Here is a 1093364-nt window from a genome sequence, read left to right as displayed (position 1 = left end):
AGTTTTGCATTCGAAAAAAGCTAATCATGCACCAGTGAAAAGTAACATATTGTTCTCTACAAAAATAAATTCATTGATATGAGAAACGTCGGCGAGTTACATGAGAATTGTAAACAAACGTCATGAAATTTCAAAATGTCACGATCGATCCATCAAGAAAACAAAGATTCGAAAACGCGGTTCGGAATAAAATTGTCGTGTAATTAATACGGAAAATTTTGTCGACGATACGATTGTGCATGTCACATTTTCAAAGGGCTCGACTGTTTCAAAGCTTTCGACTTACGCAACGTCGACGTAATATATTTTCGAATAAAGCTCGGCTGCGCGTGCATCTGCGAGCGCAGACGTTCTACAAATACACACGGTGCTCCATCGAATCAAACGACGGAGAAAGCTAATTAAAGGTTCATATTTTTAAACGTCGATATTTCAACGAACTCGCTGGGAAGGGAGTGTTGAATTTCGACATGCATTTTATATGTACGTTTTGGAGAAAAAATCTCAAATATTTTCATGGAAGCGATATCCTCAATAAAGCTGAAAAATTAGTTTATTATTATTCAGATCAAATAAATTTGAAGAAAGGTATGTAATTATTTTCATATCTATGTACATTTCTTTAAAAAAACAGTTAAAAGTTAACCGTGAAAATTTACAAAGTAAAAATACATTTAAAAGACAATTATAAAATGTTATTGTCATAACGAAGAAGTAATATTATGATATTATTTGTGCTAAATATAATGAAAAGAATCTGAAGAAATAAAACAAATGTTTTATCGTTCCTTTGAAAATTAAATTTATCACAGTAAATTTATTATACAATATTAGGCAAGTTAATCAAGTTCGTATATGTTTTCCAAGAGTGTATATAAATAAAAGTATAATCCAGTATCATGCCTTTTTGCTACCATTGCATTGTATTGTATTGTATTGGTTATTAATTAATACCGACACAAAAATCATGTTATTTTGTCAAAATCTTATTCTTTCATATAAATAAACAAATAAATAAAAACAAATCGCACACAACATAGGCAACATTTTTATTTTAGAAAACTAATGGTATGTACAAAAATTATGAAATTCCTGAGATTGGATTTATTTATAATTGCTAAAGAAAAAAGAGGAATTCTATCGAACTGGCGCATAAGCACTTTTAGACATTGCGTAAAGTGAACTCAACTTTTAGGGGCAGTTCGTCTTCGGGTTGCGGCAAACCGTTTCCTTATCCGTACTTTTAGCTTATGTTGCTTGAATGGACGAAACGATAGAGTAGACTGAGCAGCTCCCTGCTTTTGATTTGGAGAATTCCGCTTGAAAGCATTGAAATCGCAATCGAGCAGACATGAAAGAAAATACATTCTTTGACGTTTGCATACCGACAGTAAATTTAATATTCTTTCCTTTTAAGTCACTAAACACCGATTATAATTCGGTATTTAATAAAAACAGGCAACTAATGAAAGCATCAAAGTTGCCTGATTAATTCCCAGATTTCAAATTGTAGTTACAAAGCAAGAAACTGCAATCCCTTTTATAATCCCTTTCTCTTACAAACAAACCTCTGCCCATACGGAATCTTTTTCAATTCAAAATTTGTAATCCCGTTGCACTCCTCGAATTTTTGTCTCAACATCACTTTTACTTCGACGATCAAAAGGACATTTAATATTTAAAAAAAAATTTTCGTATCAGACCATTCTCCTCGCATTCAAGAAATTTGTTAACAATGAGAAAAACACGTTTCGATCCAAAAACGCAGCACGGTTAATAACGATAAGCGATAGACGGAATTTTTGCTGAAATACGAAAGAAAAATACAGCATCAGATGGTACGGGTAATGAACCTCCTGTCGTATGGAGTGCACTCGATAAGCTGTTCACTGGCGGAAGCTGCGCCACGCTGGATCGCTTAACCGCTAGTCCGTCCGGCAGCGGATCATGCCGATATGATTACCGAATTATGCGAAGCTCGTTGCGCGCGACCGCGTTTGTCGAGCCACGGGGTACATAACCAATATTTAACGCCTATTAGTGCCAAAGAGAATTTATCTTACGGCGCCACGGGGGTCACACTTGAACGAAGGGGTACGAGGCCAGACTACGCCTGCTACCGGTCGAACAGAGGGTGCACACGAGGGTGAACTGGCGTGAGGGGTGTAACGCGTGCAAGCCGGTAGTCGCAGAAATTACGCGACAGCGTATCTGCTATTGATTTACTGGTAGCAGGTGCATACAGACCGAGTGAATCCTCGTTGGCCATATTATCAGGATAGATAGGTCGCTCATCAACTATATCTTTACAGTTATCGCGCGTCTGCCACTAGTTGTCCAAGGATTTAATCCGTTAAACGGGAAAAAGTCTCGCGAGAAAGTTTCCGTTAATCTGGTTGGGAAGGTTAATGGACGTGGTGAAAGAGAATTTGAAGAAACGACCATCGGGTCTCCGGGTATGGCGGGTCAAAGTGATTTTGGTGTTTGTAACTTTACTACTTTGTACTTAATTAAGAATGAAGTTGCCGGCTTGAATGGCGTGTAAAATTTTACGATTCTGTGTGTGGGGATTTAGGTGAATAATTTTATGTTCTACGGCGTGGAGGTATGTGATATAAATAAAGATAGGATATAAATAAAATGTGAGTGATTGATAACGATCAAGTGATTTTATATAGAAATATAGCAAGTATAAAGAAAATGTATAACTTTCAAATTAAACAGAGGAGGCCGTGAAGTAAATTTTACATTTAAGACTACATTTACAGATTTATTTGATCCGATAAAATTTATGTAACATTTATAGCAAAAGAAACCATTAATAATATATAAATCTATAACAAGTTTATGCTTTAATACAAATTATAGTTATATTATAAATTATATTAATACAAATTTACGTATGCATACTATGTCAATAAAATTATTACATTTCTTATCACAATTTAAAAACTAAAACATTATAATGTTAAACACATAAAATTTAATTGGCAGAAAAATATAATAATATACACATAAGGACCCGTTATGTGCTTGATATTATTGAAATTAGAACTTCACTTATCACAAAAGGGTGCTCGCATTTAATATTGCGAATAATCAAACATTAATTATCATTGGCTTCAGTTGTCATGACTGGCTTTACCAGTTGCATCAGGTTCACTAACATGATACAACAATCATCATAATTGCGATCATTGTTCTCAAGTGACACAATTTGTCTTCCCTGTCTAAACGTTGTCATTGCTTTACAATAACCAATTCACCAACGCCGACACATTGTCGAGTTGTAACCGAAACGGAACACAACTGAAGATCGTCATAAATCATGTTACGCATCGTGGATTGTGACAAATGTTGAATGAATCATAATTGTCTAGTTTGATATGCTGGTTACCAAGGAGGGAGAACTATCGAAAATAGATGATCGAACTTTAATTGATAATTTGATTGTAGACCAATCATTTAAAACAGATAAAACTAACAATATTATATTAATAATTAAATTCGTTATAACTTTCCTTCCAATTGTGAGAAATATTTAACATCACATTAACAATAGGCCACATAATTGTTCAATGCAAGAAATATTCTCTATATTTGTAGATAATATTTATATGTAATGCATATAATATGATATTAATAATATTTAATATTTGTAGATGTACAAATAATATTTATAGGTAATAATTCAACATTAAATACATAATAAGCGAGTATGACAATAAATATACGCAACAATTTATACATGTAAAATAATTCATTTAACTTCAAAAACATTTCAATAGATGTTAAATATTAAATTTCATATTTTGCGTAAATTTCTTCTAATTACGGTAATTATTTTTTTGAATTATTATACATATTTGTGCCAAATATATTCGTTACATATCTGCTGAAATAAATCTCCGATTTATCGTAAAAGATATTAATCTATAACGCCGAATCGTTAAAACTTATAATCGAATAAATTTGTTACACCTGAACCGTGCCTTTTTATATTACAGCGTCGTTAACAAATCGCCGGCTGAAATTGAACTTTTAATTATATTCCGATGATTGGAGCGTGCAAATAGCCGACTGATTTCTTTTATTCGTCCTCACTTACTGTCTGACTGGCCGGCGAATATTAATAACACTGGATTCATGGATCGCTCAAACCGCAGAAATTTCAGACGGCGAGACATCATCCCGTGAAATATAATCTTTAACGGTTCTAATTAATTTCTCTTGCCCGCGAGCTCATACTACCCTCGTTTTCCACCTTATTTTCTTTTGCCACAGCAATTATACAAACTTTGGATTTCCATTGGAACGACGTTTCGCTTCATCCCCTACCCACCCGATTTGGCAACAATCGCAAGGTAAGCGGATTATTTAAGGACTTTCCGTAGTGCATACCATGCTGGAAACCTTCGCAGTCACTATTCACCAACGCGTCCACGCCGATTCTGGTTTTCTACGAGAAAAGGCAGTCGCACACGGAACCCAGTACTTTTAGTGAACTTCCAGATAAATCACATTTCGCCGAATCGGGAGGAAGAGCAAAATAAAACGCCGTTTTTATCGGCATTTTAATTGCGCACTGGCGTCGTTGTTACGTAGCTTAAATTGCTTAAGATCTGTGATTAGTCACCGGTGACTTTTCCTTCTTTCCCTCTCTTACGCGACTTATTTCATGACCTGTAAGCTATGCTTATCATGTTTACATTTGTGTTATAATAAAGAGAAACACTGTATAAATAACAATAAGCAATTATTCATGTTAATTACATAAAGATATTATACATATATTTATAGTTTTACTATTTCTTATTTGCTTTTAGACTTTTTCACGTACTTGTATTATGCAAGTATTATTATTATGAGCGTGCTTTTTTAAATTAATGGCTATTAAAGGTTCATGTGCTTAAATCTGCGAGTATCCATCGATATGCATACAGTTAATAAATTATTGATAACAAAATTTTATGGTATTGTTTTCTTATAAAAGAAAGAGATTATGTAGTAAAAAGAAATATACTAAATTTAATTAAAGTATGTCTATGTCTAAAATATATAAAATTCAAGGAAAATATAAGATGATTTTTTATAACCGAATACAGATAATAAATATGAATATGGTTGCAACAATGAACCTAAAAAGATCCATAAAAAAATAATATGGTAATGGCGTAGTATAGCAATAGCGTAAAGATAATACTCGTATTCCCGTGTGCATTCGCGTACTCGCGTTTAGGAAGCTTGAGAATAACCGTGTCTCACCCTCGTCTGACCGTTTGTTATCGCTTTTCGGTTCGATAGGAACGCACCAGAGGCATTTACTTTATCGAGATCACCCTACGGTTATCCTATTCTTGCGCGGCAAGATCTGCGTATCCATTCATTCGCAGTTCTGTTTATCTTCTGACTTTATCTTCGTTCTATCTCGCATAATGGCAATGGTTTACCCTATATTTAAACACTGGTTTTTCTATAGCGTTGGATGAGACGAACAGTACTCGTAAAAAGAGGATAATTAGTAAATAAAGCAAAGCAACGAAGATGCAACGAATCGATCAACAAAAGTTATGAAGATAGAGTGACACTAAAGACAAGTAATTGGCCTATTGAGTGAAAAGTTCGCCTGGAAAGGCAATAGTGGCACGAGAAATGCTTAAAAACGGTAGCACGAATAATGTAGCAGCTCTTTCTCCATTGCGAATTTCCTAGGCATTTCTTTTTCGTCCCTCCCTTGAGAACCTGGTTGATAACGTAACGAAGAAGGAAGCGTCAGCGCCACGGCATACGTCGTCTGGAGTGGAAAAACTGATTTATTGCTTCGTAGCGTCGCAACGCCTCCCAGCACAGGAAAGAAGTAAAATAACTCGACTTCCGCGACGCACGTGAAAATTCGGCGACAGTGTCTCGCTTGGATTCACAGGGTGACTTTCTTTTTCTAAAATGCCGCTCGTACACGGGAGAAAAATTGCAAGATTTGCCATTCCGAGGCTGTATTAACGTACGACGATTGAATTTCTATAATTCGGCTTCTTACAGAGGACGTCTCAATTTTATTTCGCCAGGAAACCATTCAATTTTCGAGCTTACTCGTTTGAAACGCCATAAGTAATACGATGGTGTTAGATTGTTTCACAGCTTTGACGTAAAGTTTCATGTAAGCAATTTTGCCCGCGTTTCCCTTTTTGCTGCGTTTACCCGTCCTGGTTTAACAGTGCAACGCAGAATGGCTTTGCAATTTTTATATACATAACTGAAGTTCTAAACGTACAATAAGTAATGTTTTGCTCACTCTGAAAAGCGTTTTTGGAAATAAAAAAGCGCATACGGCTTGAAAAAATACGTAGGAATTCGCATCGAATTTAAATAAATATTCGTGTATTATTTTAAACTTATAGTATAAATAAAAAAATTGATAGAACGACATAAAAGCGATATACCTATTTTATTAGTACGTACTGCTATGAAAAGATAAGAATGATATTAAATGTAAGTTGCAATGAAATTCTATAAAGCATTTTTACCTTGTCATCACGGCTTTGTTAAGAAGTTTCATTACAATTCCGTAGTGTATCATTCTCTTGTACAAATTCTGTACAATGCAAACGCTCATTAAAGCCAGTACTTCTTGTAGCAGAAAATTGAAACTTGTCCTCCTATTTTATAGTCTATACGACATTCTATGTAAAGGCACTGTACCTTTTAATTTATGGCTAACTTCACAAAAGCTTTATGAAAAATTTGAGACAGTTAATTGAGGGAATATTAAAACGCCATATAGATGTATAATATAATTTTAATGCTGGAAATGTTTAATCTTTAAACCTGCACGTAAAATGTACATATTATACATCATATACAATATATATATTGTTTATAATGTACAATATATATGCATATAAACATATGTGTAAATATGCATAATATATGAATGTGTAAATATGAATACGTGAAAGCTGTTCACGAGATCCTAAGTTTAATTATGCTCCAAAGAAATTCGCTTTAATTAAAAAGTGCACGGCAAAATGTACACAGGTGTCTGCTTTCCTACGTGTCGTGTTCTGTTAAACACGCTTTAATTATGCTTTAAATGCAAAGAAAGAACACGTCGCACATTAACAACAGCGATGCCTAGACGTATTTTAACTTTATAAGGAATAAATACTTTAGCAGCTTTCGCCTTTAGAATGTTTATTTTATAACGACATAAAAATATCAGTAAGCTGAGATTTCGGATTACGAAGTTGAAAATTAATAAACTTACACTGTATAATTAGTATTCACTCGTTATGATCTTATTAAAGTACCTTATCGTCTAAATGAATGGACAAAAATGAAATTTTTAACAATTGAGAAACTTTCTGGAATAAAGATTCCATAAAATAATGTCGTGAATGGGATAAGTTATATTGGAAGTTCTAGTCCTTGTTCTTTAATACTCACTATGTTTCGACCGATAATTAAAATGGTTCTTCAAGAATTTTGTTCTTTTTATGTCTATAAAATAAATAAGTATCTCATAAGAGATAAGTATAAAAGATAATTCAAATTTTTGACTGAGAAATACAGATTCCTACAGATACCATACCTACAAATTTTCTTTTTGGTAATTTTTTCGATTAATATTCTTTTATTAAAACACATAATCTTTACTTTTAATATCGGAAACTTTTTGCTTTTATCCCACTTCGGTTTGCTTTAGTTCATGAGAAAATAATATCAAGAGGCCATAAATCTACTTGGTTAGCGATGAAACGTGCCCTAAAGCCCTTCAAATTTAAATGTTAAGTATAATGGGCATGTCTCCGTCGCTTTAATCCAAGCCCTATATGAGAATCTTCCATTTACCGAGTTTTATTTCGCCCTCGAATCTCGAATATTAAATATTCTATTTATCATAGCATTTCTGTAAAAAGTAACGTAATTTCACATCACACAAAGAATTTTATTTTACTGCGTTAGGACGTTTATTTAAATAAATAAACGTTTACTCATTTAAAGTCTTTCTTAAGTAACAAGGGAGAAACGATTGTAAATACGATACTAGTTCTAACTGATTTTTAGAATTTCTAGAAACTTTTAAATCAACAACTTCTTTCTTTCAAGAAAATATTATTGTGACAATTTGGCACAAATTTTCACATAAGTATTGTTATGTATTATTATTTACTATTTTTCGAATAACCTAGAATATGTATGAGACGAATATGAGAAAACTGATGCAAAAGTATATTTGTCAATTACTGAGAATTACTCGAATATTTATATCAAAAATCATCGTGTAATCTGTTTTATAACCAATATTTAAATGAATGTAATATAATTTAAAGAAATAAAAAAATATATTAAATAAATGTTTAAATCATTCGCGTTAATTTATACATAAAGGAGAAATTTAAATTTTAAAGCACAGAAGCTAATTCGATTTAATGTTTCCAATCGATTAAAAGATTAAAAAAAGTACTTCTTATCCAATATACAATCATTTAAAACTTTTGATGTGAAGGTTTCGTAAAAAAGGAAGGAAAATTATTTCTTATCAATTTCATTAAATCTTTATGAAATGATACATCTTGCATTTTTAGGAACTCGTTTTTCAATTGTTATCGTAGACGCGTGTACCTGTCATTGGGAACATATTTTACAATACTTATCAAACGTGCTTAACTGTTTTATCAAGAGTGCCGAAGGTATGAACAGGTTGGCACTTCTGGCCGGAATCAACGTTCCCAATTCGTGTTATTGATTTATACCGAACTATCTCGTTTTCCCATGCAGCTCGTCCGCCCCTCAATATCTCGCTGCTTCTGAACGTTTGGGGACAAGATATGTCGGCAAAAGTATACTACCCTAATGCATGAACTCTAACCCCTGCGATCTTGCTCATACCACCGGAACATTCGTCTTGTCAAACGAACGGAAGTACACGATTTTTCTCGTGGCGGAAGTACACTCAGATGGTGGCGTATGGATGAGTTAGGTAATCTTTTGCGCTTAATAAGTCGATCAGCTTGAAGGGTGATGTGAATTTTGCGCTTCGAGATCTTGGTGTACTTACAAAAAGATAAGAAAAACTTTGGAAATATCTTCCATCGAAGTTTGAGCTCGAGAGATAAATGAGAAACAGTTTTAAAGTGGAAACATTTGGAAACTGATATCTTTTACATTCGTCTTAAAAAATAAAATAATGATGCGTTCGTACACCAATTATTTGTAGAGTTGTATTTAATCTAATATTTTATTATTTCATTGTGGCGATCATTTATTGAAATGAAAATGTAGAAATAGTTTGTGTAAAAGTAGATGGTACAAGGGATAAAAAGTTTACTTTTATTATGATTTTTAAATACGAATTCTGCTGGTAGTATAAAGTAAATATATTTTTTCTCGATATTATAGAATTTTTATAATGCGTATTATATATATATCGGTATTTATTATACAACGTATTATTAATTATATATCGGTAATTTTATGAATTTAATGACGATTAGAGAAATATATTTTCTTAGAACAGTAAAGCAATTTTAAACTGTTGTAACATTGCGTATAGTAACTTTAACAGCGAATTCAGACAAATAGAATGTTCAGAAAGTATGTCAGTTGAACTGAGACAGCTGTGAAGAAAAATGAAGCGTTTTCTGTACACGACATTACGTTTTAATCTTACTGATATCTTTTCTCTAAATTCCACTTTCTTTCTGAAAAAGTTGGGATGAAGTAGAATTTTTCAGTCATGTTATCATAAAATAGGACATGACAAAATGTTCCTCATTTCTAAGAGAGAAATTTATCAAATATGCTGCGCCAGACATCCAACATAAAGAAAAAACTAATTGATCAATATTTTATTGTGAAACTATGATTTATTATTCTTATAGCACGTTCTTTCAAATATTCATCCGTAATATATTTTCATCTATTACATTATTATATTTGTTACAACAAGATTGGTTTACGAAAGAGGCACAGAAAGAAAAGGAAACGGAAAAACCAGAAGTGATGAACAAGAAACCTTTAAGAGATAAGTAATACGAAGAAACGATCGTTTTGAAAAATAGAATTATATATAATTAACAGATTATATTGTAGAACAATAAACAGATGTATAATAATTTATATATGCACATAATAATATAATGTCTCGGAAGAAATGCGTATTACCAACGTTGTAAACAATTTCTAATAGATGCCTGAAAACCAATTTTCTACGTTCACGAGATCGCCTAATATAGCACGTAATGCTTCCTAACTCGTATTTACTTAATTAACAGTGTAACATTATTAAACCATATGACAAGAACTTATATATTCAAATGAAATGGCGTAATCCGTGGCATAACGAACTAACAATTTTGTCGTCCAGTAATTCACTGGTGCAAAATAATGCAGTTTAGCTTTAATTATCGTAATCCCAGGGTGAAACGAAGCATCAAATACGTGGATGGCTGACGTCGCCGCAGCGAATATTTCAACATCGGATTCGCGCGAAAATGCCGAACGCTCTTCGCTCCTAACTCGAGGCTTCGAGTGTTATTGGTGAAACGTCAAGCGCAGGGAAGAGGAAAACGTTTGCTCGGGGCCCTGTAATTAGGATGGTTTCGTGAAAAGCCTTTATGAAGAGCAGAAGGGATGGTTACACGTGGCCCCGTAACAAGACGTTCATTCATAACCCGTTTTTAGACGTAATGGGCTATTTAAGGCCACTTAAAGTCATTTACGATAAAAAAAGGACGTCGCATCGTCGTTCGCGAGCTTCAGCTACCTTTCAACGTGTGCACGCTCACGCCAACCGACCGGGGACTTTGATGAGAAGAGACACGAACGAGAAGAAAGCGGAACGAGGCAATGCAAGAGCAAACGAAAAGAAAATGAAAAAAAAAAAAAAAAGAAAGAAGAAGGAGAAAGCGACTGGTGTCAAGAAACGGAGCTCTAGTGTGATTGTACGGGCGAGAGAAAGGGGCGCAACTAGACACATAACAGGGGGAAAACGGCGTTGTTGAGACAAAGAGCATATAGCCGAGAGCATGGTTCTTTATTTGACGCTTTTAGAAAAACGATGGGATTAAAGATCCGTGCCACTTGTTAAGAAAGGACGCTTTTAAGGGCTCGCGCCGTCGAGTTTGATCAAAAGCCAAGGGTCCATGTAAACTGTCCGACGAAACACGTGTCCCTTCCTTCCGTTTGTCCGGAGGGAGAGAGCTGAGCCGGCCTCTCTTGATTTTATCAATAGCGCGCAGTGAAGCATTGTCGAGAAATTCCTTTCGCGAACTGGTTGCGCTCGGATTTTGCATGAAATATCACTCGAGTTGAAGGTAATTACAACAAAAAGAAAAAGGAATAAACGGGGAAAAATGGGAAAAAGGAATAGTTGGTATTCGCGAGGCAATTGAAGGTTAATCGTTCGAATGGACGTCGAATGGATTGTCGACGTCGTCGACGATGTGAAATTAGCTGGACGCGAACGAATACGATTTTTTGAACGGGTAGCTTTCACGAAAATCCAATAACGAGAGCGGAAGCATGATTATCGGCTTAAATTAACACGTAGATAAGTTGCAGCGAAAGAAATTGACATTCTTAAGCGACCTCGATCTTTGGACAGATAGAAGAAGAAACGGAAGAAAATAAGATCCTTCGGTGGTATTAAAACAGTTGGAATATCCAATTAGGAGAAGCTTAAAAGATCTTTGATGCAGTTCGTCCTTGATACGTGAAAGGCGATTAGAGGTTTCCACGAAATAAATGGCAGAATAAGAATCTTTGCCTTGGCAGTTGGCACCACACAATTAAACGAGATGTTAAAAGAAAGAAAAGAAAATAAACGGATTAAAAAGAACTTTTATCTCGGAAAGAATGATATTAGGAAAAATAGATCTTCGTAAAGGGAGAATGTTTACGTTTGTAATTGTAGTTATTCTATCCATTAATGAGATCGTCAGCGAAAGAGCTTAAATTTGTCTTTTATTACTCTTACTTCCACAGACGCCAATTTTTTTTACAGTAGAGGAACGATGGAACTAAGTTGGCGCTAGAACAAATTTACTATGTTTACTTTTAAGAAAATGGTCGAGCCAAAAAAAAGAAAATGTGAAACAATTAAAATGCCGAAAGAAAAAGTTTTACGATGAACAAATAGTTCTATCCTTTATTTTGAATGACTGCAATGAGTCAGACTTTTGCGAAATCATCTTTCGAAGCAGGTTAATTCGCTTGTCAAATTTGGATTACAATATTTCAATATTTCAAACAAAACTGTTAACCATGAAATCATTTTAATTCTAAAGGAAGAGAAAGAAAAAATTATGGGTACAATGCAGAAAAAGTTATGTATTGCATAATTAACTGAGCTGGTACAATTTTCTGAAGAAGCGACAATTCTACGTATCAACAACTTCTAAAATTTATATATTAAATATAACATATTACTAATCATAACTACTAAGTGTAATTATTGCAATAGAAATTAATGCTTAAAACATATCATACCGCTTAGAATATCAAAAACCATACATAGAAATATAGAAACAATGATAAATATTTCAAAAATATCATAACTTATACCGAAGGCCAATAACTATAATAAATATCGAAAACTAAAATAAAATACAAATAAAATCAAAACAAAATAAGAAGTAAAATAACAGTAATATCAACACTGAATATAAAAAAAGAATACCGATAAAGCTTGAGGAGCAGTATCGCATTTCACGTTTAATTAATTCCACTCAAAGGTAACGCACGACTTTTGAAATAGAATCTGAAACAGTTTCCGTGTGAGGAATTAGAAAAAGGGCACCCACGCCTCGATTAGGAGGAGCGTCAGCTGAAGGAGCGGTTTCCCATTCGTAATGGGTCTTTCCTAAACTGCGTGGCGTCAAGGCGCGCAAGTAAATTGTCCATTAAAGTACAGAAGTTGAGGGGAGGGGGTGGTTCAGGGACGCCGGCTGGCAAAGCAAAGCGAGTAAAGGCTTCACAGAATGGAAGGGCACAAGTTTTGGCTAATCAAGGGGAACGGCAGGTGATTACTAAATGGACGCGGAACTAATTTCACGAAGAAGGAGTAGCGCCATCGTCCGTGTTGAAGGAATGCACTTACACACCAGGTCTGATCCGATAACGAGTTTGATTATAGAAGTCTCTCAATTTCTTCGCAAGGTTGCGCCCTTGTTTAACTTTGTCTTTCGGTCGGCAAACAACCGAGAGCCAGCCAATTAATGAAAAACACCACTCCATCAGCTACTTTCACTCCCTTTCTCCTTCCACACGATTCCGCAGAACGTTCAAATCGGCCAATCGTGTGATTGATCGCTGTGAATACTGCACCCCTTTTGCTTTCCCCTCCCCCATAAGGTTCCTAATTAAATGAACATTTTTCTTAGGCACAGGGCGTAGAAAAATCATCAGATAAAGATAGACGGCCGCGTGGTTTCCTGTTATTTTTTGATTCAATTAGATTGAGTGTTTTTGTATATAATACAAAAAGTATATGTTAGTTATACACAGATATAAACTTTTCATGATTTTCTTTTCATACATATTTAATTATAAGTATATTATGAGTTTATTTTGTCGAAAATATAGTGAAAATATGAAAAACGTTGGAAAATCGCAGCGGGATCTACTGATGAAATAAGATTATAAACTAACTATATAATTACATTTTAGATAAAATATTTCTGACTCGATTCTTATTTTCTTTAGTCAAGCATCCGTCAGTGATATAACAGAGAACATATTACATTTTCTCCAATTATATTTCTCCATAAAATAATAAAATAAAATTGCCTTATAAAGTATCAGTTATCAGATATTAAAACAAAGAAGAGCATATATATATATTATTAAAAAATATATATGTATAAAATTCTTTGCTTTAATATCTGATAGTCTACATATATACTTAGCTAATTAAATTGAAAAGTTTTGTAAGATTGCCCTAACTCTGTGAATCATCGATTCAATCGTATTCGCAAATGTCTCGCATAATCTGGCGTAGAAAGATACCGAAAGATTATTAATTAAATGATTCCCTGAAGAACGATGTCGTGCAAAACGAAGAACTGACCATGAGAAAGATATATCCGTAATAAGTATCCTGTGAACGTCGATTCCCAATTGAACCTCAGCCCTTGGGAAGAGAAGATAAGCCCATGGATGACCGGGACGTTTAGCAGAATTCGTTCGTGCCGATCGATGCTTTCCATCGCCGACGTTGCGGTGGGGTATAAACTCCTGCGACCCTCGCTACGTGACTCGAATTAACGATCACAATTAACGCAATAGGTACGTAGCCTGTTCCTATCCTGCGTTCGGCGTCCCATAGCATCACCTGCCGCAAATCACTCGGTCTGTCGTTGTTCGACTGTTATCGGGGCAAAAAGCGGAAGTATGTACTCACTCAACGCGCCGCGCCATTCGATGGTCACGCCGATTTTTCATAGACACGCCACGGTCTGCCGGCTAATCGAGATTGTCTCTGCAGTTCTGTCAATTTCCGCTTTACTCTTTGCTGAAAATAATTGCGTGTTGTATCACGTACAAACCTACCTTTTACACAAGATTTACACGAGTAAATATTTTTCCATTGGAATGATTCTTTAATAATTTCTGGAGAAAGCGAAGTTACGAAAGTGTCGGATTCGTACCAATAATATTCGGACTGTACAAAATTGGAGTACATATGTATATGCACAAATATATTTATTTAAAAAATGGCACGATTCAAACAAATCCTTCGGGAAAAGCGAAAAGCTATTTGCAAGCTTGCTGAAAAAATTATTTACCGAATACGTAACGTTGGTAAAGAGAATGGACTCTAGTGATCAAACGTTGTTTTTTTTCATTTTTCATTCTATCCTTCGAAATCTATCTTTGATGGTTTGGAGGTTCTTCTAACGCGGCACTGAATTCTGTTCAATCGTTTGCTATTTACATATTGGCAAACAATCATAATGTCTCACTGAGTGAGATATTTTCTCAGAGATGTTCCTTTAAGAACGTACGCGAGTTGCACAAATCGTTCTGTTTCACTTTAATAATTACAACAGCTGCACGGTCGCTTCTCGTTTGAAATTATACGCTCTCCCGATATTAGCGGCGACTCGGTATTACGTTGCATTAATGATAGCGTACGTGGAACGCTGCTGACCCTGCGTATCGACGCGTCGTTGGGACTAGAAATTAATTTGCAGCGATTTCGTCAGCGCGACACGTTCTCCATGCAGAGCTTTATCGTTTTCTGTTCATCCTGGTAACATCACACCGAACTCGTTTACACTCGATGCCTGGATCACTCGGCCGGGATAGACTTCCGTATTATCAAAATAACGCAATTATCTTGACATTATACGCGTACACGCGAAATGGATTTGCATTGTTCCCTCGCCGTGCCGGTGTATCGGCCAGCATTGCTATCCCAAAGTATTTATCTCTGTTATTATGCTATGGCGTTTGTATTAATTATCGGAAAAGGGGTGGATTCGCCTCGTCGGCAAAAATTCCCAATCGAAACGTAATAAACGTTGCTTGATAGAGTCGATTGATAAGTTATTTGTTTATCGGAGAGTTATTTTTAGCATAAAATAAGCGAGCAGTTTTATGGTTGGTTCATGTAAACGTGACAATAAAAAGTACGAAGTACGTGCATATACGTGACGTATTTCATACCGAAAGGTAAAAAGGAACGTAAAACAAAAATGTAACATGAAGGATGGAGGATCTAAAAATCCTAAGAGATTCTAAGAGAGAAAGATCTAAAGAAGGAAACAGATCTAAGAGGAAACAAGTACAAATATTAATACAAATATTTTTGGATTATATTTATTTGTACCTCTGATATAAAATAGCACTCGCGTTTATATAAAAAATGGTGCAACTTGCGATATCCTGAAAAGTTCTAGTCAATATAGGTTTACTTTTCGCAATAAAGTAGCGAACCAAATGCAGCGAAGGTTATATCGTCAAACCCAAATATTCTCTTTTAAATTTATGAAATTCTAAAGTATATTTTTGTTGTTTTTACTTACTCCTATTAATGTTTGTAAAATGCTGATATTAAAAATTTCACTGCACATAGATTTATCTTTTCGTAAAAGTCGTTTTTATAAAATCAAAGGTCCAAATTATCTTATCTACTTGTTGAAAATGACATTTGAGTTTGCAAACAATAAGTTTATTACATATTGCTGTGAAATATTTTATTTTATAACTATTTACGTATTTCAATGTCAGAAAAAAAATGTCTATTTTTATTGGTAATACATTGTGATTTTTCTCGAGGGAATTGCGTTTCATATACATTTAATTAGCAACGAAATGAGAATTATGGATTCCGACACATTTACTTGTGTAACATTCGTAACTGGTCCAATACTCAAGAGATCATTTGTTATTTGCGAAGTAACATTCGCTTATGACTTTATAATAAAGAGTTCATAGCAAAATTTTATATGTATGTTATACTTTATAAACATTGTTCACACAACAGTTTTTCTTGTTTTCACTTGTAGTTTACGCTCCTGCAATTTATTGGAGAAATTAAGGACACATTATAGGTACATGTGTATAATAGTATAAATTATATAAAAAGCAGTAATAATTATGGGGCTCAGGACAATAATACTTAAATATGAAAATATTTAAATTTGACTAATGTTTTGCTTTAAACATCCATCATCCTATATTGAACTTCTATGTATCAGCTTTAAACTCACATAAATCGTACGGCAGGATTTAGAAACTTATGTTTCTGATTATACTGCAATATTTTCAATCCTTTCATAAGCTTGTTACTACTCCAGGCTTTTGAATGTAAGCTATTTCCGATAAGTATTATAACTTGACGTTTCGCCAGGCTTCTTCAGAGGTCGAATAGTAACAATTGTATTGGCCCAATCCATGGAAGACTATTATTATTCTAATGTATAGACTCATTTCTATAAACAAAATTAATACAATTAAAAGGAAATTGTAGAGAATTTGACGAAAGAAACACAAAACAGTTGTTCCACTAAAGAATTCAAAATTTTTTGTTTTAAGACCAACAAAATGACGAGCTAAACTGCGTTTAAATATAATATTTTAAATAATAATTAAAAAATTTCCATAGAAATTTTTAAGAATATAATTAAAAAACTAAAACCTCGACAGAAACTTATTTTACCTATCAAGTATTATCGAAAATATTAGACTTTGGATATTTTTTCATATTCCGTACATTCTGTGCAAACTCTCGTTTAAAATTTCTGTTTCAAACTCCCTATAAATGCAAATAAATCTGCAGTCTAGTTATAAGTATTCTTTCACCTACTTATACAGCTACATGCTTTTTTTATTTCCTACTTGAAATCAGGTTATTTGAACCCGAATAGCTCGAATTCAAATAATTTGACTAATCCAGACGAGGCTTAAATCAAGCAGTTTGAATCCAACTTTGAAGTAATTTGACTAATCCGAACTTCAGATGCCGCGCGCAAAATTAAAAGGAGCAACTAACGTTTCTATAACGTATTACTTAAGTAACACTTTCTAGATACTTGGTCGAATTCGGTATGTTCATGCAAATCGGCCGACGGATGCGCGCACGAAGGCGACGCGTCTCGACATCCTTTAATTAAATCCGCAACCGCCGATTCAACTCGATGCCACTAATCCGAGCACCTTGTCATTGGGTGCCGTGATTACAAGACTAGTGCTAATAACCAGTAATGTCGTCCTAATAACTGCATTCGGCAACTCCGTAATTGTAGCAAACTCGCAAAATCGAACTGAGACACATTCTACGAGTTACGCTTGTTTCCTTCGAATACGTATTAGCTTAGAATGCGCGAATTCTCCAGTCGTTTGTTAATCTTGCCGTGGGAATATTGTAGCTTCATTCGATGTTAGAAAATGATTTACATGAAACGCATTGCAATTATTCTCACGTTAGGATTCATTTGAGGAGAGGGGCTAAGCTAAGTATTAATTTTTAACGAACGATATCAACAATTCTTTTCTATGATTATGTAATATGTATAACGAGATTATATTGTTGTTTTGAAGCAGAGTTTTCTTTTCATATACGGGTAATAATAATAGAGTGATACAGACCATACCGAATGCACTCAAATACGAAAGAAGTAAATTAGATATAATTTTTAAATAAGATACGTAGAGTAATTTACAATAGGATTCTGTGATCTAATGAAAAAGTTATAGCAGCGCAGCAGTCGTTTTAAATGTTACCTTGGGATGTATTCTGTCATTAGTTTTGAAATAATAGAAATTATAACACGACAGAAAGAGCATTTTAATCGACGTTCTTAATCTTGTTAATCACACGTTTGTCACGGCAACAAAAAATACGAATGCAATTTTGAAAACTGTATGTACGAAATCGTTTCAACGTGTTTGCAATTCGTATAAACGAAATTTTTACGTAATAACCGTGTTATACAAATTTCAATAAACGACTATTTGTAGCTGAATCGATCCGCGTAAACCGCTACAGTTTTACACGTTTCCGTTTTTTAATTGAATCAATTTTTACGTATAAAAATGAGTTTCGTTTATACCCCTCGTTGTCCTCGATTCATCGTTGTTATCACGTCTCCATGAACCTATAAAACAACTATCAGGACCACACACATTAGTATTCAAATTTGCGTCACACTAATTTATTTTTATTAAAATCTATTAAAATTACTGCCATTAGAAGAAAGAGAGAGATGAACGATATGTGTGCTCTTGATAATAGATAATTCTGACTATAAACTGTATTCAGAATAGATTGCCTACAAGCGTTCGAATACTTTCGCGAGTCTGCGTAGCTTGTTTTGCATAATCTGTTGAAACGAAACGCAATATGACTCATTATTTCGTATTACGTCTATTGCTATTAGACATTCTGTCGAAACGCAATTTATGTTACTCAATTTCAATACATAAATTAGATTATTGAAAGCGATTACACACAGAAGTACAATCTCAGTTGCAGCAATATTTTTGTCACGATAAAATGAATAAATATATAAATATTTTTCCACAGAATAATCGATTCAGTCAGTTTTGGAACGGTATTTAAATTGCGTTGAAATACCGCACTAGTTGACCGCGGAGCGAAGATTGCAATATGACGGTGATTACGCAACTCGAGCGTAATAATTTCTGCTTATCGGCGAGCAATTCTGAAGTACAGCATCTAGTCGACGCTTGCATAAACGCAAACTTTCGCGGGTGTTCCACGACGTGTTGATCTTAACCCCGTGTTCAACTCAGCCGTGTAAAATCTAAATTGCATGCAAGTTCTCGGGCGCTGTGCTGCTGTTACTCGCTGACGAAGCAAGAATCCATGAAACTATTCTGTTGCTCTTTCATTAACGACGAAGTGGAGTTATGACTGTGCGTATGTCAATGAAAACAGGTCATACTCTGTTTGTATAGGTACGAGAAAGAAAAGGGGAGACGAGGTCGGAAATAACGGGTTCGCGATACACGAGGAAACTCTGAAACGGTTATTTTGATTTCATTCTTCCGTTGTTAATTGAAGCGGTGCTTATAAAATCATCGCCTTCGCTTGGAGTGCCTGTTAAGTAGAAAGCGCGTGTATACTACTACTGTCGCGTGCGCTACTATTACTGTGTCCGGTACTATTGCCAACAGTAAATCGCATACAATACCAGTTAGTTAATGTATCGTTAACAAAGCAATTTTTGTATCAAACGTGAAAAGAATAGAATGAATAGTAAAACGATATCGGACAAAGAGCGAAACGAGTGCTGCATGAAAGTCTCATCAAGTACTCTTACTTTCTGCGAATTCCCTTTGGATACCGAATGAACGGTAACTGTTTCCTGCGTTAATTGTTTGCCTGTGTGTCTCGCAGAATATTTCACGGTTATTTAACAATTTTAGACGATATAAGAAGTTTAACAAATTGAAGGGTCTGTTCTTCTGAAGTAGTATTAAAATTCCTCAATAAAATGTATATGCACATACACTGTGGATTAAGTTAGTTCTTTTTGTACGTCAAAGGAAGTAATCGAAAATACGTTATTTTAAAAAATATGTTATTTCGCGTTAAAGAGGTGTACTTAATTCATACATTTTTATATACGAATCATTTTTGTTTCCACATTTCTGGAATTTTTAAAACAATTAAGTCATTATTATATTATATTTTATTATATTATATATTACATAGTTATTCTTGCCATTAAGAAACATTTTAATAGAAAAACATTTTAATAGAATAGTTAGAAAAATAAAAGTACATATATAAAATAATAAAACACGAATTGAGATGGAAGAAAGCCAATTATTATTAGTGGCTGTGAGCTATATGATTCTGTACATATTTAATAATTTTATCTTTATTGCAATTGCAGAATGTAGAAGTCACAGTATGTTAGAACTGCGGTGAAGTGTTACCGTATTGTCAATCTTCAACTCAGTGTAACAAATTATCATGAACTGCAAACAGCATACACATGCGTTTGTCAATTTGCTCAAGGAAAAAGAGTGATATACAATATCTTCGATTATTCGTTCGGTAGTCATCATAACCTTTTGAATAGATGCAAATAACATGTGCGGACCGCGATCTTCCGTTCGCGGATCGCGATCAATCTGCTGCATGGTTTGGTTCTATTGTGTCGCTGTAGAAAGTCGCTTAGTATGGTAATTTCGTAATTTGTTTCCCATTGTGTAGCGGCGTATGATGTCGCATCGGTCGATCGATCTCTCGTCGGATGCAACCGCGTGAAATTACCGGGCTGTCGACGGATACTAGAATCACCTAGCAGAATATTCGTGAATTTGCATCGGTCCCCTTTTTACTTTAAAGTCACATATCGCTCCCCTTCATCCCTTTAGGCAAGATCGACTGATTTTCCTTTGAACCCTTTGTCGGCTGTTTTTACCTTTGCCCTGTCAACTAGTTGTTTGTTTAACAAAATTTTTGCATTTGTGTGTCCATCAAAGACGAGATTTTTGTTATTTTGTTATTTATTTGTTTTATTTAAAATAAATGTTTATATTCTTTAATTTTCGCAGAGTTTAACTTGGATCGTAGACAATCGTAATTTTTGCTTATAATTAAACTACGCAATTAAATTCTTCAATCACAAAGTTAGACATTTTTTCAGTTTAGTAATTTTGAACAAATTGCATGATATCGAAATGTGAATCTTCAAATAATTGATTTAAAAGTTCACTAAGAGGTAAAAAAATTACATTATCAAATTTTTAAAGTTATCTATTTACAAGACAAATTGTTAAATAAGAGGTTATTAATGAGTTAGTTTATATATAAAAGTGTTATATTTTAATAATTCTTTAAACAATAAAACGTTATGATCTTACTATTATTTAAAGGTGACGTATTATATATATGAGTTAAAAGTAGAAATGAAAAAAAAACACGTGGGTTGTTACGGACATAAAATTGGCTATTATTATAGTTATTTTATTCAATTTCTTCGTAAAAATTTTCAGTAATCATAAATCAATAGTCGGATAAAATAAAAACGAAATCCCATATATATCTTTATTACAATTTATATTTGAATTTATTTTAGCGGCTGAATTTTAACGAATATTAATTTTACACGCATGATATTACAGAGACGATGAAAAGTGAAATATATAGATACATCAAGCTAATAGTGCTACTGAAAAATCAATCCGATTAATTCTTTATTGAATAATTTCCGATAATGGCGGTCTTAATTAAAGAAAAATAGACAATGGGTAGTATTCGTGGGAGAAAAGAAGCTTAACTTAAATCCCAAATGAAGTTTTTTTGTACTCAGTAAAAGTTTTGCATTATTCAATTAATTTAAATATAGGTATTAAAAACACCTAAGGATCAATTGTTAATGAAAACCATGTACATGAAATTAATAATTAAAATTAAAATGAAGAATAATTAAATTAACTGTTAAAGCTCAATAAAAATAGATAGTTGTATAAACCAATTTAAAAGTAATTAAATGTATAAACTGCAGAATTAGTAGATTAACAACGAGATGTAAGAAGATAGGAGATTTTTAAATAAAAATATTATTAAGCCCAAAAGATTGACGATCTAAGTGACGATTAGCTCATCTTCCACAGCCAACAAGTTGATAGTAACATTGACCAATAAGTGTACTTTTATCACTACGTACTCAATAAAAGCTGAATTAATTTGGCTGAATAATGGTTAAATATCAATAAGTATTCTACACACCGACACGTTCATTACCAGACAATATTCTACGTCGAGGTCAAAATGAAAATTCCTTAAGGGAAGATCAAAAGTGAATTCTATCGTGATAGCGTTCACGTGACGGAGGATATTTTAAGCGTCGCATTTGCATATAATAGCGGCTGTAAATCGAATCCCGGGGATAGAAAGATTCGAGAAGTAAAGCTATGTCGTAAAACGCAAAAGATCCCGAGAACGGGGATCGAATGAAAGGGGAGGCCAGACGATCTTTGGCGACGAAGCACGCCATTACCGAATCTCGACCAGTCGTCGTCGCGAAACTTTCCCCAAGTCTTCCAAGCGATTTTCGGGATTGTTTTCGGCAGGAACAATCAAAAGCATCGATCGACAAGAAAAAGGGCCACGTGCACTTCTCTGGACAACGTCTAGTAAATCCGGACTAATTGGCTCGGGCAACGATATCATCTCTCTTCTATTCGCAACTCTCGTATCTCCAAAACTTTTGCTATTTCTACGTCAACGGTCCTCAGTCGGACGAAGCAAAAGGTGTTTGGTGTCTACCTCTTTCTCTCTCTTTTTCTCTCCCCTGTAAAGACGCACAACTTTTCTCATGACAATCTTTGGATCATCTGCACGTTTCACTGATTAAACCATACTTCAACGAATAGTATTTGAACGTTTAACGATTCCGTCCTGAGGCTATGGTCCGGAAAATGGTAATTTCGCCCTTGTGAGATTGTTTTAGCTGTCGTGAGAGTCGGAATCGCAAAAGTTTGGGAAATCTCTATGATGAAATTAGGGTTACGATTCATCAGGAAGATGCGGACTTTGACCGCGAGACGAAATAATGGAATAATTATACGAGAATCGTTCCAGCTTTTTGCGAAATTTTCTTCTTAATCCGTTTAACTAAACTGGCGTAATTGCATATGTCTTTTATATTATAGAATTCTGGCGAGGGATTGGTAGCCCATAATAAAAAGAATATTTTAAATTCCATTTGTAAGCGTCCTGGAACTCGTAGAATTTCATCTATTTTATTGAGACTGATAACAGCGTTAATGCGATAGTAGTTCAAATAAAACTGATGAATTATATTAATCTGTATTAATAGCTACAACTGTTTGTATTATTAGTTATAATATGTACTATATCATTTTGCAATAACAACTATAGCACGTAAATTGCTAGCACCTAAACTGTGATTTCAGTAAGTGATCTCGATTGAACGTAATTAAATCGTTCATATAATGAATTACTGGGAATTTTTTATTTATCGGTCATAAACGAAGTGATGAAAGTTGCAACACTTTATAACTAAACAATACATTTTTTGTAACAGTATATTCAATTTTACATGCGTTTTAATCCAAAGGTAATTTTCATTGACGGAATAATATTTATTTGTTTAAACCAATTCATGCTATGTATTATGCTATTAAATGTTAACCATTGATATCAGCTTAGAATTTATTTGCAATTAATTGTAAAAATACGATCCACGTATAAAAATCGAACTCGATATATCGATAGTATAAAACTATCTAAATGGGGAACTTGCATTGCATTCCTGGTTGCCATTTAGAGGAGAGAAATTTCATCGGTCGGATATTCGGAATACTACTGGAAACGTTCAAAATTCAGTGTATATTCAATAGATAATATCGATGTTTCAAGCATGGTGAGGGTACTCGTTTTGTTCTCGTCGAAAAATCATTTTGACGTAGTAAAATGTATTAAATTTTTACACATTTTTGCAAAAATATTCCTAAAAAGTGAATAAAACACAAGTACAAATATTGATTAAACAAACGTTAGGTGCAAATATTTTGTCCGTATCATATGTTATCGTCTCATCAAATATTTACTCGTTCTACTTATCTTGATCGTATATTTTAAAGGAATTAGATAATCAATTTACAAGTGTATTTATATTTATCGCATAAAATAATATTAAATATGTAAAATTAAACCCTGTATACTGCGTATACAGGGTGGTTGGTAACTGGTGGTACAAGCGGAAAGGGGGTGATTCTACGCGAAAAAAGAAGTAGAAAATATAGAATAAAAATTTTTTAAATGCACGCGTACCGGGCGAAAATTCAAAGTCGATTTTCTCGAAAACAAAGCCTCAAACGAAAAATTGTTATTCTATATTTTCGACTTCTTTTTTCACGTAGAATCACCCCCTTTCCGCTTATACCACCAGTTACCAACCACCCTGTATAACCAATAATTTGGAAAATGACAACGTAAATACCACGAGCAAAGGCGTTTTCTTTAGTATTTACTGTGGCTGGCAAATTTGTATAGCATATACTATCTATTAATAAAATCTCCTTCCAACTTCCAACAGGTTCGCATAGCGAGATTTATTATATCGTCTTTAGCCTTTTGATAAAATTTATAAAGTAAAATTTATAAAGTAGATCAAAGAGCTCCTTTTTGTTTAATAAGCGAGATCAACGAAGTAATTACATTCGATACAGCCCGGCGATGGAAACGTCCAATATTCCGTTGAAAAGTTAACTAGGCCGAAAGAGGAATTTTCTATATGGAAACTTAGACGCATCTCTGAGTATTGTAAAAATCGGGCGAAAGTTGGCCCCGCTCGCGAGAGAATGGAAGTGGTGCTCTTACGTAACTGGGACGAGCTTATTAGTAAAAATCGCTGAAGTTTGCGATTTAACTTGAGCCACGAGCAGGTAAAAGCGCGGCGGATATTTCTAAAGGAGTTGTAAAACAAGTTCCAAAGGTTTCCTACGATTCTTCATGCTTGGTAAATTGATTCGCGTAACCGAGGAACTTTATTTATACACTTTGGAGAAATGAAAGCGGAACAGGTTGTATGTAACCGCTGGGGCAACTCCGAAAGCTGATGTTCGAAATATTAGTGGTTAGAACTAATTGAACATTATGAGTTCACGTTGCGGGGATTGGTAATTGAGTTTGTTTAGTTGAATACATTACAAAAGGTATCTTAACATTATGGTATCCTGTGGTGCCAGAATGAGAAATATCTGTTAGCTGATTTTTTAATACAACAAAAGTTAAGATTTATATTGTATTTACTTAAATATATTTGCTATTATTAAATATCTAAAAATATTGATATAACGTATGTTAACGAATAAATAATTAAGACGTTTTTAAACACTGTATTTAAATATTTCAATTTTTTGTCAATATTTGGCATAACTCTTTTATGTTATAATTGTATTATTCTAGTACATTTCGTGCAGTAATATATTACCAGTATTAGTTTAGTATCAACTGTCAGATTTTTAATTTTCTTAGGTAATTAATAATATTCTTCAAGAAAAATTCAGTGTAAAACTTAATACGCTTTCCTGATAGGATTTAATTAATTTTTTATTAGTAGTACCTTGTATCAAGTAATTCGAATAATATTTTTAAAAATCCATATCTTTATATTTTAATTTCTTATCTTTCGTTATACAATTTCCGAATATTTATGAAGTTGCGTTAGACTTATTTTTACCTCATTTAAGAAATAATTCTTCATAAAATGCTAATTAATTATTAACAAAAATATTAGTACGAAAATATTTTCGTTCTCCTTTAAAAAAACGTGGTTATGTCTGTTGTTGTAAATCCAAAACAAATATTTCGAGTTTTTATTTAATCCCAATAATTGTATTTTTTAATTAGCTCTAGTATATTTCCACAATAGAAATTTGTCAAGAACGAGCTCACGGAAAAATGGTTTCAGCAACACGGGCGGAACGTTATACAGGGCAGTTAGAGCAATTACCGATTGACAAATCGATCTAGGCGGAAGTAACGGAAATGAAACGATAGAGGTAACGGAATTAGAGAAAAAAAATGAAACAATCAAAAAATTGAAAACCGGTAATTGGAACTTTTTTTTCCTTTCATTGGTAGCGACGCGCGTTTTTGATCAAAACTTCCGTTCTCGTGCGAAAAACGAGTCGAGGGGAACATAGGTAGGTTGCGTGGCAAAAGAAGGATGAAATATGACGAGGAGAAAAAAGACGGACGGATACGTGTTGCTGGGTAGCTACGTAAACGCGAAATTTTTCCTGAGCGCGTAAACGGGTAGAGTGCGTGCGCGTACGACCCGCCACTGACGCATTAAATCAATTTTGCGTTTCGACGAATGAAGAGCAAAACCAGCGGAGCCAATGGCGATGCAATTGGCATGTTTCTTTCTTTCCCATTGTTCAGGTCGACCATCATGGAGCATATCGGACACGAGAATTGCGACGATTCACCGGTAAAAACTAAATTGTGCCGCAATGCCACGACGAGATAAATCTCCGCTGTGAAACGTCGAACGCCTGATAAAAGCAGTTTTCGGGGCCGCGGGGAGCCCCGCCAGGCTACGTATTGTTTCGAGATTGAACGTTTACCCCCTGGACCCGATTGTTTCGTCGCGATAGGCGCGATCAACGACGAGCCCATCTCCTCCCTTCGTCGCCCTCAATGGCTGACTTTGCAGCTGCTAACCAGACAGCCAAGCAGCGCTAAATTGCCATCGTCCCCTGTTTTTCATGTCTGTCGAAGAACGGCAAACTGTTGACGATTGAGATACGGGTAGATATTGCGGATCGCCGCCGCGCCGCACGTATCAGCAAATGCGTATAAATTGCGCGTGTCTTTTGCCGATGTACGCACAGAAAATTGATATGGTCAGGATCAAGCTTTGGTCGCGTTTCGTATTTTGCGTCCATCGTAAATATTCGATTTTTATACGTAATTCGATAACATCCGTTTGATAAACGCGATGATGCTAATGGTAAACGTACTTTTACGATTGTTGTTCTAAAGTAATATTTGATTTTGTGTTTGTTAATCCGAAAAAAAGGATGAATCGGCTTTCAGTGTGAAGCTGTCAGGTCTGTTTTGTTAATGTAATATGATACAAAAAAACTATGTAAATGGAGAGCAGAAAAATAAAAATTGCAACATGATTAAAGTAATAAAAAATTGTAAAATAATTTTGATATACAAAGAAGTATATATGCAATAATTGGTTAAATAGTAGGATGATTTCTATGTAAATAATTTTTACGTAAATAAATATTATTCGTAAGTGTGAAATACTTTAAATATTTTAAGGCAATGTGGTATCTTAAATCGGTGCCTGACTAATCGCATGTCTATACTACTGAAACATCATCCATGCATTAAAATACTATTTCTTTTACTATAGTTATTGCAATATTTTTGATTGCAACTACATAATTCTATATAAATTTGATGTTTTTTAACGAAAGGTTATATAATGATCACTTATGAACTTATTTTTGCACATGGGTAATATTTTTTGGCTTCTTAAAGTATTTATAAAATATTGCCGTATACTATTTGATCAATCACAACACAACGAAAATGTTATTAAAACGCTTTAACAAACATTTTAACATTCTGGAATATTATTCCATTGAATGCTAAAACAGAAAGTACATTAATATACATACATGTATCCTTACAAGCGAATATTTTTAACGAAAATTGATGACACTTCAAGCTCACGAAAGCTCTCGAGTTTCAGTGAAAATTGAGCGTGAGTTCTGATGGCCCTTGAAAATGAACAAATCGGACATAAAAAAATGAAATTTTTAGCACTATTTTAAAATTCGACAAGCGGCCGTACACACGTACTTTTTTCATAAATTGTTGAATACAGTAACGATTCTGTTAAAATTACAATTTTATTCAAATGATCCTTTCGTAAGTATTTCAGGCTACAACTTTCATGTTAAAAGTAACGACGCCAGCGGTTACCGTAACACACCGACGTCACAAGAGTATACTGTTGATTTTCGTTGAATAAATATCGTTGAGCGCGCGCGCCTAACAAAACGTGGAAATTCTTTCCTTTGAAAAATGAAGCGCCAGCAGTCACGTTAAATTATTTATTTGATAAAGATTACTTAACAAGCGGTATACGCCGTACTTTGTCAGTACGATGGAAAATTAATTGGTGTAATTAAAAGAAAATTAAAAGTGCCCTTCCATCTCGTCCGAAGGCTGACAGCGTCGTAGGAAAGCCGAAGTCGATTTAATCCCGTTGTCACCCAGAAGGAAAAGAGCTCGCCTTAAAACGAACCAGCACCGTGCATCACGCCAATGCGAACTAATTTTAAGAACATTCCCCTAGGGGCAGACCAAGAACAAAGAGGGAAAACTAAGCCTGGCAGAAAAGAAACTTTTCTTCGGTTTCCCTCTTCCTTCTTCCTTCGAGCAATACTAATTGAATTCAATTGCGGGGAGATCATCGTGTATGTGAAACGTGTCCTTGAATCGGCAACGTCGGGAAATTGGGTATCTATATATGTATATCTGTTTACTAAAATGGTTTCTTTAAAATTTCATAGAAACGGTAAATAATGGAAATTCAGGGAAGGCGTATCTTTTCCTTTTTTTGTTACTACTAGTGCTATCTGTTTTGTAAAATTATATTGTAAATGTGGCAAATTCATGAATCTAACTTTCTCTTATATAAAATTGATATATAAAGTAGAAATGTTAAAAATATTGAGGTTGTTCCATACGTAATGCGGTCTTTCTGAAAATTGAATTTAAGATGATAGAACTTGTGACATTTTTAGAAAGAGAAAGGATGAAAAGCTTAAAGGATTGATGACAAATAATTGTAAGTAATATAATAAAATATATTATCGATTTATTACTGACAAATTTTGTCAAATGTTTTACTTCTCACATTATTACGCAAGTTATCGTTTGGTTATCGAATGTACAATAATGACAAGAATGATTTTATACGAAAAAATAAATCGATAATATAGAATAAAATTTGTTTTTCTGCGTCTTTATTTCTGAGAAAATCTAGTTTGAAAATTAGTAAAGTAATTCACATAACGTAATTCGCGATAAAAGTAATTAAAAAATACCAAGTGAAATTTTTTATCGAGAATTATTTTAAAAAATTCGACCTTAGGAATGTACAGATACATTAATTATTAAATAAAATTTAAAAGTCGAGCCAACCTTCTTACAGATCAACTTTATCATGCTTGTGAATATATAAATTATTGGTGAATGGTTTATGAATATAATACGATAGTTTTGAGTGTAGTATTTGTTTTTCATTATGCTACAGATACTGCTATCGTAATACTCCGTGCGTTTCACATTCAGAGCTTTCCTCAACGAGGTAAAGAAATATGAACGGACTTATTGTGTTAGGATTGTACCTTTTAGGATGAAAGCACTGAAGTGGCATTATAGAGTACCAGACATAAATATATCGTTTAATCGGTTAACTGAGGACCGGTTTCTTCTTGAAAGGGATTATAAATATTTTAGGTGTAATAATTCATTTTTCTGGGGCTTTTCAATTTTCAATACACTACATTTATATCGTAAACATATTAGAATTAAAATCGATTTAGATAAAATGAATTACATGTAATATCCTTCTAATTTTATATTTGATGGAATCTTGGACAACGTTTCATGGAATTTTGTAAGTTAATTGCTGATAACTTCAGAAGTATTAATATTTAACACAAATATCTCGCGTCTTTTCAGTTTTCCAAATGACAAATGGATGTTCAAAGAGCTATATGTTCACAACTTTACTTCGTTCCCATTACATGGAAAGGCACTCAGAACAAAATGGCACCACAGTGATTACATTTATTTCACTCCGTTCATCATTTATTCCAAAGTCACACGAAAACAGAGTCGAAACTCGAACAAAATTTCTAACAGTTACATAGCGTTTTCAAAAAGGATTCAATTTTCCCGCGAACGTAAGATGACTGCAAATTTTCTCGCAATCTTTTCTCGTGTTTCAAGGGCCGACTCTTATCCAAAGGCACATGGTAAGTGGAACGCGAGTATACGTAATATCTCGAGCAGATACGACTTCAAACGAATCTCTCGCGAGGTCGTCGTTGAGCTGGTTGGTAGAGACGGTTCCTCAGAAATTCCCAAAGATTATATCGAGATGATTCGGCTTCCGGCTGAACGGGATTTATTACCATGTAGAAGGAGGACGACCGGCAAGGTTTCGAAAACGCGTACAGTCAGCAAGCAACGAGGGCTTGCTCGTAGCATCTTCATCCGACTGGAAGGTTTCTACGCGGTCGTGGTTATCGGCGTTTCTCCAGCGTCGCTCAACCGGATGGGGGCGTCATTAATGCTTGCTTAACAAGAGTTATCTCAAGTGGGCACGCGTGGAATTACGAGTGAGTGGCACAACCGAAAATTCTCTTCGCCGCATCGCGCCGAATCCTCTCTTTTCCATTCGTTGCCGGCTACAACCCCTCCACGCCCCCTCTGCCCACGCGGAATTTACCCTCGTTCCCCGAGTTATCTTGGGGTTCCTTTTATCCCAGCGCTTCCCTCGTTCGTTCCTGAAATCAAAGGGACACCCCGTTGTTGGTCGCTCGTCCGGCCAATTTCATTACTACGTCCCGCCGCCGGCCAGGACACCTACCATCCCCCCGAAATGGAAAACGAACGCGCTCGTGCGCCCTTTTGCCGATCCTGCTAAAGCCCTGTCTGAAAGAACTGTATCGCCGAATTATTTTCTGCCTGTTCGTTCCTTGATTTCTCCCTCTTATTTTGTTGATGGGATGAAAGGAAAGGACGCATTTCAGACAGGAGATAGGTATCTATGTGATGTTTTTTTGGTGCCAGGGAAAAAGTACTTTATTGGTTATTGGTATAGAAAGTGGATTTCTTGTGTACTACTATTGAATCAATTAGGGTTCGTATTATACCATATTTGTTATAGTCTTGTGTAATTTCCGGACCCTCTTGAGCTGATGTTATTAGCGAAATTTTAAATGTCATACGATGTAGGTAGATCGTTGATTTCTATGCACTTTTGGCAATCTTAACTTGACGTTGGAACAATGCAGGTGATACGTATACCTTTCACGAAAGCGAGAATAATACGTAAACTGAATTAATGAAGACGTGTGAAGACATTCTCTTTAGAAAAAAAATAGTTTAATGTTTAAAGCAGACGTTACTGTTGCTTAAAAACGGCGATACTTAAAGTGATTTTAGAAATGAAAAATAAGAGACTTTAAAAAGGTTCGTTTATTAAATGTTTGTTTCAAATATAATTTGTCGCTTTCTACCGACAATAAACGGAATGCGATTGAAAACCAACGAAGTTTTTCATTAATACCTCTTGATTTACCTAGCGTTCCATTGTATCGGTTCGATTTTTAATGGAACTCGTCAACATTGAATTTCTAGAAATTCAATTAGTGGAAGTGATATTGGACATCGTACACGTAATAAATGCTTACGGTGAAAATTGTTTCGCGAACGAAACGAAGATAGACGGATATGAAAGTGAAAGCAGTTGCGGAGTCGCGGATATTTTGCATATAGAAAAAGAATACAATTATCTTATTAAAATTCATTTAAAATAAATTCTGGTACGTTTTCTGTTCATTTTTATTAACTACGCTTAATGGAAAATTGGAAGATTCACAGACATATAAAAAATAACAGGTTTTAAAGCATTAATCCAAACAAATAAATTTTTACATTTTTAATATAATCAATATAACTATTCGCATTTCCAAATTCAAGATTCAAACATATCACAGTTTTAAATTTATAAATTTTAATAGTACTTGCTTTCTGTTACGAATAGCTAATTGTCTGGAACACGAATTTTAGATCGATGATATCGTTTACCTACGTTAGCGATTTTTTATGAAACGAAATTGACTTTAAATGTTCATGAATATTAAACAATTTTAGCAAGTAATTTGCAGTTTCCTTCAAATTGTTATATTAATAATATAACATTTATGTATTATTTTATTATATTATGTAATATTTGATGTTCTTCTTTATTCTCTTATTTATACAAAATCAACAGACTTATGTTGTTGCTGCAACGGCAATAACGATAACGAATTGAAACATAATATTTATGTTTCAAAATTCAGAGCTGGGTAATTAAAGAAACAGTTATTTCCACCCTTTGCCTATCGAGATTCACCCTCGTTTACAACATTACCACGACCCTTCGGCTAGCACTTCCCTTGACTACCTTCCCGAAATCAAAGGAAAGTCCCTGCTCGCACGGTATCATGGTCAATTTCATTAGGTCCGCTCTGTGTGAATGGCCAGACACCTCTAAATTTTCCATCGATTTCTCGCAGATTGACCAGAAAGTAGTACATCTCAAACAGGAAACTGCAATATCAAATGAAATAAACATTGGTCAATAAGTATTTCGTAAGGATTATGGTCTTTTATAGTTTATAGCTAAAAATTAAACAAAGATTGTGCAAAATATAAGTTATGTCCTGAAATAAAATATAAATAAAGAGTTACCTTCTTTTCAAACAAAAAATACAGTATTAAACAACTATGCACAATCGCCTCGGAAAATAAATTAACTATCTTATAATTAAGCCTTCAGCGGAAGCGTTAACTTGCTTTCCGAGGTGGCTAGGTATATAATTTTCATTTGCAGTATGTTTACTTTTGCTGTTTACAAGATTTTCAGTCATAGACAGAATTTGAATGCAAATATTATTATGGAATTATTGGTTTAGTATAAAGAAAATATGGACGAACAAAGTACATATAAACATATATCTTCATCATATTAGCAAAGTCATTTAATATACAGGGTGGCCGGTAACTGGTGGTATAAGCGGAAAGGGAGTGATTGTACGCGAAAAAAGAAGTCGAAAATATAGAATAAAAATTTTTCGTTTGAGGCTTTGTTTTCGAGAAAATCGACTTTGAATTTTCGCTCGGTACGCGTGCACTTTATCACGTCTCGTTATAACGGATCTCACTGTAGATCGTTATCTCGATAGAAAAATTAAAAAAAAAAAGAAAAAAAATTAAAAAAAATTTTTATTTTATATTTTCGACTTCTTTTTTCGCGTAGAATCACCCCCTTTCCGCTTGTATCACCAGTTACCAACCACCCTGTATATTAGTGAAACTATCTATCTGTATTTATTTTTAACTCTGTTCATCGTATCAAGTATACATATTAATGTACAAATATATCAGTTAAATGTCATTAAAGAACTAGTTTGTTATTATTATTTTTGCAACTTTACATTATTATTACTCTTATTATATTCGTATTCCGATTACAACTTTTTAGTAAAGTATTTAGGGACCAATGTTTATTGTCACTCATAAGATGTTGTTGCTATGTTCTATAGAAAAGCTGAGACTTATTTGAAAGTTTCCTATTTGAGCAGTATTTGTTGAAAAAGCTATCTCAAAGATTTTTCACGTTGAACAGGAGTCATTTGTATTCGTTCAACCATGACACATGTTTCACGGAATAGCGATGTACGAATTTTCACCAGCTTCCACATTCTTCGCTATTTCTGCGAAATTTGTAATACTTTTACAGCGGTTAATTGGTTTCAACATTGGGCTAATTCACTTAAAGAATGGTTAAATAACCACCTTAAGAACTTTCGTTTTATTACTTAGTCACCAAGCTTGTTCAATATCTGGCACTTTAGCAAGTTAGGTTTCCAAAGTTCTGTAAACTAGATTTATTTTTAAATGCTATTAGTTAATCTACGAACTGCGGGCGAATTCCATGCCTGAATTATGCAACGAGACGCTTCCATTAACGAGGAATAATGACTTATTTAGCCCTAACAAGTAACGATATAATTACATAAAATTCATTCCCGTTCCTTCAAAAAACGGGCGTACAGTTCGATTGATTCTTCCGCCCTAAGTTCGTCAATATCAGCGTAAAACTTAGTTACAAGCTGGCGTAGTTATAAACCTTGTTCAATCGATGCCATTACTAATCAGAGCGTGTCACACAATTAATCGAATTTTACTTTGAAGTTGACTGACAAAATTTTATTTCAAATGGGTAGTGGTAATTAAAAATTTCGAGCTCGCAGGCTAGGCCGCTCGCAAGTCGACGAGATTTCGGTTTACTTTAACAATTGGAACTTTCGTTTACTCAATTAACCTTCCAGTGTGCGACATTGATTGAATAACCTTAATTAAGTTAATACAGCTTCGATCGTTTAACAGGGAAAATTTCTAAGGCCAACATTAAACTGTATTAAACTAAACTCGACGTATGTTTATAAATGCATGTTTCAAAAGTTTCTTTCGTTTCATAAGGAAACAACAGATGCACAACGTTTTTTGATTATATTATTATATTGAATTACGTATAATCCATTTTGTTTCGGTAGAACAATAAACAATAAATAAAGTAAAAGGAAAACAACTTTTGGGATAACCTAATATATTGTTATATATTCTTATATTAATTTTCATACATTATATTCTTATGTACTCTTTCCATTTAAATGGAATAATTTGTTCTATGTATTTAAATAATTTATTCTATGTAAGCAATCGGGAAATGTAATTATTAGCGCTAAATGATAGAAAGTGATCTTTCATATATCAAAATGATAGTTCTTGCGATACGTATGAGACTGAAATTGTTGAAGAGAAAATAAGTGAATAATATGGTTTTATCTTTTCTGAAAGATATACATTATAATTTTGTTAATATAATAATTACGCTACGAACATTTATGCAAATTAATATTTTGGCGAAACAGATAAAAAGATATTGGACACATAAGGCTAAAAGGCGATAAATTACTTATAAACTTAAAATAGCGAAATATCACGTATGAAATGAGTACATTCCTTTTCGTTTGTCTAATACATGACATCATAACAAACAGCCGACTAATTTCACGTAGCTTCATTTTTCCCTGGAAGCTGCTCATTAAGCGCATCCAGTTGAAGCATTTGCCATGGCAGAAACCCTCAAGTTCCGCCTCACCGCTAAACGTTACACTCACAGGACAGTGGCGAAGGGCACAAATACGTTCCCAAGATTCCAAGCGCCGCGCCAACGTTAATGAAGAACGACATTCTGGCCGGGCAACAGAAATTCTCGTCGTGGTAAGCGACGGACTGGCCACACTGACATGCACACGGACACGGGATCAAGGTGGCGGGATACGCGTGTATTTTTAGACGTCCCTCGGGAAAGAACTCGTTGAGGATAGAAGTAGGGTCGCCTTTTGTTCGACGCTGGTAATGAGCGACGCACGACACTCGAGAGGGATGGAACCGGTCCCGCTTGGAAATGGACAGATCGGACGTTTCCGGGCTTAGACGCCGCGCCATCGTGTTGTTGCCACCGAGAGGAAGAAAAACGAGCGCGCCTTTTCCTCTCAAGCCCTTTTGCAATTCTCCATGACGGCGTGTAACGAGCAACCGACGAAACTCTAACGAGCCCTGCCCATGACTCGCGTTTCATCGCAAATAGTCCTGCATAGCCACCGTCTCCCACTGTCGTCCACCTCCATCCTCCTATCCTACTATTCGAGTTTCCTGGTTAATTTACCACGGAAGGACGACCGTCAGCTCTCCGTGCGGTTAACACGGATCTCGTTGACCCGTGATTTTTCTCGGATAAGGTCACTCGATTGCGCGTTAGCGGTCGAGATTTGTCTGCGGTGATCGTACTTGATCGCTGACCACCGCTCCTATCTGTAAACGTTCCGTTGGAACGAATAGATTCGACCTTTTTTTTGCAACACTCGCGTGAAACATGAATTTATTCGATATTGACATTTACGAATGGACGATAAAAATAATTTATTTAATATTATTATTTTGTCTTTAATATCATTCTATTGAGTACCATTTTGGAGGAAGTAATATAGTTTATTTGTATATCGTGTTTTTAAAGTTCAACTTACTATTGTTTGAATTTTATCGCGGACGTTTACACTCGCCGCGTACCTTTTGATAATTCGTTACAAGGCAATTATACCAGTTAACGATTAGGTGAAACGCTTGAGATAGATGACATTTTGTTCTTTAGCCGCGAGTTCACCCTTCGTTGAAATCAAAAGTCGTGGTGAGTTAAGATTTCGCTGATTACAGACAGTAAAAATGCGCATTTGATTCCTTTTGTATTCTTTAACAGCGAAGTGCCTTTCTTGTTTTTACTCTGCCATGGAAAGCTTGCTCGGTGACTTTGCCTTTTTCGAACTCTTTTTCCTCGCAACAAACGTCTCGTAATTAATAGCCGTAATAATTGGAGGACGTAGCTGAAGTGGAAGACAAAGGATTCCTTAAGATTCAGTCATTTCATCGGAAGTGATATTTTGCCCAATCTATAGAGCAATTTTATTGAGTTCCCCTTTTATTAACACGTTGCGCGATTAGTTCCAGCTTGAATTTAATTTTATTTGACACGTCGAATTGTTTGAGGCACGTTGATATATTAAATATTGAAATCCTTTCCCGTAAAGAAATTTTTCCCTTTATATCTAATCGTAAAAATGTTCAAATAGTATTCTTGCCAAATGAATGCTATTATATGAAATGAATTGTATGAAACATGTAACGACATTTCTGGTGTAGTGAATATAAAATATAATAAATTGAGATATTCAATTTTTAATACTAGTTATACTTCTCCAAAACTTCGTCGATCTGTTAGCTTTGAGTTTAACAGGATCTTTCCATTCTGAAATATGTCATATTAAAAATTAAAAAGTAAAAAATTACGTACTTATTAGATTTTTCTTCTAAGTTTCTTTGTTTAGGTATTATTGTTTTAATTGTGTAAAAATATGAATTTGTATTTTTTCCTTCCGTTCAATCTCTTACTAATAAATCAAATTTACAAACATGTTAAAAATTCACTGCGTTGAGAAGCTAACATTAAAATAAAATTCTAAGGAATAACTGTTAGAATTAGTTTATAATTTCCTTGAAGTAAGTTTGGCGGTGGAAACTTTTTGATGCCACTGGAAAACAAGAAATTTCTGATAAAATTCAATCTTGTAAATAATTTACAGAAATTAAAGTAACGATGTTTCATGAGTATTCGGCAAACAAGAGGGGAAGTTCATTGGAGCATGTCATAAGAGAAGTTTAGTCAAAGAACGTTACTCTTGCAACGTTCTATATAATATCGGAAGAAAGTTGAGTTCGTATAGCTGGAGAAACTATTATAATATCGAATGAAAGCGAACGAATGCAGAGGTTTTTTTGTCAGAAATTTCACCTGGTAGCTAGATAAAAAGGATATACACTGTTACATACCGATATATACTGTTTCTTACCCTTTCGACTTTTTAGAATTTTGTTAAGTAAATCTACCACAGGAAACATTTCCAGTGTCGTCGGAAAGTAATTAATGTTAAGAACAAAAGGATTCGAGAATGGCATTCGCTAAAGTAAAAAAAACGAGAGGGAAGGAAAGGAAAGGTCTTTGAAACTATGACATTTTCATTTAAGTATGCTGTTGTAAAAAGGAATTCGTTTATTCTTAAGCAAAATAAATGTAGTTTCTGATCGTGATGTTGAATATTTTTGTCCTATATTTAAGAAAGAAAATTTGTAATGTAACATTTTGTCGTGCTTCTTATAAAATGTTGTAAATTATTCTTTTCAAATACTTTGATCTTATAACTGTACATTTCTATATGTTTGTTAAAGAACTCTCATAACTGTACACCGTCGTATCTTCTTTAATTTTACTACAACCTTCGAATCATTTTCGTCACAACCAGATTTCTCTGTAATTAAAGAATTTCTCATTATACGATTCTAATTCATTTTTGAAAATAAAGGTAATGGAGCCGTGAGATTAACTCAATAACATCGATTATATACAAGGATGAGTCAATGCGAGAAATACGAACGCGTGAAAAAAATCCATCCCATTACTAGCGTAAATTATCAGCTAGCCACTACTTTACAAAATACAGATAGCACATCCCCAATTTCTGAATTCTTCATTCAAGAAGTTTGCATGAGATTTCGCGTAATAATTCTGAGGTTGCTATACTTCGTCATCTGTACTGTCATCTTTCCAGTTATATCTTTTTCATATGGCCAAACGCATGGATATCACATGGTGAGTTTCGGAGTATGTATAAAGTTGATGTTCTTATTCTTGCCTCTGAAGTTTACGCAATAACTTCTGTGTCACAGCTGCAGAATCTGGCCGAGCAGCGTCATGGAGAAAGATCACTTTTCCATTGGGTTTTCCAAGTCGTTTCTTATTTATGGCTGTTCGTACACGTCTTATCGTTTTACAATAATCAAAAGTGATGATTTGTCCGAATTAACCGTGGCATCTTCGAGAGTCGTTAGAATTATCGGTAATTTTTTCACTTAATAACTTCTTCAAATAATTCGCATTATTTAATCATTGATTGATACTTTGTGGCATTTTACCCATATAACGTACAGGCACTGATTGTTTATGAATTTTACTAACGATTGTAATTTTTGTCCATAAAGATTCATTGGAAGCACGCATTTCAATGTCGCGTGCATTTTTGTACATTTTTTATAACGAATTTCATGTTTATTTTCATAAGCGAATTTTTCATTTTAACTCAAGTGGTATCTCTGATCTGCCGCGATATTCCCTTCATATTTTGTGTAATAACTTCCTTGTGGCATTGCTTATGCAACAGTTATTCCAAAACAACGAATCTTGTGTAATATAATGGAATATATTATTATAAAATTATTATTACATGTTCATATATAACAGTATTTGAAATTTAAATACAGAGGTAGATAACATATTCCCAGATTTGTCTCAAACTATATAACATAATAGTAATCATGATAGTCGAATTGCATAACAAAGCTAATGTTTCAAAATGTTTAGTACAATACATATAATATATCATACAAGTGCCTACAAGTGTTGGATACTTTCATGAGACTGTGTATGTGTATAATGTGTACATGCAAAGCCGTGCAATTTTTCCAACTTGTGAATCACAAAATCGAAAATCTTTCGTTCTTTACAATCCAGTATATGATTGCTACAGAAAACTATCCTTTTCTCGAATTATCGCGCCATAAAAATAATACACCGTACCATTTACCTTTAAATTTCCTGTATGCACCGGTTACGCAAATGTTGCGGTAATGCGAGTTTTCATGCTCGCTTTTTCTAACCGCGGAAGTACGCGAACGAAACAATAATTTTTAGTATATAGGTCTGGCTTCGTATTTAGCGCATCGTTATTATTTCCATTCATACGACTGAATATCAGTGGAAATCTTTCTTTCGTGAATTTCATATTTCAACTTTATATTATAGCTTTCATTATAGCATTTTTAAAATGCTTTCGTCAGAATGACGAGCATACTGTAAACACTTTTTCCTATTTTGGATCATTTCTTAAAAGTATCTTACGATCACGATTTTGATATAGATTTATCTGTTTCGTTACATTTGCCGATACAAAGAAATATATCAACTCAAAGTTATTTAATATCGTGGTTCGTAATTTCAACATTTTCTTCGAGTTACTTTTTTGAAATGATTTTAAGGCTACTTTTGCCAAGTTTTCTAGATCATGGAGTATTTTTTAGTTTTATCATCGTATTCTTGTGATCCTGATAAAGAATAAGAATTAGTCAACGATATTCTTCAAAGACTGTGAGCCTTCAAATGATCTAGAATGGAAAAAATTAAGATAGTTTTGTTGTGATAGATTCATATGCCATGTTGGCAAGATTCTTTCTTTTCTAACATATTTTACAGGATTGTTTCTTTTCTAACATAAAATGTAATATTCATCATGATAATTGTTGTCGTGTTTATTTCTATCGTATCCCATAGTTTTACTGGTGAGAAACAGAGTGAATTCTCTTATCTGAATTTCAATTGCCTGGCTATGGCAAACTGTGTGAAAGATAGCTTTACTTTCTCTTTATCAGGTTTGTACTAACTTATCTTGAGAACTTTTACGAGGCCATTATAATCTAATTGCATTGTACCAAAAACAGATTTCCACTTTATATATTTCACAGTGTTTGACATACTTATGTGTTTTAAACTTGTTTAAAGCGTGTCCTAGCTTAAATAAATGAAGACAAATATTAAATGACAAATGAATGACAAGTGAAGAACGACACATATATGCGATTTTCTGTATATTGTATGATATAGTTAAATATAATCCACCCTAATAATCTATTTATTAATAATCTATTATTTCTCATATTTTATATTCATTTTACAACTTAGGAAAAAGATATGTCCGTATTACGTCTCGTTCATAACAAATATCTTTCTTAACATGCAATATATCTTTCTGAAATATATTGTTACATATAAAAATTTTTTAGATAACAGATATAACGTGGGATTTCTTAAACAGTCAATAAACGTATCATCGTTATAAGTTACGAATAACACACTAATCTTTTTTTTAATTCGTGTAATTTAATAATTTTTGAAACGTTACAAGGGTAATGTAATATGCTCTGTTAAAAGGAAATATTATTTAGCGCAATATTTTTTGACTAAATCTTACCGCATTCTTCATCATCTTGGTCGTTTTTTCCTGAGTTTGCTTTTGACGAAAGCATTATATTCTGTAGCATTCTTCGCAGTACTTTCTGAAATTTTTTCCCCTCGGGCCTGAGACACCTCGGAGATTTGCACGTGGCTGTTTTATGGATATAGATGCACTTTGGTTCCTTCGACTACTATTTTAAAATTGAAAAATGTTACCTCTGTCTACCAGGAATGTATTATTCTAGTGGAAATTGAGGGCGATTTTGTACAACGTGGCAATATTTTCAAAATTTATACGCAAAATCGAGGCAATTTATACACGATGTTTTGACAATTCTGAGAAATAATTTTGATTTTACAAATCATTTGGAAATGTTGATTTCACTTCTCTTTGCCGAATATTCATATTCGTCAATATATTCAATATCGGTGGAAAAGATTAATTGTAATTGAAGTGAAACAAAAGAATGGGGCGATGATCGTATCAGGAAATATATTCTGGCAAAAACGCATTCTTTTAAAAAGATTGTTGGACATCTCTAATTGAGAATATATTGAACATTTCCAGGATAGACACTTAAAATACATCGTTTATTTCTTCGTTTCAGGGTTTTTTTTTGTAAAAATAATGAGTAATCAAAGAATATAAGCATTTTTCAATTTTCTTGCCTAACGTACTCTTGTAAAACATGTTGTGTACATATACATTATATAGGCGTATACACGTTTATAACTATTATCGACGATAATTTGGACCCTAGATACTTGCTTTGTATCATCAAAAATAATTAATTGCACGAATTAGTGCATATAGAACTTTGATACAGTATTCTATTAGCTATAAAGTTTATCATTACATTATCACAGAAGCACTTATAATAAAATTAAGAAGCATTAGTAAGAAAATTTGTAGATAAGACTTGTAAATACAAACTTGTTTTAAACGTTAGTTTATTTCATTAAATCCGCAAAAACAATTAATTGGAGGATTTATTTATCCTATTTGTATTCCTTTTAGTTTATATATAAATTTTAAGCCAGGAAATATTTTCGGGCTGCAACAAATTTTCTTACGATTATATAAAGACAACCAAATTACTACTAATATTACAACTTGAATTAAGTGTAGAAATGAATAAATTTAATTAAATATCACAATACTAAACCATTCGAAATTAAACACACCACGTTCTATTACTTACTTTATCCTCTTGTTTGTGATTTCTTCGTTTTAAGCAGGATTTAAGTTTTCAGATCCTTCGGGTTACCTCATTCAGCGAGGAAAAAAGGAATTTGTAATCATTGTGAGCCACGCAAAACGTGTACGAGCGTAATAAAGCATTAAACGGCCGCGCAATGCAGCTGGTCAAAAATCAATGACAAAAGAGCAATGCATAGCAGTTACTGGCAAAGGCAGCGAAACGAAGGTAAGATGCGGCGACAAGGGAAGATGACGATAAAGCTTTTCTTATCTGAATTTCAAGCGCTAGCCTGTAAGAAGAATGTTATGCCCCTTGTCTTCCCGGGTTCTCGCACCACCCGTTGCAGCAAAGTTTCACGATATCGTCGACGACTAATTAAAGTACGGAATAAGAGGGAGCAATTACCAGGGCGGTTCCATTTAATTTCGTGGGCTGATTTAAGACGCGGCCAACGAACGAAGTGGATCGTGTGACCCTTTATATGCACCATCGTTCGTAAGTATGGATAATAATATGTGCACTGTAGGAAATGCTTAAGATTATATATCTACACAAACACACTCTCTCTCCTTCCCTTTTTCTCGATTTTTTATTTGTGATGGAAATTGTACAATCAATATTGTAAACGTGAATGCAAAATTTCTTCTTTTTCTGATTTGGGTCCATAGTTAAAACCGAGTATATGCACTATAGGATATTGTCCTTGATTGAGAGTATCGACGATAATATTGAAAATCATCAAATTCTTCGGATTCACAATAGGTATAGCTGTCATATATTTATCCACTTTATCATGTGTTGTGTACACAATTTTCATTTTGGTGACTTATACCATATTTCTGATATAACGATGATGTAATGTGTTTCTTGTTTGCGTTTAAATTTAGCAGAGCATTGAATGCCAGTTACGGTAAAACGTAAGGAATTAACAGTTCAAGAACCTTCTTAAATCATAACTTTGAATATTTAATAAAGATATTAATTTTCTGGACGAATTTCAACAGGTATCCAAATAGTACATAGTTATGGGCGATAGTGTAGCTTTTGCGGAATTGCGTATGTATGTATCAGCGGTCGTAGCTTCTGCTAGAACTTTCGTCCCCGTTTTTATGAATATTGCTCTAGTATAATGTAATTTAGTCGTTATTGGATAATCCTTCGTCTCATTTCTCGAATGAATTTTCAGGAGAAACTTTATTGACGTATAGTTAAATATTTTAAGATCTTCGATAATCGGTTACAGTCTGTAAAATTTAAATAAATCTTTCCCTGATTTTGCGGGCGATTTATTTTTATGGACCTTGCATTGAAAAGGTTAATGACTCTTTTATGGCTACACTGAACATCATCTACTAAATTTTATCTTTTTCAGTATTGCATCTCGTCTGGTAACGAGATGTTCTTTTTGCATTTTTTTCTGGTGCTTGATTAATTCTAGTACCACTCAGTTTTGACGCGTATAAAATAATTCATTTTCTTTTCGTTAGTAATATTTCGTTGATAATGAGAACCACCTATTTAATTGTTTCATTCATTTCTACATTTCTCATTTTTAGAAGATACATATTTAGAGTTTTTCATATTGTATTGATAACGAGAAACTTCTTTACAGTTGGTTGTTTTATTTTTGAACGATGTATATTCGACGAAACATCTTATATTTCCATTTCATTGTTAATCATGTTGTCATTTAAATAAATTATTATTTCATTCTATAAAGTTTTACTTACTTTCATACCAAATTGTAGTAGGTCTATAAATATCGTTCATGTTTTTTAAACTGTTTTAGATGATATTAAATATCAAGAAAATAGTAATAACATTTTGTGTTTTTCCTTTTTATCCTGATCTTGATACAACAAGAAAGAAGTTGTTATATAAAATAATTTAGAAAAAGAACTTTATGCAATGAATGTGGGAAGAAACTTTGACGCAGCTCTTTTTTGACTGCTCGTTTTTACAAACTTTGCTGCTAAGACAGTGCACGTTCCGAGGATAGTTGTATTCCAGGTTTTGGAACTGGCGGTTGCTGGAAGACACTGATATTTTTCTTCCTTTAAAGTACAAAGATAACATCGTAGCCAGCCAGAGATGGAAGAATTTTCTTCTGAACTAAGGTTTGCAGTTTTTACGAGCTCTGTGATATTAATAGTTTTATGATAACAGTAAATTTAACGAAATATTTTATAATTAGATTGTGGATATTCATACAAATTTATGGAAAATTTTAAGATACAGTACAATGTAAATTCAAAGGAAAGAATTCATTACAGATTTAATGGACGAAAGAAATCGCTATTTAAATTCCATTCATTTAATTAGGTTTACAAAATACCTGCATACAAATCCACATTCTATTTATAATTATAGTTTTTAATTCTTATGAAAAATTCTTGGCTGGTTTTCTAAGTTTCAATAGTTTCTTATTTCTCGATAAACTCAATTAATTCCTCGTGCTTAAATTATTAAGACCTGTAAGAAATTGAAACAACAGAATATTTTACTATTAGATCTTTTCACAGATTACGTTTCAATCCGAATATCATTCTCAGTAATCAAGAACTTCGTGTATTTTAATTATTTCTTGCTACTGAATTTTCAATTTCTGAATTAGATAGAATTTACAAACAATACAACTGAATTTCCAAGTAGTAGTTCGCATTGAAGTGATTTCGAAGCTTGCAGGAAGACAAAGACAAGGATACTCAGGACTGATTCAACTATGCTGACGTCATTTGAAGTGCAATGTCATTTTGCAGAGAATAGAATTGTTACGTGCCTCTCCTTTAACCACATTCTGGTTGCTTAGAAACATATTCAACATTCTGTTACGATCCAACATTGAAATTATCGACCTGTAATGCGTAATTGAATATGTCATAATTGTATAGATAGTTATATAATTAAAATGGTGTGACGAAAATAAATAAGTATATATGTATAGATATATTTCGTCAGTATACAACATACAGCTATAGCAGAAATTGGCTCGGATGAATATTATTTGGTTCGAAGAAGGTCACTTATTATCGTCAATATGCTATTCAATTTTTGCCCTTGTATTACATTTTTCGAAATTCCAGAGGACATCTTTGATTCTTTAAATGGGAATGCAAATTTTGTGCTTTGGAAATTCAAATATTTGCAGTATAGAATGAAGATATTACGCCAGATACATAGATCTTTGACTGATATGGTATGCAACATATGTGGAAATTTGTATCGATAGATTCAATGTATGCAATTACACGCTTAGATGATCTTCACGCAATATAAGCACGTAAGTAGATGGTTTTATAAAATTTGATAAATGGTCTATTATCACGCAACGTATGAACATTTCCACTAAAAATATGTACCTAAAATAATAATTACTTTTGATTGCGACATAATGAAATTGGAGTTCTATTTACATAACGATAATGATGTAATTATTATTACCTTGTTGATCGAAGCTTCAGTGATACAAATGTAAATTGTTTCTTTTAACAACTTATATCAACACCAATTAAACTATATCAACAAATCCGAAATAATACTAATGAATATACATATATATATAGAGAGATGTTTGTCACATCTTTTGTTTAAATTTCAGTTGTTAAATGTTAATCTCAGGAATTGTGCTGTACCATTCATTTTACATGGTTTAGTATAATTTTTCGTTCTACTTTACACTTCATGTTTTAGAAGACATATATTATATGTATATTGTACTCTTACAAATTGTGTAGAACTTTTTATATGTTTTAAACGTGCGAAAATCATCACGCTTAATCCCAAATAGCAACGCTAATTTAATTAATCTAGTCCATTGACACAACCGCAACGCAAAGTCATTCAGAATCCACCGAAGAAATTCTCCGATCAATATTGCATTCGACGATTTACAATTGGCATATTTTTCAATCGAATTGAGTGCGAGAATGGACGGCACAAAAGGTGGATTCTTTTCTACCCCGCTTTCCTTCCAATTCCCTCCTTTTCAATCCCTAGACCGTACTATTCTTATTCCCCGGCGCATTTCTTAATAATGAACCACTTTAATCCTGCTCACGAGGAAATATCCGATGGTTGTATTTCTAGTTTTTCCCTCGTCGGTGAAACGAAACAATTAATCAGTGATTAAATAGATAATTCACAAAATAATATACACATAATTTCTAAAACTTTTAAACGAGAAAAATCATAAATTTTTCATTTATTTATTTTTCTACGATGTTTCTAAACGAAATTTAGAAATAGGTATTAAAATCTAAGCTCTCGGGGCCAAAACTGAAGAGGAAATAATTTTTGCTGCGAATGAGAAGCGATGCTGAGAATACACTTGAAGACTGAAATGCATGGCGCCATATGTAAATATTGGCTCTATAGCACGTAGCAAGAATGTGTGTTGTGTGTGTGTGAATTCTTTAAAAGTGTGGCATGGTTGGCTTAGAGAAAGTTTCTCGATAGTTATAAGCAAATTGTTGAGAGGAATGTTCGACAGTTGTCAGTGAGTCCTTGTAAAGTAGTTAGGAAGTTGTGAATCGGTGTTATCGGTGAATCGGCAATTGTTAATCATATTTATATGGAAATACTTAGATATCTTTATTTATTCATCTAATGTCGATTCCGTATTAACAAATATGTTCTATTTGTGCTAAATCTTTTGTCAGAAAATTTCACAGGCAAATAAAAATACATATTAAATGTCTAGGATTAATTAAGGTGAAATGAAATTAAACTGAATAACAAATTTTTTAATTATTTCTCTCTAATATGCAGATATATCAATATATCAAGTGTTTCTAATCTTTTTTCCTATACATCCTATTATTATGGAATTATGGAAATTTAATTAAAATATTTTTTACGCAAGATTGTCCAAAGAAAAAATTCGTAACAGTAAACATGTAAACAACTTTCTAGAGCAAAATTCAACAAACATTTGATAGTCCTGTGTCTTCGTAGAAATCTTACGCATATACAAATTTGTATCATGTCAACGATAAAAAGATAATAAATGTGCGTAGATATGGAAACAACCTTGACTAACTACACTGCCACAGTTTATTTCATATCGACACCGCCACTTATCGGTTCGTCATTACTGTTTCTTGACCATTCCATTCGTATCGTTCGAACTTCTATCCTCACAGTGACTGTATTGCAATGTTCAACCTTATCCCCATGTATAGTTTTTGAGAATAATTTCTTTCTTCTTGTACATAAAAGTCAAACTTCTCTCTCTATTCATTCGCCGTTATAATGAATTTCCAGTTTCTACTATCAGTGATTAGTTGTGTAATATTCAGTGTTAATGGTGCAAGAATCTTGGTGTTATTTCCGCATCAAGCAAAAAGTCACTACATCGTGTTCGAGCCATTGTTGAAGAAACTTGCTGAAAATGGTCATCAGGTGGTGTCAGTGAACTTTTTCCCTCAGAAAACGCCTTTGCCTAATTTTACAGATATTGATATAAGTTCGAGTCTACCAAGTTTGGTTGGCACCAAGACAGTGTCAAACTCTTTTAAAACATTTAAATGGGAAGTACTTAGGGGAGTGCTTAGTCATGGTGCACCATCATGCGATCCTGTGCTCAATCATCCGGCGTTGAAGAAGCTTCTGCGATCGAAAGAAAAGTTTGACGTTTGCATCATCGAGCTCTTTGCCACTGATTGTTTTCTTGGTATCGTTCATACTTTGAACATACCGCTTGCAGTTGGAGCTACCAGTAGCGCCATTCTACCATGGACGAACGAGATTATGAGGAATCCTGAAATCCCTAGCTATATCCCGAACTGGATGAACGGTTTAACGGATCAGATGAATTTCTTTGAGAGATCCATTAACTTTGTGGATTTTCTAGTCACCAAATCTGCATACAGGTGAAGCGAATTAATACTACTGTATCGTGTTTACCATTGTAGAATCGTTGTAAAATATTATACAAATTCATTTGCACCTACAAATTTCCCATAAATATATAGAAATCAGCAGTTGAATTATGTTAAACTAGATGATTATGTTCAGAGATGATACGTAGTATTGAATTAAGTGAAATGAGACATTTATAAGCTTCGTTTGTTTTCAAGAATTTAACATAAGTATAATTTTGTATACACACTGATGGCAAAATGATTTTTGTTAAAATAAAGCGTTAAAAAGTTTCACTGCGGAATTGGTGCGTTGATTAATTAATTTTTATGCCATGATTGGTAACAAGTATTTTATTGTTGCTTCACATATTGTGAAGTAAATATATTATGATAAGTTATAACTACTTAAATCAGAATGCCTATTTTATAAGATGTAACACAAACTTGTATACATGGTCGTCTTCCAATGGATGATCTTCTTTCAATGAAACATAGTATTTTGTACATTTGTTTTTACGAATTCTCTGTAATATTGCAATCGTAGTTTTATTTATGCAATAAGTAATTATTCAGACGGAGTAAAGGGTAACAAGCTTCATAAATCTTCTAATCGAAGTAGCCAATGCTGTTCGTGTCAGAACGTTAAACAAAGTACTTCCAGATTTTCTAATTTAATTCCTTATCCGAGTATCTACTTCACGTGGAATCCGCCGTGTCAATACTCGACACTTCCAATTCTGTTACAGATACTTATCAGATAAGCCAGGTCACGAAATTGCCAAAAGACATTTCGGTGACGATCTGCCCGACTTTGACACTCTAAGATCGAAAATATCATTGGTATTAACAAACGGACATGCAGCAGTTAGCACTCCGCGAGCCTTGGCGCCAGGATTCAAGGAACTGGGTGGTATTCACATACTGTCATCAAATCCACCATCGTTGCCGGGAGATCTTCAGAATTTTCTTGACTCGCACAGCAAAAACGGTGTTATTTACTTTAGTCTAGGATCGCAAATAGACTCGTCCACCATGTCGGAGCAGGCGTTAGCAGCTTTTTACAGAGCATTCGAGCAAGTACCGCAGCAAATACTATGGAAGTGCACCGGAGGGAAAATGCCCACGCTGCCCAAGAACGTTAAGTGCATCGAATGGGCGCCCCAGCTCTCCATATTGTGTACGTATATATTCTTCTTTACTAGTACCGGAAAGTTTAAGCATCGAGAGAATATTATCCTATGGTGGCCATAAAAAACCTGCGAATGCTTTTATGCGTGGTTTTTGCTGCTTTCCGTGTCGAAGGTTCCGTAACTTTCTCGTGTTCTCGGCTCGGGTTTTCGATCTGTACATTTATGAGCAAAATGTTGATCGACTGAACAGAGGTATGTTATGTTGGAAGAAAATAGTATGTAGAAAGAAGTACGTTATGGTGGAGTAAAAGTATATAGTAAAATTCTGAACGACGAACATGTTCTAGTAATATTTATGCTATGTACTCATTTTAATATTAGTCTAGTCAGTACCTTTAATGATACTTAAATAAGCGATAGACGGCGTGAAAATACAAACTGTAGCAGTTAATTGTAACGCAAGAAAGATCTGATTACATAATTCTTTTTGTGAAAAGATAAGTTTAGTAAGAGTAAATCTAGTCGCTAGAAAGCTAGGAATAAAGTTTCTACGAAGGGTCGTTAGAACAAAAACGATTTAAAATATTTGTTGGATGCACCGATCAAAGATACATAAATTTCATTTGTGCGTAAATTTGCAGCCTAGAAGTATCGCATCACGTTTTCTGCATATAACTACATATAGTGACGTATGAAATATTTTTCCTAAAATAGAAAGAGAAAAGGGAATATAAATCAAAGAAAGAGGAAAGATTGAATGTAAATTAATGGAAGTAATTATTTCTTTAGTAATTATTAACGTTTATTCTACTGACAAAAAATCTATTATCTTAAAGAAAGGAGACGTATTGGCGTAGAAGCTGACCAAATTATCATTACCTTTTCATTAAATATATAGAAGATAGTATTAGAATAGTAATGTAGAATATATTGCTTAATATAAGATATCGTGTTTATCATTCTCTTATAGTTTACATTTATTATCATTAATTAATAATAATAATAAGTAATAATAGTCATTAATCAATAGGATTAGTAATAATAACTTAGAGTAATTCATAATCGTACAATATTTAATGTTCATTTTTACAGTGACATCAAAAAATATATTATTTTTAATATATAACGTGTTTTGTACGAGGAAGTTGAAAGATATAAATAAACATACGTATACTTTTAAGTTTAATAATTTAGGCGCATTGATTTTATATTTTTTGCGCGTTGAATAAGAATACTTTTAAGATTATATTTTTATCGTGAAATTAAATGAAAAAATTTATTTTTGTTTTGCGTATCCTCAGTTACAACGAGTAGTTGAATTTCAAATAATTCAAAGGTTTCGATTTTTCCCTTGACCTCCTGGTTCGTACCAATAATCTGTTTCGCGTATCTGTATTCGTATCAATAGGACAACAGTACATTCTCTCATACAATCGACAACTCCATTTATGATTCCGGATATTGAACCCTGAAATCGAATAAAACTGATTTAAAGTATGCATTAACGTTAAATAATTTATAGATCAATTTGCCCGAATATCGAGCACCTTTTATACACATTATCTACATATACTATCTACGTCCCATTTGTTGCCAATAATCCAGTTTTGTGTAGTCAGATATAATTGTAGTTTATTTTATAATATGATATTCAACGCTATCTATATAGCGTTTAACCTACCTCAAGTTTCTGTACCTCTGTCGTTTTAAATGTCCTAAGGAAACACTAAATAAGATGAATCCCCAAAAGGAAGTACATAGCTGTTACCTTCTAATGGAAAAGTGATATCTTTCAATTTATGCTCGTGAAAATTTTAAACTTGTTTAAGCTTCAGTAAAACATGAAGTATACATAGAAATAGTACAGAAGAATTGGATTTTTTCAATTTATAGATACTTCTAAAAATTGATATCAGTTCGTTATCAGTCAAAAACACGTGTATCTCTACTTGACTAATCTTTAAATGCTCTTTCCTCGATTACTAATTTTCCATTATTTTTGATTCTTTCTGGCTGTCGAAATATTAAAAATGCTACAATACATAAAACCCTGACCTAAATATTCTAAAATACATATGGGATTTATATCGAACCAAAGGTGAAAAGGAAACGTAAAGTAGAAATCAGTTTTATAAAATACTGAAAACAGAATGGTAGAAAATACGATGTGAGTTCGTTGAATTATTCAACAGAATTTTTGAACCGGCGAAAGAGTAGAAAAAAGTCATAAAGCATATAAATTTTGAAAAATTAACGAATACCTTTGAAAGCGACTGCATACTAATTCATGAATTGAATATTTTAGACATCAATAGAGCTGCACTGCTAACTACGTATATGTATTTATTCCTGGAAATAAAATATTTGCATTTAATAAGACATTCATAGTACTGTGTTTAAGCTATAAGTATTTAACTTGTACATTTTTTCTATACTACAAAATGAATAGTAATTTTTTATTTTTCACACAGAACACTTTTTTTGATATTTTTCCAGATTATATTAAAGAAAAAATGCTTTAGAAAAAAGATATGCAAGCGTGCCTTATGCAGAAGTAAATTAATCCTCGAACTTTGAAAAATAAGGTTAAGTGCATCACTATTGTCGAGCAACAAGCCTCAAAAAGCAACTCGAAACTTTCTTTCCTCTGAGATTGCCTGCCGAAAATTAGTTTGTTCAATACGGAAGAAGTGGACCTTTAAAAGGAGAGCAAATCAATGTTTTGAATTGTAGTTACATAGATATATAATGAGCCGCGATTGTGTAATGTTTGCTATTGTTAACAGAAAGATGAAAATTTATAAGAAGTACTCCAATAATATTCCGATCGTACATCAACGAACTAAATGAATATAACATCTAAAGTGAATAGAACATCTAAAGAATATGAAAAATAAGATACATTTCTAGATATATTTTACACCATATAAAACTCATTTCTGATGTACGATAATATGCGAGCCATATAATTTTTCAAATTAACTTCAATTTTACTTTTATTATCGATCATTTTTATATTTCTCTGTGTATCACGTTCCATATTTATTCAATATTTACAATGCTTTTTCTTTTACTAAAATAAATATATACATGATAAAATAACATGTACAATAAATTGCAAAATCTCATTTGATTTAATGAATATGAAAATAGATAATGAAAAACGACCAGAAATATTCGCCACGATTTTCAATTCCCCAAAAACCAGATCTACCTTGTAACACCTTGCTGTCTTTAATTATTATTCGTGAAAAGAGTGTTAAGCTGTGAAAATTTCTAAATCACGTTACTGACAACCGGTACATAATTTCCTTTGGTCGCAGTTCGCTCAGCTATTTTGTTTCGAATAAAATCTGTTTGTATGAGCCATTATTAAAGTTTATCGAGGTAGCGCTGTATTTTAATACCGCGATATCGTATGATTTGACATACGTGTCACGTTCAGAGCGTTATAGAATTCTGTACAATTCACGGGTTTAGTACGTCGTAAATAAAGAGCAAGTTATAGGTCTAGGAGAATAATGTGTGAATTAGGACAGGCTTAAATTTAGGCTAGGTCTAGGTTAAATCTTGGGATGGATCCAAATTTCCACATACGTTACCTGCATGTTCCATTTCGTATGCTGTTAGCAATCAGATCGCTTTGTATGCAAACGATCGCTGTTCAAGTAATTGATTTAGACGCACAAACGAGATTCGAAGCGTTATTGACAAATTTGTTCATTATTCAATTTCTTGGTACATTATTCCCTCAAATCGTTGTCTTGCGATCTCCCGGAGTATTTCAATGAAGCTTCCTTAAAATATTTTTTCATTTCAATTGAAATTTCTTCGGCGTTATGTCTTTTTGTGAATATATGTAGGCATATACACATGTGAAACTATAACTATTCAACTGGAAGAATAATATTTGTTTAATTATGTAATCAATGCCGTCTTTTTGAATAAGTTTTTTATTCTTTTTGTTTCTTCTATTATTCCTAGTTACAACAATCGCTTGGTGTAAATTATTAGCGATGCGAAAGAATGAAGATGTAACTTAAGAATACAGATTACTAAGTAACGTGTATTTATAAAATCGAACTTTTTTGTGCATTATAGCTCCCTAGAATGTGTAAATCATTCCATACAATATGTTCTTATTATTGAACCTAACATTTATTATTTTCACGGGATCGCTTCACGAGAAAAAAAAAAAGAAAAGAAAAAATATCACAAAAGGTTTAACTTTATTGGTTTGAAAATTACCAGGTCACCCGAATGTGCGGCTATTTATTACACACGGCGGATTGCTAGGGGCTCAAGAGGCAGTTTATTGCGGGGTACCGATTCTCGGTATACCCCTGTTTGGAGATCAGCACTTGAACATGGCCTACTTCGTGAAAAAGGGGTTGGCTCTGAAGCTGGATTACCGTCAACTTTCATACGCGCCAGTATCGAACGCTTTGAACGAACTGCTCGTGAACAAGAGGTAATCAGAATCTTCGTTCTTCGTGCAAATGGAAATTTCATAGTTCGGGTAGCGAATCGAAGAATCAAGTGAGAGAAAGAACGTCAAAGAGATTTTCCCGCTAGCTCTACTTCATCAGCTATCTATAGACATAACATATTTTCCTTTATGACTATATGCGCACAATTGAACAAAATTCTACAAACTGTTTAAAAATATTTCAATTAAGTATATTATGGTACTTACGAGATAATCGAAGATATTTATATTTAGCAATACCTTTTACAAAGAAGAGACTTTTAGTAACTCCTTCTTCAATGAAATTTCAAAAATTTCATTTTCCAAGAAACTATACCAAAATTCCAAGAAACACAGATGGCGTATGGTGTTTGGTGCACAGATACTCTTCATCATCTGGAAATTGTAAACATCGGTTAAACGTTCTCGCCCGTACAGATGAGGATAACATCGGAGGAACGTTTCTGCATTACAATTGTATCGGCGGTATGCATTTGGCAGATAGCAATCGCCTCCCGATAAACGGGCCACGCGTACTGAATTTCATCGTCGATTTTCGAATCGATCGTACATTAATTACTGCAAACTCCCCTCGCTGCCTCCCCCATTAATCGCCCGTCCTGCTACAAATCATTGTTAACGATTACAATTACTCCCAAGTGTAAACGTCTTCGTCGGTGAACATCGCAGATCTAAACGGTTTGAAATTTTATCGGCGCAACCGTGAACATTGTCGGTGAATCTATTAAATTTATTAAAAACGGTCTATTAAAATTGTAGCATGAATCTATAGGATTAATTAGCCAAAGTCGAAAACTTGCTTGTTAACTTGAATCGTTGCCGCAATAGGTAATCAAGTACAATAATGAAGTTAGTGTACTAGATTACATACGATACGTGTTTTAGCCGTGTACGAGATATTTTAAACTGGAAGAACATTGGAAATTGTTCGGTGCAAATCGAGGATAACAATGTTCCAGTTGCCAATTTTAATTATACTGAGAACTTTTTAACTATCATGTTGTTTTTTAATTACGCAAATCATTTTTCTGGTACACGAGTCGACAGAGTAAACATTTGTTGACGTATTGAATCGTTTAAGTAGAGTAAACGTTTAATAAATGAGAGACGTCAGTACTGAAAGCTGAATTTGAAAATTATTTAGTTTTCAATTCTTTATTAACATAGCTGCGATCCTCGACATTTGTAAATTTGATGAAAGTTTCCTTTCGTTTCGATCGAGAAAGGGGCTTTAAATGTTTGAAGAAAGTTTTCAGAGTAAACTTGAAATGAGAAACTGCACATTTGAATAATGATTCTTTCACATTTTCTTTAAACGTAAAAAATTTTTATTGGAGAATGAGGAGCTACAAACTTTAAATCGTTGGTCTTAATATTGAACTTAATGGATTATCATAGAGAAAGTGTTATTAAAATATTACATTAGTTTTGAAAAATATATGAGCAGTTAACAAGTGAAATTTACATACGTATATTACACACGTATATAAACAAGATAAAAAATTTGCGGAGAGAATCGCGATAAGAAAATCTGCATCTCATAGCTAAACATAGGGTTTTACGTAGAGCTGCACAGTAAAATAAAAGGCTACGTTAGCAGCTGATGCAGAGAATTTGTATATTGCAAACAATAATATAAAGTGTATTATCTCAAAACCAAGAGTCATACAAATTTAATACATAACAAATCCTTCAATTAATTGCAAAATAATTATCGAACAATTATTGATAAAATATGTGTACGTTCTTTATCATATTATTGAGATACTTAACATTAATTTACATTTTTAATGAAATATGAATGTACTTTCAAATATTTTAGAGAATATATTAAAATTAATGTTTACTGAAGTAACAAATTTAATAAATCCATAATAAATCTATAATAATTAAAATATAATTAATAAAATTATTATGAAATATAATAAGAATCATCTTGCAATTGAATATTTGAAAATGTTATTAATCAATTTTAATATTATGTGGAATATGGGGTGGAAGATACAAATAATTATAATATAATTCACAGCTACACGGATATGGCACGAAAAGCTTCTTCGCAGTTCAAAGATCGGCCAATACCGCCATTGGATGAAGGAGTTTATTGGATAGAATATTTACTTCGTCATGGACCAAATTCTTTAAAAACAGCAGCTGTAGAGTTAACATGGTATCAATATCTATTGTTGGATGTCATATCTACGATGGTAATCTCAATTATATTTACAATTTGGATCGTTTATAAATTATTTAAATTATTATTTTGTCGAAGAAAAATGGTGTCAGTAGACATTAATAAGAAACGATCATAATTATATTGCTATTCTTGAGCAAGATTCTAAGGAATGATTTATTTTTTAAATAAAAATGTTTATTCGAATCATTCGTACAGTTTGTTACATTTGTTACTCATTTTTAATGATAACATAATTGTTCACGCTTTTATATAAAAAGATAAGAATATTTGTTATACTACTTTATATTATAACAACAACGGTGGTGGCGAGAATATCTGGTCGAGTAGGGATCTAACATTGTTGTTCAGGACGCAAATTACAGTTCTTAACACTTTCACGTCGAGGCCGTTTGGCTGGAAACCTACACCTCGTACGGCAGCTTTGTACTAAAAACTTCCGTCGTTCTGTTGGCAACGTACAACTTATACGAGAAATCAACAGTTCATGAAAAATTCTGGAACTTAAATAATGATATAATTCACACGTTAAGAACATGCGGAATATAATTTTTTCATTTGAAATTTCGTTCTTGTAAAAATCGAGTTTCGACGTGTTTAGCCCGATACAATGTGTGTTCGATAAATTTTCAAATTTCATTTCCTGGAAAACGAGATGTCAAATGAAAAAACTGCATTCCACATTTTTTTTAGATTTATCTTCTCATGTCTGTAGAATAACCACTTGCCAATTTTGCCCGATCGTATTCAATCGGGAATTAGCCAACTTCACGTGAATTGACAAGTTGTTAAACTCGATTTTCTCGGAAACGAAGTTTCAAATGAAAACATTTTATTATAGATTTCCGATTTATATTGTATTATGGGATTTGAAGCAATAGATACTAGTATTATACACATTGTTCATTTGCTGCGACGATGACTTACTGGTATAGAAAAAGCAATTTTTGCTTCAACAGTTCGATTCGTTTTTCCTAAAATTATTATTTCTTGATATGGCAATCAAGTAACGAATGAGGAATAAAACCAAATATTTACATTCGAAATAGTTAAATTCCTATGGCGAACCATCCTTTTTCCAATGTATTTTGCCTAAGAGACACTACAGTTTACAATATCATCAATACTGAGGACTGAGACAATGCATCGAAAATGCTTTTAAAAGCTTTGAAACTCGCGTTTACTTATAAAATATTTGGCCGAACGCTTTACGAAATTGCCTGACTAAAGTAGAAACTTACGGAAGTATGTTTAAGGGAGACATTTCTTCTAGGATAATAGTCAGGTTGTAAAATATTGAAACTTCCTGTGTATTTTTGATATGCTCCTATTCAAATTTCATAAATTTTCTGCGTGAAAGGTTGATCTATATTTATTATCTTATTCCTTCGCTCAAAATTTTGTAGTTTCTCGATAGTGACTACGTATTATTCCCATAATACATATTACATAATAATATAATAATAATATCCTTATTATTGGACACATTATCGTATTTAATCAAAGTGTAAAGAGACTGATTTTTGAAATTAATTCTGAAAAAGGAGAACAAGAACAAGAATATGTAACAAAAATATTTTAGAAGAGTATATCTCTGTCTATCCGAGATACCCTGAAAACAAAAAGAACTGAGTTGTACTTGTAGAAAATACTGCGAGTGTCAAGAAATAAGTTTTTCAAGAGAAAAAGAAAATTTGTGCGCTAATGTAGTTCAAATTCATGAAAAAGGAAAGTGTATCTGTAGAAAAGCCTGTATGTGTCACCTCCTAGTTGTGAAGAAAACTCGAAGTTCCATTCGTTCAGATAAATGGCACAGATAAAATCCACGGATGGAATTTTCTCAAATCATAGATCGAACTTTTTTTCCTAAATTTAAAGTCTAAAAATGAAGATTACAATGCACGGTATGATTTTTCCTTGAAATGGTCTTGTGATAAATTAATATTTTCAATTAAAATCCAATACAACGCGTAATAACGCGTAATTTGAGTAAATATATACAGTAAATGTATAATTACTGTAATATGACGATGTTACACATAATATTATACAAATCAAACATGCACGAGGCAAATATTTACAACAGAAGATCATATTCGTCAAAATTCAGGCCGCTTCCTGCGGTCGAAAATTCGTCGAACAAAATATCTCGCACCTGCATAGGAGAAACAGTAAATATAACAAAAGCCGTGGCTTTAGAATTTCAAATACCATAACAAAGAAAGGAGAACGTCATTATATTAGTTATACGTGCCATCTTACGCGACGAAAAGAAGCTTTTGCATATTCCAGCGTTATATCACTCGTGCTTTATTATGTATGCACGAACGTGAAGTAGCAAAACAGGAAGCCGGAAAAGTCAGCCGCGCATCTACCGCTCAGAGAATAAAAGCGCAGTTATAAATTGGGGGAAATCGCGTCTCTTTCGCGACTCTGAATGCAATCTAATAAAGTGTTTAGACTTCCCGGCCGTCGAATAAATCCCGAGGCGACCAGGAATACGAAATAAATGCGCCATATTAATTTAGCCGAATTTATAACGAGACGGGGTCTCTTGGTTTCCGTAAACGTGGTTCGTTAACAAATTTCTTCCCTTTGATATTATTAAATCAGAGATGCTTAAAAAAATGTGACGTTTAAAGATAATCGAATTAGTTTCTTTATAAATGTCATGATTAAATATACAGAATACGGCTGAGATAGTACAGGTGGCTGAAGGATGATGCCTCGTACAGAAATAAATCAAATGTGCGTAAATGAAATCTTTTAAATTCCTGATATGTCAACGTTCGTGGATATTGTTTGTAGAAACGTATGAAACGTAATTTTTTCCACATTTCGGAGCATTATTTTGTTCATTTTCAGGCAACGAACACGTATACCGTGGAACATATTTTATTTATATTATAATATTATAATTTCAGTCACATAGTTCAGACGAATGTCGAGCATACTATTAATTTGAATGAAACGTACATATTGCTTTGACCTGCTTTCCAGGCTTGATTCCAACCGCGCACGTATTGCTACGTCAAAGTATTCTTTACACTCCTCTGTACGAGAATTACATTAAAAAAGGACATGCAAGTTTTTTGAAGCATTACTATCATAGCAGTACGGAACGAAAAGTTTCTTTGATATATTTTTTCTGTCAAACAGGAATTAAAAACAAAATTTTATATCTCAATATATTTTTATCTAGTTGTATGACGCGTCTTATGAATATTGCCATTGTTGTGTAATATTTTTGTTTCTTCGATAATAAGTTTTATTATAATATGTTTAATTATACTGCATATTATAATACAACAGATACTTTTATATATCCTATATATCTTAATAATATATTTTTACATATCTTTAATGACCTCCTTTTCTTTGACAGACTCCCATTATAAAACGTTAAAAATCCTCAATCTTCCAACTAAACTCACAGAAAAGCAATCAAAGAGCTAAAAGAAGTTCGCATTGAAATAATTTATTGTAGCGAGAAATTGCCTTGAAATATGAAACTAAAGTAGGAGTACAGAGGGATACGTATCAATAATTCTTTAAATGCAAATCTTTATGATTTTTCTTTCTCATTAACCGACTTAGTTCTCCCATTTTGCTCAATATATCGGAATTAAAAAAATTTTACTAAAAGTTTAAGTTTTTTCTAATATTATCAACGATTTCGAAAATACCTCACGCTCGTCCTAGTTGAAAGCTCTACCAAAGATGATTATAAAGTGACTTCTCATTTGTCTGTCAGGTTAACCACAATCCGTAAACTTAACACGCTCCCTACTTCCAGAACTTCGATTTTTAGCAGTTCTATGATTATGATTTTATGATCATAATTAGGTATTGTTAATGGAGGCGCAATTCACGGAACGTTACTTTTGTCAAACTAATCAGTTTACTGAAACTAGACGAGTCTAGTTCGTTCCTCCTGCGCTCATTAGCTCGTTCTATGATCTTTTTCTCATTGTGACATGACAACAAGAAACAACAGGAAGAGGATGAGCTGTTACTGTCTAATGAGCCTCGTGCACTCATTTAACTTTCATGAAAGACCGTTTATATTGTGTTCTGCCCGAGCATCGAGATGAAGTTGCATTTGCGAACAATATCGCGAGTTGAAAGAATAAACTTCGCATCGCACATTTTCATCCTGTAACATTTTGGTTTCGAACTAGGAGCTAGTAAAAGAATAAACTTGGCAATTTCCAAATGACTGTCTTTTACATGACCAGCATTAGTGTCGCTTATTTTGCTAATAGTAAAAGATTAATCAGTCTCCGTTGATTTTTATAATTATTACAATTTAAATAGATAATAATATGAACTGTAAAATCTTGAATTCATGTTGTTACATTACGCTATTATTAATATCCTGAGATCTTAAATCATATTCCTACTTTACGCTGGAACTAAAAGAATTTCAATTCTGTTAATGTAAAATAATTAAAAAAACCGAAACTAAATTTCTAGTTATCACAAAGCTGTTTTTATTATATCATGAAACTGATTTATTAAAGTGAAGATTCTGCGTTGATAAGAATGTATTAATGACTTAACTACGAATTACCAAAAAAAGAAAAAGAAAATTTGTATACTATTTGTCGCATTGTTCTAATAGTATTGTAGTTACTATATCTTAAAATCAAATCCAATTTGTTTAAAAGAGATGTGAGAAGAGACGTGATACTTATTATTTTCGTACCACATACGACGTCACCGATGCAATGTAGTTGTGGTTTGTATTGAAACTTGACAATTCAAATAAACAAACAAATTACGGCCTATGAAAATAGCAAAAAATCAACAAAAAGAGCAGAATGATCACCAAAATCTTGTTCTTGTGGATAAATATATCAATTAAATAAGTCAATGTTCACAATTAAACTATTTTTTTTTTTTTTTTTTTTTACGTGGAGAAATCCTCATGGACATTCCGCTGCTGCAGTAATCGCGTAACAGCAGAATAGTGTCGGACTCCTACCGACTAAAACTCCACGATGACCATCTTATGCGTGTGACAGGGGTGCTCCAGGAACCTCTTATGAATTAACTTCAGTTGCACCCCCTTCTCGCGTCCTCTTGTTCGAGCCAGTCCTAGTACCTCCTGACTATTGAATTGGGGGGGTCATTGCCCCTAGCGCTGTCGCTCCTTCGCTGTTCGCCTCCCTCGTTGATCAGCTGGGATCGCCACCGGTCCCACGTGTCCTCCTCAGCGGTTCCTATGTTGTTTGGAGCCGCCTGCTCGGTCAGATTTTCATCACAAATAAACTAAAACTAAGGCGTAAAACAAATGCGACGCGACTTCAAATTAAAACTTGACAGTAATGTTGACCTGACCTGAAACATAAAAACAAGGCTTAAAACTAAGACATAAAACTAAGGCTTAAAACTAAGACATAAAACTAAGGCATAAAACTAAGACTTAAACCTAAGACTTAAAAAATTAATTCTAAGATTAATGTTTATAACTTGGACTTAAAATTAAGACTTGGACTAAGGTTTAAAATTAAACTCAAAACAAAGATTAAGTCCTCCGCTGTTTCTCGTCCGCCTTTACCGTCCAACAATGAGGCTTAAAATTAACTTAATCGAAGTCTCAGAACTAAAACTTACTTAAACTAAAGTACATTAAATTACAGTCATACTGGCAACCTTTCGTATGAAGGACTTTAACTTGCTGCGAAGTTTAAAAACTGAAACTAGAAACACTGTGAAATCAATTGTTTCATTTAATAATTTCATATTTAAAAGGATCAAATAAAGGAGCCCTTACCTTTTCGCTTCTGTACAAGCAGCGCGTACAATGGACTTAGCCTAGCAGATATATATATCTTAAATTTAATTAAAACTAAAACGCACTCATCCCACGCGTGATGCCCCGCGATGATCCCAAATCCCAGCGATGCGCCACGACGGTACCCGACGTCTCACGGCGGATGCTAATAATTTACTGAGGTACGTAGGATTATTAAGGTACCTTACTAAGGTATAAGACCTATATTATGATCAATTAAAGTTAAGACGTTAGATACTTAACTTGAGAATTACGACTAATGGTTAAATCTAAAACTTAAAATTAAGCAAACATTACGCACCATCTATCTCGCATAGAATGATCACATGGATATTTACAATCTTGAAAGTAAGCATATATGACATAATATATATCTCCTACATGGCGACTACATGGATATAAAACCTTAAAAGTAAACATGCACCACGTAAAATAAGTTTTGTATAGAACGACAACACAGATCATTACAAACATTATCAAACTTAATTAGAAGTGAAAATTTAATAAAAACTAAGACATAGCTACTCCACGATGTCCTTGCCATATTCCATGGCATCTCAAAACGGATTGTCAATGCAGCTTAGATCACCAAAATAATTTGAGAAAATTGATGACCTAGACCAGACTATGTTAGCGTAGTCCTTGGCTCGCCATGGTCTTGCCAAAGATTAATTAACTCACGGAAAAAAGACTCTACGAAAACTCCACGAAAACTCCACGAATACTGTATGAAATCTCCACGAAAACTACACGAAACCTCCACGAAAACTACACGAAAACTCCACGAAAACTACACGAAAACTACACGAAACCTACACGAAACCTACACGAAAACTCCACGAAAACTCCACGAAAACTCCACGAAAACTACACGAAAACTACACGAAAACTCCACGAAAACTACACGAAAACTCTACGAAAACTCTACGAAAACTCCACGAAAACTCCACGAAAACTCCACGAAAACTCCACGAAAACTCCACGGAAACTCCACGGAAACTCCACGAAAACTCCACGAAAACTCCACGAAAACTCCACGAAAACTCCACGAAAACTCCACGAAAACTCCACGAAAACTACACGAAAACTATACAAAAACTATACAAAAACTACACGAAAACTATACAAAAACTATACAAAAACTACACGAAAACTACACGAAAACTACACGAAAACTACACGAAAACTACACGAAAACTCAACGAAACCTACACGAACGCTCCACGAACACTCCACGAAAACTACACGAAAACTACACGAAAGCTACACAAAACCTACATGAGAGCTCCACGAAAAATCCTCGAAAACTCCACAACTCCATAACTCACAATGATTCCACAACCCATAAGCAACGATTGACCCGCAACTACTCGCACCTTACTCGTAACTGCAAGTAGTCGTAACTCAGTCGTGACTCCTACTACGAATTTTCACTACTGATTGTTCTCCCTACCAAGACGTCCCTTTTATACCTGAGTTTTCGGTACTCTTACAACGTACTTCTCTTCACAGCTGTTAATGACCCAAGATGGTCACGTACACCTTTTTCAATTACTCATTGTCCTAAAGGGTCCCTGGTATATGGTCCTTCGTGATTTCTCATTCTTTACAACCTGTGGCTATTGATTCTGCCACAATACTACATTATAAATTTTCTTAACTTAATTCTAAGCTTATTCTGTTGTTCAGCAATTAATTTAACTGAAAATACTTCTACACGCGCCACTCGCATTTTTCGAAGTTGTTGGAAATAAAGTGTATATTTAAATTGTTAACTCAGTGTTTTAATCATTCAACCACCCCCATTTTCTTAACAAAAATAGGGGATCGGCCGATTCGTAACGTCGATTATCGTATCAAACCGAGAAGTTACGCCTCTCGTTGACGCGCCATACTGTGAACGCGTTTCCTTGCGAAACAATCGAACAAGTTGAATTATTAATTTGATTTAAAAACGTCTGTAATTTGTATTAAAAGTACGATACAATTTCGTTTACTCGAATCTGTTCTTAGAATTTCTCCTTCATATAATAGATTTCACGATCAGATAAATGTGTTCAATGATGTTTATCTAATCGAGGATTAACAAAACTTTTGTTTGAATAAACGGAGCACCTTCAAATCTATGATTCAAACGAGTTTATAATTACAATCGTCGCAACGACGCGACGTTCTAAATTCTAGAGAGCGTGAAAAGCACCATGCTTTTTTCGAGATCATTATTTCAGGACGTTAGACACAGAATCCTATTTAAATGTCACGTCTGTGCCGTTCGTGTCAATGATTTGAGTCAATTATTTCTTGTCGAAAAATTCAATAAAATATCACTTCCAATAAACAATTGAAATCTTACTCAATTGTATCTCAATTCAGTATTGTCACAATACTGACAGTATCTATCATTTTAATTTCATAAAAATTAAGTTGAAAGTTATATTAATATTAAAGAAGATATAAGTGGAAACTCCAAATGAATTCGAACGCTTTTTTAAGACATGGATACTTACCGATACGTAAGGTACAGTGACATTTACATAATACATATTTTCCATTTTGTTCTCCAAATTGGCGTTGAAACGGTACCATTTAATGTATCACAGTCATAAGACATTTTTGCACTGTAAAACATTGTAGTTTCTGAGTATCATTTGCTTTATCCACGGTACGTAGAATTGAATTTAAACAACATTACATTACTCATAAAACATTCTCTCATTATTGACATATACAATTAAGTAAGTAAGTTTTCGTTAACTATGATCATAAATATATGAATTTGCATAAGTATCCATAATCTACCGACTGGCATATTTTATTATATCGAATCCAAAGTTTACTAGTTCTATTCTATGCTTCTAATATTCTATTTTATAGTTCTAATCTAACTTTTTCATTTATAGGACGATTGTTCATACGTTTGGAACATTCCCACTGAAGATCGTTGTAGATGGGTGAAAGAAACCAAAGATTGTTTCACGGATTCCGTAATTCAATATACGGAAATCCTTTTTTGCTCCTTTGGTTCGGAGAACACGTTTTTATTCACTATAGGACTGGCGATAATGGTCATATGGCTTTTATATCTGTTTTTAATTTTAGGAACTACAGCGGACAATTTGTGAGTAGCTATTTCTAAGATTAAAGGCTTTATATCTTTCTCGCTAATTATTAAAATACTTTGTATTTAACCTTTGAGTCAGCAACTAGATATCCGAATAGCCATTTATAAATTCTTTAATAATCTTTTAAAAACATTCCGTCCTTTCTTCTATATCTTTCTTCTATAATAGGTTACAAGAAATAATTAGAAGATTCGGAAATGTATGAAAGTAGTATTATCGCTACGTATCTGATCTATAGGAGTAGGATGCGTGATAACGATTTTGATTGCCTATACGAGAGTTGAAAATTTGTTTCTTAAAATTTCATTCATCTCAATTCTTTTATCGAAATTAAAGAGAATCGTCTTTGCTAAATATTTCCAAATGTTTGTACTACCTTAAAAATTTTGTTTCTGGTTTAAAGAACAGGAAAGTACTAGTTTTATAAAATTACGATATTAGATTATTATTCACTGCTCTGTTTACGATTTTTCATCCTTTGCATTATCTCATTTTATTCATAAGATAAGACAAAGAGACTTGGAATAATTTATGATGATATTCATAATTATTTATGAAATTCATTTAGGCAAAGGATATGGTATCTTCATATTGAATTCCATAACGTCTTTTAATTTTGATTTGGTCTGATTCGAGATTTCGAATTATTCTTCATCTGCGTTATGAATCCTTAGCTAATTAACTAAAACTAATTTAATTATTTAATAGATATTAATGTAAGACAATCGCAGATATGTACTTCAATTAAGTATTAAATTATTATCCTCAATAGAAATTATTTGGTAGAATCCGATTAAGATTTACAAAATAGATTTCATTTTACAGATTTTTGTTTCATTTATTAGAATATCATGCTAGAAACATATATCTTATTCTGCTAATTATTATTTTTCTCATATATGTGTGTTTCTCCTCTTTAACGAAATACAAATATACATTTCACATCTCCATTTACAAAATTCTTTTTTTTTAGTTTTTAAATTCTCGTCGTAGGAAGCGTAATTACTTTTTTTTGTCAAGGTACTAAGGCATCTACCAACGTTGCTTATTTCGACATTTTATACGTCATAGACGTTGTACGCAGGTTTGATCAAAAGCGAGGAAAATCGCGGAATGATAGTTAATAAAATAGTTATGGGGGAAATAAAATTTCTATGATTTTCCATAAAAGTGCCGATATCGATGGTTAGGTGACGCATAAAGTCTTTCACGGCACATTGTGTTCAGTAAAGGGTGAATTATAGCTCATCGTGTGCGTGCGAATCGACATATTCTCATGCGGAAAGCGATTCAATTTTAATCCAAATGGTCGACGAAAGCTTTATACCCCGTCATTAAAAAGAAACCATCTGCCCCTACAACACGGTTACTGGCCTCTTGCTTCCCTAATAAAATTCTAACATGTATGTATCACGTATATAACTTAAATGCGACTTAAGCAGTTACAATCTATTGCCTATTGTGGCTGCTCTCAATAGAGATAGCTATGATCATCCGGAATATTCGATGCAATGGGTCAAAAGCAATAGTCCATCCCACATGAAAAGGATCGAATAGTCAAGTGATATGATTTCACAATAGGATTTAACAGAAGTGTACTGTGTTACTAATATACATATACAGTGGTTCACGAAAATATTCGTACATTTGCTACAAAAAATGTTGATGAATACATTATGTGCATTGTACGACTCTGTTTGAAATTTTGTTAGCACCGTAATGATTCACGACTAGCGTGATTATAATAGTAAAATTTGAAATCAATTCGAAAACATTTATAGAAGTTACGAGACATTTATTGCAAACATACACTGAATGAAAGAAAAATTAGTATATAACATGAATACAATAATACAATACGATACAATAATTAGTGCTAAAGATTGTCTCACTAAATAGGTATTTTAACTTATTAATACAGTGCATTGTTTACTGTTCAAATATTCTCGTGATCTTTGCGAAAAGTATACTTCCAATTAACATCTTGTATCTTATACTATTTCAGATCCGATTCAAATTTTACCAACATAATCACGATAGTCGTATCTCAATGCTAACGAGATTTCAAAAATGTTTTATGTATGATACTAAACATATAAAAAGTTTCTAAGGGCGTTTGAGTGCTTTCCATTTATCTTTTATTATTTTCGACTATTTTACATAGAAAATAGCAATTTTCTAAGTAAATTTTCAAAAGTTAGATGCTTCACGTTTATTGTTACATCCCAAGACTCTACCATATGCTATAATCCATCCGTCTGTCAAAATAGCCACCAGCTATATACTCAGCTACTTACTCAGACCCGCAATAATCCTAAGGAACTGGTATAAGATTTAGCATTCTTTACTTTACTGTCGAGGCTCTTAATTACTACAAGGATATTTCAAGTCGAGACGTTTCTTCAGGTTATTACTCATTCCGGCAAAATATAAGAAAGGCAGGTTTTCCCATGTACAATGTTCGAAAGCCACTTCCACTCGCAAATAACCGTTGATGGGGGAGGTCAGTACCCATCACTAGTTCCTTATACATCTAGGGCCATTGTCACAGAAGACAATTGCTATTGACTCTGCTGAAAACACTTTTACTCGTATCACTCGCATTCTTCAAAGTTGTTGGAAATAAACTGCATATTTAAACTCTTAACTGAATGTTATAATCATTCGACCAATTCTTTTTTGTCTTTTATTCTATTATCTTAAACAAAGTAAGGGATCGGCTGATTTATAGTGTCGATTATTGTATCATAACGAGAGTTTACGACCCTCGTTGGCGCGTTATACTGTGAACACGTTTCCCTGCGAAATGGTCGAACATTTATTTCAACGTAAAAATATCAATACTGATTTGAGTCAAAAATTTAAGATTCGAGGCTTAACTATTTACTTTATTTGATTATATCGTATTAACACGTATGAAAGACAGATGATACATAAATAAAGCTGAAGGATATGACTCAATATAGACACTTTTAACATCAAATACATTTGCGTGTCCTATTGGTATTAAATGGTTAGAGTTTTTCCTTTTATCTTTGAAGAACATTTAATAGGATTAATTTTTAATTATGATAAAATGACATTACAAGATCGTTATTGAAGGATAATCTTTCCTGTGAAATTTATTAAAACAATTAAATCCAATATCTCTTTCTACGTGAAGGACCTTTCTGCCGGACGTGACAAAGGAAAGGAATTAATTACGAATTTGCTCGCCAACTTTTTTGTCGTATATCACGTCCTCCATTGCTTTCTTCTCCTCTTTACTCCTCCTTCAACGCTTACAGCTAAACGCGTATCGGATGAAACCTAATTCATTTAACGTGCCGTACGGAGTGTATTTAGAAATGCGGTTACATCGAAATTCGATTCACGATAAAAAAAAAACGCACATATCTATGTACATGGGAATAAAATAGGCAGAAATGAGATAACGTGAGTAATTTGTTGCTCCACGTTTGCAAATTAAATATCGAACCAAAGCGATTGCGATCGTCGTAAATTAATCATTACCGTTCTTCTTCTCTAGACTCACGTTTCATCTTTTAATACGATCACTGTGTATATTTCGACACACGCTTTTACGATATGTACATGATATCGATTTGGCCGCGGGAGGCAAATTAAAAGTTAGGAAATATTGGGAGAAACTTTCATAGGTATTGGGAATTTTTTGGAAGAAGAGCACAGAAAATGATGGTGAATTGAATAAACTGCACTGGCAGTTTTAATTAGGTTTTCCTTCTTGGAATGAAAATTGTAAGGGGATTTGTAATTAAATAGCTGTTAAAAGTTTTGTTACTTTCATAAAAATAACAATAGATCAATTTTTTATTCGATGAAACGAAATGAATGGAAACAAATTATCGATATTTATATTAATTCCGTTTCGAAGCGTAATTTATTCTTACAGTTATTCTTATGGTTACAGAGCTGATATTCAAGAAAAATCGAACTTATTACATTATACATTTTCTGTCGATGTAAATAAGTATTACGAATCTTTTATATTAATTTACGATGTCTATTAATTTTTGGTTGAAAATCTTTCTCTTTGAAAGTTTCTCGCAAGAGGAAGTTTAGTACCGTGGTATTTAACGATCCTAAGGATCAAAGAGTCAATTTTATTTGAACTGTTCGTCATTAAAGTTAATGCTCGTTTAATCGTTATATCGAACGAAAGACCACACGATCCTGTGTTACACGCTTTTTCTTACTTTTACTTGTAGAGTATAAGCCAATTTTGCATAAAAGATCTGGGACATCCTATAGAGATAGATTTCATCTAAACTGATCTGTTACCATACCATATTGGATGTAACACCTATAATGAAAATCCGATTAACACGAGACGGTGTTTGTCCGAACCATGTAGCCCATTCTCAACTCCAAACACCCTACGATTGTCCCACCATTTTTTCATTTCCTCTGTCTGTGTAGCTTCTGCCCGTCACTGGCGGTGATAGCCAGTGTTTTGCAGCTGTCGGACAATATAGCCGGGGTGACGATATTGGCATTCGGAAACGGTGCTCCTGACATCTTCACGTCCCTCGTATCGGGTACCGACGAAGGGATAATAATGTTCACGGAATTAATCGGCGCCGGTGTCTTCGTGACGGCGATTATCGCCGGCTCTGTTGCGGTAGTCAAGCCCTTTCGAGTCCTGTTGAAACCCTTGATGAGAGACGCATGCTTTTACATCGTTACGGTATGCTGGATCAGCTACGTCATAAAAGATGGCACGGTTCACCTTTGGGAAGCTATCAGTACGTACACCTTTCTCAATATCGAACCTTTACGAGACTCAAATCGCGCCTTTTATTCCGTTATCTTTGTTACCCGACTCGAACGCTGGATTCGCAATCCCCTCAACTTTCACATGGAGGAACCTCTCGAGTCGAATGTTCCGAGGAAGCGTGGAACTTTGAGGAAACTGTAGAGAGTTCTTTGGAACGTTGTATGTTACGTTACGAAGCCTGTTTTAGAAAGGGCTTTGGTAACTGAGTTAAAAATCAATGCGATCAGCCGCTCCTGTAATTTTCGATCTTTTCTGGAAATTTAGTTTCATAAAATTTAATCGAAATAAATCGTTAAATTTTAATTGCAGACCAGAAAAGCACGATCTGTTACATTTTTCGCCTTTTTTAGTGGAACATTTTTGAAATTCAACAAAGGGTTCACGGAGTTGAAAATGAACAATCGAAAAGGATTTGAAACTGAACGATATTTCTATTGTCTATAACATCGAAAACATTTTCTTCTTTTTTGATCCATGTTTACTGTGATCTTTTTCCTCTATATGACAATTTCCTTTAATCTTTCCCAATGCTTTTCTTTGACATCCCGTATTTAACAAGTAAAATATTCGTTCAGCTATCCAGAAGAAATATTGTTCTTTTTATTTAGTTTTATTTTAGTTTTTCTAAATTACTTTGAAAATAAAAGTTTTCATCATTCGTTATCATTATTTTATAAGACTTGGAATTATAACAATAGAATTATTTGGAGATTACTGAGTACCTTATATGCATGAATTTCACATATCTCCGTTTATTTATTCGTTTTTCGATATTCCTTAAAAAAGGATTGAGGAGTAAAAAATAATAGCGCGCCCTCTAGATCTGCATAAAATTATCTGGACGAAGTGTAGAAGAGATATAAAGGGGGTAAAAACGGGGTGGCGATCAAATATGCCATGCTTCATGCTCATGCTCAGAAACGGAAAAATTTATCTACGGGTGAGAGCCATACATATGCAGTTTAATTTGGCAATAACGATAACTCTGGAATGAATTTAATTAAGCAAAGCCACGATCTTTCTGCCATCGTTCCGGCTTCCTCACAATTTAACCCCCACGAATTTCTGCTGCGATTCATAAGCCTCTCAAACTTTAAAAGACTAAAAAAGTTGATAAAAAATTTACAAATATTTCATCGAAATTTCATTCCAATGATCCAACAATTGAAGTCGGTACTTATTCTCGATTCGTATCTAATTAGTATATTGAAGTACTTAATGCTGAAATGATTAGTATTGCAGTAGATTGAGGAATATGTAGCCAGTATTCTAATATTTACTAATTACTAGAAATTATTAATAAAGAATGATACTTATTATATTTCCCATCGAAGCACAAAACACTCGAAAAGTTATGGTATTTTTATTTATTTCGCGCATATATGTATGTAGATTTCATTACTGCGTCAGTTGTCATTGAAAATATTCAGTTTTTCTCTGAATTTATGCAAAAAGAATACATACGTCTGTTACAAAAAATGGCAGAACGGTTGTAAAATATTACTTCATTTTCTAGATAACAAGCAAGAAATTAAATTTTCCTTTTCGTACGAACAATAGACTTTTTTTAAAAGTTACTTATTTATTTCAAATTTAGCTTTGAATGAAAAAGAAAGAAAATAAAATTTCCAATGAGATTAATTCAATTCATCACCTTAACCCATAGTCTCCAGAAAGCTCCACGATTGTTAATTTCAATCGACAAATTTATTGATATCGATCATTAGAACAGCGCAATTAATTATTAGCCCAAGTGTTCCATTGTTGTGAGTTTCTCAGAATAATTTCACGCATAATGGGCGCGAATAAAACATCCGGCTCGCTGCGATGCAAAAACGAGCAAAACTAATAAGTCCTTTTTACCATTCCCTAATTTAAGGAGAGATTTACAATGCGCCGCAAGTTTTTCCGTGTCACATTGCGCTTTTGTGGCAATTAATTACTCTGACTTTTGTGCGCACCTGCATGACCAAACGACGGTAATGCTTTTTAATGCTGATACATTTTAATTGCAGGCTTTGTTCTTTGCTACCTATTGTTCATCAGCCTGGTGGTGATAATGCAGATATACGAGAACCGGGAGGAGAGGCTAAAAAGTGCGTTTAATGCTGCATAACTTTTCGAAACGCTTGATAAAGCATCATTCAGTGGTATGACCAAATCCGGGCAGGAAGAAAGGGGTTTCCCAGAATTTCCATGGGAAACAAAGGGTTTTATATTGAATCCTGGGCAAGCCCTATTCAAACGAATAACTTTCCCTAGACATAAACGTAATTCAGACGTGTAATGTTATACTCGAAAACGAGAATATGAAAGAAAACATAAACTGGAAACAACAAAAGCAGCTTGAAAACTCGATTTAATTAAGAAAACGATATTGTTCGATTACAATTACGCGTTGTAACGAATGGAGGAGAAACTCTTCGATAAAGTTTCAGTCGACTATATCGACGTTGCACAGTAACGAATGTGGCTGACGATAGATTTTTCCGATAAAAAATAATGGAACAAATATTTACTCGATTTCACAGCCATCTGTATTTTCCTTGTTAATACACATCTTGTTTTCCGTCTCAAACAATATAAATCTTCTTTACATACTAGCTATACAGGTTGTTCACGTCATTAATTCTCGGCATATTTTTTTTAGAAATAGCATAGATTCGTGAGAAAAGCAGACAAGGAAACAAAAATTTAATATTTTCTATAACTAATGCGATATCTGAATACATATCATAAATCCGTTACCTATAGCTGTCAGATAATGACGAGAACGTGAATATTTTTACATTTATAGCTATAATTTTGTTTACATTATATGCAAATGAGAAAATTGTTTCGAAAGGAGTTTAATAACATACGACGAGAATAGTATTCAAAATAAGAATGAAAAGATATTCCGCAGGTTTTAATAGATTTTAATAGACCTAACCCAAAGCATTAGAATTTCATATTCGTATCTGGTAAATATAATGTTATAAAATGTACAAAATATTTGCATAACTTTTACTATTGTTTCGTAATAAAATAAAATATAACTTTAATATCAGTCACGATAGATTGCCAATGGCTTAAAAAGTATAGTGAATATTTTACAATAATAATAGTTCTATGAGAAGACTCAATCGATTGATTCACATCACTCTATAATTCTCAACTCATTAAATACGAACAGGAGGAAAATAAGTACTTTTGTCTTTTCAAACAATAACTACGACTTAAGAAAAAGAATAATTTCCACCGACCAGAGAAACAAAATACGAAGAAATCGTGTTTGAATGCTGTGGAACCTCTGTTTAACATGTACTATGTGTACTGTTTGTTACGTTCCTTGCTCGGTTTGCAACCGAAGCCAAACATTACGCGGACGTATCTATGAAAAGGCTGAAAGCATTTCGAAACGAATACTTCTACTTGCGAAGACAAAAAAGGATGTCGACGCAAGTGTAGTTATCGATCCTTTCCCTGCAAGGTTCCCTTATGTACTTTCGCAGGCAGGATCCCAAGCGTACCCGATCCAGATATCCTGCGCACTTACTTGGCGAACAAGGACAAGGACATCATTCCCAGGATTCCCGTAAAGGGTCGTGCCGTTAGGTTGCGAACTAAGATGGGTATGCATGTTATTTCCCCAATTGATCATGCACTTTTCTCGCTTTCATTAAATCAAAATCACAGTACGTACGCTTTCATGAATTTTTGTGTAGACTTTTCACAAATGTTTCACAGTCAAGTTAGACTATAGTATAGTATAGTATTCGTCTAGAATCGCATTCTAATTCGTCAACTTTCCTTTCTTACGCTGTTTTGGTATACGTATATCTATGCTATACCTCAAGTTTATCCGATATCACGTAGGTAATTTTTTTTTTCTTTTTTGATCGTTTATTTAATACGCTGTATACTATGTATATGTTATAAAAATAATTTCTATGGAAATATTAATTTCCGTTAAGGAATTATTAAAGAATGCAGAAACTTACGTGTCAAGCCAAATAAATTAAGGAAGGTAGGTTCAATTTCTGGACTTTCACTCCTTGGAGAGTAGACACCAATATACCATTTCTCACGGAAAACGTCCCAAAGGATTATAAAATATCATAGAAAGATTTTCCTATCTTTAGTACGATAGTTCTTGCAGAAACAAGTTCATATAGTTATATCTTACGTAAACCAAGTCGCACGTTAAAAAATACAATTAATATTATATTATAGAAATATTATTTATTAGTAAAACATTTAGTCCTTTCTCCAGATGTTTCATACAATAATAAATCTTCCACGTATCAGATATTGCAATTGCGGTCGAGCTGGGGAAAGAACAGAGGCAAAACAGGACAACACTGCCAGAAGAGATGGTGGTACAAGACGTCGACAGGCCAAAGGGACTTTTCAAGGAATTTCTCTATGACATTAATCCGATAGGAGAAGAAGATTGGACAAGTGCAAATCGACTCGTTAAATTTATTTTAATCATACGTTCGCCCGTCATGCTTCTTCTTCAATTATTTATTCCGCTTGTGAACATGACTACGGTAAAGAGAGGTTGGACCAAGTTGCTAAATTGCTTCCAGCTGTGTGTGACACCGACGTTGTCGTTGTTTCTATTAAACGGTTAGTTGTATTAATTGTCGCGCCTTTTACGGCCGCCGTTATAAATTGCCAGCACTAATAAAAGCTGGAGATTTCGCGGAAAAATTTTAACGTGGTGAAATATAGGTAAGCATGCCCATTTTTGTAACATACAAATTGCCAGAGTTTAGTCGAAATTAAAACAAACTGTCACAGATGTTTATACACCGATTCCACTTCTTTCAACCACTTTTTTAATATTAATATATTACGTAATATTAACGTACCTATTCCAACTGACTTTCTGTTCTTTTCTTCTATATGACTATCCAGGAAGATAAATTATTATTAAAAATTACATAGTCGTGTAACAATCAAATAGCGTGTCTGATGTATACTATCAACCAGATAAACACTTATTTCGAGTTTTAATCGTAAGATTAATTTAGTCGAGAATTTCTCACATACGTTATTGAAAACGATAACTACCGAAGTAATAAGAAGTTTTCTAGCTTTCATTAGTAGTTAAAAATATCTTCGGTCAGCTATCACGACTGCCATCTCATTTTCACCCTCGTTCCGTAGTTTGGAAAACACATTTTGGCCCGGTTTCAGTGGTGCCAATATTCCTGGTGGTCGGTACCGTAATTGGTGTAATTGTATTTCTAATGACCCACGTGGATCGCGTACCAAAGTTTCATAACGTGAGTACTTTTTCTACCTTTTCGCCATTCGCGCCAAGCTTTCGTATCCGCTGCGCTCTCATACAACTGCTTGCTCATAACGGCCGGCGACAAATTAATTGCAGGCTTTTGCATTTTTCGGATTCTTGGCTGCTATGCTGACGGTCTATTTGGTAGCCGGGGAGGTGATGGCAGTCCTCCAATGCGTAGGATACGCTTTCAGTATATCGGACGCCATGCTCGGTATTACGTTCCTCGCGTGGGGAAACAGCGTAGGTGGTGAGTGCAACAATATTATTGTAAAATAATTCGTGCGTTGAATTGCCTCTAGCTTTCCTGTTGTTCGACATGGTCAGCTGAAACCACGTAATTACATTATACATTAACCCTTACATGAAAGTTATTTGAAACTTAATATAGGCAAATCATGTATAATTACACACTTGCACAAAGTTACACTTACAAATTATTGGAACTTATGTTTGAATTTAAAATTAGGATTTCAAGCGTCATAGACTTTTGTGCTTACGTCTACATACTTTTTAATATTGACACGTCTCATGCGACGAAAAATTGTGTATTTTCTTTCTATCATTTTACATTTCAAATTTTTCTAGTCATATGAAAGTACTGCTAAATGATGTGAAATTTAATATACCTGAATCTAATTAATTATTAGTATGTAAATGATATAATAAATACAATGGTGTGCAAATTACTTTTTGTAGCCAGTGTAAATATTATCCTCATGACCCTTAAACTACATTCCACCATCGCATGTTTTTATCGTCTTTACTTTCCATTAAAAACCGTTCAATAAAGTATAAATAAAAGAAGCAAACTCCATAACGCACCCCACTAGCTGTTGAATATTTAAAAAGTAGTTACACGAGCTGTGTAGCTCTTGGTTGTGAATCCAATCATCTAATATTTCACTTGAACGTTAACTATAGACCAGATATTGACTGAAATCTGCTTATAGATCTCATATCGAACGTCGCCATAGCTAGACAAGGATTTCCACGAATGGGATATGCAGCTTGCTTTGGCGGACCGATGTTCAATACACTCTTGGGATTGGGACTAACTTACGGAATGGCAGCCAGCAAACACCCAGAGCATCGTACAAACATGAGAATGAGCGATATGGCGCCTGGTTGTTTGGCTTTCCTTCTGTGCTCATTAATAACGTCTATTATTTACTTAAACATTACCGGGTCTATAGCACGAAAATCATACGGCTATCTCTTATATACTATATATTTCACGTTTATTCTCATTCAGTTCCTCAGCGAATTCAAAGCGATTCATCCACTCGGTACCGATCATCGGCCGTAACTAGAATCGGATAAAATTCTTAATGAATAACTTGAATCGCATTTGCACGGTAATGCTGAGACAAATACGTGAAAAATAAATAATACGTACATATAATATCGACTATCTTTATAAAAGAGCAGATTACAGGAAAAGAACCCGATTATTTCTTCCGAAAGTGTAGTTTCAAAATTTAAATACGTTGTCTCAGTCCATCCTACATTAGCGAAATTTTTTTTGTATTTAATTTTGGAACTAAACGTATATTGTTTCACCTACTTCATAATTTTAATGATATCGCTTGTCATGATGTTAAAATATGGAAGATATTCAAATATATTTATCTTAATAGTCGTACATTTTTTTCAAAATTTTGTTATAAATTAAAAGTTACATTTAAAAGGCTTATATGCATATGATAGGTTGTTTTTGTCTTCGACTATATCATATCAAAATACTATTTTTTAATCAGAAAATGACATTAAAATCAGAAAGTCGACAGAAATGTTCTGGTTTCTTTTTCTTATAATCTTCAAGTAGAAAGTAAGTATGTTGATTTAAATTAAACCATATATTTATTATATGTTGCAGTGTAAATGTTAATACTTTTATACTGTAGGCTGTATTTACGTTAATATTATGAGAACTAAATATTTTATTCTAAACTGAAGTATGTTTATAGTTAAATTCGCTAAAAATTTATGTACATCGCCATGACTTTCATTTATTATTCGGAAATGAAAATTAAATTTCAATTAACCAAATTTTAACTCAATCTACTAGTAACGACAAGAATTTGTATTATATGGAAATGATAGAATGCCTATAAAACATTATAAAGTTACGGATCGCCCGGCCGTTTAGCTTTGCTTTCAAGCAATAAATATGAAATTAATAATAAACAATATTATAAGCATCAAATTAATTGAGTTGATATTAATAACCCTTATGGTGTGCTGAAGTCATTTACCTTCAGTACTTTAATTAATAATACTATCCATTATATTGTATACAGAAGAAATAGTTGATAAAACAAAATTTTCGGTGTAAATTTTCTCTTTATTTATTACCTGCTTTTCGCAAAATGGGTTCCATATTATTTAATAGCAGCAAAATGGTTATATCCTCCTAGGTTTTAACACTCACTTTGTCAATATTCTGTGAGTATAATCGAGCAAAAAATATTATACAAATATGAGACATTTAAAGCTTTATTAAAAACTTATAATAAAAATACGAAATTCGAAAAGAACAGTAGACACATTGGGCTCTAATATCGTCTCCAATTTTATAGTCTCCCATTGGACTTTTATGCGAGGATAGCTTTAAAAATGAAAGATATATGAAACCTGTATCAATACCAGGTGAATTGATAGAGTTTATTGGTTCATTGCGATGAAATAAAATCAAAATATGATTTGTACTGACAGATATTTTGTAGTAATAAGTTCGATTTTTAGAATAAGTTTGTAGGATATTTTGAAAGTTTTTATCAAAATAATATTATAAAAAGTATTCATACAATGAACGTTCAAACATATTTACATTTTCAAATAACGAAATAGACATTCAACCAGAGTAAGAAGCTGACATAATGAAAACTACATGAAAACTTCGACTCCTTTTACGCAAGAAGTAATAAAAAGGTCTTATTTATAGTCCGGAAAAGGCTAAGCATGGCTTTGAAGATGGATATTCACTTAAGGGAGGGTCGAAATAATAGCGAATGAAGAACATTTTGAGCTACGACGTGATATACATTTTTTACGTATAGCAGAACCCCTAATAAGTGATATCACCACCGAATCCACCCCATAAATTATTTAAGGAAGGACAGGCTCAAGGAAAGAAAGAACGCGGATTACATGGAAACGGCAACGGTGCAAAAGGTTTTCTTGTAAACGATGTCTGCAAATGAGTCAACATCGTAACTATGTGGACAGGGATACATTTTTAATGGGCCAAGGGGCTGCTACATAAGCATTCGAGAAGGATATACATTATTCGAACGTGTGAAAGCAACAGTCGAGCAATGTTGGGTCCTTTTTCCGACATTTCCCTTGAGGCTAGCTGAGGTGTTGCGTTTTCCAACTGAACTAACATTATGGCAACTATGTATACTGCCAGACAAGAAAACTACGACTGTGTTGGTATGATTTCGCTCTATACACAACCACTTTTGCATTTTCTATGCTATCATATAATTTAGGGCGATCCAACAACGATGCAAACATTTAATCGAATACATAATCAGGCGTGGGATGTGCCGCGCGTCTATCGGTACAAGATAAATAAGAAACTGGTACTTTCAATATCACAGATGTTAATTTCATGGGCGAATTTTCCATTACATCATTTACGATAAATAATTTTCAATTTTCACACAACGTTGTATTAACAACGTTAATTAATCTATAGTATTCCTCAATATACAATGAAGTTAATTTTGAAATTTCATGTTATTAATTATCATAATAAAACGTTTATTAATTTTCTTAGACAGCTAGAAAGCTTGAAAAGCTAGAAAGAAACAGTGATTAAAAGGTATGCAAGACTATCGTTTAATTCGATGCCTGATACGACAAAGCATCAAATTACTCGATGATTCTGACCAATACTGTCAAATTTAATCAAAAGCAGTATCAACTTTGTCACTAATGATCGAGAAGTATGCGACTGGAAGGAATGGAAAAAAGTAGCTAATGTACTATAAGACGATAATGTATTATAATTTATACTATAAAATGCGTGTAACTTTAAGTTCATAATCTACATTAAAGATCCAAACTTTATTAAAAATAAAAAATGAATTTTTGAGCGGAAGCGTATATGAAGTTTCCAATAATAATTACTAAAGACACCAAGTATTATAGACTTATTTTATTCATTGTGAATTGGCGTCACAGAATTTGGAGATATAATCATTTTTATACGGGGATATTAAAATTATTGCAAATTAAAAAAAAATTGTACGTGCAGATTATTAAATCTTAAATCAGCAGCTAAAAATCTAATTAAGTAGGGAAGCCTTTAATAAATTTCTTTCTCGTAACAACATCAAAAAGATTATAATGCAGAATTATGCTGATAAAGTATATTAAATGCTGTATTAAATTCAATAAATTAGAAAAATTTTTCGTCATTTTGACATACTTTCAAATGCTTCTGTAAAACTCTGTTCTAAAACGCTAACATCAACTAAAATAATAAAAAATATAATATTGTAAAGTATTTTCTTATAATAAATTGCAAGATAATTTGCAGAAAAGAATTTGTTTAAAATTCTCTTCATTTTACTTTAAGAAACGTTTATTTTTTAAATTGCCTATCATATGACTTTGTACTATTTTATACATAGTTCGTACAAGGTTTATAGGTACAAGATAGAAACACATGTCGAGATATTGATTTTTTAACTTTTACATAATGTTCACGTTCAACACGTACTCCTATGTGATCTGTTGTGTGCGTACAGAATCATGATGGATTGGGTCACGAGACGTCATATTGTATCGTATAAAAAAATCAAGGACCGTGTCAGCTTCTTGTTGCACTCACTTGTTAACAATTGCCATACATGCGTTTGAATTCCGGTCGAAAATCACGCTTCTGTCAACTACTGCGATCATTGCAAAACAAATAAAATAGTTTCCAAATATTTGGACACTGACTCTAGTAGTAATCCTGAAAAAATATGTGCAAATACGAGAGGAATGTTTTTAAAAAGTAACAGAAAAAAATTGAGCGAATAATATAGATGAAGATATCTTTATGTTTATGCAATGTATAAAAAAATAATTATGTTTCAAACAACCTACAGTATAAAGTATAATATAATAACAATACACAAACATTAAACAGTAATAATATAGTATTGGATAAAAGTACTGACATAAGCAAGGTTTTCCTGACATATCAACAATACTGTGTAAACTTGCAAAATGTACGATTGTCTATATAATTTTTTAAAAGATATAATTAATATAATTATTTTCAACCTTTGCTTCCGATATATTTAAACGTCGAATTCGAAAATTATATTTTACAAAAAAAGATTACATAAAGAATCACGGGTTTTACAAATTTACACACAGTTTCACAAAAGCGGTTGTTCCACGTCAATACTTTTGCTCATCATTGGATATGCAAATTCGCAGAAAAACCAGTAATCAACATTCCTGATTGTTTATTATCAAAACAAGTTCCATGATTCGAAAATTTTGAACGAAAATCGAAAATTATGATTTGACTGCCTTATTTAGTATTCTATTACGTTACGAACAGATAAAAAACATGTCCCCAATGACCACACTGATGTACCTACATTATAATTTATACATCGTAATAATGTGTTTCCGCGAAGATTGGTAATCACAAAAAGAATTGGAAATAAGCGTCACCTTTTTAACATCCAAAATTATTCCACTTCGTTACGCCGAAATTAAGCAGTTTGGAAATACACGTGAAATACTATCAGAGAAACTTGCAATTCTTCGACTGCATAAATGTTACATAAATTAAACGCTATCTGTCCTTCCTCGAAATATTTTAATGAAGCAAATAGTATAATTTGACAGACATCAAATATTCACAGTTCAGCAGATGAATTAATAAGATTCCATTTATTATCTCTCACGGTGGACGGTTTTTATAGGGCCATTAGATGGCATCTCGTTTTCCTACGCAGATACCAGACATAATACGAGATATCTAATGTAAGGTTCGGCATTGGCATAAGCGTCTAATCTCTGGCCTTCTTATCTAGCTTTAGTGGATTTTCGTTGGCGCGGCGCGGTGAAGGAGCGAAGGAAAGAAAAAGTAAAACTACGGAAAAAGGGGAGAACGGCCGACCAAAATGGTGGCCAATTTGTAAGCGTGCAAGTTAACGAGCCCATTCACCGAAACGGCTATTCGTCTTTCCTGTAATGCAATCAGCAGGTTTCACCGCGCACTTTTGCATTTCATTCCTGCCTGCGCAAGCACTTGAACGCCTCTGTTCCACTAATTATCTATAAAATTAACGACACGTCTCCCCCTGTTCGAGTCGATGTCAGGCAAGCCTGCTAGCACATAATTAACCATATTCCGTGGACGGACGACGTCATTATGGGGTAGCTTGGAGCAGGCTCGTATTGTTCCGTCGTTAACCCTTTCATTTCCGTCTGCACCGAGAATTTCGACGTCTCTAACTATTCGTGTGAGCTAAATGTTAGTTGCCAATTACAGTGCATGATATATGCACAAATATTGTACGATTAATTAATTGTCTTGAACGTCTCTTTTGTCATAATATGCTTCAATGGTATCGTTACTTATTGTTGAAATAACTTTAAAGTCTCCGTGCTCTTGCCCTGCTTTGTACATCCTGACGATTAGAGTCTGGATCGTAGAAACACAAGTTTTTCAGAAATTGAAGTATAACAATTGTTAATATTTTGCTATTGCATATATATATTGTGCGATATTTATTTTCTTTCACGTAAATATTATTTAACTGGTCCATATGAAACGTTTTTAGTGCTTTTTTTTATGAAATAAAATTTCAAGCATCTATTTTCTTTAAAATATCATATCCTTTAGAAAGCGGTAGCCTAATGTATCTAATTGTTATAGATTATTTTCGCCTATGAAAAACCTATGAAAATTAATAATTTTATTTGATATTCGTTCAAATTTATAGTGAATTTATAATATTTCGAGAATTCAAAATTAAGTAATAAAAAATGACTATTAAACCGTTAAATAATACATTTTTTTATAGAATATATGAAACTTCAGTATATCTTCAAGTACTCAGTTTATTGGCAATATACAAAGTTATATAATGCACGCTAGAATTAGCAGTTCGCGAGATTAAATGTTTTCTACAACTTCAATAAATATTTCGTGTTACGATTTTGACAAAATTTTCAGTCTACCGGAACTTACTGTTTTAGTCACACGTACATACGTGTATCTATGTTACTGCAATATTTCTTGATACATATAGAACGTTATGCACAATTCCTCCAGGTAGATGTATATATTTAATCAGCAAAACGTTTTATAACTGTGCACAACAGTACCTCTTCTTGGGATTCAGTATATTAAACTGACAGGCTTATAAACATTCCAGCAAAGGAAAAGCGTATATCTCGACTGCACTTTGTCTTTCCTCCTTACCATACTTTAATCTTACGTTATTCAAAATTCATCTTACCTTCCTTCCTCCGAGGTAAAGTTAAAAGCGAATCTTTGTCCGGTCTTCTTTGCATATCATCGCATATTACTTTCAAAAATTACGGTGTTCATACTCCGCATGAGCACAATGCACAGAGAGCACAATAGAGATGTTACAATAGACGAAGACTCGAAATATATTAAACTAGGGATTAGAACGTGGCAAGAGTTTCTTACGTAAATTTCAATGTATGTGCGATAGAAGACTGTAATTATAATTTGCTCGGGTAGTTGAGCGTAAGAAGAATGAAAACATGCGAACAAATAGCAACGCTAATTAAAACGTAACGTTCATTTTGCAGCGTTGATATGTAAAATATCTCACGTAATTAAATATTCCCCACATTAGTAAATACTAAAGGTTCACGATTCGTGTTCGTTTGATCATGAATATTCCCCGGAATATATTCTGTATCTTGCTTTCATTCGCAAACAATTTCACCGACAGTTCGGGAATGGTACGAAGGTTAGTCTGGTCCTTTGACCCTTATCGGTCAAGACCGGCCTCGTGTTCGTCGTTCGTTCGATCTTAGTCTTTGTGATAACATCGCGCTAGCAGATTCATTAGCCACCGCGCCAAACATCCTGGATTATACGATTTGATAACGCAACACGTATCGTGATGACTAATGCTATTGTTTGATTTTTACCTTCGTCACTAAAGATTTAAATTTATTATGCTTTTCACAGAAACTCGATAATTGAAATTTCATTTCAATTCGATATAAATATGAGCGAAATGGCGAGTCTTTTTTTTCTCTCTTTTGTTATCAAAAAATTCCAATATATTTCTCATGACAGTTCGGAAACTATAATTATACCAATTTAATCGTTTACTTTTTGTATCCTTCGTTCCTTACAGGTAAATATAAACAATAGTCGTTTTTTGTTTACTTCATTTTTGGAAAATTGCATCTGTTTCACTTTTGCATTGAGCATCTCAAAATCTTCAATGAACTGTCTTTGGCATATACATAGCGTGTTCTACTAGATTATAGAACACGTTGTTCAGCAATATTATAATTTATGAGATTAAGAAAATAAGTTATGTTGTTTGCGTTATCGCGTATTCTAAATACATATGTATATGACATTTGCATGTGCAACAGACCGTAAAGAAAGACGCGAGAGAAATATTTTGCGCGGAAAATTATAAAAGGGGACGATAACAGGGCATTATTATTATTATCAGATCGTTTTGATAATGGTACGGTATTGTTGCGTTCTGTCCCCTTTGCCAGTGTCGCTCGCATTTTCGAACCATTTCCCTTGCTTTCTGGAAATGACATAAAGAATAAATACGATACCACCACTGAAAGTGTGTAGGAATTAAAGTTGTTTTAAGAATTAAAAGATCCCTGTAGTAATGTAAATTTTACATATTATCAAATTCATTATTCTTTGCGTATCTTTCATTTGCTAAGTAAGGTAGACATAATTAAATCTGCATTTTTCACTGACGAAATAAAGGTACTGTTACGTGGAAATATATTCTGCATTTTATATCGGTGTATGCTACGTTGAAAAGCTTATATAAATGAAATATGCATTTACATTATGAACAATTCATATGAGTTTTGCTATGCTTAACATTATAATATCTAAACAAGTTCATGATGTGAAATTCTCAATTCTATTTCTGAAACAGTTTTCTATCACTTACAGCAGAAAACTCATTTGTCCTAACTCAATTATTCATAACTTCATTGTACAGTTACTAACTGGATTTTAATTTCTATTTCTTTCGTTTCATGAACGCAGAAGGTGTACTACTACATTTTAAATTTATTAATTGAATAATCCTTAATTTTTAATCGATGACAGAAAATTGTGAAATGTTGTACTCTTTAAGTAAACTATTGCTTTGAAATAATCATATATCGTTGACTATTATTGAAATGACACTAACATAAAAAACAAGATTGTAATGAGAAACTCGATGCATGCAAGCGTAGGATACATTGAAAGATAAATAAATCTTTTATACTCTTTTATAGTGAAGACTTTCTTAATCTTTAAAAGAAAGTGATATTTTCGAATATAAGTACCATAGATATTAATCATTTCGAAACTGTTCTTGCGTGAACACATTCTAAGAAAAGATGCATTTTAAAAAGATGAAAACGATTAACAATTCGCCAGAAATGAAAAATGGCAAACAAAGAAGACAAATTGATTGTCAAGGTGTTCCTTTAACGTCCTCGAATATCTCTGCGTGAAGGATACGTCAAACCGAAGAAAAATGGTTTTACATTTATCGTATGCAAGAAATAAGAATCAATTGCATATTATAAAACTCTGGGTTACAATGATGTCTTTCTTGTTTCCGATGCAATGAGAGTGTGAGAGACCAGGAAAAGATCCGCTTCAGTACACACAAACATTCATCTGCAATTGAACCAAATTCTCTTTTCGTCTGGTTTTCACCTATCAGTGTAGTTGTTGTGAAAGCTAAGTTCAAAACAATAGAAATTGTTCGCCTGTCGAAGTTTTATAAAATTGGAATAAAAAGAAAAATAAAAAGTTATAAAAAGCATGGAAAAATGCATCACCGATCAAGAGCCAACAAATAATTCTTTGTTTTCATCTCGTATATGAAAACCAATGATCGTATTATTTGTAGAAAGATCTGATATAATATTCACACTGAGATAATATCTCAACAGCCTATTGGATCAGTGTCAGCCTTCTAATGAACGCATTGGATGAGGCAAGTGACTGCAAATAGGATCGTTTACATGTGTGAAAAGCGCGTATAAAGCAGCGTCTCGTAGTACAGAAATATGAAAGCAGAGGGTAACATTAACGTCGGCTCGGTGGTTCCATCCCTTCGTTGCGCCGCGTCGACCAAGCCTGGCCATTCTGTCTTTCTCAATACAGATATTGTCCAGCCATTGTTCCCGGTGGGCTGTTCAACGCGTGTGCCAACAGAGCCACTCATTGTCTCTGGCCAAAAGTTTAATTCCGGGCTACCTCTGCTCTCCGTACCATTCTTTCGACGTTGCTAGAACGCCGATGGGACAATGAACAAAGATGACTTGCCAAGAGGAAAGTTTCGTTACCACGTTCCAGTTCTCCACCGACTGTTGGACGCTGTTTTTTACGAGCGGCTACATGGTTCACAGGTTGGAATTCTTTCAGGAGCGAATGATTTGAGTCCGTGAACGGGATGCCTTCTCTACGTCGAACTTCATTCGAATCTTAAAGAACTGCAGTCTTTTCACTAGAAAGAAACTGTGTTGTCGTAATTGCCACGGCTTTTGTAGAAATAAGTCTTTTCGTTGGAAAATACGATCCTACTTTCGAATGAAATAGCCTCTCTTGAACCTGGTGAAAGCTTATTGTTAGTAATTTATTGACCCTGTCTGTAGATTCAATTCTTTTGTTAAATATCGAAAGGATTAAGTGATTGCTTATGGCAGTATGGCTACACGATAACACAATGTTTCAATATTTTATTTTGCTACACGCAGAATTTAATTTTTCTTTAATTTGATTAAGTGCAAAATATACATATAATTTTTTTAGTGTAGTTTTAAATTTTAGTACACTTTTTATTTGCGGGCTTCAATTAGTATGATCATTATTTAAAAGAATTTCATCATTTTGTTTCATTTGTATGTTCATTGTTGTGGCTATTCTCGTATCTTGAAACATTCGTTACTTTGGAATTTTTTATCTTTTTTGCGCTGAATAACCGAACACCTGTTATAAACTCAGCATTACTGAAGCGTAATTCAGAAACGATATGTAACAATACCAGTTGCCGAAGTTTCAACTTGGAGGAAAATTCGTGACCTTTTCGGAAACTCCTACAGAATATTCTTAAGTACGTTGCACGAAGATTCACTCTTCAAACAAGAGTATAATCGAGGCTACAAACGTATATTCAAATTCTAAATTAAATAAAATAACGTTAAACTATTTGAAGTTCTTTCTAAAAATGAGCTATCCTGGCTAAATAATTATCAACAAATGTTTAGTTTACAAGCTTCATGAATTATCGGAGATAAATAACAGTGTAAGAATAGCTTTGATATTAGTTACTTGTTCCTTTACGTGTTATTAAATATGATTGCATTATATTGCGTAAGGAAAGTAATACATAATATCTCAAATCTGTATCGAAATAAAACGTTTCCTCATTTGCAAATATTCCTAGGTACGTATCTTTATTTATTATACAAGGATATTAAAGAATTATTCTATTATAAATTTGCAACTTTTCAAGCTGTATCGAATTTCCAAAAGTACTTCACGCTCTTTTGGAATTATTTAAAAAAATAGAAAATTATTTGAGTACCCTACATACAAGTAAAATTGTAATAACGCACAATAAATGATTTCGGTATTGTTACGTCGCCTGAAATGGTCCGTGCGACGTCCTTTATTGTCTGACCATCAAGGCCCAAACACCATTATGCAGACCCTCAATAAACCTAAGGCCCCACCATAAACTGGATCTTATTAGCTTGCAGAACCTTTAATCCCGCAGGTGTTTTCGGTTTATAGCTCGCGCTTAGAACAGTCCTTAGGTTTATTCCACGTTCTTACAAATTACGAAGAAAGCGGGTAGTTACCTAACGGAAAAAGTGGATATTTGTCTAAGGGAAAAGCCGGTTTTCCCATGAACAAGGTTACCCACGAGCCACGTCGGTAGGAGGCTTCCTGATCCAATCTTCATTTATTAACGTTGGCTATAATCAATAAAAAGTGTGAACAACGAATCCATGTTTTTAATTCAAAAGGCACACCCACACCGAGCTTCCTTCCGTAATCACACAAAACGAACTTCACTGGTTCTCATAACGACAGAGCAGTCACTTCAACTCTCTACTTGTTCTCTGGACTACAGAACAGTCACTTATGCTCTAGACTTGTTCTCTGAACTACAGAGCAGTCACTTCATCTCTATACTTCGTCTACGATATCAGGAGGGTCAACTCAACTTCTACTTCTTCTACACCAGGGGAGTTTTACTTCTTCTATTACATTACTACATTCAATTGCAAAGGTCTTGCTCTACTACGACATAACATTCAGTGTATCTCTATCTTCATTCGTCAAATAATCGTCTATGACATTTATATCAAACGTAACGGCGTAAGTCTTCATTGTAATAAGTTGTTTGAAATATAAAATTTATAACCTGTTAATCGCAGTGTTATACCACATCAATCACCCCTATTATCCCAAAAGAAATAAGGGGATCGATCTGTTCGTGGTGTCTATTATAATCGTAACAGGAATTTACGACCCCCGTTGACGCGCGATACAGGTATTACTAATCAATTTACGAGATTTACAAGTTAATTACAATACCGCCAAATTTCTCTTTAAATTTTGTCAACATAGTAACATGATTTATATTTCGTGTATTGTATGAACGGAAACTAATTCGCTTCGAATATCTTTTAAGTAAATTTCCAATAATCGACCACAAAACTGTTGCATTGGCCGCGTCGGTACCACGCACACAAAAACAAATGATTCCGCTAGTACATAAAGTACATAAAACTCTAATTCACGAGCCGTAATTAATTGTAACCTCGCTGTAACGTATGAAGACGAGCTGTTCAAAAAACCGTTGCGGTAGTCAGAAACGTACAAAACAACAGTCATTCAGTTACGTTCAATTAAATTTAATTATATATAAAATGCAGGTCGCGATACTCGTAGCGCTCGAACTGATGCAGCATGAAAATATATTTTCCTAACCACTTCAAATTGGCAATTTCGAGAGCGACCAAAAACCACGTGAGATTCGCGTTGAATCGATTGTATGTACGTCGTCCCGAACAGTGTGTGCCAGCCACTGGATTGTTGTCCGTACAACGAGAATCCGTGGAAAAATCCATGTTCTCGCCAGCCAAAACTTCTTTTCATCCGTGCCGTTTATTTTGAAGTGAATATGACGTGATGTATGTATCATGAACAGGATGAAAGAAAAGAATGCTATGCGCGTGTGTGAATTTCTTGCTTGTTTCTCTGCTTTTTTTGGAGTAATGCTTGGAACGTTGAAAACGGGAAAGAAGTTTTGTAGAAATAATATTTGCATGCAAATAAAATACTGCGCGTTTTGTTAAAGTCGTTGAATATTGCAATGTTCTGTTTATTATGAATGTTTGCCGTGGAATATTTAATAAAAGCTGCAGAATAAAATTTAGCTTTCTACGTGTATTTATCTAGACGAATATTTCTGTGGACATTTTTAGATTTATTTCAGTTGCAAGTTTATTCCAATTGTCGGTGCCAAATAATCGAACTATAAATGTTTACTGTGAAACTGTAGAAAATGCTACAAGTACATCGTTTAGACATGTGGTTCAACATACTCAACGAGGAGCGTATTCACTCGTACAAACTATTAATAAATAGTTAATTAACATGTACTGGGCCAGAGTTATCGTTCGTCAAGCTATCAACTGAAATATTGTACATGTTACAATGTGCAAACTATGTTACATTGAATTTTCAATTTTTATATTATAATAATTCAGAATTCACTGTTTATTATTAGACAGTGGATACTTACGTATTTATACAACCTTGAAAGACGCAATATAGTATAAAATGCGCGTAATATACAAAAATATATAAAATATGTTTGGTTTATAATATTTAGTATGCAGAAAAAACGTTATTATATTGAAGATAAAAAATAAGAAAAAGGAGATATTCGCGAAAACAATGATTTTTTACTTATTTTTTAGTAGAAGCATTTAATCGCACCAGAACTAGAATTTAGGTTGTCAATACTAATTGAGAAACAGTAGAATGAGAAAAGTAGGTCATTAGATTATTTCAGAAACCAGGTAGTAGATGTCAATATCCAAATTGCATTAATCAAAAAGCAAATACGATCCTCAATCGTAGTACGATAATATCGTAGATTCACGTGTTCAAAATTATATGCCAAAATCTCTATTAAATCTGTCTTTAATTAAGTTTTCTTTACTACATTGGGGCGTTCATTTCTCTGAGACGAATGCTTTAGAAATATATGACAAAGAGGGGTGAATATATTAAGAATAAACCCTGTTAACATATGATATAGAAATTGGATTCGTGCCCAACAACTGCCATAAAATTTCTGACTAGTCTTTCTTGCGCCAACTCGGGTTAACATCTTCTTTCACGGTTTTCTTCAAGGTTTTCTTTCAAGTCGATGCACCTTATCATTACGACTATCTAAAACAATTAGCTAAATACAAAATACATTTGTCGTTCCATCTATAAAAATTAGTTCAATCCATATACAACATAACGATGAATATATATTTCCAGAATCAATTTACTTTAAACTAAAATCTAATTAATAAGTGTTGACTATGTTCGAAGTTAGAACATAATGTCATCCAGAGGCATGAACTGCACTTTACTAGACATATCGTTCTTCCTTTTCTACGATATCCTTAGCGTGCTTTTTCTAGGGCACAAGTACAACAGTATCTGTCTTGTTTCTGGTGGACAGAACTTTGATAACAACGTGGAATTTACTTCAAGTTACGACTCTCTCTCCTTTAGACATATTTGCGACTAGAACTGTCAGAACTACCTCGCGTCAAGAACTTCCGATACGATTCGTTGGAAAGACAAAAAGTGCTAAAAGTTCTGAAATTTTCAAACTAGATTCCCAATTGCAACATACAGTCGATGTTTAAACATGATTTACACGTCTGTACAACCACACAAATAGCTCCTTGCAATATATTTCATTAATTTTTAACGATGAATTAAAGAATTACATTTCAAGTATTACATTTCTTGTTGCGTTCAATGCAAATTTGATTAAACTATCGCTTGAAGGAAAAAGCTATCACTTGAAGAAAAAGCTCAGGAAGAGCGAGTCGATGGGTAAATTTGGAAACACAATGGAAAGATTATTTGGATTTACTGGTGGAGTGAATCTAATATTATTAAAAAAGCGGAAGATAACGATAAGTGATATGTTAGAATCTTAAAAATTTCACGTAAGAAGGCAGGAATATAGGAAAATTGTTAAGAATAAATTAGCGATATCGAATTGGCTTTGGACTAACCCAAGGACCAATGTTGCATTAACGCAACATTTCATTTGCGATCTTCTCTCACGGTCAATTTATAATTATACTCTCCTTTTTAACATTGTTGTTGGATTCCACCCATTCATGCAGTATCTTTTTTTTTATCGTTATATTCTCTTACATGTAGATCCTATAAAGCATAAAGTTATGACAAATCATTTTTAAAAATTAGGTTAATTTTAAATAAGAGTTCTATAAAACTGTAAAATTTCATCAGAATCGACATGTCACATTCCTTACTAGTTCTTAACAGGATAATTAGCAGTAGCCCTAATTCTCCAATCTGCAATTCCTTCAAATTAATACATAGTATCATTATGTTTCGAGGCAGAACATATTAGAAGATTTAAATAAATAGTTACAACGACCACATAATAAAACAAAACTTTGATTTGATATAAGACGAAAAATTCTTGTCAGCAAAATTTCTAATTCCACAATATTCATCGCCATTCATCGCGTCTATCGAAGAAAAGACTTTGTCCCTTGCGTAGTTACGTATTTAACTATAAATGCAACATTCTTTGGATGATTGCCCGATGTCGACGAACAAAATTTCTCAGCTCACTGTTACGTACATTTGCATAGGTTCTTTGAGAGGCAAACGTCGAAGATATTGAACATTACCAAGCCAGAAAAATTCGACGATACAGCTAGGTACTCGAAAATGCTTGACAGTGGCGACAAGCTGGATGAAGCTGTAGGAACTCGAAAAACGACCTTTTCGGTTCGCCACGTCAGCGAGCTTCGATATTACCTTCTCTACTAAAGGTCATTCAATGTATTCACTTGGAAAGACCGGAGATAGTTATGCACATTGTCTCTTCCTCAGACTTTTTCCTGCACGTGTGCATCCGATAACAGAGAAACACGTGCGTACCTTCTCCCCTTCGTTCGTGGTGCAGGGATTTTATGTCAGAAGCACGTATCACTGGAAATCTAACGCGTGCTGGCAATACGCGTATATTATGCGTTATGTCATCTTTTCAGTAAAACGAAAGCGAGTACGCAAATGCCAAAATGGAAAAAAGTCGGTGGGATATCATTTGATATTTGTAATTGGTTTAACGTTAGAATTGTTAAATTCGTCCGAATGATACTTATAATTTTTAAATTTTATTTGTATCGGTAAATAACGTATATACTCGTTCATATGTTAAATAACTTATTAAGATATTATTGTATTATTGCATAATGATCGTAATAATACATGGATTAATTTTAACATACAGTTACAGGTCAAAGTTAATGATATTCCCAATGGAGTGTAAATTGAATACGTGTAGGCGCTAGAGTAAATTTAATTCTTTTGAAATTTGTACGATCTTTTTAAATTGCTTTCTAGCCTGCGCGACTGTCGTATGAAAACGAGATTTCCTGCATTAATCATATTTTAGTAATTCTTCCCATTGGTCCGCGCTATTGTTTTATAAATTGCTTCATTTTAATTAAATCTGGTTGAATTTAATTTCGTAACGATCGACGTTCTGTCGACTCTGTAGCACACGTGCGCTTCCTGCAGGCAACATATGTGTATGCCTGTCCTTGCTGTACGCTTGAATATTATTGAAATATAATCTGAAAACATTAATAGCCATTTGTTAATATCCGTCGACAAACAACTGTATCACCCGAAAATGTTTCATTAATTATAATTTAAATATAATTTCTTCTGTCTCTGATTCGAACAGTTGCTGCAGTAAAATGTTTTTTCAATTACGTTTCCATTACATTTTCTCCAGATGCGTGTTATTCTTTTATTTTAATAATATCTGTCGATTTGTCTATATCGTAAATGATTTATAAATTCAATAAATTCAAATTCTAAAGGGAACAGTCATATTATCTTTGTCACTCGTGTGAAGTTTCTTTTTTAATAATAAGGGAGATCATTATCATCGAAAAGTTCTTAGAAATTATTATTCCGCCGTATTTTCAAGAATCAATAAACAGCTTGCTAGAAACACTAGAAAGCTGTTGTTTTTGTTGTTTCTTGCGATATCGATATTGACCGGCCGATACTTCGGGACGCGTCGTCAAATACCACAGCTAAATAAACTGAATTGCTCTGCGGCTTTGATATTACTTTCGGTGAACTTCCGTCATTAATTCGGCGAACTTTAGAAGAAACGATGAAAGCAATATCTGTCTTAAGAATAGCTGCGTGGAAGTGTGTCCGTGTAACAGATTTCAGTGAACTGTCACACTGAACATCGATGTAGTTGTTGAAATGAATTTCGTGCATCGAACAGATAGGTTATTATTTTTACAGAAATCGAAGTAATCTCAATGAAAGTTTGAAACACTCCAAATCTGATTGCGTGACCGATAAACATTGATCTTTGACCGATAATCATAAATTGTTATATTGTTAGTTATTGTTATATATACATAAATGTTATATTAATAACATTTATATATTATATATTTATATATTCGATACTAATATTTGGAATACCACTTCAATGATTATAGACTATAATCAATATGTAAACTATAAATTATATGAATTATATAAGGTATAACATGAACGTACCAAGTATAATTTAACACGTTATTGGCGGTCTAACTTTTTATCTTCGTATTCATTCTCACACAATTTTTATATTATATACGAAAAAGGTTCAAATATTGACAAGCATCGCAAAATTCTTTCTTTCGAAGCCTAGAACAGTAAACGATTTAGAATTACAATTACGATAGACAATTTTAGCTCATTTTTAATGTAATAATTGTTCTTGAATGAAACTGTACAAACTTACTTTTTCGTTGCAAGAAGATAGAAAATATTAATAAAATAAAGTTAAAATTACACGAACAAATCTGCCATAGCTGAGTAATTTCTAAGACAAAATTTTCATATTACACGAATGTATATAACTGCAAGAATATGTATGCCAGAAAGATAAATTTGCATGATTATTATCATGACTATTCATGCCGTTGATGTTTTAAATGTTTTATCATCATCATCTAGTAAATATATGCAAAATCCATTTATAATGTACGGAATGCTCTGAAAATGAAAATGTATAAAAAAGAGCAGATATTAAGAGCGTATAAAGCGAGTGTTCTAATATCTACATCACTTCTAATATATGTAATCCAATTTTATATATGTATCTATCAATTCGAATTTATTAGCAGTATTGATTAAATCTACAAACTTGAGACAACCCTAACGGATGCTAAGATATTTCAATTAATGAAAGCAACTAAAATCAAATTAAATTGAATTAAAATTAAGGAGATAAAACTTAAAATTAATTAATGAGAATATCGTAGTGAATTAAGAAAACTGGACAATTTCACAGTTAACAGTTAATAGTGTTTCATAAATTTAACTGTACGACAACATTTAATACACAAGGGATTCGATATCTTCACAAATATGATACTACGGAATACAATCTCTTGTGTAATTAATCTTTCTTGAATAATATTTATGTACGATACCACTAAATATAGATAATGGCGACAACGGTTAAAACAAAACAAAATAAAATTGATATTGATTCTCCCGACTGTTAGATTTCTTGCGAAAGGTAAAGTTGTAAACCATTTATTATTAAACTATTCAATATACAGAATACGTATTATGAGCAGACTGTTAATGTTTATTTAAATTCATATTTCTAGAAATATAATTAAAGAAATATTACAAAATATACGTATTAATTTTTTCCGCTCTTTAAATATTATAAGGAATAGCTTATTACATCAAATATATGCATAATATACATTAAATATTTTATACACTTTTGCACATCGTCTGTATTTTGTACATTTAATCTCTGTACATTCTTATACATTTAAGTTTTCCTTAAATGCATAAACATTCGCAATCTAATTATTAGTGGCATAAAATTAAAGCAATATAAAACAAAATTCTAATATGTAGTAGAAAAAATCATTTTGATTTATTTAATTTTTTATTAAAATAGTGTAACCAGCAACTGGAAGACTACTACACCGAAAGACTGATGAAAGGTATCAGAAATAGTTTTTCAAACAGCGATATAAAAGTGGTACGAAACGGAATGGCAACAAATTCATAATTTGTTAATATTTAGTGTAAAAATGTTGACCGTTTTTTCTTGCATAAAAATAGTTTAAATAACAGGTCTGTAAATGATATTAAACTGTTATTTAAAACTAAGCAAAAAGAGTGACTATCTGCAACTTGCTATGCTTCGATGTAACTTTTCGCGAGGCTTTCTTGAAGTAACGTTTCGAAACTGATACATCGATGCTACAGCTACGCGGCGGAACATTCTCGCGCTGTTTTTTACCATCCTCGCTTGAACTTTCCAACCCCGACCAGTTTTCTTCCGCGCTTGCCAACTCTTCCCGCTCTTTTATTCCAAGATTCGTTGAAGTTTGATATTCTACCATGGTATATATCGTAACCAGATAATATACATATATTACGTGACTGAGATATAATGATTATATTGCTTGCAATTGTAAAACGAAAAACGATCCAGCAATGATAAAACACATAATAGTTACGCATGATTTCAATCAGGCAGTTTGATACTAGTACAATGCTTTGATGAAGGAAGAGAGAACAGAAAGGCACTTGGGCACAACTACTTGTAGGTAAATGCATATACGGAATTCTTTTCATGCTTTTGTCTTGTTTCACGATACTTCATTCACGATTGTCTCGAGCGAACAAATAATTTCGAATAACTAAAATAGAATACGAATGAATATGTTAAAAATCGTCATATCATTTTGCTGGAAGTACCGACCACTTCAATTATTCCGGATGGAAGTAAATGGACGAGAGTCTACGGAAAGAGAACATTAAATTCATTCATATTATATGTATAATTATGTGTCGTTTTAGAGGACATAGAAAAGTAATGAAAAAATTTTCGTTGTCAGTTTTCATGTGAAATGTGATAGGATAAATGAAAAATTTTCATTTTAGCTTTTAGAAATCATATAAGAGCATTTTTTGTATGAGTGATACTTTATATATTTTTATTTCAGTTGCATGAAAGAACAAAAAAAAGAAGATAGTGACTTCGTCGGAAGACTGTGGAATGTCATTGATGTTAAAATTGATTTTAAAGAGGAGAAGGCGGAGGAAAAAGGTATCAGGTTTCTTCCTATTTCGTTTTATTATCGTTAATTATGTTCAAGATTTTCGCTTCATTATACATTGATAGTCAGGAAAGAATTTCCTAAATATCACGTTGGTATATTTATTATATATTTGTTATATTTTATAAATATTACGTCATTACATTATGTTTTAAATAGAACACAATTTTTAGGCAGAAATTGAATGTATACTTCTTAAATAAACAGATTGTTATTATATATACATCAATCATTACTTTTAAATTAAACCTGATGTAACAAAAAATGAGATGTTTTTTTGTAAAAATAAAATTATTGTTCTCTTTCGAAACACGAAATGTGCACGATGAATTTGCGAGCACAGAAACATGTAACAGCTGAAACCTCACTTTCCAGATAAATTATTTCTATTGCAAGGAAAAATTTTAGGGCGAATGATTGCGTAAAATATCTGTTGTATGCATGGACGAACGTAAAAATGAATTTCCATCGGTGTATTTGGCGAAGCGGAAAGGCTTCTACAAACGACAACTTTTGAAAGGAGAGCAGTACCGAAAGATATCAAATGAAGGATTTGCCGCATTTAAGGCCTCGATAACAGGTATCTCTTTACGGTAGAGCATTGAGAAACACTTAAGCGGCAAATAGAACAGAAAAGAAAGATGATGAAGGTGAAAGGTAAATGGAGTGAGGAAATGCACACACAAGGAATATTCGTGTTATTTTATTACAGCGAAGTTGTTTAGTAAAATGTATAGCGTGTTAAGAATTTGATAAAGTTACGCGGTCGAACGTAGCAGTATTAGAAATAATGCAGCTTAATCAGCTGTATATAACACGAAGAAATTGTGTTACTAAATTTCTGGGTAATATTAAACGATGATGCCATTAATATTGAAATACACAATCTTCATCGAATCTTTTTTTTTTTTATTAACGTGGAGGAAATCCGCACGGACACCAGGTCGCTTCTGGGGAAAAGCGGCGTGGTAGTGCCGGACTCCAACCGTCCCGGCTGCGATAGAAAGGGGCCCGGGAACCGGTGTGAGTGATACACCGGGCCCCGCCCCCCGCGCGCCTAATACCACCGCTTGATGGAGCGGTGTGTGGCCATTGTCACACCGGCCTCGTCGCCAGAGCCACCCTAGCAGGTAGCCCGGTTCCCCTACCGGGCTGCTTTGCGGCCCCGGGGCGCTGAGCTATTGCCAGCGCCTAAGTTTGCACCCCAGCGGGGGGCGCGGCGGACCTAGCGCGATCTTCATCGAATCTGATAGAGTTTTTACGAAGGTTAGTTTTATCCAATCGTTTATTTTCTCGAAAATCCTGTCCAGTGTGATCCAATGTATTAATTTTATAATCATAATTTATTAAATGTTAAAAATATTACACGCTCCATATTTCTATTTATATCCGGGAAACATTTTCGTAACGAATATCTGTATGATAAGATTAATACAGATTAAAGACGAAATCGTATAATGGAAAACATACAAATTTATCATTGCTTAAAGCAATTATATTGTACATATATTAGTTACATAGAAATGAATACAAATTGTACATGAAGTCGATTATTGTTTTTCATTTTATTTGGGATATTTCTGAAGATAATAAGTAAAAACTAGTAAGATCGAAAATATTAAGTTGAAAATGTCGGAACCCTTGAAATTGTGTACGATATATAAATTTATAGGTTCTTCTATAAGCAATTATTATATCTGTACAATTTTCGATTATATAAATACCCACTTATTAAATATATCTGAAAAATATAATAAGTTGTCTTCTTGGTTCGTTAACTAGTTAAAGAATTTGTCTGGTATTTACAAAGATGTTTCGTAATATTTAAAGGACTAGTACTTGCTATAAAAATGATTAAATATATAAAATATGTAAATATATAAACCTATTTAATCTAATAACAGAACGTATATTATACGATAATATAATTTTCATAAACATATGGAACATGAGTCATTAAACTATTTATTTTAGTCAAACATATACTTTAGACTACTTTAAAGCCGTTAATGATTTCGCGAATTATAGCTAGTGACTTATGTATGTATGTTATCTATACATGTATTTTGTTGCGAGTTGCAGTAAATGAGATGTATATAGTAAGAAATCCTACTTCAAAAGTCATTAGCGTAAAATATTTAACTTGAACTAAAATTTCTATGTAATGGCCCCATACAGCCACGGATGTTACCTAGTCAAACTATTTTACAACTTCAGCTTCGAAACACAAAGTAGTATTTAGCTTTAACTTTTAACTTATTTTGGTCAAATGCAGTACTAACAGCTTGTATTGTCATAATAACACATAATAAATAAATTAAGCGCTTTATCCACTTGCGCTACCATTTAATTTACAATTGAGGATGCTACACGGATCCGAAAGGAGGTGTGACGTACTTACTTTTGAAACAAACACTCTTTACAATGTCTATTAATCTTGTAGAAAAATTTGATGTAGGAAATATACATCGTTATATATGTTTTTGGTATTATATATAATATAATATATATTATATATAATATCAAAAACATATCATAATAAAATGTTCGCCCTTATCGTTTCAGAAACAGAACAGTAAAAGTGACAGCAAAATATCATCTTCTAATTAGATTTCAAAGCTACTTTGTGGTGTTCTCTCTAGAATTCTATTTGAAATTCAAGGAGCTCGTGATTTTACTTACTCAGAATATCTGTAATAATTACTTCTGGGTGGGTTCTGATGATCTTATATACAAAAAGGACAAGTGTGCGTGAAGGATGGAAACTTTCTGTGTTCTCATGATTTTCAACGGATAAAAAGAGAGGAAAACTTTTAATCCTTCAAAATGCGTACAACACAGGGATTTAACAAACAATTTCCGTTTCTACAAAGGATGCTTTATTTGAGTGAGAAGTCGTAGGGACGTTGCAAAGAGGATAAAAGTTGATCTGCGAGGAGGGTCTGTCTTATGACAGCGCAGCCAGCGGGTCTGCTCTGTAATTATTTAAAGATACTTTAAGATTTATGGTATACTTTGCGTTTAAATTCAACCTCAAAACTATTATCGAGCTACCTGGGGACTTCTGAATGTTAAACAATTTTCGAACTGTTACTGAATGACAACTTCAATCGTCTACCCATATTTCTTGTAAATTGATGCATACTTGGATATATGAATAATTAAAATTTTTTTTAATGAAATTAAATTATTATTTGATATCAATTTCTACAGATTATATACGTTAAATTGCGATAATTCATAAATTATTGAGTTTTAAATACCTAGTTTAGGTGCATCTTTTCGTATTAAAAATTAATTCGGTTAAATTAAAGTTCGGAATACATACAACGAAATGTTTATAACGAATCAAATCAATTCAATTGTTAATATCTTAATTATGCCATATTTTAAAATGGGTATTCTTTGTGAAAAAGACCGTCAATCTGATTATGCTAATTATATTCAATAAAAATGATTCATTTCAATCGTTTAGAAGCTGTAAGGTACCAATATTACACATACTTCATTAGAAAAAAACTTCTGTTCTAAAAAATGGAAAGACGAGATATTTTTCACTATGATATGTGCTTTCTTTCAAATATAAAATTTACATGCACGAAGTACACGTAAAAGGCGGCATGAAATTTGATGGCATACTGGATTTTTTAATAATAAAATCCGCAAAAAGTGTTCGGTTAGCGGATAATGTTTATCCGAATAAATTAAAAGAGCCTTTGTCCGAAAACATGACAGGGATAGGTTCATAACCCCTGTTGTGCTGAAATTTTAGCACGGCTATCTACAACGATGCACCAGAAAACAACATGCAAAACAATAGTTGAAATTTTAATGGCCCTGCATGTTGCTTCTAAATACCAACATTGCAACACAAAACGATAATATTACAATATTCCACGAAAGATATGCTCGTTATTAACACATTTACTGCAGATAATTTCAAGCAAACTTTAAGGTAGAACACTGCATTATAATTAAGACGAAGAGACAAGAATTTGAAGAGTTTGCTATTAAAAATATCATCGCTTATGGATCAATATTATTTTTAGTTGAAATAAATACAAGAAATTCTCTTTCCTTAATGTTATGGATCGGTCTATTTGGTCGTGTTTTAGCATGAGAAAAAGCATAATATTACGTCAACGACATGTTGAATAACAGAACTTGTCACGAAAATCGAAACAGCGGTAATGTCAGAGTTTGCAAATCTGATATAGATTTTGGAAATAGATTCGTAAATAAATTTACACGTAGAAATGTGTGAATTGAATAAATGACATTTAATGCCGCGTGTATTGTCAATTAACGGGAAACGGGAAAATTGTCAGAAGCCGCAAACGTTGCAAAATAATTCCTTCTACACGTAATTGCCCTTGCACTATCAAAACGCGAAAGGATTCGATTTAACGCGGTAGCCCTCAGAGCTAGATGCAATTCACCGATGGGTGCGTTACGGCGTTGCAACGTCAGCTAAGGGATAAGGGTGGTTGAGGTCGATCGTGTTTTCTGCTGGGAAATGGAATTTTCACTACTGCTGGACGGGAGTTTTGTAGTTTCATAGGACATAAACGAGAAAAGTCGATACGGCACTGAGGGTCGACAGTTGCGGCGAAACGACCGGGATATATTAATTGCCACTGACATTAAAAGAACGAGTATAGAGGAAGGTGAAAAATCGTTAAAAAGAGTAAGAGAGTGGGGCCGAGTAAAAAAGAAAGCTAGCGTTCAGGTTTAGCGGGAAGAGAACAGCGAAACGGCCGAGAGACAACTAAAACTGCTTTCCACGAAATTAATCGTTCCGTGTTTTACTATGTTGAAATCACGGTTATTAAAAATACAATAAAAAATATACAATAAATTTATCGTAATTCGCAGCATGTAGATATCTTTTACGCTTGATGCACAAGAAGTAAACTTAATTCTATTCAATTTTTATTAGTAACAAATTAGTTACATAATTTGTAGCAGTTGCATTTAAAAATATAGAATTTAATAAAAGCTTTGAAAATACTTAAGTGGAAGCAGTAGAAATAAACGAGAAAGGAGTAATTTTACGATGCAATCGACACCATTCGTAAAGAATCGAAATATTTCGAGTTACCTTGTGATACTATCTTTCGATGACACTAGGAACTAGAACGACAATTGCGATCGTGTCGTAAAAATCACACGGATCGAATTGGGAGGAGCTTTGCAAAGCTGACTGCTATCAGATTCGCTAACTTTTACGTTCGTTCTACGACATTGGACATCGTTACTTCTATTCGCCCCGACTTCGAGACGAACATTGTTATCGTCGCGCACTAGTCAACTTAGGAAGACCGATTCTAATCGAATTTCCTTCATAATGGCAACAAACAGCTGACGCCCACATTTATTAAAGATAGGTAGAAATAGTAATTGTTTCTTATGACTTTCAATAAAACGCATATATTTCGAGTTCCTTGTAATTTTATACCATTGTTATATTTATATACACATGAATTATTAATACATATCAACCTCAGTGCCCTCATAATTTTATACCATTTACTTCTTCCTCGATGAATTTTTAAATAACAATATTAAAATCTGGATTTTAATAGCGATCCTATATTAACGACAAACATATACAAATTAGTTACTGTTTACGATCATTTCTTTAAGCAATGCGTTTTATACGATAAAGTCACAGTCATTTTTCCAAATATTTTATATTCTCATCTTTATCATTATATCTGCTATTATACCTAAAGCATCGGAAACACATACGTATATTTAATTTTACGTGAATATTCCGTTTTACCTGATTTTACTCCTCTTTACCAACAACAAAACACACACGCTTCTAAAGCATTTAAAACAGTAAAACGGAAAGTCCATCATTAAACAGTTGTTTGAAACTACCCATTTCAGAGGTAATAGCGTTTATCTTCTCTTTGAAGACACCGGCCAAAAGCAATAAAAGAAACTCAACATTTATGTTTTATATTTTTTCCCTTTCCCTTTTGAATTTCAAAATACCCCTGTAGGCTATTTTTGGGACTGTAATAAATATTGGCTCCATGTGTGCCCGTATGAACATGGTCTCCTTTACTATGCAAAAATAAATTTCCTAACAGAAGGAAGTAAAGGGAGGAGAAATAGAAACGAGGGAAAAGAAGACCAGATATAAATAGAATAAAAAATGTACGGGAAGCGGAGAAGAAATGACTTTGTAGAATTGATAAGTTGGTGGAGGCGACGAAAAATTGTTCGTCACTTGGGATTATTATGAGAGTTGGTTTCAAGAGGGTGGAGCATGTCTAGCGTCCGCCAAGACGGTAGATTTATTCTTGCAAAATAGTACGGCGACGCTCGTGAATATCGTTTCCGTTGAACGCGACGCTTTTAATTAAATTGCATATCCGTACAGGCGTGAAACGAATAAATTTTCTGGGGCTGACGTGTGACTTGTTAACACCGACGATTGTACTTGGCCCCTGACGTCTTGTTTGCCAGCGGCAATTCGTACATAATGCCAGGCATTGAGAGAGGTCGAAGAATACCTAGCGGAAAGAAAGGGGCGAAAGCTGTGAGAAATTGCTTGGACGAAGGACGTTGGAGGAAACGCGGCTGTAACAAAATGCCAGTTAAGTCGGTTAATGAATTTGTAATTGGCCTTCGTTTACCGATCAATGATGCAAATAAGAATCGCGTTATAGACGAGCGCCGTTTAGGAGATAGACGTTAAATTCGTTAATTATTAATACACGTACTATTTGAACGACGAATATCATCGGGATCGTCAGCTAAAAATGTTTTTGTTCCGCGAACAGCGTGGCGTTTTCGACGCTGCGTTTCGACTTTTTCATTCGTCGGAATTTTCATGGAATTTTTACAGTCGCCAGGCACAATAACGTGAAATTAAATATAAAATTTTAGAGAAATGAAACAGTTTTCGAAGAGAATGAATTCATACAATTTTTACCAACGTAAATTGTGCTTTCTTTTTAATTTGTTGCCAGCTCTTTCGTATCTCCAAATATCTCGGATTTCTTTTTTAACGACGTTATGTATAATCGAAGTATGTATTGTGAGGAGTAATATCATACTAGTGAAAAAATATATACAATACAAAATATATTATGTATACATATATATTATAATGTGCAGAATGTCACCAAATATGTGGAGAATACTCATAGGATCGATTCTGCAAAACGATTAAAACGATGAAAAATATTCATGTGCAAAAATAAAAAAAAACGCTTCCTTATGTAATATTAAAAAAGACTTTATTCAAGAATATGAAGATTTTCTTGCAACGAAAGATCTTCTGATCTTACAAAGAACAAAGTTTACCATGTCAAGAAGTTCAATCGCCTTCAAGCATTCTCAACTTCGGTTATGATTTTTCATTGACAGAAAATGTATTAGAGATGATGATGAAAGAAATATCTTAAGTTAAACAACCCCTGTCGAAAGAAATTTATGATCGGAATCACAAACGTAGAAAGTCTATTTCAAAAAGGGGCTAAGGAGAAGAAATACTTTAACATTCTATGCAGCTTTTCTTTTAATAAGTATTTTAAAATCGTACTTACTTTGTGTTCCTTATGAAAGGAATATTTGTTGTACTAAATTTATTTTAATAATAAATAAAATTTTTATCAATAATGATATTAAAACATATTTGATCTGTAAAAACTATACACGTATTAAGACGCAAAAGAATTAATAAACACAAAAAATTATATGGGCATTATCAAGTCCTTGAAGACTTAAAAAATCTCTAAAACTTATTATCACGCGTGAAACTTTTAGTCTTAATTTATAAAGGACCCATATATTCAGAACATTATAATAATAACCTCACTGGTTTTATATAATAAAATAGTTTCTTTTTCCTGTTTATATCCGTTACATCATTTAGTCAAAATTCCAATGGATTAATTCTTTCCATGAATATTATCACGTTTTAATTAACATTATTAATATATATGTATATATATGTATACCTAAACATAAAGTGTAAGACAAACGAGACGAGAAGAATAAATGACGATGTTTTGTATTCCACACAGAAATCCCCTTACAACTAGTTAATTGAATAATATCGATAAACTAAAGCTCTTGTAATAATGATTAAATAATATCTGTAATAATTGATTACTTTATATATTATCAAATTTCTATCGCAGATGCGCATTTCACTCGTTAGTTTATAATAATATACATAAATGTAACTTTGTATTTATATTATTATAATTAATAATACGATAAAAATATAGTAAACAAGCAAATTTCTATTTCATTTACTTCTGTCAAACATAATAATAGAAAATTTCAATATTACGATAAAATTTCCATTTTTTCAGATACAATTTGCATTTGTTTCTAACAATATTATGGGACTCGTGACCTCGCTTCGATTTTCCTGCTGGGACAAATACGCATAAGAAATCGAATGGAAATTTTTTATAGTGTCTACAATAAAATAGCTTTACAGTTGACATAAAAGTATATCAATTTTGTGAAAATACGAACGCGCAACAAAATAAAACGTAAGTTCCCATTGTTTCCAAACATTTCGACGTCCGACATATTTTATAACCAACATTTACTCGAAAATAAAATCTAGGAAGTAAACATTTATTTTGATCCGTCAGGTCACAATATTTCAAAAAAATAGAGCACGCTTGCAAAACATATAATTTAAGAAACACGTATGTTTTACTGATTTATTTATTTGATTTTACAGCAAAACATCTAATTTTTTTCGAAAGTAGAAAAATGTAGTTTAATTACATTTGACATTTTGTTTCTAAATGTAACGGATGATTTAGCTCACGCTAGATAGAATCAATAGTGACAAAAGACGTTATAAATCCAAAAATGTAATAGTAATGCAAATGTAAATCCTAATAATAAATTAGAATTTCCAACCAAATTTTAATTTTTGCCCTTTTTACTTTAAAAATAATATAATAATTCACATAATCTATAATCTTATTCTGCTTGTGATATATAATGTACAGTATTCGATTAATAGACATTATACTTATATAAATCTCATCGTACTACTTACCGTGTTTTATACTACTTCTACTTATTTCAATTGCAAAAGATCTCAAATGTTTAGTCATAACCAATAGATTACAAATATTAATATATTTCCATATTATATTTTATTGCTGTTATTCCATATTCCACTGTTCATTAAAATATATTCCCATATAAAGATATATATATATTTTTTAAATATTGATTTATGCTTTATATGAGAAGGCAAAGAATTAAAATATCCAGTTTAATTATTTGTTCAAATCTTTCAAAATCAATTCATTCGCGAGAAGAAAAGTAAAGTGAAAGAAATGAAAGAAGAAAAACTGATGCGTCGAGTCAATGGAAACAAAAACGCCAGCAGGGATTCGTACGAGAATCGTAGCAGACGAGACACCTGATGTCGATAATTTCCATTCATTAACATTAATCCGTTCACTTTTCTGTCAGATAATGTGACTATAATCGAACAATGAAGGGATAGCATGCGGTTTGTACCGGGAGTATTTTGCAAGTATTGTAGATACCTGGCATTCCCTGGGGCTACCCTCGACATTCACACGTGCGCAATCTGTAATACGTATATACATACACGCGTGGTTGGTGGTGTGTATGCGGTCGCACGTACATTCGGGCTCACGCTATTGCATGTCTAAAACCAGGTCTACACCTAACGAATGAACCGGAAAATAGTAAGCGTGGACAAACGCGAATCTGTAGGGCATTCGATACAAACGTACAATTCGTAGTAGTGTTACAATATCGGTAATCGAACGAGGCAGAGTTTAACGTAGATAATGATTCACATGTGTATGAATTCTAATAATTTTGTTAATTTTAGTTATCTGTACTTGTAATAAATATTAAATACGTAGTTTTAAATATACGTATACGTATACGTCAACATAAAACGTGTTAAAAAATATACATTAAAAGATAGAAGATTTATAAGTAAAGGAATTATTCAAGAGATTAGGAATTCAGTTAAGCGACGAGTTACCTCGTCTTCCTCGATTAAAGATAAAAGACACAAGATAAGATTTTCAATTTTCAGTTACCATTTTTACACCAGCCGCATTTTTCTCTCGATATTTTAATGGAATATTTATATTTTCTTATTATCTACGCCCATAGAACATGATAGTAAAATTTGTACCAAATCCTATAGGTCACTCTGTATAAACACGAATATTTTCCTTTGATGCACGAACAATCGACGGATCGCGTTCGTTGATGCTCATTCATTAGTCACAGACTCGGCTTAACATTTCGAGTTTCCTACCGTTCACAAACGTCTCGAAACCCTTCGTGCACTCGATCCTATCTCATAGTATGTATGCCCACCTTCTACGTCAGCCAGCTATCTACTAATTAACAGTGGCTATTAGCCAAGCTGGTCAATTATACCTGAATTATTCTCCTACTGATGTCCCATCGATGACGGCTGACCATTGACCATAGGCCTCGGAGTGCGTAACGATTTGTCAATCGCCACGATCCAATGTTTGCCGAAATGACTCGGTCGATCTACATTTCGATCACGAAACAACTGACTCACGTTTACGATTTTCGATGGAAGCTACCATTAATATGAAATCCGGAAATAGGATCATAGCTGTAGCGGTTGGTTGATAATAACCTGTAGCCGAGGTCAAACTCTCGGTAAGGATTCATTGAATTCGGAAGCTTTCTCGTGTTACAATTGTTGACTGAAGGATTATCAAAAGATTTGTTAACTATACTGTGAAATGTTGTTAATGTTATCTGTTTACAACACCTGGTCGATGTTGGATATGTATTCTACAAATATCAATTATTATTAGACTGCGAATGCGAATTTATATTTTTATATAAAGAATTCTTTATTATATAAAATCTTTTTATATAAAATAATTTTTTTTGAAGAAATAGAATCTCAATGGAGATTTTTTCACTTATGTAAATTATAAAGACTAGTCGACTTTGGATATTTCATACGTAGATATATTATATTTTCAGATGATATATGCATGTTAAAAAGCAAGAATAGAGCATCACGAATAGAGTAGTGAATTAACAAAACGTACGGAGGTTTGATTGACGCAAAATGAAAATTCAAAATACAATATGTATAAAATATAATCCATGCGTGTGGAAAATAAATATTAAAACATATTAAAACATGTACAGGGGAATAGCTTCTGATTGAGAAAATAATTGGAAATAATAATGAATCAATTTGCAAAATACTCAATATGAAATCTTTATGTCGAAATTTATTTAGCGGACGGTTTCGACAAAGAGTAATTTTTAAAAAATTAATTTTCCAGCATTCGGTAAAGTAACTTTATGCTGTTAATATAAATCGTTGCATTATAATATTTAGAAATGTAACAAAAAATTTATTTTCCTTCCAGCCATTCGTAAAAATAATAAATTATTTTTATGAACATATCGTTAACATAATAAACGTTAATACAAAGAAAACATTAATATAATGAATGACCACGTTTTGTTGCAATATTTCATTCTATAAATATTATTTTGACAAAGCGACATAAATTATTCGCTCCACGCCACTCAATTTATACCGTGACGAACAAATCATTAAGTTAATAACATACCTTGAGTAATTCGATCCATCATTCCTTAGCCACTAACGGATTATTACTTTGATCAGTCGCTTGACCAGAAAAAGAAATGGATTTTCCTTGAGAAGGGCTACTGCAACGTGACAGATACGTTCTTGACGGGTTCCGTGATTAAAGATCGTCTAGGCTGGTAAGCTGTTCGAAGGGTAACGATGACATCTATTTTGAGGCTACCCCTCTGTCTGATGTCCCTTGTCGGATGTCTATCCCAGACTCCCTTCGTTGATATCTTCGAATCCCGATAACAATTCCTACAGAAGCCAGCAGCTGTATGCATGTATTCCCAATTTACTGGTACCTAAATCAACGAATCAGTGATTAACGTTGCTATGTTCGAATATTCTGGAGTTACAGCGCAGCATTTCACAAACGTTGCGCACAGACTAATTAATTACGTCACTTAAGGTTACTAATCGCGTAAGATGCATCTTATATCGAGCGCATTAACGGGAAATGCGAGTATGTAGTCGGTTTTGCTAAAACCATCATGGATTTTATGGTTGGAAAGCAGTTAAACATTAACGATCGCGATAACAAAGCGATTAAACATGAAAGTACGTGGAAGAAAACGAACTATGAAACTCTGTACCATAAAAAGTTGATATAACAAAAATAATTCTTTTGATTAATCAAATTATAGTAAATAATCATGATCTAGTAATGTATTTCGTAAAGTGTATAATTAATTTAACAGTATTTTATAAAACGTCAATGTCAAATAAATTTTGGTAAAAAAAAAAAAAAGAAAAAGAAATTAAGTTCAATTCGATTTTGTAAACCATAACGTCGTAAGTTAATTATCGTAGTAAATTTTCATAAATCAAGTTATTAATTTTTCTGAACGGATACAATATAAAAAGATGTAGCTACATGAATTTTGAAAAGTTATAGTACACGATCAAAAATACATTCGGTTCGATGAATGTAATTTGTAAGTTATTAACAAAGAAAAAGAATAAATATATATTGAAGCCTAATTTGTTCAACGATTTTGTAATCGAACAATACACGGCAAATAATAATTTCTTTAGAAAACCGTACGGAGATAGAAAAGGATTTTTACCTAGTTATGTTTAGTACAACACAATAGTTTTACAATTATCGTTTTATCTTATTGTTTAATTGAACCGCAAGAGATAATTACGTTCACTTTACTTTGTTACAATCAGATGACTTTTCTATTGACCAAGGAAAACCGATTTTGTTGGAGAGAAACGCCGGTTTAATAAAGCCATCTCTCTGGTCAAATATGATTAAAGGTCAGCCTCGAGAGCGATTTAGTGAAAAGAGTAAAAAGATATCTATCTTAAGGTATAGCATCCTCTTTCTATGGTATCTGTTCCTTTCCGGTATCTTTGACCTTTCAAGATCAGAGCTACGTCTGATCCACGTATACAGTATCAACAGCGCAATACTAGTATACATTACACGGTAGCGATAGGAGTGAAAATAAATTGGAAGCGTTTCCTCTGAACTTCTTTCAGAATTGGTATCCAACAAAATCGATCACTATACAGCTTTCTACGATTCGATTATTGTTGGTAAATCGTTTTCATCACGTATAAAACGAGAAAAGCTTCTAGAAAATATAAAAATCTACCGAAGATATACATGTATCCTGTTTAGATAGTTTTTTTTACTAAGCATTTGAAACATCGCGCGTAGTTTATTTCAACTGTTCAAATACCTACAATACAATATTTGTACAGACAAAGGTACGCGTACATAAATCTCTAGTGGAATCCACAAACTAAATTTACGTTGAATGTCACGATAAAATGTTATCAAATGTACTTGTAATTATATTGTCTACATATATTTTATAATTGAACTAAATAAGTTAACGAAAAGAAGAACAAAAGGTTTATATAGAGATGAGTTTAGAATAATGCAGAACAAATTCTTTTTCCTGAAATACTTCAACGTCCTGTTTCAATACGCAATATACATTATACATTATCGATTGACAAAAGATTGTGAGGGTTCGACGACCTAGCGTTCGATTTGCTGTCAACCAACCAGGCGATTTAAAAAATTATGTACTCCGAAACATGATATGCACGATTGATTGATAAGGAAATGAAAAGAGCTTTAGAATCATGTAATCGATCCGATATAACACAGATTAAAAAAGCACACTGTATAATGTAATATTCATTCCTTTTTAAACCCACATATTATGCCATTTAGAGTAATAGTTTTTCACGGGTTTCAATGTTTTCCTAACACCAGAGCTATCTAGTAATCTTTAATATGTACCTAAGTATAATATATATAAATTATTACAATTGAAATGGTACGATAAAGATGTGAAAAAGTATATTACTATTATAGGTTTGTATAGAAGAAGGTAATATGTAATAGAAGAAAATTAATTAACAACAGGGAAGTGTAATTTTCTTATCTTGTTTATCGGAATTTATAGATGACTTAAAAATAACGTTGCACGATACTGCAGGACGGTACGTGCACGTGAATTGGTTCGAGCAATAAGCTGTGTTATTTCGAAGGAAACCGAGGTAAGCCAACGTGATTCGTGGTTCTATGCTTATGGATATACCGCATACGACATGTAATACGAAGGCCACATACGGATGAAAGGAGGAGAATGTGATGGTGAATGGAAGAGAAGGTGGACGAGAAATTGTAGCTGGAAAGGTCTAGCCGGGATGTTATGTTGTATGCTAGTACCAGCGCTGTAGAAACATTTGCAACCAGCAAGATAGGCTTTTACACGTGGTCACGTCATCGTTGATTCAAAGGACATTTTGTATAAATTCTAAACACTAGATAGTAGGAAATTACGAACCGCACTGTATTGCACGTACTGCAAACAACAAGAAACAATTTTCTGCAGGCTGCTACGCTCGAGGGGAACGTTTGTAGAAATTGAAACAATTAAATTAAATTCAAATTTCATGCTTTCGGAGTTCCTTTGTAAAGCAACAATATAATACTCTGTTTAGATCTTCCAAATAAATTGCGATTGTATTATCGAGATCTTACGCTCTTGCGTTCTGGTATATAGCTATTTAAGTAATATAATCATAGAGAAAATTTTAGATGTAAAGGAAGAAAATATCTAAGATAAATGAAATGAACAACAGAAAACATACCATATTTTTAAAGTAATAGTAATAATCTAAAATATTATAAAATATATTATACTTAAAAATATAGCATACTTTTAAATCAGGAATAAGAATATGAATAAATCTAGGACGTACTTCTTGTTGAATGACTTTAAGTAAATATTAAATAAATATTATCACTTTTCATTCCTTGATATCAAATGACCTAAATACGTTCACGATAGAAATTGCATAACAATAGCCTGTATTTGATAAATATAAAATCAGCGAACATGAAATGTGAAGAGACTAATCCATAAATCCCTTCAAAATATATAGGTATAAAAACAAACTAAACCAATATCATAAACTTGTGCGTATGTAGGTAGATATTTACGCAGACAATATTTTATCGGTGATTTATATGTGTTACTGATTTTCGTAACTATTCGAATTTGTAACAATGGCATAGAATCAGTTATTAGTCTAATTTTAACATAGTAAATAATTTGAAACATGAGTTACGAGGCAAACTGAATCGTCTGTGGAACGTTGAAATTATTGATAACTAAATGTACTTGTACTACATACATATACTGAACACATGCCAATTTGTACGACATTTTACAATTTCCTGCGTGTATGAAATACGTATCAACTCTGAAATTGCTAAATCTTTCAGTTAATCGAATTACTCTTCTTTATTATGCAAGAACTTAAATGTATGAAAAATTAAGGAATTATCTATGATAGTAACGAATTTCTATGTAATTTGTTTATATAATTTATTCTATATCATTCCATATCATAATTATTTGGAATACATTTAACTATACATGAAAGATTTATCGCTGTAGTATTTAAATATTTTTATAAATTAAGCGTTCAAATTAACCTTGATTAGTAATCTTTTAAAAAGAAATGCAAATGCGAGATCTGTTTAAAGATAGCGTTTAAAAACAGTAGGCTGTATTCGTGATCAAAATTATAATAAAGTGCAAGACTGGCCGCAGCTGCAAGAGAAATCTCTGAAATTCTGCCAAAACACATTTCCTTTCACAGTACTCGTGAAACACGAATGTGGCGCAAAGGAGTGGGAAGATTGCCTGCCTAACTGGCATGAAGTCCCACGAGATTCACCGAATTCGTTCAAAGCTTTCCACGTTACGTTTATCACTAATGTCAATAGACACGTTGCGGGATACGAGACTCAACCGTCTGTGGATATTGATTCTTTCGTGTATAATGTATATATATATATATATATATATATATATATATACCTATTGTGTTTCATATGCGGTGAACAAGAAAATTACATACAATATAAGGCTTAACTCGCCCAGCACTCATCTAAGGAGTAATAGCTATTCGTAAAAAGGGTCTTCCTAAACGATACTGACATTTTTCGATAGAGAAAAGAAAGAAGATATTATAAAAAGGACACAAAATTTTGATTAATTGAAATGGTTTGTGTCTATAGAATTATTTTTGACGTTTAAGTCAATTGTAAGAATTTTTATATACTGTCGTCAATTATTCTTTTATTCATACCAATTACATACAGTTATATTTAATAATTATATAGCAGCGAGGATACGATGAATGAAAAGCGTAGATCGAAAGATCTTTTAATAAAAAATTACTACAGTAAAGAAAATATGATGTTATAATAATTTATTTAATAATATTTTAATTCTCGACTGAAACGGAACGTTTTCTTTTCCATGCAGATATTCTTATAAAATTGTACTAGTCTTACTGTATGACTTACAGTCACAATAAAATTTTCATTGTTCAAAGAAAACGTTTGATATAAATTTAAACTTTCTGTTTGATTTCAAACATATTATATCCTATATTATAAACGTACACATGATAACTGCAAATATTTCATCAAACAAGAAATTCCCACCATTTCATTTTATCGTATTACAGATTGTTAAATGCCAGTAAAAATATTTCCATTTATAAATTATAAAATATATGTAAAATATATGTAAAAACGTATTGATCAATTGCTAGTTACTCAATCAAGGCAATAACAATTTTACATGACCTTATCATTCAGCTTAACCATCGGTTAGCAGAGATCCACGTTCGACCGACTACGTACTAGCTTTTAATTCAATTTTCACGCTCATCTCGCGGACAAGCGACATCGGCGTGAAATTTTGGGAAGCAGGTTTACTGTCATTGGATCATTCGATCCACGTCAATCGTGTATTGAATCAGTGTCCATCACTCGCATACATTTAGTGCGTATAGCCGTTAATAGCCGGACAATCTCTTGCTACGTGAACGGAACGACAAGTATGTCATGTCAACACGTACCGCGTTACGATTTCACACACCTTGCCATTGTTCAATCATTCTATACCGTTCTCCCCCCCTTCTAATAATTACGCGAATCGAACATAATGACTCACATAAATCTTACATCAGTAATAATTGGGTTGCATATGCCGTATGAAGTGTCGATCTTAATAATCTGGCTTGAATCCATCATGATACAAAATGGATGACAATTCGCTTCCATGCAAACTACGAAATAGTTCATAAATTTTTATACGGTCGAAATAGAAATAATAACGTAGGCTTATTAGTATAGACATTCGAATCGTAATTTCGATTAGGTATTAGTAGCAATACTAGCTTTAGGTAGTAAATTGTCGAAAATTTGTGAATACAAAAGATTGAACATAGAAAAGTGAATATAGGAAATGTTAGTATAATTTGACAATGAGATAGGATCTTAAACCGATGAGGATAATTTTAACTTTACTTGTGGAGAAGTGCAAGAATAATTTTAGACCGTAACGTCTAATCGATACTTGCATGGTTTAACAGTAGATACGTTCGAGGTAAAGTTTTCTAGAAAAGGAAATTAAGCAATTAAGAGAAGAATATCTATCGAAATGTTGAGATATTTTGCTGGCTATAGTTACCGACTATAGTTTATTATATAGAAGCAACATCGAATATCCATTGCTTCCATATTTATCAATACGAAATATTCTAGCACTGTATCTCGTGTTTCTTCTTGAACGAATTTTCAAGTATCGTCAACCACAACGATCGTTCATTCTTTACAAAAGCACTCCGTACGAGCAAATGAAGCGTGAAACATCTTCCTTCTCGAAGGGTACGTGCACGTACCAGTTTCTTCGTGAAGCGGGAAAACGCAGTCGAGATACAAGCTATGAAATATTTCGAACTCGAACGATTAATCGTGGCTACAGATCGTTCAGGCAGAAGTAACAGTCTTAAACCCGTGAAATAATTTATGACACGTACCCAACATCTGATAGTTTATGACACGTGTCGACGAAGCAAATATTTTACTATAACAAATTTACATCTGACGTTTCCTAGATTATTTATATTGGAATTTGACCTTTTGCTATAAAACAGTCTTTCACATTAATGTTACATTTCTATGCATATATTTTAGATACATCATTTATTGTTAAACACCTCACGGGTTTATGAAATATATAAAAAGATAATTATGTACGTGTATATGTACCGTAAAGGTAATAATATATTGTATATTATTGAATGTAGATCTTGTATCTCTTTTTGTTATTAGATATTATTATATTACTATTAGTATTTGATGTTTACTACAGTGCATAAATCAATATGTATATATGTTTAATTACTAATTAGGACAAGTAGTCTCATTTTAAATAGAAAGATGTTAGTACGAATTTGATTACTTTTCCTTTCCTTCATAAATATCGTTATTTTAACTGAACAAGATTATCCTTGCAATATATCAGTTTTTCGAAATCATTTAAGATACCTGTTTTATGAAATTTTTACAATTACGATAAGGAAAAACAAGTACCCACTAGATGGTTTATCCCAACAAATGGCAAGATACGATGGAATAAAATAAACACGTGACAGACTGTTGATGTTTGCGCACATAGAGATGACTTTAAAAAAAAGAGCTATATAAATTCTGTCCACATTTTTCGTCCCGTGCCCTTAAAAGACGGATTTCAGAGGTTAGAGTTATACAACACAGGAAGGATCAGCGTCAATAACCCGCAGGTTCGAAATCCCCTAGAGACACCCGTGCACATTTTTACTCTGCCTCTGGTTTCCCCGAAGCGAAATCGCGAGGGTTTTGTCACCGCGTAGCTTACGACTCGTCCGGTAACTTCCACGAGGAAAATTGACGAAACCACTGTTCCTGCTCGAGAACGTCGCATAGAATAATAAAAAAGGAAAAAATGGAACGAGCCTACTTACATATATAGCTCGGAATAATGTGGAAATTTACATGCGGGTGCGTGTTTCGCGGAGTGACGAGGGTTTAGCCCCATTTCGGTCCTCGAAACGCGCTGACTCGGCCTACGACAATTGTATCAGCCTGCGAACGAGTAGTTAACGATATTCTACCTTTTTACCATCCGCGAACGATTTAACGTTCTTGGACAAAAACTGTCCTTTACGACGACAATGCCATAACTCCGGTCTATAGAGAATAAACTTCGTTTCGGTTATATCAAACTTTCAACGGGACGCAAATTTTCTAGAAAATTTCTTGGATGTTTGATGAGACTGTTGTCCTGTCGAAAATAAACAATACAACTATTTGCATAATAGATAAATTTCATTGCTCCTGGTTTCTGAAGTTTTATAGCCTCGTGAATACTTTATATGTATGCATACCATTTATACATCATTTTCTTGATTCTCTTTCCGAATTCAGTATTATCTGTTTATCAGGTTGAATTGCTATTAAAATATTGTTTATACATACATATATCAGCGTTCCTTCAATGAACAAAAAGTATGTAAATGTCATGAAATTGTAGAAAATTATGTAACTTATTATGTTTAACATTTATTTATGTTTCGTATATTTTATTTTGTTTGCTAAATAGCAGTTATTTACATCTATTTAATTCCATATCAAAACAGAAAACTATATTTTTTTATAAGCAAATAATATATTTCGGTTATAGCGGTTGGAAAGTGTTGATATTGATAATATTTTATTTAATTTGTATCGAAAATTATGCATGACTGTTGATGTTTATCGAGAATTTTCATATTTTTGTTTATTTTAAAGATGCAACTTGCTTTAATTGTGCACGATATTCCATGTAATCCTCCCAAAATATACTTTTTCAAAAAGTTCAAATATCAAAGTGAGGATCATAAACTTCGTGCAAAGTGTAAAGTGGAGAAGACATAATCGATTACACACAAGTACAAGCAGGGTAAATTTTGTACTTTGAAAATTCCGCGTGTTTTGGTAAAGTTTGAAAAAGTTTGAAGCGTAACGAAATTAACTCCTTCATGACTACATTGGTATAAAATACCTTGGAGTCTCTATGTATCTTCTAGCATATTACAGTCTTGTTCATAGCATGCTCAGAATTTCTTCAAACATGAGACTCGTGATATTTTCAGTTCATACAACAAATGAAAATTTTTCTGCACGACAAAAAGGGACGCATTCTTTTTATGTTCAAACTTTCACATATAATTATTATAAACTCGTTCTGATCTCCAATATTTTTATACGGAATTATAATAGGAAAGTACCTAAAAAAAGAATAAAACACGGAGATTATGTTCTTGTAAAGACATCTCAAGGGAATTTTGAGCCCTTTTAAACTATTTACGTTTTCAACTATCATCCAGAAAACCGCAAACTAACTATGTTTTCTCTGTTCTTTGATTCAACAAGCTGGCTGCGAAACTATTCAATTTCTCTTACACGCTGCCATACTCAGAACAAGAACGTTTAAGTTCAGATTGCACCATCTGCGACCGTACGCGTCATTGTTAGAAACTAACTAACGATTCCATGGTCCATCGAATTTGTGTTCTGTCATTCTCTCATGACTGGTCACTAGTTTCAACGCCATTGTATTACAATACCGCTATGTCAGGTTCAGTATCTACCATTATTGTAATGCGTGCCATCATTTCTGTACTCTGGCTTCATTTCGAATACTAGACATCGATTCACCATCGCGAAACAGCGTATCTAGCAAATGATCTTTCTGTTGCAACAGAGAACGTGACTTTATACCGCTAATCTGACAGCGTGAAAGATGTTCCAATATTTTACGAAACCCCCATTACGAAAAAGTATGATGAAATACTGCTTGATTGTGAAATTGTGACAGTGCTATATGCGCATCTTTTTGAACATACTATGGGAGATCGAGCATATATTCTTGTTATCGTGAAGCTAGAAATGACTTATCATTTATTATAGTAATAGATTTATATAAATTTGAGCATAAGCCAAAGTCAAATTTTATGTAATACGAATGATATCAAATTTGCATTTATCTGACATATAGTGATGAAACTATCATTACCACCTAATGACAAAAGCCGCAATCACTTAGTTGACAACCCAATAATATAATAAGCATCAAAATCTATTTGAAATCTCACTTTTATCATTTCCTGTCTTTAATAAAATCAAGCCAATTAAGAAATAATTATAACGTATCGAAAAATTTTAATATAGTTTTTAAAAATTGAATCAGATCATTCCTTGAGTAGAAAATTTTATAATGATGGAGTTAATAATTAATAAATCTTAATTTACGCCAATTTTAGATTTTATAAACTTAAATGTAGAATAATCTATTTGTAATAAAAATCAAACGGCACGATAAAAGATAGGAAATATGTATATAAATTAAATTGTTATATCCAAACGATTGGGAATCTGAACGACTAATTAACTCATATTCATCGGTTAAGAGATTGAGAGAACATTTGTGTCGCGTATATGTATAACGAAGGACGAGAGTTTCGTATGAAGGTTGTAGGATATAGATTCATAGTTATATTTAAACAATGTCCTTGTTACTGTATAGAGGTTTATTTAATTTTTCTCTTTATTGAATCGACATGACGTCGTGTAACAATGAGCATTCCGATATCTACGAGTTGCAAATGCAAAGGTAATGGAAAGAATAGGTATTATAACTCTCGCTCACGTTGAAGCTTAATAAGGCATGATAGTGAATTATCGTCTTTGTATAATAGAACTGGGGCGTAAGCTTACTCGAGTGCGGTGTATTTCTGTGCATTACACCCACCATGCCAAGGGTAGCGACTTCAAAGAAGCGTGTTTTATCATCGAACCATTATACCGTATAACTACAACGCCTCATTTGCCAAGGCTATAAAAAATGTTCTTATGTTCCGATGTTTGCAAGGGTAATAACTCTGTTAAGATAGAAGCTCTTAGCGTCCAATCGATCTATGACATTCACGCGATAAGGACAGTGCATGTTCCAAAAGCTGATTGTGCAAAATGTTTCAAGAATTGTAATGCAAAGTGGGTGTTTCGTTAATGATGTTTATTCTTAAAATAGATTCTTTGTCTATGTGAATAATAATTCGTATATTAAAAAAACATGCTTTAATATGTTTGATTAAGGCACTAAGGAACTTCAAAATATCGAATTCAAGAAAGATATAATTTGATATAAAGTAAATTGTGATACTGTCAAACAAAAAATTAGATGATATGATTTTTAATATTTCACACAATTTTAGCAGATAATGCTATAGTCTACAACTGTGTTGATATACTAACTTTGGAAATATATAAAAATTGTTGAAAATTGTGGATCTTTGAAGCCGAAATAATGTTATAGGAACACTAAATTTATACTGAGGATTAATATTAAAATAATGATATATTTATTATATATTTGATTTATTATGATTTATGATATATATATTATTATGATTTAATAATGATATATTCCTTATATATTCATCGATACACACTTGCACGCGTCTCAGCACTTTCTTCTATATCCGACACTTAACCGACTGGAGTTTACATTCCTTTGTTTTCGAGACGCTGCGGACACACATACTTCCACACACTGATATTCACATACAAGTATCTCTACTACGCATTTAACCCAGTCCAGCACAGAAAATTATACATATCTCAACAAAAATAACATCAAATATAGGTAAATGACGTGTTAATCTAATTAGGATATTATATGCACAAGTAACGATTTTTTAATTCACAGGCATTTTAATTAATAAATATTTTACTACATACCGAGTATGTTTTAATATAAAACAAAAGCAACAGGACTCACTATCGTTTCTTAGATTAGCATGCATATGCGAACACGCCATGAGGTCGACAGATGGTCTCGAGCTAAATTCTAGAAATAACGCGTAAAGCAAATCTCAGTGGTGGTAATGTTCTGGTTGAGTACATATTCGCATCGGAATAATAGCATTGGCTATGTAAATAATAGAATCATGAAATCTGATTAGCAAGCATCTTGAATCTATTTCTCCTTCCCGGTACATTAAACAAACATAGTTATTATAATTCTAATCGCCATGTGTATTTATATATGCATGTGCGTGATCTGTTCCATAAGTAACGAATTTATGTTCATGACAGTTTTTCTAAGATATATTTTAAGAATCATAACGAACACCATCAACGTAATTGAGATAGTTTTGAAAACTTTTACTTTACAGTGTCCGCATGATGCTTCAAATATAGTAGCTTTAATCATATAAAGATCACGATCTTCCACATGATTTTAAATATTAGGAAATAAACAGAAGTCATAAAAACTAGAAGCTAAATCGAAACAACAAACAAAATCAGAGCAATTAGTTGCGAAATAACATCTCTCAAATAAGCGAGTCAAGTAAAATTTAATAAGTAACATCTTTTCGAGTAAACTAGCTTTAAAAAATAAATGTGGATAGTACGTAACTTGTAAATTCAGTGATACTTGAATTTCACTATTTACTTAAATGCTCCTTTCAGATAAACTCATATTTTCAAATGCATATTGTTTCAATCTCTATACGAATAAGAATTAATTATTTTATAATAGGAACAACAAAAGCCTATAAAGTGCTTCATTAAGAAAAGTAACACAATAAACATATCGAGTAACGTATCAAAAGCTATATCGTATTAAAAGCATTGAATTGTAGGAATTTAATCTGAAACATTGTATAACAAATTCATAATAACTTTCATATGGAAACAAAATACACGTTTGATTTAAATTAGCGTACAAAATAAAAATACAAAAGTATATTCTGTCTTTAGAAAAAGAAATAAGAAGCTCATAACCGAAGTTGCAAATTTTTATCCATTCAGATACGCTTGAAGGAATTATAGCTTATAAATCTTTGGCTTTAAAAAATGTACAACTAAGGGACATAGAATATTTTTCTGTAACGATTGAAAACATGTATGTACATTGTACACAGGAATGTTGTATCGAGAATAGCTCTCGGACAAGCAAGTTTTTACCACATGTACTATTTACGGAAGGTACAACCACTGTACTCTCGACAACGTGTCGTTTTGAACAGAAGCTACACGTAGTCGTCGCGCGGTTTTTCCACCACAGTAAAAATCCGCTTGTTTGAAAGGGGGGCCTAAAATCTACCTCCCAGCAGAAATCTACCATACGTGTTCAAGTGAACAACAGACCTATTTCCGGCATTCAGGTCACGCTCTCCATTGGTTTCAAAGCAAAAATGTTTTTTCAATCTTTACAGTGGCGTACACATCGGTGTCGTATCGCGCGTCACGAGGACATTTAGGTACCAGTAAATAATAGTGTTATACAAGAATACGAGAACGTGCAAACAAGATAATTCCATCTGAATTTACCTGTTTCTTATACTTTTATTATCTTCTTAATATTTGTTTTATTTTATTTTTAACTTATGAAGTTTTATACAGTTAAAAGAAACAATAACTAAAATAAATAGCAAAAATTTTTATTTAATATTTTATACTCTCACAATAAGTTTTATTTATCTTAAGATCAAAGAACAAGTATAGTCCAAATAGATTTAAATGTATTTAAATTAAAATTCATATAAAGATCATCAGACATTTCAAATTATCATATTCATTTAATTATAATTAACTGATATTAGTAAAATGGAGGCAGCCTTCTCATCTAACGATGCTTCAACTAAATATCCTTAAGGGATTTCAAGATCGAAACGTAGCTGAATGATAGATGAAATTTGAATACGGATTTAATATCGAAACTGCTGCGAGAGTGCGGTCATTGGTGTAGTGGCGAACCATTGAAAATCAGTCACGTTATTCAATGTTACTAGCATATTGCGATAAACTCAATAATACGTATGTATATGTGTATTTAATATAGATTTAAGATACATCGCATATTAGGAACTCTGAAAGATCATGATACATGAATAAAGAGCGATATACATTTTAAGACAAAGGAATGTAAATTGAAGTAATATCAATAAACACGGCAATAAAATTAATTTCAATATTAACTTCAATAAATTTGAATTTAACATCATAAGGTAGTTATAGTACACTCATCAACATCTATTTTTTTTATATAACATGTAACATTTTGTATTATAAAATTATAGAAGGTAACAAAACGATCTAAATTATATGATAATTTTATATAGTTGTATTGATGAATGTGTTTATGAACGAATATAAGCGAACCATTGCTCTAAAAATCTTTAGAACAGAATTTGTAGAATAATTTCAGAAAAAGTTGAAAAATGATTCATCCCTTTTACTTGTATAAAAGAGAAATTTTAATACTCTCCATGTTACATTTAATACCAACAGCCAAAATCCTTTGTCGACAAATAATCGATTTCTCGATGCAGACATTCTTAAGCCGATTTTATAGGTACAAATCCCTTTAATTGAAGGTCTCATTAGTAATTGAAAACACTGATTGAAAATTTTGTTGTTATGTTTGCTGTGTGGTATTAATCAGTATACAGATGACTGAATAAAATTTTGAAAATACACATATTACTTGTTTTTTAAATATTGAATTGAAATACTGAATTTAATAAATAAACTAAAATTTACTCAACTCTGTTATGTTCTGGAAAGTGATTTTCTACAATTAATTGCTATTATTCTTGTTTAAAAATTCCTCTTTCTTGAAAGAGATTCTTACAATTTTTATCAAAATTTGGATGTAGTAATATTTTTACAGGTGTAATAAATGAGCCATAAGATAATGCTTATATTAAACTGAATGAAACTGTGGACATTACACTTCATTACTAATTTAATCTTAATTTAATTTTATTCAGTCTTCTCCCAAGATTTGATTGTAAAGATTTCTTTTAAAATTCATAATATGCGATTAGATAGAATCAAGGTGGAAATAACACCATTATACATATATACGATACTATTGAAACTATGCAATGAGATAAAATTAAAAGAAGAAAGGTGTCAAAAGTGAAATGCGTATTTGTGTCTAGTGAAGAAAATTGAGAAAAGTTCAAACGTAACCGTATTTATTCAAGAAACATCACAGGTATACGTAAGATAATTTTATAATCGATAAACGTTGTGAAAACACGTATTAATTCTGAGAATTGAAACATTATGAACAAACTATATTATTGATTACTCGGAATGAAAGAAAAATGAAAATAATTTCAAAATTAAGAGTTTTATTTAAATTAAGAGAAATTGTAAATTACACAATTAATTGAGTCATATCTTTTCTCCTTTTTTTCACGTTTTAATAAAATATAACAGAAAATAGCACTTCACCTCGTGTCGTGCGTTTTACTCTTGTTAGCCGAGATTAATATCAAAGTTTCCACCGCCACGTTATAGTCAATGAAAAGTAGTTGGATTTCCAGAAGTTAAGCGCATATTAATAGCCATTTTGTGTCTAACAAGTTTCACGTAACGAACATTCAGATGCTTCCATACTGTTGGGAATCGTAAAGAGTTCTCGTCGCTTATAGCTCATAGCTCTGAAACACAATCGCTTTATTTCGGCTTGACTAAATTTGCCGCTTCCAACTCACTCGTTTGCTAGACAGTTATGTTTACGCACGGCGAAACTTACGAAACTTAACTAAATTAACTAGTTAACGAGTAGATTATGCACACGACATTTAACTGCCAACTCTCACAGCAGGTAGACTTACAGTTTTCCATAGTAAACTACGAAGTAGACTGCGGAACATCTCTTAAGTTCAAATATAGAGTTCTGCACTATTACCTTGGTTTAATGAAATAAGCTTAAACGAAACGCGATTGCCTTAGAACGTGAACAGTACATACATTGTGAATTGAATATCCTGAAACACTGATTTTCTATAATTATATGTTGTAGAACTTATTAACACTATAGATAGATATTATGTAAATCGAACGATATCACTTAAGGAACTTTCATTTATATACCCATACATGCACTCGATGTATTTTAAAATTAAAAATGAAGTGTAATGTTTATACTAATGATAAATGTCAAATAAAAGTTACGAACGATGTGATGCTGTTCATGGAAGAATCTCATAATTTATCAAATAGATAATATTGCTACAAATTAGAATTTCACTTTATTCAATATGACAATATAATTTGTGTACTCTAACACAAAATAATTAATTCTGATCTTGAAATCTGTGGATAATTTAAAAGGACAAAACATATCGTTTAAGCAATAAAATAAATAAGATTCTATAACAATAATATTGATATAAATAGAAACTTTCTTATCCATTTCTCTCGCGTTTCAATATATATTTCGTGAAAAAGCCATTGCTACGTTATTATTATACTCCACATTAAATTACTTCAAATTTGTTTTATTATTTGAATTGTATACTCCGGTATAGCAGTAATAGGGAAGAAATATGATAGTGGCAGAAAGAGGAAAAAAATGTAACTGTCGCCATACGCGCACTAGTGACAAAACTGTCGCTTCAATACTTATATTTGTAATATATGGCGTTAGTAGAAGGAGGAGAAATTGAAATTTTGATTGATGCCAGCGAGAAAGACAACTTGTCGCTAGTACGTGCATAACCTAATAGTTATACGATAGTTTCATGAAATAGTTCTGCGAAATTTTTAAATTTAAGATGTCACGAACCTAGCAAAATTCGAACACGATTTATTTTTTGTTGCATGAGATATCTAGATGCAATATCGAAGTCCATGCAATCACGTATGATTTATATTGTTATTCTAAATATTTGAACATACATACGCTCGTACAAGAATGAATGCGATATCGAAAGATTGACAACTGTGTATCCGGAAAATTGGTTGTCCATTTTATTCGATCCGAGAGATAAGCACAAAGGGAGGTGATAAAAACCAAACGTAACAAAATAAACAAATAAGAGAGAGCGTTGATGTGTTATAACAAATAAATGGCTGATAGTGGCAACCTATTGACCCAAATAGGGTCGATGATATTGATTAGTCACCGCATGTTTGTCCCACGGCAGTCAAACACGATCCCTTCTGTACTCTATATTTCTCCTAACGTGCAATACCTGCCACCCCTCGTACTTCCATTTCTCTAATAATCTGTCCCTCTTTGTTTCGATTTTGCACAACCTTCTCGTATTGCTTTCGTCTATGTCGTATTCTCATCGCGAAGTTTTCGAACATCTTCCCTATACCCTTTTTCGTATAGTCGGGCAACGAAATTGAATTTATGGCTTTATTTTCCTCGTTCGTGGACAATATCTACCGCAGATTGCTCTACGTGAAGCGCGATTCACGGTATTATAGCGAAATAATGGAACCCTTGCGTCTCCTTTCATGTCATTCACGTGGAAACAAGAAAATGCCATGAAACGAATTCTAACCGAAACTTTAATACGCTTCAAAGTTCGTAAAACATATTTTCCAGAAGGACAACAAGGCAATGATTTCACGACCCATGCTTTTTTATCGATCGTTTTGCGATATCAACGAGAATTTTTTGCTTTCGGATGAGTCTACAGAAAGTTTTAAGTACCTCCGACGTTTACAAGTTCAAAGCGCGTTCATTTCGAAGTAATTAATTAAATGCTCAATGAGGAAAAGGACTCCTCATTAAAATTGCTACTTTGAAGTTGCAAGTAAGAAAAGTACAGGGGTTTCAAGTACGGAATCACCGTTGAAATTGCCTGCAATCTTAAAATATCAAGAAAACTATTCTGATTAATAATGATGTGTCTCTTAAATATTTCGAAATCTTCTCAATAAGCGAATACAAATTAAATATAATTAATGTATCTACCATAGAGTCCCAATTCGTCTTTCTTTCAATCCGAATACATATATAAAAATTTATGTATATTAATTATCAATAGAATAAGGAAGGAACGTCCTATGTTTTTAAAAAATAAGAAAAAAGCTCTACATATATGTACTCTTAAATTTATGATATTGAATCAATCTAAATGACAATAAATTAAAAATATTGTACATATATTGCTGTATAAATCTGAAATTTATCAATTTACTTAGCACTAACGATGTAAAATACATCAATTGTATATTTTTGAATTTGTCTATTAATTAAATATAATGACAACTTTTATTTATCACACTTTAACAATAAGATAATATGAGAGTCAAACATTTCTAAACGTTATAATTAATATATTGCTTAGAATCTTATAACTTTCATATAATGATGCTCTGTTCGTATTTAATACAACGTTCATAATTGATTACTGAATATCTTGTACTAGACACTAAACGTTACATACATATATACATATTTAATGATAAGCTCTGCATAAATTCTTAATTAAGACTTTAAGCTAACATAATAGCTTTAGCTTTATCTAATTACTAAGCAAGTTCATTTAACTTTAATTATTTTTTACCCATTTATCTAAAATTTTCTTAATTAAAATAAAAATCTAACGATTCGAAATCTAGATACATACATACATAGAAAGATGTAATCTTTATTTTTATGAAAATACAAGAAGGAGCGGCAGATTATGGATAACCTCTAAATAAATTAATCGAAGAGCAAATATTTTCGCAAATGACATAATGTTTCTAGAAAACATTATAAAATTATAGAAATTCATTTATTAAACAAATATATATTTCGTATTAAATTTGAATATATGTAACCGTTACACATTTACCTTTTATGTAATTTAATTTCTTAAACTATATTATCATTTTTTACTAAATAATTATCTCTTAAATTGATAAATAATTTGTACTTACCGAAGGTGTTCCTTCTTCTGTTACTGCAAATAATAAAAAAGTATTTGTACATTTCTATCAAATAAGTTATTATATTGTTGTCAAGAAATCGCAATTATTCATTCTTAGTTCAGTAGGAATCGAAAGCACTCTATCGGCCAATTTCGTAAAAGCATAGGAAACATTTTCCCGCGCATTTCTCATTACCTGTTGCGCGTTTGACGTGTCCGTGCTTGTAATTATTTTTGTACTTATTAAGTGTAGTGAGTGTTTTAATTGGTAGCGATAAGTGGCAATGATTACGTTAGTCCAGACTTTCACTACGCACGTGAGTGTTAATAATGACATTGTTAATAACTTATTTTATTCTGTTTTCGTTAACAAACCAAAGTTAACCTCAAATGCCATGCACGCCGGTTATTAGTATCTCGTGCGAATAGACATAAAAAACACAATTATGGTGATTTTAAACTATGGTTAATTATAGTAAATAAGGTTAAACTATGGTATTGTTTCACGTATTAATTAAAAAAACAGCATTGGTTTACTTATAATATTGATTTACTGAATATGTGATAAAAGTAAAATATGTTTAAGATTCATAAATTTAATTAAAGATATCCATAGAAATTAATGTTATTAGTACAAAATTTAAAATACTGATTTATAACATTTACATTTATTACAATTATGGGATTGTAATTATTTGACAATATTTTGGTTATTTCAGTAATAAAGCTATAGTGTCATTTTAATAGTTCTAATATATCGTTTATTGCAGGTGATCTAAAAATTCACTTGAATAATAATGTTTAGAATTCAATAGAAAGGAATATATACATACTTTCTAATCCGTTATAAATAAAATCATGTCAGATTACCTATCTACTGAACTTGCAGCTACGTGCGCTGCACTTGGTTATTATGATGGATCCAAGTATCATTTAGACAATTACTGTTTAGGTAAAAGTAGTTGTTACTTTTTTATGTGTGTCTTGTATACTAAATATTCATGAGTTAGTCAAAACTTAATTCATCGATACAAAGAAATATTATTAAAGTTATTAATTTCATAATAGATGTTATAAAGGATCTTATCAAATATTTAAGAAGAGACGATGAATCTCATACTGTACGTCAGTTTCTTGGTCAAACAAAAGTACTTCAAACTGATCTTATAAAAATTTTTGTTGACCATTACGATAAACTTGAACTTTGGGATGTATTACTAAGGCAAGTAATAAATTATTCAAAATATATTTTGTAACTTGCTATATATTATTTCACTCTAATAACATCTGATTTAATTAGGTTAATTATTAATATAACAAGTCCAGTTGTGCTGCTTTTTAATGAACAAATTCCTACTGACATAATGCAACGTACTATATACCTTAAACTAGTTGCATATACACAGTCATATAAAGTAGCTTTAATTGATGGACGTATATGGACAATACTTAGTAATCGTTTAAGTAAAATTCTTAAACTAGTAAGTTTATTAAGTTTGTAGATTTTATATGTATATTTAGAAATAAAGAAACAATACAATCCCTTTGTTCTTATAGGATAATGTAGAAAGGGGGGAAGAAAACGAAATGGTCATTGAAAGGATACTTATTTTTATTAGAAATGTTTTGCAAATTCTCCCAGATGAAAATGAAAAACGTGTTGATAATGATGCTACAGTTCATGATGAGGTATGATATTGAATGTAGGATTGCATAAGAATATATTTTTATATACTCTCTGCTCATTAGGTTTTATATGCACTTAATACATCAGGAATTGTTGATTTGTTAGTATTTATTGCTAGTAACAGAAGTGAACAACAATATCATTTGCAAGTTTTAGAGGTATGTGCTCGATTATATTAAAATGTGGTTATATTGTTTCAAACGTTTTATTTTTTCTCCGAAATAATTTAACTTTTAATAATTACTCATGTCTTATATACGTTGCATATTATTAGATTATATCGTTAATGCTTCGCGATCAAAGTGCGAGTGAATTAGCGAGGTCCGGCTTGCAACGTAGTCTTAGCGAAAAAGAAAAGGATGAAGAAACACTTTTAGCAGCTCGACTCAAAGAAAAGGAGAAAAAGATAGAAAGAGTGAGAAAATATGCAGAAGCTAGGTAAGTTTAATTAACTCTATTCTCTAATATTATTCTTTATTCTCTCTCTCTCTCTATATATATTTTTTTTACTTTTTTATTTGTTTCAATTTTTATGCAATAAAAACAGTTTATTCTTCATTTACGTATTTAGATAGTTTTAAAAAGTATGTTAAAGGACTAGATAAAAGAAAATAATAATATTCATACTCTTCTAGTTAATCTGTCTATAGTTTATTTAATACATCGAAACAATTTTGAAGATATTGCTTGTGAATATTTCGTTTTAGTAAGTCATTATATTTACAACTAAGTTATTGTAAATCAAGCATTTACGAACATAGTATGTTATTTTTTTTATTATTTTAAATATTGAAAACTGATCGTTTCTATATGTAAGGTGTAAATAGTTGGTTTTATTGCAAATTGTATAAACATATTACAATTATTTACACATAAATTTAATTACACATTTCGCTGAATATCCATGGCTCGGACGACAAGTTATTTTAACATACTTATAAGAAAATTGAGCACGAATAATATTGTGAATATAACAGGATAAACAGACGATTAATACCACTTAAGGGACATTGTTAAGGAAACATAATTTATTCCTAGTACTACATATGTAATAAACCTGACCCACTTTTTAAAGTAAGACCACGCACCATTTGAATAGATGCTTTTACCCACTTGTTGGGGAGTGCACGTGTTTTATTCTTGTGTCGTGCATTATTCACATCTTTTTGCTATGTTCCCCTATTTTCCGTAGAAAGCTTTTTGCAACTTGAAAAGAAATCAAAGGAGGTAGAGAGATTGATCTTTTCTCTCACACCCTATGAATCGATGGACAATGCTATCACAAGCGACAAAATGGCACCGTCCAAAACAGGATTTTATGTTCAATATTTCAAAGATAAAAGCTTTAAAAAATAGCAAAATTGAAAAATGTATCATTGATTTAGAACGTATTTAATCAAAATTAGTAAAAATTAGATATCAGAAATTTTATAAAATTTAAATATTTCAGATGGTTATTTGTAATTTTTTAGAAACTTGAATTTTTCTAATATTTGTCAAGTATTCACATATTCACATCTTTCTTTAAATAAACAATAAATAAATTTATTTTCAATATTTCTAGTTCAGTCTCTGATTTTGTTAATGCTTAAATTATGTATCTATTGTAGTTGATATAATGAACCGATTACACAAGAATAATAAAAACAAGAAATCGAAGACGATTCTCTGCCGCAAATAAATGTGCGAGGAAGAAAATGCATCTTCCTCGTTTAGCAAACTACCTGCTAGTGACAGCCGCCTTCCGTACTATTGATTAGATTTTCAGAAGTCATACATAAAATTGATGGGATTTTTTTTGGGGGTGGGTTTTTTTTGAGTAATAGGTTCTTTTTTATATCAAACAATTTACTTCGTTTTACTTATAATCAGGTATACGTAACAATCTTTTCGTTAATTATCTAATAATATGTTTAGACATTCACATTTTGGTGGAACTTACGTTGTGCAAAATATGAAAGCCATTGGAGAAAATCAGCTATTATGTCACAAACCATACCAGAAGATCGAGGCATTAAACTTCGGCCAAGATAAGGTAATTACTGCAGCCGTTATTGATATGAAATGATTCTGTTATGGTTTTCATTTCCTTTTTTTGTTTCTGTTTCCAAATAAAGGAAATAAACGTCAAACCAGAAAATGGTCAATTCAATTAATCTTTGGTTTCCAACGGTAGCTCTCATTAATGAATAAGTAGGAATGAAGGCTGGGTGGATTTGAATGAAAATACGGTTGTTAATTAAGGCTATCCTCGCGTAATTAGAACTGGCTCCTTGCTTAATGGTGCTGAAACATTTAAAACTAGGTCAGTGCTCTTTTCGCGGACGTTTCTCCTCCTTTTCTCTTGTCTCTTGTGTCCCGCTCGACTATAAAACGATCCTTTTCCTTCTTACATCGTTATTACCGTTTCCTTCGCAGAACATCCGTATTTGAAGACAAACTTTTCCTAGCTTGTTTTTTCGTAGCTCGTTTCATTATGAATTGTTATAAATCTACTGGGTCACATGCCTGACGGCTATCTCGAATTGAGGCGATCAGTGACTTCTGCCATATCTTTTATGGAATTCCACCAGTTTCCTTCTCTTGATCCCTTCCCTTCTCTGATCCCTTCTAAATTGTTATATAGAAACAATGAAAAGCATAAAGTCTATGTCATCTATTAAACGAAGTTGTATTCTATAGATTATTTCGCTAATCTTTTGTAATAAAGGTTACAAAATGTGATTTTATTATAACTTTAGATTAAAAAGAAGTTTTTCCGTTATAAATATACAACAAAATGTTAAGTTTAGTTTAACAGAGTGGTTAGAAGTTTAATATAACGGGCAATTTATTTTTTGTTTCTATAATATAATTTTGATTAGGATATAATGGATTTTTACAATGTAACAATCACCAAGACTTTTTAGACGCTTTTGATAATTTGAAAAAGAATGTTCTGAGCAAAAGTTCAGTACTTAATTGATAACAAACTGCAATACAAAAGAATTGTTCAGTAAAACCTGGGGTACTTCCACTGTTTGAAAATAGTCGTTTCACTTTTTAAGTATCTAGATAACAAATTTTGTTGATTTCTTTTTATATTGTAGCTTGCCGTTGGTTCAGTATCAATTAATTTTTATCTAGAACATTTTTTGTCAACTTATCTAAACGTCTAAAGAATTGTGGTGACAATTTTATTGCGTTGAATACCCTGTTTATCTTTCTTTATTGATGTAATATAAAATATTGGATACAGAACAATACATTGTTAAATGTAGTGTTTAGTGCAGTATTTTCCAGTATTTAGTATTTAGTATTAGCGCAATAAGATATATTCGTTACATTATCATCAATTTAAAAAGGATTATACTGGTACGATAAAACATTTGTGATGAAGTTTGTTTTCAGACAGTCAAATATTTAATACACATGTTTTCAATTCTTTCTTGTCGATCCTGAATAAAACGTATAATATCTATGTAATTAATAATAATGATAAGTATATAGATCTGTGTAACATAATTTTAAATACATAATAATAATAGTGTATATTTTGATTTCAATGCTACATAGAAAAAAGTGTCAAAACCGAAAAACAAACGTCCCATGTGGGATCCAAGGGGTGAACGTACATCTGCATTGAGTGTGAGGCTCATTTTGAAAGAATTTTGTATAGAATTCTTGAATGCTGCTTACAACCCCGTAATGAAATACGCAAAGTCCTGTATAGTCAGCGGAGCTCAAACCAATCAATCTGAAACAACTTGTTACTTATGGGCCTTGCGTTTTTTCATGGAGTTCAACCGCCATTACAAGTTTGAAGTAAAATATGTGAGGTAAGTCGGTGGAATTTCCTTATTTCGTAATAAAAGAAGGTACATTTTCAGAGAATAAACGTTGAAGAAAGGAAACAGAGATAGTTTTCGAACTCGTTTTACGCATCGTCGCTCTCTTTAGATTCTTGTCTTTGAGAAACATTTTCTAGCTATTTTCAGTGCAAGCGCCTTTACGTGCTCTGCTTTAAGCAACATGTATTGTTGGGATTTAAATTTTCCTTCCAACCAGTGCTCGTTGAACACTCATTATCATTCGAATCATGTAGAAATGTTAGCAATTTGTGATCTCACACGTACATACATACATATGACGTTTTTCTTATTATTTAAAGTTTGTTTTTAAGAATTTATCAAAAATTAGAGACTAATGTATCGTTGTATTTTGTTGTATGTTTGTATGTTTGGTTTTTTCTACTAATTTATCAACAGCGAAACAATATCCACGGAAGTATTTCATTTAGTACAAAGACAAATGGATCATTATTACGAGATGATAATTACTGACAAAAAGAGAATTCCCCTTTGGTCTCGTAGATTACATTTAGCATTGAAAGCGTATCAGGTGAGGAACCGAGTATTGATATTTGTTTTCGTTTGATAGATGCATGGAACGAAATATGTTTTTTCTTTTTGTTATTATAGGAACTTCTGTACACTCTAATGGCAATGGATCAAAGTACAGATCGTGGTGTTAGAGAATCCAGCAAGGTTATTAAGAGTAACGTGTTTTATGTTCCGGAATATCGGGAAACGATTCTTTCTCTCCTTCTCTGTTTCGACGAGGTTAAAATGTCTCGGTTCGTATAAAAGATTCTCTGTAACATAACATGAATTTTAATGTTGCTAAATGATAAAAGTATTTCAAACATTGAGATGAAACAGATCTGTATTTAATAAAATTTAAGTGATTAGATAATGAAATTTTTAACAAACATTTTTGGCACAATCAATATTCAATTAATATCATAAATTACACACGAGCGAATTCTGCTGTCATGAAAAATTTATCATCTAATTTGTATATTAATAAACAGTTCCGTTATTGAATGCTCGGAATATGTATTTGTTTTTTCATCACATATTACTGTTATTAAATGATACAATTATGGGAAACATTTATTAAAAGAAGTAATGCTATTATAATAATCTCCAAAATGTAATGTTAAAAGATGATTAAAAGATGAACAAACTTGTTACACAACTAATAATTCAAAATTTTTTCTTTCATATAAAGATTCAGAAATTGTTAGTTTAAGTCGGAAAGATAAATGTTTAATGCTTTCTCAGGGATTTTAAATATCCTATAGCGAAAATTAATGATGTAATTTACTTGTGAAATATTTAGTTAGTTTTACTATTTCATGCTCTGGGTATCTGTTTATCGGGTAGATAGGAGTGGAAAATGAAAAACTGTTTGCTAAAAGTTTTATCTACTGCAGACAGATTGATTCACTTTCAAATCAATCGGCTCGAACAACGAGGGAGCTATTTCTCGTACTTTCTTGCTTCTTTTCGACTGCACCCCCTCCCATTGCGTCCTCCCCTCGCTCTTGTCTGGTCCTCCTCTTTTCTTTTTCGCTTCTTGCTGGAATAAACAACTTCTATCGACCTTCCGGCCGGCGAAATGGGAAAAGACGACGGCCGTTCAACTTTTCGTGAGTTTGACGGGTTTTCCACTACGGAAATGTAAGGTCGGAGCACCATACCGCGATATCATCGTTACTTTGACGTCTTAGTGACGCTGACGAAAACAAGACTTGACGGGTGCAGCAAACTTCGTTGCTGATGTTACGACTTGCAAACTGTACATACAACAGAACTGTATTAATTTCACAGCGGGTATTGTTTCATTTGAAGCGACGCGACGTTTCGAATGAGAATCTTATTGAACTGTAAGTATTTAAGTATAATTGGGAGGTGAATAAATAGGTATAAATTGATACGTAGATATTATTACATTTTAATACTCAATATACCTACGTATATATGTATAATACATGAATAAAACTTCGTAATTTTTTTTAATGAAATAAATTGTAAAAACTCTATTCTTTTTTTTAATTTTTCACACTTCATTTAATTTTTAATTAGCCCTGTATGTATTAAGTGAAACGTTTTTATTTTTTTTTAGACAATATTTGATTGATCTCACTACAACAGCACACATCTTCTTAAAAATGTTGAGCAATTATTGTGGGAGAAATAAACGTAGTGTAATAGTCCAGAAAGTGAAACCAACACGACACAAAAGAACAAATAAAAAAAGTAAGAAACGAAATATTATTTCCTCTCAATTTAAATAAGGACATGCTTTCTAATATCAAACGTGAATAGAAGCTGTACAGAAAGAACAACCTCCGGTTCGAAGCTTAGAAGAACGTTGGGACGAAGTTAGTTCCCAGCTATCCATTGTAATGCAAGAAGGAACGATACCGCAAGTTATACCATTTGATGCAACGTTAGATGTACCTATAGATGATCAGAAGTATGTTTATGTTACTTTATTCGATTATAACGATATTGGCAAATTGAAGTTGAATGCAAAGAATACTCTTATTATGTCATGTTGATTGTTTCCTTGGTTTCAGAGTTGATGCAATGAAGAGGGTCCAAAAGTTACTACGGTCGAAGGATCTGGAGCAAGCTATTGGACTTATTCGTGCAGCAAGGTAAGTGCACTATTTGTTTTGAACAGTAATTCTATGAAAATTGTTGCGTATTTTTAAAGATCATCTCATAGAATAATTAGTATTTATTTTATGAACTGATCCTGATATGAATGTGACATGTTAAAATAAGTGTCACTGTTATCGATTAATATTCTTCCTACTGTCGTTTGTTTAAAATAATACTTACTTGAATATGATTATCAGTTCAAATTATTGAAATTATGAATAGAGAACAACATGAATGAAGCATGAATTTAAAAACTAAATTAATATATTAATGATAAATAATAATAATAATCCATCTTGTACTTTAATTTGCATATTTTTACGTATATATTTTTGTATAGGAAAAAATTAGAAAAAATAAAAAATAGTAATTAAAATCTTAACGTTTTATTAGTGACATAAATATTTGTGATTGTAATTATTTAACACGTTGTCTTTAAAATTTGACACTTAGAAGAAATTTGGTGACTCTTTAATGTAGCATTAACATTTGTGCGATTGTGGTAGTATAGATTTCATTACTTCTGTTATCTTTAGTGAATATATATAGGAAAATTGTAGTACAAAATATGGAGGAATGTTTTTATTAACAAAGAGATTCGATATTATCACGTCCTTCTTGTTGGTATGTGGCATGCCTTGCGAATATACAATCTTTTTGCCACAAAAATCTACGAGCGTGCTAAAAAAGTGATTAAAGTTTGGCCTATTTCACGCCGTCGCGTCAAGGTATTCGATCAATTTCCATGACGCCCTGCCTCTAGGGAGTAACTTCTTGATGTGCGCGCGATATGCATATTAGTGAAAGTAACTTTCTCGTCTTCCATTTGTCAAATAAAATAATCTCAGTATATTTAAACTGTTATTTCATAGCCTGGAGTTAATTGATCTGTCCGAAATTTTATTTATAATGAAATCTTTCTTTCTTATGTGGAAAAGCTTTTGATTGACAATTTACAGTTAACCATCACTCATTTCTTGCAACTTATTACAAATCGATGAATAAACATTAGCTTAAGAGATTTTAGTATATTCATCATTCGTCATTTATTTAGTATATTCAATCAAATATTGCAGCCTGAACAATAATTTAATATGAAATAATGGTAATGTATTTGTAATACATTGTATTTCAATAAAGTATAATGAGTCAGATTTAATATAATATATTGTACTACAGTGTTTGTAGAAATTAGAGTTAATATTATAAATAGTAGAAGTTAAAGAATTAATATTGATTCCTTTTTTATGGTGTGTTTACATTCATAATTTTAATAGCCCAATTGACTTCAGCATATGAAGTACCTCTTCAATCGCATTAAAGGGATTAATTTCATTTCACAAATATAAGGCGGCGTGGTTAGTTCCGCCAACATATCGCGCTAGAAGTTCCTAGTTATTGCACACCATGCAACGATCTTGGATATCGTCGTACCGTGAGATAAACTTTTAATCACCTCTGGAACAACTTAAGCCTTTAAACACCTTTTTAATACATTGACAGTTTGTTGTGTTAAAGACAAAAATCGTGTACGTGTTATCTGGGATACATATTATACATAATACATATTAAGACATAACAAAATTTGATCTTTCTTTGTAAGAGCTGTGATATGCATCATTTAAGGTACATGTTCATGACATATATAGATATAAATTGTCTTTAATTTAGTCGCTTATTTTAGCCATTGTTTTTTATGAATTTAAGAACTATCTTATACATATGTATTATCATATCTTATAAAATTCATTTGTATTGCGTAAGTTGTCTTTTTTAAAGCAATAATGTTATTAATAGTATTACAAATTTTAGTTATATTTGTGAATAAGCAGAGAACAAATTTATGGGTTAAGATATTAAACAAAATCTGTTGAAAACTAGAGAGTTCGTATACCATTCTATTCTCTATCTCAAGAATTTTCTCCTGAATAATTTTATAATAATTAATAATATCTTGTGAAACAGGGTTTGATATCATCCTATATCAATATTATTGAATGTAAACATGTATGTAATTACAATTTACATGGCTGTAATTAATCACATCGATATTTATTCATAATGTACATACTATTGCATAGTAATGAGTTTCCCTATATGTCAATTTTATATTACGTAATTTACTCACAGGAATAGCTTAATTATTATCGATTTTAGACAAATCGCTAGAATGAAAAGCTGATAAAGTTACGGAAAGTATTTAATTGCATTGCTGTCTTTCATGCTTAACCTGCGAATACAAAAAGCGATTTTTTCACTCCATTTGATGTGGATATGAACAATGCTCAGGGCTAAAAATGTCATTTATGCGAAGAGATGAATAAGAGCCACTGAGCTGAAAATAGCATTCAGGTTGATGACAGGTCACACGCGGCGAAATTTCTTCGCATTTGACTCACAGCATCTCTGTGGTCGACCAATCATTGATTTATATGCCGTAAGCCAGAGGCGAGAGTTTCCCAATGTATTCAACAAAATGGTTTTCGGTTTTCTTGCTAATCTCTACCTTTTTCGTGGTTGAGTATAAAATATACGTTACAGCTACGAGCTGAGTGGTTCGGAATATCTGTAATGTTGTATAGACACATAGGTGGTTTGCTAAAGCTTTATTTTGCCAAAGTTGCGACATGCTAAATGTACTGTGTGTGGGAATTAATAATTAACTTAAACGATCCTAGTTCCCTTAGTGATAATTATTTCTTACGCTTTAAACTTGCCACTTGTAAGTATTCAGACATTTCAGTTATGCATTCCTTTATTTTCGTTCAACTGACTAAATGAATTCTTTGTTGAATGGAGGAAGCAGATATGCCATATTAACTTCATGCAACATGTCGGTAGTACTTTTTAAGAACAAGATATCGAATATGCAAGGAATCGAATGTATTCAGTACTGAAAGCTCGTGTTAGTGACTGTCGCTCATTTAATCGAAGTGTTTATATTAAATTATTCAGAGAGGTCTGTTTCATGGAAACATTTGATTTTTTCAGCGTTCGTTTTCTTTAGAAGCCTGGGCCAATTAATTGGCTAGCTGGCAAGTGTTTACTCTTCCACTGATATTTACATTGCATTAAATCTGAAAGGGATGGTCCGTTCTTGAAATATGTCAATGCATGTTGGTTCATCTCAATGAGTCCTAAGCGGTACTGAACCCTGTCCCTTTGAAGTGTTCTGCCTCTAAATATACTCACGAGTCTTTTCCCTTCGTTAAGTTGTTTCTCCATTCCGTTCCATCGATCCTTCTGGCTGGTAGCCTTAATCGCCGCTTCGATGGTTTCGCGGGAGCAGTATACTTTGGAGATGAACTCGTTGACGCGAAAATGAGTTCTTTGCATTCACTTCGCCTTCAAAGAGTTTCATTTTTATAACAGTGCGTCAGTTATATCTATTCTTACAATTAATTGCTAGATTAATACCTCTTTTGTCGATGAACTCGTTGATGCGGAAACGAGTTCTTTGTATTCACGTTGCGTACAAAGGGTTTCTTTTTTATAACAGTACGCCGGTTATAAGTCTATTTTTACAATTAGTTACTAGATTAATAACATTTTTGTCGAATACGATATTCATCTATCCTGTGTGTATTGCATTTCATGGCAAGTTACCCGCTAATTAACTTTGTAATATATATTTAGCTAAAAGGATTTTCAATTACGCAGTTCTTTCTGATCTTAAAATTACTTCAAGACACGTTGAAGAAGTATCTTAATTTCAGTGAATGAGATTTCGTGCAAGTTAAAGAGCTTTCGTTGCAGTTAACACACGTCTCAAAGGCACTAGAGTAAAATTGCCGAAACAAAAAACTGCTTCATCGTGAGCGGTCTTTCTCGTAAAGCTAGGGAGTTATAGCCCTTCCTACAGATTTTTCTTTAGGCGGTATCATCACCGCAGTACTTCTACGTAGTACTTTAGGAGATTGTTCGTAATATTCCATCGTCCATTTTATGGGGTAAGCTTTGCCATAGCCGGTACACAATGGAAGCTTCTGGTTCATGCCGACCTTGTGCATACAACGGGATAAAAGGAAGCAGCAGACTGTTGACTATGTAGCATATAGAGGTAGGCTCGGAATAAGAGATATTAATAACACATTTCTGATAATCTGGTGGTATTACGGTAAACAGTATAATGCTTTGAATTTCCTTTTATTCGTATATCTACGTAGCACAGGTACAGCTTGCCCTTGAGAAGCATGGAGAGTTTCCAGTGATCGTGTTCCGTTTGCCTAGCAAATACTCTCGTCGTTTAGATACTGACTCAAATCCTCTAATTTTCTACTTACACCATCTGCATCGGTGCCACCGGCAAAGTGTGCTGACTTTGGTTCAGGCTTGGATAACTCAAAGTCGCAGGATAATTAAGGAGAAGAAGCGTAGCTTTTAGCCCTTTTCGTGTTAAACGAGGAGGAGTAAGGCGAATAATCAACGGTCTTATTTGCGTCTTAAAAGTTGGAGTTTTCTTTGGTTTGAAGGGTAGATTCTACCGCTGTAATTAGAAGCAAATGAAAATTGCCAAATTAGATACATGGATGAAATTACAATGTTCACCTAATTTGCATTGCATTTTTCAAATTAAAACATTGCCGGATTATTATTTTGAGAATTTTGTTACGATTTTATTTGATTAAAAATGTAATATAATGGTCGTAGAATATGCTTTTTATTGATAATCGTCTAGATTTATAGGTAGATACTATCTGTAGTATTTTTGGATCGATTCTTTGTTATATACATCTTTCTTATTGTTCTAAATTAGGGATTTAGCAATTTGTAATTATGTTACGAGCGATTCGAGCCTTGAATAACTTAATTTCAAGCATTTTTCGATTTCGAATTGAACAAAGCCAATCTACCTCCGATAAGTTGTGCTATTCTGACCTCGAACTAAGAGATGAACCTGGTCTTGAATGTTCGAGTGTCAAGGACGAAAATTGACGCGTTGAAATTATTCGTTCCGTGTCTGGCAAAGGAGGTAGTTCGGACGATGGGATTGGGAGGTTGGTTGAGGCGCGTCTGAGAGATTCCATTGTCGCGGGACTTCAAATCGGGGGATAATGGGGATTGTATGGTACTGGATTTCTATTCAGACAGCCAGCAGCAGCGACCCCATACGAGCCACTTCTTCTGCCCTGGGGACAGCACGTAACCTCCCTTCTCTCCTCGACTCCCTCCTTCTGCATCTTCACCCTTTTCCTACCCGCTTATTGGATTCTCCCTCCAAGTCAGGGATTTTGCACTCTCGAAAGTAGCCAGACTTTCCTGACCTGCGGCTTGACATGCTCCATAAACGGATTAGGTTTTGTTGTAGGGAAAATGAGATGTGTTTTGCAATACGTTTTTGGCAATGCGTACATGACAGTGTTCATAGATGTTAATGCTTGTACATTGTGTTTCTTTATTAGTCCTTGTATTATGTAGAAGAAGTGGAGATATTGACGAAGACAATTTTAAGTAGCCAATGCTATTTTTTAATATAGTTGCCGGAAAAGATAATTCTTTTATGGAAAGGAAAATTCTTTTATGTAGATTTGTGTAACTAAATAGATAATTTAATATTAATAATTATGCGATTGTTTTTCGGTAAAATAAATGGCACGGAATGATTAAGACCACTAATACTAACTGTATAAGAATTATCTTCTTTATATTGTATCGTACAATCTATACTGTAACAAGCAACTCGAATAAGGAGAGTGCAAGCCCCGGAGAATGCTGATTTGGCTAAGCTCGCATAATGACAGTACCATTCATTGGTATTATTATGGTAACATGATAAGCTGGAATTCTGAAACAGGGTAGCTATATTTATCGGGCAAATAGTGTGCCACTATGCACGTCTACTTCTAACGTCGACTTCGTTGTCCAATCACGTTTCGTCGTCTCTAGCGTTCTCTTTGATGATACTCTCCTTTCAGAATATTTCTACGTGCAGCAGTTTTTTAATGAAAATTCAAGGCAGGCGAAGACTTCCTGAAAAGCCAGCCACCATCTAGCACAGGGTTAGGAATCTTCCGCCATTAACTACACCCTTTTTCATGAGTGTTCCGTCAAGGTGAAGGCGTGATTTTAGCTTTGTCCTCTGGTCACGTACAAGGACTTTCCCCTTTCCTTGATGCTTTTGGATTCTCACAGGGAATAGAACTTTCGTAAAACGGACAGGTTCTCTCTCTCGCTCTCTCTGTTCCTGACTCTTATGTTTTATGAAGGACGATCTTCATGCGGAGCAATTAGTATTTCCTCCACCCTGTTTACTGAAGGCAGTATGTAGCTTTGTTTCGTGTAGCTCATCTTCAAATTAAGCTTACCAGTCCGTTTTATTACTCATATTTAACAAGCCTGCTTTTGAAATGTCAATTCCTATCTCTTGCTTCCTTTCCTTCTTAGTGGATCTACAAGTAACGAAAGAAAATTTTGAACATCGTTTTCTATTGAGATTTGCATTGAACGAAAACATCTATGAGATAGTGTTTTTTTTCTAAGATAAGCTTGGAGAATAAATTCAATGAAATTTGAGTGGATCGCGAAGCAGCTGTGCCATCGTCTCCCTGAGAATCTTTCTTCGTACGGTTTTTTATTCATTTTCCACGCTCGGGGCTGACTTCACCACCTTCTACCTCTGGATATTTTAGAACACAGGCACTTCGTGGACGTTATGCATGTATGTACACCGACGACGACGATGGCCGAAGGTAGATGGAAGAATAGAGGGTTGGGCGTGAACACTTGACGTAAGCAGCCGGATGTTGGCGTAGATCGCGGTGAGGTTCTCGTACTCGAGGGAGCCTTCTACGAGACCCATTGAGATTGCCACTCGGACCTCTTCTCCTATCTCTCCCTTACCCTTTTGCTACTTTTCATCGTCTCGTCTTCCGTGTCTTTGCTACGTATGCTACTCAAGATAATGAAACACGTCATTAAGTGTCTCGCTTTGTTCACGCTAATCTCATTCCGCAATATACGTGTTACTTCTTTTGCCACGTTCGCATAAATGTTAGAAGACCGTGTCGGGGAAGTTTTGCAGCCATGGAATATTTTTAATTTTCCATATTTACAATTTCCCCGGATAATTCTTGGAGTGTATTTTAGTTTAAAATTCAGAAGAAAGTTACATCTCGTTAGTAAAGGTCGTTTTCATGATTTGAGTTGAAATTGTATATTCTTCCATGCATTGATTTAACAATATATCTGTTTCTTTTTGTAGTAGAAAATTAACTAAATTTTCTATGAAATATATTTTCTTTGTGTGTTGTACGTATAATATAGTACGGTTCCACTTAAAAGATAGTTGCAATGTTTTATAATGCTTGAAGGTCTCGCGAACCTTTAAAGCATTTGAGTATACGCTTAAGCAATATGATATTTAATAAGGGATAGAATTATCGATTCCAAACTTCTTGTTGTAATAATAAGGTAGGAATCTTGGCTGAATGTAGAAAATCATTTCGCAGGGAAGTCTGGCCCGAGAACGACAGTTTCGGAAGTGCTAATATTACGTCGGGGGAGGAGTTTCTAGCGCTACGGGAAATCTTCTTCGCAGACTTGGGCGGTGAGTAACATTTTTGCATCTGGTGTGAAGTGTTTTTGTTTGGTTTTATGTAACCATATAATATATTTGAATATATTTGAATCTGTCGATTGTTTAATAATTAAAAAATAACGAAAACTCAATAATCGTAAAATTGTCAATTTTATATCACTAACATGAACATTTTAGATTTTTTTTAAATATCACAGTAATTATTCTAAATATACATACTTACATATACATACTTAATATACATACTTAGAAACAAAATTTGTTATCATCGCGGCACGCATTTGAAAATATTTTTTAACCTTGAAACGGAGGTGAAAGCATCGTTAGCCGTAATCTCTCTTTTCCGTTTGTAGATTTTCAACAATTTTTAGCACATAGCATGATACAAATTCTTAATATACATGAGAATTTCGATCGTAGTAAATTGGTCCTCGAAAAGAAAACTTAATTCCTGGCTATCACCGTATCGCCTCGAATATCGTTTAAATTAAATTCTGCAAAATATCGCGCTAATGAGATTCTAGGAAATGAGACGACATACATATATTTGCAATCTCCAGTAGGGAGCTTGAGATAAAGTTAAAACTTCGTACTTTGAAAGCAGTGGCCGTTACTTTTTGCGCGACCCTCTACTCATCTTCCCATGGGGATTGCTTGTATAACTTGAATTTATCGAGAAAATTATATTCTCTGTATACATAGACCCGCGAGAAACTCGTGGGTGCTACTTTTGGTGGCGTATGATTATAAGGTGAAAAGTCTCTTATTACATTCGAATGTGAAAGTAATAAGTTGGCCAATTTAAATTCGTGGAGATTTCGTAACTAACCGTATTTATTGAACTAAAATCTGATTCCTTTTATGAAATTTCTTTGCGGTCTAATGTCACGATGTTATCGTTGGTGTCAACTTTCAAAATGTCGTTTTATTTCATTTGCACGTTACGTGCATTCTTGCGTGCATTCACACGATGCTTTATGATAAGTAGATACGGACGATTAACGCAAATCCTCCGAGTACGAAAATTCTCCGTAATCGAGCATGCACTGCCGTATATTTATTTACTCAAGCGTTTGAAATTTTAACGTAATCGCCCGGAGCTTGTAATAAAATAGTTCTGCAAACGACGGATTCAAATATTCATTCTCACCTTTCCTTTTTCCCTCTTTCGCTTAAATTTCCGTAAGAATAAATTAACGAGCTGCTGGATACTCGTGCTAAGAAGATATTAACAGAGGAAAAACTTATAAACACGTAATTTTACTCAAGGGGAACACCTGCGGGACCGGTTGTAATAACTGGCACGTACATCATGACACAAATTTAATTAAATACACCCTCGGTATTCATTTCACGCTTCTAATTTATGTATGAATAACTATGTTGTGTAACCACCGAGATTTCATGACGTTCCATCTTCCGAAATGTATTTATCTATGTTTATTAACGGAGCAACAATGGCCATACCGCTCTGAACGTTTCAATGGGATGTTATGCCTTTTCATTTCGATTCTCCCCTTTGTGTCTTTTGTGACGTGTTGGCCGCCTTTCTTAATGAAAATAAATTGAAATACATCATCACGAAAGAATATTTTAATTAGATGTACGAGTATAATGATTCGCGAAATACGGAATTGTCAAATTTTCAAACATAAAATCAGATAGCTATTGCTACGAGATACATTAAAAAATTATTCTTTTGAGAACGATGATCGTAAAGTAGATGCTATGTTATATCTTGGGTTAGTTTGACGTAGAAATTTTTATTTACAATACGAATGAACTAAAATTGATTACGGTTTGCGCTTATTCCTTATTTTTGGTATTATGAGCGTAATGCATATTGCTCAGTTAAATTGATTGACATTGATCGTATAGTCTGTTGCATATGCTTTCCTCGTTAGCGTATTCAGTGTTTTCGGTGTCTACATGACGTACAAATGCATGTGGATTTAGTAGAAAGTAGATGTTATACAATTATAGGACTTTATTTTAAGGAATATGTGAACAATTTCTTCGACATAAATGAACAAAATTAAAATATCAACATTTGTCTCATTATTAATCGAACTTTTATGATTTCATGAATATTACGCAATATTTGATGTATATTTTACTGTATGCACGCGTTTGTATGTAGATATTTCGTGCAATTAATTCAAAGTTACAATTCTCATTCTATTTTTTTTTTTAATTCGCGTTTTCATCGCATTAATTGCGATGTTTTTTACATCGTTTAAGTATATATAGCAGGAATATTTTAGAAGGGTCAAGTTATTGCTAGGTGTTATCTCGATCTGCATATATATATCAGAGGAACTGACTGGTCTTGACACAGACTAAAAAATAGAAAAATGAATCGAGTGCACGGAACAGGAAGAGAAATAGCAACAGGGCACGTTCAACTTGCTATTATATATTTGAATCACAAGGTGTGTTTCATGCAATAGAGCGAAACGAAATCAGCTGATTCTGCGCCGAGTTCGCATGATTCGATCGTTGCTGTTCCTCGTTTCGCCTATGCTCTTGTACTTTATGCACACCGGTACTTGTATTTTGCGACTTGGCCGTGTCCTGATGCGTTTGCATCTGCCGCGCATAATGGAGCGTCTGTTCCGCGTTGATAAAATGTACTGCAAAAATCGGAGTATATTTCACGAGATAGACCTGTCTCCTTTTTTGTTTTTACACCAAGATAAACGTTCCGCTTACGGCGAGAAAAATTAGTCGTCAGGGAAATCTGAATTTAGTCGGGAACTAGTATAACTGCGGGCAGTGTACAATTTTTTCTCTTGATCATGCTACATTTTACAATTTTATTATGGATATATAAACAGAAAGGGATTGATATCCTGCGAGTAAAATTCGAGCAATCGGTTCGAACGAAATCTTTTCCCGACACTGATACTTAGCTCTATTTATTAAGAGAAAAGGGAAATTTTAGAAGCAAGTATACCTATATATTCGACGAATTTGCTCGGCAAGTTTCTAAAACGACGGCCATTTGGCGTACAATCTCTCTGATAAATGTATTTTTCTTTTTATAAATAATCGGTGATCGATAGAGCCGGATATCTTGGAGCCAGTCGAAAGGTTTTTATTTATACATGTCCTTTACGTTGCCTTGGAATGGTCTTCGCGTAACATTTACCAAATATACGTTTCGCTGAATACTACTTTCGTGTGAAGTATTGCAGTACAGGCAAGGAAGATGCGACATTCTGCAGTGCAATTTTTCTCTCGCCCTCGCGCGATTCTAACTTGTTGGACTGAATACTTGATGGATGTATCAGAATAAGGAAACTATAAGTTTCCCACTGGAGGTCGAAGGTTTGATGAATGAAAACCGAATTGAAAGTCTCGTCTGTACCTTAGAGTGGAGCTAGCAACGATAGAATTTACATGGTACCCTAGGAACGAACCCTACCATATGTCCGCCGTTCATCTTGTTTTCATTCTTGCCAGGTTTTACGCTCCATAACTTAGTGTCTTCCAGCAAGGTATCTTCTGACCTTTTTATACGTTTTGTTTTATACACCACTGGCTCGAAGCGCGTGTAATGTTTCACTGCTTGGCTCGGGTTCTCTTAGACATGCAAACCGTACAAGAGGGTGGCAATCTCTCGCCGATGTAGTAGAATAAGCTTGTTTACCTGTTTCCTCGTCCGTCAGATTTCTATCCCTCCGAAATCACCTTTGTGACAGCTTTTTCGGGAAGGGCTTCTACGTGCATCGAATGGCGATCTGATCACGTTAGGAATTGTGTTTCGATGATGATAGAGTGCAAACGAGGCCAGGAAAGTTTTGCATTCACCCAAGTGTTCGTATATTCAAATTTTATTTCACATATTCTGAATTGCACACCATCTCCTCAGTTTATGCATTCACTATGCAACGTTATTTAATAGACTTGGGAAAAAAGATTTCCATTATGGCAATGCCAATATTTTTCTTACCCTCGTTATAATAGCTTCGTGTACGTATCTTAGTTGTATATACACCTTGTTATTAATTATTAAACAATTTAGTGACAAATTACTAAAATGTGCAAAGAAGTATTTGGTTGGCAATGTTGTTGTTTCATGAAACTCAAATGTTTACTAGCTATCTCTTAGTCGTAGATTATTTATTATATTTGCCGAGTACTATGCCATTAATCATGTACAATATATGTATATGCATAACTACAGTTGGTCACAGAATTCAAAGCGCCAAGTTAAAAAAAAGAAAAATGCATTTTGTTATAGAATTACGTACATTTATATGCCAATATAAAATAATTGAATTTATTCGGTACATTAAAGTATTTCCGAAAGAAATGACAAAGATCTAATGTGCTTAACTGACAAAGGTCTTGAAAGGAAATTACATCAGAATTTACGAAACTTTTGTCTGTATTAATGTCTAGAATGTATTATGTAATATTACGTTGTATCTGCCTTTTTATAAGATTTTATTTTATATCCTTTTATCTCTCCTTTCATGTGTAACAAGTCGTGTTATTTGTAGAACTAATATCTTTGTTACGATATTTCACTTTTAAGAGATGTATGTAAATTTCTCTGTCTGACAATATACGTTTCGCGACAATAATTTTTCAATCTGTCAAAGTCATCACGGATCTTAAATGAGATAATAGAAGCATAATTGAAATTACGAATTACGAACGTAAATAAACTAGTGGAATATTGATTATTATTTCATTTGATAAATTACATCATATTTAATTTGTCAATTCCAAACGAAGTTTAAATTAAAAGATGAACGTATGTTTGACGTACCATACATCTTGGTCCATTTTATTCTGTAAAAACAAAATTTATGCTAGGAAATCGGAAATTGGGAATACGTACGCATCGTTTCGCTTCGTAAAATTATTTTTTGATTCGACCAATCTGTTAACGGTTTTCAACGTACACTAGTCTGGGAATCATAACTTGGAAGAGTATCTCTGATTGCATCAAAAGTATGGTCCACCTAAGAAACGAGATCAGTATGGTACGTTAGTGAGGTGGAAAAGTGGTTTCGAGAGACTTACCTGGAGAGGTTTATTGAAAAACTTGTTCCCTGCATCGAAGAAATATAAAATCGTGAAAGGTCTCCCCGAATTGCGTGGAAAATAGGGGTGACTAAACTACTGTACTTCCAATATTCCGGTTTCTTCATTCAACGTTCGTAGACGCATGACAGAAATATTATTTACCCAAGGACCAGGTGAAAAATGTCGTACAATTTTTCATGTAATTGTTCGCGTCGCTTTTTATCCTCCTGTCGAATGTTATTTATTATCAAAGTTCTCTCCGATTTATTTATAATCCTGTTATTTATGAGGACGGCTCGGTATCGTTAATTTAATTTCTTTTTTCACTTTGGAAATCAGTATCGACGAACTGTCACATTTTCGATAAAATATGAGCTATCATCCACACCCGTTACAGCCTGTCGTTGAACGATGTTGGGCAGAATAACCAGTCGATCGCTCTTTAGCACCTTCATGCAAATGTATCTCGAAAGAAATTTTATTATCTCTAACCTGGCAAGTGGCGTGTGTCTGTTTGCCCGTTCTGCTGCACATTGCTCAAGAAACAATGACCGGTTCGAACCGGTCGCTTTGAAACGCTCGAGGTGTACTACAGGCGGAAATTTACACTCTCGCTCAGTTGGTTGATCACCACCATATGTCTACATGTCTGTATCACCCTGACGTTGCGTTGCTCCTACATGCTAGAGGACGAACCGTACACCAATTTACCTAGAATCGGTGTGGATTGTTCGCCTTCCACTGGTCAAATTGCGATTCGCTGCATTACTCCATGAGATTATGGGACAAACCAATCTGCAATTCGCTATTAAATTCACCGACTCTGGCTTAAATTTACAATAGCGGCAATCGTATGCCTGCGAGCTGTTTCACGTTCTACTGGCATAGTTTTAGATGATTCTTTGGAATAATGTTTTACAATATTAACGTAGAAATTGAAGTTATATAAAGATTTGACCATGAATCGGGATTGTTGTTGTATAAAATAACTTTAAAGTTAAACTGCTGCAATTGAATTTTAATTGAATTACATTAAGTATCTTATCGAGAGTTATGAAAGTATCGAGTTTTTTTTATGTCAAATGTCTATGTGTTCTTAGGTTTCATAACCTATTTCACTTGTCACTTTAACGTATCGAAGTGTGACCGATGAGTATTAATTTCACGTGCATTGTTTACAAATCATATATTTGAATCGATTGTTCAATGAGTGGCGATTGTCACTGTTCGACGATATGAGATTATATCAGCTTTAATTGGAATAATGACACTAGATGAAGTATAACTTTTGTTTTGTGAAGAAAAGATAACGCGTTTAAAGCTTTCCACTCGACATTTATCGGTGTTCAGGTGTCAGCCAGACAATCGTGATGTTAATGTTTCTTTTTCAGGCAATTTCTCTCCTGTGGATGGCACAATAACTCTTTCAGTAACGATCTATAACCATTAACACGTTGAGAAGCACTTCAGCGGTTCTCTGCTGTCTGTTTTCACTTTCTCCCTTTTTAAAGCTTCTTTTCTCACGTTTTTACACATGTAAATTCTTCTTACGGGAACGGAGGACGTATACCGGAACGGTGTCGCAATATTTGCTCCATAGCAATGACGATTTCTCTCGTTTCCTTTTTCTTTCGCTCTCGTTTTAAGCTCGTTTGGGGGCAAATCGGCCACTTAAAAAACGGGACACAGAGAGTAGGGGGAACATTCAACGCTTCAGTACACACTCGTCGCTATCTGAACCTGTTATAAGCTATACAAATGGTATGCAAGAGGGGCACCGAGAGTGCTTCACCCTTACGTAAGCTGCAATGCGACGATTCTCCCCGCAGCTAGTTAATGAAGTTATGATTGAAGGTTAAATTCCATGAAATTGCCTCGGTTAATGGCTATGCGCCTCGCTATGAATGCAAATCAATGTTAAAAATTCGGCGTGGCCACGCTGAGAGGTTTACTCCGAAATAACGATTTTTTTAACGTACCTTTGGGAACGGTTGCGCCAATTAACCCACGGGAGATGTTCAGTTATATTTACGAAGGTGCCTCCAGGTAATTAACAACGCTGCGCGAAATGATTTAGGGAACTTTCGTACCCCAACGAAAATAAATGGGACAGAATTGTAAATTATCTTTTTCCATAATTTATATGACAATCGTTTACCGCGCTACATGGAAACCGGTTTTTGTTCTTTCGGGTTATTTTCCTCCATATTTGGTTCGTAATGAAACGTTCTATATTTTTACACAGTTTTTCCTTTGTTGTGAAACTAAACGTTTCGTTGCTTCGTATTAATATGCGAAATTGACCGTTATTTTCATAAAAAGTATGCAGTGCATTACTTGATTTTATCATAATATTTTGTAATATTTTAGAATTTTATAAAAACGTTTCTTGTAAAATTGCACAGTTTTGTAAGTACGTAAGTTACGATACTCTCGTTTTGTTGAAATGGCTCGAAGGAGATCTTTTTATTCTTTTTTAATACTTCACTTGTTTATCAGTCTGACTTTGTTTCTGTCAATTGGCACAAGACTCGCAACGATATCTACATAAGGGAATGAAGCGGACTCAAGAGATATTTAACAAAAAATTATTTTGCAGCTCTCTTTAACTTAAAAAGAGAATTTTATTTATATGATTTTTAACGATCATGAGCGACGTTTCTCATTGTACGTCATATTGAATTTACCTTCAAGATGACTTTTCCATTTAGTATCATTTTATATTTATAATAAAAAGATAAAGGAAGTGTCTTTTTTATTGCATCGTATCAAGTCTTTCTAATACAATAAAAGTGTCGTAACCATACGTTGAACTTCTACTCTGCGTTAATATCCCAACCGAAACTGTACAACTTTCGTAGAAAACATTTCCATGAAATCTTAATTATGACAGAAATATTTCAGATGATAAAATACTCTGTAAATTTTACTATGCACATGGCGTGTCAAATGAACGACCATGTTCCAGAAGGGAATGCAGCAAGCATAATTTTAGCATAAATCAACGAATCATGCGCTGGTTAGCGAAATATTAGCAACAAATATCTGAGCGGAAACGTGGCACGGATTAAGTTTATTTCAGCATTAAAATATGTTTCATAAGTACGATGTAATTGCGCAGTCAGAGTTGTAAAGTGAGGTGGGGAGGGAGAATTGGTGGAAAGAGAAACGAGAAAAGAGAGACCGAAGTCGTTCGTGTAAATAACAGAAATCTTCCCCAGGTCCAAGGTCAAGTGCTTTCTATAGTACTTCAACCCTGGCGTTCCTGTTTTTCCTCCGTTTTGCACTTTTCTTATTCCTTTCTGATGTGCGGCGAATGGAAATACGGTGGATACCTTTACGTTTTTCAGACGGTCGCGCGCTGGCTAAAATAATAATGTATTTGCAAGTTGCGTAGAAATTGAATAACATTCGTGTTTGAATAATACAGATATGTAAATGGAAGTTGGACCAGCGTAGGTACGTGGTGGCAAAAACATAAACGGCATCATTTATATTGTATCCGAGCCATCGTATTCTCCCGTTTCCATCGACAGCCCCTTCGAGCTAACTTCTAGTTTTCTTTGTTTCTTGTTTCTTTCTCTAATTTCGCCTTTATATGCCTTCTCTTTCATTCATATCTTTCCTACGCTATGGTTACAGTAGGTGAGTGTTCTGACAAACTGTACTTCCAAGAGATACGTCGTAATAGTCGAATCAAGTATGGATTCTTATCGGTGCAGCATCCCCTGACTTATGTCCTCTGGATTTATACCTGCATCCAGATGACGAGATAAACTTGAAAAATTATTAGGAAATTATTAAAATCTTTATAATCTTATACATGGTTCATAAAATTCATATATTCTATGCTACACTAAAAAATAAATAAAATCATTTTTGGATTTAAAATCGAATCTGTGTAGCAGTGCATGTAGTAAATAGCAAAAAATATATGGAAGTAGTTTATTTTTTAATAGGTAGTTTAAATTTATATAATCTTCTGATTTTATAAAAAAAAAAAAAAAAAAATAGTATGTGATATTTCTAATCACATAATTCGTATATTTTGGTCACATTCAAATATTGTGACTAGAAATCAATTAAAATATCCGAATACTTATAAACACTGGTGGAAGTCCGAGAGATGACTACATTGCACAGTTTGTCAGAACACGCATCCGTTATAATCGAATTTCTAGTTGAACTTCATAGTTTGCTTGTCTCGCCTCTATTTCCAAGCCGTTGGCAATCGTAACCTCTACCAGCACCTTTTTCACATTTGGTTCTTTCATCAAGTAGCTTTGTTTATGTGTTCCTTGATCCGAGCTGATTCTTTCGTTTCCGTTTCTCCCTTTCGAACAAGACGTCCTTTCTTCAGGCTCATTCTGTGTGCTCTTTCGCTTTCAGTTCTTGTTTCCTTAATGAGAACAAAAAGAAACGCGACGGTTCCTTTCTATCCCTTCCTACTATATTCTTGTTTCCGGCTCCGTTTTTACTCCCTTGCGCTGCTCTTGTGGCTTTCTTTTTTCTTATTTCGTATTCTACGTTCTCCTTTATCGGCACTTAGCCGACTCTTTCCGTTCCGACTCTTGCCCCTTTAGCTAATATTTTGGTTCTCTAATATAATCATCCACAGCTCTCGACTCTTTTCAGCTCAGTTTCCCGTTTTACGCGATTGTAACGTTATTAAGATATAGTCTCTCTGTCGTGATAGTAACCGCTTGTTACGCTTGCCCAAAATTTCATCAAGCGTGAAAATCTGAGAAGAGTTACAGGTTGTCTGAGATTTGGAGAATTCCAATAAACTAAGAGTTTGGAATAAAAATTAAATAACAACAATATGTATTTTTGGCTATGAATGTATTATTCTCGTTTGACATTGTTACATCATCATTATAGTCTATGGTTAATACAGAAGATGGAGAGATACTGTACTTCTGTACTATCGAAGGCCATTATTTGTGCGCAGACACTTATTTTAATTAATGGAGTAATAAGACAGCTCAAATAATTGGTTAAATCGAGGAAATAGAGATTTATCGACTTTTATCCGAGATAGAGATTTATCAAGTTTCGTTTCGGTAAAAAATACCCATAAGAAAAGTGAAGGAAGTGAAGAAAGTATAAGAAAGTAAAGTAAAACACATCCATTTATTTAGATTTCTTGTATTAATCGATGAGAAGCGTATAAGTCACGCTTATTCAACGATTAACAGTGAACGTATCTTATTTAACAGTTATCTATAATATAATTTATGTTTATATCATAATGAAATCTTATAAAATGTAATAATAATAATAACGTGTTGCGACTCAAATACTAACTCTTGAATGGATTAATCCTTAAATGGGTTATAGGTAATCCTCAAATTATTAATCCTTAACAACTCCTATTTATATTTAGGTTATACATTGAACGTTTGTTTGCGAATATTCTGAAACTTTTCCATTCACGAAAATTGATATTTCTATTACAGTAAGTTAAAAGTTATTTAAAAGACACATTGTTGGAAAATATTCTATCATTTAGTTCTCCAGATTTCTTAAAATGCGATAATTTTCGATACGTTTGTTGTATCGTTTCGATCTCTTCCTATCAGAGTGGCAATCGTCCGCAAGGCGGATACGTTTCCTCGAATTAGGAACCGCAGGTGTAATGTTCCGCGAAACAGAGTTAGTGCGGCAGAATACCGGCACACGAATGAAATACACCATACGCCATTCTGACTCTACATGCCTCCAAGCCGGAACCGAACGGCAGGTCGTTCCGTACGTTTCAGTCGGACTACCTAAATCGGATTTAGCGCTTCCTCTCAGCAAATATCGAAAATTTTTCCACCGCGTAGACTCATTCCGTATAAACGATTCACTCGTTTTCCGCGCGCTTGATTCCTCGCGAATTCTTCGATTATTTTAACAGTTATTTCGAAGATCACCGATTCCAAAGAATTACTCAACTATCGATGGCCATGAAATTCAAAGTCGAGTTTCGTGGGCAAGAATAAAATTCGACATAGGTGCTTTTATGGTAACGATCGGTTGGTTTGCCAGGCTCGCGGAACGAAGGCAGGCAATCTTCTTGGTATTTCGATCAGCCGTTCTTTTCGTTCGCCGACTCTGCATGAAACTTTCGATAGAAAATTGAATTTGAATCGATGCCGCGTCGAATCGAACGCGCCTCTGGTTATTTATTTCGTAGCGAACTCAGGCGCGGGTGAAGGAATGCCAGGATTGAGGACGCAGCAAGAGAATTCCGCTCTCCAGAGTCGATGACTCAATAACCAATTACCGGATTTTTTACGAGCACGGGAAGAGCAGCGTTTTATCGCGGCTGCCGAGGTGCGTTCCTATATTTATGTAAATTGCTACTGAGCTTTCTGGAAGGCAGTGAACTGTAAAATACGGCTTGGAATTCGGTTACATCTTCTCGTTACGCGCCTCTATGCTGCTTCCCCCGAGCTTACGTATCGAGCTTCTCCTTTGATTCGTTAGTATATATGGTCTTGAATAAACGATTCAGTATGCAAATTCTCTTTAACTTTGTTCCGGCAAAATGAGATTTTCAATGAAATTGTTAGTTATGGAGAATATTATAAGAAATGGTACAAGAAGAAGTCGATATTACATTTAATGCTTCATAAAGTGATAAGAATGTAAAATAGGAAAATAAAGAGAAATTGTATTTTTATAAGCTGTGAAAAAATGTCTCTTAAGAATATTTTGATGAAACGAAGGAATTCGTTTAATTACGTGCTTCTCATCATCTTATTTATGTAGTAATAAAGTAACTTCATTACATTTATTTGTAATTTTTAGCATGCACGATATAATCTAAGATGTGAAAGATTTACTTTATTTCGATTATGATAGTCCACATAAAGAAGAAAGATTGATTGATTTCATTTCTATATAAAAATAGATGTCAAAGTGATAGCTACTAGTATATCTTTAAGGTAAGAGTAAACTGTTTATAATTTGAAAAATATCCTTCAAACGAAATTTCTGTATATCAGTCTTTTCCGTTGCCTTGATGTCTGGTAAACATAAATCTTACAAATATCGTCCACGTTTTTTTAATATCTTGTATAATGTAATAAAATTTGTGTATATGTAGAAGAAAACATATCGCATACGTTAATGAAGAACAAAGCTTATTTATATCTGTTTTTGAAATAAAAATATTGAAGTAATCAATAATATTCAATAATATTGTTATATTTGTTCGTTCTCAAGAAATATATATTTACGTGGAACATTAGACACACTTCAGAAAAATTATATTAGCCAAAACTTTCCTTACGTTCAATTAGGATAGGAGAAAAAAAGAAAAACGACGTACCAATTATCATATAAACAAATATCATATAAATAAATCTCGTTACGTTAGATTTCACAGCTAAATATGTATTGTACATTGATCTTGCATTATTTCATTCAGTCTGACAATTGATACTAGGCTAATTACCTTTCCGTAAAACGAAAGTGGCGAGCTACTTTGATCAAAAAAGAGAGAAGTTTGCTTCAGTTCATCGAAACAAGATAAAGTATTGTTTATCGCTATCGTTGGTATTATACGTAGAGGCAAAACGTACGAACGAACAACAGTGTATTGTTTAAACCAGCATCGTCATTAGCAGTACCGCCTCAAAGGAAGTACAAGTGACAAGCACGCCTTAATGACTTCTCGACGACACAATTAGGTTCTCGCGAAACGACGTGAGATAAATTTAAATGTGTAGTCACGGAGCCTGGCTACAGGGCTATGTAGAACGACGCCGGAAACCGAGGGCGGGGAGCAAGTTCCCTTGATACGAGAACGAAATAGCTCTTCACTTTTTTATCACGATCCACCGTCTCGTAATAAAAGCAAAGGGTGAGCGCAGATAGGTGAGTGAGTGGCGTGGAGGCATGGCCAGTGTCCTCGATGATTTACATTGAGACGAAACTACGTTGCAGAGAGATAATGCACGTCTCCTGAGCACGGAAGGCTTGGAACGACACTTTCGAAAGACATTTGCCTAGTTAATGACATCCCCAGGGAATATTATTCAAGGCGACAAATCTGCTTTTTATTGCCTTCGTCGAATTTGTTTTTACACCGGTCGGGCCGTAAGAAATTCTTATCTGGAAATTAGGTCGATCTTGGCTTAGATATGTTGATGAGTTTTGCTTTCCTACCCCTTAGTACTTTATCATTTGACTGAAATGATTGTGCTGTCTGAATACGATATTATCCTTTGATATTACTCTTAATAATTTTTGTATTATATTGTTCAGTTTTATCACAGTGCTACCGTAAATACTAGATATTTAATGATCAAATAGTATAGAAACAATTTACGAGAAGATAAGGTAAAGAACATTTCTCTGTTTAATTCACTTTACTTGCAACAATAAAACATATACGAAAAAGAACGACATCTTAATGAAGCGATTTATTTTTTGTTAATTTTTCGTTTCTCAGTGGTGTATAATTTATTTTATGATCATGGAAGTTAGGAATAAATTTTGTGCATTTATTTTTGTTCTTGAAACGTTTCGACATATGGCCATTTATATCGAAAACAGACGTATGTTTTAGGTTTTTGTAATTAAACCTATATTTCACGAACAATATCCGTTCCTTTCATTGTAAAAAGCTCGAATTTGGTATTTTTTAAAACCCTTTATATAAATTGAATAATAGCAAAGTTGTATTAAATTTGGAAAATTAATAATTTACTCCCCTTTATATTTTACAATAAAAATTCTATTTTTAGATTCTCATTGATATATATTCTCGCCATTTGTCGAATAAATGTTTCTAAAATAATCGCGCGAGAACGTACTTGAAATCTCTTCTAAAGAGTTTATAATCATGTTCTATGTTGTGATATCCCTTTTTCTCTACCGCGTATTATGTACAAAAAATTTTATAGGTGTTAAATCTGGTAATTTTTTGGTTAAGTTTACTTTGCTTTATATATTTACTACCTAATAAACGCAAAAAGGTAGTAAATGAACTCACGACATTCTTGAGTATTCAAGCCGTATCATGCGAAACGACCTATAAAGTTCCACGTACGACGAGAATAAAAAATACCTTGTTTTCCCCGTTTCATATCCTTTAGAAATCATACTGTTATCAAATTTTCTATTTGAAATATATACTAATGCAGATCATAACATAAAACAGCGAGATAACCGTACTTGATGTATGTATATTCAAGTAACGCGATCGTACGTTATCTTTTTCGTATATCTATTGAAGAATACATTACGCGTGTCTTGTTACGTCTATAAAGTTTGGGCTGTGCGCGATATTTTGTTGAAAAATTTAATTTTCAGACGAACATTGTGCATTGCATGTAAGTGACCATTGATGTTAATTTATGGATCGAGTAACGACTTTCCGATCTTGGATACTTGCCATGTCGTGGCTTACTAACAGAGAGGGAAGTTTTACTGCCTCGAATAAATTTCATCGAAGAACGCGGTCTGATCCATAAAATAAGAAATCTCCGATAGGCTTTCGCTTTCTTTCCTTCCCACATTTCATTCGTCTGGATGATATTTTTATCGTTTTGATTAAATGTATCCGATATCGCAAAAAATTCCGGAGGAAGGTTACTCCACGCTGTTATTGCCGAAGATTTCAAGGACGATTGAGAAATAAAGAATGCACGATTTGAAAAAAGAATCCAGGCATGGAAAAAAGTGAAAAATATAATTTTCTAGACAAAGCTAGTATTTACAAGGAATATGTAAGTTACAGCCAATATTCCAGTCAAAGTTACCAAAGTAGTTCGTTACTTCCGTATTTAACTGATGACGTTGAATTGATGGGAAATCAATTACGATCTGTCAATAAACGGGGTAGTATTTTTCGCTTTCGACACTGTACACTTCGCGTGACGGGTCAAGTCACTCTTTAGATCCTTTTTTCGTAGCATTTTACAATGAGAGTTGGTAGCGATCGTTTAATTTGTTGAAATATAATTTTATTGTTCCTTTTCATCGTTCTTCAATATTAGAAGATTTTGAGATAAAAATAAAGAGGGTGTTATTAATATTTATTTGTATGTCTGCTATGAGTATTAGGAGACTAATGCCCTATTTGGATAAAATGTATCATTTGATAGAAATTGTGTGCTTTTCGCTGATTTTATTTGTTGACACAAGTGAACAAAAATTGGAATCACTACATTTTTAAATTTTTAAAAAAGTTTATTCTAAATTCTGTTATTTTAGAACGTTCTCCCGTACAAAATCTTGTTATTCAAAATATCGTTATGGATATTTGTAGCGTTAGTTTCGAATTGATAATTAAGAGATAAGATTCAATATAAGTGTAGGCAATTGAGAAAATGACTTTAAATTGACGGATACGTCTTACAACGTAAAATATTCAGTAGAGAAAAATTTGTTGAGATATTACTAAATAAGTCACTAAAAAGCCAAACTGGCAAATTTCATTTTCTGAAAATTTCTACGTGTTTATATCATATACATAATTATCATTTAATTTTTCAAATAGCTGTCTTAGTTCTTATGTCCGACAGTGTTCGTAACTTGAATCGAGCAAATGTCGAAGATCATAACAGATCAAGTCGGATAAACAACTAGTCGGCGAGTTTATAGTACCTATCTATACAACAGAAATATAATTGTTTTATCACGTTGATACAACTTTTACACCATCTACCTTTTTCTCGTTATTTCCGACTTTATATTGTTTTATGATGCTCTCCTCCCCCTAACCAAAGTATTTTTCTTCACAAAAGATTTATTGTCTACATTCCCTGACGAAACTTTTCAAGAGACGTACTTTCCGACAAGTACTTTCTCGATATTGATATTCTTTCAACAGCAGACCCGTTTCGCTGAGCTATGCATACACACACACAATCTATACCTTTTCATAACTTCGCACTTTATAAACATGAATCGGAATTCATGACTTTTCGCAGCAAAAATACGCGTTTATCATTAGCATGCTCGGCTCCTTTTGCAGGCGTTTCCTTTTCCAAAGCCTCCTCAATTTTTATAATTAACATTCGAGTCAAAATATGGAATACCTGCTCGTTCTTCCGCGCGTAGAATATGTAGGAAAATCATGAAAGAAAAATCGCGTACACGTACGAGACGACAAAAACATTTGATTCTGTATATATTTAGATAATTTATTGCTTTTATTCAATTACTCTGTATAGTTTTGTATAGCCGGTATTTATTACTTTTTATCAAGGGTTTTTTTGACTATAAGTGGTAATGCATATGTATACATGAAAGTCTTATGTCTTACATTTCTCAACGTCGAAGTAACTTTAATGCTCCTGATCAGACTTATTCAAATGAGATTACATACTTTCAGCTTAGCTTCTTATGCACGACTTCATCATTAAATTCATCTTGAGATTTTTTGTCTATTCACTACTTTCATTTATATTTTTAGATTCTTTTCGCGATAATGTACGTACTTCTTGAAACAATTATTACTAGTAATGAAACTAAATTGCATTTCGATAGAGAATCTAGCGTATATTTTTATAAAACTTGAAGGAAATTCTTTCAAGAAGTTTTATACTTCAATAAAATGTAAATCACAATAAATTAGATATTCGTGTTTTGTCATTATGCATATTTCATAAACAACATAAACAGCAATAAGAGCATATATTATATATACAATAAATATATATGTAACATTCGTTTTACTTACAAATTCGTATCATGTGCATTAAACCTTTTCGCGTAAATTTGAAGAATTGTTTCACGTTCAACTCGTGAACCGCTTAATGCGCCTCGGAGAGTTTTATGGATCTCATATAATAAAATCCATATTAACTGTACCATGTGTTGCCGGAGTTGATCGCATCAATGTGTGCCCGATTCACATCAATGTGCAGTTTATCCTCGCAAATTTGTCCAAGCCGGAGAAGAATATGAAACTGCAAATATTTAACTATAAACATAGGCCGTGTATAAACATTTCCATGTTATTGCGTCACGTTTTCGTGTTTGTGAGCTGTTACTTTCGTACGCTTGTCTCGACAACGGCACAGAACAAAGAATATAAAAAGAAGGAAACGACTATCATTACGAGGCAAGATCGCTTATCGAAATCGCTGATTATGCCACTCTTTTGTCGTTAGATATTAACCGCCGAAATTCTATGCAAATCAAAAGAAAAAAAAAAAAGAGAAGAAGGAAGGAGATTTCAGCGAAGTAACGTTAGCCTGATCTCTAGACTGTAGGCAGGAGGAATTGGTGGCAGCCACTCAAGATTGAACGAGCGACTTAAAGAGTCTGTTAGGAATCGAGAATGGTAGAGGGAAGAGAATGGTGGGAGGACAGAAGAAAAAGGAACTCGTTTTGGCTAGATTTGGTTAAATAATCCCTCTTTGCTGGCTGAGTAGACCAACCCCTGTTGGTGACGACGAAGAATTGTCGAGAATAATAATTTCATACTTGTAGTCGAGCGCTTGATAAATCCGTCCAATCTTGTGGCCTACATGGGGAACTTGCAACACAGTTGGGGAAATAATTGAATTTTTTTGTCGTATAAATGATTCGACATTGATTATATTTGAAGTGGTTATAGAAGAAAAACGCGACATCGTTTTAAAGACTTCATTCGGATCAGATTTGTCTGACTACTGATCTTTCTTAGTTCAAATATCGTATCGGGCATTGTTTTTCATTTCTTAAGATACATTGACATATTTGAAGTTCACTGTGTTTTTTTACTTTTCCAAGTAAAGCTATATCGTACAGGCTTGTACGAAATAATGGCTAAATATTTCATACCGAATGAAGAGAAATAAGAGTTGTTCAAAGACGACGATAAAACATCGATTTTCTTCAATTTCGAAACGATAGATAACGATGGAAAATTGAATTTCCTTCCCTACTTTACCTTATCACTGATATAGTTGCTATGTATCTTAGGTTAATCGGGATAGACCTGATCCATGTGAACGTTGATATCCATATATTATAAGCATGCATATCTGACATAGCAACGTCACACGAAATTCCTGCTGATTACATTTGCCAGTGCTGCCTATATAATCCTTCAATCTTCACCTGTCGCTTAACGTAGCACAGGTATTGCTTGAACCAATTATCTGTGTTACCTTTGATGTCACCCACCTTCTGTAGGTGTTTACTGTAAACAGTACAAGCGTCCTCGACAAAGGATCTTTCTGCAAATACAGGAAGACTGCGTGGCTGTTTCTCTCGTAGACTTGCCCGTTTTCTTCCGTGACCGCCTATAAGGCATGACGCCAGGATAGATCTTGCTTTTCAGAGAACCATAGGCAAAGTCGTCGACAAAGAGCCGCTTTCAAATTGAAATTTTCCCTATCTAGAGAAATCAGCCAACGCTTTCAATTAAACGGGGTAATACCTTTTTGAAGTGTTTGCACAGAAGGATAGATTAATGGAAATGAACGCTCCGTGCTCGGTACGCTAAATAAATATCAAAGAAAAATGGAAACAGTTTTCTTCGTTCAGTTTCTCGTTGCACCCCTTTAGAAGCGCCGGCCATTGCATTAACTTTGGATTGAAATATTACCGTTGTTTCGTATTCCAGTTATTTCAGGCGAATCCATCGTCTGTTACGAAAATTTATCGAACTCTTTTAATGACGCAATCTTCCAATCTATTTAATCCTTTATACTCCACACGACCATGTTCGGAAACTGTTCCACCCAACACTAGGTGAACGCGGTGTTATAATGAAAGGATAGAGGAGGACAGAAAGGGGTTGCGAGGGACGAAGCTCTGCAAAACTGTTGCAGGGCTTTACTTTAATCTGATCCACGGTTCGGGAAATCGTAAAGACCGTCCGCGACGAAGATGGCTTAAAACAGGGACGTGAGGGAGTTACGAAGTCCCGGATGAGATCTCGTGGCTTTCCGTTAGCACCCCTTGCGGAAAATTCTTCCTGACAAGATTCCATCTTGTATTTCTTTATTTCTATGGCTGTTTCTCATGCTTTATCACTCGTAAACTCTGACGAGTATGTGCCCCCCTCGTGAATTCGCCACCACCTAACCGAAATAGACGAAATCTATAATTGTTTCGCGATAGGATACATTGAATAGATTTTTATATTGCGCGTTTCTAATATTCGTGGTATTACAAATTCAGTGTCTTGTTCTGAATTTATTTCAATTTTATTATTTATGTTAATTCTGTATTGCACAACGCAATGAAATATTTTGGGTACTATTAATGTTTTGGTATAGTCGCGTTGAAGGTGTAATAATCGGAGAGCTTTCTAGAGAGTCGCCCCATGAAGGAAAGTAATGAATCGAGTAAATTGTATCGGAACTTTTACTCTTAGTTCCTTAATATTAATTACATTTAAGTTGATTATTGTAATAGCTCTTAAAGAACTTCGTTTCTTGTCATATGTACAAAATAAGTACAATTTTCATAATAATTCAATCATTTGATTAAAAAAATAAACTCTTTTTTAAATTAAACTTTTACTATATAAATTTTGACGTATTAGAAGTCTCTAAAAATGTTCTCAATAACAATAACCAATTGTACTTGTGTACGAATTATAAATAATTAAGAAGGATATCCTATATTTTCGTTTGTTACGCATAACACACTAAAAGTTGCATTCGAAATCGGGAAATCGATGAACAGAGCTCGTTACATCCTGAAATATTTATTACCACGAGAAAAATTTATCGAAAAGCCATACAAAAGACGTCATGTCGGTATCATTGAAATTTTACGAGTTAATTTATTGCAATATGTATTTCGTGTCATATTTTTTAAAATATACGTAAAATATACGTACGGTTTGAAATACGTTGCTACGGCAAAATATCAATCGACCCGCGTGCCGTTCTTGGAATATTTTGTTCATTAAAACAGTACGTCTCGTACGCGTAACTGATACGCGTAATCGTGTTCCCGAGCTAAAGTTCCAACTGATTTCTCACGGCTCGTAAAGCTCGAGTTCATAGCGTAGTTGGAACTGCCCCGTTCCAATAGCGTTTTGTACGACGGTCCACAAAAGTTAAGTAGCCATAATTGAGCACCGAGGCGACAATAACCCTCGAAGCCGTGGCGAACCGGCTGTAAAATAAAATAGAAATAAAATTTCACGAATGACGCCGACAGAGACTCGTCCTTTCATCGTGGAAAAGTGTTCCGGAGATGCATACTTCGCCATGTCCCGTAAATTTAATTGACGTCGCTCGTTCTTTGCTTCTCTCTTCGTTCTGTCGCTTTTTCTTCTTACGCGCTGGATTATTAATAAATCTCTCGCGCCATTTAGAATAAAGCGTAGCAAATAAAAAGCAGCGAGGCAAGCAGTGAGGGATGGGAGGTAATGACCAAGATTTTCAGATTTTCGTGTCATGGAACGGGCGCCGACTATTTTATACTTTGTATGAAAACGTTAGAAAATTAGATGTTGAATTCTCTGATTTCGTATACCTGCATTACAGTTTAAAAGTATCCACGTATTTAATATTTGTTTTCGCTAGAATATAATTTCATTTGTTTGTATTAACGATGAGAGATCTCTCGATGATTCTGTTTTTTTGTTATTACATATTGCGGCTCTTGAATTGATGTTTAGAAATTAATATAGAATAACACGATTGGAGTTTTGTTTGAATACTTTTTAGGTGGCTTGGGTAAAGCATGTTCTATATTATTTATAAATATTATAGATATTTATATAGTAGAAACATTGACATTTACTGAAACGTGGCGGATACACTGATGACTAGTTAATTTTAATATTAAAATCTTTTTAATAAATACATAAGAAAGGGTTAGACATTGTTTCCGGTCATTATCTATATTTTATATAATTGCGTATTTCCGCATAATGCTAATATGTAACTTGTTATTAATAAGTCGATAGATATATAATTTAAATAAAGAGTATAGTAATTTAATTAAATAGTACAATACAAATGTTGAAGAATACAATATTGTGGTCGATTTTGAAACAATAAACGTAATATTGTTACAACCACTATTAATACTTATACGATATATATTTCGTTTTCATTTTTTAATTACATAATCATGCTAGAATTACAGTAGAGAATTCATTCTATATAGAGTTATTACAGTATTTATACTATTATATAAAAGAGTTATTATGTTATGAACTACAGTTAGTTACTTCAAACCTTTTTTATTTCTTTTAATTAGATATATAAAACTATACACAATGTGCTCAAACCCGCGTTAACTTTGGCATTTCGAAAATTAATTATATGAGATATAATATTTCAAGTACAAAGAAACCTTGAATAATGGAAAACCATCGAAATATGGAATATCTTGAATGAAACGTATTATCGAGGTAATATGTGAAATTATTGACGCAAATAGCTCCATAGTCGATAACTACCAAATTAGAAATAATGGGTAGTAATTAATTCATGTTTGAAAGGTCTATTATTCAGGTTTCGAATAGAAGCAGTCGTATACGCGTATTGAAGTGTATTGTAGAAAAGATTGGCCGTAACGACAATGTCACACGCTTAATTAATCATTAAGTATTAATGCCCGGTTAATCATTTCGTCTCGCTTGACGAAGTCCATCAGATTGTGCGCCCAGTTAGCTTTCGTCTGATTCTCAGACACTTTCGCTTTCCCTTGGTCTCCGGCGCAAAGTGGGTAGCAAACAAAGGGCGAACTCTTTGCTTGGAGTAATAAGCTGCATTAATATTTGCTCGCTTCTCAAACGATAAGTTCGTAGATATTTCAAAGGCTGTTCGGGGTCTATGGTCTCTCATTGTGTTGCACGATTAATTATTCGAATCTCGAGCCGTTTCCTCCACTGTTGTCATTCGACGAATGTACGATCAAGGGAATTGTGTTTTTTTCTCCCTTTTCGTAATTTTCCCTTTTGAACATACTGCCTTTATGATTTTCAATGCCATATCGTCTTTCCGCTTGGTAATTATAATAGCATTTGAATCAATGTCTAACGAAGGAGAATGAATTTCGTACGCGGGTTCGAGAGGACGTAATGATGAATGAAATTTGCATACGCAAAGAAATATTAATACTGAGGTATATATATATGGCAATTTGCGGATGTATATTCAGTGAATTTTTAAAATGATGTTGTTTTTTGATGAAAATATTTTTTACTAGTACAGTCGATTCTCGAACAATGTGACATAGGTTAGATACGCGAATTTTTTTCTTGAAAACTTTTGAGCTGATCACGTGTTTATTTCGAAATAGTTTATATAATTTATCACGACAACAAATACAGAATAGATTTTCTCTTTCGTTGCAGTAGTTCTTAATACATTTGTGATTGTAAGAAAATTATACGAGATAAAATTGTAAAATTCACTGACTCAAAAACAATTCCTTCTAGAAGAGATAGAGAATTTCACGATGACGATAATAGACGATTTTTTTTATTAAAGTTCACGTTACGATATGTTTTATAAAATCAAGATCATACAAAGGTTGATATGCATTTGAAAATGTTTTAAAATTTATCTGTATGAATATTTTATGTAGTCTGTCCATTAATGTTAAAAGGTAGATTATTTCTTTCTCTTTCCGTTGACGACAACTACTTCGTAGATATTTAATATTGTAATTGAATATTTCATTATGCTACTATATTCTCCTTTACTTTTTCAAAAATGAAGACATTCCATGAACGCATAAAAGCGAAATGCTATTTTTGAATAAGTAATTCTAACTATCGTATTTCAAAAGATTTCATTCGATGTTTAATTAGTTCGACATTAGTATATGTATCGAGATCTGTATGCAAATGATATTAATTTGGAAAAAATGAAACTCTTTCGCTGTGGCTGTCTGAAACGTTAGTTCTCAGTTGGCAGCTTTCAACGAAAATTTTAATTAACGGAATTTCGTTTCATCAACTTTATTTCTGCCTTGATTCTTATACTTTTTTCCTCTGGCGTAATTTGCATGATCTTTCCCCGTTCTACTGGGCGAATAAATGAGAGATTTCCTAGAATGCAAATCTAGCTTCGGTATGCGGTTACGACCGCAATAAAAGTCGTTCAAGTAATCCCGGACACTTATATTGGGAAAGTAGTTTGGCTCTCTGGAGGAAGTCATTTCAGTGGCTATGCTGTTATGAAAATAATTGAAACTCCATCGCCTCTAATCGTCGAGCAGTAACATAAAAATGTGGAACCTAGTGAGCTTTTCGAAGATCCTAGTATGCATATTACCCCTCGTTTGCATCCAGTTTGCATTTAGAATTATCATTTTAATATCTCTAGAGATTTTTTCTAACCATTGTATTGAAACGATTATAGGGTTTTATTGCATGAATACGTACGTATATATTTGCAACGGCGTTCACATGAAAAAATATTGGAAGGTATTACCTATTAATGTACTTAGAAACTGTGTATTTAAAATTATGAATCAAAGAGTATTATTTTCTGTTGGGTTGATTTATATATTTCGAGAAACATTATGAAACTATAAAGAATTTATTAAAAATATGTAGATTATGGTTTTCGTGAAAGAATTACATAAAAATTTTATCTGATAAATATTAAAAAGTATCCTAATATTTGCATCATTTCTAGACTTAATAAACGTGTAAAGTAATTTCTCGATGGTTTTGATTTATTTTTGAATAATTTCTGAGTTATTTCAGAACAGATTTAATGTACCTACTTTCAAAAGAAATTCAACTGTTAATGTACTTTAATTACGCTTGATGTTTTCCATTCAATTATATCGCATTTTACACTTTTGTGGTTACTTAACTAATTATGCTTCTTTTATCATTTCTTTCGGACGCCGTTCATTATTAATATCTCGTCTATTCGACGCACAATTGTCGAGTAAGATTGCACTGAATGTATTTACCGTTTCTTTAAACGCGCTGCACTTCTTTATCCATTCCCTTGCATGAATTTCTCTCGGGATTACACTTCGTAATTATATACCACTCGTCTTAAATATGTGCTTTCAATGCTACATATTACAAGGGAAACAGAAGTTAAATATTTCTTACAAATTAATATCCACTAATTTGGTCCGCCTAACTTTTTTCTAGCTTCACTTTCCGTGTATCTTTTATTGGTCGTTTGCAAACGAACAGTCTTATTGCTTTTTATTATTACCTGCGATGTTTATGTTCGTAATATATCAGTGTTTTTGTTTCAGTGATATGTGATCCAATATCTGCAGATTATAGATTATTTAAACGATTAATTCATATCTAGGTAATATTTTTCGACTTATTGAAATTATTTATGAAAAGGATATTTGAATCGTGCTTAATAAATCGTAACAATTATCTGTTATTTATTTCACGAAAGGATAGAACTCTGGTAACGCTATGTAATGTAGATCAATAAAAGTATTAACAATTGTGCGTTCTTTATTTTTGGTACTTATATTTTACAGAAGAAGAAATAACAATTGTTTTATATGATAAGAATTACGTGGCAGTTCCTTTTTTCTCAATTCTGTTACATTAATTTCTGTCATTAATTGAAATGCTTTATTTGATTTGTTATCTTGTTACTCAATCGTTTTTTATATATTATTTATTTACAAATCCTATGTGAAACTATTAGCTCAAATTTTGACAACATTCTTATTCTTACATTCATATAGATAGATTTAAAATATTTAATTAGTTTTGCATTTAATTAAAAATGTTCTCTTGAATTTAGGGTTGATCTTCCTTCTTATATTATTTTATTATCATCAAATCATTTAATTTATCGAAAGAGGGATCATACTTCGTTGATTAGCCTTATAGGTAATCAGTTCTCTATGTTGCTTGCAATTTTTGGCTATAGGAGGTTGAATACGAGTATAAGGAATTAACAGTATCATATTAAGTATCAATTTGTCGAAACATCTTAGAGGAATATAAGTCGCTAATTATAACGTAACTTTTTCATTGTAAGTATACGAGTGTAAACTCATTTAAATTGTGTAAGAACTTAAATATCCACACATACTTTTTCCAGAAAAACTTGAATCTTCTTACAAAGTAAGTGAAATGGTTTTTCAACTTTCCAGCGGTAGAATACTCTGGGAGCTATAAAAATTTGTCCGAGATAGCGATGCTCGTCCCATTCTTTCTGTTAAACCTGTAACAGATACGCTGGACGTATCTATAATTTGGAGATTCATCGGACCACAATCTTTATTTTCGAGGATAGTTTTCGATATTAAAAGAGATCGATTTGTCCGGTTTTATCACTTGATGTATCGTACGTCAAGCCGTAAATATTCCCGGAGATTTCGACCTCGGACTTTCGTAATCCTGAAATATACGAGGAAATAAATCGATTGGCCGTGCGTATTTTCGGTGGTTCTCCGCGATTTAACGGACGCCAAGAATTGCGTTTTGTAACAGCAAAAAGGTAACGAATTGAATCTCTAAAATGGAGCATATATCTTCGTCAGACTGGATAGAATGAATTTTACTGTTTTCCATAACTGTAAAAAATTGTTGTTTTTACAATTTTATTTTTCTTTTCTTTAACTTGACTCATATCGAAAGAATAATCCTCTTCTTGAATTTTAACAATACGTCTGGAATTATGATCGAGTTTCCTATTATCTACTGTGCAAATTGACAGCTAAAGAAATTTTTGGGAAACATTGAAAGGAGTAAAGTAAATTTTCATGTCCATTTTAGATTTTTCGACGTATGATGGAAACTTTTGATTTATTTCCTCTTTTATCTGTTTTCCTTTTATGAAATTTGATATTGTACAGAACTTTGTATTTGGTCGTTTTTCTTTTATGTACCAATACTTGGTTTATTATACCTAATTGTGTCTGCTTACAAAATAATTGATTAACTAATAATGTTAGTAAGTTGACAAATCGCAATATAGAATAGAATATAGTACATAAAGAGTTATAGAATTTATTGCACAGTATTGCATACTTCAATTGTATAGGAAGGTTGAGATACGAATTTTGTAGCAATTACAGTGAAATTAAATAATAACGACTAAGTAGAAATATTGGTAGATCAGTGTAATTACAGGCAATTTTGGCTATTTAAACCTGATTAAATTCGTAAATAATTATCATACCTATCGCTAGTTGATCAAATCAACTAAATAATTCCCGTCATCATTTTCAAAGATTTTTTTAAAACAATTTTTAAAAAATCGACAGTGTACACTTTTAATTATAAATTAGTTGAAAATAAAGCATAACAATAAAGACGTTATTTATTTTCGATTAATTCTATGTAATTAAATGAGAAAGCTAATTTGCTAAAAAGAATGTAAACTATTTCATGAAATCAGATAACAAATGATTTCGGACACATGACCAGACGGAAGCATAGTTCGCGTGACAGTAAATCTGTGGTTAGCTGAATCACCGTTGCAAGCCGTGGTTGCTGTTTGAATCGCTGGTATGTGCGGCATCGTAGAAATGGCTGGTAACTTGTTTCATGCTTTGCTTTTTATGCAAATACGCTGACGCTAGCGCATTAACAAGGCATTGAACAGTTTCGTTTACCTGATTTAATTAATGGATACATTCTCAAATTAATTTAGCACGCGTTTGACTGGTGGTTTCGTTTGAACAATTAATCTTTTCTTTAAATCATACCTATTCTAAAGCATTTTTCATTTATATAACTTTTAGCTGCATTGTTTCAAGCATCGCAGATAATTCAATTATTATATCTTTGCAAGTACGTCTCTGTTGAATTTATTTAATTTTTAATGAGAATACTGTTTGTTTGTTCTTTTGTTTAATTGCAAGCAGTTTGATTTCGTTATTAATTCAAATTATTTCCATCAATAGCGGTGCAAATATATCAGAAAAGGAAATATTTCCTTTTAAAGAAATAGAAGTGAAATTGTATATCGCTTAGTAGTTTCTATAAAATTAATCAATTTTGTTAAAATCGTGTAATTCAAGTTCATATAGTGAAACATTAATAAATGAATTAAAACTATATTATTTTTTATAACGCCATGTGTTGAAAACTATACATATCTGTTCATACATTCATGTTCTTTTGGTCTTAGTTACTCGCTTGTCGTTATTACTCGCTTGATACATTATTGGATTCTATCAATGTATTATTATTATGCTTATTATATGTCTTGTGTGCATTTCTGCATCTTCAAATTTCTCATAAATGTATACACATTCGCGCTGTAAGTATCATATTGAAATTACGTGGACAACTATAAAAATGAAAAGTTGTAAGATTACAGATAAAGGCAAATGCCTGTAATCAATTATAACTCTTCTCTCTCATAAATAAACAAAAATGCGATCGAACAGGGTTAAAGATAAAAATATGTACATATAAAAAAGATGGTAGTTTCGAAATTCCAAAATTGATTCAGTAAAGTCACTTGGAAATTTATAAATACCAGAAAATAATTCATCAAAGCATTGTACAATTTCGTTAGGTATTTGCATAGAAAGTGCGCCTGCATGTATCAAATAAAACCTCCGGAGCGCACCGTATTCCATCATAACGTGACGTAATAACGGTAACATCGGTGGCGCTGTTGCAATTTCCCGGTTGATTCGTATGATCGATCGAGTTCTGATTTCTTACCTCCTTCAGAACGATTTGAAAGTTGCTTCTCTATTTTCATCTCTCATTACGCGCCGGCTCATGGATTAAACGGTCGTGTATTATCAGGATGAAGCAGCAGGCATTGCCGATGCATTCGCAAATGGCACGGATCTCTGGTATTCTTTTTAACGCGAGCTTCGCTCTCGCGGAATGATTCTCCAGCTCATATTCGATCAATTTCCCAGGCATTGGTTAATGCCGGGTTCTCGGTGTCGGTGTTCCTGTATAATCTGGATCGATCTTCGGAGTTTCCGCAGGAAGAGAGGAAGAGCCACGCAGCACCAGCGGTGGTAGAATGTCACGAACGATCAGAATTTTACGGAGCCATCGGTTTCAATTATTGCAGCGGTCAGGTAGTCATGGCCGTTTCACATGAACTCATCCAAACCACTGCTGTGCACCAGCTATTGCTTCGTGTTTTCAATAATTCGAAATGTTGATCGGTGGTCGGTTAGCGAGACTCACGGCCCAGAGGTAAAATATACACTCGCGTAAATAATAAAGTCAATTAGCGGGCATGATTATTTTTCAGAGCTTGTCGCTTACGGGCGTCAATCATTTATGAAAAGGGGACGCGGGGGATGTAAACGTTATCGGTCGACAGCAGATTTTCACCGTTCCATATTCACGAAGGAAGAATTTACATTTACCTGTCAGGCAAACGTGTTACACGCGATTTCGCTTTGACGGGCGAACAGCGACACGGATTCTGATAAATGCGGACACTTAATCACCGAAATGTGCAAATAGTGCGGCGAGGAAACGATCGTGTCGGATGGAACGTTACGAGAAGAGGGGATTGTCGTGTTGTTATTTGTATGGTTAAGAAACGAACAGGGAGATTAGCGTTAGAAGGACTACTTTTATTAAGCCGTCAGGAAATTGTCTCGCGTATTATACGCGTATATAAGTAAATAAATTACGAGGAAGGTAAATCATGAAACAGTATAAAGAAATATATTGAGAATATATATATTTCCTTACAAAAATTCTTAGTGATATTTTATGACAAAATGCTTGTGTATACCTGTAGAGGGACAAACGAATATAAATATAATTTTGAAGCAAACTATTTATCGTAATCGATTTATCTTATCTATTTTACTTCAGTTTAACGATTGGATAAATTTGATTAAAAAATATTGAGACTGTAAATGTATAGAGTAGAGGAGCAGAAGTAAATCTGTACTTTGTCGTGACTGATTTTAAAAATGTCAATTTCTCACGAAGTGCGAGTTTTAATTGCGATTTTCTGTCTTGTATAAAACCGATGTACACATCATAGAACATTAAACAAACTCTACGTTGGATATCATATAATTCAACGTAGAATGTAGAATAGCTATGTAAAATTTCATCGTAAGATGTACTAGTATGAGAGCGGCGAACTGCCACATACACAGAAGCATAATTATAAATTTCCATCGAGTTTTCGATTTAGCCTTGGATTAATACTGCAAAAATTTATTGGACATAACGGATAATTATATGGTGTTTCTCACGTTGTAACCATTTCTATGTTTATCTTTCAGTTTCAGTATATCCTCCAATTATATACCATCATAATATCTCTAGAATTTTGCTATCCGGTACAGTTCCATGATTAAAAACTGCGTCGCATATTTCTTGGACACGCGTAGCGATGCAAAAATGGAGGTATTATAACGTGCTCTCCACGTTATACGTTTCACTAATTTTTTTCTCTACTGAGAGCTCTACATATAGGTTTAATGAACATTTAATTGCGACAGCACTTTGTTCCACTCCTTTTCTCTCGCGTGACATATTCGCGATCTGCTAGTTCGTACGTTGCTCTTTTTCCCCCTTTCTATCTTTACTGCTAATTGCTTAAATCTATGTTAGTCTCGTAATGTAATTGTTTAGGCGAGTTATTCGTGTATTACTTAGGAAGACGTTGCGCTATTTGTTTGCTTGCATCTAAAATTGTAAACAGCGCATTGGCTTAATTTGAAAGGATTCTTGGATTACGCGATTATACTTGCTATATGATCTTTAGCGGTAGTAAACGAGGATTACACTTTATTTAAATATTTAACAATTAAAGGCAACAGTCAGTGGAGCAATGGGAAATAAGAATTAAAAATTGTTTGCCAGTGCTGTTCACTATCTGCGAGATAGCGTTATCGGAACTAATGGGATAATATAGTCCAAGTTAACTTTGAGAACAGCTGTTACATTGTCATAATTCTTCTTGACCATTGCAATCATTGATTAAGGAATAAATCGGTCTAAATTCATGTTATAGAAGTAAATGCACTTATATTTTAAAGATCGTGCTTAAATTAGCTTTCTTTGAGTTTTCAATAGATTATAAAATATATTATATTACTGTGGTCATTATCAGTCTCGTTTGAAATATGCAAATAAATGTCGCGATATATGTAAACCTAGATTTTCTTAAACTTGATTCTTTTAATCATGATTTTTCCTAATTCGAGAGTTACGATATCTTGTATAATAAAATATCTATGTATCTTATAAAAGATATATTATACGCCCAATTTCATTGTTAGTTCTTTATTATGAAAAATTTAGCTATTGTCATTCATAAACAGATGAAAAATTTATGTGTTAAAAAGTAAAAAGAAGAGAAACTTGTTTTAAAAGGTTTAAATGATCAGCAGTACGACACTATTAATTTTTCTACTAAGAAGTTTGTCTATGTTTTGGAGCTTAATATGTATAAAAGTAATTTTACCAATAAGTTAAATTTAAATAAATGTTTAAAGTACTTTATTGTTTCTCTTAAAATTCTATTACACTAAAGGCAAATACATGTTATATATATATGATGCTATATGTATATATCGATGATACGAGAGCACTGTTTCCAATATAAAATGAAACCGTTTCAAGTAGACCCGACATTTTAGCTTTTTATATGCAGTGAGACCAAGCGAAAAAGACAAACGGTAGAATATCAGTGAAACGTTACAGAATGTCAAGAAGAATATTTAAGCTTCAGTATAATGGGTACGTAGAAATTTTCATTCGCGTTTCATTAATACAAAGAATAAGGATAAAAGTAAAGTGGTGATTAATTATTAGGTCATTTGTTAAAAAAATGTTCGCCTCAATTATTTAAAGACCTTATCACATTTTATTTCATTTAGTATTTTACATTATAAACGCCCTAATACATATGTCTGGCAGTGTAATGTAATCTGCAAATTATAAACATTTTTAAATAATAAAAATTCCTTCGTTGACTTAGAAAATAATTCTCTAAAGTGGCGTACTAACCATAGATGTCATAATAAGAAGCGGAGTCTTTTCGCCTTTTCAGCGTTTGTGCGATTCCTCCCGTAGACAGCATTCGATAAATCAGTTTCCTCGTGATATATCTGAAACTGAATTTCCGCACGAAGCGGGAAAACGATTCGATAACTTCGCGTGTTAGACGTGTTTGATTATAAGTTTAATCGGATGCGAGCAGGCCAGATTTTTCGCACGTCGGATCGCATCCGGCTCAAAGGGAAATAAAAAGGTTGTGGCGAGCTCCTGGGGCTGGTTGGAGAGCGAGCCCGGGTTACCAGGGACGGTTTGCGGATACTGGAGATAAAATGAAGAGGATCTCTTACCTCCTCGCCGTTGTGTAAACCTAGTTCACCTTGGTTCCGGTGTCCATGGGAGAGGCTCCGACGTCTGCGTTGAGGACCGTATCATGGAGACTATTTCCCGATCAATGTCAGGCCAAACTTACGTTCCTCCTGAGTCCTTGTAACATCAACGGTCAACGATGTTTCCATTTCAGGGGAAAGCGTCAACAGAGCTGATTTCGTAGCGTGTCCCGCAGTAATCGATCGAGATTAAGTATGATAGCCAACGAAACTCAGTTACGGATAGTCCGGTTTTTCGAACTTATCAAGTGAAGAGTGGGTGCACTGAGAATGGTCGGGTTTTGTTTCGTTGATAATTGCTTAGCTGATATTCCTACTTGATAAATTTATTAGAAAGTCGAAAGAATTACGATACTTGTTGAAGGAAGCTATTTAAATTTAAACTTGTAAATAATATAGAAAATTTCAGATCGCATCCAAACTTTATATTATTCAATAATATAAAGTGGAATCGTTTGTAAATTCGCGTGGAAATTGTCTTAGTAGAAAATATCATGGAATATTTAATTGTCTTTGAAAGGAAGCATCAAATTTATATTATACAGGAGAAATATATTTTCAATTAAAAATTCCCTTTTTGATTCAGATGCGCAAAATTGTATACATATTATAATAAAATCCATATGTTATATTCGACATGTAATAATAATATTTCAAATTTCCAAATATTGTTTCAATATTCACACGTCATTTAATTGAGTAGACTCTTTGAATTATATTCATATTACAACAAAATTATCAATATTCACCTCTCTATACGTACTTTCTTTACCCTACTAAATATCGAATGAAATAGCACTTCTTTACAACTTTCAACACTTCTTTACTTGACTAAATATTAAACTACACATTTTCCAACTTTTGTATGAGGGTATACATATCCATTATCTACTAAAAATCACCTGTTCCGCGCAGATATGATTGAATGTACATTGATATCTAACTCATCAACCTCGCTCAGGTCCAGTAATTACACTAATGAACGTCTGCCATGGTCTGTTTACGAATAGGATTTTATTCAGTTGTTTCCGAAAGGGAATCAATAATTCTGACAATGATGGACGTAAAGCGTAATAGTACCAGTAATACAGTATCGTTGATGTTTTTACTTCATACTTTCCAAGTTGCACGTCTGATTACGAACGTTGTTGACCTGTTTGTTACAGACTTTTTCCCTGTACATAAGTGAGAAATCAAATAGCCGCATCCTTACAGCTAGCAAGAAGGATTAATTGAGGTATCGTGGATAATTAGTTTGGGTCGGGTTTCGTATTTAACTTCGCTGATATAGGAAACGTTTGACTCGACGACGAGGAAATAGTTAGCTCATTAAAGAAGAGGGAGGAGTGAGAAAAGCAGCGCAAGGCTGAGAGAAAGCGATGGAACGGGTGCCATTTACTTCATTATACGCTTTCTGTAAAATTATGCCGTTTAAAGAGTCCGTTTTATCATTCAACGTGCACATCTGACAAATTATTGCTTACTGAATAAGATTTATTAATTTCTCCCAGACTGTGAAGCGTTTGCACACGATTTCACGAAAGTTAAAGTTTTCGTAAATTTTCAATATCTTTTCATATAAAATTATAATAGCCACAGTTTGTCTTAATTATTTATTTGTTTTATTTGTATCTTGTCGTCCAATTCGTCGCTGTTTTCTTATTCACTTACCCGTGGATGATATTCTTTCGTTCGTTAGTTTCTATCATGATGCGATCTACTTGATCTAATTATGTCAAGATTAAAATGTAAATTACGATGTTCCGTGAATTATGTTTTCATAAAACTTTAAGCTACGTTTCAAAACGTTAAACGTCTAGTATATCTCTGTATCTCATACTTTGGCATCTATATTCGATCGCTTATTCCGTTCTTTTTACCAATAAAATAAAATTGATCTGTCCCATAACTAATTTAATTCCAGCCTATTCTTTGTATAAAGATTTTTTATAGTATATATCCTCGACTTGCACACTATGTACTTTGTTACCTCGGCTCCCTCAACTTAAATTGCCATTTAACTATCTCACTAACAGGGATTGGTATAACGTGATTTACAAAGGCATTCCGCGTGTTTGCAACGACTAAATTGACTTGCCTGGCGTGATATTAGAACGAACTAAAGGAGCAATTGCGGAGGGGACGGCTGGGAATGCAGATAAGTTGAGAAACTGAATTCTGTTTTTCATCGATGAAGTCAATATTACGAAATAGCAGTGGCGTCTGGGTAAACCGGAATCGAACGCAAGCCAGGGGTAGGGATAACGAACTTCTGCAAGATGTTACTGAATTTGCCAGTTCCGTAGCCCGGGGTGAGCCGCTATACGGTGATTAAATTTCCTAGTTGCACTGCTGCGAAGGGTTATTCCATAGGAAATTTAAACAACGGCTTTAAGGAACGGTTTCTCGTTCGCTTCCTCTCCCCCTCTTCTCTTACGCAACGGATCGCTTGGTTCCGTGCCGGCTGCTTTTCCGGCCCTCCTAAATATCGTTTTTCCCCTGTTGCGGTCTCGTTACCATGTTCCAGGAAATTCAGCCGCAGGCTACGAGACCGGGAAACGTTCGCTGCGAATTATTCATGTAGTAACATTTACGTTGCTTCAAAGTCTCGTGATTTTGTATCCCCGGACACGCTCCATGTTTCTTCCTCCATCTTTTCCTTTAATGTTCGCCCGGTGACGTTATCTGATTCTTTGACGGGGGAGGTAAGCATGTTTTCTGGTTATCGCTTTTGTCTGCGGAGCCGCGAACAACCCGATTAACGTTCGTTGCAGAACGGAACTTCTCAGCCTCCGGGATGAAATTACTGAGATTAAGACAGAGAAAATTAAACTTTTCCGCCACCCCCCCCTCTTTCGCTTTGCCGTGCTTTTCTCTCTAATTTCTTGCAAATCGAAATTTATGGGTGCGAACCTTGCGGTGGAATGGCAGCACGCTGAATTGAAAATATTCAGCATCCTCCCACGTACTTCCATGTCGACGTCGTTGCTACACATTTCTCCTCGTGAATGACTCTTACGAGTTAATGAGGAAAACGAACGACACAAACCCGTGTCTACCAACCTTTATGCTATTTTTCGGTTTTGTTATAGACGCGGAATAAATGAAATTCTGATTATTCGGTCATTTTGTCGTAACGTTAACCTTTTTTTTTTTGTTATTGTAATAGTTGCCGGCATGGTATTAGTTTTACGTGTCATTTAACTTAATGAACGCGGTACATCATATAGGGCGAGCATGAACTCGCGAAGGGTCAATAATTGAATCACCGAAAATTGCTTTAATGTAAAGGTGAAAATAAAATTTGTAAATTAAATTTTGCACCGGGATAACGTCGAAACGGTTTTCATTTTAATTGTATGATAATACAGTTTGTAAAATGGATTTCTGCAGCGAACGCAGTTAAAGCAAAAAGAGGAAACTGTTGTTGCAAAGGGTAGCGCGTATTCATGGAAAATAATGGGGGATTTTTAAGCGGATAAAAGATTTTTAATGAACTGATTTTTAACGAAAATATCAACAAAATATTATAATGTTTCCTAACCAGAAACTTTATCACACAACTGTAAATATTAATATCATATCCAAAAAAAAGAAAAAAAATATAATAAAAACTAACAAAAATAACAATTTAAGCATATCGCGATACAGCAAATACCACTATAGGAATGGTCGCATGGTAAACCATTAGCTTATCATTTTAAATGCACGGATTCCTATGGTTTCCGTCAGATTACTTTTCTAGAAAAGAAGCCAACGCGAAACGCGCGGCGGCAGATGCAGGAAATCTGTTTGCCCGATAACTGGCTGAAAGCGTGAAATCCTTGTATCTCGAATCGAAGCGGATACCGCTGTATCTTGAAAGGCACAGATTTTCCCGACAGCTGTCGATCTTTTTTCTCAAGAGTTCCTAACTTCTTTTCTTTCTCCATCTCCTTAATTTGCTGGAGGATGTAGAATTTTTTGACGACGTTGTCGTGTAATAGGATTAGTCTGTTGCGGCGATTAACATGCTAATGAGCTCGATGGTTTTCGTCTGGTGATGGAACTCATTCTCGTGGACGAATAATAAATTGCACGTTTCGCAGACTCATTTTTAAGGAGCAGCTAATTGTGTTGTTTCCTAGAGCGAAATTAATCGCGCTTTTATACCGATACCGCTTCCGGGCTCTGATATATTTCAACTATTTGTTTACTGGTACGATACGTTCATTTGTAAGGAAATGTCATAATGTAAATCAAGATTAGTATGTATCTCTTCAATTTATATTTTTATCAGAAAGTATGGTATATTTCAACTCTGATTTGTTTACTTTTCTGATATGCCTGTTTATAACGAAGTATATTGTAAATCATGATTTTTTTCGTTAATTTAAAAATGTTATTTTGAAAAATATGTTTAACTAAAGATGTGTAAATATGTACACCGCTTTCATAAGCATTAGAAAACTAATAAAAAATGCGATAAAGTTGAAATTATTCTCATCTCATTTGGAACCTAAGATTAAGATAGGTAGAGATCATAGAATCTTAAATGAATGAAGAATTCATGCATTTAATATCATACTAAAAATATTATTTCCACGTTCTAAATAAATATACAATACATAATTCGAAATAAATCTGAAAATAATCTATTTATTATTTTAATCAATTCTGACGTTTATATTATTCTTTTTTTTTATTGTATTTGTTACTATTTGGTTTTAGATCTTTTTTCAAATTTTTCTATGAAGTTTACTTAAACCAGAATATATCTTACTATTTATGAAGAGGGATGTATTTAAATGTACACAGAAATGTACATAATTATGCAATAATAAATTACAGTACAATTAACAAAAATTTTTGAAGTTTTCGTATTTAACTGAAATTTCGTGATAGTATTAAAATGTACCAACAAAAATCAATAAGTCTGGCTAGCATGCAATTATCTTTCTGCTAGAGATAAATTAGAAAATATTTAAAGTCAGATGCGTAGAACGGTATGGATTTACGTGCTTCGCAAAGCGAAGCAAAAATGTTCCATATTGTCAGGCATTGTAATAAAATTTCTGACATCAGAATAAAAATACATCGAATATTGAGATTTACTTGATGGGAACAAAGCATTGGCTTGACAACGAGAAGGAGTAAAATAGGATATTAGTAAGAGTTAACTTACCTGCATTTTGTAGTCATTACTTTTGAAGAAAATTATCTTTCTTAAAAGAGACGCCAATCTGCATACGTATTCTTTTTCGAAATTAAAGCAATAAATGTAAAATACACTTAATAATATCTATAAATTCTATTGATCCCTAATGATATACCAGAAATAGCTGTATATCAATATAGGTAAATAAAGCTAGGTCTAGTGATTAAATGTTCAACGTTTGGTAGAACAAAAAGATGATCGGTGAAAGGCGATCAAAAGAATCGAAAAAATTGCATCTTTGTACATCGGTTTATTATCATAGCGGTACTTTGACACTGGTTATTTTAAGAAAGATAATGTCTAGCCTCTTCGTTATTTCTTATCTGCTCTCTTCCACTCTTATCCTTTGTTTTTTTCTGTTTGTTAAGGAGTCTTGGCAACTGGCCAAGCCAGAATTAAGTTCGGAAGCTACGTTTCTGTACACTCGGTGTGGCCGCTGTTGAGAGCGGTTTCCACCTTGCGATCATTTCTCTCTCAAGCTCTCTCTCTCTCTCTCTCTCTCTCTCATGCTCTCTCGCTCTTTCGTCCTTCTTCTCTTTTCCATTCTTACTCTCTAACTCTTCGCTCATTTCTCGCATACTTTCTCACACCCTCTCCTTCACTACTTCTTCGCACACCTTTTTTTCTCATTCGATCTCGCAGCGTTCGATAAAAGTTCTTCCGGCCAGCAATCGCTCTCCGCTTCCCGTCTCGCACTGTCATTCAAACGTACAATTCGCCACCGCGAATTTCACGCCAGCACGTTTCCTGTGTCCCATCAATTTCTTTTCTCCGTCTTCTCCTCTTTCGCTGTCACTCTCTCTCTCTCTCTCTCTCTCTCTCTCGCTCGCTCCCTCTATCTTCGTCGCTCTCTCTCTCTCTTTCTCTCTCAAGCCTTCTTCCCATTTCTCGCCCTTTCTCACCACATTTTCCTCGTACGTAGCCTAGCCGCACTTCTACCGAGTCACGGAAGCGTCCTAAACGTACGGTGAAAAGTCCAATCCAGAAACGCGGCACGTTACAATTATTATTGTCACTGTGTGCTATTTAACGTTCCGATCGCCTGAGCTTGATGCAACGCATCGATTTTTAATTATTGCCACCTGCGGTTTCTCTTTGTCTTTGTCTGCATTTCATCGTCTCACACCAGGATGAGGTTTCTCGCGAAATACTAAAAGAAAGGGTACTGCATCGAGTACCAATTTCAAGCCGTTTCTTGGTCACGAACGTGTTCAGTTCGATACGGTCCTCTTAAGCAAGCAGTCTTTGTTTTAATGAATTCCTCGATGAAACACTGATTTTTCGAAATTTGACTGAGCTTCGACTACTTCTCGAGTTTATCGTTCGCTCGAGATTCGCATCGAGAGATGTTCCGCAGAATCCGTGGGATTTCGGCCAACAGTTTCCTTCGCTGAACTTTCTCGTATGTCCGGTATTTCCCGACGGACAAAGCCGAATCTGGTGGTTATGCGGGAACTACTTCAGCTTTCTCCTGCAGAAGGTGATCTGTTTGAGCTTTGTACATCTTAGTCGGAACTGCTCAGCGTTCATCCGCTCACCTTAAACGAGCGTTGTACAGTTGTACGCTGCTGCGTTCTCTAGTGACTCATTGCCAGAAAGGAACATTGGCTGACCGGGAAATTATCTCTTTCATGATAAACCGTTATCTAAATAATGAATTTGAAATTGTTTTGATTCCGTCGTGTAAAAGTTTCTCTACTCAATTCACCTCTTATTCAATTCTTAAAGTTATCGAGTTATTATCACTTGGCCCTTGGTTCTTCACGTGAAGAACGTCTATCGGAGATCGAACGTCGACGTTCGATCTTCTAGACGCTTGACTGGTTGCGTCGCGTCGGCTAATCGTCGGAAATCGCGTTCGAGTTTCAGCAAATAGAAGGAAACTAACAGGAAGATGAAAAATAGATTACTTTAGCATACTCCTGTAGTGCACGTCCGTTAGTCGTGTTCTCGGTAGTCACTGAGATAATATTGACAAAATTTCAACACGTTTCTCGTAATCCTCGGCGTCTAGTTGCTTATCTCTGTTGAACAATCGAGCATATTCAGACTCTGGTCACCAAAGTTCGGTGGTCGGAGTGAGCGTGTGCACTTCGATGTTTTCGTGACGATGATACCTATCCCTTCGGCGTACAGTGGCTCGTCGCGACAACACTACAGTGAGCGCAGCTGCGGCACCGAGGGCTGCACCAGCCAGCACCAACATTCCGGGATGAGCACCAGCGGATAAAGCCTCGAAGACTCTCGCGTCGGAATCAGTCGCTCGATTATTCAATTCCTCTGCTATCGTATTTGAATCAGGAGTATTCCCTAGTACCAACTTCTCTTTTGTCAGGTTGTTCAGTCTCTTCGAGTATTTCTCGGCCGTCTTCTTTTCTTCTACTTCCTCCTTTAGCGACGCAAGTTTAGATAGCTTCAAGGAGGTGATCTTACTCGACGATACGCTAAGTTTACTCGGTCTCTTGCTTTTCTGCCTCTTGCCGTCTATACGATTATCGATAGTTCCTGGATCCGATTCGTTCTCCATCCTAATAATTGACGGTTTGTCTTCGTTCGTTCTCCGATACGGCAGCCCGGCGACGTCCATAATTGAATTTTTAATCTCCGCCGAAGTCTGATCGATTTCGATAACTTTCTTGCTCGAGTTTCGCTCCTTCTGTTCCGTCGTTGATGTTGTTATGTTTCGAAACGACGTAGGTGCTTCGTAATAACGCGTTTCGTTACTCGGCAACGTTGGAACAGGTTTCGTTTTGTAATTTGTCGAGTTCTCGGTGGCGTTATGAGAACCGACCATTCCGTGACTCGAGTTTCTATAGGTTGATTGCTTGGTGTTATTAACGGTAATAGATTCGTCGTGAGAACCGACGTCGGTAACGTTGGAAGACGCGTTTAGGTTATTAAAATGAGATGTACGTCCGATCGGAGACAGAATCGATAATGTGGAAGCGGTGGGTGTTATGGTTGGTACGGTTGTAGGAAGAGGGCTCGGCGGTGATGGCAATTCGTATAGGAGTGATCCTGACATTTCCCGTGGAGTATCGCATTGACCCGGTTGAACACCTTTATTTAGTTGTTCGTGCTGCCGTAACCATTCACCCAGCCAATACAGATCTTCGGTGCAATCCCAATGGTTTGCGCTTAAGTTGAGAATACGCAATTGAGGTAGCATGTAAGGTAGATCGAATCTAAGACTGGTGCTGTTAGTTCGAGACAAGTCCAATTGGACCAAGCTCTTGCAAGCCGACAGCGCGGCGTCATCCGCTAAAAGCTGTCTGGCCAGAACAGGACTTCTCGATACGTCGAGGAATACGAGCCTTTCAGGCGTAGGTACTGGAAACGCCATATCACTTTGTTCCTCTTGCTTTTGTTCGAGGGAAGTTAATCCTGACATACGAAGCTTGGCGAGGTTACTTGGTCCACTTAGTGTATTAGCCGGTAACGTTTTAATGGGATTATCAGATAGATCAAGTTCTTCGAGTACCGGTAATTGACCGAGCGCTCCCACCTCAATCGCGTTAATATCGTTATCATTTAACGTCAAGGATTTTAGATTGTATAGTCCCTGTAGATCGTCGATTTTCAAAGTTGTTATCCTATTTCGTTGAAGCTTCAAATTTGTAAGACTGTTCGGTAAACTGGCCGGGATCTTAACGAGAACGTTACCAGAAATATCCAATTCTTCGAGAACCTCTAAACGTCCGAGAGCGTCGTTTTCGATGTCTATCAATCGATTCTCCGAGATATCTAATATCCGTAAAAGGGGGTAACTGTCGAGGTCACCGCCACGAATCGTGGTTAACTTGTTACCGGCTAGTCTGAGCGCTCTGACGGATCTCGTTAGCGCAGCTGGAACTCTTGCCAAACCTGTACGAGACGCATCCACAGTTTCCAAGCGTCTGCCAGTACCCAACAGCAGAGAGACATCTCTTTCTTTAAGAGGATTCTCCGAGAGTTTTAGTATCGATAATCCCGGAAGCGGTTGCAAAGTTCCAGAAGCCGCCCGCGCTAAACCGTTCCTCGAAACGTCGAGCTCTCTTAGTCTGTCGAGACTCTCGAACCACCTGGCACCCAAAACTTGTAGTTGATTTCCACTGAGATCCAACTTTTGCAACGAATAGAGTGGCGTCAACGCACTATCTGGCAAATCCGCCAGCCTGTTGTCCGATAGATCGAGATACTCCAACCGATCCAATCCTTGAAACGCATCCTCGTGCACGGTGGATATCGCGTTTCTACGCAAACTCAACCTCACCAATCCCGCAAGCGTCCTAAAAGCTCCGACACTCACGTCTGTCAGCGAGTTGTCAGACAAGTCGAAACGCGTCAGCTCGCTCATATTCGTCACACGGCCTACTAGCACATCGTTCAACCGTGCCAGATTGTTGCATGATAGGTTCAATGCTCTGACGCGTTCAAAGCCGTGCCACGACACGTTCAAGAACACCAACGAACAGTTCGTCACGGATACGTCGTCGAGGTAGGGAAGAATCGTCGAATTGCCGGAATCCGACTCGACGAACGTACCGTTTGCATCGAATTCGTTCAACGTACCGATCACTTCGAAATCGTTCAACGAATCGCTCACTTCCAGTTCGTCGAAGAAACCGATCACTTCGTATTCGTCCGCACCGTCTATCGCGAAGCTTCTCGTTTTAATCGGCAATTCCGATAATCCTGGCGCACGTCCACGGCACTTCACATTTACAAAAGCCGGTAGGTCCCTTTCGGCGGCACTCTGATGACACTCGCATAAATCTGGACACGCGGAACTACTCGCCATCAAGGCGAGCAGCATCAACGGAAGCCACATCGCTTCCAATTCGGCGTTTTCACATCTCGATCGGCCGATTAATCCTCGAATTACTCGTGGAGATGACGATGACAAAACGAGGCGATTGAGTTGCGAGCGAGCATAGACACGTCCGGTAGCTCATCGACGGGAAATTTGACGCGCGACACGTCGTGGACCGAAGGTGATAGATGCCGCCAAAACTTACGCGTATACACGAATGCCAGAGCGCGAGTAGACTATCAGCCGCGTCAGACGTGATGTCCATACGAAGGACTGACAAACACTGTGGCGCCCGACTCGTAGCTGCACCCGCCTCTCTCCTCTTCGTCCTCTATCCTCTTCTACCCCTTTCCGTTTCTCTTTCTCTCCCTTCGGCCTCCAAGCCGGCTGTGTGCCGCCACCTACAACCCTCCACCCTTCTATCGTTTCCTCTCTCTGCCTCTCGCACAGCTTTTTCTCCCTTTCTCCGTTTCTCCCACCTATTCCCATGCACGTTCTATAGATATATACATCTACTACCACCGGCACTCGTCGCTTTTGCTCTCGAACTCGATAAGGGGCGCGAGCGCGCTTGCGTCCTCTGACAGGGTACTGACGAGCAGAGCCGGTATCCTGCGATTTCACCAACTACCACCGTTGACGACCGGCTGCTTGTCTGACTGACTGACTGACTGACTCGCCTCGACTTTCTTTAACTCGATTCGCGTGCTGGGATTTCCAAGACGCATAGCCAAACTATTCACCGCTTCCGCTATATTCGCCGTAAAGAAACGAAACGACTCCTCTTCCTTGATGCCCGTATTTCCACCCACCAACCTGTGCTCCATTTACAAGATCAAACAGGTAAATACGAATGACGTGGACATCGATTAAAATTACTGCCGTTAGTCGAACTTGGATATTCTTCGATCAACGATCGCTTAAAATCGTCGACAGGTAAAAATCGTCGAATCGAGTATGAATCTCGATTGAAACATGAATCTTTACGAGCAGATTATTTTGTTCGTCCGTTTTCCCGTAGACGTTGTCGCATGCGTTATCGTTACATGTACGTCGAGGTTTCTTTTATTCATTTATTAACGGCACATAAATTCCCGTCAGCAAATAGCACGTGAGAGAATCGTAACAATTTCTTCAAGCATTCATCCTGTAGCAGCCACACATATAGAAAGTGCAACTAGAACTTTAGCAGCTTTGTGAACTGCTAGCCGCTGGCTTTCTTAAATTCGATTCGCGTGCTGGGATTACAAAGGAGCTGAGGTGCAGTTCGCACGAAATAAGGTGAGAGGTCAGCTACTTTCCCAGCATGCACGCTTTCTATCTTGTTAAAGTATTTCGGCCGATACGATTATTTTAGGCGAAACTGTCTGTAACGCGTTACAAAACATTTTATCGCAAGTTCTATTTCTTTAAGTCGATATCAAGATAACGATTATAACTACGAACTATCGTTTTTAAACAGTGGATTAATATCATCGGAATACAATTTGATTAATTCATATGAAAATTTTGTAGTGCAACGAACGGAATAATTAAAGCCGGTTTATCTAAGGAGGTATACTGAGTGAGAATTTCGAATCGTTTGTATAGTCAAAATTTAAACCACTTAAGCTCGATCCGTACGCCTAAGAAGCCATTGTTTTCGCTTTGCTGATATAATCCTACTTAGACGAGAATGATTGAATAGAGTACTTGGAACGAAAGGACAAGGAGATTTACTGTCAACTAATTTCACATTCTCTGACGTGTTGTCATTTTCAGTACTCCCTATGCATGTCAGTTAATTATTTTCTCGTTGAATTAAAATATATATTGAAATGTTGTTAAAAATAACAAGTTGATGACAAATATTTTGTTCTCTATTACATTTTTCAAAAAGTTTGTTGCCATTTATTCTTACGATATGAATAGGATATGTTTAAAATATATAAATTCTCTTCATGGTAAATTTTATAAATTATTTTAATGGTTCGGTTTGTGCATTTAAACATTAAGAGTTGGTCGAATTGTTTTGGCGAAATTCTATAATTTTGATCTAAAAATACGACACAATATTATATTCAAATTATATTTGCATTTAAGTCGGCATTGAAAATTTTGGTGTGAAACAAATTCCGCACAAGTGTAATCATACTTACAAATTTCTGCTGTTAATTTTGATTGTATAATGTTTTAAGATTTTTGATATTTAAATGTGTGCGAAATGCTACATTGCGGTTTCCAGTCGAAAGCTTCAAAATTCATACAAATTCAAAATTAAAAATAAATGATAGAAACTGTGGACTTTGAACGAATGAATACTCGTCCTGTGACGTCACTACTGGCTTGAGAATGTGATTTTTTTTTAGTCATTGACTCCTAGTTTCTCCTAATGTAACCGAAGCAAATTGATAGGAAACATTCTAACATTGACTTGAAAAAATATATATTATATACAATGGCGAGCATTGTGTATTAAACTTTTCAACATTAAGATAACTGTAGCGTTTGTTATCAAACTTGTTTGAGCACGGTTGCTAACTCTCAGATTTCTCTGAGAAATCACTTTGTACCTGTGAATTCACTGCTTTCACTTATGCCTTCAAACTGGTTTGTGATAATGTTTCTATCTATTCAATTGAAGGACTAGTCGAATTGAGTCATATGGCTACAGGATGCTTTGATGAAACTTGCAGCAGGAAGCCCACTCTTAGTCTTGCTGTTTCCTTTTAGCCATTTTCAATTCTATAACGACAAAATTGTATTTCTGTAACGTAAAACATTCTTATTAGTACACAAGATTCCTCGTCACGGTTTCATGCTAAATAGCATCTTGTAACATCACAAATTCTTTTTGCTTGCTAAAATGAAAATAACATTAAAATATTAAAATACAAGGGAGGTCGAGTATAGGAAATAATTAAAAAAATTATAATACTTAGGAGAAATTCTGCTTGCTGGCATATACATAGCAATAAGTTACATATTTGTACTTTATCATTGAGCATACGCCACAAACAAATATTTTGTTAATAATAAAAACTTTTAAGTAATTCCAAGTAATTTCTTCGCATCTGAGATAACATATCGAAATAAAGGAAAAATGAAATAAGAATTGGCGAGAAGAAACTGCTAATAGTACGGTCTGGTGATCGTATCGTACTTTAATTTTACTCTTTTGCCAAAAGACGTGTCATATTCTCTTTAATGCAACTGTCTGGACGTAAATGGTCGGAAACCACGTTTCTAACAAGTCCAGCACATATGTATATGTATATTTCGTACATAAAGACTGTACAGATATCCTTAGGTATCCATACATGAGCGCAACGCGCCAGCAAGCAGAATTTCGACTACCATAAATTAGTTTCTCCGCGTCTCTAATCTCCTGGGAATTACTGTTCTACTTGCCGGACTTGTGGGGCCGATCGAACGTGATCTTGGAGTGGTTCCAGTACTCCTGATATTTCTGTTCGATTGGAGCAAACGATCACCAACGAAGTTAGCGTCGGTCATGGTTAAATACTTGAGCCAGTGGACTTAAAAGGTGGATTTTCTTGGTTCAAGCCTTGGTTGGCGAACCGTTTTACTCTCGACTTCAACCGTGGATATCGGTGTCAAGAAATCGTTCAAAATTAAACGCTTGTCAATCTATCAAAGCCACAAATATACAGAGGCTGACGAAAGTATTCCAGTACTTGCAAATATCTTTCACGAATCTCTTATTTGTGTGATACGAAACATTCTGAAATTTCATTAGCGTTATTGCGAGATTCTATTATCGCGATTATTGGATATATCGGATATTAATATCTGAAACAAATCTGAGAAAGAGAGATATATATGTAAATTTACAAAATATTTAGTACGAAAATATATTTTGCAAAAATCATACTCAATTAGAAGAATATTTAAATATTATCCATTACAATAATAGACCTCAATATTCAGTGGAAGCATACATATTTAATATTTCTGATATAAGATGACTATTCATGCTGTATATTGATTTTCTATTAAATATATGTTTGCAACAAATATTTTGTCATTTCTATATACATTTTCTGATTGGTTTCAAATTTTATCAATACTACCACGACGATCGTGTTTCATTAGAATTTCAATAAAAATGTTCTACATACGCGTACAAATTCTTCCATGAACCGGTGTATGGTGCTGATTGAAAGAAGACTCTAGCTTGATTAAACATCAGTTTCGTTCGTGAATTTATTGCTTGAAGATTTTCCATCGAGAAACCTATCTCTCGTGAAATATTTCCAAACATTTGCGATGAAACTTCGCTTATAGATGCATCTGTATGACGGATTCCTTCGTTTCCCTCGTGCAGCCAATATCCCAACGTTTACGATGCGTTTGGAAGCTTAGATTTATGGATTTCGCAGACTTAAGACGGTTCAGTTAACGACAATGCTGTGTCTTGATAGCTCATTTCATAGATGTTCCTGAGAGGTTTAGTTACAGGTAATAGGAGAAACTTGCAAACACATACCATTTGCAGTGGTTAAGTATTCGAATATTTGGCACAGAAAACTTTTATGAATATATGTTATCTGCGTTATATGGAACTTTTTGAAATGCGGATCTTAATGAAGTGTCATATTGAAAAAATTTGGGATCGATCCAAAAATGTGTAGAATAGAATTTACAAAACGTTTATTGCAAAGCGACATTTAGTAGAAAAACTAGTATTTATACTACAGTATTGTATACTATATTATTACATAATGTTGGATGACTGTGTGGATTTTTAAATATATTTATTAGCAATGGATTAATAATGACATTGTAAAGTAATTATTCTCACAGAAAGATACGATACAAATCCTATAATATGTCGAGTACATATACTTTTACTGTCGTGAGTAATAGATGTAATACTTTATAGAGTATGAGTTTTTAGATACAACTTTAAATCGTCGTATTATTGGAGAATTGTGAATTGGCCAGCTGTGTGTTTGTTTATTTCTTCGTTAAGTGTAGTTGAGTAAAATATGTATCGATATCTCAGAACACAGGCTAACTCATTGAGAAAATATGTTACTACCTTAATAAGTGTAGCTGTCCAATGGAAACGTGCCAAGAGCAACGAAACGTTGTTTATCTGGAGAATCCGCTTCCGCTATAATGCTTATTTTCTTTCCCCCCAATATTCTTTAAAGAATTTGATTTGATAAGAGTTAATGTATTTAAATGCTGAATAATATTAAAACGACTGAGATTTTGAAATATTACTATATCTAAATATATTTGTGTCGATAGTAACATTAACAACGACATGTCTAAAATCGAAGCTATTCCATTTGTTAGAATTTTGATTATGCATCCATTACAAAGATAATTAATTGAGGAATATACTCGATATATATACATGATAACTGTTGCACGTCCTGCGTGTTTATGTTCCACGTTTAATTTGCATAATTCAATTACTTAATCTGATGTATCTTTGTGTGCCTGTAATTTTGCTAATTCGAATCCGAATTGAAGTTGTCTAAAAATACATTTCTGTATAGAAACAGATTCAATACATATGTATAATAACAAAGTTGGCATGGAATTCGGAAAACAGAGCGTAGTATTATTCCTTTTTCTTCACTTTCCTAGTTTGCATTTATGGGGTGCCATTGCGTTTGAAAAGCTCTTCAGCCTCGCGTCCATGATCGCAGCCGAATATGCTGGAAAACACAAGGTATCAGAGTAGAATAACTGAATCAAGATTTATCCCGGTATTATCGGTCCGTTCGAAACAAACGATTCGATGACGAGCGCAAACGCTGACTTCAAACACATCCGTTCGATTAAGTGCTCTGTAAATTGACCTGAAAATTCACGTCACTTTAAAGCCGGCAGTTGCGAACGATGATTTAATCGCTCGAAATGGTCATACACTGGCATTTTTGATGCGACAATTTCACAATCACTTGAAACCCTTGGCCACCTGGTGTGTTGAGAAATGTTTGAAGTGAATTCTGATACGACGAGTATGCTCCAAAAGGATCATTGTTTTTTCAATGCCTAAAGAAATCATTTGGCTGGTGTATTACTCTGCAGATACTGTCGCAATGGTCGCGTAGTTAAAAGAATATCTGATATTTGAATATGGAAAAACAAAGTTGTACGAATTCAATAGAATTTTTATTACAATATTTTGTAAAGGTCGGTACGAGGAGTATAATAATATTTTTGACAATTGTATTCGATTGAATCGTACCGAATGAATTACGCTTTTCATTTGGGAAAATGAATAATGCTAGTAAATGATATTGTATTGAAACGTATCATAATAATAAAGCGATATTTTCATAATTATCACTGTTCATTGTTGCCATTATTGAAAGATCTAATGAATAAAATAATTATTTACGGATGAATTATTTGTTTTTACAAATTTTTATTTTCGAAACGAAGTTAGTTGCGGTTATTTGCATTTGATATCGCATTTCTTTTAAAAAGTATGTTTCGAGCGTTTCAAATTTCAATGTTTCAGATTGAAATTGGAAAGATTGGAAACTTTATACAGTAAGTATGCATTTTGTGATGAAATAAAATGCTATTTTAAACGTATGTAACATATGATACAATAGTGTACATACACTGTCGTTTGGTTCTAAATGTGGATTTCATAAAATATATTCAAGGAATATAAAAAATGGCGAAGTCCTATCATTTTACTAAATTACACTTTAGTCTTGCCTTTATGATTCATAGAAAACAAAAAGTTCTAATTATTTTCAGCAACGTATTTCTACTTTTATTGTGTGGAATTCATATTAATAATATGCAAGCTTATTTTAGGGTTGTAGATTGCAAAATTATTAATACGAATAATTTCAAAATTAATAGAAACATTCAATATAAAAATTACTTGGAATAAGATATATATAAATATACTATTAATTAGCATTTTCTGTGTAAGAATACAATATTGGAAATCTCTAGATCCTTTAATTTTTTATCACACAATACGATATGAAATTACGATTCGCACCATTTGTTAAGGTAACAAAGTAAAATGCAAATTAAAAATATCATTCGCGGAACAAGCGGTACATACTCTCATCTATCTGAAAAAGTTCAGTTCACAAGTTGATTTCAGTAAGCAAGCAACATTTTAATATATACATGTAGATGTCTTAAGAATACATGTAAATAAATTGTTTTCGCCGATCAATTTGAACATAGTTGATTCAGCAAATCAAGAGTTAATCGCGAAATCGGTCGATATGTAATAAGAGGATTCTGTACCGAATTATACCTGTAGTTGTACTACCGGTCCAAAGTTCGTGGATAATTGGATTTTCACAAGTTTCCCTGACTAAATTCAGGCTTGTTAGATTTCCAGCGCTCATAACGTAATAACGATGATAATTGCTTCAATTCTAAGAACTGCGTAATCGTCATCAGCGGAAGGATATAATTGAACATAAGAGGTCGTAGCAATAATATGTAATAAAATTCTTTGGTTTCGAGGATATTTCGATTGATATGATTCCGTAATTTCGAAGGTTCATCCTTCAAAGATCTTCGGACTTCGAACAATTTGTTAGAACGTTCGATTCTTGACGACGAAGTCGTATCGTTGAAATTGCTCGGTTATTCCACAGTTTTAATTCTCGTTATACGATGTTTCACGAGCGTACGTGAAATTTCGACATAAATTAACAGAAATTAGTAACAATTCACAGACTCGACGCTTTGGTCCGTGCAGCTCGTGGCCAATTAACCGAGGTTCATCAGACGCGGCACGGACGACGCGGTAGGAGCAAGCGAGTCGTCGCGCTGCGACTCTCAGTCGGCGAACAACTCCGTGCACGTTGGTCGGTCAGCAGGAGGCGGTATATAAAATTAACAATTTCGTCCGGGCGAACTCGGAGTTTCGCGGTTCCGTTGTGCCCTCGGACGGAGGAAGGGAATCAGGGAATGCGAGGTTTAGCCGAAGCCGTGTGCCGTTCGAGCGAGCGGACACAGACGAACGGAGAGAAAAAGAGAGCGGATTTCGGTAGTGTCGCTTGATAAGGGAAATCTTTCGAGGCTGCGGCACCGAGCGACGTGTAATTTCGCCGAAATAGAGGACGGAATCCTGGTGGGTACTGGCCGTACCGGTTACAAAGTTACTTTTACGATAGCGCCGACCGAATGTAAATGGGAACAGCGTCAGAAAGACTAAAGGAGAAAACCGGAACGACGGAAAGAGAGAGTGGTTGGTGTCGGGAAAAGGGTGAAACGAGGGAAAGAGTGAATGGAAACGTGCCACGAAAGGGTGAGAGGAAACGGGGAAGTAGGAAGGAGAAGAATAGCTAGATAGGGAGTTTGAGGATATCGGAGAGAGAGAGGAAAGAGAGAGAGAGAGAGAGAGAGAGAGGAAAGGAAGTGGTGGGTGGAAGTAAAGGGGGATGAGACTGTCGGAGTTTGTAATTGCAGCGGCTTTAACGCGCTGCTGATGGCCGATGGCACCCGGGACTGGGGTAATGGTCTGCACCAAATGTCTCTTCTTGCTAGGGAGTGGAGACGTCGAGGAAACCCGAAGAAACGAGGGAAACGGTATTCTAGAAGACACCGAGCAAGAGGGCCACGTAGATTCGCCGTCTTTCTCTCTTGCTACCAGCAACCTTCTCTCGGATCGTTCCCTTCTCTGATGCCGCAGATGTCGACATCAACCGATATATTTCTTTGCTCTTCCTCCCACCTCGTCACCGTACCCACTATTCAACTCTTCGCTCTCATCCACCTCTGATCAGGATACAGGTCGATACGCGTGCAATGATGCTTCTAGTCGGGTAAATATTTAAACGAGGACAATGCTTCTGGTTGAAATCCATTGGCAAAGTTCAAATGATTCCGGATTTAGAACAATTTTACCTGATATTCCTTCGTTAGAAATTTACCGGATTAAACAAAAAATAACGTGTTTCGTATTTTGTACGATACTCCCGGTATTTTCTCCATCCCTGCTTCATTGCATTTTCCTATTTTCAACGAATTTTAATGATTTTCCATTGTTTGATTGTTGACCCCGTTTTGAGGTACGGGAGAAGAGAAATGTTCGTTATGCGATTATCGACATACGGTTGCAGTTTTCGGATGTTCTCTTCAAGTATTGGGAAAACCGTCCTTTAAAAATAATGATTTTACGAATATATGTTCTTAGAATCTTTTGCGCTTTTTATTTTTGTGAAAAATAGAAGTAGGCTTCAATGTAGAATGTTACTTAATTGTTATTATATCTTAATATCTATAATTATTTTAACGTGGGAAATATTTTAAATAATGCTCTATTCTAGATCATACGAAAAAAGACTTCGATATTACTTATTTTATCTTCAACTCAATTTTCAATCCATAATTGTATTTGAAACACAGCACAATCGTAAACGATTAACAATCTAAATGGAATTTACTTTCTGATTGAAATATTTCTACAGTGTTTTGAACATACATTCTGGAGGATATCAAATTTACAACACCTGTCTTAAAGCTTCGAAACGCCAATTTTCTATAATTATTAATTCGTAAAACGATTCAAATATGGGAAACAGAAAAATTTGCGATTTCGATAATAAATTAATTTTATTTAATAATAAAAAAATATTTTATAATCCTTATCATCAGTTGAATAATATTTAGGAGAAACTCCAGTTATTATAAATATAATATTAATTTCAAATAGTAATTATGTAACATGATGTAAACATGGAAAACCAACATTTATGATTTTAATAATAAAACAATTTTATCTAATGATATAAAATCGTTTTATAATCTTTATTATCATTTGAACAATATCTTGGGAGAAATGTCAGTCATTGAGCACACTACGAGTCACTTAATGTCCAAACATTTACACAGATTCTCTCTCAACCTCGAAGAGAAAATGTATCTACTGTGGCAGGCAAGTTGTAGTATATTCACGTACAAGTACTAGTTAACGTAGAAGAAGCTTACTGCTGTTTTTCACTGGCACTTAATCCACGATTAATTCAGTCTACCGTTTATACTGCCTCGACTCCGACAAGGTAAATATTTTTGGCCCGACAATTTTACCATCCGCGCTTGCAAACGCTTCCGAATAAAAAATACGACTCTTCCGCGTCATTTTAAAAATTGTGACTTCATCGTAGAATTTATATACCTTCATGAATGGCGTCAAAATTATCGAAGACGTCGAGACTTCCACACGAGTATACGTATAACTCTAATTTCACCAATTAAATATTCAAGTGGTAATTTTAGTCGACAAATTCCTAATATACGTCGATGGCGTGTTTAAGAGTCTTCCTTGATATTCACGCGACTTGGTGAAGTAAGACTTCTTATCTAGAAAGTAGGACGTGCCAAGGGAGTGAGATGCGCAGTACAATTTTTTAAAATTCGTGTCAAGCACTATCGTGGTAGGAGTGCAGCAGAGCAAGACGCGATCCTGAACGATAATGTTCTAGCACCGAAAGTCCGAAGGCTTACACCGTAAGTTGGGAGGGACAGAAAATACGTATCACACTACGTTGCGCATCAAACTTTTGTCGCTGATATTGCACGATCCTGAAAATTATATATTAGATTTTCTCAATTTCCAGTCGAATTTTTCGTCAAATCAGGATATTATTGTATTAGTAAGAAATCGTAACTGAACACATTTCCATATAAAGTCTACGGAGGAATAATGTAAGATACATACAGGAATTAATCTTACTCAAGGAGTCATTCTTAAAATTCATACAAAATTCCATGTAAATTTCATATACACTGTATATGCAGCAATATATTATTTACTCTAAAGATCTGTTTCATTATATATTTTCAAGTTTCACAAATGCTACTATACAATATCGCGTAAGCACCAGTATAACTAACAAAAAGATGGTAGTACATGAAAAAATAAATAAAAAATATAGAATGTTTTTTTCGCTGCTTCGTTTTCGAGAAATTCGAGATTAAAAATTCGTTCAATATTCCTGTATTTGACGGTTTCTCTATGATGAATTTCTGTTTCAATAATGTGCAAGATTTAGGTATCTTCATTAAATAAATTACGTAAAACTTATATACTTTGGTTTATCGCACAGACGAAGAGCCTCAAGTTTAGCATATTTCTTTTTAAGACATAAAATATAAAACTATTTCGGTAGAAATCATAAATTTGTTTTATTTGCCCTTAAATCAATATATAAAATACAGTGTATTAAATTTGTAAGCAAATTTTTATCGAGAAAATAATCCTTGGAGGATCAGTTTTCGAAGAATAATTGAGCTTCGTTAAACGTTCATTGCGTATAATGGAAGGATTTGCCGAGCATTTATAGGTATCCATAACAACGAAAGGATTAATGACTTGACTTGTATTTCGCTTATCTTTAGCCGTGATGAGATTATAGATTGTTATTTGCAAAATAATCGAATACCAATCAGGATTGATAGCGTGTGACGAGGTAATTTATCAAGCTTCTGTAGCTATTCATAGTAAACGAACGCTTATGGGGGCTTATAACAATGAAACAGTTGATCTCTAAAGATTTAAATGAACGATCATAGAAATATGTACAATTTCAAGAATTATTGTTTACAGCCATTGTCTGGAATCCAAGTGGACTGAAGTAGAAATTGTTATGCAAAAGGCAAATAACATAGTGCAGTTTGATTTTCATTCCAAGTTTTATTTGTGAATAACAGCTTTCATATCGTACAGCTGTAATGGAAAGTGGAAAGAGAAGAAGAAAAACTATTCGCTGTGTCGGGTGATTATAAACAAAAAAAAAAAAAAAAAAAAAAATTGAAAAATTGTCGACTCTTATGTAGAATATTTTTTAGTACCATTTGCGTGCCAAATATACAAAATCCGATAGTTACATGTAGACTTTCGTTTAGGTATTTACCGGATCAGCTGATGGATGCGAAACACCATAACGTAGCTATCTAAATTCTACATTGCGGAAGGCCTTCGTTATTTCTGGTTTCCTATTTATATTCGTCTGTATGTACATTTTCCAACGTGTCTGGTCTGAAACAAGGCACTCGGCCGCTGTTGAGGAGGGAACTGAAGCGGATGCGAATGGTTGTTCTTTTCTATGCTGAAAATGGATATGCTCGCGTATTCTTCTTTGGAACGGTCTCCATTTCGTTTCGGTAGTACAGCAGCAGCAAAGTCTTATGTCACAGTTATCCTCTATCCGGTTTAATGTTCATTTCGCAACCGAGATAACGCTTTATCTTCGTACTGACGTGCAGAAATCCGTGGTTCAGAAGATTTTTGGCGTTCGGCTATGTTACATTTATACATACATTCACAGGTTATAAGTCACAGTGGGACTCTCTGAAGTGATCGAAACAGCATTTTGAGGCTTCGTATACATTTAGCATGTTTTACGCCACGTAGTTTTCTATTTTGCTATATAAAATTAAAGCTTGTCATATTTCTATGTCGAATTACTTTCTACTTGCTAATACTCAGTAGATCTTTCTGAGATGGTTGTAAATTAATTTTTTACGTACATAAATCCAAATAGTTCTCCACGTATTATTTTCTTAATGTAGAAAGTTGATTGCGTGATGCAATAAGCTCGTAAATGCATTTCTTTCTTTGTCTTTTTTTCTTTTTTTTTTGGCATTAAGGAAAAGAAGCATTTGAGAAGTCTTTTCATCATTCATGGAATAGCAAGTGTAACAAGAGTGGTGTAAAAGTATAAGGGTGCTTTATTTAAAGCTTTGACATCAAAAGCTGAGACATGTTAGAAGCAGCTGGTCACTATAATTTATTTCGTGTAAGATAATATTACAAGCATGCAATATTTTTGAAACTTTCCAATGTTCAGAATCGCGTTTAACTATTCAGATAAAGTCATTGAACCTGAAAAAAGAAGAAAGAATGAAATCCATATCTGTAATGATTTTCGGAAAAAATTACTTGGCTCACTTTATTGATTACAAATTTTGTATAAAGGTTGTCAATAGAAACATCTTTTGTTCCAAATCAATTTTATCCCGAAATAATTTTAAGCATATGTGTATTAATTCATTTACTTTACTATTTTGTCGATTATTTTCAATTCATCGAAGATGTATTGGATCTTTATCGCTTGAATTCTGAAATTACCTGATAAACTTATAAATTTCCCTAACGTATATTGTTTCCATAAAAACTCATATTTTAGAAATGAATGATTCTGTGTATTGGTAAATTAATAAATTTTAATAATTACGTTTGTAATACATTTTAATAATTATATATGAAAAATAATATTTATATATTAATTACAATTTTAATATTCATTAAGGCAATTGTATTAATATAATTATACGTAATGTAGTGTAATCCTAAATTTATTCGAATTTGTAATTCAATGCTTAAATCTGTTGCTATTATACACTAGGAAAATTTAATAAGGCAGATTATCGTGTTTGAAGAAGGGACGAATGATTACGAGATAACGAGGTAGGACTTTATCGGATAAAGACCGTTTGATTTGTGAGTTGGAAAGTCATGGCGGAAGTTATCGGCTGTACGTGTTCAAATGGTAGAAAGTTCGGATATCAATGGCGCGATTAATCAAAACCCCGTTATAAATGCCGCATTTTTTCAAGGAGAGCAAAGGACGCGACGTTATTCCTAGATAAATTTTTGTTTTCTTCTTCTTTTTCTTTTTCGTTTTTAAGAAATGCAAATGCGAGCTAGAATATACAGTGCACTAACTCCTAAAGATTTAGGGGTGTCGTTAGCGTCAGGGTAACATTTGCATTTTCTATGTTTTACCGGGGTATCTTATATTCGAAGTGTTTCGGAGCTTGGTCAGATATTACGCAGCGTGACAAAGATCTGATGAATCTAGGTCGGCGCAGCAATAAAGAAATAGCACTTTCCTTGGTATTTTAAATTTCAAATTATTGCCTGTTCCGCAGGTTACAAATAAAATGCTGCCTTTCTTTCATCTCGGACACTCATCTTCTTTAAATATAAAAACTGACCCCGTGGGACTATAATAGAAATCTTTATTAAATGAAAAGTGTCCGATACTTGAAAGAAAAAGTCTTTTCTTTTTTAAATAATACAAGGAACTAATAAAAGAGTAGCATTCCTACAGAATCAAAATTTTTTATCAATAAATACACAATATCTTTTGGTATGCCCAAATGAATGAATTCCTTTATACAAAACGTTTCAATGAAGTAATTTTATACGAAAGCATGGAAATCGAAAATATGAAAGAACATTTTTTCGTATAGGACTTTATTTTGGGGAAATTTGATTTAAAATATTTCTCTAGTATATCTGTATCTAACATACAGTCATTCACGAAAGTCGTTATAGAGGCAAAAAGAAAGGCTGTCATTATAAGCGTGTATGAAGATATTGTTATCCCAACAAAGTGCTACAAATTTTCACTGCAAAACATGAACTAGACTAGGACAATTAATTATTTTATTATCTTACTTACTTTATAATATACGCATTATAAATTCAAGTAAAAATATATCGTTTTTCTGCGATGTCATATACGCTTTATTTAAGTAAACGTCTTGTGGTTGTTATTGCAACAAAATGAATTTTCTTATAGATTAATATCTCTGCTTATGTTCGCATTCATTGCATAGAATAGCGAAAAATACCCAATAGAACGAAATATTTATACAAAACAGAATTTGATATTCTATTACAAAGGAAATTTAACTTCATAGAAACTCCAGAATTATGAATCCGAACAGAATTACGCGTTCAACAGGATGGAAACATTTTCAGTCACTCCTAGAGCAGTGAAATGTATTGTGCGTGAACATTCTGTTTCACCGTGTGTTCTTTATTACCCAATACAAGCACCGCTAATACACATAAGTCAAATCTATAGCGAAACATACAGTAGTTAGCTGCACCGTTATACAGTATATCTTAGCTTATCTGTATATCAGACAAATACTTAAAGTCAATCTTTTCCAAACCAAATATTGTTTTCTCTTTTTTCTTTTGAAAATTTGAGTGAAGAATTTCATTCTATATCTTTGTTTTATTTTTTCGTACACAATCATTTCTTTCTCGCACTTGTATCATGAATTACAGAATAACCTGTATATGCTGCACAACTTCTCAATACCTGGAATTAGATTTTTGTTGAAATAAATGAACTATAGATAAGTGGCAAGAAAGGTAGAGCATTGGCATATTATTCAGAAACTTTTTGAAGTGACATTGGAACGAGAACGGTGGCGAATAATATTCGGCATTGAGTGTCATTGAAGCAGCATAAAAGATAAAGGAAACTGAATTTTTATGCGGCGACATTTTTATCGACGTAATAATGAAATGCATCAATCCCCTGCAATGAAAAGGATATAAATTTCAATATCCTTTTTCGAGATTGACCTCGTTCAACTGGTGAAATGCACTCTGAAACACAGCCGGGGATCTGTGATAGAGCTCTAATGTTCATCCCCCGGAAAAGCAGGTCTCCGGTTGTAATGATCCACGAATTCGATGTTCAAAGGATTGTAGATGCATCGTGCTACGTGATTGTAAGCCAACTCACTATGTGAATTCCATGAGTTCTAGGGTGCAAAGGCCGAAGCATATCGTAGTTCAGACAAATTTGATCTTTACTGGGGTTAGGTATTCCAACTGAATCTAAGAACACTTGCATACCGTGTAAAGACGATGCAATTAACGTCATCAAGCTCGAATGAAATATTTGTTTTTGGGAAATGTTATTAAATATATTTTACATAAAAGAAGAATCTATTATATTTAATGAAATAATTTTTGTAAATTAACTAAAGAAAATAACTCGTCAAAAATAAGTGTAGCTAAAATTTTATTGTTCAACGAATTCTTATAGGTATTACATGATTTTGGTAATTGAGTAATATCGATATTGATATTAAATGAATGAATGATATTAAGTGAATAAATCATCTCTGTAATTGCTAACATTATTTTACTACAAATACCAATTCTTGCAAATAGAGAGTTTTTTCAATAATGTAAAATATATCGAAAATAATGGAAAGCAATGCAGGTTCGTACAAAAGAAATCTAGAAAAGGAATTATTCATCTGTCCGAATCATTAAATGTTTCTTCTACAAAAGATATCATATTCATTCATTTTTCATGTAACAACGACTGATTGAGGTTGATATAATTTATGGCTTCATTATATTTAGTTGAAATGGAGATATATCTTTTGAAAACGTTTGAACCATAAAGAACTGTATAATTTTAACAAACGTATATTTCATATGGGCGCTTCGTTTGTTTGTAACAAATATCAATGTAATGTAAAGTAAAAAGTGAGAAATCAGAATAAGCGGTAACAATTAGACCCTTTCCTTTTATTTTCTACATATTAATTCTATCTATATGTGAAATTTTTCTAAATCGTGGCCATTATTTACGAACGTCGTTTCATCGATAAACGAATGCACTCAGTGGCAAAACGCATTTATAATTCAATTTACATGAAATGTTTTAAAGTCGACGAGTTGGTACACGTCTGGTATGGAGACCACGACAAATTGTTTAATGCAGCAGGAAGCGTACACTGAGGTAGAATAATAAAACTAGTGGAAAAGATCGGTATTTTGTTTTTATGCATCAAAGCTATTGACGCGTTTTTAATTGAAATTCAAAGGACTACACGTTCAAAGGATATATTGTATTTCTGTACTGATATAGGAAATCGTAGGGTATATTGCTTTTAAACAGTATCGAACTCGATCACCGTAAAATTACAACAAATTCGTTATTACAATATTTCGTCAGTACACCGTACAGAATTCCAAATTTTTATTGGGAAAAATATTATGCCTGACATATACATATCGAATATTTTTCTCTCATGTTGTTATTCCCGATTTTCTTACTTGCTATGTTGAACAAATATTTTTTTGCTAACTCTTCGAAGATTATTTTCAATCTTCTTATCTATGTTAAGTACGAGATACGTATCATATAAATGTTTCGACGATTCTCTCTAAGTATTCTTTTTTAGCTATATTTAGGATGTATTTATTTTATTGGAATCATCCCATTTGAAAATTTTCGCTTATCACATCGCGATCACGTTCTGTATGTTTTTCGCCGTAAAAAGCCAGTCACATAGTCGAATTCAATCGCGTATCAAGAATTTAATTCTTGAAACAAGCATTGCCACGTTAATCGTTATGCAAACCTGTAGTTATGGCATTGTAGTTGCTAATGAATGTAGCATATCGTCGAATCGACTGCGGCTTTACCCACGGAGTTGCTTTCACGAACGAAGGGGTAGAAAGCAGTCAGTGTCTCGTGGGTGTTTCTGGACAGCCAAGATAGAGACAAGTACAAATGTTGCGAGAAATGAGTAAGGAATACGATGCTATCTAGGGGGTCATTTGATATCTCTGGATAAAGTAGGGACCATTGAAGTGATCCTGAAATAGAGGCAGAAGCGGAAGGAAGCCAAGGTTGCAAAGGGTGTATATCAAGGGTGCAGCTTTTTACTCGTGGCACTATTACATGCCAGTATTTACACGTATATTGCGTAAACTTAGCTTCCCTTTTCATCTACGAAATCATAATGTACGGTTATATCGCTGGTATAATATCTTGCAAAAATTTCCTCCTTTGGTTTGCTGTGATAATGTAATATGCATAAATGCTTGATAAATCCGATGCCTTACTGGAATATATGTTAAATAGTAGTGGAAATTTTAAATAATCTATTTGCATAAAGCGGCAGCGAAAGTATGCTACTTTATCGTCGTTATTTAGAAATTAAAAAATATATATTCTGGTATGTTTGATGTAATGGTATGTGATCATTTTATCGCGTTAAGTATTCTTAGAAGGAGATGCGAAGAAAGAAATTATATTTCGTATGGAAGGCGTTATATATTTTAATAGTTTTTTCTTAATCAACCACTCTGAAAGTATCTGACTATTTATAATAATGTTTATTCGAATATCTATTATTTTTTAATAATCGTTACGTTTATCGATATTAATATATCCGGCATAATATCATACACGTAAAAGCTTCTTCATCGTAAATCATCGATTCCCAGAAATATTATTTCTTCCACAGTGTGTTATTCTCTAAATGCTTCTTTCTCAAATTGTCCGTAAATCTTTTTCACTCAATTTCTAATACATATTACATAGATACGTAGCGAGTATCAGATTCGATACGTAGAAATGATTGTTAATAATCGGAGAAATATGACACTGCCAGTGGCAGGAACAATCTCTGTGAGTATAACGATACCTACTGAATTTAAAAAGTATGTGATTTCATGTGTACGATATATGACAGGGGACCAGCGCATCGGGTACAATCATTTTCGGTCGCGATGCCACGGTTCGGTCTTTTTCTTGGCTCGTTCCGCGATTTTCCTCTTTTCCGGGTTTCTGCGGATACTCTGGGTTCCGGTATTTTGCAGTTTTGCATCCTGACGCAACCAACGGAGGAATCCGCAGAATTGAGAGCGACGCAAGTCGGCTGAATCGCGCTATTGAATATGGCCATGCGCCTCGTATCGAATTCCCAAGGTTCGGCATTATTTCCTCGTGCCAGCGAGTATGCATATTTGCTACCGGCGGAATATTTTTTTGTTTATACGATAGAAAATCGTAACGAGAGGGATACTTACATATCGGAATTCACCTCCATTTCCGTTCCAAATACGCCACGAATCTATTTTCTCGTTGGAATGGAACACGCATTCGCTATCGAGGAGATATCTTTTCCTCTTCTTTAAGAACCGCTACTTCTGCACGGAACCGAGTCTTGCGAAAATCAGAGATGTATTCGATCTTTCCTACTATATATCGCTTATGTATTTTCTCCTTTTCCGTCTTTATATATGAAAGCGTATATTTACGTATATCCTTACCCTATTTCTCTTTCGTTTCTTCTAAAAATTTCTTCTACGAAACTAACCGAAGTAGCGTGGATAAAAGTAGTGTTTTATCCACATCAATCAATCGCGCGATAAAATATCTTGCAGTGTGACTTTTCATGCATAGATCGGCTTCGTTTCTCTAATATCCATCAGTGGATCCATATCACGATTGATTCTCCAACTTGAGTAGCGTAAAATTTCATCCTTCCAACATTATGTTGTGTGCGTGTAAGTACTTTATACCATTCGCCTCGTTACACGTCGAACGTTCGTTCCAAGAGGAACCGGAGATAGCTGTTGTTTCTTTCTTGCCCGCTCGTCCGCGATTTCCTGATTTTAGCGGTAGATTGGTCGAGAGCCATTTCGCGGTCGTTGGGTACTTGATGGATCTTTCGGGACACGTTCTCGGGGATTCCAGCGTGCACGACACACCACCTCTTCCTCTTCCACCTCCTCCTTCTTCTCCTCTTGCCCCTCCCATCCACCGCCCAGTTTCTCGATTACGTTCGTCGTGATACAAGCCAGCCAAGCAACGTTGTAATTTTTGTCTGCGAGTGCTGCGAGCCATTGTTTTTCCACCGAGTCAACGGTCAACGCGCCACTGCGAAGCTTTTATGCTACGTAAAAGCTTTATTCTTCGTTCGTTTTAAAACGACTACAGCATTCATCACCGTTGTAATCAACGACGCGGCACACTTTGCTATTTGTTTCTAATCAGGCTAATTGACGAATTATAAGATTTAATTGCCCGGATAATTTGCTTTCAGTTTTTCAAAATATTGAGGAGCGATCCATTGATCGATCGTTTTTCAAAATTGACAAGCGTTGAGCTGTTGAAAAGCTGATTGGAAATTGCTATTAGGTTGATTAAAAACAGATCCTACTCCTGATCCAATTTCTTGGCATCTTCCATCGTCAAGTCCAACTTCTCCATAGTTTTTAGATTCTACAAGGAATACAAAATTTGACGACTTTTTCAATTTTCAATATTCACACCCTTTCTAACCTCGCTGATTTTCTTCCGTAAAGTAGGCCAGTCTAGTTTCTGGACAAATTCTGTACAACCATCGAACATGTAGACTCGTATGTAGTAACAAAAGAAGACAAGCTGACGTGACGTTCGAAGTTCTGCTGCCCTGTAACTCTCTTCACGTTCCATAAATCAAACGAATCTTTTCAATCGGAATCCAAATTTATAACATAATGTAAAACGACGTACACGGTCAACGACAGAGATCTTTATCTGTAGAAGGAGAGAACTATATTCAGCTCGATGTAGCGTATCCTTTAGATTAATGGATTGTACGCTATGTCTATTACAGGTTAATGTTGCGAAGGCGAGTTTGAATTTTGAATGAGATGGGAATACGGAATAATCTCTACCATTGTATGGTTGTTGATCTATTGAATCAAGAGCGACGCTAAGGTTGAAGTGCCTTCAGATGGATTTCCGTACTTGGTATACATTTTCTGCTTTGATTTTACATTCTCGTTTAGTTTAAACTTCATGTCAACCTACAGTTTTCAAATTTTTATTTTATCATTTCAAAGATATGTGTCTTTAAAGCTATTGCTGCTTGTGATGTGATTGAAATTAGAATTATGTAGACTTTACTACCATAGATAGATAATAGATGTGTTGCGACGAAGGGTAAGGTTGACTTGACAATCTGGAAGGTGATTTATGACTTTACTGAGACCGCTACACGTTGAAGGGAATTTTACTGGCGTTGAAGACGTAATAGTTGGAAGCTTCATACGATCGAAGTTTAATTACGTACATCTGTATGATAAAATTTTCAATTTTGATATTAAAAAACCATGCGACCCTTTAACAGACTCTTTTTGACATTAACTTGTTTTTTTGAAGTATTTCTCTTCGTACAAACAGCATAGTAAAACTTTGAGGACAAATCGTTCAACCTAATTAAGCAAATACTACAAACACTTTGTAAGGTTTACAAGATGGGCAGAAATAATAGCAAACAATATTAATTACAATCTGAAATCTACACAGATTGTAATTAGATTGAAAAGAACGATATTATAACAGGCAGGAAGTAACAAGTAATAACAAATAGTATTAATTACAATCTGGAATCTACATAAATTTAATCGGATTGTTATCTATTAGTCTCACAATCCGTTAATTATAAAATCCTCATTTCTCGTTGGAATGTGTCTGAAATATTTTTGCGCTATTTTAAGTGTCTTCATCTTGGATATAGCTCTTTTAGAATAGGAAGCGACGCGACGGAACGAAGGAAAGGAAGAGATTGAAAGTTTTGGAACTCCGTTGCTTTTCTGAAATAAGTGAAACACTCGGGTTCTCCTTTATGAACAAGTCTCTGTTCTTTCTCACCGTTGCGTTCGTAGAAAACAGATATTCTTTTCCACCGCCTCCACATTTTTTATTCGGTCTGTTGTGCTTTTTCACCCGGTCTTTCCTTGATATTTTACGAACTCGATTATTTACATTGGCTCGATACCACCAAGAGCATACTTTCTCCACGTACGAACATTTTACTTGTCAATAAGAACAGCTAGTGCGATAAAGGAACGCCATTTCTGTCTCATGATGTCCCAGTAACCAATTTTTGGAGCGAAGCTTTCCCAAGCAAATCTCTTTGTCGAATAAATTTGTTGTTCTACATTTTGTTAGGTAGAAGGTTAAGTTATTTTTCAAGCACAAATGGTAGATAGTCTACAGCCCATTTGATATAAATTATATTAAGACAAATACGTAAAAGAAATTTATTATATCTAAATACTGAATCATACGAATCTTTAATATTCCGTATCGGCAATAATGTGTTGTTGTATTTATTGTTTAATAAATAGAAAAAAAACATCGAAAAATATTACGTATCCAGATTTCAGAGATAATTTTTCATCTTGAATCATTCCTTAAAGGAACATATTTATATTACTATATTAAATATCAGGAAATATTCTTTTCTATCGTTTCTTTAGATATCGATATGAATAATAAATATAAACTATATATTTCGCAAAAATAATATAACAATGATAAGATGGTTAACAAATTTTTATGCATTTAGGTATGTTATATACACTGCGTACCATTTTTATATCTGAAAGGATAAAGATTCGCGTCTTCCTCTTTTATGAAGCAAATATAAAAATAGTTATTTGTAAGAGTCGAAAGAAGAAGGTTCGGCTCGTGAAAGGATAGCACAGAAATGGATAAATGACAAAAACATGCGATTTAAGGAAGACGATAAATCACTGGACAACGAATCCGCGTTTTGGATGTCCATCTATAGTCAAAGATGAGCAAGTGCATGATTCCACAGATTCAAATGCATGCAAAAAATATGCTGATATAGCTGCAATATTCCAGCGTGGTCAATCTACGAATAACTCAACTTGCATGAAATGTTGAATAAATGAATATCACATCGTTTGACAAAGGAGATCATTTTGACGAACAACCGGCTAACCATTCGCAGCTTTTTATTTTCTCGGTTTGACGTTGATCTATTCATTGACCGCACTTTAACTCGAGCTGAAAAATTGATATACCTGCTACGATAATAACTGGCTATCTGGTCAGTAATGTAAACGATTTCACTTTCAGAAATAATATCGGAATCGGATATTCGTCTAAGAGAGATCTTAATAACTATTCCATGAACTACCTGTAATATTCCTCTCGTTTAATCCGTTTATGTTATTAGTTTGCGAAAAGTGATGGAGCTTAGAAGGAGGAAATGGTTTCAGAAAATGGTTTTCAAATAGTATATAGTAGAATAATATATAATAGAATACTAGGAATGTTTTTCTATATTTTTAACTTGATTTTTTAAATAAGATTAGCACTTTATTTATCGTGTCGTCAGTTTTGCGACACCCTGTATATTAATGCAAAGTGTTTCGCGTAATTACAATATAGACGTAATGTCAACAACTGCTTCGTTTGAATAACATGCTTACCACTCGTTTAAATAATATGGTTTGCATAAAAGATTATTAAGAGAATATTAAAAATCATTTCCTCTTTCATAGGATCTTATAGATCGCGGGTAATTTCGCTGACGCAAATGCTTCAAACGGCATCTTCTTTTTCATTGTCGGCTATTCATAGGAAATTCATCGGAATCATTTCAGTAGATCTTGAAGATTCCCTACGATTTTATCCTCTGTCGCCGATTAATCATTCCTGTTCCCGTTCCTGCCAGCATTTTTTATCTACGATATTTCCGACCCACCCTGTAACCGGTATTTTTCTTCTTCATCGTACCTACTTCTCGATTTGGCGTTTGTTTCTAGTTAATATCACGTTTAAATAATATGCTTTTCATGTAACGAAATTTTACATTAACCCTGAAATACGTAATTTTCCTAAACATACTGAGACTCATTGATAAATATAAAAAATAATTCTAAAGTCGACCTTAGACGTAAATTTGTTAATCTTCTCAAATAACGAAGCAGTTTCATACGATTTGCTCGATAGGATAATTATCAATATCATTTTTGTTACCACGGCATATTTAAAAAATAATTTTATCGCATTATACACATTTTTCTAAGTATAGAAACAGTATTATTTTAACATACATATTTATAGATATGTGAAAGGAATAGTAAATGAAGAAATTGAAATGCAGAATATCTCTAATAATAAGAAGTTATTTCATTACGATTGTTTCATTCCGATGAAACCATTATATACCTGGTGTACGAATACAAAACGAATACTCAACAATCTAAAACTATGAAACAATCTGTTATTGTCGGTGTTTGATGGTCACTTGCAACTGTTGCCAACTGTGTATTTTGTTTCGTTACATTGAATGCACTTGAAGGAAACAACGTTTCCTACCGTGAAAATTGAATATGCTATACAAATCAATAAAAGTCGGTGCAATTCACCATTCTCGTTATTTTATTTAGAAATACATCAGATTTTCATGTTTGTAATTTTTGAAAGTTGTTAGGTGGCTGTAGCTGTTTGGTTCAGTGGAAAAATACGTTTGTCGCTACTGTAACCACGGTAAAATTCACTGGGATAAAAACGAGCTATTGCTTGAATACAACTCCTTTCCCAGCTTCTTTTATTTTACGAAGGTAAATTGTACTTGTTTTTATGGTTCGGTTGTACTGCTTACGTGTGTTATCTGAGTTGCTAAGAGAATCGCTGGCTAAAAATAAAAAACGAAATAAGCAGGTTAACCGATTATTCATTTAGAATTTGATGTTATGCTGCATAGAATAAGTAATTCATTTGTTTTCATGCTATGCTTTTAATCGTAGTTTGATAGTCACAATCAATCAGCTCCATCTTGCTATGATCATTAAAGTTAAATAAACTATTAATATTCATTACTGTTTTATCCTACTCCGCAGAAAATGTATATTCTTTTTTACTAAAATGTCATTTTTAATTTTGTAGCATTCTTTATCGTTTACCATTTAAACTCTCTAATTGCCAAAATTAGGATTGTAGATTTTGAGCTCACGCTCCTGCCCATAATACCAACCACGGTTTCGTGTATTCGAAACTGCCGGTTACATTTAGAAAGATATCGTTACCTATTTTTATTTCATTTTATTCGCTCATTCTCTTATGCAAAATAAATATATTTCTATTCTATTTGACTATTTTCCAATAATTGTAACATTTAGTTATTTACTCTTTTGCATTCGTAATTGTGATTATCTTTCAAGAATTTAGTCAATGTAGGGCAACGTTTATCTCCGTTACAATCAACTACTTAAAAATTCCGTTCCTTAAATGAATTTTTAAGAAGCAATTTTCCAAAACTATCTCTCCAAACTTATGTGATATACAATCAGGCGACATTTAATATTTCACATGATTTCTGTAGAATGAAATTGTTTTTGATAACAGAAGTATTTAGGTTTGTACGTCTCTAAGGCAACTTTACACTTAAAATAGATTATTATTCTACTACATTATAAATTAATGCAGTGTATCACTTGCACGCACAGAAATACAAGTTTTTAATAAAACATATTATAATCAATAATTTACAATCCCTTAGCGAAAGATATTCGTCATGCAGATTAAACGTAACTATTATTCTACGTTGTACAAGCATTTCTTCCAGCAACTGAATAATGCATGGACGCAGTAAATTGCGACGCATACGTAAAGTTAATTATTTTTTAAACACTCATCTACGGTAACGAATTTCCACTGACCCGAACATATTCAGTCTGTTAATAATCGAACAAATAATTGAACGGCAATGTCGTCCGCGTAATTAACATGTAAATAATGTGTAAACAATGTATAAAATAATACGTTACTGGACGCGATTCTTGTTATACATGTCGTTCGGAATCGGGAGATTTGCCAAACACGTTGGTAAAGACGAAATGAAAAATTAACAACGTTAATCATTTTTGTGCAGAGAAAGCTTCGAAACACGTGTATTTGGTTAAGAAAATAAAACGGGAAGGGGGATCGAGCGAAATTAAACATCGATGAAAATCAACACACGGAGACAATTCTGCTATTGAACTGTCGCGCAATTTTATAAGCTGAACCAGGTGTATTGTGCGCTCGCAACGACCAACATATACGTTTGCATTCGTAAATCATTTTTCTATCAGGTTTGGTCAAACTTTATTTCGTTGCGTGTCACGGACGAATCGTTTCGACAAATTGGAAGACAACGTATATAGCATTCAACGCAAGCACGTGTGCATATAGACGAGCGAGAAGAGAACCAGAGAAAGAAAAGGAATGAGAGAGAGAAAGAGAGAGAGGAGGTTGAAATTACACATAAACGAAACGTTTGACAGAGTATAAACATTTATTGGTTAAACCGCATACACGTTCGATATAGTTCAACGAAGCGTTATCTCGGTCGTATGGAAACTTGACAATCGACTTTAGAATGCTGCTGTATAACACCGTTTACTTTAGCATTTAATAATCATGACGAATTGGATTCGTTATTTCATTGTATGAGAATAACTCGTATTTTCTGGCCAATAGATTAAAACTTAAAACATACACAGGCATATATTACCAAACTTTGGAACGTGTAATAAATTTGTAATAATAGAAATATATAGCAAATAAATTTGAGATAATAGAAACGATATGTCGACATAGCAACATTTATGAATTTTTAACGAATCGATATATTCTATTAAGTTTCTCCTATTAAATTAAACAACTTTTGTACGAAAATGTTTATTCACATTTCGAATGAATAAGAAAGTATTGACATTGTTAAGTTGGGCACGCTATATGTGTAAGATTTGCAAATATCTTTACTAACTGGATAAAACTATAAATTACATGTATCTTTTACGCGTGAAAAAGTCTTATATTCGGTATGAAATGAGATTTTAGATGCAAGACTGAATGAAGCTGCGAAGGCACGAATAGTTAGAATCAGGTCATTCCATAAGTAATGCAGTTTTTCTAAGAGTTGAATTTAAAGCAATGGAAATCGTCACGAAGGGAATTTCATTTGGTTGGTGCATATGAAATCTCGATTCTTCGAAGTGTTCGAATTTGGACGCATCGGCTTTAAATTATGTATAATACATTGAATGTTAAAAAGATTTATAATAAAAATGTCAAAACCTCGTTGTATTACTCTTCATAAATAATTAGAACATTGGAATATACAGTGATTTTCCTATATGAATTTCTATTTGACAGTGATGGCATGAAAGTTGCCAGAGACACAAGTTTAGCATTTGATAGAGGTGAGATTCACTGAATTTTTTAACGTATAAATTATGTTCAGAGTTTCAAAGAAACGATGAACAAAGAACCTGTACCAAACCATCGAAGCAAGAAATAAATCTGGGATAATGAAACTAGTCTTTGAAGGAGCGCGTTGAATAATATCCCTGGTATTTTAAAGAAACTATGCGCAATTAAAATTTTGTTTAAAAGAAAAATATTTAGAAAAGCAAGATACGAATCAACCTATGAAAAGGAAGAGGCAGTAGGAGACTTGATAGAAAGATGGTAAACAATTACAGAAATAAGGAAAGATATATCACAGATTAATTACAATAAATTGTATAGTATAATACATTCGTAAGATAATCTAATAGAAGAAGGATATTGATTTGGACAAATATCTGACACGGCTAAAAGTGATTTTACCGCTTAAACCGCATGTTTGATATTTAAATGGCGCGCAACGATAGCATCGGTTACAGAATTAGGCTTCTGTAGCCACTGGCATATGGAATTATAACATAAACGTAACGTTTGACCGCGTCGCCGGTCAAACAGCGGATTACGACGAATACATTGCGAGGAAGCGCTAGCGGTGGCTTGTCGGTAATCCACAGATAGTGAACTCGACTCACGTTCGATATGTTGTAACCAGGCGTCGTGATACATACGCGTTTCACTCGTAATTGTAACCGTAGCCTCACCAACACTATTCATCCTTCGAACATTCAGCCTTGGGATGCGCTAAATCTGCATGAATGTTGTTTCTGTTGTGCTCCTACAATTACACTACTACACCAAAGGACGATTCACTTTGGTTCTGAAAATTCCTTAACGTAAAATTATTTGGGTAATTTCTTTATTATATTTTTTTCATTTCTTATTTCTTTTTTTTACATAGAGGATAAGACACCTGATATCATTTTTATTTCAACATTGTGCTATTGTTGTTGGTTTAACAAAAGACAATCACCGTAGAGGCCGAGTTGTCGAACAAAATAAGATTCTTAAAGATTCGTATCGAGTGACTAGCAAACAGCTTAATATTTTCTTACAGAGAATGAGGAAGTAGCGTCGAATAATGTAATGAAAAAGTATATAACTCCATTCAAAAAATTAAATTTGAGAATTAATAATACCAAAATTTTGTTCCTCTTTGAAACTGTACAACATTCGTGAATAACATTTTTTACTGGAGATAATAATATCAACACAATTCAAAATGATAATAACAGGTGTTCCATGCTGGTATCTTGAGAAATTAAACCTTCAGTTAGTGGCGTGATGTTAAAATGATTTGTACGGGAAATGATTGCTCCATCCAATTTCAATCAAAGAGTTTGTGCCACGTACATATCGTAACAGTTGTTTGTAATTGAACATGTCGATAGCTTGTCGTACAACTGGAAAGAAGACGATTCTATTCAAAAGAATAAAATTACATTTTGCGGTGCGAAGCTTTGGTTAAACATTAATTTTCACTAATCCCAGGGAAATATGTGTAAATTGAAACTTACATGTAAATTAAAATACGAGAGGAAATTTATTTGCCCAATTATAGTAAAGCAAATGTGTTTAAATTCGGATAATACAATCATAAGATATTGGAGAGGAAAAGGTAAATTCGTAGCACGATAAATAGGGGATACTAATGCGAAGATGACTATGGTGGACGAAAAGCTCGTTTACTCGGCTTACGATTTTGTTATCCACACTTTCCTGCATGCCAGAGTATGAAGTTCTGACAACCATTAATTTCCTCGTACTCAGTTTTACCCTTCCTGTCAGTTTTGAGCCATCGTTGGCGATATATTACCTTCTTTCCTGTCCAACACGCTGACGTCCGTTGCATACGGTTTTTTCAATCCTGCCGGTAATTAATTGATACCGGTATTTCATTTGCCCCCGTAACTCGCCATCCGTATAAATCTGGTTTTCAATTAAAAATTTCAATCCGCGCCACTCCGAAGTGACAACGAATTTTTAGCAGCCAACAGTATGCTTACCGAATATTAACTAGGAGGTTTCCTCGCGTATCATAAGTAATAATAGCCGCAACTTCTCATTTCCGGTTGAATGTAGCGGTTCCTTCGATCTTTAAATTATCATTTCTTTTTTTTATCATTTCGTAGTATTTTTATCTATTAATAGTATGCACTGTAATGTATTTGAAATGTAGAACGCTATTATGAAGTATATACTAATCTCTTATTCTTCAATTTTCTATTTATTAACTGCGTCTTATCGTGCGATCTTAAAGTTATATTATTATATAAAGTTATATTTTTATAATGTAAAAGTTATTATGAACTGTACACTACTGTTTCATCATTTATTCAAACAATCGTGGTTCGTCATAAGCCATAAATAATTTGCAATTTCTTCATGTTATTTTTGGCTAAGTATTTCTATTTTCACTTATTAATCATACACTAACATTTTATCCACGTGTTTCATATTTTCCATAGTAACAGTCTTATTAAAATGTAAAGTGATTAATAAAGTGACTGATCTAAATTTTAATGACGAAGTTTTAAGCTTTGAAAATAGATAAAAGTAACAAGTATGAAAGTATGAAAACATAAAAATGAGTACAAGTGTATCAGGAAGATGGATGGCTATGTGTTTGCGTGTCTAAAGGTGATATCGTTCTCTGTATCATATCGTTTTATCTGTACCGCATCAGAAATTTCCTGTAAGGCAAATATTCCCAGAACTTTTGGCCATAAAATGATTTACACGGTATAGACAAAATCAGACATCATATACATACACTCATTACTACAAAAATCGAAAGCAAGCAATTCGGCATAGAAATTGTATCAAAAATGGAAATCCCTTGAAGGTAATTAAAAATCAATAGTTATCATTTAGCTTCTGTCACTATATATAACTGTTCCTTATTTATTAAGAAAAATCAGGGGAATGATCAAATAACTATAAATTCATATATAACTTTATATTGTCTTCTCACATTTTTTTCATAAATCTATCTTGTAAATTAATCTGGTTTTACATCAGTATCCATTAATTATTGTTTATAAAAAGAAATAATGATGGACTTTGAGATCAATGACTGAAAATATACATGTACGTATGTATTTTGTATTGCAATGATAAGCATGTCTCCAATTGTTAATGATTACATATGTGATATAATACATAACTTTAAAGTTTACAAGGCACAATATTATCTTCTAACGGAAAATGCAGGATCGACAACATCGACCTACAACTAACTACAAGATCCTTCGGTTTATTGAGTTGTGCTATTAAATCACAGATATGAATTTCTAATTTCAGTCTTTACTTCCAGTTTTGCGTCGTGACATTTGACTTTGACCTAATTTAATGATTTCTGCCTCGAGCGCGTTTAAAGTTTCCTTCTAAGACGTGCATCATCAGTCTTCTCTCTGTTCTCATATTTCCTGCAAACTAACCTGATAAATTAATGAACTTTTGTTAAGTGTAAAGCGTTTCAAGAATGTGTAATAAATCAAGTAAGAGTATCGTATATTAAAATATATCCGAGATATATTTTTTACTTATTTATTTAGCCATTTGCATACTGAAGGCCTAAGATTCTGCCTGTTTATCTCATCATATCTATAGCTTTCTTGTATTTTTTTTCCTATTTTCATGTTAATATTCATGATTTTTTAAAAGAGCTTTAAACAATAGCATGATAAATATATCCGTTTGAATAACAGGAACATCTAGCAAGTTGATAAACGCATGATATTGGAATTTACATTTCTCTTGTTTTTCTTCAAGACCCCTTTAAAATTTGTTTTCTTTTTTCTCATCCTCTTTTAGAATTTCCTTCGTACCAGAACAAGAGGAATATTTATTCTCATAGCAAGCTGTTATGAACTAACGAGATTTTCCTGCAAAATTCGTCGCAAATAAAATACGGGATGTAATTCAAGAAAAGTGCACTTTCATAAGCCATAATAACCATGCGACCCTTTCCTATTTTCAAAACGGATGGAACAGGTTTCCAAATCTGATGACCCACTTTAAAATCCTTACATATTTATGTATTCGCCGAAATCTTATACAAGAAGTTTAAATAGTCATGATAAAATCGGTAGTGCACTTACATTATAAATAGTGGAATATGATCAAATGCTAAAAAGCGGTAACGAATGGATGAACGTATAAAACATTTCAGGTGCAATTGAACTTCTCTCAGCTCTTTTTTATAAGTTGAAATTTCAACACTTTTCTAAATATTTACTCATGTCTATTTGGTTTTAAACAAAAACGTCACAGGTGTGTATCAATTATAGTTAAGGAATAATAATTATTAATCAGGATCAGGCAATTATCGAAATACTGCAGGAAGCTTAACAGCGGTTAGTTCAAATTGCGCTATAAGAACAAGAAAGTAATTGCGTGTACCGACGCGTGTCTTCTGGCAGAGAGTGCCTTCTTCAGACACGTATTACAATAATTTGACAGTGCACCCTTAGTTTACAACATCAGGCGAGAGTTAATTTACCATTTTTCAAACGACGCATAGTGCGACAGCGCTGTTGACTTGGTAACGATTTGTGTTTATTATCTATGCGACTAGCAACCTAGTTTCATCGTGTTCAGTGAATATATTTAAAGTTAACCGATCACTATATGCACCTGGTAAGCAAGGTATTGGAAACTGCAGCTTTTAATGGAATTGGATAGACTTGTCAGTCTGGGAAACGCGGCTAAGACAAGAGCCACGTTGATTCCCGATGTTTATAAGTTTGTCTTAGAAGAGGATGAATCCACGGGAAAGTTTTATTGAATCACTGCTAGCCAAACTTCAAAACAATCTTTCGCTTCAGTTAATTGGTTTCTGTTTAGACCACTAGTGCGATTTTGGTTCTTGGGTTTTGCCAATCTCCGAAATGCACGTAAAGTTTGATGTGAGTTCATAAACTACGAATTGAAGCTCCAGTTTCTTGGGAGGAAACTGCGCTACACCTTTTTCGGCCTGCAGGAATGCACTTTTAGTGTGAACGTCCTATTTATGTCTAATATTTTTACTCATATTTTGTATAGCTTTTTCATAATTCACGCACAAGTATCCTATGTTACATACACATCGTTGCATGTTCAAGTATATTTTTCTTAATTTATTTTCTTGGCGACCTAAGGCGAAGCGTTAATTTTTATTCGTTCGACACATCGAGCATATTTGGCGAATTCGGATATGCGGCAAATAATTTCAAAGACGATGCATTTGCTTGCTAGAACGAGAAGGTTCTTTGAGGAAGCCATAGAATTCACAAACACCGAGGATCAAACGAAAATTCCTGCTTAACGCAATCGTCTTTATGCAAATCTCGGCGAGCTTATATATGGACTTGAATGTAAGCTGCAGCTGCAGACGTATTAATTCGTCTTTCATAATCCTTTCATCGTTTCCCTTCTTTTTTATCAGAAATAAAATCTGTGTCGGAATTAGCCTTTTATTAAAAGAAAAATGTGCCATTTTTATAATTTGTTATAAGTAATTTCTGTTGCATATATTGTTTACAGTATATGTAAATTCTAGAAATTAAAAAGAAGAAAGGCTATATTTGAGATAGAACCTGCTTTTTGTTTTACAATTTATTAAATCATTCATGTACAGGTATTTTTGTTGTTTAATGTGCGTATTTGAAAAAATCCAGTGATATAAGTTGTTACTTACTTTTATCCATAGAAGACCATAATCTTGATCATAGCTGAATAACGATCAAAGCTCTTGCATTTATTTCCAAGATATTATTTTTTGCATTTTCGATGGCTTTTGTATTCATTCTTACTTTATATGTGTGCTGCTTTGTTCATTATTCGTTCACCATCTTCGTCGAGAAATACGAAATCTACTCAACCACGAATACGTTTGACTGTTTTTAAAAAGATCGTTAATATTGATGTATGATCTAAAAAGTAATTCGCAGAGAAAGAATTAAGAGAATAAGTTATAATTCTACATCTTAAATTAAAGGAATTTTATAATGGTACTGACTGCGAAAGATTTTCTTTTCGTTGTGGTTTGAGTCAATGCATTCAGTAGAAACATCTACATACAAAGAGTTTATTTTTAAAAAGGGCTAAAGTATTGAAGACGTTTCTCTACGTTTCTCTAAAAAAATAACACGTTATCGTCATACCCAAGTGCTTGAATCACCACTTATAAATGGGCAAATATCAGAGATATTTTATTGATATGAAATCAAAATCTTTCACACCGTGAAATATCTTACACGTATTTTCCATTACCTTTCACGTTGGCCTTTACATAAGATGTACGAAACTGTAGATTCAGATAGTTGTTCAAGAATAATCTTATGTCGACTACGAGATGAAAGTCCCTCTCTCACTTCCATTACAGTCGTCTTTGTATCTGGAAATTCGCAGAGGTTGAAGTAAAAGATTATTTGTATCCTGTTTCGGTAATCCTAATCTACATTTAATCAACGAAATATTTTAGCTCCTTCCTGAATATATAAACCACTAAATTGGCATCATTAAATAATGCAGGCTCAAATTTAACGCGTTAATTCGCTATTCGTGTGAAATGTAATCTTGCAAATTTAATGTGTGGTATTATTTCAAGGAAATTGCTGAATTTCATCGCACACATAAAGAAATTATAGGGAAAATAGTAGTTACTTCCCTTTTTGCACATACTGTTAACCAGAACGCAACAATATGATTACACGCGAATCCTTAAAAACTGATAAAAGCTATTATCAAAGAAAATAACACTTATTCTAATTTAGTAAAGGCCACTATTTTATTTAAAAAATCAATAAAGAATCAAAGAAATGTAATTAATTTATTGTTATTCTACATCATATGAAGAAGAGGAAAATAACTATCGATTATAATTAGAAATAACTTCACGATGGTATTATTACAGAACGAGTATGTTAAAACAACATTCGAGTGGAATAAAATTTCACTCGTGATTGCTTTATATAATTCAATATTTATTTGAATGAAACGTGTGAAATTAGTCGCATTTATTTTACTTTAAGAAGCAGTGGAAAATACATGGATAATAAAATGAAATTGTTAAATACAGTAGTAACAAACTGGAACTATTGAATTGAAACTACTGGAACTGGAAACTATTTAATTTTACAAATTTCTTTGATTCTTGTAAATTCGAAATCGACTGGTAGAATTGGTTTAACGATTGATGAACAAAGATTGATTGATGTTGATCGAAATTTACAAAAGTGTACAATGATTGATTGGCGTTTTTGTTCAGATCCCTGTTTTATTTACTCTACACAGAGGGAACATGCATTTTTGATCTCTGTTCGATTGCATAACAGTTTTATAGACCGTTGCGGTGGTGGCGCGGACTAGCTACAAAGTTGCGAATAATTAAAATTGAACTTTTTCTAAGCAATGTAGTCTACAACTTCGATTCGAAAAATGTTTGAATTCATGAAAAATAAACGCTTTAGAAAATCAAGGAAGGAAAGAAATATTTATTTCGTTCTTCCTAGCTTAGATTGTTTTGTCATAATGCAAAATACGTAATAATAAATGAAGAAGTATTGAAAAATCTAGTTTTAGGAATTCCACATTGAAAATTATTACGTCGCGTTTCGGAAAATATTTTCGTTCTCTCATTATTGATTTTCAATAAAATATAGCTCGTTGTCTGCAGAAACCACATCAATAGCAATTTTTAACAGATACAAATTTCAAACAGACCGACAATGTGACGATCGAAATCAGTCATCTCAAAAAATACGCTTAGCATCGCTGACACTTGCATGGAAAAGAAGCACACCAAAAGGAAAATAACGTTTACGTAATAAGTGATTGGTTAAATTTTAGCCAGCGTTTAACAAGCATTTCAGACTTATTAACGCATCGTGCAAAATGTCAAAGTGAGTGCTGTCTAAAAGCTGAGCACTCCGGGATTCATGAAAGGGCGTGGGAACTCTTTGAACAGGGTCTATGGTAGAACTTAGTTGCGAAATTCTTGTGCGTATCACGCATCCGTCGCTATGTTCCTTGTGAAACTATCGAAGTTAGTGCACCAAATTCGTAATATCCTGCTAATAAATTGAGTAATTCTGCTACTGAGTTCGACGAAGTGGATTTTAATTAATTCTCCCTATATCGATTTACCAGCTAACAACACGGCTGAATCATTCTTCGTAGATCTGAGCGAGCTGCAAGCAGCATCCAATAATAATTTTAGAACGGGCAAGTCTCAAGACAGAGCCGTAAAATCTGTAAAACGACGCCATGCGAATAAAACGAAAACGTTGGCCAGGCATCGTGTTGAAATCCGTGGAAAATCGCTCACAAGTGAATCGCACAGCGATCGTTCACAAAATGGCCCTCAGAACTATTCGGTACTTAACGCAGTGTTATACATGAATAACGGACCCATCCAAGCGCGTAACTTTCCTCAGCGACTTAGCTCTGGCTGTCTTTAGGACCCGTGCAAAGTTGAAATTAATTCATTTTGCGCCCTAGTTGCGCGCCATCGTACACGAATAACGGCACTCATTTGCGGCTCGTCATACATATTCATTCTCTTCCGCTATCGTCGCTCGCCACGGTACATCCTTGGCTCGGGCATATTGCCCCACTTAAAACGTTCTCATGTAGCTACCAAAACCGTCAATGCATACAGGGTGTGATTATTTGATAAATACCGCATCTCTGTACTTTTGAAAATTAACGTAGAACGTATCGACGTTGTAGACTGCATGGAAGGAAGTAGCGTTTATAATTTGTTACTTTGACGTTTATAATTTGGTGCCCCACTTCAACTTTGTTACTGACTTTTGATTAATTCTTAATTCAGTGAAGTCTTGCTCTCGTTGAGCAAATTTTATAGAAAATTTTCGAGAAAAGTACGAGGAAGTTTTTGTTAAGTGTATATTCTATCGTTCGAATTTCAGATTAATTTTTATGAAATATGTAGAAACGTAATCGGATCGAAATCGAATCTGTAGCTAAGAATATTTCTGTATACGGAAAGATGTATTTTTTCAGATATACATATATATGATATATCTGTGATGTCGAATGGTATAAAATTCAATGAGTTTTGTTGAATTAAATGGTTTTATAATATGTTGTACATAATATATACTGACACGAATATATACATAGATTGATTTTGAGAATATCGATCTGTTATTTGTGGAAATTGTTTTACGTTTATATTTATTACACGTGATTGGCATATTAATGTTTAATGTAATTGTATACGTCAGGTTTTATATTATAATTAGTGATCATGTTTGAAATGTTACATAAATGTAATACGTGCATTGCTTCTTGAAACAATATCGTCATGTTGTTAACATTTAAAATTTAAGCATTCCCTCATCTAATTTTCATAAGAGAAATTGGCTTTCTGTTATCAACCACGTGAATAGACATCGTTTAGCGTTAATTTCTTTTATTATTTTTTAATGCTTTATATGAGATTTATGTTAAACGTTCATTATAATTTTTGTTGAATTAAATTTCTAATTAAAGTTGATCCGCTTAGTTATAGTATATTGATTTCAAACTGTTCTTAATCGATTTTTGTATACGAAATCTCCGTATATATTTCTAAAAATTGGTAGATTATAATTATTGGACACCCTGTATAAACGACCAGAGTTCTCCAATGTAAGACCTTTGATTGTACAACCGAGTTAACTAATTCTACGAAGCCCCAGCAATGTTTCTCGGAGAAAATTATGTTCTATCTCTTTTACGCATAAGTAATACGGAATAATTATTTCTTAAAGCTACATATATATATATAGAAAATTATAACTTTCTTTTTAACAATTATTTTTTAGGTTACCACTTTTCAAATCTCCTTCTTACGATTTCGAAAATGTGCTACAATATTTTGATCCTAATTTTTATCTTTATTATTAATTGAAAACGAATTCAATCATTCTTATATTATCATCATAAATCTAACATTAATATATGGTTGTGTTCGGTTTTAACAAACCTCTATCTTCTTCTTCGCTTTAATTAGTTTCATATAAAAAATTGTTTTCATATATTTAACGATATCTACTATATAAGGAGCGTTATATTGAAAAATAACAGCAACTTCATAAAAATAACTTGCTATCGTGCGCGCGTGCGTGTACGGTTTCGTGCATTCTTTCAATTTTTAAACATCTTTTTAACATTACTCGTCGCGTCGAAGTTCTCGAAACACACCGACAGGTCTAACTGCGAACAATTGCGCGCATTCGTTTCACCCAAATGCGATAAAGGTAACTGTGTTGCAGAAAGATTTACAATTTTATCCCTTTCAAACGGCAGTTGTGTGTGTTTTTGTTCGAGCATTGACTTGTGCGAGGGACTATTAAACCTTAATGTCTACTACAGGGAACACCCTCCTTTGTTTTTACTTCGATGGAGTTTCCATTCCAACGGAGGTAGGATTGGTTTTTGGCTTTCTTTGTAAAATTTAATTTATACCCCTGAGCGAAGCACCCGCTACGATCTACGCCCGTTTCAAGGGGTAAACTCCCTTTGCAACCGCGGATCCAATTCCTTTTCCTGAAATGGACTTAATGGATCATAGCCTTATGTAATATTCCAGTTATCGTTTTTAGCGTTATTTCCAATAACGCTGGGAATTACGAACCGACAACGACCTACAGAATCGAAACTTCGCTCGGCCAATAACCAAGCTTTAATGCATCGATAGTATTACGTATTATACCGCTTCTTTTTTCTTCCTCTTCCTTACTCCGTTCTTTTTGCACAGACGAATGCAGTCGTGATTTATCGGACTATTTCCTCGTCGACGGTATTGTGAATGAACTTCCAGGCATGTTGTTATTCCTGCTTTTGATTCCCTCTTTCCCAACACAGATGCAAGCTATTGTTGTACAGTAACCAACGATATATCAGCGAAATGCATAATATACGCTGCATTTATCTACTACCACCTTCGCACTTTTACTTAGCGTTTGACCAACGAACACTCGACGTGTTACTGCCTTCTGTTGCTTTTGTACTCTTGAGGAGAAATGCCTGTTTGTCAAAATAAACGTATTATTTCGAATGAAATAAAAGATAGATTATAAAGTAGAATGGGCATAGTAGAAATTACGCGTGTAACATATAATTCTTTAAAAAGAATTATGCTGTTACTTGTAGCTTGAGAGATAAGGCTCGAACAACATTTCTCTAGATGAATTCTTTTTTCATTGTTTCGATGCCTAGAATCATATCATATGAGTATCGGACAATTTTCTTTAACATTCTGTATAAAAAAAAGAACCCTACGAATTTTCTAGACGTTCCAGTATTTATATTTAATTTAGAGCTCATAAAGAAAACCGCGCACACTGTCCCAACGATTTATTTTATTCTGTTCCTCATATTCGGAAATCTCAATGCTAAAATCGATCACGGGTATATCCGATTTCGTGGAAGTGGCGCGTAAAACCAGATGAACATCGTTTCCGTTGAAGATCAGACGACATCTCGCGATAACATTCGTCGCGTAAGGACGACAGCAATGATCCGTCGAATGAAGATATAGTAGCAAGTCAGCCGAGGATGCAATATCCTATGCATTCATATCGGTTCAATTGATGCACTCGAGACAGGATGGCTGCGCACAATGGATGCGTCTTGTCGACGCTCGGTACGCGATCCCGCCGGCAGTTCATTAAACGCTTTATTGTCCACAGAGATGTTCGAAAAAAGAACGTATTGATAGATATTGTGCAGGTGGTTCCAGGGCTTCGCTTACGTGAGCGGAGAATCAGTAACCGGAACGTGACGTTAATAGGTAGCGACGTGTCAGAATGTCTCAGTTTTTGCCATTTTCACGTCGATACCTCCTATTAAATCTCAACGAACACGTGTGTTTCATTCGCTGAAAGAGATACTCTTGGGCTGAGTGAATTTCAGAATTTTTATGACAAATCAGTGACTAAATAACATTAACAGGCTTATAATCGCAATGATGTATATTTTATGTTTTTGGTAGTATTGTAATTTAATTATTTGCTCAACTGTGTCGTCATTTTTTATCTATTGCGATGTATAATGTCTGTATTAATATCTAACCTTTAACATTTCCAATTGAAAAGAGAAGAACGTGAATTCTGAACGTGCTTTCATTGCTGCTCCTTGGATTTTCGTTATTTTTAGACACTGTACGTTGACAAATGATTTTTCTGCAAAAGCTACTTGTGTACCGTAAAATACGCACGTGTATTGAATAAATTGCTATAATAGCTTTTTAGAATATTTCGTGTTGTAAATACCATGGGTTTACATATTGTAATAGCATATATTATATATTATTAATATTATATATCATTATATACTACTAATAATATATAGTTGCCTGGACATAAAAAGGCCACCTAACGCGTCAATTTATGATTCTAATTATGATTTCATAATTTGAAACCTTTTTCATGCGTCGTTTCCAGTGTTAACCAGCAATTGATGTATAAATATTCAATGAAATACATACTTAGAAAGCGAAAAAAGATTGATATCAATTTAAAGTAAATGCATTAATATTTAATATTATTAATCGTATAAAACTGGGTTGTCAGGAAATGCGAAAAAATTCATGAAGTTGATTTAAATAAATTTACGCCTTGCCTCGGTGCAAAGTGTTCAGCTATTCTCCGCCCGTACGAAAGTTCTAAGACAATAGAAACTGGGAATCGGCGAGATAATTCGGCGCGCATCGGTAACTTGCCGGCATCGAAATATTCCGCTCATTCGCGGCAAACGTGTTGGATCGATTTGAAATTGTGGAAGGCTTGTATCTCGAACTATCCACAAACGATAATAACAATTTCAGACGATCATATAGCCTAGCAGTTTATGCAACTACTGGCTCTTGCATTATGCACTCAATCAGCAACCCAGTTTCTGGTGCTTCCAGTAAATATATCAAGGCTAACTCGATCAATGTACATATACATTCGCTGAGCTACTGGAAATTTTGGTCATAATGGAAGTGGCTACGTGTGGATTACTTAGCTGAATAGAAGACGATGTGGAACGAACGTTATGATGATACGTAACGAGCTTCGATAGAGTCTCGATTTTAATCTATATCCAAATTTCGTTCGAGAATGAGATCATGTAGTTTCGCGCATGAACAGATTTGGAAGATCACGTTAATACCGGGTGTTACGGAAAAAGGGTTCGGATCTTAAATAAGGCTGTAAGTTTATAGGTACTGCTCATTAAGAGAAGTAAAAGATGTCTAGTTGGAATATGTTCCAAAATCAATCCTTTTAATGTTGTACTAACAATAAGTTTTATATTTATGCGCTATATTTTTCAATCATGAGCTTTGTTACCTTTTTTGTAATACTCTATATGTATCAAATATTGTTTATTCTCATATAGTATGTAGTATAAAGTGAAACAGTTAATGTGATGCACGTGTCTTGGCGGCGGTGTTCGTTGGAGAAAGTATCAATAGAGAAATGATCGTGTGATCGTGACTGGAAATATAGGAGCAGTACGCCACATCTGTGCGTATGCGTGTGATAAACTGCTGCAATTAAAGATAAACCTAGTATCTTGAGGAAGAAAATTATTTTAATAATGAATTATTGTGAATAATTTATTGTATATACACTGATGAAGATATAATAATTTGCATGTATTCTTTAAAAAATATACACAAGTCAAAATTAGAAGAAAAATATAATTCAGAATATACAGTTAAGTTATTCCATAACACAGCTATACATGATAATATTATCATCATTAAAGCCCAAACCATAAACAATCTAGTAATATAAAAAGATCATATATTATAAATATTTAATGATCGTTTATTAAAAAATGTAAATTAATAATTTTTGTGTCAATTTTGAGAATTGTCTCCCGCTAAAGCTTCCTACGTTGTAGCGACAAATTTTCTATAATAAATCCGAATCAACTAAAACTTTACAAATTAAGTTAAAATCGGTTCAAGCAGCAGGTTGAACAACGCTTCTTATGAGCTTAACTCTAGAAACAAAAGTAGCAAAGAAGAGACAGAAAAAAACTGACAAAGAAGTTCGGAGAACATACGCGGTGACAGTCGGCGTAAAGAATACCGATGCAATCTCAGGGGGACTTCATTGAAGGTCTCATTGTTCGTCATAGAAACGGAAAAATGAAAGGAAAAAAAAGAGAGAGGAGAGAGGAGCGCGAGGTTGCGTAGACGTAGTGATAAAAACGCGGTTGTGCTGGAGCCGTGGGAAGATAGTAAAGCGATGCAGCCGATAGTGAGGGGTTGGAGTTCTGTCGCCCGGAGATCGAAAGAGGGAAGAGAAACGAATCGGCGGGTATTGCCGATATCGGGCGTGGCGCACGCATTGTCTAGCCGCACCTGCCTGCGAGCTCATCCTATTACGCATCTGATGTCAGGACAAAGGCACTAACTGGAAAGCGGAAACTGCATGCACACGGAGGACCAGCCATCTCCATTTTCTGTTTGGCCAGACGGCATTCCGCTGAACACCAGTATGCCACTGGATTATGAAAATATCACTAGAATATCTGCGGGGCTGGTTCACGTTTAATCTCTGACGCTTCCAGTAAATTGTTCGAATAACATACGGTTCTGATCGAGCCGTGTAGAATTTCAAAAATGGTTCTACATATATTTTGATAATTTCGTTGCTCGCTAAAAACATACAGTAACTAAAGAAAGTATTCGAACACACACCGTAGAATTTTTTGATAAATATATTATACGTATTATAGGAAACTTTTTGAAATTCTCTGAAAAACACTGTAATGAGACACGACTATCGTGACTTTAATAGTAAAATTTAAAGCCAATCCGGAAATGTATATGAAAGCTACAAGGTATACAATCACAATAGGCGCGTCTAATTATAATGCTAATGAGATGGTATTGGAAAAGAAAGTTTTTAGCAGCTTCGCGATTGTTTTTATATCGAACAAATTCGGCGAATCAAATGTTAATGACATTCTTACTCGTTCATGCTGATTCCCTCTTTCATAACGTAGCGACCGTACGAAATGAGAAATCGGTTTGTTCGGTTAATGTGTTAATGGAAAATGATTATTATATACGGCTGGGTCTATTGGGCCTTTTTAGTCTCTCGGGTTTTGTCGCATGGACGTTTGAGAAGAGATAATTGAGTTCCATTAGCGAATGGAATAATTAAATACAAAAGGCGTATGAAATTTGAATAAGTTAAGCTCATTCATGTATACTTCATATCTATGTAATTTCGAGGAAGAATGAAATTTTATGCCGACTGAACATACGCGCATAAAAGTGTCATTATTCAAGAAGAATTTATTCAATATCACGATATTCTGTGAGTTCACGTTCACCTAATACGGGCTATGCCCGATACGGGCTATGCCCCACGCGAGCTATGCCCCACACGGGCTATGCCCCACGCGGGCTATGCCCCACGCGGGCTATGCCCCACGCGGGCTATGCCCCACACGGGCTATGCCCCACACGGGCTATGCCCCGCGCGGGCTATGCCCGTTCATCTAATACGGGCTATGCCCGTTCACCTAATACGGGTTATGCCCGTTCATCTAATACGGGTTATGCCCATAGTTGTAGGTTAAAGGTCGATATTACATTCGAGGTATATTTGCTTTTATTTACAGTCGCTCACGAAATTATTCAAACTCTTATGTAAATCTCTCTTAAGATCCTTAATATGTTGAAAGCTATGAAAAGGTTGCTGCATGCTTAATCCTAGAATCAAATAAAAGCACAATTTTAGTAACACGAGATTAATTGACAACGTATTGAATTAAAAAGTTGTTCTCTTGTAAAAAGCTGCAAATATGATTTACGCTGTTTGCATAAAGCTATACAAATATCACACAAATTTCGAGAAAAGTATTATTTCTAAATCATTTCTGTCTATGTAGAAATCTTTGCATTAAAAATAGAAAGAATATTAATTGGAAGGGAAATTTTAAATTTAAATAAAGGTGAGCGAAAAAATACCTTGGATATTCTACGAGTAGCAGTTTCATTGCTTCCGTTTCCACTCAAGTTGACATTCGAAGAACTGGTTAGTACGAAAGCCGTGGAGAACGCCGAGGCTACGCCGTTGGCATACCAGCTCGGTGAAATTATTCTTTTCCGACGTACCAATGTAAGCCACGTACGGACCTGACGAATTTCGATCTTTCATTCCGGGGACATCCGTTCGACTTTCTCGTAGTTTGCGCAGCGGAACCGTCCTAGGAATGCGGAAGGAACCGACATGGCCAGAGGATGCACTCTTCGACAACTGCACACAGAAAACCAAGGAATAGTAGCACATACATACGTACATATGTACATGTTCATAAAAATTCGGATGGTTGCGTATAAAATGTAATAATTGCTGTAAATTATCAAGAAGGGATTAATCGTTTGTGATTTGATTAAGTAAAACCTGTTTTTACAAAAATTATAAGTGAATTGCAATAAATTGAGAATCATATCCACATATTACCGTTCATAACATTGATCGATTTCTAGTAATATGGTATTTATATATTATATAGTATATATTTCTAGTAAATAATAATATGGTTTAATATCTACTATAATAACATTATTGATACTGTAGTGAAATATGACTATCAGGATAATATCGGTAAAATTAAAAATCAATTTGAAAATGAGACTGATTAATGTAACGAATAATTCAATTAAATATCTCTGATATAGATGTTTTATATATTTTAAATATCAATTATCTTTGGCGAAATATTTACTCGCATTCAAATACCATCAATCAGCTTCAAATACCATGACAATTGTGTCTTATTATAATACTAATGAAATTACGAAATGTTTCGTACAACACAGATAATATAAAAGCTTTTTACAAATGTCAACCTATATTCGTCAGTCACATTATATTTAATATCAAAATTTACCACCTGCTACAAGTATTCTAATAACTATGAATGGAGGCGTATGTCTGTTATGTGCATTGTAAATCGTAGAACGCGGTTTACCGATCGACTTGATCTGCATGTGAAAACTGCCTTTGCCAGACTACAATTAAATCCGATTGACAAATGGAAGGACGTCGCGCCGCGTCGATGTCCCGTCCGCGTTTTAGTACGCGCATTTCCGGTGTATCGCGTTACTGATTTGCGGTCCACTTTAATTAACGGGCCAGGAATTTCATTATGGCAAACTCTTGCTGGCAGAAATCGCGCGTCTGCGGTCGCGGCTAAATAGGATGCGCTTTGCTTCAACCGGATGTGTTCTTTTTCTTGTCACCTGGTTATGGCGTCAGCGTGGTTTCCAATTGTAGGTGCGTTCTAGTGCTAGCGTCTAGAACGTTTCCGCATAACAGATGTTTCCTCCTATTGTTTCAGCCATATGTTTCAGTGAAATGTTTTCTTTAATAAAGTCTATGTTTAGTATGTATTATATTTGAATATATATTGGGATTAACAATTGAAATTATTAACATATTAGAAATACAGAAATTAAAATAATAGAGATAAAATATTATTGTACAACATGGTCTTATTGTAAATATACATAGATTTATATAAACAAGACAAAAGTATCCGGATATTTGCTTATTTTTAACATAGTAGAATACAATTTAATTGCAGAGTTACAAGAAAAAATTATGTATTCATGAATAATGATTACTAACATTACTACTTTATCGTTACTGCACGATAAAGTTGATTTTAAAACAGATATGAAATGAAATATGGACATTTGCAAGAGTGAGGCATGTTAAGGCATAATATTTTGGCAAAATTCATAACAAAATGTTTCGTTGGATAAATAATAACATCGATAATAACTTGAATACAGAAGCTAGAGATTATTGAAGATCGAGATGATAGAAATATTGATAATTCGATGGCTCGCGACTAATCTTACTAAACAGCATAGTGATGCTGCTTTCATGCAATTTATATAAGATGCACATGTGATATGCGAATCCACTATTTAATTCAAAGTACGAAGTTCCTTTTTGCTGTCACGCAAATACGAAATTCAACGCTCTCTATGCAAGATTTATCATAAAGCGCGCTCTCTAGAAAAAAAGAAGAATCGCGTGACATCAAAGGAAAGAGTAGGTCGGCTTTTTATATCGAAGAACGAAAAATAGAGAGAAGGAATACGATAGAGAGAAAGAGAGAGAGAGAGAGAGAGAGAGAAGTAAGGGAGAAAAGAAGGGAGAGCTGGAATCATTTTTTCAACGAGAAGCATCAAGTCCTGTTTCAGAAGATCGTTCAGCCGTGCGTCGTGAAGGAAGAAAAACCGAAAGTCCATCTCGTCGGCGAAAAGAAAATTGAGTTCTAGTAGGAAGCGGCAGCGTTCAAACGAAATAATCGTCAGTGATATTTCGAGCGTTTCAGCTTCCGCTCTTGCAGCTCAGTCCCCGGGAAAAGTGTTTTGCTGCTGAATTTTTCAGCTCTTCCCGTCGGCCACCTCTTTGAACTATCATGGCTGCAGAAAGACCACGCTGCTTTTTGTCGACATAGTAGATTTCCGTGTAACGCGCCTTCGCTATCCTCCCTCACCTTCTTTCGCCGCCCCTCAACTTCGCTTCGCCTCGCCTCGCCTCGCCCCGCCTCGTTTCGCTTCGCCTCATCTCCGACGCTCCTCGGCACAATGAATCCAGGACTGTAGCCGGAGCTTAACTTAAAAGGTCCACCGTATCTGAAACGAGCCCATTCGTGCAGGTGTATCCACTTAGTCGGGCGAAAAGGAGATCAGAAGCTTAACAGCTACCTCGAGGTTTTCGCCACCAGTTTATCCCTCGTACATGTCCGTATACGTGTACCTCTTCCCGTTTGATTTCCTGTGTTTTCTATACACTCGCCCGGATCACATAGACTTTCGCAGATGTAATTTGGTGTTCGTTTCGTTGTTCCTATACGCTGTTACGAACGATAGAATCAAGAATATTGTCGTGTAAAAATACGTGGCTCATCGGTACGAAGATTCGGTATAAAACGATAAAATGGAACAACAATTTGGATTGCGTATAAATTCGAATGTCTCATTTTTATTCCTTTTTTATATAGAAGATGGAACACTGATAAGAATATGGTACTTAAACATTAAGTAAAATACGATTGGTATTTAGGAAAATCTGTGGGAATAGATGAAACGAACGAAGGCGGATGAATCTTCAAGTGAGAGATATGATACTAATTCAAAGTTGTTAGGGGAAAATTCCTGTTTCAAAATTTTGCCTTCTGTTGCAATTCGCACAAGACCATCTTCAGCGCTGGTGCAAAAATCAATACTTAAGGAGAAATTTCCATTTCTTCCAATATATTAAACTCCCTAAAAGGGACAATGTTATCATAGACCCGCCCCGTAAGGGCCATAAACAGTGACAAGTCGTCTGGAAATAATACTGCCTCTATTCAGGTTCTTGCTGCTAGTAACTTGCCATTGTGTGCAATGTCCTGACCACCCCTTTTAATGTTAAGTTTCCAAGACCTTCTTTCGTCATAGATCTATTTTGAATGAAGATATACAATAATTTTTTATCCATGCACATACAATTTGATTGTTATCGTACATAGATGCAAAGTCTTGTTCAAAAATTAAAAATTAAGCCGGTTTTTCGTTTTACAAGGAAAATTGAACTGTACCTTGGATATTACACGCCGTATAATAAAAAGAAGAATTGCTATATCTTTTATCGTTAACAATTTTGAAGAAAACATGTATGGCGTTAACTTATATTTCGTTTCGCGTGTGTGTATACATGTGTATGTTTCGCAAAGCTTCTTTTTCGTTGCATTTTCTCATATCCAGCTTTTGCTACGGTGTATTGGTTTATCCGTATTTTTCTATGAATGCATTTCTGTTTACTTGGCAGAACTCATAACGTACACGCTTATATTCGCCTATATTCCTTCTATCTTCAAGCGTGCGCGCATACGTGTTATCTCTCGGCATATTTATCAGCGGCCACATCATCGACCGTCATATTCGTGTATTTGAATACACGGTAAGTCACCTTAAATTGGCCACTTTAACGGCTGTTTCGACAACCTTTTCGTTTTCACCCCACCGTAAAATGTTTTTCGACAATCGCGCTATTTTTAAAAATGTTTTACGTTTTTACACTTGTATTTTAACGTATCTTTGCAGAATGTAGTTTGTAAACAGTGAAAATAGTAAAATAGAGAGAATATTTTATTAATATTAAATTTTATTAATTTTAATTTAAATAATAATAATTTAATAGTGATTAGAGAGAAAAATACAGCAGGTTTCGGTCTTTTAAGTATTATACAGAGCGTGGCAGAATGCGTGATACACTTTGGCAGATAGTTGTTCTATATGCAGAAGTTAGTTGAAAGTCTAGAATCAAATTTTTTTCATTTGAAGCTCCTTTTTTTCGAGAGGATCGAGTTTGGAAGCATTTCAAGTACGTGCAAACTTAGTTGATTTCCGATTGGATAGAGATTCTATATGTAAAAATATTATTTCCATTCTACATACGAAAACGAAAGAAAAGTTTAGAATAAAATTTTATTTGGAGTCTCATTTTCCAGAAAGTCAAAATTGGGAATTCATGAAATCCATGCGCATCGAATTAATTCTTTACTAAGCATGTTGAAATTGAATTTTCTGGAAAACAAGCAGAAGAAGAAAAAAATTTTATTCTACGTTTTTTTGTCTTATTGTGGCATCTAAAATAGCTTCTTGTCGATTTTCCACTGGTATCCAATCTGAAATTAGTCAAACTGATATGTATCTGACAAGTTTCCAAACTCAATTTTCTCGGAAACGAAGCTTCAAATGGCAAAATGTTATTCTAAATTTTCGATGTATTTTTGCATATATCTAGAATGACCTCGTGTCCCACAGGAATGATTGTAACGTATATTTGTTATATTCTACATATTTTAATATGTATATAAGGTGCTATATTTTATTATATATTATACACTTTATCTTATGCATTGCAATTTATGACTTTTAATATGCACTTCAGTATTTCTGATATCGCAATATGCAATATCTAACGATAACTATCTGTTGCTTATTTTTCTGTAAGCACAGTTAACATACTTATTTAATTATTTTAAGATAATTATTTTAAGTTAAGATATTTATTTCACTGTTTTTGTCGTACTGGGACTTCATCTATCATTTTTACTTTGCAAACTCCTAATAAATAATAAATAACTTATTGTTCGTACTTCTAAAATAAAAATAGTTTATCACATCACAATAATCTCATACGTGAAATGTTCACATTAAGATACGAAAGTTTCGTATATCGGCGGTTATATTTTCCGCCACATGCGATTTGAAAGTTAATCCGCCTCGAATCTTTCGGATGACTACGTGAAAAATTCCTCGTTTGTCATTCCGAGCTAAACTTCTGTCGCGGAACTATAAAAACGAAGTTAAGTTTCCTCGTCAACCGTATTCAGTTGTTGAACCATGTTTCGTGCTTTCGTGTTAAGACCCGAGATAGTACTTCTCGCCGGCAGTTCGCTCGTATTGAAACGGTTTCCATAAAAACTGCAAGACAGAGCAGACGTATTCTTCGCTAATTCACTGTGAGCCATCCTGTATAGGGACGCATTAGCCGACTCCGTGTTCCGTGCACGTGCATTTTCCACGTATCGCTGTTTGCATTTGCTCGCGTTAAAGCCGGTTTATTGGACGAGCCCACGCGTGTGTCCAAGCAGGCCGCCGTTATTTGTACGTCCGAAGCCCTCTAAAAATACCTCCGCCTTCAGCTTCGATAACGCTATTTCACTCCCCCAACGAGGAGGAAGTCTCTGCTTCCAGCAGGAAAACGGTGTCTCGTGCAAAATCTAATTCTGACGTCCTCTTCCGCTTGCTCGTCCCTAGACCCTGCTTAAGGAAAACTTTTTAAGTGAAAAGCTGGTGCTCTTTTCTTGCAGTCCGTCCTGGCCCCCTCTCAGGTGCGAGCAGGGGGCTGCATTCTCCTTTCAGCAACGGTATTTGTTCGGGATTTTTAAGAATTACCGAAACGTGCTCTGGTATTCTTGCCTCGAGTTATCTTGGTGAACTTACCTTGCTAATTCCCCCCCCCCCCTTTTTTCACCCGAGAATGCAGTGAATTGTAAGTTCTGATTGCTTTTACTTGAACGAAATAATGTGGGAAAAATTGTCGGTCTCTTTTGTTACTGGTGTTAATGTAATAGTAACAGATAAAAGTTGTATTTTAGAAAAATCCTGTTACTTGTATAGTATAATATTCATAAGGTTTAGATGTGGAAGTGTAGTGCGCCCTGTATGTATATACATTACATGTAAATGTTAGGTAATGATTATCCGGATTTTCCTCAGTCACTGGTTATTACACCAGCTATGTCGTCTTCAAACATGAAGAACTATTAACGTAGCTTTTGGATTACCAAATGCTTGACTGTAAGTCTGAAACATGATTGCTTGCGTGACTTTTCTAAGGCTATTAGTGCTGGAACTTGGTTGCTTCAGTGATCTTAAGAGCTCTAAAATTTGTATAGATCTGTTTAAAGTCTAATTCCCTCAAAGATCCTGACTACTTTAAAGTTTTTACGATTTCATGAATATTCCAGAATTTTGTGAATTCTATGAATAGTAAAAACCCTAAGAATAATTTACTAACTCTTCCTTACGTAAAGGGTGTTCTATTTAACGCGATCCTTGTGAATATCTCCGAAGGTATTTATGATACCGGAAATTGTTTCGAATGTAGGGAGAAAAATATTTGGGCCTATCGCGATCGGATTGCTGGACCGGAATTCGACCTCGGATCTTCCGCTTGCCGGATGGGTGGTTTCCCAATCAAGCTTCCCAGGCCGACGACGAATATTTTCTCCCAAACTCCTAAAGTCTCGAATGACTGCCGCTTACACGAACAAGAATTAAATGATTTCGAGTGGATAAAGTGCATAATTTAATATTAGTAATCTTTTTGATAGATAATTACGTGTGTACAGTACATACGATGGTCAATCTTATCTTTTTTTAAATGCAGCCATATATTTCTTGATGCATTAATTGACCTGTCTTGATATTTCATACAAAAAGTTATTAACCTGTTTATGCCGCAAACCATTGATTTTACCAGATATTTTATCTTTTATCTTGTAAAGCCGTATGAAACCGTAAAAAATCGTATGAAAGACGGGGAAAACGGATATAAAAGTAGCGTTTTACCTTTTTCCTTGACTATTCTACGTTGGCTATTTTGTACGTTGCTTGATAAATAGTGGAAATCTAGTTGCTTCAAAGATCTTAAAAGTCATATAATAACATCCACGACATTGACTATTCTATTCTTCTTACGTTATAAAAAAATTCAGAACTAATGCGATTTACCTCGAAGAATCTTATTCCGCTCTTTTCTCTTAGCATCCTTTTCTTGCGAGATGTAGCAATAAAGCTATACTTATCGTTCAAGATTCAATTAGTAGCGTACTGAAATTTCTCAGAGATTTATTTTTTGAGAATCCTCGTGGTCTTGGTAAGAACTCTTGTACCTCATCCGAGGTCAGTTGGTCCGTGTGATTTTTATTGTTCTATCGTGGAAGCGATTATACAGTCGTTTTTTCTTGAATAATATTTGAAGCACAAGGCGCACATACAATGCATATGATATGAAAAAGTATATCTATATTGATAATATCGCATAATACGTAATTCTTCGTTTAACTTGATAAAATTAAATTGTCGTAACACTAAACATTCGCGAGGAAAAGATCGGCAGAACGAAATTGTTGATCCCCACGTCGCGCATTCGCTTTAAATAGTGATTCAAGACATACAAGATGCAAGAGTATTCTCGCTGCAATTTCTTCGGTAACGTCTTCCGTGCAATCTTTCTCTACTGTGTGGCGCAGCGCGCGAAGTCAGAAACATTCTCCAGCGAAACGCGTTCACACAGGCATAACACGGCGTAAATCTTGCGATGAGAAATAATTTAACGTAGCCTGCAGCGATATTATCTGATACAGCATCGTAATGCCACCGACTCATATATTCCTGACGTTTATACGTTTCGCAAATAAAAAGTAGAAATATTATTCAACACGGCGTAACAGACACACTAGCTGCTAGAAAACGCATTACCCTCGCAGCTTTACGACTTTCCTGAAAAGTGTCGGGCAACTGTCCCGTAAAAGTTACGGGAAGCGGTTGTCATACACCGTGAAATTGGTGGAGTTTCAAAAAGGTTGTTACCGTATCGGAGCCGTGCTAGAAAGCTACGCGCAATTTGTCGCAGATCCAACGATCAATTTGGGGATGCAATGGACCGTGGAAAAAATTACGCTACCTCCGCGCGCGCACGCGCGCATTACTCTCCAAAGCGGCACGAGTGTCACGCTCGACACTCCGCCTCCACGCGAATAATTTCTCCGACTCAATTTCCAATACGTGTTTTATTTCTTTAAATTATCCTTTTCTTTTCTTGAATTTTCCGGCCTCTTGAGTGAGAATGGTTATAGAGACGCTGCTAAGTATGTATACTTTATAGCAGAGTCCTTTTTCAATCTTCTTTGAGTCACAGACCCCTGTTATTATAATAATAGTTAATAGTAGATGGAGTGCATTTTTTAAATGAGTAGAAAATATGATGAGAACACTTAAAAAGGAAATAGATTCGATAATTTACTGGAATGTTCGTATTACAAATGTTGTTATAACAAATTACCATTGACAAATATTTTAGTACGACAATAAATTAATTGCTACATGTTTGCCGAATTTTGTCAATTAATTATACAAGTAAACATGGTGTACGATTTTGTTCGAATGTACGATCCTGCACGAGTTTGATATTAATAGGTAAAGTTCCCTTTCATTCTTGGTATTTTTTTACGTTCAATAAGCATACGTATACCGTTTTGTATTTTGCAAAGTTTGAATTAATTTATTGATATGCGTATGCTTCCTATCTGCGAATTTGTTTGTTTATTATTGATAATGATATTAAATGTTTACATCGTTTTTTCGCATAATTGGGCAATTTATTTTAGTACTACTCTGTGATGGACGATTTGATTACTATATTTAGTTCGAATAAACGAAAACACAGTATCATTCAATGTTATTCGAATGTATTACATATTCGTTGTACTGTTTTAATGATATTAATAATTACAATGTGACAATGCACGTATTTTCACAACGCCCAGCGAAATGGTAAACGAACGATTATAGGATTCGAATTCAGAAATTATTACATGCAACTGAAAACAATTACAGAATTACGGAACAATCACCAGTAGTGCGAAAATCGCTACAAATTTTGGATCAAAGAGGAACTGCGATACAACATGATAATTCCCGTCTGTAGCAAACATGTAAAAAAAAAGCTGCACAACATCGGCTGGAATATTTTACAACCTCTATTTTTCCAAACATTGCTTCGTCGGACTACCAGTTATTCAGGTCACTACAACATTCATTGGCTGAAAAATCTTTTAAAACGACGGAGTATTGAAAATTTGTAGTCCATATTCAAAAATTTTTTAATAGAAATGATAGTAAAATGAGTAAAATTGATGCAAAGGAGGTAATAAAGTGAAAGTTGGGAAAAAATTATAAAAGGAAATAGAAAAAATTGTATTATAAAGAGAAACGTAGTAATTATAGAAGGAAACCATGGTGAATGCAATGGAATCGCATCTGACACGCACACACACATATATGTTGTATACATCACAGATCGTTTTTTTAATCTAGTGATGAGGGAAGAATGCGTTAGGTTAATGTGACCTATTCTTTATCTGCTTACTATTACTTGATCTTTTTGGTTCATAACAACTGCTGCACTGGTATCATTTGTATTATTACTGAAATAAGGTAAGAACTTCAACTTACAAAACTCAATTTCATTGTGAGCCTGAAATCATTTTAGTTTTTTATCCTCCTTATGTCTTACCTTGGAAATGTAACTCTGGCTCATCCTTGGATTTCATGCACATTACTGTTAGTATACGAGAAAAGTCGCCAGTAAGTATAATAAAATACTTAGTTTTGCTGATTCAGATTACTCATACATGTATGTAAGTCCAAATGGTCGAATATATCTTCTCGCCTTCCTTCCGCCACATTCTTCTCCTTCGCTCCTACACCATTACTGTATAATCAAGCAAAGTAATGGTGAAACATTTTTAAAAACTGTGAAAGAAAATATAATTTTTTTCATCAAAATAGACTTGCGGTTAGTGAGGAAAAATAATGGAATATTTAAAATATTTTTAAAATTATTAAAAAATGTTGAGCCATCGAATTCCTTTCCTCCCCTTTCCGTTCTAGTTTTCTCAACCAGTCCAAAGCTTTTCCCTTCTTTTCTCGTTAACTAGCTCCTGTATACCGACGCTCTTCTCTAGTTTTCTGCATTTTCTTCGCATATGCTACTATTTTACAGTGTCGTGTCCTTTTCCTTGTCTCCCTTTGCCGCCTGACTCCCCTAGGTAAATCTTTGAGGCAGCTCTATTTCCAATGCCTCCGATTTCTTTTACTCTATTCGCGTTTCTGTTAATCCTACATAGTCAAAATTCTCTATATATCCATGGATATACACACAGTTCCCGTCACATTCAACAATAATTTACTTTTTCCTTTCTCTAATTCTAATTCCTTGTTAGTTCGTAATTTCCTTGTTATGATCTCCTTAACCCCTCCTTATACATATGTTTCTTCTCATCTTATCTCATGCGGGTTGCCCTTTTCCTTCAATCGGGCTACTTTCGAAAAAACTGTCTTTTTATCTCCCCTTCCTCATCATTCCAGTCAAACCATTTCTCTTGTACGTACGTTCATTTTCCTGTACCTTATCACGGACCTTCTTACCCTCGATTCTTTCGTTTCTTGGACTCTCTTAATCTTCATCGTACTTCTCTTTCTTCATCTGCGAGGTCCGTCATTCTCGATAAATATTTCTTTCAGCTTCATCTATCCTTTTTGCTCAATATCTCCTGTTTTATTTCCTAGCTTTTATCAATCTCCCGTTCCCTTTCTTTGGTCTCTACATCTTTTACTCCCTTCTTTAAATTTTTCTTTTATTAAATCTTTAATTTCTTAAATTTTTCTTTTAGAAACTCTTCAATTTTCTCTTCCGCTTCTCATTTCTGTAATTTTAATCCTTTTATTACAACTTGATTTGGCGATATAATTTTAATCCCTAATTTTTTCTTTCCTCTCTCTCTCTCTCTCTCTTGCTTTTCCATCGTCCTCTTAATAGTCCTCACCTCTCTGTTTTGATATATTTCCACTGTCAATCTTCCTTGCTGTATGTTCTTTGGTTTTTCTTCTCTCCTATTTTCTTCCAATATCTTTCCCATCGTCAGTATAACTTTAGAAACCAATGCTTCTTTTCCTCTTAGTTTTTTCCCCTCCTCTGTTTCCTTTTCTTCTATCCTTCTCAACATTTCTTCCTCTACCCTTCTGTATAGTTCTTTCTCTTTTCTTTCCCAACTAGTCTCCATTCTCTCAATCCTTCTTGATACTTCTATGACCTCCACTCCCATCCTCTTTCCCAGCGACTGTTCTTGTCATGCCCTCAAATGATTTTATTTGATCTGCCATTATGTTAGCAATGTCTCCTTCCTCTGCCTCCTGTTTCTGTTCTTTCTTTTTCCCTTCACCTCTCTGTGAGGTGATCTTCTTTTTATCTGCTTTCTCCCTTGCCTCTTTTCCTTTTTTTTTTCGCATTTTGACGTGTGTCCCATTTTTCATCTTCCTCTGATACTTTTTAGTTTTCTAATCCATTCTCCTTTTTTCCCCTTTAGTTTCTCTTCTTTCTTTTACTGTATTCTTAGATATAAATCATATGTCCTAATTACTCTGTCAACTACTTCCTTCTTAATCCCTTTTTTGCTACGTGTAGTCCCCCTCTAATAGGACCCCAGCTTCTTATATCTTCCTACTAACCTCCTGCTTCGTATCCTTTCGACTGATCTTCTACGTCAATTTCTAACTTCTATTCCCTTCCATTAATTTCTAACCGAGTGCTTCTTATTATTTTAATATATTTTAACTCTTGTTCGAGATTATTTAATTCAGCTGCTGTAGACTATAGGATTCGAAACCACGAATGTCGTACCTAGTGTTCGTTGTCAAATTCGATAGCGAATTAGGATTATTGAAAATACATCTTAGCATTGTTGTTGCAATCAATTTGTATTTTCCCGTGAATGTCTTCATAAAGCGTATTCTGTAAAATCCATGAAAAAGTTAATTACTTCCCTTGAAATACCGACCTACTTCAATTTAGTTACTCTTGGTTTTAATGAGAAAAAACTTATGGTTTGCGTTACGAGCAAACATTGAGCGCATTTGTGCACCGAAACATCTTTTAATTCAGCTTCGTCCTATTTTTCCTAGATTTATTGTTTGCCATTATTAAACCACACGGAGAGGATGGAATTTGCATATTACTTCACAATGAGAATAAGAGATGATATATTTAGAATCGAATAACTCAATTCACTAATACTAATGAAATAAATCAAATAACGTTGATTAACAGAATTATATCCATTCGTTTGCATCTTATTGGAAACTTGCGAGCAATATAATATTACGAGAGAAGATAATCTGACAATATGGAACAATTAACCCTTATCACTTCTACCAGTAGCTCTGTTGCCACTATTTTTGTGTTTAGTATGAGATATTATGCTTATTCCTATATATTGGCGATTGTCTTCGTCATTATCATATGAAAGATACATATATATAAAAGGTGAATTACGTGAATTAAAAACTAAAAACAATGTAATAATGTCACAAACATTTCTCACGTTATGTATTTGCAAGCAAATCGTGTTAAAAAAATTTACCGAAGATGATATATCGTGAGCGTATTTCATATAAACAAAGGTATAGCAAATGACTGAAACAGTATAATACGAATTGGTTTGTTCTTTTTTTTTTCGTTTTCGATACTCTGCGTTTACTTGATATTTATAAACATTTTTATTAACATACAACTATCTTATAAAAATTATATAACGTTTTCTTGGCGCATTAAAATTCACATAATGTAATTCGCTGTAAAATATTTTTTGAATTTTAAAGTTAAAATACTCTAAAATAAAGAATACCAAAGACATAAAATATTGCTAGTATTTATAGACATTTGCTACCTGTATAGACGTTTGTTAACAATTTATAACTATCTGTTTATATGTATAAATTAACCATTATTGGTAAGTAATGGTTCCAAACATTAATGCAAACATTGATAATTCCAATCCTCAATGTCACTTGCTTCGTACGATTTTTATAACATATCCTTTAAACATGTATTATTTCTACCTCCGTCAGACGAGTCCATCCGCAAAGGATTGGTAATATTGGAATCAAAGTTACAGGAGCAATAACAGCGAGAGATTTCGTATCGGGTGCATCGCGTGAGCCCACGAGGCTTTACGCGATCACGCTGATAGAGGTTGATAAGCCCGAACTGGCCATTGCACGTTGCACTTATTAAATTCCCGGTGTCGAACCTTTACGAGCCAAGCTTCGGTGGCTGTTTCTATTCGCGATGCTCGGTCGTTTCGCGCGCTCAAATGGACACCATCAAGCAACGCGATGCATTACGCGCGCGAAGCAGCCGCGCGGCGTCGAATTTATGAACGTACGTGTGGCAGAAGGATTACAGGGCCGTACTTACTGTAAGTCTGCCATCTTGCTCCACAGCAGCCGACGTTGCGCTGGAAACTTTGAAATTTACGAGGAAAACATGTCCCCTGCGATAAAGTACAGCAACTCATAAACGGAAGATAACGGGTAGGGTGCGTGGGCCAACTGCGAAGGGCACTGCAAAGTATAGAGAAAGGACAGGGCCTCGACGGGGGTGAAAGAGAATTTCAGGTTTGCGTTGTCGCCGTGAAACTTCATAGACGCGTTTCACTCTATGAACAGAGGACACTGGAGAGGTTTGGAAGGGGTCTACACCGACGTTATTATGGGGATCAAGGGTTCACCTGGGTATTGAAACGCTGCTCCGTAACAATGGACGATCTACGATCCAACTGTAGAGATCCCTTGCCGCAGCCACGTTTCCCTTATGTTCTTTCTCTCTCCACTCCTTCAACCCTTTGTTTCTCTTCGATTCGCCCATTCACTCTCTTTCTGCAGTCACTTTTACTACCAACCAAGAAAACTTTTCCTATCTATGACCATTCGTTCTGATGTCGTCCTTTCGACTATAACTCGCCATATCCCTGCCAGCTTCTTCTTTCGATTCGATGAAAATTTTATGACTTGACTTTCGTCGTGGTCTCATTTTCTTTTCTCGTTACTACCAACTTCGATCCTTTCATCCGACACACTTATCCTTTAACTAGCTCGTTTGCATCTCGAACAAGCCTTCCAGCAGTATTTCTTTATCTGGATTGATAATCGATAGGTTCGACTGCGCGCCGATTGAATTACTAATTGGTAATTACTATCTCCGTTATTGGCTTTTGGTACGATAAATTAACGCGCGAGCATTTCGTGCGGTATAACGAACAACGTATCTTTCGCGGCGAATTTAATGGGCTTTTGTGAGAAATTCAATGGCAGCCATGACCGGCAACGGATGTTCCGAGCGAGGGAAAAGTAGTATTGATAATGGTACGCTGAAACGATTTATTCCTGGTAGTCATTTCTTATTTATGTTTTCATACGTTACTTGTTCGCTCCTTCGATTCTGTGTGTTCATTTTTACGATTTCAAATATTTCTTTTGCTAACGCGATATAAATAGGTGGGTAGGTTATCAATTTTTTCGATTCTTCATTAAAAGAATAAATTGTAGAATAAATTGAAACGTCTCATACGAGGGAAAATTAAATGTCGAAATTTGCCTAAAAAAAAGTGAATAGTTTCTTTCACATAAAACTATATTGTAGTTTCGATGAGGAATTGAGGCTGCACATTTCATTTTGCGGGGATAAAATGCACGCGGATAAACTGTAAATAATAGTATGAAATAAATGTAAAATGAAGATGTCAGAGTAGATAGGAAGACTAAATATGATTTGCTAATATTTGATATAAATCTCATCTTTGCAGAAACAACAGTAGCAAATACTAAAATTTCAAGTTAAAAATCTGTTTTCTTATTTTATCTTTATTCGCAACTATCTTCAGTTTCTTTTACATCTTAGAATAATTATACAAATTCTTCTATTGTATTTAAAATTATTGTTTCAAATTTTGTTGATATATCTCATTTTATTTTACCAATTCAAGCTTATTTTAGAAATATTATACGCTTGTTTATTTGTACTAGATTAATTAGCTGTTCCATTGAACGTAAATTGGCGTAGCAGTTTCCAGGAACAATATTAATTAACAAACTAGTCAATTAGTTGATCAGTGATATATCCCCGTCAGTTTAGTCGTATCGCTTGACTTACCTTCGTTTAATTTATTGCCGTTGGATAATTGAACTTCGGTCAAATAAGAGTAGCCACAAACTTGGTCCGACAGTTAATCGATTAAAAATTAATGGTTTGACTAGCATAGTTGGTGTATCCTCGTCTAATCTCATACGGAATACTGTTTAGTTGAAATGGCCAGGCCAGTAGTTTCAACTCTTGCATGAAAATTTATGCTTAAATCTGAACTAGTTCCAAATTCACACAGCAATAGGTTCTGTTATCTTAGTTCCAAATGGTTCGCTAATGATAATGTGAAGTTTATTGCTTATCCATTATAAACTTATCTAATTGTTTCTGTTTTATTTATTAAAACTTCCAGATACAATAACCGAATTAGACTGAGAGGAGGAAAAGAATTTCTTTCAAAATTTTTACAGCGATCAAACAAAATCTTGGTTTCGCAATAAAAATCTCTCTTGCAAACTACTCGTTATGACCAATCGTTGCAGAGTTGATCACTGAACAACCTAGCTGCGTCTTTCGCACGAGTTCGCGCAATTAACGACCCGGAATGCTTATGTAATTAATCTATTCTTCGATTCATAAAATTATTTATAGTAATTTATTTGGAATTTTTGTATAATTAATTTGAGGTTTCCAAACCTTAATTATCGTTATTATTGGAGATAACATTGCAGAGATAGACGTAATTAGTTAATGTAATATTATATTACTTTATAATTATTGAATATCGGTCATTATTAATAGCTAAGTTCGATTTGCTCGATTGAATTGAATCGATTTGCTTGGCATAAATGTGGTGACAAGGAAATAAAAATGAAAGCGCGATGAATAACGTAACAGGGAAATAGGAAGAAAGAGAGGATTGAAAAATTTATACCGTAGTTATTTATTAATCTTAATAGCATAAAAAAGGATAAAGTTTGCTTTTCGTTATAAATTTCTCCGATATTAATGAGAAATACCTGTCTAATCAAGTGGACAGAAATTTGCTAAGCCTCTTATATAATTCTCTTAAAGAGAAAAATAAAACGTGTAAATAATATAATATGAAATATGGATAACACGATAAGAATAAGGAATTGATTGTTAATTTTCATTGTTGAACGCTGCTTGTTAGTAGCGATTATTGAAATATTTTATTCGCATATTACTAAATTACTTAACTTATTACAAATCGCGATTATTAATCCTGTTAATTCCGTAAATTCAGTAATAAAATGCTAGATTATATACAGAGAAGGATATTGATTCAAATTCGAAAATGTATTGTTACATACACGGGACTCTCACAGCGTAATAATTTTACTTCTTTTAGATCATACAATATCATTTTATCAGAGTAATCCTAATTCGTTATTTTTCTTCATTTCAACTTTGCGCTTTCCATTCGCTTTGTCGATCGTTTGGCCAGCCAAAAACTTCCTTAACTATTACACAGAGAATGGACCGGCCTAAATAAAGCCACGTCGGCGTAGCCATTACTCACAATTAGGTCCAGTTTTTCAATTAAGACCTAAGCCAGACCTTAGCTTCAGCTCATAAATATGTATAAACTAAAGCAAGGTTTTTATTTCAGACATCGTCGGTCGGTAGCTCGGCACTTAATTGCAAAACCCATCCTGTTCGACTAAGAAACGTTACCTTACTTGCCCCGAGTTACTGAATCAATTCGCGGCTTTCCATATATGTAATATATATATGTTCTTTGTATATGTCCATATAGTTTCCATTTGCAATGCATTACTATTACTATTACTATTACTATTATATAGATATGATTAATACATACAATTTGTTGAAAAAATATCCAGAAACAACCGAGCCTTTCAGAAGTCAAATTGATCTATTCGACATTTTATAAACTTCCAATTTCAGTAGAAACAAATTACTTACATTTTAAGAGAATGATTTTAAGAGAATGGTAATAATTAATTGATTTTCAATAGTCACTTAGTAGTAGTCGATTGATTGCAATGAGTGTCGGTAATCGACTAGTTCTGATCAATTATTTTATTTTATAATAATTAAGCTGCGGATATTCATAAAAATTGAAATTGTTATTAACAAATGGGACCCAAATAGAGATTTATTTCATCTTCCAAACATTACAACAAGTACTTTGCCTTGGTTATTTCATATATTTTCACATATTGCGTACATTTTCTACATTTTTGCATATTTAAATCTTCTATAAATCTAATAATAAATATAACAATCTAACATAATAATAAACTGGTAACTATGTAATATTCTGGCTTCTAATTTATATTCTTCCAAAATGTAAGAACAGAATTGGTTATAATGACTTTTGAGAATGGGAGATAAAAATTAATAACTAACCCGATAAAGAGAGGCATAAAAATACTTGAATATTCATTTACAATCTTTACAGTAATGCTTGATTCATCCATTGCGGAATCTCATTTTCATTTAATGGAAGAACAAACCTCGCTCCACAAAAAAACATCCAACAGAGTAAATTAGAAACCTGAGCCTGTAACTTCGTGGTTTCTTCCCAAAATAAATTATGTGCAATTAGTTTGTTCTTGCTATTAATAGTTTCGTGTTCGTTCTGTCGCTTTTCTCTATTTGTATTATTATACTATTTATTCGTTATCAGCGTTAAATATGATTTAAGTAGAAAATTACGAAGAATTAAAATGTTGTAACTAACTTCTCGTAAAGAGAATTTTAACAATCATTTATAATTGCTGTACTACACACGCGCGCGCGTATATTTCACAGATAGTAGAAATAATGTAGTAAAGAACATGATAATCAGATTGTGTATTTTGCAAATAGTGTCAAACTTGTGCGCGTGTAACTATTGAGAAAATGTCGAGAATAATACCTGGAAAAATTGAAAAACAGAAACTTGTTAATTTTAGAATTTAAAAAATTACTAAACATCCTGCAACATATGTTTCATATTACCGTAATAGAATTTCATAGTCATTAAATAATTTTACACACACACACACACACACACGCACGCAATAGATTAAAGTGCTATTTCGTTAATTATATCGCAACGAATCTGTTGCGGTACTGATGTTACATGGTCACAAATCCAACTTTACCACCCATTAGAAATGTTTCACAGCAGCAACAAGGAATTAATTATTTCGGCACTTGACTCATTAATAGTTCATCCGATTCAACCTCCGTTCGCAATTAATCGAATATTCAACAGACATCAACTGTTAAATCGTCCATACATTGTTACACATAGTGAATAAAAATACAAGAAATAATTAAAACAAGAATCAGGACATTAACGTAATACTTTATTAACTACTATACAATAAGTTATCATAAATTAGATCTAATGTTTTTCAATAAAAATCAAATAATTTTATTTCCATCCAGCTTTTTTATTTTTATTTTGGCAATATAAAGTAACTATTGGTCTTTTGTAGTCTATAAGTTGATTTTTCAATATTATCTGCAACCCTATTAATCTGAGAAGTTGGTGTATACAAATTTTAATATCAAGCTTAAAATCATTTCTGATACATTGTATACACGTGTTCGTTACGTTTTCATGAAATATAAAATTCCTCTAACGACGCTAAGTTCCCAATCTACGTCATAGTCGCTACTACAGCATTGTACACACAGTAACGCAACAAACTTCTTTGCGTAGGATATATAGGGGAAGTTTTTTCAGTGGAATTGGAGAAGTACATCGTGTACAATATAATAAACTTCTGCACAAAGAAAAATATTCGTTACCGTAATAAAACACGTTTATTTTTTCATACCCTCGACAGCTTATGTTGTATTTTCAAACGTACCGATGGTAAGTTGTATCGATTGTCAAAAAATAACACGAAGTACGGAACGAGTTAATTAAAAGGTCGGCTATTTCTAAACGATCTTGGACGACAATAGATCGCGATGTATCGCGGAAAGGCTTCAACGAATCTGCGGCGGTGGATTTCATTGGGAAAGCTACGTTGTTCGATCGGGTAAGTACTTCGCTCGCTTTAGCCCCGTTGCATCATTCTGTAGCGTCGTACATCGAGAATCCTCGGCTATCGATACTCGTAAACAGCATGCAAGACGTAGTTTCGTCTGTAAACTTGCCCGTCGACGCGATATAGCTCGATTCTCGTAGATAGTTTGTGTTCCAGCGCCTGCCGTTCGTGCTCCTGGCAGGTTTAGATACGATCTTCAAACATGCCACATTGTCGACTTCGATAAAACTTCGATTACAGATACTGTAATCGATATCGAACACAGACTTGTCCCCTTGTATCTACATGACGACCAACCATTGACCGGCAATTTCATTCCAACGCCAGATCAGATTATTTCACATTGTAAAGGGATTTTCTAAGATACAATAGACGCGCCGAATTAGAATGTCAACGGAGTCGATTGAGTTAGAATATTCTTGCGCGGTATATGGTTACTGCTTCCTTCGATAATTCAATTTTCGAAAGAAGTACCTGGCGGAAAAGATCGGTCAAGCGTGTTTTTAACTGAAAGATTCTTCGCAGTTTTTATAATACGTCCCTTCGTGTAACGTATTCGCCCTCCGATAATAGCGAAATTTACGGGAAATGATAAAAGATAACGAAACGTAGTTTATATTTTGTACTTTTTTTACAGCATTTGGTAAACACGTGTTTGCTAGATAGATAAGCTACAAATATTTGTAAAGTCTGCGAATATGAAATCGCTAGAACAAGATTATCTTCTTATATTCTGTACAATTAAAAACACAAAGGGCAGAAAACATCTTGCCTGACACCGTCAATTGAAATGTGAAGATGTTCACTGCACACATCAATATAAAACAAAAGTGACATACCACTGTTCAGTTAATCTCAATTACGTTCGTGCATTGTACTCTATTCATTATTCCCTGTACGAGAGATTCAGTTTAGTCGATAAGAAACATTCTTATCTGCAAGGCTAGGTGCTATATCCCTGGAAAATGTTACAGCCCAAAAATGCTGCCCAACGGTCCTATGAGAGAGCATAAATCGCCAAGAATGTGGCATGCCAGGAATGGCGACCGTGGCCATTCTCTCTCGATAGATAATCGTACTTCTTCTCTATGATGCATGTGGTGTCAGCGCTTAAGACTATCGATCCGGAAGAAAATAAGATCTATTTCGTAGAAACTCGATCTCGATCGATCCTCCCATCTCTCTTTGACTTTCGCACACATTTTCACTGTTACGCTATCGATGATGCATCCTTTTTGTTCGCAAGCTGAATTGAATTATAACTCTTGCCCGGCATCCATCGCGGTTTCTATCAAGTTTTCGATCGTGGCGTGTCACTAACGGGAAAAATAGGCGTCGTTCAGTGACTACGAAACACGATCTCGTGTTCGCGTGTCATAAATCAAAAAGGCCGGATTCCGTTTTCCCCTTTTCACCTGAGAGCCTGTACTCGAGCGAAGGGTGAGATACACGGCGGAACTTAAACAATTAATACGGCCATGAGTGCGAAAATCTGAGCCTACGCGGGTGAGTTTTCGGTTGGCCTGTTTCTCTGCCGCTACCACGAACGAAATCGCATCCGTTGATTTATGAATCGCCTGATAACACGGTGGTTCTAACGTATTCGAACAGTTTGAGGATAATCCATCTCGGGCTATGCGACCAAATGCATGAAAATCAAGAGTGGAATTCTCGATTGTTTCTCGAACCGTAGCGGCTGAATGTTCGCTCCTGTCAGAATTGTTGACAGGATGCACAATGGCAGCAAAAATGGGAAATGATTAATCGCCGGTTCGATTTAAAAGTACGAAGGATAATTAATTTCAGGTTTCTCCGTTTCCGCGCGTTAGTAGTATCGCGGAACAGCCAGCTCATCCATTATTTCAGTCACGAAGCATTCGAATTTGTTTCAAACCAAAGCACGAATAAAGAAATAAAAAGTTTCAATCTCGTGTAACTTCCATATATGTGTATTCATCGTAATCACACCGACATTTATTCTTGTAATAAGTATATTAAAGTACGCGTAGATTTTATTCACTCTCGTAACTTCGAAATCCTAACGCCTATTCTCATATTTAAGCTAGTGAGAAGAGAAGACAGCTATTTAACGAATTTCTATTATCGGAACTGTTCAATTATCCGAAGCGCCTGATTGGTTCGGATGAACGAGATTTTTCTATATCTGTAAACTTATACTGTTGTCTCGTAAATTACTAATTTGTTATTGTACTAATTATTAACTATTGTATTGTAACTAGTTATTAATTATTGTACTAATCGAGTACATACATATTGAAACGCACAGTCAGCTGCGCATTAAGAACACGAATTTCCAAAGCTTTTTGAGGCATGATAAATCAGTACGGAGAAATACGGTACATACGTGCGTAGTTGTCTCGACGACGTTGTATCAATATCGGCTGTTTGCCATTTGCGCCGCCGCACCGTTGAGAGGCGGATGGTGCCATTCTGCCGATAAATAAAGAGTCGAGGAGCAGGATGTTGGAAGGAGTGGGAGCCGAGTGAGGGCAAAAAGAGAGGCGGCATCGACACGATCGAAAAAGAGAAAATTGATGAGGATGCGGGCGTTGTGTTGGTTGCCATCGATCCCGACTGCGAGGTAAATCCCTCTGTTTAAAGCGAAACCTTTCGACAAGCCTCGACCCTCTAGGAAACTGCGGCCAACAGAAACAAGCGAAAGAACGAAACTGGTTGGAAGAAAAATCGAGAGAAACAATCGTGACTCGCGGAAGGAAAGAAAGAATCGAAGAAACGAACGGAGAACGAAGGATCACGCGCCGCCAGTCAGTGGGGGTTAATCGAGCTTTACAGGGTTGCACGAGTCACGATGTCGCAATATTTGCGATGAAGCAACGTTATTGAAAAGAACGGCGGATTTTATAGCGATTGATCAGAAAGCGGATAGGATCGGCAACCATCGAACCGTTCGTTTAGTGTAGCGAATCCAACAGGCCTGCCAGTGACACGGTTCGTTTATATTCGGAATGGTCTTCCCAAGTTGACAGTATGCCTGGCTTTTACGACATGATCACTTCTTGCGTGATCTATGACGGTAGGTGTCGCTCGTAAAATTTTGATGGGGCGGGAGGAAACGTTGCACCGCGGGATTCGGGTTCATCGACGATATTTAAATGCGGTGAATAATGGAATTCAAAGTTCAGTGTTTAGATATGGTTCCTTTGGGTCAGCGTAAATATCCGAAGAAATTTATTCTCGTCGAGTTGTGAAAGTTATTTTAGACAAGTTTCGTTGTATAATGTAAAAGTGCTTTTGAAATTACTTATATAATGTAGGCAAAACAAAATGTAATCCATTTATCCGTGAAAGGTCAATATTGCTGATATGATGGATGAAAATTATATAAACGCAACTTATATTATTTTATCAGGGTATAAAAAATGTATTAAAGTACTAAATCCTTTAGAAGCACGTAGGATAAAAAGCACAACAAAAATTTCCATAATTAAAAAGGGAAATTTACATCACGATATCATAGATATTTCAATTCCAAGCTTAATCAAATTGTAGAATTCAATGGACGAGGGAACAATAACAGAGAATAAATCTTTCGAATTATCTTTCACAATGACAAAATTTAACAATGCAAATTAACTTGAAAAAGATTGGAAATCGTATGAAGTATTAACACAACATCGACTGTCAATCTATTAAATAATGTATTTACTATGTCATATTGCATAAAATTTCCAGTGGCAAATCCTCATGCCATAATTTACAAAAACTGTCATTCGTTAAGCTTCGTTGCCGAAAATTTGCTATTAAAATTCACTCGTTACTAAAATCGAGATCAAAGACATACCCCAATCATTAAACTATCTTCAAAAAGCAAGATATTCAAAGGAACGTTAGGGAGCGGCAACGTGAATACAAAGATCGGCATCATTAATAACCGTTTGAAGCGGGAAAAAACGAGATCGATTTTTCTATCTCGGTACGATCGAAAATATAATACGGACAGGATAATCATTAACATAACTTTTCATTCCGTCGCTCGCGAGATGCGGGAGACACGAGAGACACGCGAACGAAGATAAATTACTTTCTGACTGCTGGAGCTGCCTATAAGGTGATATCCTCCTAATCTTGAAAAACACTTAAAGCCGAGGGAAACGGATTATTCAAATCCCGGCGATGCCTCGACTCGAACACGCGGGATGGCAAACTCATTTGAGAAGTACGGGGCCACGGAGGAGGGACGGCTGCGTAGAAACGGAATCACCGGATGGCGAACAGCGAGCTTCAAGGGAGGAGCTGAATGAAATCAGGAACCGGGGTGTAACAGCTCGATACCCACGCCTTTTCGTTCCCGTGTTACCGGCTCTAAGAGCATCCGATTGCAAGCTAAACACTTTTCGTGCACGCACAAACGCGCGTCACAGAGATAAACTGTCTGCAAATCGATTTCCCTACGTATGTATGTAGCCGATTCAAGCTGACACTGATTTCTTGGCCTCGCTTACCTTCTCTTGTTGCACACTCTTTCGCAGCGTATCTCTCTGTTGCTAGGGAAGATTTTATACTACCGAAGAAAGACGAGAAGAAAGATATTGAGAATCAGTTTTCAATTTGTATGTAGCGAGCGATATAAAACAGAGAAATAGTACGTACATGGAAGAGTACTGTTACTGGGTGTCCCGATAATAAAGGTTGTTCAGTTATATATTTCAGTATTTCTGCTGTGCTGTGACATTTCATGTGAATCTTCCGAAGTGGGTATGGATTAACACGTTTAATTCGTATATCTCGGGTCCGAATCAGAATACAGGCGCGCTTTTATTGGAGATTGAAACAATTTACTTTGTTAATCTTATAAAGACTATCAAACGTGTTTTTAGGAAATTGTTTTGTGTGCCGTTTTATAGTGTTATTGTTGTTTCATATTATTTATTAATGTTATATATACGTATATATTATTATATATATTTTGTGCATGAAAATACCATTAACAGATGATAGCTTTCAATATTGTTTATATTAAGTCCATTCCTTAATCTAATTTTCTGTTGACTTCGAAAGTTAATGTGAAACGTCTGGAACATCCATCGTTTCATATTTTTGTCGTGCACGTGTGATTTATTTCGAAGAGACATGGTTCCTTAACTGAGAAGATGAAATACGGGTGACTAAATGTGGGCGAAAACTGTCTAGCTCGGTGTCCATTGTGACATCCGATGGTAGCTGTCGACTATGGCAATTTTGCACACACGGCCGAAATTGATGCGCTTTGAATCCTTGCAGGTCGTAAAACACGGACAGAAAGGACTGTTAATTATCAGGGGTTCCTCTTTTTCCCAGCAAAATACATCTCACCGCGATTGCTCGCAACCCTGCCAGACAGATTTGTAAAACAGAAAAATCATTTCCACACACTGCAGTTCAAATAAATTTCTCTCTTTTTTTTCCATATAAACCAATACTCTTTCTCCCCTGTGTATGGTTCCCCTATGATTGGGAGGATTGTAGTGTTTCCTGAATAATCCAAAAATAAAAATTAATTTGACTTTTTCTGTTTGTGTTTCCTAGTTTAAACTATAAAATTATTTCTACTAGTTAATATCAACAATTGGAAAAGTGCTTATACTGTAATTTGTGACGCATTAATATTAGTTTTTTTTATTATATGTGTTGTATTATAGTCTCTACAAATATTAATAAGACTTCAACATAGTTTGAGTGACCCCTATATTCTATTAATTCCATTATTATTTATTGACCGGTAAAGATAGTTAAATGTAATTTATATAATCGATTGCGAGTGAATATAATTTGTATGTATCGATATCATGGTAAATATACGACGATAGGAATCATAGAAACCTACTCCAAATCGTACACAAATTGATTTAAAAACTGAAAGGGTGATGACACCTCTATAAATTTGTGTCGTATAAAAAGAGACGAAGTAATTTATAATACTTTGATCTAATTTAAAGTAAACCTTCCCTCAATTAGCTATTCCTAGGTAGGTATTCCTAAATAAATTAAGATATAACTCATATATCTACGAATCATTATAATTTGTGGTGTTCCTATAATATTCCTATAATAAAAAATATTTTCCGGAGATTTTTATGTTCGAGGAAGAAAGGAAATATAAACGTGATTTTAAATGGAATTTTATAGAACCCATGACGAATATACTATGTGGCAATATTCAAGGGGACGAAATAACATCGCGAGCTTACGTATTATATCGCGGGTGTGAAAGCGAATGAAAGGAAGCGTCGCAGTCGGTCGAAATAAAAATACGAGAAATTTTTACGAAGTTACGTCGGATCGGGGAGAGATTAATTCGCGGCCGGAATTACGAATTTGCAGCTTGTCATCGATGAACCGTGCGTAGTATTATGAACCTGGCGATTTTCAGCGCGGCCTGTAAGGGTCATTTGTCAAGGGAAGTAGTTATTTATGAAATGTGGTAGTGGGTAAACGTATTTCCGCGTGATATTCTCAATGCGATAGTGTTAAGTAAATTTACGGACGAAACTACAGCTCGTTTCCTAAGTTTATTACGGTAACAGAAGAGTCGAGCGGTGCCAATAATACGTTTATAACAGGTCGGTTGATCACATCGTAACCGTGGTATCTGTATCGAAAATAAACCCTTTAGCAATGAAATAAGTATCGAGTAATTTAATGGCGAACGAAATCTTATAACAGAAAGAAATAAACCATTGATAACTACCTTTAACACAATATTACCACTAACATGAAGTTTTAATGAGATACACTTTAATAGAATTTACAATTTGAGGAGAAGAATGTGATTTCTTAATCAACTAGTTTATCAAATAAACTTTCACAATTTAAACAACCGAAGAAAGAATATTCAAAGAATATTGTATTAAAAGCAACGTATTCATAGTTAACGACCGTACTCCATTACAGTTCAGTGCAACAAAATTTTCATACGAGCCATAATTGCAGCTGTCGACCGGAAAAAAGCTATTTAATCGAGAACGACCAGACCAACTTTTCATTGCGCCGTTCGCTGTACCTCGCAGATGCCGAACAAGTATACGCTTGTATGTATGTATATGCTCCAGCCGTGGACAGCACAGAGTGTAGGTCTCCACCCCCATGTGCAAGTGCCCATTTAAATTTACAGGGGTATCCACGACACAGGGGTAACCAGTCTAATTGAATTAGTCCCGTCTGGCCAGTGAGAGAGCACGTTTAATCCGTCTTTCAGAAAATTTCGACTATGGCGCACCTCGGAATTTCCGCCGACTCCCTTTCACCAGACATCCAGTCTCCTATCGGCCGCCAAGACGATTCTCCAGCATCCGGCTATATTTTTTTTCCTTTTTTCTATTTGCCGCGAAGGAATCGGAAAGGGAGGTATGGGGGCAGGAGGGCGGTATCTCGATGGATTTGCATTTGAAAGCACCTCCGCCCTCAGCGTCGGAGCGGCGCGGCGGCGAGCACAGGGATGAAAGAACGGCAGAGGTTTGTGGGGGCAACCCTTAGTATTTACTCGCCGTAAATACCTGGTTACGAAGGGCTTGTCGACTCTTATATTGATTCCAGACTTCTTCCTCTTTAGTCAGCGAACGGGGCCTTCTGTGAGCTACGCGTTCCTCCAATGATCACTGGCCTGATCCTCCAGAATCGCGCTCGTGGAACGTCGATTTCTACGGTTTTTCGAAGACACGCGAACGCGGAACTTTTAGATTTATCGCTCGATTTACGGGCCAGTCTCGAGTCTCTTCATTGCTTTGAGAAAAGTTTGCCTCGCGTCGTGTCGTTTCTTCTATTTCGCTGCTTCTTCCTCTTCTGTCTTTTCGTGCCGATTCCTATTCTCCGGCCCCCTCCTTTTCTTAGTCGTGACTGCCGAACTTCGTTATTTCACGAAGCCAGTATACCTGGGGTCGCAGAACGGTTGCTAGATTTCGTCGGTAGAATTCCCACGCATTTCGTCTCCTTTTTCTTCTTCCTGCTCTCTTCCTTCCTTCGTCTCGGTTGCTTGCGGGATAATGGAAAAGTTGGATACCCGGGCAAGAAAAAGGACCGAAAGCGCCGAAAAATTGATAGCCGGTTAATACCGATCTATCTATCCAATTCTCCAAAAAACTGCTCTTACGAAATTCTTCGATTAAGCTGATGAATTTACTGCTTTCAGTCTAAACAAAATTCTGCAAATACGGTTTTTTAATTTACGCTAATATTTTGATGTTCTTTCCTGTCGTCTAATATTAAGTTTGTACATAAATTGTACGAATTTTATGGCGTAACGATGACGAGTAATCTTAAATTAATTTGGTACAAATACAAATAGTAATTTAGGAACAATAAATTAGTAGTATCTAATTGTCATCAAGCGTTAATAAATCAATCGTAAATTGAAAGATAATTCAATTTGTTAGAAAAAGGATACTTCAATATTCTTGAATAATACGCAGGTATATTTATGATTAATATCCGTCTATTAATAAAATGAATATTAGTCTATCGAATAAAGATTTTCACGACATTGAAAACGATCTCTCACGATGAATATGTCAGGCATGCTAAGTAGCATATTTTCTTAAATATTTCTTTCACTATACATGAAATTTTTAACATAAATATAGTATATTTATAGCGTAAATTTGACATCAGTAAACATATGCCTGATATATGTATAGATGATTTGCCACGAATTAAATACCGTAACTAAACACGCAATATTTAACAAATTCAAATAGAAGATATACTTTGGTTATTTGCAGATACACACGCATAGAAATAATATATCTAGCCTCTAACAGCATCGATGCATTTGTCTGAGAACGGATTTATAACGTGTAGTTATTTTCGTTTATCAAGATCATTAAGAGCGATTGATTTCTGTTTGCATATTTTGTTTGTATTAATCTTATCCGAGTATCGACAGTTGCGTATGAATCATGCTGGTTGCCGCACGAAATTCGAATGTTTCTCACACAAATCAAACTGTTTATTTCAACGCGTTGCACACACAACCCGCATGGCGTTTAATGTGTTAATCGTGAATTACAACCTGCTAGATGAATAACTATTCTAACAACAATAATCCAATATTAATCCTCCCTACTCTATTGTCGGTATTATAACGTGCACAATCTACTGAAGTAATTCCAGTGTTGCGCAAATTGTAAACTCGTGCGACCATAAACACCAATGTGCTGAATTGTGTAAAGCTGGTAATAAACAACGATACTAACGAATATAATGTTTTGTCGCTTTTGGAAAAATTTCTTATTTGCTTAAAATTTTTATGTTTTTTTTAATATCGATGTTTCCTATCTTTTTTTGTTAAGATTCAAAATGAATTGCATTGTTACTTTTACATAAAATTTTCTTTTTTATTCGTATTCAATTGTAGCAAAAATTGTATGTAGTTTTAACTAGGAAAGTTTTCTCTGACGGCTTTATTTGTGTTTAAAACTGAATATTATAGAATAGTTCATAATAAATAATTTTTTCTTGTGCGAAGAAACTCGTATCGTTATTCGTATAATAAACAAGGTTATATATCCTAATGAAATTAGGAAGCTATTTATTGTTCTCGTTTCTGCACGAACTACAACATATTCTAGAATTACGTTCACATTGGCAAGCATTGGAATAGAAAATACGGAACTACAATAAATGAATGTCTTATTTTTAAAAAGTAATAGAAAAAAGTAAACGAATCAAACGAGTAACGTTAACGTCGATATCGCTTTATGTTAAAAAATTCTTTCAAAGCCAATTAAATATGGAAGCTAAGTTGCTGTGAGGTGTGTCACTCTTGAAGAAAAAAGACGTTTTGTGATGTATCGTCCTATAGTTCCCCTACAAAGTGAGCGTCCAACTTTCTAACCAAGAATACTGGATATTGTTTGACATTTACCCCCTCGTTCTTTCCTGATCTATCACATCTATCAAACGGTTTTCACTTTATCCAATATAACGATCCTGTTTAACCGAAGCTTTTACGTCTTTATCTTGTTTACCAAGTAGTTTAGCCTTCTATCTGCTTGATAACGACGAGAAATGTTCAAATAAATTTGTGAAATGACCAAAAATACACGAGAGAGGAATATTATTCGGGCGGATAGTGGCTGGCTCGAGCTTTCATCCCCCAAAATATAGCTATCTCATCGTTGACGTCGTTTTTCGTCATTGTAGAGTGAGTTGTTTTCGCGACTTTCTCGAATAAACACGACGATTGCTCGAAAAATCTTGCTCGAACACGATCGGCCGACAATTTTATCTTGTTTACGAACTCTTCCGGTTTCGTAACTGGCTAATAACGGTGGGAAAACGTCGAAATAAATTCCAAGAATGGCTGTAGCTTCGAACGATCATTAGGTATTTGGTCGTATAAGCTGCAGCAGCTCGCTGAACCTATCGTTAATGCTTCAAGCTCGAAGATATTTTCCAATTGTCAGATACATAAAATTCCTCTGAAGTATATCGTTTAACACAGTTTGCTATTATTTGTCGCGATTAGTACTCATTTTTTCATCATTTTTCAATGGGACCGAGTCTTACTAGAATATAAAGTAATTTTCTCATAAGTTGCGCAATATTAGGAAATATAAATATGAAAGTAATATCTATATTTTATGACATAAAAATTGGACGTTTATCATTCGCTAAACAAAATTTTTTAGAACATTTTACTACAGTTTTAATTCATTTTAAATTTATTTCAAATGGAGGCACTATTTTCTCAAAACCATATAGAAAATTAACTATAACATACGTATAATTGTTAATACCGAAATATTTAACTTTTCGTACGTTTTTAGAAGACTAAGGATGTATTTTATTTTTAAGTTACAAAATTTCACGATGGTAAGATGTCACGTTGTTGATTTTCGGGAATAATGGCGTAGCTATTTCACGATATATTTTGTCTAATATTTTATGTTATAATAACAGGACAACAATGTCAATATTTCTGCCGCATATTGTACTGCGTACTTATTCCCTCATTTATTTTGCAGAATGCAATGTGTAACATAAGCACCTCAATTACTTTCATTATTAGTGGATCAACGTTAAATATTTTATTACTTTTCGCTACCGTGGTACTCTATTAAATAAAAAAAATTCCTTAAAGAGATTATCAAAGTTCTTTTTTCCGCCAGCTAGTAACCGAACAGAAGACGGGAAATATACGTAGCGTTTGTGAAAAAATTTCAGATTAAAAGCGGACATTTACCGAAAGAAAAGGTATAGAAAAGAATGTGATGTCATCACTTTGATGATCTGTCGAAATCATGCTACACACCTACATATATGAGAAGAAAAAGTTTTTTTATAGACCCACTAATGACAAAAATAACAAGGGAGTTACACCATATACGTAATCCACCCTTTATATCCGTGTAAAAAATTTATATTTCGATATTACATATTGAACATTCTCTTGTACGTTATTATACATTCTGCCATATTATAGTATCGAAATGAATGAAACGACATAATCAATTAAAATATCATCAAATTAGAAATTACAATTTTCCATGTATAAGAAACATGATTGCCTCCCTACAGAAAATACTATTTCGTCCGATGTGCAACATCTCGCGTAACAACAATTTCGCGAGTATTTATAGCATCTCATAAAGACGCTCTAAGACTGTTATGCTTGTATTCAGAAGAGAGACAAATGTCCGTCACATATCAAGGGGGTTAACTCTCTGAGCCAAGGGGATGTACAGATTACGTTTTGCGGATCGATAGACGGGGAACGTAAGCGGCACGATTATCACCCTCATGTTACCCCCGAGACTACGTTTCATTGTTACGCATCCCTAAACCATAATTCTTTTAAGCTAATTCGCAAGCTTCCTTTGCTTTTTTTTTTATTACCATCAGAGAAAAGTCAGATTATCGTTATCTAATATAAAATATTCATCTCATTCTAATTTTTTGCCAATCAATCAAAATATACTTGTGTATAGGAAATGTACCATTTGTATTATGTATTTTTAACATCCGGGTTTTAACAAAATTTTTCCAATAAAATAGAAGCAACAGCGCTAAATAAAGGATAAATAAATTAATTGATTAAGATCAATAAATCATTCTCATTGACTCGGTTCAATCACACTTACTTGAGTATTTGGGAATTTATGAATTTAAAACAATCTTCAGGTATTAGATGTTTTAAACTATGTGTTGCATGGAAAATGTCTTACATATCCTACACCTACTCACTTATTGCGATATATTACGAAACTTTTAGGCGGATATTTTCCGAACTTACTATCTGTTTACGACAGCATTTATGCATAGCGTACGAGGTTAAATAAATAAACGAGTTACGAAAGCAATGAATATTTAACGTGCACATCATAAATTTGACGAAAATTCAATTGTTTGCCGAATGAGAAACTACTTTACGTTAATCCAGAGAATGTTAAATTTATGTCCTTACAAAAAAACGCGCGCTAACACGTAGTTTTTTTTTAAATTATTATTATAAATATTTGTTACATAAAAGGATTAGTTTAGTGAAAGTTTGCTTGGTTTTTGGCGAAGGCTATTTATAAATATCCTTCATATATAATCAAAGATATAATTGCGTAAAGAAATCTAAAACTTTTAATTCGTAAAAACACACGATGAAGAATAAGGACGACAGAAAAATTTTATCGTAAGAAATACATTCTACACGAGTGAAATGTCGGTGTTGAACACGTTCTCGTTTATCTGGTTCGATATTTCTGATTGATCACGTTTATACTTTCTTCGTTGTTCTCTTCTGTTGGTACGCGAACGCTTGGCATCTCCGTTCTTGTAATTAAAACGTCATCGCGTCTATTTATCCTGTCGAACGATCCTGATAAATGTTTCTGTGATTTCAACGCGAATCCGTTATACGGAAACGTGACGCGGCGACTCTTTCCATCCCCTTCCTTATCGAACTTCTACTCTCTACACCCCCTTCCGATGTGTTGAACTTCCCTTCCGTTCATGCCGATACGCCGCCTTCCGTTTCCACGGATGAAGACAAGATCTAATAACGTTAACAGACTCGTTGTTTTCCTCCTCGGATGTCTGTAATCCCATTTTATGGAGTCGCGAATGTAGATTGCGCAAATGTGTACAATCGTAATGTATGTGCTCCAGGTATATAAGCGCATTTATAAACGCGCGTCGGGGTGAAACGCGTTACACCAAATCGTGCGTCTTGTAGTAGACGACAAGGGACGCATTGGTTGCTTGGTGAAACACGTCGCAGCGACAGTTGTTCTATGATTTCTCATTAACTCAGCTACGATCTTCGTTGCAAGTTCGAATTTGTCCCCCCGAAACTGTTCGTTTCCTAATCTGACGCGTGCTTCTTTTAATCCCTTATACGTTATTAAATATTCAATTCTCTTTTTGCTTTAATTTTCGTCATATTAATTCGTTGTAAGATAATATTCCAGAACTGAATCAATCTACGGTTATTTTAATGTTCCATTAAGTTAATCGAACGATTCAGGTTAATATATGGTTATTTTGGTAACATTATCCAATATCAAATTGTAATACAATTACAATTACGGTAGTACTTTGGTTTCAAATTAACATAATTATTGTTATAATATTCGTTATACGGTTTCGTGCGCGATTAAAATGTTTAATAATCCTTTGAACGATAATCCTGCTGAACCGAACAAAAGAGACGTGTAATTAAATTAAAGCAGGATTCATTGATGTTACATAACCGATCTCTTAATATGGTTACCGTCTGTGTAATTAGTCGACTGTTCGTACGTTATTTACACAAGAATAAATAATTAACTTTCTTGCTATAAATACAACAATTATTATTAACATAGAGATTCTATATTTGCAATTTTCAGTCGCCAAAAATAGTAAAAATGTTGGATTTAATTACAGATTACACGGTTTAGCCGAGCCCTTAATTATAACCCATAATTATGTCTACTGTCCAGACTATCTTGCTTGAAGCAACTATAATGGCACTATCCATAACACTAATGTATGGAACCTGTAGGGGATTGAGACACACAGGCTTAGCCATAATTATTCCTTACATGTAAACTTAGTTCACTCGAAATGATAGTAGAAAAATTTTTTAGTATTCTCATTATGAAGCCACTGCCTTTATATTTTTGTTTATTTTCGCTCGTTTTATCCATTTTAAAATGTATTATAATAATTCACTTTCGAAATTTACAATTTAGCATTTCAAATATTTCACGATTTATTTTTATTGACATATTGCTTCTGTGCTCTAATTTTCTCGTTGGATCAGAATTGGTAATGCGAATTTAATTAAACCTCATACACAAAATTTAATTTTACCTATTCATGGAACCTGTGTTCCAAGAATTTCCAATAGCTTTTATAATTTTATGAACAATCAATTTGTATTTACCTTTTGATTAATTTTTCATATCTGCTTTGGTGTTATTTTCAAAGACTGAAAAATTCATCGTGGTTACATATATACATATAACACTAGTTCAAAGTGGTTACTTTTAAACTAGTGTTCACGTGTTAATTCTTTAATAATTTTTATTGACAAATTGTGCGAAATATGGGGATTTCGTCCCTTTCGCGTATACTTATTTTCAAAAAAGCTTTCTATGAAAAGTAGAAATTACTTTTGAGAATTAAAAAACTTACGCGGTCTTTATTCGGAATAACAAACTTATGATACCCGACTATGAAAAAAGGCAGTAATTGCAAAAAATGTGTGAAACGAGTTTCTACGTACTTTTGAGTAATTGCGAACATTTTGTACCTTAATTCTTGTGCAAAGTGATAGTAAAATATAATGTTCTGTTAAAGAACTTAATAATATACCTACTGCCTTTAAACAAAATTTAATCGATACAAACAAGAAAAGCAGTGATATGTGGTATTGTACCATTGTGCCTATAAAATGGTATTGTATACGATATTAATGGTTGAAACTGTAAATTGTCTCTTTAAACCTTCTTTAATCCTGATAGAATCTTCGGTGTCATTGTTAACAATAGTCGAACATTTTATTTTATATGAAGAAAACGAGAAGCCAAACAAAATGAACTTTTATCTCCTTGTGATAGTAAAACGTACTATATAAATGTCTTAATAGAATAGTAGCACCTAAATATAGCTTAGCAAGTGATCAACTTGAACTATCTGCATGTGACAGAATTGATCTAGCTTTTCCTACCCGACTTTCCTGCCTTTTATCATAATTTGACAGTATGCATAACTATATCTATATCAAGTATATTCAGACGCATTGTGAGTGACCGTCAAAGTAACCTATACTAAAAAATACATTACAAGAAAAATAGATATACAGTCAGCCATCCTATAACACTGTTAGTTCGTTCCGTGTTTTAGCGAAATCGTATTATACAAGTGAATATTGCGTTTTATAAGGACTGTCCAAGTTTATTAACTTGCGTTACATAGAAATCATATTATACATAAGAGGGTTGTCGCAATCTTTGCAGCGACATGATGTTCTTGAGTGTATTATTATTTCCTCTTAAATGAAAGTACATCGAAGACATAGGAACTGAAGAGAAATTACGGATAGCAGAATACAAAGGAATAAATGTAACGTCTTAGCAGATAAGAACATTCGAAGTGTACGGTCGCCAATCGTTAGTTAACCATGGTTTGTAAATTAGCGATTGAAGTTAGCGATAATTGCTGATCAATCAGGATTAATCAGACGCAGTCAAGGTTCCAGTTAGCTAAAGTTAGATGTGATCAAACTTCCGTAACCCTCAATTAATTGATTAACTTGTTGCTTGTTCGCAGGAAATGAAGGAAAATCAAAGAATTTCACAAGTTTCCATTTAACAATTCATATTCAATAATTCGATTTAAGAAACGAGAACGACATTCTATCCTCGGTGCTGCAACAGCTACGATGACCGAAAATTCCATCATATTACTCTCTTCTGCATAGAAAATTCATCTCTTTCAAGAAAGATAATTTATTTATTATTATTTTTCGATGAAGGCTTATGCGAATATTTCGCTTCTAGCGACAATTTGGCGTTAACAAGCGTACCAAGTCAGACGCGGCGTGACATAACTAGTGCAGAAATGGCAGCGTGCCCAACTAAAAGCTGGTTCAGACTTAGAGACAATTGTTCACAGACAAATGTCGTGGACAGTTCGTAATCTGCGTACGTTATTTGCAGATAATCTACGAGTATAAGAGACGAAATGCGAATTCGCGGACAAATATTAGCCTGTCTTTTGTCTTTCGTTGAAACGGAAAACAAGAGACAATGTTTGCGAACATTTCAAGACGGAGCATGCAAAAGGACAACGGTTTTAACTTTTACTGTAATCGCAGTATACACAGTTTTCATATGATTTGTTGTCGGCCAGACAAAGATAAAATTTCTGAGCAAATGAATTATTGGTAAGTACGAAATGTATGAAGAAATTATATAAATTAGATCGGAAAAATAATATGGTGGAATATTCGTGTGATGATTAGAAAGTAGCGCAAGAAAGAAATGAAAACAATTTAAAATGCTAACTTGGATAGGGACACAGAGAGTTGCCAAATATCTCAGCTATATATCGCAACATTCCATCTAGACTGTAATTTTATAAAATCCGGCATTACTGTGCAAAGTGTGCCTGGTGCCTTCTTCTTTTCATTTTTGGGTCAACATCTTGAAGTATAATTTCAAAGTAATACCGCGACATTTTTGCGAAACTCCTAAACTCAATGCTGTCAGAAGTCGCTTCCGTATTCATAATCTTCAAGTGAAAATATACATTCAACTTCGACTAAAAATTTACTTCTTTCTATGCAAATTCAAAAGCAGAGAAGATCAAACCTAGTACTCACTAATGTTCTTTTTCTTATATTAAGCCTGACCTAAATTGGCAGTAGTAGTTGACATTGAAAAGTTCTTCGAATCCTCATTTATCCTTTAGCCTCACTCATATATATATATATATATATATATATTTTTCATATACGTATATTTGTTAACAAAAAGTCTACTTATACGTGTTGATACGTGGTACATGATGAATGCTACATGTAATTGATGACATTCAAAAATAAGATTAAATTACTTGAAAGCAAAAAATTTGATAATACGCAAACATTCTCATGTGGTGGCATAAATAGCAGATTGACAAATGGCTCCCTGGCTTTTTTCAGTTATTTGTGTACATAAACATGGTATACGATCTAGTTTGGAATATGCTTTACTTAACGACGCACGTATCTTTATTAGCATAAACATATTATCTATGTCAGCCTAAATTTCAATACTAACACAATACTAACTAGTATTGAAATAGTAGTAATAGTAGTAGTAGTAGTAACTGGTCGAAGATGACCACCAGTCACCGCGCCTGCAGTTCTACTAAAAATAAAAATAGATATTGATCATGAAGAGATCAAAGAATTTCTCATTGGTGCTCGAATTTCAAATACCTAACACGTGTTTCAAGTTCCATGTTCAACATTCTATCAGCAGCTGCCTGTTAAAATTCTTCGTCCGGGCGATACACGCATGCATGCACATGCTATTTCGCGTTAACGGCCACAGCGGTTGCTATATACGCCGCTGGTATCGCGGTATTACGTCGCTCCGCTTCCTCCATTTCGGGATCCTGAATGCAAGATGGTCAAAGGGCTCATGAAAGAGACGCGAAGAGCGAATTCGACGCTACCGCGTTACTCGTCTGTCCCTGTAAACAATGAAAACCATCGATCCGTTGACTGAAACGAAGAAGAGAATTTCTCGTCGGATCCGTGAAGCCGCCTTGACGGGTGACGCGCGTGCATCAGTATGTCACGAACGCTCTTAAGTATCTACACGCCTACTCTGAAAAGTTTCAGAATAGGCTGCTTTCGCGAACTTGCCGAGAGGGCTAGAAATTTCCTCCCGTGCCGATAGATTCTCAACCAAAGTTCCCACATGCCGAGAACCTTGACACTTGCTTTGCTCTATTTTTTGCTGTCCGCATCTTTCTCCCTCCCCGGCTCCTTCCCCTTCTTTGCGTGTTCATCCTGCGTTTTTTTGAATTTCGAACAGTCGAGAAGTATATACTTGGTATCGCGTGGCTATGAAACAGTGACACAGTCAGGTGGGAGTTATTGAATAAAACAAATTAATTAAAAATTCAATTAATAATTTCGATAAAGTAATTACCATATTTTTGTATCTATGTCGATCTGATATCAAGTTATTTAATATCTTGTGATTGAACGCTTTAGCAAATATTCACGTTTCTCTAACGATCACTTATAGTATTCGTGAATTTATTGGAGACATAAATACATATATACGAGAATCTATTTCATTGATTCATTAGATACGTATGATATAGGTGAGCATTAATCGACGAGTAATATTATTTAATATTGCATAAATACGGCTAAATTAATATGCTCTTGACAAAATTATCACCTCTTTATTTATATTTATGGAGATCATGAGACTTGTATGTATATGGAAATACGAGGAGATGCCTCATTTTACCTCAAAATTCATTTTAACCATCCAATGTATCATGTCACGTCATTCATCTTTGTTCATGAATAAGCCATACACTGTAGTACATCTGCAATTGGAATTCATAGAATGTTGTAAATAATCGATTACCTAAACACTATAGATTGTATTACGAATTTGCTTAGCTTAAAAAATTGCAATTAATAAGATAAGCATTTTAAAAATATTCTACCTTCAGATGAATAAATTTTCTGTAAATTAAATCTATTAGAAGTTTGTCACCTGGAGCGTATAGAATAAATGCTAAATTTTTTAACACCTCGTGATTTGCATTCGACACGATTATAAGACTGAATAAGTTGATAATTCGTATCTTCGTTATACATAGAAATAATATACAGGTAAAATATCGTTTACTCGATAAAAGATCTGTGAAATTTATTTGTGCAACAGAAACAAATATTTTTCATTTGTCAATGACAGGAAGCGCTTAATCGAAAGAGAGTAAGCCAAATTTTCAAATTTGGCCAATAATTTCTTAAAGAAAGCAATTATTACCACCACTAACGTTCTTCGTATTAAACAATTCTCAAACGACCATTGTTTTGCCTTTTTAACGGCCTACGAGAATCTACGTTTAAAGAAGTTCAAAGAAGCGCAGTTAAAAGAACTATATTATGTACTATGCGTATAAAAGGCTTAACATCAAATACATAGAATTATCACAGACTGTATTAGATCCCCTAGAACTCTTTGTAGGGTCGCGTTAAACGTTTCCGTTCCAAACGACCAACGCTCTACGTGTCACGCTTCAACGTGCAAGATCGTTTCGAAAATATTTCATTGCTCAATCCTTCGGCACGAACGTGCGTTTGAATGGAAGCTTTGTGCGTGGGTACTGTTGGCAGACCTTGTCACCTCTGCGAAGCGTGCGGAAACACGCGAAAGGATCGAGCGTAAGCGGAAGGAGTTACGCAACTGGCAAACAAAGTGATACCGACACGTATACACGCGTGTTTGTAAAACACGTCATCGTTCTCCTTTGCCGCGTCTTTCAGCCAACCAAGTATCTGTCTTTCATACTGCCAATACCCGTGGCAGTTTAAACTTCCAATTGCTGTCAGGAAAATATCGGTGGCGCGATGGAAAGCCGGCTACCGATAAAGTGCCCTCCCGGAAGGCTCGTATAACTGCATATTTCCTGCTACGTTTACCTCGTTTTGTCTCGAGAAGAAAAAAGGCTAACCTTCGTACTCTGCGGTGTACGATCTCGAAATAAGTTCTACTCTTACCCCCTCCCCTCCCATCCCCGCCTACGTTTGTCATCCCCCTGGGAGGCACTTTCAGTATAGCTACTCGTCTTTTGTATTTTTGCCCCAGCTTCGTATTTTCCTCTATACGCTCCGCTCGGAGATCGCTTTTGAATATCGCCCCGATAGCCTGCTATTCTGTTACGAACGTACTTTCGTTCTTTATTGCAGTATTCGAATGGGACCGTGCATACCTATCGCTTCATGTGTTATAAAGGAACGCGTCCTTTTATCGAAATACGTGTCACAGGGAACGGCGAGCAACCGTTTCATTCCGAGAAATTTGTTTCATACGGTGCTAATTCCGCCTGATAGCTCGCGCTTCAGCCCGTGAAACAATCGCAAACATAACTTCTTCTAAAACAGTAATTCCGTAATTTATCACGTGCCTGGCAACGTCGAACGAAACGATGCTGTTATAACGGCAATGTTCTTGGGAATGGTCTTTAAACATTAGACACAGCTATATTACAACTCATTGAACATGGCACTTAAAATTTCAGGAAATCCATTAAGTGTTTTATTCTGAAAGAGAGGCTTTCATTTTTTGCCGTAAATGGTAAAGTGGACGAGGAAACACACAATTTTTCTTTTCTTTTTTTCTTTTAGAATGGCAATTCATTAAAATGGCGAAAGGAGTAGTTTTGATGCTATTTCTCACATTTCAATTTTCGGACAGTTTTGAAATATAACTCGTATGATACAGTCTTTCGATAAAGTTATTACAACAACCACCATTACAATATTCTAGACAAAGTCAATAAAAGAAATCGGTATCTTCTGAAGCTCTCTTTACTTTGTGTAATGAAACGAATATTCAGTATTAATTTGAAAGACGGCGTTCGCGATCGGATTCCTGTACTAATGAGGTTAATTATAACCGGTACGTATAACCCTAAAAAGGAAGCTATCTAAATGATTCGAGCCGTGTCTTTGTAATTGCTACTTACACGATCTTTATATACATATTATCACGTTCATGTAGAAAGAATTCGAGTATAGAAATCATTTTTTATTCATATGACTAGTAATTTTGGATTATTATAATATTTTATAATATTTATATTATAATTTTGGATATGATATTTATTTAACAGTAATCACGTAACAACGGATACAGAACGTTTCATTTTTAGAAACATGTTAATAAACTTAACTGGACGGTGTTCATCCGAAATTTAACAAAACTCATCGTTCGTTTTAAGTTCAGTCCATTCTCCGTGATATAATTTCACCGCGACGCAAGTGCACCGAATCGTAGTCTTAAAATATCAATTAGTGTTCGATGGAACGGAGCAAAGCTTCGAAATATTCGTAGTATTTGCCAACCGCATAAAGGGAAGATACCGATTCATCCAAAGTTTCCTAATTTGCACCGCATGAAAGCATGCCTTCCTGATCAATGAACTCGCGTTTTAAAGCTTTCGTTCAATTAAATGAGCTACCTTTACGACCGGCCGCAGAAATTTAATTTCTGGCCAGTCTTCACGAAAAATTGATATGTTTCGCCGCGTGTTTACGATCGTCTTTACGACTCTTTGGACGTTGCTCGGCCACTTACAACCGGAATAGGGCGGACCGGCACTGATATATGTTGTGGGAGTTCAACTGGCAGCAGAATTCCAAACTGCGCTCCCTCATTCTCTCAACTTTCTTACGAAAGTACACCATACTCGAACTATGTCCAAGTTCGAGCTATCCACTACCAGAAGTCAAGTGGCTTTATGGAAAATAATTCGAGTTGCTCATGTGAATTACCACAACTTTTGCGATCGTTCGTCGGCTATTATAGCGTGTACTCGAGCAGACGGAATGAACTTGGCTCATCAACGATGCGAAGTAAACGGTAGGATAAGATTTACACAACAATGAAATAAATGCTTTTATCAGGCTTGATCGATGTTTATAGCCCGATATTCAATTATCCCACTTTCGACGCATCCCTGCATCCTGCACCGTTTGCATGGCGAGATCTGTCAATTTGATCGAAACTGATATTTTATGTCCCGTAAACTGCTGGAAATTTTATTGCCGTTCTAATTTTCCGTTTTAGGGAATCGATTCTCTTTTACGATCTCTCTGCAGGTAGCAATGAAAACTGTACTTATACAGGTATGTAATATTCGCTCGGAAGCGTATTAACTTTTTCCATTACGGAATGTTTCCAAGCGTATTCTAACGGTATTACATACAACTCCGTGGCGGATTCCAACGACTTTTTGATAAGGGATAAAGAGACGAAATATTGGAATAGTTTTATTTAGCAAAATTGTTATTCGACATATTGTGTATCGCACATTGTAGTTCAGAAATATCTGGATGTTACTTGCTTCAGTCAGAATGTGAGTTAATTCCACAAATTCCGTTTTCTCAAACGTTACAGTTTTAAAGAATTAATAAACCGATAACAAGAATGTATTCAATGTATCCTGTGATAAGAGTATATTTTCATTCTGAGCAAATACTCGGCGAACGAATGAGATGGAAAGACTGAATGATCTCGGCGTTGCATTGCGTTCGGCCATGTTCACTGGATTTGTTTATTGTGCATGAAGTATTCAGTCCTCATTAGCGTTTCACTTTAAAGAGAGAATCATTTCGAACGTTACGAACACGGTAACCTATTTCCAGCGAGAACGAGCAACACTTGTGAAGCAAGAAGCGGTTGAACGTAAAATGAATATGTAGAATAGCCGAGAATTCTTCTCGTACCGTGTAACACGCTTGTCAGGATATCCTTCATCTGGCTGGTTTCGTCGTCTCTTTCCTCCCTTCTTAATTAACGTGACTCTCAAGGGTTAAAAACTATTCCTGCGCGACAAGGGGGAAAAAAGAAGCTGGTAACACGGTTGAAAGAAACACGACCTGTTGGAAAAAGTTGTTCGTGCATAATAGCTGGATATTTACGCGTGGTTACACACATAGCCATTATTCGCCGGTAAGGTCGGTTTTTAGTGAAGCTTATTTTTATGACTGTTCGTGCTGCCAGCATAATTCTGTTCGTTCTTCTGCCATTCTCGGTTAGAATCGCGAAATCTTTCGGTTGTTACGCGTCAGGATTAAAGGAGAATGCGCTGGCAATTTGCCTACATAGGAATCAGAGAACAGCTCGTAGTTGCACCATATATATACTTTATCAACCCTTGTGTGCATTACACAATCTCGTTTTTCGAGATTTCAAAATCAGTGCCGGCGCTTAGGAATAATACGATCTCACGGTATAAGGTACTCTGCAATATATTCTGGTAAATATTTTTTAAGTAGCTTTGCTGGAATATATTTACGATACTGAAAATTTCATTTCTTAACGTCTATCGTTTGGGACTTAAGGATTCTTTAAATGCATAAGACAGGAAATTTTATGTCATTGTAACCTCTCTAGGAATACTACTGGGTACGTATACGTGGCTTTAGTTTTTTCTAAGTTCATGGTTGATTTTAAGGAGCATAATGAACTGTTACGAGTAAATATTTCCTAGGAAATTCCTTAAACTAAAAAAGCAGAAGATATTTTACCAACTGATTGTCAATTGCTATATGTACAACATATTGTGTAGCTTCACGCTACGTCATTGTAATCTTACATTCAGAGTAATAAAATTGCTTTATTCATATTTGAAAATCTTTATTATCTAGCAAAACAAAATTAGAAAGTATGAAAAATGCATTTAGCTATTAGAATCTTACATAATCTAGAGAATATTAAAAGTATTTATACTTCATTTTAGAAGAAATTTCTTTCCCTCTGGTCTTCAATAATTCGTCCTTGAGAACGGTGGTCAAAAGGAATTAACGTTAAACAACTGGATATGCTTCCGTTAAATCGGACAATTTTTACGTAAAATATTCCCTTCTCCAAGTGATAATCCACGTATTGAATCCCATGAAACAATATGGGAAGATATGAATCTTACAACTGAAGTGTGAATAAGGAACAAAGGTATATGAAAAGGAGCAAGCAAGTAGTAGTGGATCGCCTATAGTCAGACGCATATTACTTCTAACTTCAAAGTACCTTTATCTCTAATAAATCCTTTCGAATTTAAACCAGACGCTTTATGTTATTAATACATTTGTCAAAAATGTGAAGAAGCTCTGTCTAATATACAATAGTCGTATATACTTACGTTTATAAGTATCAGGATAGTTACGAAAAGTTTATTAAACCGCGCTAGTGTATATCTTACGAATATCGTACTCGATAAATTTATTGATATTATTAAAATTCAATTTGCAAATAAAATGACAAATAGTTGAACGCTTATTGACACTTCGATTTTATGAACAATGTCATTGCATAAAAATCTTGAACTCGATTCCCATATTGGGTAAATTTTTTTGCCGATGTTACAATAACGAAACGTTTTACTTGATACATCAGAGGAATTTATGCAGTTTTCGATTGACCATTGTAATTTCCACTTTGTACGAAACAGCACCTCTGAACGACTGCTGCTTTTCCGATAGTGCATTAAGTGAAGAGCACCGTTTCACGTAATTTTCAATTTCGTATAATCCGTTCGATTTCTCTCAGTTGTTCACATCTAGTCCATGCAGTACAATTCGATAATAATTGAATGTCGATGAATAAATCGAAGCTTATGCTTACCTGACTTTTACATTTATCGATACGAAACATGTTTAAAAGTGCTGTTCATATAATTGTACATATATATTATAAAAGGCTGTTTTATGCTATTTTCGCTGATATTAAACTGCTTAAAAAACAAAAATTCATATAAAATTTCTGTATTATGTATAATTCATTAAAAAATTGCTAATTATAATTTCAACATAATTGTTGAGTATATTACACGACGTTCTATTGCGATGAGAGGAATATTGATATTACATTAACATTTTATGAACGTATTATGTGTGTAGAATGAAATATTTTACAATTTCATTAACAATGTAGTGAGATACGACTACTATAATTATATTAGCAAAATTTCACATAAATATAAAAATATACGAGTTATAAGATATTTGTTACAAATGTATTATGAAAGTATTTGAACAGTCAATCGTTCATTACATTACTAAGCTACGAATATTTAATGGGATTATTTTCAGCAGTAGTTCTGAATTTAAGACGATTATTCCTGCCGTGTACAATTTTTTTTGCTATGTTGTACACGTATATTTGCGGTAAATGTCTTTTGACTTTAATGCACATTTTCTAGTTGTGGATTCAAGTTCTATATACGTAATCACGATCGTTGTTACGAATGCCAAAGAACGCTGATTCAAAATGTTTCGTTCAAGTGCTTTCACGAATCAATACACGTCGCTCGGAAAGAAGATTGATTTAAGTTCCCATTATTCATACTTATGAACAATGTCAGGAAAATAGAAATTCTCCAATACTGTATAATATTTAAAATAGATAGGTTTTTAAACGAAACTTAACAATCAGAAGGGAATGAGACAAATAAATTTACTGCAACCATTAATATTCTACAGTATCGAATATTTGTTTGCAAGAAAATCGCTTCTACGCCAATAATTGTAAAATTTCTTTACCACGGACCGCGAATTTATCGCTGTTTACTTCGTGGAGGAAGTTTCTCCGTTCAGCGCGGAGAATAAACAAGAAGCTTGGAAGGATCGAAAAAATTTCCGAGTCGATGGGCTGCTTAGTACGCGCGAGACAGTAAAATACGCTGTGGCCATCAAACTCGAGGATTGCCAACACAAGCGAACCAAGTAAATACTTTTTTTCAGCAAGATAAGCTTGTCGTTTTTGCGATTCCGTGAAGCATGGGCCACGGCGTGTAACTGCATCAAGAGAAGGAAGAAGGTATCCACCAGTCGATATGAAACCGAAGAGACCACTGCAGCTTTTCAACGTTAAAATACCGGAGATGCCGTGCATTCCATCCGTATACTCGGGAGGGTAACCGGATCCTTGGCTAGCTTCTTCCGTCGCTGATTCTTCAATGCTGAAGGAGCAAGCAACTGGAAAGCTGGTCGACTATCCTTCCAACCAGTCCTACCGACCGGCCGATTATATTCCAGGGGAGCAATAAAGCGATTAGGATGCTCGGTTGTACGCAGCAGCTTAAGGAGAGAAATGAGGACGCCGGCCAGGACCGTAGCTACCAATAGATTGCCCTACGGAAACTGAAAGAGAGGGAATGCATAGAAGCTCTTTCCTTATAATACGCGAAATGCCTTTAAATACGGAATGCCGACTCATCGATTATTCCAGATATGCCGCTAATACGCATTCTATTCGTGCCTCGACGCACGCTTTCGATTTTATGATTATGGTTACGCTTACGCAAGACCGCGGTCGCGCTCCCATCATCTTTCCTTTTGACAGCAGTTTTGCAGTAATAAACTTTGATCCTGGCCCATCATTTCGCTAGGAGGGTGTTTGCTGGGCTCGATAAGAAAATATGTAATGGAGAGATATTTGATGATAGCATACGAGGCTAAAGTGTGGTGGTAGCTGGTGAAAATGTTTCATATTTTCTCGTTTAAGGTTTTACTTGTTGTCTTGCTATCAGTTGAATACAGTTTAGAAAAAACGAAGTGAGAAATTCTATAATTGAATTTGGAATGCGCGAACCTAGACCGTTAATTATTCTTTGACGTATTGGCAGAAGTTGAATAGTAGCTTAACATTAGTATGTCTATATACGTCATTCGCCTTGCTTCATTTCGTTAGGTAGGCATTGTATCGTCATCGCGTTAAACACGCAACAATGTAGGAATTGATTATAGTATCTGTCTACTTTATAGGCCCAACGAAGGAAGCTTAAAATCCATATTTCGTGAATGTAGATGTCTCGCTGTACTTGTATCGTCAAGTCCTATTTTCCTAGATTTCATTTCAAAACAAGATAATGTTGTGCTTCTCTACGGCATTCTTTGAAAGTCTGCATTGTTACTGCACTGTAAACGCAAATACGTCGATCCTATAAAGTTGCTTTTTAAATAATTTTCAATAAACCTTTTAAATTTCGAATATTATTTAAATATATTTCGATCTACTTCAAACTTTTATTTTCCAAGTTAATGATATATTAATTTGATCCTTAAAATATTCTGTAATTATATATTATAGTAGAAATAGTAGAAGGCACTTTCGCGAATATCGCTCTATGAGAATTTCTGATTTGATATCTACATAGTTTTAAAACATTTTGAAGATGCATTATCATAGCAACACTATGTAAATACTGTGTCAAAAGGTGTCAAGTTTACGTTGTGAGAACGTATATTATTACGTCAAACCTATCCAAGTGTAATTTATGAAAGAGATACTGAGTCCTCTTTAGTTATAATTCATATACTGGCAGATTTAAGTTACCTATAGATAGTATTATATCAGAGACTACTATCTCTGGTCCATAAAGAATAACGCTATTATATTTAAAGCTTTTAGTGTAATAATGCTTAAACTGCCTTATATTGGTTTAAGATGACGTAGAACTAGGTCAAAACCTATCAACCTTATTTCATAGAAAAGCATGCTGTTATGCGAAGACCTTAGATATATTATGAAAAGAGATAATAGAAGCAAGTACTTTTAAATTTTATATGTTCGCGGAAACATAAAATTACATTATTTTTGAAGAAGATGCTATTTGTTCCGTTTCCATGTATTTATTTTATGCACTACCAGCGAGAAGTTTAAAAATATTACTGTTTTCCAGAATGTTTCACTTTTAACGTTTTATTTTCAGGCACAGTGATACCATGTTGCTTTTTTCCTAAATATTTAATTCCTGCATTTCGATGAGTTTCACAAATTATAAGACTTCACAATTCAAACTTATTTTAATACTAGCCATAGAACTGTAATACTTCATCTCCTTGTTACATAATTATATTTTATTACTTCATATTATATTATATCCTATAATAATAAAATTTATATGTCTATAAGGTTCAATGTTAATCAGAATATTAACAATATTATCTCAGAAATTGAGTCACAAAAACATTTTACGTACTAACAATATGTGCTAATTTAAAACACCTGAGAGCTCAAACATTCGTTCATTCTTCTACTTCTGTCTCCAATAGTTTAATTCCACATTTTTTTGTAACAACTTGTATTAAAATGAACTTTTAGACACTGGAATTGCAGAAATGAAAGAAAACGAAAGTTCATTTTGTCCCGTATCTGGCTGGTACGCTACTAAACCGTGGATATTTATGCATATTTTTATGAATACAATTAGAAAAGTAGGATCTAGATAGAGATTTTTTTCATCCAGATGTTACTACAAGTGCAGTACTTTGGATATTTTATATATTTTTGCATATTATGTAGATTCCATGCATTTTTGCATCTTCAAATTGCCTATAATTGCATCCGCAAACTACTAATCGGTAAAGTTTCCTAACAAGCTCGTACCTTGGACATTGGAAATTGCTAAGATTAAAAACGTCCGATGATTCTATTTATTGACGTAAATCTCTTTTGTAGCAAGAGAAAGGGAGCCACGCGTCAATAAAGATGGTATTTCCAATTTCGATAAATTATTGATCTATTATTTCTACAAAGTTCAGATAATGTAATCATTTATTATATAACACAAATCGCTTCTTCATTTTCTTGTTGCTCAACGTTCATTAATATCCTGTTCTCTTTAATATTTCAGTTTAATAGCCGTAGTTTAAGATTCTATAATCCAGAGTTGCGTACCTACTTGTTTATGGTTTCTTACTTTTGTTTCTGCAACGTGAATTCTATTACTTATTCAGTGACTACTTTGGAGGTATGGTCTCCGTTTCATCGTAGCAACTGCAGAGCAACTGCAGAGCAACTACGAGCCGAGACGCTTTCCTCTACATGTAACTTTTCACGTTACAATTGAATATCGAGTGAAACTTTCTAAACTTTAATATTTAATTTAATAAAATGGGTACAATATTCTTGGAATTATACACATGTGGGAAATATCTACGTGTTAATTGTACTTTATATTTTTCTGTATATACTGTAATAAAGATTTGTGTTATAAAATATTTACGAAATTGATTTCAACAAAGAAAGCAATGATTTCCTCAAATTATATTCTTTTTTTTCTATATTTAGTACTATTTCCAAACGAAATAGTTTCACTACATTTTATAAGAGAATCTCTGATTCAGATCTCTGAGACTATTTTGTTTATCGAAATATTCAATTAGGTTCATCCTAATCTTACTATTAACAATTCTACTTTTGTATCTCTGACTTTTTTACTTTGCAAATATGTAAATCCAGGTCTCTTATAGGATTATGTAAGATTTATCCAATCGAACGTCATCTAATATGTAGCATATAAATTTTATCTTATACATGTGTATGTACATGATTCCCATGAATAAAATTTATGAGCATGAACATTTTATGTTTTCATCAATCAATATCTTGACAGTTAACTTCTGTTAACTGACATGTAGTCAGCTATAAATTTTTACAATTTATTGAGTGTAATAAATATCTATCCCAATTCACATTGATTAATACGTTCTTTCTTTTTACATGTGAATCAAATATATGTAGTCATGATTCTATCAACATAGAGATTAAAATTAATAAGAAGCTTATACTTGTTTTCTCCGAATTCGTTGAGTTCATCATTCAACTGTGGTAGCAGTAGCACATAACACATTATTTCTGAATAGATTTAGGTATATAGAGTTTAAAACTGCATAACTGCAAAGCATATATGCTTTTCCTGTAATAATTTTTCATTCTCTAAATATGCAATGCTTTTTAGTTTAAAAAATTGTTGAAGCGCAAGAGAGCATAAATGTTTATATTGTCTGCTATTATACATATTTTTTATGCTAGGATATATAATTATTTATATATCATAAATATATATATGCATTTATTTCTTGAAATTTGATAAAAATGATATTGTTGTATTCGATTCTCTCAATAGAGTATTAAATACCAAAGCTTGTTACTTATTAAAATATACACTATATTAAAACGTTATTATTATTATTAATAACGACAGGTGTCTTTCTACTTACTAGGTATATTATTGATTATCTTTATAAGAAACAATATATAATTTATATTCAAAGGTATACATTTCAACTTTGTGCCATTAATATTATATACAGCATTAATCGCAGGGAATTTTCATTTCATGCAAAGATAAATATATGACAGGATACACATGAAGACCTCATACTTTCATATTGTATGAAATTATTGAAATCGATGAAATTTACAATCGTCAGAAATTGAGACATTGAATATTTCATTTACTCCTCGCGAAAAAGTATCCTGCGTTTATATTGTATAGAAATAATATCGGGAGCGTAAATTACGAGAGTAATATCAGAAATGAAAATATTCGCGGGAGGTGAGGTCAATCAATACGTTCCATTTATCGAAACGATAAATTTTCTTGTAAAGCTTATCGAATGATGAACAGATTACATTTTTTATGCTATCGTTATTCGATTGTTAATAATGTTTATTCATTCATTGGCACGTGCTTGTAACGTCCACGCGATATTTTATAGGTAATTACCGATTAAATCTGCAGAAAATATTTAATATAACATATTATATTGATTCAGCAATCGTCGCGGATGATTTAAACTTCAATAAATCACTTTGTTGATTTTTGTTGCGTACAGTGCATCCTCTAGTTTCTGAACTAAATTATTATGCATTTCTTAATAATATCTTATACTATTACATACTATATTAAGATAATGTTAATGATGGTAAACAAATCTTCGTATCGTTCACGTTTATAAACAAATATTCTTCGCGAAGAATTACAATCTCTTCACTTGTATCACGATTCCAGAGACGCCTCATATTTACTAACACTCGCACATTGCCTCCTTTCTTTATTTTAATATCTCTTTTATTCGATGTGGATGAACTACACAGACATTTCCAGAATACATTTAGTTACATTTATCCATTCCTGTGTTGCAATGTACTCTTCATCTCAAGAACTTACTTAAACATCTTCAACGCTCGGAACGTTGTAATAAACGTTCATGCCAAATATTCATTCCAGCGTAATAAGCCCTAAATCAGAAAAAGCTATTTACTTTTTACTTTGCTATTTACTTTTCCCCTAAAAAGGACAAAGGTTATTGCATGTTGCTGTTTATATTCGACATAGCGTTGGCAAAATCGATTTGAAAAGGGTTATTACTTGATCTGGCTTATTTTTCCTACATAATGCTTTACGTTCTCTAGTTATGGTGATCGATAGAGTATAGCCTTTATGAAGAAAAACTCTGGAACACGGAAGAGATTTGGGTGTAGGTCGACCACTATTGCTTTGAGCGAAGAGTCGTTCTCTAACTGCAGAATCTTTTACTAAACTTTTACTAAAAAAAAAAAATAGCAAAAAGTTGTAAATGTGTAATGAATATACTGCAAATTTTTATACATTTATGGAATATTTGAAGATGCGAAAATACACAGAATGTACTTAGCAAGCAAAGATATAGCTACAAAATATTTAAAATAGAGTACTCTTTTTAATGTGTAATAGATAAAATGGTTTTTTCACTAGATTGGGTTTAGGATTCTACATGTTTAATCCTATTAATAAAAATATAAATTTATACAAAGAATATAATAGAATAATAATTCACGAATAAATCGTTACGACTGTAATACATAAGCTGTCTTTACTAATTCAGGTATATTTGTTGGTCAATACGAAAAGAAATATCAATACTTTCAGGATCCCGGTCCCTGTTCGAGTGCATAATACAATTTGGGACAACTATGGGGAAGAAAGCGTTTTCTGCCTCCCCTCTTCTAATTTTCGATTTTGATGCAAATCCCAAGCTACTTGTCGGTGAATCGAAAGCAAAATCGTACAACGCTATTACTAAACTTTTGGGTCTTTCTTCTCCCTCGACAATCGTCCTCGTAAAAGAAATCGATTTCGATCTTCTCCGGGTCAGGCGCTGGTAAAATCGTTTTTATTAGAATTTTTCAATCCCTTCGCCCTGTGCTGTCTTCGTCATTTCACAAAGCCTCGCGGAAATGCGATAGAAATGAGAATATCGAAGCGTAAAAAGCTTAGGAAAAAAGGGACCGGGATGACGAAGATGAAGATAAAGGAAAATACGAGGAAGAAGCAGGGATTCATCCCAAATGAGTTCACCCTTCGTGAAACCTTGGCTTTGCTACTCTAATTTCCTTTCTTCCTTTTCCTCTGCTTTTTATTAACGATAATCGGTAGCCTGCCTCTAATCTCTTATTCGATTTCCTTTTATACGCTCTTCGCTGTTTTTGTCCGTCATAATTGTGTTTTTCTTCTATAGAGGTATCTATATAGGCTACATTTCTGCTTGAAATAGCTCTGCAGGGAATATTTCATTTTTCCCCATATCTAATATAGATTACCATGAAAGAAAATTGATATTCTATAATTATAATTGGGCCGCGAATATCCATACGTTTATGGGAAATTAAATGGTACTAGAATGTATGGTAAAATAAAATATAATAAAATATAAATAGAAGTAAAAGGTATACACTAATTATAAAATTCTGTACTATCGTTATAAAATTTAAATTTTCCATATTCATTGCGATTACTATTGCAATACATGTAATACTTTAAATAGAAAGATCACTTTTAGGATTTCCACGGAACCATACGTTTTCTTGTAACTAGACATATAGTCCGTTTGACCCTTTTCAGTGACCTACGCACGACCTACGTCGTAGGTCTTACGACTTGTGGATTTTCTAGGGTTATTCGCGGTCACTTAAAGTCATTCAAAGTTCACCTTCGCTGAACGACTGGAAGACTTACCTTACGGTAGAAATTTGTCGACAAGGTCACGAGTATGATGGAAACTTAGACAGGTGATGCGAATTGCCGAATTCTAATTCCATAATTAGTTCCGAAGTAATTATGGCTTACAGACAAAATTAATCGGTGTATTAATTTCCAAAGTTAACTTACATAAAGTTAACGGACTTTTCACTTTCAAAAACGAAGACATAAAAATATCGAGTTCCGTTTGTAATCAATTAGAATCAAACAGAATATTTAGGATTAGTAAAATTGTTTACATAATTTAATTATTGGACGTATTACTTAAGATACCAATATATGTATCTTTGATATTTTGTTTGCATATTATTTAGTAGCAAGCATTTCTAATTTAATCATTGTATTTTTCTTTATTTATAATACTATGTTATCGAATGTTATACAAATAGTCGAATGTACGTATCATTTGTATGAGAAGCATGTATATCCAAGTTGAAAGTTGAATAACCAAGAAATACGTGTTTGCATTTTCTTCAACAGCGGCTTTATCTTGAAAGACCTTAATTGAAACTTATTCTTCTTCTGGAATTTCAATAGCGATGTGATAGCCAATACTAATGCGCAAAGACATGACACCAGATGCATCTTCCATTTTGTATTCTATTTTCATAGAACTCCATCTTACTGAATAATAAACAAGTTCTCCTGCTTCCCCTTTACCAATGCGTAAATTCTTTCTTCCTTATTTCTCTGAGAAAAAGTGTAAGCAGAACTCTTTAACATGGGTGACCTTTGCTAAAAACGAAGCCCTTAATCAGCCTGGCGGAGGGCGTCGAATAACTTCGAACCTTGGGGCGTCTCGCAAATAATTGGAGAGTGAAATTACGGAAGGAAGCTGCATTGAAACGTGCGCTGATAACAAAGTTTTTTTTAAAGATCTTACCTTTTGAGCGAGAATTCCTTTGAAATTCACCCATAAAACAATAATTGAACAATTATTTCGTCCTTCATATTTTTAAAAATAGAAATGTTTTTAAATTGGAACTATACGTTCGTATTAGTATATAATTATAATTACATTGAAGATTTTTAATTTGATGTATTAGTTTGATGAACATAATTAAAGAAATAAAAGCTAAGTAAAAAGTTTTGTTGAATGAATATCAGAACGAGTACTACGATACTTTGGATATATTATATATTTCATATGTCTGTATATTCTTATGTATTCCAAGTATATTCCATATTTCTGCGCTTTTAAGTTTTCCATAAATGCATGATAATATTGGCTACAGAGAAAAGATGTTGTGCTTTTAGTTTTATATTTTATTTCGTTTCTTCAAATACAATCCACTTCGGTTTCCTTACCTGAAGAGCAAGCTACTGACATGTATATCTAAATTATATAGTAATATCGAAGAACTTACTTCTTTTTTTTTTTTTAATTTACGTTAGCTGAAAGTAAATTTCATTTCTATTTATTTTCGTTCATTTTATTTGCAGAAAATGAGGCTTTTAAACCGTTAGAGAATATTTTCATTCGATTTTACTATTAATCGATAATATATTTTTTTTTACGAACTAATTTAAATTCTCTTTGTTCATTTGTTAGGAAGTTTGATTGACTCGTTTACCACAAATGTTTCGGGAAATCTACGCATTCAAATATTTTGCCGTTTCAGTAAATACACGTCTAACAACAAAAATTGCACTATGTTTCTTGACCATAGGCCAATATTTATTTATACTATCGATCACACAGTTTGACAAAATTTTTAACGATCCACTGGACTTATGCGACGTGCATCGATTTGTGTTTTATGTGGCACGATCGAAACTCGAGTTGTACCATTGTTAGATGGTAACCTCTGCGTACAGTGTGAGCAAACTAATAGTGAAGTTTGAAACGTTGCCTCTACTTTTTGGTACGAAAAAAATATTTGAGGGGAGATAGAGAATATTTGAAAAATATTAATTAATACAAAGATGCAAGTGATTTTAACGTTACTCGTCTTTCTGATATAAACGCGTGCCTCTTATGTGATAATAAATTTTCGTATTTAATACAATTTTGTCGTTACTATACACAGTAACACAGAGTAGATGGTATGAGACTTCAGATACCTACTTATAACGATTAAATGCAGAAAAGTAAAAAATACTTAATGAATATGGCTTAAAATCATTGATAGCCTCACAAAGAAAATCTAAACCAATTATTTTAGTTATATTAGATATATTACGGAAAGATTCATTTATGATTTCAAATTCTCCTAGTCAGGCGCACGCATAAAAGTACATTTCATACTAAAAAATGTATTTTATGACCAACACTGATATCATCTTCTACTCTTCGATGAAAACGATAAATGTCTAAACTTTTAGAACCATTTTTTACCGGTTTTATGTTATAGATATATTTACTGTTTTACACGACTACCAGAGAAGAAGTTAGACACTGGGAAAAGAATATCTATTACCCTTTTATTTTTCTAATCTTCTTTTAGATTTCTATGATTGTATATTGCACTTCATTATGTACATATGTCTGATGCTTTCTTTCTTTTCTCGGCATAATCTTTGCTTATACAAACTCAACATTTTTAACGAAATATTTACGGTGTCAAAATAGTCGTAGTATAGTCATAAATAAATATCGTGGTGTATTTCACAAATAAATATTTAAATATTTCATATCTAATTCATAAAACATCGAAAATATAGACGTAAGAATGCAATCAAAATACGAAGTACGATTCTTGAACAATCTATAAAAATCATGTTACGATAGACTTCCTCAAGAGAAATATATATCGTCAATTTTTAGAGACCCAAAGTTCTTTCAAAATCATCTGCTACATCAAACGAACCACCCCTTTCCTTGTCGCTAACGTTTGACGGCTCACCCTGTACATAAACACGTAGCATAAACGTTTCCCTACGTAGCTCGCGATCGCGGAAGCTTTCTATTAATTAAGAACGGCACTGGAAAACTGATAACCATCCCCGGCAATCCTTTCAGTAGCCGGGCTTCATTAATATTTCTCGCGCTTCGCTTCTTCCTGAGAGCAGCGAGCGTATACCTCGACCTCTCTCGATTCTTTCGTCCTTCTCCCTTCGGTTCTCCGAAGCTCTATCGAATTTCCGCGATATTGCTTTTCATTAAACTCCGTTCAGACGCACGCACCAGTAATTACCGCAACTTTTCGCCCCGGCTATAACCGATCACACCCTCATTAAAAGCTCATTACCGCGGTCGAGTGCGTGAACTATTTCGAACGTTCAATAACGATAAAGGAATGTTCCGCGACACTTTTCGAGCCTGGCCTTTATTAAAGCTCGATCACCAACCCCCAACGGTGTCCAATCCCCGGATACGGGAATTCTCAAAATTCTCAGGACTTTCCTGTGTTATCGTTGGTGCGCACCGAGCACGTTTGAGGTTTCTCGTTTCGCTCTGTCCAGCTTCTCTCTGGCTTCGCTCCTTTCCTCCGTCCTTTTCTCGATCTCTGTTTCTCAGGTCCTCTTGGTGATTCCCATTCTCTTAGCACAGCGACGGATAACGTGCAAGAATTTCATCTTCAAGAGCGATCGAATTTATCCGGGAATCACTCTGGGACCGTTGCAACTTTAGTTTAGTTTGAAGAAGGTATTTGGAGCATTTACGATCGTGCTGCTATTTGTAATTCTCCCTTCGATGTGGTTTTCTTTGTTTCAACATGTATACGTGCTGTACATTAAATTTGCTTTTCTTTTTCATTTAATTTCCGCGTGTTTCCGTTTGTATTTCGATAAATTAAATATCAGGAGATGGTTAATAAAGTATTTGCTATTTAATTGTTACAATTTCGTTTATCATTATTTTATGTCAATATTTTAATCGAATTTTAATTTTCATAATTGCAACCATAACATCAGCTAGAACCAGTTACGAAGATTTAGATTTTGACTTATTTTTCTAAGAATACGTAACTTCGTTCCAACTCTTTTAATGACATCATCAAATAAACGATAGATATTTGATTCGGTTAAAAAAATCCACGAAACTCTTTCTTTTCATTTTATCTGCTGCTCTAATTAGTTTCTCTGTTTCTCTGTGCAAATTGGGTCCCTGTTGTATCAGCTTCAAGATGTATCTGCAGGAACCATCGCATTTCATTCACTTTAAGTTAAAGCATCTTTGACGAAAATGAAAAATTATTCTACCCAATCAATTTGCTTGCCCCAATTCGTTTAAAGCTAATTGAAACTGTATTGCCTTCACGTCGCTGTGAAAGAACGCTTTAGAAAAGTTAAAAGGCGTTCGGGATCAAACGAGAAAATTTTTCTTCCTCCAGCGGCGGACATTTGATGAAATTTCATCATCCAAGAGACGACAGTTTCGCGGGTCAAGGGGCAAAAACTGTAGCCCGATAAATTTTACGCTCGTCCTACGCCACGTCAGAACTCGTTTATTAATCATCCATTATGCAACAAGCGTTGGCAGGGATTGTAGCCGAAAAACGATCGGTTGTCGCAGTAGCCTTATAACGCAGTGCAGTTTTAATGCTCTTCCCCGTCTTTCAACGCTTCCATTCTAGACTAATTCAATTAACAGTTAGTCTATTCGTTGTATGAGATCACTAACATTTATTACAATTTTTCAGTATTTATTAAAATTTGTTACCGATGTATTGGAAAATATTTCATGTAGAACAGAATGTCCAATGAAAGTAGTTTCTAGTCAAATTGAACTCACTGATCATTTAATTGGATTATAATATGTACATATTTCCATTCCACAGTTCATAACTCTGAATTGCTAATTCGAATTAATAAGTATTTTAAATTAACTTTTCGTTCTATAATAAGATTTCCCATTTTGCCCATAATTTTCTATCTTTAATCCACATAATTCTTCATTTTAAACTTTTAATTAACGAATATAATCCTCAATCTTTAATTTTTAATGCACAAATTATTTCTCCAACAGATTTGAATCAAATAATATGATTTATTGAAATCTCAAGCAGGGAATAAAATTATTAAAAAATATAAATTTCCAGTGGATCTCTGTCTCGAACATAATACTCTCTTTTAAAACAGTATATAATTGATACTGATTTATAGCATATATGTATTGTAGAAAGATATTAATTAAAACAGATTGTGAGGCAGTAAATGATAAAATTAATATTTTTGAAAATTACATTAACATGAATTACAATAACATATACTACGCTATTTTATAATTGGATAGAATTAAATAAAATTGGATAGAACAGATTAAAAAATTACAAGATTTCCTACCTAACAGGAAAGCTACGATATATTTTGAATAGTTTAGAAAGTATTTGAGTCGAAGAATTACGTTCTCGGTTTACTTCATTCTGTATTACTGGATCATTCAATAGGTTTATTCTCCTTAAATTCTTCTCTCACTTATCACTCTTAGTTTTTTTACATACACTTTGTTCCTTTCACATTCGTGTCTTTAGCACTTTTCTGGTGTAATATCGTAAATTACTAAAGGAAGACACTCTGCTCTTCCATTCATATTGAGGTTGGAACGTTGCAGGAGTACATTAATTACGCTAAATATCGCACCGTTATGAATTATTAATTGCAACCGATGTGATATAGATATCGATAGAAAATTCAACGATCACATATAGCCTATTATACAATAATAAATTTTGATCACCTATTCTTATCAGAATATGATTTTCTTTTGAATGGGTATTAAATACTTAACTTTCCATGTTCCAATTCTTTTGAACGCTACTTCTTCTGAAGTATTAAGGACATTAATGTACTAAAAAAGCGAAGGGAAACGATAATCAATCATAAAGGATAAAGCATAATATAAAAGGAATAAGGAGGAGATGTTATATAAAATATTAAATCATGGTTATTTCGTTGTCATTTTTGTAATATCCGAAGATTAAAATTCAAGAATAATTAAAACTCGGTATTTTAAAACTGTTTGCCACATTAAAATTAAATGTTACTTGCCTGAGAAGTTTATATACAGTAAAATTTTTATTTAAAAATTTAAGTTTGTGTACCATGAAATGACCAAGCTTACGAAGTTGTTTCTTTAATGTTGTAAATTTCTTTAAGCTTAATTTGAAGGAAGAGTTTCCTGCGCATGAAAAGTACGTACATTATTACAAGAATCATAACCGAAATTTACGATCTCCTAGTTATATTGTATATATACAAGCATGGGATTAAAAAATATAATTAAAACAAAATCGTTTTTATTACAGAAAATATTATTTTTAATAATGCATTCATATCAATGATCTTAAAACTAGTATAAATTATTGAATATTTAAATATATTCATATTCATCAAATACATCTCAGCATACTTCCTTTGTCTTTTCTATAAGATTTTCTTTTATTCCTGCGTTGTGATACTACAGATAATACACATTTTTTATTCAGCATATCTTACGAAAAATCGTTCAAATTTTCGAAAACACAGCGTTGTAAATCTATAAAAGTCCTATGAAAAATTACGACTCGTGCGTTTCAACTACTCTGGTAGTTCCAGCGTCAAAGATCGCTCCCTTCACAATTAGTCGCGTCAACGAATGCAAATTTATACGTTTGCCCTACAAGACGTTTGCACACGATTTTCGTAAGCTTTGGCACCCATAAGATTTCGGCGTGAGGGCCGTGGCAGCTGGTTGTAAAATATTCAGGAGCAGAGCATGAAACTCGAAGCCGAACGACATCGGCGGCCGCGCCAAGAACAGCCGACCTCCGAGCGCGCTCTGTATCGCAATTATTTATTTACGTCACGATCGTAGAAACATGGCCGCGTTGCACTCGCAAGTTTCTGTTTCTGCTGTTCAGCGCAAACAATGAGGCGAACACCGGGAAATAAGAAGGAGGAAAAGTAGGCGAAATGAATAGGGAATGAGAGAAGGGACAAGTACAGTTTGGACGGGCGGGCAAACAGATGCAGCAACCTAGCAACCATCTCCTTTATTTTATCCAATTCTGTCAGATCTGATATCAATTATTAACAATTCCTGGCCTGATGCGATACGAAGCGAAAATGACGCTTATCCTCTACATAAAAAGCACTTTTAAACAAAATAATTTTATAATATAGTAGGCCATGTAACAGATTTGTTCATCTCTCGGTGTTATACTTTGAAGAATATTATAGAAACATAATTTGCACTATCGTTCACAAGTTAACAGTTAGAAGTATTTCTATGGAATCAGAGAGCTATAAATATAAATTCTGTACATATCGATTATCATTAACGTTGGAAATTACTTCAAAATTACTTGGAATTAAATTAATTGGAGATTACTGCCAAATTAAGGAAACCTTTCATAATCGAACTTATAAATTAGAAATTAAAGAATCTAGAGATCAGCACTCAATTACATAATTAATTTTGAAAATGATCGGTATCATTAATGCCACTGTATCTTCGCTCCAGAAACAGAAATATAATCGTGAACATGAATAAATATTTGCGAATCGGTAGACTTCACAATAACAGACATAACGATATGAAATAACAAATATAACTGTACAAATACACATAATTTATATTGTATTATAGAAATTAATGCATCGTGTAAACCATGTGGTGTCTATCTATAAAAAGGTTTCTATCGTAATAATTTATATTCCATCTAACAATATGTGATCCTCCGCACAATATTCAGCAAAATGAACGTTCTTCTTCTGCACGATTAAAAATGTACGAGATGCTAGTACGAAATTGGCTCTTTTCTCTCCGTTCGATCTTCATCCCGTATAGCGTATAGAGAAACTTGCACGTGAACATCGTTATTCACGACAAGCCTTTTTACTAATTCCAAGCCGAACGAAATACGCAGGCCATCGGTCGAGCAATTTGCGAAGCAGTATCGTACATCGTAACCGAGCCTGGTAGGCACTGGCATTACCAGCGACCGTTCGAAATTGCTGTGACAACGTTTCGTGGTTGCCTGGCAATTCCAACCCGCTGGAAAGTTCAGTCAGCAATACGAACTCGTTTTGACAATCCGTCCCCACGAAGATAAAACCTGGCTTCGTGTTGCGATCAAGATCGTTTTGATGCTTTAAATGCTTTTCATCGTCTGCACTTTTTGATGATGCTGATTGCTGATTATCAAACTTTGCAAATGTATCGATACTACTGTCGAATTTATATCGGAAGATTAAATTTTTTTTATTCTTTTCATCAGTTCACAGTCGTTCTTAAATGCCTGTTTTTATGCTTCGAAAACTGAATAGAAGTTGAAATAATACTATGTTATAATGAATTTCAATCGTGTTTTTGTGTTTGTTCCAGTATCTTATAACAATATCGAGATTGTTAATACATTGTTATATTCATTATTATAAAGTTTATCGACTAGCAAGTATATTTATCTATAAACGTGCCTTTTCAATTAAGTGATGAATTTATTATCCTGTTTCTGGGAAAAAGTTTTTCAGGAAAGATAATCTTCCTAAAGTTAATTACGCAATTCTATTATTTATATGTGTATATTTATTTAACTAAAACACTTCTTTTATTCTTCGATATATGTTGAAGTATTTATATGAATATTTCATTTTTTTGTCGTGTTATACATTTCGTACGTATAAACAATCTTTTTAAGTGACAAATTTTCATTTTGTTAAATTTAATTGAAATGTGATAGGTATCTGACAATTTTCATAAAATCATTTTAGATAAATCTTTCACGACTAATTTTACTTAAAAGTAACGTCTTTTTAGTTAGAAGTCTTTTAGAAGCTAATTAACATTAATTATTTTATATCGAAAATTTTAACAAAAAGTAGATAAGTTTTATTATTAATAAGATATCACGTGTTATCAAATTATTATTCAGATCTATCAGTACATACATATTTCTCGCAAGTTTATTTGGTTTTTTCTTAATTCAGTAGAATCTAAAATAGCAAATATCTGTAAAATTTGTCCTTATCTATCTTAATTTTATTTACCTTCTTTTATGTATTATTTTACGTTATTTGAATTTTATTGGATTTAAAAATTTGTTACGGTATTGAACAAACATACTATGTCGCTTGCATGACACGAACACATATCCACCATTTCACACTATGCGGTTTTCTATGCAATGCATTTTGGTTTAGAGTCACGGTTCTCGCATTTCGATTTGACTTTCACGTACCATTTGCAAATACATGCTTTCTACTTATTATTACGAAATTTTCCCTCGATTTAGCTATTTATTATTCCGGAACCTACGGTAATTTCAAATAATTCTATGCCAATAAAAGCTAATTCGAAATAGAAATGGAGTCACAGAAAAAGATAATGAATATATATATCAACATCCACTTATTAGTTTACTACTTTATTATTTCAATTTTGTAAATCACATTTTTAATGTAGCTATAAAAAAGTATTTAAAAATGAATTATTTATTAATACATGCAAATAAATTTGTAAACTTGCAATTTTCAGTTCGTGTATATTATACACATTTCATACTTGAAAACGCTGATACATGCAACTATTTGTAATGAATAAAAGCCAGGAATTCTTGAAAAAATAATAGAAATGCAAATCAAATCGCATCTAAAATTAAATTAAATTCTGTTTCACTGCAATCTGAACCATTACACATAAAAACCAATAAAGAAATATTTAATGTAAAATTAATTAATTTGAAAGCCCAAGAATTGACCGTGACTCGATTCCTGTTTCGCCGTTCGAAACTTACACGAGTCGCGGTCGATGGCGCCGACCGATGATGCTAGTCATCCACGGGTAATTCAGCCGTGGATCCAGCACATAGGCCAGCAACTTAACATACTCCAACTGAACATGTGGAACCCGGGGATGGACCGCTGAACAGGATTACGAAGGCAAGAGGCCTCAACTGAACAGTGGGGTCCACTCACGGGGAGGGACCGCTGAACAGGATTACGAAGGCATTGACCTCAACTGAATAGTGGGGTCCACTCCCGCGGGCCCGAACAGAATTACGGAGGACGTGAAATTGCAGGTCCCTGACCGAGTACCAAAGTACCAATCGGACAGGACTGCAGATCCACGACTGAATCCCCAACAGATTCGCCAGCATCACCGGCGCGACGACAACTCCCGCGATACGATGCGAACGTCGAGCAGTCGTCGAGCAGTCACCAGGACAGAGGTGTCCTTGGGGCGACTTACGAATCCAAAGAGTTGTCCAGTGCACGTTGACCCGCACGTACGCGGAATACGCGCGAGCGAGTACGTCACGCTACGGTTTGAAAGAACTGAGTGATCGCGAACCGATAAATCGCGAGTACAATAAGTACTGTGTGGTAAGCGAGTGAAGGGAGACGAGATTTTTCTGTTTTTCGTTCTAAGGTGGATAAATGTCGTTGTACAGAATGAGCTCACAATGCACTTAACATAGGTATCTACCTTACGATTAATTAAGACTAAAACGTACGCATCCCACGATGTCCAACGGTGTCCCACGGTGTCCCACGATGTCCCACGGCGTCCCACGATGTCCAACGTCGTCCAACGTTGTCCAACGGTGTCCAACGGCGTCCAACGGTGTCCAACGGCGTCCAACGGCGTCCAACGGTGTCCAACGGCGTCCAACGGTGTCCAACGCTGTCCAACGTTGTCCAACGTTGTCCAACGGTGTCCAACGTTGTCCAACGTCGTCCAACGGTGTCCAACGTTGTCCAACGACGTCCAACGACGTCCAACGACGTCCAACGACGTCCAACGACGTCCAACGATGTCCAACGGTGTCCAACGATGTCCAACGATGTCCAACGACGTCCAACGATGTCCAACGATGTCCAACGACGTCCAACGGTGTCCAACGCTGTCCAACGATGTCCCACGTTGCAGTCCAGTCTAGATCATCCAAAATTCTGTTGGAGGCTTTTGGAGACCCAAACTGGACCGACGGTATCCCACGGTGTCCCACGGTGCAGTCCAGTCTAGATCATCCAAAATTCTGTTGGAGGCTTTTGGAGACCCAAACTGGACCGACGGTATCCCACGGTGTCCCACGTTGCAGTCCAGTTTAGATCATCCAAAATTCTGTTGGAGGCTTTTGGAGACCCAAACTGGGCCGACGGTTTCCCACGGTGTCCCACGTTGCAGTCCAGTCTAGATCATCCAAAATTCTGTTGGAGGCTTTTGGAGACCCAAACTGGACCGACGGTATCCCACGGTGTCCCACGTTGCAGTCCAGTCTAGATCATCCAAAATTCTGTTGGAGGCTTTTGGAGACCCAAACTGGACCGACGGTATCCCACGGTGTCCCACGTTGCAGTCCAGTCTAGATCATCCAAAATTCTGTTGGAGGCTTTTGGAGACCCAAACTGGACCGACGGTTTCCCACGGTGTCCCACGGTGCAGTCCAGTCTAGATCATCCAAAATTCTGTTGAAGGCTTTTGGAGACCCAAACTGGACCGACGGTATCCCACGGTGTCCCACGTTGCAGTCCAGTCTAGATCATCCAAAATTCTGTTGGAGGCTTTTGGAGACCCAAACTGGACCGACGATATCCCACGGTGTCCCACGTTGCAGTCCAGTCTAGATCATCCAAAATTCTGTTGGAGGCTTTTGGAGACCCAAACTGGACCGACGGTATCCCACGGTGTCCCACGTTGCAGTCCAGTTTAGATCATCCAAAATTCTGTTGGAGGCTTTTGGAGACCCAAACTGGACCGACGGTATCCCACGGTGTCCCACGTTGCAGTCCAGTCTAGATCATCCAAAATTCTGTTGGAGGCTTTTGGAGACCCAAACTGGACCGACGATATCCCACGGTGTCCCACGTTGCAGTCCAGTCTAGATCATCCAAAATTCTGTTGGAGGCTTTTGGAGACCCAAACTGGACCAACGGTATCCCACGGTGTCCCACGTTGCAGTCCAGTCTAGATCATCCAAAATTCTGTTGGAGGCTTTTGGAGACCCAAACTGGACCGACGGTTTCCCACGGTGTCCCACGTTGCAGTCCAGTCTAGATCATCCAAAATTCTGTTGGAGGCTTTTGGAGACCCAAACTGGACCGACGGTATCCCACGGTGTCCCACGTTGCAGTCCAGTCTAGATCATCCAAAATTCTGTTGGAGGCTTTTGGAGACCCAAACTGGACCGACGGTATCCCACGGTGACCCACGTTGCAGTCCAGTCTAGATCATCCAAAATTCTGTTGGAGGCTTTTGGAGACCCAAACTGGACCGACGGTTTCCCACGGTGTCCCACGGTGCAGTCCAGTCTAGATCATCCAAAATTCTGTTGGAGGCTTTTGGAGACCCAAACTGGACCGACGGTATCCCACGGTGTCCCACGGTGCAGTCCAGTCTAGATCATCCAAAATTCTGTTGGAGGCTTTTGGAGACCCAAACTGGACCGACGGTATCCCACGGTGTCCCACGTTGCAGTCCAGTCTAGATCATCCAAAATTCTGTTGGAGGCTTTTGGAGACCCAAACTGGACCGACGGTATCCCACGGTGTCCCACGTTGCAGTCCAGTCTAGATCATCCAAAATTCTGTTGGAGGCTTTTGGAGACCCAAACTGGACCGACGGTATCCCACGGTGCAGTCCAGTCTAGATCATCCAAAATTCTGTTGGAGGCTTTTGGAGATCCAAACTGGACCGACGGTATCCCACGGTGCAGTCCAGTCTAGATCATCCAAAATTCTTTTGGCGGCATTTGGAGATCCAAACTGGACTGGTGCGTAGTTCTTAGCTTGGCATCGTTTTCCAAAGATTAATCAACTGATTAATTTTTGGAAAAGGACGCCAATTACCAGGTCTCACCACGAGGAGGTGACTACGCACGAGACCCGCCCATGGGTTATGTAACACTACACATCGATCTCGACATTCAACCTGTTGGCAGAATGTCGAGTTTTGACTCTACTTAACCATGGGCCTGCGTATGGAAATAGTTGTTTCGTAGCCTAACTGCGAAACACATATCTCCAACGCAGCGCTTACATGAATCTTTACAAACGTAGAACAAAGCCTACGTAACGCAACATCCATCTCCCACACAACGATTACATCGATCAGTACAAATATCGTACAATAATTCGCATCCCTACTGGCATCATTCGGTATCAAACACACATTTATCTAACTTGGAATGAAAGGAAGAAAATGTAGCTAGTGACACTGTATATACCATTTCGTGTCTCGCAGAAGGGACATACGAGTCGCTGTACTAAACTAGTTATCGTTCTATTTTTGCGACACAGTAAGATATTGAAGATACTGAAAAGTTATAAACTCTAACGTGATCTCAATAAGTATCCCTTAAAAATGGGTAAACAAGAAAATGTCCGATGAATCAGATGATAAAGGAAAAAATCGCGGCGCGCCCGAAACGGACGAGATCGCGATCTCTCGAAAGAACTATCAAACCTACACGACGTACCCCCGTACACGAGATAACCCCGAGGTTCAGCGGAAAGCCCAAGAATTGACCGTAACTCGATTCCTGTTTCGCCGTTCGAAACTTACACGTGTCGCGGTCGATGGCGCCGACCGATGATGCTAGTGATCCACGGGTAATTCAGCCGTGGATCCAGCACATAGGCCAGCAACTTAACACGCTCCAACTGAACATGTGGAACCCGGGGATGGACCGCTGAACAGGATTACGAAGGCAAGAGGCCTCAACTGAACAGTGGGGTCCACTCACGGGGAGGGACCGCTGAACAGGATTACGAAGGCATTGACCTCAACTGAACAGTGGGGTCCACTCCCGCGGGCCCGAACAGAATTACGGAGGACGTGAAATTGCAGGTCCCTGACCGAGTACCAAAGTACCAATCGGACAGGACTGCAGATCCACGACTGAATCCCCAACAGATTCGCCAGCATCACCGGCGCGACGACAACTCCCGCGATACGATGCGAACGTCGAGCAGTCGTCGAGCAGTCACCAGGACAGAGGTGTCCTTGGGGCGACTTACGAATCCAAAGAGTTGTCCAGTGCACGTTGACCCGCACGTACGCGGAATACGCGCGAGCGAGTACGTCACGCTACGGTTTGAAAGAACTGAGTGATCGCGAACCGATAAATCGCGAGTACAATAAGTACTGTGTGGTAAGCGAGTGAAGGGAGACGAGATTTTTCTTTTTTTCGTTCTAAGGTGGATAAATGTCGTTGTACAGAATGAGCTCACAATGCACTTAACATAGGTATCTACCTTACGATTAATTAAGACTAAAACGTACGCATCCCACGATGTCCAACGGTGTCCCACGGTGTCCCACGACGTCCAACGACGTCCAACGACGTCCAACGACGTCCAACGACGTCCAACGACGTCCAACGACGTCCAACGACGTCCAACGACGTCCAACGACGTCCAACGATGTCCAACGGTGTCCAACGATGTCCAACGATGTCCAACGACGTCCAACGACGTCCAACGACGTCCAACGGTGTCCAACGTTGTCCAACGTCGTCCAACGTTGTCCAACGACGTCCAACGACGTCCAACGACGTCCAACGACGTCCAACGACGTCCAACGGTGTCCAACGATGTCCAACGACGTCCAACGACGTCCAACGATGTCCAACGATGTCCAACGACGTCCAACGGTGTCCAACGCTGTCCAACGATGTCCCACGTTGCAGTCCAGTCTAGATCATCCAAAATTCTGTTGGAGGCTTTTGGAGACCCAAACTGGACCGACGGTATCCCACGGTGTCCCACGGTGCAGTCCAGTCTAGATCATCCAAAATTCTGTTGGAGGCTTTTGGAGACCCAAACTGGACCGACGGTATCCCACGGTGTCCCACGTTGCAGTCCAGTCTAGATCATCCAAAATTCTGTTGGAGGCTTTTGGAGACCCAAACTGGACCGACGGTATCCCACGGTGCAGTCCAGTCTAGATCATCCAAAATTCTGTTGGAGGCTTTTGGAGACCCAAACTGGACCGACTATATCCCACGGTGTCCCACGTTGCAGTCCAGTCTAGATCATCCAAAATTCTGTTGGAGGCTTTTGGAGACCCAAACTGGACCGACGGTATCCCACGGTGTCCCACGTTGCAGTCCAGTCTAGATCATCCAAAATTCTTTTGGCGGCATTTGGAGATCCAAACTGGACTGGTGCGTAGTTCTTAGCTTGGCATCGTTTTCCAAAGATTAATCAACTGATTAATTTTTGGAAAAGGACGCCAATTACCAGGTCTCACCACGAGGAGGTGACTACGCACGAGACCCGCCCATGGGTTATGTAACACTACACATCGATCTCGACATTCAACCTATTGGCAGAATGTCGAGTTTTGACTCTACTTAACCATGGGCCTGCGTATGGAAATAGTTGTTTCGTAGCCTAACTGCGAAACACATATCTCCAACGCAGCGCTTACATGAATCTTTACAAACGTAGAACAAAGCCTACGTAACGCAACATCCATCTCCCACACAACGATTACATCGATCAGTACAAATATCGTACAATAATTCGCATCCCTACTGGCATCATTCGGTATCAAACACACATTTATCTAACTTGGAATGAAAGGAAGAAAATGTAGCTAGTGACACTGTATATACCATTTCGTGTCTCGCAGAAGGGACATACGAGTCGCTGTACTAAACTAGTTATCGTTCTATTTTTGCGACACAGTAAGATATTGAAGATACTGAAAAGTTATAAACTCTAACGTGATCTCAATAAGTATCCCTTAAAAATGGGTAAACAAGAAAATGTCCGATGAATCAGATGATAAAGGAAAAAATCGCGGCGCGCCCGAAACGGACGAGATCGCGATCTCTCGAAAGAACTATCAAACCTACACGACGTACCCCCGTACACGAGATAACCCCGAGGTTCAGCGGAAAGCCCAAGAATTGACCGTAACTCGATTCCTGTTTCGCCGTTCGAAACTTACACGTGTCGCGGTCGATGGCGCCGACCGATGATGCTAGTGATCCACGGGTAATTCAGCCGTGGATCCAGCACATAGGCCAGCAACTTAACACGCTCCAACTGAACATGTGGAACCCGGGGATGGACCGCTGAACAGGATTACGAAGGCAAGAGGCCTCAACTGAACAGTGGGGTCCACTCACGGGGAGGGACCGCTGAACAGGATTACGAAGGCATTGACCTCAACTGAACAGTGGGGTCCACTCCCGCGGGCCCGAACAGAATTACGGAGGACGTGAAATTGCAGGTCCCTGACCGAGTACCAAAGTACCAATCGGACAGGACTGCAGATCCACGACTGAATCCCCAACAGATTCGCCAGCATCACCGGCGCGACGACAACTCCCGCGATACGATGCGAACGTCGAGCAGTCGTCGAGCAGTCACCAGGACAGAGGTGTCCTTGGGGCGACTTACGAATCCAAAGAGTTGTCCAGTGCACGTTGACCCGCACGTACGCGGAATACGCGCGAGCGAGTACGTCACGCTACGGTTTGAAAGAACTGAGTGATCGCGAACCGATAAATCGCGACTACAATAAGTACTGTGTGGTAAGCGAGTGAAGGGAGACGAGATTTTTCTTTTTTTCGTTCTAAGGTGGATAAATGTCGTTGTACAGAATGAGCTCACAATGCACTTAACATAGGTATCTACCTTACGATTAATTAAGACTAAAACGTACGCATCCCACGATGTCCAACGGTGTCCCACGGTGTCCCACGACGTCCAACGACGTCCAACGACGTCCAACGACGTCCAACGACGTCCAACGACGTCCAACGATGTCCAACGGTGTCCAACGATGTCCAACGATGTCCAACGACGTCCAACGACGTCCAACGACGTCCAACGGTGTCCAACGTTGTCCAACGTCGTCCAACGTTGTCCAACGACGTCCAACGACGTCCAACGACGTCCAACGACGTCCAACGACGTCCAACGGTGTCCAACGATGTCCAACGACGTCCAACGATGTCCAACGATGTCCAACGACGTCCAACGGTGTCCAACGCTGTCCAACGATGTCCCACGTTGCAGTCCAGTCTAGATCATCCAAAATTCTGTTGGAGGCTTTTGGAGACCCAAACTGGACCGACGGTATCCCACGGTGTCCCACGGTGCAGTCCAGTCTAGATCATCCAAAATTCTGTTGGAGGCTTTTGGAGACCCAAACTGGACCGACGGTATCCCACGGTGTCCCACGTTGCAGTCCAGTCTAGATCATCCAAAATTCTGTTGGAGGCTTTTGGAGACCCAAACTGGACCGACGGTATCCCACGGTGCAGTCCAGTCTAGATCATCCAAAATTCTGTTGGAGGCTTTTGGAGACCCAAACTGGACCGACTATATCCCACGGTGTCCCACGTTGCAGTCCAGTCTAGATCATCCAAAATTCTGTTGGAGGCTTTTGGAGACCCAAACTGGACCGACGGTATCCCACGGTGTCCCACGTTGCAGTCCAGTCTAGATCATCCAAAATTCTTTTGGCGGCATTTGGAGATCCAAACTGGACTGGTGCGTAGTTCTTAGCTTGGCATCGTGTTCCAAAGATTAATCAACTGATTAATTTTTGGAAAAGGACGCCAATTACCAGGTCTCACCACGAGGAGGTGACTACGCACGAGACCCGCCCATGGGTTATGTAACACTACACATCGATCTCGACATTCAACCTGTTGGCAGAATGTCGAGTTTTGACTCTACTTAACCATGGGCCTGCGTATGGAAATAGTTGTTTCGTAGCCTAACTGCGAAACACATATCTCCAACGCAGCGCTTACATGAATCTTTACAAACGTAGAACAAAGCCTACGTAACGCAACATCCATCTCCCACACAACGATTACATCGATCAGTACAAATATCGTACAATAATTCGCATCCCTACTGGCATCATTCGGTATCAAACACACATTTATCTAACTTGGAATGAAAGGAAGAAAATGTAGCTAGTGACACTGTATATACCATTTCGTGTCTCGCAGAAGGGACATACGAGTCGCTGTACTAAACTAGTTATCGTTCTATTTTTGCGACACAGTAAGATATTGAAGATACTGAAAAGTTATAAACTCTAACGTGATCTCAATAAGTATCCCTTAAAAATGGGTAAACAAGAAAATGTCCGATTAATCAGATGATAAAGGAAAAAATCGCGGCGCGCCCGAAACGGACGAGATCGCGATCTCTCGAAAGAACTATCAAACCTACACGACGTACCCCCGTACACGAGATAACCCCGAGGTTCAGCGGAAAGCCCAAGAATTGACCGTAACTCGATTCCTGTTTCGCCGTTCGAAACTTACACGTGTCGCGGTCGATGGCGCCGACCGATGATGCTAGTGATCCACGGGTAATTCAGCCGTGGATCCAGCACATAGGCCAGCAACTTAACACACTCCAACTGAACATGTGGAACCCGGGGATGGACCGCTGAACAGGATTACGAAGGCAAGAGGCCTCAACTGAACAGTGGGGTCCACTCACGGGGAGGGACCGCTGAACAGGATTACGAAGGCATTGACCTCAACTGAACAGTGGGGTCCACTCCCGCGGGCCCGAACAGAATTACGGAGGACGTGAAATTGCAGGTCCCTGACCGAGTACCAAAGTACCAATCGGACAGGACTGCAGATCCACGACTGAATCCCCAACAGATTCGCCAGCATCACCGGCGCGACGACAACTCCCGCGATACGATGCGAACGTCGAGCAGTCGTCGAGCAGTCACCAGGACAGAGGTGTCCTTGGGGCGACTTACGAATCCAAAGAGTTGTCCAGTGCACGTTGACCCGCACGTACGCGGAATACGCGCGAGCGAGTACGTCACGCTACGGTTTGAAAGAACTGAGTGATCGCGAACCGATAAATCGCGAGTACAATAAGTACTGTGTGGTAAGCGAGTGAAGGGAGACGAGATTTTTCTTTTTTTCGTTCTAAGGTGGATAAATGTCGTTGTACAGAATGAGCTCACAATGCACTTAACATAGGTATCTACCTTACGATTAATTAAGACTAAAACGTACGCATCCCACGATGTCCAACGGTGTCCCACGGTGTCCCACGACGTCCAACGACGTCCAACGACGTCCAACGACGTCCAACGACGTCCAACGATGTCCAACGGTGTCCAACGATGTCCAACGATGTCCAACGACGTCCAACGACGTCCAACGACGTCCAACGGTGTCCAACGTTGTCCAACGTCGTCCAACGTTGTCCAACGACGTCCAACGACGTCCAACGACGTCCAACGACGTCCAACGACGTCCAACGGTGTCCAACGATGTCCAACGACGTCCAACGATGTCCAACGATGTCCAACGACGTCCAACGGTGTCCAACGCTGTCCAACGATGTCCCACGTTGCAGTCCAGTCTAGATCATCCAAAATTCTGTTGGAGGCTTTTGGAGACCCAAACTGGACCGACGGTATCCCACGGTGTCCCACGGTGCAGTCCAGTCTAGATCATCCAAAATTCTGTTGGAGGCTTTTGGAGACCCAAACTGGACCGACGGTATCCCACGGTGTCCCACGTTGCAGTCCAGTCTAGATCATCCAAAATTCTGTTGGAGGCTTTTGGAGACCCAAACTGGACCGACGGTATCCCACGGTGCAGTCCAGTCTAGATCATCCAAAATTCTGTTGGAGGCTTTTGGAGACCCAAACTGGACCGACGATATCCCACGGTGTCCCACGTTGCAGTCCAGTCTAGATCATCCAAAATTCTGTTGGAGGCTTTTGGAGACCCAAACTGGACCGACGGTATCCCACGGTGTCCCACGTTGCAGTCCAGTCTAGATCATCCAAAATTCTTTTGGCGGCATTTGGAGATCCAAACTGGACTGGTGCGTAGTTCTTAGCTTGGCATCGTTTTCCAAAGATTAATCAACTGATTAATTTTTGGAAAAGGACGCCAATTACCAGGTCTCACCACGAGGAGGTGACTACGCACGAGACCCGCCCATGGGTTATGTAACACTACACATCGATCTCGACATTCAACCTGTTGGCAGAATGTCGAGTTTTGACTCTACTTAACCATGGGCCTGCGTATGGAAATAGTTGTTTCGTAGCCTAACTGCGAAACACATATCTCCAACGCAGCGCTTACATGAATCTTTACAAATGTAGAACAAAGCCTACGTAACGCAACATCCATCTCCCACACAACGATTACATCGATCAGTACAAATATCGTACAATAATTCGCATCCCTACTGGCATCATTCGGTATCAAACACACATTTATCTAACTTGGAATGAAAGGAAGAAAATGTAGCTAGTGACACTGTATATACCATTTCGTGTCTCGCAGAAGGGACATACGAGTCGCTGTACTAAACTAGTTATCGTTCTATTTTTGCGACACAGTAAGATATTGAAGATACTGAAAAGTTATAAACTCTAACGTAATCTCAATAAGTATCCCTTAAAAATGGGTAAACAAGAAAATGTCCGATTAATCAGATGATAAAGGAAAAAATCGCGGCGCGCCCGAAACGGACGAGATCGCGATCTCTCGAAAGAACTATCAAACCTACACGACGTACCCCCGTACACGAGATAACCCCGAGGTTCAGCGGAAAGCCCAAGAATTGACCGTAACTCGATTCCTGTTTCGCCGTTCGAAACTTACACGTGTCGCGGTCGATGGCGCCGACCGATGATGCTAGTGATCCACGGGTAATTCAGCCGTGGATCCAGCACATAGGCCAGCAACTTAACACACTCCAACTGAACATGTGGAACCCGGGGATGGACCGCTGAACAGGATTACGAAGGCAAGAGGCCTCAACTGAACAGTGGGGTCCACTCACGGGGAGGGACCGCTGAACAGGATTACGAAGGCATTGACCTCAACTGAACAGTGGGGTCCACTCCCGCGGGCCCGAACAGAATTACGGAGGACGTGAAATTGCAGGTCCCTGACCGAGTACCAAAGTACCAATCGGACAGGACTGCAGATCCACGACTGAATCCCCAACAGATTCGCCAGCATCACCGGCGCGACGACAACTCCCGCGATACGATGCGAACGTCGAGCAGTCGTCGAGCAGTCACCAGGACAGAGGTGTCCTTGGGGCGACTTACGAATCCAAAGAGTTGTCCAGTGCACGTTGACCCGCACGTACGCGGAATACGCGCGAGCGTGTACGTCACGCTACGGTTTGAAAGAACTGAGTGATCGCGAACCGATAAATCGCGAGTACAATAAGTACTGTGTGGTAAGCGAGTGAAGGGAGACGAGATTTTTCTTTTTTTCGTTCTAAGGTGGATAAATGTCGTTGTACAGAATGAGCTCACAATGCACTTAACATAGGTATCTACCTTACGATTAATTAAGACTAAAACGTACGCATCCCACGATGTCCAACGGTGTCCCACGGTGTCCCACGACGTCCAACGACGTCCAACGACGTCCAACGACGTCCAACGACGTCCAACGATGTCCAACGGTGTCCAACGATGTCCAACGATGTCCAACGACGTCCAACGACGTCCAACGACGTCCAACGGTGTCCAACGTTGTCCAACGTCGTCCAACGTTGTCCAACGACGTCCAACGACGTCCAACGACGTCCAACGACGTCCAACGACGTCCAACGACGTCCAACGACGTCCAACGGTGTCCAACGATGTCCAACGACGTCCAACGATGTCCAACGATGTCCAACGACGTCCAACGACGTCCAACGCTGTCCAACGATGTCCCACGTTGCAGTCCAGTCTAGATCATCCAAAATTCTGTTGGAGGCTTTTGGAGACCCAAACTGGACCGACGGTATCCCACGGTGTCCCACGGTGCAGTCCAGTCTAGATCATCCAAAATTCTGTTGGAGGCTTTTGGAGACCCAAACTGGACCGACGGTATCCCACGGTGTCCCACGTTGCAGTCCAGTCTAGATCATCCAAAATTCTGTTGGAGGCTTTTGGAGACCCAAACTGGACCGACGGTATCCCACGGTGCAGTCCAGTCTAGATCATCCAAAATTCTGTTGGAGGCTTTTGGAGACCCAAACTGGACCGACGATATCCCACGGTGTCCCACGTTGCAGTCCAGTCTAGATCATCCAAAATTCTGTTGGAGGCTTTTGGAGACCCAAACTGGACCGACGGTATCCCACGGTGTCCCACGTTGCAGTCCAGTCTAGATCATCCAAAATTCTTTTGGCGGCATTTGGAGATCCAAACTGGACTGGTGCGTAATTCTTAGCTTGGCATCGTTTTCCAAAGATTAATCAACTGATTAATTTTTGGAAAAGGACGCCAATTACCAGGTCTCACCACGAGGAGGTGACTACGCACGAGACCCGCCCATGGGTTATGTAACACTACACATCGATCTCGACATTCAACCTGTTGGCAGAATGTCGAGTTTTGACTCTACTTAACCATGGGCCTGCGTATGGAAATAGTTGTTTCGTAGCCTAACTGCGAAACACATATCTCCAACGCAGCGCTTACATGAATCTTTACAAACGTAGAACAAAGCCTACGTAACGCAACATCCATCTCCCACACAACGATTACATCGATCAGTACAAATATCGTACAATAATTCGCATCCCTACTGGCATCATTCGGTATCAAACACACATTTATCTAACTTGGAATGAAAGGAAGAAAATGTAGCTAGTGACACTGTATATACCATTTCGTGTCTCGCAGAAGGGACATACGAGTCGCTGTACTAAACTAGTTATCGTTCTATTTTTGCGACACAGTAAGATATTGAAGATACTGAAAAGTTATAAACTCTAACGTAATCTCAATAAGTATCCCTTAAAAATGGGTAAACAAGAAAATGTCCGATTAATCAGATGATAAAGGAAAAAATCGCGGCGCGCCCGAAACGGACGAGATCGCGATCTCTCGAAAGAACTATCAAACCTACACGACGTACCCCCGTACACGAGATAACCCCGAGGTTCAGCGGAAAGCCCAAGAATTGACCGTAACTCGATTCCTGTTTCGCCGTTCGAAACTTACACGTGTCGCGGTCGATGGCGCCGACCGATGATGCTAGTGATCCACGGGTAATTCAGCCGTGGATCCAGCACATAGGCCAGCAACTTAACACACTCCAACTGAACATGTGGAACCCGGGGATGCACCGCTGAACAGGATTACGAAGGCAAGAGGCCTCAACTGAACAGTGGGGTCCACTCACGGGGAGGGACCGCTGAACAGGATTACGAAGGCATTGACCTCAACTGAACAGTGGGGTCCACTCCCGCGGGCCCGAACAGAATTACGGAGGACGTGAAATTGCAGGTCCCTGACCGAGTACCAAAGTACCAATCGGACAGGACTGCAGATCCACGACTGAATCCCCAACAGATTCGCCAGCATCACCGGCGCGACGACAACTCCCGCGATACGATGCGAACGTCGAGCAGTCGTCGAGCAGTCACCAGGACAGAGGTGTCCTTGGGGCGACTTACGAATCCAAAGAGTTGTCCAGTGCACGTTGACCCGCACGTACGCGGAATACGCGCGAGCGAGTACGTCACGCTACGGTTTGAAAGAACTGAGTGATCGCGAACCGATAAATCGCGAGTACAATAAGTACTGTGTGGTAAGCGAGTGAAGGGAGACGAGATTTTTCTTTTTTTCGTTCTAAGGTGGATAAATGTCGTTGTACAGAATGAGCTCACAATGCACTTAACATAGGTATCTACCTTACGATTAATTAAGACTAAAACGTACGCATCCCACGATGTCCAACGGTGTCCCACGGTGTCCCACGACGTCCAACGACGTCCAACGACGTCCAACGACGTCCAACGATGTCCAACGGTGTCCAACGATGTCCAACGATGTCCAACGACGTCCAACGACGTCCAACGACGTCCAACGGTGTCCAACGTTGTCCAACGTCGTCCAACGACGTCCAACGGTGTCCAACGATGTCCAACGACGTCCAACGACGTCCAACGACGTCCAACGACGTCCAACGGTGTCCAACGCTGTCCAACGATGTCCCACGTTGCAGTCCAGTCTAGATCATCCAAAATTCTGTTGGAGGCTTTTGGAGACCCAAACTGGACCGACGGTATCCCACGGTGTCCCACGGTGCAGTCCAGTCTAGATCATCCAAAATTCTGTTGGAGGCTTTTGGAGACCCAAACTGGACCGACGGTATCCCACGGTGTCCCACGTTGCAGTCCAGTCTAGATCATCCAAAATTCTGTTGGAGGCTTTTGGAGACCCAAACTGGACCGACGGTATCCCACGGTGCAGTCCAGTCTAGATCATCCAAAATTCTGTTGGAGGCTTTTGGAGACCCAAACTGGACCGACGATATCCCACGGTGTCCCACGTTGCAGTCCAGTCTAGATCATCCAAAATTCTGTTGGAGGCTTTTGGAGACCCAAACTGGACCGACGGTATCCCACGGTGTCCCACGTTGCAGTCCAGTCTAGATCATCCAAAATTCTTTTGGCGGCATTTGGAGATCCAAACTGGACTGGTGCGTAGTTCTTAGCTTGGCATCGTTTTCCAAAGATTAATCAACTGATTAATTTTTGGAAAAGGACGCCAATTACCAGGTCTCACCACGAGGAGGTGACTACGCACGAGACCCGCCCATGGGTTATGTAACACTACACATCGATCTCGACATTCAACCTGTTGGCAGAATGTCGAGTTTTGACTCTACTTAACCATGGGCCTGCGTATGGAAATAGTTGTTTCGTAGCCTAACTGCGAAACACATATCTCCAACGCAGCGCTTACATGAATCTTTACAAATGTAGAACAAAGCCTACGTAACGCAACATCCATCTCCCACACAACGATTACATCGATCAGTACAAATATCGTACAATAATTCGCATCCCTACTGGCATCATTCGGTATCAAACACACATTTATCTAACTTGGAATGAAAGGAAGAAAATGTAGCTAGTGACACTGTATATACCATTTCGTGTCTCGCAGAAGGGACATACGAGTCGCTGTACTAAACTAGTTATCGTTCTATTTTTGCGACACAGTAAGATATTGAAGATACTGAAAAGTTATAAACTCTAACGTGATCTCAATAAGTATCCCTTAAAAATGGGTAAACAAGAAAATGTCCGATGAATCAGATGATAAAGGAAAAAATCGCGGCGCGCCCGAAACGGACGAGATCGCGATCTCTCGAAAGAACTATCAAACCTACACGACGTACCCCCGTACACGAGATAACCCCGAGGTTCAGCGGAAAGCCCAAGAATTGACCGTAACTCGATTCCTGTTTCGCCGTTCGAAACTTACACGTGTCGCGGTCGATGGCGCCGACCGATGATGCTAGTGATCCACGGGTAATTCAGCCGTGGATCCAGCACATAGGCCAGCAACTTAACACACTCCAACTGAACATGTGGAACCCGGGGATGGACCGCTGAACAGGATTACGAAGGCAAGAGGCCTCAACTGAACAGTGGGGTCCACTCACGGGGAGGGACCGCTGAACAGGATTACGAAGGCATTGACCTCAACTGAACAGTGGGGTCCACTCCCGCGGGCCCGAACAGAATTACGGAGGACGTGAAATTGCAGGTCCCTGACCGAGTACCAAAGTACCAATCGGACAGGACTGCAGATCCACGACTGAATCCCCAACAGATTCGCCAGCATCACCGGCGCGACGACAACTCCCGCGATACGATGCGAACGTCGAGCAGTCGTCGAGCAGTCACCAGGACAGAGGTGTCCTTGGGGCGACTTACGAATCCAAAGAGTTGTCCAGTGCACGTTGACCCGCACGTACGCGGAATACGCGCGAGCGAGTACGTCACGCTACGGTTTGAAAGAACTGAGTGATCGCGAACCGATAAATCGCGAGTACAATAAGTACTGTGTGGTAAGCGAGTGAAGGGAGACGAGATTTTTCTTTTTTTCGTTCTAAGGTGGATAAATGTCGTTGTACAGAATGAGCTCACAATGCACTTAACATAGGTATCTACCTTACGATTAATTAAGACTAAAACGTACGCATCCCACGATGTCCAACGGTGTCCCACGGTGTCCCACGATGTCCCACGGCGTCCCACGATGTCCAACGTTGTCCAACGTTGTCCAACGGCGTCCAACGGCGTCCAACGGTGTCCAACGGCGTCCAACGGCGTCCAACGGTGTCCAACGCTGTCCAACGTTGTCCAACGTTGTCCAACGGTGTCCAACGTTGTCCAACGTCGTCCAACGGTGTCCAACGTTGTCCAACGACGTCCAACGACGTCCAACGACGTCCAACGACGTCCAACGATGTCCAACGGTGTCCAACGGTGTCCAACGATGTCCAACGACGTCCAACGATGTCCAACGATGTCCAACGACGTCCAACGGTGTCCAACGCTGTCCAACGATGTCCCACGTTGCAGTCCAGTCTAGATCATCCAAAATTCTGTTGGAGGCTTTTGGAGACCCAAACTGGACCGACGGTATCCCACGGTGTCCCACGGTGCAGTCCAGTCTAGATCATCCAAAATTCTGTTGGAGGCTTTTGGAGACCCAAACTGGACCGACGGTATCCCACGGTGTCCCACGTTGCAGTCCAGTCTAGATCATCCAAAATTCTGTTGGAGGCTTTTGGAGACCCAAACTGGACCGACGGTATCCCACGGTGTCCCACGTTGCAGTCCAGTCTAGATCATCCAAAATTCTGTTGGAGGCTTTTGGAGACCCAAACTGGACCGACGATATCCCACGGTGTCCCACGTTGCAGTCCAGTCTAGATCATCCAAAATTCTGTTGGAGGCTTTTGGAGACCGAAACTGGACCGACGGTATCCCACGGTGTCCCACGTTGCAGTCCAGTCTAGATCATCCAAAATTCTGTTGGAGGCTTTTGGAGACCCAAACTGGACCGACGGTTTCCCACGGTGTCCCACGTTGCAGTCCAGTCTAGATCATCCAAAATTCTGTTGGAGGCTTTTGGAGACCCAAACTGGACCGACGGTATCCCACGGTGTCCCACGTTGCAGTCCAGTCTAGATCATCCAAAATTCTGTTGGAGGCTTTTGGAGACCCAAACTGAACCGACGGTATCCCACGGTGTCCCACGTTGCAGTCCAGTCTAGATCATCCAAAATTCTGTTGGAGGCTTTTGGAGACCCAAACTGGACCGACGGTTTCCCACGGTGTCCCACGTTGCAGTCCAGTCTAGATCATCCAAAATTCTGTTGGAGGCTTTTGGAGACCCAAACTGGACCGACGGTATCCCACGGTGTCCCACGGTGTCCAACGGCGTCCAACGGCGTCCAACGGCGTCCAACGGCGTCCCACGTTGCAGTCCAGTTTAGATTATCCAAAATTCTCTTCGTGGCTTTTCGTAATCCAAACTGGACTGTATTAGCGTGGTTCTTAGCTTGGTATTGAATTATTGTGCAATGCTTGTATTTATGGATGTTGTGGTTTTCCAAAAGTTAATCAACTGATTAATCTGCGAAAACGATTACATCTATCAGCACAAACATTGTACAATAATTCGGTACCGTACTGGCAACATTCTGTATCAAAGATACATTTGTCTAACTTGGAACGAAAGAATGGAAATGAAACTATTGACACTGCATATACAATTTAGAGTCTTGCAGAAGAGACGTACGACTCATTGTACTAAACTTATGAAAATATCGAAAAGTTATATACTCCAACGTTACCGCAATATGCTTCTTTTAAAAATGTGGAACCGGGAAGAAGCCTGAACAATCAGACAATGGAAGAAAAATCATTTGGGTATCTAGCATACATATTTAATGTGCTATGAAATTTTCATATATGTAACTGAAATGTACTTTCTGCAAATTGATAAATTTGAAACAAACTCATTTATTTGATTTGGTATATGAAAGAAACAGGTATCTTTAAAACGAGAACATTTTATACATGGAAAATAAACTACTAATAATGGTTAATTATAGATCAAATGACTATTGATTAAATTTTAGCAAATATAGAGAATCATTTGTATCTTTTTAATCGAAACTAGGGTTACGTTGAAAGCAAGTATTTTAAGTGATTGAATTTAATCTGAATAAAAAATTCAATATGAAATTCGAATATTTATAAAATTCTACATTACTGTTAAAAGATTGAAAATATCGCGGTCGAAAAAATGTTAAAAGTTATGGTTCTAAGAACGAACAATCACCAGCACTAGTACCAATTGCAATGAATTCAATTTTAAAAAATATTTTAAGCCTTCATAGCAACATTAAGATATTTCATTATAATACTTTGTTGCGCATGAAATCCCTCACAGATTCATATATGTAAATATATATATATATATATACATTTGTAAATATATATACATTTGTAAATGTATATGTAAATATATATATATATTATACATTTGTAATAAAGTTCTGTATTTTAGCAGTCATGGTAACTTAACGCTGACAAAGAATTATGTCTTATAGCAGTATTTTCAGTAATAAACGTGGTAATAAGGGGAGCTGAAAAGGAAACAAAGCAGTAGCCAGAAGGGCTACTAAAATTCAATCGTCTTCCACTCTATATAAACCCGATCAACACGCCGAGAGTGGAACTGAATATTCTTATTTCGCAACACTAATTTACTACTAATATTTATGAAACAGAAAATTCTCAAAATCAAACGCGATGAGTGCTTCGTTATATCTAATCTACCATTAAAAAAAAAAAAAGAAAAGTCTGAAAATTCCCGATATTTGATACGCAACTCTAATAAGTATAAATCTACGCACTCGTATTTAAGCAATACGCAACACTAATAGCGAGAGATAGAAGTGCAACCATTTAAGAGGTTGCTGATGAACGATCACACTTGCACAGCTCTTGCAGCTGTACGTGTGATCCAGGAGCAGTGTCCGACAAATGCAGTCGGAGGGTTTGGGCATTTTGTAAACGCAACTCTAGTGAACAAAACGCGATCATTCATTATCGCAACGCTAAAGGGAAAAATTAATAGAACTCGCGATGGAACAATATCGCAACGCTAACTCTTATAGTGAATTTAATAAAAATTACTATTTACTATATAAAAAAGCTACTTTAAATATTCTGATATTGCTACTTGCAATATTATAAAATTAATTGAAAACTAACACTTTTATAATATAATTTTAAACAATAGAAGACAGGAAAAATTCTAAAAATTGCAAAAGACAATCGCGATATCGTAATTCGCAACTCTAAAGCAAACACGATTATCATTTTATCGCAACTCTAATTCAAACCGTAATCATTTTCTCGCCACACTAATGAAAAGCCGCGATGTTATTTCGCAACTCTAATACAACCCGTAATTAATTTGTCGCAACACTAATAAAAAAAATCGCGAGTGGAGGGCTGACATATCGCAGTACAACCATGTAGGAGGTTGCCGATGAATGATCACACTTGTACAGCTCTTGCAGCTGTACGTGTGATCCAGGAACAGTGTCCGACAATTGCAGTCGGAGGGTTTGGGCAGTTTATGAACGCAACTCTACTCAACAAAACGCGATCATTCATTATCGCAACGCTAACAGGAAAAATTAGCAGAACTCGCGATGGAACATTATCGCAACGCTAACTCTTATAGTGAATTTAATAAAAATTACTATTTACTATATAAAAAAGCTACTTTAAATATTCTGGTATTGCTACTTGCAATACTATAAAATTAATTGAAAACTAACAATTTTATAATCTAATTTTAAACAATAGAAAACAGGAAAAATTCTAAAAATTGCAAAAGACAATCGCGATATCGTAATTCGCAACTCTAAAGCAAACGCGATTATCATTTTATCGCAACTCTAATTCAAACCGTAATCATTTTCTCGCCACATTAATGAAAAGCCGCGATGTTATTTCGCAACTCTAATACAACCCGTAATTAATTTGTCGCAACACTAATAAGAAAAATCGCGATTTGCCCAATGGGACGATGGACCGATATATACATCGGCCAAAAAAGCAAACTACTACTACTACTACTACTACTACAAATACTAAAATCGAGCATAGTGACAAAGTAGTAACAATAATGACTTCCCATGCTCTGGATGACCCAGAGGATGGGCAGCCATTAGTAGTTGCCCTCTTGAGTGGCAGTTTGCCGGGCCTCTTCGGCTTATAGCCTCTTCTTTCTTCGGGCGCAATGCCCGCTGAAACTTAAATCTAAGCTCGAGACTTCTAAATCGCAAACAAAAAAAAAACTTATAAAGGTAAAATAAAAATATAAACCGCGGAAGCTGATTGGAGTGCACATGGACTGACCAACGATCACAGTAGTAATCGTTGCTCATTCGCATGTGCGTGCTCGAGCAATAAACGTTCGTTTCGACCCATTCGCGACCGCGACCGCGAAATTCGAAAAATCGAAAGGCAAAACCAGAGACGAGTGCATGCTCTACTCGTGCCAGTTTCACCGTCGATTTTTCAAATTAGATTTCCAGACACAGGTTGGTCACACGAAAACGCGCCTACCCGACCAGAGACTGTGCCAACCTGCCCGGCCCTACCTACTTATAATTAACACACATACCAGAAAGTATACTACCTATCCTACCTAGCGCTATATTTAAAAATGGCAAAACAGGCACACCAACACACTCGCTCCACGGTTCTCACACAAACGCTCGGGCGCAAAGGTCCTACACTAGAGAGGACGTCCCGGGACGCCTCCGACACCCGAGCTTAACACACACCATGCACACTCTAAGGTACGTACCGTTTTCCTGAAATCGACTGACGAAGGCTAGTGACCATTGCGTAAAACGTGATAAAACACGTCTGAGAAAATGATATCGTTAAAATAAATGTAAGTAAACTTGGAATTATAATTGTAATTTACGTCAATATTTAAAGCGTGGTTACACTTAATCGCGTGGGCGATATTATCACAAATTGTGATTGTATCGAGACGTAAATTGAATCGATATATGTTTCGACATTTTTAATATTTGATGTTTTAACGAATGAAAAAAAGCGACGCAGTTCCACGGCCTAACAACACACGCACATAACGTGGAAAATACGTCGTGCACGGTACACTAACACATCGTCAGTCGCTGACAAATTATTACATTACTTAATTCTAGATCATCGTGCCCAGTGTCTTTCTCCCATTCAAGTAGCACCTGGGCACGTGAATGAGATCCTGACAATGGGCACGGAAAGGGTTAAACCTGAAAATCCTGATCTAAAAGAAATGATTAGTTTGTGTAATTTTTATTTAACGGACTAACGTTCTTTGATTTTATATTTTACTACTTCGTATCTGATGAAATCTACTTTATTAATTTAATAGTAACTAAGTAACTCTACTTTATTAATTTAATAAATCAGAACAAAACTTTAATATTGCAAAAAAGGTAGCGTTAATTGAAAAAGACTGAGACTCGATCAAATGGAATAATTGACTCTAAATATATTACTAAGAAAGAAATATTCTCAGGCGATCTCTTTATCAAAGCACATACTCGAAAGTGCAGAAGCAGTGTTCAAAATTATTGCTTTGATTCAAAAATCTGCCTGTCGCGAAGTGTCTTCTTGCACGTAAAATTTTACACATTTTTGTACGGGAAAAAATGAATTTTGACTCATATTTTAAATTCTAACCGAAATGAAATAAACGAACGTGACTTGATATTGTCACGATTAATTCATTGCTTAAAATCAAGTATGTTTATGTTAAACAGATATATTCGTGTACATATTTGCCATTTGCAAATATTTATACGGAATGTTAACATGCATATTTATAAATAACACGAATATATTCTCAAGTGTATGTATTTAAACTAATTATTATAATCGCGCTGTGCAAGAAGACCTATCCTAAACTAATAAATTTAAAAAAAGAATGTTACTACTCACGGGTATAAAAATACCCGCGGTCACTATGCTCGCAACAAAATTCTACGTAATACAACCGGTCACCCGTGCCGATTCGGACCTTTCATCCTACGACATGATTGAGTGACCGGAGGAACAAAAATGCATGCGACTCACCGTTCGATGCGGAGAAACAGAGGACGTTACCCTGGATGCTGCGGTATCCCAGCGAATATCATCAGGAAGACTAACATCAAGCAGGAACCGTGTAAAGTCCAGTGGTGGAAATGGTGGTTGTTTAAGGGCGGGTGGGGGGGGGGGGGAAGAAGCGAAACTTCGTTTCGACAATTTTCTTCTTTTTCCTATCGAACGTTTATTTAGAAAATACTGCTATTTTTTTACGCTTAAAAATTATTATTAAGAAATTGGATCAAGTTTGAAAAATATTATTTAGTTGAAAATTGTGAGATATTTTTCGATGAGCAAATGCTCATGAATAACGTGAATGCGATGCAATCGTTTGCAAGAATAATATTGTTCGCAATTAGAATATATACTGTGAATTTTCGTTATTAGAATACGAAATATACATTCCAATAATACACTACAGTCGCGTGTTTTAAATAATAGAAAATATTTGTAAGAATTCAGAAGTTCGCCACTAAATATATTTAAAGAATACTGTGCAAACGCGCGCGAAACCTTGTTTCGAGGTATTTGAATCTACCTGTTACTAATTTGCAAGTTTATGACGTTATAACTCAATTTGAAACAATAAGATAATTCGTTAAAAATTGGTTTGAAATAAGAGAATGATTTCATACATCGGGATCTTTCAGAAGAATCAATGGACTCACGCGACGCACTCCTGTGCACAAAATAACCGCAAGATTCAGTGGAAAAAAAGGATAGATTTTTATATTTCGTTCCAAGTCAGATAAGTATCATTGTACAGAATGGGCTCAGAATGGATTCGACATAGCCAAGACATATCCCACGGTGCCCCACGGTCTCCCACGGTGTCCCACGGTGTCCCACGGTGTCCCACGGTGTCCCACGGTGTCCCACGGTGTCCCACGATGTCCCACGGTGTCCCACGATGTCCCACGATGTCCCACGATGTCCCACGTTGCAGTCCAGTGTAAATCATCCAAAATTCTTTTCGCGGCATTTGGTGACCCACACTGGACCGACGATGTCCCACGTTGCAGTCCAGTGTAGATCATCCAAAATTCTTTTCGCGGCATTTGGTGACCCACACTGGACCAACGATGTCCCACGTTGCAGTCCAGTGTAGATCATCCAAAATTCTTTTCGCGGCATTTGGTGACCCACACTGGACCGACGATGTCCCACGTTGCAGTCCAGTGTAGATCATCCAAAATTCTTTTCGCGGCATTTGGTGACCCACACTGGACCGACGACGTCCCACGGTGTCCAACGATGTCCCACGGTGCAGTCCAGTCTAGATCATCCAAAATTCTCTTAGAGGCTTTTGGTGATCCAAACTGGACTGTTGCGTAGTTCTTAGCTTGGCATCGTTTTCCAAAGACTAATCAACTGATTAATTTTTGGAAAAGGATGCCAATTACCAGGTCTCACCACGAGGAGGTGACTACGCACGAGACCCGCCCATGGGTTATGTAACACTACACATCGATCTCGACATTCAACCTGTTGGCAGAATGTTGAGTTTTGACTCTACTTGCCATGGGCCTGCGTAAAGAAATAGTTGTTTCGTAGCCTAACTGCGAAACACATATCTCCAACGCAGCGCTTACATGAATCTTTACAAACGTAAAACAAAGCTTACACAACGCAATATCTATCTCCCACGCAACGCAACATTCATCTCCCATACAACGATTACATCGATCAGTACAATAATTTGCAACCCTACTGGCCGCATTCGGTATCAAAGACACATTTGTCTAACTTGGAACGAAAGAAACAATATGAGGCTACTACGGAAAAGGAGCCCCAACAATCAGACGGTGAAAGAAAAACCGCGGCGCGCCCGGAACGAACGAAATCACGATCTCTCGAAAGAACTAACAAACCTACATGACGTACCCCCGTGCACCGGATAACCCTAAGGTTCAGCGGAAAGCCCAAGCATTGACCTTCGCCCGATTCCTGTCACGTCGTCTGGATCTTATCACGGTCGATGGCACCAACCGATGATACTAGCGATCCAGCAAATAGGCCTGCAATTTAACACACTCCAACTGAACATGTGGAACCCGGGGATGGACCGCTGAACAGGATTACGAAGGCAAGAGGCCTCAACTGAACAGTGGGGTCCACTCACGGGGAGGGACCGCTGAACAGGATTACGAAGGCATTGACCTCAACTGAACAGTGGGGTCCAATCCCGCGGGCCCGAACAGAATTACGGAGGACGTGAAATGCAGGTCTCTGCCCGAGTACCGAAGTACCAATCGGACAGTATTGAGAATCGCAGGTATCACCAGTGCGATGACAACTCCCGTGATTCGAGGCAAACGACGAGCAGTCGTCGAGTAGTCATCAAGACAGAGGTGTGCTTGGGGCGACTTACGAATCCAAAGAGTTGCCCAGTGCACGTTGATCCGCACGTACCCGGAATACGCGCGAGCGAGTACGTCACGCTACGGTTTGAAAGAACTGAGCGACCGTGAACCGATAAATCGTGGGAACAATTTTTCCAATGTGGTAAGCGAGGGTATCACGAGAGACGAGATTTTTATTTTTCGTTCCAAGATAGATAGGTATCTTTGTACAGAATGTGCTTACAATGCACATAACATAGGTATCTATCTTAAGATTAATTAAGGCTAAAACGCTCGCATCCCACGGTGTCCCGCGATGTCCCACGGTGTCCCGCGATGTCCCACGATGTCCCACGGCGCCCCCGCGGGGGGGTCTTAGTCCGATCTAGATCACCAAAACTATTTTGGATGATCAAGACCAGACTATATTGAAGTAGTTTTTAGCTTGATATCGTTTCTCAAATAATAATACTAATATTCAAAATAGTACTTGGTGTATTATTATTTGGGAAACGATACCAATTACCGGGACCCACCACGAGGAGGTAACTACGCTCGGGTCCCATTTACATAAACAGTTTTTAAGCATTGGAAGCAGAGATGTAAAATTATTTTATAATAAAGCGACATTGTAGCGGCGACATTGTTTTGCCCGGAGTTTATTTGTTCTTACATTACTTATAATCTAACGGTCTTGATACACCGAAGCAAAGCAACAACGTGATTTGAAATGTCCTCTGACTCATGTGCAGCTACAGATAAGATGTGGTTGCCTTTAAATTGCACTTGCGGTTAAATTGCACTTGCTTCCTTGATTCCATGAATATGGTGTTGTTTCCTTGGTTTTGAGCAGACATGGAAAATTACATCTTAAAATTACACTCTGTGTTACCATTGGTTTTATACGAAATAGTGAAATGAGAAATTAAATACTGTATTTAAAATTAAAAAATAATGCTATATAGAAATATAATAGCACTTTAGGGACTTGAAAGATTTCGTTAATAAAATAAAACAAAAAAAATCATTAATTCACTCACTACGAATTGATGGTATTGATTTAAATCACTGAAATTAATGGCTTAAATGTTATAAATTAATGGCTCAAATGTTAGAAATTAATGGCTTAAATGTATAAAATAACAGTTCAAATGTTGTAAATTAATGGCTTAGATGCTGTAAATTAATCTCTTAGATGTTGTAAATTAATAGCTTAAATGTTATAAATTAATAGCTTAAATGTTATAAATTAATGGCTCAAATGTTAGAAATTAATGGCTTAAATGTATAAAATAACAGTTCAAATGTTGTAAATTAATGGCTTAGATGCTGTAAATTAATGGCTTAGATGTTGTAAATTAATAGCTTAAATGTTATAAATTAATAGCATAAGTGTTATAAATTAATAGTTTAGACGTTATAAATTAATTGCTTAAATGTTATAAATTAATGGCTTAAATGTTATAAATTAATAGCTTAAGTGTTGTAAATTAATGGTTTAGACGTTATAAATTACTGGTTGCAATGTTGTTATTTGATATTTTTTTTTATTTACCTTATATTTAAATTCTTCTTCGATGTTCACTCTCCGGAATTTCAGGCACAAAAGAGCTCGCGCGCGACTTCCGTGTTCCTTATATAACTTGACAAGGTGTCGGTTTATTAATCTAACGGTAACGATTTTTTGACATAGCAGCAGACGGTTTTTCCATTATAACAAAATCAAATTGAACGATTTCTTAATTTTTATCGTAAATTGGCGACTTCAACGATTTAATACAATAGCCATTTTATCATTTTAATAGTTTCTGCAAACTAAGACTAAATTCACACTTTTTTAATATTAGTTTTCGACTATCAATTAGTTTGATCAAAATTCTCTTAGAGTCTTTTGGTGATCCAAACTGGACTGTTGCGTAGTTGCGTAGTTCTTAATCAACTGATTAATTTTTGGAAAACGATACCAATTACCAGGTCTCACCACGAGGAGGTAACTACGCTCGGGTCCCATTTACATAAACAGTTTTTAAGCATTGGAAGCAGAGATGTAAAATTATTTTATAATAATGCGACATTGTAGCGGCGACATTGTTTTGTCCGGAGTTTATTTGTTCTTACATTACTTGTAATCTAACGGTCTTGATACTCCGAGGCAAACCAACAACATGATTTGAAATGTCCTCTGACTCTAGTGCAGCTGCAGATAAGATGTAGTTGCCTTCGGTTAAATTGCACTCGCTTCCTTGATTCCATGAATATGGTGTTGTTTCCTTGGTTTTGAGCAGACATGGAACATTACATCTTAAAATTACACTCTGTGTTACCACTGGTTTTATACGAAATCGTGAAATGAGAAATTAAATGCTGTATTTAAAATTAAAAAATGATGCTATATAGAAATAAAATAGTACTTCAAAGATTTGATAGATTCCGTTAATAAAATAAAACAAAATAAATCATTAATTCACTCACTACGAATTGATGGTATTGATTTAAATCAATTAATGTAGAGTTACTTCCGATAAACGGTACAACTGTTATAAATTAAGAGCATCATTACTTTGAATTAATGGGAGAATGTGGTTATAAATTATTGGTACAACTGTTAAGAACTAATGGAGTAATTGTTTTAGATTAATGGCTTAAATGTTACAAATTAATGGCTTAAATGTTATAAATTAATAGTTTAAATGTTAGAAATTAATGGCTTAAGTGTTAGAAATTAATAGTTTAAATGTTAGAAATTAATGGCTTAAATGTTAGAAATCAATGGCTTAAATGTATAAAATAACAGTTCAAATGTTGTACATTAATGGCTTAAATGTTATAAATTAATAGTTTAAATGTTAGAAATTAATGGCTTAAGTGTTAGAAATTAATAGTTTAAATGTTAGAAATTAATGGCTTAAATGTTAGAAATCAATGGCTTAAATGTATAAAATAACAGTTTAAATGTTGTACATTAATGGCTTAAATGTTATAAATTAATAGTTTAAATGTTAGAAATTAATGGCTTAAATGTTATAAATTAATAGTTTAAATGTTAGAAATTAATGGCTTAAATGTTAGAAATTAATAGTTGAAATGTTAGAAATTAACAGTTTAAATGTTATAAATTAATAGCATAAATGTATTAAATAACAGTTTAAATGTTGTAAATTAGTGGCTTAGATGTTGTAAATTAATAGCTTAAATTTTATAAATTAATGCCTTAAATGTTATAAATTAATAGTTTAGACGTTATAAATTAATTCCTTAAATGTTATAAATTAATAGCATAAATGTATAAACTAACAGTTCAAATGTTGTAAATTAATGGTTTAGACGTTGTACATTGCTAGTTGCAATGTTGTTATTTGATTTTTTTTTTATTTACCTTATATTTAAATTCTCCTTCGATGTTCACTCTCCGAAATTTCAGGCACAAAAGAGCTCGCGCGCGACTTCCGTGTTCCTTATATACCTTAACAAGGTGTCGGTTTGTTAATCAAACGGTAACGATCTTTTGACATAGCAGGAGACGGTTTTTCCATTATAACAAAATCGAATTGAACGATTTCTTAATTTTTATCGTAAATTGGCAACTTCAACGATTTAATACGATATCCATTTTTATCATTTTAATAATTTCTGCAAACTAAGACTAAATTCACACTTCTTTAATACTGGTTTTCGACTATCACTTAGTGTGAACAGAATTCTCTTAGAGGCTTTTGGTGATCCAAACTGGACCGTTGCATAGTTCTTGGCTTGGTATCGTTTTCCAAAAATTAATCAGTTGATTAATCTTTGGAAAACGATGCCAATTACCAGGTCTCACCACGAGAAGGTGACTACGCACGAGACCCGCCCATGAGTTATTTAACATTATGCATCGGTCTCGACATTCAACCTATTGGCAAAAATGTCGAGTTCTGACTCTACTTGATCATGGGCCTGCGTAAAGAGATAGTTATTTCGTAGCCTAACTGCGAAACACCTACGCAGCAGTTACACGAATCTTTACAAACGTAGAACAACGTACATAACTCAACATCTATCTCCCACACAACGATTATGTCACAGGTGAAATTCGAGCAGCCATATGATAAAACAAAATTCCGACCGCCTTATCACGTGTGACCGTCCGGTCAGCATCCGTTTTCAGCCGCCTGGGTGGCATTCGGTCACTCTAGCCGTTCTCCGAAATATATGATAAGTACGAGCAAAGCCTTCTCCCACTCCAACGAATAAAAGAATATAAATGCTCCCTTCAAAATCATCCAGTCAGTCCGAAAAAAATTTTTAATTAGCCCAAGTATCAAAAGTGTATCATCGCGAACCGAAAATAATACTGTACAAATTGAGTAAAAATAAAAAGAACTCGATCTCCTATTCGGAAATTGACAAGTTTCTTGTTTTTATCTTAATTTTACGCTACATTTTTGGCGATCCGTGCCAGGATCCATTCGCTTCAGTGTAAACGAAATCACGATTTCGGCGTACGCGCATCATTGAAGATCGAAGGATCAGCGGACCACTACGAAGCCCTGCAGCAACTTTCAACGTTCCACTACGGTGAAACTAGACGAGAGGACTACGGTCAGCGCAGAGCAAGCCTACGAATAAGATTCGGAATCGCATAACTTCCAAAAGTTATGACTGCTAACCATCATAATTGTAACGACATATAACGAATATTCATTAACAACGGGTCGATTGAAAAATACGATGTTATTTCCTTATACAAGTAATTTCGAAATACTTTAATGACTAATCAGCATAAATCATAACCAATTTGAACGACGAATGATCCACGATATCTCACACGAATGACCGCCATTCACGTTTGAGTTTCCAGTTGATCCCTGCACACCAACCTTCGCTACAAATCGTCATTGCGCCATCAGGATCTGGTGTATGTACATTGTACACGTAGCAGAGGTTTTGGAACTGGTCGTGAGTAACTGAAGCATGGGATGGGACGGAATGGGCCATCGTGGTCTGCGAAATAAATGACCCGGTTTGCCAGTCGCCATACTGCTCCGAGTATTCGGCTCAATAGAGCATTTAAATGAATTAGAGCAACGTAATATTGGGATTCGCCGTGGTCTCGATTGTTTAGCCAGCGACCCCGTATATTCGATTTTTTCGGCATTCTCCGCCGCCCCCTTTTCTCGCGATTCTTATTTCGTTGAATCCCGCTTTTTGGTCGAGTCGTTGGATTCTGATTGCGCTTCTGTTACGCGGCTTCAATTTTGATGAAATCAATTTCCTGCCCTTTCAAACCTGTCTCTTATTTCTGACCCGTCTTTCGTCTCTCCGAGTTTTCTTTCTATAAATGCGATTTCACTTCTGCCTGCTGAAAAATTTAACCTCTGTTCATCGTAAATACGGAACTCGAGTTGAAAAAGACATTTTCTGGAATAATTCTATATTCCTCCGTTTCTTTCTTATTGAATCTTGTTAGAAGAATGTGCTTATATCGATTTGGCGACTATACGCTCTTGGATATAAATGTTAACAATTTTCTATCATTGTCTTCCTCGACGTGATACGACGTAATCTTAAATAACAATTATTTCGTCAGAACGGAATATGCACTTACAACTTTTATAAAATGACTTAATTTAGTAACTGGCTGGCTACGCACTGATATCCTCAGTAGCAATACCGTATCTCAGTAACCTTTTACAACTTTATCACGTATCTCAACAAAGTTTGAGGCTTCAAGTTCAAAGCTCACAAAATTTATAGTAATCTATCAAAACATGAATTAAAAGCTACATTTTTAGAGAATTTTACATATCTTCTTTTAATTAATATTCATATATGAAGTTAATAAACTATATAAAATTGAACTTATTCTACATATATGTAATTTTTATATCTACCTATCTACAATAGGTTATTCGTAGTATCATCTATTAGATCAATAAACAAAATTCTGCACTTCTAGTTGTCAATTTTTAAAGAAGATGTGTTACGTTCACAAAAGTGCGTACAATATAAAAGTCTAAAATATACTGTACATATAAAGCAAAAATGATCTATACAAAAACACGTAATTTGTTTCCTACGTCCAATACATTACTGCGAACGATATTTATTATTTAAATGATATATTATATGGCTGATGATCAATTAACTCGATACAATGGATCGCTATTTTTCTTGGTTGACGGAGATTTTTCATTGTGCACACGAGGAAGGATCCCTCGTTAGTGTGCGCGTTCCTGCGTGTGGAGCAGTTTCTTCCTGGTCCGTGACTATATATGTATATGTACTGTATAAAACGTAGATTGGTCTTGAGAGGCAGTAAAGCCGAGTCAGCAAAGGGCCATTGTTAGGAAAAAAGGACTAACATGATTTATTGTGCGCGGATGTTTTGCAAAAGTTTTTCGACGATCGAGGCCGGGGATTTTATAGTTCATGGGAAAAAAAGGGGAGAGAAAAGAGGAAAAAGGAACGCAGATAGGCAAAGAAAGTTGGACCATGTCGTTCAGCATCCTCTTTCGATCCCTAAACTGAATTACGGGACCCCTGAAATTTGCTTGCTTTAACGCAATTTAAGCTGTCATAGTAAACTCCTTGTTTGCTCCGATTTTTGGAAATAAATGGGAACTTAGGAAATTTAGAAACGTAACAAAAATTTATTGTAGGTTATTCTAAAATTATTAATTCGAATACTGTAAGGTTTTATTGATGGCAAAGTAAACATTTGTTATCGACGATTTTCATTACTAACAGATTTGAATCTTCATTTTCTATATTCAGATTTATATCTCATTTTACGTAATTAATATATATCTTATAACGAGGCTAATCAATTAATAATTAAGTGTAACTTATGACTATATATCCGATATAATAAGTGTATTAAGGACGTAATTTTGTATATGGCAAATGTTTTCATTGATCGAGCAGTAGATACTACTTACTAAACCAGTACTTACTAGTACTTACTAAAATCAGTTACTGTCTAAAAGTACCATTTTCATAATTATTAAGTATAATCAAGTTCATAGGTAACTAAGTTCTTAAGAAAAATAAATCAACAAAGGTATCCATTTCATACCTTGTCGCATTACAATTTCAACCTCAAAAGTGCCCTCTGTTTGTATAATACCCGAACCTCAAGTATATTACCAACATTATTATGTTCCAAGTATTCGAACAGCATAGACCCGTATAAATAAGGAAGTTTCCTCCCGATCGGACGAAATCAAACATCAAGTTTCCGCTTGGTACCCTTAAACAACGTCAGCGGGATTTTACGGAGTGGCGATTTCAAAATCAAGTTAGAAGATAGAATTGTCGAGGTCGTAGCGGCCGTGTCAAAAAGCAGTTTAAAGGCATTGAATACTGATGAGGGTCGAACTTCCTTCGGGAATTAGACGAATGCGCAGCAAACTCAAGCAAAAGAAAGGGATGAAGAAGGTCGCTTGGATTGAACCACCGGTGGCCCGACAATCGTGCCATCATAGAGGCATTGGTGTCCCGCATACTGAACAGTATTCGTGTATCACTTGCCGCATATTAATCGCTTGTACGTGTAGCTTCGTAAGCTGCTTAAATACGCGTCATGCTGCACCTTTGATTGCGTACAAGTATTTTCTATTTCGTTAGGCATTTGGTAAAATGATATTCAAAATGGAACATTCTATTTGACGAAGAGGGAATACGTTCATGTACTTTAAATTGATAGTACAACAAAAATATTAGATTGCGATTGTGGGGCTCGTGAAAGACATAACTTTTGTCAATTTCGATTTTTGAGGTAATAGTTTATTTTAATAGTCATAGAATTGATATTATCAAAAACGATACATCTAGCGCATTATCAAATAAAAATTGAACGATTTGGGAAAAATGAGTTTAAACTAACATTGTAGGGGTTGCTTTCGACGAGATAGTTTTTGTCAAACCTGTTAACAAGCATAGTTTTATGAGACACGTTATTTTGCGAAAGTGTTTGCAAATATCAACACACGGGCCACATCAGTTATTGGCTAAATTGAGTGTATAAATTTCGTCAATATTTCGTGAATGTTAAATTGGGAAGCAATACGTCTGATACCAATATACACGTTTTAAACGTACAAGTGTTGAAACGCACGACAGGGGACAGTTTTATGTGTTTGGTGATCGAATAAATGTGAATTTTCATTAAATTGCGCGCGATCATTCGCGTGCTGATAGTGTATTTTGGAAACTGCGATTTGTGAAACGCTGTTTATATTGTTCACGAACAGGCGAATTGAAAAAGAAATTGCGCAAATAAAATAATACGCTAAGGTATTTTTAATTATTCATCGGATTCATATTAAACCTAATTGAAAGTACTCGTTGATATTTCTCTTATTTAAAAAAAAGTATGTATACGATATAAATTTGATTCGTGAAAAATTTGGATTTGCATCCAATTACAAATGTATTTGACCACCCTAATATTTCCTACTTTATATTTGCAAAAAATAATTTCCTTCGTGTTTGGATTATTAGACTTACCGTCTACTAAATTAAAAAATATGTATCAGAAATCAATACTGATTTACTTTCTCTGATATGATTTATTGATGTAATGTTGTATTCATATGATATTGGTGATATATTGTATTGATATGATGTATAGTTTTTCATAAAAATTTATTAATTGTAAACACCTAACATGGCTAATTTTTTGTGAAAAACTACAAGCGTTATCTGTTAAAACAAAGTACACCTTTGTCCAAGTATAATTTAACAATAGCACATGTTATTTATAATCAACGTGGATTTGTATTATAGATCACAGGACAATGAGGAGAGGAAAATTTTACGCTGTTTAATAAACTCCTTTATTCTATGACACAAATTTTTCGGAAACGAAATATGATTGGAATTTTTTTTTGTAAAACTATGTGTATGACAATTTTGCATAAATTGATTCGAATTCTTTTTTCAATCAATAATGCTTATTTATAGACATATTTTGTCTACGTCTGTTTGTTTACTACGATCACATGATCACAATTTAACTGTGAAAAATCTTGATCGATTGCTTTAAAATTTACATTGCTGAGATTCTTTCGAATCGCGACGTTCGCGATCCTTTGTTAATACCGCGTTCATTCTCCGATTAGTCTAGTAATTCCTGTATCACGATGACATCTAATGAAATAACGGGAGAAATTTGCAATTACCAACTAGTTGGTTAAATCACCGGCGTACCATGTTCATTGTAATGTTACACACACGTTATCGCTGCGTTTGCCACGTTAATTTCACCTATAATTCTGCGTAATCGAGCTGGAAATTTTGCAGAAATATCAGGAGCTCCAGGGATGCCCGGCATCGATATGTAGAGGTAATCATATGCACAAACTTGTACGTCATTCATGTGTATGCACATCTGATCGTGCATGCGAATGCGCGGTTGTACTACGTTTACAACAACGAGAAACAACCTCGATCTTGACGTCCAGGTGGTAAGATACCTTGTGTCATATTATTCACGTCGAAAGCTATATATAATTTTCATCGGCAATTATATCGTACACGAAGCATTGTCAATTTGATATTTCCACCATGAAATTAACAATCGGGTAAATGGTTGGTGCAATGCACCATTCTCAGCGCAATTGGGCATACATTTACTGTGTTGTATAGTTCTCGTTGCATTATACCCATTTTCACTTCTTTTGTTTATTACTATTCTTTTGTAAATAACACAAATCTGTTTCCAGCACAAATTGTTAACAAATAAAAAATCTTTTCGTTCATACAAAAATGTATTATATTATACCTACATACACCTAAAAGGAGTAGTAATATATTAATATAATATTTGTATGTATGTATATATAATGATACATATAATCGCGTATTATAAATAATATAATACGTATTCAAATTAAAATAAATATACTACTTCTACTTTACATTTTTCAGTAGACGTATATTATGTCCGGTAGAATTGAACGGTTCGTAGGATATTAAATTAAAACTAGTGATGAACCGTCCCCATAAACCTGTGTCAAGCCAGCTTTAGCATCATATTTTGCTGTGTATTGATTTATCTTTAATTAAATGCATCGAAATATTTCACAAAAAATACTTATGGACGATAAAAACAATTAATATGAAAAATTCATTGTACCGTTCCACTAATATGATATAGATACAATTTATAATAAAACAATATTTATTAATATTTATTATATTATTTGATATAAGATATGAATATCTACTTTGGATCATTTTTGTATTGTAATCATAACTTAAAATTCATATGATTGAATTAAAACAATTTGCATAATTTTCTTCTCCGGGGAATATCGATTATTAATTACCTTTATAATAAAATTGATTCAAGATAAAGAGAGTCACATTTATATTCATTTCGTGTCATCGTATCACTTGATTGTACGTATTAACATAATAGACATTACGTATCGATCATTAGTTCATATACATACCGTGAATCCTATCCAATTACACCCATCCGATTAAAAATTTGAACAAAATTTTTTCCGCAAAGTCTGCCGATATCGAAAAGGAGGAAAAAGTAATTTTTTTCACTGGGAACAATAGGGTTTAATGGACGGCCGAAATTAAATTCAGCGCGCGAGAAAGGAAAGACACATTACCTGGCTCCGTTCGCGCGCGTAATCAATGTAAATAGCCACGTATCATTTCACCATTGTTCGAGAATCAGCGGCCACCAGGGCAAAAACTGATTACGCGCAGCTATCTGAATAAACCAGATAGAAGGTCGGCCTGGATAGTCGTGTAATTCCATTCGATGGAATCAAAAAAATCGATCCGTAATATAGCTACACTACCCATAGTCGGATCGACATTTTTCTCGCCGACTGGAACAACAAAACAGAAAAAAAAAAGGAAAGAGAAAAAACTGGTAGGGTAAATCGAGGCCTGGTTGACGAAGCCTCTGCTGGAGGCACCGGAATCGGTGATGTCGTGTTCCGGTGATATCGTAAACAAAGTGTATTAAAAAAGATTGGCCGTGTGCACGCTTTACCGCGTCGCGATTATCAAACGTCGAAACAGCTGGCATGAAATAACGCCGCGACATCGGGCCGAGTTGTGCTGGCATTCGTGCTCACGAAGGGGCGCGAGCAGCTTCGAATTACCACGCATGGAATCGCTCCCGAATAAAATCCATCCGACGCAACGAGGGAGCTTAACTTTATTGGGAGATACGTCGACGTGGCTGACGCGATTGGCCGGATTATTTTGAAATTCGCATTCGCTACAGAATTGAAAAATGCATTGCCCGACAGAGAAATTACGACCTAGCTACGCGAATGCTGCTCTTTCTTAATATTTACCATTAATTCTAGTTTCTCAATTATTCAACAAATAACGAGACTATCGTCGGTCCTATCCACACTCGTATACAATACACCTACCCGAGGATTTACGCTTGTTGTCTGTAAACGGAGATAAAACATTGTACCTCTGGCGAAAATCCGCCACGAGAAATGCTATGGCAACTTGTTAGTGGAACGCCTTGAATCTACAACAAATATACCGGCGGAGAAAACGCGAAGATAATTCGACAAAATATGCAACGTATTTCGTGTGTTTAGTACGAATTGTATTCTTTTGTTGGAAAAGAAGATTGAAATTCAGTAGTAAAGTTATCTCTAACTCGCGCGAGTTACCAGTTACAAGATCGTGCCACTCATTGTGACTTCTATTTTTACAGAATCAGCTAAATCTATCGCATATATCTATGCATTCAACCATCTGCAATATCTAACGATATCAGAGCTGTGAAACGCCTTCGAACAGTACAATGCAAATTGTTGAAAATACGTTTCGGATACATATATCACTGAAACTGAAACCGAACAACGCAGAGGCTAGGTATATGTATAACGTAACGTGTACACGAGATTACAATACGTTTCTAGACCATTGAAATCCGCGATGTAATTCCTATTATAAATAATTATCAAATTTATTAAAATATTCCAAATTGAAGTATTTTTTATTAATACGCATATCAATAATTTTATTTGTTCGTTTCGTATTATTAATTTACTAAAATAAAAGATTTTATCATGCATAAAAAGTGCGCCAGGTGGTCATAATACTAAGTTAATGTTAAGCTAGTTATGTGTATAATATATTTTTTATATTTTATTGACTTCGAACTTTTTTAATTAAAGAATTAAAATAAAAATTTTGCTCCGAATCATTTTAATTTTAATTATGCAAATTCCAGTATATTTCTCAAATTTTTATATCTCCGGAATACTCTGCGCACATTTGGCAAAGAAAAATTATTTGCATCTGTAATTACCGTTCCTTTCCCGGAAATGTACGACTATTTGACTAAGAATGGAAATGTTCACTGGTTCTGAAATTTTTTAATATGAAACAACACAAGCCTTCTCGGAAGTGAAATTTACTTGGATTTAACATAGAACATTCAGTGTTCACTAAATTAAACTTATATTTAAAATATCTAATTATACATTTAACACCTAACATCGTATTCATCGTGTAGTATCATCATGTAAAAAATTTATCAATATTTTATACGTAACATATTTCAATTAGTAGGAATATTTAATTTTTATTTTCTCTGGTTATAATGAATTTAATTAAAAATTTGCATTCATAATTCAAGGAGGAGTAGCTTATACTAATATAAAATGTGTATTAAGAAATTTCAAAAATTTTTGAATCGACAAATGTTTCAAAGTACGTAAGTTTTTAAACATTTTCTTTTTATTTCTACATTTCTTATCATTATGTTTTATGATTAATCTATTTATATGCTTATTTTTCAAATACGTACAATAACAAGCATACGTATCTATTTCACTTTTCCACCCATAAAAAAGTTAGTGCAGAAGAATTCACGAATTACAGAGAGCCGTGTTTCACGCAGTTAGTATCGTTTAAACTTCTGCATTTTAAATAACCGCGTTATTTCTACATTCTTTTTACGTAGTTTTTATGTTTTTCATTCACATCATTCCAACAGAAAAGTGAAACAACCGTTTCTGCGCTTTCGCCGTTCGTTTAACACTAGTTGCTTGATTATGTCCGTGTGCAATTGCACAGTAGTTAAGATTCATTTGGGGCCTTGTTAAGGCGCTAGGCGAAACCATTTCATGTAATAGAAATTGCAGTGGCCGACTGTTTGCCACGATCTTTAACGACTCGTTCGCAATGCTTTCAAGAACGCTTCTTCCTACAATTTCATAGCGGTACACGCTGTGTACTCATTACTCGAATGCCAAATCTTCGAATAGCAACTAGTCCTTGATTCTAGCTTAGCATCTACTTAGGCACCGGTAATTGTGTACATTGTTCTGATAGTCGATACACTTTCGTATATAGAACTGTTCAATTATAAAATTCAGCAATTAAAAAATGTTTTAATTATGTGTTTACTTCCATTTTAAGGTAGCTAACGCGTGACTCTGATTCAGAAGCAATATATGGGATTTGTTTTCTAACCGTATGTTTTCATTTTAACTTGCTATATAATGATATGTATTATATTATAATATTTGTAATTTCAAAGTTATGTAGGTACAATTGTATTTCATAAATTTCATCTTTCTTTTTCATCAGTCTGTTGTAGATATCTATGCATTTATGCGAAATTTAGAGATGCAGAAATACATAGAATTTATATAATGTACAAAAATGTATAAAATACCGAAAGTGTCATAATTTTTAATAGGCAAAGCGTGTCGCTCCTTAAGTTTCATTTCTATGATTGTGAGTTTCGATGAAGATTTATTTAAACGAAATTTTTCGTAAAAGAAACTCTCCTATTAGGAATCGTAATTAAAATAAGCTATCTAAATTTCGTTTTGCCTTTATACATAGTTGCCATAAATATGATAAAGTATGATCCAGAGCATCACTCAAATAAACTTCAGGGAATAAAATCTGCAAACAGACGTCAAAGGTCGTTTGTAAGCAAACAGCAAAGCTTAACCTCTGCCAATCAAGCTCTATCAGTCAACTCCGAAGACAACCTCAAGTTTAGTTAGACCTAATTATACAAGTTCCTAGTTACACGAGTAACTTGTATATCTTACGTATAGTTGCAACTGAACCTTTCCATCTTAATTCTTAATCCTTAATCCATAACCATTCATATTCTCGAAACATATGTTTCGTATAAATTCTTAAGAGTTGATTTTTACAAGATGCTGTTTTTTAAACATAAATATAAACAAAGTATTAAAATGTGATATGGCATAGATTCAATACCAAAGAGATTAAGGCTATTCTTAGATAGAAAAACGCTAACTTTAAGTAAAGATATATAAGCATTGTTACATACGAATTCTCTACGGAGCTGAAACGAGCTTTTTTGGTTAATGCACCCCTTAGGAGAGATTAACCAAAATGAGCGCAATCGTTGCGTAATCGTGATATATCCCAACGTAGTAGAGCAATTTTAATGATTTTTGGACCATACAAAATGTAAAATTAAGGAACTTGATAATAGGATTCGCCATTAATAAAGATAAAGTATGATTATAGAGAATTTTAATTATTTATTTAGAAACTTGCTAATAGTACATTTATATCAATATTATTTCCTCTCGAAGCTTGGAATATTCTTGCTTTAATTTATCATCATAATTTCTCTATCAATTTAAAAAGGAACTTTTTTCATTTGATCAGTTGCTTACAAACTGTACGATCCATGTGTAAAGAACATTTTGAGGAACAAAGCTATTGCACACTTTTTGCCAATTACGAATGCTAACTTCGCTGTTACACGTTAGTTTTGAAAAATGAACTCCATCGTGTCGTAATATTCGACGGTATATTTCACCAAAGATAAAAAGTATAATAAGATCTTTTTATCTGTAGTGGAATTATATTCTCTCAGAAATAAACAGGTACCTAGATACTTTCGAGCGGTGGTGTATGTATACTCTTCTCAAGATTAATTTTGTGTAATCCATTTCAAACACCCTTGCTGAAGTTACTTAGTAGTTGAACTAACGGGTATTCCACGTCGATGTATTATACCTCCACCGTTGGAAATATATCATCTGATAGCAGGTTACGAGATCCACCGCCCTAACCTAAGTAGCTCCCAGTGATCCTGTGCCACTGGTTCGTCCATGTTTTCCTCACGGAATTCCAGTGTTGGTCATACACTGTCTCGTCCACGAAAGCTTACCTTGTGGTTCCTAGGGATCGTAAAGCACAGGTCTGTCCACGTTTGCCTATCCTATGGATCTTAGTGTTGGCCACACACCAAGCCGTTCAAATCTATACTGATATGCTAGCTTATCCATTAACCTGGGTCACGCAATCGTACCTGATCTATGCACCTCCACTCACAAATATATGGACACTTTGATCGATTTATTAACGATACATGTTATTGTTATGAATTGACATTAACCAGACTGAAATAGATAAATTAATGGCAAAATAATGATCAGAGCCGCTATTTACTGTTTTCTTGTGGATTCAACGAATAGGATAAAGATCATTTACTTAGCATTGTTATATTAAAATTAAATATTTCCGCGATTCGTAGACGTATTAATCGGTTTTTAAATATTATTGCTAGATATTAAGATAGAATAAAAAATTGGAAGGATCTCCTTTGACTTATTCGTAGCTTAATAATCGAACAAGCTGAGAATGACGAATTTCCTAAATAATAAAATTGTTCCATAGTATTTGATGTTTACAGACCTTTCTTTATTGCATGTTAATCTTTAAAAATTAATATTATCGTGTCATAATACTCTACGACAGCTCTAGTAAAGACTTAAATTCTCTTCGTCGTTTTTCGAAAAAATAACGATTCATATTCTCGACTGCTGTATTTGTAAACGAAATGTGGTTAGTTACGACATAGCAACGACTTGCCTTTTTTATAGCGTGAAACCTTAAAGCGGAGAATGCAACATTGTATGACTCTTAAGTATTGTGAGCTCAATACCAGTTACTTGTTAATTTACGATCGCTATGTAGCCATTCTACTCTTATACTTCCGGAGCTGTACGAGGGCAAAGGAAAGAACCTTCAAAGTAGAGAAATAAAACAAGGGGAGTGTAAAAGTATCTAAAGAAATCTCAAGAAAAAAAAAATCTTTGAAGGAAGAAGAAACTGAAAATATTTTTTAATGTATAATAGCAGGGACGTGCTAATAATGTAATTGCCATAACAGTTAACAATCGCTACTGTTCCTACATTAATAGTTGTTTGAAATTATTTTTTCAGGAAGAATACATTTTATGACAAGACGATAGTCGTATTTCATTCAATCATAAGATTTTGAGTTTCTGAGGTAGATATCCATTCATTAACCATTCCTTCATACGTCAGTTCATAAGCTTCTGGCAATAGTCTTTCCATTTTCTGAATGAACGAGATATCGAATAACTTACCGTGTTTAGTTTACAAGCCAGATCCATTCCATGAATCGTGCAATACTAGAACAGTGTCCAATTAATTATCTTCGATAGTTCATAAAGATCACCTCAGTTTCTGTTCTGTTACTTCCATTTCCATTATGTCGATGTTTAGAAATTGTTATTGTTGTGTAGATGTTTTTAACGTATAAAGATTACACGCTTATACGTTCCGCTTTAAACTTCTTCTCAAAGATAAAAGAACGACAGAAAGGATAGGAATATTTAAAAATGCGTATGGTCGCCTAAAGGGGGTTTGCGCGTAGAAAGAGTAACCTCTGGTTATTTTGTTAGTATTGGGTTATGTAATTCATAGAGGAACAAGGAAACTGCGCCTTGCAACGTGTAATCAACTCGATGCAACGAAGTTTGATCCTTCCGAGCTTCGACTAATTCCAGCCGTTAATTACAAGTTTTACATTTGAATTTAACGGGTATCCCTTTGCCCTTTCTAGCGTTACCTATGATTTTCCCTCTAAGAGCAGCCATGGATAATACTCCTACGAGAGTTGTGATCCGTAGCTGCTAATTACGCTAGGAACCCGTAGAAAATGAAGGTAGAAACGATAATCGCAGATAGAATAAAACGACCAAGTTTATTAAACACTCTCTTTGATTCTCGAATAATTTCGCTGATTTGTTGCTGGCCAAAATTTATATGAAAATCGTGACCATTATGCTTAATGATTCTAAGTTATCGAAATTATCATGAAATTTGAAAATATTATTGTTTAATCGTGATTAAACTGCTTCTTCTCCTGTCCTCTGAAAGAGTGACATGTTTTGAAGAATTCTAAAAAATGTTTAATGAACTGAAATATTCATTATACCACTTGATAATGTTTAAATATAAATTACATGTAATAAGAACATTAATAATCGTTATTGATAAAAGTATATATAGCGTATCTTAAGTAAAATATGCATATGTACTTATGTATACTTACATATACTATATACATAATAAAATAATATATATACGTAACGTAATAAATAATAAACCACAAGTTGTTTCAGGTTCCGTAAAATAATCATTTTTATTACTTATGTGATTAAGAATCTGGCATAGATAAATATCACAAATAAGCTCCACTACACAAACTCTATTAATTATATTTTCACTTATGTCCGCAAAAATGTAACGTGTTATTGAAAGCAAAGTAGATCGGATATATCGTCATCGGTTCTTAACTGTAACACTCGGGCGAGCAATTACCTTGGGAAACGCGATTTAGACGACGTTAAAATTTTAACACTGTTCCCGCGAACTCGATCAAGTATTGTCAGTTTAACAGATGCTACGTTATGAAGAAAAATCCATCAATGCGAAATTCTCAGTTACATCGAAGCGACCACGATAATATGGCATAGTTATCGCGCGATATGATTTATGGTGCCATTATACGAAAACGGATCGGCTTGCTGGTACCCGCGCGACGTTATCATCGTAAAGTAGCAATAAAAATTTATTGGCACGCTTTTCCGAAGGTTGCTAACGGTGGTCGATGCAAAATAGCAACTTTAGATCCTTCGTTATTCGCCATCCTTTTACGGGATTGGCCCCTCTATTTATCAGTATACTTTATCATACGAATATGTAGAGGCCGCGGTAAACGAAAGAGGGGAAACTTTTTATCCAAGGCCATGCTGAAGTTAAGAATTGAAATTCTTTTTTATGTCCCAATTAACATCGAGGGGAGGAACTTTGTAGCTATACTAAATTCTATTCGTCTTAAATGGTACTCGTTCATTTAAAAGTAAAATATTATTCCATAATTTCATCCATATTCTTAGCCTTATTTGATTTGATTGCAGTATAACTTGGAAAATAATCTTTAGAAGTGAATGACGTATGATCAAAGTATTTATGCTTCTGAGCACTGAAATGTTCTTCAACTTCACTGTTCCTAATCAAACTCATTCAAACTGATTTCATGACTAAACGACTTCATTTCGAAATTCATCTTCAGAGTTTATTTGTTACGCCACGAGGCTTACCACAGGCTGTATTTTCTAACTGTCGCTCGCGGTCCTACAGTGTCGCAGGCAGACCGTCTTATCTGCCCGCCGGATCATATACAATGTATCGACGAGAGCATAGTTATTGTCAAGCAGCGAGCTCTAGAAACGTCGATTTTTGACCGTCACGTTTTTCACACACGAAGAGGCGTACGTGATCATAGGCGCGAGCGGTGGCGTAACCCGAGCATAGTGGGGGTCGTCTTCCAAATGAGACAAAGGAATAATCGAAGGGCGATCATTCTATGTTAACCTGTTAATACAGTGTTACATTCATTAAACCACCTCTGTTGTCTTAACCGAAACAGGGGAACGACTATTTCGCGGCGTCGATTAACATAATCGTAGCGAGAATTTACGCCTCTCGCTGACGCGTTTTCCTAGCGACCGCGTCTCTCCGCGAACGGTTGTAACATTTGGTCCTTCGAGCTGGATACAGTGGCAAGTGAAAAGTGTGGACACGTAATCGGTCGAATCATTCAGTCGTCAAAGCCGTATCACGTGTTAAGTGAAAAGTGCACGCCGGTGATATCCACTACCATACAATGCCACGTGAATTCAACATAACCAGCAGCGGAAGCGTTACCACTCCAGCGAAGTCAGTAACGTCAAGGACCGTCACCTTTGAAGAGGCATAATTCGGTGGTTGAAACGCAACCACGCAGCCTCCTGCCGCAACTGGACAATCGTCAACATAACGATATTCAACAACTTCGATCTCACTACAAAACACGTTATTTTAGGGAAGGATCACCTTCCTCACGAAACGTACGTCACAATACTCCGTTGCACAGTGACGAGCGACAACTATGCTCTCGTCGATACATGGTATATGATCCGGCGGGCAGATAAGACGGTCTGCCTGCGATACTGTAGGACTGCGAGCGACGGTTAGAAAATACAACCTGTGGTAAGCCTCGTGGCGTAACATTATTAATTTCCAAATTTCATTCGTTCCCAATTACTTGCACGGAGATATTAACCTATATATTAAATAATATATTAAGTAATTATTATTAAATTAAATAATTTTAAATAATTTCTTCGGAATATGAAATATTAGAACTGGAAAAATAAAATCAGAATTGATCAAGATAGTGAAAATAAAACATCATTTTACGAATAGCAGTGATTTGTCTTACACCATTGTGATTCTCAACTCATCGATTAATGAACATTACTCCAAGATTGACGTTTCCATTTTTTCGGTATTCACATAGCGACTGTCGCAAGCGATCACGCTACGAGTCTTCGCTCTTCCAAACACGTCGTACATAAAACACTTTGCAACTCTGACTCGTACTTCCTGAACTTCGAACAAACTTTACGTACATTTCAAACGTTTACAAATCCAAGAGTCAACGTCACACGAGCGCTTTAGATACAGAATCTGATTAAAGTTGAATGATACATTTCAAACTAGCAATTACTTCTTGAAGCAAACAAGAATAAAGCTAGTGGTTCTTAAATTTTCTTACAGAAGTTGGTAACAACTTAATTGCTTCAAATAGTTTCTGATAAGTTTCTAGTAAGTATTGAAACAATTAACTATTTGTACACATATACACATTGTTTTATAAATATACTCGTATTATGTGTCTTACAAAATATTCTGAAATTTTATTAGCGTATATTCGTACTTGTAACATTTGAAACGAACCTAAAAATCTATATCAAAGTTACAAAATATTAATCGCCAGCACAAACACTTCGCAAAAACCACTAGAATATTCAAAGAGTTAATTAACGTGTTTGTAACAACAATAAAGGAGCTCCAATATATAAATTGTATCAGTTGACTATGAATTTATTAGCACGTTTGGAAAGAGGAATTTGATTTTAACTTTAATTTTAAGCTATTTTCTGTTGAATTAATGAAAAGTAGAGCTGTCCCTTTAATTATCATTCTAATAATTAGCCACAGTATGTAATATTAACTCTTATTAATATTAATTCTTAATATTAATTATTAAAGTAATTTTTATTTTAATAATAAAGTGGTAAAATAAAAATTTCTTTAAACTCGTTACAAATCTGATTTCACTAGATGGTTTATATATCAATATGAAAACTATCAAATAACTGGAGTTGGTTATTTATTTAGCCAGAATCAACCAATAAAGTACAGTATGAAAAGCAAGTCATTGTGCACAAAACGCTTGTAATTTGTAATATTCATGTTGCATTTAGATTTGCAAATACTAACAGCCAAAGTTATTTTTCCTCTAAATCCGCTACAAACGGCAATCATTTTCAACTATTAGGATTAGCGAGAATGAATCTGATGACCTGAATAATCCAACGGGTAGAGCAGTAGTCCGATGTATAGAAGATCCGGATTTGAATCCCGGTTTACCAATCCGATCAACCAATTTTTATCTTTTTTTTCCTTTTTTTTTCTGTGCAGTTTTTAAAAGCAAAGTACATAGCGTTTCGGATCATGAGTTTACGAGTACTTAGAGTATTACATTATTGACAATAAATATTTATGGATGTGTACAACGTCGAGTGAGAATATTTTATCGTAGTTGAATGATTTTATATTCAGTCGCAAATAGAATGGCAAAGGAAGAAATCTACTAGGAAAGAAAAGGGAAAAGTAAAAGAAGAAATAAAGAGAAAGGGGACGATATTGTTTCGTTGAACTTTTAAATATCAGCTGACAACGCAAAATACGTCAAAGACGAAAATGTCGTAAAAGATAACGAAATTCGAAAGCTAGTTGCTGATTGTAGAATATCGGTAGTTCGTTACGGCTGCTTGATGTGTCCTCTGCTGCGGTTTCTCCGCGATCAATCGCGACAATTAATGGCGATTCGTTTGAATCACGGCAAACGGAGGCGAAATTCAAACTGACGCAGCTGGAAATCATGGTCGGTTGGATTTTCGTCGGACTTAACGTTTCATTAGTCATGCGCGGTGTTCGATGGCAGATAGCTCCGCTAATTAAATGCATATATCCCTAAACATCGTCCGTGAAACGTTCATTGCCGTATCGTGCAAACAATTGGCCAATTCGTTCGTACGTTCGCCAAGTGTTTCATCCCTCGAAATACGTTTCTCTCTTTTTGCCTCTTTCTCTTTCTTTTTTTCCCCTTTTTTTTCATTCTGGAATTGCGATATTGGAGGATATTGACAATCGAGCAACGAAAAAATTTGGAAAAATTCGTTACGGGATTCGATGGTGCTGCATATTCATGTTTCGTTGGTAAATTATTTAAAATCATTTAGTTGTTGAAATAGCCATTTAAAATGGTCGATCGACCGTACGTAAAATAAATGCTTGCCATTTTCCTCTCGGATAATGAAAAAATTTTCCGTCGATGCCTCTAATTTTAGTCTTTTAACGTTCTTTCGGTACGAAACGCAATTTCATGGATGTTACGTTTGCAAACTTTGACAAATAAATTTTCATTTTACAGGATCTCTTTCTTTTTCCATCTGATTCTCGAGATTAGTCAGAGCAGTTTTAAACTATTGACAAATAGATAAATTATTGACGGGCGAGGAACACGGATTACGGGAGAAAGGAACGAATCTGAATCGCAGATCTGACGGAGAGAAGTTGAAGCTTAAAGGAAAGATTTAATGCTGATCTTTTGACCTAAAGTCTGTTCGAGTTTCGCTTCCGTTGTTGAATTTGTTGGAAATTTGTCTAGTTACGCGTCTTCTTCTGCGATCATTTTGCTCGCTTTAAGCTATAATGAAAAGTTGGAAGTTTCTGCGGTGAAGATTATCAGACAGATTTTCTGTTTAGCACTTCTCGAGGTTAACGAGGCTTTAGAGACTGCGAACAAAACTTTTTACACTCTTTCTTTCTTTTTAAAGCTCCGTTGTGATTTATGTTTTTATCAAAAAGAGTAACTTCTATTTAGAATACATATTCACAGCCTACTTTTAATCGCTGTACGAAAGACATAGTATTTCCAGTGAATAATATATCACTTTACACGTTGCATGAGGGAAAGTTTAAGTGAATGTCACTTAAGTATAGCTTTAGAGAAGAAATATTTACATTTCTCGGTTTATTTTATTGAAATTATTTAAATAATTGCATTTTTCACTCGAAGTATGAATACTTTGTAAATATGTTTTAAAAAATGTGATTTAAGCCACGTTGTGAAAATTATTACAACGCACTATTTATAATATTCTAAATAGTTATCGGAGATATTTAGTGTATGTTACGTCGTTTACAATGTTTCATGTTGACATTTTCTCTCTTTTATTATTACGGAATGTTCTAAACATTCTTTTTTAGTTATTTGTAACAACGTAGTAAAAATGGTTATCTAAACGAAATTCAGCTGTATTTGATGGATAAAACTTTCAATGATGCTTGTTTTATAGCGAATTTAAGATCACCTTATTTTAAGGAGAGCTTTTTTTTTTAGTAAACAGCGCTATAAAAAAGCGACATAGTATGAAAGTATACCAGTGAAAGTTTTTAATAGTTTTAATGGGTTAAATAGAACCCTAATCTGGGGAACGTTTAAAAAAAAAAATTGATTAGTATACCTCTCCATCTCTATTATAGAGATTTAAGAAACTCGCTCGTCCAAAGAACGTAACAACTTACAAAGAAAGTATTAGTTTAAAGTTCTAAATTGATAAATGATTTTCTTCTGCTAAACTTTACTTGCTTGATATCGCGCTTAATAATATATATAATTTATAATTATAATTATAATATATATCGTTTTATACATATTACATAGCTTTCCTTATATGCGTTTAATACGCGTTTCTTAATATTTTGTGTAATGTCTAAAATTACTCTAAAAAAACGTATCATTCTTTGTGATTGCGTCTGTAAGACAGCGCAGTTTTCAGAAAAAGGATTTATAGAAACGTCTTCGAAACGAGTTTAAACGCGGAAGGTTCGCTTTTGTCAGTCGTAGGTAGCGATGGTCGATGCCTGAATCTTCGAATTCTAACTTTTTATTCGACTTCCACTTCAAGACGTTTTCCTGATCTATGATGGCGGCCTAAGTATTCTTATCCATCAGCCATTTACGGACACGGTAAACCTCACTTGACTCGAGCTGAAGGCGGCGGAATCGCTGTTATTTGTTCTCGTCAGAGGATCCGACACGGGTCATTCGCGTCCTCAATCCTATTTTCGATGAAATCCAGGTTAATGTTTTCATTAGAAGTTTATAATTGTTTAATCGTCTGGACATTTATTAATCCTACGCGGTTGATGCGACATAAAACTCTAATTTGAAAAGAAAGAAAAGAAAATGGAATTTATGTCTTCATGTTGTTAATCTACTTGTATAGTATTACCTTTCCAATCTCTATAATAATTGTAATAGTTATGATGGCGATTCTTCTTTTTCATATTTATAGCTAAATCTATTACAGATTCGTGGAACATCTAGTAATTCTATAATATAAATACTGCCGAATAATGACATTACGTAATTCCTTCGTGTTCTTCGGTTTTCAATATCGAAAAAACAATCCGCAATTTAATTTTTTAGATTTAAAAATTTGAAAGGCAAATATTAATTTACGTATCGTTGAAAATCATTTTCTTATTACGAATGTTGACAAAATTTAAAAAACTATTTTGTTATGTCGCGATTTCAATGATCCTTAATAATCTTCGATAATTCGTTAACATTTAATCCTTAAAATACTCGATTGTAAGTAAATTTCTTTTCAACTCGCGTTTATACGGTTGTAATTAAAATTTGCAGAATATATAAGGATATTTTATTAATTTTTTACGTCATATCGATTTCCAATTGATTTCGATATACATACTTAAAATTAATATCATCATTCTTGATAATATCCGATTTCGTTAAAATGATTTTCATCCTTTTGCTGTGATCAGTTATCCATGCATATATCGATGACTCGATGAAGCCATTCGATAATCCTACATTATATAACCGGTACCCATATCGTGCTCTGCCAGCGCAAAATCCCGGTATGTAATATCAAGTTACGTTTTAAATTATGCTTTTTGGATTTTATCACTGAATTTAGGATTACATTCTCCGGTTCCCACAGGTATTGCGGCCCATATTAGATATTACGCCAGTAAATTTTGCTAATATTAAGATATTCCAACGGAGTTTCGAAAACGATCGACCAAGCATAACATTAACGTCACATAAAAAGCATCTAAAAACGAATGTAGCAATTATTCTACAATTTCTTCATTTTACCAAATTGATTCCGAATTACATCTTATTTTTTTACTGCTCGTTGTTAGCAGTATATAAAATTTCTCCTTACAATTCTATGCTGAAGTCCTTCTTAGAACATTGAATGACTCTTTATTTGTTGAAATAAAAGCGATATCGGGACGTGAAGTTCCAAAGATTAGAGTAATATGATAAATTAAATTATTAGATAATTTTTAACCTGTACGCTATTCGTCTTTGAGAGGAGTCTGAATTTTTATTTGATTACGATAATCTAATGGAAAATTTTAGAAGTTTCGTCATTTAAGTATCGTTAATTTGAAAAAGGAATATATATATAATTTTTTAACAAAATAGTTATTTGAAATTAAATTTTACACAATATAAATGTTATAAGTAAAATTGCCAAGTAATTCCTGACACTCATATCTCTATCATAACAAAAATACGATCTCTAATTAGGAATTAATATCAATTGTCAAACGCGTTACAAATTTGCCGAATATCCTGATATTTAGTTATACATAATACATATAGCTTTTACGGTATTATTCTTCATTAGAATGCATCTCTATTTGTCGGTGGATGAAGTAAACGTGCGAGGTATTATGGTCACCCATTAATTCATTCAAGCAATTGGCAAATTATTATCAGTCGATAGCGGCTGATTCTACAGGTGTCGAATCGCTCTTGCAATTAATTAATTGGCACACTGGCGACGGTGTCCCATCGCAGAAGATCGATCGCGAAATGAGATTCGCCTTTCTGGCTCGTGCTCGCTTCTTTACCCCGTCACTCGGAAAGATGACTTCATTGCATTTATTATATGGATCACGCGGGACTTGTGAATGACTGTTCGATCGTTGAAACGATTTAACTTTATAAGAACTCGTTACAACTATCGCCCCGAGGGAAACTGACGTTGCAATAGGTCGAAGGTATTAAAGCGTAATGTGAACTCATTTAAGTACCGTCCTATTATGCTTGAACGTTTTATTCTATGATCGTTACCATATCTCGAAATGTATGTGGCTTGAGAACGTGTAACGTAAAGTATATGCGACGACGATCAGGGAATTAGGTCAACGATTTAAGGATGTTTATTTTATTTTGGTGGAAAGATCGGCGACGACGGAACACGATCAAAATGTTAACAAGAAACTACACTGCGAATAATTTCGAACTTTCTACGCGCGTACTCACGAATTACGTCGTAACTGCAAATATAAAGCGTTTCTATCCAGGAAAAGATTAAAATTTTAATGAAAAATTAATTAGTACACGTTTTTCACCTTTTCGCGTGCATATTTGTAAATCGCATTGCTGCTACAACTGTGAAACGTTTTCAATGGAAATATTTTTAAAGCGTGGAAGCATATACCTTATATAGTTTTTTAATCAAAAGCAATAAACAAAATAATGCGAGTCACTGCATCTGAAAGTGATCTGAAGCAAAAATAAAGTATCTTTAATAACGTACTTTTATTTTTCCGCGACTATGGTAGAGATATCAAATCGTAGAAATAAAACGAAGAATACAGTAAACGTTAAAACGATCGAGCACCATTTAAAGAGTCAGAGGTTAGCTAAATCCTGGAAAGATTTTGGCTCCAACTAACAAGGAAGATGAAATAAAAGGCGAGTGAGTTTTCCTAGAGGCACGTCCCAAAGGGAAATGAAAGTGGTTGGAGAATGGAGAATGGTGGACAGATCTTGGCAGAAAAATCGGCAGACGCGTTCCCTTCCGATCTACGTCGTCGAGACACCGACCGAGCATCTTATCGTATTTCACGGGGAAACGAAGTACGAACTACCCTTCCGCCTTTCTGTTTCCCTCCCATTTCCGGCTCCGCCATAAAGGATCCAGTTACCGCGAGGAAACGATTTCATTTTTCCTGCCGGATCAGTTCCAATCGCATGTCCTTTTAGCAGCCAATCCAACGCGATTATACCAGTATATATGTATGTAGCGGTCTCGTCTCTCCTCTCTCTCTCTCTTTCTCCGTACCAAAACGACTCCGTTAAATTTAACAACTGGCGGTTTCGGTACCGAACTTACGAACTTTGAGAGTGAGGCACAGCGGTAGCTAACTATTCCATTGTTACGCTAATTTCATTCGAATTAATTACACGTGCGATTACAATATTAACAGAAAATCGTTTAATCAATGATTGCGTAACTCACAATTTGGGATACGCGGATGTTTTTCCTATTTGAAGCTTCCGACGCACTATATCGTAAAATCGTTGTGAGTCGAAATGCATTTATTACAGATTGACTTCTGATATTCTATATATTCTACATTCTGTTTTACTCGAATTGAAGCGAATCACCTTCTATTAAATAAACGATGCAGATCCTCAGTGTCCTTTTAATCTGCTTTTAAGAACGTGGCTTAAAAGGTACTGCAACGACACACCGAGTAGGGTAAAAATAAGTACAAATCGGTTTAATTTACATAGTAATCATTGCTTGTTCTTGTATTTCAGTTGGTTTTTACCTACAAGTGAAAAGATTTATTTCATGAAACTTGTAATACCGTTAAGACGTTCACTACAAGGGTAATTAGTTCTTCAATTTAAGCTCAGGTAATTTATACTGGCCCATCTCATCTGTCTACTACGCATTTCTCTTCGCGTAAATCACAAGCACACCTTAACATATTTTCGCTGCTTTCGTTAAAAACGCCAGATTTCGACACAGCAACTTACTACGTCCTAATTCTATCAAGGAATATATACATATTTTAATTTTGTTAAATAAATGTCTGATTCCTTAATAATTTTCACATACATATACATACTTACTGTCATTGTTCTATGTTTAATATAATTTATTTCTTACGTCCTATCTCTTCTTATACTCATTTTAACGTTAGATCGTTGAAAATACATACAAATCTATACGCCTTACTTGACTCATACATAGAAAAATTATTCGTATGCATACGAAGTTTTAGAGCTCACTTTGTAAATTTAATAATTCATCGTCAATAATTTCTTGCTACTGCTCGAGTGAACTGATATTGTTGCGTGAGTTTAATCATTTTCTTCATTGATTGCATTTCAAACATATGAAAGCCAGTTATGCGTGGGCCATCTATATGTATAAACGAAGGAAGTCAGAAGTTAAACAGTGTTAAATATTAAAATTTAATTAATGAACTTGATTCTGTTCGTGCATTAATACCGAGTACAAATTTTATCCTTATCTCTTCGCTAGATCATTTCCAACACGATGGAAAGTTTGTCAATTTATATAAGTAGCATCTATATATGTAGGTATACAGTTTTGTGCAGCTATAACACCGAAGTTTTCGCGACAATCGTCATGACATTTCCTATTCCATGTAGGTAAATCCAGATAAGATTATTGCAGATTTTCCTCAATACACAACTTGTTACATGCAAGTAGAAACTGTTCATCTCTGTTCATGGAAAATTATATCGTACAAGTTTCTGTGGTAAAATGAATTCATTACAATACGAATTTCATTTTCCAGCAATTGTTAGATCCATGAAGAATAGTGAATGAAATATTACGGTACATCTAAGCGTTGGATTCCAATTTTTCCGTAAGCGTAAACTTCATTTATCATTTGTGAATAATAAAGGTATCTTCTTGAACATAGAATAGAAAGATCAATCCTTCCATAGCAACATGAAAAATGAAAATATCTATTTTAGTAGCTCCAGAATTTGAAATCTGTAAGTTTCATTAACAGTAATCTCACCGGGTTTGCTGCAAGTAAGCTGCGGGTTTTTATACAAATGAAAATTTTCATCAACAAAGTAGAATCGAAATAGAGATCCATTTTAGACATCGGAAACTATAACGATTACTCTACTTCAGATATTCGTTCTATTTTGGATTTCAAAATAAAAATTAATTGTTAGATAGGTTTTAATATTTTACATGATATTTTGTAACCAAAATCAACTCCAAATCAACTGATAAATTCTTCCTCATCCATGATTTTACACTCTGAAAAAAGAAAATTATTCACGTGCGATACGTATCTATCTTAATCTTGCAGGTATCAATGACAAAGTTTCATGATATCCATCGATCAAATTTCGTTCGCGTATCCTGTTTAAAAATCTGCCCTGTCAATTAGTAACGGCTGGAAATTGGGGATAAACAGCTAATCTTGATACGTACGCTTCTATATGGACGCACATAAATGGGGTTTCACGAAATCGTGATTGACATACGTATCGACATCCCGCAACATGCGTCGAATTCAAATTGTTGACTGATCAATGCGACTCATTGGCAATGGGGGAAGTAACAGCGACAGACGCGTGACAATACGGGAAATTTCGGAAACGTTTGCGGTACACAATTCCCTGTAACCCTCTATAACGCGTTGAAAATTAACGTTCAAGGTGTCGCACGAGTACTTTCTAAATATCCTAAACGAATCGCAAATGTTACTGTAATGACATTCGCATTAACCATATCTCGTTAAAACCAATTGTACGTGATTTTATTCATAGTAACTGAACGTTTCTTCAATTGAAAGCTTAGCGAAAACAAATAATTTTCAAGATGTTTATTCGTATTAAAATTTTACAACGATTATTATTTAGTAAGCAGTTTTTCGTGAATGCAAGTAATATTTCGAGGAAGCAAAAAGTCGAAGACTCGAAAATAATCATGTCGAAGCTGAGTGTGTTTACCGTGGAAGAAAAAACGTTTCCTCGAGCATGTTCTTGTCGCGATTGCATCGCGACGCGCTGGCAAGAGCTCTCGGAGGAAATTCGAATAAACAGTCATAAATCACACGGAGAACCGGTAAATAGGAACATTCGCACGGAATTCTCGGTAAAAATGGGCGACATTTCGATAAAGGGGAAAGAGAAAACAGGAAGATCACGAAGGAGGTGCCTAGTGGGTAAAATTCGTCGTTATTCGCGTTATTCTTAAGCATCAGGCTCAGCGAAACGTGTTCTGGTAATGGCGGCAGGGCATTAACGAATGGAATGTGCGAAAAATGGTGAGAATTTTTGGTTTAAACGTGGATCCAGGTCAAACGCGTAAAAAGATAGTAAGCCTGGACAATGCTGCATTTTGAAATAGACCGGTGGAATTGTCAGTGGAATATTCGTAATTTAAATCAACTGGCTGAAACTCCGTGAAACTGGGTCGAAGACAAAAACACCTTCGAACAAAGGAGAATCGGTGTTAATAGATACTTGCTGGAAGGGAATCTGTAAGCGTTTGTGTTAGAAAAAATAATTCTGCTGAAAACGCGAACGAAATTTCTGCTGAAGGCGAAGTAATACGAATGTAAAAATTTCGTGAAAAGGATATTAATCGTTGAATCAAGTTTCTAGAGGATCGAGAATAGGGAAGAACTCGGCGACAGAATTTGACTTTAAATGGAAACGCGGCTGAAATAGCTGTCAGGAAAGTACACCGCGTATACGAGTTCAAGTATAAGCTCCCCCTATTGGCGAGTATATTGCTTGCCATGTTTTGAAGGTGTTGCGAATTAGAGCATAGCTGTAAGGCACGGCGAAGTAGCGGGGAAATGAAAAATGAATATAGCGTAACAGCTGTAACAAAGTATTCGACTTACGGAAATTTATATCGACAATACAGGACATTTTTATTTGTACAACACGTACGTTTCCATTTTGGCTAGGAAAGATTTTCGTGCGTTTAAGACGATTTTCTACAATTGAAATATCGCTTCTCCGTTTCTCCTGTAAAATACAAAGAACACCGATGTAATAAATATTTGTTTCCATAATTAAACGAACCAATTTCATCGAAGAATTATTCTATCCGACATTAAAGTTTCCTAAACTAAAGCACAGCCGTACAAAAGTGAAACCACAAAATTCGAATAAAAGAATGGGAAAAATAAAGAAAGAAATGCAAAGGGAAAGAACCGCAGAAATGAAAATCTACAGAAAAAAAAAGAACGCTGTGGAATCTGTTTTCACGGTCGAAGATCAACGAGCCGCAAACATTGGTCGACAGTGGAGGTTGGAAATACCGAAAAATCTTTTGTTAACAGAGGCACGGAACTAACGAAGCGCACAACAGAGCGATAATAAGAAAGACAGGGAAGCGCTAGCAGAGTGTCGGCGGATGCATTGTTAGTTAAGCCAGGAGATAGCTGTGATTTAGGACTCGGACGCAGCACGTTTCGAGAGCAAAGGGTTCGTGCTGTAGCAGAAATGGAGGGACGAAACGGGTAAATGCGCGTCCTCGGCAGGAACAATGCTGAGTGGTATGTATATCTACAGATAGACAACCGGCCGACTGTTCGCCCAACCAACGATATCTAAGCTGCCAACCGGCAATGGCAATGGGCCATGGGGATAGCTAGTAATTGCCGGCTGGTCCTCAAGTGGCAACAACGGTGCGGCGGTCAATTTCATCCCTCTTCTGCCTCCCCCCCTTATCCAGAAGCCGCAGAGACCCCTTTTACGCTACGCTATGGTATACAGTAGCAGGATTTTCCGGAGATTATGCCGAAAATCGGGCCTATGTCCTTTAATTTATTAGTCTTCGATTGAGCGATCGTAGAAACGCGAGACGCTGGGTTTTTGTAGTCTCGACAATCGCGGTATTTTGCATTTGGCACAAGAAGTCAAAGCACGTTATTGCGCGTAGATATTTGTGCATTATTGGACTCTCGTGCATGCACAATTGAATATTCGATTAGCAAATTTGAATGTTTTGTTATTTATATCTACATTTGGTTTTGTCATTGGGAAAATTTTATCACAAAGCCACAAATTCTGATCACCGATATTAAAAATTATGTCTGTCTTGAAAAGAATTATGATCGTAAATTACAGAGAATTACCGTCTGTGTATGAACAAAGTACCAAGAACCATCAATCAGTGGTTAAAGAAGTTAAAAAGTTTGAAAATGAGAGGTGTACTATAAAGGAAAATTGACAATTATAATATGATGATTCCTGAGGATATGAAAAAGTTATTGTCTTCATTCAGTCAAACCGACGCTTTTGCTTATGAATCATTGAAACTTTATGAACGATCATAAAACCCAAAGAACCGAAAAACTCGCAGGGAACTGTTCCTCCACAACAATGCTCAACTACCTTCAGCGACTGTGATACTGAAGTTCCTGTGTAAACTTCAACAATAGGAACATCCATCTTAGAGTACGGACATTTTGCCAACCGATGCGCCATGTGTTTCGTCAAAAGAAAAAATGATGTATGGAAAAATACTGTAAAAACCGCTTCGATAATTTGTCGATAAATTTTCACAATTTCACAATTACAGTTCTTAAACCTTCTACTTCAATTATTTTCCAAGTTCATCGCGAGGGAAAACAAATAATTATAATTCTAAAGAGAAACGTGATGCGTTCGTCTTTAGCAAAATATAAATTCCTTGTTGTTCATACATTTACAACAACCAATTAGCATAGTGTTTACGTGTATCTAATAGCTGTAAAACATGCAAACACGTCTATGAATATTTAGTTTCATACGAACTCACTATATGTTCATGAATATACGATCTGTTTGACGTAAACAAATTGAACACTGATTGTATATTTATCATGAGACCAAGTTATGATACATGCAATATAAACACAGTATATGTATAATACAATATAATTGTTACAGCAGAGACTGGAGACATTACATCACGATTTTTCCGGAAATAATTCAATTACACTGGCAATAGAAATACCGAAATTTATAATAAAACGTGGAAGATGTTAATTGTTAATTGTTCTAAATTATTAGAGCGAGCTAATTATCACCTCAGAATACTGTTTTAGGAAAATTGCTATACTGTCTCGCAAAAACTGTTAAATTTATGAAGCTATATTTTATACCGATTCGTCGAAATACTGCTATGAATTAATTAAATGTAAATATTCTCTTAAACCAGGTAGTCAAGTATTAGAGTACCATACTGAATGTATCGTAACTAGATTACGTATTTTATGGATTTATATAAAAATTTGAAGATACGAATGCATTTTATACATTTATTATACTTATATTTAACAATTAAAATAATTTTCTATCTAAGTTTCATTTCCTAAATTATATTTACAAAAATACAAATTTCCATAAATATCCGCAGTCTGTTTATAACGAAAATGGCAGTGGACACTATTAAATTTAGGTAAATAATCCTAAAATAACATTAAGCGTTTGATACTCCTTCGAATATATGTATGAGGATTTAATTCTGTTTCACTCGCACTAATTGTTTCGCACTCTGAACATGAGGGGCTGGAGAGAGATATCGGTGATCAATTGGTCCAACACCTACGCCTTCCACAAATCGTCCAAACACGATCGCGAGGAGACAATTTGCGAGACATTACTGTAATTTATTTGCTAATGGAAAAAATTAATTATTCGTAGAAAGGAAACGCTTCTGAGGGTTACAAAAACGATTAGCATTAAAATATTACTACTTTGTGTTGAAACTAAGTGAAATTTACATTACCGTAGATGAATAGATCAAAGGGGAAGGCCATGATAAATTACCCATTTTTGTTTTTCATGTAAAAACAATTTTGAAATTCATACCTTGTCAACCATTATTACTGAAACAATCTTTTTATTAAATTTGGTTATAGGGTTCTTTTAAACAATATCTGCATCAAAATTATCCATTTCTCAAGAATATTAGTTATTAATACATTTTATGTGTTAGGTATACTCCTACCTTTTTCACAAAATTTTATGGATTTGTCATCTGTCGTTAAAAGATACGTTTATGGACTGAATGGAAAATTCGATGATACTGGTCATATTTTTCTCATATAATCTTCAGGTACTATAATACAAAAAAATGTATAACTGAATCTGTTTGATATAACACGGATTTTGTTTCACATAGCTGTTATTACTCGATTTTCTATAGATTTTAATAAAGATTTGTAATAAAATTCTCTGCTTATACTATCTAATGTAATGTAACAGTAATCAAATTTCGCTTTTCTGAGCCTAATTTAACGACACCCTTTTCACAGTATAAATTGGAATTTCACCACTTGTATTTAATTCTCTTTTTCTGGTATTTTTCTCTTAAATTTGTAATTTGATTTTTATATGTGGATTTTAATTTCCACTGTATTTTGAACTGTACTGATACCCACATTCTCTTCGTTTTTCATTTTCTTTTTATAGAATTTTAATTTTTTGTTGAAAATACAAGCTTTATTTTTCAATGTTTACTGCAAAATTTTCACAAACTAGTGTTTTTTTCTCCTTACTTTTAATCTTCTCTGCAGTTGTAACTCTCACCCCTTTTTTCCTACTTTTCGTTTCAAGTATTCTTGCACTCTCTTTCCCATTTCGTCTTTTTCCCTCATTTTACACTCTCAGACAATCATTTCCTCGTTTCTCGTACGATATTCGTCATTTACCTTTCATTTTATTTTCGCCTCTAATCTTGCACGAAACATCGAACGAATGGTTTAATTAACGATTAATATTATATATGAATTGACACTAACACTCAGCTACTACAACTACATTAAAACTACATTTTTGAATATTTTCATGTAGAAGTAATTTGTAAACTGTAAAGGTTTTACTGTTTCTTAATTTAACTTTTTTTTTAGAATTTAATTTATATAACGAGTAGAAATTTTCAATAGGTCTATCATATATATATTAATACAATTCTATCATCAAAATTACTCTAATTTCATTAAATAATTGTATTTTAGAAATAGAATGGGACTGCCGGCGATAACGAATTATATAATACAGTTTTATCTTTAAGATTAAAGACTGAAAGATTGACTTTAAAGGATTTTTTGAGATCAACTTTAAAAACAAATTGACAAATAAAATCTATGAAATCAAACGAAATGTATAGGCGATCAAGTTCATCATTACGTTAGGTTTATCAAAGTTGTATAACGATCCATCTTGCTTAATCCTTCCTTCGAGCATACTTCAGTTTAACGTATTACTATATTCATTTAAACATTTCAGTTAAGCTATAGCAAAATCAGCGATGATTACTTAATCTCAAAAAGATTCAAGCAGATTCAAGCAAAACGTTATCGCCGATGTTATTGATCATGCGCGCACCCCTTAAATTCAGATTATACTGCGACTATTCTTTTAATATATTCTTCCTTGCCGAGAAACCCATTATTCAAAAAACAGATGTCACTTGTGGACAATCCCTGGGTGCGAATAAAACCCTAGAAGAATAAGACACATTTTAACGTCTTAGCCGTGAAACACGAAAGCGAAAATCTGGATCTGATATATATATATATATATATATATATATATATATATATATATATATTTTCATATCTGTCACTGTTATTGTTCTACGAGGATCCTGTTGAATATTTTAGCCGACAAAACGACGGGCTCGACACAGAACGTATTTACGGATTACTACATCTGTTTCTCGTAAAAATTCTTGTCGTGAATCAGGATGGACGTCTTCTACGTGCGACATACATAACGTCGTCAGGATTTGCGACGGATTACCACCGACACCATAAGTCCTATTCTCTATGGTGTCCGATCGATTGGGCCAACAACGAAAGAGGAAGATCGGCTATTTCCTACGCTTCGAAAAACCAGTCCGACCAGTCAGAATTCAACGACGTGCCCGCTTAGTCTCTTAAATCTTGATTGATGATCGAGTCTTTAATGTGGTACTATCTTGAAAAGAATGTCGACCTCGGTTACCAAGAAGATCAGAGTAATGTCGTCTTATCGTCTTAAACGTCCGAACGTCTGTCTCACTTTTCTTTACAAATGGACCTAATCATTGGCCGTCGCATTCATTACATTGCACACGGTCTTTTCTTCGTGTTACTTGTACAGCATACAATGCGGCTGCTTAGAGTTCATTTTCTCTCTCTCTCTCTCTCTCTCTCTCTCTCTCTCTCATAAAGAAATTTATTTATAAATTGGATATTGGAACACTGCTGTTCGCTATTGTTGCGCTGAGGAACGAAACGTTCATTTAGTTCATTGCAAACTTTTATGACAAAGCAGATACAGCATACTGTTTATACAAAAAGCTATTCTAGAAAGTGAAGGGTATTTCATATCATAAAAGCATTCGTAGAACAAGAAGAGATAGCTACTCTTCAACTTATCGCAGACTAGCGTTCATTATTTTCTCAGACGTAATGAGTCTCGAATGAAAAATTATCTAGATTCTTACAGTAAATATTTAAAAATTACATATTTCATGTAATGTCTTATCTGCAACGTTCAAATTCATGCACGGTCGAATCTCAAAGAGACAGCAATACTACGGTTTAAATACAAAAATTACTTTTTAAATACAAACAGATGAATAGCACAATTATGAAAACACGTGTGTTCAGTATAAACGTTATTTATTACAAACTTGATTAAACTGTTACGTACGAGCACGATACACGATAAATAAAAAAAACATAATAAGAGCTTTATTTTTCACTCACGGTCGGTAAAATAACTCTTTGACCATGTCGCTCCTTACTGAACATAAAATGAAACAGTGAAAAGAAACGTAGAAAATGTTCAGAGTTAGGTGCAGGTGGATGTGAAGTAGAAACATCCATATTTCTGTCTGTAACAGCCATAGCAACCTGTACCTTTTCAAATAATGGAAATAAAACACTGCGATTTTTGTAGTCCACACAGAAATACGGACACTCCGTACAACGTAAGCAGATTTTGCGATATTTGCGCATGTATACGTGTGTAAACGTAAATTATCAACTTTTTTTTTTCACGCTGGCGCTGTGAATGAGTTTACATCGTGAAGCAGCCTGCAAGCTTCAATTACATACAGTATACAGCTCGGTTTGGCGAAAGGCAGAAAACTTTTCCTTTGAAACACGCGACCCTTGCAAGCTGCATCTCGTTGTTTCGCAACGTCGTTTAACTATTAATTGTCTCCTGGTACAATATGCAAAGGGAACGGGATAGTAAGTTTAACACAAGCCAGCTGTTCGCTGTTATCATTTGCCACGCGTGTTCACGTTCGTGCGAGCGCAGCATTCGTTCGAAAGCATCGACCTTAACCTTTGATTCGAGTCGACGATGCAAGACAACGCGAATGACCCCACCGCGATAGAGCATTTCTTGTTTTTCTTCGAGGCGGTCTCGCGATAAATAACTGTTGGCAAACGTTTCGAGGACCAACAGGAAAAAACGAGTACGGAGATGGAAAGCGACAGAGGGGAAAGAGAATGTCGGGAATTTTATACATCGAACTGGAAACTTACCTCTGTTCGGACGTCAGGCTTCTCTGCACTGGATAGAAAAACTTATACTTACTTCCTCTCATTTTTTACTTTCCTTCCAGTTGCTCTCTTTTAAAATAAGAGTAAATTATTTGAATCATAAGAGTAATATGATAGTGACATTTAGAAAGGTACGGTTCATAAACTTGAGGTGTATATAAAATATATTAAATATACTTCATATTAATACTTTTAATTAATGCAAAGAGAAGAACGATAGTTGGGGGTGGATAAAAATTGGAGTGATATGTATTGCAATTTCTATAAATTTATATATATCCTCAGATTAGTTTCTCTGCGTGACTATATTGGTCATAATAGTCCCGCCTCATACTTGATAAAATTTTTTAATGTTTTATATAATAATATATGGTTTATTCGTTAACAGTTTCTATAAACTATAGCTGAGAAACATAATTAGCAATATATATAATACATGTATATATGGACGAAATGTTTGGAATCTAAAAGTCTAGAGTTATGAAAAACTCGAAATAGAAATTTCTCTCTACACAGGGTAGAGAAATGTATCCTTGCCTTTTTTCATTTTTTACCTTCTTCTTAGCTTGTTTCGAAGAAAGGTGCAAAGAAAGCATACAATATAGAAAGATAGAAGAACCATAAAATGAAAAAGGAGGAAATTGTATTGACTCGGTCAATGACGCTGATACGCGCACGCTGTTTTCTGCATCAAAGTCGTCCCGCGTTGCCGCTTATCAGTCACGAAGTAGCGAGGTTTCCCACAATTTTTCGCTTCGCTATGACTGTGAAAATCGTTGGCTCGATGGTTTGGACTCTCGAAAGTCTACTTTCGGTGGTTCCGTACGTCAGGAAGTAACTTCAGGCTGAGGAGATGCTCGTTCTCGAAAGAAGAAGTAAAAAACGAAATTTGCCAAACTTTTGCCTCTTTATTATACTGTTTGGAATCGAGTTGAAGTTCATTTCGCACGATAATGGAGACGTTTTATGTCACTAAAGCGATATTATCGGAGTAACCCCGCCCCTTTCGCTTTGGAAGCGATCCAAAAGCAGGCAGGATGAGTGTCGCCCGACGGAATTACCTTCGTAACATAAAATACCCTCGTAGAAAAATAATCGGGACTTGGTCGACTCAGTTTTCGCACGAGCAAGTGATACGAATGTGGTTTTCGTAGCATTAATTTCTCCTGGGATCGAAATGTCGCTGGAAAAATGTTCTACCGACATGGATAGAAAAAGGCCGCGTTAATTTCAATGTTATTACAGTTTTTGATGGAGAATTTTTCACTGCTTTATCGAACAAAGTTGCATTTATGTGCAAATGTATGGATATTTTCAGAACGATATAGAACGACGTCAGAGGGAAATGTTTTTATAACAAAGTGATTTTTGCTTTTTTTCATGCATCTGTTATTTTTATGCTGCTATGTGAAAAAAGGTATTTCTACTGTTATTTTACTACTTTTGCCAATTTAGTACCCGAAGGAAAATATATTAGTCAGCTCGTATAGATGCTTACAATTTTTACAAAAATCGCAGCCTAAAAATTTAAAACGATATTGAAAACATTCATGTACTCTTTGTCTATGTAAAAGATATCGTAACTGATATTATATAATTAACAAATTAATAAAACAGCTCGGATCATCAATCTGTGATAAAAGTATTTGGGAACATATGTGAGTAGTCAATTACACGATTTCTAAAAATGTTAAAGGAATTATTATTATTTATTTATTTTTTTTATTTATATGTGGACGATACCCTTGATTAATACAATAATATAAAATGAACGAATAATTGCGGTTGGTAATAACAACAGGTCATAAATAGCGCAGAAATACCAGTGAATTACGTTCCTAACATGTTTCTTAAATACAGGACGCCATTCGCGAAAGAAGTCTGAGCGATGAGCGAGCAAACTAGCATGTTTGCAAATGCAATTGATGCGACCACTAGATGCGTAATTGATTCTATATAGGAATTTGTGGAAAATTAGAAAACTCCTAAAAGAGCTGGATGGAGCAGTAATCTTAACAAGCTGAGGAATCTCTGAACAGTCAGTGTTAATGGTTTACAATTTTGAAAACGAATATGGCATCAACTATGAATCTACGTTGCTGCAATGAGTGAATAATCAGAGGAATGCTAGCAACGAGTCGTAATTATGGCAAGAGATGGGAATGGGCTTTCCAGTTTTATGCCAAGGAGAGCGTAGAAAATTATGTTGAAATCTCATCGTTGAAATTAGCATCCTAACACGACCAAATTGACGTTATTGCTTATTGTGAAAGATTCAATATAGTATGAAGTATGAGCAACGATATATTAAGTATAGTTGTGGAGTCAATAAAGGAATTGACAGAAATTGAATACATATGGATCTGAATCGACGAAATATACATTACACAGTAGATATACTTAAATAAAAATTGATATTTGTATTGCAACTTCGTTTTTTTCATTTTCCAGTTTGTCGGAATAATAATTAATATCTTAGTTCTTTTTTAACTAGATGCTGTTATAATCCGCAGTCTTTTCACTGCATGAAACTTTAAATTTGTACGCCTCCATAAGACTCGATAATTTAATCTATATCCTCGCTATATCTTGGTTCGCACCATAAGGTTACGTTTTTTAACCTCGTTTTAGTACGCTAATTAAAGCAAACAGACATTTATCAGAATTTCACGTGTCTTTTGCCGCACTATATAAAGACGTTCGCAAATTAAAGACGTTTTACGCAGTCGTTGCCGGGAAAAGTCCAATTACGCGATTCCAACTGCACGTAGAATCGCGTACTAGCGCGGAAAACCCTCGTAAATCTTTGGCTAATAGAGAAAAATGATGGGAATGCTGGGAGTTAATCTGCGGTGTTGGCGGTGGCCGCTAGCTGGTCGTTAGTATCGCACTATACACGCCGAAAAGTCATAAAGAGGCTTGTAGAAAATACGTAGGACAAACGATAACCGCGACCATTATCTATGAGAAGCAAGTACAAAGAATTCTTTGTCGACCATTTTCACGACTTAATTTTCTGACCGATTTTTTTATAAATACACGAGGTGATTAGTAGGATTATGCCTAACGATACGACGGTTGCATTGAAACGGCACGCAAAGCGAAGTTTTAATCTCAGATGAAAGGGAAACTTGGTGCGTTCTCTTCAAGGGGAGCGAACTATTCAAGAGATAAACGTTTACATACGGCAGAAATGAATTCGTTCGTAGATTGCTAGTGACATATGAATCTTGATAAAGGGTTTCGTGCGTGAGGAGTGCTAATATTTCTCAATGTTACAAAACGTGTTTATTAAGATGTAAAAAATGATACAGTTACTTTGAAATATAGCGACGTTGAGGTCCAACGTTAAGTAGAATTGCACCAGTCTCGAATTAAAGAGAACTTATATTATTTCGTCTGTTGAACAAGGTACTTAATACAGTTAATGATTATCGATTACGATTGAAATATTTAGTAATTGCAATTAACGGCTATATTTTTATTGAATCTAGTTATAACAATTGCATTAGCTTGAAACAGACCAAGTATTTATGTTTGATCTACTACTGACAAGTTTCCCAATAAATCATTTCGATTTATGTACAACAAAAAACAGGTTTCTTCTATTCATTACATAAGAAGGTGATAGCTGTTATTCCGTTAATTGTTACTCTTTAATTTATCCATTTTACTAATGTTTCTATGCTCTTATTACATACAGATCAACTAAAGTAATCGGATGTTTGTAAGTGATAATGTTTTCTATAATGCTCGCAATAATATTTCATAATTACGAACGAATTTTACGTGTACGTCTGCGATGTGCAATTCTCTGTAGGAAATAAAGAACACGAAAATTCGACAGTACAGTGATCATTCTTGTCAAAACACGTAGCATTCCGGGACATTTAAAAATCCAATGAGAAGAATCACGTGTGACAACTGCTCTGTTAAAATTCGCCACACGGACACAGAAAGCTTTATCTGTCCACAGGGGGTTACTTCACTTTTATCTGAAATTAGAACGTCGCTTCGCAATTTTTGGAAGAGCCAACATTACGCGCGATATCTGCGATCTGCGCGTCGGTTTCACCCATTAACGGGCTGCTCACGGAACTTAAGCGCGTGGGAAACTACGGAAAATGACACCGCGAATAGAAATTCAAATTAAACGTACTAACTACGTCGAGAATTCGATTGTACAGCGTAATTTGGTGACAATTAATTCGAACAATTTAATACGTAACAAGCGGTTTGATTCTTTTCATCGTGCCGTGAATAATCACATTCAAACTAATAAACCAAATAATATTTTGCAAATAATTATTCGTAAATATTATTCATAATTGTCTTTTTAATTCTTTTTTAGTGTATTAATTGTGATCATATACTCTCTCAGCTCACTATAGGTATTTTATAATATATAATTATATATGATATAATAATGTAATGTAATATAATGTAATATACACAATGTCCCATCTAACTTGAGCTAATCTTGATATCTGAGATACATGATTTTTATTGACGAATAAATTTTAGAGGAAAACGTTACTTGATTTATAGAGGCAAATAAATTAATAAGTATAAAATATTGCTAAAATTTGAAAGAAAAATTTACGTGTTTATTTCCGTTTTGTTCACTTTCTGCGTACTTTAATAACTTTCAGATATTTCCGTAATAGGTGAAAACTGCCACTGAGATCATAGATATCGAGTTCGGTTGTGTCAGCTTTTGACATATACGGAACGGTGCGGTGGTTTAATTTCAGATAAAAGCAAAAAGCGACCCAATGATAAACTGTAACATATTGTTAGCACGGGTTTAAAGCAATAATGCGCTATTTGCAATCATTCGCTTTAGTCAGACAAGGTTTTTCGGAATTACTATATAACTTTAAAATAATGAAGGAGAATTTCATTATTTTTAATCGTTTCTTTATTTCAAAACACGTAGGCATATGTGCATGCTGTAGAATTTGTTATATTTTTTTAGAAATACATAAACGTTGTTCATTGAGTCGATGAAAAAAGACAATTCAATACAATGCAAAACTTTGTCAAATTATGAACAATTTAAATCTACGTTAGAACGTTTCCTGTCGCTGAGTTATAAATAAAAAGTTATAGTATATAAATTACAATCACATAATTCCTACTACAAAATTATAATTATAACTCGTACATATACGTTGTAAGATCTTAAAACGCTCGGAGCTTGCTTTAGAGCTTGATATTGCTTAATGGATATTTATCATATGAACGAGGGAAGTATTGTAGTATATCATGGGAAAAGATATAAACAAAATTGGATAAAACGCAACAGATTTTCTCTAGAGTGGAGTATAAGTGCATTGTGTTCGTCGTTAAGCAACGTGAAAGATGTAAACGTTCATGCATTAAAACATGAACTGCCTTTAATGTGTACCGATATTACGAAGATATGAATTAATAAAATATGCATGCCATGGATTTCGAAGCTTTTATAGAGATAAGAATCAGAATAAAGCATCTTCGTAAGTGACCTATATCCGACGAGATTCAATTCATTATGCAGTGCATCAGTTATTTTTCTTTCGCACAGTTTATTCGGGTGATCAAATTTTTCCAATAATTAAATAACCTTGTTTCTATATGAGAGAAGTTGAATGATTTGAATTGAACTTGAATTGTTTTATACATATTAGTATTAAACACGAGCGAAATCCTTTGAATCAAAATGAAATAATCTCTTCCACTTTCTAATCTTATTTCCCAATTCTTCTCACAAAGAAGTATATCCTCAAATTATCCATTAATCAATATTCCGATAATCGGCTCTTCCTTTAATCGAGATTGTATTGTAGATGTAATATACATATATCTTCTCGATAGATATAGTGTATAATTATAAAAACAAAATTTCAAATTTCGCGTGTTTTAATATTACTTCTCGCACTGAATAATAACTGTGCAAGCAGTAATGTCATTATGCTAAATCACGGGAATATAGAAGATAATTGATTACCTCATAGTTTAGTTCAGAGTAAACAATGCTGTTTCATATAAAAGGGGTGATGTTATCCACGTCATTAAAAAAAGCTGACCAAGGTTCCTGTCATTTCCAGTATTCTCTCGTTTGAAAATATTTCAGAGGGTGTGTATTTGTGTGTCACGTAATTTGTCAGCAGAATTTTTTTAAAGAAATTAATGAATGAATCGTGTTAACTCTTACGCGTTCAGTGCGTGTACGTGCAGTGTTTTCATGAATCATATATCGTTGGATATTTAAAACGCGCAAGGGATACGTGCTTGTATGAAATTCAGCAAAGGACATTTGCCGCTGGTATAAACAAAATTTGCGCAAGCATAAAAGCATTAAATGCTATGAATTAAATGATAGTAGTTAATTGAGTTTCGACTATGTTTTCTCTCTCATTAGCAAATATGATGTACATATATTTATATTTTATTCATCGGCACCTATTAAATAGCTACGTCTATAATATGTATTTATCAAACATATATCCACCCATGTAGTTTAAATCGTGTAGTAAAATAGATAGAAGAAATATAAGTGATATAAAATTGTTTTTATAATGTTAATATTCAAATCATACAAATAACAAGATATTTAATAAAATGTTTAAAATTATTAAATGAAAACATTACCTTGATTCTTTCCACGAATTTACTACTTAGAAAAATATAAAAATAATAATAAAATAATAAATATAATAGGAAAAAACATTGGAAACTACATGCGTATATAATAGCGTGAACATTCAATAGTATATATAAATTATGTTCTAACTTATATTCTGAAATAGGTATATACCATGGCAAATATGATATTATGAAAAACACAGCAATTTAAACCACTTCGTACTTCAAATAATATTTTTACACGATTTAGATATGTATGCGCATATATGTTTACATGTACAGTATACAATGTATATATTTAAAATTAGTTGCTAATTAACATTTGAACAAAGTTTAGCAGGAAATGTATCTGAAGTTTCAACAGAATCAGAACGAGCTACTAGCCACTGGCCAATGCATTTAATTGATTAAACTGGTTTCGAACGATACGCATCGAGAACTAACTTTGGTGACATTAGACTAATGAATTTAGAAATATTGGTGTATTTTATCGAGAGACTTGAAATGCTCGAATAATTCACTGCTATGTATTCTGTTATTAATTTCAGGTATTATCAACTCCACCACTCTGTGGTTTCACTGCGCGTCATATCAATTATCTTTATTTAATAATTACGAATAATCGCATTTAGCTCACGATGCATTTCATTTCGGTGATACTCCTATTTGTGAAGCGAACGGTTCTGCTATATTACATTTGCATTTGTCATAAGATATAATACGTGAAGAAATCGATATTTTAATCAAATACGTTTTCTTCGTAAATATTTCTTCTTTAACGTTGCTGTTTGTGTCATGGTAATGGTGACAAACTTGAGACTTACATGTAAAATTGAAAAAAATATATATGTATTAAAAAATATAGAAATCGTAGGAGAAAATGTACAGAATCAAAATTTGTAGATCACTTCCAATACGTAGAAATGAAAGAATCTTAATATTTTAAATATTTAAGGTGCACTAGTATTATTATAAATGTTTATATTTCTTGGTATTTTTGATATTTTTATGTCAAATGTTTACTCTACTAGATTTACTTATTGTGTCAGATATTTACTACCAGTCAATTTATCTTGCGAAAGTTATAAAGAATCACTAAGCGACAATCAATCATATGATAAATTAAATAATCCTGCCTTGTATTTAATTTTAGAATATTAACAGTAATAAATTATCAAACTATGTTTGTATAGCTTTTGAAATATCGAAAATCGTTAGAATACTGGCAAGAGGAAAATTCATTTCAAGCTTCATCTAATCATAAATTATTTAAAAATTACGTATATTTTAGAGAACAAAATTGTGATATCAACTAATATCAATTGTTTGATTTAACAATACATAATCCCTATACAACACGACTTCTATTAATAATGGCATATCATATAAACATTTCAAAGCCCATGCGGTACTAGGTATGGGGTTTATGGGTGGTCAATCTAGTGGAAGCTAGCCAGACGGATCAATATCACATTACTATAAATAATTAATAGGTAAATCCGTTTCTATACGTGCTGCGATTTCTAACTGCCCCTTTTTTACGCTATCTACAATTATATTAACCTTTCTATGTCGGAATTATTTAACAGTTAGAAGCATTGATCTATAATGTTTCTTTGTTTATTATATTTTATAGTTTTACTTCTTACATAGAATTATTTAGAAGAATTTTGACATTTAAAAACATATGTGGATTTTACGTTTATATGCACAAATATTATTTCGTTATGTCTATTACGATTGATTTTACACTCCTTAAAATATCCATTTGAAATAAAAGCTGTCTTTAATCATATAGCTAATTTTTGATAACAGCATGTAAAATTATACTGTCATGAAAACAGAAAAGTTAATTAGACAAGTATGACATAGTAGTAAGCAATAAAATGAAAAGCCTGCGATGCTTCTATAGAGAATTGTGTTATATGTCTTTGATATTTGATTTTTGATATATAAGGTATGCAGTGTATGTAGGTAAAGTATATGTCACTTGACCAAACGGTAGAAAATAAAGATAGCTTTGAAACGATAGAAAGTAAAAGAGTTCCATTAAGGAAAATGAAATAGTTTCGAATAGTACATCATATACTATACCGTTGCACCATATACGTTCTGAAATTGGAAATGTTTTAAAGATATTAAGATTACCTCTTATTTTTTTAATACAATCAATATTGTGTAATATGGAGAAATCTTGTTTTGTTAAATATTTTCGAAAATTCAAATATAATACATATGAAATACTACTTTTTATTGTAAATACTTTAGGATGTTAAATTAATTTTAATGGGCATAACAAAATAATATTTATTCGTACATTGAAATAATATTTGTTCAAGCATAGTAAATATATTCGATATTTTTAAAATTCGATTTCAAAAATTAGGAAATAAAAAAATAGAATACCGCTAATAGAATAGTGTAATATTTAGTAAATATCAGCGAATCGTAATTACAAATTAACATTTCATTTATAAATACTCTTTAAAAATATGAGATACGCCGCAGAGTGTTTATTGAAATATACTACTATTAAATAGGTAGCGATTCTTTATTAAAAAAAAATCAGTAATAAATATTCGATTAAATAAAGCTTCATTTCTGAGAAAGCTAGTTTTAGAAATATATCAATATGCAGATAAGCATGTAGCAATTTCGATATCAATAAACGAAAATCAATAGATTGATAGATACTGATAACTCATATCAACAGAAAACTAGCAGAATGATAAATGGTAACCCACGCATTAATCATATCTACAAACATTCATCATGTTTATGAACAAACAAGAAAAAGGTCCAAGCAATTACTCGAGAATAAAATTCACGTGCACATTTCGTACATTTTCAAAATCAATTCCCTCGGAAACGCAAACCTTACCGAAAGAATTCTATTTTTTATCCTCAATGTACTTCTGCATCGAAGATTGTATATTCGATAACACCATATTTTGCGGAACAGCCTGTATATTCCCAAGTTTATAACAAAATGAAAAGAGGATCGTTTATTGAGATTTTACGAGGTAGAAAGCTTTGAAAAACTATTGGTTCGATTTATGGTTACCTAGTTTAAATTTCTGGTATTACCTGGAGCGAACTATAATTCACCCTATATAGGTTGAACTACGAAATCCTCCATAATACTATTTTTTATGACCACATGCATTTTCCAATTTAGCTTTGCATCTTCTTCTTACAAACCATATAAAATACGACCGAAAATAAAATGTCACCAATTTGTACCTTAACCGAGCTCTGTACTGTAAGATAATTTTGTTTCATCAGTAAATATGGTAATTCTAGAGAAAAATTGACTTCTTATCTTTCAGAATATAAGTTTGATTGTATTTCTTATGCATATTTATATCAAATATAATATTTAAATAATTATAGAAAAATTATTTGGCTTTACAAAAATATTTTGAATCAGCACTTTTAATTTAATTACATTTATATGAATAGTTCTGCAAAAAATAGGAAGAATTACATTAAATTAAATATACATATTATTATAAGTGTTATTTATTCTGATATTTCTTCGCAACATATTTTTATTCTTTTTATTCCAAAACGAAAAATGAAAAATATCGTGTACCTATCTCAACAAAAGGAATTTTTTTATTTTATTTCCATTTTTCGCTAACGATCGTCGATCCTGTGTGAGAAACAGGATAGGATGAACTGCTTAACGCGTAATTAGACACAGAAAACATAGGCGCGGCAATGTAACGTAAGTAAGTGTTAACTAGTGCGAGGGATTTTGAAAGGATGAACTGCGGAATCCCTCATCAACGCGTATCAGATGCGATACCAATAATACCTTGCCGATGCACAAGCTAATTACTGCGTTAGACACCGAGAACCACGAACTATGTGGCAATAACGTCGGATCGATTGCGGTACTTGAAATTCACTACCGATAAGAACGATCGTTTGCTTCTAAGATAATGAAATCCGATCAACGTCGTTGCGAATCCCGTTTCCTGCTTACGAACTACAAATTTGTTACATCATAGTTTTCTAAAAGGCAGGCAACTGCAACGCAGTTTATAAAGCTTCCTATCTGCTCTTAGTACCATAGTTATACGAACCATACAGAAACCAAACTAGTATACTCTATCGGAGTTGTCGTCTCGCTGTTTCGAGAAAGCGAACGTTAATTATGTGTTTTAGTATTACAATACAGGACGTTAAAAAAATTCAATTGATTACTTTGGCTTCTGAGTGATCCGAAAGATAATAAATGTCTTCCCCCTTTTCTAAATCGACTGCTTAGTTGTTGCATCAGTTACAATAAGGATACTAGCTCTAGGAAGTAGTAGGATTTTTTGGAAAATTTTTGACAACAAATTTTGGAAAATGTCGATTTGTTTTAGAAATTTCAGCAGTTGTTAATAATTGCTTAGAATTATTTAAATTATTTTCTGCGAAGGAGGTGTTAATAACAAACTTCTTGAAAGATTCAAGATGGAAAAATTGTTTTTTACTCATTTTTTCGTCTTCATAGACTATTATACTTATTGAAATTTAAATGGATAGAAATATGACGTTTGGTTCAGAAGAGATTATGAATTTTCGAGAACGTCTCCTAGTGATACCATCAATACTCTATATGTATAGTCTGACAAAGGTGAGCGTACACCTATGTATGTGCCAATCGGTGGACTAATTAATGAGTTTGTTGAGTTCGAACGATCATCATCATCCATGTGTGTGTAGTCAATGGTTCGGTAAATAAGATTACGATAATCTTCTTGTTGCTGCTAAGAAGATGTAACAAAAGCTTAAGCCGCACGTAGTCATATCCTACAACGAAATATCAACCTGATATCCGAGGCATCGTCTTTGCTACTTAGATCACATAATTATGGTAATTTTAATTTCATTCAATCGAATACTACCATTACGGAAATACAAAATATTTTTAAGAATTCCATCTTTGAGCCTTCTGGGAGATCTATAACAGTCTCGAAAAGTGAACTTTTCGCTTCGCAACGAAATGTTCTTTAACAAAGTCAATGTAGCTGGCGTGTACAGCAGAAGGAAACAGCCAGCAATCCATCGTAAGAGGAATCGTGCGATAGCGTTTCGTAGCATTGCTGGCCGGCAAACGAGGCGAAATAATGGAAAGAGCAAGGGCGGGAGTATGGCAGGCCGATATACACAAGGGACACGTAGTCCGGAACCGTGTTTGCGATCTCGTTGGCCATTCCTCCGGACCAGGAATTGCACGGAGTACGTCGTGGCGCATCCGGGACTGCGGGAACCAAGCGTTGGGAGTAGGAGGACAATAAAACTGCACCTAAACAACGTGGCAGAGACGGGAGAATCCAATGGGAGGGAAAAGGATGACGATGCAGGCCATACCAGGTCGAAGCTGCATCGTTACGGAAAAAGGTTAGGTCAAGTGGTCACGGTGACAATGGTATTTCCACCACCGATAGTTGTCGTTACAAGCAAACCGCTCTATGGATACATATCCTTGCCGATGATAACTGTATGGTCGATTGCCTCAAGAGTACTATTGTCATAGTCGCCACGCTAATAACTACGATCACAAATGTTTTTGATAATAATATGAATGGTACCCGTGTTACCCGCCGTACGATTATAGCAATAGCGATAACGTTAAGATTAAATCCCGGTGGCATCGATACAAGTAGTGCTACGTAAATGTATAATCTGGATTGTGTAAAGCCAGCGTAGTTCGTTCCGCGGAAAGCTGCATCATCGTACGCAGAGTTAATAAAGTTACCGCTAACAATATCTGTAGCGATAGTTCGATAATGATGTCGTTAGTAAGAGCGTTGACCGTAGCGGTGACGTTGGCGACATTAGTCTTATTGTTAGCTCTGATAACGATATCCTAGTCGATACCGTCGGGGTAATCCTGGCTGCATACCGGTACCTGTGGTGGACCAGCGGTAACGATAGCGAGATGCTAGTGGAAGTACCGCATCTGGTGTTGGTGAAATGGGATGGGGATTCTACCCTGGGACGTGCTCGCGTTGACAACTACCCCGGAGAAAGGGGGACGTTTCGAACGATCCGGTTTGAATAAGTAGTTACCGGCCTAATAGTAGTGCCGAACCGTGACGGCTGTTGAATACAGAATTTTCAGCTTGCCACGGAACGAGCAGATTGGCCAGGACTAGGGAGAGTCCTTGCGGACGAGCAAGCACTGCCCTCTCGTGCTGGATTCGCGGCGTCAAACGACTATAAACACCTTCGATCCTTTGCCCTTGTTTCTTCTTTATTTCGTATGCAGCTGTTGCATATAAAACGTTTTCGTTCTTTGATCGATCGTCCTACGTTCCAACTGACAACGTCTTTCTACGTAAGTCACTTGACAAGTGACTTAACTTCTGTTCTAAAAGAGACGCGTATGTGACATCAGACGCTAATAAATAATAAAAAATTGGCCATACAGCGAATAGATAGGACTTTTAGGGCCTGTGTCTTAAAGACCTTTATGAATCGGACCATTTTCTTTAATACCTTGTGTACTTACACATACTATTAGTGATGAAGATCATCCCGTTAGATATTGGAGCTTATCGATTTAATGGATGGTTGATTGTTTGACGAATTTATTGACGTTTATGAATTATATATTACAATATATTCTTGTAACTTCTACGTATATTTTCGAATTTATTTCAAACTTTATGAATGACGTGATCGTGATAATCGTAGAATGCCACGCGTCATATATTTTATATGTATGATGTACACATATAATATGTTCAGAAAGGTTACTATAAATGTTAAAATATTTTTGTGAGTCACTGTAGATATTAATCATGTATCATTAAATAATCTACCGTATACACGATCAAGACTATAAATTTACGAGTCACTCAAAGCTTGCTGATTAGATACAAAGTTCTCAAGGCTACGGGATATTAACGTTAACGCGAACGCTGAATTGGGCTAAAAGTTTTGAATCGAGAAGTTATAGTTCTTTAATTTAATAGGAAAAGGGCCGAGCGCTTACACGTGGCTCGTTGTAAAGTAAAGTAATGAAGCATCATTAGTTTTAACTGGACTCTGAACTAGGTCGAACTGAACGTACCAGCTCAGAATTTAATCAAATTAACGGTTAAACGAATGTGTTTCCCTGATCGATGAATGATAGAGTATAAGTTGATTTTCGATAGTTATTGGAAGCAACGTGTCATTTCTAAAGCAACTGAAACTCAATTACTTATTGCTAGTGTAAAATGATTTTCAAATGGTAGCCTTGAAATGATTTGATAACGTAGAACGAAGCGAAGTAGAACACGTAGTAAGTCAATTGTTTATTAAGTCGGTGTGTTTTAAGCAGTTCCAGTGAACCAGTTGCATTGCAAATATAGTTTATATCATTATATCTATATTACTATATTCACATACAATAGGCTAGGATATTAGTAAAATAAACAGAGATAAAATGAAAAATTTTCCTGATATGAAAAGAAACACGTAGGTATTCGATTTTGTCTCTAATTTAAATATCTCACGCAAGAAATCTTCGTTATTATATATATATATGCAATATATATTAAATACTAATATTAATTGAACGTGTGTTATAGCAGAAAGAATTTTTCAATTTGTGAATGAGTTTGTTCGAACACAATAAAGAATTTCAGTTCGCTTTTCATTTCCTGTGGTTTGAGTGTATGTTTGTTGAGCAAATAAGATAGTAAGAAGTAGAGAATTTGACACGATTAATGGAATTATGTTCATGTAACATGTATGATCAATCATAAAATATACCACTGAATTACATGAATATCGTAGGATACTCGGTTAAGTGCTTTATTTTTATCTATTTATTTTATATGTCATAATTCTTTGTTAATTTATTATTATGAAAATCAAATAATTACTACTCCCTAACGTCATTAACCATTACCAACTTAGAATTTAAGAAAAAAACATGAAGTACATAACTTCTACGTTGTAGAGGGTTGATTTTGTCATTTTTAAGATGATGGATACTTTATAAAATCCATTTGCCTATAAATGCGTTAATGTGTTTTATTAGCGCATCGTTGTACCAGAAGCAAATCATTTAATTTATTTATGACAACGGAATATAACTTTTTCCTTTCATAAACGATATTTCTCCTAAACAAAATTTCATTCATTGAGAATGGAAATATCACACGGTTGGTTCTCTTCAATTCGTAGATTTTTAAGGCTATCGTTTTTCCATACGATCAATTTCTTCGATAACACGCGGGGAATCCTGCTCTTGACACGATTTTTATGGCTGATGATGTAACCATTCGGGCAAGAGATTTTATTCGTTTAACTTATCAATCTTCTCGGCTAGATAACAAAAGCCGGCGCAGAAAACGTGACTTGCGGGTAACCAGTATCAGAACAGTTATCCTTTCTAAAAACCATCTGCCGACCCGCATGTGAAAATCGCATAGTCTGCACTTTCGCCGGCCTTTTTCATCGACGCCCATTCTTGAAAACGACGACCGAAGAATAATCGATTCGGTTCTGTATTAACCAACAATGGGTTTCATTGAAAACTCGATAACGACGATTTCTTCTGCTCTGGCGATCAAGCGGCTACGAGAGGGTTTAACACGCCGCTGGATAAGATCAGCCGGCTTTAATCCAGTTTCTGCAGCCTGCTGAAGATCGCGAGGGGAATGAAAGCGACTCACCCAGCCCTTTGTGATTGGAAAAATGTCAATAAAATTGCTTCGCGTGAAAACCGACTAATTTAAAAGGAAAATTTGTTGTTCCTTCCGGTGTTAAGAATCCCGAATCTTCTTCCAGCTTTACGCTCTTAATTGAAATAAAAGAGTGAAAAGAGCATAAAGGAGGAAGATAACGAACAAACGACCGAACTAAACTGTTACATTGTTCTATAAAGTGTGATTGCCATGGTTATGTCTTGTCAAAGAAAACGACGAAGTATAGTCGAGTAAAAATTTATTATTATAATATGTACATTTAGGCTGTATTATATTAATATAAAAATCTCATCATACTTACTTTTATCCAGAGTAGTATAATTTTTACATATCGTACAAATATAATTAAATATTGTGATTGATCAAATATTGATTTGATAACATTGCACAAATGAATTGCAGCATCTTTATGTTAAATAATGTTTACTGCTTTTTTAATTAAAAATTAAAAATTAATTACTACTATTCTATGATTTTTCACACACCTTAGAAATGATATGCTATCAGAATATATGATTCTATTAAGTATACATAGATCTTTAATTAAAGAATTTCCTAACAAATGTCTTTCAACATATTTAATCTTCAAAATGTATTATTCATGATCATACAGTTTAATTAATTTCTAAATAAAAATAAATTTCTCGATTTCTCTTTATGATAAATGAAATGATAGATGACATTGTTTACTTCGAGTTTCCCAAATCGAAACAGAGAGATCTTCCGGTTGAATAGGCGATTGCGTAACACTACTCACATTGCTGCAGAGATAAGATGTTAATCTTGCTCATCGAGCAGAAACTTTCTTTTCTTCGTACATGTAGGAAGTTTTAACAAACGGTAAAATATAATCTCGTAATAATAACAAAATCGCGAGATTGTTACTTACCGTGTTGACTACGAAACTTACCCGTAACTTGTTTAGTTGTCGGACTGTCGGACGTATCAAATTGCAAGCTCGAACGCGGGTTACACGGGTTAGTATTTGCTGCTTTTAAATTCTGAACTTTCCAACGATGCGATGGTTAAACTTGCCATACCGCGCAAACTTTCAATTCCTTACCTTGCTTTTCTTTTACCTTACTTTCGGAATAAAAATTCTTTCGAAGGATATGTTGAAATGACGTTAGAGTCCTAGGAAAGAGTTGCCTAATGGTATTACGGTCACACGAATTGTATCTATCGATTTCTTCCTTGTTACTGAATTCGGATAGAATTAAATATAATCGTAACGATTAAATGTAGAAAAAGATTCTTTTATAAAAAAAAAAAAAATGCTTTCTAACGCATTTAACAAAAAAATTGAAATAATAATAATAATGAATAATTTCTAACGATTTTATATTATCTATGTTATTTTGCCACCTTTGAATTTTTAAATGTTGCTGCCATGTGGTTGGCCTTTAAAGTAAAAATATCTCTTGCAGAATACTTCGGATAGTATTTTGTAAAAGTAATGAAATAAAGTTCTAAATAAAAGAATGCGATTTCAATAATTTCGGTATAGTTTTTGTTAAACTAAAATACGAAATATGCGCTTTATTGATATTATATTCACGATCGTTCTCCGAGTTATATACCAAACAAAATGAGCTATCAACACTCGATATCTTCATCTGAAATACTGCTGTTGACAGTAAAATGAAAGGCACAGAATTCTCCTTTGAATTTCTAATATGAAATAAGTGGTCTATGAGAAGATTGAACAAACTATTCGCACACAAATTCCTGTTCTATGTACGTAAATATCATATGTATGTCACAAATACTTTCGACAATCAACTACGATCAATACAACCTCTGATCGATTTATATAGCTGATAATACTTCAACAATGCATCTTTATATTCCACATATTTATGTTTTTATAAAACTAGATTTGTCAAGGAATATTTTATATTTATTTCGTGTCTATATTTGACGAGTTTACAACTTGTTTAAGTAACACCTGTTTCTGAACCAACAAATGTTACACGTTATAAAACGACATATGTATAACGAATGAATATGTTTTTAGAAATATTTTAATCTTTGACATCACCTGACGTACGTATAAATTAATAAACAAAAATTAACGAAGTGAAAATTACAACATAGAATACATTATTTAGTGACATAATTTTAGTAATTTAAGCGTAAATAGCTTCCAAAATAGAAATAAAGATATTCGTTATTAATAACGACTTACAAGTAAGCACTAAGTTTAGAATATATGAAAAGCTGTAAGAAAATATATATTTTGATAAATTAGGTATGATTTACTAAAAGTGTATTTCATTTAAAATTGAAAACGAAACACGAGAGTTTTTCAATGAGGCTGATTGAATACTGAGAAATACACTTTCGAGTTAATAATTCACTAATCCTTCTCGAGTCTTTTTTCATTCTTAGTTCATAAATTACAACGAAACGTGAATTGTATAGATTAGTTAGGTATCAGTACAATCCGATCAAACGGTAATAATACATCGGTTTATCGATTATCTCTAAAGAATTCTCGGGCTAAGAAAAAGGTAAATAGCGCATGAATGGTCGTAAATTGTTGAAATATTGAAATATGTTCGAATCTTCACTCACTCAGCAACCAATGACCAAAGCATCGAAAATCTAATAAAATCAGAGCGATCATTTTTTTGCTGTAATCTCGACATTTAGAATTTTTCTCGATGAAAAGGGTATTGCAACGTCAAAAAGAAATTAATAAATTTTCCAATTTGTAGATAAAAGGAAAAATATAAAGAAAAGCCTATTAAGTCCAAAAACATATATTTTTTTAAATACCTAACAAATCTATGATATTCCATGTTAAAAATTGAAATAGAAACGCGTATTTGATCTTACAATAAATAAAATGAAATGGAAACGCAATTTCAATAATATGAAATTAGCCTGCGATATATTTAATTTTAAAATTGCTTTTCGGTAAAAAGAAAGAAGTACGGCCAATATATGTTTTCCTTTATATTTCAAATCAATTTCACGTAAATTTGATTCAATCTTGCCTCTGTAACATGGTATCTACACACACATGTACATTTTTTTCCGTTCACTTACTCTTATACCTACACATCATTTTATATCAGAAACCTTGTTTTCAATTAGCACGATATGATTAAATTTATTCCGCTTTACTGAACAACAATTAATTCTTCGTTAATTTATCGAAGATCTAAACGATCCAAACATCCCTTCCTACACTGTTTGGTAAAATACAATAGCTTCAGTGCGTCATTGAATCGTCGTTTATAAAAGATTGTTGAAAACTTTCAACGAGTGTGCAAAGCGTGTAAATAAAAAATTTTATAAACGGCCAAAATTAAAGCATTTTTTAAAGTATATTGATCCGCAGAATGTAACACGAAAAAACTTCGGCTCGCCGTTTACATTCAAAGGCTGGCAGAGGCCGAACATCAAAGCTTTTTTAACTTTAACCCTCGCGCTACGATACACGGACAAAGAGCAGCCTGTGCTCACATTCTAAAAAGCGCTCTAAGGACGTCCCATAGAAGTACAGAACGTCATCTTGCTGGTCGCTTTGTGGCGCGTATCAAATTGCGAGGGGGCGAAACCTCTTTTCTTCATGCGACGACACCGGAAGTTTCCCCTTTCGAGGATTCTCTGTGCGTTAATTACGTTAATAAGCTGGTTAACTGTAGCTTGCTAAAAACCACGTTACCGTTATAATAATGAGGATAAGTTCTCCTCAACGAAAGATGGGAACGCGTTTCGTGGTTCCTCGAAGGAAACGGGCAACATTACCTTTTAAATAATCCCTTGAAATGTAACAATTGTTAAAGAAATTCATCCGTTTATTCGATTCTATTTTATGTCTGCCTTTTTACGTTACAAATATGTAGGCAGCTTCTACTACGCCTGGTAATATATCGGGTAGCAAATACTTGTAACTACGATCGATGGAAATAAAACAGAATTATTAGTTTAAGACTAGTTAAGATTAGTTTCAGATTAATGAAATGTGAAATATCTGTCCCTACTATAACTGTGGGAAGATACTGAACAATATATAAATATTTATGACATTAAATTTATAAATTATAACATCTGATCACATTATCAATACACAAACTAGTTTTAAAACTCTAATGTTAATATTTTATAGAAGAAACTTAGCCTATATTCTAACTAATAGTTAGCAGTTAATAGAAATAAAATAATCCAACTTCCACGCGTCATTATTACCGAGTAAAAGCAAAAGTCGAAGTCAAAATTTTGTATATCTATCGTCTATCGTCACGTAGGAAGCTAATAGATATCTGTAACATATACCGAATAAAGAGCAATACCAGAGTTAACAACGATTAAATAACAAACAGTTAGTTGTAAACCGATTCGCTCACAGCAACGCGGTTAACTCTTTCTGGTTTCTGTCCGCTTCCGTCACTTACTCTTCCGCATTATTTCCGGGAAGCGTGTTCGTCGTGCGGCCACGCGCGGCGAAAACCGACCATCCGATACCGCGCAAATTATTTCGGAGATTGCCTTTTTTAAATGCAATACATAGTGTGAATAAAAAAGAGAACAGCCTCAATACCTGCGTCCATGGCCGACGGTTATTATCTTCTCACAAATTACACCGGAGCGCTGCGCCAGAGTTTCCGTCTCGGCTACAATAAACCGAGTTACCCTTCATCCCTTCGCCTCTACCCCTCTTCAGCCCCTTTACCAGCGCAACCCCCTATCTATCTATTTCTGCCCCATCCCAGTGTCTCTTATTTTCAAGCGGGGGAACTCCTGATAGGCCGAGCTCCAGCCTATTTACTTAGCCACCATGTACGCTAGGCAACACTTATTACCCGAGTAACGCAATCGTATAATGCGCCACCCTCGTGTTCACGCTCGCGATACCGCCTAATTTAATGTTTCGGGAATCAAGATCGCGAACGTAACAAGAGATCGGTATCAAGTACCGCGCAGAACACTCGAGTACCTTAATTATAATTTGTTGTCGTGGAACGTAGAATATTATCTATGAGTAGACTATGCCACGATTAGTAGGTGCAACTCGGCGTGTTTAAGGGGGAACAATCAAATCCGTGAGATCGAAGGAAAAGATTAAGAAATTGAAAATTTTCTTAGCTGCAAGTAGATGATGATATACAGTTTTATCAGTCTGATGTGTTCAGTGCTTGTATCTCAGATTTGAGTCATCCTGTACTTTTGTGATATGTGTATCAATTTATTTTGATGATGTTTGTAGATGTATATAAATTAGAAATCATAAAATTTATGAGAATACCTTGTAAAGGGGATATGTTATGTACGTCTGTACATATGTATGGTGGTTTAGGATTGTAATATAGTATAAATTTTATACAGGTTTCACAGTATATATGAATATCTACAGATGTAGGTTTCGTACATACAAATTTACATAGAGACGGATTTTGTACATGTAAAGTTTGTTTTTTTATTAACATGCACTACCATTCAAAAGATAGAAGAATTGAAGATTTGTTTATTTTTGATAAGATTTATTCTTACAGATAAATCGAACTGCAATAATTTTATTCTTCGTAATCATCATAGCTACCTACGCATAATAGAATGTTACATCGGTAATTTTTAGAATCTAAAAATTAAAACTTACAGTTGTAATTGTCAAACTATATGGAATTATTGTTATTAGTTGATAAACTCTTCATCTTCATTTTCGAGTATTTAACTTCTAAATTATAATTTAGATTAAACAGATTCTTCCGAATTGATAAACGACGTTAATGTTGCTAATGTTTAATACTGTATTAAATATACATAATAACGTGTACTGTAAGTAATAATATTTATTATTATGCTGTATTTTGTAGTAGCTAACTTAAATTCATAATTTACCGATTCCTTAAAAAGATCGTAGATAATATGTTTAATTAACTACAATCCTAACTCCTAATTCATTTGCACTGTCATAAACGGTAGCATATCAGATCCACTCAATGGTAAACGTGTTAAGCTGCAATTACACGAACGTTGGACAAACGGATCGTATGATGCATACGTCTATACAAGGTTGACGACAGGTGATATAGGATAGATGATAAACGATTGTCGAACTTGCGATGCGGGCGCTCTTCCATTCTATGTGTTCCTATGGGTCTAATAATGCAATCGTCGAATTGGGCAATTGTTCTTAGTGAAATTTCAGTATTGAATGTTGCAATTTAAATGGTACCGGATCTCCCAGTTATCGTAGTACGATCAACAAAAGGATGTTTCTGCGTGAAAAAATTATTCCAAAATATCGAATAAAATTTTTGAACAAAATTCAGTCCAATGTATCGAATTACGAGGAAATTCTGCTCAATTTTGTCTCCAATACATACGTTAGTTTTGATCGTTCATTTCGTGTTTAAAGTCAGAAGCGTTTAATAAAAGGAATCAAAAAAGCTTTCATTATTTGTTTCGTTGTTTGAATTTTCAATATGTAGGTAGATACAATTATCTGTATAAGTTTATGCAACAACATATGTTCAAAACTATAGAAATTAAGTGAAGATTTAATCAAATATTTTGATAGAAATTTTGAAATTTTGATAGACTTTGTTCGATAATAATTTATTGTTTGTACTGGATTTTCATCTGCGGAACTGTCCATTTTTTCATGCATACTCTATATTCTTTATACGATCTGTTTTTCCACAATTTTTTCAGAAACCTATCTACCGTGTAAAAACAAAATTGTATGTACAGTTTCTTATTTTATAATCAAGTGTACAAGCTATGGGACACATATTGTACATCTATGTGTTTTTCAGAAAAATTGTGTAAACCATTATAATTTTTCAGCGATATTCGCACTTAAATTAACTAAATAAAGTAAATTGATTAAAGTAAAACACCTTGCGTAAAGATTAATAAATCGGTTGTTTTACTATCTTATTCTAGAGTTGTCTCAACTGTCGGCAGTAGTACACACTAATATCAATTTGCCTGCAGTAAGATAATAAGGCTAATATCACTCAGCTCAAACGTGAGCGGCAAAACTTCTACTACTAAACTACTATACATTGTTATTGAGGTAATTACGACAAGAATGGTAGCAGAAACATCGCAAATTAATTCAGAGGATTGTGCACCATGGTTCTTAGAAACATAATAAACGACTATACACTGTCATGTTAAAGTTTCGAACTATCTGCATATATTGCTAGTCTTGCAATATAAGGTAACTAAACAATTTATATATTAATATTAACATGATCGTTTTAAAAATTCCTAATATATGCATTGCAAGAATGTACTATAAAAAAAGAACAATGTGAGGATCGAAAGGTACATATTCTATAAAGATAACGTAACATAGTAATTAAAGATTGATCTAAAATTCGAAAAACATGTATTGAACTTTTATTTGTGTTTATAAAATAAAATGTACTTAAAATGTTTAAATGTTCATTTGAAATTAAACTTAAGAATGGGCTATCTAACATTTCCTGTTATTTTGATACTACCGTAGCTATTGAGATAATAGTTAAAATTGAATAATAAATGGTAATAATACAGGTGTTTACTCCATTTAATGATTTAGTAATTTTTATATACGATATTATTTAAATATAATATAAATATTTGTATAAATTTTTTTCTAAATATTTGTATCAATAGAACTCCCAAATTTACAATTAAATTTATATTTAAATCAGTATACATCTGTGTGTATATCATGCAAATCGCATTGTTATTATCATATTGTTCTCCTCTAAAATGTACTATACATGTATTTCGAATAAAACTTCGCAACGTATTCCATTCATTTCCACGTATACATCAATAACAATTACACTCCTGTCCAACATATTAAAATAAATTAAAAATTGAATAATTGCTGTTGTAATCGTTACCATTAATCACCGGCGGGCTCAGTCCATTTAATTTGAACAATAAATCTTCGGAAAATTATAGATTGTACTACATTATGTAACCACTGTCGCACGTTCGATAAATTAGTTTACTTTCTCGACTGCTGTATGCATTATGGAACATTTATTACGAAGTTGTGTGACTGTTACGTTTTAAGCATTTACATTCCCAGTAACATCACTTTTATTATTCATTGAAACGTTCAATTTTAACTGTCGTACCATTACGATGTTTCATACTATCATTTTAAATATACTGCAGCGCAGAGAAAACGTGTAGTATGTGGTTTCAAAATAGTCGTGCATTACAGTATTTCACTACGGAAATTATCAGAATATTTGGAATTGATTATAGAATAGGTTCGCGTTATTTACTACTTACAGATAACCAAATAAATCTGACTAATTGGATCAGTTCTGAACACAATGCACAGGTACAGATTCAAGTTTAATAATTGAATTGGTTCTTATGTTTGTTCCAAAAGATGTATGGTGTGAGTACTTTGGTAAATTACCGTAGGTTCTATAGATATATTCTCCTCTCAGTTATTATATCGAGGTGTATTTTCCGTGTTCCTAAAATTAATAAGAAATCTTTGTTAATATATATATGTATATATGTATTTTATTGATCTTACCGTTTAGTTCAATTTAGAATATTTGTTTTTCCTTCTGTCTTATAATTCATTTTGTTCTCGTCCTCATGACAAAGTTCTTTTTACTGCGTATTACTTACATAGATTGTGAGAATTGTAACGATTAATTTGGTGAAATTAACGCGAATAAAATTTGTGTTTACACATATAATCCAATCGATATTCGTATAACGGTATTTCTCTGTAAAATCGCTTCAATTTGTAGTCTGCTAAAGAAACACTTTGCAACAGTCTGGCTGGAAATTTCTGAGAAATTCATTGCAAAGAGTTCCTTTGTAGCGCGAAAATAAAATATTGTGCAACTTATATCCATTAAACCGTTCTCGTTCTTGTAATAGAGAGAATACGCTAAAAATGTTACTGTTTAATTAAAAAAAAAAAAAGAAAAACATGCGTTTTCACACAATAGTTATAATATAGTTAGAATCGTTATTATTAAATACATATGATTTCGTGAAATGAAAGGAAACTGTGAGTTTGTCCATAAAGCAATGATATGTCGAAATTCTGTTGTCATGGACGTGTTAAGAGCAACATTATAATCGCTTGTAAATTGCCTTTGTATAGTTGAAACACCTGTATACGCATACCCACACATACACACACCTGTGTACACGCAGGTGCACCATTATACGTAGCCATAGAATTGTAGAGTCGATCGATAAGCCTGTAACGAGACATAACCTGAGTTATCAGGAGACTTTGGCCATGCACCGTTGGTAATCGTTGATCCGAGAGAATCTACTACATACATGTACGTACATACATAAGTGGTTGATCTATCAGATGTGCCGGGCTTTGGTAACGTGATGCTACTACGTTCTACTACGCGCTTCCTTACCCTATAATATAAAGTTTATACGAACATATTATATATTATAATATCTATTTATCGTAAATCATATATATCATAGGATGTGATATATTATATATTATAGCGTGATTTCATTATAATTTTTAAAATTTTATTTTATCGTTATCGATTAATTCGATCATAAAATAGAGGAATTTGTAAGGAAATGATAGTACCTGATAAAGCGAACATTTCGAAAATCATAAAATGAAGTTAGACGAATAACTAGAGTGAAAAACATAAATATTGCCAAAGATAGTCGCTTATCAATCATTTTCGTGTACAGACACCTTTTCAAGCAGCCTACTATCTAAGAAGTACATAACAAGTATACTAGCCAATAATAGAAAAAACTACCGCAAAAAATGTAAACAAATAAAAAACAGTGTACCCATTTCTTATAATCTTTCATCCTGGTTTATCGCAAAAAGAGAGAGAGAAAGTGTAAAATATGTATAATATTTAGCTGAAAAACTTTTAGAGTTCATTAGTTACAGCTAAGTATAGTTTTTGTCCTTTATTTTATAAAATGAAAATTATTTTCATGAAACACATTAATGGAGAAAGGAAATAAAAAGAATATCTTTGGGAATCTATGTAAAATATACATGAATTAATATAATGGGTACTCGAATGGATCAAACTACGATATATATGTATCATAGACATACACATATATATCGCTATATGTATATATATATATATTGTTCCTAATATCTCAAAGAGCTTTGATAGAACATTGTCGAACGTGTTCAGTTTCGGAACTCTTGTATAGATATGCAATCCCTAGGTAATGTTCGAAACCCTTACAATTCTAGTATATCTATGAATTACATTACAACTCCCTTGTATCTAACAAGGTTATACTTTAGGATTAGATCAGGATTAGATTTAACGTAACAGAATCCGAGACGAATCCGCTGAATGTATACCAATAAATTTTAATTAACGGTTACGTCACACAGATACAACAACATCTGTATTTTAAGATGCATGTATAATACATTTGCTGAAATTTAATTTAATCAACAAGTTGATTACGAGGGTGACAAAGTGAATTCAATAATTTAAATAAATAATATTTTTTACATAATTCTAAATACCCGTAAGAATCATAAAAATTTGCGCGTAGATAATTTTACATATTTTTTAAAATAAAATAACTTGTTTTTAGAACAATACAAGAGGAATGGAAATCGTATATGAATAGATACGATTAAAATACGAAGCAATTCGCAATCAGAAACGAATAACTGGCATAACGTCTCCGCTACAATAAAACTTTAATCCGATTTCGTGGCTGATGAATACGTTCGGCAGCTAACTATGAATCGAGACGATAAATGTTTCAACGCTTCGACTCTCCGAGTCGACTTCGCTGGATGACATTTACACACAATGGTGGCTCTTATCGAAATTATGCCTAACACGTTAGTTGGCATGTGAATTTGATATTCTTTGTCACACATTATTGAAATACTGTCGCTTATTTCGCTATAGTATATCGTAATACATGATATAATATACAGAATGTGCCAAGTTTTTTTCCACAAAACGATTTCGCTACGTTCAAGAAATAAAAAAAGTAGGAAAAAATATCGAATTAATTCACATATAAGCTCATGAACGTTTTATTGAAAAATTATTGATATTGGATTGGTTTTTTGTTCGATGAAACGAAGAAACAGATTGACGATATTTTGTTCGGTTTTAAACTGCTGCGCGTTCTTATAAAATGTAGGATTAATACCTATGAGAAACTGAATTTATACTGCATATATTACAAATTTTTTTATCGATTTCCTTTAATTTCAACAAACGTATTACCAATTCTTTATATTCGTCTCCGACATGGGTACATTAATTCTTGGCCAACAAACTTTTCCCTATAAATCCGTTAACGTGATATCGAAATACCAAATAATCGATTCAGTTTCTATTAATACGTTGTTACGATTTCTACTATCACCGTCACTTGTACACCTTTCATTTACATTTAGTGAATTTATCGTATTCTGTACACTCACATGTTCTACATCTCTCATTCTCGCTTCTCGCGTTCTTGTACGCTGCTTACACGAAGTACTTACAATATTGCGTATTGTCGACTGTAGCATTTAAATTCGGTTATGCAATTTATCAGAAATTAATCTATCTATGGCAACTGTCCTGTTGCACCCTACGATGCTTTTCCTTCCGCCGATTATTTGCATCAAACATACCCTGATTCCAAAAACGGATCTTGCTCCGATCTCGCTTCTGATGCCATTACGATTATATCATCGTTACTCGTACTCCTTTTGTTTACAATCGTATGCAAAATTACATATAAGTATAATGAACACCAAGACTGTTTTCCCTGTGTAATCAATATTTTGAATGTCGTCAAAAAATGGACATTGTATACGATGATCGCTACATATTTTTAACAATATAAAAAAAAAACCTAAAATATATTGAATCATCTATGCCGTCCTCCATAATTAAAATTTCCTATCTAGAATGTTTCATTGTTCAAGATATCTCTACATATAATTGGTAATAGAAGGTTAATTTAGTAATAAAATAATTTTACTGACGTATCAATTGAATCGTATTTCTTCGATCCGAAGATATTTTTCAACGTGTCGGCTCACATCGTTAATTTGCGAACCGACTATCTCTGCGAAGCAGAATACGAAAGAGACGGGACATTATTAAATTCATCACGCGCAAGTGGCCAAACAAACGAGATTAATGCTTTATTCGATTGTAGGGAATGAATAAAGCATCAGCGCTGAAACGTGATCAATTTTTCAGAAATTCATAATTTTCCTGCTGTAACTTGTTTCCTTCTATGATCGAATTTATGATTTAAATCGATGAACCGATGACGAAATGACATACGAGCCAAGATACAGCTGTGGATTTATCCATAGAAGAGATTCACGTTGATCCTTTCGTTTCGCGAATAAATCCAGATTAATATTAACATCTTCTGACGTGCGTTTATAAGATGTAAAAATTTGAATGACGATGTCATTATCGCGCCATCGGAGTATATGAATTTTTCATCAGATGATACCTCGTTATTGATCCGTCAAATCGGTGTTTAATTCTCATGCAAAATATTATTGTTATTTTAATATAATGCACATTAAGGATACGTAGGTTGCATATTTCATATATATTAATTTGTGCGAATTGTTATATTAAATTATATTATATTATAATTTAAACATGTATCCAAATATATGTTTCCAATTTAATTACTATTTTGAAATATTTTAATATCCATCAAATATACATATTTGCGAGCATTAACATTTTACAAAACCATTACACGTATCTGATTTAAATCGGATTAAATAATAACTGGTATATTGACAAAATTTCAGGTTAAATACATCTAATGTGATTAGAACTCATTGTACGAGTATAAATTTCATTTTTACTTAAAACTCGTATTATATAGTTTTACTATTTATAAATCTGCATAAGAATAAATAAATAAATCACGAAAATATTTGGACATTAACCAACCATTTTTACGATTATATGACACTGCCACCGTAAACGAGACTTTTCTAGTTCTTCAAACCGAGGAAACATTTTTTAATTTAAGACAAAAACGTCGCCGCTTCTTTCACCTTTTTGTTTTATCCGCAACCGGTGTACCGAGTTCAGAAGACCGCGGAAGGGAACAATTAAAACTTCTGGTTAAAATAGCATAGTCGTCGACGTCACTTGGGCAAACTGAATTCTTTGGCCGGCGGGAAAAGTTTTCTTTGGCTAGAGAAACACAACACGTTTAAAACTTTACACGATGATTTAAAATACTTCTCACGGTTACTTTTAAAGACCATTTAGGTCTAATATATTCGTATCGTGTTCAATGTTTGCTTAGTATCTCACTCTTGGCAAATTTTTAGATTTCGTTCAGATAATGTGATAATGTGTTTACAAAATAAATACGAAAAACGTATGCAAAAAAATATATATATATATCTTGCCTATGGTCTCGAAAAAATTGTTGAAACTATTCAATAGTTGAAAACTTCCTCTCGGCGTATTTAAAAATAAACAAAGTTCTAAAAATAAAAAAAATATTTTTATACCACTTTGCTGATAATCTTCTATAAAAACAAATATTCACATGGATATACAAAAGGTTATTTATAACCTTTTTTTTTACATTCATGAGAAATTTAAAGCAACACGCAAAAATATAGATAGATATAGTATAATATTTATAATATTTTAGTACTGTAGTATAGTGAAATGTTCAGTGTAACATTCAGTAGACGAAATAAATCTTACCTGCGCCCTGCTCTTTAGTCATGTCCGTAAAAATACGCATTTGCATAAATATCTGCAGTTTATTTATAGCATCTTGCAAATCTATGTGCCTGTAATATGTACCTATTGATCCTCTTTTATGAAGAAAGATATATACCCATCTTCGAAGCGGCAATACTTCAATCAACTGAAAGAAATGAAGCACAAAAATAGAAAAAGAATTTAAAAATTAGTGGTAGTCAAGCCTTATTCGCAATTCGAGGGGTTAACAGTGACATTGGAAGAGCCGAGCGAAATGTCGGCTGTCCTAACGTGACTTTCAGAAAGCGAGGAAAAAGGATACGGTCGCGAAGCCTTAGAAAATTTGCCCCGTAACGAAGCTTTGTGCCGATCCAATCGTCGGTTTCGCCGAGTGCAATTTTTCCCTGGCCACCGGAGCCTCGACTGGCTCGGTTTGCCTCGCCCTCACCTCGACAGACTCGTCGAAAATGTAATCGTCTTTCCACGGCCGCTTAATTCGCTGGTCGGGTTGTCCGCAACGTAGAGGAAAAAAAAGACAAGGTAACCCAAAACCTACGGGATCCGATTCGATCGGATTCCACGTTCCGACTTACGCGTGTGAATACTCTGGCTGTTTCGTTTTCCTGCGCTCTAGACGCCGTTTTCAGAATTTTTCGCGTAAATTAATCCAACCGTGACCGCTCCTATCTTTTTATTCCTTTCGCGTGGCTCGATTTTTTGAGCGATAGATTTTAGCGAACGATCCAGGGATCCCCACTTCCGGAGACCGAGTCACGACGTACGATTTGTACGGACTTCGGATGGCCTTCCAAAAAGCACTAGCCACCGACATCCATTGATTCTTCTACAGTCGAATTGAATAGAGTGCCAGCGTCCCGGTCGCGTCCTGGTCGGTCTGTATTCCAGGGAAGCATGCAATTGTTTGCGGGAATTTTCGTGTTCGCTCGACGAAGAACTAGTGAAATTTTGCACGTGTCGTTGGCATGTTTTTACGACAAGCTAGGAATGACAGAATGTACTTCTGCAGTTACTTTGGAACGTTCCAGTAACTTCTCGTTCTCTGGTTTCATTTTGAAATTTCCTCGAACTTCTTTTCTAAATGTAATAAAATATTTTGGAAATGCCAATTTCTATGTTATGAAACCATAGTAAAATAATCGGTGTTAACAATCACATTTTTTACATGAAAACGATTTAAATATTACGAAACTACCCTCTTACCTAATTTGTATATATATTTATAGCTGTATATGTATTTTTGTTACCATCTTGAAAATTTCAAAAATATTAATTGCCAACAGGTATTCTTACTATTTTCTAGAAAATCTCCTAGATTTATCATATACGTGCATACATGTATTTAAAAGGTTTATATCCTTGATCTTTTTAATTATGTCACATTAAAATAGTTCTCTGTAATAATCGAAATGGAAAATGTAGAAAAATTGGTTTATTATATTTTCCTACCTTCAATGTTGTCTGTAGAGCGATGTAGAGAATAAATTTATTTCATTTTCTGATTTTCAGTGGTCGAAGAAAATCCTGTTACACAAAGCAAAACACACGAGGAGGGAAATGTTGATAGCCTTGATGACGAGTCAGGTAATATATCTTTTTAGACAGATAACAAAGAAGATATTGCATACCACCTTTCTATAACGAAATTGCTTGTGGTATTTGTAAATACGAACTATTGTATCAAATATATTATTACAGAGGAAGATGAAGAGAACGCATCGCAAACACATTCTTCAGTTGTAGAAACTGATTTCAAATTTTCTGACTTCATCTACAGGTAAGACAATTAATAAATGAGACATTGACTATGAAAAATGGACAAACCCAAATATCCGATAAATTGAGCAATTCATCAGTTCTTTTCTGATATTAGTTTTATATTATTGTATATTATATGTTATTTAATTTTACATATTATTCGCTTTATCGTCCAAAATATATACGAAAATGTACAGTATATTCAATCTAATAACTGATTTCGTTATATTATTATCGTTTGACTTGGAAAATACGAATGCCTCCAAATTTTTATGTGTAATACACTTCATTGGGATAAATTAATGTCATAAATTGATATTCAGAAAAGGATACGACTTACAATTAATCCACTTTCCCTCCCAATGCCTTAAATTTGATTTTGTAGCATATACTAAAGATTTTAGTTTCGATTTTTATATTTTGTTTAAGATTTGCCAATGTAAAAATCGTGAGAGCAATGTTGGTTCTGCTGCAGCAATTTGACAAAAATACAAACGAAGTGAATCATTACATTACCAAGATGCTTCATCGAATAGCCTGGGATTGCAAAATGCCAGGACTCATATTCCAAGCGTCAATGTTCCGTGTTTTCCAGAGAATTCTTGAGTCTAAGTATGGCGGCCACAAGGTAATTATTTATATTCATATTTTTTTTTTCTTAACTCTAAGTTTCATTCTTTGAAAACATAATGTAACTTGTAGAATTAATGGCTTGAGCGTCTGATGTTATAGATGAAATACTCGTACAAATTATATATTTAAATGGTACAAGATTATGTATATATGAAAAATTAAATATTATCACTGCAACAAAAATATTTAAGTTTAAGATTGTGGGCATATTTGGAAAAAAGAAACAGGAAATATTTTATTTCCCAACAAAAATTTTGTTTAACTGTCATTACTCTTCCTACTCCCAAAATATACTATCTTCCATTTTTAATTATTATATCTTTGTAACTGCATCAATATGTCAACTTACATTCCTTCTTTCATTATACCAATAATTACTTGTAACAATGAACAACCAAATAAACTGATGACCATCAAATACGGTTCTATATGAAAAGTAAAAGAATGTTTTATAAAATTCATAAACAATAGCTAGCCGAATGAAACTTATGTGGTCAGATTTTCAACAAAAATTCGCTCAATGAAACGTTCAAGCATTAAATGCATATACGTATAAAAACACATAGAATTTAGTATAAACAAAAACACTTGGTCCCACCCCTACTAAACTTTTTATATTAAGATAACAATACAGTCCAAATCGTGATTGGAATTTCCAAACTATTCAACAAAGTACCTATAATTTTCTATTGAATTCGTAGCACGAATGCAATTTTTCTCTTAACTTAAAGAATTTTATCTTCGAATTTACATGTCTGCCATGGTATCTAATAGCCACCGGAAGTATGCTTGTCTCGAGTCACGAAAGCTGAGTCCTCTTTGCAGGAACTCCAAAAGTTCGCAGTCTTCATAATCCGACGTTTCATCGAAGTCGCGCAAAAGAACCGGAAAGCGTATATGGAACTGCTCTTCTGGAAGACCACTCGTGACGCGACCGAGGTCGTCGAGGGTTACAACGCGGAAACGGATAACAAGAAAGTTCCGCGCAGCCTCTGGACCGAAACCCAGGAGGACGAGTTACGCACTCTCTTTATGGAACATCAGACTAACAAGTATCCCCAAGGTACGTTGCTCGTCCTACCTTTCGCTAAATCCTATGATTTACGAGTCTTCTTTAACGCACAACTTTGCCGGATATTTTTGAATTTGCCAGGGCAGACGATTAGCTATATCCCGTTCTAGTTTGCTAGCGATTGAATAAAATATTCTATCAGGGGAAAGATCTCTCTGCTTTCAGGAAGCATTAATACATAATGTATGTGCTTCAAAGAATGTTTATTGGACATTCTAAATGGAATACTTAATGAAGGGAATTCTAATGAATATATGTATCCGTACATTCTTTCATATCTTGCACTGGCTAAATTCACTGTCTTTAAAGAAGTCAGTCAGCGAATAATTAATAGGGAAAAACCGACCAAGTAGGTAAGAGTGTATGATTTAGAAATACGGGTTACGTTATTAGACCGCAAATGTTCTGGCATTTATAGTGTATTTAAAGTATGGATCACTATCTTGACAAAACTTATTAATTAAATAATATATTACAATACAGATTTGTAGGATATTTTAACTTGTTACCATAGATAAGACGATATAATAACGATATATGTTCTATATATCCCTTCATTTAATATTGAAATTACTTAAAAGATTACCTGTGTTGTTTCAGTCAGGATGACATTATTTTAACACGAGTGATCCTTGATACCGAAATTGGTAGATGCTAGAGAGAATTGTCGGTAATATTGAATTACTGATAACAACGTCTTCATTTATCAGCTAACCTAATCACGTACCCCGCGATGATCCAGTTATCCTTCCCTTCCTACAAATCAATTCAGGATAATATTGATTGGATATAAATAGCACCGATATTCATAGTTCTGGAACGTTTATTGAAATCCCCATGCACTATTAAAACGTGGTCCGGAAAATCAAATTTAATTAATTGCACCCGGAAATTGATTCTTATCAAGTCATGTAACATATATTTTATCGTCGTACATATTCTTTAAGAAGAAAGATGTTAGAAAACCATACAAAGTTTTGGATCGCTTGCTTAGTCAAAAAGGTGGAGGGTGAACTTGGACTTTGTAATGAAAAGTTAGGAAATGGATGTTGGAACCTCTATATATTTAAAATTAGTACACGTAACGATAATCAAATATCATAATTATTAGATTATATTTATTCGAATTGCTTTGACGATGCTTATCCTCATATTTAATCTTATATACTAATTAGGGAATCCTATGAGCTTGAACCTTGAACGAAATCGATGAGATTTTACAGTATATGAAGATAAGTCCGGATTGGAAAGTTTTAAAATTGGAGGTATACGTAGCTGCTAATTAAGCAAAAAAGAATGAAATATGTAAAGATAAGAAATAGCGAATTGTACCACCTTTTACTTTATTTTCTTTTATGAATCCTTAAGGTTGAGAGTGAACCCAAACTTTTGAACGCGCAGTAGCGCATATAGTTCTATTCCTAAATTATGTATATCTTCATGTTTTATTCATTTAGATGTCGTCGATTGGATCTTAGAGCACATTAATCAAGAACGAACTCGTCGTGGTATCATGAAGAAGCTGAAAGAAATGTGCCTGATTGTTAATTCTAAGGTAAGCAATTTTTGTAGTCACTCATTACTATTACACTTTGTTTCACGTCTATTTATTTTGTATCATAAATTAATTTTAATTCTCAGGCGTTTAATAATAGAGAGTATTACTTTTCACACGTATGTGTTGCTACCTGTATGTATATATATTATAACAAATTCAAGATTTTAATAATAATCCTTCGATTAATAAAAAATTAGTGCTTAAACACGTATATGAATAACATCGATATTTAATACGAATAAAAATTTACTGCAAAGTAGTAGGTTAAGCTTATCAAGAAAATATAAAAAAATCTGTTTCTAAAAGATATAATACCATAACACGCATATTGATTTAAATCCCTCTCGCTTTATAGAATGAAAAAAAAAAATGATTCTCCGGAAATTTGTCGTTTTAGCTGATATTTACATAGATATTGAAAAATTTTCAATACGTTTTATAGAGTTTTAAACAAATCGGTTTTTGACCTACTCTATATGGATGTTTTATATATCGTCAACTGCTTCCCTTCCTAATACAATATCTTCTGCACGGCGGAGATCACTCTCAGACATTTCTCCAAACTAAACGGAAAATGGGGGATGGAAAATCGTAAAGTTGGCGAAAACTGCCAACTACATAAAAAATATTAGCTATATTTGGCAAAGATTATTTTCATCATGATGTATGGAATCTGACGCACCCTACGACTATAATTCTCTGGGTCGTCAAAGAATAAATGCTTGCGCGTATCTTTTAGCTTCACTTTTTGCTGAATTTCCATTCGAAACTCCCATTTGTAGCGCAAAGAATCGAATTAAATCCGTAAGATAAAGTATAAAGCTAAATCGTACGTCTTCCCTGCTTTATGGTTTAAAATAATAAAAGGGAGTCAGTGACTTGCGTCTAAAAAAATTATTTCTTGCCACTCCATCGCTACGAAGTCAGTGACACGCGTGTGCGCTCGTTATCCCTTCGATAATCGATCAGATTTACGGGACACTTGCAACCCACGCGTTCTTTCAAAAACGTATTTGAAGAAGCAAAGTCGGCTAGCCGATCTCCCTTGAACGTAACACTGACAAGATCAATGATTTACGAGGAGCGCGAGAAAACGTAGGGTAGCTGAGGCTCGAAAATAAGTTTCTGGACTGGCGTCGGTGACAGGCAGAACATATGCAAAAAATGGAGCCAAAGAATTGCTGCAGCAACTGTAAATTCTCGGGAGACAATTTCTACGAGGAGCTTTCTGGAAACTCCTTTTCTTTCCGGCCTCCTGCTCGAAAAGGAGGTTTCTCCGTTCCTGCGTAGATCACGACTTCCGCTGTGCCAGCAAGACTTTTTTCCTCTTTGCGACTACTTCGTTCGGGGATGGATGTATCTCAAGATTTTCCCCCGTCAAGTATTCCTTTCCGGTATCTCCGCATACTATGGAAAGCTATCGCTTTGTTTGCGCTTTCCTATCCAACAACCGTATGAAGATTTTCGGGAGGAAGCTAGACACATAAATAGACGGCGGCTCCCTTAACTCTGAATGGATCGTCCGTATACGGCCCCTGCTGTCTCAGTCTCCGCCCTATTGGAATCGTTTCAAAAGTTGACAATTAATGTATTGAGGGTATACCTCGCGTTGCATTCAGCTTACAGAAAATTTATAGGAACCACATTTTGTACTATCGAACAGTACGTATTATTATGTGCGTATATACACGCGCGTCGACATAATGCTCATTATTTCTTTGAAAATTCTCATTTGCGATCTTTCGTTCCTAGAAAAATTTATTTTCTTATAATCATTTGAATAATATTATGAAAATTTGCAAAACTCGTGGTAACATTTAATATTTCCAAAAAGGTATATTAATAATTTTTTTAATAAAAAATAAAGTACAAAGAAATTTTTGTAATTTCGACATCAGGGATTACGTGTGTACATATATCTGTTTCATTCTCAGAGACAATAATTAAAAATTTATATATTGTATAAATTAACTCTGATGAAAAGGATGCTGTACAATTATATTTCTTTACAATATATATTATATTGTAAACTTTTTGTATACTATATTATTATTGTATGCTATTATTGTATACTATAATATTTAATGTTTAATAAAATACAATCTTTCAATTAAGCTAAGATATTTATTGAATTCGTTCGAAGCCAAGTTCAATTGTGATATTCTTTTTCCTAGCTTGTTATGTTTAAATTGGTAAAAAATATGCAATGCTTTAACATACGAAAAATCAATCGTATGAATCAGAGAGTGTGATTATTAATATATCGTAATTTCATCGACAATAATTTCCTGCGCTGTCGCTTTATAATTACAGACATAAAACGATTACAACGTTCTAGTAATCCGTCGGACTTAAGAGATATCTAGACTACAAAACACTATTCGAATTCATTCGTCTTAACGCCAATGCAGCGAAAACAATTTTAACAGCATTATTCTTTGACGGAGAGTTGTAATTCACTGGCGTCTTGAAAACGCGGCAATAAATTTTTCCCTTGCTTTCTTCAAATCGTGGCAGTAATATTAAAGTTTCCGTTCACGAGTTTCCATCGTGGCTTATTCGTTCGAGCGCGTTATTTCCCTTGCCACACTGCACCCTTTCGTACTATCGCTTTGTTTGTCCTTTTGCCCTGCGAGACACGTATAAACATTTGTGTCAAACGCTAAAGGAAGGCGAAGTACGCGCCGCGTAAACTTAACGTTCCGCTTTCTAAAATTCATAACGAGAAAACAATTTAAGATTATTGAAACCTTGATAGTAGCACATAATTTTCATCATTTTCTTTTCTTTTCTCTTTTTTTTTGCCATTGAACCTTTAAGGAATTCACGCGTAGTCAATAAATATTGACAATGATATTGTCGATTCAGCTTGACGATACTCTAAATGGAAAATCAAGAAAGAACGTGCTTAATCATAATAATTTTTCCTTTAGAAACCATTATACGTATACGTATAAAACATAGGCATGATTTGGAGTTTGGAAATGATATTCACATCTGAATTGCTTCTAAACGATGGAACTGTTTATTTCAGTTACTTTAGAACGAACTGGGACGCAATTTCACAACTTCTGTAAAATGGTAGAAATTTTCTTGAAAAGATAGGATACAAATACGCAGGTATAACGTATTTCCCCATCCGTTGAGTAAAAGTTAGCGGTCACTGTGTAATACTTCACCACTGCACTGGTAGGAATTTCAAAGTTGAAATGCGATGCTCAACTTCAATCCGTTTTGCTCGTGCTCTGGCTCTCAGAAACGATGAGTATTCATCGTAACACGAAACGTGAATGTTCTTTCAGTTAACGCTATGAATATCGATTAAAAATATCGTACTTTGATCGTACATGGTCAATATAAGTCCATCTCCATGGCATATCTGTATGCTCGGATCGTAAAATTCCTAGATTTTTGTCGATATTCGACCTTAATTTCTCAATATCAATCGTACCGCTCACGAGCTGTTTTATAAATTAAAATAATTTTATTCTTTATGCTAGTACACAGCGAAATAGTACAAAGCATGCATTAAGGAAGAATGAGACGAAACGTTTTTTGGATTTTAATTAAAGTATGATATATTTCAAATCATCGTATTGCACGAATAATGAATACAGGTATTGTGTAGCTTTTGAAAGAACAATAAAGACCAAGAATGTAGTCACGACTTGCGACTAAATCATTTGAATGTACGGCTGTGACGAGAGTAGCGCAACCAGAGGGATAATAGTTCATTTTCAGCCGTCGCAACAATGGCTATAGAAAAGATTATTAGGGGATAAAAAGGCTTGTAAAAAATTAACAGCGAAACGCGTAGACGCGGCGATTTCAATGAGTTTTGTTATACTGATATTCGTTTCCCTCTTTCCGCGTGTCCTACTACCTTTTGAATAATCCTTTATGCGACAACTTTTCAAACTAGTTACAATACGATTTTAAGCAAAACCTTTTGAAACAAGTGACTACCGTTTCATGTATTATGTATTACATAGCCCGAAAACCAGAATTTTCCGAGCTTCAAAAAGTGCGAATGTAACGGTGAAACTTTGAAGAAAATTTACATGAAAATGTACGTTGAAATGAGATCCGCTATTTGCATGGACGTTAAATTCATACATAACACACTTTTAAACACGTTACTTGCTAATCGAATAAAGCACTGAAAAACTGTTCGCATACATTTTTTAATTATTTATTGCACTCATTAGAAACTTACGAATTTATTTATGCATGCTAGGGATAATTTTTTTTCAAAAGATTGACATACCTCATTTTACAAAAAATATTATATTTATTTCCAAAATGAATCACAAGCATGATTGTTACTGTTGTTACTATTATAACGAGTAAAAATTAACATTTTAAGATACTTCTTTATTCAATGAATTAAATTAATTATTATAAATAATGTTCAATTTACCAGAGATTATATTAATATCGATTCCATCGCAATTAGCAGAATATCATATATGTTATTTTCAATACATAAGTGTAGTATCAAATGACACGTTGAAATTATTGATATGAATTTGAACAAATATTTCAATTATTTTTCTCTTTCTATCACGCTAATACATTTTCACTTGTTTGTTAAGGTAAACCGTCTAGTGCACTAATTAATATATAATCTTGCTATTATTAATTTATAATAGCAATCACGAATCTGATTTTTATGTATTCGAATTCAATATCGCTGGCAAACATAAGTTTAGACATTGTTTGACAATATGTTAGGGAAAAGATTTAAGAACTTTTCTTCCTGGCTCTTCCATATCGAATCTTTCATAGTTTATACCGAACTCGTTTGTTAGTAAGAAAATAGGCGATTTAACTCGATCCTCTTCGTTACATCCTTCTGTTTGTCGAAAAGCCATCGGACAACATCGCGGGGGAACACGTTATAGCGATAATCTTGAGACATTACCTGCTTTAAGACGGCAAAGGAACCTGCAAGCACGCGCGCCAAAGAGAAATAGAAGGAAAGTAAGAACGATGGATGGAGGTAAGGCGACGATATATCTGAGTACCGTTAAAACGGTATTACCCCACTTCGAAATTGACGATTAATCATAGGTGTGCACCCGCTGCTCCGCCAGGAGAGGAAGCTGATTGCCCTCATACCACTCATTCAGACGAGGACAAACTTGCCTGCTCAGGATATTATTGATTTCTTGACGGATTTTTACGAACAGATCCTTGTACAGCTGCCCTTTGAGAATTTAATGAGCGAGTGTTCTATCAACGTGATGTATGCATATTATAACGAGGAGGATATTGAGAATTAGTTAGGCTGATGGTTTTGAATATCGTCTATGTTGAGTGATTTAAAGGTTTTGTTTTATAATTTCGATAGGAAATGTCGATATAAATGTACTTGTTTGATATTTACATAGTGGATATATGTATATTATTTTGTAGTATTTCTTTATTATTTTTTATTAAGAGCATTAAAAATTATATCTTCGTTTTAATAATTTCTTGAGATATAATGCCTGTTTCATTCATTTGATAATAAATAATATTATTATTTCGGAATATTTCGTACGTGACTTCAGCACTTTCCGATTATCATTTGCTAAATAATCAATGATAATAAAATTAATATCATATTTATTTAATCTTTCATACGGGAAAAAACGTTCGATCAAGGGTTATTAATAATTGAAGTAAAAACGAAATTAATTAATATTATTATACATTATGATATACTGTATCAAATTTTTCTGAATAATAACATTTTTATTCGACAATTAAATATTTAAGGAAGTAAATGTATGAAATTTATAAAACAATACAAAAACAATACAAACAAATTTAATTTTGCCATAATCAAGCAATTTGTCATTAATTACGCTATTATAGCTTTACTTGAGTTTCGAGGAAAAAGGAGTAGTTTCGTTAATTTTACAAATCTGGTAATTAGTTGTTTCTTAGGAAATACACAGCTGTTAGGAGAAAATGGATTGATTGCTGTTTCACCCTTAGCAAGCGGCGATTGGATTACTTTGGATATTATTGATTCCCTAACAAATTCCTTCCAGAGGAATCTCCCGAAAGTTTATTTCACGTCAAATTAATTACTGCAATTGTTGTACTTTAAACTAAAAGCTACGTACAAATGATCTGGAGTTTAACTCATTTTTTAATTAATCGCAACTTTTGCAGCACTGTCGTATGTTTGATAAAATTATTTAACACATTTACATAATTACTTAATTTACATAAAACAAGTGTGAACAACAAGAGAGAGGACAATTAAACTTTCCATTTTAATCTAATCAATCTGTATGTAATTATTTCTTATATGCAAACATAAAAACAATAAAATAAATTAAAAATTGTTATATACAACGTATACAATATTACATGCAAAAATTTTCACTTTAATCACTTATCGGAATAATTGCAAAATTGTTTAGTAGATTTGGTATTTTCTATCCTTCCATCAACCTGCAATGTGCCCATTAACAAACTAATACAGACTAACAGAAATCAATTGCTGAGATTTCTGCTTGTTTAGGTTTCAATCTTGAAGAACATTTTCATAAGATGCTAAGACCACAGTGAAATGCGTATTTTTCTATAATTATAAACAATTATAAACAAGGTAATTTATTCTATTCTATAATTATTTATTCTATTCTATAAATTCTTTAATTCTATAATTATATTCTATTCTAGGTTTATTCTATAATTATAAACAAGGTAAACCTAATTGGCTTTATAACAATAATATTTACACGGATCTTTTTACACAGACCTTTTTACGTAGACTTTTTGTATAACTTACATAATTACAAAACAGATCCATCGCTTACGATATAATTAAGCAGGCTCACGTCTTTTGTTTATCCCTATAAGTGAATCTAATCTGGCACTGGTATGAACTGCAAAAAATTAATAGTATTTTATAGCAGGATAAACACGAAATCGCACAAATGAACAGCAAGAAGCAGCGGAAAGCGAATGAAAAAAGGATGAAACGTATTATTGATTCGTCGACAAAATCCATGAAAGGGAGGCTCGTGAAAGCGTTTCATTTAAATAATTTCATGCGTGGATACCCTTCTCCCTTCAAAACTGAATGAGGGCAAGCTACAGCTGGCTGTTCATTTGACATTCATTTAGTCCGTGAAGTCGCGCGATGCGACGCGACGGCCATTTAGGACACCAACAAGGATCCCTGTCGAGGGTGAAACGTAATCGTTGGAAAACGAGCGTCGTATTTTTTCCCCTTTATCTCCTTTTAAGGGAACAGGGACTTAGGGTCAGGAATTAGACAGCAAGCATTCTCCGAGACCTCATTTGCACAATAAATAGCTGCTTACGTTGTTTTAGTATACCTACGAGTACATAATGTGGGTCTTATCAAACAAATGCAGAGATTGAAGGATTTGCAAAATCCCTATCCAGAAGTAATGCTTCCTCTGGATGAAATTTACTGTATCTTATCTTTTATTAATAATTAATTATCTGTTGCTACCATCGCTCACATTATTGCAGTTTTATGCAAAACAATCGACGAATGAGTTACTAGGATAGCCTCATTCATCTTTATGATATCCTATCAAATTCAAAAGTTTCTTCGTGTTTAATTCGCATATTTTTCTATTTAAATTACATATTTAGATGCCCTGATTTAACATTTCTAATTGTCGCATCGCATAAAAATATCCTTTCGAAGAAGTTTATTGATTAAAATTTTCTAATTATACGTATCGATAACCAAATTAAAGTAGAAGTTGAAACTTTCATTTTTAATTCTAAATTATTGCAACGATTTAAAATAATATATATATATTACAGTAGTATGAAACGAATCGCAAAATTATACATATATGCAATAATAATAACAGTGGAACGTACAAATACAGACTGAAGTGCTTTCCATTATTGCCTTGTTTTCGAGGAAACCAATTTTGAAGAATCATTAAGTACGCGTGTAATTGACTGATCTGTGCTGCGACCTTTGCCGATGAAATTATGTGAATCAATAACGTAGCTTCAAAAATATCGAAAATCTTGGTAAAACGGAACGAAGAACTAATTATTGCGTGTTGTTCAATGTTAAAAACACAGCTAATGGTAAACATTCATGAATCCATCATGCAAAAAATGTAATTTTATATTTAATAGTAAAAACAATAATTCCTCTGTTGAGCGAATCAATAAATCAGCGATGAAATAAAAAATATTTATAAATGTGTGTAATATTTGTTGCTATCGATATTCTTAGCGGTCACAAACTGAAAAGTTAGATAAAGATATTTATTACACATATAATATAGAAACGTCTGAATCTCAAAGGAGTCATGTATAGGAACAACGGGAAAGTCGTGAATATTACGTCATTTTAATGCACATGTGCGAAAAGCGAACTCTTGTCACAAGCGTAAAAAATTCTTGAGGTGTCCGATCAGCCAGAATTATCAACAAGAATTACGTATAGGCATCAGAATTATTTACATTTTCTTGAGAGATGCCGCGGAATTGTTATGATCGTTAAACTCTTCTTCATACCACGGCTATGTTTTACACCTACAATATTACATTTCCAAGATACTTACATGCTTCCTTCGTCTCATGTTTCTTCTTCGAAACAACGCCACTCTGTCTTATTCCTGCTATTTTTATTTCTTGTAGCAATTTACTTTATATCTCGCTGCTATTTGCTATTTCTCGTAGCAAGCGCGCCTGTTCTCCTGCTTCAACGTAGCCACCGCTATAGTTCACATACTCGCGCAATCGAATTTCTACTACATTCAACATCAACGCGTAGAAATTATATACAAATCATTTGTCGTATATTTGTACACTTATCGTTAAATCAGCTACCCATCAGCACGATATTTGTTTTTATGACAATTTATTGTTTATTATCCTCTGTTTCAACACCATTTAGGAGTTGAATTTCAAAAATTACTCAGACGCGCGTTTATTTATTTTTGATGAGGAGTTTGTTTGCCGGATTTCACTTTTTCAAGTTTAGCGACACGTGGGATATGGATATTCCCTAAATAAAAATTTGTTCACCTGTTTTACCCCTTTAGGGTTTATATTTACAAAGATCTTTTCAATCCTCGTGTCTATGTTATAAAAAAAGCATATTGTTCAAATTTCACCTTTCACGTTTCTAAGCACAGTGATTTGGACTGAGCATTGATGGCGAAACAATCAGCTACTTTTGCATCTTGTATATGTAGCAGTGTGAATGTTAAACGCTCGAGTGCCAACTAGAAACTAGTATCACCACTGTGTGCGATGACAGTAAACCGCGAAACAAACTATGTATTGGTTATTTGCCTGGCGTTGTGCGTCATATGTTTACCAAATTTAAACATTTTGTATCATAACAGTAGGTGGTTGATGGTTGGGTAACAATGACAGAGTGCTCGTCGTTAGTAACTGACTACTGGGGTATCTGGCATGAGCGGCAGTAAACAATTATCGGAGGCACGGCACGGCTATGTAAGCTGCATCCGGTTATAAAAAGAACAGAACGTTATACATAAAATAGCTGGAAAAATTATTGGAACTTTCTCGTCATTTTTCAAGAAAATGCTGACGACTAGAACGCAATATGATAAAATGAATTTGATCTTGAATTTCGAGCAAAAAATATATATATATAAACCATACCTTTTTCATTTATATTTGTACTAAAATCGTCCCATGCATGATTGAAGTATCAGTCCAACAACTATCATTACGAACGACATGACATAGAAGAACTTTGTTTCTCAACACGCGACAGCTGTAAGTGCGAAATCTTGTTACCATTTTCGGTCGTCATCGTTCAGCTCTGATATTTCTGGCATCTGTGAAATCTAACAAATATCATGACCTTCGTACAGTGTCTATTTCAGATAAATACTCACGTTGCAATTTAATTGTTGCCTTCATCGAATGATCATGCAAATCTTCAACGATATCCAGCAAACTTCCTCATTCTCACTGTTATCTAAAAAGTTTCTTACTCATTCGTAATTACCGCAAAATTCATTAGCTAAAACTCTTTACGGAAGGACCGTATATAAACGAGCAACTTTTTACCTTAAAATTAAAATTAAAAAAAAAAAACATTGTTTCAGACTATACGAAACGAGGTACAGAAGAGACTTCCAAAGGTATGGTCCGAGGACGAGATCAGTCAGCTTACGGAACTTTGGGAACAACTGAAGCAGGACGATGGTAATTTTTAATGAACAGTCGGCCTGTTGAATTTCATAAGTGATGAATATCTCAGAGATACAATATAATTTGGCGGGGAATGCGCGAGGTCTGGCTGACCGCGCCTTGAAACAGTTGAAGAATTTTGCGAATGTTCGTTCGGGAATTCATTAGCACCCGTGACGATTCTCGAAATTTAATTAAGCACCGAACATCGGTGACGGCTGGCTGCTGCTTGCAGCAATAATTCGGACTCCGTCGGGACGCCGAAGAATAATATCCTTTCAGACAGAAAGATTTTCACAAGTCTTGTAAAACTTGCTTCATTCTCGTGCGTTTACCCCGCTTCCCATGGTTTTAACGCTCAAAATTATTCTCAGCCCACCGTGCTCCATGAAAATTCCCGAAAATCAACTTCGTTCTTTTCTCTTTGAAACTTTGATAATATCATTTTTACCTCGACTACGTCCCGTGTAGAATTCTGGAATTTCATTTATCAAACTATTACATTTAAACGTATCACTATAGTCTATCGTTTTTCTCAATAATTCACTAGAGAAATGATATTATAACAAAGCGCAAGAAATAATAATAATTTGTGAACTAGTTTTATAGATATTTACGTTAAGTATAGTCACTCATCATTCGATGTTTTTATCACGTAGATTATGTACTCTCGTATGGACGAAAGCATCAATCTATTAAAGCTAAATAAAGCTGCAGTATTCTCAGTTGCTCTCAAATAATAGTTAGATATTATTTCAAAAACTTTCCCCAACAAATGAAACGTTTCATTCTCAAAGATACACACACATTATCTGAAACGAAGTAAATTATTTATTATGTAATATTTAGTATTTTAATAGAAATGGTATCTTACTCGGCTCTGGTTACATTACTTTTTAAATATTATCCAACTACGAACAAACATCCAATAATTTTATCGAAAGGTTCCATGTAATTTTCTAAGTTTGACCTGTTCCCTTGGCTTTCTATCGTATTGAATCAACATTTCATCCCCTCGAATAACGAATTAATACCAATACGATTTATGTTGTGTACATCCAGATCCCGTGGACTTGATCTTCAATGGGCTCACAATAAAGCGGCCGAAGCCAAAGATCAAGGAGAAGCTTTTGGAATTAGGATTGGCCACGGATCGCAAGGAGTTGCGCAAAAAGCGATCCAGAAAAAGCAACCACGGTAAGTGTTCACTTTCTCTTTTTCCGCGTTCACGTTCTATGGCCGGTTACCTCTGCCTCTTTTCCCAGCCTTTTCTCCGGTCTCGAGCGGCTCTGAAGCAGACCTTGTTCCGGCCAATCCTATCCCATTCCATTCGCATCTGTCTTTCTTACCATCCTTAGATGCTGCGACTATTCCCATTCGATCAGTTCTCCCTGCTAACACGATTGCCAGCGACTGCACGCTGTGAACTCGTTTTTGGATGGAGCAAGTGACGCTTGACGGTGAATTAAGGGAAGTGAGCAGCAGCTGAGATAAATATGGCGAGGAAACCAGAGACGAGATCAATTTGTACAAAATCCTCTTGTAGAAGTTTCTTTTCATTGGTTATGATTGGAAACATTTTTTTTTTTTATCGATAACATCAGAAGCAATAAGTTACAGAGATAGAGTATTTCTTTTTGTTTGACCTTTGGAAAGCTGCGATCGTTGAATTGAATTTCAAGTCGTAATATACAATAGGATACGTCACGAAATACCTATAAGTAATGAAATCGTAAAAGATTGAAATGATCGACAGTGGAAATAAATTTGATAACGAGAGAAAGTTTAAGTAGGAAGATTGAGGCATTTCTACAATTTCCAGAATTCTAGTTGCACGATAAATACCACTTCCTTTCTCTTTTTCTCGATAGAATCATATATCTTTTGTATACATTATTTGATGAATTTTTTTAATTCTTCATAAAGGAATATTAAAATACTTACGTTTGTTAAAGATTAGTTTAAAAGAGAAATTTTAAACCTAGCAAACAAATACAAGACAACTACAATTCTGCGTAGACCAATGCTGAGATAAATACAATATTACTTAGCAAGAAACAAGTAAATTGTACTTAGTATTATTATATCTTCCTATTCTTGTCTTATCTTTCATTTATCTTACCTCCGCCAAATGGAAATAACGATATCTTGTTATTACAACACTTATTCTTATCCTATTAAAATAACCCATTCAATGTGTACAATTGTTCAATCTATTTAAGAATTTATTTCCAACAACGGTTTCAAACAAAAATTTCAAACTACTAAAATAAGAATATCTTTCACACTTAGAATATCTTTTACATTTTCATGAACGGATCATGATCAATTACATGCCAAATGAACACACATTTAACTGGTTCCACGAGGCATGCAAGAATATGTACGCAGAAGGTACGGTTGAAATAATATTTGCGTTTCTAGTTCGGAGTTCTGCAGAAGCGGCAAAGCGGTTCATAACAGAATCGTTGCAGAATACAAATTCTGTTATTTAATATCGAAAAACGCGAATTCCAGTCGTGGTTTTCCTGCTCCCATGCCAATATCACTCGTCCCTGTTCCCCATTACGCCGCAAGGAATTTCATATTTATCATTGTTATTGTTTTTCTGTTTCCCTCCACGTCCGCTTATTTGTATTCAATGTACTACGATAGATCGCATTCTAGATATATAAGGTTAGGAGATGAAGTATAAAAGCAAACTTTTGTCTCGGCTTACGTGCTATTGAAACGACGTTTCCTCGCCTCTATCTCATCGCCTCTTCCTCAAATAAGATTTCGCAAGCCGGAACACCCGGTATGTTTCCCGATGCTACGGTGGATCTTAATATCGCATGTGCGCCGATCGAAACACTTTAGGAACGCACGTGAAGACAGGAAATATTCTTGATTTGCTGGAAGATCGACACTTCTGAAAAGATGTTGAAGTATCTGTAGAAATTATCTACCTCTAAAGTTGTTTATATTTTTTTTTAAAGTTTCTAATGGCGAATATTATTGCTTTTAATTTTTTCTTTAATTCATATTAATAAAATTAAATCAATAAAAATCATAATGTTTGTCATTTTACGTGTATCTTCTAGTGAATTTTTTTTTGTACATTTCGAAAAATACGAAAAATGTACGTCCGTGTTCTCGCGCTGTTCACAATCCATGGCTCGTAATAGTAGGCAAAAATTTTAATTTTTTATAACAAATCACATGAACAATGTTTTATTGATCGTGAATACTTGAAAGATCTTCGAAACCTAGGGATCAGCAGTTAAATTGTAAAGGAAAAAGGTACAGTACACGGTGATGTAATTAACATCTTCTCTGTCTGTCTTCTAAGAGTAATATTCTATCGTAAAAAATCTCAAATCGATACATGTCAAGCCTATAGCAAATTGATTACATGTTCATTTTCCACCATGCTCGTGCAAGCTCCTTTTCTTTGCGATTGTACTTCACGAGCGACGCACAACGAGATCGATTCATTTATTACTTCCACGTTCATTTTGTGTTAATTCGGCGAACGTTTAAATTTCTTCGAATTTCATTAAAGTTAATGAACTTCGCCGAGCTTTGGAAATTTGAACTTCCAAAGTTCGAAAATTACAATGTTACAGGAATATCATCTGTTTTTGCCACAATGTAATACAATATTCAAGTTTCAATTTCTTTTTCTAAGATTAAAACTATGGAAATATCAACGAGTATATCTTGTTTTGGATAGTTGCTTGAATATTTTAAGAACTCGTTGCAGCGCAATACGCGGATATGTAACGTAGTTGTCTATGGTCTTAACTCGAGTATCGTAATTTCAAACTTCTTGTACTCCTCCGACTTTATGATGCATTGATTCACTATCGAAAGACAGAAAGAATTTTCAAATTTTCAGAATCTTAATTAAGATTCTATTTCCTCCTTGCCATTTTAATATATTTTCTAATATTCTCTTTCGGTTCCTATTACTATTGTGCATTCTATCGTTTTCCTTAAATTGCTATATTACTTTGAGATAAGATATCGCAAAATAATAAATTTGTATACGGATTAAATAAACGCGATTGCAAAAGCGAATTAACAAACAGCTTGAAGAAATTAAGACGAAATGTTAATTTTTTCAGGAAACGAGTAAACAAAAAGATATTAATCTAGAAATATTGAACAATATATTTCTTGACTAATCACGATTATGGTAACAGATTAACGCACATAGATCTATATTTTTATGCAACTTGACTTTCGTATCATGAATGTATGTATTTGAAACACATTTTTCGCAAATGCCTGGAACCGAGAGAAGCTATATCGAAAAACGTTTATATTCATTTCCCGTTACTTTGTAAAAAGGTAAATCGTCGTGGGAAACGCAGTCTGCCAGTAATTCCGACGAGGATGAAAGTAGCGACGAAGAAGCTGGGAAATCCTCGAGCAATAGGAACGTGGCTCCCAATACACCAACGAACAAGGGAAAGAAGAAAAATGCGAAAAAACAGCCAACGATGGTTTACACGGATGCACAATTATCCGGACTCTTGAAGGATGTCATCGAAAAAAGTGAGTAATACCGTATCACTCCCTCTTTCGTCGATTTTACACAGTATGGTCTCAGTGATTTATGAGAATAAAATTCAGGGTAGATACTTGGAACATTATTTCGAGGGCGCGAAAGGGCAGAATGATCTGCAGTGATCGTTCAAGAGTGAAAAGAAATAAAATGGGAAAAGTAATGATTTGTCAAAGAAACCCCTGTTTGCGGTACAAATGTAGCACGCGAAATACCAGTTTATCCCCATGGATTTTGGCAAAGACATGGTTACAGAACGACCCTGTAGTTCTTTTATGTCGAACCAATGTGCTTGTCATCTATCAGAATATCATTGCTTTCAGGCAGCGACACAGGTTTCAATGACACTTGGGGCAAAATTAATCTCTTCAACTTTCGTCTATTTTATCACATGATTTACATTTAAAGTTTCTTCAAAGATTCAACAGTTTTACTGAAAAGATCTCTTGTAAGAAAAGATTTCCAGACAAGAATTGAAGACAAAGTTACATATTGATTTATAAAATCTTAATCGAAATATTGCAATCGAGAGAACGAGAAATTAATAGATTGAAAAAAATGATTGTTATTCATGCGAAAAAGTAATAAACTAATTTACTGCACGAGTTCATTGTTTATTATTATCTAGGAAAAGTTCTAGTGTTATATCCAACATATTTATTCGAATTATCAATATGAAAATAAATTGTTCTTATAATTTATTTCAAATTCTTTGTATTACTAATATACTCATTCTTATAGAAAAACGTAATAACAGACATTTTGATAAATCAGATATGAGCGACGCTCTAGAATGGATCAAGGAATCCCTACTAGATGTCCTGGACGATCGAGACGAGGAAAGCTGCGAAGGTATCCCCTTAGTCCCGCTGACAGATTATTCGTCTGCTGCGATGGATTCACCGAGCTTCCAGAAGCTTATTCGAGCTATGGGATTCACACCTCCTGCTGATGAACAAGAATCTTATTGGCGCATACCATCTAATATGCCTAGATCGATGATTCAGAAGCGCTGTAATCTTATCGAGTCTTCGTTGGCAGGAAACTTCATTGCCGAAGGTATTATGTCTTTTCTCTTTTGTATACATAACTATTTATAGAAAATAAGAACACTTTTGATTTGTATAATGATGTAGGATTAAACATTTTATTCTTTAAGGAAAGAAAATGGACGTGTTATTGTTAGAAGGAAGAAACTGTTTAATGTGACTAATAGAAATTTTTAGTAACAATTATATAAAAATAGAAGTTATAAAAATATGATATTACAATAAGTATTGTATGAAATAATAAATTCATTCAGTCATTAATACGATTTTCAATATCTGCAAATATTTTGAAATTGAAATTTAAACGATAGATTGTGTGTACATATGTGGCTAATCTCTTCGTTTTCTAAGTTTCCCAAGCAACGAAACAATATTTTCAATTACTTTTAACAATTTTCATTCGGTACGATTAAAATTCTATATATCATTAAATCTAATAATGATTGTATACTTTTAAGATGAATGTGAATACGCGTGTAATAGATTACTATGCACTACATTTGTTTAATATCTCCTTTTGTATTTTATAATCAGAAGCAACATCGGCGAAGGTGGAATCTGATAACGATAGAAACAGTGAAAGCGATGATGAAGACGTTTTAGAAAATATTAAAAAATATTTCACCTCTAAAGGTACGTAATTTTCATAAATTTGCTTACAATGTTTAATACTAATACTTTATCGTACGGTACATAAAAATATATTTATTAAAATAATATTTACATATGGGATTTTTATTTATTATTATGTAATTCTAAAATATTTTACGTTTAACTGATTTATAACATGCTTAACATGATTCTAACTGTTTTTATTATCTCTTACATCTTAATCTAATTTTTATTATAATTTATATAATTTAATAATAGGATATATACTTATAACGTAATAATGGATTACCTACTGTCTCTCAAAAATTTTTCTAAACATATGTGCATTTTTTAAAGATATCTGTAAAATTAAGTAACGTTGACTATCAGCCGTTAAATACTTTGTTGTATATTTTTAGCTGAGCCACAACCATCAACTTCCCGCGATTCTGATATGGAAACTAACGTTCATTCTATGCCGAAGCCATTGAAAAAGACCACAATTCTCTCATCATCGACTGAATGTGATGATGTAGAAATAGAGGAAGCAAAAGCAAATGACTCGCAGCCAGTCGGTACGTATTTCTACATTCCAACGAGACAACTATGTTGAGGGGACCTTCCTCTGCCCTCTGTTGAGGGAATCAGTTAAACATTTTGAACTTTAGAGATTTACCAGCAAACCTATTCAGCAATTGATCAATATCTCAACCAAACCAAATCTAATATTCTCCATTAATTGTAGAAAAATCAAAATCTGGAAAGAGAAAGTTTGATGGACGTATTATTGCATTCGATGATTCGTCTGACTCTGAATTGGAAATAAAGACCAATGCTGATGATGCTGAAGTGGCTGAAGGTAGAAAGAAAACTAACAGCTGTATAAAATGAGAAATATAGGAAATGTTATATTCTATTTTATAATTATTCGTTATTTGTAAATTTATAGTAGGTGACGGGAAAAGACCTCGATCCGATGACGAGAAAAATGATAGCGTGAAAAAACGTCGTCTGCTAGATAGCGACGAGGAAGAGGAGCCACTAACGTCTCAAGCTACCAGGCAGAAAAGCATTAAAACGATAATTAGTGACGACGAGGAAGAACCAGCGCAAAACCAACGTAATCAACACAGGTCAACTCATAGAATAATTAGCGATGATGAAGATTAATCGAAGAGAAGACTCTCGTACCTTTCAATATTTCTATTTCACTCTTTGCTATGTGTTTTTATAATTTGTAAAAATAAAGGCAACCTACCCTCCACCATAACATTGCACATATTTTTATTCCCTGCATTAAAAGGAATGTAAAGATTATTTTATATTTAAGTATATATTATTATATAGTTCAAAGTTTTGAGAAAAGATTACTATGTAATTTAACAAAAAATTCAAATTTTCAGAAAATTGAAATTCAAAGTCGCAGCTCTGTAGCCATTCAAAGCTGAGTAGCGCTGGAGAAATGACACAAACGGTGAAAATGATCTTACCGACGTATGCGAGGGTAAAACAGTTTAAGGTGGCTATTTCCAAGATTCTGGCGTTCATGACCTGACAAAGTATACCGCTGCAGTCTCCTTCGTCACCTAATATGCCCTCACAGGTAATTGGACGCACCCGGGGTACACTTCAGGGTGCCAAGAAAAACAGTTCCCGAAAGGCGTCCACATTTCGCCAAGTAACTACTAGACGCACATGAAGGTATAAGAGTCGCAACGTGTCCTGCGCATCGTTACCGCGCATCTACCACTGCGCCATCTAGGTTACCGCGCATCTACCACTGCGCCATCTAGGTTACCGCATAACCTCCTTTCTCACGTGCAATCCGGTTCCTTGGTTGGCCAATGTGGATGACTTTACGTCTTTTGATGGGCAGGTGAGGAGTCTTGGCGAGTGTCAACGATACCTAAGTAAGCACGCCATGTATCGAAATATAATCACGGCCGAAGACTAGCCCTTTACGTTTTTCCACACGCCTTCAACGACGCGACCGCGGCTACGTTCGTACGACGACGCATAATGTGGCCGCAAGGACTTCGCGAGCCGCGGATTGATTATCAGGCGTTCATGTTGCGATAAGAACTATGAATAACATTGCATGGGTTACGTATATATATATATATATTGCTATCTAACCTCTGTTTCATATATGTAGATATAGATATACATATGTACATATTTAAAACGATGGTAGTAGAATCAAGTGAATACATGTGTTATGTACCGAATCTTGATTACGAGCATTCTGAATTGATTATTCTAGCGTTTTCATATTTTATTATTTTAATACCTTTAGTCTTCTAACATTTGTATTTTAATGAACTTTCTATATTTTTGAGATATTATATCAATTGAGCTATTATATATTTTATTAAAATAGAAAATATCGTATTTATACCTGTTATGCTTAAGAAATTATGGCACACATACGTGTGTGTTATTGTATAATATTTTGTATGTACAGCAGATAGTAGTTAGAAGAAAATGGTTTGATTTATATATATAATTAACATAAGTTCTTTTTACGGGAATTTCTCTCTATATATGAGATGTAAAATAAAACATGTCAATTAAATCAGCTTCCAAAACTTACATCTGCAACGACAAGTCGTTCTTTACCTTTCTATAATACATTTAACGTTAACAAAAAAGTGATTAACCATTAGAAAACTAATAGAAAAAATGATTGAACAAGGTTCAATGGAATAGTTTTTAATTTACAATTTAACCTACATTTAGTGTTACAAGAAGCAACTTTTCTTAGAAGCACGCTTAATTAAAATCATATGTGGTGAAAATGAACGCCCGCCTGATTCAATAATAAATATATTATTATTATGCTATATTATTATATATTGTATATTATTAGTATAATATATTTATTTTATTTTATTTATCAAATTCGCATATGCAAACATACGTGTTATATTATTACTATATTCAAAGCTTTATAATTAGACTAATATTCAATGAAACAAAATGTACGACACAATAAATTATACAAAAGCAAAAATTAATTCAGTGATAGGGAGATTAATTTATTATTCTTTAATTTCAATCTATTGCTTTGTTATTTATCATTATTTAAGTAGAGTAATTTCCAAGTATAAATATCATGTATCACATTCGTAAAACGTAATTTACTTACGTATAAATATTAACAATTGACTACTACAACAAACGTAAGAAAATACTGCGATGTCCTCCGATATGAACTAGTAATGCAATTTTCTAAGAGTAATTAATACATAAGAAAAGGAATTTTGAAAAATCTTTTCACTACTTATACCATATAGCATTGAAATTATACAAATTTAATGAAATACTGACAAAATCGATACCTATGCGTCAGGAGTATCGTACAATATTCAGATTACGCCTTATATAAAGAATACAATTTGAATTTAAATTATTTGCTTGCTTCAAAAGTTCTTACGGGTATAGGGTATCAGAAGTATTATTGACGATTGCGTCAATAGAGATTCCGCAAGGCCACGTGCATTCTAATCACAACTTCCAACTACTAGGCTTGCATGAAGTACGTAGATGTCTGTTTATAGCGTGGTACACTGGCAGATTGACGTGCCAGAAACACGTGGCTATAGTACCAGGAGCTCAGGAAAATAAGGGAGCAAGGCATAACCTATCTGGATCGCGTACTCTCCTAGTAAATGCGCGGGCTCCTTATACGGTTGTAGGCGGATAGCATCCTCTCTTTCTCCCCTCCATACTTTCTGGCCCGTTTCTAACAATCTTGATAATTATTATATCACACTTAGTATGTACGAGTGAGTGAATTAATGATCGAGTGGATAATCTACTGCAGTCGAACATGAGGAATGAAGCGTTTTGATGATTTTTTAACGATTTTGTAATGGAAGCAGCCGAGATAGGTGAAACAATGGAAAATTACGGAACATTCAAACGTAAAGTAACTTCTAGTTATCATAAGTGGTGTATATATGATAAACCGAGAGCAACATTCTTAATATTTATCAGCAACCAGAAATATTGTCTTACATGCTAATTGTTGTTACATGCTAATTTTATTATCGTATTTTTTTAAATCATTATATGAAACGATCAATTTGTAGAATAGTTTCCTTCGACTATTCATTCGTTTCAATTCATTTGTAATACCAGTAGATCGCATCATATCTATGTATAATTGAACGAAACTTAAAAATCTGATATTATGCATGGTATCAAAATTATCGAGAAATGTGTATCAGACAATGATTTAACGGATGACAAAATGCGTAAAGTGTAATAGTGTGCATAATTCAAATATTCATTCAAATGAAATTTTTTCAATATTATATAAAGTACATTTTTTAGAACAAACTTTGCAGAAAAAATTACGAATGTCTATATATATACACATATATAAATATATATAAAAAAAAAATATATATATATATATATAAATGTTACAGTAGAAATTTTGATGAGCCATATGTAAATATTGAGTTTAATTTATTTCAATTTAATATCTTTTAATAATTTATATCATAATTTTTATTCAATTTAAATCGTATTTATTTAACAATAGAAAATAATGCAATTCGTCTTACGAGCATTTGGTCTTATTATTCGTTGCAAGCAGGTGTATTTTTCATTATGATTGTTTTTAACGAATAGTTTATCCAACCTGTTACGTGAAAATGGCGCCTTCGCAGTAATTGGTGGTGCGTCACGTCGTTGCCGCGTGTAATTCGTGCTTCCATGCGCGCCAACTGCGCGTGTCATCTACGAGTAGTCGTCTTTGTACTAGAATAGCATGACTTTGAGTAGGTTGCTACCTCTTCTCTGACTAACGAAAAGCGCGTACATTCAAACTTACTGATATAGGAAATAGATGAGAAGTTGATTAGCGTGATGAAGGAGGCACTTATCTCTGTCGATCACTGTAGTATTTGTTTATATAGTAATTATCATATTGTCTTATTTGTACACATGAGTTGTAAATTGTTTTCTTTTACAGTATATGAATGGCGGAAGCGTAGCGTAAAAACATCTGTTCGTTGTATTACGCTCTTATAGAATGATTTATATGAAGTAGGTTTGACAAATGTAGAAAATAGAAAATTGTATAATGCGTAGATATAAATTATCTTTATCTTCCGTTATTTATGGATATTAAAAGAATCAATGTTTGGAATTTTGTGAATAATATTCGTTGTAACGCTTTGAATCTTACCTTCTGGATTCTAGTTTCTTCTTTTCAAAAACTCCATCGTTTCTTAAACACCCAGAATTTACTTAGCTTCATAGATGAAGATATACTATTTATACGTACAACATTTTTGTGAGTCACGAACAAATTATATACCTAAACAGGGAAGTTTTAAATGGTTTCTACAGAATACGATACGCTGAAAATAGTCCATTTCGTTTAAAAAGTGATGTTAGTCTAACACTTACTTTTATACGTAAGTTATAATAAAAAATAATCCTCTAAATATTCCAAATGAATATCATCCATTTCGTATCGTCAAGCGATTATCTCCTGAATATTTATTTAAAATACTAAATGGAAAATCCAAGGAACACGATGTTTTGCGTTATTTTATCGCGTTCGAACTCCACCGCGAATCCTATTATTATTATTTTATACGTTGCCCCTTTTCTTTGACTGCATATATCTGTATCTGTTTCTTGCATGATTGCTCACGCACCCTCATATCAGCCTGTCTTCGTGTTTATCACAAATTCACGCATACCTACGAGTCCAGATATCACAGCGAAGCATACACGAAGCATCGTAAGCGCGGCAACTGAATTCATGCAGGTGCTTTAGTACTGGCTTGGCCCGCGTTTTTGGAGGTATCGAACGTTCCTCCTGGTCCCTCCCCCTTTGCCACTCACCTCCTCCCATCCTCATTCGATGGTCCCGAACAACTCTACTATGGTGATAGTATCCTACCTCTCGGGTTGTCCAGCGCGTTGCCGAAATTTTCAGATGATTGATGGCTATTGATGTCCGGGCCAACCCTCGATCCACTTTGCTCCGTAGATTTCGCAATGTGAAAATATTTCAGCTCACTAGGTGTTTCGTTGTGTGTCAGCCGATGTCTATGTGTGCGTGCTGTGTACGAGAGCAGAGACGACTCTAGCGTTTCTGGATCTTCGGGCTAACTTTGGATAATTTGTTTCGACTTTTCTTCTTCTTTTTTCAGGCTTTGTTTTCTCAATAATGTTAAATCATTATTTTTTATTTCTTTGTCAATTTTTGTTGTTTATTTATTTAGCTATATGCGTGTGATATTGTGTTGAGTTTGTTTTGCATATTTTTATCTGACAACATGTCGTCAATGTGTAACTAGTCATAAGTTTTACATTACAGTTTTTATCGTTTTACTTCGTATTTTCAATCGATTTTTGTATTGTACGATTATAAGGAACTTCTTTGGTATAATTTATATAAAAGATTGCAAAGTTATGCTATGCTTCTGTAAAGATGTCGCTTCCTCTATGATATAGTGGTAACTCTAAAAATTGTGTGTATATTTAGCAATTGATTTTGATATCGTGATGTTATAAGAAAAGTAACAATTGAAACGACTTAATTGTTTTTAATTATCTTCTTGAAATCTTTTAGATACATTACATAATTAATATAGTTGAAAAATAATCTTCGAATACAGCCAAGACGTATTTATTATACACTATTACGTATAGTATAATATTTATCATAGATGTCCAGGAAATGTTTATGTAGTTGAATCGCGTCTTTTAAGGATATACGATTTTTCACGTGTTCATGTGAACAGTGAACACGTCATTTTATGGATGATTTATTAATATATTAGTAAATTGTATTGTATGCTTAATAAAATGCAAATTTCTTGCGTGATTTTTATAAAAACATAAAATAACATTAGGAATGAGATCGATTTCAATGTACTCGTTTCATGGAATTCGTTTACTATTTATAAAAAGTAACGTTTATTTCATTTTCTGTACTTTTACACAATCCTTGCACTATATCGGTTGATTTCGAACTTCAGGTGTCAGAGAAAAAAGTTGTTCATTCGCTTTAAGACAATTTGAAATATTCAGAAAAACTTACACTTTTATAAAAGCAATAATTCTGTTAAAAGAGCAGCTTTCTTCCAATAGCACGTTGAGTAGGGATCTACGTTTATTTAATAATTAAATATTTTGCTTTCACTAATACCTGATCCTTTATCGAAAGATATAGATATAGCATTGCTTCGGTAGAAAAAAACATTTCATTTGTTTTTTGTTTCTCTTAAAGTGCTTGTACTCTTAACAATCAATACAGGGGATGATCGTCGCGAAACATTTAAACTGACAAATTGCCTTTTTACATTTTCTCAAAGCATTAAATCTGAAGCATTGAAGGGTAATACAATAAATGAAGCAACAACCAACGAAACCGGGATTGCAAAGCTAGTTAACTCGATTTCCTGGTCCTTTCAGGGTGCAAGAGGTAGAACCTGATTTGCACCGCAGACCATTGCGCACAGTGCAACATTTTCATCGAACTGCAGCTAGCGAAGGGAAAGGGTAAGGGAAAGGGGTGGTCGAGAGGAGAGGGTAGGACCGAGCGTCGATGAAAAGGTCAAAGGTTCCAGGTGTGTTTGCGTTTCGTGCACTGGTGTTACAGGTGCAGCCTCTTCCGCGGCTCTGTTCGCCGTTGCATCAGCAACATGTGTGTTCTTTATTAACAACAATTAACATTTATCCATTGTTTAAAAGCCGGTACTTTGCGTATCGTTTGGTATTTCGATTCCGCTTCAGCTCGGGGATATTCAACGAATTGGTTGCGTTAGAACACCGGTGGACCTCTGAAAGTCGTAGGCCTAAATCGTTCATTATTTATTGTTGTAAAATTTACAGCAAAATGTAAGTTGCAAAATGAATTGCAAAACTCACGTTGTAACGCTCTGTAGATTCCGTTACATGTACGCTTCTCGCGTTGCACTCTATAGTATTTAAACATTAAATAAACAATTTTATATTTATTTTATCGACACGTATGCGTTAAATAATTGATCGAAGTTATGAAGAAATTAAATTATTGTGTGTAATTATATTGTATTTATATTTTTATACAAATAATATTACAAATACGTCTAATGTTTAAATTTATTATTCGTTCACGTTGCAGATTGTAAATTTCATTAATAACGCGATAATAAAAAGAATTCTGTTGCTAGATGATCGGGAGTAGTAGATAATACAATATTATTAATAATTCAGGTAATAATATTTTATTTGTTGCATTTAATTTATTACGAACCTATTGTATTATATTTTCACACTTCCGCAATGTTTAATGTGTTAAACGAGTTATAAATATGATATAAATTCATTAACCTTCTATTTGCTGCTGATCGTGTATGGCTTATAGATTCGTTTAATCTACTTTTTATAACAAAATTTCTTGCAATTTATTGTTATCTATGTTTACCTTCGTATTCGCTGAAACGGTTTTAACACAAGTTGCTGGCCGCTAAGGTTACTGGATAATAGGAGAGTATCGAGAAAACCTAGTATGAACATATAAAATTTACATAATTAATAGTATGAAATCGTGTAGTTTGCTTAACATTTAATTTGACTTCTTATAACGTACTTATAAATGCTATAGATTTGTTATATTCGCGTATATAAAATAAATAAATAAATAAACAATAATTCGGGGTAAATAACTGAACTTCCATTGTTTCCTCAATATTATTAATATATAATTATCACTTAATTAAATATATTCTACAACAATTAGTTTTTAATTGCCCAAATTAGTGTTCCGATGAAAATTCATATTTTGATGTACTTAATGAAACGATTGTTTAAATCATGTTCAAAAACGAACTATTTTGTTAATTTGTAAATAAAAGTTAAAATATCTTCAAACGTGTAATTACAGCAATCTCAAATATATTATTATGTATAAATCTTTCATTAGAATATATACACGCGTGTTTTTATTATATAAGTGGTAAAATATTCATTAGAGATATTACAAGCATTAAATAAACAAATAAATGTAAATAATAACATATTTAATCATTTAAAATGAAACTTTTCAACGATTTCATCAATCAGAGTTTAGTTAATTAATAGAATAATTGTTCGATAAAATTTATCGTATGTATTTTGTGCAGCTGCGATTGCAGCTTGATCGACCAACGCGTTGTTTCTACTTTCCCAATCCTAAAATTTACCAGTCTCCGGTTATGTTTGATGCACCATTATATTCTCGATTACGGTAGGTTAGTTGCATCTATGACATCACGTTCTTACTACGAATACGTCACAAAAGTTATAATACGTCAGTCTTCGCTACTACGTCAGTTCGGAGAAGTACTTTGTCTCGTATATTAGCGATGTCGTTACTCACAGGCTACACCATCACGGTCGATCACGTAGATCTTTCTTCAGCAGCTGCTGAAACGCTCGTTGATCTATAAAAATTATATTACCTACCTTATTTTGAAAAATACGTTATTTAAGTTATTTTATTAATAGTATGACAGGTAGTCAGTTATAATATATGTGTACCATTATAATTACAGTACAATTATAATTTTATTATATATATTAAGTATATGAAGTGTATGTTACATATGCACAAATTCGAAGATAAGTTCGGTAATAATTAATTGTATCGAAGATAAAAATATTCTTACGTCGATATGTTTGTATTTAACCGATAATGATAAACTCTTTATCTGGCGAATAATAATAAGCTCCCCGTATCAGCACAGGCGAGAGATACCAAGTGCATCGAACGCAGATAAGGACTGGTCGGCAAAACATATCAGAGCTGGTAAAGTCGGAACCAAGGATATTTTTGTAACAGAATAACAGGAACGGTAGAAGATCGTTTCTGCACGGCTGTTGTCACAAATATAATTATCACTGATATCTTATTTATGGAATGTTACATAAATTGACAACGAGGCGTAAGATCTCTTTTTATAATTGTAATAACGTAAGAAGGCGACGAGAAGTATTACGATAAAGAAATAGCATAAGAACGTTGAATTTAATATTATATATTAGATGGAACACATTATGCATATTAATGATGATAATGAAAATAATCTTCAAGATTAAAAGACAGGAAAATGAAGTTATCTATAAATTCGAACTTACCTTTTTCCCAATCTACAGAATAAGTAATTTTTCATAAATTTGGATATCGTATGTTAAATTGAACATACGAATGAAATAACACATAGGACTATATATATATATATATATGTATTTACAAGATAATTATAAACATCGTAATATTGGAATAATAGTTATAATCTAAAATTGGTCATCGAAACAATATATCTTTTTTCTTCGGACGACGATAACGTTAACAAAATTGTTCTTTAAAGTAGTATTCATTTTTGAAAAAACCAGTTATAAAGAAGTAATTTCTTTGAGAAAACAGGAATCTGATAGAGTAATGCGAGTAATGTAGTGTTGTTTTGTACAGTTTTTAGTACATTTTAAGAATTTGTACAGATTTCTTTAAAATTAATTCAATAAATAAAAGAGAATGAACAATAAATCGTACGAGTACTATAAGTGGTTTTATGACCATAATTAGTCACTATGTAATCCTTTCAGTATAATCAACCAGCTCGTCGCGTAATCAATTAGAATTAATGAGGTTGGTTGTAACAATTGCCGGGTTCATAAATTATCTTTACGAGTTATAAAAACTCAGCTTTCGGATAAAGCAACTTAGCTTGTACCAGATAAAAGCACGTACTATCGATTTTATAGAATACTATTAATATTCATTAAACAATAAAAGAATAAGAATATGTATAATGGTTTCCGACATATTTAACGTAATAATACAGGGTATCTCATAAAACTGAGACTAGCGACATACTTAAAACAGACGCAAAAATCTATTATAAGACAAAATTATGTAAATTAATTAATTAATTTTTAAACATTCTGAAAAGCATGGACATACCTTTTTTAAAATTCCATCTTATGCTTTTATAGATATTAGTGGGACAATTTTACCATTTTACCACCTTCTATAAAACGATATTAAGATATTTATGCTTTAAAATTATTAAATTGAAAAGTGTCACAGTTTGAAATTTAAAAATAAAATAAACTATATTATTATAATTTAGAGGCCTGTTATATTATATAAACTTTGTGAGCACTATACAATATATTTTAGAATTTTTAGTGAATAGTTCCGTTTGCTTCTTTATATTAGATTTTATAGATTTCTTTTAGATAAAATTACTTATATTATTAAATATTTTTATTTCATAATGAATATTGATCAAATTTGTACATATACATACGTAAAATTCATTAAACTCTATCAGACTCCTTTCAATGCTATTTTTATAGTAAATACTATGTATACATACTTATCACTCTCGATCGAAATTGAACGTTTTTTCAAATTTTATGATTAAATGCATTTTCAAATTTCATATTCGTCTCATGTTATTCTCTATCAAAGTGTCAATTCTAAAACGTGACAATTTTTGAAATATACTTTATGTTATAATTAACCCTGCATTTTTTGTGCGTAATTTAGTCATTTTTAGTTTAATTTGTGTCCTTTTCCTTTTTCTTTTAGAATTCATAACATTTAAGAGCTCGATAATAATAGATTTAAATCTGTCCTCACCTTGTCCTGTACACTTGTTAAACCGTAACAACTGATTAATTGTATAAAGTTAATTGTCGCGTAAAATATTCAAAAATGTTTAACAATGTATCCGTCCTGAATAAATATTTTAAAAATCGTTAAACGACAGAGAAGGGTAGTTTTCTATAAAGACGAAAGATTCTCAAATTATTACTAATTTAAGACGGAGGTGTAGTACTGTCAGAACGAAGTTGAGAAGGGGCAGCTTCGCTGTAAGCGATATCAAATACACTTTTCTTTTCTAATAATTGTTGGTGTCGCAACCTGTTGCCACCCTGCAACGATATTGCTATTCCAGAATCGAAATCTTCACCGGTACACCCTTGTTCCATCGTAGGTGGAATATCAAAATGTTCTGGTGACAATTGCGGAGAGGGATGAGGAACAGGTGGAGGATGAAGGTAAAATGGCGCAGATATCTTTTCGTATTTGTATTCAGAATGTTGTAGCAAATGATATTTAGGATCTTGCGATGCCGAGGGTGGCGTTGTTGCGAATATTTGAACCGGTGGATCTTCGTTTTTTCCTCCTTCGGCTCTCCTTAATTTTCTTCCTTGACGAACGATAGCTTTCAATTGTTCAGACTCGACGTTTACCAAAGGTTTCACTTTGCGTCTAGTCCGTGGAGTCGTGTCAGCAGTTTTATGGCTCGATAACTTTTTACCTTCCTTCTCAGTTTTTTGATTTTTCATACTCCTTCGTAACCATCGAGGAAGTTGCTCCTCGTCGTCCGTAGCCATTAATTCGGCTCGTTTCTTTTCCATTTCTTCTCGATTCTTTTTGTACCAGGCCATGTATTTCGGTCGTGTCTTACTCGTATCGATTTCTCCAGTTTTCGGTGGAGTTGGATATTTCTCGCCGCTACTGGATGATTTTTTGTCCTTTTCGGCTTTCAATTTCGACAGAGATTGCTTTCGTCGTGACTCCTCATCTCGTTTCCTTGATTGTTTCGTTTGATCGCTATCTTTTTGCTTCAGTTGTTCTTCCGGGAGCTTTCTACGTGTCCGATACCCACCGTGACTCGTTACATCGTGAAAATGAGTTGCTTTCTCCTCGGAAGATTCCTCGGAAGTACTTTTTTTCTTCCTTCGTTGAATTACTCTTTTCTTTTCCAGCTCTTTCATTCTTCTATCGGTAACTTTAAAGGTCTCGGTTTTTGCAAGTTTAGAAATTAATGACGGTTCATCTGGCTTATCAACCTTTTTATCGCCGTCTTTCATTTCGTGTTCTAGTTCTGTATCTTTTACACGTTGTGTACTAGTCGACGATTCTTTCTCACGAATCTCATCTTGCCTATCAGGCTTTCTATCGTAGCCTCTCGTTTCAGAATCTATTTTCGTATCCTTTACATGTTTCGTACTAGTCGAACATTCTTTGTCACGAGCTTCATCTTGTCTGTCAGCTTTTGTATCGCACTCCTTCGTTCCAGATTCTAGTTTTGTACTGATCGAGGATTCTTTAGCCAGTTCTAAGCTGCATCCAGATTCTGTTTTCTCGTCTTTCTTCATATCTTCTATGTCAGTCGCTGTGATTATTTTCTTCGGACTAAAATGCGTTTGTATATCCATAGTCCTTTCCCTTGATACAGTTTCTTTATCTTCCTCTGTTTCGCTTGTATCTTCAAACTCCACGAACATTTTCTCTTCCTTCGAAGATTCTACGTCCTCATTTTCTATCTCTTCGATCGATATCGTCACTCGTTCCTCATCTTCCATGTCCTGCAGTCCAGTTGCCTCTTCCGTTTGACTAATTTCTTTCTCAGAAAGTTGTGGAGCGCGATGTCGTGGTGTCTGATACGGTCTGGTAGTTAACGTTGTCTTCCTGGAAATATCACTCGATGAATCACTATCTTCAGAATCAACCACCGTATCTATTATGCTTGTAAAAAGTGGAAGGCTTACGTCTATAAATTTTCCCTCAACAGGTATTTCCTGCCTCTCTTCTTGCACTATATCTTCCTCTAGAAGCAAAGTTTTATCCATTTTCGGCTTCGTTAGATCCTGCTTATCTGATTCGCCATTGGGGACAATCGTAGGTACATTAAATCCCATATTTGACTGTTCCTCCGGAAATGCCTCTCTCTGAATGTCGGCTTCCTCCGCGGTAAAAGTTTGTTCCTCAACAAATTGTTCTACTTCCTGTAATTCAGTTTGCTCGCTCTCTGACTTCAACTGCTCTTCGGATTCGGATATTTTCCCGGAATCTGTTGAAGCTTTCCGTATAGTGGAATCAAACGCAAACTTTTCTTTCTCTGTCGTCTCGTACATCTGCGGGGAAGTTTCAACCAATTCGATTTCCTGAAAACTACTGCTCACTTTACCCGACGGTTCGCGCAATTGCTCCACCTTCTCGGTAGTTCGTGCTAGTTTGCTATCTGCTGTTTCATTATTCGAAAGTTTCTCGGGTTCCTTGCTCACTTCGTGCGTTTTTTCGAATAACTCCTTGGCGGTGTCTTGTCTTTCTTTCGCCGGTGATGCTGTCTCGTCCTTTAAAGGTTTACCAATTTCTGATTTTTCGACAGATTCTTCTGCCACTAATTTTGTCGCTTCATCTCTCGAGGAGTCATCGATTTTTATCTTTTCGTCGGATTCCTTTCCCTTTGCTCCTTCAAGAACGTTAATTTGCTCAACCTTTTCTGTCGCATCCTTTGAAGTTGATATTATTTTGTCATCATCCGAGAGATCAATAATTTTATCTTTCCCCGCGTCTTCTTTCGTTTGTTTATCGTCTACTGGTGGTTCCACAAGTGTCCCAGACTCGCCATCTGTTTGAGGGGTCGGAGATTTACTAATATTCGAAATTTGGACTCCATTCTTTTCTTTCTCTTCTTTGTTGTCGAAAGATAACGAAGCAACTTCTTTCTCGATAATTCTATCGTTTGTAGATGATTGTTCGATAGTTGCGATTTCTTTTTCAGTACTTGGAATTATCGATCCTTTGCCATTCGTTAATGTATCGAAGACATCAACTGTCTTATCAGTGTGATCATCAACAGCTGATGACTCCATTGGACTTTCTTCTTTCATATCACTATCGATCAAAGTAGGCATTTCTATCGAGTCCTTTGTTATTTCACCATCTTGTTTCTCAGTGATTGATCTTTTTGACGAATCATCCTTTTCTTCAGTGGTGTCATCAGGTATTTTCATGGGAATAACTTCTTTATCGATCTGATAATCTTGAATCGTTGATGTATCATCCTGTTTTTCAATTGTAATTTGCTGTTTAATTTCTGAAGTTTCTGGGACAATTCCCTCGTCAGGAATTTGACTGTCATCAGTTTCTTCTGTTTCTGTACTCTCTTTCTCAGTGGCTTTGGAATCGACTATTTTTTGCATTCCTTTACTAATTTCTTTTTCTTCGATCGGATGGTCATCAATTTTTACAGTCTCTATAATTATTTTTTCTTCTTTATCGTGATATTTTTCCTTCTCTTCATCGTCGATAATACTTGCTTGTTCTTTGGTTTCTTCGCTTTTTACAATTTCTTTTTCATCTTCAACACGTGTTTCCTCCTTCGTGTCAATAGAAACATCTCTCTCGCTAATTTTGTGATCGTCGCTAGTAACTGGTTCTTTCGTAACTTCTTTTTTTGCAGAAGTTTCCTTTTCTTTGGGAGAACTACTTTTTCTTTTTTCATTTTCATTATCAGGCGTAATATCTACGGTTTTTTCTTTTCCATTTAGAACATCCTCTTTGTCTATTTGCTGATCATCCGATTTAAGATCTGTAGTACCTGCTTGCTCACCAGGCACCTTTTCTTTATCTAAAAAAATAGCTTCTTTTTCACTAACTTTGTCCTTATCGATTTCCATTGAAATTTTCTTCTCCCCATTGGATGCTTTCTCTTTACCAATGAAATCAACGATAGTCTCTGTTAAAATTCCGAGATCGCCAACGCTTGTGTGATCCTCAGTTGTCTTTTCAACCAGTTTATGATATGTAGCTTCTGGTTCAGTAATTTTGAAGTCCTCGGTTGCTTTTTCAACAGTTTCATAATATTTAGTTTCTTCAGCGTCTTGTTTCTCAACTGTTTCTATAATTTTCTGATCTGCAATTGGTTCTCCAGCGATGTCATCATCGTCCTTTGTTTCTTTATCAATTTTCTGATCTGCAGTTGGTTCTCCTGCAATATCATCATCGTCCTTTGTTTCTTTACCAATTTTCTGATCTGCAGTTGGTTCTCCAGCGATGTCATTATCGTCCTTTGTTTCTTTACCAATTTTTTGATCTGCAATTGATTCTCCAGCGATGTCATTATCGTCCTTTGTTTCTTTACCAATTTTTTGATCTGCAGTTGATTCTCTTGCAATGTCATCATCGTCCTTTGTTTCTTTATCAATTTTCTGATCTGCAGTTGGTTCTCCTGCAATATCATCATCGTCCTTTGTTTCTTTATCAATTTTCTGATCTGCAGTTGGTTCTCCAGCAATATCATCATCGTCCTTTGTGTCTTTACCAATTTGATAATCTGTAGTTGTCGATTTAGTCATTTCTTTGTCCATGGCAGCTTCTTTAGAAATTTTATACCCCTCTGCTGCTTTTTCATCAATTTTCCGATCTTCAGTTGTTTCTATAACAATTTTATCATCTGGAATTACTGTTTCAGCAATTACAATGTCAGTTGTTTCTTTAGAAGTCTTTTTGTCTCCAGTAACTGCAATAATTTTATGGTCCGCTGGTGTCTTATCAAGAATTTTATCATCCTCTTTCATTCCTGTATCCATTTTTGTAAACTTAGTGGTTTCTTTATCAACTTTCTGACCCTCAGTTATTTCTTTATCCATTTTTTGATCTTTCGTTGCTTCTTCGATAATTTTGGAATCCCCAAAAGTTTCTTCTCCAGTAATTTGATCAATTTCCCTCGCTTGTTCATCAATTTTCTGATCCTTATTTATTTCTCTACCAACTTCTTGATCCATAGTTGCTTCTGGAAAAATTTTACGATCATCCATTATTTTCTTATCAAATTTTTGATCCTCAGTTACTTTTTCAGTAATTTTATAATCCTCACTTGCCTTTTCAACAGCTTTGTCATCCTCAGTTGTAGCTTTCACCATGACTTCGTTTTTATCACTAATGCCTTCTTTATCTTCATCTACGAAAGTACTTTCTACAATTTGATCAACAGGTTTAATTCTTGTAACGTCTTCGTCGTACTTTTTCTGTTCATCTAAAAAAACATTTTCTTCAACTTTTCGATCGTAAGTTTCATTCATTGACGTAGTTTCTTTTTCACGGGGAACTTCAATTGTGTCTGAGTCGATCTTTTTTTTCTCCTGGTCACTAGATGTTGCTTGCATTGGACCTTCCTTCTCCTCGATAGTAGCGTGATCTAATTTTGAACCATCTACGTGTTTTACTGATTTTTCCTCTTCTCCATTAGCTTTATCTGTTTTATCTTTTTTCCCACGTATTTTTGATTCATCTGCCACATCTTGTCTCACACTGTCCTGTCCATTACTTGGCATTTCAGTTTCTATATATTTCTCAACTGGTTCTTCGATCTTTTGCACTGTACCTACTTTATCACTACGTTCTTCTTCCTTAAGAGCATCAACTTCGACTTCTAGTTCTTTTTCTGCTTCTTCCCTTCCTGTAGAAATTCCTTCAGCTCTATATTCTACTTCTGCCCTCTTAAGCTCTTTTAAAACTACACTCTCTTCCCCAACATCTTTTGACAGCTTTTTCATTTTCTGCTCCAAATACTCGTATTTATCATCTTCTTTATCGTCTTGTTTCCGCTCTTCTAACTCGCGCACTGGTATCATTTCAATTTGCTCTTTGGACTCATCTAATGATTTATCTTCTTCCTTATAATCTTCTAATTTATCCTTTATATGTTCAGCTATGTCTTTTTCAGCTTCGCTCGTTAATTTATCTGTTTGCGTACTTTCTTCTTTTTCAGCTGTGTCGCTATATTTTATACTCTCCATAGGTTCTTTTTCAGGCGAAGTTTTATCAGTTTGCCGATCTCGTACGATAGTTTCACTGAGCTCTTCCTTCTTAGTTGCAGCCATCGTATCAATAGCCGTAAAACCTCTAATCAATTCTTCTTTAGCATGAGCCGCAGAATCATCACATTTCACAGGTTCTTCGAATGTATCTCGAATCCACTTCAACCCATTTTTTGACACCTGTATTGTGTCAGGAATACATAATTCTTTCTCTGTAACTATCTTGTGTTTTTCTACGTTCGTTGTATCCCGCTCTTCTCCCGTAGAAATTGTTGCTTGTTGTTTCACGATTTCTTTCTTCGGTTCTTCAACGAAGTCGTCGCTAAATTTTTCAATTATCTTCTTTGGAAACCTTTCTACCACGCGTTGCTGTACGCCATTTGAATCTCCTTCTGAAAACTCGGTACTGCTTTTCTTTTCGAAATCTCTTGGAGCAAACGCATCTCTTCCTCCTCTTCTTTCTTCTGTACTGGTACTGGTTTCTTCAGCGATGTTCTGTTTACGAGATATAGTAGCCAGTTTCGGTGCTTTTATCATCATTTTCCCAATCCTCTCAGACTTTAATTCAGCCTTTGGTGTTTCCTTCGAGGGTCCTTCCTTTCGCTTCTCAACTTCTTCGTCTCGAAATTCGGACATTTGCTTTTTAGGTTCTCGTCGCTCCATATGCGTTTGACGTTTCACTTTCGCGTGACCTTGAGTGCTAATTGGTTGCTTCTGTTTCACGGTTTCGTGACGAGTTCCGCAAAATTTCTTCGGTTTGTCAAGAGCATCGTCGAACTCGGAACTTCCCGTACTCATCACTTGACTCTGTTGATATTTCAACTTTTGTTTCGTTTTAGCTATGGCTGACTCCTTCTTCTGTTTTCCTTTCTGCTCGGCCTTCAACGAGCTCGCGGTACATTCAGCTGCTTGTTTCTGAGAACTCGAGGAATCCATCTTCTTCGCGCTTTTCTGATCCAAGTCCTTTTTCGGCTCTTTCGCAAACGAGTCTGACTTCTCCTGGCTCGTGCTGTCGCTGCCAGTGCTCTCCTGAAATTTTTTGTCACCCAGTTTGCTCAGTTTCTTCGTTAGCATTGTAAACTCTTTCTCAAGAATCCTGAAACTCGGCTTTATCACGCCATCTGACTTTTTCTGCGTCTTCGATTTTCCCTCCTTTTTCGGACTTCTGCCGTCTGCCTTCTCGCGGACGTACTTTTCACGTTGAACTTTTATTTCTGGCGAGGAAGTGGACTCAGTGACGTTCATCTTTTGATCGTCAGTCACGTCCTCGCAACTTTTCTCGTGCCTCTCCTTACGTATCTCCTCGGAAGATTGCGAGCCAGTCTCCTTCTCGTTCAGAATCTTATAACTGATGCTCGTGCGTTCGGTTTTTTGATAACTCCGCATCGTTTCGTCCTCTTCGCCTTTGTACGAACTTCCGTTTCCATCCAAAGAATCCGAAATTTCCCTCAGCACATCCGGCTCCAGAGAAATCTTCCTGCCTTCTTTCACCTCCCTCACTTTTTTCCTCAGAATGCTCAATCGTTTATCGAAACAAGGACTCACTTCTTCTTCGATCGGCGACTTCATCCATAGAGTTCTAGACCTTTTCCAATCTCCATCGCCGTACTTCTTCCTAGACTTCAATTTTTTCCTGTGTCTTGACTCTTCGTCGGATTCGTCGTTGTCGCTTCTGCTTTTCACCTGACGTTCCGTTTGAGTGGCCGCTGTTCTGTCGGTTTGAGTAGCGATCGCTACTTGTCCGGGAAGGCTTTGCGTTTCTAAGTAACTCGTGGAGTCCACTCCACCGCCTCCTGCACGACGATTTTCTCTTTCGAGTAGTAATCGAGTCAATAGCGCGTTTTGTCTTGCTAGCTCCAAGTCGTGAAACGGATACTGGCTGCTATTTGCTTGAACGTGATCTGTGGTAACGACCGGCGGTCTTTCAGCAATTGGAGCACCACTTGCAACAGCCTCTTGCTTCTCTTGCCTCATAGTTTCTCTCATCTGAGATTCCCTTAGAGATTCTTGCTCTATCTTTTGCGAACCGTAGTCACCGTGATCGATCACTAGCCTCTGCACGTTAGGTCCTATTTCTTCGATGTGCTGCCTATGACCGAGATCCAACCTGTCCGGTATCAGGATTATCTCTGGCTGTTGTTGCTGACATACTTCTTTCGATCGTTGATGCGATTCCATGCTACGAGCTGCTTCGATGTCCTGCATCGACAACTCGTGCCTCGACTTCTGGTCTTCTATGAATCTTTGCAGAATTATATCCTTGCCATCTACGATCAAGGCTGTTGGGCGATGATGATGAGGTTGGTGAAGATGGCTTGTCGTATCTTCCACTTGTCCTCGTGTCACTAGCCGTAAGACTTCAGCGTTTCCTTCGCGGTAGAAATGTTGCTCTCTGACAGTTGGTTCTTCGTTCATGTCGGCTTCCACGAATCTATGGAATTGAGTTTCGATCGGATTTTGATTCAGCTACACATATATAAAAGCAACGACCTATCAATGATGTTACTAATGATTTTATTAAGGCGACTGACGATGTTACGTGAGGTGAACAGAACTGTTTTAAATTCTATTTAAGTTGGTTCTAGTTGAAACAGAGTACGAGTATTATGATTATGATTATTATGAGTATTATGTACGAGTATTATGATTGTAATTAATGATTATAATTATATGTAAGTACAACAGAGAATAGTAACGATAATCGTACTAAAGAAAAGTGGCGAATAACATTCAACTTAATCTGATTTTAATCAATATAAACTTAGTCCTGCATTTTTTTACAAGAAAGATAATTTAGTTCAGCGATGATTTCAAGCCTGAAGAAACTACACAACGACATCGTGACTTTGAGAAAGAGAACGAGCCCCTCCGCTGTATTATTTCATTTCATTTCGTGTAAATTTAGAGTTCCATTTTATTCCATTTCGTTCCATATAAAAATAAAACGTATGAGTGAACGTGAGATGACAGCTTACCTACCTTTGCCTATAAGCTTGATGTTGCAGATCGGAACCTCTTTCCATCTCATGTCGTTGCAAAGAGTCTAATTCCGCAGTACGATAACCTCTTGCCTTTTGATCCTCCACATCCTCCATGTACATTCTTTCTTGTTCATTTATTCTGCTCTTCCTCGAGTGACCGTAAGAATGTCCATCTCTTAATCTTTGAGCTTCGAGGTTCATTTGAACGTCGTTTGGTTGCCCAGAAATGTAAGCAACGTCGCCAGGAAGCGAACAATTCTTTACGTTTCTTCTATTGAATTGCCAATTTCTTCTTGTTGGATCAGCACTCCATGCCTGTTTCCTTCCATTCCACGATACTGAGATACGACGAAAGTTCATATAAATAATAGCATGATATTTGTTTAATATGATAATAATATAAAAGATACAAGAATAACGTAAATATAATAACAAATATAAAACCTTGATAATGATACGATATTTTGGTTAATACGAAAAATATCACATGTTATTTAAAGTAACTTTTCGCGTTGTTATAAAGTCGTTTAGGTTTTTAAGCTTTATATTAAACTTTAAACGTATTTGTATTGTGTAATTAAATAATTCTATGGTTAAAATAAATTATAGGTTTTTTTTACGTTATACGACGTATAATATGAGTGACATAAGATATAGCAGATGTTTTAATACTTATAATCAACAATATATTAGTTATTAATTATATTATTATCATTAGTATTATTTATTATATTATTATATGTATTATATTACATGTATTATATATACGATTATATAAAATTTATACACATAATAATTAAAAAATAGATTACCTTCGGTAGCTACCGCAGGCTGCCGATGAAGATGTCGTTTTGGTCTTCCATTTGATCGTACGACCAATGTTTCTGACGAATGTACTCGTCTTTTTCTGGGTGCCATATAAAAAGGACATCCAGGACATATGCAGCAGATAATTAACGCGGCAATGGCCAAAAGTATAAGTAACACCAGGATTATCAGAAGCCAGAATAATAATTTGTTTTCTGCTTTGTACACCGTCTAAAACATTTATCCAAATTTTCGTCATTTTTTTAAATGTAGCTAAATGTAATAAATTACGAAAGTCGTAATTTATATAAACTAGACATTCAAGTGTTAATTATTTAAATATCTTACAAACAACAAGACAAAGTAATTATTGCAGATAAATGGTTTATTTTACAATTTTCACTATATAATTTGGAAGTTGAGAATCGTATACATACCACTTCTTCGCTTGGAACAGCAGCAATAGTATTGTTAATAAGAGTCGTTTGACCATCATTGACATTTGTATGACGTGGAGTTTCATCAACAGGAGCGTTTGTATTGTCGATATGTATACTCGTGTTCATAATCGCGTTTCCAGCAATGATCCCGACTCCATTCGCAGCTAAAGCTTCTCGAATCTTTTCTACATCTACCAAAGACGTACCTGGTTCCGTTTGCTCGACGCGAGCCACGATAATACTCCTGAAAAAGTATAGTTTAAGTTATTTCACTGCTGATTTCATATGTAAAATAAAAAATCCATAGTGATTGAATATTAAAGAAAATTTGCCTTTCCTTATTCCTTGACAATATTATTTATCATAAGATTTTATAATGAGTACATAAATAAAAAATAAATATAAGATTTTATTAGAAGATCTTACAATGAATAATCCCTCTAATAGTGTACATCAGAATCTAACTATCGACTGATTCATAGTCGAAAAATGTTTTTCATTGAGTGATTAAATCGTAATGATCATGTACCGAATATCGGTAGATCACTAACTTTTTTCCTCCTCCAGGAAGAATCCCTGTACTTCCAGTGTCATTCCGTTGAATATAAGGTCGCGTTTCTAACACAGTCACTCGACCACCTGTAATAGCAGCTAAAGTTTCAGCAGTTTTCGTTGAGTTCGGCTGTTCTCCTGGCACCACGAACATCATTATGCGTGCTTCCATTGCGATTCCACTGAGGATCCGAATTTTTGTTGTACTTGAAAGATGAGGTACACCTGCAAAAATGTATATTATTTGTGTCTAACAATAAATTACATTATTTTGCACTTATACCGTAAGCAGGAAAGTTATTGGACAAATAATCTTCTATCGGTTTACCTAGATCGTATGCTCTGGCAGTGAGAGTGTACAGTGCATCGTCGTCAGCTCGTTTTCGTCGTTTCTTTATAACTTCCGTCGACATTTCCTTCGTTAAATTTCCCAAATTAATCCTCGTAGATTCATTCACATTTCTAGTCACCATGAAGAAATCGTTTCGTATTTCTTCTTGACTATTGACAAATTTCGTTTTAGCTTTCTTCGAAAATTTCTCGTATGCGCTCTGTTTCTTTTGTCTGAATTTCGTAATCGGCAACAGAAGTATTAATTCACCGCTCGTTTCGTTTAAATCGAATTTCTTCCCGTAGTTTCCGTAAACTAATTCGTATCTAACTACGTTGTTGGGTGGCTCTGCGTCAGCGTCAATCGCCTGTCAATAGTTACATTCTCTTTTTCCTTGCAAGATCTTTGTTTATATCATTTAATTACACTGCAGATGTCTATGAAAATTCCTATCTTCATCAACGCAACTATAGACTGATAGTAGATGGATAAATTTTCCAATTATTTGTAAATTACACATAACAATACCATGTTACATTTAGATATATATCTGCTTAGATTTCTCATAAATTCATAAACATCTTCAGTCTACTTATAATATGACTACGTATATTGTAACTTTGAATTATTTTCTAGTACAATGGTTTATGTAAAAAGATCGTAAGATGGAGGGGGCGTAATAATCACAGAAGATAATTGTCAAGATTGTTTAATATACCTTTATCAAGGCTGGTGATGTAAAATTAGTTAGATCAGAGTTCAACATAAACTCGTAAACGTCCTTTTCGAATATTGGTGCATTATCATTCACGTCAAGTAGATTAACTATTAAAGGAACAACGCCACTGTTGCCATTGCCATTTTCATCCCGAGCTTCAACGGTTAATACAAGTCTTGCTGCAACTTCACGATCTAAGGAAGAGCCCATAGCGACAGTTATTAATCCGGTGTCTGAATCCATAGTGAAAGCTTGGCTGCCTTCTCCTGTTATACCGGTATATCGGATACTGCCATAAACACCTGTATCTTTGTCAGTTGCGTGCACCTATCGAAAGGAGATATTATAATGTTTATTTGACAGTCGATATTATTTAATCATTTCTTCCTCAACCTTGTAACTTATGTCAGAACAATGTACATATTTTTGTATAGTTGTATATATGAAAAACGTGAAAAACGTAAAGAAGAAATATAGATACAATGGTTTACAAAGAAAGGATCAAGAAATTTCTTTCAATCTAAATCAGATGAAAATAATAGTTTTTATTATTTAACAGTTTGTATAGGTTTCTCTTAGATATCGTGGTATATTTAAAAGCAATTGATAATTATAAGTGGTATTACGATTATAAGATTATATGAATAATCTACTTATGAAAATCATGAAATTTCTTCGAGAGATAGTTAGGTGTTTACCTGAATCACGCGTGAACCCGCAGTTACGTTTTCAGATAACGTTATCTCGTATGATTGTTCGTCAAATATTGGCGGATTATCGTTTATATCTCTTAAAAATATTGTAGCTGGCACTGACGCTGATAGATTCGTGGCTGGACCAACTTCCTGAGCTACAATCTGAATTCAAACAAAGAAGAATTGATCGAAGAATAATTAAACTTATTATAATTTATTATATTTTTTTTTTTAGATAGCTATAAACTTTGTGATACAGATATAATGTAATGACCAATCTATATATACTATACTCGCCTTGAACGATAAAACTTTGTATAATTCATAATCGATGAATGTGTTATCTCGAACGGTTATAACAAAGTCTGCATTGCGTTCTGCAACCGTCGGATTTATTTCAAACGTATTATTGTTATTTTCCAACTTTAACGCAAACACCCCGGCTTTTCCAATATCTTCGTCTTTCACTCTGGCTGAATATTGCTCACCAAAATTTATCACGGTCCCCGGCTCAGGATTTTCGTCTATCGTAGCAACGTAACTATAGCAAAGGAATAAGATATTTTATAAATATAAATTACATTTTAGGATTAATGGAAATGTACAGGTTGAAAAGTGGTCGGAAAATACTTGAAATTCCCTCGTTTTTCATAAATTTCAAATTTCAGAAGAAGGAATAATCTAATCTATCTTAAACTTCTTTTTTTTTGCTTAACTAAACTAAAATTAAATTTATCATTTTTAATGTCATTGCTCCTGTACGTAATAATTGATACTCTAACGATTATATGCTTTTTTCAATCGTTAGTAAAAAGACATAGAATAAAATTGATGTGTAATTTATTTAGTCCTTAACAATTTGTAAATTTCATAGTTATTAAAGTGGAAATTATTCACGACTCAGGTACCAACTTATCGCTCTCGAAGTATGGTGGACTATTTCCCGGCTCCCCAAGAAGAAAGCCAACGTCAACGACTGTGGCTTGGGCAGGAGGTTCTTCTCTGCTTCTTCTTATTTCTTCAGCAACCACCGTAAGTACAACGGGTGCTCCAACGTGCGTAATTTGGGTAAGTTCCTCCAATGGTTTGGCAAGAGTTATTTCACCTATCAATCAAACATTTATAAATAAGTCTAAATCTCTAAAAAGCTTCGTAACATGTATATAAATACATTATGTTTCACTCTACGAAAATGTTTAGATATGAAAATTTAAACTATGTTTGCATTTTGAATAAAGAAAATTAGAATATCTACTAATTAATAATTATGAATAATAACTGTAACATTGTTCATGTTGTGGGCGATTTGTATGAACAGAAGCTTTAATTAATGAGTTATCAAGTGAATGCCATATAATCCATATGTAGGATAAAATGTAAATAACTGAAATGATACGTTTATGAGACGAATCATTGTACAAATTATACATCCTCTTGTATAAATTAATACATTCTCGAAAAGATCGTTGAAGACTTAATACTTGACTTGTATTATGTTTAGGTCTTTATTTGCATGTATTATACGTAAACGTTCGAGTAATAAGCTATGTCACGATCGAATTACTTTTATTGGGAATTATGAATAAAACATTTCGGTCAATGATCCCTGTTACTTATGTATGACATACAGAGCATGCATGTCCAGTGATGGAAATTTTCCATAACACATCACGAAATGGAGTTTAGCGAATGAACTGCCCTTATTAACATACATTGCATTGTACTACCTTCTTATTCTCTAACTCTTATTCTCATTTACACAGTTATTCACTTAATTTTGTTTCTAAGATATCGACGATTATATAATTATGGTTGAAGTACATTGCGTAATTATTAATTCAATGATACAAGTATTTACGATTCTATTAAAACAATACAAATAAATATAGGAAATACAAAAGCCTTTAAAATAATGTTACCTGCTTGAGAATAAATTTCGATAAAACTATAGCTCCTATAAACTGATATAACTTAAAATAGTTAATAATAATTCAGCACAAAAATATTTGTATAAATACGAATATACACGTGCGATGAGAGACGATAATAATTTGTACATCGTAAGCCATACCTTCTTCAGCATTATCTACATGTACATTCATCGTATTCCAAATTTTTAAGTAGTCCTCTTAACTTTATATATTTGCAAATTTTATGTTCAAGATATCATCTGATATCTATAATAAATTTACGAATTTAACATATACCGAGATCGTAACAAACAGATACGTATTTCGCAACTGTAATTAAATAGCTAAAATTCTCCTTATCGAGTCTATTTATTCCGGTAGCGCGTAAAGATATGGTCGCTCATTTATACTTACAGAGCACAATACGCTTTTATCTTCTATATTCCTTCTGGCCCTGTCTGTGTTTCTTTTTCACTGGTTTTCTCTGGTAGTTACGTCTATACACACACACACGCGCGCGCGCGTGCACACACACGATACATACACGAGTACGAAGAGGTCGCATGCTTCGTGTCACGAAATGATAAGCATCGCAGCCTGAAAAGCAGAGACTGACCCCTAAGTACGATCGATACCGCGTTGTAGACCGTCAAGACTTTCCTCTGACCATTTCTACCGAGTTCTGGCCACTTCCTCGCCTGACTCGTTTTTGGTTCCGCGAAAAGAATCGGTATCACCGATCTCAGACGTTAGATAACACGTTCGTGCGAGCTTGTAATCATGTGGAAACAAGCGTATAAAGTTGCTTCGTTGTTTCACGGCCCTTAGCCTTCCCTTTTCCAAGGATCTATAATGGAACGCATTAATTTTGGAAAACGTGCTGCATAAACCGTAGATTTGATCAATGAACGAGTAAAAACGACGTTTTCTCTCTAACAAACACTACACGAGCTGACTTATAAGCCGAAGTAGCCGAGTCCTTCTTGAAACTTTTTGAAATTTTTTAAATATTGCTGCTAATGCGCTTGTTCGATGCTTATTTTATATATATATTATTTCATCAATTTTCTCTACTTTCGCGTGGAGTTGACCGATCGGGCAATTGAGCGAATCACGTGTCAGTACCGCGAAGAGAAAAGAAATGTCCATAATTTTCTGATTGGAAAATGGCCACGCCAAAATCACACACGATTAGGTCTTCGATAAAACAGATCCATTTCATGGCACTTTCTGAGAAGTGACGACCGACCGTTTACTACACAAATACAGAAAAATTGGAACAACAGAGACGAAGAACTGCTTAAAATCAGACACCGCATTAACATCCAAGAATTGCGTAAAAAAGACAATCAAATTTCTTAGGGACATTTACCTTGGTTACGATATTTGCTTCTAACAGTGCCATTTCCATCGCTAACGATCGAGAAGTTGATGGAAATGAAAAAGGTTCTTTTTATGGGAAAATCGAGAAACTGTTGACTCTTATTGATCAATGGTGTATTCTCCTCGTAATGGAATTTCTTCCAGTGCACTCTGCACGGTTTCATTCATTTTTCACTGTGCTAGAACTGCATACGTAATCTGTTTTTCCGTGCTAGCTGTACCTCTAAGAGTATGAATCATTCCTTCACGCTTTAATGTCGGGAAGTGGAGTTCGAGGTAGTGGTAAATTAATTTGAAACCCTACTCATCGAGTGGATTATTCCTGAGAAATCAGGTCATTCGACGGTGTGTATGTCGGTGAACCTGTGAATAATTCGCTTACTGATGGGAACGCTAGGAAATGTAATTACACCCTCTGTAAATTATTGTGTTTGCCGGTCATATTCGTGGTAATCAAATTTTCACCACGCTCTGTTGAATTTATGGACCAACGTAAGTACCGATTGTAAAACTTTACGCGATTGTGGATTGTCCGTGTGATAGAACTTCTTCGCAAGATAGAATGATAGCCATGGTTATATAATTTATGTAATTTTAATTTTAAAAGTTTAAAATAATGATCTTAACTATTTTAATAACAACTTCTAGAAATATTTTTCCAAACTCGTATAACGACATTTTTTCAAATCTATCTTCTGGAAATAACAGTTGTTTTCTTCGTAACAAGTTTTCTTCCTAACTTCACAACAAGTTGTTTTCAAGTTTAATCGTCAATTGGGTTTTGATAACTCGAAAATTAAGCAATTATATCTATAGAAAAAGATCATTCAGTACATTGACTTTGACGATATATTTCAAGCTCATCGATATCGATGGGATGTGCGCTGTTCTAAATAATCAGCTTATTTTTATATAGGAAATTTGATCTATTCAGTGGTGTATAATATTTTTATGAATAATTCGATACTTTCCATTGACTGTCATAGGTAAGTAAATAATTTGTATTTCAGAAGCGAACTACGTGTTAAAGATTCTTTCTATAAAAATATTATCTGGATGTCCTTATAGCAAAAAAAAAAAGAAGAAGAAAAGGAAAGAATAAAAAGCAAAAAAAAAGAAAGAATATAAAATAGTACATTGTTTAATTCTTCAAATACATTTTTTAAAATCACGATATATTTTCTTACCATTTGTTTCGGAGATGTTAAAAAATGGCGTAAAGGGGTTGCTTTCAGATACGAGACCGTACACGATCTCACGCGGTACACCTTTATCTCCGTCTTCTGCGTGCACTCGTAGTATTATATCACCCTGAAATCAACGTATACATTTGTTTTACTTATATGAGACATCGTATCAGAAATAGCTTTTCTGGCCTACATTTGATTGCTCAAAATTTATTAACAATATTTTTCTCTAATTAATCACTTTAGAATATAGAATTGGAATTAGAACAAAATAAGAACGATCCATTTCTATCATTGTCGGAATAAAAAATATCTAGTCATGTTATTCGATACTGTGACCCCTGTTTGCTAATTTTACGCTGAAGATATATTACTTCTGATGTAATATAAAATTATACTAGTCGGAAATAATAAAAGTAGAAAGAATGGGGATGTTCCTTGATTCGTTCTAATCGAGGCTGGATATTCTCTGTTTCTAATCAGTATATTAAACTTTCATTTAATAATTTCGTGTATAGTTTAATTAAATGTAATATATATAAATAAATAGTTTACTAAATTAATAGTTTGTCTAACATTACATTATGTGAATATTATTGCCTTATAGTCGTCCGACAGTTCTGTACTCCTAATTATTATTAATGAAACGTACATATATCGTGATATCATCAAAAATGGAAATTCTCTTTGCTTTTTCTTGTGAATCTAATTTTCAATTGTTCCAACAGATACAAATAGATAAACTCATTCCTACTTATCAAATTTTATAAAATTTATATATTTCATTAGACACATAAATATCATGTTAAGAAAGGGAACAACTTACAGGTTGTACAGAATTGTTAATCCTTGTGAGGGGAGGGGCTAGCGTAAAAATTGGAGGAACATCTTGAACATCTTGAACTATCACAACGACGCTTAAGCCTGCAATATTTCTAGTATCTTTTCCCTGCTCCGTATAGGGATCCTAATAAATAAACTGTGTTATTTAAATTTTCTACCAGAAAGTAGTTAACAGTATTTATTCAAATATCGCATACCGTAGCATACATGGTAAGAGTGTACATGGATTGCGTTTCGAAATCTAATTCTCCAGTTAGTGTAATTATTCCTCGTGTTTGCGTGGGTGTCTGTCGCTGTCTTATAGTGAAAAGTTCTTTTGGTTGCTATAAAAATAATAAATTATTGTTTGGAAGATATACGAGTAGCGATAGTATACTTTTAAGTATTACTTAACATACTACGTTTTAAAAATTACTGTTCGTTTCTGTAACTTACCCACAGTTCGATATAAACGGGTTTTCCACTCCAAGAATTAGCTCTTACTAAAAGATAATCTAATTCTTTACCTGGTTTAGTATCCTAAGCAAATAATTTCATAAGATTAACATTGTAATCACTGATTTCGTACAATTTATTTTACGATAAAATAGAGACTGTCCTCTGACAAATTAATGTTAATGTAATCCATTGTTGAAAATGATAACGGGAGTTCGTGCTCGCCATCCATATGCAAATACGTTAGTTATAAGAAATAATAATTAGAGGATGATCCCAGTTACAATCGATAGATTTAATCGATAGGCTTAAGATGCCTTTTTGTTTTTACCCCTAGTTTTTGTAAGCGCGTGCAATAAAGGTGTTTTCGGCTCAGAACGGTGTGATAGATTTATCCATTCAATAAAATAATAACTATTCCGATCTTACCTCTGAGTATAGAAATAACAACATCTATAAACATTACTTTGCACGTCATTTCAATTTCTTTTATTATAACTTAGAATACCTTACGATGGACGAATAGGTATAATCTTCGATATGGCGTTAACGCATGAAAATGAAAAACTATATTTAGAGTTACTAAATCATAACATTTATGATTTACTTGGCAGATTAGAAGATTTCTCGCATAATAATAGGCAATTAACATGAAAGCAGGAAACGAGAGTAGGAATATGATTTGATACGAGAGCAACAGCATATCGAACATTACACGCATGCATATTCAGATTACACTTATTAATTTCAAGCTTTTCTAACGTGTAAAAGATTAATCCTTATTATTTTGCTAAAAGTATTAAATAGTAGAACACTGCTGATAAAGAAATATTACTGTTTATGAAAAGTATATGAAACAATAAGAATAACACATATTCCTCGCAATAATTTTAAAATATAGGAGAGGTCTTACAGTTAATATTTTTTCAGTTTCAAACAATGTGATTCATAAAACGTACAATAAAGAACGATGCAATGTATCGTGCGATATCATCGGTATGCGAAAAGAATATATGTATTCGATTGTCATGGGGAAGGTGTTGTAGTTATTAACGTGTTGAATGCTAGTGCTAATCGTTGTTATTAATACAATAAATAATTACCTCGGGTACCATTATCAGAGAGGGTATGTGCGGGAATATTTTATCACGAAGGGTGGTTGCGTTCGTAACAGAAATAGTAGCTTGCATCGAGTTCGAATCTCCTTTCGTGTCCCTAACCCTAACAGCAAAATCGTGGAGGCGGCCGGGCATTAGCCGTTTCGTTAGTATTACATTAGCTTGACACACTTTGTTATACAGCGTGCACGGCAGGTTGTCGATCCTTACAACAGGTGTGATGGTAGCTAAACAAATGAAATATTTTTTTAACGAAGGCGTTTATTTCTGCTTTGTCCATGTGATATTCGTTATAATTACCAGTTATTTCAAAAACAAGTGGGAAATCTGCATCCTGGTCAGTGGCGCGAAGTCGAAAAATGACAGAATCTACTTCAGCATCCGCTGGAACTAGAACTAATCCCATGTCCGTGGAGGTATCAAAGCGTGGACGCGCACCCTTTGCCCACGCGAAAACGAATCCGAAATAAATCCATACTTTGCACCATTGTCCTGCAAAGGGCATTCTGCAAACAGCGGATTACTTCTTCTAGATCTCTGCTCTGAATAAAAATAGTACGTTCAAACGCCTAACGCGATCGATAGCTATTTTACCAATATGTTGTGCGAAACTAACTAAAAACTATTAGTAAAATAGTAAAATGAAATATTTTACGTAACGCAAAATGTTTTACGTAACATGTACACGATATTTTCATAAGTGATTTTTATAAGTGTACGAATACCTTCGTGAACTACTTTGGGGGTAGTTTAATGATCTTTTTCTTTTAAGAAGTTTGTCTTTTTCAATAGAAGTAATTTTTGCTTTTGATATAGCTCTGAAATGATTTTTTAAACCTTTAAAGTATTTGGTTCCTTACCACGAAAGAAAGTTTCTTAAACACTCATAAAGATTGATAAATCGTAATCAAACGACGAATGGTTGCCGAAAGTTAAGGAGTAGAACGTATGATTTTAAGTATGCCAAGTAAAATCTAACATTTATCATTGCTATTATTTACTGATTTTTTAATATTGTCTTTTTAAACGATTTCTTTTTCATTGTTGTATCCCGCTCTTTTCTTATTTAATTGTTTCATTTAATGTGCGATTATGAACGCTCCATTCGAATCCAGTATTTTGTTATTTGCGACAGAAGTCCAAAATAAGTAATCTTCTTGTGATCTCATGAAATACACAGGAAAATATATCGATTGATAAAATTGCTACGAACTTTGTCAGCAACTGAATACATATGTTTCTTTAATAACGATGAAACTGCCATAAATTGTCCCCTTAGTAAGCGCCCTATATAGTCAATCTATATGCGGACATAGTTACTTCGTAGTCAAAACAAATGTTGTGTTCTTATCCAAGCGACTTAAGTACTTCGAAGAAGCACTTTTATAGCGTGCTAATTGCAAGATATTTAAAGTGAATGCGCGTTGGACAAACTAACAATTTCAAGTATAACAGAAATGAATAAAGAAGAACGAAATGAAATAAGAAAATATTTATTCTATCCTTTACGTGAATGAAACGTCTCGAATTAATAGTATTTTGTCTTTTAAAACTGGAATGTCAGACGAACGTATTCATTTTGGAATTTTTTTATTGTACGAAAAATGTTTCTGATAGGGATGTTCGTGAATTTTATTTTGTTCAATTTTGAAACACTGTTAATGGGAATATACATTTTAGCTTAATTTTATTACCTAAATGTTGGGGGATTTTTGAAATATAAATTACAAATTATGGAAAGAGATTAATTACACTGTTAGGAGGAATAATAAATGTATTTCGTAATCAATGTGCATCGAACTTGTGAATTTATTGCGTTAATGAAAAGATCGATATCTCGTTATACGAGTGCCCCTATTTCTTTTCTAAATATTAGAAGGGGCGAGTTCAAGCGCTCTCAAACTGACTGACAGTCAGTCCATTTATCCAGTGAGTAATTATTTAAGGCAGTCGGTGGTCATTCCTTGGTACCGCGTGATAGGGCGCGCACCCTTTTCTTTCCCTGACAGCAGTCTCAACTTACTTACGATAATTTGAATAAATGATCTGTTATAAAATCAATGGTAAATACTGGAATGATTTTTATATTAATTAAATAAATTTTTGAATCGATTTTTTTATCAAATTTGCAATCTTTGTTTTAACATATTTATTGGTTGTCGCGTATTATTCGAAGATATATTTTTTTAAATAAACGACTTTTCTGATATACCTTTCATTTCGTTATGTAACTAACAGAAAGATGAAATAATCGTTCCAAATCAGTTGGAAATATTTAAAAAGGTATATCCCTCAAATTGTCTTCTGTTTTAATATTGTTCTTTTACACGTACTATGTACACCATAAAAACATATGTATGTAGCTGAGTTTTACAGTCAAATGTATTTTATGAATTGCCGTCAGAAGAATTACAAATGGCTTAGGCGAATTAACTATTTAGACAGATATACAATTTTGCAAGAACGAGCCGACACATTATAATTTAATACCACGAATAATATATTATCGTGGTAGTATGATAAACAGCAAATTTCTGTAAAATAAATTCTGAGTGTCTAGACTGCATGCCAATATATTGCCTGTAGAAATCCGATATATTACGTGCTCATATACGTAATAGTTGCATACGTGCGAGTTTCACTTTATTATGATTCCGGAAATTTGATAGACAGTGAAATAAGCATTAGATGGATCAGGTGCTACCGTGTTTAATTTCCGATTATAGACCAGAGATTTATCGATTTATTATCGAGAAATAATTCACTGAACTCGTGGAACGTTTTACGACATGAAAAAGCAATGGAATAATCATCCGATAATAAAATATTCATTTAGAGCGTTTCCAAACACGTTATTTCTTTTTATACATAGCGAGTATAGTATGATCTATGATTTATGCTGTAAGCCTTTAACCAATAGTCTACAAATAATTTATACTTTTTAATTCGTATCCTTACGTTCTGTGCATTTATATTTATTGATTTGAAAGTAGAATTGTAACGTGTTACCGTAAGTCGATGTAGTATAATTTATAGAATTTTTGTCTTCTATAGGTGCAAAATTAAGGATAGTATTACTGTTACGGACGAATAATGTACATTAACGACAAAAATTCTGATAGAATCGGAAATATTGATTTTGTGATCAAGAAACGAGGTCGTGACCACTCGTTATTCAGAACTAACACATAACAGTGTTTGAGTCAGCGGTCAGTTCTTCACACCAATCGTAAATCCTGTTGCTAGTAAAAGGAGGCGTGAACTAATACTAAAACTCATGGTTTTATGACACCTACACAATCAGGATTCCATTAATTTCTAAAAAATAAAAAAAATTTCCCATGTCTAAATCATAACCGTTTATGCCATTTGGTTTTATTTTAGTTTTATATTGCGGTGCTTTCGTGTTTTGCTGTTTTGGAAAAATTATATAACTACATGAGCTGATACTTATACATGTATACGAGCAATAAAATTTAATGAGAAATATTATTTTGTTAATGTCTAATAACAGAGATCATTTCTTTAGTTTATGTCGAGCTTTTCAATTTTCTGAGTAAATTTCTCCAACAATTAAAAGAAACGTAAAAGAAACAACGATAACAAAGTACAGATCATTACAATAAGCTAGGAAAGTTTTTACGTTTAAGATATTTCTAACTCACTTTCGGTATAACTTTTTCTATAATTATAATAATTGCCTAACTTAAATTTTATTTGACATACAAGCATGATAGAAGAACACGCAATTTATAACACTGAAGTTAAAGTACCTTATGAAACATTCGTTAAACTTTTATTTGCTTTATATTAATTTATTAATAATAAAAATTACAATAATGATATGTAATAGTAAGTAAGAGTAAAAATTTAAAAATGAATTTACAATATTAAATAATCATAGAAATGATAAAGCCAAGAAATATTAATAAACAAAGTAATAGGAGCAAATCATTAATTAGTTAACTAGGTTCATGATGAATAAACTATACTACATATGTATACAGAGATACAATATCCAAAGTATATCACATTTTCCATACTAAGAGCAATTATAAATTATTCAGGAATTACTATTATAGGCATGACTAACTATAATGACCTACAGTTTACAGGAATTATTAGTATTTTTAGAGTGTTAAATCTATAAATGTCCTATCGTTATTCTAAAATTAAATTCTACTCGCAATCAATTTTTTACCAGAGCCATTTTTGTAAAGAACTGGTATTCTATTCCACATCAATTTGAAGGTGTTTAATTTCGCAATTAATTTGAAAGCCTTCGACTTGTCTTCTGTCCATTGTTTGGAAGTTTTAAAACGACTCAACCCGTAAGGACGCTTACCCGTACGAATTCTAAGGATGTAATTTACGCTATGGCACAATTTGCCACGTGCCGATGAAATCGCTCTGGTTTAGGGCAGAATGGGGAACGTACGATATTGAACAAAGCGGAAGTGAATATAGGTCATTAACTAATTCTCCATCAAGAAATTTTCCTATCAGCAGAAGATCGCAGAACGAATATTGTACAAATATTACTTTTTGCAAAGGCTAAACCATCGTTCGATCACTATGATAGAGAATTGGTTTAGTTATACTAGAATAGATATAGAATTGTAAAATTTGTTTAGTTGTATCAAAGTAACTTTGCATATAATTGAATTTCAAAAATTGGTTATTAATTCACTAATTAATTATACAGTATTTTAGTCAATATTCTGACCAATTTATAATATTTCATTGAATATTGAAATAGATTATAAAGATTGTTTACTTTGTTTGTTATTCTGTATCATGAAGATCTGTAGAAGATATCAGTCTATTTTTCTACCAATGCTTTTACATATCGTTTGCGAGAAAATCTTATTATTTAAACTTTGATATTGAAGAATTCGAAAAAATATTATACCGTATACAATATCACGTATATAGAATAGAATTACCAGAAGCCAAAGAACTTCGATAAAATATTAAAATTCGAATTGCTGTTATTAACTATTCACGACTTGTTAAATTTTGATTGCTTCGCTTTCGTGTAGCCAAGACAGTTCATAAATATTAAAAAGTGCTCGTCTTATGTTAACAAGCCAGCACGAATTCTCGTCTTTGAAGAAAAATCAAGCTTTTGCTCGCTCATTGTGCATAAGAATTTAATAGTATCGCCCGGTCATTGTCCACCCTGCATGGATCGATTTAATTTTCTTTTTCCCTTAGCCTTTGACCAGCATCATTACATCGTACACCATCGCATACTTGTATAATGCTCGTGAATTATCATATAGAATTTTTCAAGATTAAATAACCTCCATTTTTGCATATCCAAAAAGAGTATTATTACGCGAACAATTTGTATATTTCAAATACACCTATCGATATGAACAATAAAATAAATTCAATTTTTAAATGGAAATTATAAATTCTAGTAAGTCTCTTATAAAAGCTACGTAATCTTTCATAGAAAGTACAATAATAATAAATTGTTGAACGTTTAATAATGTTCATGGATATTATATCAATTAGAATATATTTAAGCTAACACTTTTTAATTACCATCTGCATTTATCACTAAAAAGTATTTTGCTGTGCATCGTTAAATAATCGAGAAAGAAAAGTTTCTAAGATATTATAGACTATATGTTGTGGTATAGTATATATAACTTAGTTAAGAATACCTTTGACACGCAAATGAATTTGTCTAAACGCTTTCATTCGATATTGGCGAGACAGAAAATTTATTATTAACCACATTTATGAAACGGTCAAACACTCTCCGCGTCACAAAATGTAGAACGATCAAATATCTTTGTTAGTGGGATATGTAATGTCGTGCTGGCATGCCACGCTGGCTTAAAGCACACAGAATGCGCCAACTAAAACAATTTTGTGTCATGTATTCGATATACAACAAACTTTCTGCAAAAGTATGAAACAATTAGGATACTGAACATTTAATGAAATAAAATTTGAAAGTACATCCTTGAAAATATACCAGTTGTAAAATTTAAAAAATTCCTTTAATTCTTAATATGTTGATATTTCGATTATTTGGTATTTTAATTATCCATTTTTTTCGCTATTTCGTTCTGTTATATCTACCATATGTAAAATATTAATTATAATGTCGAAATATTAAAAGTACGGAGCGTAAATATGCTCGTAGAAATTAATTTATTACACACATGAAAATAATTTATACAAATTGAAGAGCTGTGCCCTTCAAGTTTAAATGTTTACTATTTAGGGCAACCATTTAAGGTCTTATTATGCGGCATGCACATATATAAGGATTTTAACAGATACAGAGAGTAACGTGATATTGTGTAGAATAATTTGATGCTATAAACGAAATGTCGCAGAGTAATCGCTAATGTTCATTTACCTGATCGCAGAGTCATTCAGTACCGCAAAATCATGAAGCAATACATGCTTTTGCGCTGTTGTCCATCGATCGTTCATTTAATACATTCTTCGAGAATACTTTTTCCCGCGTAAAGTAATTCATACACGCAATAACGTGCACTTTACGTGAATCACGTTCTTCCCCGAAGAACCCTGATTTCAGTTACAGTGAAGAACCACGTCTGAATGATTCGCCAACAAAATCGATAAAACTATTAAAACAACGAGGAATACTTGCAACGTCTTGTCGTACTTGCAAGTAACAATATGGAAAACGTTGTACGAAACAGCTATATAAGAAGCAACTGTATAAGAAGACTGTTAAACGAAGCACTTGCAATTAACGAAACACCTAAACAACACTCGTCACGTAAACTTTTTACAATGATCGTCCCTCCTGTGTCTTTGACTTTTGTTTCGTGACCGAAAGGTCGTGATTTCGATGAAAGAATAGACTTTACACGCGGATTTAACCGTGGTCGAGGGTCGACATTTTCGAGAGTTGTGGAAGAACGCACCACTTCACGTGGCCGCGAACGCCGCGCATGTGAAGGGGTTGTTTCGTTCAACCCCCCAACGCGAACCCTGTACGTCCATGTCACGTGTACGTCGCGAAACACCGGCCATCCCCTCTCCACAGGTTGCCGAAGGTGCATCCACCTTTTTCTCTCACATAACCCATTTTTACTTCAAACTTTTCTACTGGTCTTCGCGTTTTCCCGCTATTTTCTCTGATTTCGTGAAGATTCAGTGGTATGCGAAAGTTTCCGGTCAGATATACACGTTTTTTTTTCATTTTACCTCTTAAAAGCGATATTTTAAAGAATTTTAATCAATGTCGTATAACCGCGAGTCTATAAAATATAAGATAAACGTCCCTCTGTAACGCAACGTTCGTTTAAACTCTTTTGAATACTTCTTTTGGATGTAAATTATTATTATTTAAATGTAATAAATTTACGCGCGTTCTTGCCATTGTAACTCATCGGTGAAATTTCATTTATGGAATTATCGAAGACGAAGGATCGTATCTTTGTTGATAAGAGATTGTTAGATATTTGTAGATATTTTTTTTATGGTAATTTTGCATCAATCTAAGGAATCAAACTGAAAATAAAACAGTATATCGTTAACGATGCAGGTAAAAGTAAAATTTATGTAAATGCTGATTGCGGATTCTGCGGCAAAAGGTAAAAATACGATCTGATACGACGTGTATGGTTAGTTCGTAATAGTTTTAATAGCCTTGGAACGATTGCGATAATACGACTGTGGGAGTTTTCTCACTGCATTTTAAATAGCTATGCTTGCGTATGCTCAGCAAACTACCTAGAAAATGTTAAAATTTGTCCATATACTCTGGAATAATTAATTCTTTTATTCCTAAATTAATCAGTGACCTTGCTCATAATGAGCTTCATTTCCATAAACGACGTCTTGCAATTATCATGAAAACCTTGGTCATATTCACCTTGAACTATTTTCGCCATTGTATTTAATTACAGCTATAGATATTTTTGTAATATACATATATATATCACACTCCTGTTACGAACGTGACACGAGTTGATAACCGAATTTTTTTAATCATTGGTATAAGAAAAATCTTCGAGTATTTTCTTAATCTCTTAATTTTTCTTAATCTCATCTCTGTAGAAAAAATATAACGTGGCGTTACGCCCAAAGACAGTCCTTTGTATTTTTTAACAAATTAACATTTCCAAGATGTATCACTGTGGAAGCAAGGATGCGATATAAATTATGCTACAAATTGTAATTTAACTAATGCGAAATAAAAAAAAAAATCATTTATTTTACATTAATTTCTATAAAATTTGAGTGAAACTTTTTACAAAATTTCTACTTATCTGCGATAATTTCACAATGATAGTAGATGGATAGATCGATAGTAGTTGGATTGCGAGTATTCGGTCTACATTTCAAAGGTTTTTGCGAAAAAATTGCGAGTTATCGATGTAATACCAAAAGGCAGCGTAACGTCGATGAGTCAGGGCTTGAGAAGTCGGGGTATTAGTAGCTACGCAGTCCCTAATAAGAAGGGTTCTTTAACGCGGGGGTCGCGTGATTTGTTTGCCACAGGGAACAAATTTCGACGATAGACATCTTAAGTTCGATTTCTTCGCTCTAATCATCTATTCTAGAGGAGATAAGCTCTCTGTGATTAAAAGCGTCGGAGTTTCATCGTAAATAATGTTGATGCCAGCTACGATATCGTTTAATTATACCATAGACGTAGTGCCTGAACATTACAATACTTTTTTTTATACTTAGTTAAGATCATGAAACGAAAGACTAACAGGTGCATTTCGATTAAAACTCGCCAATATTTTAATAGGAACGAGGTATTAAATGTGTCCTATAGTCTGAAAGACGAATAACCTTCTGATTCTATGTCATATACGTACGTTCAGTTATTTCTATTAATATTTGGACATTCTTTAAAACAGGATAACTTTTTTAAAGTTGAGCCAAATGACTTGAGTTTATTTAGGAAGTTAGAAGATTATTAGTTGACTGGATGACGCGTAAGAGAATTTTGAAAAAATTGCAACTGGTCGTAATTCCGAGGAAGAAAAGAAAAGTGGATGTTACTTTTTACTAGTTTTTTATCTGGATGTGTAATGAAGATTTAAACAACACATTTTGAAGATTTATGGCAGCTATGTGTATATGTACATGTTGAAAATTTCTTCGAAATCGGATAACGTTGCTACAAGCTACAAACGGTTAGAAATGGCGAAAATTGCAGCTTCTCGTTACTTTCAGCCTATGACTGCAAGAAATGTAAAGATTTGTACAATTTTTCGATGCCTGTTTGTTTCTGTACCAATTAATTCCGACGAAATATTCTGGTTCTATACATGACATAAATAGCCAAAATCTGTTGTTTACATTTTCGTTACATGCCCGGATAAAAAAATTGCAAAAAGTAATTTTTATTTTTTTCTTCGCAATTTCGACCGATCGCAATTTTTTCATAAAATCTGTACGCCATCCAGTAAACTAATTCTTCTAACTTCCCACGAAACATCAAGCCGTCTGTCCTATTTTAAAAAAGTTGCTCTATTTTAAATAGTGTTCGAATATCAATAGGAATAAATGCACATACGTACATACATACACAGAAAACATTGAATTTTATATATGTATCGTGTTACATTTATATCTATATCGTCTACACACATCACAATATACGTAGAAAAATGATTAAGTTCAAAGTATTGGACGTAACATGGTACTCTTCAGGTGCAGGTTTTTACCTGCAATATAATGCTCACAGTATTAAAAATATATGAATAAGTATAATAATATATTATATTACATATTATACCATTATATCCTTCTATTATCATAACGACTTTTGCAATTATTTCTTTTATAACTGCAAGTATGAAAACTTGTTATTAAAATTACCACAATATTATTGCACGCAAACCAAGTTTATAACGTAGTAATATACTTCTCTAAGGACATCTATTTAATAAAAAAAAAATTGTTTTAGAAGAGATTTTTATTTATGGACATGTAAAACTGTATATATTCTAAATCATCTGTGACATATTATTCGACTGATAAATTAAAAAGAACTAATCAATGTTTATTAATTTCTGATAGGCTGCATATTTACTGAAGTGAGATACAACATATGTACCTGTATCGTATTGTTCTTTGGAAATAGGCGCAAAAATGCACTTAGACGAGTCAGTGGAATAAGGACATTTGGAGAACTATTGTCGTTATGCCGAGGTTGTGCTACGTACATAGAAAGGGCCAATGCATGCAAATTGCGCGTAGAATAAATGCACCTCCACGTATGTAGTAGTAGCGTAAAACAGGATCGGCACTAGGAACGATATAACCCTAGGAAACGACGATTATTAGTCACTTACTGGAATACGTGGCATGAAAAATTGCGAACACCTTGAATATAAGCTAATATAGGAGAGTGTTTATGGGGAAATTGACATTCTAATGACATTCTAATTTTATAACACGCACGCGAGTTATAAAAGTCAATTTTAATTTGTTTCTTAATTTACGGCGAAGAAAAATTAGTTGTCGTGTTGAGTATCACCGGTGAGTAATTATAAATTGCTTCGTACATTAATCATTATCAAAGATTGCGAATAAAAGGATCCATAAGCGTAAGAGAAGTAGCATTATCCGCTATAAATGTATTTATTTAGAAATTATCATTTGTTTTATTTATGCAATCTCATTTAACTTCGACTTCAATCAATTAACAATTGCTACGCCACTGACTTTAATGGAAACACCGCCAGTGGGTTGTTCCGCAAGAAGTCTAAGCTAGTGAAGGGTTGAAAAGGAGGGGAACAAGGGAACGACGCGAACACTGACCAGTCGCTTATATAGTCAACGAAGATTAGCATAAGGTTGCACGCGAAGCTGACGTTCAGGAATAGGATAAGGGAGTAGGTAGCCGTTTCCTCGGCTACCTTACCTCTCAACCTACAACCGACTGTGCGTACGACTTCTGGCTCGCTCATTTTCCGTCTCGTAAAACGTAGACCTGTGTGGAAATCTTTATTTATAGAAGTTGACATTTATGGTGCGAACGAAACGCGAGCTTATTAGATATATTTTACATACAGTATGTCTGATATAGTTTACATATATTATAGAATTACGTGAAAAATTATAAAATAATTACAAATTATAATTAACGCGATAACGTAAATTAATTGTATACTCCGATATAATTTTATCTCCGTCCGTTTGGAATTTATATTATGAGATTTTATTTAGATTTTTACGCTTTCTTCGTTTAATGTTATGTAATAGAAATTGTATTACAAGGATGATATACATTTGGTATTTTAGGTACAGTTTATTTATTTATGTGCAGTATAGTTCATTTGTACCTAAAAAGTATGCGTAACCGTTTTTAAGAAACGAAGTAAATGTTGTTCATCTCTTAGTTCAATTTTATGAAGTATCATACTATCGCGATACAATAATATAAAGTTACTGTTGAAAATGACAAGGTGAGTTCGTGCTCGCCATCCATATACAGATGCGTTAGTTATAAGAAATAGTAACTAGAAGATGATCCTATTTACAATCGATAGATTTAATCGACAGGCTTAAGATGTTTTTGTTTAAGGCTTAAGGCTTTTTGTTTTTATCCTTAGTTTTTGTAAGCGCGTGCAATAAAGGTTTTTTTGGCTCAGAACGGCGTGATAGATTTATGCATTCCATAAAATAATAACTATTCTGATCTTACCACTGAGTATAGAAATAACAACAGTTACAGTGTTCGATTTAGTTTTAGCATTGAAGATTCTGTTCTTTGGTATCGATCGATGCGGTTATGGGTTGACTTTATTTTAAGAATGTTAATTTTACAAATTACTTTTATTCCAAATTGCATTATTCTTGTAATCAAACTTTCAAGACAAGTCAAATACACATTAAGAAGTATATATCATACAATTCGTCTTCCTATGTTTTATATAGTTATTAAACAAAATCACGAATTTTATTTTCATTTTATTCTCATTGCTGTGAACAAAACTTACTTGTTCAGCATTTCATTACATTTAGCGATACAAGTAATACACACACGATTCTATAACGAAGAACAGCTTCAACTTCTTGAGCCAAACGTTGAAAACCATTGTTTTAGATTTTACAGTTAAATATGTATCGATCAAAGACACGTCTGGTCAGAATTTTTCGGCGAACATTAATCGGATTCTTCTGTGGTTAATCGTACAATGGCGTGTACGGTTAAAGTAAATGTCAAGTAGCAGAGTCCTCGCATTAAACCACGACGATAGAATATCTTAAGGGTGAAAGGGACCAAGGAGTGTGACTGACCCATTGAGGTCAGCAGTAGGTGTAGCTAATTTGCATTTAAACAATGAATTCTTCTTTTACTGATATTTCATGTTGCGATACTATCGGTACAAGTTACCCCTTATAGTCGTAGTCTTGTCGTAAATAACGATCTCACAAAATAATTTTACAGAAAATTTCTTAGTCGACCTCAAACGAAATAGAATTTAACGTATTAATTTGAAAGGATCATCGTCTTGATCGCAGCTCAGACTTCACGCAAGTGCCATCGCACTTTAATATCATGCGACCCAGTTAAGGGTGTACTCGAGCGATATTGTTCCGAGGGTTTGGCTTTGTTTTTCATGCCCGGTTTCTCGTTCTAATTTATAGTGGTTCAACGTGAGATAGCAGTTTTTACGTATTACTAGGCAGACAGCCTAAATACTGCTGATATCGTTACATGGTAGTTCGAAGGAAATGTCGAATATATTTGTATGTATTCTGTGTGTATGAAGTGCTTCTTCCTTTATATACTTGAACGTACGAATTCCGAGACACATAAATTTGCTTCTTGATATTTTGAAAGTTATTCTATCGTAGTTCATGCGTTTCAACTTATTTAATAACATTTACAACGTACGAAACGAAGATCTCACCTTTAACGCGTTTTCGAAGTGGAGTGATGTGTAAAGCATCGTAGTACACAATCTTGTATTTTAATAAATGCATACGTTGATACATATACAACGTGCGAGTGTGAGTATACTTGTGACTTGTCGAAAACGTTTGTGCATGAAAATCTCGGGTATACTCGTGACTGGCCGACAATGTGTTTAATTTGTTTTACACGAATGCAGCGATTGAGAGAATGCAACATAGCGTGTTGAATGCGATACAATAAATGAAAAGCGTAAGAATAAAGATTAAGGAATACAGAGATTGAGTACAGCTGGAAAATATATTTCGTAATAATTTGCAACAATAATTTAATTTCATTGAAACAAAACAGCTTCCCTCTCTTGTAAATATCAGTACTTAGCAATGTATAATATACCTATGTGAATATCAGGGCATTTGAAAGTAGATAATCAGGTACATTTGAGACGTGAAGTATTTAGAAGTAGTATAAATAATATTTATATTGAGCATTTATATAAGGCATGAATTTATTTTAGATCTTCTAATGAATAATGTAATCCTTCCAGGGCTTAAGTATATTCAATGTAAATAAAAAATTATTTATCGATAATTAATTAGTCATACATATCCCTTAGTCGTTTTTTTATAATCCTTTGACATCTTCCTAGCAACTGTTTTATTCGTATTTGTACAATTTGTATCATAACTAATCCAATTGTTTTAAGTTTAACTTTCACAAAAGCTGCATTAGATATTCATAGAATAACCTAATATGTAAAGAGCATGGACCAGTGATTAATGATACTAACATTAGAACAGGCTGAAATAATGTTTCGTGAATGTTTCAGTAATACGATTATTAAAGTGATATATTTTGCACGATTAAAAGGAATAGTCAATTATATAAGAAGTATGTAATTTCTCCACCACTGTTGTTAGTATTGTAGCATACGTAACATAAAGTAACTTTATTTTAAAAAGGAAAGATTTGCATGCTTTCCTGAATAGCATAATAATAAGAAATTGTATAACAGTAGAATTTATGTATTACGAACTTACGTATAATGTACGTATTATGCATGTATGTATATTTCACTTTGATAATGTGGATGTAGCAGAGTCCAATTATATCGATCTAAAAGTTAATTTAAAGTTTTACTAGCTGAAAATCTATGAATACATAAATTTCATTATTGGCATTTTCAACAATAGATATTTTACAGGAATATAGAGAAACATAATAAATGTTAAATAATCCAAATTATTAATAACAGTTGACGTCAGTCGATGAAGTAAGGAATATTAATATATTATTGAATCAATTATTTATTTATCAAACAGAAATATAAAGTGTACAATGGTACAAGTGTATGTAACATACTGACGTGCAGAGATCATGGTTAAATTTCTTTTTCTTATTAACCAAAGTTTCTCACGAACTTGGAAGTGAGATTCTTCCAAACTATAATTGCTTATATCTATAATAGTAATTTACTATTAATATGGATACAAGACAAAATACGAATAATGAAAATATGAATTTGATAATACAAAATATTTGTCACTGTCAATTTGTAAAAATACTATGAAATAAATATTAAATATATACTAACGCTGATACGAAGTGTGACTATTTACAAGAATTATTCTATTGCACTTCTTACGAAGTTATAAATACTACCGCGCAAATAAGAATTTTTTTCCATCGTATTATCGTCGTTGTTCAATTACAGTTCCGTCGTTTCTATCTTTTTACCAAGTGGATTAACGATATTGTTTTGCGTTCGATATATTGGAGAACTTCGATGAAAGTCATTTGGTATATTTGCCACACTTCCCGCGCTGCAAATAAAATTTATTATTTCTAATTTTAATACTTACTATATATATATTCTAATGCTTACTATATGTACTTTATTAATTATTTATTTTATTTATTTCTTGTAAATACTACTGTCTTTATTATGTCTATTGATAATCATTTAATCCTACTATTATCCTAATTAATTAATTAAACGTATTAGTAGATTATATATATAGATATACTTAATATCATGCCAATTAGAAGTAAGTAGCATTTACCTTGAAATGGAAGACGCTCTTGGCTCGATATAGTACGGTTTATCATCGGTTCTTTGGTTTGTATTAGCTTCGTTCATTATTTCTTCGTTGTTCAATGCATTTTCATCGAGAGAATCCCTCTCAGACGTGTGACTAAGTGATTCGTCACTTTTAAACCACTCATTCTCGTAAGCGTGCATCCATATAGGATTAGAACCTTCTACACTATGCTTGTTTGTATTCGGTACACGACCAGGTCCTCTTATAAATTCTGCATCTGATGTTCCTTAAACAAATGTGAACAAATTAAGTTTTGAAAATTATGTTGGCAATAACTTAGGCACATAGGGTTTTGTATAAACGTCAGAAATTGTAAATCGAATAATAATTTAAAATCAGCATGTAATATGTATTTCAGACATTATTTCATGTATAAAACTATAATTTTTCTTATATGCATAATTATATATATATGCTGACTGGATTGCTCAATGGATATTCAAATGTATCTGTTATCGAATAACAAAAGGATATAATATATAGTTCAGTTACAATCTATCAGTAAATACATATGCAAATATTAAATATAACTATATAGCCATACGTATACATAAAAGAGGACTACATAAAAGACAGATATATACTGTAAAATTTGTTCTAGAAACTTCCTAGTCTTAGGAGAATTATTTGTTGAATTGATTATGTAACTGTGTAATTAGTCACAGGTTCTATTATTTCTTACGCTTATATGATAACATTATACGATAAATCCAATTAATTGTTTTGAATTTTCCATTAATATCTTAAACTGATAATGTCTTATTAATGAAAAACAAGGTATTATGCACAGAATTGTGATATTTACCAAACGGTGATGCATTTGCGGCTTTCAATTGCCTGCGGAACGAGGCTCTTTGCGAAATGCACAAGGCTATGCACAGAATTAGCAGAGCTCCTAGGAACAAGGTCAAAGTCAAAAGCCAAAACGTGGTTCCTGCTTGCTCGTACTGAACAATCGGTTGATATTGAGCCGGTTGCGTGTCGAGAACATTGAATTCCTTAAACAGACCATCGAGTTTCTCTATATTTCTGTCGACTAATTCCAGGACTTCCGACACTTCAAGAATGGAATTGTCTCGACGATTTACAAGGTGCATGTACAAATCGGTCTTTGTTCGATCGACAGAACCGTCGTGATTCTCGTGGATTTTGTAATCATCAATATTAACTATCGCTCCAGTCACGTTGCCCAGTGTCCTAAAAATTTACGTTACGGAATTGTAAAATTTTGTTCTACATGGAAATTATATTCTGCGTTGTTCATAACTGAAAATATATAACTACAAAAAGTAATCTATTAGAATTAATATAATAGATACTTTTGTAACTTCTGCAAAGTGTATGTTTGCAGCAACTTTATCGGATTTACCTTAAACTTTACCAATGTAATTACGATAATTGTGTTTCATACTAATGAAATTTCAAAATGTTTTATACTTTCACGTTTTATTATTTCATAAATCGTTGTAAATGCCGATAAAGTTGTAAAATTATTAATACGTAAGTAGTGATATAAATTCAAAGTTCTAGTGTTTATAATTTTAGAAACTTTCCACACTGACTCTCTAAACGTCTCTATTCTGTTGCGGACTTCCGGTGGATGTTGCCGCAACACGAAACGGACTCTCTGATCTTCTCTTAGTAAATAAATAAATACTCTTGCAGTATCTTCTAAACCATGGGTATCATTGGCTAACACCTGTTTAAATACATTAATAAAATTTGACTAATAGTAATATTATTTGATACGCCTTATATAAGATGTAGTATTAGTAATAACAATCATGACCTCGTAACTACGATTATACTTTATTAGCATACTGTGCACGAAACTACACTGAGAGATTACGAGATATGATCTCTTTTAAAATCAATTTGATTTACCATAAAATCAAAATATCCTTTCATCCCTCTCTGAGGGTCGAAATTTAAACTCACTACCCCGGTGAGTTTATTAACCAGAAAAGGTTGCAGCTCAATATCGTCCAAACCTTCTGTCAAAGTCATGTGAATTTTACCAACTTGGTAATAATTAACTATAGCATTATCACCTGCATCCAAGTCAATCGCCTGAAACAAAAACCGTAATTTCTATTGTTTAAAATAGGTAACAATAAATTATCTGTCAGTCTAAAAAACAATTTTTTAATGTTTACTTCAACAATGACGATAGTTCACATGCATTCTTACTACATGATTTCATTCGGTATACTGTTATGTTATTTGTTATTAATTTCGTTAATACACTGGAAATCGAGATACCTTGCATATTATGTATTTTTCTTAAAATTTCTAAAAATTATTTGCACCATTTATATCATTATTGTAATATACTATCTGATGAATAGATTTTACCTTGACTTGCATAAATTGCGTGCCAAAATCAGCTTCTGTAGTAACTCCACCCGTGAATATCTTACTAACAAACTTGGGTGGATTATCGTTTATGTCCATTACATTTATAACAATCTTCAACGTAGTATCGTCCGCTTCATCGGAAAGCGTTCCGTTCGCTGGAACAGTATTACAATCTTCTGTCGCTTTCACAATTAACAAATGTTCCTCTTGCTGTTCTCTGTCTAACGTTTTCGCAGTCTGAAACGATTAATTGTACGATTAAAATTGTACGATTAAAATTGTACGATTGAAACGATTAAATAATGTAGTTAATGTGTGAGCTGAACTGAAAGCAATTGAACTCATGAAAAAAGCTCTATAAAAGAAGAATAGATAACTTTATAAAAGGATGACAAGAATTTATAGAATATGAAAGAAAATACGTCACTGACAAATTAACGATAAGCAGTTGTTACAGTTATATATCACACTTTGTTATTTGTTCGTGACTTACAGTCAATTCGTGTCTAAAGATATCGAGGATAAAGAGTCCATCATCATTGCCGCTGATTATAAAATAACACACTTGAGTAGGAGGATCGTCAAGATCATCAACTTCGTCCCTATCGACAGTTTCTGGTAATTGTACAGTTTCAGAGCCAGGAGGTTGCTCTTCTGTGAAGTCAATCTTGAATATGTCTACCAAAAATTGAGGCTCGTAATCGTTGATGTTTCGCACGTAAATAATCAGATCTAGATCCGTGCTGAGAGGAGTTGGAGTTCCTAGATCGTATGCTTCTACTCTGATCTATGAGTGAGAATTAACAACCATTATTATCTTATACTCGATGCCATTTGTGTCAAATATTCTACGTACTTCAATTAGTTTTCGAGCGATTTGATTATATGGTAAAATCATCGTACACAGACATCGATGTCAATTAATTTTTAAATTAAATGGTTCGGAAGAACAGTTATTAGAGTTATTAGAGCAATGCAAATATTTGTCAATTAGAAATAAAATCATTTAAGTTTATGTTTTATTTGCATTCTATAATTCTCTATCCAGATTAAAATAAAAATAAAAATTGAAATCGATATCTCCAGGATGATTTTGGGAAAAAGACAGTTTATAACACATCCTGATTATACGGTGCAAATTTATCCAAGTGTAAAAGTAGAGAATATACGTATATTTGTACATATACCATGCCTTCTCTCGTGTATTATTCTGTACCTTTTTTTTTATAAAGAATGTAATTTAAATTACCTCGTACAATTTCTGCGTTTCTCTGTCTAACGGGAGTTTTAGTGAGATAATGCCGGTGGTATCGTCGATGTGAAATGTTCTCCAATGACCAGCCAAGTCTTGCTTCAAACGATAATGAACGTCGCCATTTGGACCAGTATCGGCATCTTTGGCTTCAATTTGTATGATCGATGTCCCGACTGTCACATTCTATAAATAATATTCGTCAGAACAGCACGAACAACGTGTAGTACAGCATGTATTGCAAATTCCTTATATGGATAATGCGATATTGCATTAAAAAAATCGTTTTACTTTTCAAAGTAAGTTGGTAAAAATGCCTTAAATAAAGTAATACTTATGTCAAAAGATTGGCAGTCCAAGTGACAAATTAATTCATCTTTCCTAATTGATAGTCGAATAAAGGAAACATTCGAACACGACAATATAAGAAAGAAGCATAAAAATTTACATTAACACAAGTGCAAATTTACCTCTGCTACTCGAATAGTTGTATTATGCTGTGGACTAATAAAGACTGGCGGATTGTCGTTGTAATCCGTCACACAAATATTTAAAACAGAAATGTCTTTATTGGAAGGACTACCAAGATCTCGGGCTTCCAGATGTAACGAATAATTCCCGAATTTTCCTCGAAGTGAATGTGCCGCTTTTATATTTGCCGTCCAATAGTCTGCTTGTTCTAGGATGAATAAACCTAATCGAAAGAGTCAACATTTACGTTATTAGTTGGTCTTCTTACATACATGATATCTATAAGATGTTTCATTAGATATTTTTCATAGTCATCTCGTAGAATAACAAAACGTAAATTCTTTATACAAACCTAATTCATTTCCAGAAAGAATTCTAATTTTCATACGACCATTTGGAGTTGTTGGATCATCTGCATCCTTCACCTTAATGGTAAAAACTAAATCTTTCACGTCATGGAATTCTGATATGGTAACACATGTTGCAGGTATGTCCATTTTTGGTGGATTGTCGTTGACATCTGTTACAGTGACCCTTAAAACGAATTTTTTGCAAATTATTTGAAACTATTAGAATATTCTGCTCATGAATAATGCGTAAACCGTTATAATAAAGTTTTTAAGTTAATGCTACTGTCTCTATATTAGTATTTCATACTAATATAGGTAGCACAGATATTAATTCAAGAGATAATTAATTTTCACAGACAGCAGAATTTACACAAATAATTAATTTGCACAGATGAATCGCAAATATATATATATATAAATCTTATTATCTTATATGGAATAGCTAATAAATTATATAATGAATCTCTTAAATAAAAGGAACAGTTGACATATGTCAAGTGTGCATTCTAAAATGCATTACATAAATACAATACAATAAAACTGTATTAAACACAATAAATCAAGTTGCTGTTAATGTTTTAAAATTATCAAATTGTCAATATGACTTAATTCTTAGAACGGTTAATTTTTATGAAACGGATGTCAATTGCAACATGAAAGTAACTTACTTGATCTGCTTAAACGCATTTCTCGATTCCCCAGCTGTATAACCGAACTGATAGTTATCCCAAGCCTCTATGACTAGAACGTAATTTTGTTTATCCTCCCAGTCAATCGAATCTGCTACTGTCAAGACGCCAGACTCAGGATGAATGGCAAATGTACCCTGTATTATAAAACATTTTTAATAAATTTTTTCTGTTGTCGTAAATCTTCATAATGAATAATCCATATGACAAACTTATGTTAACGACATAACGAAAAGTATGCTTGCCTGGGACGACATTCTATCTAATAAATATGTAATTTTTCCATAATCTCCGCTATCAGGATCTCTAGCTTGAATGGTAGCTACTTCTGTACCGATCTTAGCGTTTTCCATCACAGTCAAATTACTGATATCAGTTACAAAGTACGGGTTATTGTCATTTTCGTCCAGTACTTGAACGTATACCTCAGATAAACTCGATCTACGAATAAAATTCAAATTTAGTAACAGGATCGTTACTGTGTAAATTTTAAGAAAGGTATAAAGATATAGTGACATCAATCATAAATTCTTGATCTTGCGTTTAGATTTTTTACTATGGTAAAGCAAACATGGTAAAGGTAATTTTTCCTGAGGCAATTTAAAATTAATGAAAGGCACTTTACCTAGGTGGAATTCCTGAGTCAGTGGCACGTACAGTTAGATTAAGCCAGGAATATTGTTCTCTATCGATTTTATTCGCCACGACCATTTCACCTGTTTCAGAATCAAGATGAACTAAATCTGCCAGTTCTTTAGGACTTTCTAACGAATACGTAATACTACGATTCTTATCTGCATCATCGGCAACAATGCTCGCAATATTTACGCCGTTTTTACTGTTCTCTGTTACAGATCGTCTATAAAATGGTCTGCGAAATCTTGGGTTATTGTCGTTTTCATCTTCGATTATTATGTTCAACGTAGCTGAAATTACAAGCTTAAAATTAATCTCAAACAATATACTGTACCGTATTTTGAAAGGAGGAGTAAACATCAAAAAAAAGTAAAAATAATAATAATAGGAATAAACCAATTTTTTAAATATTGCACCTGCAGAAACTATTACATATATACATATATAATATTAAAGTATGAATAGGATTTTAGAAGTAATAAATCTAATATTAACTTTACCAATATTAAGAACCGTTTAAGTTTACTAATTCGTATTACAATGTTAGAAAAATATATGATATTATTCGTTATGATATTTAGGTGGTGAAATTTTCAACTTAGGTTTTGTTTCTTTATAAAAATTCGAATTTGTATAAACATTCACAGTCTAATTAATAACTTGTTCGTGAAAGAATTCCAAATATACTCTAAACGTTGTTTTTTCTACTTTTAGTGAAGTATACTAACCGGATGCAGTCTGTATTCCTCTGATTGCAGCCAAATCTTCAACAACTAACCCCAATCTTATCGTTTCCACTCTTTCTCTATCTAACAATTTAACCACACGAAGCAATCCATCGAGTGCATTTAATTCCAAAGCGGACAAATAATCATATTCTTGGATCTTAATTAGCGTTCCTTCCTCGTTTCTTGCCTCCGAAGAATTTGGATCGATACGATAACGTAATATCGGCGCTATGTCTGGATCATTAGCCACAACACGATGCACGTACGCTCCAACCTAATAAAATAGCGCAAATTATCAAACATAACCATTTCATTTTCTTCTATAAAGAATATGTTTCATAGGTGAGAGATCGTGGCAGACAATTATTTCATTAGAGACAAAGACTCGAATTATAAACTGAGTAACTCAACAAACAATTAGTCAAACGAATTTAACGACTTAAACGTTTATTACCGTCCATTTTTATATAAATATGTATAAAACACATTTACATATCCGCTTGTGTCATAGAAAAATGTTTTAAATACGCTACTGTATGTATACAGGGTGTCCTAGATTTTTCCAACCAAACTTTGTAAGAATATTGTATGAGTATAAACCACAAAAATATTACATAAACATAGGTTGTTTAGTCTTGTTAAAAAATTATATAAAATATAGACAAAACAATAATTCAGTATCCAACAGTACAGATTCACGAATTAGACTTCCTTATTACATTTTGAAACCAATGTACGATAAGGTTAACGATGTAACTCATACACTTATATATCTATATATGTATACACATATGCATACTAGGTTTTTACGTGTATTAAAAAGATATGAATACGTATTCCGAACTGATACGGACAATTGGTTAATTAAGACTAAACACGATCAAAATGAATTGCATGGATTGGAGATATGTAATATTCCTCTACATTGGAATTTAAATACGTACTTGTGTATTTTCACGAATGGTCACCGTACCCGGGTCGATAAAGACGGGTGGTTTATTGTTAACGTCTACGATAGTGATATTGACCAGAACTTCGGCCGTTCTTTGGATTTCCGTTCCACTATCGATCGCTATGACGTTCAAGCTGTATCTTGTAGTCTTCGGTGAAGTCAAATCTGGATCTAAATTGGAACCCGGTGCAACTCTAATTACACCTTTTTCCGGACTAATCACAAATTTATCACCTGCGCCGCTTTGAATTCGATAAACTAATTTATTGTTAGGTGAAGATAAATCCTTATCCCAAGCTTTGACCTGCAATAAATATATTTTCCCATTATGCTCTGTCCTAATGATTTCTATCATTAACGGACTGTGAATTTTCATGCACTTATAGAAAATTTAAAAATGCAAAATTCCACAGAATAATGTGAAACAATCTATAAGATACCCTAAGTATAATACTTTGTCTACGATATTTGGTAGGTGAAACGATTTTCTATCGAATTTTTCAGAAGAATCTGCAGTCTAATTGTTATGAATAAAATTTTACACAAATAATTAATTGATACGTAAATACTCTAAGAAATACAATGGTGTGTAAATACCTTTAGCTATTGTACATACTACTAACGTTTATTCAACTTTAAAATAAATTTCATCGCTATAAATTAAGGAACAAAAGATTTTATTATAGAACGTAACACATTGTTGTTACTAAATACAAATCGAATAGCTTAAACAGTATCGATATCCAATAATAGTTAATTAACAAATATTTAATCAAGCTGAGATTAAAATTTGGAAATTAACCAATGGTATCTACCTGTACTACACTGGTACCTCCAGGCAGGTCCTCAGGGATGCTTTTCTTGTACAACGTTCTCTCAAATGCAGGTGGATTGTCATTGATGTCTTTCAGATAAATAATTAATGGCGCATCTGAGCTCAAACTTGGAGTACCCATATCCCTAGCTCGTACCGTCAATCTCAATGGACGTACTGATGTTTCCTTGTGTCCTTGACTAATAGGCAAGGCTTCATAATCCAAGGGCATCGTGGGGATAATTATGCCGCGCTTTGAATCGATACTAAAATTCCGTGAAAATTCTCCCGATACTAAGGCATACGTCACTTCGCTGTTCTTCGTACCTGTTACGAATTTGACGAAAAAACGCTTAGACTTTTTAACAGCAACGTTAATATCGATTTATGTATCGTAGATTGAACATTTTACTTAAAATGCATGTACGTTGTTTTGTATTATTTTACGTGTTCGAATGAGTAATAAATTCTTTCGTGTATCTTTTAAATCCTCTTAATGTGCACGATGATGCACGTGTCATGAAAAAATGAACAGACTTATTCCTTAACCTAATATACCAATATCGATGAAAGTAAGTTTCAAACCATTCAAATCGATGTCAAACGCTTCGACGATTAAGGGCGATTGGAAATGATCTTCGTTCTCCAGAAGCACTGCTTCGTATTTGTTTTGTAGAAATATAGGAGCATTGTCGTTAACATCCTTCACATTGACGACCAACTGGACAGTATTGCGATTACCTTTGCCAAGGTCATCTCTTGCCTCAACGGTTAAATAATGTCGAGATACTAGTTCTCGATCGAAGCTTGGCCCCGGTTCTTTAACCGTGATTAGTCCTGTTAGAGGATCCATCGATAACCTGCAATTAATAAGAGGAAATTATGGTATTGCATGACAAGTGTGGTAAAATTTGATATTCCACATCAAGATCCAAACAAATTGCTCGAAAATACCCATCATTGCGGTAAAAGCGTTGGTAAAATTTCATATACTTTTCCTTTCGATTCCGTAAATTAATAATACACTCTTCTTTAACTTTTACTAAACTAATCATTTTAGAAGTGAGTGTTTTATTACATTAATAACTCTAAAGACAGCCCTGAATGTAATTATAAACTTAAGACTGTCTGCCAATTCTGGATGTTTGGTAATCTCAATTTGAAACATCAATTTGAATAATTTCGTGTTGTAAAACTTACACATGCGCAATACTGCCTCCTAAATTGGTGTATCTAATTCCTCGTGTTCCAAAATTCCCGCTATCTTCGTCCAAGGCTTGAACCCATGCCACCGTAGTGCCGACGGCGCAATTTTCCGGAATCGATACCTCATACATGTCCTCCGTGAACTCTGGATAATTATCGTTCTGGTCTTTTATGAAAACGACTACCGGCACTTTACTCTGCTTTGGTGCCACTGTTACCACCTCCTTTGCGATTAATGTGAAATTTACCTCTGAAATTACGAAATTATTTTCTATGAACAAAAGCAAAATAGAGTTACTTTGAATAAACTTAGAATAGGAAATATAATTGTTGATATTACACGAGACGATGACACGGAGGATTTACAATTTTAGAAGCTTGTTCTCATAGAGAAGGTAAAGATGCAATTAATTAACATAAGACCGAAGATCGATATATCCAACGTAAAGTAAACTTTTCTATTGACGAGCATTTGATATTGCAAGTGAGTCATCCCATCGCATGTAGTCAGAAGAATCGATTTGCATTTCTAACTTCATACCAAAGGAATACTTGGAAACATATCATTTACGTGGAATTTGTATAGATATAGAAAGAAAACACATTAACTATTCCTCGTAAATATGGAAAGAAACTTTTGTATTTTACATTAACGTGAGTGATTTTAAAGATTGTATGGATTAAAAATTGTAAATATTTATTAGCTCTTTCTTTATCACTTTGTATAAATTAATGCAGCAAACAGTAAAAGTCAATTACGAGTTGTTATTAGATTTAAATAAAGGAAAAGTTATATAAAACAATTGCGATATATTGGATGTAAAATAAATGTCAGAAATAATTGTTTTTGTTTAAACGTAAGACGTGTAGCGTAAATTGCCGTTCAAAAATTGTTAAATATACCTATATACGTATATAATCTTGGTTTCATTTCTTAAAATTAAACCGTAGTACAGTGCTGTCACGCATTAATTCTACACAATTTTAATAAAGAAATCGATGAAAGAATGATTGAATAATTATTTGAAGTACCTGATCTACTTTCAAAATCTAGTTTGCTGGAGTTTTTGACGCGTATAAGAAATGGAGCTTCGTTAATTCCTCTCGACGGAGTCACGTCGAATATTCCGTCATCGCCGTCAATAAACATTTTAAACGTACCATTAGTTCCCTGAAAAAGTAAAATAAACCTTCATAGAATAAACGAGCCCGTCTGAATTTTATCCAGGACATTAAAGAAATGCGTATTTTACATAATTTAAAAAATTATGCTATAAGTTTGATGAACTGCTTCATCGCTCAAGTGAAGGTAAAAGTAAAAGTAAAGAATTTGTAGCTATTCCTGCTACCTAAGAGATGAATAACGTTAACAGTGTGAAGTTTCGTACGTAACAGTGTTATATGCATATTATATAATTCAAGAATTTGGATGGCAAGTTTTTTAAAGTTCTTCGTGGATCGAAGTTAATTGTGAAACATCATATAAATTGCGAATTAGTAGATACAGTAAAACTGTTAAAAGAGAGAAAAATCTAGCAAAACGGAATATAAATCTCGCAAAATTTTGAAGTTCAAAATTCGATAATTACAAATAAGGAAGAAAACATAGAGAAGGAAAATATTGCAATTGATCTTGCGAATATTTGACTTAAAATTGGAAAGATCGATAGAAGAATGTCTCTCCTTTCATCGATATCAGATGTCGGTACTAAACCATAAAGTAGAATAAAATCTTATTTTGGAATGGAAAGCAATAATTGTAAAATACGTAGAAACGCAAACACAACGTTATCATAGAATATCGTCACCTTAACTTCAAACAGTATGTTTGAAATTTCATGTGCTCAGAACTGAATCGTCATTTTCTCTCATATATTTTACAGTAATCTTGTGAAGTCATCTAAACTCTTTTTCTCACCAAGTCATGATCGTAAACTTCCGGAATTGCATCCCCGATGAAATTAACCGGCGTATTATGCGGTGCATTTTCGTTTATCTCGGCACGATATCTCGCGCTTCTGAACTTTGGAGTCTCATCGTTCACGTCCGTTAGAATAATAGTGACTTCGGTCGAAACAGACGGTGCAGGCACAATATTCGATACTTCTCTCACGGTAATTTCCAAGATAAAAGTGCCCTCGGCATTTTCCTCTGCCTCACGATCGAGTTGCGCCCTGGTGAACACCAAACCGGAAGTCGTGTCTATGTCGAATAGATACCTCGGACCTTGCGTGATGCTATATGTTACTTTATTATTTATTCCTTTGTCACCGTCCACTGCGCGAACTACAAAATATTTCATATAATTAATAAGATGTGTTCTGTAATGTAATGTTATATTAGATTGTCCTGAAAATCCCTTTAATTTTATAGGGAAATAATAGATGCACAACATTTTTTGTTTTATATTAATTTATTGAATTATGTATGATCCATTTTATTCTATATGGATCATGTAAAAATGTTGTGCATCTACTATTTAACTATAAAACGAAAGGGACTTGCAGGACAACTTAACATATTGATTTCATTATATAATTGGCGTAATATAGTTGACTAGATTTTAGCTTTGAATGTAAAAATTATAGATCAGATAGAAATAATTTATCGATCAGAATGTTTGGTTCTGCCATAAAGCATAGTTTTATATTATTAATATGATTTCGTACCAAATATTTCTTTAAAAAATAAGCTGTTCAACCTCGTTTTTAAGTTAACGATAATTATATGACAAATATCTGAAAAATTTTCCCTTTGATTTTATCTTTGCTGATTTCTACATTGTTCGATATTGGTAACAGGTTTGCTGACCTTGAAGAACGGATGTGCCTATTCTTGCATTTTCACTGATCCTGGCAACAGGTGTTATGGTTATGAATTCTGGAGGTTGATCCTCGACGTCCTGAACCTTGACGAGTATCGCGGTTGTTCCCGTGTTTACCTGAAATAATTGCCAGTGAATATACAGTGAAAGCTATTTGTATGTCGTTGCTACAACTATAAAGTTAGAATATATGTAACATAGTATATAACAAAAACTGTCATTTATATATCATAATACTTGTTTAGAGCATTAAGTTAAATCATTCTAAGTATATAGGCATTTTCGTAATCTTTCAGATATTTAAAAAAATAAAAGTATTTTTAGAGCTAATGTTAGCACTGCTATAAGGGCTTTATCTTGAATGAAATCCTCATACCCTCATATTTACGATAACAGGCAATGTCAATGACAGATAAGTCTCCTTCAACGTATTATGATATAGACAGAATGAACTAAACCTTCTAAAAGTAATTGAATTCGTACAAATTTATGTAATTGTTGTAATTAATCACAATATAATACTAGACAGTACCAAATCTTCTTAATTTCTTTTCGAAATTTCTGTAAGATGTTCTTCAGATATTACGTGTATGGTGTTGGTGGATTAACTTTTATTCGTGTACATTTATTACTGTAAGTGTATGATATACAGTTACATTATGTACTTGATCATATTTAATAATAAAGAAAACATTTCTCTTTCCATTTTTACGATAAATCAACTGTACAAGTACTTCTCTCTCCCTTCCTGTACATCTTAATTCGTAAATGAATTCTGATCAGAAGCAAAAAAAAAAAAAAAAAAAAGAAAACATATTTTAACTGAATAAATGGATATTTCATGTATTACAATCTAATATTGCAAATAAAGTTAGTATTCGCAGGTTTCCTAATACCTTTTTCTCACCATGTATAGCACACTTCGGACACTTTTGGATATATTTTTAAACGTTAAATATTTTTCGCGCTTTAAGAGTGCCAAGAAGAACCGTTTACCTTATTTACATACAATTGGTTAATTAAAATTCAACCTCAAAGTCCTTCCCGGAAAGGTGGCGGAAATGTTTTCTGTTTTTCTGGATCATCATTATGGTACCTTAACAGTTTCCGCAGCAAGCCACAATTTATGACCGTAATTCGGTTTGTTACGTGTTATAAACTGATTTCCATAATTGTACTTTTTTTTACTCGACGCAATCACGAGAGAACTTCGACTAAATTCGTGATCACCGCAAATTATCGGCGACTTTAGCGTAATTCTTATTAGTAGGACGAGAAAGATATGCGCTGTTGAATATGCATTACAATTAAATTTCTGAATTTGACACGATTGTAAAGATATACGGCACGATATTTAAAAAACACGTTCCATCTGTTACATATAAATCGTATTTATATTAACTGTATCCACAAATCGAACGGTATGAGCAAGCCAAAGCGAACAAAGATATTTCAATTTCGAATATTATCACAGATTGTAAAAACTTGCAATTTCATCATATTTAGATCAACGCCAAACACAAACCTTTTCGTTTATTGCTCGATCGATTGCCAGAATTCTCAACTGGTATAGATATTTTTTTTCGTAATCCAGACGGCCGACAAGGCGGATGACACCCTTTCCATTGACAGTGGAAACGCTGAACACGTCATTATCACCGTCAAGTTCTTGGAGGTAGTAAACCACCTGACCATGTGCTCCTAAATCCGCATCGGTGGCTTCGACCGTTGTTAAAATACCCGGACCGGAGTCTTCACGAAGCGTCAAGGAAGTAGGATGTGGACGGAAGATTGGCACGTTGTCATTAACATCTTCCACCAGAAGCAGTAAACTTTGCGTGATGAAATTTCCTTCACCGAGTCTTCCATCTGTCAGTGTCAACACTAACGCGTACTCGTCCCTTACCTGGCAAAAAGACAAGCGCAACGAAGTTTTTAGACATATTGCTATTTTGTAGTTACAAATTTGTTGCTTCTGGTAAACGAAAGTTTTTAATATTTAGAAAAAAGAAGTTCGACATTATTGTAGTTTAAACTTGATGTATTTATTTATTTGGTCAAATATTTTGTATCGCTTTGGTGGGCAATGGTTAAATGATATTAGTGATTAACACTATTCAATTTTCAAAGTTAATCCGATGATTAAACTTTGATACGATCTTTGGGTGATTTTCGATCAAATTGCATTTTTCTAACGTCAGAGAATTTCTTTTTGACACAAGTGCTCTTTGTAGCTTTTTCTGTGCAGAATTCAGATGAAAATTTGAGGATCGCTCAAACAATAAAGTTTGATTTATTGCTGTACATCTGAGTTCTTTTTTAATAAGAAATGAAATTTATTTTTTGACTGACTCTTACACATAATGCGATGGTTGTTACCATTTGACGAAAAAATCCTAGAACAGGTAACTTGTATCTCTGCTTTGCTTTCATCTAATTAAAAAAATCGTTTCATCTAATTAAAAAAATTAAAACCAAATGCTTAAAAAGATAAGCTATGCATCATTGAAAACGATTTAAGTTTGCCTAATAGAATTTCCCCCTGTTCTATCGTTCTAAATCCCATAGCTCCGTCCACTTGAAAGGAACATCCTGTATATAGCTTACAAAAAAAAAGTTGCAAATGCCCATTATGTTAATAACGTATGTGACGGCAAACTCGTCTTTCTGCGTTACTTTCAAGTATAGAAAAATGTAGCGTATCACATAAAGGCGGCTAATAGAATTCCTACGTCAGTATCGTCTTAATGTCAAAAAAGTAAGTTGGGAGTGCCGGATGATCATGAAAGCTTGATAACATGCAAACTACCCTGTCACTTAGAAAGTGGCAGACTTTTTTTATTATTATTATTATAAACCAATCGCGCGAAAATCACCATCGGGATACGTGCATCGTCAAACCAATAATCACGGGACATACGGTATTCCTCGACAAGAAATTAAACCGCACGGAAATAGTAACATTTAAGAGAGACGATGATGACAAAATAACAACTTCCACGAATAGATCATCGAGCGTAGATCACTAGTTGCACGCTTCTTTAGCTCGTTCGCTCGTCCCTGAGTTTCTCTTTAATGTCTTCGATATTGCTGTTACCATGATCGGTCCTACGATGCGTGAAAGATACTCGAACAAGGAGGATCGTTCGTGCAAGATGCACAACGTCGAACGAGCGAACGTAGAAATTATTTTCTGTATCGCAAAATGGGTGAAGGTAAGAACGAAGAACTGTTTTTAGTTGCCTTTTTACGTTTTGGAGAAATGTACGGGAACGTGCCTCTTCGTTCAAGCGAAGATTCATTGCCTGACAACTTGCATGTTAAAAAACACATGCCAAATACACCAATTAACGTCATAAAAATTAGTACTCGCTGTTTGACGAACTTTATTTATCAGAATTTCTTTGAATATATTCCTTTTATTTTTATCTTCATATAGAATTCTGCAATTTAAGAATACAATTTCTAAATCTTAAAATTTATATGTCACTTAAACATCAAGGTGAATCTTAATACATTGCTGCAATTTTCTACTGAATTTACATTACAAAATTGTATATTGTCTGCTTTTGAGAAGGATCAATAACATAATGGAATTGGAGTTTGCTTTAAGCAATTTCCATTCTTACGTACAACTTGTAACAAATGATACAAATTTTGCTGATCATTGATATTACCACATTTGATTACGATATCGTCGATCAGTTGCTGACTTTGTAAAGTAATTATATGTTTATTGCTAATGACTAAAGTAGTACATAATAATACTACTGAATGAATAATCAAGTTCAAAGGTGTTACGAAACATTCAAAGTGGTGCTCAAAGGAACAGTTTCGCTGCTGACAAGCGAATAGAATCATTAGAAGGAAATAGACCGGCTCGAGAACGAATTACCTCTCTGTCCAGTAATTTGTTCAAGTAAATATTGGCTTCGGTTGGACTAAAATTCTCGACCCGAATCACACCACTGCCAGGTTGATCTCTAACGCCGAAAGTCAGGCTGTCACCGTCAGGATCGACGCCGCGAAGCCTGTAAATTAAACTGCCTGCAACAGAAACCAGTTGGCACGAATCGCAACACGATACGGCAACGAACAAAGGGCGTAATTAATTTAAATGTACAGAAATGCTGATTGGACTGTAAACATAGTGTACAGGCGTGTAATCTTTGTAAGATAGTTAATGTAAAAAGGAAGTGTAGATCCGTGATGTTTCAAACAGATAATTATTGCATTTAATAATTATAATCATTATAATTATTATTGTTAAATATTATATATAATTATTAATAATAATTATATATCTTTTAATTTCCTGTATAGAATATAGAAATTGATCGGAATGTTGCCAAATATATGCAAGTGTTAATCAAACGAGATGCTAAATGAGAGAAACAAGTTAATCGCAGAGGAATTTTGTAAAAAATTTTGTTTTTGCGAAACTACATGAAAACAGAAGAAGAATTTTCATTAACAGTATTATTCACTTTGTGCGATTTTTTATGGTATATAACAGAATGGAGTAAAAATATTCAAAGCAGTTAAATAATCATACGTGATTAAAGTGATATACTATAATAATAAATAAGTCTTAAACAAATATCAATTTCTAGTCGTTTTTTTTTATTATTTTTGCTGTTTTAATTAATTAGGATGAAGCGAAATACATGTTTTAATATATTTATGTTTATGTTATTCGCGTCGTTCGTAGTTATAAATTGAGTTTTCGTTCAATTGATATCATTAATAATTCAAACATGGACATCATTTGCTGTACAGTCCAACAATAATTCAAATTAACGAGATCAAAAATTATTATGACTGAAAGTAATTATATGTTTAATTAAAAAACGAATAACTGTTGTAACGCTTGCAAGCATCACATTTGTCTTATCTCATTCCTTCATAAATAATTCTTCGCTTATTGTATGCTATTAAATAATTTATAACGAATAATTCGTCAAGCTATAAGATACTGAAGAATATTCAGCTGCCAATGGTATTAGTGTCATCATTGCTCGGATTTTATACAATATGACAACTAACATTATTTTATATAATATACTGTGGCATACTGAAGCAAAAAGCTTATTAAATCACATTGATCTAGGTTAGATATTCAGAAAATAATACAATGAAACGCCTGTGAATACTCTAGTTTCGTATTGTTTCAGGTTAATAATAATCTTCCACATACTATACACGTTTATTTTAATCTCATATTTCTCACCTGAATAAAACTTATTCAAGTACAGACGAAACCTCTTTAAAGGAAAAAGAATTTCCTTAAGTACTAAATAAGTGCGTTATGAAAACTATGAACTAAATATTAGAAATTTTCATTAGCAAAAGAATGGCTCGGAACGATTGTTTCTGAACTATGAATTAAAACGAACTACATGCAAATTTTTAAAAATATTACATTTCATTAAACAATATATATGATTCAACCAGTATCAAGAAGAATTATTTCAAAAAGTTACTAAGAGATGTATAAAACTTTCTTATTATTTTCCAGATTCGATCGATACCTCGTTAAATTCATAAATTGACTTTACTATATATATGTAAATATTCTTGAAAGATGTTGAATAGTACAACACATGTTTCACATAAAAGATTTTACAAAATACATTTTGAAGAATTATGAAGCCGTATAATTGGCACTAAATAAATTACACGCATTTCGCCTTTTATAATAACGAGAATATCTTATTACACTCAATCTATAACGATTATAATTTTAAATTCAATTACTTAGTAAGTGCAAATCTTGAATCACAAGCTTTTTATATTCTAGTACGTAGAATAATTCGAAAATAGAGATTGTTGAAATGAGAATAAATGGAATAAATACAGATATTAGAAAAAAGTAGAAGATAAGTGTGCAATTGTACAGGAAATGTACGTAAGTAAGAAGAGTATGTGGTTGTGTAAAACGATGTATTATACAACGAATTTCTATATACATGTTCTTACCAACTGGCGTATCGGGACCTTCCTTTAACCTAATGACAATTTCCGTCTGGCCGTCGATCAGGAAACGCGGCGGATTGTTCCTGGCCGAACAACTCGCTAAAAGGCAGGCGAACACGAAAGCGAGCCATTCTGACTTAAACCTGCGTCTCTTGTAGGATCGCAACAACCACGAAAACGCGATGATTGGTTTCGTCGAGGTCATCTTGATGGCAAGCTTCGTGTAATTAACATGGTTATTTTCGCCCGATGAATGGAAATTAACTCGATTTTGAGGTGAATTTGAAGTGTGCGCCGATATTGGAACCTTAAATAAAAGAAGAAAAAAGATTTATTCATTGTGTGGAAGTTATGCATAAAGCCGTAGATAGTATTTTATATATGTTCGTAAATAATATTTTATCATATTTCACACGTTGTTAATGTATGTTCGACGTTGTTAATGTATAATTACTTTAAAATATAAAAACGTTATTCACTTTTAGTTTGAATTGTAAGTACATATATCAACGTATTCGATCTTATGCAGAAGTTCTTATGAATGAGACATATCTATTTTATAAATTAAGAATATTTACATTAAAGTTGGAGAAGAGAAGAAAAATAAGTAAATTGTGTGCGTGTTTGTATGGCTGCATATTCTACAAATATTTTTCTAAAGTAACAAGCTAAAATTATATTAAACTAAACTAGTTTCTTGATAAGAGAAACATGCAGTTTCATCAATACAAGTTATGTCCTTTTTTTAATTAAAATGAAATCATTGCAAAAAGTGTAATGTTTAACATCTTCTTTGAGTTATTGGGTGTCATGAATTCTCATAAAAATATTGTTTTTTTTTTTACTTACTATTCAGAATATACTCGCTACAAAGATATTATGATTAACTCAAAACAAATTATATATCCGAGCAAATTGGGTTGAAATTCCGTCATCTTTTTAAGACATTGAGAACATCCTACATTTCTCATTTCAAATAGTGTTTAAAACAAGCAACTTCATTTGTATTACAATAACAATTAATTTTATTTGACTTTCACAAAGGAAATATAGTCAATTAAGAAATGATCTACAATGCAAAATACAACGCTTGATGTTCGGTGAAGCATCCAAGCAAACGTTATTATCGTGTATATAAGAATATGAAACACATTCGTATTAATAAATGAATAGCGAGGTCATTAGAAAATTAGATTGTTTCGATACGCGGAGAAACTTTGTATAAACGTACATAGTACGTACACGCATAGAACGAAATGAATCGTTTTTTCTTTTTCACCAAAATATATAGTTAATGTATATGAGTTAATATAGTCGATATAAATGAATCGACCTCGTAAAAGAAATCAGGTTGATTACGATCATATTACGATGCGCCACTTTCCAAGTGCTTGTCACTTTCTCGCTCGCATTAATCCGGCAACGTGTAATTTTCCTAGGTGGAACCGACTTCGAGGAATTTTCACGGATCCTACAGTTAATTAGTTTAATGGTGCAACGCTAAAGACAGAGGATGCCGTAATTGGTCGAGCAGAGAAAACGTGCTGAGGGAAGATCGAGAATCGAGGCGAACCGTCGTCTTACACCCTGCTGAAAAGGTAACTCGGCCAGAAGGAAAGCGCGAGTAAACCGGTTGCAAGATTAGAAAAAGGTTATGGATTTTCTTGAGGCACGCGTACTGATTTCTCCTGGTGAGTGAAAAATAGTGAAAATTCACCTGTCGGCTAATAGAATATTTTCTCGACATGATTTTAGAAGATCTTGCTCCTCGCGCCTCGCTATTGCTATTGTTAAATGCTTCCATTACTTTGAGCGAATATATTTGCGTAGAAGACCGCGGATTTTTATGCACTTACAGGAGATTGGAAAGTAATAATATGTACAGAGTGCACATAATATGCAAGAACATAGACGTTATAATCTTTAATAAGTAAAAAATTATGACACGCAAAGGATTTTGCAAAATATATAATAAATTATAGTGGTTTATTTTCTGCAGTATAAAAAGAATAATAATTGTTTCCAACATTATACCTACTAAGATATTGATATTAAAAAATTGTAGCGTTATTTAATCTGAATCATTTTCCAATTACCTAAAAAAATTGTACTTATGTAAATAATAAAAAGGCAATTTTATTTATTTAAACCTGTATAGTAGAAAATGTTCTACTAAGAAGATCAAATTTAACTGTACAAATAGGTCATTATGCTCCAATGTGTATGACAATATCAATTAAAAAATGAATTCTTTTACCTAATCTAGTTAATAGTAGAAAAGTGAAATTATATTTTATGTTGATACTGACATTACAGGAACGTTCTAATCTCTGAACAGGCAAATCAGCTATTGTTAAAAGCGAATGTGCATTTTTCATATATATTCTTCATTAAGTTTAACGCTGTATCAACCATTGATTAATCCTAACTGCTCTATTTTTCATAAGCTTAGTAAGCTTTGAAAACAAGAAGGAGAAAAAGAATGAAATAATAATTTTTCCAGTGTTACTACGTACATTATAGCTGTTACTACATTATATATTCTAATATTTTTAAGTAAACATTATATAGAAAAACCTATTATCTTATTATTTTATATGAAGAGAAAGCAAGAAAAATAAAACTAATCTCGATATAGTAAAGACAGTAATCTTACACATGGATTCTAATCGTTATATATAATGTTTAATCCTATCGTCGATAATGTGTTCTGTTAAGAGATTGAATTCTCTAATACTAAGTCTCGACAATAATTATCTTTGCAATTGTTACGTTCAATTTGGCAAGTGATAAACTGTTTCCCGTGTAATTTCTGTCTGCAACGAAGTGCGTTGTGTTCAATGTCAAGATTGTCAAGAGCCACGAATGACCACAAGGAAAATTAAACGAAGTGAAAGCTCGCCGGAAGTGAGTCTCAGTTGGTTTCTCACGATGTCGGCTATGATACATCATACCGCATAACCGTAATACAAGCGTGAAAAAACAAAGCGAGTTCTTGTCTTCCAAGAAACCGATCCATAGCATCAATTGCACGCTTCATTTTCTTCGAATTTCCGTTACAGATGATTTGTTCTACGAACTCCTCTTTTTAGTAACAGTAAGCAAACCTGCCCATTTGCTTTGCTTTGTTAAATTCTATTAACCAACTTGATCTAATGATCGATTCTATCGATCACTTTGATCTTTCGAAAGGTTCAAATTAAATCTACCTTATGATGGAAATATCGAACATTTATCATTTCATAATTATTATTTATCATATCATACTTCATTCTTATTACTTTAATAATAAAAAATTGTTAAAGCAAAAAAGCGTGTTAATATTTTAGATATTAACACGCGAAAAATAATTTAAGCAATCATTGTCGTCGATGAATATTTAAATACTGAGAGAAGGAAAAGATGGAAAGACCTGATATATCAGGAAGTCCCTACGAAGATTCAGAAAATTGATCTCATCGAAGAAAGAACATGAACGAGTTGAGTGAGCTTCAATTAACAAATATATTTTTCTACAATTACTAAACAAATTGTATTTTTAGAGACATTGTATCTTCACGGCTGAATTCATTTTGAAGCTACTATGTCGTAAAATAAGCAAAATTGGATATGTCGTTATAGATTTTGCCACTTAACCACATCGCTTTTTTTAGAAAAAGGCAATTACATTGTGAAAGTATTTTTCTTTGATAGTAACTTTCAAAAACCACCAATTTTTATTACGATCTTTTGCTTTATTAGATCCGTCGAAGCATACGAACTTTTTTAAACTAGAAAGTTAACGTAGTCTTATAAGAGCAAAGTATTGAAATTGTCATCTCCGGATATCCAACTTCTCCGGCTACTATTTCAAGTAAATAGCTCAGTTAATCAGAACACTGGAACACCTGTGATATTCTAATTAATAACAGCATAATTACAGATTTAAACATAGCAATCATAGTGGAGTCATGTAACTTTGAAGTCATTAAACAAGGAATACATATAATATAATACATCTGTTACGACTTTATGATTGTCGGTGAAGACGACATACTTTTAGTCATTGAAAAATGCTAAACTATAAAATTTCTTTCAATTTTTCTACGATTTCAATAACTTTCTGAAATGTTCAAACATACTTGGCTTTTTTACTCATAAATAAGTCTTAATCAAACAAATTTATTTCGTGCTACATAACGATGACGTGAAAATATCCAAATTCTTTCACGATTTCAAATATGAAGTTTCATTCTTTAAATCGAACGCTTTTATATCGATATGTATAATTTCTAAATTCTTGGAATTATTTCTAAATTAATTTCCTGTTAAGTACATGAGATTCAAAGTATTTTTGAATCACTCATTAACATTTGTATTATTAATTCAGGAAACACTTTAATATATCAAACGTAATACATGTTTCAAATGATGATGGCGAAGAAAAATCGTACATGAAACATTTCCTTCTTCTAGCTGTTCAGTTAATAAGAAGGCTACTGTTTTTTAATTAAATCTTAGAACGTTAAATCAATTAACGAATCAAAAGCACAAGTTTATAAATATTTGCATACATATTATTTCCGCTTTTTGTAGACTTAATAAATCTTTCTTAAAATTTTAAAAATCTCAAATCTAAATCAGCACTTCCGTCTGTCTGCTCATTACATAAAAATGATACATACATTACATGATATATTAATTTGGACAGTACTGAAAAATTATTTAACTATTTTACTTTTTACATTATGTGATTACTTAGATGTTTCTTTATTTTATAGACAAAAGTAAACTTTTAATGTATATTATTTAAAGATATAACTTCTATACCCTTTTTGAGAAAGAGAACATGACTAGAGTATATGAATATCTTTAATAAATTTGACGCAAAGAACGCTATGTTTCATCGTAAATAATCGATAAAATATTTCTGTAAATTTATGTTACTATTGTTCTTAGAATTTATTAGTTCTAATTTTCCATTTGTATATTTCAATTTCCGTGTATATTTTTAGTAATTCATATTATAGTAAAACATTCTATCTTATATGAAAGAATTATGTGGAAAAAAGAATATTTTCACTTGGCTATAATTATAATACTACTGATATAAAATGTAAGAAACTATAACAATCAGAGAGCATATAATATCATGGAGATTGATAAATAGTTAATTGAAATGGATACCAGAACTATTTTCTTAATTAATACGAGGAAGTAAGCATTTTTTCCCATTAAAGCCATTAAAGTACATAGGTTTATATTATTCAATAACTGTAAGAGATGATTGCTACGTTTCCTTCCATTTAAAATTCCATAATTACCTTTTCGAAAAATTAATGTACGTCTGTAACTGAACTTCTGCTCTTTTCTTAAACTTCGCTCAAACTCTTTTATCTGATAATTAATAATGATAGTTATTACGAAACTTATTATTAGTCATCGTCAATGATAATTCTGAAATTTATTACGAGCTATCCCTGACAAAATTATGAAATTCTTTTTCTTTAACAAATTCCATCGAAACAACTGCTATAAGATAAATGTTTCAAGAAATTATTTTCGAAACAGTTAAATAAAACGAACGATATTAGCTACGTTCTTCGTTTCATTTCCGATCCAATTTCTTTGTCGTTAACAAATTCCTGAAGTCTGCGGAAAATATGAAAGTTTGTTAAAGCAAGAGTGATCAGAGCATAAAAATTCGAAGGCAATGGCAGGATGAAGCGCGTACACTTCCCAACATTTACAAAAGCTTCATTCATGGCGAGTCTTGTGTACCAACAATATTAGCAAGCAATTAACACGCGATCGATGAAAAGTAACAAATGCAAATGAGACTAATCCGAGATGAAGAGTTTGACGGTTGTTGAACCGCACCAACTTCATTAAAGAATCGTTCATTGGCTTCTTCTCGGTGGCTACTCGTTCGCCATTCGTGGGCAAGAGCATCCGGCTGTGGTCAGTGGTCTGCAAGGCCGATGCCCGGAAACCAGATAGTTAAGTCAGATTACGAAACATCATTAATTCAGTCTCGAAGAGCATCTAGATTAGAGAAAAAGTCGTGACCGAGATGACCAACTTTTTTTTCAAAATTACAGTTCATAACCACTTTTCTTGCTACGAACACCATCGCGTGATAATTATATCAAAGGGGGCGTTGAAACCACACGCTAAAGCCGAACGTGTTTAAGTCTAAGACTACCCTCTGTTAAGGTGAAGTGAAACGAGATACAGTGGCTTGGATGTGATGTCGTGCGAATAAAAGACACCGGTACAACGATCGTATACGATAACCTTATGGGTAAACTGCGGATTTTCATTCGTTCATGAGAAATTAAAAAATGTAAAACTACACAAAATGCATATAATACGCAAGGACATAAAAATACTCGCTATGGTACTTAATATGTAAAGCAAATCACTGCTTGCATTCCATTTCTTTGGTCGTGTTTATTAAGATACGAATTTGCATAATAGTACGCAGATGATCTTATCAGATGTTGACTGAAACAATGCATACTTTATATGTATAAACTGTATCATATATAAACTGCATAGTAATATACGACAAATTTACAGATACGTACGTTAATTAACAAACATAGTCTATGTATTCCAATATATCATTTCTTCTCTTGCGCAATAAGTTACCAATAATAGTAGATTTACAAGTTACAAATCGCAACTTGGAGAATTCTGTTGCACAAATAGTTTTGCGAATTACAAATATATCTTTACAACTTATAAGATCGCGATCATTGTGGGGTATTTTAAAGAATACAATTAAAAATGTAGAACCTCCGTAGAAAATTGTTTTACCTACCAAGTCTTATAGAAAGCGCTATATTTTGGATACTTGATACGCGTTTTCATATTATGCGCATTGTGTGCAATTTTGCAATTCCAGATTTCCTACCAATGCATAGCAATCCGTGGTCTACGTATCACGTATTCTTGGTACACTTATACTGTAAGTATATTTTCCTAAACGCTTTCAATTATACCTTATCATACTGTACAATACGTACTCTACTTTGTGTTGAAAATCTTTTTCAATCCACCATACCGACAAAAATACGCAACAGCCTGTGACGTCAATGTTTGACCATTTTCCTACAGTGCAATAAACGATTAACGTAATGAGTGGTTTCAATGTACATGCGAACGTATTTTTCACGAATGGTTCGACACTTCGGGAATACATTCACGAACACACGCATATATGCTGTGTGGTGTTCCTCTTGCCAACAGAGTGTGTCGGCCACGCTCTTGACTTTTAAGACTGCTAAATAGGAGACCATTCTAAAGGTTCGTTGTTTTCATACGACTCGAAAAAAGTAACGTAACAACTGGGGCGATAGTACACCGATTATGCTTTACAGTTACCTTTTTTTATTCCTATTCTCAGAAAGAACAATACCTCACAATTACCAATATGTCTATTATGAGAGGTGTCCATATTACTTACAATTCTATTGGACATGAAAATATTAAAATCGTATGAAATTTACAAAAGTATAGAAAATATTAAAAATATTGAAAATCGAACTTTTACGTAAGTCCAAAATATCACGTATAATATTTTTAAATAAATAAATAAATATTATACGATATTAGATTAGAAATAAAATATCAAATTTTATGGAGCGATAATTTTAATCCCGAGTTTCGTAAATTGTCATGGATTAGGGAAATTGATGTTTCTAATAGTTTTTTATATAAATACTATCTTCATGGAAATTCAAATTCCCTGCATAGGAAAAAATAACATCGAGTATTTATCACCTGTAACTCCTATAACTTATAATAACAATTATATAAATTGCACGATGTTTCACGGTTTCTTTTAGCAAGCAACTTTCCTTATGACCCTGAAATCTTCGGTACATTCATACATATATAGAAGCACAACATACCTGTATTAACGATAGCCCTTTTTTTAGCTCCTCGTATCAATCAATCGAAATTTTAAGACTCGACCTAGTTCCAACACGGCACTCTATTATGACAATATAGGATACTGACAACGTAGCGATAGAAACGTTTTAAACACGGTATCTGCTATTTCTTTTCCTTCTACTACTTTCCAACTCCATAGGCACAAGTAATCATTTATCGTTTAAAAAAGAAAAAATCAATTCAGCGATAGATTAACGTCTAAAGTAGAATAAAATATATGTACAGTGCAAGTCCATTTATTTAAATATTTATATCAAAATATTAATTAGTGCCCTATTAAATGAACTGTCTGTCGAATCTATTTATCTGAACGTGAATTCCTAAACGGAAATCATTGATAAATTTCGATAAAAGGTAACGAGAGAATTATTCGACAGTTCGCAGATAAGCTAGACAATTTATAATATTTCACTTCTATTGGAATTCTCGAACATTTTATTAACACAAATTAATCCGAAAGCGTTTTCTTTTCTTGCAAATATATGTATGTATTCCTATATGAATGTACATATAGTTAGTTTACTGGGAAAGCAACACATCTTCAAAACCGTAAATTTTGAGATCTCTAAAAAAGTTAATTCTAGAGATATTTATGTACCAAAATATCAGTATCACAATTGTCAAATAATATTATGTCACTCAAGAATAACATCGACATTTTCACAACAATAAAAGACGAACATAAATAACATTTTTTTCGAAACACTCAGAATCAGAAGACTATCGGCTAAATTGTAAAAGAAGCAACATCTTTTTCATTTCTAAATCAATCAAGCAATTCGTAATTCGTCGCTTCAAATTTATCGACTTCCATTTTAAACTGTTTTTCTGGAAAAGTTGCTTCTCTCGATCGTGTCGCTTTCTCGCCATACCAATAATATCGTTTTAATCATAGAATCATAATTACCAACTATAGACAACCATTGAAAGAGGAAATTCCAACATAATCTCGAAACAAAAGAATCGACGCGACATTAAACACTAATTAAAAGCAGAAAAAGAAAAAAAAAGATGGCTACCGTTGTCCACGGTACACCATGTTGTTAATTCGAAAGGCAAGGACATCCTTTGTGTGTGTTTCACTTGGGGAGAACAGAGGAAGTTTTTATGCATGGTGGTCCGTCGAAAATAGACAGTAAGGTCGTGTTTCAACCAGGGATACTCCGAGGTGCGTGACGTCATTTCCTACACCTGCCATGCATGCTTCCGAATGATAACACCGCACGTGGTATTGACACACCCCATACCACCGTCTGCTATCCAATTCACCCCATACAGGATACATCGTTGCGTGACGGCCGGCTCGCATCGCTGATACGTGCACGATTGTCTCTCCCCCTGCCGTTCTCTCTTTAATGTGTAATGCACATGCTTTACCGACGATAAATTACAGCTTACGATGATAATTGTTTCGATTCGTGCCGTGCCGACTGACTTCAGAAATTTTCATTCTGCTTGCTGGTTTACAGTTAGGAAAATGATCTCATCGCGTTTTCCAACGCGCTGTAACGTTCCTATAACTATGAAATTTATGTATCGTCGAATGATACAATCAAGAGCAAAACATTGGAATGTTCGTCATGTATATGTAGCAAGTTGTTTGCGTTAAATTCCACTTAGCTCTTTTCTTAATGGTAGTAACGATTTTTGATATAACTTCCTTGAAAAAGGTTAATGTACTGGATGGTTTATGCTTGTGATGTATTCCGGAATGTGAAGTAATTTCTTTTTTCTTTTTTCTTTTAGTTATTTGCAATGAACTTTTCTGAGTCGCGTTGGTAACTGACAATAGGAAATGATTTAGAGATTTTATTCAGGTTTCATCGTTTTTGATATGTAAGAGCGACGTAAACGTGTTCTACGGTTGAGACGAGAGTTTAATAAAATTAAAGCGTCTAATAGGATGAGCGTAGAACCAAAGACGAAGTATATCGAACTGTGAGAAATTTCTTTCACAGAGTGTTATGTATTTTGTTTTTCTCTGTGCATACACAGAGTAGGAAGAAAAAGTAACATTTACGAGTACGTGTTTTATTTACTGTAATGATTATGTAAATGTAAAAAAATGTTTCCATCATATTATGTTCTCAAAGATATCACTTACAGGACACTGATCGCTCCTATCGTGTTACAGTCCTGAAGCCAGTTAGTTATTGGCTGTAACAGTGTTCGTATTTCTAACTAACTAAACAGGCTACATTTCATTACAAAGCTAAAAGTGCAATCAATTAACGAATCAAAACTGCAACAAATGTTCAAGTTGTTATAATAGATTAAATCGTTCCACTTTTCAATTATCGTAATTACATTTTTTTAACTACTTTATAAAAAGAATCGACTAAACAGAAAGTTCAATATTTCACGTAACAATGAATGAAAAACTGTATAAAATCACATACCTATAGGTAATACACTAAATTTAAGAATAAAGCTCTATTACGATATAAATAATACACAAATTAATATACACTGAAAGATATTTGATATCTGATAAAGTACGTACGCAGAGATCTAATATTTCAACACGATAAAGAAACAAAACAAGATAAATTTCATCAATCCGCATCGCTCAACAACGATTAGGCAACTCAAGAGAATTAAACTTCACTCGCCTTTGAATATAGAGATCGTAATCGCTTAAACGAATACTTTGATCATTTTGACTTGCTTAGATATTTACAATTTTAAAAACTAGCGGTTTAAAATTTTAAGACATAGTCGAAAGAATAAATAGTTTTAACATTGAAGCAACGAAATATTGCACTGTCTGTACTCTCCGACCACACAGATATTGTAAATATTATTGTGTAGCCGAAATAAATCTTGCACGAGGTTTCAAACGCTTAATAAAAACAAACAGGACTATCAAGTTTTTGTTATGTGTATATGTACATAATATGATTCTTATAAAAGTAAATCCACATTTTCCTTGAAACAAATCTTTCCGGTAAATCTCCCTTTCAAATGAGAATGCAATAGCTGATATAGTAGAGAATGCTTAATTGATTTTAAAATTCGCGAAAGAATCAATTTTGAACGAAAGCGTGTTATTAACATAATATACAGTTTTTTCGAAACCTAATTGTACGATCGTAATAATGAAAAGTATTCCCACGAGTTGCAGCTATTGATAATTAGACACTATCTCATTATATCGTGTTCTGCATAGTTATGCAAAGATAAAATGCGAGTTTCATAAAATGCTTAATGCGCGGTATATACGTTGGTTAGCCATCTACGTTATTTCGTTATTACACATTTTATTGCTTTCATATGTGCGATCTAATTTGTTGCCTTTCATGCTTCAAGATTCGTCTTCAAGAGGAACTGAGGGCTCCACGCGATTATATAAAGCGAGATGTACTCCGTGAGAACGAATTCTCCCATGGAAGAAAACACCTCGTAGAAATCATTACAAAGAACCTAATAATTTCCAGTCGTAAGTGAAAAAGAGAAATGAGATTTCGTAATGTCATTGTATTATGTGGCACAGGCGAAAAATAATTAAACCGCTGTCCTTACATTTCATTCGAGATTGCGTCACGATTATTAGCGGTTAATTATTGATAGCTGTGCTGGGAAAAAAATTGAGGACACCGGCAATCGCGTTCGGGTTTTGCAGCATTGACATCCTAACTGTGTATTTGAATTCTTCTTTGCCAACGAACATAGGAACAAACATATAAAGTATTCGTATAAATATAAAGTAGATACAATACAAAGTAGCACGTACAACTTACACAATTTATATTGTGCTGCGTAAAGCATACGCTATTATGCAAGATCATTTCAGCAATCAAATTCAGTTCATGTCTTACATTTAATATCGAATATATGACAATATTTGGAAAGAACATTAGCTATACTATACATCTATATATTATTAAAAGATATCTATTAATGTATATTTAATACGTATAATAATAATAATATTAATAGCAGCAACAATTTATAGCATTGTATATTAACCCTTAACTCTGTTATTTTTAGGTCATAGATGATTCAGATTCAATTTAAGTTACGTTAAGAATCACTAACTTTTAAAATATTTCTAATTACTTCACTTAAGCTATTCTGGGTATCTGGGAAACGATTCAATAGAAACAGTTGTAGTGTTATGAATATAGGATATACAGACATAAACATAAACATATAAAAATATAAAGACATAATAATCCTATTAAAAAGTACATCAGATTGTACAGATATCAAAGAACAAGAGTACATATTAAATAGCGGTGTATAATCGATGGAAAGTAGAGATTTCATATGTACTTTATAAGCATATTATACAACTGTACCTATTAATATATCGTACGATTCTCTGTTATTCATAAAATGTACTATTTTAATAAACAATTTAGATTTATATCCGAACTATATAATTCCACGCAAGATTCTGCTACGTGTATTAGTATTTTGTCTTTTGGAACGAATCATATACATATGTACAATTACAATTAAAATTATAATAAACAATCGGAGAATATAAGAAACAATCCTCTTAAGAATTTACAAGCCAACTTTCCATTAGAAATTTTCATACAGATAGATATTTATCGAAAATATCCAAATTATTACTTCAATCACATTTATTAAAATTTTCATCAGACGTCTCACACACACGAAGTCTAATTATGTATTATATTTTACAATTTACCTATGGTAATTTGCAAACACTAAAGCCCGATTCAAGGAATTAGTATGTAACTGCACACTGTACTAATTGCATATCAGAAATTCGACGAAATTCTGCACTGACATAATTCGCAGAAGCGCGTCACTCACGATAGACGCGTTGTCTAACCTATACCTGTCACTCTCTGGAAGCGTTGCCGAACTTCCCAAAAATCACGAATAACAGAGTTTTGAAAACTTTCGCAACACGAACAAGCGTATCGAACTTGGAAAACTTTGATCGGATTATACTTACGATTTTCATAGAACTATCGTCCCCTTGGGTTTACTGCGTCATGTCCCTTCTTCCTCGGATATCTATTTACTCTCAAATTGCATCAAATTTTCCATTTCCCTTCTTATACTTGCACTTTTCAATGTCTTGTTCCGACCGATTCTTTTGTAAACGAAACCACGTCTCGGTAAACACTGTGCAATAAATTGTTCTTTCTAAACTTTCACTGGTAACATGTCACTTCACTCGAGAGTCACACAATTTATTTCACTTTCGCGATCATTCAGAAAATCGTTGTTATCCGCTATCGGAGATTCGTCGTGCGCAATGATTCGTTTTATCGAGAACTATTTGTCGACTCGTAGTAAAACGATATTTTGCTTAAGCAGCCTCGTTGTTTCAGATTCGCCGCCGTCTGTCAGCGTGTTACTGATAAACCGTGCAACAGACACAGCGTGTTCGCCTGACCAGGTGAGCTCTCGCCGGTATACTGAACGTTCGCCTACGGCAATAAACTCCATTTACCCACACGGCAGTCGATCACCCTCACGGCTTTGTTTACAGGCGCTGTTGACTTCGAACTCACGACGATCGAATCGCGAGAATAAACAAAGTCTCCTAATTTCATAATATCTTTAAATATACTTGATATCTAAATACATATTATATGACTTGCAAATTACAAATAACATTTACAGTATTTAAATAAATATTTATTGCTACAACTAAATATTTATTCCACGATAAATGAATTACGCTTTATTTCAATTTTTTTGTATCCTCGTTTAATGCGCATTCGTTGTGTTTACATTTCGTTACTTCTTAGACATTGTAAATATATAATCGAAATTTATGTTTGTAAATACTGAAAACGCATACTGCTTAGAATCAATCGGGAGAACGAACTTCCTTCGATACAGATAACAGATCGTATTTGCGCTAAACGACTAGAGTCTGTGTACGGATAAGTTATTGGAAACATTCGGAAGAAAAATCATAGAAAATAAGTGTGGAACGTCTATCGGTGACAGACGATTGTGCGGTTTATCGAACGATCGAATCGGTCACCTGTTCAGGTACACTCACGACGGCAAACTGAAGGTAGAACCGAGACAGGCGCGCACAGATCGGTGTCTGATGTTCGTTCTGCGGCGTGAGCACTGACCGTACACAGAATACCACAAAACGTACGGTTGTTCAGAGTTAAATTCAGCCCATCGTGTTCCCCGAGGCATGCACCGACGGATTTCCCCTCTTTGTATCCTTTGGTCACCTGTGTTTCGACACCCGTCCACAGAATCGTGCTTCTGGGAACAAAGATGGGTAGCTGGAAATCAGGAAACATGATTCGAAAACGGCTAGTGCCAGAGCAAGTCGACTTTTTATTTACGTTTGAGATTGAAATAGAAATAAATAAGAAATTAGAAAGAAAAATTACTATTCGGAACATACATTGATCGGTAGATGAAATATAGATGATTCAAATAAATTTAACTCGACAAATTGAAGAGTGTAGAATTGTTACTTCTTTTTAATTCACTTTGGAATTTCCTTCAATAAATTTATAGCGATAAGTAAGTTTTTTGACAAGTTGAACACTGCTCATGGGAATAAAGAAATTTACTTTCGTGCGATTCACGGGGAGTAATTCGAAGATTTTGTATATTCAAATATACAACAAATATTCACTACGTAGCGTATTCCAGTCTACTCTGGCCATTTGTCAATATATTCTATATAAATAAATAAATAAGAATCAATTGCGTTATAACTATACGTCGAGTTCAAAGCTTTGTTACAAGATTATAACAAATGTATGAAATGGAAAGAGAACGATAGCGGGTTTGTGAATAGTTTAGCAGCTTTTGTTACAATTTTTTAATTAAAACTCGAAACCATCTACTTTTTCATGGTAGTTTTCTCTTATTTATGAGCATAGAATATACTGATAAAGTTTGACCGGGAGAAAACTGAAACGTTCCATCAGCATAATTATGTGGAGCTGCGGTATAATTTGGTATTCGAATAATAGCAGTAGATGAGATATTAAAATGGAAACTTAAGGCTAAAAGCACACGAGCGACATTTTACCGCGCGTTCCCGCTGCGACCGTTTGTTTGTTTTCCTATTGAGAACAACAAAGACAGACGTATGGTCGCAGCGGGATAGCGCGATAAAATGTCACTCGTGTACATTCAGCCGAAAGAATAAGGTATTAATGCAAGAAATTTACCGGCTCAGTGACAATAATGTTATACATAATTGTTGCATGTAAAATAAACATATTTAAAAAGAAAAGAAGGAGAACGATCAAGATAAAAAAAGACGATAAAACGTTACATACTCTTGTCATTGCATTTAATTTGTATTTAATTCGCAGCGCGACATACTGTAAAATCTACATTTCCGAGATATGTAGAAACATGACAATATTAGCATAATAAAATTATGGAATTAAAAAATTATTTCATAAAGCATTTATTAAAATGCAAGATATCAGAAATGAAAAATGTAAGATGAAGATTGGAAGATAAAATAATCCGACGAAATATTATTTACTTATTCAAATAAACTAATCTGTATTTATTTACATAATTGAATACGTAACATGTAATCAAGCGAGATCCATATTTCAAATATTTGAATAATTATCTTCCAAACGTTTTATTTTAATAATGCTCAAGCTTAAATCTTAATTAAATTTAGCACGTAAGAATATAGTAATTTATAATCTTGTATTGCAATAAATGAATTGACGCGTATCGTTTCAAATTCTTGACGAAGCGTGTCGATTGCAAGATTAATAAATACACGTTTTTAAAACTCGATATTGGTATCCTCGTTTATATTTTACCAAACTATAATTAGAATTTTATGTTCGTTTCAACAAGATTTCACGTAGTTATTATACCGTTCAAGTTTATGAAAAGCATTCGGTTTATATCCTTCAATATGTAAAGTACGTAGAAAAATGCAAAAGAAAAAGGAAATAGCAAATGACTACCAATCGTTGGTTTCATAAGATCTTCCCGGTTTAATTAGTATTACTGGTATTGCTTATTTGATAATGTCTACTTTCTTTCTCACTCGTATAATAACTTTAAGTGAAAGCTGTATATCTGTACACTTCCTTCTTTCTTCAGTGAATAACAGAAAGAAGAATTTATTGTGATGTAAGAATATCTCTTACTCTTTGATATGCTTCATACGTTTGATTAACATTCCATTGCTTACACTAAATGTAGACAGATTTCAAGTTATTTTCCGTGAAAAGTAAAATGAACACATTTTTTACGATGTTCCAAAAAAATTGATAATATATTGTTGCATAAAGTATGTTTTTCTTTGATTATGTATTTACTTTCTAATTAACAATTAGTCAATTAATTAATTAAGAAATGGCATTTAAAAAATATTTCGTCAGGTTTTATCACATTACTATGCATAAAGGAATGCATATTATGTTTTCGCCCAAAAATATGTATAAATTACTCTTTTGGAATAAAAGATTGTTACTAATGGCAATTAACATTCCTATAATACTAACCGAATAACATTTATATAAGGGATAATAATCCTTGAAATCCATATACGATGTGTTGTAATTTTACTCTATATTAGCAAGAAATTAATAAGAATTTACAGGAAAAAAGTAGATGAGTTTAAAACAGTAGTATGAATTTCTAAAAAAGAAGACACTCGTACAATCAAACATACAAATCAAATCTTGCGGTTCTAGTTCACTTAAGTTTAAGTCAGTTTAGTTCTCGAACTATGAATTTTCCTGTTTTATCGTGCGCAGATGTTATTGAAGACTAAGATAACCTACCGACGTTTCTCTATCCGTGATGCCGTCGGTAGTGTCACAGACGAGGAACATGGCACGTGGTATGCGTTTAATGAAAGAACAATTTCCCAGGGAAATCTACGTACAAGCGTTTACTATGCAAGCATATGCGTTATTGACGTATTGCTCTGTATCCATGTACCAAAACGAGATACAGGACGTACTTACCGTAAGTTCAGTTCATTGAACCAGTAACTAATCGTATTTCTTCAATTGTGTTTAGATGTCGCTCACTGTATTTGTACGCTTTTGAACTTGATTTAAATTAAAAATTAGATAATACTTCAATTGAAAATTCTCAAGTCTTTTTAAATTAAAAATGAAATATATAAAAAATTATATTTATATATAACGATCGTTACCTAGTATATAATTATATTCTTGTACTCTTTTAGCTGGTAAGTTAACTACTTACAGTAATTCACTTTTTGCTAACTTTGTACAACTTAAATATATGACTATTTACAGTGGTTATAAAATGTATTTGCACAGCATCGTATTTATTTGTAACATATACATGCATTTTTTTTTACATGTACATACATATTTCACTGTTTCACCTTTCAATGTTATTAATACCTTTTATATGGTCAAATGTACATTAAGCAACGTACAAATGCACATCAAACGTAATTATGTACATCCATAGATCTACATATGTGTACGTCCTGGTCCCTGAAAAAGTTCTCTTAATTTTGATAAAATCGAATTTTTATTATACACATACGAACACGAATTCATACATTCATTTACTTCGTTAACTCATTGTTCTTCTGAATTTTAAATTATATTGCAATTATATTGCAACACTGTTCTTTTGATGGCAAACGAAAAAGAAAGATTTTATCGTAGTGAGATTAAAATATTATATATTATTACAACAATTCACACATATAAATCAATATATAATTGATAACTACTTACTGTAAATTTAAACAAAAATAAATTTTAATAACAATAGTACATAAAACTATTCTTATACACTTCTTTTACAAATTATATTGTATTCTTCACAAAGTTGTAACATGATTCAAAAGAAAGAGAATACGATTACAATAGAGTTGAGAACTCCATTCGAAACATTCCGGAACATTATCTACATAGCGTATATTTACGATAGTAAATAACTAATAGAAGATAAAATCCATTAAACAAAAGTCACGCATTAAGATAAAGCACAGAGATAGAAACAGGAGAAAACTCTTCTCTCCCAAACTGTAGCACCACCAAGAAAAAAACATAGAAATAAAGCACTCTCGTGCTGGCTGCTAGTTCAATTGCTCGTTAATGCATCGTATTCTTCGGTGACTCAGAGGATTGGACTTCACGGTCAACATACATACGTAGCTTCAAGATAGCGAGCAGATTTTATTTAAGGAAGACAGGTCTTTCTTCTCGTAGGACTTGTTCCCTGCTCAGGCGTTACGTGATGTTACTGTAAGAGCTTCCTTGGTCGAAAAGTACGTGCATGTGAATTCCAAGAGGACTGACCTTTCGTACTCCTTTATGTACTCGAGGATGAAGTAACTGTACGTGATTTTTATATGTAGCATGTTCACAATGGATCTTCACTGCACATCAAATGTACGCATATTCATCTGGAAAGCTGAATTCTCGTACGTGATCACTACCGAATTTTATGTCACTTAGTCAGTTTTCTTCTTTGGGCGTTGTAACTGTGAAATTCATCCCAATAATAACATGGAAGTTTGCATTTATTCATTTTTCTTTTATTTACCAACAAGAACTAATTTATGGGAATCATATCGTTTTATTCCTTTAACACTTAACCGAAGACTATTCCTTTCGTTATCACAATCAAATAGTGAACTTAAAAAACGATATTCAAGTATCTTTAATTGCAAAAATCCGTAAAGGACGAGCATATATCATTAAACAAATTCGTGAGGATAATTTGTCCAACTTTGTTTGAATTCTTGTTTCATTATCGCGATCTACTGAAGAATTGTAGAGGCTCTAAGATTTGGATATCTTCAATTGTAAAAATGTTTAACCGACGCATGTAGTATATAATTGAACAAAATAGTTATACTCGATTAATTTTTATAAAATAGAAATGTAATAAATAAAATGACCAAGTAATCTTTAATTATCAATTAAATCATATAAGGTTCAATAAATATCATGAGTACATTATTCATTGTCAGTGAACGCTTAACGTGAAATTTCATTATAATGATTTCAATTATAATAATATCAAGTATTAATTATAATGATATTAAAAATTTTATATGTTTTATGTATTTTATCTACTCACAAATAAAAAATATTAAAATAATACGAATGTTTTACTATTTTGTTATTATTATTATTTATGAAGGTATTGTTATACTAATCTACATTTTGAAGAATAATCGTAAATATACAATGCAAAGACTTTTTGTTACATTTGACGTGTGTGTGAAGAACCTGAATAAGATTTGAATTTATGGTGTACTACAAGATAGACTGTTTAAAATAGTAGCATGTATACTATGAATGAATACAAATTGAAATGTCTTGGCACGTACGCTGATACGAATACGTGAATCACAAGTTACAAGTGAATTACGGTCTATAGTTAAATTTCCTGCTCCGTATAGATTATGTGATATACGTATTAAATTGCAAAACTGGCTGTTTAAAACCTGTATTACATATAGGTTTTATGATGTAATCAGCGAAATATAAACTAACAGATTTTATGTATTACTTCATTCAATTTCAACAACCTAAAAATTGTAGCAATTCTTCATAATTCCATAATATGAAGTATTATAATGAAGATTACATTTTGAATATTTTATACATTTTCAATGTTATAAATATTCTGTGGATTTTTGCGCCTTTAAATTTCCCAAATGAATAAACTTTTGTAGTCTGGGCTGAATAAATATATAAATTAGAAATTATCATATAGACGCAGTGGGAAATTCAACATTTTACAATAATACCATATACTTTTTATATGGAATTAGTTTATAAATACAATAACTTCACTGACTTAAGATTAAAATTAATGTATTACATGATGATTCAATAACCTAGTAAAATAAATTTAGTTATATATTCTTTTGAATAAATATTATTAACATTATCTTTGTTAACTTTGTTAACTCTAAATATAACGTTCGCTGCAAATAATAGTGTTATATCGTTCAATGCATCATTTGCTTCTGGTGAAGGTATCTGCAACGTTGGCTAAACGCCAGCAAACATTGTTGGATGTGATCATGCTTGAGAAGTTCAAATTAACTGTAGTACTTCAAATTACTGTTAGTAATGAACACGATAAATTAGTTCCTCAGTTTATTGGAAATAATTTTTTGTCTGTTCCCATCCAAGTTGATGCGCAATTAAAAAGCATCCGAGAAAAGAATAGCTGGTTACGACGGTATTCCGTTAGAATCGTGGAAACATTTCTCCACAGAAGAGTGATAACATTGTACTAAACACGGTCATTTCATAATGAAACCTTCCATGCGGAAAGCAGTTCATTTCGAACAGTTGAACAATTTTACATTATGTATGAAATCATTACGTATCAACGACGTGTAATTACGTTTCAAGTACCATTCGCATATGTATTCGTATCGAGGATCTTCCTTTCTATTATCTGATTTTTTGCGATAATCTGCGGACAGCAACGCGATCCTCGCAATCGTGAAATCCAACTCGTAGACCTTGGTAACTCTTATATGGAATGCCAAGCGTAAGAAAGTATCCGAGAAATTCAATGATATTCACCTAGAGAAGAAACTCGTTTCCGTGGGCGGAATATGAATGAGATGTCAAGGATGACCCAAAGAAAAAGATCTTTAAAGTCTTTCTTTACCCTGTCTAGGATTTCATTGAAATGAAATTGAATGAATTCAAAGCGCACACTAGTTCTCATTATGCAATACATTTTGATAATTTATCACGGTGAAATGTACCTACCTATGTACTACCTGCTGCTTCAAGTGTCATCTCATTCGCATGCGATCCTTCTATCAAGATCACGAAGAATTCTATCGAGAAGGGGATTGTGATACCTCCACTAAGATAGAGTGCAGAAAAAATATCTGTTTTCTGATGCTGCTGTGTTCGTTGTGGAATTTTAAATCAAATTACGTCTTTTCTCGTAACAAATTTCTAACAAATTACAATTTAAGTTTGAGGAAGGTACGAAAAAATCGTTCTTGATATGATATAATATGCTTGATATGATTTCCTTAACAAGTTAAAAAGTTCCTTGTTTGCTAAAATTAAAACTTTGGCGATCGCATTAATGTTAAGTACGGATAATGATTGGCAAGAAAATTCGAACGTGTACCTAGAGCTAGTGCTGACATTTTTGTAGAAAAATGATAAAAAAATGTTCTTCAATAAATATCATGGATATTCCTAAAGAGAATACAAATAAAATAATAAGTTACACATGTAATGAATTGGTTAGTTGGATACATACATTCCCTTAAACCTTATATATTCGCTATATGTGAAGATAGATTTCTGGATAAGAAAATCCACGATTTGCTGAAATAATCATAAGATAAACAGAATTACTCGATTATCTGGTAAATCGTAGTAGAATGTATAATTACTATAGTAGAATATATACAGTACAATAATTCCTACAGGTTGTTCCTGGTAATTTTATAGTTGATGCAATAATAATTATTAATGTAAAAAATGTGCACAATGTTTCAGATGAAAATCCTCATTAAGAACTAAAAATATCAAAAATAATGCTTTTACGAAAGTTGTTTGATGTGATAGGGTACATAATGTTATATAAATAGCTTTTTCGCAGATGAGGTAATAGGAAAAATTTCAAGGTTAATTTAATTTTTTTTTTTTAAGTGGGATGTTATATTTTTTATTAACAATATGATAACGTTTTCTGATGAATTCAACGACAATTCAACAATGTGCTGATGATGTCATTTTATTTCATAGAATATTATGAACTTAAAAGTTAGAACGTAACCAATCAATCAATGTAAAAATCCTGCCGCATGAAGAAATGATATGTATGTGTACGAAATGAAATTAAACATTGCAATAGTAGGCCTTTTTAAAATCGTTATAACATAATGATAGATCTTGATTTATTAAAAACAAATCTTTCATATAAACGAATACTTAACTTGATATGATTTCTGAAAGATAATTAAGTCGCATTACAGAGAGGGAACTGGACGAGTTATCTTTCTTAAATCTTCTTATCTCAATAATATTTAAAATATACGATATCAATAATACCCTTCCTTTAATCTGACAGCTAAAAGATTTCTTCCTGTATGATTGCCGCATATCGAAACAAAAGCGTTAAGAATTCTTCCTTCGAGCGGTTCGAAGACGTAGGTACGAGGCACAAGGTGTATTGCAACCTCCGCTTCTTATCAACAAGCTTTCTTTGTAACCCGACTTGCTCAAATTGCCAATTCGATCGGATATAAACATCCCCCGATATCAACGTCTCGTTTCAACGAAAGCGCCTCCAATTAGTCGATCGTACGACGCGGCGAGGTTCAGCGTGGCCATAATTCGTTCCTCATATTTCCCATTTATCCAGTTTCGCGAGCTTTTGTACCAGGCTTGTGTGTAAGGCGAAACAAAAAGTGAAAGATGAACGTTACCAAAAAGAGCTCGTTGGTACACCAGAAGGAGTAGCTGGCCGGATGAAAAAAACGACGCGACGCTCGACGTCCTTTCTTCCAATGCATAAGCGTGCCTTCGTACAGGTATTAACCTCCCTCTCTTTTCCCTTTCTCTTCTCTGTCCCTCGCGTTTGCGCTCTGGCTATAGTCATCGGATTCTCTTTTAGGGACCGTGCTAAGACTGCCAGATGAAAGTATATAACCGGTTCGCAGCTGCAGCCAGACTGGAGACTGGGCATCGGCCGGCAACCAACAACCACACACCATGGCACATCTCCAGGCACACACCATGGCGCCAGGGGCGGATTCACCATTCCAGTTGCATACGAACCGTGTACATTTCGAAACTTTAATCCCATCGACCTTTCGAATCGATCGATTCAACCTTGCCCGGATGAAGAGATCGTTCCTGACAAAATGCGATTTTCTTCGCTGAACGGTTCCGATATTTGACAAGCATCCCTGGCAGATCCTTATCTGTGGATGTCAATTTATGTCACAGGATTTCATCTTCTGTATTTTCTTTTGTATTTTGTTTTGTATTTATTTCGTTGTACTGGAAATGAGTGTAATATCGACTAACACTTGACCTTATCCAGCGAGGAATACGTGGAAATTGTTTTAAATACTTTAAAGTTAGTCGTCAGTTTTATATAGTTCATTATAGTTCTTATTTCTTATTATACGTATTAAATGCTTTTAAGATAGTTATTCTTTTTAAAAATTAGTATTGCAAGTGCTTTTCTTGGAATCTTTGGAATCCTATGTAGATAGGATAAAGTTTAAAATAAAAATGGTAAAAGGAATATATAAAATTCTAGATCGAAAATATTAAAATGTTAGATTATATTTGCCGTTTTTATTTATTTTTAACGATATTTGATACGTCCAAAATGCATAATCGAAGAATCAGTGAACTGTTTTACGTTATTATACATATTCGTTGGCCATTTGGAGTTAGCAACGCCAACCGACCAATCAACTTTTTGCGATGGCAAAATGGACGGAGAAAATCGACGGAACGTTGGATAAAAGCGTGTGAGCCAAAGTTTTGGAATGTCTTCGCCGTAACGTTCTCCCGAACTCCAAAAGTTACTGAACCAATGAAAATGAAGCGAGGGTTATAAATCCAGTTTGTAGCAGTTTGAAGTTACGATTCTGTTAAATCGAAAACGCTGTAGAATGCAGTGAAATTAATTGAATTATATAGATTTAACAGGAACAGAAACATTAAAATGATATAAAATAAATCTAAATATTAGTGAATTAAAATGGTTTATAATAATCGTTTCATATTTAATTATGTCATTTATTCTCATTACTCTTATCCATTAAAACTGTTTACTCGATTACTTAAGCTCTTATCTCCTAAATAATAAAAAATAATTAGACCAACGTATTATTTTTCTTCCTGCATCGTTAAGAAACTTGTCACGTTATCTATCCTCTTTCTTAAGCGTTTCTTTGAATAAAACTTTACAGAATACTTCATTTGTTGCATTTCATGATTCCTTCACGAAACTTGGAACTTGAAATTTCCTGACTCAAGAATACCCAATAATCGATAATTAATAATCTATTAACCAAGATAATAGGGCAATAAACAATGAATAATAAGCGTATATTTTACACCTAAAATAACTGCTTATTATAGAACACTACAGTCGTACAGTGTAGAAGGTATTCTCAGAAGGTAAACGTTTCCCAGAGCTATTTCTACAAATTACAGGGTACGACTACACACATCCTATAAGTGGTACAGAAACGACAGTAGTCTAATAATTGGTGCTTATCTGCCAAAAATAAATCTAGAAACAATCATTTTCGAAAAAGTAAGCTATAAAAAATACGGAAAACAAAGAAGATGTTCTATTATTTAATAAGCACCGATGTCTTTAGGGTGAATATTAATTGACTGGCTACTCGCAGCAACTGAAGGGTAGCAGAATCGTAATGGCAGTAAAAGAAAAAGAAGAAACGAGAATTGCCGAAGGACTTTGGACAGAGTTTGCCAGCCGAACTTCATGGACGTGGCTCGTTGCGAAGCTGGTCGCGATAAACGTGTACAACGTTGTAAGCGATGAAGGACACGAGAATGCACGGTGGTTATCGTCGGCACATTAGCATGCTCGCTTACGGAGATAATCGTGCGTGGTGCTTCTCGGCTCGTTATGTTTAATGGTCGACGCGAACTGAACGAGCTTGACCCACGATGGTGGGATGAAGAGCAAAGACCAGCGAAACGTTATATCAACATTTCAGAAACGGCCGAATAATCGTCACTTTTCATTTTTCTTTGCCTCTTAAACGATTGCAGAATAGTATTCTGGTGTTTAATACATATGTGACTCGTATGAATATATGGAGAGGATCGATGGAAAATAGGAAATAATGGGATTATTCAACATATAGCAAGTTAAATTTTATTCCGAAAATAATAATTCATCAAATTTAGACGACCTCATACTATACATTGTATTTCACTGGAGAATAAGGCAATAAACGGCTATTATTTTATGTGTTCATGTAGATTGTTTCGTATTTTATCAATAGAAAGATTTGATTTTTTTTTTATTCTTTCTACCCGATTTTTATATCAGGAGATAAGCTATAAAATATAATGGCATATAATTAAAGAATTGTACAATAAATATGATAATACGTGAATGAAAATGGAAATGGAACAAGTGCAAGAGACGAGACATAAAAGCGTAAACTCGATCATCTGCTGCAGATCATCTGTACCTATCTACTTATACAATTGCTTGCCGGATCATGGCGAAAATAATTGATACCTACAGCCAATAGTTGTAAAATGAAAGGCACATTATTTCATTTGCAAACATTTATATGTATCTTACATAGAATAAGCAAGTACGAGAATAGCTCAGAATATTGCTTAATTGTAAGGTCTATTGGTTAAAGCGTTAAGATATACGCATCTCCGCAATTCAGGAAGCACTCGATCCGAGCATGAGGCAACGCACAAACGAAAGGAACTACGTTAGGGCATCGAGCCGCATGTGAGTGAGAGAGCAGTTGGAAGAGGTGAGGAGGTAGTGTCGCCCAGGTGCCCGACCGGCCTTTGCCGAACTCACCTCCACCTCCTCTCCAGGCCGGCTTCTCTCCTCGCCCATTCTCTCTCCAGGACACGCTCCTCTGGTTGTTTCTTGCTCGCTAGCTCCGTCCGTTCCGTCAGTCCGTCTTTTTCCTGCTCGCGAGCTTCTTCCTAACCTCTCGACGAGCTCTACTCTGTGCTTTCCTCTTATCCGTGCCATTGGCCATTAGCGATTGCCGTCCACCGTATCATCAGGCCCCGCAGTAATGGGATCTCTTACGGTCCTACGGTCCCAGTCGTTCGTCGCGCGCCTTCGTCGTGGCTTCCCCACGTTCGGCTCCTTTACGGACCTCCTCTTTCGCTACCACGTGATTTAGCGGGTTATGTCTAACCGCTCTCGACCTTCCGTCTGTCGGATCTACGTTCCTGATAACCCGGACACCGCGGAGTTCACCGATCCGAGCCGCGAGAGTTCGGCTCGTGCCTCCGATCGCGCCGTCTTCAACCGACACCCCAAACCACCATCGGATTCATTGCGTTCGATCTTGTGCTACAAGTTTTTCTGCATCGCTCGTTTGTTGGTGACTTGACAATGTTTTGTGAGTAATCCGCTAGTGGCTATACGACGCGCGCTCTCTCGACTTCTTACGTTCCTCGTTGGTGTTGGCTTGATGGAAATTGTCATTCGAATGACTTTCTTGTTACCCAACAACGATAACGATTTTGTACCTCTCGCAGGATTTCCACGCTCGCAAATCATTCGCGCGCTGCATAAATCACGCGTCGCGATCTTTTACGTCCGCAGTATGTTCGCGCCGATAACAGAGCACTGAAATTCTTTCTTTTTGCCAGTCGTTTCGATTTGCCTGCCATACGATTTTGGGTGTGTACGTGGGCAAAACGACTCTTGGACGTCTCTGCTGCAGGTTTCTTCGCTCGATCAATCACGCGACTTGCCAGCTCGGTCATATTAGCGTGAGAGAATTCCGGATACTTTGATTTGCATAAACGCCGTAGGTACGTCTGAATTTCACTTATTGCAGCTTGTTAACGAGTTTATAAGATTACGTAAAACGCAAACCGGTAAGTGCAGCTCTAACGATTCTTCCTGACATTTCCTAATTATTCGTATGATTGATAGGTATGTCTATAATGTTCAAAGTTTGTCTCGTATCGATCATTTTTCCTTACGATCTTCTTTCCTTCGGAAAGATAAAGCTATTTCTATCGTTAAATGTAGGAATCTGAACAGGATCAAATTTCAATAGTTAGAGATCGATAACACTTCCTGAAAATATAGTTTCGTTTATGAAAATGACATTTCGATGATTTAACGACTGACCTAGAAATGCGATAACTCTGGTAGACTGATTTCTAGTTGTAGATAGAAATGGTGATAATCACACGACTTTGAGAATTGTACAATTTGACCGGTTTTAAACCGTTTGCACTCAATTGATAGTTTCTAACGTTTGAAGAAAGGATTGAAATTTCTTTATCGTCTAACGTCATGCTCTAAATTACAGTGGCTTCATTTTTGTTGAAACCTTATGAAAAATTTGCTTCAATTTTATAAGAATAATCTTTTCAATATCGTACTCGTACAATTTTACATTTATATCTTTATTTATATATATTTTTCTATTAATTGTGCTTTAAATATTGTATATAGATATATTATATTTTGGCGAATAATTCTTAATATTTAAAAATAGATATAACAATAGTAATTTTCAAATAACTTAAACAATACTGCTTATATGAGAAAATAATGGTTTTTCGAAACTTGTACATATTTCTCCTCTCTCCGTTTCTGTGTTTATATTCTAAGTAATCGTAAACAGTCTAAATTCCAGGTAATGACGTAACGGAAACATACGCGATCTTCGCGCCCCAAGCTCGTTGTCGAATTTAGTTTACTGTCGACTGCCTAACGCGTAAATACCTCGCGATACGTTGTGTAGTTTCTACATTGCCGTGAGGTAGGAAAGTGTATACACATTTCAATCATTGTTAGTGCATCATTATATTCACACTTCATTTGCCACGTAATTACACGTTTAATCTCAATTATCGAGGTAATAACTATAATAACGATTAGAAGTAATTGTAGATTTTGTTCGTGTAAATTTAAGTTTCCAAACGTTCATTAGAATTTTGTGACATAATTACTTACGAGTTAACCTACAGACCATTATACAATCAAATCAAAATTAAATAAAATTACCGGATTATAGTTTAACAATTCCATATTTAGTACTATCTTCCATATTTAATATGGTTTCGGACGTTCGTCGGAATACTTTCCTTTCTTGATCGGATCAGTTTATTTATTACACTTCAATAGTTATTTAATAATTTAGGTTCTTAAATTCGTCACTAAACGAAAATACCAATGTATCCGATTAAAGCTTCGTTTTCTTGGTGACAAAAGCGAAATTTCTTTTTTCGTGTATAATAAATTTGAATTTGGCGTTTTCTATTGACAACATAACCTAAAAGGCGGAAATTGACAGAGTAAATGATTAATATTTCAAACAGGAGAAACGATACTATCTTTAAATATTCGTGCGAGATAATACCATGTTTTCTTTTAGTGGAATAGTGTAGATTAGAAAATAGTGGACTAAAGGTGAAAATGAGTGTGAATAGTGTTGTGTGGAATAAAGACGTATAGTGAAGCAGTGTATGTAATTTTAAACATCGCTGGAAAAAGTGTAAGAAGCTCGAACACCGATCAAGTGATGCAGTATTATACAATGCGTAAAGAAAAAGTTGTCAAACGTGCATTCTCTTTGCGATTAACGTGACCAGCGTTTTTGTGAAACATACCGGAAACACTGGTAACCAGATGGGAAGTGATGTCTACCTATTATGGCAGAACCGTTCTCGAAGAGATTCGCCACAGCTAAGGTAAGTTTCATCCTTGTCTATTCATTGTTTATCTTATTGTTTAATTTATATACGCACCTTTACATCTGAATAAGCTATCGTTATATATAAATGATATAGAGATATGTATTTATTTAACATCGATATAGTCATTGCTGGTATCAATATCTATGTGAATACATACCCGTATACATATTATTCAAAGTAGCAGAAACTTTAACAATAAAAACAATAGAGAAAATCAATAATTATGTGGGTGTATATATTAACAAAGTAAAACAGAATTGTTGTTATTATTAAGAAAGAGTAAGTTCTTAATTAAATAGTATAATAACCTAAAAGCGAAATTGTTGACAATTAATTTTGATCACGATGGGCGTATTATGAGGTATATTACATCAGTGACAATATCATTGCCTGTACAATTTTCGCCTGTCAATTACAATTAAAAGAAATTGTCGTCTACTTGACTGTATGGGTTACGAAATACATATCACGAATCTGGCATTGACGTATACGAAGCTTTTAGTTGCCTACGGTTATACGTTCGAGACCTTTTAAGTGCAGGTCCCAGCGAGTATGTAATTTTCATGTACGATTCCCTTCCTCCTCTCTTCTTCCCCCGCCATCCTTTCTTCTTCTTCCGAATGGTCCGAGCGAAACGATCGAGTACATGCACGCCAGCACATGCTCGTGCATTTACGCTTAAGTTTGCGCATTTATACGAAACGAGCGTGCACACACGTGTGTACGTCTATACGTCCTGCAAATTCAATGGATCGGTACATCGGCACTGGAAAGGTCTTCTTTCTTTCAAATCCTTCTCGTTTTCCGCTGCTTCAAAATGGAAAGAGGATAAATTTTGGGATTTGCGTAATTGCCAAGTCTGAATGTCTCGTAGACAGCCATTTTCCTTTCTCATTGGCTTAGTTTTCAAGCAGCACTGTCGGATAATCTGTAATTTGAGACGAGCCTTCAGGATCGAACATTTCTGAAATATTTCAATTTTGTACGTTTTGTTGAGGGATAATTTTGCTTAATATTAATTATTTGATGTTAAGATGTGATGAAATGTGTGTTTGAAAAAATCAGCGTGAAAATAGCAGTCCAATATGGCATATAATTTAAAAAAAACTTTTAATTCTTAAATACTAAAATATACACATTACAATTCGACATAATTTATAATTAATAATTGCAGTCGTAGTAGCACTGAAACAGTTGCATATCTACACATTTGTCAAACCTAAAGATCTCGCATATTTTTAATTTCGAAAGTATTATTCATTTTTCTTTAGCTCTTAAATTTCGATGAAACATAACAAAATAGATAACGCTGAAATTATTTCATTTAGAACTTTTTTACAGATAATATGTGATTCTTCATCTTATTCCGCATATTATTCAATTATCTTTTACATTTTTGATACTTTGTATTTCACTGAAGAGTGTAATTGAGTTCTGTATTCAAAAAGAAAACCGTGAATCGTGATCCTCTTTAGTGGAACCAGATGTATGTGCGTATATTTAATTGCTTGTTGCATGCAACCATTTGCGTGCAAGTTGCAGTTACACTTAGGTAGGATCACCGATGGTTAAAACGGTTTCGAATTAACCGTTAAGTGCAATCGGCGATTGCTACGGTTTTCGATACCTCATTTCCACTGAAAGAATACTTTCGATACAGTTCGTTTTTTTGCTCAACGATCGTTAAGCAAAATAATGTACGGAAATAGAAAAGCTTTTTAAAGTAGTTGCGTTTATACAGCAGTTGAAAGGAAAGCTTTTTACTGTTCGCTAAGAATATATTACTTGTTCTTGGCAATTCGCCAATTTACAAACTTATAGAAAAGAAACGTATAAATTGAATATAAAAATAATGTGAGGGATAGGAAAAATTGTATGTAATTAAATTGGAATCACCAATCATTTTATAGTTTTTTAAATGTAATATTGTTAATATTATAATTATAAATTAACTTTATTAGTTTATTAACAAATTACAAGTTGATTTCGTGCTAAAAATTCATAATTATAAGCTTCAAAGTTTAACGAAATACACAGGAAATAATCAAAGAAGAGAAAATACAAAAATATGTAATCAGCTTTATATATGTATATATATATGTAGATCTATTTGGAAACTGCGTGGAAAATAAAAATATTGTGTAAGACATTGTTGATATGAAATAGGTACAGCCATAAAACATAAATGAATACAAGCAGAAATATCCTGTGTACGCATGATTTTCTCATTTTTTCAATAACTCACCTTTTCGACAACCAATCAGGTGAAAATAAAAGCAGAGAGAGATCTTGCAACATGTAATTTTACCGTGTTTCGAAGTCATTGACTTCAACTTCCTCATACCCTTCACGAAAGCTCTTCTTCGCCCACACAAACGCACCGTGCGTGCAAACAAGTATCGTGTCCTCTACATTTTTTACTTCACGTTGTCAAACTTTTTCGTTGCAACTTCGATGCAGTGGCAAGACTGATAACGAACTCTTCTCTTGCTTCAGGTTTAAGTAGTTTATCTTGAAGTTCGTACGTAACGAATTTTTTGTTTGAGTATACACGTGAAACGAATAAATTCCGCGATAGCTTCGTAATTAATACGTTTATTTATGACGTATTATGCGGCTGTCAGAAATAAATAACAACTAACAATCCGATATATATTTACTTTCTGATTTAAGATGTACTTATGCAAATGCTGAAATCGATAGATTTTAAAAGTTAAGAAACGTGAACAGCGTTGATTAGTGAAACTTCCTTTTAAATATGAACTTTAGAAAAGAATTTGTTTTTACTTTTTGGAATCACAGCTAGTAGTTTACTTACTCTGATCCTCTTTACGCGTTTTCTTGATTTTCTATACCCTCAAAGTGCAACAACGTTTACAAAATTTGCAGATTTTCCAAAAGATCTTAAAAAATCACGAGATACTTTTTAATATGATACAAAAGTAAGAACATCTTAAAATATTTCGTTTTAAGTAAAATACACAATAATTGATATTTGTTATAAATATGGTCAGTTGTATAGCATACATATATTTTTGAAGAATGAATAATTACAATCTGTATTGTATTTTTATTTTTAGCTATAATTAATACAATATAGACGTAGCTAATGTATTTACCTGTATACTTAATTCTTTTTCTTATTCTTTTTCTAATTTCACTGATAAACAGTTCAAGCAATGTTATAGCTAACGACTGTTATAATCTTTGTAACAAATCTTGTAAGTACTCGTCCAATGAAGAAGCGCGAAAACAACCATTACTTTCCAGCAATACTGTCATGATCATTTTCATTCGTAAATAAAGCGATACATATATTTAATTTCGTTTAAGCATAAACCAACAGTCGCATACCTATTTGGTTTTTACATTTGTATTATACTTCACTTTCTTCTGAATAATTTATTTTTCAAGTTTAATTTACACCACGATCGTAAATTTTCTTCGTAATTACTTGAATGCAAATCTGAGTCGGATGGTATCCACTCACGAATTTCTACGAAAATTTTTACAAAATCGAACATATTTCATCGAAAGTGGTGTGCGTGTGGCGGGACATGACAGCGACCCAACCGATTCTGTCTTTTTTCGGGACATAAAAATTCTTACGCTGCAACTTCTTCGCGTCGCTTCTCGACTTCAAAGACTGCATGCACGGTAAATCTTGCTGCACCGCCGCAGCAGGGAATGTAATTGATTTCACTGTACGTAAGTGTTAAACGAGAATAGATGTTCAACGCACATGCTGTAGTTATCGCGCGATTTGATCTTTCGTAAGTTTCAAGGAAACGTACTATCTATTCTTCTAAGCTGCTTCTCGATTTTCCTTTCGCCACAATGTTTCCCATTGGAATTCTTCGGTGTAGAAGGAACGTTAATTTCTATCGATACTGGTTCCCGTTACCATTTATACTTCACTTGTACTATGTACATTATTAAAACTCTTAGTCGATGTAGGCTAAATAATAAATTTAATAGGGACAAATATTTTTGCCATTTATATTATTTGCCATCGTTTCATTAAGCCAAGTATTTCTATCTTATTCACGTAGAAGTTCAAAATTTAATAATATTAAATTTACATAAATTTAATGCGAAGATATAATTTGTCGTTATTATACCAACAAAGTAATACATACATGTGTGTGTATACTATGAACAGAGAATTTCATTTACATGTAAGTACGAGTGATAAAAGAAATTGAATTAAAAGTTGCGTGTTTCTCAAATCGTCGACATGCTATTAAGGATAATGTAAATGTACATGTATATATCGTTTTCGTTTATCCCATCGATATGCATGAATCGCATGGTGTAGCGACATCAAATGGAAACGGTTCACATTAATCATATTACATAGAAGTAAATCAACAATGTATTATTTATTACGCATTTCGTATTTGGTTGTTTAAAAACGTGTTACAGTATCATGATATATTATTACATATTAATAGCATATGCAATTTTGAATGAAGAGATACTCGTATAAATTACGTATGCAATATGTAATACACATGTAAGAAGTTATTACAAAAGTCTTCTTCAACTTTAATAAACCTCAACTTTGCTATAAGCTTCCTTTTGTATATAACTAAAGAATTATACTGCATTAGTAATCAAATTTAAAAGCTGAATTCACTTACAAATGGTTTACCATTATCTGGAAAAATCAATTGCCCTTCGTTTGATAATTTCAGAATATTTGAACATAGATTTTTACTTGAAACGTGTTATTCCTTTATTTTACCTTTTCAATGATTCGCTATCTCAGAATTGGTACATACCCTTTGTGAATTGATAATTTAAGCATATCAGTTAACGGAACTTCTTGTGATAAACCAAGTTAATGATTATAAGTATAAAATACACCTGTGGATAATATAGCTAATACATGCACACGTGCATCTCGTCTTCCAACACTGTCCGTATGAGATTAAATAATGGCAAATTGTGGTAGTGAATCGAAAGATGAAGCCGTTAAAGTGTATGCAATAACGTTCAGGTTCGATTTTCATAGGTGTAGAAGATAAAGGAACTATCGTTGAAAATAAAAGAACGATCCTTCCAATTATAATAAACATCATGCTTGCCGCCTTAAACGTTAAACGTTTTTACAATCGAGCTAAACCGTTTCTTCAACGCCACGACTTCATACTTCGCCGATAAATTCCTGTAACGAAGCCTAAGCCTTGTCTATGTAATAAATATGAATACGAGGATCGGCAGCGATCTGCTCACGAGGCTTTCAGCATCAATTTCGTATCGTTCACGCTCGATCTCTAATCTACCTTGGAATCATGGATAAAGTACAGTTAAAAATAATCCATATTGCCGACGTTCCTTTCTACATTCCTCATCGAAGCTACAAACTGCATTCCTTGGGCATGCTGGAACACCCGGCTCTGAAGACCAATCAATTTCTTTCGACGCTACCGCGGCAACTCGGGATGCGTTTAGTAAAACTATTTTTACATAGCCGTAAGCATTCGTCCTGCTCGCGCGAGTCGCAATTCGCTCCGACACTTAGTTAGTTAGCTATACCGACTCCCGTATTTGCATATATGCAAATCGCATTTTCAAAGTTTTTGCCCGAAGGTGAACGGACCGCCGATTTTTCACCGGCTAATGGATGTCGATCATTGTAGTAAAGCGTCTGTTGATTAATAAACGACGTCAAATAGCGTTTTGTAAAGTTTGTAAGAGGGAAAAAGGAACGTGGATCGCGGTGAGAACATATGCTTGACATATGGTGTCTATAGGATGCTTCTATAGTGTGATAAAACAAATATGAGCAGTAAAAAATATGAAAGCAGTAAAAAATGTTTAATCGATATACGCAGGTGTTAAAATTAATTTTTTCCGTGTAAAGTCTATTCTGTGTTTTATGCCGTCGTTCGAAAAATAAATCGAAGGTTTGATTTAAATTACTATTTATGGTATATAAGGACTTTCGTCTATTCGTCGACGTTAGTAAATCTGAAAAATCCATATGAGTCTTTTATTAAGAGACAAATTGATCATACGAAATAAGCGATTACTTAAGCTCTATATTTGAATATCATGAGTCTATCGTTTATATTAGCAATTACAATCGTAATTTACTATAGCAAATAATACGAAATGTGGTTTTTCTTTATCTTTCATTTATGTGTTTGTATAACGTGAAATATTACTATAATTAAGATTTTAGTCTATCAATTCGCTTACTACCATACATATATCCTACCTTTTATATTATGAAATTTTTTAAATAATAAAGACTACGGGTTCGGCCATCACACATCGTCTTGTTTAAAATTTAAACGCGTGTTATACGACTTTTCGTACAATTCGTGTAAAAATCTACAAATTCTGAACATTTTTGCCACGAATTTTATAATCTCTTGACCATTGTTGCGTTTATGCCTCGTTAAGGAGTATTCGCCATTATTCCAGTAATTCCCGACATACGGAATGCACATTGTTCTTGTACAATGTCCGCGTAATTTAACACTCCTCGATGAGCATCGTTGAGAATAAAGGCTGGTCTCGAACCATTCAACTATTTCAGTTACGCAAATGTTCTTTTTTTCTCTCGCTGCTTTCTCCTATTGTTTGAACGAAGGCAATTTTTACTTTCCATTCTATCTATCTTTTTTCTAGCAGATATTACGATGAAATTCGTAGGTTGTCATAAGCTTTCTGAACGTAACAATTATTTTATAAAATTGCATACATTTGCACGATTAGTTATGATTAATTGATGTAATCCTTGTTTCATTTTGCATTGTAATATTTTGGAATATATGAAATTTTAACGACAAAATGTTGCATTAAATTACGCATTAAATAAAATTAATTGTGTACACGCACATCGTATAAGAACTTTTTATATAAAGTAACAAAAAATTAAACTTGATCTCACCACTTAAAATATAGGTACGTAATCTGATTTACTTGGTAGACTATAAACATTAATTGTTGTACACAATTTTGTTTTAAAATGATTTTGTTGACTATTATCATAAACTTTAATTTTTCTCTTCCAATGATTTAATTGATGTTTCATAAATTGCTCAACAGTACGTAATTTTTGTTATTTTAACAAGTGGAATCATTTCCAGAAACATAAACTTCTATCTTCAACAAACATAATATTAATACTTATAGTAATAATAATTACATGTAAGTAATTATTATACATTGTTTTTATTTATTGATTTCGATTATTACAAGTGGGTATAGTAATTACAGCAAGAATTCTTCTCCATATACAAATATTTATAATACTTTCTAATTTTCATGATCCTTCGAAGCTTTCTAAAAGAAATTTTTTTGTAAAAGTAAAAAGGCGAAACGAAAGGAGTTCGAGTAAGAATATATTAAAGATATACGTACAATACAATCGAATAATATTATTTTTGTCAAATTCATTGTCACTTTGAAGTTGTGGGTATAAAGTAGTAAATACAGAATTGAATAAAACATCTAAATCCAATAATAGTTATTTAAATAACGCAGTAAATCTTATAGAGAATTAAAAGAAGTAATTCAGGCGATTAAGCATCTATGTTATGGTTAATAATATTTTTCAAAGTGACAAAATGAAATTATGATTCTGAAAATGAGAATTATGTACTCGATTTATAAGATCGCAGATGAAATATTACAGTCTCTTTTTACTTATTTATTGTTACACTTTATTGCCACGTAGCTGATATAAGTACATCCATCTTACCGCACTTTGCGGTTTCTTATACCGTTGCCTATAACTTACGAGCACACATATTAGAAATCGATCAAGCTTCTGCGTACCGGGTGTCGTAAAAAGCCGTCATTAAAGACGTGCGAAAACAATTGTGTCTGATGTTAACCAAATTGGTAACAAACTGTTATTACTAAACTACTACTTTGTACAAAGGAGCACAACGATTAAAACGTTTAAAAATAATCTGAAACTTTAATTAAAATTGTATCTTTTTCGTTTTAAACGGTACACTTTTGATTTTACAGTAATTGATAATAATTTGCTAAGTTGTTCTTTAAGTTACGAATATAGTTTAATAGAATATTAGTAAAATATCCGAATAATATCTTTTTATGAAAAATTTTACTTGTTTATCTTCAAGTTCTTATATGCAGTTGATGTATTATTTATAATAAAATAAGGTTATACTAAAATCTAATAAGCAGCAAATCTTCAAAATAATTTTGTTTCATCCTATTTAAATGTTCTATCATAAAATATTTATCAGGTTATTAGGATAGAAATAATTGTATTATATGTGATTTTAAAAATATAAATAGATGTATATACAGGGTGGTTTGTAACTGGTGGTACAAGCGAAAAGGGGGTGATTCTACGCGAAAAAAGAAGTCGAAAATATAGAATAAAAATTTTTTTTTTAATTTTTCCATCGAGACAACGATCTACTGTGAAATCCGTTATGACGTACCGCACGCGTACCGAGCGAAAATTCAAAGTCGATTTTCTCAAAAACAAAGCCTCAAACAAAAAATTTTTATTTTATATTTTTGACTTCTTTTTTCGCGTAGAGTTTCCTGTATATATATATATCTGTTTCAAAAAATAATTTCTATCTTTACTATAAATTCTGGTACTCATTTTACATAATAAAAGTGACTAGAAAACGTAATCATGTCGAGAATTGATGGCTCAGTATGTGCACTAGTTTAGTAATTTTACACTATTACTAAGTCTTTCATATTAACGGAAGTTTTACAGAAAATTATGGTGCAGTGTAATTGATGGCATAGAGTATAAGTTTTCGCTAGAACATAAAGGGCTTCTTTGTGCTCTTATTGTTAATGTAGCATATAGTGTAACATAGTTATTAACTTTAATTTCTGTGTACAAGGTGTCCATAGAGATCTAATTCTTATTAAAACTTCGCATAATCTTCTCTATCTTAAGAACTTCCGATAAAATTCTTGAGCGACAAGTTGTTATAACGTTCCATGTAATGTTAACGACTTTCAATGTTATCAAAATTCATTGCATGTGAGATAAAGTAATTTTTCAACAAAACTGATAATTCTGTTGGCTTTTTAAATTTCACAGAAACTTGAATATGTATATATGTACATTACTTTATAAAAGTTTCAGTGATCGTATAATGATGGTTAAACGTGTTTCCATTTAGATTAAATTTATCTAATCCTATTATACGTGCAGTGTAGGAGAACGAAGGTAGATTCACAATTTTTTTTTTGAAAATGCAATAAGTAATTAATTATTGCAATAAAGTATTCAACGACCGATGGTACTTCAGTTAATTCTGCACTTCGTTTATGCAAAGTTTGATCTACGTAATCGAAGTATCGAATAATGGTGTGGCAATCATATTTTCTTCTCTTTATACGTTCCAATGAATTTAATTAAAATTTTAACTACCTGACCTATTCATTGGCTTTGGTACAACTTCTACTACTACTACAAACTTTGGTACTACAAACTCCTCTCTGTTTCTCAGGTTGAAAATTTCACTTGAAAAATCGTTTTGACCCCATCGACGACAAGTAAAGTACCATTGCTACACGCGGGTTGAACGATATTCCGGAAACTGATTTCTACATAAGAATTTAGAAGTTTTATTATCGTGCTATTTGGTGCATATCTGTGGAATTAGGTTCTAGGATAGACATAGACCGAGGAGCAAAATCTCTTCCTAGAAAGTTTAATTTTTTATTAATTTGATTCCAAAACTTGGCCTTCTTTTATTAACCCAAATTTACATAGTACACGAAATGTAATTTTATAAATAATAACTACGTTACTACGTTACTTCCGTACTTTCTCCACCATAGGAGAGCTTCGATCAGTATCGAATCTCATCATTTCATAATTAATAACTCGATTAAATTCACCGAATTCTATTCCATCCTATCAGCGATTCTTCTTTCCCAAACTTTTTCTTTTGACAAAGTACCAACTTCCAAGAGAAAACTGGTCATCGAATCAGGATCGAAGCGATCAGATTCGCTAGAAAGCAAAGAAGAGTAGAGGAAAAAGTAAAAAGGGAGAAAACCAGATCCGTGGATGTCCATTCAGAAATTTTGCTATTCGAGTGGTATCGGAGTCTGGCCGGAGAACGCGGTGGGAGTAAAAGGGGCCCAGCGGCCAGGAAAGTAGGATGATTGAAGCGGCGCGGCAGTGGTGGGAGTCATGGGAGCCTCGACGGGGACGACCTTGCTGCGTGTGTGTACCGTGTGTGCGAGATGCTGACACACGGGACTCTCGGAGTCTCGAGGCAAGACGGTGTGGACCCGTGGACTGTCCCCATAGTACTCCGCAGAAGCGGCCCTGTGCAAGAGCACCGGCCCGATCTGCCTGGCAGTGTCTTATTACGCACGTTGCGGCACTTACCGCACGCGAGATTGCGTGCACGCGTGCTCTCTCGCCTACAACGCGAACGCGCCGTGCCGTGCCGTGCCGTGCCGCGCCGCGCCGCGATGCCGATGCACCGGTGACTCGTGACTCGTGACGCACGTTTTTCCGCGATGCATGCGCGCCGCATTGGATTTCTCCATGGGTGAACGTTCGAAGGTCGTTCGTCGACGTTCGTCGACGAGCATACGGGACTCCTGCGACTCTAGACTAAGTTTTCACATGGAACGCCAGATTCTTTTGCCTTCCACGAACATCGACGGGGATACGCTTGTTGTGCACACCTCGGTCACCCGATTAGAATAGCTGCTGATCTCGTATGCATGCACGTCCGAGACCAGTCTTTTGGAATTCGTTGAAATTCTCTTGCGCGAACGAGAATCGAATCTTTCACGGCGAATAAAAATATCGTTGGTCTTTCTGATGTTCATCGAATTTTCTACGCTAGAAGGATGATAGGATTTCTAGAGGAAGATAAGAGATAATTACATAGTGGGAATTACGAAAAATAAAGAGTCCTCTTTCGTTATAGTTTCATCGTTGATGTGCAGTGTGTAATTGTAAACAGTGATGAGTTTCTTGTCCGGGTGAAGCACCCATGATCGAATTAAACAAACGTACGACTGTTGATACGTCATTAAGCGGATTTAATGAAAGAGCGCAAGCATATTTTTCCATTGAACGACGTCGATGAAAGGCATCATTATGCAAATGGCATTTCAAGATTGACGGACAGGGTTGCTTTCCTCGACAATGCATGCGCGCCAGTATTTCTGGATGAGTAGACAATTAAATGACGTTCGCGCACACTTAATGAAAGGATTGGTTGATCTTGATTAATGGTGCTAGAATTAAGTGTGTGTAACTTGATCGACGGGGGATTCCTTTATTCGGTTAAGCGATGAAATATATTATTATGTAGTGTTCGCTGTAGAACTGACAGCTGAAATTGTTTTGCCGGAGTCCATGTATGCCTGACAGGATTTCTTAATAAGTGGATAATTAAACCTTATTGGTGAACGTTTAAAGAAGTAATTATTTCGTCTTAATTAGTCAGGACGTGTGTAATTATGTGATTTTGCTCGAAAGAAAGGGTACAACTGTTCGATGCTCCTTACGAAAACCTTACGAAAACCTTACGAAAATTATTATAAACGTATGTCTTTTAGGTGACGAATATCGAAACATTGTTAATATTTTCAAAATTCTATTCCATTAACTTCTGACAAACTTTTACGATATTTATACTTTTGGCTTTTTATCTTCTGTATAATATGTGAGAATATTTTTAGAACAAAAGACGAGACGATATATTAAAGATCGAATTTCGATTAAATCGTAATAATTGAATTGCAAGAAATCTGATTTAAAGTTGAATATGAGATGATACACAAATCAAAGCTAATTATATACACTTGCTTTACAGTCCATATACCTGTAGAATATTGTCAATGTATCCGCGTCATAATTTACTAGTGAAGTGTTCACTCAATTGTATGCATATGCATCGTTGACGCATGACATATGTACCTTTCTTAACTGTTTACTTTCACAGCTTTGAAAGCGAAGTTGACAAAGTAAGATTATGAAAGATCATAAAATATATCGCCAGTTTTATTCAAAGAAGCAGCAAAAATTCAAATATAAATTGATTATACCGTAGAATTGTACACTTTCTGCAATCATGCTATTACTAATAGACGGTATATTATAATTATATCAATGAGAATAATTGATGTTTTCACATAAAGATAAATTATTCGTATGATCGATAAATCTTACATAACGGAAGATTGATACACGTTTATGATGATACGCGTTCAAGGAAAAATTAAGTCAGGAAAGTAATCAATTTTCTCCCAGTTCGAAACGAAGTACACTCTCCTCAAAGCATGTTGAAATGTATCATTAGAATGAATTAATGACGAAACATTTTAGAAACGGACATTTTGGAGTACGGTTGTTTTAACGATTTCTAATTAATATATGTCTCTCGAGAGGTAACGGAGCAACGATCGATTAAAAACCCAACTGGGGAAAGTCTTGGAGCAAGATCATGATAATCGATGATTTATCGAGGAGAGATTTTGGTACGTGTTACGTTAAATCATGTCGGATTTCGATAAAATGCTTAATTGAAATTGCATCTCCGTGAGAAATTTAAAATAGGATTGCATCGTTATTATTAATATTACGAGGAATCGTGTTTGAATTGAATGGTCGACGTAATTAAAGCGCATACCATAATCCAATGAAACTCGTACTATAGCGCATATACTTAATTAGATGAATGATAATTAATGAAACTGGCCAAGAATCTGTGATTAAACGAGTGTTGATTAATTAAAACGGATTTCACGAATATCTATACGCGATACGACTTGCTTTTCGCGTTAAAAATCATCGCTCGCGTGCTCATGGAACCTTCACGCGTATCACGAACGTACTCGATAACACTGGACACTTTGTACGTAGACGTTTTATTTATTAATACCTTTCGCAGAGGATTAATCGTAAAGTATCACGCGAATTTGTTTTAAAATTTCGCTTTGCCGCCACGCAAACTTATTTTAAAAGTGTAGTCTATTTTCTTAAATAGCTCGTTGTCGGATACTCAAAATTAGCGTTTTTCATCTGGCCGAGATAAACGTCGAGCCACGAAACAGTCGGAACGAACGCGAGATAGAAATCTTGTTGCCAATGATCAAAGATCCAGAGGCGCGACCTTATTGATGCACCCGCGAATCTCTCGTTGCAAAATGTATCGGGGTCAGTTCGAATGCTGTTCACGTTTTACACAACGTTCCGGCCATCCTGCGTCAAGATTCTTCGTCACGACTCCCAAGACTAAGAACACGAAAATGTCAACAGTTGCGACGTGACCGAGTTCGGTAAGCGCGACGAAGTATGCCTGCCAGCAAATGTGCCGGGGATGCAATTTCACCGGTGATAACGTAACAAACCCACCTCGAAACGAGGCTCGAAGGAAACGCGCATACTTTTTGCCTGAAACAACACCTACCGGGAGCAATTTGGAGCGTGTCGGGCCATTTTCGAACGTGATTCATTGCTTCGTTGCCCCTTCGACTTCGATACGAGCGGATACCACATTTAGCCTCTCGTTTCTGTCTCGATCTTACTCGTAACAGTATCAACTTCGATGCAGGAAAGCATAATTTTACTCGACTTTTAAAATTCCAATTGGTTTTTAGGCAAAGTAGTGGAATACGACTGTAAATTACGATACTCGGTAGAAGGAACATGAGTGATAAAGTTCGCAATGATACGACTTGAACCAGCCATAAGTTATTTCGTCTCTTTGCTTATTGAACTCGAGCGTTCACTGGAATCAATTAATCGAAAGTAGATTAGGACTGACGTTCGATGTTTTCAAATATCGCGAATAGTTTGTTGCAGCTGTTCACTTGACTTCGTTCAAGTCCACTTGCGAAACGCCTGAACGCGTTTCTCGAAACTAGTTTTCGTGGTCAGCAGGATTAATGACACGAAAGTGATCGCGTAGGTCTCTGCGGCGTAGAAGTGGCGTGGAACAGAGCGTTCGCCGGGCATGTTTAGACGAAAGTGACAGTGATTAGTGACCACGGTGCATACCTCCGCGGAGCGCACGGCAACGCGGGACTCCTTTATGATTTCGCAAAATTGAACGAATCGTTGTGCAAAAGTGGCCGGTGAAAGTGACCAAGTTTCTCTTCAGAAGTTTCTTTCACTGCAGGAAAGAAGCGATAGCAAAAGAAAAAAAAAAAAAAGGGAGAACATCGTCCTCGTAGATTAATCTTCGTTAAACGAATATGTGCGTTACTATAAATTTGAAGATCGCGTCAGTTTCCGAGATATCGCGCGATAGCGATAAGTGTTAACGCGGAACTGTGTCGAAATATTATTCAAAATTTGTAATGTACGTTTCGTGCTATGAAGGGAATTTCTTCTTCTTTTTCGATATTCAGAGAAAATTAAGTTTCTTCGCTATGCAAGTTAATGGTCTAACGATCAAACGTTTAAGTTACACAATTTCTTTCTTACATAAATATCGCGAGTGATCAAAAATCCAATGACGAGGATGTAATTTTAAATATTCCGCGATTAAAGGATTGAGTCATTTGTTAGCCTGTTGAATAACGTGTTAGATAAGTAAAGTCCAGAAATTTTATACGTGTTTAGTGATTTGGCTATTTGTATGTGATTGTAACAATGAGAAACCGGAAAAAGAGTGATTACTTGCGCACGTCGCGCGTTGGACAGGTGGTTGATCGGTGGCGAACGAGACGGCGAGCAATTAACGAAATATGCAATTAAAAGACCGAATAGACAGGGATAATTGAAACATCCATGGGTGGAAAGGAGGAAGAAGAGGCTGGGGACGTAGCCGTCAAGATGCCGGAGGCCACTCTGAAAATATTCAACGGTGTACAGGTAGGCGTCCGAAGTGTTTCCATTTCCCCGAAACATCCGATACAGTCGTACAAATTAGGAAACGCGTGAATTTTGGGGTGCATTCGAAAACGAAAGAACGAACTGTTCGCAGTTCGTTGCAATCTGCTTCAATTAATTCGGCTGGAGAGTTCGTTTGCCGCGTTCGTTTTCACGCTGTTATCCTTTCTTCGGAAGAGTGCGTGGCCAGAAAGGGAGGCGATGGAATTTATTATCTCGTTGAATTATTAGGTAAACGTACAGGTTAGTCTTAAGGGCGTGTTAAACGACGAATATAAATTGTAGCCGAAATTGTGGTTGCCTGATTTATGCTTTTCATATTACGTATAGTTACGACCATTGGGGCTACCGGTCTTTAAACTAATATGTGGGTTTAGGAAATTAAAATTATTTGCGAGATATTTTATGGCGTCCTTCGAGGCAATGTTTCTCCAGTTCTCCTTTACTCCTGTTCGTTTTTTGTTGATTGAAGTTTGAAACAGTTTAAACGAAAGAGTTAAAGAATTTGTCGAAACGCCTTGTAGTTGAAAGAATATTTTAATATTTTGATATTTTATCATGAAACTGATGTTTCCAGTTTATGAATGAAGTAACTAACTCAATTACTGAAAATCTTAATTGTCATTGAATTCATTTATTCATTAAACACGTGTAATTTCTAATTATATCTCGACGGTATTTTCTAATTGCCACTAACGTTTTAATATCGAAGATACAGTAGAAACTTGATTATCCAAACTAATATGACACACGATGTTCGGATGATCGGATAAATTTGCTTTCATACGAGTAAGATTTTGAACTATTTTGTAAATGTTAATATTAAGCAGGAAGCAAAACATTTAGGTAAAAATGTGTAACTTCTCTCAATTTTCATCTGGTTTTTCAATTTTTCTTACAGGGAATCATTCCCGACTTTTCCATTAATTTCCTAGTAAAAGATTGTTCCGTTAATCGAGGTAACAACCGAGATTTCACGTCGCTATGCGTATTACATATTAACAGGTTCAGCAGACGGATTGAAATAGCAAAGTATGATAGAAGTATACGCCTTCAGAAAACTAAAAAAAACATACATGATTCATAATGTGCGATACGCATCCTGAGAGTATGCCATAACTCACGTACAACAGCTTTTTCTGTTCCATAGCAACGTCTATCGTACACTTCCTTTTTCCATTCATCGTTTCTTTCTCTGTCTTGTCTGTCTAACAGCGCGTGCATATGTCTATTTGCCTTCTTCGTTGTTTATCTGCTTCTGTCACTCTTTCTATTTTTATTCTGCACATCTATTTGTCAGATTCATATATAGAAAGGATCAGAGGCTGAAAGAAAATTGCTTATAATTTATAGCAGCCCTTAAGGATGTTGTACTTAGGGCACAGTAGATACACATTGATTGATGATAAATTCTTTGGAATGCTCTATGAAGTTCTATGAAGAATTATATAGTAGTATAATGTAATATAATGGAACCCTGAAATGGATATTACAGTGTGAAAATGTTTAACAAAACTTGTATATCATGTTTCGAAAATTTTTATTTTTATGCGAAGTAAACGTATGGCTTGAACTGTATGTAATTTCGGAAACTGCTGGTAATTTTATAATACTAATAGCGAAGATATTTTACCATGTTAATTGTGTATTAAAAGTTATTTAAAAGTACGAGTATATAACTTATTATATTCGATTGAGTCATCAATTCAATCGTGTTTTTTTAAGTAAAAGACGTTTTTATAATATTTTTCAAGGTGCGAACGAATTTATTGTTCAATCTGATAGCAATATTCTTAGTATAACGATAATTCTAAACCTCTGTGTATTAACAATATAAGAGAACGTTTTTGCAAATATATACGTGCGAGAGGCATAACATTTATTCGAAAAACAACATGTGAAAAGTAAAATCTATTTTCATTTCCGATTGAAGTTTGCGTCCTCATTACACGCATGGAGAGACTAACTTCATATTACTGAATAGGCTCAATACATGTTGCGCGTCTTGTCGACAATCGTCTTTCATAGCCTGTAGTAAAATACTAAAACAAGTAATGAAGCAAGACTGTGTCAAATTAACTAATCATTGCAAATAGCTATGCAAAAATTAATAAAAAGATATACGAGTTTATGAATGATAAAGTACAACTTTTAGGGATGTGTTTAAGTTGCAAATCGCATGATAATAGATATTACTTGTAAAAGAAGCACATCTATATGTAAAAGGTGATTTAATAAAAATTTTCATAAACTCCGCAAAAATATTAGAAATAGACGTCATTGCTGCGTGTCAATATTTTATATACATTATATATTATCGTCGAAAATCTGTATTCTATTTTTAACTTCGTTAGCTTCAACTTCATATATTAATTAACTTATGCGACATTCCATAATATGTTAGTACTTAAATATTACCTACGTATAAATATTTTTCCTATATTTCTTTCAATTTTTTTTTATATTTATTCTTATCTCATATAATAAAACTATGTTCGAATTAAAGTTGTATTAAATCATTATTAGAAGAGAATTTATTATGCCCGTAACTATAGTTATGCCATGCTTGTAAGAAGAGAATAATTATCTTATTCTTGTTTGTTATCCTTCTAGGAAGCGGCTATACTTTTAAGAAGAGATAGCTAAACAAAGAAATGACCTCATCCGTTAATAATTCTAATTAATGTAATCAGCTTAGCTTTGATTGTCACAATGGGACTGCCACCCCTAATTTAACATGAATCTTCTTTATATGCTACCAAGAACACATTCTTTTCTCCTTCGTTTCTATGAAATAATTATATTCGTGGAAAAGTATAATCGAATCTACCAAGACTAACTTAACTGATAAATAACTAGTAATCATATACGTAATAATGTAGTAATGATTGAATATTTGAAGAATTAATTGCGTGGATAAACACATGAGTTAAATAAGTTTATCTTTATGTCAAAATCATGTTCAATTTCAAGATTTAAATTTAGATTGAGATCTTTTAACTTGAAAACAAACATAGATTTTAAAAATAAAAAATAATTGTAAAGAATAAATTAACTAATTATTTGGAACTTTACCCCTAGCACCGATTTCGATGATTTTTTAATATGCCGTAAAAATCAACATTTTGAAGAAATTTTAAAAGTATTTTAAAAGGGTATTATAAAAATAACTGTAGCAAAAGTCTTTTTAGTTTTTATTATGAATTGACTCGGGTGTATTCAGTATAATCATGTATCACAATCGATCCTTCAATACCACTAAATAACCGATTATTTAAAATCGTTTTAATCAGTGTGTTTGTATTCGTTTTGTGTATACTGAAAGTTAGTATAAATTTAGTTTGAATCAATTAATCATATTTTTATCTTTCATCTTGTCATAATTCTACCTGAGTTTTTCTCTCTTTTTTCCGTGAAATTACTGCTATCGTGTGTCAGTGCTATTACGAAAATGATTCCATATCGATATCGTGTAGAACTGCTGTACTTGGTGCGAGTAAAATTTATGAAATATTTGCGGTGGTATAATAATCATAACCGTTGTTGGAAATTTCACAAGACTGATCGTGCGTAAAGATAACACGAGTGAAATCTTGAATTCCACGATTATGGTAATCCATTGATCGGTTTCGGTCTTATCGCGAGACGGTTGGCCATTAATACATTCGACCCAGCGCACAAACAGTAATTCTACGAAAGCATTTACAATTTTAATATGCTAGAACATAATTGTTTTCTTATTATAAAATCTTTTATTGATACTAGTCAATGTATTGTTTGACAGAATTAATATACAATTTGTATAATCATTTGAACCTCTTAATAATCGTGTGTCTGTTCTTTCGCTTAAGATATAGTCATCGATTAAAAAATTTGAATTATGTTTAAGTATATTTCACAATTGAGAAAGCACGTTTCTTTTCCTATATATATCACGCGCATTTATAAATCGCAGGGTAACGAAAAATTGATGACATCATTAGAGTATAAATTACAAAGTTTCTTACGGATAGGACGTGTATATTACGAAAACACATTACGAAAATAACGTTAATATATAACATAACATAAGTGGCATGAGAAAGCACAACCTTTTTTATCGAATGTAAAGTGGCATTTAGAATCAGAATTCAAAACTGTAAGTATTAGGAAATTAGAATCGTCGAAGAAAATTAAGCAATAGAATAGATATAAAAGAAACATAAGTACACGTATATCTTTTAGATAACAAAATCGTTCAAATTCAAACTGCGATAATGCAAAGAGCGTATTAGGCAGGAAAAGAAGATAAAATTCAATTGGAAATTCATGAAGAACTCTTCTAGAGACCAATCAATAATGGGATGATAATTATGAGATTGAAATTCATATAAACTGATAAAGTGGATAAGATATTTGACATTTATTAATCTCTATCCTCGTTAGGTCGCAAAGTGCCGTGTTCATTGTTTGCGGATTTCGCGGCACAGAATTAATTTAAATTCTGTAGCCGTATAATGGCTCAATTGGTCTATTTCGCTGTCCTCAACAGGTTTTCTAAAAATAAAATCGATCGGCACGCGAATAGAAATTTGTCGAAACCATCGTAGAAAAAGCAAAAGACACCTGCAATTTTTCCAAGTCCTTAGCTATTTTCGTTGTTTAATTTAATACGGCGATTAAATTGATAAATTGTTCTTGGTACACGAGTTTACAAGCGTCACGTTTATTACAAAATTTATTGAAATCGACTACGCTTTATGTGACAGCTATTGTTCGCTATTAAGATAATTTCAGAAAATTATCGAATATTATTAACACTTTACAAACGTGCACGAATTTTATACTACGTTTGGATTCGGTTCTCGTTAAAGTGTTATTAATCTAAATTTGTTTGACAAATTTGATATTTATCTTTAGCAAAGTTTTAAGTATCTATTATACCGTAAATACAATTGCTGTTGTACCGTTGTTTTTAAGTTTAGGCTATATATCGGACAAAATAAAACGTTTATTTATAAAGTTAATTTGTCAATATATTTCCGTACCTTGTTTCATGTTTTGAAGTTTGTATGGGATAAGATACAATAAAGGAATTGCAATCAAATGCAGTGAAATGTAAAAAAAGACGAAGAAAACTTTTGTTAGAGAAACGTAACGTTTGTTAAACGTTCCGTTAAACGTAACGTTTATAAAACATCATATTCCATTTTTCAAAAGTATTCCGTATTTATGCCATAGAAACAAGAAAATTCTATTAAATAAATCATATACTTTTCCTTGTTAGTTTTCCAGTATCCTTAAATTCCATATTATCATGAATTACTATGTGACTTCTATACAAAATATCCTTCGATACGTCCTCAATACTGTCTCCTATACTATACCAATATACATCGAGATAAAACATATGCGTAGTAGGACTAACGTAACGAAAGAACAGTTTCATATACTACTCTCATATGCGTATACGACTTCGTATCGTATCTACATAGAAATATCAATCACGATTATTATTATTATTTGTGTTTGGTGCATCCGATATTGCACGGAATTTTCAGAGGTCGCTTCCGCTATATGGAGAGAGGCATAATATTTCTGGAAAATCCCTGTGATTCCGAGAGGAGATCCTCCCGAAGAGAAGTTCGATGAAACAACAATGAGAATCATCCGGGGGGATTAAAGCAGGGATTATTTTGCGGCACGAGTATCTGAATCGAAATGCCGTGCCGCTCGCGCTCGGAGAAAAGATTTTCAGACATGGAAATCATGATAGAAACGCAAATTATATGTACTGCACGTGTTGCAATTAAATCCACCAACCGTGCTCTCGTCTTCTGGGTATAACGTTTCTTCGATATATTTAATATTTTCCCATTTTAATGAGTCTATACCGTGTACACGTTGGAGAGTTATTGATCCGTTGGTGAAACCATTCCATAACAAATTCATTTTTGTAAACGAAATAATACGAGCGATATTAAATTTGTATGAAATTCAATTTCGATCGATTATCTGCGCATTGCACAGCGTGCAGAGCAATATTATAAGGACATTTATTTTATCTCTACAAACGTTATTCCAATCTTCATATCTTCATATTTTTATATTTCGCGCAACAAGCAAAAACAAAAAAAAAAAAAAGGAAATTGGTCCACCTTCGAATGTTTTATTTATTGAAAATTCCGAAACAATAAAACACAATGAGAAGAATTTCAATAATTTCAACGACTGATATCAAACGTTAGATCTGTGCAAATGGATTTTTTCACCGTAACGTTCGGCTACGCTTTTTCCTCCGAATGCATTTTTAAACGATATTAAAAACATAAGATTCGTATATTTTTTGTAAACGTTAATTGATATTTAGTTTGTTGTTAATTTAAGTTGTTATTACGTCCATTACTGAACATATTCTTATTATTGACAATTCTATACGTTAATAAAGGATTTTCATATAAAACGTACCTCTATCGGATAAGTCAGTAACTTTGTTTTCGCGTGAGACAAGCTTCATTTATGTTGACCTATTTTATAAATATCAACGTTAGTAATTATATTTATACGAATAAGAATATAGCAATTTTTTTCAATATTTATCCTTTCCAATATTTCTTACTGGAAATCACCTCGAAATTTCTCATTGATAGATGTTTCGATAATCGATAGTTTCATTAACTAGTGTTCCGGTAATCGAAGTTTTATTGCGTTGTAGACTGAATGAACTAAAATTGTCGAATGTCAGCAGCGATGTCATTAGTAATTTATCAACACGGTATGCTCAATTACGAAGGCGACATATGTATTGTCAAGAACAGACTGTAGATACGAAATTGTATTAATTATCGTTCCTTATTACATTTCTGCAATTTACCCTCTGGTCAGTTTTATTTATTGTCGTTAGAAGAGGGGTCGCTATTTTTATCGACCGTATAATCATCAAACAGCGTGTTTGATCAAGGAAGAGGATACCTTCGAAGGATACACGAAATTGTGCTGAACTTTTCTGGTATTTCAACCCTCATGTTTTCCTCGCTGAGTCGACCTCTTCAACCCCTATTAAATGCGAAGAAATATTTGGCAGAAATTGAGAAAGTATTATACTTGCCGAAAGCATTAAACTTTGAGGGGTGAAGTGGATTATTATTAATAAATCAGTTTTTTTAAACGTTGTAGTATAATATCGATTACTGGTTTGTTATTTTCAATTCATCGAAATGATTCATTGTTATTTTCTAAAGATTTTTAAAAAATGTTAAACGCATAATATTGGAGGTTTGTGTATTAGTAATTGTATATCTACCGATATATTATAACATTTACCTTCGATGTCAGTAGATAAATATAATAAATCTAAGATGAGGTTATAATCGTACAATTATTTTTCCCTTTCGACGTATAATATTTTGAAATAGCTTTGCTTAAAATGTACATTACCAAATATATATGTCTTTCTATTTATTAGAACGTTTCTTTTTCATCCGGATAGTTATTTAGATAATTTTATTCGTTTTAAATAACTAATCTGTGTGCGTTTCATTGACTTTTATAAGAAAAATAATTAATGTAAAACAAAAGGAAGAATAAATTTTTTTATATTTAACGGAGAAGGTAGTAAAATCGAACGTTTCTGGCTTTCGCTTATCTCGAATTAAAGTTACTTATGTCCCTGCATTTGTTTCAGAAGTATGTACTTTCAGTTTGTACGAAAGTGCGTTAGCCTCTGAAATACATCGTTGTCGAAACTCGGTAATTAGATCATCGTTGAGCGCCAACTATTTTGCCGAAACATTGTAGCTCGCAGCAAATTCGTGACTTCGTAGCGAACAGTCGACCCTTGTATATCGTTCTCGAGAAACTGGCCCAACAATTCGGACACCCATTGACTACCTTTGGCCAGAAAATCAAGTACCGTATAATTTCGAAACCTCGCCTTAGTCTTCAAACCTCGTGCCATAGCAATCACACTATACCTCCTATTCCACTTTACCGTGGCGAGCAATCGTTTGCAGCAGTGTAGCCCTGGAGAAATGAACTTTGCCTGCGCTGCTCTAATTTGATGTGGGAAGTAAGATTTAAGTTTTCCACGTGGAGCGAAAGAGAGATGTTCTTCGTTGATTTTAATGTTAAGTAGTTGTAGAGTTTGTAACAAAGTTAGAACGTATCGTTCGCAAATACTTGATCTCTATTGCATAATCGGAAATATGCGAAATGTACTTGAAAAAACATTCATATAAAATAATCAAATTTCTTTTCTTTTTACTTTTCGTACGAATATATTATTTATGAACGAAATGCTAAGAATTAATAGGATGAACATCATGCATGAAAATAAAAAAGATTTTATTTTATGGATTATCGCGTAAAACGAGTGAAAATCGTAACGGAAATATAAAAAGAAGTTTATTCGAACGCACGCATGTGTATCATAACGATAATAGCCGAGAGTGATTCACCAGAAATTAGTATAAAGATACTACTGGTAATCGAGCTAAAACAGCAGATTAAAAGCTCGTAAAAATCATATTTCGGTAATTTAGTTCTCTCGGGGGGCTATCAATTTGTACGGTACCGCAGAAGGCAATTAACGGGATAAAATATAGGCTGTTACATAATTAACGAGTTCTAATAATCTGAAATCAATTTAAATGAAAAAATAGGAATAGATAATTTGTCTAATTCAATAATCATATATCATCCGCTATATTTATTACTAATTTATCGTCCCAATTAATCTGAGAATTATTTTATTTTTTGATAAAAATCGAATTTTAACATTTTCGGAATAACGTGTTACGTAAACGAGAAAACAGTAACATACCGAATTAATATCAATGCTATGACGAATCAATTTGCTTCCTTAATATGCTGTATGTTATTTGCATAATTATGGCTTATTTATAGCATAATTATAGATACTGTAATGCTTTCCTAGTTTTCAAAAATACCTGTAAACACAATACTAAGGCAACATTTTTCTCGTTACAGTACATGGGTTCGTTTCCTGTGGCAATTCCCGACATTGCCAGCCGAGCTGAGTACGTACGCTCCCAGTTGGAGACCCTTAGAGTGAGTACCCTTTCAGACAAAATTTTTTTCTGAAAAATAGTAATTCTGAAAAGGAAATGAGCGTTTAGGCATTGAGAAGAGTCTACCGATAAAACTTGTGACTTATATAAACATTATTCGTAAACACATACAAATAACACAGATTACTGTAGTTGTACTGTAAGCGTCGTAACAAGAATCATTAAGGTTTCGAAATATGTAATGGATCGATATACTGCGAACTGTTTTCTTTCCCATTTGTGTTTCGCTTTTGTATGTATGATAAATCTCAAATTTTATATTCACGTCAAAAGAAGAATCAAGTTTTATGCATTAATCGGTATTAACTAGCGTACTGAAATTCAAGTATACCACACGTGCCAATAACGAGAATGTGACGTTATTCATAAAAATGGTATTTTCACAATTAAACAAATGTCATCACCTTCGAAATAATCCCCATTATACATTATTTTTATGTCGGATCTAACATTTTAGCACTTGTCTTCGATATTATTTTACTACTTCATGATTATATGTAGCTAGACAGAGAAATTGTCGGAACAATCATTCGATCCAGCTTTTATCGAACGCGTTGCCTCGTATAACTGAAACGTCTATTAGTAGCACTTACCCAGAAGCCTTTTCTAAACGAGGGAATTGTCTGTTGCGGAACAGGCCGTGACGCAATTAACGCCGGCTACGTTCCTTCAGCTAATTAGCCTGAACTTACCGGGTTCATAGCCGCGTGGCAAGGGAATCAAACAACAGATTTGCGGCTCGAAATAAACTTCGTTCACCAGGTTTATTATTGTAAGCTACGTTATTACTGTAAACCTAGTAATGACTACCGACCCTGAAGGGATCAGCAGAATTTCGGTCTGGAGTTTCATCAGAGTTGAATATTTGCCTGGGAGCGAGAGCAACTCGTGCCAGAGAGTTGTCGGTCTAATCTTTTGCGTGTGTGTACGCACGTGTCTGCACGGTCGTGTGCGAGCCGTGTACGTGCCAGTGAAACGGGAATTATGAGCCTGAATTTTATGAAGGCATTAAAGAATATCTCGTGGCACTTTTCGTCGTGGTGGTATTCCATTAGACTCTGATGGACAGATTTCCATGAATACACTCCGCGGTTGCTTCCCGTGTTACCGGTCCGCCCTCTTTCATCCAAAAGGAAAGCCGAAGATATCACCGTGCCTCTGCTTTCCAAGCTCAGTCTATTCATTTGCTGCTTATCCGAATGTTAATGTTTTACCAGCATATGTATATTCATTTCCAAGCTTGAACATTGTTTTAGCTTCGCTTGTTCCAAATTGCCGCTTTTCGTTAATCTCGAGGGGAAATTTGCAATAACATTGATTTTACGTATATATTTTTATAGCAGCGGTTGGTTGTCTCTCTTCTGAGTCTCGTTGCTGCCACGCGCTAAATCGAGATTTGTTTTACTCTATAGACATTGTAACAAGTTGACTATAGATATTTTGTGCATTTATATATATTAGGTGCATTCTGTACATTTTTGTTTATTTAGAATACACGTAGGATATATATTTTTCTTCTAACTGTTTTTTTTTTCTAACCTTCGGTGCAGCGCACTATGCGATAGTAATTGAATATAAAGAAAATATTGGAAATATTTTTAGCGAGTTAGAAAAATTCAGATATTTGTTATATTCATTAGACAGAAACAAAGTAACTTAAATATTAGATATGTATGGCGCTATGTTCTAAATATACGCACATGTATAAAATTCGCTTAGAATTAGTTTCTCAGAAACACGACCAACATGTCTTCTTAAATTACTTCCGGCGGATTAAATTCGGTATACATAGCTGAAACCTAATCTTCTGTCTCTCACGTAAATTCTAAAATTTCGCTAAGGTATTTAATAAGTGGCGTTTTATATTTGTAAAGTTAAACTCTTTTTTTACATGCTTGATTTACTATTCGAAATTGAACGAACCTCCACGTAACCTTGTTTGTCTTGAAACTCTTTAAGACTCAAATAATATATATTATATAATATACAATATATATATACTAACTTAAATATAAATAATTTTAATTTCACGAAAGCTCGATTAGCTTTATATTTAATAACGACAGTATCCAAAAATTTCTTTCTTATAAATCTCTTTTATTTATACACCAGTTTTGCTATTTGTAGTTATTCTACATAATTTCTACTTATCTTACCACGATTCACCCGATCCATTCATTCATTTCACTTATTCTTTCCACGTTAATTAAAAGATCAATGAACAGAACTACGAGATAAAATACGTAATTAAGATGTTCATAGGAAGCAAGATGGTCATGTTTAAATAAATGTTTAACGCAGAAAAAAATGCATTTACATTCAAAACTGGCATTCTACCTTCCACGTTAGATGCCCAAGGGACAATCTTTATCATTGGCTGTGATTGCATGTTTATAGGATCACAGAATGCCTTCGCTTTGCATGTACGAGGATGAAAGTTATTCGTTGTTAGCCTGGCTTTTGCGCAGTCTACAGTTGTTCTCTATGTGGATTCGACTTGTAAAGCTGTGCTTAGCGTAAGCGCGCAGCAAATGCATGCGTATCCATCTCATCACCCTTTTAACGTTCATATTTTATATGCCGGGACTAAATGAGGCGAAAATCACACTCGAGTGAATAAAAGACGCGACCAGAATCATTTGGAGTCGCTGATACCAGTGAACCAATGTTCCTTTTTATACATACATGTCCTGTCCCATATTTTACATAAATGGCTCTCACTAAGGAAACTCGATAGGAAAGCAAGTATAGAAGAAGGAACTCGAAGATAGAATTAGAAATTGTATATCGTATTTCTCTTGAATTTTAATATTTTAAACGCAACAACAGTGTATGAGTCATATGAGCGTTTACTAAAAGCATTGCGACACCTGTATTCCTCCTTGGATGATTTTCAATAATCACACCCTATAGAATGTAGTTTAAAATAAAAAGTTCATAGAGTTACATTATAATTTCGATAATAATATCTTGTTATTTTTATTCATACCTTTAGGGCAATAAATAACACGTTGTCTTTGTACATTTCTTTTTGTTTGATTACTCGATAAAGCTAAGTAAATTATAAAATTAATAACCGAACAGTGCTTATTTGTAAGGAGTTTCATTAGAAGATAAAATGAACGTAGACTTGCTTATAATTCATTTAAATAATAGAAATATGCTTTATTGTATTATTTATTAAACTGTCATAATTTTCGTTCGTTTCCTCTAATGGTCAATTTTTATTTGATCGTACGTACCTTTCTATATGTTTCCATGCAAACAGGAAATTGTCCCTGCGCTTTTTACAGTGGAAACTAATATCTTGATTTTCTTCGCTCGTTCCTTCAGTTTAATAGAGCGGAAATATGCGGTACTTGCGATTCTAGGCGGTTTTAAAGCACGAGGTAAAGGTAAATGGTGTAAAAATCAGGCAGATAAAAGAGGTGGAGAAATTCCTTGTTCACCCTGCACAATACAATGTTGCGTCAGTACGTCGTGTCGGAAGGGAAATAGAAGAACAGAGAAAGAGATTATGTACGCGAATAACATTGTGTTGTACAGGATATAATTAAAATTAAATAAATTCCTATTTGAAATACTAATAATATCTTCATTAAGTAAATCTTTTTAAACTACTGTACATCTATCTGTTTTAACAAATATTTTATCGAAACAATGTCAAGCAAAATATTTAGTAAATTACATAATTATCTTGGTGTAATTTTTAATCGTATTTTCATAAATGTGAATTTAAAATTCGACCTGAATCCTATTACAATATAAAAACAATTGTTTTTGTTTGAAACATTCTTCCGACATTGTTCCGCGAGTAAAACTTTAAATTTCCATTTTCTACCAAGTTCATAACAATATGCATACAGGATACAGCGAATTTATAAATTCTCTTATACCGATAAAAAAGATATGCAAGTCAAAAATCTGTTAAATATTAAAGACCATTAAATTGGAATAATTTTACCTTTGTATACCAAAGGAGACGCTTAAGTCACTATGTATCCCGTTTACTTTACCTTTTTGTTAAAAATCTGATCTGTACGGTTTGCTTAAGAAGAAACCATTATTTCGTTAAAAGGCAGGCTCGCAACTAGTGTCAACCGAGCGTTAATATTTCTTCCTCGGTTTACAAGACAATACGATGTGCAAATAAGGGACGAAGGAAACAAAAGAAAAAGAAGGACAGAAGGAGGAGTGAAAAAAGGCGAGCATAAACCAGATTGCTGAGTAGTCTGTGTTCACTACAATATTATACCTCTCTTCATCGTAGCAACCAGAGGGAAGTAAAGCTTTCCCATTTATGTCCGATTTTTCCTCCTGCAAATTTCTCTCTTTCCTTTTACACAGCCAAGTCTGATCCTTCGAAGGAAAATTCAAGTGAGAGATGCAGTTCGCCGTTTTTACATGCTTAAGCTGTGCTCTATTTTATTCTCGTACTCGTTGTATTGGCTACTCGAGAAACTACTTAAATAAATGCAACTTCACTTCATATATGCAACTGGAGCGGAAAGCGAGATAATTTCGTTTGAGAGTACAAGACGTTGCATTAAAATTTTCACTGAAAATCACGGAAATGAAAATTTAATTAGAAATGAATTGCATGTTTTTAATGCTTTAGACGGGTAACTCTATTACTTACAGCTGGAAATATAAATTGTTACGGAATATGAAGTTTTTATTTGTAGGTATACAAATAAGACATCTGTTCAATTAGTAAAATGCATTCCTTCTATAAATATTCTTTTATTATCCGTTATGAATTTTCATGTCACTTCTTTCTTGCGAGGTTTACTTTCAAGTAAAATTCAGTACAAACGATAAGTTCGAGGTAATAAATGTGTTGTAAGATTCGGGAGGAATATCCAGATATTTAAAGAAAAAGTATAGTTTTAATAATTCACAGTACATATGGATATGGTATCCGTGTTGGAGAAATGACACAACTTGCAAAATATATTTTTCGAGTTATGACAGTGAGAAGGTTCTTTTTAAGATCCTTCAGGGTTATAAATTGAAGACAACAAGAAACAACGCTTGAATGTGTTTTGCGAGCATTATTCTTCCTGCTAATTTTAACGAGTAACATCCACTTTTACGTTCAAAGATATTATTCTTTGTATCATTTGAAGCAAGCATACACATTTATAACACCACACACCAGAATACACGTTTCAAATAATTAAATTCCAAGACAGTTTGTGCGGTTCATAAAAATGTTCGTAATATTTAATTAGTATGGAATAAAATATTGAGAACTTGACAAATCTCTTGCAAATATTTCTCAAGGAATCGTTCAGTCATTTAACATCCTCGTTAAGATTCTCTGGATAACTCATACTTACACTTTTTACCTTGTAAAATAGTATCAATTTTTAATTAGACAGCGTGTCAAGCATCGCATATACCCGTTGTTTTAGTTTCTAATATCTCGGAGAAACAACAGAGAAAGTTGATATTAAAATCAGCCCAATAACATTTTGGACAGGATATCTATATATATAAGTCCACGTTTACTGGTTTCTCAAGTTCGCTTTATACCGGAAAGTATTAAAGAAGTTTCTGAACCGGATTTCACTGCTCTACAATTACGGGACACCGTGACAGCTAGAAATTTCATTATACTAGTCCAGAAACTTTATTGTGCTATTTAAAAATACCAGTGTGCCAGTTAAGAGATCCCTCGGGGAAATTTCGGCGTAATATCCAAAAATTCAACGCGAGACTCGATGTTTTCCACGTATTACCTTCCACCACGGATTTATGTGCTCCTCGTCAATGGAATTCCAGGTTAACCGCTAGAATCATTAATATCGATGGAAACCAGCTTCTACGAGTTTAAACTGTTCGCCGAGCTGAAAAGGAACTTAAAGAGCTCCGCTTTAAAGGGTCGAGAAACGCGAACTTGCGGCTTCCGTTGCATATGCTCCTATTAAAGTGAAAGGAAGCACGCTTGTCGGGAACAAGATGTCGGTTAACGAAACTTGAAAGTCGTTACATCTGTTAATACGAAGTGCAAGGTAACATGCTTAAGCTTCGAGCGGTTATATTAGTTCAGGCGTAAAATGATGCGTCAATAAGTGGATGAAATATCGCGTGGGATGAGTTAGTGATTATTACAGGCTAAAGCACCATTACGTCGTATGTTATGTAAAATACATATCGTGAAGCGAGCTTTCTTTCAAGTATGCTGCGTATTTGAAAGTGCCAAAGTTTTTGAAACAAACTAATTCTTCCTCAACCTATGATTTTAGCTGATAACGAGTCACTAATAATCCATTGTTAATTTAACGATTGGTGGGACTGTAAATAATAAATGGTAAAAAGAAAACAACGATAATTTCTATTACAATCGGAGCTTGAAGGTATGGAAATTTTTCAACGAAAAATATTAATAAAACAACGATAATTTATACTTCAAGTTGAATTTGAAACAGGCAGACGATAATGTAAAGGACGCAATTAATATTTCGTCAAAGTATTTACAAGAATTATTGTACACGCTATCGATGTCGAGTGAATTGCGTCACGCAAACGTCATGTAACTCGTTATCGATACGAATTAACGTGTGTAAAATAATTTCATCGTCGCTCGGTATCCTTGGTCGTCATCTCTCTTGCCTGCTCGTCTTGCAACTTGTCAATTTTCGTCGATTCCTCGCTGGTAGAACGCCATTATACTATAAGCGGGATAAAGAAGATATGCAGAGACGAGTCTCGGGCAAGGTCAACAAGTTTTAACGCAAATAAAAAGCGTAATTGACGAGGGTTCTACGAGAAGGTGCACGAGGGCCCATGCGCGCACTAAATTGTATGTCTTCGTGGCCGAGTTCGAAATTAATGAAACACGTTTCGACGCACCCGGTTACACGGCGCTTCTTTAAAATTCTACGCGTTCCAGCCAAATGTATGTAAATTCCTGTGATCATCGAATTTCCGTTTAATAAAACCACCCTGTATTTTCACCGTGCTGTCGACGTAAATAGGCTAGTTTAACGAAAGGAGAACTTCATTCAAGGTCATAATGGAGGAGAAATTCATTTATTATTGATTTATGTAACATTCGCCGTATAATCTTATAGAACTTGGAGAAGAGGTTGAGTAATTGATACGCTGAAAGAGGCAACAGCCGTGACAAAGCAGAATGGAAATGACTTACGAGATTTTTTTCCAGTCGATCTTTGTTTTAGAAGATCTTTGCGGCAATTTCGATGATGTTTGAGCTTCGTGTAACTCGTTTACTCAACTATGTAAAGTTCATGCTGTAACTTTATTAGAGAAACACGTGGTTTAACTAAATACACATATGAGTGTGAAATTGCGTAAATCGTGTCTGAGTAGAATATAAAATTTAAAGGGAATTCGCGCAAAAAAGGAAAGTAAGAACGGAAATCAATCAAGGAAATAGATTGCAAACAATGAGAACTTCTCATAATAATGCGAGAGGATTGAAGTTTAATTAAACTGAATCAAATACACTCGAAGTTTAATTGAAATTTAAATGCGCTATCAGTTCAGAATTGATGAAGAATTTAATTTAAATACAGTTTTCTTTCCGGTATGAGACAACACCAGTGTCAGCACGATCCAGTTCTATTTTATAGTTTTGCATTTGCAGAATCTTACTGGCTACATTAAAATATCGTATCTGTATAGCATGTATTAGATGTATTCGCAAACAAAGTAATTTACCGTAGAATAATTAGGTTGGGATTAGGGAACATCTTCTTCCGGAAAAATAAAAGAACAAGCTAGCGTCTTTAATTCTTCTTCGTACGCGCGTCTCAAGTTTATTAAACGAAATATTCGTCGTATCACGTAATTTCTGTAAGTGTATTTGCAATTATATCGCGGAAGAGCTACATTTAATTAAATCGTAAAGTCATAAAATGGACATCACGAGACAGATTTTTATAAGACCTGCTAATTTTTATTCGACGATAAGTTGACATACAGATCATCTTTTATAATGTCGATTCCATCATGTTCTGAGTCCTGCTTCTGTATACTAGAATGCGTTATTACCAAAGCAATCAACAAATTTAACAATGATCGTTTTCGTTAGAAGTCCCTCGATTTCATTAACATTTTCTGTTTGTACGAAAAACTTATTTAACAAAATTAAAATATGCTATGATATCAAAGGTCGATTTTTATAGCAGCAGTAAGAAAAGTGATATGCAAGTCATTGTATGTTACTATATTATACAGCATAAAATTTATACAGTCGTGCATGAAAAAGCTGTTTCTGGACGATGTGTTTCACCATCAGTGACATAAGGCGGACAACGTCAATACTCGAGTATTGATGTAATGGGATGGATGTACATTGTCATGGCAATGAATTCGAACTAAATATAAACTAAAAACAGAAGAGAGGCGTTACAATTTATGAATACCTTTGGTTGGGCTACAGATTATAAATTATCTAGTTATTGTAAATAGTTTGACACGTCAAATCATTTTAAACAATAAGTAAACTGTGCATATATTGTGAATAATCTTACGATTATTTTGGAAAGCGATTTTTCTAAAAGTAATAATTACACAAATGATTTTCACGCAACGATATCACTTAGAAAATACAGTGTAAGCCAGTACGTAATCCTATAACGTGAAAAAATTGTTACTGCTCTCGACTAATGCAATTTGGACAATAAAAATGAAAATAGAATATGTTTCTAAAAGAAATAATATCAAATGGAACATTTGCAAATAAAAAGTATACAAATTCTAAAGCTGGATAAAACTTAATTGACAAGAAAACTATACCAGCATGCGAAAAGCAATATCGATGGAATTTTAAACGATCATAACTTTCTCTTTCTTTCGTCATCACAATAGCTAGGTTTGAATTTTCCTGTTTTTTCACATTATTTTATTTTATACATATAATGAGGAAAATTCTACGTTTTCATTGTTTGAACATAAAGTGGAATTCATATTGTTCACTGCTATATTTAAAAAGAACTTTTTATTTCACTCTAACCTTTTGTGCTCTGGGTGCTGTATAACGCTCAAAATACGTTCCGCGTTATACGGCACTCAGGTCTATTGCAACTTAATAACTTAATTGCAAAAAGAATGTTGATTCAATAATGCAGGAGGCTATTTTTCAGCACATTGTACAGTACATATCATCAAAAGGTTACAATTCTAATTAAAATATGTACTATCAGGTTACAGTTTCTAAGAAATGAATGGAATTGTAAAAGTTAAGAGTTAAAATGAAGAGCATAATTGAAGGAGTCTTATTGGTGTGAAGTAAAGGAGAAAGTGTTGAAAATATAATATTAACGTTAAATATTAGTTAAATACTGTAACAGTATGTTTCACATAGAAACTTGATTGTACATCGATCTTTCAAGCCAGTCAAAATAGTATGACAATCTTTTAAAAAGTCGTAAATGTACGAGTAAGTCAATATATTTGGTTAGATAATTACTGTACTGTAATTATTATACACAAAGGTAAATAAAATTTACTTCTTAGAAGTTCTAAATCGTTCGAAATTGTAATGATAAAATTACAGAAACAATAAATTTCACGCTCAGAACGTTATTTAACTAACATTCGCGGAAGTAATACTGACTTCAATAGCGGAACTAACGTCGATTACATCCGAACCGTGTTACATCCACTTTTTATCCTTTATCCTACTTTGCTTTTCCTTCTTTTTGTCTTTTCTTTCATAGCCTCACTGATACTCTCTAATTTTTTTTCCCTCTGTCTTCGTAATATTTCGATTGCGTCCTTTGTCCCTTTTGTTTCGTAGAATGTGCAGGGATGGGTTGGTGTTTTGCAGAAGATAATAAAGCGTATTCTGCCCCTTTCCATTCTCCAGTTTCCTCCCTGTTCCCTGCGAAAACGATACGCGGTTCCTGCCATAAAAATCTTTCTGTAGGAAGCTACGCAGGACCGTACGCGTCATTTCTGAGTGCACTCTAATTATTCACGCACGACGAATCATATCTAGCGAAATAAAAGAATGTTGAATGTTTTCATCCACTTTTGGAGAAACCATTTTTCGATATCACTAAACTCCCCCGATTAGCATAAGCCTTCGGACCTATTCCTCCTTCTGCCCAATTTTTTTTTCTTCAGGATTGTTTATATTGTCCACCCTAATCGGAATGTCCAATCTAACATTTTGTTCACTTTTCGAGTTACGTTGAAAAATGTAAAGCTCCCCTTGTTTCTTATATTTTTCAGTGAACGTACGTATATTATACAGATTGTTGGGAGGCGAGGAGTAAATGTTTGAAATTGAGCAAAGGAAAACAGGGACAGCGCGAGAGAACGACGAAACTTCAATTTACTCGGACATTTAGAAATTACAGTTAGGACGGATAGGACTTGCAACTAAGGATGACAGTGTGAAGAACGAAATACGTACTTTCAAATTGTCTAGAATATGCACGTAAGCCCGGTTTCAGTTTTTGCTGAATTTTCTTTGCTTTCAAACGCTGAATCAGATTTCATAATTATCTTGATGCTTTTTTTACGAATTACACAATGAAAAAGCATTGTGACCCGCGGAATAAATTTGTTTGCAGATCGCGTCCGCAAATAGACCGCTGGGATTTTAATTAAAATCAGATGCAACGAAAGCAAACGAAACTTAATTTCATTATCAGTGATTTAATTAATACATATTTCGTGGGACGAAATAATTTTCTGGCACATTCCACACAACTTTGTACTTATCATAACGAATGCCATTACGCTTTGTCTTTTACCGGAACAAAGGCAATCGTAAAGGTTTCCATGCGAAAAAGCAATTACGTTTGTTTCGTAACTAGATTTTTCACAAAAAATTTTATAGCTTTTCCAGTAGAAATTAATTCCAAACATACGTACGTATAGCCTTCTTTTTTTTTTCCATTGGTTTGTCTACTTTTAAGCAATCCCAATGTGATGAGCAAATTTTCTTCCGTTGTCTGGGCAAAGTACTTTATCGTAGCCGGCATTTATGAGCAATAAAACACGCGGCGACAATTCGCGTTCGATTATTTGGTCGTTTCCATATCGTCAGTCCGCGCTCTCGACTCATCTTTCTCTAGTTAGTTGGAACGTGGCGTTTAATCTGTTCGTGTTCCTCTTTCTTCCAGCCGTGCTCTTCTTTCGCGAAACTGATCGAAGCGGCAGAATCGGGATCCGATTCAAATAAACGAAACTCGATTATTATCGGCTGGATTCCGTGGGTATCACGAGTATCAATATTTGCTCGGACGAAATAAAATCGTGTTTGCTAAATTTTAAATGATGCCTGAATGATAAAAATGCAAAGCGAGAAACGATCGAAGCCAACTGCACGCGTATTGGGATACAAATTTGACGAGCTAACCTGAAACGCGAAGGCCACGATTAAAGTATCCGCCATACCTATTGCATCGGTGAGATTGCTGATATTTGTTTACCTTTGCTTGATGTTATTCTGTTTTTGTCTGGACGGTACGTGCTTGCATTAATAACGCAGTACATCGGCTATTTAGCATTGTTCGTTTTGCATTGTACATTGAGCACGATTAAAGAAGTATCGAAAGAAAATTGTCCATAACGAGATATCTGGTTGTGATGACTGGTGCAAAGAATTTACATGCTACGTTGTACCATATAAAATGAATGTTTTGTTAAGGATGGGAATAAAAACAAGATCTTCCACTTTTATTTAAGCAGTTGAAGACCGACGTTGCGTTGACGCAGCGTTTTATTTATTATCTTTTCTCGGTTGATTTATATTATTGAATTTTGGATTCTAGCATTGATTATGAAAAATAATCCCAAGGATTTGCTTGATATTTTTCTCGTTAGTTTCTCTCATTTAGATCCTATAAATTTCATAAAAAGAAGCGCTATTATTATTTTCGTACACGATATAGATAGCAATAACGAAATGGAAATGTGAACATCAACTCGTCTCTGATCTTTTGAGATGAATTTTATCGATAAAATTTCTAACGAGATTAAAAAGATGTTATATGAATGACTTAAAAACCAAAATCGTTCGATTTCGCGTATTAACAGGAATTCTTTCGCACCTTCGTTAAACCGAAGGAATTCTCCATTGATAGAGAATCATAATTGTATATAAATGTAAATAAATCGAAAGCTATAATAATTATTAATGTGCTTTTTTCTTTCCTATTCAAATCAAATCTCAAAAATTGTATTCGAAGAGATTTCATGAAATTCGTTTCGTATCCCATATTGCTTTGAAGCTTTCGTGTTAGGTATTGATTGACAATAAACTGGTTTCCAATATGTTTTCGTTTTATCATTGATTACGTGATACGCTGGCCATAAAGTTGCAATCTGTGCCAAATGAAAATTCCTGCTGGAAATAGAAAGGGGTTTAATTCGTGTCTATATCCTGGAATTCGAATTAAATTGAGAACATTTAGCTGAAGCGCAGCAAAAAAAATGACGGTGTAGATTAACGAGGATTCATTTGTCGAGGTGAAAACGATCCTGGGAACAATTTCATCCGTCCCTTTAACCGGGACAAATTTCGAGTGTCGCGGGAAGGTTGTCAAAGCCACCTGCTGTAATTGCCAATTACATTGGCCGCTTTCACCTCCTGTCAAATGACAGTCTGCATTTTTCGCAATGTATCCAGCTGTTGCACGCTTTGCGAATCCACGATTATCCCAGATTAGAAACCACATTAAAAGAACGTGTATTAAGTTATTATAATTACGTCAACTTGCAATATAAACAATTTATGCACGAAATAAATTCTATAATCCTCGACAGATGAATCGAACGTCCTATTGAGATTTTCCTACCCAAGTTGAAGCATTGTCGTTACAGCATGAATTAATTGGACATGATGGTGTTGTGTCGCGCAAAATTGGCTCGAAGAAGAATCCGGTCTCGTTCTTGGAATCTAAAATCAAATCGATGGTCCAGTACTACGGAGGAATGTAATTCGATCGAGAGAAAAATCCAATAAACACATTCCTCGGTGGCGCGGCATATTAGCATAAAACGACTTTCTTCTTTTCAGCCTTCTGTCTGTGTTCCTGTGAATACGAATATTTCTGTTCGGTTGGATCATAAAAGAAACTGATTTATATTTGATGTTCTCGTCATGCGACATCGGAATATATTTACAATATCAAGCGATAGGGAAAAAATGTATAAATTAACGCAAAACGTACTTTAAATAATTGCATTCACATGTAAATCATAAGTTTACCATTTTTGTTCAATTAAGATGGTATCGTGGATACATAATTCTTACATTTTTGAGTGAAATGGATAATGTGGTAGTTAATTTCGAAGATAAAATCTGTTTATTAGAATACCAGTTTCTTACGTCTAACGTTTCAAGGTTTTGGAAATAAAATATTTCTCGCCATTCTGTAATCTATTAAAAGACTTTTGTACAATATAAATACAAAATATAAAGGTTCACATAAAGCTATAAATTATTATATAACGCAATAAATATATAAAAATTACTTTAGATATCATTGTTTCCCTTTAAATTATGAGAATGTAACGTAATAGCGTTATTTCGATGAAATGTAGATCGCACTTTTAATCGATATAAGATTTTGTCGTAGCATAACGAGTGATATTTCTGTAGCTAACAAAAAATATCATAACGCAATCGATGACGAACGACTGCAAACTATGAAAGTTCATGTTACAAATTGCAGTTCGTTTCTTTGGTGAATGGGTCATTCGAATAAATTAATCGAAATAATTTTCTGAGCTGTCACGCCTGTATCGTACATCGTGGGGCAAAAAATGGCGATATACGAGTGGAAATTTATCATAACGTCCAATAGTATAGAAAGTGCCGACTTCTTTCTATCGATTGAGATAAATGAGGCAGTTTGTCAACACAAAAAGCTTTCCTCGTAAGCATTGTATCCTAGTAAATGCGTGACGATAATTTCATGATTTCACATGTGATTTTCACGTAGTCATAATATACGGTGCAAATATCAGGCTATTTATCAAACAAAACTATTTTATTATTTTACGAATGAATTTGAAGACTCGTATTACTTAATACTGATAAAAATCACAAATGAGCAATACGACGACTGGAATATTTTAGAATTCATTTGCATAAGGCAGTATAAGAAACCGATTTCTAAAAATACGCATGATTTCCGTTAAAATATCGGTAGCTGTGTAGTGTAAAATACCAGAAGTTACGTTCTTACATTTCATATATACCAAAGTTTATATATTCCTATATTTCAAATATTTTAGATCAAGATTTTTAATTTGAAACGAAAAATATTACAAACAAATACCATGAATTGTTTCTGTCGTAAAAAATCGCATCGATACAAGATGAATAAGATTAGAAGCTCAATAAAGATGAAACGTTTTATTAAGCTTAATTTGCTATAATTGTAAGTGCGTTGCATTGATTATTCATTTTTGATTAATAAATAACATTGAATAAAGTATTCATGCAACGTTAAAGTAAGCAGAATAAAGTCAACTGACGATGATAATCGGCTCTCGACATTCTCAGATATTATTTAATTAAATAATTGAGTCGAATGAAGTAACAAATATGAAAATGTTGATTTATGTCTCGAAAAATACGTTATCCTGAATTATAAAATACGACGTTATTAAATGGATAACGCTTCATTCGGATACATTGCAGCTATTCTGAATGGTAATACCTCTACAAAATGATTTGTTCCTGCAGACACTGTCTGAAATAATATTCTATCGATACAGCGAATACATTCGTAACAATGCACAACAGTTCCCCTGAGAAGTTATCAATCTCTATCGATTCACATCCGCGCGAGCGTTCGTATTCTGAACAGAGGTTCTCGTTACCAGTACATGACGCGACGCACAATTGGAAATATTCCTGAATGTCATTTCTCAGGCACTACATTAAGTTTCAAAGGCATCAGGCGATCTCGCGAAGTCTAGGCAGAATCCTGCTCCCTAAACGCTAGCATACAGGCTAATCACCAGAGTGGCAAGTCGACGTGCATCTCTGATGAGATTCTCCTCTTTGGACTAGCACGAAGGACAACCTGTCGCGCAGGAAACTTCCGGGGGAGGCTTATGGCTCCTTTGTGCAAGACGTGGTGCAATTACACGCAATTGCTGGAGCTGTCATTTTCCAGTCCCCACCCCTTGCTCTTCTCGTTCATCTATCCCATTCCTCCGCCCTCTCCTCTTTATTCTCTGCTCTCTGTTTCCCTATACTCATCTGAAAAGATCCTTTGTAGGCGTTTTTATTGCCGTAAACCCACGTATCCTTTCTTCTCTCTCTCTCTCTCTCTCTCTCTCTCTATCCCCCTTTCTCTCCGTCTTTTTACTCGTCGGTGTCGAATTCATCCGGTTTTTTCCCTCCACCCCCGCCTCTTCATCTTAGAGATCTTCCGGAGGAGCGTCCCCGTAGATCAGAAGTTGAATCCTCGTTCGTCCTCATCGCTTCAATGCGATCCTTTTAATGGCATTACGCGTTTACGGCGCAGTAAGCTCTTTACTACGCTGCTCGCGGACCAACGTAGACGAGATTTAATGCAACACGCTCGATTTATGACTTCCTGAACGCGTACACGAGCTTCTGGCAAGACAACTTCCTGATCGTCTGCTCGTTGGATTATCCATGGAAAAGTTGGCCTTTTTGCATTGTCACGTGGATGGTAGACGTGGCTCGCGGTGCGCCGCTGATGGGTTACTCAGAGATGCATCGATGTTACCTGGGGAAAGTTTCTTGTTAAAAAGTTTTCTTGTTAGTGCTTTTCTTACTCTAAGTCTCCCATGTGGCTCCGCTCCGCGTCACGTTATTATTCATTTACACTTTCGTTCTTTTCAATTCCATTCTCTCTCTTATTACGTTTATTTTACATTATCACGATGACTCTTCGAACTGATGACGAATGGCTCGTGGTATATACGAGTTTCGCAGAAGACAGTTATAGATACTATGGATGTCTTGTGATGTCAGTGTCTGTTTTTTAAATAAGATTACCGAAGCGATCGAAGTAACTTTACTATTCTTCTACGAATAAGTTATTTTATCTTCGAAGGAATATTCAGAGAAACATCTGGTTCATAGTACACGCTATTTTCATCGTTGGTCCATAACATTCCGCTCTACACCTGCACAATGTTACTGTACGTACAATGACGTGCATACGTATAAACTATGTTACTTCCAGCGCATCATCCATATTTATCTAACATGTACAGTTTGCTGTAGAACAAAACATATTCCTATTTACGGAGCGCATATATTATTATTTCTATTTTACTTTCTATTTATATTGTACAAACACAATTTAAGATATTTATGCATCATGTTATAGAAGATCAAACATAAATATTGCTTACATTGCAATTGAATAAATAATTAAATTTCGTATGGTTATATCGATATTTTATATCCTAATATGTGCGATTTTCTCAAATTATTAAAAATTCTATGACAATGGATAACAGATAAACTGCAGATAATTCCATTTCTCATAGTCTTACGATACTTGAGAAAATAATCTCTTGCCTAAAGCGAATTTAAAAATAGTATTAAATATTATATCTAACATCATTAAATATTACCCATGTATAATCAATTACTTAAATAATTAGTCGAATATAAATATTTATAAAGATTACGTTATTATAAATAAGGTAATTAAATTAATCCGATATAAGATAATCAAATAGAACTTCTGTATTACACATACTTAAAAATTTCTACGTCAAATATATAATTTCTATATTCTATCCATTAAAAGTCGATTATCTTCCATTCTTTCGTTTATACGATATCGATCCATCGTTCTTAAACTTTAGACATGGTGAAAAGCTAGAAGTTGATAGAACTCTGCGACGGCTTATCGGCGTCACGTGTTCATCTCGGTAACGAATTCGTCGAAGAATCACGAAGTCAATTTTACCTCGAATCGGCGATTTTCCGCCTAACTTCCGGCGCTTCCGTGCTCCGTTTTTCTCCGCTAGCGGCATCGTTTCCCGTGTCGAGGAAACATTAGAACTGATCGTTGTTCACTTTGATTTCGTAAATGCCGAGATCGGAATTCTAATCCGGCCGGCAGCAGCACAGCAGAAACGATGAAAATAAAAATCGACGTGCCGTTTGACCAGCTCGCCGGATTCGAATTTCCATTGTTCGCGAAACCATTGAGGAATCGTTGAAAGTCGGAGAAACGGGGCCAGCCAGTCAGCCAGGCACAGATGCAGCTTCGTAGACAGGTTTCCCAATGGCAGACAGTCGCGATCCTCGTCGTGGTCGTCGTGGTCGTCGTTTGCCGTCGTTGACGACGTCGTCTGTGGCCGGTGATATAGGTCGACCGTACCATGTAGCGAGGTGGCTGTTCTCATTAAACACCTCCAGGCTGCGTTCAATGAGCGCGGAGATTGCCATCTTTTGCACACCCACTGTCGAGTCTACTCCTCCTCTTCCAATTTTCCCTCCCTCCAGGAGTCCTCCATGAACCTCTCTTGCAGTCTTTCAGTATCTTCATTAGCGTGACTACGTAGTTGCACGCTGTTCCGTGGACGTACACGTGTTTCGACGCTACTTCAACCGTATCCACATTACCGTCTTCACATTTTTGCTTATGTACCATTGTTCACCTTGCTCTTCGTATATCTGCCTCCGCAAGTTTTTTGGCGCTTCTCCGTCCGTTCACCTTGGCGACGTTGTTTCAGGGGAGCTCCGGAGGGTAATCTTGTGTTACCAGTTTCGCGTATCGATCATTATAACTTTTATTTTTGGGCAATAAACACGTTAAATCTCGACAAATACGTGCACCATCTGTGCAGTTTATTCTGTGAAATAAACGCAATATGTGCTTTATTTTTCAAAGTAATTGATACTTCGATTTCATTTTATTTAGGTAATTGGCGTAGGAAAAAATGTAATGCACCGTTTTTCACAAATATGTGTGTAAAAATTAGATAAATTTAAATAATTGATATTATTAAAACCTCTGAGAATTATTATCTCATAATACGTTATTTAAATTGTTACAGTACTGGAAAAATATACAAATGAAATCGCAAATTGTAAGCTTACGAATAAAACGTTACGTGATAATACATAAATTGTTGCCTGTTTAAAATTCTCTTTGTAATTTGCATACACGTATTTTGTTCGTTGTAATTGTAATAATGTTCGATTTAATCGCCTTGCTGTGTACTTATTTGTTTAACGATATTGCACGAATCGTAAAGAAAATAACTTAACCGTTATGTTTTCATTTATTTATAACAAATATAAATCGAGAAGCGAGAGAAATTGTGCACATACTTCAAAAATATGATGACAACATTTAAGACGAAATAGTTTGACTTTGTAGGTATAAAAGATCATGCATTTTTCAATTCTTACTTCCAGATGAGTAACTTTTAATCGCTAATGAGTTTAGAATCATAGATTTTTCCGACTCATAGCTTAGAAATGAAACAATACGAAGGCGAAGAAGTTCTCAAATACGTAAGAGTACAGTTTCGATAATTATTAGGAACGTCAATTTTCTTATTACACATCTGATTAGAAAATATCAACTTTAATATAGATATATTCTTAAGCGACAAAATCATTCCAGAATCTATAACTTTGCAGTGACTTACGTCTTATGAAAAATTAACCGGAATCTAAGTATATTTATGAAAAGTAAACCTGTTATTTCGGATGAAATATTTTTATTTCTCTAGTTTCTATTAGTCTTTGTGCAAACGGCTACTTTCCATCTACTTAACGAAACACGATTTTCCTACGTACAATGAGTATGTGTTTACTACCTATACATACATAGTTAACACGTTTAGGGCGGAGTCGATAAATATCGAGAAGGAGGGAACGCTTCAGTGACGACGACGATACACGCATCGTCATTACTTTTTTAATAATATTACTCAACGATCTAGCGCGTGTTCTAGTCATTTCCCTAAGGAAAATCAAGTAAACAAGATTTTTCTACATTTTTTCATCGCGAAAGATAGAGATCGTAGAACGTTTGCTCGTCGATCGTCTTGAACATACGCATACACGAATGATTTGTAAAATAGATTTTCTAAATGAAAAATCAATCCTCAAACATTCTGCGGTTTTGATTTATTCCTACGTAAGAACTCACCTTTTGCTCGTTTACGCACTTGAGTCCATCGTATCCTGTATTTCTCATAAATTTATACACATTCAGAGAGAATCTTTCCCGTTTTCCTCTCGTTTGATACGTTATACACATCCCTATACGTACACCTCATAGATGGTCCACGTATGTTTCGACGGCGTTTCAGAGGCATCGGCGCGCATCGACACATATCCAAGCAATCTCGCACATTTGGAAGGAGTGGTGCGTACAGTGTCGCACACCTGCACAAGCATCCCCGAACGAAGTCGCATCTATGCGATCTCCAAGCACGGTTTAAGACGGCAGTCTGCCGGTGCCCTGGCATTCCCGCGGGTCGTTGAACTTCGTGATCATGTTGGAAGCCTGTGTGCGAATATCTCCTCCCTTCCGTCTTCCTTTCTTCAACGAACACGAATCCCAGCCGCGTGTATCTGTACACAACGCGGCCATAAGAAGATCGAAAATGCATGCCGAGGGAGCGGCGCGGCGCGGCGTGTCGGTATCAAGAGATGCAGATGTCGGTGTTTTAGCGCTTAGGAGCGCCCCACGAAGGGTACCGTAGGATTTCAAGCTATATGACACCTTATGCTCGTTTTACGAGCCGAGCTGATTTAAGAAGTTACTCTCTTGCATAACCACCGATTACCTTCCTGCTCTTTACAACCGTTTGACCTGCCACTTTGATAACAGCGTCGATTAACCGGCCAACTTAGACCGATAATTAACGTTCGAATCGATATCTCGGTAATTCGGACGATTAAATCGATTCAACCGGTACAATTGATGAATTTCCTGGTTTTAGTCGATTTTTCCCGTTCACGTTGGCCCCGCCGTAAGATACTCGACACACCGTTAAAACATCTGTTTGCGCACGCCTTTGTATCGTACGTTTTATCTCCGATCGTGAAAGCAGATACTTCATTGTTTCATGCGTCCGTTCCATGTAACGTTAATATGAGAAGTTTATGAGCTGTATCAGTGTCGCACATACCGCGTTACTGTGTAATGTAAAAGTGAATTCTCTTCCAAACGCAAGGTTGCAAACGCGTGTCAGAACAATGGCCGACAGCGAGTTAATTGCGAAATTGTAATTTGTTTTCTTTCTAAAGAAGGAAGTTTTACGACTCGTGTTGTCAGCTTATTCTTGAATGCTTGAAATAAAAAATTTATTACAAGTTACAGGCGTTTGCTAGGCTTTACCCTTACCGTGATAAAATTAACGTGCATCGTGGAATTAAAATACGGAAAAGAATAGGCGCATGGCGTGTAGTATAATACGTGGTCCTTTGGAATTACGCGCAGAACATTTATTTGCAGCAAAAGGTTTTCGCTACAGGTATTCAATTATTCAAGTGGTTCCAGTTACGTGTTTTACCCTGTGTAACGGAATCTCTCCTTAAAGAATACAGGACACTTTATCGAAAAGCGTTAAATGCCGAGTTAAAAGTACCACCGAAATTATTTCTACGCCAAATTATAAAAATGATACGACGCAACCATACGCCGATGTGCTTATCAAATACAAGTGGCAATTTACACGCTGTACCGCCAGAAATGTTCGATAGAGTTATATCGCTAAGATAATGAGACCGAACGTTTAACAAGATAGTTTAACCGCGTACAAGTAATTAACATGTTCAACCGGGTGTTCCTTAAATGCCACTAATGACACACGAGTTTTACCTTGATTGTTATACTAGGAAACACATTTTCGTGGCTATGTAGGTGTAAATCAATGATCGTGATCCACGGAGGGTAAAAGCTTCGGCGTCGTTTTTTTTCTGTTTCAACTGGAAGGAAACGTTTAGAATGACTGTCTCTGAATGGTTTCTGACTTCACTGTTGAGTTGTCGAGCGTGTAACGATCCCTGTAATGATCAGTCGAGTTGATGATGCATTTAGTTCCCGGAAATCAATCTCGATTCGAGCAAGATTGAAACTGGATTTTGTCTCCACTTCTCTCTCGCCCTCTCTCTCTCTTTTTTATTATTGTCTGATCGAAACGTTTTTATATGCACGAATAAATAAATTGAAAAAAGGAATCGATCGGAGCGAGCTTTTCAATGCTTCTAGCAGTGATACAGTGTATCATAGTCCATTTTGTGTCGCACGCTATCGAAATGCTCATGGTCAAAAGAGCAGAAATGTTCTAAAAGAATATAATTTAAACGTAAACGACCTACAATGAATGTAAAATTGAAATTGTTTAATTCTTGAGTTATAGATCAAACGGAAAAGATTCCTCTAAAACGAGAAAAAGATTGCTATGATTGATTCAAACATGACATCGCCGATCTCTCGCTGGATCACGGATTGTATTGCTGATTTCAATATCTAAACTGTCTGTGATATTTGTGATAAATAATTAAAATTTACTGCCTATTTTAATTGCGTTCCATTTACTACTAACAATTTCATGGATTAATTTTGTTGCTACGAGCTCACCACTTTTGTTTCCATGCTTTTATTCGAGTACTTTTGTTTTTAGAATGCAACAATTCAGCGTGTTACGGAATTACTTTTTCTTCGGTTTTTATATACGGCAGAGTATTTAATGTTTTACTATAAATACAGGAAATACTTTTATACGGTGATAAGCGAACATGTAACGTTGATTGACGAGTGGGGTGTAAACATTACTTTCATTTTCCAGTTTAAACGACTATCCTACGTTCAACATATAAACCTTAACTGGCCAAAATCCAAAAGCAAAAAGCCAAAAATTGGCTTAATAATTGGCAAAAGCCAAAAAGAATAGAATACGCTGTAGACAGGAATAAAAAGAAGAAAGGAACAAAATAACAAACTTGCGTGATAATTTAATCTTTGATATCTAATAGACGTGGTTTTCCAATATATATCAAGATATTTGTTATTACTTTTTTTTTAACGCTTTCACATTGACGTTCCTAGCGTTGACATAGGAAGTCTTTTCGATTTGTCGCGGAGGAAATTGCAGCTTTACACGATTTCCTCAACGGAACAAGTTATTCGAGCGATCGCTCTAACTCCTTGCTGGCGAAATTCAAACGGAATCGCTACTTTTTGGAACATATTCCTCGTGATTTCCCGGCACACACGTCACACGAATATGGCGTCGATCGAATGGCAATACGAAACGGCTTATCTCCTCTGTCGCTCTTTTTATTACTCTCTCGGGTTCACTTTCACGGAGGATCCCGACAGCCAGGCTGAGGATAGACTCTCTCTCTGCGACTAGTCCCCCTCTTTTTTATTCAACCTGCTGTTATTTCACCGTTTACGAGTTGCCTCGGTTTGCAAGATGCAAAAATCTCCCGTCGGGTTTCTTGATCCGGATTAACATGGAAAGCAGCTAACGGTATCAAACGTTTTTACACGAGACGAGACTTCGGTTATTTCGTTGTGACGTCGACGAGAACGAGCAGCATCGCGACGCGCGTCGTCTTCTGCTTAGTGACGCGGAATAGCGTCTATCTCGATGAAACCTTCTCCGAATTTTTGCTCTACCTCTCACATTGTACTCGCCTTGTCGCGAAGCTTAATAACCTTTTTCCGAGTCGTAGATGCTTCCCTTACGAGTAAGGAATTTCTCTGTCTTTCCGACGAAAAAAGTTCGAAAAGAAAGAAAGCGATATCGATTTACCGACGCCTTTATTGAGTTAAACAATTCTTAATTCTGTGTTACGTTCTTCTCGTTGTTTCAGACTCGATCGTATTGTTTGTTGGTAACAGGTTTCTCAAGTTTGAGAATAGAACCTTTTTCGATACATACGATGTTCCATTGCCAATACGTTTGTCGAAAATTATTAAATGTTCTTTTATTTGTCGAAATAAGAGCGAGATTATGACTGCAGCAGGGTTAAGGTGACTGCGTGAAAATTAGAAAGAATGTATATAGTAGTTAATATTGTAAATAATTTTTAGTTTCATAATATCGCAAATGATTAAGATTATTGTCATAAGTAGAATACGTTTAAAATGAACTACTTTTAGTACACATGATTTTGTCCATACGTAACTCTTCATATTCATTAAATAATAAAATCAGCACTCAAAATAAACGTTTATCCTTACGCAATAATTATTACGAAATTGTTAATTTAACTAAAAAAAATATTACAAAATATAAAACTAAAAATGTGAATGTACAATACAAATATCATAATGATGTACAAGCGAATATGGTGCGATTACGATGTATATAGAAATAATTGACATTTCAACACAGCGATGAGAAATTTTCTGTACAATCATGCCAGTTGCTATGCGTATAGTATATAATCAAACATTTTTTCAACATTTACCGTACTACTGCAAACATGTCAGGCCTTTCAATAAACATTTTCTTATAAATCGAGTGAAAGCAACGAACAGTGATTAATAAAGTGATATTCAAGGTTTTTGCATTACGGACATAACTTGCCAATGAAGAGTCACTGCAGTAGGAAAAGAAACTGGAGATGAAGGAAGAAGTAGAAGCTGACGCGGATGAAACGTAGAAGAGCGTATATTAACGAGATGAGAAAGTGGATTACGGCAGTTAGGAAAAACGACGAAAATTCGTTGGTGAGTTGGAGATGCCGAGGTAAAACGGGATTGCCGGAGTGCAGCTAAGAAATAAGATGATTCTTCAAATGTTCGTTTATATTCACCGGTTTGGTTATATTCCCTGTAGAGACGAAATAAACTAACAGCAAGCCAAATACGATATATATCTATATACATACACGCATACTATAGATAGAAAATGTTCGTATCGTTGCAGGCACGCGAGGATAAAATATCAGAGTTTCTGCATTCAATTTTATACTTTATCATTTTTATGTTTAATATTCTGATGATCGTATTACAAAGTTACGCAAGGTATTTTCTAACGTAAATGAGGGTAATACAAACTGTTTTCTAGTTCGTATTTTACTATAAACCGTTACGTATAACGTCCTAAGAGAGGCAAAAGCACAATCTTTGATACAAAAAATAGACAACGAAATATAGATGGGAAATATTAGCAATTAAAAAGAAATAAAAATTATTTCGTTTGTAATCTATGTTTATATATGAATATATATAAGTGCATATTGAAATAACTACACTTGAAGGAAACGAAACATTTAACTTCTACCCTTGAAACACGAGCAATCGAGTGTTTTGCTTATTGAGCTCGATATTCATTCGTTTATTGTCACGTTAACTTTTGGTATCGTTTATTTATCATTCAGGAAAGATGTTAAGAATGAAATCTGTTATGTCTGAGTAGATAATATTTATCTATTCGCTCAATTTCTGATTTTTAATATTTCAATATTTTTTAATATCTACTTAACTACTATGGAGCATACGTGAAACGTTTCCTATGAATCACCATGTTTCACATTAATGGTTGATAAGAAAACATCATTCAACAGGGAATAACTGTTTAGTTATCTTGGCTACTATTCAAGTACAGCATAAATCTACATGCTGGCAGGGAGAAATGTATATGAAAAGTGAAGAAGTGTACAGCGGTATCGAGTTGGGAACGATAAAAAAAGGAAAAGAAGGAAAGAGAACGAAACTGAAAACTGGAACGTGAGAGTTAATACATGTGTTCTACGTAGTATGCGACACTATTCTTCCATGAAACTTCTAGGAACATCGATTCGTACTTCTGAAAGAACTTCTTTACTACTTTATTTAAAAACTCCATTCCTTCCAAACATGATATAACTTTCATACAAATGTATTTTTAAAGTTTATCAAATATCAGTGCACTGTATCGTGTTTAATTTTATATTTACAGATGTACTCTAAATATTGGATGTTGCTTGTAAATTAAAGGGAATACTTGAAGCGCGAAGCTTCTGTACGTTGTGCGATACACGTACACGTATATGGCGTGTATAATCTGTTAAAGATCTTATAGTGTAAAATTACATTGTGCCTTTAAACTTATGAAAAAAGAATAAGGAACAATAATATTAAACAACTCATAAAACATATGTTTAGAGAAAATTGCCAAAAAAGTTCTACTACAAGCATATGCCATGTAGCTACAGTTATATAAAACCGTCTAATGACTAAGTTTTGTTATTGCATGCGATATTTTTGCATCTTGATAGATGCTTATCCATTTATAGTTATGATAGCTTATTTATATAAAACAATATTATCAGGCCGGCTATTTAATAATCGTCATTAATTTTCATAATCATAAAACACATGCTACGCTCTTCAAATTGGATATGCAAATCTAACCCGATTTATATTTTATAGAATATCGAGAATATTTTATAGAATATCTCATGAACTGAGCTTATCCGACACAAAGTTCATATTTGCATTAACGATGCATGCAGTTTACGTTGTTGAAAGGCAATAAGTTAAACATCGTATCAGTGTGAAAGCCGTAAGTATACGTACGGGATATGAACCCATATGTTTCAAAATTATACGTTTACGATATTCGACGATTCTTTCTCCTAAACGTTATACAGTTTTTCATGTACGTGTAGTCTTTTCTCGATGTAATCCAAAGGTACATACGGAGTTCCCATTATCAAGTATACGATCGAATTCGTATTATTAAATATATCCACGGAATTATTAAACAAAAGTAATGCATAAACACAAAGAAACTTTTCTTTAAACGATTATGACTCCTCGCGACGATTAAAATGTAAACGATAGCAGAATTATTCAGCCATATAAAACTGCGATAAAACGACGATTTTGGTAGAAGAAGATACAGATAGAACTTAACGTGAAATCACACAAAACCTTCGCGTCGTAGACCCGCGATAGCCTGAGCGTGACAGTTAAACTGGCGGATAAGACGCGTTAAGAGGAATTAGAGTCGATGTGATACACCGTAAATCGAGCGTACGAGGGTCGAGACAAAGTTACCGGAAAAGGAAAGTGAAAGGGCCGCGTAAAGAGAGCTGACCTCTTAGATTCAGGCTGTTCGCGTTCCCGGGGCTGTCTTTACCAGCTACAATAAAGAATAGCCCTGCAATATTGCTCCTCGTCATTGGAATTCATATATTCTCGTGAAAGACCCTCCTCCATATTAGAGTCCTAAATTCTCGAGAGGATACTTTGCTGCTGAGGCTTCTCTACCAGAGTATATTATACTGGACTCCTGGAAACTCTTTAATTAGTAAAAGAGGATGAAATGGGGGAAAGATAGATAAAGAAGGGAAAAGAAAGAGTGACGAGGGGAAACGAAATTATTAGTGTACACACGGAATGCACCGGTTCGTCGGTAAAAATCTGAATTAGGTCCAATTACGCGCGTTTTGCTTGATGGTTGGATAATGGATCGTTAGGTAGATTGGTTAAATAGCCGCGGATGGCCACCAAATCGATTTCATTTGCCGCGGAAAAGTTTCCGCCGATGCGATGCAACCATTTCTACACCGCACTCAGTGTAATTAACATGGATGTATTGGGATTTGTGCGAGCTGGATAATGTGGCACATTGCAACAGCCGATTTCCGAATATTCTGAATGCTACTAGATGCGTATGTTATACTACGTGTATGTCATACATTGAGGCTACACATTGTTCGCGTGACACAAATATTCAGTATACGTAAATGTGAAGTTTGTAACGATAGTTTGTACTAAATATTCTCTTCCATTTTCGCTAAATATGCAGCAGAATTTCGTCTCGATTGCCGGAACCATTATCAATTTTCTCAATAATTAAGTAACTGGTGTTGATTAAATACAAAACTGTTATATTATTTATTCGATTATTTTATTTATTTTATGTAACGGATATTTATCCTCCGCTTTTAACGATTAATCATCATTACGGTAATTTTCCAAATTGCAAATTCTATTTAATAAATATTTTAAAAGATAGGAATTATAAGTAATTATAAGTAAATCAATTATAATGCCACATGTATAATAACATATACTTATTGCAAATAATAATATAAGAATAATAATAAAATCAGAAATATTTAAAAATCGTTGATATAAAGCACTTAAACATGTTTCGCAACAGTCGCTCGTTATTCTACTACACAGCTACTCGAAGTGCGTTCATTTTGAAACACTCCGTAATTGTTCTCCCCATCAACGTGACATTCACGATAAAATTCCTGTTCGTACGATGATCGATCATTAAACCTTCTATTATTGTGACAAACATATGTTATATATACATAATTGTACAATGGTTACATTACAAAAACATCTTGTATTGTATCATTTGACATTTCTAAACATATATGTATGGATACATAAAAAGAAAAACAAAAAACAGGAAACCATTCTACAATCTATTTATTTATTTCTTTTTACTTTGGTATCGTTAGTTTGAGAGCTCAAGGAATATATTAATAGTTGAAAATATACGAACATAATAAATACATATAATTACATGAAGACAATTATAAACGTTATTAACATACGTATACTATACTTTCAAAGTATTCATCATTTCATGGCCAACGTTAAAAAAGGGAGATATAAATCAGAAATCTAATTGGTGTTTTATAGAAATCACTTAGAAAAACATTTAGATAATATCGAGACGAATCGGACAAAAGTTTCGACTAACGTTTATAACGTTTCGGTATTGCAATTCCCTCGAGGACAAAGGCAAGTGGAAAACACTGGCATTTTTAGAGAAATGTCGGAGCTTCCAGGCTGCCGTGTCCGACCTCGTTGTTCATTGCGAGCGAGCTCGAGCACCACCGGATATTTACAGTCTGCAGTCTACTCGCTGTTCCTACTTTAATATCCTGTCATTGCCTCTGACAAACGTGAAAGGTGGAACAGGAGATGAGCGGAGGACAGCGAAGTAGATAGAAAGCGAAAAAAGGAGTTTGTTTAGATAGCTGGAAAATCGCTCGATTGCGAACTTCTGCTAAAACTATGCTGTATTCTCAACGATTGATCTTGTCTGTCTTGCGACTGTTCTCCGTGTTACGCGTTTCAAGGACGTGAAACGTTGTTATTTTACGTACCTGTTGATATCGAAAGCAGCGTTAGTATTTTCAGTGTTGTGAAAATAATCCAACTACAAGGACGATAAAGTAGTCTGTCAGTTTCATTTGCCATGGTTTGGATGTATTGTACGATTTTTTATAACAACATTTCCGTGTGTCTGCAACTGAGCATGTGTTTGATATTTCAACAAACTTTGTTGGCAACAAAGTTATGGATGCATTTAAGTCATTTTTTCTACCAAGAGACAAAGTTTGAGATTTTTAGAACGAAAAATTTGATACTTGCTTAGTATACTTAATATACTCTTATTGTTTTTTATTTGAAACATTATTTGAAGCTGCAAATAAATATTTCTTGGGCCTAGTCTGATAGAACGTGGATATGAACATACGAATAACGTGCGAATTCAATATATATTTAAATTGATTAAATTCTCACATATTGTACTATATTACCTACATAATATATAGAGGCCACACAGGAAAGATATAGCAAGTACATCTTTCTTTATTTTCTGACTTCACGACACTTGGTGATTAAAAGGATTGTATCTGAATATAAAATAGTCGAAGAAGGCAATAAATTGGCAAATTCAAAGATATAAGATTTTTATAGGCAGACGATAAATCTACAATGTCTTGTAAGGTGCGAATAACATTATTTTAGCTGTTAGTTTAACTTTATGAATCCGCGTACCGTTGTGTGCACGTGCACGTACGCATAACTGCATTGTGCAGAACAAATTGTAAAATGGGAAGATTGAAAATTTAAAAATATTTTAACTTATCGTTTCAAGCTATTAGCAATTTAAAGAGAAAATTTGAATAAGTATACTATAGCGAAAATTACTTACAATTTATATTTTTCTGATAGCGAAACCATATGGAACAAGAATGTAACAAGTTTAATCGCTTTCATGACGTATGAAAGTTACACGAACGTACATATACATAACTGGTATTCGAATAATCGATTGGCCAACAGGTGTTTCAATCATCGATAACCCCATCGATACCATCGATAACTTTCAAACATCGATACATTTTTCTTCGACCGTTTCGAAATGTACTTGACAGTTGAAAGAAATTGCACAATCAACTTCTCGAAATTATTACCAACGTCGCAAACAAATACATATACATATACAAGTACGTACTTGCATAATTTCCAATCATTCGATTCATTTTTTTTCCATCTGGACGTTTTTATAGTTTTCTTAAAACTACGACATAAAGCCGGACACAGGTGTTAAAATTCTCTCTGATGAATACGTAATCGCAGACTATGGCGACAAGGATCGCTTTCGTTGTAAGCTGTTTGATTTACAAGCAAAAGGACAAACAGAGACAGAGAAGCAGACTTTGTACAGAATTTATGACGTAAAATGTTGAACAATTTTTGCAAAATTTTTATGAAATCAGTTTAACTTGCATGTATTTGCTATCCATAAAGATTAATTGCAAATCTGGTGGCGTATTTAAGGTGTATACCAAACTAGATAAAGATCGAACAAGATCCTTGCACGCATTCATTTTGCGAATGCTCCTCATGCACGAGATTATGTGATGATACTCGGGTAAAACAAGTCGCTTTCTATTCATGTTCGTATCATGTTACTAAATCTAGAAAGGCGTGTATACACATGAGCGTGGAAATTGACGAAAATTACAAAAACATCATTGAAGGAAATACGAATATGAAAAACGCGTTGTAATTGTAATTTTCACTGAAGTTCGTTACTCTTCGCGTGGAAAGTAAGTAGCAGATACAATGAAACATCTTATTAAAAAGGGTATAATCAAACTTTTTCTTCAAAATATAGCTGTTTCTAATATCTTTTCTTAATATCTTTTCTTCATATCGATCATTCTACCGCAGCATGGTTTCACACAAATTTTGTAACTTCATGTAGTCGTACCTGCCAAAGTCAACTTTGAAGAAGCTACTTTTTCAATATTTGTCGTGGTATAAACTGACTGTGGATCCGAAGAACGCGTCGATTCTCAATATTATCCTTGTCAATTTAAATCAGTGGCAATATCGTATTACATACAATTTCGTTTCCCTCATAGGACAAAGTCGTAAGAAAAGGGAATTATGATTTGTTAATTATTACACTCGAACTTTTGTATCCTACTTCTATCTTCCTGCATTGATTATGCAAACTCTCGATGAACACAGCTCTGATTACACAGTTCATTCCATGAATGAAGAAATTATTAAATTATAGATGCAGAACCTTAGCCACACGGTTATGTATATGCTACAAGTTTTCTCAACAGTACGATGTTCCTCCTACGTATTCGCATTTAAATCTCTACGATCAAGATATTATCGTTCATCTGCATGCGTCTCATTGCATCCAGACAAATATATAAAAGTGCCATTCTCATTTGCGAATCGGTATACGCAAGCCGGAATACCAATGCAAAGAAGAAAGAATGGAGGAAAGAAATAGGAATGGATACAATACGGAGTGATAGATACGTATGCGTAAATAAGCACACGATACACACCTGTGTGTGTGTGTGTGTGGATTCGCGAGGCGTACACAAACAAACATAGCGTCCGTATGTGGAGATACGAGAGGAGCCATCAGAAGGTCCTAGAGGAAGGCCGAAGGTCTTACTGGCAGAATAGAGATCGGGACGCGATGTCTGTGTCCGCTGTCTCTGTCCGTCTCGATGCTGGTCTTCTCGTTCTTCTACTCCGCTGCTGGACACGAGCCCATCCTTTGAAAGTATCTCCAAGTATCCTGAATATTACGGTGAAACTCGCTCGTCTTCGGTGTAGCTTTCTTCCCCTCGCTCGCGTACTCGCTTTTCTTCCGGGATTCTTACTTTCCTGTCGAGGGATGGACTTCGGTCTGTGACGAGAAACTTGGGCATAATGTTATTCAGAATAGTTGCGATGAAAGTCAAAGAGATCGTGGAATATTTGGCCAAGTGTAGTTTCGATAAAAATGATTAGACGATAAGCGTTTCTCGTGGTTATTGGAAACGTTATTGATACCTCGTTGTAGAGAAGCCGTTATTTATGATAGCAAGGTTTTGTCGCCCCGATTGCTTTCAGATGGGCATTTTGTCATGCAGATTCGTCCGTTAGGAAATCTACACGTGCTATTTATGGGCCACGTTATTCAACGAATTCTTACGTACGATGCTATAAAATTGATATTATGCGATGTTGAAGGTTTACGATTCAAAATGAAGAAGAAGAAATGAAAAATGAAATGAAGAAATGCAAGTTGGTTCCTTCGTTGTTCCGTATATTTGCTTTATCTTATTATTCAACAGATTTAATAGAATTATAAATTTGAATTGATTATTTTGGTTTCATTTATTAATTGACCCATTATTTATATATCAGTAGGATAGTTATTATTATCTTTTTTTGTTATTTGTCTTTTTCCTAGAGATACACATTCTAAGTTAATTAACGGTAATTATTTACATCAAGGCGAATACCTCGCCAATTTTCATGAGGTTGAAATATATTGTCAAGGTCGTCATTCTGAACAACTTTTCTCTGTAAATGTTACCGCAGTTCGGCCTTCGTTTCCGAGATATTCGCAAAACACTTCAATTAACTTTAGTTTCCATTATACTTAATTCCGGCATACAGATGGCCGCTTTTTCTTTATATAACTGAAATTAAACTTAACTGGTTAGTTCCAGTCATCTTTAATATAAATGAAAAAAGATAAATCAATGGATTATAGGTTGGGTTAGATTAATATCCGGCCGCGCGTCGCATCGTGAGGCGGCTGGTCATGCTACCATAACTTTATTTTTATTTCATTCGATTTTACAGGTATATCGCAAATTCGATTACCAACATTTACATACGCATTATTATTTATATGTGCCATCAAACATACGTTCGTGTATAATTCAGAAACTCAATCGTTACGTTGCGCGTAAGGCAAACCTATACATTCTGTGTACGTCGTTTTGATGACTCGAAGAGCAAAAAGAAGCAAATATTCCATATATCAGTAGATTCATCGAAGATTATTTTATGCTAGCATCGCCTAATGGCGACCTGATACTCCTTAGGATAAAGGACGTAACCAATTACTTTCTCTTTTTTACCTCTCACAATGTTAAAAATGGTTGTATCTTTCTTTGAGATTGGACTATACATATAAACACGCGGTTGCCTACGCCAGAATAAAGCGTATGATAGTCGCAATCTAAGTTCTGTTGAAGATTTCGTGAATATCTCAAAAACTGAGTCTCAGTTACGGTAATATTTATGGGGAAAAGTTGTCCAGAATGATAAGTTATTTCGAGGTAATCAAAGTCGACGAGGTGTGCATTGATGTAAATAATAACACCATTTACTATTAGCAATTTAGATACATAAATATGTGTATGAAGTACTCTGTTTGTTTACAAAAATAAGGATCAAAGTAAATAGAGAGAGATATGGAAGAAAATAGGAAGAAGATATGGGGAAGGCTGATGCCTAGCAGTATACATTTGCAGTATTTATGTTTGTACTATGTTAGAATAATACGTATATAATTATCATTACAAAACTACGTGATAAACATAATATAAAGTCGAATACAGCTAGTAAGAAGCATGTAAAATGTTAAATCATTGGAAAGTTAAATAATCCACGGTTAAGAAGTAACCATGGATTAAGGGCGTGTATTTTATTTGAGTTTAAATGGTAAATAATATCTCGTAGAAATGTGAATTTCTTGTTGAAATCACGCGATACACTAGCCACACCTTCCTCTCTTTTCAACTAAGTAAAACAGTTTGAATTATGGTGGTATTATATAACTCCGCGTATAGAGGACCAGCAGACGTTCGTTTTAACGTAATCATAGAAAATGTAGCCGTTTTATCTGGGATTTAGTATTCCGTCTCCATCAAACGGCGGCTCGACGGCAGCTTTGAGAAAAATCGTGGAAACGTTTACACGTCCGGTCTTCCGAAAAATCATTCTGTGAATCGGGATGTGTGTAGCTTAGTGAACGGAAACGTTTGACTCACGGAGTTGCTGTATTCAAAGAGCCAGCGCTCTTTTGCAGCGTTTCGTAAAAGCAGTTAATCTCGTAATCGTCTTTTATTTATATCAATTTATATATATATATATCGGTGTTTCGCATGTCTTGATTAAACTTTTGCATAAATTAACGAAATCGGATATTACAACGAAGAGCAAGATGAAACATAAAGTATCATGTATTGTAGGTACATTTATAGGTACAGAAATATCGTTAAAGTTTATCTAATGTTGAGTTAATAAAGCTAATTCGATATAAATTTAATAGAAATCTTCACACATGTAGATAAGTGCAATTAATTTCGAATTTGTTTACAAGGTTGTTTATCAGATTCCATATAGTCTTATTAATAAACAAAGGATTGACTAAAGTTCACGTATAGTAAATATAGTAACATAGCTGAGTAATATTATAATTTTATCCTTAATTATATTTAGATGAAAAAATATGGAATTTATAGCGTTCCTGTAAAGAACTAGTGCGTAAGAGATGATAAATAAAGAAAATATTGAATATGTCCAATGGAAAAAAAGAGGGAGATGTTATAGTCGATAATCGCAAAATTATGTGTTTCCAAAGCTGTGTTCAGGTATGTAGAATACCTATATAAGTTGGATAAACTGTTCAAAATTATACGTACGAATCCACTTGATCGTTTAATGTCCTGCAATGCTACAAGAATGTTAAAGATTTACGAAATATCGTAGCTCTTTATGTTTCAGCATAAATTGTGAATGTTTGCTCGATTTTTAATCTAATTACCTATGTATGTGTCATATTATCGTACTCGACCGTAAAATGTAAAGACGTATATTAAATAAAATCGTTTAAAGTTCTGAAATTCTTTAAAATTAGATACGTATATTATTATAAAACACGTACAAAATGGCATTTAGATAATTTTTTAATTTCAATAATTACATACTTAATCAAATAATTGTAAATTAAATATTTAAAAAAATGGACATTTAATAGAAAAAAATTATAATTCCATAAATTCGTGCGTATCTTCATCTATAATATAATTATTAAATATATAAAATATAATGTAATATAATAGAAGAAGAAAAAGATACGAATTAAAGCACGTTTCAATCTATAATGTATTTTGCAATATTGACGATAGAATCGGCAATATAGTTTCTTAGTATATCTTTATATTAAGAATATTAAAGATTTACATTAAAGATTTATCTTATGAATTACACGTTTTTAACAACAGTGCAGAGAAACGCGTACGGACTCGTGGATTAACCCGACGTTATTATGGAAAATTTATAAAGCGTAATTATATTTACCTCTATAAGCAAAGCAAATATTAGCAAGAAATATTCATTATTGATTTTTTCGAACATAACAGTTTTATAACGTTCCGGTGGTTCTTGAAAAACTGAAGCGCGCCTTTGGCAGCGCAAACTGTGGCAAACAGTCCACTTTCATTTCCGAGCTAATGTAAATTATAAATTCGTGTGTCTCATCGTGGGTGGCTACGGTAAACGCAAACGAAGTACGAGCGTTCTTTGCATTTTTATTCAGCCGGTGCTCAAGGCCAACTTGTATTTTTCCTACAAGCATGCTCGGGGAGAGCGATTTCATCGAAGAAAAAAGGGAGAGAATCAAGAGAAGAGGAAGAGAAATGAAAGGGGGGTAAGGAAAGAGAAAGCAAGATTTTTGTCTTCTTGCTTCCTCCGGCTTTCCTCTCGGATGACGCAAATTATTCGGTAAAAATGCATTTATGACCTTGGTCAGGCATTAATTTTCTATTTCGTCGGGGTTCTATGTCATCTTACGCGCGTGTGCCTGGCGCGTAATTTCCAGGACAGTCCGCATACAAGCAAACAAGGATACACTTAAGACGATGTTAATACGTGCATAGCTCAACACTCTCCATTAAAATGAGAAAAGCCCAGCCGACCGTTATTACGGAGGGCTATTATATCAGATTTTTAATTCCTCAAGTTTATCTCCGAGAAACTTTATTATAATTACCTCAAATTATTCTCGCGACTGCCTTCGGCTTCTGTAATGTATTGCACGAGTTCTTTTTCCTTTTTCCTCGTGCGCATTCTTTTTAGGGTACTTTCCACAAGCATTTCGATATAATCGTTGGCTCAACTGATGCGCCTCACGAAAAAATAATTTGTCCGATTATTGTTATTTTTTCTCCCGTATGACCTCCGCTTCCCTTTCATGATTTCTTACATTATACGTAATTGAGAAGATATTTCGATACCAAATCTTGTATTGTTAAATGTTTGTATATATATCTTTTGTATATATTCAACGTTAGATAACGAAATTTCATCGTGAGATTTCCAATCGTCGAATCGTGTTCCTTCTATAAATCTATCTTATATATATAGAACTGCACTTTGGAAATTCAGTAGCAAGACACCGGGCGACAAGTCAAAATGACAAGTACAAAATTCGATTCTAAGGAAGTAATTTTAGAATTTCTTTGGCGGACGGTCAAACAATCCGAATATTCGTATCGGAGGAAATAATGGAACACCAAATACCGGTCTCTTATCCTGGATAATGGGGAAGCAGTCGTGAACTCTCGGCAACGTCTGTGGCATAACAGAGGAAGACGGAAGAAGGCACAAGAAGAAGGAAGGTGTATTTACACATGAATACAGGCTGAGCTTATCACTACGTGAATGGAAGCACAGGGATATATATTGGTTCGACAAAGACTCGATGAAGGCATGGTATCGAACTTATATGCCTAGGGACGAGGACGAGAACCAAAACGTCTGCTTGCTTGCGATATTAGAATCCCGGCATATTTTCCCAGGGCCGTTATAACGTACTACTTTATGGCGGAGCGTCGCCAACAAATTATTCGCAGGTAATAAAATCGGGACGGAAAAGCGTTACCTGGAATTTTCCCTGGTATAAGTTATTTTTGAAGAGATCTCGTTAGATGTGCCCCTCCGCTTTAACGTCACGCCGGTGAAAGATCGATTTCTAGCAAAACCCGACCTATAACTTATGACACGAGAGAAATATTTTCCTTCCTGTATGAGATTTCTTTTTTTTTTTTCATAGTCAAATAAGTTTAATGAAAATTGTCCTGCAGTTTTAAAAATCTACCACTTAGTACGACGTATGCATATGTATATATCAGAGCGATTACAAGTAAAGGTAACACTTAAAAATGTGTGAATGCGATTGTGTATTTTATCAAGCTCCACTCTAAAATATATTGCACAGTAGGATATCAAATTATTATTTCTATAAGTGGACAATTAAATATTCGTGTAACGTTTAAATATCGAAACGTATTATATTTTTTCAAAGCAATCACCTTTATTTAATCAAAATATATATTAATAGTATAAATGGTTTTTTTCTAACGGAATAGCGCCTAATTATATTCCACTTTTATAAAAGCATATTTTATTCTTTAAAAACAATTGAGGTGGAAGAAACGATTCGCGGGGAAGTTCTAGCAACTATCGTCGAAGCGAAGGAATTTCGTATTCTGATTTATAATTTTAATTTATCTCTTGATTTTAAAACAAATCGATACTTTTTATTGTATAAAATATGTAACATAAATTTTCCTTTCCATTTTATCCTTTCGATTTCATTCGTTACATAGCAATATAATGTACAAAATAACAATAGTATGATTATCCCCTTTTTTTCTCCTCCTTGCAATTTAACACTAATTTACCGTTACAAAATTGCATTTCCGTTCGTTTGCTGCGACTGCCCTGCCAAACAATCGTAAAACCACATCGTATACAGAGAAATTGCGTAAATAAGAATCATTCTCCTCGAGATGGGTCCATGTAATCTGGGCTGACCTGTAGACCATGGCTGGGCACACAGTACTTAGGGGACGTGGAGCGCTCATTGACCGTCCGGAAAGACGTCCACGAGAGGCTGACTGACTCTATTGTTTGAAAAACTTTTATGCCTATTGTGTACTTATACACTCCTAGCCGAAGGAATTATTTCGTATTCTTCCTCCTTTGAAAGACACTCGATCTTCAATACCATTCTCTTTATCTATCGCGACAACCTCCGAAGAAGTAGTTTCGTCAGGATATTTCACGAGAAGAGAAACGACAGGATAGAGGGAGAAAGATTCTATTGGAAGTTTTAATATCGGCCGCTGCATATTACGAAAGTTGCAGTCTTTTAGTGGCATAATAAAGTGCGCGGCGATCGATCGACGATTTCTTGAATGAAGAACGGAACTTCGATCCTGGTAATGCGGCAGAAATTTACGTACATTCATTATTATCGGCTGTGCTGTCTTAACAGTAATTTCAATTTCTCCTTCGAGACGCAATAATCTTGCATAATAGCCGCGAATGTTCCGCGCAGTGTAAACTTTCCTTGTGGCTTACACGTTATTGCGCAAGAGGAATTTAATCCGTACAGTGTCATACACGTTACGCTCGATTATAGCGATGTTTTCATTAGACATGGCAAGTACAAGAGAAGGGAATGTCATGTGATTTGTAAAATAAGTAATTCTGTTTCGTTCACGTGTTACGCTGAAAATGGGTTAAACAAAGATCAGAACGATTCGTTTTACGAATTGTTTTTCATTCTCATTTCGTGAATTGGGAAAGCAATTAATTCTCTCCGATTGATCGAAGTCCGTCTGACCCACAGAAGATGATATTCTCTTTACCTTCGGCTCAGTCCTACGAATGCAAAACGTTGCAGTATAACCAATTATGGTAAATTCATCGATTATCGTGATGTGGGTCCGCCGATACATAATTTTCTTATTCACTGCGTCACAATTAAACCAGTTCTTATGGTGCTTATTAAAGTATCAACTAAACGAACAATAAGTCGCCCTAATACTATATCTGCCTTCCTGTAATATGATGTAATATCAGAGACTGTACGAGTGATTAGTAATTCGAAAAGTATCGGTTCTCTGTTGCAATATTTTAATAAAAAGCCGTAGTCACCTGTATTTGAACAGTTCAGTGCTGCGTAATGCAGTAGATATAACAGTATAGTATATGTAGTTAACAAAATGTTGCTGTTTTACATTTCTGTTATTAAAAAAGTATGTCATTTTAAGCGCTGCTTATTTCTTTAATTTCAACAATAATAGCTATTATATTATTATATATTGTCATACGAAAGTATTATAAATTTGAAAGAAAAATTCATATTTTGGCTGGCTCTTTTATGTTAATAAAAGCATCGACATAATATTCGTACAATTTCTGAATAATTTCAATGAAAACTTTTTACCATTCAGTTCGCCATATATTCAAACAGTTCATTTGAATTTTTGGCTCTCTTCCTCTTCGAGCTCTGTCCGAATAATTTTTTGACCTACCACATCGTCGCTCAGCTTCAACAGATTCAATTTTATCGAGTTTCTTCATAATATATTGTGCATAATATATTTGTGTAATAATAAAGTATTTCTGCGTCTCTCGTTTTAATATAAAATAAATAATATCGTATTGTAGAATCTCATAAACCTGTCTTAAAATCGGTATACACCACAGCCAGCAGATATACTTGAAATATCCGTAACTCGTTCCCACCACCAAAGAAAGCAATAGCGATTATATTAAAATGGTTTTGTAATAACTAGAAAATAACTTTCTCGGCGATAGCAACAACAACTCTGTAATTTCTCCGGGAATATAAGCTACGCTTAAAGCAATTTCACCTGCTATTCTGGTACATTATTTCAGAAAAGGAAAGAAAAGCACAATCCTTGATTAACACTTAAATATTTTACGATATAATAGACCATGTACATTGCACAAGTGACTTGCTATTCAAAGAGATATACGATGTAGTTATTATCAGAGTTTCATTATTTCGATTCGATGCATTTTATGCATTGCTTCGATTCGATTTACTACATATTCAATTACCAGGAAAATATCCGCATTCTATTCAATATCATTCTACTATTTCCCGATCAAAGATATAAATTTGGCAGCCCCGGCGTAGATTTATTCGTACGGGATTTACAAATATTTTTTTGCAAATATTACACGACATGTAACGATAATAAGTTTCATTGGAGAAACCATTCGTCCTGGAGCCGCCACCATTTGTATTCATTTTCCGTCAACGTGGTTGTTGTCGTTACTGCGCGGTAAAGTAATTCGGCCTTTCGCTGAGCATTTTGATTTATCGTTACGATAAAAGCAACATTAGAGCCAACGGAACAGAGCTATGCCACAAAGTGTACGCGAGTCCCTGGAGTGCAGCGTATCATCTACTCTTAACATCCTTCGGAAGCGAATGGTAACATTAAGCGAGGTGGCACACAGCAGCCATACTTGCTTACCATTCTTATGAAAAGTAATTAACCACAAAGATAGGCGTACTATTAATCTTCCGAATGACTTCTGTTATATTAGTTTCGAAGACGTGGAAAATTTGAGAAATTGTGTTCTTAGTCAAGTAATATCTTTTATTTTAACGTAATAATAACATGGGTTATTGCTACAGAAATTTATCTCTTTGTTTTATTTGAGGAATCTCAGTGAGTGTGGTTTATATATACACGCGTGACTCGTACGTAGAAGCTTTCAGTTACGAATTTACGAGCTGAAGATAGCGATTAATTCGTTCCAGTTGATTAGCATGTATTATGAAATTCTGTGTAAAATCAGAAGTATCTGAAAAAATAAGAAAACGTAATAATTCTAGAATTTGGTAAACTTTCGAAATTATAAATCTCTTATCTCTATAAATAATCGCTATCACATTCTCTTAAAGATTTCCTATTTAAAAATACTCGTGACACTCGAATTTTGAATATATTGTCATTTGAAATAGGATTTTCTTTTTGTATTGTTAAATATCACGATATATTTGAGTACTTATTTTATATCTTGTAAATTATTCGAGTTTTCAGTGTTTTATCGTCCGACCTTTTATTCGTAGAATAAATCGAGAAATCAATTTATACGAAGTAAGACAATAAACAAAGAAATGAACAAATAAATTTCATTTTAAAAAAGCACAATTACATTTTGCAGGTTTGCAAGTTTATGATATTTCTGCAACCTCCCTTAAAAGAATCGCTAAAAAAGTAATCGTGTATGTTTATACGAAATTATACATTAGATATTTCTTCGCATCAATTTTTATCAGGCTTCTCATAGATTGCATAAAGTACCGTTATTACTAATAATATATTATTTATATTGCGTGGTATTATTGAAACGTTAAAAGTTTAATTCCTATTGCAATGCACAAAATTTATACATAATTATTTCAAGATCTCGCGTAATGGAGATCCCATTTCGACAATGCATTTTAAGCATAGAATATTTATAACTTAGCTTAAAAAGGAAAATACATACATATATAACACAACATTGCATTAGTATGCGGGAAAATATCCTTTTTCATGACCACGTATATTATGTCACTACATTGAAATTAATGTGTTCATCAACATTCACTATAATATTAATTATAAATATTAGGTTGTTGCATTTATGAACCAGTTGTTAAATAGCATATCATTAGATGTCAGTTTCAAGTTTCAGACTGACAGAAAATAAGTGTATTTTACATTTTACAGCCACTCCTAGATTCGTTTTAAATTTTACCAATACAATTACAATACTCGTGTCTCATTACAGTCCTAATGAAATTTCAAAAAATTTCACATAACGTACGCGATATATTCATAACAATTTTCTGTGGTAAGCGTTCGAATACTTCCGCGAGCCACTGTTCGCGATATATCATAAACATTATCGCGATACAACAATCCGATGCAACTAATAATTCTCTCCGATAATTCTTACGATTGCATCGGATCGTATCGATGAAAACGGGTATTTTTATCGGCCGTATCAGTTAACCTCGCGTGCATCTCGAACGGAATTTCGCGGTTGACTTTAATGCGTTGTTGGTAGCGTTTAAAAAGAAAATTATTACCGCGGTGGCCGCTTCCTCTTTCCTCGATCTTTTTCCTTCGATGGAACCATGGCGGACGCCCGTCTGAAATTTACACGAACGCCCGTCAGGAATGGCTCCGTGTCCGCGGTCGATTCAATTTATTTTAGACGCATCGTGCACCCTCGCACTTTTATTAGTATTTACGGAGCGCTGCTGGAAGGTACACGATACGATGCGCCAGGTAAAAGTTGAAACGACTGCATCGCGTTTGGCGAGTGTTCAGCGTCCTTGAAACGCGGCATCAACCATGTTCGATACGTTACTCCGGGATTAATATTTCCTAGACCTGCCACTTCTCTCGGATATAAATTTACGTGAAAGCGAGTACGGTAATTTCCGTTTGGCCGGATGCTTCGTGTATAGAGCTACCTATTAAGAATGACGTAAATTGGATGTTGTGAATATATGGAAGATTTTGAAATTTATGGAAAATATTAGGTTGCGAGCTGAGTTGCTGTTCGTTTTTTCGGCATGCTTACTATTAATGCATGTGCCGTAGTAAACTATACTATGTTAGCGAAATTAACGTAAAACGTAATGAAAAACGTTTGTATTAGTATTTGTACTTTCTGACCTTGTTTCGAAATTACGCCACTTATTATGCTGGCCGTTTTAACAGAAACTCTTGTTACGAAGTTTTAACATGAACCATGCTGAGGAATACTGTACACTGAATCAGTATGGTTTCGTGAAATATTACGAACATTTTGAATCTGAGGATGTTATACGAGTAAATGATAGTTGGTAGTATATTACGGATTGTCATTGTACTATTTATTGGCAATTTAGTGGCAAATGAAAATTGAAAGGTAATTTTATAAGAGAATGAAAAAAGGTTAAATTAAAAACGGCTTGTAAAACATTAAATGCAATTTAACACGGAATTCATTCGCACAAATTGCCAAATAATTTATAAAATAAGAACTAGATGGCTGCTGATTTATAAGAAGAAATATTACCTATATACGTAAAGAAAGTTAACTAATACATTTCCGATATTACAAGCGTCTTACTCGTAGTATCTTGTATTCTTACACAAAGATACGAACGATCCTCTCGATTTACGAGCGGCGTGAGTCCAATGCAGTCGCATAAGACTTAAATCACTTGTCGACTGAGGAGCTGGAATATCAATAATCTAGAATATTGAAAAATCTCACGGAACGTGAACTACAATTCTACAATCGAAAAGCTTCCTCTGCTCAGAGTCCAAACTTCCGTGGAAAGAAGAATAGATCGCAGAAACTTCAGTGGAAGCGTATCAAAACGACAACGGCATCCAAGTGTCAAACTTGTTCAGTCAAGCGAAAACGAGATCTATTACGATTTCATTCTTTCGCTGTGCACGCGTACCCACGCCCGAAGAACGCGTAGCCACGATTCAAGAAGAACCAAGTGGCTGGTTGCACCGAGGGGCGTATTTCGCACCCCTACTGTGCGGAAAGGGGATGATGGACGCGCGTGAACGAAACGGTGGAGTCGCATCGACAGCGGACTGCTGCCAGGAAAACAGTTTCGGAGGGAAGACGAACGGGGGTCGAAGGAGAAAAACCGGAAACCGGGACCACCCGTCATGGATTTTCTTTATGCCGAACGACGGGGGATTGCTTGTATGGAAGATCGAGAAGGTGGAGAAAGTCGAATACGGCGAGGGTGCCAAGATCGTTGTTTTACATCCCATGAAGAGGTTGTAACATTTCAAGTAAATATATATTTTTTGGCCGATGCTTTTTTAAGCGTCGCTTAAATCCTAAATTGGCTGTTGCTCGAAGAGTACCAATAACTAAAATTTTATTATCGTAAAATGTGACTTTTTATGATGTAGCTTATTGTAGCGTGGCATTAAACCATGTAAATATTTACATTGTAAATTGTTCACGCGGTTGAAAATATAATATACTGTGCGCGTATGAAAAGCAAATTGACCTTTGCGGGGAAAAACACGTTTCAAATTAGAACTATATCTACGTATATAATAAATATAATAAATAAATACGATAAGAACGATAAACAGGTGTAACTTCTTCTACTACAAAACCGATACCTATATATTCATAATACTCACATACACAGGTGTCGATTTTGAACTTTCTTTCGTTCGCCATTGTATCGTGTATCTGTTACGAATGTAAAAGTAGTAGCGAAAAGAAGTAAGCGTGAGATAGAAATCCGCTTTTTGGCGAAACCTTATCTTTGCAGTCCCATAGGAACATCTGTGTTATCCTTTTGTAAAATATTAGGTCACATTCAGCGAACACCTGACAATCTGTGCTGTCGGTCGTTGAGATTTCAGGGATGCGTGCCAAGTGTTCGCTTTGTTCCGAAAGCTGGAGAAGTAGAAGTTAAAAGGAGCGAAAAGGGGAATCAAAAGGGAAGGAGGAGTAGGAATGAAAGGGTGCGTCAGTGGTAATCGTACCTTTCTTTGTTTCCGTAGTTAAAAGCTATTACACCGCGATCGAATGCACTTAGAGCGTTTAGACTCTAGTATTTTCTGTTCTGCTCAGACTGCCTATCGGATACGCGCGCAAATTACGAACGAGTAAATCGATTGCGATCCTTTTCTCTGGAGTTAAGCGAGGAAAAGAGTGTGAATTTGTGGTACGACGTATCGAAGTATAAATCCATTGCAGTGGAACGATTAATTTTCTTTAACATTTAGCTGTTTCTTTTATCACCGTTGAAACGCGAACCTTGCGATATCACGGATTCCATGCAAAAAATATCGAGGAATTCAAACGACAGGGACGGAAGAGAACACGACGAACGCGGTGCAGTTGAAAAGAAAGATCTCGAAGGAAAGGGTAAAAGGAGGGAAAAACGGAGGGAAAGATAGGTCGTAGATTCCGGTACTTTTTGCCTTTTCCTGTGGTTAAAAGGTACTGTATCGTAGTCGAAAACGCCCACCTAAAGCACTTGCTAAGAGCCTTTCCTAACCCATTGCTGTACTACACGCGCTACTGCAATCGCATGTTGCACCTTGGACTGGTTTAAAAGGTTTAAAGCATTATTGTTCGATACGTATGTCGTGTTGAACAATGATATCGAAATAGCCCCGCCCCTTTCTATTTTTTTTCTAATAATATAAATGTGTCGGCTAGAGAAAGTGCCGATAAGAAATCAGCTCGTCATCGATAAGATTTTATATCTCTTCCAGATAACTAGTCATCTTTTTAATAAATTAATGGCATTTGGTCCGCAATTCCCTTAATTATAAATACTCCAGTCTTAAATCAGTTCATCGAATAAAGAAGCATTTTAACATAAATTTTAACGACTAGGTTTATTAATGATTTATTCGTAATTTAGCAAACTTAAGTATCTTCTTATTACGTATAGCGGAATATCATGGAATATGCTAATATCTTTCTACTACGAAACTAAATATTTTTTGTGAACAGGAAAACGATTTTTATTTGGAACATGTAAAAAGATAAACACGTATATATTGACCGATACGATATTCTCTTATTTTCAAGTAGGTATTTATTAGAAACTTGAAATATTAATGTTCTTCTAAATAGTTCGGTAATAATATTAGATTGTACGTATATTAACACGAACAACTATCTGTAACATTCTAGACAATTTTACTGTCTGCTAGACTGTCCTTTCATTTTTCCATTGGTGGACAAACGAGTCGGATAGAGCTTTATTCTTCCACATTTATAGTCTTATCTGAGCTATAGAGTCTTCGTAAAGTACAGTTATCGTGACTCGAATTGTGAAGCTAGATCTGATATTCGCAAAGTTGTGGAACGAATGGGGGAGCTAGCTGACTGTGCCATCGCATCGGCAGCAGTCAAGTTTGCCCATTCGAATTTCGACGTCAGCGGTCAATGATGCAGCGATCCTGTCCTCGTAAAATCGTCGATCCGTGAGATAGACACGCGAAGACGAAGACGGACAACATTTCCGTGCAACTAATTTCCGTGAGAGAAATGGGGAGAAAACGAGCGACATTGATCGTTCGAGAAAGTTCGAAATGTCAGCCGGTACTTTATATCAGTGGCCAGATTATCGATTGTTCACTACTTTGACGAAAAGTTTAATTAATCTATTTCCGTTATTGTTACTTCGTTTTTATTATGCGATAAGAACCGTGTAAGATAAAGGAAAAATAAAATCAAAGTAATGGAAAAAGAAAGAGGAGAGACGAATTATAGTTGGGAGACTATTATGATTCCTATACTTTTAATTTATTTAGAATTTCTATTTAATTTATATTTTAATTTATTTTATTAATTTATATAAAAATTTCAGTCGAGGAAGAAATGGAAATGTAAAAATGATATAGTATTCTTTGAACAAAGTTTCGTTTCAGGATAGATTTTTCCTGTACTTTTAATGAGTATCACATATGGTGGATTATAATGGATTTTGTTATAATCGTGTAATACAAATAAATACATTTCGTGGTATTCAGCGATATATAAATAGAATTCTGGCAATTTTCTAATCGTTAAGTGTTAATGTACCTACTCTCTAATTTGTAGATGGTATTTTGATTGTATCACATTTGAATTTCGAGAACATACCAGTGACTCAACCTACTGTGAAACTGGTGATCCATAAAACACTGGGGGAAAATAACGCTCAGTCATGGTTCGAGCGATATTATAGGCCATCACTTAATATATTTGAGTGATATATTAATACTGTAAAGAAGATGTACGAGTAAAAAATTTTAAATGTTAATTTTAATATTTATTTCCATACTGAAAGTTTCATATAAATCTAGTTTCGAAGCAGCGTATTATTTAATTTAATAAGCGTTAATTAATATAATTTAATAAGTATTTAATAAAGTTATAGTGGAGGTCTTAATAAAAATGAAGAATTCAAAACTATGAATTATACCTCTGTTTAGAAATATTAATAACGAAAAGAAATCATCTGATTTGAATTGTTACAATAATTTAATCTGCTTCAAATTATTACGCTACAAACTTATCCAATTGTCATAGGTTTTTGAATTTTCAAATATAATATATCCTCGTACTAAATATCTTTTAATATTTATAATTCCAGATCTTCTTTCAAATTTGACCAATATAATTATGATAGTCGAGCCTCATAACAGTGCCAATGAAATTTCAAAATATTTCACATAATACTGTATATATATACCACATTCGTAAAAGATATATACAACAGTACTTTCGCAAGTCTGTAAATATATATATTCTTTTTCCATTACAATATTATATTTACTTCCGCATAACACGCACAACATATGTATAATTTATCGATTCGTCTGCTTCCATTGGTCACAACTGATACAGATAACAGAATTCAGTGGTCAATATCAATATTGACCTCATCTAGTTCCTCGTAAAATTACAAACTATTGGTCTACGATCGATTTCGGGGGCTCATTCCCGCCAGTAAAATGGGAGAATAGCAGCTCTTTAATCTCTGTCTTGATGCATCACAAAGATATTTACAAACCAATTTCGGCTCTCTATCACTTGTTTCTCTGACAATTTCGAGTATGACATTGCGTGGATAACAATCAAGAGAAAATAATGTATAGGATAGGAAATAAATTTCGTATATAGATCTTATGCATCCGATATAATTCACACATTTTATTTACCAGTAAACCGTAAAGCGGATAAAACGACATAATGGAAGCTAGACGATTTTCCATTTTTCATAAAAGTAGGATAAAAGCGTGTCCATATAGTACTTTAAAATGCTCTGTAAAATGTAAGTTCGTAATTGTATAAATTTTTAATATACATTTTATTTGTGAATTATTTGTATTTCTAATAGCATCGTGCCGAATTAAGTACATAAATGAGGTATTTTGCAATTTGAATAAAACGATTAAATGCCTAGCTAAAAATAAAATTTATAACTTTGCGTATTGTCGTACGTAATCATATAATATGGTTTATTTTATCGACTGCTCGCGACTGGCTGAGCATCGATAATTGAACGATGCAGTTTCATAAATATATGCGAGCAATTAATATTCACGTCATGTGTTTTAAATGCTCATCCGAATGTAAATCACGTTATTATAATAGAAATATTATTGATGTTTTACGTTGCATCGAAATGATTGATGTAGCGTAAACGATAGATTTCTTTCATACCGCGCCGTAATATATTCGCTTGATCCATATTTATGATTATTCGCGATATTTTGGACGTTGACAAGCCTGTGAATAAAATGCTACACGTATTTGTAACGCCCTAAGATGAAAGTACATGTTGGATGAAATCGCGAAATGTTCCGTGAAAGAAGCTACGTTTGCACGGTAAATCTTTTTGTTAAGGATAGTACATCGATCATTTGTGGAATATGTACGGTGGAATCGAGTACAACCGAACAAGATTTTATTAAGCTAAGTACAATTCATTCTAAGTAAACGTTTTGTTCGCTTGAAACCAATACCATCGATTTGATTTTAGAATCGAGCATTAGAACAAAGGATGTTCTTTCAATTTGTTTTCGCGTTTCTTGAACTTTCAAAAAAAAGGTATTTAGATGATGCGACGTTTATCATACAATTAAGCTGTATAATTTTTTAAGTGGTAAATAATAAGGCTATTATATATCCTTATCAAAGATTAAAACAAGAAAATATAAATACTTCGTTGAATGTGTGTCTCATTGTCAGTACGAGAATTGCTTCTGTGGAGGGAAGATACGTCAAATTTCTGATTAAATTTTGAATTGAATTTAATTGCCAGATAAAGCTTTTATCTGAAATCGATTTAACGTAGAAGGAATCATTGGATCGAAATATATTGTTGAAAAAAAATCTTAAAAATTGGTAATGCGATCACATTAATAACACATTCACATTATTCACAAGATTTTAATTTCAAGCGCATATTCAACTAACGTTATTTTGTTAATTATACAGTTATTTCTTTGGTGATTTAATAGCGACGTTAGTATTAAATCAAATGTCAATTTGAAAAGTAGCTTGAAATTAATATTGTAATACAAAAAAGGATCGTGAGATGTATGCAGATATGTGAAGCGCTTAACAGATGTTAATTAAAGCGATGGTACAGAATATAAAATAATGATAACGTTAACATATTAGTAAGAAATATAAAAAGTATATTCGAATTGAGTGGTTCGTTCTATTGGTCAAGTTTTTAGGACAGTTACATATAACTGCGAATTAAAAGGTAAATGACGTAACGTTTGAAATTGATTCTACCGATTTCTTCGTCGCGCAACTGTTGCTCGACTTTGCATTTCATAAGAAAAAAAAAGCAGAAGAAATGAGATGGAAAAAGGAGGTTTTTGAAAAGAAACGAAGCAATAGTTATTGTATGAAAAATCGAAGATGAAACGGGTCACGTTCCGCAATGAGAGAGGCTTTCTTTCTTCCGGTTTCCAGTGGATGCTGAAGCTGCGCGTTTTAACGAGCACAGAAATGTTCCACTTTTCCTCCCCTCCACTCGCCGTTTTCTTCCATCCTTCTTTGTTTTTCCCTTTCGCTCGTTTCCGTTTCTTCCATCGATTTGTGGAATTTCCCGGAATATTACACCGGGGTTTCGTTTTCCGAGTTTTTCTTCTCCCTAAAGAGAGATTCTTTTCATTTCTGTCGTCCCTTTCTTATGGTTCCTTGTTCACCTTCATTTGCCTACCACTCTGGAAGATCCTTGAATTGCCCGGCCGATTAATCGATTAAAGATAGACTAACGAATTCAAATTTCGTTGAACGATTCTAAAGAAGGAAATCGGATGAAGCGAATCTCTCCATCTTAATATCATTTCGTCAATTTGTAAAGTTTCATTACAAGAATTTATGGATAAAGGAAAATAATAAATCCCTTTGTTTAAGTTATATCTAATTTTGAAGAGGCAAATTCCTCTCATATTAAATGATAGAATTAGGAAAAAGAATATAATTGCGGAAAAATATAGTGGTAAAAATGAAAGTACGTATAAATGTAAACACGAGCAGTTTACCTTTGGACTTTTTATATTAAACTCTGTCTGCTATAACATTATTTAGAAAACCTAGAAAAACCGTAATTTCTAGAAAAACTTAACAATTTATAACAGAGAAATATGTTCTACATATGTGATATTTCAAAGTAGAATATTAACAACAAATAACGATGATATATATTTCGTGAAAATACGATAGACCATAAATCACGTCTAATAATTTAATACATGCTGTGTGTAAGCATACATAAAGTAGAAATTATACGTCACACTTTAATTCTTAATGTAATCATATATGTATGCATGTATGTAAATTTCATATTATAATATTTAATGTCGCCATACGCATAAGTGTCATATTATTACATTTCACGCAAGCCATTATGTATACATAGCCAGCATACAAGCAGAGGTATTTTCATAATTCCTGTGAAATATTTATATATTATTTATTCCGAAATTAACATTATTATGCTGTAGAATGGAATATTCGCAAAAATCTAATGGATATTTAAAGAATACATAACGTTCCAAGCAAAGCTATGTCTGAAATAACATAAACAAAAAGTAGTTATAACATGGAGTGGTATAAAATTTATATCTCTCTTCCTACAAATATGTGTTTTAACACTTTCTAGATTATATATTTAATTTAATTTTAAAAACTTTTATTTTTGCAATTACTGAAAATCTCCAGTTATTTCAAGTTAATACTAATTCATGTTATTGATGTAATATTCATTCTCGTAATATATAATAATTTATACAATAATATAATATTTCATGTTATTGAGATAAAAAGCATATTCATCTTGCTCACATGTATCATATGTTATTTTAATTCTAATTAAACTTATACGTATAATGTATGCAAAGAAGGATACATTATACGTGTAATACTAATACCATTATAATACGTATAATACCATTTTAATACTATTTCAAGAGCTGATAGTGTTTCTACTTTCAGTATATACAATTTTAATCTCCGAAATTTAGATTGGAAGAACGTACACGCACTCACGTGGTAGCTATACGTACGTATTGCACAGACGCAACTCTAGACAGGTACAAATCCCATCGAATTGTATTCCGATAATTGCCGACGTAGAGATAGCTCTAGACGTAGGAAGGCATGCTTCTTCAGCTACTAAATCATGCAAATACTAATAATGGCACGAACGAGGCGTCGGATAATTGAAATGTAAACATCTAGCTTGCTCTTGAGGAGGAGTTTGATGGTAGGCTCAGTCAGACCTCAGCCTGCACAAACCTTAGACGCAACGCGGGGATAAAGGGAAAGAGTGAGGGAGGAACGAGCCAAGGGAAACGAGAAAGACCGAACACTGAATCGCAGAATTGAGACTTCACCAGCATTGTGACGTAATATCTGAGTACCCTTTCGTGCAGCTGAACGCGGCTTTCTCTAATATTATGCAAAACACGCGGCATGTAGCTACGTATGATTAAGTGCAATATGCCACGTAATAAAATTAGAATATACTATCGTTAAATTGTCAATTGGAGTAGAGAATACATGTTTGTGAACTTGTATGCGAAACACTGTGAGGATGGAAAAAAAGTTCTATCAAATATTAATAATCTTTTATCGCTTACCCTGCCTAGTTCAAAGAACAAGTGGATAAGTGGATGCATATTCATAGTGATAAACATAGTAAATTGTAAAATATATGTATAAGTATATGTATATTTATACAAGTTAATATTTATAAGTTTGTTAATTTGAATGCATGCAAACGGGTATACGTTTATTCGAAGTTTATTCAGATAAGGACGCTTAAGTTTCTAACAGGTTCGCGTCTTCATTTTAATATAATGGGAGCATTGTTCCACTTCTGTTTCTTATTGCAGGAATATTGAATTTGTTACAAATTGTCGAGGATATGCATATGTTAAATAGTATGTACCTATTATATAAATAATTATTGTATGAATAATGCGATTTATATACGTCCTGTTATTTAGTTGCAGGTGTCAAAGCTATTAATTTTTAATGTGATTGCGTGTATTTAATCAGAAATATCCTGTTTTGATTAATTTTATCCGAGCACGAAGCAACAACATAAACCGAAACTCGATTTCGTTCTCCATTTCCGGGAAACTTGGCAAATGGATATTTTCATCCTTTCTTTTTTTTTCTCATCTTTAGCCCGGATATTTTCTGCTCGCAACAGTAAACTAGGAACTATTTTTTGAATGAGAGCAACAACAGCGGTAGTAAATGGGATTCTTGAAACAAAGGCGTTAGATATTAAAGCAGAGGTAAAAAAGAATTTTAATCATCTTATGACATGCTCTTAACGTAATACAACAGAGAATTAAATTTCTACATTTTCCTTAAAACATTTTCATCACGCAGATTTTTATTATTATGTGTGCTACTCTTGAAAGTAATATTAAACGTAGAGAGAAGTATAATTTTATATCCTTTAATCTTATGTTTAGGACAAACATTTAAAATCTAAAGTGAACATAATAAAAATTCAATATACAGTATACTTTTATCCAAATTATAATAATAATAAATGGAATCTTCTTTTATCAATATTAGTATTAAAATTAAAATTAGTATATTCAGTTCTCAATGGCAGGATTTTTTCCTTCGAGCACATGTAAACATTTAAATGTAAAAAGGACACTGCAAATTCGAACTATACGAATTCAAAAGATATTGCACGTAAACGTCGATAATTTAAACGCGATCTCGAGCTTCTCCTAAGATTGTTCCTTACAGTGTCTTCGTGTTCCATTATTGCTTCTCCCGTTTTCACAGAAATCGGACTTCTTCTGTACAAGTAGGGATTATTCATATTTGCTTTCTCCCTTTATAAAGTCAATGCATTTAGATGAGTATATTCTTAGTCGCTCCATTTCATCGTTAAGTTTATTCATGTAATTGTTTCTAACTAAGTCATAAAGCACTTCTACTTAACTCGGCCTTGACCCAAGGAATGCGTGGAAAATTGAAGATACGTCGATTAAACTTCATAATTGCTCTAAATATCAAGATGATTAAATTCTTATTTTTTTCATAATATTCGTTGTCTAACTCGTTCGTGTGCTCGAAAAGTGACATTTAAAACCACGAACTTGGAAACTAATGTCTAGACAAAACTAACAATGTTTCATATTTCACTCGTTCATATGTCATTTCACATTTTCATATTCCCATTTCGGTCTTTGCGGCCCGCTCGTTAATGGTACGCTCGTTACCGTTGAAACTTTATCTTCATTATCTACTTTATCCAAATATGCATATTCCGGCGAAACAAAAATTACTCGTGACCTGGTGCATAATTGACGCGGTGTCGATTAATTGGAAATGTTATCAATTCTTCCTGTTCGAAGCATCGACGAGCACTAATTGTTCGTCACGTCATAGAGTATTTGACGATATCAGTTTATACTCTCGATATATGTTCTCATTATGTTCTCATATTATTGATGTTTATTATCTAAAAAAATTGTTGATTTTTTAAGTCTGTAAATTACTCAACATCCTGAATTAAAACGTTATTTAGTCATAAAAATTATTTGAGCAGAGACATGTAAGTATGTTTCTACAGTAAAGTACCTAGACAATCTTCGTTATTTCAAAGAACAGCATTTAGAGCATCAATGTTTCTTCTTCTCGTACAAGATAATCGTATCTACACGAAAAAGTCTTACGTGTTACGATTTTTCTAGAGGAAGGTGGATACCTACGATGGCATCCAAAATATTTGATCATTTACGATGTGAATATATCGTATGTTATCCAAAACATTTAGAATTTTTACGAACAATGTAACAAGGTAAAACTATTATTCTTATATTGATCAAATCTAAAAACTATTAAAGATTATATTATCAGATAGTATTGTATTTCCTTATTTGACCGAATGGAAGGAGCTATTTTTCCAGATCTTGTTAACACATAATTATAAGCTATTTTTTTTTTTTTTATAATTTTTATGTTTTCTCTCCTATCTATTCTATCGACGACTTACTATTTATTATGAAGTCCTATAACTCTGAATCACTATGAAAAGAAAATTTTGTTGTTGTTGAAATGTCATCGTTAGACGAGCAATGGAATCGAAAACGCTGACTGATTCCCCTTATGAAACTTTCGTACAATCCCGCGGCATAAATAATTCGCGCGGCGGCCGCCGCGATATCAAGCGACAGACAAAATTCAAGGGTCGCTTTATCGTTCATATTTGCCTCGTTCGGGTTCCTTCTGAGGAAACAAAGGCCTGTCTAATTAACACGCTTGAGACAGAAACCGTGGCCTTTCTCGTTTCGCGTGGCTGCTCTGAATGCAGACCCGAACCACGCTGCTGCAAAAGGGTGCGGATAGTCGAAGAGATGGAAGTCTGTTGAAGGTAAAAGAAGCAGTCCGATAACTACTGTAACGACTCGGACAAACCTCGATAATTAGCGACTTCCCATGGAACCCCTAAAACACTGACACATTCGTTGTCTTCCTCCTTTGGCTCCTCGTTTCAGAAGGACTAGCTCAATGACTAGACCAGTATTCGATCATCCGCGCCAATGCCCCCTTTTGTCGGAGTAATTGCAGCGAATTTTTCTTCAAAATAGCGAGACGTGCCGTTGTTTTAGCTGACTGAGAATTGACTGCGTATCTTTGCGATGGTTCGTTTACCTTTACAAAGCGAAATCTTTCATTTGGTACAATCGACTGGAAGCGTAGCAGCGCGCTGTACTTGTAAAATATGGTAACGACGTTTTGTAAAATAAGATGAACAATTACCATGGAATATCCTGATCAACATATTACACGTGTCAAATGTTAAAATTACGTTGAAGTGTTTTAAGTTGTGCGTGCGTGTTATGTTCGAGTTAATATTCGATATGCGAGCGAATGGTAACGTGGAATAAATATGATGTTGATATAATTTCGATACATGCTGCAATTTCAACAGAACGTTATAAATTTTCATAATTGACACATCCTGATGGGTATTACTTTCACATGGCTGGTTGAAGAAAACGGAGAACGAGCATCGAATATACATCGGTCGTCGGTAACACACGAGAACCATTCTAATTAATCGAATTACGTCGAGACACAGTACCTGCGGAACGTAATTAGAATTTTATTATCAGGATCTTCGAGGTGCATAAATCACGTGTTGTTCGCGATCGGTGTTTCTGGAGGCCAGCATCGAATGTCGAGGTTGCGTAATTTGTGGCTAACGAAATGCCAAGCCGTCGAACGTTAGTAACAAGCTCACTCTGAAACGGAGATTAATTTCCTGATTAAGGCCGGCCGACTCCGTTCTGACGTCGTTCCTTCACCGTTTCCCTTTTCACGATCTTTATCAAGCTCGATTGCGAGCTGGAAATTCCTCCGAGTACACCAAACGATAAAAATGATAACGGATGACTTAATTAGCAACATCGTAACCAACTTGCAGCTTATTGAGAAGCGATTCATTACCGTATCTTTGGTGCAACCAACGTGCCCGCCATCGTCCGAGTTTTATAAATCTCTTTATAATGCTAGAAATTTGCATTTGTTATTAACAGAGTGATAGGGCGTTTTTATGAGAATTTCTTTCATGTTTCTGATATACGATGGCTGCATTGCTTATTTTACTATGCGCATAATGAACAGATAGATATATATATAGTCGAGGACAAAAGTTAGGTGGACTGGTAGTGGAATGGGAATAGATATCAATGAAGTTTCACCAAATATATATATACGGCTTGTTGGGAACTTTGTATTCGTGTATAGTTACAATTCGGTATATATATATCGTACATAGTTAAAATTTATTATAATTGTATGTAAGAGTTACGATAATACGTATAGTGAATTGGCGTTTTCACAGTTTCTTGATCTAAATCCTATCAAAGAAGTTCGAGGTGAATAAGACGAGGAACTTCGAAAATCTGTTAGAAATTGTTACTTCGAATAAAATAATAATTCTCGAAGATCCTAACAATTTCCTACTGATTTTCCATTAAACCTAAAGTGACATTCGAACCAAGTTCTCGCGGATGTTTCCAAGTACGAAGGACCAAACAATCATTTCATCCCTCGATCGCGAGTTGGTTAGGACAGTCATTGGAAAACAAGGAACGTTCGTTGTAGAAGCGGAAGCAGGGGCAGACGCGGTAGAAGCATCAACCGGTAGCGATTGCATTCCATAACCGATTATCGGGCAGCGTAGCCGCGAAATGCTGCTAATTACGCGTTTAACAAGAAAAAGAGAAAGAGAGTGGAAGTTCGAATCCAAGGAAGCTGCAGGAGTGCGCATGATCACAGCCCCCTCCCGTTACCAGTTCGTCGGTGTGCGTTACGCTCGTGTATGATCCGTCACGCGACTGTGTAGGTTTCACGGGGTGGTTGGAGCTTGGAGCCCACGTGGAGCAACACGGTACTGTCAGTCGCGTCCAGCGAGTCATTCGTGTATCACCCGGGTACCTGCTCGCGATTGGGGGTGCCTTTTCACCCGACCTGCCAAACTTTCTTTTTTCGCGAGTTTCTAGTGCGTCCCGGCGAGGTTCGTGCGTGATGCTAGTGTGAGTTGGCGTGCTACCTCAGGGTGAACGCAGACGAGGTAAGACATGCTTGCTTCAAATTTTCCTAACGAACGTCAGACGCGTTCATTAAAAATGACGTGCTGTGCTTGTAACGAGGAAGACGGGTTTCAAGAATAGAGGGGTGAAATTATTATCGGCGCGGCGAAGGGAACCATCGAAGGGGTGAAAACGTTCGTAGTACGTGTTTCCTAACTTCCGGTGTTCGCTACTCAGCGCTTAGGTTCTGAAGCGGTATATAGGATAGGAAATGTGCCGTCTGTGATGATTTTCATTATTTAGCAGAGTCGAAGGAAATTATCGTACGTGGGAAACTGTGATATCGAGGAAAGCTTTCTTCGGATAATTTGAATGGATAGGTTTCGTTGACGATTTGAAAGTCATAAATGAAAAATTACAAATGGAAAAGTTTTCTCTTATATCGTACAATTTAAATGAATTGGTATTTTCTTTGACAATTCGTGTTTGGTTTTACGTGAAACGGAGAATCGTAGGTAGATAAGTCAAAATAGAAAATTACAAACAGGCGCGCGGTTGGGGTAAATAGAAATTTTTATTCAGCATATTGAATTATAAATAGCAACAACGTGATTTCAAGAATGCAATACGTAACTGACGTAACAATTTTATGCAGTGTCTTTTAAAATTGTGACATTGAATATTTTCTCTGTCACAGTGTAGCATCAAATATTTCCGGTTGCACTCGTAACTTTTACATTGTGTAAAGTTATATCGAGACACTACATATGCACGTGCATGTACATACCGTTTAATGGTATCTTAAAATCCTTATTATCGGCTTAAGAATTTACGAAGTCGAAATATTAAAACATTTCATCGGATCCTGTACAATTTAAATCCCTGAAATTTCCCAAATCCCTGAATTCCCTGCAAAAAAAAAGTTTTCTCTTAAAGTTTATCGTCGCCAAACATAGTCCAGGTACTTCATATTCGCACGGTACTTCGAATTAAAAAGAAATTACACATAAAAATCAAGGATATCTGTGGCGCGTGACCATGAACAACGAAGCCAATCAATCGGCTTCGATCAACGGAGTTTTTGAAAAATTCATGGTCGCAGACAGGAGGATGGGTTGAAAGAGGAAGCGGAGAGGGGGAGAGGGGTCAGGCGTAAAAAGTATTTTACACACGGCGAGCATTTACGCGGACCATAAATTACCGACTTTTCTACTCGGAACGTCAATGGCTCTTTTTTTCCCGTCGTTAATTTCTCTGTCGCATTAATGAGAGGTTGGGCCGAGAATTAATTAGTTTGAGTAACCCAATTAAAAATAAAAGTATCGCGTTGCCGAGCAGGCCGGGACAACACGGCGAATCGTTTGGTCGGTCGTTTAACCGCCACGATGTTGCCTGTCTTTCGCAAACCGGTGACGTCACGTCTCGTAAAAATGCATCGCCCTTGGTAAACGGGGAATCTCTGCTAATGATTTCACGATGAAAAAGCCTCTTGCGTCGATACGGTCCCTGTAAAACGGGCGGCGCGAGAGGCCCAATAAAAATTCATTACTTTCGCTGGACGACCATTTCGAATTGACGATCTTCTCTCTTTCTCTCTCTCTCTCTCTCTCTCTCATTGAAAAGCGTTCGCGTGCGCGCATTTTGTAAATAACCACGTAATACCGCGTATGGTAAAAATTCATTGCTTTTAGTAAATTGGGTATGGGGGATGAAACGAGCGCTTTGCCAGATCGCAGGGGCCAATTGATACGAGTACGAGTTTCGCCTGGCTATCGATGCACACGCTTCATCGCAAATTTCAAACGAAAAGATAATTGTCGGCACGGCCTATCAATATGATAAAAGGTAAAAGTGATGACTGGACCGATCGACCGTTCAATCGCTTTATTTCGGACCCAAATTCGTGCATCGTATAATGAATTGAATTTAACGAATTGTTTCATGAAACGGATTTTCGCGATAGGATATCGTATAAATTCTTCGATATTCAGATAATTACTTGATATCGCGGAAGATCATATATATAGGATTAAAGGTAGGAATATTAAATTGCAATGATATTTATGCTTTCCTGTTTCTTCATTCGAGAAACGTTGCGTTTCTGCTTTCGCATTTACCTTTTAACGATTAATGGCAATACACTGTTATCAGAATAGCAGGAAAATGTTATAATCTCTTGTGTAATTCCACGTCAATTAAATAAATTCATTCGACTTTATAGAAATTTCTTTCAGAAGAAATAATTCAGAAGAATATAGTAAAAGCGTCTTGAATGACTGTCGTGACCAGTATATATATGTGTTAATGTATTTATGAGAAATCTAATAGACAAAAATCTACAGAATGGACGTAAAATGTAAAATATGTAACATATATAAAGTAAAATATTCGCAAAGATACTTAGTGGACGAAGCGAATCTCTGTTTAGATTCTATTTTTGTAGTCGAGTTCATAGGTATTGAAATTTGCAGAAACATCTACAGTCTCATCGTTAATCCATTTCTGTAATACCTATGATTATATAATACCGTGATTTTAGAACTTTCAATAAATTTCCAACTAATTGAAAACATGGTCGAAAAACATGTTTCGAAACGAAAGCCTGTTACAACATATTGGAAAATGTATTTTTATCAAAGAGAGTGAAACTGTAAAGAAGTATAAATTCCTAGGTTTTAGTAAAAAATGAACACACGTTGTTAAAGATGTGAATAAAATTGATGGATTTCATTTTATTTTCACCAATCAATGAGTGCGATTGAAGAATCGTAAGTGGTATTCGATTGTGTTCAATGCCGATGCGATGCATACAGCACGTTTTGCTAACGTTCCAATTTTATTGGACTACTATTGAATTAAATTTTTCATCGTGGAATATATTGCAGCCACATACATACATGTATAATCGAACAAAAACAAATCCTACAGATAGTAGTTTTAAATTGTAGTAATTTTTATTAAAAAATAACAAAGGGTATAACTTTGGGTGTAGTTATAATACAGATGAAATTAAAAAAATGTTATTTAAAGTGGAAATAAAATACAAAGTAGCAATCTGTGATTTATTTCGTACGTAATCTTACGAAATCTTTATTTCACTTAATGTTTCTGAATCTTCGATGCAATGAAAATTATCCAATGTCACAAATAAATCCCAGAAATTTGGAGAAATTTTATCTTAATTGTGATTAATTCGAGACTAGTTTAATGGAATCAATGTTAATTTCATACATGACAATATGCACGATGAAATAAAGAAATTGATTCTCTACTTGCAAACGAGAGATACATAAATTCAATTGTTACTACAAATTTTGTTTTTGATAAAGCTATTACTTTCCTTTTACTGTGTGTAACCACCCATCTATCTTTGTTAGAGTGTGCTTTTTATAGCCTCGCGTTCCATATTCATTCAGATACAGGAATATTAAAAGTTCCCAGTTTCCAGCCACGCGTATTTGATCGACCATGGAAATTGTGTCAAGCAGTTCCTTTGAAATTTCATGTAACACAAGACGCCAATATACTCGTCATCCGTCACCTATTTTCACGGAGATTATACGATGAAAAAGAAGACTGCGTGTTTGAAGGGGCTGCCGGAATTTCATTGAAAAACGTTCCCAGCTGCCAGAAATTTGATGTCAATTATGCAGGTTTCAAGTTTCACTTACAGAAGAGTTTGCGAAGAGAGTTTTCGTCCTAAAGAAACTTCTAGTTCGTGCCTTGGAATATTGCGTCGTAATAACTTCCCATTTTAAGCCTGTGGCTGCCTCGTTAATTCGGAAATCTGGGTCTATCATTAGCATATACATATTTCTGTGTAGCTCGAGTGATTTCCAAAGGCGTTAACTGAGTTTCAAAAACAGGGTTACGCAGTTAGCGTTTTAATTGAATGTTTCAATTAAGATTTACGGTGAAGGGACAAATTGCATCGTTACTTGCTAAGATTATCAGCACGCAGCTAATTTTCTTGAATAAGTTACGAAGATTTAATGTGTTGGTGACAACTGAAGTTGGTCAAATGACTTTTGACGAAGTTACTTTCTACTTTGAAGTGATATACTGAATGTAGATACGTATTTTTATGTACGTTATAAATATCCAGGCATTTTGATCGATTCTTGTTATCGGTGCGCGTATTCTATTGAAAAGTGTACATTAATAATAACTTGATAATTGAAAGCAATATTTTTCGTTTAATCATGCGAATAACACTTTGTTAACTGCTTTGTTATTTATTCCATAGCTTAGAACTTGGACGACTTATAGACAAAGATTATTTTAATTTGTTATAATTGCCTGATACACAATAACAAAGAACAAAATTAGTACAAGCTATTTTATCTGCGATTTAATAATTATATTACATATCATGCGAAAAACGAGAAAATGTCCAAACATTTAGCCTCCAATTTTACCAGTCTGGCAATAATGCTGTATACTTATCATATTTATTTTATACTCTCATGCTCTACTAGTACATTTACATTTACTTTAAAATTACAAATATTTAATAAATAAATATTTAAATAAAAATCGTTACAAAAAGAACACAGTTTCATCGTAAAATGATGCGTACTATACGCACATGTACCTATAACAGACTTTTCATCATATTGTGATAACAAACAAATCAAATCGTTCTTTCATATGCGATAAGCTGAATAAACCAGAGAAAAGGGTCCTGTCAATAGATTCCTGAAAACTAACCGAGCTATGACATGTCGGTGTACACCATACATCTGACTTTCGAAATTCGCTATACGGCCAATGATGGGAGAAAAGTTCCAAGGCCGCTGTTCAAAACGTACGATTCTGTTCCGGGCGTATTCCTCGAATTCGTACATTTGGTTTCAACATTTCAACTTCAGGCCATCGTTTTCCAATCGAATTCTCGGTGCTCTCTATCGAGCGGCCGTTACGAATTTACGTGACGGAAATATCGTCCGATATTACACCGCGATGTCATAAAGCTCCTCTCTCTCTTCTTCTATATATATATATATATATACGTCAGTGGAAAAGTCGCGTCATTTCCGGCGGCAGACGAACCCGATCTCGCACGATATTCTTCTCATCGATCGTAAAACTCGCACGCTTAGAAAGATCGGACACGCCATTCGATGATCAAGCGATGCAATTAATGCACTTTCTCCTGTACCGTCGTTCTCGGCGTGCGCTTTATACGTTCCTTTTTAACCCGGAAAGAGCGATTGGCAGAGGCCCTTTCAGTTTTATCGAAATTCAAAGTCCCGTTTCTTGAACGATGGCAAACCTTAAGATTTTTCCATCTTTGATGTCCGCATCGGCGAATTACTCGTATAATACGATTCATTCGTCCGAGCGCTCTCGTTAAGAACCGTTTTCCCGAGGCTTTTTACGTTTCGTTAGAAGCATAATTTATATTTGACAAACGGGCGTTATAGGGTTCAAGAAGTGTCGAAAAAACGTAATTGGGTTTTTACTAAGGGATTTTCGATTGTTGAACTGGTAAAAAAGAGAAGATGAATTATGTACAATATTCTTATGAATGTGCATATTTTTCGGTTATGAGAATGCCGTCTTAACGATTATAGAAACATACCTTAAATATGATTCCTTCTTTTTTATTTATAATGCGAGACGATATATATATCATTTACGCGCGTATATTTATTAACGTGTCATTAGAAAATAATTCTCATATTTCTACTGTATCGTTTGAATCATATTATTGAAAGTAATCCTGGATGGAACGAAAGTGACTAGAAAAACCACGCGTCTAACTCAGAAGAGTCAATGACAATTTTGATAAAGTAGGCTTGATTGGAAATATACTGAATTTTAAAACTACTCAAAATAAGAAACATGACTAGTCGTATGCTTGGCCTGCGGTCTTCATACGCACTCTAATGTTATTCTAACAAGCGTAGCAAACGTATGAAATGTACGCAAGTATGCACTACAACGAATTGTGACGAGAAACCGCAATCTCATGTTAGATAATCGCAGAAATAACATTTTCGTAGGTCATGATCTCGTAACGACGAAAAGACGAAAAATTCTATTCCGTGGTTGCAGAACGCAGCGAGATGAATAGCCGGAATGAAATGGTTTCAGGATTCGTCAGATAATAAAGCACGATTGTTCCGGGATAGTCGTCGACTTAATTGATCGATCACCCGAAAGGAAATCGCCCTTCCACGGGTCGACTCGTGGCCCTGAATAATTTAACGAAAACCTTTAGTGGTCGCTGAATTTTCCTGAAGGGAGAAACGAGGCCGCCCAGGAATGTGATTCGGTCGGCAGGACCTTCGAAGGAGATTGAACGAGCACGCTGCATAACGCAAATTGATGTCCTGACAGAGCTCTGCGGGCTCTTGCATATTCGGCAAAATTGGCGCAGCTATTACGTACGATTAAACTGCCGCGTTAATTGCGATTTTTCTCTCGCTAAAATTTGATTAAGAAGCCTTCGCTTTTATGGACTCCGCGAACAGTTTCGCTGGAAATTTACGACTTCCGATTAAATTATTCAGACCTGTCTACGTATTCATTTTGGATTCTAGTACATTGTTTAGAACTGGTACATGGTTGAAGTAAATGAAAAATAAAATTACAAAATTCGTAGAAGCAGTTAAACTTCTTTCTTTTCGCGTAGTTTTATAATCTTTTATTATATTCTAGACATACGCATCTGTAAAATGTTCACTTTGGATATCGTTCAAGGTTTTAATGTCTATTGTTTAAAAATAGATGATGTCTACGAAAGAAAATATATTTCCAGTCTTTTTATTTTCAATGTATCTAAGTAGTGTAAGTCTGCGTTACATTAGGAGTAATAAAGCTTCATGCATAAAAAATAAATAAGCAAAATATATAATATTGTTAAGATTTTGTTGGTTTTGATAATATAATAAAAATAGACATTTCTTATTTTGTTTCAATACTTTGTGATATTCAATGAAGAAACGATTAAAATAATTTTCTAAATTATCTTTCTCTTCTCATATTTTTATGACGTCTAACGAAAAGATAAACCTCATATTATAAACGATGATGGTAAAATTCGTCACTGGTGGAATAAAATATTAAAATTTGATCTTCTCGGTGAAGGTATTTTTGTAATATTCTTTGTTTCTTTTTCCTCCTTATTCCTCAAGTATTCAGCAGATTGCAGATTATTATGCAAATTCCTATTTTTATAAATTTCATTAAGGAAATGGAATGTAAGTAGAAACTTATTTCATCCACTAGATATTATAATACATAGCTACCACGCTTCGTATATTTTGCGCATTTTTACAGGCATTTTAAATTTCCTATAACTGCATAAAAATCCGCAGTTTAATTATCTGCCCCAATTACTATGCTTTCGAGGAGTATCTTTCAAATACTTGAAGTTAAAATAATAATAGAAATTAGAATAACAGTAGAAACACTTTTGAATCGAAAGACTAGCTACTATTTTTTAAAGCTGATGGTAGATTCATATCGAACAAAGCGAAAGGAACTTACAATTGAAATGGATCTTGTATTAGACGACGTTTGTCATGTTTGTGTGAAAAATACGTTTTCACGCAGAATGACGCAAATGTAACGGCGTTTTTTTGTCCGCGTTTTCGGAATTCGCGTAATATTTTGTTCGTTTTTCGTGCAGCAGCTCTTTGTACACCTGCCGAGCCTTCCATTCGAGCGGGTTACACTGATTGGTTTCGTAACCATTGGCCTGTGAAACAAGTAGATTGCTCCGGAGAAGGAATGAAAAAAAAAGAAACAAAATGAGGAAGAAACAAGATCGCTTTTCGGAAATGACAAGATACTGAAGCAGCCGCTGTACTTAAATGAATTAATAACAGACGTCTATTTACGAATAAAACAGATGCGAGTTTCTAGCATGTCTGCGCCGTTTCAAGTGTGTTATCCGCGAAAAAGGATATTTACAAGCAGGAAATAGGAACAGAAAATACAGAACAGAATCATCTCATTTATTATATTTATTTGAAAAATTATCTCTTTTCTATTTTGTAGTAACGTAGAAAGAAAATGTTCCGACATGAGATTAACATTTGTACAGTGTGTGACGCGTAAATGTCACCACGATTTTTCAGACGCTCCCGATAATTTGACAAACAAATGTTTTGAATAAAAATTAATCAGCTTTCGCTTGGCTACAAATTCTACTATAAGAAATTTCCAAGAAATTGTTCTTTCGATAAGAAGTCAACATCACCTGCACTGTTACCACGTATTTTTAACTCCATACTGTTGTGGCTGATATTAAGACGAGTTCAACAACCTATACTATGACCTTGAAATGACCCTGAATCATGAAACGTCCACTTAATAAAGGGAAACATTATCATTAAGAATTATTTTACTTTGCATCAAATTACACATCTTAAAATATCAAGTTTCAATAAAAAAAAAAAAAATGTTAATTACATGCATATTACACAAGGAGCGGAAACAGTTTACAGAAATACTACTACCTTCTCTTTCATCGTTAAAATACGGATGTATTATCATATCATAGAATGATGCACATAGGATGCATATAATCATTGAAGTTTGAAGCGAACGCTTCAAGTTCAGTCTTGCGAGGAAGTTCGGTATCGATGAAATGATAAAAGAAGGTAGACACCGTGCTGCTGCCAGCAGCTTTCGGCACTAACTATAAACAAACGTTTGTAGTGTGTATGGGAAATGAAGCGTGCGTGGAAATGAGGGAACGAGGAGGCTCCCGAGTCCCGAGAGCGATTCTGCTTTTGATAGGCTGCCTGCGCATGACGTTTCGATAAACAGCCACCGTTTATATACTTTCCTTCTCTTGTTCGTTCTCTTCCGTTCGTCACGGCTTACCGGATCATGCAAAACATCGCGTGTAACTTGTCACGGATTATCCTGCATGTTTTTTTCGATTTCCCTTTTGTTTTCTTTGTCCATTGCACGCTATTGTACCGAAATGTCTGCAAAATACAAAATATTGCAATACAGAGTAAAAGAAAATAGAATTTTTGTATATGTCATTATAGTCAAAGTAAAATAATTCTGGCATAATGATTTAGTGATTATTAACGCGATTGTATTTAAACGAGGTGCACGTTTACCGTATAAAAGTAATGAACCAGTTGTTTCAAACTGTGAACATTTCACTACATTATTTCAATAGATGTATATTTTGTATTTTTTTTTTTTTTTGTATTTAAAATTTTATTCATAAATTTTGTTTCGAGTAAAAATTTGCCAATGTTAATTATGACTAAATTTTGAAATCAGAAATTTCTGAATGTTTTATCAGCATCCGCATCAGTATTATATTTCGTTTCACTGTTTTATTTTTCAATTAATTCGGATTAAGAATTACAAAAAATGGAAATCACTCGCAGTCCCATCTTTTCTCCCATAAAAACATTCAGGAGCATAAACCGTGGCGCGAATTTTCATTTTATCGATGAGAAAATTTTTTATCCAGCCAATACGCTTCAATGAATTCATCGAACCCATAAAATCGTTGCCTCGTTGCGATCCCGACGCATTTCGCTTCCCTTTGGCCATTATATTATCCAACAAGTTAATTGTCATGCCAGTTCAAATATTCATTATGAACCAGTTAACGCGTCGCTTCTCCATCGAGTCAATTTCGCGCAAACATTTTCCAATTTGCCGAAACAATCGCCGAGCTTTTCGCATCGGTGCGGAAATACGCATCGAACTTTTTACTGAGAAACAATTACTAGCTCGAATGTTTGTTGTTTGCATAAATGTTTACTATAAAACTGACAAATTTCTGTAACATTAGTTCATCTGTCGATATAAATATTTTATAAAAATCCATCGCGAGTACGATCAATAATAAAGAAAAAAAAAAAACAAAAATATTTCCTATCTGTAACTTTTTCTAATTTCGCTTTATTCGAGATTATTTAATTCCTGCATTAATATATCAGACTTATCGCTATACGTATAACAAATACATAATACAATTATTATTGCAGACTATCTTATTCTACACGGAGACAAATTTTCTCTTGCTAGATCATATTTTAATGTTAATTGCTACTCTGTAAGGAGTAAGTTGATAAAATTTTAATCAAACGATATAACTGCTAACATTTTGAAAATAAATCAATCCTTTCCAGGAGCTATAAAAGTATAAAACTCAGCCTATGACTTCAACCGAGTTACTAGTAATCTATCATATAGTCAATGCGACGATAAACAACCGATTAAGATAGTATTTTCCAGTTAATGGTGCTTTCTTATTTCACTTTATTTGAAATTAATTTCCAAGTTAATATATCAGAACGATCACTATCCGTAATTTATAAGCGCTAAATTACTGTGTTGGATCATTAATTAGAAGTATCGTTCCAAGCTCGAATAATTTGCATCCATTTACATTAATTTTGTGTAATCATCATATTATGTGCTTCCGGGAGAAATTGAAATTTAGCGATAAATGTATGAAATGATGCAAAACAGACTGTATACCATACAGTGTATGAAACGTCACGTATACAAAGAAACGATCAATTATAAATTTCATGCGTCACGAAGATATGTTATATGTTCCATGCGTGAAAGAAGACAACCGTGAAGCCAATATATAATGATCATTTAAATTATCCTATGACCTATGTTTTCATTCCATTTTCTTCCTTTTTTTTTTTTTTTTGATAAACTTTTATCAATTTATTTTCAGAAGGTAAAACTGTTACATGTTAGCATTATAATCAACATCGATTTGTTTGGACGCATCTACGTGTATCTACACGATCAGTCAGAAATGAATGCGTTAACCAAAAAGTATGATAACGAATACGATTATGCAGTGTTTCGTGTGACAATATTGCCTCTTTTTCTTCCATTTTTTTCATTCTCCACGAAACACAAATATTGTGAAATGTTACCATAAACCGTGAGCGCACACCTGGCGCTCCCTGATAAATCCTTTTGGGAACAATCGATAGATGCTACGTAATTATGCATCCAGGGAAATAGAACATATTCTTGATGCCCGTTCGGAATTTTAGAAATTTGAAAAGGCCGTGTTTATAAAGTAGGCGTGCAATCTTATTATCTCCTTCAAGTCGAAAGTCGGTTGCTTGTTCGACGGATTTAATGCGGCGCGCAAAATCGAAGGGTGTCCCTCGTGGCGGAAATCGATATTTCTATAACATGTATCCATTTATCTGCACGTCATCCGTTAGAAAATAGGAAATCCCCATGACACGTGCGTTCTTCACGTCTTCCACGTTGAATGTGTTAATATTACCATCCATTGCGAGAAGCAAAGGGTCCTTATTATTTAGTATCACTCGATCGATAACACGATTTTTTTAAACTTACTGAATTTTGACAAATTTATCTCGATGGAAGTTTTATATAAAAAAAGAATAGAAAAGCTGATGGGAAAGAAAGATAAGAGATAATTTTAGACAACAGATATGGAAAATACAACTTATAACAAATCTATGGAATGATTAATACCGATTTCTACTTAATACTAGTAACTGGCTCATAATTGCTCATTTGTATCTAATTCGTGCATCTAACGATCTTAGATGATCTCGATCTCGCGAAGGTTGTGGGACAATTTTTTTTTTTTTTTTAATTTAATTCGTACTTTGCAATTTGTCCAGCTGGACATTTAGTAAATTAATCGTGGGGTAAGTGCAGAGTTTTTTGACTCACAGTCAATCCTCCCTTTATTCCACTCGATGATGTGGCCAAATCCATTTAGAAAATTCCTATCGCTTTCCACGTACCACGGAACATCGTGAGCTCGAGTGTCTCCGAATCATCTGCCCCAGGTGCGCTAATGTGCACGCGACCCTCGACGACGGGCAACAACAGCAGAGAACGTCGGGCCCCTTGTCGATTGTCGGCAGCCCGAAACTATGACATCCGCGATTCTTTACTTTGCTTAGAGCCGCGCTACTCTCTCTGAGAATATCACGAATCACCACTCAAAGCCGCTATCCAACCTAAACCCTGATGTGATGACACATTTATGGTTCCGGCTATCGGCAATACGATACTCTTGGAAATGGATCGACACTGTACGATACGACGACCTTGACATGTGCATTTCCTAAAAAATTCGCTATCGTCGGTTTGAAGATTAATACAAGCGGGAAAAATAAAATTTCCATGTTAAAATAGAAAGTCAAAATAGAAAATAACTATTAAATTATTAACGAGTAATATTACGTTTACTTATAAAAATTGGCTAGTGGTTAAAATTCCATAAATAGGGAAAATAAAAAATTGTCACGTCTTTCTGCTATTTTTAACGAGAAGTGTACCGCATGTTCATTCATTGATCCTCATTATACAATATTAATGAAAGTCGTTGCAGCGCACCAGCTTGATGATTAAGTAACTGCCACTCGATCGACAATTTCACGCTTCGCATTTTCTACATTTAATGAAGACCATCAAGACTACATATAATGCGTACAACTCGAATAAATTTTGATGCGCAGCGTTAGGAACGAGAAACGTATTACAACGCAGGAAAAGCGTGATATTGCATTGTAGTATTTGACGAGAGTACAATATTTTTCAAATACATTTTGTTCTAAAGAAACAAATTCACCCAGACGTCTATCGTCCAAAATTTCAGGAGCACGTCACTTCCTAAAACCATCGTAACTTTAAGTAACTCTTTACTAATTCAAGCTGTACCTTCGTCACGAACTTTGATCCTAAAGTTTGTACAACATAAAAAGCGTATGATTAATATTGCAAGCTGGTAACAGGACTGTACAATTTACAGAATGAAACTTTGGAATTCGGGGAATGTTAAGCGTTTTGTGCCCATAAAATTATAAATTAGTTAGCTTTCGACTTCATATTTCATAAACTTACGACCAACGTTGCACACAGGTATCTTCTCTGCAGTTACTATGTACGTGCTTGTCCAGTTATTTAATCCTTGAATGTATAGCGTTATCGTTCGCCAATGTATCGATATTTTCGAATATAGCAACAGATATACGACTCTTGTTGCATTCTCGAAAATATTCAAACGCTTGCCATAATACATTTTTACGAATATACGTATGTTTCATGTACTAACTTTTTGAAATTTCATGAGTAACGTAACGAGACACGACTATCATCATATTGATAAATCTTCGAATCAGTCTGGAAATGTATGTAAAAGTACGAAGACATTTAGTACGAGTATGCATTTTTTCGTGAAAAATTAATATGCTCATCTTGAATATACACTTTATGTTAGGATGATCCCACTAAATATGGAGGCTATTAATACAATCGATAGTTTACTATGTAAATTGTGATCGCTGTAAAGTGCATGTGTATGTATGTACTAAATATCCTTAAAGACCCAGAAAATATTTCTTTATTTGCTGTTTATCACTGTTTCGAAGTTTAGTTTGCTGCATCTCAAAAAAGAGATCATTACCACAGTATACGATTAATATTCTGCATTATAATTCTAATCCGTTTGATTATGTACAATGTACCTTTTCTCTTCATGGAGACTCCAATTGCTTAAGGAAAATTCCGAAGTTTTCACGATACAAACCACTGATAAAGAATTGAATTACAATTCACGCGCAAACTTTGCTACCCATCCAAACGTCGTTCTAAACATATCGATGATAGTTCGTATAACGAAACCGATGTACTTGATAGTATAACAGTGGAAAAGTTCGTAGTCTAAATAGCAAGTTTTGTTGAAGGAGACCGAAACTTGACATTGGCCTCATTTTCGTGGTGTAATGAGTACGTGGTGGAACTTTCTGATCCCGTACACGTCGCTGATATCATTCAGTCTGTTTGTACGGCAAGTCAACATTGTCGCTATCGAAAGCCATTGTACGACGCAGTGCGTATTAGCATAAGATGGCTAGGTAGCGACTACCGAGCAAATCGAGCGATCCTGATTCTCTCGTGGGATCCGGCAGCAACAACCCAGATCTAGTTGCTCCTTCGAACGATTATGCAAATTTCCGACAAGCCATGACTTAATGAATCAATGGTAAACCGCAATTCGCATACTGATTGGCTGTTAAGCTGCCATAAAGTAGACGCATTAATCGCCTGCATGTTCCTGCAACGGAGTAAATCAAATAGCGACTAAACCTGCTGCATTCGCGCTGCCTGACGAATTATGTTGTGCCAGGGATGTTCCTTTTTGTCCAAGTTATTTAGCAACCGAAGATTAATGGGTCTGCGCATGCTTGCAGGTTTGTTATACCTATCGTACAGCATGAAATTTGAATTATTACAGAAGAGATCACCCTTTTGGATTAAGGAAATGAAGAACGGAAGATTGTCAAATGTATAATACTTATGTGATCGTGAAGAATGTTCATAGTGAAATAAAAACAAACCAAAGAAACATGTAATCTAAAACGAACGAATGTGGAACTAATATTAATCGTTGATTAAAACTGATATAATTCGTTAATTCTCGCTATACGTAAATGTATTTGTGAATATGATAAAAATCACGTTTGATGTGCAAATTCAATTTAGTTGTCGTCTATTAAGGACAACGATTTTATTACACATAAAATATAGCGAATTCAATGGATAATATTTTGATTAATAAATACTTTTAATAAAAAAATCGTGGATATTACAAGTTTCAATAGGAATACTAATCAACGATCTGATATTTCTAGTCTTTATGCTATGAAATATATAGTTTGAAATAAACAAAGTAAAATTTCATTTGAGATTTATGAAAAAAAAACCTGAATTTTTCATTCTTTTAAATCTGACTTACTCTTATATAGAAATGTTGTTGAGACACTAATTTCGTAAAACTTACTGTTTCATTCGACCTCGAATATCTGGTCTCTGATCAGTCCGAGGGGAAATGGAAACGGCTACTACAGGTAGCTATACGAAATTCTATCAGCAAGATGAAATTAAGGTTAGCAAGTAACCAAGAGGGTTCTCAGTCCACAAATGTAATATTTACCCGCGGTTTTCCTGATGATCAATAAAGACCGTTCTAGATATCTTAATTTCCTTCCGTTCTTGTGATATTTTATTAAATCCCTTTCTGCTTGTTTTAGTTACGTCAATCTTATTGAAAAAATATTTACTTTCATTAGCTTTCTAAAAAATTTAATTTAATACAAATATACGAGTGTCTGAAACATTTCTTCGAAGTCAATTTATGTTCAGTGGAACTGTCTATATGATACTAAAATTTGATTTCAGGAGAAATAAGAAATTTTTCTGATATGCAAGCAAATTTTCTTATGTCTCCGATTTGCATAACAAGACTTTGTAGATTAGTATAGTGTTAGCACAAAATTGAAAAAGAACGGTTATTATATGCGAAGTCCGACACGTCGCGGTTTGACAAAAAGTTGAAAGTAAATTTCTCTGGGGCAAGACGTCGTTGTTAATTTCTTCGATTAAAATCATTCTCCATTACGTAGTCGTGCAAAGTATAGGTATCGTAATGACTCTATAGACGGAGTCTCTATGGGTCACTATCACGTAATAACCCTCGGAAAAGAAAATATACGAAAGCAAATTGCAATCCCGTTAGTCATTATTTTCACAAAAGACAACTCTCTTCAAAGTCTGACAAAGAAACTTATTCAACAAAAAGGCAAATTCAAAGTGCGTACTTTCAAAATTATTATTCGTTATTTCTCCCCTTTTTACTTCTCCGTTTTTAATCATTTTACAAGTCCAAGTTTAAAAACTATAAATTATATATAACTTTAAATACAGATACCAAATATATATAAAATATAAATACCAAATAACTATAAATACCAAAGGCATCTAGCAATGAGCAAAAGGATTTACAGGTAATCGGTTTCCAATAATAGAGAATTTTAGGACCATGTTTAGTAAATTCCAGATTTTCTAATTTCAACTGAATTTTATTAGAAATCCTTATTCTCGTTCTTTGTTTTCCCGTAACACGTTATTTCCTCCCGAACATTTGTTCGAATTGTCGCAGTAAGTCTCTCTAGACCTACTGACAAAAACGATTTCTTGTAACTGGAAGGATATTGTCCCGAGTTGAAGACGATCGAGGGTAGGCAATCTAATCTAGCTGTAGGGCTGTAGGCAACGGAGTATAGCCTAACCTCCATTTTCTATTCGGACCGATCACTCACTCGATCATCCCTTCCCGTTTTATCATCTAGCATCCTTGATGGCATTTCACCTTCATCCGCATTTATCGACGTGTATCTGAATCCAGGCTCTCCCTCCTCTCTTCATTCTTCAACGACATATCCCTTCGTAAAAAGGTCCATTCCTGATTAACACTCCAGTTACTTCCTTCTTCCCCGATATTCCGAAATTAAGGACGACCCCTGGGATAACATTATGTAATATCTATATGGTTGTCACGCAAACTGCGAATAGATTTTTCGATACCCATAGAGCGGATAAACGATTGATAATATCTAAATAGAACCTTGAAAGAAATCCCATATATTTTTCATTTTGTTAATTCATATTAAATTCCTGATAGTTGCAGATACATGGTTACAAATCGTATTATGTATTAAATATAATATCGTGTTGATTAAGTTCAGTGATTTTCTCTGTTTTCACATTTAACATTGTTACGTAGTATATTTGAACTGATACTTCGATGTTTCTTTAAATGTAATTTTGTAATATAGATATATGTAGTGTAATAGTAATAATAATGTTTAATTAATAAATCACGAAGTTAAGAAATGCACCAATCAGGCAGAGATATAGCTAATTAGAAATATATAAAATTGGAATTCTTACTTTTTTAATCGACTTATATGTGTTACATTTCGATTTTAAAGTAAATAAAATAAATTTCAGAGACACGAAATAAATTCTAAAAATACACGATGATCAAAAATATGAAAAGTAACTCGTAAATATACATTAATCTCTAGTATCCTTATACTATGCATGCACCTTACTCCTTACGTACGTCCTTGAATATAAATACTGTTACGTTCTCATTGATGTTCATAACATTGGTGTGAAAAAGATTTGTTCAAAATATCATGGTCGTGAGGAATAGAATTTTGCCTTATCGAAACTACCAACGACTTTTTCTTTAATTTACACGTGGATGAATACATTGCGTTTATCGATGGCGAGCATTAATGAAAATCACCATAGCGTAACGATACAACGCCTGCGATAAATATCGGGATTTATCATGGGCGTGGCAGGTTTCAAATCTTATTAATGACAAATGCCATTGTGCAATGACAGTATGCTTAAATGATGAAATCTACGTAAGTTATCGACCGCTATTGTGTCAGCTGATGCGTTGTCGACACTTTGAAAAATTTGCATGACTAAAAGCATAATTAATGAACACGAACATCGTTCGTACATTTCTTTATTTCTATGAATAAATTGGAATTTTTTATAATACAAACGCATTCGAATTATGTAGAGATTTCTGCCGTTTAAACAACCAAACAGAAAACATTCGGAAAACTAATTTCGAACGATACCAGGTGCTATGTCGCAACTATTTTTGCGCGTGTTGCATTCGAGCATAATTTACGATAAAAATCCACGTAGCTGACTTTTGAAACATACCAATGGATATGATAATACGTGTATAATAATTAATTTTTTACATTAAATGTTTAATTTTATACATTAAATGCAACGAATATATAAATCATATGTAAATGAGATAACTTCGTTGATCGTAAATTTCGGTAAAGAAAAATACTACAATTTTGTTTAGCTTGTTACCAACTGAACTTATTAATTGGGAATGAAGTACGTATAGCTGCACGTGTAAAATCTAGAGTGTCACGAAGATTCCTTTTGTTCGTGACACTGTTACAGCAATTTATTTGAGAGAGTGACGGAGCTGACCTAAAAACGTCAGATCGTAAGTGGATCGATCCCGGCAGTACAGATCCCTCGTTAGTTTTTTCGACCCAAATTCGATAAGATACCATCTCTCGGCAAATGTCTATGAGCCTCGTTTTCACCCCAATCGTTTCAATTATTCTATCACTGTAACAACAATCTCGGGTCTAGTTCTTCGTTCATTCGATTCCTTTGCTTTAGCGTTCGAATTGTAATAAGAATTTCACAATGTTATTTCATTTTCTAGACATTTCCACGTTTCTGGCATTTTAATGTACAAAACATAAAAATCGATTCTAAAACTGAGTTATATCCTTCCGTTTGATAGTAAAATATAAATTGATAATTAAATTAATAAAACTAATCACGTGTCATAGCATCGTAATTACGATATCAGTGAAAATAATAAAAATTTTTTATTTACACATATTTATTATTATCGATATTTTTACACTATTGTATTGCATCGTATTTTATTTTACACTGTTGTATGTTACGAACTGAATAGATTGAAAAATTGGATTAAAAGCTCTTGGAGGATTTATGGAGAATTGAATCTAGTAAGTTCCGGATTTCTTGTTAATTTCAATGAATATGAATTCCGACGCGTATCAGCTTTCGCTCCATAAAATCTCTTTTCCAGTAACGAATTTCTGGTTACGTTATTTGGAGCTCTTTGGAACCAAAAAATTGGTCTTTTCCAACCTTTGCTGTTCAAAGCTTATCCTTGTTTTTAATCGCCGTATACCAACCGAAGAGTGAAGTTGTGAAGCATTTATAAATCTATTTTCGAAAGATCATTTTTTCCTTATTTTTACACATAGGATACGTTTGCATTGTTTTGCACGATAAACCTCTTACACTTTGTATATTATGAAATAAGATTAAATTAAGTATGAAATTAACTTAGATATGGAACTCAGTGGAACTCTTATGCAAAGACAAAGATAAAATCGTACAGATTGAATATTAGATAAATATTGAAATGTAATTATATAATCTTAACAATTACACACGAATACCAACTTTCATGAACATTTTAACGCCAAGTAACTAGATACACATACCTTTACTAGGTCCATGCGATCGTTTAAACTGCGACTTTTGTTTGATTACACGACTGAACAAGTTAGCGGCTCAATTTCATATATCTCCGATAATAATCTCCCGGATGTTCCCGATTTAGTCGGCACGAGTGCTCCCATGGGTCATTCTGTTCCACTTGTCTCTCCGGAGTTCTCTAATAGCGTGAGACCACCTTCTGATTCATCCCTCATTACTCTTACGATCTGATGTTGGTGGGTCTGACATTGGTATCTGAAAAGTTAGTGCACGAAGAAAGATAGGAACACAGACATCGATGGTTATTGAGGTTCAGAGAAAAATTCCGCAAGGTAAATGAGAGCCATGGACGTCTTTAAAATTCCATTTAAAGGAACAATGTAGAATTTAGAGAACTAAAAATTTAAAGATAGACATTTCCTATTAGAAATCCAAAAATTATTTTTGTTATATAACTCTAAACGTTTTGTAATTACACTTGCCCTGTTTAATCGAAGAATTTTCAACAATCATAATAACGACTACCTTGCAATTTTTTTAAAAACATTGTAACTTTTTTAAGTTCAGATAAATCCATGTAAATTTTACGTTAATAGGAATTTACAATTTAGAAAATTGTTTTCCTCGCGAAATCTATTACACGTCATCCGGAAAAGTATTTTTTATTATTCCTTTCTACTTTCTTCGCGAAAAGTTATCAATTATTTGTGCATATTAGCCAGCATTTCGTACGTTCCTTAGTACGTACCTACAAAGAGTTCTCTTCAATGTGCATACGAGTTCGAAACGAACTCGTTTCAAATTTTACACGCACGGTAGTATGCGGTACATCAACTGCAACGAAATATCGAAACTTTTGCATATTTTACGTTTCCTTACGTACATAGGTTCCCACGTGTATTCACATTTTAATGTACCTACCTATTTTATTCGCTTTCGCGGTCTTTTCAAACTCAAACGAAGAAAAATTTCAGTGCCCCAAATTTTAATAAAAATTGGCATATAAAAAGTTTCCTTTCCACTCTTTGAAATTATATGACAAGCTCTGTACGGAATAGAACACTTTGAAGAAGAAGATACAGAAGCATGCAATACATTGGTTCGCGTGTACAGAGTAAATTTTCTTCCAAATTGTACTACATACATTTTTCATCTTTTCCCGAATTACCGTTCAAAAGCCATTCTTTAAAGATAAACGAAAACAGTCGTTCGCTAGTGAAAATCATCGCACTGCAACCGCTGAGAATGTAAAGTATATTTTGTTGTTAATTATTCGAGCGAATAAGAGTTGAGACGTACCGAGCGACGAAGCTAACGAGTTAAACATTTCAAAATATTTATATCACCGACAAAATATCAATAGGATGAAAAATTACAATTAAAATACAAATAAACACATCGAGGGATAAGTGAAATTAGGACAACACTAATTGCAAGACAGATACCATTCTATTTTATAAAATAACTCAGTCATATTGTTTTTCCAACTCACAATCAGTTGTTAATCGTTCTTTTATTTGCAAGAGCTAATTAACTACAGTGTAAGATTATCTCACAATGATTTAATCTGAACACAAAACAAAGTCAGATACTTCCCATACGTAATTTCTGAAATGAAAGTAAAGTAATTGAAACAATTCATTACTTCGGATGATCATTTTTTCTTATCTTTATTTCATTAAAAAGAGATTTTTCCACAAGCTTGCTTCCATTCATCGTCTATTCTATTTACTACAAAATGAACGAATTGAAGTTTCTATTGGTAGGTGGAAATCCGTCTAAAGGGATTAAGTGAGTCTTCTTAAAATCGCAAGGTTCATCGTCACGATTCTTTTCCCACCATTCCCTCTTGGATATCGAGTATTTTATGATCACCAAGAGGGTGACTGTCGAAGGGGTGTGTTTCTCTGATCGTAAATCAAGTTTCCTTCATGGAATTCCACCTGGGAAAGAGCGTGGAGGAGTTTCTGGGATTTTTACATCACCGCGAAATGACAAATAATGCGTGCCCTGCGATTCTTCCGCCTTCAAAAGCTGAAGGGTTTTCCTCGAGGTAAAACAAGGATGGAGTGAAACGCGAGAGATCAGTGCATGTGGTTGAAAGGTAGACAGCGAGGGGAAAGGCAGATTTTTTTGGTCACCGTAATGTTCGAGTTGGCGAGTTACCATTAAGTACTGGTCTTCTATCATCGTACTTTGGCGAGCAGATCATAAATTTAAAGATCCATTCAACACTGTCGGGATCCTGTCTTTTTATATTTCCCTGCACTCTACCTTTTGTATAGAAATATCGCAGCGATCGATTATGATATTTTATTTAACCCTATCTTCCTGGTTTATCACGTAACGCGTCGTCGATTATGTTACGTCGCGTCATTAAGTAATGTAATTTCGTAATAATAAAATAACGTTCGTTTCGAAAAACTTTATATCAGCTTTATATTGAAGCACGCGGTAAGAAGTCCGTTTTCTCTTTGTGGCGAGTAAAATTTCTCCTTAAGGAGAACAAAAACATTCTTTTCCGGGAATATTAAATTTGAAAAACTTGTTCGTTAACATCTTTGATACTTTTTCTTTTAGTTAATGGCTTTAACATGTTCGCGAGGATAGTTTGTGTTGTGAATACACAAGTATGTCGAGGATAAAAGGAGCGTGGAATAAAAGAAACGTCCTTCGCTCTTTTCAGTCTTCCAATCCGAACAGAAAACTAGTACTAAAAGCTTCTTCATTATCGTGACTTGCTAAAGGATTCATAAATCTCTTGATGTTTCTACTCCATTACGATAGAATGTGGAGTCCGATCATTAGCCTGAAGTTTCATTGAAAGTGAACACAGCTATAATCACGCAAATTTCAATCTCAACAAATTAGGACGGGTTAGTCAATTGCATCAATTATCTACGATTGCTTCACCTACATCGTGATTCATGGAAATACGTTTTATTTCTGCTCCTGCGATTATAAACCGTGAGATATAATATTTTTTTAATTACCACCTACCATCCTCTTTTAACCTTTCTAGATATTAACTTTCAATTTTCAGATACCATTGAAAAATGATCATTCGTTTCTATTGTATAAGCAACCTGTTTAATTAAATTTTTATTCTATCGTGATAATATAACTAGGAGACGACTGTTTTAGTATTTATGCGTTTAATTTTGTGCGTCTAACAAAAGAGGAATATTTTCAATCAGCCAATATTATACAGAATATTCCGTTTAAAACGTAATTTATTTCAGTGATATTTTGAAGACAAGACGAATAAAGTTGGTGAAACAGATCTATTGTTAAAAGGATGCTTTTCGCTACAGAGATTTAACCAAGTTTTAGAGGGGTCTAACAGAGAACATTCCAGTATTATTGCGTTAAGTTCCTCAATAAGACCGCTCGGACAACTCAAACAAAAGTATCGCGTAACTCTACCTTAGTTGCAGACATTCTTGAAAATTCTAATTAAAACGAAAAGAAACGAACCGCGTCAGGGCTTATTGTTAACGAACACATTACGTTGACATTATTCTTCGAAAGCGTATTTCCTGTTTCTATGTACTTGTTAATAATTTACCATGAGGTAACTAGGGCAAAAACAAATCTTGGCAAAACAAGCTACAGGCTCTTTATATGAAAGGCCACGATAGTGGGATCGTGTAATTTCAGATTCTTGGATCCAATTAAAACTGAAACGATATATGTACATTTCGTTATGTAATTTCGTACGCACGTTGTGTTGTTTCTAATTACCTCAGCAGGTAATTATCATTTTTCTCTATTCTTGTCATCTTAGTAGTTGTCACAAAGATACGAGATATATCGTGTTATCGTGAATATCATCTAGAGATTCTTCGTAACGTATATTTAATCTTGAATACATCAATGTTCGTTACGTTAGTTAAGAAGAACATTGAAATGTTATGAAATAAATATATTATAAATCAAACTGTGGTGAAATATTGTACGTAGGATCTTTATATTTCACGCAACGAATTTATCCATACTCTGGTACAGAAAACAAAAATGTTTGAATTTCTGTGCTTCTTTTTCATTTACCTCACAGCGTTCTATTCGAATCTAACAAAACTGCGTATGGAACGTCAACCGGGAGCACCGTGTTCGTTACATTGAAAATTCCTCGCTTAAAAATTCAATGAACAATTGCCTCGAAAATTTCCACTACAAGGTGTATGTAAACATTTCTCTAGATGACGTACAACACGAAAATAAAATAAAAAAGCAAAAAAACGGACGCACTATCGAGCATAAATCCGTACAAAAGAATCTGTTCGAAAAGGCGCACACCATTCGTGTTGACAGACACGCCAAACATACGTCGAATCGAAGTAGCAGTTTTTTGGCGCGGTTCACCCTGTCCCGAGTTCCCGTCCTCCCGACCCTTTCAGGGGGATGAATTTTTGTCGTAAAAGCTTCGAAAGGGGGTTGTCCAGGTTGAAAAAGCTCGGTTGACGCGGATCGCCCACGGCTCTGCGAGGCTGGACCGCAATGTTTTCCTCCAATTTCACCCAAACAAACAGTCCCGTTATAGATTTGTGCGGCTGTTCATTCGTCAATTTATAATGAAGACCATTGTGTAACGAGAAATGAGAATACAAGCTGACTGGAAGTAGATACGCAGGCGACCGGAAGGAAATGTTGCCGTATAACGTCAAGAGACCATTACCGATTCTCCTTCCACTTTTATATAATTGGCTTCAGTAACTATAACGCTATTGATATTTCTGTTATTGCAGCACCGCTTCTGTTACTTTAAAATGCAAACAACGTGTCGTGTTCTTTTTAATACGCGTGATGTGAACTACAGCGATACACATTTACCTGTGCATTCTATGAAATAAATAAATTTTTCTTCTATATCTGTAATCTATGTGCAACTACCTTGATATTTGTCTCTCCATTTTAAGAAATAAATAAATATTTTCTATTGCCTTTACGTTTACGATTATACATAATTATATTTATAGGATGAACTAACAAATGTGAATATAAACGCGGATAAAAGTTAATAACGATATAGAATTGTGAGAAATATTTTGTTTGTATCGACGAATCTGATAATTTGTACATTAAGAAGTTTAACACGGTAGTTGTGTATTTGCTAATGTAGTTTTGTCACCAAGTGTATATTCATTTGTGTACCTACTTCACACGGTAGGTATTAAAAAATATTCATCCGTGTTTCTGAAGCAAGATAAATATTGTTAATCGTATAGGAATCTTTATTTCAATATTTGAATGATCGAATATTAATTATTAGGAATAAACACGAGTAAAGTTAAATAAAACGTCGGAGAAGAACGTAGTTTAAAAACCTAGGCAAACATTGACCGTGAAGTGAAGTGTACCATGTCTTTAAAGTCTTTTAGACTTAAAGAATAATAATTTACATTTTTCTGTAAGAGACTCGGACGCTTGATGCGCAAACAATCGCAGTACATGATGTATAAAATGAAAATTTATATAAGTATATGTACAGTTTTTCGCTTGTTTCCGTGCAAAATGCAAATCCTTAAAATAAAGAAATATCTCTGATGAGAGTGTTACATCAGTTTTTAGTTTCATTTAAATGATAGGTAACATACAAACAAAAGAAGTTAAGGGATTAACATATTTAGAAGACCACCGAACATTTATACATCGCGTTTCATTAACGTACCGTTTTAAAGTTCCGGCCAAAAGAAAATGTATAAATATTCTTTCCTCGCAAGACTCATCGCGATCCTCGTGGTAAAGTGAACTCAAGGTTGAATTCCCAAGGACATTCCGTTTTACCAAACCATCTTCACTCAGGTGCCACTTCATTTTTTTTGTTTCTCATCCCCGTTCTCTTTTCCTCTTTCACTTTCGATGAGCAGCAAAGCGCATTACCTACTCGGTTCCTTAATTGACTATAAACGTTTAGTCTTGTTTCCCAGAAATATGCCCGTGAAGAGGACTGAATATACCTTTCGTTATGGCCACTGACGATGAACAGAGAACACGGAAAGGGGATCGGAAAATTCTCTCTCGCTTTCATCCAACCAAGAGGAAACCCTTTCTCCTCATCTCTGCCTCACTGTCTTCTCCTTCATATTCTGCTTTCCTTCTTCCTTTTGTTTTCTTTCTTCCTCATTCCTTCTACGAAGACTTCTCCCTACACGTACATTTGCTCGCCGGTTTTCCACGCAATTCCTTCTTTCTCTCTCTCTCTCGCGCGCGCGAATTTCTTCTCGTTTACCTATCCTCTTTGAATCCTTCGTTCGTAACCCTTCAGTTTTCCTTCTCATAATGCCTGCTGAATCCTCGCCGGTGCCAATAAGTACCTGTTTGCAGGGTCAGCTTGTTTCTTCGACTCGGTATTATGAATATTCGCGATTTTCGTTCCTCATCGTTCGTCTTTCTCACGCTGCTTCCACCCTTTTCCCGCTAGTCGTCGTCATCCTCGTCGTCGTCGTCGTCCTCATCGTCGTCTCTCTTTCGGGCCAGCCCTTTCCGGTTATTCTCGCCGCTCGATGGCGGCGGTTTAAAGCATATTAGACCTGCTCTCGACTCGGGTCCATTGCAAATGGGAAGGCCTAGCTGTACCCCTTCTAGCTAGGGCACTGGCCAGCCCTTGAAAAACCCCTCGGACTTTCGGCTCGGCCGAATATACCAGGCTCTCCAGTCGTCGTCTGGAACAATCACCAAATACTGCCGTTAAACGCTGAACGTAATACGGGTTAAGGTTAATGGATTGCTTTGATGAACTTTGATATTGTTGCATCGGAACTTATCGATCGCCAACTTTGATAATTAAGTTTCTTATAAGGCTGTCGCTTTCGATCCAATGATACGAAGAATTTACTTTACTTTACGTATTATTCCGATCTATTATTCTAATTAATTCGGAATTACGCGTAACTTCGGAGTAAACGGAGCAAGTCCGTACATCGATGGATCGTTATCATTTCTCTTACAATATCCACCGATCGTTTACGTAAAATCTACATTTTGTTCTGCATGCCGAGCAAATCGAGTCGGAATATTCATTCCTTGTACGAATCTTGCTCACATTAAAACAATCCAAACTCTCGACGCACAGTAGACCGAATATCAATCGTTCCTTCCCTTAACTTACCGTTCAGACGTTCTAAGTCTGTGTGGATCGGCAGAGTTGTTGAAAATTAAAATAGCACCGCGATCTATCGAATGCGAGGCAAGAGACCTCGTCGACCAGTTCTTGACCAGCACAATGTGTGGCGCGACGTTCCGTAACCACGCTACCGCGACTATTCGTGCGTTATTACAGAGCATAAAGAAAATCTTTTCGAGCCGAGAGAACGTGTTCCAGACAAACGCAATCTCTGCCGGTTCAATAGAAAAATGTATACGAGAGCCGTGGCAGGCCAACGTCTCGATTCTTTGCACGAGAAATAATGAAGAAGCCGAGGGTTTGCGCGATTATTCTTTACGACGTTAACGCACTACTGCTGCTGCTGCTGCTGCCATTGCGTTTAGCCGCGTTATATTCAATTCGACTGCTAGGTCTTTACGTACCAGAATCAAAATCGAGGATAGACTCGTCGTAATACGATTGTTCGCACGATGGAAAATCGTACGAATTTGACTAATACGTGCTTCGGTTAACGTGAAACGCGATTCGCTAATAACGAGCATACCACTGCGGTTAAAGAAGCATTTACGAATAGCAATAGCGAAATAACGTGGTATGGCGTGAACGCGTTAGTGTTCTTACTAAGCGTACGTACGTACAGTATTAAAGTAGCTATAATAATTACCGTATGATATTATGGGATCAAGTTCAGTATGTACTTACGAATCCGAGTTAATTAGAATAACCAGGTAGCATTTTACGCGTTTCAAATGTGTACCTGTTCGATGTTGAAATACCATCATAAGGGTACGAATTTTCTTCAAGAGTATTGCAGTCTCCACCGTCCATTGAAATGTTACGTACTTTCCTACGTTCGATAAGATTAATTGTACACTTGTTAACATATTGGAATTTTTTCTGCCGTATTTTGTACGTCACATAAAAATTGTGTGACTGGTAAAAATACATATTGTCAGGCCTAAGACCGTTTAGGTACATTCGTTGTAGCTAATTTAGAATTCGTACGTTAAGAAACCTGGATAACAACTGGAAATCTGTTATCATCAAGAGATCGTCGACACGATCTCTAGAATCACAATAAATTCTTATTAAAATACTTGTTTAAATGATATAATAACCTAATTACTTAAATAAGTTGACTTAAATTAATACTAAATTAACTTGAATAAACTTAACAATAATATAAGTAAATTCTTGTTAAAGTACTTGTTTAAATGATATAATAACCTAATTACTTAAATAAGTTGACTTAAATTAATGCTAAATTAACTTGAATAAACTTAACATTAAAATAATAAAAAATTTAGCATGTATCAGTTACAAGTGTGCGTGTGTGTGCACTTGTCAATGAATGAGACTGACGTCAGTGAGACGAATATATATTACAATTTAATATCTGCGTAATATATCCTTGAATTCATTTCACGAACAGAAAAGTGTAAATACGGTGTGGTAATACAAGTAGACGAGGTATAGATCGTTAATATCTGGACTATCCGTATGTTTTTCTCGCAGCATCCAACAGATTTTACTCTCTAGTAAAATCGATGAGAACGGTGGCAGGAAGTTCGAAAGCTCGGCTCGGTTTGAAGAAAGTGAAATCGATGAACGTTCAAGGCTACTATGTCAAAGCATTAGAAGCACGATTTTCGGCAATTCATATTTATGAGCGCAACGTCAGATTGACGGGGATAAAGATAAACGTCGCATCGCGTCGTGTCTGGGAGGCTGGATTAATGCGCACACAAGGTGAATTTTTGCGCCTAAGTTAACGACGTCGTAAATAATAACATCGACAGGCCGATAATGCGAATGGCAATCGTCCTTAGTTCTCCTTTGGCTTCGTCCCACGGATTCTTTCTTCTCTTTTTTCTTCTCTCTCTTTCTCTGTTTCTCTCTCTCTCTCTCTCTCTCTCTCTCTCTCTTCTTTCTCGAACCGCTCCGCGCTACGAAGCCGTTAGTCATTCGCGACTGGTAACAACTCACTTCGACCTCCCGTCCATGGTGCTTCAAATAAAATTGCATTCATTATGTCAATTGCTCCGCAGTGTTATCCGATGAAGAGCTTCCGTTCGTTGAAACCGGCATTCTTCTTTAGTGACAGCGAGCCGATCGATTGTTATCGTTTCGATGCTGTCATTTTTACTATGATAAAAGTTGGCCGTGCCTCGGCTTACAACCGAAGGATAAGGAGAAAAGAACAAGAAACGTCTTAAGAAAGCTTCATTGAGGAAATCAAGGCTTAATGCTTTAGTCGACCGGTAAAGAGGCGACGATCAATAAATGTAACTGTATTGTTCGTAATATGAAGTTTATAGTCTTGAGAATAAGTAAGAAAATTATTGTTTACGATCGCTTAAATTTCATTTCTTGAATTAAACTAAGAAACGTCCACTTCTATTGGTATCAACATATTTCGCCAATATTCATTATATTTATCGTCAGATATTGTTTCTTACGTACGGTAACTATAAAAAGTATTTGCACACCGTTGCATTTATTATAGCATTTACGTGTAATTAATTAGGGTTACGTTTATTGAATTTCGTATTATTTAGACTATAAAAATTGGATGCTGTGGGGATGAAATGTAAAACCTGATAAAAGGGCGCTTTATTTCAAAATAAGGGTATGTTCAAATGCTTTTTGTAAACACTGAATAAGGCTTTATTATCCCTCGTAAATGCAAACACGCTAATCAAGAACGATAAAAGTAGGAAGACCGAGGATATTTTTTGTTTTGTTTCAATGCGGAATATTTACATATTCGCGCTATTTAACAACATAGCTATCGATGACATCCATGTGATGATTTAACAACATCTATTTAACCCAATAGACGTACCAAACCTTTAACAATATCCGATATCACACATTTGCTTTGTAACTCTCTGCGATTTGAAATTCCTGTAATCCAGTTACCATCAACAGAATGTGCTCTACACTGTTAAATCGCTAAAAATAGACGTTCTCTATTTTTTTCTTTACTCTTCAATTTTAAACTGTAACATCTCTTTATAAATTGTCCTACTATTGTGTACTTTCATTCAAAATATACGTATTATTTTCGCATAACGTACGTGTGACTCAGCGATTAAATTTATCCATTAAATGTTATTGAAACCTTTTTATTTATTTGAATGAAACGCTCCTGCAATATAAACTGTTTATACGTACTCGAGTGGTTTCTCCATTGAATCCGACAAATAAAATATCTTCAAAATAGTATCTGAGCATACATATGCCTTTAATAATTATGTGTTGATAAGATACCATATCTTTCATATATCGCATTAATGCATCATATAATACATCATCAACACCTAATTAATTAAATTTAATTACTTTCTTGAGAACATTTCTATATACTGTAAAGGAACAGAATGACTTAACGAGTTCAACCACTCTCAGTATAGCTTTTCTCTTTTAGTATCTTTGTTTTGTTTTCCATATCTCCCTCTCTCTCTCCCGCTTTCTGCCTCTCCTCTTCTAGTTTTTCCGTAATCCACTTCCTCAAAAACCTCAAAAGATTCTCTGTAGGAAAGGAAGTCCATCCTTTTAATTAATTAGGCCCTTGAGCGTTTGAAAACAAAAGAACACGAAGCGACCATCTTACGACAACGACACTCGACCGATCATCAGGGAGACTTTTTGAGCGAAGAGGCAGAGTAGATCTTTATCTTCGACATGCAACCAAAGATAGCCAAAGATAGAGATCGACGTAGCCACATTTACGAAAGTGTAGATTTTCGCAGGATTCGCGTACTTTTTACCAGAAACAAAATGAAAGCAGCGACGCCCATGCCTCAAGGCTCAGACAGATTACGTCGTCGACTGACTGGAGCTGGATGATCCGTCAAAGAAACGGTTCATCGACTCCATAAAGAAGTTCTTCGGTTATAACGTCTTCCACGATCACTTTGGAATTCTACCAAAGTTTCTTAACCGTATATCGGACAAACAACTGTATTGTTTTCCTATTGGTATTGATCGATCATTCGAAACATCGGCTGCATACAACTTTCTGGTTGTTTGATATTCCTACGATTAATCCTTTGCCAAACAGATCGTTTATTATCTCACGTGTAGACAGTTAGGTTGTTAGTATAGTTAGCGTAGTTACAACGAGCGTTGGAATGAACAGATACTCTAATGAAAGAAGTTTTAGAACAAATTACGTTCGTTCTATGTAGCATGTCCTACTATGCTTAGAGATGAAACATACGAACAGCTACTTTGTCGTAATTGAAAATAGGAATGCTGGAAATATGTCTACTATTAATCAACTAGTTATCGAACTACTTATAAAGTTAAAGATTTGCTATTATTTAAGAGACATTTAACATTGTTTATTGTAGTAAAATATAATTATTACGTTACTGTTAAATTATACTATTATAATCTATCGAATGTTATTTGCAAGTGCATTAAATTAACTCTATGAGTATTAGTAGATTCTTAATAAGAAAATAAGCAGTAGATAAGAAATAAAATAGTGACATAAAAGAAATCATCGGGCTGGAATGAAGGATAATAAGGAATTAATTATTCTTTTACCACCTTCTCTGACTTTTTAACAATAACGAGATTAACGATAATGAAGTTTCGCAAGACGTTCAGAAAGCTTATCAGGTCATATTCAATCAGAAGAAAGACAATTTTCAAGTAGTTAATATTTCTTAAGAAATAAAGAGAAAAAATCTAAAGGTGGCTCGATTACGAAGTTTCATCAAGATAAATAACGGTGACAGAGGATATGAAAATGGTAGTTTGTCAATGAATCGATCATTTGGATTTTTCACTGAAAATCAGTAAATCATCCGTAGTAAACAGTCGCGTTAAATTCTCGTTGCTACAATTTCATGCGTATTTGAAAAACGAAACCTATCTAATAATAAAACTAAATGTTTCGTGATCGCATCCTCGGCGTACACATTTAGCATTAAAGCGTTAAACGTTGTATAATTCTCATTTCAAACTGTACAGAACGTTGTTCGTAACTTTAAACTGCCACAGGGATAAAACGGACTCCTTCGTGTAACGTAAGGCTGCCTGAAACAGGGAAAGCTGCAATTGCCTCCCTTTCGCCGTGAAAGCTTTTCATCGGAAGGAAAGTCCTTACTTCATCGCCGGTATCGGAAAGCGGATAACTCGATAGCACGAAATCACTCTTTCAATATTCCTAATCATGTACTTGTAGTTGGATGGTTCGGTCGTGCAAGACTACTGGACCCGTGGAAGATGCGTCCTTCAGGCTGTGTACTTAATTGCACGGTCCAGTCGCATGCACCACGGGGAAGACCAGCGACATTGGAACCGGTGAAAGGAGATGCGCGGCGGCAGGGGGCGTAAGAGAAAAGAAGAAAACAAGAAAACGTCAAGAGGGTGAATCGGTTGAGCGCGCCGTCGGGCACATTATTAAAGGAATCCGTCTGTCTGAGTATTTCCGCGACACAATTAAGCGCCTACTGTACGGTGACCGTGAGCTGTCCGCCCTCTTCGTTTTCTTGCGTTATTCCCTTTTCTGTCTCTCCACCTACTCCACTACTATCCACCACCCTCGTTCGACTACGCTGCCCGGAGCCGAGCGTCCAGGAAACCAGCTGCATTCTCATCCCGTGCCGCCATCTTCGATCCCCTGTAACGTGGCCCGAAGCTACCGGTGCAATCTACCCGTTAGGACCCAATACCATCTCCACCCCCATGCTATCCTCTGCACGAGGATATGGTGTCCGACAGCTTTCTTTGCAGTCAGTTCCATCAGCTCGAGTTGCCCCGGTAGTTGGGGTACCCCCTGTCTGTCCCTTTATAATGCATCTGGACCTTCCGTTTCTCTTCGAATCTTACTCTTTTCTTCTTGTTCCCTTCCCTTTGTCTCCAACTGCTTCTTTCCAACCAGCTAGTCAACTTTTCGCATGCGCCTTAGTTTGCAATCCTTCCGCTTCTTTGAACTGGAAATTCAGAGTTCGAAAAGTATCGTTGCTGTCTGTCGACCGGACGAGATAACGTAATTTTTTTATCGCTACTGAACTTTTTGTATTTCGATTTCTCTGATTATTACGTTTGAAACAGCAGGATATTCTCTCTTTGCTGTTGAGAGAAATTCGATTGTCAAAGAAGCACAAGCGACATCATTCTCTCTCTCTCTCTCTCTCTCTCTCTCTCTCTGAATTCAACTTTATTTTATATATGCAGAAACGCTTCGTACTGCTCGTTTTCTTCGGTATTTCTATCGGTCTAGTCTGAACTGGTCAGACAGTTGTTCGTCCCAATAAGGAAACCTGTCACTCTACTCTCTATGTCCTCCACCATATTTTCCATTTTCCCTTTTTCTCCCTTTACTACGATTTCATTCTCCGTCTCCTCTTCCTCGGCATCTTCGTTACCTCCTTTGCCTCTTTTCTTCTTTTTTTTCTTTTCTGGCATTCGACTGATGACTTTAGGAGAAGAAGCGAGTTAGACCGGACAATCACATCGAAATGTCTTTGTACGTCACAGCAGTTCGTCTGCAAATACGGCGTCTCTCTCGACGGTCATTCAGCGAAGTACGTCATTGTCACGCGACCACATTGTTCGAGAGCTCTCGAGCATCAACCAGGAAAAAGCGAAGAAGAAGGACCTTGCTCGTTTGTCCGTTTGTTTAGTAATTATCATGGGGAGCCACCAAGAGCGGTCGCTGAATCGTGGATACTTGTTCTTTAAGCATTATCCGGCTATCGAGACAATGAAACACGGTAAATATTTTGATGAAACATTTTTATTTCTAACGGAGGGATAACTTTTTGTGTTACTCACCTTTGGGACCTGCACCCGAGAAAAGTATATTTATCATCGCTATTGCTTTTCGAGTCCTGTATACCAAGATATTGGCTATGTTCGATGGTAATATTGGAAGAAACTTAAATATTGATTAATCTTAGAAAATTACAATTCTTTTTTATAAAAGTGTTTGAACAGTTATTGTATAAGAGTTTCGTGAGTATATTATATGTATTATACAAAATTTGTTCGAATTTCATTAATACCGTGTCGAGACTTGATTATCATGATTATAATTATAAGACTTGAAATTGATATTAAAATGCATATAAAAGTCATAAGGTACTTATTGCAAACACATAGTTAATGAAAAGTTAACGTATGATAAATGAACATTGAAGAAATATTCTATCATACAGAGGGTGTAGTAAAATATTTACAGAAAAGAAATGTTTCGTTCGTGTCGAGATAATATACACATATACTTTGAATCTTCCGTCGTTATAGGAAATTATTTGTATTTGTATCGCACGAAAATATATTTACATCGGTTTGAAAATTTCAGCGTCAATTGGGAAATCTGAAGCGAGCCAGTGGTAAGCTCCTTAATTATATTACTCCGAGTTTATACCTCAGGTCCACGCAAACCACTAACCGATGAAGCTGTTTAAACTAGTCTTGTTTCTAAACACTGACAGTTTGAACGCTGGTATCTAGAGAGATGTAAAACGCTCGCTTATAATAAGCAAGGTTAAGAGTATTAAGAGAGATGAATAGAAAACTAGAAGAATTAATTAATCGCTTTTCAAAACTTGTTAAACAGATTAAATTGATAAACGAAGCGTATAAAGGTTAATAATTGTAAGAAGAATATATTTCTAGAATTTATTAAAGCACTAATAAAAGCTACAGACATTTTCAAATTACAAAGAATAGAAACAGGTTACTGTTTTCCCTTGGTACGCTCTAATAACAGAGTGACCATTTTAATATTTCCAAAACAAAACAAAAAGTGAAATATTCAATTGAAACTTAATAAGAAAAACATAAATAAAATGCGACGTTAATAATATACGTCCAAGTTGAATGTAATCTTAGTTGAAGGCTGTATATTAAAATTCCTATGTCTTTGTTACAAGTCTATACATATCACAAACGAGCGATTCAGTGTGATGATAAACTGATAACATTTCGCTGTCTCTTCTCAATTGCACGCGACCGTGAAGTTTAATAGATCGCGAGCGGTAATTTCACACTGCCTTACTTGGTCGCATTTCTTCCCGCACTGCCACTCTTTTCTACTCAGTTCTCAAGTCTGGTATCTGCTTATCCCGAAAGCAATCGAATTACGCGCAACGTAAGGACGTTATTCAATTACCGGTGGACCGGGCCGGAGGTGGAAAGTAATTTGCAGGCCCGATTCGATTAGCCTTATCGCAAGTTGCTATCGGCACGACCGTTGCGTACTAATTACTCTTCGACGACGACGACGCGACGGCGCGCAACCTCGACGCCACCACTTTCTCACCTATACGGCCAATTGAACCTGTCTCGCGAATCTAGCTAGTCGCGCGATGACCGCCGATTCTGTGGCAACGATAAAGCTACAGGTACGATCAGTATCGAGATTAATAATTCTGAAAGGCCTGCTCCGTCGAACCGTGTTATTAACTAAGCGTGCTTCTCGATCGCGGAAGTCGTAAAAGAAGAGAACCCGGCTAATGGGTACAAATATTTAAATAAGTCATTGAAGCGAGAGTAGTCTGCAGCTTTAAAAGGGAATGAGAGTTCGAAAAAGCGGGAAAGCGGGATGCAGTGGAGTCTTTAATGGATGGTCGGATTACGAGAGAAAATTTCTGATAAATCTTTGAACTCGATGTTCGAATCTATCGTTCGATTTGATATACAGTCTGCTACCACCATCTTCTCTAGTAAGACAATTATCGACGATATATTTATCATTCGGTTATTGTTACAGATATTTTTTATTTTTATATTTCTTTACCTTTATATAATAGATAACGACGAACCCGTTTCTTTTTTTCTTTTATCAACGAACGTTTCGTATTCGTATCTTTAATTTGATTTGTTGCTTTCGAGAACTATAGCGATATTTAACGTTATCTGTAAGCTTCTGCTTTTGTTTATAGAAATTGTTTTGTTTCTCCGCAATTTTGATTTTGTATTGAAACGCACATTGAAAACGCGTAATGTATACGATAGCCCACTAAATCCAGAAGTTATTATTTTGATATACTCCACATGTAACGCGATACGGAAAATATCGCATAAACCCAGCGACTAAAAATCTCTTCTGTAATCGAGTATTCCCGAGCAGCTGCAAACACAATCGTTTAGTTATTCGATTATACGCTCCCCTGCTTCATCCCCTTCGTTCGCTTGTTCTCCAGCTTCATGCTAATCTCCCAGGAAGCTGAAGAGCCGAAACTGAAGACGAGGGTGGGGGATCGTGCCTCGACATCAAGGGCATCGGAGAATCCTTCTAGCTTTCATTATTGTTATTGCTATGTCGACGAGCGCTGTACAATATTACCATCTCCGTCGCTGTCTTCGACATTGTCCTCGTCTCTGTTCCGCTTATTGTCCTTTTCTTTACCTTCGTACCAGCGTAGATATTCATCCACATCGTGTTTGTCCTCGACTTTGGTTTTGTTTAGGCCTTCTTTGTTACATCACTTTGATGTTATGATTAAAATTTAGAGTTATTCGTGATTGGTTTATTTGCGACGTTGCTCGTAGCCACTTACACAATCTTCGTTAATTCCAAACTGTGTCTATGGTGGTAGGATAAGATAAATAGTAATTCGAAGTCATAATGTACATTCTTTCGCACGAGATAAGTATTTCATCGTGACGGTTAACAGCATGTACAATTTCAAAAGTCTTGAACGTATATGAACGTCACACATAGGTATATGAAATATAATGTTATTCGTAAAATATTTTCATAAATATTAAGGTCAATACGTTACCCATATCACGTCTGCAGTCGAAAAGAAAATTCGATTTTTCTATATGTACATGTATGTATGCATGTACGCATGTAGGATGGATGTAGCTTTCGTGAGAATCGTAAAATCCAGGATTCGTCCCGTGTAAGAATTCCCACGGCGAACCTCATGTTTCTCAAGAGACTTATTATATTTTGAAAAATATTTGAATCCTGACACCTAAGATGTATCTGTCAAGTTGCCATGCGTAATACATATTACTCATCGAGATAGGTTCAAGAATCGAAAGATCACTGATTTTTTTACTTCCTACTAATTTAGATTTCGTAACGATACTTTCAATGATATTTTACGATGATATTTTAACGTACTCGTTATTCCACAACGATATAAAGATTGATAGATAGGATCGAAGTGTCATCCGAATAAAGTCAGAATAATTCGACCGCAGAAGATTTAAAGTGAAACCGTAGACTCCATTTAATAATTATCTTAACGACTTTTCAAGTGCCAAATAATTTGATGAAATGATAACCACTTCGTAATAGGGGAGAAAAACGAAAGACGAGGGTAAAAGGAAGACCTTCGCCTGATAATCTATTCATTAAAGCGCAATCGATGATTTTGATTGTAGTTGACAAAGATACCTGAAGCAGGAACATCATTGATCCTATCGCTTCTCTAATATTTTAATAAAATGGTATTAAAATTCAGTGATAATATCTGGTTTACTTTTATAACGTAAGGTAATGTGCTTTGAATTTATTTTGGAGAAAGATGTTTGCATTTCTCTGTATTTTCTTATTCCGGAGCGTTATTTGGACTCGATAGTAATAGTTTCAATGATGAGATTCATGCAACAAGTTTTTTCATTTTCTTTCTTCGTGCCAAGTGATATTTTTACTCGAACATATTGAAATTAGCAAGTATTTACTATTTCAATATATAAAATCTTGAACTTATATTACTTTTCTAACGAATATTGCCACTTGTATAAAGACAATTTCTTCCTTTTGCGTCTTATTCGCAAATAAAAATCTCTTAATGTGCTATGTAATCTGAAGTACTATTTACGTATGCACAGATATGTATTTTTTAACATTCCATCTGTTTTTATTAAAAACGAATGGCTCGTTCGTTTATTAAAGTAACAATAACGAAATTACTCCTCCGTATCAGACTATTAATGTGAAATTATATTCTAATTATTACAATACAAAATTTATGCTGTTCGTTACCTTTGTTTATAAAAATATTTCAATTTTTAAACTTGTTCACCAGCGTGTTTGACATAATAAAATTACTGTATGTAATTACGTGATCCAGGTCCCTGACTATCACCAACCTACCATCACAGCAAAAACTGCAAACGAAAAACAAATAGAATGACATCGAACGACTATTTATTGCACGATAGAACTAGACGATAAGTTTCTTGTTTGCTAGCCGTGCCGTAATCAAGAAAATTATATCGTGAATTCCTAACATAAAAATTAATAATCATGACGATATGTTCACGTTATTTCTTCCCTTTGCTAGTGAACAACCGTGTTCGAAGCTTATCTTTGTTTTTTCGCTCGCGATCGTAAAGTGTAAACTACGTTGTGGTGGTCTTGCGATGGCAATTATAGACGAGTTATATACTCGATAAGAATCGGTGTATAGCAGATGAGCAATGATATAACCATGTACATGATGATACCGTGGCGGGAAAACATAGAACATGAAAGGAAGAAGAGACAGTCGGCAAAGGAAAAGGAATGCAAAAAAAGTGGAAACGAAAGTAGTTGTCACCAAGTATAAAAGCTGTAGAACCTGTAGTATGAAAGTACACATAGAGGAAAGTGCTAGTTTTCAACCTGTTTCAATTGGCGAGGAAATAAAAAAGTGAAATGTGCTACGTGAAGTACAAGGCGATCGTTCAAGATCAATATTTCCTTCTACAAGTTGATTTTCATATTACCTATATTTTTTGTACTATTTATCTTTAATTTTCTAAAACAACAGAAAGTAAGTTAAAAATAATATATATTTCTTTAGATGTTATCAAACTGTTAAATTTATTAGTGTTAGTTTAGTGTTATAAAACTGATATATTAATTTATCAATATGATAAAATCTTTTTATTATGAATATAATACCTAAATGAATTTAATATATTGCATTGAATAAAGCCAATAAATTAAAATATGACTGATATATTGATGTCTAATACAAATAATATAAGTGAAATTCTAATATAAATAAACGAATGAAAATAAATATGATAACACGCTTAATCATTGTTTTTCATGAAATTTGGATCTTTAATGCGGATTCCGATGCGGATTGACGCTCGATTATCCTCGAATTATTTCCAAATGTTTTTGCTCAAAAACGTCTTGTTCGAGTCAAAACGAAGGAACCAGGACTCTGGTTTGTAAACAACAACATAAAAATATCAGATCGTAGAACGAAAGTAAACGACGTGATAGGGTTCAAACGACAAATCACAAAGTGAGCAGCATGAAGAGAAAATGAGAAACATAGCGCAAGGAAAAGGAGTGAGGAAGAAAGAAGACAGAACAGGATAAAGGGAAGCCAGAGTGGCTTCATAATAACATGACGGTAATTGGACGAGAGAGGCCCACATCCTAATTAGCCGGGATGCTGACATTAAGAGTGCACTGTTATTATCAATTAACCGCGCCGATTGATACACGTGATCACCATGGACCGGACGTACGCACGACCCGCTTTTTATAATCACGAGAAATATCGCGATCCGATACAACATCAGCATATTATTAATTCGTCGCCATCTTTATAGATGTTTAATTACCATGCATTAATTGTTGTTTTATTAATTGTTAATTGTTGTTTCTTCTAATGACGAATGGAATTTATATCAGAGCAATTGCCGACCCTGTACTAGCCAGAATGATAGTAATTACATACACGTACATTGTATCATTTAATCATAGATGCTTCACGATACTTTACGACAAGTTATTTCAATGTAGAATATTTTATTTCCGTTTATACGTATACCATTGTATATGTTGTATTTTATATGATAAAAACCAATCATAATTTATCGCGAAAGATAAAATACCAATAAATATTAAATACCCTAAAACTAAACAACCTAGTTCAATTCTAAAAGATTCATAATAAATTGTTTACATTTGGAACATTTAATTTTCATTTATATTCTGTATTTTATATAATAAGATCCATGCCATTTATCACATCAAATAAGTATAACAATACAAAGAAGAATGAAATATCCTAATATTTAAAAGCGGACTAATTCAAATTCTACTTAAACTATTATACTAATGTATGGCTATGGCTTAACAATAACAGTATTAGGAGGAATAAATATTCAGTCGTCCACTTAGGATAAAATAGTTAAGCGTCAGTATTTAAATTATATGCACTATCAAAAATTTTAGATAAAGTTGAACACATGAAATATTGATTTCCACTAAAGAGACGGAGAGAGAGAGAGACATTCATGAAATATTGATGGCGGTGTATAATTATGATTCTACTGTTGATCATAATACGTGATATCGATATAGAATAAATGCCTGTATGATAAATTTGAAATAATAAATGCGCGTTCAAGCTGATTATTTAATACATACACGTATATATTTCTGATGTTTTTCAAATGCAAACTTAATCAATTATATTAATCATAAATTAAGTAGAAATAAAAACGCTGTACATATTATATAGAATAAACAAGTAACTGAGTCACGAGCAATTACGTAGTAGCTAAAATTTGAAAGAAGTGGTTAAAGGATTTTTAAATAAAATATCGTCCGTATAAATTTTTTCTAGAAAAAAGAGAAATATTTAAATACAGAAACATAAATACATGTAAGAATCCGTATCTGTAAGAGAGGGAATAAAAGAATAGAAAGAGAAGAACGTAAAAAAAAGCAGATATACGAGTACAGCTTCGCGATGGACATACGAGTATAAAAGAGCCCAGTTTTCCGCTAACAAACGCAAATCCGAGTCCCATTGATGGCGAAACTGGAGGGTTCATAGGGAACAGATAGCAATGGCACGGCCATTAAATAGGATCAAGCCGTGGATCGTTTCGAAAGAATTGGGAATAGATAATCGAACCGTGTTCCAAAGCCAACGCCATGCAATTGCTCCTCTTTCTCTAGTTTTATCTTATATTTTCCCCTCGTCTCATCGATTATCGACCTGGAACAATGAAACTTAATGCAAATCACTGCTGTAAGTTGCGACGATTCGATTGGTCGTAATTCTATCATCTTTCCGTTTAATTTTATGCTTAACTTGCGACGATCAGGTTGTACAGAAACTTTAGAAGTATATACCGTTGTTGCTTTAAACTCGAAAGAAAAACTGTCTTACGTCTGAGATAACATAAGCATCGTAATATATCGTACAATTTCATTGATTCGACAACTTCGACGATAGATATCGAAAATAGTTCGTATGAACTCCGGTTTACACACGTACAGTTTGTGTTTCGTAAAAGCTAAAAGTTGGCGAAAATTCCACTATGCATACCTGTTCCTTAAGTATGAAAAGAAGGCGTAATATGAAAAGAGAGTTGTGCACGAAATTGAAGAAAGTTTAATATTTTAAGCGACCTGTGTAACTTGCTTTCATCGGCCACGATGCGTCCCTAACAGCCGCGGGACGATCTCGGGAAACATTCGATCTAGTAATGTTTTCTCTTTTTCCGGCTTACCCATCCGGAATTAGATTACTTCCGATAGCCACTGAAGGATGAACTGTCGTATTTCCAGGATCGACCCCGGCCGGAAATCAGATTACCAATGATTCCAAGCAATTCGATGTCCACAAAGACGTTTCGATGTACATTTCCTGTTCTTCTTCTTGTCCTTCGCTGTTATCTCAGCTTAAACGTTTTTGAAAATGTTTGTTACCAATAGAAAGGCTAAATCGAAAACTACTGTACAATACATTTTTAATGGTTGTTTAAATCGTTCGACAAGTAACATCGGGATTTTTTAACAGAAAAATCATTCATCACTATCTCTTCGAAACTCGCGATCTCGTAAATTATTGTATCGATAGAGATTATTTTATTTTACAACGCAAGGAATATTTATCTTAAAGATAATTCAATATAAAATCCGCTATAAAAGATTTGGATATAATAATGTTCCAAGAACTATTAAATTACTTAAAATATTAAAATTCGTACGATTATCTGAGAGCTCGTGTAGCTTCTTATAATTACTTTATTACTTTATTACAATAGTACAGGCAACAGGTTCGTGCTACTAAAAATAGTAAAGAGAAAATAAGAGTTTCTTAAATCGTATAATATGACGTATTTAATTACTTGTTGAATAAATGTAATTATATATCAGGTAGATGTTCTTGCAAGTTCGAGTTTAATGAGTGGAGATGTAATTTCATATGCGGCTCTGACGTTGTAATGAAGTAATAATAGTAAACATAGCATTGATAAAATATCATTTCGCAGCGAATATATCCTAAGATAATACTTCTCGTTAGCGTACATCTTCTGTTACTTCGTATAATAAATTTTGTTACCACTTACATATTCTAGTATCGCATAGTTTTAAACGTTCACAATCTCCGTTATCTGTATTTTATGACAGAATTAAGAATTAATTATTAACTGTGTATTAATTATATTTGGTAGAGCGGCGTGAATTATTTAAATGAAACAATCTGAAGTCAACTGATTTGGCTAATAAGGAGAAGCTTTCGTGAATATTTCGAGTAAAATAACAGATCCACATTGGCGATTCGGTGGTTTCAACTTGATCGAATGTAATCAATATTAACGAAACTTAAATTTGTCAACTATCTAGTTCGATAAAAAAGAACTAACAATTGCTATTCTGTCGTAAATAATAAATTCAGGTGAAATTATCTCCGTGCTCCATTTAGTATGCAAGAAAAAAAAAGAAGCAAATTGATATTCGCAATAATGAAAATAGCATTTTAAAAATGATCGCGCAAAGGAATAAAAATTTGTAAAATTACTGGAAGAGATATCAATGAAAGAGCCAGTGAAATGAATATAAACTGACACGTCTCCTCGGAAAACGTTCCTCCGTGAGAAGCGTTAGAACGAGCGAAATCTAAATTTCGCATCGCGTGCTCGCATCGACAAGTATCGCAATTAAACGGTTCACGAGAGCAACGTAATCGCGATTATTCCTTGGTTCTTTTATTAGTCGGCAAAGCGGTCGACGAAATTAATATCGCGGGGTTGTCCGACCGCAAATCGCTGCGTACGTGACGCACAAAATAGAAGAGGCAATTAAATCCCAGCCCTGCAAATGTTTGAGGGGAGAGGAAAGAGGTGTTGTCCAGATAACCGGTGGACCTGCAGCCCACGCTCGCATGTTACAGGATTCGGTATTTACGGGAGTGAAATAGATAACCTTCGTGAACCTCCATGGGCTCGTACGAAATTAGTTCCCTCTTACCCCCTACATCGGTCCGCCATTAAACCAAAGAAATACGTGTTTGTACAAGTGACATACATTATGACCGTTCTACTCGCCATCGAAACGATACTTGCGTCATTTATGATTATTTTATGCAGATGTTACGTGTAGGCGATAATTCAAAAAGAAATTATACATTATTATAGGAACAGGTAGATAAAATGACAGGCGTTGCTATACTAAATTCATCCCCTAACGTAGTATAAAAATATAACAAGAAAGATATACGAGGCTATTTAAAAAATTCAAAACGATTTCTGTACCTTTTATGAAAATATGATACTTTCGGAGAGGTTTCTTTTACGTTAACAAAATTTCCGTTTCATAGTAACGAACATCTGGTTTGAAATACCTTTATATCTCCGTGAACGTGACTCGGTGTGTGAATAAAAATTAATAACTGTACCTGCTGTTCTAATTACGTTGTGATCGAGTTTATGCAAAAGTATTCCTTAATTATATCGAGGTATAATGTACAATGTATGTATAGGTATAACTCGCAATATTACGGATGGAAAGCGGACGAAATAAATTAATACGCTGAAAATACACGTTCCAAAATCGACTCCTAGCGTTTAGCTTATATCGCGTCAAAGACGCGCGTATGCAAGTAGTTTCTGGTACGTCGTTGGCTCCTTTATCCCGTCACAAAGGACTGATTTCATTTCTGAACGACACGTTGTTATAGAAACAATTTCCCAGCTAAACAACAGTGCCGACAAATTACTAACAGTGGAAGTGAAGGTAATGACTAGCCTGGAAAAGGTTTATTCCGCTTAATAGGGGGAAATCGCGAAGACAGTTTGACTGAAGGGGGTCAGAGTTCCTTCCGGACGACGCGGCACTCGTAGGGTGGTAAAAGCAACGAAGGCTGCGAAATTCCGCGGCGTGTACTTTGCACGCTATTAGCGAGTAAATACCCATGAGAGGTTGAAAACGCGATGCAGTTGCTTCCGAGAAAGCTTCTGAAAGTCCTCTGAAAGCACATAAGAGAGCTTCGAGAACCGTAGCTGCTGTGCGAACGTCACTGCAGAAATCGTTTTGAAACGCGTGTGCTCCACTTCGAGCTCCTCTTTCACTCTCGTTCCTTCTTTTTTCACGCCGTAGCTTTTCCTGGAAATTTCGTGCACGTACCTGTGAACATGTACGTTACCGAAAATCTGACGATTATTCCGCCGAAAGAATCGGATTTTATTTTTATTGACTGCTTCAAGCTGTTTCTCTTCCTTCGTTTTTACTTGTACTTCGTATACGAAATATTCAGAATACTTTTAATAATTCTAAACGACGGAATAATATTATTTCTAGCTTTCATAGAAATTAAGTCGGTATTCTGTAAATTAAATGTTTCTATTCATTTTCGGAGAAATACGTATTACAAATCGGTAAGTGAAAATCTAATTTCCATGACGATGTGCTCGTATCAAAATTTTTATATCGTGAAATAAAAGCCACTCTTGTTAAATTTGCAATTTCGTTTCCACATTTGTATTTGTTTGGTAGAAAATAGATGCATACATTTTTTACAAATATATAGATCACTAGAACACACCAAGTGTTATATGTATAGTCCTCGTTTTACCTATCAAGGAATTCAAAAACTCTATGCAACAATAATATTGCTTTTTTGCTCCCTTGTGTCTTCCTCTTTTTAATTTCGAATGAAGATAATGTAATTTGTAAAATAATGCTGCAAGTGCTTAAATAGGTATTATTTCTAAATAAGTTAAAAGAATTAATGATCTCTCGTTCGATATTAACATAATTTCGTTTAACACTCGTTTAAAATAATAAGTTTATCTGATATCTTCAATTGTCTTTTCTTTTTCAAATATACTTTTTCAATACAGCGACGATCTACGATCATCCGCAATACAATTTCATGCATTGCACGTATACAGAGTGTCTCGTAATATTTCAGAAACGAGATGAATACATGCATTCATTTCATTTTTATTTGTAGGGATACTTGAAGTTCATTGTATATTCCACATCCACCAAGAGTGAAATACTTTGCCATAAAATCGAACAAAGGTTTCAACGAATTCAAAGAATATCAGAGGGTATTGAAAGAGTCACCACATTAATAGCAAGACATCTCCCCCCATGAAGGCAATGGGATACGAAATGATGCTGCATAAAACTCCTTATATCTCGTAAACAAGATCAAATAGGGTATATGTTGATATGAAATTTTTTTTTATTGTTTTTAGATGCTGAATCCATCTATTAAGTAGTACCCATTTATCACGGAACGTCCTGTACGATATGTCTAGTACAGAGTACTAAAGGATATAAGGTCTAGATCAGACTTATTCAGTCTCCTTTTTTTTTCTTTTTTCTTTTCACTGTTAATCATCATTTTATGACGATAATCTTTTACCAGAGTACCTACTTCGTTAAAGTATGTTTTCATATACATTCATGGACATTCACGAAAAACCTGAAAGCTGCGGTTAAATAATAAGTCGTCGCGAAGGAGCGAATGGAAAGAGAAATAAACCCTCGAAATAAGTAGGGGCAAGAATGCAAGAAATTTCAAAAATAATTTTAGTCCGTGTAAAAATAAAGAAAATTCACAAAACATTCCCCTTGGCATTTGGGAATACTCGAAAGACTCAAAGAGGTCTCGAACGTGAAAACCCCCAAAGGCATGAAAGGAAAAATAATTCAACGATTCGATGTAATAACGCGTCGTTCTCGTACGTTCTGTGCATATCAACGAACAAAGAGCTCACCGTCGAAAATACTTCACGAAGCTATACAATGTAGTCTTGTTTATCAAATAAGAGGAGCGTGACGTAAGAAAATCGCATACAAGTTACGACGATAATTAGGCGGAAGGTAACAAAGAGGAGAACTTGCCGGGTAGAGATCAGAGGAGCGCAAGAAGCTCGGTAGAATGCCGAAATGGCGTGTACTTTACTCGAGAAAGCTTGTGAAAGGCGACTGAAAATCTAGAAGGCTCCCGTGAGGAGCGAGACTAAGAACACTATTGCGGCAGTCGCTCGTTGACATGTGTGCTCGCGCCTTTAAGTAGTCTGAGTCAAACCCCGCCTTTCCAGGCTTTTCTTAAAAAAATTCTTTTTTTCCGCCCGGTGAAACGAACCGCGAAAGCGCTCCAGAATTTCCGGTAACCTCTCGAGAAGAACTGCCCCTGTGAAAAGTTGCTTCGTTAAACCACCCCGAGCCTTTTAAGACCGCAATCTACGTATAACAGATTTTTTGGTCATCCACTGTGGAATCGCGATCAGATGGTTTATACTTGAGCAAGGGCTAGGGAAGGGAATTTTGAATAGACGATCAAAAATTTCATTATGATAAATATCGATAACTCGAATCACACACACAGTCGCAGATAATTCGAATCGCGCACAGTGTCAGATTACGTACGGTTTCGGTTTGGACGTGGCACGTAAATTAGGAATTCCGGAATGGTCACGATACAAAGACGGGTATTGCGCGAAAATTTTCCGTCAACGTACAGCATCGTGCGAAACGAGAATGAGTCCGCAACGGACGTGTTAATTTCGAGATATCTGCATTTGAAAGCAATTAAAATCTCCTAAACGCACGAATGACACGGCGATTCATACATTCGTATTCAAATCGTGCAGCAACGAATGGAAATTTGCTTTTCTACTCTTAGCGTGTGTTATGCTCGACGTACATAGTAGTTCCATATATAGTGTACATTCGAAAGGGCGAAAATATGAAATCGATAAGCTTTATAAAAGCGATACAGATGTTACCTAGAAAAAAAAAAAAAGAAAGGAAACTAGCAAACGACATTTCCTGTGGATCTGGTTGCGAGACAAAAATGGCTGCAACGCGTCGAACGAAAAATATTTATCGCCTGACGAACCGCGTGCAAACGGAATGGACAGCGTGCGGTACCGGTGAAATCGGAGCACTTTTCAAAGTTTAATCATTTTCAGTGGGAAAGGAGGGGCTTCGACCAGGCAAATTTATCGACGTAACAGGATAGGGGCTGGAACGGAATAGCGAACAGGTCAGCGTAGTTCGGTGAATTCTTCATCGAGCCCTAAACAACTCGCGATGCTGTTTTGTACGAACCGATGAATAAATTTCGCGTGCGAATGGCTCAAACATGTTCGCTAACGTAGACGCGGTCGCGCGGGGTGGACTGCTGGCTGTCGACGAGGGAGCCGCTGGAAAAGGGTCGCCGATAGTTACCACGCCTCTTCCGCGTATTCGCAACCACGTCTGGTGGTTTCCTTAAACAAACTAAAAGTATGCTCGATACTCTTTGCAAAAGTCGTTCGATCGCCTTCGTTTTGTCCTATCCGAAATGCTGGTCGCATTGTCCGATCATAAATTTTAACGCACTTTTACATTATTATCTCTATTGATTAAATTTCATGTCAAATATTCTAGTCTTTCGTTTAATTAGGATATCGGATATTTGATTGTAAACGCAATCGTCGTAAACGAGAACTTCAAAAACGAGAAGGTACAGAGAAAGAGGCGGGAAACGTTTAAATTCGTGTTTACCTTCGATAAATTGGTGGAATATCACGAGGAAATAACGTATAACACGGAAAACTCGCAAGACGGTAACTTAGCAGAGCGACAAGTTTTAATTTGTCGTAGACGCGTCTGTTTGTTCACAGGTGTCTCGAGTAACGAAAGTACGAAGTTTAAACTTATTTCCCTTCCGAGCAAGTCTCGAACTTTCTTCTGGCCGTCTCTGATACGAAAGTTCCCCGGTGGTGCTTAAGTCGCAGTATCTCTTAATAATTCGTCGGCATTCATTTTTAATTGATTCCTTTGGTCTGCACGAATTCTGCTTATCAGTTCGACTTCTTTGCGAGTGACTGGCACCTTAATTTCCATCTCAAAGATTAATACCGAGATCTTCCTAGCGTTTTCATAATTGGCGGGACAAAATTACTGGTTCATTTAATTTAATAACTTGTCGAATTTAACCAGATAACAATTAGAGAATTTGTTGGAATAAATACGTAGCTTCGCTTTATTCATATTTTTAGACACATGCATGCGCTATCTTCTAAAGTTTCGCATTTTTCTAATATTTTCCACCTATAAATATGATCTGTAATAATATTTATCTAAAAATTCTAAGTTTATCGCAGCTCTATTGGCTAACGATAATACCTGTTAAATAATTTTGAATATAATATTTACAATGAATTAAATACACATAAAAATGGATTACTCGTTATGATTTAGTCGGCCACGTACACGCAAGCAGAACAGAAATGCGATAATAATTTTATTCTTCTTATCTTCTAGGTTTTATACTTCTAACTAGATTTTATTATGAGTGTAAGTTATTCATAAATGAAGCGTACATAAATGTTTCCTATACTTTCAATCACTACAAATACCGTATCTAATTCGATAAAGAGAATAATATATCATCGCTCACGTTGCTAACGGATCATTTTCTCTGTCAGTTTCAATAAGGCAAAAGTGTTCAGAAAATTCAGTTATGAAATTGAATTTCACGGCTTTTCAAATTGGGAAAGAATAAAACTCTGAAGAGAATTTCGATCGAAAGAGAGATAACAGAATCCGAGTTATTACACGATATGGACAACCCTTTAGTGGCTGGTCAGATGAAACTTTTCTGTGTCATCGATTACTCTCTCTCTCTCTCTCTATAGCGCATAACGCGAACAAATGAACTCACATATCAGCTTTCAATCTTTTCTACGCACATGACAGATCGTTCCACTTCAATTACGCTCGTTTAAAACGATCGTTAATTAAAAGTTCGTCCCCGAGAGAGTAATAGCTCTGCATTATAGGAGTGTTCCGTTGACAACCGACAAATCGACTGCAAATAAAAAGAATTATTCTTTGCTTTGATGGGAACAACTACCGTATTGTCGTAAAATTAGTCAAGAATATTAATTCACGCGAGCGCCACGTTAGTACCACGTAGATTCTGATTTACAACAGAGCATATAATTGCATAAAATACTTTTCTTTTCATAAAGCTGAACACTGTCACATCCACTTTGTCGAGTTAATAATAAAAACAAATTAGGATCATCGTATATCGTAGTCATAGACGGACGACTTCGTGTCGAAGTAATTCACGTTCCTATCCTTAGGAAGTAAGAGATTGAAATAGAAAATTTCTTACAATATCATAAACGTAGTCGTAAGCACTTTGCGATGCAAACACATGCAGTGAAGGATTCGTCTTATTATTTATCGTCTTAAATATTATCGGTAGATCTATGATTGTATTACATTCGTCAGTCTTCATCGTTCATCGTTCGTTCACATGTATTAATTCATACAAATGTTAGTTATTTTCTGTTAACCCCTTAACTAAGAGAAACGATTTAAATCGTCGCTTGAATTACCATAGCCACGTACTTATAACTTGTAAACCCTAAAACAATATCGTAACGAAAGAAATATACTCTATTAATAAATGCAACATTGAAGAATCAAGTTTACAGATACACAGATGGCATACAAATTACCATGTTTCGCGACATCTCATTACGTCATTCCGCCGCATTATATATCTCTGAAACCGTGCAATTGTTCGCTTTAATTCCTCATCGATAACGTTTACTTCTTCGCGATCGAATTATTCCCCATTAGTCGCGTTCAGAGAAAACGACGAGCGTTCGGAAAATCTACTGCCATTTGCTAGAGCAGAAATCCGCAGGTGTACATAGGGGACAATCATACGTACACACGTTGCTGTCAACAAAGCGGATTAGGGTGAGAAAAGGTGGACAAGGTCGAGTAAGTACGTAGAACGTGCAAAAAGGACTTCGATGCTCTTGGGGACATCCTGGGAACGTGCAGGGGAAGATAGGTGGAACGGGGTTGGAACGGACTAAAGGGGAAGAAATGGAAAGGACGAAGAGGAGAAGATGGACATCGTCCATTTACTCAAACCAATGCATACGTTACACTGCGGAGAGGAGACGACTTGCTCTCGATTGTGGATTCAATTTCAGAGGCGTCCGGCCAGTTAGCCCACCCTCTTCCACTCGAAGATTGCAAGGTCACGGGTCGCTGAATATGAAATATGCTCTGCTGATTGTCCATAGATATTCTCCCTTTTCCGTGTCGTCGTCGTCGTCGTCGTCGTCGCGTAGGTTAGTTTCAAGAAATGGCACGCTAAAGCCGTTTTTCCTGCTAAGATATTTCCACTGAAATAAAACTATTAATACATTTTTCATGAAATGATCGTATATATTTACCTTTGATGGAACGTGAAATTAAATTTTCGTTGAACCAAATTTGTTCATTATCCTCGTTATTCTACTGATTCAGTAGTATAGCCTTTATACATACGCACACAATGTGATTTTATAAATTGTACGGAGATTAACTAAGATTAACGTATCACGAGGAATAAAATCGATAAACTTTAAATGCAAAATATGTAGAGTACAATTTAAGATTTCAAACAATCTACCAACTTTCCGAGTGCGTTTGAAAATTACAGGTAAAGTACACGATACGTCACATTCCTATTTTTTGCAGGGAAACAGTTTTAAGATTCACTACACTGTCAATTAATCCACGTATGCGATGAAAATTGTCTTTTCACTTGGATTTGGAGCCGAAACATGCATCTTTTCACCCTTTTCTAAATTTTCAAAATAATATCCATCGTAATATCGCAATATTGAAAGTGCTACTAAAATATCGCCTTAATAGTCATACGTTTGACTTGCACAAAATTTCGTTCACTTATCATCTTGTAAAAAACTTACATCATCGAATCTGACAGGTTTTTATTTCCGATTGTGCCGTGTTAAAATTCTCCCGTTTAATCGTAAGGCGACGTTAAAATGAAAAATCAACAAAAATATACTTATCACGTTCTTCTTCTCCGACCTCCGCTTTATAGCGTAGTTTCTAATATTCTGTTCGCTGTTACTTGCAAATAGGAAAATAACGACTACGAAAGAAAGAAAACATGGAAACGAATCTTCTTTCTCGTAGTCAGCAATTAAACTCGAGCCGCCAGTGTTAGAACGGTCCTTAAGAAACGTGAAGCTGAATTCGAGACGCGAGCGCAAACAGCAGCCGTATTTTCCCGACGTCCGTAGCATCAACAATTTCCGAAAGGCTTCGACTGTAGGTATGCATGCGTGCGTCCCTTCGTGGAACACCATTTGCTTAGGCTCGCTCTGTAGATTTACCTCTGGTTTTCTCGTTCTCATTCTCCATCGTTCGCTTTTACGATCGGCCAAGCTCGGAAAGAGGAAGCCGATGTTTCCGTCGATGGATATAATGCGAGTTCTGGAACTTTCTGATAATGCCACGTGAACTTTGTAGCAGCCGGAACGAATTTTCATTCCGTAATTTCGAATCCTGCACGCGACGCGGCTATCTACGTTTACGATTACGTCCCAAGATTTTAATATCGCGCGCGCTCCAATCGCTTAAATATCACTCGCGCCGATTCTCGGTACAAGTGGAATAACCTTTTATTTCTACGGCTGAGAATAACAGAGTACATTGCACGTTTCTAGTGTTTAGTCAGTTCGTGTTTCGAAGTTTAATATACTGAACGCGGAGAGTCGATTTACTTCTCCATGAAACGTGTCTATGGTATATCTTTTTGAAACGATAATATTTTGCAAAACGATTCGATTTTTCTTATTAATTACGGTAACAGGCAAAAGAAGGTTTAACAGACAAGAGGATGAAACAGTAATTTTGAAACGGAAAATTCAATTATAATCTTGGCAAGATCTAAATAATATTATCAAGGTAAACAATTTCTAATACAAAAATTAGTAATGTTTATATATGTTTATACACATAGATACAAGTTTTTCATTTTCTTTCTTCCCCCATTGTTCGCAGGTCACAGGTGAGAAACATGGTAACTTATATTTTCCATCTTTTTACAGGAAAATAGTTTCAAGATTCAATATATTGTAAACAAATTCTACATCAAAGTTATCTTTTCATTTGATTTTGGAATTCACTACGCATTTTGTCAATATAAATATTCATAAGACTTTTGTCGAGTACTTTCTATGATTACAAACAAATTTTGTATTAAATTTTACATAACAGTTTCCAGAACTCAATTGATGAATAAGCACTGTGATTGTTTGCAGTAAATAAAATAGTTCCAAATTTTTAGCGTTACTACTTCTTCGACATGTAAATACATTTTATTACAGAACAAAAATTTCGCGCATAAATTCGTACGAAATCTAGAGACAGCTACTGATCTATCAATTTCTATGAACATTCAGTATCCTACGAATAATTGAAATTATAAATAAATAACGTTTGTATACACGATCGTGAGATTCGCGATAAATGTACGCGTATAATATCACGGAAGAAATTTTTGGAGCGATACCAGAGTCAACGCTTTTTAATATAACCGCCCAGTGATATCTTGCAATCTAAACGAAAAAATATGAAAACCCGCTATAAATCTTCGTACAGTAAGAAAAGGGAGAAGATTCCTGTGGCATATGATCGGTTCGATCGAAATGATATTTATGGCCCGTCGTAAAAACATCCTGAAATTCCGATTCCGCGCGATCGATTAAGTACAAACGATATCGCTGTTTCACAATGGGAAATAACGGGACGCGGGAAGAGTCCGAGTTTCATATCGACTTAATATACTTCCGAGAGAAAGTTTAATATCCCTTTCTCGAGCGTCTCCCTTGTAAATCTTCCGGGCCGTCTCAATATTCAGGGTGCCGATATTAACAATTCCGCGTGCGTGATTTACCGTCTCTCGACTTCGATGATAATGAATTCTCCCCATTCTCCTTAGTTCCATCGGCTGTTCCAACCCCCCGACCCTGTTCCACCCACAACCTATTCCTTACCGCGCAGACTTGTTACGGCTTAATTAATCGCAATAATTAAAAGGAAGGTGCGGGTAACGGGCAAAGGCAGGATGGTGCACTCAGCTTCGGGCGTGTTTCACGTTTGAATATGCAAAATCTCACTTACGGCGAAAGGCCACGCTGACAAGAATGGTCATAGCCGAGGAAGGGGAAATATAAGCAAAGCTAGGACGAGGGAGTATAATAGAGCCTGAAGATAAGTCGAAAGGGGTAAGAAAATCGATGGCCTTGACAGAGTGTTGCCATTCGAGAAAACACGTGCGAAGATTGCAGATTTCATTGACGGTGACCTAGCAAAACTATGAAATTGGAAGGAATTAAGATACAGGCTGCAAAAAGGTACCAAAATATTTGGAAAGAAAACAGAATAATCTCGGAGAAAAATGTATGTTGGGCTATAACAATATAATAAATGTATAAATGGAAATGTGAGTACACCGATAACAATGTTTCTGCGATCTTTCAACGGGTACAATTTAACAGGAAGTATTATATATATATCAGCAGGAAAATTTTGTCAGCTTCTAAAAATGAGTGAATTATGATCCTTTGTTTGGTAAAGTAACATTAGTATTTTTATCTTTATTAAATCAAAATATATTAAACGTTCCGCGCATTGTGTTAAATGAATCTTTATTACAAATAAGTATTGTTAGATCACAATTGTGCTATTATAAGCGTTATTAAATCCTGTAAAAATTAAAGCTGCCTACTGTTCGTTTATTCTTATTAACAATACGTATTATGCGTTCGCTGTCGTATTTATGACACTAGCTTAATATTCGAATATAGTGATCAAAAGCAGGAGTTAATTCAGAAGGTGACGCAAAAAGCGGGTAACGGTGCTTTAACAACGTCAGAAACTGCAATCATTTTTGTGTCATCGCGTTGTGAGTAACGCTCCAACTAATTGCTATCGTAATGGTCGGTGGGAAAAATAACTCTGATTGCTGCTGCGATTAAAAATAAATAAAATTGCAGGTAAAAACGAGCAATAAGCGATATCAAGAGGTAATCGAGTTACCCGAGGCAATTCGACGCAAAATTATATTTCTTTGCGTTTCGTCTTTTTCTGGTGAAATCAAAGGAAACGAAAGAAGCCAGTCTCGGGGACATGGAAGCGATCGCGATTCTCTGGTTGTTATGCCGGAATGTCAGAAATTCCTCGATGATGACGAAGAGGAGGCAGAGCAAACGGAAAAAATTTGCTTGCTGAACGCGGTGTCTGCATTTTCCCAATGGAGATCGAGTGAAAGAGGAAGGATGAAACTTCTTTAACCGAACGTCCAAAGGAGATCCACGTCTCTTCGAGTATGCTTCTCGACTTTAACTTACTACTAGTTAACGCGTAAACATCCCGTTTACCTATGCAGATCGGATACAGATCAAATAAAATTTGAATAATTACAGTATCCGCTTGCTAACTTGTTAGAATTAATTTAATGGATACCAAAGTTGTTTTACGGCTCGATGTAAATCAGGCAACACATACACACGCACAAAGGTGGATCGCGTACATATACTTTGAATATTTGAATCAGTAAACGAACGTTTAAGTAAAGAGATAAGATACGAAAATATAATAATATAATAAATATAAACCGCTTTTGGAAACATTGAGTGGCCTTTAATCTCTTTTGTCGGTAAAACCTGTATACGTGGAAAAACGGTTAAAAGGTTTAATAAGGAAGTATACTTTAGGTTTTATAATAACGGTACAACGCGTTCTTGCAGTTTCCCTTATTTATGGTATCGCTGCTTTTTCATTAACATCTACGAATCTTTGCTTCATCTGTAGAATTGGAATTCAGATATTTTAAATATTCCAAAGCGTCTATTTACTGAAGACTTTGAGCTATACGATAATTTTCTATATTATGTTCTGCAAATATTAAATTTGTGCTACAATAATCTTGTGCAGGGGAGATTTAGAAAATTAGAAATTTGATTAAACTAAATTTAGCACGAAGTAAAAATACTTTATCTCGCTGCGAGATCAGTTTCACTGTCTAAGTGAAGTCAAACAATTCAAACGATTAGATGCCAATACTACCACGCGATTTTTAATAATTAGACGCAGAAAATGGAAAGTTTAAAATCCGTTGGAGACCATATTAAAATCTGCAAAACTTGTAACTTATCTCCATTCCCCGTTGATTAGAAAATTACGAAATAGCAGTGGGATAAACGAGTTTTAAAAAACTGTTGCTCTTAAAGCCGGCAAACTGAACTAATTGTAACCATCGGAAGGTACGATACAAAATCACAAGTGCATACTTAATGCGCGCACGCACATATAAAATAAAGGAGCAACTTAATGCAGAGATTTTCTCAAGACCGTTGAAAGCATAATTTAATGTACTCGAAGTGGCTTGAAGGAGGCAAGAGTCCTTCTTTCTCAAGGGACGACAATAATTAGGGGACCTCCTTATAATAAGAACGCTTTATAATAAGGGAAACCGTCCTCCCTTCTGTCTATAGGTCTCTTTCTCTGGCGTGTCTCCGAGCCATCTTGATGGCGCAGTCTTACGACAAGTTGCACGGAATCGCGAACGGCGGCCGTTCGTTAATGATTTCCACAAATTGTTGTAGACCGGGCTTAATTACATTTCGTAACAACACGGCTCGACCATGGATCGTCCCATTATCTCGGCCGAGGATTCTTTCTTAACTCCCCTAATTGGTCGTTAATTCTTGTTTGTCTTTATATATACCGAGTACTGCTCTGTTTGCAACTGCTGCAAGGAGGAATCATTTACGCCAGGTACTTACGACGTATCTGGCTCCCTTTATTCCTCGCGTATGATGCCGCGAAATGAACGATCACGGGGGTGGACTTTGCAGAGCGGACGTTTTCGAAGAAGTGGTTTGCACGAGTTCTTGAAGGGCATTCGCCCGAGACGGCCGCGATGCATTTTGCGTCGCTTTAATAAAATGTTCCGCGAAGTTTCGCGACTTTATTGTCTTCGAGAACACTCGTTCGTTCGAGGAGGCTCGCGTTTTACGGACGCGGAAATGGCATCGCGATAATTGTTCTAGCGTCTTTCAGGTGAAACGGCCGATAGCCGGGACGAAATAAGAAGCGTGGAAGTTTCGCGTTCAATGAACTCCGCGACCATTCGCGCCGGATATAAATTTCAATGGAACACCTCTGACTCAATACCGATTCACAGGTTCCCGCGATATAATCCATTCTATTATTTTCATGCTAATCCTTTGAATACAGAATCCTCAGGCCCTTCCGTTATAACGAGGATATAGGTGCGCTGCGTGATTTATAACGTGAAATGTTCAACCCTCGCGGCGCTATCGCCGTGTTCCCGAGATTTTGCCGGCTGAAACATATTGGCACGTTATTAAATTCTTGCTTAATACGCCGGAATAATGATGTCACGATGTCCGGTAACTATCGAAAATGTTAGAAGGGTGTTTCCTGCTCGTCCAAATCTGTCTAGCGGTGTAAAATTTACGCACGGACGAACACATCATGTGCCTACCCTGTAGTCGCATTTGAGGAAGTATAACGTTACCATAACATTTCTTACGTAGTGCGAGACATCGAAAAGCGAATGAATTTATCGCACAATCTAATAAATTTACACGAACAGTAAACTTGAATACTAACGTTACCAGGTGCGGTCAAAATGTAAAATTGTACATTCTTCGTTATTCCTTTTGACCATCTAACTTTATGTAAATTATTATATTAACAAAAATTGAGAAATTGATGAATCAGGTAATATACAATTTTACAATTTTTAATTAAATTTTGAAACCGGTTAGTGTTAAATTACTCATTTGTTATCTCGCGTTACTCGATGCTGTACAATTCATATCGCTCGTTATTTAATATGCTCGACGATTTGAACTACTGATGCCACATGATCTGCTGGTATTTCAAATGAGATTTACACATTTAGTTCGGTTTCACACAGACCATTATTGTGCCATTGTCCGCGGCATTGGAAACGCATTGCTTTAAACTAGATCTTCTGTGTGAACTCGTAGGTAGCTGCCGACATTTGGAAGTGCATTTCGTGCCATTAAATTCGTGCCACGGGCAATGGTACGATGTCGGCACGTGTAAAACCAGCTTTGTACCACAATCGCATGATACCACATGCGATGGCGTAGTTATTGACCTATTTTGGAACAGATTAAGACTATTGAATGCGAAGCAATAATACTAAAACCACGGCTGAACCGATTAAATATTTCGTTACAAAGGAATTCCGTTGAAATCTTCTCGAAATAAAAGTACCTTCGGTATAAATCATTAATTTTATGAGAAACATCGAGATGTGTATCATCGATTATTATAATGTCAACAAATTGAATATTTCATCTTCCTGTTATATATGTCACATTATGTATATTGTTACCATTCGTAAGTGCCACTGTAGCCAATTTGTAACAGTCGCATGATAATTTTTACATTTTTATATTTTCACATCGGAAACTTTAAAATGAAGAAAAGGAAGGGATCGCCCACGTTCGATGTAGAAGATCGAATTTCGCTAATGGATCACGCAAAAGTTCCTAAAGGCGTGAGTCACAGTGGGTGTAACACAAATGGTTCTGCTGTCAGCAGGGAGTCCAATACAAATATCCGGAAGTTAATAATAGAAGCGATCTCGCCACTCCTCATACTCTATCCACCATACCTGTCATCACGTCAAACGCTTCATATACTTAATGGCTCAATCACAATATTTTTCGTGACAATTCTTTCTAATTCTTTCGTTAATTTAACATATTTGTACGTAACAATACCATTCATTTACTTCTCGATACATCATATCATATAAGAGAAATATAATGAATTGTTTGTTCTGAAAAATGGGATTACAATATAAGTAGAAACTTCGATCATTTTCATAGAATGAAAATAATTACATTAATCAACGATCGAATGTCTATCAAAGACAAGAAGTATGTATTTACGTTTTCCCTGTCTCTAAATATTTCCTCCTTAAATAGTTAACTCTATATGAATTTTACTGCAATTAAATAGCAACTGTATTTTTTTATGAAATACCTTTATGAGCTCTATGAACATCTAAAAAACTTAATACTTTTTAAATATACCTGCCTAATAATAAAATTTAACTATGTAAATAAACTTCGTTGAAAGAGATACTAATTAATGAACGCGAAGGATGCTCACGTTAATCTTTTTAAACTTACAATTAGCCTAAGCTTTCAAGCCATGTAAACTTCCAGCGTATCATAACAATATGAAAATGTTTAAAATAATGGGATGTATTTAACTACACACAGATATACCTAAAGTCACACAATATTTTCCGAATTTAGATAAACGATGTGAAATGTTGAAACGATCTTATAGATTAGATCAACGAATAAAAAGTGAACTACGTTGAAAAGTGCATTTTATTTTATTTTATCTATTTTAATCCACGTACTTTCAATAGATTTGCATACAATATCCATTCGTGTCAGCCGTCAAATTCTCTTTATGATTTTTACTAATACAAAAGAAAGAAGTTTGTCACTGATATACAATAGCATCGTTGTCGTGTCAAAAACACGCGTAATTCAGGACGGCTGGAATGTCGTACTTTATAATTCACGATTGTGTAGCTGGCTTTGTAAAGCAGGCGGTAACAAGCAAATAATATTCCCGTCTGGCAGTCGGCGTTATCCAAATACGTCCCGAGAGTGAAAAGTGAGAGCGAATCGTCGGCTCGCAACCACCTATAAACCCTCCGGAGCCTGTCGACGCATCAATCAGCTGATGACTGCTCCGTTATGCCCTATTACGCCGATAAATAGCCTCGGCGTTTCAGCCAAAGTGCCAGTCGCTCGTTTCGATCGTGTCGAACCAACGTTATGATCGATTTTCACACAAGTTATACTTTACATCGCTTGTTGCATGTCCAGTGTTACGATTCACAAAAACAATGTGCTCGAGATCATTGTTCATTCTTCTTTTTTTTTTCTTCTTTTTCATGAAAAGAAGCTTCGAATATATCTATATAATACACGACAATATCTACTTTTGCCAAACAAAATTCAAATGGTAATTCATCGTCCAATTTCTTGAAGAATAAATTCCAATCATTAATTATAATTCATGAGGCACAACTCATCGCCATTCGTTTACATTTACTCTCGTATATTTGTCACGATAATCTTCGCGTGGAAATGTTGCGGACAGTCTGTCGTCTGAGCAAATGTACTCGACCGTTCATATATTAAAGAAACGAGAAAAGAAAGATGGGAAAAACGAAGGATGGTAGATGGTACGCTCGAAGTCACAGAAGACGGCGACGTAGGATTGAACATAAAATTTTCAAAGCTTAGCTGTCATCCAGCGTGGCCGTTGATGCAGAAATCCATCTCCATTAGAGGTCGCTGGCTTATTCCTATGGTAACCTTCCCCTGCTAGCATAGTTGTAAGTCTATTTTCCCTGGAAATCTGCACGGCACACGGAAACACGTGTAAGCGGTCGGCCACATGGACGCGCTCTGTTCCTGGCCTTGTAACTGTAACGTTTAATACTTGCAGCCACGCAGCCGTGCAATATCGGATATGTCCATTAATCGGCTCTGGATCCTGGGGCGCGGCGAAACTTTCGAAATGCTGACCCTGTCCAACCAGCATGCATACACTTGGTATATCTATTAAACTGGCGGAGTCTACAATATATTCGTTGCAGGGGGAAAAATTTCCAAGGAAAGCAATTCTAGCTGTTCAAGTATAAATATTAATAAGATACCGAACCGATTGTATGATCGGTTCAAGATTTTCGTGTCGCTAAATTATAAATATCTACGAATTTTAGAACACGAATAATTTTAGAATAAAATATCGATCGAGATATCTAAAATGGGCTATACATACGTATAATTCTATTTACGTCTTAGTCGTCGAGGATTTATATATATATATACGGATTCTAACTAAAATATCATTCGCGTTATTATAGCAGAAACTCTCTGTTTAAGTGGTTTTATTCGAGTTACTTCTGGAAAATCGATAAATGTAATATTATTCGTTATTTTAGTCGGAAATTAATTATTAACTTAGTTCTATTTAAATCGGTAAATCGTCAAATACCGAAATATATTATATAAATATCTAGAAATTGCAGGTGATCAATTTTATAAAAGTATTAAATATTTGAAAATTTATTGAGTAACTATACTGTTAAACAGCATTCGTTAGATACATCATTAATTAATAGCATTTATTAAAAATCAATTTAAAATTCCTTTTATTGGAATATAGTGGGTGTATCAAGGATTAAAGCGCATGGTCGGTTAATATTGAATTTGATTACTTTTTTCATATGAACTATCAATAACGATTGTCTACAAATTATAGGTTTTATCAATTTTTTGTTGAAAATACCGTGAAAAAATTCGATGGTATATTTTTTAACAAAAAGTCTAACTCTTAAGATTTTATTAGCTTTTAATCATTGCTTCTTCTGCACAGCCTGTTAATGAATTTGAAATGGCGTCATCTTGACGACCACGAAAAGCAGCAAAAGCGTAACAGCCAGTAAATTGTGTTAGGTCGCCAGTGAGATATTTTCCCTCATAAACTTCTCTTCGAGTTGATCGTTAGAGATTTATAAAATCATTGTCCCGATACAGATTAAACAAACTAGATAATGTTTCAATGCATTCTTCTTCAACAGATAGTTTATACTTGCAGATATGAATATTTAATGCATAACGTGTTTATTTGCATAATTTTAATTTATATTCTGAAAAATCTATATTTAAATCCTATCTTTATTTTTTAAACCAATGTTCAATATTTTCAATTTAATATTTTACACGCAAAAGCGATCTTCTGCATCTATGAATGAATCGTTCAAAGTCAAAAATTAATCAGATATTCCGATAAAGTTATCAGGAAAGGAATATAACGTGTATCCCTAGAAATATTATAAATGCTAAATTGGCTTTGTTCAATCATCCGTAATATAATTCGCATTAATAACATTGATTGCGCGACGATGTATGTCCAATGTCATGCTGTAGAAGCCTTCGCAATAATTATTTAATATCAATCGGGTAGATTATTTAAAAGCATTGTACAATTACGTGAAGAGAAATTGTATTGAATGGATTCTCTGTGAAAAATTATACATCGGGAATAATTAAATCTTCTTTTGGAAATTAACGTTTCATCGATTATATTAATGTGTTTAACATTTCTGTGCTCTACAGTCAGTTTCGATGCAATCATATTTATAATTCCACGTGTCCTGCATTCAAGAAATTTAATAAATTAATTCCTTGTGATACGGAAAGTAGCAAATTGAAATTAAAATGTTAAGACAGTTTATAATATCGTACAAATCAATCAAATAATTACAATTATAATAAATGAAAATTCCGTATAGACGTCTCTCGTTTAACTATACTAAATATCTTTTTTATTCCGCATTTTAAATCTTCAATGAAGATTGATTTCGACTTAAACGAACATTCATATACACATGTTTACTTCCATATATGTAAACGTAGAAATATGTATATGAGCATATACGAACATAAGGACCAATTTAAACAGAATCTATTTTCCTTTAGGAACGTACATGCGTAGATACTTGAGGATTTAAAGAAAAATCTTCTCTTCTCTCCAGGCGTGTCCTGAATTTACAAATTCGATAAATTAATTTCCCGCGACAAGGAACGTTCCAAATTGAAATCGAAACGTTAGGACAACTCAGAATGTTGTACGAATTAATCAAATAATCGAAACTATAACAAACGGAAGTTTAGTAGACGTCCATCATACGTCGCGCTGCAACGCTCTCCTCTGTTTCCTAATTATAATCAGCAGCTCGTGTTTTCCAACATCTCGGCCGTCATAACAAGCGGAATAGTAACAATCAAGCAGTGGCGGGTAGCGTTAAAATAATTTCTTGGTCGGTACGAGCCGTCTCCTTCGTCCAGACCGTCCGCATAATAATTATTCGCGAGTGTACGATAATTGATTTCATTTAAAAGCTTGCGCAGCCGAGCAAAGCGTCGGCGATATACATATGTATGCACACATGCATACCGATGGGCGTGTGTATACCGAGTCCGACGTTCATACATCTCGAAACGAAATTAAATTCCGCTGTACCGCTGTCACTTGTTGTCTATTTCCGTGACGGTGCGGTGCGCTGGTGGCCAACTGAAATTCGATGCGACGCCTCTAGGCCGAGGATGAGTAACAATTATACTGTGACTGGGGTGAAAAATCATTTTCTCGTAGGGAATGCAGTTCACTCGTTTTTCTCCTGCCTATCCCCTCTGTTTCGAATTCTTGTCCTTCTTCTTTTCCGTCTCAGGAGAAATTACCGCGCTGTTATGTGAAACAATTCTATGACGAGAGCGGAAGATGGTTACGTGGGACAATATTTTCCTTGGCTAGAAGAGGTTAATGTACGATATATATTATTCTGATGGATAATTACTTCCGCGGATAGAAACCTAACTTATATTCGTAACTTCAGAGAAATCACTGACTGGGTACATACACAAAACTACCGCAACAAATACGTTTAATCCTGTACACATTAGCACGTATTTTATATACGGTGGTTTTAATACATGAAGAAGAAATTTGCTACAACGTACGTGCATCGAATACCAGAAGGATTGAAAACACAAATTTCAAATTATTTGTCACGAATAATCAGAATATTCGTCTGGTCCCTTTACGTTATTCCTTTATAAAAATAAAAGCACAGGATTTTTGTATTCATTTAATAGTTAATCGTTAGAGAAGTTGTATAAAACGACGTTTTATTCGAGGGCAAAGGTATTTTTTCTTTTTTGAGAAAACAACATTTCATACGTCCGAACCTATTATACAGGTATGTTCGGAGGGAAAATGGGGAGAGAAACGGAGATGATCGAAATCGAAGTAGACGAGGAACAGAATCGGTTTAATTTCCGTCCAGCGCTTCCGATATTTGGCCAGTTTTGTCAGACGTCAGTACATTTCATAATAGTGGATTAAAACCAGTCCCGGACAAACCTGAGGGAGAGCTTTTCGTCATTTACCCCCTCCGTTACAACGTTTTGCTTTTATTTCAAGCCGGATACACCATATGCTGTACCGTTGCATTTTTCGCAGATGCGTTCTCGTATCTACCTACTTGTATCTACTGGTTAGATCTACTCATATACATATGATTCAGTGTCTAGACTGTCTAAGACTTGGCGCATTTCATCAACTTTATTTTCATTCACAATCATAATTTTCAAATTATTTTGTAAACGATAGCACGTGTTTTCTAATGTCATTGTTCATGAACTATTCCTACATTTTTATGTCTGTTTTGTACATATACGAGGTGTCTCAGGGTTTAACAGCCAAATTTTAGACAATATACTTTGTGGGTATAATCAGACAAAATATGTTGCATAAGCATGAGCCACTTAAAATTTTATTGGTAATGACTCAAAATACGAAATACATACATACAAAAATACAAAATACGCTCTATTGAATATTATATATACGTGGACAATGTTAAGAAACAAAAAGAACATAAAAATATGTATATATGTCTATAAAACTGATGTTAAATAAAAAAAGTTCTAGCCTTCATAAACAGTATACAAATATATCTGTCTTGTATTTCAAAGAATAATGTTATTATAAAAAGGAGTTGATGAATGTTGAAGTTTGATTAAAAAAAAGTAAATTCCTGTTCGAATCAAAATCTCATTTAACCGGTATTAAATTATTAAATCTGAAATGTTGAGCTTTTTGTCTAGAAGATTAGGAATTTCGCAGCATATAATAAAAATAGCCAACGAATTCAAAATATATATCATTCAAACAAAGAGATATGAACTTGCATCAATAGTATAATACGAGTCTGTTACGTGATATTGAAATATAGAGAATAAGATGTGTTAAAGGAAATGAAAATAATGATTTTACGGAACAGTAAAGTTTTGTACAATAAATTTATACGTCGCAATATAACGTCAGTGGGGACCCGTGCACGCTTGAATATGTCGCCTGTTCGATGTAGATATAAAATAGTCGACGACGACTGCGAATAAAAGAGTAGATATAAAAATGAACGCAGACGCTTTAAGGAAAAGAATTGGTATAGGTTCAGCTCACGTAATAAGACGAGCGTCGTTCAGTTCACGGCGTATTTTCCGTTATCATCGTACGATGAAACGTTTATACACCTTCCAAGATGGAAAAGCGACAGTTCTTGTTCAGAAAATCTCTTTTCACCTACGATGAATTCACCGTGCTACAAATAAAAAGATTTCTTGTGTCACCTTTACATTGTTCGTATTACAAACGAAGCTCCACTATTTGAATATTAAATTTTTTTAAAAATACTTCAATGCATTAAAATTATATTTTAATAAAATAATATTTTATATTATATATGAATTAATATGGTTGTTATAATAAATACAATTTCTTTGTCGTATTCGTGATATTTCTCAAACTTTAACGAATAAACTTTGTAACTAAGTAACTTTACCTACAAGAGAAAATTTACTGTGATTAAGTAAAAAAAAGGGGTTATTAGATAAGATATTTCAGAGAATGAAAAACTGAGCAAAACTCCTTAAATTGGATTATTATCCTAGTACATAATTGCTTATCATCGAAATATTATATGAACAAAAATTGAAATTGTCAGACTATTACAGGTTATTTGGTTAATTAATAGCTTCACCAGCGCTGTTCGTTAAAAAATGCGCATGAAGAACTCACGGCAAGATATAATGCTGCTAATAATTGCTACTCGCACAGCTCGCTCTCAGAAACCTGTTAATGGTTCTAAAAAAACCTGACGAACGCAAAAGAAGCATAAGAGTTCAAATCGGTACTCTCGTTCTCATCAGGCATATTCACCCTTCGTTTTTCATGCTCGGAAGCCTCGAGTGCTCTCCTTGCTCCAGTCTCGCGATCATGAGGGGATGGTACTTGATATGCACCCCATATGATACGTGGATCGCATTTGCAGAAACGATCCCCCGGCTGATAAATTCATAAATTCGTGAACAGTCGCCGCGGTAAGACAAGAAACGATTCTCCGTGATGCAACCTAAAGGAAACCCTCTTCTATTACCCCAGTGTCTGTCGATACTTTGAGTCACGTCGCGTCATGAGTCACTGATAATCACGCTCGTCATAACCATTCCCTTTATTACTCGTGACAGATTTGATGGGCGACATTATCTCTAGTACAACCGAGCATTGTTCAATGGTTCAGATGCCAATATAGGAACAATGTAGTTTGTCAGAGGCTAAATGGACTTAAGAGATCGTGTCCATGTTAGAGGGTTGCGACTGAATATTTCAAAAATCAAGGTCGCGTTAATTTGTACATTTATATCTATTTCGTCTGAATTTTATTATGATCTGAATTTAATGGGCTGTTAAAAATGATTATGTATGTAGTAGTTATTTAGGTGATCATTATAGCTAGTCACTGTTGTAACAAGGTATTTAATGTTAAATATTTTGGTGTTTTATATAATTTATATTTAAAGATCTTTGGTTTGAAAAATCGAAACTAAACTTCCTTGCAAATATAATTTACGTTTGTTGAGCCTTATGAGAAATTAAATCACAAATTAATTGCCACACGATATTAAGCATTAGTTTCTTTTTAATACATCACAGTATAGTCAGCTATATATTCTATGTTATGTGAAAGCACTTGTTTCGATATTCAACAATTTACATTGCGTTGTCTCCTTTAAAATATGCTGATGAATTAATTTTAAAACCTGAAAATTTATCGGACATTTTTCATAATGTTACTGTTCCTAATCTGGCATTATCATAGAAAGCTAATTTCTCTACGTACTTGAAAGATCTGAGCCTTACTGCAAAACGAGAAAGGGCAGATCTGCAGACGACAAACCAATTAATTCCCAATTCCGTCTCGTTCAAGAGGCTAGTTCAGGTATGCTTCCGTGTCCTCGAATCTGAACACGTGCAATCATTTCCTGTATAGGCGATTCCGAAAATAAATGACGTAAATCAAGTTGACAAATAAAAATTGAGAACAATTGGAAATATGAAAAAATATTGTTTCAATGAAATTAATGAGGTATTTTATCATCTAGCAAAAAAAGAAAAAACAAAGAAAAAGAAATAATAATAGGAGGAAAGATAACAGTTAAACAAATAACAATTGTTAATGCAAGAAACGATGGATGTATTTTCTTTCTAAATATCTATAAATAACAATTGGAATAAATAGAGCGATTATATATTTCTTATTATATATTCTGTGTTACAATTTTTATACTGTACAGTACATATTAATAAACAGATTCTTTGTATTAAAAATAAAATTTTTAAGACCACATCCGCACAGTTTAATAAAATTATACAGTATGCATTTTTCTATAAAACAAATAAAATTACTACAATGCACGCAATAGATTCAAGATTTATCAAATAAAGATAACCATTGCCAGCATTATCGAGGGAAATTTATTTTTATTATACTTGAAATCCTAAGAAACATAAATTATGAGGAGAAGGTAGGATGAAGCAATTTAAATAATAGCCAACGAACTTCTCCAAATTGTTATTATATTTCTAAAAATGTTTTACACAAAGGATCCTTTATACTTCAAACATACGTGTTACAAATTTGCGGCTAACTACACAACAAATTTAAACGTTACATATTTTAATGCAAACTAAACCGATACGATAACTTCCAAGCGTAATACTTCCATCATTAACGTACATTTAAATCGACAGGCTGTTATCGAAACGAAAGAAACGTAGTTTAAAAGATCGGCGCACAATAAGTGAAATAAACGAATAAATGGTCCAGGTAAATCGGACGAGTGTCAATTTATGCAGAGTCGGGTGAGCAATGACAGATGCAGGGGCATTTCCAAGAAAGGAAGAGCAGAAGAAGCGGCAAGTAAAGGAATACAAAAATAAAAGAAAAAAAAAGGGTAACCGTGTTGTGCACGGTGGGTGGCTGGCGTAACAGGGAGACACAGGGAGATTGAAACAGGAAGAAAATGTTAGGTGATCACGCCAAGAGCCCATTCGGAGTTGTACCCGATGCGCTTAATGGTTGTACACACCGAGTAGGAGTTATCCCGCGCTTTTTACCCTTTCGTCCATCCCCGTCCCTATGTCACCCTTTCATCCGTCCCTTTTCCTCAAACGTTCTCGCATCTTTATCCTTTTGATTTGTCTCCTGCGCTGGCTGTCTCAACTTCTGTCTCTTTTCCTATTTTCTGTATCTTTCTCCTTTCGCGTCTCTCCTCGTCCTATTCTCTCTCTCTCCCTCTTTCGCAACTTGGTTTTTCGCACTTTCCCTCCTTTTTCCACAGCTCCGTTGCTACTCATTCTCTCGCACGCCTGCTTCCTTCCATCCTTTCTCTTTTTCCTCTGTCCGTTACTTTCACCGCTTCTCTGTATCTGTCTCGCTCCGCGTCCTCCTGTCAGCGCGACTCACTCAGCAACTTTTTAATCACCCCCGCCGAACAAAGGTGGCCGAACCAACGGGTGTCCTGGAATAAACGTCGCGTGATATCTTCGTTTGCATGGCGTATCAGGGTGCCTGGCATCAGCGGCACGCTTTGATATGCCTCGGTTCGCGCGGTCATTCAGAATTGCGGAGAGAACGTGGACGAAATTCTAGGTCACTGGATCCGAGTTAGGATTAATCCATATAACAACCGGTTTATTTCTTAAGAAGAGGAAATAATCGAGAGCCCTCTTTTTGTAGATATTTTACATTTAATTCTTTATAGAATTATCCGTGTCTAGTTTTTGATTCGCAACGGAAATAATTGAAATGTGAAATTTGTTAAATTAGTTTTCAAGATTTACGAAAGAGTTGAGAAGAATGTAAAAGGTTTGGCCACCGTTTAGTTAAATCATCACGTTTGACAAGTATTTTATTTTTATGTTTTAGTCTAAGTGTTTAAAAATATTGTGGTATGAAATAGAAATGTGAAAGTTATCTAGAAGAAGATGACATACCTAGTGCACGCCAAAAGGGAATATGTGAAATATTACAGACGACGTTTAAATAGTTTATTATTGAAAAATTTGTTGCCAGCTTTTCTATTAATGGTAAAACCGTAGGGGTTTATGACGTGGTTATTACACACTGCATATTAGACATTTTTGAGAAATCTTCGATTTATACTTCGTATACATGATCGACGAAGCCAGATGTTAGAGGCTTGGAAATTATTTTATGACTGTAGAAAATAAACGTTCATGCATACGAACGGCTGGGTTCTGGTGTCTATATTTTCAGAAGCGGCAGATGCGTTATAAACTCTTGACATAGCGTACGAATAGTTCGTAAATACGAGCATTTCCTCTTGAGTCTAATCTTTCGATTGAATTCCTAAATATCAAGATGGTTGCGGTTTCAGAATTATTCAAACAAGAATAAGCCGCTGATTCATTTATGTTATTACTGCCTGTTTCTTCTAATTCTTCATAAAGTGACAATGCGATAAATTCACAATGAAATACGAAAAGATATCAACAGATTCACAGTAGTGAAATGTAAGTAGCTCAAGTAACATTCTGAAGAACATTTTATGAAACTTATACATGTTAGCTATCATACGAATGATAAACATCGGTGATAATCCAATATATCTAAACAATTAATACTACGTATAAAATGTTGCATTCTTATATCGTGGAATGTATATGTATTGGTCGACAAGACATCCTATAACAAACTTACATCTCGCAAGAGAGAAACGTCTTAAAATTAAATATTTCATCCCCTTTTCACCGAGTCTCGCGTTACCATAATAAGGAGTGGAAGTAATATTAAAATTTAAAAGAACCAGTGGGTTACACGTAATAATTGCTGCGTCTGGAATCATCACGAAGCGAGGTTTTTTTAAATTATCCCTATGTGGAATGATCTCTGCTCTCTCATTCGTCAGTAGATAATGTCGTGACAGTAGAAAGGAGAGGAGAAAAAGACTTCGTAGGTCACCCCGTATAAATAGAGTGCACTGGCGTCCTTTATCGAAAACCACCCCTTGCTTTACAGTAATTATACCGACGTTCCCCCTTTCCTACTCAAGCCACGTCTATCCATCTCAGTGGATTTTTAAGACAATGAGCCGTGTCTTCAACGGGAAATAGGGAACATTCTTTCGTTGTCAGTGCCATTTTCAATCGTGCCACTCGCTTTGCCAGCTTTCTAATTTCGAAATTAGCGGAAGCCTCAAGCTACTGGGGCATCCGCTGCTGCCTCCGATCTGGCAACACAGAATGTTCGAACCTTCATCGTTGTTACGAACAGGTTGAATATTTTTCAGTGAAACCGAAGAACCTGTTCTTAATTAGCAATGTAAACTGGAGTAACTTTTTATCACCTTTGTGTAATTGCTTACGGTGTAATTTGTAGTCGTCTCGCTAAACTCACAGGTCACAAACTCTTAAGATAATGTTCCTAACGTGAAAGCGAATTTTTTCCTCCAGTTTAAAAGACTTTCGAATTTTAAAACATTTCTTACGGTATTTACATTGTATGTAGGTATTTATAGAATTTTTATGACGTTTCTTGTATAGTTTCAATCTTGCATCAGTTAAATATTTTGTTGTATGAAATAAATACGGTCGATGTTTCTTTATATAACATGTCTAAAAGAAAAACTACGTGCTATATAAATATGATTTATGTATGAGAAATCCAATATTTTGTTATTATTTATTGAGCCTATTTTGCTTGTTCCTAAGTTCTATAAATTCTTCTTTAACAAGTGTCAGATGCTTTTGAAGTTTAACTGTAACTTTTCGAGAGTCTGTATAAATCTTGCCAACAATACCAAACAAGGTCAAACTTATAATACTTATATATAATATAAATTCCCTTCCAGTAAAGTGTTCTTTAAAGGTAACGAGAAATTGACATTTTCGTAAAGGAAGCAATGTCTCAATTTTATAAGATTAACAATAAGAAAGTTTCTTGCCAGCATCTTGCAAATAATATACTAGCCAATATAAGAGAAAAATCGGAATTGTCTGTAAGTAACGATTAAAAGATCCGAAATTCATTATAGACGCACTATAAACTATAAACTGTCACTTATAATTACAGCGACTATTTTAGATTATAACAAAATATGTCTATTTCTACATATGCTAATACGTGATAAATTCTCAATTTACGTGTTTATGAATTCTTAAAGAATATTTAATACATTGCGTCTCATGATTATAAGACTAAATTATATTACCCTAAAATTCAATTCTTGTAGAGAACACGACAAAGCCGAACAGTTAAACTTATAAAAACTATTGTTACAATTTCGTTTTATGTTCTAAAAGTTCATTTGCAAGTTCCAAAGTTATGAAACAGAAAAGTAATTTTTCTAGCGAATATAATAGAGCAAGAAGATTGTTTCTCAATATAATTTCAAATATGGCATAAGTCGTTCCTTACCAAGTTGATAAATAAACATGTGTAACAGGATATGTAAAAGTTGCAAGTTTTTGAGCGGTCCTATCGTTATGAGATGCAGTGTACTAATAAGCGAGCATGTAGTGTGCAATCCAATTGCAATATTTTTCAATCTCTATATGAAAACGTTTGTTTCTTTTCAGTATAGTGATCGGTCCACGCCCGTTCTCCTGATAGTGTCGCTCGCGGGTATTAAAGTATGCAGTCCAGATGGAAAAGTGAGTATAAACAATGCACATAGACACGATTTCACTATTACACTGGTAAGAAAATAGAAAAAACGAAAACGAGAGCAAATATAGAAGATTGAATATAGAACACCGTCGAATATAGAAAAAGGAAGACAGACAGAGAGGAAGGCTTTCGCGTTTGCACCATCGAAGAAAAAAAGAAATTAACACTGTCTGTCTTTTCGTGCGTTGCCAAAGTGCGACCCACAAAGAAACTCGGCCAGCGTATTCTGAAAACGATGTTCACCGATGAACATGTATCCAGGTAGACTCGAGTGACGCTCTTTTGCGATAGCTTTTAGTTCACAGACTATTTCGGTGCGGATACTTTGTACCTCTGACGAATATCTCGCTGTGAGAATGTCGTGCGGAACATTAAAAGCCGTGTCTTTTACAAAATGAAGTTCATCAAACAACTTTTGCGGATGCAAGATCAGAAGCGATTTCTTGCCTCGTATCTTGTACGAGAACGTTCCCATGACAGTCTCTGAAAGTTTTTGCTTTCTAAATAGTTCCCTATAGTTCTTAGAGTCTTCTTTTTTAAATACGAATTACAGAGTATGAGCTCAGTTAGGTACACGAGAAAAGTAACTGCGATTAAATATTTAAATTTTATTTTAAGATACCCACTGTTTAGTAAATTCTCATGACAATCGATAGATACATCACTGTTCATAAACATCTTGTGACTTCGCAGTGGTAATATTTAAATTCAATTAAAATTAATGATAAATTAACGATTAGAAGCTGAAATCGCCATTTTTTTTATGAAATAAGTAGATTGTAAATTTGAATTACCTATTAGAAGATGTAGCACTAATATATCTTATGATTTACTATGTATTATATATATACATTTTTTATTTAGGTATTATTGCTTGCATTAATCCCTGACATTAATTATCGGTTTAAGAAAATTTGTTTAATCTGGCTTATAATTCAAAAATGAAGAAATTTACAAACTTCACTTTTATTACTGCTTGTTGAATTTTACAAATCGATTTAATCGTGTTATAATATTCTGTTGTTTGTGGCTACGGCGATTATAAAGAATAAAATTATTACAGTCCAATGTAATTGAGCTATGGAATATATATTTTTTAATGGATTTCCAATACAAAATTCTTTAAATTTTTTAAGTGTATAGGTGAAACACCATTGAAAGTGATGAATATAAGTCGAAATAAAAGTGCATTAGATGCTTCAAACTTTCTCAACATTATTACATTTGTTGATGATATGAATATAAATATATTGCAATAGAGTGTATCATGGTCATAGAACATTATGTTTAGACGTGAATATACCTATCGATACTATTTTTAAACAAATGAATAGATAATATGATTTTTCAGACACCCGATATCTGTTTGTACTTATACATGTACTCGCTATAAAAATGAAAAACAAAAGAACATAATCATTTGATATTTTATCGTGAAATAAATTAATAATATTCTATCGTTTCTAGTTATTTGACAAGTAATTGCTCGTTAAAACAATTTCAACATGAATATTGCGTAGAATATACATTCACAAATACACAGCAACGAAGGCAATCAAGCAATCAAATGTAACGGCAATCCAAACGAACCACAATTTTGTAGAATTTGTCCCGACGAGGATGCAATAATCCTTTTTGGATGACATCAAAGATAAATTTCGCTCCAAGTTTACACAATTGAGCGTAATTAATGATTGAACCATTATAAATGCCTCGTTATTAAGAACTTATTAATTATCAAATATTATCGTACATGTAACACGCACAAAAATATGAAATACAAAGAGAACAGTGGCAGACTCACGATTACTGCGATATAATATGAGAACACATCAGCGATATTTACGTTCGCTCCATGCAAAGGTAACAAATTTTCCAACACAAAATGTCTCCATCTCAAAATGATGCATTTACTGAAATGGAATGGAATAGAAATGAAATTCGCTGGGTAATAAATTCTATTTTCGGCCATTGTCGATTCTCTATTGTCAGAACGGTGGACATTTTGAGATGGAGAATTAGTTACCTTTGCATAGACAGACTAAACGTAAGTATCGCTGATGTATCCCTACATTATGTCGCAATAACCGTGAGTCCGCTACTGTTCCCATCGTATTTCATATTTTTCTCGTCACTTTTTTAATAAAGGTTTAAACGACCTATGTTTATATAACATTTTTTTTCTTATTTAAATATACTAACAATGCTTGGGCGTCAGAATCTGGGTCACCTTGTATAAAACGTTGAATTTCTCCAATGGCTGATTAAATTAAAAAACCCATCATATTGACGTTCCTTCGTTTTTATTATTGAATTTACAACAACAAAAATACATTCTTGTGCATGGATAATAACGCTTTTCGTTATTCGTAAAAAAACAAGATTATTAAAACAAGATTATTGAAACGTTAAATTTCGTACAAATAACGTACAAATTTCGCGTTTTAAATAATCTGTGAAATCGTAATACAAATTTAAAGATTTGGAATATAAGTTTAGATCATATGTATAATTATAAAATTAACAGGAATCCTGGATATATAAAACGTGCAAAAAAATTGCTCGAATTTATTGTTTCTTTCGTAGTTCATCATTTTTCTGGTAGTAGATATATTTATGTGAATTTGATTTGATGAAATATACCCGCCGATATCGCTGGCAATTAATTAGCCCACCTTCGTTAGACCTTTTCATCGGCCTTGCACCGATCGATAACGCGAACGTTATATTTCGACGATATATCGGCAGATGGTTTAATTTCATTTGACGTCATTGCTTGTTCAAACACGGTCTGCAAAAACGAATCTACGAGCGTAATGTAAATATTCTTATTTATCATTTGACATCACGTTGAAATAGCCACGATTGTATATCTCATTATGTTCGTAGCGTATGTGTATCGTTGTAACATTAAACCTACAATTTACAATATGCCACCCAGTTATTTGTTATTATGAATTTATGAATATTCACCAACTTAATTAATCGCATGCACATGTGCGATGATATATACAGGGTGGTTGGTAACTGGTGGTACAAGCGGACAGAGGGTGATTCTACGCGAAAAAGGAAGTCGAAAATATAGAATAAAAATTTTTCGTTTGAGGCTTTGTTTTCGACAAAATCGACTTTGAATTTTCGCTCGGTACGCGTGCGGTACGTTATAACGGATCTCACTGTAGATCCTTGTCTCGATGGAAAATTAAAAAAAAAAAGAAATTTAAAAAAAATTTTTATTCTATATTTTCGACTTCTTTTTTCGCGTAGAATCACCCCCTTTCCGCTTGTACCACCAGTTACCAACCACCCTGTATAATGATACATATAATTGTAGATGATACCTAACATGATTCATCAGAACTCGCTGCTGGAAACTAAACGACGGATAACGAAAATTTATGTTTAAGACAAATATTGAAAATTTGAATCTTCTATTAAATAATTAGGAACAATATTTTATTATTATTGTGTTTTAAAAGTGGCGGTTATTTAGGAACAAAGATTTTATCTAAATAATTTGGAAAAATGAAAAAACTAACAATTTCGAAATATATTTCTATACGTGTAATATGAATGAATTTTGTTTAAAAGGAAGTTTTAAGTTCTAACGTAAAGGATTAAAATAACTACGCGTTTACGAAACTATCTGTCCACTAAAGAAAAGTTATCTATTTTTGGTATACGTTCGGTTCAAGGATGGCCCGTGTTACGTACATTGAGACAATATTTTCGATTCCGTCGTCCTCGAATGAAAATTGCGAAAGATACGGTTGCTAGGGTTCCCCAGAGATTTCAAAGTGGCGGCGTGATTGGCAGCGCGAATGAATCCACCGGGCGGAGACTAATGTGGCTTAGCTCTTTTCTATATCACTGTCATTCTGATTGATAATCCTTGTTTCTCTCTCGGCTGTCCGTTGTCCTTTTTCTGTTTCTGTTTTTCCTCGTGGCCCCGAACTTCTGACTTTCCAGACCGCCCAGTCTGTAGCCTCCCATGATGCGGCGGAACACGAAAGTTTTAAGAAGTTTTTTCGTGTCACCCGTCGAAGAGAAAATTCCGAGGAAAGAAAAAGAGACATGCCCGGAAGGCCTATTTTCATAGTTGCAAGGGCGGTCCGATGAAAATTTTATTCCATTCACTTTGCCCGCCCACTTCTTCCGACCATCTCTAATCGACGTTTCGTGCTTCGTAAAATTTAATGCGTTTCTACCCCTATCGATTATTGGGTTAGGTGCATTGAAATAGTCATTGCTGTGCTTCCCGAAGAATTATCGTCGATGGCAGCACAATTTTATTATTACTACAAGTTGATGAATATTCATTTTCATCGTATCGAGAGAAAGATACGACAAAGTAATATTCTTTCTTCCTCGAGCGATTCATGTTCAATCATTTCAAAAACAGACATCCAGGAAATGAGAAAGTTTCTTTCTCAACGCCGTATCGTGCTTGGTAGGTGACATTTCATCATTGAGTGATTCAATTTCCTTCGATGTCCGGGGTGATAACTTTTCTAATATAAGTGAATGGGAGTTGTTTTTTTTCCTTTCTAAGAAGCCAGCCTTTCCTTCTGTCACTCTATGCCACCTGTTACGCAACTTACGTGACACGAAACTCAGCAGGAAATCGTGCGTGTCACTCTCATAAAGGTTCTTCCCAGCCCTAAATAGGGTTTGCGGTTCTCAGTCACGCAGTACCCAATTCGTTTCCCCCATTGATCGTCTTTCTGATTTCCTACATTTACGTTAAATCGACGACTGAAAATTGACAAATCAAAGCTTCCGTTTATTAGACTTCTCGAAGGAGAAGTCTTAGAAACAAAGAATTTATCTAAATAGTTAAAAAAAAAGTTAAAAGCCAATAATTGTGAAATATATTTTTATATGCGTAATGTGAACAAAGATAATCGACTATGCTTGAAAGGATATTTTAGTTCAATTGTAACACATGTATATACGTATATTATCAAAATGTATAGGTACAGCTTATCTCTAAAAATGATAAGAATGTCGATATATTTTACACATATAAAGTTCGTTGATGATTAATATATTTTGATATGAGAATTAATGTAAATATGTATAAATTAATTAATTAATAATTAATGTATAAATTAATATATATATGTCTCTGACATATATATATTGAATTGAAAATGTAAGAAGTGATATTTTTATCTTCATTTAATGTATCTCTTTAACGCTTGTATGATTTTTTAACGATATAACTACCAATGTTATCAAAGAATTATAATTATAATTGGACCAAAGTTTGAGTCATTTCTTATGCTTTCTCTATTCAACAACCAGAATGATCAAAGCTCTTGTTATTGTCAGTATTTGAATTCGCAAAGTATATACGTACATCAGTAAGCAACCATAAAATTACTTCAATATTCGCATCTTATTTTAAACACTCCACAAAAATGTTCACTGCAATGCAAATATAAAAAATAAGACCGATTAATGACAACGCAAAAATTACACAAATATCTTCATATTATGTGAAATAGTTTAGATGAACTCTCTTAAAAGCAACTTGAAATCTTATAGATGATAAGTCTATATTTGTGTCTTTTAAAACGGTGTCGAATTTTTATAAACATTTGAAATTATCAGTTACAAGTCATTAACGTTCGCATATTAAACGATTCAATAGTTCATACAAACCCAGATGAAACGATTTAAAAGTTCGTCAAATTCAACTTGAAATGTGGCTACTCTAAGATTTGATTATTATACGTTGCCTCCCGCAACAAGAAAGCAGTATTAACTTTGTTTAACGTTTTCTTTTTCCCGTGGATGGTAGATGTTCTTTCATAAAGTATAAGCTTAAAAACATCACAAGCCACGAAGAAGTTGGGTCGTCTGTAGCCGCGGATGGGAAGTCCGGATTTCCCTCGGAAGCTTTCCTCTCCCGGGACCAAAGGAAGTTCCAAGGACAGCAGCGTGCTCGTCCAGGGACGTATCAAGGCTGGAGGCAAAGGGGAGACACATAATCTCTCGTTCCATCTTTTACGTGGGATGGCTTCTTGTAATGGTTACAAGTTTTGAGCAATGTACGTTTCTCATCTTCATTCACGAGCTCGGTTAGAGCCTTTTCTTTGTACGTTTCCGTTCCAAGACGAAAAGAATGTTCCACAATTCATCTCGCGAATATAAAAGTTTTTGAAGAGTATGAGGTCTTTACTTAAGAACTGAAAAAAGAAGAATCGACGATAAAATTGAAAAGGGCGAAAAATTTACGAGACACCGGTACCTACCTCTAAAAATTATGAAGTTCTGCTGAAGAGAAGTTCACAGATGCTTAATAGAAAAGTATGAAGTTTGTAAATGCTTATTGCGAGATTGTGGTTATTTATAACTGAAAGTGGAAATGAATATCTGCTACTTTATGTAATAAAAGATATTACGCTATAAGAACAACTGAAAATTGAATCGAGACCATAAGAGATGTGTATTATCTTTCGTACGAAGATTGAAATTAAACAAATGAAAATATGATTAACTAAATTTATACTATAATTTACGTATTAAAGTATAAGGATACTATTAGATAATCTTAATATGTTACTTAAATAAGTTACTTAAATATCGTACGAGTGTATTCTCTCTGCCTATTATACAATTGACAAAGAGCTAATAGTTTTGAAACCACAACAAATTTGATATTTAGCTAACTATATTAATTACGTGTTCGTTGCTGTAGTTTCTTGTATATTTAATTTATCAATTAAATTAGTAATAAATCTGCAAAATATAGGCTTTCGTATTAGGAAATATGTAAACAAAAATAATTTCCGGGATAAAATTGGCGAAATTATATGGATCAAATTTGGTCATAGTTTATTTACTCAAATTTATTAACTATATAAATTTCTGAAAATAAAGTGTATTTAAAAGAAACCTGTAGAATTATCTACAATCAAACTGCTATCAAATAGTCGAGATCATTGATCGATGTCTTGCAATTAAAGTTGTTATACTTTACATTATATATTGTGACTACAAAAATATTTCTCATTTATATTTACCATTGTATATTATCGTATTTACATACTAATTAATTATGAAAGCCCAAATATCAAATTTCCTACTATTTCATGGTACTTTCATATGAATACAAAGAAAATGAAACGTGAAACCAAATAAGGAAATGCTTCTTTGCAAACTAAGGATATGTGCAAATACTTTTTGTAGCCACTGTAAAAACAATTTGATGCCTTACAAGTTATGACAGAAATTTTTATGCCTAATTTCAATAATACAATACTCGCTTCATCTAAGTTCGATATTATCCGACGACAATTGCTGCTATCTTTTCCATATCTTTTGCAGTTATCACTCTACGTACGATGTTCAGTGAATAATTATTCGGTCGTCAATATTATCAATTTTCTTGCAATTCTACTGTAATGTATGCAGAGAAGCAAGCTTCGGAAACTCAGTCATCGTCGTGATATACTCGCGATGTTTCACATATGATATGAAATAATATAAATATTTTCCAGTATCGCATTCGCAGTCTTTTAATGACGTCTGAGATAGTATCCCCACGGTGGAAGTACCAAGAGGAAAAGTTTATCGAAACGCGTACGTATTATTGCATAATCGTTATTTCCATAATGGCGAGAAGTCTTGAGAAGAATGTTCTTTGCCTACAGCAAGAGTTTCGTTCTTACACAACTGGCAGACGAAAGCACTCTCGGATGCCCCTGTTTGCATGTAAAACTTTTTAACAGATTGTCTGTAAACAGTCTGCATTTCATACTCTCCAGAGAAAAGAATACGAAAGGAAAGGACCGTCCGCGTAGGGGTGCTTAAACTCCTCCATTTTATCCCCCATCTGTTTGTTTCGTCGAACGTTTGCGAAAGTTTCGTCCTATTCGCGAGCCGATTTATCGATAGCATTTTGTCCTATAGCCACTTCCAGCCGATAGAAGTAAACGAGAGAATATTTATATCTATTAATCCTGCCGTCCAAACGTTCCTATAAATATTTCGAATATTTTAAGAAGTAAATCCACCCTCTTTACCTGAGTTATTTTCCCTTCGCGTCCCTTTATCGAAAAACTGAAAACCTACTTTTGATTTGATATCGTACACGAAACTTGATATTCCATCGGTATCTTCGTCGATAACTTTTTACCTCTGACAATATTTTCTCCATGACAGTACGATAGAATGGGAAATAAAGTGATTCTCTGCTTTCCCAGTTCTATTGTCCTTCGGCTAGAAAGCGTGACGCAACCGAAGTTGCAGGTGTACGTGCATTATAACATTCCACATTACTGGAACACGAATTCGAAAGCTGTGAATTTTAGACGAAATAATTATACGTGATATTTAGTCGAAATGCAACGTTAAGTGGATTTTCGGCATTATAAGTCCGGGCCTGATAAGTTTAATCTGAACAAACGAAAGAATTGCAGTGAATTTCGTCGCTCGCGGCTTCGTATCGCGATTATGCATACCGCGAAGCGAAAATTTTCCCGCGGTATAATTTTTCCGTGCAATACCGCCGTTTGATTATTCTGAAAGTCCGAAGTTTTGAAGAACGTTAACGGACATCGTTGTGAATGAGAATCTCTAAAAGAAGGATAGCAGAGAAGAGGAGGAAGATGATGATGAACAGACTCTGAGTCACTAAGTAGTTTTAAAAATATTTCTCTGATGTCCTGTTCAAGGGGAAGTTTCTAAGTCAGATTTATACGACTAAACGTGATCGATGAAACGTTCTAGAAAGATGACCTCGTAGTTTCTGTCCATTGATGGGTATAGTTGTATTACTATGAAGAATTGCATATCAATTTATAATGCGATTAATCCTACGCTGTAGACTTTATAATTTAAAATTGTTACAGCAACAACTTCTTTCTTCTTATGCTTCTTCTTCTTCTTCTTCTTCTTCTTCGTGTCATTTTCCTCCTTTTTGTTTCCGATTAGAAGCTAGTTACGAGAAATATCGCCGCAAAAACACAATTATTTTAATTACTTTCGCGAAGGCTTTCTTGCTTGACACGTTACCCTTCCCATTCATTCTACATACAATGTTACGTTGAAAGTACATTGTTCGTTCGTGCCGAGAAAAATGTGACGTAATTAAAGAATTCATTGCGAAGATTCGTGCAACTGTATAGAAATATTATTTCATTATATACAATGGTATGTGCGATATTAAACTTTTGTTATATTATATTAGGCTCTCGTTTTGTAATAAATATTATCTCTTAACGCTCTTTCTAAATTATCTACAATTGATTAAATTGATGTTTTAGGGTATATAAAAGAAAAAAAATCGAAGTACATTTATCCGCCAAATCTACTCAAATACATTAAATTTCATTTGAAATATTTTTTTTTATAAAATCAATGAATAAAGAGTTATTACGGGTGGGCGTATAATGCGATGTATATACATATACAGGGTGTCACAAAATATGTGAGGGATATTTATAGGTCGAGACCAGACATCAAAACGATGAAAAAAGTACGTGTACAAAAATGTCGTTTGAGGCTTATTTCTAAAATTATGAAGCGATAGTGTTTTATGCTAATGTAATTAAATTACATAGAAAACGTAACGTCGATGTAATAAAAATAGATCGTATGGAAATTGGGCAATAAAATTATTCGAAACGTTTAGAGAGAAAATTATTAAAATATTCAGATATTTACGCTGCCTCTATGAACTAATTTTCATAATTTTGCTTTCATATGATATAATTAATCCTTTAGAAGACTAACTGAACATTCACATGCGTATTCGTGAACTTTTCCACACGTTTTAATTAACTTTCAACGATGATATAATATGATAAAGTTACGAAGCTCCATTTCATTTCAGCAAAACCAAGCTACTTTACATAATACACCATAAAACAAAGTTTAGTCTTTGATGTGTTGCCTTTATGGGATTGTCAACAGTATGGGACACGGGAGTGAGTAAATGTAATTTCATCATGAATTCTGTTACATCGTTATTCAACGTGAATTAACAATGTTTTAAAATTCATTTCTAATTTATTCGTTTAAACAATTTCTTGCTATCTTTCGAATTATCTTGAGAAAAAATTCTTCTGAAATAAATTCGATTAATTAAATTAAAAAATTCGTTGATTTCTTATTAAAATGTCTATCGCGTATTTATTAATTTAATAATATTTATTTTATTAGGGAATTTGGAACCTACATCTTCGAATATAAATTAAACTATAATACAATTATTTTTGCGAACAAATAAAGAACCGAAATCTAGACAGATTGTCTAGATTCAAATTTTCTCTTTTCTATTTTCTTCCTATTCATTTCTTCATTTAAATTATTATTATGAATAATTTATTGTGAATACTATGTACATATTTCTGCATTGAAATTTTCCATAATTCCATAATATAAATCCTATAATTTTTCAGAAACATCCAGAGTCTAGTGACATCCGATATGTCTAACACAATTTTGCTCTATTTCATAGAAACTTCATCCAATTTTTTCCTGTAAAAGTGCATAATATTTAATAATATTTGAGTTAAACAAAAATGTGAGGAATGACGCGACTGTAAATTGTAGCATTAACAGTTCAAAAATTTCTGACAAATATATACAATCTGCATTAATTACCACATAGTTTTTAATCACAAATAACATCGGTGTATAAATTATAACGTATGAAAAAATAAAAATGTCTAAAAAAAATTCATAAATATGTACGAAAATAAAATATCACGAACAAAGATACCACACGTATCCAAATGCATTTTACGTAAATGAAAATTAAACGTACCAGATCTGCATTTATTACTTCATTCATATTAAACACTATATAAGACAGAAAATTTCCAATTGCCGCAAACATTAAATAATACATCGAGCATCTCTTAAGGTAATTTCTTAAAACAAAGGAACAGAAATGAAAACATTTTCGTCGCTATATGAACCAAATTGCAACTTAAGGTCAAGAGGTTTCATTGTCAGCGTTGTTTCATTGTAACGAGGATTACTGCAGCATAGGCAACAGAGTGAGGGCCTAACTTCTCTTCTTCATCAGGCAAGAACGGACGACGCGACGTTCTACTCGGAGTCTCCCGCGTGTTCCGTAATTATTTCACGTGGTCCCGACAGCAGCTTCAATTAATTGCGAGCCGAAACGAAAGGAGCGTGGCGCGGCGCTTTAATAATGCGACATTGTCCCTCTCGTTTCCTCTCCTTAGCCATTTGCTTTCTACGCCGTTGCCATCGCTCTTCTTCTCTCGCCGCGTATTATACGTACGCATTTCTCTGACGGACATCAGAGACGAACTTTCGAGCACCCTGCTACAGGGGCAAATGGAGTTAACGACCGCTAAAAAATAGACGCCGCACAGTCGAGCGAAATTTTTCTGTAACGAGACAACGAGCCGCTTTCAATTGAAATCTTCCCGTCTGTCCATTGATGATCAATTGTTGCTTTGATATTGTAATATGGTTTACAGAAATGTTTTGAACGCGCGGTCGTCAAATGTAATTTTTCCGGATTAAAATCCATTCGAATGGTGTTCAAAAGTATCGGATAGGAAGATTTAAAGACGCAAAGCTTTGGAACATTCAGTGATTTACTCTAACCGAGAGGAAAATAGGGGGATTAAAGGATCGATCGAATTGCATTTTTAACTATTTTTCATCCAAGTGAATTTTATTTTATTGTATTTTACACGCTCTAGTTGGAAATCTATGTTTCATCAGTGTACGATTATTTAGTGGAGAACGTTTATAAAAATTTCTAGTTTTTCCAAAGCGATAAATATTTTTTTACATACACCGCCGCTCGAACGTATTCGTGCTTAATTTTGATAAACCTGGAACAATTTTATTCCTTAATAATAACCTCCGTAAATGTGGAACGTCGTGGAGTTTTGTTATTTAAGGAGTTCTGTATCAAAAACGTAGGAAAACTACTTACAAAAGTAGGATAGTATAATAGTAACAGTGCAATTGTAAAATTAATTGCAACCTATTTCGTTTGAAGTTTTCTTTCGTCGCATAGAAATGCGGAAAATTCACATAGACCTATAAAACTGTAAAAATATTTACTGTATACAATTTGCCTTCAGTTTTTAATCGTCATATATTTACAACTTCGGTATAAACCGAATTTAATTACTTTATTATTCAATAATCAAACAATCAGATATACAAATAGGTAAACTAATGACCAAGTTCTCTCTAACATTATTATATAACTAGTCGCTAAAACGTATCCATTTCTACAATAAAAATATAAAAAATATAACATGTTCGTACAATAACCATTGGCATCGAGTAAAGTGTACGAGTACGCAAACGAAATGACAGAAAATTAAACATTCCTGTTCATTTATAACCATTAGAAACTAAGAAACTAGTTTCTAAAGAAAGAAGGAAGTGCTTCTTGAAACATTTATTTTTCCCCAAAAGCAATCAACGAAATGCATCGTTACCTACGTGCGAATTCATTGACACGAAGGAAACACTTGCAATCACGGTTAGATACAGAACGTTGGATTAAAGAATACGACACGACGCGATGCGAGGAAATAGAAAACGAAATCCGTGAAGCTGAGAAGCAGAACAAGATGAACGGACAATCCCTAAACCTTAGGCAGGATTTCGATGGATTTAAAGTGTCGGACGCGTGAGGAGGAGTTAACAATGCTCACCTGGTGCTAGCGATTTCGTCGCTCATCACGAGACATCAAGCGAGCTTACGCGATTAAACTGTTCATACTGTTGCAAAGGAGTTTGCACCTCGAGTTTGTAGATTTCTATGTCCAGTACGTGGATTTTAGAAACAACAGCACCACATTTCCTCAGAGCTTTGTTCATTCCATTATACAGCTAAGTGTTGCATGGAAAATTTAGTTAATTGAGCAGTTGCAAATTATGTTCAAGAATCTCCGTGTTTACTTACGTCGTTTATATCGTGTTTACAACTTTCAGTAACACACCCTCGTTATAACAGGATACTATGTGGAGCAACTTGTAGAAGTTCTTAATAATGAGTAAGCTGTTTAATCCTCGAACGATGGACGTCGTGGTACTCCCACGCACGTCGGCTACAGGATCAAGTGTAACCCAACAGTGAGATAATTTTGAAACGTTTGAGAAGCCGTAATTTTTTTACTGTATATAGGAAACTATTATGTATGTCGTAAATGTTACAATTACTACAAAAAGAAACGATCTTTTTGCATTTCTTGAAATTTGCCTTGCCTGATCGCTGCAATATCGAGCTCTGACTGCTAAGCGTACATTTGGCCTGTTTCCGAGATCTTACGCTAATGAAGAGAAAGAGAGGGTAGCGAGATTTGTATTACAAAACATTTCGAGTACGTTCGAAACAAAAAGAAGTTGCACGTATCACCCGCTGTCCGCTGATGGATCGAAGGATTAAATAAAATTATGTAAATTATGGAACTTTTCACTAACAATAAGTTATTAATCACACAACTAAACTACGAGTGTATTTGTTTTCGATAGAAATGATCTTTTGCATTTTCTAAAATAATACTTTTTTTTATTAATTACAAGCTTGTTAAGTTATCTAAAACACTGATGTACAGTACGTGATACGTACTAGAGATCTACGTGAACACTTATCTATAGTAATAATAATTACAGACAGTAATTATAATTACAGACAATATATCCTTCGAAAAAGTTAGAATTTCTTTGTAAGGGTCTCCTTTTTATAGCATGTTCAGTGAATTTGGTGTTTGATGAAGTTACGTTATGCTCTTTTCGTACTGCACTTGGGACAGGTGATTGAGATACGATTGACAGAGTTCCGTACGTGTCAAATATATTGAATTAAATACAATGAAGTATTAAATACAACGAGTATATTTTCGCGACTAAATTATAAGGAAAAATATTTGCCTGTGCATCGGGGAACGTAAGTTTCGCCAGACTAATACATTTCAGTACTTGGCATTTAGAAAATCGTTAGTGGAAGCGCAAAGTGGTCCGATAACGATGTGATATATTAACAATTTGGCAGAGAATACGTCGCATCGCGGTACTGGCCAGCAATACTTTAATCGCGAATCGAGGGGAACCGTAGTGGCCTTTTTCGGGACTTTAGACGCCATAAACTAGCGTGACGTAGTGTCGGAGACACCACTGACAAAGATACGACACCCAGGGGCTCGGAAAAGCTATAAGTGAGTGCTCAGCCGCAGGCATTCGCCGATTCTCCACGTTATCCCCATCCAGCTTTTCCTCGCAATTTCTACCTACCACTTTCCTTCTTCAACTTCTTCGTCTTCGTTCCCTTCCTCCGTGTGAAACTCTTCCACTCTTAACCCATCCTCGAAGAAGCTAGAAACCGATAGGGATCTTCGGACCATAACCTGCTCACTTCTCTGGTTATCCCTTGCGACTACCACCAGGAAAATCCTTCCTGACACAGAGCATGATTTTATGTGCTCTATCTAGAGACTCTCTCTCTCTCTCTCTCCTTCCCAATAATTCTATCTGTTCTTTTTCCCCTATGTGCTGTTTCGCCCGTATGGGAGTTATCTTTGACGTTATTGATTGGTTTAGGTTTCCTTTTTTCTTTTTTTTTTTTTTGTGCACGTCAGCTCTCAAGAATCGCGAGATTCGTACCTGTACTAAATTAGAAGCTGCCATGACATGAACCAGTCGAAAAGATATGAAACTGTTGGTATCGAATGTACGAAGAGTAATGGTGATCGTTGTAAATAACTTTCAATATTTTTTGCCGGCAATGTTACGTGATTTTGTAGAATGTAGATATGGCTCGGAATTTGTAGTGTTGAGTTTTTTCAGAGCGCATAAGCTTCCGGCGAATATTCCAAAAGTAATCGGTACGATATTTAACGAAAGTTTTAAAGTAGGTAAAAGTAACAAGTCGCCACTGACATTATCAATCGGGATATTATCGAAAGAGGATTTACGCAAAGTTTCTGACCTGAAAATACTCTTACGGAATGTTCATTAATAATTACTAAAAGTTATATCAATCGAAGCAAATTTTTATATGGGATATTCTTGGATATTCTGTTATTTTGAAATTCTCGAATATTGCGATAATAATTTTCTATTATCGCCTATTGTTACAAGTATAGAACAAATTTTCAATAGCGTTAGTTCTAGAACAAAGATTTAAGAATTAGTCGCTTAATTTGCTAAAACATCAGGTTAATTTACAAATTCTTGCGCACTTTTTTGTGTTTGTAGAAAATACGTGATTCGTAAAAATCATTTGAAACGTCGTAGTTTTATTGTTGTTGATAATACCAATAGAAAAAATACAAAGAATATCTTTACAAAAATTTGTTTAATAAAGCACGACTTTATAAGTTTCAAGTAATTAGAAAAATGAAAGAATATACAAAAATTGATCTGTGATTGATCTGAATTGTTCCAAAAATGTAAAAGTTGCTGGCTACGATCTACAATTTACCCAGATTAGTCATTTTCAAAGCGATCGAATATCGATTTACAATATCGAATTTCCGAGTAGAAAATATGAGGTATACCAATAGTTCGTTTATTTTTCTATCACATACAAATTATGTTAAAATATAGGTAATACCTACACAAAATCTTTTTACCTTCAGTTAACGAAGAAAATTATTTGTTAAGATGCAATGTAAATTAGTATGTACGATACACCATCTCAAATCTCGCAGTATATAATCTCGTTTATGTAATATACATGTTCCTGCTCATTGACGACAATATACGCAAACGAGTGAGATAAATAAAGACTGACGAGCACTTTCTGCGAACGTATCACCCAGCGAGAGCGACGCGTAAGCAACGCCAGTGTAACGCCGCGTCGCTTCGTGTCGCGAAAAATCATATCAATGATGCAACGAATTAAGTGACGCGTATACGGTCGATAAATGTCATATGTTATGTGGAAGGGGAAGGAATTTGTTCGTTCGAGTCTCGAAAGGACTGGCGAGCATTAGGGATTGAAGTAAACATGACAGGAGTGTGCATTAAGAGGTGATTGAGAGAGAAACGAAAGGGAAGGGAGTCTTGTACGAGGGGGTAAAAATCGCGTATATACCAAGAGGGTAGGTAAAAGACGCAGGTATACGTATAGATGCCACGTGCTGGTCGTCTTTCCGTTTACAAACGCAAGAACTTCTTAGAAGAGTGTCTGTCAAAGGGGTTGAACGGCTAAGGGGGTAAAGCAGCACGGTTGGATAGAAAGTAAGGGAAGCAGAGGCCATGGCACGAAGAATAGAGAACGAAAGAGAAAGTCCCAGGGGTTGAAAACCAAGATGAAATCGCAGTCGCTTAGCGAGAAGCCAAATTTTCCGCGTTCTTGAACCTCGAGTTCGATAATTCTTACGACACTTTGTGTGGGTTCCACCCTTTTAAGTCGACTTTAAGATTCCGTCCGCTAAAAAGTCACCCTTTTGATCTCGGGGTCAGTGGCTAAACGCTGTCTTCGGGCTCACGAATTCCTTCGTTTCTTCCACGTGTCTCTCTGATGATCGAATTCCTTAAACTGGTCCATTGGTGAAATCAATTGTGAAAGCTGCGTGTAAAATGTAATTTTTATTACTAATTCATATGGTATATCTGTATCGTTATTTTATCATCGTGATTTCAAGAAATGATAAATTTGTTATAACACTATACGAGTGACAATAGAATTTTTTAAACCGAAACTTTCTCCTTTGCTGTTCTTTTCTATGAGAAGTAACATCTTTTAAAGAGACAAGTAGGAAAATTATAATTGATCGAATTCTTGTAACGCGTGTTATTGCACACGCACAATTTCAATAGTAGAACGAAGGAAACAGAACGCGAATAATTCTTCCGTAAGTTATCTTTCTATTATTTTCCGAGTTTTAATTGGGGAAGGGGTGCATAATCCCTGGCGCATCTCTGCCACTAATATTTTGAAGTTAGTCGGACGTGTACCACCCCCGCGTACATCTCTCCCCTTGAATGCTACCCTTCGTGTTCTCTCGGTCTCTCCAGTTCACGAACTCTAGAGAACGCATCGATCCAACGAATTAGTGTTTTATTTCCAGGGCTTCTCCTAAGCTCTCGCTTTAATTTTCTACCTGAAAAAATCCTTACTTTCACCGCCCCTCGCGATCTCTTCTTAATGCAAGAAGCGCCGCTAGAATAACTCGATAGAACGGTTTTTTTACGCTAGACAAAATGCGAGCCGCTATTATAATGAACTTAATTTTCATACCAGCGCTGACTTTTATCGTCCTTTTTTCTTTTTTTTTTTTTTTTTTTCGTTGTCCGCTCGAGCGTTGCTACTTATATCTAGATATAATTGCTCGCGTAAAACAGCAACGTAACTGCAATAACGCGCCTAATTGTGCGAAATAACGTTGCACAGGCGTAGTTATTTATATTTATATCGTTATTTAAATATCTTTAACACATTCGTGGATTACATCATTTATGGTTAACATTTTAACATTTTATTTATGGTTAACAGCTTAATTTTCTAACGGTGCTGTTTTCTAAATTTTTTTACTTTTGTAATTGCGAGAAGCATGCTGCTGCTGTCAGAGAATATTAAATCCTCTGGATATAAGAACGAAATTGTAGTATACTGCTTATATGTAACTTATTTTTATTATATCAATTCGATTGAAATCATCAGTGTACAATCTATTTAGCTATATATTTTGTAGATTAATCTTTTTAATGTTAATGGCCGTTTAATTTTCATATATGTATTTTTTTATTTAATATACTACACAAATTTTTTAAAACTAAACCAAACCTCGGCACGTTTAAAACGATGTTACATATAGAGAAGAATAACTTCAAGAAGCAAGTTATTTTATTTCAAATGGCTGAAATAATTACCGTACAAAGAATAAAGCATGATAGTGTAATTTCAAATGTGCCCAGATCTGATAAAAGTCTACGTTTCACTGAAATACAAATTCAATGAATTTCAACTGACAAGGTGGAAGATAAATCTTACGTATCTCCTATATCATCTCGTAGTCGCAGTGATTTAATTTTTGAAAGCACCACCATCAATTTTCGATGGGGAATCGCGGAGGAAAACGGAGAACAAATTCACATTCCTATCAGTGTGCGTGCGCACGTACTTCCAAAAGGAGAGATTATCGCAACACGCTACCCGATGTGCAATGTACAATGTTCGCCAGATACTCGACGCAACAGAATTGGTATAACTCGTAACACGCCGGTAATATTGATACTGCCTGACCATATATCACAAGCACGCATCTCACGACTACTGCAAAACACACTGCTTCGCATCGCCCGAGATTTACAAACATCCTGTAGGTAAGCTGATCAAGCGGAATCGCGAATCTTCGTTTATCTTTACATAAATTTCCTATTCGTTCTTCCTTTGATAAGTAATAGTGGGTTTAATCATACGGACGATGAATTATTGGACAAATATGACAGACATATGGGATACTAAGTAGTGCAAAATGATAAATAGATTAACACGTTAGAATTTTGGGCATCTCATTCTACCGCTATTGGTCATTTTAATCGCGTTTCATTTCCTTGAATTTATGCATATTTTAAGGAAATATTAAGGAAGAAATAGAATGAAATGGATATATTTGTTTGCGACAAATTAGTAATAGAAGATAAGGTATTATTTCAGTCCTGATTAGCATTGGTTATTATGTTAAAGAGATTCTTCATATTGTATTTTTGTATTATATTTATTTATTTTTAAATCCTTGTAAAAATTCTTTGGATACATCGGAGGCTAATAGTATGAATACATACTCTGTATTTGTAACAGGTACTAACGTGTAAATAGGTACAATTACTTCTGACAAATTAACAAAAATTATTTTTTTGTTTGTACAATATTTCATATAAATTTTTGTCTGAGACGTTACGAGTTTTTTAAATGCTAATTATAGTAGGGCGAATATTTCATTTCACAACATAATATAGTATTAAATGGTATATGTTTGACGCGACCTATGAAAACAAAATTTTTCTACTTATATGACTCTTGTTGTAAATTAAGCATATCTTAGGTACGTAAATTATTATGCACATATTAAGCATAGTGCATAATATTTAAGTGTACATTACTAAACCAATATTTTCCAAACAAAGGCATTTAATTTATATTATCGTAATACAAGATTATGATCAGCTAATGGAAAAGTCAATATGTACTTAATGGTCAATAACGTTGTTTAGGACGAAAACTTGAGAGTATAAATATGGTTGAATGTTAAACGTAACGGAAGCGACAGTTGAGTGCTCGGCTGTGCATGAAACTACGAAACCACTGGCGATTGATAGTAATTACCATAGATTATTGTGACTTTGATTTATACAGAAAGCTGAAATTACCCTTCAATTACCATTTGCTTCGTATGCAATTTCGAGCGGCGTTGATTAATGACACGACGAATAGCTGTGCAACAATCGATGACGATAACGATGAACGCGAACGAAACTGTTGCACCAAAACAGCGAATTGGCTCCAAATTTGACTCCATCATATAAATTTTCACGTTCCCGTTCGCCGTTATTTAAAGATCAATCAGTTCTCGTCAAACTGAAAGTCTCATATAGATACGATATACATATTTAATTAAATAACTGTTTAACTTTATTAAATTGATAGGTAGATGAAAATTATTACGATGACGTAAATATAATATGATGAAAAGTATGGCATGTACCAAGGAACATCAACCTTTAACACGATTGAAAGCTTTTTGGCGCAATAAAAAATAAATATATTTCATATATTGGAGATTTATCTATACAGATATTTCTAAAAGTAGCTTGAAACACAAGCTGATTTAAAAAAGCTTACCATAGTATACTTTATTTCAATAATTGTATAAAAATAAAGATTGGAATATATTGCTTTAAATATTATTTTTCCTTCTTTTTTTTCTAATACGTGAACGAGCGATCATTTAAAAAGAATTGTAGTATGTAAGTTCAATAGTCTGATAATTAGCAACAAGTCTGGAGAAAGTAACTTTGACTCGTGCAACATGTCTGTGAAAACGACTATTTCACATATTTCATTTTCACATTCTCATATATCGTATATGTATAAATATCAACAAAGAGGATAGTAACCCTAGTCGCAGTTATTACACAAACTACGATAAACTGTTACGATTATATTAGAAATGTAAAACCAACTAATATAATAGAGTCTCGTTCGAGCCCGCCAAAGAGTTTTCCCTGTGGAGAAATAATCGTCGACCTTAATATAACCAGCCAAAATATACGGGGGAAAGTTTACGGAGTATTAGCGAGTGAACGTGCCCGCGTAAGGTGATTAAAGCAAATGGAAACTTGTTGCAGTGGGTCTTAGAGTCACCGTGCTAAAGTTCGTGCCACCAACCACGCTTAAGTTAATCATGCGAGGATAGTACAGTTCGGCGAACAGGAACGTCGGGAACGTCAGCCTAGCTTTTTGCTTTAAATCGAGTTCACTCGAAGATCAATTGAATTTCGATCAATTACAATGTTCTCGTGATAATTCAGTGGTTAAAGGTAATGAAGATTAATAAAGTTTTCGGGATGGCACTTTATCAGATACGTACTGAAACTTGCAATAGTTTCAGCGCAGCGAAGGAGAAATACAATTTGATTCATAGGATAAATGGACACTTTATGATAATATAAATTTCGTTTTAACATGCACCGACTACAGGAAAATATTATATTTGTAATATATGTAATTTAATATATGAATTTTTGTCATATGTTTGAAACCATCGTCGTGAAAACGCTCATTTGATTTAGAACTCGCGAGTCACGTGCAACTCATAAGCATTTATATGAAATAGAAATGTTTCTTCCAAATGAGTAAATATACCATGGTGTTATTAAATGCCGGTTAACGCTTCGACAAATCGCGAAACAATTTATATTTCATACGGTATATGCAATATCTTTAGGAAACGTTACTTTTAATCATTAATTTCCCATTAATTCGTATAATTTCTGTTTTGTAGCATTTATATATCGTTGATACAAATCGATCAAAGTGTCCACCTACTTGTGAGCGACAGTGCACGCACTGATAAATTATTAAACCGCGTTTTATATCGTTTATCGTGTGCCTCATAATTTGTATTCGAACACCATCCTTCTTGCACACAAAGGAAGGACACTTACCTTGTATAGACGAATCCATATCAATTTAACAACGCGTATACGCATATACACATAAACGAACCGTGTATGAAACTGTATATCATTTAGAAGGGACGTCCACCGGGGAATATCTATCGATATTCTTACGAAGACTTGGTTCAGTCGACGGAATCTAGAATCAAATGATAAAGGAATACTTGAATATAAGCGAAAATGGATTTCGAATTCTCGTCGCGTAAAAGTATCCCACGCTCGCCGAAATAAAAATATCACGGTTTAGCAATTCAGGACGTCGTATACGTAGCGTACAGCTAACAAGCAACAGGGTGAAGAGAACGTTTTGCAGAGTAAGTCAAGAAGAAACGAAGGCACCGAGAGAAAATGATGAAGATAAAACAGTAACAATCGTAACAAGCGACCAGATTTATATATGCCGGTAGGAACGTCCCTCTTTATACCCGTCGAACGTTTTAAGGCAAATAAAGTTACAAAGAGAAACGAAAAAAGGGATCAAACGGGTACTCCGCAGAAAGAACGGGAATTTTTCCGGTGATAACACTTACCTGGGCTTTTCTTGCGTCAAAGGAATCAACTTAGCTAAACGATGTTCGTAACGATCAAATATCATATTTTCAGAAAGGATCTTATGAAATATATGTAATTTGATATGGGCGAACCGTGTACATTGTATAACTGTGTGTAAGTAGCAAGGCAAAGTAGAATATCAATAGTTAATAACAATTTATTTATAAGAAATAATTTATAAGAAATAGTAATAAAAAAAACATTTAATCGTGTAATATTTCCACTTCAAAATGATCCGATAATCAAAAATGTCAAATCAAAACTTCTGAATAATAATAATTCTTTCGTACGTACGTATCTGTTCTCAAATGAATAATTTGTACTCGTTCCAAGTAAAGTTCGCTGATATTACGTGATACTATACATAACTTCCACTATAAAGATAGTTCGAAACATTTCAGATGAGATATTAAACATCGCAGTATGAATATAAATGATGCTTATTTCAGACTTCTGTTACTCGATGCAATACGACTTTTTAATACAATTTCATCCTTGTAACGCGTACACGTATATATATTTCGTACTCCTGAAACATCCGCAGAAAGCAAAATAATTCTGTTTAACTGTGTAAATGAGAATGCAGAATTATAGAACCGGTGAAATTTTGTCCGCCTCTCCGTTCCACGATTTCGGCTAGAAAACTTTGTGAACGATGCAAGAAGGAATAATTCAACCTCGTTAGTTTATGAATCGGTTGGAATTCCCGTTTCGCTGCGAACGAACACGCGATGGTACTCATTAGTACGTGTTAATGCGAAACTCGTGAAAGTGGAAATTTCTGATGCGGTAATATATTTGTGCAATTTTAAGTACCTTAAATCCAAACATAACCATCTATCGTGCATGCATATTGTATTTATGTAATAAACATAAACGGGTGCATCGATAAAGGAAGATTTTGTTTAATCCACATATATCATATATATATATATGTATAATGTATTTATTAATAAATACTTGGTTTGATTTGAATTTATATATTCGTATATAAACACTAAATATTGATTAATCATCTCAAACCTGACAATGATTCTATTATTCTCAGATACAGGACCTAAATGTTCATAAAAATATTTTGCTGTTGTTATAAATATTAATTTTTTATTGTCATTATATGTAGAAAATTCGAGAGTTAAAAACTCTAGTTTGTTAATAATTCGAACATAAAATACAGCACAAAATACTTGATAAGTGCATGTGTATGTACCTGTGAAAATATACAGCAATATTAAATATGATCAAAGTGCTTATAAAAATTTAATTCTTGAAGAATCTTTCCATACAAATTGACAAAGCTTACGGTGTTTTAATGAATGTAATTACATACATATATACAAACAATTGACCTTAACATTCCACATGATTTTCTACTTATTCGTGCTAATGTAACAAGTTATTAAATATAAGCCAATAAGCCAATGTAGAGTTATCAATCAGAATTTATCTGTGTTAAAAGGACAATATAATCGAATCACGTAATTGGTTTCTTTTATCATATTACGAAGAACATTAAAACGACTGTAACAAGAATACATATATATAAGGCACTGTTCTTCACAATAGTATAATTAACAATCAGTTTACAATAAGTGGAAGTAAGAATACTTGTCTTTCCGACTTATTGTCAATTATCTGTAATTATGAATTTCATATGGAACCTAAGTTATTAAATGCACTCACCAAACAATTTAGATCAAATTAAGATAGAATAATTTAGATTATCAAAAGTGTCAATCTCTGTCTAAAGATTTGTCTAGACACAACACGATAAGGAATGAATAGTTCGATCATTAATATTCACTATAGCGTAATCTATTAGTTTCTTCAACATGTTTCAAACGACACATCTACTACGTTAGGATCTTGTATATCAATTCGTACTGTTTTCGAATAACCTTGTTACATAATCGAAGCGACTGATGGAGCAAGGGAGTAACATAGTAATGACGAAGGGTGCTAGACGTGTTGCAGAAATTAATGGAATGGGCGGAGCACATTGTGCAACCATGGATAGATGGGTTTCGGTTGATAGAACCCATCGAATATCGGTTCTTGACACTCGATAGCCTCCGAACTGATATATACGACATTTGAAAATAGACGGAAGTGAAACTACTAGTCGCAATCAGTCTCCATGGAAACTTGTAGATTTCTCGTTTCTAAAAGAAAATACGCGCAAGCAAGAAAACAGTGCGTTTCAAAAGATATATGTACAATAATGTACGTATGTGTATACATATTTAATGTTACGGTTATTTACATATACCTGATGTTCTGTCTATTCATTTTTGCAATCTGTTATAAAAAAAGATATAGGAAAATGTCAAAACGTAACTAAAGGTACAGGATATAAGCTATAAGATATAATTCATGTACTTACTTGAAGACATCGCATGGAAAGCTGACAATATATCGTCGAATAATGGAGATTACAGCACGTGTATTGTTTTCTCTTCTGGTTCTGACACGTTATTATTGCGCCGTCTTCAAGATTTTACCCCTATGGCGTATTTGAAGTCTTCGACTTCAGTTCTATTTATTCAAGGGATATATGAAAGGTATAGCTTTTACAACCCAATTCGCATTAATTTTGATCGAATCGTTTACCAATTGATTCAAATTGTTTATTCGTCCATAAAATTGATTTGTATCTACAATAGCAGTCTTCTATGTGAAGGATACATGCACAATAAAAATTACTTAACGCAAGCATTTGCTTCTACGTCATCAATATTCTGAATACTAGAGTTTCGTTATACGTGCTTGTCAAACATACTTTCCTATACGCTTTCCTATACTCAAAGACTTACTAACCCGGTCTTAAAATTGTGAGCACAGTTCTTTTGCGATCGTATCCCGAATATTCGATGCAGGAACTTCACGAGCATTTTCATGGTGGAAAACTCATCGTTGAAGATCCTCTTCGTGGCTCTTCGAGCACGCAGGCACGTTTACATCAAAAGCCTATCCAACGATGTAGGCATTAACGTTCATGATGGAAGCCACGATCTTCCTTCCCCGCCCTTTTCATTTCTCTTTTCCAAGGGCGCCACATTGAGAAGAAACAAGAAGGGATACCAACGGGTAAACATACGTCGAAAAATACTCCAACCTTTGAAATAGCAATAGCTCACGAGCTTAAACCGCCCACGGTCACGGTCAACATGATTCTTTATCCTCCATCTACGGATTTGTTTCACTGTATCCAATAAAATAATCTGGAAATATAAACTTCTCTTCCTGGTAAACCTCTTTAAACTACTATGAACACTTTGTATGCATAATACGAAATCAGATTAAGAATGATTTTGTAGGAAGTCGACAAATTAACGTGGAATTAAATAAAATGAAGGTTCCTCGTGAAGAATGGTTTACATGATATCAAGATCATTATGGGAAAAGCTATATAATATTAAATATGAAATTTTTCTCGATCTATTTTACGCTTCTCTCTAATTTTATTATGAAAGACGAGTGACACAATGAAATAATTAGAGCTATTATTCTTCCATAAATTAGTTATTAAAGTAAGATCTATCGTGGTTTGAATATGTTCATGATACACTGCAATGATACCAATATAAATATATTCCACATTCTTAAGAAATGATCAATAGTATATTGCCTAAGTAATAGCTTTAATTCAATTCAATGATGCTAATAAAATAAAAAGAAAAACATAAATCCCTTCGATAAAGAATTCAAACCTCTATCGTATCTTACACAAGCCACAATTATATCAACCAATTTTACACACTTTCTAACCCTTTGTATCCTTTTCGTTTATTCTTCCGATGAAACGATACTCTTACCGCAATTCTCAATCGGTGTAGTCTGCTCAGACTAGGACAAATGTCAAGTACAGGACCGATAGAGAAGTCTTAGCCCCGAACGGGCAGATTATACCACCCTATGAAGCTCGAGAACAGAACGATAATCCCGAGACAACGACGCGCGGCAGGTTCAATGGAAACAGAGCTCGCTCACGATAGGGGGATAGAGTATCAATGAAGCACACGTGAATGCACACACGAGAAAACGAAAGAGGCTGGTAGACGTGCAAACAGACGAGACGACGAAAAAGGGCGCCAACCTTTGAAAACGGCAGCGGAATAAGGGATGGCTGGTCCCGAGCAGACCTTCCCAGCCGCGATCACCGAGGGCGATGTTTACCCTCCACCTGCGGATTTACTCGTGCATACACGGAACAGCACTCCGGGGTAAAACGCATCTCTCGAGCATCCAGGAACGTCGAACAGTGTCCATTCGTGGGTTCTATGCTACCAGGTACCCCGCCGACGATACTCCATTATTTTAGCACCATTAAAAGGCCTTTGCCCTTTCTATGGGCCGAAAACCTTCTACAGCCTCTTTTCTTTGCTTCTTCGGAAGCGGCTTCATTCAATTTTGAAACATTCCACCGATATCCGAACAATACATTTCCAAAATGGAACAGTCGTCTGTAAACCGAGTTGATACTGACACTATCGCGATAATCGTAGCTGGTCTATGAAAGCATTGGAACACGAATAAATGAGAACTCACGAGGGATTCAAAACGCTTGTAAATGTTTAATTACGCGATTCGTATTGTGCGCGCACTTTGTATTTATGGACGATGTTACTGTGATAAATCGAAAGTGTTATATATTAGGTTGTCCGAAAAGTTTCTTTCGTTTTATAAGGAAATAATAGACGCACAATGTTTCTTGTTTTATATTAGTTTATTGAATTATGCACGAACATAGTAATAGAAATATTACGAACTAGATCATACCTAATTCGATAAAATAATATAAAACAGAAATTCTTGTTCATCTATTATTATCTTATGAAACGAATGAAACTTTTCGGACAACCTAATATATTGACGTTTCAATTGTAAATTATATGCTTAAGTCTGTTATAATTAATCGATCTTTTACTCTATGGTTACTGTCTTAAAAGGTTTCTTTATTTGTCTATTATGATGTTATCGACGATAAACGAGTGATTAAATCCGTTTATATATTTTTAATCGGGCAATTAATTTTATCTTACAGAAGAATATTATCTGCTATATATTTTTGTATTATTTAATGTAATATATAACGTTATAGTATAAGAGTCTATGACTTTGAAATACTGACAATTAGTCATGCTTACATTAAACATTTTTATACAACAAAATTAGAATTCAATATCTACTGATCTGAATACACATTGTCATACTTCAGTCCTAAAAATCTCAGATTCTTCCTTTTAACACTCTCTATGATGAAATATATCTCGCTATATTTCGTCTAGTCATTATAATTATCAAAGAACAAATTATTTCCAATATTCCTTTCGAATATCTTTCAAATACCTAAACGATAATAAATAAATAGCATACTTCGTTGATAATAAGGATTTCCGATAATTTAGTATAACTTATAGCTAATTAATTTATTAAACGACTTTGCTTGCTGAAACAAGGATCAGTCAAGCGCATGAGATTCTTGTTTTCCTCAAATTTCTTTAAACGCGCCGGGACTAACGATGTCGATAAATCCGCTTGAGCAAAGTGGGGAGCATGGATGTTTTGCAATAAACGAATAACGAAAAACAGGCAACTATATAACCTTTGTGCCTATAGCTTTGCCACGATCGTAGAATATATTTACTCTCCACCTGCGGATTTACTCGTGCATACACGAAACAGCACTCACGCTGGAAGCACATATCTCTTTTGCATCCTGCCTCTACCTCTACCTCGCCGTATCATCCACTACTATCCATTCACGCTGTCCATATGGTATTTGTCAAATAATCAAGCAGCATGTCAACTTACACTGTATATAGCAGTATCGTTGTTACAATGATATTGTAAACCATTATTTTGATACTTGGATAGCGAAAATAAATATTCATTTTATTTACTAGTAAAGGAAATTTACAAATATCAAGAAGTATATTTTTGGGATTCTTTTTTTGTTCCTCAACCAGTCATCTATCTAAGAGTTTATTAAATTAAGTTTATCAACAGTGGTCTTCGAATGTTGGTCTCATAATCGTATGCATGTGGAACGTTTAAAATGAGCATTAATGGAAATATACTTGTATTAACGAGAAAAACATATTTCCAAGAAAAGAAATAATAACATTGTTTTTAAACTGAAAAAATTGCAAATAAAGTGTTGGCCCTTGATGGATTAATTATGAAATACCGATTGCTACACCTATAAATATGTATAATTATAGCAAGTCATTGAAGTAATTATTGACAATATACCTTCTATCTGGAAGAAAGAAGAATAACATAGTGTAGTTGTATTTATCGACAAATTAGTAGAAGTATCTTTGTAAACATAATTCTCCTTAAAGGTAGAATTAGGCACATTTCTGACACGGCTGTGAATTATAAATCAGATTCTAGATCACGCGTGAACATTTTGTTGATAATCCTCCTTTTCGTAAAGTACCGTGAATACATCAAAACAGAGAACAGCGGATTACCTTTAAAAACAGCGATTGTAAGATAGAAGAACGAAAAGATCAAGCGGTACGCTGCACACGAAATGCACCTCTTGAGACGGATCTATGAGTTCCAAGGTCCAAAGACACTCCGTTTCTGGGAAAACGATCTCGGAGTAAACACCGTTCGCATTCAGGGACAATAAATAATTTCTCGTGGCATGCCGTTCTTTTCTACGGCAGATGTTATCTCTGTCACACGGGCTAGAGGGAAATTAGCTTCGTAGCTGACGAGCGCATGTTCAAAATCCCACGACGCGACAGGCAGGACGATAACAGAACCTTAAAAACAGAGTGGAATTTTTACGCAACTTTTTCACTTGTCTTCTAATTTTGTTGCTTGCAACGTGGCATATTATCTTACGCACATACTTGTATAAATTATACTATAGGAATATTCTTACAGTATGCAATATTTCATTTTTTTTACTATTAAAAGGCGATACGTATATAGTTGTACAAATTACGTTCTCCCACTTGTTTTTCAGTTTGAAAATTTTTTTAATGCTCTGTATATTTCTACAAATTAGCAGCAAAATTAGTGCGTTTTGAAATTTGTTGTGGAAGTATAAAATTCTTGTATCTGTATATACTATGTTTTGTAAACATTTACTAACATCTTCGAAACTCCTTATTTAATGTTATCTAAAAAATTCCTCACTTCTCTAACAGAAGTTACAAACAATAGATATTGAGATAATCATTCTTTATTTTTTAATCTTCTTTTACAATGTAGATTTAAATATTCATTTACATATATATGTGTAAATATAATGAGTATAATTAATAAATTTTATTTACTTTATTTACCTTCTTAAATAATATTTTTTTCAATTTGACATCTGTTTACGGTGCATTATCTTTTTATAAACAAATGTGAAATCAAATGATTCACAGAATGGCGATCATGTATTTCATAATTACTATAAGTAATACTATATTTGGTAAAATAAAGTATCATGATAATTGATACTAGTCCTAAACTTTCATAGTTATATTTATTAGCATTTATGTGAAATATAAAGTATGGAGCAGCCACGAAACGTTATTCTTATTCACAATTAATTCAAAAGTGCGATGAATCTGTGTTATACGAGTGGAACGTTGTTAGTAAAACCCGTTATGTAGTAAAAGATATATTCGATCCAATTTGCGCTGAATACTGCTACTGTTTACGACTCTCGTGAATGAACTCCTTGTATATGCGTCATTTATTTTCAGCGAATATCTTTTACTCACAGCATCCAAAGAAACCACGTTTGTTATAGGTTTTCTAAAATGTTATGAAATATTCACTGGACAAGTGAACTAAAAATACGAGCTGTTAATATAAGCATACATGTATGTATATCGTAAAAGTATTTGTTATAATTTATTTCTATTTATTCATATGCATTGGAACACTTGCATATAAAATAGGAAATATGAAACGTATATTCAATTTGAATAGATCTTCAAGAACATTCCTGTATGTTGCTACTTTATAAACTATACCATACGATTTCACAATTTTCTAGTATATCTTCTTTAAGCAGTAACTCACAGTTTACGCGCAGCAAACTCTTCCTCTACTCTTTCTATTCCAGCCACACATGTACAAAGCAATCATTGAATTACACGTGTGTATCTGTTCTCTTAAGAGCGCTCTAGATCTCATTGAATTTGTACATCAATCTGTACCATGGAGCAGAAACGTTGACCCATTTGAGTATCGATAGCAAGAAGAAGCGGAAACAAGATTCTTTGCGAACTATCGGCTTACCCGCAATCCGGTGAAGCCAGTTGCAAATGAACCGGTAGACGTTCTTCGCGTCGCGTCGCGTTCTACAGATTTCTTTTTTTCCCGTATATCCAATTTGGTTAGTCGGCCACGTTAGGGCCGTGCCAAGAACTCCGCTGGGAAAACTGGCGCCGATGCAAGGGGGTGTGAAACGCGACTACGAGAGCAGGAAGGGCTGGTTTCTAGAAAAAACGAAAAGTCGTGCATTAGCTTGAGTGCGGATCTCGACCTTGTCTGCGACTGTTTATCTCGCTACTTGCCGTTGATGAGATCCAACGTGGCATACATGTATAAACAGCCAGTAATGCGACACACACGTTTGCTAGGCACGCACAAAGCGTGTTTATGGCAAAAGTTGTACATATATACACAGGATGGTTAGGCGACCCTTCGAAGTTCTCAACGACATGGCCGAACAGCCGAACCATACTCTTTGAATTAGGAGCCGTGTCATTAAAAATTTTGTTTGCCCGAGTCTCGTTAGCGAAAGATTTTGTCTGCTGCATAGTCCGCTGCTTTCTTTCTTCTTTTTCACGACGTCAGTCCTCTGATTGACCGTCGCGAATCTCTCCCATAATCTATTAACGACCGTGTCGTAACACAAGAAACTTATAATTACGTAACGCTTAACAAAAACAAAATACCATTCATTATAGGGAGATTAATTTTCAATCATTTTTCTTCTCTCTATACCGTGACTAAGTTTCATTAAAAATGTAATCTGTACTTAATTTTGTTGAAAACACTATCCCGAATTTGTTTTGACATTATAAACCATGGAACATTTGCTATTGTATCGCATGTTATTCTAGTAACGTATTTCCTACACTCCACTTAGTGTCAGCAATTATAACAGTCAGACACGTGAAAAACACTCGAATCGATTGTTTGAATCTTTGTTCCCACCACAATGTCCATTCAAAGTCGTATGTCACGACAGATTAATGGCTCTCAGAATGACAGTAGGGTAAACTCAATTAAGGAAATGGCATGCCGTTCGCGATATGCAAATGCGCGTATCAAGTTTGTGGTAGAAAAATATTGCACAATGGAAGCACGTGCAGCCATACCAAGTACCGTACTACATCAATATCGTATCATAAGCTTTTATATCAGTAATTCATTAGCGCAAGAAACAGGAAGCTATATAAATCTAGCATACCATTCGCGTAATTTTTGCGTTACGTTGCAGTTACCTACGCAGGTGTTATACAGGCTCATCCACCGACTGGAACGAGGCATACATTTTTCCTGCTTTAAATCAGAAAATATTTTAGAGAGAAGAGCTGAGTGATTTAAAGAGGATTATACTTTCACATCCATAGGCAATTCTTTTACTCTTTTTTTTTTTTGCCAACGCAGCAATGCATTTTACAAGTGCAACATATTTTTTTTACATGAAAAAGCATTTACCGTTATAATTTACGTGCATCAAATCTTCTTGTAATTTTATTGGCAGATATTCATGAATTTAAAAAAAAAGAGAATTAACGATGATTCGCTGCATCAATTCACCAACCAATCATTTTTCTACTATTTTATCGTAATACACTTTTACATAGAATACTTGAAAGAGTTGATTTATGCAAAAAGATATATATATATTTTTTTTTATAAATAGAGAAAATGGTCGAGTTGAAAAACGCAGAAGTGAAATGGAATAGAGAAGAAGTGGTATATGTATAAAGTGCACACGTATCGTGCTAATAATGGCTGTCAAATAACAATATATGCTAAAAACGTAATTCTCTTTCAATTATTCGCATTTTTCCTGTAACAGCTGTTTCTAATCGCGATAAAGAAAGAGACAGACTTGTTCCTGTTGCGTCCTGAATCGCCCTGTATGACTATGAAACAGCAATAGAAACTGCTCGCGTATCTCGTAAGAGTTTCTCTCACGTGGCGGAACTTCAAAAGGTTCCATGATGAATACCACGTCCAATGTGGTCGTAATTCAGTTTGTTTTGTGTTCGCGTTTCCTTTATTTTAGATAGAAGACAAACAGCATTCAACGGTCAGAGAAGAAGGCATAGGCAAGCTTCATAGAGCTTTGAATGTGATATTCAGAGTTATGAGATTCAAAGGACCATGAGACAGGAAATAGGGAAAAATGGTCCCTGTATCTCATATCGATGGCATTCCTATAAGTTACAATATTTAGAATAGTGAAATATAAAAGAAATAATAAACAGCTGAGATTTTGCACATTAATACATTACATAATGTGCTATTAAATACTTTGATTCTTATCTCGTGTGTAACATATATAAGAAAAGAATGTTTGAAATTGGTACACTATGAATTTTAGTCAGTTTCGTATTGAAAGCTTTTTATTATTTATATCGGTAACAGTCGCCTGTTCTTTGACATGTATTATATTTATTCACTGCTTTTATTTGATATAGATCCACTTAATAAAATTACAGTGCCTTTTTGTACTTCTTATTTTATGAACTATCCTTCGTCCGCCACTTGTGTGTGCATACGCAACATGTATATTTGTTTAATTAAATTACTACGACACGTAACTGTATTGTACATTTTGTTATTTATTATATTATAATTTTATTCTGAGAAATCTTGTTATCAAATCTCTGGTATCACGTCAGTAAGTCACAAATTCCGTACGAAATTTTTGTACTCGGAAGTGATATTCATTTCAGTTGGAACTTCGTGACGTGTATGCAGCTTTTTTCCAACTCCTGTTATATCTGAAAAAAGTCATAAAAGTTTCTATCAGATAACGTAATAAGAGTTACGCACATTTCCCCTTGGTGCATATGCAAATTATTTTTCAGTAGCGTTATTGTGCGAGACAGCGAGAAATTTATTAACGTTGCTGAACGGACAGGTTATCTTAATCACTGACCGTCCCGATTTCCTTTCATTTTGTTCTCGACGTACCTTTTGTCGGATACGGGATTGCTTTCAGACAATGCATTTTCCAAATACCGTGAGTGCGTTGGTTGAAGCCCGGCTGCACGCTCGAGAAACAATCGGCAAACGTTCCGAGTTCGACGAACGAAACCTGTCAAATACAAAATCGATTTGCGAACTAACTTGCTGGAAAAAGTACAAACACAAGTTCCATGAAGAATATTCAAATATAGAATTTCGATATTTTCCAAGCGACCTCTGAATTGATATTTCATCAAATAATATTGATCTTTTCGCAACGGAAATACTGTGTTATTTTCCTTGAAGCACGAGCATAATATAAATTTTATTACGTCAGAATTAAGTTAATTAAAAATCTCCCATGTGTACTATAATATTACGAATGTTTACGTGAAATAATTTATAATAGTTTCCTTTCAATTATCATTTATTTATTTCAATTTCTTATTGGAATTTAAATAACATTCTGGCACATTAATTTTCTTCAGTCGTTCAAATTGTTACATCTTCAAAACGAAATGGAAATATACGATGATATTATTTAAAATTAATCAAATATTCCACATTAGATAAAATTAATTATTACTTCTAACATCGACGTGAAAGCACAATGGAGATCTAAAAAATGCCTTATTGTCTTATTATAGTCTATTACATATATCTATCGTCTGCTATACTATTATAATCTAAATTGTCAATATTCTTTAAATAAAATTCACGTAAATTATCAATGTGAAAAGTAAACTTCTCTACAATTATCACAGCTATTATTATCATTAAGTCTAATTGATATTGATCGTACAAGAAAAGTAGAATTTAAAACTGACACTATTTTCTGTGAGAAAGTAACTTTTGTTATTATATTTAATAATATTTTAATTCACGAGTCTTCTCCGTAGAATTGCAATGAAATAGCAATTTACAGTATCAGTTTGGAAAAAATACCACCAATTCCACAAGTTCCACGGACGTAAAAGTAGAGGAATCGTGCAAATTGGGAGCAACAGAATGGTAAAAACTTTGGGATATTAGTAAGAATATGACAAAGAACGTGGAAAGGATACTTGAGAAGGTCGTTTGTTGCATGCCGAGAACGATTGGTACCTATCGTGTATAGCGCTACGACATAGTTGGTCCATTCCCCAACTACTGGACACCGTTAAGAACCGTCCTGTCTGCTCGAGGACTAACACTTGCTGAAAGTTTGCACGAGCTCGTAACTATTCGCGGTGTTAAGGAAATTTCAAACGAAGTGGCAAGTACAACTGCTATTGTTCTTCAAAATCGTTGGACAGGGCCAAGAACTTTGTTGAAATTAACGCAATTCTCGTAACAGCGTCGCCCTTTTCAGGATAAAGAACAGCGACACAAACAGAGACTTTCGAGCAAAGTTTTTCGATATTTTCTTAGATGTCGTTTCTTAATTTATTTTAACAACCTGCAATTGTTCGTGTTTCCAATGACACGCTGATCTTTCAAAGTAGAACGAAAGACATTCGTTTGTAACGTTTCATAATTACATTACATGTACTTTTCTTGTTTAACTAAGCTACATTTCTCTTTCTTTCTTTTTTTAGTTATTTTCGATCCAATGTGTTTGTATCGTTAACAATCATTTTTAAATTTGAAGAAAAAGTTAGATAATCGTTACTGATACACGTAAGTCTTCGTTTCAATCCTTTTTTTTAGGAATTTTATTCGTCAAAACGAGAGCATGATTCAGATATAAAGATCTTAGAACCGCAATGGTATTTGTACATATGTGAAATTTAATATTATGTGGCATACAAAAACTAAATATAGAAGACTTTTTCACATAGTATATCCTCCCACGATATAATGTCGCTAATAACCACGCAGTCCAACGTAATTTCCAGCAAAACGTAATTTAGTAACATCCGTAAAAAGAACGATTAACCGTTAATTCGTAACACGTTAATTTGTAATTCGTTTTATCGTATTTATACAATAATTCCTTCCCTCTCATAATAACTTTTTCATGCATATCATTCGCATTCGATAATTTCGCTATTAATTTCCAATGGTATTTATGCTTTCAAAAAATCAATATCTAATTAGTTATCCAAACCACATGATAATTTATTCTACTCTAAAACTACACTATCATAATCTGCTTCGTTCTACGATAATTACAAATTTCATACAGTTATGTCTCATTTCGAGCACGATGCATGAATAACAATATCAATCGTATAATCGATATTACGTGCATGATAATAATCGTAACACGAGCGTTAAACCAATCGATTTTATGGTTTAATTAATACGCCGATCGATTATTCTTGCTATAATGGCCACAATAGTCGCTACGCCGATTTAGTCGGATTATAACGAATTTGCCGATTAATCGAATAACATAAACTAAAACGACTCTGTTACGCATTTCCAGCTCGAAAGGCTATTATTTTCCATGCGAATGATTTTGTTACCGCGTATGAATCGTACATGGAGTATATACGGATAAACGAAGTTGAAAATACGGAAGTATCGGTAAATACGTACACCGACCCACAACAATACTCGGACACTTCTAGAAACTTGTTATACGTATATATCGTATAGAACATTTTGGAAATGTATGTGCTAGTGATGGCACAACTGAACATTGATCGCTAACGTTAGAAATAAGCAGATCTGTTCAGTGGGTGTCGTCACGTGTTCGTTTCAACTATAGAACATTTTGAAATTTCATTAGCTCAATGACAACACACGACTATCGTGATAATTTTTTTTTTTATTTGGATGAATTTTACAATCAATTCTCATTGAGAATTATAAGTAAATTTTTTGGCGTAGTACTATGTCGTGTTTAATAAGTGTTTATCATGTGTTTGATTCTAGTTGAATCTAGTGCTTAAATCTAAAGGGTAATGTCATTTTAGCCTGCGGATCTGATCCGACGTGTCAAGTAATTGAGTAACTAGTGGGTTTTCGTGGTTGTTAACTCTTATTTTATATCTATCACTGAATTTGGATATTTCTTCTTTGACTGTATTTTGAGGGTATCTTGAGGTCGCGATGTATTGTTTCGTTGGTAACATACCAAGGTGTATCTATTAACCCCTTAACCTACGACTACGGGCATAGCCCGTAGTACGATGATCGGGCCAAATAGAATATATAATATAATATATAATAGCTTGTTTATGTTTTCGACCGAAAATTCTCGAACGTAAATCGTAGGTTAAGGGGTTAAAGATCTTAGAATTTGTATCGCGATAATATTGATAAAATTTGATATGTAGAAGTTTCAAGATATTTATTGCTAGCTTACACTTCGCAAGGATCGTCAAAGTACATGTTTAAACTTCAGCTATTCGTTATATTAATAAACCAAGCGACCATAATCATCTTTACCAATTGTATTAGGTTGTCCGAAAAGTTTCTTTCGTTTCATAAGACGATAATAGATGAACAACAATTTCTGTTTTATATTATTTTATTAAATTAGGTCCATTTCGTTCTACTTCTATTATTATGTTCGTGCATAATTCAATAAACCAATACAAAACAAAAAACATTGTGCGTCTATTATTTCCTTATAAAACGAAAGAAACTTTTCGGACAACCTAATATAAGATTGTCGTATACCGAAGCTTATACTGTTCACGCTGTATATCGATTTCTTACTAATTGTAAGGGTACGTTTGCTATAAATATCGCGCAATTTCTATATACATTCTCGGGTTGATTTCAAATTTTCCTATTATAATCACGATAGATGTGTCTCGTTACAGCGGTAACGAAGCTTCAGAAAGTTTCGTACAATGCACATAATACTTTTCGCTCGAGTACTCGAGCCACTGTAAATCCTCGCGATCGATGCTCGCCCAAAGCTACATTTATCGATTTTGCTGTAATGGCAGCATATTGCACGCACATTATGCAAATATCGCTGTACATAGTAATTCACTGTTTATTGAAACACGAACGGGGTAGGAGGCTTTTCCGATTCCATCGCGGTAGAATACGATACTTACGGTACGTAACCTCGCACTATGGTACTGGTAAATTAGGTTCGCCTGTCGGGGAAATTAGACTAGTTAGCAGGATTAACGAAATTGCGTGCCGTCTAATTCTGCGTCTTCCAATTAATAACGGTAATTGGTGTCACGTTCCGACAACGTTTATCAGCCGTTGTTTTCAGCATGTAAACAATTTGTCGAATTGTTAGCTCGTATTTGTAATTATAGAACGTAATTTGCGTTTCGATGATGCGCACGCTACTTTCGGATTCGATTGCAATGAATTTTCTTAACATGCAGAGAGAAGCAAAATTAAAAACAGCTTTTATTTGATTCTCAGCTACGTAATACGTATATCGATTGCAATTAAATGAAATAACATTGTACAAATATTTTACATTTGCCTGGTAGCTATTTCAAGCGGACAAATTGAAACAATCTGTTGCATCGAGTTTTTGTTTGTAACACGCAGTATTTCCTGTACAGAACTGGAATTGTTTTAATTAATGCCATTTATTATGTTTCTTTAATATAAGTACAAATGAGGACGATATTTGCACATAAATCGGAAATTTTAGTTATATCGCCAGTGACAAAAACAAAATGAAATATCCAATCCCTTTTCCATAATACCAATATATTTTACGTTTCATATTCGTTTATTATCACGTAGATACAACAGATGATAAGTAAACGAGGAATATCGTGGCGAAATCATCGAATAATATACGTTTAACCATGTTAAAATAAAATTTGTACTATAGCAGCTAACCGTGCAGCATTCGTGTTTCTCTGTATAACGCGTATAGATCATCGTGGAAATTATTTTAGAAAGAACTCTTCGATTGCGAAAGAATTATGTCTTCCCAAAATAAGTATCTTAAAACTTGATTATGATATTTCATGATTATACGTGTCATACGAATAAAATATTATTTTATACTCGTTTTATAGCTTCGATTATATGTATCCTAACAAAATCAAAAACATACAACGACTATATCATGTAACAATTGATAACAATTCTAATAGAATTAATAAGGATCATTAATGTCAATGAAATTCTCAACTTTTTATAATAATAATAATACAGAGATATGTAAGCAATCGTAATTGAACTAGTACTCGTTGGCAAGGCCGATCAAGAAGAATCACTCAGGACAAAAAACTTTTTTCTTAGAGCTCGTTAAAAAGTTCCACGGCGGAAATAGACCGCGGCGAGCTACTACGGAATTCCGGGGGATCCAGAAATCCCGGAGGAATCCCATTGCTCCCTTTACGCGAGTTTGCTGCATCGACACCTCCTTTAGAAGACGATAATGGGCAGCCCCTATTTTTTTCTCCCTTCGAGCTCTTTGATAAGAAAATATTCTTACGTTTACACACATTCAAACTCTTTACGAACAATTACACGGATCGTTAAATTTCTGAACGTTTCGATTTTTCCAACTTTATGATTCCTATTATATTCATTATGTTAAAAGTTCGTTATTTCTTCTTAAATATTAGGTTGTCCGGAAAGTGTCTTTCTTTCGCAAATGTGTTTTTTAAAACAGTGTATCCTCATATAAACGTGAAACCAAGTCTGTGAAATGTCACGGTGTTTATCTCAACAGAACACAATGGGTCCTACGTAATTCGATAAAATAATATAATTTATGCGTCTATTATTTTCTCATAAAACGAAAGAAACTTTTCGGACAACCTAATACAATTTGTTGTAAGATGTATAAATTATACTGGAATAATTATTTTTCTCTGACAACTTACGAACTGGAAAAGTTAGTAAAGTTGTACGTCTTTTTTGATAGAAATATGTAGATTTTTATATTAACATATAAGTATGTGTATATTCACTTGTACGAATATATGTGTAATTCGAATAATTATATGTCACACTTTTAATACAAAAATGACAATTTGTGTTTCATTTTGATACCGGAAACATAATAATGGTGTCTGTTAGAATTTGCTGTAGTGAAACTGATGTGGTACAGCCGGTGCAATGGATATTTAAATAAATGAATAAAAGCTATGTAGTTTAATTAACAGTGATAGATATGAAGAACAGGATAATGAATCGATTAAATACGATGAACAGGATTTAACAAAATTTGACAAAGAATCGAAATGTACAAGAACGGTGAACAGATTGTTAACAGGATGAATAATCGTCGTCAACTTTGAAAGTTGTCACAAGAGATAGTACGCACGGTTCGCATAATTCGAGTGCGTCGTAACTGTCATCCGTTGGAACAAGCGATTATAAATGCAATTTCGAATATCCATTTCGGCTTAAGTTCTATTCGACAAATATTCTCACTTAATGAATTTCAATGATGGTTCATTAAAATTCTGTGCGCGATCGCGAATGTAGGAGAACGATAAGGACGAAGAAGATAAGTTCAAAAACCGTATGGCAAGAGGCAGTCTAGTAAGATACGAGAACGAAGGACAACGGTTTACCCAGATAGACGGTACTTCCTGTACAAAGGGAAAAGGCCGAGACGAGAACAGATGAAGGAGAAGTTATTGATGGTCTCTGCTCTGTGGCATCGTTTATATCTTCCGCACGTACAGTCACCGCTTGAAGTGAATCCGCAGATCGTAGTTCCCTCGTAAGAGTCCATATTTGTTCCTTCGCATCCATCATTTTCCTTCTATTTTCTTTAGAACTCCGTGCGACAACACGTGAACGAGAATTGGCCACTTGTAGAGAATCAAATTGATTCTTCCAGATTTTCTCCTCTTCACCCGAGGTTCTAATAATTCAAAAAATATATATTTATATATTCTAATAACTTGCAATAATTGTGCATACCTGTGCTTTATCCAGTTTCTCGAGAAACAGAATAAAAGTGTTCGCGATTTTAGAAAGATACGTACGATCACTACAGTGGCAGTATTTGCACGTTACTGCATTCTTTACTGTATTTCTGTACTTAATCAAGTTCAAATATATTAAATTTAATGTAATTTGGTACTTTTATACGACTAGAAAAATTTGATACTGTGAAAATAAAATGCAAAGTCCTTTTCCTAACCACTGTAGCGATATTTTTGTAACACAGCAATGATATAACACAAAATTCGCGTTTTTTAATTATTAGTATAAAAAGAAAAAAATGACTTTTTATCAAAAAGAAACATTGAAACATTAATGTTATTATTTCTCCTCTTCTGTTATTGGTATCATAAATGTACGATATGGATTCACAAAGCAAAAGAATCTATTTTCAGGTCGCATCGAAAGGGTCAACCATATCAGCCCTGCTAAATGTTCCTCTTAAAAAATGCATTCTGTTCGCCGCGACGACGATATCGCTGTTGAGAAGAAAGATATAGAACTCATTCCGGTGCTTTCAAAACCATGAAAATCATTTCTACGTTTCTCACGTAGAACTTCAGCACATGAAATGGCGCCGGCGTGATGTATGAAAAATTCAAGAGGAACGAACGAACGAAAAAGTGTTTCGGGTCCGAAATTTGTTCTATCGTGACGATCGTCTCTTCAATTATTTTCCTTGGGGTTCGTACGGGGCCAGAGGGGATGGGTGGGAAAGGAAGAAAGGGTGGTTGTTGAAAAATCGATGAAAATGCGAATGCTGCCCGGTCGTCAAATAACACGGCTGGAACGAGTTATTTACGGTGCGCCAGCGATAGTCGTGGATATACAAATATTTTCCAGGGGTATCCTTCGATATAAAAATATTTTATGTCGTCGTGAGACCCACCATGTTACGGATGCGCCGGCTTATAAACATTATGCATACTGAAGCGTACACGTATATACTGTAGGCCGGGCTGTATAAAGCATACGTGACCTCACGTCCTCTGTAAGGTTCAGGTGAGAATACGTCTAGCTCGTGGTAGCACGCTAGCGTAATCGTAATTTTTTCACGAAAGAATACGTCGAAAGAGAGCTCATCTTCCGTGCTCGAGTATTTCTGTGAGAATATTTGAAGTGTAGTTTTGAAGCGACATATAAATTTGACTTATTAAAACTTCCTCGCGTGTCTTATAAACGTGTCAACGTCGATGCACATTTCTTTCGAATCGACTGACTGGCCAAATAAAAATTCATAAAAACGATATGATACGGTCAATATACCGTTTGATATTCAAATAATATGAAATCATGGAAAGTGACTTGCCATATTTCTATTAACGTTTTGTTCCTCTGCGGAAAATTACGAACCTGCGCGAAACTGTATCTAATTTCTATTGTTCTGTAGCTCTGATAGAACTTTAGAGTTAGAGTTCTTGTTTAACGTTACTTGTGAATCGTTCGAATAAGTGGAATTCAGTGTGTTTTATCATAAATTCAAAACAAGTAATGGACATTTTTATTTAATATACGTATCTAGTATTATTTACTTTCATTGATATTGTATTATACGCAGTATTATATTACGTAAGTGTTTGTATTTCTTGAAGTTGAATTTGCAACATAAAATGAGATGAAGTAGTCGATGTACTCGATGTGTTATTTTTCTATTTAGAATTTTGTACATCTCTGGCCTATGAAAATCTTCCCTATTCTTAAAATTCCTCGGTAGTTCTCATTAAATCACGAATTTTTCTACCGCGTTATAAATTTTAAGAAGAAACATACCAGAAACAGATTGATGTCATCTATCAACAATTTTTTGTTATACGCTTCCATATGTATATATCAACAATAATAGATTAATTATTTTATTATTTTCTTTTAAATTCAATATAGTTGGTAAACACTGGAAAAATAGGAAAATACTTATATTCGACTTTTTTGGTCGCACTTCATTTCGGTAGATACACATAGAACGTTTCAATAAATATGAAAAATAGCTTTGTTTAGTTGCATGATTACCACAATGGAAACACCATAGATATGTAGGTACGCTACTAATTCGAAGCAAAGCAACGCCACATCCAACAAGATGTGATTTGCACGTTCGTAACGGGATTTCGTTCCTGCAGATACAATTGTTCGTCACGTATTGATGAAACTCTGATAAATCGTGTTATTTGGATCTGATTACCTTAAGCGAGGGATTATCTGGGAAATTGCAATTTGTTATTAAATTTCAAGCAACTCTCATTTGCTTGTTTCGTACAATCTGTGTAAATATTTGTTACTGTAGGAAAGAAAACATTTCGTTTTAACTAGAATGAAATATTACAAATTATTATGATACAATTTTATACAGTTATCGTTATGTATTCTTTAAACTCGCAAATCAATGTATTTTCAATCTATATGTAATTATTGCCTAAAAGTGATTTGAAAATTCACGCCTAGATAATATGTTCTACGTATCCATAATTATCTATGTGTTTTTTTTCAAATTGATCTGCTACATAATATGTTATGTGTATATTGTATACGTGTCAATGTGCAGGAACTCATATTTATGTTCGAACATTACGATGTTCGAAAGATTATTGCTTTAAAAATTTTTTTATGATATTATCATTGAATTAATTGGTCCTAATATATTAAGATACTTACTGTAATTTAGTGGAAACGTGATTATTATTTATTGAATGCACGTAGCTTTTTTCATTAAATAATGGCAAAATTTTAAATGGAAAAAATATCTGCAGAAATATACTTATTACACACTTGATTGGAATACTATTAAAAAAACAAGAATTGAAAAATGTATTCCAATGTATAAAGAAAAAGTTTATAGAATCGTTAATTCCATTTATTCTCAGAGTTTCTCGTTATACAGATATGTACAGGCTACGAGTACTCGTTTATTTCAGGCTCGCCTATTATATCTTCCAAAATGATTTCCAGTATCCTAAATAACTAATGAACGTAAATCTATCTTTACGAATTTATAACACGTACAATACACTCGCGATATTGTACTAGAAATAATTGATACTAGAAAACTACTCAATATGAAAAGCATGTTTCGCTACGATACGGTAGCAGAGAGCAATTAATAATTTAATACAATCGTTGATTTAGTATTATCGATTACGCTTCTAAAATCTTTGTAAGTGGCGCGTTAACATAGTTCGATATAACGATCGAATACGTAGTTAGAAATTCACGACTGACCGTTGCGAATGATTCGCCGGAGAGTCGAACAATATCTCAAAATCGCTTGAAAGTTCGGGCAGCAGACTTCGCGCGCCAGGAACGACGAACTTTTGCAGCGGATTTTTCTGCGAACGGAGGTACGGCTGCAAGCCATTAAAAGTTCCATGTTGCTGAACGAATTCGATGAACGAAACTTCATCTCGGGCCGGTTCGAAAAGGACCGAAGTGGCCAATAATTGCGATTTATTCGTTCTCTTTCCTCGCGACGTGCCGCCGCGCCGTGTTAATCGAGGCAGCGCTACAACAATGCTTCACCTCCGCCGCGCCGTTGGATTGATTACCTAATTATCGGACAGCCTGTGCGAACACGAAACGGCGAAACCATTCAATTCACGATGACAAAATGATACAAAATTCGCGACAAAATTTTAGATGAACTGCTACAGAGCAAACAGTCAGATGGAACGTTCAAATACGCAACGTTATTTGATTTTATAATTGCTACGTTTGGAGTATATACTCTTATCTTTTAATTTCTTTCCTGAGCTTGTAGAAGTAAACATATCTTGTGTTAAAATTTAGATAGAGATAGATGAATCATTTTAGATGCATGTAAATCGCGCGATTATTTTATCTCGGGTGGTTTCACAATTAATCGAGTTTCTCCGCTTTAATGAAAAAATTGTATGACATCGCTAACTTAACAACGTTTTTATTACTTTTGTGTAATTTCAGTTTTCCAGCCGTTGAGTGTTATAACGATATCCCAATTTTTTTTTCTTTCTTTGTTGTACGATTTGTTAATATTGGATTGGCAACTAAGTGATTGCGGATTTTGCCATTAGGTAGTATTGACGAAATCCGCAATCGCTTAGTTGCCAACGCAATATTTATTTTGTCGATCATTAATAGCTATACATGTCTCGAATGAAAGAAAATCGTTTTATTATATTTCACGCTACATTTTTCTGGTTTTATTTCGCACATTTTTTTCGTTTCACATATTTCATTAACACATTACATATTTCTTACTTTTCAACGTTACCAGTAACATAAGCTTAATTTTTTAAGTATAAAAGTTCGATAGTGCTACAAAAAAATTACTCGTAAATACGAAGCATAATTTCAGTGTAGATCATGAAGTTGTAAATAAATGATTTGCGTTATTATTATTATTATATATATTATAAATGAAGTATAATTCTAAATTACTCATAGCTGTAAATAAGTATCCCAGAAACGACTACTATGAAATAGCGTACTCTATCGACAATCATCGAAACTAAGAATTTTAAGACCTGCCTAATGTGTGAACTTGTACGCGTCGGTATTATAGGTAATCATTTCCATTCTCTGTTATTGTAAATGAGATTATCGCACATTCCTATTTCAAAATTATTATCACTGTAACGATGTAAATTTTATATTTTTATTTATGCACAGTATTTTATTTAATTACAAGCTTCGTAAACTATAAATATGCCATAAATAACAGTTAATGAATTAAAATATATTTATACTTTCTATTTTTATATTTATACTTATATTATATTTATTTATAATATATTATATTTATACTTATATTCTACTTTTATATTTATATACTTTCTATTTATATATATATATCTGTATGTATAAACAAGATGCACTAATATATTTTCTTTAAAGAAAAAGATGCAAGAGATAAAATATATTTTAAAAATTTGTAAGAATTTCTAAGAATGTAATAGAATAATAAGAAATATAACAAATATAGCACATATTTTACTTGCTTTAATTGCATACCAACAAATTTGTAAAATATGTACGACATCGCGTGCAATTTTGTTTACTAAAACAGTTCTTCGTAAAAATTTTAATCGTATTTCATTTACCCAAAGGAATTTGTTATTTGGATTTATTCGTCGCAAAGCAACGTGCTTTAACAATAGCCATTGTAATAGCACATTCTTAGAAGAGTATCAATGATTTTCTAAAAAATAGTATGAAATTCAAGACACATCTGAATATACATATAATGGAAATACATGAGAACGTTATATTTGGAGAAAAAGTGTTGTTAGACAATCTGTGATGGATAATGTTTATAACATAACTTCCAATCAACTCTGTCAACCACATTTGCAGAAGCGCAGTACCGTTACCTACAAGTAGTTTGTTTAGTATATCATCAATCAAACGCTAGAAGTAAAGGTCACTCATACATTTTCTCATAAATTCAAATATATTAGCTGTCTTTTATTATTTATTTTGCGATTTATCTATTCATTTCAATTAAAACATTCGAACATTCAACAAGCTAAATTAAGCAACGAGGCAAATCAATTATTTAATTTTAAATAAATATCAATTAGATATTAAGTCGTGTAATACTGATAAATTAACAAGAAAAGCAAAATGTATATTTGTATTTAAAATATATACATATTCGTCTCTTCTTAATATAAAATAACACGAGGATATATAAATATTATAATAGGAAATATTGAAAATAGGTGATAAATCGAACATAATAAACATTTTATAGAATATGAGATATGATAAAAGTGGTGTTTCTTTCTTTCTAGAAAATGACGCTGTAATGAATATATATTCGTGTTTGTAGGTATTGAAAAATATGTATCTTTCTGTTGTATAAAATTGTATTGGGTATTTTCTATCAGTGCTTCGCTTCGGCTCGCCTCACTTTAATTCATCCTACGCTCATCAGTTCGACCTCGCCGAAGATTTACTATCGCTTATAACGAGCTACGATATCTCTTGACATTTCGATGCATTTAAGTGATATTTATGACTTATCTACTTTAATGAGGATGCTATTTTTTCTATACGTGCTGCTTCAAAGACTCAACTCATACAACTGTCATTGCCATTCATTGATTTAATCAGAATGATGCAAAATTAAGATAGAAGTGTACATTAATAAGAAGAAGTTTTACTTAATTGTGCAGTTCTACGTCGAGCTTCTACTCGTTCCATTTCTTTAATGCTTCATGCAAATTAGTGAAAATTTCTAAATATGTAAAAGAATAATTTTTCTTTATATATACATATTTATTACATATTCATAATTAAATTATGAAATTATACAAATTATAATTAAATAATATGCTGATCTTAGTACATAATATTGCTCCTTGTATCATTATTATAGGTAAAAGGAAGTTCAAAATGAGATCAGCAGATCTCATATGACTTCCCACTTCTCTTTTTTTTGCTCTTAATACGAAAGACAATGCACAACGCTAGGGAAGCCTGGTTTACTTGTAAGGTTTGGACAACGTTGCTATAAAGACAAGAAAACATACAATATGTTACAAACAACAGATCTGTTTGCGTTCTAGTAACGAAATTTCGATAATTCAGACATCGAGCGCCTATCGACGAGCAACCCTTCCTACACACCGACCGTTTCACGCGTCTATCATTAAACTTATCGTCGAACCATTATCAAATTACTATTTCTTTTCTACGTGTATGATTCTATATCCATTTCTTTTCTATAATCCCATGTATGATGCTACTATTTTCTAATGCAATTGCACGGACAAATTCTATTACATCGTACGAATGAAACAAGAATTAAAATGAACAGAAAATCAACGTAATCGTGGAATGTAAAATTATTGCACGTAATAAATTATTAAAAAGAAGTTATTGTCATTTGAAAGTTGAAATATATCTAATTTAATATTTCTATATAATATTCATTGCCCTTCTTTTAAACACTTACGACTATATAAACTTATTAGTAAAATCTATCGTGAAGAGTTAAGATCCACCGTATATATATTGAAAGTATCCCAACGATATTGCAAGTATCTCATTTTTGAACGTAAAATAGAAGTTCTCTCCTTTCAGGAAAGGGTATACTTTTCTCATTACCATTACTCGCGACCACCGAACAAACTAGCGTTTGAAGAACGTTACGATACACTTCAAAAGGGCGTCTAAGTTTTTGAACATGCACGAAAAAATATGGGAAGGAAAGGCAGGAGGGAGGGAGCAAGCAAACGGTGAAAACTAGTAAGAGCGCATAAAATCGCAAAGGGAAATTCAACGAGCTCCGCAATATCTATATAACACAAGATAACGGGCGAGAACGATGTCGCGAGAGACGTTGCTACTTTATGCTTGAGAAATGTTGCCGGTGCCTGCAGACTGAAACGTAACAAGCTGCTTTGATCTTCTGACCTGACGTACCTTCGAAGTAGCGTATCATTATTCGGTAGACATTTTTATTTAGTATTCAAAAGGGAATGAAAGCTTGCAATTACCATCCGTTTTGCAAATAGTCAGATCCCACGCGGTAAACACGGAGGAAATTGTTGGTATTACGATCTTTCCAAGCTCGTCGAGACTCGGCGCGAAATCACTGGCGTTTCATTCTTTTAAAAGCTGATAAAATATACCTGCCTCTCTCTAATTTCACAATTGCTGGATAAGTACTCTTATCGCGTGTTAAATTCTTTCATTTAGGATGAAAAACGAACATTTTAAATTCACGTTAAATTTACTTTCATCGATTCTACAAATGTCCGCCTGATATTTGTTCTATTATACATCATTGCTTAGCGCGTTCAATGTGGACATCGCTCAGTCGTTTCTTCGATATATACAGGGTGGTTGGTAACTGGTGGTACAAGCGGAAAGGGGGTGATTCTACGCGAAAAATATAGAATAAAAGATTTTTTTTAATTTTTCCATCGAGACAACGATCTACAGTGAGATCCGTTATAACGAGACGTAATAAAGTGCACGCGTACCGAGCGAAAATTCAAAGTCGATTTTCTCGAAAACAAAGCCTCGAACGAAAAATTTTTATTCTATATTTTCGACTTCTTTTTTCGCGTAGAATCACCCCCTTCCCGCTTGTACCACCAGTTACCAACCACCCTGTATATATATCGATTTCGTGTTGACGAACATTTATTATTTATTAGACTGTAGCGGCATATGCGTCTTAGGGCGTTTCGATACGAAAATGCCTCACATAGTTGTTTTGCCACAGAGGATTAACACTGTACGACGCACATAATGTAATGAACAAACTCTGGACAAAGCAATTTCGCTGCAACCTACAACCGGCGACAAGTTTAAACCTTCCGCTAACCCTTTCGACCAGTATAAATAGACGACCATGTTCTCCAAGATTCAGTCAGTCGAACGAATAAGTATAACGAATCTGAATATTATCAAGCAAGCAACGCTTGCGATTAACTTTGTACTCTACATTTTAAAATATCTGCAAATATAGTTAATTAAATCAACTCGTCTCGTTACTAATTTAACCAACAACAAGTCTCACCGTCCACCACAAGGCGTATCATTAAGCATATGTATAACATAAAACTGCTTAGTAAGCAATGTGTATAATATAATGAAACTGATTATAATCGAAGTGATTAAATTGTTTCGGTAATAAAAGAGAAAGATAAAATGGTACAAATCTAAATGGGATCTACGATTGTTGCATTCAATTTCTGTTTCGCTTCTTATTTTCTATGCGTCTATTTCGTGCTTCAGCATACATATTTTGTCATTTATTTTAATGAAAAGGCGCCTGTGATGTACACTCTTTATAATTAAGCTGTTAATATCAACGTAAAGGTAATGTAAAAGTCACACGTTGCTAGGTCCTTTCAAAATCATGAAAGATACACTCGTTTACGTAGAACACATCGAAATCCAAAATAGCAGTGTGTGATTATCATTACTTTTAAACATCAATGATTGATTAAACTTAGAAATGAAATTAAACCTAAGAATAAAAAGCTATTATTTGTTTTGAAATTAAGAAGTGTTTAGAGAAAAATTGTTCTCTTTTGCTCTTACAAGAACGCGTGTACTTAATCTGCCCTAAAAAAAAAAAAAAAAACTGTAGCACAAACATGTAAGAAAATATAAACTGATTTGAAAGTATAAACAATTATCGGCTTTGTTTTTCATTTTTTTCAGTGCGTGCAAATGGCGCACGCGTTAAGGCGCATCTCGTACGCAACCTGTGAACCTCAGCACGCTCAATTCAGCTTCCTCGCCCGAGAGCCTAGAGCGCACTTCAGCATACAATATTGCCACTCTTTTATCACCGAATCTGCAGAACAGGTTAGTGCACTTCATTTCCCAGTTTTCCACGGTAACTCACATTTACAGTTATATATATACATCGGCGTATGAAACAATTTTAGCGCAGCGTTTGATGAATTATTCACCAAATATACGTATATATTGATCGTAAAGCTAAGAAACAGAATAACATAGCCAATAACTTTTCATATCGCTCGTCTTACGTCGCTCAAACGTACTCAATAACCACTATATTATATTTATATTAGATACCTTAAATAAAATTAATTCTATGGTATAATAAATTTTAATTTATATTAGGTCTATTTATATTACGCTTATAATTATAATTTATATTAAATCTAAGATAGTATTTTTACTCCTTAAATATTCAGAATACAGTACGCAATGTATTTTCCATTTCCTTGTTACGCAATTATTTATCAACGCGAAAATCTTTCACGTAACGAACGCCAAAGATAAATAAAAGAAAATTTTCCACATCTACTTTCTACGTACATACGTGTGTACCTACGTATGACTGACACAAGCTGCAATGACGCACTCCGGATGAGAAAAGAAACAAGGGAGGAAAAAAGAGAGTCGTAAGTTGTCCTTGGTGATATTGCAATAGTGCATCGCCATCATTCAGGACAAATTGCACCGACACACGGAAAGGGCACAAGCGCGTGTAGGATATTACTTGTCGTAAAGATCCGCTATGCGAATAAATCGTGCACACGCGTCATAAGTTTCTGATGTGCCCCGCAAACCTGTACGAAATTTGTTTTAAATCGAACACCGTTACTTCTTTGACGAGTTCTTAGCATTAAGAAAGCCAAATGTGATTGCTCGAACTTTGTACTCGATTCTCGTAGACACGCCCCATACTCGCTGTATACAAAGATATTTATAAAAAAAAAAAAAAAAACAAAAAGAAAACTCTTCTTCTTGCACGTTTTACGTCGCATCGACTGCGAGATCATTAGCGACGCTGTTGGGTCTGGATGGATTATATTTTGAAGTATACGTTTGTTTCTTTTAAGGTAGTTTATCGTATTCCTTACGCGGCGATGTTACAACTGTGTCCGGTTTTATATTGTATTTCTGTCTCTTTGTGGTTTTGTTCTTATGCGTGGCAGGCACGTATAATACATGACAAAAAATGAAAAATAAAAGGTAAACGAAACGGAAAAGGAAAGAGGTGAGGTAGGTAAAGGGGAGTATAGCAACCCCATAAAGACAGGAGTCCTGTTTGCAGCTCGTTGCATTGTCGAGGTACCATTAGTGTTGCCATTCTGAGCAGCAAGTACGTGGTAAGTACTCGGCACATCGCAGAAATACACAAACACGTAGCCAACCGTCCAACAACCCCATCCGGCAACCAAAGACGCCCCTTCTCTCTCTCTCTCTCTCTCTCCCTTCTCTCCCTCTCTTCTCTTGCACCATCGTTGAACGTGCATAAGCGGCAATTATGCAAAGCAAGAGGCTTCCATAAACGTCACTACTGTCGATTAAACAGGAGTGTCGGTCGGAGATTGTTGCCAGCTACCGTGATTTCGACCGATCTTCGAATCGATCTCTCGGCCGCTTAATTAGCGTGGACACTTTAAACCTGGCAACTTACATCGATGCGCGACCAAGCGCGAATCTTTTTGCCTGTTTATTTTTCATAAACGCTAGTCGAGTTCGTTTATATTCAATCCCAATGGCCGCGTAATACTCCGTAATTGAAGCGACGAACAGTTCGTGAAGAAAATTAATTTAATGTACACGCGTGTCGAATTCAAGGAACGTGTATCGTGTACGTCGTTACTGTTGAGATGTAGAGTGTGAGATTTAAAGTAAACCTTTCCCTCTTGGCCATCGATTCCACGATTATTCGATATATAACTGACACGAGTAATTGCAAAATCGAATAGCAATGGAATAATATTTATAGATGTTTCCATTCAATGAAGAAACAAGCTTCTTTCCGACGAAACTTTCCGACTGGATCACAGTAGAAGGAACAATACTTTTTTAAGAACAGAACCAAAACTGATACTTATTTATCCGTAGAAGAAGACTGGCGTTCCTAATTAGACAATTAATATCGAAGTATCGATAATTAATTCTTTGGCTGGCCGTATGTACTTGGTCTGCGAAAATATAGGAATTAATATTTCGCTGTAGACAGTTTCTCAGGAAGATACAGACGGTCTTTCGTTGAATTTTAATTGGTTAATTAATTAGTAACGAGGAACTGCTTCTCGTCAAGGTAAATAAACGAACGCGAGAGATAGCGGCGAGGAGGACGGCTTGGAAATTACCTTACGTTCTTTTGATAAACAAATAGACTTTCGTACGGAATTAACGCGAGAAATTCCAACCGACTGTCGCAAAGACACATAAAAATATCGCGATGTTTCCGGTCGTGAGGAAAGTAATTCGTCTCGGGTGGGAGTGCCCTATTAAAACTTGTTGAAAGTGTGACAAACGTTCCAGCTAATTAGATGTCTTTGCGTGTTTCCTCATTCGTCAGACGACGCGATATTTTCAGCGCGATTTGCACGGACCGGCAATTAGGAGGACGAACAGAATATAACAAAACGTATCTATTTTGCCATCGTGCTGTCTTTTCACACCTTACAGAGCATTCCTGTCTCATCCATTCGTGTAATTTCAGTCAGTTCACGTGCCACGAACAAATTACTTTCCACAGTGTGCTCGCGAGTTTAATGGAAACGTAAGCGCGCGAGTTGCGTGCCGATCACATTGTTTTAATCTCACCAATTCTTCTTCGGACGTTTCAATTTAGATTAAAGGATAGAAAATTAATTGCTCAATCGCCTATTTATCCTTTGTCATACCTTCCTGCTATTTGTATTATGACCGCGGTAATATCTTTACCAAGTCAGAAGAACTTTATTTGTCCGGTCAGTAGCTTAGAAACTAAACGATCTAAGGATAAAGAATTGTTCGAACGATAGAATTGTTTTATAAGAGTTGATACTATAAATGCTAATTTTACTGTTACATATCCGTTAGTAGATTATGGATTTTTTCACGCATTTATGATAAATTTAATTAATTTAATATTGTATAATAGTAATTAATAAATGAATTTAATAATATATAAAATATATAAGACGCAGTACTCGTCGTAATCTTCAGTAGACAAAACAAATTACTGCGTACATTCCATCCCTTTAGCTTTCTACACAAAAACATGAAATTGCGTAAAAATCCGCTGTATTAATTTTTAAAAATGTATTACATTATTCCATAATATTCCACGATGCACAGGTGTAATAATAACGAAAAGAAGAATCACGTTGTGTTGATCTTTTCATAATTTTATAATTGAATTGCACCTTGCAAAAATAAGAAGATGTCCAGATATTTTTCAGTAATAAGGTACGTGTAATTTTCAAGCGATATGGCATTACTAAAGGATTCACGAAAATGAAACGTATAATGAGGGACACGCGCGCGTACACACACAGACATAATAACAGTTGTGTAATAAAAATATATACAGTTAACAACATACTTGCGATAGAACCATAGTCATAAATAATGATTAAAACCGTCGTTAGGATGTCACACCTGATTTTATTGCAATTAAGATACCTCTTAAGTCAGATATCGCGGTTAATGAATCCGCTTCTTAACGAAGTATGATAATTCGTAAGAATTCACAATGCTTATCTCACGGATAATGATCTTGACATTTTCTTCAGACATTACACCCTTGCACATAATATCTTTGCACGTACAACGCTTTCGTCATTATCTGCTATCGGATCGTCAATCTTCATTACATCCCCGATTATCTGGAGCAGCCTTGATTTTCATACTAACACGAGAATACTTTAGTGTGTGGTATCTTACACGCATGAGATAATGCTGCACGATTAAACCATCATAGCGTAAAATCTTGCTCTTATACATTGTAAAAAACGTAAAGCGTAAATGTTAAGTATAATGTAAAAGTGTAAAATGCTAATGTAGAAAAAACAATGACTAATATAAGAAGCGTAAAATCGTCTACAAAAATAATATAACAAGGTGTGAGATAAGAACGCGTGCAGTTCCATTAGGACTTTAACTTTCTTTTTATATTCTCTTAATATCCTTAATTTTGAAAATGAAATGTACTTACGCAGCAGTGACAAAAAACTGCTTTTAAATTCATTCACTGGTATCGTTGAATTGTGGAAACTTGCAATAATGTACGGCAAACAGGTAGTGCTTATAAATGATATTAAGATACTTCCGCAATTCTATTCTAACTGTATCAATTAATAACATTCTAATTCATAATAGCAGTTTAATAAAAATAGTACTCTTATTCAAATTATTTTATAATTGTAAAACATTGCAAGACATTCAATTCGTATATTGAAAACGAAGAAAATATAGCAGAATTACGTGTTTCCTTTTGTTCTTCGAATAAGTAGAAAAATTCAAATGGCAGCCACTCGATATTTTTAGTGTCTCGATATTTTATTACTGTAGAGACATAATGAAACCATATTGGAGAATGCCATTATATAAATATATGTATAGCAAAAGAACGATTGTTAGAATAGAGAGACAAATGCAGCCCGTTATCGATTTTCCAAGACAGAAACTAACACGAAAACCGTAACAGTGGATTGTGCTATAATGAATTGGAATCTCTAATTGGACAGCAAAGGATCAACGTGCGAGACACAAGTTCCTCGGACACGCAACGAAGGAAGCACGAAGAGCAGAGGCAAAAGCTGCGAGTCGGAGACCTGTTATACCGTGAGGGATTGGACTGCAATCGTCCGGTCGTTGACACGTCTCTGTAAGTTGTGCAAAAATCTCACCAATGGTACAGCTGTTCTCTCCGAGAACCAGGAACAGCATTAAGGAAGTCTGATCGTCGTCGATGAGCGACCAGGACACGATTCCCTTGCGTGAAGAACAGCTTCCACGTATCGACGTGATCCTCCTTCGGGAGTCAGCTTATCCTCTACTACGCGCTTATCAGATTACCAAGGACCCGATCTCACGGTGGATGACGCTGTCTTGGATCAATTAACCCAATCTACGTTCCGATGGTAGCACGGAAAATCGATACGATCGATTGGATAATTATTCGGCTAAAACCGATTTATGTTTCACACATAGTTCGATAATACGATACTTTTAATATGAAACGTTATGAAAATTAAGTTCTCGATATTAATTAATCGATGTTCATCGTTCAAATCGACTTCATCGAATCGACAGATATTCAAGTATATCGCTTGACAATATTTCGAGAAGTATCGTCAGTCAGTGTCTTACGTAGCAAGTCATTTATTCATAATTGGATAATTTATCGTTGATTATTTGCATTTTGACAGGTACAATATCATTTTGCATAGAATATCAGATTCATGAATATTTATAGTAGATGATAAATATATTGGATAATATTATATTTTGTATGAGATTGATATTGCAGATCCTAATTTTCTCTTTAAGGGATAAGATACATATTGAATGCACGATAACTGATCATTTGCAATTCGATGATTATCGAAAAAGAGTACATATTCTTTATATGCATATCAAGTTCGTATATTCGAATTATTGTTGGTAATTAAAATGAAATTTTTGTTTGACAAAGAAAGTAAGGAATAAATCTAGACACACGCAAGACTATTCATATACGATTATACACGTGTATGACACAATTACAAAAATCACTCCACTAATTAAAGCAACAGAATGGTGTACTTTATGCAGGCAAATGTCTTGAGGCTCGCATTAGTAATGAATTCATCAGGATGCGATTACAACAGTTATACGCTTGAAAACAAAAATTGCTTGACCGTATTTATCATCTTCATCGTGAAAACCATCGGGATATGCAACGAGATGTCTGACGTTCTGGATGACTTTAAGAAATGGTTGGTGGGCAAGAGATACGAATCAGGAAATGAAGGTCTCTTAACAACAAGCGCAAGCTGAGTTACATCACCCGGTCTTCATCATCGTGACTTTTTCATTCTTGCTATCAAATTTGCTCTACCAGAATGCTATAATCTGTAGGTGAGAAACATTCAAATTACTAAACGCGGAGCAATTCTCTGATGAATATAATTTCTGTTGACAATGTCTAACATACATAATGATAATAATAATATAATATAATGATAATAATGCACTGATAATATCTTAAATATTTCGTGCAAATAAATGTTATTATATACGTATCACAAATTTAAAATGAAAAATATAGATGTGACGTTCGTACAACTTAATTGAAAAGAGTTTACTGAACGGCATTTCAATTAACTGTTAAAACGACATAATAATGACATATTGTATTTAAACAAGCAAATCATTGTTTGAGACTACTAAAACCGATTACTTTTAATAATATGGAGAGAAAATGAATTTATTTAACTTAAACGCCAATTTAAACTGTAATTACAATTTTCAACCAAAGCCAAAGTTACATTGCATTAAAAAAAAAAAAATATGCGATCTATTCGAAGAAATGATTAACATACATATATATATTTTTTTTATTATGACTTTTTAGTGGTGCATATTTTTTCTATTTGGAATGTAAATTTTTCAGCTTTAAAAGGTTCAAATCACCATAATACACTGTCTTATTATTTTCTTCTGCTGTTTTCGTAGACAAGAATATTTTTATTAGAAATTATAACATTTCTGCCTTATCCACTATGATCGATTGCATATAATTATTATCTGCTTCATGTTAGAACAGACTATTATCATTTGCTGTAAAATGTCTGCTAAAGAACTGAAGTATAATTTCGTAGATTCAATTACAGCTGATTATATGTATATTATAGGGTATTTAACATATTCAAATTTTAAAGCTTAAAAAAATGCTGTAAGTACATATTGTCTATGTTATAAAGTGAGTACACATACTATTATCAACGACTATGATACGATAAAGACATGCTGCTCGTTTTGGTCCAATTTTTAAAAAGTTCAATATTTAATAATGACAAATAATACGAGAAACACTAAAATTTTCTGTAAATTAGTTTTTCGAACTCATTTCTTGCAATATAACAATTTCACCTATTATAGGAAATAAAATAGGAACGAATTCATGTTGAATAAGACGAACAAGATTAACGTTCACAAATTCACAATTTATTAATATAAGCGAACACTGTATATATATATATGTAGAGGACTGATTTATAAACGACAAATGTAATTTTATATATAACTTCTCACAATTATAAAACCACCCTAAAATATTTCATTTGTATACAAATACGAAATACAGGATTTGATAAGACGAGGCACAATAATTGTAACATTTGTATGTAACAAACATACTTAGTGATAAAATTGGCTAATTGTTTCATACATACACACAGATAAACACATAAACCTGATAAATTCAATGAGTCAGTGAAGACAACTCTTGATCATTCTGCAGTAAATACAAAATATGTTTAAATGGAAATCTGTCTAGCCGTGAAGAAAGTTTGGAACGTGGTGCTAAAGGATAACAAGCCGGTAGCAGAACTCCTTTAATTATTGACTTTAAAGCTGCAGGCGTATCAGACGCAGCCCAAAGGATTTCGCACTGTACACGTGTTTCGAGGACGTTTAAGGTAATAGGTCGGCTAATACTGTACTATCCAAGCTCTACTCTCGCAGGAAACAGTCTTCCACTAAACTGCATTTGTCATTAAGAGTACTGAGACGATATCGTGCGCTGACTTCCAGCAAACGCGTAATATTTTGATTAAACGTGTAATAATTATGATTAATTGCTTCCTTAAACTATACAATTTTTGTTTCCTCTTTATATATATAAGCCAATCTTTTTAGCTGATATAATGATATAAGTCCCGAGTAATTAGGATCATTTTAGCTTCTTCTAGTGAAAAGACCTCTTTTTCCTTGCCTGGACTCGATTGACCAGGGGCTTTTTAATCTTCGAAAGTCTTGCTGTTGCAGCGGTAGTTGCACGAGAGGGTTGCAGTGCGTTTCTAGTTTGCTGTGACGTTTTATACTCTTTTTTTGGATAGTGTTTGCTATGAAGGGGATGCCGAGGTCATCGTGGAGAGTTTGATTCGATACGTGCCACGGTGCATTGATCATTCAACGGAGTATTTTTGATTGGCCTCTCTGTAGAATGGCAATGCTATATTTATTAGGACATCCACAAAGTTCTATTCCGTATGTCTATATCGATATTAATATTATTTTTTCATGTGAGGATTTTGTTCTCCAATGGTAATTTTCATCTTCGATCTATTAGCCAATATTTTACGTATATCTTTGATTGTTCGATCAATCTGATTTTGTTTTATTAACGTGTATTCCCTTCGGTTAAGATTCCAGATGTAGTCACAAGTATCGGAACGATGTCGCTTCCGGTATTCTCGCGTTGTTAAGAAGAGGGCATTGACTTTTTCTTGAGGAGAAAGTTACGTGCACTGATTTGGTCTCGTTACCTTTGATTTTCCATTTACCAGCTCCGAAGCAGGTTTAGATGGTCTTGCAGACGCGAGGATGCAGTATGTGGGTCCTCGTGACTTGCAATTATCGTTGTGTCATTGGCAAATGTTAGTGATATCGTGTTTAACGTAGGTAGATCCGAAACGTATAAAAGATACAACCTAGAAAACGACGTAATTTTAATTAAGATAATTTGAATTAAGAAAATATTTTCCGTTGATTAAATGTAAGGTGAAGGAATATATTACTGCGAAACGTTTCGCATATTTCACTGTTATGGGATATTCAAGATAAAAGGAGAAAATTGTTTAATTGAATTGAAAAGGAAATGTAATAACAAAAGTCACTGCTCTGTTGCTAATTGTGTTTGTACAAGTTGAATAACTTTTACTCTGCTTTCTTCATTAATGTTCCGGTAAGGAAAAGCTTCCTAAAAACCTTGTGATTGCATAAAGATACTTATTAAAATTGAAATAATCGAGTCTGCTGAAATATACACAATAGTGTTATAAAAGAACAAAGATCATGTCCCTTAAATAATGTTTTAATTACTGAAATGAAATTATTTAACTTGATTTTTCAATTGCAACAATTCAAATTAATTTCTTGGAAATATTATCTCTTCTATCTTGTCAATTCGTAATCTGTACTTCCGTCTCATCTTTTTCTACTAGGAACGAACAGAACGTTTGTAGAAAAAAAATCAATTAACTAAAAGTTCATCGACGACAATAAGACGTATCCAATCGTTCGATCGCAAGCAGTGGGCAGCTCCTGAATCCCTGTTATCGACTACGATGCCGGAAGTGTATCGAATACTGCCAGAGGACTTTGTATCCAACGCGCGTATCTCGGAGTATTTTGGGTAATTGAGCGACTAATAGATCGACGAAAGTGCCCGCTCACTAGGGATCTGGTCCGAGGTATTGTACGTGACCGATCCTCTCCGCTTCTGGCGAACAACCGCCGCAGGTTTCAGGTGGAAACTAGAACTTCTGTCGTCGTTTAAAGCTGAAGCGCCGTTTATCTCATTCTCCGCCCCTTCAAACTTCTCTTTCCCGTGTAAAACATTGAATCTAGCTTTATTTCAACTTGTAAGTAGTAAATAGAGTAAAGAAACGACACTCAAGGAATATATTTTTTCCTCTTCTGCGGATGCATAGTTTCTCCTTGAAAAGCATGATCTTTCTGAATAAGGTGATAGAACATCGATGAAGATCAAATCAAGACAACAGATATTTAATAAACTCGTACGGTTGCAGTGTCACAGAGGTACGTTCGATCAAGCAAATTTGCAACAAATTTTAATCACGATTAGTATTATTGTTGAAGTAGCATTCGAATGACAGCAAAAATGATTTATAATGTACGTTCGATATACATACGTACAATGATTATCAGTTTGAGTAGTTACATTGTACAATCGTTGCACACACACAAATGAAAGTAATATTCACGAAGGAACAAGGTACTACGGTTTAAAATAATAGAACGTAACATTTTAAATCATTTGGATATCTGTTCGAAAGATTTTGAGGAAAGAAAGAAGAACCTTTAAAAATAGCAACACAGTCTCAACTATTTTATAGTTTACAACTTAACCTTTACCTTCGTCTCCGGAAGAGTTTCAACTTCCTTCCTCGTACCTACCTGGCGTCTTGCTCGCCTTCTTAAAATTCAAATTAATGCGGCCGCCCGCATTTTAAAATTCCCCGCGATGCATGTGAAATATTACTTAAAATATCTCAACGCTTCGAGTCATTTTTAACACGGTAATAATAAATGATTAATCTTAATTTTCAATTATACGTGGAAAAAAGCGTTCACTGTATTAGCATAAGATTACGCTCGGCGAATGGCCGATTTTTCGAAAACTTTTGGCCACAAGGAAATATCTTTGGCCACGTGGAAACGTACCGGTACACAAACTCGTTCGCCATTATTTACCAAAGAGGAAGAGGAAACAGCGAATCATTATTCAGAGCATCGCTGTTTAATTACACACGGTGGTTGATTTCATCTTCTGACGATCTCCTGACAAAAAAAAAAGAAAAAAAGTTCGTGTACACAGGATGGAAGGGTCAACGGCAATTCAACAGTGCACAATACGTGTAAAGCCAGCTACGAAATTTCGCATAATATAGGCCCTAGCTAGCAGGTATCAGGAACGCGCGATGAATTATGTATACTAACTTGAATAATATAATTCAAATAACCGGCTATCGGTATATTGAAATTAGTAGCTACAGGTATTCCTCAATCGGTATTAACCAATGATTATTAATACCGATTAAATTTTGTTTTTGCTTGTACTTCAAATTATTACTTTATAATGAGCTGCTTTGAAGGCGTGCATTAAAAGAAATATTTTAATTGAAGTACATTGTAATAGAGATTTAATACATGTTGCATACCGTTCCAATATTTGAATAATATTCATGTGAGTGTAGTATTATATAATTAATTTACTTTATATAATAATGTTAGTTTGCTATTTCAATATACTATATAGTTTGTCTAGAAAATTAGGCGAATTCACGTAGGTATATTTGATAAATTTTCAAACGCGATTTTCTCTGACACGAAACCTTCAATGACTTCGTTTGTACTACGAATTTATATTTATGGTGTCTATTAATGCAAATTATTTCTATAGATTTTCATTTTTATTTCTATTTTTATGGAATAATGTTTCAAATGCTAATATATTCATTAGAAGTGGGAGAAAAAGATTTTACTCTCTTTAATGAGCTAAGAATTCATCGGTTACATTTAATATATCGTACAATATGTATATCTACAAATGTATGAACGTAACTCACTACCGAAGTTCCTTTTCTGATATAAACAATGCGATCTCGTCAAATGCCACGAAATTTGACGATACCGCAGAGATTCATCGCTGCAATTAATGACAGCTCAATATTGAGATTCCACGAAACCACAGAATGCTTATCATCAGCAATGTCCCAGCAGCCTCAGGATCGTGGATCCCCTAATTTCAATTTTGTGGAGTTCAGCTATAGCGAGAGCAGAACTTTGCAGTATTTAGGACGGAATTTTGGGAATTTAAGTATCTTTTACTGTTAATATTTACGATCAATAATCTGTGATAAAAATTCTATACCATCTGTAGAAATAATCGACATTTCTGTACGATATATTTATCTTGTTCGTCCTGTACAAAAAATATATCATTATATATATAATGTTTATAATATTATATATTTTTGTTTAATTAATTGCGCCATTTGATGAATTAAAACATAGGAAGATACAAAAATTTGATGCACAGTAAAAATAAGTGCCAATATCAGGTGTACGTGTGCAATGCCTATGTAATACAAGAATAAAATTATTGAAATAAAAATAAGTGATAATAGTTGCGTTAGTGGCAACTTATTTATCGTAATTAGGCTGTCAAAAATAGAAAAATACAAACATTAAAGAAGAGATATATTTATTACTAAATTATTATATGCTGAAGAAAGAATAAGTAACTCTATTTGTATGGAAAGTAACAAAAAAGTAGAATGAAAATGAAACGGCGAAAGCACCATTAATTTTGTCATTATTTCAAACGGACGAAGTATAAAAATATAAAACGAACATAACAGTTTCAAATCGAAATTGAACTTAACGAAAACATAATTCAAAATCATGTGTCTCGTGCAGTAATTTTCTCCTCATTGCTTCGAGAGACGCGTCAAGCCATAGAATTAATTGGGGATAAAATTGAGCAATTTACATGTTGTGCAGCTGCTAAACGTTCAGAAAGCATACTTTCGTTGGCTTGCAAAGTGAACCGCGAGCATACGTATGCATACTACATAGATACATATGTATATGCGCCCATTGACTTCTCATGTGTATCAATTATTCAGTTGAGTGTCTCCTTGAATAATTCATCGACGTTTTAGTTATAAGTTCAGCTGAAGTGGTGTTTGCAACCCGTTTACCTTCGTATATAGTATACAGTCACATTTCGAACCCTATGTCACGTTCCAGGAAAAAGAAATTCTTGTTCACCTGCTCTTTCATTATTGTCGATACACGTATCTATATGTCGAGCATGTGTGTTTGTGTATTGGCCGATAGGAATTCTGCGTAAACGACATCAGCAGAATAAATTTACTGTGTACATTACATAGAAACCTTGACCATTGATATCCAATTATCGCATTTCTTTAAAAAATGTATATATTTACCAAGATATCAACAAACATACGATATAGTGTTCTTTGTTGTTGATTTACTTTGATTTTCGTAAAATTTTATATTTATAATATATAATATATATATTTATATTTATAATATAATACATCAGATAGTATTATTTATTTGTATGGTTAATTCATTTCATTCTCATTTGAAAAATATTTCCTTATATTTTATTTATATTTATATTTCCTTATATGTAATTTCGTATGAATTTTATAAAACATTATTCAACAAAATTTGTATTTTCTAAATTTTTGTAAAGAACTATCATTTCAGATTGTATTCTATAAACGCTACTACTTACTTTTATCATTTTCATATCTATGTAAAGTGTAACACGTCCAAAAATTATGTTATTCTTGTTTGTTTTATCTTATGAAAGTGATTTTATCATCTCGTCCTACTACTTCCTTATCACGTTTGCAATTAAGTGTGCTTACCTCGTATCATTTCGTGTAGTATTTACCATCATTATTTCGCTATATGTAGTAGAATCTGTGCAAGTTGCAAACATTCTCTGCTAGATCTTGAAAGAAATCTCACTATACTTGTACAAACCTACGTGTTTCTACATATTAAGATGAACCGTATCGTACAATATAATTTTAGAGGAAAACCAAACTCGAAGTTCTATCGCAGGAAATGCATATTCTTTTCTATAATTCTTCCTAATACAATGGCTACAAAAACGATTTGCACAGACTTGCACTTATTATAACATTTACATATCAAATTTTATATCATTTAGCAGTAGTTTCATATTGCTACAAACAATTTGATGTGATTGAAAAGAAAATATAGAACCCGACGAAAAGATAACTTGATTTTCTCAAAAAACGAAGCCTCCACCGCATTTTTGTTACGTTTGATTTTCGTCATACTTCAGTGGAAAACAAGAGTATATGCAAATACTAGACCGCGGATATTTATGCAAATTCATATTTCTATAAACACGACTAAAAAGGTGGAGCCCATGCGGAAAACTATTTCACGCAATAAATACTCTAACAAGTACTGTATTCTAAATATTTCATCCTCTTTTCCATATTACATGCAATCTGTACATTTTCGCACCTTTGGCCATAACGCATAAAAACCCGCATCCTGGGCAATACTTTTCATGACCACCGTATATTTACGAAACAAGTAAAACGATTACTACGTTATTCAATAAATGCGTTGGACGAGTGTCGATACACGTGAAGCACCAAAGACGAAACTGCATCTCCTCGAGACCATTAACGCGCAAGTATCAGATACGAGTACGTCCTTGTACGTATGCATGCGTATATACGTATACATCTACACACGTACGCGATATCTGACGCGACTCTCTACATTTAAAGCGAATGTCGCCGAGCTTCCGTTTCCGCGATCCTTCGATGTACCAAGCGAAAGCGCCTTCTTGTTATCTGGAAGATTCCGCTGTCTGCCTAAGGCCTCGATATTCGTTGGTAACAAAGAAGACCGGGATGGATTCTTTTTCTTCGGGGTTAGTAAGAGTGGCAGCTTGGTTGAACGAAGAACTCGGAAGACTCGGGGATAGGGGATGGTTATAGTAGACTTTGCACTTGGAACTTTACGGTTGGTCTGTGCCAGGCGTTTAGTCAATCCTAATGGCACTCTTCGGATTAAAGTTGAAACACCTTCCGGTGAATTAAGAAGAACGTGGTCGTTCGTGAGACTCGCGAGTGGCAAACGATAGCGCGTATAAGAGCAACGCCTCTTCTCGCGGGTTTCTGGGAAACGACAGACGTCGGCGACGAATTAATCGAAAGATCTTAGCACCGGATTCGAGGGTGTCTCGTCGCTTGGCACGAGCTCGCCAATTTGCGCTCTCGCTTCAACCGCTTTCCAACGATCCTTCCCAAACGATAACGTTCCGCTGCATAGATTACTGGCTAGATACTGTTATTGTTAACGATACCCGATACCATTTTCGCCTCTATTAGCTACTACATCGCTGGTTAATAGAGAATGCTCATGGAATACGTTCGCCGGTGTAATTGGAATGCATCGCGAGTGCTTTCCTATTGTGTGGATTATTGGAATCGCTGAAGGGAGAAAGAAAATCGACAAAGGAGAAGATAGCAGGTTCGATTGTTAAAATGGTTTACTGAAATTACCTGGCTACTTGCTAACATGAACACACGTGAGTTACAGCTAGAGAGATACTTCGCTTCAGAAACGTACATTTTTTAATCGATTCTTTGCTATGGTTTAAGTTCAATGTTAATCTTTTAACGGTGTTGGAAAATTTAATTACGTCTTAAATATCATCGTACATGTCGTACGTATCGTTAGCTTTAATATCATACATCTTTTGCATGTAGGAAATCTTGAGGATAAAGGTGCATTCTAAATTCGTTATTATTTTATCGCGCTATGAAAGAGGGTTGATATTTCGAACGTGTTTTGAATCGCGTATGTAGCGCAATATTTAAAAGTGAATCGTTTCATAATGTATAAGCTACAAGTGCGTTGCTTATCACACGCGAGAAAACAAACTTGAATATTTTTTTTATTCGTTTCGGCACGTAACGCTGCGTGATATTCAGTGATATTTTAATTCCTTTACAAGAACGCCAACAGGGTAAAGCTGCCTTCCAGGAAAATACATAACATGTCACCGTCTTAACAAGTTCAGGGAATAAAGCCCAGTCGTTGCGTGTGGTCAGGATCGAGCATCGTATTTTACTTTTTGCGATTAAAAATTATTATGATTAACATAGAGGTACAAGAGCAACTTGAGATTTCGTTCTTAACATGCTTCCCACAGCGTGATTTGCGAGGCTGTTATGATAAGAAGAAAAAAATATGAGTTCCTGTCAGAAATACCTAACTGTACATTGAAAAAGCTGTACGCGCGTGTCATACGTAGCCGACGTTTTGTGCACCGGTGAATTTGTTTTGACGTGTTTTTGCTTCAATCGAGAAATTTCCTTATTAACTTATCATACGTTCAATATTTCCTTTTGGAAGGAAATGTGAACGAGATCCTTTTGCCGAAAAATATTTTCAAACGCACGCGCGTATATTTCTATCTTAATCAGCCCGTTAGTGCGAGGAATTTACGTTTGCTGGTCGTATTTACTGGAATTCTTTACGAGTGGAATATATAAATAACAAAGATCTATATTAAAATTCCTGCAGAAATTATTTAAACAACAAATTCCATACTGTAAACCTATAGACGGCTGTGATTGGAAGAAAATCTCTGTTCCATATGAATTGTATTTAATTAATTGCATTTGAAAATAATGTACCAATATTCATACAGGTACACGTCGACTAAACGATTATTTAAAATAGTATTAAAAATGTAAAGTGTATAAATTGTACGTAATGAATGATTATTTAAAATAAACCATACATAAATCCTATATAATATTATAGGTACCACCTTAAGAGAAATGTAATGTCTAACATAATTAATTACTGATTTTTTAAAGATCCGTAGATATATTAAGAATCCTTCAAGATTCGAATAAAAAAGTCTGTCATTTATTCTCTGTAGCCTATCGCATGCTTCATGAAACACCATCAAAAACGCAATAAGTAAGTTGGCCTGCTTAATACGAACTAATAATTACTTTTCTCGTTGCCTTCTGTAAAATTTCGATCGTTCCATTCAAGGCTAACTCTCCCAAGTATCGTCGGCGTTCAGCTGAAACGTAGAATTAAATTTTTCCGCGAACTTGAAAACGAGTTTCGGATCTCATTTCCGAAGCGAATTCCACGTTCGATGAACACTTTGCGCGTTCACTTCATCCGTGGCACAATGCGTCCTGGCTGATCTAAGGATGTTATTCGACCTCCGGATACGACCAGAACAATCAGTTTCACCAACCGTCTTCCTCCTTCCTCGTCCGATCCTCCGCTGCCATTGCTGCTGCTGCTTCTGCTCCATGTCGCTGTTCCTCTAACGAAAGAGAAAAAAACGAAATAAGGCAGCGCGTGCAAAGAGAGACGATCAAGATGGCGAAGAAGGAAGAACGTAACGATGGAATTCAAGGTATTTTCTTGTCATTCCGAAACGACCACGCGGCCCATTGAACTCTTTATTTACTCGGCAGCTTTCGAGAGAGGAAGTCTCTCGAGCGAGACGTGAAGTGGACCGTCTTCGGTACTGATCGCTCGGAACCACTCTGACAACTCTTATCGCGGACACACTGACGACCACACTCTCGCTCGTAGCTCCACGATCGTTCCGGAATTCTCTCCAAACATCAGCTGAATGTTGCCACCGGGCTGTCTTAATTAACCTTTTATAGCTGTTAATAAATTACCTTACCTATTCGTTTAATCTTTCCACCTTTTTTTTTTTTTTTCAAATCATCGAGGAATTCGAGTGACGCGCGTAGCGTCATCCACATCTACAAGACATTAAAGAAAATTTAGTAATCGTTATGTCCAGGATACGTCCGGGACGCTGTTCGTATTCGTTGCTACGATTAAATGTTGTGTTATTTATTAGGAAGTATTGGTGAACAGTGCAGGTTCGTAGCGGATGCTTCAAGTTACGCGATGCGCAACGATATGCGTAAATGAATATTGAAACAGGAAACGTCGATAGCGTTCGTTCGCTGTAAATTTCAAGATATTTCCCCTACATAATTTTACGGAAGCTTTTAATATATTTCATTGTATATTTTTCTACCGCGTCTGCGGATACAATAAATTTGTTATAAGTCGCACGTTAATAGGTTTTCAGACAGGAATGTATTTTTCTAAATTTTCGGCATTTGTAAAGTGAGATATTCCCGCTACCCTCAAAACTTCCAAGTACGTGTTTCCAGCGTATATTCTCTATTTATTATTTCCTTTGTTATTATTTATCGTTATAAGTAACTACTTCGTGAAATTGTTTAAATTACTACTTTGGTGATTTTAAATGAATTACAGCAAGGAACAAGAATAATTAATTTTCTTATGTATTTTCAATTTATATATGTATGTCGTTTTCAAACTACAACCCGAACAGAACTACAACAACTTTCTTATAAAAATAGTTGGCCTTTCTGTCGAAAATTTAATTCATCGAATAATCGTACATAAAATATAACGGGACGTATGGAGAATTATAGCCGGAGTGTACTGCGATTTTTAAAAATCTCTCTTCATAATATACTGATACGTTTCGCATCCGATATTACATTATATCCAAGTGGGTATTTCTTTTTATAACGACGAGCATAAGAATAATTTGCATGTATGATACATGACCTATAATCTCTTGCATAGGCATCATTCGTATGATCTCCTTGACGGGGGAAAAAATACCCACTCTCCGGAATGGTTTAACATTATATAATTTTAAATTGTTGAAAATAGATATGAAAAAACTTATTTGCAGCCTACAACCGTATAACCATAAAGCATAACTTTGTTTTATACATGCTCATTTTAAAATTGAACGTTACGTTGCCACGTCGAGACGAAACGCTTGCTAAATCTTCATTAAATGCTGAATCAGTGTCCCTGCCGTCGCTTCATCTTTCTTTAATCTTTTATGAAGAGACTGAAATAGCTGAGGTTTTTATTTCGTTTTCGTGTACGGTAGCTGATACGATTTCTCATGCGTTCACTCGGAGCACGTCCTGTGCTAACAGTCGTCTCGGTGGATTGTTTCTTCATTTTTCACCACGAAGCAAGGAATGTTCGATGTACAGGGCAACTGGTAAAAATAATTCCGGGCCTGTCAGTCAGGCAGTTTTAAACTGCAGGCTATAATTACATTCGTTACGAGGGCAAAGCCTGAGAGGAAAATGGAATTGTATTTTTAAAAGCCGGATAAACACGTAAAAAATAATAAAAATATTTAATCATTAAATGATAAGATGTAAAACGATTTTCGAAGATATAAGATATGCTACAGCTACAAATATTTAATGTACAAAACCATTTCTCCTTGGGAATGGCAATACGAGTATTTTATTTCGAATTATAAAAATTACACGTTCTTTTTATTTTTCATTCGCAACTTTCTGAGACTCTGCCTCGTATATTGCTTCTGTACACATTTGTATGTTTTCTGAGAACTTTTTCTATTGTCTACGAAATATTTCTCTATTGCAGGCGCTAATAATCCGACGACTCGGTTTCTTCCAACGAGAAATAGTTAATAATAAGAATCGACAGAAATATTCATTAGCAAAGCGCAAAGAATTAAAAGGAAGAGGATTGAATGCGGAGAAATTCAGATTAATGAAAAGCGGGATGAATGTAGGATAGCGTTCTATCGCTGTGAAAGAATCTACAACTAGATTGAAAACACAGAGTATTGAGTGATCCTAGAACTACCATTTTATGGAAATATTATTTTAAACTGCGCGAGGATTATGAATAACGAATGCTCTGAATTCGAGGAACTTCATTATCCTTCTGGCTGAAAAAAGCAGATTTGTTAGAAAATTGAAAAAAAGGAACAACAGAATACAAGGGTTCGTCGTCTAGAATTAAACTCTTTTTGATCATGCTCCCGTATTATCCACAATTACGTAAAATGTCTTCCAGGTCTTCCTCGGTCCAGTGTTTTGTCGTTTCTTATTTTCTACGTAATTACTTGAGATCTCGTTTCAAGTACGAGTGCGTTGCCAACTCCGTTACCCCTCTATCGCTCCCTTTTCGAACAACGATGTCATTATTCTTCATCGCGCCCAGTTTCTTCCGGTAAATGATCCTTTATAACGAAGAAGAGTTCTAACCTTGTTGCGTTCCAAGCAGAGAAAGGAACAAAAAAACAAAAGAAAAAAAAATGCAAGGAAACTTTCTTCCACGTATTGAAAGTCTTCCGCATTGCACGATAAAAGGTAATATTGTGGTTTTTGTGGTTTAGCCCGATGTCAAAAGCGCGACTGCTGATAACGGTGTAATCTCAACTAAGCTCTCATAACGATCGCTTGGCAATGGCCGTGATGTCCAATGCCAGCTTCGTGCACCTGCAGTAATGGCAGTTACTTTTCATAGGCAGTTGCATCCGCGGCGAATAGTCGCGTGCGAAAGTTGAATAAAAAACCACCTGTTCCATTCCATCGGTCGCTTACTATCATTTCCTTTCCGAGATATTACCACAACGTCTAAGGTTGCGAACAATATTTACCGGAGATGTAAATCATCGTAGAATACTTGTGAAGTTTAAGTTCACGTTTTCTGGAAACCACAAAAGAAGAAGGAAATCATCATTAACGGAGAATATTACAGCTTTGTCACAAAATTATTTCTTATTACTGTTCGTATTTATTATTATTTCCGTTGTACATGGTGATTTTTATGTAAAATATTGAACAACGTGAAATATTATATCGCATTTATCTTACGTAATATTGCATAATACATAATCTTATATGATCTTACATAAAGATATGTATTCTTGTAAAGAAACAAGGAATAAATTTATTCAGAAAATTTATTGCCTAAAAAAGATGCGAAAGAATATATTTTTCCATTATCTAATATACTCCTGTTTTTATAAAACTAGCATACATAGGATGAAGAAATGTTATTTATAAAAAGAGGTTAAACTATGGCACAACAATGACAATACCCGCACTATCGTTCGACGATCAAAGTTTCCAATCTGTACTTCGGTATTCAACCACGTGAACTGAACTTCCTTTATCGTGAGCGTATTCTACATTCGTGGCAATAGAACCACGGTTCTATCGGTTGAAGGAAAAATTCTGTACCAGCGACGATAAGTTACGCATTCAAAGAAGGTACGACACATCGGTGGCAGTAGTATGTGGTAGTTATAGCAAGAACGCCATAAAATGTAACTGGTACCTGGTCGACAGTGAGCATCGACAGAAAACCAGGTTAATCTCGATATTTTCACGAAAAAATAGATCTCATTACGCGAAACGTGCAAGAATTGTATGTATATCTTCACAAACTAAATTTATCGTGTTATTACAAAACTTCGGATATTCATAGAATTTCATAGTTTTGAGAACATGACTGATGAAATGGAATATAAAAGTAGAGATGTGTTTCATCCAACAAATATTATAACGAATATTTTACTTTGAGCATTCTTTACATTTTTATATATCATATTTACTCGATACTGTGATTAAAAAATTAAATGGAACAACGTGATAAATTTTCTTGGTTTGTCCACGAAAATTCCGAAACTGACATTATTGAAAAATTTATCTATTTCTTATGTTTCATTAATAGTAATAGCAATTTTTGTCTTGAAACTTTTTTAAGATGGCATTAATATGCAATGACACAGTAAAGTATTCATCAACTTATGGAACGTATGGAACTTTATAGTTTCCTTACTAAAAAATGAATTGCTTAATTGGTCTGATTTTCATAGAGTTTTGATAGAAGGCATATATTAAAAACAAATATTGCGGTAAAATATATTTATTCCTGTTGTCTATAATGTACTATTAAGAAACTTATTTTCAAGAAATTTCTCTTATCCATAATGTATAAGCATACATATTTCATCGTAAGAACCTGATACGCTTTTGATTTTAGTAAAAGATAAAAATAAAGGAAGAATCCGGTTCTGTCCAGGCTGATGGTTAGTCATATAAAGGAAAGTTACGCTTAAAATCGAAACTACGCAACATCCTTAATAAAGTATTGAAATTTCACTACATTTTGTAACTGTTTTATGTTTTATGCTCTATTCTATTGAAAATTACAGATTCAAACAATTTATATAAAAAATAAGATATAAAAGAAGCTTGTCTTGCTATGAAAATACGAAACTATCAAAACGCGTGCATATGATATATTTCACATATTGTTTAGCCATAAGTATATGCTACTGTAATCAAACAATTTGTATCATTTACCATTTCATCGAAAAATGTTAATATTATTATTAATCGTTGTAATCAAGTAATCAATACGTTTAACTTACGTGGACAAATTGTAATACTAAAAGTTAGAAAGCATAATGACGTAACTTGCGAGATAAGCTGAGAGTAATTGTATAATAGACTACCGTACTGTACGCCAATAAATTGTTCGTTTCAAAAGGACACGGTATCTTAATTAACTGATGCATATATTCTGCAATGCTACTGGGGAAAAAGTTAAATGTTATTGGAAAGTAAGTATTTAAATATTGTTCGATTCCTAAAGTAAATTATTTCCAAACTGTAATATCTATTGTTATAGAAAAGCACAAAATTGATTAAAAAGTTAAATGGTAGAAAACATACATTTGTAATACTTTTTATTTATTAATATAGTTATTTATTAAGAAAGAATCGTGCAACGTCGTTTTCTTAAATAAATTTCTTAGCAAACGTAAACCCTCTAATTAATTATGGATATTTTTAATTTCATGGGAACTTTCTCTATAAATTTCTCTGTTTGCTGCGGTAACTATATCCATGTATACTTGATGAAAGGAAACTTATGATACAGCATTTGGTTTTAAGATATCGTCTTGTGTGCAAGTGATATTTCAATGGCTGCGTTTAAGCGCGATCAATGCTACAACATTGGTAAGACTTGACTAATGAAGGTACATGTTCGTTTCGTAATCACGAACTACAGATATAAATGTTTGATGTTGATATGATCTGTCGGCTCGAAACTTTCCTTTCAACATATCTATATTTCATTTACCTATAAAAATCGAAATACAAATAAATGTAACGCGGTTTGTGAAATATTTCATAAATATTATTTTTCAAGTAAACTTACACTACACAGGCTGTTACGAAATAACGACTGGATACCTTTAATTGGACAAAGAGAAACAACGATGGCACAAAGAAACGATTAAGCTCTCTTCAATTTCGGAACGATAGATGAAAGGTTTTAATTAAGGAGGGCAGTGTGGCAATTGTAGAGTTAAATCGAAGGTTTCAGTGGAGCATTTACTAGAATTTATGTCTGGAAAAACAAGAAAAAATGGATACAGCAGGTAGCTTCTTGGTGCGACGATATCAGCCAGCGGGTACGTACTCCAATACTGGCCACTGTTGCCTTGGAATGAGGTTGACCTTGGCATTCTCGTACAGATAATAGTGGTACCTAGTTGGTGGCTGCGTACGCTCCCCTCTTTTCGATGTCGTACCCTCATTTCACTTCTTGCTACCTCACCCCGTAGCTACATCAGCGCCTACCGAGAAATGGAATAAATCGAACGACCACGGACTCGCTTTGGCTTTCTATTCGTGACGATCATGACGAGTTTTCCTGGTGAGACCGTGGCTGCACGCGATCCACCTAGTACGCAACGCATTTGTTGAAAGAGACAGAAGATTTGATCGACGATGAACGATTCTCGCGAACGGTAAGAAGCTCCTACGGTCGACTGTCCTGTCACGAACAACGCTCCAACGAATGACTAACAGCCGACTTTAATTTTCTTATTCCGTCTGCGATATCAGCTTCTCGCCAACGCGACGCGGCTCTCGTGGAAAATATGAAGGATTGAGACGCGAAGTCGTTGAACGCGCCACTCTACGCTTGACCACCGAAGGAGCATAAATTTTACAACCAATAGTAATGCATTCGAAACGGTGCTCGTTCTACCAACTTTTAGTAAAGCTATTTGCGTACACCTCCGCCCATACGACGCAGACGAACAAGAGACAGTCTGACAAACCACTAGGAAACTTCGTTAAACTTCATTTGGAATCTTTGGCTAAACTAAAGGACGCATATAGTTATACTTAATAGTCTTTGTACTTAATAGTCTGCTACCTATGGGGAAGACTTTAGATCTCGAGATTCGAGTTGAGAGAGTCGAGGTTCGGCTGTGTGCTATTAGCTTTAAAAATAATTGGACGTCAAACAGGAATATCTCGGCCTAATCGCAAGCTCGGTGGTGGTTAAACATGCTGATACCGTTCAAACAGGCTCGCTAAACAGAGATTGAAGGGAGAGCTTGAAAGCACAGGTTGATAAGGCATCCCGGCTGTTGAGACCGTTAGAAGGAACAGACCAGAGCGCCGCGCCGCGACGCGGCTTGCAGGACGCGAGTCGCGTGGAGGCGTGCGACTATGTAAGGTATGCAGCCTCGGGTCTTTCTGTAGCTTTTTATTAGCTCTGCTTGGCCCTTTCCTCCGTCGATTACGACGAAGAAAACGAACACGCCGCCGATGCCCGTGACAAAAAGTAACATCCTTATCTTTTGTCGCGAATTCAACCTTCGACACCAGCTCGAAGATCTACCGAAATTGCACGTGAGATTGTTTCGTCGATACAACATATATGTGATATATACGTGGGAAGCAAATTCTGCAAGATCTATGACCATGCATTGCCAAGCTCTTACGCAGCAACCGAGTTAAACGCACTGAGCTACACAAGATTTATATACACTGCATGTAACATTTGTATGGTGTTCGTTTAGACGACAGAATAAACAATTTGCGTTACGTATGAAAGGTTTGATCGTATTAAACATCGAGCACAAAATTGAATGGAAATTGAATGCAATTTATATGATATTAGCGAATTGTAAACTATAGACACATTTTACAACTTCACTCGAGACGCTTGATCTTTCGATACGTTATTCAAACAGTATATGTATATTTAAATAATTAAAATACATACAGCATGTTTTATACACATACGTACAACATTCTGAAATTGAACAAATATTTACATTTCGTTATAACGATTTGTCAATATACGTAAGTTGCACGCTTCGACAAGTTTCAGGATTTCACGAATCTCGTAACTTTTCGTACGTCTGTAGTACACATATATCGTTTTTACGAGAGTAAATTTTCCACTCACACCGTATGACGATGCTACAAATTTGTACAACGCATTGCCCATCGGTGTAACATTTCTAGCCTGTTCGCTACGTGTCGAGAAGACCGGCGGTAGACAGTAATTTTCGTTGGTCGTAATAAAATTCAGCGAGAAGACAGGAAATCGTTGACGATTTCTCGTTGGGAACTTCGTTGAATCTTAACGCGTGATCTGCATAAACGATCGCACGGAATATTATCCTCGAACCTCCTTCCAGTCCACGGCCGAAGAAAGGGTATCGAGTGATTTATTCCGGCGTTAGGAGCGCGCCTTAAGGTTTCGTGAAATTCACGCCGAGCACGACGACCAAGTGGAATCTCTTGTACATTAAATTAGCCAGGGTTGACGATTAACTCAGGATCATTTACGAGCTCTGGCTACCGGCGAGCCGTACTACCTTTACTACCTCGTATCCGTCCACCCCGTTTTCCGCGGTAACTGCGGTAATTGAATTTGAGAGCAGCTCCCGTATTCCTAACTCGACTTTCTGTTTATACCGGAAAAAAAAAGAACTTGATAGCTCGTCCAACGAAATTCCGGACCTCGCGAATCTTAAAAATATATGATTACACGACATTTTCCCTTGCGTCTCGATTATTTAATGTTCTGTAATTGAAAACTGTTTGCAATTCATATCGCGAAGGTTTACTTTGTTAACAGAATGTTACATCGTTTACAGGAGAATACCATCTACATTTTTATTATCTACTTTATTACTGACCAGGTGATCGACTTGCTTGCGTAAGTTCGTAGAAATTACACGTTACGACGTAATATTTGAATTTTCAATTATCCACCTTTACTTGTTATTACTTTGAATTTTGTACATTGATTACCACGAAACTGTTGTTAATTTTCATGGGCGGTCGGTGTAACGTAGTTCTTAAACCAGTATCCTATGTAAATCGAGAAAGAATTATCCGACTTGCATATTGTAACTTGTAGAAGCACGTATTTAACGCTTTTTCTTCCCGAAAGCATCGATACTCGTAAATCCGCGATTACACGACATTTTCCCATTTATCTCGATAACCGAAAAGTTCTGTGTAATTTATAGGCTACTTTCTTATGTATACGGCTTATCTCTTGTTACACGCATCTATCTTTTTATCTTCGTCGAAACTCCACACCTTGTGAATAATGGCGTTATTACGAAGACATCGGTAAAAGTGTTCCAATAAAACTTATCTCGGCACAATAAGTTATTTTCTACCTAATGTTAATGGTCCTATAATTTGTGTAAACTCTAAGAACATTTGTATATGTAGCCAGGATTTATAATCCTGTAGAGTTTGAAAATTTTCATGACATTTATTTTAGAAATACCAGCTAATCCAATAGATTGAAACTGTTTTTTTTTTTCATAAATATAAATTTCAGTGTCTATCGATTATTTCTTGGATTTTTATCTCATTTACTTGATATAATATATGTACGTATGTTTACAGAAAGCTGTATACGATACGTTCTTATCATTTTCGTAGCAACCTCTCTTTTCCTTTTTTTACTTAATATTTAACGTCAATGAAACTACAAGATTATTAGGAAACAGCTTGCGACAGGTATTATTCTTTCCATCGTTCATTTATTTGTAATTTCTCTATCGCGGAAGAAACTACAATATTTAACGTTGATGAAATATTTAACTTTACCGGATAATATAGTTTGCGCGGATGAAATTTTACAATTTCCACACTGTAATAAAATTATCAGTTGTAACATCTTCTATATGAGTGTCTATGTCCAAGTAAATTTTTTAACAACTTTTTTCTTTAAAAAAATCACTATCTCAAGAATACACGACTACATTACGTTGTAACAAAAATTTGTTAAAACTAATGTAGTAAATTATAAGAATTATATATTATCCTTCACAATTTTTTAACATAAATACCATTGAAAAAATGAAATAGAGAAGTTCAATAAGTCTGCTCAAGATCTGAATGTATATCGTAAAATCGTTTACATTCTGCATGGAACCGAATGACAACAAATAGAATAATGTAATTTTATTATATTGATACATCGAAAATTAATAAGATTATTATTATACTATTGAATATATGATTTCTTTATAGCTCAGCGTTTTTCCTAAAATGTTTTGAAAATTTCCTAATGATTTCTTAAGTTTGTTTAAGTTTCTATGAGTGTCGGAATACATATAACCACATTCGATTATATCACATTTTGTACGTGTATATGTGTACATACATGGACATTCAATGTTCATACGTATTGCCAAATTCGTGAACTTATACAAACTAATATTTTATCGTATTTAGCATTCTAAACATTTACAGGTTTTCTACTGATTTTCCCGTAGCAGAGACGTCGAACTATCTCAAAAACGCGCCACTGCATTACATTGCGTTTACGTGTGTGTATAAAATATAAATAGCTTTAGAAAGTTCAATCGCGGGAAAATACGTACGTTTACAGTGCACCTCCATAACGGTTGAAGTGCCCATTGAAGAGTGGGCGCATCAATAAAAGAAGCTCCCACATCTACTATACGTTTAATACATTCAATTTCTCGACTCATGACTGTATTCACAAAGTCAATTATAAAATAGCGCTAAACATGATATCGGCTACTTTCTCCGTGTACCTATGGAATCCGTCGATCTAACGGTACTCACGCTGCCTGCGACAATCGCGACAATTGACCCGCGTCGATTCTTCCGAATTGCCGCGGCTCGAGAGAGAGAATGCTCGGTTTAACGATGGTCGATTTCACGATCGGGAAGATCGGCTTGGACGGCACCTCCTTTCGGAACGAGGTTTGCGAACCAAAGAAAAAGACAAAAAATGCACGAAAAGATGGAACGCGCGGGACCTTACCCTTGTTTGCGAACCGCGCGTCGATCGATCCTCGATCGATGACGTCGCGGATGTCGTGCACGAAGTGGAAGGTATCAAGAGTAACGTCCGTGGTCCGACACGAGTCCACGATCGTGTGCCGGCAGGAGGTCAAAGAACGCGAATCGCAAACTCATGCGATCGGCGCGTTGCGGCCTCTCTCGAGAACGGCTCTGGCTGTGCGAAAGCAGGACAAGGAGAGCGGCCAGATGCAAAGGCTGACAAGGAAGAAGATAGCTGGTATTCGCCAGCTGCCGTTGAACGTGTTCAATGCCGCAGTTGGAGCAAGAAAGCGGTCGGAGAGAAGAGGTCGGTCGGTCGGTCGCTCTGCTGCTCGGTTCCGTGGTCTGGTGGGGGTAGAGCCGTGTGGGCCGCCTGGTGCTACTCCTGCTTCGTGTTCTTCTTTCGACTTCAGTCTCTCTCTATACGTACCGGGAGGTATTGCCATTGCTGGGCCGGCTAGCATGCTCTAGGCAGCTCGTCTCGCTCGAGAGGAGCACCACCTGGATTGGCTTCTGTCAGGTAGGACCGAAACTGCGACGTCCACCAGGGGAAGGGGACACGAAAATTCACCGGCATCTCTTCTCCAGCCATTCCAGTTGACAGTAGAGAGAAGGCACGCGAAGCCTTCTGCCGGCTCGTGAATCGCTCTAGAAAACAGACGTTTTCTAGATTAACCGAATCAACGTGCTCCATTCAAGCTGCTCTCTCTTTTTCTATTTCTCTCTCTCTCTCTCTCTCTCTGTCTGTGTTTATCTCTCTCTTTCTCTCTTTCTCTCTCTCTCTCTTCCCGTACCAATCGTTACTTATCATGTACCCGATTTTCCCTTAAAAACTAGTATTGTTCGGTTCTTGGTGTTTAGGAGTTTCAGTGAAATCGTCGTGCCGTAACGAGTATACCTCGCTTCCGAAGGTTGTGCCAGAGAACGGAATGTCGTCACGTTAAAGATCGTCCTTCTACTCGTAAATCTAACTCCGTTCGTATTGCCACGTTCGTATAACGGAGTCGTATCCGGCAGTGCTTGCTCAGTGCAAAGAGAGAAATCGTGTAAAACTGGTAGGGAACTCGAGCTTGCTAGTTGTCTCTACGTTTGGATCAATCGATTCAGGGATGAAGCGAAACGACACGCGGGTATCCCGCGAATATTACTATATGCAACAGTGCAACAGGTAGCATTATCAACGGTAAAGTTCGAGCAACGTAATCGGGCCAATTGGAAAATTTAGGTCAGAGCGATATCTCTAGTCGATTGATTGGCTTTCGTGTCCGTTAGCCGTAAGGATAAAACAGAAGAGAAAAATAGAAGAGTGAAAAGAGCACGAGAAAAAGACGCAAAGTTAACGTGCTAGTGGTAGATGCAAGTATGGTTGACAGTCGACGAGGACGAAGCGAAAGGCAGTTTCGAACTCGTTAACCGGTTTCCACGGATCGGCATGCAGAACGACACTCAGTGAAGACTACATACGCCACGAAGTGGAGCCCTGGATGTTCCGTGCGTGTCCCACGCGTAAAGCGATCGGACCGGTCTACCGGATCAGAGACGGATGATCACCTGCCAACGATAGTATACCTTACAGCGGTACAAGGTGGTACTGGATAATTTTCGAAGACCGTACCAGAGAAGCATGGATACCGCGAAACGCTTTTATTGTACCGATGAATCGGTGCAATATTTATAGTCGTAGTCGTCGATCTACAGAAACGTTTCGCTCCGCTTACGGACACGTAGAGGCGATGTTTATGCGACGACTTTAAAATAGAAGAGCAACATACCACGGACGAGATTATTGTTTCAGCGAGTCGAAAACGAGCAACGAGAAGCTATGAAGACATCGACACCGGAAAGAAACACACGTGTCAATCATTGAAACGTGCCTTCCTCGTAGTTCTGTGAAGTATTTTTATTTGTGCGTGATCCAGATTCCTCAGACGATTTTCCTGCATGCATAAAGTGATCGAGACGCATCAGTTGGTTTTCTCAAGTGCTCGGAAGAACATCGTATTCAGGCAACACCATGGTACCATTATCTTTGCGCGGTTTATCATAGGCTGAGACGGAGTGAATTCCTCGAAAAGTGTGCCTGTTCGCTGATAAGTGAATGAAGGTTTCACTGGGTAGTGCTGAATGCTGTACAGCCGGTATGCCGGTAGTATGCGAATTAGAAAGTGTGCTAGGTGGTGCCGTGGACAAGTGAGTGCCAGTTAAATCGACAGCTTGTTCCGAAGAAAATTCGCGTCTCGAATTGATGTTTGGTCCGATCGACGTTTGTTCAAAGAGTGACCTTCGATCGGTAAGCCACGAATGAAGTATGAAACATCAAGTCATTCGACCGTTTATACTTTCTAATAACGTTCCACCGGTGATATTACTCGTCGAACGAAATGGTAAATTTATTATGAGAACGGTGTGTCATGACGGAGAACCCACGTGTGATTTGCGCGTAATTACTCGGTCGTGTGATGTGTTCGGTTCGTACGGTGAACGGAAAGACGAATATATATTTGTCGAGTGATTAGACAAGTGTGTTGATTTTATTAACCGAAAAAATTGCCAAAATTTGGCAAAGACCGCAAACCGTGCGCTTCGAATCGTGTTGGAGGACGAAGAAGTGCAACGGTCGCCGTGGCATGAGGAGGTTCACACGCAGGCGCAAAATCCTGGCCGCATTCTCTGCGATTATGGGACGCCTTGGTAAAGGCTCGCAGAGCACAACGAGGCCCATCTTCAGGGTACAGTATCGCAAACTAGTAGACGAGTACTCGCAGCAACAGGAACAGCTGAAGTTTATGCCAGCATTACCTGACTACATGTCGTACTGCTGTTGCCGATGTGGTCATACTCAAAAACTAAAAGTAAGTTTTTTACGTGCATATTCACCTATCATATTTACGTATGCACTAGGATCTGAAATTATCTGAAATCGATCTTCATGATCTTCCATTGATATTTCATATCATATAGAAAAAAAATAGTCGCTGAGTAGAAGCAAATTAATCCTTTTTGTACGAATTGGTTTTATGCTACGCATTCACCTCGACGAAGTATTTGAACCGACAAATTATGCGTTCGTGACCTAAATGCGTTTTCGATCTCTTTAGAAAGATCGTAGGTAGGTAATGCAAAAGTTACCAAAGCGTAACACGAATCACGCAAGTATTAATTACGATATAAATTTATTAAATTACCAAAAATATTCAGTTTTTCAGTTACAAAGAAATTTCAATTGTGACACACATTTTTGTTCGAATAAAATGACTGTTGACTTTGTTAAACGTACATAAATCGCAAAATTGTTTCTGATATAATATATGCGTACATACAATGACTCAAGAAAATATTTAACTTAACTTACAACAGAAAAGTTTCTTACAAATACGTATATTGTCCGATTTTTATGAATATATTGTGAAACTTTTTGAAGTTTCATTAACATTGTAATGGAACACGACTGCCGTGATTATTTTGGTAAAATTTGATACCAATCTGAAAATGTGTATAGTATTTACAAGTTATTTGTTGCAAATGTGCAATTAGACGTATAGCGTAGGCTAAAGATAGCCCCGCTACAAACATTATGGTTTATTAACGTAATCAATACTCTGATGATCTCAGCAAAATGTATGCTTGCGATAAATATCTTATGATTTCCACGCACATTTTCAAATTCGCTTCAAATTTGACCAATATCTAAAGAAATTTTAAAAAGCTTAAAAATAAAAAAGAAAATAAAAATTCTCTGAAATATTCAGAATATTTTCCTAAACCACTGTGTTCATAGTCCGAAAGAATGGACCTTTCTTATCATATAGGTCATACAAATTCGATAATTGTATCACAAATATGTACTTTTAAAATTACACGACTCAAACAAGCTCTTCCAGAAGAGCGAAAAACTACTTGGTAACGCACGAAACGCGTTTTACGCTAAACACTTAATGTTGTCTAAAAGAACAGTCTCTAGAGAACGCTAATCAAATATTATTTTTCTGATTTACTATTCTTCCTCTTAAACTCTCTCTTCCACGATTTTGACATTCTCCTGAGACAAAACGAAATTATCTCCAGCCGTGACACTGCGATATATATAGAGTCAGTCTATTATTTGCTGCAATTTAAACGCAATTAACGTGACAGTAAGGTGAACGGAATAAGATCATCTGCGTGACATTCGATCTCAGTGAGACATTCGATAGTATCGTTTCCAACTATTCTTCGTAAGGAGCGGAAAGAGCAGGTAGGACCTGCACGCAAGTCAACTTTCACGCGAGTCAACGAAGATTGCGTCATTAAAATGATCCCAAGGCACTGGCGCGCGACGCGGTGCGGTGCGGTGCGACGCGTCGTCCGGCTTATCTTTTATCTTCCTTTCTTTTCTGAACCGTTGCGCTTGCTCGTTCTGCGCCGGACTGCAAATCATTGAGAACATCTTACCGTATTAACCGATCGCGATTAGGTTGCAGTACCGCAACATGACCCCAAATATGCCGATGCATCTGGCAAGTAGGAATTCAAGAAACCAAGTCCCCCCCATTGTTTCGCCAAATGGAGGCAAGCCGAAACCAACGGCTAGTGAAAAAGTCGTGGCATTTTTGTTGTTGTTTCGTTGCCTGTAAAGACATAACTCGCAAGTTTTATTCAATGTAAAACGAGATGAAATAAATGACGCGAACGAGAGCATATAACGGAGAACATTTTGCGTAGAATGAAGAGGAATACTGTTATAGAATCAAAACACAAAATGAAATCTTTCACGTTTCATGCTTTTAGAATATGCTCGCGTATAATGGCAGATGAAAGTATTATTGTTACACACAGTTGTAATGTACAGTCATTAAAAGAGAAACATTTTCAATGTTATTCAATTATATTCGAATTAGTTCAAATGTATGTAACTGGAAATCTTAATTACATTATTTGATAACTTATAACGAGACAAGATTCAGAACACGGTAACATTTCGTCGGGACAAAAGTATTCGTGAAGTTTCTAAAAAACATGATTCTACATCTTCCAATATTTCCTCTTTCTTTCTTTTGTTTCTTTCAAATTTCTGTGAATTGCTCTTTCAACTTTGAATCATATTTCTGTACTAACTTCTGTCTTTGTCAACTTTTGCTCGTCTATTGCTTTAAAGTTATGATATGTAGTTACATATATTTGAATATCTATGTTTGTTATTTGATAAGCTGGAAAATATTTTTTTCCATTTCTGCAAAAAACTGTTTTTCAAGGCATTAGGATAAGTAATAATACGGTAGATAATATTTTCAACAATACGCATAAGTTAATACGTAATACATAATAAGATCGTAGAAATTTTGAGGGAGAAAGTGGATATTTGTTACGATTTTTCCGATATGCGGAAAATACCGATCGAAGAGGAAATAGCGTGGAATTTTACTGAAACAAAGTAAACTCACATGCAAAGATTTTCACATGCGTGAAAGAAACGTAACGTTGTATATATAGTAACGACTTGCCACTTCTCATGTTGTTTTGTACCTGTTCAACTGGTTGACGTGTTAAATAGATCCACTATCCCAGTAAGTCCGAAACGAACTGGTTAAACCAAACATGGACGTAGGAAAAGGCTAGAAGAAAATCTAAAAACCATGGATCCCTTCGAAGACGTACGATCCAGCGATCTAAGAAAGTCCCATGGAAAAAGTTGGAATGCTAAGATTCCGAGGAAACCGAACGAATAAATATCTAAAGTGAAATGGGAATTTGTTACCGTGGAAAAAGGAACGCTTGGAAACTGCTATCTGGTTGAAGAAATATTTCTAAAAGGATGCATTAAAGCCACTCTGAAAGGACGCACTCGATAGTTTCTAACGGCGATGGAAACATTCTACGCATACCGTTAAAACTATATCAAGTAATTTTAATCTCATTTGACAAACGTGTTACCTAATGACCAACGATAAATTCAGAAAATTCCCCGGCATGGCTGTATCCGAGGAAATCCACCTGGGCTACTGTATCCACCGCACTCACGATGATACATCGCCCGGTTGCTTTAAATTATCGAAAGCTGATTTTGACTTTCTAACTCTCTAATTTCTTGGTCGTGTCGCTTCGCGGCACTACGATGTATTTATGGATTTACTTACTAACTCATGCGAAAAGCTAAAGTGGATAGGCACCGTTGCGAATCGATCGTTGAATTTGCCGATCTAGGAGAGTCACCGATCGTTCGAATGCATGCAGAAGCCTTCGAACGGCCTAACCTTAGCGATATTACCATCGAGAAGAGACGGCAGAGAGAAAGAGAAAGTAGAAGAGGAAAGAGAAAGACAGGAGAGGGTATAAGCCGTGGGATCGGACGGGCGCATTCCTCAGGACCGTACTTATAAGCTGCTCGTGGCATCGGATACCTCGTGTTCGCTGCCTCTTGTCTCTTTACCGACAGAGTGTCTGTATAATACTGATATTTCAGCAGCCCCTTTTCTACCTTTATACAGCATCCCTGTATAAATTACTCGAAATTGGAGAAATTCGACAAATTTCAGAAATACAATGAGAACTAATTGTATTGTGTTAACGATCCCTCCGGGTGTATATTCAACGATCCTTCCAATTTTCTGATTATTACGTTTGGCAAAATGCTAGGAGCGTGCATACGAAGTGTACTTATAAAGGTAGAAAAATATGAAATTGAATTTATAGGATTTATATTTTTTGTACGTTAAACACGTGTGTTACCTTGTACGTATGCTATCAATTTATAACATCTGTTAGAAGAATCATCAAATTGCACATAAAAGAATCGCATTGCGTGGATGAAGAACAATATTTGAAATAACAGTAATAATAACGCTATTAAATATACATCAGAACGTACAAGAACGAATTACACAGAAAAATCATTTCTGGAGAAAGATAAATAAATAATAATAGGCTGCTTCTTCAGATCTCCCGCAGAGAGCATGATTCGTGCGCACGTATGAAAATAGGAAAAATGATATAAATAGCATGAGGTAATGTTGTTGAAGCACTTATCACCACCTTCCACGTAAATCGTCTTCAATCCTTTTTTAGCTCCGCCCTTTAAGTCGTGCTCACAGCCCAGACACATTTATCGTGATGCATTCGCTCTACTTCCTTCCCATGACACGTCGTGTGCATCGTTCCCACACTACCAACTAGCACAATTTAGATAAACCGCTGTGGTGGAGAGATTAAAAGGTTAGCCGAGAAAATACAGTACGTTAATTGCCGCCGCTTGAACCACACGACCTCGCCAGAAGTAACAAACAGGCCGGGATGTAACTTAAAGACCTTTCCAAAAAGGGACGTTCCTGTATATAAAAAAAAAAAAAAACGCACGGTGCATACGTTGCTGCTAACGCTGAAAGAGTAGGAGCAACGTTTCCCGAGTAATTTCGGGACAGATGCTGGTTTGGGTATAAAAACGTTAGATTTCTATGTGTACAGAGAACTTGATTCATAAACTAGTTGCAACGTCGACCGTTTATTCGGAAATTAATGGACAAACGAGGGATTATAAAGCTTTTACAGCTTTTACTGGCAAACGAAATTATTTCAAAGTAAAAGAAAGTCAAGACAGTTTCATCGCTAATAATCGAGCAATAAACGCGATCAAATTCATTCAACCAACCCTGTAATTAGAAAAGAAAAAGATGAGATAATTTTATATGTTTGCACCTTCGTCAATTATTTGCATCGAGTTGCATGAATTGTATTTGCATTCGTTTCATATTAATATAGGAAACTCTCTTAACTAACGAACATCCACGTTTTTGTATCGACCATTTGTTAAATTATGAGATATTGGTTTGTGTTTAAGTAAAGTATGTTTATTGAGTTATTTTTTAAACCATTGTACTTCGGAATAAAATCGAATTAAAAGCATCCTATCGCAATACATGCACGTTTAGCAACAGTTTATTAAAAATATTTATCCAGTTCTTGAAAGGTGTTAGTGCTTTCGAATTAATTTTGAAAGATTTTTGAGTAGCGTAGCTTTTACAGTAGCTTCCTACTTTAGAAAGTTTTATTCCATTATTTAAAAATATAATTATTTACGAGAAATAAATTCAGTGGGCATTTATAGCAGAACTTCATAATATTTTAATTTAATTGGCTCCTGTTTCTGACACGCGAGGACTAACGTTATTATTCGCATTGAAAAAACTTTGTAGATAATATACAAAATTTCCAAATGTTCATTTTTCGAGTATGTAAAACAAAATTTTATACGACGTGTATATAATTATAATTATTTAGATTATTCCTTATTAATGTACCAAAAACTGATTAATCGTTTGGTGCTTTCGTGTTAAATCCTTTAATAAAAGTAACACGTTGTTTTCAACAATTTTTTATGAAAATATACAAACTCTTTCATAAAACGTAGTACTATCGAATAAGGGTTTCCATAATAAATCAAAGGCGGAGAATAAAGCTTTATAGAAGAAGATTTTATTTTCCAGAAAATCCATCTTAGATATGCATCAAGTAAGCGTGCACTTAACACCTTATATCTTAGGCTACATCTCTTTCTGTGAAATGTACTATATATCTTATCGCTGTAAGGCTAAACAAACATAAAATAAGACAAAGTATTTAATGAAAGAAAGATATAGGTGCACCATCGCACAATTACTTGAGAGTTACACGAACGTATATTTGATATAATTTGAAAATCGATTTTCTTGAAAACAATGGTTTATTTCATAGTATTTTCTTGTTCACTTCCGACCTACTATACGTTATGCGACAAACCACAACTCATATAACTCAACATACTCAACATATTCATAGCCGCGCTAGTCTAATCAACTTATAATTAGTAATATAACAAGAAAAGATTCACGCTAAACACTACCCTAACTTAATGACAGATGAACATGTCCGTGATAAAATGAAAATAACACGATGATTACGATATGATTTTGCACAGTTACGATCGAAGAATTCTTTCAATTTCAATCTCATCTCACCGTCCCTGTAATTACGTAACATTGATGATTCGTTAAAATGTTAGTAGGTCTCTATGAGCTGAAACAGCTCTTCACCCTGAGATTAAGCGAGAGCGATAGTAAATGAATCTCTGGCATAGTCTTATTCCTACTCACGTGAGAACGTATAATCGATGTTCAGTGTAAAGAACGATCGGTGCCCTCAATTTTCTTATTGCCCAATACAGAAGAGTGGGGGCGGGCATTGCAGAATATTCCAATAAGACGAGCGGAAATCATACGTTAACAGGCATCGACGTCGTTTAAACGCTTCGCCCTCGCATATTTCGTGATGCACATGTAATCTACGAATAAGAAACTTTACTACCTGTGCACTGTTCGCACCTTATCTTATCTGTCAGCTAGCTCCGAGACAATTGCAAGTGCTGTTATTTCTAGAACTTCTACTCTTCCACTAAACGTTAATGTTACATTTTATTTGCAACCATTTTGATAGATATTTTGAAAGAATTTATCCCAAGAGTTCGTACTGTTGCGTATTAAACATTCTATTAAATCGTTTAATAAATTTCAAACTTTCGAAATAAGACTCGTACCGTTCATAAATTCAATCCACCATCCACGATATTATATTGATAAAACGAGGACAATATTTTTCATGGAATTACGTTTTGTATATCACTGTCGTTTGCAAACCCACGAAGCGTGATATTCTCATCTTGTTTCGAGTTGTTATTAGGCAGGCCAGGGAAAATTAAAGAAACAATCGCAGAAAGTGGACTTTTTTCTTCCATTATCATATAATGCTTTATTTTTAACACCTACGGTAACATAGTTTCTCTAGTGATCCGTCATGCGCTGCAAAATAATCCCTTCGTCGAGATTGAAATCGCTTGAATAAAAAAAAGATTCGTACGTTGTTTCGGAGTTCGTGTTTCAATTTTTCGTTAAATATTGAACAGGTATTATAGAGAGTTTCAACATTTCAGCCAGTAAACACGCAAATATTGACATAAATCTTAGCTTTCGCTTTCCCTTTGCACGCTTGATATGCGAATCGATTTCTCTGCGGCCAATACGTTCTTTCTTGTTTAACAACGTATAAAAAGCTTGGCGTTTGTAATAAGAATATCAAACACGGTGCATGCACCAGCGGATAACAGGAAACGCTGTTAACTTTCACCAACGCGGTGCTTAAGGAGGCCTCGTGGATGCGACGCGATGCCTTCCGATGTTTCGCCACAAAAGATATTTCGAATTACGTCGTCAAGAGTTATTTTTGTGGAAAGGTTCGTCACACTCGTTGAACAACCCTCGGCTGCCTATTGAAACGACAGCGTGGACACCCTCGCTTCCACCGACAATGGAAAACGCGAGATTGATCTCACTTCTGTCCGTCCTCAGACAAAACCCCGAAGTCTTTTAACGAGCCCTTAAAAAGGTAGAATCCAAATTCGATCACGGCACACGAGACCCCTCGAACAAACGCCTCGGCCGAGTCGACAATCGCACAAAATCCAGGTGGATTCAGGTAACACGTCTCGTGTGCCACGGCAATAATACCTAGTCCATACACGATACTCGTTCTCTTCCTACTTGTGAACCGCAGTCGAAATGTAGTTATTTTAGAATAGAAAGAAGGCCAGATACCCTCGATTCCGAGATAGAAAGAGATTGCGTGCTGGATGGAAAAAAGAAGACAATGAAAGGAGAGAAAAAGAAAGAGAGAGAGCGAGAGAGCTTCCAGGTCGCAGACGTTACGGAATTCCTCTCGACATCAATAGAGCATCGTGCACAAAGGGTGGGCCATTATTGTCGGGGCACTTCATAGGAGCTCCAGGTACAATATGAACTCTCGAGCCTTGGTGGAGGCATAAGTTACACCTGGTAGCTCCTCAATAACACATTACTTCCCCGGCAAAGAACGTAGTAATGGCTTCGTCGTGGATTCGTCGTACCACTCGAACTTGCTCGTTCATTCTCCCTCGTCGTTTTGTTGGAGAACTGAAAGCATCTTTTTGTGGTATTTTCCTTCGCTTAGAAGCTCCTCGCCAACTATGAGAAACCCATGAGAATATAATTGGCACCAAGGCTATGGGTGTCCCCTCGGTTGCGCCGCTTCGAACCAAACGTGTTCCTTCCCTGTTTTGCATCATAAATAAACCGATCGTTATTCGAACCCAGCGAAATGTATCGTTTCTGGACATCGATTGTGTAATACTGTTTGATGGATTTTGTTCTTTAATTCAATACCGATGTTGTATAACGCGAGTATAACGTGGTAAATACGAGTGTTTCGCAATAGGAATTATAGGAAATTGCGTCTATTGTTATGCCATGAAATTTATTTAATCAGTTAGATATTTATATGCGTATATCGCATGAAATATTATTTATATTGCAGATCTATTCGATAGATATTTATATATTTATTTATTTTTATATTTGAAAGTAATCAGCGGATAGAAGGGTTTTTATTACCTTTGGGTTTACAAAAATTAGCAGTAATATCAATAAAATCACATAACAAAATACCTGTTATCACTAGTCTTTTAAAAAATATATGGCAGTAAATATTTTGTATGATTCGTTTAATATAAGTATCTCAATAAATAATATAATTAATAAAAAATAGTATAAATGAAGTTACGTCTGCAAAATATGTGGCATTATTATATTTTTCGTACTTATTCCGTTTATATCAAAATCTATAATTGGAACAAGCTTGGTATATTTATTCGCGTAATTGCAATTTCTTGACAATTAAAATACAAAACATTTATCCACTAGGGAAAACAACTGCTGAACAATAATTATTTAAAATTACGCGCTAAGGTTAAATGATCGATTTCGACGGTCTTTTCAATGACAGCGAGTAAATAAAAACGGATAACTCCAGCATATTTTATACATTTTTACCATTTTCATTTCTTACATAAACTACCAGCGGTTTTAATAATACCAGGACTATATTTCATTCTATATTCATCTCATATTCATGTTTAAGGAAGCCCAAGTATACCTTTGAAGCGGTATACTTTTTGCGAAACGTAAGAATCTGGAAAAAGCGCACTGCAAGCCCAGATAGGTGCACATAGGAATCATACTAGGCGCGTTATTAAAGTTCAGGGAAGTAGGTCGACTCGGTAAATCAAGTACAATGGCGGTCTCCGTCCAGCAGTGTACACTTCTGCTGTCCCTATACTGAATTTTTATACATACTAAAGGTTTTAGAAACACGGGACGCTGGAGACGACTGAAGTTTTCAGAGATCTTGAGAATGATCCCGGCAACGACCATAGCTTTCGTCCACTCGGGATTTCCACAGTGTGCAAGCAATATATACGTTTAAATGCAGTGCACATGACCCTCTGTGTGCACATCGCACCAGTACGTTTATCCACTTTACTTCTTTCCAGTGAAGAACACTTTCTGGTATTGTCTTACAGCCTGTTCCGACAAGGGGAAGTAATGTGCGTTGCCAATGCACGTATCGCGCGCTTCTTACACGTATGGTGATGCTTACTAAACGTGTACGTTGCTTGCCATGTCTAGATAATTTTTGCAAAAGAAGGAACTATTCCACGGTGACGTGATAAAATTCTATCGTAATTAAGATGCAGCGCATTTTTGTAAAAATCTGATACGCTGTCAACGACAGAGATGTAAGATTGAAGGTATGAAGAGTACGAGGCAAGAATACGATAAGTCGTATTTTACATTCTTTACAGGGGAACGATTTTTAAATTCAATCCAATATATTAACAACATAGCCTTCTCAAAGATTTATAACGATAGCAAAATCGTTGTCGAACGACGAGACTTTGTGCTTATCATTTTTTAACCTTCATTTTTCGAACTGTGTTAAAGATTTTTTAATATAACGATGCTTTTTTTATTTGCGCAAAAACTTGTGTGTACGTAAATATCTATGGTATATAGTATATAATAATGTGAAAAATCGAATCATCGTTTTATCAAGGGGAGAAATAAGAGGATAAAGGAAACAATTGGCTATTTCCTTTACCTTCGAGTAAGGATGCGGTCTTCCTCTGTTAGGTAAAGTGTAATGTCGAATAGACTCTCGAGCGGAGCATCAAGTGACTTCAGACCCTCGTATATCCTTACACGTCCCTTGCATGAAGACATTCCACGTGCACACTCTAACCTTCCGGCAGTTTAAGTTTGCTATTCCTCGGTAACCGCCGTGCCCGCACTTGACAAAAGATTTCAAGTAGATAACAAACTTACGGTATGTTAACGGAGCGTGATAATTCGTAGCATAAGGAAATTTCTCCATCGTAGCCCAGTTAAACATTTTAGTGTCCTACTTGTGCCGTATAAATAACGTAACTACAATACATTACCAGCATGTACGCGGAACTACGGAACTATAGTATGCGCATGTACGTATAATTCGATATTTAATTCGAAACATTTGTCTATACGAAATATGTGTATGGAATAACCATATTCCTAAGAACCATATTCAATAAAACGTATAAATAAGAAATACACGCCTGTAAATATAATAAATAGAGACTCAGTTTTTCTCCGGATGAAGAACAAAGCTTCCAACTTGTATATTATCTCGATACGAATATAACTTTTTAATCTTAAACGTTTTTTCTTAACGTTGAGCGGATGTAAACGTCCCATAATTGCCATAATTTGTAGATCGTACAAAATCAGCCGTACGTGGAAATTACACGTTGCAACGATGACATCGTCGTGCGGTAAGATGACACGACTGAAACGCAACATTCTTCCACAGCTTTTTAGTCATTTTGTCACGCTTCTTTTTCCCTTTCGTAGAGTTTAGAAGGTACTCCCTTTGACGACGTCAATGCGTGTTCACACTCTGTGTGCATAACGCACCATTACGCTTATCCACTTTACTCGAGCACACTTCCGGTTTTGTCTCGCGGTTTCTCTCCACTCAGGGTAGTAACAATTATTCATACTGACATTCATGGCTACGCACAATTTCTCGTTTTTCTCCCATCGTCGCGTTGCTACGATTAGTATTTTTTGATCGTGACGGTATTAACACGCAGGAAACGTTCCATCAAATACAAAGAAAAAAATGTAAGATTGCTGGAACATGTTAACGACACTGTGAATCTTCTTTATCTTTTCCTGTAATCGTAACAAAACAGGTTTGCTCAATCTTGTTTCACAAATTTACACATCATTGAAGAAAATGAAGATTCTTCTATAATTCTTCCTATTTTTATGCATATTTACCTTTTTGCTGGTTAATGATATTACGATAATCAATAATGTTATTTTTTACTAACTTTATTATATGTACGTACATACATGTACATGTTTCAATAAAGTTAGGCAACGTGGTTTTTATCTATTATATTTAATACAATTTTTAAGTTGAAATTAATATCATTGCTATGAAATTACTATTATAAAACTGTTGGAATTAATATGCTCTCGATGCCAGATTTTATAGTACTTTGGAGGATTATTTTCTTCAATATGACAACTTGTGATTTATAAAAATTTCAATGCTCGAATTTATCTCTCTTCATGTACATTACTTGCGTATTTCTAAATTATAGAAATAGATATTGTTACTATTTAACCAATTCTTTTTCGTGTGACATAACATTTTTTTTTGTTTCGTCATCCGTATTTGCTAATATCGTAATTTTTCGACATAAACGTCAAATATTAAAGTAGAAGAAAAAAAAGGACGTAGATAAGAGTTGTAAAATATATTATCTAATTGTAAGCTCCCTCCACGAAAAACCCGCTCAAACGAAGGAAACATAAATCAGACAAAATAGTATCTGATAACGTACCATTTTTTGTTATTTTTATTGCGCTTCTTACAATAACGATGTGAATTTTTACAAGCAACCAATGTTTCTTTGAACTCTGATAAGATATCTAATTGACCCCTGTATATTTTATATGACATTTAACGAGATCTAGGAGAACAATTTTATTTTACAGAATTATCGCTATTGGTATTCGAATTATCTATGCTAACCAACGTGGTAAATTTAATTGAAGCAACAAAACAGTGGCCGTTAAATGACGTGAAAATAAAATTAATCTACAGCAGCCATAAATGACGAGAATAATTTTCGGTCCAATGTGTTCACATCGTAATTACAAACTTCCACTAAAATTCCATAGAAGTTCAAATACTAACAGCAATATACATTTGCCCGGACCGGATTGAATCGTACATTTTACACCTACATAACTACCTAAGTATTATATATTATATCGATTTTTACAAGAAATAAAATAAAGCGATGAGATAGTAAAACGCGAACATCAACGTTGAATAGCGAACAAAGTATAGTATTGATGGGTCTTCGGACCGCTTTTATCCTTGCGGTTCTCCTACGAATAAATTTAGTATGGGCATTAACTGCTAATAACCCAACTACATATCTCCAGCCTATGTTCGTTATTAATACCCTGATCCACTAATAGCAGACAGCGGTAATCTTGAGAGACAAATGCCAGCTACTGTTGATCACCAGTCCAAATTACGACGAGAATTATCAGAGCGATAGATTACGATAGTAGTTCATTCCTTGAATGGACAGAAACGGGCATAATCCTTTCCTTTGATCATTTTGCCGAAGATATATAAAAATAGCTGAACTCGATAGACGAACGAAGATGTTGGCAGGGAACGATTTTTCTTGCAAACTTTTGCATGAATATAGTCAGCGGACAATTTAAAACACCAACGTAGAAACTACTAAATTATTTAAAATACTCTGGACGTACATAATTATCTGCATTCGTAGTTTTTTATTCTCTTGCGAATCGCTAATAAGAATTACAAGTGGTAGAAGAAAAAAATTTTTTATAAAAGACACAGTAAATTTATGTAACTTCTTCGTAACATGTAATCGTTGAATGTTAAAAGTTAAAGATACGAGGATTTAAAATTTATCTTCACCCCGTCGTTTTTATGTTTGATCGTTCTTTACTTGAAACTTTAAAATTACTTCAAAATAAAAACGTAAACTTCATATACGATATACAATTATATGTATAACAGGCAGATCAATATTTCTCTGATTCAAGACGAAAATTGCTGAAAATGATCCAAATCTCGAAAAATTATCAGATAAATATTAGGTACACGTTATATATAATTTCTAATATTCCACAACAATTATTATATAATTTAAGAAGTATTTAGTTTTCCAAAACTAGCGTAATTCGATGTTTGTTAACGAGCAGTAGGCAGGAAGCCATGAAAACGCGGAATTTCACGAAATGTTTTTGGTCAGATTTAATTAACCAGTGATACGGGGATGGTGAGGGGCAAGGGTCGCGAAAGAGTGACAGGAAAAGGGGGTTTAATTTCGTCAGTTATGAGCACTAATGAAACTGTAGTTTGTGTTTCGACGTCAAGCCATTGTTTCTGAGTCGCCGGCACAGCCTGAGGCCACTAAAAAGGGCCAAGGTAGGCTCATTGTCCTGCGAGTACGTGCTCTAATGTACCCTTAGGCTTTCCGCGTTGCTCGAAAACAATACAATCCTGTGAAATCGAGGTAAAAAACTTGTGATAAGCGTACGAGCTCACTCGTCTGCAGCGAAAATATTTCCACCTGTTACCACAACAATAAGACGATATCTCTTAATCACGAATAAACAAACGTGGCAAAAAAAAAAAGATAGAATTTCTTCCTACTTTCAACTTTTTAGAAATTACGTAACTGAAATAAATTCAATGAAATAGTAATTGTTCAGTAAGTGGTAGTTATGCAATTATCGATGTTGGATGAACAGTGTTTAAACAAAGTAACAGCAACCTGTTATATACATAGAGTGAAATTTAAAAAACTACACTCTATAAACTTCTTGACTGTGATTCGATCACCGCAGTAAAAATAAACGATCGAGCATAAACGTTAAGCTAAAACAAATATTCACGTAGCCCGGACAGAAGCTTTTCAGTTTCGCTGTCCTCTTAAATTGATGGCTACTGTGAATAAACTAGCACTGATAGTTCTTCGCGTCTCTTAACGAACTCGAGAAAGGTTCTAAAATTCGAGAAGTAAAGACGATATTGAATTTTAAGTTTCTATCTTCGAGGAACGAAGAAAAGGAAAGGAACGTCGAAACGTTGGTGTCGACTCACGCGATAATATCGCAAAAAGGTATACAGAGTGTCCTGTAACTTTGACCGAGAAGATTGAGTCAGAAATAGCGAATAAAAGTCTTTCTTATTTTCAAAAGTATTTGTTTAACAGGCAGACGTGCGCTTAATCGTGTCTCGACTTATAAAATCTTGTCGCGAATAATAATACCTTTACATATGTTTGTGCTTGTTGCATCGACTATCGTAGAATACAGAATAAAATAGAATATTCGATATCCATGCATATCGAAGAAATTACTTCGGGTACTTGAATACTTTAGAAACTGTTGAAACTGTCTATCCTCTTGGATACACAGTTATGCTCTTCTTATCGATGAAAATTTCTCAGAACACTCTTTAACGTGTTCCAAGAGTCGCAAAGGAGATGATCCCATAAAAAGATAAGTAAAAAACATATAGCAGGACAAACGGACATTTTGGTAGTTGACTTTATTTCGGAGAAAATTAATTTTCATTATTTACGTATTTCACTGATCTAGCTTTCTGCGATTTTTACTACATAGAATCATATAGAATCAATTATGCGTTTAAGAGATTACAGGTATCAATCCTTTTCTCTTAATATCAGTCGATATCTTTAATTGCTGAACGCGCAATTGCTTCTTATGTGATTCTGGAAATGAAAGTAACAGAGAATCAAATCAGGCAAATATATACATATTTGAAGTATCCATTATTCCAAAAACGAAAAATCTTATCAAAAAGTATCATGTCATATGTTTGACTTACTTTTCGCGTAGCCCCTTCCCAATAGTGTTGCATCAATTACAGAACATCCTATACGTACGTAAGTTGGAATTTGATGAAGGCAGAAACATAGATTGACGGATTGCTTGAACACGTTGTCCGTAATTTAAATGTGTCGTCTGATCTAATCTTCTTGCCATCTCTAATGCCTGTATTATCCCTGCGGCGGTCTCAGAGGAAAACGAACGCAAGGAAAAAGAAATTGAAAAAAGCACGTTCCGTGAGTTACTATATATTTGACCGTATGTTACATAAGGAAACGCCATCTTGCACATTGGATCTCGATTGGATGCGCCAGCAGTTCGGTCCAGACGGGATTTTCTGAAAAGAATCTGCAATCGGAGGGACGATATCGTGTATCGTATACCGACCACATTGAACGTTGGCTTTACAAGAGGATTGCAGCTAAAATAATCTATCACGATAGCTCTAACCTTTCAACAATACATGCTAACCAGTCTATATATTGAATTCTTGCGAACGATTGCGCTGCCCCGTGTTGCGAACGAAATAGTAAGATAAATTGCAGTGACATTTCCACTTGTTCGAAAGAACGATATTACGTCGACCTCTAATTTCTGTGAAAACGCAGGTGTAATTTTATGTATTTTATTTCCACTTATTCGAAAGAACGAAATTACGTTGATTCCTAATTTGGGTAAAAACGAAGGTGTAATTTTATGATACAGATATTGCATAACTAAACGGAACATGATTAAATTAATTAAACATAAACATTATACATATAATTTTCTATGAATTCGTTCGGGCACTTGATTATAATAGATTGTTATCGCAAACGTGTGATACACCGAAATTATAAGAAAACATTTAAGGAGAGGTATTTCAGGATTGTTGAGATTTTTTTTTAGATCTGATTAACAAATTGACCGATTCATCTTAGTGCGTAATGAAACCTTAGAGTTTAATAACATTATTTACATACGCCAGCTATGATAAAGACGTGCAGTAGAAACTTGTTCGTAAATTACTTTATTTTACGTAAAAATTACGGAAATCGTTTAGACTTGATGTAGTACACTTAGGATTTAATGATAGTGTATCAATTATAACGTAGTAATTGTATATATATTTCCATGTTTTACAACTATACTACAGCCAATGATTTATATACGGAGGTTTCCTTAAACGCAAGTTTGACAGATCATTCCACGAGTTTAAAATACGTAAACATAATCATTTAGTATATGAATTTTCCCCATGCAATATCATTGAATCTTTATCGACCATGTCTACGTTAATATCCAAAGCTAAAAAATTCTCAAATTATTATATTTCACTGTAATATTGTGAAAAGATTGAATTTTGTTTAATTCTACTGTTAAACTGACTTTACGAAACTTTAAGCAGATTTTACATATCAATGAATAATTTTCAATGAATTTAGAAATAAAGCAAAATCACGATTCCAGCTTCCATACGGCGGACTCGATAAACAAGATTAGAGAAATAAGCCCGATTCTATCGCAAACCGAACTTCGGGCAAGCAATTTTCCAAAAAGCTTGCTTTCCAAGTGTAGGGAAGCTTGGCCAATACATTCGGAAAGTTGATCAATCAGAAGCACGACTGGACCATGTTGCTGTGTGCGAGCAACTATGCAGTAATATCGCGCAAAGTCGTCGAGTACATTGAAGGATGATAAAACAGGTGAACTGTTCGGTTTGCGAATAGACCAAACCAAGGGAAAATCGGCCTGCTGTCTCGAGGGCTCATCCAATGATCATACGGAAGATCGAGCTTAGAGCCGTTCGTGATGTTAATTGCTGATCAAAGAGCCAGCTTCGGCTAAAACTACGCTCTATATTCTGTATTCCTCTCTGGCCTGTATTTCTCGTCCGATACCTCTCCTAATATTCCTGAGGTTTTACATTACAACGAGCAAAGCGTTGCAAAGACGATCAAACAATTTTGCGGTATTTTGCACCTACCTTGAACCTGAACTGAAACTACTCTATGTAGATTTCTTTCTTTTTCTTTTTTTGCTTACCCTATCTCTGTATTCTTCATTAACCCATCGACGTACTGTGTACGTATATATTAGATTGCCCGAAAAGTATTTTTTTTTCGCAAACATATTTTTTACAACAGTGCACCTTCGTACAAACGTGAAGCCAAGTCTGTGAAATGTCGCGGTGTTTATCTCAACAGAAGAAAATGGATCGTACGTAATTCGACAAAATAATATAAAACAAAAAACATTGTTTATTGTTTCCTCATAAAACGAAAGAAATTTTTCGGACAACCTAATACAAAGTACCCTAAATAAATCCTTCGGAATTTGGGCTAAGGAAATTGTTAGTGGTAGATGACTAAAAACGTTTCAGGCAGAAATTGGATGGTTTGACGAGAGACACATCGTTTAATACGAACTTCTTATGAGCGTGCAAACCTCTTTTGCCGATGTATATAGATACCGAGTATTTTCCATATATGGTAGAAATTATTCAGCTAAAACGAGCGCTCGTGAATGAAAATGAAGACCTTTGACTCTTGTTCATAATTAATCAACGCTGAAATCGAGGTCGCCATTGTTTGTAATTTGCATTCGTTTCCTCTAATTATCGATGTGCTTTAAAAAAGTATTCTTAATTACGAACACCTGGTTATTGATCAAACTTGTTCTATGATACGTAATAAGTAATATGTATAAGTATGTATAGTACAGGGAAATTAATATTTTTTCAAATATAATTTTAAACTTACGTTAAGTTATATACAATATAATAAAAATTGAACGAAATTTGTAATTCAAGATAGAAATTTGTATTACAATCGGCATCTATTTTTGAAAAAAATACGTCGTGTTATCATATTATGTAAATGCATATTATTTTGGAATATGAATTATTCGACTAACGTAATGTAAAATTTACAACATATAGGCAATGATCGCAATCTTGTCTGTTAATTAACTATTAGTAAACGTTTAACGTGGCAGGTTAATCTCCGTTATGCCCGCGCGTGTACCTCAGTGCATAGTTTATGTCTCTATCGACATCTCTCCGAAATCTCCATCAGTTTCATGTCAAATCAAATAAAGTAATCGACAGGTAGTCAAACAATGTCCCAGTACACGAAGGGACAAGTCTTGCCCGAATAAATCGTAATCACGAACATTTACGAATATTTCGATTATAATCGACAAAGCATACTTAGCGCCGAACGTCTAAATTTTGTCACAATACTATATACATATTTTGTATCATGCAGATAAAATCGAAATTATTTATCGAATTAAAATATCGATGTATGCGTATATTCTTAACGGGCTTGCATCTGTATAATAGAAGAGGAAACGCATTTTGTTCATGTTGGAAAAATGTGAAACTTTTTATTTTTATATTTTCTATATTTTATATTTATGTATTATTTTCTCCGTATTAAAAATTTCGAGAATTTTACATTTCAAAAGCAATTAGATTTTTTTCCAATGCAAAACACCTTCTGGCTACAGATATGTCCGCCAATAGATATGAAGTTATTAAATCTACATTTTCAAATAACAATTGAAATAATAAAATATTAAATCCTAATTGATTGACGTTTCCATTAAAATGGAATGTATCACATGCGCAAAAGAATTTTCGGAACGGTATAAAAAATGTAAAACCTGCTTTGTTTTCGTCAATCAACTTTCACCAAAGTTATTTTGACATGCAGTTAAAATAGAGCAACGAGAACAGCGTAATGTGTGAGCGAGATTGCTATAAAATTGAATAAACAAACGTTCGATGAGCGGAGTAGCTACGCGTGTCACAAACAGGAAACAGTAGCACACGTACGTATCTGTACGGTCAGGCGTGTACGTTTTCGATTTAATTTCAACATGTCAAACGAAAATGAGACGCCGTTGGTGAAGTCACTGTAACGAATAGTCGTTTAAAAAAGAGTTCGGAAAAATTTGATCCGTTTGGAAAACTTCATATATTCTTTCATATAAACTTTGGAAAATTTCATATATTCGTATTATATAAATATTGAATCCACAAACAACATAACAAGTATCGAATGAATAAAATACTATAGCTTGTGCAGTTAAATATAAAAATTACATCTCTTTGATCTGATATTTTTCAGACTGAAACTTGAAATTTTTATCAAATTTCCTATCAATATTATGATATCAACATTTCTCTCTAATGATCAATGATTTGTGCATTGTTACTGTAATTTATTATTATAATTTTTTTTATCGTCAAATGTTTATTTATTTGTTAATTCTGTCCTTAGAACGACACAAAATTCTATCGTTTCATGCGTGTTACGATTAAAAATTCTCCGAGAAACATATGGTACAGTTTGAGTTTCCACGCATGATTCTAGCGAATCAAATTTCATAATGTTAATAAATATCTAGTGCAGCGATCAATAACCACTATTCTGCGGAATGAAAGCGGTTGCTCGATCAACCGCGAAATTTGATTATCTAAATTATCTCATGAGGTATACCTGAATTAGTTTGAATAATCGGAATTCTATTCTATTATTTAAACGCGCTTAATGATTAAATTGCGACAGTACCAAAGCATTGAATATTTTAAAAAATCTAAACAATTCATCGGTAAACATACGAAATTGAATATTCACATGCGCCAGAAATTCAATTAATTATAAAATAAAATAAAAATGATAAAATAAATAATTTCCAATATTATTGACAGTTTTATAATTCAATTCTCAATATATTCCAATTGAAACTCTTGTTCTCCAACTTTTGTGATATTATTATGAACAACATCGTTTATGTCTATATCAAAATATTATTTGCCTTTGTTTAAACCATACTGGTGCCTGTATTTCAGATTAATAAACACTCATCGACTGAAAAAATCTAAAAGTAGAAAAAAAGTAGCGATGTTACTTTTTAATTTATTTTGAAGGCGTAGCATGGAATTTACGATTATGCCATCTCCTTGTGATAAATAAATTTGTAGAAGTCATTTGTTTTTTAAGCAGTTGAACACTAATCATACAGGTAATAATAGTTCTCCGTATGAAACTGATTAATGAAGCTGAGAAGCATAGGTACAAAAAGTGGAGTTGATCAGTTTGACTACGGGAAGACTCTTATCGAGGCCATATATCATCATTCTATTTCTCATATTAGGACATTCTCCGATAAAAGCAATTTAGTTGCAAAATCGATCTTCGCGTGAATAATCGTCACACAAAAACGCAATTTAAATTCCTTATATCCCTGGAAATGTCGAATTTTTTTATTAGCACATACAGCTACATGTATATTCATATACATACATTCTACGTTAATCAACTATAATGAGAAATCACAACAAAACATAGAATACACAAAGATATTTCAATTATATATGTACACGTAAAGTTTGTGAACCCTTATTTCACGAGAAAAAAAATTGGATCTTTTAATGGGAAACGAATGATTTTAATGAGAAGATCAGATTTCAATTGCTAAATTACATTTGTTTTGAATGTTTTGACAATCTGATTCTTGTCATAGTACTGTTAATTACCTTCTTCATATGTGATTTAACATAAACAAAAATTAAGTAATTTTGTGATATTCAAGAAAATACTACAGGAAGTTAATTATTTAATAAGACAAGATATAATTCTTACGGTGTATTACGATAATTTTGAGTCAGAAAATTCGATAGCTCATGAGACCGTGTATGATACCTATACATTGACTCGTGAAAATATTTGGACACTTATAGAAACCTTTCCTCCATGTATTATGTATGTCACGTAAAAATTTGTGTACGATATACGGCATGTGACAACTATCATGGACATATCGGTAAAGTTTGAAACAAATCCGAAAGATGTACACAGCATATAATTACAAAACACTTGTCGTAAATTACACGAAGTTCACAGAATTATTTGAACATTCAATTATCTATTATACTAACGAGCCTCGATATTTAGTCCTATTTAGTAACAATATTCTTATATTCTATATTCAATAGTTCTATTGTTCTATTATTCAATAATTCTATATTCTGACAATTATATATATGTCTAATGCGGACTATTCATTACTATACTAATTTTTTATTAAGTTCATAACTGTTACATACATTTCAAGATTGATTTCAAATCAATTGCAAAATAAAATAATTCAAAAATAATTACAGTAATCGTGCCTCGTTTTGGTGCTTACGTAATTTAAAAAAGTTTTACGTAATCTGTTAATACTTTAAAGATACAGTCTTCAAATTTTTCCTAAATTACACTACAAACTTTCTGTACTGTCCGATAGATATAGGAAAAAAGAATAGATTAGAAAAATGGAAGAATATAAAAGGAAATATAATGGTGGTGCTGGCCGAAGAGAATGGTGTCGGTGGTGGCGATGGTACCGATGGTAGGGCTGCAGGCAGGACGGGAAATCTAGAGGAATGGGAGATATGGCCGTGACCGCGTGGAATGCGTGGAATGTGGCCCGTCACGCGCGCCGGGGCCAGGGCAAAGCCACGGCAACCTACCGTCCTTTCGGTCCACTTCGATCCTCGTTTCTTCCTCTTTACACCTAAGACGTCCACCTAAAATTGCGTATCAATTTACCGCAGTTCCTCGATTATACGTGCAACTTCAATTGAATTTTCCTGCACATTCTTTTCCAGTTATTCTTCGATCTCGAACGTCAAATTTCTTTCACTTATATAAGAATGTATATTACATATGCATCGTGCAGGTGTTACGTATATGTATGTAAATAGAATGCCTGTAAATATGTGTTGTTTGAAATACGTAACGAGGATAGCGGGGAGAAGTTTTTTCTTTTTCACGTTCATGATTATATTGCAAAGATAATGCGATTTTCTCAGTTCTTTAAAAATTCTATTTTTACTTTATTACTTACTTTAATTATATTGTTTTCTATCTTTCACGTTCCTGATTACGTTGCAGAGAAATACAATTTTCTCAGTTTTTTTTAGAAAAACTGTGTTAGAGTTACTTCATTATTTATTATTTATATTGTTCTATCTTTTGTTTCAAGTTTTTAAACGAAATATAATATTTTTATTTTATTAGCATAATATCAGTCAATTTTCTAAATTTATACTTTAAGGATTAGGAATAATCGACAACATATAAAATGTTATTTTTTTTATTATTATTGTTCTATGCAGCAGTTTTAGTAGAAATGTTCCTTTTAACTTACGCATCAAACCTAACGCATATAATTAATTTCAAACGAAACTTCATACACGTATGAGATGAATTTTCGTCGATACAAAACAATAGCTGTGTAACCTCAATTTTTGATTCTACAATTTCATTACTCAAAAGTCAGCTGGTCCATAATGACGTTCGGATGAAATGTAAACCGTGATTAAGCAGGTGTACTTTCTACGATAACAACATCTATCATCTCACGAAACATCTTTGGAGAATTGACTAAATTGCAAAGCTCTTTGGTTGCCAGGAAAATCAATCAAGGTATCCCGCACCTGCCTCCGTGGTTTACCAGTTAAAAAACGCTTCAGGCCACTAAAGAATCTTCTTCGTTACTAGATACTTTGTGGTAAATTGTACGTTCAAGATTTTCAGACAGACTTAGGAAAGGAACAGCTACTTCGTGTAGAAAAAGGAATTCATCTTTCGATATAAATAACTGAAATACTACTACTGTATGAAAATATAGAATATGATATAGTACAATTAAAATAATACAAAGATATTATAAGACAATATAAATATAATAAATATTAAGAAAACAAAATTTGCAATATTTTGAAATTTTAAGACAAGAGCAATTTAAATATCTTTTACGCGCGTTTCAAAATGTTTCTATGCAAAATTTATGCTTCTCGTAAGACTTTAGAATAAGTAACATTTTCCTCTCGCGTTATTTATTACTCCTAAAAGGAAGTTGTACGTACATACATAAGTTGTACAAATTAAACGAGACACTTTATGAAGCTTGGAAAGTTCCATACGATTTAACAAAATCAAACTGAAGTGCTACATAGATTAATATTCGTGAGAATACTTGCAATACGAGCTTGATAGCCAGCTTTTCTGTTTCTTTTTTGTAGTGTTCGATTCATTCGTAATGTTCGTTGTGTTACTCTCTTTCCTGCGAGAAGTGTAAATTCTTGCATATTTCGTTACATTATTATTTATAGGCGAAAGTTCTCCGTAACTCTCTTAGCTCCGCTTTAAAATAACATATCAAATAAATTTGAGGAATATCCAATTTATAAAGATTATAAGATGTTTAAGTTTATTTATGAAGTTCGTTCAAGTTTCTTCAAAGTTTGTATCATGTAAATATATGTACTTTCTACGTAATTTCGAAACTTCTGTTTATCATGTCTACAGCAAACCTCTCTAGTTTAACTTAGGAACTTCGATAAACGAAGGGGATATAAAACGAACGAGTCATTGGTACACCACACGAAGTACCTGTTCCTTTCGATCTAAACGTTCGCATTGTTAATTAAAATATACACTCCAACTTCCTCCTCTTTCATAATTATTGAAACATTTATATTAGAAACACGAGATAAACCTGAAGAATTATCAAACTATTATCGAAGTATTTAGAGATTCTTCAATTTGAAATCGGAGTTTCTAAAAATCAACAGTAGAATAGTAATAGTCTCGCCTATGAATAAAATAATAAAATTAACTTTTCTGTCGCATTTACATACAGAATAGGGAAATAAATCTGCTCATCTTGAATATTTCCCTTACTCGTAACAATATGAGAAAAGTGTCATATACTATACTTGCACGCTACAAAGGGAAACATAGTACGATGCGAACGTTTCTTGCGTGGGTGAAGGCATAGAAACGACTTCAAGGTCATCTCTAATTTCTTACACGCAACACCGAGCTTTTTATCACGATGTGTGACAACCGGTATCGAGACGACTCGACCTTGTTAAATTCATCATTGAATTCTAAAAGCCCGCATTATTTCCATCGGATCGGGACTAGATTTCACCGAAGAAAAGAAATACCGTCGAGATGATCGTAGATTCACACGGTCGCTGTCGGTAAAAAAAAAGTCTAACAACGGCTCGGTTGACGTCGAGTGAACGATTAGTGAAAGAAACCCGGATCTAATTGTACGAACGTTTAGTTAGAGAGCCAGTGGGTTCGTCGTAGTCAATGTGTAGAAGAAGAAGGAGCAAAATAAAGAGAACGATGATTTCATCGCGTTTAAATTCGGAGCAGAGTCTGTCCTTCCACGGGGCGGGAATCTCAGGATCGTATTTTCGTTTGTCGGTCGGGATAGCCGGTCTTGCACCGCCTACAACGAGGATAAATTTTTCTCGATGACACGACCTTACGCCCTGCCGCGGAGCATCGATCTTCGATCCCGAAAGCTCCTTCTTCTCCTCCTCCATTATTCCCGGAATAATTCGAGCTTGGATAGCTGACCTTTCAAAACCGTTTACTCGAAGCCAGCTAACTATCACGATCTGGGCTAATCGAAGGAGATTCAACAGGATAAATTGACCTGGATTTATTCCCACGCTGGTAGTTGGCGATATATAGCTTTCCCATGGCGATACTCTCTCCTCGATGGTTACGTACCAGCTCGCTAATTGCACCATGTATTTACTGATTAATGCTTCGCTCAAGGAATTCTCGATAATACGTCGCCGCCACCTGCATTCCGATTACAATGAACGAGAATCAACGATGACTTAATTCTATACACTTTCCACTTTGTACCTTCGTTTACTTCGTTCGTTTTCATTGTTTCATTTTATTTATCCTTCTTCTTATTATGTACGTATTCTTATTTAGATTTGGAAACTTGTTAAATGTATACACAGTGTGTACGGGATGTATCGATCGGATTTTTCTTAGTCAATTAAAACGAGATTATCGTAGTCGCTGTGGCACAGGAAAATTGGATAAGATTAAGACAAAGCAGAAAGAGTACAAGGAATATTTTCTGAGACCTTGTTACATGCGTGTTATCATAGTCAAACCTGGACAGAATATCTGCATAAAACGATAACAAATTTAGAAAATTGGATTTTCCCCTTTGAGGTGGATTTTTTTACAGGCTACGATATACTTCAAGTTTGACAAAATTATAGATCAATCACTATATACGATTTCATCTACGATAAGATCCTACTATATACTATACGCTATAGGAACCTGCGTTGCGATAAGCTTCGATGATATCCGAAAAACCAAACAAATCCAGTCGCATCTCTGAAAGACGTTTGCCATAAACGTGCCGTACATACGACGATTAAGGAAGCGCGAACCAACTTACTACGCAAGCCGATAAAAATTGAAGTGTCGATAGGAAAATTCCGCTAAAGTTACGTAGAACTCGTGTGGCGGCCTATTAACCGCAAGACGTATGCCTAAACGTTGGAAAAGAATTTTAAGCCGCGAATAAGTGCCGTGCGAATGGTCGGCCGTTTGATACTTCAATTTATCACACGGAATATCCGGATTCTTCGCGCAGGAACAGATGCGCCAAGAGCAGGCTGACATGACATGTTTCGGGGACACAGAGAGTCAGAAAATCGCGTAGGACGTACTGACACTAGACTAGAAAAGCAAAGTATGTAGATATATGTATACAGATATAAGAGGAAGGAAAAGGACCGTTGGAGCGTAGCGTAATGTCTTACCACGAGTTTGTCCCCATGGGAGAACAAGCTGCCGGCATTATCGCAAAAAAGCTAAAGCGTCTGTATCTACACGGTGACAATGTAGTTAACCACTCGTGATGAGAATCACGACCGGTACCGGAGAAGCATCTCCTGGGTGAATACAAAATACAGGGGACGTTCTTTACGAGCCACTAGCTCTCCCGTATGGCAATATTTATTTTTGTCCGTAGAACGCGCAACCACGATTAAACTTTCACTGTGACGAAGCTTGCGCCTCTGCTGCGTCGCTGGCTAGACGCGTGACGAGCCCATTGTGTTTGTTCTACACGCAGATATGCTCGAAAGAAGAATGACCGAGATGGATGCGCGAAATTCTTCTCCCCGTTTTGCTCTTTCGCGTCATATACGGTCGTTATATTATCGAGATCTAACTTTCCTACGTATGGACGCGCGTATAATGGTCCACGAAGGTATTTCAAATTTAAACATTTACAAGAACTTAATGAGACGTAAGTATCGTGATTACGGGGTTGAACAGTTTCCATTTGAAACCACGACGATAAATAAAAAGGGTTCAAATGATTATTCCGGACTAAATATTAAATATATCGAAAAAGATGGACATAAAATACAAGGCATATTTTTATTACGAGTCCTTCAACTTTATCGTATCAAAACGCGTTACGATAGAGCCAATAAAGTGTAAAATTATTCTGAATCTTCCCATATTTGTAATTTCGTTAATTTACAAAAAATTTAATTAATCTAAAAGACAAATTACAAAATTACACTTATTACGTTATTATACAATTAATTAAAATTTTAATTATAAAGAAATTACATTACATATTAAACGAAATTTTTTTATAAATACACCCACGTCTGTTTTCCATCTGTTAGTAACAATAATAAAGTCGTTTTACGCCCGCGTCCTCGCATATTAAAAATAACATATCACACATCGAGTTATTATCAGAAACAAAGTACTCACGTGTTTTAACCGGTAGCATACGGTCAGTAGCTTCTACGAGCTCCTGGTCATGGTAATACCAGTAGAAAAGATTCGGCTCGTTATCGGCAACAAATTAATTTTCCCAGTATGCTAATAATCTTCCACTCGAGCGGAAGGAAAGTAGCTAAGAGGAGAAGAACCGTATCTTGCCGTTACGTAATCCCGAGACGCGTGTCGTCGCTGGTCGTGTCATTACGAAATCGTCCACATTGAAAGCAAACATTTATATGTACACACGAGATATTCAAATTGAAAAGGATTCGTCCATTCCACGGTATCTCGCAGGTTTATCGCGTTTTCCTTCGCGTCTGCCTACGCGATGAATGCGTGCGGTCAACAATGTACAACACGTTCTTTGCTATTTCGAGATGCACATTGCGAGCTGTGCGGGTTGTGAGCGCAAACAACTTATGAGATGGCGTAGCCCGACAGCAATTATAGCGCTACTCGCCCCGTAATTGAAATATTTCGAAGCTGGCGCGAGCATCCACCTCGACTACAAGCCTGAAAATCATAAAATTATTCGGACGGATGATTCGCAATTGGGTCGCAGGGTAGAAACCAATCCGCAGGAAATGTAACGGGTCCGATATCTCTTTTTTCTTTTTATTGTTTTCCGATCGGCAATCGAATTGCCACCTCTGTCCGCGTCAATTTTTCTAGGTACGTTCTTTTGGTGTTTTTGGATTTAAATGAAACGAAAATTATATCTATCAACGCGTATAATTCCGATGTAATTTTCGGCCAGAGGCGAAATTGCGATCTTTCTTAATGAGAATTGGCTTTGCGCAATTATATTTCAATTATCGAGGGATATACCGTGAATATCGTTGTTTAATTTTTATTGGCTCCGCTTTCCGAATTTCATGCGCGAAATGATCGATTCGATGTACGAATTTTATACGGGATAAAGAATCGTAGACGCCGAGTTTTCTTTTCTTTTTAATTAAGTGCTATTAAAGGGACTATTTAAGTATTTAAATATCTTGTACTACTCATTTTAAGTATTTAATACTATTCGTTTAATGTACGATAAAATACATTTTTTTTAGACAATCGATAAGGAACAGAATTTTTCACATTTCTTAGATAAATATCTTAACTTTCTTTTTATTTATATTATGACAACGATAGAATCAACGTTAGGTTATTTGCAAAATTCTCTGTCTATAGATCGTTTAATTGTTTAAATATCGATTAGATAAAAAAGCTTCTAAAAAAACAGAGAAACTATCGTCGCTGATGGATATCGATGTTTTAATTAATTGATAGCGATATATAAGCTGCACAAGTGAACAATGAAATACCCGTGAATTTATTATTAATATTAGCAAATCTTTAAATACGTAAACAATTTAAATTTATAATCTCCATTGATTCCACGAAACGATGACTACCTATTTAACAATTTAATTACGTTATTTTCATCGCTCTATCTACCCGTATCGCTAAGCTCCACGTAATTTTACTAAAAAGTTAGCAAAAGGTTACAAGTGGAAACGTGTACCAGGTACCCACGCTTCGACACAAACACAAATACACGTGATTACTCGCGTCGTGCTACGATATCCGAATAGCCAACCGCAATCAGATGCCGGGCAATTTGTCTGAATCGCGTGGAGTTAAAGATTTTCGGTAACGTTAACTTTAACTCGTGGAGCGTCAGAAACGGTGGGCAAAGAGAGGGAAAAAAGGATGGCTGGCTGGAAGCAACAAAACGAAATGAAAATGTCGAGGAAAAGAGGAATCTCGGTGAGCGCGGCGCGGCGGTACATCTTTTTGTCGGATCCTCGGCAATGGCCGTGGTATGTCGTATATAACGAAACGCCCTTACACGAACGAGGAGAAATAGAAGGAAGAAGAGTGACCAGGCGGAGCGACAGAGGGGGTGGAAGGCAATGGTGGAGGGCTAGGAACGAGAAGGGGTGAGAAGGGAAGGGAAATGGCGTGCAGCTTTCCAGCAGGCCACAGTGCAAATGCAAGCCTTGAATGTGTAATAAGCACTCACGTCGCAACCCTTGGCTAGACCAGCGGCTCGTATCTGCGTTTAGAAAGGTCCTGGCCACGCATACGCTGGCAGGTAGCGCGTCGCTACGCGTGCCGCCAACATCGTGTGGGATCGTCGTACAGTCCGCACGTGAATGCTCGCTCGGTTTGTGGTGTACGTCGTCGTTCAGAATGATACGGCACCATGGTCGACGCAACTTTGATTGCGAATGGATGACGACGACGACGTCACGGCCCGCTGCCAGGCATCGAGGCAAACACGCATCGCCGAGGCACCGCCGAGATACCCGGTGTACCCGGCGGTGAAAACAGGGTGAAATGGCAGATAGAGAGGCAGACAGGCTATCGCTCTCTTTTCCAAAGCTCATAAAAGCCACGGTGGTGCGTATTAATGCGCCACGTTGACGGTGCGCGCCACGAAAGCCACCTAAAAGACGACGCATTGTGCGAACAGCAATGAGAATATACCACCCTTCTACTTACTTTTTACATTCGTCTTAACCGTCACGCGGCCGACTCCACACCGGATATATTGTGCGCGATCCACCCTCGGCCGCATTTTTGCGAATCCCTTTTCTTTTCTGCTCTCGTCCGCCCTACGGTTTTGGATAAACCTTTTGTCGGATTTATCGTCTATTTGTTGAACGAAGATCGGTCTCGAACCAGACGTAGAGTTTTCTAGCGTTTGTAACCGACGCACTCGTGCCTTTTTTGATCTCGAACAGAGGGGAACGGCGCTGCTTTGAAGAAGTTGCCACGAGACGACGACGACTGTGTGTTCGTGGAAAGTCTTTCGTCCACAGCTTTTGCTATTTTTTTCCATATAGGAAAATTAGCTAGAAATACGAAGCAAGCGCCGTGTTATTTTTAATAGGAAATTCACTCGATAGCAGGCGAATTGCACGTAACCACGATGGGTTTGATTTCATTGGACATTGTATAGGTATCTACGATATGTCAGTCCGAAGCCACACAATCATTTGACGCGTAGGTACGGATCATGCGACGCCAAAAATAAACTATAGAAACGCACAAGGAATAATATTGTTCCAATGTACGTACAATGTAACGTTTCCTGTTTCACGTGATCCCATGATATAGAGGAAACAGATGTTCTATCACCGGGAAATAGAGTAGCGCTCAAGTATTAAGTAAATATTAAACTAAATCCATTTTGGAAAGCTGTTATAGCTATTGGGAAATGTTTAAAATACTTCTCCATAATCTAACAATTAATTTAAATTTACACGTATGTGTATGATAGAAATATTCGTTATGTTAATTAAAAATACAATTTTACAAGGTAACAGAGGCTACGGAATAAAATATCTAACAGTATAAGGTTCGACGATAATAAAATCCATTGCCATTTGAAGCATAATTTATGCGATTTAATAATTTTTCAAAGAATTTCTAAGTGAATTTACTTGGCATTGTGAAACGAGCTTATTATTATACGTTTGCCAAAACTCGTTACTAAACTTAGGATGTAGCCATGGAATTACTTGCTTGGATCTTATGATTGAACGCAATTGTACAATAGTTCAAATCGCTGAAAGAAACAAAAAGAAGGAATAAATGCGCAAGTTCTTGGGAAACAAAACTCGATTATTGGACACTCCTAACAAGATATCGTTAAACAAGACATCTATACGCTGGTTCTCGAAACGATAGAGAAGAACAACACTTCGCCACACTGAAACTCGCCAGCAATTTCTAACTAGTTCGCAAGAAATCTCGTTAACGAATTTATTCGCTATGACTTTATCAAGTTCAGAGCGGGAAAGGATCTTTGTACTTTTAGTTCATGCAACCCCTGCTACCGCTCCCATCCGCTCAGCTGTAACGTTAAAACTCGCTTAACTGTTTTCGGAAAATAGTAATTACTATGCAGTACCGGTTCGTAAAATTATGCAACTCAATGACAAATATTTTTACAAGTTACAAGTGTTATACATTCTTCGAACGCAGTTGAACGTTTTAATTTGCATTTAATATCATTTAATGCGCTACGTTATGCAAAAATGTTTTATACATATAGAAATATTAAACAACTGAGATTAAACGGTGAATCGATAAAGAGAGAAACAAAGGAAATATTTCGTAAAGTAAAAGCTACTAAATAAGTGGAATTTAAGTAACCATCCAGATATAATTTCAATTTTACTCTCGAAAACTTTACAGCCAATTACAAAATGTGACGGATAACGTTACGGTTACAACAAAATTTTTAATATACGTTTATTAATTTCTACTTTGATATAGTACTATAGCATACAATTATGAACAGTATATTATAAATTAGAAACATATTAATTGCAGTTTCAATTCAATCTCTTGGCATATTTTATACACACTGTTCTCCAAAAACTGTTTCTCCTATTTTCGATGGAAATTACTGTAAATCATTCAAATATTATATTACTCGTAAACCGTTCTGACGCGTTTCGATAAATTATTTGTAAACTGATCTGTTATTTCCTGCGACGCGATAGCTCGAACCATACTCGATTATTTCCTTCTGACAAGTCGCGTTTCTCAAAATGTACAGCTAACTCCTCTCACCTCTTGGAAGCAGTACCGATTGAAACTGATTTCTCTTGCGAATTCCAAGCGTACCAAGCATCGGATAACGTGCATCGAGAGACGGGATCAAATTCGCAGTCACTGGCCACTGACAACCGATCGCTGCCGCTACGGACTACGGACGCAGTTATCAAACCCCGCATGCACGCGTGATTGATCTACGTGATCTTCGTTAAAATTCTGGTTGACCTATGCTAACAGAAGGGTTGAAAAATAAAATAGAAATGAAACAAGTTCAGTGAATCGTTTTATTCATTACCACCACTTCTTTCTTTTTCTTTTTTTTTGAGGCTCGGTTTAAAACGATTACGATTCGAAAACATTGATTAGAAACGTTAATTTGCAAGAGGCTTGATCTTTCTGAAACGAAAAAAAATTGTTATATAACTATACACATACGCGGAGATAAATTATGGGAACACATACGACGTCGCGCTGTATTAAATAGTTTAGAAAATGTTACAAATGTCAAATAAAAATAAAAAATTGGAAGATATCTTTCGTTTAAAACTTGTATACTATGTTGCTACCCTTTCGCATGGCAATAAATGTATATTACGCATAAACTATTTATGATTGTTGTGCGTATATCGTATAATTGTTATCAATGTTGGATTCTCAGGCGGAATTCGCAATTATTTTCGAGAGTTTCGGTTTGAACATTACGCGAGGATTTCAATCATTCGGAGAGCACCATTTCTCATCCTTTCAGAGTAGTCCTAAAAGGATCAGGTGATAAATGTACCCCATAAATATATGTATGTAACTAACTGATGATTTGCACTTATAGGACTGAGCGAGTGCCCTGGCACTGCATTTAAAGCGTTTGCCAAACCCCTTAACCGTTCTACTGGCAAAGTCACGATTATAAGCTTTATTTATTAAACAAGCGATACATATTATTTACAAGGCGTGTTATAAAAATATGTTATATCTTCTTGTATCTTCTAAACGATTTTTACTTACTTAATACGTAATAAATTTCCGCTTCTTACGAGCGAACGTGATTCGAACGAGCGGCTCTTCCGACGAAATCGAATTTAAAACGTAGGGTAGAATGACAATAAAGAAATCCTGTGTAATCACGCTGATCCGTTTCCGAATGATTTCCTACATTGATAACGACAGGTTGACGCGACCACGGTAAATGCCGTGAGTAAAACGTCCAGGATTCTCAACGAGTTAATCCTCGATCATATACGATGGTAGACAATCTTCAAAAAAAAAAAAGAAGACTGCATCATTTGAACTAACTACTTGTTTCTACTAAAAACGTTGATTCATACGACAAGTCATAGAACAGTTGGCTATAAGTGTAGAAAAAAAAATTAAGGGGTTATTCTAGTCTAGAGGCATGAATTTCGGGAGATTTTTGAAGCTCTGTACAAAGGAAACAAAAAATATCTTTGCTATCCTTTTTCTTAGCATTTGTTTATTGATATTTTAAGATTACGTAAAAAATTCACCGAAAAAGAACTCAAAATTCACAAAGTTATGAGCTGGCAAAGTGGGTGGTGCTAAAAAAAAGGTGTCCTGGCGTGCATGATTTCAACCCTTCTGGTCATCTGAAACAAAAAATCCGAATAGATTCTTAATTAGTATAGATGCCGCTATAGTATGAACCTTGGAAAAGTCAAAACAACATTTTTTCACAAAATGGCGGCCGTTTGAAGGAAAGTTTCTTGTTTCGCATGTTTTTTTTAACAATTCCGAATGTTCAAAAAGTAGTAAACTTAAGAATTTTGATCTGAGCGTGGTTCAGGCGATAGAGGAATGTATAAAGAACATTCATACCAAATTTCAAATAAATACTCGAACTAGATACTATTAGGTTGTCGGAAAAGTTTCTTTCGTTTCATAAGGCGAATTCATAATAGATGAACAACAATTTCTGTTTTATATTATTTTATTAAATTAGGTATGCTCCATTTCGTGCATAATTCAATAAACTAATATAAAACAAAAAACATTGTGCGTCTATTATTTCCTTATAAAACGAAAGAAACATTTCGGACAACATTAAATAACATTGCGCGAAATAGCAAAGGAAATACTCCGCCTAGCAAAACCCCGTTCGTTGGTCGATATTTTCGATGCGTTATTATGAACAAAAAGTCGTTTACCATGCGGCCGCATTTCTCTCGCTATAAAATTCCTCGTAAATATTCGCAATTCCATCGTAAAGCGGACGACGAAAGATGAACTAAATGGCCGCGTGAAACAACTCTCAGCTCCGATCACCTGTTTCGCGCGGCCTGTCGCCGGGCATCGCGGCACGAAATAAAATTCGCTTGGACGATCGGCGCCGGTCGATTCCCGATGCGGCGTCGCCGAAAAACCTGGATATGAAACACGCCGTATTCCGGCCGCAGACACGAAGAATACGCGCGTCGCACCAGCACCATGTTCGCATTCGGTTCCCATTTCGAATATCCGGCTTAGGGAAACGTCGACCACAGCCTCCAGGATAGTATCGGATGCAGCGCTATCATCTCCCTCGTTCCTCATTTTACTCTCTTTTTCACCCTTTTCCTGCTGCTCTTCTTCCCTTCCTACCCCCACCTCCCTTTCCACGCTCTTTATCCTTCTTCCTCTTTCTCCTTTTTTCTTCCATCTGTCTTACTTCTTTCTTTTTCACGCTGTGCATCCGCTCTTCTCTCTTCCTATTCTAGTTTCCCACTTGATCTTTCTCTTTTTCACCATCCAGCGTTCTATCATCGCGCTTTGTCCCTCTGTGCGCGTCCTTCGCACATGCCGTGGTATTCGGTCGGCATATGTAAAGTTCCTCCGCGTAGTTTATTTTCTGTATCGACCCCATTTCCGGTTTGCGCCCCCGTCAGGCCTGTCGTATGGATTACACATTACACGTCCGTTTCTTCCTCTTCTAATTTCCCCTAGTTGTATCCGAGCCGCTACGAACGCCACTTAAGCACGTGAAACACCGTGCCTGTGCTCGTGATCGTCATCGGAAATTTCGTCGGGACGCGCGAACGACCACATGCATTGATGCAGACCGCACCACCGGCTCGTTTTACGGGCTTCGAATAGTCGGGACAGAGTCGAGTCTCTTTATGGGGAAACGGTAAACTCGTCTGCCAATGCGCCAATGTCCTTCGCACCGTGCGAATGATATACGTTTCAGTTTGCGTAATATATTTCGAAGAGGACGAGCAACATTCTTTCTGTTGTCTTCGGACTCCTCTTTAACTGTACGCGAAACTTTTACGCGTAGTTCTGTGGGATTTTCGCGATTCCATTTTACGGCGATAACGAACGACTGAACATTCGTTCGTAAAACGCTTTACGACAGAGTTACGTTAATGTTAGTTTGTATGGTAGAGATACACTGCGCGTAGCTACGATCAACAGTTTCGGCAAATTAAAAATAAAGGAGGTAGAGGGAAAAATTGACTTTCCTTATATTAATATATTAACGAAAATTGAGAAATTGATTAATCAGATAATGTAAGAATTTACATAAAGTTAGATGAATGTACAAGTTTTTATTAAATTTGCAAACCGATCGTTTGACCGGGTCTGGTAAGGTTAATGTTAATTAACCCGTTGCCTTACGATTTAAGTTCCAATAGCGTGTGCCATAAGCAACAACCATTTCACGGGTTGACTGAGCGCTCAAAGTGATACAAATCGCACGTGTCTTTTGATATACAGGGTGGTTGGTAATTGGTGGTACAAGCGAAAAGGAGGTGATTCTACGCGAAAAAAGAAGTCGAAAATATAGAATAAAAATTTTTTTTTTCAATTTTTCCATCGAGACAACGATCTACAGTGAGATCCGTTATAACGAGACGTAATAAAGTGCACGCGTACCGAGCGAAAATTCAAAGTCGATTTTCTCGAAAACAAAGCCTCGAACGAAAAATTGTTATTCTATATTTTCGACTTCTTTTTTCGCGTAGAATCACCCTCTTTTCGCTTGTACCACCAGTTACCAACAACCCTGTATAAATGCACGTGTAAGGTACAACTAATTTTACTTTACAAGATGTTCGATAAATAATTACTACCAATTGATCATCGAACAAGAAAGATTTATTATCTTGTTAAACAATCATCGGTTTACGATATTTCGAGATACCTTAACGATCAGTTTCTTTTCTAATCGATGTACGTCGTTCTGGGTATCATAAATCATGCGTCAGATACTTTTCAATAATTCAATAATTTAATTGTTAGCATCGATTGCCCGTACGATGTCGATCTGTTTCCAAGAGTAATGTATTGCCGATAGCCGGAAGCATAAATATGTCATCACGTCAAAATTTAGGCTCAATAGCGGCTTTGAGCGACGATACTCCTAAAGCTAAGATCACACTGACAGACAATTGTCCGACAGACACGTGTCGCAGCTAATCAGCATCTGTCTGTCATGGAAAATTCGCCGACAACGAGAGACAAAATTCCAATCCAAAGATAGTTGGTGAACGAAAGCTACATCCACACCGACGAACAATTATTGGCAGACACGCGTCGTCCGGGCAAAAGCCCCGTAAAATGCACGTCCACGAACAAGTATGTTGTTTTCCATGGGAATGGAAAACAAGAGACAACATCTGCGGGAAAATGGAATATGTTTTTTACCTCGTAAAAGATGCAAGCAACGATACCATTGTGCGATGGAGAGACTCGATGACACAGTATTTTCTTTATTTCTCAGGCAAGGAAGGGCGAAAGTAGAAAATTTGAAAATGCATACGGTTTATCGAAATCACTGCAAGCTCACGTACCATTTCTTCGTGGATGTGCCGTAAAGAATTGTTCAAAAATCGAACACAAGACAACTACATTTTTCTTGATGGAACACTGATGACAATGTGTCACGCCATTTCTTATGAAAAGTCATTTACCTGTATATCTATGTTGGAAAACTATTAGCACCGAAAAAAAGATTTGTTGGCAGTGTTGAAAAACATAAATAAAATCATTACAATCATTACATTACAATAAATATCACCAACCAAACATGCGTGTAGTATTTTATGGTAAACAATTTTTTCATCGCTGTAATATTAATTATTTGTATTTATATCATGCCCGACTCCAGAAGTGGACGTATGTATCGGTTGTTTAAAAATCAAGATTTAAAAAGTATTTAAAGCACATACTTTTTGTACTCAAAATGGTTTCAACAATGTTGTATCTCCAACACATCCTCGACTCGTCGACCGAGCTATACATCGCATTTTACACAGTCTACGTACATTTTTTGGCGACTGTCTGCGCACGATGTACGCAGATAATTTTTGTTAGTGTAGACGAGGCTTTAGGGACTAGCGCGGTTCTAATTGCGAGTAAAGAGCCACAGATGTTGTTGCGTCTAGAGTCTAAAAGAATCTGGTGTCACGCCACCCAGTGAGGCAAGAAGATTGACAACGAGTCAAAAGGTTCACCACTTGTGCCATGACCTTCGTGAGATCGAGATCGCTCAAGATCGATATGCGCACTGTCTAACGTATTAAACATAGTAAAAAAATAGAATCTGCATGCGCAAAAGTATGTGCAATAAAAAGTCTCTGATAAAATAATCTGACAAATAATTTAAAAAAAAATTAAGTCTTTCTTCGAAAGCAGTTTAAATTATTAATTAAATAGTAATTAAAATTAAGCAGTTTAAATATTATCAGTGGAACGTGATCGTTCGTTTGCTGGATCACAAAATAATAAGATGCGAATTATTACGAAAAGAAAAAAGATCGATTAAAAATGCCATCGACCCGCAACTAAAGCCAAAGTAAAATTATAAGGACGCTATTTTCAAACGAATTAAATGAAAAAGAAAAAATCGCTTTGATAAACGCAAAGTTACCATTTCCACTTTTAATTGACCATCGATGATTCGAAGTTCGTCTTTGATGTAAACCGAAACATAGAGGATAAAAAGGTGAATAGCGAATTAATTGAAATTCTCTGATGCAATAACAAATTAGTTCGTTGATTAAATTTAGGTCAATCAATCTGACGTTCAAGCACGATATAATTGGCCTTAAACGTGTTTTAAAATGTTTGAACGTAAATGAATAGCAATTACTACGCTTTTATCAAAGCGTGGCAATCGAATAAAACTTCTTCTTCCGTTTTCTTCCAGGCGGAGGAGTTAAACACCATCGTCGGCAATGCTTTTCGTATGGCATACGTGGCGCAGCTTCAGCGCCAACCGATCCTTCAAGATGTGATCTCACCGCAATCATCACCACCTTACCGAAAGGACAAACAAGAGAATCGATCTTCGTGGGTACGTACATATTTTGTCTCGTATCCGTGTCAGTGACGTCGCTTTCTCTTAATTTTTATTTTATCGACGCGTTAACGAAGAAAATTGTATGACTTGTAAATTCTCAGACGATATACACGCGTACTTGATATTTTCTTTATGATACAGCAAGACTTTGTTGATCTCAATAAAAATCAGTGAATTAAATTGTCAATTTGGAATAAAATAAGGAAGAGGCTTAAATTTAAATTACGAATACGATATTTATATAAAATGTTAACATTATCAATAAATGCCTATAGGTATCAATTTTTTTGTACATATAAATTTGCAAATTTGTAGTGCTTTTAAAACTCTATGATAATAATAATGAAACAATATTTTCTACACGCGATAAATTACTATCAACAGGAAACAAATAAGTTATCGTTTCTCTTACAATGCTAAGCGTGTCCCAGATCTTTTTCATCGAGCGATGCCGGCATATCCTGTGAATGAAAATGAAAATGAACAATGAAAATGAATAATGAAAAAACGGGGCAATTTATCAGGGATCGAATTTACTTAAAAATAACTGACAAGTAGAAGATCTCAACTTTGATGATTTTCACCCGTACCTTTAAGTTTCGAAGAAGAACTTTATTTTATCCATTACCTTTAATAGTAGGAACACGCTTTTCGCGATACATTTAATTTAATTTATTACATTACAATTTGGCACGGTTATACCGTAAACAAATATGTCTATTTATCGTTTAGTTCGATAATCTGTTAAAGTACAATGTTGCGAGAACACGGTACTAAGTTTGGAGGGTTAATGAAACTTTTATGTAATGCAATAACCTTTTTTTCCATTACAAGTCACTACTATACATAAAAGTGGAAATAATTGAGCGTTTTCAGCTACTTGATTTTTGAAATTTGAAGTCTTTTTATGTGACTTGGATATAAATTGTATTGTTCGATATTTGAAATTTTCATATCGTTGTGCGAATTTTCATAATATTATATATAATATCACGATATTAACATAATTCGAATTTTAAACATAATATTTTCTTACGATTAAAAGCATCAAACAGAAAAATGAATATCGAGATACAGAATCATCTAAAACGTATAATGCGTATAATTAAAATGTTCAATTCACTAGTTGGTGCATGAATTTTAAAATCGTTATTAAAAAAGAAACATTGAAAATATAAGAGTTTATATTTCATATTTTGTATAAAAACTGGTTGAGATGTGGGTAGATGTTACTTGTCGAATATTTCTACAGAGAAGAAACTCGATTAACGCTATCTAACTTTCTATCGAATTTTATCAACAACCGCGGCAAATAACGAAAAAGGAAAGGAAAAAGATCATCTTTCCAGCGACATGCGTTTAAAACGTGTGTAAATAATGCGACATAACTTCCAAAAGCAAGTAGCTCGGCAATTTACGAATCTCCGCTTTTACATTAAAGTAAATTTGTAAGAGTAAACAGGAAGGAACCTGCTGCGTAAAGTTTATCGCCGCGGAAGCTACCTAAAAGTTTCATTAAACCACCTCTCTCTCCTTCTAAAAATACTAAAGAGCCTGTACGAAAAATTAAGAAAATTCCTAATCAAATTTACGAACAAGATAATTTTCGTCTCGTGTACTTTCGAATGTAAGAAAAAGTCAGTAAGAATGATATCTGACGTAGTCTCACGGGAGCATCAGTCTCCAGTAGAGGTGTCCCATTTACAGGCCACGTTAATTATAAATTCGACCCAAGTCTCTCGGCTCCATCGTGTTTCCAAGTAAACGGTCAGTCCGTCGCGGTATGTCCGCTGGTTCTCCCTACGCAATCGTCCTGGGAATCGTAAGATTCTATCGATAAACTATTTATTAGTTTTCGAGTTACGTTACCCGGCGAATTCGAGACCCCTGCACGATTCCCGTGTCAAAATTCGCAAGTAAAACTTCATAGCTGCCCGCTATATATCTGACGTTTACTGTCTGACAGGTTAAACATTCGATACGATTCCACTGACTTCGTTCTATTTCTTGTAGTTTCTTGGTTACTGGTTTTCTAGTGACATCTATTTCCACGATATTCGCGTAACGATTTGCCGGGTGAAAACGTTAAATGCGAAATGTTAAGTGGTTTGCATATTTAACGTGTGACTTGTAGCTCGTTCGATATTTCGGTTTAAGTGGTCAGAATATTCGCGCGACAAAATTTCTATCACTTCGATATTCGATATTCAGCTACGTCGATCTAGCAAGAAACTCAGAAATTGTGTGTGACTATAAGTTATCACTGTCGTTTGCATTATGTAACGTTTATCGCGTGACCATTTCCACCGACATATCGAAATTTTTTTTTCATATATTCGAAATAAATCTGTTCTTTGTCCTTTGAGGCGAGAACGATTTTCAGCACTCGCATTTTTCAGGAAGAAAATAAAGCATTTCAGAAGATAAACGTATCGATAGAAATTGATGATGAACTGACCGATAAAATTGATATTTCTAAAACCTGAAACTTTCTCGCTCGCCTTAAATGTGTTTGCAGAGTTTAAGTCACGCTAAGTGTAAAATAGCAGCGTGAAGGATATTTATCGCATACTACGTTCGGTCTCTCGACGAGCATTAACGCCGCTGGCTCGAAGTGCTGCCACAGCAAAAAGATGCCAGGCATACGAGCGATCGCAAGTTCGTTAGGAGTTTAACGATCAGTTTCTTTTTGTCGCAGAACAAATCGCTGGCTGGCGACAGCTCGATCGCCGGCGCGGGAGGTGTTTGCAGGAATTCGTCTTCGAATTCGTGGCTAAAAAGTCGGACGTCGCCCACGTCCAGAACTGGAAGCGGCTCGTCTGCGGCGGACATGAACGTACAGCTCGGCAGCGCCGGCTCGCCCACGCTGCGACTCGCTAGCGTGAAGGTGAGCTCACGCGTTCATTCTCTTTCCCTAGTACTTTCGCTCAATGGGTTTTTCAACGCGCGACGTTATTTCACGCCGCTATTCGCCACGGATTTTGAGCCCGACTCACGCTGCCGCCCATAAGCATGTACAGGGCAACACCTGACATATTTCCTGGAAATAGAACGTTTTTCGCTATATAACAATAAAATTTTATATCGTCTAACAAGAAGTGATCTTTCACGAAAAAAAGTAAATCGAAGACGAGGAACAACATTTTATAAAATGAGGTATAATTCTTGAGAGACTCGATTTTTGTCTCGTAGCGAATATGTGTATAACGATACGTACGCTTAATTTTCAATTACATTGCAACTTGATAGGTTTTAGTGAACGCGTCTCTTTTTATAGAATCTACTATCTTATCGGTAAAGTAAGTTGAATATTGGATAAAACAAAAGGTTCAACCAAGGGGCATGTAGATAATTACCTGTATCGTGGTGTATTAAATTATTGCTTGGAAGTTAAGTACGTGATGGATATATTTTCAAAATCGATTTTCCTGAAAGCAAACCTTCGCTTGAAAAATTGTACCCTGTAACATAAGTAAAGTAACTTTATTTACGTTAAAAACGATTATTTACAGGGAATATAATCCTGTCTCCACTCTCTGTGAACAAAAATCGTTTAACAGCAAGTTATCGTTATCACTCTCGATCCTTTCACAGCGCGATAAAACGAAGAATTCAGAACAAACCATTTAGAAAGTTGTTGTTTCTTGTCCTCGATATATCTTGTATTTTTCACACGAGATACAAAAAGTATCGTACGTACTTGTAGCTTTTCGCGAACAATAATCTCAGATAACATCGCGTTATGCACATGCACAGTAACACGTAAGATACGAAATCTGCGCTACAGTCGACGGTTTATTCGAACCTGTCTCGCTATCAAAGAGTTAACAACGAAGAGATTGCAGAAAATCGAACACATCCTTATACTTGCAGCAGTTTTCTATCGAGATTCTCTTGTTCTCTATAAGCAACGTCGTTAAATCGTACTGCGAACATTAATCGACTTTTTCTTCGCACCAAACCAGACACCGAACTCGATCCCGGGTCTACGGCCGACGCACAACTTTACGAACGTTCTCGGCCCTATTACGAACGAGGATGAGCCAAAGAGTATCTCTCAGCAGAGCACACCGAGCAGCGATGAGAGCAACTCACCGACGGAACTAAACTCGTACAAGAGACTAACGGACAAGCCACCTCTGATAAAGCGGCTGGCGATGGGTTTGACAGGTGGACGTGACGTTCTTGGACTGAACGGTGAGGATGACAGCTGCCCCCTCGTCAGTGGTAGCAGCACACCGACGAGCCCATCAAACAGGCCGCATTCTGGGGGTTATATAAACGAGGCGATCATCGACTCCGAGGGTACGAGGCCGACCTACAACAAGATACCCCCGTCTGAAAGCCTGGATAATACTATCAACGCGTCTATTACCGCGAAAAACTTCAACATTGAGAACAACAGGTAATCTCGTAAGAGGAACTATCTTATAGTTAGATCTGTAGCCCTTAATTTCTAAGTAACAATTCGATCGATCTTACGATTTTGATGAAACTTTGCACAAACGTTCGTCAGACTTAGACTAAGAATTTAACGGCAATTTGTTCGTAGCCAGTTTTTAGTTTGAAGGGAGAAATCGTCTCCTTTTATCGGAGTCAGTCGTTCGATGCAAACGCTTATAAATCGTAAACGAAGAAAAGATACGAAAAAGAATCGAGAACAAGTAATGTCAGACGGAGAAGCATTTTATCGTACACAGATTTGTTTTCAATTGTTTCACCGTTATTGGCGTTTGATCGGAGGATAGGGATCTTTTTCTATGTCTATTCTTGCTTTCAACGATTCGTAATAGTAAGCACGTTCGAATTACTACATCCACAGGATAGGACACAATTCTCCGAGCTCTGGTACAGAAACAGAATTCAAATCGAAGAGAAGATCTCAGATCAGCACTTCGAGCAGTTCGGTACCCGCTGATGGAAGCACACACGGTTCCACACCGACCCCACCACCTCTTCCTGAAAGAACGGATAGTCTCAATAATCGCAGCGAAGAAGCTGAACTGCGTAAAGCTCCCTGGTTCCAGGCTGGAATACCAAGGTACTTGATTCATACGCTAGACAATAGTAGGAATATCATTCTCGAGATCTTTCCAGGGAATTATGGCTTTATTAAGATAATCGATGTACGTATGCGACAGTAAACAGGACGTCTGCTTCAACGTCAAATCTCCCTCTTCTCACTTATGCAAACATTTTTGATACAATGTACTAGAAACATTATACGAAAGCATGAAAAGATAACAATATCGATTAATTTTAATACTTAATTATTATACGATCTATATGTTGGTTACTTGATACGTAGATATTCGAGCATCCAGACGCATTTTTTTTTTAACTCGATTGGATCTACTATCGTTTTGTGTTCTCGTATGATACGCCTAGCATGGATAATACGAAGTCGTAGTTGGTGTCTCGTAGTAATTGTTATTTCTACTACTTATCTATACAAATTTGCATTTTCACGGTGTCGTGGTCATTTATGATTCCAGGGAAATAACGCTGGAAGTGTTGAGCCAAGAGCCGGAAGGAGCCTTCATGGTGAGAGAGAGCACCAGTAAACCCGGATGTTATGCCCTTTCGCTTCGAGTGCCGCGCGAATTCCAACCAAGCGGAATAGCCCATTATCTCATAATGCGCACGAACAAAGGCTACAAAATCAAGGTAAATCTCTCCTCGAGTCATCACGAGGGACGGTCTTTCTCGTGAATGTCTTTAGCCGTCTACGAAACGTCTGCGCTTAAATACAGTAATTAACACTTTCACCGTGACAGTTTAAATTCGTTTTATCTACAATTATAATTCATTTCGCCACACACGAGGCAAGCACGATCTGCCAATTAAACGCCGTATAAAAGAAAGACAACTGAAACGAAGTTTAGCAATTTAATTTGTACAGTAAGCTTCGTTAAGCGAATGATACGACACAATATAAGTACCTCTGACCTACCCAAACTTTTAAGTTTTTGAGCAAATTAAACGAAAGGTTACTTGTAACAGATATATATATTTAAAAAAAAAATACAGGTACATCTAGATAATATCATCACTCTATTCGATGCAAAGAAGAATTTTATTGAATTTAACTTCACTTAATCGACCTTGTTACATGTATTTATTATAGAGATACAAAATATGATCTTTTACAACCATTGAGCTTTGTTTTATACTTTTAGAGAGAATACGGTTCATAAGAGAATGCAAGAATTGTTTGAAACTATTGAAACAAATAAAACTTCCTATAAGAAACGAAATTGTTTGTTTGCCACAAAAGGGAAGAGGGATTTTTGCCAGCATGCAAATTATTCGTATCGTGATCGAATTAATAGTTACGTTAGTTTAATAACAGGAAACTCGTAGGAAGGTTTTGCACGATTTTTACGCTATTTCTATTCTTCGGTTTTAGTACATATAGTGTACGTACATACATGAACTTTATCATGTTCAAGGGAAATTTTCACGCATTATTTACTTTCCTAACTTCGCTTATTACTAGATGATAGAATTCATTGCAAACCTACACGCGTAGTCTTTGAAAATAAAGCGTTTTTTTTTTTTTTTTTTTTTTGAATATACAATGAATAAAACGAAGGGACACCGTTAAAGAAGAGTTCGCAACTGTGCTGCTTTGTACGCAGAAATTAATCATCACAGAGTAATATCGCGTTTGGACCGAAGCTTTCAGTTCTGAAATATTATAATGGAGACATTGTGCAAGTACAAAGCGACTCTGGTTGCGTATTTTGCCATTTGGCTACGCGTATTTAAATGTACGGACTTCCCTTGTAGGATAAATTAAATGGGTCCGTGGACTTTGATAATCTCCGAAACGAGTATAAATGAGTTTTGTTGGATGTACCGTAGGGAAATCAAAACTCATCCCCACTCTTTCATCTGGAATTGCATTGCCGTAGCAACACGCGATGAGATTCGAATATGTACGGCAGATGATAATTTTGACGTACAATGTTTCTCATTGATTTGCTTCGTAGACGAATAATATAATATATTAAACACAGTCGATTTATGCAATTGAATTATACCTACACCATAGATATATTTTCAGTAATTATCTGCACCTATGTATACGATATTAAATCATGCTGTTGTTCATATCACATAATATCAAATTATCGTAACGATCGTAATTTTGTAGACACTTCCGATAGCTTAACAGGAAGAATGATACGAATATAAAATTAAAATCATTACACGGTTAACAAAATGCGATATTGAAACACTTGTGGCGCTTATTAAAATAGCATGTAGTAAGTATAATGACATCGAGAGAAATTCAGTGATATCAGATCAAATTGCTTTTCTTGGGAAATTTATTCAGAGAATTATTGTCAAATGCAATAATTTACAGAGCATTTTATACATTCATTAAGCACTTCATAAAATTTTTTATAATCGTTCTGTTAATATAAAACATGTTCGAAATATCGTCACATGTAGAGTTATGCTGCTTGAATTAACAATCGTAAAATTATATTTATTTGAACTAATTAGTACACACTTTTGCAGATGTCATATCCGTTTTTAATTTTCCATATGCCAAAACAATATGCTATTTTCATTTACAAAATCATTTTAATCACGCCGATAGCAAACAAAATAGTATCAATGGTAGGATACAAATCATGACATTGTTCGTAAGCGTGAATAGATTCAAAAATAATAGATCCACATCAAATCGAGATTTATAAAGCTTATATACCTCTGCTATACATTTTTTTAATTTCGATTTTTAAAATCGAGTTTCTCGAAACGAACGTTCCTCGTATGCAAAAGCTGTATTCTACACTTTCGATTTATTTCTTTTTTTTTTTTTTTAATTATCATTAATCAAAAGATATCTTCATCCTTTTTTGAAAAATCTCTTTTCCCGATCGTAAAACGACAGAGATTGAAAATATGAATAATCTAATATTCAGAATGAATAATAACTGTACGCATTATCCTTCTGTTTGTTGCAGGGCTTCACAAAGGAATTCACAACTCTGACCGCCCTAATTACTCATCACTCGGTGATGCCAGAATTACTGCCGTGCCCGTTGTCATTAAGTCGATACAATCCTAGCTTTGTGAAAAGCGATTCCAACAAAGACTTCGCGGACATCGATTCAGACCCCGATTACAATACCTTAGCCGATTTCCGTAAAATGATGGCTGACCTGAACGTCTAGAAAAAGCTGGCAATCAGGACGATCTGGTAAAATCGATGCTTTCGCCGACGCTCTTCGAACCGAACGATTAAAGCGAATTCGTTCAGAGAGACTACGAGAAATTGAGACGCGTTTCACGATACAATTTCGTACGAGATCACGTAAATGCGGCTACAGGCACGAAGAGTTCGTGAAATCATTGAAACGTGTTTTTATCTTGAATTTCATATCGTCCTCGGTCGATCATGTTCGTCGATTAATAAAGAAATTTCTTGATCGCGTAACGAACTAATTTGTTGCAACGATTCATCGCATACTCGAGAATGAAATGCGTCGCACGTTCGAATGATTCTGTACGTTGCCGCGGTGATATGTATTTCATAAGTCATCGATAACGATAGGAAACATAGCGTAAGTAATTTAACGACCGCCGCTATTCATGGAAATAACAGCGAATCAAAAGTCGGAGGACGCATAGCAGGGAAACTGATTCCTCATTTTATAGATCGAGTCGCAGGGTTCGCGTTAAATCAACGAGAAACTATCGATATCTATTTCATTGAATTAAATCGTTAACAGTTGACGAGGATCGCTCGACGCGTGCCGATACGCCTTGACGCTGACTCTGCGATAGAAAATTTCGAATGACAACTAGTTTACAGCATTTTCGATGAGCTAGTTTATTGTAGAATTTGGATGGAATAAAAGTTATCACAAAAAATGAGATAAGTATATTTTTTAATGTTACTGCGAATGTCTCTTGAATGGTTTTCTCGTTCCGGACGAATGTGTGAAATCTTATGCTGTTGAATTTAGTTTAGAAATCGAAGGTTATTTGACAGCGTTGCATTACCCGACAACAATCGTCAAAGCAGAAGCAAAAAAAAAAAAAAAAGAAAGAAATGATAAAATTTACCAATAAAATATTATCAGAGGAGTTCAACATATTTAGCAGATCGATGTATGTGACTTTGAACAGGACGACAATGCAATGAGATTTTTCGTAATTTTCGATCGATTGAAAGGAGGATTTTTAAAATCCTTCGAGGATACTACCATTAGAATTTCACGCGGCTAAATAGTGTTTTACAAAATTAATGTAAATGTGTTTATATGTATATAAATTATAATTATTGTTATACGATACTACTCATATTTAATTAAATGACATTGACGGCATCGTTAGGAGGAACTACACCCTTGAGACAGTGACAACAGGAAGCGTAGAATACCATGGAATTTTGAAGCCGACGAAAGAAATAATTTTACACTGATAATTTAATTGCTCGACTAACCTAGTCTTGTACAGAATTTATGCGCGCATAGTTGATATTAAAAAAAGAGAAGAAGAAAAGAATAAGCAACTGTATAATCATATGTGCGTATTAATTAACATACAATCGATAAACGAGAAAAATCGGAGACTATGTGCCGCTTTTTATACGCCCAAGGACATGAAATTTTAAGAATACAATTCGATAGAACTCTTGCTTCATCATTTTTTCGATATACGAAATGACAAGGAATGATAAATTAAAATTTACATAACTATCATCGAATTCATCGAATAATATGAACGCGTTAGATCAGATTGTACAAACGGCAGAATGTCGTTGATTTATCCTACAAGGTAACGCGAATGAGACACATGATAACTGACAAATAATAAAATAGTATTTTAATAAGGAGTTTACCCACGTTCAAATATCTGGTATTAAATTAAATACAATACCCCATCCCTACAATGCTAGAGCATTTACGTGTAAAATCGATAAATGTGTCTTGTATTCATTTATTTAAACCGTATCAACCGAAAATGTAACATCTACAATGCGGACTTGAAAATATAAGATAAGCAAAAATACGAAGACTAAAATCACTTACTTAGCCATCTTTGACAAAAACATGAAATAAGACTTCAGCATGATTTTTAGCTAGTTTGTGAACGTTCACCGTACTTCGACATTGAAAAGAGGATATAGAATGATCTGCGTATTGCCAAATTGATAAACATTTATTAAGATAAATGCGCAAAGAAAATAGAAGGAAATTAATAAATCGTTGTAAGCTACGCTAAGCAAGACATTAATCACTGCTTGAAGTTTGTAACGTTTTACGAATTATTATAGCAATGCGTTGTATAATTTCAATAAAATTATTTATTACAATAAATATTAGACATTATAGTCAATATTTTAGTCCATAATGTGTATCCATAAAAATATTATCCATTGTCGAAAACATTACGTGGTATATGAAATACCTGTTTCTTTAAGTGAAGTAATTACATCAAATTTGATATCGAATATGATTTAGCATCACAAGTTAATATTTCTTATGAGAATAACAGAAAATTGAATCATTTTGAATTTATTTTGAAATTTAGGAAATTAGTATTAAACGAATGTAACATATACAGGATGATTTTCTTATTAGTTAACTCAAAGGAAATGTAATAACTCTCTGTTTATATATATATAATATATATCAAGTAATAATGTGTCATCAGAATCTGATATCAGTCCTGTGTTAGGGCAAAAACAACTATGTGTGTATTATTAGTGGCATCGCCTTTGAATCAACTAGAGAATTACCCCGTATAACAAGAAATTCATAAATTTTAACATTCGCTTTAAAATAAAAAATAAGTTTTGTTTTGATAAACAAATATGCATAAGCAGTATAAAATTAATCTTGAACAGATATTTCATGTTCATCAAATGTTATAATTTACTATGATCGGTATATCCAAAAAATAAATAAATTTATACATTTAGATGAAATGCTGACATACCTTGTTTATAACATTACGTAAATTACCGTTTATATTGAATTTTGTAAAATTATACAAATTATAATACAATGTGGTAAACTCCATTTTGTCTTTATTTTTAACCCTTTGCGGACGGGACGGTTCAAAGTCAACCGTACCGTAGGGCCGAGTTGCTGTCGCGATAAACATTTAAAATTGCCACGCATATTTCTGCTTAGGCGTGCTTTTCGTTCATGGATGTTAAATTCTAGACATATGTACATGCACAGATTCCCCACAGGATAAATAAAATGACACACATATGAGTCTTTCGGTTCTATCAATTGTTTTCGTCAAACGCATATATGAGTTCCTCGACCAAATTGATGGCTTACGCAGAACGCATATATGCGGCGGTAGTCCGCAAAGGGCATCAGCATAAAAATGTATAATACTACAATACATAATTGTGTATTATACTTCTTGATGAACAACATTCTTGCTTCTTTCCGAAACAAAAGGTACCGCACCTCTTCTAGAATGAGCTCGTCTATTAGCCTCCCTGAAATAAAGTAAATAAATTATAGCAAAAATATTTTATACTTTACATATTTCAGATCTCTTTTGAAGTAATAGTACATACTTTCGTTTACTTTTCTCGCGAATTATACGTAATTCAGCCTTTGCATTGTAAACATGTTGTGGAACCTGTCTATGTCGAGAAATTCGCTTAACTTGGGGATGTGCAGAAAACTTCTCTTTCAAAGCTTCACTGTAATTTAATGCTGCTTTTTCTCTAGGTCTCAACTGCAATTATACATTTTATTATCTTTAATGCGTAAAATAGTAAAAGGAAGAAATACAAAATATAATTGGAATAATTACATACCACACCCAATTTTTCCGATGCCTTTGCTTTCCATACACGAATATTCATTTCGTCACTACCACTAACAACATATTTATTATCAAGAGACCAGGCCATGCATGTTAATCTTTGCATGCGTTTTGTATGGTAAACTTCTCGAGAACGACCTTTGGATATTTCAAAAATGCGAATAGATTTATCATAACTACCAGACACAAATTCTTTACCAGTCGGCGAGTAATCTACATCAATTACAGCCTGTACATGGTCCATATGCACATTTACTGGTGTTTTCAACTTACGAATGTCATAAGTATATAAGCTAAATAAAAAAACATGTTATACTCAATTTCTCTATATAATCTTTGATATCAAATAACACGATATATCATCTTTCTCAAACTTACTTATAATCTTCATTAGCACATGTAAAAGTAACAGCCTCCATAGGGTTCCAAGACAATTTATTAGTTCTAAACCTCATAAACACTTTTCGCAATGGTCCTGTTTCTCTGGCATCGTACAGAATTATACTACGGTCACTTGCACAAGCAGCTGCAAAATTCATATGTATTTATAATGTTGAAATATGATCCTCATTAGGTACAATAATAGATAATTTTATACCTAATAAATTGGACTGCACAGGATTATATTTAATATCGTGCAAACTGTCAACACCCCATTTAAATGTACGAATTGGTTCATTCCTTGTTTCTTCCCATAAATGACATACTTCGCCACATGTTGCAAATATTGGCTGAGTTCGGTGATGAGAGATTCCACTTATTATAGTCTATAAAATATTCATATATTTTGAATAAATATAGTAAAATAATATTTATATTTTCGTTCTTTAATATTTACTATCCTACTTTACTAATAACTGTATTTATTGGTTCTTCCTGATGATTGAATGATGATTTTTCTGATTTCCATGTTTTAATAGTCTTATCATCACCAACAGAGATAAAGTTTTCACCACTTAGGCTAAATACAATTCCCCGTATTATGCCATCATGTGCCAAAATGTTGCGTGTACATATTTTATGTATAAGATTCCATACTCTTATTTCTCCATCAAAAGACCCACTAAGTAGAATAGACAACTGAGAAGGATGTTTACATAAGCAAGACACACCATCTTTATGTCCTTCTAAGCATCCTACAAAAGGTTTTGCAAATACTCTTTCTAACTTTATTGCATTTAGAGCTCTGGTATACTCTCTTGCTGCTTCAAAAGGATGTAATGCTGGATCATAATTCCTAGGTACTACAAACAAGAAATGTACAAAATTAGTTAATAATCCATTTGAACAAAATATTATAAATGTTGCATTATACGATAAGAAATGTAGAAATATTTATAATGAAAGTTTACTTTACCATTATTTGTTATTTTAAACAATATGTATCTTAAAATAAAACTAACCTTTATAAATATCACGTTTCGTTTCTCTTAAATAGTCATCTGGATTTCTTGTCAGAATTTTCACTTTCATTTTGCAAGTATTTTAATTCAGTAAAATTTCTATCAACGTATATTCTTTTAGTAGAATACGTTACATATACATTAAACATGTGCGATAAACGTTTAGCACTTGTACTCTTGTAAATTGTAATCAGGCAGTTATAAGTTTTAAACTATGGATACATAGAATAAAAATTAAATTCCTAGAAGTTTTAGAAATATTCAATAATTATTCAATAAAATATTCAATCAAATATCTGCTATGTCTAAAATAATAAAAATCTGTATTCATGATTGTTTTTCTGTGATTTTTAATTTTTATATATAGGTTTTAATTTGTAGGATTCAAAAATGCAAGTTATAAGTGTGGAATCTAGTGGATCAAAAAATTATGACTATATAAAACGAAGAATTTTTAGGGTTTTTTACACTTTACTTTGGCAGTTTGCCTTGTATCCATACTTCGTCCAATGAATAGATTGCACAAACGACATCTGATTGGTCCGCACAGGTGAGCTCTCATGTTCATTCTCATACTCTCAACTTTCGTTTACCTTATTTAAAAACGTAATGTCTTCGCATCGTTTGTATCAACGATACTATCAAATCAATATTCTTATAACAGCAAAAATGTCGCCACAAAAATTCACACGATCGGCAACTTCATTGTCATGGAAGCGACCTCTTCCCTCATTCAGTTCATAACTGACTGTCAATTGGTTTCTGTTCTTTAAATACATACTATCAGGAGCTGTAGTTAAATTCGTGCAAAATTAGTTTGTACTAACGTTTGTTAATGAAAAATAAATGTTGACTTAAACCAAAACCAATCTCGGGTTTACTTACAAATCCCACACTGTGATTGATTGTTTTATGTACCTTCACGGAATGAAAAGAAATAAAAAATGAAATGGAAAAGGCCACAAAAAAGCAATAAAGAAGAATATAAAACGAAAAGAAACGTAGCGATAAAAAAAAAGCACAAATGAATACTCCGAACGCATTAGAAAAACTAATATTTGCAGGCCTTGAGGCATTGAGTCAGGGTGAAAGACCAAATATGCAAAATATATATATATATAACATATAAAAATGCATTTGACTTAACCCGCCAAAGTGACAGCCACTTACGTGCAATCAGTGACTTCATGGACTCCATTCATTGAATGGAGGTAATGTAGCATCAAAATAACTTGTAAAATACCCTAAAAATGCCCTGTTTTACATAGTCATAACTTTTGAGCCACTGAGTTTCGCAACTTAAAACTTACATTTCCGAATTCTACGAATCGGAAACTACAAAATTGCAAATAAAATAATCAATAATTTCCGGTCCCTTGAAGTAAAGGACAGCCTATTTTTTCCGAACTATTTAACTAAAAAAGGAATTAAATTATTTATAAGTGTACTTATCTTGGTATGGGGAACAACTATTTTCTATTTTCCTTTATTTACCAAATCATTACACCTTTCCATAAATAATATATAATAAACGTTTCGAATATGTTTTTGTTAATTCTGATTAAAAGTTTAAACATAAAAATTATTTGTATAAAATACATGCATATACGGCATGTATACATATCTTAACAGTTCGTATATATGTGTGTGTGTTCCTATATCCATGATATTCCTACTGTGCTTTAAGTTAGTAGTACCTAGGCGATTAACAGAAAGGATTGGTCAGCTCATGAACATAAATCGTTAAAAGTAAGTTAAGTGATTAATTTTTCTGGACTGTGATAGTCAGTAAATTAAAATATTACATAAACGAATAAATTGAGTTAATTGCTACGTAGAATGACATAAGATAACAAAATACAAATATTCAATTAATTAATTCTGTAATATAATTAAGCAAGGTCAATATGTTATTTTTGAAATATAGTTAGTCTGTTTTAAAATACGATTTATTTATAGATATGTAACCTATAAAAATTACGTGAAAGAAGATGCACAAGTATTTAATACATTTATAAAACATATTTTGAAGTATTCTTGATTTTCTGGATCCCTAATAAATTTCGTAATATACAGTAAACAATTTTTTTTTAAATTAAATTAACAGAATGTGGGAAAACATAATTATGTTATATTAGTACTTGAATAGTATCTTTTAGCATTTACACATTGTAATGTTTATACTTTATTATATTTATATTTAATTAATTATATTTATTAATATATGTTATCATTTCATGAATTAAAGATGTAATATTTAATATAAATAAACTATAAATAGTATTTATTGTTGTAGAATGTTCTGTACAAGATTGATCAGGCAATTTAAATTATTAAGAATAAGGCAATTACATTCGACTTTTGTAAGAAATGAAAATAAATCTGTTAGTGAGAAATCTAAAACTACTGAAACGTTGCAATCTACGGGTCAGAAGGAACAAGTTGATTTTGTAACAGGTATATCATACATATTTTTAACTTTAATATTCTTAATTTTATCCAAAATATATGTCCAAAATATATGAAAAATTGTGGCACTTTAGGACCACCTATGGTTGCTCTATCTAATCTTGATAAAAGAATATTAGTTTGGGTCAAACGGTATCCTAGTCTGGATCAAGTTCCAGATTATGTCTCGTAAGTTAGTTGAAAACACAAACTTCTATTAAAATAAGAATTACAAGTACCAGAGGATAAAAATAAATTCCATTTCTTGATGCAATATAAGAAATAATTTCACTTACTTAAATACTATATATATTAAATATTTTGTGTTTTGATTACTTTACTAGTTATCAATGTATCCAGCATGCACATACTAAGGCAAGAATTCGTATATGCTTTGTTATGATGTTTCTTGCAATAGTTATCTGTCTCTCAGCTGTAATGATTGGAAAAAGAGATGTTGCAGCTGGAAAAAACATAGCAACAGAAAGAATGAAATGGTATACGGAAGTAAAAGAAAAAGGTAGAAGAGAAGCAGCTGAAAATGCTGAAAAAGCAAAATAATGTTTTACCTACCTTTAATAATAAATATACCTTAGTTATATATGTATATATGAAAAAAAGTATCTTTTTTGTAGTATTTAAATTTATGTTTGAAATATTTTTTTTGATTTGCCCTCTTTCTTTGTTACTATTTTGCTGTATTAATTGTTGTATGATTATTAATTTATTGATCTATGAAATACTGCTTTGTAATATCATTTGAGATCTCTAAGTTATTGCACATTACTTTAATAATTCAAGAAATATATTTTTGTAACAGATATAAATGAGATTAGTTTTAAAATGTTGCTAAACTAATACTCAATATAATAAACATTGATAATAAACACTGATATAATAATAAATAAAGAAATAAATGTAAAGTGCCTCAAGGTTTTTCTATTATACCCAACATATGTATATATCCTACATTTAATTTATTAATAAATAATATAAAAAAAAAGATATACTTATAGTTATTACTATTGCATACCTCATCTGTTTATTATTACATAAATGCAGTAACTAAATATATTTACAACATTTCAATATATTTGTAGTTAAATTTACAATCATATAAAAAGGTAGTGGCCAAAGTATTTTCAAAATCAATAACGAGATTAAATTTCTATATCAGTCGGTGGCTTATAAAAACCACGGCATTTCTTATAATAAGCCTCAACTGTATGGTCTTTTACAACTTCTTCTATGTTTAATTCTGATTGCAGTAAGCGTAAAGTATTTTGTTCTTTCCTTAATGCTTTAAGAAGTTGAGGACTATCATTGCCATTATCTCTTTCAGCTCTTAATTGGTTCACTTTTTCCTTGGATGCATTTAAACACCTTGTAATAGCTAATGCCCTTGATTTATGACCTGTTTGAATTTGTTCATATAAATCTTTACATTTTGTAGTAGGATCACTTTGTCCTTTAAATGATTCTGTTGGAAGTATAGCATTTAGCATATAAATGATTTTGTCATCAAGTTGCCGCATCTTTTTCAATGCATCCTGGAACAAGAACATTCAGTATCTTAAAATAAAAAAAAAGATGAATTTGGAAAAGACACATACAAAAGTAATACTGCAAAATAATTAATTTCAATATAGGTCCTTTAATCATTTTTTTTATTATCAAGTTTTACAGATATACTGTATCAATTATTATTTCACATTAGATCAAATGCACAAGGATATCTATTCACTTATTAAAATTTTAAAGTCTGCTTTATAACTTATATATCGAATTGTTTACTTAATTAAATTTAATTGTTTTCATGGAGAATTTTAGGTCTTTCATTTCTTAAATATCGTTTACAAATTATTATGTAAAATACTATATAACCTTAATCATGTTTGCAGTGTATTATCATTTTCCAGAAATCTACATACAATTTAATATATGTAATTAAAACAATTGAAGTACATAATTTGAAATAATACGTTTTACACAATACTTTCATTTACTTAAAAAATACCTGAAACTCTAAAAAGTCGCCGCATCCTACACTCACAGTTGCCATTTTTCCAATATGGAGATCAAACAACGTGGGTACATACGTAAGTATATACTTACTATTGAAACACATTACGATGGGAAGTAACGAACCGATAGTAAGCTAATGTGGTTATTGCATAATATCTTTATGCTTCATCTAATTATTAATATAGCAATTAGTTATTTGATTTTGTATATTTAAGTATTTTAAATAAATTTATATAAAATTTCATATACATGGGGTTTCGTTTAACTGGAAACGGTAAGAGATCTCACTTTTCATAAAAAAAAGTGGTTTCCTTGTTAAAAAATCTAAATAAAGATAATATTCTCTATAAAAAAAGGTATTAACTTATTTATGCAAAATTATATTAATTTAGCAGATATTTTAATTTTAATTAGTGAAATTTAACGTATCGAAGACAAAGAGAATGTAAACACAAGAATACCGCTTCGAATCTTTCTTCGTCTTTCATACGTTAAATTTGAAAAACTAAAGTTAATATATCTGCTAAAACAATAATTTTTCGACATAAGTAGTTTAATACCTTTTTATAAGGAATGCCGAGATGGTACGATTAATGTTAAAGTATTAAAAAATGTTCGAAATAGTAGTTTGCAATTTCATAATATATAAGGATTGCGAATTCGACCATATTGTTTCCCCTAGAGTTCGATCACGTGGTTTTATTTACCTCTCCTGTTCAGACTCTACTTGCTAGACAGGATATATAATCTGTCCAATGAGACAAGGCAATAAACTCGAGGTGAGGTAGTGACACTCGAATATTACTAGTCGTCAGCCAATAGTTGCAGCCGCAGCAATCACATTTTGTTTACGTTTACTGCCCCGTTTCGTTGGACAGACTATAAATGTAAAATAGCAACTCGATAGCTATACGTCAATATGAAGTAGCAGTAGAGAGCTTTCGGAGTAGATTAAGGTCTTTCTCCTTTTTTCTCAGATCGCTTTCTTGTTTGGAAGAAGATCAATTAATATTTACCAGTGTTCTTTATATTTTATAAAATTGTTTGTCTAAATTCAACTAAAATCTGTGAATAAAATTTATAAAATTTGTTCTTAAAACTGTGAAACATTCGATATTTCCTGTAATTCACACATATGCATATTGATTAATGTATAGTTAAGAATATGTTCATGTGATTTTCATTCATATCGTTCGATTTATTTAAATCCAGTGACCATTCGGCTGTCTTACGTACACCGTTTCTCGAGCGGACCGCCTTCCATCACGGCGTGCTCGCAGCACGCTCCAAAATCGATATGTAAATCGGCGTTAGACGGATGAAATGGTGAGTGACGCCTGGCAAGTGTTACATCAGATTAAACCGATTGCGTTTCTACACGATCGTGTGCACATTGACCACAAACTTTAAAGCCGTTCCGTGACACGCTCTCTCCTTTTGCCGCAAAGCAAATTCATTTTCTACAAGAGATAATACAAACCTACAAAGGCATTTGATTATCATACAACCGGTATACAGTGTCGATAGCCGATAACTCACGTACTTACATAAAAAGAATCACAAAAGTCTTCCTACTACATTACAAAAATTAAAGTATACAAGTTGGTATACCTTGAATCGAAAGTAACAAAATACGTTCGGTCTTTTCACTAATTCATTTTCACCTGTTCCTGTCGGCTTGAAAATAAATATTAATGCCGGTACTCGACTTTTTGGATAGCCTGTAGAGCGTGCTCATCGCCCCCTTCTTCTGAGACCCAGGAGGTGAGAAGGATACACAATAAGGCGCGCAGTCGGCGAGTACAGTAGTGTCGCGTTAACTGGCCGCGGTTTGCTTCGTCAATTGTCCGTCGCTATCCCCTCCAGTTCTTCAAATTGTGTTCGTGAAGTGAGCCCCTAATGTTATATACGTCTGTTATAAACAAATGTGTTAAATATGGATATATTGAGTATTGTAATGTCGCGTTAATTGACCAGAGTTTTGCTTCGTTAAGTGGCCGTCGCTATCCCCGCCAGTTTTGACATTGTGGAGTGAGCTTCTGGTGTTACTATCAGTGGAAGAGATATAGCGAGGTCTTAAAATTAGTCAGGTGTTAAAGTTTAATGTTTCAAGGTGTTAATGTTTCAAGAATCGAAACAAGTAGTCCGAGATGTTTTGAGAGAGATAAGGACTCAGAGCCTTGGCCAGGGCCGTACGATAGCAATTCAGAACTATTTCTTCCTTTGCAGTATATTTAACAAAAAATTTCGTCTCGCGAAGGAGAGCGATTACATTATATATTTTTAATTTATGTTCTAAAGTTTCAATTCTATGATAAATCGTAATTTTCGTAAATTTCGAAAAACTTACACGGGTGCCTGCGTACTAGGAAGATGCATACGGCCCTAGGTGCGACTAGATCAATCGGTGTACCCACTCAACGCTTCAATGCGTTGATACTAGAGATTTTCAATTTTTCATAGAAATTTATAGATCTTTAGGGATTGGAACGTTCTTTTCCATTTCTTTCTCTTCCATTAAGTACTTGTTTTATGTCTTTCAATATTTTTCATATAAACCACTGATACTACTAATCTTAATTTATAACCTCGCTACATCTAACAATAGAATATTTGTATGATAAACCAACGTGTCAGATATCAAAATTTCATACAATTAGAAATATCTTTCGATAACTGATCAAATAGCTGCCGACACGTAGCCATTTAGCGAAGCACTACTGCAAAAAGGTTGCGCTTTCTACTCACGAGCGAATGAGTACTCGACGACGCAGCAGTCCTCTGCATTTATACGCTAAGAACGTGTAATTCGCTGATCGTATAAAACGAACGTGGTTTAATGGGAACGTATGATATTCGTTTGATTTGTGGTATCGCGGAGACGGAGCGGTCGAGTGGCGTGCTCTCGTGTTTACATGTTGCACGCACGTCAAATCGATACGTCGTATCCATGTGTGACCGGTCTCAGTGAGTGGATTACGAAATTTGTGTAGGACGGAAGGGTTCGCACGTGGTTTGTAATTGTCCATCACGTTCTGTGAATGTTCTTGTTTGGCGTTTAGGTAGACGGACGGCCTATAACAACGGACTTGGGAAATACTTGGTAAATAGGTGGTAGTAAAGTACTTACAAGTGAACGAAGAGGCGTTGATAAAAAGATTGTCAGTTGGAGATACGGTGTCGGAGGTGGACAATACGAAACGAAAGCTTCTATGGGATATAATATCGCGAATTGGGAAATGATACGCACGAGGGAGGAATTAGTGGAGAAATTGGGCCTGGACGCCGCGGATGACACTCATACTTTATTGAACAATATGGTAGACGTCAGAGCGTGCTACAAGCCAAACGGAAAAGTAAGATTTTTTTGCATCAAATGTTTTTTATCCCCGTTTATGTCAGTTTATGTCAATGCATGCTCCCGAAATTGTGTTAAGTGTAATTGTTACGTCTTTGTTTGAGCTTCAAAGCAACTAAGTAGCGTTTCATCTGTTTTTCATAATCGGTTTTATATTACCATTAACACATTAGCAGCCGCTGACGTAATACACGATACGTTTTTTTCGTGGCTGAAGTAAGACTAAGTGGGTCGATTATCAATGACTCTGAGAAATTTTTTGAATTTATTTGAATTAATATGTAACAAGCGATACAATATTTTGAGAAAAAGTCTTCAAATTTTGTTGCTTAATAGCATAAGCTTGCGGTTTCTTATTTTAGAATTATTGGCCCTAATGCGTCTTTGAATTATAAAACCTATTTAACTTAAATGAAGTTTATTATCGATACCAGCGGCATCGATCCGATTTACAAGTACTAACGAGCATTGTGTACTGGTCACGTAATCCATAAAGTATGTCGTTAACCTTTGTTTGTAAATCAAGAAGCATTTAAAGCGTTCTACTTTACCGTTCGACTTGATTTAAGGAAATTGCTATTGATTAGCGTTCACGATGGGGGATAAGAGCCAGTTCCACTTTTTAAGGATGTTGTTCATTAACTTTATAATAACTGATCATAATAATTCAGCAAGTAAGTTGAAACGTAAATAATTAATCGAATAGAACGTATTAGATTTAAACATTTGTTCGGCAAATAGAAGAGAACAGATTGTGAGTTCTCGAATATCGAATCGAATCGATACTCGAGCGTTCGAACGATTCGATTGCGCGTCTTCGAGTTTCGAGATCGAGATTTTCTGAATTCGAATTTGCGACTAATACTCCTACGAATTTGAACTGAATTTAACCCTTCAATTTTCAATTATTTTATGACACAAGCAAATTAACAAACTTTCCAGTATTGCTACATAATCTAACCTATGAGAGTTCGAAGGTTAACTTTTCCATCGAAATTATCGAACTGAAACTTTCGATATTACTTTCTCGATCGAATATTCTACTCTATACGATATTAGTTATACGCTACATCTAAACACGTGTCTGACGCAATCGAAACTCGCAATCTGCCACCCCAATTCCCACCTGATCCCAATTATCTCCATTAAATCTATACTTTTTTATGCTTTCGCCGACTTTATTGCATCCCATTAGTATCGTGCATCAGGCAGATACCAAGTGTACCTGGCTCTTTCCTTATATCTGATGCAATAGCACACTAATTGCATGTTCTATGCATGGATCCATAGCTATTGTTAGGTTAAGCCCGCGTCTCAGCGTGTGTCCTTAATGACGTCAATTTCGAAACACTATGCAAGTTCGAATCACTTTGAACGTGATTCGGTACTTAAAACTGTTGAAAGTCTTGGTAAGTCTTGAAGTTGTTAGGTTAGTAGACTCAACTGCCTCACCTATATATCAAATATATGTTAATACATATATAGAATAAAATATAACATGTATAAAAGATTTAATCCATCATGATCTTTAATTTTAATCCCTTGCCTCGTAATATAGTCACCTCCGTGATACAAATTATGATTTCGATTTGACAAGAAACAGGTTACATAGCAAAGTTGAGGCTGAATCCTAACTTTTCTCTCAATTCTTCAAACTGAGATCAATAAATACAAATTCCATATAATATTTAAATATTTTACATTTGATACAATTTCGAAGGTTACGATAACTAATACTTATTTAAATAACTACTAAAAAAAAAAAAAAGAAAAATCCTAAGGCAAAGGATAAAAATCTCAAGATTTCAGATTTATCAAATTCCCAATGTTAGAAGCGATTCGACATTTTCGCTATGTGTACATATTCGAAGTTGTTTGAAGTGTTTTAGAGCACATCCTATATTTCCTGTCTATCTGTCTGTGTGTTTCTCTCTCTCTCTCTCTCTCTCTGTCTCTTTCGATTCGCAATCACCCACGCGCTACAGTGACATACAGCGGTTTAGCAAGAACAACGGAGCAGTGACAACGCGTGACAACATATGCGATCGTACGAAACGTCACGCTGCTGCATTAAAACACGCACCGACAAGCGCGTGCCACGTGATATACTCGGCTGGCGGCCGCTATAAAACCGTGGCTAGGAGTCAGTGCTGGCTCGGCGACTTTCGCGATCTAACGCGCGCGCCTGGAACTCCGACACGATCGTAGGTATAACACGCGTCGCTTCTTTCGCGCCGGGCCTCGTCTCAATGAATCTACGTTGCGTGACTGCGCACTCGAATTGCCCGTCGTTCTTCTATCCACGATGCGTGCGAATTGTTCAAATCTAAGCGTATGTCTTTTTCATTTTAATCGCTCAGGGACATAATGCAAGTTAAGTCGATTTTCATGTTGTGTACTATTTATTTTTTATTTCGTGGTAACTCGGATCTCATATTCACGCTTAACCTTACCAGGCCCAGCCAAACGACCGGTTTCAAAATGTAATTTAAAATTGTACATTCATTGTTATTTCTCTCGTTCATCTAACTTTATGTAAATTCTTATATTATTCGATTAATCAACTTCTCAATTTTTCTTAATATAAAAATTGACATAAAGTTAACGATAAATTAAATTATATTTTGAAACAGGTCGTTTGATCAGGTCGGACAAGGTTTGTCCTACTATTTGTACAGTTATACTCTTTTTTTTTTTCTATATCATTGTAACAGAATTCAAGAGCTTCAGAAATATTTGGAAATATTACTAGATCGATAGTGAAAATATTCGAGATCTTTCCGACAGAATTTTTAGAAGAATTCGATCAGTAAATAAAATAACAGTTGATGATCTATTAACGATTATTTCGTTGATTGGCCCTAATCAATTATCGACGCTAATCAGTGAATCAGAGACAATTTTAGACGGTTCTAAGAAGTTTGTATTTAAAAGGGTTGAAGATAGATAGCAATGGAAAGAGAAAGATGTGCGGAAAGGTTTATGCACAATAATATACTATCATATTGATAGATGAATCAACGTTCCAGGAACTTAAATGACGAATCTTAGAGTCTTTTGTGTGCATCTAAAAAATGAAAAGGAGATACGCTAGTCGAGGACAATCAAGCAACTACGTAAACAGATAAAGATATAAGGAACAAAAGATACACGTGCGTGATAAAATAAAAAGCGAAACACAAGTCGCGCGATAGATTTTTGAGACGCTCTTTATTTTTCACCTACCTACGCACCTATTCTCTTCTAACACTGCTACCTTCTTTGGCTCATTCTGAACCCGATCCTATTCTTCTATTCTAATAATCAATAATCAATAATAAAAAAAAAAATCGTTGTTAACCCCTTGTCTTATTATTGATTATTTATTACTTTAATATGGCGTTTCAAACAAAGTATTAAACTATTATATACAATTTCTATTCAACAAATCTGTTATATATATATACACATAGATTTTCCTTTTAGAAAGCTTCTCAACATAAAGTAAAAATAGGAATTAAAATAGAACTTCGATACAAATAGAATCTGCATCTCATTTAATTCACAATATTTAATCTATGTTCGTTTCATAATTCTTTACGATAAAACTAATCGCGCATTATATCGAATTTAACGTGCGATTGCACCGCGAGTGCGATTCCACATTATAAGATAAAGGGGTTTCGTTCAAAAGTCTTTCTGTTTGTTAAAACTAAAAGAAGATCGAGACACAAAGGCTGGAGGATGGTAGCAGAGTTAAATACGATTAAAACACATGCGGGTGGATGGAAATTACGCCACGGGAGTCGCCGGTTCTTTTTTCCTTTTCTTCTCCTTCTCTTGCTCGAGCAAACCGGACAGCGGAAGTCAGAGGCTGCCGTCGAAGCGCGCGTCACTGCCACACGATAACGGCAGTAAAAAAAGGGGTGATTCGTCGGATCTATCGAATATCATCGATCGTCGAGAGTAGTTACCGCTTATCGAGCCTGTTCAAAAGTCACGATCGTGAGAAGTGCGCATTAACCGCGACCGAGTAACGTTACGAACGCGTGCCTTTTTTTTTTCTCCTCTTCTGTTATACCGCTTCTTCTTTCTTCCTCGAGGCTGAGACGTACGGGAAAGAATAGGCTGTTGCCACGACCGCTCAAGTATTAGGTTGGTACAGAAATAACGGCTGTTCCTTTGTTTCTCACTCGTAAAAAAAAAAAAAAAGAAAAAGAATAGAATCCTTTCAATCCTTTCGCTATGATATATAATGTACGCGTTTAAAATATTGAGCCATCATATGTTAGAAGTCCACGTTCTCTGAAGTATAGAATCATTTTTGCGTTCGTTCATATTGATTACAGTGTAATTAGGTCGTAGATTTTTATGCATTAACGAATGTAAATATGGAAAAAAGTATAATAACGAGCAGAGATATAATCAAGAGATAAAACAGCAAATGTGAAATATATTTTACAGAATTGGAAAATAAGATTTGCATAAATATTTGCAATATAATTTCAATTGATTATACAAAGTATCTAAATGTTCGTGCGAATATTTGTTCCATATTAATGACTCGAGACTCGCTACGGTCTTCGAATTTTTATGCCCTGATCTCACTCTTCTTCTAATAGGCGAAACTTTTTTAACATCTCAGAGTGTTTAACGTAGCATTGAAATGAAAGATCGACCGTATTATTAACAATTCTTTCGGATGTTCTTTAAATCGCATCGAAATTGACTCAAATGGTGTATATGATGATGTTATCGGAAACTTGGAGCTTTTATTAGTTGCAAGATTATCGTAGCGAAAGGATCAATCCTTTCTTTTTTTTTTTCATTCATCGCTTCCGGTATATATTTTCTTTTATTTTTCATTATCTCGTAACATCGTGCTTCAACGCGAGACTCGCGTATCTTGCGCAGTACGATTCTTAGAAAATTGGGACAAGTGTCTTTTTTTAGAAGTTTTTTTAATTGCGATAGCGTAATGGAGGTTTGAAGAGGATCGTTATTTTTGCATCAGCCCGGCAGGAGCGTCGTGAAAAAGCATAAGATCGTCTTTGTCGACAATTCCTTGGCTCATCCTTCCCCTACCAAACATCGCACAGACGACATTGATTTCGAAGCGTGACTCAAACGGAGGCGTAATTCGAAAAGTTATTCCCGCGATGAAATTATGTAGTTCCTAATGCGGCCATTGAATATTCATCTTGCGCGTGATCAACATCAAACATCACTGTTTATCCTTGGAGATTCTTAGGATAGCGCATTTCTTCAAGAACCGATTAATTTCTCACGCTTCAACCTTGATTAAATCAGCACAAAGAGATTACTTCAGTGAAAAAATCAAACGGTTACACAGTTAGAATCCGCAACATGGAAAAGGCTGCATTATTTCTGCATCCACATAACTTTTGTTTTCCCTCGTTTGCAGTGACTCATTGGAAGAATTAATTTCTTCCAGTCGACTATAGAGCGAAATACTCAATTACAGTCACCTTAAAGTCTCGTTAAATTCGACTCGTTTGAGCTTAAGTAACTTGAATTCAAATTACTCGAGACGAATGCTTAATGTAAAAATGGATGCATAAAGTGAATTTGATTTGGGCAATCTACGTGAAAGAACGCGAGAACTGGAGACAACATTACCTGATGTTCACGTGTACGTCTTGTGCACTTGTTTTGTGATTTTCAAGTCGAGGAATAGTTGGAAGAATCTTGGTTTCCCTCGAAGCTTACGTGCAAGGATATTAAAAAAAAAAAAACAAAAAATGCAAAAGATCGATTCTCGATTTTCGATCCATACATGATGAAATTATTCGCATAGTTTTATCAAGCAAAAGCACAAATTCTCCTTTTTATCTATCGTTATTTAATCGGTCAGAAATATTCTCCATCGTTCCATCAGGATGTAAATGCGTCGAAATGTAAATGAAAAACGTTCGTTCCATTATTATACATTAAGCGTAAACCAGCCTTGAGTTTGATAGTAATTGAGTATTGTATCTCATCGACTCTTCATGATGATTCTTCGTCACGCTTCGAAATATGTTACGAATATTTAATTTCACCACGAATAGAAGAGAAAGAGAAGAAAGAGAAGAAGAAATTATTACAGAAAAGAAGTACATAGATGAGATACATCGTTACGACTCGGTGGCCTCTTAACGACTCGCGCGTTTGATTCGATGATCTCGTAATTAGACGGGCCTCGTGTGGTTCCCTTTTTGTTTCTTCCAGTAAAGCGAGAAAATCTTGACGCCGTTTGCACAGCGAGCGCGAGTTTCCAACTAGTTGAATATCCTCTCCCACTTCGCATGCATGGGTCCTGGCTTGTTCAATTACTACGTTCCTGTTGTGCACTGTCGGCGACCATCGTCTCACCGCGCACGTGTACCGGCTGCCTGAGGTCTGATTAGTATCAGAAATGACCAACGATAAACAGGTGAGTGCTTTCGGTGTTTCGCGATCGATCTTTCTTTTCTTTATGTTTCCACTTGGTGAACGCGAGCGTTCTGCGGTAGTTCGATGTTAGTTCGACATATTACAGCATCGAACCAAATCTTCTGAGATTCTTTTAATTTAAAGCTTTGGATTCTAAATTATTAATTCAAATTTTTAAATTAATCCTTTGAATCCTTCTGAATCGGATCTTCTATTTGGATCAGCTTCTTGCATCTGTGAATGAGATGTTTCGCGTGTTCATACTTTGTTAGAACGCGAGTTATTTCGTTCAAAATATATCTCTTCATACTTTAAAGACTACTTTCCTGTCAGAATATTTGCTTCAGGCGAAAAACTTATAAATAGCGATATTTATAAACGACAAACTATCAATGAAAGTGAAATACTAATTAACGAAGAAAACGAATTTTCCCTCGCTTTCTAACGAATCTTGAAGTTCTAAATATCTGTTACGATCTCTATTGAATTTTTTTTTTTTTTTAGAGGAATCTTTTTTAAGATACACATCGTTCATTGAAAGTACGATAGCCACACGAACCATTGGTATCTACCGCTATATCGTGTCACGTTAACTTCGCATAATACTGGTCATGTCGAAGCTCTAAGAACGCAAGTCCTATTTATTTGAGACCCTTATTCGCAGGTCGATACCACGACAGGTGAATCTAGAACGCAAAAGAAGAAACATAGTTTTACAAACTTAGCATGTCAAGCTTCTTGCTGTCTTCTCAGTCATAATGATCAATGAAAAACGAGTACAAGTGTCGTATTACTGTACCACCTGATCTGTTGTTTACTAACGTTGTCATTTTTCTTCAATTACTAATGCGTAATGAATAGCACCAAAGCAGAGCAAAGGCACACGGTGATGCATAAAAGTGGCCGTACATTTGAACAGATATGATTTAACAATTTTTTAGAATGAATATATTTTTTCTTTCGCATTGTTCTATCTACTTTAAATAATTGCACTAAATAGGAACTCGTATTTGGACGAAAGTAATTTAAAGTAACTCGAACTGTCTTCTGTTCTAGATTGACTTGTTCGTAAATTCGCCTACGACTTATCAATCAATGGTACTTTAGACTTTAGAGTTATCAGACATCCAACTACCGAGAACACGTTCGATTATTTTTTCAACGTATTTGTACAACGAAATGTACGAAATTTGTACAACGAAGTGTACGAAATTTGTACAACGTCTACGACGAACCAACAGCACAGTTCATCTCTATTTTGTACCGTAGCCTCTCGAAGCTGCTGCGAGTGAAAGGTTGTAGAAGAAATGGCACAACGAATTGAGATATTTTCGTACTCTTTCCGCACGATGCACCACACACATGTACATACTCGTGTTCAATTACTTTTTCCTTTTATTGTCCATCTTGTTTGAAGCTGTTTTACATTTTTCACGCGCATACAAGTTACTTTTATCGATCAGAGAGCTTCATTTATCGGAATTCTATAAAAATCGAACATTTCTAGGATAATTCGACGATTTCTTCTATAGTTTCATATATAGTTTCTTAGATGGTCGAACGTTAACTTTCGAGAGTAATTGAACGCCACGTTCCAAGGCAAACAGATCGTTGAATCGTTGTAACTTTTTTGGAATCATCGAAATAACATACGGACTTACCGACGTTCGGAAATTAAAAAAAATTCACGTTATGAAAATTATGCTTGATTTATGTTTCTATGTAACTTGGTTGCCAGGATTTGCAACACGTCTAAACTCAAAGAAGATAAAATGTCAGAGAAGCATATACGGGGTGGTTGGTAACTGGTAGTAGAAACGGAAAGGGGGTGATTCTACGCGAAAAAGAAGTCGAAAATATAGAATACATTTTTTCGTTTGAGGCTTTGTTTTCGAAAAAATCGACTTTGAATTTTCGCTCGGTACGCGTGCATTTTATCACGTCTCGTTATAACGGATCTCACTGTAGATCGTTGTCTCGATGGAAAAATTAAAAAAAAAATTTTATTCTATATTTTCCACTTCTTTTTTCGCGTAGAATCGCCCCCTTTCCGCTTGTACCGCCAATTACCAACCACCCTGTATAATTATCGCAGCTAATACTCTACAATTCCTGTTCAAAGATATTCTTTCTTCGATCGGTCGTACTATAAACCTTGCCAGTGAAAATTTCACATGTTATTTTATTAAACAACTTGCAATATCTTTTTCGTCTGTGGTAATTTGCACAACAGTATCGTTGCATTCGTTATTTAAGAAAATCTATCTCGAAAGATTTTATCAAACGCTAACCAAAATTTCATTCCGACAAATGGAGCAGCTCTACGATATTTGCATGATCGTGTGAAACATTGCAATTTTGTATCATAATGTATCTCGTTTCGTTTGATGGACGTAGGTGTATGATTTTGCAATTTCATTGTATATTTTGAACATTTCAGCAGAGTCGTAACATTTTGATAGCACCAGGCAACCACGATTAGTATCGCACGCGCGTATAGCGCTCGTGTGACCCTAATTGGCATTAGCGTGCCACAGAATTATTACTCGCGAATAGCAGAACCACGGGTGACAAATGATTTCCAATTACATTGACGATCATATGATATGGTCGATCGTTCGCGTCTTTCCTCCGCAATCGTTCGCGTTATTCATCGAAGTTTACGATACCGATTAATATCTCGAAACTCGTATTTCATCTTTTCTTTTCAACTCTGTCCTCGAATATTTGCCGTTGCAAGTTAAAGCGAGGAAATTCAAATGTTTGGGGTTTAATTAAAATCGATCTCGGGAGCAAACAATTTACGATGAAGCTTCTACACTTGCATTTGCTTTCTCGAAACGTTTCTTCTTTTCACACCAAAGCTAGAAAACGTAGAATTCCGTCGATGATGATATACAAATTCTATACATTGGATTCTATACGATTAATCTGTAAAGCTGATAACTTAAAGCGAAGATTGTGCCAACAAATTTGATTGTATTGGCTTTTAATCCAAAGATCCTGGTGATTTTGAATTCTGCGAATCAGTGAAGATAATCGATGGCATCTAATCGTTCTTTATGAAGTATTCGCGTTCCTATCGGACTCTGATTTACAGATTTCGCTCACCTATTCTATCAATCATATCAAATCCATCACTCAACAAACATGATTCAGTGCGTTTTTCAAAAGCAAAGGTGAAACGCACACCTAACAATAACCAGCTTATACAACATTATACCAGCAAAATAAGAAATCGTTAAATCGTATGATATAAAAGGCCTTGAACGTTTCACGATTTCTTAATTCCTTATTCCTAAAATTTCTTAATCAAAAGCGATGACCACAATCCTAAATTCGTAAAACGATCGCCCTCGATAAAATACGATCGCCTTGATGCGTAACAATAAAATGAGAAAAAGTGGTGCAGAGACGTTTTTATTATTATTGACGCAGCATGATCGTCGTATGACGCGTGCAAAAATGACGTAAACCCACGCAAAAGTGTAGCCTTACACGCCTTCCGAACGTCCAAAAGAATTATCAAAACGATCTTCTGTTGACCTTGGTACTATACGATCGTCTAAACTCTTCATCTCTTCTTCAGCCTGCAGAACATGCTTCTTCGTTCAATACCTTTTTATCCTTCTCGATACGATACAATCGTACGCGTATAAACATTGAAAAACGACGTGAAATTTTAACTTCGGAATTGTAGCGACGTAGACGAACGACGAGAAGCGACAGAGATTCGTCATAGTCATCGGCATCTTCCTACTTACTGATTCCTACTGATACTTCGGTTATCATCTTTCATATCTATGAAGAAGATCCGTACGCGTCACGATCGTGATCGGAAAAAAAAAATAACACAAACACGTACCGTTAATCGAGGCCTACGGTTAGAATTTCGCAGGGGCCGAAACGCGAGTTCGTTCGATGAGTATTTTCTTCGCCATTGCAAGAAAAAGTGGCATAATTTGCTCTGTCTCGCCGCGCTACGTTGCTCGCCACGCGCACCACGCGCGACCAACTCCAAAGATTTCACATCGCGGTGATTTTATGCGGGCACAAGCGGGATTCAGACGTCAGAATATATTTAACATGGAGACTGATATCTCCATTACTGGTAAAACAACGTTGAAATTGGAAATTCATCCTATTTAATAACGTTATCCTATACGGTATGTCGATATACCAATGATTCGCTAATAGAGTTCAGTATCTTTCGTAGGAGATAAGTGAAGAGCTGATAAATTCAAGGTCAAGATTTAACGATCAATGGTATTAGTGTTCATTCATGGATGACAGTGGATTCTTTCGAAACTGTTTTACTTCCGAGAAATGAGGAAAAGAGAATAATTAAAGAATTAATAGGAAATTTCTTCAACTAAAATAAAGAAGAATCTTTGGGACAAATCTCTTTTTCTCCGAGAAAGAAATCTTATTCATTCGAAGAGGAACTGAAAAACAAGATTGATCTAGAGATTAAGAATGTATAATCTAAAGACCGATAGATTTGATTCGCGAGATACGTTATAGCTTCTCAGATCTTTCCTAGAATTCTCAAAAGGAACCGTAATATCTTTCATTAATCCATGAAAAACGACAAATACCTTTCTGACGTGTCAAAGTAACTTAACTCCATGGTGAAATTTGAAGATACTCTACCGAAAGATTTATATCTGAACTTACAAATTACAAAGACTATACAACGCTTAATCCAAGATTACAGAGATAGTTAGAATGGTATTTCATTTCAGAGCAAAATTATAACAATACTGGTGATTCTACAGTACTCTAGGACTTCTAGCACTTCATGGTAATAGTTCAGAGTTAATTCGAAGATACTTTAGAAAGATTTATATCTGAACTTACAAATTACAATGACTATACAACGCTTAATCCAAGATTACAAAGATAGTTAGAGTCGTATTTCATTTCACAGCAAGATTATGACAATACTGGTGATTCTACAGTACTCTAGGACTTCTAGCACTTCACGGTAATAGTTCAGAGATAATTTGAGGATACTTTAGAAAGATTTATATCTGAACTTACAAATTACAATGACTATACAACGCTTAATCGAAGATTACAGAGATAGTTAGAGTCGTATTTCATTTCACAGCAAGATTATGACAATACTGGTGATTCTACAGTACTCTAGGACTCCTAGCACTTCACGGTAATAGTTCAGAGATAATTTAAGGATACTTTAGAAAGATTTATATCTGAACTTACAAATTACAATGACTATACAACGCTTAATCGAAGATTACAAAGATAGTTAGAGTCGTATTTCATTTCACAGCAAGATTATGACAATACTGGTGATTCTACAGTACTCTAGGACTTCTAGCACTTCATGGTAATAGTTCAAAGTTAATTTAAAGATACTTTAGAAAGAAAACTGTTTTCGGAGACTAAGAATCGTTGTTGCATAGACTTGATAGGAACCGAAGAATTCGATAACGATAACAGAAACATCGAACGATGGATTGATAGAACATTCGGACCACGAAACTTTCTTCTTCACGGTTTCTGAGCGGAGAGAGTCTCAGGAACGCATAAACACGTTCCGCTCGTCGTGCTATTGACCTTGCTGCGAGTAATCGTTGGTGCAAACGTTAACGACGTACCGCAACGATCAGAGAGGACCGTGTCGATCTCCATTTAACGCTGTGCACGTTGCTCAAAAGTAATTGGTTCAGCTGCACCGTTAATAACGATCCTCCTTACGCGGTAACCGGTTAACAAGCGATTCCTTTGGCTCAATCTTCGGTAAAAATACTCGCGGATAAATAGTTTCTTTAACGTTTCATCCTCCATCAATTGTCATCAGGATCACCATCCTTCAGCTTCAGTTTTGCAAGAAGAATTAGCTAGAAATTGAACAAAGCGGTTAGAAAATCTTTTATCTTCTTTAATCGAGAATATAAGAGAAACAAACGATGCAAATGATAAAATCTTGAATTATAAATCAAAAATCACACCACAGACCTTTCCAACTGTTTCGTGCCATTTACAACGGACATGTTCAGTCGAGAAGACTGCGAGTAAAATCGAACTCCAATGGAATAATATGCTGCTGAACATAAACGTCTGGAAAGTCATTACGAAGTCTTCTAAATGAACACAGACGTCGTATATCGGTCCCTGTATTTTTCTCGTCTTTGTGTGCGAACAAACGGCTGCTTGTACTATGTCCCTCAATTAGCTTCGGGTTCGAACAAATTTTAAGAAGATCGTTTGGAACGGCTGTTAAAAATTTGAAGAGATTGGTCCTCGGAAGAAGACACTCAGACACCTCAAGGTTAGCTGCAAGATCTGCTTGGAAGGATGGTTATTCTCGTCTTAAGTTCATCGACCTATCAACAACGTAGCAAAGTAACTTTACACGTTGTATCATCGGCTTCTACTTGAGAACTGAGAGAGATTTGCAATTAAAAATGTCCTCTTCAACAACGTTTTTTGTATATTCCACTACAGTGCTCTCGCGATTCTCTGCTCTTTACTTCTTTATTCGTTGTCTCATGAGCTCTCTAATTGCAAGAATAATATTTTTCTGAAAATTAGAAGAGTAATCGGAAAAACAGAGCTTTCGATATTGCAAAACAAAGAAAAAGAAAAAAACGAGAAGGTTGAAGAAAAGAATTCTGAAGCAGAGACAAAATAGAGTTCATTAAAAACCTCAAAATTGGAACTTTTAAGTCTTCAAAGACTCGTATCATCTAAATAATCCTAATCCTTGATACTTAGTTCATAAACTCATCATAATATTTTCACGCTTCCAACCATATCCAAGATCCAGGACAATATTTCAATTCCTGGCGTTATCACCAACTTTCATCTGTTCTGCTAATTTTTTTCTTTTCTTTTTCTTTCCACTGATGCTAATTCCACGTTCATTTTTTCCAGTCGTGGTTCCGTGGCGTTCGAAGCAGCAAATTTCGCCACGTGTACGGCGTACCGGCAAAACGGGAGAAATGCTACGACAATATCAAGATCACGAAGAACGCCCACGACTCGCAATTCTGCGCAGTGAATCCCAAGTTCCTGGCCATCGTAACGGAAGTGGCTGGCGGCGGAGCATTTCTAGTCTTGCCGCTCGATCGCGTGAGTTATCTTTCTTGTTTATCGAGTTATCGATTCGCTGTTCTTTCCAGACGAACTAACTTTGCTTGATAGTACGTACATCGGTGAGGCTGTTTCATAATACCATTCAATGTTCAATTATATACTATCGCTCAAAAGTATCGGGTTCCTTGGAAAATTCCAAGTTACCAAATGAGCAATAATAACCAAGCATACGTGTCGCTTCATAGAGAAATTTACATAAGAAAAGTTGGAACGAATATATATCTACTCACGAAAGTATTTCAACGTCTATAGACGCCTTTTACGAGCACGTTGTGTGTAGACTGCGGATTTTTATGCATTTGTAGGAAAGTGCAAAGTTCTATAATATGCACATAACATGAAGAAATATATGAAATATCGAAAAAAGTATAGCGCCTTCTATAAAACACTTGGTAGATAAAACAATCTTCTACCGAGGTTTTACCTGTTTGATTATATTTTCAAAAATGTAAATTTGCATAAAAATCCGCTGTCTAATTACGGTTACCAGTGGAATTCTCAGTTTTCATTAGTGCTGTTATGATTATACACTAGAAGCATAACTTTCCAAGTAAAATTTAAGACCAAGCTATAAATGTATGTAACATATATGCAGCGTACATCGATACAAATAGCGTGCATATCGAATGCTATTTAAAACGACGTTCTTCTTGATGAATAGTCGAAGAAGTTGAAACGCATAGAGATAAGGATGCATGCAAATGATTTATTGAATAAGATTGTTCGATCGTTTAATTAATGACTTATTATGGTTGAATGTTTCCTCTTTTTATCTTTCAGACTGGTAGGCTGGATTTTAACGCTAGTAGAGTGACTGGACACACTGGACCGGTTCTGGACATCAAGTGGAATCCGTTTAACGATAACATCATCGCTTCCTGTTCCGACGACTGCACTGTACGATCGTGTTCCTAGTTTTATGTACCGTTGCTTAAAATAGTTGGCGATATTTATTGATCAAAGATTACTGGTACAGTGTTAGGTATTGACTATTAGATAAAATTGTATGGACTGATAAAGAAGTAGATCACATATGTACAGTTACGATATTTCTTGTAAAATTCAGCTTTCTACGAAGTAGGAATTTTCTAATGGAAAACGAAATCTTTGCCAACTGGTGGCCTGTCGCCGTGACAAATTACTACCATAAGCGACTGAATCATAGACCGTGTGGCATCGACCTTCCGGTCTGCTATTCAGCATCTAGACGATACGATGCTTTGTTTAAAGCTAGAACTCAACACTTTGTACTACTTGCAAGATATATTGTTTCTGTTATCTATAAAAGACGGCGTAAAAGATAGCAAAATAAGGTTTACTTAGTAATCTGTGTTTACAATCTTAATTCAGAAATTATCCATATCTTGTTTGTTCTGACTCTTTTAAATTGAAATTGTGAAATTTCTTTTGCTTTGAGCCTTTTGCGAATCTCAATAACTCTTTAGGTATTTCAAAAATATAACGTTTTAATGATTTTGTAAACGGCCTATCTATATTTTACGATATTCTTCTTATTGTTAATCGTAATTTCAGATAAAACTGTGGCACATTCCTGACGGTGGTATATCACGAAATCTGACCGAGTGGCTAGTTGAGTTGCAAGGGCACAAACGTCGTGTCGCGTACATAGAATGGCATCCTGTTGCTGAGAACGTGCTTTTCAGCGCCGGCTTCGATCACCTTGTTATCGTGTGGGACATAAATAAAGGAGAGGCTGTCAGTGTCATCGATAGGCATCCTGACGTCATTTATAGTATATCATTGAATCGTGACGGTAGCTTGCTGGCGACAACGTGCAAGGATAAAAAATTGAGGGTTTTCGAGCCAAGATCTGGCATCGTGGTTTCTGTATGTATCCACCGATCACGTTTGCATATCTTGTAATTATCGTTTTCTTGAAATTTACTTGAATAAATATTTCTATTGATCGTCCGTTGAACAGGAGGGAGTCTGCCATGCCGGAACAAAAGCTAGCAAAGTGGTTTTCCTTGGTAGCTCTGGACGTCTTCTTACGACTGGCTTCAGTCGTCACTCCGACAGACAGTATGCTATTTGGAGTCAGCATGATTTGAACGTACCATTGATATGTGAAACTATCGATTCCTCTAGTGGAGTAGTATTTCCATATTATGATAATGACACCAATATGGTGTATCTGGCGGGAAAGGTAACAAATTATGTTCAAAAATTGTTACATTGCCAGTTACAAGTATTAAGATATCTGCTTGTTACATTTATTAGAAAATTCTAACAGATATTTCATTCCATTTGAATGAAACAACAAATTTGTAATAAAATAACTAAAAACAGTGAAATTTATACTGTAATAGCAGGTGTCTTGATCCTCATGGTCGACAGTGTATACGTTGAGAATGAATATTTTATACTTTTCTTATCGTAGGGTGATGGTAATATTCGATACTATGAAGTAGTAAACGAGGCACCCTGGATGCATTACCTCAGTCAATTCATCTCTGGAAATCCCCAAAGAGGATTAGGTATAATGCCAAAGAGGGGCGTAAACACAGCCATCTGCGAAGTATTTAGATTTTATAAATTGCACGCGACTCGAGGAATGTGCGAGCCGATATCCATGATAGTTCCTCGAAAGGTGAATACATAGAAATGTAAAACATTAAGCGAAACAAGTGTAATTAGGCACGGTGTAATTACCAAATACTTTCGCTTTTTAGAGCGACCAATTTCAAGAAGATCTATATCCTGACACTGTAGGTACTTGTCCAGCTTTATCAGCCAGGGATTGGATAAGTGGCATGAATAATCCACCGATTTTAATCTCACTGAAAACCGGTATAACTATTGAACTTTTCAACTTATTTTATTATCTTTTTCTCCTCCGTTACTTGTTACTCTATTCTATAAATTAAATGTTAACAGGTGGTAGCATTACCACGCACAAACCACGAGTGTACAAGCCACCGCAACTTCCACCGACAACCGATTTAAATAATAAGAAGAAATTCGCCTTTTTGTCTACCGAGACTGTACCAGATTACAGGCCCATCGAGTTCCACGATATGTCAGAGAAAAGTCAAAAAACTTCTAGCAATCAAAGCACCAAGTTCCAACAGTTGCAACAAAAATTCGGCAATGTTGTGCTACAGGTAGAACTACCGTTTCTTTCAAGTCTTTATCTCCTTCATAGATTAGGCTAATTAACGTGTTTTGCAGAAAAATATCATTTCCGCGCCACTGAACGATAATAAGGTCTTGGAGAATGTAGACATTCCTAACAACGAGGCGGAATTAAGATTAGCATTTGCACGTCAGACTGACGAGTTACGATTGGTACGAAGGCAGCTCGCGAATAGTCAGTTACGCGTGAAAGAGCTGGAAGAGCAAATTCGCAAACTTCAGCGTCAGTAAATTTTATTGAAGATCCTCAACGTATGCGCCGAGCAAACTTCCTTGTAGCTTTGTTGCTAGTTGTATGAGAAACATGGTACTTAACGAACAAATAACGCATACGTGTATTGTTCATGGCAATCTAAATGTCTAAGCTTTCGACGAAATTTGCACAAAAAGAAAAAGAAACAAGAAATAAAGGCGGTGCAAAAAGGATATTAAAAGGTGTTCGAGAAACTTCCAGAACTGGAAACATACACTGATTATCTATTAGTAACATATTAATGCAGTTATGTAATTCTCTCTAGAGTATCTTGTGAACGATATACGATGCATTTTTTATAGCATTTCTCGTTTCTCTATACGTTATCTTCTCTCTTTGCAATTTCTCGTGTGGCGATCTTGTACCGTTGTTAGAAGAAAACGCAGCAATGAAGCAACAATAATTTAGTCAATTTTTTTAGAACGCAGTTCGGAAACATGTTCTGCTGTAGAGAAACTGAACAAAAAAAAAAATGAACAAATGATTGTGATTTACACTATTGCCTTCACTATACAGACGAGTTTTTGTCTATATAAAATGTTGATATTTCTCCGAGATGCAACGTTTCGTGTATGCAACTTTTGCACGTTTTAGCAAGTGTACTTCCCTTTTTGTCATACGAAGTTTAATACGTTTCTTTCGCTTGCACATCAAGATATAGATATACACACGTTACACCTATTATACGAATTTCTCCATCTATCTGAGCAACTAATTTTTCATTTGAAGTTATACGTGCGATCATAACGAGGGAGAAAGATCAGCTTAATATAAAGATGTAAAACTTGGACAAAGTATTAAATGTTCAGTACATGAAGAATTGTACCTGCCTTGTGCATACGCACGTTTATCGTATGCGACTCGTTCTATATAGAATTGTCGTACATAGAGTGATAGATAAATACAGAGATATTTAGGAATTGCGTAGGGGATATTATGGACGCAATAAAAAAGAAACGGACATCATTCGGAGATTCGAAAAATAGCACAAGATGCAAGGACTAATTATGACTAATAATTAAAATTAAGATTTCCTGGAAACGAGAATCAGAGAAAAAGAGATGGTTCGATGAATTTTCTGTAATACTTATTTTGTTGATTTCCTTCAAATGAACTTATGTATTAATATCTTGATATTTACAATCGTATTTATGTCGTTCGATTTGTTTCCTATACTGAATTAACGTTTATTTCTCGATGTTAATAGTCAGTTATATTTATGAATTCCATTATAATGGCTGTACATTAATCGATCAACTAACTTAAAACTACTATTGTGTTCTATTCCGTATACGTCCCGTTTTTCTTTTTTTCCATGCGTAAGGTAATATAACGACGGTGTATCTAGCTTATTAACGTTTAAGCTATCTTGTATTATCGAGTGTATTGATCACTGCCACATTCACTGCCATGGTACCTGTGGCAATATAATGTTTTCTTTTTCAGCGAACACATGGCAGTGACAATATTTATTGTACACTATAATTAGTTTCGAATCTTAGGCTGACACTTCTTTTATACAGTTAAACACATAGAACTTAATGTATATGCATAGAGGAAATTTTGTCAATCAGAGAGAAAGAAAGCAAATAGACCTAGAGTGATCAAGGATCATTAATTAATTAAAAAGAAAGAAGAAAACAGTAGCAACTTTTTATTCACTTCTATTCATATTATTGTATATGCGAAATAATGCTGATATATGTGTGTCAAATTATATATTTCTAGGACCAACAAACCGGGAAAGAAATTGTTAGCCACAAGAAATTCTATTATTGCTTAGTAGCGATCAGATTTAGTAATGATTTATATACACTGTTTATACATATATATATATGTATTTTTCATACGATATATAGTTGTAATTTCGAGCGAAGAAAATGTAAAAAAAAAAGGAGAAAAAGAAAGGAGAAAAAGAAAGGAGAAAGAGAACTCGAGTGAATATTCTAACAATAACTAATATATATGCTTGTGTTCAGTGCACATCAATTATTGTAACAAAAAAAAAAAAAAAAAAGAAGAGGGAAAGGAACGACACAAAATACGAACACAAAAAGAAAAATCATTACTGATGTGAGTTTTATCATATGAGGAATGTTCAACCCGATTTACGAGAACTGATCATTAATACATGTAGCAAAATGACAAAATATCATTCCGAAATATTTCCCTCTGTGTTACATTTAATATTTTAAACACAGCCATACGTACAGTTAGAGAAATCATTAATCATTGTGTTATCAAGGATAGTAGACTATGTATTGCGTTAGTCGTCAGGTATCTTAATATTATCGATATTATGCTCGATATTAGCCTGTGTGTGCGTTCTTTTTCTTTTTACAACTATAAAAAGACAACTTATTATACGATGGAGCTTGCATAAAATATGTGCATTTTTTGCAAAAAGACAAAGGGAAAGAATGATTTCCATCATAAAAGCCGCTTCGCAATCAGTTTCGCAATCTTATAATCTTTGTATTACTCGAAGAAGATCTTTTGCTTGACAAACACATTAATATGAACACGTGTATCGTCGTATTGAAAAATGCTATCCTATGTACCGTTCGCTATATAAACGTGGATATACCAAAGAACGTGCAAGTACCTTATTACGGATCGTCGTGAGACAATTTTGTTACCACCAATTGAGCGACTACATCATATTATATTTATACTCAGAAAAACGAGTACGTGAATGTAAGACGAGTGGAGGATTCTCGTTCGATGAAAATAAAGAACAAAGCATTCGATCGCATTTATATTATCTTGTAATTCATACAGAATATTCCTTAGTATCTAAGTCTAATTCTAGAATTGTTCGTGTTGTATGTTTAGAAAAAAAAGAAGAATTAAAAAAGAGAAACACAGTAGGTTTTCGTATCTACACTGTTCAAATATGAAAAAGATTCGTATTTTGTACAAAAATATACAAAAATAAGTAATCTAGATCTTTGTTAAATTAATAAAAAAAAAAAAAAATAATATGGTAAAAAAATAACTATATGTAAGTACACAGCTTAATAGTTGTGTACGAATGGAAACTTAACGTCATTAAAATTCGGTATTAGGAATGGGTACCTTAATTGTAATTCATATTACGAACGTGTCGATTAATTAAAACTTATTGGTAAATTCTAAACACTAGAATCCTTTTTTTTTGTGCTACGCAAGCCACAATTATTTTAGACAAGTATAAGCGTATTTGCAATTGTACAGTCGAAAAGAAATATTAAATCTATGACGACGCAGGTTAAATATAAATATAAAATGTGTTATTAACTATAATTATATTGGTAACTACTAATTAGTACCTTCGTTTAATATTTTGTCAAAAAGAGAAGGCACGTCAGTGTCATTTTATAAAATTAATCGAGTGCAAATTGTTCCCCTAAGGTACGTCAGAAATTGACATTCCGTATTACTTCGTGCTAACACATTAAGGACGGAATAGATTAAAAAAACTGATTTTACACTTATCTTGAATGCATAAAATATGCATTCAAAAGAATTTTATCGGATAAAAATATCTACCTTACGAAGAATAATTCGTAAATTACTAATAATCCAATTGGTACCATCGATGCGATATTTGGTATCAAAATGGCCGCTGGATTGCATCCGTCTCCGGTACAAGTGAAGATACAGGTTCGGTAACTTAACTTGTCACCCTGTTGTTTCACGTAATCGCAATAATTCCCCAGATCCAGTGCTGAACAGAATCGTTTCGTGCCTATTCCACCTATTTCAACATATACAGGAAAAATTGTTTGTTTCTTGTTTTATCTAGCAAAAAACAATAACATGCGTTCGTATGAAAGATGTTAGGAATGTAGCGTGTTAATGCAAGCAACATGCAATATATTATTTGATTATTTATTTCTTATGGAATTGTTAAAGCATGACAATTTTCGTGAAATATATTCGTTTTTATTCATTTGTAAACATTTTCACTGAAGATTTGAAGGAAATATAATAGAATCTTTTATGCAATAGAGATAAGGAAAATCTACCGGTGAACACTTGACATAGAAAACACACAAACATCGAGACACAATGTATGAACCTCCGAATCGTCCGACCGATATGATACAGTACTGTGCATTGTATACATGACTGCAGTTCGTTGGTTGTAAGGTACTTATTACCAAATTGCTATCTCCGCAACTCAGTTCTTCTTCCGACGTACACTGGTAGCAATCCAGACTGGTCGCTTAATCGATTGAAAAAGCATCGATTATAGATGTTTACTATTGCGCGCTTCAATTCATGGATTAATTAATCGATTCTTTCATATTAGAATAGTTGTATGTATTGATTTAGCCAACACATCTTTCAATATCTAACGACAAACTTTCATAATACAAGTAGTGTATTAATATTAAATTATTATTAATTTCTCTTATTATATGTATACAGGAACAAACTTCTGCTTCCTTCTAGCTCAATTACCTTACTAGATACAATAACAGAAGAATTAATAGTTTCGTCGTTACACATTGAACCATCCCTATATGCAGATGTGAATTAAAATAATGTTAGTCATCTAAAAACACAATTCTAATGGAGATGATTATCGATCGTGCCTTGGTTGTTCCCGCATGCTTATAAACCGATAACGGCGATGTCGTTATATATGATTTAAGGTTAGTTTTCGTTTAAGAGTGCTAAGTTTCGCAACAAGATTCCCCTTTCCACGATATGTAACCTGAACTGCCGATATTGTTTTACCCTCGAATCGACCAGTGTGCTTCACACAATACTGCGCCTCGTAAACAGCATCGCAAGGCTGTGGTTTGATATCGATGTCGCTCGAGAGAAATTCGTTGCATTGGAAGGGGTCGGTGTTGTTTGTACTGACGCACTGATAACATTGTAAACTGTGCACTAAACGAAAAGAAAGATTGGGGATTCGATTTACTTCACGTTGATTCATAATTTTGTCAGCTAACTATAGACTAAATCAAACAATACTTTCCAGATTATAGAAAAAACGTATTCTAACCTAATAATTAAAACTAAATAATGAAATGGCAGTACAAATATGTATATGTCTTAAATGTTTGTTTTAATCATTAATTAATTACTTATTAGGAAAAAATGATAAATTCATAATATTTAGTGTCCATGAAAAAAAATAATTGACCCAGATAACTTCTTATCATCTTGCGTTAAACTGTGAACTAATATGTATATAGTTCTCTCGGTCGATGATAAATAAATTATGTGATAAGAATTATATTTTCTACCACAGATTATATAAATTCGTGAATAACGATTTGAAGACTAACATCGGTGGCTCGATACAATATCAAATTTTGTTTACCATGAAATAAACTAATAACTTCAAGCTGTCATTTAAGAATAAATACATATTCAACTAAATCGATCCTTCCGCTTGATCCTTATAAATCGATGTTATGTGTAACTTAATATTATGCAATCGCGCCTTTTAATAAAGAACAATGTGGAAAATTATAAATGCCCCACCCAAAGGACGCCACGATATTCACATCATCTATAGTTACGTGCATTAACCTTACCACTTTCGACGAAAAGCAGGAATGCCGCGAAAAATGTGTAGCTCCTAATGCCGCCAATGGCGCCCATTTCGAAAGATCTCTTTACCAAAGATAAAACACAAAACACTTTTGATAACTGTAATGTAATGTTCTTATATGTTTTCTTGGAACCACTTGCTAAAACAATTACATCTGTACACACGTCTAATTTCCGTTCGAATTTATAACCATCTGAATGAACGGAACAACGACGCGAAAGCGACTGACTAAGCTAGAGAGAGGACCATGCATAAAGTAAGAAGTAAGTAGTATGACGTAGCCGATCCGCTCCGACTCGAACCGAAAATGGTCGAAGTGAGTAGATCGCACGATGTGATCTATAATCGATTTGTGAATCTTAATATCTTTTTATATTCAATGTTTAAAACATGTTAAAAATGTTACTGAGGATAATTCGGTATTGTATATTAGTGTTTATTATATTTTTATTGTTTTGTCTTTACATAAATAATATATCATTCTAAAATTTATATACGTACGCATTCACAGTAAGAGGTACTATAGAATAGTATACTGTACTGTAATTTTAAATTAAATTAAATTTCATATAATTCGATTTAATCGTATAAGTATCATTAGACTGAGATGTTTTCACGAAATTATTTTACATTATTTTATGTAATACAAACATAACATCTTTAAATTTTCTGTTTGAAAAAATAAAAAGAAAATAAATATATCTTCACTTTTCTTCAACAACATGATAAATTATTTATTATTTTTCCTTGTGGCTACTAATTAAATAATTTACGTAATTTCCGTAATTACGTAATAAATATAACTTATATATATTTTTTATGTTTAAAGTATTTGTCTAAAAGAATTTATAAAGCTACAACAGATCGCTAAAGCATTAATTTTCTACGGCATCATGCTTTACGGGCTAATTTAGAATTCTGTTTGCATTTTCGTTACTCAATAAGTTTGCAATTACTATACTACCTCTATTGATTCTTTCTGCTTGGAAGACTTCGACTTGTTTTATTCCATTTTATGACAATATTTCTTCATTGCTTTTGTAGTCCCTCTTACGTTTTGCTTGTTGGACAAAAACAACGTTTTCGATGGAGATTTTATCGTTTCCGGAACGTTGTTAGATGACTCGCCAACTTCCGATTTCCCTTTATTTACTTTCATAGAAACAATTTTTAATCTTTTCGCTCCATGTTTTACAATTGCTGTTTCTTCGGAAGACAACGCCATCTTGGAGAATTTGTTTGTCGCTATTAATTTTTTATTCGCATATTGAATATCTCTTATTTCTGAAGAATCGTTGATACATCCAAAACATGAACTTTTCAAACGATTCTCTGAAGTTTTTAAAAATGACTTTACGATACTTTTTGGTCCAATTACAGGAATTTTTGAACTGCTCTCGATATCATTAACGCATTGATTTTTTAGCGGCCTACGAGTTACAGTTTGTCGAACTTTTTTATTGTTTTTTATTCTTTTTACTGCGGTATAAAGAGACGTAGTACGACGAATGATGCATGGTTTTTTTACGAAACTTGTTTCACTCTTCATCGAGTTCTTTAACCCAACGGAAGAGTTACTTATTTGAGATTCAATGTCTTTTAAATTATAAGAATCTGAAGGTATAATATTATTATCGTCCTGTGAATAAAAGCGCAAATAAGAAAATAAATACAATGTGAGAAACATTATATACTAAATAACTTGTGAGAGAGAGATTGATTTGTTCTTACTTTCCTACAATCTTTTGCCCCACCATTCCTGATTATATTAGAGTAAGAAAAGGCAGAATAACATTTCTTGTACAATAATGGATTCAACAACATTTCATTCAACATTTTCATTTGACTTATGGTTGCAAACCTAATTCACATAATAGTTTATGAACAAAATGTTTAATGTATTAGAAACATATAAATTGTATGACAATTAATACAGTACTGGGACTAAGGAGATTACTAGGAGTAAAATAAAAATAAAGTAAATAAATTATTGCTAAAAATACTGTAGATTTATTAAAACAATAGGACATGTATATGTATTCATGTGTGTGTACATATATGTGTAGAATAGGATACATTATAAAACTTGAATACATGAATTTATACATAACACTCCTTTTGATCAGTAACAACACTTACATTCAAGTAATGAGAAGCATGACAATAAGTAGTATATAAGTTCTCTTATGATTTTTAAGCATGGTAGCTTGATTTATATATATGTATAAATATGTACCATGATTCTTATATATATATATATACCATGCTATATATGAGAATATATACAATACATATATTTATCTTTAATAGTAATTTTATGTGACAGTACAACACACATTCATACTTGTTTTCATAACAGACACATGTACTTTGTATCTTTTCCTTTAAAAGCAAGGAAGTACATAAAACAATTAATTTTATAACTTTGTCATTTTAAATTGTATCAGCAATAAACAACAAATTCATTACAAAAGACATTTACAATTATTGTCATTCGTTTTATTAATTACGAGATACTAAATTCTAGTTTAAAAATCTGCACATCTTTTTTTAAAAAGACTCCATCAGCCGGAGATTTATAGTTGAATCATCTAAATCATTACGTTCTGCTTTTTTGCTAAAGAAATAGATATCATTAATCACACATGTGTGTATTTCTTACTACTACTCGCATCCACAAAATAATTCACAAGTGCATGTAGTATTAGTGTAAGTGCACTTATCTATTGTCACCAGAAGCATAGTGCGTCAAAAATTGTCTAAAGAAAATAAAAAGAGAATATATTTTTCTGTTAAAAATATAAGCATTAACATCGAATACTTTATATTCCATCATTTGGTTCTAATATAAAAGAATAAAAAATAGTACAGTCTTAAAAATTTCATATATTAAACATTGCATCATGGAAACACCATTAAGCGGTAAAAACAATGTATGTACAGAATATGTATTTGTTAATATAATGAACGCAACTTTAAAACTATAAAAAATTGCATTTTGTACACACTTTGTAATTAAATTATATAAGTCTAAAAAAAGGATAGAGAAACGGTTTTTCCATAAACCTTTATATAAAAGTATACCAAATATTATTGTCATGCATACATCTGTATTAGATTGGAAGACCCATTAGTTCAACATAATAAAAATTTTACAAGATTTATATAGTCGCATATTTAAAATATAATAAATACCTAATATATTACTTTCCTAAAATTTCTCATTTACAATATTGCAATATAAAATAAGGACAGAATGTTTCTACAATAAAAAGTTCATAATTTCGCAATATTGAATTAAGATAATATACAATTTATATGTATACAAAATCTCTCTCCCACATTTTTAACGAGTAACAGAATGTGCAGTTTATTTAGGCACTAATGTGTCTTGATATTAAAATGTATATGAAAGCATATCAAGTTAATAGTATTATGAATTAAGAGAGTACACACTGTCGTATATTAACAGCTGCAAATTCACTCTCATTATTTACATCAAAATTTACCTTATGTAGAGATTTGCCGTTTGGCGAGGAAACATTGTTCACATATGCTAATTTTAAATAAGACTTTACACCTCTTAAAGAACGATATTGGCTATTTGGCAGTCGACTGTTAGGATTATTATTTGTCAGGTCAAGAATTGAAGGACCTAATGCTGCTCCAACCTGTAAACATAGCCGGACGATTATTTGTTATCTAATTACTTACGAAAAGATTCTAAGTATATAATAGCGAAACATGTCACCGCTTCGAAAACTGCTGGAGTATACTTTGGTGGAACAAACATATGTGTTACGGTTTTGTTCACACCATCACGAATTCTTGAAGGTATTGAATTTACTAAACGTCCAGAATTATAGTTACACTCAAGAGTATAACTACGTATCAATCCAGTGAGTTTATATACAGCTACTCGACCCGATCCTTCTCTTGACATACCGTCTCTCTTATCTCTAAAAATAAATTGTTTACATGGGATGTAAAAGTTAACATGACATTGATCATAACAATAATAATAAGACGTACATAATATACATATTTCTTTCTGTAAAATTGCACGAAGTAAAATGAAAATTTGGATTGTTAATGGACATTAATTTTGGTAAAAGCATACACATTATTGTGTCCTCTGCATTATCAAAGTAGTTGCCATACATGAAAACACCCTTTTTTGAAGCATGACCATGAAGATCAATATATAAATATAATCCAGAGTCTTCTTTGGGTAATTGTCCTATACCAATAGCTGTATAAGTCTTTTTATCAGATTTAAGTTCTACAGAATTATTACTTTCTTCTGCTTTATTACACAGGCCTTCTCCACCACCTTCACATAACGTGAATAAATAAATAAAAGAATTTTTCTGATCACGTTCAATAATTCAATTCTAAATATCGTACCCTGAGGTATGTCATCCAAATCTGTTTTTGGTGATGCACATTCCTGAAAAATTTCCGGTTGATCTTTACGCTTTTCGTCTAAAGACATAAGTGTTACCTATTGTTAAAACAGTTGGTTAATACTTAGTTTCTTTATATACGAATTAGTATGTGTTAATATTTGTATACACGGAAAATTGTATTTTTTTGTTACCTGCTGGAGTAATCTCGTCGTTGTATCGCGTACTATATTTGCAATTGCACAAGAGGAATCAATAACAGTTAACGTATTTTCGCCATTTCCTATACACATATTTGAAATCTCGTCCTCTTTTGGCAGCTGATACGTATGATGATAATACCTTAACAATAGTTTCATTTTCATTAATTTCTCCATCATAATATTAAGACATTAAAGCATCATTGCTATTTTACCTTATCAAATTTCTTGCAGCATATATAGTTGGATGATCTTTTAAAGAAGGATTGAGATAGACTCTATTGAGATTTATTCCTCTAGTATCCATTCGGTAATGACCTCTAACTACACCATCAGGGTTGAGCATTGGTATCAATTTGAACACATAAAGGCGACGAAGATTAATTGCAATGTTATCCTCGCGATTTATCAGAAAATTAAGGAAACCATTAAAAACAAAACTAGATGGTGTTTCTCCTGGATGGACTCTCGCACTAATAAAAATTACCTATATATATATATACATAAGAATTTTAGTATAAAAACACTTCTTTTATATATCTGTAATTACAATTTTGTAACTTTTATGTAGAGTTTCAAATAAACTATATACTTTTTTATCCCAAAATTTAAAAGGTCTTTCCTCAGTTTTTTCAGGAAACATGTTATTCAGTCTATCTTCTCTCTCCGTTGATATGTTATGAAATGAGCTTATTGTTATTAGATCCATCCTCCGTCCCTCTAAAGATTTTATTGCACATTCTCTATGATAATAAACATCATCTGCAGATGTTATACTTCTCTTTAATATTCTTGCTTCAACTCTTCTCAAATAATTTTGTAGATCGGTGTAAGAAAAAGGGTAAGTGAATGCAAAATATGTTATCGCTTTTGGATTTTCAGGAGCAAAGTAAACAAATGACAATGTAAAATCACTTCCTTTTTGATCCAACTGAAATATTGTAAATTTATATAGGAGCTTGGAAAAATAAAGAAGAATTACTATATTTAGACTATTTAAAATTTACAGTGTAGGTAGGTTTATCGCGGATCCTTTCCCAATGCAGATGACCAGGTACAACTTTAAAAACCGGACACATTCCTTGACTGAACATTTTAACTTGTTTATTCAAATTAATTATATTGAATTTTATATAAACTCCTGGAGTACTAGCTTTAACGCCAAAGTAAAACCATGTTCTGTTGTTGTTTTGATATTGTGTTCCATGACAATCATGTTTTGTCCATAAATTAAACTCATAATCTGTAGCATCTTCTGAATTTGAGCTTCTACATGATTTATTCTCTGTTTCACATGCATCTAAAGATTAAACAATTAAACATGGAATTATCAATTATATGTTAATGCACATCATACATGAATGTAGGTCACTGCAGAAGATGGTAGTTTACCCTTTTCAAAAGTCTCTGGCACTTTTACTAGTTCAACTTTCGCTAAATTAGCTGAGTCAAAATTATTATAAAATGAGAAACCGCCACATATAATAGAGTCACCTGGATTTGCCATGATGTGTCAAAAGGTTATGAGGTTGTCTGTAAAATACTCGCATGAAATGTTTTACTCATGCATAAAGAACATAATATTTTGAAAGGTGTACACATTTGTAATTGTATTCTTACTTTCTCTGATATTAAGTGCAATTTTCTTCATTCGTAGCGTTACTTTCATATTAAAAAAGTCATGTTTGACAGTTATCTCGAAATCGTTACGATTTCCAGTCAAAGAAAGTCCGCCCTTTATATTACGAAACAATTAATATATTTTCAGAATCGAGATAAACACCTTTTTACATTTATTTTCGCTCACAAGATATGTGATACGTTATATTCACGTAATATTTCCACCAATACCATTGTTGTACCTAATGCAAACATGTTTACCACTTCATTATAGTTTTCCCATATCTCGAATCTAATAATTATGATAGAATAACGGATGTCATTAATTTTCAATTGTTTTAAACTCTTCTTGACGTATTCAGTGATATGTTAGTAAAGTTTTAATCTTTGTCCATTGAATCACATTCGAGATTAATATGGAAATTCGCTTGACTTTCCAAAGTATTACCTTACCGTGGAAATCTATTTTTTCATTATACGTTATGTAACGTAACATTTTTTTTTAATTATTTTTTTCCTATTATATATACCTGAATTGAAAAAAACCTACCAAGAGCGTTTAAAATAACAAGACACAGATATCACAAAATGTACCGATCAACAATTATTTGATTCAAAAAGAAATAGTTACACTCTAATACAATGAAATACTATTTGTAACGAAACTGTACGAATCAGTGAATATATAGGTGGGCTTTCTATTAACAATTATTATTGTCAGCATAATTTGGCACAATACTCCGATTATTATACACTTGTCTAGTCCTGTTAAATCATATGGCGCGAACAGAAATGCCCAATCAAATACTATCATCGAATAACTCTTAAATAATTGTGTGGACAACGTCTTACATGGTAACAAATATACTTTCTCATATTTAATTATGCATTTTCGATATCTTATCACATATATCAAGATCAATGGTGTACTTAATAATAATTAAAATTAAAAATTTAAAAATTCTAGATACGTGTTATCTAAATTATCGATAGGTACATTTACCGATAGCTAGCGCACTCTATGTTGCGTATTATTGCAGTCTACAGTGTGGATAAGAATTAAGTCAACAAGGATCGATTCCAAACATTTCAGTGCTTCATTCATTCTTACAACGAATCGAACGTGTGTTTAATCTACAAAATTTATGTTGTCACTTTTATAATAAAAGATACGAAGCTAAATGGAAAAGGCGATTCTGACAGTTCGTTCATTCATGATTCTTGAGTGATTCTCCGAGTGTCTGTTTTGAGATATTAGTTTAATTAATAGTTTTCACCGATATTATCTCATTCCTAATATACGTTCCTACGTTATATACATTCGTAAAGAGTTTGCCGCATGTATTGTTTGGGAAAATCACGAGTTTCTGTGTTATTGTCAACGTGTCGAAATCCTTACTTGCGATACGACATTACGTTCGTATGCACAGATCTGGAAACTCCAGTGGTAGGAGTAACGTTTTTAGTATCCGAAGGTGTGCTTTACAAATCAGCCGCTAGCCATAGCGCTGGGATCGATTTATTAAACTTTTACAATTAACGCCATCTTCACCATCTTTACCACTAAAGATAAAGAATGTAAAGTAAACTACTTTTCATAACATAATTTAATTTATTTAAAGTAAATATACAGTATTTCATATAGTGCAGATGAATTTTGTTTAAGTAAACGTAGATTTACATAATAGAGAAGAGTTTTGTTGTACACGCGGCCGTGTTGTAGATTGCAGACACAAGTCGCGCTGCACGACGAAGCCTAACAATTTGATTGAAGCGCCTTACTTGAGAAACATTTTCTAGCTCGTAAGAGTTTCGCCCTCTCTACTGAAGTTTCCAAAGCTGTGTTGTACTTAGTATACCACTGTATACAATCATATACGTCAGCGTGCAGATGATGCGTTCACTGTCAATGGTTTGGCCCAATAGCGTTACATACACGTACGAGCCGGATGTAATTGTGATTGTACCCCATACCTATACGAAATCTCATGTCATAAGAGACAGGAGCACGCTGTAGTGAGGCTCAGACTGTGATTCACAGTAACTCAGAGCAATACGAAGTTAGCAAGTGACATTCTGATCGCTTTCCACTTTACGTTTAATCCGATTAACTTACGTGGCGGGTATTCGACAACAGAAACAACATGTGCGGTGAGTAGAACTATGCTTTCTATTTGACGTTTTTTTTTCTATCATAATTCGATCGACGGATCGTTCGATCGAAATGTTTCCACGGTGAAAGTGTACATCTGCATAAGCCCGGTTGAAAAGTCTAGTTGACAGGTCATTTGAGTGCAGAGTAACGTTTCAGCCTGTGCAAATGCGCCACCGGCATGTTTCTTCTGCAATTCTATTTCACTCAACATCTGGCACATCTAATATTCGCGTTTGCTGATCGAAACGTCGCCGTGTCGGTCAAAGACGAAGGATGAGCATTTAAAAGATCGAATGTTTGCTCGTCGGTAAATCGAGGCTTGTTAGTACGCTAATATCAAGCACACGAAGTATTGGAATAACAACGCGGGATCTTTCGCGCGTTTCGAATTTCCCATTTCCGGAATTAAAGAAAGCGACAAACGGAGCGTAGAATTTTGTTCCTAACCGTTTCGCTGCTTTCAAGCAAATTTTTACAAAATGAGAAATTATAATTTTTCTATACTGACAACTAATTTCACATTATGCTAGGATTATAGTATTAATTGTACGTTTGATGGGTATTAACAAATTATTATGTCAGGTGTACATTTATTAAAATTGACTGATTATTTTAACGAAAGACTTTTTAGAAAGACTAGACGCGATCTATCGGATCTAATATTTGCACGACACATTAGTATATTTTTCATTGATCGTCAAAATCTATTGGATTTGCATGAGGGGCGATCACAAGGCCGCGGGTCGGTTCAAAATTTTTATTTCGATAAGAAGAAGTGGAAGATAACGTTATTAAATACAAATGTTGTACGAATATAGTTATAATACGCTGAAATCTAACAGTGACATACAGTAATCGTTATCACACATGATAAAGTGATAGTCTAAAATAGTCCGAAATAAAAGAATAATATGGATAATTTTAGTATTTTAACATCAGCGAACAAATAGATGGATTTTGGTGGTTCCTGAGATAAACGTTCCGAGAATCTGCATTGCAATTGGCATTCACCTGCGCGAGGGGAAATTAACGGTTCATATTTTTCCTTCGTGACAGCCTTGGGTATATCAATGTTTAATTATCTTCCTTCTATAAATTTACCTCAAGGAAATACGTAGCTGCCACGGTAGCTGAGCAATTTAAAAGTACAAAGATTACAGAAATTGAGAAAAGAAAAAGAACAAATTGCTTAGAATGGTCCAAGGTTAAAAAAAATAAGTTCTTTAAAAGATCTCCCTCGTAGTTTCTTAAAAAAGGGCGCCATTTTTTGAAGCTTTTTATTACTTCATTATCCTATACATGAATATTTGATGCAATTGTTTACGTATGTTGATCGTATCAATTTACCAGTAATGAGTTTTTTTTTTTAATGGAAACATTTGAATTTCTCCGAGTTTTAAGAGACGCCTTATCGTAAAGTCGCAGGTTCTACATTGTAACGCGACGAAAAATCATCGAAAGGCAGGACGCGGTTACGAAAGATTTTTGCGTCATTCTTCTACCGTGTAATATGTTGTTTCTTTTTCTTTAATCGTTCACGTGTCACGGCGAAAGTTAGTCCCTTTCGGTAATCGAATCGAAGAAAAGAATTCAATACGCTCGTAACACTTCTTCTTCGTTAAGGACTAACAGTATCTATTCAATCATAAATTATCCGAAATTAATTAATTCACTGTGAGTCAATGTTGCATTTTACCTATTTCTTTTTCGGCCGATTTACAATTTTACCGAGCATACGACAAAGCCGTTGACTTCGTTGCAAATCAATATTCATGATCGACGAATTAATAAATTTTCTAATTATGATATCACTGCCGCGTCGTCTATTGATAGAGTCGTGTCATTTTTTTTTAATATTCTCAATTTTTCGTGCTATTATTCAAATAGTATTCTTATTTGAAAACGACATAGAGTCGATAAATATTTACACTCTAGCAGCGTGTCTTTAGTATTTGCAGACTCGTCGAACGCTTCGTAGATCGAATTAATTACAAAGCTTCGATTTAATTAAGCAGCCAGCTCGACACACCGACAGAAACACGGCAGACACCTTTTAACTTCGACTATAGCTTTTAGATAAATTTCTAGACCGATGTTGCCTTTGTCTAGCTTTAACAAGTTGTACGTTTCGTGGACAGTGCCAACCAATATTGTTCTCCAGGCACGAACGCGTTTCCCAGGTACGCACCTCCATTTCCACTTTTCCTTCGAACGATCGAGCCACGATCGTGACTGGTCAACGACCTCACTGTTTACGTCTGACGCTTAATATCCTGCAATCATTGAGAAAAATTAACATATTTTTTACCTGGATGCTTTGGTATAATTTACTATAATACATAATGTCGACTATTCAACTTTCAACTTGATTGAAATGAATTTGATTTGGTTTCGAATTAAATAAAATTTCTAATAAACTTTTCCAATTTCTTTTTCGATCTACAGGTACTTGCTGATCATATCTTTTTTAAATTTATAAAAGGAATTTGGTTTTGAATGAAATAAAATTGAATAGAAAACTTAGGAAATCATTGATACAACTTTCCCAATCTTCTTTTCGCTGTATATTTATCGACTGATTATTTTTGTCAAATCTGTAAAAGTATCAGCGTTCTTTGGTAGTAGACAAATTTAGAGGGACAACTTGTGACGTAACTGAAACGAGATTTTATTCCTCTAAAATTATTCAATAGCCATCAGGAGATCTTTGCTAAGAGAATTGCAACATCGAGATTTTTCGAAAGGTTGACTCGTTTGGTAATTACATTTAGGAATTAACTTTCTTCGAATCATCGTGTTAAGATTGCGAGAAATGGGAGGAGTGTCGAGAGAGTTGTGGCAGAAGGAGAAAGACTCTTCTCGATTACGGAATTGCGAAATCCCCGGTCACAGATTACCACCAACCACTTTGTTGGAGACGCGTGTAGGCGCTGGAGGTTGAGTTGAAGTAATGGAGTATGAAATATTAATATTTTTAATATATAGAACTTGGTTTTGAATATCGTTGAAGATTTACCGGCAAATTACGGAACTATACAAGATTCGACGAAGACCTCTAATATTATTCTGCGAAAACCAACAAAACAATATTGCAGAATTTCAAATTAGGTCATCCAGTTTTTCCAAAAATATTCATCCAAACGAAACGAGTAGCAATAATATTCCGAGTTGCTTTCACATTGTTTCGCATAGAGTTTCCACGATATCGATCTTTGAAAATTTGTTAAGACTGAATTTACGGATCGCAAAGTTTGCAAAATTTCATCTGGATCCTAAAATTACAAACCACTCCGTGAAGACTACCAAACTTTATCCTACTTATCGTAATCTTACAAAATTGCACAATCTTATTCAAACTTACAAATTCCCACAAATCCTACAATTTCCGGAATCCCCAAATCTAACAACGTTCCTCTAAAAAAAAATGCTTTCTTTGCCAGAGAAATCCAACTAACTGAAACTAACGATCGCTATTTATTTCCTTCCTTTATAATCCTCGCGGTGATTACCAAATGCCTGTTTCAAAACTGCATTCCACCAAATTACGGAAGCATATAGACGCCGTATTACGTTCTAGCGGGTAATAAGACTGTCCATGGAGTGTTGCAACGAGACAACGTGACTCAGTGCGAGCCCGTAACTCACGCTTCTCAAAGTTCATTGAAAGTTTACCGGAATAAAGTGGTCCACGTTTGCATGGCGTGCCGTGTATCCTTATAACGCTGCGTTTCGTCGACACCCGTGGTCGTACAATAGAGTCTAATCGAATGTGTCTATCGATACTGACACCGGAGTGTCGACGTGCCCGCGACCAACGACGAGTGAAAGTTTCCTCGTCGCGAACCTGACGCTGGCGTGAGAGGGTGCAGCGTTTTACAGGACAGTTACACGTGACATTTAGACGTGGCCTCGTGTGTATGGCACAGGCACGTATATGTACCTATATATATATATGTATGTATGAACCTGGTATCGTGTAGAGGAAAAACAGACTTGAAGAACGCAACGAAACGACCGATACTTCCATCGTGTTCACAGTTTCTTAATTATTTAATATCACGATTAATTCGTAGGTGTAGAATTGATTGTTCATGGTAAGGCAACGCAAAGTAGTTACGTAAGACAATGTCTTAATCGCCTACATTTGCCGATTGAAGATTATCCGCATCGTCTGTTCAATGATCTTTGCCCGAGACCAATTAAGATTTCGTGAATTTTCTTAAGCGCAACTGACGAGTCTGACTATCTGAATAAATCGTTCGTATTCTACTGCTAAGTTTACGCTGGCAGATGGTCGTGGACAGGAAACGTGCCGCAGCAAATCGCATCTATCCTTGCACGGACTTGCAAGAAATTGCACGGATACTGATTGGTTGCGACACGTGTCTGCGGACAATTGTATATCAGCGTAGACTTAGCTGAAACTAAGTCGTAGATTTCCCGACATGCAAATAAACTTAGAATAGGGCTAAATTGAGGCGAGGGCAAGAGAATAAATATTCCGTGTTGCGGATGGAATAATTTGTGTGGGCAGTCGCGAATGTTTTGAAAATATTATTACATCTGATATAAGTACTTGAGAACCTTCTATTTGCTTCAAGACAAACGAGTTAAGATCTTGCATATTATGCTGCTATCTTATTGGATATTTTCAAAGAACCACAATTTCCCTCACAATTAAACGGCGGGTCGAACTAATGTTTAATTCAGAGTGACTACTTGACGTAGATGTAGCAGGATTTTCAAAACATTGTTCGCACAAATTATTCCATTCATAAAACGGAATATTTGTTCTTTTGTCTTTGCCTCGATTTAATTCTATTCTAAGTTAATTTCCATGTCGTAGAAGCTGCGGCACTCGCAATACGAACGATCTATTGGTACGGTCAGACTCGTCAGTCACGTTTAAGAAAATTCGAGAAATCTTCTTAATTGGCCGCTATTTAATGGACGAACCTGATAATCTTCAATTGGCAACATAGTCACTAAGACTTTGCTACATTTTCTACACGACAGAAAGCAATTGGCAAACGTAGGCATTGTGACATATAGAGAATAAGGTGAATTGCTTTAATTAACTACATCGCATTGCTCTACGATGCACAATCAATTCTACGCGTATGAATTAATCTGTAATTCCGATAAAAGTGTCGGTTGTTTCATTGTTGCTATTTCATTTTTGAAATCTCTTTTTCTTTTTCATCATACGAGGCTGTAAAATAACAAACAAGGCAATATCTAAATAAATTCGTTATTTGCGAACATGTGGAACAATTTCTTAGTTACTTGAAAATACGATATCAGAGAAAAAAATTTACTCTGCATCAATTTTTCAAAAATTTCAAGGCCGTGACTTTTTTTCTAAAGCAATCATATATCTTATTTATATATTCGTACACTACGTTAAAAAACATATTCAACGATATATAAACATGTATAGCAACACTACGTACTACTATATGCTATAACGGAGAAAAACGAATTAGAAAGATAAAAAATTATTAATTTCGATGTGGCACGCTTGCCCAATGTCACAAGCATATGTATATTATCGATTAAAGATATAAATACTTTCGTCGATTTGTGCAATTACAATATGCAAATTTGGTCAAATGATCGAATTTGTACAAACGAATGACGAACCATACTGATCAGAAACAATTCTCGTACATAGTAGTTTGACCATTACAAAGGCCAGCTTCGTAACTGCGTATCGATTTTCAAACTGCAATTTATTCATAGAATTTTGTTTTAATCTGAGTTCGTTTTTGGTATATTTCGAACGTGTGTTTAACGTAAAGATGTAATAAACCTGCGTAAATCAAGGCCGACGTTTTATTATAAAACGATCCCCGACGAAGAACCGGTACTTACGTTTTCAAGACACGACTGTCCTGATTATCGATCATTAACATTCCGCTAGAACCATAAACGCTTCTTTTTTATTACTCTTATATCTCACATAATAATGAAATTATTTCATCGATAGATTATCTATAGATGCGTCAGGGATTTTGGAAATCTACTGATAATTTTTAGCCACGTATAGGCATATTATCATAATCGTAATATACGATACGCACGGTTGTTGCTCTCTAGCATGATAAAGTCAAAATTTATCCAGATGTAGCGATAAAATGGAAACGCTTCTTTAAATGGGAAGATTCGTAACTTTAAGCGAGTAACAACGGTCAAGTTTCTTCTTATCCTCGAGTACTTTACGCAGGACTTGGCGAATCCTTTCTCCAGGCGACACCAGTTTACCTTTACCTTCCTCACGAAAATTCAAACGCGTGGCCTCGCCACAAGCCAGAACCTGATTTTTGTTTACGTCCACGGAATTCTAAGAGCAGAAATTTTGTTCGACTCACGACGAAAATAACCCGTTTATCCCCACAGGTAGGAATTCGTTTATGGTTCCTCTTTCTACATAGAATCTCGTTGGTTTCCCTTTCACCCGTTTATCCGCTATTTCATTCGATTCGCCTGGCGAACAAATTGCCTATAAATTGTCTTTTCGTTCGTCGTTTATTTCCCAGGCTTAAGTGCATCGGCACTATTTCGATGCTATGTTTCTTTTTATCTATAAATTTTCATCGCAAGAAGCTGCAAACACTTTTCTACTTATCGACACTCTATAACCGTTGAAAAGGTGCAAAATTCGCACATTGCGAGATTATTCGAGGAACAATAATACAGATCGATTTAACGACATTGATCGAGCTTTAGTTCGAGGTATATGTTTCTTCGTTTGATGAATTTTCATTACAGGAGCTTGAAATCATCTTATCGCTGGTTATTAAACTACAGATATTTATATAAATTAATAGTTTCGTTATTCGTTTCACTCTCTAAGTATTATAATATAGGTATACTTTGAACAGTTTCCATATCTTTGTTACACGCATCCTAAACAATTTTCCATTTTTAAGTCTTCCACAGTTGCACGAACAAAACGTTTCGTTTGTCATTACAGACGATATTTGGGTAAATTCGGAAATAGAATTCGAATAGAAATTTCCTCATATGGACGTACGTGAAAAGATGCAAACCACTCGAGTTATACGATCGCTGATTTGTCGAACAGATCTCTATTCAGATCGTCGAAACAAAATCAAACGACAATAAAATAGCTACGTTCCAATTGCGGTTGCAATTGAAGAAGTATCCTAGGAAAGAATCAGCTATATCGTGTGTCGAGGGATTACAGATGGCTCAAGGTCTATGGAAATCAAGAAGATCGAATTAGAATCGATTCTACATACCGTTAGTACGACTACCAAGCGACCTTTCGTTGATTTCCTGGGCCATTCGAATCGTTTTGTGTCAGTAGGTCGGGGAAGATCGGCTATTCCGATTATTCGTTCATATTCCAGTCGCTCGATTTCCTTCGCGAACACGAAGCGCATTCCGATTAAGGAGTTTTCCAACTCACAGTAACCCAAAATCGTTTCAGGAAGGACGCGTGTACTACGTGTGAATTAGACGATTTGTTGAAGTTATCGTCGTTATAAAATTTTATATCGGATAATGTGCGTTGTAACATGTAACGTCTTTCATTGTACGTCATTGTAAGTTAAAAACGGAGAAAAAAAAAGTGGCGAATACCTGGAAGTAAGTGCTCGAGAATAGAATCGAATGAGGCTAAACCTATAATCCTCATCGTTATCGATCTTTTATCAGAAGATTAAACGCAGCAAATGATTAAAAATCGGAATAACTTCCGTCCGGCGATTATTTTTCTTATCCCGACAGCAACAAGACATGATATACTAGCGATAGCGATATAAAAAAATGGGCTTATAGGATGAAAAATGTAGAAGCAGTAATTACTTTCCGTCGTACATATTATCTTTGGAGTTTAGTGAAATTTTAAGTAAACTGCACGGCATGTTGATTAGCGAAGGGGAAGGCCTTGCGAGATTAACAGGATCGAGCTTATCTCGATAAAAAATATTTTTTCGTTTCCACTATACCTTTCGCAAAGGTACTTCGTAATCTTCTTACTGTTATAATCTTTCCTTTCTATTCTTGGTTTTTTATTGTACAAAGCTTCGCTAGGATGTTTCTATGAGGAAGTTCGCTTATCGACGATTGCAGCCCGCAATCTAATCGTCACCGATCACTCGATCGTCTATTGTCAACTCTACACAAAATCAAGTTACGTCTACTCGCCGATGCACTATACGCTCGCGATTGTTTCGCTTTTCGTAAGTTCCTCCACGGTGACAGTTACTCCGACCGGTGACTTTCTTTCTTACTTTACGTCGATTCTGGTCGTTACTTCTCTCGCTGGTGATGGGCGGTAATTCAAATAATTATCCTTAATAATATTTTTTCATCTTCTACATCCGTAATCTTTTAATCTTTCTTTTATTAAATATTCATTCTCTGCGAGGCTGGCGCTGGTAACTCTGCTGCGAGTGAAATAAGACGTGTCAATGGGTGTTAAACATTCTTCGATATTTTCGCTATTTTACTCTGTGATCCTCCTATCGTGGCGTATATCTTTTATATCCCATTTGATCAAAGTATTATAGCAGAGTGTAGCTGTGGCTTATAAAGTGTATCTCGCGTTTCTCCTTTTATTTTAGATTGCCGTGATTCTCTGTATTACCTCGACGTGACGAAGATACCCAATTATCGATATTTTTTATTGTTATCGTTAGATTTTAAACACTGAACTGTGTTAAATATGGTCGATCACGCTTGACAGAACTGTTTATTTTCAAAGGCGGAACGGGACGATCGTTAAATTAGTTACATGATGGCGAGGTGTAAGGTTCAGGACATTTACTACTTGTCGTAAACTTTATCACAGCCGCGATTTCCACAGGATTTCAACGTAGTTCGTTTCGCGATTATCGTTGTCGGAGGTCGTAAAGTCCGCGGCCATCGGTTTCTATCGATTCCAATAAAGAAAACTTGCTGCAACAATCGATGTGGATCGATAAGAACAAAATACCTGGAACAATTACTTTTCCGAATTTTTTAAATGTAAACATAGGCAATGTCTGCTCTCTTGTTACAATATATTTTATCATATTAACGTGTTCTTTATTCTTTAATAAAACTTAATCGTTTCCACTAACGAACTAAAGAAAGATACAGCGATCGATTGATTCGAGTCTCACGCCAATCCTACATTTTCATCCGTCAAGCACAACATGTCAATGAAATATGTTGTTTTCTGTTATATTATTGGTAGGTAGATACGTATTATTAATGAAAATATTTACGAAATTCCTTTGAAAGTGGTTTAATCATATACGAAATAGTTGATTGGAAATGGTAAAACGTCGAATGCTGCTTAGACCGCAAAGAATTGATTTTTGTGCGTTTAGAAGAAACTACAAATTCCAACTACCATTACGTGAAATTGAACCGTGAAAAACGATTAACGCGTCGATCATGCCACGATGGCTTTCTAAATCGAGGACGACCGCGCCATTTCAAACACGATACATAGTCTTAAATTCCCGCGCTAAGACAGCGCGCAACCGATAAGGTTGCACATGGAACGATCGAATCGCGGATCGTGTATCGCTTAATGTAACGCTATACAATGTTGTCACGATTATCTATTCAAGATAAAAATTTAAATAAAAAGTTTCATCGAACTTTGATAAACTTGCAATACAGTCATCCAAGTTTTCTAAAAAGAATACTTGCTATCGAAGTTGTTGGCAGACCAAAACTTCGAATTCTCCAAATTTTACGTAATACAACATACAGTTTGACATATACAGGGTGGTTGGTAACTGGTGGTACAAGCGGAAAGGGGGTGATTCTACGCGAAAAAAGAAGTCGAAAATATAGAATAAAAATTTTTCGTTTGAGGCTTTGTTTTCGAGAAAATCGACTTTGAACTTTCGTTCGGTACGCGTGCATTTTATCGCGTCTCGTTATAACGGATGTCACTGTAGATCGTTGTCTCGATGGAAAAATAAAAAAAAAAAAATTTTATTCTATATTTTCGACTTCTTTTTTCGCGTAGAATCACTCCCTTTTCGCTTGTACCACCAATTACCAACCACCCTGTATAATAATAAAGAATGCTAAGTAGACGATCCAAGCGGCATTTAGAATGCGTCAGATACGAATATGGCACGCTGGGCTGCGAGTAGATAGTTTCTTGTTGCGAACTACTCGTGCGTATTCTTACATATATAAGATATATATGTTAATATACGACTTTCGCCGACGGAATAAACGACGACGAGAACATCTACGTTTACGTCTTTTTTCTCTTCGAGCTTCCGAGCGATTTGCCAGTATCGTGTTACGGTATCTGATTTCGGTCGTGTGGCTACCTGCACAAAATCCGATATCCTATATTTTTTAAACAACCGTATGTGCAATAGTACCTAAAAAAAAAAAAAAAAATAACCAAAAGCAATGTGTTCCAATGTCACATCAGCGACACTTTGTCGTCGTCTATGATACGTAGAAATGTATATTCGTTGAGTATCTCGAATGAAAATAAATAAGACATCGTGCATTCATCATGAAGAAAATTGAAACACGATATGCGTCATAAATACGCGATACTAGGCTCTGTAGAAAACGCATCGCACGCGTACGACGCGTGGTAGCGAAAGGATTAACCTAATCATCGCTATCTACTTCTTCTTATATAGATCTTCCATAATATCTTTGGAAATTTTCCAGAGCTCAATTTTGATAAATTTCACGTGACCTTGAGATCCTGAACCAGCTCTTAAATATAGTCCATTTATTCTAAATTCATCTGGGATGATCGTACAATTAGCCATATGTCGTAACGTTACTACAACGTTACTACGGTTATCAGTCAGAGAGAATCGACTCGCGTTATTCGATTCACGTGTTTCAGAAAAAGCACAGGACGCACGAACCAGAGAAATGGCGCGTTCTCTGGCATTGGAGAACCGAACGCGACGTTCTAACGACCATTTCATCCGGTCTCATGTATACGCGAGCTTTCCCTTTCACCTATAAGCGTGTATCTCGAATTATACCTGTTCCCGCTTGCACGCCACTTCTCCGTGTGTACGTTCTTGTTCACGGGCGACGACTTTTTGCATTTTTGCATTTTTGCAATGCTTCGCCAGGGACCTCGAACACGGACCTCTCTTGTATCGATAGACGGGTGCTCCTTCGAGGCGGGGCATTCGGAATTTTGAGCCGATTCGAAAGTTTCCGATCGTATTGCTCGGCTAACCGTATTATAAAGCGTTGAAAAAGCAGGAAAGAATGCGGTCTTCGTTATATTTGTTCTTGTCGTGATTAATTGGAAAATCTATTTCGAGTAGCTGAAGTAGAAAATGGTAGAAAGTAGAGTAACCGATTGTTTCGTCTACGTTCTAATAATTTCGAATATAAGATCGATTCCTTATCTTGAATTACACGTCTGTAATTCTGGAAAAGAAAAAGAAACATCGTGACGAACATTTCTTACGATTTAGCTACATTTCTGTTTCGTTCCTACGAGTTGAGACCGATTGCTAGCGTGGGAGTTGGTATTTAACGAGAAACCTTACGAATTCCATCGACGTGATTTTCAGTTTGAACTATATCCAGAGTTCATTGAATATACATACGGTGGAGTACTGGTTTTTGACGAAGAAAACGAACTGGTTAATAAATCGAATCGTTTCCGCGTTTTATCGCTGTGGTGACCTTCGAGCGGTGAACGCGTCGCGGGAAAATGTCGAGAGGTTTAGAAAAATGCTGTATCGTCGAATGTATCGTAGTTCTATCGTTCTCTTTCTCTTAGAGAATGGTGAGAGAACCAATGGAAAGGCTGATTAACCGTCTATTTAAAATGTTACGTAGTTGTTGAGTAATTCATTTCACTTACTAATCCCGAAGTCTAGTAGTCTGGCAATATGATCGGAGGTATCGAAACGTTGATAAAAAGCTCAGCATTATATTATAATTGCAAGCATTGCGATCAAAAGCATTTAATTATAATCAGCAATAACGCGAATTATTTTCTAATACATTGAACTTTTTTATCCCATATATGTAGAAGAATAAATGTTACGTATTTGCTTTTTGTACAGGAATCTTTGCGTATCTCAATTATTTGACGCCGAAGAGCAGGAAGGAGATCCTCGAGCTGCTGGTTGGTGGATTAAAGAGGCTAGAATATCGAGGCTATGATTCGGCAGGTATGGATGAATCATCGATCGTATTGTCGAAAATTTCTTCTTGCAAAAGCGATACTTTATCGAGGAAAAAACGTGAAGAGGCCTAATTTCAAATTCGCCGTAAACTTTCTGTTTCTGGGAATAGAAAGCTACTAAAAATTCCAGTAAAGAAACTCTGTCTCGATACGTGTTTATTTGTTTTTAGGTGTCGCCCTTGATAGCGCCGATGGCAAGGATATCTCGATTATTAAAAAGCAGGGAAAGGTCAAGGCGCTCGAGGAAGAGATCTTTTATCGTAAGTATATACGATACTACTTTACACTTTCCACTTACATTGTAATGACATAGCTTAACATAATGGATGACAAAAATTTGTTGAGGTAAGTATAACGATGAAATTATTTCGAATATGATCAGTTTCTAAAATTCATTATTTTTCTACAGGTACCAATATCGACTTCGAGTCGAAGGTTTACAGCCACGTGGGTATCGCACACACTCGTTGGGCGACTCATGGTGTTCCATCTGAAGTGAACTCGCATCCTCAAAGATCCGATATCGAACATGCTTTCGTTGTGGTGCACAATGGTATAAATATTATCTGATACTTACCGCGTGTTTATGGGAAATTGAAAATTGTATTATTCCGTATAATATTTATGAGTCGAAGCAGATTGCTACTTATTGTAGATTTTATTTGTTTCGCAGTTGTACTTATAACATACTATTACTTGTAGAATTATAATTTGAACGAACGTTCATTGTCTAAGTCAAATTATACGAGGAATTGTTCCTGTTTCATTCCAAAGTCACGTTCTTTCTAAAGGTATCGTGACAAATTACAAGGAAGTGAAGACGTTGCTTCACCAAAGAGGCTACAGCTTCGAGAGTGAAACCGACACGGAAGTAATCGCTAAGCTGATCCACCATCTCTGGGTACAACATCCGGGTTACTCGTTCCGCGAGCTAGTCGAGCAGGTTGTTCAACAATTGGTAGGTATTATCGACGACAGCTGACGCACAGTCTGCGAATTAGGATTGTTTGAACAACTGTAAATTTTACCGCTTCGTATTAGCAGTAATAATGTTATTATCGGTAATAATATTAATGATAATTTTCGCGATAAGATAGGGAAAGAATTTGATTTTTGTTTAAATTTCCAAGTGACACGTGTATTATATATTTACATAATTAAGAGGTGCAAAAATTGAAATTGTAGGAAGGTGCGTTTGCACTGTGCTTCAAGAGCAAATATTTCCCCGGTGAATGTGTGGCGACGAGAAGAGGATCACCGCTGCTCGTGGGTATTAAGACAAAAACGAGATTGGCCACCGATCACGTGCCCATCCTGTACGGAAAAGGTAAGCCGACGAACGTGAACGGACACAAAGATTGACACGCGTTTTAATTGAGGTATTAGCGTGTTACGGAGAAAGGTATACAGAGATTTGGTAAATTTTAGAAGAGATCACAAGGCTATTTTTGGTCGCTCGGGCGCCGAGAACTACTCGATTTAAAGTGCTGTCGATAGCGTTGGTATGAGCGGTGGAAATATATACGTTGTTGATAAATACGCTTGTTGATTTATCATTTCCAAGGAGAAGGCGAAGCAGAATTTTCCTTTAATTATTAGATGATAATCACCCTTTCTTTCTCCTGGCAAGGAGATTGCTATATGGTTATAATAATTGCGCTGGAAATATTTTCAGAGTAATGAAATAAAGCCCCCTATAGTCCTTTTACGTGTCAAATGTACGGACTAAACCTAAGGTATATTAATAGCATGTGTCTTCAATCTATAGCTTGTCTATTTTTTAAAGTAATTAACGCGTATTTCAAAGCAACATACTAAGACCCATCATTACATCGTCATCCTTTTTCTATGTTTCTCTTCAGTGTTTTTAATAACGTAGTGCTCTATTGAAGTAGATTTATGTCGGACAAAGAGTGTTGTTCAATAACAATGATTAACATACAAATGATACTAACGCCAGAGTATCTTGTTTACGCTGAAAATATCTTCTAAGAAGTATTTAACACGGCGTTGGATATTTGATTTAGTTTGGTAGCTGCTTGTAATCGAGCAATCAATGTTTTATTTCTGAATAGTACAGTAAATCGTCGATTATCCGAATTAATAGATAGATTTACTCTGATTATCAAATTTTCGCGCTTTCTGTATGTTCATTGCATAAAAGAGTTCATAGAAATCATAACGTGTGAAAAGTGTGTTTCTCTAAAATAAATATTTTGATGATATACATAGCATATGTATTAAATCATTACGATGTAAATATAGCTGTTGAAGTTAATACCTTTTAATATGATCGTTTTTTCTATAATAATTGTTTACATTATGCTATTACAATACGTTAGAATAAGTTTTGTAGAATTATAAATACGTAAAGTATTTGGTATTTATGTAATCGATCAATTTTCGGATAATTGGCGTTTCATTATATTTAATATTTTGTTATATTTAAGCATGTTTAGATAGCATGTTGTTTTGTTAAATAGTGTTGTTAATATTTGTTTATTAAAGTTATATTTGTTATTTGTTCCCTTGAACATCGATGAGACAGTCATCTGCATGTATACTTTCTCGGTGATGAAGTTTTACATAGATACTATATGATGTTTCTTTTGCATGAACACCAATGGTTATGTTCTTCAACTTTTCGTCTCAACAGATGAATCTCCATGCGTAAACAAAGGTATATACACTACTCTACACTACTCTACACTTATCTTATTTCACTCTCAACTTCGGACCTTTTATTTTATTTCAATCCAACAGTCCTTTAAGTATATCTCATTGTCTCAAATATAATTAACAATTTTAAATGATCTCGCAAAAGGTCCATTGTTTGAGAAATGCATGCGAACTAATTTTGCTTTTTATTTCTCATATTTGTTTTATAAATTTTCTCGTGACATTATTTTACATGCTATGATTCTTATAAATTGAACTTACTTTTTTAATAAAGGATCCTTTACAATCGATATTTCGTTCTTTCTTTCTAACAAAAGTAATATACATTGGCTTTTTCTTATTCGCTCAATTATATTTGTACACAATATTACTCGACTACAGAGAAACACCATGAGACACCTGTACCGTATTAATCATTCTTTGAATTGCTTTGAAGCATAGCGAACCAACAAGATAATATGATCAAATTCATTCAAGTCAAATTTATTTTCATTTCAAATATCTACTCGACAGAAGCTTGTGCATTCGTAGCTTTGTGATTATACACACATGTTCGATTCCGTAGAAAAATTTGGGAAAAGATGTCCAATGTATTCCCTCAAACACTTTTTAGTAGAACTTATTAAAAAAAAAAAAGAAGCAAAAGAAAATATATTTTGAACATCTTCTCCTAAATTTCCTAGAAAAGCTAGATTTCGTAAACGAATCAATCATGGAACCAATATATTCAGCGCGTGCATCATGTTTTCTTATTTTTTTCCACGTTCGTTACTATATTTTGTATTGCTATTGTTACTGCATTACTTGTTTGCTAATTGTTTTGTTTTCTTTTTCGTCACCCCCGCATCCAAATTTGAGCAGAAGGTGAAGCGCCCACTCAAGGTAATACTTTTACAGTCATATATATGTCTCTTTCTCCTTCTGCTTGCCGTTAATTCATCCATATCCACGCTTCAGAAAAAAAAAAGAAAAAAGAAAAAAATTACGCTACGTGTTTGATAAGCACGAAACCGCCTGGGATCGAATCGCAACACGCTTGTATGTTGTGGAATTTTAAAGAAACGGCACATGCCTTACTTCGCTTTTCAGTACGTATAAGCAGAATGCGCATTTCTTTCAGTACATGGAAACACAGCAGTTGCAGACAGGGTAGAATATATAATACAATATATCTAACACAACCCAAACAAATCTTCTTTTTCTTCTTTTTGTAAAACTGTTTATTAAACAGGTGATTTTTCTCCTCTAAGGATATCCTTTAATTAAACAATTCCTTTCTAATTGTTTATCGAATCCATCGTCATGCGGGAGTTGTTTAATGCCAGTCGTCATATTTTAATACGGTTGCGTTGTATACACGTTAACAATTGTACTTTTCCAATCGCTTTATTATTACAATCGTCATGGTCATGTTATAAGTTAAGCCACTCTTGTTATCGTCGTTCCACGAACGTATACATATTTGCTCAATGTCGTCCGTTGATTAGAGGTATACAAGAATAATTAATGGCGTTGTTGTTAACAAGGATTGATTTATACGTATTACTTATCATCTTCCCGGCTAACTTGGTGTGGGGCTTGTAAAGACAGGAAAATGGCACGGGGCAACTATAATCACTGATATTTCTTAACCTTCTTTTAATCGTTCCGATTGCGTCGTGCTATTTTTGGTGTATCAGCCACGCGTCTTACTCAAGTTTTGTATATAAATGTGTAATTCTAATTTTAAGTTGAGGTTCATTCAACTCGAATTCCGTATGATACCATTAGTCAGGCTAATCAAAGATGACATGTATCATATTGGATTCGTGAATATGTAAGATGTATATATAGTAAGAATAACGGATAATTATCTATTAATATGTTTCAATGGCGAAAAAATATTAATTTGTACCTTTTAACAGATCATCGTCCACATGGTCGTACTGAACTTCCGGTTATACCACGCAGTGAAAGTACTTCCAAATTTCAACCCTTGGAGGACAAAGAAGTCGAATATTTCTTCGCATCTGACGCCAGTGCTGTGATCGAACATACAAATCGTGTTATATTTTTGGAGGTGAACATTTTATCCTATTATTTATTTACTAATTAATATATATTTTATAACTCAATGATTTCAACTTTCTGCGATATTAGGATGATGACGTAGCCGCAGTGAAAGAAGGTGCTCTCAGCATCCATCGACTCCGTCGATGTATGGACGATCCCCATGCAAGAGAAATTACTACCTTAAAGATGGAAATCCAGGAGATCATGAAGGGTAACTATGAATATTTCATGCAGAAGGAAATTTTTGAGCAACCCGAGTCGGTGGTGAACACCATGAGAGGACGTCTGAACTTCAGAGACAACTCTGTTACATTGGGAGGCATCAAGGTAAATTCTCAGCAATTTAAGCTTTCTGTAGTTTCTCATTGATAGTCGATATTGATCTAACGAATCCTGTATTAGGATTACATTCCTGAGATTAAGAGGTGTAGACGTCTTATGCTGATTGGTTGTGGAACAAGCTACCATTCTGCTATTGCTACCAGACAGCTTTTGGAAGAATTAACTGAACTACCAGTTATGGTCGAATTGGCTTCTGATTTCTTAGACAGGAATACACCAGTGTTTAGAGATGACGTTTGTTTCTTTATCTCACAGTCTGGTAAGATATAATTAATTTTTTATTGATTTATCTATATGAAATGTCATTCAATAATTCTTGCTTGCTTCGTAGGTGAAACAGCAGACACGTTAATGGCTTTGCGTTATTGCAAAGGACGTGGAGCTCTGATTGTTGGTATTACCAACACGGTAGGCAGTAGTATCTGTCGTGAATCACACTGTGGTGTTCATATAAACGCAGGTCCTGAGATTGGTGTTGCTAGTACCAAGGCTTACACTTCCCAGTTCATTTCTCTTGTAATGTTTGCTTTAGTTATGAGTGAAGACAGAATCTCCCTTGGTAGTAGGCGTCAAGAGGTATTATTAATTTCTTAATTAACTTCGTTATACATTTTAAACAGTATGTTGCAATATGTAAACCTGTTTATCCAATAGATTATCGAAGGATTGAAAAATTTGGATAATCTCATTCGTCAAGTTCTCCAACTTGATGAAAAGGTTAAAGAATTAGCCAAGTCTTTGTTCCAACATAAATCTTTGCTGATCATGGGTAGAGGATACAACTTTGCTACGTGTATGGAGGGAGCTTTGGTATGTTGTTCATGCTTTAAATATTATATCTTTTAAGTTATTTATTAATTCTTTTTGTTATATTTATTCTATTTGAATAAATTTATTTCTCTCTTGTTTATAGAAAGTTAAAGAATTGACATATATGCATAGTGAAGGTATCATGGCAGGTGAATTAAAACATGGTCCACTAGCGCTCGTTGATGATTCAATGCCCGTAATAATGATCGTCATGAGGGATCCAGTTTATGTGGTAAGTAGAACTCGTAAACTTTCTCTTTCCTTACGATTACCTAACGTAAAAAATTCCGAACGTAATATTTCACAATTACTTTTCAGAAATGCATAAACGCCTTACAACAGGTTACGGCCAGAGATGGAAAACCGATCCTTATCTGTGAGGAAGGCGACGAAGAAACGAAAATGTTCGCTGATAGAATTCTTGAAGTACCCAAAACAGTGGATTGTCTCCAAGCAATCCTTGCAGTCATTCCACTACAATTGCTATCTTTCCACATCGCGGTTCTTCGCGGATGTAACGTCGATTGTCCGAGAAATTTGGCGAAATCAGTTACGGTTGAATAAAAGATCAACCTACATTTATTAAAGATTTATTAAAACGCAGCATACCATGCTTGGTTGTCAACTTCAGATTTCAGCAACTTATTGAGAAAATATCGTTATTATAACTGCGTTTATCCATTACGAAAGATAGGAAGAAGACAGACGGAACGATTTTTGAAACACGCCGTGATATTCTCGTGATAACATGAAAATGGTCATCGACTATATTTAATACGTTTCTAAGTACTTAGTAATTATAGCTTCGTATTAGAATACGAGCAAAATAGACTTAGGAAGTATTTAGGTTAGCCATTTGGACCATCGTTAGTCTTTATACATAATCTTACGATAGAAGACGAGTACTTTAAAAAAGAAAGAAACTCAACGAAGACGTTCCTTACGTGGGTAACATTAATTGAGTTCCCAGTGACACCAGTGCATTTAACGGTTGTGTATATTCATATCAATCGGTAAAATACGAAAGGAAGAGAATGTAACGCTTTTCAGATCATAAGTCAATTGTGATTCTATCTCTTTATAATCAAGTTGAATAAGACTGCGGTAGAAAAAAGAGAAATTGTTACTGTATCGCGAACTTGTGCTCTATGACGTTTACATGTGGTTACTCTGAAAAGTGTTTGTATGCGTGTGTATGTGGCTGTGTGTACCTCGTAAATCTCAATGTAGATGAAAAAAAGCAACCATAATGTATTGAGAGAATTAGATAATTGATGAAAACGAATAATTTATGGACACGATGATCGTCACGATATTCACTTTATGGTGTTTATCGTATACTTTGAGAAATTTATATTTTGTACAGTATTTAAGAGAGGAACAAATATGAAATTTGATATCTTACCTTCCACTTTTGTTATGGAAGATAAATTAACAACTTATACGTGAATTTTATTACCAATGTGATACATTCATGTTCAAGTTAAAAAGAAATTGTTGTATAAAGTTGACTTTACTACAGAACAATTTTTCAGTTCCATGCAGTAGAAAATCCTCGTCTTATCTCTTAGCTGTAGAAAGTTCATTCGATTCAAATATAATCATGGAATAAATGCAATTATTATATGAATTACTTGAGGTGTTGGAAAGATAAACACGACCGTTTATAGTTTTGCCTATAAAGATATGTAATAACTTCTGCAATATATCGAGCGATAAATAAACTCTAAGGAAATATAAATAATAAATATATATATATACACACATATATATATATATATATATGTTATTCATATTAAGTTACTATAATATATGTTGGACAAAAGAAAATGCACATTTAACAAATATATAATTTTTTTTTAAACACGTCAATGGCCATAATTGAAATATAAATGTATCAAATAAATTGTTAAAAACAAATATACAAATATTTAGTAGAACATTTTATATTTATATCGACATATAATTGTATTATATATATATATAATATTATGTTACGGTTTTAATATGTTTTAGTTAAAATCGAAAGACAAAACTAATATTCGTAAACCATGCACAAGCTCGGTTGTCTTTTAATTTCTCGAGATCTATGCTTGGTGTATCGTTCTAATTGGACGTGCGCCAAAAAGCCGATCGAAGTGATACCAAAGCTCCGGTTCGGACGGCGTATGCGCCAGTAGTAAATCTCGTGTTTATGTCGGACATGCGGAATCGAGTCAGTGCGCGGTATTCCGTCTAACCAGCGACGGTACGCAACTCCATTCGTTCGTTTGGATCGCGAAAACGTAGAATAAAATCGGTGGAAAATTTTCTTCGGTCGATATTTCGAAAAACGATCACAGTTTCATTAGCCACGAGTCGTTTTCTGACGGATCGTGTTTATATCGCGTGGAAAATACACGAAAATATCAAATCTGACGACTACGATAAAACATCGCAACCGGAAATACGCTGTCGCATATAAGTACGTTCGGGCGACGAAAACGACGTGTTCGTTGCGTTGACGATAGAGAAAAAAAAATATAACGGAACAGAAAGTAAATTGTAGCGTGAAGCGTGATCCTGAAAAAGTTAGCCGCGTGATCGAGCATAATTCCAGGTGCTAAATTTAAATGTGTTGCCTCGATCCCCTTGGGTTATTTCGCCTAGGTTGGCTGCGCTCGAACGGCTCGCTAGCGAACCTCTATCGTCAGCCCTGCCGGCAGTGGTATCGGTGTTGATCGTTGTTGCCAGGTATTATACGTGAATCGTGGTCGCCATTGCCGGCGGTAGCGGCATTGGTGTGAACACGAACACACACCGCCTGCGCGATCGCGAGCTTACCACCACTACGCGAGTCAGTCGACGGTCTGCCGGCGAGCAGTGCGGACGCGTCGTGGAAGGTTTGAAGTTGTCGTTGCCCGCAAATATTTGCTGGCACGACCGCGATTTCGCCCCACCGTCGGTGCCACGGTAACGCACGGCTCCCGCGGACAGAACCACTTCCCCTCTGCCCGGCCCGACGACCCTCCCTCCCTCGACGGTTACCCGGTGTTCTACCAGCGCCGCGGCGGTTCCCCTCTATTGATCGAATTTGACCTGCGAAGTTTCCCCTAGCGTGTGCGGTAGTGGCGGCCGGCAGTGGCTCTCGCGCTTACGTTCCTCGGTTAGTGCGGTAAATAATCGCGATACCTCGGCATGGCTACTCCGACCGCTTGCACGCGGTTTAGTGACAACTATGACCTCAAGGAGGAACTGGGCAAGTAAGTACAAAAAAGAAACCACATCATTTATTATATTCGAGCGACGTAAGTAATGAACGACGTAGGGCGAACCGAAAAGGGAAAGAGAAAGAGAGAGACAGAGAGTGGTTTAACGTTACCGCGTGTCACGTCGTGTTTGCTCCGTTTCTGTACCTTCGCAGTGTATACACACTTTATGTCTCTTTGTCTATCTCGTCTTTCCCACCTCTCTCTTTCCCTCGCTCGTGTATTTCTATTTCTTGCGGTAGTGTTTTTATTACACGCGAACTTGGTGTCACAAGCGTATTCATGCGTCGTTGTGTATCTCGTGTCGCCGATTAGTTGGTTCCTGGTAGCGTTTCGCCGTGTCGTTAGATGGACACGCGAGTGATGATCCGTGAGGAGCGCGATTCTCCTAGCAGACGACGCCGCGCCGTGTCGTCGGCCATGATTATTCTCTACGTATGCAGGGCCTCTTTCTTCTCTACGTTTTTCTTCCCACTCCTACCTTTGGTCGTTTCGCTTTCTCATCGTTCTCTTTCCATCCGCCTTTCTCGGCCGCGGATCTCGTCGCTTCGTTCCGTATACGCGTCCGTGTCCCTTGCTCGCACGCGGGAGACACCCCGTTGCATTTCGTCTATATTTAAGCGGCACGGCCTGTCTGCTCGTGGCTCAGCCTCTATATATAAAGCGTCAGGGCGCTTGGTATCGTGCCTTGTGCCGTCGTGGTGGTCTCACCGTCGAAAACGAGGCATCCGCATCGTACGCGGATCTGTCACCAAATCAATACGATGTCGTCGCGCCGCTTTTTACCTTCATCCCCCTCCTTCGACCTCTTTCTCGCACTCTCGCTCCATTTCTCTCTGCATCTCGTTCGTTATCTCTCCTCCCTTTCTAATTTGTTTTCTATCATCATCTCTGCCGTTGCTCTTCTCTTTCACCGGTATGCCCTTATTCGATCAGATGCTTTCTTTTTATCGTTCCACGGCATTCCCTCTCGTGCTCGTCTCGGTGACGGCAGGTGGTTGCAGCCTTGCATGACGTTGTCCCTAAAAGTCACTAGATCTCGTCAGCACTTTGTTTTCCTTCCCTTTCTATCGTTTCTTTTCACGATGCGTTCTATCGTTTCTTCAATTTTATCTTTTATACGGATAAATGATATTTCAATTTACTTTTTCTCTTAATCGTATTGTTTATGATTGCGTCAACCGCTTATATAGGTTAGTAGTGACAGACTTAAGAGAGAAGAGGAAAAGATTCGCAGTTTGCTAAGTAATTTGGCTGTATCAAATACTGTAGCAATTCTTATATCGATATTTGCCTGTATAATTTTCTAATATCTTATTCTCCTATTCATTTGAAACAAAAAATATACGAAACTTGGAATGAAGAATAGAAATCTTCAATTAATTCTTAATTTCTGCCAGTCGAAGACAACTTCCTTAAGAAAAATATATTATTTAACACGACAGGATCAAGTTGTTGATATTATCTTCACAAAAATTTACGATTTTCTATCATAAACTTTCAAATTTTTAATTGTTAGCCACAATATTATCGTAGCGAAGCAAAGTTGGACAATTTCTGAAGCGGAATTCCGACGATCGGAAAACGAGTGGGAACTGCACGCGGTTTTCTCTAGGTTAGGTGAGTCCCGACGTTTTATAGGTGGTCTTAGAAGGATACAGGTATTGGTCTCGTGTCATTCGTGACCTCGAGTGACCTCGACTCGCAGTCGAGGAATTTTCTTTGGCCGCGAACCGTGCAGACAGGAGAAGAAGGAAAATTTCTGACCACACCCCGTGTCTTTTTGGGAGAGTTTGTGCCACGGTCGATAAACACGGAGCGTAGAGCACGCGTACAGCACGCGTTACATAGTGTCACCTGCTCGACCCGTCTCGGATTCTTCTTTATTCTCTTTTTGCTCTTTAAACTACCGCATTACCGTCAACCGCACAGACGGTCACGTGTATCCAAGCGAAAATATATATTTCTAACATAATTTTTTTTTGATTTGAAAATTTGCTAGTTCGCAGAATATCAATCTTTAAGTTCAGTAGGCTATAGAGGATTAATTTTAAAATTAGTAGCGCATAAGGTATTAACTTTATAATTAACTACGTATAATACAAATGACCAAGTGTGTCTAACCAGAAGTAAACATTTTTAATTCAACCTTGTTGAATGTTAACATTTACTGATCCACGGATTATTAATTTTGCAATTTTCCATCAATCATACAAGTAGTCAAGTGTATTTAAAAGATGATTTAAAAGAAGCTGAATATCTTTAATTTAACTTTCTTGAACTTTACAATTTCCTAATGTAAATTTCTAGTATCAATTATACAATTTACAATTGGTTCTCGTATTAATGATTATATAAAAACAAATTTCGCGTTGATGGTTATACTTTCTCGATCTCGTTTTCTGCTTTTTTAAATGGATTTGTAAATCGCGAGAATTTTTAAGATTTATTATCGTTGTTTGATCGAGCTTCCTCGAAGTTGGTCACGTTACGAATGGTGTCGTTTATCTGTACAAATTGCAAGGACGATTCGTGACTAATGTGACCGCTTTCGATGGCCGTTCCTCACACTGCACACGTGTTTCATCGAGTCACGAAAATCGAGCGAATCTAATTTGAACGGCAGCACCACGGATTCGCAATTAGGGCCGGCTGATTTAGAATATTGTCCGCCCGTGTAAACACGCTTAGCCGATTTCGCGTTTGTTCTCGAGCGTGCGAAAATTTGTCGCCCTATTCAATTTCCAATAATTTTCTCTCTCGAATATTCTAAGCCGAAAATATCTCGCTCAAGTAAGGTGATTTAGATTTTAGGCATTTTTAATCGTCAATTCAATGAATCGAAAATAAGGAATTTTATTTAAATGTTATTTCTGCAAATTTATATTTTTATGAACGCAATTAAACAAATAGATTCTAAGCAGAGATTTGTTTTATCTATTAAATAACGTACATTTTATTTTCGCATATTAAGTGCATTTGCAAATGTGTAAAAATTCGCGGACTAATTATCAAGTAGAGAACAGGAAGCGGTTCTTAATGGAACAGCTTGTTTCCAACGTCTTAAGCCCAATAAACAATGGACTAAAATTTCCTTTTGATTATATATAATATCTATCATAGAGTATGTTAGTTTGATTAAGGAGTACATCTTTAGATCATGTAGAAAGGAAAGATTAGTTTATTAGCAACTTGATGATGAAGTAAGTGTTAATAGATGTACGTTGTTTCTAAGTTAATAGAGGCTATTTCAACATTATGTCAAATGTTTAATGTGAAAACCATTTTTTATTTTGAGCTGACTTTTACGCTTTAAACCATTCAAAACTACACAAGCGGCAATCTATTTCTAGACCTTCCGCGATCCCGGCATCTAGAAACTTTTCAGCTTCGCCGAACGAGAGCCACGTAACTTAAAAAGTTGAACAATCGAATAGCTCGTGCAACTTCGTTACTTAGTTTGAACGCCACATCTTGACTATTAACTTGATCCAACTAATTGAATCGTTTGCCCATCGTCCTCGTTTTTTACTTAGAATTTTGCCTGTAATTTCAAGACAGTCACAAGTACCATATAATTTTTACCTGGATCTTCTAAACCAAATTCCACTTGTTTTAGGCCTCTGTATTCGGCAGAGATACGAATTTCAGCTTTTTTTGATAACACCAATGTAACATTTGTTTCGATCCAATTCCCAATGATCTTCGCTTTTTTTTTTTAAATCACACTTCGTGATAAAAATTCGATTTAAAGTTCTACCAAAATTACGTTCGCTATAAATTGTTCTTAACCGTTTTCAACAATCGTCACTTTTCTCTTCCAAGCCGAGCTTTATTTATCTTACAACTCTACGATGACCAAAGATACGAATTCCAATTTTGAAACGGCCAATACGCTTCTTTTCCACTACCCTTTTCAAAAACTTCATTTTCTCGCTAAAAATCCAACTTGCACACTTGACCTTTCACGCAGCGGTCCAATAAACTCCACGTAAGTACACTTTCATAATAGCGGCGCGCTCCTGCTATTTTCGTTAATTATTCGGATATCCAACTAATTTCGGTCGCTTGAAGCGCGCAGAGAATTCGTGCACGTACACGTGTGCATGCGTCTGTGGCCTGGCATAATCAAAACATTTTCCTCGCTTTCGAGTTGAATAATTCAACGATTATGCCACGGTTGGCGTTGCTTCTTCGAACCGACCGTCTTTTACCGGCTATCGATTTCTCATCGAACCATCAGTAAGACAGAAATGATGAAAAAGAAGAGGAAAAACCATCGAACCACCTCGTTCTGCTCGTCGTTTCGTGATGTTGATCGACGTTCCGGGATAGATTTGATTAACGATCTCTGGACGTTGTTTTCCAGCTAGAAATTTTCAGAGTGGTTCGCTGATCTTCCCATTCTCCTCGTGGATCAAGTCTGAGCTTTTTGTTTCGTCAGTCTTCAGCGTTACACGATGGCAGAGTGTTTGATTAAAATATTCCCTTTTTTTAAGTTAAATCGTTGCCGAAGGGAGGGAAGGTTGCCTCGTGTTTCAGGTTTGGAGAATATTTCTCGAGTATTATGTACTCTTGTTTGGCATGTTCTCAATTCCATTCCATGTTTTCACTGCTAACAAATCTCTGAACTTGGAGATCCAGATGGAAGAATTATTTTTAATACATTCAATGACAGCCATTTCATTACACATTCATTAGAAACATTTCTTGTTTCAATTTTATGGCAAAATGTTTCTTAGAATATTAAACGTCTGCTTGTTGAATCGAGAGCGAGGATAGAACGCAAAAGTTCTGATTTCGTGGCAGGATTAACCCGCAGGTTCGCCTATCGTCATTCATTTGGCTGGCAATATCGCAAAAATTAATAAATCTGACTGCACCGTGGCTGTTATCTTCATTGCAACTAGTTCATTGCAACTATCCTTGCAACTGGTCGAACAGAATCCTCTCCCATTCAGGATTCTAGGATTGCCGAATAATTCGAGGCTAAGTGAGAGCTCAAGGAAGCTTTGCTTTATTTTTTTCTACGTTTAAAAAGCGGGAGAGACTTGAGAATTTACGATGGAGTCTTCTCCTGCTGTCTCTTTCCCTCCGCTGATTTATCGCGTAGGGTGTAGAAGCGTTTCTCTGTGCGTCACGCTACAACTCGGAATATATGTGGTTTCGACGCGTGATAAAGTGTCGCGTGTTAAGAATTTATTGAAAAAAGAGGAGAATAAAGAGTGAAAAAAAAGGAAGAAAAAAGAAAATGGCAGAAAGGGAAGAAGTAGATAACGAAGGAAAGAAACAGAAGACCATTTGATGACACAATCGTTTCTGTAATGGATGTAAGATAATAAAATAGCATGCTAGTACGATATATTCATCGATTTATTTTTTTTCTTCTTTTTATTGCATTTCTTTTACAAGCTTCACGGTTACACGGTCGCTTATCTTTGTTTCCCATCTTTCCGTTTCGTCGTTATTTCCTACATTTTCGACAAAGTTTCGCCGTCTGGTTGGAATTTAATTACATCCCCCTGTTCGATTTCATCCCGAACACTCGACGAGAGGCTTCGTTTTTCGTTTCGCGATCGGCTATAGTCGCCGTTACAAAACGCGTACCGCTCAATGAAAACTCATTAAGCTTTTCAGTTAACTCGCGATTGATTCTAACACGGTTACAACACACTGCCGCAACGTGTTCGGTCGATTATGAATCCGTTGCTTCGATTCAATTGCACCTATCATTAATTTTATCGTTAATTCGTCGATTAACGAGATTCCGTACGAATAACAATATCGAGTTACGAGTTCCATTTCTACGCAAACGTTTTACCATTCTTGCTTAGCAGAAGCGTATGATCTTTTGTAACTGGTTGAAACTTTCAATACGTCGATAAATTTGATCAGCTTGTTTAGAGAACAATACATCGTATCGTATCTTTCGGGAGACTCGCGATAAAATTTCACTTAATTTCGAATACCTTGCATTACCTTGATATTAACAATATTTCAAGAAATTACTGTTTTCACGAATGCATGAGAATGAAAAAGGGAGACAATCGTTCTTGATAACCACGAGTGATTAAATAATAAAATATTCATGGAAATGACTAATCGCGATGAGTTGGCGTTTACAATGGATTATATCGCCAACGTTTGACTTATACTCGCAGACAGAAGAGAACCGACATAGGAAAAAGAAACATCGAATTTTAGCTGATATATTTTATTCCTTAATTTTGCGTCGTCTATATTAAACCTCCGTGTATTCCATTTTTTATTTCTTTTAGTTTGCTAATTCTGCAATAGTATCTGTACTAGACTACATAACGCATTTTCTATTTATACACCTAAGGGATGATAAACCTCTGAGAATAGTGCAATAGCATATTTGAATTCGTTGGAAGTAGAGTTGCTCTATCATTAAAATTATTACGTCGTTGAAACATTATTTCTTTATTCTCGTGCGATCGAAATATTTTTCAATCATCGGTTGGCTCTTTAATCATGCACTAACAGGATAAGTGCTACATAAACATAATATCGTACCATTGACGCAGCATAGTTCATATCTCCCCCATAGTATACTCGTAACAATCTCGTAAACGTTATCATTTCGGCGTACTTCGAACAGTCCATTCTAATTTTTCCATTCTGTTATATTCCAAGTTTCCTCTACAACGTAGAACGCAACGTATTCCAAAAGCTACGAATCGTTCCATAATATACATCGCTCGTTTTAAATGTACGAGTGTGAGAAAATAAACGAAGCATTATGCTCCACCATCCGTAACGTAGGCACATAAATTCTTCCCCAAAAGTATGAATCTGAATTCCGATATTCGTATTCGAATATTAATTAAATACTCGAAATTCCGGGTCTAGCGTAGAAAAAAATTCCGCTTGAACCGGCAAATTCCGTGTACGCTTTGGCTATCGATCAGAAGACGGCGGCGGTACATCTGTTTACACGGCTACGTTTACATCGATCATACACGTCGGCGATTCGTGGCCTCGGATTACGGTTATCCCTACAATCGCCGACAAACAGACGTCCTACATTTCGGATATTCATGCACAGGCATCATCGTCGGCTGATTATAATTACACCGGGAGGGTTGCTCGCGTGAATCGTCCGAGTCTTTCCCGATCCTTTCACATCGAAACACTCTTCTCGAGGGTTCATCAATCACCGGCCTGCTCTCTGTGTACGATCATCTTTTCTTGCTCGCGATTCGTTCGTTTTCATTCAACGAAGCGGAGGAAACGAGACAGAGGAAGAGAAGGAGCAAACGTATTACGGATGAAAACACGTTTGACAGCCATTTCGATGAATCGACCCGGATTAAATGGTGTACATAGTCTGTGTACAGTTATCAGAGTTGTTAGTTAGCAAGAACTTGGTGGATTTCGTGCGTGTCATTGAGGTTGGAATAGGAACGAAACGGATTGAAGGGATTTTGCATTGCGAGATGCAGACAGAGGCTGTTGATTTTATGGAACGTGTATACAATCGGTTAATAGAAGGATAAATTTTGAAATAGCGCAGTTAAAGGCTAACTTTGAATACCCGAACGATAAATATTTGGTTATACAGGTTGTCTTAAGACAGACGGTACAATGGGTCGGAAGGTTATTCAACGCGTATGTTGATTTTCTCGGAAATGAATCTGTAAACGAAAATATATTATTCCCTCTTTGGATTTATTTTTCCGCCTGAAATTATACTTCCTGGTCTCGTTCTATTTTTCACGTACTCTGTGTGAGAGTTACGATATTCCATAGATATAATCGAGTTTCGATTATCGAGAGCGATTAAATCTAGTGAAAGAATTTCTATTTATTGATTAATATCTCCGATCGATGAGAAAATGTGGTTTGTATTCATATAAGATATTGCGTGCGTAACATACTTGAACGAAGTTATCATTATCGTATGACTCGTGTAACGCATTAACGCTCTATAAGCAGAATTTTATGCGCCCGTGATAAAGGAAATTCTACTTGACTATAATCTTTTTCTACATTATAGTAATGCGAAAGTTGGGAATTAATCCTTTTAAATAATCCATATCTCTGTAAGCACGTTTAATCCGACAATGGCGATTGATGGGAATATTCTGACGGCAAGTCGGCATTCTAACACTCGATTGTAGCGGAAGATCGGCGATCTCTACGGGATCTATATCCGTATATTCGTTGGATTCGATGGTCGAGTCTCCTGGACAGTGCTTACGGGCAAACCGATTCGTATGTTAGTTTTGGCAGCGGCCTACGCTGACATTAAGACCGAGAGTAAATATTGGCTCTATCGAAAACCACCGGGGAAATGCCAATTCTCGGTACGAAGTAGCGCATTCCATGAATCCAAGTTTCTCCGTTTTTCACTGCGTTTCCCATCGCGTCTTCGCGAATTGTCCGCTTTCCAACCGATAATTCTGCTAAAAATGAAACAATCGTTTCGAAGAACAATCGTGCGATCCTTTTTGCCTCGAAATTTTCCTATCTTTAATGCCTTTTTGATGGTATTTTTATGTCTTTTCTTACGTTATGGATTAAACAGAAAATTAGTAGAATGTCAACAAGCGTATTTGGCAAAATCGATTACGTTTAACCCTGCGTTTCTTTGATCCTTTTTTAACCGAATCGTATTTTCGTATCGTTAACAAATTTTCCAAGTTCGAGCAAAGTAAGGAAAGAATAATACGTTACTGTACTACAGATTTCGTTGGAACGTGAAAAATTCATTAAATATGATGCAATTCGACGAAGAGGAATTACGATATTCGTATTATTCGAGCATCAAGCATCGATGAACGTTGAAAACCTCGGTGTTCAGTTGCGCAACTGGAAATTCCAACGCATGAAACTGATGACGTCAAGATTCTGCTCATTAATTAGCAGACGAAATTCTACCAGATGTGTTCTCTAAGAAAAATAAATATTTTGTTCAGGCTCGTTAGTTTATCGTCGCATGTACTTGATTGTTAAAGAAAGAATTTTTGAAAATCGTCAGATCTGTAGCTTTTTTCACATACGTTCAAACTCTACGTTCAAACAGCGCGTAATGATATAAAAACACGCGAGAGAAATTACAGAGAGCACAAGACTACAATTTCTGCAAAATACAAGGCACAATAAACAATCAACGTTTTAAATGTTAACAAGTTTTTCACTCTTATCATGTACATATGTTTTTCCCTATATTTAAAATAACAATTCTCTTCATAAAAGTATCAGATGAAACGTTTTTCTATTGTTAACAACGTACAAAGATATTTCCATACGTCACAATATTTCCACACGAAACGAAAATTACGTCCACGCGTAACAAAAAGTTTTCTCGCGAATAAAAAAGCACTCGATATCTAGCGAAAAGTAAAAAATTCTTACAACATTTTTTTAAGATCGTCTCAAAACGCAGATTAAGTTATCGAAAGCGTAGAGAAGTTCGGAAGAAACTGATCGATTGATACGTGTTGGGAAAAACCTGTCGTATACAGCTCGAATCATTCGATTTTCTTGCAATTCCGTACAAATCCTTCGTCATTCGCGAGAAATACGCTTCAATCGCCTGTTTCGCGGCAAGATTATCCTTTCTCGCCTCTGAAGCCCCACAAGGGGGATCGCAATCGTGAGAATTACGAGGCTTTCCACGCTTTTTACGATCCTTAAAGACATTTTTGCCAATCGTTGCTCGGTTCGCGCTTTTCCGGTTTACGAGGCAATTCCGGCGCTCATCGAGCGTTCACGCGCCAACAAACGCGACGAACGGTCGCATAATGCTTGGAATAAAGAAAAACGGAAATTCACAGCGCTTTCAGTCTCGACAAATGACCAGGGAATCTTCGTTCCCTTTGAGAAAACTGAGACAGATGAGAAAAAATGGATTGAAGTAGATTCTTGTAGGTTTCGAACATTTGAAATTACAACGTTTGATGATTGTTGTCGTATTTTGCATATTTTATTTTACTTCACCGAGTTTGATTTTTATATTGGGAAAATGAATCGAGTAGAAGAATTAATTGGCAACTTTTTCACATCAGAGCAACTTGGATGTTTCGCTGCCTGTAAAATAGCAGTAGACTGATCCTTTCAGAGTCAGATAAAAATGTATAAGAATAATAAATATTTTATAGAAGTCTATTAGATAAGTTAGGAATAGGAAAAGAGTTTCTATGGATCGAAGAAGCGATAGTTTATCATAGTAATGTAAATATTTCATAAAAGTTCATTAAAGGAATGTAAGCGAAAGAAAAAGATGTCAATTGAATCTGCAGAATTCTCTTCCATACTCACCATATTGATAAACAAAGTTCGATAAGGTCAATCTATCAGAAAATAATGAAAATTGCGAATAGAATGGTGTGTTGCCAAAACGCAAAGACGTCGATTTAACGCTTCAACCCCGTTGTAAAACAATTTTCATTTATCGGTCAAAGAAAAAAACAAATTTGCTTCTTAGTTTTCGAAGATTCTTTCGAAATCCAGATCTTCGCAAATTCCAACGTGTATTAAGCTACACGTGTATGAACAGCTTCCAAACAACGTTCAAACCGTTTCAAGCTTTACCTTTCGCGTCCAAATTTGCTATCCAACCGTTAAAAACCTTTGCGAACGAGCTCGAAATCGAGGATCACGGTTTCCAGGGTCGTTAACGAACCCGTGGCGACGATAATCCTGCAAAATTCAACTATTTCTCGTTCAACAGGTCCGCCGTTTAACAGCCTACCGTTTTAACATCTGACGATCGTTCACCTATACGATCGCGTTCCAGATTCTCTTGAGTCTGATATCGATGATTCAGGAATAATTCGACAATGTGGAGAAACTAGCCGATGATGGACGCGTGTCGTGACTAGAAAACTCGAGGATATATATTAAAGGGGTGGTTGAGGATGGTCGTAAATCGACGTTACAGGAATTTCGCGGGGGGCTTGTAAACGGAGGATGTACGGATCGTTTCCTGTTTGAAAAGAGGGACGATCGATCGGCCTGCCGGACAAACTCGCGTTTTATCTCGGAAGTTCGGGATACGTCGACGGTAATAAAAACAGCGTAAACCCCCGTGCTGCGATAACTTTCTTCCCTATATCGATTTATCCAACCACGCTCTGCAGTGACGCGTGCAACGATAAAAGGGTGGAGGGAAAACAGTGGAGAGCGTTTGGATTTAAAAACGAATTCAGTTGCGCTTGTTTATTCAGCTGTTCGTCAGCAGGTAGACATTCTCGAATATATAAAGGAATATGTATAGCGAGCAATTTTTTGAAAATTTCTTTGTCTTGGGTTTAGCATTATACACGTAGAACGCGTATAATTCTATGAAATCGCTACTAAACGATACGAAGTCTGATATTGTATCAAGACCTGATTATGTTCGTTATTACCAGAAATAGTAAATGCTATAATATAACGGTATACCGAACGATATAGAAATTTGTAGTCACTATATGTAGGAAATAGAAGAATCGTGCGATTTCGGTGTTACGCGCGATGCGCATGTCGATGCTCGTAACCGTGCCTACGATTAAGAGTTAATGGCACATGAAAACGTCGATATCTCGGTCGACTCGCCCGCTGACCTTTAACCCTTTCGTGCGGACTGAGTTCGCCGTTGCAAGACTTCGATTCGACGCGAGAGCTGTTCCAACAGAGGAAAAATCTTTTTCCATCGTTACTTATAGCCAGAACGAAGGGCAACGAGGATTATGGGATCATGTTGTTCGCAAGTCTACACGTTTTCTTTCATCGCGTCGTTTCAATCAATTTCTACAGCATGAAAGACGACTATAGTTAACGCCGAAGAAATGTTTGATCCAACGGAAGCAAGTGTGTTACGAGTTGTAAATTATCAAGCAAAGCATTTTCTTACTTCTATAGAAGTTTCTATGCGCTCTTTCAACGCAACGCTGTATACCGTCTTGCGAGCTGTGTTTTACGATGTTGCGAAACTTATCCCGGTCATTAAACCGATTATCTTTATTTCTTCGAATGTGCCTTATTCTGCGAATTCGTATAAATTATGAATATAATCTAGAGCCAGTAAAAACGAGGCTTCGAACGTGGCAGGCTTCTGTGAAAGGAATCTTTACTTCTAGAGAGAATCCTATTGCATTTTTGCCGTATGGGTTTCGTGTACGCGACGATCCTCGTCGGTATATTGAATTTCTATCGCACACAGAGATTCTAAAATTGGTTTATCAATTTCGCTAAAAATAGGATACTCTATTTACTGCGGGAGAACGAAAGGAAACAGAATTTTCAAAATTAAAGCTACCACCTTCTATACTTTCTGTTTTAATCATTTTTACGTTCATTTTCAAACATTGGCGCGACATACACGAATTGCATTTCGCCCGCGAAATTCCGTGTTTCGAAATATGAAGCAAAACGAAAATACCGATGAAACTCGATGGGAAAGAAATTCATCGCGAAAGCCGATGAAATCTCATCCGCAGGAGAAATCTTATCGGTGGTGGGCAGGCTCGATAAGCTTCGGATAGGGGAAATCGATTGCTAGTCCCTCGGGCTCCAGTGGTCGAATATTAGGATGTTTCGGAGGCGCACGGCTGGAAAATTGATCCTGCCGGCTGTACGTTGAATTCGTCGGTAATATCCAGGGTAGAAAAAGGGTAGGTGGGATCGCGTGGCAATGTTGGATGGAACGAGTTCTGCGGCAGGGTCTCGATTCGATCGGTCGTGTGCAGTTAATGAGATTTTGCCGGGCCGGTCGTTGACCGTGCACCGCCGGTTCGCACGATTAATTAACGCGCTCGTTAATACCTTCTAATTATTATGCACCGGAGCGCGTACTTACCCTTGCTATTTTAGTCGATCAAATTGATGTCGCGAATCACATCGACTTCTACACACCGTTCTGCGTTTTCTACACGTTGCGATGATAAAGTTGCTGGACTGCGATGAAACACGTAAACACGTCAAATAACGAATTACATTTCCAAAATAATATCCTATGGCACCGATACGTTTAGCTTTTTCCATCGTTCAGAGAAATTTTTTCCTTCGTAACTTTCTAGTTTCTGGTTCTAAAGCATCAAGTTCGAAAAAGGTAAATCTGGGCAATGAGATACGTGGCCTGTACAAGCCTGTTTTTGGTCGAAAAGGGTTTAGTCGAATCGCTTGGGTCGTTTTTAATACTTTTTCGTGCTCAACGAATGCTAAGTACACGATATCTTCTCACTTTTCTCGTTACCCTGTTAAAGACTAACGGTATCTCGTAATATACAACAAGTTTGATTACTTTGTGCAAAGTTCAAGATTGAATTTTAAGATGCTGAAGCTTAGGTGTCTCCGATAATCTTGCCTTAATATAGTTTATGAAAATATGCTGCTGTTCTCGTTAAATGAACAGCTTAGTGGAGATAACTGTAGAGATATGGAATTTATATATGTATAATTTATTGTCAACGTGAACAAGTTACTTTAGAACCACTAAAACGTAAATTGTTGCATCAGTTCGGCAATTTTATTCTCGCATCGTGTATATTCTCGATACACGTTGTTTTCCATCCCCCTTCCTTCTGGGAAACGTGAGCTGATCGAAGCTTCGAAGCTTCATGGGTATAAAAAAAAAAAAAAAGAAATAGAATGATCGAGGAATACCTAGTCGAACTTTCCGCAAATATTTGTCATTCGTGCGCTGGCATTTTCGCGAGTCGCTTCCCTTCCCTGTTCTCCCTTGGGCTTGTTACCATTCCGCGGATCGATTCGCCGATGGAAAATTGCCAACAGGTTTGGCTTGGCTAGGATTTTTGGACGAACAAGACGCAGACTGTATCGGTCTTTCCGTTCAGACGTTTTAAATTTCTCGTTGGTTACGTTCTTTTCTTGTAGGTTTGTAGATTGGCAGATAATTCTATTAAAAAGAGATAAGACTTTTCATTTTGGATTTCACGTTGCGAATTTCATTGCAAAGGAGTTACTAAGACTGGAATTGATTAACCTGGCTACTAAGAGACTCGTATTTTACCTTACCTTCACCCCCTAAAATTGATTCCCATTAATATCATCTGCCATACTACTTCACATTTATCTTGTGTCTGGTTTTCACTCGCCTGTATCTTTGTTCTTATTACAGGAACACTTCCCACCGAAACCATATTGCCATCCGACCTACATTTATCCTTTATTTCGCTATTTCGTTCTCCAAAAGTACTCGCTATGAAACCATTCCCCGTCAGTAGTATCTTCCTTACGATTGCCATTTAACCTCTGTTTCTCGTTTCCAAAAGTCTTCGTTGCAATACCATTTTCTAGCCAGACGTTCATTTGCTTTCAATTTAGCAAAATTCTATATTACACAAAATTTTCACTCGCTTCCATTTACCCTGCCTTACGTTTCGATTCCATTTCCCAAAAAATACTTTGCGCCAGCCCATTTCCCATAAGTACGATGTTCCTTGCCTCTCGTTTCTCGTTTACATTTTCCAAAGGAAAATATTCATTACGAAACCGCGTCCAACCGAACATCCGGCCGTATTCCACGTAACCTACATTCATCCCTTATGTCACAATTCCATTTCCCCAAAAACAGCCCCATGCCGAACCATCTCCTGCTCAGCGTCATATACCGTACAGCCCTCACATTCTGTGTCACGCTTCCATTTCCCTAAAATCATGTTCGTGTAAAATCGTTGCAAAGTCTCGTGGAGAACGTCGCGTCCCCAAACGCTTCGTAGAAACTGTACCGGATACGATTCCTCGGTCCCAGGACAGGCATGACAGTTTCTCCGTCGCTCGTTAGAGAAATTTCTGTTAGCCGATTTACGTAGGAGGGTGAGTTTAAGCTTCGGCATATCCCGTCTCGATTCGGTTCCGCTCGGTCTAAGAGGGTAACTCACGTGTCCTGCGGGTTCCTCCCTGGAGACATTCCCGAGGCAACTGGCCGATCGATAAACCCGAGCCCCCGTTGTTCGTGTTCGTCGATTCGCTTACTTATACATGCGACCAGGTACCGTGGAATTGTCGCGTGTTTTTACACTGGATACATATCACTGAAACGTGGTTGCGTAAGATAAGGACGCATTTATTGGCTTTAAACACGTACGCGTTGCGCACGTTCCACGTGCCTCGCTAAATGTGGACATGTTGCATTTTTTATTACGATAACGCGGCGACCACTTTCCTATCGGTAACAATCTTTTATATTCGCGTTTTATATCTTTTCCGCTAGGACGAGATAGAGCTGTTTCTTCAACAGCTTAAAAATCAATTTTCGTTTCGCCATAGAACAATGTTCTCGGAATAGACTTCCAGTATATTACGTGCAAACTGCGAATTTTTATTTACCTATGCAGAAATATTCAAAATATTCAGCGCACGATACTCGTTAGAATATTTGATAGGTAAAACTAAAAATATTTCAAACTTCCAACCAGTGTGTAATTTTCGACTAAAAAACGAATCTTAATCCTTCCGATTAAAGGATATCTACGGTAACGCTTCTTATCAATTTTTGTATAATTAATGGACTAGGCGGATTAATCGAAATTTTAATTTATGGAAAATGTTGGATGGTCGTTTCAAGAGAGTTTCGAACGAGATTTTCTTTACGTTGAACGGTTAGTGGTGAGAACACGAGGGAACGGTTTACGGGAGACAGGCGTTGGAATCAAATTCGAGTTGAGCCGCGGTGCGGCATGTGTGCGCAGAATTGCAGGATTTGCTCGTAAATTCATTAGTCGCGACGCCTCCGGCGTCGGCTCATTTTTTGCGCGCCACTGATTAACGGGAACAGACGTGTCCCCGTGTAAAATGTCACGCCGCTTTAGTCTAGACGAAATAAAAAAGTGTAGCGGAGCGTGACACAAACATCAACACCGACCTACCCTTTCGTTTATTCCTCCTAATTCTTTTTTTTCCTAGATATGTTTTCGGAGTAGATTACATCGATATATACATTTACATATATTTATTTTATCGTACTATAATGGTATATACCTGTGCTCCTCACCAGCGAGAAAAGGGAGAGAATGAAAGACGGTTATCGTATATAAATAAACATTTATTGGTATTTAGAACTTCGATTTCGAGGTACTTTGCTACAATGGTGGAATTGTCGTGGCTGATCGCGCGAAAAAATTCTTGGAGTTCTGCGACGGCGCGAAAATTATTCTAATTAATTAAGGAAGGTTGACATACAATGCTGCTAGAGTTATATTTGTTCAAAATTCAAATTGTATGTAACCTAGTATTTTTTAATTAATATTTCTGTCGTTATGTTCGACGAAACAATTTTTCACAGTGATGCAACACCACAGTCTCCGAAACAATTAGCGATTCTCGACCGAAGCCAGGCTATAAACCAAACTCATCGTTCGGGCTGACTCCCGAATTGCCCTGGACCAGTAACACCCATAACAATGCATCAGCAATTCTCTACGTCCCATATTCGCGAAAATTAGCGAATCAGACCAAGCTCGAGTGCTTAATGTTCATTACATAATTGACGCATTGCGGCTTATCTCCACCCTTCACTTACCCCCTTCCCCTTAGAATCGATAGCCTAAATCAACGGTTATTTAATTTCATATGGACACTTTCATAAAAAATACTTTCGCCTCATTGCCTACATAGACGCTTTTTAGTTTCCTCGGTGTTTTTGATCATCGGTCTTTATGCATTCGAGCTACGATATCCTTCTAAGCGATTTGATCTCTAGAATCTTATAAATAAATATTTGTCGCATCTTCTTAACACCCTGTATATCTTATAGAGGATATTCTACACGCTCGTCTTCATTGTGAGTCGTTTTTTTATTATTATAAAAGGATTCGATCATTTTCAGTAATAAAGCGGAGAAAAATTCGCGAATCGAGAGATTAAAGCAGCGAAGAAGCAATAATCGCAAGGCAAAGAACTAATTTCCGAGGGCTATCTTCTAATCCTTTGATGAGAAACACTTTCATCGTGTCACAATAGCTTGGTCGTCAGAGGTCCGGAAATATTCACCGCGCCCCCATACTATTTTTAGGGGGATCCATCGCAGTGTATTCGGTACTTCGACCGCGTGCAGACCTCGAAATATACGGTTAGACCGTGATATTCGATCTGGATGGCCGCGTGGATTCGCGAGTGGATCACGTTTTCGCGATCGGTGGACAAATTCGGCGCACGGTACACGTGCGTCTAATCACGCTTTTTGGACGATCGATGGTCACCATCGTTCCCAAGTATCAAGGCGCCTATAGTAATTGAAATTAACCCGAGAAATCATTAGGAACGTGTCATTTTTAATTTATCAAGCCTTTCACAACTTTCTTAACTTTAAAAAGAATAACTTTTATGAATTTCTCGAATCGTTATCTCGAATGAATACGTAATCCCCATTCATTAAACATTTAAATAACCTTTTGAATAATGGATTTACATTGTTGAAATAGTTTCAAGTTGCTTTGATTTAGGTTGCTTCGATTAAGCTAATTTGATTACTCCGAACAAGGCTCTAGGCTGTGAGCGTTGCTATTCTACTTACGTTTAAGTAGAACAAGCTGTTCGTTCATTCGTCAACAATACAATTCGAAATTCTTACGGGAAATTAATTGCTCGTCCGATAAAGTGTACAAATAATTTTTGCGTATCTTCGTAAGTTTCGATTCGATGGCAAGACAATTAAAACGAAAAAGAATCCTCTCTTTGATAATTTGAACCAACGATCGCATGTTACGCACGGAAACAGGAAACACGCTGATACTTACGAACGGGGGTGTACAGATCAAACAGGGCGCGACGCGCTGTAACACGCCTATTCACGGCTCTCTCAATTTCCCTCATTCTCTTTCTATCGTTTCTGCTGGTTACTCTTGTTCTGCTTCTTCCCTCTTCCGCCCTTCTCGAGGCAGCTGCTAATAATAGCAGGCGGTACAGGACGAAAATAGGCGTGCAGAACTATGCAACACGCGGTTCAGGAATTTCATCGTCTGCTGACCTCGCACGGCCGTTTCCCTCGTCCTAATGAGACGTAGGAACGCTTCTGAGGAACTTTACCTATGTCCGTTGGTTTCCCTCGTTCAGACCTGTTCCGCTATAAATAAGACTCATCAAAGCGTTCAAAGCAATGGTTCAGAGTACAATCTCGCCGAGGAGGTCGTCTTTGGAATCCATAAGAACTTTGCCGTGAAATGCCGACGCCTTAAAACTTCCACGGTACTTTCTGCCCGCGAGCAAACGTTCGCTCTCTGGAAGTCTTCTAATCCGAGCGAGCCCCAGCTGCGCGCACTGGTTGAAGTTTAATCGATAGCGTGACAATTTCTCCGCGCGGAATTAAAATTGCACGCGCATCCTACATCCCTGTTTCCCTCGAGACTGTGAAAGGCCTGAATAATTGAAAGGAACCGGTCGATACGATCGAAATCAGGAACCGGATCTCTGTGAAAATAATCGAGAGAAATCGAATCGTTAAATATCGCTGACCAGCGAAAATCAGGACGATAATGGGCGATCGTCCGTTCTTTTTGTTTCTCTTTGTGGAATCACAGCGATGTTTCTTTCCACTCTTCGTCGAAACTATGTGATTTTTCAAGATGCTTCTTATCGTTTCCTTTTAGTTGGTTTCTCTCTTAGATTTCTCAGCGACTAACGGCAGGTTGAGTGTTGCTCTGTTTTTTATGTCGAGGATTAAGGATTCTAAGGTGATGGAGAGTGGATCGCCAGCTTCTGATAGGAAATCGCTTTTTCAGCCTTGAAACGGGGGATTAACCGAGGAGTTTGCGACTCCTGAGAAATACTACGGTTTCGTTTATAGATTGTGTTTCGGAGCTTAGAAGTTTCTGGTTGAAAGAAGTATTGGATTGTCCGCGATCGATACAATACTTGGATAAACGTTACATTACGACGACTCGCGTACCTTATCGTAATATACGATTCATAAGTAATAATATAGTATTTCTATATATAACTTTATTATTGCTATATAATATATGTATATATCAATTTCGAGTCAGAAGGCAAAGAGAAGTTTCTTTAGATTCATTCGAGATCCTTCTTTAAATGCGTACCAACTTCAAGCCAGCGATCACTTTAATCCGCGATGTAACACGAAGACATTTTTACGCTCGCAATAAAACCGGTTTAATCCGCTCCTCCGTTTAATCCAAACAGACGCTTCCTTTAATTATTCCGGACTAACGAGATTTCGCAGCACTTCACGAACAGAAACTTAACTGCAACTCCGGCAGAGGCAACTATTCGTATATACGTAAATTTTCATTTTACCTCGATTCAGAATCGATTTTCACCGTGTTCGCAAAACACCCACTGCACTCCATTAAAATTACCAAGAACAGGAGTATTTCTCCAAAATCCAACCGTATCGAGAATTCCTTCTCTTCTCTTACTTCCTTTTTCATTATTCCTCAAGCTGTTAGTTTGTAACGTAAATTCTATTTTTATATTCATTACACGTTATTATATTATACATTTATCGAATTATATTTATTATTCCTGACAATAACATCCTGCAAATATTTCCTAAATATAGTGGCTAAAACAGTACTGTATATCGTTTATTATTTTTATACAGTATTTATATACTAATTAATTAACAATCCAAGTATATTGAATTTTGTATCGTTTATCAGTACTCTCGTACAAATGCAAACATTTGGTATACGAAATTCATATATTCGTATAAATAGAAGAATTTGGTGAAAACGAAATTTAGAACGTGCGAGGAAAGAAACGCTTCAATGGGAAACAATGGTACATTCGAATAGCTGGAACAAAAATCTCGGACAAAACTTCAAACTGTCACTCGGATTCTCCCGATCTCGATATTTTATCTACGTTTTATCTTCTCCATCATTCGGGTGTCAAAGAATCCGATTTGTTTACTCGCGCGAATCCAAAGCGGTATTCAGCGTGAACGTCTCGTTTGACTAATTCCACCGTCGACAGATCGTGCAGAACGAGGCCTCGAGGGTAGGCAAGATCGCACGAAAATAATCCTCGTGGATCGAAGCGAGAGAGAGCGAATGAAATTTTCTAGTTCCGTATTCCCTCCACGTTCTGCCGCGTGTTAGGGACAGTTTCTAATTCAATAGTGGGCCGACGCGTATGTTTAGAACGACTATAAATAATTGACGGCGCCAGAATTTCGCTACACACCGGAGAAATGTCACAGTCATAACCGCGTGGCTTTCGGTGGTATCGTTATTCGTACATCGGCCGCACATTTAACATCATATATCGCGAGTATGCGGTTATGGTGGTCGAAGCTTGTGAACACAGTTGCACAGGGAATGTGTAGGAGAGGTACGATGTCGTTGACAAAAATTATGGGTTCACTTCGGGGATTTGAACGCGCGTAGAAACGTCTCTACTCGACATCGCGGCGAGCCGAGAATCGATATCCTTTTTCACATCACCGGCAGGGCCGTATATTATTTCACGCTGGGATTTGTTTATGGCGGTACATGGCGCGCCTGTGGGGAAATTGTACCCTTTCGGAGGTTAGAGAGTGGAAATATTTGAAAGGAGAAATGAAAAATGGCATCCACGACGCGTAACGCTCGTCTTTCATTCTCGCCAATAATTCGATCGCCCATTCGTGCAGGAGATCGTCGCCCCTGGCGATATTCTTCTACGAACCAGCGAAATTCCGTTTCTTTCTCGGTCTTTCAATCGATTGTCCGTCGATTGGAAATTTTTATTCGTTGGGACGATACGTTGTTTCATTTTGCTATTAGTAGATAGTATACTTACGGAAGAGAAATGGAACCTAAACGGGTTAACTATTTATGTTATCCATTAAGTACGGTTAAACTTCCTGTAACACGGCTAATTGGTTCCGTGAAAACCATGTTAAATGAAACCGAAACACAGTGATGGAAACGTTCCTGCTATATGAGGATTGTCCAAGTTCATTATGGCGTGCTGTATGGAACCGTGTTGTAATTTTTGCATCTTATTATATATATGGAAGCTGTGTTTTCAAAGTACCGCGTTATAAGAAGATTGAATATATTAAAATACTCTACTTTCTAATGAATATCATGAAATACTTTCAGAAGGTATTGTACTTTCGATATTTTATACATTTTTGTGTATTACCTTTTTATATATTTTTCGTATTACCTTTTATTAGATCGGTGTATACGAAATGACATTTTTCTGAAATTTGTATTTGGCGGGTAAATACCATTCGTCAAATCGTTAATCGTATTCAGAGATGAAGAAATTTCCTGTAAATTATACGTATTCGATATGAAGAGAATTTGTAAGAAAAATATCAAAACTTTGTTATTGAACGTCGTAATATGGGTTATCGATGTCAGCAGATTTGGAGGTTCGAATATTAGAGCGTGTTAAGGTTCGAGGAACCCTTGCAACTCTAATATAAACGTGTGATACGAGAATGAGTTTTAGCAAAGCCGCGAACGAAGACCGATTAAAAAAAACGAATTCGATATAAACGCGTGTCTGCCCTCTGCCTCGAAAATAAGTCTGCCTTCAACCCAAGCATCCAAAAATAATATTCGCAAGGTGGAAGCCACTGGAGACAGGAAAAGACTTTGAGTCTGTGCGATTGATCTTCCTTTTTATCGAAACCTAAACTCATCGAGATCGGTGAAACTGTATAAATATATAGAAAATCCTTGAGGAAAATTTATCATTGATACGATTGAATTAAATCTTGCTACGTTAATAGCTACGTTTTCCCTAGAAAATTCGAATTATATTTTCGATAAAGATATTCGCATCTTGTAATATCTATTCTATCCTGAAATTGATGTCTGAAAATACTTTTGAAATTCATAATTTATATTATCTGTAAGATACGGATTAAAAATGTAGAATTTTATCCGATTCAGAATAGAGAAAGAAGAAAATTATCGTAATTGATGCTCCAGTTTTTAAATTATCTACTAAAAAGGGAGAATTTTATATGCATTGATAAAAACCAATTTAATAATCCGTAATCTAAAGATCGATTCCTTCTAATCAAGGAGGAATTTAATTCATTAAGAATCAAACAGTGACACACCGTTGATAGGAACAATGAAAAATTTCTATTGGCTAAGTGTTTCATAGAATCCGAAAATTAGAAAAGATCAGTTTAAAATTCTGCTACCAGCGTAAGTCGCGAATAATTATCATAGAGATGTTAGAATAGAGTGTGCGAGTTATATGGATCGCTTATTTTGACAGTGATGTAAGTCTGTTCTCCTTTGTTTTCAAATATTGAAAAATCCTGATAAGATCTACTTGGTTCGTCTCGATGTGTTCAAGTATACATGTAAATTCATTATACAAATAGATTTTTTTTTCAAGATTGACTAGACTAATAATATCTTTTTTCAGGGTTATGAACAAACTTACGTCACTTTCAAAATTAGTAAACGTATAGTCCATTAAACTTTAATTATATAAAATTTATATTTTATACTTTGATCAACTTTCGTTTATAAACATCTGTACGATATTTGAAAATAAATAGAACAAAATTAAATGAATGAAAATTATTATAATTTCACTATATTGGACTATCTATATCGCTATCAGATTCTAATGTTAATTCCGACGTTATCCATTACATAGATAAGAGATAAGAAAGCAAGATAGAATACGACAACTATATATAATACTTTCTTCGATCTTAGATTTGCATTTCGATACGACCCGATACAAATTAATTTAATAATACTTTAAATGTAACAATAATTACATTGAATCGCAAACGATATAATTTAACTGTAATAACAGTGTAATAAATTTAATAATAATTTACGAGTATACGAATCGTATTTGAACAACTTGTTCACATTCGTACATGCAATATGTATCACGTGTCCGATAAAGAGGTTAGGATTATTACCATTCGCTATCATCTGTTTCCGTTTATTGGTCCCTCGACTGTTTGGACACGATACAAATTACAGGAAATGGCCTTACGCCGCATTTGAAATAAATGCAATTATACAGTTCCATCTATTAATGAAATTTCAATCGATTAAAACAAACGAATATTTTAATACTTAAATTATAAATTAAAAGTTACAAGTATATTTGTAAAAATTTCGTACTCTTGATCATTTTCAAAAAATGCACATTTACGCCATTTTCAAAATAGATGCTCCATATGTTACCGTGCATTATATTGCACTATATTATATCCGATTATATGGAAATAGAAAAAGAACGCTGCATATAATCTCCTTCTGTCTTTGTTTGGTCAAGCATGCACACGTCGCACACCAAAGTCGTTCGTTGATCGGTGTACGCCTACATGTTTACTGTACCAATGTACATGCATTATTAGACAAGGACACAAGGGACTTACATGCAGCATTCCTCTCTCTCTCTTTCTATTTCAATATCGCTTTTCCAGCTCGCACACGCGTTCTATCTTTACAATCTGTGTGCTAATAATCCGTGCAAACCGAACGACAAATCGTAGGAATAAAATTGGCGGGACAAGAAACATGCTAGCCACGGCCGTTGCCTTCGCGACTTTCTCGTTTCGCTTGGAATTTCCGTTGTTTCGCCGTCGCATTTTGCGTTACGAGTTCGAACAGGAAATACGAAGAACGAGAAGAGACGAGAAATAGGGTGTTGGTGACATTTCATTAAACGTCGGGGCTTTGATTGCCGAGGAAAATGTACGCGGAAGTCGAACAGACGACATGAAAATTTTATTCGAACTCTAGATGAGAACGTACCCCCTCCTTCCCCTTCGCGCTCGAATCATTGTTTGTTCGCGCGTTTCTTCGCTTCGCGAGGCGCTCTGTTAATTTCTGTTTACTCGGAAATGGGAAATGTCAGGGTTTTATTGCGACCGGCGTTGCATTTCTGATGGAAACGAGGTGTTACAATACGACGAACCGTGTCAGTTTCGCTCTTATGGGACAGGATGAAATATCTGAAAACGTCTCCGTGTCTTTCGTCTTATTGATGATACAAAACTGTTTAAGTATAGTTTAGTGCTTGAGATAGCGGCTATTGGTACGAGTTTCGTACGCAGATACGTTATCGTTGAATATTCAAAAGAGTTTTAGAAAATCTGTGTAAGTAAAGAAATACACGCAGAAGTATAAATGTAGAAACATTTTAGAGGTTTTTAAACATCTAGTCCGGTGCATCGGCTATGAAGCTTTTCTACTACTGTTACGTGCATAATATGCAAACAGCCTAAAACGGTTCAACGTGTCAACTGACATTTCGCTTCTATAAAACGACTCTATTATCATTTGTTGTAACAAAATTATTTTTCCCAGATTGGAAGTATCCTTAACTTTGGCAATTCCTGGCAAAAAATTATCCAATTTTCCCAGGCATTTATCCACTATACTCGACGATTCTCGGTTCAACGAGGCTTTTAATATAATAATATTATTCGATTCGTGTTCTTCGAAATGATTCTCGAACTGATCTCCATCGTTCTCCGAGGAAAAAATCCATTCCCTGAAACAACGAACGAGAAAAATGCACCTTTTGTCCGAATGATTAAGAGACTCGAGACAAAGAGGTGAATTTCGGCGGGCTCGCGAGACTAACGTTTCATTCGAGGTTCTCTGTCACTTTCGAAAGGCATTGTCACCGCACATGGGCTGATATTCTGAAAAAGCTGGCCGAATAACCTTTATTCTGGTCTGCCAACTAACCAAAGTCCACGTACCTTATTGGCCAAAAATTTCGCAGTTCTCATCTCTTAATATCGTTATCGGCACTAAAACTTTCAAAATCACCAATTCATCATTTTTCATGGTACTTTATATCTATGTAACAAATTTACAACGGCGTGGTTTAAAATTCCTGGGGATTAGAGCAGATTTTTTGTCAGCCCTATGGATAAATGTTCTCTTCTTTAAATTACGTATTATATTTTTTCGGATATTTTTCATGTTGATCTCTTTGCTGCAAACTTTATACTTTGCTGGTTAATAATTCTAGCGTTAATTTCTAATAATAATTTTCTCTCGTTCGATAGATTTTTCTGCAAAACATTCTTCGAAGATGATAAAATCCTGTCTTAAGTTTCTGTTCGATCGATCGATCTTGTAACGAGAACACGCAATGATTTCAAAGTTTCGATCAGCAGGGTAGCGTGTATATTCGTGTGTTAGACGTGTTTGTGCTTTGTATTACATCGACCGAGGGGAAAAAGCAGAGACATTGAGAACTCGGCCTGATTTTCCAGTTGTTGTGCTCGAGGAGAGGCTATTCCTCCGACGATTCTATTTACCGCTGGAAGAAAGACTACAATTGGTTTCGTTAGTTTGGTAAGCGTGGTCCTACGGAATGGTGAAAGTGCTCTTTGCGAATTTCTTTGACGAAACGTTCCTTTGCCTCGTTTTCTCTGATGGATGTTCTATAATTTCATTGTCGACGGATTTATTTCTGGCTGCTTCGTGTACCTTTTAATTCCAACGCATAGAACATGACGATTATTCATTCACATTCGTCTTCCATTCATTTGCGTATGATTTGGAATAATTTGAAATTATTGTATCCATCGATACGTGTATCTTCAAAAATTTGTTTTTCAAGGTAATCTCATTCATGTTTAGGTACGATAATACGTAGAATCAGAGGCTAGAAATGACAATTAGATTATACAATTTTTTTCAAATAATATCACCGAGGAAAATCATTCATTCATTTCTGTTTAAATGGAAATCAATCATCGTTGAAATAAAACAGAGACAGAAATGTCGCAGATATTTTCCGAAAATGAAATGATTAAGAAACATGAAGATTTATCTGTTTTGGCTATGAATAGCCGTAATAAATGATTGAAATCTGTTTGGTTTGGTACTGGTAACCATTATCGCTGATGAGAATTATTTTTTGGTTACCAGTAATCAATATCGATGGCTGCAGTTTTGTTTGTATAGAATTTATACGTTTTAATAAATAAAAACACTCGGTAATAAATATACATTTTGTTAACTGATTCGTAAAATCGATGTTAAGCTTTACAGATAATAGTTAATGCAAATTATACGGTGACAAATTCCATTATTTATTAAAACATATAAATTCTATAATTTATCGCACCTCGTTCGCAGATATTATTTATTAGTAATATTAATAAAAAAGAATTGATGATGATCGAAAACAACCAAAACAAAAGTCACCCATATTGGTTGCTTCTAGCCAAAATAAAACTCCTGTCATCGATTATGGTTGTCAATGAGGACAACAATTTTTGTCGTTTGTAATGGTTATTCATAACCGAAATCATTTAAAGCTATTGATCTATACATTTATTGGAATTTTAAAACTTTTGGAGAATAATTAAATTGATAAATAATTGAACCTTCTTCGATCGTTATAGTTTTTTAACTTTTCTGGAAATAATGTTAGGAACGTTGTTTAGATACAAAGCATTCTTCGTAAAATAAAAAAGCAGTTTAATCTCGAACTTCGTTGTCGACTCACCGTGTACATTGATCTACTCACTCTTTTTATAAGCTTTTGGGTGAATAATTAAATCGAATATGTTCAGATTGAAAGAACATACGATGTGATTCTGAATTTCCTCATTGAATCGCCGCATCCATCGATTTACACGAGGATCTCCTGAAACATTTTTGGAAACAATCAAATTGGCGATGTTTAGATGCGGAGAATTCATTGTAAAATAAACAAAGAATTTAATTCTACATTTCATCGTTGTCTCGACAAAGTACAGCGGGGAAAGTAGTACATACATTTTTCTCCGGATTGCCAACGTCTTGAGGATTTCTGAACTTAGCTTGCTGATAAGAGGACGAGCCAAACCTGGATCATTGCTAATCCGAACGATCCCCAAAACGTTTGTCCTCGTCTGCAAACGATGTTTGTCTTCGTTTTATTGCTTTACTCGTATTTACCCTTATGCACAGACACCATCTGTAAAGCGTCAAATATTTCTTATCTCAATTATTCGTTCAATGATACCAGGATGTGATTCACTGTGTAGAAAAGCAACGTGCAAGGCAAGTTTCACGCGAAAATTACACAAGCTTGCAAGACTGACGAGAATGATTATCTTATAGCGATTTTGAACGCGACAGAAAGTTCTGCAATGGTTCAGTGTCGAGCTTTAATTATGAAGATCTGTCAACAGTCGAGTTGTCTTATAGAAACTGTCTAACAATGAGTGCGCAACTTGCTCGATCGTTATGGCGGAAAAAGACGCGTTTCCTTTCATCGTTTACCTTGTTTATCTTTGTTAGTTATGGGATCTTGAAGTCGAAGCGAACAATTTAATATTACAAAGTTGGAGTATTATTGCTGGACCGCGGCATTTTCGTGCGATTCTTATTGTTATGGGCACGACTAAATAAATGCAATCGAAATGGAAAAATATTTTATTTATTCTTCTTCTTTTGTACACCCCGTACATTTTTGTATATTTGAAAATCTTTTATAAATTGATAAACATCCTGTTGACGAAAGTGTCAGGAATTCAAGCGTTATTTCTTGCAAATAAATACTCTTGTATAATTTTTCCATAAATATATTTACCAAATATCAAAAAAGCAAACTCTTTCTCTTAAATATTACGTTCGATATACAACATTCCGCGCAATGTTTCGTAAACCGAATTCTTAAGCTTGTGCTTAAAAATATTCTCCCGATCGTTCGACACGTTTTATCGATGCCCCGTCATTTTTATATGCACGTAAGTACACACGTCTGATCGTAAATACGTGACTTAGTGGCGAACGTTCCCCGAGGAGCACAGAATTTTTTTCATGTCCGCCGAACGTCAATATCTATCCATCTTCCGACTCGAGTAGCGGTTATAGAAACGGAGGAGAGGGAAATCGATTGTTTCGGAGGAGCGTCCGTCTTTATCAAGATGTTCTGGACACGAAGCTGCTCGACTCGAAGGCTACCACGATGCCTGTCTTCGTGTATTCGCTCGGAGGATTCCCTTCCAACATCCCTGGAATTGTGTGGCCAATGTTTCGTCGTGAAATATCACGATCAACCAGACGAGTGTTGGACTGTCCAACGTCTACTTATCGCTAGTGTCGTGCGGTGCTTTCGTTATCAGTCCTGTTGAGAGCCAGGATTATTGCGGACGCGAGAAATTTCTATATTTTGATGGAAGAACGAACGAGAGAGAGAGAGAGAGAGAGAGAGAGAATAAGGAAAAATGGGAGAAAGAAGATAAAAGGGGAAGTAAGGAAAATACCGAGGAAAAATGTGATAGTAATTCTATTCGTTTGATAGCTTTTTTCGACTTGAGCATCGCTCGAAGAGGTTTCCACACGAACGATTACAAAATATGTATTTCCATTAATTGGTTCAAAGTTGCTTGATAACGATAATAAGCAATGGTTAACATTTAACATTTAAGAATTGTAAATTATGAAGACATTTTTATCGCTATACCTGAACGAATCGATCGTCGTATCATACGATAATCATTGTTTTATCAGGTTGGTGAAATGAGAAACGTTTTATTATGATATAGCTAATTTTATGTTCAAATCTGCGCACACTGGACACCGTATCGAACTTATCGATTTGATGGATAGTTGCCGGCTTGTGTCAGCGACAACACCGTGTGTAGCTTGGTACGGGATTGCTTTGCCGGTATGAAATTGTATCCCTTTGAATCAACATGGACATTTGGACGGAAGCTTGCGTTTCAAAATGAAATTTTATATGTGGCCTCCTTTTTTCTTTTCTTTTTTTTTCTATTTCGCATATTCAATTGATTTTCGCACGGGCAACGCGCTGTTTCTATTTGGATAGTTTGTGATGGAATTGGATGGCAGCTCGCGGATTAAAGTAACAAAATTTTTGATATAATTTGTACTCCCCGTTGTAGAAGCTTAACTCGAATCCGTTATACACGGCAGGAAAATTGGAATTAATTTTGGTGTTCGCAAAAGCTGACATAAAATGACACGCGCTTGTTTTACTTTTAATAACCGCATAGTGTTTCTACGTATATCTGTTTACGCAAGTAGTTTGAAAAACCGCAAAAAGCGGCGTGTACATTGAAAGATCGCATTCCTTTAAACACATTATCGAGATTATTCCTCGCGTATTAGGATCGTAACGTCTCGATTAATTGCGAAAGTATCGAAATAGGAATTATCCACCAGGTAAAACTGTAGCCGTGCATCGATCAACAAGTTACCAAACTTCCAATTACGTTGAATTCCAATAACGTTTTTTCACGTTGTAATAACATTTTGAACCCGTTTGGAACTTCGTTCGCAATTTACACAATTATTTGCAACGCAATCACGATGGAAAGTGACAAGAAATAAATGACGTTATTTCTATTATTACTAATTTATCAACCGTCAAAATAGCAATACAACTTTCAATAACATGCCACGTTGTTTCATCAAACGGGAGTTAACAAATTTATATGTCGATCCTCAAGATAAAAAATCACTAAATCACAATCTCTCGGCAAATATCTCGCTGAGTGAACGAGATTCTACAACGATACGAAGTCGAGTGTAATTCGTCGTGCATTGTCTTCGACTATAAATCGTCGTTTGTCACGAGAGAAATGCTCCTTGGATGTCACGCGTGCCAAGGAGCCATATTAATTGTGTCACGCGTTAAGTAGCCTGTTCCATCGGTTTCAAGGTTCCCCTTTTCTCTCATGACGACGATGCTCGGCCTCGCCACCGTGTATCGTAACCAGCTCGCCGTTACACGTGACTAATTAGTAGCGGGTATTATGTTACGTTCGTTGGGCGTATCTCACACGAGAGAACAAAATACGTACACAACGAACGGATTCTATAACGAACTGTAATTCCTACGAACTAAATTAGGATGTTTTACCGAGAAAAGATACCATAATGAATGTGAAAAAATAGGAACTATCTATCGATCGTTCATTCTATGCTTCCACTTCTTCCTTCGGTTCTAAAACATTCAATCGTTCTATTGATTTTGGACCTAGAACAGATCAACCTTTTCAGAATGTAATAAAAAGACGAATAATTGGAATCGAGGAACCAATAATCTCTTCGTCCTAGAGATTTTTACATTTTTGCTATCAGACATAAGATATATATATATACACCTTCAATTTCTCATACAAAACGAATGTTAAATATTAATACTGATTTACATATGCACGATGATTTAGGATGCGGTTATTTATAGTTTACCGTATTTGACAGTTTGCCTGAGTCTCGGGCTTGAATCTTCGGGCTGCTAAATTTTCTCAAATTTATTTACCAATTTACTATTATTTATGGCATGGTCGTATGAAAAATGGTCTCGTATAAAATGTATTTGAGAATAACTCGGGTATTTGCAATCTGATTAACGAACAAGTTATAAAATGGAATAAGTTGCAAAAAAGCTATTAAGAAGCTTAATATAGTGGCTAAAATAGATAAGATACTATGTAGAACTAATTAGTAGTTTCTGCTAGTGTATGTCATTAATATGTAAAGAGAAGCGAAACACGGGCGAAAAGTGTGAAACAGAGAAGACACGAAGAGGTAGGAATGAAAGGAAAATAGAATAATTCCCTTGGTTTCCGTTCGCCTTTTATCCTTTCCACGCCGGTTGCTTCGAGGAAGAACATCCAGCTGCCTCTTTGAAAAGCAAATTTCCAAGTAGCCTTTGCCTTTTGCTCTTTGATCGAAAAAAAACCGCTGCTGAAGATCAATTTCTGCGCGACCGATGCGCTAAGTGCCGGAACGTGAAAGAGGGATGCTACGGTGTGTCGACTGAAATTACTTTCTTAACGATTTTTTTGCACCACCATCGCCTTTCATCGTGTGGCCCTCCGCTTGTTGGTATCGTGAAAGCCATTGAGAAAGACAAGAAAATTGGAGGCAAACGGATCCTGACGGAAATGCATTTCGAATTTCCTTTTATACGCTGGTTCTCTCGGCTTTGCCGGTCATCGCGCGTCCTCTCTCCTCTCCCTCTCTCTCTCTCTCTCTCTCTCTCCTTTTGCCAAACGATGCGTCGTGGTATCTATGCTGCTTTGAATTACGAAGAGACATTTCTTTTTTCGAGATTTCAAGCCTTTACACATACGGCTCGGAGCATTACCGGTGCATGTGTAATTTCGTTCTTTCAAATAAAATTTTAATTGCGAATAGCAATTTTGGAAATATCACGTACGCGTATTGACATATTGAAATATTACATAACGTATATCGAATCGAGAGTAATTTATAAATAAGCCAATACGGTCCATCAATGACTAACTCTATCCACTTTCATTATTATTTATGAGAATTATTAATTCTGGAATAGACAAACTTTTGCGTTAAAATTGCCGGTTTCGTTTTACAAATAATTTATCCGTTAAAAAATTGCTTAGGTGAAATTGTCCAGGCTTGGAAATCGTAAATTTATGTTTACAATAATTTTCATGGGAATTTCTTTAAATTTAATATTTTCTTTAATATTTCATAAAATAAACATTTTCTTCGTGGTCCCAAAACAATTTGGTTCTAAAATGGCCAATATCGCATAGATATTTCGATTATTTCCAATTATCGATATCGAGACCTTGATATCTATATTATAAATCTTCTGAATTCTGAACGAATATTTTCCTCTTGTCCAAATTCCGCGCATCAACGTGAACGAATACACGAATTTCACTATCACGAAAAATATCTCTTTGTTGTTGCTCCTGCGAATACTTTGCATCGGTCTGGAGTCTGACAGGACCATTACTCACTTCTCGTCGTTGTAACTCGTCCAACGGTACACCGTGTTTCACTTCGATCGGTTTAACTCGATTATTTGCTAATAACCTAATTACAAGGCATACTGGGCCTGTGATCCGACACAGGAATCCTTTATACGACACTCACGATGCTTTTCGTAAGAGATTGAGTGGAAAGGGGGTGGCCACTCTACGACTGCGATCCAGTTTCAATCAAAATTGATATTTAAGAAGTTTCCGAGCCAACTTTCTAATTTGATCACGTCGTGGCGTGGAAGGTTGAAGTTCCATGAATTTTTCGGGTTAATTATGGGTTTTAGAGAATATTTCAGATATATTTTACGCTGAATATAACATCGCTAAGATAGTTCGAAAGAATTAGGGTAAAAGATAGAATGTTATCGTATGTACTTCTACTTGTAAAGCATTTTACCTTACATTTTGTACTTCTGATTGTTTAATTACTACAATTAGTGATAATATACATTACTACATAATTACAGGAATATATGTATATTCTAATTTGCGGCGTTGCAATGAAGAGGAGGAATAATAGAGGACAATAATTAGATTATTATTAGATAAATATTCATAGCCTCACCGCTACAACAGACCCACGCAATGGATACCAAAAAGCAGTAAATATGAAATAACAGGATTATGAGAAAGGTTGGATGATAATTTGTCAAAATTCTATGTTAAATCCTTCCTTAAACGATGTTTGATAGATCACGAGTCAATTACAGTATTACTAAATCTATTTTTTCTAATTCATTCAAACTCTAATTGTTTTATTAAACTTAACTTTTTCGCTAGAAATTTATCAGAAGAAAATTGTTAGAGGAACTTTATTGCAGAGAACAGACAGACCTAAAAAACGTACGTTGAAGGTGCACAAGATCGTAAAATTTCACAATGTTTTTGCCTGTAGATCGTGTCATTGTCATTGTGTATACTTGAACAAAAATTTCGACGATCGATTTCGTTGATTAAACACGGATAGATACGATTCCAAATTCAATCTGTTGGCGAAGGGACGCATAAATTACGCGGTCGAATATCCTGGCGTTCCTCGAGCAGACAGCCAGATACTACTTCTATCGTTTCGTGCTTAAATAGCCCGGCTAAGGCATAATTTAGTCGATATATATAGTAATACCTCGCTGCTTTGCCCACTATTACCCAGTTACCTCCTATTATTGGGAAATTCAAGTTATATATCTACCAAGGCGGCCTCTGAAGCCGTGCGAATCGATCAGAAGGAAACGAACCGGAGCGGGTTGCTTACATCCACGTTTAACATGCGATCGCTTCGCGAACACTATTTTTATCTCGTTCCCGTTCGTTCACGACGATTATTTGCTTATTTGCGTTCGCGCTCTGCCTCCAACTCGCTCGCAATTACACACTGTTGTACGCAATCGTTGAACTTGTCGACGCGGTGATTTTTTCCGCGGAACTGCGATTCGCAAATGGGTTTTCCGAGGTTTTCCAAAGTCTCAGATTGAACAATTGGAAGCTTCGAAAATTGGATAAATTGAAAGCTTAAAGATTTAATGACTTGGAAATTCTCAAGTTTTGCTATATGAAACTCCCATCGTTTAACGATTCTCAAGTTCGAGAGCTTCGAAATTTGAAGCTTCTAGAATTTAAAGATTCCGAAAATTGCGAGCTGCGAAATTCGAAACTTCTAAAGTTTCGAAGTCCAACATTTGAACGTTCCGGAATTTAGAGATTCGCAGATATGGAAATTCGAAAATTCGAAGATTCTATTGTGATATACTTGGAAATTCAGCAACTGAAAGCATATCGAATCGAAGTACGAATAGTTAAGTTATCTTCGACAACGCGTGATTCGTATAGTCTCGCACGATTTCCCACTGCGATTTCCATGAAACGATACAAATGTCTTGACAATAAGAGATATCCATATATCTGCAACCACTTCTATACGTACTAACAATAGCTAACGATACGCAATATTCGAGAATGTTTCCGGCCGAATAGTTTGATCGAAAGATTCGAACGAAAAACGAGATATCCAGTGGAAATTCGGAGACAAAAGAACAATAGCGTGAAACGAGTTATAACCTCGTGGTCATCGATACGCGCCGATACACTTTATGAGTTAATCTCCTGTCGAGGCGTGTTCGAACGATTTTTCCTTCCGAATGAAGCACGCGTTTTCCGATTACACGTAACTGTGTTGTAATCGACGCGACGTTGCAAATAATGTGTACCGATACCGGACGCACGAATACTGTTTTAATCGACCATATTATTCGAAATTCTCGGGGGAGTAGGAAAAACAGCAAGAACCGCCGGAAGCGATACACCTGTCGATGTGCAACGTTATCTGACGCTGTGATTCCTCTCGATTCGCGGATCCGCGCTGATTTGAATCGACAACGTCCACTTTAACGCAGAGATAAGCGAATTATTGATGGAAACGAGTTACAAGTCAAAGAAATTGGAAACGTGGAAACTGGGAAAAAATGTGAAAAGTCAAAAATTCGAAATTCAAGAAATTTACAGCTTCGAAAGCTTAGAGGTGAAAAAATCTGGAAGCTAAAAATCTGGAACTTTGAAAAATCTAAAATTTTGGAAACTCAACAGGGTTGGAATATCGAAGAATTAAGAAATTTGGGAAATTAGATAACCTAGAAAGCGTTCGATGAACACGAGAACTCGGTAAACCATACATCGGAGTAACAATGACGCTTTGTTCTACGATATTCCGCCTTGTTCGTAATTTACCAATATCTATCGTAAAGGAAACCGATTATTACCACGGCAATAGAAATTCAAAGAAAATCAAGACAAGAATCGGCAAACGGTTTTTAATCATCTGGCTATTTATCTTCTGGCCTAACGCAATTTCCGGAAGAAGCAGGGCCGCCGGAGGCACATCCGAATCGTTGGTCTTCTTTTTATCGATCGCCAGGCTGAACTTTGACTCTTCGAAACGATGAACGCGTCGTGACGTTTAATTAAGCCACGTCGATAGTCGATATCGGTGTTACCGTCCGGCAATTTTTCCACGGTAAACAAGAAGACCTGTGAAGGAACACAGTTGTCAGAAGCAGGCTTTCTAATTTGCTATACCGGATGTACGCGGAGATTGCCCGCGAGTTTTACGTCCAGCATCGCCCTTCCTATTTTTGCACGGACCGGAACGAGGCTACCGGAAAGGGACGTTTGTTCTTCGATGAGATTACGCAAGTCGATATCGAACGTCTGTCTATGGACAGTCGAATCTACTGCGAAGGCTTCGTTATATTCGATCTTATACCAGCTGTGTAGTGTTTAATTTATATTCGGTATAGACAGAATGTGTTAAGCATAGTATTGGAAAAAATGAATAAAAATAGTTTAATTAACAATGGTTACTTGCGAATATATATGTACTGGTAGCATCTATGTTGAACATTTTTTACCATATTACAAAAGATTGTCTGTTCTGGTATACGTATATTACATCTATCCGCTCGTCGTTCTTATCGAATATCGTTCTGTTTTTTGTAAAATTCTGCCGTTTCCTCGTATCGTTCGCCTTTCAAACTTTCTTTTCGACGTTACCGTAATTTTCTCTAGTTTCACAAGTATAACGCGAATTGTTCAAACGCTCTACTAAACAGCTCCGAACAGTCGAATATCAGCGAGAAGCATCGACGCTTCGAATATTGTCCATTTATATTTACTATTACTTAAAAACAAGTTATTTGTTCTTCGAAAAGTTCAACATCGATTTCGTACCTAGGTAAAACCAAAAGCTGCAGTTGATCCTCCGTAGTTTATGTTCTAGGAACTTCAGCTGCGAACCAAGTGAAACTATTAAATACAATCGAGCTCGCAGAAAGTGAATTCGTTATAATTCGTTTAAGTGGTGAACGTTCTGAAAGAATCTTTTTTCTTGGCATCTTAGCCTTCTTCCGGGACTACGTGTCCGGCGGGTGGACATCGATGTCCGATGAGAGCAGGATCAGGGCTGTGCCACGCTTCTCCGCAACCATCTGTCCAAGAGAGAGAGAGAGAGAGAGAGAGAAGATAGAGAGAGAAAGAGAGGGAGAGAGAGCGGTTGGCGTAGAACGAAGTATCGACCGGTTAAAGCCATCCCCGCCCGGCTAAAGCGGCCAACCCTCATCCCTCTCACTCTCCCACCACGGCCTATTCGCCTTCCCGTATTCTCCATCTCCATCATCATCCTCGTCCTCGTCCTCGTCGCGCGACCATGCTGCTTTATAGGCGATAGCGCGTCGCGGCTAAAGGTCCAAGTGGGTGGAGAATAGAAATCCTCCGCGTTTCGATGGAAACCAAACCACGCGGAAAAGTAGAGTGTGCAGTAAGGACACGTGCGGATTATGGGACCGTTTCTCAAGGTGGTACGATCGAGCAGAGTTGAATTTTCGGAATTTAGGGCTTCAGTTTGAGAAAGAATGGTATTCACTTTGTCTGGTATAAATTCCAGGGGGTAAAGTTGCGAGAGGATTCTTGAGCAGGATTTTTATATTTAAAGCACAGAAGATGAATGATTCTTTTGTATAATTATCGACTCTCAAGGTGTTCAATTTCTTTTTTATTTTTGGAATACAAGTGAGAAGACATTGGATGGATTTTATGTTTCATTTAATTATATGTCTTTAAATTTTTAAGTTAACGTGATATGGAAGTTTACGTCAAGGAACGTCTTTCCTATTACCCTTTGTCAATATTTAGGAAATAATCAATTTTCTCCGCTATATTTATTTTCTGTCTTTGGACTTTCAAGCTCTCGCGATTTAATGCGTTATAAAATCCCCTGCAGACAATCATCCCCTAATATACTATTCTGCGTCGCTAATCCTCTATACTTTATACTTCCTTTAATTATGTCTCTAAATTTCCAAACTTCCACTATAATCCTTAATATACCTTCTCATACTTCATCACTCTTCATACACCCGATCCCACACCCTTAACGTTTCATCCCGCAATACATCCCTCGGTCGCTATACTTGATCCACCAAAAGCTCAATCATCCTACAAAAATCGTCGGCCAACGGCAGAAATAATCGTTTCACAATATATTTCGAACTTCGCTGGCACAAAAGAGTGCGTGGAAGATATATAGGTCGACAACATGGGCCAATGGAATCAGCGATGTATCGATGTAACGAGTGTTGTCTCGGCCGTCAAAGCGTGGCAACGATTCATTCTTTCCTTTCCACTCATTTTTTCTCCGCTGTACGTTAGCTTCTCTGTTTCTTTATTTCGCGGTCTCTCTCCTTTTTGCATCGCGGCCGCGGATGAATGCGAAACGTCGGCAGAACTATTGCAGCCAGTCTCGGCTCGCCGCTCCATTGTTCCGCACGCTGCTCGGCAGACAGTTGACACGGAACAGCGGCGACACAACGATACACGCGCGTGCCTCGACAACAAAAAGGCGAAAAAAAGCTTTCAAGCGACGACGAAACGAGAGAGAAGGAAGATGGGAACAGAGCTTTGTTTAGACGACGGGCTGAAAATGCCTTGGGGTCAGCGTGAAAGGAGATTTATGACGATCCGGTGACTGCCAATGTCGCGGTTTCAAGTTACGGGGGTAGTTTGTGTTGACTTCAAACTTTCCTGATAATCCTTAACTTTGGAATATAGGAATTTTTATTGTGTCAGCTTGCGTGTACACGGAATATCGATTTCCCAAATAAGACTTTTAGACGAGACTTATGGACCGGATTCGATTTCTTCAGAACATATATTTCTAAATACAACGAATCACTGACGATGAATCGTAACTAGGATTCTAGCAAGGAAGAAGACTATCGTCAAACTTATTTTTATCGAAGGTAGCCTTGCATCAATTGTAGTTTCGTTATCAATCTTTTAAGTGAAATTGAGTTTTCTTCCGTTTTTTTGCGCTCTGTCGTATCTCTATATTGCAAAATTAAATATTAAATTACGAGTTCGTTCTACTTTGCCCTTTTACATGTTTAGTAAATATGTATAGAAACAGAACACGAACATGTATGTTCGTGTCAGGGATATGCCAGGAAAGAAAGTTGGGTCAAGAATCATATTGCACGAAATGCGCAATATAGAAATCATTTAAATATACAAGTATTTTTTTAGAACAAAAAATACGATTTTCTATCGAAATTACTTAAGTCAGATTAGTTCTACGGCTGAACTAGTGGAAAGCTATTTTCTGCCTTGTATTTGGAGGATGATTAGAGACTATGTACAAGGGCGTACACAGGTCGAGAGGAAACAGTGGGTGGTACGGTTACACGAGAAGCAGCATTAACCGAATTTCTAGCTTTTTCGTCTAAACAGACGCGATCGTAATACCGTAACGGCTTGTTGGGGAACACGGGAACGAGACGTCCCGGGGGAAATCATCTTACGAGCACGGCGAGGACGCCGGTTAGCCGCAAGTCGACTTCTTACCCCCTGTGCAGTGTCGGATAATTCTTTTCCTACGCGATAGAAGATGAAGTGCTTCGTGATCGTTAGCTTCGTGCGCGGTTCTTTAATGTATCAATCATCCTTTTAGCCCAGACCAGGTCTAACCTACCATTAGAGACTATCTGGTTTCTCCTCCATCGAGAAGAGTTTCTTAGCCCGAACCTCTAGGGACATCGTTCTTTTCGTTTCGAGTTATTTGACTTGTAAATTTTATTTCATCTTTTACCGTGCTACTTTAGAGCGTACGTTAGGCTGTTATACGTATGCAATAAAAACTCATTGAATCGAAACTTATTAGAAACAACCTACCGATAAAACAGTAGAATAATCTGCAATTACTAAACGAAGATAATGCTCAATTCTTGCGCTTGTTCCATTTTTTAAAAATCCTCCCTATAACGAACGAAAACTTGTGCCAAAAACACCCTTTCAATAAAACTTTAGTAACTTCCAATTACTGAAAGAAAAAGATACTCGGTTTGCCCTCCCCCCCCATTTTCTAAAAATGCTCCCTATAACAAACGAAAACTTATTCATATTGAGAGCAGTCTGTCAGTAAAACTTTAGTAACTTTCGATTACTAAAAGAAAACGATACTCTGTCTTTCCCCCATTTTCTGTAAATGTTCCCTATAACAGACTGAAACTTATTCACGCTAAAAATACCCCGCCAATAAATCATTAAATTTCAATTATGATGCTAAAAGGAGTCTATAGCCTTCCTCTGTTACCTTCACTCTCCGATCTATACCACGCTTCCCTATAATACTTCAAAACAGCGAAACATCTCTATATCTCATCCATCATTTATTCAAGCCCTGCTTCGAATGCAAACCATTTCTTCGCGTATCCTGTAACCCGACGGCGCGTGTACGTGCATGCAGCGGCTCCTGATCGCCACCTCTCCGCAGGAGAAGTAGGACGACAGACTCGGGCTGGCTATGCAAAAATGTAGCTACACGTTTTACGATGTATCACGTGACACGGTGGATCCTACGCTAGAAGCCCGCGGGTCAGGATTCTGCAGGATCTGCGCGCGCAGCTTTACTGCCTATTGTAAAAGACAGCTAGTTAGCTTTCTGAACGTTGGTACGGGTTGTGCCAAAGTCGCCTGCCAAGTCGGGATCATCGACGAGGTCGCGAGTCTTACGGAGTTATTAAAAGTTCTCCTGAGCCAGCAAGCTCGCCCGTCGATCGCGACACTCGATAAGAATCCTCTTCGAACGATGCTCGCGGATAAGAATACATAGAGAGGAATTCTTAGATAGTTACCAGATAGCTCGGGGATAACGTCGACTCGAATGGAGGAAGCCTTTACTTTGTAAATAAACGCGGTTCCTCTCTCGAGCTTCATCAAGGGTAGTTGACTAGCCTAAAGTCGAAAGTCTTCGCCGTCTTATTAAAACTTTCCTTCGCTACCGGGGATGGAATCGGTAGCTGAGATTTCCTAGTTAGTTACTAAATGCACTAGGCTAGGGTTAGAGAGAGGATCGAACGACGAGGGTTGAAACGTATGTTAGAGACGCGAATTTAGAGTATCCTGGATATATAAATTAGATTTTAGTTTGGAAGTTTCGGACGAGGATGAGACGAGATTAAGCGTCCTGCTTTGGAAAAACCATAGCAGGACACTCTAGTGGTGAGATCAATTATTAACATTGCCGTGGTCTTACAAATTTTATTTGATGGAAAATTTAACAAATGCACATAGTATTGCATTTTTTAAAAGACAGGTACTCTTCTTCATCTTCATACAGAAATTATTAAAGATATTACAGTTCTGGTACACGAAAATGGCCGGAAATCAATTTTCCTGTTCAACCTTTTTTCACGCGTTGGTCGCTTTAAGGGAATAGAAATATTCCGCCCCAACTGACGAAGCAGCGTTAAGTGTACCTTCTGCTAAGACCCCAAAGAACAATATCACCCCTATTCCAGAATTTTAAAATAGACCGCATACTTAAATAATTCTAATGCGCTCTCCCCATCCATTAAAAATCCCCAGCACATAATTGTCGCTCGCACAATTCCCAACACGAAGGTCAAGTTTGCCAACAATGGTTTCCATAAGGATCTCCGATAAGGTCTATAGATAGACGTATTGCAAACTGTTGGAGGTCACCCTTGTAAATAACGAACATATCAATTAACCTTAACTCTCCTCCGAGTCTTTACACAGGCAAATTGCAAAGTCCCTAGAAGCAAATTCGTCGATGATATATCGACGGGTAAGTTCATATACGTATACATCGAAATTACCTATCGTGTTCATATGTGTCGTCCTTTTACCAAGGGAAATACTCCCGACTTCCGTTGACGCGCGGTTCGCTCGATTTCACGAATTCAAGGATCCCCCGTGTTGCATAAAATAGAAATACATCGGCGTACACGCGCGCACACGTAACGATGGCGATCTCCATTCGGTCGTGAGTTGCGAGGAAAATCGATCAACGATAAAACGCTGGCCGGGGACACGTTTATAGCCGAGGCTGGTTCCCTGTGCGAGATCCTATGGTCGTCTACTTTGCCCTCGCGTACACGATCGCTGTAGGATCTCACCCGGGGGGTAAGGCTGGATATTTAAAGGTATCGACGTGTCGTCGCAACGCTCTGCAAAGGCGCACCGTCGCCAGGCGGCAGGAAACTTCGCTTTGAAAGCACATTGCCGACTCTTGCACGCCCTACTTGCACGTCGTGTCGTCGAGCGATTGCCTCGATTCAAGGCCGACACTGTCACTCGACCACCATTTCTGCGTCAGTGGCTTCTTCTCTCCTTCCCCATCCTTCTTACCAAAACCTTTTTCACTTTGCTCCTTTTTCGACGCTTGCCTTGTATGTTTTTTCCTTAGGATTCTGTCACAGATTTTTCAGATAACGAAGTAGCTGCTGGTTGGGCTTCCTTTTGAGGTTGAGCTTGGCGTGTAAGGCGGCGAGGATTGCGCCTCGCTGTTCCTGTTTTCTGTTAGTTATTATTTAATCCTTTCTCAGGGAACCGGGAGTTTATGAGAAATATAGGCAACGTGACTGGTCTGGCAGAATTTATTGCATGTGAATAGGCAGAAGCGAACAGTGTACGCGTCTCGTCTGTTGTATTATAATAAGGAAGTAATTTTGGTGATAGAGGAAGATGTTACTAGTTGGCGCTTCGTATCCATATACGAATCGATGAATTGATCGATTAATTGACTGTCTTCTTCATTTTAACCATTTCTCTCAGTCGTTTAATTTACCTCTTGCGAAAAGAACTTTAAGTAGTGCGAAGTACGCCAAGACACGCAGTCTGATTGAGAAGAACTGAAATTACATTTTTCTCGTTCAATATACTGAAATTAAACAATTTCGTATATAAAAGTTCATTACATTCTCCATCTTCCGCCTCGATTTTCTTCAGTCTAAGAGATTTAAAGCTGTCCGTACGGTACAGATAAGTCGAAATGGAGACTATTCCTGTCTTAATTTATTTCGTGAAACTTAATCATAAAAACTCATAGGCACTTGGAACACCATATTTTACCATTCAGCATCTTACAACCAATTTTATCCTACAGAATTCTTCCCATATATTTTCTGACATGATCTTACACACTCTCAAAGAGCCGACCCAGCGTACAAACGTAAATTTCTCCCCTTTTTGCCCGATTTTTCTGAATCTTCTCCGGGTTTATATTCCATAGGGACCTATAAACGGTCCTTCTGCACGCAAGAAACGAAGAATGGAAACCGTCGATTTTAGGGAAAATAGGTTGAGCAGCGTGTCCTTTGCCAACTGCAGTGCACAGGTTTTATGCAGAGTAACGATGACGTTAGCCGTAAGATTGGCAAAGCGATTAAAAAAAGAGCTAACGTCTCTCTCTCTCTCTCTCTTTCTCTCTACTCATCCTTCTACTACCTTGTTATTCTTTTTTTTCTGTTCATCTTATTCATTACCATTGACAATGCAATTGCGTCAACGAGTGCGTCTCGTGATAAAAACTTTTCCACGCTGGTTTCTGTCCACGTGACAGATATTCATTAAAAAAGAAGCAGGACAGCGTGGGTGGGAATTGTACTGCAACGTGATAAAACGGAACAAATCCCCGGTTAAGATTCTATTTTTAGACGAAGAAATTTCCTTCGCACCTTCGGTCGCGTTTCAATTTTCTCGCAATCTAACGCGTTTTGGCCGTTCCGTTCCTTCGAATCTGATTCCTGGTATAATAGAATATTTCTAGACAGGAGTATATTTCCTCGCAGGGCTTTCTGCATTCGTAATCGTATAATCTCTATCTGTAACCATCTCTCTTATTCGAGTGACTCGCGCGCTATATCTGCTACGACTTCCGTCGTTTTCCAGCATTCCGATGGATCTCGTTTGGCACAGATAATCGAATTATCTCTTCGGTTACCTGCAGGAATTTCCAATTTTTCATGGGATGGATATTCCACGTTCGCAAAGGAACATCTACCGAATGTCGTATATAACGATTTAGTTTCAATAGGCTGTGGATTTTTATGCAAATTCATATTTCCCTGGATACAATTAAGATTAGAATAGGATCCAGAAATTTGCGTCACCCATTAAGTGTCGTAAAAAATACTACACTTTGGACAGTATATATATTTTTGCATATACCACAGGTTACATGTTTATTTATAGGCTATAGGTCCTAGATTTTACGTTCATGGCTCAAGATTAACTTACATCTAAGACAATTGATTGAATCCAAAAATTACTATGTGCGAATGGAGAAGTATATATATACTACATATTATATCTTTAAATTTGTCATAATTGCATAAAAACCGCGATCTAATTATTATTTATACGTAATTATTCTATTGCGATCTGTTATTGTCTATATATTATCCGTGTAACATTATGGAATGCAATCTGAAGATGAGGAAAGTTCCACAGAAATTTTTGTAATAACTCACAGAGTAACAAAGATTATGTTAAACATACGTTTACATCACCGAGGTATTCGTTTCTCTTCAACTCTTTATTCGAACACTATCAGGTGTTGTAAAAATCACTTTGCTAAATGTGAATTGGCCGGTGTTAGATCAAAAAGCAAACAACGAAACGCTGCGAACGATCTGGCGCCCGTGATCGTTATTGTGAACGTGGTTTAGGCGTTTTTGTTAATTGGCACGGAGAACCGGAGTCGTAGTAGCTCGTTTTAGTAAATTGAACCGAGCCGATTCCCCGCCAAGTGCGACTCCTGCTCGATCGTTCGCCAAGCGCGATTAAACGCGAATGCAAACGGTTCTGGCCAAGTGTACTCGAAATCTGGTTCACGGATTTCTATGAGAGAGCGTTAGAATCGCTGTTAGGTTGATCAGATTGATGCCATTCGAACCGATCGCGATGGCACGTAAAGATCTCGTGACGATCGATACGACGTCCTATCCAAGAGTATAGATACACTTTGATTCCTCGAATTTCCTTGTGTTATCAGTTTCAATGGACCACCTAGCGAAGGTTAAAGAAGATAGGATCAAATGTTCTTTCTAAAGATCACTGACTGAATATAAAATAATTCGTATTTGTAAATTTACAAATTGGGATATCGATCGGTATGTTTAAGTAAATCGTTAATAATTTGTCCATCGATTTCCTCAGAATCGTTCCTCATCTGACCCATAGCATAGCATAGCTAAGAAGACAGTGAAGCTTACATCAAACTATCTTAAAAATAAGTAGCTTTAAAGTATCTAAAAGTCCCACAAAGTTTAACATCTATATACATCAAGTTTGTTATTACATACAAATTTGCAAATATTATTTTACCGCATCTAAAATTTCGTAATTATGTTATCCCAATTTAATCTTACACACGCATTAGTCCGATTAACAATTCCAAGGTACAAGACAATCAAATACCCAAACAATACATCTACGCAGTAACGCACGTGTCAATGCTCAGAAAATGTGCAATTTCCGACATCACAATCCATTTTAATTAATTATACAAAAGTGAATGTTCCAACTGTCTAAACATTCGCATTTATAAAATCATCGAGCGATTGTACCCTCGTAAACTAAGCTAAACTAAGCTAAACCTGCATCTTCCTCAAATTTGAAGCAGAAACTATCTAAACAGCGAAACCCTTCTGGACGTCGACCTAACGAACAATATCAGTAATCTTGACAGCGGATTCGCGGAATGTAGCCGGTCGAACGTGATAATCCAGCGAGAAGCACGTGATCCAGGTGGATCGGTGTGCAGGTCGCCTCGGCAATCTCCGGTAATGATCAGTTTCCATGGTGACCAAGGGGTGCAGGGTGCCGCCTCGCCCTTTTTCCTTGCAGACCAACTGGCTTGGCTGGTCGAGCGCAGGAGCGTCGCGACGCTGCCGCTGCAACAACGCCGACGCCTGCAGGATGAAACATTAAGGTTGCGTTTGCGCCGATGCGCCCTGCCTTGAACTACTTCAAGGAAGGATACGCAATGGATGGATTTCCGCAAAACGCCGTGTACGGCGCGACCTTTCGTCCTGATATCGCTTCTATCTTTTAGACTTTTAGCATCGTGATTGGCTATTTTTAATTTCTATTCTTTTTCTCTTTATTTTAGTATTTTCTTTTTATTTTTGGTACTTTGAACGATGGCGGAGAAACTGGCCCAAGGATTGCACGGTCTGACCTTTTGTCCTGACGTTGCTTCTACTTCTCAGGTCTCTAACCTTTCGATCTAACGTGATTTTTATTCTCCTATTCTTCTCTTTTTTTATCTCAGTCTTTTTATTTCTTTTCTCGTTTTAGAAGTTTGGGTGATGGATGGCGCGGAACAAAAGTTGTTCCAAGAATGGAGATTACCTGTCTTTATCTTTGTCACTTTTATATTTTAAGCTCTTCTCTTTAGAATTTTTCCCTTTCCGGCCTTTTCTTTTTGATTTCATTCTTCTCTTCTTTTATCTTAGTACCTCGAATGATGAATAATACGAGATGGAGGTACTCGAAGAACAGAGGTTAACACTGACTTTTCATCGTCGTATTGCTTTCATCTTTCGAACTTTTATCCTCGCAATCACATTTTTTTCTATTATTTTCTTTCTATTTTGATACTTTGGATGATGGATGGTATGGAGAGAAAGCTGTTCCAGGAACAGGTACTGCACAGATTGACCTTTTGTCCTCAGGTCGCTTTTATTTTTTAGCTTTTACCGTTTTCCCCTTCCTCTCTTCCCTCTTTTTCTTTTCGTACTTTGGATGGCGCTTAATGCGAAACGAAGTTACCCTGGGAGCTGTTCAAAGTTGAATCACTATAGGCTTTTACACTTAGCTTCTTTTATTTATTCCTGTTCTTTGTTTCAATATTTTCAAAGATGAATGATATAAGAAAAAATTGTCGAGAAGCTGTTCAGAAATTGAATGTTCCTTTAATTTTCATTCTTTTTTTACCTTGATATTTTGTACGACGAGTGATGTGACATTTGAAATTTGGAAGTTTAGGAATCTTTAGGCATCCCAAGCCAATTGCATACGTTTGGATGCTCTTTCGCCAGTTTCTTAGACGTCCTTCTATTCATCTCGAAAAAATTATCAATTTTTATGACTGACAGTGTCGACATTCGTCAAATCTTCTTCTTCGAATTCTCTTCCCTTCAGGTTCTTTCATCTTTCTTTTCGCCGCTTCTTTCTCAGATTTGATCTAAACCCTTTCAGGTGATTCGTCGTTCGTTAGGCTCGATTGATGGCGGAAAATCGACGCGGATAAATAATACTTCTGGAATAATAACGAGCCCGGAAGTTCAATTCCTTTCGCTCGCTAATTGCATCGACGTAGATCTGGGTCACCTTTCGCCCACGCCACCTTCTTTTCTTCCGTCATCCGATTATACGGAGACAAAGGACACCGTCCAGAGAAAACACAATTGCGTTTCCAGGCAAACACTCCAGTTGTAGCTACCCTCTGCCCTTCGTTTCTTTGATTTCCCGAGAATTTCTCGAATTTATCGAGCATGGAGAATGAAAATTGTAATTTTAGTGGAACAACGTTTTCTTAAACGTTTGGACACGCTTTACGGCTAGAGAAAGATGGATATCGTGAATTTTGGGAGACTACAGTTCCTACGAACGATTGAAATTTTTTACAATTATTATCCGTAATAACAATCCCGATTCAATAATCACCGAAATTCTTACACAGAAATTATCGCCAAACGATTCCAAAATTCCGAGTACCAAATTTTTCTTCCATAAAACGAACGTGCATCTTCGAACATTCGTCCATTAAACTTCTTCCGACTTTAAGTTGCTCACTTTTCGTACAAAGAATTCCAAACTCACTGCCAAATTTCCTGCAATTACAACAACGATCCGAAGATTCTTTTCAACAACCATCTCCTATCTTCGCAAACTCTGTACTACAAAAAACTTTACTGCTGCTAACTAATTTCCATCTGTCTGCGCCATGTACATATACATATATAGATACACATATTCCAAATATAGCAGTGGTGGTACAGTAGGGTAATCGACCAAGTTCAACCTTTCGACTATTCGACAGTCGTTCAAGAGGGCAAATATATAGGTTTCGCGAAGTTTGGAGAGCAGTTACGAGTCTGCTCGTTAACGGATTAACCGTATCGCTTTTCGCGAGTTTTATCATTCTCGCCCGGAGAGTTGCCGTGTCTCGTCGAACGTCGAATTAACGGGAATCTGTGTTTGAAATGTTTCAGGGGTGCCTTCTCGGTGGTTCGACGATGCGTTCAGAAGAGCACCGGTCACGAATTCGCCGCGAAGATTATAAACACGAAAAAGCTGACGGCAAGAGGTAAGCTCGAAGAAAATTCTCCGTTTTAACCGTAACGACGACGACGAAAGACGATAATTAATATCGTAGATGAATATGTTAATGAAGTGGCTGGGAAGTTTCGAGAGTTTCGCAATGAAGTTCAATACAAGAACATTAGCATTTAAAATACATAGGGGTATTAGGCGAAACGACTACGCTTCATGGACTTTGATGAGGCTACGTTACCATGAAAATGGTCCTCGCAAGTTTCACGCGAAAATACGAAACGCTTGGAACGAGTTCTATGGAATAGTTTATCAATTCGCGGCATAAATTCGGCTGCGAATTTGTTCTTTTTAAGGCTATGCTCGTGCAGTTTGCGGCGTATGTCTTCTTCCATTTGAAAGGACATTTGGTTAAAATTTCATCGCAAGTAGCTTCACTTTAAATATTTCAGTTCGTATTTTGGGAATATTCTGATTAAAACATGTCCGGTTCTTAAAAATAGTTTATCAATACGCGATGTAAACGTAATAGTAGAATTATTCTTTTCAAGTAGCTTAAAAACATATGGACGTCGAACGTGATGCGAAAAATTAACGATGTTCCTTGAAATTTCATCGGTAGCCTAAAAATATTATAAACTGCTCCGCACATTGCGGCTAAATTTCTATTCGGATTTCTACTCGCAAAAATAATTCATTTGCTCCCTTACAGTCTACAACGCTTAAATCAACAAAACTAACGTAACATTTACGTTACTCTTTCGCGAATCTATCTGTAAGAAAAGTTTGTATATGGATTTACATATATCAAATTTTCGACAGTCGGTATCCTCATTATCTTCAAATTCTCGAACTCATTCCTCTAATTGTCCGTACAATCTTCTGTTCAATCATCGCCATGCCATTTTCACTCATTTCGTCCGGAGACATTGTTCGCTCGTATCTCGACGATCGGACATGGAATCGCGAAAAGAGCCGAGCTTTCTGTATACCGAAAGAGATTTAGCGTCTAAAAACAACAAGCGACGCCGTTGTCAGTTTGCCAACATTCCATCGCGACCAACAGTTGCCAGTGCCGTACACGATCTTCGATTCGGGAAAACCTGCTTACCTGTTTTTACGCGCAAAGTTTCATATACGTCCGTTTATTCGTCGGAACGAAAATGATAACGGAAAGAAAAGAGGAGAAAGATAAAATAAAACGTTGGATGTGACGCGAAGCCAGATGAGCGTCGTAATTGAATCAATCAAAATATCGAGCAAAAGCGATCCGATAAACGCCACGACAGTCAATTTAATTAACGAGCTAAAATCAAGGCGACTGGCTTACGCGTGTTGCGATATCGAGCTCAGATTTTTGGAGACTACGGTTAAGCGTATTGTCTATGTCCACATCGTCGACCAGACAATCTCGTAGAAATTCTTGCGTGGGAAGGGGGGGGAGGAAGGGAAATTATTTCGTCCAAGGTAAATAGAAATATGGCAACTTCGAGTTTGCTAAGTGAAGTTTTACCATATTTCGGATTCCTTCCTTTCGTGTGCTTTAGCTTACGAATATTTTTAATAATCTTTGAATTATGCGATGGCTTTTTGGGCAAATACTTGAATGCTTAATATCCACCATTTCTATATTATTAGGTCGTCCGAAAAGTTTCTTTCGTCTTATGAGGAAATAATAGACGCACAACGTTTTTAATATTATTTTGTCGAATTACGTACGAACCATTTTGTTCCGTTGAGATAAACACCGCGACATTTCACAGACTTGGTTTTATATTTGTACGAAGGTGCACTGTTGTAAAAAACACGTTTGCGAAAGAGCGACACTTTCCGGACAACCTAATATATTATATAGGGGGGAAAGATATTTAGATCAAAGAAATATAAATATAAATAGAAGTCCTCAGTAGATTTGTAACGAGTTTGGAATTTTTCTAATCGTAAAATATGATACCGAAAGAAAAAGAACGATACTAATAAAATATACCGTCTTCGAATATTTTTATCAAATTTTATTCTTCGGTATAATAGTCCTCCAGATTCTTAAAATACAATATCAAACGAAAAAGAAAAGAAGGAAGAAAGAAACAAATATTTCGGGCACTCTGAACTCTATATTTTAGTATCACTTAATATTTTCAATAATAATTCCATTTCATCGCTTTCCTATTGAATCTGTAAATGAATAATCCGAAATGTTTCTACATATTGGAACTGTGAAGTGACGATCTTTCACGTTCAAATAGACACACGTTCCTCTTCGGTTCCGTCACTTGTGTGCACAAGTTTCGCTTAGCAGACAGCGATTGATAAATTTAGTATCAAACGGATCGCCACCCGACCGGTGATGTATCGTACGCTCTATCATAAGCTTTATTGTCCCTATCAATCGATTCCTTGGCACAGATCCTAATATGTGTTCGCGTGACTCATCCCGCGTCTCGCGTGCGTATCACACCGCGCGAAACGTGTAAAAAGAGAGTCTGATTCACGGGGAATTATTTAACGTTGCTATATCGTAGGAATATTTATAACGAATGAAAATTTATCGTGGTAAATGAATTTTACTTCACCTTTAAAGGAGTCGAGATAAAACAGAAATATCATTATAGATTCGCTTGGTTACACTCGCTTTCTCCTTGTTTCCTTTCTTTCTTTTTACACAGAAGCGAGACATACATATTTCGTGTATTGCTTGGGATTTTCTTTTAAAACAACAGTTTATCGCCAATATTTTATACGATAGAATATACGATCAATCGATCTCTCTCGAGCTATCTGAGCGAATGTGAAGATTTGATTCGAACGTTAAGATTTTCACAATTACTATTACGATCTGTAACATGACTTCAAAGTTTAGCCACATAATTTCACGTCATGATGCATCGAATGCATCCAAATATATACTATATACAGGATATCTAAAAAAAAAAGACAGGATAAAATTTATACTACGTGTCAATAAGTTCAAGCGGGTAAAAAAAGTTCTGACAAACTCATGTCCGAAAATGCTTCGTTGAAAAGTTATAAGGTTCAAAGACTTTCGTCGATTGTTTTGACATAATAAATGTTCGGAATTTCTTTCTTCTGCCAGTATACAGGCTTCCATTCGTCCAACTAATCACTGTGACGAACTCTTTCGAATATTCCTGTTATTGTAGAAACAACAGTAAACGCATTTGTGTCTGTCTGCGATTCCGTATAACGAGTCCTAAGAAACAACTTTCCCTTTCAACGCCTACAACTCTTCGATAAAGCATTTTCGGACATAAGTTTGCATAAACTATTTTCACCTGATTAACTGGTAGTATAAGTTTTGTAGTATAAGTTACCCAAGTATTCCGGACACCCTGTATTTAAAATTAATTAATACGACTGTATCTATTCCTACAATATTAGCGGAAATTATTAAAACGAGATAAAACGAGATTGTGCATTCATTTAGTGTACGTAACCGAACACGTCGATCGCATATTACGTTTTCAACGTCAACAGGTCAACTTTCGACTGAAAGTTCGGTCGTGGTTGTTTGCCTTGATGCTGCTCCACATTGCGTTCGATCGACGCCGGTAATCGAGCTTTAGAATTCGGGCGACGAGAGGAATTTTCGAGGGTCACGCTCAGAATGCAAGGGCGACGATCCACTCGCCAGGGGAAAAACCAAACACGAGCAAAAAGTTGTCTGTTCGCCTCGTCTTTGATCGTTTGACGACGTAATCTTCACATGGTCCTTCCAATTCCTCCAATTTATAGACAATTCAAGTTCCTTGCGATCTTGTTAAATCGTTAGATGTACAATTTTAATCGAGCGAAACGATCGTAGTTGATTATTGATTTTGTACCGTTGATCTGGTAATTAAGAGACAGTAATTGATACGATCGGATATGTTTGGCACAAGAATGTAGAAATGAGATTCGTTAGTATAACGACGAGCAATTAAAGAAAATTTAAGATGTACGAATACGTCGCTTTTAAGCAATTTGAATTAACGATACGCAAATATGATTAAAATGTGTGACTTATTATGAGAGTAATGATTAAAAGGAAGATATTGGATTAAAACTTGTTATCTTCCTATGGAATCAACACACGTGTATAAATAGAGTTTATAGATTTAAATTATTCGTTTAAAAAATCACTTGCAGTATACAGAAAATGATTCATACTCGACGTGTTGGCGGAATATACAAGTGTCACTGTTTGAATTAATTATAATGGCACTTCTCTACTAGTTCAGAAGTACCTTATATATCCGATCCTTAGATTAGGAACTGTATAATCTGCGGATTTACGCGACATCTATAAATTAGCAACCGTACAATCTCAACTTTATTATCAAACATTCATTTTCAGAAATTGGTTCGACGTAATAAGTGGTAAAATCAATTTGTCTCTCCATAAGTCACTATATGCTTTTCGATATAAATAACGTTATAACCAATTGAAAGAAATTTAAATGAAATATTTTAGAAATATAAAATAACGAACAAGCGAACAGGTCAATTTATTAGTAAATTCATTTAAAATCGAACGAATAAATTAACAACTTAATAATGAAACGAATTTTGGAGCGAGGTGTTTGGAGATACATCACAATATGAAGAGGCAGAGCAACGAACATTTTTTCATCGAACTTTGTCTTAAAATCGCGGCGCGTTTTCATCGTCCACGAACGTCACCGAGATAAGCAGATTGACGTCATAAGGTTCTCTTGGAGGCTCCGAGGTGAGCTTCGCGAGTTCTTTTCAATGGAATCTTACTGGCCGGCAGAGCGACAAATTCTTTCGTTGGATTGAAACTGGATGAAATTTCATCTCGTTTCAGATGACAGGATTGACGTCAATGAGTTGTAGAACTTCACGCAAATTCATAGCTTCAACTTCTATATTTCTCTTTACCGCGGAACGTTGATTATTATTCAGAAACCGATTATCCGGATTCCCACTTTGTCGAATGTTCAATCGGTTACCTTCATTTCCACGCCATAGATTATCCTCGGACGTATGAACTGAAATTCTACTTTATTTTATATTATTCACTTAATTTTATAATATTATTATCGAGCAACATTCATTGCCTCTTAACTTCATAGTAACATTATTTAACGTGTTCTTAAATCTTTGAAATTCTAAATTTAATCTTTCATTTTCTCAGGAATCGCTTGTTTTCTGATGGATTACCTTCAGACAGGTGTAAATATTTATAAGGATCAGAGTGAAATTGATTAAAACCATTTCTTAGTCACAGTAAAACTCTGCATTTATTTGAACGAAATTATTATTAGTGTCTGATTGAATCGTTGCTGCCGACTGAATCTACTTATTCCTAAGCGAACTTTCGTTACATAAGTGAAAAATTACATGCAACAGGGAGAATCAGTTAGCTTACCATTACATTAACATAAAATTGATTTTATTCATTAGCTAATTTCCAATTTCCCGGTTGAAGCATTGAAATGTTCGATTTAAAAAGTGGTCGATAAAAGATTTACTCTCATGTAACAATACACGTAACGGAGTACAAGCATTTAGTTTAAAAGTATCTTTGGTCACGATTCCGAATAACGTAGATGCTTCACAAGTTTTGCACAATGCTGTCAGCGTTTATAGAACGAAAAGTTTTGCCCGGCTGTGTTTGAGAGAAAGTAGGAGAAGAGATAAATTTCGTCGGTGTTTCTATTGGCACGATGGATAGTTCCTGCTGGCCAGTCGCTTCACTAGTTTCGATGCAGCCGAAAACGTTACGACTGGCCAAGCTTAACAACATATACAAACGAAGAGGATAATCTAAGAGATACCGGTAATGGAAACGCACGATCCAGTTTGTTTCTCTTGCAGCGGTTGAAATCATTGCCTTCATATCCTGTGCCTATTTCGCATTCGCGAAATCTAAACTGTTAGAAATCATTCATTGAGACTATTCGAGGTTACGTTCGTATTTCTAGCAACGTTTATAACAAGACGGAGAAGCGGAATTAATCAAATATTAGCCTCTATACCATAGATCGTGGTATTCGAGGATGTCTGACCAGTGGCTGTCCTGTTCTACTATGAAGAAATAGCTGTAGGAAATACAGTGGTTTAGGAAAATATTTGAACGCCTATCGTAGAAAATTTCCACGTGTATATTGTCTGTTATATAAGGCATTTTGAAATTTCATTAGCTCTATAATTCGATACGATTGTCACGATCGTATTAGTAAAATTTCGGGCTAATTTGACAATGTACGAGTATACGGAAGTTACAACATATTTACCGCGAACATATATTTAGCAAAAAATTAATATACAGCGCGAATAGTTATTTTGAATTTGCACTAAATATCAAGAATGGTTCCATTGGCACGTATGCTACTTTCAAATAAATTGAATCTGAGTCGCCTGAATTTACACATTTCATTACTTTAACACGTTCCACCGCACGGTCTAAATTTTCTAGAATGATTAAAACAAGATAATCATTATGGACTATAAAATGTTCAACAACGACCCAGATAACATCGTCGGAAAGAATCACACGAAGATAATACAATACTTTGCAAAAATTACATGTTATGATGCAATATATTTCCATTCACCTTTCCTTTCAGAATAGAGAGTATATTATTGGGTTGTCCGAAATGTTTCTTTCGTTTTATAAGAAAATAACAGACGCACAATGTCTTCTCTTTTATATTAGTTTATTGAATTATTCACGAATATAATAATAAAGATAGAACGAAACGGAGCACATCTAATTCAATAAAATAATATAAAACAGAAATTGTTGTTCATCTATTATCACCTTATGAAACGAAAGAAACTTTTCGGGCAACCTAATAAATTCGCACAACAGTCGGCGCGTTAACTCGAATAATCTGCGAACGCCCCTCAAGCATATTTCCTCTAAGCCGAAATCCGCGAAATACCACGGGAGCTATAGGAAACGCGGGAACATTTTCAGATTCAGGAATCGAATGGACGAGAGGAAATCGGTGAAACAGTTTCCCGTCTGTATTTTTCCGCATCCAGCGATCGGCTGGCCGATTCAAGGTGAAACGGCGAATCGGTCGCGCTTTATTCGTTTCAGAAACATGCGGTTGAACGGCGTCCGTGGCGTGTGTAGGTCAAGAGGTTACTGGAGCAAGGTCGTAGAAGAGAGGGTGCAGCCGTGCCATCCCTCTCGGCCCGGCAACCAGAGAAACAGAGGGTAAAGAGGGACGAAGAGAGACAGAGAATACCGCGCTGTGTGTCGAGAGGGGAAGGAGAGACAGCCCGCTCATCTTCCCTCTGCCTACTGCAACCTTTTTTTTTCTTCTCCTCCCCGCCACCCTCCCCCTTTCCACGTGTTACCTTTCGCCTCTGCGGAGAAACTGGAACTGTCGGCCAAAGATAGAAGCAAGCCAGTTACACGCTGCACCGCCCACACCCCGCGATGCCGTGATTTAATTCCCTCGAAATAGTTAGCCTTAGCTCTGTGGAATTGTCTGGTGCGTGCTTGCCTGTCGTCGGAAATGGAGGCGGTGGAGCGGTTGTCTCAGGGAAAAGGGTGGTTTCCGGGGATCGAGTGAACGTTCGGATCGATGTAATCGTTGTTGGAACGCCGCAAGTATTTTGTTAAGTTCTTTTTTCTTCCTGTTGACGGCGAAGAAGCAGGATTCGCGTAATATCGAATTGCCAATACCGATTCGTAAATAAACGAATTAAATTGTATTACGATGTACTGAAATGTACGATAGTTGCTGAAATATTTTGCCAACATTATTAACAACCATTGAAATTATTGGGAATGCCATGGAAGATTCGTTGGTTCGAAGGTTAATCCGCTTTTGCGTTAGTTGTTTGTTAGTCGACATGTCATCGAGTCTTTTTACACGATAATTAAAATAACGTTACTGGCAACGGCTTAATTTAAAAATTTTTAGCAGAAAATTTTTAACGAACTATACATTGTAAAAATTGTATAATTTACGGATGGGGAATTTAGTTTTTCGATAGGAAGGGATGACAGAACGCGGAGGGAAAGACACGTTGATGATTGAATTCATGGTTTTGCGTGATTTGGTAAATCGTATTAGTCTTTATAATACCTCATGAATTACGTAAACTTTGAGAGGAACACTTATAAAACAACCGAATACATTTACAACAGAATTTATTGCGAAAGTAGATAAATGCCAATCGAGATTGGCGATGCTCAGGACAGCGTCCACTTCACGCACCTCTGCGTTGCGTGCAGGGATGTAGTCTGGGGGTAAATGAAGGTTCTAAGGGGAGGAACGCAAGCATTGATTTTATAGGAGTTCGCCGGCAGACAGGCAGAAACGGGGATTTGTTGGAAATTAGGTTTTATAGAGATTGGCGTTGTGTTTCATTTAAGAGCCGAAGGTAGCGAAGGTTGTTTGCAAATTGAAAACTTTTGTTCCACGAGTTAGTTTGCTCATCAAGAGCAGAATTTTCGACTTTTGTGTCTTCTTCGTGTGTAAGTTTAAATTTCTGCGTTAATTTTGAGGAAGTACTTGCGCGATATTTCGTTGGAAATTCAATTTTATGATCTTCATTACTTAAGATAAGGCTTCATTTTAACAAACGAGGTTAACCAATATTTTTGTTCCGTGAATTTGATATCCATTACTTCGCAACGAAAGCGTGGACTTTTGAATCCTGTTATACTGTACATTTGAATTTCCACGTTGATCTTAAGGAAGCTTGCGAAAACAAGGAATTTCTGTGAAAATTTGACATTCTGATCATAATGTTATTTCTGTTTTAAGAACGAACGATGTCGGAGATCGTCTCGGACGACAGAATTTTCCTACGAACTTCCCAATTCTGTTTCGAGATGAATCCAAGTTCCTCCATGTTGATTGTAAGGTAGTTGGCGGAAAAACAGGAATTTGTTGAAAATTGAATTTCATGGATGTCGCTCTTGTTCTTATTTCTACAGTGTAGGATAACGAAGGGAGGAGTTTAGAAATTCGAAATTTTCATTCTCCGAGTTTCGCGTTCGTCATGTTTCACAGTACGATTTTACAGTTTCATATATTCTCGTGCTACAAATTCAAAAGAAGTTTGTTACATTTAAATTTTGTAATTATCATCGAAGAATGAGCTGTTGGTGAGGCAAACGGTTTACATTATCGCGGATCAAGAGCGAAGAACGTAACAAGCGTCAAGCTTCCATCCAACGTAATGCCGGTCATATTTTAAACAGAACTCGGTGTTTTACGCTCAGTTTCATGTTTTACAAACATGTCCTTTACATATTCATATTTACGAGCCCGAGGTATTTTCATATACGAGTGCTACGCCTGCAGTTACAATCTCGCGGAAAGAAAAACAATTTGCTGTTTAAACAACAATGGAAATCATCCCATCTGCAGTTTCTTTTTAACTTACCTAACTCTAATACATGTTCGTATTTATCGAGACCCAAGGGCTAGTATTCCTTATCGATAAGATATTCAAAATATCTACTCGATCTTCGCGGAAATCGAACAAAAATATTTTTCTGTTTCGAAATAAAATTGTAAAATAATAGACAATGTGGTGAAAAAAATCATACATGGCTCTATAACTTTTTAAGAATTTACCAAGTTACTCTGCAAGCAAATTGGCGCTAGTCGCCATCCTGTTTGTAAAATTGATCGCTTGGATTTCGACTTGTCGGTTTAGTTGGCTCGCAAGATCCTTCGGTTGCTTCCAGTTCACCGAATAATTAATCGAGCACTCTCTGTCCGTAGTTTCGTTAGCAGTTTGTGCCGTTTGAAATTCTAATTCGCGCAACGGGCAATTCAAAGGCGAAGCAGGCAACTTCGGCGCGTCTCAACCTCTTTCCAACCCTGTTAATTTCTCTTTTCTCTGCTTAGCAACAAAGAGTAGTTGTCGCAAGTAATTTTCAAAGTAATTTCCTTTCGCGTTTCAGCCGCGTAACATGCTGTAAGTTGTTTCTACGGTGCAACGGCCGACGACGATCGTGAAAGTGCCGTTCTATTCATAAATCGCGCTTGCTTTCGTCTTTTCTCTTTTTTCTTCCCCCTCCAAGTCACTTGTATCTATTTTAATGTCAACAAATGGTAAATAGGAAGGAACTTCTTGTCCACTCGGAGAACTTGACCCAGTTACACGGTATTCTCTTTGAACTGTATCTTCGTTGTCGTAGCTTCAATGTCTCTAAGTTTCTGTGTAGGCACCAGTTCCAATTATCAGTTAAGAGCGCTAACTGTTACATACGCGATACGTTCTGAAGTTTCGCGCCATTATCTCGGCCCGTGTTTCGTTTTGAATTCGAGGATACGCCTCCGTAATTATCTTCCCGGGTATTGTACGCGATCTAAGAATCGTAGAAAGATTTCCCCTCCTTGAAGGACTTCGATGAGCCTATTGTTGCAGTATTATTGTATACCGATCGACGAAAATACACTGTCGTCTGGTCGCTGTTCTCGACTATTTTCGAGGAAAAATCGATATCACGGTCGAAGGATAAAAATAAGACGACACATAGGATCTTGGTTGTTTGCGTGTGCGATCCACGTGTAGAAATCGTGGATTGGCTTTGAGAGGACTTGCGAGATCGTTGCAAGGCCGATCCTCGCTGGTTACTTTGCGTCCGATGAAGCACGAATGTCACGAAAGTCAGCAAAAACTCTTTCACCCTCGATACCTTGCTTCGAGGGATGAAGATGAGTCAGCAGGTGAACAAGGGCGGCAGAGGGGGTTCCGAAGGGACGAAGGGAGTGGACGCAGCAGCCCTTGATCTCTCGGGCGTGATAAGAACGCGTGTCGTTCGTGAATAAACGTGCATTTTACGTTTCGATACTATCTTCGACACAGAGGGGATGAAGCGCGCACACCAGCCTCTGCATTTTTCCGCGTGAACTTGGACGATGCGAGTTCTGAAGATACCGTTCGATACGACAAATTACATATATTATTAAGTACAGTTTTTCTTTGTATAAATTTCATACACGAGGAAACTGTGAATTGTTCATTAGCCTGATAATGATATTCTTACGGTAATGAATGTTACAATCATAAAAGGAAAATATAGTTTCGCGTAATGTTTGCTTTTTGGCTATTATATAGTTATCATTATATAGTAAAATAACAAATATTTATTATACGTACATTTCGACTTGTTTTCTCTTCTTTATTGACATACACTGTGTTTAAGAATTTTTCTAATCTTCTGAAATAAATATTCTTCACTCACGTGCTTACTCTTCTCCTCGATAAATCCATTGATTTCTCAGGTTTCTAGTGAATTTCTGTTACTTCTGAATATAACGAATATTCCGTTACTCCTTCAATGATACGAGGAAGATGCTTTTGTTTGTTTGCTTGAGAAAAGAAGAATTTTTATCTTCCTTATATTTCTATAAAGAAGTCTTTATTTCATTTGCGAGTAATCGACGCGTGATACTTGGACCTTCGTTCATAGGACGAAAGCCCAGCCGGAAAACCTTGTTTTCAGCGGAAGAAAGGCGAATTCTCTTCTTTGAACGGCCGTTCTTTCCGGTGATTCGCGTACATGTGGTCTGATAGCCTCCGGTACGGTGTAGTCGGTAACGAGTTTAGCGCAAACAAGGGTGGCTCGTTAACTGTTCACCCAGCTGTGTCTAATTTTGGCCAACGGCAGCATCGCGAGACCGACGTGACTCCGCCTATTCATTTTTGGAAAAATAATGAAAAAGCTAATTCTCGAGCTTCCTACAATTTGGTAAGAACGCGGAACTAAAAGATTTCAGACAAACGATGTCAAATTAAGACCAAAACTACTTAATCCCTTCATGTACGTATAAATTGTAACGAATTATACCTTTTGTACAAAAGAATTAAGAAAACGTTGTGTTTCTGTTATCAACGATTAACAAAAATATTTATTTCTTGTCTAATAATTATCCAAGCATAGACAAAGTATTTAATTACAAGAGTCAACCCCTAAAAGAATTAAAAAAACATCGTATTTCTATTATCAATAATTAACAAAAGAAAACATTTCTCACAGTCTAATGAAATATTCGATTTTGAAAGAATTAATCCCTAAAATAATCATTTTATTTTCACGGTTCAAAAACCACTAAATTATCTGGAATTTGCGAAAAATTTTCTACCCCTCGCGCGAAGAATGCTGCAACGTTCGAATCTGCTCATAGAGTGGGCAAATGACATCGTCGAATAACCCAGTTTTCTCTTCTTTTCCCCCTTTTTCCTTTTTTGTTTTTTTTTCGTCAAGTGCTCTGTCCTCCAATTTGCTTCTCCTCTTGTAGCTGCAGTGTTCTTCGTGGACTCTTCTTGCTTGTCGGTAGATGCTCGTTAATTCTGGTTGTTTAGGCGCGGATACGAATGAAGACTGCCGAGTCTCGTCACCGTCGCAGATTTAATTATAGGCGAGAGAAACGAAAGAGCGAGAGGAAAAAGATCAAAAGGGATGGAAACCGGTGTCCGATTTCTTTTTCCTCGACGTTCGAAGCCAACGGAATTTCGCGCTGGATAAATGGATCCGGCTACTTTACGGTGCTTCGAAACGCTTTCTTAAGCGTATTAAATTATTAAGCGAGAACGCTAATTCTCTGAAATTCTATTTTTACCTTAGCCGACACTTACCTCGGCGACTTGGTAATTATTCCGAGGGATGGCAGATTCTTGCGGCCGTTTGATTGGTTGGCTACCTTATTTTACGGAAGATTGGAAAAATGAAAGAAGATTTGTCTTCTTTTACAGAAGATATCACGTCATGTTCTTTTATTATCATATCATCTGATACCTTCTACTTGGCCACTCGAGTATTTCGTATTTGTTCGTTTAAATTTTAGTTTTGTTAGTTTCGAGACAGATTCTGTAAAAAGCGACCGACTTACATACATACCGAAATAACAAATAGAATAATATATAGAGGTAGAGTAAAGAAGGGTAATTCATTTTAATATTTTATTCGAGGGAAAAGGTAAATTCAGTGGAAGAAAGAACGTATAGTATTTAATAAGTAAGGCACGAAGGACAAGACCGATAATAGATATGGAATGGAGGGTCGATCCGCGAAGGAGGGCCGTTCAGGTGCGCGTACAACAGAAAGGAAACAGGAAATCGTGCTCGAAATGACTTGGCCACCGACAAATCCAATTTTATTACGGTCCTTGGTGAATTACCCACGAGGAAACTCGTCAAGGGAGCTCGTTGGAAAATTCGATTTCGCGGTAATGACTATACCCGACATGGGTTGTCGTTACGGCGAAACTCTTGCGATAAAGCTCGCTAGTATCCGTTCTGGAATGCTCAGCCATAGGGTAGAATTCGTCAGAACGTTGTTCAATGGTCAGACAGTCGCTAAACTTGTAAATTTTACGAACTTTAGTTTTATAGTATGTCTCAGTGGCGATATCTGTTATTTCTTTTTTATTCTTAAACGAGTCAATGGTTGTTTGTGAATCACGTTATTCTTTCCTCTTCCTTACTCATAACTATGCTATTCTTTTTGTCTTGTTTCAGATTTTCAAAAGCTCGAACGCGAGGCACGAATATGCAGGAAGCTGCAGCATCCAAATATTGGTGAGCGTTGTTCATTCACGAACAAATATTCTCGTTTAATATCTCTTTACTATGAAACTCTAGTGTGATCCATGCATTCCATTAGAATTTATTTTTTTTCTCTACGAGAATCGATATTGAGAGCAACATACAAAATTGGAAAGATATCGACGATTAAAGATCCTCCTCTTTTTTTAAATTGAAACTTTCAAGAATTTCGTATTCGATTGTACGTTCGAATACATGTTTCATACACATTATATGGGTAACATATTATTTAACACATGGGAAGTAACAATGATTCAAAGAAATATTACATACGCGCCCAAAATCGACAGAAACTCAATCCTTGTCCGGCAGGAGATTCTGTCGTTGTAGGTCAGACGTGATCGCTTGGTCGCGCTAACTTGTCCGCCTTTAAGTAAATCCGGACTTTCTTAAACAGACGCGCTGGTTCCCCCTCTACTTTTTGCACGTTCCATGCTCTGTTTATTATTATCAACTTCTAAATCTCACGAGATCTCTTCAAAGCAGAAGATGCAATAAAAACTCTATTCGACGCACCTATACATCAATGATCGAAAAAAATCAAAATCGTCGGACTTCTTCATGTTTCTATCGTTAGAAATACGAGTACGTTGCAATGTGCATTCCATTTGGTGGTGGCCGAAACGCATACCCTGACCTACGGTGCGAACGTTGGCATTGAGACTGTGCAGCAGTTGGCGGTAGCGAAGCCTTTCGACAAACGACAGTCTGGCCCGGAAACAAACGGCGCAGAAGAGACTTTTGGCGCGTTCTCTGGAAAGTTCGTTTGGCGCTTCTACGCGTTACACGATTGCGCAATCTTATTTTATTGTATATTTTTCCCACGCTATCGATTCTACAATCGGAGAAAGACCACGAGAAAAGTTGAACAACGAGAAATGGCGAAAGATAACGATCTCGTGAAATCTCTTCAAGGCGGACGATCCAATAAATAGCCTGCCCGACGCACTTATGCATCGAAGTTAACGTTATAAAATTCCCCGGGTCTATTAAAAGATCGTTCACTTAACCGTGACCGGTAAAGGGAATTCTTACACAGCTCGTGGAAATATATTCATTGGAGTGTCGTTAAAGGGCACGTGGAAGCTCTTCATCGACCCGATGCCATCGCGTCGTCGCTGCTACCTAACGATGGGAGGAAATTATAAATGTGGAATAAGCAGCGGCCAATATTGGAATCCAATAGAACGGGGGGAAAGTGAATAAACGAAAGGAGAGGGAGAGAGTTGCCTTTAGTTCGTTGCCGATCGAAACCAAGGCGAATTCTTGCCTTTTACACTTGTCCAACTTCTCGATAACCTGGCATTCGTTCCCTTCTCCTGTTTCGCACCACTTTTCCTCTTCTCGTTTTCGTTTCCTCGCTCCACTGACTCCCCCCTTCGCCCCTTCCCATTGTATCCTTCGACCGGTCGTTGTTTACCGGGTTGAATTCAATTTTCCACCAGGCCAACCTCTTCGATCTGCATTCGGTAAAATCGATTTCACGGAATATAGAAAATTCCTGTGTACCGGCATAACTCGAAGACAAAGCGTTATTATTATCGTATTTTAATGTTTTCGGGGAACGTTGGCTGTCGTAGCGGTCGAAGGTTAATGGACAGTGGAGCATCTATAAGAAAAGATGCAATTTGTGGCCGCGTGGATAATACGGTTTAGCCGATATTTAGGTGCTCAAAGGTCAGCATTCTCCGAACGCGAGCGACGTAGAGCGGGATTACGTTTGGGATTATGGGATCTCGATGTAACCCTCGCCCATTAAACTGCATCAGCTCGTTAACTGTCCTTTCGGTTCACTACTTTCAATGAACCTCATCGGCGAACCGGTCAACGATGGCCTTAGCCTTTGAAATTTTGCGTAAAATTGCGAGGAATCGATGTGCACTTCGAAGGAAAATTCGAGGGCAACGAGAAAGCTAAATTTTCTGGGCAATTTACCGCGTTCTTGAATAATTCTTTGATATTCATAGATGTTAGTAAGGTGTTAATAATCGTAACGTTCGTGCGGCAAGTATAACGTTGAAAGGTATTCTTGGCGATTAGGATAGTTTTAGTAATTTTAGTTGGAATATTCATCGAGGTCGTTGAAAGCGATCAGATAGCTAGCGTTCGAACGATTCGAAAATATAAAAAGACAAGTGTCGTAATAATCGAAATAAAGTCATTGCAAAGATACGTTGAGATTTAAGTATAAAAGTTAGGAAGAACGAGTGTGATAGTAAAAACTTAGAAAGTAAGAAGATGAAGAGCTTGGTTCGAGGAACAGGGACTACGTCTTTCGAAAAGCAAGAAAAGTAACGAGGTAGAAGAAGTTGGAAAAACTAGGTAAAATCTGAGATCCGAAAAAAGAGGCACAGTTGGGATTTTGAAATAAAAACAAGGTAACGAGAAGAAGACGAGAAAAAATGTAGGTTCCAAAGGCGAGGAAGATAAACGACGAAAACGAAGAAGAAAAGAAAAGGGAGAAGAACTTGAAGAACACCACGATAGTTTTCAAAATGAATAAAACGAAGATCAAAGGAAAGAAAGACGAGAACAACGGGACAAAAAGTTTAGGATGTGTTCTGGCAGTTCTACGGTCTATAAAAGATCTAAAGAAAAAAAATTATCCCACAGTATGAACGAAACAAGATCGTGATTAAAAATTCCAAAGTGTACAAAAAGTAGCCGATAGTTCAAGGGAACTCTGCGTCATCGTGTTCATCCACTTCCGTTTCAAAGGTGTTTGATAAACTAGAAAGTTAATTCCAACGAAAATTAACCGTTTATTTTAATACCGTCGATAGACTGCTGTGAGCGTGTACCCCCATCGCAGATTTCGAGTTTACTTGTTCCACTATACTCCTGTCAAACGCACTACGTACACCCCTATGCCAGGGTATTTACGTACTTTGTCTACCAAAGGAAACGTTTCGAGATTCCCTGTCGACTACACAAAATTACTCTGCAACTTAAACACGTAACAAACTCCAAATATATTGCAGCCAACGTTACATTTAAATTATTTAATTTCACAGTTCTTATCGTGTCCATTCTAAGAGTACCACGTGCGATATACTTGATCAAACTTGTGTGTTACGTATATTTAACCTAATTATTATAACATCCACCTATCATTAAATTGTTTAAACGTAATTAGCATATTTACCATATTTACCTATCAGGCTACCGTAATTTGCACGATAATGTTGCAAGAAAAAAATTATTATACCATCTATTATTATAGCAAATAATTATTATACCATCTTCATTTATCCTTTAAATTATTCAAACGCAATTAACATATTCACGATACTACCATAATTTCCACAATAATGCCCACAATAATGTCCTAAGAAAGCAACAAAAGAGAAAATACACCTTATCTCGAGAATACAAACTTTCCACTATATTACTATCATACTTCACAGAATATTATCATTCCTTGCTATACATATACACCTAGAGGAATCGTCAAGAAAAGTCTTCAAAAGCAGTCGCTGTTTATCGTTCATAAATAATATTAATTTACTTAGACGCGCAATTTCTCTAATCTCTAAGCTACATAATACTTGAAGATATAAAACATTCCTGATGATATAAAAAAAAATACCCACGAAACTATACGTAGATTATCTCACAAAAATATAAACTTCCCACTATGTCGCTATCATATATTTGGCGGAATATTACTAGACTTTACCATACCCTAAACAGAAGTCTTCAAAAGGCGTCGTTGTTTAGTGCCGACCCCGATGCTAGTTTAATTCCCGTGGAAAATTAGCATACGTCGGAACATCGCCGTGCAGACTGCGATCGTATATTCTGGGTTTATGCCTTGACGCCACGGCAAACTATACGGTCCGCCACGTACACGCGTGCGGACGAGAACTTCGTCGTGGAAATACAAGTACGAAAGTTCCGCCGGGCCACGTTCGTTTATGGCTACTATAAATCTGACATATGCACGCCGTCTAGGCAGGTCGCCACCTTTCGTGCCACTTGCCCCGCTGTTTTTGAGTTTCACCTCTTACCTTTTCTTCTCTCTTCTTTTTTTCCCTCCTTCGTGAGTCTTATCCAACCAAGGCGATTATCTTTCCTATCCTTTTGATCTCTGGAAGAAGATTCCGTGCGATAATCCGGCAATTTTATCTTTTTCCTTGTTGCTTTTCTTTTCTTCTTTTTTTTTGTCTTTTTTTCATTGTAAATAATTTCGTCGAGCCAAGCCGATTATATTTTCCTATCTAAGGAGGAGTTCGGGTAACAATTCGGGAGATCATCTTCGAAGACCTGTCGACTGGAAGGATGGTTTGATTGAAGGAGGCAACGTCGTAATGCTTGAAGTGAAGGACACTTGGACAGGTAGATTTAGGGTTCGTATATTTCTGTGCTAGTTCAACCGCGATGACTTAATCCTCGTTGGTTTATTGCCCGCGATAGATCGCCTCTGCTACTTTGACTTATTTCACTGTGGGGAATAGATGCCATTTTCGATATTTGTAGGAATGTTTGCTTGCAGGCAGATACGTACTTGTTAACCATCCCGAAGAATATTATAACCATCGTTTAACCCGAATTCTGTTAATCCAAGCGTAAATTTCTCTGCTTATCAATGGCTATTTATAAAATAGCCTATAACGTTGTAGGTATATTTGATATAAAACGAAAAGTTTGCCCAATTGTCGATCACTCGCGATCTGCAGCAATTCTCATTTCCATAATAATCGTAAGTGGGTGTGTTTAATAAGTTTGGAGTCGTAAAGGGTGGAGAAAATATGGGTTATATCAATCGAAGTTTCAACTGACTGGGAGGCACGTTTGACCTACGAAAGGTTAATCATCGACGTCTACTAAAGAGAATTCAAAAAGTCGGGTAACGAGATTTAAGTTCAGAAGCCCATTGCTCGCCCACGCAGCTTTCTTTCCTTGTAAACTTGAAAATCTGATTTTCGTTCCCTCTTATCGATTTACTTTGCTATTGGGTCAATTGGATTAACGTCCTTTCTCTTCCTTTTCTTCGCTGCTAATCAATTTTCCCACGCATAATTGACTCGACGCAAATATATCTGAAAAAGTCGTAATTATTCATTTGTAAATAAAAACTTGGTTACGATCCGTCTATCAGAGATTATACAATAGAACTTCTCTAACGATAAAACAAAAATCGTCACCGTGGATTCAAAAGCCTCGTTCTTAATCTTTCCGCGTTAATTCCATTTTCATTAGTATTAACGTCCTTCCTCTTCCTTTCCTTTTGTCAGTCTCGATTAATCTTTCTCATATGCAATTAATCCAATAAATATATTTGAAGAAGTCGTAATTATTCATCTGTAAATAGAAACTTGATTGTGAACCAGGTATCAGAGATTATACGATGGGAATTCTCCGAGGGAGTGCGAGAGCCGCACCGTAGATGCAACAGCCTCGTCCTCGATCCTCTTGTCCCGCGTTAATTTAATTCTTCTCCCTTCTTTTCCAATTTTAACTATTTTTCCCCATACATAATTAATTCTATATATATGTATACATATATATACACTATATATACACACACATACGCTATATACATATAGAATGAATAATACTAATAGAACTAATAATAGTATATATATATATATGTCGGAGATGAAATGAAAACCGGAGCCTTCCCTATGCAATTTTGAGGAAGCCTTTTAATGCTTTAGCCTAGATTTTATCATAACTGTAATTAAGTAATTGTCATCTGTAATTGTTTGACATTTGTGAAAAGCGAAAGTGGGTTCGAGGTGACAACTGGTCGCTGAACGTAGCCACGGTCACGGGATAAACGTTTTGCTTGATGAAGACAGAAATTGCCTAGTATCGGCGTTTGGATCTTTCTCGATGTTTCCAAGGAGTATATAACAAACTTTTGACAGATATTGCCTAGCAACAACGATTGGAACCTTCTCGATGTTTCCAGCGAGAATATAACAAACAAATGCAGTCGTATTACGAAAAAGATTTTAGTCAGGGATTCATTCGTGTGATCGCCTTGGAAAGTGATACATCGAGTAATTTTTTCCGAGTGATTCAGCAAACGTATTTTTTTTGTGTTATAAAATTGTTTAAAGTTTTCCCGTTGACCGTGGATTCGTTTGAACCCCGGATCATTGTTTATAGCGTAAATTAAATTCAATATTTGTAAATTTATCAATCGTTAATTTTCATTATTCGTTAAATTAGTAAATCGTAAGATATATTATTCGTTTCTTTTATTGTTCGATAAAACTTATTATTCTTTAATCTAATTAATAATTTAATTTATCATTTGTTAATCAATCATATCATTTACAAAATTCATTATTCATAATATTTGTAAAACCTTGTTTATTCGTGTAAATATATTCTCTGTTTTGTAAAACAATGGCTAATTCAAATGAAGAAACATTACGTGATTCAAATCTTAATATTAACCCGACATATATAATTAATTATGTATGGAGAAAAATAGTTAAAATATACATATATATTTATTATATAGCAAAAAAATATATATACGAAGAAGTTAATAGGAATTTCATAGAAACAAACTTGATTATGATCCGCGTATCAGAGTTTATATTATAAATTTTCTAATGGGGTGCAAGAGTCACCACCGTAGATTCAACAACCTCGTCCTCAATGCTCCTGGTTCGCGTTAATTTGCCAAGGAAGGCATAATGAATACGCGCGGGAATTATACGGTGGCGCACTCGAAATCCTCGCTCCTCGACCGCCACGAATGTAAAAACCTCGGGGACACGGCGCTCGAGAGGTTTAAACGTCGAGTGTTGGAAGATCAGGGATAGGAGAAAAAAAAAGTTGGGTAACGAGGATGACACAAACTGCGCCACTCGTGCCACGTTTCCATTCGCTCGCGTGCCTCGCGAAGAAGATTCGATTCGACAAGTTTCCGAGTCGAGTTTCCAATTATATGAAAGTTCGTCGTTCAAAACGAGAGGAGTAGAAAAATTCAGAATATAAGCGAAATTAAAGGGAGTTTATCGAAAGGACGATACGTAAGGATATCTAGATATCTGGCCACACGGTGTCGTTTGTACAATTCTATGAACGAGTCGCTTCGCGCAATTAATTTTCTATATGTATAATATAGCGGAATATCTTTTAGAGGAAAAGTTTGGAAAATTTGGTGTTAAGGATATAACGAAGTTTAGCCTCTGTTTCGAGTTCGCGGATGAAACTTTTTTATGATTTACACGAATCTATACTTTGTCTATAGCGTCGATAAATCTGTCAGTTATTTCACAACGATGCATCGTAATGTGTTTACGCGTTAGCTGCGTACTTTATTAAAAAATAAAATTATTTAAGCATCTTATGACGTGCTTCATACCTGATATTATTATGGAAACAGTATCGAAAGTGGTATTGAAAATTATTAGTAAAATTTCACGAATGTTTCCTTGGTTAATTCAAATGTTCATATTAATATTGGAATTGCGATCAACCTGTTAATAACCAAGTATCGAACGTACTACTTGTAACGACCGAAACAGAGAGCTTTGCATTATTTGCAACAAATAGAACCAACGTGTGTATTATATTTCGTTTATCGTGCTACAAAATCGATATTAATTTTATACATTTCGTCCATGAATGTAAGAGAATTAGCGATATTTCAAATTAACCGTAATAAAATAATGATCCGTTTCGTTTCTCGAGGAAAGTAAAGAAATCGGCGAACCGGAAATGGAGGAAGAACGGCCGAGGAACACGGAGAAATATTAACGAGCATAGATGAGAATCGTGTGGTGAACCAATCGTCTCGATATAACTGGATGTACCGCGATTCATTGTTTAATTAGCCGTACGATTCGTGCTTCCGCGGATAATTAGGCTAGGCGAACGTTTGCGACCACCTGTACGTGTTCGATGCTCCGCAAACGCTTCCATACGACGGTACAGTAAGCGTACGACGTCGCTTCGTTTGTTTCGTCAGCCTTCTCTTTGCACTGTACCCGATTAATCCGATCGTCTCCCATTTTGACGATCATTCAATGCGGTTGCACCAGTCAAGAAATTATGCACGCAAGACCGAGTCGATTTGCAAAGATTTTCCAGCCAACAACTACGAGCTCTCGATGGTCAAGTTCACAAAATTGCATCGGTGATCGAAGTATCGCGAGGAATTTATTCCCCTTGCATCGACTTTCGTGATTCCGAATTCTTTTCGTTTTTTATTCGAACGAGGAAGAAAAGACGGAGGGAATATAAGGGCGAAATTTAGATTTCTCGAACGTTTTCTTGGTATTTAAAAAATTTGAACAACGCGAAGAATTTATTAGTTCTGTATCATTGTTTGGATTTCGAATTGTTTCTTCTTGCTTGAAATAATAGGAGGATTGGCTCAGATAGAAGAAAGATGGAAATTAGGTTTCGTGGATGTTTCCTCGGTGTCTGAAATGCGGCAATCAAGTAACATTGGCGCAAATAGCGTTTGTTGGGGCATTACGCCATGATTTCGATTAACTTGAGTCGGTCGTCTCGCAAGCGAAATCCATCCCTTGGGAATCGATACGAGTCTTCTGGTTTACGTTATTGACCATTATCGTTCTCGTGTTGCACGTACCGCGATATTACTGGAAATTAGTCGTACGCGAACCAGTGTTCGTTAAACGATTCGATTGTTGTTGTTACAGGGAGAAATGCGAGCCGAACAATCAAAACTTTTCATTTTGTGTCAGTCGATATTTTACAGTTGAAACATTATCGGATATTGTTAGAACTTTCGTAGAATATTAGTCCACATAAAATCTGTCACCTGTGTTTAAAAAATTTACAATCCCCCTCAACTACGTTCTACTACTGTCAAAATCGTCGAAGTTTTCTTTTAATCACTTAGCTGGTATAAAATTTGAAAAGTAATAAAAAAAAAGATGAACTCACCGCACTGAGCTAATCGAACGCCAATTGAAAATCACAAAATCGGTAAAAAAATACGTCCGTGATATTTTTTAAAATTTTCAATTGCAAAAACAGATTTCGTATAAAAAATCGCATAGTCAACGTTCGTGTAAATCATCGCTATTCTACTTGAAACAGATCTAAAAATTTCATCGCGATTGTTACTCTATTTGCGCGACTGTTAATGACATTCGAGAAGCATCGAATATTTCCGCGTTTCCCGCGAACAAGATTTAGTGTAACCGCACGTGCAACGCGATTGGTACAATGTCAACCTTGAACCGGCCCCGGTACTTCTACTAGTAGCGTTACGACGAAATGCGGCTAACATCTGGGTACCAGCCAATCGGTATCGTCGCCGTGGGGAAAATTTTTGGCTCGACGTGCCAAGTAAGGCTCGAAATGCGACTGCATTTCTGCCGGATCGACGTCCAGGGAATTTCCCGACACGTTTCGACGATGCAACCTCTCGCGAAGAGGTGACGAGCCACGTTCGAATTTTATCAACTTCGAGACGTACACGTACAGTTGAGGACAAAAAGAAATTGTCACGATAAGTAATAGGAAAATGCAATCACGATTTTGTATGGAAAAATTGTAATTGACAAGGACGATTATATTATGAGTAGATATGATACAGATATCTGTTATCTATACGATAAAAAATGTTCAATACGAGAAAGTTATTATCAGTGAGTGTAATTATTGTACGAAAATATGAATTTTAATCCTTTTCTTGTGCTGTGATTTTCCTAGGAATTTTCTTTACGAATAGAATAGTACTTTACATTTTTATAAATTACAAAGTAGTAATATTTGTTGATGCTCAAAAGCTTAGAGACTTTTATCGAGTCTACGCTAAACTTCCTCGAGTTAAACATTTTCCATCTATTTCAATTGCATTCGTTTCTCCCCGGAATCTCTCATTGATCAGAATACAGACAATAATATAATATATAAAAAAGCAAAAATACTAAAAGAAACGATATAATAACTAAAAATATATCGGTATCGAAAAAACATAACGTTGCGTACAGGTCTGTGATGCTATATCAAACATCAATACACCATCGACATCTCTTGTTCGAGCTCGTTTCACTCGTTAGCCAAGCGAGAACATTGGAACAAAACGAACGAACGAAGGGAAGAAAAAATCGTACAGAACAGAGGAAACTAGAGGCGAGAAAAAAGTGGATAAAAGTTTCTCGGTTGTCAGTCAAGGAACACGGTAGGGCCAATTTATGTTTTTATTATTCGATTGAATGGAAGAGAAACTAACTGGTTATGGTAGATATTGGGGGGAAATGCGAGCGTTCAGGAGAGGACACAGTCGAACGAGTATCACGCTGGTGTCGTTCTTTTATTCGTTTGTAAACGAATTTCATTGATCATCCCTGTCACGGATTCTTGTGACGATGTACGACGAGCGACGACGAACTTGTAACCAACTGAGCATTGGCTGGAACCGAAATTATTCGTGTCTCGTTCCTAGCACACGATTCCATTCACGGGATAATCATTTTTTCTTTGACGCGGGGATTGCTCGCGAGAAACAGCGTTCGACTTTGCCTGCCGAAAAAATGTAACAATTTTCATCTATTTTTTCTACCTTTGTCTCTCTTCTCTTCTACTAAAAAAAAAAAAAAAAAAGAATAAAATAACATAAGAGAAAAAGAAATCAATGTTAGATTACGATTGTTTTATTGAATGGATTAGAACGAATTAAAAGATGAAATTGCAAGTGATTGACTTGATAAAAAGTAATATGGATTTCATGGATGTGATAGCAAATTAATTTCGTATGAGATCGTTTTATTTAATTGATTATACTTGATGATGTGCACGAGTACATCAGGTGGATTAATGAATTTGGTGTATCCATAAGCAATATTCAAATCTCATTTATGAACCGTATAATGTAAATTTAGTTATCGAAATAGCGTTTGTTATTCGACTAAATTTTCCTGGCAGTGAATTTTCAGCTAACTTCGGGATTACGCGAACAAAGACGATATTTCAATGTGTCGAAAGTAGAAATGTATATTTACCTTGTTCGTGGAAGCTCAATTTTTTGCTTTCACGGATCAATTTTTTTTCTCTAAATCTTTTATTTCTAGGTTTTAGTTTCAACGTTTCCTTTCTAATTTGAGTATTGTATTTTATCGTACGCGCTTTTCTGTATAAAACTTGAAAATTTGTTACATCAGAGATAAATAGTTCTGTCGGATTATCTCGTCTTATTGAATATTCATTCGACATGATACGTATTTTGTAAGCAACAACGTCCTTTAGAAGCTTTTTTATATTACAGTATAATTCGTTTACATATAGATACATGCATAAAACGTAAAGTAACGACGCTCTCACGACACACCATTCCCCTAGGCACATTTGTTGTAATTAGTATTCATTAGATCAGCTTCTGTTGAATATTTATCGCAGAATTGTCGCATTGCAGTTAATCAATACCTACTTAAACAGATTTCTGTAATGTCGTTACCAAACTTATAAATATCATCCATAGGCCCATGCTATAATTGTATAAATATACCTGTTACATCAACACTGTTCAATCATCTTGAACGATCCGTAAAATATTCTACCCTGACTATATCGCTTTTCCTAAAATATATTTTTCACCTATTAATCAAGAACGATGAGTTACTTGCCAATTTCCTTGGGCATAATAATTTCTTTATTTAAGGGTGTCCTTAATATAAAAGTCTCCTTATTTTTTGACGTATCGTTTCGTTGCAGCTTTCACACCTTTTTTCCTAGATATATCAATAGCTTGTATCGGTCTTTATAAAACTTTTCGACAAGAAAAATATTTCATTCCGTCTAAGAGTCAATTTGTGGAGTCATCGTAAGAACATTTTAATAAGAAAAACGAAAGATTCGATAGTCTCTTTCATTTCGAAGAACAACATCAACAAAGTTTCCTGATTTTACCTGATAAAACATTCAAAGGGCATAGAAGAAAGCATTCTATAAAATTTAAAGTACGCTAGTCTTGAATTATTCTAATATTTCTAACGTGTAAACGCGTTAAAAACATTCTGACATCCTAAAAACTCCAGAGTTTGATCGACGTTAGCGATCAAAGGTACGGTGATTTCATTTTGTGGATTGTGTCACGATATCTTCGCGACTGAAATCATATAGTTCGCTGTAATTTCGTACAAATTCAATTAAACGCTCGTCCACCATGTTACTTTTCCATTGTTGACCGCAGTCTTGATCGCTAGCAAACCGATGCCACAATGGTCTGTCTATCAATAATCTAACAGGACAAAAGCCCAAAATCATGACCCATCCGAAATGAATGAATCTTTGATATCGGAATGACATAGCTGTATCTTTATATGTATTTCATGAAAATGACGATCAGTTGTCAGAGATCGATTGTCAGAGTACGTCAACGTCAGCTGTATATCAGAAATGCTCGATAGTATCATGATTTAAATTGTTGGCGTTTTGAATGACAGAATACAGAGGTACAAGCAGGTAGTAAATCAAACTTAGGCCATGAGCATTCTAATTTCCAACAAATAGAAATAAAAATCGTCGGGAAAGCTCTAGCTATTTAGGAACCTCGTGGCACTTCAACTGTTTTACGCTGTTTCGTTCTGTTCTTTATTCTTTACGCTGAATATACCGACACGTTATAATTGCAAATATTTGCAACTCTACGCAATTTTATAGTTTCGTCTTAGGAGCAAAAATCGAAACCAGAATTTGAATTTTAGTTTTAAAACACCTCTTGGAGGTCGAGAGGTAAAAGTTTCAAGAGCGATGAAGCAACGTCGATAGGGGTTTTCAAATGATTAACAAATATTCCCACTTAACTGATGATTTACGTACGACCTGCAACTTTTGATCCGCTAGATTGTTGAAGTGGACTCGACGGTCAACAAATTTTCATTCACTTGGCCGACCCGCCTACTATGAATGCTCTCATTGAATTACATGTAAGCGATTTTAACCGACGTCTGACTTGACGCGATCTCACCGTACCACAAGTCAAGCTTAGTTTGTGAAAAGGTTTGTAAGAAAAAAAAAAAAAAAAAAAAAAGAAAAGAAGAAGAGGAACTGTCGTTGATCGTTTGTCTATTCTCTCATCGCGTTCGTTCTAACGAACGCTGATCGGCGTCGTCTCATCATACATATACCGAGCGTGAATCTTTCGAAGCGGGCCGAGATAGCGTGCCGGAAGTAGCGTAGATCAATACTTGGTGTGCCTCCTTCGTATATCTGCCTCGACGACCTCTTTTGTCGTTGGCAATTTTCCTTCTCGCCTTGAGGGATCGAGTCTCTCCGTCAAATCGAGAACCAGCTAGGAAATCTCGTTCGGGAATCTCGTGATGTATTCCCCGATCGTGGCCGGGAAGAAAATCTTCCGGAAAGTTAGCGCCGGTCGAACTCGCCGTTTCGAAGAAATCACCTCTCTTCTATGAGCTTTTGGAGGACTTCCAAAAAATTTCGAATCGTTGATTCGTAGAATCCCTCGATATCTTAGATGGGAATTTTCTTCTCGCTTGGAACGCGAATTTCCTGCTCGGCTACCTGGAATCTTTATTCTTTCGCTACCGCTCGAGGAGAGATTTTCCTTTTTCTTTCTACGATATCTAATTTTATGTCAATTTTCGGTGGAAATTTAATGGAAAGTTGAAAATTGAAATTGAACATACGTTTAACGAAGGATTAAGGGATATTGTTTATTTATGTTATCGTTAAGAGATGCTACGAGACGATAGATAGCTCGTATTGTTTAACAATAAAGATTGATTTAGTATTCGGAGTACATGATGGATCGAACTCGTAGAGATTGATGATCGTGCAAAGGCTTAGAAGACTCGAATTTGATAGAGACGATAGTTGGTTCTGAAGCGTTTAATGCATGTTTTAGTACAAGAATTTCGACGTTGGAGCAAATTTCAGCTCTTGCAGGAATAACGTCAGCAGCGCTGTTTAAATTTATTTGACATGTTGAAAATGGGAGAATCGATCAAGGACAGTGGTATATACATTCCTGAACAAGATATATTTATTTACAAACGAATCAAAAATTGTAGTCCGAATTTCAAATGCCATTTAATTCAGGAATTCGCTTACATGCAATCCGTACACCCTTTTACAATTACATTTCCAACATCCAACTATCAATAAGTTGCAATATTTAACTTAAAAGCTATTTGTATAGTTCCTTATCTATATAAGGTATAAATATAGTTCCTTTCAGAATTCTCGATAATATCGTACACACGAATTCCTCCTAGAACCGACCTTTTCGATCTGCTCTAATTTAAAAATATCCACCATATATCACCCCTTATAACTACCATAATCTCTTTCAACGAGCAATAAAAAATTCCTTTCCCTTATTTACTTGAATGACATGATTCTCCTTGAACGATAGGCCCAAGTTGAATGGAAACAACTGTTAAGGGTGGCTGGGATGAATTAGAAGGCGATATCGAGACGCGTCGCCGACAAAAGTCACGGGGTTTGTTAAATCGGTCGAGTCGATTCCATAATTCATAAGGAGCCAAGGGTTTCTTTTATTCATCGTACGGCTCTATCCATTGGCTAGACGTGACCGATGAATTACTACGTCCTCTTCCCGTTTCCATCATGGCGTGCACCGGCTTACGTCCGTTCCAGTCAACAAGTGATACCTATCGATCCTCCTCGAACCTTTCTCTGTTCTCCCTTCGCTCAGTTTCAGCCTTCTCTTCTCTGTCGTTTACTGGCCTGGCTGCCACCTCGATTCATGTTTCTTCGCTTTTTCCTCTCTGCACCGTGGCTCGTCTTCTCCACGACCACTGCCATCCCAACACACGACGTCCTTCGATTTTTCTTCCTTGCAATTCGAACAGCAGCCCACTGGATGCCATCGTGTGTTTTTCTTTCCGTTTCATTCGGCCGTTAATCTTCTGTATGTGCGTCATCGAAGAAATGCGAGGAGCGTACACGGCTGCAAATTTGAGGGAACGATGGTAAGATATTGTTACGAATTCAGGTATCTTTCGAAGAATTTCTTCCTAGATGGACGGTGAATAAAATTCCACGGTGCCTTTTTTTAATTTACGATCCTTCTTTTTGTTACGTTATAAAATATTATCTCGTGTGAATGTTAATATACAATGATTACAAGGAATATTATCGTATGTCGTATGTTATTTAGTAACGGATCATAGCCCGATTATATGCACACGCGTACGTGAAAATCAAATAAATATAGCTTAAAGAAATACACGGGCCATATCGAGACTCCATCTACACCGCAAGTCTGCAGAAGGTAGATTTAAACGAAATGGTATTTCCAAGAAAAAAAGTCGAGGCGGTCAGCGTAGCAGTTGATACGATTAAGCATACGAACGAGTCCGAACAACCGTACGTCGAACGTACATTGAAAAGATATTATTTATAAAAGATATAAAAGATTGACAGAAAAGATATTACTTCTCCTCGTGTTCTTAGAGGATTCGTGGGAACTGATAATGCCAAGCAACGGACGACGATCAATTCGTCGTTAAGTCAAATTATTAACCACTTAAGACTTTTTTAAGGAAAGTAACGTCGCGTATTTTCCTCTGATCTGCGAACGGTAGCGCGTTAAGAGCACCAAGAACGGGCTCATAATTACGCTTATGTCCAAACGTCTGGAATTTACGTTGAATTCCTTCAATAAGAGAATCGTATTTCTTGCATGCTTGGTTCCATATTATCGAGGCGTATTCCAGACGAGATCGAACCGGAATAACATACAGAAATTCAATGGTTGAGATAAATTGGAAATTAACTGAAAACCGCTTCACAATTGCCGAAGTTCTCACGACACATCTAACAACGTAATGACGATGTTATGCCAAGTCTTTAATTACATCGTCTTCGACCAAAGCATTACGATCAAGATTATACGGGAACATAATACAACTGTCAGATCGCGAGAACCTCATGATATAATATTTAGCATAGTTTAGAAACATTCTGGTAGCTCTACACCAATCGATAAACTCATCTAAGACTTTACAAGGTAGCTCTATTATAACAAGGAAACGTCTTATAGATCTTCAAGTCGTCCGCGTATGAAAGAAATTCACGGTAATCAAAGATATTCACAAAGATATCCTTATTTTCTGACGAAGCTTTTTATCAGGTTCTACGTTTCACGTTTATAGTAGGAAATTTTGATAGTCGGGAGTATGAAGACACCACTAAATGATACGAAATTTAACATACATGAAACTAATTAATCAGATCCGAATGTTACAATAAATACAATAGCGTGTCAATACTTTTTGTAGATGCTGTATATAATTAAATACTTTTAGCATATATTTGACGAAGAATATAGAATATAGAAGGAACTGCAGCAAAAATGTCCAAATATAGCAGAAAGCGATAAAAAGAATCATTTATTAAGAGGACGTTGATCACTGCAAATTTGTCGTGCTAGAGAGTTTGAAAATAATGGAGGAATTTGACATTTCACGCGTCGCCAGACGTGATAACCGATAATTCCAATGGATGATAAATCTCGGACGAGACAGTCATGACATTTCGGTGGAAGTTTAATGCCAAAGGCGATGAAAGTTCAACAACGGAAACGAAATCGCGAAAACGCGTAGCCTCGCGACTCGCTGCGTCAAGGTGTGGCTTCTAGGATCGATACTAACGCCGGTTACTCTCGTCTCTCCTTCTCTTTGCCAAGATTAACGCTCTCTGCTGTTCTTTCAATTGTTCAAATCGACTGTTCACTCACGTCTCTGTTAACCATTTCCGGTGAACTGGTCGTGAATGGACGAAACTGGCATTGTTATTTAATACACGTGTTTTCGGTAGCGCATTGTGTGACATTAAGGTCTTATCTTGCCATCTAATTCCTGTGTTTGTAACTTAAACTAACATAATCCAAGCTTTACGGATCTTTTTTGTAGATTACGCGGATCTTTTTGTGGATTTGGTGGATCGCGAGATATTGAATTTATTTTGAAATTTGTAACTTATTAAGAGAAAAGTCTTTGTATCGTTCGGTCGATAAATTTGAACCGATTCGAAAAATTGCGATGTTATAGTAGAAATACAAAAAGCTGTTCGTCAAGATGTCATCGAAACGATAAATTCCAAACAGGAAAATATATTTAGATTCAGAAGCACTGAATTAACTTGCACCGTCTTACTGTTCATTCTTCCAATCCATTTACGTAATCATTGAATTCAAGAAGATTTAATGACCGGAACTACTTTAAGCAGATTGCCGCTTTAGAAACAGTCGAATCGAACTTTTCTGTTCCAACTATTCAACAATCTCGTTCAATCCATTTTGCTCGATATGATACGAATAAAATCACAGCTATGATATAACACAATAGCTAAAAACAATTAGAAAATAATACCAATAAACATTCCAACAATTGCCTATATTTAAAAATAAAAATTACAGCATATCTCGGAAAAATCTACGAACAAATTTGTTTCGTCCGAGAAGCAAAGAATGCTAGAAATTTTCGAACGCGTATACAAATAAATTCGAAATATCTTTCCGTCACAATATATCCGAGTAAAATTCCGCCGTACCCATCCGCGTTAAACCTAAAAATCTGTTGAGAATTATGGATCTTAGTCACCGAAATAAATATGTAGGGACACTCACATTACACGTAGAAATGATATTAAAATACTTTCATATTCATTTAATATGTGATTTACAAGATATTCGTGGATACCCATTGCACGTGTCTCGGCACTCTTTTTGTCTCACCATCTTTTCACCACCATACGTACGGAACAGTTGCATTCTTCTGTTCTACGAGACACTGCGCACGCACCTACTCCCACACACACTCATCTTCGTATATGTGTAACACTACTACACGGCTAATTCAATACAACACACAAAATTACATATATCTCAATACTATCATTCGACTTCGGAATTGCATCTACCATCTCTGGAGCCTCGATAGCATTTATCGCTGTGAACGACAAGCGATAGTTCGTGGTGGTAGAAAAATTACCTCGATTCGAATCCTGCACATTCTACCATCTGCCTTCTTTTTCGTCAATAAAAATTCCCATAATAACGGCTCGGCTCTAGCTTCTGATCTCCGGCACCCTCTTGATCCTTATTGGATCGGTCGAGGGTATCAAAAAGCGGGAAGATAGGCTTCTCATCTTTCTCGTTCGTGCTAGCTTTGATCGGTTTGAGGATCATTTGAAAAGGATGAAGGACGAAGGATATCTGGCGTCTGAACCGCTGTCTCGTCCCTTCTGGATATCTCTTCCATTTTCATTAAATTCCGCATCTGGTTCCTCGAACCCGTGTCGAATCGTGACACTCGTCGAGTTCTGGCAAGATCTCTTCTCGACGTACAGATACAAAGATCGAATTTATAGCCGATACAACTGTGGATTTTGTAGTTTCCATATCTGTGCGGATATCGAGGGAAGAAATTTTTTTATTGCTGTTTTCCGAGATTACGAGTTTGGCAGGAAAATTGTCCGAAAGGGTTTGGACGTGTAAAACGTGAAAAAGGATTTATTAAACTTGGTAATTTAGTACGCAAACTTTTTCAGCTTTTTTTGTTATTGACTATTCGGTAAGCAAACCTTGCAGAAGTTTTAATTGATCCTGAAACGCGAAGGTATATCGTGTAAAATAAAATACGTAATATAAAAGTACGATAAATTTGCTGTTGTATTTATTTAAAAGATATTTCGATCGACGCGTTCGATCGTCGATGTAAAAGAAAACAGCGCAAAAAGAAAGTAATATAAATGTGCGATGAATTTATTCGTTATCGTATTTATTTAAAAGATTAACTTAAAAGATTAAATCATTCAAGAATAAATAGAAAAACTTATCTGAACGAATTTACATGTACGTGCAATTTTAATAAAAATCTAAATTCGTATTTTAATCTACCGATTTTTCAGCTATATATTTGTTATATATAGAAGATCATCCTTCATCGAACACGTATAACGCATTCCGAAAATTTCTAAATTCCGTCGATACTCGTAGATTGTTTGCTTGTGTTATGAGCCACCATCATAAATAGTCGTGTTGCCACCCACACGGCGCCAATTTTTTGGCCGTCTACTTGGTATTTATAGGGAACTCGACGCGAAGCGCCGTCTGTGTACGATTGCATGATTCTACTTCGATCGCGTTTAGACGAGAGTCCGCTGTTTATTGAAATATTCTTTGATATTCCTAAAATCTTCCTTGGCCAAACTCTTCAATCAATCGTTAAAATAGTCCAGATATGCTTATTACTGTTACTAAAGGCGGATTGCAAGGTAATTTTATTATATTTTATGATATATACAGCGTACATGATGTTTACATTACTCAACATCTTTTGAAATAGATAGACTGTTTCTGAAAATTGGCTAGTTCAATTCGTACGTTTAATGTAAATACGAGTTTTATATTATTGCAGAAACTTGCATAAATTCTTTTCAAAAAGAAATAAAAAAAGCTTTCAACGTTTTACCCAACATTCGAAAATAGAAGAATTTTTCAATTTCCAAAGAACTGTCATTATGTGCATGAAGAGCTCAAGAAAAGACTACTCTTTGTAAACAAAGTTCCACGTTCTATTCGATAATAAAATGCTTCAATTCATTTTAACAGGAGAAAATGTAAAAAGTAATCTCGTGTATTTCGTTGAAAAGTTTCGTTTCAAAGAAAACTCATTTTACCTGATAACAAAATTTCTCGATGTTTAAAGAAGAGAAGAGAATAAAGAAAATATTCCTCGAGGTTTCATCACGATATCCTGAAGCTGTTTTCTGTATAAGATAACGTTCTACGGTGGTAGACGTAGGATTTTCGCGTGGACTCGCTTTCAGTTGACATTAATTAAGGCCGATTCGACGGGCACCATTGGTTTGTATCGCGAGAAACGTCTCTTCGTTGACCCTAATGAACGTCGTGATCGAGCAAACTGTCGCGGATGCAAATGATACTCGAACCGTGTGCACGCGTATCGATCTTCAGTTCAGTTTGCATGTCACGACCGAATATTCTCGCGCTTAAATAATTCCTCGTTACTCCATCCTGTCTAAAACGTTTCCACGTTTCCCATCCAAGGCCTTTATATTCCCTACGCTCGTCTAAAACTCTTAATTGCAACGTTTCATACGTTTCAGCTTGTCCGTTCATTTTCCAGGAACGCCGAATAGTATTTTCAAAGCGGAAAAATATGGCGAAATTAACGAACAAATATACGAAGGAACATCCTGGTTGATAGTATTTTCAAGGCAGAAAAATATGCTGAAATTAATGAAAAAATACACGAAGGAGCATTCCGGTCGACTAGAAAGCAATGGAAATAGAAAGAGAAGGAAAATGGAAAGAAACAAAAAGAAACGGTCGAATGAAAGGCTAATTGGACTTCTGAAATGTAATTAATATGTTGACTTTGTGAATTTAGGATCTGACACGGCATTTATTGCTACAGGAAAGAGGAAGATGCAAATTGGACAAATTTTTACAGCGATTTATGTAAAACACAATTATCTTTGTAAAATTTTCGTACATCGTAATAGTATGAAACTTCTTTTTATCGGAAGTTTATCGATTTAAATATTGTGTTGTTGGAGTTTCTACATTTTTGCTATCGAGACACAACGTGTCTAATTAGTATTAATATTTTCAATCGAGTTTTGTATTTTATTGCGTTGGTTTAGATTTTACAAAATTTTCCCACTTTCGCCTTATCCTTAATTTCTTGATCTAACGTTGCTAGAATAAGGTTTAGGAAATAGCAATAATATATAACAGTTCCATAGGACTCATTACAAAAGCTACGTTAATATCATGTGAGATTTCCACTACAAAATGACTAATAAATACTGATCATGCTTTTATAATACTATACTCGTACCTTAATGTACCTCTACGATACTAAAGGGTGAAATAAATCCGTGTTTCTTCAATTGCGTTCGTAAATATATGAATTTGCATAGACATCCGCTGTCTAATTGCAACTAATAAAAATCCTGCAAGCGTTAAACGAACAAAATCTAACGAAAATTTGAGCATACGTAATGGCGGTCGTTTCCATGGAACGCGTTGCAAGTGTGAAGGTGCAATTTGTCCAGCGACCATGAAAATCGTTTGTACGATATCGCGACAATTTTCCTTCCGCGTCTTCGATCGTCTCGCGACTGCGATCGTCTCCGGTTTTAGGCGGTGAATTTCGACCCACGAGAAGAGATCGAGCGCCTTCTTCTACTTTTACCATCCTCTCTTTATCTTTGTCAGAATTTGATGCTTGTTTCGCGAACAGTTGAGTAAGAAGAAAATATCGCGGAATAGAGGAAAGCTGAGATTATCGTTTCTCTGTATTAAAGTCTCTTCTTTTGCGCCCCGAAACTGTGTTTCTGGCTTTTAATGGCGAAATGAGGATGGAGTGGATAATGTTTTTCTATCTTTTCTTTTTCCGCCGAGCGTATGATTGTTGCTTCTCGTTTGGAAAGCTTTGCAGGGAAACGTTTCGGGAATATCGTTGGAAATATCGAAATAGCAACTGATGGTAGGTTATTTAAAATCATTAAAATCTAAATATTGTTACAATCACCTGTTGATTGTTCATTTATTAATTTTGGCTAGAATAAATAATGAACAAAGAATTTGTTGCCAGAAGAAATTGTGCCAGAAGATTTCCTTTTTAAATCACTGGAATATCAAACATTATGGTCTCTAATACCGTAGTAAAAAGAAAATACATCGGTGTATATATATAGTTGAAACTAGCTTTCTACGATATTTAAATTTACTGCTACTTTTAACAAGAAAGCACGATACTAACTTGTTATAACCTTATTTCTGTTACAGTGAGATTACACGACAGCATACAGGAGGAAAACCACCATTACCTCGTCTTTGACCTGTAAGTAAACGCCGCTTATACACCTACAACAACGATATAATGCTTCTAAAATTCAATTTTCTTTAATCAATTTAATTTTAAAGCTTTCTATTAGGAATTTTAATTCGTAAAGAAGGGCATTTTTTTTTTTTTTTTTTTTAGAGAATATTTTTTATTCGCGTTGAAGAGAAATATTTTATATTCTGAGAATGATTTGTATCTTAGAACTTTCGAAAGTTTGATCAACGATTTGGTTTGTATGAAAGCTCAACCTAACTTGCAACAGCACTATCGATGATTAAATGTTTCATCAGAGAATCCGTAACATAATTAGAATTCAAAATTCATTCAGAACATTAAACTTACCCTAACGTCTACAGCATTCACCCTTGCTTCCTTTATTCTCGCGACTTTGTTCGGTAATTGTTAATTTGTTCCAGTCACCGACTAATTATTCGAACGATCTGCCCTCGTGAATTTAAATCAACCTCGATTTGCATATTAATGAGCTCGCATGGTCGCGAGGTATCGATGTTCCGCGGTGAAAACTACTACGGCAGGTTATTTAATTGCCAGCTTGATCGATATTCTTTGCGAGTCTTTGGAATTTTTATGCTTCTAGTGAATATCGATATTTTCCAAATTTCCCATTTTTTCATATTTCATCTCGAAATTTATTTCTGTGAATTTTGTACGATACCTGATTAATCATCAAATTGCTTCGCACCTCGGTTCTTCAATTTCCTAATATCTGATCCACCGATCCTCGATTGCCCTTCGAAATCGACCTTCTTAATTTCGCCACTTTCCAAAATTTCCTCCCCGATTCGATCAATATCTTTGAAAACGAAGATTCGAAGAGATATCGGATATGTCATTTTCAGAGTAACCGGCGGCGAACTGTTCGAGGATATCGTGGCGCGAGAATTCTACAGCGAAGCGGACGCGTCTCATTGTATCCAACAAATCCTGGAAAGCGTTCACCACTGCCATCACAATGGAGTTGTGCACAGGGACCTGAAAGTACGTAGAGAAACGAATGTTACGGACGAACTAGCGCCATGCTTGAGAGGGTCCAGTACATTGGCAATGCAAAGGTTTAGTCTGTTTAACCAAACATTTTCAGATAAAGATTTAGGGCTCGATAGTCGATGGGACATGAGCGGTTTGTTGGTTAAAAAAACAAGAAAAAAAAAGAATATAACGTAAACGGGAATAAGCGGTTAGGAAAAGGTAAAATAGGAATACGTAGAAAATGGAACAGCAATTTTAATCAGTTTCATAGACAATTTTTCTAAATATCATAATAAACTTTCGGAATGAGTGATACAGCAAATTTGAGTAAATTCCAGGTTTAAGTTTCTGAATTTTTACGTTCGGTTATTGTCTCAACGACCGACACGAATCAAGTCCGCAGAGCGTAACAGTATAGTTTTTCCTTTTCCTACTTAATTTCGCAACTTTCTTCGGAGCAATTCTTTGGAAGTTACTGGCACAAGAATATTTGAATAGATCCAAAACTTGACGCGTGTACCAATTTTACGTTTAATCGTCGTTGAAAACATCGTTCCACAGAAAGTGATATTTTGGACGTGCAACATTTTTCCACATCTGGAAAACTGCCGAATTTCGCGTTAGATCATCGTTTAAATCGTCGCGTTGCGCGTTAGATTTAGAACGCATTCGTCGTCATGGGCGAATTTCGTGCGGAAAATTTTTGAATCGCAAAGGAGGGGAAAAAAAGGAAATTAATTCGACTAGAGACGAGAAGAAGGACACGAGAAAAACAGGGTGGATAAGGGAAGAAAATACGTAAAAAGAAACGCGAGAACACGACCGTACGAAAAGTGGCGTTTCGTGGAAACCGAAAGAGTGGGAGAGAAATAAAAAAAGAAAGGAAAAGATGAGAGTGAAAAGCAGCGCAGTGTAGAAGGTAGAGCCGCAATGTGTGTCAAGCATGCACGTATATATCTCCTGTTGATGGATCAACCTACAGCATGGCCGCGTAAAAATGCAGGACAACGGCAACGGTTTGTGCGAAGAGTGAGCAGGAATGTCGACGAGTCTGCTTCCTGTTGCAGCCCGAAAATTTACTCCTCGCAAGTAAGGCGAAGGGCGCGGCTGTGAAATTAGCGGACTTCGGATTGGCGATCGAGGTGCAGGGTGAAGCACAGGCATGGTTCGGTAAGTTTATATTGTTTCTTTTTCCTTTCTGTATTTTTATATTATATTTTCTTCGGCAAACATTCGTTTTTCTCGAAACTCTGAAAACGACTCGAAAAGGAAGTTACAAATTTAATACACTATGAATTTCAATAATTTCAGCACTAAACATTTTTTACCATATTGGTAACATTCTATAGTATATACTGTATTTATTCACTGTTCTTATCGAATATAAATCCATTTTGTAAAATTATTTTATGTCTTCTTATATTTCTTATTTTATAAACTTTCGTTTGTCCGCCAAATGTAAGAAAATTATTCAAGAGAAAAGTGAAAGACGTATTGAAAATTGTTGCCGAAAGCATTTTTATAGGCCATAAAATCGTCAGAATTATCAATTAGAACTCGTTAATAGGAAAAATAAACGGCTATCTTTTTATTCATACCGCGAACACGACTAGTATCGTAGAAACATTATTTGTAATTATAGAGCAAAGAAAGAAAGTAAAGAAAAATGATGGAGAAGCTCGTTGATAGTTTGACGAATTAACATTTGCACTTGCGCGATGATAAATAGATGAGTTGGAAAAGTAAATTTTCGTCTTCCCTTCCAATGATCTCTCATCATATCTTTCGCTCGAAATTCTACGTTTCTTTTCTTCTATTCGTTTTTCTCCACCGTTTCTACGCTCTCGCGATTTAAATCCGGCCGTCGACATTTCCATTCATTTCCCCCTATTTTCCGGGGATTCTTCATCCTCCTTTCGGCTCTTTCTCGTGTCGACGCGCGTCGTACATCGTATAGAAGCAGCCCAGTGCATTTATGTACGGGCGTGTCACGTCAGAACTGGCTGGTTCGACCGGCTGTTCCCGTTTGTTTTTACTCGGGGAGAAACTCCGTTGAAGTTCGCCCGGTGCTATTGGAAAAGTTTCCGCGTTTTCGCAGGCAAAATAGATTTCTCCCTCTTCAGAGATTTTCCGTATTGTGTTTGCGGTCAAAGAACCACTCCGCTCCGGATCCAAACCGGAAACCTGGCTCTCGCCCTCTGAAATTCCTTCATATTGTTCCTCGAGATTGAATGTTGTTTTTTCTTCCTCTCTCGCTAACAATCCAGCCAGATTGAGGCCTGTCCGCTCTGCTTGAAATTGTTTTCCATGCGCGCACCCTTTTGCAAATTTTTGAAAGGGGTTGAAGTACACGAATATGTTCGTGCATGTGTTTTTCAGGCGTGAAAAAATATATCCCAGTAGGTTGTTCTATTTTTGCGGTTGTGTTATTGTTAGACGTGTTATTGGAGATTCGAATATACCTATACTATAGGAGAAACGTAATTTAGATATATGAGGATGGTTATTTTTACTAATAATTAGACAAGGGGATTGTTGTCAAAGGGTAGATAAATATTATTGTGGTGAAACGATATTTTTAAAGATAATTTTTCTTCGATAATACAGTTCTTTCTATTCATAATCTTTTGGTATGCTATCAAAGGATATAAAACATAAAATTGACAAACAACGTTTTTTTCAGAGCTTCTTGGAATTATAGTCTGAGAATGTAAAAAATTACATTTCGTGTTTTAATCTTGTTTTTATGAGCATAATTCTTCTTGCGAACTAACAAAGTTCGATTAAACAAGACAGTTCTTTGAACTGGCTTGTCCAAATATTCTTCTCTTCTTCGTTTTTCAATCAGATCCATTTCCCGTCTAAATATTTTCGCTTCTCTTCTTGATTCTTTAATTTCGCGCCGTACTTTCATCTCAAACACGTTCTCCAAATTAAATGGGATTATAACGACTCATCTTAACGCGTATTCCATTCGTCGGAGATCCGTTTCAAATATCAACAACAAAACATCGTGCAACAACCTAAAGCTCTTGGACTTCTCGTCCATATATTCAACAGGTAGAGCGTTAAAATAACGTTCACATTGAAAGAAATGACAACGCAACAAGCACATTCGGCTTCATAAAAATAGTATCAACAGCGAACGATATCATTTTGATGGCTGGAGTCTATGGAACAGCGTTCACCACTTTCCATCGTCGACTGTCTATCGAACGACCGGCTTCAAACACGCTGACGTTCGTTTCCGTCCTCGAAAAGCCGATACCACGGAATTCCTTCGACACTGTGACTTTGGTCGAGGCCGTGGTTTCCGTATCTTCGTCGTCAAACGCGCGAAATTCGAAACTTCAGTCGTCGAGAGTTCCAAGACGTCATAATGGTCGAGCAGTAGATACTCGAGCCAAACGTAGATAGTGGCGAGATTAGCTTCGATCTTCTCCACTCTGTGCAAGAAATTACCACCTATTTACCTCGATTCTGAATCAAGCTTTCTGACGATATCTGACATTTTAAAGAGCTCGTAAAGTAGAGCTTTTTATTTTTTTTTTTTTTATGAAGTTTCACGAAAGTTACCTCAGAGAAAAGTCAATTCCATAGATACAAATTTCGGGAATTTTAAACTTACGAAATTCGTCAATGTTATCTGGTTCGAAAAAGAACACCTTTTACGGTAAAATAATTTTCCAAAGATAAAGTGTTCGTAAGAGATCGGCACCAACTTGCCCTCATGCGAGAGAATTCTTTTAAATTTTTGTATTCGCTTTTACATATATTTCCAGTACTGAAAATAAAGATTTCCTTCTTAGTTCTAGAAAATTTCTAGTAATTCTACGTACTAATTCTACGAAACTCACGGCATAAGTAAAGACTTTAAGAACTTCGAATTCATAAAATCTTCGATCTTGTTCCTTTCCAGATATTACAAAGAAACTTCTTTCAGTATAAAATAATAGTTCGAGAGAAAACATTAAAAGCTTCCTCCAACATCTTCGTAAAACGAAATACGAATGTGTACGATTAATTCTTGTTAAAAATGTGAAAATTCGCCTCATAAAAATAACCTTTTAAACATAGAAAATTTGTGTGCAAAAATGTATGCATATGTTTATTCATTTCAGCTTGATTGCCTAGAAATTGGCTTTACATAAATTACATACATAAATCGTAACTAAAACATAAAAACATGAAACATGAACTTACAAATAACTGCGATGAAATAAAAATATCTCAACTCTTTGGTTATTGCTCTTCTATCTTGAAATATTTTATACAAATATTCTCTCTATTATATTACATTCGTCCATTCCGCTATTCGTTGCTTGTTGAAGATTTGTGAATTAATTGTTTAAATATAGAAATTGAATGAAAACGCAGAAACGTGTTAATTGCCGCATCCGATATTTTATTGCAAAATATAGATAATATTTCTCTCGAGAATGACTAGAAATAATTTTTGCCAAGGTTTCGCCGGGACGCCGGGTTACCTCAGCCCGGAAGTACTCAAGAAAGAACCATACGGCAAGCCAGTCGACATCTGGGCGTGCGGTGTCATTCTTTACATCCTCCTGGTCGGTTATCCACCATTCTGGGACGAGGATCAGCATCGATTGTACGCGCAGATCAAGGCCGGATCATACGACGTAAGAACAATCTATTTATGCTATTTTCATCTCGGTTTCCTGGCCAATCTTCCTGCAGTTCGATCGATCAATTTATTTATTCAAGCTAAGCCTTCATGAAAATCCTTCACCCTGTCGAGGGATTTGGACAAATTTTCGGCTAAAAATCGATCGATCGTGTACAAAAACGCTTGATTGCTTTCTACATTTTTTATTCGATCGTAAATTGTTTTCTGGATTAGAAGGATTGCGCTTCGCGCCCTAAATTGTACTCTTTTCGTTTAAATTTGATTGAATTAGTTCAATTCACTGCAATTATAAATTCAATCGACTGCCATTTATTTTTTGGATTAGTCGTTCAAGTTAAACTAGAAATAATACAAAAAAATAATTGTAGTTTATTTTCGTTCAATGAAAAACTTTTCTGTTTATTCCTCGATCTCGCAGTGATCCTCATTTTTTAATATTTTGATCTCGGTTTCGTTCTTACTGAAAACGAAACTTTTAATACTCAAACAAACGTTCACGATAAATTTGGAACCACACAGCACATATATCACTACGCTTCTTTATTTTATCTGAATTCGAGAAGTTTCCTAACGATAAGAAAATATAAAATGACCCAAAGAACGCAAGAGGTTTAGGTCTAATGAAATGTCAAAGAAAGGGAAAATATGACCTAAATACCGTACAACAGGGATCGCTATAAAACTTGTCATCTTTATCGGTATTTAACGAATTATTCTGCTCATTTGTTTTCGGCAGTATCCAAGCCCAGAATGGGACACCGTCACGCCGGAAGCCAAGAACCTAATCAATCAGATGCTGACGGTGAACCCGAGCAAAAGGATCACCGCCAGCGAGGCACTGAAGCACCCGTGGATCTGCGTAAGTAAAATCAGCCTCGTGAAACGTGCATCCATCACTGCGGAGCATCTCGAACAGCCAACGTCAATTTTCTTCTTTTTCCTTTCGTGTTACAGCAACGTGAACGTGTCGCGTCCGTCGTCCACAGACAAGAGACTGTGGATTGCTTGAAGAAATTCAACGCAAGGCGCAAATTAAAAGTAAGTCTTCTATTATCCTTATTCTTCTTCAATTTTAATTAATACTCGCGCGCTCATCCATGGGATTTCCTCGGGATTTTTTACAAATTGGAAAAAGGCGAGAAGGTAAAGGAATAAAAAAGATAAAGGAGGAAAGGAAAAGAACGAGGGAGAGAAACGAGTCAAACGCTCGTAGTCATTCCGATAATATTTAAACTCTTCTTTATTTCATTTCACTGTTACTGCAAATAAAGATAAATAGGAGTTTTCTGCTATTCTTATCGCTAGAATGCGGAATTTCATGCACATTTGCGATACGTAAAGTTGCTACGATGCAGAGAGCGTAGTGTAAAATATGCGAAGACACTTAAAAAATTTAAAGTAGAGTACCAGACATAATCGCCAGTGCGATAAAACATACCTCTGCTTACGTTCTATTTCTGTAAAGATAAAAGAATATTAACGTACATACGATTCCTTATTGAAACCATGCACCATACTAAATGTATTATTTGTTAGAAATAACATGCGTCTTAAATTTCAATTAGTCGCGAAATATTCGTAGGCTGTTAATCGTTGTGTATCGTTTGGATAATTATGAGCAGTAGATTTATCGTATTAGATTAGACATAAACTTATATCGTACACGCATATGATTTATATGCTAAAATTTTCTATGAATGTAAGACATATCCCTACATGTCAGTCATACTGATATTATTTCCCTGGAAAATCTAAAATATCTGACAAAGAATAAAGGCATAGGAAAACTTTTAACAACGCTCGAATAATATATATGTCTATACAGTGGTATGAGTGTTAAATATAACGAATTAGGATACGAGTAATATTATAGCCTAAAGTCCATGGGAGAACCAATAATTAGAGGCTGACGTACGGGGTCGCGAGTTTCTCGATTAACAACGGAAATTCGCTGGCGACGTGTTGTACCGGAACTCCAGTTAACTAGTTACACGCAAGTTTCGATTCGAGACATCGAGTGTTAAGGTGCGCCAGCCCGTTAAATGATCTATAGTCGCACGGCTTCTGTCAGGATAAACCGGTATTTAGCGTCCAACCATTGGCCCCCCTTTCTACCCATGAAACTCCATGGCGAACTGGTCAGAGGAAACTCGAAATTGAGTTCGCTTTGTCTTGCTGCTGCGTGGCTATTTTGTCGTGTCAATCGGCTCCTCTTTTTGGCCGTGAAACAATTGATCAATCTGTCTTACGTCCTTGTTTCAGGTGTGCATAATGTTATATTAGTGTATTAAGCGGAAAAGTTTTACGTTAAACTTTTTCACATTCGCTGTACAGATAATTTTCCAGCAATTTTGGTCAACTTTTCATCGATCTTTATTCGAGAATGTATTATAAGAATTTTACCACTTTCTATTTTGAATAGACTATTTCACCTCTGAAGAGAAATTCTATTTAGAAATTGTTCTTAATTGAATCAACTACAGGATTGCCGGTATTCAATCACGTCGTGTTACATTTACACAACTTTTTCAATCATCCCTTAAGCAGTAGGTCATCCCACACATAGAACGGGTTTTTTTTCCCGATATATCAGGTGAATGTAACAATATCAGCCGAATGAAAGTTTGTTGCTTAAGTGCAATAATGAAATTCTAAATAACCACAAAAATTCGAAGAAAAGAAATTAATTAAAATCGTTCGAACGATCCCATAGTAGCGAAATAACAAAATTCCAGGCCAACTTGGGAAATTACTTATAACTAAACTGCGGATTTTCCTACGAAATTGTTGCAATCAATAGAATTTGATTAGTAGTAATAGAACTTAAACGCAGATTAAAATACGAGTTTACTCTGCTTTAAATATTTCACGTTCTGTGCACTTTTGTATCTTCAAATTTCGTACGAACACATAGAAATCCACGGTATACTTATCACTTAAACTAATACGACACCTTCTAAATTTTGAATAAGTATAAATGACCATAGAATTTCAAAGAGATAAAGAAACCAAAATCATTTTACAAATGCTGTGTCACATTACCAACCATGGGAAAGAACCATATTCCCCCTGCGATCGTCTCCTAATCCCCTTTTCGTCCCCGAAACACCTTCACAGATACTGAACGCGGGAATTGGAGGTGGCAAAGGCCTTACGTAGGCCTTCTTTGATTGGGAATTCGTGGATTTCCGACTCCCCTACCTAGTCAGTCTCTTCGACGACTTTTACGATTCCAACTGTTGCGAACAGTGTGGCACGAATTGCCGTTGGAATCGCGTGTACTGTCAAGTGGTCCGTTTCTATGGACACGACTGGCGAAACTGTAGTGACAATCGCGTCGAATAGCAATGATATAGTTATTCGAGTGGACAGTATGTGTATCGTTCGATGTGTGCCGAATATTAATCGAGCGTGGTGAAATTTGTTCGCTTTTCTATATATGTATAGCTTTGATTCTTGCGCCCGTGAAAATGCATTTGGAAATGTGAAGAGGAGAATATTGCTTTCTGATCAAAGCGTGACACACAAATACGTATATATAGGTATACAGATATATAGATGGATTACTTTTTGATTTTGCTTGACGAGATTTTTGTGGTTTAACGTGTTCCATTTTTAGAATGAATTTTAGAATGTAGCATAACAAGCATAATGCGTGTACCAAGAACAGGATGATAGTAATAATTGGAGTAGCGAAGTGGTAGGTAATTGTTAAGTAGCGAGGAACGAAGCTCGTAATCTTGTTACCTTTGGCATCGAATGACCTGTTCTGGCATTGGTTTTGTATTTCGTTCTGATCGATAGGAATAAATATATGATGGATGTAGAAACGTAGACAAATTAAATCCAATGGATAGATACGCAGTTTTCATATATGTTTTTTCCAATTTCACATTTTTCACAGTTTTTTTTTTTTTATTGAATTCTATGGATCGTTTTCTCAATATATTTTTACACTACTGCGAGAGGATTTTTAAGTATACAAAATTCGAAGTCTAAATTTTGAAAAGTATTTTTAGAAATTTTAGATTTCTAATTTTCACGGATCCTTAGATACTTTTCCTTCGAGGAAAGTTTCTTCTTAGACTTGATACTCCGTCCAAAGATTCGGAACATTCGACGAACAAAATTTAAAATTTATATTGTAGAAAATGAGAAATTTTACATTTCTAGATACTTCGCGCCCCAAAGAAAAATTCTTTAAACTCTTTAGATTTTTTGCAAACACCTTCCAAAGATCCTCAACTTTTCGCAAACAAGATTCAAATTCTAAAAAGCAAATTTCCGTATTCTTAGATTCTTCGCTTCCTAAATAAAAATTCTTCTTTTTTACATTGCAAACTTCGTCCAAAGATTCTAAACTTTTGTCTAACAATATCCGCAGAGAATCGAACGAACGATGCATAATTACGGGAACGATCGTACATCTCGTACGTGGCAGTGATTAAGCAACCAATTACTAATCCACCGATATACTATTCGCATAAGTAACCCCCACCCCCATGAAATAGCGTTTTTCGTTCAGTTCACGATAGTATCTGAACGCAGCTGGAGGGCGAGCCTTCAATCACGCGATTGTTCCATTAAACCGAATGTAATTAGCGCACGAACTTAATGTCCAGCTGGTTTACGAAGGGCGATTGGTACACTTAGACCGGTAGACGCGCGTTCGTGCATAGCCTCTCGGGTGATTCGTGACCCGAGACTCGATTAAGGGTGTTAGATGGCGTTAATAATGTTTTCGTGATCGGTTTAAGGAAGCGATCTCGTTTGATGAAATAGTCATGAGTCGCACACTAGGTTAATTAGGATATTGGTGATTAGAGCACGTTCGTTTCTTTCTTCGGAGGAGAAGGTTGAGGATTCGCGATATACATCACGCAAAGGAGAAATATAAATAAAATTATTGCAATAAGCAGACGATTAGCAATAGCGATGGCTGGCAGAAGTAATACGAAGAAATAAATCGAGAAATTATGTTCTCGGTGCAATACTTTCTCATGTTTCAAATACTTTTATAACAATTTCTATCCGTAAAATTGCAAAAATATACAGCAATTTCTCGGTAGATAGAAATAATGAAAAGTTTATCGAAATAAATTGTGAAACGTTAATATTAAAAAAGAACATAATACTAATATTAAAAGAACGTATAAAGTAAGATATAAGAAAAGACTTATTAATTTCTCGAGAACAAAATTACACTCAAATCCTTTTGGAGCTGTTTTACCACCAACCTAAATCATCGAATGTACATACAGACAAATCATTCAAGTTTTCGTAGCTCTTGCTATCTCCTTGTTAGTATGATGTAGAGACTACAGCGTAGACTCTTAATATGCAGTATCTTGATTAAGGATAGCTGAAGAATAATGTATGAAAGGATGAGTAAGAAGATCGGATGAGGAAATGTGGGATTAGAAAGATTGGAACCAAGTCGTAGTTCTTGGTCGAAATCAAATAAATTATTCCTATTATTATAGAGTAGAATTATTTAGGTTATATACAGATTAGAATATCAATTGCAGTAGATACAGAATTTCTACAATTGTTGGAAATGAAGAAATCTTTGTGCTTCAAATGACATCCAAACGTTGTTCATTGTTAGTGATGTTTCGCGTGAGAGTGTGAAGCTATTAATAAAAGTCGTGCACCAAGCTGAAATTCATCGTTGAAGTGAATGACAGAGGATAACAAACATGAGAGCATTGAGGAATAAATTCGTGCTGTGCAGGCAACAGGAAGCCACCATTCCTGAGGTATATACTTAATCTTCATTCACAGCCATTAATCAATCAATTCGTCTATTTTTACATACGATATCTATCCTACACGGTCATTTATCGACTAACTCTTTCGTTTCCAATTTCGTTAAATTAAATAATACGTAACTTTTCGCAAGAAAATAAAGAAAGTTCGTTGCAACGAGATTAGACGGCCACCCCTTATATTTAATCTACAGAGTAATCAATCTACCGGTTGTATTTTTTCAAACTAAATACAATGTGATCTTCCACGCAAAGCACCAAGAATAAAAAAAGGAAAGGAGAAACTAAAGAACTGAGAATAAGGAAAACACCAAGTTCGTCATGACGAAGTTTCGAGCTCGGCCAAGAGTTATTAAACGACGACCCCTTTCCCGGAGTTTGTTCAATCGTCACGAGAACCGGCGTGAAACTCGAAACTCGAACATAGTAATTCCATTCCTATCCGGTTGCTTTGTCTGCCCATTCCACTTTCCGGGGCTCAAAAGGAACACTCGAACACACTGGTGGCCAACCCTGTAACCTTCGATCAGACATTCCTTCTGTTTTTCTCTCTGTTTCTTTCGTTTTTATTTCCTCCGTTTCTCTCCTCTCTTCCTTTCTTTGGAATTTTTCACCTGACGAACAAGCTGCTTTGATGTTCTTCAAGGTAATTACGAGTCGTCGAGAGATCGATGAGAAGTGGACGAAGCTGTTACTCGCATTATGATGTCGAGTCGTGCTGTAATTAAAGAGAGAAATGCTGGTCTTTTTACTCGGTGTTTTTTAATGGTTTTCGGCAGGGGAAAGAGATTTCGCGTGATTCTTTACGGAGATCGTTCGGTCAGACGGTGTTTCGAAATACATCGGTTCGCGAATGTGTTCGAACATTGTATTACAAGAAACTTTCATGTCCATATACTCGGTTAAAAATTATTTAACGCACGGACTGTTACGGTAGTTATCTAAATTTTTGTAGAACGATTAAAATACGATAAACGCGAACCAGAGAAATTTGCAGCGATGCGAATGATTTAGATAACATTGTCCGTTAGATAACGCGCCAAAGTAACATGTTTCATAATTATTCCGATTAAAAGTCTGCCAGTTCTGTCAACAAATAAATCAGGCAGCAAGATCGAAATTCAATATTCATGCGATACGAACCGAGCAGTAAACTTCCATTGAGTTAATACGTGGAATTGTTTCAATTAAACGAAGGAATTGATTCTCGTTTACCGGGCCGGCACGCAGCGCGATCGAACGAGAGCCTTACACGACTCGGAAAGAAACGGAGGCGTATCGTATAATACGGTGCATGAATATTTAATCGCGCGAGAGGAGGGCGACTGCTCGATTCTCTATTACTACCTGGCCCGTCCACGTATTTAATATTCGGAATTTAAATACACGACGCGTATTACAGAAGCTCGCGCGACACGAAAATAGAAACCGGCCTCTAATCGAAATCGATTGTTCTGCCGGCAAATATTTATCGTAAATATTTTCTGGATGCTCGAACGATACGTCAAACGTTGCATCGACGCCACTCTTATTAGCTCTGTTTGCTTTAGTTCGCTCGTATTTGTCGCCACTCTCTCCTCTTCTACACTTCCGGTTTTCGAGAAAGTCGGCCTGAAACTAGTACGTGTGCCCTAGTCATTTTCTCGTTTAATTATTTGCTTGTTTAAAGGTAATCAACCTGTTTGTCGGCACTTTGTAGAGACATGCCGAGCATGTAATTTTATTGGTAAATCTGATAAAAATTGATACGTTTATCATATTACGATGGCCATTAGAGGAAGGCGTATTTATTCAGGAAATCATATTATCGTATATAGCAAGTTGACTTGTAAATTGTACAGGTTATTATGGAATTGCGTGAATCGTGAGACGTTAAGTATCGAAGATGTTGTTATAAATACCATTTTGTTGAAGTTAAAGAGAAGTTAAATTTTATAAAATCTTGCAACAGATAAATGAATTGCTCCGGTCAGCAAAGATCGATGTTCATCTTGTTCTCTTTGAATGGTGTTAACTTCTGTGCGTATTTTATTGGATGTTCGCGACAATTTTATAACGGCAGCTTTTCTCTCTCGAATTTCGAAGTCAAGTTCGTTTTCATCGTTTAATTATTATTTATCATCATGTAATGTATTTATGATATTGTCGTATTAATAACTGTAGAAATTATAATCAATTAAGGATCGAGCAAAAAGCCAATAGCATGGTTATTTCGCATACAGAAACGCAGAAATTCAAATCCCCGAACGAAAAATAATTCTACATAATATATTCAAGAATAATACGTAAGCTCGTTATCTACCTCATGAGTACGTAGAAACGAAAAAAGAAAAGGAAAGAAATTGAGAAACGATGTTCATAGAAGTCTAACAAATTCATTCCTATGTAATCACGATCATAAGCAGCCATTAAAAAAGCGATTTCATCAAATACGTCTCCACTTTCGTCGATAATTGCATTTACCTCTGGATCGACGTAATTATCGAAACGTATTTAATACATGATCTAACAAGGCCTCTCTACTCCAAAGGAACACGTACATTAAAAAAGAAGCCACTTGCCATCTAGCAGAGGTCGATGAATAAAACATTTCGCTTCTTTCGTCTCTTTAAAGCGACTTCCATCTTTTAAAGGACACGATTCCGCGCAATATCGTTTAATACGACGAGTAACAGGTCGATAAGCGAGAGTGGGCGTTTAATTTAGATAAAAGACACTCAGGACGCGAATTAATGGCGGGCTATTAATCTATCGATCCGTGTGCCTCGTCCAACGTGGTATACGTTCGTTGGATCGTCGTTCAACGTTTGGAATACCGATAACGATAGAATTTCTCGAGCGTGAGGGAATTATCGTTGGAAAACCGACGTGCAGACGGGATCGAGTGTCTCCAGGTCCAAAGTTCACCGTTGTAATAACGTGCAGTACCAAAGACCGGAAGTACCATCAGCCGCCGTACAAAGAAGCTGCACTGAACGACTGCATTCGTTCGCGTTTGCGCGTGTGTCTGTGCGAGATCGTCGTTTGTTCTCGAGAAATTGGCATGATCGAGCTCCAGTCGAGTCTTTCGGCTATTCAAATACGGATCTCTTGGAGTTTTCTTTCAAATTTTTATCCTTTGTTGAATGAAACTTGCAATGGAGAACTTGAAGGTTCGACTTACATCGTTCGGAAAAGTGAAATTGATTAATGATTGGATGGTCAGAAGTCTTAGAACTGTCTTCCAAACTGTTATCTCGTTGATTGATGTTCGATGATCTTTTTGTTGGGTTACGTTGGAAGCTTGTGTAATTACAGAGGTAGGATTTATTCTCGTGTGATTGATCGAATCTTTTAGAATGCTTATACTCTTTGAAATATCTATGTATAATAGTACCGAATAATGTCGTAATCAAAAGACTCGATGGCTTTGGTCGAGTTGAAAGATCGCGTAATTAGAAGAATGGAATTTTCTTTATCGATTGGAGGGTTAGCTGAAATGAGCGATAAAGGTTGTGTTTCTTGAATTCCTCATCTAAGCTGAGTTCACCGCACAAACTAAATTGAGTAATTCCATCGAAATGAGTCATTTTTGGAGAAAAGATATATTGATCATGTGATCTGATTAAGTACTAAAACAAAGAAGTTTTCAAACACCATAGTTGATCTTCTCAACCGCTCGAGGTATATCGAGGTTCTTGTAAGTTAATCGTATAGTCACGTACAAGAGCACGAAACACAAATCTAAATTGCTTCCAATTAACAAGCCATTGCCGCGCTCCCAATCTTCATCCCTCGATCTCGCTGAAACTCGCCGCGGCGATAAAACATGAAAAACCGCCGAGCAGCTTATCTCGCGCGATTAACTTTCGTTCAGCCGTTCGTACGACTTCCTCTCCCGGTTAAAGTTAAGCGAGTCGTGTTTCTTGCTCTTCTCTCTCTCTCTCTCTCTCTCCTCGGTCCTCTCGATTAACGTAAAAGAGGAATAATCGTGGCCGGTGTTCTTTTTTGTCCGCAGGGCGCTATTCTGACGACCATGTTGGCGACGAGGAACTTTTCCAGTAAGTATGATGCACAGGGTAAGTACCTCCGGCCCTCTTCAGCGCTTCATGGACCACGACAGACAGTACTTTTATATCTCCCATTAAATTTTTACGCCCACAACCCTACCCGACCTTATCGTCTGTCTTTATCTTTCTCTAAACGACACTATCGACTATATGTCTCTCTTTTTTCACCCTCGAACCCCTCGGTTATACATGTTTCTCTCTCTGTCTCTCTCTCTCTCTCTCTCTCTCTGTGTACCTATACTCGTTCTCTGTTTATACATTCTGTATTCTCTGTTTATATTCCAGAATTCATAACCCATAAAAACCCACCTCGTCTCTCTTCTCTCACTGCCCGTTTATTCTTCTTATAAACTCCCCCTCTTCTGTATGTATATATACATATATATTATATATTTATATTTATATATGTGTATATATTTTTATAAAGGTTCTGTTCAGCAGATCTTTCGTTCTTTTCAAGAGGTGCTTCACGACGTGGCCCCGCGCACGCACTTTTATTTCACTTATTAAGAGACACGGCCACCCTACTTGTTTTACCGAGGGTGGAGTTAACAGGCTGGATGCTTCCCCCTTTTGTTTCCACGACAAACGCAAGTGTTTACGACCCACCGCTACAATGGCAGGGCTTAATAGGGGACCCAGCCGAGGTGTTACGCACTGATTTCGGTGAAGCGTCGGACTTGATGAAAGAGGGTCCAGGGATATTTAACAGCGAGGACAGAGCTGGTTTCCCAGGGACTTCTCAATTTTTCAAGGAAATAAAACGACACTATTTTTTATGTCTCTCTCTCTCTTTAAAGAATATTTTAAAAATGGAATTGTCGAGTAGAATGAAGATTTTATGGGAATCAGTGTGTAATACCTTGCGCTGTATATTTTGGGTAGGGGGATGTACACATCTACAGGTAGCCTTATTTCGAACGAACGGTATTCAAAATTCAGCTCAGTTTAGATTTCGATTATCGGAGAGGGATTGTAAAATCAAATTTCGGTGGAGGAATTAGAAAAGATTGGAAGAACGACGTGGAAGTAAAAAGTTATTGGTCTATTTCTTGCTGTAAAACACGCTAGTCTTTCTCCGATCGAATTCTATTAAAAATTCAGTTGAACTGAAGTTTTTCAATTACTCCAAAGGGATCGTTAAGTAAAATTTCTCGAAGGAAATTAGAGAAAATTTTCATTATGATTTGTTTGTCGTCTACTTTTTTCTTTGAATAACAATTACTTCTCTTTCGATCGAAATCCATTGAAAATTCGGCCCAATTTAGCCTTTCGGTTATTCGAAAGAGTCGTCGAATAAAACTTCTACAGAAAGATCGACGGAAATTAAAGAAACGTAGAGTTAAAAAATTGGATAAACAGACGTAAAATGTAGTAACGGTGGCCACGAAATGAAGCACCGCAGATCATTCCTGCTCGTGCACCGAACGAATTAGAGCCCCTTGCGTTGATCCCCGCCTCTAGACTTGAACTACCGGAGCAGCGAGATGAAATTTACCCCCAAAATCTCCCTGGAACTATTCGTTCTCATTGGCAACATCAACAAAAATTTCTCTTTTCCGTGCCCAATGCACAAATCGCTTCTCACAATCGCAATAATTCCACTGGATCGAACTCATTAGTTCTTCTTAAATACTTTCGACAAATTTCATCCTCGCTCGCTCTGCACACTAGTACAATAAATTATCATGATAATTCATTCACACATCGTGTACCTCATAGTCGATGCACTTGGCTCGCACCTCATACCCTGCAAGGACTGTGCTGCGTTATCCAGAAATTGCATCGTGTTAATAATATTTTTTTTTTTATTAGTAATCTTTCTTTTTTTTGTTTATTTCCAATAAAATTCCGACGAGAACGATCGTTTCGAAGTTCTGGGTAACGCGAATCGTCGTCACAGTGGACTCAAGCAGTTTTCTCCTCATCATATCCGAACGACGATCATCAGAGTCATGCTTCGTCGCTTCGAAGCGCATTCCCAATAGCAAAAGTTCGATCAACGGGTGATCAAAGTGTCAGACGATCGTTCTAACTTCCAACACTGTAAGAAAGTTTGAGCGTTTCTAACGATCCGTAAGATCTGGTGGATCACTATCAGCGAGGAATCATCGATCGTCACCAATCATTCGTTCATTTCATCGTTTGTGTTTCTTTGTATCTTTATACGTTTCGTTTACGAATCGACGCGTCGATTACGAAGTGAGAAAATCTTTGAATTTGCTCAATTCACGAAATGAACAAATTTTCCAGTTTTTTTTTTTTATTTTTAACCATCGTTTGGTACCGTTGAGCCATAAGTATATAGACTATAATAATTCAGTTATATTTCAGTTAGATTATTTGAATTCTACATTTTACGCGAGAAATTCTTTTTATCCTGTAAAATGCAAATTGGAACTCTAAAATTAAGTAATTCAACTCGAACTTTAGTAGATCACTTAAAATTCGATGATAATCGAATGAAGGTTAAATTTAGAAAACAATTTAGCGAAAGGAAAATTTGAAAGATATTATTTCTAGAAGATAAAATGAAAAGAAATTATAATTTGACCGATCTTCCTCGCGAATTCGCTGGATATGTAATCAGAGGAGGGAACTCAAGTATCATTTACGAGATATCGCGTGACCGTGTCGAGCACAACTGTTTAGGTCCACTGGCGAATAGTGCCTACGAATGATTATTGTGCGTTTAGTATTGCTGACCATTTTGTAGCGCCTCTACTCTGTCAACGAGACATCAGCGAAATGCGTAACACAGAACCCGTGCCCCACTTTTTTTCTATTTGTCTTTGCATTCATGCCGCACATTTTGGAACGACGCGTGAAACATCCATATTTTTGATCAAAAGAAAGGAATATTCTCATCGTTCATTCATGTTCCTCATGGCAATGCCAATCGAATATTTTCTAATCTAATTCGACACTGAAATACTTGATCAAAATTATACGAATAATACTTAGTAAATTTTAATTAGTTAAAGATGATATTGAATGTTAGAAAGTATAAAGGAATAGAGAAAAAAAAAATAAATTTCTGCTAGAAACAAAGTTCCAAAATACAAAGTATGAATATCTACTATACGCAAATACATGTCTGTATATTATGTACGTTTGTATACAAAACGATTCCCTTTTGGTATAGCCGTCTTGAATCTAGATGCTCGATATACGTATATACAAGTCATACAACGTGCCAAATGTGCATCTGGAGGCAAGTACGCGTATCTGTGACACGCGTGTACTTGCAGCCTCTCTACAAACACATCAATATTATACACCAATGTATACATCTCCAAAAGTTCCCCTAGAATGCTACGATCTTTCACCCAGAACTTAGTCGAATAGTAGATGAGCATCTTGCATCCGTAGAGACGACACCCGGAACGCGATACGAAAGCCACTTTTTGCTCCCCCTCCCCCCCCCCCCAAAGACACGATTTATCACTGTCTGATTATAGAGCCTGTGTGTAATTCTGTTGATTCTCTTTTTTTTCTTTTTGTCTCGTTTACCTATTTTTTCTTATTTTTTTTCTCAATTTTACGATCTCTTTGTCTATATATTTTTTATTGTTGCGTCTATATAATACATATATATATACCGCAAAAAATACGCAAAAGAAAAAAAAGACACATCGTCGGGGACACTTCATGCTCGAAGTAGAATCAGGTAGGACACTACAAGGGGGACAATTTGTCTGTTTTCACGTAGGCAAATACGTGTTGGTAACACGTGACAGTGAAAAATGGGTCATGGGATGATTTGTGGAAAATAAACAAATATTTTTATATAGGAATTTCTTTTTTTTCTTTTTTCTTGCGAATTAAGATGGATATTTGTTGGAATGAGATTCTAGGTGATATTCGGAAGGTAACGTTCGAACGTGGAATATTCGAAAGAGTAAAGATGAAAATGAAAATGCAGATTATCTTATCGCTGAAAGGAATAGCTATGTTTTATTTAACCCGAGGTTAAATTAGTTTAAGAACCGTGGAAACTACGGAAAACTGTGAACGTTAATTTCGTTTAATACAAGGGCAGCTTATGTTAAAAATTGAGATAGAAAGTAGCGAAAAGAATTACTTTACTAGTTTAAAGTTTAGAGGATAACTTTTTAAAAGGATAGTTGGAAATTGAAGAAAAGGATAACTCTTGCTCTAAAGACTAGCTTCATTTATTCAATGTAAAAGTATCTTACTTTACAAAGGATGATGGAAATTGAACGAAAAAATAATCATAAACTTTAACGTAATTGAATCCTTAAAAGGTTGCGGCTAAACTTAATCTAAAGGTAATATTATATTTTTCTTTGAATATTATAAAGCTTGATTATTTCAAACACTTGTTATTTCGAATTCTAAATTTAGGAAATTGAGAATTAATATTAAGATTGATGCTCTAATCCCCGAATTAAATTACAGAAGATCTTTTATTTTCGAACTAAGTTACAATATTCAAATCGATAATATAAAACTCGAATTAAATTATACAAAATTTTATATTACTAACTCAAATCGCTTTTTCGAAATATTCTTCTGTATAACTGGTAATAGCAGCACGTGTTATTATATTTGTATGGCTGTCTACGAATAATTTAAGACTCGAAAGACCGATTCTAATCTAAAAGGGGAGTTCTTGTTAACAATGAAAATTCGTAACGGTTTAGAAACGAAACCGAGCGAGTTTTCTCGAGGTTTGCGTGCGAGTCGCGGCGGTTATCGCGCGAAATATCAAATACTTTCATTACCATGTAACTATTTCCTTCCTGAAGTCGGTGTAGAAACGAGAGTGACGGCCCTCGCTGCCGCGTCGTTGGCAATTTGTTTCAATTACCAACTTGAAGACAGCGAACGATCATTCGTTTCCTTTTTTTCACCTCTCGCGATCTTTTCTCCTCTATTTTACTCTTTCAATCAAGGTGCTTCAGGGCAACCAACGTATAATTAACTTCGAGGTATTGTCTTTCGAGTCTGTCGTTCGTTTTCCCGATTTCATTTCTCCGGAAGCTTAATTAAGTTTATCTAATTGCGCCGTAACTCTGCATTTCGATCTTCGATATCCTCTTTTTCTTTTTTTCTCCTTCCCCTTTTTCCTAATTATTCTTTCGATGCTCCATTTCGAGAACGTTACTTTCCCTTAACGTTATCACCACCGTATTAGCGTATAATTACCATAGCTAAATTTTTGCAATTAAGCAAATGTCCCACAATCTATGGTACGATGATACGTGAAAGCTTTAGATAGATTTTTCACTTTATGTTCCGAAAGCGATGTCTTAAAGAATTTTAATATCGGGTGTAATAGTATGACGGGTAAAAGAAAGGAGGACAGTTAAATAAATAAATACCGTTGAACAATTAATTAAGATTATTTTAAAATATCGCTTTTAAAATATAAAGTAAAGGATCTTGCTGTGGAAACTTCTGCACATCACTGGCACAAGGAAAGACTCGAAATTATCGAACTTTTCTATAAATATAAAGTAAAATTAAATTATATATTGAAATTAATCAATTCTACGTCCAATTCTACGCAACAATAATAAACAAATTTAAGGGAAAAATAACTGAAAAAGAGCAAAATGATGAACATCGTTGTAACGTTACTTCGTCATCGCAGTCCGTCCCCAGGCTTCTTCACCACGATTTCTCTTATCAGCCAAATCAGCCATTAGGTCGTTCCTTCGTTCGTTCGTTCGGCCATTCGTCACAGAATCGAAGTCACAAACTTCATTCACAAATTTGACCGATTCACAAAGCACGATCATTTCAGAGAAAAGAGAATTCTACGTTTTAAGGTTTCGTCATCGCGATAGGTCGCGATCAAGAATGGCCAACGTTCGAGAGAACAATCAGCGTTTCTACGTGAACGAAACGAAACAAAGCTGCTTTCTATCCCCCAGAAAAAATTAGAATAAAAAAAGGAAAAATCGCTGGATGCATTACGTACCTCTCTCGCTTTTTCTCTCTCGAAAAACGTTCATCGTTATTTCTTCCTTCAGGATCAAAGCTAAAAAACCATCTGCTTTCTCCTTCGGCTACGATCCCCGTGAGACGATCATCGATCGATCGACATTATGAATCGCGTCGTTTCATTCATGATTCTTCGATGAAATGATAAACGAAGCATTTACTCGTAGCTCGTGTTCTCTCTTCACCCTTTTCTTCCACCCTAAAATTATTTCTGCATCTTCGTCTGGCTATTGGTAATCGAAAATCGATAAGAATATAAACGAAAACGTATCCGTTGGATTATTCGTGTGCTGAACGATTGAGAATTGGTCGACGATATTTACCGATGTTCGATAACCGTCTTAAACGTCGCTTCAATAAATAACAGTAGCTGTAGAAAACGTGGAAAATATTTCGTTATCTTCAAGAACGAACAGAGTCGTAGAATCTAGCCGATTTCTAGTTTCTAAAAAATGAAAGAAAAAGACGTTAACTCGAATCTCGGGAATCGTTATTAAATGAGAGACAAATTTATAAGTCGGGATTGCTTCTTATGCCCAATTAGAGTCTCCTAATTCCTCTAAACGCTCGTGGACGTGTATACCGTGGTCATCGAGTTTCTTTCTCGAGAGAATCTCTTTTTTCGATGTTCTCTCCGGCTTCACAAGATTTCGGCACGGCCTCTTGAAAATTCATCGAATCGATAAATCTCGAGGTGTCGACGAGACCCCTAAACGCCATCGGAATTTATGTGAAGGTACTTTTATATTTAACACACGTTCTCCTTTACGTGTGTACATACGTACATATATATATGTATGCATATATATATATATATATACGTAGATATATATGTATGGATAAATATAAACCAGGAACGAGTCCATAAATTTCCGAGCGGCAAAAAAGAATTCATGAATTCTGCGTCGGGAACGAATCCATGAATCTCCGAGCGAATTCGGGTTTTCCGGACGAGAGAACGCGAGCAAACGAGACCAATCGTTCTCTCTTACTCTCTTCTATATAATACCTTCCTCCCTTTCTCTGTCTGTCTATATTTCTTAATCTGACTGATTTTTTTGACAAGGTAACGCGAAGTGGGTCGGAGGTGCAAGGACACACCCTTCATCTCTGAACAATATCAAAAAATAATAATAATAATAATAAAGAAAGAAAGCTCTTTCGACGCCTCTTAACCGAAAGAAGATGCATCTAATCGATAAACGATAAGCTGTGCTTGCACATCACTCACTCATACACATATACATATGATACACATACGTAGGAATTGGACTTACAAGGCTCTAATCGAACAACAAACGATACAGTTCGTGGGAAATTCCGATACAATCGAGTCGATCGTTCTGTTACGCTGTTCGAAACAATTAGGCCGATTCTCTGTTCGATTATTACCATCATGGTTGATTTCGATCCCCCACTACTTCTTCCTTGCATTATCCTTACCGCTAGCTGTAGCTTGAGAAGCTTGAGAAGTCGACAGATTTCCGCTGCTAACGATTTTATCGCCGCTTATGGCACGCGTGTAAAATTTCTATGTTAGAATTTCTGTGGCACGTAATGACGAAGACGCAGTGGGGGAATTTAGCCTTGAATTATGATTGATGAATACCGAATCGGAGGATCGATCCGGCTACGAAATTTCTAGAATGGAATATTTCTAAGAACGTCTTCTAGAAATGTCAATATTTCTAACAACAGATTTTTAAAATAAAAATATGTCGAGTGACAAAATCTTCCATTAAAAAAAATTATCGACGCAGCTAGATTTTAATAGAAAGATCTAAATGATTCAAGAGCATTACATAGCATATATACAGTTAATTAATAAATCAAAGATTTAGAAATCCATAGGAAAATTGTCTACATTTTAGAGAGAAAAAAATACCATTTGTTTGTTTGTTCGTGGAAAAATTATCCCGAAATTAAAGGAACGAGATTTTTCTCGGTCTGAGTCGGAATGGAAACAATTTGCAAATTATTTCGCGAGAATAAGGTGATTTCTAAACGAACAATTTCAGAACGAGACTCGAGACAGGAATGTTCCGCACGAACAATCGTTCTCGCGTCGCATTTGGCATGGCTGCGCTTTCTGCTTCGCTTTCTTTTTTATTTCGTTTCACGCCTGCTTCTCCGCTGTCTAGCCCCGTTGCTCGCATTTCTTATCAACGGAAAGGCAGCACGGCGGAAAGGGTCGTTTTCACACCAAACGTCCGTTTACGAGGTTCCTTCGCGTCGAGGCAACGAGTTTCCGCTCGATTTCTGACAGAGACCTCCTCCCTTTAAGTTTTAAAACTTTCCGAAGAACCGATGAAAATTCCATTTCGAAACTTTATCTATATTTCACGAATACCTGGTGGAAGTGTTATTTCCCATTATATCCCTCCGCGTTCACATATAGGAGACATAAGCTTCTACAAAGATATGATAGAAACTATTTTTAGAAAATTTAATGCGTACAATTTCATTTCTATGAATTTTATTTTTGATAAAATAATCGTTCTGAAATCGACCAATATCTCCTTTTGCTATTTAATTTACTTGTATTATCTTTTCTTTTCTACTTCATTTGTTTAAGTACATAATCCTCTTACTTAATAAGAAAAGAACATATAACGATGTTTTAAAATCAATTAAATATTTACGCCTGTTACGTGAATGATAAAATCTCGAACAGTATCATAGGAAGTATACCTTAACTTTGTTTCAATCTCCAAACCAAAACAAGTACGATGTTAATAGGATGTTTAACTATATTGATTAATACTACTACAAGAATTAATCCTTCACAGGCAAATTGGATTTATATGCGAGTCTTTTTGTTTATTGGCTAATCCTTCAAAAAATCGAAGAACATCCCGACGTACTTTTCAAAGCTTTGTCATTAAAATGAAAATTCAGAGGAAAAAAGTTCAAGGTAGTAACAAATTCAATTTTCGTGTCTACGGACAATTATACAAGTGCTTTATATATGCCCCTAACAATCATACGCGATATTATATTTATTATACGTTATATCCTTGACGTTACTTCACTGGTAATACCAATTACACGATACTAACCGTAATAACGTAGTAAAAAACAGCACATTAAAATAAAGGAAAGGATAAAATCATAGGAAACGGTGAAACGGTGTTGCCTCGGCGGAAGCGAAGCCTGGTGGCGGAAGCAGATAAGAACACCGTGCGGACCGCGTGGAAGTCGTGAGGTTTCCGGTAACTCGAGTTCAACCCCGAAAGTACACGGATATTATACGCCAGGGAGGAGTTTCGTTCGTTATATTTATACTAACGTCGGAACCGAGTGCCCTCCATCCTTTTCCGCCATTTTTCCTCCCAACATTTCCCAGCGGTAAATTATCCAAGAGGCGCGTACAAGAACGATTCGCCTTCTTCGAGGCGACTCGCACATTCGCAATAATTGGCGTTCTCTCGCGTGATTCAATTTTTCTTTTCGTCCTTCGTGACGAGAGGGCGGAAAGAATCGCGCGTTTTCGCCACTGTTATTTCCCAGGTTCCTATCTACGTACAAATGTTTTTCCTTAGTTTTCATTGAAAAAAATGGGAGCACCGGTGAAGCCCGTGAAAGCTTCCGGATAACGGCCGTTTCAATTCGGGTTGAGTAATGAATTTTGGATAGGATGGGAGGGAAGGCGCTCGTTGGAAGGTGGAAGCAAGGTTAAGGGGTGTTCTTTTTTTTATGAGTTAGGGGAGTGGTTAGGACACGCCTCGTAGAAGCTTTCGGAAACCACCATGCTCCCACCGACGAGTTACCATAAATTGACACTCACCGATGAATTCTTTAGCATGATATTCCTATCAGCCAGTTGTTTTAGGAGAATTGCGTTTTTGTTATCTGCAGGGCAAATGAACTGTTGTATTATTTATCGTGGAATGGCTCGACCATAAAAACTGTAGTAGATAGCAATTTATTGTAATTCAAATTACGGGGCAGGATTGTTCTTTAATGTCCTTTTAATCGATCACTATTGTAGTTAATATTGCTTGAAGTAATTTATGAATAATTTGATCAACTGGCTGTGGTATTTTTGTAGCGGACTAGGATAGCTACGTTTTTATCGTAATATCAATCGACGAAAAAGAGTATCAGCTTATGGTAACTCGAATCATGAAAAGGTACATTACCTGAAAGTATCATTTAATCGATTAATGTTGCAATTAATATTACTTGAAGTAATTAATAACTCATTTGATCAAATAATTATATTATTTCAGAAGTAGATTAATTGTAACACCTTTGAGTAATTCAAGCAAAACTTTCCGTTAAAGCATCATTTAATCGGTTGTAATTATTTTGAGGTGCTCAACGATTAATTTGGTCAACGATCGATAGCACTTGGTTCCACAATTTACACCGCGAACAAGCTGAGAAATACAGTAATGTAAACCACGAGGAATATATTACACAGATAAAACTATCGAAAGTTAATCTTTGATAAAAGCGCTTTCATCGGACACGTACTATGACACGAATTATACAGCAATTAAAAATCGAATAGAAAACCGCCAAAGAACTGGCCTGTCGATCCTAACTCGCCACGACACCATCGCAAAAATGTTCTACCCCCGAAAAACGAAAATATTTCGACACGCAAACGCACGCCGCTCAGCATGCAAATTATGGTACCATTATTCTTTTCTTTCTTTTCTGTTCCCTGTTTCTTTCGTTTTTGTGAAACGTTGCGACGCTTCGCTGGCACGGAACGAAGCCGAGCTCTCGAGAGGAGCCATCAGAAGGTAAAGACGAGAGGACCATTGTTTTTTTTATTTCCCTTTCTCCTGGCACCGATACGTCGTCTTGAGAGCATCGGCAGAGTTGCTCCAATTTTGTCTGATCACGATATTTGTCTCGCATGCAGAACACGATGCACTGTTTTAACGTTCTACACCATAAAACCCTGTGAAAAACCATTCTCCTTCACTCTCTCATGTTTTCTGTCCTGTTCCTTTCTTCTGCGTCTTCTTTCATCTTTGTCTCTTCTTCTTCTTCTTCGTTTCTCCTGTGCGGTCTGCATCCATCTTCTATCTAGCTTCTGCTGCCTCTGGAAAGTTAGATTACTTGATCTGTTACTTAGTTAAGATCTAATAATCATCTAAGATTATTTCTTGTCTGTCTTTCAAAGTCCCCTGCCTGACGAATCTTTTGGAAACGTGGAACTGTGATTAGATAGCATGGACGATTGGATAGAGGATCTTCTTGTTGTAGATGACCAGATCGATGTAACGATAGAAGTCAATTGAATCGCTTCTTTTTTTGAATTTTAACCCTTTCATGATCGATGAGTAGAATGAGTAGAATATAGATAATAAAAATATTTGTTTTCCATGAAAACAATCTTACTTTTAGTTCACGAAATACTTTGAAAGAAATGTATTCTGTTTAGTAATAATTCATCGAAAGTAATTTTTTCGAAGAAGAGATATAATTGGCTCTGGAAGGGTTAAATTATGAGAAATTTTCATTGTCTTGAAGATGTGATAGTTAACGTTACGTGTCCTTATATGTATTATTAATTATAACATGATAAGGTGAGTTGCTAAAGACACTAGCTTTCACCAGACGATTTTACAAGTATCGTTACGTCGATCTCGATGGAAAGTCGACATCGCTTCGACCATTCTGGGAACCGAACGAAGTCGAAGTTTCTTCGACGTCGAAGGTTTCCCCCCTAGAAGTCTTTTTTCTCTATACTTTCTCGATTCTTTCTCAAACTTCAACTCTGTAATTCATTCTAGCGATCGAGATATACTCGTGTGAAATTTCGTTGCATAACCCATTCGAAACCATGGTGACGCGCCACTTACATCACACGAAAGAAACTCGTGTTATCGTTGTCAGTCGGCAGTCGGAGAAATAAATCATCTAAAAGAAATATTGCAAAGAATATTATGCAAAATTAATTGTTGAAATGATCAAAATAGGTAATTTCAATTTTTCACAGAAACTTTCTAAATTTACAACGGTACATTTTTAGGCTCTTGGGTAACTTTTTCTAAAATTTATATAGAAGCTTATTTCGTATCCTTTTATTGCTTTGATACGAGTTTTCCATTTTAATTATTATCGGTTGTTTTAGTATTTAGAAATATTTCTGACAAAGAAGCGACTAATCCGAATAAATAAGGATTAATAAATAAAAGAATTAAGAAACATTAATATCAAGAAATGAAAAAATCTGAATAAATCACATTTTCCAATACAAAAAAAAAATAAGTAATGCAACATCACGACCCTTGAAACCTCGTAATAATACCTAATAATATGTTTTTTCAATTAGAAATCGGTCTCGAATGGGTTAAAATATAAATTTTCTGTACCCTTCAAAAGAATTTGTACGACGTTTCCTCCTTTCTACAGAAAAATTCTTATTGCATCGTTGTAACATTTAATTTTCTGACGACGTTCCATAATCAACGAGCGTCCTTTGTCAAACAAGAAAGAAAGGAGGAAGCACGTAAATGGAGGATAGGTGGTTCCCATTCGCTCACCCCCATTGTTGCCTCAACTTCGTTCCAATCTCACCGCGACATTTACTGCTCTTTAGAGCGCGTTTCCACGGGAACGGCTTCTGATAGAATAATTCTTGTTCCTCGAAGGAAGCGCCCAAACAAGATCGTATTCAACGACGTTAGCCGTTCGATCAATTCTTCAACGTATTTTCTTCCGGCTTCTTTATATCGCCTCGCTATTTTTACAAGGCAAAGATACGAAAATGTGCACTTGTTGATGGCAGCTACGCTTCAGCACAATTTCAGATTTCTTGAAATTTTAAAGTAGAATGTCATTCTATGCACTTCATTGACGATTGTTTCACAGCTTTCCCGTTATCTAGGTTGATTAGGAAATTCTATTGCCTTTGTTCTATGAATGGAAAGAGATCAATTATTTTAACTGGAATTTGCGTTAATTAATCTTCAATATAAAATTCGTATTAATGTATTATTGATTGATTTTTAATAGAATAATCATTGTTATTTATGAGATCTTCTGTCGTCTTGTGATTGCACGTTGAATCTTTAATTTTTATTTTATTAAAATTCTACGACTTCCGTTGCAAACATTTTCTACGTGAAATTGCCAGCAGCAGTCAATTTCCATAGTTCATGTTTCGACAATTAAAATATATAAATGTGTATTATGTAGCTGCAATTTATGAAAATTCCCAAATAAAGTTAAAACCTAGCGATAGAATTTTCCAATCAGCCTAACAAGTAATCGAACGATCTATTGGATCAACAAGAATTCTCTATCCTCCTCTAAAGACACGTGTCTATCTTGATCGCTAAAAACAATCTTCACCAAAACTGTCTCCGAACCTCTACCAAGAAAAAAAAAAGAAACTCAACCTTCTTCAATCTCAGACGAATCCCAATTACTCCTCCAAAAATCCTCAAAATCGATCCTGCGATCGCCTCGTGCAAAGTGTGTGCTCTCGCTATGGTCCGTCCTTGAGACAAAAATTAACCACAAACATCCACCAGCCTAATCTTACTTCTGCCAATTATTCTAATCTCTTTTCTTTCACTCTGTTATTATCTCTCTCTCTCTCTACTTTTGTCTATCTCTGAAATCACTATTTCCGCTCATTATCCAACGAAGCCAATGCCGATTTACTGAAACGCTCTGCGTGCTCCAGGTCGGAGCATCATCACGAAGAAGGGCGATGGCTCTCAGGTGAAGGAATCTACCGACAGCAGCACAACGATCGAGGACGATGACGTGAAAGGTAGGACCACCCAGAAATCCTCTGTCACTTCTAGAAAAAAAAAAAAAAGAAAATCTTCTCTTCTAGCCTCCCCCTCTTTTTCGTGTGTTTTGTCCCCGGTTCACAACACCCCCTCCCCGAAATTATAGGGAGACGATCCTCGTTCTAGAAGATCGTTCAGATACATGCACCCAGTTTGATATCTGATTTTATGCCACCCACGAGTGTCACGAATCTTTCTAGGAACCTGGCCGCACCGAAAAGGTGCCTCCCGCGGTGTCAACTTCTCTCTTTCTGTGTTCGTGTCTTTGGTACGTTTCGTACCCTCGTGTACGCTTGGAATTTTGCGTGGCTGATCGAAGAGACCAGAGTAAAATTTTCACTGTAATGTCTGTTATCTTTATTAACGAGTTGAGAGTTTGGGATGGCTTTATGAAGGCTGTCATCGATCTTTGGTGCTGACCAAGAGGTATTATAGTTGTTATCTTGAGAGTGATAGTGAAATTTTGGGGCACAACATTTTATATTATATTTACTAGTAAATATTGTTTTGGTAATTAAGGAATATTGGGATCGATATATTGATAATTGCGGTGAATCTTCAAAGGATGGATTTAACATATCGTAAATTCATTCTTTCGTGTTTATGGAAAGAGAAATACTCTGTTAATTGATACTTTGAGATCGATGGAATATTTTTAGAATCATTCCTTCGTGTTTCACATTTTCAATTCTACAAAATATTATGATTAATTTTCTAGGCATTACAGCGAGAATTTTCCTAGAAATATTTAACGCCACCCTTGCAATTAGTGTAAAAACCACAGAACAAAATATGATTAATATCAACTGTTCGAGGCAATCAGTATTGGAAAAGAGAAACACTAAAATTCGAAATAAATAGATTTAACATCCCCAAAAAATTTTCTTGAAATTTCACTAAAATTCGCAACTATAATTACTTTTTTTCAAAATTCTCTCGTGCACGAATTCATGGCAGTTGCAGCGTCCAAAAGAATCGATGCAGCCAGTAGCACGGTTCGATAGATTCGAGATCCGTTTGAACTCGAACTTGCTATCGGAAATTGGCGATGTCGCGAGAGGCCAGGATCGAGTAACGCTATTCGTCGACTCTAATGTAACCTGGAGTTTTCAAGCCTGGCCCCAAAGTTACCTTCGATGATCGAACAACGATCGGTTTCGATCAGCTCGGCACGATTCAGCGCGCGTATTCCGCGCGTACACGCGGCGCGGGCTGCTCACAGCCTTTTGGACTCGTTAATTGTTCGAGCCCTGAACCGGGACAGTTAATTCTCCCAGCGAGATTCCGCTAATGGATCGAATCTGAATTTACCGCTCTACTCGCGCCTGAAGCGCGGCTATAACTGGATTTCTCACTGCCACCGCCAGATCCAAAACGGAGTGGCCTTCCCCAGTGGAGTCGGTCGAAGATAATTGCACCTGAATTTACATTTTGCTTTTCGATCGTCGAAACGCCTATCGTGGCGGTCGAGAATCCAGTTTTTAGACTATTTCCGGCGTTTGTTTTTTTACGTGTCATGGGACAATAGTGGAAAGGATAGCGAGTGGATATACAGGGTTACCGTTAGATTGTGGATGTTTATGGATTTATGGATATTATAATTCTCTATTTTTTTTCATTTTTTTTTTTTTTTTTAGAGAATTCTTCGATAGAATCGATCAACAAGACCAACAGTTTTGGTGTAACGAAGTTTCTTGCAAACGATAGTCGTGTTTCAGAAAGAAAATTATTTATACATATTAGCCTTCTTGCTGTTCTTATTTTTATCAGCGTCATCAAAGTGGAACCAGTAGAGCGTAAAGATAATATAGGTAGTATGCAAGAAAGATACGAAAATAGTATATATGTACAAAATGTCGAAAATAACGCATTTCTATTAATTCTCGTTCATTCTTGCACATTTATACTTGTTTGTAACTCATAACTGCACAAACATCCACAGTCTATACGTTACAAATAAAATAGATAGTTCAAACGTTTTGCTTAAAAAAGAAATTGTTGAAGATATATATCTAAGTTGTATTAATTCGTAAGCTAATTCAAGATATATTTCAATTTCTTCGACAATTTTCTTTCTACCTGCAAAGTGTTGGAACCATCCATTCCTTTCTTAACGACCCTGTATTCTGCGAATTGATTAAATCCTTAATATCCGCCCTTAGATAATTTGGAAACCGACGATAATTTTTCGGTCGGTTATGTCTCCCCGGTTATTTATATGACAGTTCTCTTTTTTATTTAATTGAAGTGGAGTAAATATAGTTCGTGTATCGGTATAATGGTTTTTTTCTGGAAATTCGATAAAAATATCTCTTCGTGGTCCCTTTGCAACATAACGAAATCACGAGCAGGCCTTGCGCGCGCATATCGGCCTATTATTAGAGAGATAGTACTCCTGCTCACGTGCAAATCGATCGTTGGACAATAGCTCGAGTAGTTAAGTATCCCCCTCGTTGCTTTACTCCGTCCCTCCCCCCTTTTCAACCTTTTGCCCTCTCCAGCTACGATCCACCTTATATTTGCGTACACTTGTGCCCCGATTACCGATAGACATACATGTGTATATACATGTGCATATTGGTAAACCTGTCGCGGAGGTTCGTCGATTGCGCGACAGCCTTTACTTTGTAGACTACCATTTATAATGGTTCATTTTCCTACCCATCAAAACTTTCTTTTTCCTTTGCAATAAATTCTTCGTATACTGTTATATACTATATTTCAACCGGATACAATGGATTTGGAATATATTTGAGCGAAATTTATTTCGTTTAATCAATTCTTAAAGGTATTTCGAGAAATTTGTTCAAGGATACAGATCTTCCTGGGTCTCTTTGCGTAATTGAACCAACATTGTTAACGAAATTTTACAAGCTACAAATTTGATAATGAAATTATACGGATAATTTCACTTTGCTATTTGACGCGAAAATTGTTAAATAGTAAAAAGCTTTTTAGGCAATAGAATTGTTATAATTATTTATCGTTAGTATATTCCGTAACGTTGTTAGTTAATTAATCTCATTGTGCAAAAGGATCCGGATTAAATTCATGTTTATATAAAGCTCGTGTTATAAGCGGCAATCGAACGAACCTCCATAGCGCAGCCATGAGGAGCGTGTTTACTGTTGAAAGGTAGAGAGCTTTACTCGTCGTTGCCCACCGAATTTGCAGTGAAGCTGTACTATATCTTTCTCACGAAACTATCTCTCTCTTCGCTTCTTTGTAGACGCATAACACACTTGTGTATCGCTACTTTTGATCCGCTTTACCGCGGATTTCCTCTTTTCTTGTATTATAATCTGTTCGTCTATCGTATCTTTCTACTACCGAAGATCGTTCCCTGCAAATTTTTAAGGGATTTGGTATAGTCGTTTTCGCTGTACGTTGCGATAAAGATCATTTTTACCCACTTGGGAATTTCAATTCTTTCTTGATTTCACTCTATTCATTCATTTCGCCACAATTTTGTTATTAATGGCTCTACTATCTCTTGATTTCACTATTTTGTAATGACAATTATTTATTTAGTTTACAATTAGTCAATACTCTATTGTTTATCAGTTCTACTAACATTCACCAATCTCATTACTATTCTATGGTGACAACCATTCATTTCCATTATTCTACAACTGGAGAATTCAAGTCCACGATTTTACATTAACTTTTAAGATATCCAACTGTACACCTAAATTTACTAAATATAATACAATATTTATCAGCGACATCGCTATATACACTAATATTCTCTTTTTATAATAGCCAACGAAACACTGGAAAATGAAGTACCAAAATTTTTCTAACATTCCAAGATTCGAACCGTAATCATTCTAGTAAAAATCAAACGCTCTATCTATTCTACCATAAGACTTTCAAAGTCTCTTGTACTTCTTTCAACTATTTCTGTCGCTGAAGTTCATTACCATGTAAATTACACTCACTAACACGCCCAGAGATCAAACACACCCTCTTTATCGCAACGCGATCGCGTCCGACTATATCCATTTGCCTCGTTCAACCCACGTGAACGTATACGTATAACCTGATACTTAGTAAATCTTTGACTGTATGTGTAATAACTACTTCTCGTCGCCTGTCAACGGCTCTGTCTACTTACCACTACTCAGCAGAGACGTATACTACTCGCCTACTGAGGTAACACTCGAAACCGTGTACAGTTTGTATTTCTGTCGACCTAAATTCTAGCCATCGAGTTTTCGTTATCGTACACCATCGAAACCCGCTCTAATGAGCTGTCGCTGAACCGTTCCTGATTAACTCTCTATTCTAACCATCTATTCTTTCACGACTTCTCGTTGATCATGATCGATTACACACTCGGAGACGATCATACTGATCATAGCAGTCTCATTTATGCATAAGAAACAGAAGCAAAAGTAATAGAAGTTATTGAGAAATTTTTCGATTTGACGATAGATATTCCTGAATGCTTCCAAAAGATTTTTTGGGAGAATCGAGACATTTCCATTATCGTAAAAGAGTAATTGTAGAATAATCTTTTTAGTTATTTGATATTCGATGGGTATTTTCATATTCGGTGTTATCTTTTTGCTTGAACTGTTAATTTAATTATTATGAAAATTATTATTAATTTAATTAGCATCCTTCGATTCCATAATATTAAAAAATTGTTCCTTTGCTTGGATACTTGTAATAGTAGATTAATAATATTTCATAATGTAAAAGTTTATTTTAATATCACTTTGCAATTTAGAGATATTTAGAAAAAATTTAATCAACGCTCCTTGATTCGATTTCAATTTAGTTGAAATGCCTAATTTGAAAAAATACCATTAAAAAGTAATTTGATTATATCTTTTATAATTTTAGGGGAATTGAAATTTTTTGAAAGCATGTGGAATAATATCAATCGTCTTTATAAGGTTAAATGTTTTATTCCACGTGTTTCTGAAAGTTGTTCCCTTCGGTCAGCTTTAAACTGCTCTTTTCTTTGCGGTATATTTGGAGGAACTGGAAGCCTTCGTTTTTCGCATACATTGCCAGAGCAGAATCATTCAAGACCTTTTTACAGGATTGTACTTTCGCGAGTGCAATTCGTAATTCTCTCTTTAAAAACATCTCTCTGGTTCTTTGCTTTCTCTTCAACAGAATTTTTCATAGATATTTCTTCCATGTAGATTTTCTTACGAAAAGTCTTCTTTACATAGAGCTATATCAAATTGCATTATTCCCGCATTCAAATGAAATTAAACAATTTCCTGCCAAACGATAATTATACGCAGTAGCAAATTCGAATAATTTAAAACCTAAAAACTTTCTTTTCACACCATACTCGCATTCAAATGCGATTAGAAAAATTGACGTAAAGTGACGAACATGCGAAATTATAAGGTTAAAAAATCTGGAATCTAAAAATTTGTGCACCGCACCATTCTCGTTTTGAAATAAGGCAAAAAATTGTCGCATGGCGATCATGCAGAATTCGATGAATGGAAAATTCTTATCGAACAAGCAGAGAACGCGAGAGTACAATCCTGGTGATCCTCGGCGTGCATGCAACCAAGTTTCTTCCCCTATTCCGTATACACCGAAAACACTGGCAGTCAATGGGTTTCATTCGCTTTCAAGATTCAGACACTTTATCACGGAGTGAATTGATTCTCGAGCCAGACACAAGTACACTCGAGCACAAAACGGCAATACTACGGAGCACTAAAACCGTCGACCTCTTGTTTACGATTCCTTCGATGCAAATCAGAATCCGCGGCAAGCTCTAATCTTACTTGGTTGGAATTACATATTTTCTATCGAGAATGATAATAATATTCTTCGAAAAATTCTGAATCGTGAATTTGTTCACTTTTTTATCGATAGTTTAATGGAAATTTGTAAATCGACAAGATTGATAATAGTTAATAAAATAGGTAGATAATTTTTAGGAGAGTAAATTTAGAAACACAAATAGATAATCTTTAGTTAACACCCGATGTAAGTCTGTCCCTTGACACTGTTCAATTTTAATCGCCATATACATACAGCAAGCGACTCGCTTTCGATATGTCACACATAGATATAACACTTTTACTCGTAGTATCTTGTCGAGGTTTCCAGAAGCAGTTTTGCAATTTTTAGAAATAATATTGGGAACAGAAATTGCTTGTGGAAACATCGAGTATCGAATCATTTCATAAGTCTTCGATCATCTACTGATTTAATAAATACTAATTTCGATAGTACTTTGGATAAAAGGAAATAATATTCATAGATCGATTCGTAATTTATAGGAAAGATCTTTGGATTTTTATTTCATAGAAATATCAATTTATATTCAGTACAAATACTATTTATTTTATTTTATTTTTCGATCTAATCCGAAGAAACTATCCATATACATTCATCCTCGATTCATTTAAAACTAAACGATCAATATACATATATTTTCCAGATTTCAATAAAAAGTGACATCTACAAATTGGTTTAGACAAAACTGCGTTCTTAATTAGAATAAAAGCAGCAATTTGCAAGAACACGACTTATGAAACGATCTAGTATCACAATCACAAGATCAAACAACCACACATGTTACGTTCTTCCGTCTCAACACTATACGTAATACATAGAGCAGCTACGCGAGGAACGATCGAGAAAATCGCTCTTTTCTGTCCGATCATACACGATGCTCACAAATCCATAACACGTACGTACAACCATAAGGTGCGTAAAACAATTGTATACGATGTGAGACCAGAACAATATCGCACAAATGTCGTCGACAGGATTCAATTATGCGGGTTGTTTCATGAGACGTGTTTCAGGTGGTGAATAGGGGATACAAAAAAAGATAAAAAAATTTTATGAAAAGAATAATATTATCGTATATTCCATTTGATCCTTCTCTAATTACAATATATATATTTTTTTTTTAATTTCATGTATAAGTAGGACAGTACGAATATACTTTACATTGTGCTAAAATCCTTGAAACAACCATTTTCAATTTTGACAAAAAGATATGCCTTTAATTCTTCTAGATCTTTTCGTAGTGCTTCTAACGATAGACACACACGTATATATATATCCAGAGTAAGAGAATTAAATTTAAAAATGACTGAAATTCTAAAACAAGATTATAATAAAACAGCTCCTTTTATTTAAACCTTCTCAATCCCATTCCCTATTCAGCGCTAAAATATGTCTCGTATATTAAAACACCCTGCATAAGGTTTCGTTTCTTAATTTCGAGTAAACAACAATTTGCAATTTTACGATTCCTCTATCGACGTTTAATCGTCGAGCACTTTTTCACAGAGGGGCGCGAAATGTTTGTCTCCCCGTTTTTAAAACGTCATGGCTACGAATATTTTCGTGTTTCAAAGCCATCTTCGACGATCCACACGCTTACCTGAACACGAATGTTTACGAATGTCAAGTGGAACATCCAGCGTTTATCGTATTTCCAGTAGCGCGAATTTAAATTGGTCAGATCGCGCAGTTCAAGTAGTATCAGACGGTATTGCGTCAGACAGAAGTATCGTTATTGGAAATATACAGAGTTCGGTCAGTATTTGACACGTGTACTGTTCGGTCAGCTATATATGGATCAGAGTACTTCGTATTTGTCCTCTCATCGAAACGTTTTTTTTTTTTTTAATACGGAAATTTAGGTCCTTAAATCGACACTGTTATTTATATGTAAGATATTTATCGTTTATTTGTTTGTTTATTGCTGTTGTTTGTTATGTATTGATTCTATGAGCGAAACTACGAGTTAATAATTTCGGAGACTTTCTTCTCGGACAACAAACGTGTTAATGATTGAAAATTCACGTGATTTGTACAATACATTACAGGTCAAAGGTTTGGATTCATTTTCTTATAGTTGTATTTATATCGAATCTCTTGCTAATTTAATAATCGTTTCTGTGGTAAATGATTGACTAAATAATTTTCTACGAATCTTGACTCATTTTGAGTTTAAACAATTTTTTAAATCTTCGTGTCTTAAATTTTGATTCCAAACTTTCGATCAGCAGTGTATGTTAGCCATTGAAAGTCAATTTCAAGGCAAAGTTCCAATGACAATCATTAGACTGCGGATGTTTATGCATCTATACTTAAAATTGCAAAAATATGAAGAATTCTAAAGTTTACAAAATACCGCCAACTTGAAAATACATGTAAAATATCGAAGGAAAATACTGATACAAACAGACATAAAAGATATTTAAAGTAAAGTGTAATTACGTTGAGAAAAATATGAATTTGCATAAACAATCCGCACTTCGTTACTCGGAAAATCCGTCAAATCGCTTTTCAGGAAAATTTACAAAAATTTATCCTATAATCGTGCAGCCACCACCGTCTGCGATCGCCGTTCTTCTCTTTTTATCGACGCTCGCAATTTTGACGATTCCAGCTAATCTTTCCTCAAAACGACTTCTAAATTAGAATTTTTTCAACGCGATTAGCTTCTCAATTTTCGTGTCCTCTTCCAAATGCTTAACATTTCTTTTTTCTTCGCTCTCGGCTGGAATGGAAATTCGCGAGAGCGGAGTTTATTAAAAGTCTCGATAGCGACCACCGCCGTTTCTCGTTTCTCGTTTCATGGCTTACGCTATCCACTGGTGTGCAATTAGCGTGGCACAATGAGAAAGTCGGACTCGGATAATGGAGTGGTGAAATTACTCGCGAACGTTAGCTGGAAACCGTTAACCCTGGATACGTATTCGAAATTCGGCGGCTCACGTATTCGCCTGTAATTCGATCGAGACGTTAGATTTTCCTATCGATTCTCCAGGTTAACGTAAATTCTCGATAATAGAATTCGGTGATTTTAACGACCGACCAGGGAAAATTGGAAATTGGAAAGGAAAAATTTGGTCAAGGGATCGAAATTTCATTAAACGAATAAATTATCGATTGTTTGACGAGGATATCGGCTCTCGCGCCGCTTTCGCTTCCTCTTCGTTTTCTCTAGCATTCATCAAGCTTTCTCTCTTTTACGTTTTCTTTCAGATTTTCGATATTTTATTTCTTTCATTTGGGTTAAGGGAAATTGTGATATTCATAATTTGTTTAGTAGAGGCTTCTCTTCGTGGCTGACGATTGAATTGGAAATGCTCCATTCTTCGTTCTTCTTTACTTATTTTTTTATATAATTCTCTTTGTTTCTTTTTTAAAGAAATATCCCTTTTGGAAGCCAAAATAATTGTGTAATATTTGCGCGCTATAATTTAGAATTATTCATAGAGGAAACCATTGCTTTTGTCCGATTATACAAAATTGATAATAAAATGAAAAAAATTTTGTAGATTTTGTAAAAACCACTATTTGTATGGAAATTCAAGAGGAGAGCAATTCCAGTTCGTGTCGAGTCAACCATCTACAGTCTCTCGAGAACCATATTCTCGCGCGGCGCATCTTCACTTTCGCTAGACCACCACGACGTTTTCCACTAGCGAGCGAATCAGTAGCGATTAGCCATCTAGAAAGTTAGATTAGTTTGTGCCACGTTAGCGAAGCATCGTCCACTTTAGAGAGCGACAAGCACACGAGAGATCGTCGTCATCGTAGAGAACGCAACGATCTCGCACACAACGATTTCATCACTTTACTTGAACGTAAGTCGAGACGGAAATAGAAAAATCCGATCAACGAAAACAATCGTATCTACTACGGTAACGTTAATCGTTTCATTTTCTTTATTTTTTAATTCTTTTCTTCTTTTCCTATAAAAAAAAAAAATAAGAAATATTTATTTCTATGTCTTTCATCTACACGCACACTTTGAAAATTCACATCTGTTGGTACCTCGCTGTGCACACCACCTGGAATTATATTATTTTCATATCGGATCTCGTAGAAAACGATCCATTTCTTCTTCTAACGCTCGTTCACTGTGTCTTATCCACTTCTTTCTTTTCGTTTCTCACTTCTGTCTGTGCATCGAAATCCTGTCTGGTCACACAAACGTGAATTTTTATTGTTCATAGCAACCTTAGGATTTTCACGTAAAACAGTCTCTCACCGTCACCAAAAAAAAAAAAAAAAAAAAAATAGAAAAGTACACTATTTTACCATCACTATTTTACCGGTGTTATGGATTTATGAACACCATCACTGACTTGCCTGTTCTTCGTTTTCCCCATTTTTCTTTGCCACTCTCTATACCTTCAGCCGTTTCTACACTCACTTCACGTTCTCGCGCAATGTTTCGCATGGCTTGCATTCGCTTTTACGATACCCGTCAACGAGGCGAGAAATCGTTCTCGCCATTGGGTTTGTTTCGTTTTATCGATGTTTACGGCATCAGAATGGACATTCTTCACTCTATTATGGAACTTGAAGAGCTCCATTGAGAATGAGAAAATATCGAGCATGAGGAAAATATTATTTGTCAAAAGGTAGAACATTTCTTTAAACGAATTTGAACAGTACCAAGTTCATTGTTTGTTTCTAGATGTCTGAAGCAACACACCTTTTTTCTACCACAAAAGCTTTCTTTTCCGTATACGAGCTTTTACTCACTTCTTCAAGACGCTATTTTAAATAAAAATACCCGAAACATCGTAACCATTGTTCAGAAAAACGAATAAAATTTATAATAGGAATATTAATGATAATATTTGTATTTTGTAACACAGGTATTATATTTTCATCGCTGCAGAAAATATTAATAAAACAGAACAACCCCAATATCGAAGAACCACTTTACGCCTCCGCTTGTAAGCTTCTACCCCCTCGCAAAAGCATGAAACCAATCTGCTTCTTGGGCGTGCCTGTCTTATTTCGTTTTGTCTGCATGCCTGTGCATCGACACCCACGCTTTCTCGGATGCCGAGTCGAGTGTACAAGTTCAAAATAATAGAATACAAATATAGAATACTTAGAATATTTAAAGAAAATATTTAGATACAGAATATTTCGAAAAGAATGCGAAATAATCATCGAAAATGTCCTCTATACCAGAAACCTTTTACAAATCTATCAAATGACTAAGAATCTTTAAAGAAACCTTCTTAAGAGTTAAGTGTTCTAAGTTAAGTGTCACGCTCTCAGTCCGAGAAACGAAATGAAAAATAACCAATGAAATGAAACCAAATTCCTCACTGCCCCTTTTGCTTCTCTTTGAAATTCGAAGGAGCTCGACGATAATATCTCGGCGAAATAAAATAGTTTCTATGCCGAGTCTCGAGCTCGTTTATGTTCTACAACGAGCAACAACTTGTCTGTTTTCCTCTGTCTGTCTATGTTCCCCTTTTATCCCTTATATTATTATGGCTGCCATTTTTCTGTCTCGTTTTGCTAGATATAATATTATATATAAGAGATAAATCTCGTAAGAATTGTTATGCTCCTTGATCTTTCGAGCAATATAACTTCTCCAGGGATTTATTACATATTAATCCACCAGGTCTTTTCTTGATTGTTAAGATTTTTCATTACCTTTGTCTTTTTCTTTTATATACTTACGAAAGTGTCTTGTTTTATTGGATGCAATTGTTTGTGTCCTCCGAGGAGAACGATGGATTTTCACGTAATCTTCGTCGACGTTTGCACGTTCGCCACCGAACTGCACCCTCTGATATGGCACCTTATCTCAATTATTTTACCCTGGATTATCCGCTTTGATCCTGGTTCTTCCCTATTTTGGTGCAATAGTGGATTTGGAAAGTTAGTTCAAGCTGGAAGGCGATGATACGATCGGTACTTTATAGAATTTTATAGAATCTGAATTCTTATGGATATAGAAATGTTTTACAGTTACAGGAATTGATGTAGGAAAGACCGTACGTTTAAAGATATCTCCACTCGTGTGCGTTTATTTTTTATAATTCACAAATATAAATTAATTCCAGAATTCTGGAATTACGATTACAGATCTAGAGATACAATAATTCTACATTTCCAGAAATGTTTCAAATTGTTTCTCTGTATAATATAAATGTATAATAATTAATTTTACAATTTTTTCTCAATTGGAAAGTATAAATATCTGAAAAATTGACCAATTTTTAGAACCTTAGAAAAATTCCTAAGAGGCTTAATCTTAGTTATATCCTATATCACAAATTTTGATAAAAATTTGAAAAAGAATGTCTTCTTTTCAATTTCTTTTCAATCGTTGGGTGCCAGAAGGCAAAAGTTAACTCTCAAGACCCACTTTACCACCCTTAATTCTTCGACACGAATGACTATCGACTTATATATATATTTTTTTTCTTTTTCTTCAATCGTATGATCGCCACCGCACGTCCCCTTTCTCTTCCCTTTGCCCGAACCCCTGTGTTTCAAGAGAACCCGAGTCGATACGACATTTTGAGATCTCGATATATGATACTCGATCGAGAGACTAAGTTATGGACATACCGAATAAATACGCTCGGTGTTGCTATATAACTTTTTTTTGTCTACTTCTATTTCACTTTATCTCTCTATCTTTATCATTGTTATCTTCCGTTAGCTTACGTTTTAGAGATTAAATAAGCTAGAAAGTACCTTGTTACCACTTTACGTAGCTAGAGCATCGATTTCTGTGAACTAGCTGGAACTCTGTGGCATTTATCAAATAAAAGAGAAATAATCTTTTGGATGGATTAATATCATGAAGAAAATTGCTTTTGTATTAAACGCTTGTTATACTGAATGTTTATCGCTTTGAATGTCAGCTTGTACATTTACTGGCACGACTGCATCGAACTCGAGCAATATTTATCAAATTATTCAACATAATTGTTTCGAAAAATTCTTCTGACCTGACCTTTGGGATAAATTGCACGATATTCTTAGAATATATAGTACGAATCCTTAAATTACAAAATTTATAGATTCGCTGGAGAATATTTTTTAAAACCATAAGTAATTCTTTATTCGGTTTCTTTAGAGCGATTTTAATTATTCTGAATAAAAAGATGTAGGAAAGATAAACAAAGAAATCGCGTTCGATGGTACGTCAAGCTTTCTGAAATTGGATACCCGTGCGTCCAAGCTCCATGTACATCTGTCCGTTAATAATATTTTCTTTCTTCTTCTCTTCATATCAACAGCCACGGAGTCCAGCTATTTTGCAAATAGCGAAAACCCATGATCAAAGTATCTTATGAAATCGTGACACTTGTCTCAAAGCGATCCAGAAAGCAATAACTCCTTGCTCTGTTAAAATTCTTAGGATAAAAGAAATTGAGGTACTGAGCGTGAAATCGGACACAGAGTGTTGCCGTCGCTGAAAGTTTTCCTTCTTTAATGAATCACCTTTGCGCCAAAGCCGTCGACATCGTGCTCTTTAAGCAGAATAATTCCTTCTAAGGAACAAAGGAAGCATGCTCCTCGCCGATGAAGTTTCTACCTCTGATTCTCCGTGACTATTTGTTAACAGAGAATCGTTGGTGGCGAACACAGCGGGACGAAGCTTGTTTTCCTTACGTGAAACTAATTATCGCGACGGGAGTAAGATTTAAAGGAAGCGTCGACGCGTTTTCGATGTTTCAGAGTTTGCGATCTACTTGTAACTAAAAAGGCAATTGCTAGAACTCTTCCTCTCTCTTTCTCATAGAAAACTTTCGTAATTAAGGTAAATAAATTTCATAGAAGTTTGAGCTTAACATTGATGCAACGTCGATACTCGACGTACCACGGAAGCAAAAATATCATCGACATGATCGCGGAAACGAGTACTTAACCTTGCAATAATTTTCGAATTTTTATTTCTCAACTTTAGGTTTCGTTTCAACAAAAGGAAGACTTCTTGATATTTCAAGATAATCATTGACATAAGATATCACATGTATTAATGACGACTCTTTTACGTCTTCCTCAAACTTGGTAAATTTAATAGAAAATAAAGATAGTTAAAGATAATTTTAATAGAATAGAATTTTTGTAATGAGACATGGAAGAATAGAAATCTCTAAAATGAAGAACTTCTTCATAGGAGAATAGAAAGAAATCGAAAATGACCGAAACGGCGCTGCAAGGCTGACAAGAGTAATAAATCTTTCTTAACGATGTAAAAAAGTCTGAGGTAAAAAATTGTAATCGACTTGTAACGAAAAATTAAAGAACATGAAAAATATCGTAAAAAATACCTCGAACCAAACAAAGCTTTCTTCGATAAAAAAAAAGATTTCCCAAGAATAAGGAGCTTTCTGGTTAACTCAAACACAAGTGCCACGAGGATTAAAACAACAAAAAGAATCAGCTTAGCTAAAAATTAACGCGCGTTGGCTGGTCTCTAGTCTTTGTATAAAGCGAAAAGAGAAGCAACGAAAAAAGAATGCATAAAAATAGGCTTTTTTTTACATAAAAGAAGAAGAACAAAAGTCGCATATCCGTGATGTATGTGTGTATTGTTGTACAGAGGATAAGAAGGGCGTCGTCGACCGGAGCAGCACGGTCATTGCCAAAGAACCCGAAGGTAAACCTTGCATATCGAAGGCCGAGAAACGTGTACATAACGCGCGTTTCGACGTCTCGTGTTCATGTGTATACATATATTACGTACCTCCGTCTAGATTTACATATATATATTATATATATACGTATATATTCCACGTGTGTTACGTGTAGACGTCCTCCGGTTCAGACTGGCTTCTCCCGTTCGCGTCGCTGGAGCCGCGTGACCGAAGCTGTTTCTGTGGCTTCCGGTCCCCTAACCTTCAGCCAATTCGTTCTCCATTATTGTTCTTTTGTGCGTTGTATTTTTAATAAAAATGCAGTGACTTGTAACGTAACATAGCATTCTAGAAAATCTTGCTTTCTTTTTTTTTTTCTTCTTTTTTATTAAAGGATAATTTTATGTGAAACACAAAAACGAATTATAGTTTGGTCAATTCCTTTCATCGTTACTGTTCTGTTCGTGCATATTGCATTTTGAGTCTCAAACAGTATTGTCCTGTTGGAAAATACAATAATTTTAGACCGAGTTACTTAATGTTTAATTCTATTAGTTTCAAATTAATGTTGGATTAAGTATCGTTTTAGAGTAACCTCTGCTCCGATAAACTCAAGCTTAAACCAATCGTCGTAATGATCTATGATTCGACGAAGCTGAGGGTTAAAAAAATGCAATATCTTGTAATACAGCGTAATCAATATATACATGACAGAGCTGTTAAATACAACTAAACTATTAAAATATTTAGTAAAATTCTGTAAATCGCAAGTTACAAGCTACGAATATTTTAAAGACACAAGTAACGTTTATTTTTGTAGCGTCAACATGTACAAACAAGTTATATTTCCTTAAAAAAGGTAAAGAAGGTTCCATGAAATTTTCTTCAAAGAAAGATAGATCCGATTTTGTCCAAACTCGATGAGAAGGATGAAACATCCAGCACCTCGAAGGTTCCCTCTCGCTAGAAAATCAATTTCTTAATATAGCACGATTTAAGCACCGAATAATAAATACACTGGAATGTGTACTAAAGAAAAGACACAAAAAGTCTTACTGAGTCCGCTAAAGAAGAAATACGCTAATTGCCTATTCCAAATAACAGCAAGAAGCCCCCGATAACCTCACGTTTCCACGAGCTTTCCCTTGTTCTACAGCGAGAGGGGACCGGAAAAGGGCGACGAACCGGGGAAGCCAATGGCCACGAGGGGCTCAGTGACGAGCTTCGAGCCGAGCTTTTGCACCCTGTCTGTTCCAGCTTCCGCTAACTCGTACTTCGGATTTACCGTCTCTCCAGCCTCCTCTCGTTCCACGAACTAATAAGGACCGTTGCGTGCGTTTGCTTCCCCTCTGATCGGTCTGCAAGTTAATCATAGCCCCCTTTACCACATGGGAGATCAGAAATCGTCCCTTCTTCCCTTTCTTCGTTCTGCACGACGATGTCCGTGTAAACGTGCGCGTGTGTGTATATCTTTTGATGTCTTGATAAAAACAAAAAGGAAAAGGCTTGTCTATGTACATTCGAAGGCGATCTCGCATGATTCCGTTGATTAGTTTGATGAAACTTTTGGGGGATGAAGAGTTAAATTGGAAATGGATTGTTCATGTTTGGCAATGGTTTGTGAAATTTTTCTAATGAAAGTTTTAGTGTTCGGAACTTTGTGATCGATAAATTAGCGATTTGATAAATTAGGACAGAAAATCGAAGAGAGAAAAGTTTTGTGAACGCGATAGGAGAACTTGAGATATTTTTATTCGAGTAGAATTTTGATAGCGTAGTATATCAACCCTTTGTACTATACTAGCTACGGTTTTATTTTAATTATTTGAAGAAGATTTTATTTGTTTCTGTTTTCACCGATAAAGATACCTTGAAAATTATTCCAAGAATGAATATCCATATTTTATCAATTTTTTCATTTTCTAATGTGACGTAGAATAACCTTCAAAATAATCTTGAAGAAACTAAATCTTCACGTTGCCAAACGCTTACTGTATTTATTCTTGTCTCCGATAATAAAATTAAACAAAACAGCCTATATTTCACAAACCATTGAAAATAAACCAACAATCTCTGTAGCCATCTCCACGGTGAAAATTGAATCAAAATTATGTAACAAGTCACGCGATTCCCTTCTTGAATAAAATGAATCGGAGATCCAGATCTTATGAAAACGAAAGCGCCGGGGTTTTCGTTCACGTTTTCCCCTTGTTTGTGTTTCCACCCATGTGTGTAAATTCGCGCTCGATTTAGAAACGAGCGTAATTACGACGCTGGAAGAAGCGAACGCCAACCGATGGTAGCGACGAGAAAATTAGTATTCGAGGACGTCTGATCAGACATCTAGCGGATCTACTGCTCGAGGCGAGTAGAACAATCTATAGAAAACTGTCGCGATATCTCGATTACGACACATTTTATCGCGTCATTGTTATTTATATTATATATATATTGTTTTAGCAAATGTTAGAACATTGTTTCGTAGGAATTGTTGTTCTTGCGCTGTTACGAACGTTATGCTGTCTAGGAAATTGAAATATATATATGTATACTTATACTGTTACCATATCGAGCAGCTGGCTGTCTTTATTTATCTTTTTCTTTCTTTACTATTTTACTTTAAATGATTCGTTTATAAGCAACGTAATTAGAGTTGTGTACCCCGTCACGATGATTTTGTGACGAAAAAATTTGGTCAGGAACGGAGAACCTCTTGGAAGAGACGTCTGTGGCAGCTTGACAACATTGAACGATAAGTAGATCCAGCATCGTAAGCTTTAGCAAATTTTAGTCGGCTTGCGTTTTGATCGAATAGATAGCCTGGGTTCCCAAGTTGCTTAATCGTTTGATCATAAACCTAGACGAGAATCATCTTGTAGAAATTCTCTTCTTCCTTTTTCCCCTCCATTGTAGTCACCAAAAGCATTTTGCGTTGGGTGGCTCGATAATTCGAGCAGCATTAGTTATCATTCTTCTGCGAATGAATACGTATCCGCCATTATCGACTAGTCTCTCAACAATTATTACATGTAATTCAATCAAGGAAACTTGAACCTCACAAAGCAGATTTTTTCCTAGATTAGGCAAATCATCTAGATGTCATTCTGTAATTTGAACATTTGAAGTTCTTCCTGTCACGTGATTGATCTCTTTAGAGTTTACTGGAACAGTTGATCTTAGCTATAGTCAGGCTCAAATATTATGACTGCTCAAAGACACTTCGAATTGTCGTATAGAAACGCTTTAGAATTATGATCTCGTCTCCACAGACACTTTACGCTGCATACAAATATACCTTTAGGCTATTATTTAATATTAACGGTGCCTTATACCTGCGTTCTTACGAAACAGAATTAGTTAACCAAGCGATAGAGACGAATATAGTCCGTTTCAAATCAGCTGAGTTTCAAGGCTACTCTCCCCACCATGGCTCGAACAGACCCCCCACTCCCGCAAATTATTCGAGCACCATAGTGGGAGTGAACGACTAAGTTTCTCTAACGTAGAGGTGACGAACTTTTTAATGACAAACTGCACGAATTCTCTCGATTAGAACGATAAATTTCTAAATTAGAATCGGAAAATGGAATCGCAAATGGAATCAGATATCTTCCAATTAGATTCAGAGGGAAAGGGATAGCAAACGAAACTCTATAGTTACAGTAATATTTGCGTTACATCGTGTAGAATCGTAGCGTGTAGAAAAATAGAGGACAATTTTCCTACGACTCTGTGAGCCAAGAAAGTAGGAGCAAAGATCGCACGTAGGCCGCCTCAGTTCGTCACCCCTATACTAACTTATAGCCACACATCGTGACCTTGAGCAGCCAAAATCTTTAAACCTGGACTACAGCTGGAACGTCAGCGGCACAGTGGATCGTGAAAATGGGGGAAAGTCTACGATGTCGACGATTTTGGCCGAAACAGATATGGAATTTTGCATGGCGGCGATGACCAGCGAGAAAATGTGAAATCTTCGCAGTAAACTCGTCCGAACGCGCGTGTCGCGCTGTCAACGGAAATACCTGACCGCTTGGCACCGCTTGAAAATAGATTGGCAGCAGTTCGCGTCGTTCGTTCGGCCATCCTCGAAGCCGGCCGTGCGGAGCGCAATAAAATCGAGTCGATCTTCAATTTTCCTCCCTTTCGCGCGCAACCGAGGGCCTTTGAAAGCATCGTTTATATCTCTCTTGTGATTTTTTACGATTGCAAGCCTTGCGCTTTTATTCGATACTTCGGTGAAAAAGGGAAGAAGAGCAGTGTGTTTCGAGAGTGATAGTGATAAATGCGTTTCGGAGGGGACAGTAGGTGAAGTCTTCGAAATGTCGGTCACCGCTGGCTTGCCGGGTTCATCGAAGCAGCCTGATAATTATGGTGAGCCTTGGACTTATTTTGTGTGATTATTGCGCTAGGAGGACCGTTGATGGGGCTCTCCTCTTTGAATCTTTTTGTCAAAATAATCGTGAATCGGTGGATGTTTGTTTAAGATGTACGTAATTGGATGTACAGGCGGTTTCGTAATGTATAAACATATTCTCAATAGGTACAAAATTATGGGAATTTTTATAGAATTTTAGATTTTGTAAAGTCTATCAGTCAGTTATTTGACATTTTAGCATTATTTTTTATTTACAGACAGTTAATCGACGGTTCTAGTAAAAGAATTATTATATTTATTAATTTATTTTATTCCTGCTTTACACCCGTTTTACACATTTTTATTTCAACAACTGAAAAAAGCTTTTAGTCTTTACAACACGATTCATCGTGCACCATGATCGTTACGAAACAACATGTACCTCCAATAAACTTCGTCCAACAAACTTCGATCCATCTTGTTCGGCTTTTCATTCCCAGTCACTCTTTCAAAGCAAATCTAAAAGTCCGGCCTTTTAGAACGTCCTCTGAAGCCTCTGAAGACATTTTCGAAATTTCGTAACGCGTCGATGATGCGCCAAAAATTCTCGCTAGGTCTAGAATCCTTCTTCACAAACAGGTGAAACCAATCATATATCTGGCAACGACACAACGATCTGTGGCTATAGCCAGAGAATGGCGATTTTCATTCTTAAAATCGACGATTTGCTTTCTGGTCGTCTCGAGGGGTATATACCGAGGCTGTTGGATGATTAATGGCGACGTCCCACGCGAAAACGAACTTCCGACTCTGTTCGAATCGGACGTACGTTAGGTCACGATCGCCAGCCAGCCTTTCTGGATCTATTTTCAGTCGCGAAACCGTGTCTATGTCGGACGGGAATCTATCGTGACTGTGCGTAACTATTCTCGTTCTACTTAGCCAAAGGTCGCTGCTGCTACCACGCCGGTGGCCACAGTTTTCCGGTTGGAATTCGTTTGTTAACTCGCTCGAACGCGCTCGTGTCACGCTTCTCGAACGCACTGCAGATGAGGCTGAAACGAAAGGCCACGGAATTCACATCGCCTAAACGTATTTCTCTCAATTTTTTTTCTTCTACCATTTTCTTTTGGTTGTAATTGAAGGAGATGAAAATTTATTGGAATATATTTTTGGTTCTTTTTTTGATAGATTTTGTGGAATTAAGAAGAAACGCGTTGAGTCAGTTCTCGCGACACTCGATGAAGATTGTGCATAGGAATATCGTGGGTGATTTATGATTATTGAAGTGTATTTTAGTATTGTTAATTTAAAAAGAATTTGAAGGTACACTAATAGATCTTCGCTAGTAATGTATATAATATACATATATATAGAAGGCTATATATGATATGATGTTCACTAGAAAAAGACTGACTTAACGCAGTTGTCTTGGGATTCTCATTGTTGGCCACCTCTTCTATTAACGAAAGTGTTTGTGATTCTAATCATCGTCTGAAGTGTTCTTCGTTTGATTCGTGTTCGTAATCACATACAATCTTCTTCAATATTACCTTTTGGACATCGTCGTTCATCGTCTTCTAACACAAGAGTGATTAACACTTAACAGACTGACTCGTGACTCTATCTAACTGAACCTTCGTCGAGTGATTTTGATGTCATCGCCATCTTTTAACAAGATTGTCTCACGAATTAATTATATTATCTAATTAATTAATTAATAATATGAACTATCTCCAAAAGCCGTAAAGAAGCTTAACGAATAACAAAATCCAGTACGTAACTCCTGGCGCCGATCTTCTTTAACACTAATCCTCTTATTTAGCACTTTCGCTGATGCTGTCTCGCTGTCGCATATCCATAGCTGTCGTGTTTTCACACCTAAAAAGAAAATATTTCGTGCTGTTACTCTCTGAGCTTTGGAAATTTGATAATACGTTAGGTGCAATAAAAATTCTAATAAAGCAAAGAATTTCCCAAAGAGAGAGAATGAGTTTGGCAGCAAAAGTGTTGATCATCAACACGTTCTTCGCTTCTATTTTTAAAACCTCTGAATAATTCCAAAAAAGCCACGTGCCCCGAATAAGACTAATTTAAAATGATTCTAATCCATCGTCTTCTAACTGGTTTCGTCCGATCTAATCTCGATAGACCCAATTGCGACTCGGTCTAGCTAAATGTCCCCGTTAAAGCTGTTTCTGTGGAATCTCGTGTTGAGTTGGGCCACATGATCCTGGTGTTGGTTGGCCCTTTATAAAATTATTCGACGTATTTTTAATCGGTACGATTCGAACTCTTCGACAAAGGCCCCGCCTCCCAGGGCACACCTCCGAACAGTCCCGCTGCCGTGTCCGCGTTCTCCAGGGTAATGGCAGCGAGCCAGACGAACAAGCAAGCCCAGAACCAGGTTCAGGGAAACCCCCTTGGATTAGCCGCGGTACTCCTACAGGGAGCACAAGGTAAATCGGGTGGTGAGAGCGCACCGAGAGGGAAGTACGGTAGAATCGATTTCGAGACGACTTTCAAACTTTTATATCTTTTTATATTACCGAAGGGGCTGACTTTTTATTTTTTTTTTTTTTTTATTGCGTTATACATTTCGACTTTATATGTTTTCTTTAATATTACGTTATGTATTTCGACTTCATATTTGTTTATATTGAAGATATTTACATTGATGTTAATCTTGAGTTTCTTCTTCGCGTAAAAAATTCTGTTTTCTTATCTTGTTAATTTTCCTCTACGAAGAGGATTTTTTAAATCTTTTCAATTATTACCATTTCAACTTTTATTTAAACCGAACTTGAGACGCGGGAGTCTATCGGGCTTCGATAGAATTGTGAATAACGCAGTTACTTTCAACGATTTATTTCTTATTAATTGTTAATTGTAAAACATCGTAAATTCCAAATAAACTGAGATATACGATCGTATAATAGGATAGATGTCAAAAAATATGTATATTATTTTTATCAATTATATAAAATATCAATTGTGATTAGTCTACTGAAATTTAGAGAATTCAGATACATTTGTCACTCACGAAATTGAATTTCTATTATTAAGAAATGAAATTTTAGTTACAATCGTCAAAGCTATAAACTGTAAAAAACAGTAAAGTCGTAAAATCTTGGCTAGAGAAGAGTAGAAGGTTAATGTCTCCGCAGTTTGTAATATCCGTGCCCTCCTCAACGTTTTACGTGCGCCATAGTGATAAGGATAATTACTCTTGTCTTTTATGGCGTTTCCGGAACAAAAGGTCGCGGGCATTAGCCCTTGCGTTTCTACCGTTCTTTCGGCTCTCGGTGGAGAAAAGTTTTTGTCACTTCCGCCTACGCCAGTGTCGATTGCTTTAAATTTCATCGTTCGAAGAATAAAAACAAGGATAAGGAATTATTCATCTATAATTTACTTATAGATCGAAAGGTCCACCTATTTTGGTACTCACAAACTTTACATTTCCAACCTTTAAAATTCTATTTTTAAGAAAATTGAATTTATCCACTGTATAAAATATTAGTAAACATTAAGGGATATTTGCTGTTTAAACGCTATACTCTTTCGATTGTCGAAGAAAGGAAACAAAGGATCCATAAGTCAGGGATGAATTTCTACGAAGCCTGTCCTGTCCAATCGAAACTCGTTTCAAAAAGAAAATCACGACAATGTTCGAATGAACGAAGGAACCTAATCTCGATTAAAAATGTCAGAGTTGAACGAAGAAAAAGTAAGAAGATGGAAGACAAGAAACTATATAGGCACATAGAAAGCGAAGTAAATAAATGCTGAATGAAGTGCGACGAAACGAAGAAAGAATCGTAGAAAAATAATAGAAAACGTTTGTGCTCCCCCTTTTTCTTTTCTTCTTTCTACTTTTTATGTATTATGCATTCGAAATGACGTACAAAAGGAATGTGAACGGGACGAGAATAATCGAACCCTCGTCGCGATATTACGAAGCATCGTTTTTGCTTCTTTTTTATCGGTGCATAAAAGTTTCTTTACGATCGGTCCCAGCAGAGACCTGCGAAATTGCAGACTCCCTTTGCGGCTATTATCGGAAATGCGCCTTCGTGGCGCAGGATACGAGGCAAGGATACTGAAATTCAGCCAACGAGCCCTACCCGACGAATCGGTAAGATTTTCTGTCGCGGTCGAACCGTTTCTGCCTGAATCGAAAGCTCCTCGATGTTTTTGGCAATGCATGGAGGAGCAAAGTTTTGTAAAAATATTTCAATACCTTGATACAAGGTAATTTTGTTAGTAGTGGTTCTTTCATAATGCTTAAAGGACCAAATTTTGCAACTTCGAATGAAACTATTCTAAATAAAGGTTTTAATAATAATTTCAAAGTAAACGCAATTGTTTTGGAGGATTCGTAAGATTATTCGTTTAACATTAGAATTACGAAACATTTTTCATTCTTATAATTGCTAACAACATGCATTATATCAAAATAACTTTTATTGTAAATTGATCTATTTATTTTCCTTAAACTATCTTAAACACAATCATCTGTAGATAGTATATTTAATACAATATATTACAAATCGTTAGTTCCAATGTTAAGCGAATGAAAGTTTTCCTCATTTTTTCTTTTTATATTGATCTCTGATATCTGGTTAGAACTAACTTCTCTCTAATTATCCTCCTTTAAATAACGACGAAAATAACCAAAAATAACGACGATATCGATTTTTACAATTCTCAAATGTAAATGGCCCCTCAAGCATTAAACCACTATACTGAGAAATTGAACAACGTTAAGCTCGTGTATCGTTCAAACAACAAAAGACAATTTACCAAAGCAGAAACAAGACAGAAGACCGACTCGCTAGGCAGAAATCGGTGAGTCCCTCTTAGAGTCGAAGCATGACTTGGACTTTTCTTTTCTCCCCTACAATTTTTTATCTCTTTTGGCCACGTACTTGGTCGAAGTCAAATTACCGAATATTCTCACGCTTCGCGTGCCTTAGATTTATTCACAAACCATTTTTGATGCTTGCGCTCCCCCCGCCACTTTTTGCCGTCTTAACATTTTCGTCCGCCATTTTTCACTATAGATGCGAACGTTACACAGCACCAATTCTCGATTCTCGATATTACGCACACATACACACGAATCTTCCCTTTTCTATCGAAATGGATCAAATCATTGCTCAACGAGGTCCAACGAAAAATTCGCCTGATCATTCAGCATCGCTTTTTTCATTGGAATCTCGTCGACGCTTCACCTAGTACTGTCTGATCTAGATGAAACGATCGAAACGATCGCAGAGTGTCTGACACTTTGTACTCGTTTGTTCGATCTATGCGAAGCTCGTTCACGCGAGCCACCTCGTAAACGCCTGCATTTTGCCAATTTCGCTTCCGATTACGAATTTTCTTTCATTCTTGTTATCTCCCCTATTCTCTTTTATCTCTTTTCTCCACCCGTTTCTTTTTTCTTTCTCTCTCGTTCTCCTCTTTTTTTGGTATTCTCTCAACGACAGCTCGTTGCACTCTCGTAGAAGTTTAATTTGCAAATGTTGATTTAAATAGAAATATCTGTTCGAAGCTTCTCCTGAATTTTATCCTCACATTCACCATCTCGTATTTATATTTACCTTGCCCAACCATTTAGATATTTAGAATTCATTTATATTTTTATATATTTATTTGCCTATACATTGTAATACATTACAAAAGACTTAAATCTTCCATGATAATTATATTCGACACCTTTCTACGTTTGCGTATACCGATAAACCTAGCCCAATGGTACATTACCATTTTCCTGCGAACCCTAATTTCCTTAATATCGTTGATGATAATTATATTCAATTTCTTTTCACGTTCGCGAATATCTACGTATCTAATCCAATAATTCGTTACTATTTCTGCAAATGAAACCTCGGTGTATCCCACGAAGAATAACTACCTCTGATAATAAAGCTGCCCGACTTTAAAGCAAATCCAATCGAATTCTATTATGAATCTTCTATTATTGATTCGTTCCATTCAAATTCATTATCCTAAAATCTATCGCTACTATCAACCTCGATACATACTGCTATAACGGTTAAATAAAACCATTGGAACGTACCATTTTTTATCCTCATTATTAAAAATTACCCTTAAAACGATTGTCTTAATTTGAATTTAATTTGGATAAAGTTATTTGCATTTGAATACATACGAGAGTGCAACGATCGAATCATAACGATACGAAAAAAAGCGACCAAAAGCGACCGAGAGGAAGCTGTTCGGAGGCTGACAGTAGCTCGTCTTTTGGTTGGTTGGTTGCATGACTAGCTGGCAGCGCAGGAAGTGCTAGCAGCAGTGGTAGCAGCAGCAACAGCCAGAACAGCCAGACTGGCGCTTCACCATCCTCGCCAGCAGCCGTCTACATCGGCAACAACCACGTGGCGACGCCCATGGTATCGTCGCGACGCTACGACTCATCGAACAACGGTCTGTATACATTTCACACCTCTAACTGTGGCTATCTTCTCTGGTTACCTTCAATTTTTCTCCCCTTTACACCAATGCTGCTTTCACTCTTCCATTCCACTGTCGCAATTTATTTATTACAACAGTATTTATTACAACAATTATAAAACAGTGCTATTCGTAGATGAAATTTTTCATGTGACTTATCGCGGGAAGAATCTTCTTTTTAATTTTCCTATGTACAAAAGTTTTAGCAAAAATCTTTTAATTTTCTGTTCTTTTTCTTTCTTAAATTTTCTTATTCGGATGAGAAAGTCTTATTTCTATTATTTTTCCTACCTTCGAGAAACGTATTTGAATCCGTTAAGTGGAAAAGACGAGTTGACTCGTCGCTCGAGTTTGCCAATATTTTGAATATAATAACGTCATTTAGAAATTCTCCATTTTACAATACAGCACTGATTTGTTATACATCTTTCTTCTAAGCTTTCTTTCATTCATCCTCTTTATTTTCAGTTTTATCAACTTTTGGATCTTTTTGATTAGTGGCGATCATTTCTATTTAATGCATCGTTAATCAAATATTTAACTAAATAAGGTCGTTCTAATTTCGTTAGAAATTAGGCGAGAAACGGAACTGTAAGTGACGATTCGGTAATTTCTTTCGCGGAGCTAATGAATTTCCAGGATTTCGAATGAAAATTGGATGTTTTGAGTTCTCCGCGATCGAGTTCCATGGAATTGCAGAGAATGTGTCACGTTGAATGAAATGGTCGCCGATAATGCATTTCATTGTACGGAAACGCGCTTGCTGCCGCATTGTGCGGCTTGATTGATTCCCGTAATAGCCAAAAGTGCATTTATCGCGGCGAAGCCTGTAAATCAGGCTGCCATTTCGCAAATGGAAGACACTTTCACGTTACATTGGCAAATAGCAGGCTAAAAACGTATCTCGCAACGTTCTCACAACATTCTCCAAACTCGATGTCTCGATAATTCTTCGAATAGTTGACGTCAATGTTAATTAAAATTCGACGACAACGTGTTTTACAATTGACTTCCAATAGAATCAGCATAGTCTCGAATATTCAAAGTGATTAAAACTCGCGTCACAGTTCCTTCAAGTCGCATCCAAAATGTCTAAACCCGAGATCGGTCCGAAATTATCTTGATGTTGTTAAAACTGGTTTTAAAATGACTCAAAATTGGTCGGAAGAAATTCAAGCTCGTAAACCCGAAGTAATACGAACTGAAATTGATTAAAAATAAACTAAAGTTGCATAGACTGAGTCTACTAGATGAAGAATCGATCAGAAGTAACTAAAAGTCGCACTATCTCAAAGTAGTTTAATTAAGAGTAATTCAAACTTTCGGTAGCTGCAAGTGACACAACTCAAAATTGTCTGGAATAACTTCAATTGACGTTTAAGTAGCTCAAACTTACCTAAAGATGATTCAAATTATTTCAGATTCTGTTTTTAAAGGCATAGCGTTGATAGATGCTTCGCATCTTTGCGCCAAAAAGATCTTCGATATTGTCAAGTTACAAATTAATTCCCTAAATTGCCCCGACTCTACGATTTTGCTCAAAAACGATGCATTAATCTTTCATCTCTTCGGCTTAGCTCCATACAACATACTCAGCCAACCAACCCGAGCCATATACCGCTTTGGCCAGAGGGGAAACGGCCTTTTAGCCCTTTTTCACCCTTTTTATTTTTGCATGAAACGGTGTTCGTTGACCCGTCTTCTCCCCATGTGTGTGTTTCTCTGCATGTTCCGGTTACTCGCATCGCTGGCATGCCGCCTTGAATTCCAAATGCATACGACTCCAAAACGAATCTGGAATGAAACCATAAAAATCAAAAAAAAAAAAAAAAACAAAAAATGGAACCAAAACATATCAGAACTGGAGATTCGACGCGTGGGCGGTTCTGGATATATGCCACTCGGTCAAGCCGAGTGGTGCGACCCAGAAGATGGTAAGAAGAACACCAACGCCGGTAAGGTCGCTGAGAAGTCGAAAAATAAGATGGACGAGGAAGCCTGCTCGAAGCTTAAGCGGTGTTGCTTGTTGTCGTGAAGTTTTTCGAGTCTCGCGACGCTGCACGATCAAATGATAAAACTTTTATCACCACCGAGAAGATTTTTCTTCGATTCTTTCACTTTGTCCAATTTTTTTTTCGCTTCTTCGAGATTCTTCTACCTTTTCAAAAGTAATTAAGATCCGTTCAAGCTCGAATAATCGTGTAGTCGGTAGGAAAAATTTGTGTATTTTCATTCATCGCGAGAAGACGAATGTTTATGCAAATTTATGTCTTTGTGCATAATAAAGAAATGGAATCGTCATAATGTCGTAACGAATACTACGTTTTCAATATTTTACGTATTTTTGCCTAGCGCATGTGTTCTGTGCGTTTTCGCTTTGGAATCTCTTAAAGTAAATACATAATTTACCGCAATTTAATTATAACAAATAGAAAGACAATTTTTCGGATTGTCTTGTAAAGAAGACAACAGTAAAATCGAAGACTAGTTTTAACATATCAAAGTATTAAGTATGCAACGTTGTGTATACTCGACATCGAGTGTGAAATGGTTAAAGAAGAATCGAAGATGGTTTTTTTAATTTGAATATAGACACCGACTTAGAGAAAAATTTGTTGAATATAACTATTGAAAACTGTTAGTGAAAGATCAATTTTGTAGAAGTTTCTGAGAATCGTACGGTGTCGCGAACAGGCTCTCCGCATGTCTCTTGTTTTGCTTTTTCAAAATCGTTCCTTTTTTGGATATTCCCAGTTTATGGATGCCATAATTTTTTTTCTTAGTAGACCTCGTTGAATTGATCCGTGACACGATAAAATTATCCTTAATTTCCTCCACAGATCTTTAATAGAATTATACGTAATAATCCTTAGACTGTTGTCAATGATTGACAAATTATTAATAATATTAATTATTAACATCAATAATAATATAATTATCAATAATTCTAAAGCTCATTTACGAGAACTGAAGTCAAAATTTCAATTTTCATCGTGTCACGGGGTTTCTGTCGCGAGTAGTCACAGTTTTATTTTGGACGGCATCCCGCAAGTAGTAAGTATCGATTTTGATCGGACAAGGAGCACATCGACAGGCACGCAACGTCGTGGAGGGACGTCTCGCAGCGTTTGACCTTCGTACTACTAGAATCTTCGTGAAAAATGAATAATCCCGATATTCTAAGATATTTCCTCCTCCCTTTTCTTACATCGAACAAACACACGCTCTGACAATCGTCGTTGTACGAGACGGAGCATGCGAACCGAACAGAATTCTCGCGAATCGAAATTGTCTTTGTGCGTCCCTCATTACTCGCCCTGTATTATATATCGTCGTAGAATTTAATGCGCAAGCAGGCGCCCGTAAAATATCATTTCCCCATACAAGAAATGTTAAAACGCTTTACAAATATATTTTGTTAGTACTAAAATTCACACTGAAGGTTAAATAGATATTAGATGATTTAAAAGAAGGTTAAACATTATTTATTGAAATAATTCTTTGAATTGTTCACAGTAATTATTTGCTGTATCCTACTTGTAGACAAATTGTAGGCACGTTAGAGATTTGTAGATTTTTAATTTTGACAACTAAATGATATTAAACACGCGAGGAAATATTTTCATTTCTTTTCGATGCTCAATTTGCCTGAAAAATACCTTCGACAATAATGAAGAGTTTTATAAACTTTGATATTAGGTGTAATTATCATCGATCGATTTAGGAAACATCCTTTGTCAAATCCAAGTCCACTGAAAAATAAGTAAAAATTCGTTTAAATTATTTCGTAAATGAAGCACCTTGTACCCTTTCGCAGTAAATTTAATTCTATTAACTTAAATATCATAATTTCGATTAATGCAGAAAATATTCTTCGTCAAATTCGAATGCATTAAAGGGTCGTCATCGATCAAATGTTATTGACAAGGAAAAAGTACTATTAAGGGTTAGGCAATAAATCATGAAATATACCAAAAGATCGACATAGAAATGATATTTTACCCGCGTAGAAACATTAATTAGGCTGTCGCCCACGCTATAAATCCACGTGTAATCCATGTGTAGGCGCAAACTGTGAACGTACCAATAAACTTGTGAAACCCGATACGTTGTGTTGTATGAGAAACGAAACGAATTATCGGACAGGCTTCGTAGTTAATTACATTACTTTAAGCTAGTCTGCTGGTAGAAGAATGTTTTTTTTTAATGGGCAGCAGTCTCTCGCCTAACAAATTACTTTCCTTTTTTTGTTAAAAAGATACAAATAAAAAACGAATGTCGTGCGTAGGAGGTGCAAGTTATAAATGGTTCGAAGCTTCTACTTTTTTATTGGACGCTTCTCGTAACATACATATAGTATGCATATGGGGACAATATGCTTTTATCGTCGTATTGACGATGCTGTAAAAGCTACGTATCTCGTTCTGCGTATCTATCTTCGTTTCCATTGTGTCGTTGTTTCTGTATCGATTACTTTTTATTTTTCTTTCTTTTTCTTACGCTCCGAAGGTGAAAGAAACCTGATATATTATATCTCGCGTGCACATCTGCATTACGTGCACGCGTATAAGGTGATTCATTGACAATAATTGGAATTTTAAAAAGGGACGAATCGTGTGAAACGTATGTCTGATCATTGACAATCTAATACTACTTCGAAATCGATTTCTTACTTTCTTTTGTTATATTTTCTCAATCGAATTTAAATTCCTTATTATGTGTTCTACATTTAATACGCGTTAATTATTATGAAGTAACTTTTTCATAAATTTTGAAGTACATGAATATTTGCCAAAATTTGTATTTCAATGGAAAAACTTAATATCCTTGTTCTACGGCAATTTTATTTTATAATATCCTACAATAATATTATAAAATAATATTGCATTTTATAATACTATCGTATTACTACTCTAATAGTACAATACGTCACTTTCTATAATGATATTATAGAAAATTATAGAAAAAAAATTCTTATATTAAATATTCTACGACATTCTGTAAAATTTTCTTCCAAAGCTAGTCATTCAAATAATGTCGATTAATAATTAAATCGATGAATCACCTACGGTGCATCGTAAGATACTAACAATGGCTTACAACGACCGTTTGCGATATCATCGTTTCGATCACTAGAATCGAGCGCACCGATTCCTCAGCCAAGCTGATCGCGCTTGCTCGAGCGTAACGAAGATCGCGCGTCTCAAATGCGTTCGAGAATTCCTTCAAAATCAACGCGTTGCGTCACGTCGTCTTAACGTGGCACAGTGTCAGGAAAAGAAGCTTACCAAAAGCAAAACTGAAAATCTGTCGCGAAAACGATAATCTCGAAATACCAGCGAGAACGAAGAATCTCAAAGGCACGTTGCAATGAATGACAAGAGGGAAGAAGTTGCAGCAAGAAGAGCAAATGCTTTCAAGGACGAGATGGGACCTGAGGAGACGGTTAATCCTCTTGCGCGGGGATTAAGCTCCGCGACGTTTTTCTTTTTCTCTCAACATCATTCTCTCAACATCATTTAAAAAATACGAAATCATAAAAAAGTAAGAAACAAAAGCAGGAAAAATATCAGTAGTGTTCGAATCGACAATTCTTTGCAATTATTCTTTTTCTGAAAAAAGGAAAAAGAAAAAACTGAGAAAAAAGAACGAGAGATACCCCAAACGGATAACATGATCGACAAAACCGGAAGTAATCGCCCCGCGGACCTTAATCTTCCGCGAAATCACGCTTGAAACACGCAGGAAGAATTTTGCTGCGATAAACGAGCCGTATAATTGTTAAAAGTAAAGAAAAAAAGAAAGCAAATAAGAAAAGCACACATGTTTAAGAAAAAAGAAGGGTATCTATATATAAATATGTGTATGTATATATTATATATATATTGCTTGTAGAAATAAGAATCGTGTGTCCTATCAAGACCTGCAGCCAGCTCTCGACGAACTCCCAGTGTTCAGGTAACGGAAGAACCTATCTCACTCACATCTCTCAAATCTCTCTCTCTCTCTCTCTCTCTCTCTTTCTATATCTATATTCTACATATATCGATTATGTCTATTGTCTATATCTCTATTTCATTCTCTCCATCATCGAACAGATCAGCGATATCGTCTATACGAGAGGAGAGAAACGCTTTCCTTTTCGGGACGCCATTGAGTACTATACGTTTTTTTTGTTTTTTCTTTTTTCATACATTACGAATTTTTCGTAACGTGTATTATACATATCTGTTGTCTCGCTTGCTCTGATGCGCAGTAGAGTAGTTACGGCACTGTGGTTACGCTCACGGTGGTGGTCGCCGGGCTAAATAAAATTCTTTTGCTTTTTTTCATCGTATTATACGAAATTACGAATTAGAAGAATGATCAAAGTTATCATGATCAATTAATTGTACAACTAACCATATTGATGCTTTTATTTATGAATTTTTTGCAACGCCACTAGGAATTCAAGTTGAATATATCTTTTTCATAAAGTTTGAAACTCGCGCGGAAATTCTTCGCGCTCTCCATTCGATCATTTAAATCTTCCATATCGTGGGTGAAAGGGAAACGAAGATTATTACCACGTGATAATTATATTCGAACGATTGATTGTGGATGATGAAAAGAAAAAAAGGAACAGTTATCGAGGAGTTACTCTTCAAGGAACCAAGAAGCTTCTAGCGGTTATGAACAACGAGAGAACAACGGCAGTATCATTTTTTTCCTCGACGAGCTCGTCGAACAATCGATATTTTTTTCTTTCTCGTCGCCGGTGCGACGAATTTTCGCAGGTCCTCGAAATTCTCGTCGTTGCCGCGTCGAACATATCGAACGACCCTAACGACGCGACCATGGAATCTAGGAGAACGAGTTGACTCAAACGACGTGTGCAACGACGAGACACGCTCGATCGCCTCCATTTGACTAGATTGCACCGGTTTGCATCGTTTTTTCCTTCTTATTGTCCTTCTTGTCTTTTTGTTTTTTTTTTTTTTATTGGATAAGTATTCGTCCTTTGGTCACTATGAAGGTATAACTCTTTTGGAAATCGGTGCTTATCAAATGGAAAAAGGGAGCTCACTTTGGAGAATAAAAATTCGATTCTCAAATGATCGTCTCAAATAATCTTCACTTATCTAAACTTTTTTGCTAACTGGTCTGAATTATACTTTTATTGTGAATAATAATATTAAGCGACATTCTATAGAAGATATTTTGAAGATGTCTGGAAGGAATTTGTCTTTATAAGATCATTTGAGGATCGTTGTCATTGGAGTCTGATAGAATCACGATAGAATATTTTTGATTAGTTGAAAAGAGTCGTTGAGATAGAGATTGTTGGATGTGAATACGTGAAGGTAATGTGACGTTTTGATTTTTGAGACGACTCCAATGGGTGATATATCGTTGTATATTATATATACCTATATATTACGTATTAAGAAAGTACGTGATAAGAAAGTCTTTGGCGTAGGACGTAGAAGTTGATAAAGATTCGTGCATGTGACTGTTGTGCCGTACGATGTGTCGGTATGAGCCCTGATCGTTTTATTTTATTTTGTTTTTCGTTGAGATCGATCGGGCGCGCCGATCGCGCCGTCCCTACAGATCGATAATCTGTTGACGATTCCAGCACGCCGTCAGGAGATCATCAAGATGACCGAGCAGCTGATCGAGAGCATCAATATCGGAGATTTCGAGGCGTACACGTAAGTGACACGATGATGGATAAATTTCGGGGAAATATGAAATTAGCAAGAGAAGTCGTTGGAAAAATTGATTACGGTATCAAATTGTGACGAAAAAAATTTATCAAAGTGTGAAAATGTCAGTAAAGAAATTTCATTATGGCGTCAAAATGACATTGAAGAGATTCTTTATGATACAAAGTTTAAAAATGAAACGAATCATTGTATTAACAAAATTTTAGAGAACAAATTTGTCAGAGTAATGAAAGAATAATGAAAACTGCGTTTTCATATAAAAGGTGACATCATATAAATTTTTCTAATTAATTTAATTATAAAAATTGTATTTTAATATAGTTGATACTGTTTTATCGATAATTATCGATTGATCAATATTCTGCTTTCACTGCATCCCAATGAAGTTAGAATGAAGGATATTCGGATTCTAATATTTCCTACGCTTGCAGGAAAATCTGTGATCCACATCTGACTGCGTTCGAGCCAGAGGCTTTAGGTAATTTAGTCGAGGGAATGGATTTCCACAAATTTTACTTTGATAATGGTAATTATGACTCATTTGCATCACTGTTAATCGTACCGCGCTGACAAAGCACCGCACCGTTGTGTCTACGTTGTACCTCCGTTTCGTTTCTTCCACTTCATTGCTGTATGTCGTGTCATGTCTTTGCTTTCTTACCCCCGTACGAACGTGGCGTAATCGCGGTGTAATCGCGTTTCTTATCCAGGCGTTAAAATCTCCGATCGATCGGTGCATTGGTCGTCGAATTTCACGTCGATGCAGCTTCTTATTGCACTTTCCATTAATTTTATGAATCTTTATGTTTAGCATAAACACTGAACGCACAAAATTTCTTTCAGTCGATAGCGTTTTTACCAAAATATTAGTTACAGAAGTGTTTTAATATCGTTTTTTAGAATATTCATATTGTTCGTTCAATGCTAGAATAATTTCAAAATGTACATCTCTCTCTATGATTTTTGAAAAATCTTATGTGTTGTCAATTATGAACGATAAAATGCTCGTAGATACGAATGGAAATTAATAAGACACTTCTTTTGCTTGGTTTACTTTTTTATCCTTTTTTATCGTTGAAATTATCAATGACAGCTTCAGTGGTATATAAACGAACGTGTATATTCACGAATAACGAGCGTTTTGCTTTTTAAACACATAGCAGTTCTGGCGAAGCACTGCAAAGCCGTGAACACGACGATCCTGAACCCCCACGTGCACCTGCTGGGCGAGGACGCCGCGTGCATCGCGTACGTCAGACTGACACAGTACATGGACAAGTGAGTTATAGTTGTCTTCAAACATACCATCTTCCTGTACGCCGAATTTATTTTTGAAATTTACGTGCGGTCAAAAACTCGTCAAAATGATCAATTCTTAATTTCTCATGGAAATTCTATAGATCTATTCTATATATAGATATTCTTGAAGATGTAAACGGTTTTGTATGAAACGTGTTTTACTCCGTGCATTATATATTTTGTCATACGTCTTCTCCTATATCGAATTTCTTTCTTACTTCATTCCTTCATAATTAACTTAAGGTTATTCAATTTGAGATCCCCTTGAGTAACGTCACCATTAACAAAACACGTTGTAAACGTCATACGCGTAAGAATAGACAAATTTGTGAAATTCTATGAACATGTGATTGCGTATTTTGCAGACAAGGCGTAGCGCATACCCACCAGAGCGAGGAGAGCCGCGTGTGGCACAAGAGGGACAACAAATGGCAGAACGTGCATTTCCATCGAAGCATGCTCACAGGGCCATCGCCATTCTCCTACAGTCATAAGTAAATCAAGGTGGCGGAGGAAAAAGGAATAAAGGGGGGAAGTAGAAGAAGGGCCGATGTGTCGGTGGACGCTCATCGCCTCGACGCGTGGAACGAACCAACCGTGCAAGAACACGCGATTGGAGCACACTCCACACTTCAATCCAAACACACTTCTCTCGATACCGATAAATGGATAAATATGTAACAAGATCGTTTATCTATTTATTTATTTATCGATCTACAATATACACACATATAGAACACGTACATACACGTAGACACGTGAACACGCGTATAGTTAGTATTAAGCGCGACAAAATGGAAGGGAACGGGAAAAGCGAGAAAGTGTCAAGATAGACATATGTTGAGGCTCGCTTCAGTACCTGCTCAGCGTACTTACCACGAAGCACCGTGACCTGTGCATCGGCCTCGATAGGGAACGATTTCCGTGGATTCGTGGTGATTCGGAAAAGAAGAGGATGAAGAAAGAAGAGACAAGTTTTATAGCTGACGAAGAGCACTGTTCTGTCTTTGGTACGATGAAGATGTTTCATCGGTGTAGGGTACTGTTTGAGATACTTGAAGGCTTCTTAAGTGTCGTCGGTAGTATAAGATTATTTGTCAGATGCTTGAAAGAACAAAAAAAAAAAAAAGAACATGGTAGAAATACGTCTCTAGAGGCGTCAATAGGCATGAGAGATTTGAATAAAAGACTAGCAAAGAATTTAAAAACAAGAACCATGACTGAAAACAGATAATTCTATAAGATCTGTAAAACTAAACGACCGTCTCAATTTCCAAAAGGAAATCGTATAGTACCAAGGAACAATTTTATTCCATCTATATTCGTCTAATATTTGAGAGGAACCATCTTAACAACTTCCTAAATTAAAAAGGATCGAATCCAAAGATCTACCTAAACAAGAAAAAGCACATATAAAAATACCCATAAAAAATACCTTAGATAAGAAATTAAGAAGAAGAAAGAAGGGACAGAACAAGCCGTCACGCAATCCTGAAGATCAGAAAGACAAGAGAATCGAGATCTAAGAAGGAAGAAAATCTAGAAAAGATGGAAAATGGGGCGAAACGGTGTTCCATGGGCATCGATGCCGAGCATCGTGAAAGGTCATCGGTGAACGTCGAACGGAAAGGACGCGTTTAACCAGGGAATGGAAGACCGGAAGTATATATCGGTGATTGCACGGAGAACCGAATATAATCGTTGAAATGGCACACACGGCGAGAGAAGATAGCGCGATCGACGAAGGAGATGGCGCCGGCACGTCGGCATCCAACGCGTATTTAGTTCGTACGATAGTCGCTGTACAGAACAATCTTCCATTGTAACTTTTTTCTTCTAATTTTCGTTCTCGTCTCTCGCTACGACGACACACCGGGAAAAAAGAAAAGGCAAACCAAAAGAGAAATCCATGAGTAGATCCGCGCGCGCGCGTGCTCTCTCTTGTAAAACCGCACGATGAATAAGGAAACACAGACACGCGTTCGTTAAAACATTTTCTAAAGTGTACCTGCTGTATCGTTGATAATTTCTAACCGAATGTACGAAAACGCGCATTCGTTCGTTCTATTTAATTCGCGAGGAGTAATATATATATACATATATATGGAAGTTAGAGTTATTTAACGAATTGTTTCCAAGAAAATCTTGTGTGTAATTAGTGGAGGGATGAAAAGCAGAAGAGATTAATAAAAGTTACAAACTGTTAGTATAATTAATAAACGATAACGTGTAATTATAAACGATACCGTATGTACGCTTACCGAGCGTCGAGAGTATGCTCGAAGCGAATGGGCTCGAATTGAACGATATGCTTTCGACGAAAGTGGCGAACAAGGAAAGCTGCTACTCGCTAGAGATGATTATCTGGATCGGTGCATACGCTCGCGTATACACACGTATAACCATACGCAACATAGAGATTACGCGCGATAGTTCGAGAATTATAAAAAGAAAATTGGGGAGGGGGGTTAAAGTGAAATAAATTAACGTAAATGCGAAATAAAATTTATTTTGTAATAAGTTATATTAAACATTTTTCAGTATGCGTTTTCGAAAGATAACTATTTTCTTTTTCTTTTCTTTCTTTCTTTTATTTTTTTTTTTTTTTTTTTTTAATTTTCCTTAAGATAAACGAGCTAGTTTGTCGTTATAGTCGTAAAATAAAACGTATTTTTCCTGAAAGCGAAGTCCGTAAAAAGGTGAGGCTCAGGGCTATAGCCCCCCAGCTCCCCCCTTAATCCGCGCTTGTCCGAGAGGGAGAGAAGAGCGATGTTTAAACGTTGTTACCTCATCGTCGTAAGGCAGTTTCGCGGCTGGTGCGACGCGTAAGTTGGGCGCCGCGACGCGCGCCCCGCCAGTTCCCGCGTTACGTTTCATTTTACCAAATCGATCTCGAAACGCCGAGTGCTCGTTGCCGAGCTGCCGTCGAACACAGAACCACGAGACGAGCAAAAAGTAGAATGAGAAATGAAGAGAAATAAGGGAAACCCTTGCAAACCACGAAATATACAGGGTCAAAGAAGAAAATGGTAAAGAAAGGAATGATCGATAGAAATTTTACCGAGTTCTATTAACGAAAGTGGTTTCGTTCGTGTGTAGCTCGATGCGCATTGGCCGTGCACGAGAGGATCGATCCACTTCCTGGCGTTCGTCGACGAGAAAGAAGATGAACGAACGAAAGGGACAAAGTAAGAGCAGGATAAAGAAACAGAAGTCGCGGCGCAGCGGCGAGAGTAAAGTAAATATAATATCTCAACGGACATTGTTTAGAAACACGGGGAACTTAGGTGATCTGCGATCGGACACTTTTTTCGTCGGATTTATGAACACCTTCGTTCAGAGAAGAAGGAAATGAGGAAAATGAGACAGGAAGAGGAACAAAGGAGCAATTGACGAGAGAGAAGGAAAAATAAAGAGAGTAGAGAAAAAGCAAAAAAAAAAAAATGTAACACACGATAAATCTTTCTTACACCGTTCGTACATCTACTATTAATTAATTGATTAATTAATTAATTATTAAATACGACTTTACGAGAGTATAAATCGATTATATATATTATATATATAAATATAAATGAACAAGATTACCTAGGAAAGAAATATGAATACATGTTTTTCGGTGAAGAGGGGGGAGGGGGGAAGAGGGAGAATGGTGAAGGAAAAGATAGAAGAAGGTTCTCCATCCGCGAGAAACTAAATAATCGGAGGAACATTTTTGCCATCTTGTTATATAATATATATATTATGATACGTGTATGTACGCGCACGCGTGCAGACGCGCGAAAATTCGTGATACGCGCGTTTCTCTCGCGTTCGAAAAATGGCGTCATCGATTATTTTAAATGATCGTTCATTGATTTGCGACTCGTTCTACTTCCTTTAACTTTGTTAATCTTAATTAATTCTTCCGCATCGAATTATTTCTTTTATAAGAATATTTATTTACGTAATATTTATAATACTCGTTCGATTTAGTGATCGACTGTGCCGATTCTAACGAATTTCAAAGACGAATATATGTCGTGTAATTTTATTTCGTCCAAGATACTAATCTGTTTCGTTTTTTATCATATTATTCGAATGAAACGATCGATCGACATTGTTCGCGATTGATTTACTATTAAATTGAACGTCGATCAAGCGTTGGATCGGTTTGCACGATCGAACACGCTCGAAAACGCGCGTGCACGCCTGCGCGCGTGCGCACTCCGCGATTTACCGCGTATGTATATTGATAGCAGATAGCAGAACGCGAAGCGAAGAATGCATGGCGGTGGAGGAAACGGTGGAAAAACGAGTGAAGTTGAAAGAGAAAAACAAACGATTTAATATATTGCAGATACTATATTATAAATATAAATATAAACATAAAGAAAATTAAAACTTAAGGAATAGTTATTTCTACTACTCTAATTCGTCGCTTCTACGTGTGATTGTTGTATAAAAAAAAAGAACAAAAAATACGATTATTGATTTATTATCATTGTTATTACACGATTATCATTACACGTTACGACTACTACTATTACTATAATTATTATTAATTATTGCCGAGCGAAAGCAGTATGTTAGGGATAGAACCGGGAGCACGGGAAAAACTGTTGAAGAAAAGTCAAAATGAATGAACCAAAAGGAAAGTAAATAGAATCGAAGAAAAAGAGAGAGAGGAAGCGCGTGTACGAAGAAAGAAAAATAATTTGTACGGTCCGATTTTGTTTCCTACGGTAAAAGGTATTCTTAATTGACGTACGAATGGATTTCCAGAGAGAATAGATAATCACGGACAAGAGTAAGATTTCCAAAGGAGCAAGACCAAATGGAAAAGAAAGCGTAACAAAGTATGTTCGAAGCGTGTAACACTTGAGAAAAGAAGACAAACGACAAAATGTGAAAGAAAGAAGAAATAAGAATAATAAAACGTGACGATCTTCATTAATATACACATTTATAGTTTACGAATCGTTAAAATGATCGGGAGAGCTAACGGAAGATCAAAGAAAAAGAAAATAAGAGTAAAAATGAAACACGATATACCAATTATGCATCGATAAAGTATCGATTGCGAGGGAAGTTGAAAAATGTTAGATAAAGTCTCGGAAATGGCACACGCTCGCTCGCGCGCGTTATTTACGAAGTTGTTTCTTATTAAATAATAAATAGAAAAGAAGAAGAAAGAGGGAAGAATAAAAAATGGACAACCAAATTGGGGAAAAATATTAACGAATAAAAGATAAAGGAAATAGAAGAAAGAATGATTATTAACGCGGAGGGACGTGTCTCGCTTGCCCGCATCGGATTTTGCTGAAAGTCGTTGTTTCTAATAAAAGAAATAATAATTGAATAGAAATTCGAACCAGTTCAGCAACCATTTTCACCGGTGTCTCGTTAGTATGATACTCTCTTGTAGGTTAAACGTAAAATACAGTTTAGTGTGTAATAGCGTTAATTGTTCTATAAAGTTCTCTCACATTCCGTGCAACGTCTACCGAAAGTTCTAATTGTTATCGTGTTTGTCGGCAACTCTCAATTTTCTTTAGTAGCTCCACATAACATGAAAATTAATCGTCGATTAATAGTTGGAGCGTTTCTTCTTGTTGATTTCTTCTTCTTTCTCTGCTTTCTTTATCCTTTTTCGTTGGTAGGATCCTTTGAAATGTTCAATGTTTGATCCTCAATGGTTTTATCTGTTCGTTAAAGGAAGCAGTTAATTAGCCTTCTTATTTCTCGCAAGAAAATTCTTCTTTGTAAACGTCGTATATCTTCAAAATTCTTTCTTTTCGATGTCCACGAAATTCTAGTTACGTGATTACGCTGCAACACGCGCAAACAACTTCTCCGAGTTCATCTTCGATCATTCACTTCTTATCAAGCAATTCGATTCGTCACGTTGCACTTTAAAGTCGATTTAGTCAGAAACCCGAAACTTCTCGTCGTTTTCTCGCCCTTCGCTTCATTGCAGCCTGAATAATCTATCACGAAGACGAAGAAGAAAAGACGAATTCATCGAAGAGGACAAGTAAAAATACCGATTATTCGTGTGAGAATCGTTCGAGGGACTCGTGTAGCGGTTTTCTCGGATCACAAAACATCACGAGGTAGAAGATCGATTAGAATTCGCGCGATCGACCATTCATTCGTGACATTCGCCTCGAAGAAGCTACTTTCAGCAAGATCTGCTTTACTTTAAGTAGCGGTACGCGCGTGGTCGTTTGGATATCATTTATCGGTATCGTTCGTGGTTTTTATAACGAGAGAAACATCATTTGGGGAATTTGAAGTGAAATGAAATTTGAATTTCGGGTGAAACGATTTGAATTTGAAAAGATGATTTGGAGAATTTGCATCGTTAGTGGTTTTCATAATGTTACAAAGATGATTCGTGTGGGGAAGTTGAAGAAGGAAGAAATGATTTCGTTTTGGAAAGATGATTTGAGGAAATTAAGGTAGAATACAAGATGAAAAATCGTGAAATGTCTGCAAGTAAAGTAAATTGAAAAGGAAGGGAGAAGAAGATCGATTAACGAGGCATTTTCGTCGTTCGCATTTTTCTTCGATATATTCGATCGTTCCAAGAGATTTTAAACGAATTAGGTAGAACAAGACCGTTCGTCTGATGATATACTTTGGATTTAATATCCGTTCGATTTTTCTAATCATGCATGATACGATAAACTTAACGATCATCCAAGTAAGCACACTTTTACTTTCCTCTCTGTACGATCTTCAAGATCTTCTTTGCTTCAATTGACTAAACTCGTTATTGTATTGTACATGCTCGTTTATCGTTCGCGCTGATTCGAACGAGTTAACTCGTATCCTATTGTTACGTTGCGAATAGGAAATCCAAGTGATCAGAAGGAATTAGAGGATGGAATTCGAATCCTGCCTCTCTTGCTTCGCTCTCGTCTTCGTTTAGCGTTGTCGTGGTCGTTATCGTTAAAGAAAGGGGGATAAGCGAGAGGGTGTAATCGTGGTACGCTCGAAAAAGTGTTGCTTTCGACTGGTAATCCTGTATAGAAAAAAGAAAAGAAATATATTCAAAACTTTGAAACAATGCGAATGTAGATCTACGATTCGATAGTTTGAGGATCGGAAGATTCGAAGATTCGGAAACCAAAAAATTATTATATTAAAAGATTAGAAGATGTAGAGATCTACGAAGGATAAAAAAAATTTTAATTTATTGAAAATTCGAAGATTCAAAGGTTTCAATACTTAAAAGTTTGAAAATTCCGAAATTTCAATATTTGAAAGCTCGAAAATTTTGAAAGTTTCAATATTTGAAAGTTCGAAAATTCACGTTAAATTACGTTAAATTACAATGGCCAGTCGCACGCCTTTTCGCGTGAGCCAGAGGAAGAATCGACCGTGGGGCGCGTTATGAAAAGAATGGAAAGATAAAACAAATTTAAAGTACGGCGTAGAGCCGTGACAACCGAATTACCGAATTCAATCGACAGTTTAGCGGTTAATCGCCGTAGAGTGTAATTAAACTATTAAGTCTTGTTTAAGGATGAAAAATCGTCTTCTACGTGAGAAACCGCGACACAGCGACTCGGCTCGCTGTAAGCTCACGCGCGCGCACACACCGGCCGATTGCTGCGTATGCACGATTTTATTACAGTGATTTTTCGGTGCCGCGTTTTAGAAGAGTACACACACCGTACAGGTGAAAACTCAAGAGTCAGCCGAAAGTTTTTAGAAATGCGGACTGAAACAACAGCCATAATCCGTGAGACTCGTAGCAAACAGAAAAAACATATTAAAAATACGAATTAAGTTCCTCCCAATCGTTCTTCCGGGATGCTCGACGCATGGCGTCGCGCGTGATCTGAAGTCGTGTACACAAAATCTTGTGGGATACGATTGAAAATATAGTTCGATAGCACCTCTGTATATTTCCTTTTTTTTTTCTTTTTTCAGTATTAATTATTTTTATTCCTTTATTCTTTACTATTTACTAATCTTTTTTCCCAATGTCTGTGATCAAGAAAGTTAGATTATATTTAGAAACATATTTTTCGCATCTAAGAGAAGTATAATAAAGAGCAATTTTTGTTGTCTTCGTCAGTTAAGCTTCTCTATCATTTTTATTATTTTTACCGATCGCCCTCGTACACTTCTTCTATATTCGTTCTCCTTCCTGTAAATAACCCTATTCTCTGATAATGATAACATTATTCGTTTCATTAGCCCAATTTAATGATAACAACTTAAAATAGTCTTCTAGTGAGATGAATAGTTTCCATCCGTTAAGTTTGTTACGAATAAAAGATACGATATCGGAAAAGGGATAGTGGCATTCGGAAACACTAGCTACAGCAAAAGTGCTGATTCTCCTCAGAAAAAGAACAAAGAACGCCGCAGGAAGCATTGCTGCCAAGTATCAACATTTCCTTGCTAATTTCGTCGAAGTTAGGGAAGACATTAATACTGGAAGTATCAGTGCCTTTTAGCTAATCGGATTCGAACAAACTATTGATACTTCCTTCGTAGCAGTTTCCTTTTCCACTGTACCTTACCTATCGTTCCCACGCGATACCTACTAAGTCCAATTTAATTAAACTGTCTAGCAAATTTTTCGAGCTATATTTTTAATCGTTCATTCCCGATACGTATAAATTTTTAACGTGAGAAAACCAGAAGGTCACTGATTGGTGATCGTGTCTTCGATAGATTATTTTACGAAAAAAAAAAAAAAAAAAGAAAAAGAAAGTAAGAACGGAACCGTGGTTCCTAACAATCGACGAAACAAACTAAAAGACGACGGCTGCGAGAAGAAAGCAACGTAAAGACGCGGTCTTCGGCTATTTTGACCTCTCTTTTCGTCTCTACGCTACTTCGAAGGTCCGCGTTTCGAAGGGTTTTTTATCGTTCCGTAACTTTTTGCGACCCTAACCTACGCAATATAGAATTATTAATTATCGTAACTTTTTAGCGTGTGCGTGCGTCTATTTGTGCATGCGTACGCGTGATTCATAATAATCCAATTGAGGTACAGCTCGGTTGATTTTGCACGACATTTCCGGATCCGACTAATTCGGATCGACGATATATCTCACAGCCAGAATTCGACCGGTTTCGACGCGTATTATCTCGAATAATTAGAAAAGAGGAATCTAATTAATAGTGCTAATAATGAGATAAATAACAAGTTTCGAATTGTCGAGACGATCTCGTTTCAAAACAGCGTCGATACACTTACATATCTCCTACGCTTCAACATCGAGAGGAAAAAGAAAGGAAACATATTACAAAGGAACGCTTAGTCGACGATCGATGCACACTCGCCAAAGAAAAAAATAAAACATAGATTAATCGCACACGTGACAGTGCGATTTTTTAATCTTTACTTTTTATCATCGAGCGTGCGCGTCGAACGGTCGAACGTTTGAACGTTGTTCAAAAAGAAACTAAAATAGTAAAACGAAGAACAAACCATTTCGAGCTTAAAGGAACCAGAAGACAAAAATGTAATAAGACAAAACAAAAAAATATACGCGATACGTGAAAAGCAAGTTTAAAAAAAAAAGTGAAAAAAGGAGCGAACAAAAATGCAAAGAACATACATAGAAGGCAAGATAAAAATTAACAAAAAAAGAATGATGGAAAATGGTAAAAAGAGGAAACACACACACGGATACACACATACACGGGAGAGAAAATACAAAACGAGTTCGATGAAGTCCTCCATTCGATTTCGCGATTGGCGGACGATGCGTCGAAGAAAATCTAGTGAAAAAAACCAAAAAAAAAAAATGCAGAGAGATACGAATTCTATTAGCGGACGTGCGATCCAACTGTGCCTCGAATAAAATCTTGAGCGACGTCCCCTCCGACTAAAACGAAAAAATTATATAAAAAAAAATTCACGAAAAATGTGAACAAAAAAAAAAAGATTATGATATGTAATAGATTGTAAACGTTCACTACTATTCTTATTGATATTATTGTCATTATTATTACTGTCATCATTATTATATTGTCATTGTTATTGTTACTATGATTACCGTCACGCGCATTTTAGAGGAATTATTCAATCTACGATGGCGAATTCCGCGCGACATTCGTGTTTTTACTTCTTGAGCGTTGCGATGAGGAGAGAAAAGAGTAAGAAAGTGAGAGAGAAAACAGAACGAAACGAAAGAAAATTCACGGACACCAGATAGAGAAAATTAATTTCCCGTGAAATACGCTATTTTCTAAATAAAAACTTCAAAGAAATAAATTCCATAGAAACTGGAAAGTAGCGAATTTTTGCGCTGGGAAAGAAGTTTCTAAAATTCTACAATTCTCGATTCTTTCGCGTACAAATCGAAGTACTCATGTTTCGATCATCGATCTTCTCGGTATTCTGCATTTCTCTTCGCCTAAATTGTAATATGTAGCTTTCTATTGTAATCTACCGCCGCGTAAATTCTATAATTCCACTTGAAGGACTTGAGAACGTTCGAAATATCTAGACTAGGATTTCCCCACTTTGATTACGACTGATTTATAATCCGCTTCGATATCGAGTTTAGCTTCCAATAGATTATTATCGATAAAAAAGCATTACACGGTAATCTAATTATATTAAGAGTAATCTAATCTCTTAGTTCTATTAACAAAGCGTGATCTATTAGCGTCACAAAGCTTTTTAAAGTGGAAATCGTTAAGTCACACGACGATCGATGATCGATAGACGATGGATCCGACGCGGCAGGATTGTAGATCAAGTTTTCTGCTTCCGATTTCTCTATTCTATCCGGTGTCGCGTATTTGAAAGCATCGAATCAACGTTTCGAAGGGAAAGAGCGTTTCTACGAAGCCCGGCTTTTGGTAGATCTAACGATTAGCTCGAACCTTGATCCATTTGTGGACGAAACGTCGATCGATCTCGCCCATGTTGGTGGAATCGCCAACTGGAAAGGGAAGAAAGAACGAAAATCAGCGTGAGAATGCGTGAGAATATACGATAGAGCGAGTGTGAGAATGAGAGAATGGAGTGAGAGCGTCGAATAGAGAAAAATGTGTGAATTATTAAAAGAAAAAAAAATCTCTCATCGGTACATTTAATATAACGCTAATTCATTATTACAGACATTATTGGATTTACGGTAAACGGATAAGCGATTGATTACAATTTTGTCCTAATGTTCAGAGAAATAAAACAAGGAAATACACACCCGTTCCCGTTATACACTTCCGGTTCTGCATCGTACCACGTTCTTCCTCGTCTGTCGCTCGTTCTCACATTCTTAGCTTCCATTTAATCATCTTCGGTTTTAGCTATTTATCGTTTAGCTGTTCTTACGGAACCGCACATTTTGTTACTAATTTCGTTTTGTTGTTTTTTTTTTTTATTATTACCGTTACTTGTGATTACTTTGTTCCAAATATTTGTTCCTATGTCATCCAATTGTCTGGATAACAAATATTACTAATCTCCTAGTTAACTACGATTATTCATCAAATACTTATTCCTATATCGTTTAATTATCTAAAAGGTATAATCATTGTTTTCTGATTCATCTTGTTTAACTGAGACTATCCTTCAATTATAATTATTTGTTTTTACCATGTCTATTTTTACAAATGTTCTATAACGTTTTCATTGATTACAATTATACGACTGAATATATCCCATCAAGTTCTCGTGATTAATCACGTGTCGACGTACGGTTCACCAAGTAGAAGATAAACTCTCTCGCAAATACATATGTAAAGATACGTTCGAATTTAGGTGACTGATAGGTAAACGACGGTTCGATAAACGAGCGGCAGATAAGGTAATCGTCAGTGAACATCGCGTTTTATGTTCCTTTCTTTTTCCATCCAATTCGTTGTTCCTCGGTCGAATACCTGCCTATCCCCTCCTCCTCCTCCTTTCTCGTCGATCACGCTCGAACAGACCCCAGCAAACAGTATCTTTAACCGACTGTTAAATATTTTCAAATAACATTTTCGTATCGTTATTTGTTTCAATATATTACTCTTCTTCGTCGTATGTACGAAACAATAATTCGTCTATCGTGTTAAAAAATTATTTTGAATATTCTCGAAGTCATCGAATTGTTTCCTTGAAACGTATAAATATATTTTACGTAAGTGGTTACGTATTCAGTTACCAAATTACTTCTGATATTTGCTGGGATCTCGTTTCACACGTTCGACGTCCTGACACACATTTTACACGTCGTAAAATATTTTTCTTTTTTCGTGAACCAAAACCGTCGATTCGTTAGCGATCGTAATTTGTAACGCGAATCTACATATCTCGTACGCTTCGTCCTCTTCGATATTAGGATTCCGTTACCTATGTTAATTATGGTTATCTCGACCGATTATGTATGCCGCCATAGTTATTATTTTATTATTATTATTATTATTATTATTTTAACGATTATTAATATTACGGTTAATTTTATTACAAATGCAGCGTTCATATTTTGTTATTAAATTAGACTCTGTTGTTGAATGAACCTCGCATTTCGTTTTATTTTCTCCGCTTACGTTTCAAATCCCCTGCTCCCTCCTTCGTTTCTTTGTCGTTAGTCTTCTATGTATACGTATTTTCGATGACATCAACGACTGAAATAATATTGAAACACGTGGAAGAGGAGGTGTATGGAGAAGAACATGAAGATGCGTTTGCGTTCTTCAGAATTTTTATTATAAATAAATTCTCTGAATATATATCGGTACACCACGGTATCCTACAACGACGTTTCTCTCCCTTGATGAAACCTTCGAGTGCCTGAACATCATTCTTTAACGTTCTCCGATCTCTCTGCAAGCGTCTCTACGTCGCAAGCATTCCTACTTTATCGAACTGAGCGAACGAATCTACAAACTTAGCGATTGCCTATGTTCCTCTATGTGTCAATAAGTTACCTCAAAAAATCGGCCAATCTTCGTTAATTTCGTTATTTCATCACACGGAAAAGAAAACAAAGAAAAGAAAATGAAAACATGTGACCGTGAAATAGGCACGGTGGAATTTTTTTATCTTTGAACTGCATGTAAATTGAACATTAACGAAAAGAATACACGGAAACGTTAAATTTAACCGTATAATACGTAACCGTTTCTAAAAAGTACGGAGATATAAAGTTGTTTAATTTGGCGAGGAAGATAAAATGTCAAGGTTCAGGTTCTTAAATGGAACCCTAGTATTTATATTATATTTATTATCTTATTGTGCACCCTAAGGCTCGTTTAACGAGAGGACGAATAAAGTGCATTTCCGATCAATTATCAATTAACTACAACAGCGTAACATTATCGAGAAACATGTGTGATAATTAGTTAATCAACAAGTGCACTTTACTTGCATCCTAAATAACATGTATTATATTATAGTTCCAATTATAGATCCGAACCTGACACCAAAATTCTGTATAAAATATCGAAAATATTTGACCTTATCGTATTTTCCTCTCCAAACATAATAACTCTATAAATTCGAAAGACGAGAAAAACAATTACATTGCACAAGCTTGATACACCAAACACGCGGTATAAACAGAGTCAGAAGAAAAGAAGCGACAGAAAATAAAAGTGGTAAAGAAAAAAAATTCGACTTATCTTTCTCGATGCAATAATGATACGTACGCAAAGCTTATCAGATTAAATATCCTTACAATTAACAGTGAAGTAGTATTGCAACGGAAAATCATAAATATATGAATTCTTCTTTTTCTCTTCCTGATTCTTATTTTACTATTTTTTTTTTTTTTTTTTTGTAATTTTTCCTTTTTTTTCTTTTTGTTTCGAAAGTAAATTCGAAATCTGATCAGCTGGCGTTGCGATAAAAATTGTCTCAGTTGAGATCTTCACAGACGACAGTATCGCCAAAAGCAGCTTAGCCACCTCGTAATTCGCCGGCCTCGTCGCCGCTCCTCCTCCTGTTCCGACCGCGTCCTATAAAAGAACCGGAATTATTCTGTAATATCTCGTTCCAATCAGTGAATGATAATCTAACGACAGACTACATTATTTGCTGTCGCGCACGGATGACCAAAACGAGCTAAACGGCGACGTGCTATACCAAGTGTTCTTCTGATGATCTACCCGTGTGAATGAAAAGGAAGCGAAAAAATTACAAATAAATATTAACGAATTATAATAAATGAAATAATGATATTGATTGATATAATAATGATAAATGAATGATAATGAGACAAAATTATGCAGAAAACTCCTCTCTCGTTTTGTTTGTTACAGCACTTTAAAAATAATTCTGCACAACATGTAAAAGAAGAAACGTTAATAAAAGAATAATCTAATCTTACGTGTTTGAATACATAAATTAGGGAATTTAATGTGTATGAACATATATAACATTCAAGAGAGCATAACACTTGGCAAACATGATACATTTTCGTTTCTTTCTTTTTAAACAAAAACAGTTATCGTTATCGATTGGTTTAATAATAAGATTTATCATCTAGATGGCCAATTAGTAGAGGAATGCAGAAAGGAAAGTCGATGATATTGCATAATTTCGTTTAATATATGTTACGTGCTTACTAGTATTAATCTAATATTAAATAAAGACAAATATACACATAGATATGCATATTACGTGAAATACCTGTCCATACCGTGACTTAGTTCGTTAGCTACAATATAAAGAATTATTACCGCTTTAAACTTTATTCTGAAGTAGAGAAACACGATTATAATCGTTTATCATTCGCGATAAGCTTACAACGATAAAAATAAGAGAGAAAGAAAAAACACCTCGACAGTAAGAATCACACATTTCCTGGTATATTAAAGATATATCGTGTATTGATTAAAAACTTTATTTTCATCACTACAATAATTTGCAATGGTAAAATACCGATGTGACATTACATGCATATGTCATTTAATCGATATTTGTCCTTCTCTCGCTCTCTCTCTTGTATACATATGTAAATTTGTTATATGCATAAAAAATTACAAAACTTTTCGTTATCTGTATTATCATTGTTTATGTCATATTTTTATATTACTTTTTTTCTTTTTATTCTTATAGCCTCTGGGGCTTAGAAATGATAAGTTAATATTTTGTACTTTATTTTGTCCTTCTCTGTTAACTCTTTATCCTTTCTTCTTATTTTAAATTATATATAACATAGAATTTGTAAACAAGCATGTACAAGTATCTTTATAGAGTTCCTTAAAAATATATGTAAAAAAAAGAGAATAAAGTATGATGAAATTTCATGAACGTAATGGTATTGTTACAAAAGTTATGGACAAGTTCACAAACGTGAAGAAAAAGGAGCTGTTAGATTCAAACTTTGTACGCCGTTATTTACTCCGATACCTGCGCGTTAATCGGGGGAAAAAGCAGCCGAATTTCTTCACTATGTTACTCTTAATTACGTTGGTCATACTAATGTAGTGTACTACCGGAAGGCTTGGAAAGTATTATAAGTTTTCACTACCTCTGCGTATCTGATTGAGACATGCCAGCATTCTGATCATAAAAACAGCCGGTACAGTCATTGTGTCTTTCGTCTCTTCCAACATGACTGCATTCCTCTTTTTCAACTGTAAATTCCATTATTTTTATATTTCATCATTTAATTATTAGTATTTAAGTATTTAATAGTAAATAATATATAAGGGCTTACATCTTCTGCAAACTTTTCATCAAAGCTGGACTCTTCGCTTATCGGTGCCCAAAGCTTAACATCGTAATCAATACCAGCTGTGGCCAGCAGTGGTAAATACGGATGTGGTTGCAAACAGTTAACGACATGTTGATCTGCTTCCAGTAACATGCATAACCTGGCCGTGTCTTTCTCCCATATGAACACATGGCCACAATCGCTACCCGACATGACGAAATCGTTGCCCCAAAAGTTTGCTTCTTTAATCATGGTCCTAAAGAAACTAGAGTCAAGCGGAGGAAGACCAACTGATCAGATAATATGGCGGCCTTATACGATATGGCCCACGCCGTTCGAAGGCTTTTTCGGAATTAAAAACGTGTCAACAATCATGGTTTCCGAGAACAACTCAAATATCTTTGTACAGACACAATGAATACAAACGTTAAAACGTTATATACATGAAGGTAAAGGTTTTCAAGAAACCAAACTCGCCAAATAGAATTGGTGTTTCAACAACGTTCCACAAATGTTTCGATTAAAAAGGTTTCGATTGCAATGGATTCCATGTTAATCTTTTAGTCACAAAATTTAATCATATATAGCCTTCTCAAGATATCGTCATTTATTACGCGAGAATTGCGTTAATCGTTCACGACCACCAGATTGAAAGTTACAACAATGCGGAAGATAGAAATATACCTAGCGTTACGGTGTCCCATATATTTCTGCTTGACACGAAGCTCCGTTACGCACGTTTTGTCGAAATTCGCCGATCCTCGACGCGTTGGAGCATCTCCCATAGCTTCCTCCATTTCTGTATCTGCTGAACTTCCTAATCTAAATTATTTGAGAAAAACGCAATTTTATACTCAAGTATTTAACATTACGTTGCAGAAACCTTCTACTTGTAACATTTTAAATATTTATGACATACCTTCCTCCAGCTTGTATATCTTCATCCTCGCTATCACTAAAAGCGCTTTCATCAGTCTCTGTCAAAAAGATAATGTATGATTTCTGATCTTCTGAAAGATATATCTGTTTACGTTACATCAACTTACTTTCTTGTATATCACTATATCGTATATGTTTGTCATGATTTCTGCCCGAGAATGTTCCACTACTTCCAGATGGTCCTACACAATGGAATGTTTTTATTCAAAATAAATACAAATAGAAATATACTTATAAGACAATTAAAAAAATAATGATGTACCCGCATGATAACCATCACGGATCATCTCATCGGCTACACCAAGAGATATCGTTGCACTTGATGAACTTTTATCCGTATAAGTTAAACTTACAGCAGGTTCAGTGCCGTGTCTGTAAATAAAACGTAAACGAATAGAAATATTCGATCGAAATATGAGTTTAATTCATTTAGTATTATTCTTTCATACTTTTCAAGGAATCCGACTCTCATTTTCGTTAATCTATCTTGAAGGTTTTCCATCATATGTCCTTCTTGTTTATTTTCCATACTGCTACAAGGAGAGTCGTCATTGCTACTTTGATCATCTTCCGGTAGATCACTGGACTTATCCATAGTACGCGATGAACACGGTTGAGCAAAACACTGTTGTGTTTCTACTTGACTAGATTCAATTTCCATAGGAACATGTGATTTGGATTCGACCGACGATGAACTCTCATCGATCGTTTGCTTCAAAGGCATTGTTTCATTGGATGGCATTTCTTCTTTCGTTTCTACAGAGTAACTTGTCCCAGGATTACTTTGCGTACCGCTAGTACTTGGACTTTCTAATCTATCTGGTTGTTGCTCTGAAACAGCTACGAGTTATCCATTTATCATTCTGATAATCTGATAGGAATCAAACAACTTCAAATAAGATATAATTATATAAATACCTATTTCTTGATTAGCCTGAGTCGGAGCTCTTTCAACCCTTTCGGTTTCGTTGTCTCGTCTCTCTTCGTTTGATTCCGTAACGCTTTCGTTGCTATTTTGAGTGTTATCTTGATGATCAATCACGCCTTCTAAGCTATCTTCGCCGCCGCCGCATAAAGCGGCTCTAGTGGCTGGGTCATTTAACATTCTACTGAGAACATCAGTCATTCTCTGCATTAACGAAGTTTGAAGAACAGGTCTGGCTTGAGCAATTTCTAAAATACGCAAAAGTAAATGTATACATTGTTGTTTCAGCAAGTTAAAAATAACAGACATTTAATATTCAAGTACCTGTGCCGCTACGTCGACCACCCTCGCATTCAGGTCGAGCATCGGGACCGGTATCAGACCAATCTCCTCTAAGTCTTAGTCTACGTACTGGCAATGGCGAACGTAATCTTTGCTTCTTACCCTCTCCTTTTCTAACTGCGACATCTTTCTTTAACTGTATACTAGCTTGGTCCTAAATAAACCGATCGATTTTGTAGCTGAATATAGTACACGTATTTCCTTGAAAGGGAAATGTCTTTTATACCTTCACATTGAACAGGTAAAGATGATCGCTGCTATAACTAACAAGAACATCCTGCCCATCTGGACTATAATTCAATGATGTTATTCTGTAAGAATTCCCTTCAAATTCCGGGACAGTGAAAGTACATAAGGCCTTTACTGCTCCAGGCGTATCTGTCCAGCCTGCAAAATTATTTGACAAATCTTTTAACTGCTCTTATATTTGGTTTCTTTTATTATGTTAAGTACTCCAGTTACCAGTAGCTGGTGTTCCAAGTGTTCTTCTGTCAAGTATTCTAACTGTACTGTCAGAACAACCTATTGCTATTTGATGGGGTGAAGCAAGATTTACAGACAAAGCAGTTATAGCTCTTTCACAAGAAACTAACACATCCTCCGTGCACCTTGAAGTATTACACTTGTCCTTTATTCTAAGATCAAACCATCTCACAGTTCCATCTTCCCCACAGCTTAAAAAATTATGCGGCTCACCGGGTATTGTCGCTATTTCATATGTAGTACCGACATGACAATTAAATTGATTATGAAATGTTTTTGTTCTTCTTATTAAATCTGTAACCATGAAAATTTTCCTGTTAGTTCACGCAGCCTGTCGTAGCGTTTAGTCAAAGGTCATTGAATCTTCACCTGTATACAAAATAATGCCATCACCACTACAAGAAACTATCCGATGATCACCACTATTAGGCAAAAACTTTGCACTAAATATATTTGCTCTATGACTGGTCTTATAGTCTGTTAATACCTGTAACAAAAATGTGAATTGAATTCATTGTTAATGTTTCTGTCTATGCTTATATATTCATGACATTAAATATATGTAGAACTTCTTATCCTATTTAATTAGCAAGATAGTTCTAGATTGATGGTTCTAAATGATAAAATTAGCATACATGCATTACACGCAAGGGTTTTTGTTCATTTGGCAAAGCTTCTGTATTTCTATCTATGTCAATGTTAGACCTTGACTAGAATTAAACCATCTATGATATTTCCTTGAAAAAGGATTATTGCCAATGAAACTTCCTTGAATGTACTTTCTTCTAGTGAACTTCGTTACCACTTAATCTTTTATAATAAATTTTTTGTAAATAAAAAATTACGGACATTTGTCCAAAAATATTAATATGATATATGAGACATAATTTTATACTATAATGTGTTATAGGTACATTCACAATGTATTTATAGCATTGTGATAATGTAATAATACTATCATATCAAACTTAATATTATATTATGAAAAGATAAAGAAAATACAATAAACACATAATGATAAATATATTTCTTATTAATAACTAAAAATATGAATACAAGCTCAGTTTGTTAACAAAGAAACACACGTGTAAGTCTCTTAAATTGCTTTGTCAAGGGTGAAAATATAAATAACCTTGGCACGGAATTTTACAAGACACACAAATATAGGTAAAATTAATATATATATATATACATTATAAAATAAAAAAAATTTTAATACAACAAATGTACTAATTTATTTACATCTTGGATTTTTTAATATAAAAATTATTTCCATTCAGCAAAAAAAAGTAGTTGTTTTATTATATTAAATTCGTAAATATGACCTATATTCTATGTAACTGCAACAGCACTATTCTTTCTTATATATATTCCTAATTCAACTAATATATGAAAATACAAGTTAATAACAATGCACACTTACTTCATAATTATAAGCATTCGTAAGGACAAGATGCTGGTCATCACTACCAGACAATATCAATTCTCCAGTAGCATTCCAACAAACAGAGTTTACACAACCATTGTGAACTTTTAATCTCTTCAACAATGCCATACGTTGCATCATTTGAAGACTTGCTAAAATATACATACACAAAGAAACATTTAACTTAAATATTAAGGTATTTGAAAAATATGATAATCACCACGTTTGTATTTAATAACAATGCAAGCGTCTTTATGTAAAGAAAACAGATCTAAAAAAATCTGTTACTCAGTTTATTTAAATGAAACACAAAGTTATCTAATTTTTAACAAGTTTTAATAATTCTTTTTCAGCGTTAAAATAGAGAAAAAACGTCTTGATCTTACACCATATTACACTGTATAATAAGGTTACCAAATTTTTACTTGAAAACAGAATACCAAATACCTTTGCTGCTGGAATAAAGCTTCATCCTGGTGTAATCATTGTAGGGCTGATAATAAATGTCACGAAATATATTTGAACGTGTCTTCTTCATGGTTAATCCTTAACTATTACGGTCAAAATTAAACGTCAATTTGCAGAGCACATCGATCCCGGATTAATGTCAAATTTCTGATAACCGTGGTAACTCGTGAACGAAGTCTGTCAATCAATGAAGAAAACGTTTTTTCATATCGAATAGATCAGAGAACGAACAACGTGCTCTTACGCAGCAAAAATCCACGAGGATTGTACCAAAACGACATGGCACTGCTACTAAAAATAAACTCCAAAGCTTCAAAAATTTGTGCAATCGGATGAGCCACGATCGCTTCTGACCAGAACAGCTGAGCGAACGTACACACACAATGCTAAGAAGAAAGTGCGCGAGAGCTCGATCATTTCATAGGAGTATAATCGATGTCGACAGTGATGTGACATACATTCAAAGAACCCTTCATTTTATGATATGTAAAATAGACTGTAAAATTGAAGAAATATATTTTTATTTTTTAAAGAATATATCTTTTTATAGATGAATAATAATATCTTTTCTTAATTAAATTTTATATTTAAAAATTTCACTTATACCTTCACCTTTAAACACACTTTTAGTCAAACATGTTGATTATGTACATTGTTACGTATCTATATACCTGATATGCTACGAATATGGTTACAAATTTATTCCAGTATTCGGAGCGAATTTTAAATGTTATACAATTTTAACTAATATTATTTTAATTTAGCTAAAGAAATTTATTTGAAATACAAATATAAAATTTGTTAATACCAGACTTGATTTGTTTGAAAAGTCATGCATCTACATATATAGACTAAAAATTTATAAGAACTGATTAAAGTGGTTCTCATTAAGATCTTATCAAAATTTTCATATTCTCCAAAATATTTTGCACAATAACTTCGGCAATTAAAAAAGCTATCGATATTTATCGAAGTCTCCTATTGAGAAGTTTACATTTTTTTTCCTAAATGTTTACAATTTTTTCATAAATCGCCGATGCAATGTCTAAAAAGTCAACCAAAAAATGTGCAAGCCTCTAGCGGCGAACAGTTGAATTATACGCACATATCTGCTCCTGTGTTCTTGGTGGGAGAAATGTTCGTATACACGGTAAAAAGGAAAATGTGCATTTGTACTAGCAACTAGTGAAGACAAATCACAAGAAAAGAATGCGAATTAGATCTAAAAAAATTCCGAGAAATAAAGTCAGATTCCAAAAAATACCTAAATAGTACAACCTCCTGCAAGATTATATTCTTCTGATATAAAATCGAGATTTTGACAAAAATTTTTTACTCCCGAAATATCTTAGAAAATGATATTATTTCTAGGAATTTTAGGTTCCGAATACCTCTTATGCTATTTTATTCTTTTAATACTTACTAATATTTACAAATACTTTACAATACTCGAACTTACTCATCATTTTTTATATTATAACTTATCCCTTAAATTTATGAATATTGGAAATGATTTGAGAATTGTGGATGTTTGAAAGATTTTAAATGATTAAACGCTTTGTTCATTTGCAAAATAAGATTGTTTTATGCAATTCAATTCGCAAGTTTAGAATAATTGTGCAATCTTATAATTTCATAATTTTCTGCATAATAATTTGTATAATTGTGAAATTACAGTAATTTGATTCCATTGTTCGACTAATGGAGTTAAAACTATTTTATATGAAAATTGCGATCAAAATGCCGCTCGTTTTCGAATCACCTGTTTTTCGTACAGCCCGATACAAACACACATTTCCCCTTTTACTGTATATACACACCTTTCTCCCACCAAAAACACCAGAGAAAAAGATGTGCGTATAGTTCGACTGTTTGACCATTAGAGGCGGTAATTCGTGGAGCGTATATTTGGCTGAATGTCACCAATGCTTATCGGCGATTTTCTTATTCCCTATTCATCTCTGGTGTGCCAAGTGATTTCATCATTATCGTGATTCATTTGTGTCCGATTCCATTATTATCATATTTGATATATTTCTACAATCAACGGAGGGAATAAATGTGCCCTTCAAGAAGTACTAGCCGGGCCGCGCGAAGGCTACATAAGGTTATGAATATTTAGCATTTCGAAAAGACCAGATCAGTGTGATACTGAAAACATCAAAAGTGATTTGGCACTATTCGCCGCAAAAATGACAGTTATGGATTTTTTTGGTTGTGCCTTTTTGGCTTTCGGTCCACCGTTGGCTATGTTTACATTTACTGTCGCAGCTGAACCTATTAGAATCATCATACTAATAGCCAGTGCCTTCTTTTGGTTAATTTCTTTATTGTTGTCATCGGTGCTTTGGTATGCTGTGGTGCCACTACAAAATCACCTCGCATTTGGACTTGTATTTTCTGTACTATTCCAAGAAGCATTCAGGTGAAATATCAAATTTACTTTCTCTTTAAAACACAATATTTTTTATATTCTACTTTCGCTTGAATTACTTGAAAGTTGATTTTTTTGTTATTTTTGTACAGGTATCTCTTATACTGGGTACTAAGGAAAGCCGAAAGAGGGCTAGATAAAGTAACAACAACACATGTAGCAGATAGCAGACACGTGTTTGCATATGTATGTGGTTTAGGTTTTGGTTTTATGAGTGGTGTTTTTGCACTAGTCAATGTCCTGGCAGATGCTGTTGGACCTGGAACAATGGGACTTCGACAAGGCACAGAGTACTTTTTTATAATATCAGCAGCCACAACTCTTTGCTTTATCTTATTACATACATTTTGGGGCGTTGTATTTTTCTCTGCTCTTGACAGAAAAAATTGGGGTCAAGTTATTTGGGTTGTTGGCTCACATTTGTTTGTGTCATGTATGACCCTCTTAAATGTATATCAAGCTTACGTAGCTACCACTTTATCCGCTTATGTTGTTTTGATTATAACAACTGCACTTGCGTTCAAAGTTGCTGGTGGCAGACCCCAAAGTATAGTTCAGTGTTTTTCAAGACAGTAAAAGAGAAAACTTTTATAAGAAAGTTAAAATACAAGTAGTTGTGTTTGACCCGAATGAACATCACAGAATGATGAAATTTTTTTTCCTTAGCCATTTGATTGCAAGGAGATTATTCATTGCTCTGATATACACTGTGTGTAAAAGGATATGATGTTAAATTAACAAACCATATCTTTGGTATTACTAAACAAGCCTATAACGATTAGGAATATATTCGTACAGATCCAATACATGTTAGACCTTACTTTACACTTGACCAAAATGGACATCTGTTAAGTGTACCAGTATTATTTATCTTTCAAATGTAATATTTTTTCGCAAAAAACTTAAATAGTAATACGTTCTAGCACAGAATTCCTTGGTCAAACTGCTAGTCCGTCCCTTAACCCATCGAAACAATTGTATAACCAAGACGCGACGATGTTTCGATCTAAAATCGAATTATATTGAAATGTACGATATTTTGTTTGTATTGCAAAAAAAAGCAAAGTCTAAGATAAGTATGGATGTATATATGTAAGAATGTATGCATATATAATGTATGTACATGTTCTATCAAACGGAAAGAGTAAATTTATGCATCAATCCCTGCCTTATATCAAAAAATAAAACTATTCAAAACAGGTTATACAAATGATGATAATACGTAAGGAATTGTTCAGTAGTTTTTGTATGTATATAAGATCCATTAATAATTGTAATTTAGGTGTTTAATATACATCTGTACATTTGGCATTGTGTTTCACTTACCATTTCATGGTTTATTACTCGATTCATATTACATTTCATATGTCATTCAAATAAAAACCATTTTTGTACAACTAAAGGTACATTTAATTATAATCCTTGTTCTCAATAACAAATACCACAGGATGAAATATCTCAGTTCGTTTAGGACAAGAAAGGGAAAACAACGAATTCGATTTTAAAAAGCATGAATGTTTTAATCGGTTTTTTTATTGAAAAAAGAGAAATTTGGAAAATAGAGTGAATCACAGTCGTAAGATATTACTCGAATAAATTCATCTATAATTCAATTATACAATAAAAAAGTGTAGAGAGTATATCAAACGAAAAATAAAATCTGTATGCGTGATCACGTTTTTTCACCCTGTGGAACAATTAAATTCCTAATCAGTCATTGATAGCATCTAGGAGCTTGTTAAGGAAGCCATAAGTAATTCCATTTTATTTAAAAAATTTTTCCCTTCCATTTTATCCCACCGAACTTCTTTAAAAGAACCACCTAAATTTTCCCACTTTCTTTCTCTCACTAATTGTCCAGGAAAGAAATCTTTCCGAGGAGAATGAGCTATCGCAACTTGTACTCCCGTTTGCGGTTCACACCTAACAGCTATCATCCTAAAATCCCAATAATTATTTTAGATGTAACACATACATATATACATAGCCTCCTACTAAAACAAAATTAATAAATACCTATCGCCTATTGGCGAAGCTAAAATACAACTGCTAGCGTTTCCTAGAGGTTCAACTGCCCCTAAGCCAAGGTGTGAACTGTTGGCTAAAAACTGCCATCCCATACATTTTGCCAATGCTTGTACTGCTGTTATTTGATGCTGATAGATCTGTAATAATATATTAAGTAATTACATACATATTCGATAAAGATTAAGAGAAAAGAAAAAATGTGATTGTACCTGACAAAATATTAGGTCCCGTAATTCTTGAGGTTCATAACTCATATGCATTACTCTACCATCTCGGCAAACGCATTTCAAGGACTTCTCTCCTATATGAACAACAAGCGACGTTCGACATACTGTGTCGTATCCATGTGTTAAAATATTAATTTTTACACAAGATTGGGTAGGAGAATTTAACGCATTCCAATGAGAAACAATCAAAGGATCTTTTACTTCCTTTGCTATTGTATCTAAGACATACTCGGTACGTAATCGCATGAAATAATGTTGAGCTTGTTGAATAATTTGTTCTAAAAGAGTTTGACTCTTTGTCATTTCTAAAAGTTCATATCTGTCCGCGGCTGTTGGACCAGCTAAACATCTCCTTTTACTGGGCCCGAGAGGTCCGGAAGAAGGATGTGGAAATGGATGATGCGTATTTTTGTGATGAACTTCACGTAATAGCTGATGCAAAGAGTGTTCTAACACGTGGTCGTGATCGGTTTTATGAGGAGGAGGAGCGGCTGGTTTTTTGTCATTTCCCGTACTATGACAAAGTCCTATGATTAACTGAATCCCAGGCAACACCTAAAATTTTTTAATTTTGTATAGTATATCGTAAATAAATATGTATCATACATATCAATTAAGAGCAAAAAAGTATTTACTGTTGCCATTATTTGATTGCCGACAACCATGTGAGGTATAGGCGCACGTAAATGTACCGCTTCTCTCGCTAATTGACTGAACAATTCTTTGCAAAAAAGAACATTTTGTGCAGCTTCTAGTTTTTGCTGCCAGTGCATGTCTGCATTGGAGCTATGTGCACTGTTATTAAGTAAACTAATATTTGCACTACATAAATCTTCTTGGTCTATAAACAAAATTAATAATTCGACATTGATGTTATATGTTGTACATAAACACACTAATAAATGTATATTATACATACATACACTTACCTTTTTGACATAATACCTCTATGTAAGCAACACCCTGTAATTCACTAGGAATAGTAACTCTCAGAGCAGAAGCTTTAGAATTTGGAGGATGGGTTTGACCTGGTACGTTATTGCCAGGACTTGGAGATGCAGGAGGACTTGTACTATTCTTCTCTTCCTCTTCTGCCTTAGTAACTTCAAACATTCCAGTCTGGGGGAATTTAGATCCAGCTAAAAAATTCATATTACTGAATGTGATACAATTAATTCTTAAATTAGACATTTAAATATATAAAAGATAACTATGAACCTGTTCTATAACTAAGATCACCAATGATCGAATTAGAAACTTTTTTCAAACGCCAATTTTGTCTCAATCTCAGTAATTCAATATGGAAATCTGGGGTTGATCTATTTCTGGCTAGTTCATTCTGACAGTTTTTTAACCTGTCAGCGCCCATCATAATGACAGACGCAGCTCCAGCCAATGCTTTTTTTCTAGCATATAATTGTAGCATAGGCTTTACTTCTGGTATATCTTGAGGCACAGGATCAAGAACCATATAATGCTTCTCTTTTGCTATTGCAAGAACATCAGCTAACACACATACTTCTGTCAATGCATTTCTGCAAATAAAATTATCATAGTCTATTACATCGATAGAGTCATGTTCAAAAAATATTCAATAATGTATTGCCTTAGTTTATTTCTAACGCTATCCCATGGCCATAAAGATGATTGAAAGGAAGCTGAATCTTTTGTATCTTCTTCACCCTTTTCCCCACCCTCAGTTTCCTTTTTAACATCTTCACCATTGGTTTTGCTAAAGTCGATTTTTTGCGCGATTTTTGCCAAGTTTTCAGACAATGTAAGGGGTCTAAAAAAATGATAGATTATTATAATTAATTACTTTATAATACATTATGTTACAAAATATAAATAAAATGTTATTTTAATTCTGAGGTTAGGTGAACATATAATAAGTTCATTTACTACTATTTCTATGGATAACCAACTTTTTGTTTAATTTTAGTAAGTGTTAGAAGGACAAACTACGTACGCTTGGTAGATTTCTTGGCCATCGTATGTGATTTCTTGAATTTGATTCTCGATCGGTGCTTCTACAGAGATACTTACTGAATACGCCATTATTGTTTTCTTAAAATACAATTGCTACTATGAAGAATGAATGACTGCATATGACAGGTAAAAAGTTCTCTATCCCACAGCTAAATTCCCTAGTGAAGTCAAAGTTAAATTTTTAACTAGAGCAGATTATTTAATATTTAAATACCATTATAACTATCATCAATAAATGTACATACAAATATTATTACCTAAGAAGAGCTTAATTAGAATAACAAATAAAATAATAATTTTTCTATAGATAAACAAATAGATTCAGTAATATTTAAGAACGCAGCGTAATACTTCAATGATTTTTAGAAAACGTAAGTTTTGCCGGGATTTTGATCCTTCCACCTGCAAGAACAGTAAATATTCAGATGTGAAAGAGGAATTATTAGAAATTTTTAATACGATTATAATTGTTATATCATTATGTCTAAAGTGAATACATTGTACAATTATTTTATTTCGCCTAAAACTCCTAAAACTCCTAAACAATCGAATAATAAGCCCGATGAAAAACCTAGCACGCCGAAAAGATCAAGAGAACAATGGAACAAAGGTATATAACGCAAATAGCTCACATCTAAATAATTAATTTATTATAGCAATACAATAGAATGAAAGCAATAGAACATGCGATGAAAAACATATTTTATGTAATTTTGAGCCGCATGTGTTGTTGCATTGTAACATTAAACATAAAATTAAAATAGGACATTTCATAGAAAAAATTCATAATATTTGCGAAAAATCTATTCAATGTAATAGTTTATAAAAGTTTCTCACCGTAGTTGATATAATAAATGTAATGTGTATGCTAAATTATCGAATAAATATTACATAAGTGATGTAACACATTATTTGTGATATATATAGCAAGGATTCCAAGCAAAGGAAAAGAAAATATAGATGTCAAAGATAAAAAAAAGGTCTCTAAAGATGATGATGACGAAAAAGAGGAAACGGAAGAAAATGAACCAATACAGCCAAAAAAACGAAGATTGATTATCCCTGATGAAGAGTCTGGAGAAGATTCTGGTGATGAATTTAAGCCTGGTTTGTGTTTTTTGTTGCAATTGTGTCATAATCTCTTATTTGTTTTAGAAGAAAAAATATATTTGATTTCATTTTCATATAGATCCAGAAGATGAATCAGAAGATTCTGATTCATTATCTGAAGGAGTTAGTGAAAGTGAGCCACCAACAGCAAGTGAAGAGGAATCTCCAGAGGTAAAAGAGTAATTACAAGTAAAAAGATTTGCATACTAATCGATTAATGTAAATTAAATTTTAGAAGAAAATAAAATTGGCTAAAGCTCCTAGAAGAAAACCGGAAATAAGTACAATGAAAAATACCAAAGATGTAAGGTCATAGCTATAAATTCTTCTTTTTATTAAATACATATGTATATTATTTAATCAATTAAAATTCGCTTAGGCTAAAAAAGAATCAAAACCACAGCAACAAAATCAAACCAAAGGTTCAGACAGTGTTACAGAATCTTGGCCACATTTAAAGTATGATTTCCTTCAACCAAATAAAATACGAGATATTCGTAGAAAACCACCAAGTGATCCAGATTATGATCCTAAAACTCTTTATGTTCCTCCGGATTTCTTGAATCAACAAACTCCAGTAAGATAGAAATTTAAATTTCCTTAATACAAGTATTATTTGATGCACCTTACATTATATGAATTTATTCAGGCCATGAGACAATGGTGGGAATTAAAAAGCAAACATTTCGATTGCGTTCTTTTCTTTAAAGTAGGAAAGTTTTACGAATTGTATCATATGGATGCTGTAATTAGTGTCAATGAAATCAATCTTACATATATGAGAGTAAGTCACTTGTATTACTTTATATGTATTTTAAAAACACTAGAATAAATTGCTAGAATAAACTTGTTTAATTACAGGGAGAATTTGCGCATTCGGGATTTCCAGAAATTGGATATGGTCGTTTCTCAGCAAGTCTCATAGAAAGAGGCTACAAAGTGGCCAGGGTAGAACAAACAGAAAATCCAGACATGATGGCGCAACGTTGTAGCAAAAGTATAATTCCAAAAGCATATTGCATATATTTTAAAATTATCAATCGCAATTTAATTTTATTTATTGCTTTATTTACTGAAAAGTGACTAGGCCAACAAAGTTCGACAAAGTAGTTAAACGAGAAATTTGTCAAATAAGCAGTAAAGGTACAAGAGTATACACTCCACAGGATGTAGAAGCATCTACGGCAAATTCCAATTATTTGCTATCACTAATTGAAAAATGTCCATCTGGTTCAAACACATCTCATTATGGAGTGTGTTTCTTAGATACTACAATAGGAGATTTCTATCTCGGTCAATTCGAAGACGATCGGTGCAATTCTAGAATACTAACTTTGCTCGCTCATTATCCGCCGGTTCATGTAAGTTGTTTTAAAATCGTAATTAAAATTAGATAATTGAGTTGATTCTACATTTAGGTGGTTTATGAACGAGGTAATTTGTCTCAAAAGACCCTAAAAATCTTAAACAACACTTTAGCAGCATGTATTAAAGAACCACTTTTACGCGAATCTCAATTTTGGTCATCTTCGACTACGTTAAAAGTAAGCATAATGGTACTAAATGTTCAAAAATGTTAAGATCTGATTTTGTTTGTAAGTTCTTTTTTTTTCTAACTTGCAGAATCTTCATGAAGGAGAATACTTCAGAAGTTCAGACTCTCAGTTTCAATGGCCTGCAGGCTTACAACCGTATCTTAACCAAAGTAAGCATTTTTAATACATCTTCTCAATGAAAGTTTGATTCCTATTGACGTTCCAATTTTTATTTTTTTAGATGATACTTTAGGTTTAACTTCTGCTGATGATAAAGAGTTAGCAGTGCATGCCTTAGGTGGTTGTGTATATTTACTCAAAGAATATCTGCTTGAACAGCAATTATTAGCACAAGGACGTTTTAAAACATATACTCCGCCAGATTTTTCAAATGAGAAATCTGTTGCTTCAAACTTTGCGAATAATATGGTGACTACGAATTTCATTACTTAATTGCACATATGAAAGTAAACAATTAATTTAATGTGTATAATTATTAGGTTTTAGATGCTATTACGATTAATAATTTGAGAATATTCGGCGAAGGTTCTCTCATGAAAACACTGGATCGCTGCTGTACTGCATTCGGGAAGAGGTATATTTAAAATAAATATAAACATTTCATATAATTTTTTAAATCAAATATACTTAATTATAGGTTATTGCGAGAATGGATTTGCAGACCATCCTGTCGCAAAAACATTATAATCGAACGTCAACAAGCTATACAAGAATTAATGGATAATACAGAGGTGATGCAAAATGCTCGTAGTATATTAGCAGGACTCCCTGATCTTGAAAGATTATTAAGCAAGTGAGTTCGAGTTATTATTGGAAATTAGGAAGATCATTCATAAAAAAAATATTTAAACACAAAATTTCATAATAATTTTAGGATCCATGCACAAGGAAATGCGGCGAAAATGAATAATCATCCAGACGGCAGGGCGATTATGTTCGAGGGTCAAACGTATTCAAAGAAAAAGATTGCAGATTTTATTGTTACTCTGAGTGCGTTCGAGGATGTTCTAAAAATTGTTGCTTTGTTCGAAGGTAATTGCGTTATCTATAATTACAATTTAAAATTATAGCAGTGGGATTGAAAAATAGATCACCTTCTTTTTAGATTTCAAGAGTACTATAGTAAGTCGATGTACTAAAATAGAGCCGAATGGCGAGTTTCCTTCATTAAGAGAATCATTAGATTATTTCAAGGTAATTAATATCGATTCTACTTAGTGGTAGTCATTAAACGATATATAAATGTACAATAATATATGTATATTTTAGACTGCATTCGATCACGAAGAAGCCAAAAAAGTAGGCTGTATTGTTCCAAAGAGAGGAGTCGATAGTGAGTACGATTCTGTTTTAATAGAATTGGATGATGTAAAGGCAGATGCCCAAGAGTACCTTGAAAAGCAAAAAAAGCACTTCGGCGTGAAAGTCACGTTTCATGGATCGGATAAGAAACGTTATCAAATCGAGATTCCAGATTCTCAAATAAAGAAAATTGGTGCCGGGTATGAGCTTCAATCACAAAGGAAAGGATACAAACGCTATTACACTGCCGAGACTAAGGTTTCATCTTCCTCTAGAATGATATAATACGTTCAAAAAAGTAATAAAGAAAGACACTAAAATATCTTTGCAGGAACTTTTAAGTCGACAAATAAACGCCGAAGAACACAGAGATAAAGTACTAAAGGATTTAAACAGAAGAATATTTGCAAAATTTAGCGAGAAGTATGATATGTGGAATATGGCGGTTTATAAGTTGTCTGTCTTGGATGTTCTTATCTCTTTGGCGGAATACGCCCTCAGCGGAGATATGTGTATACCAGAAGTTAACGATGGTACAGACGAAAGGGTAATTTGTAATTTGCTATTATACTATTAATATAATTCACTGTTTCATATATTTAAATATGTAGAAAATTGCTAAAAAGATTATTCTTTTGGTAGATATTTATCGATATTCGAGACGGATGGCATCCATGTATTATCTCCGATACATTTATACCAAATAACACTTTACTAGGAACTGAAAATTCTGCTTCTTTTATGATTCTTACTGGGCCGAATATGGGTGGTAAATCAACATTGATGCGTCAGGTCGCCCTTCTTACTATAATGACGCAAATTGTACGTTTTAGTAACATATAACGTGTTGAGCTATGAACGAAACACTAATTTTTGTATTTCTCATAGGGAAGTTACGTCCCTGCAAGTTCCTGCCGTTTGACATTAGTGGATCGTATTTTCACAAGGCTCGGCGCAAATGATGATATTCTAGCTGGTCAGAGTACGTTCTTGGTAGAGTTGAGCGAAACTGCTGCGATATTACAGCACGCTACGCCATACTCGCTAGTGTTGCTTGATGAATTGGGTAAAAATTATTTACGTTTAATTAAAATTGCAATATAATTAACATATTAGTAAATTTAATATTTTTCTATCAATAGGTCGTGGTACGTCGACGTATGACGGCACGGCAATAGCCGCTTCAGTTGTGAATGCACTTACAAAATTGAATTGCCGTACTCTATTTTCGACACATTATCATTCTTTGGTAGAAGATTATAAGAACACAAAGGAAATTACATTGGCCCATATGGTAAATATAAATCGTGCATTTTTCAAAATTTTGTTTATTTGTTACTTAACTTTTTTGAGGTATTTTTAGCATTTTCATTTTACTTTTCATAGGCATGTATGGTAGAAAATGAGGAACAGGATGAAGTGTCTCAGGAAACAGTAACATTTTTGTACAAACTTAGCGAGGGAGCTTGTCCGAAATCATACGGTTTTAACGCTGCTCGATTAGCTGGCGTCCCATCTGTAATTACAAACAGAGCGCATGAGATCTCAAAGAAACTCGAACAAGAGACAAATTATAAACATCTCTTCACCAGCCTATGTAAGGCGAATGGGACAGCCATAAGGGATCTAATCGCTGCAATGTGAAACGAAACCAATTGATATTGAATAATTACTGACATATTTAGTTTGTAATTTCAGTTCCGCTACGATATTACATACTTTTTACATTCTATATATTTATTATGTTTTGTTATAGATTGCCATTACTATTTGATATTACTGTGTATTTTATAATAAAATTATTTGAAACGCTACCTCATGGTGTTAGTTCCACGTTGGGACTGGGGGGATAAAAAATAATAACAAATAAAAGAGATAACAATTGTTGCTTACAAAATTTTATTAATTAATGCCAGAGTACAAAAAGGCTACTTATGAGACGAGAATACGATGCAATACAAACAATTTTTTACTCACACCAAAACGATGAAGAAACGTCATTTCTTCTGTCTCTCTTTTTTTTTATTTTTTATTTCGAGCGTAAGAAAAATCGTGTGCACGAGAGTCTTACCGTGAAATAATAAATACAATTCCTTATGCGTTATCGTGAAACAAGGAAGAAGCAGATAGTGAACGACTATAAAAAAAATGAATGATTATTGGTTATTTCGACAGAGTTACGTTGTGTCTCTGCTTTAAGAGGACCGTAAGTGATACAGTGATAAATAGGATCCACGTAAATCCTAACCGTTTAGCATGTTGGTAAATCGAACGATTAAGGATTATCTGAATGTATAATGGATTACTACAATATGATTAGTAAAATTGCAATCTTCTCTATTTTAAATATGGGTAGGTATTTATGCATCCGTGTGCAAAAGCGGTCTTTTCTCTCTTCCTCTCCTTTATTTGAATGAACGTAGAAACTTAAGAACAAACGAGAAATAAAAAGGAACTGTGCTCTCTATAAAATGTTACGTAGAATGGCGTATTTAATTCATGCAGAAGAAAAAACTATATACGGTTATTAAAAAGGCACAGAAATTAAGAAAGCACTTGACCTTATTTCTTTTTTTATGGATTACACATATAATGTAGTTTTATAATCATTATTAATATTAATATTATTATTATTAATATTATTATTACCTTTTCTTTTCTTCTTTCGAATAATATATGTCTACTTCTAATATACAATTCCGAAGTTTCGTCGAACGTTTTCTATTTTTTTTTTTTTTTTTTTTTTTTTTTTTAATAAGTATTCATTATTATATTCGTGAATTGAGGGCTACCTCTCTTCTACTCTCTGGACGTTCGCGTTATTTTTTTCTTTTCATTTAATTTTTCGCTATTCATCAATTACAAATTACGATTTGTTTTCCTTATCCGAAGAAAAAACCAACCGACAGCAGTCTATCAACTCAAAGAAGCGTGGTTCTTGACGCTCGCTTCCGACTTCTCGCCTTCCAGAATTTGGCAGGATTCATTTTCTCACTCGAACCATCGTTTCTTTCTTTCTTTTTTTCTTTCTTTCTTCCTTCCTTTCTTTCTTTCTTTCGTTTTACTTAAACATATTCGAATGTAAAAGAAGTACAAACTACGAACATAACATCCTCGAAAGTTCTTAGAATAAAAATTGAAATCTTGATAACTCACATTCGACAACTTCTGCCAAATTTTATGCTCTAAACCTCCTCCTCTACCCTTCCTACGTGATACAGAAATTCACTCTATATAACATTAAGAATGAACGATAGAAAACACGAACCGAAGCTCAACTTTGAAATAACTTCTAAATAAATTCTAACAAAGGAATATCACCCAACTGAAAATTACGAGATCTTGATGAAACCTTGAACACAAGGTAGAGCATCAAAAAATATTACGTATTTTTCCCCAGCTGCCGAAATTCATATTTAGAAATTGGGAACAATCCACAAAACGGGACATGAAAAATTTATTTACCCAAACGTATCAATAATGATCAATCTTAGCTCTTAAAGGTATTTACCTTCCAAGATAATGGACCAAATATATTTTCCATCGCCCATAAATGATATTGTTTTCTCCCGCAAATGAATTTAAACAACTAAGGAAACGAAAGAAAAGCATCTAATATTTCTCAACGATCGATTTGTATCCGAAGCTACATTAAAATCTAAGATTTCAAGTCGAGTGATCTCCCGTGTAAAATTCAAGATCTAAGATCGACTTCAAGCTACTGCCTATAAAGAAAAAAAAAAAAGGATAGAACGGGAAGAATACGGTTCGTCTAGAAGAATTCCTCAGAAAAAGAATACGTAAACGCGGTTAATTAATCTTCGTTTTCTTAATCGAAACAAGAAACCAATCGCTCCTAAACTGAATATTTCTACTACTGGAGTAATTGTTTAACTGGAGGATCCGGTTTTCTTTCGAATTTGCCAGTACTGGAAGGGTTTTTCTGGCGCCAATCGAAAGGAGGATGTCGATCAGCGGTTGTCCATGAGGCCACATTTTTACCATAGTCCGGATGAGTATCCACCGGGTGGCACGCGTGTACGTGCCGGAACCTTTGCCGCCGGCGACGTGTCGTTCGACTTCTCGCTGGAATTCGAGCTGGACGTTCCGTTTTGCACGGCAGGCCCGTTGTTCTGTGACTCTGCGTAGCCAGTTCCGGTTACCGGGTTACCATCTACGAAGAATATTTGCCTTTTTCAGTCGACATTCTAAGATCAAAGTTGTGGGATCGAAGTTCTTCATTAGGATAATTTTGGTATATTTAGATGATATTTGAGGGTTTAGAGGAGAAGTGGTCTAAGCGACGAAATCATTAATTTGAGGAAATATATTGGGGGTACAGTCGGATCTTGATAGAGACACTTATACATCTTTAAACATTAATCGCGTGTAACAAGGAATTTTGTTTGCTTTTGAGAAAACACATAGATTTATTATATTTTCTTATTCGAATTTGAAGGCTGGGAGCAATAAATTAGTTTATTTGGTAGTAGAAAAAAAGAGTAAAACGAGACAAAATTTAAAAAGTAAAATGTATAAGGGTTAAAATGCAAAGACCTGGAAATTACTGACGAAATTGTCTAGGTAAATTTTATGTATCGATATTTTTATTTATTTCGGTTTTGAAAAATAATGCACTTGTACCACTTCTTCGCTGATTTTCATCGGAACCAATCGATGGAAAGCTGATGGACTCTGGAATGATACGATAAGCGAATCACGAAACACTGAATAATTGGTTGAAGGTTTCTTTGTCTTGTGACTCACCGTCTCTGTTTCCCTATATCATACTATTGCAATACGATGATGTGGTAATTTTGTGTATTTGATATATTTGCACGATATTTTTATTTTGATCGAAATCAACCGATTTTAATTGGTCAGAAGTCTATGAAATCTGAAAATATGTATATGCTAGGATGAATCACGAAACGTTATATAATTAATTTGCTTCTTGTGATAACGAAGACTTGATGATTTCATTGTCTATCTTGAACTGATCTAATTTGATTTGATTAGAATGTTACTGTTCCATGATCAGCTTGGAGATTTTCAAATGTAAGTGGTGCCTTTTTGCATAAGATCATACTCAGTCTCTTCTATTCTGAATTCCAGGAAATCCTTTTGTTCTACAACGTTCATTTTCAAGATCTCGATAAATTCCAAAAAGACTATACATTACACCTGTAAACCTCGACCATTATGAACTCTAAAAAACGAAACTACATTCTAATAACTCCCAATTTTCTCCTTTATTTTCTCATTGCTATGATTCCTATGGAATTTTCTATTTAATTCTATGGAAATCGATTTCGTATTACTCGCATGCAATTATTATCAGGAGTATAAAAAACCAGAAAAACGTTATCGATTACCGTTAACACTTAATTAAAACAGGCTGAAAAACAATAAACAAAAAAAGAGGCGTATTAACCAATTTATAACGGTTATCATGCATCCTTAGTTTTTTATACGCCTGATATCCACCGTGTGTTTGTATAACACCGTCATAGAGATATATCGAGATTTCACGCGAAATCCACATGCTGGCTCTCTCCCTTCGTGATTTTTCTTCGACATTTCCCGTACACGCCCGTGAAAGGGGGACAGGGACACGCAGGTAATTTACTCGACAGGCAATTAAGCGTAAAACGTAAGGAACAACCAGTCGGTTTCGATGCACTGATAAAGAACGATCGGATATAAAATATTCGTGAGAGCTACTCTGCAGAACTTACGCTACGCAAGACAAGGAATGTGTAGGTAATCGTCTACTACGTATAACACGAACTTACCGTACTATATTACAGACTATTTTGTATGAGTGTGAGTGTTGACCTATGGAAACTTGTCGGGGAATTTGCTTGAATTCTATGCTTCTAGTAGAGATTTTCTTTCTTTTTTCTTTTTTTCTTTTATTTTTGACTGAAGTAATTTTTGAGTTGAATTCGAGCAAATCTGAGACATTGTGAGGATATATATATATATAAGGTGATTATATAAATTAGAATGGATTTTAATTTTAGATGGCAATCGAGATTATGGTAAGAGTATCGTTTTGTATTGAAGTTAATTTTTTAGGAATCTTCTAATTTTATTGAAACGTTCATTTAATTTCAGAAAAATGAAATAGCTTTTAATTTGGGATATTTTGCGGACTTCTCTCAAATTCTCGATTGCCTTCCATCTGTATGGATAAGTTATAGGGATTTTTAAACATATTGTTCTTTTCAGGGGAATACAAATTACAAATAAAGTAAGTAAAAATTAGGACTAAACATAAGGAACGTTACTCCGAATCTGAAATTAATACCAAATAACACATATACACATATACAAAGGAAAAAAGAAACACATTGTACTCGTAAAGAAAAGAAACGCATAAAGGAATATCATAAATCCAATCCTCTTCGTCTGCAGCAAGAAATACACAGAAATTATCGGTCGACCAAGGCTATATAAGGAAAAGAAACGATAAAGTAAAAGAGTGAAAGCTGAAACATCAACTCGTAAAAAAATCAAATTTATATCTTTTGCCTTTTTTTTCAGTACTGTACAAAACTACCGGAGGATGACTCGCGTAAAAATAATTTATCAATAAACTTGCTTTTTGTTCGATGACTCGCCACGTAACTTATTAAACACATCCTTATCTGCATAATTCACAAGTCATGTCAAAAGTATATCACGATCGTTTTCAACAAGCAATTACCAAGAATTTCTTCTTATTCACACTATGATAATGTGACTTAATCAAACCACATAGTGAGTCACAACCTTTCTGATTCATCCCCAAACGTACGTCAAATCGTACTAAGCCCCCCCCCCCCTCCAGACAATGACAAAATTTCCAGACCACGTTCGATCAAATATGCATACAAAACCCTCCTGCTATTCTGACCAAAATAAAGTAGACCCCACTTGCTCGTGAATTTACCCCATATTTTTCTTCGTGAATCGGGGGTCGAGACCATACAAACCTTGATAATACCACACGCCAACCATTCTGCAATTTATATTCAACCCTCCTATTAACCTACGTTGCATTGCATTTTTTTACTTGCATGCGTTTATTCTTAATTCCGATAAATTTTCATATTTCTAAATTTCCAAATCTCCAATTGCCCAAATTCTCTCTGGAAATTCTCAAATTTTCAAACTTACAAATGTTCAAATTGCCAAAGTTTCGGACCCTTTTATATTCCAAGATCTAGTTTCGTATTGTTCGTCGAATAATTCGACTTTCACGCGTATTATTTCGCTGTTTAAGCCGTAGTAAATTATTTCATGATAACAGTGGTTTTAATTGTCGAGATGCCGCTGAAGAACGATGGCCTTCGGCAATTTTGTACAGTACTACGGAATCTCCTCTTCTGTCGTTACCTGCTCGATGAAAAACTAATCAAATGGAGTTTCTCGCGTGTCTCGAAGTTTCTCGAGGAAGAGGATAGAACAAATAATTTCATGTGGATAAAAATAATAAAATTTATGTTTGAATGTCGATGTAAAAGGGCGAAAGACATTATTGATCGTCTTTAACAAAAAAAAAAAGAGAGAGAGAGAAAGAAGAGAGTAAAATTGAGAAAAAACAAAAGAAGAGTGGGTAAACGTTACCTCGACACCTTCGTGCGCTGCGCCTCACGGGCGTCACGTCAACTCCGTCTCCGGTGACCGGGTTGCGAGTTAAGCAGGATGATCCACCTGCCAGGGTTCGAGCGGGTAGGAAGGCGCAGAGGACGACAGTTTCACAGCCGGTGCACGCAAAGCGACACGCGCCAGAATTTCACCACCACCACCACCACCACCACCCCCATGCACCGGCACACAGGTAGCAAAACCCACATCACCGTCACCCAACCGTGTATATATGTTAGTGGGCGCGACTGTTCGCATGGACCAATTCGAGATACTACGATCTTTTAGTTATCTTAATTTTGGGGGGGGGGGGTGAGGGACAAACGGTGAAAAGAATAATCGAAAAGTTAGAGAGTGCTGGGATATTTAAATTTACAGATCTTCGAATTGCTAGATATTCGAATCTTACGGCTTTTGAAATTTTGAATTTTTCGATCTCCGAATTTCTAGATTTTTGAATCTTTAAATATTTAAATCCTTAAATCTTTCAATCTCTGAATATTGGAATCTTTGTGAACACCTAAATCTTTATATTACTGAATTTTTGAATCCTTAAAATCAAATCAGTTGTCTTGAAAGAATCTTTCAATATTCAAATCTTAAAATTTCTGAATCTTTGAATATAAAATATAATTGGAATAGTAACGCGAGTAACTGGAATTCGTCCATGCGAAGAGGAACGAGTACGAACATAATAGAAAACCAAGAGTATTGTACTATATTACGTTTGTGTGAGATAAAGCAAGCAAAAGCAAAGAAAGTTACGGAGCAACGGAAGAAAACACAAAGTATCAAGATTAAAAAAACAATGGAAAGAAAAACTGCAGTTCTCAAACTGTTCCACGAGTAAGAACGCACTATGAACAATTCGCAGTTCACTGACGATGTGTGAAGCATTGTAAAAAACTAAACAGATACATATGATTCCAAGTTACTTTTCTTTCTAGAAATCAATTCCAATAATAAAAAAAAACCACTTAAAAGAATAACATCTTCGTTATATCAAAATTCCACACATTAAAATAAAAATAAAGATAACAGGGTAAAACAAAATATTTTCAAAATATGTCATATATTAGACAACTCCGTGGTTCCCATCCGATTGCGTGAAAAATCGATGAGAAACAGATTGTTTGTCGCAAGCAGAGAGGTATGTTACGGTGTTTAACCAAAAAATTAAAGGATTGAAAATGGTGCGACTAACTCAAAATATGTGTTTCTAGTTTCGCAGCAGGCCCTGTGACTCGTTAAAAAAAAGGTACTTTAATCAAAAAATTATCACAGTTCACGCTTTACGAAATATATATATTGTACATATTAAGAACTTCTGGAATGACTACGAACTTCTACACTTAAAAAAAAAAGAAAAGAAAAGAAAAGAAAAAGGGTAGAAAATTAAATCCAGTTATGATAAATGAAATTCTAAAAAAAAAAAACTAATTAATATAATTTTATGCGAAATTTCATGTTTGGAAACTTGATTTGCATTAATAATCACGTCATTGCACGATCTAGATTCATAAAAACTTTTTATAAAAAGGTAAGTACACGGTACGTGGACACGCGCACATAATAATTTTGTTTTTACATCTTTCCTCTATTCCTAAAAAATGAAAAAAAAATATATTCTGCATATATCCTTTCCCAATTTATCGCTAACGATTTTTCTGCCTCCTATTTGCATCTTTGTTGAACTTCTCGCTAACGACTTAACGCGAAACAGTTTATACGTGTTCGATTGAACTATTAATTCTTGCAATTCAATCGATAATGTAAATCAAGCTAAGAACGACATTTCCCGAAACAGATCGCGATCATCCGTAATTAAAAAAAAAAAAAATAACGTGTAGGATGAGTGTCGTGTCATCTACTTGAATATGTCTTTTTTACACACTTACGAAATCGTTTGATTCTCCTAAAAGCTGCTTGTGAACAATTCAAGAGGATGACTTGGTAAAAGCCATGGATTAGTCACAGAAAATAAGAAAGAAAAATAATAATAACAATGTTCGTTCGTGTCTCGCTAGCTCCACAATAAAAAGATCAATAGCGATTTTTCCGTTGAAATTTGTTCATTCAATCGATTTAATGGAACAAAAGAAACCGAACGGAATTTCAAAGAACGCGTGAAACTCGACAGAAGTGTCTTTAATTTGAAAGGAATTTCAAACAGAATCGGCGTGGTGCGAAAGTTAATATCGAAAAGAGCCTGCGACACACAGACACATATTTCAAGGTAGCTCGAATACAGTGCGAGTTTAAGTATATATTTGTAGTTCCAGCGATTGCACGCTTGTCACAGCAGCAATCTGTTAAAAAATCAACGAAAACTAACAAACAAAAAGAAAGAAATAAAAATCGAAAATTATATATTACTCGAGTGATATACAGTACGCAAGAAACTAAATCGTCTCAAGAAAAAGCTTCGATACCAAGAAAGTAACGCTTGAGAAAAAAGAAAGAATTCGTCCCACGTTTACGACGTGAAGGTAATTGTGCTGTACTGACGATTTAAATATAGCTTGTTCAAAATAAATTGACTGCGCAAGGCTGCCACCACCATACACCATTCATAGTAGTGCTTGGTTAACTGGTCGCGTATTGGCAACTTATCTGGTCAATTATCGAGAGAGAGATATAATATTTCCAAAAAATTTTAAGAGAGATATAATATTTCCAATAATTAAGAAATTTTTTATTTTTTTTATTTCACTGCTGGAGATAGAGACCAGTTAACGCTGCACTGCTATAATACTTAGCGCTAGAACTACCAGAATGGTCAAAATTACCAATTTCTAATTCCTCGTAGACACGTTATAGGCTTCTAGAAATTCTTTCATTTTAATTTCAATGACACGAATTTTACACTTTGGTCATCGATAGTTCTAACGTTAAGCCTTCCCTTTCTGCTCAACAATTCTCAAATGACAAATTACAGAAGCGTGTGCTCGATAGCAAGCAGTCAATTCATTTCGTACAAAAACAACTAAATTACCGAATATAAAGAATCATTTGCAATAGCGAACACTAGTGGCAGAACTCGTAGCCGCGTTCCATCGCGCTCGCACCGTACACCAGTTCACCTGACCAGAGAGACAGTAAATCCTTTTTGTTTCCACATATAGTGGGGGTGTCGTAGGAGGAGGGCGGGTGTTGTGGATGCGTTTTCGAGAAAGGAGAATTTACACCTTACCTGTGACATCGTTGGTCAGATTGTTGCCATTGCTGGCCGCGTATCCGTTGAGAACGCCCGCGATCGAGTCCGTACTTCCGGTGCTCTTCGCGGGCGACGTTGCGGCGCCTGATGACACCGATGAGGACGTCGACTCCCCGCTGAGGGAGATATTGCTGCGCATGTGATTTTTCGCGTTTGGGGTGGTGGGTGGGGCATCGGGAGGGCCAAACAGGCGATTGTATGAATCATTACCGGGCTTGTTGCGCGGCGTTTCGTTGCTGTTGCTGTTCGGTGCATCGCCGAACAGCGCCGAGCCCAGCTGCGACTGGTTGTGGTTCTTCACGCGGCGGGGGCTAGTCTCTTCGGGGGCCGCGCCGAAAATGTCGCTGCTTCCGCCACCAGGGGGTTTCAATACCCTGAAACAATGGAACAATGCAAACATTAGATTTATCGATTCCAAAGATACCTGGTGGAGGTATAATTTTGACATTGGTCTTCAATGCTTAAGCATCAAAGTACATCAAAGATACACCAAAGTATTAAATTCATGACCAGGAAAAGAGGATCGAAGATTTCTTCATTCGAACTGACAATTTCCTGCATAGAATAATTTATTTATTCAGAGATTCTTAGGTGATTGGGCGTCTTTTTTTTTAGTGTTTTTCGTAATAATTTTTTTTTATAGGTTTAGTTATTACTAAATCATTATTTAGAGTAGAATTTGACTCTGAAGTAAATTGTTTAGACTAAACTTGTCTATTAAGGAAGTTTACTGATATTGGGACATTTTGTTCGACCATATCGTTCATTCTACTTTTTCTTACGTAATACTAATTCCTTTTAGAAAATGTCAAACTTCATAATAATATAATAATTCTGTTACGACGTACGGTATGAATGTACGGTGAATACTATAAATTGTTTAGAAGAGTACTTCAATTTTATTCCTCTACAATAGCAAATTAAAAAAAGAATGAAATAAAAGCTAGAAATCATTTGTACCAACTTCCAGATGGAACAAGTGCTCTTAAAATTACCTACGATCTTAATTCTCCACTAGTAACAAAGAACTAGGTGAAGACGTCAATTTCATTCAACGACAAGTACGCCTTCATCCACGCCTCTTAATTGCACGGTATACGAACTGTGCAATCGCGTGTAGTGCACGTTCCATGGGACAGCCTTTAGTCATACACGCCGAGTCAGCCACTTCCGAGAGGCGAAAAAGGGTTGAGAACCATTGTTCTCGGGCGGTGGTCGCCGACATGGGAACAACACGGCTCGGTCCCCACGACGGAAGGACTCGATCCAATTTGCTCGATAAATCTGCGCTGATTTCTACGTAACGAGGGTCGCGCGTCTCTCGGCTTGATGCGTGGCACGCGCTTTGTCGCGTGTTCGTTGCCTGGTCGAGCGGATAGAATGGGAAAAGGAAGGAAGAAAGGGAACAGCAACGGCGAAAAAAAAGACACGAGAGAAGAAATAACAGACCAGGGTGTGGTACCAGAATTCACTTCGGACCAGGACGAGCAATTAAAAATATGAAATCCGTTCTCTTTTCTATGAACGACGAACGAATGAACGAGCCATGGGGGAGCATAGTTTTAAAGATCCACAGACATCATTAGCAGAACGGTTCAATTAACGAAGGAACCGTTCACGCGTGACGATCTCTTTTTTTTCTCCCTCTCTCTTTTTTTTTCAATTTCCTCCAGGGATGGATTCTGACTGCTTTCGAACGAGTTTGCGCAGGGAGACTATCCGAATATGGACCGTTTCTGGTTACACAGGCTTCGCGATGAATCTTGATCGATTCAGTCAGGATGAAGAATATCCTGTTGATTAATGCCTCGACTGATGTCTTGATATGGTAGCCGGTATTAACAATTCCGCTCCCATCTAGATCATTTTGTACAAGAGTCTGGTCGAAGTGTTTATAAATGATGTTGTAGCAGCGATGGATAGAGTATGATTATTGGGAGGAGTCGTTGCTTCTTGGGTATGTAGTTTGTGTCGGGATTATTTCTTGCTCGAGTTACACGGAAGCTTAAAGTGTTCGGTTCCATCGAGGTTCGTCCTTTTCTCTCTTTAAAAGTATATTTACACATACCCTCGCTTTGCAACGAAGCATTTTGTTTTCTTCAGAGTATCAAATGTTTGTAATCACACGAAAATAGTACACGAAGATAATCAATTTAAATTATTTATTATTAATTAATCAGTATAAATGCTATACCGTATAGTGATGTACGAATACATTTCGTATCCCTGTATCTCTTGTGCTTAAAGAAAAATATATATAATATATAAATCACATTGTTTTTATTATACAATAATGTTACGTTTACGCAACTTATCCCTTGGTTCAACATCCCGAACTCTCAAGATCGAAGAAATGACCACTGCGTGTAATTACCGCTTGTTCCCCGATATTTAACTGATAATATGATTTATAAATTCGAGAACGCCACTCCTAAGTCGTCCCCCCGTCTATACGCTGCCTCGTGGTAATACATTTTCTAATTACATTCAATTAACATTCTTCTCGAACGCATTACGTCGTTCTATCGACCGTATCGTATATGCCTGGCTGTATCGCCAGCAAGAAGTCGTTAAACTCCCGATCGATCGAATATAATCGTTTCACTCTAATTAACGTCGCAACACTGACGCCCCTTACGAATCTTCCCTGTGCCCCCTTTTACCCCCGACGATTCATCAAACGTACGCAACGTATCATAGCGCGCATTTCATCGACTCAACGATAAATCAACGCTTCCTCGTTACGGTGTCTCGGATAATTGAACGACCGACGCGGTTTGATAGAAACGTGTTCGTTGCTTCGACGAGGAAGCTTCTCTCTCTCTCTCTCTCTGTTCATACATAACCGCAACTATGAGCTTATAAGCCTCGTTTACGCTCCGTATAACGCTGAAAACTCACCACAAGGGACGCGCCATTCCTCTAATTATCAAATTCATCTCTAATTGACCAATTACTGGCTAGGTTGCTATATATGCGGATTTCTTCTATGCGTCGAGAACCGGCGATTTTATTAAGTAAAATAGATGTAGATATAGTCGTTTTGAAATTAGCAATTGGTTACGATTATTTAACTGTGCACTTTGAAAATTTTTATGGTCCATGAAGTGGCAACTTCGGTACACTTTTACAGCGGAACGTTCTTTTCCATGAAAAGAATTGTGTTCAGTAAATTTACTGATACATGGGATAGTTTTCATCCTCTTTTATTTTTTATCAATTTATGTCACTGTAATTTGCTTTAGGGCTAACCCTTTCGATTCCAAGAACTTCCTACAGCACAAGTCGTCAAGAAGTATTTCTTCAATTCCTCATCCTGGTATGCGTAATATTGATCACATTAAAAACTTTTGTATTCACAAATCTGAAGATCGTTTCATATTCTATAACATAGGACCCATGTCGAAGACTTTTCTTTTACCACGATTCTTTCTAGTACGAAAATTTCATCTCTCGAAAAATTTCAATATCGAGTCTCATCTGAACTCCTACAATATCCACTTTATCTCGTTTTAACGAGTCAACCCCCGGCTCGTTCGTAAATTACCATATTCTCTTCCCGTCAACATCTACCAAAAGCAAAAAGAAAAGTAGATTTATCGTCCATTTCCATTTCTTCCGTACCATAAATCCTCGGAACGTAAGAGGGCAGGAAAAAGAAGGCGAGTTCACGTAAAGGACACGTCTAGGACGATTGATGATCCTCTTCGGTGATGTTGCGTCCGGTCGTCGATGCGTACAGTGTCCGAGATCGACGATTTTCTCGACGAGAGAGGGAGGGAGGGAGGGAGAGAGAGAGAGCCTACACGTTCAGATGAATCCGTGGAGAGACGGGAGGGCAAATAACGAGGATAATCAATCGGCCGTAGGAAGCGAGGAGTCCTGGAGGGGACAGGATGGGCGCGCCGAGGAAATATGTTGGATGACGTACGACGACGCCTCTGCGTCTTCTTTTCGACGCCGTGTAACCCCACCAAAGGAACCAATAGTCGACTTAATAAGACCATCAACCTGTTTTACGCGGTTGTCCATGCATCTTCCATCATCGAGAACCGCCATAACATTTTAATGTTCGTCGACGTAAACCAAGTCGTAGAAGCGTGTTCCGGTGCTATTAAATAGGTTAATGTCATTTAATCTTATGTGTCGTCGTGTTTAATGGGGGGTAAAGACCGACATGAAAGAGATTAAACGCTCTTTATAAATCTCCAGTTTAGATAATCCGAAGACAGATGATCCTAACCGAACGTTGGTAATTATCTATGAGAAACGAACGTGGAGCAAGTACTTCTTTCATTACCGAATCTGTCAAAGCGATGGCTTACAGGGTTGCTTTTTGTTTTTGATGCTGATTTTTGTTGCGAGAAAAGTAACAGTTTTTCGTTTTAAATATTCGTTTTCTTTTTTTTTTTTTCTTGAATCCAGAGCGATCGAATTTAAGACAAAATTTAATTTAGGAATTAATAGGTGAATTGACAGATTTGATATAACGATGATTTTAGCGTTAAAGATCTAGGATCGTTCAATTTTTCGTTTGTCTTTTTTCGGAAGCTTTCTCGCAGAAAGATCTGTTGCACTACCTCGAGGCGCTTCCGGTACACCGCATTAGTTCCCTGCTGCGAGGATTTTACTTGACTTTCCGTTTGCACCGTGTGGGCTGCCGCTGACCCCACGGTTGCTGAACCCACCATATGCCGACTACGGCTAATATATATCGTTTAGAATGTTATTACACCATAAGGGACGTTATTTCTTTTATCTTTCCAATATCCCTGATGTTCGTTTAATAAAATACAGATGGATGCTTTGTCATCGCGACAAATTTTCAGAAGAAACTTTACCGTGACTCACGAGATATCGATTTTTGTGATGCGCAAATAAATTTATGAAAAATCACGGCTGAAAATGTAAATTAAAAGTTCGAGACAATACCATTGATTAGAAACTACATAATTTTGGTGAATATATTTTCTTTGTTATTGTCGCTCGAAGAATTCTCTGTGTCATTCACGATAATTTCTAATATCTTGATGCACGTTCTTCGTATCAATCGTCTTTTAACATCGACAGGGAAAGTTGACAAAAAATGTCACAACAGAAAAGATTTATGATATCAATTGGAATAGCGAGAAAAAACTTGCCTCGATATTTTCTACGAAGTCATTCAATTTCTAAGAAGTCATCCAACTCCTCCGATTCCACCGTAAAATTTCTTTCGCCCCGTTACGTAGCAATGTTAGAAATTCCCGAGGAAACCGCGTGAAAAGTGGATCAGGACGCTTTCGAAAATAATAATCATCTGCTACAATGACTCGACATGCTCGCAGAGCGAACTATGTTAATGCTTGGCGAACGTCATTAAAGAGGAAATACGATCTACTCTCTTCAAAGGTCTGTCTCGTTCAACTTAAAATAACACAATCGAGTTGTAAAGCTCTTCCGTCATCAAGATACGGAACAATAAATCGATCATACACTTTTCCTCGATGTAGACCATCATGCAAGTCCATAATCCTAAAGTTACATATTTGCATAAACGTTTAACTCTGCTACGAACCGGGAAAAATACTTGTAACTTGTTTGAAAAACATCCGACTATCACGCGGTTACAATTTTTTCCTATTCTCTTCGAACTTAAAAAATTGTTTAAGAATAGAAAAGTACGATTCGCTGGCAAATTATGGATATTATATCGTACGTAGTTACGACGATTACGAAGGATACAAATATTCCAGATCGATTTATCGGTAACTCTATAATAAAATAACATGTTGCGAAAAACGAGCAAATGTCTGGATACTTCTGCCAAGTAGATAGTGTACTTGATTTGTTTCCTTAAACCCTGTCATTTTGGAAGCTGCACGATCGATCGTCTACTCAGAGATCGTGAGACGATCGTCGATAGGACAGACAAAATGGAAGAAAACGAGTCGAAGGAACGAATTCTAATGTTCAATGGGGATCGTCCATCATCCTGCTAAACGTCTCACGTACGACGTAATCAAAAGAATATAGAAAATGGGACGCAAGGGCAATCATCTACTCTGTGAGTCGTAAAGTCGGATGAACGGAATTAAAGCTCGTGGGAATACGTGTAATATTCGACGTGACGCGAAATCAGGTTGCGTGGGTGAGAGAGTGCTTTGCTCTGGAAGAATTCTTCTATTAACACATTCCTTGACACCGAGTAAAATAGACTTGACAGTACTTTGACACTAAAACGACTAATGATAAATATACTATCAATTTACTCGCAACTTCGTTATACCGTGAAGTGAATATACCTAAGCGTATTCTAATCTCAATAACAGTTTACATTACTTTTACCAAAAGGTTTATGTTTCAAGTAATTGTGAAAAACGACAAGTAAATGAAACCTGTTTGGGCAGATCTGGTAATCATGATATTAAACTGGAATAAAAAAGGATTACATTAAAACAACTTCGATCGAAGAAAAATACCACCTGTGCTAGATTCTTAATGTTGTTTAATATTCTATCCTAACCGCTTTAGCGCCATGAAGCGCGATCGCGCTGTTAGCGTGCTGTGGTGAACTGTGTCGCGATGTTTGCTCGCGATCGTCAATTCGCAACGCGCTCAGTTTCGGCAACGAAAAAAAGAACGCGATCGCGTCGATCGGTATTTCTCGCAAGTAAATGAACGAAACGCTAACGCGCAGCATAGCACAATCCGACGCGGATTCTTAAAACCTCCTGGCATTAAAACGGTTAAAAATTACAGCAATATTGCTTTTCTTTTTTACCCAATAAAAATTTCATTTCTGCAAATTCGCGTTCCTTGTATTGTAAATCGACAATGATCCCCGTACCAAAAAATTATCGACGAAGGACATCCAACTTTAATAAGCAAAATCTCGATAGCAGAATAATATAAGGAAACCTCATCAAACTTTAAAGATTCGAAGAACATCGAACGTCCAACTTGTCGAAATATATTCTGATCTTGTCCAGTGACTGGCACGAGGATTTAGTCGGGGCAATAACGAAGGGAAAAGAGAAGTAAGTCGGTGCCATCTCCCGTGACGTCTCCTTTGGCATCGACGTCCTCTTGTCACGGTATATTCGGCTCTGTTGCGGAGGGATCACCCAATAAAAGAATTCAATCACGATCGATCCAACCCAACGATCACGCGACGACGTTACTTTAAAAAAAAAAAAAAGGGGCACTAAGTTTACTGACGTATGATGACGATAAAAAAAAAAGAAACTCGGTTTTCAGGTCAAACGAACTAGTCTTAAGCATCAGATTATATAAATACAATGTTATCCTCGTGGGAACGGCGCATTATCCTGCTTCCTAACGTCCCAATCGAAATTATGCGGAGAAAAATACCAGGCGTACCATGATCCTCCATTTCGAGGCACGATATTATCGTAGACCATTACTCTGCTTTTACACTTTGAACATCGAGCTTCGATTTCATCCATTACCCGTAACATCATCCCTTATCGTCGAATATACGCGCCGTTTCTGGCTCACTGATACCACAAGACTTTCTACTAACGTTTCTTTGGAATTTATAAGTATGTATGTAATGGAAGTAGCATAGCCAGATTCTGAATTATGCATTTCTTTAAGGGCTTCTTCGTGCGTTGATAGATAATACAAACCCTATCTTACGTTCTATAAAAATTTGATATTCAATTAGAATTATTATTCGCCGAGATATGTTTAACGATTACGTCGTTTAATAATTCTTAAATTCTCTATAGAGTTGTCAACCCCGTGAAGGAATAGAGATAAAGCTACTCGATTAAAACTATTATAATTACCAAAGTGTCATATCTCATATTCTTCAATAATTTCTAACGCCTTTACTAACTTTTCAACCTGTCTTTCCAATTCTTCGAAGGAAGAATTGAGAAATGAAGTTACTCGATTCAAATCTAACGTAATACTAATGTAACTAATACCTCGTGTTCCCCGATAATTTCCCATTTCTTTACTAATCTTCCAACTACTTTTTCAACAAATCTTTTCACTTGATTATCAATATTTAAAAATCCTCGCATCGATATTAATTGTTATTAATCTTCCTACTATGTCTTCCCAAAGTACAAATTATAGTTCACCGCTCATATGGTGGAAACTAGCCTCGGTCATTCTCGGAGTCAAAAGTTTTCGAGCCTAGAAACGTTGGAGACGCGATCGTTCGAGACGAAGCTCCTCGATGGAAAAATTCACAAGGCGGAAGATAAGGCGATCGGAAAGAGTCGGAGGCTCGGTGCTCGCGCGTAAATGGATCGTTTCTGTGGGTGCAGCGGCAATAAGGAGTCACGCTCGAGTACTCGTCTTGGCTGCTGGCAACTCCGTGTGAGGTCCCGGAATATCGAGGATGTCGATAACAAGGAGCGGCATTGTGGCCAATCTTTATCGCGTTTCGGACAATGGTCATTGTTCCGACGTTTAATTACCCCAGGCCTTTGCCATTCGCTAATACTTCCTCGATTTCACGTTTCGCTAAATATTTGCGCCATGGTGAAGCTCTTTTCGTGTGCTGCGCGCTTTCAGAGATGGATAGATGCAATACAGGAGTAGGCGAGAAATAGTTTAGCTGGAAGGTAATTGGTCGACTAGTAACCACGATGATCGTACGCTTCCATTATCTTCAACCTCGTGGGAGTTCCTTGAATATTCAAATACGATCCACCCTCGACGTAGGTCGTTCTGAAGGCGGGTTAGCTGATTTTACGATCAAGCTGACGCGATACGAGCATCGAACCCCTCTTCGTTGATTGGATTGGGAATTGGTAACTCGTGCGCGGGGATGTCTTATTGGGTTTCGTGTAAATTTGTTAGGGTAGCAAGCTCCTTTTCAAGCGAGGACTCCGCATGATCGAGTTAGAGGGTTAGATTTACCCAGTTCGGAGGCAATTTTTTCCAAATGTTTTTGTTTTTCTCTGCATAGCGAGAGAAAACCTCGCAAGGTAGATAACTTGGATAAATTTCGCAAGATGATCAAAATTTTTCTTCACCGTAGAAAATCAGAGGAGTACAAAACTGCTTGAAATCTCCCTTAGCTAATATAACATTATCATACGAACATTACAAAACAAAAGGTTGAGTTTCACAACGTCGTCGAAGTTTCTCTTGAAGAATAACTGAAAGCAAAACTGCTTTGTACCTTAGCAAAGCGATCATACAGACTTTATATTCAGATCGTAAATATTTCACGAGATCACCAAAATTTCTCTCGAAAGCAGGAAGTAAAACTGCTTGAAATCAAGGGTAATTTAGAGGCAAGTCTCGAGTCTTCCCGATCAGTCGGACGATTCTTCTTCTTCTCCGCCTTTCAACCATACCACAGTCATACATCACCATAGCCTGGCAGGCAGCACGCTAAGACGCTCGGTTCGATCCACGAGTACGTACCGATGCTTGCCCACGTCCTGTTCGATTCGTTTCAATTAGGAGCCTGGCGAGTTTTTCAATTCGATTCAGGAAGTTCCATCGACCGAAGCGCGATTAGTTGAACACGCAGTTACTTCGATCTGCCAGACGCCTTTCGATTCAATTCCTAATAGTGTACGGGTGCGTTGGCGTCAGACAGTCAGATACGAGAAGAAGCTTCACGTATCGTACCGTAGAAATTGCGAGTAGGCTTAAGTTTCTTCGACACCCTGAACCGCCGCATATATTATCTTCCATATTCTACCCTTGAAAAAAAGCTCCACCTTCGAACAAGAAATCTCGATTTCTCCATTTGGAATCGAATAACTTCAGGCCTTTTGTATCGCTTGGTAAAATCATGATTCTTCTTCACGTAACAGCAGTTTACTTTCATGATTCATATCAAGTTCTAGGTCAACATTTGTCCGAGGATAATCGCAGTTTTGCTGCGTGACTTGTGCCTAAACTGTATGTCATTCTTACAATTCTATTGTTTATGAATTACAGTAGTCATCAAAAAATGATAGCAATTTTTTCTTCGTTGGAACAGCTATTCATCTGTTATGAACATTCGCTACTAGAGAAGTGTATCTAAGATTTCGAAAATAGAAAAGAAGCCAAGATCGATACAAATCTACTTCGATAACAATTCTAACGATTCTGCTTTTGCTGTAAAGCTTAGAAAAACATCGAGTTCCTCTTAAGGTAATGACCGTTTCCTCTGACAAGTCGTGTCACGTTGCCTGATAATGACTTAATCGTCCTGTTAATCATACTGTTCCCAGCTATTTGGACTTTCACGAGTAAATTCGATTGTTCTAAGCGTGCTCGTTGCGTAACGGACGCGAGTCACGAGCGTAAATTATTCGTGTCGGCCGACTGCGTGAAACCGGCACGTGTGAATCATTGAATCGCAACACTGACGCATCCTCGCAACACGAGACGAATCTTCGACAATCGAAGTGTAAGAATATAATCTAATGATTTGATACGGAAGGGATGAGTCATTAGCATGCAAACAACAAGAAAGGGAGTTTTTATGAGTTCGACTGATCCATCAAATGTATTCACATCCAAGAAGATATCTTAGGTATCTTAATTGGTCTGAAAGGATTGCTGGAAGAATCTAATTGCTCTTTGTTCTACTATGAATATTCCATCGTGAGCATTCTATTGTAAACGGTTGTGTAGATATCGCGAACGTTTGAATACTGAAACTATCAGGATATTCAAAACAACCAATTTATAATTTCTCGTAGAAGATAGATTTGCAACGGTAGGGTAATAATTTTGAAAAATGATCCTTTGCAAAAATTTGATTTGTCTCTTGCGTTATATCTAATATATATTTCTTCGCATATCTTTTTATTTTAGTCTCTTTAGAACAAGTTACATGCTTTACACAGCTTAGTTGCCGATAATTCGAATGCTAATCGAGCAATTGGAAATGTTTCATGCAGGATTAGTGCTCTTACGAGTTGCTGACCGAATGATAAATACTCAGGGGGCTGCTTACGTATGCCTGTATGACTTAATCAGCCTGAATGTAAGAATGTATGAGATGAATATACGTTTCTTGCATATAATAACATGTCGTAGCGAATTGATACGGTGACCAGTTGCAGGGCAACTGAATTAGACCGTGCAACTATATTCGGTTGAAGTGGTCGAGTTACGAGCGAATATATTCGTGTGGAGTGACTAGAATTTAGATAAGAGCGTCCAGCATTAACTCTCTTATAAATACCTATCTGTTACTTAATTCCTTTTATACGATACGCTTACATTTATAGAACTGTAATAAATCTTTCCGATTGCACGAAAGTTCGTACAAGAAGTCGAACCAACTTAGCACGGTATCATCGAGTTAAGACTTAACTCTTCGCAGTTATATTATTCTACAAACATTTTATTATTACTTTAGAAAATTAATATTCTTTTCTCAACGTGAATAATTATACATCGCAGAAAATTAACTATTAGATTATAGAAATTAAAACGAATTTAAATAAAGCATTTAATATTCTTTACCAAAATTAAATTATTTTAAAAAGTTAATTTTAAAGGGCTAATTTTAGACGAAGAATAAGAAAATTTTGACATTCAACACCAAAGGTATACAGTGACTAAGAGCAAAACTTCCCCGATTGCTCAAGACCGAAACAGTAAAAATGAAAGGGTACCATCGTCATCATCGTTGTCGCGATATTATGTACAAGGTATTGTTGCGCAGAAATAACGTCGTCAACGTCACAATTGACAGAAGATGTTTGCGACATTCGCGAGACACGCCACGCACGCCATATACAGCAGGTAGCCACGATCGATGCAAATGCGGCAAATCGGCAAGTCAAAGTGGATCGTTTGAATTGCTCAGAAGGCGATTCATCGATCTCGGTGAACAATTCTGTCCGATGAGAAAAACGATCTCATCGATCAGACGAAACGTGATCGGTAATCAAAGCGCAATCGATCGATCCCCCGCATAATCCATATTTTGTCCTAAGACTGTTTTAGGGATTTAAGTAGTTGAAATGTTTCAATATCGCGTAATAAATGTAAATCAGCAATGATTTACAATTCAGAATTTGTAATAACTTTAAAAAAAAACAGCGATTATTACTGGAATAATTTTCCTACCTCAAATCTGACATAGAAATATATGGAAATTCTATGCTTTCCAATTTAAAATCTGTGGCAAATTTCATCAGAAACTAGCATTACATTCCCCCTAATCTTTTTAACAAATCTATATTTCCAATTTGAGATTCGTAATCAATTACTTTAAGAGTAATACAACCTTTCCTCTAACTTTCTTCGACAAATTTTCATTCGCTTCGATAAATCGGTAATGTGTAAAAATTTGATCTCGAACAAATAATCGCGCCATTTGAAGACGATCGTATAGACGATCGACAGCTATAAAAGGAAGCCAGATCGAGTCGAAGAAAAAGGTCTGTGTGTAACTTTATGCAATGGATCGTGGACTTAGTAATAGACGAAGTTTACGCGAAATTAACTAATTGGCCAATTACGCCTCCGCCCGACCAATTCAACGGCGTAATCGATCGACTTATTCGGTTCCGGTGAAATCGTCGATTTAACCCCTCTTTTCGATCTCTCTCTTCGTTCTTGGTCCCTTGTTTGGTCGGTCGTCGTTTAACAAGCGGATAATCGGACGAGCAACGAGTACTTATCAAAACTTATTTCGACGCCGTTTATTTCAATCAGCCTCGTGATCGCGAAACGATTTTCTGGCTTCTCAAACGACGAGCAACATTGCTTCTTTCGATGACATACATATTTCGATTTCTCTTTGATGTTGACTTTATCGATTGCTGATATTTCTGGTTTACTTTACCTGCACGATTATCGGCACTTTTACAGCATAATAAAATAATGAAGAGCACTCAAGGAACGGTTTAAATCGTCATATTAGAGTCGAACGAAAAAGTGGCCACCTGAGAATCTCAATTCTTAAAATACCTTTCCACGCGGTACGTTTATATTCCTGTAAACTGGTTAACTGTATTTTTAAACTAAAGTAGGATACTAAATATTTGTCGAAAATAAATTTCCAATTATTTTCTTCTCCGTTATAAACAATTATCTTACGGATTATATAAATTTTAGCCAAAAATAGAATACGATCCTGAACTGTGTAAAAACAATTTTGTAAAAAATGTACCAACATAGATTCTACGACATACCCACTGTTCTTAGAATAATTACGTCATAAATAAAACGACTTAAAAAATTATCCGTGTAAGAGTACCGATTGGCACGTACAACTTTTTATCTTGAGATAGTCATCAAACAAATTACTCATTCCTTCGTCAAATCCTTATCTCAGCGTCTCCGAACGATGATTTCAAGCCTGACGACGCTCCAAATTCGCAACTTCCCTATCGACGATTTACTCAGAAAAGTCATTAGATAAATTTATCCGCGACATTCGTGGCAGTAGAAGAGCAACATCTACGTCATTCTACGATCCACCGTCTATCGCGTTTTCTCGCGAAACTATTCAGCTGGAAGCTCGAAGTTCACGTTCCGTGGCCCTGAATAATGCACAGGAAACACCGCGGAACAAAGTATGAGTTATCGAGCGCACGCTGCTAAGAACACGGCCACGTACACAAAAGAGATAGCAACGATGATTATCGGACGAAGGTGCATTACGATCGATCGACTTCCAGCGTTTCGCGTGGCGGACCTTATCACTGGCCGCAAAGAGACAGATAGAGTCAATGTTCTGTAAAAGCGGACTGTTATAAATAAAGAGATCGGCGTAGGCGGCTATAGGCACTGACGTATCGAGAACATCCAGGTTGTTTCCCTTTCTTTTTCCAGGAAAGTTTTTCATTTTCTTCCTAGCGTTATTAGTTATTATTTACATTCGTGAGATAGATCTGGAAGAACGTTGTTTCGAACAAAATATAACGATCCGGAAGTTATCTAAACAATTACATTTAAAACTTCTATATCTGATAAGTTCAGCGTCGAAGTTAAAAATGAAATACGTGGAAAATCCATTTCGATTCATTGTAACAAAGAATTATTTCATTCGTGTGTGATAGTCAGAGAATGAAATATTTTGAAGAAATATCGTCCTGTGATGATGTTTAAATCATACTTTATTTACACCGCGATTAATTGCGTGGTGAAACCGCAAGTTTACTTTCTTATCGAAATTGGAATATCATGTTTGTTATCTGACGATAACTTTTATTTTCACTCACTGCCATCGGTCGAACTCTCCTTGCTGATCATCTGCAGCGGTCATAAATTATCCTGATAGCGTGTCGGGCAATTGTTAGGCTGATGTTTGAGTTTGTCGATTCGTGGAAATATGTGGTCGTGAGCCATATGACTGTAGAAATTGGGAAGAATATCAACCTTATATGCCACTATGATTCTCGAATATTCCACCCAATATTATAACTCCCATAAATTACCTCTATATACATAATAATTTTTATATTTTAATAATTTCTTACGTAATAATTTCCCCAAAATTGTTCAGTTCTATATTCGGAATTATTTCCAAGTCCTTTGCACAAAGGCTTTTATGCTTACGTGCATATATACATAAACTCCAGATATTACAATCTGCAAATTCCCTAAAATTCCAAAAATTCGCTAAAACAGCAAGACGTAATTAAATGCCTAGGTGAACGGTCGAAAACACTAAAACAGTTACACGAAGCAACGTGAAATCGGTAAGGTCCAGACAGAGCAAGTCTCACCAGGGCTTCCACGCGTCATAGGTTCGCAAAATCCGTCTTTTCTCCTAGGAAGCCCCGAAGAACGATATCCACAAAGGCCTACGAGCTTACACGAGGGGGAAGCCACCGCTGCGGGGGCTCATACGACGCTTGTCCACCCTTTCGTGTCCACTGGTAAAATGGGGGTGAGTAACCCCATGACAGAGACGATCCGGATCCGGAAAGAGCGACTCGTTCGTAGTAACGCGATACGTCTCGATCCACGTGGAACTTGGAGACGTGTAGTTTTACACGTGAAGCATATCATAATGGTCGAGGAAGTCGGCGGAAGAAACAAAGAAAGAACGCCGATTCTAGGTTACACTTCGATCCACGTGGATACTTGACGTTGATGGTGTTCTGGCCTGCTCGATGAGATTAGAGAAAAACGATCGCCGAGAAACTCGAGTAAGATGGAGGAAACTTGACGGATTGCTTCTTTCTCTAGTTTTTCTTTTTTCTTTGTTTTGAGAGAATTTATAGTGACGTGATGTTGAGCAAATTAGGATTGGATTGCTTGCAACTAATTACGGTTGGTAATTTCGTCTTGATTTGGAGTAGAGGATTTCATTGTAGGATTTCAGAAACAATCAGACAATGAACAGAATGTAAACGCAATTGTATAGGAAGTCTGCGAAAGATTTTCTAAAGAACATCTTTAATTTGTCAAAATATTTGTGGAAGATCTTGTAATCAGGTCTGTACGTTTATGTAAAAATATTTACAAAAAAGCTACAAAAGAATTATAAATTATAAATTAATAAAAAAAATTTTTGAACAATACATATAAAAAGTTCATGAAAATTTCCCCTGCAAAGAATTTTTGCCAAAAATTTTTTCACAGTGAAATATTATTTATCATAAATGAACACATAAAAAGAAGAATGGTTTCAAATCTAGACTTCTAGACTAAAAGTTAGGTAAAGTGGCGAGCTGAAGTAACTATAGCGAACATTTTTACAGTGGAAAAAAGGAATTAACTAATTGGATTGCTCCCCACTTAAGCTTAATACCCGACGTAGCTAAGTGGAAGTCCGAAGTTATGGAAACAGAAACTACCACTTCTATTAAGAATATTTTCTCATTAGCATACATCGAAAGCGTCTGATACTGACATAATTAACAAGTCCAATGCGCTTAATTCGACGCATTTTGCAAATTGTTACGACGATTCGAGTAAGATAAGTAGGAGGAACAGGATATGAGATGAGCTTGGAAAAACATGTGTCACGCCCACGCACAATGTAATAATACATACCTTATTATAGTTGTTAGGGAAAGACTCGTTAAGAAGGTTAATCGTCGATTGATAATTGGTCCGAAATTGGATCCGTTCGCTTACGGGATCTCTTTAAATGAAATTGACATTGTTCCTTGATTCTCCTATCGTTCGACTCATTTATCACTTTCTGTTAATCGAATAAAAATACTACATTTCTTATTTAGAAATCTTAATCTTATCTTATTTATCAGAATATTCTTACACGATATGCTATCTATGTAAATCCTTGTAATTCAGGATTGAAATAATTCTCAGCGGTTCCAAGTTCCTTCATCCTCTGATTCGCAATCAGACAAAAATTATTATTCTCTTATTTTATAATTAATATCCACCATTTAATTATATGTCTCAAAATATTATAAACAGAATACCCATACAAATATTTTATTTTAGTACCTAACTTCTAATAATTCATGCTTTTAAGCCATTGTCAGCCCATTTAGAATACTCAAAATTTCTGATCAAATGCGTCTCAAACGCGTAAATCTCCAAAGAGCAATATTTTAACTCATTGATTCACTCTTGTTAGAAAAATCTTCCGATTTACCTTCTAAATTTAACTCCACTCCGCATTGCGTCAAAAAATCCTTGCAGAAATACGTTTGCTATCATACTACACATAATTCTATGTCTCTTCACCTAGATTTCAGTCGATAGCGCGACAAATCCCAGGACAGCGACAATTTTTATTCGACGAGACCTAGTAGTCGTCACGATAATAGATCAGAATTGGCAATAGACAGGCTGGTGTAGCGATTTTTCAGCTGGCAGCTGTCCCAAACGATTTAAGCTTATTCTCATTAGGTCAAGACCGGCCAGCCTTGCATAGGGATTCTCAAATAGGCCAAACGACAAATCGTTGAAAAGAATTTCAGCTGAACTCGTGTTCTAATATCTATTAGTTAGCGTTTCCTTCATAGAGTCTCTTGTCTTGTTACTGCTAAATCAGCGATGCGAAACAACTGGTGAAAACAAAGAACCAGTGAAAAGATACGTCTGGTTACGTGTATCCAAGTTTGCGTAAGACCTCAACTGACCGGTGCTAAGGAGAAGATCCAAGGAAGAAGGATCTAGATTCTAGATGTACGATATCGTGGTCCTTTGAAGTCTTGAATTATGTATTACGTTTCTACAGGAGAAATTATACAGATGGATGATGGATTTCTTAAGCTGGGAGCGATGCGTGTGAATACTGTGAATGAATGTACAAATGAAGTTCGAATTTTTTATTTTCTCTCGACTATTGGAAATTATTAGGTGTGAATATGCTATCTAGGAAACTTCTACTTCTTTTTTAGGCTTAAAGGATTTCTAGCTTCGAAGTATCTATGAGATTTCTAATTTTTTATAGAAACTTAGCGAGAAGCTTCGATATATGCAGCTGTCAGAAAGGTAATAAATTAAGCGAGGCAAAGAGTCGACTACGTTGACTGCACATAACAGATACCGTATGTTAAATTACTACAAAATCTACTTAAAGCCACTATTACTCTTAATGTCCAAAAATTCGTAAGATTAGAAATATCTACGAAATCTACCAAAATTTCTTAACAACACAAATTTCCTTAATTTCTTAATTACTTCAAGGAGATTACAATCTCCAAATTTCTGCAAAATCCATCTAAATTCCTTAACAAGATAAGGTTCCTAATGTTCTAACACAGAGACAACCTCCATAGAAATATCAAAAATCAAGAAATCGATGAAAATTTCTGGAGAATTACGGAAAATCTTCCATACCTCTTACCAAGAAATTGTTTTTAGTAAAAAGAACTATGGCGATATCGAAAAATGAGTCATGGATTCGTGGAAATCCACCGTGAAGTATACACACGAAGCAGCATAATAATCTGTACTTTTTCAAGTAATCTCGTGTCATCCTTTGAAACAGGTTCGAAAGATGATGAACGAAGAGAAGCTCTCTCGCGTCGGGTGTCGGGGATGGGCCTGTTTATCACTCGAGGACAAAGACTGTACTGTATTGGGTCTTGTATAGAGCAAGCATTATAACGGGGGCATCGATGGGAAAGCACGAACGCTCGTCCTCGGGGCCAGGACGGATAAGCATCAATCTCGATGCCACGAATCCGATCAGAAAGATAACCGCGTGCCTCGAGACCCCGCGTCGTGACTCTGCACTCTATTGTTTCCATCTACAGGTGCTAACAGTCCTAGAAGAGGAAGCACGTTGATTTTCGTTTGGATCTTTGGAATTTCTCTATCCGATTCTATCAGAGAAGTTTTACTGGCCTGATTCGACGTATAAAATTATTTAGGTTTATTAAAAAGCTGCTGGCACTTTCGCTTATTAAATGTACGAAGAAGAGTTAAGGTCCCAAGTGGTTGGTCTATTTATTCGGTCAACCTGAAAGTGATTGGACAGTTCGAGGGTTCTCGTTATGAGTGCTTCTGGAAGTATTAAAGGACCTTCGGTTGATTTGATTAAATATATAGGAAGTTGATTAAATTTACTGAAAATTTACTGGATTCATCGAGCATGAATGCATCGAATTTATATTTATTTATTGAATTTATCAAATGCTGATCACACTTCCATCGTTAAACCAATGTCCAATTTGTTAATTACTTTTATTAGTTTAATTGCTAGCAAAATCCGACGCATACAATATAACGATTGTTTGATTGTTTTCTTGATTCAGGTTATATCAGATATAGAAGGTTAAAGTTCAAAGATGATTTACTGTTCACAGAATAATTCGAGAACTTTCTCTTCAATATCTAACTTGCGGCATAGCACCGAGTGAAACAATAAAAATCAAGATTGATAATGGTTCCAAGAGAGTTTTAAACCCATACTCGATTTTAATCGAGCATTTTGGAGCACATCCATTATCCTACATCCTCGTCCTAAAGTGCTGCCGATAGACGAGGAATCCGAGTGAATACGAATAACAGGATCCAACTGATAGACTACCAAGAACTTTCTTCTCTTATACAAAATTCTCCCTAAGCGAGGTCAACATAATCTGAATATCCAATGACCAAGCCGTCTAATTTCAAAGGTAGCTAATAACACCCTTCGATGTTCAGAAGCTGCATCGCTTGGAAAGTATCTATCCAAACACGACGAGGAAAGATTTCGCAACTCGTGACATTAATATCCTAATTAACTTTCCAATATTTCCTCGAACAACCTATTTCCAATTAGATCGGAAGAATATAAAGAAGCAGACAGAGAATTCAAAGGAAAAGATTCCTCGTTATTTACAATCCGCCAACTTATTACTATTCCACTCGCGAAGTCAATGAACTTCGTGGAAGAACAATAAGAACAAAGATTCCAATTTACACGTCCTCGAAAGAGTTTCACTTCCTAATTATCCAAAAGCTATCGTTCAATGCGATTCCCATTGTTCAAGTAAATGAACTTCATGGAGGAACAATAACTACAAAAATCATCAACGATCAGATCTTCCTATGGATCCCACCAGAAGAAGCGAGGAGATTTATCTGAGATTTTTGACTAAACGATTAACACCTCCTCAAGAGGACTGCGCTTAGATAAAAGATCGCGTGGGTGTGTTATGAAGCGTATATAGTAGGTACAAAGAAAAATCATGGTGGCAATTAAGCGCGAACGGGCTGGAGGTGACATCCGTGTAATTACAGTCGTTCAAGAGCCATGTACACATCAATTACCCGAGGGCGTTGACCACATATTAAACGAAGTTCAATTGCAGAAATCTCTTGTCCACACACGTCGTCGATTTCCATTCGTCACCAAGCTTCCTTACGACATTGAAACAGGAAACGGAACAAACGATCGTGTTAACATATTTGCTGCTATTAATATACGGCCGTTTTTTTCCCCAGAAATTAAACACTCGTCATTTTTTATTAGATATATCTTTCATTAAATTAATAATGTTTGTCCTAAGTTCGTTGCTTCCTGTTCCGTTTATCTTTCTAAGCTCTTTTGATAAAAAGTTACTCATAACAAATGATTATAATAATTGGTGAAAACAACAATTTATGCCGATTAGTTATTAAGCGAAAATTATTCCACTGATATTTGTAGAGTTAATATTAAGATAAACAAACGTTTATCTTGAAACTGGTAAAAAGCTATTAAACAGGCAAAAATTATCGTGTAATCAGGCGGCTAATGTTTCTACGACGTTTAAGATGTTAAACAGAGACACGTATATAGCGTGGAATAACAGTCACGCTTTCTAAATCCGACTGTGTTCCGCTCTTTTCCTCTATTTCGGTGCAGCCTCGACTTTTGACACGTAAAGACGCGCTTCCTACGGCCGAAAGATGAAAAAGCTTCAGTTCCGGGAAGAAACAGAGTAAAGGATCGACGAGGAATATTCTAGAAGTACTCTGAGAGTCTGCTCGTTTTATCAATCGCCGGTGAATGGGTATTTCTTGGAAGACTTGCGCAAAAATATTTCTTCATACATTTTACAGCGCGACAAGACGAAATTAATCGTAACGAGAGCTTTAATGAATTATTTTGAATTTTTTGCTATGAAACGCGGGAATGAAATATTAATTATTACGAAGTCATAGTGTAAAACGATACGACATGTATTACGCGTACCTTTAACTAATAAATCGTAAAGAACAGACATAATAATAATCAAGTGATTGATAATTATCATCTGTACTCAAGAATGTTACGGGGCGAGATCAATCGTGAAAATTAATAACAGAGAAATGAAATATTAATTACTGCCAGGACTCGGTGTAAAATAGCACGATATAAATTAGCCGTAGCTTTAAGCAATAAATCATACGAAATAACTATAATTGATTAAGAACCATTGTGTGTAACCAAGAGCGCCACGTAGCCAAATCAATCATAGCAATAAATACCAAGAGTTTTAAAAAACAAACCACCTGAAGATTTCTCTCTATAAAATACTACCACGAAAGAAATATTAATTATTACCAAGACGCTATGTGAAATAGTAAGGTGCGCATTAAGCGTACTTTCAAGAAATAAAACGCGACAAGCAGTCACGATAATTAATTGATTAATAATTACCGTTTACCTGTAACCAAGAACACATAGGCCAAAATCGATGCTGCATATTAATACTCGGAACTTTCAGAGCACAACCATCTCAAATACACTACCAGGAATGAAATATCAAATATTACGAAGACGAAGACCTAAAATGATAGGGTAAACCTACCGGTTAAGCCTACCGGAGCAGTAAACTCGCAAGAAATAACTATAATAATTATCCGGTGGTAAATATTGAACGTTCTTGAAGGATCGTTTAGAGGCGAGTTCGCTGGTTTGCCAGGCTCACCGCGTGCAATTAGAAAATTCCTCCGAAAGGATGTGCGACTTCCTGGGAAGAGCTGCCGACAATTTTTATCACAGTGGAAACCACTTAAGTAATGCCACAGATAAAACACTTTGCCCACGAGTACCGGTGTGTAACAGTTGTTTATCCTCTTTGTATCGAAACGGCGTATTTCCATGCTCTTTTAAGTACGTTTCTAATGTGGACAACAGGAAACGGTGCCACGTACACGGGAAAACCGTTTCAATGAAAACATTCTCGAGGAAAGACGAGTCTTAAAGCAGTTTCAAGATGATCGTGAAAAAAGAAAGTTTCCATTTAATTGGAGGGGAAGGATTAATTCTCGACATTGAACTTGGAATATTCAGGATTCTTTGGGCGATGGCGACGAGAGCGCTACAGCACGGTTTTCGAAGCGGCGACCAGATTCAAGGACTGCCTCGCTTCGCGATGCAGATCGATCGAACCAGTCACGGTTGTATACGGCGTCTACCGCATCCTGTCATTTTCGAAACCAACCACCCTTCATCTTCAAGAATCTTCAAAGCGTGAATAAAATCTTGAACGTGATACTTTTATATTTGTCGCGTTAATCGATAAAAATAAAGATATCGATCTGTTACAAAAAAACTTATTCACAAAAATTTTAGAATATTTCCCTTCAACTAGCTAACAACCTCCTAAGTATCACATGCGGGACTATGGTTTTTAACAACTTCGTAAGTGTAAATATCACATCAAAGATATAATATTTCCTGTCATAACTGATAGAAATAAAAGATCCACCTACCATATATATATCGTCAAATGTATTTTACACTAAAATTCTATCAAAAACCAGAATATTTTCTCGAGTGTATTTAACAGCCTTTCAAAACTCACACACGATACTCCCATTTTGGAAAACTTCATTTATATATATAGGTATCACATCAAACGTATACTATCGTCTCGTGTCATAATTGATAAAAATAAAGCTATTAGTCTGTCACATATTGAAACGTATCTCATAAAAAACTCCACTAAATTAATATTCTTTCCAATTTTCACAGCATCCGAAAGAGATACTCGGACAACCTTCGCAAGTTACAGCTGTCAAGTTGACAGTTCTGTACTAACCGAACATCAACACATTTATCCTGACCAAACTAACGAGATTCATTGGAAAGGGAAAAATCAATAAAACGTGTTTCTAGAAAAAAGGAAAAGGCGTCTGTTGCCGTCTCGGAAGGAGCAAACCGGATATCCAGCAAGAGGGCTGGAGGAGCCGCAGTGCGGTAAAGAGGCGGGCAAGCGAATCGGTTCCGGGATTACCTTTTCTTTCCGTATCCAACATTGTCGAGCTCGACGTGTCTGTAGGTCGCGTAAGTGGCCATCGTTTTTTTCTTATGATCTTCACCGAGGTATCTCCTCACGCGTACACCCTCCTCAGCGTCTTCAGGATCCTCTTCTCAAGATGTGTCACCCCTGGATGCTTGTACACAGAGAGAAACAGCCGAGGAACAGCTCCGAATATCTTGAAAGATGTCAATGTCTCGAAAAGTCTTCGATGTATAAAGTAAAACGACGTTGGAAGATCCAACAGGAGGAAAAAAAAAAAAGAAAGAAGATGGAACCAGACGACGAGATTTCCAACAAGCAGTAGTTGTCCTTGGACTCGAGCGTCCTTGATTTAAAGAAGAAGGAACAGCAGGCTGTTTCTTCCCGGTCCCAAAGAGATTGTCAATTCCTCCCCGGCTTGGATAAGGTCACGAATATATCGTTGGTCGAGTAGAGGTACACTCGTAGCCGCGTACAGCCGAGAAACTGGCAGCCGAATGAGGATCCAGCCAGTATATAATGCCTCCTCCACCGGTGCTTCCCTCCTCTCTCTCTTTCTCTTAGTTGCCCGTTCTCTCTCTGGCGCTCTCGTGGCCACTCTTCTAGCACCGATCCCAGGTCTCTCTCTCCCACCTTCTTCCCTCCTTCTTGCTTCACCCTGTGCAAGCTCTTTCAGCCTGGTTTCGTCTGCACTTCCCTCTTTCTCGCTCTGTACATACACGTATTTGTGTCTTTGTCAGTTACTGTTCGATCGTGTTCTCCCTATGCTTGTCTTTGTTTCTCTGCGTGTCCCTGTCATTGTCTCTGTTTGATTCAAAGCCAGTCCAGCAGAAGCTATACACCACCATCCTATTCCATGGGTGCGCCACCACCTCTAACAGCAGCAGCAGCAGCAGCAGCAGCAAAATCAAGGGATAACCCCGGCAGACCGGGTTTGTATGCATTTCCACCCCCGACAAGCGGTGGAAGGCCGACGACGCCGACGCCGACGTCGACGTCGTGCATTCACCTCAATCAATACACGGTTCGGAGAGGAGGTGGACTGGTGGAAACAGCGGCAGCAGGACACGCGCGGGAGGGACGTCGCGTCGACGATCGTCCGCGTAGGCATCGCGTCGTCGCGTTCTCGCCGCATGTGCACGCCGATGCACGTGCGCTAACAACGGAACGCACACCGGAGATAATGAGCGCCCTAGAGGAGAGAAGAGGAGAGAAGAGAAAGTGGAGGGAAGGGTGAAAAGGGACAGAGAGAAGCGGGGAGGTGGAGAACGCTGGCCGGCGTCAAGGGTTGCGCCGATCGTTAGGGATGCCTTTCGACGCCGCCAGAGGAGGGTAGACGGTGGCGGAAGCGACAAAATTCGAAGAGAAGCGAGTAGATGCGAATAAAATGCAAAGAGGGCCGATTAAATATGCGTAAATGTAAAAAGACATGAGTAGATGCTAGTAAATTCGAATAGAGGTAATTAGATGCAAACAAATGCTAGAAGGGGCGACTAAACACGAGTAGATACGAGTGAACGCAAAGAAGAGCAAGTGGATGTAAGAATAAATGTGGATAGACGTGACTAGACGTGAGTAGATACGAACAGGGTTACACAGATGCGAGTGAACGCGAAAATCACCAACTAGAAACGAGATTATGCGAAAAAAATATAGCTTGACGCAAAGTAGACGCAAAAAGAAGAAACCATATGCTAATGAGTATGGCGCAAACAGGGGCAATTAGACGTAAGAATAAATATGAAGAGAAGCAACTAGTCACAAATACACGTGCACAAAGATAACTAGATGCAATTAAACATCAAGAAAGGCAACTAAACGTGTGTAAATTCGACAAAAGCAAGACGTAGAAATAAACGCAGGGCGGTTAACTAGACACGAATAAACGTGAAGAGAAGTGCAAGTAGATGCAGACAAACACGATCAGACGCGAACAGACACAATTAGACGTAAGAAGACGTGAGATGACGTGAGAAGACATTCTCGCTTAGTTTCCGAATAAAGGGATAACCTTAACGACCTAACCCATTGCTAGAGTAATAAGACAGAAAACACTAGTGGAACGCTTTTGGCATATGGTTCTTAATTAGCTTGCGATTCGCTGACATTGAACCGGTTAAACAGTTGAACACTCCCGGCTCTTTGAAATGGGGTGAACGCTGATAAATATTGTACACAGAGTGGAAGATGAGGTTTAGGATTAGAATGTCTTTGGCAGATGATAGATATGACTCTGTGTATGAAGATGCGTTTGTATGAAAACATTAAGATATCTTGCGTAATTAAACATAATATGTGTATAGATACTATCAAAGGATGTATCATACGTTTCCACTAAATGATTATTCAATTTCTAAGGATGAAAGAGCTGACATAAAAAGAAAAAAATTACGATATATATGTAGCTTACTTCTTTCAAAAGCTAGTACCTCTATGATTTTATAAATAAGCTCGAAAGAAGAAAAAATCCCTCTTAGAAGTATTTACGATGCCTTCTATCGGCACAGAGCCTCTACAGGCGCATTCACCGAGTCCTGTGTAAAATCAATAGCCTAGAAAGCTTAAGAAATGTTTACCCATATTATATCAATACCACCTATGGTATCTACCATGCTCAGCCATTACTAATTCCGTAACAGTCACGTCAATCTCTGAGAACATTTTTAAACCCAAATTCTACGCTCTCCAAGCGTTTCCCATCGACCATAAACCGTAAGTAAACCGTGCATAATAATCATCGAAATCACCGACATCCTCATGCGTACAATATCACATTAATCGTCCATATAGAGAATAAAATGGCGCACAAAGGTTGTCGCTGGACGTCAGGACACTAACAACACACGACAAGAAAGTGAAGAGAGAACTGGTATCCCGCTTTCAAAAATTCTTTTGCTATTCTTCCATCGATTCGCGATTCCACCGCGTCACGCACCGCCATTAACGAGCAACGAAGCTCAAAAAGCAACGTTCACCGTGTCTCAATCGCGATTACACAGCGGAGAGACGCACGGTCGGTTTGTCGCGCGTGTTATTCGACGTGACACGCGAGCATACTGTAGAAAATACTGTCATCCGCGAGAACTGTGCTACAATGTACCGTATACATCGTGAAAAACGTTCACGGTGCGTGCGCTATGATTAAATGAGAAAAATAACGTTAGCTCGCGCAGCCGGTTCGCGTGACGGATGGTTTAACCCTTTCGCGGTCCGAATCTCGTTTAATGCTCTGTACCGATTCGCTTGTGATTAATAACGCGCATGAATCAAACCAACTCCTTTAATCTTTTTATTACAGAAAGTTGGATAAAACATTAATAATTTATGTGATATTTCATAGAATTTGCACGAAAAAGGGTTGAAAGGGCTATATGGAGTTTTAGTGCAAAAAATGGTTTAGTGCAAAAATCCTGAATTTTCCATCGTATCTTTATACTATGAAAAGGTAAATCAGTGTTTTTGATCCAAAGTATGAAAATTTAAAAATTAAGAAAAGGAAATAACGTAAAACGTAGACGTTTCTGAAGAATCATTCTCTTATTTACTCGCCTCCTGCGAATTGGACAAGGACATAAAAAGGATCTCGCGATCGATGAGAAATTTTAAGGGTTTCCACGGTTCGTTTCCGAAGGGACACGGGAGAGGGTTACATCCACCGGGAAGACCGATTCGGGATGTTTTTCGGCCGTCCCCGTGGCGCGGCTCGAGTAATCGACTGATTAAATTGCCCGCCCTTTCCCCCACTGACTTCCAGCACGTTGCCAGAGGCATCGCGTTACTGGAAACCGAGCTTAAGGGATGAGCCGCCGAGTTGGTAATTTTGTCGACGCCTGTGAAGTGCAGATGGATCGATGTTTATTCGATGACTAATCATCTGGGAATACCGAAATCGTTTTGTGGACGTGTTTTGACATTAGGGTAGCAAAACGCTATTTATTATTCCTTTCCATAAACAGGGATTTAATCTAAAAGTAACAAGAATTAAAGCTCGAAGGCTTTTCCTTTGGTTTTGCAAATCATTTACGATAAACCGTAATTCGTCAGTATAGTTAGGCTTGTAAAATAAATCCTTCTAACTTAAAGTTAGATTTATAAAATATGGTGACTCGGAATTTCGCATCAATTTAAAATGTTACGCTACATTTATTATTATCATTACTCTTACTAGATATCGTTGTTAATAAGCTAGAATTTTAAGATTCCATAATAATAATGTAATAATAATCCTAACTAACGATGAGTTTCATAAAATCAGAATTCTAAACGTGATACTCTAGTGCATATTTTAAATTATCTAATCTTTTTAATTTAACTCTTCTCTGTTATAAGGATTCTGCTTTAATTAAATGTTCAGTAATTGTTGAACACATTTTAATACTCTCAACCGGTGTTCAACAATTGAAACAGGTTGTAAATATTTGATTTCCGCGATTATAAACACGATTCTCGTCGGAAAATCTGCAAGATATTTACGCTGGGTGGGCAGCAAGGGGAAGCTACGTCTGAGTCAGCTCCCTTTGTTCTCGTATCTAGGACGAGTACTCGGAGGGTGAGAAAGGCATTTACATACATGTATGTATACCTTGAAGTCTTCCTCGGAACATTTATTCTGAAATGTTCTGCTTAACGTATTCAGTTTTACGAGACTGCTCAGTCATCTTGTTCGAATTAAGATGTGATAAAAGTCGTCGATAGAAGTTTTTACTACATTCATAGGATAACACGGTTGAAGATACTATCATTCTATTCTAAATAATATTCCGATATATTATCAATAACTTCTTATCCAAATATGTAGACGTTTGTACAAATAAACAGATTCAACCGGCGGATATTTAGTTAATTTCTTACCAACTACAATTTCCAATAAATATAATTCGGCTGCAAATACAACACTGAATTTAATTATTCTTCAAAGTATGCGTGCAATAAACAAAAATTCAATTTGTAGGATATTTCATTTAAAATGTTTGAGTATAGCAATTTTATTCATTTAACCAATCACTGACTAAAATTCCAATCGAAAATTGCTTACGTCAAAACTGCATTTACAGGAAATTTCACTTAATATCTTTAAATCTAGCAATTTTATTCTCCGATAAACGAAACAATATTTACAAAAACTATGTGTAAACATTCGCTGGTAGCGCGATTAGCACTGGAATGAAATTTGTTCGCAAACAGGTTGAATAGCTTAATCGAAACCGGTCGCGAATAAATTCTATCAATTATTTCCGCGGTAATCTCACGCCTAAAGATCGACATAAAGATTCGGTGGTTAAGTCAACGGGTCGAGGAAATACGCTAGACGTTAATTGCACATTGATTTACGGACAAACGTTTAGACAGATTGTAGGAACATCATCCATAGACGATTATGCGGCACTACACGATGTTTCGTTAAGGAGCAACGAATATGCGTGCATTTAACTGGTCGGTTCTCCGATCGTTTGCGTGGCCAACCTTATTTCCGCTGTACGATAAAGACTACCAAGGCTAACTCTTTCATTGAATCCAACGAGCATTTGTTGAATCTCATCGTGAAACACACCATACGGTCTCATTCTTTGTGTAGTTTCTTGCGAGTTTTATAGTGGGAATCGCGTTATATCGCGTTCGCCTACATTTTACCATGGTAAATACAGGAATATTTTCTTTTTTTCAACGTACCTTTTCGCGTACCCTTCTTCCGAGGTTATTAGTTATATTAGAGCACGCATTATATGTCGTGAGATAGTACGCATACTGCCTGTCTTTACAGCGTTCCTTCGTTTTTTCTTTGTATGGTAGGTGGTGTTTCCTCTTTTTATGTCTTTATTATGATGCTTCTTTTTATCCCGCATCTTTTTTATTCCCTATTAAAATCTTCGAAATACTCTTTTTTTCATCGTTAAAATTTTCTGCTTGCATTCTACTCCTTATTCATAAGAATGCATACTATGATTAATAGCGTATATCTGGTAATCATTGCAGCGCATATATCTATAAATTATTGTAGACGTTGCGATCCAGGGATGAATGTTAATTTAATAAATGTAGACCGTGAAAAGAATATATAGAGTGTTTGAAAACGACCAATTATCTCGAAGACCACGCGTTTTAGAGAAAAATGTTTGAAACAAAAAGTTTCACGATCTCGACGAAGTTAAAAAGATGAAGGAGAAATTAAAATACATTTTTACACGAGTAAATATCTTTTTAAGATGAAGTCCTTAAAAAAAATCTTTCCCATAAAAGTTCCTTCTTCTTTCTTTGTTCTTTATAGAATAAGCATCTGTACAAAAATGTATGGTTTTCATTTAAAGAAAAATCAAGTTGATCTTCAATCGATCTTGAAAGCAGCTAAAAAAATAAAAAAAAAACAGCACCACAATTGAATTCCCCTCTCGAAACCGTGAAACTTTTGTTTCAAACGTTTCTTCCTAAAATGAGCAGCTCTCGAGATAATCGAACGTGAAGTTTTTAAATGTATGAACACCCGGTATATCGTGTCTGCTATATATTATCCATGTATCTGAAGCAGCGAATTTCAAGCATATTCCATATCAAGGGGTTAAGGAATATTTCATATATCACAGATTAGCTTCAGTTCTTTTAAGAAAAGTATGCTTTGACAATTCAATAAATATTCTCAATGTAAAATATATCTCATATATATTCCCGTGTATATTCTATTATATATTTTATCCTAGGAAAACAAGAAATACCCTCTTCACCTTAGCCACAATCTCGATGCAGGAAAAGCGAAATAACGTTACAGCACATAACCTTAGTGCATCAATCGGTGCCGCGACTTAATACTTTAGTTTAAAACTTTGCTACAATGTGTAGGCTACTGTGAGTACATTCTCGATGCCACAACCCACAGTGTTCGTTTAATGGGTGCTCCGAATGGGCGGAGCGTGTTCTTAGTGAAACGGTACCGAAACGCGGTTACACAAACGGCTTCCGTTTTCCAACAGACGGGAGCCTAAGCTGCTGTACATTGTATACACGAGGTGAACAACATAACCTACAAAATGAATAGAAAGAGCCCACCGGTGCTAAAATACGCTGGGCTAACATTAGACCATCGCGAGGCATCCGCGATATTTTATTTTTACGATTATACCTCTACGTCGTGCCTGCCGAATGCAACCCGCTTCGAGAACACGTAATGCTAGTAGTGTGAGGTAATTGAGTTCGTGTGGTAAATCAGCTCGAGGAATCATTTTGTTATCGTTGGATAAAGTACTGGAGACCATGTGGCGAATTTGGAGTAGTTGAGTATAAGAAATAATTAAGGTAATAAATAGGGAATAAGTAGGCTACTGTGTTTTACTAGTTTAGAGTTACGTTCAGTATACTGAACATTCCAAATCTTGTAATTTTAAACCCTAAACATCATAAATCTTCAAATTACAAAATACTAAAAACTTCAAACCTTGAAATTTCAGGTTCTAAAAATTGCAAATCCCTAAATTTTTAATCCTACAGATTGCAAATCTTAGAAATCCTAGATCCTGAAATTCCAACTCCCACAAATTTAAACCCATAGAAATTCTAAGTCCTTAAATTCTAAATTCTAAAACTTGAAAACCCTAGAAGTTCCAGGTCCTAAAATTCCAACTCCTACAAATTTAAACCCCTGGGAATTTCAAGCCTTAAAATTCAAACTCCTACAAATTTAAACCCCTAGAGATTGCAAGCCCTAAAATTCCAAATTCTAAAACATTAAAACCCCAGAAATTCCAGGTCCTAAAATTCCAAAACCTCAAAAATTATAAACCCTAGAAATTCTAGGTCCTGAAATCCCAAATTCTGGGAAATTTCAAATCCTAATACTTCTAAATTCTGTCTTAGACACTTTGGAGAAGCTCCTCCGTCCATTTTGAGCAAAGGCTAGGGATATTTCGCGATCAATTCTCATGTCTGAGTAATCCAAACTTACGTCACCGAGCTGCATGTAGGACAACAGAGTGGTTGGAGGGATAGACACAGTGGGTGTAGGTCTGCGAAGCTATCAATGAGGCGGTTAAGAAGATGAAAAGATAAGTCTTAAGTTGGAGTGGCGAGGGGGCGAGTAATTCCTTGCAAGATAGTCTAGAATTTAGCGAGATGTTTGACGCTGATATTTCGATGGAATTCTAGACGGCGTGTCTCACAGAGAGTGTCTTTAAGACATGAAAAAGGAACGAGAGCCTAGAACCTTGACAGTGAGTCTTTTGCGTGGTACAAAGACCACCAGGAAGAAGCGTTCAAAGATTGCCTTCGTGATGGTTCATCGAAGCGAAGAAATGGGAAATCGAATCTATTCCTTGTAGCTACGTAGCAATAAAGACTAGCATTGTAACGATATGGCCGTGAGAGCCTCGTTTTGCTTCTTAATTAGCCTCTGATCGATCCCCATACAACGATCAATCGAGATTGCGTACTACATGCGCAAATAGTGTTTCTTCAATCAGAAGAAGACGCATCTGTTATTGACGTAGGTTAATATAATGAGATTAATTTATTTAGGGAGATAATAGATTGATAAAACAAAACGATATATCGAACGATAAATGAAATGAAATTTAGAGAATGTTGACCGTCAGAACGCAAGTTTTATCTAAGAACATTAATTCAAATTAATACGCAACGATATTTTAAAGAGAAAATTCTTATCCAAAATAATAATAACGGCACACCTATATCTTTGCCATTTGAAACGAATCCTTTGATTAACGAGTTATAATTAAGCTAGATTCAAATGGTTTGAAACGAATCGACGGGGCGGGGACAATGTATAGAGCAATAAATTTATGCTTAACGCTTTTTTTCTTACTGTTACTTGGTTTCGACGTCGTCTCGACCGTTCGCGATCTCTGCTAGATGATTTATGCTACTTTCGATGTTTCCCTGGAAAAAGGGTGACCGACCTCTCCCGGCGCTTTCAACGATTCATTAATCTCCCGGCTGTTTCGATCCCGTTGCTTATCACCGATAACACGTGCACACGGTTTCAGCCAGAAAGGAAACAGCTTCTCATGAATTTTCATCGTCCATGCTCAGCTGCATGAAACTTCGTGGACCCGATTACATGCACATGTTTTGTTGTTAAGCGCGTTTAAACTTTGAATGCACAAAGATTCGTTATATGTACAATGTACAAATATTTCGTATACAGAAGTCTATTTATTCGAAGTCATCGGGAAGAAAAATACATTTGAATAATAGGAGTTCACAGATCTTCCCCGGTATCTGTGATTTCTCGTTCACAAACAAAAGAACCGAATCGATGGAAGTTCGCGTAACAAGACACGAACTAAAATTTTATTTTTTGGAGTTCTACCGAATTTTGTCGATGTTTCCGCTTCTATGCAACTTCGATGTTCCGAAGGGCACTTTGAATCAACAAAATTTCTATTACAGTTGGAGTTTCATGTTCCCGTTTATAACGTTGCCACATAGTAGACCGGCAGCCAAAATTTCGCTGTAATAAATCCAACCGAATTCTGAAACTGTTATTCTAAACGATAAATCTCCGATAATATTATCTCGATGAACAAACGATAAAACGTTGGAGATCGTCGAAACACCTACAACAAATCGTGCCTCTATTCATATCCTTATCACGAAAGGAGGAGAGTACGGAAACTGCTAGAAAGAGCAAACAAAACGCAAGACCAAATAAGCCTATCGTCGATTCAATCTGTGTCATCGTCCTCGTGAAGCGTGACACGTCAAACACGAAGAAAGAAAGAAAGAATAAAGAAAGAAGAACAAACATATCGAACGTGTTTTCCCGTTTAAAGCCACTCCGTGACGAAAAGGTGAAATCCCTAGAAATTTCTGAAAGCATTCCATACTGGTGTAACACATCGTTTTCTCGACTTTCAGAGAAATTCACCAAGTAAATCCGACAGCTTCATACTTAATGTATACACACGACGTATTAATCCGCGGTTTATTGGCCGCTTCCGAGTCTACTTGCATCTCTCGGTTTGCATTTCTCGTTGTTCGTCTTTGGATCGACGATAAATCCGACTGCGATTTGCATAAACCGTACCAAAGAAATCGGTTACGAGATACAAATCGACAATAAATCATACATTAGTCTTGCCTGGACGTGACCGACGACCACCGGAAACGTACCATTCGATTCTTCTGTCTGTTGCACCTCGATACGGGGCCGAGTAATATCCTGAATCGAATATTAGTCGGGGCAGAGTGGCTTCATGGGTGGCGAGTCGCCACGGAAACGGGACATTTTCACCGGCTGCGGTTTCTCGCGATCCCATTGAAAGAAAGCGTGGCCCTAATGGCTTGTCATCTTCGATATTCATTACTACACTCGCAGTTTCTTTTACCGGGAATATGCATTTTTTAATTGCCAAGCAGACCTTGATGTCTGCTTGACTCGAAATACCTAGAAGAAGATAGAAAGTGGCAAATTTTTAGAATTAATCGGTAGCAGATATTAAACGAACAATGATTTATACATGGTGATTCCATGGAAACTAGGATGATAAAACAGATGACATAAAATATTAAAAAAATTTTTGGGAAAGTTACCCGCAGAAACAATTAGACATTTTGTACAAAATTTCTCCACGATATTTTTCTCCAAACTTGCAGCGAAAATTTAGATTCATCCAAATAGAACTTCCCATACCACGAACTGTCCCAAGCTCGCATCACGATCAATCTTACTTTTATCGAGCACCTTCCATCTTAATTTATCAACAAACCCGTGAAATCATTTCCAAACACCCAGTATATCGCACTAATCAAACATTTGAGTAAATATCGTACGCGGTACTGCAAGTTACACATTGAACAGAGGCAAACGCGAGCGTCGAATTACCAGCTGACACTTCCGTTTTTCCGAACGAGTAAATCATCGTGTACATCGATCTATCGAACGTCTCCGCGGGATAAGCACGTTGGGGCAAGGGTCAATGGTATTATCGAGCGGACAAAAGGCCCTCACGGGACGTGACGAATGTGCTCGCTTAGCACTTACGAACGCCCACGATGTCGAGGCGAATAAATTCGTCGATTGTCTGAAAATACCCGTGGCGCGCGTGGCGGCCGTGTTTGTTGAACGTTTACGAGCACCCACGGCGCTCAAGAGATTAATACCGTCGCGCCATCATAAGGAAAAAGAAATTTGCGAAAAAGTTCCATAACCATAGTTACGTTGCCACGATCGGTTGAACGCGGTTTCGAGTAAGCCAAGTGATCGAAGAGTTGTGCGATGGTGAAAGTATGGTTGTGTGTAACGGTGTATGTCTAGGAGACTGTACAGGTTGCGATACTTGGTTAGACGGAGAAATAGTTGCGAATGTTAAACCTCGGTTGATGAAATAAGTTAAATTGGTTGGTAGATTGTAGACATAAGTGCAGTGTATGTCGATGGTATGCTGTGATTATAAAAATCCCAAATTAATAAAATCCAACATAGAAGCCAACAGGCAATACTAAATATAATAAACTCTTCATAAAGTATGGATTTTCATAAATCTTCAATCTAAATCCACCTAACATTTATCGTTTCTAAATACGTGGACATCGAAGAACCGTGTACAGTAGTAGAAAAAACGGCACTGCGATGATCGCAACGCTATCCAAGATTCCGAGAGGAACGTGGAGGCAAGTAATCATCCTTTAATCACCGCGAATGCGACGCATTGATTGAAATCGTACCGCGCCACGGTACATCTATGCCTGTTACTAAAGTTCTTCGTGCAAACGGTGACCCGAATGACTAGGGGTCCCTGCATCGATTCCATTAGCGGCTTCTGTACAACTGTACTCTTCACCGTGGTGGCGTGTTTCTCTGTAATCGTTCTTGGAGTAGGTTCAGAAGGTTCGTAGACTCCCGGTGAAATTTACGGTTAGATCCGAGGCCCTAATCTAGAGCGAATAAAACAGAGAGAACACGGACTTGTCTCGAAGAGTGAAATTCTCGCGAGTCAAGCGGGCTACGGACCGTCTACCGAGTGTCATTGTTGTGTAATTAGCCGTTACCAGGCGTAAATTAAAATTTATAGCGACGCGGCCAGGCCAGAGCTGACATAGCTCATCAGTGAACCATGGAACGACCGGTATTATATACTTTCTATCAACCGTTCGAACTTTTCCTGAAACCCTTGTTTGTCCCGCGTGAAAGTCTAAGATCTTACAGATTCGAACGATCGTTTGACCATTTTTGACGAACCGTGCAGCTACTTGAAGATGAGCATTCGAGAGAGTGGAAACTCGCTAAGCTATCGTCGTTGAAATAGCCGATTCTAAGATTCCTTTAGCGACTCTGTGGAATAACGCGAAATTGGATAAATAATATGTAGCAAAAATACGAGAAAAACTCCTACGTGTTTTCGTTATAAAAATGTACTTCTCCCTGGAACACGCGGAAACATCTACCCTTTGCTCACACTAATTCTTGTAACTTCAAATCGCTAAAAATTTCTTTCCGTTGGATACTATTTGCACGTAGGAAGTATCTTCGGGCTTGCAAGACACTTAATTATTTTCACCAGAACTTTGGCTAATTATGTAACGAACATAACTTAACTAAACCTATCTGTATGAAAATTCATTTGTTAACAGATTCGTTCTATTTTAAAATATCTTCGAAATATCTTCTTACTGCTTGTTACTCCAAATCACTATCACTGACTTGCATTCGATGATCTTGCTATCAAGAATTAAAGATAAAAATTCAAAACTGTATTAATCCGAAGACCACAGGTAGAATATAAGATGATTCCTAACAAAGCCATCGACGAGGAATGAACTCGTCGCCCAACAGTGGGCACCGCAGCACCCTTGCGGGAACTGGTCCGAACACGGGCGCCATAGCAAGTCGAAGCATACTGTAAAAACACCAATCTTCCGCGTAAGAACGAACGACGCGAGGAATCCAAACAAAACCAGCCCATAAATCCACACCATTTTTCCAAGTGCACCTCGCAAACACAGCAAGCAAAATTAAATACCCGACGCATGCTCCCGGAGACAAGAAAAGGTAAGGCAGAGCAAGGAGAGACAAGCCAGACGCGAACGGTGGTTGGTTTCATGGGAAATCCGGTTACAATGTGGCTAATGGACGCGAGGCAACGGCGTTACTCGCGGGATTCACCGTGACGAAATGACGGAGCGGAGCGTCATTTCGTTGAACGACCACGGTAAATCGCCGCTGGCACGCTCGCGATATTTTCTTCCATCACAGATCAGAGAAACCACATACCTACATTATCGTACAAAAGTTTGGAGTCTCCTTTCCATTTTTATCCACCTCGAATATTCTATTAATTTTGTTAGCATTTTCTACGAATCTTCAAGTAAAGAATTTTCAACGTGAATCTCAATCGGTCACCAGTGCCATTCAGAGGAACATCCCAATCTTAGTAATCAAGTGTAATGAAATATTCGTCTCTAAATTTACTCAGAATAAATGTTCTGCGTAATTATTTTAAAAACCGAAATCGATATCATAATCTGTTTTCAACCCTTACTGGCTTGAACTTTAAACCCAAAAGTTATATTTGGAAGTAACGATAAATCTCGAAAATTTCACATACTTTGCCGATTTAAACTATTTTTGAATATGTTGTAAAAATCGACACTTTGAACAACTTTTTCCCTACACATCAAACGCTGTTGGACCTTAGTTTTAGATATTCGAAAAAGCCCCTATGTGTTAACGCTACAATGAATTTTGTTAATAATTGTGCGTCCGTGACACCGTATGCGTCGGTATTGGTTGCCTAATTGGTATCCTAATTGTTATACTTTGATACGTTGCCACGATATATCCAAAAATCATCGAAATCCACAAAGTGGCCGAGATATCGATAATTACCAAAGTAACAAAAGAATCGTGCCTTTCTAGAAATCTACATCAAATTTCAGAAGGAAAATTACTCCGTGCCAATACCTTCGTTTAGCGCGAAAGATGAGCTTGGAATCGGTTAGAGAATAATGACGCAGCGTCGACGAGCAATCGAGAGCGATGTGTGTTCCTCGGAGAGGATGCCAGAGGATCTCGATGCCGGAGATACCCTGCGGCGACCGTCTTTTAATGCCCTGTTAACGATCGTTTTGTTATCTACTCGGTTGCGACACCTTGTTAATAAGTTGACAAGGATTGATATTAGCTCCAAGTCTGCAAAACAGATTGGATCGACTCTCGTGAAACGGATGATCGTCTATCTGCTTGATTGGTTGGTTAAGTTAAGACGATGCGAAGGTTTCGAGTGATTTTTTGTCAACTAGAATACTCCTGTAAATCATATCCCGGTATTTCTGATGAGGCTTTTGCGGTTCATAAAATAGGGCGAGTTCTTTACTACCGGAACTAACAAACTCGTAAAATAGAAGGTTCTCAGATTTTTTGTTCTTACGACAAGTAAAATTACGCGGCTACTATTCATCAAAATTAATATTCGCTTCTATTGGAATGGAAACGTGATTGTGTATATTTAACGACCTTTGTCATACCACTTTGGTTAGAATTACTTTTATGTTATATATTTGAGAACGAATTTGATTAAAAATACAAATGTTCGGAGTCCTAGTTTCAAACAAACTCATATGAAATTTGTATGTCTGTTAAACAAGAGAAAACTGTCGTACCTGGTACATAGGTCGAGACGCGTAAAGACAATCGGAGATGCGATCTCTGACAATTACGAAGTGCTAAGGATCACTTGTATGGAAGTGGAATCAAGTTCGAGGCGACGGTATCTTATCATTGTAACGATAAGAACGAAGGCAAAAAACCCGTGTACTGCGTTTATGAAAGAAATCGATCAGCAAATTCAGCCGTGTTCTTTGCGTTTACGAAGCTCCAAGTATATTTCCATCGGTTTCACGCGTTTCTTCGTCAAATTATCCAACGTAAATACAAAATTGCACAGCTGATCGATCGTTAGTCCGCGCGAGTTTATTTCTTTTGATATAAGCGCCGCGTCATCGCGTCACAAACTCCGTGTATCTCCTTGATAATCACTGAGAGGGAGCAAGATGCACGACGGAAGTGGAGGATCGTGGCGGAAGTGGCGATGCTCGAAATCGTTGGAACCGTTACAGTGTTCATTTCGCATGAATACGATGAATGGGGCTACGTAACAGAATTTCGGCACGCGCATGAATATCAATGACATTAATGGGAAATGTTTCGCGCGATTATTACAGCGAATAAAAAGATAAGCTTACAGTTATGTTTATTGCGAGATTATCGTTGCGTTAAAAAGAGATTTTAATGTCATCCTCTTAGATTGTAACCTCATTTTGTATTGAATATTCTACCGGTAATCCGCCTGACACGAAAAGCGAATGATTTGTGATCTCTCAACGGTGCTCAGACTAATTTAATTTCTTCAAACCTCCTGTACTTTACAAATTTAATTGGCATTTGAACATCTTAAAGCTTATTAAAATATTTATCTACGTCTTTTAATGCCGTTTGAATTGTACGACTTTTCAAAAATGCGATTCGATAATCAAAAGCTTTTCAAGAGACGCGATGCAGGTGATAAAATAATCACGCATCAATGCGTTTACGAGTGACAATCGAGATGATGTAAAATGAGAAAAGGGACGGGCAAACAAGGGTGGTGCCTGGATCTACAATACTGACTCAAAGGTACAACGACCTAAAGCTGGATACCTCGATACGCGTATCAATATTGAACACCATATGACTCACCGGTACCGAGTCAATTAAGCGTCTGATAAGTGAGACTTTATCGCAGTTAATGAACTCTGACAAGAAATATCCTTTTCTCTGTATAAAAAAAAAGAAGAAGAAAAGAAAGAAAAAGAGAGAGAGAGAAAGACTTTGCCAAGAGACGTTTTAAATTCAACGAAACAATTTGAAAGAAGAAGAGGCAGAAACAGGTTACGATGATTATTCGTTGCGTGTGTCGGTTCACGATTTAATATTCGTATAGTAAGATATGCCCAACCCTTGAAGAAGCACGAACATAAACGATGAACAGATTGAAATTCATTAGGATTCGAACGATGCACCGGCTCGTGCTCGATAACACTGCACGCGTCAACATTTGACAAACGGTACCCGATAGCTTGCAGGAAGTTAGAAATCGTGCGTGTATACGAACATTGAATTCGTTTTTTCTTTCCAAGCGTGACACATTGGAAATGTTACTCTATTACTTGAAAAGACAGAAGAACGCGTCCTACTAGAAGTTTATGTTAAATAATTACTTGAAATATTTATATAATTGTGGAAATGTGACGTTTGCGCGAGATAATAATTTTAGCTTCTAAGCTAGATACGAATGAGAATAATATTTTAGGATATTTGGGATATTCTGAATAAAGAGTGTTATTTTAAAATACCTTTAAAATACTACTTGAAATGTCAAGAATATTGGATATTATTTTATAATATTTGGAATATTTGGAGTACTTAGTTAAGCAAAGATAAAGAACTTCTTTGAGTCGTATAGAAAAAAACATCGTGTATGGGAAGAAGGAACAGTAAAGGTTTGTATTTTTCTCTGACATCGAGAATTAAAGCAAGTATAACAGAGGTTTATCGTTTACCATAAAAGTACACCAGAAGTAGCCAAGAAAAATCCATTTGCCCAAAGATTTCTACGCTTCGTCATATTCTTGCTCGCTTAATGGAAGTTTTACTTCCGCTGGCTACCGTGGGTCGCCGACAGCCCACGGAACTTGTTAATTGAATTACGTAGTCACGCGCATAAATATCAAAGTGTACTCGTTATGAAACACCTTTAATGAAAGAGGAAGTAGGAAATCGGAACGGTGAAATTCTTCAGAACGTTTAACATTGTCCCCACGAAAAAACAAAAAAAGAAGGAGAAGAAAAAAGACAGAAATTACTCGAAAACGAATAAATTTACAGAAAACTTCGACTGTAAAAGCGAAAAATATTAGCGGTTAGTTTCACCGTGGTTTGAAAATAGAAGAAATAAAAGACACAGAGGGGAAAAAATGTAAAAACGTAAAAAAGCAAGACAAACTTTCCGCGCCCGTCGATGATTAACAATTTACGCGTTAGTTACGATTTACCTGGCAGTCGTTGATTTTCCACGACGCGTTTCGAAATAATTATAAAATAAAGAGAAAGCGTGTAAAGCACGATGAACGTGAGATCGTAAATTCGCGGTCGGACGTTTCATTAGATTCGCAAGTGAATCGTTTATACAAGCGCGGAACGAGAAACTGGCGTAAGAGAGCATCGATTCGCGCGTCGTTTCGTTCGCGATTTACGGAGTGCGGAAAACAAGTCTTCAATGTCGGCGAAAGTAAACGTGTGCACCGTTTACAAAAATCCTGTTACTTCGGACGTTTAACCGCGGAAGTTCGGACCATACTGCAACAATCGGTCGAACAGCGTTATAGCTTATAACTACCGGGCGATCGACCAATCGCTCGATTTCTCACGTCTTCTATCTAGAGAAATTTATACAAGGTGTCTCGTCAAGGTTTCCGTGTTTCTTCCAAAGCTTAATGCTATACTTTGTACTTGGAAGTAAATTAGAAATATAAAATCGTATAAGTTGTTCATAAGAGTTTAGAAATATTATAGTATAGAGTTAAATGTAACATGCGAAACAACAATGATCTTGATATAGAGGTTCAATAAGTAAATGATGTTCGTATTTGGTGTACGAAAGTGTTGGCAAGTATACGATCACAAAGTAATGTTTAGATTTTTGGTAAAAATGTGGTTAAAATGTCGAATTCTAACTATATTCATACGTATACTCTTTTCTTAATAAACATATTTACGTGTTCATACAATTACTACAGATATAAGATAATATAGTACACATCCCCATGTATGTGTCTCAAATAATTTTCCTAATAAAATATTTAATAATAATCCATTTTTATGCACGTAACACGCTAGTAAAATTCCACGCGAAAACCAACGAGACCATCCTATATAAATTATCCGTTTCACAGTAGTGTTCCTTCTACCAGTACGTTACTGCTACCATTGAAAAATAACGCTTTCGCTATCTTCGATTTTCCTTCGCCGATTCCCGAGATTCATCGAACAAATAGATTTCTATTAAACGAAAGAAGCAGCACGGGCACGTCAGAAAGAGCGACGCGCAATTTATTAGGCATTGTAATCGGGCCCTGTGCGTATCAATCAGCGGCGATCGAGCAACAAAAGCGACATACAAGCGATTCATCATGGGTTAAAGCCGCCGTTCTCCATCGACTTTCTTCGGATGGACGAAGAAGCTTCGCAGTCATTCAGAGAGAACTCTGCTTCTGAGGGACAGGAAGAGACGCTTCGATGGCAGCCTTGAAGCTTTACTCGCGGAGACAATGAGGCGACCGATGCAGTAACATCCGGTTGTATGTTTCGTGACGCGTTATTGTGTTCTCTTTCTCTCTCTATCTCTCTCTCTCTCCCTCTCTGATCACCGAGAGGCGAGAATATGACGATGATGATAATGATTTCGGCCCTCGCTGCACCGCACCCAGGTCATTCTTGCGCGTTATGGCCAACGATTTTGTCGGAAATATCGCAAAAGGGGAGATTCGTCGACCACGAAATTTGTCCACGTGGGTGTGGTATAATATGCATCGTACGAGAATTTTGGTAATTTCGAGTAATCGAGTATTCAGGCAGATTTAAATAAGAAAATTTGGGTAATTTTGTACGATGGAATATTTCTTATGCTTTTGGGGCTAAAGTGATCGAAATAATACGTGATTTTTTCTGAGAGAAAATTTCGTTTATCACTTAAAGAGGTTTTAAATGATTGGAAATTTTGACAATTCTAAATAATAGAAAATTTGGGTAACTTTGAATACATCTGGAAACTTACATACTACTTGAAATTGGAAATGAGAAATAGGTAGTCTTAATGAATCTTTCTTGAAAAAAAAGAATAAAGAAAAAGAAGAAGAGAGAAAGATAAAGGTTTACGATAAAGTTTCAGAAACATCAAACAAGATGAATACACCGGGAAGAAAGTTCTTTATCGATCGAGTTGACGTTTAAACTTGCTAGCTGGTAAGATAGTAAATGTGGGAATAAAAATGATACGGTTCAAGTGTTTTACGGCAAAGTGTTTCAAGGCTACAGGATGTACGTGATTTAGGCCGACTAATCATATTTCTCGCCAAAAGAGCCCAACCGAGCTTTGATATTGACAAATGCTCGAATCGATAAACCTTCATCTTCGTAATTTCCTGGACGTCTGCAGTCTCACCCTCTTGTCTGCGACATGTCTGCCCCATGCGACCTCCTTTTTAATCAAGGTTGAACGCTACGTTTCACAATCCCCTATACGCGCCTGCATCATTGCTTTTCCACATATCTGCTATTCGTATCTATTCAAAGTTTCTTTTATTATCAGTGGAATTTCGCTTTCAAAAGTTACATTTTTTATCATGAAATATTACAATAGTCGTTACGTAGTGTTTCTAAGTTTCTTTTTATGTAAACGCTTTAATACGCATTTTATGTAAACGCAGAACACAATCTGAAACTTCTAATATTACAATAACACCGTTACAACGATATAACCAAAATTCGTCGATCCTTAATTATTTGAGACGAATCTTCAATAGTCATGGACTAGAAGTCTACGTTGTCAGTAGAACGCAGATTTGCGCGCGTTTATGGGAATTTCGAAGATGCAAAAGCATATAGTATACATACAATATGCAAAAATATATAAAACATCTAAATTAGAATATTCATTATAATATCTAGTAGCCGAAATAAAAGTGAAACTCAGACTTCCATTTCTTTAGTTGTGTTCATAAAAATACGAATTCGCAATAAATAACCACATCATTGGTAATCTGTTAATTACCATTCCATTCTTTAAATTAATCTCTCACATATACTAGTCTACAGGAATGTAGATCTAATCCAGAAGAATGTAGATCCTATCTTCGTACATAGGAGAACGTACCGTTAATCAATCGAACGTGTAAAATGGCTGTGTAATAAAAAAAAAAGGACCAGATTAGCCACGAAGATGGAAAGAAGCTGTGCTGCGGTTAGCTGGAATTCACTCGATGCAATTAGTATCAGCGAGAAAGGTACACGTAAGAAACGCGCAACTATTCACCGATGAATCTCGTCTACCATATAAATTCTCACCGTAGCAAAATCACGAGGGATCGTTGCTGGCGACACATTCGACCGCGTGAAATGCTGCGCGTTCACCACAATCTAATTGGCTCGTTTCGCTTCTCTTCTGAAGATCCTACCTGATTTCCCCTAACATTTAGGAATGAAAATTAGATCGATTCAAGCATAGTAAAATATAATACGGAGAGTGTGATTGAACGAGCGTGAAACTTTTCGATTTGATCAGGCAAAGAAATTTCTCCGCAGGCAAAAAATTAAGGTCACCTCCATCTTCTTGATTCCGGTCGTAGCTTTTCTGCATTGGTTACGAGGAGCGCACGAAATAAAATAATTTGTGTTTTGGTTGCACGAGATGCCATATGTACAGTAAAGACAGACATGATACGTAATGAGCATCTTTCCGTCTAGATTTTCTTTATATCGACATTATCCAAATATCGTTGAAAAGAATTGAGGCAATTAGGATTTTGGCTATACAAGAACAAATTTGAATTTGAGCACATCTTCAAAATCTCGCCTTTCATTCGTAACATCTATACTAGTTGTTTCCCACGAGGGGGAATTTAAACGATCCAAGATTCTCGTATTTCGAAAATATTTAAAAAAAAGACGAATTTCTTCCGCCAGGTAAGTGGCTAAAAGTGAATATCTATATGATATAGAGTTAGAATTAAGAAACGCTGAGTCTAATAACCGTGTCGAGGCTTTCGACATAGAAATGATGTATGGATCGTTTCACGAACGTTCCATTCGCACGGGTTATCGAAAAGGAAAACTACAGTCTGGCACGGTCGGCTTTTAAAACGCGCTCCATTGTGTCTAGAAAGTGATCCGTGGAACAGTGAAAAGGTGAAAATGGATATAGAGAGGTCTCGGTTCGCTTGGCGCAAGAAAACGGCCACAAAATTCGAGCTATCCGCGAAGAAAACTTTCGGTTGTCACGATTGATTGGCATGAAACGGCGCGGTACGTGCAGCTGCGTTTTAAATCGTCTACGGCTAAATTAACCAGATAACTCTGCTGTAACGACCATCCCTCTTCTTTCTCTTTAAAATATCTAGTTCACCAGAACGAATCAACGTCTGTGCTTTCTTGACCCAGAAAGAGGCAAAAAGGAATGCATCAAATGAACCTTAAGAAACGTTGTTACACTTTAGAAACCGGAAATATTGTATACACCACCGTTCATAAGCATTCAAACACTTTGGTCAATCTGCATTATAGTAACAGTACGTGAAAGTAAAGAGTGTACAAACGAATGATGAATTGGTAATTACACATTTGCTATCTTTTTATGGAATATATAACGATGATTATAATGACTGAGACTACTAGACTCGCTACTGCCAGACCATAATGATAAATTACCTCTTAAAAAACATAGCAGCAATATATACGTATGTACTGTTACATACATTTGCTATTTAAATATCTGGTTTTATTAACATTGAAAATCTTTCCATTAGTTTAGAAAACCATTCTTGATCTAACTTATAATTGAAAGATTAAAGATTCTGAAAATAAAAAGCAGTAACGAAATAGTTCTATAAAATTTAATAATTACAAACGCCACTCTTATAACTATATATTAGTTTCTAAAAATCAATTTGTTCAGGTGTTTTTGTATTATACGTATGTGGAAAAGTGCTGTGCGTAATAACGAGCAAAAATTTCAAGATAATAAAAAGCCCAAGGAAAATAGAAAAACCGAGAAGATGATTTTATATTGGGAAACATATATGCGAGAAATAATCTCCCCTTCTAGTTACGCAGCCTTCAATTATCACGGCGAGCGAAAACTTATCGAATCTAAATGAACCAGCAAATTATATCGAGCAAGCGATACGAAATCCTATCACATGCACCTCTCTCGCTTCTACTTATCACCGTCTATTATCTTGATCCCTCAGTTCGGTAGAATCAAGGCAATAAAGCTTGAATTAATAATAAAACTTACGCAACTTCGAAACGAGAAGAGATAGTAAAATTTCCGATATATTTTTAATTACGAAAACTCGAAATATTAAACCGATCGGTGCAAAATATATATAAATAAGTATTAAACTAATCGATACAAAATATTCATACGATACTTGAATACGTATATTAAGCCGATTAATTAATACAAAATATCCACACGATACTTGAATACAAGTATTAAACCGACTAATACAAAATATCAATACGATGGTTGAATATAAATATTAAAATGATTCATATAAAATATCCGTACGATACTTGAATATAAATATTATACTGGTTAATACCAAATATCAGCACGATACTGGAATACAAATGTTAAATCGATTAATATAAAATATCCATTCGATACTCGACTAGAATTAAATATAAGCACCGTCGTCAAAGTATTCGGTTTTCTACCTTTCTAAACTTGTCACGAACTCGACGATACCATTCAACGTCTCTCTCTCTCTCTCTCTCTCTTTCTCCCTCGTGTTGTTTCTCTCAAGCACACACCGACAGGACCGTCGGACGACAGGACGACAGGATCGTTTCTGACCATTCCTTATCCGACGTTAATATCCGTGCTCTGATGAGCAGGCGACACCGAAACGCCCGGTTCATTTTCTTCCGCGGAGGCAGCGCGATACAACTCGTCCCCCTGCCCCCTTACCAGCGTATAAAACGATAATGGTTATCCGTGGGGGCCGTAGAGAGTAGAGTTTCACTGCTTTGCTGGCCATCAACCGCCGCGCGTTACGTTCTTACAGAGGATCGCGGAGTTGCATCTAATGACGTGCAACACGCGATCCACTTGGCAAGGTGTAGCCGCGACGGTCCATTGCACTCGCGGCGAAAAAATTCTAATTTGTGGTATAGCGACTGGCACAGCCGGCTGCGAAGGAAATCGGTTTCCTCTCTTCTTTGTTTCAAATTTGGAGGGAAGACGAAAATAGAGAAATAAAACTGGTACGGTAATAGGGAGAAGAGATCGAGTATCTTTCATGAGATTGAATCTTGGTTTTTCTACCGCCGAGGCTCGACCCATTATGGCCGTTACACCATTATTATTATTAACGCGACAATTTATTTGCAATTTTCGTATATGCAATTAATAAAATTTATATTATACATATGCAATGTGTATTATCGAATCCTGTTCCTCAACAGTGTGAAAGGGAATTCCAAGGACACGTTTCATATTTTTGTCGATATTTTCTCCGGCTAGATTCTACGAATATGTACACGAGAATACATTCAAATGGATATTTGTGTCATTATGATATACCATTACTTGGTACTTAATGGGTTAGTTAATTTCATCCGATAAAATATAAGTAAATATGTTACCGCAATTCGAATAAATTGAAGAACACGCTCGCGTAGCTTATAATTAACAAAATCCTCCAACAAGATCTAACATCCTATAAGAAAAACAAACGCACCGAAGAATTCTGCAACAAACTTCTAACATCGGTCTCTTTATATCTTCCACTTATAATCATTTCATACGATCTAATAAAAATTAGAGGAACTCGAATCAAGCATGAATTTCTCGCTAACGAGATAACAAGTTGCTTAATTCCTTCTCGTCATGGCACAATTCCCAAACGAAATTTCCGAAGAGACCCACGTTGAAAATATAAATTACCCGACGAACACGCGGATAACGTTGATTTACACGTATCGTTAATAACTGGTATCAGCTCTGCTATCTCTTCGAATCCGGCGTAACCGTATAAACGTAAGTAGAAACGAGCCGATCGGTTGTTTCAAGAACACGGATTCTCATATGTTGTACTGTGCGTGGAGGAACATTACTTCTCGGTGTGCTGGTCGCGGCCAGGAAGAAACTCGAAAACGTACGCGCGCGGAGTTAGAACGCACGTATACGCGTTTCGGTCAGTGAACACCTTTATGTCGTTCACACCGGGGCTTAAGCCGACATTTAAGCTTGTGTACCACGGCATTACGTTGCCGGGTGTTCCCGTTTTTCGCGGTCAACTTCCCTGTGTGCCTGTCTGGCGATCGTTTCGTACGACGAACCGCGAAACCGCGCGTGCATTTGTTACAGTTGCCGCAACTGATAATACACGGGCTACAAAAAGTACTTGAACGCTTATCATAAAAAACTTTCATATAAACTTTATGTACGTATGTTAGACGAGAGATCTCCAAGTTCTGATTCGCGCATTTGCATTGTACCAAGTAGACGAATTTTTATGCGGATTTTTATGGGATATTAGAAAAAGCAAAAATACACAGAATGCACGATATAAAATATGAGAAACGATATAAAATATTCAAAGTATAACGCTTTCTATGATATTTGGTAGGTAAAACAACTTTTTACCGCAAGATCCACTTTTTTAATTATATTCTTACAAATATGAATTTGCATAAAAATCCGCGGTCTCGCAACGAGGTGCGATTGCCATGATTATCTCTGTAGTGTAAAAATATTCAAATTGCACTTACTGCAAGTGGAAAAGCGATCTACTTTATTATTACCGATAACAGTTTAACTATGAATTTATGAGAAATTAATTATGAATTCGTGTTTAAAAGAGGATGTGATTTGATCTTTCCTTTCCAGCTTTGTACTCAAATTTCTGAAAACATTGCTGGCTTCTTGTAGCTACGATTCTTGCAATTCTAATGAAAATTAATCATCTTCGAAATAGACAGAAATTCGGGTTAACGAATTCTAGTTTCATAAAAGCCTAACAAAAATCCTTGCGAAAATATCACCGTGTGAGATTGGATATGAATCCTAGAATAAAAATGGATGAATAGAAAAAGGAATTGGAAATCCGAGCGACTATTCTACCGTGAGAAATGGATTTCTAATTGAGGCCGGTTTACCATCCGATTCCGAACCGAAACTGAATTCATTACGAAGGAATTCAAGCCCAAGAATAACCATCGCGATTTCAGCACGTCGTGGGAGATCGATTCCGAACAAAAGCGGTGCCGAGTGGCCGATCTTCGAACGAAAACGGAACAAACGAAGGAAGGAATTCGTAGTTTCGTCGAGAAAGCGGTTGCTTCGTATCGACCAGTTGCGCAACCGAGACGCAAACCTTTTGCCAACTTGACGCGAATTGCCACGCCGAGTCAACGTCAAAACGATATCAAAACCGTATTACTATCGATAGAGGATAGTAAAACTTGGAACAGTTGAACGTGACAGTAACGTGCTACGCGATTAAACGAAATTGAAATTAATCCCCTGTAAGCAAAATATATCTTATAATCATTATATCTTATAATTATGATAAATGATTCGGAGTTAGGTTAATGGAATATCGACATAATATGGTAGTAAAATGCAGGAAATAAAATAGAATTTATAAGAAAACAGAAACACGTGGATATATAACTTCTAAATCACATGGCATTATGTAGAGTTAACGGTACCCAAATTGAGGAGCAATAAAGTGGACACGCACGGTCGTATATTTTATGATGGATAAAAGAAGAATCGAATGGAATGTAGATTGTCCCGTCTAGAAATCACGCTTGACACCGCGTTCCATACGAAACATTATCATTTCACTGGAGTCTCGAACGTACTACGTGCTTTGTCGAAGCAAAAACGATATTCAGACAATAGAATATCGAAGACTATAATAAAGCAAAAATCATTTTTACAAAGATCGTTAAGAAGATATCACCAAAGTGTTTCTCTACACAGAAAACTTCTTCGCGAAATATTCTAAACAAGTTCCCAGCTTTCTACGTCCGACAATAATATTCTCGATAATTAAAACCACATCTACGATCCTTCGAACAATCAATCTTCCAAGTTGGTTGATAGAAAAACCAACAAAAGAACCTCATCGTTCTATAGAACGAAGCTTCTAGCTTAATCACCCTTGATACTTACCCAATATGTACCACTAACAGTATGCGTGACTCGATCAAACAGTAGCGCACGTTCCACGAACGTCGGGAAAAGATATGGCGAAGGTTCCTCGAAAGAGGGAGAAAAAGGGTTTCCCGTTGGCCGGACGTTCATCATCAAGGATACACCTCGGCTGCGGTGTTTTTGAATTCCTAGAAAGCACGCAGACGTGGCACGTGATAGTGCGGTTTTGCGCTCACCACTGAGAACGGTCTCTCTCTCTCTCTCTCTCTCCCTCTTTTTCCCTTTAAAACAGAAGAACAAAGAAAGAGGGTCATATCTCAACCGCAGCGGATCGCTTTAAAACGTTCCTTGTTCGATGAGCAACGCGTGGTGCACGCGCCTAAAACGCGCGAACAACGGTTCAACGACGGCCGATTCTATCATTTTCTCTATTTCTTCTTTTCTTTCTTTCTTTTTTTCCTTTGGTTTCGTCAGCCATTTTGGCTTGGAAACAAAACGGTCCGGTTTTTAGGCGGAAAGGGGATCGTTCCGCGAGGCAGCCTACCGTGTCGAACACCGGGACACTAGTCGTAAGATTTCTTTCTCGCGGGATACGCGTCTGAAAGTAACCGCGCACCGCCATCTCTTCATTAGAGGCGCTCTGGTAGCACGCGCTTCCGGTACCAGAAGCATCGATGCTTCTGTGGCTTCTATGTGGCGTCGGATAGGGAACAAATCATGTTAATTCGAATAGATGTTACGGGACGAGCGGTGATAAAGTAATGAAAAAACACGAGAGTGCTTTCTATTTGCATCCTATGCGCACGATCGCTTCCGGTTGAATACGCGTTGCCCAGTGAAAACGAGAACGACGACCGATGCTTCTTTGAGTTCCTGGTCTCGTAAATTTGGTAATCGAAACAACGCGAGTCTCCCATTTAATAAATTTAGTAGTTGAAAAAATTCGATTTAATAAATTTAGTAATTTAGACAATTCAATTGTTTAATCCCCAAATTAGTAAAATTAATTCATTAATTTTAATGTCATATAAAACACAGTATATAGACTAATGCATCGACAACTACTAAAATAGTGCTGCTTCCTTTTCCTTTGATTTCTGCTCCTTTCTCTTTTGCTTGTTGATAATTAACAACTAACCTAGTCACCGCTCAACATGTCCTTGTAAATGAGCCTAATCTGTTAATTCTACACCTATGTAGAATCCTGTTAATAATAAAATATAGATAATTGAACAACATACTTTTATTAGCATAATCACCTCAAACAAGTTTGGACGTATTAGTAAGTTATTCACTCAAAGAGAAAACGAGTGAAGAATGTAGTATCCTATTATACTATTCCAGAGATAATACTAACAGAGTATCATGTAAAACAATATCGATTCAGCTTCCAACTATCATTTTAACAATGAAGTGTTTCTCTAATTAATACCAAATATTAAATAATATTGCCGACAGAGACTGAAGTACTCTAAGCTAACTTAACAAAGGAATGATATCGATTTTCGTATCATTTCCTCTAATAACATTCTTAGACACTTGAACCTCCTTACTTTTATTTGCGATTTTGTATCAACCATACGTCTCCAGTAGGATTATGGCAAAGATAGTACTGAAATTGCAATAAACTATTAATGGTAAACGATAAATAAACCGATAGGATACAGCTGAAGCAATTACCGGTGATGCATAATGAACCAGAATAGCAACACCCTGTTTCCACGTGCAGACAACGGTCTCGTTGCTTCTTTTCAGATGCGCTTAATTAGGATCTGATAATCGACGACGGATTGCCCAGTTATTTAATCCCCCTGCCCCTTGAGATGGTAATTGTCGATCTTTTGCATATGTTGTTCCTCTATTATTTCTATTTACGATGTGGTCTTGAATCCAGCTTAATTACAATTTCAACGAGTGTCTTTAAAATATCATGTATATGTTTCTTTTCACTCTCGCAAACGCTAGAATTATTCTCAATTTTTATTTAAAAAAAGAAAAACTTACCGAATAGCTTATTCTTCATATAAGTTCCGCAGACATATTTCAGTAATCTTGTAACAGTAAAATATAAGTTTTTTTTAACAATAAAGCTTTGCCATTCATATGCGACTACCTTTTATTTCATATACCATTAATTTTTATTTCTTTAACAGAAATTTTATGCCTAGTCATCGATAGATCTACTGTGTTGCATTACATTGTGCTACTTTGCGCACTTGCACCTTTACTGATGGTAACTTACTGCAATTACTTTCTTATTACTCTGCTTCTTTCGTATCATTTATCATACCTTCCTACTTCCATCCATAAATAATAAACGAATAAAAACAAGATATGTTCTTACATCATATTCGCTACGATCTCTGATACCTGGATATAATAAAGATCAAACGATTCGATTTGGGATGAAGTCGAAGGAGATCGAAACGAGACGTCGCGAATTGGACTTAATCGAAACGGATCAGCGTCAGGCAAAGTTGAATGAGACGAGTAGTCTTGCTGATCACCTGGATAACCACGAAGATTTTAAATTGCGTAACAAGCAACTTGGTCTTAAACGTTCATCAACTTTGATAAACTAAAAGCGTCGATCGATAACGAGCTACACCTTGCCACGATGTGTGTCAACAGATAAGCAACCTATTTTCAACTTCTATCCACAATCTGATTACCAATCTTCGCTTCATTTTATGTGCCATCGTTTCCCTGCCAAGCCTCAGTCCAAGAAACCTAGATACATCGAAAACCAATATTCTCATCAAGAATAGGATTTTCAGAAGAATAGGAAGATAGGAAGAATAGAATTTTATAAGGAAATAATAGATGCACAACATTTGTTGTTCCATATCATTTTATTGAATTATGTATGATCGATTTTGTTCGAATAGAACAACCGAAAGAAACTTTTAAGACAACCCAATACTTTACCATTATTCTATGCATTTTATTATTCTCTAACTATCCTATTATTCGATTACTCCAAATCTATTACGAACCGACTAGCTATGTAATCCAATAAACATCATCACGGTAAATCAGTAGAAGCTCGAATGCAATCGCCTTACTCGTCGCAACTTCTCTCCCTCCGCTAAATGAATAAAATATGTAGGCCGACATCGAACGGATAGCACTTTTAGGTCGTGGCGGTAATATCAACGCGGCAATATCAACGCAAACGAACTTAGAATTTTACGCTGGTTGTTATCGAGGCCCGCTTATTATTACATACTTACGTTCAGGATGGTGAATATATTGCTCACGGAAATCGGACACAGAGGCGTGCGCCACGGCATTGTCATTATGGCCAGGCCATTGTCGTTTGATATAATTATAACTGAAACGAGTAGACGAGGGTGTCACGCGATACGGCCACGTGTCATTCCCGATCGGCGCTGCACACCGCGGAAAGAAAATATTTTTTGTAATCGACGTCAACTTGGCGCTTCCTGATCGCTCTCGAGTTACCACTGTCTAGGGGCCAGCGATTGGTTATTGCACTGTTACGGCAGATCGTGAAAATACGAAAAATTTCCCCTGTGTATAACTGTATAGAGAGGCTTGTAATTGGCGATGAATCGAGAAGAGGGTGAGAATGAAAAAATAACACTTATCCTATAGAAAGCAAGTAGATTAGAAACTAAATTAAATAATAAATATCTAGTCGAACCCAAGAGATATTCAATTTTATTTATAAATGCAAAGGCACTACAAGTGTCGCTTCCATACCTCACATTTTACACGATAAAAACCGCTAACAGCTTTTATGCTATAGAAAGCAAAGTAGAAAGTATCAACACCCAAAATTGGGTAACCGAAATCGTTCTAGTCGCCTGCGATCCGATACCTCATGAAAGTTGAAAACGTATCGAATCTAAAAACATTCTGCTCGAAATTTAACAGACAAATTGAAGGTATATGAACAAAGGAAATCGTACAAAGGGAGGCTAAGTAAACGTTAACATGACGATTGTCTCATATTCTGAAAAGAAGAAAAAAGGGAAGAGACGTTCCAGTCGACGAAATTCTTTGCGACTTTTTTTCTCGAGCGCCGCCTATTGTTCAATGGAAGACTCGAAGTTGAGATTGTTCGCAATTATTAAAGAACGACGCGTCGTTCTCTCCCTCGTCCAAGAAACAATGACACTGGACAAAAAAAAAAAAGAGAAAAAAGCAAAAAGAAAGAAAAAGATGTCATCTTCGTTTAATTACACGGAGAGGTGACAAAACGTCGAGCAACCAACTGAAACGACAGTCGGCGAGCTCAAACAGTTAAGAATCGCCTGCGAGACATCTGATTGCGATAACGTTACGCGATTATCATCATCTCGCTGGTTACACTGGAACGTTATGCAACGAAGCTTCTTACACCTGAGCATAAACACACGCTCTGAATTCCGCGCAACGGTACCACGCTCAGTAAAAAGGAAAAAGAGAGATCCTTTGTAACGCTCCACAATCGAGCGAGTACGAATTAAACGCGAAAATTACACCTGACCAAGTTGGGGCACACAGTCGATAAACTGGAGTAAGTATAGCAATAGCACGCACTTCTAACTTTGTAACTGTTTCCTCACATTTTTCTATTTTTCATTTCTATGTTCAGGTTCAGTGATTTAGCTGGATGTTACGATCTGTTACTGTATCATTCTTATATGGCGACTACGTTGCGGTATCGTGCATAAGTATTTAGACACCGGGTGCAATTCGCGTGTTTTATATATAGGTATTTTTATCAATTTTTATATTTTCAAAGTTACGATTGAATCGCGAGGGTTCGTGTAATATTTTATCTTTGCGAACATGAATAAAGGAACGATACCTAAATAAAAATTTGCTTCGTCGATTAAATATTGTAATAGGTAGCCAAAACTAAAATAAAAAAAAGATAGGTACTCTATTTTTGAGTATTTTATATGTCGGGTTAACATTAGAATTTAGGGCGATTCTTCGTTTGAATTAGTCATCGTTTTACAAAACAGAGATTATATTTACGCGTATATACAAGACTTTACAAAGTATAATGAATATTGAGTTTAACGAATAATAAGATTAACAAATAATAAGTTTAACGAATAATAAGATTACCGAATAATATGTTTCACGAATAATAAGTTTATCGAATAATGAGATTAGTGAACGCTATTAACAATGTTCTTGGGTTCAAACGAATCCACGGTCAACGGGATAACTCTTTACTATGCGTAGAATAATTTTAGGCACAAAAATACGATTGCTGAGACGCTCGATAAACTGCTCGATGTGTCACTTTCCAAGGTGATCACACGAATAATAATCTGATGGAAATCTTTCTCCCTGTATGATTGCATTTGTTTGTTATATGCTCGTTGGAAGCATCGAGAAGGTTCCAATTGCCGTTGCTAGGCAGTTTTCTGCCAAAAGTTTGTTGTATACTCGTTGGAAGCATCGAGAAAGTTCCAAACGCCGTTGCTAGGCAGTTTCTGTCTGGAATTTGATTGTTAATACGTGTGCCCCATTATATCGACACCTTCAAAGTACAATCCTATGTGGCCAGGCCCGTTCTTGAGGCCGTATGCCGCCACAACCACATTTCTAGGGAGAGCCATACAACCGCTCCACACCTCCGTCAGGCAAAACGTTCATCCCGTGACCGTGGCTACGTTCGGCGACCAGTTGTCACCTCGAGCCCAATTTCGCTATCACAAATCTCGAACAATTACAATCAGATCGAATGACAACAATTGCTTAATTACAGCTATGATAAAATCGAGGCTAAAGCATTAGAGAACTCTTCCAAAATTGCAAAGGGAAGGCTCCGGTTTTCCTTTCATCTCCGACATATATATTTTTGCACATTATGCAGATTCTCAAAATGTAATTCTGATTAAAAAGACTTTTCTACAAGTTGCTACAAGTGTTCAGATGCTTTTGCGAGCCTGTGTATAGCTCCAATAATTTAGAAGTATGCAAATATTTATGTACCACTTGTATAAAAATGGATAGTGAAAGATATTACGATCAATCGGGAAGGTAATGGTACAGGAGAAATACGCTCATTGGGTAATTTAAGAATTCCAAGGGAATTTACCATGCTTTTTTTACCATTGAGGGTAAGAAGAGGATAGTTATTGCTTCACCTTTGCCTGCTCAGGATACAAAAGGTCCGACGAAGAAAAATAAATTCTACGGCGAAGCAGTAAAACCATCGGCAGATAGCTTAATAAATTTATAGGCGGAAGGAAGGCACGTAATTTTAATAAGCAAGATAGTAAAGTAGGATTTACGGTTACGGTAAAAAGACCATTGACATATACTGTTTGCTTGTAATCTTAATTAAAAATCGAAGGAAATTATGCGTAATATCTTTGAGAAATTATAATTCTGTTAATTACGCATGACGGATACTTCCAGAAGTCTTAAAAAACACTGTTTCCGTGTATTCAGATCGTATCTAAAATAAACAGAAAAATTTCATTATATCTGATACTTAAAATTCTTCAACAGTTCTCATACGAAATTGCAAATAACTTCTAAATCTATCTAGTTCTTGAAATTTCTAATTTTCGCATACTCCAGTTACTTGAAAAATAAATCGAATTAAAATCTTCACAAAGAAGAACTTGCAACGATCCTTTCGCCATTAATTTAATTCTCGAAAAGTTCGAATCCCGTTATCTACCAAATTAAGAGCAATCTACATTTTTAAGACTGTGACGAGTATCTCTAATTTTCAGTAATTAAAATTATTTTTAATAATCTTAGTACTCAAATTATTTCTGAATTAAATCCAACAACTGTCCTACATCTTTCTAATATCTAAAAGGGGGATTTCTAGGATACAAACGAGGACGCTTGTGGATCAAAACTGAAACGCAGTAAAACAGCGGCGTTGTCGCATCGGTTCTGTCTCATTCCACTCGATTAAACGCAAGGAAGACGCTTTCGATTGCCGATGAGACGCATCCAGGTAGCTCTGATGCAGATGTACCCACGAGCAATTACGACGTTTCCCGTCGTTACGAGGCAGGTAAGCGAGACCGATTTTCATGCGACTTCCGCAGGACGAATCGGCGAATTCGTTGCTCTAACGAACAGTCTGGAAAATCTACGTTGCTTGCTACGCATAATTTACTGCACGATGCATCAACTAGATGTATATTTTATTAATATACTAGGTGTACTATTTTATCGATCCTGATCGAAATATTTTCCTATTTAAATTTGTACCACGCACTTATAAGTAGCAAGTTACAACTAATCAATTCCAGTGATATCAATTATTCGATCTCTGAAAAATTAAACGTTAATCGTACACTTTGGTACTAAAATTAAGAAATTCTATGTTTTCTAGATTTTTTAACGCGAATATTAGAATACGTATTTGGTGCTTAACTTTTACAAATTTAACTAATATTAATCATGTACAACAACAACGTGTCTTTTTTGAAGATAAAGATTGAAGATCGGCATAACAGTTAGATTATGTAGAAAAGTAGTTCCTCCTTTTTATAGTATCGTAATGGAACGTAATGGGAGGTGAGTTTAACAACTAATATAATGTATTACATCATATTTTAGAGGACGTAGAAATTAAAAGCATCGATATCAAGCTTTCCTTTTGCAGAATTCTAATATCCAGCCGGTAGATATATTGTCCAAAAAAACTCGTAATCAGTGGTTATGTTTCTCATGGAGCACCCCGTATATGTATCTCGTCTGTATATATATGTAGAGCTCGTCCAGTAGAAATAAAAGGAGATTATTAACAGTTCGCTAACTAGTACCGACACGCAGGGTTTGTACGAGCTAATAATACAATTAAGATATAATATAATACTTATACAAGTTAGTAATTGGCCGCGAGTGCGTACGATATATGCATGAGATCCAAAACCGATTATTAAAATGATAGTAATCACGGTTAAAAGTAACGCGATATAAATTGCTGAGATTACGGTGTATCGTTCGAAAAAAGAATAAAAAAAAATTAAAAAATCAAAGAAAAGAGTGAACAGAAGAGGAGAAGGAAAGAAAAAAGATAGACGAGTTTTATACGAACAACAATTACTGCCTTCCCTTCTAAAATCGTCTGGGAATTATTTCCTACGAATAACACGATTATATATTCGTTTTTGACTCGAAGCACGCACGTTTTGCCTATGTAATTGAAAAATAAATTTAATTGAACGCGGTCGACTTTCAATTTGCGACAATATCACCGGCCACCAGTAGAAAATTACACGGTAGTTGAAATTTATGGGGAAGACGATACAAAATCGATGAATTAAAGTCGCAAACTTTCGCGATGGCTTCTTTAACTTTCTTCAAATTATCGTTATTACGAAACTTGGGGACCATGTTTATCCTCGGAACAACTATAACGAGGAGGTCTGTTTCTGCGTTACGAAACTTCCGTCTAACCAATAGGGTCGATACCCCGTAATAGCGACACGTCGAAGCATTCGATCGATGTCGATCTTGGTTTCGTCAGCGTGTCATCAGTGATGCAGAGGAATCGAATCGGCGCAGGAAGAAATCGGTCGCGTTAGACACGACTTCGTTACGTAACTGACTCTTTTGTGCGCCGCGAAAGGGGAGAGCGGTCTCTTCGTAGGAACAGAGTGATTTCTGTCGCTCGTCACGGTGATCCATCGATTCAATCTACTTTTTCGAGGGAGCCTAGCGAGATGAAGAAGAGAAAGAACGAGCGAGAATAGGAAGAAAGAGAACGTGACAGAAAAAGAGAAGATATATCGTGGAGCTATATAAAAAGCAGAATGGAGACGAAAACGGATGATAAAAGAAGAGAATGAAGGATAAAAACGAATAAGGAGAGTGACATAGAAAATGAAGAATCGTAACAAATATATAATAATCATATAATAATCCAAAAGCAGTGGTTGGAAGCCGAGCTATGGAATGTCTGTGTTTTATTTAATGATTTAAAAGAAAAAAGGATGAAAAAGTGGGATACCGTTTTATAAAATCGCGTGAACCGGTAATTATCTCCGATCGAGCGGAACACACATTCTGACGCTGGTAGATCCGAGAAAAATTCGATTTCACAGGCGCCTAAGCACACAGATCGCGATCGTAAAATTTCTATGAGCTTCCAATCACCATTTACTGGGATTATCGGGCGAGAAAACAGGGGAGAGCGCCTAAGATTTCACGATCACTTGTTCGCCATAGCCTAGGCGATTTCCTGTTACCGCGAAGAAAAAGGTTTGTTTCTGGATCGGGGCTGAAACGATTGATAATAATCGGACATCTGGATCGTAGAACGGTGTTAAATACGATTCTGGATAAAAAGGATCGACAAATCGAACATTTACTCGCGAATGAAAACGAAATACGCGATCAGAAATGGAGGGAAAACTATTGATGATATTAAAAATGTAATTGTGAAAGTCGTATACATGTGAATATCACAGCTTACATTTTTATTATTTATTCTGGTATCTGCGCAATTTCTAAATGATTTTATTCGCGAGATTAATATTTTTACTATACGGATATTTGCAATTCCAAAGCGATATTGTCCGTAAAATATAACAGAGGTAAAATTGAACGTTTATGAACTATGAAAATTAAGTGGAAATTTGTTATACGACTTGAGACGAAAATATAATCGCTCAAAGACGATACTAATACATCGAATACTTAGCACACATTGATCTTACGCTCGATTTGATTTAGTTAACAAATTGGCCAAGTCGTAAAAATCGGACTTAATAACTTTTCTCGATTGGTCCAACTATCCACTGAAACGTATCATATTCGTGCAAGAACACGGCCATGAAACGAACAAATAAAACTCTAGACGTGCTTTGAAATGGAAACTGTAACAGTAAAAAAAAAAAGAAGAGTTTAGGAATTAAAGACGTGGTTGACCACGGGATTAAATCAATAACCATGACGAATCATCAAGGACGATCGTTAAAGCGCTGGTTTTACGATCAACTGAGACTGCGAGTCGTGAGAAACACAGAATATGAGAACGTCAGGGGCTCTCCAGTCTGGTAAATCACGGATATCGTTTGCGGTGGATCCCTCGATTTTTGCGGTGAGAGTTAACGCGATACCGAGCAGGCAAAGACCACAGTCTAATAAGGGTTGTACTTTACATCTCTTCGTTCCGTGTTATCGGTTATTAACCCTCGTACGAACGGAAGTGGATGATGGTCCCCTCGGATCTTGAAATACCGTACGATAGGGTGGTCTTCGCGGAGGGTCTATAGGGAAGTCACCAAATGGTTTCCATCGAATGGACCACTTGCAAAGAAAGTTGTTTTTCCACAAAAAGCCAGGGGGCTTGCTCCTCGCTTAACTTAAAATGTTCTATCCAACATTATTTTCTTTCATTTCTTAAGACACGAGAGAAGTATTCGAAGTTCCTTGTGTTTCGTATCTTTTAAATAATTATATTATATTATACAGACGCTTACAAAATAATGGCACGATGGTTTAAGTTGGATAAAAGAAGACCAGGTAGTATAAGAATACAATAAAACTTCGGTTTTCTCTGAAAGGATGCTCTGGAATAGATAGGAGATTTTAATTAACAATAAGGAGGAAGGTGCTACAAATTCAAATATACTACAGTGTTTCGAAATAAGTTGTACACGATTTTAGTGTTCGTTTCGAAAAAAACTTTATTCTTCTTTTTCAGCTTATTTTTTCTTTTTTTTTTTTTATATATAATCTGATATTTGGATCAGACATCGCACGAATGCAATGATGCAAAAAATAGGAAACGTGAAGATACAATCTACGGAAATACAAACATTGAATTACATAAACGGTTCCTAATCTATATCGTAGCATAAATGTAAATATACACGAGTGGCTCTTAACCTATGCCGAAGTATAAATGTAAAGATACTTAAGCAACAGGCGAAGATGTTGACATTTGTGCTTGCTTCGAGTAGTTCCACGTTCCCAAAGAAGGAAAGTTATGGATCTGAAAAACGTAGGGAAGTGATCGTGGAGGCACGTGCGCGAGTTTATAATAACATCCTTGAGGACCAAGCTGTATTTTCGGCGTGCGAGGCTAAATTTAAATTCTGTCGCTCTTTCTGCTTCTTTTGAAACGATATTAGTTTGAGAAAACAGTATCCCAAAACCGTGGAAGGAACTGACGTTGAAATACTTATTTTTACATTTCTAGGGATATTTACATAATGCATGTGTCTGTGTAAATATTTAGAAATCGGTAGGAATCGTCAAAAAATATTTTGAAGTTTCTAAAAAAAAAAGAAAAAAAATGGTAGTTCTGGAAAATTCAACAAAGATAAATATTGTATTATGATTTTTATAGGTTCTACGATCTAATTATGAAATAACTATTCTTTTATTTGTTTACACTCTGCTTCTTTCTCTTCGAATTCCAACCCTCTTCTATATTCCCTTACAAACATAGAATATTTCGTCGCAGTATACTTCATATATTGTAATACTAAATCATCCAACGTTCAACGTATTACACTAAATTCAAAAACCAACTAACAAGCGCCACTCCTAAACGATACATTAAAAAGATATTAGGGTCAAATGGTCGATTATTAAACAGGCCAAGTGCACATTCAAGTCTGGCCATCTTTACCCTTGGTAAAGAAACGGTAAAGTATAATAATTTCTAACGGGTAAACCACAGCAGATTTTATTCACGTGTTAACGAGGTATCCATCTTGGCTTGTCACTTAGATACCTGTAAACGACGATCCGTAATGGATGATAAATATCGTGATTACACCCGGTAACAACACACAGACAGTCGATTCATAAAGTTTCGTTACAGGATCGTTACACGAAATATCTTCTATGGTATATCCCATAATAAAATACAGTCTCTGGTTGTTATATCAGGATCACTGAAAATTATCAATACTTCTCATTTGTCCAGTAAAATTAAGCGATGTCTGTGAATTCTAATAACAAAATTTATTAATTACACGTTAGTAATTGAAAGAGTTACTGCAATAAGAAGACAAGTACATTTTTCAGTAACTTGAGTGAACCAATAGAAATCAACTTAGGATTAAGTCCAAAGGCGTAAAATCTCGTTGCGATAATCGTGACATATAGTTGCTATATACTTTGTAAGTAAAGAATGGTAAACCAAGTAGTAAGATGTAGTTTTGTACAGATAATAGGGACAAGGATCTCGTTCGGGCGGAATAGGATATTAATATGCAGATTCAGTCGAGGACGTTTATTTCGTGCACTGTAGGCGTTGATATAACTGTTCGGTATCGATGTATTTTTATTAGGATTCGTTGATCATTCGATATCGTGATAAATCGCCGAACAACGGACACGACGTGCACGCATAATGTTATTAATCCTGTACGCGATAACAGTCGTAAGTATGGACGAGTCTATAAGTTACGTGAAACATATTGTAATTGCAGGCTGGATAAGACAGCGCAACGCTTTATCGGGAAGAAAGTGGAACAGTCGAGACATATGTGAATACAAGATGCAGATTGTAAACGTTTTGTACCATTTGTTTCTATCGATTCGGTGAAATTTGCTGGCTAAAGACAATTTGATCTTTGCCTCCTTAATTGTGCGGAAAAGTTCTATCGTTTTTCTCTACAGACCCCAGTGATTTATGGTCTCAGCTGGATTTTGAACGCGCGTATCTCTTCACGTGTATAGAGAGACGATGATGATGATTGACGAATACCGTTTGTACTCGAAGTCCGAGTTATATTAAACGCATGCAACAAATGTATCAAAATATAAGAGTTCATAGTATAAATATCGAGAATGTTAGGAAAGAAATAATAAAGAGAATAACAAAAAAAAATAAGAATTAAATTACTATGATAAGCTGTAAAAGTGTGTGTCAATTTACCATAAAACGATTATATAAAATAGATACTCTCTTTTTTCATAGTTGGGTACACGACACGATATCACCTGCTCCAACATTTTTAATAATTGAAAAAGTCACCCTCTTTCCGATGACATCATCCCTTGACCAACCCTTCTTTTTCAACCCCTACTTATTAAAACCCCAATTATCCAAACTTCTTATATACCTTATGCTTCTTAAATGCATAAGTTCTCACATGCATACATGCAAACGATATCTCCATCTAACACGCGTTTCCAACAACAGTCCCCAATAGCAGCTTCAACATCAAACATTAAAACTTCAATCGTTCAAACTTTTTATGTACCTACCTCATGCCACCAAAATGCATAAGCTTATCCCCACATGTATGCAGACGTTATCTTCGTTTGATACGCGTTTGCAACAATGATCCAATATAGCGTCGACGCGGTTTCAAGCGACGCGACGTTCGCAACCACAAAATGCATTACAAGCGATGGTGAACTGTGCGTGTGTGCGTGCGTGCGTGCGTGCGCACGCGACAACGGAATGTTGCGTGTGCGTACACGCGGGTTTTCACGTGACGTGCGCTCACGCACACGGTCGATATCAATTTGACATCAGGCTGGACGATCGGACAACTACCTTTCACGTCCGCCGTCCTCGGAAACGCCGACTACTATAATAACAAACGGCGCGTTTCGTGCGTATACCGGATCGTGGTGCGTTGTCTGTCCAGCCGTACACCGAAGGATACATAACAATTTATTATAATTCGGCCTTATCGATTATTCAAGCACCCGTGGAGGGAAAAAACCGTGGCTTGAATACGTTAGCCGAGTTCACGTGAGGGCGTGTGCATTATACCATGGTTTTTTATACACAGGGGAGTTTTAATGGAGTAGGTAAATGTGCGAATGTGCGATGGGGGGGTCAATCACTTGAACGAAAAAGGTAAAGGGTAATGGAACATATCTTTTTCAGGTTTTGAGTTATTGCTGATATAACAACTGGGAAGAAAGTTGTACGTGTACATTTAAAAGGTATTGTTAACTTCGTTGTAATCCTTGAATCTGTATATTTCATACATTTTGCTCTCGTTTTAGAAAACGAAGATTTTTAACGTTTTAGAAAAATATATGTGTAACTGAAGTGAGAAATCGTGGAACCAATAACAGTCTTTTACACGGTCCTTAAACTCCAAATTTTTAATTTAAGCTTGTTCCTATGTACATTTTTTATATATATATTGCGATTAAATAGATTGATAACTAGGTAAAGTAAACTGTTCATGGATATATGGAGAATTTAAAGGTGTAAAAACGTACAGAATATATAAAATATGAAAAATCTCAGTGGAATGCAAGATGAAAGCGGGTTCGGACCGTCCATGAAGGTATCAAGATAATTACAAATCTCAAGTTTCTCTTCCTCTCGAAAATGGTGCCCAAAGGTTGAACGTTTGATGCATAAACATGAAAGAAGATCGAAATGTGTGTCAGGTTGGAGAGAAAACCGCTTGGCCACGTTCTTTTTTTTCGCCGATTAAAAAGATCACGAGATGCATCGGAGGAGAGGTATTCCATGAGCGTTTCCACATGCTTTAATTTCCATCGTGAATTATAGTTCCCCTGGCGAGGAGCTGGTAGGATCGGTAGGCCAAGGAAACTGCGAAAAATAGTGTGCACACCGAAGCATGATTCCGGCCCGCATCCTTCTTCTCTTCCGCTTCTTTTCGCTCGTCAGTGCGCAGGCGCGCAATTAACGCGGGATCGTGCGGCCAAATTAAAAAGCGAGGTAATCGTAAGACAAGAAAAACACAAAATGGACCGAGACGAAGGGGCAGAAAATGGAGCTAAACTGGGATATCGAGAAAAACGTAAAAGAGAAGATGGAACAGCGCAGGAAGCAATGGCGCGGATATCAGGGAAAGAAAATGCAGGAAACGAAGATGTTAATCTCTGCTTTATAACTTTTTACTACCTATCCCAGTCAACGCGGACTATTTATTACTATAACATCGTGGTCAGAAAGAAGGCGTGTTCTTCCTGGCCGAACGCAGAATTTTACTCGGAAGAAAACGAGTTTGAGATGTTTCTAACAACAACACCGTGGAAAAGACAGAAGATTTGAAAGATAGAGACGAGAAAAGCAACCCTTGATTTACGATGAAAATTATCGATGAGCAACCAAGCCAATAGATACGTTCTTTTTCACGAGTTCGTGATCTGGCAGTGTAAAGCTACAACCACACAGTCTGCTGACAGCGTGCAAGTTGATCGATCATCGAAATAAGAAACCCATAAAATCCTACGATTATTGCCACGGATAAAATCAGCTTCTCGGAATGACATCGGCCGAGATTCGTTCCACTTTCAGCGAGAAAATTTAAGGCGTGCTCTCGAATGGACAATTCACCGACAGGTTAATGTTCTCTGTGTTCCTGTTCCCGCGAATACTGCGTGCTTCAAAGCTACAGACAGTGATAGGAAATGACGAAGGAAATATTTTCTGTCTAATAAACGCTCTGTTCTCGATAAAGTATCAGCTGTAAAAGAAAAAAGGATTATTTGAACTTGCAATTTTTTATACTTTGCATATGATTAGCGTATACATTGGACAGGGGAATAAATTCCAAAGACCCGGGGTATCCTACAGAAAACAGGTATGCAACATAATGGTAAAAAATGTGAATCTCCATCGCCTGCGTACTAGCAATCCACCATACACACAGGCTATTTCCCATAAATTTAAACCGAAGATTCGAGTAAGAAATCTACTCAGATTTATTACACATTGCATATCAGCAATGCAATATACAATTTCTTATTCCAAACTTTACAAAACCGTCATTTGGGAATTCTAATGTACAACAAATTACCTACCGCTAGAATTTCGAAATTTACACTTTCAATGTTTTATTGCTGAATTCATTACATATCGCATAGCAAACTACGTAATATCTTATTCCAAGTCTTGCAAAATCCTCACGCAAGGAATTTTCAACGCGCAACATAATCCCAAAATTTATCCAGCTGGAGATTCAAGGCTCTATTATGAGAAAAGAAGACAAAATCAAAAGTATGTTTATTAAATAAAAAATATTTCTTCCATTCATCTCTCTCGTTCTTTACTTTATCTATCGATCTGCGATTTTGAAACATCCTATAGTCGGATCAAAGAAACTCGAATCGCACTGTGTGGTCGTTTCTCAGTTGAACGTTAACGCGATGTTTTGCAACGAGCGCAGAGATCAGAATACAACGTTGTCCTAGGCTACCCTGTGTGGTCTACGCTTTATCCACCGACAATCGGTACGGCCGTAACGCTCGTAACGATAAATACTCTCTAGGAATTGAACGGTGCAGCCGGTGCTCGATATTTTGAGGCCTGGCGGAACAGGAAACGTTCGAACCGATGTGTACTATTGGCTAAAGACGTTCCAGAACACGTGATCGGATAATGTAACGTTTAATTCGTCGTTTCGTGTCCTTTATTTGCGTGGAAATAATTAGGCTTGAAGTATCTGTGGCTTCGATCGAACATGACGCGACGTCGAGGAGTAAGCCGTTCGAAAGAACACGAGAGAACATCCAGTGACGTCTCGTGTACGATAAGGATTATCAATTTATGCAGTCGGTTGAGCGTGTAGAATTGGTCGAACGACTGTCTAAGAGCCGAGACAAATTTAAGTACCGGGATGTCGGACATTAGGCAATTGGTATTAGCCCTACTGTTCTCGAGTTTATATGACCCAAAATGCAAATTACAATTTAGCAGATATTTATGGAATCTACATGATGTTTCGTTCTGGTATTCGATATATACACATTTGATTACTTTATATTTGTTTAAAAACTTCACCACATTTCTAATCTACCTTTGGTGTACCAAAATCCCATCACAGGTGGAACTAGATATTCCATTTAAAACATTAATATATTTTTTTCGACTATTTTCTTTTATTATAGTCTGCGTTATTATATTAATGAGTTTACTGTTAAAAGGACAGTTGGTCGCAAAAGGGTAGAAAACCAAGCAACGAGTTAAGTTGTGAATGAAGAGTCAAGCAATCGACCATAACATATAAACTTTATTTGAAAATTTCATCGAGACCCTGTACTTCGTGGAACGAGAAGAAGAACGAAAGCGGTTGCTCGGAGAAATGAAATGGAAGCGAGACTAGCAGCAATAACATTCCTTCAGCGATACAGACATTATCACGGTGATTGCTGCGAGGAAAAACGCAACAACCCCCGGATAGACGTATTCCGGTAATGACGCCGAGCAAAACCGTCAACAGCAAAACAGAGATATTGGTTTACGAGGAGTTGTGGAAGCCGATCAGCCGATATTTTCCTCTAATTTTACCTGGTAGAAAGAGACGCAGCTGAGCATTGAAATAAATCAACGACAGCAAACGAGCGAAAGAAAAAGCTCCTTGTCCATCCCTGGAACAGTACCCAGCTGTAAGTTTTGTCTCGTTGCAATCAAGATGCATTAGGTTTTGCGCCAAGATCTCGCGAGTACTTCCGATTTTTCTACAATTTCTTTTGTTCTTTTTTTTTTCTTTTTCTTCGCTCGCTATTCGAGTCAGAATCGAGTCGAAGGAGAACGAAGGGCAAGAAACATGGGACGGGATTTCTCAAGCGTCAGAGAGGATTACGATGGTAAATCAAGAGGATTCTGTAAGCATTCAACGACGATTGGTCAGTCGATTTTTTATTACCAGTCGAAGGAACTGTAGCAGCAATTTTGGAAAAGGAACAATTCGTTCGCGAAGCTACTTTACTGCATATTTAATATTTAACAGAGATTTTCTATCGATTATTTTCGGAAAAATTTGAAATAAATTTCTAATCTAATAATTAACATTAGATTAGAATTATTATAAAAAAGAGGAACTTTATCCCTAAACTGTTATCTCTAAACTCATTTTCAGTGGAGAAATGAATTTGTACAAAGGACTATTTTTTCGAAAATTCGACGACAAAATAGATCTTATCGATATACGAATCTTATTATAAGTTTCACTTCGCGTTTCTAAGGCGATAATTAATATCAGATTAGAATCTGTACGTACATTTTCAGTAGACAAGTGATTTTCTTTAAAGAAGTATTTTCTCAAAAATTTAATAAAAAACAAATTTTTCCGATACACAGCACGTATTGCAAATTTCACTTCACGTTTCTAATCTACCTTCGTCCAAGAAATCGGTTTCACCGTGAATTCGACCACACCCTCTTTAATTACCTACGATCACTCGACAAAAAGCCACGCATTCTGCAGTGCATTTCACAGAACGCGAACACGATCTCTATTTCGTACTTTTAAAACAAGTTCACGAATCCAATTCTTCGCATACTTTTGCATATATGATATACATACAACGTGTACGATACCAAATTCAATGTGGAATTTAATCTAAAAATCAGCAAGTAATATGAAAAAGAAGTTCGTAATAATTCACATAAAATATTGCGTTCTACGCAAATACTATTTATCATATAATGAAGATTCAATCAGTAGCGAACGTGTACCAATGCTTTGAATCATTTTCGATCCAATTGTATTTTTCTACGTATATTTTCTTTCTACATATAAGTCTTAAGTTCGAGGAACACTTGGAAGAATCGTTACTGCTGCTAATATTTCTGAAGTAGTACCGAAGTGTCGAAAAGTACTAAAAAGTATCGATTGAAATTTCTCTTAAAACATAACAGATCTTCTTATTAGGATAAAAAGGGAATTGGGACACGAAAGAATCTATATAAAGAGATCAAAATTTCATCTGTATAACCACATCAGCGATAGAATAGAGTCGTTTTCTCCACTCATTTTCATCGAATGGAACAATAAAGAGCCGAATAAAGAACGTTCGCCGGTGTGAAAGCTCGTCCATGCGAGGGAAAACTATTTGTTCTAAGAAATGTATGGTCGATCACGCGTTTACGTGCTAACGCGTGAACACACGCCCAGGCCCTTCAGATGGAATATTAAATCTTGGATTTGCATGCGCCACGCAGGTATCACGCTACACTTTCCATCGAAGGCCCACCACGGACGACTCTCTCAGGCTGGCGTTATTAGAGAATTCGTTCACGAGCAGGTACTTGGCAGCCGTCGTAACGGCGCGGCGTGTCGAATTGAATGCAATCACGGCTGATAAGCAGCCACAATGTCCGCGCGAATGGGGACCAGTTGATCTGCATTGTTCACTATAGCGAGCATTAGCAATGAATCATTTGTCAGGTCCTTTCTATTCTTAAACGTCTTCAAATAGATACGCGATTAACCCTTCAATGCTTGATTCGAGTGGAACTTTAGTCTGCTGTTCAAAGTTTAACATACGATCATGTTCGTGATTTTTACGTACATATACTTTATTTTTCAGATTGTCGATGATTTTATTTCTGATATCACTGTGGTATACAAAATTAATCTAACTGTTTTATTTAACAAGTCAACCGCCACGGTGGTCAAAGCTTTACTAAATCTTTTAGAATGCTTATAAGATAAATTTCATGCGCTAAACAATTTTCAATGATGTGAACGTATATTTCAGTCTACTGTGGTTACTACGAACGGACAGTGAAACGTGTCGATAACATATCGCTATAAATTCATCAAGAGAATTCACTTAAAATCTCCTCATAACCATCGTTCTTTCCAGTGAGCACAATGGATCGACGAAATTGAAGAAATTATAAAAAACTGGGAAACGAACATACGCTTGATATCTCGGCACAATTATCAAAGATAATTACGACAGCGAAAGGTACCGGAGGCAAGACTTAATACTCTTCAAAAGGTAGAATACACTGACCGTACGTACAACAAATAGAAAGGCTTTCGCGTGAAAAATGAGAAAAGATACAAAGAGTACAAATGCATCCGTAAGAAATGAAACCTTTCATATCATCTTTCTCGTTACTTCAGAAGATTGAATTCATTCTTTTCTTTTTTTTTTTTCTTTTTAATGACATCGAAAAATGAGGACAAGAGCAAGCAGGAAGAAATCGCATCAACCTTCGGACACGACTGTGACTTCCTTATTTTCAATAGAACGTTAACGACAGGTGTCATTAAACGAAGCTCGATTTATCCCTCGTTTGCTTCCTCTCTTTCTCGCTCTCTCTTCCTCTTCCTCCGCTATTGCCGCTTTGTTCGGCCACAATGGGCCTTTAAACCGATGAGACATACCCGTTTGATATTCGCGACGCGACGCGACACGCAAGCTTTCGCTATCTTGTGATGGTTTCGCTGAATCGAAAACAATGTGTATATTCATCATGAAAAATAACAAACGATCGGTTGATGGTGGTTATGCACAATTTTTGTTTTCTTTATCTATATAGTATACTATAGGGGCAACAGATTAATCAAGGCGAGTCTTATTGATTTTGTGAATTCGAGTAAAAATACTTCTATCTTGGCAAATAATTTTTACAGTCTAAACGTGTGACTCTCTGAAACAGAATTTTATACGTGTTCTGATATATTGGCTTCTATGTTACTATTTTTATGTCTAAAAGAAAGATCGAGCATAATGTGAAGTAGCATGTTGGAAAACCTTGGGCGAAAGATTCGTATACATATAAATCTGGGTAACGTAACATGTTCCCAAGGCACGCGATACATATTAAAGGATTATGAATGAGACAAAAATTGTCCAATTACCAGAGATCAAAGAATCACTTCACCCTGCCTAAAAAAATCACTAACTCTCCACTTATCTTCATTCATAAACTCGAGCAAACTGAAGAAAGAGCTACAACTCATTAAGACGGGGAATTAACTTCAATTCCCTCTCTTCCATTATAAGGTCATTATCCGCAGATCCAATTAACCTCTATTCAGCTTTCAGCTAAATAATTTCAGTACACGAGATACTAAGGATTCTAACCTACAAATTTCGCGCAAAGAAATTCGGTATACATAATTCGTGACAACGTTGGCAGGCTTTTAAAACCGGTCGAATGAGAGAACGGAACACGAGAATGGCGCAGAGGATCGGTGAAACGAGTCGCCAGAGAAAAGCGACGTTCCCACTGCAACAGGACACCGACGAACACACCGTGTACCCCGTGTGTCGCATTTTACGCGGATGCGTGTGCGACGCGCGTCGCGTCGCGAGTACAACACGGCTCCGGCTGCTATGTATCGAATAAAACGCGACACACCCTGGGAACGGAATAAGAATAAACGCCTATAATGAAAAATCATGGAAATGAATGGAAATCGTTTTCATTCATCTGCCGCGTGCGCGCGTTCATGCGATCGGTAAGACACGCACGTAATGGTGTATACGTGCAGATCGCCACAATTCGTGGGGAAAGTGCATTAACGTTTCGGAGAAGTCTCGCTGTCATGGGAATTCGGCTGATGAGAGTAATTGGAAAATTAAACATGTGGATGGCCTGCTATACGAGCGCTAGGTTTACTTTGCAAATTGCAAGGCAAGTTTTGTAACTAGATATCGAAAGTTTGAGCAGAGAATTATTTGGAATTAGAACAATTTTACGGTTCCGTAATTACGGTTTCGAATGTTTTGAAGACTTTAATGGTTAGACTTTGAGAGTTTGAGGATTGAAAAATCGGAAGCTTTAATTTGGGAATCGAGATTCTGAGATAGGACAATTTTGTAATTCCAAGATTTGAATCCTGAAGTTCTGAAAATTCGAAGATCTGAAATTTTGAGAGCTTGGAATTTCAGATTCTGATAATACGACAGTCTGGTCTTTGAGAATCGGAAAATTCGAAATTTCGAACGTTTAGAGACTCGAAAATTCGACATTTCTAAGTGGCAAACATCAACGTCGATTCCTTGAAATCTGATATTCGGAAGCTGCTATCAATTACGCTGCAAGCTCTGCGCCTCATCCAATTCTCATCTAAGATATCCCACGAGCGCATCTTCAAAACAAACGAGCAGAAGCCCCGGTTTCTTAGCTAGTGTTATGAAGCCGCGGGGTTTTGCCATAAATTATACTCCCCTCGGCACACACGACAATTTCTACATCCATTAAAACGATGTCTCCGCTCGACAATTCCTTCTACGACTCCGTCGATTGCCGCAGAACGCGACATAGACCCTATCGGCGTGTACCGCTCTCGGAATATCTCTTCATTATCAACGTCCTGTGCTCTCCACGATCTTGACGAATAAAGTACGAGAACGTTGGGGTTGAGTTCGAAGATCAACGCGGAATTCCTTGTGTGCCTTGAAGCAACGACCACGAGATAAGACGATCTTTCGCCGTCTAGACAAGAAAGAACGAGAATGGTCGCGCGAAACGCCCACGCGAGTCACCACAAGAATGGTGACTTATTATCTCGAATGACCGTCGGCCGGTTCGAGTGGCCCTTCCCTAGAAAATTGACAGCAATTAGACGAAAGGGAAACAGAGAGATTGAAGAAGAGACAGAGAAAGAGAGAGAGAGAGAGAGAGAGCGAAGGAAAGCGGGGGAAAAATTGGCGAATCGAAAAACGAGCAAGGCACAGAAGGGTCGACGTCCGATAGCGCGGTGAAATAGTCGGGTCTGACTCGTTAACGGACTTAACGACCAGCCTCGGTGTCTTTCGCGCCAGAGTAAATAAGTCGCCTGCGTTCAATCCATCGAGACACGGATGAATGTCGGTAACGAGAAGATATACACCGGTGTGCAATGACGCTTGATTTACGCGTCGATGTCTGCGAGACCGTATCTCTATCTGTCAAGCGCGAGATTACTGTGGGAGTATTAAATGTAGCTTGAGATTAGCGGATTCAGATTGGTAGATAAAGATTAGTCAGACTAGGAAGTTCGTATTAAGCTAGAGAAAAAGTGGAACATTCATATAAAACTAATTATTGATTTAGTATTTAAAAGAAATATTAATTATGGCTATAGGAAGTTTTGAAAGAAAACGATATGATAGAACGATATAATGGTGTCTTTGGATTACGATATTTTTGCAACAGATTCGTGTCATGAAATTTTTCGATCTACGATTGATTAAAATACGAATAATCTTTGGATTTTAAGAATTTTTGAAGTATTCACTTATAAATCCCTTTTAGAGCGAATGCTGGAGTTCCTTAGACTTTACTTACAATTCTGATCTATTCTAGTTTCATCAAAAAGCTGTAACATCTCACTGAAAGCTTTACATCAAAATAATTGTATGTTTTTATATCTATGGAAGAAATTTTGAAGAGCGACAGTATGAGCAAAGTATCCTTTATCAAACTTAGCACAATAATCCACGATACTATTGGAACAGAATCGCATATGAAATCATAAGTAACAATCTTTGGTATACAGTCACCTATCGATTTCTTTTGAAACAAAATTTTACTTTCAATTCTTGGTTGCTCCGATATTTAGAAACTATAAATTTTACTTTCGATCCTGACTTGCATCGATTTGTAAGAATTATGGAACTCTGCTAAAAACTGGTCAAACAAAATTACGATAAAAGAATTTTTGAAACATTCTCTGTTTCGAGAGCAGTCGCGATCATGCGAGCTGTTTACGCGATAGACACTCCTCTCTGTAGGATCAGACACGCATAAAACCAGCAGATACGTGCACAAGCTGCACACAGCGCGAGACTTATTCACGAATGTTCGATATGATATTCAGTGAAATCCGGTCACATGAATGTACGGCATGGGGTCTTGTTTAAAAACGAGTTCTACCCACACGACAAAGTGAACCGTGTCACAGTCACCTCGCCTCTAGTACCTCTTTATACAATGTACGAATAATTGTATTACAATACAATCATGGAACACGAAAAAGAAAGAGAGAAAAAACTGAACAACTTTCAAATACATATAGCGATATATGATTTAAATAGCTCATACATAGAATCTGCGTATCATCTAGCGATTATCAAGACATTTGTCAACTATTGTATAGAATAATAATGAATTTTCTGAAGTATATTATCTCTCATATAAAACAAGTTACATGCGTTCTAAATGATTAATACTGCACATAGTGTTCTCTATCTTGAAATATGATTATTTCATATCATACCATTTTAATTATAATCACCTACATTATAGTATATTTAAATATAAGTTAAAGAGTAGCTATTCTAATATTAATATTCTCAATGGTATTGATTATTTGATATACAGAGTGATACAAGCTTTTCTACATAAAATTTTTCATATTGTGTTCTATAAACAAAAATAAAATTAGAATGTCATGCAACAAAAAATCCATAAATAAATAAAATACTTATAAAATAAAACTCAGAGGTACGAAACGTGACGTTTACACTATATCTACATTTCTATTTCAAAGTATTCCCACCATTACTGATACAAGTCTGATATGAATGCAATATAAATGTACCCAGTATATTATTGTATTTGCTTTCCCATCGATCGCAATGATTCACACATTCATGGAAACGTAAGAACTCTACACTGCATGCGCTATAGTCCTCCATTACTTCCTCTATTTATTTTTCTTCCTCCTCTACACCATCTTCAAGATAGTTTAAAAAAGAAATCGTCCTCTACGACTCTTGTAGCGAGAAATTTGAAATTCTGAACTTGAAACTCGCGTGACTCTGCGAGCTTATATAAGGGAGGCGGGAGGGAGGTGTACGTTTGCCCTGTAACTCGTTGCTCTCATTACACTGGCATTAACCTTTGTACTGTTTCGTGCCTAGAAACGGTGCGTCTAACGTTCTTGTTCCTCGCGAACGTCTCGCAGAAATAGAAACTAGATTGCAGGCTTCGAAATTCCTGTTCTCCTTGAGTCGCTGCCCGATTAACATCGAAATTTGTCCCGCCAGGAAATCTCGTTTGTCACGATCTTTCATGGTAATCGAAAAAAGCTTCCATGAGAACGATCTTGATTGAGAAATTACGAGTAATAAAATTGTCGAATAATTAGAAGATTTGAGAATATTTATTTTTATATGCAGTAATGAATGCGGATTAACGTATTAAAAACGTATTAAATAGAAGAAGCTATTTCTTTCGTAACAACCCTTACAAATAAGGGTGGCGGCCATATTGGATCCATTTTATTAAATGAACATTTAATAAAATGTGACTCTTTTGTTTCCTAAAATTGTCTGTATAAACGATAGCACTATCTAGAACCCTAACTATATTTCCACATTGCTAATACGCGTCATTTTAATGAAAATAATTCCCAACGCGTATAAATGGATTAAACTTCGACCAATGCAATTAAACCGCCATAACAGCGTGTTAGCATGACACGAAAAGGTAAACGGTAGCCGTTTGTTCTATTCGAAACGTACGAAACATATGTCGATCGAAATCACGGAAGCAGGTATCCGTACCCCGGAACACAAAACATCGGGCAGATGTGCCGAATAATAGTTTTGTCGAACCGTTGGTCCACCACAAAGATGCACGACTGTGAAAATGAACGTAGATGAAATTCAACAAAGATGCATTCGATCGGTAAAACAGAGTGAGAGAAAGAGAAAGAGAGAGCGCGCATGCAAGAAAAGCAACAGGCGGGGACACGCAACGCGCCAGCCGTTCAATTCGCGCTCCAACTCTAACACATCAATTCATTATAATCTAAACGACTTTATCGCATTTTGCGGAACTGCAATTTCGATCGTTATACAGAAGGTCGTCGAACTTGTCGCTCGATCGAGCAGCAACCAAGGAGAAAGGCATTCTCGAGGTTATACGCTGTCAAAACGTATAAAGTAAAGGAGAGTACTACACGTTAGAGTTCGATCGATGAAAAAACACAAGAAGGAAATTCACAAAATGGAAAAGTAGATAGTTTGTGGCACGAACCTGGTTTTGAAACGCTGCGTGTCGTCTTGGCCAGCCCACATTTTGTTTTTCTATATCACGGATGAAACAAGCTTGGTTTACAGATTCCAAGTGGTATATCACACGACCACGCGGTTTCGATGTCACGACGCGACAATTCGTGCCGGTTATGCACGTTCGAACGTGTCTACGACGTGGGTCAATCAGGCTGGGTCACGGCGCACACGGCTTGGGTTCCTCTTCCGTTTCTTTCCTTGTCGCGTGCACGCACTACCAAGCACGAGGGAGAAAGATCGACAGACAGAAAAGCGGAGGGAAACTAACGCAGGCTACACGAGGAGGCGCCACCTCCAAAAAGTCGAGAAGCAGGAAAGGAAGCGTGCCGTGTTCTGCACAATCGTGAAATCCACTGACGGTAGAGAGATCGACAACACGGCGTCGCAGCCGCGAACTTGCGTAGGGAGAAATGATCCTCGTGCACGTGTGCACGAGGCCTTAAGCCGGTTTATTCGACGCCTTGCAAGACTGCGACGAACAGCCTCGAGGGGCATGTCCTTAAGCACAGTCACGGACGCAACGATCTACAGAGACAACTCCCTTCGACTATCTCCTTCGGTCTAGCCAGCGACAACGGTTATATTTATCCTTTGAATCGGGCTCCTTACGGATTTTCTTCATTGCAAGAATACCTTGCGTCGCTTGACTGTAAATGGAAACACTGAATTCGATGCCACTTATATTTTATTGGACATTCAAGGTGATTGGTTAATATTCATACGTTTTCAAAATGATTGACAATTCGATCGTTTCTAATCTGGGACCATTTTAGATACCAGGATTATTCTTTTACAATTGCATTATAAGAGAATATGGAAGAACAAAAATTGTGATACTCTACTCATAACTAAAATACGCCTAAAATTAAGACAATGGAATATAAAACAACGAAATAAAATTAACGAAAAGAAAAAATAAAAATCTCATGTAATCGTGCAATTCTGAGTATCCTTTTTTCCTATCGTGTCCCATACTGTCTGCATATTAGCGAGGGGACATAAAAATGGACGTTGCGAAGATACGAGAAAGACAGAAACAAACAGAAAAAGACAGAACAGAAGGTGGATACAATATCGTATCCGTGCAATTATGAAGCTCCGAGCCTAAATGTACACGCCTCTATGCAGCACGCTAAGAACTACACGACGCGACGCCCGGTGAGTCAGCCTGAAACAGCGTGACTCGTATTTCAAAAGTGTGCGTATTATTCGCATACGTTCCGAGAAAATATTTGCGACAAAAGAAAGACACTATTCACGAGCGTTTCTCATACAGTAATTGTATTTGGAAAATAATAAATTCTAAAAAAGGAAAACATTCATTCATATGGGGTTATATATATGAGAAAGAAATATTAAGCTTCTGCTTACGAAAGCGTCGTTTTCCGTTATTATCATTACAGGCATCCGGCAATTTTAATCTGTTTATGTCTTATATCGTAGAAATTATTATGGGTTCATATTAAAGCCAGTCCATGTATCGTAACAGACATAAAATATCCGCTTGTTAGAGATTTTTCTATATAATTTGTCTCTCGCAAGGTTCTGAAGAAGTGCACAGTCCCCCTACCAAAATGACATCGCTTTCACCATTCCGTGGCCACATCCTTTAAACAATCTATTTTTTGACAATGCGACATTGGATCGCTTGCCACTATTAAACTAACTCTAGACCAGCGATTTTTGCGAAACCAATGTGCCGTACAAATTTTTAAAACAAGCAATACTTAAATATAATGCAAGTAATTAATCAGAGGCACAGATTTCTTTTAGCTTAAAAATTGAAAATCACTGCTCCAAGCAATAATCGATATCTCATAACTTCGAATCATCGGCTATTGACTTTCCAAACATTCACTCAAGCATCATGCAGAGGTAAACTTACTAAACTCTCGACGTAATTATAAATTATGGTAAGCCTAAATGACGACGGGTCATTCTGTCGAAAATGCGTTGCCGCCAACACACTTTCGTTCGAAAAACATTCAACCGTACATTTTATACTCTATATGCACTTTTTTAGCTCTACCGATAAACAAGCACCCCTTTATTCGACACATGCCTTGCAATATTTAGCCGTTATCCGCGGTAAACCGCTGATTTTTTTCATGAAAATGCCGGACTTGAAACATGATACTTGTTAGGGAAAACTTACTCACCGAGACCTTTCAAAATAAAAGAAGATTATATAAGATATACTGCTTTCTTAATTATAGCAATTCATAAATATACCAAGTGGAATCAAAATAATAATATTCATTGTACGAATATTTATTTAGTAAAAAAGTATCATAATCCTATATCAAAATTTAGCGTTGTCATATTTAATTTCGAAATACACCGACGATTACACATTCAAATTCACATATCAATTTCAATATGCAGTACCAATTATATTTATCGTTATTATTGATCACATCGATGCATCTGAAAAATTTCCTTGCGATATTTTCAACAAATGAATACTCGTATAAATAATCTTTTATTTAAAAAAATAATTTTATGAAATATTGGATTTTAGCTTTTTGAAATTCGCATCATGAATGATGCAGCGAGCGCAATCTATTGCCACATCTTAGTACCCACTACTCTATTCTATTTAAGCTATTACCGACTCCGTAATTATCAGATGCAACAGTTAAAACACATACATATGTATATCGCATTGTATCTATAAATAATTGGACATATCCTCGCAACAGTAATCAATTGAAGATTATGATATCATTATTTTAAGAAAGTTACATACATTCATATAATAAAAAGATTAAACACTTTGATATTTTTCAAGTAATATTTTACATAA

General features: G+C 35.4%; 20 protein-coding genes and 4 long non-coding RNA genes across 80 annotated transcripts; 10 read left to right on the top strand and 14 right to left on the bottom strand.

Annotated features, from left to right (window-relative positions):
• Positions 1 to 46800: 46800 nt before the first annotated feature.
• On the top strand, positions 46801 to 55573 carry LOC117155894 (UDP-glycosyltransferase UGT5). The gene is made up of 4 exons (XM_033332377.2): positions 46801 to 47583; positions 48321 to 48751; positions 52956 to 53175; positions 55223 to 55573. The coding sequence occupies exons 1-4, from the start codon at positions 46964 to 46966 to the stop codon at positions 55503 to 55505; spliced, it is 1554 nt and encodes a 517-aa protein (XP_033188268.2). The 5' UTR covers positions 46801 to 46963; the 3' UTR covers positions 55506 to 55573.
• An 8109-nt stretch (positions 55574 to 63682) lies between these two features.
• LOC117155885 (mitochondrial sodium/calcium exchanger protein) lies at positions 63683 to 76067 on the top strand. The gene is made up of 9 exons (XM_076621162.1): positions 63683 to 63700; positions 64088 to 64305; positions 68750 to 69075; positions 71123 to 71203; positions 72602 to 72721; positions 73398 to 73721; positions 74205 to 74383; positions 74488 to 74641; positions 75345 to 76067. Exons 1-9 carry the CDS (start codon positions 63683 to 63685, stop codon positions 75698 to 75700), a joined length of 1776 nt encoding a protein of 591 aa, XP_076477277.1. The 3' UTR covers positions 75701 to 76067.
• A 48957-nt stretch (positions 76068 to 125024) lies between these two features.
• timeout (circadian regulator timeout) lies at positions 125025 to 398892 on the top strand. The gene is made up of 28 exons (XM_076620676.1): positions 125025 to 125139; positions 125593 to 125774; positions 125891 to 126044; positions 126123 to 126303; positions 126380 to 126511; positions 126572 to 126667; positions 126784 to 126947; positions 128427 to 128544; positions 130065 to 130327; positions 130757 to 130889; positions 130970 to 131124; positions 132459 to 132592; positions 132662 to 132812; positions 132916 to 132996; positions 140452 to 140549; positions 377756 to 377830; positions 377945 to 378023; positions 378434 to 378632; positions 379463 to 379700; positions 381167 to 381264; positions 391359 to 391458; positions 392506 to 392640; positions 395779 to 395985; positions 396770 to 397054; positions 397579 to 397677; positions 398055 to 398210; positions 398381 to 398494; positions 398585 to 398892. The coding sequence occupies exons 2-28, from the start codon at positions 125681 to 125683 to the stop codon at positions 398803 to 398805; spliced, it is 3960 nt and encodes a 1319-aa protein (XP_076476791.1). The 5' UTR covers positions 125025 to 125139; positions 125593 to 125680; the 3' UTR covers positions 398806 to 398892.
• On the bottom strand, positions 177217 to 182040 carry LOC117155870 (uncharacterized). Its single transcript, XM_033332343.2, has one exon. It carries the CDS (start codon positions 181787 to 181789, stop codon positions 179036 to 179038), a length of 2754 nt encoding a protein of 917 aa, XP_033188234.2. The 5' UTR covers positions 181790 to 182040; the 3' UTR covers positions 177217 to 179035.
• LOC143303011 (uncharacterized) lies at positions 393737 to 399352 on the bottom strand. The gene is made up of 3 exons (XR_013058972.1): positions 399126 to 399352; positions 394163 to 394354; positions 393737 to 394089 (listed from the first exon to the last, which is right to left on the bottom strand). It is a non-coding gene; the product is annotated as an uncharacterized LOC143303011 (long non-coding RNA).
• Positions 399353 to 407905: 8553 nt separating this feature from the next.
• Positions 407906 to 435613, bottom strand: LOC117162672 (uncharacterized). Its single transcript, XM_076620619.1, has 17 exons — positions 435037 to 435613; positions 428955 to 429160; positions 428640 to 428881; positions 427537 to 427620; positions 427299 to 427424; positions 427085 to 427225; positions 426259 to 426382; positions 422691 to 422883; positions 422076 to 422319; positions 421782 to 421940; positions 421084 to 421410; positions 420363 to 420732; positions 420034 to 420259; positions 419480 to 419726; positions 419048 to 419273; positions 418234 to 418573; positions 407906 to 417685 (listed from the first exon to the last, which is right to left on the bottom strand). Exons 1-17 carry the CDS (start codon positions 435111 to 435113, stop codon positions 409456 to 409458), a joined length of 11562 nt encoding a protein of 3853 aa, XP_076476734.1. The 5' UTR covers positions 435114 to 435613; the 3' UTR covers positions 407906 to 409455.
• A 7213-nt stretch (positions 435614 to 442826) lies between these two features.
• LOC117162727 (cadherin-23) lies at positions 442827 to 475247 on the bottom strand. Its single transcript, XM_033344637.2, has 25 exons — positions 474770 to 475247; positions 461899 to 462202; positions 459815 to 459966; positions 457445 to 457825; positions 455907 to 456036; positions 455014 to 455381; positions 454128 to 454266; positions 453090 to 453345; positions 452475 to 452749; positions 451891 to 452216; positions 451068 to 451379; positions 450124 to 450397; positions 449385 to 449685; positions 449005 to 449200; positions 448739 to 448896; positions 448073 to 448254; positions 447720 to 447943; positions 447247 to 447435; positions 446491 to 446784; positions 445995 to 446234; positions 445524 to 445709; positions 445202 to 445338; positions 444445 to 444836; positions 443601 to 443865; positions 442827 to 443360 (listed from the first exon to the last, which is right to left on the bottom strand). The coding sequence occupies exons 1-25, from the start codon at positions 474776 to 474778 to the stop codon at positions 443246 to 443248; spliced, it is 5805 nt and encodes a 1934-aa protein (XP_033200528.1). The 5' UTR covers positions 474779 to 475247; the 3' UTR covers positions 442827 to 443245.
• Positions 475248 to 489868: 14621 nt separating this feature from the next.
• LOC117162782 (EGFR adapter protein) lies at positions 489869 to 766263 on the top strand. 7 transcript variants are annotated; one of them, XM_076620896.1, is made up of 11 exons: positions 500522 to 501635; positions 503817 to 505035; positions 514021 to 514101; positions 639252 to 639326; positions 688198 to 688344; positions 755768 to 755914; positions 758619 to 758807; positions 759886 to 760325; positions 760743 to 760961; positions 761416 to 761587; positions 763903 to 766263. In XM_076620896.1, the coding sequence occupies exons 2-11, from the start codon at positions 504952 to 504954 to the stop codon at positions 764110 to 764112; spliced, it is 1764 nt and encodes a 587-aa protein (XP_076477011.1). In that variant the 5' UTR covers positions 500522 to 501635; positions 503817 to 504951; the 3' UTR covers positions 764113 to 766263. The 7 variants fall into 7 exon arrangements, with proteins under 7 accessions (XP_033200627.1, XP_033200628.1, XP_076477011.1 ...); XM_033344736.2 differs by lacking the exons at positions 500522 to 501635; positions 503817 to 505035 and adding an exon at positions 489869 to 490211 and having other exon boundaries at positions 639257 to 639326; XM_033344737.2 differs by lacking the exons at positions 500522 to 501635; positions 503817 to 505035 and adding an exon at positions 490039 to 490211.
• On the bottom strand, positions 713416 to 717192 carry LOC143303063 (uncharacterized). Its single transcript, XR_013059049.1, has 2 exons — positions 717069 to 717192; positions 713416 to 716252 (listed from the first exon to the last, which is right to left on the bottom strand). It is a non-coding gene; the product is annotated as an uncharacterized LOC143303063 (long non-coding RNA).
• LOC117162784 (DDB1- and CUL4-associated factor 13) lies at positions 766087 to 769352 on the bottom strand. Its single transcript, XM_033344746.2, has 7 exons — positions 769144 to 769352; positions 768587 to 768984; positions 768339 to 768507; positions 768119 to 768266; positions 767733 to 768033; positions 767487 to 767650; positions 766087 to 767405 (listed from the first exon to the last, which is right to left on the bottom strand). Exons 1-7 carry the CDS (start codon positions 769211 to 769213, stop codon positions 767318 to 767320), a joined length of 1338 nt encoding a protein of 445 aa, XP_033200637.1. The 5' UTR covers positions 769214 to 769352; the 3' UTR covers positions 766087 to 767317.
• Positions 769353 to 770736: 1384 nt separating this feature from the next.
• Positions 770737 to 772517, top strand: LOC117162786 (UPF0389 protein CG9231). Of its 3 annotated transcripts, none has more exons than XM_033344752.2 (4): positions 770737 to 770892; positions 771440 to 771600; positions 771687 to 771780; positions 771936 to 772517. In XM_033344752.2, exons 2-4 carry the CDS (start codon positions 771441 to 771443, stop codon positions 772150 to 772152), a joined length of 471 nt encoding a protein of 156 aa, XP_033200643.1. In that variant the 5' UTR covers positions 770737 to 770892; position 771440; the 3' UTR covers positions 772153 to 772517. The 3 variants fall into 3 exon arrangements, with proteins under 3 accessions (XP_033200643.1, XP_033200644.1, XP_076477021.1); XM_033344753.2 differs by having other exon boundaries at positions 770782 to 770892; positions 771425 to 771600; XM_076620906.1 differs by lacking the exon at positions 770737 to 770892 and adding an exon at positions 770927 to 771044.
• Positions 772518 to 772663: 146 nt separating this feature from the next.
• On the bottom strand, positions 772664 to 775417 carry Ccdc58 (Coiled-coil domain-containing 58). 7 transcript variants are annotated; one of them, XM_076620902.1, is made up of 3 exons: positions 775164 to 775417; positions 774853 to 775096; positions 772664 to 773141 (listed from the first exon to the last, which is right to left on the bottom strand). In XM_076620902.1, the coding sequence occupies exon 3, from the start codon at positions 773124 to 773126 to the stop codon at positions 772752 to 772754; it is 375 nt and encodes a 124-aa protein (XP_076477017.1). In that variant the 5' UTR covers positions 773127 to 773141; positions 774853 to 775096; positions 775164 to 775417; the 3' UTR covers positions 772664 to 772751. The 7 variants fall into 7 exon arrangements, with proteins under 7 accessions (XP_076477017.1, XP_076477015.1, XP_076477016.1 ...); XM_076620900.1 differs by lacking the exons at positions 774853 to 775096; positions 775164 to 775417 and adding exons at positions 773476 to 773514; positions 773609 to 773660; XM_076620901.1 differs by having other exon boundaries at positions 774853 to 775417.
• Positions 775418 to 776828: 1411 nt separating this feature from the next.
• On the top strand, positions 776829 to 796677 carry LOC117162783 (coronin-2B). Of its 6 annotated transcripts, none has more exons than XM_076620897.1 (10): positions 776832 to 776972; positions 783185 to 783389; positions 790292 to 790489; positions 791294 to 791410; positions 792047 to 792361; positions 792456 to 792680; positions 792915 to 793124; positions 793207 to 793324; positions 793412 to 793638; positions 793706 to 796677. In XM_076620897.1, the coding sequence occupies exons 2-10, from the start codon at positions 783372 to 783374 to the stop codon at positions 793898 to 793900; spliced, it is 1623 nt and encodes a 540-aa protein (XP_076477012.1). In that variant the 5' UTR covers positions 776832 to 776972; positions 783185 to 783371; the 3' UTR covers positions 793901 to 796677. The 6 variants fall into 6 exon arrangements, with proteins under 6 accessions (XP_033200633.1, XP_076477012.1, XP_033200634.1 ...); XM_033344743.2 differs by lacking the exon at positions 776832 to 776972 and adding an exon at positions 779044 to 779178; XM_033344744.2 differs by lacking the exon at positions 776832 to 776972 and adding an exon at positions 779048 to 779182.
• On the bottom strand, positions 788026 to 790295 carry LOC143303062 (uncharacterized). Its single transcript, XR_013059048.1, has 2 exons — positions 789374 to 790295; positions 788026 to 789255 (listed from the first exon to the last, which is right to left on the bottom strand). It is a non-coding gene; the product is annotated as an uncharacterized LOC143303062 (long non-coding RNA).
• Positions 796668 to 799722, bottom strand: bou (glycosylphosphatidylinositol anchored membrane protein boudin). The gene is made up of 4 exons (XM_033344756.2): positions 799463 to 799722; positions 798651 to 798806; positions 797986 to 798132; positions 796668 to 797661 (listed from the first exon to the last, which is right to left on the bottom strand). The coding sequence occupies exons 1-4, from the start codon at positions 799527 to 799529 to the stop codon at positions 797450 to 797452; spliced, it is 582 nt and encodes a 193-aa protein (XP_033200647.1). The 5' UTR covers positions 799530 to 799722; the 3' UTR covers positions 796668 to 797449.
• A 319-nt stretch (positions 799723 to 800041) lies between these two features.
• On the bottom strand, positions 800042 to 806473 carry LOC117162711 (cytosolic carboxypeptidase-like protein 5). Of its 4 annotated transcripts, XM_033344573.2 has the most exons (12): positions 806256 to 806473; positions 805706 to 805947; positions 805478 to 805618; positions 805093 to 805385; positions 804678 to 805016; positions 804301 to 804572; positions 804080 to 804227; positions 803887 to 803983; positions 803512 to 803812; positions 803231 to 803438; positions 802989 to 803150; positions 800042 to 801118 (listed from the first exon to the last, which is right to left on the bottom strand). In XM_033344573.2, exons 3-12 carry the CDS (start codon positions 805590 to 805592, stop codon positions 800483 to 800485), a joined length of 2571 nt encoding a protein of 856 aa, XP_033200464.1. In that variant the 5' UTR covers positions 805593 to 805618; positions 805706 to 805947; positions 806256 to 806473; the 3' UTR covers positions 800042 to 800482. The 4 variants fall into 4 exon arrangements, with proteins under 4 accessions (XP_033200464.1, XP_033200467.1, XP_033200468.1 ...); XM_033344576.2 differs by lacking the exon at positions 806256 to 806473 and having other exon boundaries at positions 803887 to 803929; positions 805706 to 806203; XM_033344577.2 differs by lacking the exons at positions 800042 to 801118; positions 806256 to 806473 and adding an exon at positions 801467 to 802238 and having other exon boundaries at positions 805706 to 806196.
• Positions 806474 to 807297: 824 nt separating this feature from the next.
• Positions 807298 to 811773, bottom strand: LOC143302998 (uncharacterized). The gene is made up of 2 exons (XR_013058924.1): positions 811533 to 811773; positions 807298 to 810133 (listed from the first exon to the last, which is right to left on the bottom strand). It is a non-coding gene; the product is annotated as an uncharacterized LOC143302998 (long non-coding RNA).
• Positions 811774 to 819715: 7942 nt separating this feature from the next.
• Gfat2 (glucosamine-fructose-6-phosphate aminotransferase 2) lies at positions 819716 to 827852 on the top strand. 4 transcript variants are annotated; one of them, XM_076620532.1, is made up of 15 exons: positions 819716 to 819740; positions 819908 to 820015; positions 820200 to 820289; positions 820439 to 820582; positions 820821 to 820987; positions 821215 to 821356; positions 822686 to 822709; positions 823570 to 823590; positions 824613 to 824767; positions 824848 to 825087; positions 825163 to 825361; positions 825434 to 825678; positions 825757 to 825912; positions 826016 to 826144; positions 826231 to 827852. In XM_076620532.1, exons 1-15 carry the CDS (start codon positions 819731 to 819733, stop codon positions 826474 to 826476), a joined length of 2076 nt encoding a protein of 691 aa, XP_076476647.1. In that variant the 5' UTR covers positions 819716 to 819730; the 3' UTR covers positions 826477 to 827852. The 4 variants fall into 4 exon arrangements, with proteins under 4 accessions (XP_076476647.1, XP_076476650.1, XP_076476649.1 ...); XM_076620535.1 differs by lacking the exon at positions 822686 to 822709; XM_076620534.1 differs by lacking the exon at positions 823570 to 823590.
• Positions 827853 to 828104: 252 nt separating this feature from the next.
• On the top strand, positions 828105 to 988527 carry CaMKII (Calcium/calmodulin-dependent protein kinase II). Of its 28 annotated transcripts, none has more exons than XM_033344590.2 (18): positions 828115 to 829154; positions 875886 to 875980; positions 889414 to 889473; positions 911255 to 911309; positions 912173 to 912311; positions 913370 to 913472; positions 916767 to 916945; positions 917690 to 917812; positions 917908 to 917991; positions 926719 to 926779; positions 940398 to 940487; positions 954848 to 954904; positions 965533 to 965691; positions 971614 to 971676; positions 973337 to 973412; positions 973859 to 973953; positions 974591 to 974705; positions 975092 to 988527. In XM_033344590.2, the coding sequence occupies exons 1-18, from the start codon at positions 829090 to 829092 to the stop codon at positions 975222 to 975224; spliced, it is 1752 nt and encodes a 583-aa protein (XP_033200481.1). In that variant the 5' UTR covers positions 828115 to 829089; the 3' UTR covers positions 975225 to 988527. The 28 variants fall into 28 exon arrangements, with proteins under 28 accessions (XP_033200514.1, XP_033200481.1, XP_033200495.1 ...); XM_033344589.2 differs by having other exon boundaries at positions 828118 to 829154; positions 974588 to 974705; XM_033344591.2 differs by having other exon boundaries at positions 828119 to 829154; positions 926719 to 926761; positions 974588 to 974705.
• LOC117162718 (DDB1- and CUL4-associated factor 6) lies at positions 987359 to 995319 on the bottom strand. 5 transcript variants are annotated; one of them, XM_076620908.1, is made up of 16 exons: positions 995162 to 995313; positions 994897 to 995094; positions 994447 to 994601; positions 993393 to 993510; positions 993003 to 993317; positions 992767 to 992927; positions 992523 to 992694; positions 992192 to 992446; positions 991723 to 992113; positions 991536 to 991645; positions 991381 to 991455; positions 991254 to 991311; positions 991019 to 991156; positions 990338 to 990599; positions 990149 to 990254; positions 987359 to 988631 (listed from the first exon to the last, which is right to left on the bottom strand). In XM_076620908.1, the coding sequence occupies exons 2-16, from the start codon at positions 994985 to 994987 to the stop codon at positions 988573 to 988575; spliced, it is 2466 nt and encodes an 821-aa protein (XP_076477023.1). In that variant the 5' UTR covers positions 994988 to 995094; positions 995162 to 995313; the 3' UTR covers positions 987359 to 988572. The 5 variants fall into 5 exon arrangements, 3 of the variants coding, with proteins under 3 accessions (XP_076477023.1, XP_076477024.1, XP_033200479.1); XR_004465299.2 differs by having other exon boundaries at positions 990028 to 990254; positions 994897 to 995319; XR_013059058.1 differs by having other exon boundaries at positions 990028 to 990254; positions 990338 to 990590; positions 994897 to 995318.
• Positions 995320 to 996811: 1492 nt separating this feature from the next.
• Positions 996812 to 999519, top strand: aph-1 (gamma-secretase subunit Aph-1). The gene is made up of 2 exons (XM_033344665.2): positions 996812 to 997342; positions 997444 to 999519. The coding sequence occupies exons 1-2, from the start codon at positions 997110 to 997112 to the stop codon at positions 997925 to 997927; spliced, it is 717 nt and encodes a 238-aa protein (XP_033200556.1). The 5' UTR covers positions 996812 to 997109; the 3' UTR covers positions 997928 to 999519.
• Positions 998867 to 1001712, bottom strand: MED17 (mediator complex subunit 17). The gene is made up of 8 exons (XM_033344656.2): positions 1001576 to 1001712; positions 1001213 to 1001392; positions 1000825 to 1001141; positions 1000536 to 1000745; positions 1000242 to 1000447; positions 999589 to 1000161; positions 999368 to 999516; positions 998867 to 999289 (listed from the first exon to the last, which is right to left on the bottom strand). Exons 1-8 carry the CDS (start codon positions 1001662 to 1001664, stop codon positions 999079 to 999081), a joined length of 1935 nt encoding a protein of 644 aa, XP_033200547.1. The 5' UTR covers positions 1001665 to 1001712; the 3' UTR covers positions 998867 to 999078.
• Msh6 (DNA mismatch repair protein Msh6) lies at positions 1001584 to 1007377 on the top strand. Its single transcript, XM_033344655.2, has 22 exons — positions 1001584 to 1001721; positions 1001962 to 1002205; positions 1002523 to 1002702; positions 1002785 to 1002876; positions 1002941 to 1003009; positions 1003085 to 1003282; positions 1003355 to 1003489; positions 1003567 to 1003702; positions 1003786 to 1004066; positions 1004124 to 1004249; positions 1004329 to 1004410; positions 1004482 to 1004669; positions 1004741 to 1004835; positions 1004899 to 1005054; positions 1005136 to 1005293; positions 1005367 to 1005455; positions 1005531 to 1005821; positions 1005895 to 1006110; positions 1006206 to 1006385; positions 1006452 to 1006629; positions 1006706 to 1006857; positions 1006950 to 1007377. Exons 2-22 carry the CDS (start codon positions 1002076 to 1002078, stop codon positions 1007205 to 1007207), a joined length of 3390 nt encoding a protein of 1129 aa, XP_033200546.2. The 5' UTR covers positions 1001584 to 1001721; positions 1001962 to 1002075; the 3' UTR covers positions 1007208 to 1007377.
• Positions 1007378 to 1007445: 68 nt separating this feature from the next.
• Positions 1007446 to 1039579, bottom strand: Jupiter (microtubule-associated protein Jupiter). Its single transcript, XM_033344658.2, has 5 exons — positions 1038972 to 1039579; positions 1016392 to 1016789; positions 1015097 to 1015120; positions 1013178 to 1013264; positions 1007446 to 1009737 (listed from the first exon to the last, which is right to left on the bottom strand). Exons 1-5 carry the CDS (start codon positions 1039031 to 1039033, stop codon positions 1009562 to 1009564), a joined length of 747 nt encoding a protein of 248 aa, XP_033200549.1. The 5' UTR covers positions 1039034 to 1039579; the 3' UTR covers positions 1007446 to 1009561.
• Between the last annotated feature and the right edge of the window lie 53785 nt (positions 1039580 to 1093364).

This window comes from Bombus vancouverensis, chromosome 8 (assembly GCF_051014615.1).
Source record: "Bombus vancouverensis nearcticus chromosome 8, iyBomVanc1_principal, whole genome shotgun sequence".
Lineage (NCBI taxonomy): Eukaryota > Metazoa > Arthropoda > Insecta > Hymenoptera > Apidae > Bombus > Bombus vancouverensis.
The sequence above is the reverse complement of the archived record's forward strand: the minus strand, read 5'-3'. Positions and strand labels throughout refer to the sequence as shown.

Bases quoted from the DNA above. Each gene is read 5' to 3' on its own strand.
- LOC117162711 (XM_033344573.2), bottom strand. From the start codon at position 805,592: ATGGCAAATCCAGGTGACTCTATTATATGTGGCGGTTTCTCATTTTAT. The intron at 804,573-804,677 runs GTATATAGTTTA...ATATATATATAG, and splicing joins TTAAATTTTGGGATAAAAAA to GTAATTTTTATTAGTGCGAG. The intron at 804,228-804,300 runs GTAAAATAGCAA...ACTATTGTTAAG, and splicing joins GCTGCAAGAAATTTGATAAG to GTATTATCATCATACGTATC.
- LOC117162784 (XM_033344746.2), bottom strand. From the start codon at position 769,213: ATGAAAGTGAAAATTCTGACAAGAAATCCAGATGACTATTTAAGAGAA. The intron at 768,034-768,118 runs GTAAGTTTGAGA...TTTTTTATTTAG, and splicing joins TGTGCTAATGAAGATTATAA to CTTATATACTTATGACATTC. The intron at 767,651-767,732 runs GTATGTAATTAT...GTATAATTGCAG, and splicing joins CATCGGAAAAATTGGGTGTG to TTGAGACCTAGAGAAAAAGC.
- LOC117162718 (XM_076620908.1), bottom strand. From the start codon at position 994,987: ATGAAGAAGACACGTTCAAATATATTTCGTGACATTTATTATCAGCCC. The intron at 992,695-992,766 runs GTATAAAAGACA...CGGTTTATTTAG, and splicing joins TTTACCTGTTCAATGTGAAG to GACCAAGCTAGTATACAGTT. The intron at 991,456-991,535 runs GTACATCATTAT...TCCATTGTGTAG, and splicing joins CCGTGATGGTTATCATGCGG to GACCATCTGGAAGTAGTGGA.
- Ccdc58 (XM_033344747.2), bottom strand. From the start codon at position 773,719: ATGTGTTTCAATAGTAAGTATATACTTACGTATGTACCCACGTTGTTT. The intron at 773,142-773,608 runs GTATTTTTTAAG...TTCTTGTTCCAG, and splicing joins GCGACTTTTTAGAGTTTCAG to GATGCATTGAAAAAGATGCG.
- Gfat2 (XM_076620532.1), top strand. The intron at 824,768-824,847 runs GTGAACATTTTA...CTGCGATATTAG, and splicing joins ATCGTGTTATATTTTTGGAG to GATGATGACGTAGCCGCAGT. The intron at 825,088-825,162 runs GTAAATTCTCAG...ATCCTGTATTAG, and splicing joins TTACATTGGGAGGCATCAAG to GATTACATTCCTGAGATTAA.
- LOC117155894 (XM_033332377.2), top strand. From the start codon at position 46,964: ATGAATTTCCAGTTTCTACTATCAGTGATTAGTTGTGTAATATTCAGT. The intron at 48,752-52,955 runs GTACGTATATAT...GAAAATTACCAG, and splicing joins GCCCCAGCTCTCCATATTGT to GTCACCCGAATGTGCGGCTA. The intron at 53,176-55,222 runs GTAATCAGAATC...TATAATTCACAG, and splicing joins GAACTGCTCGTGAACAAGAG to CTACACGGATATGGCACGAA.
- LOC117162783 (XM_033344742.2), top strand. From the start codon at position 776,829: ATGGGATATAATATCGCGAATTGGGAAATGATACGCACGAGGGAGGAA. The intron at 792,362-792,455 runs GTATGTATCCAC...TCCGTTGAACAG, and splicing joins GATCTGGCATCGTGGTTTCT to GAGGGAGTCTGCCATGCCGG. The intron at 793,639-793,705 runs GTAGAACTACCG...CGTGTTTTGCAG, and splicing joins TCGGCAATGTTGTGCTACAG to AAAAATATCATTTCCGCGCC.
- LOC117162782 (XM_076620896.1), top strand. From the start codon at position 504,952: ATGGGTGGAAAGGAGGAAGAAGAGGCTGGGGACGTAGCCGTCAAGATG. The intron at 688,345-755,767 runs GTTAGTGCACTT...GTTTTCTTCCAG, and splicing joins TCACCGAATCTGCAGAACAG to GCGGAGGAGTTAAACACCAT. The intron at 761,588-763,902 runs GTAAATCTCTCC...TGTTTGTTGCAG, and splicing joins ACAAAGGCTACAAAATCAAG to GGCTTCACAAAGGAATTCAC.
- Jupiter (XM_033344658.2), bottom strand. From the start codon at position 1,039,033: ATGGCCACTTACGCGACCTACAGACACGTCGAGCTCGACAATGTTGGA. The intron at 1,016,790-1,038,971 runs GTAATCCCGGAA...CCATTGTTTCAG, and splicing joins GTTGGATACGGAAAGAAAAG to GGTATTGAAACCCCCTGGTG. The intron at 1,009,738-1,013,177 runs GTAACGTTTACC...TATTCTTCGTAG, and splicing joins CAGCGCACGAAGGTGTCGAG to ATGGTAACCCGGTAACCGGA.
- CaMKII (XM_033344589.2), top strand. From the start codon at position 829,090: ATGGCTACTCCGACCGCTTGCACGCGGTTTAGTGACAACTATGACCTC. The intron at 954,905-965,532 runs GTAAACCTTGCA...TTGCATGACTAG, and splicing joins CATTGCCAAAGAACCCGAAG to CTGGCAGCGCAGGAAGTGCT. The intron at 974,706-975,091 runs GTGAGTTATAGT...CGTATTTTGCAG, and splicing joins CTGACACAGTACATGGACAA to ACAAGGCGTAGCGCATACCC.
- LOC117162727 (XM_033344637.2), bottom strand. The intron at 446,785-447,246 runs GTAATTTAAATT...TCTCACTCATAG, and splicing joins AAACGCAGAAATTGTACGAG to ATCAGAGTAGAAGCATACGA. The intron at 444,837-445,201 runs GTCAGTGTGGAA...GTAAATTTTTAG, and splicing joins AGAATAGAGACGTTTAGAGA to GACACTGGGCAACGTGACTG.
- aph-1 (XM_033344665.2), top strand. From the start codon at position 997,110: ATGACAGTTATGGATTTTTTTGGTTGTGCCTTTTTGGCTTTCGGTCCA. The intron at 997,343-997,443 runs GTGAAATATCAA...ATTTTTGTACAG, and splicing joins CTATTCCAAGAAGCATTCAG to GTATCTCTTATACTGGGTAC.
- LOC117162786 (XM_033344752.2), top strand. From the start codon at position 771,441: ATGTTCTGTACAAGATTGATCAGGCAATTTAAATTATTAAGAATAAGG. The intron at 771,601-771,686 runs GTATATCATACA...GTGGCACTTTAG, and splicing joins ACAAGTTGATTTTGTAACAG to GACCACCTATGGTTGCTCTA. The intron at 771,781-771,935 runs GTAAGTTAGTTG...TTACTTTACTAG, and splicing joins CAAGTTCCAGATTATGTCTC to TTATCAATGTATCCAGCATG.
- timeout (XM_076620676.1), top strand. From the start codon at position 125,681: ATGTCAGATTACCTATCTACTGAACTTGCAGCTACGTGCGCTGCACTT. The intron at 130,890-130,969 runs GTGAGGAACCGA...TTGTTATTATAG, and splicing joins TAGCATTGAAAGCGTATCAG to GAACTTCTGTACACTCTAAT. The intron at 381,265-391,358 runs GTAAGCAATTTT...ACATTGTTTCAG, and splicing joins GCCTGATTGTTAATTCTAAG to ACTATACGAAACGAGGTACA.
- Msh6 (XM_033344655.2), top strand. From the start codon at position 1,002,076: ATGTCTAAAGTGAATACATTGTACAATTATTTTATTTCGCCTAAAACT. The intron at 1,002,703-1,002,784 runs GTTTGTGTTTTT...ATTTTCATATAG, and splicing joins TGGTGATGAATTTAAGCCTG to ATCCAGAAGATGAATCAGAA. The intron at 1,003,283-1,003,354 runs GTAAGATAGAAA...GAATTTATTCAG, and splicing joins TCTTGAATCAACAAACTCCA to GCCATGAGACAATGGTGGGA.
- LOC117155870 (XM_033332343.2), bottom strand. From the start codon at position 181,789: ATGTGGCTTCCGTTGATGCTGCTCGCCTTGATGGCGAGTAGTTCCGCG.
- LOC117162672 (XM_076620619.1), bottom strand. From the start codon at position 435,113: ATGAACGATCGATGGACAACAGCGCAAAAGCATGTATTGCTTCATGAT. The intron at 429,161-435,036 runs GTAAATGAACAT...CGCTGTTTGCAG, and splicing joins CTGAATGACTCTGCGATCAG to AATGCCCTTTGCAGGACAAT. The intron at 418,574-419,047 runs GTAATCTATTTT...GTCGTATCTCAG, and splicing joins GCCTGCGGTAGCTACCGAAG to TATCGTGGAATGGAAGGAAA.
- MED17 (XM_033344656.2), bottom strand. From the start codon at position 1,001,664: ATGGCGTATTCAGTAAGTATCTCTGTAGAAGCACCGATCGAGAATCAA. The intron at 1,000,162-1,000,241 runs GTAAATACTTTT...AAAAAATTTTAG, and splicing joins GCAATCAAATAATGGCAACA to GTGTTGCCTGGGATTCAGTT. The intron at 999,517-999,588 runs GTACAATCACAT...ATATTATTACAG, and splicing joins GGGACCTAATATTTTGTCAG to ATCTATCAGCATCAAATAAC.
- LOC117155885 (XM_076621162.1), top strand. The intron at 71,204-72,601 runs GTGCGTTTAATG...GTACTTTCGCAG, and splicing joins CCGGGAGGAGAGGCTAAAAA to GCAGGATCCCAAGCGTACCC. The intron at 73,722-74,204 runs GTTAGTTGTATT...TTTCATTAGTAG, and splicing joins GTCGTTGTTTCTATTAAACG to TTAAAAATATCTTCGGTCAG.
- bou (XM_033344756.2), bottom strand. From the start codon at position 799,529: ATGGGCGCCATTGGCGGCATTAGGAGCTACACATTTTTCGCGGCATTC. The intron at 798,133-798,650 runs GTAAAACAATAT...CAATCGATTAAG, and splicing joins GCACACTGGTCGATTCGAGG to CGACCAGTCTGGATTGCTAC. The intron at 797,662-797,985 runs GTTCATACATTG...ATGTTGAAATAG, and splicing joins ATCGGTCGGACGATTCGGAG to GTGGAATAGGCACGAAACGA.